The following is a 1,153,433-nucleotide window of genomic DNA, read 5'->3' as shown; positions in this document are numbered from 1 at the left end:
TTCCTGGAAGCTTAACCGTAGTTTCTTCTTCCAAAAATTTAAATAATCTGTAAGCTCCTTGAGGGATTATTTTTAGTAAAATTCTAATAAACGTTTTCTGTATAAATGGAAAAATCCAAGTTCTCATGCTTTCAACTGACAATCCTGATTGATATTCTATTCTATAATCATCCTGAAGTATGCAGAGAATAACCATATAGGAAGATATATTGTCAGTGTATGAATAGCATTTCAGGCAAAACATAATGTATTGAAACTTTTTGTTGCAGTCACGGAGATGCCGCAGAGTTCTAAAAGTGATAAGCATTCATCATGCGCTATGGATGTCCTAAAAGAAGACAGATAATGGTGCAAGGCAGAAATATGTGAGGCAGCAATGCTAAAGTCAGTTGATATAGGTAACTGAATTTAAAGGCTGTTTCCAAAAGGCAGACGCTTATACACAAATGATATTAAGAGATTAGCATTTTAGGCTAGTTGATGAACACAATCAGGAGATAGAAAGAATCTCTGGTTACTTCTGTAGACACACTACACAAAATTGAAATCTGGGTTTTTCTTCCTCTCAATTTGTAAGCAGTAAATTAAGTTAGAGAAATGACAAAAGTTGTATAACTTGTCACTTTTAATTTAGATTTCATAGAACCATATAGACAATAAAAAACTAAATGTTTAAAAAATAGTTGATATAAATTTAAAAAATAGAACAATTCTAAGAAAAGCTCATTCATTGATTCCATAACTATATAAAAATAGTCATTCATCAAGTATTATGCAGAGTATTAAGCTAGTAGTTTATTACTGAAAAATTTTTAATGGTTTAATTTATTTATTTTACTTTACTTTTGCACACACATCTGTGCTGTGTGGGTATCATGTAATGATTTGTTTGAGAAGAGCTAAATAAGTGTAAATTTTTCAAAAATTCCATGTGTGTTCTGAGTGCATTTTCAAGTATAAATGAAATATTCAATATGGCTAAACATTATGTTGTTTCTCCTTGTTCACTGCTCACCACATATGACCTCCAGGAGGTAATTGAATCCAAGGTTGCAGATGGAAGTAGCGATAGAATTCCTTAGTCTATGAATATCAGTTCATTGGCAGTCTCAGGCTCATGTATTGTATTTTTTTTAACTACAAACTTAAAATTTTAGCCAAGCTCAAGATGCAATTAGATATAGAAATGCAATATCAAGTTTATTTTTAAAGTGATCAATGCACCTGAAGCCAAGTTTCACAATGAGATTTTAACATGCCTTACAGATGAATAGTAACTCTCAGGTTGAGGCGAAATGGTTCAACGCTCTTGAGAGTGATCGGTAAGGATCTTTATAGAGAATATATTTTAAAAAAATAAAAGGATTTTCATTTCATACGTGGCTTCCATAATTTTCAATTCTGTTACTAAGTTGTTACTACTTTTTAAAGGGAAAAGGAAATATATTAATAAGGCAATTATATTTATAGAATGTAACCATATACCCCAAACAAAGCGAGATTTTTGACATTTACTCACAGATAGCTTTAAAGAATTGTCTTTAAGATGGAAATTATAATTAGTTTGTAAATGAGAAAAGGACTATTTAAATTTATCTGTCCATATTATTTTCTTTGTATTAGTTATTTGGTGCTTCTTCTACAGAACTACCACAGTGGGTAGCTTCAAAAAGTAAAAATTTTATTTTCTCACAGATCTGAACCCTAAAAGCACAATTCAGAGTCTCATCTTTCAATTCATTCTTCTAATCAGTTCAGGAATTCCTTCTTTCTTTTAGTTGGAGGCTATGCTCAAATGGCATTTTTGTATTTATAGAATGTGTTATCTTTATATAGCAGAAGGGAATAGATTTAAGACCCACTCTATTCAGTTATGATCTAGTTAGCATTAGAATATACCATGTTTTCAAACAGGCTTATAACAACAGCCCTTGGGATTAGAATTCTGTGGTAGATAAAGTTACTTAGTATGGCGCATCCAGCCACAGTCTGTACAACTCCTACCAGATGACTGGGTAAACCCCAACACCAAACTCGCTGCCATAGTTTCAATACTCACTCACAGAAATCCTAACACACAGGGCAGAACTGCCCCTGTTTCCAAGACTGTAACTGTTCACAGGAATAGAAAGTTCTGTCTTTCTCCTGCTGAGCAGCTGGTGATTTTGAACTGCCGATGTTGCCAATCACAGCCCTACATGTTCATCATTATGCTACCAAGCTCCTAGTGATTGGGAAAGAAGGTGCAATGGTACCTTATGAGGAGTCCAGTCAGTTTTGCCATCACAGCAGGTATAAAATGAGCCAGCTCAGAAGCAGGAACATGAGATCTGATGTCCATCAAGAAAGAAGAGCCTCTTCCAGGCCTCAAGATTCTGGCATTAAATCTCCTCCATACATGAGAAGGAGCTGTGAGTTCAGAGATGGCAAGAAACAGGAGACAGGTGATAAATACATGGTGGAAGTAGAGGAAGGGAAACCACAAAACTAGAGCAGAGCTTTGGGTTTCCAGGCCACGCAGCTCGAGCACAGAGTCTTCATGTGAGCCTATGGCAGAGCAGTGGGCCTTTGAGTGTCTCCTCATTCCTTGAGAGATGCTCTACTAACAAGACACATAGCACTATGTTGATTGACCCTGTGCCCTGGGAACTGAAGGAGCCACGTTGAGACCCCTGCCAGCACTGAGATACTGCTACTGCCACTGGATCCAAAAGACTTAGCACCCACTGGTCTGTGATCTTCCTGCATGTGTTTCATGAGTCTGAAGAGGACTTTCTAGATTGGTATCAGACATTTGGGCTATTATCAGACTTATGTTGATCTAGACTGGGCTGGGATATTTTCTCAATGTTCAACTGCTCTTATATAAAAAAGCTCTTTTCTATACCACAAAAACCCCAACACATCAGCACTAAAGGAATTTTGTAACATTTTCCAGGACCAGGTAGAGACCAAAAGGCCATATAACTGAGAGGACTAGGACCAGAGAGAAGTATATCTGCAGGTAAGTATGAGGTCTGCCACTACCTAAAATCTATGTCCTGACCATTTCTTAGCCTGACTTATAATGTGCTAGCTTTCTTAATACATCTCATTCACTTCCTTTGAGTCAATGCTGTCTGACCCCCCGTGGGTTTTTGAGACTATAACTGTTTATGAGGAGAAAGCCCAGTCTTTGTCGTGAGGAGCTGCTAATGGTTTTGAACTGCCAATTATGCGGATCTTGGCCTAATGTGTAACCACTATACCACCTTAATACATAGCACTAGCTAAGAATATTCTTTTACATTACTTCACTCATTCAGTTAGCCATTCAACAAATATTTGTCCTGTGCACAATAATTATGAAATACATAAAATTTGAATACAAAGATATAATAATAAAGTCTTTTAAACATAGTATCTATTTTTACTCATATTTCAAATATACTCTATAACTTCATTTATTTAAACTCCTCACCATGGAGTCAATTCTGACTAATGGCAATCCTACAGGACAGCAGAGAATTGCTGTAATTGGTTTTCCTATGCTCAAAATCTTTATAGGAGTAGAAAGCCTCATTTGGCTGATGTAGTCAAAACACTGACTATTTTGTTAGTAGCCAACCATATGTACCACCTATACAACCATGGTTTCTGTTTATAGGACTTACATAATTACATGTGGATAAGCCTATCAATGAGGAGCCTTGATAGGATAGTGGTTACACATTGGTCTTTTAGTCACAAAACCAGAAGTTTGAAACCACCAGCTGCTCTGTGGGAGAAAGATGAGGCTTTCTACACCCCTAAAGAGTTAGTCTCAGAAACCCAAAGGGGAAGTTCTGTCCTATGCTATAGGTTGCTATATATAGGAATTAATTGGATGGCAGTGAGTTTCAATTTTTAGGACTTTTTTCTTATGCTCTATATTCATTATTCATGACATTGTTGTTATTAGGTGTCATTGAACCAATTCCAACTCACAGAAAACTCAAGCCCAACATAAGGAAATATCTAAGCAACAAAGCAATAAGAATTGAAAAAGTGAGGGAAAAAAAGAATCGAAAAAGTGGCAAACTTGTGTCCAGAGATAGAGGTGTGTAGTAAATTGTAGGAGCTTCATTGGGAATACAAGGCCTTAAATGTGAATTTCCAAGACATGAAGAAGACTATTAGGAGAACAGGGTCCTCTGGTGCATGATAAGATATATTAAGGTGTTTTTTATTCCATTATAATGGAATTGGAAACCCATTGCAATGTTTTACATCAGTCACTCACATGAGCAGATTTTCTTTGGTAAAGATGTCATCTAGAGTATTGAATATTGATTAATACAAAATAGCAGTCATGGTAAAAATACCAGTTTGAAGTCTATTTTGTTGTTCAAATAACATCAGTTACTCTCATGAATTCTTGATATGACAGGGCTTTGATTATATGGAGGACGTGGATACAGAAACAGGCAAACTGCTTTGAAATATATTTAGGGTGCATAAGTACTAAAAGCAGGACAAAGACAGGATTTTTCCAGTCCTACAAATAATTACAGTCTCATAAACCTGTAGGCACGGCTCCACTCATAGGGTCACTGAGTCTGCATCGACTTGATGGCAATAAGTTTTGTTTTTATGAGTTTTATTTTGGGTCTGAAGTTTTAAGACTTAGTGTTAGATGGTGTAAGGCAGAGTGGGATAGAAAAACATTCAGGAAGGACTCCATACATGGTGTGTTGAACTGTCCCAGCTATTTGATGGTAAGACATATTATGAGATCATGAATAAGAAATGTGCACATTGTGAGAAAGGAATCAATGAACTTAAGTCTGTACATTTAAACTTTGGCCTTCCTCTATATTATATAATAAAGACTTGCTGCCAGCAAGTAGATTAAATATCTGGCAATAGTTGGTGAGCTCCAGGCAGAGAACATTTAGCTGCCAACATAAAACGGGTAATCAAAGACCTGAAGTCATTGATTTTACTAAGGGAGTCGCATGGAATAAAAGGGAAAGAGATGCTTTAATAGAATCATAAGTAGATTTGGAGATGGACATTTCAAACCTTAATTCACTGGGTCAGTCTGGTGGTATGAATTAATAACGTTCAAATATTAGAAAACACACGGTAGAAGTTGGTGATCAGTCATTACAAACATTGAACCTCAGAGTCAGTGACCAAGAAACTGATTAAGACTGTGATAATCCTTAGATGAATTTTTTTAAAAGTTTGCTGTTAATATACATTTCCTAAATACATAATAGAGATCTTGTAATAACAGACCTTTTGATATTTGAAGAAAATCTTAATCCCAACATTATTGTATTGAAAGATCATATGAACCATGTGTATTCCAAACAATGCAAAATGACGTACCTGAGTGTACCTAGGACAATTTTTGTTTTCCTTTTTAAAGAGTGAGTTGAGGAACAACAAAAACAAGAGTGGATAAGTGCAAATGCCATGATCCTAATGTGTTAATACACTTTCTCATCCACAAGCAAGCAGTGCTAAACTGCGGTATAATCAATCCCTGTGCTTGGGCAAGTCTTTAAATAGTAAACAGCCTGCACTGCTGTTTGCGAATTACCTTACAGTCTGTGGCCCCCTACAGTTTGTCTCCATCCTTTAAGATTTATTAGGCTCCCATGTGAACAAAGTTGCAGTGGTGGCTGTTCTACTAGCAAATTAAGAGCCCCCACCCCGCGAAATATTTATCATTTAAAGTTTAACATTTTCTGTACTTTTGACATATTATTTCAGGAACATGTTTATTTTTATTGCTTTCACATGGAGCTATTTTCCTCTACTCTTATTTCTTTCAGTAGCAGTATAATTTATACTTATTGGGAAACTTTTCTGATAAGATTTTACAGATGCTCCATCTAGAACAGGATGCGTTGCCAGGACGTGTGTAGTATAGGATGACAGAAGCACATTTATTTTTTGAGAGCCTTGTTGGATGGTAGTCAAACACTATATTGAGTTGGCTCTAACAGGATTTCTTTCACACACTGTAATGTAGTATGCTTTCTTGGCAAATATGAAGTGCTAACTCGTCTCTCTTGGGGTTGAGCATATCTTACCCACATAGAAGGGCGAACAAACTTCTTCCATTCAAGGCTTCTGTGATCTAAAGCCAATAGATAGCTGGAAATTGTTAAATTTAATAACAATTTCTACTTAATCAATTAAAAATATATCCAATAATATATAATTTCAACAAATGCAGGAGGATTTTAAGCAATTTCTTTCATTAATATTTGATTTAACCTACAAGTTCCAGAAAGAATTTGGGGAAAAAATATACTATGGTTTTTTCAGAAGAATGTTGAAGATGAATTAAATCTGAGTAGGATAATATTGTCTCAGTAATTATGTCAATATATGAATACCTCACTTTTATATATATTCTTATAAGTTAATTCAAAATTTTAAATTGTCACTATACATTTTAAATTATATATTCTGTTACACAAAAAATAGAAATACCTATGAATACTTCATATTCTTAATTTCTATCATACCTTATTTGAATTGTTGAAATAAAATTAAGTAACTGAAGTAAGTGTCCTTTGAATTATTTAATGAAGTAAAGTTCTTATTGTTTGTACATACTAATACACACACGATAAGTCAAAGCATTTGCTACTAGGTTTACAGTCCATAAAGGTATGTGTTTACCTTTTTTAAAATAAAATGTGTTTACACATGTTTCACCACTGGGCTGTTGTAGACAAGCGTTATCAATACCACACTTGTCTTGCTGTAATTAGGGTGTCTTAAAAATAGATCCAACCAGAACAGTTACTTCAGAAGGTTCCTTCCTTGAATGCGCTGCCTGAGAGTTCCACTCAGCACCAGGGGGCTGAGGGTATGTGGCAATGGCGTTCCTGGCAACCAACAGCAGCAGCATGTTTTGTATACCTTTGTTCATTTGAAAGAAAAGTTTGGTGATGTTAAAATGAAAAATGTCAATGGTTAAAGGATAATTTGAAATTTCAAAGGCAGAATTATTGGCAAAGGAATCATACAGTATTATTCTCCCAACCCTAAACAAACAAAGAAACAAACAAGTATTATATTGGGAGCTAATACAGATACCGTATCATTCCACAGTTCAATCACATCAAGCAGTATTGTAAAATTGCTACTACTATTGTTTCCAAACATTCTCTTCCTTCTTGAACTCCTTGAAATCAGCTTTCCTTTACACCCCTCCTCCCTGTATTAATTTTTATCTATTATCTATTTATATATCTATGGCAAAGAAAATAATGGCATATTTTATGTGAGTGATGAGCTTCATTAAAAGGTTATATATGTTTAATCTGGTTTGTTTGTTTTCCTTGTACTTATTTGTCATACAAAATTCCATTACCAAGTCCAACTTTTTCTCTTTTACCACTTTTCATGCTCAATTTGGCATCAGACAATGAATATTTTTAATGTATTTTATGATCATCTCAGATGCTTCAAGTCTTTCAAGAGCTTTCAAGTCTAGCCCACCATAAATTTTCATTAATAAACTCCTAATAGACGCTGGTATCTCATCTCAGGTCATTTTCCCATGATATTGGAGCGATTATTAAAGATATGTTCTCACTTTCCCACAGTTTGAAACTTACCAGTGATCTTAGAGAACACAGATATTTCCCAATATGTGTCATGTTCCAGGATGACTTCATTCCTGTCCTCTGAAGTGTCCTGAGTGCAATTCTCCAACATTATATCTAAAATATATCTCATTTTAACTATAAAGTAGGTTCACATGGATTTCCATTTGTATCGAGTGCTCTGTGCTCCCTTTGAGAACATCACTGTAGTAGCATTCTACTTCACCTGCAAATTCCCTCTGTCTACGAAAGGGTTCCTTCCAGATTCTATCATGTTTTAGTGTATATGTACTTTTAAGTAACTCCTTAATTCTTTCTCACATCAAAATTAATTTTTTTCTTTTTTGAGTATATTTCTACTATGGATTGAAAAGTCATGAGGACATGGACTTTCTAGTTTGATTTTCTATCCCTAGTGTACAGTGTTTTACATATATTCACAGTTAATATTCAAAAAATAAATGAATAAAATTTTAAATACATAAAATTAAATTTTATTCAAATTAAAAAATGAATAAAATGAAAACTTTAAATTTTCAAATGGAAATAATCCATTACATATTTCAGGTTTGGGGATTCTAAGATATTTTTCCTACATATAACTCACAGAAATAACTAGGATTACAAATCAAACCTAGAAGACATGTTTGGACTATAACCAAAACCAAACCAAATCAACTGTCCTCAAGTCAATTTGGACTCACAGTGACTAGGAGAGAGTAGAACCTATATAAGTGTATAAATCTTTATAGATTCAGATAGTGCTGTCTTGCTCCCATGAAGCAGCTGCTGGTTTTGAACTGCTGAGCTGCTGTTCGCAGTCCAACATGCATCCATTGCCCAACCAGGGGCCTTTGTTGTGCTGGGCCCAATGTTTATGTTCTCCTCAAATTATCATAGAAATGTTACAGATGCTTTTTGAATACATTTTGAAATTGAAATATTTCAATATTATTATTTGTCATGTATAATGAGTATAGAGAAGGAGCTCCACTGGCCTTCAGTATGAATTAAGACTAAGTGTAAGGAAAATAAAAATCCTCTTACCTGGACCAGTAGAAAACATCATGATAAAAATAGAGAAACACCTGCAGTTGTGAAAGATTTATTTTACTTGGATCCAAAATCAACACACATGGACGCAGTGGTCAAGAAATCAAAGGACTTAGTATTACACTGGGCAAATCTGCTGAACAAGATCTCTATAGCGTACTAAAAAACAAAAATGTCACTTGGAGTGCTTATTGCTCAAGCCCTCAGATCGACAAAACCTTCTAAAGCAGGAGGACGCAAAACCATGGCAGCAGTATGCTGGATGCATTAGAAGGACGGTGTTGGTGAAGAATATTGGAGGCATCTGGGTCTGTCTGATCACACACAAATCTGTCCTTGAAGCAGTAGCACCAGAATGCTCCTAAAGGGTTAGGGAGGTGAGACTTCATTTCTTATTCTCAGGAAAGGTCAGTCCCTAAAAAAAACACGGGGCTTGCTGATGCAGCAGATCAGCAAAAAAAAAAAAAAAAAACCTTCCACAAAATGGCCTGATTGACAGTAGCTGCAACAATGGCCTCAAGCGTAACAATTGGTCATCAATTGGCGCGGGAGCAGGCAACGTTCCACTCTGTTGTGCACAGCACTGCCATGGATTCGAACCCATGCAAAGACACTGATTACAAGAGCAGCAACTTTTGGGAAGCAGAATGCCGGCCATTCCTTATCTGATAGATTGAAGGGTGTGTTTGAAACCGCCGACCTCACTTTCCGTTAGTTGCACATTGCTTTACTACTGTGCAACCAGGATTCTTTAAGTGCTCTATAAAATTTAATAAAAGAAAGAGAATGCCATGAAAAATATGATCTTAATTTATAGTTATCTTTAAAAATTGCAGGCCTGGTAGTGTGGTGGTTATGCGTAGGTCTCTGATCCCAAAGGTCAAGCAGTTCAAAATTACCAGTCATTCCTCAGGATAAAAACGGACTTTCTACTCCTGTCAACAGTTTCAGAAACTCATGGGGCAGTTATTCTCCTGTCCTGTAGAGTCACTATGAGTCATTGGCGGTGAGTTGTTGTTTTTGTTATTTGTTGAGTTTTACAAAATGCATAAATGTTGTTAGGTGCCGTCCAGTTGATTTCTGCTCGTAGAGACCCAATGCACAACACAAGAAAATATTCCCTGCCCTGCACTAGCCTTACAACTATTGTTATGTTTGAACGCATTGATGTAGCCATTGTATCGATCCATCTCATCAGCAGTCTTCTGCATCCCTACCCTTCACCTTGCCAAGGAAGATGCGCTTTCCCCGAGACTGTTCTTCCTCACAACGAGTCCAGGGTACATGAGATAAAGTCGCATCATTCTCGCTTCGAAGAACCTTTATCGGTGTATTTCTTCCAAGACTGATCTCTTTGTTATTGTGGATATAGAACTGAGTCAAAATCACAAGAATGATAAATGCCTATGTTTAAGATGAGGCACAATTATTTGTCTGTTTAAAAATAATATAAAGATTATGTTTAAGACAGACTGAAAGAGAACCTTCAGATCACAAAGGAATCATATTGATTAGCAAATACAGATACCTTTCATATATAAATAACTCAGCAAACATGCATGTTGTAATTCCTGTGCATAACACGTTCATTCACCTTTGTATTTTGGAACTTGGTGGGATATGAAGTTGTGTTTTGTTTTTTGGTATAAGCATATATGTTTCTGAATGAAAGTAAACTGTGAAACATGAAACTTTCATCTTCAACATTCAATTGATTCACTACTTACCCCTTATCTTTTATATTATAAAAACAGATGTCTCTTCTTCTTGTCCATTAGCAGGAGGCTATGTCAAATCTTTTAGCTCAGTGCAGTTGGAACATAATATAGCCTCTGCAGTATGTCTGCCTGGATTCAGATCCTGATTCTGTCAATCTGCAGATGCATTTTCTAAGCACCAAACTATGGAGCAGTTAGTTTCCTAGCCTTTAGCTCAGAATAAAAATGCTTATAAGGATAAATTTTGCCTCTAAGCTGTAATAAATAACCTTTTAAAAATAGCCAAAGTTTAGAGGGAAGAAAAAAACTTATGATATGATGTAACATTACCAATTTAAATCACTCAGTTTACTATATCACTGGTACAATCTAAGGCTTATTTGCTTCCAGTATTTCCTTCAATATAGTCAATTTTGCACAAACACACAATAAAAAAGAGAGTTTTGTTGCTATACCAACATGCTGGTGGTTTACTTCTTATAATTTCCTGTAACATTATCAAAATAAAAGTTTATGCCATGGATTGGATTTCAACTCATAGTGATTTTATAAAACAGAGTGGACCTGACCCATAGAGTTCCCAAAGATGTAACCTTTATGGATGCCAAATGCAGATCTTTCTCCTGCAGAGTTGAAGGTGGATTTCAACAACTCACCTTTCAGTAAGCAGTTAGCTTAGCCTCGGTGTTTCCAGACGGATACTTTCCCTTAATAGAGGGAAATGTTATTTAATAATCATCTTAAATTTTAAACTAGCTGGAAGTGTTTCTTAAATAATTATGTATAAATATATTTTCCTATAATTACATTGACCACTAATATAGACTAATTAAATGTGCATAATCCCAACTAATTGTTGTCTGAATACTATCGGTATGTTTCTATTTATCTTTATTTCATTACTCAGCTGATATTAAATTATTTATCTTAGATTGTCATAATTATGAATAATAAGAAAGGAAATAAATGCAATTATACTCATAGGATCACACCACCAGTAAATTTGGAGAGGCACTCCTGTACTTTCTGTGTGATTTCCACCTAGTGTTTTCTATGAAACAGAGAGCACAACATATTATCAAGGACAATCCAATGTAAGTGGGTGAGCTCAGCTAGTAATGCCTTGTCAGGGTCATTCTAGGCATACTGGTGGGGGGGGTTGAATTTCTAGATGAGCACAAGACAGAAGTCAAGTCACGAGTGTGTCAGGAAGAGTCAAGGAAAAATGTGTTTCCTTGATTAAAGGAAGTCACACCAATAACCAGGAAGCTAACGAAAGATTGAAAACTGTTATCATAAGAGCTTCATTATTGTTCTTACGTGCATTCGAATCAGTTTTGAATCTTAGCAACCCTGTGTGCAACAGAATGAAGCTTTGCCAGTCCTGCGCCCTCCTCACAATTGTTCTTGTATTTGAGACCTGAGATGCAGCCACTGTGGACATCCATCTCGTTGAAGGTCTTCTTTTTTTTTTTTTATTGCCTCAGTACTTTACCAAGCATGACGTCCTTCTCCAGGGCGCAGTCTCTCCTGACAACATGTGCTGTGTCCATGAGACGAAGTCTCTCGACCTCGTGTCTCTAAGGAACAGTCTGCTGTACTTCACATCGCCTTCAATATACTTCCTGCACAAGACCTCTGTAAAGTGTGGAAAAGAAGGGCATTACTCTGAGGACTACGGTGCAGCTGACCCAAGCCATGGTATTTCTATTTGCATCATATGTGTGTGAAAGCTGAACGTTGGGTAAAGAAGACGACAAAGAATGGATGCATCTGATTATGATGCTGGCCATGATTACCGAAGGCACCGTGGGCTGCCAAAGGAGCTGCATGCTTTTCCTTTCCTCCCTTTAGTCTATGGTTGAAAGTTCTGTCAGGGTTAATATTTCAAATATATTTAAAGTTCTAGTGGGTGGTCAAAAACCTCCTGAATGCATACAAGCCTTCTAAAAATTAATACAGGCTACCTCATTTTATTGTGCTTCCGGTTATTGTGCTTTGCACAAAGTCTGTGATTTTGTCTTGCTTTTAAAAACTGAAGGTTTGTGGCAACTCTGTGTTGAGTTCATCTATTGACATGCTTTTTAAAATAGCATGAGCTCTCTTTTTGTCTCTATGTCATCCTTTGGCAATTTTTCAAAGTATATAAAACTTTTTATAATGCTATTGCTTACTTATTTACAAAAGGATAGTGTAGACGTACCTTTTATATGGAAAAGGATATCCAAAATATTGTGACTCATTTTATTGTAGAATTCATTTATTGTGGTGGATTAAAACCCCCATCTCTGAGTTATCCCTGTACTAAGGCTTGCTCCTCAAAGGCAAATATTTATTACTGTTGTTATTTAAGAAATAAAGAGCTCAGAAGCTAAATTTTATATATTTGGGGACAGTATACAAGAATGTGTTCCAGATTAAATCTGTCTCCATTATGTTTCACTTGCCAATACTACTTCTCCTCTCTTGAGTGGCTCCAACAATGAAGGAAATCAATATCATTACTCATTCACATGATAGAGCTTTAAACGTTTTAAACCAATTCTTTGGTACCTTATGTACCCTAGTTAATTTAGGTAAATTTGATATCCACGTTCTCTGGATGTTTTTCTTCCTCTGCTCTTTGTAAAAGTCACAGGGCAGAATCTATTATGTCAAACTGTCTGCCAAATAAGTGGGTGGTTCATCCCCTTCATCACCAATGTCCAAACACTTCAGACTTCCTATAGACGTCAACCTGAGTCTCCTATCATAGGCTGAATTAGCCTAAGTTAGACACTATATCTTGCCATGATAACTCAGTAGCTGCTGGCGTTAGCCACTAATGTCTTCTGCTGACTGCCTTCATGCTGGCATACCCAAGAATCATGTGCACCGTCTCTTGCCTTTTTGGAATTTGCTTTGGCACCCTCCATGGAAAATCTAGATATCACTTGATGGGAGTCTGGAAAAATCACTCCCCACCCAAGCCAAACAGTGATAACTCTATCATACCAGGAGGTCATAAGGAAGCAAAAAAAAAGAAAAGAAAAGAAATCTTGAATAAAGGGTAACCCTTCTAAAATTGTTTACATTGCTGTAGTAAAGTCAATCACAACTTTTAAAATATGATATGCCCTACTTCTATTGTACCTAAATTGTCCTGAGTTGATCAAAGAAATCTGCATTCCCAAGTTGATTGTTCTTGCTAATTCCGCTTCAGCTAGGCATATACCCCAAGGACTGCACTGAAACTCAAAAAAATATTGCTGAAATTCTCTTTAAGTAAAAAACTCATGGAATATAAACGTATCATCTCACTGATTCTGAAATTAATGTTGAATATTATAAAAATAAACTCTATGAAAACATATAAAGTGCACTTAATGTCAGTGTTTCTTTGTCAGTTAAAAATAATGGAGTATGTTGTCATCAAGGAACCAATATCCTACTGTTGTTTTTTATACAGGAGCATCCTAAAGTTGATATTTATGAACTATCAATTTCAGATTTAAGTAGATGGTCTATTTTCACAATTTTGCGAGTGGGTCACAAAGAATAACAATGGATGGCCCCATTCAGATCCCCGTCCCTTGGTTTCTGGACATTTGAGTCCTGATTTTTGGAGAAACAGCAATGTACAAGGGAGATTCAAGAAGCTTATGGGAAAAATTCTATTATCCTTTGATTTAAATTTTCCATAAACTTTTTGAAGCCCTCTAATATAGGAGTGCATGCTAGTTTATACTGTATAGAGCCTCATGGAGACTATTCCCCAACATTGCAACTGCCATCTACGTGTAATTGTGTCTTAGGAAGCCATTGTAAATTGATACCAGTCTGGAGTGATGAGAGAACATGGTAAATCCAGTGACTTCAATGGTTCCGCAATTTATATGCTTTGAAGTGAGTACTTTGATCTGAGGTGAAGCTGTGTTAAATGATGTGATTGAAGATACGGTACTCAAAAAGTCCATGGATGAGAACACTGACCAAAAAGCATTGCATCCCAGGAAAGCAAGTCCATATCCAGTGTAAGTCATTTATTCCAGTAAGAACAAACTGCTGTTCTTTCCATTTTGGAAGTGGTTCAATGTAATCAACCTGACACCAGATTGCTGACTATTTTTCCTGGGGAATGAAGTCATATTACAGACTCAGTTTGATGTCTGCTGAGCAAAGGCTGTAGCTAATTTAGCCTTGGTAAGTGGAAGTCCATATGGCTGAGCCTGAACTTGAACTCCTTCTCTTGTCACCATAGTTAAGTTTTTCATGAGTCCATTGAATAGTGACCAGGGTGGCCGTGGAAAGAAGATGACCATTTTTCCAGAGACTGTGTCATCATTGTCCAATCGATAGACAAATCCTTCTTTGCTTTGGATGAACATTCACATGGGACATAAATATCTTCATTTGTTTTGCCTCATTCAGAGAGGTTGTCTTCATAGCTCTTTCTCACATATTTACTAATCATATTTCTCTCAAGTCCCTGCTCATCCAGTCAAACCATTGACTACAGAGCATAAATTAGCATACACTAGACCATCTATTTCTCCTCCTAAGTAAAGCAGACAACCAGGTATATTTTATGAAGTCGTGTGCATATAGGAAGATTTTCCTTCCCCACTGTTCTTCAGGTAATTCACAAAAAAAGCTGCATTATTATTGCTGTCCACTTTTGAATATTAACTGCATATACAAAAACCATTTGTAACCCAGGCATGACTTTTTCCTTCCTCACTCAGTTATTCTTAAGGAAACGCCCAGAGCCATAGGTGTAGAATGGGAGAGGTAAGGTAACCTTAGAGGGGTGTAGACCATGACCATTTGAAACATTTCCTCCTGAAACTGATTTATGACTTCAGGCTCTGATTGAGCTCCATCTAATGCATACGACTTCCATTTTATAATGGATTTCAGCTGGGCAACTTCAACTTTTTGACATGTGAGTCAGGCAACACAATGGGCAATTCAAATCATAGGTTGAATGACTGGCCCACAGATAGGAGTTCAGTGTGTAATAAGGCAGTAAAACAGTTTCTCAAAGAGAGAATACACATTGCAGGACTGTGGTCCAAAATCGTAAGGTCTTAGACCGTAGCTCATGAATAAAGGGCTATCAATGACCCCAAACTCCATCTCTATCTGCCAATGACACTTCAAGCACAATTGGATCATATGGTTCAAGTAGTAAAATGGTTTGCAAACTAGCTTGAACCTGTTGCAAAGCCTTCTCTTTGGGACCTCACTTAAAACTAGCAGCTTCTGGAAACCTTGACAAATGGGCTGGAGTGGCACATCCAAGGGAGGGCGAGAGTGCTGCCAGCATCCCCCGAGGCAACCCAGACATCGCGCCTCCCTCTTCTCTGTAGGAGGGGCCAAATGCTCAAGCTTCCACTTTAGTAGAAATATTGCAACACGACCCACACCATTGGACCTATAAATATTTCACTGATGTGTAAGAGCGCTGAATTTTTGGTAGTTCCTCACTCTTAGTATGCAAATATTTTACCTATATGTCTAGAGTCATTAGTGCATTTTCCTTACTAGTTCCAGTAAGCATCATGTCATACATGTAATTAATCAAAGTAATGTTTTGTGAAACTAGAGGTGATCCATGTTCCTGTGCACCAAATTCCAACTGAGGTTTGGAAAGGTGACAGTGCAGGAGGACTGCAGCACTTGCCGTCTGACGGCAAAGCGCTTCTGGTGATCCTTCGGAACCCGAATTGGGAGACTGGCATTTGACAGATGCATATCTGTATATCTGGTGCTGGGGGATATATTAATTTGCTCAAATAATAAAACTACATCTATTGAAATGGGTGCATTTTCAGTCACCACCTGGTTAAGTTTACAATAATCTGTGGGGTTTTTTGCACGGGCTAAACAGGGGCATTCAAAGGGACTATGAGGGTATTGATCACCCGTGTGTCCTTCAAGATGTTGATGACAACACTGTGTTAGTACAGGTAGACTAGAGAAACAAATTCATAAACATGCATATATTTACAGGAAATAGGAAAAAGTTTTATACTCAACAGCAGTATTGAGAAAACATCCCAACTCAGTCCAGATCAAGTACATAAATCCAATATTAGTTCATATGTCCAACTGCAGTCTATAAATTCCTCTTCAGACTCACAAAACACATGCAATGACACAATTCAGAAAGATCACAAGTCAGCGGGTTGGAAGTCTTGTGGATACAGGGGTGGTAGGAGCAACTCTGCACTGGCAAGGGTCTCCATGTGGTTACTTCAGCTCAAAACTCTGACTGCCTCAAGATATATTCATATGGCTTCTCCTCAAAAATTTCTCTCAGGGAGTGAGCTGAGAGAAAGAGAGAGAGATAGAGAGAGAGTCTCTTGCCTCCAAGGAGGAAATATAGGAATTAAACCAGAATCCCCAGGGGAAGGCCATGTCCAAACAGAGGCCTCGTTGGCAGACTAGACTGAACCCTTTTACTCTTAATCCTCTCAAATCCCAAATTGACACCAAATTGACACCAGATTATCTAACTACCACAAACAATCCCTCAAAAATGTGACATTTTAAAAATTATTGTTTTCCTTTGTAAGGACATCTATAAGAGCTTTGACTAGGCATTTCCTACCACAATCATTCTTATTCCACATGTCAGGGAACAAGGGGCGGGGGGAGTCCTGCCAATTTCTGAGTCATCTATTCCCATTCTGTTTTGGGAACTGGATGTATTCAGTACAGGATGTATTCAGAGATACATTTAATCCATGACATTGATTTGACAAAAAATCCATTAACAATGTTAATTTTATATACCCCTTCTTTTAATTGATGAGTCACAATGACATAGTATCCTGCAGTTCATGTCATGTCAGAATCAGGGACCAATAATTCTCGTATGTCAGAACATTTACTTTTCCCCAATAAGCAGTTAGTAGTTACTCTTGTAAACAAGGCCATACCCCCGGGAGAAAATTTAACTAATAATGCTGACTCAGTTTCCCTCAAGGACAGGGTACAAATGCTCCAGTGGGTTTCTAAGACAGCAATTCTTTACAGGAGCCGAAAGGTCTTTCTTTTACCAACACAGCAGCTGTTAGTTTTGAATTATTCACCTTGCCCAACACATAATCAAGCATGGCATTTTCAATGGCCTCATACACATGTGAAAGTTTGAAATTGAATAGGGAAGGCTGAAAATTATTTGAATATTGAATATTGAAAACACCAAGAACTGACAACAGGACAAACAAATCTGTCTTCAAAGAAGTACATCCCGGGTGCTCTTTAGAGGTAAAGATGCTGAGCCTGGTCCTCACACACTTGGGGTATGTTGGTATGAGACACCAGTCCCTGAAGAGGGGCTTCATGCTTGGTAAAGTAGAGGGTCGGTGAAATGAGAGGAAGGTCCTCAACAAGAGGAACAAGACAGTGGCTGTAAAATGAGTTCTGGCATGGGGACAATGGTGAGGCTGGCACAAGACTGGGCAGTCTTTTGTTTGGTTGTGCATAGGATTGCTATGGGTGAGAATTAACTTGAGGACCCTGACAACATGATGTGAATTTCATTAAACCTTCTGTAACTAAACTACAACCTTTCACTCTTCTTCTGCAGTTTTGAAACAGTCCAACTCAAAGATTTGCAATATGTGTATAAAGATTGAGCAAAGACAAGCAAATGGGAATTCATTTTTGTCAATAGCCACAGAGCACCCCAAACCCCACGGCTGTGTCTTTGTTTCAGAGACAGGCAAGATAAAAGTAGCTATTTTGAATGTGGGATCTACAGAAACTAGGTTGTTTGAATATTTAACAGAGATAAAGTTCATTTGAATCTTTTCTTAGAAATCTTATGTCTACCAGCAGCCAGATGTTTTTAGCTGCCCTGTCCTTAGGCAGCCCTGCTGGGAGGTTGAGAAGATGAGCAGATCATCAATGTGCGTCAACAATATGGGTTTGTTTGTATGCTGTATGGCTACAAGTCAGCATGCAGAATCTGAGGAAAATAAATGAGAAAGCCAATAAATTCTTGAGGAATTACACACAGGTATTTGTTGATTTTCTCAACTAAAAGCAGAAAATATTGACTCCAAAAGCTCAGAGATATTGAAACAAAGGGTGCATAAAATGAGCTGTATCTGGAACAAGATTAGGAAGTAATAAGTGAGATTAGGGGCCAAGGGGCATCTAGGATGAACAATATGGATCATTAAAAGTAAGCTTTAAACACATACCCAGCACATTTCATTTTTCAACCAGAAGAACAGGAGAATTACAATTGCTGGCACAAGATAAAATTAAACCTTTTAAAGGGAAAACTTGTATGATGTGAAATATTCATTCATTTTCTTCCTGTTTGAGAGGATACTGGGGAAATTTTGGTAGAGCTTTAGATAAACCTATTATCATTTTAATTGATTCCGATTTTAAGATTCAACATGCATCTAAGGATGTAGTTGCCCATAGGTTTTAGGAACAAGAAGACTAGTCGGAGATTTGAAGAGGGATGGTTAGTGAGAGGATACAGATAAGCACAATTTCCAGGATGCCATCGAATTCAGAGCTTGGACAGACTCTGACTTTCATAAATTATAAATGGCAATGCCTTTTAGATAAAATATCTCTTTTCAATTGATTCACATGTTATTGAAACTGAGAAGGGATACACTTCAATAAAATGTAGCAATATTGGGAATCAATCAATGAAACAGTTTGTTCTTTATTGGTAGTTCCCATTACTTTGGAAGGTTTAGCGTCTATGTCAGAGGCTTTATAAAGATAGAGTTAATAGTAGAGAGGATTGCTGAAGGGTCTATTAAAAATTGTCAAGATTTTCCATTAATCATAAACTAATTCATTCTTGAAGACTAGGAACCCCTTCAGGGAAAATTCCTGAGTCCCATCATTCTGAATGAGATTGTATACATTTTTTTTTACCTTAAGAGAGGGTTATGTCAATCTTTTGTTTATGTGTGGCTTAAAGTATTAATGTTTTCAATGGCCTGGTTTTTTGTAATAGTTACAAATACCAATCTTTGTGACACTGAAGAATTAACATTTTTTTTTCCTTTTTTGGCTTCAAACAAGAGGGATTAATTCTCTCAGTTTTGGAAATCAGGAGTCCCAAATTCAAGGTGTTTACAGAGGCCACTCTGCGCTGGGGAAGAGTTGTTCCATGGTCATGGGCAATTCTCCCGCGGCTTGCCGTTGTACCTATCACTCCCTGCCTCTGTCGTCACGTGGTATTCTGCCACACCTAGATGCTGCCAAATGTCCCTCTTCTTATAATTATGGCATCAGTCATCTTGGACTTCGGGGCTGCTTAATGCAGCACCATCTCTTCTTACCTTGATATCACCCGCAAAGACCCTGTCTCCTAAGGAAGTCATATTCATAGGCTCCAAGAAGACACCACTCAGGGGGGGTTACTATTCAACCGGAAGGAGCCCTGTTGGGGTAGCAGTTCCACACTGGGCTGCCATCCATCACGTGGACGGCAGGACCAAACCAGCAGCTCCTTGGGAGAAAGACTGGGCTTTTGACTCCCATAAACAGTTGCAGGCACAGAAACACACAGGGGGTCGCTGAGTCAGCATGGACTCAATGGCAGTGGGTTTTTGGTTTGTTTTTGGTTTGTTTGTGGGTTTTGGTTTGTTTTGTTCAGCCCAGCATAAACAGATTGCCCTCTCCAAGCTAATTTCTCCATTGCACTGAGGTGGGAGGCATAAACGTTTGGTATTTCCAGTGTAAGGCAATGATTAGAACCTCTTTATATTGAGGACAATTTTGGACTAGATTGAACAAAAGATTGAGAAGGTAAGAATAACCTCAGAACTGATGGAACTCATTATTTTTCACTATGCAATACAAAAGGAATCTCATGTATGTTTCCACCAACGGTCAGTATCCACCAAAACAGACCAGATGGTCATTTCTATGATCCATTTGATCAGGACCCACCTCAGCTTAAAACTCTCAGTAGCTTCTTATTGACCTTTATAAAAGTAGAAGCCCAAGTACCTCGTATTGTTTCAGCTTGCGTCACTCTTTTAAGCCCATCCAGACCTGACAGCCTTTCGGTGTTTCCGTTCCTCACTTGTAGAATGTTATCTCTCTCTCGAACCCTTCGTGTGGCTGTTCCCTCTTACTCTGCCTCCTTTCCTAGCATTCCTCTTACCAGGTAACTCTTAGTCATAATTTGGTTTATGGTAGTTAACTTTGAGTCAGTTCCAGCTCATGCAACCCGTGTGTGCAGAGTAGAACCTCCTGCTAAAGGGTTTTCAAGGTTGTGATCTTTCAGAAGGAGAACGCCAGGCCTATTTACAGAGGCACCTTTAGATGCAAACTGTCAGTATTTCGTTTAGGAATCAAGCACCTAACCATGTCCCAGTCTTTGTTGCTGTTACATTCCATCAGGTTGATTTCAATTTGTGATGACCCCATGTATGGAGAGTAAACTGTGCTCCTGATAGGACGCCTGTCTTCTGAGGTAGCTCTCTTTATATCTGAACCACCAATCTTACAGCTAATACTTGAGCGCATGTGTTTGTGCCATCCAGGAAATCTCACGCTCAGTAAACTTTCTCCCTTAAGAAAATCTTTGGTGATCTCCTAGATAGTTACATCAGTCTGTAAGACACAACTCTTGCATTTCTGTGCTTATAATAGTCAGCATTTTTATTATAACTAAGTCATTTTATTGGGACTCTCACAGCTCTTATAACAATCCATACATGAATTGTATAAAGCACATTTGTACGTACGTTGTCTGCATCATTCTCAAAATACTTTCTTTGTGTTTGAGCCCTTATTATCAGCTCCTCTTTTTTCCCTCCATCCCCTATTCTCCCATCCTCATGAACACCTTATAAATCATAATTTATTATTTTCATATCTTACACCACCCATTGTCCCCCTTCATCCATGTTATTATTGTTCATCCCCCTGAGGGAGGCAGGGATTATATGGCTTTGTGGGCGTTGTTGCTTCCCTGCTAGATGGCCACTTGTTTAGCTTCAAGCCTTCAAGACACCAAACACTATATATTTTATTAGCTGGGTACCATTAACTTCCTTCACCATATTTGTTTATGCACCCTCTTTGAATCAGCAATTGTGTTGGGAAAGTGAGCATCACAGAATGCTAGGTTATTAAAACAAAATGTTCTTGGGTTGAGGGAGTACTTGAGTAGAGACCCAATACCCATCCACTACAGAAGGACTAACACTTTGTTTAGAGGATTTTAATTGTTGCAACTGAAAGATAATTAATTAATTAACCTTATAAACTCATGTTAAGCACATGCTGTAGCCAGGCCTAATCAATGTGACTTTACTACAGTTAAGATCTCAGACATAAAAATCGCTCAGATTTGCTGAAGGCACTAGTCGTGCTTAAAGGGAGATCAGACTGTGAGATGTTTCTGGAATAACTGGACCTGATAGTAAGAAAGAGTTCCTCTTTACCTTGGTCACAATAAAAAAACTTTAGCCCTTAAATTAGTGAAACAGCTTTCATCATTTTTTTTCATTCATGAGCTGAGCATTATCCACTAGGTTGAATTCAATATTTAATACTAAACTATTCTTTATATTTTTCCATGTTGGCTATTTCAGCCATAATTCATCTTCCCTGGAATCAAGTGTGCAAACTGATACAAATTGGGAAGCTTAGGCTTCAATAAGGATTTTAAATTCTTGTAGGGTTCTTCATGGAGTTTAGGAAAATCTATCACAATGCTACATAATTCTCATGTTCACAGGCAAAAATAGTACAAATGTACTCTTTAGCAATATTATTTGAGAGTATTTTAGAGAGAATTTCAAGCAATGAACTTATTTTTAAATAACATTTTTTAGGGAAAATGGAAGTTCAGATAACATGTTATCTAAGGATTATGAAGGCAAACAGGTGAAGAGTTATCAGCCATCTTTGGTAGCAGAAAGGATAGAAGATGAAATACAATTTTTTCCTCATTATTTTGCTGCTACTTTAAAGACATTATTCTTCAAGTAGTTCATAATTTCATTTCAACTTGAATATTATAAAATGTAAAGGTGGGGTTTGCCCTGTCAATCGGTCACAGCCTGATGGCCTCACTTGGAGGTGCAACTGATATACATAGCTCTCTGGAGGCCAGCATCTCTCTCTCTGTGTATCTTGAATTTCCTACTTGCTGGACACCCAGGAATGCTGCCAGAGCCTTGCCTTGCTTCCCATTGACTTGGATCCACATAACTTTACACCCACTGGGCTGTAATATTCTTGCATTCTGCATCATTGCATGTGGCTATGTAAGTCTGAAAGGGACTTATGAAATAGCACTCATGGTCTTGAGTTGAAGGGTTGTGATCCATTTTTGATATATTCATTATTTCTTGATATCGAGCTCTTTCTTACACATATATGAGTGTCACTTGATTTGTTTCTCTAGTCAACTGGCCTAAATCAGCAGCATCAGTTTGGATGCTGCGACCCAGTCAGGTTATTAATGAAGCTACTCTTGTATCACCCAGTGTGGAGCAAACACTACCTCACTGGAAGGGAGAGCTGTGACTCCGTTTCTTCTCTCTTCCAGTCCAGGTTGATTACACAGATCATGCATATAGCCATCATGTTCTCGAAGGCCCCATTCACTAGTCTCTGACAAAATTGGGTTGAAAATTGAAAAGTCCAAAAGTATATAATTTGATATTATGACAAGGGGATTTCTTTTCCTTTTTTTAATTAATAAATCTTTTTATTGGGGCTCATACAACTCTTATCACAGTCTGTACATACATCATTGAGCAAAGAACTCTTATATATTCGTTGCACTCGTCATTCTCAAAATTCACCTTCCACTTGGGTTCCTGGAATCAGCTCAGTTTCTCTTTTTTCCCCTCCCCCTCCCTCTCTACTCTCCCTTCCACCTGGTCCCATAATAGTTTATAAATAATTATTATATCTTATCTTACACTGCCCGGCATCTCCCCTCACCCACCTCCCCATTGCCCATCTCCTAGAGAGGAGGTTACACATAGATCTCCAAGATTGGTTCTCCCTTTCTACACCCCCTTCCTTCCTGGTGTCGCCACTCCTACAGCGGGTGTTGAGGGGTTCGTCTGTCTTAGATTTCCTGTGTTTCCAGATCCCTACTGCACCGCTTTACATCTCTGGTCTAACCAGGTCCGCAAGGTAGAATTGGGGTCATGATAATATGGAGGGGAGGAAGCGTTCAGGAACTAGCTACAGTGGTCAAAACAGCGTGTACTGGCACAATGATAGACACTCAGACCAGTGGAAAAGAATAGAAAGCCCAGGAGTAAAATCATCAGCATATACACAACTGATCTTCAACAAGGGTCCCAAAAACATCAAGTGGGAAGTGGATGCCCTCTTTAATAAGTGGTGCTGGAAACAATGGATATCCACATGTAGAAAGATAAAACAAGACGTTTACCTCACCCATGTACAAGAATACATTCAAGGTGGATCATAGATCTTGAAGTCAAACTCCAAACCATCAGGACCAGCAAGGAGGGAATCAGGACTAATCTCAGAGCACTGGCCCCGGGAGCTCATAGGCTCACTGCAACAGGGAAGGGTACACACACAGGTGAACTGGAAATCGACAAATGGGATCTAATAAGAATAAAACACCTGTGTACCTCGAAAGACTTCGCCAAGAGGGTGACAAGACAACCCACAGACTGGGCAAAGATTTTTAGTAATGACACATTGGAGAAAGGGCTCATTACTAAAATATACAACACCATCATGACCTGCAAAAAGAGGAAAACAGTTAACCCCCTAAGGAAGTAGGCAAAAGAATTGAGAAAAACTTTCACTAGAGAGGAGACCCATATGGCCAATAAGCATATGAGAAAGTGCTCAAAGTCCCTTGCCATAAGAGAAATGTAAATCAAAACAACAATGAGATACCACCTAACACCCCTGAGGCTAGCCCAGATCAGTAAAGCAGAGAGTAACAAGTGTTGGAGGGGCTGTGGTGAAGTAGGAACCCTCCTCCACTGCTGGTGGTCATGCAGATTTGTACAGCCACTGTGGAAAGAAATCTGGCGATACATAAAGAAAATGGAAATTGATCTACCTTATGACTCAGCCATCCCTCCACTGGACATATACCCGGTGGAAGCAGCAAATAAAACACGACCAGTCATAAGTGCTCCAATGTTTATTGCGGCACAATTCACAATAGCAGACTTGGAACCAGCCTAAGTTTTCATCAATAGACAAGTGGATTAGCAAACTTTCGCACGTACACACAATGGAGTACTATGCAGCACTGAAAAGCACAGATGAGCACATGAAAGACCCAAAGGGATTTATTTTCTTAAAGCTTAAGATTATGACTTTATTGTTAGTTCCAACTCTGATTTGGCTATATACTTCAATAGATTTAGCTACCATATTTTAAAGTGACATACATTTATTTACCTTCGCTGAACACATTTCCAATTGGGACAAGGCATTATTGTTATAATGTAGCATTTTCCCCTTTATAGTTTGAAGGCAATTTTGATAATATTTATATGATAGATTTAAATATCATCCCTAAAATGATCAAGCGTAGTCACAATTTTGAGGATGGCACAGCACAAGGCAATGTTTTGCTCTGTTGTATATAGCGTACAGTATGGGTAGGAATTACCGTGATGGCACCTAACAATGCAAAGATGAAAAAAACTGTTCCCCCAAAGTATGGCTAAAATATCACTTTTTCCTACTGAACATACACAGAAGTATGTGGCACTATAAAAGATTTTCCTAAACTCCATGAGAACATCGAAAAATAATGGGGTAGTGCCTGAAGCCAACCATCCTGACTGTTCACCAACTTGCTCCCTTGATGACTGATCCAGAGAATTCCAGTTGTGATTGGTTAGTTATAATATCTGTGAGCGTAAAGTATTGGGGTATTAGCATCTTAGAGCTATTATCAGTTAACATGAAGTCATCCTAGAACAGGGTAAGATGTAACCCTGTCTAAGTGGTTCCTACACTTCATGTCTGTCAGTTTGTCATTCTGTGGTGACTTGTGGTTTGCTGTGACGCTGGAAGCTGTGTCACCGGTATTTGAAAGGCCAACAGGGTCACCCAAAGGGAGCAGGTTCAGCAGAGCTTTCAGACTAAGTAGAGACTATGTGGAAACAATCATAAATGATTATAACGAAATACGGAAGGGCCTAGAAAAACAAAAAGGTAGACTTGCCATATCTTAAATGGAAAGAACTGAAAAAAATACAAACCTCTACTTCCAATATTGAGGGATCCTCTAATAAAACATTGAATGATACAGGAAGCTTGCAAAGAAGATGAAAAGAAGGCAGAGTCAGTGATCAAAAGGAAATAGTCCACATTACACCATTTTAGTAGGTAGCTCATAAGCACTAACTAATGCCACTAAAGGCAGAAGAGTTCAGCTGCACTGAAAGCATTAGTCAAAAACTGAGTTCTAGGAATCGATCGAATGCCAGTAGAGCTGTTTCATCAAGCTGTTAAGCACTGAAAGCATTCACTTCTTTATGCCAGAAATTTTGGAAGACCTTGGCCCATTGACTGAAAGGGATCCATAATTGTGCCCATTCCACAGAAAGATGACCCCACAGAGGACTCATAGAACAATATCATTGATAGCACATGCAAGTAAAATTTTGTTGAGGATCACTGAACATAGGTTGCAGAAGTCCATTCACGGGGAGTTGCGAGGAGTTCCGGCTAGATAAAGAAGAGGACAGGGGAAACGGGATATCATTGCTGATGTCAGATAGATTTGGGCTAAAATAAGAAAATACTAGAAATATGCAACATTTGTTTTTATTGACTATACAAAGACATTCTACTGTGTGGATCATAATAAACTATGGATCAACTTGAGATGAATTAGAATCCCAGAACACTACATTGTGTACATACAGAACCTGTACATGGATCAGAGAGCAATTGTGGGAACAGAACAAGAGGATACTGAATGGCTTAACATTAGGAAAGGTGTGTGTCAGTGTTATATCCTAAAATCTACAAGACTCTGCTAGCTTCCACATTGACAAAAACTAATTGCCCTCTGAGGAGCTGGCCAAAGGACCTAAACAGAAGCTAATGGCCAATAAACATATGTGAAAATGGTCCCAATAATTAACAGTAGAGAAATGCAAATTAAAACTACTATGAGATACCACATGATCCCCTCAAAGGTAGCCCAATTCAAAAATTCAGAAAGCAACAAGTGTTGGAGGGGCTGTGGTGGGATAGGACTTCTCATCCACTGCTGGCAGACTTGTAGGTATGTACAGCCACTATGGAAATTGATTTGGTGATTTCTAAAACAGATGGAAATTGTGCTACCTACCATGTGACCAGTGACCCCCCTACTGGGCATATACTCAGAAGAGGCAATAAACTAATCACAGACAAACATCTGTGCTGCAATGTTAATCATGGCACAGTTCACAATTGCAAGGAGATGGAAACAATCCAAATTTCCATTAACAGACGAGTGGGTTAAAAAACTGTGGTACATACATGCAATTGAGTTCTATGCATCGCTAAAAAGTAGTAATGAATACATAAAGCACATCACCGCATGAGAAAAACTGGAGGAAATTATGCTAAGCAAAGTAAGCCAAGCACAAAAGGAAAAGTATAACATGAGTCCACCGAGGTAAGTTTAAAAAAAAATTCAAAAGGGGCAGAGGGGAAAAGCTACTGTATACAAACATTCCTGGGGTGAGGTCCAGGTAGTATGGCAGGGGCCAGACAAAATCCAGGGATACATATGGTAGCCAACTAAAAAAGGAAGGGGCGGGGGAAGAAATAGGTTGCTGGGGAACAGGGCACTAACTCACTCAAGGGGAGGGTATTGTTTATATCTCCATAGGGAAAGAGAAGAATTTACTTCAGAGAACAGTACTGAAGCTACAGCTCGGGGACATGTCTGATCAGAGCACACAGGAGCAGATGCAGGGAGAGGAAGAGAGTGTGGAGCACATCCTGGCCTACTAACTTTGAAGATGATATCCCTGCTCAGAACAGCCAATGCACAGAGATGACTATTAGACATGGCTTCCCTCACTGACCCATAAGCCTCCAGGAGACAACACTGTAGACACAGTGTGGGAATTGCACCCAATCTGACTCTGCCACACCAAGGCAAAACACTAAGGGCGTACAACAGAACAGCAAGGGGAGCAGAGCAAGGAAGTCCTGAGGGAATAACAAAATTAAACTTTGGGGCCAGCGCATGTCACCTCATCAGAGTCAACCAGAAAATACTCCTAAAGGTCAACAAACAAACCTTGAACTACTTACAGGCTTTTCTTTTTCTTGTCATTGTTTTTGGTGTTGTTGTTTTGTTTTCTTAGGTTGCTTTGTTTTGCTCTGTCTTGTTTTTGTGTGTATAATTATCTCTGCAAGCCTATCTAGATAAGATCAACAATCTGGAGGAGAAAACAACCAGACCGAAAATTATGTGGGGGATGGGAGAGGAGGAGGTGGGGAAAGAAAGTGGTGTTAACAAATCCAAGGACAAGGGAACAATAAGTGATCCAAAATCAGTGACGAGGAGGGTATAAGCGGTCTTACAGAGCTTGATCAAGGGCAATGTAACCCAGAGGAATTACTGAATCCCAAGTAAAGGCTGAGTATGACAGTGGGACAAGAGGAAAGTAAAAGGAACGAAAGCAAAGAAATAGGAGGCAAAGGTATTTATAGAGGGCTAAATACAGGCACGTACATATGTAAACATATTTACAGATGATGATGGGGCAATACATCTATGTGCATATATTTATAAGTTTAGTATTAAGGTAGCAGAAGGAGATTGTGCATCAACACAAGTACTCCCTCAATACAAGAACACTTTGTTCTATTAAACTGGCATTCTATGATGCTCATCTTCCTGATGTGATCGCTGAAGACAAAGTGGGTACAAAAGCAAATGTGGTGAAGAAAGTTGATGGTTCCCGGATATCAAAAGATATAGTGTATGCGGTCTTAAAGGTTTGAAGTAAACAAGCGGCCATCTTGCACAGAAGCAACAAAGCCCACTTGGAAGAAACACACCACCCTGTGTGATCACGAGGTGTTGAAGGGATCCGGTATCAGGCATCAAAGAACAAAAATCATATCATTTTGAATGAGGAGGAGTGTGGAGTGGGTACCCAAAACCCATCTATAGGCAACTGAACATCCCCTTACAGAAAGGTCACGGGGAGGAGATGAGCCAGACCGGGTGCAGTGTAGCAATGATGAAACAAACTATTTTCCTCTAGTTCTTAATTGCTTCCTTTCCCCCACTATCATGACCCCAATTCTACCTTACAAATCTGGCTAGACCAGAGGGTGTACACTGGTACAGATAGGAACAGGAAACACAGTGAATCCAGGACAGATGATCCCTTCAGGACCAGTGGTGAGAGTAGTGATATCATGAGGGTGGAGGGAAGGTGAGGAATAAAGGGGGAACTGATTTCAAGGAACTACATTTAACCTACACCATTGGGGATGGACAACAGAAAATTGGGTGAAGGTAGACGTCGGACAGTGTAAGACATGACAAAATAATGATAGTTTATAAATTATTAGGGTTCATGAGAGAAGAGGGGGTGGGGAGGGAGCAGGAAAAATGCGCAGATATAATGGTTCAAGTAGAAAGCAAATATTTTGAGAATGATGAGGGCAACAAATGTACGAATGTGCTTGACACAATGGAATATTATAAGAGTATGGACTGTGATAAGAGTTGTATGAGCCCCCAATAAAATGATTTTAAAATGAAAATTGTAACCAGGTTGGACCTTGTTATATCTTCCTTTAAGTATAACAGAATGAGGTTTTATTTGGATCCCTATTGTGGAATGATAAAGGAAGCTAACAATTAATATTGTAATTGTGTTTGTGGATTAGATACTGTTGTTAATAGAAAAGAAAACATTTTTCCCGTGTCTACCTTGCTTGTGAATTTGAAAATATTTAATGTTGTTTATCAATTTTAAGGCATTAGTGTAAAATTGTATAGTTAGTGTTCTAAGACATCAAAAAGGCAATGTCTTTATTTAATACTTGTTTTGCTCGGAATTATATTAAATTGGTCAATTTAGAAATAACAAGTTCAAAATATTATATCAGCTAAATCCTCTGACTAAGCTCATCTATTTTCTACTTCACATGATATTATGAAATATTATCTTGTCTACAAAGTAATAAATACTGTCATACATTTCCTCTTTAGTGATTTTAAACATTCTTCATTTAATCAATATACTATTGATATTTGGAAGAAGCTGATGCTCTTTAAAAGCAATAACTACAATAAGATTTTTTTTTGAAGATCACTGTCATCAAGTTCAGGCGCAGTCATTGTGACCCTATGGGACAGAGTAGAACTGCCCATGTGGGTTTCTGAGACTGTAAACTTTCATGGAATAGAAGACTTCATCTTTCTCTCATGGAGAAGCTGGTGTCCTTGAACTTATAACTTTGCTGTTGGCAGCCGAACTCACAACCCACTGTGCCACTTGAGAGACTATATAATATGCCTGATGCTTTACAAATTTTCAGCGTATGTGTATAAGGTCATATATAGATAGGTATGTAATCGGTTAATTTGTTCTTAATTTTCCATTATATACATTTAAAATAAATACAAGATTATAGAAATTTAGTATAACTGAATACACTTGAAATACAGATTATTAATAAACTATCAATTGGTTGCTCAGGTAGCAATTTATAATCACTTTAATGTGTGAGAAGGCAAGAATGACAGCATTCAGTTTATCTAAAGTTAATGTTACTTCGATTCCAATTTTATAATGTGAGTAAAAACTGAAGTTCATAAATGAATGTTTAAATATTTTAAATAAAATAGATTTTAAAATATTTTGAACCAAATTAAATAATAAATTCTCTCCTTTAGATTAAAAGCTATACTTCCACAACTCTGAAGCATATGTTTGAAGAAAAATTATCATATTTCTCAGATGCCTATATTTGAATATATTGACCAGATGGGAGCTGTAGCTTTGTCCCAGGTCTACAGCCCAAGCCTTGTCCCTATTTTTTTCCCATCTCTGGCTTATTTGCACCCAAATAAGCATTATAACTCACACTGGTAAATATCCAGTTCTTTCTCTCTACACACAAATAATACTATCTTTGCCCATTTCTTGTGCCTGATGTTGTGTGGAGTTTTCTGCATGGAGCAAACAGCAAATGCATTAGATGCTCATTTTTAAAAAGTAGAGGTTTGAGTTCACTTAGTAATGCCTCAGGAAAAGGCCAAAGGATCGCCTCTAAATTATGATCCCTGGGAACCCTGAGGAGTAGAATTCTACTTAACACACAAGGGATAACCCTGTGTAGAACCGATCCCAAAGCAACTTGTTTCGAATAGTGCACTTAACAAGTCTTCCTTAGGAGAAAAGACTTGGAGAAGAGGTCCACAACTTGAAGCAGCCTCTGGGTCACTTGAACAAGGTTTTTAAGGTTGTGGATGCCTACAAAACAGCGCCCCCACCCACCCCGCTGCCAAATAACCTTTGTACAAGTTTCCTGGTCTCTACAGACTCCTTCTCCTAGGACATGACTGCTGCACTGGTTTAAAGATAGCAGTGATTACATTCCTAGTGGCCACAGAGTGAGTCCAGACTCAGGAACACTCCATGTGAGTCAGAGAGAAATATGCCGATCAGATTTTCAATGGGTGCTTTTTCAGAGTAGATCCCAGTCCTTCCTTCAGAGGTGTTTTGAGTGGCCTTTAACCTCCAACAGTTTTGTGAACAGGTTAATGTCTGATAGCTACATCCAGAGATTCCTTATTTACACAAGATAATCAAAATCCACCTACTATTTCTAGTTGATATAGTCTATCATTTTTAGCTATTTGAGCATAATTCTACATAATTTTATACATACATCAACTTTGTAGCAACTATATCTTATTCTGGGAACATCCAGTTACATATTTGGGGGAATTCTATTTCCTGAAGAGAATCTAGTAATGCAAGGAATTAAGCACTTGACTGCCAACTGAGAGGTCAGCACTTGCAACCATCAGCGGCTGTTTGGAAAAAGGTGTGGCAGGCAGTTTCCGCCAAGACCACACCTCAGAAACGCTCTGCCGCAGCTTTAATCTGCCCCAGAGGGTCACTATGAACTCGAATCGTCTCAACAGTGGGTTTCTTTTGTTAGATATTGGATCAGCCACAGATCTAAGGGTGAGCGCGCGACCCACTCATCTTTACAATTATTTGAGCTAAACATTGAAAAGATCCGGTTCCTTTATAGAGGAGACATTGTGAAGTATAAGGGGGCAGTAAGCCACTATCTGGAAACCAAGTTTCCAACCATGTGGACAAAATCTCAGAGAATGATGTCCATATACAGAAGAGAGCCGAGAAGGGGAACTCAGTCCCAGACAATGTCCCAGATCCTGTTAGGCTTGAGCCAAGCCTCAACACAGCATTTCCCCCAGGTATAGAGATAAAGTACACTAACCAAAAGAGATGCAAACCTGCAGAGATTAAAATTAACTGTTTATTGTAGAAATGACTTCTCTTCATTTTATCAGATAATATCATTTATTTTCCACTACTTTGAAAGCAGCTTGCTTCTTAATACTGTGACAGATTTCCACTCACTAACCAGGATTGGAGATCCCCATGTGTACTAGAGGCCATATGGTGCTTCTCTGCAGTCATATGGAAGACCAGCTGGACTGCCTAAAGATTTATGATCAATTATCTATGCTTAAAGGCCATAAACCTATTGAACAATGGCTCTTTTTTGGTTACTCTGCAAGGAAAATACTATTGTAAAGTTTCTTTGTCAGGATAAGATATTAACAGAAATTATATACTTGATACTTAAAATGAGCTCTTTAGTTGATAATAAATTTAATAAATGTTTTGAAAGAAGTTTCAGGCTCCATATATTAAATACATACATACACACATGGAGAATATATACACTCATAAACACACACAATTAATATGCTTTTTGGAATGATTTAAGTAAACACTGTCCTAGGACTTTTGTATAACAGTAATGATTTGTTTTTTTTATTTTTATCCTATATGTTTACGGTTATAGTCTACTAAGTAAAGCAAGCTTTTATGTTTTTATGTTTTTAACTCCAGTTTAGTGAGTTTATTATTATCTGATTATTCAGTGGCCTCTCTTATTTGGTGACTAATTTCTTTTGGGAAAATATCTTATTCTCAGTTAATTAGTATTTTCTACATATCTGCAGTTTATTAACATATTTATGTATTTTTTTATAATTTTATTTGAGGAAGAATTTGAAAAAGATTTATTTAAAAATTTTTTACTAGTTTGAGTAAAATTCTTATTTGCTAGTACTTCATTTAATTTTCCCCCCAGAAGATAATTTGTCCCTTTATAAGAAGATTGATGTCTAGTTATTTCTAAATCTGTTGCTCATAAGACATGCATTAAAAAATCATAAAAAAACTTTAAATGACACAAGGATTTAGTTAGAAATGGTGCCACTAATCTTCTACTTTAATTTCTTTAGCAAGAATATATAGGATTTAAAAAATCAATCTATTTTTGTTACATTGCATCGAATGTCACATTTAAGTCATTGAATAGTAATTGTTTGATATATATGAAAATAGACTGCAATAAAATATATACTGGTGTCTGATATTTTGTATCATTATGGATTTGTGATATGTAGCAGTCACTGTAAGTTTATAATATGCTAATTTATTACCTTAAACTTTAGCATATTTTAAAAATTTTAATTCAGCTTCTCTTTTTGTCTTTTATGTTTATAGTAAGACTTTTCAGGGTTCCTTAAGGTTGATTTATTGGTAAAGCTCACCATATAGATGGATTTTTGACAAAATCGCAAGTAATCAATAGTTATTTGTGTCCTCCCCATATTGATAAGGACAGAATCAAACTATAATCCCCAATCTCTTTATTTGGTTTACATATGTACTTATATCACAAACATGTTACTATATATATAAAGATAGATATATAGATAGATATACTCATACATAAATCAATAAAGGTGAATTTGGTAATGCAATAGAAATTTATCTTTAGTAATAATTTATAAATTAACATATTTGAAATTTGACTATTACAATGTAGCTGTATATGATTACATTTAAATTTTCTTGGGGTACAAAATATAAATATATATTAAAATGAACATTAAAATATTACCAAATTTCCATCATTTATCACTGCAAGACTATATAATGCACACATTTTTGCAAATATATTATTATTACTTGTTATTTATAAATGATAAAAAGACTAAAAGAAGACAGAGAGAAAACATGGCAACAAATGCTAAATAATTTTGCAAATATTTTAAATGATACTTAATTACTTTATAAAAGTGCTATAAGATTTAAAAATTACTTTTATGAACATTCAATTCAAATTTTAAGAATTTTCAATGTCTTTCATTTTTGTAGTATATTGGTTCGAAGCAGAAAATATTAATACCTAATTAAGTAGGTTATTTCACAGTAATTAAATTTTGATTGTTCTTAAGTGTGTGTATATTGTTGTGTTAAGAGTATTATTAAATTAAAGGGGTGAAAATGAAATTCATAATTTTCAAATAATTAATAATGGAATTACTAATCTGTGAAGACATGCATGCCCTTTATAAATCCCAGAACAACTCAAAGTACATCTGTTTTTAGAGACAGAGCTCCTTAACAGTGGAAAGTCTAATTTTTGTGGAATCTAGAGGTGTAGTTCTTAGGAAATATGTGCTCAATAGGACAGAATGAATTCACTGAATTATGTTGTTATTCTTTAGAATACTTTCATCATAATATATCTATTCAGTGATGCTAAGTCCATCTGATAGGGATCATGAGTGCTGATCTGTAAAATATTCTCAATGATTAATTTTATGAAATGTATCATTAGTAATTTACACCTTCTTTAAAAAGAAAACACAGTCTGTGCTTGCCTTTAGGTTTTCTGAATCCTCTTTAAAGGCTAGTTTGTTTGTTTGTCTGTTTGTAAAGTCTTAACTTGAAACAGCATTCATCTTTATTCTAAATGCTGCTTACGGCTTTATTTCTATCATAATTTCCAAATCAATAAAGCAAGTTAAGTTTAGTTCTGCTTTTGGTATAGATCTCTATTATGAAAATACTACATAAATTATATTAATAGTTATGTATATTAAAAATTAAGTATAACTGACAACAGTTAAAGAGTATCGTAAGTTCATATCTACAAACTTACAGTATAATCAGAAGTGAGTTCCCTGTATTAATAGAAAACATGAGACTTCATTTAATTGTTTGGGGTTCCCAAGTTGATGGTGATGGTTATCTCAGAACCATGATTCAGACGAAGCATATTTATCATGCAGCATAACAAGTGAAGCTAGAGTAAAAATATATAAATCACTCAGCTATCAATAATGGACCTACAGATTTTCAAAACTGCTACTTCTTCAATCAAGCTTCCTGAATTACATAAATGTAATTGATGTGAAGGTGTGTAGACAAAATTGAAACCCAAACTCACCTGTAAGATAATAGGACAGTCTCTCACAAAAGGGCCACGTGGAAGGGATGATCTGTTCAGTGTATATTATACCACTGATAAAGCACATAAAAATCCTCTAGTTATTTTTTTAAATAATTAAATCATTTTATTGGGAGCTTGCACAACTCTTATCACAATCTATCTACACATACATCCACTGTGTCAAGTACTTTTGTACATGTGTTTCCCTCATCATTCTGAAAACATTTGCTTTTTACTTGAGCCTTTGGTATCAGTTCCTCATTTTCCTTTCCTTCCTCATGCCTCGATAAACTCTTGATAATTTATAAATTATTATTGTTTTGTCATTTCTTACACCATCCAAAGTCTCCATTTACCCAGTTAAATGTCTGTCCCCCAGGGAGGAGGTTATATGTAGATCCTTATAATTGGTTCCCCCATTCTACCCCATCTTCCCTCCACCCTCCAGGTATCGCCACTCTCACCACTGGTCCTGAAGGGATCATCTGTTCTGGATTCTCTGTGTTTCCAGTTCCTATATGTACCAGGGTACATCCTCCAGTCCAGCTGGATTTGTAAGGTAGAATTGGGATCATGATAGTGTGGGGAGGAAGCCTTCAAGAACTAGAGGAAAATTGTATGTTTCATCATTGCTATACTGCACTATGACTAGCTCATCTCCTCCCTGTGATGCTTATGCACGGGGATGTCCAATTGCTCACAGATGGGCCCTGGGTTCCCACTCCTCACTCCCCCTCATTCACAATACTATGATTTTTTTTGTCTTTGATGCCCTGATACCAGATCCCTTCTGCACCTTGCGATCGCACAGGCTGGTGTGCTTCTTCCATGTGGGCTGTGTTGTTTCTCAGCTAGTTGGCGGTTATCCTCTAGTTCCTTCATAAGTCCTCTTCTTACTAATAGGATCTTGGTTTCACCTCAGTCTTGTGAGACCTGTTTGTGTTCTTTCGTATAATAAGGCCATTTTGTGAATGGAAATCAAGATAGATAAACCTTTCAGAAATAGTAATGGGAGTAATGATTCCCCGTGGGTATAGGAAGAGAGGTAGAAGGAGGAAAGGGGAACCCAAGAGCAATGATGACAGTGTAACCCCACTCGAGGGGAACAAACAACAGAATTGTAAGTGAACAGATACCTTGGATGGTGCAAGATATGGCAAAATAACAACAGCAATAATATATAATATTAAGAGTGCCTGAGGGGTAGCATTGGTCAAGGAGGGGATAAAGGGAAGCTGATATCAAAGAGCAAAAGAGGAAAGAAAATGTTCTGAAAATGATGGTGGCAGTAACTGTATATTTATACTTGATCTAATTCACTTATGGATTGTTATATTTTAGGAGCTCCCGATGAAATGATTAATAAAAAATAGAGGGTATTATTTAGAATTAAGATTACATACTAAGAATATTCACTGGTTTACTGCACTTAATTGCTTTATTAATTCCTCATATATTTAATAAAGCAAATGAACTCTTTATATCGCTGAAATTATATTGGAATAAGGTATCATAGCGTTTGCACACCATGGCCTCAGAGATTTAGATGAACTCTGTTGACATTAGACTTGAAATGTATAGGTGGCAGTTCTAACTCAAAATGTTACAATCGTCAGTATTTTTTAAAATTATGTTTTCTTATAAAAATCAATTTCACAATTCATCAGAAATGAGGTATGACACAAGGCATTCAAGTAAATCTATGGGGCAGTTGCACAGTGTGCCCATTTTATTCTTTGCCATAATTTGATTTCTTCTCAGTGACTAAGATTAAATGCTGCATGCAAATGTAAACAACCTTCCCAGAGAAATTTGACCACTACCAATTTAAAACTCAAGATGAAATTTCTGGGGTATACTCACAGAAATTATCATTATAGCGCATTTCTTCTGTCTATTTATAAATAGCCATATTTTTCAGGAAATAAAAAATTCATGATTTGATTGTCTGGTACTTTTGTGTCCTTCTACACTGCAGATGACTGCACAGTTTTCTAAATAATTTAGTTATAAACTAATATCTTGAGTATATGTAAGTTGACATTTATTTGTATAGTATTTCTGCCATTTAATGTAGAGTAAAGAATAAATATATTCAGTTAGTTTTGCATTTTAATAATTATTTCTCTTTTGTGATATTTTTAAAATATTTTTTCTTAAAGCGAACAATTATTCCATTACCACCTAAGTCTTTTCAGTTTTTGTATTGTTCTCTTTTTAAATTTATTTGTTGTTATTATTTTTAACAGTTTTATCAGCATATAATTCACTTACCAAACAATTCAATAGTTCAATTACATAAAAAGAGTTGTACAATAATTATGAGTTTTAGAAATGTTTCTTCATTCTTTTACTTGTCATTATTGGTTCCCCATTTCCCCCAAAACTTTCCCTACCATAATCCCCCCCAAAAAATTTATCCAGTCATTGTCTGTATAGAATTATGTACTCTGGATTTCATGTACAGAAAATCATTAAAATAAACAAACTAAACTAACAACAATAACTAAGTAAACCCTAAGCCTTCAATAGAAAATAAAAAGATGAAGTGATAAGGTATACATTTTGACCTAGTTTTATTTGCAATATCCACGTTCCAATGAATTCCGCATGATAACAAAGCTATTCGCATTGCTGCTCTATGGTCCGAAGGAATCAGCAGCAGGTTAATCCATGTGTATTTCTCTCTTACTCTTTTTTAAAAATTGAAACAACGTTAAAATAGCTCAAAGGCAAGATCAAATTTTAAGGTATTACATGGAGTCTTTCCATTTCATATTGATGTATAGAAGTCTACTGTGCATGATACCTTAAAAAATATCGTCAGTGTTAGGCTGGGTGTCTAGAGAAACAAAACCAGCAACACCCACATATGTATGAGAAAGAACTTTGTATCAAGGAGTAATTGTATATCAAGAAGTCATCCTAACAGAGTCTAATTGAAGTCCATGGATCTGATGTTTCTTAGCTGCAGGCTGATGATGCATAAAGCTGAAGCAGGAAGCAGGGAGATCATAGATCAATGAGTGCCTAAAGCCTTGTGAATCTTAGGTCAGTGAGCGAATGACAGGGCACCAGAACTCTCTAGATCAGTGGTCCCATAGAGCTGCCTTCGAATGCAGACACAGCACTCCGGGGAGGAAGAAGGAGAAGGGCCAATATAAGGGGTAGTTCTCAATGTCGCTGTTATAAAAAAGGCTATAACCCTACGAAGGTATCAACAGTGTGTGTCCTGACTGATAAGGTGGACTCATCAATAGATTTTCACACAGGTGTAAATTGGCATGAAATCCAGCAGTTACATTGTTTAGTCTACTGAATTCTACAATCTTGAAACCTTATTATTAACATGCTTAGAACTTTATCACATACTAGTTCACATTCATTATTTTCATTTAGAAATGTTTATTTATACTATTATCATCTCTTTTTAATTTTAATTCTGTCATGTGAATTCAACATAATGTCACTTGGATTCTCATAAGTCCTAAATAAAGCAAAATATATACATTGTTGAAAATAAATTTCATATTAAAATTTTCAAATATTAATATATAATTTTAATTAAATGGACCATATAAAATTCCAGTTCAGATTATTTTTAAATTACCATTTTTATAATCATTGTGTATCTTTAACATTTTTTCTAAATTGTTTTTAGATATTCCCATTTTTTAAAATTTACTTGTAAACAACTTTATAAACTAACTATAAAGAATTGTTATTTTTTTCTTGTCCATATAATTAGCAGATAATAATGATCTTTCACACGTTTCAGTATAACCGCACTATTTAGAATTCAAGTAATGTGATATGTTGACCTAAAGTGGTTTCTTATCTGCATTTTATGAAGTAAAAATATATTTAAAAGTACTATAAGTAAATTATTTAGAAAATGTCTCAGAAAAAGGTAATAAAACATACTTATTTGTAAAACTTAAAAATAATGATACTGTGATATATGTATATGTATGGAACAATTCACTAAGATGATCAAACATAAATAATTTTGCCATTATATTAGAAAGCTAGTTTTATTATTTTAAAATTCAGTAATTTAATTTTTTCCACAATACCAATGCACATGAAAATTAATTGAAAGCATACCATACTATAAATAATTTGATGTATTAAATATATGTTAATAATTTCCAAAGTTAAGTTGGTTTTATTTATTTATTTGACTCATTATTTAGATATTGATTATTTTAATTTTGTATTTATATTTATTTATTTTTGTATTTATAGTTATATGTTTTTCTATATATCTTTCATATTTGTAGTTATATTTAAAATGCTAAATAGAAATTTGTTAAATCTAGTCCTGCTTTTCAGTTCTGACAATATAGAATACCCATGATATCCCAAGTTCTCATTCTTATAATTAACAGATCTAAAAATAGCAACAAATATAGGAAACAAACAGAGACTCTGGACAGAAGCAACAGAATACCCTGTGAAAGTTAGAAATAAGAGAGGTAAGTTTTAGGGAATGTCAGTTTCACTAATGACCTAAGATTTTCTGGATTTTCTCAGAATTTCCAATAAATGCTGTGCAGGGTGATGCAAAAGCCTGTAACCTGACACTGTCAGAAAGCACATGCAAACAAAAGTTCCACTGTGTAGAAAAAGCATAGCCTATCAAAAGAATACATTTTTAACAGTATTTGTCACACTGCAACCAAATACCATTGGAAAAGAATAACTTCCCATTCAACCCACCTTCCTTCCCTGTTCTTCTTCACTCAACTCTGCCCATGGTTCACTAGTGGAGGTGAAGATTCAATTTCAACAGTAGTAGGCTGTATCCAGATCTTTCAGAGTTTTATTAATGGGACCAAGAGAGCGATTGAGCCTCTACCATATCTTTCATCAGGACTGACTCTAGGTATGTGAATCAGTGTTAAAAGAAAATTCCACTCTCTTCCTTCCTATGGTGTCAGCAAGACTCCGTGAAGAGCTGACCGGTGATGCCCATCAACAATGAGAATGAATGAACTCTTGAAGCTGAGCAACTTGATACTTTGATCTTTTGCCTTCAATGTCAGTGAGGCCCAATGGGGAGATGTAAATAAATCAACATGGAAACCTAAAACCACTGCAAATAATTCATTGGAAGGTGGAATAGAAAATCAGAAGAATTGAAAAGAATAAAAGGAGTCTTGAGCCTTTAACTGTTAATAATTATGTTAGATATATGTTAAATTTAGAAATAAATCAATTAAAAGGCTTATATTGGTAAAGTGGGTTAAAAAATACTAATGGCAACTATCTACTGTTTAAAACAAATTCACTGAGCTTTAGTGATAGACATGATGAAAGCAGGGGTATAGAAAAAATAAAACATGAAAATATGAATTTTGAAAATTAGAAATTAATATGCTCATGTTAATGAATAAAAAGAAAGATAAAATTATCATTCCACCAAGAGGAAGTAATAAGTTGAACTGTGCAAAAATAAAATGGCTAAGTAAAAAAATAAGTGTATGATTATAAACCTAATAAAGCAGAAAGAATAAATAGACAAATCCACAAGTACAGTTGAGGATTTTAGTACTTCACTCAGCAATTGCTGCAACTACTAGACTACAAGCTAAAAAGGGTGAAACTAAAAAAGATAGAACTACAAGTTTAAAAAGATGAAACAGTCTATCTGAATACTCTTATGGATGCAAAGATATTATAGACATTAGCCACATGGCCATGAATAGAAATACTAAGGTTTTTTTTATTATTTTACTGGAGAATATTTCAAAAACTAGCCATTCTTCCATACATCAGAAAACTGGAAAAGCAAAGGGAACATTTCCCATGTCATATTGTGAGAATAGTATTACCCTCTGAGTCAGAACTGATTTCATGGCAATGCTTTTTGCTTAAGGATTACGTTAATCCTCAGCTTGGCACCCATTTACAGGCAGTGCAACCAAGTGAGCGCTCAAGTATTACTAGAGTAGTTGGCCTTTTGAATCTATGTAGAAGTGGTTAAAGAAATAGGTCTGGGTTTCTGCCTGAGAAAAGTCATAGAGAGGAAATTTATAGAAGAGTAGCAATTCTGCTCCTCTGACATGGATTGCCAAGAATTGGAAGACTCTATTCATTGGCAAATACCAACAACATTAACCCTGACAATGACAATTTGGGGGCAGGGTAAGCATAAAAAGTATACAGACAAAATTCTTCCATGAATCTATATGCAATAATCCACATGAGGATGTTAGTATGTTGAAACCAACAGCTTATAAAAATAAATTATAAACTAGAATGAAAATGTGGTTTATTTTCAGACATGTAAATGTGGTTCAATTTTCTCATATTAAGTGTAATCCATGATATCACAAAGCTACAAAAGTAAAATGTATGATCACATCAAATGACAAAATAATATTTGGAAAGATACAATACCTGATCTTGATGCCATTAGGTACATCAAGTACTTATCAATTCATAGCGGTCATGTTCACAACAGAATGAAAATTGCCGAATTCTGTACTATCCTCAAAATTGTTCCTAAAATTGATCCCATTATTGCAACCAGTGGGTCAATTGAAGGCCTTCTGATTTTTATTGAAGGTCTTCTGATTTTTACTGCCCCTCCACTTTACTAACATGCTGTCATTCTATCAGAACTGCACAGTAGTAGAACCCCAGACATCGATGCTAATCTGTTCTAGAAGGAGTGTCGAGGTGTGATGCAGTAGAGTTCTGAATTAATTTTTCCCATAAGAAATAAGCAAAATTGGATGAATCCTATTCTCGACCACCAAATTTTTACTCTAATCTTGCCTTTTTATACAAAACATCACACAGAAATTTCAAAGTAAATAAGTTCAGAGTTAAATAATATAAATAAGAAACTCAACATTAAAAAAAAATTTAACAACTACAGCATGGCCCATACCTTGAGATTGGTGAGGAAGTGGATCTGTGGACACTGGTGTGGAGAGGAGGTATGGAGAGAGAGTCATTGTAAGGAGAATTCCATTCCATAAAATCAACTGGTAGCTGCTTTTCAGGAGGATTTCCCATTCTATACCTTTTTTTCACTAGGACCTGGCTGGCTTTCTTTAAAAAAAAAAAAAAGTCTGCCTAATGTGGTCCATTGTTGGTGTTTCCTTAAATGTTTTCTAAAAGGGTTTACTAAATTATCACCAACAATAACAATAACATGTTTAACTAGTTCCTTACCATGAATTTTTTTTTTAAAAACCTCCTGGACTTTCTCCCAATGAAGCAGCATTTCTTTGATTTGTGAAGAAGCTGACTCCTTGATTTCCTCTTCGCCAGACGGCTCCTCAGCCAATATCTTTGGCTGCTCCTCCGGAAGTTCCTCTGTTGTGAGTTCAATGTTGTGCCCTTCAATCAGCTCCTCAACCGCATCCTCACTGACCTCCAAGCCCGTGGACTTGGCCACAGAAACAATGTGCTCCACATCTGGGTCAGGCAGAGAACATGGCTCAGCGTTAGGGTCAGCTTCAAGCTCACTAGGGGCATCGAAACCTTCAAAGTCCCTAAGAGGGACCCCATCAGGCCAAGGTTTCTCCAGGCTGCTCTGAGTCATCTTAGCGACATCTGCCGATACTTTGTTTATTAGGATAACACAGCCCACAATATGGAAACATTTCTTCCAGAGTTCAGCCAAAGTGAGGCTAGTTTCACTGGTCACTTAGAAACACCTGTGGTACCATGCCTGAGTGGACAATTTCTTGAAATTAGTAATAATCTGTTGCTCCATGGGCTGTATTAGTGAAGTGGTTCTGGGTGGCAAAAAACATTTATTTTTAGCCAGCTAAATTCATCTGCTAACCTATATTCCTTGATTGGGGGATGGGCAGGACATTGTAAAATGAAGACTGTCTTGAGTGGAAAATTTGTTTTCCTGATGGCATTTTTTACACTGGGGGCAAAACTTCACAAACCCACTCCCTCAAAATTGTCCGGGTTGCCCAAGCTTTAACATTCGATTTCCACATCACATTTAACTTGCTCTTCACAACTTTTGTGTCTTAAAAACTCGAGGATGTTTGCAGTGGTTGACCAACAGAGGCCTTATTTTTAAATCACCACTAGCATTTGCACACAACAGCAAAGTGGGCCCGTTTTTCCCTGGTTTGTGGCCTGGCAATTTTCTTTCCTCTTTTGTTATATAGGGCCTCTTTGGCATTTTCTTCCAAAAGAGTCCTGTCTCATCTCCATTCAAGACCTGATTTGGCATAAAGCCATTTTTGTCAATGAGTTGCTGAAATTCCTTCACATACTTTTCTGCGGCTTTTTCATCAGCATGTCCTGCCTCCCCAGGCCGTAGGACACCAGAGAGGCCACTTCCTTGGTTCAACCTAGCAAACCAGCACCTACAAATAACAGCCTCCGAAATACTCGCACCAAAATTTTTTTTATCATTAATCCATTAACAGCAATGTTTCTACTTCATCTATTGTAGAGAGGCCTCTATTTTGTCAAACTCGTAACCCCCTTAGCAACATGAGCACTTTGTATTGTCCCGCTTTTCCTTAAAGACTTACTGATTGTGTAGCGTGGCATATTAAGCTGGGACGCTAAATCAGCCACAAGAATGCCTCTTTTGTGCTTTTCAATTATCTCCTTTTCAGTTCAGTTGCGGTTCTTACCATTTTCCTTTTCTGCTTCTCGGCAATAGCTTTCTTAGAACTCCTCCCCCCCACCCCTTTTGTATCTAAAACCAGTTCTAAAAGTCACAAAACTAAGAAGATTATAGCAAAATGCTTGAAACACAACCGCAAACGTTTTAAACAACGTGTACTATCAATGCCAACTAATGCTTTTGTTTCCAAAAATCATGTGGGATGGGTCAGGTTCCGATGCTCTGTGTGAGGTCTGGTGAAAAACTTTCTCGATATTTCGGGTAGAAATCTGATTACTCTATGGAGCACTGATGCGGTCGAGTAATGGGTCTCTTCTGTAATCTCCTGACAACATATGCAAACTGCATTAGATAAAGTCTCAACACACTTGCATCGAAGGATTATTATGGCTAGACTTCTTCCAAGACAGATTTGTTTCTTCTTTTGGGAAATTCATATTAGGTCATTGAAAAAAACAATGGCTTGAGTTAGGCACACCTTAGTTTTCAAATAACATCCCTTGTTTTCAATCCTTTAAAAAAGTCTTGCACAGCAGATTTACCTGATGCAATGCATCTGCTGATATTTTGACTGCTACTTCCATAGCACTGATTCTGGAACCAAGCAAGACTAATTATTTGACAATTTCAACCTTTACTCCATCTTCCTGGTGTTATCCTGTAGTCAGTTTGTGAAGATTTCGGCCTTCTTTACATTGAGTTGTCATCTATACTGAAGGCTGTAATTCTTGATCTTCATCAGCAAGTGCTTCAAGGCTTCCTTACTTTCAGCAAGCAAGGTTGTATCATGTGCCTAATGGAGGTTGTTAAAAAATCTTTCTCCAATTCTGAAGTCACATTCTTCTGCATATAATCCTGCTTCACTGATACTCTCTAGTTTTAGCTAGGATCTGTTATAAACTGGGATAGCTCTGGTACTATGTCCTCTTCTGTATCTGGCTTGAACTTCTGCCAGTTCCCATTCAATATATTGCTCCATCCATTATTGATGGAGGATCATCAGCAAAGTTTACTTGCATGTAATATCAATGATATTATTCTATATTTTGAGAATTCTGTTTGGTCATCTTTCTTTAAAATGATATTAAAATGGATCTTTTCCAGTCAGTTGGCCAAGTAGTTATTTTTCCAAATATTTCCTGGCATAGACAAGGGAGTGCTTCCAGTGTTACATCAGCTTATTTAAACATTCCCATTGGTAGTCCCTCAATTCCTGGAGCCTTATTTTGGTCTAGTGTTTCAAAGTAGGTTAAATTTGTTCCTTCAGGACTATTGATTCTGCTCATAGGTACCTTGTGAAATGGTAGACTAGAATGACAACTAGTTCTTTTTGGTGCAGTGGCTTTGTGTATTCGTTCCATCTTCTTTTTATGCTTCTTGCATCATACAATATTTTCCCCATAGAATAATCATATTTTCTTTCATTAGTATTCAATGCAGCAAATCTGTTCCCCAAAATACTGAAGAGACAGACTCGAGGTCGTATTTTGGCTCTGGCAGACTTGTTTTTATTGTCTCTGCTTCAATCTGAAGCTATATATGAGTAATTGATGATCTGAGCCATAATCATCCCCTGGCATTTGTTTAGCTGCTGATATTGAGCTTCTCTTCCAAAACATATAGTCTAGTTACCTTCTACGTACCACATCTGGAGAAATTAAAGTGTAGACTTGATGCTTAAGTTGTTGAAAGGATATTTGCTATGAAAAAGTTGTTGATCTTCCCAAATTCTGTCAGGTGATCTCAACTTAATTTTCTCACCAAGACCTTATTTTCCTACTCCTGTGAGGTAGTCAGTTTATTGTGCCAGTCTGGCCAATAAACACATGTGGGGTTAATTGAAGGCTGGAAAAGATAAATGGCAACATGAGCCTCACCTTTCTTGTCTCATTCTTTGATCATCGGACCAGTGTGCGGCTGCCTTGCTTCTTCTGTGCCTCAATATGAAAGCTACACTACCTGTGGGACACCTAACCTTTGGACTGTGTCGCTGTAATTTGGGGGTCCTTCAAGACCTGCTTTGCCACACAATTGGAATTTACATCTCTTGAGCTGGGGACTGACTGTTGGTAACCTGACTCCAGTGCCCATTTCCCCACTCCTGCTGCTGTGCTACATACAGCACAAGGCAGGTACACCCGTGAACTCCAGTGCCCAAGTGATGCCTGGCCATGGGTGTGAACTTGCTTTTGAAGTAATCCCACAAAGCATCTGTTGAACCCTACATCAAATGGTTCACAACCCTGCTACCTTGAGGAAGAGTTGGAACTCTTACAGCCTCATGGACAGGTGATCAAGTCTCAGTTATCTCCTTACCTGCTACTCTATTTCTTCTCACTCTATTCACTAGCCCTTGTATCTTTCCCACTGCACTCAGTCTCAATAAGCTCAGGTTTGTGTTGGGGTTTTATTTTCTCTCTTCTTTTCCCTCTTTTTTCTCCTTTTTTTCCTCTTTCTCCTCTTCTCTCCCACTCTCTCCTATCATATGCCACTACTGGCTTCCGGGTCACTACCCTCCACTTAGGGCAAATCAACTCAAATAGCAGGATGAACTCCAGCCTGCTGTCTGTGGGAGTGCTGTACACCACACAAGGCAGTTGAGACAAACACCTACAACAAACTGCGCTGCTGAGGAAATCTCCGTCAGACCGCAAAGGTGATCTCGTCAACTAGGGCAATACTGCCCAACACCACTGGGTCACTGCATTAAAAGGGCACACCAACCTGCCATTGTGGGGCAGACTCTAAACCCCTCTGAGCCCACAATCAAGGAATCAAGGATGAGCTATCTCTTTATTCATTTCCTCCTTCTCTCTCTCCTTCCTCTTTACTATCTCAATCAATATTCGTGAACTCGGTTGGGTGTTTTTACCCTTCTTTCTCTTTTTATTCCTTTCCTCTTTCTGTCTATATTTTCTTCACTTCTCTCTCTGCTTGTATGGTTGTCTCTGCCCCTTCTCATTTCTTTCACATGCCACTGATGATTATAAAACTGCTACACTCTGCCTAAGGCAACCCTGTCCACACAGTGGACACCCTAACCCTCAAAACAGTGCTTCACACTACAAGTAAGTGCTACAAACAGCACAGCATCGGGTCCGCTATTTCTTTAACTATTTAAAAAATTCCCTGTCCTTCTCCTTCCTTTCTCTTTTTTTATTTCATTGCTTTCTTCTTTTACGTTTTCTTCTTTTCTCCCCTCCGTCTAGCTCTTCTCTATTTCCTAACACAGCCTCAGTAGATTTAGTTCTCCTTTTTAGTTGTTTTCTTTTCTTTGCTTCTTTCTTTTTTTTTTACTATTTTCACTTTTGTTTACTCTATTCATTTTAGTTGTGCGTGAGTGAGTGTCAGTCTGCTTGGAATTATTGCCCCAATCTTTGCCTTCTTATTTCTCTATTTTCCTCTCCTTTCACTCTCTTTCCTATAACAAGACACTATAACAAGACACTCCAGGCCAGTACCCTCTACCTATGGCAACACTGAACATGGGGAGCTCCCACCCTCATTTATTGTTTTGGCATGTAGATGGGTAAATCTCAGAAGTCCTCTTCCACACACCAAGTATCAGGTGGTTTTCCCCTACAAAATGTGGGGGCATCCCCAGCCTAAATCCTGAAGCCCTAAAAGTGACTGGGGAAATGCCTGACCACTACTTGTTGGGCTCCACGCTACTGTGGGAACATCCACGCAACCTCAAAGGTGATTGCTCTGTCTACGGAAATTCCCCTGCCAGCTACAGAGCTCTACACCAAGGAGGGTATATCTGCACGCCCTCCTCAGCACTACAGTTTCAGAGAAAAACACCACAGGACAGCCGAGGTGCTCCAGGAACTGGGAAGCCTACTTAGAGATAGGCCAGGGAAGAGATGCCATCGTGAGCCACAAAAACCTGACTAGTGTCACATGAGAGGATATCCAACACACATTCCATATAATGGAATTCTGGATGGTTAGGATAAGAGGGAAACCACAGGAAGATATAGTGATAGCCTGATCCCTCATAACAGCTGCCAGCAGGTATATCGTAGAAGTACTCATGCAAATCCCCCAAGAGAGAGAGAGTCCAGGGCTCTTCGACTCAGGAACAAGGCTCCAGGCTCCTCTAAAACAACACATAAACAGCAACCAGTTCTAACAACTTCAAGAAAAAGCAGGAGAAATAGAAGACAATGCCAGAAGAAGTCATGAACTTAATGATGTGCATAGAAGAAGCAGATATTTACCTGTCGCAAAAAGAAATTTTCAAAGGGCTGCTTAAAGTAATAAAGGATATGAGGGAAGCAATGCAGATTAAAGATGAAATGATTGAGGACATAAAGGCAACGCATCAAAGAGAAATACAAGATTTAAGGGATGAAAAAACAAAATCCAGTGACAAATGGACAGACCTTGTGAATAGGCTTGTGGAGGCGCAGAATCGCATGAGTGACCTAGAGGACAACCAAGCAGACCTCAGCAAATGAAAAAGCAGTCAAAGAGACAAATAAGAAGCTGAAGAAAACTTGAGAGCCATGTCTGATACTATGAAAAGAAACAATATTAGAATAATTGGTGTACCGGAACAAGACACAACAAAGAAGTCAACAGCGAAAATAGCAAGGGCATTTTAGAGGTAAACTTCCCCAGGTTAATAAATGAAAATCAGGCAACCATTCAAGACGCTGAAAGAACATCAGCCAGACTAAATCCCAAGAATAAGTCGCCAAGACACAAAATTGTCGAATTATCCAACTTTGAGGAAAAGGAGAAGATCATAAAAGCAGCTAGGGAAAAGCAAATAGTAACGTATAAAGGTACCCCAATAAGAGTATGTTCAGATCCATCAACAGAAACGATGAAAAAGAGCAGGGAATGGAGTAACATATTCCTAAAATTGAAGGAAAACAACACAAACCCAAGAATACTTTACCCAGCCAAATTATCTATTAAGATAGATGGAGAAGTAAGAGTATTCCTAGACAAGAACAGCCTCAAATAATACATAAAAAAAAAACCCAGCTGCAAAAGATCCTTGCATATCCAGTATGGGCAGAAGATCAACACTCATCGAAGGCAAATAAGAGAAGATCACATAGACCAACTCCACCCATAGGGTGACAAAAAGGAAACAGCCCCCAGGATAGCATCAGTTCAGTAGGGGAAAGAAGGAAAATATAAACCACACGCACAAAGCAAGTGGATAAGATAGGTAGATAGGAAAATACCCATCCCAAAAAGTCCAAGATGACATCACAGATTCCATAGATGGATATAACGCCGAATATCACTGGCCTAAACTCAGGCATTAAAAGGCAGAGGCTAACAAACTGGCTCAGGAAACATAGGCCATCAATCTGTTGCCTCTAGGAGACTCATCTCAAGCTTACAGACAAAAACAGGTTGAAAAACAAGGGCTGGGAAAAAATATACCAAGCAAATGGAAATCCCAAAAAAGCAGGGGTAGTGATCTTACTATCTTACCAAATTGATTTCAAGATACAGGCCATAAAAGAGAAAAGGAGGGGCACTACTAAATGCTCAATGGAGCAATAGACTAAGAACCAGTGAGCATAATAAACATTCATGAACCTAACAAGAGAATTGCGAAATTCGTAAGTCAAATACTACAAGAGATGAAAAAGAGATCACAGGCTCAATAATTATAGCTGGTGACTTTAATACAACACTCTCTGAAAAAGACAGATCACTGGGAAAGCAACTCAACAAGGAAGCTACAGATCTAAACAGTATAATTGGACTCCTTGACTTGATAGATATTTTCAGAGCTTTCCACCCAAATGCAAAAAAATTCACATTCTTTTAAAACTCACATGGCACATATTCGAAAATAAATCACATGCTGGGACACAATTTGAACTTGAGTAAATTCAAGCACATAAAGGTTATACAGACATCTCTCTCCTATCATTGCTCCATAAAGCTGGACAGCAAAGAAAACAAGGGCAAACAATTGGAAGATGAACTATTTCCTATTGCAAAGGAGTGGGTATTGACCCAGATCAAAGATGAAATCAGGAAGCTTCTAGAAACCAATGAGAACGAAAATAAGACATACCCAAACCCATGGGATACAGCAAAGGCATTTATCAGAGGAAGGCTAATAGCAATAAATGCACACAATAGAAAAGAAGACAGACTTGTGGATGATATGCTGACACAAAACTTATACCAATTAGACCAGAGTCAACAGAACAACCCTACTAATAGCAAGAGGATAGATATAATAAAAACCAGAGCCGAGATACAGAAGGAAAACAAGAAAACTATGAAAAAAAGTAATGACGCTAAAGTTGGTTCTTTGAAAGAATTTACAAAATTGAGAGACCTCGGGCAAACTTAACCAAAGAAAGGATGGAACAAACGACATTTGCAAGGATGAGGCATGAAACAAGGGACATTACACTGAATGCTAATGAACTCAAAAGCTTAATTACACAGTTCTATGAAGACTTATATTCTAATGAATTCAACAATTTGGAAGACATGGATAAATATTTGGAAACACAATCCCTCCCTAGACTATCCCAGATGGATGTCAACAACCTCAACAGACCCATACCAAAGGAAGAAATAGACATTGTAATCAATGGATTACCAACAAAAAATAAACCCTGGGACAGATGGTTTCACAGGAGAATTCTATCAAGCATTCAGGGAAGAACTGACACTAATTCTATAAAACTCTTCCAGAACATAGAAAAAGATGGAAAACTCCCAAACTCTTTCTATGAAGCTAGTATAACTTTGATACCTAAAGGGGGAAAAGATGCCACAAGAATCAAGAATAATAGCCGAATATCATTAATGAACATCAAAGCGAAAATCCTTAACAAAATACTGGCCAACAGAATACAAAACCATATTAAAAAATAATTCACCACGACCAAGTGGGATTGATACTAGGGATGCAGGGATGGTTCAACATACGAAAGACCATCTGCGTCATTCACCACATAGGCAGGGAAAATTATAAGAACCACATGACAATATCGATTGATGCAAAAAAGCGTTCGACAATATCCAACATGCAGTGCTGTTTAAGACACTTAAGAAGGTAGAAATAGAAGGAAACTTCCTCAATATTATACAAGCCATCATGAAAACCCCACAGCTAATGTGGTAGTTAATGTAGAAAAGATGAAAAGAATTCCACCGAAAAAGGGGACCAGACAAGGATGCCCCTTAGGCCCACTCCTATTTAACAACGTACTGGAGGTGTTAGCTAACAACATAAGACAAAGGGAAAAAATTAAAGGTATTCAGCTAGGGAAAGAAGATGCAAAATTATTATTCACAGATGATATGTTTCTATATATTGAAGATCCCTTAAACTCCACAAGCGGATTGTTGGAAACAATAGAGGAATGTAGTAGCGTAGCAGGATACAAAAACAACAAACAGAAGTCTATTGAACTGCTGTACACATCAGATAACACCACAGAAGAGACCATTAAAAAGGTAGTATTCTTTACAATTGCCAAGCACAAATGGAAATACCTAGGGATATAACTGATTAAAATATGAAGATTTGTATGAGGAAAATTATAAAACACTACTTTAAGAAATCAAGAGTGACCTCAAAAAATGGTAGAATATCCCATGCTCATGGATTGGTAGAGTGAATATAGTAAAGATGTCAGTTCTGCCTAAGGCACTATTTAAATTCAATTCTATCTCGATAAGAATACCACCATCTTTATTTAAAGAATTGAGGAAAAAGACTACCAACTTCATATGGAGAGGGAAAAAGCCCAGAATTACCTCAAGAAGAAGGACAAAGTGGGAGGGCTTGGTCTACCTGATTTTAGAATGTACTATATGGCCACAGTAGTCAAAAAAGTGTGGCACTAGCATAATGACAGATATTCAGACCAATGGAAAACAGCTAAAGACACAGAAATAAAAACATCAGCATACAGGCAACTGATCTTTGAAAAGGGCCCCCAAAATATTAAACGGTAAGCAGATGCCATCTTCAATAAATGGTTCTGGAAAAAAATGTACATGTACCTGCAGAAAAGTTAAACAAGATCCTTACCTCATGCCATGCACCAGAATAAACTCAAGGTGGATCACAGACCTGGAGATAAATCCCCCAAAATTAGGGCCATCAATGAGGGAATTGGGACAAATCTGAGAGCCTTGACACAAGGACTACAAGGGCAATCAGAAATAGGGAAGGATACAAATACAGAGGAGTCACAGACAAATGGGATATACTGAAGATAAGACATCTGTGTACATGGAAAGAATTCACCAAGAGAGTAATAACAGAGTCCACCAACTGGGAAACATCTTTAGCTATGACACATCAGACAAAGGCCTTATTACTAAAATCTACAATACTTTGCAAGCTTACAATAAGAGAAAAATTAATTGTGACTGAGGAGGTGGCAAAGGATCTGAACAGAAGTTTCACAGAATGTGAAATTCTAATGGCCAATAAACAAATGAGAAAATATTCCTGATCATTAGACATAAGAGAAATGCAAACCAAAACAACTATGAGATACCACCTAACACCTTCAAAGGTAGCCCAATTCAAGAAATCAGAAAGCAACAGTGTTGGAGGGGCTGTGGTGAGATAGGAACTTTTATCCACTGCTGGTGGTCCTGTACAGCCACTGTGGAAATCGATTTGGCGATTTCTCAAACAGATGGAAATTGAGTTACCATACGACCCAGCAATCCCCCTACTGGGCATATAACCAAAAGAGGCAAGAAACAAACCACGGCCAGACATCTGTGTTCCAATGTTCATTGCTGCACAGTTCACAATCGCAAGGAGTTGGCAACAACCCAAATTTCCATCAACAGACTATCGGAATAAAAAACTGTGGTACATACATACAATGGAGTATTATTCATCACTAAAAAGCAGTGATGAGCACATGAAGTGCATCGCAACATGGAGAGAACTGGAGGAAATTATGGTAAGTAAAATAAGGGAAGCACAAAAAAACAAGTATAACATGATTCCGCTGAGGTAATTATATATATATATATATGTAAGTGCAAAAGGGGCACAGGGAAAAAGCTACTGTATACAAACACTCCAGGGGTGAGATTCACGTACTATGACCAGGGCCAGACAAAATGCAGGGGTACATGTGGTAGCCAACTAAAACAGGGGTGAAGGGAGGAAAGGGGAAAGAAAAAAATTGATGAGGGATGGTGGAATAGGGCACTGACCCACCCAACGGGAGGGTATTGCTTGTGTCTCCACAGGGAAAGAGGTACAAGATGTAAAGCCTGTGCCAGTTGAATGCAGTGTACTGGCAAGGAGTGGGGAGCCAGTGGAGAGGCCTGAGGGCTCGGCCCCCATACCAGCTACTTGGAAAACTGCCCCTCACCCCAGAAGTATTTAATTGAGAGGATGCCACTGAAGCTGCAGCTAGGGATGAGGGGCATGTCTGATCAGAGCAAATAGGAGCAAATGAAGGGGGAGGAAGAGAGGAAAGTGGAGCACATCCTGGTCCATCAGGCCTGAAGGACGATATCCCACTCTGAACAGCCAATGGACAGAGTGGACAATATGGCCGGTCCCATTATGATACACCCCATCCTTTAATGGCCCTGGGCCCTAAGGGGTGGCAACACTGGAGACTCAGGGTTGGGACTTTCCCAGAGAGACCCTGTGACACTGAGGCAAACCATTAAAAGCGAGTGGCAGAGTAATTTGGGAGCAGAGCACTGAGCCCCCAAAGGAGTACAAAGACCAGCCTTTGGGGCCAAAGCATAGTACTCCATTAGACCTGACTAAAGGACACACCTAGAGATAAAAACTCAGACCTTGATCTATTTACAGGTTTTATTTCTTTTTTAATTTTTAAAAAATGAATCTATTCTTCTATTAGTAATTGGTTTCCTTTTTTGTTGTCATCGCTGTGTTCTCACTCATTGCCTATCTTGCTATGACTTGATTTTTGGTGCATATTATTATCTCTACAGATACATCCAGATAAGATAGACTGGATAAATAGTTTGGAGGAGAAAACAACGGGACCAATGGGTCCGGGGGAACACGGCAGAGGGGAAGGATGGGCTAAGGAGGTGGTCCAGGGACAGGGGAGCAATAAGTGATCCAAAATCAGTAGCAAGAAGGGTGTGAGAGGCCTGATGGGGATTCAGCAAGGGCAAGGTAACCAAGAAAAATTACTGAAACCCAATTGAAGGCTGAGCATGATAGTGGGACAAGAGGAAAGTAAAGGGAAATAGAGGAAAGAACTAGTTCATAAAGGGTATTTATAGAGGTCTAAAGACTGGAATGAACATATGTAAATATGTTGATATAAGAGTGTGGGGAAACAGATCTGTGTGCATATATTTATAGATTTAGTATTAAGTCAGCAGATTGACATTGGGCCTCTACTCAAGCACTTACTCAATACAGGAACACATTCTATTAAATTGGCATTCCAGGTTGCACACCTTCCCGACACAATTGCTGAAGAAAAATGTGTGCATAAGCAAATGTGGTGAAGAAAGCTGATGGTGCCTGGCTATCAAAAGATATAGTGTCTGTGGTATTAAAGGTATAAAGATAAAAAGCAGCCATCTAGCTGAGAAGCATCAAAGCCCACATGGAAGAAGCACACCAGCCTGTGTGACCACAAGGTGCAGAAGGGACCAGTGATCACACATCAAAGAAGTAAAAATCATATCAATGGGTAACCACCTCCCTGATAAGACCAATGAAGATAAACGTGTGCTTAAGCAAATGTGGTGAAGAAAGCTGATGGTGCCCAGCTATCAAAAGATATATGGTCTGGGATCTTAAAGGCTCTAAGATAAACAAGTAGCCATCTAGTTCAGAAGCAACAAAGCCCACATGGAAGAAACACACCAGCCTGTATGACCATGAGCTGTCAAAGGGATCAGGTATCAAGCATCAAGGAACAAAAAATCATATCATTGTAAATGTGGGTGAGTGCAGAGTGGAGCCTCAAACCCCATTGGTAGCCAACTGGACACTCCCTTACTGAAGGTTTGTAGGGAGGAAATGAGCCTGTCAGGGTGCAGGGTAGCAATGATGAAACATATAACTTTCCTCTAGTTCTTAAATGCTTCCTCCCCACCCCCACTATCAAGATCCCAATTCTTCCTTACAAATCTGGCTAGACTAGAGGATATACATAGATACAGATAGCAACTGGAAACACAGTGAATGCAGGACAGATGACTCCTTCAGGACCAGTGGTGAGAGTGGCGATGCCTGGAGGGTGGAGAGAATGTGGGGTTGAAAGGGGAAACTGATTACAAGAATCTAGTATAGCCTCCTCCCTGTGGGATGGACAGCAGACAAAAAGCGGAGAGAGACATAGAAAGGTGTAACGTATGACAAAATAATAATAATTTATGAAAGATGAATAGTTCATGAGCTAGTGGAGTGGGGAGGGAGGGGGAAATGAGCAGCAGATATAAAGGGCTCTAGTAGAAGGCAAATGTTTTGAGAATGATGATGGCAACAAATGTACATAAGTTCTTTATACAATGGATTGTGGTAAGAATTGTAGGATCTTCCAATAAAATGATTTTAAAAAATAAAAATAATTAAATAGTTAAAAGGTCATATACTGAAAAAAAAAAAAAAAGCCAAGATAATACTACAGTAGCACCACCGAATGATGATGTGATGGTTAAAGGAGCAGCTCTGAGTGATCGTATGTTTGATATTTTCGAGGAGTTTTGTAAGGATGACAAATATAGAGAAACTGGTTGGCTGGTCCTTCTTAGGATGGATTAAAGAGAGTGATGGTCTCAGAGTCTCAGAAGCTTGCCTCAGGTGTAGACTAATGGATTTGAAAACTTCCATCTGTACTACACAGGAGAGCTTTCTCTCCTCTAGTAAAAGAGCGGATATTGCTGAGAACTAGGTCCAGAGTCTCATTATGCGAGCGGCTGAATTATAAGGGCAGCTGAATGGCAGATCTAGAGCAATGTCTGATACCAACAGACTGATGATCCAGAAGAGGAAGATATTGAGCTCTTAGAAACAATTGACTCACGCCAGCAATAGATCCACCCCTCCCAGCTTAAAATATTAAGTCACAATCCATAATTTAGCAGATTAGCCAAACTATTTAATTTGATATGCCAGGTGGGGCTGCATCAATAGCATTGCCTGAGGGAGATGCCTTACAAGATATTGCTGAAAGCACTCAGGAAACACCCATTATTTCCGCTAGACCTGTCACTAAAATTAAGTCTCAGAAAACTCCTGAAGGTGAGGTTGAGATGATTACCCAAGAAGAAGAGTGCTATACTCATAAAGATCTGCTCGAGTTTTCAAATATGTACAAGCAGAAGCCTGGGGACTATCCCTGGGAATGGTTACTAAGGGTGTGGGATACTGGTGCACGAAATGTAATATGAGACCGATCTGAGTTTCTGGATATGGCGCCCCCAAGCACAGATTCTTCTTACAATGTCTCTGCGAGAGAGACTAAGAGAAGATCTAAGTCTTTATTTGGTTGGTTCAATGAAGCATGGATTGCCAGATGGCCTAGATTAGACCAACTTGAAATACCTGACCTACCTTAGTACACTGTAGAAGAAGGCATCAAAAAGCTTAGAGAAATTGGAATGTTATAATGTATCTATTAGGTTATTCCCATAGACCCAAAAAGGGGATATCCTGAGGACATACCCTTTACCACAACCATAAGGAACAAGTTTGTGAAGTAGGCCCTAGCATCTCTTAAGACTCCTGTAATTGCTATTTTATGTGCACCAGGATTAACAGTGGGCACTTCCCTAAGCAAACTCCAACATTTTCCCAAATTGGGGCTGATTGGTCCCTGGGATGGAAGAGGGCAAGTGTCAGCACTGAATCAACAGAGACAGGGAGGGTGTGGTTATGATAGACAACAAGGTTTCCTTAATAATCAAAGCAACCTCTCTCGTGTGGAATTATGACATTGGCTACATGGGAAACCTACTAAATACTTATGTGATCTACACAGGTGGAAGAATGGCAGATCAGGTGAACAGCAGAATAGACAACCATAATTGCTCAATCAATTCCCAGACCTGAGCCAGTTTATAGACGCACAACCCCTTAAAGGAGGGGGAGGCCGAGTCCCTTTGAGGAGGACCCTCTACATCACCGAAGGTCTATACTGAAAAGGAAGTCTTTTCTTCTATCCTTCCCCAAAGGGACCTGCGGCCTTTCGCAAGAGTGACTGCTCATTGGGGGAAAGGAAATAATCAAAGTTTTCAGGGATTACTGGACACTGGCTCAGAAATAACACTAGTTCGAGGAGACCCAAAGTGTTTTGAAGGCCCGTCACTCAGAGTGGGGGCTTATGGAGGTCAAGTTATCAATGGAGTTTTAGCTCAAGTACGCCTCACTGTGGGTCCTGTGGGCCCCCGGACCAATCCTGTGGTTATTTCCCCAGTTCCAGAATGAATCCTTGGAGTAGACATACTTAGTAACTGGCAGAACCCCCATATTGGATCCCGGAAATATGGAATAAGGGCTAGTATGGTAGGAAAGGCCAAGTGGACACCACTAGAACTGCCATTACCTAGGAAAATAGTAAACCAAAAGCAGTACCACATTCCTGAAGGGATTGCAGAGATCAGTGCCACCATAACAAACTTGAAAGATGCAGGGGTGGTGATTCCTACTATACTCACCTATTTGGCCTGTAAAGAAGAGAGATGGATCCTGGAGAATGACAGTGGATTATCATAAACTTAACCAGGTGGTGACTCTAATTACAGCTGCCGTTCCAGATGTGATTTCATTGTTTGAGAAAATTAATACTTCTACTGGTACTTGGAATGCAGCTATTGATCTGGCTAATGTCTTCTTCTCAATACCAGTCTCAACGGACTACCAGAAGCAGTTTGCCTTCAGCTGGCAGTGTTATCAATATATTTTCCGAACTCTCCCCCTGGGGTACTTCAACTCTCCTGCCCTGTGCCATAATTTAGTCTGAAAGGATCTTGATGATCATCTGTCTATTCCACAAAATGTCACAATGGTCCATCATATTGATGACATTATGCTGATTGGACCTACTAAGGAGGATGTATATTGGTACAATATCTGTGTACAAGAGGTTGGGAAATTTACCCAATGAAGATTCAGGCACCCTCCACCTCAGTAAAATTTCTAGGGGACAAGTGGTGTAGGGCATGTCTAGATATTCCTACTAAAGTGAAGGATAAGCTATTGCATTTGGCAGCCCCAACAACTAAAATGTAGGCACAACGTCTAATGGGTCTCTTCAGATTTTGGAAGCAACATATTCCTCACTTGGGTGTTCTACTTCAACCTCTTTATCAAGTGACATGAAAAGCCTCCAATTTTGAGTGGAGCCCAGAACAAGAAAAGTCTATTCAACAGTTTCAGGCTGCTGTGCAAACTGCTTTGCCACTGGGACCATATGATCCATCTGACCCAATGGTGCTAGAGGTGTCAGTTGTAGATAAAGATGCAATGTGGAGTATTTGGCAGACACCAATTGGTGAATCACAGCTTTGACCATTGGGATTTTGGAGTAATGTCCTGCCATCCTCTGCAGACAACTACTCACCCTTTGAAAAACAGATGTTGGCCTGTTACTAGGACATTGGTGGAGACTGAACACCTCACCATGGGCCATCAAGTCACCATGAGACCTAAAGTACCTATCATGAACTGGGTATTGTCTGACCGATGCAATCATAGAGTTGGACAAGTTAGCAACACTCCATTGCTAAATGGAAGTGGTATATATGAGATCAGGCTAAAGCAGGACCTGAAGGGACAAGTAAGTTGCACGAGGAATTGACCCAAATGCTCACAGTCTCCACTCCTGTCACATTACCTTCTTTCTCCCATTCTGCACCTATTGCCTCCTGGGGAGTTCCTTACCATACTTTAACTGAAGACCAAAAAAGTCATTCTTGGTTTATGAATGGCTCTGCATGATATGCAGGTGCCACTCATAATTGGACAGCAGCAGCACTACAGCCCCTTTCTGGGATCTCCCTAAAGGATAGTGGTGAAGGGAAATCTTCCCAATGGGCAGAACTTTGAGCAGTTCACCAGGCTATTCAGTTTGCATATAAGGACATGGCTTGGTTGGATGGTCAGGGAATTGGAAGGGCCATGATTGGAAAATGGGTGATAAGGAGTTGTGGGAAAGAGGTAGTGGACAGACCTCTCTTAATGGGCCAAGAAAGTAAAGGTAATTGTATCTCATGTGAACACTCACCAAAGGATTACCTCTGAAGCTGAGGACTTTAATAATCAAGTGGATAAGATGACACACACTGTGGAGACAGGTCCCCCTCTTTCCTCTGTCACTCCTGTTATCACCCAATAGACAAATGAACAAAGTGGACATGATGGCAGAGATGGAAGTTATGCGTGGGCACAGAAACCTGGGCTTCCACTCACCCTTGGCCACTGCCACTGCTGAGTGTCCCATTTGCCAGCAGCAAAAACCAGCATTAAGTCCAAGATATGTGACTATTCCTCAGAGAGATCAAACAGCAAAGTGGTGGCAGGTTGATTACATTGGACCACTTCCATCATGGATGGGACTGTGGTTTGTTCTTAGTGGAATGTACACCTACTCTGGGTGTGAATTTGCCTTTCCTGCATGCAATGGTTCTGCCAAGACTACTATTCATGGACTTACAGAATTCCTCATCCACTGGCATGGCATCCCACATAACATTGCTTCAGATCAAGAAACTCACTCCACAGCAAATGCAGTGCGGCAATGGGCCCATTCCCATGGAATCCACTGGAGATATGATGTTCCTCATCATCCTGAAGCTGCTGGCTTGATAGAATGATGGAATGGGCTCCTAAAGACGCAATTATGGCACCAACTAGGTGGCAACAACTTGCGGGGCTGTGGCAGTGTTCTCCAGGAAGCTGTGTACGCTCTAAACCAGCGGCCAATATTTGGTGCTGTGTCTCCAATAGCCAGAATTCATGGGTCCAGGAACCAAGGGGTGGAAGCTGGAGTGGCACCGTTCACTATTACTCCTAGTGATCCACTTGCAGCATTTTTGCTTCCTGTCTCAGTAACCCTGTGTTCATCACCCCTGGAGGTCCTGGTTCCAAAGGAATGAACTCACCCACCTGGAAACACAGCACAATTCCACTGAACTGGCAGTTGAGAATGCCTCCTGGCAAATTTGGACTTCTCATGCCTTTGAATCAATAGGTCAGGAAGGGTGTCACTGTGCTAAGTGATGTGATTGATCCTGATGACCAAGGAGAAATTGGACTGGTGTTACATAATGGAGGTAAAGAAGAATATGTCTGGAATCCCGGAGATCCCATAGAATGACTCTTAGTACTACCATGCCCTGTTATTAAAGTAAATGGTAAATTACAGCAACCCAATCCTGACAGGACTTATAATGACCCAGACCCCTCAGGGATGAAGGCCTGTGTCCTTCCACCAGGCAAAAACCACAGCCAGCTGAGGTGCTTGCTGAAGGCAAAAGTAATACAGAAGATGTAGTAGAAGAAAGTAGTTCTACCTCTCAGATATGACCATGTGATCATTTGCAAAATGAGATTTGTAATTGTCAGTATATTTTCTTTTTATGTGCTTATTGCATATATTTCCTTTGTTCAGGTATGATATATCAGATACAATTGGACCTGTGTTTTCATTTATATGTATGATAGATGATTGATGATAAGTATAAGTGTGATTTCATCAATGTCCGGAAATTATATAATGATATATGGCTAAAGAATTGTGTACAGGTGCCAGGTTGGCAAGGGGTGGATTAAGGTAGTTAGTTTATTGTGCCAGTCTGGCCGATAAACACATGTGGGAATAATTGAAGGACAGAGAGACAAATGTCTCAGTGAGCCTCACCTTTCCTGTCTCTTGCTCTTTGATCATCAGACCAGTGTGCAGCTGCCTTGCTTGTTCTGTACCTCAATTTGCAAGCTACACTACCTGTGGGACACCGAACCTGTGGACTGTGCCACTGTAATTTGAGGTTCCTTCAAGACCTGCTTTGCCACACAATTGGAATTTACATCTCTTGAGCTGGGGACTGACTGCTGGTGACCTGACTGTTGGTGACCTGGCTGACTGTTGGTGAGGAGCCTTGCTGTTTGCTGCCTGTGCTGGGATAGCCTGAATCTCTCTACAGAGGACTACCTGGTGGCCTCAAGACTTGAAGGACTGCCAGTGTCTCATAACTCTCTCAAGGGAGTGAGTTGCACTGAGCCATTTGTACTGCTTTGTAATTTAACTGTTCACATCTTGTGTTATATATCTATCTATCTGTATATAATCTAACTGTTCATTTCTTGTGTTATTTATCTATCTGTATAATATATATAAAATTATTAGCAATCTGGTTTTGTCTCTCTAGAGAACTCCATCTAACACACACTGTTACTTCCTTTTTATTTATAACTATTGCATTCCAATTGAATTATGCATTCGATCACCTATTTGAGAAATTCCACTAACATCTCTGTGGAAGAATGATGTGCAATCTGCTCCACAAAGATTTTTAGCGTTGGGAACAATGAGGTAGATCTGCCATCTGATACAGTCTCTATGACCTTATGCAATTTCCCACGCTTGAGGACTTGAAGGTTTTATCCTCTCACTACACGTGCTTTTTGAATGTCTGATGCTTCAATATTAACATACGAGATGTTATAATACCATAGTTTTGCATTCCTTTCTGTCTCTCGCAGTAATCTTTTCTTTGTCCCATCTAGGCTTCTCAAAAGGTGAAAGGAAAAGAAAAATATGTCAAACCTAAAAAGTGTTCACAGCCTATTACCTTGCTTAAGTAAACTTATAACTATATTTTTAATTCATGAGTGAAAATTGACCCGAGGGCAGTATGAGTTTGAGTATACATGGACTATCATCTAATTCTGATGGGTTTCTCTCTCTCATCTACACAATTCTTTTCATATCTAAAACTTTTACTATTGGCTATCTGGTTATTTTCCTATCTGCCGTATGTGATTTTACTTAGTACAGGGAAATTGCTTTCATCTTGGTATTTTAATTATGCACTGAATAAATATACTAGCAAATGATTAGATGGGAATTCTCACTTTAAAAGTCTGAGACTTGGAGTTTATGTCCAAATTCATAGGTTTTATAGCAAAATTTGAAGACTTGAAACTGCTTGCCAAAATATATTTAAAATAATGAGATAGGAGCTATAATATCTAAATTAATTTTTGTAATGCTACACATTAAATATGTAGAAATAAGCATTTTATTATTTTAACGTAAAATGCAAAATAATTGAAAATGATCATTTAGTAAATACTGTAAGTCTACGTGTACTGAATTTTGAACATTGATATAAACAATATGCTAATGATATTCAAAACCATACTCTCAAAAATCCCATATATTTAAAAGATTTTATTGAGATCAAATTACTCAGTGACTGATTTTCTTTGACTAATAAGCCTGTTAAAAATAAACAAAAGTCATAATTTCCATAATCAGATCACTAGTAACTAAAACAGATATCTGTCCCTCTATATATGCCTCTAAAGAAATTATTGTTATATTAATAACCTATGTTTCAGTGTGGTTTTCTTCAGCAGAAACATAACATGTACAGATGGAAGAAAATTTAGAATTTCAAGAGCCATCTGTTGACGAAACCCTTAATTTTCTATTCATTGGCATTTGTTTCTGTATGAATCCATTCAATTTTCTAATTTTAGCAAAGTGGTTTCATAAAGTTCAAATCATAAAAAATGTTATAAAATGATAATAGAGAAAATGTGAGTATATTATCTTCAGTTATCTTAGAACTGGATAATACTATAATGATAAAATATCTTAAATTTCTTATATTTATTAAAGAAAGCCCTTTTTATTTTCAGGGAGGTTATAGCTATATTAATACCAAGAAACTATCTTATGTAATTAATTGGGTGAATTCATATCAATGCAATTGATTTTTGAGATAAAGCTACATTGGAATTAATTTTTAAAAATACATAACCAAGGGGTTAAGCTCTCAAATAAAAATTTGAAAACTTAAAAATATTAAATAATTTCATCTATAATGAAGGGTAGGTAATACATCTATTGGGTATATAAGTTTTACATTATAGGCTTATCAACCTTGCAGGGATTTAAAAATATTACATAATATCTAAATAATTCGCTCCCCAAATTTATTTTATCCAATTATTAATATATTTTAAAATGTTGGATATCAGCACTCCCATTGTTCATTTGTTTGCTTGATATGATAAAGAGTGAAGTAAAACTGAGATTTAAAAATATTTGGAAAGAATTTCCAAATACTTTTCCTTAGAGTTAAATTTTACACTCAAACATTTTATGCACATTTGAAATATCTTCTTTAGAATAATGCCTTAAGGATAAGTTTGTTTTTATTTTGAATTAATGTTATGTTTTCTTAAATTCACTAAATTTCATTTCATTTAAACTTAAATTCACTAAGCTTATTATAATTTTACCTGAAAGTTCCAGATGCATAGAACTCTGAATGAAGTCTTTATTAATTTGAGATGTAATTTTAAATATTGAATATGGACATATAAGCCACTATTATATAAGCAAGTCATCTATCATTTCTGCTTTAAGAAGAGTCATTTCTTTTTAATATTTCAAAACCTGGTAAAAATTATATCTAATTCAAGAAATTAGTTATAATATCTTAGCATTTTCACAGGTTTTATGTGTTCATAGATATGAAAGTATTAGATTTTTACTATAATTTTTCTTTATATCATTTACATGTGTGGTGGGACCACAGTATCCTTTGTATCTACAGTTGCTTTGTGTATTTTTCTGTTTCCATTTAATATTTCATGTCTTCTAGCAAGTCTTAGGTACACATTTTGGCCATTATAATGATTTTCTCTTCTTTCTTAACTAATTTCTTAATGATAATTTTCTCTTTATTTCTTTTGCAGACGGGATCCCAGATTTCCTTTATATTTATTTTAAAAATATTGTGCAAATTTTCATGTGCTCTGCCATCTTGTTCCTTGCCCTGTGATATTGGAAACTCAGCGAGGTCATACATAGGTCATGTGGTAATTCTCTTCCGTTGTCACAGCACTAGCACTGAACCATGCAAAGAGCAGGTGAAAATACTTCCTGAATTAACTTACATTTGGTAAGTGTTTATTCACAGTGATTCTGCATCAGAAGAACAAGTGTGAGTCACAAACCTCACTCAGTTTCGGATGGGGGTTGGACAGCAGGATCATGATTCTGCTACCTTGTTGCCAGTCTAAAGGAAATGAGATGGCCAAGACCTTTAAGATTGAAATACTCAGTATTATTTTTAAGGGTAACCTTAAAGTTGATTAAGCTCTGAAGTCTACTAAAACAAGTATTATTACAGTATATAAATTTTGTATATATTTTATTCTGATGGACTATAAGGGGCTTAATAAGCATAACTTAATTTTAAAACATGTAATTTTCATTATGATACAAAAGGGAGCCAACTGTCTTACTGTGTTCATTTGTCTGTTTTGTTTTTTTAAGATTTTTCTCTTTCTGTATGGTTATTAGAAGTGGAAAGTTGAAAAAAATAATCATTATAATGATAGAGCAGGGCAGTGAATACAAACACATTGATTATAAATCTTCAGAAGAAATAGAAAAATTAAACAAACAAACATCCTGGAAGAAAGAACACAGGACGTTGCAATGAGAGAAAACCATCTTGAAAAAGTTTGTTGTTGTTATTAGGTACCATCAAGTCAGCCCCAACCCCATGCAACCCTGTGCGCTACAGTATGAAACATGACATGGTCCTGTGCCATCCTCGCAATGGTGCCTATGCCTGAGTCCACTGATGCAGCCACTGTGTAAGTGCATCTCATGAGGGGCCTTCCTCTTTTACCCTACCCTTCCACTTTACCAAACATGGTGTCTTGACCCAAGCACTTGTCTCTCCTGACAAAATGTCGAAAGTACGTAAGATAAAATCTTCCCATCCTTGCCTCTAAGGAGCACTCACTTCGGCTTTAGTTCTTCCAATACAGACCTGTTTGTTCTTTTACAAGCCATGGGATTTTCAATATTCTTCTTCAGCAGCACAATTTAAATATATAGAGTCTTCTATGGTCTGCCCTACTCAATGCCTAATTTTCATGTGTATATGTGGCAATGGCACACAGGTGCACCTTAGTCCTCAAAGTAATATCCTCACCCTTTAAAATGCTAATACATCTTTGTATCCCTTGACTGCTGCTTCCATGAGCATAGATTGTAGATCCAAGTAAGACAAAATTCTTAACAACTTCCACTTTCACTCCGTTTATCCTGATGTTATTAGATCAGCTGTGAAGATTTTGGTCTCCCTTACATTGAGTTGTAATCCACATGAGAGGCTGCAATCCTTGATCTCCATCAGCAGTGCTTTGATTCCTCTTCACTTTCAGCCACAAAGCCTTTGTCATCTGCAAACCTTGGGTTTGTAATCAACCTTAATTTATTATCTATGCCACATTCTTATTCATATAACCCAGCTTCTCTGACGATTTGCTCAGCACACAACATGCAAATTGTGAGAAAATGCAACAGTAAGGCACACCTGTCTGATCTGAAACCACGCAGCATTCCCTTGTTCTGTTTGCCAACCGCCTCTTGATCCACGTGGATGATACCATGGATAAAGCACACAGGCAAAATTTTACCGAAAGTCACCCAACAATGGTTGCAACAGTGAATTAATAGATAACTGCTAGAATTTCAGGCCAGATTCAGAAGAGGGCGTGAAATAAGGGATATCATTGCTGATGTCAGATAGACCTTGGCTGAAACACAGAATACCGAAAAGGAGTTGACTTGTGTTTCATTGAATATGCCAAAGTATTTTGATTCTGCAGACTATAAAAAGGCATATACCAGAAACTGCATTACAAACAAAAATAGCAATAGTAGAAAGCAGTGTGTAACCTCACATTATGGAAAGTCAACCAGAAGCTATTAGAGGTGTTTCATGATAAAATAGTGAAAGAGATAGATGGTTGACATTTTGGACTACTAATGGATGGATTTTCCCACAATTTCTCACATACACAAAGTAACTCAAACCTAGAAGAATACATTTAAGTTTAGGTATTTGGCATGTCAGAAAGGGGAAAAGAGAATTTATATATTTATGCAAGATCTTGTAAGTATAATAGACTAAGAATAACTAGAAAAAATGTGTAAATATATCAATTCAATTTATTGAACTTTGAACTCGGACTTCAGTAGTTTTTAAAAAAAATTATTGGGCACTTACAGATATTATAACAACATGTAATTCAATTAGATCAAGCATAATTGTAAAATTGCTGCCACCATCATTTTCAAAACATTTCCTTTCTTCTTGAACTCTTTGATATCAACTCCCCTTTATACCCTCCTCCCCTCCCGTACCCCTCAGGAACCCTTATTTTATATGTATACACACACACACAAACATTTGCCGTATCTTACACCCTCCAATATACCCATTCACATACAATTCTGTTATTCATTCCCCTCAAATGAAATTATACAGTCATCGTTGCTATGCACCCCCCTTCATTTACCCTCAGGGAATCATCACTCCCATTACAGTTTCTGAAGGGTTTATCTATCTTGTATTTCATGCATCAAATGACCATATATACAAATAAACATACACAGGTCTCACAAGATAATTGAGGTGAAGCTAAGACCATAACTCTAAGGGGATGAAATATTAAGGAACTAGAGAATATTTATGTGCTTCACCAGTGCTATACTGCATCCTGGATATGTAATTCCTTCTGTGTGGCCTTTCTGTGAAGGACTGTCCTATTAGCTTACAGGTGGGTTGTGGGTCTCCACGTTGTCTATACTCCTTCACATCAATGTGATTGCTTCTTTTTGAATTTCTGATGCCTATTCTCATTGCTACCTCATGATCACACGGGCTGGTGTGCTTCTTCCATGTGGGCTTTGCTGCTTCCTTCTAGATGGCCACTTGTTTACCTTCAAATCCTTAAGACCCCATATGCTATTTCTTTTAACAGCTGGGCACCATCAGCTTTCTTCACCACATTTGTTTTCACACACATTTTTACTTCAGCGATCATGTTGGGAAGGTGGGTATCTGATAATGCCACACTATTCAAACAAACAGTTCTTTATTGAGGTAAGGATAAAGACTGCTTCCGTACTGTATTCCTAGACAGACAGATATATAGGTGATACAGAGATAGAGGTATATAGAGAGAACTACACTTGTGTTTATGTATTTACACACTTAACCATATTCATAGCTATATATAATTTTTTACTTTCCTATTCTTTCCTCCTTATCATGTTTACCAGCTGTTCACCTCTCATTTATTCCTCCTGCATACATTCCAGTTAATCCAACATGACCAGGAATGCTTCATCTTCCTCACCATCAAATTTAGAACTTATTATTCCCCTGTCCCTGTCATTATTTGCTCATCACTCCCCACTCCTAGGCCCTCTTGAAACTGTCGGTCCAGTTGACGTTCTCTTGGGATTGCTTATCCTGCCTGTCTTACATAGACACCAAGAGAAAAGAGAGAGAGAGAGAGAGAGAGAGAGAGAGAGAGAGAGAGAGAGAGAGAGAGAGAGAGAGAGAGAGAACATACAAAATTCCAAGTCTTTTTTGTTTTGTTTTTGAAATGTCAGAAGTGGAATGAGCCACCATTTTGGCTTTACAAAGGTGGGGGCACCACACTACCCTGATTCTCTGGGACATTCACAGCGTGCTATCTTCACTGGAGAAGAAACGGAATTCACGGGAATGTCCCCACACATTTCCAAGTCTAACTGGGGTCCTGAACCAAAGGAGACGAGTACCCTTCTGTTAAATAATGAGCAGGCAATGTCATAATCCATTGGTCTAATGCCCTTTTCTTTCAGGGATCCATAGCCCAGGGCCCACTTGCCTGTCAGCACTTATACCTTTTATATATCAGCATTAGTGTCTGAGGGGCGCTGCTTCTACAAGACCGCATTGCTCTTCCTGGAGTCAAGGATGCAGTGGTCTAGTGCCCCACTCCCCACCTTGCTGAACCTTTAGATTTTCAGCATGGCTCCCTTGTGAATATCCTCCACCCAGTTCAGATGAGGTGCCAAACACTAACCGCCCCCACCCTCCCACTCCTCCACCCACACACAACACCAAGTTTGGAGTCTAATATTGAGATACTTTGGGGACTTCGTGGCTTTCTCCCATTGCTGATCTGTTGCGCGCCCCTCTTGCTTTGACCCCACGTGGGCAGGTAGGGCCAGCCACACTCCCCGAACTGTATGTTTACTGTTGTCCTCTGTAGCACTGTCGTCTATGGAAGGGACGTCCTATCTCCAGCTGAGGCCGGCCCTGAAGTCCTCCCTGTGAACTGGCTTTTCTCAGCCGGAACATCGCCATCAAGCTTGGCTACCAGAATGAGGTCTACTCTCTCTCTCTCGCCTTTTCCTGTGGAAACATAAACGGTACCCTCCCCTTGGGTGTGATAGTACCCTTTCCCCATTGCCATCTTCGTTCTTCTCCTATCCCTCTGTGCGCCCTAAAGCATTTTAGGCAAGGGGGGCATGAAAGAGGTCTTTCCGCACAGGTGCTGTCTGCATCTTTTTAATTTTTTTAATTTTCTTTCTTTGTTTTGTTTTTATGGATAATGTATGCCTGGCTCCTGCCAGAGTATCTGGTCCTCAGTCCAGGAACTGTGTGACGTGTTCATTTCCCCTATCCCCATTCTGTGGTTTAAACTTACCTCAGTGACCCATGTTTTAATTGTCCTTTTGTGTTGGGCTGACATTGCTCAGCATAATTTCCTCCAAGTCTTTCCATTAGATGAGGTGCCTCATCGTTTCTTCACTGTTTTTTTTAACTGATGTGTCGCACTCCATTGTGTGCATATACCAGAGTTTTTTCGTTCATTCATCTATCAATGGAAATTTAGTTTGATTCCAAATCTTTGTTTGTGGACTGTGTAGCAGTAAACATTGGAGCACAGATGTCTGGACATAGCCTGTTTCTTATTTCTTCTGGGTGTATGCCCAGTAGTGGAATTGGGTCATCAGTTACCCTATTTCCATCTGTTTTAGGTATTGTCAAATGCTTTCAATAGTGGCTGTGCATATCTACAAGACCACCCCAATGGATTAAAGTTCCTATCTCGCCACACCATCTCCAAGATTTATTGCTTTCTGTTTTGTTGGATTGGGCTTTCCTTGTGAGTTTTAGGTGATATCTCATGGTTATTTTGATTTGGAACATTTTCTCATATGTTTATTGGCCATTCAGGTTTCCTCTTCTGTGAATCTTTTGTTCAAGTCTTTTGTCCACCCCTTAGTGGGCTATTCATTTTTTTTCTTATTGTAAGTTTCCAGGGTTATGTAGATTTTAGTAATAAGACCTGTTTCTGATATGTCATTACTAAATATCTTTTCCCAGTCTGTGGGTTCTCTCATTACTCTCTTGATGAAGTCTTTCGATTCACACATCAATTCAATTTATTGAACTACGAACCACGAGATCAGTAGGCTTCATAAGAAATATTGAGTATTTTAAAAATTGCACTTCATTGTGTAAATTACTCTCATGTTGAATGTATACTTATATTTGAGTACCAGTTTGTGCACAGTGAATGCAACAGAAAGAACTTAACGTCAAAATGCGTAGTCGTGTTTACGCCAGAGCCTTTGTAAGAGCTTTTTTATCATGGAGACAAATACTTGTCATAGGCAATTAGAGAAAATAATTCTTTGAAGGAGAGAGAGTACTTGATAATTTTGGCAAAGAATGACACCATATTTCATAGAAGTAAATGTTCTTTTTCTTCAAGTTTAGAAGGGGGAAATGAATCCTTATTAATATATTTCTTCCAAAATATGTTTAATAATGTATATATGCACTTGATCAATAGTTTTCAAATAGGAAGAAACTCCTTCACATGGAGTGAGGAAGCACATGGGGTAATAAACTGAATATTTGAAGAATCCCCCACAATTGACTTAATGGGGAGATATACAATGAAGAGTTGGCCAATAGTAGTAGGTCTGTCATCAGTAATATTAAAAGCCGAGAAACTTGTATTTCTATTCATTGATGTGCTCTTACACTAGCCACAGTGCCTGTCTCCAGGATCCCTGTTGGATGAAACTCTTAAATGAAATAATTCATTCCATTGAAACATTTTTTTTCCTATCTCTTGTCTAAATACTTTCCTGGGAGTGTGACAAGAGCTGGGAGAGGAGGGACCTGAAACCTCTAGTCCTTCTGATAATAATGTGCCAGGCATTATTCATCAAGGTTAAAAAATGATTCTAGTCTTCTATCCACAAACTTCTTTGGGGCACTTGCAAAAAATATAAACTATTCTTTGGGCAAATAAGAGGATCTATTATTCTGTGGAGAAAGATTCTGAGAGTAGTTCATGATACTGAAAATTAGCTGGCAATAAGTTCAAAAAAAAGAGAAACTATTTCAAATAATTTTAACAGGAAAATAAACTAAGCTTCTCCAGCTACTATGAAAGAGTAAAATGAAGGAAAATATCATCAAGTTTGATGTAAAACAAAAAGAAAAGAGACTTAGGTTACTTTGCATACTTAAATCAAAATGCCATTGGTTGAAGAGCCTCATATCGATAAGTGACTAAAGGAATTTAAAAGAAATTTTGGGATAATAAAACATCAGTTAAGAAAAATCAACAATAATGAAATATATGGCCTTAAATGAGGAAATTTTCTTGGCTTAATTTTTTTAAATCTCAAAATATCAAGTATTGCTGTAGAAAATAATGTAGAGATTACAGAGGAAATCATGACCATAAAAATTAAAATAACCAAGGAAGCAGGCAACATATGGAGAAATTCCAGGTTGTAGAAGCAATACCATGAGGGGAGTGTAAGCAATACTAACAGGAGCATGACAGAAAATGTCATACACTAACATAACTCATTAAGCCTATAAAGTCTATGCTTCCAGTTATTTTCCAGATCACAAACTTCCTCCTCCTAAAAGATCAGGTCCAGCTGGTTTAAGAGACTTGTACAGCAAGGACACCTATGAGTGCTAAGTGACTACAAATGGCAGTCCAGCACTAACTCGGGATTTGAACTAAAAATGAAGGATTTGAGCACACATCCAATTAGTTATACTGAGCATCCCAGATGACCTTGCCAAGACTCCATCTGTAATTTTGAACTCCATCTTGGCCGAAGGCTGTACCCATACTCATTAGGAAGGCCCAGAAAAGAGCTCTTAAAAACTATATGACTACACAAACTGCCTAAATGAGAAAGTCAACCCCAAGATTCTCAATGAAGGTAACAGCTCTACAGAAACTGTTTACTTTGTAAGTTCAAGTACACGGCTGCATATGACACGCCTTCCACATAGGTCATTCAGTGTTGTCTATGACATATTTTCCCTGAAGTTCTCTATTCTTTAAATAAGTCCCTGACCACAATTTTGACTTTCTAGCCTTTTTTTTCTATGCCTGTCTGCCAGGACTTAGTAAATTGATATATGGTAAATGTGAGCAATGTGGTGATGAAGATCATTATACAAAGCCTGTGGATACATTGGAATTAAGTTCTAGGAGTAGAATTTCTAGCTCAAAGAGCATAGAGCACAGAAAGGTGAATAGAATTATGATAATAATTATGCATGTTGCTACTAGGCATGCTTTGTGACTAAAGCAACGATACCTATTAGCACGGCCTCTTCATCTAATTCAAATGGGTTAGAACCTAAGACTGAAAAACTGAAAATTGCCTTAGGCTGAGAAAGCAAAAAGCGACTCTTCCATTTGATGGACTAAGAGGATGGACACAGCAGATAAAGGCAACTATAAGTTCTCATGAAGCATTTTTCTCCAAGGTCACACAGCAGCTGTAACAATCAGCTCTTTGATTAACTGTTCCCATTCCATTGATGCTTCCAGTCCCACCTTGTTATATGCATCTTTTACTAAGGACATCGGATTGCTAAAACACCCTCTCCCGATACCAAGATACCAAATAATCTCGACCTAATTCTCCTTTCCCTACTCTCTACTCCCTTTCCTACTTCCTACTCCTACTAAGAAAGAGCAAGTGAGCCATGTTCCTCAGCCCCCCCCTCTTAATCACTCTTGATAAATCTAAACCCTCTTTCTCATTGAGTCACGTGTCATGGTTCCCCTGAATGTCTTCCCTCACTGTGTCGAGTACGTAAATAGGATTGTGTCATATTAGAGGCATGTGATTGATTGTTTGGGGCATTGGCAGAATCTGGTCACCTCAGATTTTGATATAGCATTATGCACAGTCATGTTTCTTACTAGCTCAGATCTTAACTACTAAGTCACACATCTCTGCTGCAGTGGCTTCTCTGTCCACTGAAGCATTATCTACTTTTCACTCTCTACTACTTAATGCTTTTCCCTACATATTTCTCATTCCCATAAGACAGTATGGTGTCTGGTAAGCACTGGCAGCAATAGACTACTAAGCCCAGGGTCAGTAGATCAAACTGGTCAGCTCATCCTGCTAAGGAAACCTAAGGCTCTCTGCTAGTGCAGACTGAAGGTCTCAGAAAACAGTAGGGCCTCTTTAACCCTGTCCTATAGAGACTGAGTTAGAATCAAGTTGATGCCCGTGAATTTGGAATTTTATTGCATTTACTTGCTAATAGCAAAAGGTTTCTGAATCCATTCTGACTTAAATGATTATAAATTGCCTTAATATCCAATCATGAGTATTTTACAAGCAAATAATGCTTAACACATCAAATTATACATTTGGTTTTCTACCTATAATATTACACAACCTTTACCATTTATATGACATACTGTATATATGACAAAGACAGAACAGGGGATCCTGCCTGCTAAGGAAATGAACAATGCACTCTGTGGAAACAGACCTGGTAAACATCTTAACCTTGAAGCCAGGCCCTGGTCAACATTTGAAACATACTGACTTGGACCCATAGCCAAGATAAATTTGAAAGAAAGCATGCATTAGATCCAAGGACTGACATAGTAACTAATTAGAAGGCAGCCTGACCATCTTCAGAGGTGTAGCCTCTTCCTCTTTGAAATTGTCTTTAAAAACTAGAAGAAATCCCATACACAACATCCTCCTCTTCTCTCAGCTTTGTGAGGGAGAGGAGCTTCATTCTGAAAGCATATTTTATCTATGGTTAAGGGATCCTTCCAGTCTGAAGAGAAGAACTGCTCCATTTATTTTTAAGTGATCTTAGGTTTTAATAAAATTTTGGTTTAATTCTTTGTTACTACTATATGTGTGACAGTGTGTGATCTCAGCTTATCTCTGGTTACAAATCACATGGGTAAACCTTGCTGGTCCCCCTGTGGATTACACCTGGCAGTAGCAATCACAGTGAACAGTAAAGTTAAACACATGGTAATTATACTTCATGCTTTTCTATTCCTACTTGCCCTTCACTACTTCCAATCTATTAACAAGAACTATCTACTTAATCTGCAAAAGATAGATTTTAATGCATTGTCTTTTCTTTATCTTCACTCTCGCAGTCTTGTTCAAGCATAAGCTTATTGCATCTAGTCTTTAAGATAAATTCCCAATTTTCTTTCCAGTCATGTTCTTATTTCTTGTAATATCTCATACTAAATTGATTTTTTTAATCATAGCAATTTATTTTCTTCACTCCTGTTTCAATGTTATGGAGATAGACAAATATTCAATATCTAACAATGGAGAGATCAGATTAACAGCACTTTATTAGTCAGGAAGAAGTTCACCACATGCCATGTATTGAACTTGAGAACAGAGTTTATAATAGAAGATGTACAAGAACAGGCTGGCTTCATAGAGAAAGAGTGATGAAAATGAATATATGGAGCCATACCTTTACATTATATACCCTTACCCTCCAACTGGTTTCTACTCAAATCCACTTGGAAAGTGTGGGTATATGTTGGGGGATTTAGTGATTTAAGTGTGTGTGTGAGACATGTGATAAAACTGGTCCCTATCACACATATCCAGACTTTTAGCAGGTGTGCTTAAGCGTGAATATTGTATAACTGACCCTTATTGTGCATCTTTTCCCATAGTCTTCTAGCATGTGGCTTAGCTCTTAGGAAAGTTGCTTTTCTTATGGGCTTGGTTAGTGTTTCGTGCGGATTGGTAGGTCTTTGGGGTACAATCCTTTTCCCCTAAGTATCCTGCCATTTGTGACTGCTTTGTGAAATGTGAAAAAATCATATCTGACTGAATCTTACAACACAGCACTGCAATGCCAAGCCCTTTAAAACGATGTACTAAACTTAAATTTTTAAGGTTCCCTTTATGAACTAATCCAAACCCAGTATCAAGTGATCACTGCCAACTTTCAAAATTCTTTCAGATTGAAATAAGACTCTGACCTCTAAGCTTCAAACTTAATATTCTTTCTTTTTTCTTGGCATACATGTTCTTTCTATGCAAGATACTTTGCATGTTTTCCCTTTTAATGAAATTTCTTTACATGGTCTTTTCATGTGGTTAAATTTTATTCATTTCCAGGTCCATGAGCAATATGAATATGTTAGTAATAAATTTGTAGTATCTTTTATTTTTCTACATATTTATCAAATTAGCAATGAGAATACAATAAGAAAATAATTTTCAACTATAGTTTACATATTAACAATTAAATATTTATATTTCCATTAAATTGTAATATCAGTCTTTTTCATTATATTAACTTATATGCATAATGTGAAATCTAGCATGTAATGGCCATTCATACAATATGCCATCCATGGTCCTGGAGTCAATTCTAAATCATAGTGATACACTTATGTAAAGCTCCCAAGGCTATAAATCCTTATGGGAACAGCTAGCCTCATTTTTCTCCAGTGCAGTAGCCAGTGGCTTTGAACTGCCACTCTTGTAAGTAGACAATCATGTAACCAACAATGTCACCAGAGATCCTTCATAAAATATAGATCATTCCATTTTAAGACATATATCTATATATATGTACACACATATGCATATACACATGGATATACATATTTGTTATTGTTAGCTAACTTAAGTTTGGTTTGGAATTATGTGATCTTAATTACACCAGAACAGATATCACATAGCCTTATGCTATGCAGACAATCATTGTTATGTTTGACTCCATTGTTGCAGCCACTATGCCAAATCATCTCTTTATGATTCTTGCTTTTCTTCAGTGATATTTCCTTTTCAATATATGATGTGAAATATTGAGGATCTCCAAGAATTAAATCCTACTGTTCACATGTTCAAAATATGTGATAAGAAATGTCCACCCTTACTTCCACAGAATAATTCTTCCCAGCAGATGTGTTTGCTCTTTTGATATTGCTTGGTAATTCAAGTATTTTTTGTTAACACCAAAATTCAAAGGCATAGATTCTATTTCAGTTTTGTTTTTTTCATTGTCCAGGTTTTACATTCCTATGAAGTAACTGAAACTACAAATGTGTTGGATGAGGTATATCTTAGTCATCAAAATGCTATCATCGCTCTTTACTACAGTAAATGGTCTTTTGTAGATATATCCCGCTCAATTTATTATTTGATTTCATTTAATGCTTCTATGAGTGTTGGTTTTTGATTCAAAAAAGTGATTTTTGACCATGTATTTCTCTGTTTATTTATTGGTTCTGTTGTGAAATTTGAGTTTTTGTGACATTGAGTTGTAATCCATATAGAAGCCTCATTCTTAATTTCCATAAGTAAGTGCCTCAAATCACCTTCCTTTTTAGCAAGAAATGTTCAGTCATCTGCCAATTAGCGGAGCATAGTTTATTATTAATACATCCAATCTGTGGTGGGATTAAAATAATTTATCAATTGGTTTGATTCCCTAATGACCATTTTAAGTATTAAAAAAAATAATTTGGAGCACAGTCCCAAGGTGGCATCCAGGTAGAATCACCCACCCAGTGCTCCTGCTGTTAGACAAGAAAATTCAGAGGTAATAATGCCAATAGTTAGAGTCAGGGTGCCAGAAAGAGAGTTAAAGTGTACTAGGGTGTGTGGATCACACCTCTCCCTGAAATTTTTGCCCACGGAGCAATTCAAATGCTCACTGAAATATTCTAAGTTCACCATATATGCACCTGGCCTCCATTAATGCCTCTCTAGGTCCAGCAAGATGGCATCCACCACCCATTCTTGTGCCCAAGATCCAAGACCCACAGTGAGTAGGGCTTTCCCCATACTGCTCCCTAAAGGTGGTCATAATCTTGGGCTCACAGAGAACTTCTGTAAACTAGTTACAATGGCTCACTCCAGAAGTCTTTTCACTGCAATCCTCCGTGCTCCCACATTCTTAAACTTTGCATCTCTTTTCCCCAGCAAGGAACAGGGCAACTGCATCAGCCATCCTTTTCCCCACTCTGCTAATGTCCTTTCTGCCACTGTAAGTAACAACAGTTAATTAGACACTAATTTGTTGCAACTGTAAATTCACTATGATATTCACATATGGTAGAGCATAGAGATGTGGAAGACAGCCTACAATTCTGTGCATGAAGGAACCAGAGTTGATGTAGGAGGACAGTTAGGGCAATTCAGACCCAGTGGGCCCCCAAGCCACTGGCTAATATATTTCTTCCCTGAGGAAGAGCACACAGCACAGCCCCAATAGTAGGGCACCCTATACGTGTGCTATAAAAAACACTTTTAATCTGAGGCTGTGTTCCTTTGTGTAACCTTGAATGGAAGCCAGTAGAAATTTGGTCCATTAATATAGCTTTCACATAACAAAATGACAGAGTGCAGAGTCCCTGAGCACAACCTACAGAGCTTTAATGTCGAAACAGGAAAGGGAAACATGTGCTGAAAGCCACAGCCCGTTCCCAAAACTGGATCTCCCAGTTTGGGGCATGAAAAAGAGTCTTTGAAAGATTGTTATTAGTGAACAGAACCAGGTTGACTGCAGGCCTCACAGCACTCCCACCATGATGCCCTGGACCCACAGCTATACCATCAGCCCTGTCTGGACCAGGACTGCAGCCTCAATACACCCCATGAGGACTACCTCTAACACTCTCCACTGAACCTCGGCAACTTCTCACCCTAATGGCCTACACCATGACACTCTGCCAGTTGCATCCCTCAGGCTAGCTTCCCCTGAGAGGGCCATCCAACCTTACCTCCAAACAACACAATAGTGTAGGATGAGAAGGAAACCCCAGAGGGACAAAGCCATAGCCCAACCCCCTAGGGAAATTGGCTTCAGGCAACCCTCAGAAGCATTCCTACCCACCTTCCAAAGAGAGAGTCCAAGGCTCTTTGACTCCTGGGAAAATAGGGCTAAGCTCCTCCAAAATGACATACAGGCAGCAAACTGCCTCAACATCATCAACAAAAAATCAGGGAAAACAAAAACGCAATGTTGGAAGAAATCCCAAACTTAATGGCATTCATAGAAGAAGCAGATATAAATCTATCACAAAAAGAAAACTTCAGAATTCTACTTGAAATCATATTGGATATAAGTGAAGCAATACCAAAAAAAAGTGAAACAATAAAGGAAGAAAATGCCACAGAACAAAGGGAAATACAAAAGTTAAGGGAAAAGTTAACAAACCAACTAAAAAATTCATGGACTTCAACAACAGATTCAAAGGAGCAGAGAATCATACCAGTGACCTCAAGGATAACGAGGTAAACTTCAAAAAATGGGAAAGACAGTAAAACAATATAATCAGATTCTGAAGAAAACCTGAGAACAATGTCTGATAGTATGAAGATGAACAACTTTAGAATTAGAGTATCAGAACAAGCCACAACACAGAAGCCAATGGAAAAATTCCAAGGGGATTCCTAGAGGGAAACTTCCCCAGATTAATGAATGAAAATCATGCAGTCATTCAGGAGGCCAAAAGGACACCACCTTGGATGTAGGAATGGTTCAACATCCAAAATCCCATCAGCATTATTTGCCACATTGGCATAAAAAAGGATAAGAACCACACGATAATATCAATAAATACAGAAAAAAAGGTATTTGACATCATCAAAGACCAATTCCAGTTTAAGACACTCAAAAATATAGGAATGGAAGGAAAATCCCTCAATATGTTATAAGCTATATATGAAACACTAACAGCCAAAGTGGTAGTCAATAGTGAAAAGTTGAAAATAATCGCACTGTAAAAGGGGACCAGACAAGAAACCCCCTTGTCCCCATTTTATTTAACATCGTACTGGAGGTCCTAGCTAGCAATCTAAAGCAAATGAGAGATATCAAAGATATTTCTCTGGATAAAGAAGGGTGAAACTATTCTTATTCACAGATGATATGTTTTTATTATACAGAAAATCCCAACATTTCCACAAGAGGAATGTTGGACACGATAGAGGAATATGGCAGAGTGGCAGAATATAAGATCCACAAACAAAAGTCTATTGGACAGCTATATATATATATCAGACAGATCACAGAAGATCAAAAAGGTAGTTAACTTTCATAATAGCCATGTATAAACTGAAATATCTAGTGATATACATAACCATAAAAAAGATTTGTGTAAGGAAAACTACAGAACACTATTATAAGAAACCTCCACAAATGGAATAATATCCCATGCTCGTGGATTGGAAGGCTTCATATAGTAAAGTTATCAGTCTTGTCCAAGGCACTATATAAGTTTACCAGTAAGTATCCTGATACAAATACCAATATCTTTCTGCAAAGAATTGGGGAAAAAAACTGGTTACCAACTTCTTATGCAGAGGAGAGAAGCCCAGAATTAGAAGGGAATTCCTCAAGAAGGACAAAGTAAGATGGATTGTTTTATCTGACTTTAACAAATTTAACAGCTACAGTGGTCAAAACAGCATGGTACTGGTATAAAGTAACAATCAGACAATTGCAAAGGAACTGAAAACCCAGAAATGAAATCACTGACATCCAGGCCACTAATCTTTGATAAAGGTCTCAAAAAAGATCAAATGGAAAGCAAATGCCTTCTTAAACAAGTGGTGCTGGAAAAAATGGATATCTACCTGCAGGAAAATGAAACAAGACCCTTACCTCACTCCATGCACAAGAATAAACTCAAGGTGGATCACAGACCTCAAGGTAAAACCCCAAAGTATTAGGGCTATTAATGAGGGAATTGGGACAAACTTAAGAACTTTGTCATTGGGAAAACAGAGGCTATCAGAAATATGGAAGGACACAAACACAGAGGAAGCACAAATTTATAAGTGCAATACACTGAAGCTAAAACACCTATGTGCATCGAAAGAAATTGCTAAGCAAGCAATAAGAGAAACCCACAGACTGGGGAAAATCTTTAGCAATGACACCTCAGACAAAGGCCTTTTTACTAAAATCCACAATACTCTGCTAATTTACAATATGGGGGGAAAGCCCATTGAGGAGTTGAACAAAGGACCTGAGCAGAAGTTTCACAAGGGTGGAAATTTGAATGGCCAACAAACATGAGAAAATGTTCCCTATCATATGCAAATTTAACAACTCTGAGATAACACATAATATCTGTGCTAGTTGCATAATTTGGTGTCGATTTTGGACTTGAAGGAATTAAGAGTGAAGGGGTGAAGTCTAGTATATCAATCGGGTCATAACCAACGAGACCTCTGTGTAGGCATGGCCTTCCCTGAGAATTCTGGGAACTCCTGTAATTTCCTCCTTGGAGGTGGGAGACATGTACTCTTTTTGCTCACTCCTTTGGGGATGCTGTACTGACAAGACACAGCACACTACACTGTTAGACTCCATGCCTTGGGAGCTGGAGAAGCCACATGGATATACCCTGATCCAACCAGACCTCTGGAGCCGGTGAAACCATGTAGAGACCCTGTCAGCGATGAGATGCTCGCACCACCACTGGATTCACAAGATTTCCAATCCACTGATCTGTGATCCTCCTGTGTTTGGCATCATTGCATGTATTTCATGAGTCTGATGAAGACTTTACAGATTGGTATCGAACATATGAGCTAATATTGTATTTATGGACTTAATCTGGACCAGATTGGGATGTTTTCTCAATATTAAAGTGCTCTTGTATATAAAATTCTTTCTTATACACTTATGAGTCTCCTTGGATTAGTTTCTCTAGAGTACCCAGAATAAAACAACACTCTCAAAGGTAGCCCAATACAAAACATCAGAAAACAACAAGTGTTGGTAGTGTAGTAAGACAGGAACTCTCAACCACTGCTGGTGGACATGTAGATCTGCATAGCCATTATGGAAATCCATTTGGCGATGCCTAAAACAAATGGAAATTGAGCTACCATAGGACCCAGCAATTTCCTATTGGGCATTTACCCAGAAGAGTTAACAAACAGACCACTGCCAGTTATCTGCACTCCAATATTCATTGTGGCGCAGTTCACAATAACAAAGAATTAGAAATACCCGAAATTTCCATCCATGTACAAATGGATTAAAAAACCTGGTACAATGGAGTACTATGAATGACGAAGAAGCAGAGATGAATGCATGACACACATCACAATAGGGAAAGAGTTGGAGGAGATTATGCTAAGTGAAGTAAGACAAGTACAACATGAGTCCCATGGAGTAGCATAAAAAGCACAAGAGACATAGGGAAAAAGTCACTAATTGCATAAATTCCTGGAGCAAGGCCCAGACACTCTGGCAGGAGTCGTACCCAACCCAAGAATGCATATAGCAGCCAACTAAAAAGGAGAAAAGACAAAAACAAAACAAGAGGACGTGGATACTGGGGGTACAGGGCATGAACCCTCTCATGGGGATGGTATTGTTTATGTTTCCACAGGAAAATGAGAGAGGGATCAAACCTCAACCTGGTATTCCAAGCTTTGAGGGCAACAAACCAGCACGAAGCACAGAATTAACAGGGAGGTCTGCATGGCTAGACCAATCTCAGCTGAGTCAACCCCAAAAGACAGCACTGAAGATGCTGCTGCCAGGGGAGACTTATGGGTCTCTCCGGACCACAGGGGAGCAAACTAAGAGGGAGAGAGGACCACATTCTGACCCACCAAGACCCGAGGATAGCACTCCTGTGCAGAGCAGTCAAGGAAGAGAAAGAACTGTAGGGCTGGCCCCACCACAAAGCAAGACTTCCCCTTAGTGACCCACAGCACTGCAGGGGACAACACTGGAGACATAGTACATCAATTGTGCCCAGTCAGCCCTCCCACTCCTCTAACCGGGAAAATACACAAAGGGAATAACAGAGCAGGAATGGGAGCAAAACAATGAAGTCCCCCAGGAATCCCGAAAATAGACTTCATACTTGTAGGACAGGTCTTGGCACAATATCAGACTCAATTGGAAAGCATACATAAGGTTCAGGAGACAGACTTGGAACTATTTATAGTGTCACCTTCCCCCCACATACCCACTTTTTTCATGTCTATCTATACAAGATAGGCCAGATAACCAACCCCAAGGAGAAAAGAAGTGGGATCAAAATTCCAAAGGGATTAGGTAGAGGGGGAGACAAGGAGAGGGAAGGGTGAACCAATAAACCCAGGGTCAGGGGAACAACAAGAGATCTAAAAATCAATGGCAAGGAGGGTATAGAACACCTAGTAGGGTTTGCTCTAGTGCAATGTAGCAGAGAGGAATTTTTGAGAGCCAATCTAAGGTTGACATAATAGGAAAGTAAAATGTAGTAGATGAAAGTACTAAGAGGCAAAGACATTTACAGAGGTAAAATACAGGCATGTATATATGTAAATATATTAATATATGTCCCGTCCCATGGGACACCAACAACGTGGGTACCTGAAAGAGGGACTGGGAATGAAGATGGGCAAGTGCGCGGAGAGATGGAGACAAGACAGGAATCTGATCAAGCCTCATTTATTGAGTTGAGAGCAGAGGTTTAAATAGCCAGCAAAGGGCGGGCACCATTACGTCACATGTAAAATAAGGTAAAGCTGAGGTAGCCAATAGTCGTGCATCTCCAAATAAGGAAGAAATGGCGGGTAACTGATCAAACAGGTAAGTATGCTAATGAAGCATACCTTTCACCTGGGGGGAGATGCCACCAGTCATGTATTGACCAATGAACATAGCAGGTGCTAGTGAAAGATCACCAATCCTAGCAAGGGTCAAGGCAGCCACCCTCTGGCTGGAAATGAGACAGAGGGCAGTAAAATCACAGGGCAGTTTGTATGGCAGGAAACTGAGGGTAAATTCATAAAGGTCGTACATGGCTTAAATCCAGGGTAGGGGGACACGCCGTTCCCTACACGCCCCCCTTCTTTACCAAGACAATAACAGGCAAGAGTATGATTTTAATATGGAGTATCCCTTCGGTGACTGCGCCTGGCTTAGGTCGTCGGGCCACTGACTCATCCTTACCCTTCATTGGTCTCAAGGAATGCGCATTTTTCAAAAGCAAACCTTGTCCTGGCTTAGGTTGGTATGAGTCATGCCCAATCGTACCCATCATTGGCTGTCCAGCCCAGCGCACAAGGGAAGGGAGTCTTATCACTAGGATGAGTACAAGAGTGGGCCACCCCTGTCCATCATCTCTAGCCGATGATAATGCACCTGGATAGGTTTAGCCTGGATTGCCTCAATTTTTTTTACAAACGCCATGAGTTTGTTGAATAATACAGGGCCCAGGGAAACAATGATCAGAATTACAATGAAAGGTCCAACAAAGGGAGCAATAACGGAAAAAAAGTGGGGAAGTCCACCATCGATAAGAGTCACGGTTTCTACGACCAAGGTTTGACAGCTCATTGCTGATTTTCTTAAGTTTTTTCACACGATCTTCAACCAATCCAGATTCATTGATATAGTAGCAGCATTCTTCCTGCAGGAACAAACATGTCCCTCCCTTCTCTGCAGTGAGGAGGTCCAACGCATGGCGGTTCTGTAAGGCAACTTGGGCGAAAGAGGAGATCTGGCGTTTTAGGGATGCTATAAATTCTGCAGAGTCACCCATGGCCATCCTGAATTGGGTAGTTAGCTCATCCATGGTGACTATGGAATGACCCAAGGCTCCACCTCCTAGCCCTATAGCTGTAGCAGAGGCAGCCAAGGGCATTCCTAATACAATGGGGAGAAATACTGCCCTTATAGAGCGAGAAGGGTGCTCTTGGACATATCTTGTTTGTAATCCTGCCTTGGTGTAGATCGTTAGCTGTGGAACTAAAGTAACTGGCAGGCACAAAAGATTGTTGGTGGAAGTGGCATCAAGTTCTTTTGTAAGAGTGTAGTTACACCAAAAATAATACCCATCTGGGGCAGTAAGTGACTGATCAGGATTTTGGGTAAGGTGACACAACTGAGTGGAGGCATTTGAATAGCAAAAAGGTATCTGCCCATTGAATGATGGAGGGACAAGTAAGGGAACATGTGAGATATGCACCTTGGAAGACACGGACTTGTCCTTGCCAGAGACATTGGGTAACAGTCGGGAGGGCAGCATGAGATGGGGTGGGGGGCGGAGGGGCAGTTTCAGTTTCATTAAGGCTAGTCTCCTCAGGAGAAATTTGCTCCTCCTCAGTATCTAACGGGATGAACTGTAGGGAGGAGCGGGACCCAGAGCGTGAAGAGACTTTTAAAATCTGCTCTGATTGGGCAATGGTTTCCTTGATCTGGGGATCCTGTGTTTGCTCCCAATAATTTCCTTTATGAGGTTATAATAAGAGTATGCTGTAACAGGGACCTTATCAGGACCAAAGACCCTGTAATAATCTTCCAGGCAGTTTCCCACACTATTGCAGGTGCGGGTATCAACCATGCCCTCCTGAGGAAACCAGGGGCACATATATTTTATGAAATAAAAAAATTTGAACAAATCTTTGGCTTTAACCTTAACTCCCCACATCTTTAACGCATCACGTAGCTGTCCTACAAATAATTGATGCTGACTTAGTTCTTGACGCATCGTCAGACAAAAACTCACCCGGTTATTCGTCGTCACAGGTTACAATGACGGTGTGGTGGGCTTGATAAGTCGATCAGGCGATCCTTGCGGACTTGTCTGCGTCCTCAGTGGGTCCCTCATTTTCAGGCTGCTTGAACGAGGAGCGTCTCAAATCTTCCATGCGACAAAGGCACAGCGGCTGGATGTTGCAGAGTATCACTTCAAATCTGCGCTTTCCGAGCCCTGCTTTTGGAGGCAAGGGGGCACAGCAGGTGGCTATGGGCGGGCGCCTGCAGGCGCAGCACATGGGATCCGTGCCGGCAGCGCACTTTACGGCAGCATTGGCGCACTTTGCGGCAGCGTCAGGCTCACGCCTAGTGCTCAGCGACCGTGAGCATGCGCTTGATGACCATGCTAGCAGCTCTGCAGGTGTTAACAGCTCAGTGATAGTGCCAGCTCAGTGTCAGCAGCTCAGAGTGTCAGCTCAGTTGCGGCGCTGCGTTAGCAGCGGGGCGCCAGTGGCACTGTTTTGTTTCAGTGTTTCAGCTCAGTGATACAGCTTAGAAATACGGCCAGATGCCAGCGTTGCAGGAGCTGAGGCTTCTCTCGGTCTCGTGACATGTTGGGGCGCCAAAATGTCCCGTCCCGCGGGACATCAACAATGTGGGACTGGGAATGAAGATGGGCAAGTGCGCGGAGAGATGGAGGCAAGACAGGAATCTGATCAAGCCTCGTTTATTGAGTTGAGAACAGTGGTTTAAATAGCCAGCGAAGGACGGGCACCATTACGTCACATGTAAAATAAGGTAAAGCTGAGGTAGCCAATAGTCGTGCATCTCCAAATAAGGAAGAAATGGCGGGCAACTGATCAAACAGGTAAGTATGCTAATGAAGCATACCTTGCGTCAGGGGGGAGATGCCACCAGTCATGTATTGACCAATGAACATAGCAGGTGCTAGTGAAAGATCACCAATCCTAGCAAGGGTCAAGGCAGCCACCCTCTGGCGGGCAACGAGACAGAGGGCAGTAAAATCACAGGGCAGTTTGTATGGCAGGAAACTGACAGTAAATTCATAAAGGTTGTACATGGCTTAAATCCAGGGTAAAGGGGACACTCAGTTCCCTACAAATATATAAAAATAGGGATATAGGTCTATGTACATAGATTTATATATTAAATATCTAGGTCGCAGACAAACATTGGGCCTCTACTTAAGTCCTCCCTCAATGCAAGAACACATTGCTCCAATAACCTGACATTCTGTGATGCTCACCTTAATAAGATGATCACTGAAGTCAAAATAGGTGCATAAGTAAGCGTGGTGAAGAATTCTGATGGTGCCCAGCTATCAAAAGGCTTGAAGTTAAACTAGCTCCTACCTAGCAAGGAAGTAGCAAAGCCCACGTGGAAGAATCACACTAGCCTGTGTGATCATGAGGTGGTCACAGGTCAGATATCAGGTATCAGAATACTTCAAACAAACAATCATATTGATGCAGACAAGGGGGGATAGAATGGAGACCAAAAGCCCATCTATAGATAACTGGACACCCCTCACAGAAGGCTCACAAGGAAGGGATGAGCTATTCAGGGTGCAGTATGGCACCAATAAAATACACATTCCTTTAGTTCTTTAATGCTTCCTTCCCCCACTATCATAAACCCAGTTCTACCTTACAAATTCAGCTAGACTGGAGCATATACACTGGTACAGAAAAGAGCTCTCAACACCTGGAATCCAAGACAGATAAAACCCCCATGAACAATAATAGGAGTAGTGATACCATGAGGGTAGGGGGAAGGAGGAGGGATAAGGGGGAGATGAGCACAATGATGGACCACAATATACCTCACCCCCACCCCACTCCAGAGGCACTAATAACAGAAATGTGGGTGAAGGGAAACAGCCGATGGTATAAGTTTTGAAAATAACAATAATTTATAATTTATAAAGGGTTCATGGGTGGGAGGGTTGTAAGGGAGGGAAGGAAAATAGGGGAGTTGATACAAAGAAAATTCTTTGAAAGTGATGATGGCAACATAAGTACAAATGTGATTGATACAATTGATGTATGGATTGTTATAAGAGCTGTAAGAGCCCCAATAAAGGATTTATATATAATAAAAAACCTTGAAAGTTAATTTATTATTTCATACAGTATGAATAATTAGAACAATAAATGATATACACAGAACTAGATTATTTTATGAGTTTTAAAATATTAATGAAAATATTAATACCTGACCAAAACCCAATAAAACTGTTATTTAAAGTATTCACATATTGTTTCTCGATTGGCATCCTCACTTGCAAAATTCTTCACTTTTATCTGATATCATTGGCATTGTAATTTATCCAAAACCATCTTTTCACTGTAGGAGGAGGAGTTCATTCCTTTAGAGGCAAGCAGATTAGGCAATAGTCACTGTGTTTGATATACTGGTAGGGAATTTGGGACGTGCACACAAAGCAGAAACGAATAACAGCGTGTCAGGCTTTTGTTACGTGAAACTTTTCCTCTTTACCTTGTTTGTTTATTCTAGTAACAAATGCAGGATAATAAAAATGTAGTATTTCATCAAAAGTGTAACGAATTTTAACAGATAAGTAAAGACATTTTACAAGCATAGTCTCATCTACTTTTTTATATCTATGGATAGAATGAACACTATTATGGGGTCTTAGGAAACACTTGAGCAGATGAATGTTAAAAAAGAGTAAGGAGTGTAAATTTGTAATTTCCACATTGAGTGGTTAACCTGCCACCCACCTTAGAGAGAGCCCACATTACAAGAGCCATTTTAATAACCAGTTTATCGAACGCAACAAAAAATTAGGTATCAGTTCTTCAGGTTCTGCCGAACATGTTTAAACCAAGTGAGTCCCACCATTGTACTCGCTGCAGTTTGGGAGTTTGCTTCGCTGCTATTCGTCCTTGATCATGTGTAACGCTTCAGGTTGTTGATTGGTACAGTAACCCTCCATACTTCTTCCATCATTTGTGATGCACCTTTCTGTTTTCAGTGTCTATACTATATGTACTATGCACTGTGTAGTTAATATATTTTCTAATTGCCTGAGTAAAATATTTCACAATTTTTTATTCTCGCAGCAGCACAAAAATTACGTTTTCGTAGAAAGCAAATGTTTTGAGAATGTTGATGGCAACAAATATATAAATGTGCTGACACAATGGATGTATGTATGGATTGTGATAAGAGTGGTATGCTCCCAGTAAAATGATTTTTAAAAATACTTTTTCTTCTAAAATAACTGATTATTTTAACTACTTATATTTGGTTTGAATCTTACATTGCCCATTTTGGAATTATACTTTGTGAGTATATTTTCATGTGAAAAATGTTTACCTTTGTCATTGTATTACAAATATAGTCCAATTGTATTACTTATGTTATAAACTTTTTATTATATTCTACACTTTTAATTGTGTTTATGGTGTCCAAATTATAAATATTTCTCTTTATTTTTCAATTAATATCTATAGGCCTAGATAATATGGTAGTGATAAAGTAGATGCATAAATTACAGTATAATGAAGAAAGAAAAATAATTAATAGAAGTGTGAAGAAACTGGATAAAAGTACCTATGTACAAAGATATTCTTCGCATCCAAAGAAACTTAAACTTCTAGACTCCTCATTGAACGAGCTATTCCCAGGTCTTGCAAGAGAATGATAGAAATGTGCTTGTATGATCACATGTGTTTCTAAAATGTGCAGAAGTAAGATATGTTAACCACAACGGTAAAGACCACTACTTATCCATTTTTCCCTTTCAGTCTACTTTCCAAGACACATTTTTTTTTTCCATAAAAGGTAGCGCATTGCCCAGACCACAGATATTTTGGAGGATCTGGTAAAAGCAGAACTTGAAATGAATTTAGTTTTGGCTTAGTGGGGTATATTTTTGTGGTTCACGGTTATATCTGTATATAATTAGATTATTGGTGCCCATTGTGTGACAGTAATGGTTGCAAAGATTTCACCACTTCTGTGTAGTCCCAATTCACCTGCAATTCTGACTAGCAAGAGCAAGACTATTGATTACTTGCTCCTTGTAACCTATTCCTGTAAACATGCTAACATTTTTCACAAACTTGAAACTGTTCATAGCCATATGCATGCCATTTTACCAAAATCAAATTGGGAAGAAGAAAACTTTAAAAATACTGAGCATTATAATTAAAAAATATATATTCTTGCTTTTCTGTTCACATCATCAAAACAGATTACAAATGTATTGTCATATAAGGATGCCATCAAGTACATCAAATCTTAATGGTAACTGAAAGTATTTTAATATTTATTTTAATTAAAAATACCTGTGATTTTATCTTATTTTGGATCTGTAACTTCATATTTCTGTTTCTGAAGAAGGAGAAGAAGAAGGAGGAGGAAGAGGAGGAGGAGGAGAAAGAGAAGGAAGATAAAGAGGAGGAGGAGGAGGAGAAGAAGAAGAAGTAGAAGAGCCCCTAATTGTATATCTATTCTTCAGTTCTTAACATGCTTAAGTTACAAAGACTGAGTTTTTATGCAAAAATGGGTATTATAGAGACATGAAAGATGACAATCTCAGGTTATAAAACGGAGAATAACCACATCATAGCTAGTAAATTATATCATTAAATAATTATCAAATTATACCACTGTGTAACACAAACATGGAACATTTATTGAGATGTTTCAACAAACAGAGGCATAGTGTTTACTCTTTCATGCACAAAAGTTGGAAGACAACTAACTGGCCAGTGGAATCAAAGAGGTCTGTATTTGTGCCTATTTCAAAGAAAAATGATCCAGAATTATAAAAATTATCCAACACTATTGTTAATATAATACATAAACAAAAATTAGTGAATGCCATTGAGGTATAGTTAATTACCTATATGGACAATTTAGCCACTGACCTCTCTTTCTCTATATCGTAAGCCCTAGCCTGTACAGCTGTAATTCTAGTCCCATTGGGGTGTGGGTTAACTGTGGGGCTAATGGTGCATGATTAAACAGAACCCAGTTCGTGCCATCGAGTTCATTTTGACTCATAGTGAACCTATCGTAACCCTGGTGGCATAGTGCTTATGCACAGGCTGTGGCTGCCCCACAGGAGAAAGATGAGCCTTTCTACTCCCTTAAAGAGTGAAAGCCTCAGAAACCCAGAGGGGCCAGTTCTACTCTGTCTTAGAGGTCACTCACCATGAGTCAGAATCAACCTGGTGGCAGTGGGTTTGGTGAGTGAATGACCTATGGAACAGGATTGCACTGCCCTTGTTGGTTTCTGAGCCTGTACCTCTCTTTGGGAGTGGAACTTCTCGTCTATTAACTGCAGAGTGGCTGGTAACTTGGAACTATTGACCTTGTTGTTAGCAGCCCAACATGTAGCCACGACACCAACAGGGCTCTTTGCGTGATGAAAGGGGAATATATTTTTGAGTCCCTACCTTACTAAAGGTTCTAACCCAAGTCACAGCCTTAGTTTTTTTGGAGGTATAGTCTGCAGATGAGCTCTCCTCTTTTTATACCTGTGTTAAAACAAGTACTGACCCCAAGCTTTAAGCTATTTCCTCAATGGTCACCAACTGCTTGCTTAATAAAGGAAATCGGGAGGCTGGGATCACATACTTGGCTCAGGCTTTTATTTGTACCCCCCTAAGTGGTACACAGTGATTAAGACTTACACTATCAGATGGCAAAAGCAGCGCCTCTGTCAACCCCAGTTAATGTGCAACATGCTCTCTGGCTGGCCGCATTCGCATCCCACTTCCTAACATCATGTGCAGAAGACTAGTTGGTCACTGGGGGACAAATATCAATCAGATGCCAGTTACCACCCTAACCAAGCAGCTTGTGCAGGATTCAGGTAACCATCTCACTACATTTTGCTTGACTCCTGACCTCTGAATCACTATGAGTCACCACCTGATTTAGTGTGAAGAAGGAGAATCCTTTATACATTTATCAGAACTTAGGATCAGGGACAACCACATGAGGCATTTCTTTCACAATGTGAGAGTTCTCAGGGATTTGGGGGCCACAATCAAAACCTGTGGGAACACCATCAAGACATAGACTATGCATATCCCACTGGGCAAATCTTTAAAGCTAAGAAGCAAAGATGCCACTTTGAGAGCTAAGGTGATTCTATGGCTGCTCTCAGTTGCATTATGGCAATTGACATTATGCTCAGTAGAGTACAGGGGCAGTGAAAGAGAGGAAGGCCCCTATGGGATAGATGGGCACAAGGCTTCAACAATAGTATCAAGCATGGGAAAAATTCTGAGGATGCCACAAGAGATTTTGTTCTGTGTACATAACTTTGTTATGGTTCCTAATTGAATAGAATGTGATTGATAATAATAACAACTCATATGCCTGTGAAAGTATAGAAAAGGAAAACTGAAAAATATGATACATATAAATTATAGTGTTGGCATAGAATATTGACTATACTATAGAATACAAGAATAACAAACAAATCTTTATTGGGAAAAAAAGCATACTCTGAATGTTTCTTAGAAGCAAGGATGATGTATGATGAGATGTCATTTCATGTAATTTTGACATTTTATTAGGCGAGATCTATCCCTGAAGAAAAACATCATGTTTAGCAGAATACAGTGTCAGTGAGAATGAAGACATATTTCACTGTAATGGATTCACACAGTGACTGCAAGAACAGGTTCCACGATAGCAATGAATGTGAGGATAATACAGGACCAGACAGTACTTTGCTCTGCTGTACATAGAGCTGCTGTGAGTTGCAAAAAAAACTCAAAATCACCTAATGAAAATAACATAACTGCAAAATTATATCATTACCTAACTTCAAAATTACACTGTTGCATAGATGCCAAATTACATCACTGCATAAATGCCAAATTGAATTATAATATCACTGAAATAGTACATCATTACAGTACTTGCTGATAACATCATTGCATAATTGCTAGCCACTTAGTATAATTTGGACTAGATAATTTGACACAAAATCTTACCCATCATAGGCAGTGTTAGTTTTGCCTAGCACCTAGGTGATTATTCATCCTAGACCAATGTCTAGTTAGTTGGGAGGAGATTTGGGGCTTTTATCATAAATTCAAAATTTCAGATAAAGAGATTGCCAATAAACGTTAACTGTAAACTGAAGTTTCTTTGGGGTTAGGCGGTAGTTACATAATCTGGTGTCAATCTGAGGACCAAGAGTAGAGGGGTGGAGCCTAGGCTGTCAATAAGGTCATAGCCAATGATGTCTCTGTGTAGGCATGGCCTTCTCTGGGAATGCTGGATGATCTCTTCCTTGGAGGTGAAAGACTCTTCTCTCTCTGCTCATTCCCAACACTGAGATGCTTACAATGCCATTGGATCCAGAACACTTCCAACCCACCGGCCTGTGACCGTCCTGCATTCGGTGTCATTACATAGGTTTCATGAGTCATAAGAGGACTTTAGAGATTGATATCAGGCATGTGGGTTAATATCAGACGTATGGACTTGATATGGACTGGGCTAGTTGTATTAACTAGACATTCTTGTAGTTTCTTAGATATTTTTCCATAATTTTCAGTATTCTACTTCAAGATAGATCTTGTAATGTTCTTTTTAGTGATTAATGATATATAAATCATCTTCATTTTGTAATTCTCAGCATATTAAGCCATATGACTTTTAAAATTCAAAATGGCAAATCCCAGTTTATTTTAACTAATTTATGATTAAGATATTTATCTTTATGTATTCAATTTTATTTAGACTACTACCAATTTTCCTAGATTCATCTTTTGTACATGTTAAAATCCAATTACTAATAAATATTTGCAGCTGTTGCTTCTGGGTCAGAAATCAGGGCACTTTTTAAATTGTGCCCAATTAAAAATGAAGATTCCCAAAGCTTTACTCCTTCTACATCAATCCACTGTCAGGAGGTAGCTCGTCTTCTGTCATATTTTGAGTTGCTTCCAATCAGAGGAGTTCATCTTCCAGCACTATATCGGACAAAATTTTTCTGATGTTTTTAATTCATAGGGTTTTTGGTGATTGATCCCTCCAAACAGAACACTCTATCTTTCAGATCTCTATCTGGCAATGCTATGCTGGTGTTCCTAATGTTTCCAGGGCCTACTCTATGTGCAGCCAATTCCCGGGAACTTGCTCCACACCCAATAGCATTATTCAAAAATGAGAAATTTAGAAAGTTCACTTCCATAGTTTGAGTTACTTGCTAAAGGATGAATGATGATTATAATCAGATTTAATGAACAAAATAGATGAACGTATGAGAGCTAGAAGATGCTGGAAGAATATAAAACTCATAATTATTGATTTATGGTTATAATAATTTCCATTGATATTACATTTGAACTTTGTTGTTTAAAATTTACAGTGCTTTGTTCAAGTTCAAGCAACCTAACATAAAATCAAAAGTATTTTGTCTAGAAAATTGTCTCTCATTACTAAACAAACTATAAAAATTAATGTCTCTGATCACTCAAATAGTAATAAAGAAGAAATACTAGTTATAATATTAACATAGTATAGGACTGACTAGGAAGAATGCATGTAGCTTAAGAGAAAAAATACACATACAATGCATTTCAGCTTTTGTTTAAATTCATTTCCAATGAAAACAATATCGCTGTGGATATTCCAGATACATTTCCTATCAGTCGTACTAATAAGTCTCCACTTTGTAAACAGTGCTGCGTTTGAAGAAGTATTGAATATGATTTGATTTTCAATCTGCTTCTGTTGGGGAAACTATCTTTGCTGTTTGACCTTATGAAATTACTCCACCTGGAGGGTGTGTAGCTTTCACATTATTCTTTATTTTATTTTAACATCTGCAGTTTGGAATAAAACCTCGCTAAAGGAAGAATGATATATGACTTGGTCAGGAATCAGAATACTTTGAAGTGACTCCTGAGCCAGTGCAAGAAACCATCTGTCTGACATATCTGTGAAAGAAGACAGAAAATATCAGGGAAGTGAGCATTACATGCAACAGATCGCCACACACAGCTACAATATAAATGAAACCTCCTTTTGTATGAAGATGCATATGGGCATCTAATTTTACCAATGAATAGAAATGATTGCTTGGCAAATGTAACCCATCATCAAGTCCTTTTTGGCATTTGGGTCAGGATGTCTGTTATTTAACCACTGTCGAATGATCAAATGGGATTGAGAAGATGGAATGTGCAGAAATTGAGCCGGCTAGGTTAGATTATTATAGGAACTGCCCATTTCAATAGCGTTTGAAGAAGTCTATTTCTCTTGCTCAATAGATCCCGTAATTAATTCAGTCCCTGATCTCGATGAAGCCAAGAGTGCTTCTTCAGATTAGATTAACCTCCCATGAACTACAGAAGAAGGGAGGATTCATCATTCTAATACCACGCTGTATAATAAACCCATATCATAAATATCTGTGACAATTCAGCTTTTATCTTGACCCATCTATAAATATGCAATTTTCTGTAGTTACATAATACTTAAATACCAAGTGACAAAATATATGCATCTGTGTATATTTTGTGTAATTTCATATTACACGATTTTTGGTATTATTTTTAAATACATGTTATTTTTAAATATATAGTATTTAAAATATGTGGCATTATTTTTAAGTATATGGTATTATTTTAAAATACATGTTAAATATGAAAATGTTTCCTTTTCCTCTTTTTATTCAATTTTAGATATTTTGAATATTTTGTTGAATAATCAATGCAACAATTGAATAAGAATTTAAACAATAAGAGCAAACAGGACTGTGTTAAGAAGAACAAAGCCTTAAACTTGGAGGAAGACTCATTAACTGTTTGGAATATGTAGATGCCAAAACCCTGCGTACAGAAAGTGAAGGGGACTAGCAGAGTTTATGTGAACGGGGACTGGCGGAATTGATGGAGTAGCAATGCAGTAAAGATTTATAACTCAACATAAAGAAAACAAAAATCTTCACAATTGGACCTCTGAACAACAATTTGGTAAGTGGACAAATATTGAAGCTACCAAAGATTTTATTTTACTGAGATTTAAAATTATCACCCATGAAAGCATTAGTCAGGAAATCAACATTGTATTGTTTAGAGAAACATGCAGCAAAATATAGCTTTAATGTGGTAAAAACAAAGATATCACTGTGAGAACCAAGGTGTATCTGACCCAGGTCATGCTGCTTCCCTTTTCCTCATGTACAAGTGAAAGCTGGATAATGAATCAGAAAGACCAGAGAGGAATTTGTACTTGCTCCCACTGCTTCTCCTCTGTTTCTCTGATTCACAGTTTTCTGTTTCAGCAAATGAGGAAGTTCAGCTGGAGATGTTTTGGGGGTCCAAAAGGATACAATCTGCTTCTGGTTCTCCGTTCTTAATGGTAGAGTGAGCTACACTCCCCCTCCCCCCTGTGAAATGGCAAAACTCATCAATCCCCTCATTATGGTTCCATAGTCCTCATTAGTATGATCCTACCTGATCATCTGTTGAAAGTTATAAAAGAATGGTCAGGAGAGCAATAGCAAGTAATTAACTGCACCACACTGATATTTCTATAAAAATCTAAAATATGATGCTATTATGATCATTATTATTATTTGATTCAAGCAGAGAAAAAAATTCTACTCTGCAATGTTCTTGGTCCTAGCCACCATTATCTCGATATGGAGTTGTAATAATAGCCTCTCATTCTGACTACTTGTTTCTACCCTTGTCACTTCAGTATTTCCTCAGTATAACAAGTGAACAACTCTTGTGAAAGTTAATATAGTTATGTTATCCCTCTTTATGTGAAGTTAAGGATAAAATTGAGGAAAAATGAATTACCAACTCAATATGGAAAGAAAAGAGACCTAGAATAAGCTAAGTATTCCTTAAAAAGAAGAACAAAGTAGAGACCTACCACTACCCAATCTCAAAACATATTAAAAAGTCACATAAGTCACATCAGCTTAGTACTGGTATAATAAAAGAGAAATGGACCAAAGGAACAGTAGAATCACCAGCAATAAATGCATCCATTTTCACACAACTGATTTTCGACAAAGGGCAAAAGGGAAAATAAAGAAACTAACCATGAAATGGGAAAGAGCCTCTTAAACAAGTGGTGCTGGCAAAATTGGATCTCTATCTGCATACAAATGAATCAGGACCCATATGTGCCCTCCCCCACCCCATGCACATGAACTCAAAGTGTATCTGAGACATATGTAAATCCCAGTATATACGGATCATCAGTGGGAATTCCAGGACTTACACATACTGCCAACAATAATAACGGAAGGAAACACAGCAGAAGACAAAACACATGCCTGGCACCTACTAAAAATAAGACATTTGTGTGCGTCAAAAAGACTTCATGAAAAGTAGAGGGAGTGGACTGGGACAAATTCATTTGCAAAGACACCTCAGACAGGGGAATTATTACTAAATTCTAGATAATCCTGCAAAACCTCATTAAGGAAAAAAGGCAATTAAAAAGTGGGCAAAAGACATAAACATAGAGTTCATAAAAAATGAGACTTAAATGGCTAAAGAACACATCAAACTAATGGTGAGCTATAACATTGCATCCATGGCATAGCTCAGTTTTTTAGAAAAAAACAAAACAGAAAACAACCGAGAAGAGAATGTGATAGATTGGAACAATTACACACTGCTATTAAACATGTGCAAGTTTTGTGTGAAATGATATGGCACTATCTAAAACATTAAAAAATAGCACAAACAGATATATGCTCACCCATGTTCATCGAAGCACAAGAGAAGGAGCTGGGAACAGCCCATATGTCCATCGGTAGAAGAAAAGATAAAGAAACTGGTACATGCGCATAATGGAATACTATACACCCCTAAAAGAAACAGTGATGAAATGACGAAAAATCTCATGACATGAATGGAACTAGAAATCGTTATGGTAACTGAGGCTGACAATCACAAAAGTGCAAATCTTATGTGAGACCAGTACTCTAAAGATGAGCACCAAGACAATGGCAAGCATCTGTTCTCAGGTCATGTAACCTTCTCGTCCGTTCTCCAGGAAACCAGATGACATGGCTACCTGATTAGTGTATCTGAATAACCCCTGTACCAGAGGCAGTCTACCTCTATTGGGGCCAATATTTCATGCTGGGGAGAGAGGGACAAGATCTCTCAGTTCCTGAGTATGACATTGTTCTAAGGTTATACACAAGCCCCTTTTAGCAAGCTGAAAAGCAGGGGATTACTGTGAGGACTAAGGCATGCCTGTCCTCAGGCATATTTCCAGTCTCCTCATAGGCATGTGAAAGTTGGACACTGAATAAGGACGATGGAAGAATTTGTGTGCTTTAATCATGGTGTTGGCAAAGAATGTTGACAGGACCATGAACTGCCAAAAGAACGAACAAGTCTGTCTTGGAAGAAGCATGGTGATACCTCAGTTGTGAAACTCAATGTGTTACAAGTTCGTGTTCGAACACAGAAACACAGAACACAGAAACATTTGAGAACTGAATATATCTTTTACCATAAGAAATAATAGAAAACCAAATAATTGCTTATGAGGCCCCCAAAATTATACTTATAAATCCATTTTTTCCAGGACTTTAGCACAAGGGTAGCAGTCCCAGGTTTATGGAAATATCATCATAAACTTCTAAAGACAATGGATACAGTACGTTCAGTATCAAAACACAATACAGTAACTAAAATTAACTTATTTTTCATTATGTTCTGTTGTTTAAAAGTCCGAGGGTTTTCAGCATAGTATACTGTCATGGGCTGTGCTTTAAACCCCCCACTAGCATTCACGCACAACAGAGTGAGCCTATCCAGCACAGGTTTGTGGCCACGCATGCCTTTTCCCCTTTAGTAAGGATGATCCTATTGTTTTTGTTTGTTTGTTTGTTTTTCAACAACAACAAAAAGGCTGGTTTCATCACAGTTGAGTACTTGCTAAAGAACAAAAGCCTCAGCCTCCACATATTCAACAAAATCAGCCATGGATTTATTGGCTTGGTCTTTATTTCACTGGACTCTTCTCATTCCTCACCACACCGTGAATTCTTTGCAAGGTAGTTCAATTGTCTTGCCCTTACACTCAAACTACTATGTATGAGAATATCAAGACAAGTATGAGCATAATGGCATGATAAAAACAGTTTTCATACATATCATTCTAGTATCATAGTCCCAATAAGCGTTGCCTTCATTGGTGTGCTCACCCCAGATAGAGTTGGAGAGAGCTGGAGTTGATGGCTCCTTGGTTCCTAGCTTTCTGAAAAGTCAGTGTCTCTTCCCAGGTTTAAATGGACAGCTTCGCTGGCTTTTGACGCTATCAATGTCCAGGTCCAGCCAAGTCTTATCAGGGTTCCCCACACTTTTGGGGGTGGCTCTCCTGACTATCTGTTGGTTCTTGGTAATGGTCCAATTTTAGGTTGGGTCTAAATGTCACTTTGTTTCTTCTTTTTGAAGATGGACTTTCTTGTGTTGCTTTTTGTAATGTGGCTCAATGGCTTTCAAGGTAGCACGGTCGTATTGCAAGGCAGTGCTATAATGCTCTCATCAGTTCCCTTTTTGAGTTTTGTAAACCAGGCAAGGCTGACTTTGACCGCTTCAGACTGCATAGTGCTCACTGCTGCAACATTTTTCATTAAGTCACGATGGAGGCTTGTAGCCTTCTTGCACATGCCTATAATTGAATATGCTTCTGCCATGCATTTGTGTCTGATTTCTCCAACTTAAAAGTAACCTTTCAACTTTTTCTCTAGTCTGAATCCTCGTATCATAGTTTGCAATTTTACACCTTTTGTTACATTAGTGGTTTTAATCACTACCCCCACCCCCCACGTGTTGCTAATGCTTACTTAGCCGTGCTGTATTCAGCCATCAAATCAGTCAAGCAGTGATCTGATTCAAATCTCAGAATAATTCAACGATTTTTCTTTCTTTCTTTCCTTTTTTTAAAGAAAACTCAATCGTGGTTCTCCCAGTTTCCCTCTTAGCTTTACTACTGGTATTGTATCACTAACTTTCTTTGGAATCACAGTTATGATACTTTATAAAATAAAGACTAAAAAAAAAGCACGATGATGACTGTTTTAACACACTAGCTCAAGCACTCCATGCTGTCTGAACTAGGTCCGTGCTTAGACTGAAGCAACACTTCTGTGTGCTGAAAGTGAGATGCAGGGGCTTGTCTCACTCTCAGCCAGTACAGGGTTTTTCACGTTGGATGCTTGGTTTGATTGTCAGAAACGTTACAAATAGCAAGCAATTTTTTTTTCACACTTTGCTGTTCAAGCAGTGGAAAGTTGAAGCTTGGAGGCATTGGATGAGAAATGTACAGGATGTACAGTATCACTGTACAGAATGTTCCGAGACTGTGCCTCACATACTTTGGACACATTGTCAAGAAAGATCAGTCCCTGGAGAAGGACATCATGCTTAGTACAGCAGAGGGGCAACAAAAAAGAGGGCGGTCCTCAACAGCATAGATTGTTAGCTAGAGACATAGACACAGTATAGCGCAGGCGCAGTAGCTGCCACAATGGGCTCCAGCATAGGGGCAACTGTGAGAACCACAGAGGAGAAGGAAGTGCTTTGTTCTGTTTGCATAGGATGACTATGGGTTGATACCGACTCAATGGCATCTATCAACAATATCTTCACCCCAGATCAACACAGTTGTTGAGCACTCTTCCACGGGAGTTCAGGGAATCTTAATGGGAATTCAAGTCCCAGGGTGGAGGCAGGCATATTTGTCACAGATAAGCTGATACCACTTCTGTGGTGGGCAATGCAAGTGGGACAAACTGCCATCGGACAAAACACTTCACATCACTTATAACCCCCAAGGCGAGACTATGTTCAGCATTATGTTCCAAATTGGGTACTTTTGACTTAGTTTCTATCCAGCCTTTTGTGACCCAGGCTGTCCCTATAGATTAATGGGAATTTAGACTCTGTTCTTTTGTGGCACAAAACACCTTTCATAGAAGACACCGATAGGATCCAATATGGAAAAACCACTAAGTAAACTGGACTGTACCCTAAACACATTGGTAGCAGATTAAAGGAACTAAAATACTCCTTTGAATTTAAGGCTGAAACTAACTAGTGTGAGAAGAAGCGGATGACTACTATCCTGTGGGTGTGGATTTGGAAGTCATTGGGCTTTAGTTCCAATCTCTTGCTTTCAGGATGCCCAAGAAATTGTACCATCACTTGTTTGCTAATTGTCATCCGGTTGTGATTTGTGTGTTGCTGGAAGCTACATAATTTTCCTTTCGAACACCAGCAGGTTCACACAAAGCGAATGGGCTTGAGCAGGGCTTCCAGACTAAGAATGAACTACAGAGATGGGATAGGATATCTACTTCAGATGAAGACCTTACAGTGGCATCAAAATATTGTCAAAGACGGGACACTTCATGAAAAGAAGCGAACACATGATCAAAGATAATGCCAGAAGATGAACCCCCTCAGCTTGAAAGGTATTAAAAATATGACTAAGAACTGCCTTCGAAAAGTAGAATCAACCAAACGACATGGATGGAGGAAAGTCTGTGAACTAAAGCCTTCTGGACCGTCATTTGCTGGTGAGGCGTGACTCAAAATGAAAAACAACAGCTTCAAACATTAATTAATAATTGGAATTTAGAATGTACAGAATTAGAAGTTGTTATAAATGAAATGGAATGCAAACAATGATAGTCTGTGTGTTTGCAGCTGAAATAGACTGATATTAATCATGCTGAATCAGCAGATTATACAGAATCAACGGGATGGGTGTTGCATTCTTCATTAAAAAGGACATTTCAAGATCTATTCAGAAGTAAAATGTCTGTGGTGGGATTATATCTGTCCACATAAAAGGGAATCCAATCAATGCAATTATTATTAAAATTTATACAATGACCAATGAAGCTAGTGATGTAAACATTAAGGGATTCTACCAAAGTTTTCAGTCTGAAACGGATCAACAGAGAATCAAGATATATTGATGGTTCCTGGTGACTAAAATACAACAGTAGGAAACAAAAGGAAGCAATAGCAACTGAAAAATACAGTCTTGGTATAGAAATGAAGCTGATGATCACATGATAGAATTTTGAAAGACCAATGATTCTTCATGGAAAAATACCTTTATTATGAAAACATAACCTGTGACTATACATGTGGGCTTCACCAGATAGAACATAGAGAAATCAAAGTCATTACATCTGTGGAACAGACAACAGACAATCTCAATATAAGCAGCTAAAAACAAGCCAGGGGTTAAGGATGAGTACAAGTTAAAGCTGAATAAAATAAAAACAAGTTCACGGGAGCCAAGATCTGACCCCGTGGTTATCCCACCTGAATTTTGGAAAACATTTCAAGAACAGATATGATGCATTGAACACAGTGATAGAGAACTTGGTTAGCTGGGACATTACAACAGAAAGAGAAGGAAGCAAGAAAGCAAAAGGTCATTAAAAAAAGGCAAGAATGAAAGTGGACTCAGAAAATGCTGACACTTGCTTTTAGTCATAGAAGAGAAAAGAGAAATGGAAGACATTCTGAATTCAAAGAGTTGAAGAGAAAACTCCAAAGGGCAGCTCCAGAAGAAACAGTAAACTGTATAATGAAATGTGCAAAGACCTACAGCTGGAAAACCAAATAAGGAAGAACATACCAACGACATTGGAAGAACTCAAGAAAGAAACAACCAACTTGTGTGATCCAAGTATTATGAATAGTAAAATCCAAGACTGGAGGAGTTAACAGTCTTAGATCTTAAATTTAGGTTTGCAGAAGCGTATGGATGAGAGTAAAAGCCCCAAATCCTTTTGCAGGGTCCCCACTTGGATTGAATCTCCTATAATTCCCCTCTGATTCTTGACAAGGAATGTGAAGAGCCCCACTGTCAGGCAGAGTGCACTGGAGATTAGACTACTGCAGATGTAGGTAGGTTAAAATTTAACATCTTACATTGTAACTCATTTGGACCCATTTTAAATTTCTTCTAGTTTTTAATATCTGCTTTCTTTTCATTTGATATTTTTCTCTTTGTTGCTGTTGTTGTTTCTGCACATATATTTGCATATATGCTGTTTTTCTTTATATAAAATCGTGATAGGTAAGTCTACAGATAAAGTAATTAGATTAATATTTTCTGGGGATCCCTGGTGGCATAATGGTTATGTGTAGGTCCTTCAAGGTTGGAAGTTTGAAATCACCGGCTACTCCTAGGAGAGAGACGGGGCTTTCTAGTCATTTAAGCACTCAGAGTTTCAGAAACTCACAGGGGCAGTTGCTTTGTAGGGTCTCTATAAGTGAGTTTTAACTCCATGGCAGTGTGTTTGTGGGTTATAGCAGGGACGATTGGGTGGTAATGAGAACCTATTAATAATGTGTACCAAATAAAAGAAAATGTTCTCCAATTGATTGTGGTCATCATTGCCCAACTCTTTAATATGTTTAAACTATTGACATGTATGTTATGTAAATGATGTATAAATAAAATCATAAAAACTGTTTTAAAAAGAACAAAGTTCAAATTCATTGTCAGAATTATAGCAGAAGAACGTAAATCAGTACCCAAGAGCCCTTCCTCTTACCTTTGGTATCTCCTTCCTTATACTCTGCATTACTCACCACGCGACAGCACCACGTTGGGTTCCTTGACACTGATCAACTACGCGACGTTTGCCTGTGGCTTTTCTAATGCTGCTTCCTTTGTCTGGAATTTTTAATTCCTCAATTATTGGTGTTTATTCCACTCTTACTTTCTACAAGTATTTTCTCAAATTTCTCCTCGGTAAGAATTGTTCTGATCAATTATGCAGGATTATTTCCATATGACCATCTTTGTCTTTTTGGCCCTCCTTGTTACCCTTTCTTTTAAATTTTTCTCTAGGGACTTACATCATATAAAATATTAATCAATCTTGTATATTTTCTCCATGCTGCTTTGAAAATATTATTTTTGTACCCCTTGTTACATCCCCAGGGCCTACCTTCTATGTATCAGGTATAGTAAATATGTATTGAATTAATCAATGAAACAAATCCTAATGATAATGAGCAACTTCCACATATGGATGTTATGAATTTGTCAAATAAACAAATACAACTCCTTCTAGAATCACATCTTGTTGTTTTCTATATAATTAGTTTCAAATGGATACAGAATTCTCAACTAAAACTTGGATTAGGATTTTAAATAGCCTTCTGCCTTTCTTTACTGGAAAGTACGTAAAGATCAGTGCTTTTTGTATGGAGTATTGGTTAATTAGACTTAGGGACCCTTTCTTGAATGATTGAATTTACCTCTCTGTATGGCCTTTTGTCTGTTCTGTGTGTGAAGAGAAAATTAACTCTGAATTGACAGCATGTTTATGATGTGGTGCATCAAATACTCTGGATGTTTGAAATTTAAATGTTCTCTGTTACTTAGTTATTCCAGCAGCTTGTATATGATGTAAATATAACTAAAATTGTTATTTAAATATACCATGTTTAAAAAACAAAAATAGAGATCATTGTTTGGTTATTCATTATAGGAAAATAAACATTTTACATAACACAGTGAACTGCAATTGTATGTTAAGAAAATGACAGTGAAGGAGAGAAAGCATGCAAGGCACGCTCAACAGTATTGTTGACACATTATATGAATAGGAACTGAAGTTTTATTCAATGAAAGACATAAAGAGGACAGAAAAAGTATTTTTAATACACAGCTCCCATTACATTAATATTTTGTTGGATGTTGTTGCTTTAAGAAGACTGTTAGCTTCTTTATATGAAAATTAAAATAGACAACAAACTAATAATGCTCAAATTTAGGTCATGCTAATGAAGCAAACATTTTAAAAACATCTTCTTCATATTTAATTTAAATCCTTCTAAAAACATTCCAAGGTTTATGCTTTGGTTATTTCTACTGTCTGCACACAATGTCCAAGATTACCTATTTGAGCTGAACTGTGATGCTTCCCTGGCAGAGGTTAATGATTTGCACTTAACGACCAGTTTTCTTTTTTTAAGATTGGCAGCTGAAATCCACCCGGCAAAGGTAGTTGAAGGAAAGGTAGTTGAAATGCTTCCTTAAATGTTACAGCTTAGAAACCCTTATGAGTTGTTTAGTTCTACTCTAAGGCATGGAATTGTCATAAATCAGAATCAGATTGATAGCAAATGGTCAAGTTTGATTTGGGTTAAAAAGATCCAGTCTGCCTCTGGATCTTATTCTCTTAAGTATACTGTTTGTTAAAATTCACCAGACTAATTATTAAACAGAAATAAAGCATTATTCTCTTCATAAGTTTTTTATTTTAAGTGAAATTAGGAATACATTATTTTATTGTGGTTTAAGTTAACATGACTGCCATAAGGTAAAAAGTCACCTATTCCAAATCAAAAAATAGAATAAATGTTCAGATAAAAGAGTTTTGGCACGGTTCTCACAAGGTGTTGTATTTAGATAAGTACAAAAAGGACTTCCACATGTAGTCTTCAACTTGCATTTTATAGAGTTCATTGTTATAATACATCAAACACTATACCATATGAATTAATATTCTGTTTCTCTGATGAAAACAATTATTCCGTATCACCACTGAGCTATAAGTTTGTCAAACTGTGGTGGCTTGTGTGTTGCAGGTATGATGGAAGTTATTTCATTGGTATTTCAAATGCCAACAGGGTCACCCAAAGTGAGCAGGTTTCAGTGGAGCTTCCAGACTAAGTATAAACAATAAATAATGATTTGGCTCCAAATATCAGAAGGAGCCACAGAAAATCTTAACCAAAACTTCAAAACACTGTCAGCTATTAAAAGTCTACTGAATGGAAGCAGGACATAGTGGGAGGTAGTGCCAGATTGTGAGTCTGTCCAGTCAAAGGGCACTGGAAATGAGACTGAGAGAGAGCTGATTTCCAGTGTGGATAAGATCATATAAACATGAGTTGGTTAAAGCCTGTGGGGGATAGAACCTTTGGGAACTTCATTAGCTGATAGGGCATGACTCACAAGGTAAAGAAAGTAGGCTGTAAAATTTTACTAATGATCAAAATTTGGAACATGTGATGTATGAACCTAGAAAAATTGAGAGTTATCAAAAATGAAATGGAATATATGATAGTCTATGCATTAGTGAGCTGAAATGGATTGGTATTGGCTATTTCGAATTGGCTATGATTTACTATGTCAGGAATAACATAATAAAGAAGAATGTCACATAATTCATTGTCAAAAAGGACTTGACAAATTAATCATGAAGTGCAATGCTACCTGTGAGAGGACTATATCCACATAAAAGGAAATTCAAATTAATTTGACTACCACAAAATCTGGTGTTGAAAAAAATTGAAGAATTCTACCAATAACTTAAGTCTGAAATTGACTGTGATAGGGATAGGTAGGTTTATTGTGCCAATCTGGCCAACATGAACATGTGGAATTAATAAGGTCACCTTTTTTGATTGGAGGACAAAGAGATAAATGGCTTAGCAAGGCCCGCCCCTTTCTCTCTTGCTTTCTGGTGATTGTGCCACCATGCTGCTTTAGCTAATTCTCTGCCTCAACTTGTGAGCTACATAACCTGTGGGACAGCCAACCCACGGATTGTGCAGCTAGAGCTTGAGGTTCCTTTGAGAGCTGCTTCGCCATCCCACTAGTGTATACATCCTTGAGCTTGTGGATCCTATTATCTTGCATTGCTTGAGTTCAATAACCCATCTGGGTCTGCTTCGCCAAGTCCTGAGCTGATGACTGTTGGTGACCCACCCTACTGTTTGATGCCTGTGCCACACTGCCTTCATTGTTCTAGGGAAGACTCAGCTGTCTGCTTCATTGACCTTAGACCCAGCAGCCCTTGCGAGTTAAAGGACTTCCAGTATATTAACTGTTCCATGGAAGTGAATTGAACTGAGCTCTATATATATGCGTGCTTATGAATTTGTTTCTCTAGTCTACCCAGACTAACACACTCAGCATATCTTAAGATGAAAGAACTCAAGGAAAATTTCAACCCTTGAGTTGCAATCATGACAGATTTTATGGGCAAAAGTAGACAGAAAGAATAAATACAGATTCACGGTATCAAAAAAAATTACTCCACATTCCAACATGTATTTGAAGCATATGAACAAAAACCAATGGGGATGAAGGAAGAAGTTCAAACTGTATTGAAAGCATGGAAAACAAGATTCCAGGAATTGGAATACCAATTTAAATATTCAACAAGCTGATAGAACTCTGGAAGCACTACTTGTATATGGCAGGACATTTGTGAAACAGTCATTTGGCCAACTGACTGTAAAGATTTATAATTGTGCCATTTCAAAGAAAGGCTACCCAATAGAATACTTCAACTATAAAACAATTTCATTGATATTTTATGCAAGTGAAATGTTGTTGAAGATCATCCAGCAAAATTTGCAGCAGTATATTGGAAAGGAATTGCCAAAGGTTCAGTTTGGATTCAGAAGAGGACATGGATCAAGAAATAGCATGCCTTATGTCAGATGGATTTCAGCTTAAAGCAGAGAACAGCAGAAAGATGTTTACGTGTGTTTTACTGACTATGCATTTGCTTTTGACTCTGTGGATCATAATAAACTATGGACACCCTTGAGAAGAAGGAAATTGCTGCACACTTCATTGTGCACATCAGAATGCGTACACGGATCAAGAGGCAGTACTGAAAACACAAGGGAATACTGCATGATTTAGTATCCAGAAATGTATGTGTCAGTTTCATACTTTTTCACCATGCATGGATAAATTGTGTGCTAGGAAATCATCAGAGAAGCTGGATTATTTGCAGAGGAATGTGGCTTTAAGATCTGAGGAAGTCTTATTCACATCCTATGAAATGCAGATGACACGATCTTGCCTGCTGAGAGTAAGGATGACTTGAAGCACTTCTTGATGAAGATAAAGAATTCCTGCCTTCAGTATGAATTATGACTCACTGTAAAGAAGACCCAAATTGGATCTTCACAACTGGACCAATAAATAACATCATGATAAATGGAGAAATGTTAGACTTTTTCAAGGATTTTCTCATTCTTGGATCTAGAATCAATGCTCAAGGAAGCCCCATTCAAGAGATCAAAAGACACATTGCATTAGGTAAATCTACTTCAGCATATTGAAGAAAGGATGCTGATATTGAGGATTCTATTGCATGTGACAAAGTCATTTTACATTCCATTTCCTTATATGCATGTGAATATTGAACAATGAATAAGGGTTGACCTACGAAAAAGAGATGCATTGAGTTGTGGTACTGGAAGAGAATGTTGAAAGTACAATGACTGCTGAAATAAACCAGCATATTTGTCTTGGAGGCAGTGCCGCCAGAGTGCTCCTTGGAAGCAAGGATGAGGAAACTTTATTTTGCATTCTTTCCACGTGTTGTCAGAAGAGAACAATCCCTGGAGCAGGACATCATGCTTAGTAAGGTTGAGGGCAAGGACAAAAAAGAAGGCCCTCAGTCAGGTGGGTTGACACTGTGCTTTCAACAGTGTGGGTGAAGGCATCGGGTTAGGGCTAGTGGTGGGGACGACTCAGGAGTGCGCATTGTTACGCTCTGCTGTGCATAGGGTTACTATGGGCTGGAAATAACAAGGACAACTAACAAAAACCTAGGATAAGCTAAATTTCCACCTGACATACTTGTCATTCTTATATTTTAGTATCATGTGTTCATCCCATTAATTAATATGGTATTGGTATATAATTGAATCCATCTACTTGATGTTTTTGGACCTCTAGCTTGTTCTGACATATTGTATGTCTTATGACTTCACAGTGATCCTGATGAGTACATAGAAATAGTTGGTCATTAAAACACAGTTTCTATTTCTTTGAATATTATGTTTACAGCATATTAAGTTGTATCGATGATTTATCAAAATCCATTACATGGAAAAGTTGTTTTATAAATTGCTCCTCAGGATAAGTCCTTTGATTAGTTTTAAAGATTCAAGGTTTTTATATAATTTTTGGAATTAGTTAAACATTCTTAATACCTGATTTTTGCAGAAAATTCTCCTACCAACAATTAACAGGGCAAGTCACTGAAAGTTATTGAATGTATCTGTTATTATTTCACTTAAATTCTTTTCACCTTAGTTTTTTTTAAACCATTTTATTGGGGGCTCATACAATTCTTATCACAATCCATATATACATCCATTGTGCCAAGCACATATGTACATTTGTTGCCATCATCATCCTTAAAACATTTGTCTTCTACTTGAGCCCTTAATATTGGCTGCTCATTTTTCCCTGTTCCTCCCCCACTCCACCCTCCCCCATGAACCCTTCATAATTCATAAATTATTATTATTTTCTCATATTTTACACTGTCTGATGACTCCCCCTGCTCTCTTCTCTGCTGTCCATCCCCCAGGGAGGAGGCTATACTAGATTCTTGTAGTCGGTTCCCCCTTTGTACCCCACATTCCCTCCACCCTCCAGGCATCACCACTCTCACCCTAGTCCTGAAGGATTCATCTTTCCTGTATTCCCTGTGTTTCCAGTTGCTATCTGTACCAATGTCCATCCTCTGGTCTAGCCTGTTTTGTAAGGTAGAATTTGGATCATGATAGTGGGGGGAGGAAGCATTTAAGAATTGGAGGAAAGTTATAGGTTTCATTGTTGCTACCCTGAACCCTGACTGGTTCATCATCTCCCCACAACCCTTCAGTAAGGGGTGTCCAGTTGCCTACAGATAGGCTTTGAGTCTCCACTCTGAACTCACCCACATTTACAATGATATGATTTATCGTTCTTTGATGCTTGATACCTGATCCCTACAAGAGTTCATGGTCACACAGGCTGGTGTGCTTCTTCCATGTAGGCTTTGTTGCTTCTGAGTAGATGGCCACTTGTTTATCATCAAGCCTTTAAGACCCCAGATACTAAATATTTTGATAGCTGGGCACCATTAGCTTTCTTCATCACATTTGCTTATATAGACATTTGTCTTCAGTGATTGTATTAGGAAGGTAGGCACCCACTAATATCATTTTTAGTTCTTTGATGTCTGATAACTGGTCCCTTCTACACCTTGTGGCCAGACAGGCTGGTGTGTTTCTTCCATGAGGGCTTTGATACTTCTCAGCTAGATGGCCGCTTGTTTATCTTCACGCCTTTAAGAGCGCAGACACTATATCTTTTGATAGCCGGCACCATCGGCTTTCTTCACCACATTTGCTTACACACACATTTTTCTTCAGCAAGCATGTCGGGAAAGTGTGCATCCTGGAATGCCAATTTAATACATCAATGGGTTTTTGCATTGAGTAAGTGCTTGAGTGGAGGCTCAAAGTCCATGTGCTGCCTTAACACTAAACCTATAAATATATGCACATAGATCTGTTTCCCCACACTCTTATATAAATATATTTACATATGTACATTCTAGTCTTTAGACTTCTATAAATACCTTTTGTCACCTAGTTCTTTCCTCTAGTCCCACTACCATGCTCAGCCTTCATTTGGGTTTAATTTCTCTCGGTTACTTTGCCCTTGCTGAATCCCTACCAGGCCTCTCACACCCTCCTTGCCACTGGTTTTGGATCACTTGTTGCTCCCCTGTCCCTGGGTTGGTCATCAACACCTCCTTACCCCTGTCTCTGTCTGTCCCGTGTCTCTGTGGAACCACTGGTCCCGTTGTTTTCTCCTCTAGACTATTCATCCAGTCTATCTTATCTAGATATATATGTAGAGATAATAGTATGCACCAAATTTAAGCCCTAGCAAGAAAGACAATGAAAGAGAACACAGCAATAAAAACCAATTACCCATTGAAGAATAAATTAATAAAAAGAAAAAAATTAAAAAGATAGAAAAACCAGTAAATAGATCAAGGTCTGATTTTTTATCTATAGGCATGTCCTCCAGTCAGGTTCGATGGGGTACCCATGCTCTGGCCCCAGAGTCTGTCCATTGTACTCCCTCAGGGGCTCACTGCTTTGCTCCCAAGGTTGCTCTGCTGCTCGCTTTTAGTGGTTGGCCTTGGTGTCACAGGGTCAGTCTGGGCCAGTCCCTACACTGAGTCTCCAGTGTTGTTCCCCTTAGAGCCCTGGGCCATCAAGGGACACCGTATCTTGTAATGGAATCAGCTATATTGACCATTCTGTGTATTGGCTGTTAAGAGTGGGGATATCGTCCTCCGGGCCTGGTAGGCCAGGATGTGCTTCATTCTTTCTTCCTTCCCCTTGATTTCCTCAAATGTGCTCTGATCAGACATGTCCCTCTCCCCTAGCTGCATCGTCAGTACTGTCCTCTCAAGTAAATTCTTCTGGGGGGAGGGACAATTGTCCACGTAGCTGGTATGGGGGATGAGCCCTCAGGCCCCTCCTCTGGCTCCCTACTCCTTGCAGGCTCACTGCATTCACCTGGCACTGGCTTTAAATCTGGTCCCTTTCCCTCCCAATTTTCTGCTCTGGCAGCAGGAGCTCTGGACGGGTGAGTCTTATCGGGTCGCCATTTTTTCCAGGTTCCACCTTAGTCTTTTCCACTCAATTAAAACACAATTTTAAATATTTAAATGTCACATTTTTCATTATTGAAGCAAAAATTAAATGAGGTAGAGAATAAGTATAATGGAATTTATTTCACAAACATGAAGCATTCCTTACATTAATCCACTTTTTAAATTTCAATTTTAACTTTCCCCCAACAGTTTTCTTGGCACATAATTCACATATCATACAATTGAATGGTTCAATTGTTCAATCACATCAAGGGGACTTGTACAATCACTGCCACATCTATCTTAGGGCCTCCCCAGGCCCTCCAGGGTCACTTCACCTTCCAACTGACCTGTACAATCATTAACAGTTCTAGTGCTCCCTCCCCCCTCCCACCCTAACTGTTCACTCCCGAAATTCCCTTTCCCTCCCCAGCACCCACCCCACCCCTGCATTCCCTACAACACCTTGTAGCAGTCATTATCACCACACGTCCATTCCTCCTGTGTTTCATGGCTGGGAAACCCAACAGAAAACCGTGCAGAGCACAATTTATATATATAATTTACATATATGGTTAGCCAGTTTTATAAATGTACATTCCATGTGTAATGGTTACATAACGTCAACTTGCATCTGTGTGAAGGTAGAATTGGAGTCCATTGGGTCTCTCCCTAAAGAAGTCTCCTTGGGGCTGTTGCATTGCTATAAACAATGTTGCGGAGAACGTCTCACTTTCCTTCTTCTCGTTTGCTTTCTCATTCCAGGGTCTCGTGTCTGGGGCAATTGTCAATGTGTCCCACTGACCCTGCAAGCTGTTGGCATACTGCCATGGGCCTGCAGACTTTGGACCTAGGCTATGGCGCCCACTAGCCTGTGATGTCTCAGCTTCCTGATTTGCCTTCCCGCTTTATCCCCCTGCAGCTGTGTGAGTGTGGCTGGCTGCCAGCTAGCTTTTGACCCATGGACTTGAGTTGGACTCAGCTGATTCCTTTATTGATATGATTCTTTGTATAAAGTTCTTTTTTATTTACATATATGACTGTACTTGGTGTTGTTTCTGTAGAAAACTCAGCCTGACACACCATACATATTTTTGTCTTTATTCTTCTTTACACCGAGTCAGTTATGAATCATAGTGACCTTATGTCTAGCTGAATAAAATATTGTTCAACAGTTTTTATGTTTCCAAATTCTCCATGGAATATTTAGATCTTAAGCAAAACCTACAGCACTAAGAATAAGAAACATGTTACATGAACCAGGTTTTCAATCGGGCTATTTCATTGGTTCCAACCTTATTTTGCTAAGGAATTTAAGATAATTTATAGAACACATACAGATAATGTAACACTGTCATCACCAGGAGGGGCAGCAAAAGAGAGGAAGGACCTCAAGCCGATGGCTTGACACCGTGGCTGCAGGACTGGGGAATGCTTCATTCTGTGTGTGTAGTGATGCTGTGGGTCAGAACCAACTCCATAGCACCTATCAACATCACCATTATCACCATTCACTACTATTAGTATATCTGGGGTCATAGAAATTCTATGGGGGCTTTGTGAGTCTTTAAATCTTTTCAGAAGCAGACAGCCTTACAGCCTTGTATCTTCTTGTGGAAAGCTGGTTAACTTGAACCATCCTTGGGGTTAGTAGCCCAACCTTATCCCACAGCATCATCAAAGTTTCTAGAAACAAATAAACATTTCTGATGAAGGACAAACAACTAATCAAATTCATCTTTAAAAATATGATTGTGAGTTATTTGGCCAGGAATATACTATGGCAGTTACATAATCTGTTGTCAATTTGAGATTTACAAGTGAAGGGGTGGAGTTTACCATTTAATCAGGGCACAGCTTGATGACCTCATTTGGAGGCACTAAGGTGATAAATAGATCACTAGAGGTGGGAGACTCTTTCACTCCCTGTGAGTCATTTCTGACTATAGAAGTCACAAGAAGCTACCCTGATGCAGCCAGAGCCCTGGGAACTGGAGAAGTCAGGTGGAGACTCCTGCCAGCACTGAGATGCTTACAACGCCACTGGATCCACAAACCTATCCACCCACTGGCCTGTGATCTTCCTGCATTTGGTGTCATTGCATGTGTTTTGTGAGTCTAAGAGGACTTGATTGATTGGTATCAGATATATGGGCTGATATTGGACTGTGAGCTTGATCTTGACTGGGCTGGGATGTTTTCTCAATATGCAATTGTTCTTGTATATAAAGCTCTATCCTATCTACATATGAGTCTCCCTGGATTTGTTTCTCTAGTCTACCCAGACTGATACAAAAGCAAAATAAAAACTATAATTCATTTTCAAAATAGTTAAAGCTTACCAATATCTTGGAAGAAAACTAAGTTCCAGGTACAGTTTGCCATATGGGTTTCTACCGCGGTAGCCAATGTAGTAACAGTAATAAATGTGCAATAGCCAGAACTGCACTTTCGAAGACTGAAAAAGGAACATTTAAAAAAATACGGGGTTGGTGAATAATATTACAAGTAACATGAACTGTCAGAAGAACAAACAAATCTGTTTTGGGAGACATGTTCAGCAGCGAGTATGGTGAGGCTTCTCAAGTCCTTTGGACATATTATCAGATGAAGGCAGTCCCAGAAGAGGGACACTGTGCCTGGCATTATAAAGGGTATGCATCGGTGACTGTAAGTAAGAATCACCATGATGGTACTCAACAACAACATTACTTTCTAAGATGTTCAGCCTAAAATGTAGTTTATTGTTGAGAGCTGATGATAGTTTTCTGAGAGTGATTCTACTCTCTGAGGCATTTTTTAAACTGGAAGGTTAAAGGAAGACATGCTGCTGCTTAAGGAAAAGAAGCTAGGATGGCAGCCATGCTACAATGCGCACAACAATCCTCCATCATAGCATGTTACCTGGAACGAGGCTTGCATGACAACTGTTCCACTGGACCTTCTGTTAGGGAGCAGACATGCACCCTATCTGAGCCTCCAAAAGAAATTCTGTTTTAAAAATGCAAAGTATGTCATATACAGCATATCTTACTTCTCATGCACAGGACACAACTACTGATATATCATGTCATGATATAACTTTTATTCCCTTTGAGTCTGGGGTTACTCCAAGATTTTTGCTTTTGATTTTTCTATCATTTTGAGGATAATCACCTCATAGGTACTCATAGATGTCTGAAACGCATTCTTTAAATTCGCTTCAGCCTGTGTATGTCGTTGTCACTGATTACATTTACAAACATATAATGTGTTCTTCATTAATTTTGCCAGTATTGTCCTGCCTGGATATTTTATATTAAAACTTATTATTATTAATTACTTCCTTGTACTTCTCCTTTATATTGGCATTAAGACTTTCATTTTTTTGTTTAATGAGTGTAGAGTTATGGCATCTACTTATTTCTTTGTTCTGTAAAGTGCTTATTAACAAACATTTCAGGTAAAAGGGGAGAAGAGTATTTTTGTTCTTACAAATTTGAGAATCACTGAGTTAAGATAATGTAGGCATATAATTCATTTTTATGATCCCTATCTGAATCCAATGGCAGGTTGTAAAATAAGTACATAAATAGACAAGTGCACATTCTTCAAATGATTTCCCCTAAGTATCGCATGTCTCAGTTTTTAATGAGTTAGACAGTTAATAATTCAAACATATTTTCTAATTATTCTTTAAATGGCCTTTCTTGCTTTGATGAAAATTAGTTTGATTAAATAAACAGAATGTTGGATTTAATTACATGTGGGATAGTAATAAAAACTACTAGAAAATGGAAAATGTTAATATATATAAAATTGTGGGAAATAAGATTGGAATGTGCAGCTCCATGAAAGATAATAACCATTGATGAAGGTTCAGTAAAATCATAGAATCTGATTTAAAATTACTCATTTCTTCTCTAAAATTTCTAACCAGAACTATTGTCCCTTTTCTAGAATTAAGTGGTATATTATTACTAAATGATAAATAAAAATTATGGAAAACAATGATGTAATTTAGGAGTATGGCGTCCTGGTTATGTAGTGGCTACCAATTGAGCTGTGATCCCGTTGGTCAGAAATTCAAACCCACCAGCAGCTCCACGGGAGACCGACTAGGCTTTCTACTCCCACAAGCTGTTACCTTCTGGAAAGCCCACAGAGGTCGCTATGAGCCAGCGTTGCCTGGTAGCAGTCAGACATTTAGGAATGGTGGATTTCATTCTTGGTAAACTTTTTTAGCTCCCGTTATCCAGGCATAAATTTAAATCTTAAGAGTGTACCTTTTGCTTACATTGTTGTTACATGCCATTGAGGCTGTTATGAGCCACAGAAACCCTGTGCCCAACAAAACTGTCTTAGTAAAAATAAATAGTTCTTTAAAAATTCAACTTCGAAGAAGTTTTCTCAAACACAAAAGTCAGTGTTGTCAAAGTAAATTCAGAGTCAAATTTAATGGATCCTGAAAATGAATGTACCATGCCTTTTTTGTTCACATTTCTTCTCAATGGTGAGCCAATGTGAAACTGCTTGAATTCAATTTTCTCTTTCATTGGAATGCTTGGTTAGACAATGAATGGGAATATCAATTGTTGATAAAGTCATACACAGTGTGTGCAATGCGTCTAGTGACATTTATAACGACAATGCCCTTTCTTTTAGGGGGTTTCCCGTGCTGATATTGTCAACGTTGGATTACAGTCATTATATTTAGGTTTTGAGTCAAAACAGAAACCCAGTAGGTTTCCCAACAAGTGGGCCCCAGGACAGTTTTAATTTTAATTTCAGTTTACTTTTGATCTGAAGATAAAAACATATAGCATTCAATTATCTTGAAAATGCTGTTTGTTTTCAAGCACTAAATGCCTTCATTCACGACTCAAATAATCAGTCTACACATATAAACTAGGAAATTAAATTCAATTTCTTTATTCTAAATTGTATCCCTCTTTTGCTAAAAAAATACTTAAAAAGAGGGAAAGGCTTCTATGCCTTTTAAAATTTTCTGTTTTATTTTTTTGACTGACACTCTGCTGCCATATGCAGTAAATACTTCTATACAAGGGGTATTTGTTGTATATGCTATGGCAAAGAATAATCTGTGTTATATATTAATAATTTAAAATTCCATGCTAATAATACTCATCACAAAATTATCATGTTTAATGGAAAGAATATAATTAACAATAAAGTAAAATAATGTGTTCAATGTAGCATTAACTTTTAAGTTTTTGTTGTTATCAGGCACCATTGACTGGTTTTGATTTACAGTGACCCTCAGCATGACAGAATGAAAAATTGCCCAGTCCTAGTCCTGCCACAAAATCAGTCCTGGTTGGAGTGCATTGCTGCAGCCACTGTATCAATCCATTTCACTGAGAACATTCCCCCTTTTTTTTCTTTCTTTATTTTTTTACTGACCTTTGTACTTCAGCAAACATGACATTTTTCTTCAGGGGCTGATTTAATCTGGAAACCTGTGCAATGAACTTGAGATAAAATCCTTCATTCTTCTTTTCTGAAGCATTCTGACTATATTTCTTCCAACAAGATTTGTTCATTTTCCTGGGAGTCTCGTGATTTATTAAATATTCTTTGTCAAGACCATAATTCAGAGGCATAGATTCTTCTTTGGTCTTCCTACTCACCATCAAGTTTTGGCTTGAATATGAAGCAATTGAAAATATAGTGGTTTGGGCCTGGCACACCTTAGTCCTCATACTGGCATTTTAGGTTCAAACAGCTTAGAGGCTCTTTTGTAACATATTTATTGAGGCCAAAATATAATTTAATTTCCTTGATGCTGTTATAATGACACAAACACAATCCACTTGTCCCCAGCTAATTCAAATTCATTGGGGAAAATGGAAATAAGTGTTAAGGGGCTATTTCTGAGGAAGAGCTGCTTCTTAAAGAAGAGTCGGTGATACGATGTGGCTGGATTAAACCCTGTGGGAGAAGAGCCTTTTGGACCTTCATTTGCTCATGGGGCATGACCCAAAATGATAAGAAAGAAATGCAAACATTTATTAATAGTAGGACATTAAAATCTAGGACAATTTTAGCTGTCAAAAATGAAATGGAATGCATAAAGATCTATATTTATGGATGAATGAGCTGAAATATGCTGTGTTGGTTTTTTAAATTAGAAAATCATGTTTTACTATTCTGAAAATAACAGATTCAAGAGGAATGACAATACTTTTATTGTCTAAAAGGACATTTGAAGATCTGTCTTGCTGTACTATGCTTCCTATAATAGGATTATATATAATCACATATAAGGGAATCCTTTTAATAACATTATTATTAAAATGTATGCAATGCATTACCCACTAAAGCTACTGATGCATAAATTGAGGAATTCTACCAATTTCTTCCATATAAAAAATTTCCCAACATGCACTCAAGATGCATTCATAATTCTTGCCAATTTGCCTGGCATACTGCATACAAAATTTGGAACAAACAGGAAGAAACAGTAAGTGGTTGGAAAATATGACCTTGGTGATAAAGAAGATGGAGAACACATCATATTATTTTGCTATATCAATGTCCTCATCTCAAATAAACTTTTCTCCCCAAATAACACAAAAGATGATAGCAACAGCTAAAATAAGGCCAGGGACCAATTGTGAACAGACCGTTAGTTACACAAATAAGCTCAGATTGAAGCTGAAGAAAAGTAAAACCAATCCATGAGATCCAAAATAAAACCTTGAGTTTAATCTCTCCTGAATTTTGAGAACATCCCCCAAAACAGATTCCAAACCTTTAACACCAATTGCAGAATACCTCATGATAAGTTCATAGGCATGAAAATAACAATAAGACATTACAAAGTCAGGAAAGAAGCAAAATATCAAAATGGATATTGGAAGACACTTGGAAATTTGCTCTTAATCAGAGATGCCTCACTAAACTCCTTGCCGTTAAGTCCATGCTGACTAACAGTGGCCTTCCTGTGGGTTTCAGAGACTGTAACTATTTAAGGGAGGAGAAAGCCCACTCTTTCTCTCTCTGACTGGCTGGTGGTTTCAAACTGCCTACCATGCAGATCACACTCCACTATGTAACCACTGCATCACCAGGGCCCTTGCTAAGGCAAATAAAATCAATGATGAAGTCCAAGAACTGAACAGAAAATTTCCAAAAGCAACTGGAGACAACAAAGGAAAATAATATAATGAAAGATGTAAATACCTAGACTTTAAAAACCCAAAAGGTCCTTAGTTTTGGCTAGTGCACCTTGAACCTCTTCCTTCAGGATGATTGGTTCTTGCCATGTGCTACTTCCTGAAATGATGGAAAGTCAGCCAGTTCTTGGTGGTACATTTACTCTGAGTATTCAATCCACCTTCTTTTGACACTCTCGAACCTTCAATATCTTGCCCAGACTCCTTTTCAAAATAAAAACTCAAGGCTTGAAGTTTTCTTTGAGTTCTTTCCATTTAAGGTATGCCAAGCATGTTCTTCCTTTATAGCTGCTAACTAGATGTTTGCACATTTCATTAGAATATTTGACTTGTGGTATAAGTCTACAAAAATATGCAGAATTCTGTAATGGCGGGTGTGTTCTAACTAGCCATTATTATATAACAAATGACTCTTAACTTATGGCTTTACTAAGTAACAGGCATTTCCTTATAGATTATAACTTCTGTCAGACGGGGTGGGCTGCTTTCTCTGTCTCTCTCACATAGACAGAAGTGAAAAGTAGGAGAATCTGCACATGGTAGCCATCAGCCAGTAGCCAGAGATCTGGATCAGTTGTGTTTTCTTGAGCACCTCTTTCTTTCCTATTTCCTCAGGGCCTATCCATTGTCTTCGTGTGAGGCTTCCACATTCCAGATTCACGGCCATCTAGTCTGTTTTGGCTCATAGCAGCCCTGTGAGACAGAGTGGAATTGGTTTTGTAGGTGTCTGAGACTGTACATCTTTCTGGGAATAGAGAGCTTCATCTTTCTCCTGCGGAGAAGTTGGTGGTTTTGAACTGTTGACCTTGGCTAGCAGCCCAGTTTATAACCCAGTACATCACCAGGGATTTGGGGAGTTTATTTGGGACATTTTCCAAAAGTTCCCACATAGTGGTTAGGTTCCCCGTGTGGCTTCTTGGCACTCTAGCCGTGTGCTGGTGTAAGAAGTGGCAGATTGGGATTGCAGAACATTCTGCCATCCTTCCCACGGTATTCTATGAGTTGAACTCGTCGCCAAAGTCAATCTAGTTTTAAGTGTCAGCCACGCATTTTAAAGAGAGATATGTCATTGAGATTATCTTTAAGACTATTACTTTATTTTAAATGTACTTGGTTTTGTTCTATCAAAATCTTTGTTAATTTACGAAATATTTAAATTTATAAGCCATATAAGTAAGAAGAATTCTGCCACAGAGCCACAAAACAGTACTAGACTTGATATTTTAAACTATCATGAATACCAAGACACATTGTCTAATATTTTTTGCTGTTTTTTCCGCAACTATTTTTATCACTCCCAATTGTTGAAAAAATTGTAAACAACTTCCTGTACGCAGTCTTCCCCCCACCCCAACAGTTTCATTGGCATGTAGTTTACGTATCACCAAATTCAATCGCTCGGTCCTATCAAGGGGCATTGTACAGTCACCACCACATCAGTCTTAGAGCCACCGCTCCCATCCCCATGGTCAAATCGCTTGTACAGTGAGCTGTGCAATCATAGTCAGTTCTAGTGCTCCCTGCCCTCCCACCTTCTCTGTTTGCTCCTCAAAATCCCTTCCCTCCATTTGCCCAGCCTTGCATTCTCCATGCCCACTCGTCTCCATTATTCTCACTATGCATCCCCTCCTTCCGTGCTTCACAGCAGAGATGCAACAGAAAACAATAACAAACAAAGTCTCACTAAGGTGTTAAGGCTAAACTCACAAAAGTATAAAAGTCAAAATTACAAATAGGGCATAAGAAGGAAAACAAAAACATCAACTTTCAAAAAGCCAGAGAGGAAATTTCTGTCACGGAATAGGTAAGAGATACTGTCCCCCAGTACAAGTTCAGGTCCTTACTGCTGCCTTCTAGGGTAAGCCATCTTTTCAAACTTTGTAATTTGAGGAAGCAAGAGTAAGACAATTGGGAATACCCCAGACACTAAGTTGGAAACTGGTGGAAGTGGAATGGAAATTTAGATATTTATTTCGAATCAGATTCCAATTTCAGGGTTAGAAAAATATGAAATGGAGAATAATTTTAGGTGATGCATAACCACAATGTCTAATGGCATTAACCCAGAGAATAAGGAAATTATTTCCTTTTAACTTCTATTTATATTCTCCTGGATCAGTTGAGAGAGTTAAAATTTTAATTTGAGAGTGTTCTACGATTGGTATATGCCAAATACTTGACAATTTCAATTTACAGTAAAGAAGCAGAAGGTCTCAAGCCAAACATTTGGCAGGTGATAACTTTAAAAAACTCCTGTATATATTTTACTTTAAATGTATTTCATTTGTTTTATTTTTTTACTTACTAATGCCATGTACATTAGATGGTAATGTTCCAGATAGCAAATCATTTTAAACAAAATAGGAATAGATTGTATTCCAGGTGGCCTCTGGATGTGTGAAATGTGAAGTTTAGGATACCTTACTTCCTTCAGTTCTTGTTTAGTGCCTGTAAGTCAACTCCAACTCACAGTGATTCTTCATACAGAAGAATGAAATCACACCCAGTCCATTCCTATCCTTATAAGTCTGTTGTGCTAGAGCTCATTGATGTAGTTGCTGTGACAATGAATCTTGGTAGGTGTCTTCTTCGTTTTTCCCGACCCTCTACTTTACTGTGTTGATCTTTTTTAGACACTGATTTCTGCTTATATCTTGACCAAAATATGTAAGACACCATCCTAGCTAACGCATCGAGTTAAGGGAGAATTGTTATAAAATATTTTAAAAGACTTTGGAACAATCATATTTTGTGAAATATAACAAAGCCCCAGTTTGTTTCTGGGTGTTGTCTCCTGTCCCTGGAGTAAGTTGGCGTAATGATTCAGAATGCTTCATGGGGAAAGCCCTCTTGAACTCTAGTTTCTTAGACATGGTGTCCCACTATATTTTCAGCTATTAAATTATACTAATTTACTATCCAAGTTTTAAGTATGAGAAGAATTCAGGTCTATATGTTACCGAGGAAGACAACACAAGAAATAAGTATTTTAAAAAGTCTTAGGTCTTAAGGGTCTTTCAAGGGAAGTCACCCATGGTGAGTAGTTGGTTACATATTGAGCTGTAATCATAAGGTTGTTGGTTCAAACCCATCAGTTGCTCTACAGCCTTTGAGAGATCTAAGGTTTTGGTTTCCCAAAAGGACAGTTCTTCTTTGTCCTGTATTATCACTCTGAGTTAGAATTGACTAGATGGCAGCAGATTTTTCTTTGGGGTCTGGTAGTCTTGAAATATATTCAAAAACTACAAATTGGAAATAGCAAAGCCAGAACACAGCTTGAGCAGAATGGAAAATAAAAAAGAAAATTGAAAACATTCATATATGGAAGGTATGAGGGAAATTTAGAGAGTCTAAAATGTAAAACTTCACAGAAATTTTCATAAATATTTCAACGATATAATTGTTCTTCAAATTATGCAGTGAACATTCAGAGTATATTTCAATATAGAGAAATCAATGAATAAGACATGTTATTTATTTCAGAGGTGAAGTCCACTCCATGTTTCTTTATAGAGAAAAATTCTACTTCTCACAGGTGGAGAAATTAGCCATCTTATAACAACCTGGAACATTTACATTTTAATAAAGGAACTTAATAAAGGAATTTGAATCTCAGTTATAGCAAACTCCTACCAGTCAGTTGATTAAGATTCATAGTCACCCTTCCGGACAGAGTGGAACTTCTCCTGCAGGTTTTTGAGACTCTAAATTTCTCTGGAAGTAGAAAGTCTCTTTTTGTTTGCTTGTTTATTTGTTTAGGGCGTGCAGAGCAGCTGCTAGGCTCCAAAGCTGACCTTGTGGTTAGTACTTAAACACTCCCTGGGGCTCCTCAGTTACACAGAAATAAGTATGCTGGCCCTGTTTTAAAGATAAATTGGAACTGCTTGCTATTTGGTTCTTAATAAAGGTGAAGTGATACTTGGGGAAAATTACAACTTCAGGTAATTTGCACTGTTCTCATATTCCTTTGAATCAAAGAACACCGTGTGAACTATAACTTGACCTAAATATTTAGCATAACTCAAACTAATTAAAGAAAGCACGCATATACTTTCGCTATCTCAGACTAGCTAATACTATATTAAAAGATCCTGATTTTTTTTGTGGGGACAGAGGGAAGAATTGTATATGGAAAATGTCTCAAAACTCAGAGCTGATCCAGGAAAAGTGACATCACTTTTGGAATTAGCGGTACACATGTACCCAGTAACCGCCTAACAGGAGGCACCAAAATGTGTGTTGGCCAGTGTAATTGATCACATTTACTTTACTCTCTACCTTGGACCACATTTTGTCATTCTGTTGTGCTTCCCATTGTCTTTCAGCAATCACAGATGTGTCCACTACGTTGTAGCCAGGAGACATATGGGTAGGGTCTGCTCAAAGGTGTAATTAGAGTTCACAGCTGTCTCCAAGAGACACGGCAGGAAATAGAATAGTTAAGTATCATGCATATACTTCACTTATTTTGAAAGATCCTGAAAGTTAGAGACCATATTCAATTTGGAAAGCATGGAATTGGGATTTTAAAATATGAGAGAGAAAGAAGAAAGGGGGAGGGGAGGATCATACCTCCCTCCATCCTTAATTTCTAAACTAGTAATAGGAAGAACAACTATGTTAAATGGGAAAATTTAACAACAGAATACTCACTGCCTGTTAAAGAAATAATTGGCTTGAAGGTTGGTTGGCTATTGCTTGATGTAGTTCTTACCATTTCTTATTTTAAGAAATCAAAATTTTGTTACATATATATTTTTAGGAAATCAAGGACGTAGTATCATAAAAGCCTTAACATACTGAATCCATCACAGAAGTATTAAACATTTTATTTTTCATAGTAAATTATTTTTAACTCTCTTAGTTTCACCATAGCAAATACTAATTGTGAGTATTTACAACCATAAAATTCTCCAACCTTTCACCGTGATCACATTTTATGGGATTCACCCTCTTTGTGCTCTTTCAAATTTAAATTGTGGCAAATTAGAAATAGCTAGCATGAAAGAAGAATAGTCAGATTGAAGGATCATCAAAATAATTTATTATATTAGAATGTTAAGAAGCAAACTTTTTAATTGGCTATAAATTATTCCAATCCCATCTTAAAACAGTAACAACAAAATATATTCAGGTTACTAGATAAGCAGTTAAAATATATATGATACTTAAGAGTCGCTGCAAAACTATTTTACTGAAATTTATTAATACATCTAAGGAAAGCAGTTTACTATTCTATTTCAAAATTTGCATATTATACTGCATTCCTTCTCATTACTATAACAGAAAACATATTACAGTTAACATCTACTGAAAAATATTGAGTATTTTATTAATATATTAATGTATATACATTAAATGTAAAACAACTCATGTAAAAATTGAGTATATATATATATATATATATATATATATATATATATATATATATATATATATATATATATATATACTGAACATATCTGTTGTTGTACATCTTAAAATGTTTTAGGTTACCATTGCAAGACAGTTTTAAGGTGGTCAATAAATTATCATCCTAAGTCATGTGAATGACTTTTAAAAAATTCACCATGAAAGACCAGATGGCTCAACAGATTGGCAATTTATTAGCTAACTTTAATCTTTTGCTGGACAAAATGACTAAAGATCGTTGTCATCGGCCATCTGCCATGGGGCATGTGAACAATAAAGTAGTGGACTTGTTCTTGTTACCAGACACGAGTGCCTTCATAGGAGTGGTGAGTCTCATTCCAGTTATAAATCATTTATTTAGGTCTCCAAAGAAATGCTTTTGATAAATGGGAAAAGCTGAAATTCCTAACTAAATTTGAAAAAGTTTCTGGGTTAATATAAAGAGAAAGTGATAAACTAGTAAAAGTTCTTTATAAAATTCTTTATTTAAAATAAGTTATCTATTTCATCACAGGGTTTCATGATGCTCAGTCAATATGTTATTCATCATAATAAATTATCATTCACTTGTCAAACTTCTAAATTTGTACAAAATTCTACAAAATATTATATATAGGCACTCGACATAGAAGTATTTTACTAATATGTATGGTTTAAATTACATTTTTCTATTCCTAATAGTATTTTAAACTATACATATATGTTGGAAATTAAGGTTTTAAATCACAAAAGAGAATATGAGTAGGGGGAATTTGATTGACAATTACAAAATATATTCTTGGTACACAAATTAAAAAACTCTTAAGATTTTAAATATATATCTGCTAATATAAGATTGTTTTTGCCATAGTTGAAGATCAATTATTGGAAAAATCTGCTAATGTTTGATAAATATTGACTAGATTATTTGTGGTTAGAATTTGTTTTTGTTGTTCATTTTCCCTTGAACCCGAATACAAGGCTGACGTACACTGTAGCATCTCCACTCCAGGGCCATCCCGCCCAAGTGTGTTCTGGAGATCTAAGGCTTCACAGAGTAACTGTGTTTTAAAAACTCGGAACCACACAGTTATGAAAAAAATTTTATTCACTGATTTCATACAGGGCACATTCATCAGAATCCCTGTAAGCACTACTAATCTCTCCACTTATCATAGTAAAAACTGGACAAATGTGTTGATAGATTGATAAGCCAAAACACAAAACTGAATTTCTTTAATATTATGTTTATTGTGTTCATCCTCGAGACGACTTTTAACTGACTATTAACGCTTGCACATTAACAACATGTTCCCTTGCTGTAGCATATGTATTTATCGTTTAATTATTTAAAGTTTCTCAGGCTAAAGGAAAGCAGCATATAATATTCATTCCCAGTGCTACTCATATATAGGGAAAATCATGAAGTGACGGGACTTACTAGAAATATTTTGTAGAATGTTAATTTGATTCAATATCTACAAAATATTTTATATTATTCCATGATATAAATAAAGATCAACATAATGATGTGTTATATAAGCAATGATATACCTTACTATCAGTGTAATTAATTACATGTCAGCTTCTTCTACTCTTCCACGTTTGCAGCCTTTCTTCCCACACCTCTAGACCACTAGTCTGATGTGGGAGTTCCTGGCATTCATTCTAATACTCAACAGGTGATCCACTGTTGGTATATGCCATACTAGTGGTTAAGATTTCTAATAACATTCCTTTGCTAACATTCTACTAATTTGGCAATTTATTTTAAATGAATTAATGTTTAATTTGATCCTGAGATCTTGAATCTTATTTTTTCTTAGTATGCTAAAAGTTTACTTTTTTATCTGTTTCTTTAGTTTAACTCCATATCATTCAATGAAGAGCCTGGAACTTATGATTTTTATGTGATGGCTCTTGCTGTCTGCTGAGAGATACAGTATCCCCTCTGCATGAATTTTGAAATATTTCATTTTTATCCCACTCTCATAGACATACTGGTCTTATAAGGCATCTAATATAACTATTCACAGTTTTAGTTTCCATTGCTCTTTAATAATGTGTTGGGTGGCATGTTCTTCCTAAAGGAAAATGTCGATGTTCACAGTGGTTCCCACACTGGCCGCTAACACTCTCAGGTCCTTACAGCCTCCTTCAGTTGATTGAGCTTTTAGATCTCATTTACGAAACAGAAAATTAATACTATCCCTAAAAGTGTTTTATTATTTAATTTATTACTAAAATTTAACTCCATTAGTGTACAAAATGTAGGCACTCATTTTTTAAATCATTTTATTGGGAGCCCTTACAGATATCATAACATTCCATAGCTCAATCACATCAAGCAGTATTGTACAATTGCTACCACAGTCTGTTTCAAAAACATGTTCTTTCTTAAAATTCTTGTTATCAGTTCCCCTTTATTCCCTCCCTCCCCCAGCCTTCCCCCTAGAACCCTCAATTTAATTTATTATTCTTAAACGTTTTGTCACATATTACATCATCCAATATATCCATTTACATACATTTCTGTTGTTCGCTCCCCTTGAGTGGGGTTACGCTTATCAAACTATTTCATTTTATTTGTTAAAATATAAGCAACTGAATTTTTGCCTAATAATTTCCTGTACAATTCACCCAAACCCGCTACTTCAATGGTGCTTCACAACAATCATCAACATCTATTCATATTTTCCATCCCTATAAACAACAACTCAATGCTAACTAAATCAACCGTCTCCTCTTTCATTTATTTTGAACAATATAAGGTAATCAGTGGATTATACTATGATATAAAGTGAGGGTAAAGGTGGAAAGAAAATGAGAGAGTTTAATTGCCAGAAAACCTACTGCCATGTTGATTCTTAGTGATACAACCATTTTTAGGTCCCTAATGAGAATGTCTGAGTTTGTAAATCTTTACAAGAGCAAATAGCCTTATCTTTCTCCTGCTAGGACTGTAATGTTAAAATGTGATTTGGATAAAGGTCTTTCAGCTAACAAGAAAATTCACGAAATATGGAATGCATGTATTCAGATCAGAGTCAACAATTGATGGAAAACTTTGAGTTTCCCAGTCAAAAACATAAATAAGGATTCTGCTTTATTTACTATGTAATATGATTAAAACATATAAATAGAGAAAAAATTAATATCTTCACATAATTTAAAATTAATTACTTGCACATATATGAACTTACCCTCGGATGTGTATGGAGATCACATTTTTGAAGTAAAAAGACAGGTACAGAAATGCTAAGATAGTCCAGAAGAAAACACATCCTTTTAGAGAGTCTAAAATATTCTTCATATAATATATGATTTGTAAACTGAAGAGTCACAGAATATAAAGTGAGTATAATGAAGTGAAGTAGAGCGTACACAGAGGAGTTAATTAGCAAAGGCGCACAAGGAAAAAGAAAAGAAGCATAGATTTGTCCAGAATGTCTTAATTTAAGTCATTCAGATAGAAAAGGAAAGTTCCAATAACAGAAGTGAAAGTTTAGGAAATAAAACTGGTTTCGACAAAACAATGCTCTCAATGGGTTTTAAGGTGCCCCAAGTTATACATTGGGTTGCAATCCACATCTCTGGCAGTTCGGGACCAGCATCAGATCCATGGAGAAAGACCGAGCTTTCTACTCCTGTAAGGAGTGATGGTTAGGGAAACCCATAGGGGTCTCTAGGCGTCAGCATTGCCTTAAGTAAAGTGAGTTCATCTATTTTTGTTTTGTTTTCTTTTGAGCACACACTTTTAAAATTTTATATCCATATAAAATGCAAATAGTTCAAGATGGTCAGGAGTTCCGTATTATTTGCAAATACTTTATATATATAAGAACATATGAAACATTCATATATCAAAATATCTACTTTGGGTAAATACAAATTAATTCTGTGTATTATATAAACATTATATAAAAGAATAAGCTAAGAATATCCTGCCCAGTAAATCAGTGTATAAATAGAGACTAGGCAACTAATAGTCTCCAAATATCAATTATTACATATATTGCTGTTTTACACTATTTTAGCTAAACAGCTATTCTATAGAAGATATAATAATAATGAAAAAAGACCGAGTTTTTGCCACTCTGGGATGAAGAGGCAGATAATGAGGAACTGATAATGTATTTAATTATATGAAGTAGTACACCTACTATGAAAATAAGAAAACATATTAAAAGATGCTATGAGGAAAGCAGAGAGTAGATAAACTGTAAATTAGTAGATATATGAACCATAGAAAGTATTATTGAAGATGTCAATTGTGTGCTGATATCTGGATAATGGGACTGAGTTATCAATACAAAGATCTGATTAAAATATTCTGGGTCAAAGGAATCAGGGATATGGTGGTTATAGATGAGCATGGAATGAATGTTCAGTAAACAAAAAGTAGTCCAATGTGGCAATGAGAACAAAATAAAAATATTTTGGGAGGCTGAAGAAATAAAGCAGGGACCAGGTCATATAGGTCATGAGCAGCCTCAGTATATTTCATTCTAAATGTTAACTACAACATCCATAGTATCCATCATCACTAGAAGAATAGAGGGCATAATTTTTACTCTTGAATGTGAAGGTAAGCATGCAAATAAACTTAGACTGATGAAATATAAAGGAACCTGGCTCTGTAGTGGGTACACGTTGAAACAACATTGGGAGAATGACAAAGCTTTCTACTCCTGCAAAGAATTAGTCTCAGAAACAGAACGATATTTCTATTCTGTCCTACAGGGTCTCTATGAGTCAGAATCAATACAATGGCAGTGAGTTTTGAGTGTTCATAAGCGAAAGTATCAACTGACAAGTTGGTTGTACTGTAGTGGCTTATGTTTTGCTTTGCCCCTGGAACATATGCCACCATATTTCAAATACGAGCAGGGTCCACCCAGGTGGACAGATTTCAATGGAATTTACAGACTAGGAAAGCGGAACAGCCTACCCACTTTTGAAAGGTTAGTTACTAAAACCCTTACTCGTCCAAGCAGAGCATTGTCAGATATCACATCACAAGATGAAACCTTTGGGTTGAAAAACATTCAAAACACAACTAGGGAGCATCTGCCTCCTCAACTGGAATCTCTGTGCATCAGAACTCCGTGGAAGGCACCTAAGGACAACAGCCTCTAACGGTAGCACACTTAGTCTTCCTTGAAAAGAGCTGTTGCATTGCTCTGTTTCTGATGCCAAGAGAACAAAACACTGCCTGGTCCTGTGCTCTCTTCACAAGTCTTCTTTGAATCCATGGCAGCAGCTGCTGTGTTAATCCATCTCCTTCATGGTCTTCCTCTTGTTCACTGAATCTCTACCTTACTGAACATGTTGTTCTTTTCCAGGAACTGGGCTCTCCTAACACCATGCACAAAGCATGTGAGGCGAAGTCTCTCCATCCCTGCTCTCATGAGCATTCTCTGTACTTCTTCCAGACAGATGTGTTTGTTCTTCTGCCATTCCACCACACTTTCATTATTATTCACCGACACCATAATTCAAATGCAACCATTCTCTTATGGACCTCCTTCTTTAGAATACAATGTGCACATACAGATGAAGTGATTGAAAATACAATGCTCAGAGCTGACATACTTTAGTCCTGCAAGGGAAAGCTTATCCATCCTTGACCCTCAAAACTTATAGAGTTCTTGGGCAGAAGGTTTATCCAATACAGGACGGCATCTGATTGCTTAGCACCACTTTAAGGAACATGGTGGAAATAAACAACATAACTTTCTTGACGTATCCACTTCTTATTCCTGTTTATCGTGCTGTTGTCTGTCGGTTTGGTTTGGAGGCGTTTTCTTTACACTGCATTGCAGTCCCAACTGAATGAGGCAGTGCCTGATTTTCACCAGCAACTGCTTCAAGTCTCTATTTTAAGCAATAAAAACACTGTCATCTGCATATTTTAGGTTGTTAATAAACCTTCCTCCAGTCCCGATCATATGATTCCCTTCAAATAGTCCTGCATCTTTTAATATTTTGCCAGTGGAATGTTTTAATATGATAGCTCAAGGCTTGATTTTTCTCTTAACTTCTCAAAATATGCTGAGCATGTTTTCTGTTTTATACTTCCTAACTGCAGCTTCTTGATCAAATTATTTGCTCATTGTGGTAGTTTTATAATCTATTGTAGATTTGAGAGGATTATGAGTGAATGGGGTGGAGTTTAGCTTGTCAATCCGGTCACAGCTTGATGACCTCATTTGGAGGCCCTAAGAAGATAAATAGCTCACTGGAGGTGGGACGCACGATCACTCCCTGCGGGACAATTGGCTCCCTCTTGAGCAAATTCAGTTTTTTCTAACATCTATTTTGGTCTTTTATTTCCATCTTGTCCTTATAATGATCTTTTGCTCTCTCCATATACATTGTTTTTTTTATGTCATCCCTCAACTCATTGTGTCATCTGACAATTGTGTTCAGTGAATCAAATTTTGGGATGTTCTCTAAATTTGGGTATGCTTCATTTCCATTTTCTTAGTCTTATTCTCATGTTAGCAAGAATGCTGAACTGATGACTTGAGGTTGAACAGTTAATTTTGATCATAAATTTATCTTGGATTTTTAGGTCATATACATTATAAGTATAGTAACAGGAGATAAAAATTTTGGTTTTTTGGAGACCTATAGGAGTAAAATCATGATTTTTTATCTTGAATAAACTTATTATTGCAAGGGATCTCATAAGACAAAAAATATAATTTTCTCTAGTTTAGGATATTGATATTTAAAATTTTCTTATTTACATGTAAATCTACATGATTGTTCTTGATAGTATTTTAAACTTGAAAGCATATATTTCCTGCCTCTAGAAAAAAGTTGGGCTGAAGTCCCTAAATCCATGGATAATAGAATATGTGCCAAGTGTTTCCTTACAAAGTTAGTTGCTATCCCAGCTATTCAGAACACGAATGACAAAGATCAAACACTTGTTCACCTTTTCTAAATGATCATCTTCCTAGGAACAAACAGATTGCTGTTGAAAATAAACTAACCCAAAACTCCTTGCCATCAAGTCAATGCTGACTCATAGAGACCCTCTGTGGGTTTCTGACATTGTAAGTGTTTACAGGCATAGAAAACCCAGTCTTTGTCCCATGGAGCTGCTGGTGGTTTTGAACTACAGACCATGTGGGTCACAGATCAGTGTGTAACTACTATCCCACCAGGACTCCTTGGGGTTGAAAAGAGAAAAATATTTTTTTAAAAACTTTATGCAAGTACATGGGCAACCATTTCTTCTTTAAATGCAATCCAGTGAGAGGGTATATAAGAGGAACACTTGATTTGGCATGGGTACTTAGAGGTTGAGAGATGCAAATAATGAGTAATCTGAAGATGAAAAAGTCCCAAATCTAGCAGAATTAGAGGGTGCTTTCACAAATGCCAGAGCCAAAAGAGGCATATTGTTAAATGGGGATGGGCGATGTGCCTCAAGTTGACTCTAAAGAAATAATAAGCTTGAGGATTGTGAAGAATCAATAAAATGGCATTAGGTGTGTTGGCTGACAGCCTTTTAAAAATATATAACCATTTTTTGTTTTGTGGTAACTGGATAAAGAGGTAAATCTCTCACATCACAGGAATTATTTAGACTTTTTTTTTCAGTGAGCATATCACTAACTAATTTTGAAAGTGTTTCCTAGTAATTTTTTTATGACTTATGTGCTCTTGAGAAACATCTGGATGTTTTCCCTTTGATCTGGACAATTAAAGAGTTTAAATATCTCATTCACTCATATGATATTACCCAGTATGATATCTATATAATTCTTACAACCACTTTACCCCCTGAAGATAGGAAGAGGGTCTGGATGGTGGCTTAGCAGAGAGGCAATGGACTGCATCCCCATAACAGGGCTAATCCAGCAGGCTCTGGATTCGGTTCCCCAACGAGACCTTAACTGGAATGATCAGCTCGGCCATGGGAACCACACGCTCCAAGATGACATCGTTATCCATTTCATTGAAGGCTTACAAAAACAAAACAATCAAAAACCAATGATGTAGTCAACAAAATTAGAGAGCTCCTTCAGGACCCAAAAGAAAATCCTGCCTCATTTTTGTCACTCTTCTCAGAAGCTTTAATTAAGTAAACCACAGTTGACCTTTCAACACCAGCTGGGACTTTACTTCATTCACACTTCATTCCCCAGTCAGCTCCTGACATAAAGGGGAAAAAAAACTTGAAAAAAATGGAGGATGGTCCTCACACCTCACAGTGAGAACTTCTCAATGTGTCTTTAAGGTTCTCAATAAGAAGGACGAACAGGAAAAATTAGACAAACTGCAAAGAGACAAAGCTAAATATCAGAAGCTTGCTAATAACCTTCAAGACAATATAGGTGAATCCGAACTAATTAACACTGGCCCACTGGCAGGTAAAGCACGCAGACCTACTTTAAATGTTTCCAAACGGCATTGGGTGCATGAATGCCCCAGCCTGGTCCTCTGCCGAAGCCTTTCCCACATTGCACACAAGGAGGACACTGGGAGCTGACTGCCCTTTCCAAAAGGAGGTGGGGAGGAAATTCTCTTCCATAACACCTCCAGAGTAACCTACTCAAGATTCTTCTTTGTCAGGGCTTGTAGGACTGGCAATTGAAGACTGACGGTGCCCAGGGTCAACGGCCCCCACAGAGACCACCCATTGAGCTCAGGGTAATGAACATCATCTCAGGTAAGCCGATTTCATTCCTTTTAGACCTGGGGGCCCTTATTGAACACTACCTGGACATTCAGGCCATACTTCTTTAGCACTCACTGCTCTTGTTGGAGTCTCAGGTATAATTTCACAATCTCTCATTACACAACCACTTTTATGTATTCTTTATAATGTACAATTCTCACCTCCATTTATAGCCCTCCCCAAATGCCCTACTCCCTTACTGGTCAGAGATATTCTTACTAAATTCAAAACAGTGAAAACTTTGCATTTTCCAGAAGTCGCCCAGTTTCCAAATTTGTTGCTTCTCTTACAAGCTGTACCAGACACCCTTCCTGCCTCCAACTTCCCTAAAATAAATCTGGTTTCCCAATATCTCCCACTGATTCCCTTCCTTTACCACCTGCTCTAGCTAAGCTATAGATTTGGAGTGTCACCCAACTTCAGTTGCTAGACATCACCAACCTTTTTACATCAAATTGAAAGACCCCTCAAGGTTTCACAATATTCCTAAATATCCTACAGCTCTCCAATCCCTAAAGGGCCTTAAACACATAATACAGGTAAAACCCAAGAAGCACAACACACTGGTGATGCTAGCAACCACGGGGTTACAGTCATATCTATCACCACTAAGGTTTGCGCTAATTATGTTTATTGGGCCTATGTTCCTCATCTGTGCCTTCTGGAAAATTGTAGACTCAAGATCTTCCTGTCATATTTGCAGACGATTATGTATGGGCTCCAGGCTCGTGGGGAGATAGTAGCCATACACCCCGAGGAAGAGAGCGAAAGTTTCCATTTTACCCTAGGCTTTGATGTATCACCTCGATGCATGGGTGCCAGTCCTAGCTGTCTACCTATTAAACCATATGCTTGGAATAGCTGGCTCATATCTAACAACACTGATCATGATTTCTACATGATAATGGAAGATGCATTTACAGAATATGAGAACTTCACTACCATGGAGTGAAGAAGAGATGTGGAAATATGTAAAAATCATGAGTACCAGCAATTCTAAGCCACTAAACTCAAGTGGCCAAATGTCAGGGGAGCCACAAAAAAGGAATAGGAAATGGCACTGTCATGATCACTGCCTGGGGGCCTGATGGGAAATTTCTAACAAATTGTTCTGAAGAATCTGATTTTACATCATGTGATTATGTCAGTAATTGAAAATGGCGCAAATCCTCTAATGGTATTGCCACCACTGGGTCACAAGGAGGGGCATGGCATGAGGGAGGCCTTGCACCTCCTCATCCTCGCTTGTTGAAACCCAGGACAGGATGCAAACAGTGGGACTTATGGAAAATACCTCTCACCAACAAACCTGTAATTGGATGCTATAGAAGGAGTTTTCCTGATACTGATCAGTCTGGTTCTATACACACTTTTCATAAAAAAGAAATGCAGTGCATAGTTTCCTGTGTAGCGATGCCCTATGACTTCACTGTTGAAAGCATCATAATAGATGAAGCACCCTCAGTGCCACATGTTCTAATTGTAAACATCTGCTGGCCTTAACCGTACGCTGTTTATAAAGACCGTGTCCTCATTGTAAAGAGCCGACTTGGCGTGTGGCTCTTGGTGCAAATGAACCCGCAGGTGGGCAAGTAGTCAAGAGACATCCCTAGTGTTGCAGATAATGTCCAAGATGCTAATGAGACCTCATCGATTCGTGGGCTTGAATATGACAGCCCTCATTGGGCTCATAGTGATTGTCACCACTACTGCTGTGTGGGGACGGCACTGCAAAAATATATTAAACTGAACATGTTGTACAAAAGTGGCAAGCAGATGCACACCCACTGTGCTGGACAACTATATTTATATTCTGGTCTGAATATGTGTTCACACTTTTCTACCACCCTGCCCCATTATCTCTCTGCTCTCCGTTCCTTCATGGAATGTATTCATTCTGATTACACATCTTAAAATCCATTTTAAATAGTTTTGCAGAACATTATGGATGATACTGGAAGTCCAAAATCCACTGGCATAGTTCCCACTTGAATGAAGCCGCTTCGAATCCTCGCTGAATGTAGTCTGAGGATGTGTCTAACCTCCCTGTCAGCAGAGAGAATTATAAAGTCAACGATGGCAGAAATATGTGGGTCAGTATCCAATGATCCCATCTCAATTTATCTCCCTTTTGACCAATTTTAAAGTTGTTTCCATTTTTAATACTGTTTTCTTTTTCTTTGAATTTTTTCTCCATTTTGTTTTGTCATTGTGATATTTTTCCTGTTTGTATTTCACTTAATATTCTGCATATGAAATACAGGAAAGGTAAACATAAAGACACAATAACTGGATTAATAATTCCCTAGGGACGTTGAATGGGAGATTGGGAAGAAATGAGGAGCTAACAACCATCAGTATGAGAACAAAATGTTCTGAAATTCTAATGATGATAGCACAACTGTTCTTAATCGAATTGAATGATTAAATTATTTGATATATGAAGTATATGCCAATTAAGCACATTTCAAAAAACAAAAAATGTACTAGAACAAAATATAAAGTATTTCGTATTTAGGATACTTGTATTTAAGAATAAATATACGGTATTAACCCAATTCCTATTTACATAATTTAGACTAATATATCTCTGGAAATGAGTCCTTAAATGTAACTTAGTGTGTGAAATTTAATATTCAATATCATATTGGATTTAATTAATTTCATTTAATATTCAATATCATATAGGAAAATTTATAACTGATACAAAGCACATTTCAATTATTCTCTTTTTCCTATGGTAAACTTGAAAGGGAACAATAATTTGAAGAAACTGTTGTTCAGAATGTATACATTTTTCATTCTAAGGCTGTGCTTGTAAACATTATCTGAAGATAACTACAATTCCGCAAACAAAATTACAAAGCAGAGTCCAAAGCTTAGCCAGGAGAGGTCTGAGCAGTCAGCTTCAGGAAACCTCCCAGCTCTAAAGGACGAGAACAGTAAAATACCTCTTTAAAAAAAATAGTCAACATCTTTGAATAATCTTTCATAAACTACTAAAATCTGTTGAGCAGTTTCTTTTTCAAGGACATATGAGCCAACTGTTAGGTATGATGTATTTTGTAGGGATTTTGAGACCAGCATGACTTATGTTCATAATATTTAGATGTTTTCTATTTTTCTTGGACTTATCTACCCATTTGTGTCAGTGCCAGCAAGAGAGGAAAGAAACAAATTTGATCCTCATTCTAAACGTTTAAGGCTGTAACTGCGCTTGTTCTTGGCTCTCTGGTTGCAAGGAGTTTCTATTTTCATATAAGACAGTTAGCTGTATCTATGACTTTACCAGCTTCTATATAAATTAAGAAGCTCACACCTAATAGCAGTAGTATGGTACAAAGAACACGCTGCTTTTAACTGATAATGGTAAGAAGTTGAGAAATTCTTGTTTTGTCTAGACATTCTCTTCCTCCTCAATTTTAGAATAAACAAATTCAAGAATTGCAGCTGTATTGTCATTACATACAGACAATATGGGTAAACAAAATTTAACTTTCTTCCTGTTAGAGTAGGCAAGTTACTGAGGACCCTTTTCCTGCCACACCTAAACCACCACATTTTATCTGTTAGGAAAAAGAAAAGTAAAGGGAAAGAATGACCTAGCAGAGTGTGTATTTAAGGCTCTGTATACCATGTGGCCAGTTGCCACGTGTTTCTGCAAAGTTCTCTTCTCTTTAATTCATTAGACATGTAATCACCAAATTTCATGTAACCACCAAATGTATTAAAACTGGGAAATACTGAGAATCAGCACAGTTTTGTGTTTTCTGGTACAATTTCATTTGAGAAAGAAATAATAAGCAAATTATTTGGGAACAGTAAAATTCCATATAAGATTTGAAGAAGAATTTTAAAGGAAAATTCTACAGATATGGTGACAAGGGTATACTTACATAGATTTCAATCCATTTAAAATCAAGGCCAACATTTAAACTTATGCTTATTGGGAAAATCTTCAGCAAACAATTGCTTTAAAGTATTAAAAGTCAAACTTCTTAAGTTGTTATTTGGAGTACTAAGGTGTATCTAACCAAATGATGATGTTTAAAACTTTTTCCTGTTTCTTTCTTAATCACATCATATGCAATATAGCTGGATAATAATCAGGAAAAAATAATAGATGCATTCGGATTATGGTGTTGGCAAAGAACATTGAACAGAAGAGTGAACAAATCTGTCTAGAAAAGTCGAGCCAGAATTCTTCTTCGAGCCAAGAAAGATGAGACTTTATCTCATGTTCACTGAACATATTTTTGGGAAGGACCTGTCCCGAGAGAAGGACATCATACTTAGTAATGCAGAGGATTTATTGAAAAATATGAAGACAAAGTCATTACATGTTCTTATCAATAGGTGCAGAAAGGGCATATGATAAAATTCAATGACCTATTCCTGATAAAACACTTAACAAAATAGCAATACAAGGGACATTCCTCAACATTAAAAAGGCCATATATGCAAAACTAATGGCCAACTTTCTTGTTCACTAGGGAGAGACAGAAACATTCTCCTTGTGAATAGGCACCAGACAAGGATGCTATCTATTGTCCCTTACGATTCAACATTGTGCTGGAAATATTACCCAGAATGATTAGACAAAAAAGGAGAAGAAGACATAAAAAAAACTCACAATAACAAAGAAGAAATAAAACTCTCTTTTCAGATAATTTTATGCATAGAAAACTCCAAAAACTTAACAAGAAAAGTGTTGGAAACAACCGAAAAATAAAGCAACATGTCAGATTAACATGCAAAAATCAATTAGGCTCTTCTATACCATTGAAGAGAGTTCTGAAAAAGAGATTAAAAACAATAATATTTACAATAACCACACAAAAGATGAAATCCTTATGTGTAAACAGCCAGAGAAATAAAAGACTTGTACAAAAAAATACAAAGCAATATTATAAGTAACTGAAAGAAGCTTCAGAAATTGGAGCATGTTCCATATTTATGGATCCTAACTCTTTGACATCAAATCAATGCTGATTCACAGTGACCCCTGTGGGCTTCCAAGACTGTAATTTTTACAGGAGTAGAAAGTCCAGCCTTTTTTTCAGTGGAGTTGCTGCTGCTCTCAAACTGCCAACCATGTGGATAACAGTCCGTGTAACCACTACATTCATGGATAGGAAGGCTTAATATCAGAAAATGACAATACCCCCCAAGGAGCCTATAAATTCAATGAAGGCCCAACTTCATTCTTTAAAGGATTGGAAAACCTAATTACTAACTTCATATAGAAAGGGAAGATCCTCAGGAGAAGCAAATAACTTTTTAAAGAAGAATAATGTAGGCATTCTCATTCATCCCCACCCTAAAAGCTATTGCACAGGCACAAATAGTTAAAACTGTCTGACAATGGTACAATTATATACTGATAAACCAGTGGAACAGAAAAGAGAATCCTGAAATAAATCCACCCACCTAAAATCATTAACATATATTGATTGGGAAATAAATAGTCTCTTCAACAAATGGTACTGGCAAAAGCAGTTCTCCATCTGCAGAAGGATGAAAAAGGACCCTACCTCATCTATAAAATAGACTCAAGATTAATCCAAGACCTAAGTGTAAGTTATAAAGCCCCTGAATATGAATCAATAAAGAAACTTAAGGGACTAGACACACTATAAAATATAATTAAGGAAAGACACAGCAGAAGACAAAATCGATGCTGGGACCTACAAAACATAAGACACCTACGTACATCAGAAGACATTATCAAAAGAGTAAAAAGAGAACTCTATGGCTGGGGAAAAATTGGCAATAAGACAATGTACAAGGGGCATCTCTGAAGTCTATAAAATATTCCAGTACCTCAACTGGAAAAATATGAATAATAACATAATAATAGACAAAGGAAATGGACGGTTCTTCAAACAGGACATTCAACAAATATATGAAGAAATTCCCTTAATCACTAGGCATCCAAGGGATGCATATCAAAACAATGATAAGATACTTCATAACACCTACAAGCACGGAAAAGTTAAGAAAGCAAAAGCAAAACAGAAAATAACAAATTCTGTAGAAGTTTCCACATAACTGGGAACAGAAATTCCACACAATCTAGCATTCCCTCTGCTGAGCCAATACCCTAAAGAAATAAGAACAATAACATTATCAGACATATATACACCCATGTTCACTGCATATTATTTACAATAGCAAGACATTAGGAATAAAACAAATTTCCATTAAGTAGAAGAATAGACAGATAAATGAAGGTGCATGGATGCAAAGGAATATTATATATTGATAAAAAAGGGGAGCAAACCGTGAGACATGTCATAGAGTTTGAGTTGGTGGACATTATACTGAGAGAAAACCGTCAATCACGAAAGGACAAACACTATATAATACCACTTTTTAAAGACGGGGAAGAAGACAAGACAAAGACTTTCATACCGAGGACATAGGCTTAGGAGGTTACCAAGAGGGGGCAGTAAAGGAGGGATGATGAAGCTCTAGGCTGGAGGAGAGACGGGTGTCAAAGTGGCTGAAAGGGAAAACAGGAATTCCTAAGGCGGATAAGAGAAATCAGACATGAGGGATAGAGTAAGTTTGAGGGGCTTTATAAGAAATTGAAATTGTTGAATTTAAAACTTATGATCTGAAACACAATCCCCAACCTAATTCACAATTGCTAGAAAACAAAAGAAAAAGAGGGGTACTCTTAATGACATAGTTTGATACAGTGACTGAATTAATTGAATCAAACATAGCAACGACTGTGGGGATGATACAGTATAAGATAATGTTTTATTCTATTGTACATAGGATCTTTATCAATTCAGATCAATTTGATAGCATGTAACAATAGCCAATGCATACAGCAGAATTGCCCATAATTTGGTTAAAGGAGTTTTCTTGGCATAAGACTATTAATAAAAAGTACATGGTCATTTCACATTCGTTGTGGAGAAATTTAAATTGTTTGAAATATACATAAATGTAAAATATGTATTTCCAATACATAATCATTAATGTTTTGAATACATCATCTCTATATTTTTGTTTCACATATTTATATTTTGCATAAAATGTAGGTAAATCCTTGAGGAAAATATTAATAGTCAATCAGATAAAAGAGGACAGACAGCATGGTGTCCTCTTTAGGAGAGGCCACAAAGATCAGGGTCCCTTATTTTTTCCCTCTACCCTGATGTGATCCCATATTTGGTTAGGGAAGTAAATAATACACATTGGGGAAAAAATAACCTATTATGGTTCTCATCCATCCATAAGTGCACAACAGCATTATTAAGAAAAGCCATGCCTTTCTACACATAAAAAACAAAAGTTTTTTCTTTTTAAAATTTGCCTGGAAGTATGATTCGCATAGATCTTTCAATAGAAGGAAATTTCTGAAATGTCAAGATCGAGTTCCATTATTAACACAAATATTCTCATCTTCAATTGTGAAGATTGCTTATAGCTGAGGACCACAGTGGCCACGATGCCTGTCATCTGCTACTAGGTTGCAGTAAAGTGAGATTATTTTTCTAAGAATTTCACTAAGTCCTAGGGAAAGAACACTACTTTTTTCCTAGTAGTGAAGATGCAGCAATTCCAAAAATAAGTGTCTTTATGATTTCTAAAAATAATTTAAAGTGTCATCATAATCAAAATTAAACTAAGTAAAACACAGTCATAAAAGCCTGGATGCTTCCTCCCCCCAACTACCATGATCCGAATTCTACCTTGCAGGGCTGGATAGGACAGAGGCTGTACACTGGTACATATGAGGGTTGGAGGTACAGGGAATCCAGGGTGGATGATACCTTCAGGACCAAGGGTGTGAGGGACGATGCTGGGAGAGTGGAGGGTGAGTGGGTTGGAAAGGGGGAACTGATTACAAGGATCCACATGTGACCTCTTCCCTGGGAGAGGGACAGCAGAGAAGGGGGGAAGGGAGACTCCGGATAGGGCAAGATATGACAAAATAACGAGGTATAAATTACCAAGGGCACATGAGGGAGGGGGGAATGGGGAGGGAGGGGGCGGGGAAAAAAAGAGGACCTGATGCAAGGGGTTTAAGTGGAGAGCAAATGCCTTGAGAATGATTAGGGCAGGGAATGTATGGATGTGCTTTATACAATTGATGTATGTATATGTATGGATTGTGGTAAGAGTTGTTTGAGTCCCTAATAAAATGTAAAAGAAGAAAAGAGAAAAAAATGATTAGGGCAAAGACTGTACAGATGTGCTTTATACAATTGATGTATGTATATGTATGAACTGTGAAAAGAATTGTATCAGCCCCAATAAATTGTTAAAATAAAAAAAATTTTTTAAAAAAAGTATCTCCTCTCCAATTCAGATTTAGGTTATATTATTTCTATTGTTGCCTCACTATAGCTTATATAAAAACCCTAAATGTTTAAATCCTGAGGTTATTTGCAAAATACTAGGAAAATTACATGTAAACCTGAAAGTCTATCAGGCAGGAAAACATCTGACATTAAAGGTTTGAGCTTGAATGGCTGCATTTGGCTGCATGTTATTTGAGACTGTACAACCTGTGACCGGTGAAATACGACTCTGAGAAGAACAGGTTCCTGACCCATATAGTAAATAAGAGAAGTGTAGAAATTTATTTGAGAGTGACATAGATCTCAGGACAAAAATGCAAGGCAAAGAAACCAGAACTGTGGAGACTTTCTTACAAAATACATTAGAAATTAACCCACAATGTAAATATTCTCTTTAATTACATGAACTTTTTGGTTGGTGTCTGATTCAACTGTTAAGCAAAATGCAAATTGTTCTGATACATCAAGAATTGACCATTAGAGAGAGGAATAGTCAGGAATGAATCCAGGCTCCGGGCTGTTAGAGAAAAGAATAGCCCACAGCATATTTTTACTCCCCCGGATTCCTTGCAGAAGAAACGACCAATCTCTACAGAAACCTGACCAGAAGATGTAGGCAGGGATATACAATGATATATTGCTTATAAGTGGCAAGGGATATATACTTAGAAATCTTCCAATGGGGAAAAATATTCAATTCTACTCATCACACTAATTCAAGAAAAATTGGGGTAGAAACAATGACTAGAGTTCACACTACAGAGTGATGAATTAAAATGTGCCTCTTTCAACTCCATTAGATATACCTGAATCAAGGGTCAATGTAAAAGGCACAAATACAATGTGTGCTTGATGGATTGTAAATATAGAGTACCAGAAAGAAGTTACAAACTTCTCTTCATCAATTTTGCTCATAATTGCTATGCTGGGAAGTGTCCATGACTCAGCATTGGCTCACAGTGACTCAGATACAATAGAGTGAAGCGCAGCTTACCCAGTGCTTGCCCCCAAATCCTACCTGCAGTTATCATAATTTCATTAAGAGAAGATTTTTTTAAAAAACATTTTATTAGGGGCTCATACAACTCTTATCACAATCCATACATATACATACGTCAATTGTATAAAGCACGTCTGCACATTCCCTGCCCCAATCATTCTCAAAGCATTTGCACTCCACTTAAGCCCTTTGCATCAGGTCCTCTTTTTTTTTTTTCTAAGAGCAGATTTTTACCTTCATCACACTCAGTATGTATATGTACATATATATGGGACTTCACAACTTTGTGTAACAGAAAATTTCCAAATATTTCTGAAGAATTATATATATATATATGCATGTATATAAATTTTTGAATTATCTGAAAAATCCCAACAATAGCATGTTTGTTTGCTACATATGACAGAGGGAAAAGTAAAAGAGTTACCACAGAAAGCATTAGTTCTCAAACAAAGAAATCTATACCCATTTCACAATTTTAAGGTGAGTTCTATCTTAAACTAGGAAGTTTATATTAATGAATAAAAATGAAGTGGAGAATGTACACATAGATGCACACCATTGCAAGAACTATTGCCATGCTGAATGCTAGCCAAATGTCTTTCTCCTCAACGTTTCTATAAGAATGTTCTCTAAATACACTATAATTTTAAGAAGTACTTCAGTAGATGTCCTATTTATATTGATCTCTGAAGAGCTAATTTAGCCTTGTATATACATCTTTCTTATGTGTTTCCCTTTGGTTTAATGTCATGTAAGTTCTAAAAAAATACAATCACCCTATAATGAGGTTTATTTTATACATCTGTAAATGAGTGTTCTTCGATGGATAACAAATGGATTCCTCACATAGCAAATGTTCTAACATAAGAAGCATTGTTATGATAGGTTTCTTGTGGTTGTTTTACTCTTCTTACCTCTTACATATTCTTTTTAAAGGATTCAAATTACTTTGAATAATAGACGTATTGGCTGTTCATAAAGAAATCAAAGACACTTAACTGCTATTTTCTGCCCCATTTTATTATTTTACAGCTCATATTTCTTTTTTATCCAGAGTTATGAATGCCAAACATTTCAAAAGCACTTTTGGCAGATATGAAAATAATTTGGAGAGCAAATATCCAATTAGTAAATTTTGGCAGATAGTCCTTTGGATCTGCATTAGAAGAGAATGTTTTCATGTCCTTGACCCATTCATTACTACTGCCATCACTCTGCTCACACATGGCAAACACTCCAACGTTAATAATGGGGCATTGTGCCCAGTGCACTCAGTCCATTTCAAAACTGAAAATGAACCATGAAAGCTTTTCCTTTCAATTTCCTTCAATCGGCTATGTTCTAAATATAAATTTAATAGGTGTTTCTTTCTCACAACAGTATATGTTAAAACTTAATAATTGTATATTACACTAGAAAAAGAAACTTTATATTGAGACAAATTACTTCACATTAGAGAGGCAGCAATAAGATAGGAACTTGAGTGTTTGTTCTTAGTACATATGCCCCCCTCCCCACCGAAACTAGCTACTTACTTTCATTAATATGTTTAAGTTAGTAACTTTCAATTGATTCTGAAGTACTCAGGGGTAAAAGTAAGTTTAATATCCATGCACTGGAATAAATTCATCTAGCTTCTTCTCATGGAAGAAATGATGAGACTAGAAAGAATTTCTCAAATGAGGGGGTAGGAGGGATAACTTTTCTTTTGAAAGAATTTAAAGTCTAATCTATAATCAGGAAGCAAATTTATATTATTGAAAATTACTTTTAAAATTCCAGCCTCCATTATATAAAACAGAACTTCTTCCATAAATGACTATTTTATAGAAAACATCTACCATATTTTCTAAATTTGCCAGGCTTTCTCTTCAGTTATTTCACTTCCTTCTGTATGAACGCTTCAACTTGCTACATGCTGATGCTGTTTTTATTACTATCATAATGTTTCTGGAGATTTTTCACTACCTTTGAAAAGGGAAACATCACTCAGAAGCTCTGACAATGGGTAATGAGACTTCGTAGAAGCCTCATATACTTTTATCCACAGCATATTATCAAATCTCAGCCATTCTCGGGGCATTTGACTATAACTAAGATGATAGAGGCATCTCTTCATATTTCAAACAAAGATAAAGGTGGAGGGGTGTATAGCAAGTTTTTGCTATAAATTCCAACATTTTGCTATAAAATTCAAATCCGATGGGATCTTGAAGTGCGTGTTGATTCATTTTATGTATAACCAAGTGTAATTCATCAGTGGCTATTCACACCGTCTGAATTCCTCTACCACCACTTGTCTCCCAGTGTGTCCTACTGAGGTGGCATCTGGGTTACTGTGAAGCTGGACGCTATGTCACTGGTATTTACAATGCCACCAGGGACATCCAAAGTGAACAGGTTTCAGTGGGTCATCCAAACTAGGAATGACAATGAAAAAAGACTTGGCTCCCAACTTTGTTGTAAGTAGCCCCTCAAATTCTTAGTCAGAGCTTTGAAACACTGTCAGACTCTGAAGGCCTAATGAATGGAAGCAGAACCTTTTCAGAGCCAGTGCCAGAGAATGGGCACTCGCGATGTGACCGAGGAGGAGCCGATTTCTCGGGGTGGAGACAACCTTGGCGATCTGGGTCTGGTAAAGTCTGTGCCAGTGGAACTTTTGGGGTCTTCATTTGACGATGAGGTTCAGCTTCAGGTAAGATGAACCAGCTGCAACATTGGCCAAGGATTTGGAATGTGAACTAAAAATCAAGGAAATCTGAAAGTGGTCAACAAAGAAATGGAATGCACAAAGTTGAGCTGAAATGGACTGGCAGTGGCCATTTTGAATTCGAAAATGAAATGCTTTACTAAGCTAAGTAGAATAATAAATAGGAATTGGGTTGTACTCAAGGTCAAAAGGACATTTTAAAATCTATCGTGAAGTATAACACTGGCTGTGATAGGATAATGGCTACCCACCTTCAAGGAAAGCTAATCAGTGACACTACTATTCAAATTTATACATCAACCACTAAAGGTAGTGCTGGAGAAACTGAAGAATTCTACCAACAACTTCAGTCTGAAATAGATCAAGGCATGTACTCAAAATGTATTGGTAATTATTAACAAGTGGAATGCAAAAGTTGGAATCAGAGGAAGGAGCAGTAGTTGGAAAATATGGATTAGTGATAGAAATTAAACTAGAGATCATTTCATATGACAGTATTTTGCAAGATCAACAACTTATTCAAAATGATTACCGTAACTCAGCAACCTGGATGTCTTTAAATGGAATATACAAAAATCAAATTGACTGTGTATATAGGAAGAGACTATGTAGAAGCTCAATATCAGCAGCTAAAACCAGGGAAAGGGCCTACTCTGAAACAGACCATCAACTGTTCATATGAAAGTTCGAGATAATTCTGAAAATTAAAGAAAATTGAATCCACAGGTGCCAAAATATGAGCTTGAGGCTCTGCTACCCAAGTTTCCAGAATATTAAAGAACAGATCTGATACATTGGATGACAGATTTGATGACAGAAAATTGGATGCACTGTGAAGGACATTAGGACCATCATTCAAGAACAAAGCAAAAGTCATTAAAAAGAAAACAGAGAAGAAAGAAGAGATCCAAGTGGATGCCAGAAATTTCTGAAACATTCTCTTAATCATAGAGCAGCAAAGCACACGAAGAAAGGATGATGTTAAAGAGCTGAACAGGACATGTTAAAGGGCAACGAGAGAAGGCAGAGCCATAAATAATTCCTCTAACACTGGAGTGTGTTTCTTGAAGTTATATTCTACATCTGTACATAGCTAGCACACACAAAATATATATACATAATAACTGACATGTGTGTTGTTCTTTTTTAGTGCCATGGCATAGACTTTGAACCAAAGCAACTCTATGTACAACAGAGAGAAATGTAAAGTAGTAAGAAGCAGGGACCAGGGGTTGTCCCTCTCCATGCCTGAAGGACCCGTACAGGAGGTTGGAAGAGAATCAGGGGAGCCCTTAGCCAGCCATAAGCACTAACTGGGCATGCTCCAAATTCAGGCCCGTGAGCCAGGTGGACAGTAAACCTGGTGTGCCCAAACTAGGCCAGGTGGGCTTAATTCACCTAATGGGGTCAACCAATACCTTCAATTATGCCTCCCAGTCGAAGGCCACCAAAACCAGGACCTCCAAACTGCGCGGCCCTTTGGCTGCTTCTCCTCCTTCCGCTCATGCGTGCTGCGGTCTCTCTTGCTGGGCTCAGGTCGCCACATGTAGACGTGCAGCCCTGTGAATGACCGCGTTCAGTGACTATATAACCGGAAACTTCTTCTGTCCTTTTATAAAAACTCACTTGGATCACAAACCAGGCTTCGACGTGAATTATTTTTCATGTGAAGCCAAGAAGCTGAGAAACCTAACAGACACTGCCCGGTCCTGCACCATTCCCACGATTGTTCTTATGTTTAAGCCCGTTGTTGCAGTCAGGGTGTCAATATATCTTCTCTGAAGTTTTCCGCTTTTCCATTGTCTTTCCACTTCACCAAGTGTACTTCTTCCAGGATCGATTATTTTTGGTTCTTTTGGCAGTCTGCGGTGCACAGTCAGTATTCTTTGTCAGCACTGTAACTCAAATACATTGATTCTTTTTCGGTCTTCTTTATGCAACTTTCACATGCATATGAGGCAAGTGAAGTTACACTGACTTAGGTCAGGCACCTCTTAGTAACCCCTCAAATTCACACCCTTGCCTTTCAACACTTAAAAGCGGTCTTGTGCAGCAGATTTACCCAATATAATGTATCTTGTGATCTCTTGGCCGCTGCTGCCATAAACATTGATTGTGGATTGAAGAAAGACGAAATCCCTGACAATTTCCTTCTCTTCTCCATTTATCATGATGCTGCCTACCTGTCCAGTTGTAAAAATTGTGGTTCTCTTTATTTTGATTTCAATCCATAGTGAATATACATATAAAGTTTATTTTTAATATTATTTTAATTTCTTATAAAATTGCATACCTTATGAATAGAATTGCAACACCCAGAAAAAATAACGTTCTTTATCTCTGGAAATCAGAATGTAACCCCGTCTAGAAATATGTCATTGCTGATGTAAAGTGCCCAGTTTAGAGAGCTCATACTGGGGTAGGCTTGTTACTCCTCAGAATTTTTTGTATTTATTTTTTATACTTAATCGGTTTTTATAGAACCTATTTGACATCATTTAAAATGCACTACCACTACTAATCTTTCAGTCGGTAGTACCGTGATCCCTTGCACGGTGCTGTGATGCCAAAAGGCTGTGACAAGCATATTTCAAGTACTAGCCAGATCAGTCATGGCTGTCTCAGCTTAGCTTCCAAACTAAAAACAGACTCGGGCGGAAGACCGAGCCATCTATTTTCAAACAACAAGGCAAGTGAAAGCTTAATTGTGGGAGATTGCCTTATCTAGTGTCATAAGATGGGACTCTTATATGTAAATCATTCAAAATACAACTAGGGAAAATTGCCTCTCCCCAAAAAAAGCCTAATGACCTGGGTAGAGTGCTGACAATTAATAGTCTCTTTTTTAACCTCTCTGCTTGATCTCTAGGTTCTAATACTCATGGCAATGTCTGAGCAGAACTCACAGACAAAATTCATGATTCCAAAGTAAGTCTACTAAAGGTGTAAACAAGTTCTAATGCCAGCAAGAAATGCTCAGGGTTGAGTTGTTTACCACGGCATGCTACATAGTTCTGTCAAGTTTGTAAGTAAACGCCCAAAGGGCATACCACTTTTCTATAGACCTCAATCAGAAAGCATTCACTTTCAGCTCCATGAGCCAGTAAAGTCCAACTTTCCCAACTACGGGTAAGTGCCCAGAGGCCCACCACTCCACCAGCCAGCTTCGCTGCACAAAGCCCTCTGTTTTCCCTGCTCTGTGGATGGGGATGCCTATCACTTTCCCCATGCCCAACTCTTGTTTCTGTTTCTCTAATGTAGATGTAATCTGGATCCAGGAGGCTCACTTGACAGGGATTTCAGGTCCAGGGGAAGACCTCCGTTCTTGGCTCTTCTTGGTTATGAGATCCCTCTGCCTGTTTCTAAAAGGGCTCATTTTTTATACAGCCAAATAGCACTCTTGGAAATCCTGTTAGTAATTACAGAGGTGAATCCTATCAATATCTTCCTTCACTTACCTGATGCACACAGGCAACTGTTGCTGGGTCAGAGTTACCGACTTTGGCTAGAACGGCCACATTAAGTAATTCACTGTCATTGCAGGTAAGATAAAGTGTTTGGTACATTAATTGCTGATGTGGCACAACTCAAAGGAAGAAGAAATAATTGTAGCATATATTAACAATAAGAATGTAGAATACATTAAGTATGAATCTAGGAAAATAAGGAGTTGTCCAAAATAAAATAGAACACATAAAAATGAATATCTTAGGCATTAAAATTCATTGTCATTGAGTTGATTCTGATTTACAGTGACCCCAGTGTTTCCAAGACTGCAAATCTTTAAGGGAGCAGACGTGCAATTCTTCCTCCTATGGAATAAGAGCTGGTGGGTTTGATCTGCCAACTTGTGCTGCATAATCCCATGTCAAACCCACAGATCCTGGGCCGTGAGCCGAAATTAATTTACATTGGTAGTTTATATCAGATGATCATGTCGCTTACTATGTCTGCAATGATACATTGAATAGGAATGGTATCACATTCATCACAATAAAAGACATTTCAAGATCTATCCTACTGTGCAACACTGTCAGTCGTATGATAATATTCCTACATCTGTGAGGAAAATCAGTGAGTACAACTATTACTCAAATTTATAGATGAACTACTAATATTAAAGGTGAATCAATTGAAGATGAAGAAAACATACTTCAACAGTTAAAGTTGATCAAACATGTAATCAAGATACGCTGATAATTTAAGGTCCTTGGAATGCAAAAATGAAAATGAAGAAGGATTAGTAATTTGATAATATGGCCTTGGTGAAAGGAAGGACACACAAGAGAAATTTGCAAAAGCAATGACTATTAATTGCAAATATCTCTTGTCAACAACGTTCACAGAAACTATACATGTGGAACTCACATGGATGAAATATACAGGGATCAAATCAATTGCATCTGTGAAAAGAAATGGTGAAGAGGTGCAGTTATCATTGGCAGGCACAAATCTAGAAGCCAACTCCAGAAGAGAACCTTGTGTAACTTCAAGATGAAATTGAAGAAAATGGCAATAAATACATGAAAGTAAAACCTCAAGTATATCCCAACGGAATATAGAGATATCAAGTCTAAATTTGACTAGTTGCACACAAAGTTCCTAAGAACAAATGAGTTGTGTGATGACATCAAAGACATCATACACGATGAAAGCAAACATAATTAAAAAGACTGAATGTAAACGAAACTAAACTAAACTATAAATATTGGTCTTGACTCTAGAGTAACTAATGTGATAGTAATCAATGATGAAGTATAATATCCGAACAGAATCTTTCAAATGGCAGCAAAGAAGATAAAGTACTAAAGTGTTCAAGTACATAAAGCTAGACCACCAAAGGGATGAACACGCACAGCATCTCAAGTTGAAAGAACAAGAGAAAAAAATTTTCCAACCTTCAAGTTTCAATATTGAAGGATTCGGTGAGTATCTAACAATCAACACAATTAGCTGGTTTAAATATGGAATTTGATTATTTTACTAAAGTTGCCAGCTGCGCTAATGATCTTGCTGGCTCATCCCAGTTGGTTCAGCTCATAGTGACCCTATGCACAACAGAGTAAAATACTGCCTGTTTCGACACCACTGTTACAATCGATGCTGTTTGAGCCCATTGATGCCACCACATTGTTATTCCAGCCCTTGGAGAGTTTTCCTTTTCTGTATGGACAAAACATAACGTACTTCTCCAGAAACTGGCCCCTCCCAATAACATGTACAAAGTAGAGAGACACAGTTTTTTGTCATCCTTGCTTTGCAAAAAGAATTCTGGCTGTACTTCTTCAGGATCGATTTGCTCATCCCTCTGGCAATCGTGGTGTAATAAGAGTTGTTCATCAAAACCATATTCAAATGCATCAATTCTTCTTCACTCTCCTTTGTTCGCTGTCCAGATTTCAGATAGGAGGCAATTGAACATACTGTGTCTTGGGATGGGCACACCTTACTCCTCAATGTGAGATCTTTGCCTTTCAATACTATAGAGAAGTCTTTTTCAGTAGATTTTCCCATTGTAAGTACATCTTTGATTTTGATTTTTGGCTGCTGTTTCTAGGCTGTGATTTTTGGATCCAAGTAAAATGAAATACTCATAACTTCAATATTTTCTTCATTAATCATGATGTTCATTTGATCTAGTGAAGATATATTTCTTTTAAAATGCACACAATCTGTACTTTTTTATCTTAATCAGTAAATTCTTCAAATCCTCTTCTCTTTCAGCTAGCAAGATTGTGTCATCTAAGTATCAAAGTTTGTTCATGAGTCTTCCTCACATACTCCAGCTTCTCAGATCATTTGCTCAGTATTCATAACTAATAAAGCTATATTTTATATTGCTTCATCCTTTGCATTGCTTTGTGTTGCTCTATAGCAGCAGTTCTCAACCTGTGGGTCGTGACCCCTTTGGGAGTCACACGACCCTTTCACAGGGGTCACCTGATTGATAACAGTAGCAAAATTACAGTTATGAAATAGCAACAAAAATAATTTTGTGTTTGGGGGGTCACCACAACATGAGGAACTGTATTAAATGGTCACAGCATTAGGAAGATTGAGAACCACTATTCTATAGTATTAACATGATGGGATATTATTATAAATTCTTATTGTCTATCTTCATAGTAACAAATCATGGACATTGTAAAAACAAGACATTGTGTTGTTGTTATGGCTCTGATTACATACCATGTGTTAAAAAAACAAATTATTTTAATATATATCACCAAATAAGACGTAGGAATGGACAAAAAATGAGATATTAAATATACTTCAAAAATAGCATATCTTCATTTATATAAAATGTACAAAATTAGAGACAGAAACTAATTTAGCCTAAGACTGTGTGATTTAAAATAAAGAAAAGAATTTTTCAGGTTGTATCTTTTCACCACGCTTATTCAATCTGCATGCTGAGCAAATAAAATGAGAATCTGCACTATACAGAGACATATGAGGCATTAGGATTGGAGAGAGACTCATTAACAGCCAGTGATCTGCAGCTGACACAAATCCTCATTGCAAGTGAAGAGCACTAGAAACACTGAGGAAGATAAAAGACTACAACCTTCCAAATGGACTACACAGCAAAATAAAAAGCAAAATCCTCTCCGCCAGACTAATTGTCAATAAATAGAAAATAGTGACGGTGTCAAGGATTTTATTTCTCCTACATCCACACTCAAAAGCCGTGGAAAGAACAGGCAAGAAATCAAACAAAGGGCATATTTACTGCCAAAGCCCTGACTCAAGTCATGATATTTTCAACAACCTCATGTGCATATGAGAGGTAGACAATGAGTAAAGAAGACTAAAAATAATTGACATGTCTGAATTATGGTGTTGGTGGAGAATACTGCATATATCAAGGTCTGTGAGAAGAAGAAACGAATCAGTCCTGGAAGATCGCTCCTTGGAAGCCAGAATGGTGAGATTTCATCCCAAGCACTTTGAACGTGGTATCAGCAGGGACCACTTCCTGGAAAAGAACACCATGTGTGGTAAGTAAATGGGCAGTGAACATTTTAAAGATTCTCAAGACAATGGATAGACAATGGCTGTGCCAATGGATTCAAAACAGCCATTTTTGTGAGGATGGCTCAAGACTAGGAATTGTTTGGTTTTGTTGTCCATAAGATGTATGTATGTTGTCAATTTTAAATATGACTTTAATTCGTTGTATTTTCCACTGACAATACAGTGCTAATAAAGTGCAATTATGCTTCCTTTCCCTATGGATATACTCCATATTCAAGTATTAAGAATTCCCAGAAATTTAATATGGGCAATTCTAACTGTCAACATTTTTTATTCTTCAATTTTGTATTGTGGAAACATTTTAAGATATCAATTCTTAGATATTGGTTTAATCAACCTCAGGTGTTGGTAAGTCCAGAAAAGCCACCACCAGGGAATCACCCAGGCTCCCCCCGCCCCCGGCCCCCTCCCAGGCATTCCTCCAGGAGATCCTGGCACTCTGGTCAGGCTTGGTAATGATAGGGTTGCAGATGTCCTCCAGCTTTGTCTATTGGTGTTAAAAGTCCCTTTCTCTGCTGTATGATTCTTATCAATTCAGCTGATAAGTCATTGTCCCTTACAAGAATCTTCTGTTTGACTTCAATGGTGATCTTGTCTAAAGCTTTTCATCTTCAACTATTGCTTTCAAGTTAAATTCCACCGATTTTTATGAATTCTTACAGGATATCTTCATCTTCTCATTTTCATTTGGACTAATTGTTCAATTTGTATAAGGAAGGCTTATTAACAACCTGATATAGGCAGATAACACAGCCATATTTGCTTAAAGTGGGGAGAACTTGAGACACTTGCTGATCAAGATCAAGGATCGCATCCTTCGGTATGGATCACAACTCAGTGTAAAGAAAACCCAAATCCTCACTACTGTATTAACGGGTACCATCATGATAAAGGGAGAAAATAGCAAAGTTGTCAAAGATATTGTCTTACTTAGATCCACAATCTGTGCTCCTGGAAACAGCAGTCAAAAGATCCAAAAATAATGTTACATTGGATAGATTTGCTGCACAAGATCTCTTTAGAGAATTGAAAAGCAAGGAAGTTACTTTGAGGACCGATATGTACCTTATCCAAGCCATATTATTTTCCATTGCCTTCTATGCATGTGAAAGTTGGACTTTGAATAAAGACGGAGGGTTAATACATTCAAGATGTGGTGCTGGAGGAGAACATTGAAAGTACTATAGACTTCCAAAAGACAAACCAATCTGTCTTAGAAGTATGGCTTGTGTGTTCCTTAGAGGCAGGATTATGAGACTTTGTCTTAGCTTTATTGGCCATCTTCACCTGAGAGGCCAATCACTGGAGAAACACATTCTGCTAGGGAAATGAATGAGTGAAAAGTCCTCAATAAGATGGATTGATGCAGTGGCTAAAACCTTGGCTCAACAATAGGAACAATTATGAACAAGGCACAGGGCTTGACAGTGTTTTGTTCTCTTGTATGTAGGGCTACTAGGCATCAGAACTTCCTGGATGGCACCTAACAATGTCTTCTTTACTCAACCAGCCGCAGTCATTGGTGATGGCAACCTTGTTCTCTTTGACAGTACCAGTGTTCCTATGCACAGAAACGTGGAGAATGACATTGGCATCAATATACAGAAATGACTTTAATAGGGGGAACACCATGGGTTTCGGGAGGTATGCCAATGAGTTTACACTTGCCAAGCAGCTTGTTATCCTTGGTCCTGGCATGCAACCTTCAGAAACCTGAGCTAGTATACCGTGCTGGTTGTCAGAGTAGGTTGTAAAAGCTTGTGTCTGCTTGGTAGCAATGGCAGTATTGTGTTTGACATAGAAATCATGATTCTACCGGCATTTTCAAAACCAAAGGAAAGAGGAGTGGCATTCAAAAGCAGCAAATCTTGAACATTTTCAGATTTGTCTCCAGATAAGATGATGCCTCGACAGCTGTCCTGTAAGAAACAGTTTCATCAGAGTTGGTGTTCTTATTTAGTTCTTTTTCACTGCAGAAATAATGAAGATGTTACTAAGTCTTGAAAATATAGGCACAACCATCCACTCGGACCATGTTGTGGGTTTGTGCAAGGTTTCAATAAGCCTTCCTGTTTCATTTTCATTCAGGCCAGCTTCTTTGTTTATTTTCTTAAGATATAAATTGAGTAGGAATGCTGAAGAATACGAGCCAATGCACACCTTTCCTGATTTTAAACCAGGCAATATTCTTTTTTTTTTTAGTTTTATTTTATTGGGTGCTCTTATAGCTCTTATTACAATATATATCCATTAAAATCCTTACATATATCCATTATCCAGACAATGTTCTTTATTCTGTTTGTATGACTACCTTTGATCCATGTACATACACATTCCACTTCAGCATAATGAGATATTATGGAATTCCCAATCTTTTCAAGGTCTATTCATAGTGTATTATGATCCATACAGCGAAATGTCTTTGTATAGTTAATAAAACACAAGTAAAAATACTTCTGTGATTCTCTGCTTTGAGCCAAGCCATCTGACATCAGTAATGGTATCTTTTGACCCACATCCTCTTCGGAATCTGACCTGAGTTTCCGGCAGCTACTTGTTTGTGTACTGCTGAAACCATTGTTGAATAATCTTCAGCAAAATGCATACGCAAGCAATACTTGCACCTAGAAAAATTTCAGGTTGAGTCAAGAGGGAAGCCAACTGACCAAGTATCAAGTTTGATGCAGCATAATCAAGTTTACAATGATCTTCATAGGATAGGAAAGCTGTTGGAGAACAATGTCCATGGCTAGAAGGAGTCTGCCAGAGGCTTAGTCTGAGTCGATACGCTGCAGATGGGTTTGGGGCTTCCGCTGTTCTCCATACCCTCTCCAGTTTGCGTGTTCATGATGTATGTCCCAATAGTTCTCCTTTGCCATACTTGGATTTTGTTATTGTCATTTTTGGATCATGCAAGCTGGTGTGAGTCTTCCATGTGGACTTAACTGACTCCTCACTTAGATGATGGTGCTTGTCCATGACCCCCCGGGGAATAAGACAATTTCCCTGAGAAAATCAAGAATGTTTCCAATGGCACAGCACACCTGACATTGTCGGCATGGGTCTTTGTGAATACAGTTCCCGTGAGCTGTTAACCTACACAGTTCAAGTGCTCAGTCGATTGAACTCTGTTTACCCTAAGCATGAAGACTGGTGCTAGGCAGAGACTACCTGGATCAACTCTGACAGTGCAGCTCCCTGCCCAACAGATCCAACCTGTCCTATCACAGCAAGGCTGGAATTGAGGTACTAAATATGTGGTCATTCTGTGCCCCTTTCCATTAGACACACACCCAGCCAGGGGTGCCCACCAGGGTCCAATGAATTCACGACCCCAGGGAAGCCACTCTCTGCTTCCTCTCATGTCTGAGTTTCCCAGTCCTCAGTTCAAGGGATCACACAGCTTAGACAGTTCACTCAGGCTGCTATGTTAAGTCCTTCAGGGGAAGCCCCCGGTTATGCCACAAGGTTTGCAAAGTTAGAGTCCAAGATCACTTTTGGATGCCAAAAAATTACACCGAATAAATGGCTATCACTTTGTATTATGAATCAGGTGGGGAATTCACATTTTAGACCATTAATTCTGCACTCATAAGTTCAAACCACCCATCATTCCCTCTCCCTCTACTTTCTCTCCCCTTTCTTCCCCTTGTTTGTCTTCTCCCTCCTATCTCTGTCCTCCCTTTCACCCAAGTCAACATCTGTCAATCATGCAGGCCATTTTTAATGAAGGGATTATATTTTCCAAGTTATTCCTGCTGCTTCTGTGTTGTTTTCTCATCTTATGGCAAGGAAGTATAACACATACATTATGTCCAAAAGGGATCAAATTGCATATAAGAAATTGTGCTTTTCTCACCAAAAGAATAATAATGACCCGTCTATCATAGCATCATGATGAAAATATAAGTAATATGAAAATAATACAAATGCACAGCATTCTGTTTAGAGAATATTATACCAGTTTAAACATATTTTAGTGCTGCTTATTAAATAGTATAGTAGGCAGTTGATATTTGCATAGTCTCCTTAAAATAAAACCTCAGAATCAAAATATCACTTAGAATAAAAAATACATGATTAATAGACACAGCCTGAAGTAATATTGAGTATAGAGAAAAGACTAAACTGTGAATAGTGATTAGGGTTATCTCATCATCTCACCTGATTACGGTTACATTAGGTTATTTGGTGAGATGGTGCTGTCTTGAATTATCTGTTGTCTAGATATAATATGGAAATTTAACAGGGGTTTTATTTTGCCTTGGTTTGGGGGCTTTTAGGGACAGGAATTGTGCAGGTTAATAAAAAAGGACATTGTCATGACATGATTTGTGGTCATTTGGCCTCTGGACAAATTTTTGCATTTTTCCCTGGTTGGTCCAGAGACAACTCTAAGCATATGCCAGCTCTGTGTTTCTCTTTTGTATTCCCTTAGGGCTCACCAGATGAATATCACTGACTGGAAATGTGGTAGAGTTTGCAGCTTATTCTGTGCAATAGCATCTACAACATGAACTTCTGGTTACTATTAGTCAAGCAGATCCAGTCATTGTCGCTTGAACGGAAACTTAAGAATTAGGGTCACCAAAAACAGTCTCCAAATTGGGCATGGTAGAGGTACAGAAACGAAGCAATATACACAAAACGTGATTAATTTGTTAAGTAAGTGCAACTAGCTGGACTGAAGTGATAAGGTAGCATTGAAGGAGGAGAAGACAGTATGAGAAATTATTTTATATTAATAGTGTGGTGCCAAGTTCCAAGCATGTGCCATGGGAACATATGGACATAGATCCTGTAGAGTTCATTGTTGAATCAATCAGTTGATAGTCTGAGAATAGGACACATCACAATAAAGCGATCTGTGCTCTCTACTAAGAGGGTAATGACTGTGGCACATTAAAAGAAACATCATGAACCACTTAGATTTATTTTGGTGTAAGAAAAAACATCTTGAGTCAGAGACTTCATGATGATAGGGTTTAAACAGGTACAGAGTCAGGGAAATTACTCAGTGCAAAAATTATAGCATATCCTTAGATGCTGAGGAAGGAAAACACATTGTGCAAGGTCTGAAGAGGCCAAAGTAGCTGAAGCAAAGCTGATGCCTTCAAAAGATGATTGAAAGTTAAACACAGAAAGACCATGCCCAAATGATTAGACAATTATAAAAAGATTTATTATTCCTTTTTAATTCATTGAGAATCTGAGAAACCATTTTGATCTAGGACTTACATGATCATATTTACATTTAAACAAGAATAGTCTAGCATTGCAGTGAATTAAAATTATGTAAAATGGTTCTTCAATACGTTGCAACCCACACCAAACATTTGGGTAGGATCATGCAAAATAGCTGTAGAAAACTCTCTGTCTAAGTCATGGATTGGTCAGTTTTGCCATCCACTGAGTGTAAGAGCCATTCACCTGAGAAGCAGCATGATGAATCCCATGACCATCACGAACAAGGAGCCACTAAGAAGAGTACATGAGAGATCCCTACAAGAAGTGGCAGAGACACGAAATACTGAAGGAAGCCCCCAAACCATGAGACAGAACAGAGTGACCTTCACAGCACATGGAAAAACAAATCTAAGTTCCTTTGAGCAGGAGGCTGGTGTACAGAGTGGGGTGCACACTGGGAGTTTGCCAGCTGTAACCGAACGTTGTAACATACCAAAGCAGGGAAAAGAGCAGAGACTGCATGGTTGAGAATCTAGGAAGACTGGATCATGGAGAATTAAAGAGATGTACCTACCAGTATGGTCAAGAAAAGATACTGCAGACAAAAGGAATGTATCCTTAATGTTTTCTGATATTAACTTATCTAGTAAGCCCCCATAATCATAAATTGTGTCTTCAAACTCTGTCTGGATGAAGCAATGAATTACTAAACCTGGCATAAAATAGTACCGTGAGATGGGCGATTGGTGTCAGAATGAAGAAAGATGGAGGTTGGAGACATCCCTGTCTTCTGCTTTGTGGGCATTGGGTGTGTGTTGGTGTGGTCTTGAATTCTTCTCCCTATTGAATTCTGAGGTGGGCCCTATTTCGTCACCTCAGATATGCATGTGATATTAGTACAATTGAACATGGAAAGACCATTTGGAGCCTAGTGTACCCCAAAGGTGATAGAAACTATAATGGAAGTGGTAAAATTGGAGTAAATGGAAACGCTTGATGTACTTCTAAAGTGAAATCAAAAGGACTCAGGGATAAATTGTGAGGTAGCAGAAAGGGAATGGGAGGTGAAATTTCAGGTCTTTGGTTCTTATCACTGATGTCAATAATGAAATAGGTAAATTATAGAGGAATGCCAAGTTTAAAGGGAAATAGCAAGAATGCATCTTGGGTCCATGGATTTTAGGACTTCTTTCATCATTAAGCTTGGTTGATCAAGTTATTTGGATACATGAGTGTTTGTCGCAGGAAATAATTGAGAGAAAAATATAATAATCAGAAACACTTGAGGAACAGATTGTACTTATCAGCCACCGAATTAATAAACTTGCTTTAGTTTAAGGTATGTATATTGAGTAACGATCTCCAAATCACCAAAATGTTTTTAAAACTGAGGAAGGGAAAAATAATACTTGCAAAAGGAAAAACAAAACAATAAATAAATTTCCCGAAGAAGAGTGTGGTGTTATAAGAAACAAGGGAAGAGCCAGTTTGGGGACCAAAGCAACTTTTTCAATGCTTCTGAAAAGTTAAAGCAGACCTGAGGAGTTTTCAAAGTCTGCATGGCATTTAGGAGCACCGAGTCTACTGGTGTGTTCACAGGAGCACTGTCAGCAAATTGCAGGAACCAGAAGACAAATGGCATGTGCCTAAAAATTGAATGGAAACTGAGAAAGTAAAGGAAAGAGAACGTCATGAGTGAAATGCATGGCGATGGATTGCTTATAAATGCAGATGTAAATGACCCAATAGAACACATGTGTAAGAAGGCACAGAATGAAAGGAGATTTCTGTTTGGGGAGGTTTGTTTGTGTTCTGTTTGGCTTAGAGAAAATACATTTGGTATTGCACTGGGTGAATCTCATGGTTGGATCAAGAGCAGAAAAATAATGATTTTTAAGAGCCTGAAAAAATATGTATGTTTAATAAAAACCCATTGCCATTAAGTCAATGTTGTCTCGTGGAGACTCTGTGTATGTAGGAGTAGAACAGCGCCCGCAGGACTTTACGAGGCTGGTATATTAGAAGTTTATCTCCAGATCTTACTTCCTAGTTCTTTCTAGACAAACTCAAACCATCCTCTTTCCATTAGCCCTGGTGCTGTGGTGGTTCAGCATTGGGCTGCAATAGCATGGTTGGCAACTCAAATACACCAGCAGGCCCACAGGAGAAAACTGGGCTGTCTACTCCTGTAAGAAGTCATGGAAACCCAAACGGGGGTGACTTGACAGCAGGAAGTTTTTCAGTTAGCAGCTGGTTCTATTTACACTTCCTATCACCAAGGCATTTCGTGTTTTTAGTAGATTCCACGTCATGGGAACTTGGGAGTTGATTGTCTTCTTTAGTCTTAAGAACCCTGCCTGTTAAGGAGCATTCTATGGGGAAAAGTATCAGAAAGGAAGAAATTGTGTAGCAATGGATGATAATGCAGGTCAAATATAATTTCTTTATAAGCAGGGAAAACAAAAAGGAGATGATATTGAATCTTCCCAGAGATAGATCCCCACATAACCAACGAATATGCTCATCTCTCTTATTTCTAACCACACAACCCAGTGGTCTTTCTATCTTTATCCAGAAGTTCTACAATGTCTATAATTTTCTGTGCCCATAATTCTGAAAGAAGTATAGAAAACTAAAGTGCGAATTCTCCAGTTCTTTCTCTTTTAACAAACACCACTAACATTTGAAATGTAGCAAAAATAAATATATACATACATACATACAAAGATTATGGTGTTTTTAGAGTCTTTGTGGTTGTGCAACAATTGAGAAAAAGTAGAGTTCTATGTTTTCAAAAATTATTTGATTTGGAACATCTTTTGGAAAACTCACATTTTCCATAACAATGTATTCAAAACAGTTACACTGATGCTAGAGAACAATAATATTAAAATTATAATTAGTGAAGGGTGATCTTGAATCACCTGCTGACTCAAATAATTGACAAAGGTTATTGAGATTGGAAATATTTCAGAATGCCTTTTCCCACGAGATTCTGAGGTTCCCAGTAGGCTTTGGTTTGTGACTGGTTGGGAATTCCAGTACAAAACCCTTTCTTGTGGTAGATTCACTCTGTCCTTTTTTGATGTTGCCAATGCCAGGAAATGGACTTGTATGAAGAAATAAAGTAGGTTTGTTTTGTTTTGTTCCTCTGCTGAAAACCTTGCCTTCAAAATAGAAAATAAAGATTGCACTGTGTGAGAAAGGAGTTTATGAATGTTAAGTGAATTCATATGCTCCAAATGCTTCTGTTACATTGAATTTATAAATTAAAAGCAAAACAAGAATATTGTTTTGCTTACTTGCAGACTTATAATAAATATCCTTATAATTTGTTGTTGCCATAATATCAGACACTTGCATCATAATTAGTCATGAATTGTTTTTCACTTGTACACGTGGCTATTTGTGCATTATGGAATAGATGTCAGTAATATAAAAGAGTTGGTAGAGTTTTCCATAATGCCTAACTTAGACTAGAGAAGTATCTGGGTTAAAGTAATTCTCTCATAGAGGAGTTCTGAAAAGTCTTTTGTTCTCTGAAATTTGCAATCCTACTGCGTCAGCATGAGGAGAACGTTGAGTTTACCTTTTGTGGTCTGCAGGCCTCCCACTTTCTTCTGTGGCCCCATCAATGGGGGTCTTACAGACACAGTGTCTGGGAAATCTTTTGGACACCCAAGGAAAATAATTTGGCTTAAAAAGTAGTATTAAAAATTCAGTTGCAACGTCATTTTGAAAATACTTTCTGAGTTCATGGCCCCAGGCAACTTTAGAAGAGGTCACAACGTTGCTTTTAGGTGTTGGCTTTGGATAGGGATATCATTTGAGGTCCCTCTAGCTTTTGCTTAAAAAACAAACACCAATAATAGGGTCAGTTCCTGGTTTTCTAATTCTGGTCTACTTTATATAAAATTCCTTCCTAACTTTGTTACCTTCTAATAGTAGAGTATGCTGAATTGGTCTGAATCATGTTTCCTGTCAAAGTAGTGGCACATTGTGATAAATAACTCCTCTACAGGCTTTACACTCTCATTACCTAGTATATTTTGTTGCAGTAAAAATTATCCAACAGATGCATTGGACACTATATTATATGAAACTTTACTGGGACCTATTCTTATAAATGTTTGAATTTGCTAGTTTGATTGAGACAAATAACAATATATGGTGTTTTATTTTTGTGTGCACGGACATAAACACAAATTTGAAAAATTCATAAAAAGTCTATCTTCTAATATTTTGTGTAAGCCAAAATAACTTATTATAAACTCCAAGATATATTCATTCTCACAATATATAGTAATAAAATATGTGAATAAATATCTAAGTATAATAATAATAAATTTCATTTTCATGAATTATTTTAAAGATATTATTCTCATTTCCCAAAATCTTTGCAAAAATTAGGAATCTAAATATTTAAGAGCAGGGTACAATTGGTCTTCAAAGCTTCAAGAGAATGCATATTCTAAAAAATATATATAGTTGTATTGTTATTATTTCTGCATCAAAATAAACTTACATACGTTGTTATAACATATCTGAACAAGATCTAGTTTGAGGTATTGAGAAGGGTAAAATCTAAATTTGTAAAGAACCCCTGTAACAGCCACATGAATTATAATACAACTGAAGCAAGAATATCAAGTTTGTAGCTTGTGTTTAAGAATGGTGAAAATCTTGGTGCTTTATGAAAACTTTATGGGGACGAGGCTCCAAAGTAATCAACAGTTCAACAATACATAACTTGTTTTAAGATGGTTAGGTTTAAGGTTACATTTAGGGAAAGGGTTAGCATTAGTTTCAGCTTGGGTTAGCTTAATGATAAGATCACTGAAGATGGTGGTGATGGTTGTGATGGTTATGGTGAGAATAGGTTTAGGATTAAGGTTAACTGTAAATATGGGTTAAGGTTGTAATTAAAGTCAGAGGCATAATTAGTTTTATGGTTAGGGTTAGGTTAAAAGTTATGAGTAGGATTAGATTTTGGTTAGTGATAAGTTATTTATTTTAAATATTTTAAATTTAAGTTAAATAGGTGTTTAATTTCAGATCATATAAAACTTAAACTACTAATCAACTCCCCATCCCAAAAGTTTACCCTTTCCTCCCTCCTTTAGTTTCTCCCTCTTCTGGATTACTATCTTCTATGTCATCCAAGTCAGGATCCATCAACCATCTTCCACTAACCTAACTCTAACCTTAATGCTATCCATGACTCTATTCTTAACATTAGTTTGAATCCTGTTCCTAACACGAATCCTACTCCTCATCCAAACTGTAATTGATACCCTAATGCTAGCACTCATTTGGTTCCTAACCCTAAACATACTGGTAAACCTAACAATCTCTCTAAGCCTATCAAAAACTTAAAAAATAACAGTTGAAGATGAAGCCCACAGTATCAGACCATCTCCATCAGTTAGAGAGGAAAAAATTAAAATGTTCTTCCCTATTTGAAGAGGGTCAACAATTTACAGTCCACAATAACCAACAGCATAGACATGAGATTACTTCAGTCTACACCATGGGGAATGAAAGATCTGAACTGAGTGAACTGTTGCCAAATAGCTGCTCCAAAACTACAGTGCCCTGATCCACTTCAGAGAAGAACCGATATTGTGATACAAGTTCTAGACACGGGGAAACAAGACTTTGATGCATTTGGGAGGTTAATTGTGACAGGAGAGAAAATGCACATTCATACAATTCTGAAGACAAACACAATGAAAGCAATGGATACAAAGAAGTGGAAACTATCTGATGGAACAAAGTAAAAATCTGAACAGTCAAGATAAAAAGTCATGGCAATAGTCAACTTCTTAAAGTACTGTAAGTGCCCAAAGGTACCCCACTCTACAAGGCAGCATCTTGCATAAAACACTCAGATTGACTTGCTCCATGGGTGGGGAAGTACATCACTATTCTTCCTGCTTGGGTTCCTGGTTCTGTTGCTAATGATATGATGTTATAAATGTTGTATGAATTGAAGAATTCACTGCACACAAATATCAGGCCCAGAGGACACCCTCTGCTCCTGAATTTTGATGGTAATGTACCACACCCCCCTACACCCATCTGTTCCTCAAATGGCTCACTCTACACACTGAAAGATGGAATTCCCATAATTGGGAAATGTGGCTCCCAATTATTCACTGGTGAATCCTATCAGTATCTTCTCTCCACCTTCTTACCATCTCATGCAGGAAAAGGCCATTTGTTGGAAGTTAGAAATTGTGGACAGAAAAGCAACCTTAACTAATTTTCTGCCTCTGCACCCAGGAAACATGAGTTAAAATCACTCCATTGTTTCTTCTAAGGAGCATCCTGCTATATTTATCCCAAGACAGTTTTAGATGTTGTCCTGACCATTATTAGCATATTCGCTGTTCTTTGTGAACACTATAATTCAAATGCACAATTCTTTGATTTTCCTTATTTATTGTCTAACTTTTATATGTATAGAATGTGGTTGAGCATGTAAAATTCCACTTTTGTTAGGCTGAGTTTTCTGAAGAAAAAGATCAGTGAGACTTATATTTGTATAGGAAAGAAATTTATACCAAGAAAGAAGTCCTCAGAGCCAGAGAACAAGGAATGCAACTTAGGTCCTTGCCTCAAAATTGAAGGTCCTTCCTGACACGCACCTTCACAGAAGCAATGAATTACTGAAAATACAGTGGGAACGAGGGTATGAATTTCTCCCATATCTTCTCACTGGTACAACCAAGTGAACACAAAAACCTAACCATCACACCGCCTAATTCTTCTGCTCCAGTAGGAAACTATCATCTTTGTAAAAAATGTACTGATTTAAGATCATCTGTAACTTTTCCAATACATTTTTCCTTCATTATTTGTTATTTCTTTTCCATTGTTTATCTAAAGTACAGATCAAAAGGACTCAAAATCATTGGTGGTACAATATGTGAAAAAAGAGGAAACCTTTCATATATTTTTGGCACAGTTATATATGAAGGCATTTCAAAATGTTTGTTGTAAAATTTCACTACCTTTCCATCCAATTTTCCAACAATTTTTTGAGGCCTGTATATGTATATTATGAGTTGATTGGAATAAAGCCTGTGGGAGTGCAGATTTGGGGATCTTCTTTTGCTGATAGGGAAAACGTCATGAAGAAACAGCTGTAAAAATCTAATAATTAGATCTTGAAATGTATGAAATATGTATCTAGAAATTTAGAGGTTGTCAAAAATGAAATGGGGCACATAAAGATTGATATCTTAGGCAGTAGTCAGCTGAAATGAGTTGGTACTGGCCATTGTAAATCAGGAAATTGTGTGCGCTACTTGCCACAATGACACATCAAGAAGGATGGCTTTGCAGTCACTGTCAAAAAGAACATTTTAAACCATATCTTGAATTAGATATTGTCTCTGATGGGATTATATCTGTCCATCTTCAAGAAAATCCAATCAATACAACTACTTTTCAAATTTGTGGACCAACCCAAAAACTAGTGATAATGAAATGAATTCTACCAACATTTTCAATCTGACATTGATAAAAACATGCAATCAAGATATATTGGTGATTACTGGTGATTAGAATTCAAACGTTGAAAACAAAGAGGAAGGAACGGTAATTGGAATATATAATTTGGTGATTAAAAGTAATCTGAAGATTACGTGATAGAATTTTGCAAGAACAATGACTTGGTCATAAAAAAATATCTTTTTCAGCAACACAGATGACAACCATACACATAAACTTCTCCAGATGAAATTCACAGAAATACAATAGACTCTATTTGTGGTAAGAGAAAATTGAGAAGCTCTGTATCAGCTGCTTAAACCAGGCCAGGGGCTGTGAAATAAACCAACAATTACCCTTATGTCAGTTCAGGACAAAGATGGGGGAAATGAATTCAAATGTAGGAGAACCAAAATATGACATTATGTCTCTCCCACCTGAACTTCAAGGCCATCGCAAGAACATATTTGAGGCATTGACCCTAAGGACATAAGACATGACTAGCTGTCATAGACATCAAGAGTATTATTCTTGGAGAAATCAAATGGTTATTAAAAAGACAAAAAAGAAATAAAATATCGAAATGGATGTGAAAAGAGATTGAAATTTGCTTTTAATTGTAGAGTATAAAGAAATTTGAAGAGAACATGGTAGTCAAGACCTGAATATAACATTTCAAATGGCAGTTTTTGAAGCGACAACAAAATATTATAATTACATGTAGAAAGACTCAGTGTTACAAAACCCAAATAGAAGAACATGCCTTAAATTGAAAGAAGTGAAGGAAAAACTCAAGTCTAGAGGTGAAATATTAAAAGATCCAATGAGAAAAGTGCTGGATAATAGAGGTAGCATCAAAAGAAGATATAATACAAGTCACTGTACAAGATGAAATAGTCTGCATTCTATAATTTCAGGAGGTAGCATATGGACAAGAACCAATGGTGCTGAAGGAAGACGTTCAAGCTGCACTGAAAACATTAGCCTGAAGCACAGTTACAGGAATTGATGGAATACCAATTGAAATATTTCAACAAGTCAATGAAACACTGGAAGTAATTATCTATCTACGTCAGGAAATTTGGCAGACTGTTATTAGACCATCAGACAGGAAGAGATTCATGCATGTACCCATTCCAAAGAAAAGTGATCCAACAGAAAGTTTAAATTATAGAACAACATGATTGATATAACGTGCAAGTAAATTTTGGCTGAGACTCATCCAACAAGAGGCCAGATTCAGGAGATTCTAAATGAAGGATGTCATCTTGGTTGAAAGAAGAGACTACCATAAAGATGTTTACTTGTGTATTATGTACTCTGCCAAGGTATTCAACTGCATAGGAAATCACAGCTTCAACAATTATAGTAGGTGAATTCAAAACACCACTCTCTGAGAAAAATAGATCACAGGAAAAGAAACACAATGAGAAAGCTAGAGACCTAAATACTACAATTAGAAAATTTGACCTGGTAGATATTTACAGAGCTCTTCATCCAAACATAAAAAAATCACATTCTTCTCAAGTCCATATGACATATATTGGAAGATAGACCACGTGCTGGGGCATAAGGCAAATCTGCATAAATTTAAGCACATTGCTATCATACAGACCTCTCTCTCAGACCATGAAGCCATATGGCTGAAAATCAAGAAAAGGAAGATGAAGAAAATAAGAGCAAACAATTGGAGGACGGGTAACTCTCTATTGCCAAAGGAGTGTGTACTGGCCCAGATCAGAGATGGAATTAGGAAATTTCTAGAAACCAATGATAATGAGAACACAACATATGGGATACAGCAAAGTTAGCCATCAAAGGAAGTTTCACAGCAATACATGCACACATGAAAAAGGAAGAGAGACTTATGATAGATATGCTGACACAAAAATGCAGCAATAAGCAGAGTCAATAGGACAATTCCATTAACAACAAAAGAAATTAAATAATAAAAATCAGGGCTGAGATTTAAGAGAGGGAAAACTATGGAAAAATGCTGCTGCTAAAAGTTGGTTCTTTGAAAGGATAAACAGGATTGACAGACTGCTGGCCAACCTAACCAAACAAAGGATGGGACAAATTTCAATAACAAGGATGAAGGATGAAAGAGGGGACATTACAAAAGACCCTAATGAAATCAAAAATATAATTACACAAAAGACTGTACTCCAATGAATTCAACAACTTGGAAAACATGGACAAATTCTTGGAAAAACAATCCCTCCCTCAACTATCCCCGATGGACATCAAGAATCTCAACGGACTCATAGCAATAGAAGAAATAGATGAGGATTAATCAAAGGATTACCCACACAAAAAATCCCCTGGACCAGATGTCTTCCAAGGAGAAGTCTACCAAGGATTAAGGGAAGAAATGACTCCAATTCTACACAAACTCTTCCAGAACATGGAAAAAGATGGCAAACTCCCAAATTCCTTCTATGAAGCTAGTATAAATCTGATAACAAAACCAGACAGGGATTCCACAAGAATTGAAAACTACAGACCAATATCCTTAATGAAAATCAATGCAAAAATCCTTAACATACTGGCCAAGAGAATGCAAAAGAATATAAAACAAATAACTCACCATAACCACGTGGGATTCATACCACCAAGGCAGGGATGGTTCAACATATGAAAGACGATTAGTATTATTCACCACACTGACATGAAAACTTATAAGAACCACATGATAATATCGATTGATGCGGAAAAAAGCATTCAACAACATCCAACACCAATTCCTGTTTAAGAGACTCAAAAAGATAGGAATGGAACGAATATTTCTCAAGATAATACACAATATATATGAAAAACCAACAGCCACCTCCCTCCCTCAAAGATAGCTCAATTCAAAACATCAGAAAGCAACAAGTGTTGGAGGGGCTGTGGTGAGATAGGAAATCTCATCCACTGCTGATGGTAGGTATGTATAGCCACTATGGATGGTGATTTGGCTATATCTAAAACAGATGGAAATTGAGCTACCATATGACCCAGTAATCCCCCTAAAAAGCATATACCCAAAAAGGAAAGAAGCAAATGATGGCCAGACATCTGTTCTCCAATGTTCATCACTGCACAGTTCACAATTGCAAGGAGTTGGAAACAACCCCAATTTCCATCAACATACGAATGGATTATAAAACATACAATGGAGTACTCTGCATTGCTAAAAGGTAGTGACGAATGCATGAAGCCCATCATTGCATGGGAAGAACTGGAGCAAGTTATGCTAAGAGAAGTAAGCTAAGCAAAACAGGACATGAGTCCACTGAAGTAAACTTAAAAAAAATAAAAAGTGGCATAGGGAAAAAGCTACTGTACACAAACATTCCAGGAGTGATGTCTAGGTAGTATGGAAGGGGCCAGCCAAAATCCAGGGATACATATGATAGCGAACTAAAAAGGGGGGGGGGGGAAGAATCACAAAAATAAATGGATAGTAGGGAAACAGGGCACTAACCCACCCAAGGGGAGGATAGTGTTTATATCTCCACAGGGAAAGAGGGACCAGACTTCAACCCAGTGCTCCAAGATGTGAATGCAACATACCAGCATGAAACAGGGAACCAGTACAGAGGTCTGAGGGGCTGGCCCCAATACCAAGAAGAACTTACTTCAGAGGACAGCACTAAAGCTACAGCTCAGGGAGAAGGACATGTCGGAGTATATCCTGGCCTACCAAGCCTTGAGGACAATATCCCTGTTCAGAGTGGCCAATGCAAAGAGAGGACTATGTGGCTGGCCACACTATGAGACACGACATCCCTTCTAACTTACCCATGACCCTACAGGCGACAACACTGGAGACACAGTGTGGGAATTGTGCCCTATGTGACCTCACCACACCAAGGCAAAACACTAAGGGCATGCAACAGAACAGCAAGGGAAGCAGAGCAAGGAAGTCCCACGGGAGTAACCAAAATAGACTTTGGGGCCAGGGCATGTCAGGCCATCAGACTTGCCTGAAAAACACTCCTAAAGGTCAACAAATAGACCTTAAACTATTTACAGGTGTTTTTTTTTTGGGGGGGGTGTCAAAGTTTTGTCATTGTTGTTATTTTGTTTTGCTCTGTCTTGGTTTTGTGGATATTATTGTCTCTGCAGGTCTATTGAAATATGGTAGGCGGGATAAACAATCTGGAGGAGAAAACAATGGGACCAACAGTTCCATGGTGGCATACATGGGAGAAGGGAGTGTGTGTTAACAAACCCAGGGCCAAGGGAACAATAAGTGATCCAAAATCAGTGGTGAGGAGGGTGTAAGAGGCCTGGTAGGGTTTGATCAAGGGCAATGTAACTGAAAGGAATTACTGAAACCCAAATGAAGGCTGAGCATAATAGTGGGACAAGAGGAAAGTAAAATGAAATAGAGGAAAGAACTAGGAGGCAAAGGGAATTTATAGAGGTCTAAATATAGGCATGTACACATGTAAATATATTTATATATGATGATGGGGAAATAGATCTATGTGCATATATTTAGAGATTTAGTATTAAGGTAGCAGATGGACATTGGACCTCCACTCAAGTACACCCTAGAACACTTTGTTCTATTAAACTAGCATCCATGATGCTCACCTTCCTGACAAAATTACTGAAGACAAAGTGGTGCATAAGCAAATGTGGTAAAGAAAGCTGATGGGGCCAAGCTATCAAAATATATAGTGTCTGCGGTCTTAAAGGCTTGAAGATAAACAAGCAGCCAGCTAGCTCAAAAGCAACAAAGCTTATATGGATGAAGCACACCAGCCTGTGTGATCACAAGGTGTCGATGGGATCAGGTATCAGGCATCCAAAAGAAAAAAGTTACATCATTGTGAATGAGGGGGAGGGCAGAGTGAGGACCCAAAGCCCATTTGTAAGCAACTGAATGTCCCCTACAGAAAGGTTGCATGAAGGAGTCAAGCCAGTCAGGATGGAGTGTAGCAACGATGAAGCATACAACTTTCCTCTAGTTCTTTAATGTTTCCTCCCCCCATACTGTCATGATCCCAATTCTACCTTACAAATCTGGCTAGACCAGAGGTTGTACACTGGAACAGATAGGAACTGGAAACACAGGGAATCCAGGACTGATAAACCCCTCAGGACCAGGGATGAGAGTGGTGATACCGGGAGGGTAGAGGGAAGGTGGGGGTAGAAAGTGGAAACCAATCACAAGGATCTCCATATAACCTCCTCTCTGGGGGATGGACAACAGTAAAGTGGGTGAAAGCAGACATCAGACCATGTAAGACATGACAAAATAAAAATAATTTATAGATTTTCAAGAGTTCATGAAGGAGGGGCACAGGGAAGAAGGGGAAAAACGAGGAGCTAATACCAAGGACTCAAGCAGAAAGAAAATGTTTTGAGAATGATGATGGCAACAAATGTACAAATATGCTTGACACAATGGGTGCATGTACGGATTGTGATAGGAGTTGTATTAACCCCCAATAAAATGGTTTAAAATTATGTTTAATTATAAATTATTTATTTTTCTTCATTTGTGTCTTCTTTTTTTCTTTCCATTGCTTTTCCCCTTTTATTTCATTTGTTGACTGATTTAACAATTATATACTTGGTTATATATTTCATCTTGTGATTAAAACCTTTTTAGGTCAAACTTAAAATTAAGATAAGAAAAAAATACTACTATTCTTTTGGGCATTGTTTCTGATTACTTGTAACTATTTCTTAAGCCGATGTCCATATGCTCTTTTTAAAAATAAAATTATTACAGAACCAGCATTTTCAGAAAGAAAGACATGCCTATTTAAAACTGTGTCCAAATTTGTCAAAACTTTGACAATGATAATTTTTTCAGGCTGAAACTTTCCATGCTTGGTCTCAATCAAGGGTATTGCCAAAAATGAAGACATTTGGATTTCAGCTGTCTCCTTGTTTCCACTGTGCAAACATGGAAAACACTTTATTTAAGAAACTTTCGCTGTTCTCAGCTTTCTAAAATGTTCCATTTTTAAATATATACTGGTGGTGGCAATGTTTCTGTGAGTCTTTTTGAAAACTCTTTTTTTAGGGCTATTCAGATACCAACATGGCTGAACTAAATTGATTTAACTTTGCTAAGTACTGGTCAGTACTCTGATGTGTTTGTCGACACATAAACTTAGGCCTGATTACAGTCTACTAAAATACCAGTATATATAATACATATAACAGTAGTTATATATATAGGTATATTATATATTTATATTATGTTTATATATATTATTTATATAATTATGCCCCCAAATCTTACTTTTTCTGCTTTTTAGGATCTTTTTGATAGTTTCACCAATTTTCTCCCATTAAACAATTATGCAAATAGAAAATGAAAAACATCCAGATTTTCTTTTCAATTTCAATGAAATAAATTTACTAATGTAGATAAGCATTATCACCAAAGAACAAACTGTATCATAGAAAGCTGATTTAGTTGGTAGCTTGCCTTGGATGGGTACTTAAGTGCAACAATAAGTGCTGCTTGGATGGGTACTTAAGTGCAACAATATTGAGCCTCCATGTTAACTGTCGAGTTGAAAATCAAATGAAGCACTAAGACTCTTAGCTGCTGCTCCTCTCACGTCTGTGCTCACCTTCTTTTCCTGAACTTTGTTGTTGTTAGGTGCTTTTCAGGTAGGTCCGACTCATAGCAACCCTTCGCACAAAAGAAGGGAATATTGCCAAATCCTGCCCCTTCCTCGAAATGATTCCTATGTTTGGGGCCGCCCTTAAAGTCGCTGGGTCGGTCCATCTAGTCAAGGTACTTTATGTTTTTCCCTGCACCTCTACCAAGTGCGATGCCCTTCTCCAAGGACTTGTCACCCTTGATAATATGTCCTAAGTATGAGACAGTCTCCCCATCCTTGCCTCTAGGGAGCATTCTAGTTGTACTTTTCTCAATCGGTTTTGTTTGCTCTTTAAGTCATCCATGCGTCTTTCAATTTTCTTCTCCAGCAGCACAATTCACATACATCTATTCTTCTTTGGTTTTTCTTATTCAATGTCCAACTTTCACATGCTTATGAGGAAATTGAAATATCATGGCTTGGGTCATACCCACAACTGTAAGAGTTAAGAAGTGTAATATCCTTACTCCCCCCCCCACCCATATGTCATTGATTTTACTTTTTAAATTATTTTTCAAAATAATTTTATTTGGAGTTTCTTACAGCTCTTATAACAATCCACACATCAATTGTATCAAGCATGAACATATGTTGCAATCATCATTTTCTAAACATTTTATTTGTATTTGAGCCTTTGGTATTAGTTCCTCTCTTTTCCCTCCTTCCCCACCCTCCCACCCTCCTTGAAGAATTATAAATTATTATTTTCATATCTTACACCAACTGCTGTCTCCCTTCACCCATGTTTCTGTTGTTATTCCCATTTGAGGTGAAAGGGGGATATACATAGATCATTGAGATCAGGTTCCCCTTTTTACACTCGCCTCCCCACCACTTCTACCTATCCTCTTGGTATTGCTACTCCCATGTCTGTTCCTGAGGAGTTTATCTGTCCTGGATCCCATGTGTTGAGAACTATGTCTGTACCAGTGTACATGCTCTGGTCTAGCTGGATGTGTAAGGTAGAGCTGAGATCATAACACTGAGGGGACAGAAGTCTCAAGGAACTAGAAAAATATTGGGCATTTCATCAGTGCTATACTGTACCCTGTCTGACTCGTCCCTTCCTTGTGACCCTTCTGTGAGAAGATGTCCAATTGTCTACAGATGAGTTTTGGGTCTCCCTCTGACATTCTTCCTTCTCAACAATATGATTATTTGTTTCTTCTTATGCCTGTTACCTAGTCCCATCGACACCATGTGATCATACAGGCTGGCTTTTCTTCTTCCATGTAGGCTTATTGGTTCTGTGCTAGATGGCTCCTTCTTTAATGTCAAGCCTTAATATCCCAGACACTATATATTGTAATAACCAGGTACCATTAGCTTTCTTCAACAAATTTGCTTATGCATCCATTTTGTCTTCAGCAAGCGTTATCAGGAGGGTGAGCATCACAGAATGCCAAGTTAATAGAACAAAGTGCTCTTGCCTTCAGGGAGGGCTTGAGTAGAGAGTCCCAAGGTCCATCCACTTCCTCAGTATATTGCCATATAAATATGTACACATAGGCCAGTACCTATCTTTCTACGAATTAATATCTTTACATATGTACAAAACCATATTTCTACCTCTATCAGTGGTTTTGTTTCCTAGCTCTTACCTCTGTTTCCTATTACCTTCCTCCTGCCCCACTTTCACACTCACCCTTCATTTGCCTCCCAGTAATTCCTTTCAGCTAGATTACTGTTGCTCCAACACCACCAGGGTCCCTACACTCCCTTCCCCATTGATTTTAATTCCCTAGTTGTTCCCCAGTCCATGGCATTGTTTGCTCACCACTCCCTTCCCCCATCTCTGCCTTCCCCCAAATCCCCCCAGAGCCATAAGTCCAATTGCTTTCTCTTTGGGGTTGCTTCGCATGCCTATCATATATAGGTAGAAAACAACAGCAAAAATGAAGATGGGAATAAAAGATCACATGGAAAGAAATCAAAAAAGAAAGAGAAAAACAATGACATTCACAATTCTAGCTCTGCTGACCTTTATAACTATGTCCCCACCTGTCTTGGAGAGCTCTGGGTACTGCCCCTCCTAGCCTGTAGCCTATTTTGGGGGCTCCTCAGGGACTTCATGGCTTTGCTCCTGTTGGTGGTCTGTTAAACTCCCTTCTTAGTTAGTTCCACTATGAGGGAGCTCAGACTGGGGTCACTCCCACAGTGTGTCCCCATATTGTCCTCTTTAGCTGTATGCTCCAGCAAGGGGACATCATCTCTTGAGCTGTTGTCGGCCCTTAAGCCCTCTCTGTGCCTTAGCAGCTCCATGCAGGAACATCATCCACAGGGCTTGGTGAACCAGAAAGGAGTTAGTCCCTCCCTCTCTCTTTTTCCTTCTTAGTTTGCTCCCATGTGGCTGAGTCAGGCTGACCTCACTCTCCACCCTGTAGTTTCAGTGTTGTTTTTTGTAGCACATACTTCTAAGGAGAGGGGTCAGTATATCTTGGTTTGGGGCCAGCTAATAGTCCTCTCAGTTCATGGGTTGCTCCGTGGTTATGTTCCCCTCAAGGTTTATCAAGCCTTGGTGATCTCACTCCCTTTCCTGTGGAGACATAAACCATACCTTCCCCCTGATGCTATTCTCTCTCTCTCTCTCTCTCTCTCTCTCTCTCTCTCTCTCTCTCTCTCTCTCTCTCTCTCTCTCTTTCCCTATTTTCTCCACCCGACCCCCCACTTTCTCACCTTTTCCCTTTTTTCTCCACCCCATGCCCCACTTTACCCTTCTTTATGTTGGAATGAAATGTACAACCTTGGGTTTAGTCTGTCCCCCACCCGATTGCCAGTACCTCCACCTGCGTAGTATAAAATAAGTGGCTTTTCTTCTGAGCCCACTATGCTGGTGAACTTACCTCACTGGCCTCATTTTCTCTTTGTCCTTTTGTTAGTGGCTAACTTCGCTTTGCATCATTTCCTCCAACTCTTCCCAAGGGACTATGTGCTTCATACAATCATCAGTGTTTTTTAGGGATTCGTAGTACTCCACTGTGTGAATATGCCAGAGTTTTCTAATCCACCCATTTAGCTTGTTTCCAACTCTTTGAGATTGTGAATTGTGCTGCAATGAACATCAGAGCATGGTCAACTGGCCATGATCAATCTCTTGCCTCTTCTGGGTTTAGACCCAGTGGAGGGTTAGCTGGATCTTGAGGTAGTTCAATTTCCATGTGCTTTAGAGATCGCCATATTGCTTTCCACCGTGGTTATACATAGCTACAAACCACCAGCAGTGATACCTCGCCATATCCACTCTGACATTTGTTGATCTCTGATTTTCTGGTTTGGCTTATCCTCAGGGATGTTAGGGGGTATCTCATAGTTGTTTTAATTTGCATTTCTCTGATGGCTAATGATGGGGAGCATTTTCTCATATACTTATTGGCCATTTGGGTCTCCTCTCTAGTGAAACTTCTATTCTGATCTTTTGCCCACTTCCTCAAGGGTTAATTGTTTTCTTCTTTTTGCAGACTAGGAGATTATTGTTGATTTTAGTAATAAGCCGTTTGTCTGATGTGTTATTGTTAGAGATTTTCTCCCCGTCTGTGGATTATCTTGTTACTCTCTTGGCGCACAAGTGTTTTATCCTTACATATACCACTCGCTAATTTCAGCTTCTTCTGTGGAGGAGCCCTTCTCTATTGCAGTGTTCCCTGAGCCAAGGTTCTTAGATTTGTCCCGACTCCCTCATTGATGACCCTAATAGTTTGGGGTTTTACTTCGAGGTCTGGGATCCGGTAAGAGTCTTGCTTCATTTTTTTACAAGTGGTTATCCATTTTTTTCCAGCACCATTTGTTGAAGAGGGTGTCCACAACCCACTAGATATTTTTTAGGCCTTTTAGAAGATCAGTTGTCTACATGCTGAAGGCTTTATTTCTGGGTTTTCTGTTCTTTTCCATTAGTCTGTGTATCTGTCCTTATCCCAGTATCATGCTGCTTTAACCACTGTGGTTGTACAGTAGGTGCTAGAGTCAGGTAAAGTGAGTCCTCTGACTTTGTCCTTCTTCTTGAGGAGTTAGTTCTCTGCTATTTCTGGGTCTTCACTCTCCATATACAATTGCTGGTCAGTTTTTCTAATTATTTGAAGATAGATAGTTTTTTTTTCCCAAGTATTTGTCCATGTCTTCCATGTTGTTGAAATAGTTGGAATTCAGACTTTTGTAGTACTTTGTGATTACCCTTTTAATCTCGTCGTGGTCCATTGTGATTTCCTCTGTTTCATCCCTCATCCTGGCTATTGATGTTTGCTCCTTCCTTTCCTTGGTTAGGTTTGCCAGCAATCTGTCGATTCTGTTGATCTTTTCAAAGAACCCGCTTTATGCTGCATTGATTTTTTGCTTTGTTCTTGCTTTTTTAATAATTTAATGAAGTCTAGCACAGTAAATTTACTTAATGCAATGAGTCTTTTGATCTCTTAACTTCTGTTTCCATGAAAATCTATTGTGGATACAAGGAAGACAAACGCATTGAAAACTTCAACCTTTTCTCCATTTACCCTAAAGTTTCCTATTGATCCAGTAGTGAGGATTTTGATCTTTTTTTACATTGAGTTGCAATTCATACTGAACTATACAATTTTTGATGTTTATCCACAATTGGTCCTCCTTGCTTTCAGCAAGCAAAGTCGCATCATTTGCATATCTCAGATTGTTAATAAGTCTTGCTCCAATCCTGGTGTTACATTCTTCTTCAGATAACCCAGCTTCTCGTTATTTGTTCAACGCACAGTTTGTATAAGTATGGTGAGAGAACACAATCCTGAGACACATCTTTCCTGATTTTAAACCCTTCAGTATTCCCTTGTTCTGTTCATACACTGCATTTTTCTCTTGATTTCCCACTGGATATTTTTTAATCACATAGGTCTCCCAAAAAAAGGAAGCAAAAAAAAAGAAATTGAAAGAATGTTTAACAGCCATATGGATGTAGATAGATTTTTATATTTTTAAAGAATGATATAATTATAGAATCAAAATTTGTTTCGCTGATGTTAGGGTAATATACTTCATTCAGTACTGTGGGATCATTTGTCACCCTGATGACATTTTTAAACTAATTTTTAAAATATCTTTAGAATTGAATATATATTTTCAAAAATTTTCATTTAAAATGAAATATTTTGAAACTGCTACAAAGTTTTTGAGATATAGAAGCTTTTGTATTAGTTATATTTAAATTAAAGCTTTTCTGTTTTGAGAAGTAAAACTACTTTAAGAGCTTCACCAAGGTCAAATATACATCCTTTGATTTCTGCTTACATCAAATCTAATTGCTTTTACTACTGAGACCAAATATATATCAAAGTCATACAACCTTCTGTCATTATATTCGATGACATGCTAGATGCTCACAGTTTATCACTGTCAGAATATTATAAAGAGATATTGGAAATATTTTCTAATAATTATTTAAGCAGGTTTGGAATTTTAGAAAAACTTATTTGTTATTATTATATGTGTTAGTGTTTGTGTGTATATTTTACTGTTACATAAAGAATATTTTGTTGAACATTTTAAGGGAAAAGAATATTATTGACTATGATGTGTGTCCATGAAGCTATTATTGGTAATTAATTATAAGACTTCTGATATACAATTCTTATGTTTAATATATATAAAGAGGAAGCAGGGCAAAAAAGATTTGAAACTTGTAGGTGTATCTTGATAGTTTCTATCATTTTCCTTATTCCATATGCTTCCTTAGTGAATTCAGTAATTGGTATGCTTCTTTTTGTTAAAGTCCTATCCAAGCAGTAGCTGAGTATGCTAACTTGGGTTCCTTTGTGAGTGTGTAGAGGTACAAACGTATCTAGGCCAATACCAATCCGAACAGTCAAACAAAAAAATAGATAAGCATAATGCAATAACTCAAGAGAAAATGTACCTCTTAGAATCCAAAGTCAGCACAGTATAATAATTTATTTTAGTAGTGACAGAATAAATGGTAATAGCTATCGCTTGGAAAGACTCTTAGGGGACATTACTCATTCAGATTCTGATCCAAAGTTTTCTGTGGTTTGGGTTGGAATAGATTCCTCACAGATGAAGAAACGTAAAATGAAGGTGATTCGTCATTAAGTTTAATACACTGAGGAATCACTTTGCTAAATCCTGAGTCTAACACCCTTAGATATATTTCATTCTTCCCAGGATACTTTTGAGTGTGTTGTGATCAGTCCTATTTTAATAATACCAGCTCTGTATATTTTAAGGAAACTAAAATGAATCCTTTTTGGGTGTTTCTACCACCACCCCCAAGATATTTCACTCTTGAAGAGATAGGTCCTGGAAAATTAGAACAAGTATATCACAATCCATTTAATTCAATTGTACAACCACCACTTGTCTGTCATTGCCAATTTGTCATACAGTCATGGCTTGTGTGCTACTGCGATGTTGGAAGCTGCATTACTGTTATTTCAGATTCTAAGAGGCATACAAATACTACATACTAAATATTCAGAGTTTGGTCAAATGTTAGGAATACTTGTACAAAATTAAATTATATCATTTTACCCCTCCAAACATTTACAAACTATAGATGTACAATTATATGTATTTTTCTAAAGCTGCCAAGTTATTGTATGTATTCCATTGTGAAAGGTGTATCACACAAAATTTCAAAAATGGTACATATAATCAGATAATCTGCATTATATAAAAATGGATAAGGCATGTGAATTGGAGGAAAGCATATTAACAGCCTACAATATGGAAATGACACACCTTGCTTACTGAAAATGAGGAGGAATTTAAGCACTTGCTTAGGAAGAACAAGAGTTGCAGCTTTTAGTATAGATTACAACTCAATGTACAGAAAAACAAAATACTCATAACTGGACCCATAGGTGACATCATGATAAATGGAGAAAGGGTTGAAGTTGTCAAGGATTTCGTCTTACTTGGATCCACAATCAATGCTCACAGAAGAACAATAAAGAGACAAAAAGAAGCATTACCTTGGGGAAATCTGCTACACAGAGTTCTTTAAAGTCTTGAAAAACAAGGATGTTACTTTGAGAACCAGGGTGAGCCTAAACCAAGCCATGATATTTTCAATTGCTTCAGACCCATGTGAAAGTTGGAAATTGAATCAGGAAGATTGAAAAAATAATTGATATATTTGAGTTATGGTGCTGGAGAAGAGTATTGAATACCTTCAGTACCATTAATATCAGGGAATGCTGAAAGAACCGACTAAACTAGCTTGGAAGAAGTACAGTCAGAATACCCCTCAGAGGCAAAGATGGCAAGGTATCATATTGCATGCTTTGGACATGTTGTAAGTAGAGACCAGACCCTGAGAAGGGCATCATGCTTGGTACAATAGAGGGACAGGAAAAAAATGGAAAGGCCCTCCACAAGATAGCATGACACAGTGTTTGCAACAGTGACTGCAAAAATGGGTGCAAACATGAGGACTATTGGACAGATGGTGCAGGATCTGGTAGGGCTTTCTTTGTTCTACTGAACTTAGGGTCACTATGAGTTAGAGCAACTCAAAGCACTTAGCAACAACAATATATTTTTGTATTATTTACCTTATATTTGCCCCGTTTTTTGCTCATAGGCTATTTTATGTTAATATGTTTATTTATTTCTCTAATGGAAATGTAAATATGTGCTCTGTGTAAGTTGAGGAAAGGCACATTTAATACTTCTACAAGAGAGGATCTAGAGCAGTCTATCTCCGAATTCATTTCTTAAAAATTATTTCTGAAAGCTTTTCATTTGTGTTCCTCAAACAAATAATTTTTCTCTCCAAAATCCAAACAGCTCTATGTACTCTTTTGATCCTAAATACAAAACAATGAAGTAGCTATTATTATTTGAAAATATTTAATTATAATGAAATAGAAGGAAATGTCTGTTTGTTACTTTAATTACTTCCTATTCCCCCAAAGTCTACCTAAACACACTAATGAGCGTGAATGATTCACTTTGAACATATCTCAAATAAAACTTAAATATATCAATTTTATATACAGATTGAAGAGATGAAATAAAAGTGGAACATTTGATTAAAATAAGGTTCCAGAAAACTTCCATATCATTTTCTTTTAAAGTCCAAATTTTTAAAATTATTCTATAATTGAGTGTTTTGTTGTATTTTAAACAGGGAATTATCCTTGTTACCCCTCACTTTATGAAGGTACAGTTTTGTATTACTTGATTATTAAGTCACAAGAAAAGTACAACTGTGTATTGAAACATGATGTAAAAGGTAAAAGGTTTCTATAAAGACATACATATAAGTACATTCTGAGGGAAAAGAAATAGGTGTGCAAGCTGCCATTTCTTAGCTTCACTATAGAGAAATACATCAAGTGCATATTTTTATTCTTATTACACTCAGGCATTTTTATTTCTTTCATTATTGCAGGATCCCAGATAGGTATCTAAACATAAGGAAAGCAGTCTGTTTCCACAGCTGCTGTCGTGAAGTTTTACCTGTACACTGTAGACCACACAAGGGAGCACAAATGCTCAACCATTAAAGTGATACCCAGAGAGATGGCTTACTCAAATATCATTCATTTCACTGCCACGTGATTGTATGTATGTGCGCATATTCATTCAACTGTGGGTGTGGGGCAGGGGGCACTGTATGGAGCTTTATTTTGGAAACTGTTAATTTTGGATAATATCAAAGAAAGGAAAAACTACACAGTCACATTTTAAAATAGTTAAAATTATTCTATTAAAAATTTAAACTGGTGATTGTATCCTAGAACATAATCAGGATGTCTCAAACACGTTTCATGATTTTAAAAAAGAAAGTAATATGCACATGTAAGTGCAACAATATCATCAAGGATAATGCTCTGTTTATCAAAGTAATTCAAGTAAATCCCATCATCTCTTTCATTCTTCTCCGATCACTTTATTTTGAAGTGTAATAGTCCATAGCAATTGAGTCAATCATTCATTGAAACTCCATATATATCAGAATAAGACAGTATTCCACAGAGTTTACAGAGATTTCTTCCAAGATGTCTCTGAAATGATTCAAACCTCCCATCTTTTGATTTACACTAGAGCATATTATCGTGGGTGGTTCATATATCCTGGGTGGCCCATGCATTTCTCATAGCACAGGTCTATCAAATGTCAGTAGAACAAAGTAAAATATAAAATAAATATAATAAAGTTATATAACTTAATATATGAAATATTTATGCCTCTGAACAATTGCATCTTCAGCTCATATATAAACTTAGACCCAATATCACCTTAGCATCTATAAAGATGAAAAAAAATGCCAAGAATTTAAAGATGCAATGTCGCATGGGCTATACATCTAATTATATATGTAACTTTTAAGTTACAATCCAAAGGATAAAAGGGTTTGGGATGAGGAAAACACCTTTTTATATTTAAATATGTTTCTTTCCAACTCAAATTCTACCTAGAAAAAATGATTTATGAGAACATAAGAGATCGACTGGTTAATATCTCTGAAGTATAATCAAAACATAAAAATTGGCCTGTCAACTGCTACCATACTATTTTATTGAAACTTCAGAAGGCAGGTTTGAAAATTTATTTAAATTCACAAAAAATTGAGGCCAAACCACTAAATATATTTAGATAGATAGACATATATATCAGCGCATCTATAAATCACAGTCATTCCACCGTGGGTTAGAATAGAAGGATAGCATGGGTTGGAATTCTATTATTAGATACATTGAGCACCCTATAGCCAATCAAATTACAATGTAAAATTTCTCCAGGAATCAACATTTTTATGTAGACTTAAATCTTTTCACATGCATCTATAAAATCGTTTTAATCTAAGTACATGTAAGGTGCTATATAATGATGAAACTACAGTAACTTGTATCTATTGTAGTTTTAGGTTTATTAAAAATAAATATATCAATATGTTAATTTGCAAACTTAGCCTGGACATGTACAGAGGTGAGAAGAAGTATTCACTGAGAACTTTTGGAATGTTTTCAGGTGCTGCTGGAGAGATGGCAACCACGACACCTTTGCTTCGCATGCCCTCTACAGCAAGGACGCCAAAAAAGCAGGTGGAAGAGAGCCGGGAGCTTTGACTCTCCGAGGGAATGGTGGCTGTCTGAAACTAACACAGCGACGTTGAAACTGAAACAGAACAAAATGAATTCATTGCCATCAACTTGATGCTAACTATCAATGACCCAGTGGAACGGGGCAGAACTGCCCCTGTGAGTTTCCAAGACGAACTCCTTGAAGGAAGAAAGTCCCGTCTTTCTCCAGTGCATCGGTTGGTGGTTTCAAAATGCTGACAGAACACTTAGCAACCCAAAGGGCAAAATCCATTCGTGGACATGGAGCAGGCTGCCCACTGACTGGGACCAGATCGAACTTCTCGGCTCCAAGTGCAGGGAAACATTCAGCTTCCAACCACAAGAGGAACAGCAGATTCTCAGTGAACACATCAGCTCCTCCAGGATCAGGCAACAGGAAAGGTGGCCCCTGTTGACTCCCTGAGCCTCCCCCCGACCCCACCAGTGAGGGAAGGAATGAATATACCAGCGGGTTCTACTCCTCCTTCCATATCCTCCATATCCTCCACGTTCCCAGCACAGTCTGCAAGGGCGCTAAACCAGGCAGGATGCCATTTATCACAGGAGATCACAGAAGCAGGGACTGTACCATCCCAGGTCCTCCATGAGCCAACAGTGGCCACAGAGGCCACAGGCTTACACATTAATGCATAGAGGCAGTGGAAGCTTATCCCTTGCACAGCTTTGCCAATGACCTCCAGGAGAAACTCTGGTCCCCTGGAGCTGTGAGGAATACTTGAAACTTTCTCTCTTGTTTATTTATTGGTTGTTCTTGTTTTGTATTTTTCCTTCTTTCTTTTGGGACAAGGTTTTTGAGAAAAAAGATGTGGCCAGTTTTGGCTTGGGATTTGAGGAACTTTGCTTTTTTTCTTTTTCTTTTGATAGATTGGGAAAACTAGCAGCAAAGAGAAAAAATTCATAAGAAAAACAAAGAAATCAAACTTACCAACTAAAGAAACCAAAACAAACTCACTGTCATCTAGTCAATTGTAACTCGTGGTGATCCTATAGGACAGGTGAAACTGCCCCTGTGGGTTCCTGCGACTGGAACTCTTCATGAGAGTAGAGAGCCAAGTCTTTTTCCCACAGAACCTTGGTGGTTTTGAACTGCTGACTTGGAATCAAAGCCCAGTGCATGACCAGTCAATTCCAACTCATAGCAACCCCATAGGAAAGAGCAGGGTGGCCCCTGTGGGCCCCTGGAACTCTTTATGAGAGTGCAAACCCTGGTCTTCCACTAAGCAGCTGGTTATTTCAAACTCTGAAGGGTAACCAGTGGGACTCTGCTCAGGGTTTTTTTTTTTTTGTTCTTTTATTCTTTTGCAGAAACCATGCAGGCAAAGGGCCATTAGTGGGAGAAATAAGGGCATTTTCAGATGAGCAAAAACTAAAGGAAATTGTAAAATCAAGGCTAAAATTACAAGATATAAGTAAAGGAGTTTTTAGATCAAAGAATCAACAACAGTGGGCCTCAACTTGAGAGCAACATGCAAGACACCCTCACCAGGAAATCAACGCATAATGCAGGAAACAAAGTAAAACAAGATTGCAGAACTGAATACAGGGAGCCGTGCCATAACAAAGACAATCATGAAGTAGAATAGCCAAGTTTACCACTTCAGCATATCAGTGGCTCAAGAGGAAATAGGGTAATTTTTATGAGTGAACAGATGATTTTAGACTTGGGGAGACAATAATGAATAAACAAACTTCAAAGAAAATTAAAAACATTCCATCACAATAAAAAATAAGATCATAAAACAATATAATGACAGCAAAAGGAAAAACTATTTTAAAGCCCCCAACCAAAAAATTGACTCAGAACAAAATATTATGAGGAATAAAGAAATCACAATTAACACACAGAGAAACATGCAAAATGACAGCAAGAACTTCATCCTTATTGATAATGACTTTAAATATAAATGGATTAAATATACCTACCCAGAGATAGAGTCACAGAATGGATTAAAAAAATAGGTCCATCAATATTCTACTTACAAGAACAAGACCATAGACACAAAGACAAAACAGATAAGAATTGAAAACATATCCCAAATTAATAGCAATCAAAAAAGCATGAATGGCCCTAATAGTCTCTGAAAAAAAGAAACATCAAATCAAAACTCATCATGATTGATAAATGAGGGCATGGCATAATGATTAGAAGAAATTAAACTAAAAGACATAATAGTAAATTGCTTTCCACCCAATGACAAGCTCTCAACATACATGAATCAAACTCTCACAGAGTTGATGAGTGACATAGACAATATTACAATAATAGTAGGAGAATACAATACAATATACTACTCTCAAAGACAGATAGAACAACTAGGAAAAAATCAACAAAGTCACAAAAGAACTAAACAAAACAATCAACTTAACCACTATACATATACAAAGCACTCCACTTAACAGTGGCTCAATATATATTTATCAATAGGAAAATCAAGACAACAAATTCAAATCGATGGAAATAAAGCAACACTGTGCTTGAAAACTGCTGTGTAATTAAACAAATAAGGAATTAAATTAAAAATTTTCTTGAAACAAATGAAAACAAAGTAGAAGCAAACCAAGACCTGTGGGCTTCAACATTAACAACATCCAGAAGGCAATTTTTAACAATAAACATACAAATCAAATAAAATGTAGGGACCAAAACTAATATCTTAACCTGGCATTTACAAAAATTAGAAAAGGTGCAGAAAAAATACATCTTCAGCCACTAGGAGAAAATAAATAATAAAGATCGAAGAAGAAATACATGAATCAAGAGAAAAACACTAGAAATAAGAATAAATAATATATGTTGCTTCTTTTGAAATGACTAATAAAACTGACAATTCACTGACAAACTTTAACAAAGGGAAAAAAGCAATAATACCACAAATGAAAAATGAAATGGATGGCATCAGAACAAAACCAAGAAAACATAAACAGGCTAATCCTGAAGTGGATTGTCACTTTGTCACTCGTCTGTCTGTCTGTCTTACTCTGGTGACTTCTGGTTGCCGCAGTGCTGCAAGCTATGTCATTGACATTGCAAATGCCAGCAGGGTCACCCAAGGTGAACAAGTTTCAGAAGAGTTTCCAGACTAAGAACAGCCTACAGAAACAATAAAATATAAACTTGGGAGGAATTAGCCTCTGAAAATATTATAGATATCATCAAAACATAATCAGATTTTGAAGGCTTAATGGTGTAGTGGTCATGTGGTCGGCTGTGGTTTTCACGGTCATCAGTTCAATTCCACTAGCTGCTCGGTGGGAGAAAACCAGGGCTTTCTACTCTCATAGGGAGTTGCATTCTTAGAAACTCATTGGGGCAGTTGTTCCTTGCCTGAAAGAGTCACTGTGAGTCAGCATCGATTCAATTGGTAATGAACGGGGTTCTAGTATTTAATAGAAGCAGAAAATTCACAGGGATTGTGATGGAAGATAAGCATCTTAGGTCAGAAGACAGTTAAAATATGACGAAGGAGGTCTGTCTTCTCAAGGCAGAGTCAACCACAACGAGGTGGTTGGAACACAGCATGCAGGCAGTGCATTTGCTGAAGAAGGCACAATTCAAAATGAAAAGACACAGCTGCAAAGAACTACAATAAATAGAACTTGGAATGGAGAGTATGCATCTACCAAAATTAGAGGTTATCAGAAACTAAATGGGGCACATAAAAATCCACATTGCAGGCACTAGTGAGCTAAAATGGCTGGTACTGGCCACTTTGAATCAGAAAATTGCACCGTATACTATGCTGGGAATGATACAATCTAGAGGAATGACTGCATTTATCATCAGAAAGGACATTTCAAAATCTATCTAGAACTACCATGCTCTCTGTTATATGTTTTTATCTGTATTCAAGGAAACACAATTAATACAATAGTTATTCAAATTTATAGACCAACCAATATAGCTACTGATGAAAAAGTTGACGAATACTACCAAAATGTTTGGTTTGAAATTGTTCAAGCATGCAATCAAGATGCATTGATAATTATTGGCCACTGAAATGCAAAAGTGGGAAACAAAGAGTAGGGAAGTGTAGTTGGAAAACAAGCTCTTGGTGATAGAAATGATGCTGGAGATCACATGATAGAATTTTGTAAGACCAAGTACATGTTCATAGCAAATATATTTTTTCTACCAATAAAAATTAAGATAAAGGACTACCCCCGCCCCACAAAAAACAACTATGCGCATGAACTTCTCTAGAGAAAATACCAAGGAATCAACGTGACTACATTTTTGGCAAGAGACAATGGAGAAACTCTATGTCAGCAGCTACTTGAGATGCCAGGGTCTACCTGAGAAACATCATCAATTGTTCCCATGTAAGTTGAGGTTGAAGGAGAAGAAAATTAAAACAAGTCCATGAGAGCCAAAATATGACCTTAAATATATGCCATCTGAATGTCAAGGACATCTCAAGAACAGATTTGAGGCATTGAACACTAATGACAGAAGAGCTGATGAGCTGTGGGAGGACATCAAGAACATCACTCATGACTACGGCAAAAAGGCATTAAAAATACAGGAAGGAAAGAAAAGGTAAGTGTGAATGTAAAAAGACTCTGAAGCCTGCTTTTCATCTTAGGTGGTGAAGGAAAGTGGAAGAAATAAGGAAGTTAAAGAACTGAATGTAATATTTTATTGAGTAGCTCAAGAAGTCAAAGTAAATTACGATAATGAAATGTGCAATTACCTAAGGGTTGGAAGTCACAACAGGAAGAACACACTCAACATATCTTGAATGGAAAGAAGTCAAGAAAATAATTCCAGACCGGAGTTTCAATATTGAAAGATTCTATGTACAAAATATTGAATGATACTGTAAACATCAAGATAATATGGAAGAAAACAGTCACTATACCAAAGAAAATTAGTCAATAGTTTACCCTTTCTTAAAAAAAAATTTTATTGGGAGCTTGTACAATTTTTATCACAATCCATACATACATCAATTGTGTAAAGCACATTTGTATATTTGTTGCCATCATCATTCTCAAAACATTTGCTTTCTGCTTGAGCCCTTAATATCAGCTCCTCATTTCCCCCTCCCTTCTCACTCGCCTTCCCTCATGAACCCTTGGTAATTTATAAATTATTATTATGTTGTCATATCTTACACTGTCCAACATCTCCCTTCACCCACTTTTCTGTTGTCTGTCCCCCAGGGAGGAGGTTATATGTAGATCCTTGTAATCAGTTCCATCTTTCTACCCCACTTTCCCTCCACCCTCCAGGTATTGCCACTCTCACCACTGGTCCTGAAGGGATCATTGGATTCCCTGTGTTTCCAGTTGCTACCTTTACCAATATACATCCTCTGGTCTAGCCAGATTTGTAAGGTAGAATTGAGACCATGATAGGGGGGGAGGGGGAAGCATTTAAGAACTAGAGGAAAGTTCTATGTTTCATCGTTGCTACTCTGCACCCTGACTGGCTCGACTCCTCCCTGCAACCCTTCAGTAAGTGGGTGTTTAGTTGCCTACTGATGGGCTTTGGGTCTCCACTCTGCAATCATCCCCATTCACAATGATATGATTTTTTGATGCCTGATACCTCATCCCTTCGACACCTCGTAGAGTGATGTATGAGCAAGAACCAATGGTAAATAAGGACGAATTCCAAGCTATATTAAAATCATTAGTCAAAAACAAGGCTTCAGGAATCGATGAAATCTTGATGGAAATATTTCAACAAGCTTATGAACCACAGAAGCACTCACTCAACTCTGCGAGGAAATTTGGAAAAGAGCTTATTGGACAACTGACTGGAAAAAATCCATATCTCATTCCAGAAAAAGGTGACCCAAGAGAATGCTCCAATTATGAAACGATATCATTAATATCACATGCAAGCAAAATGTCATAATATCCTTCCAACAAGACATTCAGCAGGACATTGACAGGGAGCTTTCAGGGGTTCAGCCTGATTTAAAAAGAGGATGTAGAACAAAGGATATCATAGCTGTTATCCCAAGGATCTTAACTGAAAGCAGAGACAACCATAAAGGTGTTTACTTGCATTTTAGTCCAAGGCATTGGATTATGTGGATCATAACAAACTATGGTTAGTGTTGAGAACAATAAGAATTACAGAATATTTTACTGTGCACATGAGAAATTTGTACATAAATCAGCAGGCAATTGTGTGAACAGAGCAAGGAAAGGTGTGCATCAGGATTATATGTTGTATCCTCTCACCACATGTATTCAATCCGTATGCTGAGTAAATAATCAAAGAAGCTAGAATACATGAAGAAGAATATGGCATCAGGATTGAGAGAAGGTTTATTAACAACCTGTCATAAGCAGGTGACACTACCTTCCTTCTTGAAAGTGAGGATGGCTTGAAGTGTTTGCTGAGGAAGATTGTGGCAGTTACACGATCTCCTGTCAACTTGCAAAGGGGTGGGTTCTAGCCTGTCAATCAGGTAATATGTCAATGAGACATTTGTGTGGGCATGGCCTTCTCATGAGAATTCTGGGAACTCTTGTTTCCTCCCTAGAGGTGGTACACACTCTCCCTCCTTGACATTCCTGATGACAAGCCATATGGAGCTATGTTCAAGGAGCCAGAGCCCTGGAGCTGGAGGAGACACTTAGAGCCCAATGCCAGCACTGAGATGCTTCCGATGCCACTGGATCCACAAGACTTTCCACCCACTGGTCTGTGATATTCTTGCATTTTGCCGGTGTCATTGCATGTGTTGCATGAGTCTGAAGAGGAATTCATGAGTGGTATGAGACATATGGGCAAATGTTGGACTTCTGAACTTGATCTGGACTGGGCTAGGATGTTGTCTTAATATACAATTACTCTCTATATAAAGCTTTTTCTTATTCATGTATGAGTGTCTATGAATTTGTTTCTCTAGTTAACCCAGACTAACACAAATATCAAAGATTGCAGCAGTACATGAACTAACAGGTAATATGCTGAGAAGTGGAAACAATATTAATCTGTCCAAGACCTTGTCTTGCTGGAATGTAAAATGAATGTACATGGAAGCACAGTCAAAAGATTAAAGCTGTATTGCACTGGGTAAATCTGCTACACGAGAACTCTGTAAAATATTGAAAATCAAGGAAATTATCTTGAGGACTAAGGCGCATATGACCCAATCCACTGTATTTTCATTTGCCTCTTATGGCAGTTAAAGTTGGACATTTTGTCAGGATACTGACCCCAACCGTTGAACAGGTCCTTAGGAGAGATTTTGCAATTATGAAATATTATACCAACAGATAGGCAGCAGGGCCAATGGTTTACTTGTCCCTATGTCAGTACCAAGATAAAGTAAAACCTATAGTCATATGTTTTAAAGATTTCTCCAAAAGTATACATGTAATACAGTGAATATATTACTTAGTAAATACTGTAGGCAGGTAACATAATAAACAAGTATGACGTGAATCATCATCTTGACCTAGTGCTAGTTGACCTTAGATGGCCGTGAGTCCTCCCCAGGGGATCAATCTATGATCAGTATCAGCAAGATTTGTCAAAAGAGGGTTTGCTACACTTTAGGGGGACAGACAATAGAATCTGATTGCTCTTATCTATAGATAACCTTAAAGCATAGCGATTAGCCAGACCCAGGAATGATTCATCTTTTAAGGTCGTTCCTTCATGACTATTCCTTAATGGAGGACTATTTGGGGGGCACATTTTTGGCCTGGAGAATATGTATTTGAACACAGTTCTGTTTCAGAATAATGGAAATCTTTTTAAAATAGGGTGTTTTCCAGGAACGTGGTTGTGAGCATAGAAATAAAGCCAAATACCCTCATTCAAGTCCTCAGTTTGTCACATTAAATGAGAAAGAAAGAGGAAGAATCAATGCGTATGAATCAAAGTGCTGGGGAAGAATATCGCACGCACCATTGTGTTAGGCCAGATGGACTAGAACAGCAAATTTAGTGGCACTCATATGTGTAAGGAAGAACTTTATGTCAAGAAGTCATTATATATATCAAGGGAGCATCCCAGCCCAGTCTAACTTCTATGTCTGATACTAGTCCATAAGTCACCCTTCAGATTCACACAGCCACATGCAATGACGCAGATTACAGGAAGCAAATAGGCTGACGGGTGCAAAATCGTGTGGATCCTATGGTGGTGGTGCTGGCAGCAATGAAGGTCAGCCAGCAGGAAAGTGAAGGCAGAGGGGAAAGGGGAGGTTGCCAGGGCTCTCATTCTGAGAAGCCATGCTCACAAAGAGGCACCATCTGGTATTGACCTGACAGACAGTTTGAATACCTCCGCTGCACTTTTCTATGTCTTCAAGCTCACATGAAATTATGCAACTAACACCACCAGAGAGTGCCAAAAGAACAAGCACTCTGACTTTGACGAAGTACAGGTAGATAGCTCCTTACAGGTAACGATGGTGAGAGTTCATCTCTCACACACACTTTGGACATGTTTTCACGAGAGACTCATCCCTGGAGAAGAACGTCAATTGTGGCAAAATAGAGGGCTAGCTGAAAAGAGGAAGATCCTTGGAAAGAAGGATTGACTCAGTGATTCCAACAATAGGCTCAAATAAAAGGTTAAAAAAAAAGTGAGGATGGAGTAGGATCGGGCTGTATTTCATTCTGGTTTACATAGAATCATTATGAGTCCAACCGACTCTATGGTATCTGACAATAAAAACAATAAGGACCGCTTTTCAACAAATTTGAAAGCTTACAAGAAATAGACAAATTTCTGGCAGCTCACTACCTACTTAAAGTAACAGAACGATAGAGAAAGATTCGAGTCCTAACAAACTGAGAAATAGATTGGGTCACTTAAAAATAAGTAATGAAACTACAGCAATAAATGCAATCCACTTCAACTTGAACCTTCTCAACATATTTTGTTTAGGGTTCTTCTGCTTTCGAAAGGCACAATATTTTCCGCAAGTCACTTTCATCGGTGCGCACCAGCGCTTTTATCTTGAGTGCCTCCTTTTCCCTCTCATCTTCGCTTAGTGTGGTTACATTCATTCCAAGGACAGCACACATGTTATGCAAAGACCTCTACCTTTGTAGTTCAGAACATAAGAATATTTCTTAGGCTGAAGAAAAACATCTGTGTGTTTAAATTTTCCATTTTTCACTCAGATGTTTTAGTGTCATAGAGACACAGCGTTATTCCAGAGAAATGGCAACAATATTTATTCATTTATTTAGGTCAATTCTTCAATTCCTAGGGGCTTTTTATTTAAAGTATTTTGCTAAGTTCAATGGGCACTTATATTTCCATTAAACTAAAGGGAGATTTCAATTCCTTAAGCTGTTTTTCACTTAATTTTTATATGTAAGTACTTCCTTGTCAATGTAGTAAAATTGAAATTATTCAGTAAGCACTTATGCTTTTTTTTGTCAAGGTAAAGTTTAACTAGCGTGAAATGTAGAGATTACTGAAATGCACCATTTGGTGAATTTTGAAGAAAATATATACCCAACTAAACAAACCACCACTTATATATGTCATTAAAATCATCGTAGGAAATTATCTTTCCTTATTTTCAATCCCCATAATCCATTGAAAAGCACATTTCATGTTTTTATCAGCTTACGTCTTTGTCTTTGCCTGCTCTTTAACTTGATAAAGTTAATCCATATCAAAGTAATGTGTGTTGATGGTATGAAGCCTTGTCCTCTTTACCATACTTGTTCAGTCTATCTGCTAAACAAATCATTAGTGAAGCTGGAGTGTATCAAGAAGAATATGGCATCATGATTGAAGGAAGACTTATAAATAACTTTCAGTTTGCCTATGACACAAGCTTGCTTGCTGAAAGTGAAGAAGAACTGAAGCAGTTGCCGATGAAGATCAATGATTTTAACCTGCTGCATGAATTACAACTCAATTTAAGGAAGACCAAAATCCTGCCAGTTGGACCAATATGTCACATCAGGATAAACTGAGAAGACGTTGAAGTTGTCAAGGCTTTTGTCTTACTTGGATCCACAATCAATGATTATAGAAGCAGCAAGAGTCCCAAAAGGCACGATTGCACTGGGTAAGTCTGCTGCCCCAGACCGCTTTAGAATACTGACGAGCAAGGATGTTACTTCGCGGACTAAGGTGGGCCTTAAGGAAAACCATGGAAGAATAGACGCATTTGAATCGTGGAGTTCGAGAAAAATATTGAACGTCCATGGACTGCTAAAAGGGCAAACCAGTCTGTATTGGAAAAAGTAAGGCCAAGTGTCCCTTAAAGGCAAGAGAGCAAAACTTTGTCTTACATACGTTGGGTGTATACTGTCAAGAGAGACCAGTTCCTGGAGAAGGACAATGTATTTGGTAAAGTGTAGGGACAGTGAACGAGGGGGAAGGCTCTCAATTAGATGGTTTGACCAAGTAGGTACATCAATGGCTCAGGCAGAGTCTCAATTATGAGGGTGGTGCAGGACCTGCAGCGTTTTGTTGTGTTGTGCGTGGGATCAGTGTAGGTCGGTGCCTTTTGGATGGCACCTAACACCAACAACAATAGTGTGAAGTAGGAGTGCTGTTATATTCTTTTGTGTTCACTTCCTAAATTTTCAAGAACCATTTGTTAAAAAGATTTTTCTTTGTCCATTGGACTAATTTACTAACTAGGTAAAAAATCAACCATTTAAGTTTGAATCTCTGGAAACTTTATGTAATGATGTTTTTTACACTCTGTCAAAAACATTTGCTTTATTTATCATATTTATCATAGCAATATAAGCAAAATTTTGTATCAGGTATTTTTCTCTCACTTTGTATTATTTTATATTTTTACTCTACATGTATTTACATATATATTTTTTAATCATCTTGAAATTTTGTACTGAAAAGCCCGATGAAATTTCAATTGTGATTTCTTTGACTCTCTAGATCAATTTGTGTAAAATAAAACAAAAATTTGCTATCAAAGTTGCTCTTGTTAGTTATCATTGAGTTTATTTAAAATCATACTGACTCCATATGTCCAGATCAAACTACCCAATAGGGTTTTTAAAGCTTTGGTCTTTTAGGTGCAGGTCACCCAGCCTACAGCCCAAGGCACAACTTGACTGAATCATACCAGACACCTTTCTGTTAATAGTAAAGTACTTAAACATTTATACCATCCAGGGAAATTCTGGTCCAGGTATCTTATTACATCTTTTACAAAATCATACATAAATAATTAATATTGGAGTGCTTTCAAGATCTCTGTCTGAAATGGCAGGGGTAGCACAGGCACAAGAGGCCAGCATACCAATATCAAAAGACAGAGCAGAGGAGCCATTGAAGACCGTGACACCTTGCAGAGGAGTAGTAAGTACCAAGGCCGTGAAGCACAGAAGTGGGGTTGCATCCCCTCAGAACAAGGTGGAGTCCAAAGGACAATGTGGCTGAATGATTGAGAACCAGAGCATGGCTAAGAAGGGACATTTGAGACAAATGAACTATAGCCTTAACATTGTGTAACCTGTGTAACACATTGTGTAGTGTATTCGCATCCTCATAATCATGAATGTTTTATGTGAGTTCCTTATGGCCATTGCAATGAATTGTGAATTATCTCAGAAGAGAAACAAAGTGTTGTGGATGGTATGGTTGGGGTCAGAATAGGGTTGAGAAGGATGGAAGGTGGAGGCATGCCTGACATCTGCCTGGTGGCAGTTGGCCTTAGACTGCAGAGAAATTGGATTCTCCTTCTGTTTTGTACAGTCTGGGGAGGTCAAACCTAGCCCCCATGCTATTTTGAAATGTTTTCATAATTTCCTCCTTAAATATTTGTTAGACTAAGTCATTAGATTGATAGTTTCTGAACTGTAAATTTTCCATTGCAAGTTCAGATTAACAAATTTCTTACTTCTTTTCTGTCCATTTTGGTTAAGATGTGCTTTCTTAAGAAATGTGCCTATTTCATCTAAGGTCTGAACGTTAAAAATGTTTTTATTATACTATTTTGCTGTCTTTGAAGTATTTGAAAGATCTATCATGTGGCTATTTGTCATTACTTAAAACTGTGGCCTGGCTGGGGCGCACATGAGTGCTTGAGATACGGAGTTGGATTTCTCCACTCTGGCTGCGCTGGAATTCCAACATCTATCACTGAGTGACCTCTCACATCTCCCTTCAGTTTTCAATCCGTAAAAGTCATTCACTAGTCGTTCTCTCAGATTCTCCACATTAAATGACTCCTGTATTCACAATCTGGATTTTAGCGAAAGTCTTTTGAATTGCCCACAGTCCCACTTCTCGAAAAACTCCTTGCACAGATACCACCACTATAGTATCCTGCCGCTCAGGCCAGGACCGCCCCTATAGTATCTTGGCGCTCACTCCAGGACCGCCCCTATAGTATCCTGCCACTCAGACCAGGATGCCGCTATAGTATCCTGCCACTCAGGGCAGGACCGCCGCTATAGTATCCGGCCCCTCACGCCAGGACCACCGCTAAAGTATCCTGCCACTCTGACCAGGACTGCAATCTGTGCTTGCTCTAAAGAGCCGCCTAATGAGTTTTAGCTTCTTAATCTTGCACCAAGTTTGGCAATGTGATTCCAATAAAGAAACTGAAGCAAACGGGGAACGCACCTCATGAGTCTTTCTTCTCTCAAGAATCATAGTCTTGGATGGCTTTTTGTTCAATTCTGGAAAAGCAATTGCATTCTGTATTTTTCCTGCAATTTATAGTTGTTGATGTTGGAGGTTTAAGTTCAATAAAAGTAATTGTTTAAAGGCCAGGAATGAAAGTCTTAGGTTATCAGTAGTAGAATGAACACATTATCAGAGTTTACAGAGTTTGTAAAACTGATATGGCTATGTATGGCTCAATATCAAAATAAATAATGTTGAAACTGTGATATATTCTCTTTTTAGACATGCATATAATTCATGCATAACCTGTATGATAACATTAATCCTAAGCCAAATAAGCAAGCAAAGATGCATAACCTATGTATTGGCTATTGCTGGATGCCTAGTAAGATATTCTCACAACCTTCCTTGTTAACAGAATGAAGTTCTGTTTTGGTTTGGCTTAGTAAAACATCCACTTTCCAGGCTGTGCATCTATGCGTCAATTTTGACACGTAGAAATTCTATGTAGAATTCCTGTAGTTGTAAGCCTTTATTGGTGTACAATATCCTGATATTTCTCCTGAGAAGTGATTGATCATTTTGAAGCACCAACCAACTGTCTGACACAGCAATGATATCTTATTCCATATCATCTTTTGAAACTGGCCTGGAGTTCTGGCAGTTTCATGTCAATGTACATGAGATTTATTCTGAAAGTATTTTAAAACATCTTTGGAATATTTTTAAAAGATAAGACCATTTCTTCTGCCCTCACACACGTATCCCTATACAAATTATGTTGACCTTTATTTGAACTGAAAACAACATGAATTTCATAAATATTCTCAAAGCGCAAAGCCAAATTAAATTTTTGTAGTTAATTTTGGCCATAGCTCACATTATTGCACCTGTAAGAAGATGTTTTACATCTATTAGCAGATTTGACATTTTTGAAGATTGCCGCTGTCATTAAAAACTATAGATAAATGTTTTAAATTGCATATTTGGAAATCAACCAAGAAAGTCTGGAGAAATAGAATCTAGGTTAAAAGGGAGACAAATGCATCTAAATAAAATTCTGTTTCAGAGACCTAATAAGAACTTCAGTAAATTTTAATTTTATTACTTGAACATTTCTAATGATTCTGTGCAAATGCTGCTGACTGATTTTTCATAGAATAACCATAACTGGTGTTTCAGTAAATATTTTATTTAGTCTGATTAATACTATATATTACACAATTGGTGACAATTCATTTAATACTACCAACTTATTTGACATATTTCCTGTTAGTACTTAATTTCACTTTATCATAAATGAAATGTATGCTTATTTTTACAGGGTAATAATAGGAAAAGATGCAAATTATGTATTTAGTTTACACAGAAACATGAACATATATGTTTATGTGTGCATGTATATATTTATGTACAGATACACACCCATTGTCACATACATGTGTTTGAAGGAAAACTAAAATACTATTGTGGAGCCCATAACAATTCACAGCAAAACCATCTATACCACCACAGAATTGATCCACAGGATATTCTTGGGTTTATTTTTATGAAAGTTGTTCATCAGGGCTCTTTTTAAAGTATTGCTAGATGGATTCAAACTGTTGACTGTGGCATTAGTAATAGAATTCAAAATGTTTGTACACGGGGACAATTTGTACATGTAAAATGGTTAGAAATATTATGTATATACATATTCCTTTTAACCTACAACTAATAACTAGCCCTGCAAAGACACTTATTGAATTGGCAAATGCATGCACAGACTCACATAAACTCGCATGTATGATTTTTTATTTGAAAGTTATGGTACCTTGGGAGTGGGGTACTGGAGAAACAAATCATAAGATGGAGAGATGTTTATTTGACTTCGCTCTCGTGGTAGTTTTTCTTCTTCGGCTGCCAGAGGTCAGATAAAGCCACTTTGTTAATTCACTTGTTTTCTGAAGAGAATATGGGAAGTATGAAAATAGAAAGCTTGTAAGCCCACTTGCTTTCAGCCATTAAAATATGATCCTTAAATTGGTGTAGGCCATACCTACAAAGAAAGTTTTGCAAAGATATGCCCCAACCAGTACTTTGGAGTATTCAGGAACCAGTGGTCTTTGTCAGAAGCTGAAAAAACTCTGGAAACATGAAGAAAATGCCTCTCTAGGTCTGAACATTCAAGAGAGACTGTGGGCAGGCTGAAATGCTTGCTAGGTGACCAGCTAATTCTACTTGTTAAGTGGAAGAGGGAGAAATGCAGCAATAAAGAGACAGATTGTTTGGCCACTGACAACTGTGGACTTCATTTACAGGAAAAAGAGGAGAAGATGAGAGTGGCCTTACTGGTCTAAAGTTCATGACTTTGCATGAGGGGGCTACACTTGTTTAGTATTGGTGATGATACCCTGGTATAGAGGCAAGGTGAACAATGGGCACCCTGGGGAGGCTAAGTGAGGCATCCCATATTGAGCTGACCAGAACCCAAAAGGCCCTGTGAAATGGTGCGTATCTTTGCTGACTTTATTGATGGCCCATCCTGATTTGATTTTGCTGATGGGGGGGTGGGAAGGGGGCTTCACAATGTTCCAACTGGAATGAAGATTCTTCACATAAAAAATATGATTGTCTCCTCAGAGCACTGGGTTGATATAAGTGGACAGTATATAAATTAGATACCCAAAATTGGGGAGATAAAGGCATGAAGTGGTTGACTTACAAAGTTTTATAGTTGGGGGAATATATTCATTTACTAAAGGATTAAGGTGTAGATATCACTTAACTACAATTGTTAGGCTAAAGAATTGTGTAGAGGTGCCAAGTTGGCAAGGGGTAGATTGAGATAGTTAAGATTTATTGTGCCAACCTGGTCAATAAAGGGTGGAGAGATAAATGGTTCGATGAGCCTCCCCTTTTTAGTCCTCTGGTCTCTTTCTCTCTGATGGTCGGACCAAGGTGCAGCTTCCTTAGCTAATTCCCTGCTTCGCTGACAAGGCTCACTTCCAGCTGTGTGGAGACCCCTGCCAGAGCTGTGATGCTTACACACTCACTAATTTGGCTTTCCTCTTACAGTAGGTGTCATTGCCTATGCTTTGTGAGATTGAGAACAACTATGTAGATCGCTGTTGGACATATGGCTAATGTTGGACTTAGGGACTTGGACAGCACTGGGTTGGGATGCTTTTTTAAAAACCATTTTATTGGGGGCTCATAAAATTCTTATCACAATCCATACATACATCCATTGTGTCAAGCACATATGTACATTTGTTACCATCAACATTCCCAAAACATGTGCCTTCTACTTGAGCCCTTAATATCAGCTGCTCATTTTCCCGCTCCCTCCCCACTCCCGCCTCCCTCATGAACCCTTCATAATTCATAAATTATTATTATTGTGTTATATGTTATACTGTCTCTCTGGCCCTCTTCTTTATCTGTCCATACCCCAGGGAGGAGACCATATGTACATTCTTGTAATTGGTTCCCCCTTTCTAAACCGCATTCCTTCCACCTTCCAGGCATCGCCACTCTCACAACTAGTACTGAAGGAGTCATCTGTCGTGGGCTTCCTGTGTTTCCAGTTGCTATCTGTACCAATGTACATCCTCTGGTCTAGCCGGATTTATAAGGTAGAATTTGGATCATGTAAGGTAGAATTTGGGGGTAATAAGCATTTAACAAGTACAGGAAAACTATATGCTTCATTGTTGCTCCCCTGCTCCCCGATTGACTCACCTCCTACTCAAAATGCTTCAGTGAGGGGATGTCCTGTTGCCTACTGATGGGCTTTGAGTCTCCGTTCTGAACTCACCCATGTTTTTCTGGTTCTTGATGCTTGATACCTTATCCTTTCAACATCTTGTGGTCACATACGCTGGTGGCTTCTTCCATATGGGTTTTGTTGTTTCTGAGCTAGATGGCCACTTGTTTATCTTCAAGCCTTTAAGACCCCAGGTGCTATAACTTTTGATAGCCGGGCACCATGAGCTTTCATCACCACATTTGCTTATGCACACATTTTTCTTCAGCAATCGTGTCAGAAAGGTGTGCAACCTGGAATGCCAATTTAATAGAATAATGTGCTCTTGCATTGAGTAAGTATTTGAGTGGAGGTCCAATGTCCATCTGCTGCCTTAATACTAAACCTCTAAATCTATGCTCATAGATCTGTTTCCCCACACTCTTATATGAATATATTTACATATGTACATTCCAGTCTTTAGACCTTTATAAATACTCTTTGTCACCTAGTTATTTCCTTTTACTTTCCACTATCATGCTCAGCCTTCATTTGGGTTTCAGTAATTTCTATCGGTTACGTTTCCCTTGTTGAATCCCTGCCAGGGCTCTCACACCCTCCTTGTCACTGATTTTGGATCGCTTGTTGCTCCCCTGTCCCTGGGTTGGTCAGCACCTCCTCCTTATCACCACCCCCACCACCCTCCCGTGTCACCCCAGAACCATTGGTCCCGTTGTTTTATTCTCCAGATTATTCATCCAATCTCTCATCTAGATAGATCTGTAGAGAAAATAATATGCACCAAAAATCAAAGCATAAAAAGATAGGCGATGACTGAGAACACAGAGATGACAACAACAAAAAAATGACCCATAGAAGAATAAATTAATTAAAAGAAAAAAATTTTTAAAAGAAAGAAAAACCTGTAATAAATCAAAGTCTGTTTTGATCTCTAGGTATGTCCTTCAGTCATGTCCAATGGGGTACCATACTCTGGCCCCAGAGTCTGTCCTTGGTATACCCTTAGCAGCTCCTGGCTCTGCTCCAACTGTTGTTCTGCCACATGCCTTTAGTGTCACAGGGTCAGTCTGGGCCAGTCCCGACACCGAGTCTCCAGTTGTGTCCGCCTTAGGGCCCTGGGCCAGCAAGGGATGATGTGTCTCATAGTGGGATCAGCCATATTGTCCACCCTGTGCATTGGCTGTTCAGAGTGGGGATATCGTCCTCCAGGCCTGGTGGGCCAGGATGTGCTCCACCCTCTGTTCCTCCCCCTTCATTTGCTCCCATTTACTCTGATCAGACATGACCTTCTCCCCTAGCTGCAGCTTAAGTGCAGTCCTCTCAAGTAAATTCTTCTGGGAGGAGGGGTAGTTGTCCACATAGCTTGCATAGGGCCCAATCCCCCAGGCCCCTCTGCTGGCTCCCCACTCCTTGCTGGCACGCAGCATTGGTCTGGCACTGGCTTTAAATCTGGTCCCTCTTTCCTTACAGAGACACAAACAATACCCTCCCCTTGGGTGGGTCAGTGTCCTATTCCCCCACCACATATCTTTTATTTCCTTTCCCTTTTCCTCCCCGCCCCTTTTTAGTTGGCTACCATATGTACCCCTATATTTCGTCTGGCCCCTGCCACACTACCTGTACCTCACCTCTGGAGTGTTTGTATACAGTAGCTTTTTCCCTGTGCCCTTTTGCATTTGCTTTTCTGTTCTTTATTTAATGTGTGTGTGTGTGTGTGTGTGTGTGTGTGTGTGTGTGTATAAACTTACCTCAGCAGACTCATATTATACTTGTCCTTTTGTGCTTGGCTTACATCACTTAGAATAATTTCCTCCAGTTCTTTCCATGCGGTGATATGCTTCGTGCATTCATCACTGCTTTTTAGCGATGCGTAGTACTCTTTTGTATGTATGTACCACTGTTTTGTAATCCATTCGTCTGTTGATGGAAATTTGGGATGTTTCCAACTCCTTGCGATTGTGAACTGTGCGTCAATGAACACTGGAGCACAGATGCCTGGCCGTGGTTTGTTTGGGTATATGCCCAGTAGGGGGATTGCTGGGATTTCTGGGTCATATGGTAGCTCAATTTCCATCCGTTTTTGAAATTGCCAAATCGATTTCCCTAGTGGCTGTATATACCTACAGGTCCACCAGCAGTGGATGAGAGTTTTTCTCTCGTTGTAAGCTTGCAAAGTATTGTCGATTTTAGTAAGCCATTGTCTGATATGCCACTGCTAAAGATGTTTTCCCAGTTGGTGGACTTTCATTACTGTCTTGGTGAATTATTTCAATGTACACAGGTGTCTTATCATCAATATATCCCACTTGTCTATTTGTGCTTCCTCTGTATTTGTATCATTCCCTATTTCTGAAAGCCTATGTATTCCCTGTGCCAAGGTTTTCAGGTTTGTCCCAATTGTCTTATTGATGGCCCTAATTGTTTGGGGTTTTATCTCAAGGTCTGTAATGCACCTTGACTTTATTCTCATGCATGGAGTGAAGTAAAATTCTTGCTTAATTTTTCTGCAGGTAGATATCCATTTTTTTCCAGCACCATTTATTAAAGATGGCATCTGCTTCCCATTGAATATTTTTGGGCCCTTATCAAATATCAGTTGCCTGTATGCTGATGTTTTCATTTCTGGGTCTTCATCCTTTTCCTTTAGTCTTTTCCATTATCTGTCATTATAACAGTAACACTTTTTTTTGACTACTATGGCCATATAGTACGTGCTAAAGTTAGGTAGAGCATGCTGTCCCATTTTGTCCTTCTTCTTGAAGAGTTATCTGCTAATTCTGGGCTTCTTCCCCTCCCCCCATATGAAATTGGTCATCAGTTTGTCCAATTCTTTGAAGAGGGATGGCGGGATTCATATAGGGGTAGCATTGAACTTATATAGTGCCTTGGGCAGAACTGACATCATTACTATATTGAGTCTGCCAATCCAGGAGCTTGGGATATTCTTCCATTTGTTGAGGTCACTCTTGATTTCTTGTAGTAGTGTTTTATAATTTTCCTCATAAAAATCTTTTGGTTTTTTAGTCAGGTATATCCCTAGGTATTTCGGTTTTTGCTTGGCTATTGTAAAGGGTGCCACCTTTTTAATCATCTCTTCTTTGATCTTGTCTGATGTGTAGAGCACTCCAACAGATTTCTGTTTGTTGATTTTGAATCCTGCCATGCTGACATATTCCTCTATTGCTTCCAACACTCTGCTTGTGGAGTTTAAGGGCTCTTTGATATATAGAATCATATCATCTGAAAATAATGATAATTTCACCTCTTCCTTCCTCAGATGAATACCTTTATTATCTTTCCTTTGTCGTATGTTGTTAACTAGGACCTCCAGTATGTAGTTAAATAGGAGTGGGGCAAGGGACATCCTTGTCTGGCCCCTTTTTCAGTGGATCTTTTTCCGTCTGTTCGCCATTAACTTCCACGTTGGCTATTGGTTTTTCATCTGTGGCTTGTATAATAGTGAGGAATTTCCCTTCTATTCCTATCTTCTTGAGCGTCTTAAACAGGAATGTGTGTTGGAGGTTCTCGAATGCTTTTTCCACATCTATCAATATTATCATGTGGTTCTTATCATTTTTTTCTGCCATGTGGCAAATAATGCTAATAGTCTTTTGTATGTTGAACCATCCCTACATCCCTGGTATGAATCCTACTTGGTCATGGTGAATTTTTTTTTAATAAGCTTTTGTATTCTATTGGACAGTATTTCATTAAGGATTTTGGCATCAATGTTCACTAGGGATATTGGTCTGTAGTTCTTGATTCATGTGACATCTTTGCTCGCTTTAGGCATCAGAGTTATACTAGCTTCATAGAAATAGTTTGGGAGATTTCCTTCTTCTTCTATGTTCTGGAAGACTTTGTATAGGATTGGTGTCATTTCTTCCCTGAATTCTCCAGTGATACCATCTGGCCCGGGGGATTTTTTGTTGGTAATTCCTTAATTACCTTGTCTATTTATTCCATTGCTATGGGTCTGTTGAGGTTCTTGACATCCATCTGGGATAGTCTAGGGAGGGATTGTGTTTCCAAACATTTGTCCATGTCTTCCAAATTGTTGAATTCATTAGAGTACAGACCTTCATAGTACTGTGTAATTATCCTTTTGATTTCATTAGGGTCCATTGTAAGGCCCCTGTTTCATCCCTTATCCTTGAATATATTGGGTTTTTTTTCCTTCCTTTCTTTGGTTAGGTTTGCCAGAGGTCTATCAATTCTGTTAATTCTTTCACTTAACCAACTTTTTGGTCCATTAATTTTTTTCCATAGTTTTCTTGTTTTCCCACTCCTGTATCTCAGCTCTGGTTTTTATTATATCTATCCTCTTGGTATTAGTATGGTTGTTCTGTTGTCTCTGCTCTAAGTTGTGTAAGTTTTCTGTCAGCATACCATCCACGAGCCTCTCTTCTTTTTTTAATGTGTGTGTTTATTGCTATCAGCCTTCCTCTGATAAATGTGTTTGCTGTATCCCACAGGTGTTGGTCCCTCGTATTTTCATTCTCATTGGTTTCTAGAAACTTCCTGATTTCATCTCTGATCTGGGTCAATACCCGCTCCTTTTGCAATAGGAAATTATTCATCCTCCAATTGTTTGCCCTATTTTTCTTCACGGTCCTGTTTATTTCCAGCCTTATGGTGTAATGATCTGAGTGAGATGTCTATACAGCCTCTATGTGCTTGGATTTACTCAAGTTCGATTTGAATCCTAGTATGTCATCTATTTTTGAATAAGTGCCATGTGAACTAGAAAATAATGTGAATTAATTTGCATATGGGTAGAAAGGTCTGAAAATATCTATCAAGTCAAGTTGTCTAATTGTGCCATTTAGATTGTAGCCTCCTTGTGGACTTTCTTTCCCAATGATTCGTCTTTTACAGAGAGTGGTGTATTAAAATCACCAACTATAATTTTTGAGCCTGTGATCTCTTTTTCATCTTTTGGAGTGTTTCATTTATGAATTTCACAGGTCTCTCATTAGGTGCATATATGTTTATTATGCTCACTGGTACTTGGTCTATTGTTCCTTTGAGCATTATATAGTGCCCCTCCTTGTTCTCTTGTTATGGTCTCTGTCTTGAGGTCAATTTGGTCAGATATTAAGAATGCTACCCCTGTTTTCTTGCATTACCATTTGCTTGGTATATTTTGTTCCAGCCTTTAATTCTCAACCTGTTTTTCTTTTTAAGCTAGAGATGAGTCTCTTGGAGGCAGCATATCAATAGATTATGTTTCCTAAGCTAGTCTGTAAGCCTCTGCCATTTAATGCCTGAGTTCAGGCTATTGATATTCAGTCTTATTATACCCATCTGTGGTTTCAGCTTGTACCTTTTTGGTGGATATTTTCCTATCTACCTATCTTATCCACTTGTGTTATGTGTGTGGTTTATGTTGGCCTTCTTTCCACTATTGAGCTGATGCTATCCCAGGGACTGTTTCCTCTTTGTCGCCCTATGGGTGGAGTTTTCCTATGTAATGGTCTCTTATTAGCCCACTGCGAGTGTTGATCTTCTATCAATACTGTATCAGCAATGATCTTTTGTAGGACAGGGTTTCTTTTTATGTATTCTTTGAGGTTGCCCTTGTCTGAGAAGACTCTTACTTCTCCATCTATCTTAATATATAATTTGGTTGGCTAAAGTGTCCTTGGGTTTGCTTTGTTTTCCTTCAATTTTGTGAATACGTTACTCCATTCCCTCCTCTTCTTCATCGTTTCTGTTGATAGAGCTGAACATCCTCTTATTGGGGTACCTTTATACATGGCTGTTTGCTTTTCCTTATCTGCTTTTATGATCTTCTCCTTTTCCTCATAGTTGGATAGTTTGACAATTATGTGTTTTGGTGACTTCCTCTTGGAATTCAGTCTGGTTGTTGTTCTTTCAGCCTCTTGAATGGTTGCCTGATTTTCATTTATTAAGCTGGGGAAGTTTTCTCTAAGAATCCCCTTGCTATTTTCCCATTTGACTTCTTTATTGTGTCTTGTTTCGGTAGTTCAATTATTCTAATATTGTTTCTTTTCATAACATCAGACATGGCTCTCAAGTTTTCTTCAGCTAATTTGATTGTCTTGTTTGACTGCTTTTCCCATTTATCAAGGTCTGTGTGATTATCCTCTAGGTCACTGTTGCAATTATATGCCTCCTCAAGCCTATTGGCAAGCTCTGTCAATTTGTCACTGGATTTTGTTATTTCATTCCTTAACGCTTGTATTTCCCTTTGGTGCATTGATTTTATCTCCTCTATCATTTCACCTTTTTTTCTGCATTGCTTCCCTCATAGCCTTTATGACTTTAAGCAGCATTTTGAAAATTTCTTTTTGTGGCAGCTCAATATCTACTTCTTCTATGCCCATCATCAGGTTCATGACTTCTCCTGGCATTGTCTTCTGTTTCTCCTGTGTTTTCATTGAAACTGTTAGAACTGGTTGCTGTTTATGTGTTGTTTTAGAGGATCCTCGAGCCATCTTCCTGATTGAAAGAGCCCTGGGTTCTCTATTGGGGGTTTTGTATGAGTACTTCTATGAACTACCTGCTAGTAGCTGCACTGAGGGGTCAGGCTGTCTCTATATCTTCCTGGTGTTTCACTTTTTTCCTAGATGTCCACTATTCCATTACTTGGAATGTGTTATGGACATTCCTCTCATGGGACACTGATTGGGTTGTCACTTCCCTGGCCAATCTCTAAGTAGGCTTCACAGTTCTTGGAGCACCTTTGCTGGCCTGTGGTATTTTCTTCTTCAACTGGAGTGCTGAGGAGGGTGTATGGGTATACCCTACTTGGTGTAGATTTTTTGGATGGCAGGGCAGTTACCATAGAAAGAGAGATTGCCTTAGATATTGGATGGATGCACCCACAGTAGCATGGAGCCCAGCAGTGGTTATCAGGCATTTCACCCAGTATTGTGGAGCCCACCAGTGGTTGTCAGAATTTAGACTGTGGATGCCCCCACAGTTTGCAGGGGAAAACCCCCTGTTGCTTTGTGTGTCACTGAGGACTGGCATGAAATCCCCAGCTGCTTGCCAAGTCAATTAATGTGCGTAACATCTCCTCCATTTGGGCCTTCAGAGTTTCCCTAAGCATAGGGGAGTGACCTGGAGGCTGCCAGTGGCTTGTGACAGGAAAGAGAGTGAAAGGAGAGGATAAAGAGACAAAGAAGAAGACACAGACTGGAGCAACAATGCCAAAAAAACTGACACCTACTCACACACATAACTAAAATGCACCGAGTAAACAAAAGTGAAAACAGTAATAAAAAAAGGAAAGAAAAAAATGAAAACAACCAAAAAGGAGAACTGAATCTGTTGAGGCTGAGGCTGTGGTAGGAAGGCAAGAAGAGCTAGGAGAGATGAGAAAAGAAGAAAAATTGAAAGCAGAACACAAAGAAAGAAATAAAGAAAGTAAGAAAGAAAGAAAGAAAGAAGAAAATATAAAGAATGAGAGATAATTTAAAAATGGATAAAGAAATACCTGACCCGGTGCTGTGCTGTGAGTAGCACTGTCTTAGGGGTCAAGCTGCGCACTGGGAGGACAGGGTTGCCCTTGGCAGAGTGTAGGGATTGTGGAACCAGCGATAGCATGTGAGAGGAATGACAGGGAGCAAAGGGAATCATACAAGCAGAGAGAGGTGAAAAGAACAAAGACAGAAAGAGGAAGGGAAAAAAAGGAGAAAGAGAGAGAGAAGGGGAAAACCCCATCTGTGTTCACTAAGATTGACTGTGATGGTAAAGAGGGAGGAGAGAGAGAAGGAGAAAATAAAGAATAAAGGGATAGCTGATCCATGATTGCTTGAATGTTGGGCCAGATGGGTTTAGACCCTGCCCCACAATGGCAGGTTGGTGTGCCATTTTAATGCATTGATTTTCCCTAAGTGGAGTGTAGTGACCTGGAAGCCAGTAGTGGCGTATGATAGCAGAGAATGGGAGAGAAGAGGATAATGAGGGAAAAAGAAAAAAGAGAGAGAGAAAAACAAAACCAACACAAACTTGAGCTCGTTGAGACTGATTGTGGTGGGAAAGATAGAAGGGGTAGTGAATAATACGAGAAGAAATAGAGTAGTAGGTAAGGAGATAACTGAAACTTGATCACCTGTGTGTGAGGCTGGAGGAGTTCCAACTCTTCCTCAAGGTAGCAGGGTGGTGTACAAGTTTGATGTAGGGTTCCACAGCTGCTATGTGGGATTACTTTCAAAGGCAAGATCGTACCAGTGGCCAGGCATCAGTTCAGCTCTAGAGTTCACTGGTATACCTACCTTGTGCTGTATGTAGCACTGCAGCAGGGGCGGGAGCTTGGGTGTTCCCACAGCTTTGTCTAGGACTCCAGGACAGGCAGGACCTCCTCAGCTATGTATAGAATCTCTGAGATGGAAGTTGGGCTTATTGTCCTATCAACACTGCTGGTGTTCTACTATATCAGAGGATTTTATTTTTTATCCCCCTGGCCAGCTAAAATAAAATCAATTTAAATTGTGTCCCACAGTCTCAGGGCTGCAGCTCCATGCAGTTTGAAGCTGAGACTTGCTATAGTGGGTCTTAGTTATGCAAAAGGCTGCCAGGCCCTGTGACTGAGTTCTGGCATTCATTAGCTAGGCTCCTTCTTATGCTGATTTATGTTAAGGGACCCCTGCCTAGGTGCTCCTTGGAGCTGAGCTACTAGACTGGGGTTTGAGATTTTAACCAATAATATATATTTCACCCTTTTTTATAGTATGCTTTTGATGTTCTCTGATTTGGGGGCTCTAAAGACAGCCCCCCCCCAGAGGGGGAGAGCCAGCTTATCAAGGGTTCTGTTTCTTTCTGTCCAATTGGAACTAAATTTGCTCCCTGCACTCAGACTGTCCACCTGTTTTCTCCTGCACCATCATCTACCTCAGGTAAAAATCTGCTTTTGCTTCTACTCTAAATTATGGCTACCTGCCACCACCCCTCCCCAGGCTGTGAGCTCAAGGCAGCCAACAGTGTGGAGAGCTCCGGTGTGGGGTTCTCCTCATGTCTGGGATCCTGTCCCCTTTAGGGCATCAGCCTCGAGAAATCGATGCTCCTGGCAAGGGCACAGCTGGCGCCCACAGGCTTGCCAAAGCTAGAGTACTTTAAAGTGTTCTTGGTTTGGTTTGTGAGTGGAAATCACACCCCAAAAAGGGATTCAGGAGAGATGCTAGTACACTAGTTCTAATTTCAGGACTCCCCCTCCCCATTTTCTTCACCTTACCTACCAATTTTCTGGTATAGCGGCAGGAGCTCCAGATGGGTGAGTCCTATCTAGATTCTAGTTGCCATTTTCCCCCTAGTCTGAGATGGTTTCTTAATGTACACTTACCCTTTATCTAAAACTCTCTGTTATACATATATATGAGTTTCTGTGAATTTGTTTCCCTAATTTACCCAGACCAATATAATGAACATTTTTCTTATATTTGTAGAAAAATTTACTTGGTAAATATTGCAGTGTTTCTTTTATGACTATATTATGGCTTTTTAAACTATTTTTACTTTTGTTGAGTGTCGTAGTTATTGCCATGTTCAATTAACATTGAAATGAAAACCTGTGCTTTTTTTCACTTATCTGTGCAGGTGGGTTACAATTAGAAGAAATTTGATTGGCATAAATGATTTTTGTTCTACTTCTCATGTGAACAGTATCATCAGTTCAAACCCACCAATGGCTCTGGCAATCTGGTTCCGTAAAGATTGTTTGTGGCATTTGACTTGATTCGGACTCAGCAACCGTAATGGACTGAGTAAAATTGATCCTGTGGCTTTCTGAGACCATAACTCTTTACAAAGAAGAAAGCCACATCTTCTTCCCTAGGAGAGTCAAACTATTGACCTTGTAACTAGCTGTCCGAGTAGTAGTGCACTATGCCACCACCGCTCTTCATTCAGGTGAAAGCACAACCAAGAAAACCTTATGCAACAGACTGACTGTCCTACCAGATGATGTTGCCATCACATGGGGACTAACATTGATAACAAATCTTAATTAAATAATTGCTTTAAGTAGAACATCTGGGTCAAAATATAGACACAATCACTTTTAACTGTGGTTAACTTGCCCTATGAAAGTGTTAAACAGTTTGGCTTCAAACCAGAGGTTAGTGGGGCAGCAGTGTGACAAATCCTACTTAGGATCATTTTTTCTAGTTTTTGCTAATCGGGCAGGGAACCGCTAATTTTGTCATTTTGATTTGCAATCACTTAAACTTGAAAATAATTGCCTTGTACACAGGAGACATTTTTGACTTTTGTGTGCATATGAACTACTATAGTCATTTTTAGTCTATTTTTAGATTTTGTCTTTTATTTATTTAAATCATTTTATTGGGAGTTCATACAACTCATCACAATCCATACATCATACATTTTGTCAAGCACTTTTGTACATATGTTGCCATCATCATTCTCAAAACATTTGCTTTCTACTTGAGTCCTTGGTATCACCTCCTCATTTTCCCCTCCCTCCCTGCTCACCCCTCCCCCATGAACCCTTGATAATTTATAAATTATTATTATTTTGACATCTCTTACATTGTCTGATGTCACCCTTCAGTGTAGATTTTGTCTTTTTAAATGATTCATAGAAAATCTTATGAAATGAAAATTGCATTAGATTGCTTACAATAATTTTTGCACGCACTATCTTCATATTTTGTTTCAGAATATACTAGTAGTTAGCTTTTGACCTGAGCCACTAAATTTTCTCTTTCTCTCTTCAACATATTAATACTGTTTTTCTATAACAAAAATGTTTCACAATAATCATAATGTTTTATCTCCCATCTTTATTAAAAGCAAATTGTATTGGCGATTACATCCCAGTACGTCCATATCTTATCCAAATTCCTACAATTTAAAGTCTTAGCAAATGCAATGTCACATTATTCCCGGAATAGTTAACAAACACTTACCGGCATTATTATTAATGGGGTTGACACTGAAATCCTGGCATTGAGTTATTCAACTCCAGATACTTCTTCTTAATCTGCTTCTTCAGAACATTTCTGGTATAATTGCCTTAAAATAAGCTTCCGAAGAAACAGTCACTGAAACAAGAATTCATGTGAAAGTGATTTGTTAAGGAACTCTCCTAGGACAGATCAGTAAGAGAGGTAGGGCTACTCTGGGCATGGCAAGGAAGAGGAGGAAGACAACCAGGATTGATTTCAGACAAAGTCTTAGAAAGGGTAGTGTTAACTTAGTTTAATAGTGGACCTCCAGTATAAATTATGTATGACATGAAGTCAACTATTGCAATATTTGAGTGTTGACAATAAAATGAGACAGTTTTAAGGGTTTGATGGATATGTATTATTTCTTTGTTATTAAAGCTTAGTTATAGTTATGTTTATCTCCCAAATAGTATTTATTAATTGTTAGCATTTTCAAGCCATGGATCAGAAATTATTTGAAATACTAAATATATTTTTCCCCAGTGGGATTAAGGATTAAGATAGGACATGTGTTAAATATTTGTCTTTCCTTTCAGTGTAAGGAGTCCATATTATTTTTTTCTCAAAATAATATAGTTTCATATTTCTCTTTTAAAGGCAAGTGTCATTCCATATTAACATACTATAATTAAGAGATAATTTTTATTTTGAAAATAACTGTCTAGTACCTTGTACAGTGCATATAAATTTGAGCAGCTTGGTACATTAACTTGTGCGATTCAAACTTATGATGGCTACGAACCATATATCATGCAACTTTACAGATTGGAGAATTTCTAGGGTTATCTTAAACTGTTCATTTGTTTCATCCTTAGTACATAATTACTTTTAAACCAGCACCACAGAGAGTGAGAGAATCAAAGAAGGTGGAAGGCAGTGACATTTGAGTAATAGATGATGCTGTTTGGTTTCTGGGTGACATTGTTGGTTCTCACTCATAGTGACCCTATGCAAACAAAACTGCACACCACCTGCTCCAGCGCCATCCTCACAATCATTGCTATGCTCAAGTTATTGTGGCAGTCACTGTGTCAATCCATCTTGGTGAGCGCCTTCCTCTTCTCCACTGCCCCTCCACTTTTCCAAGCATGATATCCTCCAGGGACTGGTCTCTCCTGATGACATGTCCAAAGTATATAAGCGGAAGTCTTGCTATTCTTAGTTCTAATAAGTATTCTGGACATATTATTCCAAGACAGATTTTTTTGTAATGTTGGCATTCCTGGTTCTTTCAATATTCAAGTGTATTGATTAGTCTCTGGTCTTTTACATTCAATGCTCAAATTTCATATGTATCTGAGACAACTGAAAATACCATGACTTGGTTGATATAAGGTTGATAATACTTGAGAGAGATAAAGAGAAAAACAGAAGAGGTGTAGACAGTAAAAAAGCAGCATCGTCAGGTAGGTCTGAGACCTATGAATGGAAAAGGGGAAGATTCTCAGTCAGTAATGGGGAGCTGGCATGCACAGACTGTTCATACGGGGGCTGACGCTAGTCAGAAGAGAACTTCCTTTGCCACTATGCTCAGGCATTGTTTGAAATCTAGTGCGAAAACACGTAGCACCTCATATTCTGCTTCAATGGATTCAGTGGATGCTGTGGCTAGAAACTCTGGACTAACCACTTCTGGAAACTCATCATCCTTTCATTTTATTAAATGAAAGTTGGGCACAAATCTCCTAGATTGACACAAATCCCATACAGATTGTTAACTCACTCTCATGTAAACCCAGTGGCATCAAGTAGATTCTTAAAGGATATATGTTTAGATTAATTCACATGTATAATTTCTCTCTCTCTCTCTCTCTCTCTCTCTCTCTCTCTCTCTCTCTCTCTCTCTCTCTCCCTCCCTCCTTCCCTCCCTCCCTCCTGCTTCTTCAAGTTCCCTGCAATTTATTAAGCCCTAGTGCTTACCTGGTGTCCTGGCATAAACTCAGAAAAAGTCTTCAGTGTGGACCTATCTTGCATTGGAGAGTTCTGAGAGTTATAATAATCCCATCGTGAATTCCCCAGGAGTCTAACCTTTCACAGGAGACTTTGCTTAGGCCCAGGTATAGTGAGAGCGGGGAAAGAATGACAGTGCAAATGAGATGATTGAAAGAGCCAAGGCAAATGACAATAACAAGAAACAGCTTAAAGCTTCAGGTGCTGTCCCTCCACATAAGCAAGCCATAAATCGCAGGATTATCACTTCTAAAGTGTTCTTGGCCTTAGTCTTGTTCTCCCTGCCATAGTTAGAAGTTTTATTATTTCGTACTCTCCCTACTGCCAATGGCTTCCTACTGGCCTCCCTTTCCCTGCCTTGCGGGGCTTAGAACTAACAGTCATACTTTTCCTAAGGCAACCTTTGAAAGCTCCACACAGCTCTTTCCTCCATGGAGTAATCGTAGTAACAACTCCTTATTTTTGTAGCATCACATATGTTTCCCTTTAGTTCATTACCGATTTGTCCAAATGCAACACGTATCTTTATGGTTTTTCCCCCTTTCTTCCCTGGAGCTTCCTTTTCTACCCATCTTTCTGGCTACTTCTCATTTGTCTGTCAGACTTCAGAAAGATTCTCTTTTCGGGGCTATCATATATTGTTCCATCTCTCCCACTCACATGTACATGCTTCTCCTCGGTGCTACCTTCGTATACATGGATTTTCTGTGCAAACTCAACCTACTGACATTTAGTTGATTCAGACTAATAGGACAGGGTAGAATTGCCATATAACATTTCCAAGGTGGTAACTTTATGTGAGCAAAATGCCACTTCTTTCCCTCAGAGCAATTGTTGGGTTCGAACTGCTTTCTTGTCAGTTGTGAGTCATGAGACTTAGCTACTGTGCCACCAGGACGTCTTGGTTTTACTCAAGCACAACATTAGTTCTACTACTTTGTAATTGTTTATCATTTATTGACCAAATAGATTCAAACCCCTTTAACTACTGGACCTGGATTTTTAAAATTATATGTTATAAAATAATGCTATCTGACACATATTAAAGACAGTATAAATTCAATTGAGTGATTATCTTGTTGAATATATTAGTCACAGTCATTGTATCATTTTGTCAATAAATTAAATGACCTATTTATGAGTTATATGTTTCCCGGAATCTAAAGTAAAGAGGAACTTACATTTATGGTATATTTTATTTAATTTATTTAAATTATTTTATAATTCTTTTATACCAATAAATATTTTCTAACATAACAATACTCTGTTTATAAGTAAAATAGGAGCTTATATATGTTAAGCAGTGTTTAAACTAGTGACTGAAAAGGGGAATTTTATGGGACCAAGATGAGCCAAAATTAAAGTTCAAATCATCTGACTTTTTTCACGACCTATTTGGACTGACATGCTAACCAAAGTGAGTGCATATTTTTATGCATTTTTAAAGAATTATTTGTGTGGTTAATAACATTTTAGGCTCTCATAAAATAAATTTTTTGACTGTACACCATAATAAATTCCAGATGTCAGAGGTAAATTTTTTAAAGGATTCCATAAAACTCCCAAAATGCCACAAAACTATTTTAATTGCAATAGATGTGCTTATGAGATGAGGGAGGAATTTGAAGCATTAAAATAAGAAATGAAACCATGACCACTATGATCTATATACTTTAACACATATGCATAAATCATCACCACGAACATAATGAAAAGTAACATGGGTCATATGTAAAATTTGATATTTTATATCATTGTGTCTAAACTGTAAACTCTTTGTGTCTTTTTGTTTCCTATTGTATTCTCTAGCAGATGGGAAGGAGAAATGCTCATAGATGGAGTCCATTTGCCATCCTCTCCATTGCATCCAGGAGAAACATAGATATTGCTGTTTCCTAGGAGTCTTGTTAATGAAAGAGATTTTGCATTCATGTTAAGTTCTTTCTGAAGATGACCACATTTTTTTTCTTTCTTGTGGCAATGTAGAGTGAGAGGCATTGTTTGCATTTTTAATGTTAATCAGTTTATATTTATCATATAAACTTAAGTTTCCATGATGAATATTCACCTTGCACATTATGTTAACTGTGATTTGCCTGAGACTTGATAAATATATCTTAGGTCACAAGATGAGCTATCATTTTTCTTTTTGTAATGCCTTTGCCACATTTTTGTATTAAATTTATGTTGGTTACATGGGATTGTTGAGAGACATTTTCTTATTTTCTTTATTCTGAAAGAATTTTTGTAAATCTGGTGATATTTTTCCTTCTATGTTGATATAACTTACTAATTCTATCATACATACTAGTAGTTCACTTTATGTGCGTGTTCATAATTGCAGATTCAAGTTCTTTAGTAGATTGATGTGAAAGTTATTGAAAAGTATTGTTCAGATCGCCCTTCTTAAAAGAATATACTGTTCAAATATATTCAGTGCATATTTATTTTAAAACTTATTTCAATTGTAATATTAATATTTATTAGATTTTCAACAACTGTCCATTTTAATAGTAATTTTAAAGTCATAACTTTTCTTTATTGATCATTACTATTGTATCTTTTAATTCTATGAGAAAGTTACCTTCACTTGCATTTTCAAATGTCATCAGTCTATGTATAAATGCTAGGAGTTACACTCAATTTGAGAATAAAGAGAAACAGCATATTCTTTCCTTTTAATTTTTGTAGTTTTATATAACATACTGTGGAGAATTTTTAAGATAATGAATTTACAAATCCTCTTGTTTATATATTCCTGAAAATTGATATACTTTTCCTTTAGAATGTATTTGTGTACCTGAATTTGTGTACATCAGATTCATGCATTTGAATTATAGCAGAGGCTATGAACATTGAAATATCATAGACTGCTAGAAGAACAAACAAATTTGTCTGGGAGTAGTACAGCCAGAATGCTTTGAAAAGCAAGGATAGAGATCTTCCCTTCATGAATTTTGAACATCTTGTTAGGAGAAGCATTTCCCTAGAAAGACATTGTGATTGGTAAAGTAGTCATTGGGTGAAAAAGAAGGAGATTCTCCAGATGGACACAGCAACTGCAACAATGGACTCAAATATAACAACCGTGAATGAGGATCGAATATGACTAGGCATTGTTATATTCTGTTGTATATAGAACAACTCAGAGGATCCTTATGAGTCTAACCGAGTGTATAGCATCTAACAAGGAGTGTGTCTCTAGTTTTTGTTTTTCCAAGGATAGTAAATAATAGGAATCATATCTGATGCAGCTTTGTCCAACTGTACTCTTTACTATACGTATATGCATTTGAGATTCTACCATTACTGGGAATTCCGGGGAACGGTGGCTAAAGGTATGAGCATCCAACTTGCTCCCTCTCCAACAACCAGGAGAGAGTCAACAAGAAACCAAGACTAGAGATGTAGAAATGGCAGGGAACTACTAGAAAGTAAAGTAAATTGGAATCACTACTGATCAGAGTCTGTGGGAACAAGCAAGGTAAAGGAACGAAGGAGTAAACCTTCTCATGAGGTGCCTAGTACTCCCCTTTCCTCTGAGAGTTAGGGACTAGTCCACACCCATCTAATAAGCAGAGCTCTGCCATACACCAAGCCCGACTTCAAGCTAAAGGATTTCCTGTGTCCAGCCAGCGAGCAAGATCCAGGTGGACATATTCTTTCTGAGCTCCACCTATAAGCAGACCCAGCCATGGCTCTTGCCCTACAAGCAAGCAGGCCCCTGGGGGCTACAGGATTTTTCCACACCTAGCCAGCAAGAAGGCACAGTTCTGACCCAGCAATCTCTACTTGTCCCAACAATAGCAGGGTCTGGCCCCTCTTTATGCATTCTCTGTGTCCCCACCAGGGAGTAAGGTATGGCCTCGTTTAGAAGATCTCTTCCTTCCCCAACAGCAAGCAGAGCTTGTCTGGAATAGGTGCTCTTTCCATATGCCAGCAAGAAGGCTTAGATTTCAGCCCAGTGATCTCTCTTTGTCTAACAAGCAAGCCACTGTTCAGGTATCTCTCTGTGCCCTGCCAGGAAGCTGAGACCAATCTAGTACAACTCTTTCTCCAGGAACCAGTCCATGACCCCTGGAGGTGCATGCCTTTCATTGTGACCTTTCTATGATTCACCTATACTCTTTCTCTCTAGAGATACAAAAGTCATGAGATGAGGAAATAACTTTTCTCCCTCCTTCTCCCCCCTTTGTCTTTTTATCAGTTATTTTTCATACTTATTCCTGCTTTTCTTCTTTTTCCTCATTTCCCCCCCTGTTCTACACTTCATTGTTTTAATTTTTCACTTGGGTCTTCTTTCCACCTGCATCCACCTTTCTAACACATGAGACAAAACTCATTATTCCTATGACAGCCAGCAGTCCTCCAGACACTGAAAACTGGGCCACAATGACATAGAACAGTATGTCACTAGATTCTACATGACAAATAATGCAAAAACAGACACAGATAATGAATCATTCTAATATATAAAGGAATACTATGAAGATATGATCCTAAACTACCAGGAATAGAATTATGGATGATGTTCAGGTAGAGAAAATGTTCAAGAGAACAAGAAAAAGTAGAAACCCTACAACAAATATAATTACAGAAACTAAATAACAATATAGCACAATTAGAAAACATCATAAAAGAACAAGGTAATAGTGTAGAAGAAATGGAAACCTGAATTAATGACCCTGAAGACAACACCCTATACTACAACCAATGAGAGAAATAATCAACAACAAAAAGAACAAGGGGCTTTTTGCAAGCCTAAGTATATGTGAGATACTAGCAAGAACAACTCTCTTATTGGGATTTCAGAGTGGAACCAAACAAACAAACAAAAATTTGAGAGAACATAATACAAGAAATCATGGAAGGAAACTTTGCTTACACCACAAAATAAAATAATTATTTAAGAAGCCGAGAGCCCAACACAGAATAGGTCTCCAAAGAAAATATTGTGACCTATCACAGTAAAATTCTATAATTTTAAGGAAAAGGAGAAAATCCTGAGAACAGCTAGGAAAAATTTACCACTAATATATAAAGAAAGCCAACAATCAAAAGTTTGAATTGATCACTATGCAGAAACAAAGATAATGGAATGACATGTCAAACATCTGAAAGAAAAAAAATCTGCCAAGAATCATATAAGTGGAAATGGACCCTTCAAATATGAGGTAGAAGAAGTAAGGCTATTTCCAGATTAGGAGAAATTAACAAAATTTGTAAAGATAAGACTAGCATTAAGAAGAATTCCAAAGAGAGTGTTTTGGAATCAAGAAGAACAGACAAACCTGAGATCAACATACACGACAACGCCACCTAAAAATCAACATACTAGAAACCACAATCCGAGCAGCATAGAAATAGAAGAAGAAAAGAGCCATAATAGCATACAGATGCCCACACAAATCACACAGCAAAATGACAGCAACAAACACACACATCAATAACCACATGAATATTATTGGATTAAATGCATCAATCAGGACATGGAAAGTAAGAAGCAGACTGAATAAGACAAAGGGACATGATGTCAAGGAGCTCACATAGAAAATATTTTTTAAAAGATGGAATGTCTGGAAACTAATTGTGGCAGCAGTTCTACAGTTCTACATGCCATGACTGAACTGTGGCATGATGTGATAAATGTGCTAAATCTCATTATACTAACAATATAAAATGACAACACCATTCAAAAATATGCCTACCAGAAACAGACTGTGTTAGTCTGGGTAGACTAGAGAAGCAAATTCTTAAACACTCACATGTGTATAAGAAAGAGCTTTATACACATGAGCCATTGAATATTGAGAAAACATCCAAGTCCAGTCCAGATCAAGTCCATAAATCCGATAGGAACCCATATGCCTGTTACCAATCTATAAAGTCTTCTTCAGACTCCTGAAACACAAATTTGAAATTATGATGGTGCTGCATGCAGGAAGATCATAGACCAGTAGATGGGAAGTCCTGTGGATTCATTTGCATTGTAAACATTTCCGCATTGGCAGAGGTCTTCCTGTGGCTTTTTTAGCTCCCAGGGCTCCAGCTGCATCAGCATAGGTCCGTGTGGCTTCTCCTCAGGGATGCCTTGCAGGGAGTGAGCAGAGAGAGAGTGTGTCTCCTGCCTCCAAGGAGGAAATACAAGATTTCCCAGAATCCTCAGGAGAAGAGCATGCCCACACAGAGTCCGCATTGCTTATGACCTGATTGACAGCCTAGACCTCACCCTTCCAATCTGAATCCTCAAAATGACACTAGATTATGTAACTACAACACACACCTTAAACACAAAGATAAAAATAGATTGAAATTCAAAGGATGGAGAAATATTTACCAAGCTAATGGCAACAACAAAAAATCAGGAGTGGCATATAAATCTCCATTGAAATATACTTCAAGGCACACACCACTATGGGAGACAAAAAAAAAGACTATGTTATTAAATGAATAAACTACAATAAGCATATATGAACCCCAAATACTCTTAAAATATTCTAGGACATCATTTGCCAGTTTTTTGTCCACATATCTAACCTCTCATAAATGACCTGAATCTGTCATGTGTGCACATGTATTGCCTTGGTTGGCCAGGCTTGCACAGCACAGTTGAACCACTTAAGGTGGCTGGAAGACTCCACAAAGCTCCAGAGGATGTTCTTATATTTGAGGTTGCAGACCACATTGGGGAAACAGTATTTAGTGACCAAGGTATGAAGTTGATCTTGGTTTGAAGATATCCTAAGCTTTTTCAGAGAAGAACTTGTTGAAAAATCTGCGACATATTCTTTAACTTTCTAGATGGACAACTGTGATGTGTCATTTTTCTTCAATCGTTCAGTTTTCTGCTTCAGTTCTTCCACTGAAGGAGATGGCATGTGTATGTTACCCTCAGAAAGAACATAAACCAAACACCCAAACTCACTGCCATGAAGTCCAAGCTCATAGTGACTCCATGTGGATTTCCAAGACTAATTGTTTCAAAACAAAGTCCCTGCTATCAGTCACTGCTGACTCATAGTGACCCCTGTGCTTAGGAGAGTGGAAAGTCCAGTCTTACTTGTGGAGCTGCTGGTGGTTTTGAACTGATGACCAAGCGGATTGCAGCTAAACACATAACCATGACAACAACAGACAGCACAAAGGTTGGATGCACAGTCCTGCTTTTTAGACATGTTCGAAATGTCCTTTTCTGATTTGTATTTAGGTTTGCATATGGCAGGTGTGAAACGTTTTGTTTTTCATTCCTATAGGAACTGCCAGTATGGACTGAGCCACCAGCGCGAGCATTTTTCTCACACAAAGGCTACGGCTTGAAACATTTGGGACGGGAAAGCATGTTCCTAGGGCCACTCTTTGTCTTTATAATTTAGGAAAATATCTCTTGTAGCGGTTGTGCCCCTGTAGTCCCCCATTGTGTTGCTTGGTGATTGCAGTTGCAGGCATGGGTTGTGGATCCAAATAAAATAGAACCCTGACAGTAGCAATCATTTCTTTGTCGTGCTGCTGCTTATGGGTCCAGTTATGAAGATTTTTGTTTTCTTTATACTGAACATGATTCAGATAGAAAACTGCAGTTTTTTTTTATCTTCATCAGGAAGTGCGTCAAGTCCTCACTATTTTCAGCGAGCAAGGTTGTATCATCTGCCTGTGACAGGTTATTGATCAGTCCTCCTTCAATCCCAATGTCACATTCTGCTCCCTCAGTGTGGTGAGAGTATAGATCATTGGACCTACTCGTCCTAATTTTAACCCATGCAGTGTCCCCTTGTCCTGATCAAAAGCTGCACTTGGTGTACAACAGGCTCTGCAAGAGCACAACAAACTGTCCTAAAAGAATATTCACCACAAGTTCATCCAGAACTTGATACGATCCACAGAGTTGAATGCCTGTGTCTCATCAATAAAACACACAGGTATCTTTCCAGTATATTTTGTTTTCATTCAAAATCCATCTGACCTCAAAAGTGATATTCCTTGTTCCAAGTCTTTCCTGAATCCAGCTTGATTTCATGAAGAGTTCTGCCTTGTTCCTCATGATTCCATAATTTAATTCTTTTAAGTCACACATATATATGAATTATTATATCTTTGAGATTATCTGAAATATGTTCAGAGATATAATGAGTAAATACTTTGTAAATTGAAGGTACATATGGATTTTCAAGCTACATTCCCAAACCAAATTCGCTGTCTCATAGCAAAACTTTAGGAGAGTATTGTACTGGCCCTGAACGTTTTCCAGACTGTCAATCTTTAGGAAAGTAGAACGTGTCATATCTCTACCGTGCGGTGGGTGATGAATTGGAACACTGACCTGTGGTTAGCAGTCCAGTACATAAACCACTCATCCACCACAGCACCTGAAGTGTGACCTAAGTCATAAAAAAAATAGTGAAAATAAACGATCATGCACATTCTCATGTACTGATGACATGTTTGAAGAGCCATACTTTAAGTCACGCACTCATTTAATTGAATCATCTGAGTATAACAGAAAATGAAGATTGTCATTTCCTGCTCAGCGTTAGATTCTATTTAAAATGATATGGAAGGGTAATAATAAAATGGAATTATACAAAGCAATGGCTTAGAAGTCATTGGTGGTATTCTGCTCAATGCAGATATGAAAAATATACTTTCATGGGATCAAAGGAATAAGTCTATTACTCGCATACCTTTCCTAAAATTTTAAATCTGGGAAATAACTTCATGGCAATGTCTGAATTAATCCATGTATTGAAGCATGTGCAATATTTAAAAAGATCTTGATTTACTATACTATCTCTTGGAAATCATAGATAATAGATGAACCCTGAAGATATGGAGGTAAATATTGATAGATTTTATCACTTAAAATAAGTTTAAATAAAGTATACAATAATGAAATTATGCAAACAATTGTGAGTATAAATTGAGAAATATAAAAGAAGATAAATAAAGTACATGGGTAAATGGCCAACAAAACACTTTCTTTAGGTTAGACTGGTACATGTTTATCTTTTGTTAGATGTATTTGTACCAGGAAAAAAGCAAAACAAAACTCTAAATTGTTCTAAAGAACAATTTAAGCAATCGGGCTTTTTTTCTGTTTTTCTTTTTCCTTATAAATAATAAAAAACAAACAAAAGTATGATGTTTTCCAACTTCAGTGTTAGCTAGACTTTAGATAACTGATATTTTCTTTGGAACTCTAGTAGTGGCACAAATAGATGCAGTCTAGGTCTTGTTTTCCCCAATATAAAATTATTATGCAATTTTAAAATGTGAATATTATTGCCTGATTATTATCAATATTCAAAATGTTCATCACAATAGGCACTCTTTTACAGAGATGCATGTAAATAGTTATTCTTCATGTTGCTAGTGAAAATTTATAAATGGAAGTTGTTAATGATTTAAATTATGATCCATCAGATTATGGTACATCGACAGAGTAGAAGCATAATAATATTAGAATCTATATTTGTTTATTAATATTAATCTAAATATATTGTTAATTTTAATAACAGGGAGCTGGTGAGCTACCTGAAGCTGAAACTGAAGATCATGATCCGGGATAAATTGGTCCGAGATGGCATTCACCTGAGCAAGCCCCCGTACGCAAGGTCCGCCTGGCTGATATCCTAGCGTACTTAATGCATTGGCCGTAGTCATCCCAGAACCGCTAGATAGCATTTTGAAAACCCGTGGAGAGCTGAGGAGGCACTGAAGACTGGAACAGGGCTCCCTTAGCGCCATCTTTCCAAAAGGGAGCTGGATGCCGACCTGGAAATACTCATCAGTTTAACTGTTTTTTTGCTTGGGAAACATTCTGGAATCAATCAACTTAGTACACAGGGTAACAAATGCGTACTAGCTAGAAGGCAGGCAGCGGAATGCCACGCTCACGTAACTGAGTGCGTTTTTAGAAGATAGCAACTATTCTGAGATATAAACGTATGAATACAAATATACAGAGTTATTTTGGGATGTCTCCCTCCAAGCCATGAATTATGAATCTCGGTGAAAACAGATGGTGTTGGCTAGGAGGTTCTGGTAATAGGTAATTTTAGAACTAGTTTAAGACCACAAGTAGGCTTCTGGCATTAACTAGTAATAGCAGTCCTAATTAGCTTGTAACTTAAAGAGGAATAGCTTTCATTTGATTTGTTTTTTATGAAACTTTTTCTGTTTTTAGCTTTCCTCCTATAGAATCTTGTTTTCCTCAGTTGATATATTTTATGTCATTCTGTATAGAGTAGTTTTGGGGAAGGGATTCCTATTTTAAGGGACTTCATATAGTTATTTCACCTGTGGGTATCCTAATAAAGCTGACAACATCACCATGCGGAAAAAAAAAAAAAGCAAGATCTCCAGCAAAGTCATATTACTAGCAAGGATATATGTGGGGCCTTTTCATATGTATGGAAATTTCAATATGTTCCCACAAACTTCTTGTAGACCTCTCATATGTAAAGTACAGAGATATTTTTATCTCTAAAATTTTTAGATTTATGTTTTCTATAATTAATGCATAATGACTTTATGATTAAATTTTTTTTAATTTCGGAAGCTCCACTATTTTATTTTTGGGAGGAGTTACTTGATTGGCTAAATAAAAGAAGTATTGAAGTTTTATTTTACAACATAAAATATGTGTTTTTAATCTAGTCTGTATATAGGAGTTCATTAAACCTAAATCACTAAGAAGAAGCTACAGAACAATAGAACCTAACATTTTTCAGATGTTTCATCTTATTTTGATTACAATATGGCTAATAAGGAATTCTAAATTTGAGTGGAAGGATCTCTTAATATGCTTTCCACTAAAATTGAAATGATGTAAGGCAATGATGCAGAACTAGTATAAAACATTTTGAATTCAGAGCAAGCAAAGAACATGTTTTAACAATTAATGAAATGACATTTTATAAGGCAAAAATTAATAACAATTACTTGAGATTACATCATTTTCACTTTGCATTTAACAATTGATTGTAGAGAAAAGCTATTGTCTTAGCTATGTCATACAAAAACACCTCAAACAAAACTCCCTCTGGGTTCTGAGAAAGCCCAGCCTTCCTCCTGCAGAGCTACCCGTGGCTCCCAAGGGTTGACTGGGCAAATAACAATCCAAGTGTAACCGCTACATTACCAGGGTTCCTATTAGATATATTATACCAGCCATTATTTACTCTATCTCTTTTTTTCAATCAATCACTTTGTTGGGAGCTCTTACAGATATAATAACAAGTCATAACTCAGTGAGATCAAGCACAATTTTACAATTGCTACCACCATTTGTTTCAAAACATTTTCATTCTACTTGAACTCTTTGATATCCACTCCCCTTTATCCCCTTCCTCCCCATTCCTTTCCCCCAAGGAACCCTTATTAATATATTATTATTATTATTATTATTGCCATATGTTATTCCCATTCAATATATCCATTCACATTCTGTTATTAGTTCCCCTTGATTGGGGTTATACAATCATCATTGCTATCAGCTCCCCCTTTCCCCTCTTTCCCCACCTCTCTTTCCATAACTTCACAAAATCATTACTCCCTTTATTGTTTCTGAAGGGTTATCTATCGTAGTTTTCATGCATATAATGTTGTTACTTATACAAATAAGCATGCTCATGTCTAACAAGATTCATGAGGTAAAACAAACACTGTAAGAGGAAGGAGAAGAAATATTAAAAACTAGCAGACAGTTATGCGTTTCATCAGTGCTATTCCACTACCTAGACTTAACATCTCTCTTATGTGGCCCTTCTGTGAAGGACTATCTACTTTTCTTACAGGTGTGTTTTGGGTCTCCACTTTGTACACACTCCTCAGGTTAATTTGATTGCTTATTTTTGGACTTCTGATATCTATCCCTGTCGACATCTGATGACCACACAAGCTGCTATGTTTCTTCCAAAGGGCACTAGACTACTTCCTCCCTGACTGCAGGAAGAGCAATGGGGACTTGTAGGAGGCACGCCTCTGGGTCACAACTGCTGAGGACTAGAAGGGTCTAAGAGCTGTTAGGTAAGCAGGTTCTGGGATATTGAACCCTGAAAATAAAAGGGGATGGAACTGATGGGCTATAACAGGGTCTGCTCGCTATTTAACAGAGAGATACTCATCTACTCTGGGTCAGTATAACAGTTAGGCATGGAACACTTTGTATGGTCTTTCTTTTTTAAAATTCCATTATTTTGGTGTCTATCTGTATAAGCTAGGCAGGTTAAGCAATCCCAAGGAGACAGTGAAGGGAGTGATGATTGGGGGGTGGGAGGTGGGGGGTTGAGAGGGGAGGAGTTGGGGGAAGGGAGTGGTGAGTTAATAATGACAGGTACAGGGGAATTGCAAGGGAAATAAAATTGATGGTGAGGAGGGTGTAGTGTTCCTGGTTATTTTTGATCTATTAAAATGTAATCAAGAGAAATCAGTGAGAGGTGAATAATGGGTAAACATAATAGTGGGGCAGGAGGAAATGAAAAAGAAAAAGAAGAAAGAATAAGAAAGTAAAAATTATATAGGTATACATATAGATATGAAATTATGTAAATATATAAAGATAGGTGTATTTGTTGATGTATGTATATATGTGTAGATACAACAAGGAACCAGATGGACTTTGGGCCCCTACTAGTTCAGCATCCCTAACAGGAATACAATGGGACAGTTATAAAACAGGAACTTCCATAGAATGTCCAGAAAATGTTCATGTAACACCTTTAAAATTACCCTGGAGTTTCAGTGAGAAAGGTGGTTTTGCCATTAAAGCATAAATTCCAAACTATTGGCTAAACCACTGCTTTGCAGAGAGGCCACCTTTACACTAGTGAGAACAAATTCAATTCAACTACTTGCTTGGTTTCACCCTCTAATTTGAGGGGTTTTTAAATGAAGCACAGACTTGACTTTGAATTCTTAAATTGATGGGTGAATTGAACTAATAGATGTGCTTACATGAAAGTGCCGAATCCAGACGTAATTTGAGATTCAAGTTGGGCTACAATGCTATGGCATGTTATGAGACTGTCAGGGTGGGCCACGGTTTCTTGAGCTAACAATGTATAGTTGTATGTTCCAATACAACTTCCTTTTAATTTCCATCTTGGTTAAAAAGATGGAGTAAAAGTGGCCTTTGTTCCTTCCCTGCAAGATGACCACCTGTTTAAATTCAATCTGTTAAGACCCCAGATTCTGCATCTTGTAATAGCCGGGCACCCCATCAGCTTTCTTCACCACATTTGCTTATGCACCTATTTTGGCTTTAGCTATCATGTCAAGAAAGTGAGTGTCATTCAGTGCCACGTTCTCAGAACAAACCATTCTTGTACTGAGATAAAATTTAAGGTGAGGCCCAAAGTTCATCTGGTTCCAAAACTAATTTTTAATGATTGTCTGGACTATTTCTAGCACAAAGTCCATGTTCTGTTTGTGTTTTATGTGTTATATTTAAGAACTGATTGCTTAAACAACAGTCATTGGATTTTATCTTTATGTTTTCTTTCACAAATTCTAAAATTTTAGATCTGTTGGTATTTTAATATTTTGGTCTCTGATCTATTTTCAATTAATTTTTATTCATAGTGAAAGGTACGAAAAATATTTTGCATTTGTAAATCCAATTGTTTCAGCACTATTTGAAAGACTTTTATTTCTGTATTGAAATACTTTTTGCACCTTTGCCAAAGATTAATTGACCATAAATGTGAGAATTGACATCTGCATTCCCAATTATATTTTACTGATTTACATTTATTCGCATGCCATTGCTAAACTGTCTTGATTAACGTAGGTTTCAACATAGTTCTCCAAATTGGTATTTCATTTATAATATTGTTTTGACTATTCTAGTCTACTTCAATTTTTTGAATTCTGAAAAGAAGCCCTTTGGGGTTGGTAGGGATTACTTTTAATCTATAGATTAATTTAGGGAGTTTTTCCAATTTAGCATTATAAAAGATCCCAATTCACAACCATGAGATGTCTTTTCATTTATTTAACACTTCTTTATTGTCTTTCAATGATGCTTTTTATTATTCTGTATATAAACTTTATTTTTTAGTTATAGTTAATCCTCAGTATTTTTATACTCATAAATAATATTTTACTATAATTTTATTTTTTAACTATTCATTGCCAAGAAAACTCAATGCCAAAAAGTTGATTTGTATTTTTCTAGACACTACAGGAAAGGATAAAATGGCTCATTTGTTTTCGGAGAGTTTAACTCTTTATGGGAACTGACAGTCCTATCTTCTTCTGGAGGATCATCTTGTGGATTTGAACTGTTAACTTTGTGATTAGCAGCTCAATATGCCACCAGGGCTTATTTTAGTATGTAAAAATATAGTTTATTTTAATGTATTTATTTTTGTTCATCTTTGTTCATTAGCTCTAATTGATTGTATGTGTATGTGTGTAATTACTCAGGATTTTCTAATTACACATCTTATGCATCTTAACATAAACCTATATATATATTTTTTTAATTTATCTAAAATTTAATGAACAAGATAACCATGCTTACTGAGGTGAATAATATTTTTTCTTGAGTTTTTAATGAAATTTAAAATATATTGGAGTTAAACCTGACAAAATATAAAGCCTTTGGTATTTTAAGAAAAGTAAATACTATTTTTGCCTCCTTTTCATAGATTGAGTATCCATATAATCTTAAAATTATGCTATTGAAATTGATTATCTTCTGAACCATGTTGTGAGCACCATAAAAAATAAGTTTTGCTCTCCTCCCCGTACAGAGAGGGCAGTGGTGTTTCCAAATTAAATCATACCTTCCAATGGTTCCTTACTGTACTTATATCCAATTTATTTTTCTGACTTAAAGACATATTCAAAGTAGAGTGGGTTAAGTGTATCTTAGTTCTCAAAGTGACACCCTGACTTTTCAATACTTTGGAAATGTACTGTCCAGAAGACTTGTCCAATTTAATATGTCATTTGAATCTTTGCTGCTTTCATGAACATTGAATTTGAATCCAAACAAAATTAAATCCTTGATAACTTAATTTGTTTTTCTCCTTTGTTGACTATTGTTCCGGTTAGGAAGATTTTTGTTCTCTTTACATTTAATTTTAATCCACATTGAAGGCTACAGTCCTTGATGTTCATCAGCAAGTGCTTCAGGTCCTTCCGCTTGCTTTTTCAGCAAGGGAGGCTGTGCTCTCAGCTCATCGCAGGTTGATAATAAACCTCCCTTCAAGTGTGATGCACAGTTGTTATTTTTAGTTCAGTTTCTTGGCTTCTTTGCTCAGCAGACAAATTGGATATGAATAGATATACGAATGCAGTTTTCCTGATTTCAAACCATTTGATATTCCTTTTTCCTCTGTTGATAGAACTGCCACTTTGTTCATGTTAAAAGTTCTGCATGATCACCATGAAGAGTTCTAGAATTCCTATTTTCCTGAAGGTTATCCATATTTTATTATGTTCCAAAAATATGTAACGTATATATCTGTGTATAAGCTGAGTTTTTCAGCACAAAACTGGGGTTTGGCTTATACACGTGTCAGTGGTACCCCAGCGAGGTTTAACACCAAGCTGCCCCCCCGCCCCCCACCATGTAAAGGGACCAGCGCCTGTTATCTCGTGGGTGATTGCTGTTTCTCCGCTGTTCATTCAAAGGCCCGCTGACACTGCAGGGCTTTGAATGTTTGTTTACGCACATCTAATCAATTCACAGAAGCACCCCTAGTGATTAACTTATGCCGCCAGCTGAACTGGTCAGGATGTGTCTGTGGCTGGGCTCAGTCTCCTCTCCCCTCTGGTCTCTGTGTTAATTCACATCCTGCATCCCTTGCCCGCATGGACTGCCCCCCTCCTCCCAGCTAACATGTTGTGGGGAGAGGGGGGCATTAACATGAAAGTTCTTTTTCAAAATCTTGGTTTGTTTTATCCTATTAGAAACGGATACTCTTGAGCTAAAACAAAAACGCCTGGCATGTGAGGCTGGTTTCAAAATGAAGGTTGTGTCAAGAGCAGAAGAACGCAATAACAGTATTGCAAGTAGGTGATTCTGTGTTGACAAAAAGCAAGTAAGAGAATGGCGGAAAATGAAAGCTGACTTGGAATAGATTCCAAAACCTAAAAAAGCTTGCCGTGGTTTAACGTCTTTTTATGGGGCTCTAGAGAGTAAATTGAATAAATGGATTATGGAGTGTCCTCAGAATGGTTACTGCGTAACATGCATGGGAATCCGCATATCTGCTCTACAAATGGCTAAGGGTGACAAATATAAAGCACCAGGCATTAAAAAATTTGTTGCATCAGTAGGATGGTGTACCTGCTTCATGAATAGATTTGGTCTACTGTGTTTGACACAAAGAACAAAGATTTCCCAGAAATTGCCACAAGACCTTGAAGAAAAATTATGTCATTCGAGTCATTTATTATAAAACAAAGAAGGATTTATAATTATGACCTGGCAGATATTGGGAATATGGATGAAACTGCCATGACTTTTGATCTTCAAAGCAGCAGAACTGTGTCAAGTTTAGGAGAAAATAACATTTTTCTCAAAATCATAGGAAATGAAAAAAAAACACTTTAAAGTTGTTCTATCATGTTTGGCTAATGAAACTAAGCTGCATCCTGTCATATTTTCAAAAGAAAGACCTTGCCTAAAAAGATCAATTTCCCACCAAGAATTACTGTGTATGCACATGTTAAAGGCTGGATGGATGAAGACGGAACAAAAAAATGTTGGAAGGGATTTGGAACCAACGACCAGGAGCAACCTTAAGGAAAAAGCCATCGTTACTTGTTTGGGATATGTTCAGAGCCCACCTATCAGATGACATTAAAAAAAACAAACGGAAAATCTAGTAAAGTTACTTTAGCCATTATTCCAGGTGGGCTTACATCTGTACTGCAGCCTCTGGATGTATCTTTGAATAAGCCTTTTAAAGACTGTGCGAAGGATGTGGCATGAAAGGATATCATCTGGTCAAGCCCGACTAACAAAAGATGGAAATCTAATGAAGCTTGACAGAATTAATAGCAAAGTGGGTTCAAGATGCATGAGAACACATTCCAGAAGACATGGCATGATGTGCCTTCCAGAAATGTAGTATTTGTAATGCTACGGATGGCAGTGAATACCGCGCTTTGTATGAAAATGACAACAGTGATGGTGATGACAGCAATCTCAGTGAGGACAGCGTCTATGATGACCTCACACTTGCTGAAGCTCTGTATTGGGATACGGATGATGATGAGCAATCCAGTTTTGAAGGATTTTAACTCTACATTTTAGCTTGGTTGCTGATTGAGCTCAGGGACTAGTACTCTTAAGGTATCATTGTTGATACCTTATTGTTTTTGTTTAACTTATTTTCCACTTACTGTGCTGGTTTACTAATATTAAATGACTTGTTGTCCTTTTATTTATGTGTTTTTATTTAAAATAAATACTTAAATATATTACCACACTGATGTCTCAATTTTTAGTACTTTTAATTTTCATTTGTTTTGATTATTGACACTCACCAATAGCTTCTGCATTTTCCACCCTAGGCTTATACTCAAGTCAATCAGTTTTTCTGGTTTCCCAGGTAATAATTAGGTACCTCAGCTTATACTCAGGTCGTCTTATACGTAAGTATATATGGTATATAAAGACAGCTCTAAGTCACCATGCTGGACGCATGTCTCTCTCTGGTATGTGGCCTTTCAGTCATATTTACATTGATCTGCCTTAATCTCTGTGCCAGGAGCCTGGTCACTCTGCCGCCTGCTCTCAGGGTGGTTCTTTTGTGCTCTCTCATCCTATTGGTGGTTTTGCTTCTGGTGCCTCCCCTACTTTAAACAGGGATCTGATACTCATTCCACTGATGATTCTTCTTTCTTGGTTGATATAGCAATCTCTCTCTGCTTCTGTTAGTTTTGAGATAAGATAGATATCAGATAGCTATCTGATATGAGCATTTTATCTGATATAAGATAGTTTTCTTATATCAGTTGTGTTAGTCTGGGTAAACTAAGGAAATAAATCCACAGAAATTAATATATATGAGAGAATTTTATATAAAGGGTAAATGTACATTAAGAAAGCATCACAACCCAGTACTGTCCAAGCCCATAAGTCCAACATTAGCCTATATGTCCAACAGCAATCTACAAAGTCCTCCTCCACCTCGCAAAGCACACACAATGATGTCAACCACAGGAGGAAAGCCAAATTAGTGAATGTGGGAGCATCTCAGTGCTGGCAGGGGTCTCCACAAGGCACCCAGGGCTGCATCAAGGTATCAAGGTAGTTCCATGTGGCTTCTCCTCAGGAATGTCTTGCAGAAAGTGAGCCTTGCCAGCTGAAGCAGGGAACTGGCTCAGGCTGCTGCACCCTGGTCTGACCATCAAAAACAAGAGATTGGAGAAGTAGAAAGGTGAGGCTCACCAGGCCATTTCTCCCTCCACGCTTCAATTAACCCCACATGTTTATCAGCCAGGTTGGCACAATAAACCTTAATTATCTCATCAGGTTTTAAAAATTGTATATCATGTATCTTTTTCTTCCATCTTACATAACAAAGTGCAAGGTTTTGTCAAACAATATGTTATTATGGTTGTTATGATTTTTCTCCTTTTATTCCCTGGCTTAGTTTTCAAGGTGTGCCATCTCTCTTTCTTTAGTTCAAAATCGACCTATCTGATGCTTTCAGTACTGACATGTGAAAATGAAGTCATCCCAGGAGAAGGCAGATAGGAACAGACCCCATAAAATACATGAGTGAAATATATGTGATATAGAAGGCATCCTCCCATGGGTTTGTCACCCTGCCCTGAGTTTACAAAAGTAACACCTGGCAGAAGGTTTTAAGGACACATAGAAACTTCCTTTCACATTTTATATTTCATAATTCATTTTTGTGGCTTTGGAAATACCATTATAACATAAAATCAAAACCAAATGGAAATGAGCAGCCTGAAGGAGATACATGGGTAAACAGGATCATACATATCATTAGCCACTCATCAAGCAAATGCATTAAGTTTTATTGATTTTATCAATGAAACAGAAAACTTAGAAATTTAAAATACCTCCAAAGATATGACCAACATCCTCTTTCCTTTCAAAATGTTTGTTATAATATTCTTTGTTTGCTAGTAATCAGTAAAATGAAACAAAACACTCTTTCCCTATGTTGTTATTGCTAGATGCCATTTAGCTGGTTCCAATCTACAGAGACCCTCTGCACAACGGAAGGAAAACTGCCTGGTCCTGCTCTAGCTTTTGTTTCTATGCCTGAGCTCATTGTTGAAGCCACTGTTTCAATTCATCTCTATGAGGGCCTTCCTCTATTTGATGCCCCTCTTGTTTACCAAACACGATACCCTTCTTCAGGGACTGTCTCTCCTGACAACATGTGCAATGTATGTAGATGAAGCCTTGCCACCCTTGCCTCTAAGGATCACTCTGGTTATACTTTTTCCAAGACAGCTTTGCTTGTCCTTTTCAAAGCCTGAGATATTTTCACTATTCTTTGCCGGCACCACAATTCAAATGCATTGATTCTTCTTGAGTCTTCCTTATTCAAAATCCAACCTTCACGCAAATATGAGGTGATGGAAGATACAACGACTTGGGTCAGGCCATTTTCGTCCTCAAAGTAACAGCTTTGCTTTTCAGAACTCTGAAGAGATTTGGTGTAGCAGATTTAACTAATACAACTTGTCTGTTGATCTCTTTTTTTTTTCTATTTTCTTCTTTTACATTTTATTAGGGACTCATACAACTCTTACCACAATCCATACATATACATACATCAATTGTATAAAGCACATCCATATATTCCCTGCCCCAATCATTCTCAAGGCATTTGCTCTCCACTTAAGCCCCTTGCATCAGGTCCTCTTTTTTTCCCCCCCCTCCCTCCCCATCCCCCCCTCCCTCATATGCCCTTGGTAATTTATACATCATTGTTTTGTCATATCTTGTCCTATCCGGAGTCTCCCTTCCCCCCTTCTCTGCTGTCCCTCTCCCAGGGAAGAGGTCACATGTGGATCCTTGTAATCAGTTCCCCCTTTCCAACCCACTCACCCTCCACTCTCCCAGCATCGTCCCCCACACCCCTGGTCCCGAAGGCATCATCCACTCTGGATTCCCTGTACCTCCAACCCTCATATGCACCAGTGTACAGCCTCCGTCCTATCCAGCCCTGCAAGGTAGAATTCAGATCATGGTAGTTGGGGGGAGGAAGCATCCAGGATCCGGGGGAAAGCTGTGATCTTCATCGATACTACCTCACACCCTAATTAACCCATCTCCTCTCCTAAACCCCTCTATGAGGGGATCTCCATTGGTCGACACTTGGGCCTTGGGTCTCCACTCTGCACTCCCCCCTTCATTTAATATATCTATATATACATATATATACATACATATATACATATACACATATATACACATGCATACACACACTTATATCTTTTTTTTTTTTGGCATGGTGCCTTATACCTGGTCCCTTGGGCACCTCGTGATCGCACTGGCCGGTGTGCTTCTTCCATGTGGGCTTATTTGCTTCTGAGCTAGATGGCCGCTTGTTCACCTTCAAGCCTTTAAGACCCCAGACACTATCTCTTTTGATAGCCGGGCACCATCAGCTTTCTTCACCACATTTGCTTATGCACCCATTTGTCTTCAACGATCCTATCATGGAGGTGTGCAGTCAATGATATGATTTTTTGTTCTTTGATGCCTGGTAACTGATCCCTTTGGGACCACTCGATCACACAGGCTGGTGTGTTCTTCCATGTGGACTTTGTTGCTTCTGAGCTAGATGGCCGCTTGTTTATCTTCAAGCCTTTAAGACCCCAGTCATTATCTCTTTTGATAGCCGGGCACCATCAGCTTTCTTCACCACATTTACTTGTTCACCCACTTTGGCTCCAGCCGTTGTGTCGGGAGAGTGAGCATCATAGAGTTCCAATTTAATAAAAGAAGGTATTCATGCATTGAGGGAGTGTTTGAGTAGAGGCCCAAAGTCCTTCCGCCACCTTAATACTTGACCTATAAATATAGGCACATAGATCTATTTCCCCATCCTCCTATATATATTTGCATGTACATGTCTTTGTCTAGACCTCCATGAATGCCCTTTGACTCCTAGCTCTTTCCTCCATCTTCCTTGATCTCTTTTGTTTTTTAATCATTTTATTAGGGGCTTATACAATCTTATCACAATCCATACATACAGCATTTGTGTAAAGCACATTTGTACATTCATTGCCCTCATCATTCTCAAAGCATTTGCTCTCCACCTAAGTCCCTGGAATCAGCTCCTCATTTCCCCTCCCTCCCTGCTCCCCCCTCCCTCACAAACCCTTGATAATTTGACCTATCTTTCCCTTTTTGATGTCTCCCTTTACCCATTTTTCCATTTTCTGTCCCCCAGGGAGGAGGTCACATGTAGATCTTTGTAATCTGTTCCCCCTTTCCAACTCACCCTCCCTCTACCCTCCCAGTATCGCCAATTGACAGCACTGGTCCTGAAGGGATCATCCACCCTGGATTCCCTGTGTTTCCAGTTCCTATCTGTACCAGTGTACATTCTCTGGTCTAGCCAGACTTGTGATGTAGAATTGGGATCATGATAGTGGGTTGGGAGGAAGCATTTAGGAACTAGGGGAAAGTTGTATTTTTCATCATTGCTACATCACACCCTGACTGGCTCGTCTCCTCCCCGAGACCCTTCTGTAAGGGGGTGTCCAGCATCCTACATTTGGGCTTTGGGTCTCCACTCCACACTACCCCCTTCATTCACTATGATAATTAATCCCACAGTGTTTATCGGCCAGGCTGGCACAATTAACTATCTCAAGCCCTTGCGTCTTTTCTGATTTTAAAGCAGGCAGAATCTCCTCAGTATGCTCACAGGAGAGGCTCTTGATTTGTGTACAAGTTGGTCGTTTTTTTTCTTTCCTGTGTTTTAAAAGACCTTTTGCTTCCTTCAGGAATGATGTTCTTGATGTCCTGCAATCATTTTACAGGTCTTCTGTCATCAGTGTTCCATGCATTAAGTCTGTTCATGAAATGTTCTCCATATTAAGATGGGATAGACTTAAGCTCATACTTGGGCCATTGTCCTAAGTACGTGGATTTCTTTCCTTCTTTAGTCTGAATTTACATAGACTAGAGGTAGGTTCTCCACACAATGGATACTGGTTTTGAAATGCCAGCTTTTCAGTTAGCATCTGCACCCTTAGCCACTGTAACACCAGTACTCGTAGGGTAGTGCAAGGAGTAAGGGCTATGTTAGTAATCAATAACCTTGAGCCAAGGTTATTGGCTCAAATCAACTCAGAGACACCTTGGCAGAAAAGTTTTATGATATATTTCTGATGATATAGTTCATGTCATAGTCATGAAAATCCATGGACTAGAGTTCTATTCTGCACATTTATTTGAGGGTGTGCATAAGTAAGATCAACTCTTCATAAACTGATTTAGTTCCAGGTTTATTTTGGGTACTCCTAGGCAATCAAATCTAGAAGGCAGGACATGTAGAATCCTTGCACAATTGAAAGAACTTAACAGATTGACTAATACAAGGTTAGACCAAATGAGACTTTAAGAAGTTTTAAAGGGGCAACACAGAATTACCATTTGAATATATCAATGTCAACTTGTGGAGGGCTAGAGTCTAACTTGTCAATCAGGTTGCAGCTTGATGACCTTATTTGGATGCCCCATGGGGGTAAATAGCTCACTGTAGGCTAGATACACACTTACTCCCTGCAAGACATTCCTGTTGACAAGCCACATGGAGCTGTGCTGATGGCAGCCAGAGCCTTGGAGCTGGAGGAGCCACGTGAAGACCCACGCCAGCGCTAAGATGCTTCTACCACCACTGTATCCACAAGATTTCCACCCAGTGGTCTGTAATCTTCCTACAGTCTGCATTATTGTATGTGTTGCATGAGTCTGAAGAGGAATTTATAAGCAGGTACTAGACATATGGGCTAAAGTTGGACTTAGGGGCTTGATCTGGACTTGGCTGGGTTTTCTTAATGCACAATTACTCTTTATAGCTCATTCCTATATACATATGAGTGTCTATGAATGTGTTTCTCTAGTCTACCCAGATGGCTACAATTAATATCATTATCTGGACATATATATACATATGCATATATACACATATATCCATTTAAAAATATAAGTCACATATATAGTGGCACAATATATGCTAATAAATAAATAAATCTCTTGGTTAAAAATTTAGTTTCTTGTTTAACAACTGTTTTAATTTAATTCTCAAAGACAGAACTTTCTTTTAATTGCCCACTCATAAAGTTTTAATTAGCCAAATTTCTACAACATGACAATCACGCTGTTGAAAATCAGCCCGTTTTGATTTGCAGGTCTGTAAAGAATTACTTGGTAGCAATCAGAATGAATTGCACAGCTTATGTCCAAAGCTTTCTCATATGGCATAAACACAAGCAAATGGTATGGTAATTCTCCTTGATTGCACTAGTTGGGGGGAATTTCACAGAAGCAGCCAAAAGCTAGCTAAAGGTATGCTATATTCTGGACGACATGTAGATTTTATATATTCTCTTTTTTTAACGGAATGAGAATTGATTCTTAACCTATGGCACCGAGAAACAACTGCTATTAGAAACATAGAACCATCTGGTATACAGATACTGAACCTCAGGGTCTTCTTTAGGGGGAATCCAGCACATTTAGTGTGACTTTCCAATCGTCCATAGTATACATCTCTGTTTCACTCACTTTCTGTTGTGTTCAGGTACTGAGGATACCTTGTTCTAGGAATAATAGAGGGATACAATGTGTAAAATATGATTGTTTATTTAATAAAAATCTGTTTTAAAAGTGCTAGCACATTTTGCAGACAAGTTTTATAATTTTGCTGCACACTAAAGAAAGCTGTCAGTTTATGGGAACACTGTGAGAAACGAATGTGTCCGACTCAAAGCACAAGCAACACAAACATTATTAACATGATGCCTTAGGGTCATGTAGGACTAAGATGCTAGAAAAGGCACTTCTGTATTCATTGGCTGGACAAGGGAAGGGCTGTGTCTTTATCTGAGGATGATCTCAAAGATACAAAATAAATACTTACAAATGTATTAAATATGATAATATTGATGCCAGAATTTTAAAAGGGTTAACTATATCATAAAGTATAATAGATATAAAACTCTTAAGATTTTTAGCTCAAACTACTTTCCATTGTTAGAACAAAGCCTACCTCATGAATCCTAGGGAGGAAAATTAGAATAGGAAATCTCTGGAAAAGAAAGGAAATGATATGGTGCATGCTGCTCTCAAAGAAAGATTTTAAAAATTAGAACATCAATAAAGCCCTTCACTCCTAGTTATGTAGCATACTAAATGGTGGAAAGTATTAGTATTTAGGCTGATCAAAAGTAAATTGTCTATTTGTCACTCATTTAAGTGCATCTCTCAAACCTAACCACTCACTAGCTTCTCTATGGGAGAAAATGAAGCTTTCTAGTCCCATGAAAATGTGTGGACTCAGCAGCCCTCTATAAGGTCACTGTGAGATGGAATAACCTCAATGGTAGTGGGTTTTTATCACTGAGAAAATTTATAAAATTTAATATGTATGTAGTACATACCAAAATTTGTGTAAAAATTTATAAACAGGGTTTCACATGTTCATCACAACAACTTAAAGCATAGAAAATGTTAGTGGCCCTGTTTTGCAATTGAGGACATGAAACCTTAGAAGAATAAACCACCTATTTATTCTAATCAGCCTGAACCTATTAAGCATCAGAGCCCAGATGTGCACTCAAGACTCTGTGTCCTGCAGAGCTAACCCTAACGAGCTGAGTGAACAAATGCTATCTAGGTTGGCATCTTAAAAACTTCAAGATGTTGAAATTTGTACGCAATTATGCATGTTACAGAGCACTATTGTACTGTGGCTGTTGTTCATTTTCTTCTTGCCAATTAAACATGTTTCATGTGTATAATCCAGTGACACCAATTACATCAAGCATATAGTATGTAAATTGTTTTTATCTTATTAATTCATATAGAAAAAGACATAGCCACAGGATCTTATTACCGTAATGCTGGGCAAATAGCCTTATTGAAGTCACTCCCTCTTCACACAAGTTAAACATCTTCGAATCAGTTTCAGTGGTTCTGTGAAAAGAGGTGGTTCATTTATTTGGAACCTCATCTCCTGAGTCTGTAGGAGTGAGGGATTGGTTCTCCAGCGGTGTGGTTGACAGAGGAGAAAGGAAACAAAGGAATCTGGAAAGGTTTCAGACTTTGCTGGTTCCTGCCTTATATGGGAAGTTTCTCTCCTTAAAGAGACTAATTTTGATCAGGGTCAGTGGAAAATAACTTTGAATCTTGTACAAAACTGAAGGGTTTTCCTTACACTCTTGGAAGCTACATCTGTCAGGACATTCAATCAAGCTACCATGCTATTGCTGTTTCTTTAGGAAAGCCAAGTAAATAAGGAAATAGAGATTACATCAGTTTAAGCAGACATTCCTAATCAAAACTCAAATACAATTGTGAAAACAATTTAGAACTGAAGATGGTGTCTCCGGTCTAATGGCTAACTTGACAATGGAATGGAATGATAGAAAGAACATCGAGAGAAAATAACCCCCCAATTTAGATTATCCTAATTTGCAGCCCTCTTAAGCAATAGTTCAACAACCTCATAAGAATAGGATTCCTGATGTAAGAAATTATACAGGCTTGGATATTTTGGAACCCTTAAGTTGATCTTAAAATCCCAGTAGGGTTTGAGAGTAATATTGGGATAAATTTTTAAACTTCTGAAATCGATAAGGCTGATGTTTAGAAGACACTTTTTTCCCTTTGCCATTAATTCACACAGCCCTTCTAACACATGTTTCATCGTGGCAGTGGAGCAGAGCAGTTGATAGGATGTGAACTGGAGTTTCCCTAAAACTCACTGCCATCTAGTTCATTTGAACTCACAGCGATGTTACAATGACATTAGGGGTAAACTTAAACAAATTTTAAATCTACAAATGAAAGGGAAGAGAAATTCCTACTGCTTCTGTGGTCCTTTACTATATAAAATATCTTAAAATGTGTAAACACAAATTCATTCCAGTAAAGTATTGGAGAAGAAAACGAAAGTTTGCATAGACATCTATGGGGAAAGAAGGTAGCCTGCATCAAACAATCATTCTTTCGATGGCGATTGGGAGGGCATACATCATTAGGAAAACTGAACCATTTTCACATTTGCCTGATTGTTGGTGTATTGGCTACACATCAGGAAAAGTAAGGGGAAATGACAAGAGAGAGGGAGAGTACTTTCGAGAAAGAAGTGAGTGGGTAATGCTGCTGTGGTGTCCATGATTTAAGTGGTATATTTTTCATTCATACACGTACACATTCATGTGCACAATGTCAAATGGTACTGAAGAATTAAATATGTGAAGAGACCGGAAGAAGTTATGTGATTTTGATGAGAACGCTACTTAGTGGCGTGATGTCCCAGAGTTCACCTTCAGTGTCGTGAAATGTGATGGGTAGATGAGGAAGTCCACACACTGGTTATGAACATCGCGTTTGAGAAAACTTGTGCCGATGGCAAGAAGAAAAATAGGGGAGTAATTCTTTTCTTTAATAGAATATATATTAGTGTCCATTGAGATATTGCAAAGCAATAAAGGAGCATAGGGAAATGTGGAAAAAATAAGTATTCTGAGTAGAGACAGAAGAAATCCAGATGTTTTTCAAATACCAAGGGAATCAATAATGTGCCTTAGGGAAGCAATGAAAAGAAAGAAAGAGAACCAAACTCGTATCCTTACAGTCGTGCACTACCTTTAATACACACAAAAATTCAATGAAAAATCTTGTAAAATTACGGACATGAGTCAGAGGGTCTGGGGCTACCGAGTCTGGTGGTGCAGTGGTTCAGTGCTCAGCTAATAGGTAAAAAGTTGATGGTTCAAACTGACAAACTACTTTGTTGGAGAATGATAACAACTTCAGAAATCCCCTGGGAAGTTTCACTGTTTTCTAGGGTGACCATGATGATGGTGCGTTCTACTCTCATGAAATGTTACAGCCTAGCAAAACCACAGGGGCAATTGGACCCTGCTCCATAGAGTTGCTATGACTCACAATTGACTCAAGGTCAGTGATCAATGAGGATGGAATCAACTCAATAGCAGCAGAGGTTTAATGGGCAAGTCTGCGGTGGGTTCTGAGATTCCTCATGTCACATATCTCCAGGTGATGATCATGTGCCTGGTTAGCGGGTACATTTCAGGAGAAAGGTTTTGTTTTGTTTGTATTGAGAAAGTGAGGTGCTCCCAACATCTGGCTATATTTTTTTGTTCAGTAGAAATGGCCAACCAATGGTAATGGTGTCTAGTAGATTGACTTAATTTTTCAGAGACTGGATGAATGAGTGGATCTGAGAAATATCACATCTTTTGAGGACTATTTATCACGAGTGATGACAAATTTGTAACTGAACTTGTCTCTGCTGATGCACCATCTCCATGTGTACCCTTGCTGCTCCAAAATACACACATAATTGTGATCCTTCTACATTAGGATTTTTGGGGAGATATTCAATAACAACAAAATGGAGGCACAAGTATCGGTTGAAATGCTGGCTCTTATAACCTAAGCCAGTACTGAACAGTGTCTCATTCCATTGTTATGAGATACAAGCAAGTTGATATCACCTATAACAAGAACAAGCTGGTAGCTAAGAACATTAAGGGACTACAGGGTTGATAAATTGAGAGGAGTAAACAGATCAACATACGCAATTGTCACTAAGTTAGATAATATTTCTTCCTTTGTTTTTATATTTTACTTTTGACATAAGTTACACAATATTCCTTATGGTAATTAGTCATATTTAATTAACAGGCATTATTTAAGAAGTCTAAAATTTAAGAATGTTCACTTCTATTATGTGAACTAAAATGCATCTTTAGCCCAAAGACATAATTCTAATATTAGTGCCCTTCCAATGATAGCCTGTGTTTGGATATAAGGGAATGAGTAAGGGAAAACAATGTAGAACATTGAAACAAAGGCTGAAACTGATAAATTTTCAAATATTTTCTGAATCAAGCAGAAGAGTTAACTAATATAGTTCAGATGGGTATGATTCAGGAATAGAGCTCTTTACCTGGCAAGAAGCCTTAGTGAAACTGCGATTTAGAGATACAGCTCAGGGTACAAGTCAGCACACTAAACACAATGGCTCTGCTCAAGGCCACCAAGGAAGGTTGGGATTTCTTGTCTTAGAATCTCTGGCACCTGAAGGACATGCGTGAATCTGGCCAAAATGGCTCAAAAAATGAAACTGGGCATGGAGAGAAAAAGAAAACAAGTTAATTCTCAAATAAAAATATCTCTTCAGTAATTTTCCATTGCAAATATTTGAAAGAGAATATTGTTTTGGAAAAAGGCTAAAAACCTGGAATTTGCCAATCTAGAACCATCTTCTCCAAAATCAACAAACTCATTCTTCACAAAATAATGTTATTGGTGCTGAGTGATATCAAAATGATTCCAACACATAGCCCTCCATGTGGCATGGTTTTCTTGGCCACACGTGGTTAAAACACGCATAGCAAAGTCAGTGGTTCAAACCGACAGGATATTCCATGGGAGCAAGACGTGGTCTTCTACTGTGCCTTTGAAACATTATAGCACAGTTCTACTCTGTCTCATATTATCTCCAGGAGTCAGGATCCACTGAAGGACACACAACAAATAACAACAGCACCTTTACAGAGGTCGACTGACTGCCCATCTTTCTCCCACAGAGTTCCTGGGTTGGTTTGAAGCGTCAACCTTAAGGTTAGCAACTTAACTATTACATCACCAAGACTAGGCAGACACAAATTGATGTAAAAAATGTTTTATTAACTTGTAAAAATTGCAAGATACAGCACATTAGTTTAGTAATCATATGGTATTTTTATTAAATTCATTTGACTAAGATTTATATCTTTAATGAATCTGTCATTAACAGCTACTACAACCCTGTCTTGTTATTCAGACTGATTCCCTTCAAAGACCAACACGTACAACCACTGTGTTTTCTTGATTCTTAAAAGCAGAATTTAATTTCACTAAGAATTTAGGTTTTACTTTTCATATTCTGTAGATGATAACAAAGGCATAGAATGATAAAGATTTTTCCACATGGTTACATATGTAAGTAAATTAAAAAGTTGGAATGAAATTTAGTTTGTCTCTTAAGCATCTACCTCTTTGTGCATTTTGTTTGGTTCACTCTCCGTTTGACCCACGGAAAGTTCTCCTATTTAATTTTTTTCTCTCTATCCCCATCTCTCCCATCCAACTCCCTTGTCTCTAAAGAACTATTTTGATGTCTGCCCTATTTCAGGAAATTCTCAGTCAATACTGACAAAAACCTGGGAGACATTGGCATTTTTGACATAGTCAATTATTTATTCACCTTAAAAGCTATTGGGTGAATACCATCATCCAAGATAACACTCTACCGAGAAGTAACTCATACATGTTGCTAAGGAGCAAAGCAGGAGCATGTAATGTTCCCAGATGTAAGAGGTGGACAGGGTCAGGGACAGCAGTAGGAATGGTAAAAAACCACAGTAAAATGCGTTCTCATTTCATTTCATAGTTGTTGTTTTTTTTTCATAGAGAAGGTAAACATATCTCATTTCGGTCTTATAAACAAAATGCAATTTGGGACCATGCTGGAACAACCAGTTGTCAGGAGTCTGTTCTCCAAAGGAAATGCACTTTGAATAAACTTATTTTATTTTTCCTATTTACTTCCTCTAAGCACGGCGATGTATTGGCACTGAGGATGGGGAGGTGAAGCTCACAAGCGCTAGTCATTTGAAATAAAGATAAAAATGAAGAAAAGCAAAACCAAGAATAAGGTTAAGAAAACGGGGAAGAATAATGCTTAAAATTATTTCATATTATATTGGAAAGAAATGAAAAAAGTCTCTTCTGCTGAAGTGCAAAGTTCATTGCTTGTATGATAATATAACTAGAACAGAAGCAAGTGATTGAAATCCCCGTGAAGTGTGTCAGAAAGCTCCAAGTCATGGTCAAAGTTCACTACATGCTTTTACAGTGAGTACATTTTTAAAGCTTACTCTCTCTATGTAGATGTAGACAATATTGGAAAGATATATTTTGAACTATTTTTCCTCGTTTCCAGCACTTACCACATTTTTGTTGCTTTTTTTCCCCCATTCTGTGTTAGCACTTTCAAATTTAGAACTTATTCAGGTGACAGTATTGCAATAAGCTTAAAGACACAGGTTGTGGTTAAAAGTCGGCTCTGCTGTGCCTGGGCAGGGTTAACTTTGGTCAACCGCCTTAATCTCTCTGAGTTTCAGTTCCTCTTGTGTAAGAAGTCAAGGCAAAAGCAATGCTTATTTTATGAAGCCTTGGGTTTCACAGGCTTAGCAAGGTCTCAATGCTATATAATTGTCGGTTGTTTTTTAAATTATTATCATTATTGTTAATTCACATTTTGAACCTTTCCCACCTGGTTTGTGAATATACAGAATTGTGATTTTTAAAATCTCTGGAGTACCATAAAATGTTATTTAAAAAGCATTTTGCTAAGTTAGCCCCAAAATATTTAAATTCAAAACAGAATCTCTACCTTAGCCAATTATCCAGAGTATGATACAGTCATGAGAATCAATGAAAAATGGAAACCAAAAAATTCTGAAAAACAGACCTAAGGTGGGTAGGTTTTATTTTCCTGAACTATTACACCTAAATAGAGTATCACCATGATGGTTTATGAGGCTTAAGGGATATTTTGATTCTTTAATTAAACCTTATTCATCTTTGGAAAAAAAGAAAGCTAGAGTTTTAAAATTCTCAGACAGAATTTGAGATTGAAGAACACAAGTGGCCATGATGTGGTACAACGGCCGTCTAAACTAAGCACTTATAGGAGATGTTTCGTTATGTACATCTGTAATGTTCTAGAATTGAATACATATGGAAGAAAAGTGACATGATGTTTATCTTGACGACAATGCATAGAAATTATAAAAGCAGTATATAAAATCATATCAAGTTGTCTAAAAAGTGTAGTAGAGCATGGTTCATGTACATCAATAAGAGATCTATGTTATTCTCCATAAGTATTCAATTTAATAAAACACATTATACTATTTAGAATAATTTAGATTTGGGGCTTCATGGAGGTACAGATGATTTGGAACTTATACTAACTTTGGCAGATACAGAAGTTCAGGGTTTTAGTAGATCCTGATATGATATGGAAAGGAGCCCTGGGGCAATTTTGGGTAAGTGTTAGACTGCTAACCTCAAGGTCAACAGTTCAAACCTACCAGCTGCTCCTTGGGATTTCCAGTCAAGATTCACTGATAGTCTATGAGTTGGGATTGACTCCATGACAGTGTGTTTGATTTAGTTTGGAATGTGAGTTGGAATCCCAATGGAAAAAGTACACGAAAATATGGGAAAATTAAAAAGGGTGAAAACTAAGCTATAGGAAAGGAAGGTTTACACTTTTAAATATAGGAAGGCCTGTTTTGCTAAAATATGAAGTTAATAATGGAAGCAAATGCAAGCAGATCGCAGTCCAAAAGTAAAAATTTTACTGACATCCAAATAAAACTATATATGTTTTTCGTAAAATGAAATGGTTTGTGGCAAAGAAATAGTAAAAAGAAGAAAAATCAGCTTTAAAATTGTTAAAGTCAAAGAGAAGAGATATGGAAAATGAGATAATAATTTGATACAGACAACAGAAAATTTTGATGCACTTCTAAGTACTGCTAAAAATGAAAATTTAAATTTATTGTGGTATATTGAATTCTCTCAAATATTAACATGTAATTTCATGTTATGGCTTCGCCAAGTAAGTGTGGAACCAGAAGTAGTTATGTTAGGGCGGTGAGGAGTAAGGAACTTGAAGTTGTCCACAGGAGAACATGAAAGAATATGTGGATCGACTACAAAGTGAACGATGACCGAGGACAAGCTAGATAAAAAGACCTGATGCCTAATGACATCAGAAAGGAAATGACCCGGCAGAGTAGGATGCTCAGGTGGCACAGTGGGCATGCGTGGGGTTTCTTACTGAAAACTCAGTAGGCTGAACCTGCCAACCACTCAATGGGAAAGGAAAGAAACTTTCGGCTCCTGGCTAGAGATTTGCAGAGACGCTTCTACTCAGTCCTCCAGGGTCACAGAAAGTCAGAATTGAATCATTGGCAGTGGGTTGAGCGGTCAGAAGTGGGATAGTGCATTTCAGATTCAGAGGTAGATACAAATTGGAGATTTGCCATCTTTTCTTAAATTTATCCTCCCTTCTTGCTGAAGTTCTCAATTCCTTTCTATGTTCTCGCCTTTAACTCCTTCCCCTCGGTCACTATAAATACAGTACCAGTGGAAGAGATAGCTCAGGGTTTTTTCCTGTCAAGTAAAAATTCTTTTTTCTTAAAAACGTGAACTGGAATTTAAATGGCCATGAACCTTATGCAGCCATTAAATAATATATCAACAGCAATATCTCATAAAGTTAATGTGTGCATCGTTAGGGGCATTTCTAGTCACATTGTAAATCATGAACTGAGCTCATGCACCATTGGTGAAAAGCATTAAAATCATGGAGGAGACAACATCGTCTCAAACAGATCGACAATTCAGCAACAAGTATTCTGAGGTCGGCAACAGAACGCGATATTAGAAGGAAATTGGCTGGCAAAGGTAGTTTTTACTTTGGGGGATTTATGGAGCCGTGGTGCCTTGATCTTTGCAGAGCACAGAGATACAGAGAGAGCAAACACACTTCAGAAGTTTGCTAAATTCAGAAATCCAAGTGGAAACTCCCTGCCTCAAATTCCCCAGCATGTGCTCCGTGACAAACTAGAAATAAAGCTGACGGCCATCACAACTAGAGGGACACTGCCTTCGATTTAACACTTAGATTGAAGAGAGAAGCACATTTCCCCTGAAAACGTGCCCTCGCAAGGTGGCACTCAGACATAGGTACAGCCGTAATGTCTCTGGCCTACACAACTCAAACTGCTAATTGAGTTCAACACTGTGAGGACCATGTTGTGCTCCCCGGACCAGCGCTCGGTCCCGTGCCAAGTGACTCCTGTCAACACAGGCTGCAAAGAAACCCATGGATTCTGCTCAAAATTTGTGAAATAGTAAACAAAATTAATATACTGCACCAGGAAATAAGTGCCCATGAGAAATGTTCAGTCAAAATAACCTGCATATGTAACTTTTTTTAAGGTGAAAGTTTACAAATCATCAGATTTACATTCAATAGTACGTACACATTTAGTTTCAACTCATTCATTTTAATTCCTTCTCTTTCAACACAGTTTTTAATAAACTCTATAGCAGATTTGTTCAATTTAGGATGGCATTTGTCTTCTCGACTGTGGCTTCCATGGGTGTTAATTAATTATCCAAGTAAAATTACATCCTTAATAAGTTCAATATATTCTCTGTGTATCATTATATAGATGTTTTTCTCCGGTTGTGAAGGTGTTTATTTTCTTGATGCTGAAGTGTAATCCATACAGATCATTGCAGACTTGATCTTCGTTAGGAGGAATTTTAAGTTTTTCCTATAAACAAGGTTGTGTTATCTTCAAATTACGGCTTGTTAATGAACCTCTCCCCAGTCTTCATGACGCATTTTTCTTCATATAGTTTAGCTTCATGGAGTCTTCATTTAATTATTAAATTGAATAAGTATGTCTGTTTGAACATTTGCCTTTTGGTCTGTACAAATTCCACATAAGCAGACTTATGAATTCTGGAATTCCCATTCTTGATCTCTAACTTGTTTTGAGCCACAGTGCTGAATTTCCTTACATAGTTAATAAAATACTTTCTAGTACTCTCTGCTTTCTAAAGCTTCCATCTGACCTCAGTAATTAGGTCTTCTTTCACCTCTTTGAATCCAGCTTGAATTTCTATTTCCTCCCTCTATACTGTAGCAACCATTTTAGAATTATATTCAACATAATTTTACTTGTATTTGATATTAATTATATAGTTCTACAAATACCACATTCTGTTGGATCATTTTTCTCAAGGATAGATATGCACTAATAAATGCATCTCTTCTACTTGGTTAGCCAAAAAGCTGTCTTTCAAAATCCTTGGCATAAATGAATGGTGTGTTAGGTCAGGTTGTTTAGAGAAACAAATCCAGTGATACTCATCTATGCTCAAGAAAAGACTTTATATCAAAATAATTCTAAATTAAGAAGGCATCCTAGCTCAGTCTGAGTCAAATCTGTAACCTGATAGTAGTTCATAGTCTCTCTTCAGACTCAAGTAGCCATATGTAAGGTTGCAGAAAGTTGATGCAGAATGCAGAAAGATCACAGGCTGGTGGGTGCAGATTGTGTAGATACAAGGTCATGGGAAATATGGCAGACCACCAGCAGCTCTCAGGGTTAGTGGCAGAGTCCCAGCAGGGGCACACAGAGAGAGGGAAGTTGACAATTTCCCCTGAATATAAGGAGCCCACACCCCCAAGGAGGCATCACCAGGCCAAGACCTGGATGACAGGTTGAATTCCAGTCCTTCATTTTCTTTTTTTTTCTTTTATTTTAACAATTTATTGGGGCTCATACAATTCTTTTCACAGTTCATACATATACATACATCAATTGTTTAAAACACATCTGTACAGTCTTTGCCCTAATCATTTTTTTCTCTTTTCTTCTTTTACATTTTATTAGGGACTCATACAACTCTTACCACAATCCATACATATACATACATCAATTGTATAAAGCACATCCATACATTCCCTGCCCCAATCATTCTCAAGGCATTTGCTCTCCACTTAAGCCCCTTGCATCAGGTCCTCTTTTTTTTGTCCCCCCTCCCTCCCTATTCCCCCCTCCCTCATATGCCCTTGGTAATTTATACATCGTTATTTTGTCATATCTTCAAGTTGACATAAAATCACTTAAATATTACAAGTGAGCTCCTTAGTGTTGGATTTTGGACCACAATCACTATTTAGTCAATTACTGGAGTCTTGTGTTTTGCTTTAGTGAAACCTAGACTTCGTTCTTCCTTCTTTACCCTGTGCTGCTAAAATGGTTGAGTGTAGACTAATTCTTTTTGGGGCAGAAACTCTGTGCATTCCGTTGGTGGTTCTTGCATTGTTAAATTGTTTTTCACAGATCCTTCAGTTTTGCAGTCAGGGTTGATTTTTTTCTTCAGTTCTTTTATTTTGAAGAATACTGAGAATGTCCTTCTCTTGTGATTTTCTAACTTTAATTGTTTTCACTCTCCATTATGTTACATTACGTTGTCTTCTCAAGCTCTCCTCTGAAATATTCTGTTCAGTTCTTTTACTTCATAGTTCCTTCCATTTGCTTTAGTCACTCTACAGTCAAGAACATGCTTTGGAGTTTCTTTTGATGTCAATTTTGTTCTTCTCTTTCTCTCTCTTTTTATAGTGACCTTTTGGATTTCCTCAGGTGTGATGTTCTTGATGTCATTCCACAGATCCTGTGTTCTTCAGTTGTTGATCTTCAATGTATTAAATCGATTTTTGAGATAGTGTCTGAATTCAAACATGATATACTCCTTCTGATTCATTTTCATCTCACTTTATGAGAAATTGATGGTATGTTTTGTAGCCCACCCCTGGCCATGCACTGACTGATGAGATTTAGATTCTCTTATCACATAAAGCGTCAATTTGATTACTGTGTATATCAGTGGTTCTCAACCTTCCTAATGCCGTGGCCCTTTAATACAGTTCATCATGTGGGGGTGACCCCCCAACCATAAAATTATTTTCATTGCTACTTCATAACTATAATTTTGCTACTGTTATGAATCAGTCAACCCCGGTGAAAGGGTCGATCGACACCCGCCCCCTCCAAGGAGTTGCAACCCACAGGTTGAGAACCACTGGTGTACATCATCTGGCAAGGTTCACACACATAGTTAAAATTTTATTCACTGTTCTTATTAAATACCCTCATGTGACCACTGGAGTCATATTCCGCAACCAAGGAGAGATTGTCTAACTGCTGATCCCTATTAGTGCCAAGGTTTTTTATCCCTATCACCTGTAATAGTCAATCCTAAGTTCATGTTTGATCCATTTTAGCCTCTAGTTATAGGTATGAAACTTTAATAATATTCATGTTAACTGGTCTTACTTGCAGGTACATAGATATTATCCTATGTTTTCGGATAATATATGAATATACTTTAGAGTGGTGTGCTTTAAAATATATTTTGAAATATCTTAGAAGTAAGAGTATGATGGTATCCCTCTTTAAATTATCATAGTAGATTATATGATTTGGAATGACCAAAATATAAATTTCAATTCATTTATACTTAGGATGCCTAGCTTCAAGTTTTCCATTTCATATTTGGTAACTCCCAATTTTCTTTCAATCGCACTTTATACATTCCATGTTCCAATTACTGATGGGTGTTTGCATTTGCTTCTCATTCTGAGTCATGATCACACCAGCAAATGAAGGCCCTGAAAACTTTGCTCCATCCGTGTCATTAAGGTCTATTTTAACTTGTGTGTGTTTTTAAATTATTAAATACTTTTCTTGGGGGCTCTTACATCTCTTATCACAATCCATACATTCATCTAGTATGTCAAGCACATTTGCACATATGCTGCCATCATCATTTTCAAAGCTTTCACTTTTCACTTGAGCCCTTGATATCAGCTCCCCATTTGTTCCCCCTCCCTGTCACACTCACCCTCCCTCCTGAACCCTTGATAAGTTATAGATTATTATTTTCATATCTTACATCATCTTCCATTGCCCCTCACCCACTTTTCCATTGTTCAACCCACTGAGAGGGAGTTATAAGTTGATCTTTGTGATCAATTCCCTGTTTCTCCTCCCACCCTTCCCTAATCCTCCTGGTATCTCTACTTCCCTTGTTGGCCCTGGGAGGTTTATCTATCCTAGATTTCCTTTTTTGCAGGCTCTTCTTTGTAGCAGTGTGCATGTTCTGGTCTACTCCAATTTTTAAGGTAGAATTAGGGAGAAGGAAGCACCAAAGAACTAGAGGAAAGTTGTGTGTTTCGTTAGTGCTGTACTGCACCCTGGTTGGCTCATTTCTTCCCTGTGACCCCTCTGTAGGAGGTTGTCCAATTGTCTCCAGATTGACATTGGGTCTCTACACCTTGGGCATGATGCTGTGACAAGAGAAATTTAAAAGGAAATAGAGGAAAGAACAAGGAGGCAAATAACATTTATAGAGATCTAAATACAGGCAGGTACATATGCAAATACATATATCATGAGGGGAATAGAACTATTACCTCATATCTATATATTAATAATTAAGGTTGCGGATGGACATTGGGGCTCGACTCAAGTATTCCCTCAACAGAAGAACACTTTGTTCTAACAATCTGGCATTCTGTGATGGTCACCTACTATACCTGATCATTGAAAACAAAATGGGTGCATAAGTAAATGTGGTGAAGAAAGCAGATGGTGCCTGGCTATTGAAAGATATAGTGTCTGGGGTCTAAAAGCTTGAAGATAAACAAGTGCCCATCTACATAAGAAGCAACAAGGCCCACATAGATGAAGCACACCAGCCTGTGTGATTCTGAGGTATCAGTGGAATCAGGTACCAGGCATCTAAGATCCAAACTTGTGGTTTTAACTCTTCTTACAAATTGATGAGACTTTCTGATCTTGTAAAGATTTACAGTCTTGCAAACACAAACAGTTCTAATGTGTGTTGAGGGTTGTTATGAGTTAAAATTGACTCAATGGCAGCAATGTGCTTTTTTTCCCTTTATTTTAAAAATACAACCTGATAGTCTCACTTCCTAGCAGTATATAAGAGAACAAACCACTCTTAATCATAAGCTTTTCAGTGATCATTGTCATGCAAATGTAGATTGCCAGGTTCTCTTTATCTTAGTCTGGAAGACTCAAGCCTTTCCAGTGGGGCATCAGGACTGATATTTGAAATATCTGTGGCAGGCTTTCAATATCACAGCAATATGCAGCCACCGTTGTATGACAACTGACAGATGAATGGTGGTCTATTGACCCAAACTCAACTGCCATTCAACTGATTTAGACTCATATCAGCTCTTTATAAAGATTCTGGGTTCTAAATCGCTGTGGGAGCAAGTAGCCTCAATGTTCTCCTGCTGGTTAGCTGGTGGGTTTGAACAGCAGAAATTACAGTTAGCTGTTCAATGCTTAATGCATATAAAATACAAAAGTTCAAACTATTATTTTCCTTCACTGGAAATTCATATACACTTGTTTTCCTTATCAAAGTGAGGTTGAGGGCGTTGTCTTTATGTTTTGACTTTTTGCCCATAGGGATAGAAAGAAGTAGATAACGGTGATGCTAGTGGGAAATCAGAAGGTTCTTTTGTGGTGCCCAAACCAAAGTGAACTTTCTGCCATGCATTTGAAGCCGATTCATAGCAACACTACAGGACAGGGTAGAACTTCCCCCTGTGAATTTCTGAGACTACCTTTTTACCAAAGTAGAAAGCCCTATCTTTCTCGTGCAGAAGGGCTGGTGGTTCTGAACGGCTAAGTTTACAGTTAGCAACCCAACATGAAACAGCTACGTCTCTAGGTCTCCTTTTCAGGTGCCAGGATCAGGTGAGTACTTCCTGAGGATGGTATACTCTCACACAAGGATCCAAGGATAAGTGTGAAAAGACACATTTTCATTATCTATAGCAGTCCCTGAATCATTCTATCCATTGAGGGAAAAAGCTTAAGGCCAAAATGTGCTCTTGGTTAAAAACAATATCTTATGTAATTAATTTCCTGACTTTCGGTGATGACTGGCTTGTCCCCAGAGCTGGAATTTAATTCCTACTTCTGTAAAGAGTTTAGTCTTGTGAGTTCTACAGGGGCAGTTCTACCCTGTCCCATCCAATCGCTTTCAGTCAGAATGTACTCAATGGCAGTGCTTTCATCGTCATTGTTTCATTACCGAGAAGTAAGCACCACTTCATCTCCTTGACTTCTAATGTGCGACAAAAGGCTTGGCTAAATAAGGAAAAGGCAAATATCCTCTCATAAGACACCTAACAACAACAGTATGTAACGCACGCAAGGTTAGTTGATCCTTAGGGAGAGATATCCTGTGCCTAAACATTATCAAATGACCTCTGTGAAATATTTTGTCTTAAAAAGTAACTAACGGTTTAAATGCCACTCAGATGGAGAAAATTTGCTTTTTCTTCTATCATGAAGTTGTAGATTGATTTGTCATCCCTGAAATGACGCGTTTTGAGTTTTACCCCTCTATCTGTGCATGTGACCAATGTGCCTCATTAGTACATTGATTTATTTGTTGTGCTAAGGAGGCCATGCCAGCAGAGGGTGTGTAATAAGCCAATCCATTGGTGATGTATGAAGGAGTAGATGAAGCCTACAGTAATGGAGGAAGATGTGTGTGCGTGTGTGTGTGTGTGCAACGATGAATGAAGACAATGAATGAAGACTGCTAAGGAACCAAGGAACAGAGCTGAGAGAAGAGAACTTTCCCTAGAGCTGACAGAGAAATGTATCTCTTATATTTCTGATTTCAAGCATCTGTTGCATTTGTGTTAGAGCAGCACTAGATAACAAGACGCAGTACATCAGTTGTTTTCCTACTTATGTCCAGACCCCTAAGATAATTAAGAGATGTCTCAGGGGCTGCGGAAGAAGAAAATAGCAAAGAAACTATCTCTTCAACTAACAGCAGAAACTCCTCTTATGGTTCATCTATGCAGCATATGTTTGAATGAAGGATTTCATTGATTCAAAAAATGAAAATGTTCCACATAATCAGGAAAAGTGGATAAATTATTTAGACATTTACCCTTGTGCAAACCTCATTTTCACATAAATGATAGGCTTAGAAATGCTTGTCTGAAACCATAACAACCAAACAAAACAACATTGTTCTCATCTTGGAATTGCCAAAGATGACCGACTGTGCCTGGTGGGAACAATGCTGCAAGCAAATGTGAGAGTTCCTCATGTTGCTCAGCTATGATAATGGGACTTATACATAAATACTGTTCAATGGGAAATTATGCACTAATGTGTCAGCAAAGCCAGTCATCATCATGAAGCTTACTGGCTATTTTCTGCTTTCTGGCTAAGTGTGATGCAGACCAGTGATGACACACAGATTGTGTAATTTTCACTTCTTGCTTCCATCAAAGGGAGGGATAGACTTTTAGGTAGTCTATGAGAGCATTTAGCATATGCACACAATCCTCGGATTTTAGAATGAGGTATTCTTGCAAGAATTGGCTGAATCTTTCCCAAGCTGTTGTCCAGATTTCACAGGGTCTCTGAAGACATATGCTCCACAATCAATTTGATGTTCCTGATTGCTAATGTTTGCTTTCTAGCCTTAACACTAAACATGTGTATCCACATGTGGCTACTTAACAGCCTAATGTCTGCGTTTGTGCAGACTGTCAAACGCTTCCTCATTCACCTAAGGGGCGCTTTCCGGTGAGATGAATCTTTCATCTTCACAATTCTGAGACAACAGAATTTGAATAAATTGTATGATTGGTTTATGAGATTCCTTTTGAAACCGTTTCACGTTGGGGATCTTCTGAGAACAGAGTGAATGCAGAATTTACCCTGCACAAGTATATATTAATAAATAAATTCTGTCAAAAGTTACATAATTTATCTAATATCTTACTTACATTGGTTATTTAGTCAAATAAAATTTAATAATGGTGATGTATGTTCTATGTAATACTCCAGAACAAATATTTTAAATTAGAATAGTGTTATACTGTAAAACAGTGTCACATTTAAGAGAAGATGAAACTTGTAGGATGATAAATTTAAAAAAGCAAGTTGAACTTGTTTGCAAGTTCAGATCTTCATCTTCTCCCATATCTACTCTTACTAATATCTATTATTATAAGAATATACATATAACATGCATTTGATATTCATTCTTTATGAACCCACATGGGCTGCTTTACCACAGGATTATAAAGAAGAGTTCATCTCCTTGCTTTGCTCCTTTGCTAATTTGTATTCCGAGGTCGGATTCAGACTTTCCCTGTAACACTGAACATATCTAATGCTAATAAAGGTGTTGTCTTCTGTAGTTCCAAATAGTTACCCAAGATATGGAAGAATATAGTCTACAATAAAGTATTATTTTGTCTAGATAAAAGAATATTGGAGATGTGAAATTAGTTGATTTCAGTTTGTCTTGTAAGTTTCTCCAAGAAATTGTAAAGTGTAAATGTTTTCTCACCATCGATTAGCTAGTAAAAGAAAGACTAATAGCCTCTTGTATAACTCTATTGCAATAATCTTCATTATTTTACTTAACTTTATTACTAAACATAGAACAAAGAAAAACATGTTCAATTTGTCCAGCTCCTCTTCATTGGTTTCTCTCAAGTGCAAATGTCTTTAAATGACCTCATATAGCTCATTTCAGTTCTTTGTGCAAACTTTAATGTGAAGTCTTTCTTCAAATGTAAATAAACTGCATTCATTTTAGCATAGACAATGATTTTATCTATTAATTGGATACAGAAATCTCCAGTTTAAGTTTTGAATACCTTTGATAGCTAATGAATCTAATTTTTCTCTTATCTCCAAGGTCAAGTCAATTATATAACTCTCTGTGTTGCTCTGAAGTGATCGTAAAAAGATTTAAGATGTTGTAATGAGTTTATTATATCCATATGGGTATGACTTACATCTTTATTGAAGACTCAGATTCATTGTGGAACTTTCCAAATTATATTTTTTGGTTATTACATAAGTATTTGTATTTTGCTATGCAAGGGAATCTGGGTTGAAAACTACCCAAATGTGTTCCTTAAACTTGAAATCATGTGTTTGCTAATTCACAAAATATTAACCCCAAAAGGGAAAAATATTGTGATAGATTTGTAGAGTATGTACACTAACTTCATAGTGCTTACAACTATGGCTTCATCACAAATTAGTGGGATAACTTAATCATTTTATTGCTTCAGTATTTTCCTACATAATATGTAAAATATAATTGTGGTAGTTACATAATCTGTTGTCAACTTGAGAGTATTAAGAGGGAAGGAGTGGAGTTTATCTTGTCAGTTAGGTCACAGCTTAATGACCTCATCTGGAGTCGCTAAGGAGAGAAATAGCTTGCTGGATGCAGGAAACACACTCACTCCCTGTGAGACATTCCTGACTATAAGACACATGGAGCTATGCTAGAGTGTTGGAGCTGGAGGGGCCACGTAGAAACCCAAGTCAGTGCTGAGATGCTTCCACTGCCACTGGATACAGAAGACTTTTCGCCAAGTGGCCTGTGATCTTCCTGCATTCAGTGTCATTGCATTTATCGCATAAGTCTGAAGAGGACTTTATAGATTGATATTGGACATATGGGCTAATATTGGACTTATGGACTTGATCTGGACTGGGCTGAGATGCTTTCTCAATATTCAATTGCTCTTGTATATAAAGCTCTTACTTAAACACATACGAGCATCTCTGGATTTGTTTCTCTAGTCTACCCAGACACACACAATAATGATGCCTACAACTCTATTTTAGTAATTGAGAATATAAAATAATATAATACGCAAAGTGCTTTACATTTGTACCAGGTAAAATTAAAATTTTATCTGTACAATTAGCATTGGTTGTGTTTACAAAACAATTGAAGAGAGTGGTAGATGAGAAACACGTATACAGATGTAGAAATCTTGAAAAAGACTAACGAAGCAGATAATAGGATCACCTAGCAGATGCTACTTTTCCAAATATAGATTATTTAGCCAAACATGAGTATGTGTGACTAATGTTCATACAATCTTCAGGATAAATCACAGAAAAATATTTTACTTATAAATTTACTTATGAACATTAAAATATAATTGAACATTTTACAAATGTGAACTGGATTTAGATTATCCCTCCTTTTTCATAGAAAATTTTAAATTCCTTCTTTATACTGAGAAAATAATCCAAGAAGCCAAATTATGAAGAAGAATGCATCCCCAAGATTGGAAGAAAACTCATGACCAAAATGCAATATGCAGATGAAACAACTTTGTTTGCTGAAATTTGAGAGGATTAAATCATTTTTTTACTGATGAAGATCACAAATTTTCTCCAGATGTAAGGCACAGAAATAATATTGGCTACACCTGTGGGGAGAAGACTATGGAAAAGTTCAATACCAGCAGCTAAAACCAGACCAGGGCCAAGTGTGGAACAGGCTGTCAATTTGCTCATATGAAAGTGTAAGTTTCAGTATGAACTACCACTGAATGCAAAAAAAGCCAAAATCTCCACAACTAGACAATAGACCACATCATGAGATGGGGGGTGGGGGGTGGGGATGAGCGGGGGCAGGGCGGAAGTGAAGTTGTTAAGGATTTTGTTTTACCTGGATCCATAGTCAAATCTCATGGAAGTCAAGAAATCAAAGGATGCATTACATTGGTTCATTTTGAAGAAGACCTCTTTAATGCGGAGCAGCAAAGATTTCCTTTTGAGAATTAAGGTATGCCAGAATCTAAAACATGGCCATTTCAATTGCCTTCTGTGCATTTGAAAATTGAACAATAAGTAAGGCAGGCCACAGAAGGATTAAGGCATTCAATTCGTGGTCTTGGCAAGAGTACTGAAGGGGACATGGACTGAAGAAGAACTAACAGATCTGTGTTGCAGGAAGTACAGCTAGAATGCCCTTGGAAATCCAGAGTGGCTAGACATTGTCTCACTTATTTTGGATTAGTTATCAGGAGAGACGAGTTTCTTGAAGGAAATATCATACTAAGTAATTCAGACAGGCAGAAAAATAAATAAATAAAAAGAGGAAGATCCACAAGGAGCTGGGTTGGCATAGTGACTACAACACGGAGTTCATACAGCGAGAGTCATGAGGATAAAACAGTACCAGGCAGGATTCCCTTCTGCTGTACCTGGAGTAGCTATGAGTCAGAGTGATTGCAGTTAAAATAACAGCATCCTAAACATGGTTACACCACAAAAACTGTGGTTTAATTATATGGGGAAGTTTTAATATTGGGTAAAGCATGCTGATCTATTGATGAATATAAAATCATTAGCTCCCAAGAAGCATGTTATTACTGAATTCTTTCATATGTTAAATGCTCAGTGGAACTGTAAATATAAAGGAGGGAAATCTATATTTGATTTATTTTTAAATACTGTACTCCAAATCTTTGTTATGGAACCCATTATACACGATCATGGTTGCTAGAGCTGCTGGGTGGTGTGTCTTATTTTGGAAATTATCTTTATTCTTTTCACAACTTGAACTGTGCCCCTCACCCCCCAAAAATGTGTTAAGATTCCTAAATCCCATGCCTTTGGATATGATCATGTTTGGAACTAGAATTTTTCTTTTACCATTTTATTGATGCCAAATCAGAGTGATGAGGATGCTAAATCTTGTCACTTCTGGGGTACGAGAAGAGAATGACAGACACAGAAGGATAGACTCCTGCAGGTGAAGACAAAAGATACATGAAGAGTGCCGGACAGTAAAAGTATCCTAAGAACTCCTGGGGCTACCAACCAAGGAAAGAATTTTCTCTCATTATGCCCTTCAGAGCTTCACACTTGGGACATTTTGTGTTCTGGAAGCCCTGTTACTAAAATAATCCTCACAAAAGAAATAAACCATAAGGCAAGAATCATGTTAAATTCTTCCCCAAAGAAGATACTATTGATCAAGGCTTATATTCATCCAAGAATATATGTCTCCCACTATAAAACATTTCAAAACTCTTTTTGAATCTCAGCCAATTCTCTTAGTTTAATGGGAATTTGACTATGAGAATTGAAGGGAACAAAATTGTGTAAGGTAAGAAATTACTATGACCTATCAGTTCAGATATTTCAAAGCACTTTCCAAATAATAAGAACCATATCCCAGTTCAGAATTGTTTGGTATAAACAATGTGGTGTTGGAAGCCACATCATATGGGGGGAAAATAAGCAAGCCCACTTCCATCCAGTCAATTCTAACTAATAGGGACTGAACTATAAGCCCCATTTCAAAAGGGGAAAGGGCTAAAAAAGAAGTTGGAAAGGGAAATATATCACTGGTAACTGTATAATGGATAGAGAAAGACATAGAGTGGTAATAATATCTAATCTTGGGATGGAGGTAGAAAGGAATTTTTTACTCAAGAATAGTTGCTTCCATATTCCTACTCTTTAATGTAGAAATCTAGTATGTCATTTTATAATTCCAATGGATTATTCTTTTTTTAATTGTCTTTCTACTGAATTAATTTCAACCCCAAACATAATATCATGATGGAAGGACCCAATAAGAGAATGAAAGGAGGCATTTTTACAAACAGCAAGTAGGATTTCATGGTAGCAAATGGTGATCTATGCTTCACATAAATGCTATTTGTGTGTTATAGGCAGCATCAATGAGAAAAACACATGTTTCATATTCTGTAAAGGACTCTATTTCTTTGCCCCCCGCAGTTGGGACCACTTAGTTCAGTGAGTGGTTGTAAAGGTGCTAATGTGGTGTTCAGTGTTTTGAGTGTACTTTCTAGGGGGAAAAAAAAGACCAAAATAGAAGTGGAATGAAGAAAAACAGAAAATGGCAGCTAAAGTGTAATTGTCTCATTTTTATTCACTACTTCATGCATTTGTCTCTCAGCAAGAGTAAGAAGTAAAATTATCATTTAAAATATTGCAATAAAGTTTTTTCCCTTTTCTTTATATTGGAATTGTCAATTTAAGACACAATTTGCTATAATGCTGGGCTTCACATTGTGCTGCCTGGATTTTCAAGAGGTAAACAATTCATTATATTTTATCCTACTAGGTATGAGATCATTTATTTAAAATAGTTGTTCTTAATTTACATTCTAAAAAGTGATCACTAACCAAGAGAATAATTATCATTTTATGTAGTAAGCTTCGAATGATATAGAAGGATATCTGTAACACTCATCTATAAAATATCTAAAATCCTTGCTTTAAGATTCTCATTAAATCTAGTTTTTAAATAATGATCCACTCCCACTGACAACCAGTTGACTCCAACTCAAAGTAACTATATATAGCGTTTGGGGTGGGGCTGGGGCATATAATTTTTTTTACCCCAGGGAAGAAGATTATGGTGATCTAGATTATCAAACTGTGTTGTTAGAAGTCTAATGCTTACCTTACCACGCAACCAGGACTCCTTAAATAGTGATAGGATACCCTAAAATTTCAAGTTCTTCAATTGTGCCTTTGATAATTTACTTATTTCAGCATGAGTGTGTTCATTAGGCCTGGTAGGGTGTCATCAAGGGCAATGAAACTAAGAGAAATTATTGAAACTCAAATGAAGGCTCAGCATGATAGAACAAGAGTAAAGTAAAAGGAAATAGAGGAAAGAACTAGGAGACAAAGGGTATTTATAAAGGTCTAAATACAGGCATGTACATACGTAAATCTATTTATATAGGATGGTGGGGAAATAGATCTTTGTGCATATATTTATAGTTTTAGTATTAAGGCAGCAGATGGACATTGGACCTCCAATCAAGTACTTAATGCAAGAACACATTGCTCTATTAAAATGGCATTCCATGATGCTCACCTTCTTGACACGATTGCTGAAGACAAACTTGTGCATAAGCAAATGTGGGGAAGAATGCTGATGATGCCCAGCTATCAAAAGATATAGCGTCTGGGGTCTTAAATGCTTGAAGATAAGCAAGCGGCCAACTAGCTAGAAGCAACAAAGCCCACATGGAAAAAGCATACCAGCCTGTGTGACCATGAAGGGACAGGTATCAGACATCAAAGAACAAAAAATCATATCATTGTAAATGAAGGTGAGTGCAGAGTGGAGACCCAAAGCCCATCTGTAGACAACTGGCCACCGCCTTACAGGACGGTTTCAGGGAGGAGATGAGCCAGTCAGGGTGCAGGGTAGCAACAATGAAACATACAACTTTCCTCTAGTTCTTAAATCCTCCCCCCACTATATCATGATCCCAATTCTACCTTACAAATCTGGCTAGAACAGAGGATGTACACTGGGACATATAGAAACTGGAAACACAGGTAATCCAGGACCAGGATGAGAGTGGCAATACCTGGAGGGTGGAGGGAATGTGGGGTAGAAAGGGAACTGATTATAAGGATTTACGTATCACCTCCTTCCTGGGAGATGGACAGCTGAAAAATGGGTGAAGGGAGACATTGGAGAGTGTATGATATGACAAAATAATAATAATTTATGAGTTAATTGAAGGGTTCTTGAGGGAGAGAGGAGTGAGGAAGATGAAATGAGGAGATGATATATTAAGGGCTCAAGTGGAAAGCAAATGTTTTGAGAATTATGATGGCAACCAATATACAAATATGCTTGTCATAATGGATGTATGTATGGATTGTGTTAAGAATTCTACGAGCTCCCAATAAAATGATTTAAAATTTTTAAAAATTAAATTTAGAGATGTCTTTTCTAATTTTTATATTCTTCTTTAAGCTGTCAGATTCACTTTTTTATTTAGTTTTAACTTTTAATATTTTTATTGTATCATCTGTGATTTCTATCAAGCTGATCAGATATTTGTCTATTAGTTAAAGAAAGACATTTTTTCATATAATCACTTTCTCTAATATATAATTTTTCATCCAGTGGATGTCAGAAAAGAGTCTGAAACTTATTTGTAATTGTAGAGTAACTAAGGCAAATGGAAGAAATGATGAAATAAAAAAAATTTCAAAGAACTGCTCAATAGTTAGAAAATTTAAAAAGGAAAAATATGCTCAGCTTATCTTAAAATGAAAGAAATTAAGAAAAAATTCAAGCTTTCAGATGAAATATTGAAAGTTTCTGTGGGGCAAATAGTGGATGAAAATAGTGGATGATGCAGCAAAAGGAGATGGAAAGTACACAGAGTTGTATGAAAAAGAACTAATTAAGTTTCCCATTTCAGGAGGTAGCACGCTAGCAAGAATCAATGGTGCTGAAAGAAGTTCAAGTTGCACTGAAAAGATTAACCATAAACAATCCTACAGGAATTGATAGGATACCAATTGAAAGGTTTCAACAAGCTGATGACACACCAGGAGCACTTACTAGTCTGTGCCCAGGAATTTAGAACACAGTCACTTGGCCAAAAGACTTGAAGAGATGCATATTTTAACCCAGTCCAAAGAAAGGTGACCCAACAGAATATTAAAATGATAGAACAATATCATTGATATCACATACACGTAAAATTTTGCTGAAGATCATCTATCAACAGTTAGAGCAGTACACTGACAGGGAAAGACAGAAATTCAAGCTGGGTTCAGAAGAGTACATGGATCAAGGAATAGCATCCCTGAGGTTAGATGGATCTTGGATGAAAGCAAAGAATACCAGAAAGACGTTTACTTATGTTTTATTGACTATGCCAAGACATTTGACTGCATGAATTATAACAAACTATGGATAGCCTTGAGAAAAAAACTTGGATTCCAGAACACTTGATTGAGCTTATTTGAAACTTGTACATGAATCAAGAGGCAGCTATTCTAACAAAACAATAAAACATTGCATAGCTTAAAATCAAGAAAGGTGTGTGTGTTCATCCGGGTTGACGAGAGAAACAAATGCAGACACTTACATGTGTACAAGAAAGAACTTTATATAAAAGAGAAATTGTCTATTGAGAAAACCTCCCAGCCCAGTCCAGATCAAGTCCATAAGTCCGATATTAGGCCATATATCTATTTAAGTCTGGAAGTTCCTTTTCAGACTCAGGCAACACATGCAATGGCACCGAATGCAGGAAGATTACAGACGACCAGGGGGTGGAAAGTCTTGCGGATCCAGTGGTGGTTGGAAGTTTCTCAACGCTGGCGTGAGTCTTCACATAGCGCCTCCAGCTCCGGGACTCTGGCTCCATCAGTGTAGTTCCATGTGTCTTTTAAACCAGAATGTCTTTCAGGGAGAGGATTATGTATCTCACCTCTAGGGAGGAAGACAGAAGTTCCCAGAATCCTCAGGAGAAGGCCATGCAGACACAGAGGCCTCATTGGCTGTGACCTGGTTGACAGGCTTGACTCCACCTCTTCTCAAGTGGACAGATTATGTAACTGTCACAGTCTGCATCAAGGCTGTGTCCTCTCACCATACTTATTCAATTGGTACGCTGATAAAATCATCAGAGCAGCAGGATGATATGAAGAAGAATGTGGCATCAGGATTGAAGGAAGGCTTACTAGCCACCTGCAATGTGCCGATGACACAAACATGCTTGCTGAAAGGGAGGAGGACTTGAAGCACTTGCTGATGAATATCAAGGATTTCCATCTTTAATATGGATTACAACTTAATGTCAAAAATTTCAAAATCGTCACTATTGCACCAATAGCTAACATCATGATATATGGAGGAAAGATTGAAGTTGTCAAGGATTTTGTCTTGCTTGGACCACAATCCATGTTCACTGAAGCAGCAGTCAAGAGATCCGCAGGTGTATTGCATTAGGTAAATCTGATGACAAGACTTCTTTGAAGAACTTATGAGCAAAGATGTTACTATGAGGACTAGGTAAGCCTGACCCACGATGATGTTTTCAATTGCCTCATAGGAGCAAGTGAAAGTTGGACATTGAATAAGAAAGGCTAAAAAAAGAATCAAAACATTTGGATTACAGTGCTAGAGAAGAATATTGAAAGTTTCACAGACTGCTAAAAGGACAAACAAATCTGACTTGGATGAAGTGTGACCAGCATTCTCCCTATACAAAAGATGGAAAACTCTGTCCTACATAGTTTAGACATATTGTCCGGAGAGACCAGTCCCTGGAGAAGGAAGTCATGCTTGGTAAAGTGGAGGAGCAGCAAAAAAGAAAAAGGCCCTCAAAATATAGATCGGCACAGGGGCTGCAACAATGGGCTCAAGCATAGGAACAATTCTGAGGATGGCAAAGGACCGGGCGGTAATTCCTTCTGTTGGGCATGGGGTTGTTATGGGCTGGAACTGAGTGGATGGCATCCAACAACAACAACTAAGACAGGCCTCTTTGGTTACCAACCAAGTTAGGTGTGTCTTCTCTTTGCCTTTAACTGCAACGTAAATTCGCCTTCATTGTGAAATAATTGAACCAACCTTCACTCAAAAAATGTCATCATGATCACTTTCACTTGCTACACCAAACTTAAATCAAACTCACTAACATACAGTCAATATTGACTTATAGTGACTCTAGTAGACAAGGTAGTACTGCCCATGAGTTTCTGAGACTATAACCATTTATTGGAGTAGAAATCCTAGTCTTTCTCCCGTGGAACTGGCTCATATATTAGAGCTGCTGGCCTTGTGTATTTCAGTCCAATTAATAACTACTATGCCACCAGCACTCATTTTAAATGTTGTACATACAACTTAAATTGTAATGATTACAAGTCTTTACTTATTCCAAACACACTACATCAAGTTAACTCATATTAATCCTATGTTTGCTTTCCCTCACATTCCTACACAAAGTAAGGCTAAATCAGAATGCTGGGCAACTGTTTGGACTTACATAAAATTCAGTTACAAGGCATACTTATTAACAGTTCTCATTTATACATGGTATGCGTGTATATCATATTTTTCAGTTTTATTTTATATATACTTCAAATTCTTCTATTTTATATATTTTACAAATGATCATATTCTGTATTTATACTAAATATCAACATGCCATAAACATTTAATTGGTATGCTTTTCTATTATAAACATTCCAGGCAAAATTTTTCTCTAAAATACAGCTTTGTTAAATGCCACATAAGCTTTGGTTAATTTTCAGAATATAAAGTTATTATTATATAATTATTATTGCTAAAAAGGAGCCAAGGTTATTTATGAGTGTTAGTTCTTTTTCCTTTTGTTTACTATTCAAACTGAGTTGGCTAATTCAGTTATTTCTAGTGACATTTTTGTCATTGATCTCTAACTTTTAGAATAAACACTTTTGGAATTGACTCCACAGAACCTAACAACAAGTACATCTCTATCCTTAAAATATGCCCACATATATGAGACAACGTCTCATGATCATCATTCCTAAGGATCATTCTGGTTAAACTGCCCCCAAGAACTATCTGTTTGTCTTTCTGGCAATTCATGACACTTTCAGTATTTTCATTTTGCATCTATGTGAGATTCAATATTTTGTAGATACTGCCACACAGAACTTATAGATTAGAGTAAATTATTGAAGTTTAGGAGGGGAATTACAGGTAACAAAATGTTGTCTCCAGCACATCTCCTCAGCCATGCTAGCAGGCCAAGCTCTCTGGTACTGGGTTTTCGGAGCTGCACAAATCAAGAGACACCTCCATTTTGGCATCTGACCTACAAACTTAGAGCTCGCCCAGAATTGGAACTTGCTCTTTTGTATATTAAGAAAACATCCTAGCCCAGTCTTTTGCTCTGTGAAAGACACAGTTATGAAAACAAAAAGACAAGTCCTGAAATGAGAGGGAACAAAATTACTATAATGAGGACCTGCATCATATACATAAAGAGTTCTTCTGTTTCACAGTAAGAACATGAACAATCCAATAAAAATGGAAGCACTATCTGAACACTCTTTATCAAAGGAAACACATAGATGAGGAGTAAGCACATGGAAAGTTATTCAGCATCTTTTATCATGAAGCCAATGACAATTTAGATCACATTGAGATACCACCCACAAGTTGGGATGGATTTAAAAATAAACCCAAACAGAAACAAATTCTGGTGGTGCCAAGCACTAGACGTGCTACAGAGCCACTGGAATGCTCCACGGGCATCAGTTAGAATGCACAGCTGGACACACACTTGGGAAGTAGTCTGGCAGTTTCTTATAAAGCTAAATTTATGCATACTCAAAATACAACGGCTACAGTAGTAACTGGGCTATGGAAGAACCTACTAGACATAAAAACTCACTGCCATTGAGTCAGTGCTGACTCACAGTGACCCTCTCTGGGTTTCCAAGACTGGAACTGTTAATGGGAATAGAAAGCCCAGTCTTTCTCTGAAGGGGCTTCTGGTGGTTTTGAACTGACAACCAGTAAGCTCACAGCCCAACATGTAACCACTACATCACCACGGCTCCTGCTAATAGACATAGCTTCAACCAAATGGTTGATTATTATCAGCAGTAGTGAAGACATTGTGATACCATGCACCTCCTGAAATCCGTGCAAGATGAGAACATGGTTTCTCTGCTACTCCTTCCCCAAACCCATAACCCATTTGAATCTTGGAAGAACAGTAGACAAAATCAAACTGAGAGACATTCTATAAAATACTAGACAAGCATTACTTAGAATTGGCAAGGCCTCCCTCCAGATTCCTTAGCCCTCAACCTAAACAGTGGTCGGAGCAGCTTAAAGAAAAAGGAGGAAGGTGAAACTGAAATGGACTTGGAGTCTTGTGACAAACAAGTTCACTTCAAACAATAGCAGACACACACACAAAAAATGGCAAGGCCATCCTGAGGGGCAAAGAAAGACAGGAACGGTCGCAGATCACAAAATAATAGAGAATTATGACAAGTAGATTTAATGTGGTATCTGGGGTTGCACCCTGGAAAAGCTGACGATATCCAAATATATGCTGTTTTCTTAATAGTATTGTTTCAATGCTATTTTCTAGTTTTGATCATTACGTTATGGTTATAGAAAATATTGCCATTATGGGAACCTGGGCGAAAGGTTTCCTGGAACTCTTTGTACTATCATTGGGTCTAAAATTGTTTTAAAATAAGACTTTTTTTCAAGTTGAACAAACAATTCTGTAATAAAAGTGGTATCATTTATATTTACAATATCAATTTAGTGAATAACTTAATGGAAGATAAGTTGATTCTCTATCCTGTATCCAGTCTGTTGCAGTTCTATGGCTTACACAAAATGTAAATATGTGTGTCACCATAAATGTGGTTTGACACTCTGGATCTCTAAAAAGTACCTGTTTCTGACTCGGAAACGTATTTGATAACCAATGTGTTCAAGTCCTGTGGTGCTGCCTGTCTAAGTGTGCTGGTGGCCACGTGCATGCTCAACCAGGAACTAGGAAGTGTTCCCTCATCTGGCTAGCAGCGCAAACGTGTCTACATCTACCAATGACAGGCAGCCTTCCTTATCTGGCTGGGAGCGCGGACATGCCTGCATCTACCAATCACCAGCAGCCTTCCTCATCAGGCGAGAAGCTTGGGCACGATTGCCTCCCCCAAACACCAACAGCCTTCCTCGGACATGCCAGTTCCTGCCAATCCCTGACCATCTTCCTGGATATGGGCCCAGGGCCAGCCCAACCACAAGTCTCCCGGCAGTAAAAGGATTGTTCCAATAGCCCAGAGGTGCGACTCCCCTAGCCCAGACATGGCGGACTGTGGGACTTTGCCCAGGCTGGTTTGTTTTATTTTTTCCCTAATAATGCCTGTTTGCTTAAAATTTGGCTGATTCGGTTTCTGGCACCTCTCGACTAACTTATACAGATGAAGCAAGTAATAGATATATGGCTATTTTGACAAAACTTTCCCTGTCTGATTCTGACATCTGACTGATCATCCTGATTTCTTTGTTCTTGGACTGTGATCCAACAGCCTGCCAGCTAACCTGCAGATTCCGGAGTCTCTAGTGCTGTAGCCAGTGCCCCGTAGTCTTCCTCTTAACTTCGGTTTTGAGATTGTAAGCTCCTGCAAACCTATTGATCAGGAGATATCTCTTGCCTGACTTTTGACCCAAAGATTTCGAGACTTGCTATTTTCCAAAACTGTGTGAGCCGTTTTCATGGGGAAAAAAAGAACATACATAAATATGAGGATATATGGATATTTTCATATATATGAGTGCATATTAATGAATATTTGCACATATATGAATATATATGTATATGTCATAGTGACCCTCTAGGACAGAATTGATCTGATCCTGTGGGTGTATAAGATTGCAAAACTTTACAGGAGCAGAAAGCTCAGCTTTTTCTCACGGAGCAACTGGTGGGGTCAAGCTACTGACTTTGGGATAAGAAACCAATACAGAAGCCATGTAAACACACTTCATTGACTTTATTCCTTTAGAGAATCCAGTCTAGGAAAGGTTCCCTGTGCATATGTGTGGGCAGGTGGACCTGAGTGGCCGGGGAGCTGGGCAGAGTTTTGGGGACACAATAATATCAAGAAGACAAATCAGAAGTAAAATACTTCTTTTGAAACAGGTTTCCTGCACTTGAAGCCTCCTGGACCCAGGAGACAGAGTGATGCAATGTTAGAGGTAGAAAACATGACAGCTTCCAGTGGGGGAGAAACAGTGACAAAACCAAGAAATTAGTGTGACACGGCACATGGGCTCCCTATGTAGATGCCGTGTAAGCGGATTTACTTCCTCATATAGCTGGAGAACGGGGTGCCTTGGGACATGAGGTTTACTGTTAGAGTAGGGGCTCTCTGGGAACTTGGTGGCAGAGTTATGCTTGCTGGCAGTGAAAAATAGAGAGACCTGTGGGTATGAACATGGCCAAAAAGCCTTGTCCAGATCAAATAATTGTATCTGAGTTGTTCTTATTGTCTTCAAAGTGCTAGACTGCATAATTAGAGCCCTAACATGAATACAGTCTGTGAGTTCAGAGTGGCCATTGAAATAAGTCATTGAACTCAGCAGAGAATACAATGGGAAGGACATATGATGTCAGAGTTGTGAAAAAAACAAACAAAACAAAAACAGATTGACCTCTACCTCTTAAGGAATTAATTTTGGGCTGATGGATGTATTGATTCTCCTCATTATTTACAAAAGGCCTGACGCCATGCCATCTTTATACATTGGCTTAGAAAGACCCAATTTTTGCATTCTTTTTGATTATATATTTTGTTAAGTAAAAACATATCATTAGCTTCGGGCCTAATGTATATTATGTGATTTATTATAATATGTAAAAATTATAAATATAGTCATGAATGTTGATTCTTGACACATTCGTTTTTTTTTTCCACAGCAAGTTGCTGGCCAGTCAGGAAATATCAAGAATTATGTTCTCTTCCGGAGTCCAGACCAACAAGTTTCCAAAAGACAGATTAGAGGGTCACAGTCATCCATTACTCGACAAACCTGCCAGGGCTTCATTCCTATACCCTTTCTCATTTTCAGGATTTGTGACTGCTCTTTTATGGTTGGTTTGTGTGTTTTAAACTATGCTCTAAATCCCTTGCCTGACCTCCTTCCACATACCTGTGCTGAATTCTTGACTGAGTCACACCCGCCCTCTCTGTCACACTGAATAGAAGTGTCTCCATGGTCTGGGTTCTTCCCCGCATACTTACCAGGTGTTTTTCTCCAAAGGTGAGCCAGGGGATGGAGGGGAAGGGGTTAAAATGGAACTGGTGTGAAGAAGTTCCAGAGGAAAAGAATGTTTTGAAACTGATTGCGGCAGCAATTGTACAATACTGCTTGACGTGATTGAACTATGGAGTGATATGAGATCTGTATTAACCCCAATAAAGTGTTTTTTTTTTAAAACTTTTATTAGGCATTTTCTATGTTGTCTTCCTGTTAAGTGTTGCCAAGTCAGTTTCCAGTCGTAGCAACCTCATGATTTGCTCTGGTTCTGTGCCATCTTCATAAATTTTACTTGATTTGAACACATGGTTGAAGCTACTGTATCAATCCATCTTCGTGAGGCACGCTCTCATTTTCACTAGGAACCATCTCTTTCCGCATTGTCCCTCTGCCTTGGCTTCCACCCTGATGTTCTCTAACGCGCTCTGGTCTCCTCTGATATATGCACCAAATAGTATTGCATTGGGCAACAGGTGGATGTTCCCAAAGTGTCTTACTGGTCTAGTGTGCTGTAATAGGAAGCCCAGAAGAGAATGGCTTAAAAGGACAGGCATTTATTTTCTCAAAGTTTATGTTGCTAAAATCCAGATTAAGCTTCTAATAGCGGTCCTTACAAACGCATCTGCTTCTTTTGACTGTCTTCCTGACTCCCCTTGTCTTTCTCCTCCTGACTTCCATTAGAACTCATTAGACTTAGAATGAACGTACCTCACTATAGTGGATCAGATGAGGATAACAAAGAAAGTTCTATTCACAATGATATGTAAGGGGCTGGGGGTTTAATTCAATCCCAAACATATGGTGATAGGCTTTTTAAATTCTAAACTTTTCTCATTTTAGGGTTTTTTTCTCACAATTTTTAGGTATCCAGCATGACCTAAAGCAGCATAAATATTTCCTGCACATATTCCCCCCCAAATCTAGGAGCTAAAGATGTGTGTGCAGCCTCTAATACATTCATACCATGTTTTACTCTGTTTCATATCTCTAAATGAGACTGAAGTTTGCATGATCAGTGTAATTCAACACACTGATCTACAGTAAAGTTAAAAAATCTATTGGATGGATCTGGCAGATATCAAATTATTTAGGGATAACTATTGCAAAATGTGATATTAAATTAGTGTAAATAAAATTTTATCCCTTAGATTAATTTCTAGTCATTGCAAAAATGTTCATGAATTCTTAAAAGGAATAAGTGAATTAATTTAATAAATTGAAATATCTTAGTAATGAAGCTGACATTCAGGTGTGTGAGCATATTCCCCATGGGGAGGCATATTCCACAAAAAGCATCCAACCCCAAACAAGTTAATCTCAATACCTAATGGTGTTTTGAACATGGACTTTTGTCTAATTATTGCTTTGATGAATAGCTTAAAGTCTAAAAGAAACATGATTGTTAAATTGATTATCCACCTAAGGAAACAAATGTACCCTTCTCATCATAACAAAAAACTAAGTTAGTATTTTCTGCAATCACTACTTAGGACATTGTTGCTATTCCTTTATTTAAGTGAATGTGTAAAACAGGTTGGACTGTATCTGAGAAGAGATCTGTATGAAAAAATATGAACAAAACAGTCCAATTGAAATTTTATAGAACATCTCCAAAGTATTCCTTTGACTTCTTGATTGCTGCTTCTGTAGAAAATGATTGTTGAGTCATTGATAAAATCACTTTCTTAAACAACATGCTATATATTGTTCCAGTTATGAATATTCATTACCCATTCAGGCTTGATCCATACCTTAGTGGAGCTGGGTGCTGTGGTGGTCAAGCACTGAGCTGTGGTCCACATGGTCGACAATAATTCCAAACCACCAGCAGCTTCACAAGAGAGGCACAGGGCATTCTACTCCCTAACACATTTGCCATCTCAGAAACCCACAGTGGGGTGCTGTGAGTCAGCACTAGCTCCATGACAATGAGTTTGAAGTTCTTAAGTCTGTGGAATTTGTGTTTAATCTCCCACAGCCTTAAAATAAAGTGATCCAAGTCTTTATTTTCAGTAAGCAAGGTTGTGTCATTCATATGCATATTATAATTTGTTAACAAATCGCTCTACAGTATTGAAAACCTAACATTAGTTTTTAAATGATGTGATCCTGAGTACATTACCATAGTCATCAATTATAAATTCTGAATATCTGTATCTTTAGCACACATTGTTAGAAAGGTAAGTGTATGTAATAAATATTCAATAAATGATTAAAGAATATTATATTAAATTTAAACAGGGATCTTTGTATTGTTTCATTTACCCTGTACCCCTTGGATAACACAGTTTTGTGTGGGCCTTTTATATTAGTACCTATAAATGAAAATCAACCCCTTAGTGAATTGTATATATGAAAAGATAGATGTATAGTTTATATCATGCACAATGTATTTGCTCTAACTATGCCAATTCAAACTAAGTGTGAAATTATCAACACATTTATTTCTATTTGTCCTGTATTCTCACAATTGTCTGCTTCTCATTGTTAATTTTTTATTGTGCAATGTTTTTTTAACCTCCCTGAAACCATGGAGCTCTTCACATTTATTTTGCTGAAGAAGATATATCAGAGTGTTCATCGACTTTATGTCTGTACTTTTAGCTGCTGCTATTCTTGATAGCAACTGTGCAGATTTATGCAATGAGAAAGAAAAAAGGTGCTATATATCTATTGCCTGTGACAATTTTATCTCTACAAGATGTTCTTTCTTTGTTATGTTGCCACGGTAAAAATAAGTTTATTATGCCCTTTGTAGAAGGAAAATGTAACTCTTATGTTGCATATTAAATGACACATTCTTCCACCTTACTGTTGAAATATAACTGATTTTATAAAACTTTCTGTATTGAATGTTTTATAGCACAGTGGATTTTCATTCTCATTGTATGAGCTATAATTATACCTGCCCAAGGAGGTTCCTTAGAAAAATAAATTGACATCAGAGGGCATGAGTGAATTTCCTATTTTGCAAACTGTTATTTAGTATAATGCCCACATTAATAAAAATAAAACACCTCTCTGTAATTATATCTGAAACATTTTGAAGATGTTTATATATCAAAAACTCTATGTACAAAACTTGCCACTGCCAGCAGTTTTCTGCCATCACTTTGTGGCTGTTTCATAGGGCTGCTGTAAGAGTGAATAAAATGGCCTGATGCCATCTGCAAGGCTGTAAATGTGCATGGAAACAGACAGCGACATCTTTGACCTTGAATCAGTGTGTAGGTCCTATACCATTCATTCAGCAGCAAAGCACTTAACAACTGCACTACCAGAGGTCCTTAAAATGCACAAAGTCTTATAAAGGCGAATAAAAACTTCGTTTTTTTTTCTGCTGCCAATATTTAAATAAGCAAAATAATTAATCATATGGGTATTAAAGACTTCATTAGGTTTTTTTTTAATGAGGGGGAAAGCCTCTTTGATCTGCTGCTAATATTATTCAACCCTACATACACCATCTTTGAAAGTAGTTACATTGAATGCTTCTCAGCTAGATGGCCATATATTTATCTTTGAGCCTTTAAGATCCCAGACGCTATATCTTTTGATAGCCAGGCATCATCAGTTTTCTTCACCACATTTGCTAATGCACACATTTTTGATAGCCAGGCATCATCAGTTTTCTTCACCACATTTGCTAATGCACACATTTTTCTTCAGCAATCGTGTTGGGAAGGTGTGCATCCTGGAATGCCAATTTAATAGAATGATTTGTTCTTGCATTGAGTAAGTGCTTGAATGGAGGTCCAATGTCCATCTGCTGCCTTAATACTAAACCTATCAATATATGCACATAGATCTATTTCCCCGCACTCTTATATAAATATATTTACAGATGTACATCCCAGTCTTTAGACCTCTATAAATACCCTTTGTTACCAAGTTCTTTCTTCTATTTCCTTTTACTTTACTCTTGCCCCACTATCATGCTCAGCCGTCATTTGGGTTTTAGTAATTTCTCTCGGTTACAATGCCCTTGTTCAATCCCTAACAGGCCTCTCACACCCTCCTTGCCACTGATTTTGGGTCACTTGTTGCTCCCCTGTTCCTGGGTTTGTCAGCACCCCTTCCTGACCCCGCCTCATCCTCTTCCATGTTTTCCTAGAACCATTGATCCTGTTGTTTTCTCCTCCAGACATTCATCCAGTCTAGCTTATCTAGATAGATCTGCAGAGATAATAATATGCACCAAAAATCAAGCCATAGCAAGATAGGCGATGAGTGAGAGCACAGTGCATCAAAGTCCACATAGAAGAAGCACACCAGCCTGTCTGACAAGGAGGTGTAGAAGGGACCAGTTATCAGACATCAAAGAACTAAAAATCATATCAGTGTGTGCCCACCTTCCTGATAAATATGTGCATAAGCAAATGTGGTGAAGAAAGTTGATGGTCCGCAGCTATCAAAAGATATAGCATCTGAGGTCTTAAAGGCTTGAAGATAAACAAGTGGCCATGTAGTTCAGAAGCAGCAAAGCCCACATGGAAGAAGTACACCAGCCTGTGTGACCACGAGCTGTTGTAGGGTTCAGGTAACAAGCATCAAAGAACAAAAAATCATATCATTATAAATGTGGGTGAGTGCAGAGTGGAGATTAATAATCCACCAATAGCCAACCAGACACTCCCTTACTGAAGGTTTGTGGGGAGGAGATGAGCCAGTCAGGGTGCAGGGTAGCAATGATGAAACATATAACTTTCGTCTAGTTCTTAAATGCTTCCCCTTCCTTCCCCCACTATCATGATCCCAATTATACCTTACAAATCTGGCTAGTCCAGAGGATGTACATTGGTACAGAAAGCAATGGGAAACACAGGGAATCCAGGACAGATGACTCCTTCAAGACCAGTGGTGAGAGTGGAGATGCCTGGAGGGTGGAAGGAATGAGGGATAGAACGGGGAAACCGATTACAAGAATCTACCTATAGCCTCCTCCCTGGGGGATGGACAGCAGAGAAGAGGACAGGGGAGACGTTAGACACTGTAACATATGACAAAATAATAATCATTTAAGAGTTATGAAGGGTGCATGAGGGAAGGGTGTTGGGAGGAAGGGGGAAAATGAGCAGCCAATATTAGGACCTCAAATGGAAAGCAAATGTTTTGAGAATGATGATGGCAACAGATGTACATATGTGCTTGGCACAATGGATGGATGTATGGATTGTGATAAGAATTGTTCGAGGCCCCAATACAATGGTTTAAAAAAAATTAAGTAATTTTATTAATATTAGTTGAAATGTAGTTGAATATCAATGAACCCCAAATACATTATTTTAAAATGCATGTTACCAAAATGCATATTTGTTCGCTGAACAATTTTTCATTACCATTAGATTAGACACAAGTCTCCTTCGAATAATAATTTTACATCTTACTCTTTTGTTGCTTTTAGGTGCTGTAGTAGATCATACAATGTCCGCTTGAACAAGTATGGAAATGTACTGGAGGAATTCAGTCAATCGGGTCACAGCCTCGCGATGTCTCCTTGGGGAGGTGTGACGTTTTTATAAGGAGGATACTGGGAATATCTCTCTGTCTCTGTCTTTCACCTTCCTACTTGCTAGCACTCTGTCGCCGACCTTAGACCTGCTGGTGCCCTGCCATATTCTCACTGACCTTGGATCCAAGTGATTCAAGACTCACAGACCTATGATCTTCATGCCTGTATTCCTCCCATCACCTTTTTGCATCATTGCAGATGTTTATGTGAGTCTGAAGAGGGATGTATCAGATATATGGACTTGAGTTGGACTGGGCTGGAGTGCCTCCTTGATATATAAGTACTGCTTGTACATAGATGAGTGTCACTAGATTTGTTTCTCTAGATAACCCTGCAGTTGCCATCACGTTGGTGGCAAACCATAGGGACCCTATGTACAATAGAATGAAACACTACCCAGTCCTGTGCCATCTTCACAAACTCATTGTTACAGTCTCTCTGTCAACCCATTTCATTGAGGGCCTTCATCTCTTTTGTCACCCTTCCGCTTTCTAAGCATGAAGTCCTTCTATAGGTACTGGTCTTTCATAACAAAGTGTCCAAAGTATGTAAGAGAAGTTTCACTGTCCTTGTCCCTAAGGAGCATTTGGCTGTACTTCTGAGATAGATTTGTTTGTTTTTACTATCCCCAAATGGATTTCAGAGGAAAAGAAATAGGTCGTTGATGCATAGCTTTCCAAAATCAATTAATATAATGACTTAACTCTAAAATAATGCAGTAATAATATTAAAAAGGCTATTTGGTTGTTAATTGCATCAAGTTTATTGGATTCCTGGTGAATGCATAGATATAGTATAGCACTGTGTCACAGAGTGTCTGAGGCTGTGACGCTCTGGAAGCAGATCACCAGGCCTATCTTCAGGGGTGCTTCTGGATGGGTTCCCTTAGGCACCCTTCGTCTGGTGGTCAAGTGCCAGTGATTTTTGGAATTACTAAGGTATTCCAATTAGAAGTGAGTATTTATTTAAAACAAATGAGTTTTAAAGTATAAGTTACATGATATTACTATTCTAGATTGTATAATTTAAAACATGTTTTTTATCAATTTATAGTGGATATATTTATACTTAGCAGAATAAAAGCCCAAAACAACCTCACTCCCATTTAGGAGCTGTAGACCCACGGTGACATATAGAAGAGGGTAGAACTTCCCCTGTGCATTTCTGAGACCTTACTTTTTTTGCCAGGAACAGAATGCTCCTTAGGAGCTGCTGTTGGTTTTGAACTGCTGACCTTGAATGTTTCATCCAGCTCATAACCACACCAATCACAGATGCTAATCTGAAAATGTAGTAAAAGAAACTGAAAGACAAAAAAAGTAGGTAAACACATTCATATAACCTTTTATTAGGATAAGTTAAAAAAAGTCATCTTATTACGTATACAATAGGAATATATATTATTGATAGTCAAAATGAAAAAAAGGATGTATAATACCTAGATCCTGATTAACCTGTCAATGAGAGCTAATTATTCTAATTAAATATCCATCTTCATAGTGATTTTCTTCTAAATCATTACTCTTTGTGTCTTTACCTCTAGTATTTTTGTTCAACACTTTTTGTCTATATGTATACACATTTACACTTAGACAAATTTTGGTTGCAGAAGATTTATGAGTTGTGTGGCCTGTGGGACAATTCTTTGTTAGGCAAGACTGCTCCTTTCCATATATCCCTAGACTCCCTCTAGTAAATGGCAGAAATCATTACCCAATTATGACTATTATTATTACCAATAATTCCACTACTATATTTTCATAAATAATATGAGAAAGTAGTGAGGCAGTGAAAAAGAGATAGCACTTGGCAAGATAGATCGACCCAGTGGCTGCTTCAATGGGCTCAGATTCTGGAACTATTATTAAGATGACATAGGATCAGGCAGTGTTTTTTGTGTTGTTCATAGGACTGCTGTGGTTTGTAACCAACTCAATAACACCTAACAACAACAACAATAACATGTGGATCTCACCACATGAAATGCACAGAAATCAGATCAGCTGCATCTGCTAAAGAGATGGTGGATAAGACCAATATCATCAGTCAAAATAGTCACAAGCTGACAGGGAAACAGATCACCAATTTCTATTAAACAAGTTTCTATCGAAGCTTAAGAAAATAAAAATAATTATACCAGATCGAACGTGCAACCTTGAGTACATCTGACCTTAATTTAGGGACCACCTCAAGAACAGATTTGATGTACTGAATACTAATGACTACAGAGCAAAATAACTGTAGTGTAACTTCAAGGATATCATAAATGTAGAAAGCAAAAGATAACAATTAGCATAGGAAGTAAAAAAGACCACTATGGACATTAAAAGAGATTTTTGAAACTTTCTCTTGAGTGGAGTATAGCTAAAATTAATCGAGGGAAGGATGAAGGAAATGAACCCAACAGAAAGTTTCCAGGGTGATTTGGGAAGAGAAGCAAAATTATTATAATAAAAGTGAAAAGACAAAGACTGGAGGTAGAAAATCAAAAGAGAAGTTGCTCCTCGTGTTTCAGGATGAAAAAATGAAGGGGAAAAAATCAAGCCTTGAGTCTCAATATAAATTTCTATGGACTAAAACAAACAAAAAGAATACACCATCATTGTACAAAAAATAACTGGATAATATCAAAACATTTCAGGGAGCTGCATGTGATCGGTAATTTATAATATTGGATAAATAAATCTATGTTTCACTGAAAGCATGAGCAATTAATGGGATTCCAATTAAACTAATTCCTCAAATGGATGCAATATTGTAAGTTCTCACACATGTATACCAAGTCCTGAAAAAGTTACATATCTGTCACCTTGACTGGAAGAGATCTATATTTATGCCTATATCAAGGAAAGATTATCCAATAGAAAACAGAAATAAATTAAAAGTACCATGAATACCACACACAGTAAAATCTAGTTGAAGATAAATCAAAAGCCCGGCAATCATATATCTATATGATGTATGATGGCCAAAAGTTCAAACTAGATTCAGAACAGAATGTTGCACAAAAAATTTCACTGTTGATGTCAGATGGGTCTGGACTAAAGGCGGAAGATACCAGAAAGTTGTTAGTTGCATTTGAATCTGTGAATCATAGCCAAACTTTATGCAACAAGATGAAGAGTAGGAATTCCAGAACACTGACGTGGGTGACTAGGGAAATTGTTCCTGGACCACGAGGCAGGTGTTCGAATAGAGTGAGAACTCTGGTGACAAATCAGAAAAGGTGTGTGTCAGGGTTGTATTCTTTCCACACATACCATCTGAATGATGAGAAAATTATCCATGAGACCAAACTCCGTGAATAAAAAACAATAGCTTGCCCTATCCAGAGTCTCCCTTCACCCCCTTCTCTGCTGTCAGTCTCCCAGGTAGGAGGTCAATCTATAAATTATCAAGGGCTCATGAGGGAGGGAGGAGCGGGGAGGGAGGGGAAAAAAAAGGACCTGATGCAAAGGGCTTAAGTGGAGAGCAAATGCTTTGAAAATGATGAGGGCAAAGAATGTACGGATGTGCTTTATGTATATGTATATGTATGATGTATGTATATGTATGGATTGTGATCAGAGTTGTATGAGCCCCTAATAAAATGTTAAAAAAAACACACAATAGCATCAGAATCGAATGGACGTTTGTTTGCTAAATGTGACCTCATGTAGCAGGCCTTTTGATGCAGATCAAAGGCCATGGCTTTCAAAGATGAGCGACCCTGCAAAATAAACAGCCCCACAAAGATGGACTGGTAAGCCACATCATGATACGTAAATGAAATACTAAATCTGTGGAAAACATGCATCTCACGGATCCCTTATCAAAACTAATGGATGCAGAAGTCAAGACGTTGAACTATGCATTGCACTGGACAACTCCACTGCCAAAAGATCTCTAAAAGAAGTGGTTCTCAGCCTGTGGGTCACGACACTTTTGGGGGTCGAATGATCCTTTCACAGGGGTTGCACGATTCATAACAGTAGCAAATGACAGTTATGAAGTAGCAACGAAAATAATTTTGTGGATGGGGGTTCTCCACAACATGAGGAACTGTAATAAAGGGTCGAGATATCAGGAAGATTGAGAACCACTGTCGTAACATGTCAAAGAGCAATGAGGCCAATTTGAAGATAAATGCATCTAACACTTGCCATGGCATTTTCAATGATTCTGTGAACAAATTAATGGTCCCAAATAAGGAAGATGAAACTAGAGTTACAGGTTTGAATTTTATGTAGACAAAGAACATTGACTATTTGCTTTAGTCTGAGTATATTAGAGAAACAAATCCACAGAAAACTCATAAGTATAAGAGAGTTTTATATAAAGGGTAAGTGCACATCAAGAAAACATCCCAACCCAGAGCTGTCCAAGCCCACACATCCAACATCAGCCCATATGTCTGAATGTCTGACACCAATCCACAAAGTCCTCCTCCATCTCACAAAACCCACACTATGACACCGACTGAATGAGGAAAGTCGAATCAGTGAACGTGTAAGCATCTCAGCGCTGGCAGGGGTCTCCACACAGCTGCTCCAGCACCCAGGGCTGCATCAGGGTAGGTCCATGTGGCTTCTCCTCAGGGATGTCTCACAGGAAGTGAGCCTTGCCAGCTAGAGCAGGGAACTGGCTAGGACAGCTGCACCCTGATTTGACCATCAGAAAGCAAGAGATTCGAGAACTAGAAAGGCGAGGCTCACTGAGCCATTTATCCCTCCGCCCTTCAATTAGCCCCACATGTGTTTATTATTGGCCAGGTTGGCACAACCAAAATTAACTATCTCACTATATTATGGACTGATAGAAAAACAAACAAATCCATCTCAGGAGAAGTATGGCCAGAATGAACTACCCATGTTACTTTGGCCACATAATCAGATGGATATACGTCTCATTTACTTTGGTCATATTTTCAAATGTTTGCAAGCCCTGCAGAGGAGTGATGTGTTTGGTAGGAGTCAGTCAAAAGGAGAAAGGCCTCTGTGAGATTGGCTAACACCGTGAAACATGGCCAAGGCTGAGAATAGCACAGAATGGGGCAGTATTTAGTTCTGGCACACAGACATCCTCTATGCCTTAAAACAAACTCCGTGACACTAAGAACATTTTCTCCCCACAGTCTACGGATATACTGTCCATGGAGAATTACTGTTACCAACCCAGTGACATCACATTGAATCCAATTCATCATAGCCTTTATTGCCACAGAGAATAAGCTTTATTGAAGAAGCTCACCAGACTTCAATGGAGACCCTGGGTGAATTTGAACTACGAACTTATGGGTTAGTAAATAATTTGCTCAGCGCAGGGATTTTGGAGAACCAACAAGATTATTAAATGACTGACTTGAAATGACTTTGAGTAACATAAAACTTTACCTGAAACCAGAAAAAAAGTTCATATTAAAAATGCACATAAATAAATATCGAAGATGCTTCAGAAGTGGTGTGTCACAAAAATCTAGGGTTTGTTAGTAGTAATTGAGAAAAGTATCCCCGCCCCCATGGATTGCTATCGTCCTAATTTAAACCTTATCTCTTTGTTCAGCAGTCTGTTTTCATGCCAACCTTCCATAATTCATTGTGCCCTGCAGGGGCTTTGAATTATTTAATGTGGTTCTTCTAGATCTAGCTGCTCTAACTCCCACCAAACGACCTTGATCTGCATACCCTGTTAAGATACAGCTAGAATACGCCTGTGAGTAATAATCAACAAGATTCCGTGGAATGACATCGTGTGTATAAAGTGAGTCCTCAGAGGAACAAGAGGAGGGGAATCATTAGAAGCAGGAGACAGGCGTGTCGAGAATCCTCTGGACCTGAGTTCCCTGTGCAACAAAACTCCTGGGTCCAGAAGACAGCCACAACAGAAGAGGAGATGGCAGAACCAGGAGCCAGAGTATGAAAGAGAGTGATAGACTTTCAAACCGAGTTAAAATGAAAGCTTTTGTGAACGGGGTGCCTTGTGGAATGGGATGCTTCCTGGCACTTATTCAGAGCTGGGTTTGTTGGCTCATGGAGCTTGAGCTGAATGCCTTTGGATTGAGGTCTACAAGGGAGTGGGGTGCCCTTGGGGCATTTATTTGCAGACTTGAAATAATTTCTGTCACATGTCCTGAAAATCAATTTAACTCTGAGCATTTCTCACTGGCATTACAGCCATTTAATTTCCTTAATAAACCTTAAAGAAGGTTTATGAGTAATTATTAATTTCCTTAATCATAAATTTTGCGTATGAGTTCTGTGTAGCCATTGCAATGGATATCAGAACCCAGAGAGGCAAAATAGAGATCATTAAATAAACCAGCCTTGTCCCCTATAGGAGTTTGTCCTCTTTAATCAGAACTCAGTGCTTTCTGTACAAGAATCTTTCATTGTCTGACTTTTGCATGATTTTCCTCTGATTACTAAGCCTATATGCACTTCTGGATAGTTGTTTTTCAAACAGGACCAACCTATTATCAGTTATCACCTTGTCTCATGTCACTGTCATGATCACTCAATAGTCCTTTTGTTTTATTCCTGTCCCTGCAACTGCGTCACTTACATGATTTTGTCTCCATTTGTCCTCCCTCTCTGTACACAAACTCTATTGGAAATGCCCAATGCCCATGTTGTTCAACCCTGTGTCCTCTGCCATGCATGATGCCTAGTGCAAAGGAAGTGCCACTGGAGCTTGAGAAAATCATTAAGGCTCTCATATTCCCCTCAAGTGATCGCAAAGCGTCTTCACAATGGATCCTTATAGTCACAGGAGTGCATGTCTACATGTCTAACTGGCTTCTTGCCTTTCTCATAGACCTGAAGAAGAGTTACATACATGAGGGTAAATGCCTCGTTCCAACCCCAAAATTTATGTTAGACTATAATATTGTTGCTCATTCCAAACTCACTTTGTCCTTCCTCCAAATTTTTTCCTTCTGTGTCACTAAACTTTAATTATGTAGATTTTTTTCCCTAAAGTAAGTATGATTGTAAAAATGTCTGTCAATTTGGCTGGGCCAAGATTCTCAGTGATTTCACAATGAAGACATACCAAGCCTGCCATGAGGTCTAATATAGTGCAGACACTTCCATGATGAGATCGGGTATAAGTAGTCAACTTCATAAAGACACATTTCTCTGGGGATGTGGCTTGCATTCAATAAACAAAGATGTGGTGTAAAAGGTCACTTGCATTTTGTTGGGCCTGGATCCTGGATATGGCTAATCATCTGACCAGACCACAATCATTTTTCTGGGTTTTTTGGTACTTGAATCTACTAACCTTGGAAGTCATCAGCTGCTTGTCATTTTGCTCACCAACATTGGATGCATTTGGCTCTGCAACCAGAAACTTGCTTTCTGACTTAAAGGTGTTTCATTCAACAGACCCTGAACTAAGTAAGTCAGGAGAAACCTCCAACCTCAGATTTGAAATTGTCCAGTCTCTGCAATTATGTGAGCCATATCCTTGAAATAAGTCTCTATGCATATATATGCATATAGAGCTTCACTACTTTGGTGTATATATGGATGAAATTATTCTTTAAATATACACCTGTATCATTCAATTATATTTTAAAATTTAGTTGGTTTAAAATATATATTTAGTATTATATACCCCCAAATTTAATAGTTGAATGATTTTATAAAATTTGTTTCTTTATAAAATGCTTTTGGGTTTTATGTGGTATAAATGATTCTCATTACTATATGACCTGATAAATAAATTGCTTCATAAAGGTATACAATTTGCATGTCTGTGCATTGTGTAGCTATAAAATAGCAAAGCTTTGCAAAATAGTCACTAAAATATCTGAACTCTGCCATTTATATTGGAAATGCAAGCATGAATTCCTCCTCTGACCAGATGTCAGATTCAGTCAATCAATAAAATGTTTTCAGATTAAAACTCAAAGTGGTGATTTTAATGCTAACGTTTTTCTTAGAAAGAACAAAGGAAGCAGTAACAACAACAACAACAAAAAACTTCGCAAACCAAATATTTATCCGGCCTGCTTACTCTTCATTTGGATTATTTCATATTTCCAGTTTACAATATGCAAAATGCAGATACTTGATGATGGAAACAAATGCTGATCTGTGAGGATTACATTTTAGTATCTCTCTAGACCTAAATGTAATCACTGGCGTAATTAAGGTATTTCTAAAGGCAGTTGTGAAAAATGCAGTGACTGCATAAGTGTGCATGAAGTTGATGACTACAACATATTTACCCTCCTCTGATTTAAGATATTTATACTTCAACGCTCAGTGAACATTACCTGTGCCTATATAAACCCAAATTACACCTCACCTTTTTCTATAAACTAGAATCTACTTCTGATTACTTTGTTTACTCTATAATTTTAACAGATATAAGCAAATTTTTAAAAGTCAGATTTTATGTCAACTTGGATTTCTAGGAAAGTGTAGGGTGGGGTATGCACTACAGTTCTGCTTACAGTCTAATGATGCTTCCTGGGAGGCATGGCCTTTTAATACGAGAGACACAAGGGACACTTCCCCCTGTCTCTCCTCCTTTCTTCCCATTTGCTTGAACTCTGGGTCCCCAGTGAGACCTTATGTGAGCTGCCCAATTCTGAGAACTGTTGGCATCCTGTCATGTTCCTAGTTACCTAGGATCCATGGGATTCTGCACCTTTCAGCCTGGGATCTTCCTGCAATGCACTTCATTGTTCTTTCTGCTTCACTGGTCTGCAACTACATGAGTCACAGGAGCTCTCTGAATGGAATCAGAGAACTTAAGTTGGCCAGGGTTGGGATGACTTCGCAATATATAGTCTCTATCCTTAAATTTCCTTTTTCATTAGCAAATCCATTAATGTCTTTTATGTGCTTCACTGTACCATGATTTTTTTTAATTACACTCCCCACCAGGTAGGATCTCCATAGTATATACCTGAATCACAAAATGAACTTCAGGTTATAAAATTTTAATTAGATGAACTATATTAATGACCTAATTCTAAAAGTTGTATTATCATCACAGTAGTATCAACAATATTATATTCATATTTTTTCCTCTGGAATGAGTTAAAAGTAATTGTAACACTCATAATGCGTAACACAATGGTTTCACTCTGTTGATCATAAACCCCAAAATAACCAATTTAAAGTTAGAGTCAACTAGACTATACCCTATGTTTATTCTTTATACTACATTTTAAGCCGTTGCTATTGTTATCAGTTGCCACCGAGTCGATTCCAGTTCATGGCAATTCCAGTGCATACCAAGTTGAGATTTTAAGCACAAAGGGATTTTGAAGTAAGTCACAAGCACTGTCTTTGGATGGGGCTCTTATTGCTGGTAGGTGCCATCTAGCCAGTGCTGACCCATAGCGACCCTATGCACGACAGAACAAAACACTGCCCAGGCCTGTACCGTCCTCCTAACTGTTTCTGTACTTGAGCCCATTGTTGTAGCCTCTGTGTCAATCCATTTATTTAAGGCTGTTCCCCCTTTTTGCTGCTCCTCTACTTTACCAAGCAGGGTGTGCTCTACAGGGTGTGCTCTCTCATGACAACATGTCCAAATATGTAAGATGAAGCCTCACCATCATTTCCTCTCACTAGCACTTCCTCAAAGACAGATTCTTTTGTCTTATTGGCCGCCCATAGTATTCTCAATATTGTCTGCAGCATACAAATTCAAATACATCCATTCATTTTTTAATTAAAATATCACGGCCATCGTTATTTTAAAAAAACAAAGCCAACTTTCTATTGAGTCCTTAGTATCAGTTCTTCTTTTTTCCCTCCCTCCCCACCCTCGTGACCCCTGATAAAGTAGAAATTATTATTATTATTGTCATTCTGCTTTCATCTTCCCTAGTCAGTGTCGAATTTCACATGCATATGAAGCAACTGAAAACGCCATGTTTGGGTCACATGCTCCTCATTCCTCAAAGTGGCCTCCCTGCCTCTCAACATGCTGGAGAGGCTTATGCAGCAGATGTGTCCAATACAATGCATTGTGTGGTCTCTTTATCCGCTGCCATGAGCATGGAGTGCAGATCCATGCAAGATGAAGCTATAGGTAATTTCAATCTTTTCTGTTTCTTATGATGTTACCTATTGCTTCACTGGTGAGCATTTTGGTCTCTTTGACATTGAGTAGTAATATTTACTGAAGGCTGCAATCCTTGATCTTCATCAGCAAGCGCTTCATTTCATCCTCACTTTCAGCAAATTAGGTAGTATCCTTTCAAATAGCTGTGCAGTATTTAACTATTTAAACTCTAGGATATGTACATATATACTTAATTTCATTCATTAGTCCTAAACATTAAGAAACATATATTTTAAATAAATTTTGGTCTTTAGATTTTCATTTCTCTATGTCAAATCTTAACTTTGCTTGTGTATATAACATGAAGTAACTCTAATCATGTTCCATGTATTGTTATTATATATTAAGTATATACAAATTGTGAAGGATTTATTAATTACTATTAGTTTTATTACTGTGCCTTCTAATGAATGCAACGTTTTGTGCAATGGAAATATATACATTTTAAGGTCATAACTAGTAACAAAATTTTAACAAAACACAAATGGTCACCTACTCTAATTATGAGATTTGTAAAAAGTTTATAGGAATATTGTCACACATTTAAAAAAAACAATTTTTGATGTAACAAGCATTTTAAGGAATGCTAGAAACATTTCAAAACTGAGCCAAGTGTGGGAAGATCATCAATCTTCATGAATGAAGAAAATTGTAGCCAAAGTCCACAACTGGGGAAATAAGACAGAAGAATTACCAGTGATCAACTGAAGTTAGGAACTCACATGGTTTGTCATTTTTAATTTTATGCAAACATCTTTCCCTTAGATAGAAAGCAGTAAAATTCAACATTTAGAGGTCTGCTTAGAAATCAAATTGACTATGTCGACGGGAAGATATAATAGAGAAGCTCAGTATCAGCATCTGAAATTAGAACAGGGTCTTACTGTTCTAATTTCAGATTACCATTTGCATATGAACAATTACATAATTGTTCATATGTAAATTCAGGATAAAAATGAAGAAAATGAAAATAAATCCACAAGAACCAAAATATGACCTTGAGTCTATCCAAACTGAATTTCAAGCACATCTCAAAAGCAGACTTGACACATTGAACACTGATGAGCTATCGGTGTACATCAAGACCTTATTTATGAAGAATTGAAAAGTAATCAAAAGACGGAAAAGAAAAAAAATTTAAATGGAGGTCAAAAGCTCTTTCTTATAAACATGAGTGTCAAAAGAGACTTAATCATAGAATACTTAAAGCAAATAAAAGAAAGATGAAGTCAGGGGTTGAATAGAAAAATTCAAAGGGAAGCTCAAGAAAACAAGCCAACTATTATAACAAAATGTAAAAGGTCCTAGAATTAGACAACCAAAAGGAAAGAAGACACTCAGCATCGTTGAAAATAGAAGAACCTGTGTTAGTACAGGTAGACTAGAGAAACAAATTCATAGAGACTCATATGCGCATAAGAAAGAGATGTGCATACAGGAGGAGTTGAATATTGAGAAAACATCTCAGCCCAGTCCAGATCAAATCCATAAGTCTGATATTAGCCATTATTTCCGATAGCTATCTCTAAAGTCCTCTTCAGACTCACAGCACACATGCAATGACGTTAAAGGCAGGCCAATCACAGGCCAGTGGGTGCAGAGTTCTGTGGAACCAGTAGCGTAGACGCCTCTCCAGCACTGGCTGTGGTCTCCACAAGTCTCCTCCGGTTCCCAGGGCATGGAATCTATTAGCATAGTACCATGTGTCTTGTAAGTAGAGCGTCTCTCAGGGAGTGAACAGAGAGAGAGAAGGTTTCCCTCCTCCAAAGAGGAAATCCAGGAGTTCCAAGAATTCTCAGGAGAAGGCCATGTCCACACAGAGGTCTCATTGGCACTGACCCGATTAAGAGACTAGACTCTTCACTCTTTTTTTAAAATCATTTTATTGGGGACTTGTACAATTCTTATCACAATCCATACATACAGCCATTGTGTCAAGTGCATATGTACATTTGTTGTCATCATCATTCTCAAAATATTTGCCTTCTACTTGAGCCCTTAATATCAGCTGCTCATTTTCCGCCTCACCCCCCACCTCATAAACCCTTCATAATTCATAAATTATTATTATTTTGTCATATGTCCGATGTCTCCCCCAACCCACTTCTTTGCTGTCCATCCCCCAGGGAGGAGGCCATATGTAGATTCTTGTAATCAGTTCCCCCTTTTTATCCCACATTCCCTCCACCCTACAGGCATCCCCACTCTCACCATACCCTTCCCTCTTAATCCTTTCAAATCCCAAATTGACACCAGATTATGTAACTAGCACAGAACCTGAGTTAGTTTATTGTGCCAACCTGGCCAATAAACACATGTGGTGTTAATTAAGAAAAAAATTCAAGTTTTGAATTCTAATATTGGAAGATTCTGCAGGCACAATGTTGTTAGTTGCAGAAATAATCAAGGGAAGATGGAAAGAATATAGAGAGTCACTGTACCAAAAAGAAGTAGTTGACATTCCACCATTTCAGGAGGTAGCAACTGACCAAGAACCCAGAGTACCAAAGGAAGAACTTCAATTGCATGAATGCATTAGTCTAAAACCAGGCTGCAGGAATTAACAGAATGTCTGAAATGTCTCAGCACGCTAAGGAGTCACTGGAAGTACTCACTGACCTATGTAAGAATGAGAGCTACTTGGAAAATGGACTAGAAGAGATATGTGTTTTTGGCCATTCCAAAGAAAAGTGACCCAACAAAATGTTCAAACTATGGAACCATATCACTGAGATCACATGTAAGTCAAATTTTGCTTAAGATTACCCAGTCACAGTTGCAGAACAACACTGACAGGGAGCTGCCAGAAGTTCAGGCTGGATTCAGATGAGGATGTAGAAGAGTGTGTTTGGTGGACTGACTAAAGAAACAAATCCAGGGACACTCATATATGTATAAGAGAGAACTTTATATCAAAGAGCAATTGTATATCAAGAAAATAATCCCAGCACAGTCTAGATCAAGCTCATAAGTCTGATATTAGCCCATAAGTCTGATACCAATTCAGAAATCTCTCTTCAGACTTACACAGACACATGCGATGATGCAAAATGCAGGAAGATCACAGGTCAGTGGGTGAAAAATGGTGTGGCTCCAATAGCAGTGGAACATCGTAGGGCTAGTGCAGGTCTCAGCTGCATGGTTTGCCCCAGGTGCCTCCACATGGCTTGTCAACAGGAAAGAGAAAACAGAAATAGAGCTCTTGCAGGTCTCAGCAAGTCTCCCCTTGGCTTGTCAATAGGAAATCAAAGGCAGAGAGAGAGAGAGGAAATTCCCACACTCTTCATGAGAAGGACATGCCCACAAGGTGGCATCAATAGGATGGGACCTGATTTTGACAGGCTAGATTGACAGGCTAGACTCCACCCCTTTACTCTTAATAACCCCAGGTTAACTCAGATTGTGTAACTACCACAAAGGTACATCATTGCTGATAGCAGATGTATCATGGCTCAATGCAAAGAATATCAGAAAAATGTTTAGTTGTATTTCATTGACTGTGAAAAATCACTGGTGTGTGTGGACCAAAATAAACTGTGTATAGGCTTAAGAAGAATTGGAATTCCAGAACAATTCATTGTGCTCATTTGGACCAGTACATGGATCAAAAATCAGTGTGTGGGCAGAACAAGGGTAGATTGGAAGGTCTACTATTAGGATATGTGTCAGGACTGTATCCTCTCCTCATACTTGTTAAAATTGTATGTTGAGCACATCATCAGAGCAGCTGGTTTATATGAAGAATAGTATAGCATCAGGATTGCAGGAAGGCTTAACCTGTGACATGCAGATGACACAGCCTTGTTTACTTGCACGTGAAGAGGACTTGAAGCACTTGATCATGAAAATCAAGGATTGCAACTTCAGTATGAATTACAACTTAATGTCAAGATGACCAGAATCCTCACAACTGGACCAAAAGGTAACATCATGATAAATGAAGAAAAGTTTGAAATTATCAAATTTTGTGTTTTGTGGATCCACAGTGAATGCTTATGTAAGCAGCAGTCCTGAGTTCAAAAGAAAAGTTGTATTGGGTAAATCTGATGCACAAGATCACTTTAGAATATTGAAGAGCAAGGATGTCACTTTGAGGATGAAAGTACACCTGATGAAATTTGGACATTGAATAAAGAAGACTAAAAGTATTGATGCACCGTACTGAAAGTACCGTGGACAAACTGCTAAAGGACAAACTGCAAAAAGTAAGGCAAGGAAGCTCCTTAAATGAAAAGATGGCAAGACTTTGTCTTACATACTTTGGACATACTGTCAGGAGAGACCAATCCCTAGAGAAAGACATCATGTTTGGTAAAGTGGAAGAGAAGCAAAAGAGGAAGGCTCTTTAAGAGATGGATTGACACAGTTGCTCTATCAATGGGCTCAGTCATCGGAGTGCTTTTAAGGATGGCACAGAACCATGCAGTTTTGTGTTCTATTGTGCATAGGGTCACTATGGGTCAGAGCCAACGCATGACACCTAACAATAACAGGAATATAAAGCTCTGCTCAGAAAGTTCTGGTCAGTGTTTTTGGATGTCAAAACATTGATGATGATAGATTGCCTTGAAGGACACAGGATGATCACAGGGACCTACTAGGAACCCCAGAGAATGCCTTGGTGACATAAATAGGATAGGTGCCTTATCTAATTTGTTTCCTGACCATGGCATTGAATCATTCCCAGGTACTCGTGCAACCAGAATTATGTGGAAAACCTTGTCCCTACAACCCTGTCCTTGTCCCTCCAGATTTATTTTTGCTCTCAGAACTCAAAGGCCACTTCAAAACAACAGCAACAACAGTACATTAATCCCTTGGGAATGCCAAAATTATCATTTTCCTGTGGTTGTGTTAGACAGGCTTCTCTAGAGAAACAAAACCAGGACTCATGAATATATATATATATATATATATATATATATATATATATATATATATATATATATATATATATATATATATAACAATCATGATTATATATACATATATATCATCTATCTATCATCTATCTGATGATAGATATATACAGTACAAAGGAATATAACAGCTAATTAGTCCACACCACAGCACAGAGGGCTCAGTTCAACTCACTTCTGTGGAACGGGTAATATATTGAAAGCCCTTCAACTCACAATGGCTGCCCGGTCCAAGGTCAAGGTAGCAGACAGCTGAGTCTTCCCTGAGGCAATGCAGGCAGTCCTCTCACAGGCAGCAAACAGCAGGGCAGGTCACCAACAGTCAGCAGCTTAGGAGCTTGGCAAAGTAGGACTGGATGGGATATGGAACTCAAGCAATGCAAGATGCCAAGATCCACCAGCCTCAAGCTCAACATATTTACAAACTAGCAGCATGGGGAAGCAGGTCTTGAAGAAACCTCAAGTTCTTATTCTCTGATGATTGGACTAGTGTGTGGCTGCTTTCACTGGCTCTCTGCCTAGACTTGTGAGCTACTCTACCTGTTGGGCAGGCAACCTGTGGATCCTGTTGCTAGAAGTTGAGTTCCATGTGTCTTTTGACTGCAATGTTTCCCAGGGAGTGAGCAGAGAGAGACTGTGTCTCCTATCTCTAAGGAGGAATACTGACATTCCCAGAATCCTCAGAGGAAGGCAATGCCCACACAGAGGTTCCATTGGCTAGGAACTAATTGACAACCTGGACTCTGCCGCTTCACTCTTAATCCTCTCAAATTCACAAACTATTATAGAACTATCAGAGTGGTGTACAGTGAAGCATACAGAATCATTTGAGGAGTGTCAGGAAAATGGAAACACAAAGTTCAGAAATGTATAGACTACAGACATATAGAAGATAGCAAAGCTAAGAAAAAAGGAAGATAGCAAAAGCTATTTTATTTTTTAATAAATGTTTCAATAATTTTTAAAATCATTTTATTGGGGGCCCTTATAACTCTTATCACAATCCATATATACATCCATTGTGTCAAACATATTTGTACATTTGTTGCCCTCATCATTCTCAAAACATTTGCTTTCCACTTGAGCCCTTGGTATTAGCTCCTCATTTTCCCCCTCCCTTCTTGTTGTCCCTCCCTCAGGAACCCTTGATAATTTATAAATGGCTAGTGGGACAAGTTGAAAGTAAAAGGAAATAGAGGAAAGAACTAGCAGGCAAAGGGCATTTATAGAGGCCTAAATAAAGGCATGTACATATGTAAATAAATTTATATATGATAATGGGGAAATAGATGTATGTACATATATTTATGGGTTTAGTATTAAGATAGCAGATGGATATTGGGCCTCCACTCCAATAGTCCCTCAATACAAGAATGCTTTGTTCTATTAAACTGACATTCCATGATCTCACCTTTCCAACACAATTGCTAAAGATAATTGTGTATGTAAGCAAGTGTGGTAGGGAAAGCTGATGATGCCTGGCTATCAAAAGATATAGCATCTGGGGTCTTAAAGGCTTAAAAGTAAACAAGCAGCCATCCATCAAGCTCAGAAGCAACAAAGCCCATATGGAAGAAGGACACCAGCCTGTGGGATCATAAGATGTTGAAGGGATCAAGTATCAGACAGCAAAGAACAAAAACTCATCATTGTGTGCTCGCCTCCCTGATACGATCACTAAAGACAAATGGATGCAGGAGCAAATGTGGTGAAGAAAAGCTGATGGTGCCCAGCTATCAAAAGATATAGCATCTGGGGTCTTAAAGGCTTGAAGGTAAACAAGCGGCATCTAGCTCAGAAGCAACAAAACCCACATGGAAGAAGCACACCTGCCTGTGAGATCATGAGGTGTTGAAGGGATAAGGTATTAAGCACCAAAAATCATATCATCAGAAAAAAATCATATCATCAGAAAAAATCATATCAAACAGAAAAATCATATCATCATGTATGAGGGAGAATAACAGGGTGAGGACCCAAGGCCCATCTATAGGCCACTGGACATCCCTTTGCAGAGGAGTCGTGTGGAGGTGATGAGCCAGTCGGGGTGCAGTGTACCAACGATGAAACACAAAACTTTCCTCCAGTTCTTAAAGTCTTCCACCCCACCACCCCTACCCACCCCACTATCATGATCCCAATTCTACATTGAAAACCTGACTAGACCAGAGGATGTACAGTGGTACAAATAGGAACTGGAAGCACAGGGAATCCAGGACAGATGATCCCTTCAGGACCAGTGGTGAGAGTGGCAATACCTTGAGGGTGGAAGGAAGGTAGGGTAGAGAGGGGCAACTGATTACAAGGATCTACATATAACCTCCTCCCTGGGGAATGGACAGCACAAAAGTAGGTGTAGGGAGACCTCAGGCAGTGTAAGATATGATAAAATAATAATAATTTATAAGTTCCTATAATTTTGTAGCAATTTAAAAATTTTGGTTTTTTCACTTACCCATAAGTGTATATATACTGTAAGCAGTTGACAGAGAGTCAGTTCTGAGTCTCTCATTCGTCAGAATTGAACTATACTTCATATGGTTTTTAACAGCCCTCCTCTGAGATTTGAAGTATATATTTCTTAATTCCATAATATAAAGAAGCTGTAACAAAAAGCATTTTTTCCTAATACATCACTTCCTTTGAATTGTTCATGCAGGTTTCATTCACCACATTATTTTTTCATGGACACCCTCAGCTGTCACTTTACTTCAATTTCTTATGCTGAATTTAATCTGCAACATCAAGCACTTCTCCCTAGATAATCAGAGACTAAAGTTATTACCTTTAGATGGTTTCATGATAATATTCTGAGTCAAATATTTTTACAGGAATGCCGGTGGTAATTTTCTGTCATCTCTACTGTACAAAAGTGTAAATACAAGCGTTTACTCTTGCATTTTCTCACTAGAGCATGAGACATTTTAGCACTCATTCCCAGTCAGCAGTTTTTATGTAATAGTCTTGAAATTGCACAGCGACTGCACTGAATACGTGTCATCACTGACAGAAGCAGAAATATACAAAACACAACGTAAATGAATTCAGATGTTATAATGCATACTACTCTAGGTTTCCACAGAAAACAATAACTTGAATTTATATTAATATCAAATTTCATTTAATTTTCTTAGTTCCTATGAATAAATATATATACAAACATACATACATATGTATTTGTATTCAGTTAATTTGTTTGAGAGACTTTATTCCTTATTTGTTTGTCATTTAACAAAACCAAAAAATTCAAAATGCTTATAGTAATCATTGTGCAAATCTCACACAATTTAAACACAAGTGCTTCTTTTCTAATATCGTTTACACTTGGCTTTGCTTTTCTACTTCTGTGGTTCTTACTTTGATATTTTCTTTCCGTTTAAATGATCAAATGTATTTTCCTTCCTTCTGACTCCTACTGCTCCATATGATCTGCATTAAGGATCATTCAGATTTAGAAATCGAATTAAATGCAGGCACTGCCTACATCCTGCCTTGGTCGTCTGGGAACTCAAGAGAGCAAGGGATTCGGAAGTTAAGTGAAGACACTGAAATGGTTCACTTTATTTTTTAGAACGAATTATTGTGATCAATGTTTAATCAATATTACTTTCACACACACACACACACACACACAAAAGATTACGGTACATATGTAACCCCAAATCCGTAATCATTTCCTCATTCAAGTTAGACCTTCCATAAAGTCTGTATTTTTCAAACATAAGTTTGCTTTTGGCATAAAAGTGAACTTTGAAAATGTTGATGAAAGTGATTAACTTATATAATACTCTTTGGGATCTATTATTAAAGTTTTAAGCCATGTTTATAAATAAAAATAATTAATCAACACACCAGAAAGACCTCTTAAGTGATTATTTCGACTTAAAAAATGTTCCTTAACATTGTCGCTGTTGAAGTACCCTCGGGCTCATTTGCTAACTTGCTTACGCTCATGCTTGTGTTAAGTCCATCGCTGAAGCCTGCTCCTTCCTGCCCAGCGACACTGGATTCAGCATTTTGGAGGGCTGCTGCCCACGCCCATAGCAAACACTGGCGGGAAGTTCCCTACATTGCATCCCCGTAGTCAGAGTTAAGGTTGGACTTGAAAAGTCAGCCCACCCTCTCATGGTTTGTTGCTTCAGAAACCGGAGTTGGAGTGGTGCTCTGGACCAAGAGGCACTGAGCGCGAGCTCACTCCTGGACCCTGGTTTCAGTGAAGCTTCTCGTTTGACTGGTTCCGTGTGGTCCTGATTGACTTGGAAACCAGGTACCACCGTGAGGGACTCACTGAATATTAACTTTTTCAGTCTTCAAATCCTTCTGAACACGACAAAATCTTATTCTACAATTAATTTCTAATCACCAATTAGAGCATATATCATTTTATATTGATTGAGGATTGAACAAAAGCAAATAAATTTCTGAATTCTAAATAAGTTTATCATTTTTAAAGCTAACCTCTTTAAAAGAAATGAAAAACCCCAAAAACATTCAATGTGATTTTTCTCTGATGACTAATTAAAAAATTCAGATGGAGGCTTTCCTAGAACAAATATTTCAGAGAGTTACCTGGTAGAGGATAAACACCCTCCTTTTGACAAAATCATAAAAGGAATTGCTATTCTTACGTTAAAAATAAAGAGGGAAATTAACAGAAAAGAAGCCAGACCCAGTCTTTTGAATAGCTAAATGCATTGCAGTAATACAATCTTACTTATTTATTTGAAATTACTTCAACCTACTAATTGATTTGTATGTTGTGGTTATGTGCCATTGCCTGGGCTCAGACATAGAGCGGCCTAATGTACAAAGGAAGGGACATTATTTGATCCAGTTCAAGCCCACTCTGGCAGCCAGTGAATAAATGTATTGCCTTGAGGATTTTCCTCTGTTTCACTGATTCTCTACCTTAAGAAGTAGGATTTTTTTTTTCAGGAAATGGTCACTTCTTATAACATGTCCAAAGCATACACGATGGTGGTGGAATGTCTCTATCTTTGTCTCTGAGGGTGTTAGTCCTGATCGACTAGAGAAACAAATCTAGGGAGACTCGTATGTGTATAGGAAAAAGCTTTATATACAAGAGCAATTAAATATTGAGAAAATATCTACGCCCACTCCAGATCAAGTCCATAAATCTGATACCAAACTACAAAATCCTCTTCAGACTCATGAAACACATGCAATGATGTGGAATGCAGGATGATCCCAGGCCAGGATGATCTCAGGGAAGTCTTGTGAACCCAGTGCTGGTATAAGCGTCTCAGCACTGGCCTGGGTCTCCACGTGGCTTCTTCAGATCTGAGGCTCTGGCTGCCATCAGCCTGTCTCCCTGTGGCTTGCCAAGAGGAATGTCTCCCAGGGAGTGTCCCGCTTCCAACAAACATTTATCTCAGCGCCTCCAAATGAGGTAATCAAGCTGTGACCTGATTGATGGTCTAAACCCCACCCCGTCACTCTGAATCCTCTCAAATTGACAACAGATCATATAACTACCACACTGAGGATGGTTCATTGTGTAATGTATGTATTAAACATGAGCTTTTTGACATAAACGATTTTATACCACCACCCTCAGCCCCCCAAAAAGGTTCCAAAAGGTACTTACTGTTTTCTAGGTGCCTGCATGATATAGCTGGTTTGCACACTACTATTAGCCTAAATGCAAGTGAATCAACACAGCAAACCATTCAAAATATACACTGCTCATCTGCTTGTGCAACAAATGTATGAAAACAATTATATGGTGCAGCTCTGCTTTGCACAGTGGGCTACAATGCATCAAAATTGACTCAACAATATTTGTTTTGATTAGTTTTCAATCCCATTCACAGAGGAGCACTGTTTCATTACATTATTGCCTATTTGGATAAATAATCTTTGAGTCTATCTCTGATTTTAGATGTCATCGAGGTGATTGTGGTTCATCATGACAATGGAATACCTCCTAATTCTGGGACAACTTAAAATTCATTTCTATCTTTGAATTTGTTGTTGCAACAGAGTGCCAATGTGTCTTATTGAAGATTTTTCCTGTTTTTCAAAAGCCCCCGACTTTAGCAAACATGATGGTTCTTCAGTCACTGATTTCTCCTGATAACATGCCCTAAGTAGATGAGATGAATGATCGCCATTCTCACTCCTAAGGAGAATGGTCGTACTTCATTCATTCAAGACAGATTTATTTATTTATTCTCTGGCAGAGCATGCATATTTAACATTCTTTGCCACCACAATAATTCAAAGACAACAATTATTCTTTATTTGTCCTTATTTATTGTCTGGCTTTCACAAAACTCACCAACATGGTTTCTGAGACTAACTCTTTACAAGAATGAGAAGCCTCCTCTTTTCTCGTGCAGAGTGGCTGATGGTTTTGAAATGCTGACCTTGTAGTGAGCTGCCCAGTGCAAGACCAACTATGCTGCCGGGGCTCTTACTCACATACAGATGAGGTCATTAGAAACGCCATGGCTAGGGTCACGGGCATTACATTCATTAAAATGAATTTCTTAACTGTATTCTATCTTTGTTGGTATGATATTGGTTATTGGTCCCTTGATGAGGATTCTTGTTTTTGTTATATTAACAGCAAAATAGTCTGAAGATTTTAGCCTTTGGACTTCATCAGTAAATACTCCGAGTCCTCTTCACTTCCAGCAAGCAAAGTGGTTGTTTTCTGTATATTACAGGTTGCTAGTCAGTTTCTGTCTAATTCTGATACTACATTCTTAACACGATTCCGTTTACCTGATAATTATTCTTCATACAGTTTAATAAAAACGCTGACCAGATACAAAATTGGATATTTTTGCCTGATTTTAAATCTTGTCTCACTATCGAGGCAGATATTGCTACATAGCTAGATTCATGGACGGGGGGTAGGGGGGGTGGGGGGCGGTCCTATCCTTGCCTGCACAGGCCCCATTAAAGGGGGTTGGGAAGAACTCAGGCAACCATTAGACGCCTATGAAGACTCCCAAACTGAACATGCTCAAATTCAAGCTCCTAGCCAGGTGGGAGGTACAAACTAGGCCCAGATTCATGACTCCACCCAGGCGGACTAAAGCCAGTCAATGGGGTCAACCAATATCATCAATACACCTCCCCCAGACAGTGGCTTTAAACTAGTCTGCCTGAAGGTCGTTCTTTTCTAGCCTGCTCCTGGACAGAGGCAGGACAGAGGGTGGAGGCATACATGCACCGCTGCCTGGGCATGCCCCCTCAGGGCCCACGCCAGGCCTACTCAGGACCCACAGCCTTGCTCTCTGGCCCCTTGCACCCCTCTTGCTCTCTGGTCCCCCTCATGCCACAGATTCTCTGTCCCCTGTTCCACAAGTGCCGGTGCTCTTTTGCACAAGGCTGCTTATGCCCAGTAGTGAACTCCAGCTCGGCTTCTGTGCAGCTTGGCACGCTTCCCAGGGATAGCAGGCATCCTTGGAGACTGTCAACTGTGAAACTTGTCCTGTACTCATAAAAACCCACCTAGAATACAGAATGGGCTTTGGCATGAATTCTTTCATCGTGTGATGCCAAGAACGGAGGTAATACCCACTCCAGAAACCTTACAGTACTAATTTTTTTAAGATAATGCTTGCTGTAAATGGGGGGTGGGGGTGGAGAGTAACTTCCTAGATTAAAAACAAGGGGCTAAGGGATTTTATACTTCAAATAAGTAGTAATGCTGGTTGGTTAATCATTCCAATTTCCAATTCAACCATCACCCTGTCTAGACCTTATAGAATGGCCCTCCTTTTAACTTTTTTTTCCTCAAGGCATTTTAAAAGTTCTTTTAAGCCAGATTATGGGACAGGGGGGAAGGTTGCTAAAAGCCATGAGCTTAAATAACATGATTTGATTTATATTATTATTCTCACCTTAAAAATACTGCTTATTAAAATCAAGCAATTCTCAAGCTGACTTCTTGTTGGTTGTTGTCTGTTAATTGTTAGATGCTGTCAACTCAATTCTGACACGTGTCTCAGGTATGAATGAATGGAAGTGCTCCTAGGATTGTCTTTGCTGTCATCTTAACAGGTGTAGATTGATAGGCCTTTCCTTTAGTGGTACAGTGGGGACTTATCATGGTATGGATGAAGAACCTGCTATGATTAGAGGGAGAAAAACAAAATAAAATTGAAAAGAGTTTATGAAGGTCACAGATATCAAAATTCTACAATAAACAGAACCTTTCCCCTCAATAAAGAATGCTCATGTCCAAAATAGCAACAGAAATTAGGCTAAAAAATTTTACTTTAAGTAATCTCAAGAAGGCTTTATGGCAAAGTGGAAGAATAAATCCTATTTCCTTACTCGTAAAGCAGAAAAAGATGAGAAAAATAACTTTGAAGCAAGTTATACCTAAAGGATTAAAAGAGTGAAATAACTAATGTTAACCAAAATATATCCTAAATTATTCAAATGGAACAAATAATGTAAGTACAAAGATTACAGTTGTCAGCCAAAAATTTGGAGCTAGTTCCTTAAAAGAAACACGAATTTTTTGTTTTGTTTTTTGTAAAAATAAGACAGGTGGGAGTCTGATGTAAAAAAATGATGGGACACATGATGGATTTGACTTTCCAGATTATCTGGCATCAGCTAAAGTTTGTGTGTGTGTGTGTGTGTGTGTGTGTGCCCACGTGCACACACAGGTATGCATACACATATGTTTGTGTTAATATTAGCATCCATGTGTGATTAAGTAGTTTTTATCATAAAATTAAAATAAACATAAAAATAACAGTGATTATGCTTGAACAATATGATAAGGTTATTGATGATACTAAATTATGTGTTAAAATGCTGAAATGACAATTATTTTTATTCTCTATATTTTAAAATCCAATTAAAACTAAACATGAATAACACTTGCTCTTGAATTTTTTTCTAACTCATGACAACTTCATGTGGCTAACTTGCAACTAGAAAGGCAATAAAGGAAGAGAAAAATGGAAAGAAAGAATTTATTTGATATTACTGAAGAGTTATATTTAGGGATAGAAAATGAAGGTCCGCAACCATTAAAACAGGAAAGCTTTGAATGAAATAGTGATAAAACAGTGGTTTCCAATGTAACAACAATTGCGAACTACTTAAGACTGCAGTCTTCCATTATGTTGTGTGTGTGGTCACTGTGAGTTGAAACCAACTGGGCAGTTTCTAACAAAAACAGCAACAATATAAGAAGACTTACACACTCACCTTTCCTATAGTTTGAAAATATTTTGTCATTCACAACTGTGTGGAATAGAGACCAAGATGATAATGATACTCTGGAGGTCTGATAAAAAAAAAAAAAGAAGTTTGCATCCAGAGTTACCAAAATACAAATTGAAATGAAAGAATTGAAACTGTCCTTATGAGGATTGAAACTCAGAAGTGAAGTCAAAAATCTTAGTGCATATTTACATGAGGTCTTAGACTAATTCCTGGCTTCTTATATACTAAATGTTACTCCAAAACTCAACACCATACAGTAATTTGGAAGTTGCAAATGTATTCAGAGTTGGTAGAAGCCACTTGATAAGAGAAAGTAGAATTAGACATTCAGATTTTGTCAACAGGTAATGTCTTGGCAGATACACTGACATTGGGAAACAAGGTGAGGGAAGGAAAACAATGGTTGCAGTCTTATCTATAGTTAATGTAAAAATAATCTTGATTTGGTGGTTGTTTAGCTCTGTATTTTCAACAAGATTAATTATATAAAGAAGGAAAAAGAGAAAGCAAACACATTGGTGACTAGATACTTCACTTGCATGAAACGAGGAAATCCTAGACTATCTTTGATCAATCCATCACTTGTATGGTGCTGGATTGACTGTTGCTGTGATACTGGAAACTATGTCACTGGCATTTCAAATACCATCAAGTTTAACCCAAGTGACTCAGATTGACCAAAATCAGCAGAGCTTCCAGACTAAGAGCAAGTTATGAAGAAGGAGTAGGAATTAGCCACTGAAATCTTAATGGATATCATCTGAGCCTTGTCAGATACTGAAAACTGCATGAGTAGTAGTAGCAGAAACTTATCAGTTAGTGCCAGAAAATGTGTGGCTCAAATCAGAAGGCACTCAACATATGAATCAAAGTTGAGTTGATCATAATGACTTGGGTGGAGTTAAACCTTCAGAAACGTCACTTGCTGATGGAGCAAAACATAAAATGAAAAGTAACCACTTCAAATATCTATTTATAATTGGAACTTGAAATATGAGGTGTGAATCTAGAAAAAAATGGAAGTCATCGAAAGGGAAATGGAATGGATAAAAATAATATCTTACATTTTAATGAACTGAAATGGGCTGGTTTGGGCCACTTGAATCAAGTACACAGATGGTTTACTATGCCAGGAAGGATAGATTTAAGAGGAATGGCATACCACTTATTCTCCAAAAGGACATTTTAAGGTTTATCTTGAAGTACAGTGCTGCCTGTGATAGGATAATATCTACACGCATATAAAGGAATCCAGTCAATACAACAATTATTCAAACTTATGTACCAACCACAAAAGTCATTAAAGAATTTCACCAACATTTTCAGTATGAAATTGATCACACATGCAATCAAGGTACCTTGATAATTATTTGCAATTGGGATGCAAGAGGTGGAAACAATGGAAGAGACCCTAGTTGGAAAATATGGTCTTGGTGAGAGAAACAAAGCTCTAGCTCACAACAGAATTTTGCAAGACACCTTCTTCATAACAAATGCCTGTTTTCAACAACACTAAAAGAAATCCTCCAGCTGGAATACATAGAAATCAAATTGACTACATCTGTAGGAAGAGACAAATAAGAAGCTCAATATCAGCAGCTAAAACTAGGCCAGGACCAATTTCAGAACAGATCATTAATTGCTCATATGTAAGTTTGGGCTGAAGCTTAATGAAAAGAAAGCAAGATCACAAAAGTCAAAAGATGGCCCAGAGTATCACCCATATGAATTTTGAAAGCATCTCAAAAACAGAGTTGATACATTGAACAATAAGGATGGAAGACGTTATGAGCTTGCAATGACTTCAAGAACATCATCCATAAATAAATCAAAAAGGAATTTAAAGGACAGGAAAGAAAGAAAGAAGAGATCACCATATATGTCAGAAAAGACTCTGAAACTTGCTCTTAATCATAAAGTAGGTAAGGCAAATGAAAGAAAGGATGAAGTCAAAAAGTACTTAACAGAAAACTTGAAAAGGTAGCTTGGGACGATAATGTAAAGTAGTATAATGAAATTTGCAAGTTCCTAGAGTTAGTAAATTTAAAAGAAGTACATACTCAGCACATCTTAAACAGAAAGAACTGGAGGAATAAAATCAAGCACTGAGTGGCAATATTAAAAGATTCTATGAGCAAACATCGATCAATGCAAGAAGCCTCAAAAGAAGATGGAAAGAATACAGTGCCTGGCTATCAAAAGATAAAGCATCTGGGGTCTTAAAGGCTTGAAGGTAAACAAGCAGTCATCTAGCTCAGAAGCAGCAAAGCCCACATGGAAGAAGAACACCAGCATGTGACCACAAGGTGCCGAAGGGATCAGTTATCAGGCATCATAGAATAAAAAAAATCATATCATTGTGTGCTCACCTCCCTGGTACGATCGCTAAAGACAAATGGATGCAGGAGCAAATGTGGCGAAGAAAGCTGATGGTGCCCGGCTATCAAAAGATATAGCATCTGAGATCTTAAAGGCTTAAAGGTAAACAAGAGGCCATCTAGCCCAGAAGCAACAAAGCTCACACGGAAGAAGCACACCAGTCTGTGAGATCACAAGGTGTCGAAGGGATCAGGTATTATCAGAACAAAAAATCATATAAATTTGAATGAGGGGGAGTGTGGCATGGAGACCCAAAACCCATCTGTAGGCAATTGGATATCCCCTTATGGAAGGGTCGTGGGGGTGCAGTGTAGCAATTATGAAACATACAACTTCCCTCTAGTTCCTAAATGCCTCCTTTCCCCACCCCCACTAGCATGATCCTAATTCTACCTTACAAATCTGACTAGACCAGAGGATGTACACTGGTGCAGATAGGAACTGGAAACACAGGGAATCCAGGGTGGATGATCCCTTCAGGAACAGTGGTGAGAGTGGTGGTACCAGGAGGGTTGAAAGAGGGTGGGGTAGAAAGGGGGAACCAATTACAAGGATCCACATATAACCTCCTCCCTGGGGGACGGACAACAGAAAAGTGGGTGAAGGCAGACGCTGGACAGTGCAAGATATGATAAAATAATAATAATTTATAAATTATCAATGGATCATGAGGCTAGGGAAAAATGAGGAGCTGATTCCAGGGGCTTAGGTGGAGAGCAAATGTTTTGAGAATGATGAGGGCAATGAATGTACAAATGTGCTTTACACAACTGATGTATGTATGGATTGTGATAAGAGTTGTATGAGCCCCTACTAAAATGATTAAAACAAAAAGAATATAGTTACTGTGCCAAAAATAACTAGCACACAGTAATCCATTTCAAGAGGAAGCATATGATAAGCAAGAACCACTGAAGGCCTGAGTCAAAAATAGGCTCCAAAATAATGAATTACCAATTGGAGTGCTTCAATAAGCTGAAAAAGCCCTGGAAATACTCAATTACCTTTCACAAGAAATCCAGAAGACCACTACATGGCCAACTGATTGGAAAAATCCATATTGTAACCATTCCAAAGAAAAGTGAGCCTCAAATGCACCAATTATAGAAGAATATCATTGCCTTCACATGCAAGCAAAATTTTACTACAAGTCAATCAACAGTTGTAGCAGTAGAAAATATGGAGTTGCCAGAAATTCAGTCCAGATTCACACGAACACATGGAACAAATGATATCATTGCTGATGACCGATGGTTGTTGGCTCAAAGCAGAGAATACCAGAAAGGTGTTTCCTTGTGTCATATTGACTCTGCAAAGGCATTCGACTGTGAGAACCACCACTAGGAACAGCCTTGAGAAGAATGGGAACGGTAGATTCCATTTCATTGTGCTGATGTGGAATCCGTACTTGGATCGAGAGGCAGTAGTGTGAAAACAAGGGAGTACTCCATGCTTTAATATAAAGAAGGGTGCGCATCAGGGTTGTATTTTGATGGTAAACACATAATCAGAAAAGCTGGATTATATGAAGAAAATGGGGTAGCAACCTTAGAGGAAGTCTTATTACAACCTCTGTAATTCAAATGACACAACCTTGCTTGCTGATAATGATCAAGGATTGCAGCCTTCAGTATAGACCACAACTCACTGTAAAGACACTCAGTTCAATAAAGACGACAACTCAACATCTTTTCTTTCTTTTCCATACAATGATTGTAGATATTTTAGCACTACAAGGTCAGAGAAGAGTAGATGCTATTGAGGTCTTACAGCCCATCAGCTCTAATTCACGATGTCCCTTGATAGTGTTAACATTTGACATCATTTATACTGTTAGAAATAACTTGGTATCACTCTTAACTCTTATAGCAAGAAACAGAAAAGGTAAATGCCAAGTTACTCCGAGGGATGAGACCCTGGACAGCGGTGAGTCAAAAACTCACTGCCATCCAGTCAATGCTGATGCATAGCAACCCCCTGTAGGTTTCTGCGACTGTGATTGTTGACAGGGGTAGAAAGCCTCATCTTTCTCCCATGGATCTACTGGTGGTTCCAAACTGCCCACCTTGTGGATTGTAGCCCTAGGTGTAACCGCTACACCACTAGGCCTCCTTAACTAAAGTTCAGAGATTTGAATTTACTCAAAAGCACCACTTAAAGAAGGCCACGTGTTCTACTAATCAGCAACAGTAGAGCCTGGAGAGTAGTTACACTCTGTCATACGTGAAGTTGCCTCGAGTCAGAATTAATTCCACAGGAGCTGTTTTGTTTGGTTTGTTTCAGATTCTTGAGCAATGGCAAAAATGGTGGAGGGCACAGGACACTTGCTTTCAAGGTCACAATTCGGCTTTCTATGACATATTTCTTGTATTCAATTCTATACTCAATGTTTTATCATCACAATTTAAATAAAAAGTAAACTGTCACTCTGTAGATCATTTCAATCTACAAGACAACTTAAAAATCAAAAAGTTTATTCTCATATTTTCAAAATGAACATCTGTTATTCTGCTAATATTTTAGATATATTTACATAAGTTTTATGTGTTTTAGTTTTTTGAATTTTTATCTAAAAGCATATAAAATGTTCATATGTTGAAAACACTCCTCAGATATGTTCCTGAAACAAGTTTATGTGAAAAAAATCTACTTAAGCTTTCCATTAAAAAAAAATTCCCTTCTCACAGAAAACCTTGAGCAAATACATTCTAAAATAAAATCGTTACCACATTTTACTCTGAATCCTACTCTATGCTTTGGAATCAATATTCTTTCTCTTACACTAATAATTATTTTAGATATATTATATGAAAAGCCAGGGAATCTCTATTAACCTCTCAGGAAAAGGTTAATTGAGAGAGGAATCTCTATTCATAATAACAGTCACTTGAGTTAAGAAGTGTGAAGGGAGAAAATGCCATGATGAATAATGTGCTATGAAGCAGAACAGTTCTAGAAGTTCATAATACATTTGATCCCAATTGGATTAATTGGGAATTAGCAGTGATTTGGCTGAACAGAAATATAATTCAACATGCCAAGGAATCTGTTGCTTGATTAATGTGACACATAAAATAATCTTTGTTTCTGGAATTTTTCAAGAATGGAGGATAAGGAATGATGAAGGAAACAAACATATGAAGAATTCTATTTTATAATTAGTGATCAGACATGAATGCTTTTTGAGATTATTTGGATACACGGAAAAAATTAGAATTAATGTCCTAGTTTGCATACACTTTGTAGACATATATATTTATTTAAGGAGTTTATAGGAAGTTATATATTTGTTACATAGTCTAACATGCTTTTCTGGCAGACAATATCCATATTTGATTACTGAAATTGCATTAGGTGGGAAAAGGGGAGTACACCTTGATGTAAGCATATGATTTTGTGGTTCAGTCCCCGATCATGCTCCAATGTATCGATGACTTATTGAAAATGCAATAGCTGTGAAACAGAGATAAAAAATACTTTCCATGCTTCACTATATTTGAGGAGGGAAATGATTTTGGAAAAGGTCTCCCAAAAGCTATCATTCAAATATAGAATTGGCAGGGGAACACATGTCAGTTTAAACATCTTACATGATTTGATCCCATATTCCTAAAAAATAGACTCTAAAATGATATAATAGAGATGTCTTGAGGAAATTCACTCTCCTTACCTTACTTCCTTAATATTGTAATGAAGCAAATAAAACAAACAAGGTTTGGGAGAAATGCTTAAGACTACACAAAAGATCAGCTACACCTCTGTAGCTCCTCCCTGGCTTTGGAATGCCCTAGAACACTCTAGGACCTCTCAGAAAATACCTACAGGGAATCTGTGCAATTGGGAGTGTTCTCAGTCTTTGAAACCAAAACCCAGGTCTAAAGTGTCTACAAAGTAATTGCCACCAGCAGCTCCTCATTAAACTAAAAAACACCTAGGAGAAGTAGATTTCAAATGAATTACCATAAAGTGATTTTCCTACTAGAGAAAGTTAACTCTAAAACAGAAGCCAAGATACTTTTTTAGTTCCTCTTAGCTGATTTGCGATGCCTTTTCAATTACAAAGCAATGAACATGCGACTCTATGTTTGAAGAGACTAAGAAGAATCTGGAATATTGCTAATGTGTACCCAAACAAGAATTACAAGAAATGTGTTCTTAATTTGCAAGGACAGTGTTTTCATCAATACATTAAAGTTTTGACAGAAACATGTGGACTCTAAATTTATTAAAATATTAGAATCAAGTGTTTTAAAAATTAAACCCACTGAGTTGTTATAAGAAACCAATAAGTGATAGCTGAAGAGTCATATTAAAAAGTCTCTGCCATCCAAGTAGAACCTTGAGCTGTGCAAATGTGAAAAAAATATTTATCTGAATGTCCTTCCCTGAATCTAAATTTAACCTAGACATGGCATTTGAAAAGTTTTATTTTGCCAGAGCTAAACACAATTTGAGATATTGAGTTCAAAAGTTTCAAGTTTACTTCTAACTTTAGAAATGGTGACATTTGCACCATTGGCCAAATATCATTTTTCCTTAGGGAAAGATAGGCCTGCTTTCAGACTGTTATTAAAGTTACCAATCATTTAAATACAATCACGCTCTATCAAACATGAAAACAGCATGAGCCTTTGTTCCACCTGACTTATATCATATAATACCTTTTCAATTTTATCATTTAAAGATGCAAGCAAAAAATAAAGAGCATGAGAAAGTATTTAATGCTATACAGAGAATTTTGCTAGATTGATATGAGTGCCATGCCAACTTTGATCCTTAAATTTATAAAATGCCTACACTAATTTTAACACTTCTCTAGGTATTGCTATGAAAGTATACCAAATAAATGGATGAAGTTTGTTTTAAAGGAGGATAAAACAATAAAAAGCAGTCTTTCAATAACTCATTATAAAAAGTATATTGCAAATGCTGCTGACGTATCAGTTATTAAACATCCGTGGGAAAATATTGTGTTGGTGAGTTAGGAGAGAAAAGTATCCATGGCGGGGGGTGGGAGGGTGGGGGCAGGAAGAAAAGTATCCATAGTACAGCTTCTCTCCTCAAAGGGCTTAAAGCCAACAAGGTTTCCAAGACTGTAAATCCTCCTCCCATGAGAAACCAGAAGGTTGGAGATACCAGCCTCGGGGTCAGTAGCTCACTACTTTCCACAGGTGTCACAGTACTACAGTCAAAGGACTATACACTCTACTGAGGGGGGTGGGAAAGGCTTCTTGGGAGAGAGAAAGCTTAGGCAACAAAATAAGTACTGTTTTTCAAAAAGACAAAACAGAAGGCTAGGTTCAGCTTAGGTAGGAAACAAACAACAGCCAGAGACAGGTTGCTTCTGAGGGTTTTTAAATGGAGTAAGTGTCTTCTGGGAACTGGAGGGGGGCTAATCAGATAGAAAGGTGGCAGGGGGCATATTATAAATATGTTTTTATTCTATGAGGAGTGGGGACATAGTAAAGAATACTGTATAATCAGATTTTGATTTTGTGGTCTCGTTGCTGTTGTTTTAGAAAAGTCCACACTGCGACAAGAAATACAACTCTTCTGGAATTATGTGAGATTCTGGTGAAGGGAATTAATATAGGAGTCACCAAGATGAGGGAAAGATTTGAAAACAAGCTTGAAGCGTTCCACACAGCAATGAAAGCAACAAAAGCAAAGGAAGAAATTTATTTATTTTCAGTTACTACTAACAAACTTTTGTTAAACCCCCGCCCCCTTACCAGCCACGTATCATCACTAATCAATCTAACTAGCCCACCACAGTATAGTCTCACTTTGAAGCCATCCAGTAAAATCAAACTTAAACTTTGGTTGGGGAAAATACGAAACATCTTCTGCAGGTACTAGGAGCTGTTAACTGCAGAAAGATGAGAATATGGGGAATTTTTATAGCAATTTCTTGGTACCTTAACATCTGGTTTCTTACCTTGTGAAGTACAAGGCTTTTCTCTACATGATTTGTGATTCTGTTCATACTGACAACTTCAGGTAAAGATAATAAAATGAATGCATTAGGTATACATGAAAAACAATAAATGCATAAGATAAAATTAAAATATTAGACCTAATTCTTAAAGTAAGTAAAATAACTGGAAATTTTGTACATCCAGATCTAGCCGTGTATGTACATATATAATAGTCATTGACTATATTAGTTAGGCTGTATGAGGCCCAGCAGAGCTGCCAGGAAGAACAGTGAACAGCTATGTATTTTATGATAAACATATCATATGCAAGTGTGAAAGACTCTAGGGACTTGAAAGCTGGAAACTGATGGTTTGTACTGAGTGAAAGAATTTTTCCCCAACAATTTTACTGGCACATAATTTACATAGCTCAATCGCTCAATTATATCCAGGGCAATTGTACAATAACCACCACATCTATGGTAGAGCGTTCCCTTTCCCCATGGTTGCATCGCCTTTAAAATGAGTTGGGCAATCACAATCAGTTTCAGGGCTCCCTCTGCCTTCATGCCTTCAAAATTTACTCCCAAAGCCCCCTTTCCCTCCCTAGCACTGTAACACTTTGTATCAGTTATTATCTTTATACATTCCCTGTAACACTTTGTATCAGTTATTATCTTTATACATCCACTCCTCTTGTATTTCCCTGCTGGGAAACCCCAGAGGAAACAATGGCAAACAAATCACACTAAGGTGGTAAGGATAAGATCCTATTAGTATAAAGGAAAAACTACAAATAATGTGTCAATGGGACAAGACTCCCATCAACATTCAAAAAGCCAGGGAAGAAATATCTATCATAGAACAAGTAAGAGATGCTCACACCCAGGACAAGTTCAGGTTGTGTTTGCAGGGAGTTCAGTCTAGCATGATCAAGATTACAATGGTGTCTGCCTGCTGCTAGGGCTGATCAGGTCTCTTGCCTTTGACTATAGCAGATTGGCCAGCAGCTTGGTCTGATTATACTTTGAATATGGGTTTGAGACTCCCACTGCCATTCAGAGCCGTCTACAAATTGAATGTCCTTAATTTTAGCTCTGATACTTTACCATGTTTGAATTTTCTAATTGTTATTTTTGGTCAGAAAAGCTAGTGTGATTCTTCCATGTGGACTTAGTTGATTCCTCGCTTGGATTGTTTGAATACAAGCCTTTAAAACCCCAGACACTATTTTGATTGATAACCGGGCACCTATCTAGAGAGAAAAAGAATTCTAACCAGTCTTGTTTGAAGTATTACCATGGATGAAAAGCAGAAGATTGTTAGAAACTCCAAAAGGCCAATCTTACCTAGGGACCAACTCTCCAGAGAAAGCTAGTTGGGAGATCATTGAGCAGTTTAGGGAAAGCTGCTGCGTGCGTGTGTTTTATGCTGCATTCATGTAGCTACTGTGTTGATGAGTTCAAACACGTAGGCAGTCAGGTCTTGGATACTCACAGGGCCACCATTCCAGAAGACGAGTAGGACAATGAGAGGAATACAGGCCGACTCATGGACAATTCAATGTCTTTCTGAGTAATGGCTGCTGTTTTCATTCCACCTTACAAATTTCATGCATGTTTTTCTTTTGGCAAACTCAGATCGGAATCATGCTAAGTGGATTCCGCATTCTTATAAACAAATTGAACCATATTTAACTTCCAAATAAAGACATTATCAAAAGTATTTTTCCACATATGGTTATGGAACTCTGCCTTACAAACAAAATCAGGCTAATGCTTACCCCAAAGGAAGTACATAACATCCCAAGTTATTCATATTTTGTGAATGTACTTATTTTCCACCTGAGTCATACTCTTTTTTGAATTTGTGGGACTCCAAATTGGGCCATAAGGTAATCTCTAGTAATACATTTTATATAGATGGTGGAGGAATAAAAGAAGGAAGAAGAGAATGGAAAATTGTGGGTAACACAATCATGCATTCACACAAGCAAAGAAAAAATATCCATAACCTCTAAAGCTTTTGTTTCTACATGTGGTTGCATGGTCATAGCTGCTATTTCTATTTTCTTCTTTATTTTGTCCTCAGCAAGCACTTCATATGCTCCGGATTCCTTGTCTGGTTCGTTAATGCAAAGTTGAATTCCTGAACTCTCCTTGACCGTCATAATCTTGGCTGAATTGGATTGTGTTATTTTCCCATTGACATTTATATACGTTGACATGGATGCATTACAAGGTTCCCCCCAAAGTCCCTTGCACTACAGACATTTTCCCTCTGGAATTGTGTGTATAAGTAATAAAAGTCACCCCAGATGGAAAGGATCAATCACTTTTCCAACAAGTAATTTATTATTTGGTTCAGGAACATAATGAATTCTAAGTCACCAGGTAGAGTTGAAACTTATAATTTAATGGAACGATTTGCTTTGTTCCTTCATAAATACATTTTTTCTTGAAATGTTAGAGCTGAGGCCAAAGGTCAGAGAGCCCAAAGAAATAATTTTGTTACCTAATCTTTGGGTAAATCATGAGAGAAATATCTTACTTTCTATAACATTATACTTGGATCTACAAATCCTGGGAATGACTAAAACCATGTATTAGTTGCTGATACACCACACATTTATTTATATTGTGGCAAGTATATACAAAATAACACTTCATCAGTTTTACATATATAATTCAGTGACCTTAATCATATTCATCTTGTGCCACATTGATACCACTGTCCATTTACAAATTGTTAAAGGCTATCATTAGCGTAAAGAACATATCCCACTCCAGCGAGAGTTGCTGTGGTCACAATGGAGTCTGCTATCTTATTTGATCAGGACACTGTTTCCGGTGACGAGAAATATAAACCCGGGAGCTCATCCCAGGAGCAAGAACCCATTCTGAAAATTTGATTTTCTGTAAAATGAGTGCCTTGGACACAAAGGTAATGCTGTGTGAATTATCACGCATGGTAGTTAAGGTTATTTGTTAATTTTGCAGGGCCAGAATCTCAGTGGTTTGGCAGCTGGGCCCACGATGAAATCACTTCAAGGCTGTGGCTTGCTTCCAATATAAGCAGATAATATGGGAAAGCTTGCTTGCTTTTTGCTTGGTCTGGAGCCTACATCTGGCTCATCAAGATCCAGTTATTTGAACTTGAGCCAACAGTCTATTATATTGCCTGTTGACACTGGGAATCCTCAGAACCCACATACTAGTCCTGTCACCCTTGGTATTATTAACCTCTGCAGACACAAACATGCTCTCTCCCATTAATAAGAGGTCCATTGACTCGGTAGCTACATTAGTCAAGAGAAGCATTCAATCTAATATCTGACCCTTGGTCTTGGAACTTTTCCAAACTTGGAATTTTCTTGCTTCTACAACTATGTCAGTGTTTTCTTAATAAACATCTTTCTCTCTACATATGTATATAAATGTAAATGGTTTTGCTTCTCTAGAGAACCCACCCTAAGACACCATGTTTGATTATAAACAATGCAGTCTATAATTCCATGGTTGATAAACTTGGAGAAAGCATCACAAGATTTAGGAGGCAAATTTATACGAATACTAGTTGCCTGTTTTAGTGAAAGCAAACACTGCCTCTTTTATAATAGAGGGGTTCTGACTAAATCAATAAACCATGCTGGCAGATCAATGTCCGTCTCCTTAAAATGTGAACTATTCGCTTGTGATCCATGTAGCGTACTTGGCTTTGGTTGTGGAAATCTGTGTCTCTGGTCCGATGAATGCCTTCATCCCGCTCACCACTACCATTTTGTTCATAAGATAATTAAACAAGTAGAGTGTGACTAGGAAAAAAGTGTCCAAAAAATTGTCATCTTGTCTAATTGGTTAAAAAAAAAAAAAAGATTCTTGCCAGCTGAGCTTTCTCTCTGGCCAGCATTTTTCAGAATAAAAATGACTTTAACATTCTATGCCCATTCCTTATCGACTATCATCAAAACATTATTTTCCTTCCTGTACTCCTTGACATCAGCTCCCGTTTAGCACCCGCCTTTAGCACCACCAGCACTGTAGCATCTCCCCCCCTGAAATCCTTATTCTACTTGCTGTCACTATAAGTTCACCTATACTGGGTTTCATATGCTGAGAAACATATAATAAAAATTCAAGAGGGTGACCCCAATGACACAACACAACTTAGATGAAGCTCAATATGAACAAACAAAAATTAACATACAGGAAATGTTGAAAACATTTTCAGGTCTAGTGTGCAGCAACTGATAAGGTTTTGATTGTTCGAGTTTATAATCATCTCTCCAATGCACTCTTTTGGTAACCACTTTCCTTCCTCCCATCCCTCTAGTTTGGATAGAGTGAAGTCACCGGAAGCTTATTTCCTGTGTAGTTCCCACAAATGTAGCTTGGGTTCCCACTACCATCTCTAGCCTTCTACAAAACACGTTCTCACATTGTAGGCTTGATATTATTCCCTCTTCCAGTTTTGGATTATATGATTTACAGTCCGGTGACTGATGTTGTGTTTCTTCCATGTAGACTTAGTTGATATCTCACTTAGTTGGCTGCTTGTTTGGAAACAAGTCTTTAAGACCCCAGAACATTTTATCCGACAGCCAGGCACCATCTAATTTCTTCAACTTTCCTACAGCACTCATATCTTCTCTGTTCCCTTCCTGAGTTGGCCCTGGAGTTATGACTTAAAAACTATTTTAAGTCAAATAACCTTTGTACAAATAGCTTGATGTAATTTTGAAAGTGGTTGTACTATTGATACTATTTTAAAGGATATTATGCTCAGGCACGCTGACAACTTGGAGGAAGGTGCAGGGCAGGGCACTGGTTCATGCTTTGTGCTGAAGGCCACTTCAGGTCAGAACCAGCTCTATGGCACCAACGCCAGCCTTCTAACGTTAATACTTTCTGTCTGTGAAAAACGGCGTTTTCCTGAGATCACACTAGTGAACAAGTTCAAGTTCTAGATAAACGTTATCTGAAGCATAGTCATGATTTTGTTTTTAAATATACGGATTGGATTGGATTGTCCATGTGAATATCTGTTTATCGACTGTTTGAAAAGGAAAACATCAGCCTGTGAATGACTCAGTCTACTTGACAAGGTGAATGTTGTATAAACTCAAGGCAAACTGTATTTGAATATTTATGTTAATCATAGGTATTCCAATAATGCAGAAATAATTTATTAGAATTTCTAAGATGGAAAAATTATTTAGATTTTAAACTTACATGAACTGTATCATTATTGTCCATGCTTTGTCATTATAAGGAGACTATTATAAACATTGATAACAGTTCCTTATCATAATTATGCTCTTTGAAATAACTTTATTAGTAAGTTAAGTTATAAATTAATCTTTAAAATAATATAAAATTCATGTTTTTTGTTTTCTATTTGAGTTACAAACAAAAATCTTGAAAATTGAATTAATGTATATTTAGCAATTGTTCTAGCCATCACGTGGCAATATATCAAAAATATGTAAGACAAAGTCCTGCCATCCTTGCCTTTAAAGAGGTCTTCCTTCTTCCAAGACAGGTCTATTTGTCCTTTTAGCATTATGTGGTACTTTCAATTTTATTCTCCAGAACCTTAATTCAAAGACATGAATTTTTCTTTGGTTTTATTCAATATCCAATTTTCACATTCAATTGGGGCAATTGAAAATTGCATGGCTTGAGTCAAGCATATTTTAGTGCTTAAAGTGAAATTGTTGCTTCTAAACCTTTAAAAGAGGTCTTGTGCAGCAAATTTACTGCCACTGAAAACCCTATAGAAAATATCGAAATGCACTGAACACTAATGAAAGAAGACCCGATAGGCTGTGGGATGACATCAATAACATAATTCATGAAAAAGCAAAAGGTCTTTAAAAATATAGGAAATAAGAAAATATCAAAGTGAATGTCAGAAGAGACTCTGAAACTTGTTCTTCCTCATAGAGCAACTAAGGGAAATGAAAGAAATGATGAAGTCAGAGCTGAGCAGAAAGCTTCCAAAAGGACCTTGAGCATGCACAGTGAAGCATAATGATGAAACGCGCAAAGGCTTAGAGGTAGAAACTCAAAATGGAGGAACAATCTCACTGCATCAGATACGTTTGCTGCACAAGATACTCTTACAATAAAAACAAGTTTCCTCTAGTTCCTAGATGCTTCCTCCCCACCTCCCCCTATCATGATCTCAATTCTACCTTACAAACCTGGCTACACCAGAGGATGTACACTGGTACAGATAGGAAATGGAAACACAGGGACTCCAGGACTGATGATTCCTTCACGACCAGTGGTGAGAGTATTAACACCAGGAGGGTGGAGGGAGGGTGAGGTGGAAAGGGGGTACCAATTATAAGGATCGACATATAACCTCTTCCATGGGGAATGGACAACAGAAAAGTGGGTGAAGGGAGACATCAGACAGTATAAGATATGACAAAATAATTAGTTATAAATTATCAAAGGTTCCTAAGGGAGGGGGAGAGGGAAGGAGAGGGACAAATGAGGAACTGATGCCAGGGGCTTATGTGGAGAGCAAATGTTTTGAGAATGATGAGGGCAACGAATACACAAATGTTTTCTACCCAACTGATGTATGTATGGATTGTGATGAGTTGTGTGAGCCCTTAATAAAATGATTTTAAAAAGAAATAGCCTCTGGGGGCTTGTAGGTTTGTAGTTAAACAAATGATCATGGAGCAGGGAAGCAACAAAGTCCACATGAAAGAAGCACACCTGCCTTTGTGATCATGAAGTGTGGAAGGAAACAGGTAACATAATTTCAAAAACAAGCAAATTGACGTGAAGAAGCGTAGACAAAGTAGAGACCCAAAAACCCACCTGAATGACAATTGGAGAGTCCTCACAGAAGGGGCAAGTGGAAGGGGAAATATATCCAGGGTGCCATATAGCACTGATGAAACAATTAACTATCCTCTAGTTCTCTACTCTTTCTTCCTCTTACTATTGTGGTCCCAGTTTTACCTCATTAATTTGTTAGACCTACATAGATTCATTTATATAATGAAGATTGTCCTATGCATGAAATCCAATAGAGATAAACCCATCAGAAACAGTAATGGGAGCAAAGATCCCCTGGGGTGTGGGAAGAGAGTGGTGGGAGAGAGCGATAACAAAGAGAACTGTGTAATCCCACTCGAGGGGAATGAGTAACAGAAATGTAGGTGAATGGCTACAGTGGATGATGTAATATATGGCGATAATTATTATTACTTATAATATTAGAATAAGGGTTCCTGGAGGGCAGACTGGGGAATGCAGGGGATAAAGGAAGCTAATATCAAAGAGTCCAAGAAGAAAGAAAACATTTTGAAAATGGTGGTGATAGTAATTGTCTCACTACAGTACAATTGTACTGATTGCGATAGCAATTGTAAGCTGCTGCTTGAAGTGACTGAACGATGGAATGATATTTCTGTATTAACTCTCCATAAAATGGTTTGGAAACTCAAACATGGTGAACCAATAGTTGAACCAACAATTTTGCTTGATCTAAATGAATTATGGATTGTTATATTTGTAAGAGTTCCCATTAAAACAATAAAAAATATTTAAAAATTCAGTTGACAGAGCAGTGAAAATTATATTATTTCTTGTAGTGCTGATAAAATTTGGCTTGCTTTATGAAGCTAATAATAATATAACTGATGAATTTACATATATCTCTACATAACTTTATAATAATAAAAAATCAATAAGCCTCTGGTGACTTCCCTCTATCCACAATCGTGGGATGTGAGGAAAGTGGTTACCAAATAGAGTGCATTGGAGAGATGACTGTAGATCAAAATTATAAACCTGATTTGCATGTCTAAAACCTTGGTAGTTGATCCTCCCTCTGATGCAGGTTGGGCCTGTATATTTTTTGTTTGTTCATATTTTGGTTTATTTCAGATGTGTTTTGCCATTGGGAGCTATGTTACCCTCTTGAAATTTTGTTATACATATTTCTTTATATGAAACTCACAAAGTAGTGAACCTATAGTGACAGTAAGTAAAATAAGGGATTCTGGGAGTACACAGGTGGTGGGGCCGCGTAAAAGGAGCTGATGACAAGGAGCTCAGGAAGGAAAGGATTGTTTGGAAACGGATTGTGGCCGCAACTGCACGACACTGCTGGACGTGATTGAACGATGGAATGATGTTTCTCCATTAACTCTCCATAAAATGATTTGGAAAAGAAACACTTTTGTATCATTCATTAATAAAACATTTATGGAAACAGGTACACTATATGTCTTAATGTACGGTTCTACATGGTTTTCCAAAGATGAATATTTAAACACTTGAATTATTATTCTTGTTTTATCAAAATATTAGATAATTTTTGCATGGCTGCACGTTTTGATGGAATGCTAGTTAAAAATGTCTTCGATTAGGGACACCACAGGGATAATAATGAGCAGATGGTTTGATAAAGCTAGCCAAAATGAATTCTAATTTAATTGCTATGTGTGGCTGAGCTTCTGTATAATAACTAGATAACTTATGAGAAATCAGTAAGGAACTGCAAATGGAAAAAAGTACTTCTAAATCAAATAGTATGATTTATGAGAATACTATATTTATATATACCATTGCATTCAATATCTCTAAATATTTATGTATTTTTCCTATAAATCATAATCATTATGATTTTGTGAAATACGTATACTATTGAGTGCCACACATTATGTTTCACCTTTCAAATGTACCTAATGCTTATATGTTACCAAGGTATTTTTAGAATGTAACTTTTAACTCTTTAATATAATAAATTGGGAGGTGAAGGGGCAAAAGACAGAATGGAAATCTCTTATGCTGATTAGCAGCAGATCCCTTTTTATAAATTGTTGGATGAAATTGATGAAAATATGAAAAGAAATTACTTTAAGTCATGGAGGAAGGTAAATAATGCATGAAAATAAATGAATAAGAGGGAAAAATAAAGTCTGATATTGTTGTGTTTGAGGAGGGAAAGTGATAGGAGGAAGTATTTGTCTAAATGACCAACACTAAAAGTAAAGTCTGAGGACAGGAAATATATAACACTTTATATCCGTAAGTGTTTTATAAATTTAAATAAAGCAAAGAAGAAGCACATTTATGAGAAACTTTAGTGTATGTTTACTTAAGTAGGAAGCATGATTCTGGAAAACGTTGGGACTATTACTCTGCCTCTCTCATTAGACATTTGGCAGAAGCACTAGCCTAGCAGAGGCACTTCCTTATGTGCACAAAGGTGGCCTGTTTTCTGCTTAACTGTTTAGACTAGGAAAGCGGTAGAAAGAGCTGTCTCATTACTGATGTGTGCTGTTTGTAAGGGAACCTCATGTTTGGAGACGATGGAGTTTAAGTAGAAACATTGCACTTTTTACAACTGTAGTTCTGAAGAGTGTCCCTTCACCTAATCACACCCTGGAAGGAATTCTGGAGCCGTTGTATACGAGAACAGCACAGTTTACACTTTCGTGACACCAGCAGGAATTCACAGACTCTCCCTTGACCCATTCCTTTTATATGTATGGAGGAAGATAGATTCAGGGTGCATGTGCAGATTATCAATTATTTGGGTTAGAAAGAAATAAGTAAAGTGCTTTTTGACTTTAAGTCATGAATGGTTCTGAGTTTTACTGTGAGAAAGATAAGCTTCCTCTTCTAGGCAAAGATAATACAGTGTTTTGAGCAAAGGGATGATATTAGGATTAATATCTGTGAAAATTATTCTTAAAGCAATAGGTATTGACTTGAGCATGTAAATATCCAATAAATGTTATCACAATAGTTTAAGTATTTTGATAAAGCTAAAATGAAGGTTTAAACTAAGTAACCAGTGGTGGAAAAGAAATGTATTTGATTGACAAGAAGGATATTCAAAAGCCAAATGGAAAGAAAGAAAGTTTAAAGGGCATGAGCTACATTTCCCTTGTTCTGTGGCATTGAGCTGGCTCTAACTCCTATGATCCATTAGGCAACGGAAGAAAGCAGTCCCCAGTCCTCAAGACAGTATTGATCATTTTGCTAACTGATTCCACATTGCCCAAGAGTACCAGACACAGAGTAGATTAACCATGAAAAGTGTTAAATAAATCAATGGAGTCTTGTTGGACTCATGAGCTGTTACCTACATGATCAGCAGTGAGCATCCACCCAGTAGCCCTGATGAAGAAAGATCCATTTACCTGCCCCCTTAAAGATTTACAGTGTCAGAACCACAAATGAGCAGTTCTATTATACTCAATAAGGTCTCTGTGAGTAAAAATCAACTCTGTGACAGTGGGTTTGGAAAGAAGTTTTAGGTATTTTTATTAATGAGGATCTTATATTAACTATATCTGGTCTCTGATAGTCAAAATTGCATTGATTGTAGCATCAACTTTGTTGTGCTTTACCAATGTATTCAAATAAATTTTCAGAAAACAAAGCAAACTCACAATTACTGAGCTGATTCTAACATAGTACAGAACATGTGAAAATCATGTCTTTGGCCTCCCAGTGCTATAAATCTTTAGAGGGGCGAAACCCCATCATCTTTCCTTTGGGAGTGGACAGCGCATTGAAACTGCTGGCCTCGTGGTCAGAAGCTCAACGTTTAGCCTTCTTAACAAGGCTCCTTTTAAGTAGATTAATCACTGTTTAAAAAGTGTTAATGAGTCTATATATGTGAATCTATTTTAGAAACTACTATTTATTATACTATTGCTTATTTGAACTAAGCTTGTGGAAATATTACATTCTATTTGGTGAGGCAAATGAATAATTTTTACTTAAGGTTTATGAGATAGAGTCAACCAATAGGGTCCTGATAGCCATAATTTCTTCTTTAACATATTATAAATTTAACCTTCATACACCTATGGCTATGACCTCATTTTGAAAGGAATTATCTGTTACAGGATTTAGATGACCTTAAATCCTGACCTAAGTAGGATGTGGGTCAAGAGATACCCTTTGTTTCCTTGGGAGCATCATTATGATTATTTAGTAGTGGGTGGGACTTAAGAGCCCATAGTGGGTGGAACTTAAGACCCCATCCTTGTTTCCCCCCTGGTTGCCTAGTGGTAATAAGGTGGGCTGTGATAAGTAAAGTCAGCAGTTCACAAACACCAGCCAGTTCTTATCAGAAAGGCAGGGATTTCTGCGCCCATAAAGAGTTCAGTCTCAGGAACTCAGAGGGAAAGTTCTACCCTGTCCTATGGGATCTCTATGAGTTGGCATCTACTCAATGGCAGTGAGTTTTTGCTGGTTTGTTTGGGGTCAGCTAAAAGAAAAACTTCACCTCCACTAAAATCATTGCTGAGAATGTAAGAGCCATCTGGGACACAGAAAAATACAGGACCATTTGGCAAGAGCATGTCCAAGACTTCTGTCTAAAGTGGCCGAGGCTACCAGGACCAGATGCAACAGAGAGGCATGAGACTCACGGGAGCAGCACCAAGACGATTGGGTCCTTTTCTTCATCTGGCTTGGACGATGGAAATGTGAGACAGACTGATATGCAGGCTGGCTTCTTGGTCCATAGAGGCAAAAGCCAACCTACCAAATGACTGCAGACTGCAGATCTGTGGGACAATGATGGGATCCTTACTGTTTACTGATCCTAACGTGTGGTACCCTATTAACTTCCCGAATAAGCCTCCTTAATTGCGAGCCTCCTTAATTCTGTGTGGCCATTGCAGGAAGTTATCAAATCCAGTATAGAAATAAAGTGCCATGGGATGATTAATTGGCGTCAGAATTGAGTAAAGATGGAGCCTGGGGGCATGTATGATCCTTGCCTCTTGCCAGTAGGCAAGCCAAAAGAGATCAGATATGTCCGGGCCCCATGCCATTTATTATAGTGTAATTTTATTGTTAAGTGCTATTGAATTAATACTGGCCCATAGTGACCTTTTGTGCAACAGAAAACACAAACTGGTCCTGCACCATTGTCCCCCTTGTTCTGATGCTTGAGCCACTATGTCAATCAATCTCACGGAGGAGCTTCCTCTGTTTCTCTGCTTTTCTGCCTTACAGAACTCGGTGTCCTTTTCTAGGGAATGGTTTCTCCTGATAACATGCCAAAGTACATGAAACAAAGTCTCACCATTTTTGCTTCTAAGAAATATTCTGCCCGTACTTCTTCCAAGACAGATTTATTTGTTCTTCTGGCAGTCCATGGTACTTTCAACATTCTTTGCCAGCACCCTAATTCAAATGTATCAGCCTTCCTGATTCTGTGTCCTAGAGACATGTACAAAAGGTGATTAAGAATACTATGGCATGGATGTGGAACACTTTAGTTCTCAAAGTAACATCCTTGTTTTTCAACCCTCTTAAGAGGCCTTGTACATCAGATTTACCCAATGTCATGCATCCTTGAATTTCTTGATTACTTCCTCTATGCTTACACCATAAGAAGTATGCTTACACTTTAAGTAATAATGTCTCCAGGATTTAAGTAAATAAATTTAATTTAAGGAATCACATTCTAAGATTTCATGGTCAGACAATTCAAGTCAGACCAAGTATTTGTGTCATGTAAGCACAACATTTTGTCTTTATTCCCATTTCTTCCATGGCATACTTATATAACACTGATCAGCAATCAATCTCCCTCCCCAAATAAAAATTAAGAGAACTGAAATTTGTTTTCTTCTGCTCTAGTTATAATTCTATTAAAGTCTTTACTTTAAGCCCTTAGAGGGTTAAGAGACAAAATATCAAAGGATACATTTATTTATTTATTTTTGTTTAACTGAAGCTTTTCTTTCACATTGAAATTTTTTCCCGATACCCTTAGTTTTTTCAGCAAGGAAAATGGAAAACCTTATCTTATCTTACAATCTGATTGTTTCAAGTTAAAAACTGCAAAAATAAGGGCTATCTGGGTGTAACTTTACGACATCTAGCTTATTTCAGTCCGTCAGGCACAACAGCTCAGATACACCTTCCCAAAGCTATCATCTCTATTTCACTCAGGGACGTGAATCAGGATTTATTCCTGTCTCCTTAAACCCATCAATTGAGCACCCATTCATCATATGTCAGACATGCTAGACACTCAAGATGCAATGCTAAATAAAGCAGATGCTCTATCATTGAAGAGTTAAGAGTTAATGCTAAGGATATTTTTCTAAATAACTCTGAACCCTAAGTAAGTATGAACCCTGCTGTAGAAGCAGATTTTCACAGGTAACCTAATTTTAGAATTTCTAAAAATATAGACTTCAAGAATTCCTGGCGGTTCAAAGGTTACATGCTCAGCTGCTAACCCAAAAGTCGGAAGTTTGAACATACCAATTGCCCCTGGGGCTAAAAGGAGCTCTGCTTTGTAAAAATTTATTGTCTAAACCTCTAATAGTAGTTCTACTCTGTCACATACGGTTTCTGTGTGGGGGAATTAACTTGATGGCAAACAACAAACTCAGACTCAAACAAAAATGTTCTTTCTCAGATGCTTCACTAGTAAATAGAACATTTCAACCCATACTGCTCAAACAGCAGTCGAAGAGGTTCTACTTCATTTGAGACTGCACAGATATTAGATTGCCATTGCAACAGGAAAGTAACAATCATTAAGCATGAAAAAGAAATGGAACAAAATCAACTGAAATTTGATTCTAGTTCTTTAGGATAACTAGAAAACTGGGAACGTATTCAGTAACTCATTTACGAATAAAGGTGAAATTACACAGTATAAGATGTAACTAAAATGCTGAGAGAGCTTAAATATGCAGCTTTAACCTAGACTTCTAAATGGATAAATGCACATTGATCTCCATGGTGGTTATTAAGTAAGGCGGTGTTAGGTGTGACTGAGGAGGTGTCTCCACAGGTTGCCCGCATGTACAATAGACGTCCAGTGTTTGGTCGGGAAGCATCCTCCCAAGCATTCTTATTGTTGAATGAATTGTTGCAGTCACCGTGTCAGCCCATCTAGCTGGCAGGCATCCTGCTTTTGCTGTCTACTTTGCGCAGCATGGTGTCTTTCAGTGGGTCCCAGCATGTCCAACGGTACCAGATGGGACAAAGCCTTGCCACACACGCTTCTGAGTAGCGTTCTGGCTACACTTCTATCAAATACAAATTTGTTCAATTTTTGTACCATCCATGGTATAAACAGCATTGTTTATCTACGCCACAATTCAAAAAACATCAAGTTTTGATCAGCCTTCTTACTCATTTTCTAGCTTTTATGTGCCTGCAAGGCAATTAAAACTAGCAGGACTGATACAGGTTGCACGGCAGGCCTCAAAGTGATACACATGCCTAGAGAGGCTTTTTGTCTCGTTTTCCCAAGGCAATATGTTCTTTTATTTCTTGACTGTTGCCTCTGTGATTTTGGATCCAAGTAAAATGAAATCTTTAACAATCCAAATATTTTGTTTGTTTATCAGGATATCCATTGGCGCCTCCTCCCCCCCCCAAAAAAAATCAAGCCGACTTCAAGTTGATACTGACTCATAGCAACCTTGTAGGAAATATTAGAATTGATCCTGTGAGTTTCCAAAACTCTAAATCCTAGTGGAAAAGGAAACCATTATTTTTCTAAGGAGCAGCTGGTGGGTCAAAATTCTGATCTTGCAGTAAGAAACCCAATGTACAGCTCAGGTTCTCTGAAGAAATAAATCCAGCAACCCTCATCTATGTATAAGATAGAACTTTATATCAATATGTAATTGTATATCAAAAAGACATCCCAGTCCCATCTCACTAAAATCCATAAATCCAATGTTTGTCCAAAAGTCTATCTGCAGACTTACATAGCTTCAGGCTGGTGATGCACAAAGGTGAACCAGGGAGCAGGAAAGACCACAGGCTGTTTGGTACAGTTGCCTACATCCAAGGTCACTGGAAACACATCAGCTCGCAAACCTTCCTGTCAGGGCCAGGCAGCCCACGTGGAGCCCCTCTTACAGGAAAGATCCCGGCCAGCAGGAAGGCAAAGCGGCAGAGAGGGTTGGAGCTCCCCAGTTTCTTTTTCAAAGAAGGACAGGATAGAGCGGCCCTTGTGGGTTTTTGAGGTTGTAACACTTATGGGACTAAAAAGCCCCAGATTTCTCCTGTGGAGTGGCTGGTTTCAAACTGTGGACCTTGGGCCTCATAGCCCAAAGCATAACCATGATAACACCAAGGTTCCTTCAACAAAAACAAATAGATAGCATATGTATCTTAATAAAATTAGACTTTCAAGGAAGGGAATTGATGAGAATGTGTTAAAACTACCTTACAAGACGTGGAAATGCCTTGCAAGAAGTGGACGTTCATTGCAAGATGCTAAATTACCTACCACCTATGAACATAAGTGACTCCATTTTAAGAGAGACTGAAAGCCCAGTAAGAAATGCTGAATCCTTGCAGACTCATAGAAAAAAGGTAAACCACCCACCAGGGCAACACTAGAGCAGTGGTTCTCAACCTTTATGCTGCAACCCTTTAATATAATTCCTCATATTGAGGTGACCTCCAACCATAAAATTATTTTTGTTGCTACTTCATAACTATAATTTTGTTACTGTTATGAATCATAATGTAAATATCTGATATGCAGGATGTATTTTCATTGTTACAAATTGAACATAATTAAAGCATAGTGATTAATCACAAAAACAATATGTAATTTTATATTGTGAAATATTTATTCTTAATAACAAATAAATGCAATTTTGTCTTGAAGCATGGTGTAGCATGGGTAAGAGTCTTCATGTTGGGTACTGCATGTGGGCATACCTGCATGTGGGCGGACCCGCCTGGAGACGGATAGAGGAGCAGTGTCTCAGTTCCTAAACCCATCGGAAATGTGTGTTTTTCGATCCTCTTACAAACCTGGTGAAAGGATTATTTGACCCCCAAAGGGGTCGCGACCCATGGGTTGAGAACCGCTGACCTAGTACTCCCCAGACACAACTGGGGAATCTTGATAAGACCTTGTCCATACATCAGAATGACGTCAAAGAGTCAGCAAGACCGCCTATAAAGGCCCTGGTAGAGAGCCTGAACTCGGAGAGCTAGGAACCAAGGAGGAGATAGAAGGTCCTGCTCTCTCCGTCTCTACCGGGTGAGTACACCGATGAAGGAAATGCCAAGTGGGACTAAGGGCCAGTAACTGATATGATGCTGATTGAATCTTGTGTTACCCTTATAGCTAATGAATTAAGTTAATTTTAAGATTGTTTTATGTGTGTTTTAAGTGAAAAATATCAAAGAGTGTCAAGTAATTATTGATCACGCCGCTCATGACAGGTATCACAAGCTATCAGTAAAAGATATATGTGATGCTTAAATTCATGTTTCCACTTGACTAAGCTATGCTTCTTAGTTGTTTGATAAAATAGTGCTTTACCTGCTGTTATAATTACATGTGATCACATAATTGGGCCTCAAGAAAAGTAGACCACATTGCTTAATGTGGAAAAGGTGAACTCACTTTGTTGATGGCATTAATAACAAACAGGAATTTTCCCTAAGGTGTATTCTACCTCCATGTTACCAGTAGACATGTTATTGTCTCTGGTAATAACACTCCTGTGCTCCACTTTTCCTTCCACTTGCCAATAGATTTTGGGACACGCCCCTACTAAGTTGTTTCTTGGTCTACAAATCTCAAATTGTCTGCCCCCAGAAATCGGAGTAAACCAATTAACTGTATTAAATGTAATATCCCATTCTGTTATTCTTCTGTTTATCTACTGATTTTTTATGTGGCCCGAGTGAGGGTTGGTGTTGTTTTGTTCTGATTTTACAAATAGGCAGTTTCAAACTCCGGATCTAAGGAAATTATCTGTGTTACTTCACCCTCCCCCCCCAAAAAAAACCCAAGATGTGATTACTCTGTGTCTCTGTCACATTTTGGTAATTCTTAGAATATTTCAAAGTTATTCAGAATGTTCTTACACATTTAGTGGACTGCAGGATAATGCAAACATGATTTTATATCCACTGGAAACCTAAAAAAGTAGTGTGACGAGCTTTATTGCAATATTCATTATTCTAGAGCGCAGCCAACACTGTCAAATAGGTCTGCATGTAAGTCAGTCTCCTGAAGTAAGCCAACTTTTCTCTCTCTCCCTCTTTCCCCTCTCTCTTCCATTCATTCTCGCTTCCTCTTTTATGTCTTTGTTTCGCTCTCCTTTATCTCTTTCTATAATATTATTGTTTTTGTAAAAATTTTTATTAGAGAACCCAGTGACAGTATACTTTTATGTATATTTGCTCTTTCCATCAAAAACAATCTTGAGGAAAGTGCTCTACTGACTGTTTGTCTGCAATGTTTCTACTTTCTCAAAAGAATGATCGAAGGACCTCGTGGACAGACAGAGAAGACATTAGTAAGATTTATATTTGTTGTTTCTAAGATACAACTGGCAAGCCTTTTACTTGAGAAGATATCTACTATATCTCTACGTAACTATTTTCAGATGTATTTTGGAAAAAGACCTTCATTGTTATAAAGACTATTTTAGAAATTCACAAGAACAATTCTTAAAATAGGCATTGAAATCCAATGAAAGGTAGAATTTGAATTAACTGTGGCCACTATTCAGCTATTTTAAACATACATCCTCAAAATCTAATCATCAAATGGCAAAATGCTTGAGTATTACATCATTATTTAATTATATTGTATGACTTGAGTCAATAAAAAGATGCTTGAATCTACTTTTGATTTAGTTGGAAGAACTCCTGAGCCTACTAGATTATTTGCAGATATCTAGCGAAGATCTGGAATATTTTTATTGTGCAATATTATCAAACATTTAACACCCCACACATTTATGTCATGGTGTCAAGTACACTTTCTGGTGTTTCACCCTACATAAAAATGGTGATACACTAGCTACTAGCAATCTGGTTTTCTTTTTCCCTTTAGTTCTTTCTATACTTCAACACTTTGCTTGCTATCAGTGAGCTGATTCCTGATCTCCATATGTTAACTCTTGCTTAAGAAAAGGATTAAATTCAGAAAGTCAAAACTGCCAAAGAAAAGGAGAAATGCATTCCTGGTGCTTTATTCTACTCTGGCTTAGAAAATATATGGCTATTTTTAAATCGTAGGTTTGACAGTAGAAAATTATTCATATATCAGAATATTTCGTTGGACCACCACTGTTCATCTCAGACAGGTCTTGTTTTGCATTGACCCTGCATTTTACCAACCAAGATGTCCTTCTCTTGGTGTGTCATGATAACATGCCCCAAATATGTATGGTTTTAATTTGTATTTATCCAATAACTAATGGTGCTGAGTTACTTTTCCTGTGAGCATTTGATATTTTCATACCTCGTTTGGTGAAGTGTTTTCTTAAATATTTAGCTTACTGTTTGGGGAATGGGTTACTATTAAATGATTTTATTCTGTTATTTCTTTATATATTCTGGAAATAGTCTTTAGATATGTAACTTTGCAGTAATATATTCCAAGCTATATAAGATATTTTCATGTTCTTACATTTTGAAAAAGCCGATTCAATTAAATTTAATGCAGTTCATCAATTATCTTCCCTTTATCAATTATGTCTGTCACGTCATATTAAAATATGTGTAACTTAAGCTCATAAAGCTTTTTTATATTACATTTTCTAGGAGCTCTGGTGGTGCTATGGTGATAGTACTGTATTAATTCTGTTATGTTGACTTGCCACTTTCATTCAATTCAAAATGATCTTGAAAGTTCTCTTTGGCTTTCTTCTCTGAAAGTCATTTAGAAATGAGGCTGTCATTTAGTTTCAACTATACGGATCATTTCAACATGTCTTTTGTAATTTAACTTTAATTTAATTACCATCAAATAACATGCTATAGTTATATTATTAGTTTGCTCCTGATGCTGTAACAAACAACCAATTCTAAATGGCTTCAGATCCTGAAGAATTATTACTTAGAGTGCTATAGGCTATACGTTCAACATGGGTCACATCCAGAGAGGTCTGAGAGTCAGCAGGTCTTAAGGGTTACAGGAAGATGTGGGGAAGTCTGATTTTCCTGTCTTATCTACATTCCAGAGGTCAGCCATGTCTATACTGGATCTCTCTGATGAATCTTCTCTTCCTTTTGCTACAGCTAGCTATAAAGTTCAGACATGCCTTTGCCCTCCAAACTTCTTTACTAATTCTGACATCAATCACCCTCTTAGAACACTCTCCATTTGTCTGATGATTTTGATAACGCATTGCAACAGTCACTCGGAATTCATGACAATAATTATCATTCTGGAAGAAAGCAGGTTTTAATTCCAAATCAGGAATGCTCGGAATGCACGTTTTGGTCAGGATTGAAGAAGGACAGACAGAATGCTCTTTAGGGGCGAGGGTGGCAGGAATTCCTCCTAAATACTCTGGGCACATAGTCAGGAGAGACCAGTCCCTGGAGAAGGACAGCATGTTTGGGAGAGGGAGGAGGAATGGAAACACTCGCTGATAATGATTGTAGTCTTCCGTATGGAATACAACTCAATGTTTAGAAGACCAGAATTCTCACAACTAGATCAATAGGTAACATCACAATAATGGAGAAAAGGTTGAAGTTTCCCAGAGTTTGCCTGCCTTGGTTCCAGAATCAATGTGCATAGAATTACTAGTCAGGGGGTCAAAAGGCATGTTGCATTGGGTAAATCAGCCTCACCAGACTTCTTTAGAGAATTGAAGAGCAAGGATGTTATTTTGAAGACTGAAGTACATCTGACTGAAACCATGGTATTGTCCACGGCCACATTTGCATGTGAAAGTCGAATAAGGAAGACCTTAGCATAATCAATGCATTTGAGTGGTGATGCTGGAAAGACTATTGCAAGGGCCGTGGACTGCTCAAAGGACACAAAGAAGAAGTAAGGCCAGAGTGATCTCTGGAGGCAAAGATGGCAAGACTTCTTCTTCCATACTTTGGACTTACTGTCGGGACAGACCATTTTCTGGAAAAGAACTTCATGTTCGGTAGAGTGGAAGCACTGTAACAAAGAGGAAGGCCCTCCAGGAGACAGAATAATGTGGTGACTGCGTCAATAGACTCAGGCAAAGGAAGGATTTGAGTGGGCGGCACAGGATGGTGCCGAATTTGTTCTGTTGTGCATAAAGTTGCTGTGGGTCGGAGCCAACTCTACGCGGTACCTAACAACAACCAACATGGGGTTCACACACACAAACCTAAGTCAAATCATAATAAAATTTCTGGGGGAAAAAGAGCTGTAAATATTAAATCTAAAAGCAAACAAAAAGAAAAAACTATTATACAGCTTCACAAAGATAAGGAACTAATTTTATGTGTCTTTAAAAAGCAATGCCACCCTGAAAATACATGAATAGCACATTTAAAGTACAGAAAGAAAACAAAAAAAATCCATTTTTAAAAGACTATAAACTTAGATTCTAATAGAATTGAAAAATAGACCAAATTTTAAAATAATATAAATAAAACTTAGTTTAGATTGCATGCAGAGAATGGCAACATATTATTATCAGTTGCCAAGTACATTAAATGTACCTGAAATTGAAAGGTGAAACCATAGAAACTATACACAAGAGACTGAAGATATTCTTCATAGCAGTTTTATTTGTTTGCTTTTGGTTTTGCAGCTCCAAACATGTATCAATCTGTTCAGTACGCTGTGTTCAGATGGAAATGCGGGCTGAGTTAACCAGCCGCATATCCGTGCAGAACCATCTTGCCCATCACGTGCACAGAAGACAGGCAGCGTTTTGCTCTTATCTCATCACTCAATCTAGAAGTTGCTATTGAAAGGCTGAGCATGGACCTCACAGTCATGCAATGAAGCCACATTTCTCTCCTTGAGCAAAGTAGTAGCTCATACCGGCACTGTTTTCAGCAATATGTTGATTTGGCACATAGAAGAAAGATAATTTCAGATAAATTATTAAAACTTTTTGGAATTTGATTATAATAACTACATGATTTTATGCTAGTCAGACATAAAATGGGTAGGGGTGGAGTCAATCAAGTCAGACCTCGTGATATCATAAGCTATTTGTTCTAAGAGTGTAAGGCGCTGGAGATAATCGCTTGCGCTCTGCTGATTCACTTTCCTGTTTGCTGCCAAGTTTCTGCCCACTTTTGATTCACATGCCTGCACCCACCAGCCTGTGATCTTCCTTCATTCCTTGTCATTGTACTTGTCTATGTGAGCCTGAAGAGGGACTTAAGCACTCGTATAAGATGATGGAGTTGAGTTGGACTGCGCTGGGATGTTCTCATGATATATAAATGCTTCTTGATTAAAAAGGTCTGTCATATACATAGACGAGAGCCACTCATTTTGTTTCTCTAAAAAACCAGGTCTAACACATTGATTTAACTTTTCTAAAATGTTCTCTTAAGTCAAGCCTAGTTTAGCAGAATTTATTTAATAAGCACTTTACACCACGTAAAACAATTGAAAAACACTAGCTTTGTATTGTCTTTACATGCCACCTAGTCAGTTCTGACGCATCGGGCCTCTGCACAACAGAACAAGCCACTGATCCATTCAGTCCCTTTCTCTTCTGTCTGAGTTCATCTAGGCAGCCATTGTGTCCGTCCATCTCGTTGAAGGTCTTCCTCTTTCTGGCTGCCACACTAGGTTATCAAGCCTGATGTTCATCTCCAGGGACTGGTCTTTCCTAAAAACAGGTCTAACCTACATAAAAACAAACCCTTGCCATCCTCACCTCTAAGGGACATACTTGCCTCTAGTCTTTGCAAGACACTTTCATCTTATGACTATGAAAATAAACTTACATTGGTGAAACACCTAAGTTTGGCCTACGTAAGTTGAAAGTTTTCCAGACATTTATAAACATTTTTAGAATCCCCCTTATATGTAAGTTTGGTGACAAAACTTGATACCAAGGGTACGTCATAAGTAACCAAAAGCCTCACTCTCATAGAATTGATTCCATCACATAGAGAGCCCATAGGACAGGGTAGAACTCCCCTTGTAGATTTCTGACACTGTAACTTTATATGAGCTACAGTCTCAGAAACCTCAACCTTGTGCCAAGGAGCAGGTGGTGGTTTTAAACTCACCTTCTGGTTTGCAGTCTGATATATAATCGCCACATTGCCAGGGCTCCTTAATTTTTCAAATACGTCTCAAATATAATATCTTTCAACTTTCTACTGAATCAGTAACTGAACACACGTCCTTCCCATATATGCTAACGGCTTTCTCATATACTCCTTACTAATATCCCTTCCCACCACGAAATGCAAGCCCCTCGGTCCTTTCTTCCACTTATTGCTGAATTGCTTAAGAAATTAGCTTAGAAGAAACAAAATAGCAAAAGGAGATACTTGCTTGTTGCTAGAATCTGTTGATTATTCTGTCATCTGTTGGAATATAAAAAGTACCAAATCCAGGTTTTGAAAACCTATAGATATGACTATAAAATTGTGTGAAACGGAAAGAGAAAAGTAATATTTCAGTCTTCCATTGTTATTATTTCTAAATAGAAGAACATTGTGGCTCAAGGATGACAGGTTTTATCTTGAGTAACAACTTCAATCAATACGTATTAGTTGTTCTGGATGCTGGGGTGAGAAAGATTCTTAACAACTACTTCTAGGTTCATCAGCAGAGGGCCATGATCCAGTATTGATTACTGCCTTAAGGATGGGCTTGCGATACTTGTGACAATTGTGTCATGAAATTGCTATCTCTCCCCAAGATTGTCTGAAAAGCTGCTTCCAACTCTAATACTCTATGATTTAATGGGCTCTCCGAAATTACTTCTGTCATCCAAGAAAATAAGTCGATTCCTATTTTCAAGGCAGGATAAATTACAGTCAAAGTGTATTTTGAAAGTTATACAAGTACCCCTCCTTAAATGGGCTTTTAGAGACAATGTTTATACTTAAATAGAAGAGTGAGCTGGCTATAAGACATAAAATAACGGATGAGCAAAAGACTTTCTCAATAAATGTGTCCAGATGTTACTTCCAATTTCTATAATTAAATGTCAGTTTATTGCATTACAATTCAAAAGTAGCCATTCTAACAACAGCTTTGTTCATTTTGCTGTAGATGATAGCCTTAGTTAGGCCATAAAAATTGATGCACATTTAAGTAAAACTCTAAAATTGAATAATTTGTGTGGACTTCTAAGAAAACTCTAATGGCAAGTTCCTCATATTATGTGACCCTCAAACCCCAGTTGGACAAAAGCTGATACAATAATGGATATAATCAAAATTTCATTCCATGGAAATAATAGTAATACTAAATTTGTTACTACCAAAGCACTAACAGCAAGAGTAGCAGCAACTAATATTGACTGAACCTTAACTATATGCTTGGCATTGAGCTAAGGGGACATGCAGGTACAAATATATTTCATTGGCATAATAGTTCCAATAAGTATTATTTTAAACATAATTTAATTCAAAGATGTGAAAAATAATTTATCTAGATTTTTCAGCTTGCCAAACCCGTGTTTCAAACATAGCCAGGCTGACAATGTGATATCAGTTTTTCTTTAGTCATTTTATTGGGGGCTCACACAACTCTTACCACAATCCATACACAAATAAACTGTGTAAAGCACATTTGTACATTCATTACCCTCATGATTCTCAAAACATTTGATTTCCACTTGGGCTCTTGGAATCAGCTTCTCATTTTTCATTTTTGTCCTCCTTCCCCACTTCCCCTGTGCCTCATGAACCCTTAATAATTTATAAATTATTATTATTTTATCATATCTTACACTGCCCGACGTCTTCCTTTACCCACTTTACTATTTTCCATCCAGGGAGGAGGTTATATGTAGATCCCTGTAATTGGTTCCCCCTTTCTACTCCACTGTCCCTCCACCCTCCCAGTATCACCACTCTCACCACTTGTCCTGAGGGGTTCATCTTTCCTGGATTCCCTGTATTTCCAGTTCCTACCTACACCACTGTACATCCTCTGGTCTAACCAGGTTTGTAAGGTGGAATTGAGATCATGATAGTAGGGGGATGGGGGGGAGGAAGCATTTAAGAACTAGAGGAAAGTTGTGTGTTTCATCAATGCTACATTGCACCCTCAGTGACTTGTCTCCTCCCCACTACCCCTATGCAGGGATGTGCAGTTGCCTACAGATGGGTTTTAGGTCCCCACCCCGCACTCCCCCTCATTCATGATGATATGATTTTTTTTGTTGTTTTTTGGTGCTTGATACCTGGTCCCTTCAACACCTCATGATCGATCACACAGGCTGGCGTGCTTCCTCCATGTGGGCTTTGTTGCTTCTGGGCCGCTTGTTTATCCTCAAGCCTTTAAGACCCCAGACAGCAACAGAAAGCTCTATCTTTATAAGTGAGGAGATAATTAATGTTTCATTGAAATGTTCATGGTAATTTTCAATAAAATTCTAAAAATAATAATATCTTTTTGGGGTAGTTTATTACTGCATTAGTTGTTTTGGAATACCAACACATATCAGGCAACATGACAAAAATTAAATTAAATTACTTAATACAGTAAGAAAATCTCCAGCACAAGATATTGGCAGAAGCTTAATTAACAATTTGCAATATACATATAACTCAATATTGCTTGTTAAAAGTGATGAAGATTGAAACTGAAGGAATTGTTGATGAAGACCAAGAATTACAACCATCAGTATTTATTACAACTCAATGTAAAGAAGACCAATCTTCTCTCAACTGAACCAATAGGTCACATAATGATCAATGGAGAAAAGGTTGAAGTTGTCGAGAGCTTACTCTTGCTTGAATTTATAGCCAAGGCCCATGGAACAGCGGTCAGGAGTTCATAGGACACATTGCACTGGATAAATTTGTTAGAGAACACCTCGTTAAAGTGATGAAAAGCAGGGTGGTTAGTTTGAGGACCAAAGTTTGCCTCAACCAAACCTTGGTGTTTTAAAACCTCATGTGCATGTGGAAGTTGGACATTAAATAAGGAAGTTTAAAAAGAATCAATGAGTTTGAATTGTGGTGTTGGCAAGGAATATTGAAAGTACTCTGGACTGTCAAAAGAACAAACACATACGTATTGGAAGAAGAAAATCCAGAATGCTCCTGAAAGGCCAGGATGGCGAGACTGCATCTCGGGTTCTTTGGACAAGTTGTCAGGAGAGATCAGTACCTAGAAAAGGACATCGTGATTGGTGAAGTGCAGGGGCAGTAATCAAAGGAGATTCTCAACAAGATGAAATGACACCATGGCTGCAACAATGGGCTCAAGCACAGGAACCATCATGAGGATGGCCGCGGACCGCATGGTGTTTCCTTTTGCTGTGTAGAGTTGCTGTGAGTCTAAAGCCCTAATGATTGAGGTGCTAGGCTTTGGTGAAAGAAAATGGACTGTGACTGAATATTTTAATCAGAAAACCATATTGTTTAAGGTATCAGAAAAATCTTGAATGATGCAGGAAGCATCCAAAGAAGAGACTCATGCCTAGGAGCTATGTGGCTCATGTTCTCACAATGTATCATACAATAACCCCATGCTATCCAGAAAGATTTAACTGTTTTTTCAGCTGTTGATCACCAGGTCTTTCTTCCTACTCTATCTTAATATTGAAATTCTGCTGAGACCTCTTTTAATCTTTAAAAAGTATTTAGCTATAGTTAACATATCACACAATTCAATGGTTCAATCATCTCTAGAAGGTTTGTGCAATCACCACCACAATTAACTTTAGAAAATAACCAGTTATTTTTCTTGTACCATTGATTTTGATGCCCCATTTCCCCCCACCCCTCGTCTATTCTTCTCATTTTCTGTCAAACATTAACCCTGATGCTGATTGCAAACATCCTCCTATCATGTTTTCTCTATATAAACATGCAAAACAAAGTCAAACAACTAGCAAGGACCCAGCAACAATGACCAAATAGAATAAAATAAAACAGATAAGACCTCAATCTAAAAGACAGAAGAGAACATAAAAATTTTGGAATACATTTACATTGGATCAAGAGGGAGATCAAATGACAAGATACTACTTTCCAGTCAAAGTATAGTTGCGAAAATTCAATACATAGCGATCTTTGTCTGCTAGCAAGGCTATCAACTTTACTAGTATGTGAGCATTGGAGTTTTAGTAGGGATTCAATCCACACAGGGCTCTTGCACTCAAATTTGGGGCGATCACTACCATCTAGCTTTCTGAAAACCAAGTGTTACAGCATTTAGGCATTGATACTGATTTCTCCTTCAGGTTTGGATCTTAGTTGCAGCCTTTGGATCACAGAGGCTGGTGTGCTTCTTCCATGTTTACTTAGCTGACTCCTCATGTAGATAACTGCTGGTTCTCATGTAGGTAACTGCTGGTTCAAAGACAAACCTTTAAGATCCCAGACACTATTGCTTATGACAACCGGGCACCATCTGATTTCTTCACCACACTTTGCTATGGCATTCATTTCACCAGTGATCTACTCATGAGAGCGAGTACCAGGCTGGACCATGTTCTTAGTACCATGTCGTAAGAACTAATTGCTCTTATATTAGAGCTGTGAACAAGTGAGAGCTCCAAGATCCATTTATATAACTGGAGTTTCTATAAAAGTTCTTGGTTCAATTTTAAAGGCATCATTTTTATCTTATTAGAGTATGCCATAAATCATTCCATTGGGGCTTAATTAATTCTATTGATGGTAACGTTATTTTAGTCAATGGTAAAGCACTATTGAGTAAAGGATTTTATACATGTGCAGGCTTACTTATTAGACTCCAGTGCATAAAATGTGACTGTGTATATCTTAAAACATGGGTGACTGGACACCAGTGACACATGCTGTGAGGGCTGGAGCTATGGCCATACAAAGAAGGACACTCCTTTGCCAGTGCAGAACCATGTACAATTAACTAACACATGCCACATCAAAGCAAAGAGAGCATGAAAAAAGCAAATATATGTTGCCCCAAGTTCACCATTCATTGAGTACACTCAAAGTAATATGTACAATCCTACCCTTTCAAATAACTACCAATACCCTAAACTTGGGATGCCACTCATCATTTTCTTTTCCCACTAGAAAATTTCACTTTATAGATCTAGAAAATATTTCCATTCCTTGGTCCTGATATAAGTAAGTTTAAGGTAAAGACCAGCTCACTTAGTGGAATTTCAAGTTCTGGACTTTCTGATATCGTCTATGAAGGATGCTGTGTATCTCAGAAGGACGGAGTCGAATTACCTACTTTCTATATCTTGGGTCACCAGGGGTTGGTTAGAAATTGCATCAAAAGTGCCCAGTTAGGAACTTAATTCTGGGAGCATTATCCTTGGGGGTCTCTACAATCAAGGCTGAGTGTTTTTCACACTGGCAGGTTTCCTCACCTAGCCCCTCATCAGAAGTCCAATTGCCCCCTATAATGCAGACATCAAGCTCTCCTCTGCTCTTGATATAATCTCTCAGTAACCAATTATTATTATTCAGTAATCAAACTCTGTAATCAATTATTAATTATTCCTGTAGGATTATCTGCTAATTTGAGGTGACTGGAGAACACTGCTCTATGGTGGGATTTAATTAGTATTCTCCTCTCCCCCCTAAAATGGGGAACTGTCCTTCTCTGTAAACTACAACCATCTCTCAAGGTCCTTTTGTGTAGTGACTATACATCAGACTGCTAACCCAAAGTCATCAGTTCAAAACCACCAGCCACTGTGGAGCAGGAAGACAGATTGTCTGCAACTTAAAGAGTTACAGTCGTGGAAACTCACAGGGGCAATTCTACCCTCATTGACTGGACGACAAAGAGAGTTTGGTTTTGCATTCGAATGAGGTGATGATCTATAGTTCATGGGAACTGGGTAAGCACATTGCCTCATTGCTTTAGGGACAAGATTGCTGGGAATCAGAGCCGCCTCTGTTCATTTTTCTCAGCTACTATTTTTCCTTTTGTGATTGACTAACTTAACTCAGCATGATGGTACCCATATCCGCCCTCCCTCCCCCCCCCCATGTCCTAAAGGTTTAGGGGTTTAGGAATGCATAAGAGTCTGTTCTGTAGAGGCAGCACAATTTTGTTTTGTTTGTATCCTGTCTTCAACCGATTGGCATTTGGGCTGCTTCCTGCTTCTTGCTATTGTGAACTGTGATGTTTGCACATGTGAGAATATATGGCTGTTAGTGTTCTTCTTTCTCATTTCTGTGGGATGTGCCAGGCAGGGATATTGCCATGTTGGAACCCTGATGGTGTAGTGGTTGCATTTTTGGATTGGGGTCCACTTGGTCCGCAGTTCAAAACCACCAGCATCATCAAGGAAGGAAGACTGTATTTTTCCATGCCCATAAACATTTACAAAACCCACCATAGGCCTCTCTGAATCAGCACTGACTGGATGGCAAGGAATTTTGAGAGTTTTTTGGAGTTGTTTCGGGAAGTGCATTATAATTTTCTCTCAAGGTTGTAAATTACTATAAATACACCAGCAGTGTATTAAACTTTTAATCTCTCCGTATCCGCAAAGTTTCTTGTTCTCTGTTTTATTATTGTTTTGTAATTGGGCTATTGGTGTGGGTGTAAGGTGATACCTCAGTGTGACTGTACCTTGCATTTCCTGGATGGCAGGCAATCTTGAGCATGTCCTTATGATTTTGTTAGCAACTGGACTGTCTTCTCTGGTAAATTCTCTATTCTTTTCCGATACTCACCTTTTAATTGGACTGTTTTCATCCTCTTGAACTGTTGCAAAGTACAACATATTTCATGATTAGTCCATAATCACTAAAGATTTCCCCCCCAATCTCTGTGTTCTTGTTTTACCCTTTCAATGAAATATTTTGACATGAATAAGGGTCTTATTTTTGAGAAGTCATTGTTTTCTATTTTGTGCGTGCTTTTTTATTGTTAAATATTTTTATATTTTTAAATCATCTTATTGGGCCTCATACAACTCTTATCACAACCCATACATATATCAATTGTGTAAAGCACACTTATACATTAATTGCCCTCATAATTCTCAAAATTCGCCTTCCACTTGGGTCCCTGAAATCAGCTTATTTTCCCTTTTTCCCTCCACTTCCCTCCCCACTCTCCCCTCCCTCTTGAACCCGTAATACTTTGTAAATTATTATTTTATCTTATCTTACACTGCTCGGTGTCTCCCCTCACCCACTTTCCTGCTGCCCATCCACCAGAGAGGAGGTTATATGTAGATCCCCGTGATGGGTTATCCCTTTCTACCCCCACTTCCCTCCTGGTATCGCCACGCTCACCGTTGGTCCTGAGGGGTTCATCTGTCCTAGATTCCTTGTGTTTCCATCTGTACCGCTGTGCATCCTCTGGTCTAACCAGGTTTGCAAGGTAGAATTGGGATCATGATAGTTGCGGGGAGGAAGCTTTTAAGAACTACCGGAGGGTTGTGAATTTCATTATTACTACACTGAACCCTGAGTGAATCATCTCCTCCACACTACCCCTCTGCAAGGGATGTCCAGTTGTCTACGGATGGGTCTTGGGTCCCCATCATGCACTCCCCTCATTCACGATGATATGATTTTCCCTCCCGCCTTTGGTGCTTGAAACCTGGTCCCCTTGGCCCTTCATGATCACACATGTTGGTGTGATGCTTCCATGTGGGCTTTGTTGCTTCTGGGATAGATGGCTGCTTGTTTAGTTTCAAGCCTTTAAGACTCCAGACACTATATCTCTATATAGACGGGCACCATCAGCCTTCTTCACCACACTTACTTATGCACACATTCATCTTCAGCATTTATGTGGGGAAGGTGATCACACAATGAAGGTTTGTTTTTTTTTTCCCCTTTGGTGCCTGTAACCTGATCCCTTTAATACCTCGTGTTCACTTAGGCTTGTGTGCTTATTCTTTATGGGCTTTGTTGCTTCTGAGTTAGATGGTCGCTTGTTTGCCTCCAAGCCTTTAAGACCCCAGACACTATATCTTTTGATAGCCGGGCACCATCAGCTTTCTTCACCACATTTGCTTATGTACACATCTGTCTTTGGCAATCATGTCGGGAAGATGGGTATGATGAAGTGACCATTTAGCTGAGTAAGGTGCTCTTGTATTGAGGGAATGCACATGAGGAGGTGCAATGTCCACCTGCTACCCTACTACTAAACCTATAAATATATGCACATAGGTCAATTTTCCCCATAATCATAAATATATTTACATATTTACATGTCTGTATTTAGGCTTCTATGTATTCCCTTTGCCTCCTACTTCTTTTCTCTACTTCCTTACACTTTCCTCCTGTCCCACTACCATGTTCACCGTTCATTCTGGTTTCAGTAATTCCTCTCAGTTACCTCACCCTTGGTCACTCCCTACCAGTCCTCCCATCCCCTCCCTCCACTGGTTTTGAACCACTCGTTGTTCCCTAGTTCCTGGGTTGGCCAAAATCTCCTCCATTCCCCTACCTCCACACTCGCAAGTCCCTCCGGGACCACTGGTCTCGTTATTTTCTTCTCACATTGTTGGTCCAGCCTATCTTATCTAGGTGGACCTGCTGATATAGTAATATGTGCATACAAATTCAGATGGCTTTGACAGCACCCAAGTGGCACATAAGAACATGGTGTCAATGGCAGCAACACTGACAAGTGAACAAACAAAAAAAGCCACTGACATACAAAATTTAATAGAAGAGAAAAAAGAAAACAAAAAGACAACAACAACAAAAGCCTGTTAGTAATTCAAGGTCTGTATGTTGACCTTTAGGAGTGTTTTCCAGAGGAGTCTGATGGGGTGCCACATCCTGCCCCAAAGTCCATCCTTTATACTCCCTCGGGACCTCCTTGATCTGCTTCCCCTGCCGCTCCATTGCACACCTCCAGTGTTTTGCCTCAGTGTGGTGGGGTCAACTCAGTTGCACATCCCCACTGTGTCTCCGGTTCTGTCCCATGTAGGGCCATGGGTCAGTGCAGGATGTCACATCTCACCTTGGGACCGCCTATATGGTCCTCTGTATATTGAGCCCTTTGAGCTGAACTATCGTCCTCTCAGCTTGGTGGGCCCAGTGTGCTCCTATCCATTCTTCCTCCTTCCTTTGCTTCAGCTTCCTTCTGGGTGTGGTGTGGTGGGTCAGGTCCTTTCCCACACCACACGATCTATTTTCATTTTCTGTGGTACTCCCTTCAATGGTGGAGGCCGGACTAATTATGGTTGGGGCCGATATATGGTCCAGTCTCTTTGTGGCTTCCTCCATGTGTTATGTTGCCCTCCTGGTTTGTTGTGTCATGGTGGGTTCTGTATGCATGTTCCAGTTCTGTAGGACACAACCAATACTCTCCCCCTGGGTGGGTTATTGCCCGGTTCTTCCCGTGCCAACCACACATTTTTCTCCCCACTCCGCTTCTCCCTCCACCTGCCCCATTTCCTCTTCTTTATGTTGGACTCTCATGTACCTCCCTATGTGTGGCCTGCCCTCCCTGAAACTATCTATGCTTTCACCCAGTCATAAGGTAGATACTTTTCCATTTTCTTTAAGTATTACCAGATTGCTTTCCACAGTGGCTGTACAAATCTACATGGCCACCAGCAGTGGAGGAGGGTTCCTGCTTCACCACAGTCCCCCCAACACTTGTTGCTCTCTGATTTGCTGATTTAGGCTAGCTTCAGGGGGTGTTAGGTGGTATCTCATGGTTGTTTTGATTTGAATTTCTCTTATGGCTAATGACCTAGAACACTTTCTCATATGCCTGTTGGCCATATTGGTCTCCTCTCTAGTGAAAGTTGTTTTCAGTTCTTTTACCAACTTCCTTAGAGAGTTAACTGTTTTCCTCTTTTTGCAGATCATGATGGTGTTATAGATTTTAGTCATGAGCTCTTTTTCCAATGTGTCATTACTAAAAATCTTTTCCCAATCTGTGCGTTGTCTTGTCAGCCTCTTGGTGAAGTCTTTCAAGGTGCACAGGTGCCTTATTCTTATTAAATCCCATTTGTCGATTTCCAGTTCACCTGTGTGTGTACCCTTCCCTATTCCAGTGAGCCTATGAGCTCCCTGGGCCAGTGCTCTGAGGTTAGTCCCAATTCCCTCCTTGATGGTCCTGATGGTTTGTGTTTAACTTCTAGGTCTGTGATCCACCTTGATTTTATTCTTGTGCATGGGGTGAGGTAAACGTCTTGTTTCATCTTTCTACATGTGGATATCCATTGTTTCTAGCACCACTTGTTAAAAAGGGAATCTGCTTCCCACTTGATGGTTTTGGGACTCTTGTCAAAGATCAGTTGTCTATATGCTGAAGCTTTTACTCTTGGGCTTTCTATTCTTTCCCACTGGTCTGAGTGTCTGTCGTTGTGCCAGTACCATGCTGTTTTGACCACCGTAGCTGTGTAATAGGCATTACATTCAGGTAAGGTGAATACTCTAACTGTGTCCTTCTTGAGGAGTTCTCCGCTAATTTTGGGTTTCTTCCCTCTCCTTATGAAATTGGTGCTCGGTTTTTCCAATTATTTGAAGAAGGTTGATGGTATTTGCATTGGTATAGCATTGAACTTGTAAAATGCTTAAGGTAGGACTGTCATCTTTACTATGTTGAGCCTTCCTATCCAGGAGCAGGGGATGTTCTTTCATTGTGGAGGTCGCTTTTGGTTTCCTGTAGTAGGGTCTTATAGTTTTCCTTGTATAGATCTTTAGTATTTTTTGTTAAATATATTCCTAGGTATTTCAGTTTGTTGTTAGCAACTGTGAAGGGCACTTCCTTTTAATCCCCTCTTCCATGGTCCTGTCAGATGTGTATAAAAAACCTACCGACTTCTGTTTGTTGACCTTGTATCCTGCTACTCTTCCATATTCCTCTATTGCTGTAAGTACTCCAGCTGTGGAGCTTTTGGCATTTTCAATATACAGGATCATGTCCTCTGCAAATAGCAATAGTTTCACCTCCTCCTCTCCCATTTTGATCCTTTGATGTTCTTCTAGAGTCTTATGTTGTTAGTCAGAACCTCCAAAACTTTATTGAATAGAAGTGGGGACAGGGCACATCCTTGTCTTGTACCCTTTTTCAGTGGGGCTGTTCTTGTCTTTTCTCCATTGACTGATGTTGGACATTGGTCTTTCATAGATAGCTTGTATCAGCTTGCGGAACTTACCTTCCAATCCTATCTTCATTAGTTTTTTGGTTAGGAATGGGTGTTGTATGTTGTCAAATGTTTTTTCTGCAGCTATAGATATTATCATATGTTTTTTATCCTTTTTCTTGTCGATGTGGTGTATACTATTGATGGATTTTCGGATGTTAAACAATCCCTGAACCCCTGGGATGAATCCTACCTGGTGTGTTGGATGATGTTTTATATACTTTTGTATTCTATTGCCCAATATTTTGTTAAGGATTTTTTTCATGTATGTTCATTAGATATATTGGTCTGTAATTTTCTATATATCTGGGGTCTTTGCCCTGTTTGGGTATCAAAGTAATGCTGGCTTTGTAAAATGAGTTTGGGAGTTTGCCATCCTGTTCTATGTTATGGAATACTTTGTGGAGTATCCGGTGTCAACTCTTTCCTGCATGCTTGATGGATTTCTGCTGTGTAGCCATCTGGCCCTGGGGCTTTTTTTGTTGGTAGGTTTTTGATGACCCTCTCTATTTTACTTTCGCTATCGGTTTGTTGGGGTTCTTGATCTCTGTCTGAGATAATCTAGGGAGAGACTGTTTTTCCAAATATTTATCCATGTCTTCCATGTTTCTGAATTCATTAGAATACAGACCTTCATAGTACTCTCTGATTATCCTTTTAATCTCATTAGGATCTGTTGTTATTGCCTCTAATTCATCCCTCATCCTGGCTATTGATATTTGCTCCTTTTTATCCTTGGTAAGCTTTGCCGGAGTACTGTCAATTTTGTTAATTCTTTCATGGAACCAGCTTTTAACTGCATTTATCTTTTGCATTGTTCTCTTGTTTTCCCACTTGTTTAACTCTGCCTGATTTTTATTATTTCTTTTCTCTTTCTATTGGAGGGTTTTTTTCTGCTGACTCTCTTCTTGTTAGAGGTTTTGTGTTAATGTATCTGTCATACGCCTCTCTTCTTTTTTAATATATAGACTTAATGATATCAAGCTACCTCTGATAACTGCCTACACGGTGTCCCATAAGTTTTGATATGTTGTGTTTTTGTTCTCCTTAGTTTCAAGAAACTTCCTAATATCCTCTCTGATCTGGACCTGTACCCATTTGTGTTGCAGGAGATGTTATTCATTCTCCAATTGGTTGCCCTTGATTTTCTGAACATCCTCTTATTAATCTCCAGCTTTATGGAATGGTGATCTGAGAAAGGTATGTGGATAATATCTATGTGTTTGAATTTACTCAGGCTGGACTTGTGTCCCAGCATGTGGTCTATTCTCGAAAAAGATCCTTGTGCATTTGAAAAGAATGTGAAACCCTTTGTTTTGAATGGAAAGCTCTATGATGTCTATCAAGCCCTATTGCCTAAATACATTGTTTAGCTCTATGGCCTCTTTGCTGAGCTTCTTTTCAAATGGTCTGTCTTTTTCTTATAGCAGAGTGTTAAAGTCGCCTACTATGATTGTTGATTCCATGATTATTTTCATCTTTTTTAATAGTTTGACAAAATTCGCCGCACCATTATTAGGAGTGTACATATTCAGTATGCTAAGTCCTTCTGGTTTACTGAACCTTTGAGCATTATGTAGTGTCCCTCATTGTCTCTTTTTATCGGTTGGATATTGAGGTCCATTTTGTCAGAGATTAAGATAGCCATCCCTGTCTTTTTTGAGTTAGAATTCAATTGGTAAGCTTTCTGCCAATCCTTTATTCTTAGCATATTCTTGCCTCTATGCGTAAGTTGTTTCTCTTGCAGGCAACAGATTGATTGATTATGTTTTTTGAGCCAGTCCTCAAGCCTTTTTATTTTAAAGTATGAATTGAGTCCATTGGAATTCAGAGTTATTATCACTATCTGTGGATTCATAGTTGCCATACCCTGTTTTGTATTTTGGGTCTTTACCTATCTCCCTTCATATCAGTGTGCTATGTTTGAGTGGAAAGTTTCTATCTTGTCCTCTTTTCCATCTGAGACCCTGTTGTCCTGATAATTTTTGCTGGCATGGTGGCTTCTAGATGGAGATGGGCTATATGGTGGTCTCCTATTTGTTCGTGGTGGAGGTTGATCCTCTGGCCATAGTGAGTTGGCCAGTATCTTCCACAGCGTCAGCTTTCTTGCAGCATATTATTTGATTCTTTCCTTGTCCTGGAAAACCCTTATCTCACCATCTATCTTAATGGAAAACTTGGCAGGGTAAAGGATTCTGGGGGAGATGTTATTTCTTTCAGCTTTTGGAAGATATTGATCCATTCTCACCTCCTCTTCAGGGTATCGGCTGATAGGTCTGAACATATTCTTACCTGTGCTCCTTTGTATGTGATTGTCTTCCTTTTTCTTGCTGCTCATAAAATTTTCTCTTTTCCTCAAAGTTGGATTTTTTACTATTATATGTCTTGGTGTATTCTTATTGAGGTCTGGTCTACCTGGCATCCTTTCTGCTTCCTGTATGAGTTCCTGGTTCTCCCTTGTTTGGGTGGGCAAGTTTTCTTCCAGAAATTCCTTTGCTCTCTTGGCTGTCGACTTGTGTGTTGTGTTGTACTCTGGTAGATCGATTATTCAAATACTATTCCTCTTCATAGCATCTGTCATTGATCTCAGGCTATCTTCTGTTTCTTTAATTTTCCAATCTGACTTTCTTTCTCACTTGCTTAGGTCTGTTTGAATGTCCTCAAGATAACTGACAAGGTACTCTGCTTCATCAAGCCTAATCATAAATTCTGTAACCTTGTGTGTGGCTTCTGCTACCTCCTCGGTTAGCTCCTGAAGTTCCCTTTGGTGGGCTACGTGGACACCAAACCTGCTTTGTTCAAAAGATCTCTCAGAGTATGTGGGTCTTCTGGTCCGCCATCTTCACAGAATCTGTGTGCTTTTATTTTAATTAAAAAAAATACAGTTGATAGTCTGTGTACATCCTGGAAAAGGGTTTATAAGTTTGCCCACTTTTCTTGCTAATGATTTATATAGGTCTAGGTTTTACATTTAGGTTTCTAGTTCATCTTTAATTTCTGTATTGAATTGGATGAGGTGTGGGTATTGTTTCATTGCTCCACAGATGGAATTCCAGCATTTTTTTGTTTGTGAGATTGTTAAGGTTTATTGTGCAAACATATGTGGGATTAATTAAAGAGTGTAGAGATAAATGGCTCGATGAGCCTTGCCTTTTTTGTTTCTCTGGTTTAATTGCTTTCTGATAGTTGGACCAGGTTGTAGCTACCTTATCCTGTTCCCTGCTTCAGCTGTCAAGGTTCACTTCCTGGGAGACATACCTGCGGAGAAGCCACATGGACCTACCCCAATGCAGACCTGGGTGTTGGAGTAGCCATATGGAGACCCCTGCAAGTGCTGAGATGCTTACATACCCACTGACTTAGCTTTCCTCCAGCAGTTGGCATCATTGTGTGTGTTTTATGAGATTGAAGAGGACTTTATAGATCAGTGTCAGACATATGAGCTATTGCTGGATTTAGGGACTTGGACAGTACTGGGTTGGGATGGTTTCTTGATGTACATGTACCTTTTATATAAAACTCTCTCTTATTACATATGCGTTTCTGTGGATATTTTTCTCCAGTCTGCCCAGACTAACAGTTTTTTGTTGTTGTTGTTCAAAATTAGTTGCCTATGGGCCAGATCCAATCGAGTGATACATATTGCAACCCACTAAAAAGGAGGGGGGAAAGAAAAAAGAAAGAAATGGGTAGCTGGGGAACAAGGCACTAACCCACCGAAGGGGAGGGTGCTGTTTTGATCTCCACAGGAGAGGGAGAGAGAGACCTGTCTTCAACCTGGTAAGCCAAGACATGAATGCAACATACCAGCATGAAGCAGGAAATCAGTAGAGAGGTCTGTGAGGCCAGGCCAATCCCAAGTATGTGCCCCCACCAAAAAAAAAAAAAAAAGAATTGACTTCATAGGATAACACTGAAGCAACCGCTGAGGGAAAGGGGCACATCTGATCAGAGAACACAGGAGTAAAGGAGGAGGGAAAAAGAGACATCCCTGGGATGATATTCCTGCTCAGAGCAGCCAATGTACAGAAAGGACCATCGGGCCAGCCCCACCACAAGGCACGATGTCCCTCACTGACCTATAGTGCTACAGGGGACAGCACTGCAGGCACAGTGTGGGAACTCTGCCCCATCTGACACCACCAATCGAGGGTGAAATGCTAAGGGTGTGCAACAGAGCAGCAAGGGGAGCAAAGCAATGAAGGTCCTGGGGAAAACCAAAAATAGACTTTAGGGCCAGGGCATGGCACCCCATCAGACTTCACCAGAAAACATTCCTAAAGGCCAACTAATAAACTTGGAATTATTTCTAGGCTTTTCTTTTTTGGGGGTCATTGTTTTGTTTTTCTGTTTTCTTTTGTTGCTTTGTTTTTCCCTGTCTTGGTTTTGTGCTTATTATTTCTCTGCAAGTCTATCTAAATAAAATAGGTGAAATAATAAAACCTGGAGGAGACAAAAACAGAACTGATGTCTGGGGCACGTGGGAGAAGAGGAGGTGGGGGGAAAAAGGGGAATGTCAACCAACCCAGGACAAGGGAACTGCAAGTGATATAAAATCAATGGTGAGGAGGGTATAGGATGCCTGGTGGGGTTTGATCAAGGGCAATGTAGCTGAGAGAAATCAGTGAAAGCCAAATAAAGGCCGAATATGATAGTGGCACACGAGGAAATTAAAAGAAAATAGAGGAAGGGACTAGGAGGCAACGGACATTTATAGAGGTCCAAATACAGGCATGTTTACATGTAAATATATTCATATATAATTAAAGGGAAATAGATCTATGTACATAGTATGTTAAGTGCTAAGTAAGCAGATGGACATTGGTCTTCTACTCAAGCACTCCCTCAATTCAAGAACACTTTGTTCTAATAACCTGGCATTCTGTGATGCTCACCTTCCCGACATGATTGCTGAAGACAAAATGGGTGCATAAGCAAATGTGGTGAATAAATCTGATGATGGTACCCAGCTATCAAAAGTTATAGCATCTGGGTTCTTAAAGGTTTGAAGAGAAACATCATTTAGCTGAGAAGCAACAAAGTCCACATGGAAGAAACACACCAGCCTATGTGTTATGAAGTGTCGATGGGATCGGGTATCAGGCATCGAAGACCCCGAACAAAATAAATCATATTAATGTGAATGAAGGGGAGTATGGAGTGGAGAACTAAAGCCCATCTGTAAGACAATTGGACATCCCCTTACAGAAGGGTCAAAAGGAAGAGATGAGCCAGTCAGGGTGCAGTATAGCACCAATGAAACAAACAACTTTCCTCTAGTTGTTTATTGCTTCCTCCCTTCCACTATCATGACCCCAATTCTACCTTGAAAATCTGGCTAGACCCGAGCATGTACACTGATACAGATGTGTGCTGTAAACACAAGGAATCCAGGGCAGATAAACCCCTTAGGGCCAATAATGAGAGTAGCGATACCAGGAGGATAAGGGGAAGGTGGGGGGAGAAAAGAAGAATCCATCACATTGATCTACATGTAGCCCCCTCCCAGGGGGATGGACAAGAGAAAGGTGGTTGAAGGGAGACATTGTTCAGTGTAAGACATGAAGAAATAATGATTTATATATTGACAAATGTTCATGGGGGAGGGAGAGGAAGGGAGGCAGGGGGTAAAATTACAAGCTGATACCAAGGGTTCAAGTAGAAAGAAAATGTTTTGAAAATGATGATGGCAACTTATGTACAAATGCCCTGGACACAATGGATGGATGGATGGATGGATGGATGGATGGATGGATGGATGGATGGATGGATGAATGGTGATAGGAGCTGTATGAGCCCCAATAAAATGGCTAAAAATTATAAAAACACAATGTCACTAAGTTTAAAAAAAAGCAAAAGAAAATGAGTTGCCTAGAAGTGGATGGTCTTATTACTGAGGTTTCTATTCTGTCCTATTTTTCTATGTATTTTTTCATTATCCCAGGACCGGTTTGTTCTGAGTACTGTATAGTAGGTTTTGATGTGGGATAGTGGAAGGCCACCTACTTTGTTCTTCTTTTTGAGAAGTTTTTTTTTTTTTTTTTTTGCTTGTGCTGGGTTTCTTCCTTCTCCATATGAAGCTGGTATTTGTTTTTCCATTTTTTAAAGAATAAAGTTGGGATTTGTATTCGAATCACATTGTATTTACAAATTGCATTGGGTAGTGTTGACATTTACCTACATTAATTCGCACTATGGACATGGGATATTCTTCCTTTTGTGTAGTCTATCTCTCCTTCTCTTTTTATTCTTTGTACAGGTCTTTGGTTTCTTTGGTTAGGATTATTCTTAAGTATTTCATGGTCTGTGAAGTTACTGTAAATGGTACTGTTTTCTTGATGTCTTTTATGGACTTCTTTTCATTGGTACACAGGAGTCAGATTGGTTTCTGCTTGTTAAATTTGTATCGTGCTACTTTGCCAAATACCTTGGTTGTTTCCAATAATCTTTTTATGACGTCCTTGGTTTTCTCTTTATATAACAGTATGTCATCTGCAAATTACGAGAGTTTCACTTCTTCTTTGTTCAATTCTGTTCCCTTGATCTCTTTCTGTTGTCTAATGGTCCTAGCTAAGACTTCCAGTGGGATGTTGAAACCGAGAAGTGATATGAAACATCCTTGTCCAGTTCCCATTTTCAGGAAAAATATTTTCAGCTTTTCCCTGTTGAGTGTAATGTTAGCTTTTATTTTGAAGGGGGGTATGGTCTTTATTATGTTGAGGAGGTTCCCTTCTATTCTTATTTTATTGTGTTTTTATTAGGAATGGGTGTTGGATATTGTCAAATGCCTTTTCTGCATATATTCATATGGTCATGTGCTTTTTATTCTTTGTCTTGGTGATAGGGTGGATTACACGGATTGTTTTGCTAATACTGAAAGATCCTTGTGTCACTGGTATGAATCCCACCTGGTCCTGGTCTTTATTATTATTTAATACTGCTAGATTCGATTGCTCTGAATTTTATGAGAATTTTTAGGTCGATGTTCACGAGGGATAGTCTTTAGTTTCCTGACTTTTGGGGGTCTTTGCCTGGTTTTTCTCTCAGGGATGTGCTAACTTCATAGAATTAATTTTGGAGTTTATTATCCCGTTATTCTAGAATCATGTGCGAGACCTTCAATTATAGCTTGGGAGAATTCCCCTGGGAAGCCCTCTGCGTCTGGGTCTTTCTTGCTTGAGAGTTTTTTGATGACTCTCTCTTTCGTTATGGGTCTGTTGAGTTTTCTTCTTCAGCCTGGATTAATTTCCTTCTCACTGCCATTGAGTCCATGTTGATTCGTTGTGACCCACTATGAGTGTCTGCGACTTGAGCTATTTACAGGAGTAGAAAGATCCGTCTTTATCCCAAGGAGCTGCTTTTCATAGAAATGTGTTATATTTTTAATTTCATTTGCATTTATTGCGATGTTGCCCATTCCATCTCTGTTTCTAGAAATTTACATTTCTCGTCTATTTTTCTTTCATTTAGTTTGACAGTAGCTTGCCAATTTTGTTGACCCTTTTAAAGAAGCAACTTTTAATCTTGTTGATTTTTATATGATTTTTTTCCTGTTTTCCAGTTTGCTTTTTTTCTAATCTAATATCTGTGATTTTGATTTCTTTTCTTCTGATGTTATAGGGATTATGTTGTTAATGATATTGCTTTAAGGTATTGGTTTTAGATTTCTTCTCCCTTTTCATAAGTTCATTGATTGCTGTAAATTACCCTTTGATAATTGCTTTAGCTGTGTCCCAAAGGTTTGGATAGTAAACTTGTCCATTGTGGTGAGCCTGCTTGTTTTTGGAATGCATGTGGCATGGCTTCTAATGTCATGCAAATATTCACACCACGACAGTAGGGCAAACTGACAGACATGGTAGAGGATGTGGCAGAATATAGCAAATCAACCATTTTAAACCAAACCCATACTCTTAAGCTTTTGAGTAAGGTCTGAGTATTACACCCAATTGTAAATTAATATTCAAATAGGCCTGAGGAATGCCTGTGGGTTCTAACTGCCAACACATGTGGCTAGCAGTTGGCACTTTAACTACTTCTCATAAAGTTGACATACAGAAACAATTTTAAAATTTCAGTTCAGAGGTCTTTATTAATGCAAAAAATAAAGCACAAAAACTCATAAGAGCTTTTTCTGTCTAGCTGGCTAACAGTTTTCAATGACCAGACATGTCAACATTATGGAAACACACATATAGGATTCTATTCCACACAATGGAGATGAAAGACAAGGTAGAGAATTAGAACGGCTATCACAGCATAGGTTGCTTGATAGCTAGCAATTGCTGAACTCATTCGGTGCTTGAAATAAGGAAATTTACTAGTGTCAGACTAAGACAGGAAAGAAAACAAAAACCTCTTGATTTCTTGTTCTCTTACTCCCCTGAGTCCTGTTGTAAATGTTAACAGTAAGATCACCTTACTATATACTTCTTTTATTTGGTATCCTTCATGCTCTTTCTATTGCGAGTCTCTCATTTATAAAAAAAATACAATCATTAATGGCAATTACTGAGGCCAAGAAAGAAGGGTTTCTGCTGCCATTGCTTAAATAACATGATTTGAGGTAGTATAAACAGATATTGTCATACTTCAGGTTTAAACCTCTTATTTGTGATAATGTGATTTTTAAATTATTTTAAGGTAACAATTTATAATCCTTGCTCATTTTGATTTGGAAAAAACAAACAAATTTCCTAAACAATGTAAACTCTGATACTTTTCACTAATGAATAAACTTTCACCATATATGCTCCCCAAATGCGGATAGTTCATACATGCTTTAGTGTCTATATAATCTTCTCTTTGAAATAGAATGAGTTAGGAAGCATATATAGCAAAAATTAAAAACAGATGATTTTTCTGATAGATATTGATTGGGCCATCAATTAGCTTTACCTTTAACTCTTCCATAATTACTCATGGCATTTCATTCACCGGCACTGTGTTGTTCTGCCATTTCCAGTGACCCACAGTAACCTTTCCAAAGAGGCTTAGAAAACTCTCTCTGCCTTCCTCACTACTTTGGAAATGCTGGAGGTCACCTAAGAGGTTGCTTACGAAGAAAAGGTTGAACATTCACTTGTTGAATCTCCTCAGGGTTTGCATAAGTCAAAGTAGGGGAAGTTAAATGTTCAGTTTACCAAACATACACAATAATAGAAAAGGCATCTTTCCAGAAAAAAATTCCAATGCCTCTGTGATATTCCACTTTCTCACTATTGCCTGTTGCACTGTGCCCTGAAGTTGTCTTAAAGGCACCAGAGTTCCATGAAGAGTTAAGACTGCACAAAGAACCCTGAAACCTGGCTGAGACTAAGAATGTAAAGTTCCACTATAACCCAACAAGAGGACACGTACCTTCCCCCAAACCTCAAAATCTCAAGCAAGCATGGGAGATGAGTGGAAATATAAATTGAAACCATTTCATATTTAAGTTCTTCCCTTTATGATTCTGATTCTCAATGATAGACTTCTTTTATTTCTTTTATCTTTATTTCTTTTTGCATTGGGTAAGAACACTCTTTTGCAGAAATAGAAAATCCCATTTCTCTCTTAATGCTCTTCCAGGTCTTTATTTAAAATCCACAATCCTCTCTTAATGTGAACCAAACAAGTTTGTCAGCTTGAGTGGGTTTAGGTTCCAAGAACATCAGGGGGCTCTTTGGCCTAGTGTTTACCTTTAAGGTCAAAGTCATGGAAAGCCTGTCACACAGCTTCTTCCTGAACATGTTGGCTCATTTATTTCAAGGGTTCCATATTCCCTGGGAAGTTGTGCTTTCCAAAGTCAATTTTAAGGTTAAGCAAATATTAGTGCATCTAACAGTATGTCCCATGTGCTTCCTTCTCTGATTTCCTTTATATTTAAAAGTATAAGTCAGTGTCCAGAGTCCTTGGGAGAAAAGTTGATAAACCATTTCAAAAATTAGATATATTATTTTTTCCACATGCTAAGGTGAAAGGATTTTAAAGATACGTTCTAAAAAAACTATACTAGATGAAAGCATATTAATAAATGTGTTGCATTCCCAGACAAATTATTAATATAAAAATTGGAAGCACTGAATTTCTAATTGTATGTTACAGACACACACACACACACACACACACACACACACACACACACACACACTTAAACCAAAACCAAACTCATGGCGATTGAGTTCATTCCTACTCACAGTGACCCTCTAGGACATTATAGAAGAAGCGCTGTGGGTTTCCAAGACTGTAACTCTTTAAAGCGGCAGAAAGGCTCATATTTATCTCTGAGTGGCTTGAGGCTTTGACCTGCTGACCTTGTGGTTAGGAGCTCAATGCATTACTTGCTGTGCCACCAGAGTTTCTCCCTGGAGTTTCTGAGGCCACAAATCTTTACCAGAGGAGAAGTTATCTGCTCCCATAGAGATTTACCCCTTAGAAAACTCTATATACGGGGTCTCTCTGCGTAGATATAGACTCAGTAGATGTGGATCTGTCTATTATTTTTGTTTAATATGCCCAAACTGCTGTTTTGGTGTGTTATAAATCAAAGAGCTCAGAATTATTTTGGGAAGAATATAGACATAGATAGAGGGACTGTTAAGAAACAGTAGCTACACATTTTGATATAAGTGTTTACTAAGTGTTTCTATGACTTTTAACAATACTTTTGCACATAATCACATATATAAAATATAAATGTACATTGAATATATATGTATGTACTCATAAGGAGTATATATGTGTAGCTATGTGATATTAAATTACATATTTCAACATATAACACATATTTGTGATAGTTTTTAAAGTGCTATATAATTAAATTAATGTATAAAAATATTGTCTATGTACAAGCTATAATTCATTTTGTTTTCCACAGAAAAACTATATTCCAAATTAAATTTTTTAATATTTAAAGTCATATAGCGTAGGTTAAAGTTCTCAAACTACCAAATTTATCTTGAAATTTCTAAGCTTCACTCTTCAGTATTACATTTTTTAAAATCATGTTACAATTTTCTCCTTTAAACAAACAAACAAATAAATAAACAAAAACTCACCTTGCATCTGCAGATTGGGCCTGTCCAGATGAGAACAGATTTAGGGGGAAAGAGAGTAGAGCCTTGAAGGCCACATTCCCACCTGGAGCAGCTAGTTCATAGGAAGGACTGCAGGGCTGCCCTGCCCTGTAGACAGGATGTCCCCTCCCTAGGTGGCAGTGCTACAGAGGGCAGCACTGAAAGGACCTTGCAGGGAGAGAGGCTGGTCTGACACACCCACATGTGGGCAAACCAAGAAGGGAGTACACCGACCAGTAATGGGAGCAAAGACAAGACATCACTAAGGAATTCCAAAAAGAGAAATCTGGCTCAGGGGACAGCACTTGTTACCTCATCTGAAATTGTTGGTGATTTTCACAAAGGGGCCACACTGGAAGTTCAAGGTGTAATGGAGTGGGGAGATCCAGACACGATACCCCTACATCCTTGTCTACAGGAAGAGCAATGAGGTCTTATAGAGGGTGTACACCTAAGTCCTGAAAGCTGTGAACTAAAAGGGTGGAAGGACTGTTACGTAAATGGGTCCTAGGAGATGGATCCTGAGAGAAAAGGGGATTGGACTGCTGGATTATCATAGGGCCTGCTTCCCACTTAACAGAGAACCACTCATCTACTCTGGAGCAGGCGGGCAGTTAGACTTGGAACTATTTATCTAGTCTCTCTGTCTCTCGTTTTTTGTCTCTATATAAGATAAGGAGGGGTGTGGGGGGGCGTGAGGCGTGGGGCACGAGGCATGAGGTGGGGGCGTGATGCGTAGGGCGCGGAGCGTGAGGCGGTGGGGGGGGGGGTGAAAAAGAAAAAAAGAGATAAGGAGAATAAGGAATCCCAAGGAGAAAGCAGGGGGGTGGGGCAGGGGAAGGAGGGGGCAGGGGAAGGAGCCATGAGTCAATAGCTTCAGGGACAGGAGGACTGCAAAGGGATATAAAATTGACAGTGAAGAGGGTGTAACAGTCCTGGTTGTGTTTTATCAATTTAAATGTATCTGAGAGGAGTTACTGAGAGGCCACCCATGGGGACACATGATAGCAGAGTAGGTGAAAGAAAAAAAAAGGAAAAGAGAATAAAAGAGAGGAAAGGATAAGAAAGAAAAAAAATTACACATATAGGAATAAATGCAGTTATATACATATGTAAATATATAAATAAAGCTGTATTTTCTCTCTCTCTCTCTCTCTCTTTCTCTCTCTCTCTCTCTCTCTGTGTGTGTGTGTGTGTGTGTGAAAATATAGGCCTTTAGGCCTCTACTTAAATCTTATCTCAGTATAAGAGTTGTTTTTTCTAATACTGTGGGAGTGTATGATACTCACCTCACCAACATGATCGCTGAAGACAAAACAGATGCATGAGCAAATGTAGTGAAGAAAGTTGATGGTGCCATGCTAGTAAAAGATATAATCTGGGGTCTTAAAGGCATGAAGTTAAACAAGTGTCCACCTAGCAGGGAAGCAATAAAGCCCACATGGAAGAATCATACTAGCCTCTGTGATCAGGAGTTGTCAACAAGAATAAGTGTTGGAAGTTCAAAAATAAGTAATAAAATTGACATGAAGGAATGTTGACAACGTAGATTCCCAAAACCTGCCTGCAAGATAATGTCCCTTACAGAAGGGCCACATGGAAGGGATGATATATCCAAGGTATAGTATAGCACCGATGAAACAAAACTATCCTCTAATTCCTTAATATTTCATCCTCTCACGATTCTGGCCTTAGTTTTACCTCATTAACCTTGTTAGACTCGTGTATTTTCATTTGTATAATGAAGACAGTTCGCTGGATGAAATCCAAGATGGTGAAACCCCTCAGAAACAGGAACAGGAGTAACAATACCCTGAGGATATGGGAAGACAAGTGGGGCAAGGGAGACCTGATAGCAATGATGACTATGTCACCCCACTAGAGGGAAATGAATAACAGAATGGTACATGGGTGGATACTTTGGAAGGTGTAAGATATGGCGGTAATAATAATAATAATAATGATAATAATATTTAATATATTAAGGGTTCATGAGGGTGGTAGGGTGGGGGGGGAGGGATACAAGCGGAGCTGATACCAAAGGGTTCAAGCAGAAAGAAATATTTTGAAAATGATGGCAGCAGCAATTGTACAACTACGCTTAATCTAATTGAATTATAGATTGTTATCTGCGAGAGCTCCTAATAAAATGATTAGGAAAAAACAAACCAATTTACCTTCCAGTATTAAACTACTGTCCATGAAGAAATTGGTTCACACACACCTCATTGAGACAAACATGAGACTGTCGACTCCCTTCAAGATTTACCATATCAGAAATCCTCTCGCAGGTACCTGAGAGTCTGAATGTGCGCACCGACCGTGGGTTGTTATTTTCTGTAGCACCCAAATCTAGATATTGCCTGGGACAGGAATTATTAAACTACAATGCTCAAAACATTGATTAATAATTAGAATTTTAGCAAGTAGAATAAGGGGTAGAGTGGTGGTAGTCGCATAAAAGGAAGACGATGACAAGGAGTCCACGTAGGAAAAGAATGGTTGGAGACAGATTGTGGGAGCAATCTACTTGTTGTGATTGAAATATGGAATATGCTTTATGTATTAAAGTCCAACTAACAAAAATAAAATATTGAATGTAAAAGATATGAAACTATAAAAACTGAAAGTTGTCAAAAACGAAATTAAATTAATAAAATCTATAAACTGGAATGGACTGGTATTTGCCATTTTGGTTCAGGCAAGCCTATGGTCTATGTGGTAGTTACATAATCTGTTGTCAATTTGAGACTGAAGAGTGAATGCCGTGGATTTTAACCTGTCAATCAGGTCACAGCTTGATGACCTCATTGGGAGGCGAGAAGGAGATAAATAGCTCGCTGGAGGTGGGGCACACTCATTTTTTCCAAGACATTCCTGTTGAGAAGACACATGGAGCTATGCTAGAGACCTGGAGCTGAAGGACATGTGGAGACCCTGCCAGTGCTGTGAGGTTTCCGCCGCCACTGGATCCACAAGATGTTGCACTCACTCTCCTGTGATCTTCCTGCCTTTGGCATCATTGCATGTGTTGTGTGTGTCTGAAGAGGAACCTATAGATTAGCATCAGACATTTGGGCTAATATCTGAAGTATGAACTTGATCAGGATTGGGCTGGTACATTTTCTCAATATTTAATTGCTCTTTTTTTATACACACATGAGTGTCTGTGAATTTGTTTCTCTAGTCTACCCAGACTAACACTGTCTACTTAATATACTGCAACTACGGACAGCTACTTTACAATGTGAATGAGGATGTTGCAAGACGGGGCAACAATGAGTTGGAAGTGACTCAATGGCACCTTACAACACAATAGTCACATGAAGGACATCATGCCTAGCAAAGCAGGTGATTAGTAAAGAGGATGAAGACCAACAATGAAATAGAAAAGTCACCGTAACGAAAGCAATGGATTCCCAAAACTGATGACTGTGAAAGCTGTGCAGCACCGGGCAGTGTTTCAGACTTTTGTACTAGAAATCAGAATGGATTCAAAGATCCCTTACCACAATATTAATTAAAATGATCTTGGGTAAATAAATAAGTCACATCTCAGATGAAGATACAAACAAACAAACAAAAGACCTCACTGCCATCAACTCAGTGCTGACTCAGAGACACCCCCTCCCCCAAGAGGGTTTCTGAGACTGTAACTGTTTAAGGGGGTAGAAAGTCCAGTCTTTTCTTCAGCAGGACTGCAGCTGGTTTTGAACTGCCAGTCATTCAGATCATAGCCCAATGTCTATATCACCAGGGAACCATCTAAAACATAGAAAACATATTTCATATATAAGTATATATCTATGCTAACTTAATTTTTTTCTCATTCTTTTCTTAAACTTCTTTTTAAACCATGGAGTCAATAACTATGGCATTGAGGTGTGGGACACTGCCAAATATTTTTACAGCCAAAGTGTTAGCCCAGACATATTTTATACAAATTGAGGAAAAAAATAAATGAAGATTACCAATATAAAGTGCAGGTTTTTAATATGTTAAGTAAATAATAAAATGCCTTATGTTTCCATTGACTTGAGTTCATTATTCTACTACACCCATAGAAGAAGTTTCCTTCCAGTTTCGCCTCCATGTTCCCACAGTAGGCAGCGTTTTTAGGTGAAACTAGTCTCTTGATTATTGGTCTTTTGGTTTCTTCAAAAGTCACTGAGCATAAAGCAAGACGAGCAGTCCACAGTAGCTTAAGTCATTCAAGTAGGGAAGAGGAGTTTGGAGTGAAAAATCATGCTAGACTTTGATTATGCTACATTTAGACTTTTACCATCCTATATGAACAAACACGAATTACATTTCTGTACTGCTGGAAGCGATCATCTGAGAGGTCACTTAAAAAAATGTTCTCTACTATTCTCAGACCAGTCCCTGTTTTCCCCATTTCCTCTGGTAGTAAGCACTGCTACAGCTTTCCTAAGCATGAAATGAGAATTAATCGGGTTACTTTGCCCACCTTTCTTTAGATTTTTCCCAATGAGTTAACTGAGTTTAATGAAAAATCCTTAATTAATCATGTCTCCTGTTGTTTTGTCTTTTTCCGTTGTCTGAAAAAAATTTAAATGCGAAGCATCTCACATGAGCGTAACATTATTTTGAAAATGTTTGTGACCAAGTGAGGAAATTCAAAATTATGATTTCCTCTGTATGTTCAGGTTTAGTGTGTTCAGACAATCTATGAGTACCAATTAATAAAACCAATAAAAGTTTTGTCTGTATAAACAGACTGTGGGGAAACAAATTAAGCAGTTCTTTCTAATTTATAAAGTAAAAAAATCTAAAATTTGTGCTGAAATGGTAGTCACTAGTTTTGTTTGTTTTATTCATCAACAAAATATTGTTCACCCTCCAAACTATTTGTAATGTGACCCACTTTAGGTTCAAGATCCAGACTTCCGTGACTAACGGGGTTACTTCTTCATAATAGGCCATTTCATCTGGGGTGGTGATTAGTCTGCTAACCTGGATCTGTCATTGCCTGAGCAGATCTCAAAACCAGAAAATCCACACGAGGCACCTGTTTGTAAAGAGTTGTGACTCACTTGTGTTCTGAGCATGGCTTTATTGTCTCACCAAGCATCTTCCCTCTAACAAATCTTGATGAGATCCACAGAATAAATGATTTCTCAGATTCCTTCCTTCCTCCTCAGATCACTTAGTTGTTTTCAGAGGTTATGTCCTGTTCAGGAACCCCTTTTAACACTGTATTTCTGGTGCTGATCATTCCACATTCTGCTAACGGACCTGTGGGCTCGCATATTGTATGGACTGGCAACAGTGAAAGGCTGGTGCTTGCTATACCTCTCAGTCCTTGACCTCAGTGTTATTGTCCTTCTACACAGTGACCTGCTTGCACTTGATGAATTTGTGAAGCCCCTTTGAAGCCCTCTGAAGGTCACCCTCTCCCTTTCTTATCTGGTGCTGATTCTCTTTGTTCGACACTTCCCCCATCACAACCCGTTTCCATGAAAAGATCTGGTTAACTCATCAAACTATGATTTATAAATGTTGGTGGATTCTCATTCCCAGGTGCACTTGAATTTTAATCCCAGACAAGGAAGCTTGAATCACAAGAATGTCTCTGTAATTAACTTCAATAATTTATAGCTTCTGTGAGCAGATGACAGATGCATTTAGGAAGTTAAAGGGTGGGTTTCTGTTTACCCGTAACCATAAATTATTAGATTCCTACTCAAATTCTGTGATAATGACCACGTAGGCATCAAATAACTCACTTTTTCTATCTCTATTATGGAAATCTAGAAATCATTTCCTAGAATACCTAAGAGATGGTGAAAGGAATTAAGGAGTTTTCCATAATGGTCAGATCAGAGTGAACGGAAAGGTTAATGCCCAAACATGTGTGCTTAAAGCCTCTGTCTATTAAAATGTGCGTGGTCTCTCACACCAAATCCTGGATACTTATGCCGCCTTTTCTGTATTTTCCCCTCCCAAATAATATACAGAAAGACAAAAACTCAAGGTGAATCTCTTGATAACCATCTGCAAGGAAGCCTCTGCGGGATTTGTTTTTTTTTCCTGGATGTTTAAAGCAACCAATACAGGAAGAGATCTTGCTAAATTGTAAGTTATGTAGCCTATGAATGAATGTGCTGGTTCTCCAGTCTGCCAGTCTGTATGATGTATGAATGTAAACAAAACAAAACAAAAACATTACCCAAGGTCTTTGTGAATTGGACCCTGTGTTGACTTAATTGAGAAACACCCTGAGGCTGCTGGCGCTGACTTCCATGGGTTGGGCAGCTTAGTGTTGTAAGGTCCAACCTTGTTGTCTTTGGCAGGCGTTAAGGAAACAAGGTTCAAATATCAGCAGGAATCTTTGGGAAACTGATAGGAGTCAATTCTTGCCTGCACACCTTTATTCTAAATGCAGAAATGAAGCCCGATTCTTTCTGCTGTGGCCATAGAAAGAAACCGAATGGTGTAACTAGAAAAAGATAACTAAAATGTGTTAAAATAATTTTACATTTACCACCTACCATACTGGTGAAAATTAAAGAGATAATATTTGAAAACTACCATTCACATTTTAAATGTTCAGCATGATCATTTTTGAGTTGTTGGAATTTAATAATGATCTCACCTCCAAATAACAAATTGGCATACCATCCCTTATTAACAAATGCTCTCAGATGGAGAACAAAAGGATAAGCATAAAGCTGTGTCAGTAGTTCATGTGTAAGCTAAGGTTGCTGAAAATGTCGAGATACTTGAATCTTGAAACTATACTTGACTTTGGCATCAGGTAATGTCATTTAATATGTTCCTATAGCCCTGCATGCAGTTAAGCATGCACTGTGTATTATATATGATGTTTGGATTGGAATCACACTTTTCTGGGTGCACGTATTTATGTTTTTTCAGGTTCCTGTGAAAAGCTAGAGGAAGCTGTTTCCAATTTCATGACCGTTTATCACTAATCCAAAATGACTGCAGCATTACCTACAGACCTGCCGACAGGAAGTTCTAAGAATTGAATCCATCATATATTTGCACTGAAGCTTTATTGAACCAGTTTTATGCGTACATAGATAAAGGAAACAACCTGGGAGAAAGAGGAACAAAGCATTATTATGAGTGTCTGAATGGAAAACATCTAAATTTATTTAAATTCAATTAATAGCAAAAAAGATAAGGTTGGTACTAAATATATTTTAATGCAACAAAAGGTAAAATAAAAAGGCAATTGCTTCATCACTTGAAGATTTACTGTTTAGTGTGTATTGTTCTGTATAGAATCCACTCCTACACTATTTTTCATTCATAATCATGTTTAACAGAAACAAAGCCAAACCAAGGTTTTGCAATTGGGATGTTTCTCTAAATCAGGCATAACGTGCATTTCCTGAAGATAGTTTGAAAATCATGCAGTGTGAAATAATTAAAGTACTTGGGTATTTTCAAGTTATTTTTAAAATATAATCACAAACTGACAGACCATAGTGCTCAGCCAGTTTGCTATACTACTGTCACTTTTATGTTATCATGAGGCCAGAGGCTATGTCCCTGGTATTCCATCCCGAAGGGGAATAGTTTTCATCAGTGCTTCTAGAACACGAGTAGACTATGGAGAAGAAATAGGCTGTCCACTTCAGAGGATTATCAAATGAAAATCTTGTGGATACCATGGAAAAAAAGATGGACTGATATTAGCCATTTTAAATCAGAAAAACATATGGTTTACTATACTGGGAATAACAATCAAGAGGAATGGAGTTGCATTCATCTTCATAAAGAATATTTCAAGATCGATCTTCAAGTAAAAGGCTCTCGGTTATAAAATAATGTCTATCCACATGCCAGGAAATCTTGTTAAAACAACAATTATTCAAATGTACGCACCAACCACTAAAGCTGATGGTGAATAAATGGAAGAACTCTATCTTCTCCAGTTAAAATTGATTAAACATGCAATCATGATTCATTTATAATTAATAGTCATTGGTCATTGGAATACACAGTTGGAAATATGCATTGGAAGTAATGGAGAATAAATACCATGGATTGATTCAAGTGCACCTTAGTCTTTGAGTAACATCCTTGCTCCTTAACCCTTTACAGAATTCTTGTGCAACAGATTTGCCTAATTCAATATCTCTTGACTGCTGCTTCCATGAGCATTGATTATGAATCCAAGTCAGACAAACACCTTGACAACTTCAACCTTTTCTCCATTGGTCATGGTGTTACCTACTGGTACATTTGTGAGGATTTTAGCCATAAAATTATAGAACCCTAATAAAAAGTTAAGGAAGAATTAAGAAACATTCATTCAAATTTAAAGTATTTATATTTTTTCTTTTTAAACAGTTTTATTGGCACATATGAAAATAGCACACAAGACAATCACATGTATGAATGTATTACAGAGATTGGTTGAACAATAAAATATCAAAATATTTAGATACTTTTATTCCCACCACATCCTTATAAACCTAATCAAGTGTCAATTTTAATGGAAGCTGCTGTTCCAATGTGGTCTCATTACTTGAACAAATTAATACATCAAGTAGTACCTGGTATATAGTTATGGATTGTCCAATTCCTTTTTCTCAATATCTATTTTTAAAATAGACTTATTGAAGCAAGATGGACTGCTTTATAAAAGGTCAGTGTCATCAGCTGGATAAAAGCAGCTGAAACCAGGCCAGGGTTTGACTGTAGAACAAACTATCATTTGCTCAGATTTAAGATTAGGGTTGAATCTTAATAGAATAAAAACAAGACCATGAGAGCCAAAATATGACCTTTAGTCTATCCAAACTGACTTTCCAGAACATCTCAGAAACAGGTTTGACACACTGAACATTAATGACAGAAGACCCATTTTAAAGGTGATGGATTGGCATAGTGGCTGCAATGATGGGCTGAGGCATAGGGACGATCGGAAGAATGGTGCAGGACCAGGCAGTATCGCGTTCTATTGTGCAGAGATTCACTATGGATCAGAACTGAGTTGAAAGCCCCTAACAGCAATAACTACAACAGAAGGATTATAGTTAGCCTGACTCTACTCCATAGTACAGTCATGGAAAAGAAGCCAATCCAGTGTCTGTCAAACCACTAAGACTCATTATTTAGTCAAGTTATCACTTAAAAATAACCCCTACACTAGGGTTTTCATGACTAAACTTGACATATCATCTAGTCTTTGTCTCCAGGGTACAACTTGATGAATTTTAACTCTTAACCTGACGATTAGCAGTCCAAAGAGTTTTTGTCACCTAAACTTGTCAAAATAATTTAATAGCACTTTACCGTAGAGCACACTCCATATCAAATATTTATTCCTCCCCAACTCTCTAAATTCAGATAACATTTAATATGGAAGATTGATAAAGTAGTGGTGCATGTAAATTGTGGTGCTGGAGAAGAATATTGAAAGTACCATGGACTGCTAAAAGGACAAACCAAACTGTATTGGAAGAAATAAGATCCGAATGCTCCTTAGAGGCAAGGATGACAACACATCATCTTGTATACTTTGGACATGTTGACAGGAGAGACCAGTCCCTGGAGAAGGACATCAGAACTGATTTGAAGACTAACTCCCTGAAATCTGGATTTTAACATAAGACTAGAAACTTGGTATTCATTAAGGTAGGAGAGTACAGGTATATTTTTGGCACTGCTAATGTACCTTACTGAAGAAAAATTTGGTCTCATTTGCCTGCCACACAAAGTCAGAATTATCCATTACATTGAACACATTATGCTGATTAAATCACGTAAGGAAGATGTATGATAAAGTTTAGACTGATTGGTTGTTGTTGTTGTTAAGTTTCTTCCAGTCATCTCTGACTCATAGGAGCACTGTTTAAACAGCAAGAAACACTGGTCTGTCCTGCTCCATTCTCACAGCTGTTGATATGGTTGACCTCATGGAAGCATCCACTGTGTCAACCCATTTCATAGAGGGGCTTCTTTCTTATGGACTTTCTATCAGGAACAGTATTCTTTTCCCAGGACTAGTGTGGCTTTCAATATTCTTCAACAGTTCCATAAATCAAATGCATCAATCCTCTTCTCTTCCTAAATTATTGTCCAAATTTCACATGCATCTAAAGCTATTGAAAATACAATGGCCTGGATCAGGTGCATTTTATTACTCAAAATGTCTGAGGTAGTTCTGTAATCTGGAGTTCAATCAATTGCAGCGTGATGGCCTCATTTGGAGGCATGAAACAGATAAATAGCTCATAGGTGGCCAGACCCACACACTCTCTTCTTTGTCTTCCTGCTTATAAACCCATAGAGCTATGTTAGAGCCCTGGATCTGGAGGAGCCATATGGAAATCCCTGCCAGATCTAAGATGTGTTTTCTTAATATACAATTACTCCTTATATACAGTTCTTTTGACTAACACAATGTTATATCTGACCTAAATAAATCTTGTTGAATGTCTTGACTTCTCTTTCTGTGAACATTGATTGTAGATCCAAGTAAATGAAATCCTTGGCAGCTTCAGTCTTTTTATGTATCATGATGTTTGATTGTTAAGATTCATCAATCACATTTTTCCACACTTGTAAGGTTGTTCTTATTTCCCATCTTCTATTTTAGTTACTTTAGCTTAACAACCTTGTGATACTGCCAGGGGATTTTGTTTTGAAATTATGTATGTGCCTTGCAAAGGAGCTTTGGTGTTGCAATGATTAAGCAGGTGGCAGACAACCAAAATGTCAAAGGTTTAAACTTATCAGAAGCCCCACTGCAGAAAATAGCTGGAAGCATGACTTGAAACTGACTCAACAACACAGAACAACAACAGGATTCTCCCATTCTAAATATAAGTATACAGTACACTATTTCTCCTCCTCATAGTTTGCTTCTTAACCACTACAAGGAAAGTTAGAAAGAATTCATCCCCTTGATTACCATGTTGATAACTGCCATAAGAAAACACTATTAAACACTAACATGTTCATGAAAATATTCATAGCCTCAGAAAAATCCAGGAGCAATTCTTTTCAGTGCTAGAGAGTCATGATGAATCAGAATGGACATAATAACAGCAAAGTTTGGTTTGACAACTGAGCCAGGGTCAGAAAAAATATTACCTATGGAAATGTTACTCAAAATATATTCTTAATTCTGAATATAATATTTTACCTTAAAACTAAACATGAAAATAATCACATTTTACAGTAAATTGCTTGTTATATCATTAGTATATCATGTGTGTTAATGTAAAACTTTAACTACATTTAGAGAGCTTATCTAATACACTATTATTATATGATAAATTATTTTCTTGCTACTGTTTGGTTTGCTTTTGATGGCCATACAATCTATTATGTGAATTTTCCTCAATCCAATAACACTCCAGGTTTATCTATGTCTTTTCCACACATTATTACCAATTCCCTCCCTCATTTTCTAGCTTGCCAGGTAGAATACATATAGTTGCCATATACTTTTATAAGCATTGTAAATTTAGTGCATGAATAAGTTAAACATATATGGAAATATCTTAAAACACTAAAAAACTTGCTTGAATGTGTTACATTTAAAGAAGTCATTCAGAACACTAGATTTTAAGAATGAGAATAATTATTCAGTTTAGTAGTATATAGCAGTTTTCAAAGCACAATATAATATTTAAGTATACAGCTCAAGTAGAAATGTTTAAGTTACCACAAGGCTTCATGGGTACTTGTATTTTTCCCATATGGGAAGAAATTTTCTATATTACAGTCATTTTATTGCTCATTGCAGAGGTTTATGTGAAGCAGATTGTGTTGAATTTCTAAATTTTCTTTGGTGAAATTGGAAGTTTTGGAGGTTTTTTTCTACAAAAACTGTATATAGATATGGCATATTCACTGAACTATGTTATAGGCTTTTAAAAAAAATCGGAGCTAACAACTGTCAACCTCTCATAATCATTCACTGACTATGGGGTGTGTGCTAGCATGAGACAAACAGAAGCCATAAAGAAAATCGCCCTGAGCTGCCTATGACCTTGATATTCAGATACACATGTTCCATATCCTTTCCCCAATTGGGAATGCATGAAAAGAACTTCTAGTTTTCATATGTTTTTGTTCCTTCATATGGAATTACCGAAACCAGTAACAATTCTGTAGTGATGTTCAGGTAATCATCTACTTCCTCATTAAAATGTGTCCTTCTTAAAATTATAAGTATTTCCAAATCTTTTCATCTTTTTCTCAAAGCCAAACATTTGGCACAATTCTAAGCATAGAGGAAACGTTACAATAGACAATCTACAATATCTGAATAAAGCAATTTTTATGTCAACCCATTACCTCAATATGGATTTCCAATTCTAAAACAAATGTTAACAAAAATAACATGACAAAACCAAACCTTAAAATGAGTCCAGTTTTCTTTTTTAAACAAATGCGTATTGTGTTACTTGAATAATTCCAAGTATCATTCATTTAATTCCCTTAATTACTGCATATGAGTCATCCTTTTGTATACGGGCATGGTATTTGGTACAAATAATATTAAATATAAAATACAACCTTCATTGAATTCACAACTGTGTTAGGGAAAAAATCATACAGAAATTTATAATTGTTACTGTTACTCATAGATAATCACTAACTCAATATTGTTTTAGAATGAATAGAGACATATATACATGTATTTGTCACCTGGGAAAAAGAAACCAGAATCCAAGTGATGGTGTCATTCCTGGGATTTTAGTTTGGGAGTTGGAGAACAGAATGGCATCCTAGCTACAGCTAGAACAGTATGTGCAAAGACATGTCAACATGACAAGAATTGCGCTTAGGGTCCCAATATCATGACAGAGACGACAACTAATACAACACATGATCTGGGCACTAACAAAACAACAAATCAAAAATGTACTGATATGTCCTTAGTGATAATCTAAGGCAGGAAAACGTAGGAAGGAAACACAGGGAAAAGATATATTTGTTGATATGATTCAAGGAGAAAAGTTTAGATATAAAACAGCTTCCATGTCTGAGAATGTATGAGGCAAGCATGTAATTGTTTGGTTGGTTGCTTATTGTTTCCTTTCTATCCCCCAGGGATTGTGATAAAATCTAGAAATCATATGAAAAAAATTGTTTTATAACTCCTTATAAATGAGGTTCACTTATATATTTTGAAAATAATTTTTACATTGTAAATTAAGTGGGAGCTTACATTTCTGACATCGGCTCGGTATTTAACCATTTGAAGTACTTCTCAGATCCTAATGTTTATTCTTCACCCACTTCTTAATTTTTCTTTGCTCTTGTGTGGGATATTTTCTATCTCACTCAAGTTAACCTTCATCATCAGTGTGGCGCATTGTTTAATCTTCCCCTCCCTTGTGCTCCCTCCACCCTCCACATTCTCCCAAGTCTGGTCCCTTTATTATGAAATGCTTTGTTTTGTTTTCTCCCTTATATTAGTGAATTCATACAATTCTGGTTTTATTGTGCTTGAATGATTTAACCCAACATATTATTAAAAGGTACACCGGGGCTTGGTGATTTCAGCATTGTGTGTTTTTTATTTGTTTGTTTGTTTTAAGCAATGCACAGTAATCCATTGTGTATATGAAGTTCCTTTATTAATTCTTCTATTTGTGGACAATTAGGTTGTTTACATCTTCTCACATTTGTTAACAGAGTTGTGATGGACTTGGGTGTGCATGCGTCTGTGATGTAATTCTTAAACTTTAAGGTAGACATCCAACAGAGATGCTGCTGCTGTTGCTCCTGCTGTTATTAGATGCCATCAAGTTGGCTCCAACCCATTTCGACCTTATGCAAAATGTAACAAAAGACTTCACAGTCCTGTGCCATCCTCACAATTGTTCCTTTGCCTGATTCCATTGATGCAGTCACTGTGACAACCCATCTCCTCGAGGCCCTTCATCTTTTTCACTGCCCTTCCACTTAACCGAGAATGATGTCTTTCTCCAGGGACTGGTCTTTTCTGATAATATGTCCAAAGCATTTAAGACAAAGTCTTACCATTCTGGCCTCGAAGGAGCACTCTACTCATGTCTTCCAGTGCAGATCTCTTTGTCCTTTCAGCAGTCCCTGGTACTTCCACTATTCTGCTCCTGCACCACAGTTCCAATGCATCCATTCCTCTTCACGCTTCCTTATTCAATGTCCAAATTTCTCATGCCCTTGAGGCAATGTAGAATGCCACTGCTTGGGACGGAGCATTTTAGTACACAAAATAATGTCCGTTCTCAATATCCTAAAGAAGTCCTTTGCAGAAAATTTATTAATGCAGCACATCTTTTGATATCATGACTGCTGCTTTTATGAACATTGTAGATCCAAGTCAGACAAAATCATTGGCAATTTCAAACTTTTTTTCCATTTATCATGATGTTACTTATTGGTACTGTTGTGAGAATTTGGGTCTTCCTTACTCTGAGTTGTAATCCATGCCAAAGGCTGAAATCCTTGTTCTTCATCAACAAATGCTTCAAACTCTCCTCATTTTCAACAAACAATGTTTTGTCAACTGCGTACAGTAGGTTGTTCATAAGCCTTCCTCCCATCCTGATGCCACATTCTTCTTCATGCAATACAGCTTCTCAAATGAAATACTCACCCCATGAGATACTCAGCATACAGACTGAAGCAGTGTGGTGAGAGGCTACAACTCTGATGCACACCTTCCTGATTTTAAATCCTGCTGTATGCCTTTTGGTCTCAGAGAGCTTGCACAAGACAATGAAATGATTTGGAATTCCTACTCTTTTCAAGGTTATCCATACTTTTTTATGGTACATACAATTGAATGCCTTTGGATACTCAATAAAATGTTACTATGTTTCTGTTATCCTATGTTTTTAACTAACATCCATTTGATATCAGCTATGATATTCTGTGTTTCATGTCCTCTCCTGAATCTGGTCTGAACTTCTAGCAGTTCCCTGTCAATGTACAGCTGCAACCAATTTTGGATGATCTTTGACGCAATGATCTTTGATTCAATTTGGATGATCTTTTGACTTTGTTCTATTTGCTTTAGCTACTCTATTATTAAGAGCACGTTTCAGAGTCTCTTCTGAAATCCACTTTGATATTTTCTTTCTCTTCTGTCTTTTTAATGACCTTTTTTCCCTTCATGAATGATGTTCTTGATGTCCTTCTATAGCTCTTGAGGCCTTCTGTTGCTAGCATTCAATGAGTGAAATCTGTTCTTTGAGATGTTCTAGAATCTCAGGTGGAATTGACTCAAGGTCATAATTTGGCTTCTGTGGACTTGTTTTATTTTCTTCAGTTTATTCTGACCTTGCATGTGAGTAATTGATGGTCTGTTTCACAGCCCCAGCCCCTAGTCTGTTTTAAATTGCTGATACTGAGCTTTTCTATAATGTCTCTGCACAGATGTAGTCAATTGGATTTCTGTCTCTTCTACCTGGGGAATTCCATGCATACAGCTGGTTTGTGTGTTGTTGGGGGAAAAAAGTTATTTGATATGAAAAAGTCAGTTTAGTAGAATTCTGTCACACAATCTCCAGCTGAAGTTCTATCACCAAGTCCTTATTTCAAATTAATTATTGTTTCTTCCTCTTTGTTCCCAACTTTTGTATTTCAATCACCAATAACTACAAAAGTATCTTGATGGCATGTTTCATAAATTTCCAACTGAAATCGTTAATAGAATTCTTCAATTTCATCACCACTAATTTTTGTGGTTCCTGGATAAATTTGAATAATAGTTAAGTGGACTGGACTCCTTGAAGGTGGATGTATGTAATCTTATCACAAAAAACATTGTACTTCATGATGGATTTAGCAAGGTCCTTCTTGACAATAAAAACCACACCATTCCTCTTGATTGTGCTATTCCAGATATTGCACCGTTGTCTTGTGTCTATTTTGCTTTTGAGATGGTGCCACATTGCTTTATCCAGCAATGTCCATACACACCATCCCACCAGAAGTACGTGAGAGTTTTAATCTCTCGGGAGACTTCCACCTGTTTTTATCTTTTGATGTTTTTTTCCTGTGTATTTGTGTGAATGGTTTCAAATTTTAAATGGCCAATGTTGGAATATGACTACTTGAACCCACAAAAGAACAAGTGCATTCCTGGTCCTCATCCATGTCTTCTTTCAGAGTCCAAGGTACACGAAGAAATATAACTATGAGAGCCTGTTGCCTCTAATTCAATTCATTAACTTCAGTCTATAAACTAAAGCAGACTGGGATAGAAATGGCATGCTCAAATTAATAACACTGGTGTTTCTAGATTGGGTGGCATAAACAATGAACGTGCTCAGCCACTATCACCTAGAAGAGTCTTGGATGGAACGTTTACGATCTACTTAAAAAACAGCGGCCATGGAGAAGCTTATGGGGCACAATTCCACTATGACCCATATGGCATCACAATTAGGCAATGCCAACTTCATGAAAATTCATTTCAGGGTGAATGGAATTCAGTTAAAGAACTCTCTATGCATGTGGGACCATAGGTTCCATGCTGGAGATTCAGGTATAGTTCCTGGTCAATTAAATACATGCAAAGGCATCATCTATCTATAAGAGGTTATGCTATGATTTCCAAATTCCACATAAAAATAGCATATGAATAATAGCATGTGAAATAACTTTTGAAAACAAGTCAATGGGCCCACTGTAAATTAAAATAATCTGATCTGCAACAATAATGTGATTATATAGGATTGACCAAAGCCAAACTTACTGTCCTTAGTCAATTCTGACTCATAGTGAACCTATAAGGTACAGAATTTTCAAACCAAAACCAAATTCATTGCCTTTGACTTGATTCTAACATAGTGGTCCTATAGCACCAGGTAGAACCGTCTCTGTGAGTTTCTGAGACTATAACCCTTTACAGAAGTAGTAAACCTTATATTTCTCCCAAGACACAGAATTACCATATATACTTTTGCATAAACTGAGTTTTTCAGCCCATTTTAATGCAGTTTTGTGGTAAAATTAGGTACCTCAGTTAATATTCTGCTCGGCTTATACTCAAGTATATACGGTAAATAATATTTCTTTCTAATGTGGTTATACAGTTGTCGTGAGTCTTTATGAACTCAATGAGCTAACAACAACAACAACAACATATTGGGTATATTAGTTTGGATTTATTTTATACCAAGAAGGAAAGAAAAGGAATGCAAAGCACTAATAATGACCACTGTTAAGCATGGCCTACAGAAAGCATACCAAGGTGTTTTTTCATATGTTGACTTCATAAACTATCTCAGGCTGAGTTCATTCCCAGTCACTGAGCAGCTTCTTCCTAGCAGCATGTCAAACATCATGGTGCTCAGATGTCGTGAAAGTGAGGAAAAGACACGTGGGCAGTGCAGCTGCAGAAACCACAGGCTGAGCTAATAAAAAGGGTTATTTGTTCAGTAATGTTTCAGGAGATAAATCTAAAGCAGAAGGCATAATACTCCATAAATAGTATGCCCATTGCCCCATTAGATAGAGTATTAGTCCGTAGAGAATCTTGAGACTTTGACTAAAGATAACTTCTGAAATATATATTGTTTTATCTGTCTCTGTAGGGAGTAGTATGCACCTTAAATATGTATAGAATTATAACGCCAAAAAGAATATAAACTGTATTGGGTTCAACAATCTTTTCTCCACAAGAAGAGAAATTGGTATCAAGAGCTAAAATAACATACTCAAAGTCATGGAGTGTATAAGCAGGGACATTAAAAATACTCAGGTTTCCATACTTCTGAATCATCCTCTTTACTCTATCTTTCAAATCCATTTTGTCACTATATATTAAATAATAAAAGTCAAAAATAAATATGTACGCCAGAATCAATTGAGCCTATTCTTAGCAGAGAGAAAAATAAAAGAGCTCATGTCTTATCTCCTCTGGTTGCAGGAGAGAAGGAAAACTTATTTTGATACTAGCCAATTGGTACAAGACAGAGGTCAGACATATCTCCATTCTCCAACTTTCTTTACCCTATTCAATAACCAATCATTTCTCCCACATAATGCTTTTCTGTGGGTTTAAATAAAAAAATAATACGGTGTTGCAGTGACCACTCAGAACTTAAAGGAACACTCACTATATTTTTTAATCATTTTCTTGGGGGCTTATACAACTCGTATCACAATCCATGCATACATCCATTGTGTCAAGCACATCTGTATATGTGTTGCCCTCATCATTCTCAAAACATTTGCTTTCTACGTGAGCCCTTGGTATCAATTCCTCATTTTTTCCTCCCTTCCCGTGCCCCACTCCCTCATGAATCCTTGATAATTTGTAAATTATTATTATTTTGAAATGTCTTACACTGTCTGACATCTCCCTTCACCCACTTTTCTGTTGTTTGTGGGAGGAGATTATATGTAGATTTTTGTAATCAGTTCCCCCTATTATAGAGGTTTATTAGGGAAAATAATAGATCATCAAAATCCAGGATCAGTATTGGTTCACAGTAATACCTCTCCTCAACCAGAGGCCGCGTTTCTCTCTCGGTTCTATCTGCTATTCTGCCTCACAATCTCCTAATATCAGCGTTGCTCCTCGGCTCTGTTTCACGATCTCCTCTTTGTCTCTGGTGTCAATTGAGTCACGTTAGGCAGGAATTTCAAACGCACCTCACTGATAACTCTTTCTCTTTGAGGGACTCAAATTAGATCTGTTCCTTTTTCTAAGATGGCTTCTTATATACAAGCGGGTGGCAACTAAAGCTAGCCAATCTAGCTCTGCAAGTGGGTCACACATCCTGATTGTATGGTCCCACCTAATCATGTGGTGGGAGTTAATGAGCTATAGATAGATAAACCAGATTAAGAAATCTAATTTTACCACAGACAAACTTAAAGAATCTACACAGAACTGATCAGTATTCTTTTAGATCACCAAAATTCAAATTCTTCAATTCTTCGGCAAGCTTTCTTATTCAACGTGCAACTTTGATGTGCATATGAAGTGATTGAATATACTATGGCTTGGGTAAGGCACACTTTAGTTTTAGTCTTCAAAGGAGCATCCCTGCTTTTCAACATTCTAAGGAGGTCTTGTGTAGTCCATTTAACCAATTCCATAATTCAATGAGTCATTATATCATGTGACACCTGCTCCTATGAGCTTTGATTGTGGATCTAAGTAAGACAAAAACACGTAACAATTCCAAACTTTTCTCCACTTATCCTCATATGTCCTATTGGTTAAGTTGGCACCTTTTTAGTATTCTTTACATTGCATTACAATCCATAGTAAATGTTGAAATACTTGATCTTCATCAGCAAGTGCTTCAAGTCCTTCTTACTGTAGCAAGCAAGATTGTGCCATGTGCATATCATGGTTGCTAGTAGGCGTTCTCCCAATTTTGATGCCATATTCTTCTTAGTGTGAAGACAGTGACACATTTATGAGCAATGGTATTACATTCATTGACAAAAAGGACACTTCAAGCTATATATTAAAGTACAAAATTGATTACTTATACTTCTATAAGAAAGAGCAGTAAATCTGACTGTTATTCAAATTTATACACCAACCACTCAAGTCAATGAAGAAATCTAAGGCAGCTACTTCCATATTTGTCCAATAAATGTGCAAATTATAGAACAGAATGGTCACTCAACAGAATGCACAAATTATGGGGCAACAGTATTGATACCACACTGCGTAAAAATGTTGTTGAAAATCATCCAACAATAGATGCGCAATACGGTGGCAGGCAGCTGCCAGAGGTTCAGGATGGGTTCCGAAGAGGACATGGAACCAGGAATATTATTGCTGATTTGAATGGCCTCATGTGCATTGGTAAGTTTAATTTCTTCATATGCATGTGAAAGTTTGACAATGAATAAGCAAGACTGAAAGAAGGCGATGCATTTGAGTTGGGGTGCTGGGGAAAAATTTGAAAGTACTACTCAGTGTTAAAAGGACAAATAACTCTGTTTTAGGAGTTCAGCCAGAGAACTCCTTACACCAGTGGTTCTCAGCCTTCCTAATGCCATGACCCTTTAATACAGTTCCTCATGTTGTGTTGACCCCCAACCATAAAATTATTTTCGTTGATACTTCATAACTGCAATTTTACTACTGTTATGAATCGTCATGCAGATATCTGATAGGCAGGATGTATTTTCATTGTCACAAATTGAACATAATTAAGCATAATTAAAGCATAGTGATAAATCACAAAACAATATGTAACTACAAATTGTGAAATATTTATGTGCTTTCTGATGGTTGTAGGCAATCCCTGTGAAAGGGTCATTCAACCCCCAAAGGGGTCGCAACCCACAGGTTGAGAACTGCTTCCTTAGAGGCAAAGATGTTGAGAGTTTGTCTTACTTATTATGGACATGTTTTCAGCAGAGACCAGACTATGGAGAAGAGCATCATGCTTGGCAAAGCAGCAGGGCAGAGAAAGAGAGTAAGGCCCCTACTAAGATGGATGGACCCAGTAGCTGCAATAGTGGGCTCTAGTGGAAGAACAAGTGGGAAGATGGTGCAGGAGTAGGCAGGGTTTCAGTCTACTGTGCATGGAGTCACTGTGGGTTGGCAGCAACGCTATGGCACCTAACAAAAACATCTTGTTAAAGGGATTCTCTGGTTTCTACTGATCCACTCTTTTCCCAAATGTGATACATTTTTCCAAAAACTGGTATTTCCTGTTCACATGTCTAATGTAAGAGTGATAAAATCTCACCATCCCCACTTCTTTTTTTTTGTTTAATCATTTTATTAGGGGTTCATACAACTTTTATCACAATCCATACAGACGTCAATTGTGTAAAGCACATTTGTACATTCATTGCCCTCATCATTCTCAACACATTTGCTCTCCACTTAAGCCCCTGGCATCAGCTCCTCATTTTTCCCCTTCTTTCCAGCTCCCCCTCCCTCATGAACCCTTGATAATTTATAAATTGATATTTTGCCATATCTTGCCCTGTCCAACGTCTCCTTTCACCCACTTTTCTGTTGTCCGTCCTCACTTCTAAAGAACTCTTCTGTCACTAGAAGCCATGCTCACAAGATACCTATTGTAAAGAAAGGGAACATCCTGCCTGTTCATTTCAGAAAAGGAAATAACTGAATATCACCCTTAATTTTGTGTTCCTTCAATTTTTCTAAGTATTAGAACTATTCTCTTGAAGAAACATAATATTTAAGCAACCTATATTTAACAGTGTATTGCAACAATAAAATATCTTAATTCATTTAGAAATGTATAAACAATACAAAGGACAACAACCTCAACTGTGGCTGAGTCTGTTAACCCATAGCAAACCCGTGGACAGGACAGAATGGCTCCTGTGCGTTCGGAGACTGATTCTTTTCAGGAGCAGAAAGCTTGCCTTCCTCTGTTTGAGTGCTGGTGTGGCCACGTGCCCTCAGTGCACAGAAGGCGATTTTTGAATGTTAGTAGTGAAAAAACTAGCTTTTGACATATTATCAATAGTAAAGGATCTTGGGAATATAAAAAAAGTCTTCAATTCTTACTGAAATATCAGTTGAAATGATGCACTCTCTGATTATCATATCTTAACTAGATCACCCAGCAATTCTTCCCTGCTGCTAGAGAGGTAGTTAAATCTATTGGGGCTAACTCTTCCTAGAATCTTGTACATCTCTTAACAGATATTGTATTGCCCTTTCATATCTTTACACTAAGTTCCTTTTCTTTACGTGTGAGCATGGAGACTACATTTTGAACATCCTGGATATGATTGCAAGGATTTGCATTAGGAATGGTGCTGAGGTGGTTCCACTTTTTAGGTAATGATGTGTTTTACATTCACTGTCACTGAGCTTACATTTTCAACCTTAGAATCATTTTCTGTATCCCAATATAGGCATTCCTATATCTTCTTGTCTCAATAAAATCACTTGAATTAGAGACAGAAAATGTGACAAATTTTAAATGAAAGATTTTAAAGCATACCCTAAGTCTTACAAGGAATTAAAACTGACATGTACATTTTATTTCATGTGTTATCTGGTTACATATGCTATCACAAAGCTCAAAAGTTTGTTCCTTGTTTATGAGGATAATGGGCAATTTCATGAAATGCATGGTTTCTTTTAAATTAGCTGAGAAGTGATAACGAATATTTTTAAAAGAAAGTGACTCATTCAAAGCAAATAAGCCTGAAAGATTGGTTCAATTTAGTCTTGGCTTAGACATTCACTACAATGGACAATTCGTAACGTAAGAGATATTTTGAGACCTAAAATGCTTTCAGACACTTCTAAAATGTGGAATTTTCTGTTTTTTGTTTTTTTCTCAAAATACTAATTTTCTCTTAGTGTGAAAATAACTTGGGTTCTCTAACATGAAGCTTCAAATATTAAAATACAATCATTCTACTCAATTGAAATAAAATAATAGAAAATCATTAACAAAAATATGGAATCTAAATGATATATTTGGTACATTATTTTATTATGGTGTTAGGTAATAAGATAATTAAATGACCTTAAATTAATTTTAATTTCAAGAGTAAAAACATCAAAGCTAAATACTATTATTCAGCCTGTTCTGTAATAATAGTAATAAAATATTTATGAAGAGATAGCTAGGAAGATAGGCAAACTGGTGATATATGGTTAAGGAAGTGGAGTGGGAATTCACTTACAATTATATTTAACAGAGGAAATTTCTATATCCACATTTGTATGTGTAGCAAATGTATCCAAGAATATAGCAGAGCACATAAGAGGCAAAGTCATGAATAACCATCTTGAGGGAATTGGTGACTATTTGGGATGTGAATGACTTTGGGTATATCTAGGTAAATTGACATATGATGCAGCCAAAGGATGCTTTATATCCCACCCAGGTGAGTAGTTACTGTGATCTAGAAACTTCTTAACAATAATCATTTACTTATTCTTTTTTCTGGGTAGGTCTACAGACTCACAATTTATAGTAAATAATTGTTGTCTCAATATTCTCCAGCTCTTGAAATTTAATGGGCTTGGACATATAAGCAAAATTTAAATGTTAAGACTGCACAAGAATTTACTGGGATACCGTAAGTGTTCCAATGAGACAGACTGTCCAATTATGGTTTTATTTTTATGTGTTGTACTTCACAGACACAGGGGAGCGTGGGGGGGGAGGTGGAGTGATGAGGATCACACTCTTGAAAAGCCTCCAGTTTCTTTATCCATCGGATTGAATACTGGTCTGAGTGGTTTCAATGGGGAGAAATGCAAAATGGAAACTTACCTCGATATTTTTGTTTTCATGAAAGAAATTGTATTGCTAATTAGACACGCATAAACTCTTGTTTGTTACATAGTTGAATCATGTAACATTTTACAATAGTTGCCTTTCCAAATAAAAATCAATCTTAAAGTCACACTCAAGCATTCACTGAAATCCTAACTCTAGTTCTACATGCATACCTGTGACAGAGAATATTAACTTTTCTCCCTGCGGGTTGTCTTCAAGGAGTGTTTGTTGTACAGTAAGTAAAGCCCTAAAAAAAGAGAAGGTTCAGCAGTTTAAACTCACCACTTAGTCTGACAGAAAAGATGATGTGACAGCCTACTTTCCTAAAGACTGACAGCCTTGCAAATCGTACAGAGCACTTCGACTCTGTCCTACAGGGTCGCTGCAAGTTGGAACTGATTCAAAGACTGTGGGTTTAGGTTCCATTTTCAGATTTCATTTAGAAAAGTTCTCTTTGAAACATTTCCAACACACTAACTTTTTCTTTTGCCAATTTTGGTTTTCCCGGATTTGATTCCTCAGGTCCCCAGATCCACAAGTCATCCAGAAATGGATACACTACAATGGACTGACCTCAGCATCAATCCTCAAATATCATCCCAATACAATACTAGATTATTTCATGCCAGAAGAAAGAAAACAGACACAACTCATAAAACTCTTAACCCCAAGCCAGGGAGGTAACTACTTTGTTTGCTTCAAAAAACTTCTCAAAGAATCCAAAACTACATTTCCTAATGCCGCCTCCTAATTATAGGTTTTAAAGTGTAATAGAGTTTCAAAAAATAAAATGTCAGAAAAATGAACTATAAAACTCAAGAAACACAGTGTGTTGCTTTTGGAGATGTTAATGTACTTAAGTTTCTTTATCTCTGATTATGATATTATCCAGAAGTATCAAGGATTACATATATTGCCAACGTTTCGATGCTATGCCCTAGTGAAAAGGAAATGTGTTTTCCATACAAAACTGCTATATTCAGATATCCAAGCCATATTTCCAGATACCCTTTACCAGAACTCCACTTTGGCTTTGCATTAAAACAAAAATTACTTGGAGGCCCCACAAATAATAGCTCTCCAGTGTCCAATTATTGCTCCACAATTCAAGGAAACATCTACTTATGGAAAGGCATTAGGCCAATCACAAGTTCAAATAATGGCCTTCGAGAGCTCAGTCCTTCATTTAGATCATTTTCCTATAAAAACAGTCCGCAGGATGCAATATGTGGGTCAAAAAGCCATGCTGGTGTGTAAGATATGAGGAAAGCCAAGATATGTCATACACATAAAACTCAGTATATATGTCTATGCCACATCCTAATGAATTATTAATTCTTCTTGGGAGATATGTAAACATAACTCCTATGGATTAATAAATTCAGGATTTGGCTTCTGGTTCTGAAAAAAAGAGAACTAACTCATTTTGCTCAGTTCTTTTTCCAAAATCAAATACAGAGAAATAACTGTCTTTAAGTCAAGAACATGAAGACATGGATTTGAGGACCTAGTGTGAAAAACTGTGAAAAGCCACTTGAAACAAAAGTCTGGTTTTGAACTTGAGAGTGGCTTGAAGGCAGAATGCTAGCTAGCATCCTGAGACAAGGGCTTCCAGAATGAGCGGTAGAAGGGGACATTATGGGAAGGCAAAATACCTTGTGTTGATGGGACTGTAGGACTATAGCAATGAAATCAATAATTTCCTTCGAGTGATAATTATAACTAACTAACTGAACTAATCAGCACTTGTAGAGTCTATTTTGACTCATGGCAATTTCATGTGTTTCAGAGTAGAATAGGGTATTTAATTACTGTGATCTTTAATAAATGGATAGCCTCCAAAGTTTTAAGTAGTAATTGGGTGTTTAACCAATTGCACTACCCAGAGGCAATGATTGAAAAATAGATGTCAGTTAATCAATTTATTTTAACCATTTAGTTTTCCAACACAACTTCCTCTAGCTTATGGGAATTCAACTTAACCAATAGAACTTATTCCAGGAATATTGCATATCTAGATTGGTTGTTTAGTAAAGAAACAGCCAACCAAGTACACAAGTGTATGTACAACATGAGTGAGTTATTGTGTTTAGGAAAACAAAGGTGCAAGTGGTTAACATGCGTGTCTTCTAAAAAAAAGATTGGTAGTTCAGGCCCACACTACCTCAACATCAATGACATCAAATTGATTTCAAGTCATAGTGACCTTATAGAACACAGCAGAACTGCCTCTATGTGTTTCTGATACTGTAACTTCTTATGGGAATAGGAAATTACATCTTGCTCCTGTGGAACTGCTGGTGGTTTTGAACTGCTAACTTTGCAGTTACCTGCCCAATGTGTAATCACTATGCAACCAGAGTTCACTTAAACCCATCCTATTATTTGTAAAATAAAGGGCTGTAGTTATACCTAAAAAAATTTACCATTGACTCCCAAGTTTACCAAAGTTCTACTCCAATGCACACAGAGACACCAGGATTTGGATTAAACTTCAGGTACTGGTATTGAGGCTTCCCACATTGGGGCTTATTTCAACATCTATCCATAAAGTTATCAAGAAGGATCCCACATCACTGTTGAGCTCAACACTAAGAATTATAATAATCATACTAATTATCATATTTATCAAATACTTCTCATTATTCTTTATTCCCAGACATGTGAATATCTATGTTTTTGGAGACTACAGCCTGCATAATTTGGGGGAACTTCATGAAGTAAAAGAAAAATAATGGAATATAAAATAAATTACCAAAACAAAATCTTATTTAGAAGGATAAAGTAAAGTTTGCAATACTCTTACAGTTTCAGATTTTCAGATCAATTGTTTCTAGGATCTTATCTGGCAACATATTATAAAAACTCCTCATGATTTTAACCTGATTTATAATTTTTCATAAACTTCCAATCTCCCTAGGATTTTATACAAGCAAGAGCTGCTTTCTCTGACCCTGGAATAAACTGAATTTACCAGCCAAAATGATCATCCTCATCATACAAGACCACAGATTTTGACACGTGAAGACTCATTTTGAAGTGATTCTGGGTGTAAATATTCAGAAATAAAGCAAATGATACAGAATGTTGGAGGACAAAATTATTCAAGTATGTGATAAATTATAGTACTGTCTAAAAACAGGAGGCAAAATAAATTTCTCAAACCTCAGAACTAAAATTTTAGATAATACCGGCATTAGAAGTGAGACGGGAGAGCAAGGAGATACAAAATTACAGTTTCTACAGGGTTTATTTACAGGAAAAGGTGATCACTAGAAGAATCTTACTAAATCAATTTAATTGAAAATTTTAAATAGAATTGTGTAATTTTTCAACAAGTAGAAAGCACTTGTAGCGAATCCTAGCATATAAAAGTCAAGTCCATCAAAATTCAATCAATTACAAGAAAGATCAAAGCTGAAAAGAAGAGTAATTTGAAAGCTTACATAAAGTGGAAAAATCTTTGAGGAATATTAAAATTGGTAGAATAAGAAGTATAATAAAAACAATAAACATAAAAGAAACTGAAATGGCAACCATAGACAGCCTGTTTTCTAAAATCTTACATAATTTTAAAAGTGAGTTATACCAAACTAGCAAGAAATGGATTTAATTTTAATCAGTTTACTCAAAAATTAAAGTTAGAGCCACTGTGACCCAGATTAAACCTCTCAAAGACAACAGCAGACTAGCTTATTTGGTGTCCTGCTAAGACAGCAGGGATTTGAAGAACTTGGGAAGAAATAAGATAAGTTTGGCAACCAACGCCACTTCAAGGCACTTACGGAACACTGTTAAATCTTAGCAACAACAGAATTACAGTGGACTCCTGATGGTGGGGGGAAATAGTTTGAAATTCAGTCCAATAAGTAAGGAAATCTGGTCAATATCTTGGGTTTTTTTTATTGAAAAACAACCAAACCAATCAGAAATGGAAATAGTCATGCAGATTATTTTCACTCACAAAAATAAACAGATGACAAAAAGCATATAACACTGTCAAATTATATTTGCTATTGTTCTTGTTAAGTGATATCTAGTTGGTTCTGATTCTGAGTAACCATCTCTATATAAAATGGAACAAAACATTGTCAAGTCCTGTCTCACATTCACATTTGTTATATTTGAGCTCATTCTTGTTACCTTATCTCTGTGTAAGTCCACCTCTTTAAAGGTCTTCCTCCTTTCCTACTAACTTTCTACTTTACCAAGCATAATGTCCTTTTTTTCAGGCACCGGTTTCTCCTGATAACATGGCTAAAATACACGAGATGAAGTCTCACCATCCTTGCTTCTAAGGAGCATTTTGGCTGTACTTTATCAATGACAGACTTGTTTGCTCTTCTGACAGTCCATGCTTCCATGCTCATTTCAATATCCATAATCACTGCAAAAATTCAAATGCATCAATTCTTCTGTTAATCCTCCTATTCGTTGTCCAACTTTTGCACGCATTTGAGGCAATTGAAATACCAAGGATTGAGTCAGGTGTACCTTAGTCCTGAAAGTGACACACTTGCTCTTAACACGTTAAAGAAGTCTTGTGCATCAGTTTGAAATCATTTGATTCCTTGACTTCTAATTCCATGATCAAGGAGCCCTGTGGGACACTAGGTTACTCACAGAACTGACAACCATAAAGTCATCAATTTAAAGCCACCAGCCTCTAAAGGAGATAGGTAACACTTTATTTTTCCAAAATGATTTACAGTTTCTGACACTCCCAGAGATAGTTCTACTCTGTCCTGAGTCAAAACTGACTCCTTGGCAATGAGTTTGGTTTGTTTGTTTGTTTGCTTGTTTGTCTGCTTCCATAAGCATTGACTCCAGATGCAGGCAAAATGAAATCCTTGACTCATTCAAACTTTTCTCCTTTTATTAAGATGTTTCCAGTTGGTCCAGTTGTGAGGGTTCTCATTTTCCACACATTCAGGTATGCTCTGTATAGAAACTGAAGTTCTTGGTCTTTATCAGCAAGTGCTTCAATACCTACACTCTTTCGGCAAGTTAGCTTGCATCATCTGCCAACCTAGGTTGCGAATAATTTTCCTATAACCCTGATGCTATTTTCTTCTTCAAATAGTCCAGCTTCTCAGATTATTTGCTCGGCACATAGATTGGATACGTATGGCAAGCAGATACAACCCTAGTACACACTTCTTGATTTTATACCTGGTGATATCCCTTGTTCTGCTTATAACGTTAACCACTTATTTCATGTACAGTCTCTTCATGAGAAGATTGAAGTGTTCTAGAATTCCCATTATTTTCAAAATTATCTATAGTTTTTTTAATGATCCACACAGTCTAATATTTTTGCATAATAATTCAACTATATTTTACATCTTTCTCGTATTTGCTGCTTTCCGTGAAGATAGAGTTGACATCAACAGGAGTATTCCTCCTGTCATGTTCTCTTCTGACTCCAGCCTCATTTTTTGGAAGCTCCCTGACTTGGTACTGCTGCAAATCTTGTTGGATGTTCTGCATCACAATTGTACTTACATGTATATAAGTGACATTTCTTGATAAATTCTGTTGAATCACTTTTCTTTGGAATGAGCACAAATATGTACTGCTCACAATCATTTGGCCAAGTAGCTGTCTCCCAGTTTTCGTGGCTTAGACAGCATAGACACAAAAATAGCTTATTAGAAGAAAAATTTGATTGTTTGGTCAGTTTCAGAATGAAGAAGTTAGTAAACTCTTCAATTTCTTAACCATGAGTTTTAGTGCTTGCTGTGCAAATTTGAGTAATAGTGATATCAACTAGATACCTGGTATGAATATTTATATTATTATGTCATAGATATTATATTATTCTACCATAGATAGATTGGCACAGTGGCTGCCATGATTGGCTCAGCCATAAGAGTAATTGTAAGGATGGTGCAAGACCATGCAGTGTTTTGTTCAGTTGTACATAAGCTCACTATGGTTTGGAACCAACCCCATGGTACTAAAAATAACAACAATATCATAAAAAGCATTATTATTTTTCATAAAAAAATGCAATACCATGCCTCTTACATTTGTCAATCCTGGAATAATAAGCCAAATGATTAGCTGACTCAAATGGCCAATTCAGTCTATTTCAACTCACTAAAAAGCCTAGGATACAAACCTTGATTTGTTCCATGCTATTTTTTGACAATTTCTAATTTTCCTAGATTATTACTCCATACATTATAAATTTTAATAATTAATGGATGTTTGCAGCTGCTGCTTCTTAGTGTGACCCATCAGCAAGTGAAGATCTACAAAGCTTTATTTCTTCCACACCATTAATACGAGGGGGCATTAAAGTTGTCTCTAATTTGAGGAGGCAGAATTTCCCCAATTGTATTTTGAGTGCCTTCCAACCTCAGAGTATCACTCTCAGGGAACAATTATCTGACAATCTTCTTCTGCTTCTTGTAAGGGTTCCAGTGGTTAGTCCCTACAAAGTAGACAACTCCTTCTTTCATCTTCTTTTGGAAACTCAAATGAAACCTATTCACTTTGGAGTCACTTTGCTTGTGATCCAAATAGAGTAACATAGCTTGCAGCATTCCAGAAACATGCAAGCCATCACCATCTGATCAATTGGTAGATGATGTCATATGAAAGGACAGAGTTGTTTTTAGTAGCAATGACTTGGAATTATCTAATTGCTCATCTCTGGAATTGATGAACAATAATATGTCGCACATGGGCACTGAGTAATTTTTGTGCAGTGAGTAGAAATAGCAGGGTATTTTCAAACAAAGAAGACATGAATATATATTTGTAATACCATAATTATTGAAATAGAATTAGCTTTTAACCTAGGATTTATATAAATATAAGCACATGAACATAAATTATGTATATAAAGTATATCAGAACTTCTCAGAATCCTCCTGATGGGAGAGCAAAGTAAGAGGGAATTAAAATGAAAAGAAAGAAAATAAAACAGAGCGAAGAAGCGGGGAAGGAGAAAGGTTTATGCTATTGTGGAGTTCAGTATCATTGCATCGGTTCTGACCCAGGCACACAATGAAAGGAAATGCTGCCTGATTCTCTTCTTAGGTTTCAGTCCATTGTTACGGCCGTGTGTCAAATTCATCTCCACGGTGCATTCACCTTCTTCACTGTTATAGACCTGTCATAACACAGTCCAACAACAACATCCCCCCCAACCCCCTTTGTGTCGTGGCTGTAGGCCAGATCCTAGGATTATTTGAGGCACTGATAATTGTATTGGATAGGCAGCATCAACTCTACTTTCTTAGATACGGTGTTCCCCTTGTTTCAGCTAATAAGTTATATGAGAGTCTACTAATTCATCACACTAGTTTTAAGTATGAGAAGAATTCAGACCCACAAATTGCAGGATAAAACAAAAAAGGTAAAAAATATTTGCTAAAGAATTAGGTATTAAGGGACCTTCCAGAGAAGCTGTATAAGGACCCATGTTGACTAGTTGGTTACACATTGAGCAGCCAATAATAAGGTAAGTTGTTCAAACTCGCCAGTCATTCTTCAGTCTTTAAAAATTTAAAGATTTGGGGACCCAAAGGGAGAGATTCTTCTCTGTCTTATAAGGTAACGAAGACTTTGAATCAATTAGATGAAGGCAGGTTTCCTTTTTGTTACAAGAGACTGTGAAATCTATACAGAAACTACAAGTTGTATCCTGGAAAGCCAGAATGCAGTGCGAGCAGAGTGGAAAATGAATCAGAAAATTGGAAAGGCTTATACAGGGAAAGTGTGAGGGAAATTTAGGGTTTCAACCATGTGAGACTTCATATTTTGAAGATCTAAGTTTTTTTCTTCAAATAATACTATGACATTTCAGAACACATTTTAATCTAGAGAAATCAATGGATAATTCATAATAAATATTCAGAGGTGAGGTTGACACCAAGCTTCTTTATTAAAAAAATATCTAACTCTTAAGAGTTTATTTTCGTTGATGGAGAAGTTGTGCCATCTTATAGCAAGAGTAATGCATTTTAATTTAATAAAGGAGTTGAAACCCTCACTGACGCATTCAGGGTTTCAGGACTCTTGAATCTCTATTATACCAAGCTCACTGTCAGTCAGTTGATTACGACTCATAAAGGCCCTGTAGAACGGAGTGGAATTCTTTCTCAGTGGAACTGGAAATATGTATAGATGCACCAAGCCTGGTGTGCTCGAGTAGCTGAACTTGTGGTTAGCAGTCAGACACATACTCACTAAAATAGCAGGGTTCCTTAATTATAGTACAGTGATTCTTACTCTCTTTCTTGAGATGACTAATTAGAACTGCCTGCTCCCTCTGTTTCTAGTAAAGGCGAAGTGATACTAGGGGAAAATTCCAAGTTCATGTAATTTTCACTGTTCAAATATATTCTCTGATAAAAGGACACCATGTGAAGTATAGCTTGACCTAAATATTTAGCACATCAAAAAATGCTTTCAATCGAGGCAGTGTGCAATTCCTCCATCTCTGACAAGCTCACACTGCAGTAGAAAACTGATTTTATAAGGGTGAAGAGTGGTATGTAGTGCATGTTCTGTATCTCAAAAGGTGGAATTGCTATGGGGAAAATGGTGCTGACTTTAGAATGAGCTGGTTACATACACCCAGAAACAAGTAAAAAAAAATCCATGTATCAAAATGTGTGTTGGCTAATATCATAGTGTGCTAGAAACGAACGGCAGTTCAGTGGTAGAATGTCCTGACTCTGTGATAAATCTGGGCAAAATTCCTAAACATTTGCACCTCTACAAAAGACAGCGTGTGGTCTGCCAATGGGGACTCTGTGTGCTGCTATATGATCAGTGAATTTTCTATAGTAAGACAGACCAATAAGAAACACTTGGGGATTCCCTTCTAAAAATCTCTATGGACACCAATGGATTGATCCAGTTGTGGATACCGTCACCTTGAGTTGGATCCAATTTGAAAGTAACTATTAAAAATTCATGCATTTGAACTATGACATTGGCAAAGAATATTGAATATCGAACTGACAAAAGAACAAAATGATGCATCTTGGAAGAAAGAGAGTCAGAATGCTTCTTAGAGGCAAGAATGGCAAGACTTCATCTCTCATACTTTGGACATGTTATCAGTAGAGACAAGTCCCCGGAGAAGAACATCATTCTTGGTAAAGCAGAGGGATGGCAGAAAGGAGGAAGGCGCTCAATGAGACAGATAGACACATATAATAACAATTCAGGTGTGGCGTAAGACCTGGCAGTGCTGCTTTCTCTTGTATATAGAGTCGCTCTAATTTCTAAATAACTGGAAGGCACCTAACAACACAACACCAAAAGAAAATCAGGATTGGAATTAATCTAACACTTTAGTGTAAGACTAAAAACATATATATATATATTTAATGTAATATATATATTTATATATATATATTTAATGTAAAAGTTAAACATATATATGAATATTTAAGTAGGCATGAAGCTACATAGACTATTATAAAATTGAAGAGATATACAGAATGAGACAGTATATTGAATTGACAGCTCCCAAAAGGTAGTTTACTTAGGATCTGTGAGTATAACCTTGTTAGAAAAAGGAATATGACAAACATAGTTTTAATTAAGCTAGGGATCTTGAGATGGGATCTATATCAAATAACAAAAATCCTCAGAAGAAAAACACTGAAGGAAAATTGAAACACATAGGAGAAGACCATGTTATGAAGGAAGAAAAATGATAGGAATTTTGCAATCGCAATGGGATGTCTTCAGTCACTAAGAAGCTGGAATCAATAAAGATAGACTCTTCCCTAAGCTCTCAAAGAGGCGACCACTGCCAACACCTTGGTTTCAAACATTTGGCCTTCAAATATAGAGAATAAATTTTGGAAGCGTATAATGGTTAGGTTTTATGTCTACTTGAAGCACTTGTATGAAAGTATGGGTGAAGTCCAACCTCTCACCGAGACATAGTCCAATTATATCTGTGTGGGGTTATTTTTATTTAAATAATAGATTCTGTGGACAAATTCCCTCCCCACTTTCCTGCTTGCCCAGATTCTGAGTCTGGCTCTGGGTCAGGCAATTCTAGTGGGCACCAACCCTGGGAGCTGTCAGCACCTTGCCTTATTGCTGCTGACACTAAATCCTTTAACTCTGCAGCCACCAGCCTGTGATCCCGGGGTTTGGCCTGGCATCTGACCCATAGATTTGAGTTGAACTGGGCTGGACCACTATATATATATATATATATATATATATATATATATATATATATATATATATATGGTTTATTTCTCCAGATAATTCTGTGTAACACAATGATTAAGGCTACCAAGTTTGTCTTAATGTTATAGCCACAGGAAACTAATGTAGACATAACCAGTCAATTACTTGTCATTTAATTCATTCTAATTCAAGGCCACCAATGTATGCCAAATTTTGCTTAGTAGAATTTTGCTTCATAAGGTTTTCAATAGCTGATATTTGGAAGTATACTGCCAGGAGTTACTTCGGGGGTGCTTCTGTATAAATAGTTATTGTTAGCTTTCGTTCAGTTAGTTTTAAATTATATGACCCTATGGGTAACACAATAAAAACTGCCTAGTCCTGTATCCTTTGAAATTTTCTATTTAGCTCTTTGATTTTATCATTTCTTCCATTTGCTTTAGCTTAAAGTTAAGAGCAAGTTTCAGAGAGCCTCTTTTTGATCTTTTATTTCTTTCCTGTCTTTTTTAATGACCCTTTGCTTTCATAACTGATGGTTTTGGTGTCCTCAAGAATATTATAATGACATGTGCAAATATAAGCCTATATATTATAAATTGAATAAAAACTAAAGAAAAATTTCAAGCCCCGAGTTGCAGCATTTAAGGACTCTATGGATATAATATTGAATGATGCAATAAACATCAAGAGAAGACCAAATACATACTGAGTCACTGTATCGATTAGAACTAGTTAACATTCCACCATTTCATGAGGTCGCATGTGAGTAAGAAACCAATGGTCCTGAACCAAGAAGTTCAGCTGTCCTGTAATCATCAATCAGAAGCAAGGCTTCAGGAGTTTATGGAATTCCAATTGAAATGTTTCCAAATGCTGATGAAACACTTGAAGCACTCCCTCATCTATGCCAAGAAATTTGGAAGATAGTTATTTGGATACCTGACTGGAAGAGACACATATTTGAGCCCATTCCAAAAAAAAAAAAGTGAGCCAACAGAATGTTCAAACCATAGAACAGTATCATTGACATAACATGCAAGTAGTATTTTGCTTAAGCTTCCTTATTCAATGAACAGCATTCACATGCATATGAGACCAAAGAAAATACCATGGCTTGAGTCAGGTGAACCTTAGTCCTAAGAGTAACATATTTGCCTTTTAAAACACTAAAGATGTCTTGTACAACAGGTTTACCTAATTTAAACTTTTGCTTCAAATTCTCATCTTTGAGAAAGCAAGTTTGTGTCACCTGCATATCACAATTTAATATGTCTTTCTCCAATCCAATTACCACATTCTTCTTTATATAATTCAGCTCCATCTGTTTATTTGCTCAGCATACAGATTGACCGAGCATGATGGGAGGATACAACCCTGTTGCCCCCCACTTCCTGATTTTAAATCATGTGGTATTTTCAATTGCTTCATATGCATGTGACGTTGAGAACTGAATAAGGAAGAACAAAAGAGAATCAAGGCAGTGGCCCTGTGAGGCTGGAGAAGAAAATTGCAAGCAACAAGCACTGCGGAAAGGACAAACGGATCTGTCTTGGAGGTTGTAAGTTCAGAGTGCTGCTCAGACACAGAGATGGCTAGACTTTGTACAAACTTTACATAAATTGCCAAGAGAGACCAGACTTTGGAGATAGACGTGTCAGTATGGGTTGACTAGAGAAACAAAATCATAGACACCCAGAGGTGTGTAAGAGAGAACTTTATAACAAAGAGTAATTAGACAAGAAAACACCCCGGTCCAGTCCAGATCAAGTCCATAAATTGGATATTAGCCCATATGTCCGATACCAATCTTTAAAATCCTGTTCAGACTTAAGCAACCATGCAATGATGCTGAGTGCAGGAAAGGCTCAGCCACTGGGTGGGAAGTCTTGTGGATCCAGTGGTGATGGAAGCATCTCAGTGCTAGCATGGGTCTCCATGTGGCTCCTTCGGCTCCAGGGCTCCAGAATAACTCCATGTGTCTTGTCAACAGGAATGGAATGTCTCCCAGGGAGTGTGTGTGTGTGTGTGTGTGTGTGTGTGTGTGTGTGTGTGTATGTGTGTGTGTCCTGCCTGTAGCATATTTTTTATCTCCTTAGCGCCTCCTATTTATCTCCTTAGCACTTCCAAATGAGGTCATGAAGCTGTGACTTGATTGACAGGCTAAACTCCCAACCCTTTTCACCTTAATAGTCTCAAATTGACAACAGATTATGTAACTGCCACAGACATCATTCAAAGGGAGGATAATTGAAAAAGATGAATTCCCTCGCCCCCCCGCCCCCCACCCAATGAGATGGATTGACGCTGTGCTGCAACAATGGGTTAAGGCATAGGAACTACTGTGCGGATGGTGCTGGGCTGGGCAGGGTTTCCTTTTGTTGGCCACAGGGTTGTTCTGCGTAGTTTAGTTCTATGCTGTCTGACAGATTCTCTGTGAATCAGAATTGACCCGGTGGTAGTGAAATTGTGGGGTTCTTTTCATTTTAGTTAATCTGTAGTGAGTGATAGTTACTTCCTTTCACCATCTACCTCTTGTAACAATGAAAAACTATTTTGTAGAAAACTTTTTTTTTGGTAATAGTGGTATCATAAAAGATAAGCCTTTTTGTGATTGGCTTACTTAACTCAGTATAAGGTTTTTCTAGATAATTTACATAATGAAGTTTTTAGGAATTTATTGTTATTCTTTGAAATTGTGTACTCCATTATGATTATATACCATTATCTTTTTATCTGTTCTTCTATTAAGAGATATTTGGATTGCTTCTATCTTTATTTTTTTTAACATTTTATTAGAAGTTTTTACAGATATTATTAGGATCCAAAGTTCCATTAGATCAAGCATAATTACACAACTGCTGGGCATCAGCATTTTTAATACATTTCCTTTCTTCTTGAAATCCTTGATATCAGATCCCCTTTATTCCCTCCCTACCCCACACTACTACCCACCTGAACCCTTAATATATTATTTATTATAATTAGGGGGAATTAGCATAACTAACACCATCATGCGATCACATGTATCCATTCACCTAAAGTTCTGATATCCTTTCCCCTTGAGTGGGGTCGTACAGTCATCATTGCTATCAGATCCCTTTTCCTCCCTCTTCCCCGGCCTTTTCCCATATCTTCAAGGATCCATTACTACCTTACTCTTTCTGAGAAGTTTATCTATTTTGAATTCCATGCATCAAAAGATCTTGATTGTACCAATGTGCATGCATGCAAAGGTCTAGCAAGATTGTGAGGTAAAACTAAGGCCATAATAGAGTGAGGAAGAAATGTTAAAGAAGTAGAGGATAGATAGGTGTTTCATCAGTGCCCTACTGCAACCTGAGCATATTGTCTTCTGGATGACCATTCTGAGAGAGCTGTCCAATTAGCTTGCAGGTGGGCTTTGCGCTCCACATTGCCTATATTCTTTCATGTCCATTTGATTGCTTGTATTTGAACTTCTGATACCTATTCTGGTCAACACCACTATCACACCAACTAGCAAGCTTCTTCTATGTGGGTTTTGTTGCTTCTCTGTTACATGGCTGCTTGTTTAAGTTCAAGCCTTTAAGACTCCAGATGCTATGTATTTTAATATCCAGGCACCATGAGCTTTCTTCACTACATTTTCTTCTGCACCCATTTTGTGTTCAGTGATCATGTCAGGAAGATGAGTATCATACAATGTCACATTAGTAGAACAAACAGTTTGTACTGAGGTAGGATTTAGGTAGAGGTCCCAAATTCATCTGCTTCCTTATTGCATTTAGATATATACATAAACAAATACACCTACCTTTATATACTTATATCTCTACATATATACATATCTATATTTATATCTATATATATAATTTTTACTTATGTAATATTTCCTCTATTTTTTTTTAATTCTTTCCTCCTGCCCCACTATCATGTTCACCCATCATTCACCTTTCAACAGACTTTTCATTCAACAGACTGGGGGCAGTGCTTGGCACCTCATCTGAACTGGTTGGGAGATATTCACAAAGTTCAACAGATAGACATGAAACTATTTGTGTGTGTGTGTGTGTATATATATATATATATATATATATATATATATATATATATATATCCTCTCTTGTTGATGTCTATTTATGTAAGACATGGAACTTGTATATACATTTTTCCTTTCTTGCTGATGATTAATAGATGTAAATGTAATGTAAAATAGACAGGGTAGATGTAAAATAGACAGGGTAAGCAATCTCAAGGAGACAAAAACAGGACCAACAGTTGGGCAGGGGAAGGGAGGAGGATGGGAGAGGAGCAGATGGGAGGAGGAAGTGGTGAGCCAATATGTCAGGGAACAAGCAAGGGATCTAAAACTGATGGTGAGGGGGGCTTAGTGTCCCGGATGATGTTTGACCAATTGAGATAGTCCCAAGAGGAATTTCTGTTTCTCTCTTTTTTATACTCGAGTGAACATGGGAATTCCAATGATAATGAGTGTGCATATGTCTACTCATGATTACAATTCTCATTTCTGTTACTGGGTTTCTGAACCATATGGTATTTCTATTTCCATTGTTACAATGAAACATGATAATGCTTTCCACAATGATTGTACAATTTTACAACCCTGCCAGAAATGTATGAGGGCTCCAATTTATCTATATTTTAGGGCACACATTTTTTCTTTTACATATTTTTTCTCTTATCTTTATTAGTAATGCTGGGATGGGATGATATCACATTATAGTGTTTCTTTACATCTCTCTGATGAATTATGATCAGATCATTCCTTCATATCTCTGTTGACTGCCTGAATGCTTTCTTTGTTGAGTGTCTCTTCATGATCTATGCTGATGTTTAAATTGAATTATTTATCTTTTTCATGTTGAGGTGTTCAATTTTGCTATACATTTTACAGATGAGTCTCTTCTCTAATATATCATTGTTAAAAAGTTTCCCATCATGGTTTTATTTTTAAGATTTTGGTAAAATATTTTAAGTATATCAATGTCTAATTTTTGAGAGATTCTAGCCATCAAGTTCATGCTTGTATTGTGTGCGTGTTTTTTTATTATGTTTGATAGTGCATTTATGTTATGTGGTAGGGCCTCTAAAATTGTCTTTTCTTCTCTTCTTTTTCCTTTAATGATCTTTAGAACTCCAGGCTTTACATTTTGAAGCTTTTATATCATCATTTCATTTTTTGAGCAGATATACATATATATCTTGTTTAAATTTTCTACAAGGCTATCCAAATTTTCTAGCAGTATTGGTTAAAGAGATAGTTTTTTCCCCGCTTAATGCCTTTCATCACTCCAGTTCTTTATTAGAATAGATACCAGTTGTCCACAGCTAGATGGGTTTGCTTCTGCATTCTCAATTCTGTTCCATGGATCGATGTGTCTGTAATTAGACCTACACTAGGCTCTTTTGACTACTGTGATTGTGATATAAGTTTTGAGATTAAGAAGAATATATTCCAGTATTTTGTTCTTCTTCTTTAGTAATGTTTTACATATTCAGAGTCTCTTTCATTTGTACATAAAGCAGGTAATTAATCTTTCCATCTTTCGACAGAATGATTTTGGAATCTGGGTCAGTATGGAATCTGTATATCACTTTGAATCATAGAAAATAAGCATCCTTATGACAGCTCACCAAAACTTAAAATCTGCTTATTTTTCCATTATGAATATAATGCTGTATATCAAGTCATTTAAGAAGAAAAATTATTGCAGTTAGTAAGAAATTACTGATTTTTTTACTACTGCTTTATTACCTTTTCCGTTTTTCATGTTATGTAAAAAAATGAATGATTATGAGTCATATAATACCTTATAAAAGTGTTTCACTTGTGCATATATTGATGATGTGGGAAACTCAAATTCACTATTAATACTTCATTTTCTTCCTAATACCAGATACTCCAAGTTTGAACAAAACTATTCTTGGATTACCCTACGGAGATTGCTTTAACAATAACTATTCTAATTAATGCTACTTGTATTTTCTTTGAATGTTGTTTTGTTCTTATCTCGTCCTGTGCTGAAGAAAGTAGAATGATCCAATTTGAGCTACATGTTTGTTCTGCTAATTGAGACTATTCAGTGATCTAGATAATCTTAAATAATTGCAAGTCTGAAAATAGAATTAGGTAATATATTCTCTCCTCACTAGCACAGCTTCTTTTGTATGTGTTTGTTGTTGTTACCCTGAGAAGAGAGCTCCCTGTCGCGTGAGAGGCAAAGGTCTTAGATCAGCCCTGAAGCATATTTGAGAAACCAGCCCATCGAGATGTGTGAATGTGAAATCCTGTCTGTGCGGGTCACTGCCAGCATTGAAGGCGACAGGGACACAGAGACTGTGGAGGAACGTCCCTTTTTTACTTCACACTTGCATGTGGGGAGAGCGGGGATGTAGCCATTATGACTGATAATACATATGACATCTTTGTCATTCTGCTAATCTTTCTATTATGCCAATGTCCTTTAGTAGACCAGCCAATAAGCTTTCAATGATTACGTCAAATCTCTTCAACTCGCTTTCAAACCATTAAAGACGTTGTCAGCGTCCTGACCCTTATCACCCTCCACCTCCTCCTCCCCATACCTTTATTTTATATGAAAGCTGTTTCAAGGCGTCCCCTGGTCAAGCGACCCTGCTTCCAAGGAAAGCACAGTGGACTACATATGCCGTTGATCAAAGACATTTGAAATGTGCACAAAAGCAGCCAAGTCAGAAAGAGAAAAGGACAGCTGCATACGGGTGTCGTGGCTATAAAAGAACTAGCTATAAAAGCTCCGCTAAGTAAACAGCTAAGTTAAAGGAAACACAATTATACTCACACCGTCCTCTGTCCCCATTCATTTCTATGTACGTGGCTAAAACTCCCTAATTAGCATTGCATCACTGTCCTAAATTCTAACTTCTCCTTGCACTTAATTTTCATGAGCCCTGCTTTCATGTCGACCAGTATATAAAAACAACCAACAAAACCATCATATTTTTAGTTGTGTCTTTACAAATTATTTAACTACTTTTCTACAGAGTGCAGTTTTACTATGAACAAATACAGGAAAACAGATTCTAAGTGCCATAAAACACTGTTTTGACAGTGCTTCTAAATGGCTACCCTGATTGAAGAGAATTTCTTTTTTTAAAAATAGAAAATATCCAAATATATTCCAAAATTGTTGTTGAATAAGTTGCTGGAAGATGTTTGCAAAAATTCAAATTTAGGTGCAAATCTGTGACTCTCAGGAAGTATTGTTCACCATTTCAGGAGTAAAACAAGAGGACAGAGAAATACTAGCTAGATTGTTTGGTTATGTTGTTTTCTACTCATCGGTGTTTTATCGCTGATACGACAAGTAGCTTTGAGCTAGGCATCATTGAAGTTCCAATAAAAATATGGAACAGAATGAAATAAGCTAAATTTCATAATAAAATAAGCTAAATGCTAAAAAGCCAAATAGTAATGCACAAGGCAAGATGGGATATAGTCATGCAAACTCGCCAATAAGGAAAATCATTATACAACTCCCTAACCAGGAAGTCAAACTGTAACAGTAGCATGTGAATAACCAGAAATCCAGAGTCTTTTTTCAAATGCCTGTTACCATATAACCTATTTTTCTCTTGTTAAAAACCAGTCCTGATTGGCTATGGTTTTAAATCCCTGTGAAAGTAAAATGATGTAACATATTAGAGAATGAGTACTGAAAGATCTGGTGGCATTGTCATGGTAGCATTGAACTGCTAACCACAAAATTTTACATTCAAATATTCCAGCTTCTACTCCTTTGGAAAGAGTTTAGGTTGTTTGCTCCTGTAAAAATTTATATCTTCAGAAACTATATATATATATATATATACTGTTAAAAGAAATTTTCAGTTGAATCTATAATATAAATATATATCTTACCCAAGGTATAAATATATATATCCATGAACAGCAGAAAGGCTTGTGGATAAAGGAGGAATTAATCCAATGTCAGATTGCAGGCACCTGACAATGTCCAGGTTTAGCAGACAATATAGCAAGCCATTGGCAATCTCCCTTTTTCTTTTGATCATGATGCTATCAAGTGATTCAGTTGTAAGATTTTTATTTTCTTTACATTAAGTTGTAATCCATATCAAAGGCTACAATCCTTGATCAATACAATTATTATTCAACTTCATACACCAAACAGCAATGTTAATGATGAAGAAGTTCCAGAATTTTACCAGTTTGAAATCAATCATACACTCAAGATGCATTGAACATTACTGGCAATTGGAATGCAAAAACTGGAAACTGGGAGGAAGGAACCATAGTTGGAAAATATGGACTTTTTGATAGATCAGAAGCTAAAGTCCAATGATAAAACTTTGCAAGACAAACAACTTCTTCATTTCAAATACCTTTATCAATGGCACAGATGGCAATTATAGATTTAGATAGAATTCTCAGAAATCAAAATGACTACATCTGCTGGAAAAGATGACGGAGAGATCAATATTAGCAGTAAATCCAGGATAGGGGACCACAGTGGAACAGATTTTTCACTTACTCCTAGGTAAGGTCAGATCAAAGCTGAAGAAAATTAAAACAAGTCCACAAGATTCAAAATATGACTGTGAATCTACCCCACCTGAATCATGAAAATATCTCAAGAACAGATTGATAAATTCAACACTAATCACGGAAGACTTGATGAGCTATGGACTGACATCAAGAACATTACATATAAAGAATGCAAAAGGTCATTAAAAAACAAACAGGAAAAAATCATTCAGCATGGATGGATGTCAGGAGAGACTCTGACACTTGATCTTCATCTTAATTTTAAAAGTAGCTTAAGCACATGGAAGAAATATTGCCGTCAAAATGCTGAATAAAAATCTCAAAGAGCAGTCTGAGAGGGCAAAATAGAGTATAATGAAATGTGCACATGCTTAGTGCGATAAAGCCAAAAAGGAAGAACACACTCAGCATATCTTAAACTGCAGTTGAAGAAATAATACAAACCTTGGGTTGTAATGTTAAAAGATTCTATGGGGAAAATATTGAAAGATGCACGAAGCATCAAAAGAAGATGTCACTGTACCCAAAAGAACTAGGTGACCATTTTCTTTTCTTTAACATGGTGGTAGTTACACATTTTCATGTCACCTTGATAAATAAGAACGAAGGGGTGGAGCCTAACCTGTCCATCAGGTCACAGCCTGATGCCTCCTTATGAGCATGGCCTTCTGATGTCTCTCTTCCTCCCTGGATTTGGGACACACTCTCTCTGCTTTGCTGTCCTGTTGACAAGCCACATGGAACCACGCTGATGGCAGACAGAGCCCAGGAGATGCTCCCACTGCCATTGGACCCAAAGGACTTGCCCCAGTCTGTGATCTTTCTGATTTTGGCATCATTACATGCGCTGAGTGCGTCTGAAGAGGAATCTATGGGCTAATGTCCCATTTATGGGTTAATACAGAACTATGGACTTGATCTGGACTGGGCTGGGATTTATAATTGATGTATATTTACTTCTTGATATAAAGTTCTCTCTTACACATAGATGACTGTCAAAGATTTTGTTTCTCTAGTCAACCAAGTCTAACACAAACATTAAGAAAGTATGATTATATTAAGTCAAGGTAAATTTTCTTTTTTTTTAAATCATTTTATTGGGGCTCATACAACTCGTATCACAATCCATACATGCATCAACTGTGTAAAGCACACTTATACATCCATTGCCCTCATCATTCTCAAAATTCGCCTTCTGCTTGGGTCCCTGGAATCAGCTCCTCATTTTCCTTTTTCCCATCCTCTCCCTCCCTGTTCCCCCTCCCTCATAAACCCTTGATAATTTATAAATTATTATTTTATCTTATCTTACATTGTCCGGCGTCTCCCCTCATCCACTTTTCTGTTGCCCATCCCCCAGAGAGGAGGTTATATGTAGATCCCCATGATCAGTTCCCTCTTTCTACCCCAACTTCCCTCCCAGTATCGCCACTCTCACCATTGGTCCTGTCCTACAGTCCCTGTGTTTCCAGATCCCATCTGTACTGCTGTGCATCCTCTGGTCTAACCAGGTTTGCAAGGTAAAATTGGGATCATGATAGTTGGGAGGAGAAAGCGTTTAAGAACTATTTCTTTTAGGATAAATTCTTTTTGGAATTCTATGGACTTCCTGCATAGTTATTTTATTTTTGTCATGAAGTTAGGCAAGTTCTCTTTTAATATTGCAGCGATTATTTTCTCAGTATTTACTATTTTTATCTCTTTTATGCAGTATCTATCAGAGACATTGTTCCTTTTGATGGTATCTCATAATATTCTTAGATTATCTTCAGTATTTTAGTCACTTTTATAACCTGGTCTTCTAGTATTTTGTTCTAGAGAGATTTATCTTCAAAATTACTGGTTCTTGATCACAATGGTTCTATCTTGCTGTTTTTTTATTTCACAATGTTGTTTAGTTCTAATATTTTGGTGCTCGCTTTTTGTATTTCTGTTTGAAGCTTTTATTTTATTGTTAAATTTTTGTTCATTTTTCAGCATGATCTTTCAAAGCACTCTAGACTTCTTAATTTATGGAATATATTTTGCATCTATTCCCATGTACTTTTTCCTCCAGTCACTTAAAGAAGCTCTCACTGTAGTGAGGAGGGTCTGCAGTCCTTCCCTTTTCCAGGAGCTCCTCCGGGTCCACATTTGAGAGTGGCATAGTTACTTGTGCGGTTTTCTCCTGTTTCCACACATGTACAAAAATTGACTGATGCTTAATGGACATAGTGTTATTATCATTTGTTTATTTTGATATTAACTCAATACAGAGATATCCCCATACACTTGCTACAGAATCTGAGTAGTCAAGGGTGGCCACGCCATTGCACACCACCATAGACTCAATGGGGCCAAAGCAGGAAATAATTAAATATTGGACTAGTTTTGAGGCTGATTCTAGAGTCAACAGGGGACATCTGGAAATTACTGATCATATCAGAGCTTAGAGGGAGAGAAATGACTGATTACAGTTGCGTTCACCAAAACGATCTCCTGTAGAACCTGTATGCCAATGTTGAGTACAATTATCATTCGGGCATGAGCATATGGAAAGGCAGAGATTGGCATTTTGAGTCCTGGGCCTAAGGAGGAGAAAGACTTACTCACCTCTGAGCTCACCATCTCCCTCTATTCTGTGACTGCTCTGAGACGGCCAGTCCTCCTGATGCTTCAGGACATTCTGCCACAATCCAAACTTCAAGAGATCTAGTCATTATTTTACTTTACTAGTTTTGTTGGTGGTTTATCAATTATATTAATCTTTTTGAATAACCAACTTCTTTTTATTATTTTTTCTTAATATATGATAAAAAATTTCTGATTCATTTATTTCTACACTGATTTTTATTATGTCTTTTCTTCTAGTATCTGCTGGTTACTTTTCCCAATTATGGTAGTTTACATGGTGAGGTATTGAATTCTCTCTGCATTAAAGATTCTGTCCTCCATGAATGAGTGCAATTATTTGCTTAGTGCTTTTGCCATGTCCCAAAGGTTCCTGTATGTTGTGTTTTTGTTCTCATCCATATCCAGGAAACTTTGATTGTGCTCTTTATTTTCCTCAATTATCCTGTGATTCTTAGGTAGAGTTGATCAGGTTCAATTGCATTTTATTTTTTGGAGTTGATCATTCTATGGTTGATTTCTTATTTTACAGTATCTGCAAAGATGGTTTATAATGTATCAATGGTTTTGAATTTATTAAATTGCTTGCTTTATGACCTAAAATAGGATCTATTCTAGAATGTCTATCATAGGTTCTAGAAGAGAGAGTAATATGAAGTTCTTGGCATCTATATTTTTTAAATGGGCAAGATAGACCTTTCAACAAATGATGCTTGAAAAACTAGATCTTTGCCTGCAAAAAAATGAAGCAGGTCCCATATCTCACATCATATACAAAAATGAACTCACAATGGATCAGAGACCTAAATTTGAGTCACGCCATTATAAAGACCATCAATAAAAATAGGGACAAAAAGGACACTCATATGAGGCATAAACACACTACTGAACATAATGAAAAATTCACACTATTGTACATAAAATAAAGAACAGATCTACTGAAAATATGACATGTATGTGCATCAAAGAGTCAACAGAGAGCTCACAGATTGGGATAAATAGTCAGTAATAAATACTAAGATAAATGGCCATTCCCTAAAAGGCATTGAAGCACTTGCTAATGAAATCCAGGATTGCAGCCTTCAGCACGGATTACAGCTCATTGTAAAGAACCTGATATTCTCACAACTGGACCTATAGGTATTATCATGATCAATTAACAAAAGGTTAAAGTTGTCAAGAATTTGTCTTGCTTGGATCCAGAATCAGTGCTCATGGAAGCAGCAGTCAAGAGATCACAACAAGCATTGCACTGGGTAAATCTGCTGCACAGGGACTTTCAAGAGCATTACAAAGCCAGGACACTACTTTCAGAGCTAAGATGTAACTGACTCGAGATAGGATTTTCAATTGCCTCATATTCTATACTTATTCCATCTCTCTGCTGAGTCAACAATTGGACAACTTAATGTAAAGAAAACTAAAATTCTCAAAACTTGACTAACAGACAGCATTATGATAAATGGAGAAAAGATTGAAGTTCTCAAGGATTTAGTTTCAGTTACATTCACAAATGTTCAATTAAAAATCAGGAAAGCCCTTGAAAGTGAACAAGTGGCCATCTAGCTCAGAAGCAACAAAGCTCACATGGAAGAAGCACACCAGCCTGTGCGATCACGAGGTGTTGAAGGGATCAGGTATAAGGCATCATCAAAAAAAAATCTTACCATAGCAAATGAAGTGGGGAGTGCAGAGTGGAGACCCAAAGCCCATTTGTCGGCCACTGGAGATTCCCCTCCCGGAGGGGTCTAGAGGAGGAGATGAGTCAGTCAAGGTGCGATGTAGCACCGATGAAGAATAGAGCTTTCCTCCAGGTCCTAAATGCTTCCACCCGCCCTCCACTACCATGATCAGAATTCTACCTTGCAAGTCTGGATAGAGCAGAGGTTGTTCACTGGTGCAGATAGGAGCTGGAGGCACAGGGAATCCAGGGTGGATGATACCTTCAGTACCAGGGGTGTGAGTGGCGATACTGGGAGGATATAGGGTGAGTGGGTTGGAAAGAGGGAACCGATTACAAGGATGTACATGTGACCTCCTCCCTGGGGGACGGACAACAGAGAAGGGGGTGAAGGGTGGCGTCGGATAGGGCAAGATATGAAAAAATAATAATCTATAAATTATCAAGGGCTCATGAGGGAAGTGGGGCAGAGACAGAGGGGAAAAAGAGGACTTGATGCAAAGGGCTTAAGTGGAGAGCAAATGCTTTGAAAATGATTAGGGCAAAGAATTTACAGATGTGCTTTATACAATTGATGTATGTATATGTATGAATTGTGATAAGAGTTGTATAAGTCCCTAATAAAATGTTTTAAAAAAATCAGGAAAGCTATGTTTCAGGGAGTATTCTCTCACTACATTTATTCAGTCTGTCTGTAGAAGAAATAGTCAAAGCAGCTGGTCCTAGGAAGTAGAGCGCAGCATCGTTCTGGGGGAAGACTTATTAACAAGCTGAACTGTGCTGATGGCATGACTTTGCTTGCTGAACGTGAAGAGGACTTGAAACTGGTGAAGATCAAATACAGTAGCTTTCATTCAAGATTACAGGTCATTGTAAAGAAGACAAAAATCTTCAAAACTGGACCAATAGGTAACATCACAATGAATGGAGAAAAGATGGAAGTTTTTCAAGGCTTTAATCTTTCTTGGCTTCACAATTGATGCTCCATGGAAGTTGCAGTCAAGAGAACCAAAAAGAGTTCCTTTCGGTATTTCTGCGGCATAAGACCTCTTTAAGGGTATTGAAAAGCCAGAGGTTACCTTGAGAACTAAGATGCGCTTGACCCAAACATGGTATGTGCAATTGTCTCATAAGCAAGTGAAAGTTGGACATTGACTAAGGAAGGGAGAAAAAGAATTATTATGTTTGAATTGTGGTAATGGCGCATCTCATTGAAAGTATCAGTGAGGGTCAAAAGAGGAACAAATCTGTCTTGGAAACGGTACAGCCAGGGTGTTCCTTAGAGGTAAAGATGACAAAACTTCATCTTATATAGTTAGACATGTTGTCAGGGGAGATCAGGCCCAAGAGAAGTAGAGGGACAATGGACAAGTGTAAGCCCTTCTACAAGATGGATTGGAAACAATGGACTCAAGCACAGGGGCGAGTGTGAGGATGATGCAGGCCCTGGCTGTGTTTAATTTGTTGTGTCTAGGGAAGCTATGCTTTGGGCTCGACTTTATGGCACCCAGCAACAACAAAATCATACATCAAATCATGTATTGCAAGTCTTCTGTAAAATATATCTTCGAAGTGTTAAAGATCAAAGATATATTTGGTATGATCAGCACTATTTTGTATATTAGTTATATATGTTTATGAGAATAAAATAACATTTATTGATTGGTTACATTTCAGGTATCATCGTGACTCATGAACTCTCATAGCCAGACATGCCTCGTCTGAGTCTTTATCAGCCCGCATAGCAAAGAAAACAGTAGTCATGAACTTCAACTAAGACTGGAACATACTGCTTACACCCACAATTACTGCCCAAAGAGAGAACTGTCGAAGACTAATCTTAGCATGTGCACAAAAACATCTTTATGCCTGGTTCAACGTCAGCGTATTGAATAAATTGTTTTATCAACTACAAGATCCTCCATGGCACACAAACATTCCCTATGAACCTAGCAGATGGAGATTCAAACCCACAGAGAATCACCTGGTGAGAAATGTCTATCAGCTTGCTTCCATCAAGATTACAGTTGGAAAACCCAAGGGAGTGTTTCTATTCCATAACACATGGGGTTGCCATGAACTGGAATCAAATTTTTGTCAAATTGTGTTTTGTTTGTTGGTGATACAATCTATAGCAGATTACAAGGAGTAAACATAATTTCAGAGTATAACTTAAAAGATCAGAATAATTGGGTGAGCATTCTTATTTGCTCTAAACTCAACGTGTTAAGTTATAAATGATATTATTTTATATGTTTTGTGAATAGTTCCCATAAAATTACTATGTTCTTGATGGATGTAGTGTAAAACTTGTCTATGATATGTGAAGAGGAACACATAATCTTTAATGTGGGCAGCAATCTGCTTAACGCTTGAAGGTTGGTAAGTATTAAATTGTTGTCAGAAGTCATTGCATCAGTTCTGGCCCATAGCAACCCTGGGCACAACAGATCAGCCCACTGCCCAGTCCTGGGCCATCCTCCCAAGTGCTCCCATGCTGGACACTAGCACTGCAGTCACGGTGTCAATCCAGAGTGCCGAGGTCCTTCTTCACTTTCCACTTAAAAGACACTTGAGCTGCAAAGTGGAGCTATTTTAAGGTAGAAAGCAGGAAAGATTGCATTTTACTGTATGTGAGTGATAAATAGAAATGGGCAAACATATATGCTTCCCAATAGCTGTGGGCTTCTCCCTTTCCCTATTAAAATTTAGTTAGAATGGTTGGTAATATACCTAAGGAAGCCTAAGGACACTTTCTTTACTATTGCACTTACATTCTAAAAAATGTCCAGAAGGGTGAAAAAAGTTTCTTATAACTGGCACAGACATTTATTTAATATCCAAAAATGATAAGCCAGACCCAGTGTTAGAAGGCCAAAACAGAACTGCAGGGTAAATGTAGCTAACAAATGAATAAAACAGTCACCTCACAAACAAACTGTAAGTCTTCTGGGTCAAAACTTTGGAAGGATTGTCCACATAAGTTGAGTCTAAAGTCTCAGTCAAAAAGAAGTAACGTAGGAAGGTTCTAGTCTACGCATTTGTAACTCAGACACATCAAGAAGGATGGTAACCCACCACCGGGCCTCGTTTATATGATTTCATTAGTCAACGTTCAAACATTTGCAACCTTTATATGAGTTTTTATTTTCCAAAAGAGCAAACTGAAAGACAGCTGTCTTTTCACGACTGTCTGTAGAATGGGTTTAGATGATTTCTTGCTGATTGACTTAGTATGTCATCCTATTGTATGTATCTCATCCCCTGAGACAGGAACCCAGGCGGCACATTCGGGAAGTAAAACTGCAAACCACCAGTCGTTCTGCTGGGGAAAGATGAGGCTGTCTGCTCCTTTCAATATGGACAGAGCATCCAACGCCTTTTTTGGGGTTGCTATGAGTCACAATCTATTTGATTGGTCATCTTCAGAGAAGAGAATCATTAACATTAGAATGCAGTATGAGGGCAATGATTTTCTCCAGAAAAAGTGCTCTGCACCTATGAGTCTCAAGAGATGGGATAATCTTGTGTTTAAATAAATTTTATTTTTGTCCAGAACAAATTCTTCCACTACTAAAGATCATAACTGTGTATGTACATATTAAAGAAAGTTTATAGTCACGGTTATTTTATGATGATAGTTTTTACTTGTCCATTGTTGTTAGTTCCCATCAAGTCTGCACTGACACATAATGAACCTATGCAGCTCAGAAGGAACGTCTACTGTGTGCTAGCTTTACAAGGCTTCCTTTCCTTGGGCACCCGGATGTAGCCGTTGGGTCAGTCCATCTCGTTGAGGGCCTTCCTCTTTTGTGCTGCCCCTCTACTTTACCAAACACGATGTCCTTCTCCAGGGACTGGTCTCTCCTGACAACAAAATCTTACCATCCTTGCCTCTTAGACTATTCTTTTAAAAACACAGATCACTTTGTCCCTTAGCATTCCATGGTACTTACAATAGTCTTCCCAGCACTGCAATTCAAGTACATAAATTCTTCCATGGTCTTCCTTATTCAGTGTCCAATTTGCTGAGGCAGATGAGTCATTGGAGAATACCATGACTTGGACCAGGAGCATTCCTTGCTCTTCAATACATTAAAGATGTCCTGTGCACCAGATGTACATTTGAATTTTTATTGATCTCTTGACTGCTGCCTTCATGAACATTGATGGTCGACTGAAGCAAGACAAAATCCTTAACAACTTCAACCGTTACTCCATTTATCATGATGTTACCTATTGGTCTAGATGTGAGGATTTGGGTCTTCCTTACATTGAGCTGTAATTCATACAGATTTTGATACATATAATCCTTGATCTTCAGCAGCAAGTGTGTCAAGTCCTCCTCACTTTTAGCATGTAAGGTTGTGTCATCTGCATATTGTAGGTTGTTCATAAGCCTTCCTCAGATCCTGATGCCACATTCTCTTCTGTTCCCACAACTGAGTCTTGAGCCATATACAAGCTCCCAATGAGTACAATGAAATGTTCTGTAATTCCCAGTTCATAATGGTCCACACAGTCACATACCTTGGCACAGTTCAATAAAACACAGGAAACACATTTCTGGTATTCTCTGCTGTGAACCAAGAAACATCTGACATTACCAATTATATCCCTTGTTCTAAGTCCTCTTTTGAATATGACCAGAACTTCTGACAGCTCGCTGTCAATGTACTGATGCAAAAATTGTTGAATGTCCTTTAACAAAATTTCACTTGCATGAGCTATCTAGGATATTGTTATATAGTTTGAGCATTCTGTTAGGTCATATTTCTTTAGAATGGGCCCAAATATGGATCTCTTCCAGTCCTTTGTACAAGTAGTTGTATTTTAAAAATCCCGGCATAGATGAGTGGGTTCGCCCAGTGCTTCTTTAGCTTGCGGAGTCATTTCAGTGGATCTTCCTTCAATTTCTGCCTGGTTTGGGGCTAATGCTTTCAGTGCAATTTCAACTTCCTTCTTCAGCCCTATTCATTCTTGCTCATACGCTCCTTTCCTAAATTGGGGCATGTTGGCAAGTTCTTTCTGGTACAATGACTGTATTCATTCCACCTTCTCTTGATACTTCCTGTACCATTCAATATTTTGCCTACAGAACCTTTCAAAATTACCGTTCAAAGTTTAAGTTTTTCTTGAGTTCTTTCAGTTACAAATATGTTGAACATGTTCTGTCCTTTTGACTTTCTAATTCTAGATTCTTGCATGTTTCTTTAGAATACTTGGCTTTGTCTTTTCAAGCTGCCGTTCAAAAATTTTTGTTCAGCAACTTGACTTCATCTATTCTTTTGTTTGCTTTATATACTCTATAATTAAAAGCGAGTTTCAGAGTCTCTTCTAACATCCACTTTGATCTATTCATTATTTCATGTCTTTTTGTTTGTTTGTTTCTTCTTTTTAAAAATTTATAAATCATGTTATCGGGGACTCTTCCAGCTCTTATTACAAGCCACACATCAATTGTATCAAGCACATTTATACATAGGTTACCATCATCAATTTCAAAATATTTTCTTTCTGTTTAATCCCTTAGTATCAGCTCCTCAGTTCCTGTTTTTTCCCTTCCTCCACACCCTCCCACCCTGATGGACCCCTAATACATTATAAATTATTATTATTTTCATATCATGCACTGTCCCCTGTCTCCTGTCATCCACATTACTGTTGCTCAGCTCCCTGGTGGGGGTGGGCAGGTGGGGATATATCATTATAGTCGGTTCCCTGTTTCTCCCCCTTCTCCTACCCCTGCCCCGCCTTTCCCCTACGCTTATGGTATTACCACTCCCGCTGCTGTTTCTGAGGGCTTTATCTGTCATGGATTCCATATGTCAAGAGCTCATATCTGTACCAGTGTACATTCTTCAGTCTAGCCAGATTTGTAAGTTAGAACTTGGGTCATGATAGTGGAGGGGGTAGGGAGGATGACCTCTTGCTTTCTTTATGAATGATCATCTTTCTGACCACCCACAGCTTATCAGGCCTGCTGTCATTAGTATTCAAATAATTTGCTCATTGTTTTCCATTCATTGTATTTTCTTCTGAGACACATTTCATTTTGCCATATACAGTGACATAGAGCTTAGAAAACTAGGAACAGCAAAAGATAGAGTGAAATGAAACCTCTGTCTCAAAGTACTCACCTAATATCCCCATCGAGAAGTCATGGAATTACTTTTTAAAGTTAGGATTCAGAACTCCTTTTCTGAACACTTCAAATAACATGAAATAAAGAGCTTTACCCCTCCCCCTCATTCTTCAAGATTTCTTGGATCCTGTTTTACTCCAGTCTTTTGCATCAGTAATATAGGTAGAAGAATCAGAATTGGGGGCCTCAAACATATTGAGATTTTATAATCTCTATTAATATTCCCAGCTCTAAGTCTAGATTTAAAAACACCTGCTAACATTGATTGAACAGTTAGTATGTACCAAGCTCAAATATAATATTTATTTTGAAATAAAGAAACCTATGATTTTTTTATAGTATTATTGAACAACTTTACAGGTGAGAAAATGGAAGTATAGAAAAGTACTTAGCAAAGAGTAGAGACAAAATTCACATGAAGACAGTCTGATTCCCAGGTTCTTTACAATTATCTCTGATGATATGAGATTCTATAAAAATAAAAAATGTTGATGTCTTTAAGATTGTTTGTGGCTCTCTGAGAAAAATAAAATATATGAAGATAAAGTCATCGTTTTATTCATCATCTCACTGCCATTTATAACAAAGCATGAATAATTTATTTTATCTATGAGTCATTATTTTGCACATTCCCAGATGGAAAAGTATGCATTACACAGTACCAACACTTACAGAAACATAGTAAGTAGAATTATTTGACCACATTGTATTCAGAAGATACTAAATCATTTATGGGCCAAGAATTTTCCTTCCTACAGATTGTTTTGTCCATTGAAAAAGTATCTGTGAATAGTGCATAGTGAATATAAAACATTTTTGCAGATGTACAGTGGTATTCATAAGTTCTTCCAAACACCGCAAACACCCACAAATTTTCCCCTGAGCCCTAGCTAATTTTCACTTCATAGAACTGTAAAACATTTTTAAATAAAAGGAGCATGTCAGGAAAGCTTCAGTTATCTATTTTCTTCCTCTGAGCTCCTGGTATCTTATGTCATATCATGTTTTGCCAGGTATTTTTATGCACAAAATATTTATTCCATAAATGTATTCAATATTTTCTTACAGAAACAATTCACATATAAAATATTAAGGGTGATAACTTTATTTTAGCTTTATTTTATGTTCACCACATGTAATCTGTTATTAGAATTTACTATATTTGTTTTATCATTTATCTCTTAATCTAAACATTTTATCTATCAACCATCTTATTTATTTTATTTATTTTTGATTCATTTCACAATAAATTTAAAGTATCTTTACTTTGTCTTTAAATACTTCAGTAAGATTATAATTACCCATAGTTCAATTCTGCTACATCATTTAATTTTTATACAATATTTGCATAAAATTAAAGCACACATTGGAATCATACCTGGATGAGGTTTTACTAGTATGTGTGTGTACCTAGTCCAAACTCTTTTCAAGATGTATAATATTACTATCAAGTATCCATAGCCTGTATTTTGAAAACAATTTCAATAGTATTTATGAATACTATTTTCTATCTGTTTGATAATGCCCTGACATTTTAAAAAACTGTATTAAGTGTTCAGTGGTCTTTGTCAATCTTACAGCATTGCACCTACCTAAATTTAAAGGTGTCCTCACAAGCATATTGTTGCTCACCCAGAAAGCTACGTCTGAGTACATAACCAAGGCAGAGTACAGCAGTTTCCAGGCCACTTAACAGGGAGGTAGTATACAAACACAGGCCAGTGGCCTCACTGAACAAAGGAAACAGATCAGATGTGAGAAGTCCAAGGTGATTAGAACTTGTGTGGGAAGAAAAGAGGAAACTACAAGGCGAAAGAGCGAGCAAGTCCACTCCAGAAATAATAGAATGTGCTCATCAAGTATTTGAAAGAATAATGGAGCACAATGATCGACATAAAACACCCCTCCCCCGGGGGAATGAAAAAGAGAAAAGTGGGTGTAGAGAGACAGCGGTCAGTGTAAGACATGAAAATATTAATTTATAAATTATCAAAGATTCATGAGAGAGGAAGGGTGGGGAAGGGAGTGGGATAATATGTTGTTTCCCTCTGGGTTATTTATCCCGGCTGTCTTATCTAGATAGACCGGTCTTAAAGGCTTGACGATAAACAAGTGGCCATGCAACTGAGAAACAACAAAGCCCACATGGAAGAAGCACCACAGCCTGTGTGATCGTGGGGTCTTGATGGGATCAGGTACCAGACATCAAATATGCAGGGAAAAAATCATATCAATGTGAATGAGGAGGAGGAAAGAATGGAGACCTAAAACCCATCTGCAGACAATTGGACATGCCCTTACAGATGGGTCACAAGGAAGAAATGAGCCAGTCAGGGTGAGGGATAGCATCAACGAAACATACAACTCTCCTTTGGTCCTTTAATGCTTCTCCCCCCACTATAATGACCCCAATTCTACCTTATAAATCCAGCTAGACCATAGAATGTACACTGGTACAGAGAAGAGCTCACAATACAGGGAATCCAGGGCATATAAATCCCTTAGGAGCAATAATGAAAGTAGCGATACCTGGAGAGTAGGGGGAAGGTGGAGGGAGAGAGGGGGAACCAATCACAGTGATCAACATATAACCTCTTGAGGGGATGAACAACAGAAAAGTGGGTGAAGGGAAAGAGCTGTTGGTATAAGGTGTGAAAAAAATAATAATTTACAAATTATCAAAGGTTGATGAGGGAGGGAGGGTGGAGAAAATGAGGAGCTGATAACATATGCAAATGTACTTGACACAATGGATGTATGTATGGATTATGATAAGAGCTATAATAAGCTCCAATAAAATGATTTTAAAAAAACAAAAAAGGAATAAATGTTGGCTATTGTAAAAAAAAAAATAAAAACCCTGAATTTTCCAAGTGCCCAAAAGAACCTAAAGAGAACAAAACTAAAGAAAATAAACTTAAGACATATCATAACAAAATCTCCAAAAACCAGTGGTAGAGATTAAATGAAAATGACACATTATACAAAGTGAAAAAATATAAAAATTACAGGCATTTTCTTAAAATAACTTCTCAAACAGCATGACCCATTAATATGGTATCTACATGAAACACTTCAGATACAAAATCATGAATAAACTAAAACTCAAATGATGAGAAAATATCTAATAAGACAATAACCCAAAAAGAGGAGGTGACAAAGTCAATATTTAATTTAAAAAGACTGTAAGGGAAATCCAGGATAAGAGATAAGGATATTGTATGTACATAAAATATCAATTTATCAATAAATCATAACCTTAATACATTTATATGGACTAAGTTAAAGAGCTCTACAATACATAACATAACTCTTAAAATCATTTAAAAGAGAAATAGACTATTCTGCAACAATAGACAGATATGTCAATGCATCACTTTCAGTGGAGGACTAGACACAACAAAATAAATTCAAGAAGCAAACAGAATATCTATTAAACAATTTGACAATGTAGATATACACAAAATACTCCATCCACTAGCAAAAATGTATACATTCTTCCCCTGGGCACACGTCTCATGCTCCATTATACGTTGCATTTTTTACCATAAAGCAAGCCCCAGGAATGTCCAAAATACTTTAATAACATAAAACATTTTATCTGACCACATTATCAACAAAGTGGAAAATCAAAATCAGGAACAGCAAGAAAACAAATCAAATGCATAGAAATTAAAAGCATTTTGTTAAAAAAAATCACTGGATAGTAGAATAAATCAAAGATGAAACAACAAAAATAAACCCAACAATTAAAAGATAATGAAAACACAGCACGCCACAATCCTTGGGACACAAGAAAGCATTGTTTAGAGTGCAACTTATACAACAGTAGAAACACAAATATGAAGCAATCCAAAATAAAAAAATATTAACCCTATAATTTAGCATTGTGTTAGTCTGCATGGACCAGAGAAACAAATTCCTAGAGACACTCAATGGTGTATAAGAAAGTGCTTTACATACAAGAGCAATTGAATAGTGAGAAAACACCCCAGTCTGTTCGAGATCAAGTCCATAAGTCTGATATTAGCCCATTTGTCCAATGCCCATCTGTAAATTTCTATTCAGACTCACAAAACACATGCAATGACACTGAATGCAGGAAGCCCACAGGCCAGTGGGTGGAAAGTCTTGTAGATCCAGTGGCGATATAAGCATCTCAATGCTGGCAGGGGTCTCCATGTGGCTCTTCCGGTTCCAGAACTCTAGCACAGCTCCATGTGTCTTGTCAACGGGAATGTCTTACAGGGAGTAAGCGTGTGTCCTGCCTCCAGCAAGCTCTTTATCTCTGTAATGCCTCCAAATGAGGGCATCAAGCTTTGAACGGATTGACAGGCCAAACTCCACCCCTTCACTCTTAAGTCTCAAACTGACAACAGATTATGGAACTACCACAGCCCTCCATGGTACATTCAATATTCGTCTCCAGCACCACAATTCAAATATAATGGTTCTTCTGTGATCTTCATTTTTCGATGTCCAACTTTTACATGCACATGAGACAATGGGGAATACTGTGGCTTGGCTCAGGCACATCTTACTCCTCAAAGTAACGTCCTTGCTTTTCAATACTCTAGAGGTCTGGTGCAACAGATTTACGTAATATGTTATTGTTTGATTTCTTGACTGCTGCTTCTATGGGCATTAATTATAAATCCAACCAGACAAAATCCTTGACAATTTCAACTTTTTTCTCATTTACCCTGTTACCTCTTGGTCCACTGGTGAGAATGTTGGCCTCTAAATCTTCTCTATATTGAGTTGCCATCCAACTTGAAGGCCGTGATCCCTGATGCTCATCCGCAAGGTCTCCAGGGGCTGCTCACTTTCAGCAAACAAGGTTGAGTTAATTAGCCTTCCTTCAACCCTGATGCTCCATTGTTCTTTATATAATCCAACTTTTCTGATAGTTTTTTAGCATACACATTGAATTGTTATGATGATAGTCAGTAGAATTCAGCAGCATATCTGCAAATGAATTTCATACAAGGTATACAAGATGGTATAACCTTAGAAATGTAATCCACCAACATAAAACAACAAAAGTTTTTCATGATCATTTAAATCAAAACAAACAAACAAGCGAACAAACTATTTGATAATATCCAACAAACATTCCTGATGAAAAATTCTTCAAAAAATACGTGTAGGATGATGTAGAGAGAAGGGGAGACAGGGGGAACTGATCACAATGGTAGACACATAATCCCCCACCTCCATCCCCGAAGTGGATGAGCAACAAAAACACAGGTGAAGGGAGACAGCGGTCAGTGTAAGTTATGAAAATAATAATCATTTACAGTTTATCATGGTGGTTACCAGTGTGAAAGGGGTGGGGGGAGAGTTCTTAAATGCTTCTACCACCCAACTATCATGATCCAATTCTACCTTGCAAACCTGGTTAGACCAGAGTATGCACAGTGGCACAGATGGGATCTGGAAACACAGGGAATGTAGGACAGATGAACCCCTCAGGACCAATGGTGAGAGTGGCAATACCGGGAGGGAAGTGGGGGAAAAAACGGGGAACCGATCACTGGGATCTACATATAACCTCCTCTCTGGAGGATGGGCAACAGAAAAGTTGGTGAAGGAAGATGCCAGGCAGTGTAATTTAAGACAAAACAATAATTTTTAAATTATTAAGGGTTCATGAGGGAGGAGGAGGGAGAAGGAAAAAAGGAAAATGAGGAGCTGATTCCAGGAACCCAAGCGGAAACCTAATTCTGAGAATGATGAGGGCAATGAATGTATAAGTGTGTTTTACACAATTGATGTATGTATGGATTGTGATAAGAGTTGTCTCAGCCCCAATAAATTTTTTTTAAAAGAGGAGCTGATACCAAGGGCTCAAATAGAAAGTAAATGTTTAGAAAAAGAGGATGGCAACATGAACAAATATGTTTGATGCAATTGATTTATGGATTGTTGTAAGAGCTATTTAAGAGGCACCAATAAAATGATCTTAAAATAAGAAATAAAAATATGAGTAGAAGATTAGCTTCTCAATCTTGAGTAGCAGAATTCTTTACATTTATAATTAAGTTTTTAAAGATAATGATTTCAAATATCAATGCCACATCAGCTTCTATTATATATTTGCAAGTTTGAGGTCACTTCTCATATAGAATATTGTTGTTCATAGGCCTTTGCATTTATTTTGACTCAGAGAGCAGGTGAAAGTTAGGTGTTGAATCAATATGGCTGGGCCATGGTCTTCAGCATTTTGAAAACTGAAACCTGTTTCAAGAAGTGACCTAACATGATGGAAACAACTGTATGACGCAATCTGCTATGAGCCGCAAAGCCATGGTGGGAAGATTAGGGTGGTGTCATCCTTATTCATGTCACAGCCCTTATTGTGCTTACTCACGGTGTGGCCTTCTCCATATCTATAAGTAAATGTTGTAGAAAACCTCTACTCATCTTACTGGTCTGGACCTTGCATCTGGCTCATTGACTTCTCTGGTTCTTTGGATTTAAGGCAACAGCCTCCCATATGATCTGTCAACCTTGGGAGCCTTCTGACTTGCTAACCTTGGACTTGGACACTTTTGCATTCATTTGCTGTGACCTTTAAGCTTTCTCCACCTGCTTTGTATTTCAACAGCTTGACAACTAAACAAGAAAAGCCTCCAGTTTAACATTAAACCGGTGACTTGAACCGGTCTGATGTACCCACTCCTGCAACTTTATGAGCCAGTACCCTAATGTCCATTACTGGTTTTGTTTTTCTAGAGAACCCTGTCTAACACAACAACCCTATGCACAACAGAATAAAACACTGACATCCTGAGCCATCTTCACAATGTTGGCTACGTATGAACCTGTTTTTTACAACCACTGTGTCAATCCATCTCTTTGAGGATCTCTCTCTCTCTCTCTCTCTCTCTGCTTGCCTTCTACTTTAGCATGCATGATGTCCTTATTTGATGATTGGCTTTCCATGATGTTATGTCCATAACATCATATGGTCATATGTCCAGAACACATGTCAGACAAATTCTTATTATTCTTGCTTTTTCAAAGAGTATTCACCTGTACATCTTCCACCTATACTTGTTTGCTTCTTCCAATAGACCATGGGACATTTACTCTTTATTGCCAATGCCAAAATTCAAAGACATCAATTATTTGGCCACCTTTATTCCTTGTCAATATTTCACTTGCACATGAGCAGATTAAACGTATCGTGGCTAGAGACCGCACATCTTAGTCTTCATAGTAAGATATTTCTTTTGTAACACTTAAAAAATTCCTTTGCAATAGATTTTCTACATGAGATATACTCTTTTATTTCCTGTCTGCTGCTTCCCTGAGCCTTGATTGTGAATTTGATAATAAAATCCTGGACAACTTTTATGTTGATCATGTTATTGAAATGTTTTCCAGTTTTGAGATATAGAATATTAGAAGCATAATTTCAGTAGGTATAAAACATGAATGTAATTTCAGAGTATTTCTGCTTGGTCAATTCTTCAACAGATAAAAGCAAAATATTTAGCTCATTGCAAATAAGCAATAAATTATAAAACAATATATAATATAATGACAAATTATAAAGCTTCTTTTTGCTCAAGTAGGTATATTTGCATAGAAATAGACATGTACACATATTGTTTATTCCATTATTTTCATAAATTATGCTAAAAACCATGAGAGGAAGTTCTAAAATGTGTACATTACCACTGACTGAAAGATATGTTCATCCCAATTATATGAAAAATTTTCCTAAAATTTTAAAGGAAATGCTCTGGCACTAACAATAAATTTATGTGGCATACAATATTTGATTCATAGTTATTGTCCTGTAGAGTCCTTATGTACCAACCCTTATCATTATATGTTTTTGATCATGCCTAAGTTCCCTGAGACCAAGGCTAATTATTTTTAAAACTCTAAAACTAGGACATTCAATATTGATAGAATACCAATTTCACGTGCAATGACTGCAGTCAATGTAGTCCAAGTCAGTTCTGGGAAGCATTAAAGAAATTGATATACTGATTTATTCTAAAATTCATTTGAAAATGAAAGGATTCCAGAATAGTATTTTTTAAATGAACAAAGTCAGAGAACTCACATAACCTGGTTTTTAATATATGCTGTAAGGCTAGTTAAAATAAGTAAATAGATAGACAGATAATGTGCTTCAGGCTAAAAGACAGACTAGAAGTATATAAAATTGAATACAGTGACAAAATCATGCCCACATTTACAGATGATTGATTGATCTTTCAACATGTGCCAAAGTAACTCCAAATGGTAAGAAAAGCTTCAAATATTTCAGCAAAAAAAATGGAGTGGAAGAACTTATCCTGGACTCTTTTCATACCATATGTATCATTTAGTAAATCTAAAAGCAAAGATGATAGAACTTCTCTAAGAAATATTACTTAGTAAATATGTAATTGACACAAAAAGTAATAGTCACATAAGAAAAAATGTACTATATCAACATTTAACTTTCTGTTTATAGAAAATATCATTAAGAAGATGGACAGACAAGTTATACAGTGTGGACAAATGTATTTGCAATAAATATATATGAAAATATTGCACATAAAATATATAAAGAAATCAAAAAAATCAATCAAAGGAAGACAATAGAGTTAAACAAGAAACTTGAGTTTAAACTATATAAAGGAACATATATGAATGACTGTAACCAATAAGAAAGTCTACACATAACTTTGTACAATACAGTGAAACATTGCCAGGTGCTATCAAGATTCTGTTGTTTTTATATTTGAGCCCATTGTTGCACCCAATGTGTTAATCTATTTCAATGAAGGTCTTCCTTTTTTTCATTATAATAAAAATGTATCAATTCTATTGGCATTCCTTACTCAATGTCTAGCTTGCACACACATATGAGGTGATTGGAAATGCCATGGTTTGGGCTAGGCACACCTTAGTGCTCAACGTTACATCCTTTCGAGATCTTGGGCATTCAATTTGCTCAATGAAATATGTCATTTGCAAAATAATAATAATATATGAATGATGAAGTGTTCACGAGGTAGAGGGGAGTGGGGAGGGAGGGGGAAAATAAGCAGTAGATATTAAGGGCTCAAGTAAAAGGCAAATGTTTTGAGAATGATGATGGCAACAAATGTACATATGTTCTTGACACAATTGATGGATGTATGGATTGTGATAAGAATTGTATGAGCCCACAATAAAATGGTAAATAAATAAATTGATGGATAGATAGATAGATAGATTTTTAAAAACATCCTCTGACATTGATTGTGGATCAAAGAAAGACAAAAGCCTTGGAAACCTCAATCTTTTCCCTGCTTATAGTTGTCTCCTGGGTTACTTGTGAGGACTTTTTCTATATGTTTAGTGCGAGTCATACTGAAGGCCGCAGTATTGAATTTTAATAAGCAAGTGTTTCAAGTCCTCATCAATTTCTTTAAGCAAGACTTCCATTTGCATATTGTATGTTCTAATAAGCCTTCCTCCAAAACGCTTTCTTCTTTCTTAATAATTTAATACAGCTTTTTGGATTATTTGTTCATTTTCCAGATTGAACACCCATTGTAGATGGACAAAAGCCTGACACACCACTTTTCTGATTTCAAACCATGCTGTCATCTCTGGTCCTGCCTGACTGATTGTCTCTCGGTCTATGTAAAAGGACAACCGTAAGTGTTCTGAAGCTTTCTTTTCGTTAATCTTATTTTGATGCATCCCACAGTGTTCAGTATTTTGTCCATAGAATCCTCCAGTAATTCAACTCCATGCTTCAGTTTTTCTTCATTTCTTTCAGCTTGAGATATGTTGAATGTGTTTCCCCTTAGGGTTGATTTTCTAACTCCAGGTTTTAGCATATTTAATTATAATATTTTATCTTCTTGAGTTCCCTTTTGAAATTTTCTGTTCATCTATTTTACTTCATTTCTTCCAATTGATTCAATTGGTTTAGCTACACTATGTTCAGAGAAAGTTTCTATTTTCGATGTCATCCCACATTTGAGCAAGTCTTTTGACATTAGTGCTCAGTGCTTCAAATTTATTCCTAAGATGTTTTCAAAATTCAGATAGGATATAGTAAGGATTGTATTTTGGGTTTCATGGATTTTCTTTAGCTTCAACCCAAACTTACATATGAGCAACTCTTTGTGTCTTTTGCCCTCATTTTAATTGGATCATTTTTGTGATTGTGATGATGATGATGAAGTGTGGCAGAATTCTATACATTTTAGTAATTAATACCTTGTCTGTGGAGTCATGATAAAGATTGTTTCTAGTCTATTGCCTCTCTTTTTAATATTTTTGATGAAGTCTTTTGATGAGCAGAGGTGTCTTAATATTAGTAGCTCCCAGTCATCTATTTCATATTCTGTGTATGCTCCCTTTATCATATTTGGCAGTAGGTGTATGCCTAGCAATTGGGACCTTAAGTTTGTCACAGTTTTCTCATTGATGATTCTTGCAGCTCTTGGACTTACATTCATTTGTGCAAGGGGCAAGATGTTCATCCTATATCATTCTTCTGCATATGGAAATCCAATTTTGTCAACACTATTTGTTGAAGAGGAAGTATCTTTCCCATTTTTTTGCTTTGGTTTACCATTAGTTTATTGCAGATGAATTAATTTATTTCTGTGTTTTCCATTCTGTTCCACTGATCCAAGTATCTATCATCGTACCAGTACCAGGCTGTTTTGACTATTCTCACAGTGTGATACTGTGAGATATTTCACAGTGTGACTATTCTCAGTTTCCTGTTGGGTAGTACAAGACTTTCTTCTTCTTTAGGAGTTCTTTGCTTATACCAGATGTTCCTTTGCCATATGAAATTGGTAATTAATTTTTCATTTCATCTACAGAATAAGGTTGGGATTTTGATTTGAATTTTGTTGTATTTATAGATTGATTAAATAGAATTGATGCTTTCATAGTATCATGCCTCCCTATCCATGAACATGGAATATTTTTTCATTTGTGTAGGTTACTTTTAGTTTCTTGTAGTAGTGGTCTATAATTTTATTTGTGCATTTGGTATTTTGTTTCTGTAATTAGGTTTCATCCAAAATATTTCATCTTTTGTGTGACTATTGTAAATATTATTGTTTCATTTGTTTCCCTTTTCTTGTTTCTCTTCACTAGTATGTAGTCATCTAATTGATCCCTGTTTGTTAATCTTGTATGCTGCTGCTTCACAAAATCCCTCACTTAGTTCCAACAATCTTTCTTTGTGGACCCTTTGAGGTTTAAGGTCATAGCATCTGCAAATAAGGAGAGTTTCACTTCATCTTTGCCCAATTGCATTTCATTCTTTTTCCTTTTGTAGTCTAACAGGTCTGTTCCAGACTTCCAGCATTGAGATAAGGGGTATCCTGGTCTGTTTACCATTCTCTGTTTTTATCCATTGCTGTTTTCCCCTGATTTGGCCCATTGGTTGTTTTTTTGTTTTGTTTTTCACATATGGCCTGTATCATGCTGAGGAATTTACCACATATTCCTCTTTTGATGAGTGCTGTTTATCAGAAATGTGTGCTGAATATTATCAAATGGCTGTTCTGTGTCTATTGAGATGATAGTGTAGTTCTTATTCTTTGTCTTCTTTATGCAAAGGATTAAGTTGATTGCTACTCTCGTGTTGATACACTCTTGCTAACCTCATGAATCCCACTTGATTATGGTGAATTTTTATACATACATATAAATTCTCTGTTCATAAGGAATATTGGAATATAGTTTTTTATTTTAGTGGTCTTTGCCTTATTTGACATATTTGCTTTACAGAATGAGTTCATGAGTTTGCTATCCCATTCTATATTCTGAACTAGTCTCTGTAAGATTGGTGACAACTTTTCCCTGAATAATTATTAACATTTTCCTATGAAGCCATCAGATTCTAGACTTTGCCTAATTGGAAGTCCATTGATGACCTTCTATTCTTCTTCTCTTGGATGTGTATGTTGAGGTTTTCTATATCTATTGTATTAATAATGTAGGTAGATGGCACACTTCTAGGTATTTGTCCATTTCTCTGAGGTTAACAAACTTGTTGGAGTATAGTCCTTTATCATATTATGTTATTATTCTTTTTCATTTGGATCTGTTGTGATGTCGCCATTCTTATCTCTAATTCCTGATATATGCATCTTCTCTTTCTTTTTTAACTTCATTAAGTTAGCCTGTGATTTGCTAATTTTCTTAATCCTTCAATCCTAAACAGCCAACAATTTGTGATGAGTTTTCCCATTGTTTCTGTTTTCCAGTTCAGTTATTGCTGCTCTCGTCTTTGTTTTGTTCTTTGTTTTTCTCCTCTTGCTGATGTATTTGTCTTGTTATTTGTGTTCTACATGTTGGGGGGGTTGTGTAAAGGTGTTGATTTTGGTTTTCATTTTTCATATTTATGTTGATTCCTATATATTGTCCTCTGATAACTGTTTTTGCTGTGTCCAAAGACGTTGGCATGTTTTGCTACTGTTCTCATTTGTTTCAAATAATGTCTCAATCCCATCCCTATCTGTTCTATACCCAGTAGTATGATATTTTGCATAATAAGTAACATATTGTCCATTTTCTATGTATTTTGGCTTTATGTTCTTGTTCTATTGTCAATTTCCAGTTTTACGTCATTGTGGTCAGAGAAAAAGGATCCTAGGCTCTCAATGTTTTTAAAATTTATTAAGACTTGCTTTGTGGCCAAACTTGTGGTCTAGTCTAGAATATGTACCATGTGTGCTGGAGAAGAAAGTACACTCTGTTGTTGGTAGGATGGTCTTATGTACTTAGGAGTTCTAGCTGTTTGATTGGATTGTTTAGCTCTTCTAGTTCTTTAATGAGTTTCTTTCCTGGTGATCTGTCCAGACTTTTTAAAAGCAGTATACACTTTAAGATCTGACAGTTGTAATAAAATCTGTCAGTATATATCTCTCTTTAGGCAGGTTCTAAATGTTTTGTATTGATTCCAGCTGCCGAGTATTTATGCCCTGTGGATTCTCTTTCCTTTGAATCTAGGTGGACCTAGTTACTCCCTTCTAAAAAATACATGAGGTATTGTGGCAACATGTGGTATTGTGTAAATACACTTTTTTCCTTGCTATTCCTCAACTTCACCAAACATTATACCTCACCCAAGGGACTGATCCCTTCTAATATCATGTCTAACATGCATGAGAAAAAGTCTTATTATCTAAAAGTTTGCTTCTAAGGAGCATTCTGGCTGTACTTATCCAAAAAAGATCTGGTTGTTTAATTTTTGTTTTCTTCCTTCTAGCATCCTATGTTAGTTCCAGTTTTCTTCCTGAACACCAGCGAATGTAGGTTTTAAAATTTTTCCTCAGTTTATATTATTAAGGTTGACTTCTCTTTATGGAGAAAATTCTTCTCCCATCATGAGAACTTCCAACATGATGGCTCACCTTCCAGCACTATATACTATAAGGTCTTGCTGTTATTCATCACGTTTTAAGTGACCAATCCCTGGATAAGCTTTTAGGTAAGCATTGGACTATTAACAGTTAGAAGTTCATCCCGACCAGCTGTTCTGAAGGAGAAAACGGAGGCTTTCTGAATCCGTGGATTTTCCTATATGACCTCACTATACTTGAGAATCAACTTGATGGCAGTGAGCAATCCTCAGAAATCAACAGTCCTTCCTTATGCCTATACTATGTTAATTTGGAAACTTTGCTCAAACATGCCCATCATAGGTGACCCTGCTAACATTAGAAATACTATTGGTCTAGCTTCCACCATTACAGCAACATGAAAGCTTCTAAGTATGACAAATTGTCTGAGGGATGACAGAACTCTTGCATCCAACACATTAAAATGATAGGATTTTGTTTCTAAGATGATAGGATTTTTGTTTGTTTGTTTAGGCAAAAAAGAGGCTTATTCAGAATATGAAAGTGAAGGATAAAATTTTGGAACGAATAACTTAATGTCAATAAAAACTCCCCAATTTTGACTGTAGTTATAATGCCATAATCTTAATACCCAAACTAATTCTGCCCTTAAAACTATTACTCTGAATCACAGCAAATTAGTGGGACATAATAGAATTGTCCTATAGGATTTTCAAGAGTGTAATCTTTATTAAAGTTGACAGTCCCATCTTTCTTCCAAGGGTTTGAATCATTGAACTTATATATATTAGCCAAGTAGTTTACCCACTACATCAATGCAGTGCAAAAAATAAGCAAACAAAATGAATTATGATTTGCAGTACCATCCTAGTCATACATGCGAGCTACCTGGATACTGATGGGCACGCATTGATAGAGCCATGAATGAATAAAGAAACAGCTTTCAGGGTTTGTTTCCTTCGCACCCTTCGTGGTCCTGGAAGTGTTACCTCATGCGAAGATTTCATCCCCTAACCTGCACCAAAGGGATGCACTGTTTCCCAGGAAGTTTCTAATTGTGTAATTCACAAATTGATTTTTAAATTCAAAAGAAAATTAAAAAATAAAAGTTGAAACCTCAAATGGTTTCCATTTAAAACATTTATTTAAAGTGATTTTGGTGTCCATCGTGTTCATTAAAAATCTAAGAAACCGTTTGTGTGTAAATGAAAAAATTTAAGGTTTTCCTAAGCAAACTCCCAGGAAGCTTCTCTGTGTGGGACTGCCATCTAGTGGTCATTTTTGTGGGTCAAGCTTAATAACAATAAACTTGGTTGGGTATTGAATAACAAAGCATTTGTTTCACACAAGTATTTATTAAGCACCTGCTATGTGCAAAATATTTTCACGAAAGATGTGTAAGATTTTTTTTTCAATATTGGGAACTTAATCCCTGAGTTGAAATGTTCATTAATTGTTATCTCTGTAATTTTGAAAACAAAAATTTCTAGGCAGTCCCTTTTAATCTCAATAAACTGAAATTATTTTTAAAGTATTGTGCAATTCAGAAAGTTTTTTCATGCCTTATAGACCTTAACCTTTCTTCTTTACCCCAGTCTGTTATGATTTTAGAATGAAATGATAAGATAAAAAATGGAAAATAGTTTTGAATCACCCTGGTGTTTGGAGAATCAGTTCATTTGCATTATGTAAATTTCAATCACTTTGCAATTTCTAATGATGACTTTATCCAATGACATGTTTTTACAAAAAAATCTAGTTTTTCAAAACACCAAATTATATGTGACATTTATATGTAAGCTCAAAATTTTATCTGTGGATTTAAATAGATACATTTTAAAGAAAAACCCAGTAGAATCATATTTCACAAAGAATAACCAAAACTGATAGATGAACTAACAGCTGAAAAGGGAAAGACACATGGAAATGAATATGATATAAAAAGTTAATATTAAGAAAGCTGATGTTTAAAGAAATGCTTGAAAATAAGCAATCCCATCAGTGCTTCTAGAATGTCTACCAAAAATAACTATGTGTGAGATATATAAAAATTCTTAAATGTTAATATGATTATATAAACAGAAAATAGATGCTATTTTAATTATTTTCCTTAGAACTTTAGAACCGACAATTCCAAAAAATTCACTTATGACAGATTCTATGTACAGCCAACAGACTTAAATCAAACAACTGAAAATTTTACAATTATTCATGATATTATAATGCTACATTTCTAAAGAAATCATAGAATTTACATTGATAATTTCTTTTCATATTACAAAAATCGAGTAAGCTTGTTCCCATAGATTCAGTGCCGACTCATAACGACCCTCTAGGACAGGGTAGAGCTGCCCCTGTGAGTTTCTGAGACTTACTGTTGGCAGGACTAGAAAGGCCTGCCTTTCTCGGGCGGAGCAGCTGGTGGTTGCGAACTGCTGACTTTGCAGTTAGCAGTCAAATGCATAAGCACTTGGCTCCTTTTTCACATCACAATGAACTAACACTAATAAATATTGTTTGGGTAGTGCTTTGAAGCGGTCCACGTGTTTTCCAAACCTTGTTTTATTTACAGCTCTGTGACTAGACATTCATTTTCCATTTGAGGAGCCCTGCTGGTGTGGGCCTGCTGGTGCAGTCCAGCTGCTAACCGCAGGTCAGCAGTTTGAATCCACAGAGTGCTCTGGGGGAGAAAGGTGAGGATTTCCATCCCCACGAAGATTTACAGCTTAGGAAACACCCACGGACCGTTCTCCTCTGTCCTGTGGGTTTGCCGTGAGTTGGAAACGACTTTATGACTGCAGAGAAGTTGAACGGGCAGACGTTCATTTACAACGGTCTTTCAACCCCCCCCCCCCCTTCTAATCAATCGCAGGCTATTATCTGGAGCGGGTTGGGGAGTTCTAGTGGCATTGTGGTTACTCTTTGGACTGCAATTCTGAAGTCAGCAATCGAAATCACCCAGTTCGACATGAGAAAGACCAGGCTTTCTACTCCTGTAAAGAGTTAAACTTTAGAAACCCACAAGGACAGTTCTGTCGTCTACAGTCCCTATAGACTAGGTGCCAGTCGGTTTGAGTTTTGGGTCATCTGGAAAAGTGCTGTGAGATGTTTGCAGTTGATAGAAGATGTGATTAGATGTAAATTAATCAATTCTTTTGGGGAAATCAGCAATGGATTATTTAAAAAATCAGGAAAATCTAAATGCAAGTTTTCATACATCCTGTATCCTATATTGGGCAGAAAATGATGTTTTACTGTATGAACCTATGTATCTTGTACAACAGATTTTTTTGTGTGTTTGGGGTATCATTTCCTTATTGTCAACTCCTTCATCTATCTTTTCTAGTTTAATGCATACCTTCAGCTGCAAGTCCTGACACTTTTATGATAGGAGTCTTTTCAAAGTGTTCTCTGTTCTATATATGGTTTCCTCCATACATATGGGACAATGATGCAAGCACACAGAATTTTCATGAGATGACATTCAAATGACTCAGCATAAAATGGTATAGTTTTTATCATACTAAATTCATGCTATCTAGAATATAGCAAAATATGTTTGTATTTTCTGCAGAATAGATTACACACTGAACCCTCTATGAACCTGCCAGTGACGGTGGGGGGAAGGGAGGCTTTATGCTCACAGAGATCTAGAGCCTTGAAGCCCTAGGGCAGTTCTACTTTGTGCCATGGGTCCCTATCAGTAAGAATTGACTCAATGGCATTTCAGTTTACACATCACATGTAGTCATCTCCTGTGACCTTCAGGAGAAGTTTTTGAACAAAACAAAGAAACCCTACAACATGTTTGAAAATACTTGTAAGACTTTCATTATGACTTGGGAAAGCAATTAAGACTTAGGGGTGTGTTTTAGGTGGGCTTCACTTTTGCCCTTTTTAAGTACATTTAAGGTGAAATGTTCTTTTTTTAGTAGTTAACTCTTCTTGCTTTAAAAAATGATAGGCAATTTTGAAAGCAAAGATTTAGGCAATGCACTGTTCATTTAAACCTTATGTAAAGAAATAAAATCTTTATGTCCACACATTGTGAGCTCCTACCTTCATGCATTTATTGTGTGCTACATTTCCCAGCTTTCTCATATTTAATGTTTTATGGCCTGTTCTCCAGGTTCAGGTAGTAAACGGTTAGAAGACATGCTTAACTAGACCGAAGGTCTGCAGAAATATATTTTAATTAGAAATAGCTTGAAATAGAAATGTGTACCCAGTTCCAAAATAAGTTGCAACAAAAACTAATGAGCAAATCAGAAATCTGATCTGTTCTCCCACGAAGCCTGTTGTGTAGTAAGCCGGGGCTGTGGGACATCTACTGAAAACTGACTGCTTGGAATTCTGCCAAATTCAGCCAAATGCCATCTAACCACTACTTAGCATTTTCACATTTGCATACATAAAAAAACACAATGGGAGCCACTTGTAATTCAAGCAAATAATATTTGGAGGAAAATGTATACTGAGCAATGGAAGAATAATTTTGGTGGCGTTGATAGGGTGCGGGGTGTTGAACTTTAACCTAAATTATATTGATAAACCTAATTACGTCCTCTTATATCAAAAATATTCTTCAGCAAATTTCAGGTGATAGCATACAAGTGAGAAAGCTATTTTTAAATCAATCCAAGGCCAGGAAGATTAGCTATTCTGGTCCACATTTACCTGACTTAGATGCATAAAGATCTCAATCCCAAGGATTTACACTGCCTCTGCTCCACACTCACGCACCATTCTCCACTGTATTTTTAGTTACTAACTCATTGGAAGTCAGCAGCATATTCCAATTCTAGTAGTAGGTGCTAAATATAAGATCATTACATTGACACTCTGATTTTTGGTTTTATGGAACAATTGTAATGAACTGGAAATATTTACATTTACTATATCTTATTTACAAAGTATTTTAAATTACAGACTATGCTATTGAATTCCTCTGTCTTTCACATTCTATTTCAGACTCGGTCTATGAAGTGTTTTTCTTTTTTATCATTGTTGTTTTTTTCTGGTTACCACCAACCCCTTCACCCCACCCACCCCCAGTGACTGATAAAATAAATAAAAGCTACACTTGATAAAATTGATAAAATAGAGCAAAATAAAGCCAATGAACGTGACAACTTCTTGCACCATCCGACATCATGCCTCACCCACGTTTCTATTGTCCATTCCCCCAGAGGGAGGTTATATGTAGGTGTAAGATATGACAAAATAATAATTTATAAATTAGCAAGGGTTCATGAGGAGGGGGGAATTGGGAGGGAAGGGGAAAATGAGGAACTGATGCCAGGGGCTTAAGTGGAGAGCCAGAGTTTGGAGAGTGATGAGGGCAATGAGTATACAAATGTGCTTTACACAATTGATATATGTATTGATTGTGATGAGTGTTGTATGGTCCCCTAATGAACTAATTTTTAAAAAGTGGCAACTTCATGAAAACTATTCAGAGTTCTATAATATGAAGAAACATGTTTAGATATACACTACATGTGCTTTTGATTAGTCAAAACTTCCTATTTTGGGAGATGGATTTGTGACTCATGGAACATCAGATAACAGGCAAATTCAAGTAATATATCTAATGAGCTCGTCTCTTAAATGGAATATATTTAAAATTTGGGGATTTTGTCTGCCATTGTGTGGCAGGTGAATGAATGACAAAGCTCATCAACATGAGAGAACATAAGCAACAATCAGAGTAAGAAACATAGAAAATATCAGGATGTGTACATTTTGCCTATTTTGTTACTATTTGTGTTGTATTGGGTACTTTAGAGAAACAAATCCATAGAGACTCATGTATAAGACAGAGTTTTATATAAAGGTTAAGTGCACATCAGGAAAACATCCCAACCCAGTGCTGCTCAAGCCCACAAGTCCAACATTAATCCATATGTTCAACACCAATCCACAAAGTCCTCCTCCATCTCACAAAACAGTCACAATGATGCCAACTGCAGGAGGGAAGCCAAGGCAGTTAATATGTAAACATCTCAGTGCTGACATGGGTCTCCACATGGGTGCTCCAGCACCCAGGGCTGCATCAGGGTAGGTCTATGTGGCTTCTCCTCAGGGATGTCTTGCAGGAAGTGAGCCTTGCCAGTTAACCCAGGGAACTGGCTAAGGAAGCTGCTTCCTGGTCTGACCATCACAAAGCAAGAGACCCAAGAACTAGAAAGACAAGGCTCACTGAACCATTTATCTCTCGGCCCTTCAATTAACCCCACATGTGTTTATCAGTCAGGTTGACACAATAAACTAACTACCTCAATTTAACCCTTGCCAACTTGGCATCTGTACATAATTCTTTAGCTTTATCATTTAAATTAAGTAACACCTACACCTTAATTCTATAATTCTGTGAATACCTTCCCCCACCTATGAAAATTTGTAAACCAACCACTTCATCCCTTTATCCCCACAATTTTGAGTATCCAATTTATATATTGCCTACTTACATCAACCCAGTTCTCTGAACGGAAAAATCATATTTTTCAAAATGAAGAGTCTTCATTCCAGTTGGAACTTTGTGAAGTCTGCATCCATAAGCAAAGTCAAATCCAGACAGACCATCCATAAAGTCAACAACAATAATGGCCAATCACAGGCTCAAAAATCTCCATCTGCTCAAGTTCTGGTCAACTCAGTGTAGGCTGCCTCACTCAGTCTCCACAGGGTGCCCATTGGTCGCCTTGCCTTTATACCATGGGCTCTCACCAATACTCAACAAGCCTAGCCTCTCATGCTAGATCATGAACTTTAGAGCAGTCAACCCGCTCTCATCTGCTCCTTTTTTTCCCCCCTGTAAACCAAGTCCACAGGTGTCAGTGGCCAAACTCAACCCATCTCTTTATTGTTGCATTTTTCCCACTTCCACTCAACAAGTAGATCCAGGTGGTCACCTAGCAAGCATTTCAGCCTGCTCACAGGCTAGCTTTAACTTTCAGTCGCAGGAAGGAATTTTCTTCATGGTTCCAGATTTTTTTCTAGCTTCTGACAAAAACTACTGGTTCCTGAGTATTCCAAAGCACTGCGTGGAGCATATATTTCTTTGCATAGCTCTCTTTGCAGGCGTGGCCTAAACCCATCTAAAGATCAAATTTTAATGGCTCAAAGCAAGTGGACTTTCAAACTTTCTATTTTCATATTTCCCATAGTTTACTCAGAAACCAACTGAGTAAATAGCGTGGCTTTAGCTAACCACTGGCTAGAAAAAACAAAACTACCAGGAGGGAGCGGTCAAACAAACATCTTCTCTCCATCTTATGATTTGTTTCTCCAGTACCCCACTCCCCAGGTACCATAATATGTTAATCTAGGTGCTTTGGAGAAACAAATCTACAGAAACTCATGTATAAGACAGAGTTTTATATAAAGGTAAGTGCACATCAAGGAAACATCCCAACCCAGTGCTGCCCAATCCCACAAATCCAACATTAACCCATGTGTCCATATGTCCGACACCAACCCACAAAGTCCTCCTCCATCTCACAAAACAGACACAATAAAGCCAACTGCAGGGGGAAAGCTGAGTCAGTGAATGTGTAAACATCTCAGCGCTCCAGGGGTCTTCACACGGGTGCTCCAGCACCCAGGACTGCTTCAGGGTAGGTCCATGTGACTTCTCCTCAGGGATTTGTTGCAGGAAGTGAGCCTTGCCAGCTAACGCAGGGAACTGGCTAAGGCAGCTGCATGCTGGTCTGACCATCACGAAGGAAGAGATCTAAGAACTAGAACGACGAGACTCACTGAGTCATTTATCCCTCCGCCCTTCAATTAACCCCACATGTGTTTATTGGCCAGGTTGGCACAATAAACTAATTACCTCACTGTTCTTGCTTTCATTCTTTTTCTATATGTCCTGTCATAATTCAGCACTGGAATTCCATTTAAAAACTATAAAGAGAAACCATATCCCTAGTCATCTTTCCTTCTGTAAACTCCTTTGAGTTGTTTTTTTGTATTTATAACCTACACAAACTGCATGCACTAAGTATTGAAATGGAATGTGGGAAACTGAGGAAGTCAGTAGCTTAGTCTGGGATTTAGTGTGCTGTGGAAAATGAGGTGGGATAGTGGTACAAGTGGTTAGGTCAGTGGTTAAGTGGAGCTCCACAAGGTCCACAGTTCCAAACCACTAGTTCCTCAAGAGAAAAGCTGGGCTTTCTACTCCTGTAAACAATTACAATATCAGAAACTCACAGGGAGTCGCTATGTATCAGCACTGACACGCTGGCAGGGATTGTAATTGTAATAGTACAATGTGCTAGTGCTGGCCTGCTGTTGATACCTGGGAGGGTCCAACCCCCCTGGCACTCACCAAAAAACGATAAGCCCATCTGCCCCCATGGGGCTTTAATCTTGGGGACCCTATACAGCAGTGCCACTCTGTCTGATGGGGTCACGATGAATCAGATTCGCTGTATGGCCATAGTTCATATAGAATATCTTTATGAAACCTATTTTTTCAGGATATGTATACTGGGTTAAGCTAATATTCTATTATTCTAGGTTTCTTTAGTCTACTTTGAGCCCATTTTGCAGCCCCCTTTACTTTTGTACTTATTCCACCAAAACCCTAAGTCTAGCACTTACTATTAAATTTACAGCTCATGTTGTAATCAACACAATATTAATGATTTACTATTTGAGTAAAACAAAGAATATCATTCCCTTAGTCTACTGCTAATAGGAGCATAATTCTAGGTACTTACACGTGTAGTACCTTGTGTAGTAGCTACACGGAGGATAGGCTTTTGCAAATCCAAGACTAGAATCTAACAGCATTGCATTTTGCAATCCTTTGTGACAGGATATTGTAAAGAAATGGGTTTTGCTTGAATTTAATGCCCACTGACACTGAACACCTGGTGTACTCTGCTTTGATATTTACATTTTATTTTAATCTGTGTGAACATCAATAATGCATGTCTTGTGCAATGTCAAAGTTAATTGAAGAATGTGCATATTTTACTAGCATAACCTTTAGATTTCTCAAATGGCCAATATTTCTAATACTACAATTCACTCCTTAGGAAATAAATGAATTACTTTTATTTAAAAATATAACTGCAACTAGCATAAAGTTAGTTCTATTTTCATGGAGATGATATTTTGGCTGACATATATTTATATATATATATATACACATATATATGTATACATGCATATTTAAATTATTAAAATAATTCTAGAAACATTCTTTGGAACTGTTTTATTGCTTAAACTTAGCTTTTGCTACTCAATAATTCTTTTAATTACTTTTAATTATTTCAATCTTATATTGTACAGTTTCCCTGTCTTATATTTAGGTGAGGGGGCATCTGAACCAGGGAGCCTGACTCCACAATCCGTGTGCTCAATCAAGTACAAGCAGACTCTCACTAGATTAGAGGGGCTATCTTAGAATTCCCCAAGTGATTTTTAATGCAAATAGTGTGTAGAAATTTTATGACATTTTAAGGAAAATGCTTTTTCCTAGTTTGCAGCCAAATTATTAACTCTTTGGTGAAAGTACATGAAGAGGAGGTTAAACACCAAGCTGTAAGACATTTTGTAGGTTTAACACTCAGGAGATGCTCTTTCACAAAATGTGTACAAGTATTGAAAGAGGATAAGCAAGATGATGGCATCTTCAAATCTGCATTTAGAAATAAAAACTTCACTGACAAGGTAGAAGACGTAAAAAACGGGGGGAGGGAATCAAGTCAGGAACACAGAGGGAAGAGTTGGACTTGAACTTGAGGACAGCAGTATATCAAATTAATCACATTCTCCCCATAAAAAGGCCATGTATTTTTATGTCTTTTATGTGATTCAGTACCACCTACATCCAAATATAGAATGATGAGTAGTATATGGAATAATAAAGATGAGTGAGAAAGTTTGAAGTTTCAACTCAGTTCATAAAATTAAAATTCAGAGCAGCAAGTGAATGAGCTTGCACCTATGACAAGAATAGGAATATGCTGTTCACTTCAGAGGAGTTCGCCGTGTATAAAACTATGGACAACACCCAAACCTTGCCCGTTAGGGGAAAGCTAGTGAACAGGAGCAGAACATTATCAGAGAGAGTGGCAGAAGATGAGCCCCTCTAGTAAAAGGGCACTCAAAATACAATGGACGAAGAGCTGCCTTTCAAAGTAGACTAAACCACATAAAGCAGATGGAGTGGAAGCTGTGGGACTAAGCCTTCAGGACCTTCGTTTGATGATGGGGTATAACTCAAAATAGAAAGGAACAGCTGTAATTATTCATTAATAATTGAAACTGGGAATATAAAAAAGAATGTAGAAAAACTGGCTCTTATTAAAAATAAATATAATACATAAAGATTGTAGGTAACAGCTCAAAAGGGCTGGTATCTGCCCTTTCTAATCAGAAGAACATGTGGTTTCTGATGCCAGGAATAGCAATCAATAGCAGTGGGTTGGATTCACGGACAGAAAGGACATTTCAGAATCTATCATGAAGTACAGTATTTTCTGTGATAGGATCATGTCTATCCACCTTCAAGTAAATCCAATCAATACCACTTTTCAAATTTATGCATCAATTATTAAAGCTAATGAAGAAGTTGAAGAATTCTCCCTATCTCTTGTGTCAGAAATTGCTCAAATATGCAATCAAGATGCATTCATAATTATTGTCAATTGGAATACAAAAGTTTGGAAACAAGGAGCAAAGAACGGAATTTGGAAATTATGGTCTTGGTAACAGAAATGAAGCTGGAGATCATATGATGGAATTTTGAAATACGAATGTTTTATTTATAACAGCTACCTTTTTTCAACAACCCAAAAGGCAGGCATACACGGTGACTTTTCCTGAGGGAATCCACAATCATCAAATTGACTGTCTCGGTGAGATGAGAACATAGAGAACCTCAAATCAGCAGCTAAAACCAGGCCAGAGCTGACTGTGGACCTGACCACCAATTACCCATATGCAAGTCAAGATGAAAGTTGAAGAAAATTAAAACAAGTTCACAGGAGACAAAATACAATCTTCAAGATATTCTACCTGAATCTTGTCTGAACTTCTGGCAGTCCCTGTCAATGTACCTAATCTGTTTTGAATCATGTTCCATAAAATTATATCCTTAGAATATTTAATATTGAAACTTGATTCTTGAATTTTTTTCTCGCTTTCTTTCGATTGGTGATGCACTGATTGTGTTCTTTGATTCGCTAACTCTGGGGCTGTGCACATTTCATTATACCGCTTTATTTTGCTTTCTGAAGCCACCCTTTGCAATTTTCTGTTCAGTTCTTTGACCTCATTTCTTCCATTTGTCTTACCTATTCTGATTGAGTGAGTGCGAATTTCAGGTTTCCTCTGACAGCTACTGGAATCTTTTCTTTCTTTTCTTTTTCATTATGTCAGTTCATCAGACTCGAGTGGCTTGTGTGTGGCTGTGATGCAGGGAACAAGGTCACTGGTATTTCCAATGTCAGCAGGGCCACCCAAAGTGGACAGGTTTCAGGGGAGCTACCAGGCTAAGAACAGGCTGTGAAGAAGGAATCAGCTGCCCACTTGACACATTCTGCACAATTTAGAAACATTGTCAGATATGGAAGGCCTTATGAATGGAAGCAGATATTGTTAGAGATTATACTGGGGGAAGGGCCCCATGGGACAGAAGCCACTCAAAATATGACTAAAAAGAAACTGCTGTCTCCAAGTAGTTGATCATAGTGACATGAATGGATCCTCCTTTGTGACATGTGACACGAGGAATGTTCATTTGGTCATAATTATAATGCATTAATACATTTGACTTTGTCCTAATTTTGTCTTCCCTAGTTCAAGTTGCCTTACTTCTGTGAATGACCTTGACAATGATAAGCATTAATAGATCTTAGACTGTTTTGTTTTTTTAACATTTGTATGTGCTATGAGAAGGTGCTCAGTTCTATGTCTTCTACTGATTTGTCCCTGAAATTTGTCTTTAATTCACAAAGCACCCCCCATTAAAAAAAACATTAATTCAGCAAGCCCATTTTTTATTGTAGCTGTCTAACCATTTGAATCAATATTAGGGAAAAATTTCAGTTGTTAAAATATAGCTTAGGACTGCCCCCCTCCCTGACCAGCAGACTCCAGCACCTGGTGGGGGTAAAAGAAGACAAAAAATATATATAGCTTATTAGCAACATTTGGACTCTGGATACTGAATTCTAGAGCAATCTTCTCTCTTTGCTTCTTACTGCCTTAAAAATAGGCCAATAGCTTAAAGTTTTTGAAGAATGGTGCCTTTGTACAGTGGGGACGCTTATAGCCAAGGAAGCTGAGAGTGCTGTGATACATGGACTGATTCTTGCTGTTCTCAGCAAAGAAAAAAACGTATATAAAATTCAAATTATGAAAATGCATAAACTGCTCTTCTGAAATTACTACAATTTTCTAGTTTCCCATAACTTTTCATCTGCACTTATTTCCAAATTTGGACATTTGGACTTTCTCCCCCGATTGCTTTTCCCACCCTGCATCAAAGTATTCGCAGATATAGCTATATCATGGTTGTTGAGGTTTTCCCACCACTCCTACTCCCCCAAACAAAAAACAATCATTTTTTAATCCCTGAAGTTATTTTATTAATGCTTACATTGCTTATTTATGTCATTTGAATTATAGCTTTGCTTTTTATTCCCTTTAATTTATTTAGAAAGAAAGAAAGGTGATGATTTCTACTCCGCTAAAGAGCTACAGCCTTAGAAAACCACAGGGATGGCTCTGCCCTGCAATATCGAGGCTCTATGCGTTGGAATTGATTCAATGGCTGTAACATGTTTTATTTTTATTTATGTTTTATTTTTCTGAGTTTTGATTATTTATGAAATGGTAAGCAAAATTAAGTTAACCTTTTAAGTTAAAATGGACTTTTTTTCTTGTTAGTATTGTAATGGCTAGATAGTAAAACCCAAACACTGAATCAATGAGTTCTATGTTCTAAAGCACAATAATCAAACCTGAGAAACAGCACACATGAAAAAGTTCCCAGGATTTAAACATGTATAGACTCTAAATCCCTAACTAGCAGATTGAGCATCTGAGAATATGCCAGCTATATGCTAGTGGCACGGTGGTTAAGTTGTCCAGCTGCTAACCAAAGCCAAAAGATCAGAATTTCAAACTCACAAGCCACACTACGTGGCGGTCTGGATCTGTAAAGAATTACAGCATTTGACACTCTATGGAACAGAGCTGCCCTATAAAACAGGATATTGTCTGTTAGCTAAGATATATTGAAAATAACTCAACAGCAGTGTTCTTATGCTGTTGTTGGATTATGCTAAATCTAGTCTCCAATAGTGAAGAATGATGCATTTGAAGTATGGTGTTGCAGAACAATATAGGAATTACCATAGACTATGAGGATAATAAGTTATCCATCCTTGTAGGCATAGAAAAATTAGTATATCATAGACACCATTGTACTTCAAGATAGGTTTTAAAAGGGTTTTTTTGATAATGAATGCATGAATAGATGTGAGGCTATTCCCCTTGAATGTGTAATTCTTCACACCATAAAACATATAAGTGTATGGTTTTAAATGGCTAGTTCAGTGAATTTTGGCTCAAGAATGCCTAGTACATCAATTTTTGTATGTTTAACTTTAATGGCTTCCAATTTCCCTAGATTCATAATTTGTGCATTTATTGTTTGATGAATAATTAATGTGGTATCTTCTCATTTTGAATTGTGTCCTATGAGCAAATAAAAGATTTGAAAGCTTTCCATATATGTCACTAGATCTGTGTTACTGTCACAAAATAGCTCTTCCCTAGTTATATTTTGTCATTCAACCTGAGAGGCTAACCTTCCTGAATTATAAAGGATAATAATCCTTTGTTATTCATAAGATTTTCTGTGGTTAATCCCTTAGAAGTAGACCACTTACTTATTTGCCTAGCTGCCAAAACCTGTTCACTCTGCGTGACTTACTGTTATTTAAAATATTGGTGGCCTAGCTTTAACTCTCACAGTAACACTCAAACCACCACGCAGTGACAAACTTAGAGAGTATGGGAAATAAAAGTATGCCGCTAAAGGAAAAGAAAGAGCCCTGGTGACATAGTGGGTTAAAAGTTTGGTTGCTAACTGCCAGGTCAGTAGTTCAAAAGCACCAGCTGCTCCCGGGAAAAAAGTGAGGTTTCAACTTCCTTCTAGAGTCAGTTTCTGAAACCCATTGGAAGAGTTCTACCCTGTCCTATAAGATTACTGTGGTAATTACATAATCAGCTGTCACTTGAAACTATTAAGAATGAAAGGGGTGGAGTTCCTCCCGTCAATCATTTTGCAGCTTGATGACCTCATTTGGAGGCGCTAAGGAGATAATTAGCTCACTGGAGGCCAGACTCACATTCTCTGCTTCACCTTCCTGATGACAAGACACATGGAGTTATTCTGATTAAGGTAGAGCCCTGGAGCTGGAAGAGCCACGTGGAGATCCCCTTACAAGCCTGTGATGCTTCCACTGCCATTAGACTTTCTACCCACTGGCCTGTGATTTTCCTGCATTCGGCATCATTGCATGTGTTGCATGAATCTAAAGAGGAATTTATAGACTGGTATCAGACATATGAGCTAATATAGAACTTAGGGACTTGATCTGGACTGGGCTTTATATAAAACTCTTTCCTACACACATATGAGTGTCTATGAATTTGTTTCTCTAGTTACTTGGACTAGCAATGTCCTCAATAACAATAAATTATAATTTATCAGGGGGCCATGAGGGTAAGAGGATGGGGGAGGAAGGGAAAAAAGAGAAACCGATACCAAGGGCTGAAGCAGAAAGAACATGCTTTGAAAATAATGATGGCAACATATGTACAAATATGTTTTCTACAATTGATTTATGGATTCTTATAACAACTATAACAACCCCCAATTAAAATAATTTATTAAATGTAAAAATCCTGTAGAAATATCCCCTGTTCCTAAAATGCCTGAAAGTTGGAATCTGAGGGGTTATCCTCCCCAAAAAGGAAAATGTTCTGCTGGATGGAGGTTATTCTCCATGGTAGGCCAACATTGAGCAACTTGCTTTGAGTTAGTGCACCCAGTGGCATCACCTGCGAAGGTTTTCTCGGGTCACAGTGAATTTTTTATAGGAGCAGTTTCTCTTGAACCTTTGTATGTGTGTGTGTGATGGCCAGTTAAAGAGAATAGCAAGTGACTGTGAAATATTGTTTTCTGTTTAAGTAAAAAAGGCCACAGAACTGTTGTGATCTTGAGCACAACTTACAAGGAAAAAGCTATGGGAAAAACTCAAGTAAATGAGTGGTTTTTTCATTTCAAGAAAGATGAAATGCCAATTAATGGCAAACCTCCTTCTGGACAACTGTCAAATTCCCAAATGGACAAAAATGTCGACTCAGAGTTCATTTGGAGTTTGTTCCACCAGGTCAGAGTGTTAATCAAGCTTTCTATTTAGAGGATCTGAAAAGATTGCATAACAGTGTGTTACTAAAAAGGGTTGATTTGTGACAAACAGGGGACTGGCTTAGCCGCCACGGCAGTGCACCTGCTCACAGAGACATCCCAGTGGGCCAGGTTTTGGCAAAAACTTGTTCACGCACCTTACTAACCTGGCTTCACTCTGTGTGACTGCTCTTTGTTTCCATAGATGAAGAGGAACATGGAAGGACAGCAATTTGAAGACACAGAAGAGATGAAGTAAAACATCAGCCAGGTGCTTGCTGTCAACCATCCAAACAGAGGAGTTTGAAAATATTTCCAAGAACGGAATTGCAGATTTGACAAATGTATTAAGTGTAATGGAGAGTACTTTAAAGGTGATAAGGTGGTTTTGTTTAAAAAAATCAAATATATAGCTTTGGGGGAAAAATCCAGTTTGGGGGGTATCTTCACATATGGTTTGTTATGGTAGAAAAAAGAAGTATACGTTATATCAAGCAATGAAGCCACATCTGGAACAGCAGCTGAAATTGGAGTCAAGAGCTGATTAAGTTTATGATAATCCACTATTATTTTCAAATATTAATCTTTTAAATTTTTTAAAACAAGTCAAATATTAGGAGTTGTTGGTTGGTTTTGATTCATAGTGAACTTATATACATAGAACTAAACACTGCCTGGTCCTTGGCCATCCTCACAATTGCTATGTTTAAGCACATTGTTGCAGGCTCTGCGTCACTCCATCTCCTGGAGTTTCATTTTCTCCCACTTTCCCAAACACGATGCCCTCTTCCATGACAACATGTCCAAAGAATATGAGACAAATCGTCCCCATCTTCAATTCTGAGGAACATTCTACTTGTATGTATATTTCTGAATACATATTTGCTTGTTATTCTGGCAGTACATGATTCATTCCATACTCTTCGCCAGCACCATAATTCATGTGTAATGATTATTCTTCAGTTTTACATATTCAATGTCCAAATTCCACATACATATGAAAAGATTGAAAAACCATGACCTGGGTCAGGCTTAATCCTCAAAATGCTATACTTGATTTTCAACATTTTAAAGATGTCTACTGCAGCAAAATTTCCCTATGAAATGGTTCTTTGGATTTTTTTTCAGTTAAAAATAATAATAGTTTTATTGGAATATAATCACAAATCATACAATTCAATAGTTCAATCATCAGAAGAATTGTAGAATTATCACAACAAGCAATTTTAGGACGTTTTCTTCCTTCTTGTGCTCATTAGTAGCTGTCCATCCCTCCATCTCCAAAGCTCTCCTGCCATGCTCTCAAGGAACCACTAAGCCATTAAACTATTAAGTAAGTAATTAAGCCATTGATTGATATATCAACCATTAATCCAGTTATTGTCTCTATAAATTTTCCTAGCTGATTTTATATACAGAAAAACATTTTTAGGAAGCAATAACTAACAAAAATAACAAAGGAAATCTTCATGTGTGAATAAAGAAGATAATATCAACACTAGAACACATTTGGAATAGGTCAAAAGGAATTTCCTGTGTGCTACTTCCAAGAACAATGGTTATGGATCCAAGCAAGATGAAATCCTTGAAAATTTCAGTCTTTTTTCCATTCACCATGATGTTACCTATTGGTCATCTGTGAAGATTTTAGTTTTTCCCGTTGCATTCCAACCCATATTTTAGTTTTCAGTCCTTGATCTTCCTCAGGAAGAGCTCCAAGTCTTCCTGGCATATCTCCAGTAGCTAATAAGCCTTCCTCCAACCCCGATGTTCTTCACATACTCCAGCTTCTCCTATTCTCTGCTTAGCATACAGATTGAATAAGGATGGTGAAAGGGCCAGATGCACTGATTTACAGCACTCAGTATACCCTTTGTTCTGTTCAAATAATTGTCTATTGATCCATGTATAGATTCCTCATGAGAACAATGAAGTGTTCAGTATTCTCATTCTTTCAGGGTGGTCCATATTTTATTATTAAACACACAGCTGAACGACTCTTCTTGTTAATATGGTAGAAATAAAATCTTTCTCATATTATCTGACTTGAGCCAAGGGCCATGTGGAATTAGCAAATTATATCCTTCTTTCCAAGTCTTCTGATTTTGACTTGAATTTTAGGCAGCTGCTTGTCATTGTACTGCTGCAATGTATTGATCATCAGCAGCAAAACTTTACTTACATATGATATTAATAATATTATTTGATAATTGAATCGCCTTTTTTTGCAATGGGTACAAATACGGATCCTTTCCAATCAGTTGTGCAGGCAACTGTCTAGCGCTTCATCAGCTTGTTGATTTCAATAAGTATTCCATGAATTTCTGGTGCCTGTGGGTCTTCTCTCTTTAGTTTTCAAGGATTCGAATCTATTCTTGAGGTGTTCTCAGGTAGGATATACTCAAGCTTACATTTTGGTTCTTATGGGCTTGTTTTAATTTTCTTCAACTTCAACCGAAATATGCTGTTGTTTTTTGTCAGGTACCATTGATTCAATGCAGACCCATAGCCACCCTACGAACACCAGAAGGAAACACTGGCCAGTCCTGAGTCAGGCTCACTATTATTCCTATGACTAAGGCCATTGTGCAGCTATTGTGTCAGTCCATTTTGTTGAGGACCTTTCTCTCTTTTGTTACTGCTCCACTTTCCCAAGCATCATGTCCTTCTCCAAGGACTGGTCTCTCCAGACAAATGTCTAAAGTATGTGTAGGAACTTACCTGTAAGCAATTGATGCTCCACTCTACCATCATCACTGGCCTGGTTTTGACTGCTGATATTGTGCTTCTCCAAGGTCTTTTACTACAGCTCTAGTCTATTTAATTCTTTTGTGCTCTATTGGCAAATACTTGCAGATTTTCTGTTGTTGAAAAATATATTTGCAAGGAAGAAGTTGTTGGTTTTGCAAAATTCTACTGTGATCTCCAGCTTTGTTTCTATCACCAATGTCATGTTACAATTAATGGTCTTCGCTCATTGTCAATAACTTTCACATTCGGATGGTCAATGAAATGACTTTCCTCTTTTTTGTCATCCCTCCACTTTACCAAACATGATGTCCTTTGTCAGGGACTGGTCTTTCCTGACAATACGTCCAAAGTATGTGAAAAGTCATCTTGCCATCCTTGCCTCTAAGGAGAACACTCACCATAAAGTGTATTTGTCTTTTTAGCAGTCCTTGGTACTTTCAATATTCTTCTCCAGCATCGCAATTTAAATGCATCTATTCTTCTACTGTCTTCTCTAGTCAATGCCCAACTTTTACATGCATGTGATACAATGGAAAATACCATGTCTTGGGTCAGGTGCACTTTAGTCTTCAAAGAAACACCCTTGCTCTTCAATAATCTAAAGAGGTTTGGGAAGCAGATTTACCTAATGTAATACATCTTTTGATATCTTAACTCTTGCTTACATGAACATTGAATATAGATCCGCGTAAGACAAAAATCCTTGATGACCACCACCATTTCTCCATTGATCATGATGTTACGTCTTGGTCCAGTTATAGGGATTTTACATTAAGTTCTAGTCCATACTGGACACTGCAATCCTTGATCTCAATTTCTAAATGCTTCAAGTCATCCTTACTTTTAGCCAGCAAGATTGGTTAACAAGCCTTTCTCCAAGCCTGATGCTAAAGTCTTCTTCATATAAACCAGATTCTTGGATTATTTGCTCAGCCTATAGATTAAATGAGTATGGTGAGATGATACAAACCTGAAACACAGCATTCCTGAGTTTAAACTCTATGGTATTTCCTTGTTCTGTTTGGACAACTGATTCTTAATACATGTAGAAATTCCCCATTAGCACAATGAAGTGCTCTGGAGTTTCTGTTCTTCTCAAGGTTCTCCATAGTTTGCTACGATCCACGCAGTGGTGTGGAAACAGCATCAGGGATAGAGCCTATGTGGACTAACTCTCAACATTCATACACTGGAGTTCAGGGTTCTTCACATTGTGGAGTTGGAGATAGGTTCCACTCACAATCTCCTAAGTAATTCCCTTCAATGTTCTACATGATAATGCCAAATTTAAGGTGCTGTTTGCAAATACATGGTCACTTAACATACTCTTAAAGGTCAAGTGCTTGAAGACTATCTGCCTGAAGGTTGACTGACATCAAAAGCAATCATATCCTATTGCTTATCCCACCCTAAATATGGCCCATTCCCTTCTGATAAGGATCATAGATTGTTCCTCTTTGAATAGTTCAAAGACACCTAAGGTCAAAGCAGCTCAGAGACAACCAAGATTAGGCTGTGATCTTGACACTAGAGTCTGCCCATCTTGTTATGTATGTACCTTCCTGTCACACATATGCCGTTAGTCCAGTGTTTTTCAATCTTCCTAATGCCTCAACCCTTTAATACAGTTCCTCATGTTATTGTGACCTCCAACCATAAAATTTTCATTGATACTTCATAACTGTAATTTTACTACTGTTTTGAATCATAATGTCAATATCTGATATGCAGGATGTATTTTCATCATTACAAATTAAACATCATTAAATCATAGTTAATTAATCACAAAAACAGTATGTAATTTTATATTGTGAAATATTTATTTCTAAGTACAAATAAAAGAAATTTTGTCTTGAAGCAAGGTGTAGCATGGTTAACAGTCTTCACACTGGACATTCGTATGTGGGCATATGTGCATGTGGGCAGACCCACATGAAGATGGATAGAGGAGCGGTGTCTCAGTTCCTGAACACTTATTTCCGATGGTCTTAGGCAACCCCTATGAAAGGGTCGTTCAACCCCCAAAGGGGTCGCGACCTACAGGTTGAGAACCACTGCTCTAGTACAACCCTTTCCTATTGTGCCGAGTATACCTGAGCCATCCCCCTCCTGTTATGTATGTGCCGCTTTTATAACTTCTCCTATTATGTGTGTGCTTTCTGTGGCCTTCATGCCTGAGATCATATAAGCTTGTGAGAATGCATTAAGCAGTCTCTCTCTGCTCAGACCTGGCTTCTGAAGTCATGACTATGTGGGTGAGCCCTTGCATGCCTTATCTTGTCTGATGTCTTTTTAAATTTACCCTTCATATTCACTAAGTTTGTCCACAGAATCTTTCAAAATTGCAACGTGAGGGCTCCTTAACCATATATTTCCCGTTGCCATCAAGTTAATGACAGCACATAGTAGCCTTACAGGACAGAGTAGAATGTCCCCTGGGCAGTTCTGAGACTGTAACTGTTTGCCGAGTAGAAAACCCGGTCTTTTCCCCGGGAGCTGGCTGGTGACTTTAAACTACCAACCTTGTGGAACACAGCTCAGCGGATGACCACTGCACCTCGAGGGTCACCAGTCTATAACAGCTCACTAGTATCTCAGATATTGGTCTTCACAGGATCCATATACCCTTTCAAAATGTTCACTTTTCCTAGATCCATACTTTGTGTACTCCACTTTCTGACTATTAATTACCTGTCGCTCAATTTATTGTACTGTGGTGGCTTTTGTGTTCCTGCGATGCTGGCAGCTATATCAAGGACTTATTTCAACTGCCAGCAGCGTCACCCGGGTGAACAAGTTTTAGTGGAGATCCAAATTAAGAAGGGGCTGCACAGAGGAAACATGCTACTCAATTCTGTGTAACTAGACCACGAAACCCTTATGAATGAATTCTGGATATATATATTTTTAAATAGCTACAAAATTTTAAAACAGATGTTAATGCTTCCTAGGTAGCATGCTGATAATGATATTGTTAGTCCTATTGTCTCAACTTCTTACCTGTTTGATCAGGAATTCCTGGGTAGTGTGACTAACTAAACCCTGGCTATAAAAGGCTTGAACCAATCTAGAGATATTTTGGTGGAAACAATCCAGTGATTGGCTGTGAACATATGCTCAATTTTAAATTATTATTTTATAAAAGTTAACCTATATTGTGTGTAAATACACAAATTGTTATTAGCTTCCTTGAAAAACATAGAAATGGAACTCTAGTGTTTTCTTCGGTAAACATATACTTCTTAATTTGGAACATATAATTAGACTACACTGCAACATAAAAGGCATAATAGACTATTAAGGTGCGTAACTAACTTTATATCTACATTTAGAATAATAAAATAAATAGCTCTAGTACGAGTGCTCAGAGTAGTCTCTCTAAACTCAACAACCAAATTTCTCATACTCTTTTATAGCATGTATTTCATATATAATCTATATTGTAATATAGAATAAGAGTCTATATTATGTAATCTATAATTTCACCTAGACTTATGTTGGTGTCTTCAAGAACTTTAAAACAGTGCCACATCTTGTAACATAAAATACTCTTTCCCACCACCTTTGGTCTTAAAAGAATTGGCTCTCCTTGACATGTATAGCCGAGATGATCAGATACTATCAGCAAGCGTTCTTAATTTCCTTTTAAAGTATTTCCAACCTTTCATCAGTAAAGAATGGGGTCAATAGAAAGTAGTTTATTTTCATGTGGCTAGTAAATTTACACATTTACTTACATGTTAAAATTAATATTCTGTGGCTACTCATTTTACATCAGCCATTTAGAATTACAACAAAAGCTCACGGTAAAACTCGGGAGTTACCAAATAGATATCAGCTTATTTTAATATGTATTCTTGCATTATTAAAAATGACAAATAGAGGAAAAATTACAGATTGGATGATGAATTAAAATAATAGGCATAAATATGTATTACTAGGGATATGGTGTTGCCATATACAAGGTTGCCTTATATATAAAATAATATTTTATAGACAGTGAGCTATGACACTCATTCTATTTTCTATAGTTTAATAGAATAAGCTTCATTATCTTAACCATCTTTCTTAATCTCTCATTTGAGAATACACAAATATATTATACCAATTTCTTTAAAATTTAAATGCTGAGTTGATGTAGCTGAGTGAAAACAGGCCTAGATATCTAGTTTAATATCTGTTTATTGTAATAAATAAATGAATCAGTGAATGGAGGGTTGTGTGGATCAGCTGATAGATGCTCTGAGAGGTAGATTGAAAACTAATCATGTGTGGTTTCTTGTTCAGTTTAAAATTAACCCAAATAAAGAACACAAATAATTAAGCAAAATGAGCTTTGTTAAGACTAGAAGTAAAATTATTTCTAGCAATTTTTTTTAAAGGATCAAGAATTGAATAGAATGTTTATGTTCAACAGTGACAATGTGTGGTTTGTCAATTATCAGAGATTAAACCACCCGAGTATATTAATGTTCTAATGTTCTGAGGAATTTACATGATTAAAATATTGGGAAGGCAGGGGCTTATTTCAACTAATCGTGTCTCCTTGCCAAAGAGTTCTGTGATACATCAGTGTTGGCCAGTTGTATTTGGGATGTGTAGACAGCTCTCTGTGAGTCTTTGGCAGCAGCCTGTGAATCTGTGTTTTTGAGGAATTGCTTTAAGAGTAGCTTTCTTATTTTTGTTGTTGTTTCTCCAAATATTTAGTGTGTAACAGCATCTGCTATGTCAGTGAAGATGATCCAAACAGATGTGCCATTACATCATGTGATGAGCAAGCCCCTTGAACAACGAGCCTGCTCCTCCTTGGCAGGTAGTCCTAGACATGCTGTTCAAACCCAGATTATAAAAATAGCCTAAGTCCACCAGGGAATGTCGGCTCATGAGAGGCAACTTTTCTGAAAACTACTGAGGAGGATAATGGACTCATTCTGAGTCCCCAGTTTTATTAGTATTTCCATTTCAGCAAAATGTGCTTTTGACACATCTTGTCAAATTATCACAGAATTTACCAGGACCATTGTCTTTGCTGTTGATGATCTTGGTGAAGCAGACCAAGAGATGACTTCACTGCTCCTAGATACATAGTGAGTGTGAGGCATGAGCAGTCAAATGATGGTGTCTTCAGGTTTTGTGTCCTATTACACTGGACAAGTGCCCCAGATGCATGTCCTGGCCACAAAAGCAATATTCAAGTTGTTATGTTGTGTGTGGAATGCGTCCACTTCTTGTGGAAACAAAGAGGCAGCACATGGTGGTCATTCCACTTCAACTGACTCTGAAAGATCTAATCTCTTTCCACTACTGTCTTCTATCTGTTTATAACTATAAAAACAGACTATCTTTAGAGCACTTTTAAAGAGTTCCCATAGTAAACCTTTATCTCCACCTGGAACAGTTTCTCCTATTCCTAATACCTTGAATCTGTGTGGTACATTTATGACAACTGAGTCAATATTTGGATCTTATTGTTAACCAGTCTATAGTTTATACTGTACTTCCTTTTTTATAATGTACAGTTCTATGAAATTTGAAAAGTATACACTATAATTTGTCCACAGTTATAATAGATAAAACCCATGCTTACTGCTGGCAATTGTGACTCCATTAGCCCCATAGAGTAGGGCGCCCTGTGCTGGGCTTCCATGGGTGGCCATCTCTGTAGAAGTAGCATGCCATAGATTTCTCCTGTGGAGTTGTCAGTGCATTTGAATCACTAGTCTTTAGGTTAGAAGTCAAGTTCCTCAACCATATAATTTGATCAGTTATATTCCCATTAAAATAGTGTCATAAAAAGGAAAAAAAGGTAAAAAACAAAAAAAAATAAATAAATAGTGTCATATAGAACAGGTTCACTGTCCTTAAAATCACCTATGCTTCACTTCTTCATCTGTATAATCCCCCTAAATTTCCTGCTTAAATGACCTCTTAGCTGTTTCTATGGGTTTCTATTTACAGAAAATTTAATTATTTGGAATTATATCGTGTATTGTTTTTTCCAGAGAGATTTCTGTCACATAATAATATAAGTTTCATTTTCCTTCACGGCGCGCCAGATCAGCTATTTTTAGAATGAAGTAAGTATTCATGATACGAATTTACCATAGTTTGTTTTTAACTCATTTGGTGAGTAATTTTGATTGCTTCTGATTTTTTGCAAGGACTAGGTGTTGTACTTTGATTTAAAGGAAACAGAAGCTACTCAGAGCCGGACCTATAAGCGGCATCTTGGTAAAGGGAGAAAAGTTTGAAGTTGTGGCAGATTTCAGTTCACTTGGACACACCCACAATGTCCATAGATGTGACCATCATCAAAATAAACAGCGTGTTTCATTGGGAAATCTGATGAAAAGACTTCTCTAAAGTGATGAAGGCAGGGAAAAAAGTCACCTTGAGGGCTAGGATTCACCTGACTAAAACCATGCAATTTCCAACCAATTCACAAGCATGTAAAAACTGACCAATGAGTGAAAATACTGAAGAGGAATTGATGCCTTTGAATTACATTGTTGGCAAAGAATATTGGATGTACATGGATTGACATTAGAATGACAAACTTGTCTAGGAAAAAGTACAGTTGGGTTACTTTTTAGAAATGAGGTTGGTCAGACATCATCTCACTTAATTTGAGCATGTGATTAGAAGACACCAGTTACTGGAAAAAGGACATCACCCTTGGTAAGGTGAAAATACAAAACCTCAAAACCCAACTTACTGCAATCAAGCTGCTGCCTCTCCTAGCAGCCTGACAGGACACGGTCGGATTGCCCTCTTTGAGTTTCAGAGACTGACTGTTTACACGTGTAGAAACTTCTACCTGTCTTCAGAGAAGTGACCGATGGTCTCAATCTGCTTACATTATGGATTACAGTCCAACACATAGCTAACACCTACACCATGAGGGCTCCTCTGGTAAAATGAGGGGTCAGCAAAAAGACAGACAGTCAGAGGGAGGGAGAAAGAGAAAGAAGCTCCTTAATGAGATGGAGTGAAGCAGGGAAGGAAACGATGGGCTTCAACAAACTTGTGAGCATGGAGTTGAACCAAGCAGTATCTCACTCTATTGTAAGTAGATTCATCATGAATGGGGATCAATTTGAGCGCAACTAAATTGGGAAATAGGGAAAGTGCTGTAAACATTCATGTACAGGTTATATTGTGGATACAATCTTACAATGATTTTCGAATGAAATATCTGCCAATGATTTTCGAATGATTTTCTTACAATGATTTTCGAATGCAATATCTGTCAGGTTGTCATACTCTGGTGGTTTGTGTTTTGCCATTATGCTGAAAGTCATGTTCCTTGTATTTCAAGGTCAAGAGGGTCATCGGAAGTGAACAGGGGACAGCAGAGCTTCCACACCAAGCACGGAATATGAGGAAGTATTGCACTGTCCACTGTGGAGAACTTAGTCTTTAGACAATTTGTGCACTGCATCTAAAAGCAGAACACTGCCAGAGTTAGGGCCAAATATGAGCTCCCCATGTCAGAAGTCACTCAAAATGTCCCTGAGGAAGAGTAGCCATCTCAAAGTAAAATCAACTGAAATGACGTGAATGGAATAAAGACTGTGGGAGTAAAGCCTTCATGTCCTTTTCTTTTTTTCTTTTTGCTGATGGGGCTCAACAGAAAATAAAGAGCTTAAAAAGTCTAATAATTGAACCTTGAATCTACATAGTATTACTCTAGGAAAATAGGAAGTCATCAGAATGAAATGGAATGCATAAATATGGATAACTGTGTTAGTCTGGGTACTTTGGAGAAACAAAGCCACAGAAACTCATGTATAAGAAAGTTTTATATAACGGGCAAGTGCACATCAAGAAAACATCCCAACCAATGCTGCCTAAGGCTATAAATCCAATATTAATCCATATGTCCAACACCAATCCACAATGTCCTCCTCCATCTCACAAAACAGACACAATAATACTGATGCAGGAAGAAAGCTGAGTCAGTGGATGTGTAACCATCTCAACGCTGGCAGGGGTCTCCACATCGCTGCTCCAGCACCCAGGGCTGCATCGGGGTAGGTCCATGTGGCTTCTCCTTGGGCATGTCTTGCAGTAAGTTAGCCTTACCAGCTGAAGCAAGGAACTAGCTAAGGCAGTTGCACATCACAAACCAATAGACCCGAGAACTAGAAAGGCAAGGCTCACTGAGCCATTTATCCTTCCGCCCTTCAATTAACCCCACATGTGTTTATTGGCCAGGTTAGCGCAACAAACTAACTACCTCAATGTCCTAGGTATTAGTGAGCAGATGTGGCCATTTTGAGTGAGAAAAATCATATGGTTTACTATAGTTGGAATGAAACAATCTAGAGGAATGACATTGAGTTCATAAAGAAAATAGATGTTTCAAGATCTATCTTGTTATATAATGCTGTCCATGATAAGATTATATCTATCTGCCTACAAGGAAATCTAATCAATACAACTATTATTCAAATGTATGCAGCATCCACTATGAAGAAATTGAATAATTCTACCAATATCAACATTCTAAAATTATCAAATATGCAGTCAATATGCATTGATAATTGTTGGGGATTAAAATGCAACAGTTGGTAACAAAGAAAAGGAACACTCATTGGAAATATGACTTTGGTGAAAGAAATGCAGCTAGAAATCGCATGATAGAATTTTGCAAAAGTAATTTTCAACAACACTAAAGGTAATTCTACCCATGAATTTTTCCAGATGTAATACCAAGAAATCAATCTGACTGTATCTGTGGGAGGAGGCAATTGGAGATGCTCAATATCAGCACCTTAAACATAGCGAGGGGCTGGCTATGAAACAGACTATCAATTGCTCACGTGTAAGATCAGGTTGAATTAGAAGAAAATTAAAACAAACGCAGGAGAGCGAAGATATGATTTTGAGTCTACCACACGTGAACTTTGAGAACATCTCAAGAACAGGTTTGATGCATTGACCATTAATTTAAAATGGCCTGATGAGCTGTGAAAGGACATCAAGAAAACCATTTATGAAGTAAACAAAAAGCCATTAAAGAGACCGGAAATAGATAAAAGTGAATGTCAGAAGATTTTCTGAAACTTGTTCTCAATCAGAGAGTAGCTAAAGCAAATGGAAGAAATGATGAAGCCAAAGAGCTGAACAGAAAATTTCACAGGACAACTTAATAAGACACAGTAAAATGTTATAGTTGTGTTAGGCTAGGTTGTCTGGAGAAATAAACTAGTGACATTCATCTATGTACAAGAAATAATTTCATATCAAGAAGCACCTTTATATCAAGAAAGCATCCCATGCTAATCCTACTTGATTGCACACGTCCAATGTTAGCTTGACCTCTCTGTAGACTCATGAAGCTGCAGGCCAATGATGTTAAAGGTAAAGCAGGAATCAGGGAAAGCACAGACATATGGGTGTAGACTGTGTGGGTCTAAGGTTGGTGTAAACATGTCCGGGTGCCAACAGCTTTAAGGACCTGGTGGCCTACATAGGGATGCCCCTCTAGGGGCATAGAGTCAAAGTAAGCAGAAAGTCAACGCAGCAGAGGTTCCCAGTTTCTTCATTCTAACAAGCCACATCTCCAAGTTTTCACAAGGCTGTGAGTTCATTGACAGGTTGGACTTTGCCTCTATTTCCACACAGATACCATCAAGTTGACCTAAAACATAGCTGGTAAAATAATAAAGTATACAAATACATATTTCTTGAAAGAACTCAAGAAAAATTTCAAGTCTCAAGTTGTGATGTTGAAAGATTTCATGGGAAACATATTGATTAATGCAGGAAACATCCAAACACTAGGGAAAGAATACACAGAATAATTTTACTGAAAAGAACTAGTCTACATTCCACCATTTCAGTAGGCAGCATATGAGCCAGAACCAATTGTACTGAAGGAAGAAGTTCAAACTGCACTGAGAGCATTAGACAAAAACAAGGCTCCAGGAAGTGATGGGAGATCCACGGAATTGTTTTTAATCTGATGATGCACTGAAAACATTCATTCATTGATGTCAAGAAATTTGGAAGACAGTTATGTGGCAAATTTACTAGAAGAGATACACATTCTTACTCATTGCAAAAAAAGATGACCCAACAAAATTCTCAAATCATAGAATAATATCATGGATATCACAGCAAGTAAAATTTTGCTGAAGATCATTGACAATGATTGCACCAGTACATTGAGGGGGAGCTGTCAGAGATTCACGCCAGATTCAGAAGAGGGTATGGAACAAGGGATGACATTGATTCCGTCAGATTCATCTTAGCTGAAACCAGATAAGACCAGAAAGATGCTTACTTATGCTTTATTGATTATGCCTAGGCATTTGACTTTGTGGATGTGGCAAACTATGTTTTGTCTTGAGAAGAATGAAAATTTCAGAATACTTGATTATGCACATGCAGAACTTACACATGAATCAAGAGGCAGATGAACGAACAGAACAAGATAATCCTGCATGGTTTAAAATCAGTAAAGGTGTACTTCAGGCTTGTTTCCTTCCACCATACTTGTTAAATCTATAGGCTGAACAAATCAGACAAGCTGCGTTGTATGAAGAAGAATATGGCATCAGGATCAGAGGAAGGCTTTTTAACAAGCTGTGATGTGCAGATGACACACCTTGCTTGCTGGAAGAGCAGATGTAAGATCAGCTCTTATCTTACAAATCGAACAGGTTTGAGGATTGAAAACTCATAGACAAAGAAAAGTTGGAATGTGAGGCACTCAGGAAGCAGTTGATTCCTCAGGGCTTCATTCTTTATTCGATGCATTTTAATATACATTCCCTCTCACCCAGCCTGCCTCTTGTGACAGGTTTCTACACAAAGGAATAGTTGACAATTATCTGAGGGCATACAAAGAGACATCAATATATTAGCCAAGCTGCTCACAGATAGAAGGGAAGAGGGAGGAACTGATATTTTGCAGACTGCTGTGTTTTAGCAACTTTGCCAGGGAAGTAGATGGCAAGTGTCCACCTAATCTCAGGTGGGAGTCAGAGCAGCCAGTGCAACATTAGCTCCCTGAATTGAGCCGTCAGTGTTTCCCTTGGGCCTTCAACCATGGAAGGTGGTGACGCTGTCCCATTTTCCTGAAATCAAGGATTGCATCCTTAAGTATGGACTGCAGTATGGACTACAATTCAATGTAAAAATGACCAAAATCCTCACAAGTGGGCCAATATGCTAAATGGAGAAAATAATGAGACTTTCAAATATTTCATCTTGCTTGGATCCACAATCAATGTTCCTGGAAGTCGCAATCAAGAGATCAAATGACACACTGCATTAGGTAAATCTCCTTCATAAGAAGTCTTAGAGTCCTGCCTGCTCATGAGCCATCCTAATTGTCTAATTGTCGACAGATGGGCATTGGGTCTCCACTCCATGTCCCCCTCCTCATTTGGATATGATTTTGTTCTGGGTCTTAGATTCCTGATACCTGATCCCATCAACTCCTCATGATCACGAAGGCTTGTGTGCTTCTTCCATGTGGGCTTTGTTTCTTCTGAGCTGGACAGCCACTTGTTTATCTTCAAGCCGTTAAGACCCCAGAAGTTAAAGATACCTATTTTTCTAATAATGACTCCACTGAGTACAGAGAACAATGTTAAATTAAGGTTTTATTTGTTCTTTTTTGTTGTTTTTGCAAAAATCTATTTTATCTGATCTCAATGGAGCAGGTTTTCTCCTACACACAGTAGTAGAATATTGTCAAAATTTATCAGGGACCAATACACCATTGCACATTTCCTAAATAAAATTAAAAGAGGGATAAAATAGTTTAAAAAGTTAAAACCTAGATAGAACATTCTCTCATTAAATAAGTCACAGTAGTATGTGGAGATTTAGAAACAAAGAATAATTATTAAAAAATGATTGCTTTAAATGAAATATAATTGAAACAATTTGTGGTTCCTCATTGTGTTATGCAAAGAAGAATAATTTTGTCAAGGATTTTGCTCTTTATAAAATAAATATGCAGCAAAAGTCCAAAAGTAAAGTCTTATACTTATGTCAAATAAAAATTTAATTTATTTAAGTGATACATTTTAAATAATTTGTGTCAACAATAAATTTAAAAGGAAATAATGTGTATCAAAAAGATTAACAATATCATAATTAAAAAGAAAATGAGACGTTTCAAGGAAATTTTAATGTGTTATAGTCAAACTTTACATGTAGAAAAAGCATGACTAATTTTGTGAGAAATGCATGGAAATGCATGGAACAGTTGTCTTCCCAACACTCTAAATCCCCAGGAAGAGTAGATCCTAAAAGAGAACTATCTCGCATACAGTATTTGATCACAACGAACAAGAGTTGCTGGCTTACTCATGAAAATAATTAGCTGATATCATGTGGAGTACTTACTTTTGTGATTTTCTAGCTCATTTGTGGAGCCCTGATGGCATAATGTTTATGGGTTAGCTGCAACCTGCAAGGTCCACTGTTCAAAACCACCAGCTGCTCTGCAAGAGTAAGCTAGGGCTTTCTTCTCCTGTAAAGAGGCACAGGGAATCCAGGGTGTATGATACCTTCAGGACCAGGGGTGTGAGGGACGATACTGGGAGGGTAAAGGGTGAGTGGGTTGGAAAGGGGGAACCGATTACAAGGATCTACATGTGACCTCCTCCCTGGGGGATGGACAACAGAAAAGGGGGTGAAGGGAGACTCCGGATAGGGAAAGATATGACAAAATAATAATTTATAAATTATCAAGGGCTCATTAGGGACGGGGAGAGGGGAGGGAGTTGAAAAAAGAGGACTTGATGCAAAGGGCTTAAGTGGAGAGGAAATGCTTTGAGAATGATTAGGACAAAGAATGTACAGATGTGCTTTATACAATTGATGTATGTATATGTATGGATTGTGATGAGAGTTGTATGAGCCCCTAATAAAATTTTTAAAAAAAGAAAAAGAGTTACCGTCTTGGAAACCCACAAGGGCTGCTCTACCTTGTCTTATAGAGGCCGTGAGTCGACATTGACTCCATGCCAGTGATATTGGATTTGACTGGAACTCATTAGTACTTGTGTAGCTTGAATCTTCTCTTTCACACATGCTCTTTATTAGCCAGTCCTCATCTGAAATTTAGACCGTTTTCTCCTCCCATATTTGTATTTTATAAATGAAGTACTTTCCTCCAGCAAATGGAGTCTTGTGTGATGCAAACAATTAATATACTTCCATGTTAATTAAAATATTGGAGATTAATGTCCACTCAGAAGTGCTTCAAAGAATACCTTAGCATAAACTAAGTTGTTGTTGTTGTTTCTAATTACGAAGTACACTCTGAAACATGGGTCAACACGAGTCAGAAACTTGAATAACTGCCTGGAGCCCTGGCACTTTAGTGGTTTACGTCTTGGCACAAGGTCAATCACAAGGCCAGCAGTTCAAAAGCACTAGGTGGGTGGGGGTGAGTTCTAGTCTGTCCCATCAGGTCACTCTGGTTCTAAATTTAAAACCTAAATTGACTTTGATGGCAGTGAATTTGGTTTCTTTCTTTCCTTGCCTTCTCTCCTTTCTTTCTTTTTATGTCTTTAGTACCTTATGACTGGTCCAAAGAGAGATCTCAAGAATCAGTTTATGCCCAGGAGCAGTGACCTTGAAGTCTCAAGTTGTCTTCCCTGGCATGTGTCTTAGGAATCAGGTAGCTTATACTCTAGGGAAGTGACCTTTCAGTCTCTTAAGCTTAACACAGTGATGAGGCTAGGTTATTTTATGAACATAACACAGTCTTTTAACCAATTTATTCCAATGGGCATTTAAACATATCAATAACAAGTCAAGAAAACAGGCAAGATTACCAGCAAGAACAAGGGAGAGAGTGCGAGTTCTGTTCCCTTGCAGCAGACAGAAGGTCTACCTCTCTGGGCTCTTCTTAACTGAATTCTTAGACAATTTTTGGGGGGTGTAGTTATAGCTGTGGTGGTGGGTGTTCAGTTAAAAACGGGGTGCAACTCAAGTGTTTAGTCCAATATCCTTAGAATCTAGCGAGTTTAGGGTTCCTTCCTGTCAGCCATTTTGTTATTTACTTCTTTATTTTTGGTGGTCTTCTGGTCAGCCTTTTTATTGTCCATATTACTCCATTTTGTTTGCTGTATTCCTTCCTTCCTTCCTTCCTTCCTTCCTTCCTTCCTTCCTTCCTTCCTTCCAGTGGAAAAAGGAAGAGCCATGGAGGGTTACTGGTTTTGTGTTGGGCTGCAATATGAAAGGTCAGGAATCTGAAACCACCAGCCACTCTGTGGAAGAAAAGCCTTTCTGCCCGCATAGAAGTGATACCACCTGGGAAACTCACTGGGGTAGATCTATCTTGTCTTGTAGGAGCACTACAGTTTTGAGTGGAAAAGGAAGTCCTGGTTCCAGGACTTAGCACTTACTGAAAGATCGGTGGTTCAAATCTACCAGTAACAGGAGAAACGCGTTGCTCTGCTTTCATAAAAATTATAGCTTTGGAAACTCTGTTGACTAGTTCTACTTTGTCCCATCGGTTTCTGGGGGTTGGAGTCCACTTCAGTGGCTATGGATTGATTTTCATGAACTAGAAAGCGACATTTATGCTGAACACAAAGGCTAGGCTCTAACAGAATGCAAGGAGTAAAGAAAGTAATATTTTCAAGGTCCAGAGTTAAAGCTGAATTCCTAAGAGAAATGCAATGAAATCAGTGGTAAGAGAAAATCATTGAATGTTACTTTTTGATTGGATGATTTTAAAAAACACACGAAAAAATTAAATATTAAATTATATTGTATTATAAGCCACAAATGAAATAGGATACTTCACTCTTCCTCTGGTCACTACACACCCCTTACTCTCTTGTCATCCCTCACTCAACTCCTATGGATCAAACCATTCCCTTCCTTTCTCAGCTTCCATTCCATTTTATTTATTTATTTTCCTGTGTGTGTCTCATGAAATATATTTACTTATACAAAATGTAATGTTTTCATAACAATTGGTAAGAATTAACATTGTAATTCACACCTTTCCTACTGCAAATACTTTTGTCCATATAAATTGTTGCAAACAGGAGTAAGTGAAAGAGAGAGAGAGAGAGCCAGCCACTTGGTTAAGAGAATTAATGAAAATAATTTTATTAATCTATTTCCTTACCATTCACCAGGTGTCACAAAGAGGTGATGAAATATAAAGTATAAAGATGTTAGAATTCACAACTAACACATAACAGAATTAGGTTATTTTTAATAAGCTAGCTTGTAACTAGAGGATCAAAATTTTTATCATTAAAAAACCCCTTTTTACATTTTGTAGCTGGGCTCGATTTACTCTATTCTCCACCATACTCTTATGCCAGCGTGGTTCTCTTTCTACTTTTTATATTTCCAAATTCATATACTCTGCTGTTGTATATTGTTGGTCTTCCTACTTTTATTATAAGCCAAGAATTGACATCAATAAAAAGAAATTCAGCCAAATATATTATTCCCAAAGAAAGTGCATACACAATGATATTTTCCAAATACTCTCAGCTTTTGAAACCAAGAAAAATGAAAAGTAATTTATGAGAAAGCTCTGTAGTACTTGACATTGAACATTTTAATTAGAAATACAGATGGGCCGTATGTTGAAACTGTATGTCACTCTCTATCCAGAGAAACCACAGTCTCTACCAGGATATAAGTTGGAAGGATATATAAATTGCCTTTGCATCTTTTAAAAATTCCTCAGAATCTCTAGCGAGGGCAAACATTGTCTAAAGAGATTTGAGTTGATCCAGGTGAACATTTACAGCTATGAGGTATTTCCAGCTTTCATGTTTCAAGCAAGGTATTTTCGCTAATCGCTCCAAGAAGTCATTAGAGCTTCGTACAAAGTGCAGGATTCTATCAGCACCAGAGTTGTCTAAAGGTACCTATTGCTTTTGATGATACTTGATTGTTGAAAGTATGAACTCTGAAAACTTTTAACCTTCCGAATATGTTTATCTCAGCATAATCACACATCAATCCTTAAAATATAAATATGAATTTTTGGTAAATTCTGTCAAACCAATCTGGAATTTACTTGATAACATGTCATTTAGGAGGTGGCAATTAGAAAAATTTTAGCCTGCATGTGGCAGTAATTTCAAGGTGGATGTCCTCTAGATAGTCTTTAAACTTGCTCTATTTTATCATCTTTAAGACAATAATATTATTTAAAAACATGTATGATTATCTTAAAGTTCATTTTATAAAGCTTATTTTAAAGCTTATAAATTTAGTTATGAAAACAAGAAAATCATAGTCTTTGTTAAGCTTCAAAGTTCTTACCTTTGTCATGTCAGGGACCATCCTTTTTGTCTTTTTAGGACAGAGAAGCTATTCTGCATGATAATCATATATGACAGTATATATTTGTCAAAGCTCATGGGTCTGAACCACAAATAAAGAAACCTAATTGTATTAGCCTGGGTAGACTAGAGAAAAAAACTCCATAGAAACATGTGTATAAGAGTTTAATATAAAGGGTAATTAATTATACATTAAGAAAGCATCCCAACCCAGTCCAGTCTAATCCCATAAGTCTGATATTAGCCCATAAGTCAGATACCAATCTATAAAGTCCTCTTCAGGCTCAGGAAACATATATCATGATACCAAGTTCAGGGAGATCACTGGCCAGTGGGTAGAAAGTCTTTGGATTCAGTGGCATTGAAAGCATCTTAGTGGTGGCAGGGGTCTTCCTGTTGCTTCTCAAGTTCCAGGTCACAGGGTCTATCAGCGTAGTGTCATGTGTCTTGTCAGTAGAGCATCTCCAAGGGAGTGAGCAGAGAGAGAGTCTCCCGCCTCCATGAAGGAATACAGGAGTTCCCAGAATTCTCAGGAGAAGGCCATGCTCACACAGAGGCCTCATTGGCTATGATCCTATCAACAGACTAGACTCCAACCCTTCATTCTTTTTTTTAAAACATTTTATGAGCATACAACTCTTATCACAATTCATACATATACATACATCAATTGTATAAAGCACATCTGTACATTCTTTGCCCTAATCATTTTCAAAGCATTTGCTCTCCACTTATGCACTTTGCATCAAGTCCTCTTTTTTACCCTCCCTCCCTGGTCCCCCCTTCCTCATGAGCCCTTGATAATTTTAGATTATTATTTTGTCATGTCTTACCCTATCCAGCATCTCCCTTCACCCCCTTCTCTGTTGTTTGTCCCCCAGGGAGGAGGTCACATGTAGATCCTTGTAATTGGTTCCCCCTTTCCAACCCACTCACTCTCTACTCTCCCTGTATCACCCCTCACGCCCCGGTCCTGAAGGTATCATCCACCTTGGATTCCCTGTGCCTCCAGCTCCTATATGCACCAGTGTACAACCTCTTCTCTATCCAGTCTTTCAAGGTAGAATTCGGATCATGGTATTTGGGGGGGAGGAAGCATCCAGGATCTGGGGGAAAGCTGTATTCTACATCTGAACTACATCACGCCCTGACTGACTCATCTTCTCCCCTAGACCCTTCTGTGAGGGGATCTCCAGTGGCTGACACAACCCTTCATAATTAACCCTAAATTCCAATTGACACCAGATTTTGTAACTACCACACTAATGTAAAATACAGGGTTTAGTTAACATGAACTATAAATATTGGTTTATCTATTTTTATTAATGTATCCCAAGGATGCAATGTGTTTATAGTTAGAGAAATCTGTGGAATGAGGAAACTGGTATACACTCTGTGCTTTGTGCAGAATTTCTTATTAAAACCTAAATTTGACCTAAAATTTTTCTATCATTTTTCAAATTCCATATTTCAATGAATTCCTCAGGCCAAGATGAATCTAAACCAATTAATTTTCCACAATGCTTATACCTTACGGGTTCCTTAAATACATCCAACTCATTTATCATTAGCAAATTCTTATACCTGGAATGATTTTATTTTCATTATTCACATCTTAAAAATGAGTCATCATGATAAATAAGCCGAATATAATATGCTAGAAGGTATGAAAAATTAAATTACTTATGGACTGGGGAAGTGTTGGATCTGGTATGTGATGAAACCACCGATATATCAAGAGTTGTAAGAATAGCTAGCCTTTACCAGCGAGAATAAGAAAACTACCCCTAGCACTGGAATTTGAGTGTGCAGAATTAAGCGTGTTATCACGTAAAATGAGATTAGTAAGATTTCTTTCACTTGGAAGCATATTGTTCAGACACATCACTTCATAATGTGGCCCTGGAAAGGATCCCTGAGTGTGGAGCAAACTTCATACTATTGCAGTTCTTAAAATGCTGGAAAAGATAAAGACCTGTTCTCAGTGAATGACGGTAGTGGTGGATGTTGCAGTTTTTGCCGTCATGCCATCATGCAGGATACATTGCTCCAATCCTGCCCATGCTCCTTAAGTGTAGCTACTACTCTCTCAGTGACATCTTCTTGCCTGTAGCTGTGAAACTCTAGATCTTTCACATATTGTCAGGCTACCATTAAAAGCCTAGTAATCTATTTCTGAAGATAAGCCAATGAAATCACAAGGATCTCATTCTAAGGTACCTAGAGCCTGAGCAAGGAATAAAAAAAGATGAGGTCAGTGAATATGCTGTAATGGATCTATTATAAAATACCTTGATACTCACCTTAAGCACCCTAAGAGAAATGCAAGGTCATGTCATTCACCTAGTGCCCCTGTGAGGGAAGCAGTATTAGTAAGAAAGTCAGTGGATCTCGGCAGCCAGGGATAACAGGAAGTGCAGTTGTCAGAGAGCTGAACACATTCACCTCTGTGCATATGATACCTTTGAGCCCAAACAATAGAGTCTAAGCACTATATAAACACCAGGAGCCAGAAGGCTGCGATTGCAGAATTGCCGGCAAGTGTGGAAGGACCACAAAGAGGCCTTACCCTCTGGGAGTTGTGGAGACGGTTAATAGAACATAGGATTCATAGGGAAACTGATGAGCAATCAGCAGGAAGCTGCTTAATTTCTACAACCAAAAAAATATACAAAAGGACAAAAATGGAAGAACGGGGCCATGGGGCAATTGCACCAATGAAAAGTAATGAGTCTTAGTTTGTTTTCTAGACTTCAGTCATTTTCAAATCTGGAACCCATTGTCTAGCCAAGTGGCCAGCTCTTTTGAAGAAATGACCTTATAACACCAGGCAACTGCATAGTGTTATAAGCCCCTTCCCAGAGGGGTTGTGGCCATTTACTGAGGCTACTACATGCTGAGCTAAGAGGAACATCAAACAGATGGAAAATGCAGTCTCAGATGATATCAAAGAATAATCATGGCTTCCTCTTAGAGTGGGAATTATGGGTGTCCCATTATAATAAAGTTCTGGTAACAGTGGACATCTGGGTGCAGAGATTGACCAAATGTTCATTTCTCCTGCAGAAATGGTCATCCGGTTTGTTATACTTTGTATGTGCGATACTACCACAGAGGGGGTCTTTAGACTCTAACCAGTACGTTGAAAAGGGACGGGCAAGTAGATAGCTACAAAACTTCCTACTCCCTTACATCTGTTCCAAAACATGAGGAAAATATTGTATCTTATATTCTCTATGATACAAAATATGTACAGCCACAGGTAGGCCTCATAGGACTTTGCCATATTATCTTTTACAAATAAGAATAGTGTTCCAATACACGGACCAGGTGAAAGCCATCCATTTATCAGGTGACTCCTGAACAGGACAGAGCTATTTTAGGAATGCATGTAAAATATAACTCTAGATTGATCTTAATAAAAGTTTAAAATACCTCAGAAGTAAAGCATTAGTGTAATTCAAAAAGAACATTATAAATATATTACAATCAAGAGCTTTCCATAAGAATAAACTTACATTTTTGTAATTATTTTTCTTCATGTAAGAAAATAATTATTTTTAAAAGTATTTTATTGTATTTTTAGTAAAGTTTGGACTCCCATCGGTAGTTTCCACACAAATTATTCAGTGACATCGTTTTCATTCATCACAATCCATGAGAATTATTATTTTTCAACATTTGCTATTCTATTTCCATTAATCTAGCCTTCCTTTTTCCCTACCTTTTCCTATTTTAAAAAGTAATTGTTGACTGGTAAATTATTACTGTTTTATCACAAATTGGTTTTTTTTGCAGTTTGTAAGTTTCAGCCCCAGGCCTACCTAGAAGTTTATCTCATCTCCAATTGAATTTTTGGGGGGTCTTTTTTTTTAATTTCCAAAAATGTACAAAGTTGTTTACCCTTAGAGCATTTGCACTTGCTGTTACTTGTGTGTAGAGTATTTTTGCAGATTTTCCTATTGTTTGAGGAATTTTTTTATCATTCTGTGCCAGGCCAAATAGCTTCTCATTAAGAGGACTGTCTCTGCTTTTCCAACCTGCACACTTACGTTCCAGAATCATTTCCCTGTATTATTTAATTTCAAGGTATGACAAACAACTGTTCAGTTGAGTATGAGGTTCCCATGTGCTGAGGCAACAAAAGTAACATGCCCATCGGAAATGTCTTAAGCATGCATGCTGCTGTTGTTAGTGCTGTAGAGTCAGTTACACCTGAGAGAGACCCAAGCATGATCATGAATCACCAGGATATGTGCAGTCGTGCTTGAACCTATTGTTGAAGCTGCCGTGTCCCTCTGGTTTATCAAGATTCTTCCCCTTTTTCTCTGACCATCCACTTTACCAAGCATGATGTCCTTTTCAGGGACTGATATCCTGCCTGTGACAACATATCCAAAGCACACATTAATGAAGCCCTTGCATAGAGTTCCGGTGATGCCCATATTCTCATACAATGTGGGGTATGGAGAAGTAGAAATGCCACTCTCTTGTTCATACAATATTTCTAGTTTGTAGACCAATGCCTATTACATAGAAAGTATTTAATGAATGATTTGTGAACACTGGATAAATTACTTTATGGGGAAAAATGTTAAGCGCTATTGAGTCAGTTCCGGTTCATAGAGACCCCATAAACATCAGAAGGAAGCACTGCCCAATCCTGTGTGATCTTCACAGTTGCTCTTATGCTTGAGTCCATTGTCCCAGCCCCTGCGCCATTCCATTTATTAGGACCGCTCTCTCCTGACATATAACAAATACGCATATAACAAGGAATATAACACAAAGTCTTGCCTCTAAGCGGCACTCGGGCTATACTTCTTACAAGACAGATCAGTTGTCACTTTTAGCAGGCCATGGTACTTACAATCTTCATCTCCAGCACCACACTTCAAATGCATTGATTCTTTTTCAGTCTACATTACTCAAAGTCCAGCTTTCACATACACATAAGGTCATTGGTGAGGGTCTTTTCTTTGTTGCTACTCTAATTCTTTACCAAGCATGTGACCCTTCTTCAGGGCATGACCTGTCCAAATAACATGTCCAAAGAAGTTGAGATGGTGTTTCTTCATACTTTCCTCTAAGGAGTACTCAGGCTGCAATTTTTTTCAAGACAGATATGTTTGTTCTTTTGAAGTCTATGGTACTTTCATTATTGTTAGCCAGCATCATAATTTAAATATATCAGTTTTTGGTCTGTCTTCCTAATCCACTGTAGAACTTTCACATTCATATGGGATGGTTGACCATACCATGGCTTCAAGCTGGCATAATTTAGTCCGGAAAGCGCTAGCCTTCCTCTTGAACATTTTAAATCGGTCTTGTGCTGATTTACTCAATCAAATGTGTCCTTTGATCTCTTGACTGCACTGATTGTTGATCCAAGCAAGATAAACATCCTTGACAGCTTCAATCTTTTTTCCATTTATCCTGATGTTACCTATTAGTCCAGTTGTGAGGATGCTGGTCTGAATTACATTGAGTTGTATTCCATACTGAAGACTGCAATCCTTGACCTTCATCAGCTAATGCTTCAATGCCTCTTCACTTTCAGCAAGTTGTGTCATCTGCAGATGTCAGGTTGTTCATAAGCCTTTCCCCAATCTTGATGCCAAAATCCTTCTTCATATAATCCAGCTTCTCTGATGATTTTCTCAGCAGACAAATTAAATAAGTGTGGTGAAGGGGTACAACCCAAACGTTTCCTGATGTTAAACCATGGGATATGTTATTGTTCAGGTCGCAGAAGCCTCTTGATCCATGTACAAGTTATGCATGAGTACAATGAAGTGTTCTGGAATTCCCATTCTTCTCAACGCATTATTTGCCATGATCCACACAGCCAAGTGCCTTGTAATAGTTAATAAAACACAAGTAAAGCTCTTTTGGGCATTCTGTTACTAGTCAGGATTCATTTGACATTCGCAATGGCATCCTTTGTCTTAAATCCCTTTCTGATTCTGACCTCAACCTCGGCTGCAAGTTTTCTTGGATGATCCTCAACAAAATTTTATTTGCATGTAACAATAATGACATTTTTCTATTGTTTTAGTGCCTTATTGGTTCATCTTTCTTTGGAATAGATACAAATATGGAGTTTGTCCTAGCTGCGTATTGGTCTTCCAAATTTTCTGGCAGAGAATAGTAAATCATTCCATGCTTCTTTTGCTTGTTGAAACATTTCAATTGGTATTCCAATTTTAGGCATCCAAAATATAAAGCACAATGAAATTAAACTCCATTGACTCTATTAATAATTCAGTAAAGAGTTAATTTATATGTTTTAAAAATACTTTAATATTATAATCCTCCAAACTCTAATATTACATATTGTAAATCAATATGTTTGTTAAAGAAGAAAGGAAATAATTAACATTCATATTATAAAACATTAATATTTCATTATTTATATTTATAGAATATTAATTTAAATAATTTTCTACAGTTTATTAATCAGTAGATATATCTGCAATTAATACCATCCCTCTTCTGCCATTTTGTCAAGATATCAGTGGCTAAGCTGTTGTTGATAATAGAAGTTATGTCAATGGTTTTTCAGATACCAGCAGGTAATCCGGTTTCACCAGAGCATGTGGATTAAGAACAGACTGCATAGAAGAAATAGGCTGGCTATGTCTCAGGGAAGCGCCACTGCACGCGTTCAGAATAGCAGCAGAGCAATGTCATGGTGGAAGGCATTCCCAATGTGACTGGGGCAGAGCTGCCTTCGTAAAGTAGGGTCAGCTACCATGACGCTGATGGGACATGACCGAAAATGAGAAGAAACAACTGTGAACAAGCATTAATCATCAGAAAGTGGAATGAATGAAGTATAAAGCTATACAAAATAGGGGAATGGAAGTCATTAAAAATGAAATGGATTGCATAAAGATCTATATCTAGCATTAGTGAGCTAAAAGAGCCTCACATTTGGGGCCAGACAACAGTATAGATTATTATGCCACAAGTGACAAATGAAGAAGAATGGTTGTCATTTATCATCAGAAACAACATTTTAAGATATATCTTGAAGTGAAATGCCATTTGTGATAGAAAAATATCAATAGGCCTACAAAGAAGTCTGGTTAATACAAATATTGTTCAAATTGGCAAGTTAACCACTCAAGCTACTTATGAAGAAATCGAAAATTTCTAGCAACTTTTCAGTCTGAAATTGATCACACATGCAATCAAAATGGATTAGAAATTACTGGTATAATAATAATATTTCCATCTCATTCAAAAAGGGTACTAAGAAACATAAAAATGAATTTGGAAAAAAGAACTGTGACAATGGGGCTTCCTGTGAACCGGAAACCTGAGTTGGAATGTCACTCTCTTAAAAACTATGTTTGGTAGTTAAAGCAAGACTGCTACATCCTTTCATGTAAATCAGATTCCCTAATGTGGAGCAAAGTCAATTTAATAAGCCTCTTTCAACTCTAATGAAAGTATCAATTACAACAATTGTTCTTAATCCTCAAGAATTGCTAAACACCTGCCTTGAATTTCATGGGCAGTGCATAATTTTCTCCATGCAGAAATTTGCACTGTTCATGAGTAGCAAAGGAGAGGACTGTATGCACAATGATTTGGCTGCTAACTGAAATAAAGTTTAGTAGTTCAAACCCACAAACTACTGCTTTTTCAGAAAGAAGCAACAGGCTCCTTCCTTATAGATGGAATATAGGCTCCTTCCTTATAGATGGAATACAGACTCCTTCCTTATAGATGGAATACAGGCTCCTTCCTTATAGATGGAATACAGGCTCCTTCCTTATAGATGGAATAGTCTTGGAAGTCTTTGGGGTCAGGTCTATTTTTCGTATATGATGATTATATGTCAGAATCATCTAGACACTGGTGGGTTTTTTCATTGATTAGTAAAACATATTTGTCTTCACTCACAAAATTTCCAAAGTTTACATTTTATTATTTTAACAAGAGAACCATCTTTGAGGGAGAAACTGTTATTGCTGTAACTATATCATGCAGACAGATAGTGATGTTATTCCTTTGTAAATATTACAACATGTGTTTGGGAAAGCAGCTACCAGATATATACTGTATGAAATCTAAGTCAATTATAATGACTACTCAAAATTATAATAAATCCTCAGGAATGTATGGAATAACAATGAAAAAATTTCAACAAAATAAGGCTTCCTGATCAACTTGAACTGGCTTCCTGATCAACTTGAACTTGAATTGAAGAGATACATATTTGGACTGATTTCAACGAAAGGTGCCTTGGCACAAGGGAAATTATTGAACAGTATCATTTCTGTGACATCATTATGAAATTTTACTAAAGAGCATTTAACACTAGATGCAGCAGCTCATTGACAGGGAAATGGCAAAAATTCAAACTGGATTCAGAAGAGTACTTTGAGCAACTCTTGATACCAGATGGTTCTTGGATTAAAGAGAATCAAAGAAAAAATGTTTACTTTTGTTTTTTGACTATACAAAACTGTTTGACTGTGTTGATAATAAGCTATGAATAATGTTACAAAAATGAGAGTTCTAGAACATTGACTTGTGTTCATATAGAGCCTGTGTAGAACAAAAGGTAGTTTATTGTATAAAACAGGGGGGATCCTGAATGATTTAAAATCAGGAAAGTATGAATCATGATGATATTTATTCACTGTATTATTCAATCTACATGCTGAGCAAATAATTTGAGTTTTTGTGTTTTATGAAGAAGAATATGGCATCAGGATTGAAGGAAGACTCATTAGAAACCTCTGATATGCAGAAGGAGTAATCTTACTTACAAAAGCGGTGGAGGACTTAAAATATTAATAAGGGTGAGACTATAGTACTTAATAGGAAAAAAATTAATTTAAGGAAAACAAAATTTCTCCTAATTGGACCATTGAAACCAACATCAGGAGAATAGAAAAACCATTAACATTGTCAAGAAGTTTATTTTAGTTTTTTTAAATCATTTTATTAGGGGCTCTTACAATTCTTATCACAATCTATACATACATCCACTGTGTTAAGCACATTTGTACATTTGTTGCCATCATCATTCTCAAAACGTTTGCTTCCTACTTGAGCCTTGGTATTAGCTCCTCATTTCCTCCCCCTCCCTCTCTGCTCCCCCCACCCTCATGAACCCTTGATAATTTACAAAGTATTATTTTGTCATATCTTACACTGTCCAACATCTCCCTTCACCTATTTTACTGTTGTCCATCCCCCAGGATGTAGATCCTTGTAATCAGTTCCCCCCTTTTTGGATATAGAGTTAACATTCCTAGATACAGCAATCAAGAAATTAAGCAACCTAACTGTGTTGGGAAAATGTGCTGCAGAACCGTTCTTTAAAGTGTTAAAGAGTGAAGAATTCACTTAGAGGACTAATGTGTACCTGACTTGGTCCGTGTTATTTTCATTTGTCTCATGTGCACATGACAGGTAGACAGGCAGGAGAAGCATGGATTCCTTTGAACTATGATCTTGGTGAAGAATATTTAAATTTCTGTAACCTGGCTAAAGAACAAATCTATCTGTCTTGGAAGAAGAACAGCCAGAAAACTCTTTAGAAGGGAGAATGGTGAGACTTTGTCTTCCACACTTTGGACTCATTATTTGTAGGGCTCAGCCCTGGAAAAGGCCATCAGGCTTGGTATAGTAGAGAATGAGAAAGAAATAGAAAGATTCATGGACATATATCGACACCGAGCCTGTAGGAATAGGCTCAAAACAGCAAGGATTTGAAAGCTGGTGCGGGGCCTCACAGCACTTTCTGTTGCTGTTTATCATGCCAATGTGTTCAGCACCAACAACATCAAAGTTTGTATCAAATGTGATTTCCTTCCCAACTTTTATAGATTTCTTCCACTGTCTATATCCGCATTAAATCATGACTGTGCATGGAATAACATTATAAGAACCCATTAGAGAAGCTCACTCAGAATAATATCTATTTTTAAAATATTGAAAAACCGTGATGTTCCTTCAGACAGCACCTGAGTGAAATTGACCCTACATCACAGAGACAGACAATATAAAAAAAGTAATCAAAACAGCAATTAGTTCTTTTGAGCAACCATTTTGCTTTACTCTTCAAAGTGCGTAGTCGTTTGATTAAAATGTTCACACAATTGCTGGCAACAATTAGGTCATCCAACTCCTTTCTTCTATATAAAGTGTTCTTTAAATTGTCTTAGAAACTATTCAATTTAAAATACTGATTAAAGTAAGTTGAAAAAAACGTGTAATTTGTGTTATACATTCCTAGAGCTGTGGTTGTTTAATTTAGCCATAAAAGGAATTTTGTGTAAGTCTCTTTTCCTTAGAAAGCCATATAGTAATACAAATAATTTTAAAGATGTATTACAAACTTAATATTAAATATATTCAAAATCATTGTTGAGATAGTCAATTACTATGGCCCTTCTAGCCAAAAAAATCTGTTATGTCATATAATTTCTGCCCTCACTTCCTGTGGCTACAATCCCATTTTGGAGGGATTTCCCTGCAATGCTAGTGAACAGGATTAGGTGGGATGAAGGCTGTATTTTAGTACAGGGTGGGAACCAAGTCACCACTCTATTTCCTTGGGTATATGATCTGCTAAAAGCAAAATAAATCCATTCCTCCAATCCATTCCTGTGTGTCTTAGAAGCTGGATCACAGAGAGAAATCCCAGGATCATTAGAAATACCACCAGTGAAACACATTCAAGATCGCTGTCTGAAGTGGCAGAAGTCAAGACAAGAGGTACTATAGGTTTTCTGGAACCAGAGTGAAGGAGCCAGGACAAGACCAGAGGTCAAGACAAGGAGACAATGAGATAGACTAGAGAAGTAGATACGAGACTCAAACTTGGAGGCAGAGCGGCAGTTTGGTTTCTTGACCCATGAAGTGGAGATCAAGGGACTAGATCGCTGAGATGCTAAGGATTGGGGAGAAACTTGGGTTCTGGTTGAGGTTAGGTGTTGCTCTGTAACTTTATTGCTCTCTGATCTTGATTTGTGGAAACCTGTTTTAATTTCCTTAGTAAATCTCCATAGTGGTGAGCTTTGTGTGGCCATTGGAAGCGACTGTGGAATTCTGCAGAAAAGTAGGGTGCTGTGGGAGGATAAAAAGATATCAGAATAGAAGAAGAAAGTGGGGGTGGGGAGAATAGTTGACTTCTGCCTTATGGCAAGAAGGAAACCAAAGGATATTAAATATAACTTCGATGCTATTTTTGAAATTGTAAAATGACATTTTCTCCTAACAACTCTCTTTTTGTGGCAATCTTGTTTCATCTATAATTTCTATGTCTATATGACAAGTCCTAGTTCTAAGTGCTTTGTTTTTGCTTTATTTACAAATGTTTTGATACAATATTTTCCTTTCCTATCTTTTTTTCTGAATAGTGCTGTTCTTTATTTTTCTTGTGAGTCACACTGTTTCCAGTTGTGTGTGTGTGTGTGTGTGTGTGTCTTATCTGACCCAGTAGACAGTAAATAACCATTATTTTCAGGAATATTTTTGACAGATATTTCCTCATCAAATTTAGTAACCAGTTCCTGTCTTGAGAAAGTGGAGTGGGCACTTGATTTTCACTTTTATTGTAAAATATATGTAATTAATATATTCAATGTTATCAAAAATGTAATGGGCATACTGCAAGATAATATACACTTAGGATGTTAAACACTAAACAACAATTGAGATGAATTTGTGTATAGTAATATAATAATACATAAAGTATCAACATCTGAGATGCAGCTCCAAATGGCTTTTCAAATAACTACATATGACTCTGATGGCCCATCATTTTAATTGAGAATGCAACTCAAGTATTTTCTTGCACATAATTTAAAATAATATTTATGTCATTTGGGAATTTGAAATATAATTTGGCATCAACATTATCCAAAATTATTGTATTGAGTCACACGTACTACGGAAAAGCTAAGGCCTTGAATTCCAAGCAAGAGAAACTAACAAGATAGTATAATTTATAAAATTGTTAAAAGGCTATGTAGTGACCTTACCCAATCCATGGAGGAGAGGGTCTACTACGCTTCAAACAGAGTATGAACAAGAGATTTTTGAGATCTTACCTGTAGAAAGTTTTAGACATTTTCTTTGTAGAATGTTACCTGCATCAGCTTCAAGTCACATTTCGCCCTTCAAAGCAAAACTTCAAACTTCTGGCAGAAATAGTCTGATGGGTGCTGCGCAATCCAGCTGCCAAATAACCAAGCAAATCAATGTTGGTTAGGCAGTATCATACAGCCCAACCATAAATAGGACGAGTCTGTAATTTGTATGTGATTCCTCTTTTCACATTAGACATATGCCAAATTCATATTTCCCCTATCTTCATATTTTTGCAAAAATTTGTTATATAACCCACAGTTTCCAAATATAGAACTGGATACCTTCATTGGGCAGCTTTCCAGCATAGAAAGTTCATAAACCTTAAATGATATAGATGCACTTTGATACCACCGTGATTGACGAAACATATGACATCTCTTTTCAAATGAAAGTAACATGAAGTCCTTGGAGTAAGATCCCTATAACATTATTAATATAGTATTATACAAGTGACATATTGTAAAAGTTAGCTTAACAGATATGAAATGAATGTGTTCTTTGTTTATTTGGTTCTGTGGTTGGAAGTACTTCAATTATACCCATTCCATTTTCTTTGTTTCCTTCTCTACAAGAACCACATCAGTTCTGTGATAAATTATGGATGAGGCCACTAAAATGTTACTGAAAGCAAAGAGACTCATTGAAAAATCTTAGAATAACTTTATTTCTGTAGCTTTTAAATCTAAATCTTTTTTCACAATTGATTACATGCTCTAAGAGAGTTTGCTTCTAATATCAAGTATAAAATAGATATCTTTATTAAAAGATGCTCTACCAGCATTCCACAATTAAATAACTGAGTTTCATGTACCTGAGTGCACTGTTATTATTGACGGTAATGTTGTATTTGTATCTTCTCTGTCTCTCCCAACTCACAACACACTCTATTTGCAAAGCGAAGGGATTGGATTTGAATTGCAAATCTTCTCACTAGGTGCTTTTATTCTTCTCTGTCTGGATGAGTGACAGTGGTCTATGAGAGTTAACAAACCTCCTCCAGTGTTAAATCCATTTCTGATGTTGAAAGCTAACAAAGCTGACGGATGAATGGGCATTAGCTCAGCTCCATGCTTGTTCTTTTGCATGTGTTTTGAAAGGACCTGATGGAGGGAACCTGATGGAAATGCCATGGCCTTGCTAAATAGTCAAAGTCCAAGGTAAGAAAAGAAAAGATTGGTGCTCGCTGTTTCCTTTGTCATTTTATAAGCAGTGGATGGCACTTTCAAAATGAGAGCCCAGCCCGGGGCTATGAACATCCTTGAATTCCTCAGACACAGAGAAGAAGTTAGTTCATCCTTCAAGGGTTTTCTGAAAGAAGGCTGACAGAATTGCTATGTTCCAAGAACACAGGTCCTTTGTAAGAATGACATTATGGTGGAGGGAAAAGATCTAAATTAAACAAATATATATCCCTGCACCCAAGAATATCTGGGAAGCTTATCAGTCTGGCTGCCAAATTAAACTAAATGCACTGTCATCGTATCAGTCTGACTCATAATGACTACAGGACAGAATAGGATTGTCCATAGGTTTCTAAATCAAAATCTGTAAAGATGCAGCCTACCTCGCCTCTCTCCTGCAGAAGGCCTGGCAGATTCACACAGACCTGTCTGTCACCTGTTCATAGCTTCACTAGCGCTGAGGGCAGGGCTGTTCTGGAGGAGTGCAGCGACACTTTTCTCTAGGATTTGTTTTCCTTGGTTTCACCAGAACGTGGGGCCCATTTTCAATTGTGTGTGAAGCAGAGTGATAATGTGGGCGTCATGGGAGCTTACAACTACATTACTAACATATGGCACACAAATAAGTAAAAATGACTCCCCTGTCTTCTGAGATGCTCCTAGAAAACTTAGCAAGTTGTTTGTCATTGGAGTCACCAAAATATTATGGATAAGCAAGATATTTGGAGTCAGGCATTCTTGACTCTATAGCATTATTTGCCTGACCTAACTTTATACTTTGTGTTGTTGAGTTACCCCTTGGACGACAGTTTTTAGTCCTATTATGTGAGGATCATAGTAAAGACTGTATTATGACCTCCTGAGGATAAGTTGAAATAAGCAGGCCATCAGTACACATTAGTATCTCAGTAGGATTTAATTACCTCCTTGCCTTGAAATTAATTTGACTCTAATGTGGATGCATTTATTTTGAGCTTTTTCTGTTTCATAACGAGTGACAATAATTATAAAAGACTAATCAATTTCTGTCATTTAAAATCATTGAGAATGATCAGGCATTTCTTTTGACAGAGTATCAATTTTTAACTATTTGTGAGTTAATAAAAATAATGATATGCAACTCATCTCATAGGTAGTATAATTTGATATATGTTGTAACTTAGTCTTTCATTAAACAATAAAGCTTTAAAGGGCAGAATATGCAGTCAATTATTGTTACAATCTAATCAAATGTTAACAGTTTTTCTATCCTGAGTGTGTCTACTACCACTTAATGGGATAAAGAAATATTTCATAGCAAGAAAACATATCACTTAGGGCTTCAAATTAAGTTTAAGTAAAGAAATCAAGCAAAAAAATGTAAATGAGTCAGAATTGTTTTTAAAACAATGTATTTGGCTTGATTTTAACCTTGGATTCACTTTTCAACACTGTATATAGAAATATTCTGTGTTAATCCATATGACATCCCTGGTCTCATTCTTGGAATTAGATCTCCAGCCCTTTCTTACTACTCTGGAAGTTGTGTTGAAACTTGTCCAAGTTGGATGGCCCTATTGGTGTTTGCAATACCTGTTACATAACTTCCACCATGTTAAAAATGCACAAACCATTACATTGTGGCAAACTGATCCAGGAATGGTAGAATTTAATATACAAATAGGTATTTACATTGAAGGTGATATAAAGAAAAATCAAAACCATTGGCATAGAGTCTGTTCCTACTAATGGAAATGCCGTTTGGTAGGGAGTAGACAGTATCATGGCTGTCATTCTTACACAGGACCACGGGGTAAATTTGAGCTGTCAACATTTCTATCAGGTCTACTGATAGCTTGTTCCATTTCTAGCTGGTTTCACTCAGGAACCTTATCCCAGAGATCCAATTCCACAAATTCAAAATGCCAAGGGCAAATGTATTCATTATGGTATTATTTAAAATAAAATAATATAAACAACCCGGCACAATTATTTATATGAAAACATTAATAAATAAAAAACTCCAAGTCTCATAGAACTATTATAGAAGGGCTACTAAGGTTCATTGTTAGTTGGAAAACACAAGATGTAAATAAGAGTATATCATAAAGGAGAATTAGCTAAGTATAACCCTTTACACAGCTTTACATTTTGCAGCCATGATAATATTTTATCTTCTAAAATTGAAAATAATAAAGTAAATCCTTAATTGCATTTAAAGGAAATAAAATAAGCCTAATTATACTTTAAAGTAATACTAAACAAAGGAAAACTCGTGTATTCAAGTAACTTTTCAATATTTTATGACAGTGCATATAATGAAAAATACTCAAAGGATAAAATAACCTTAGCTAAATTACTTGCTTGGGACATTTAGAATAGTAGTTTAAATGTAAGACTTTTTGTTTGTTGGTTGGTTGGTTTATCACCTTATCATTTGTTCTTTTTTCCTCAAAGAGTTTTATTGACAGGTAACTTACATATCATATAATTCAATAGTTCAACAATTCAATCATATCACAGAGAATTGTACAATCAACCCCACCTAAGTTTTACACCATTCCCCCTCCAGAGTTAAATCACCTTTAATATGATTTCTGCAATCGCAATCCATTCTAGTGTTCCCTGACCCATCTGTCTTCATTATTTTCTCCCCAAATCTCCTTTCCCTCTCTCCCCAGTAATCCCTCCCTACCGCCCCAGTAACCCCTGTGTTCCCTATAGCCCCTTGTATCCATTATTCTCATTATGTATCCACTCCACCTGTGCTGCACAGCTGGTAGACCTCAACAAAACACAATGAAAAAACAAAATTGCACTAAGGTGGTAAGGGTAAAAACATAATAGTATGGAGATGAAAGTACTACTAATGCATAAGAAGGAAAAGACCACTAACAATAATCAAAAAGCCATTAAAAAGTTTTAAAAATAGTCAAAAAGCCAAAGAAGAATTTTCTGTTATGGAACCAGTTAAGAAATACTTGCACCCAGAACAAATTCAAGTCCTGTCTATAGGATGATCAACTGGCCAAATATTGAGTTCGATCCAGCATAATCAAGATTATTTTACCTGGTAGTAAGGCTGATGGAGACTCATGCCTGTGGCTACAGCAGATCTCACCATACACTCTATAGATGGGTTTGAGACTCTTATGGTCCCCCATGGTCCTCCGCAAAATGGGTGTTCATAATTTTTGCTATAATGCTTTTCTCCTCACTGTATTCAAGTATTGTCATTGTTATCTTTGGATCACACAAGCTGATGTACTTCTTCTGTGTAGACTTATTTGACTCCTTACTTAAATGACTGCCTATTGGAATACAAGCCTTTAAGACCCCAGACACTATTACAATTAATAACTGGGCACCATTGGCTTTCTTCACCACCCTTTGCTGTAGCACCCTTATCTTCAGTGATCATTTCAGGAAGGTGAGTATCGATAAGGCTGTGACATAAGAACAGATTGTTCTTAAGTTGGGGCTAGGATTTAGTGGGATCCCAAAGCCCATTTCTGGCTCTGGGCCTTTGTTTTATTTTTTATTGATGTATTTAAATGAATTTGCTGTAATTTGAAATCCAATACATATGTCATATCATTCCATAGTTCAATCATGTCAAAAATAATTGTACAATTTCTTGCATACTCGTACATGTTTTCCAAAACATACTTTTCCTTAATGGACCTATTGATGTCATCTCCTCTTGTCTCTCCCACCCTTCAGTGCCCCCATTCCCCAAACCCTTGTTATATCTTCTTTCCCTATAGGTTCAGCATTCCTTGGGTTTCATTTCCCAAAAAATAATAGAACAAAGAACACACCTCTAAGAGGGTGAGCCCCACTGGAACACACCTCTGAGATACACTCTAATGTCAACAAGCCTAAGTGGAATATAACAGAATGGCTGTCACAGGCTTGTCGGGATCTTATGTGTCTTAATACATCCTACTGGATGCTGATGTAATAAGACCTTGTTCGTACACCAATTAATAGTACACTGCTCTCAGTACAGCTTGAATTTGTTTTCCAGCTTTAGTGCTCAGGTTACAAGTGTGTCTGGGCTAAAGTTCAGCTCCACCCAGGATTTCCTATTTGGGATCTTACTGCTGCAGCCCCTGGAGCATAAGGTGTATCGTGAAGGTCAGGATTCAGTGTCCCAGTGTTCTGTGGCACAAGGCCTGAGTTACCGGTTTACCCCCATACACCATAGGTCAGTTCTGCTCTCATGTTGCGCATCACTGAATACTCTCCTCCCTACCTAATGATCCCAAGAGCATCCTCAGACTCTCCTACCCCCACCTGGAGGTCAGCCCTCCTTCCCGTCCCCCTAATAGTCATGCACCTATGTTCACCCAAACCGTCCCCTTTCCCCTCCCCTGCTACCCTTCCTATCAGTAAGCCTAATCATTCTGACAGGGCAGCCTCTTCTTCTGGGGGACCTCACCTCAGGTTTGCATGCAACAAACGGTATCCCCACTTGTCTCTCAGCCATTTGATCCCAGATGTCGTGAGGTGTCCTCCCACCAAGTGTTTTTAGGAAATGGAGGGGAGAGTACATAAGTAAATAGATTGATGCTACTAGGGCATAGGAAACTCAGAGTGAAATAGATGAGGTACAAATATGTAATGTCATGTAATGTAGAAGACTGTAAGAATTCTGGAAAGAGTTGTGTGAGCCTATAAATTCAGCTCTTTCAGTGGAAAGAGTCTATGGGTATGAAGACCCAGAAACAAGAAACAACTATAGAGCATGATATATTAGCAAATTAAATATCTGTGTTCCCAATTTCAAAATTGAGATCAATTATAATAATTAATACTCAAAATAAAAAATGACTTAAATTGCTTATTGATGAATGTCAAAAACAACAGTTTATTTTGGCCACCAAAACAAACTCAGGATATAGGAGGAGTAAATTGAAGTTGCTAATGATTCTATTTCACTTAGACCAATAATCAACACATAGAAACAAAAATTATGAAATCAATGTATGGTTTTACATAAATAATAAATGGCTTCCACTGTCAAACCAATTAGGTTATTTCTCTCTGTACTGCTTCTTGTAAGAATTTTAATAATGTGAAATGTATAAATGATGAATTAAAAATAATAGATTTATTTGCATTTATATATTGAAAGCATAATTTAAAGAAAGAATATATAAAATATATGACTGATAATGTATTTTACAGTTTATATAAATGTAATAAATCATAAAAATATTAATGCTAGAACAAGTAAATGGCAATAAGGTGAAAATAACTATACATAAAGGAAAATGACTAAAATTGTGGATAAAAGACGGGGCAAGATATGACAAAATAATAATTTATAAATTATCAAGGACTCATTAGGAAGGGGAGAGGAGTGAGGGAGGGGAAAAAGAAGACTTGATGTAAAGGGCTTAATTAGAGAGCAAATGCTTCGAAAATGATGAGGGCAAAGAATGTACAGATGTGCTTTATACAATTGATGTATGTATGGATTGTGATAAGAGTTATATGAGTCCCTAATAAAAATGTTTTTTTTAAAGTTAAAACTCACTATAAGTGAAAAGAAATCAGTAATTATATATTGTTTTCAACTTAAACAATAATACGAAGTAATAAAGTAATAGCTATGTTAATCAGGGTCTGTGCTTTTTGCTACTGTAGTTCGGTGCCATTTAGTTGGTTCCGGCTCAGAGTGACCTTAAGTGCAACCTAAGAAAACACTCTGCACACCTGCCCACCCTCAGAATAATCATGTTACAGACACTGTCGATCCAGCTCCTTGGTGTTTCTTTCTTCGTCCCTGACCTTCTACCTTATCAAACATAATGCCTTTTCCAGGCACTGCTGTCTTCTGAACCACATGCCTGATGTATCGGAGACGTATCTGCCTGTCCTGCTTCTGAGGAGCATTCTGGCTGTACTTCCCCCAGGTCAAATAAACAACAAAAACAAACACACAGCCATCAGAGCCGATGTCGAACCACAGGGTGTCCTTGCTCCGTGAGTCTCCCGGACTGCAGCTCTCTATGACAGTAGAAAGGTCCTCTTTTTCTCTCGGACTGCCTACTTTGAGGATGGATGCCCAAGACAAATGTGTTTATTCTTGTGGCAGTCTGTGGTGCTCCCAATATTCATTATCAACACCATAATTCAAGTGCATAATTTTGTCTTGTAGCATGGGTAATAATCTTCATGCCAGGTGCCCGTATGTGGGCATATCTGCATGTGAGCAGACCCGCCTGAAGACGATAGAAGAGCAGTGTTTTGGTTCCTAAAACCATCACAAATATGTGTTTTCTAATGGTCTTAGGTGACCCCTGTGAAATGATTGTTCGACCCCCAACAGAGTCTCGACCCACAGGTTGAGAGCTGCTGCTCTAGTTTGTTATAATCCAAACAACTATGCTCTGTCATAGTCACTTAAACACAAGTAACATCTTTCTTCTATGCGCTCCTTTCATGTAAGATCCTCATGAAGTCAGCCTTCATTTCCCTTGCTCTACTTCCTCTTCATCCTAGTGGTGTTCCTGCTGCTGGGACTATAGTTCGGGACAGCTACCCAAGCAATTCATATAAATAGTCCAAAAACATGCATATCTTTAGCTCAGAAATTTCATTTCTTAGAATTTGTCAAAAATAATTTTTCAGAATTTGTGCATTAATAATTACAGTGATATTTCCTCAATATTGTTAATGTTACTATCATATTATAAGCAACACAAGCATTCCATATGGGAGATAAGTGAATTATTACATTTCCATTAAATGAAAAACAATACAGACATTAACAATTACACTACATGAAATTATACTCATTATTTTTATTTTAAAATCTAAAATATCAGTAAATTTGTAAAGTACAATACTATTAACAATGTGTTTTATAATAACAAAAAAGGCTATAACTATAAATGACAAGGTCAGCAGTACTTATTTTTATATAATAATTTCGGGCTGATTTTCAATTTGAAGGAGGTATGTATATTTTCTGAAATCTTATATTCTTTTTCATTTGTTTTCTTCTATTTGAAAGGAAGACTAAACTTGAAAAGGTCAAATTACGGCATCCTGCCTTGGAAACAAGATCAGATCGTCACAAATAATATACCTCTCATTGACTTTCTTAATCATATTATACTGAACGTATTCAATCAACTTTATATGTCATTAGAAAGTTCTGTGAGAGAATTGGCTCCCTTCAAGAGTCCCTAGGAAATAAAAATGGTGAATAATGCTTCTTAATTACAATCAAAGGTGCCTAACAACAGTCTAGTGGTCTACTTTCTAAAATTCAACCATTGAGCGCCCTAAGATACACAGGTCTACTATGTCATTTATGGTCATGAGCCAGAAGTACCTATGAATTAACTGATTTTCAAAAATTACTTGAGGAAAGTTAGAGCAACTTGGAACCAATCCCCACATATTCTAAGGACAATTCGCTCTATTGAGACTATTTGAAGCCCAAAGGAACTCTTTCTGAAGGCTAGAGAAGAAAAGCTGGTGTTGCTATTTTCTAATTACGGAAACTGCAACATCTTACTATACTTCTTTCATCAGAAATTATCTTCATTTATGACTACCATGTTATTTATAAATAAAATATGAGTTTAAAGTTAGAGGCACAAATGGGCAGGAAAGACATTCCAAATTACTAGTGTTAAAAAACCACTAGAGTGACCAAATGACCGTAGCGTAGTGCAAGGAAACCAAACACAGCAGAATAAACATCCGCTTGCTTTGTTGCAAAATTAATTTGCATGTCCTGGTTATGAGAGATTTCACAAAGATGAAAGAATTGGGAAAATGATATAAATAAAGTTTTGACAAAAGTAAGTGCAAGGAACTCTGAGTAGGTGTCTTAAAGGGAGTCCAAAGGATTAGAAGAAGTTCTGGTCTCAGTGTGTATCATCAGCAATATATGGTATCCATTATAAATAGGGTATAACAGAAGGTTTTTGATAATTTGTAGTTTTCATGCAATATTTAAAAATATATTATTAATGCTTACCTTGTGTATTTGGTGTGTGTATGAATGTGTGTGTGTGTGTGTGTGTGTGTGTAAACAAGGGTAGAGTGAGTGTTAGACAAGTTTAAAGAGAACAAATCACCTGTAAAAATGAACAATAAAACCTCAGTGAAAATGCCACTTACCCAGTGAGAGAGCTTGAGAAGTTTCCGGTTTGTCAAGGCACTCTGTAATATGTCATAAATTGTTCTCTGTTCATAAAGATTCTACCTTAAGTTTTCCTTTACACCTCACAAGAGTGGCTGTTTATTTTAATCTGAGAAACTTTCTCAATTTTATTAGGCATTCTGTTGAGTTTCTTGGGGAATGGTATTGTTTCAAAATTGAAATGACCAAATTTCCACAGTTATTAATTCTAAAATATCTTTAGGAATTCTAAGCAGGATGGATTTTAGGTACCTGACTGTCAAATTCATGACTAGCTTAATAATCAAAGCAATAAGATATCACATTTTGAGTAAGTTCAACAAATGACTTCTGTAATGTGTCAAACTATATCAAACTCGTATGTATGTGATTATTGAACTTGGGATGGCTTTATATATCACTATGGAAAAACATCTCTGATCTGTGACAAAAGTGACAAACTTGTGTCAAGGTTGCTAATAAGTTTACGGAATGCTCATTTCCAGTGTGCTATGAAAAATAAGGGGTTAGATTATTTAAAGTAGCTAGATTTGTATACTTCTAGTTTGCAGTGACCACACTCAAGGCCATGCACAGAGTTACACATGGGGCCAACATATCAACCACCTGGCAGTATAGGACAGGGCCATGCGTGACATGTAGGGTCGGATTTACTGTGTTACCCAGGCTTCCTGAGGACTCAGGAGTTTGCATAATTCGACTGGTTAGGAGGCATAGGAAGGGGTACTTAAAAAACGAACAAACTGGAATCCCTCCCCCAAAGCTATGTATTTAAATGTTTCTACAAAACAACCGTATCACCTTCAGAGTATGCTCCATTACAGAATACATTTATCAAATCTGTGATTCCATTCTTGGAAACATTTTCCAAATGCATGTCTTTGGATGGCAACAGTTTGGAAGGTGATAGGACCTCCCTCATTTTATTTCTTCTCCTCTTCTATGTCACCGAATCTGTGACTTTTCATGTCCCTCTTCATCCACATAAAGAAAAAGAAGTCACACAGAGAAATGTCAGGTGAGTAAGGTGCATGGGACAAGAGAGACGTGCTGGTTTTTGCCAAAAGCTGCTGAACTGAGATAGCTGCCTAAGCAGGTACATTGTAGTCATGATAGAACCAGTCGCCCATCTGCTACAAACCATGCCTTCTTTGTTGCACACCGTTACAGAATTTCTTCAGAACATCTCATTAGAAAACTTGATTAACAGTCTGATCTGGTGGGATGAACCCCAAATTTATTATCTCCATCAAATCAAACAGACAAATGAGCACTGTCTTGATCTTTAATTTCACTCGAAGAACCTTTTTTAGTAGGGGGGTGGTTTGAGGTGATGGTGTCATCTTCTACTGGCTTGATTGATGTTTGCTTTCTGGGTCTTAAGAAGAGCACCAGGTCTCATCACCAGTAATGACCAAGGGAAAAATGTCTGGGTCACTTAGGAGTTATTCTGTCAAAGCATGGCGTGTTTCCACTTCATGCTCTTTTTCCTGGTCAGTCAGAACTCAAGACACACATTTTACCGTGGCCCTTCTCATGCCCAATTCTTCTGTTAAAATTCACTGAACTGAGTTCCAAGATAGTCCAGATAATTTTCCAATCTCTTCCATGATCTATAGTCAGACGTTGAGCACAAGAGCATGAATTTTGTTGACATTTTCATCCATTTGGGAAGCGGACGGACATCCAGAATGAGGTTTGTCATTAATCAACATTTCACCTTTTTTTTGAAACAAGAAAACCAGGTGTACACTTGAGTTTTTCCTACAGCGCTGTCCTAGTAAGCTGTGTTCAAGGTCACAACAGCTTCTGCAGCATTCCTCCTGAGCAGGAGGCATAATTTCACAGTCACATGCTGTTTTCTTAAATCGGCCATCACACACACACACACACACACACACACACACACACACACACGAGATTCAGTGAAATTGCTTTAAGTAAAAACTGAATGTGACCAGCGAGAACCTTCTCAGGTGATGCCTCTGGGTGTGTTAACTCAGAGTGGCTTGTTCCATGGTCGCCTGGCAGGAAAATTCATCTTAGGAAAGTTCCTCCCAGCGGAGCTTTTTTCTATTTGATTTAGAGTACTCCTCCATATGAGTTGTCTCTAGTCACTGAATACTACAGCAATTAGGATGTGTATATAGCAATACAGGATTATGAGTATCTGGTGAGGGGAATGATTGGGTAATAAACTTAATCTGTTGCTTCAGAATAAGAACTAACAGCCATTAGCTAAGCCCTCGACACTTTGTGGAGATAACATTTTAAGAAAATGATATTACAAAAAGCAATGAAGCCAACAAAAATGTTTGTCATTACATTTACGTGTACGTAGCTACTGTAACAGCATTTTGGACCAGGTCCAGATATTCTGCTCAGTATTTGTAGTTTCCTTAACCCAACTAGCTTTGTTGAAGGTTAGATACAGCTAATCTCATCTAGCATGTAAGTAACTTAAAAAAAAATAATTCGTAATTTACCCAGATCCCAAGGGATATGATTAAAGTGGGATATGTTTAATTCTGAAGTCCATGGTTTCTATTTGTCACTTTTGCCTTAACACCAAGTTAAAAGAACTATAGGGGCAGTGGCGAAAAAGTGTTCTTACTTTTCTGAGTCCACAATAAAAATAGCAACTAAACACAAATTAATGGAAGCTCCCTCCTTCAAATTGAGTTTGACACCCTTCATGTCAGTTCAGTTTGGATGCTATTTTTTAGGAATATAAACTACATTTCTAGTCTGTTGAAGAGAAATCACATAGATTTTGATTTCACTTTGGAAGAAGGACTATATCTTTATTTTATTTATATGATTTTTGCTTACTTCCATGGGTTAAGTAAAAAAAAAAAGTATGACTAAATAATTCAGTGTCCCTCCTTGTAGCCTGATAGCCTCAGTTCCTAATTCCATAGTGTGTGATACTGAGTAAATTGTACTTCACAAAGTTATTTTGGGGGTTAACTTCTTTTCCAAGATAAAGATAATATTATTCATGTTATATCATAATGCTCCCCTAAATGCAGACTATTAGTTTTTAAAATTTCAAAAATAGACATGTTAGTTATGTCTCAAAAAGTACAACCAAAATTCATAGCATATTTTATAAGACTTTGCCTCAAAATTCACTGTGTTTTCTATCTCATACTTTCTCATAATCTGGACCAAAATTTATAGTAATGAAAATAAAATCTATTATATTCATTATAACAACTAAGAAAAATCAACTAAGTCATCTTGTCTGAATTCTTCTTTGTAATTTGCCATCTTGTGTCTGTTTTAGTGAAATGTTGCAGAATAAAACTTTAAAGTTAGTCCCATTGTGGTATCTGGAAAAATATATATGTAAAAGGAGAAGCCATAATAATTTCTTTAAAAACAAACTATTAGTAGAAAGTTTTGTTTTATATATTTGATGTATTTTCAACATTTGACAATAATTACAAGCTCTTGTAATTTATTTTTGTATTTACATTTACATTTAAATATCAAACCAATACTATGATTAGTTGGTTTACAATTTTCCAAGTTTAAATTTTTTCATTAAAGTCCTTTCACAAAATGGATGAAAAACATCCCAATGACATCTGTGACATACTACAGAAATAGAATTGCATTTGAAGTTCTGTATAAAAACAGGTACAGGACATTGAGGAAATCATTCTCTAGAAATTTACAGAAATTTTTGAATAGACTGCAAGTAGTTGGACATACCCAGATATAATGTGAGCTTCTTTTACATATTACTCAGATTAATAAAAAAGAAGTTTTTATTAGACAGCCATGTGGTATTATGCCTTAAATATATCATTTCTCTAGCTCCATGAGCTCTTGATAGTTGTCAAGATACTTTTATTAGAGTAATATAGAGAAACATTCATATTAATCTTAAAACAATAAAATTTGCAAGTCCTGGAATTTTTTTAAATTTTATAAATTGTTCTACCTTATTTGTTAATATTCATAAATCTTATATTAGTGTCATAGATCATGTGTACTTACCATATATTCACATTCTCAGTACTGTATTCTGCTCCTATATGCTGAAAGCTTACAATAACAAATGTTTATATATTTCTGTTTTTGTAAGTCCTAAATGATAGATAAGCTTCTTTGGTTCACAGTATTTGTCACTTTAAAAATGATGGTGCTGTCAACCACTGGCTCCGAGGATGTGATCTCACTGTCAGGCAGTCATACGTCATGTGTACCAAGCTTGCTTTTTCTTCTAATATACAACATATTGCTATTAGTCAGGCCAACAGTTATTTCTTCTTTATATAATTTCAATTTTATCTTTTTAATGATTCTAATGAGTGAAATAAGAATAAATGAACAATCCATTTTATGGGACAGAAGCCATCTTATAAATATATTAACATATGTCATGGGAAAGAAAAAAGTAAGTCACGTAGATTGGAGTGCAAATGGTTATTGTTCAGTGCCATCGAGCCAGTTCCAACCGATAGCAAATGATAGCTAGGGGGAAAAGTATGGACAAAAAGTGACTTCTGAAAAGTGAGTCTATATAATCTTTCAGAAATCTGTAGAATTCAGCTTCAGGGGAATAAAGCAAGCCAAATATTCCCTGATATCTAGGTAAATTCCTTTAAAGTATAAAATCATAAACCTGGAAAACTGCCTCTTAATGTGAATCTGAATTTCTAAATTATTTTTTCCTGTTAGAAATGCTGACTTTCAAAAAATATATATGTTTAGGCATACATTGTTAAAATATATAGCTGAACAATTTAAAATAAGTAAAACAGCTTTATCATGTCTGTAATTAATGTTAGAAAAGTTACCCATATACATATTGTGAAAATGCTTCTGTGTTACCTATACAAAGAGACTTTAAAAAGGTCATGGAAAATGAAACAAAAAAAATGGAATATTTTTCTCAAACTATTTGATGCCCCTTCCTTTATAAGGCCAGAGAATCCTATACCTCACAGGTCTCAAAATGGGAGATACTTCTTTGATATGAATACACAAAGATTCCTAAATAACTGCTATTGAAAAGGAAAACAATAACTCTAGTGTCATAGACTGAACCATGAAATGCCAAACTCAAAGTCTATTTTTATTCATTTTTTTGAACAAATCCATTTTTCAAAAGGATATTTGCTGTCTCATCCTGTGGGAGCAAGAAGACAAATGAACAATCAAAAACAATTAAAACAAAAGCTAAATGCAGTAGAGAATACTTTGCACATGATTCTTCTACACTTTTAAAGAATCTCTCACACAAATAAATGGCATCGCACACACTTTCTCTATCCCTTTTAGTAAATAACCAAATATCATAGACATGTGTTGTAAAAAGAAACGAAGTGCCCTATAGCCCACCAACTTGAAAGGACTGCTACTTCAAAATGATCTCTTTTGTCCTAAGCTGAAAAAACAAAATAATATAATGGACTGAGTTCAGTTTCAAATCAAAGTGAATCATGGGGAGACTGCTTCAAAATGAAATCCAGACCGCTCCAAATGCAGGCAGCGTGAAGAGATAAGAGCCTGTGCACCTCTGTGAGCACATTCACACACAACAAACCCCGTCTTGTTTACATGCTTATTAAGAGTTCCCAGCCGCTGAAATTATTTCACTCAATTTGACTCCAGCCCCATTCTCCATGGCTCATTTACCAATTCCTATACAGAGCTATTCATGTTCCTTGGGAGAAAGTGAAGGTGAATATTTGTATTTACAAAGGCAAAAGCCAGACAAAAAGGATTTCAGCATTCAGACTCAACAATTCCCCTAAGACTGTCTTCCCTATCTGGTGCTAAGCATTGGAGTTCCCTATTGCAAGCCCTCAATGACTAAAGCAGGTCAAAGCAGGTCAAGGACAAAGCTTCACAAAGGACAAGAGGTCAGATTCCCAGGTCTGGGTTTTATCTATGGCCAGACATGAGGTTTATGAAGAGTAGCATCAGTTATTTCAGTTATATGACAAATATATTTAGCTTCCTATTTTGAAGTATGTTTCTTGCTTATTTGCAGGCTACTTCCAGAGATGCCAGCGATTAGAATTGGTGAAAATTTCCCCATTATTGTTAAAACACAACCCTCTTTAGAGTAACTAACCCAAGGCCTTTGCCACTGAGTAGCGTCCCACTTACACAATACCAGATAAGGTTTCCTCAAAACCAAAACCAAACTCAGGACCCTCGAGGCAATGCTGATTCAGAGTAAGCCTCTGGGGGTTTCTGAGATTGTGAGTGTTAAAGGGAGCAGACAGCCTAGTCTTTCTCCCAAGGAGCTGCTGGTGGTTTTGAACAGCCAACCATATAGCTCACAGCCCAACTCCTCTCTACTAGGCCACCAGGGCTCGTCTATGTTTCTTTAGATTGAATATTTATTGGAGCAGGCTGCCTCATCTTTCCCCAATAGAGAAATTGGAAAGTTGGAATCACTGAGCTTGTGCTTAACAGCCAAACACCTAAGCCAAATAGGTGCTATCCGTGCTCAGTATAATTAATGTCAGCCTTGGACAACACTAAATTACCATCTTAGAAATTAGTCTGAGCAGTGCTTAGACATGTACAACAGTGTGGCCTCTGAAGTCTAATAACATTGCTTTTAGATGAGAACTCTGGCTTCACAGGGTTATTGTTCGATGCCATGGAGTTGCTTGCAGCTGCTGTGAACCCTGTGGAGAACAGAACAGAACAGTGCCTGCTGCTGCGTTTTCCTCATGCGCACATTGTTGCCGCCAGTGTGTTCACCATCTCATGGAGGGTCTTCTTTTTCTTCATTTTATTATCATTTTAATAAACCATTTTATTGGCGGCTGTTACAGTGTGTACAATAATCCACACATCAATTATATCAAGCACGTTTGTACATATGTTGCCATCATATTTTCAAAACATTTTCTTGTGCCCTTGGTATCAGCTGCTTTTCCCCCCCTCCCTCCCCTCCCGCAAAAATGAACACCTAGTAATTTATAAATTATTTTTCTTTTCATAATTTACACCATTTGTGGTCTCCCTTCACCCACATGTCTGCTGTTCCTCTCCCTGGGGAGGACGAGGGGGTGGATGAGTGTATGTTGATCGTTGTGCTTGCTTCTCTCTTTCCCCACTTTCTCCCACAACCTTCCCCCTCCCTCATGGTATTGCTGCTCTCATTATTGGTCCTGAGGGGTTTATCTGTCCTGGATTCTGTGTGTCAAGAGCTCTTATCTGTACCAGTGTACAGTTCATGTTCTGGTCTAGGACAGATTTGTAAGATAGAACTGGGTTCCTGATAGTAGGGGTAGGGGGGAGGGAAGGGAAGCATTAAAGAATTAGAGGAATGCTGTGTGTTTCATCGGTGCTATGCTGCACCCTGGTTCATCCCTTCCTTGTGACCTTCTGTGAGCGAAGTCCAATTGTCTACAGATGGGCTTTGGGTCTCCATTTTGACACCCCCTTGTTCAAATAAAAATGCTTGATTGTTTGGGGTCTTCTGATGCCTGTTACCTGATCCCGTCAACACCTTCTGATCACATGGGTGGATATGCTTCTTCCATGTGGTCTGTTCTTTCCTTACTAGATGGCCGCTTGTTTCACGTCAAGCCGTTAAGCCCCCAGGCTCTATATCTTATAATAGCTGGGCACCATCAGCTTTCTTCATCACATTAGTGTTTGCATCTATTTTTTTCTTCAGTGATTGTGTCAGGAAGATGAACATCACAGAATGCCAAGTTATTAGAGCAAAGTGTTCTTGAATTGAATAAGAACTTGAGTCGAGGCCCAATGTCCATATGCTACCTTACTACTTAACTTATAAATATATGAATATAGACCTATATCCCTATCATTACATATTACTATATATATATGCCTATGTTTATACCTCTATATATGTCTTTTGTCTCCTAGTTGTTTCCTACATTTCCTTTTCCTTTCTTCCTGTCCCACTATCATGTTTGACCTTCATTCAGTTCTCAGTACTTCCTCTTGGCTACATTGCACTTGATCAATCCCCATCAGACATTCTACACCCTCCTCACCATCGATTGTTGATCTCTTGTTATTCCCTTGCTCTGGATTTGTTGGCCCCCTCTCCCTTTCCCCCACCTTCTCCTCTCCCCTGTCCCCCCTGGAACCACCGTCCCGTTGTTTTCTCCTTGGAATTGTTTGTCCTGCCTATCTTATACAGATAGACATGATTTTTTTAAAGGTGGGGGGCGAGAAACAACAAAAAATAGGCTATGAATAAATCCAGGTCTGTTTTCTGACCCTTATGTATGTTTTCCAATCAGGTATCTGCAATACCTTTTCTTTGCTTACTCTCCACCTTACTGAACATGTCTTCTGCCAGGATGTAGCCTCTCCTGGCAACATTCCCAACACATGTGAGTCTTGTCATCTTCTTCTTGTCATCTTCCTTTCTCAGGAATATTCTGGTATACATCTTCCAAGACAGCTTTTTAATTTTCAGGCAGTCCCTGGTACTCTCGGTACTCTTTGTCAGTGCCATATTTAAAATGTATAGATTCTTTTTCAGTCTTCTTCCTTCAATGCCCCACTTGCATATGCACATGAGGTGATTGAAAATACCAAGAATTGTGTCAGGCACAGCTGAATCCTCAAAGTGGTGTCTTCATAATTCAACAATTTAAAGAGGTCTTAGCTATCAAATTTTACCAGGGCAATATATCCTTTCATTTCTTTTTTTTAAATTAAAAGATCATTTTGTTGGGTGCTCTTACAACTCTTGTTACAATCCATACATAGACTGCAGCAGGCATGTTTGTACATATGTTGCCTTCACTCTTTTCTAGACATTTACTTTCTATTAAGCCCATGGTATCAGCTCCTCTTTTTTTTAAATCATTTTATTGTGGCTCAAACAACTCTTATCACAATCCACACATACATCAATTGTGTAAGGCACACTTAAACATCCGTTGCCCTCATCATTCTCCACACTTGCTTTCCACTTGGGTTCCTAGGATCAGCTCCTCATTTTGTTTTTCCTCTCTCCCTCCCTCCCTGCTGCCCCTTCCTCATGAGCCCTTGATAATTTACAAATTATTATTTTATCTTATCTTACACTGCCTGGCATCGCCCTTCACCCTCTTTTCTGTTGTCCATCCCCCAGAGAGGAGGTTATATATAAATCCTTGTGATCGGTTCCCCCTTTCTACACCCTCTTCCCTCCCGGTAGCGCCACTCTCCCCACTGGTCCTGAGGGGTTCATCTGTCCTGGATTCTCTGTGTTTCCAGTTCCCATCTGTACTGCTGTGCATCCTCTGGTCTAACCAGCTTCGCAAGGTAGAGTTGGGATCATGATAGTGTGGGGGCGGCATTTAAGAACTAGAGGAAGATTGTGAGTTTCATTGTTGCTACCCTGAACCCTGAGTGACTCATCTCCTCCCCATTACCCCTCTACAAGGGATATCCAGTTGTCTACAGATGGACATTGGGTCCCCATCACGCGCTCCCCTCATTCACGATGATATGATTTCTTTTTCCCCTGTCTTTGGTGCTTGAAACCTTGTACCTTTGGCCCTTCATGATCACACATGTTTGTGTGCTGCTTCCATGTGGGCTTTGTTGCTTCTGGGCTAGATGGCCACTTGTTTACTTTCAAGTCTTTAAGACCCCAGGCACTATAGCTCTTGATAGCCTGGCACCACCAGCCTTCTTCACCACACTTACTTATGCACATGTTGATCTTCAGTGTTTATGTGGGGAAGGTGATGACCCAATGATGGTTTTTATTCTTTAGTGTCTGCTACCTGATCCCTTCAAGACCTCGTGATCACACAGGCTTGTGTGCTTCTTCTCTGTGGGCTTTGTTGCTTCGGAGTTAGATGGCCACTTATTTGCCTTCAAGCCTTTAAAACACCAGATGCTATATCTTTTGATAGCTGGGCACCATCAGTTTTTTTTCACCACGTTTGCTTATGCACACGCCTGTCTTCAGTGATCAGAGATCATGTCGGGAAGGTGGGTATCATGGAATGACTGTTTAGCTGAGCATGGTGCTCTTGTATTAATGGAATGCACTCGAGGAGGCCCAATGTGCTGTTTACAAGATCCACTGGCTTGGATCTCCACGAGGCTCCTCCAGCTCCAAGGATTGAAGGCTGCAATCCTTGATTGTCATCAAATGTTTCAAATCCTGTTCACTTTCAACAAGCAAGGTGTGTCATCTGCATATCACAAGTTGTAAATAAGCCTTCTTCCAATTCTGATAGAACATTTCTTCTTCATATAACCTAGTTTGTCTGATTATGTGCTCAGCATATAGATTGAATAAATATGGTCAGAGGATAAAACCCTATCACACATATTTCCTGATATAAATAATGCAGTGTTTTCATGTTCTCTTTGGACAACTGTCTCTTGATGCATGAACAAATTTCAAAAAAGTGTTCCACTATTTCTATTCTTTTCAAGGCCATCCTTGTTTTTATTATTGTTGCTAGGTTCCATCAAATCAGCTATGACCTATAGCAACCTTACACACAACAGAAAAAATGGGCCTGCACCAGCCTCATAATTGTTCCTATGTTGAGTCTTGTGATGCAGCCGCTATGTTGATTGATTTCATTGAGGTCTGTCCTGCTTTTTGCTGCCCCTCTACTTTACCAAACATGATATCCTTCACCAGGTACTTCTATCTCCTGACAATATGTCCAAAATATATAAGATTAAGTCTTGCCATACTTGCTTCTGAGGAGCTCTCTGACCTTATTTTACCCATAAAAAGCTGTTTGTCCTTTTAGCAGTCCATGGTGCTATCAATATTCTTCTCCAGCACAAATCTAATTGCATCAAATCTTATACACTTTTCTTTATTCAATGTCAAACTTTCACATGCTTTCACAATCTTTCACACCATATGATGCAATGGAGAATCTCATAGCTTGGGTCAGCTTGGTCCACAAGGTAACATCCTTGCTCCTTGATATTCTAAAGTGGTCTTGTGCAGCATATTTACATAATCCAGCACATATTTTGATCTCTTGACTGCTGCATCCATGAGTATTGATTTTGGATGCAAGCACCACAAAATCCATGACAACTTCAACCTTTTTTCCACTTACCTTGATGTTGCCTATTGGTCCATTATGAGGACTTTGGTCTTCTTTGCACTGAGTTGCATTCCATACTAAAGGCTACAATCCTTGATCTTCATCAGCAAATGCTTTAGTTCTTCCACACTGTGTTAATCTGGGTTGACTACAGAAAAAAACTCATAGACACTCATATGCATATAAGAAAGAGGTTTATATAAAGAGTAATTGTATATTAAGAAAACATCCCAGCCCAGTCCAGATCAAGTCCATAAGTTTGATATTATCCCATATGTCCAATAATAATCCATAAATTCCTCTTTATACTCATACAACACATGCAATGACACCAAGTATAGGAAGATCACAGGCTAGTGGGAGGAAAGTCTTGTGGATCCAGTGGTGGTGGAAGGACCTTTGTACTGGCGTGGGTCTCCACGTGGCTCCTCCAGCTCCCAGGCTTTGGCTGCCATCAGCATAGTTCCATGTGTCTTGTCAACAAGAAAACAAAGCAGGGAGTGTGGGTCTGACCTCCAGTGAGCTATTCATCAACATAGTGCCTCCAAATGAGGTCATCAAGCTGCAACCTGGTTGACAGGCTACAATCCACCCCTTCATTCTTTTTTTTTAAACCATTTTATTAGGGGCTCATACAACTCTTTTTACAATCCGTACATACATCATTTGTGTCCAGCACATCCATACATATGTTGTCATCATCATTCTCAAAATATCTGCTTTCTACTTGAGCCCTTGGTATCAGCTCCTCATTCCCCGGCCCACCTGCTCCACCCTCCCCCTGAACCCTTGATAATTTATAAATAATTGTTAATTTGTCATATCTCACACCATCTGACGTCTTCCTCACCCAGTTCTCCACTGTCCATCCTCTAAGGAGGAGGTTACATGTAGACTTGGTCATCTGTTTCCCCTTTCTCCCTCACCCTCCCTCTATCTTCCCGATATCACCACTCTCACCACTGTTTCTGAGGGGCTCATCTGTCCTGGATTCCCCGTATTTCCAGTTCCTATCTGTACCAGTGTATATCCTCTGGTCCAGCCAGTTATGTAAGGTAGAATTGGGATCATGATAGTGGGGAGGGGGAGCATTTAAGAACTAGAGGAAAATTGTATGTTTCATTGTTGCTACACTGCACTCTGACTGGTTCGTCATCCCCCACAGCCCTTTTGCTGGGGGACATCCAATTTCCCCCAGATGGGCTCTGGGTCCCCACTCTGCACACCCCCTCATTTACAATGCTATGTTTTGTTTTTTTCTTCTTTGTCTTTGATGCCTGATACCTGATCCCTTCGATGCCTTGTCATCTCACAGGGTGGTGTGCATTTTCTATGTGGGCTTTGTTGTTTTTCAGTTAGATGACCCCTTGTTTATCTTCCAGCCTATGGGACCCCCGAATCTATATATTTTGACAAGTGGGCACCATCAGTTTTCTTCACCACACTTGCACATGCACCCACTTTATCTTCAGTGTTCCCGTCGGGGTAGGCTGGTGTGCTTCTTCCTTGTGGACTTTGTTGTTTCTTAGCTAGATGACCACCTGACACCCCTTCATTCTTAATAGTCTCAAATTGACAACAGATTATGTAACTACCACACACATTTTCATCAAGCAAGGTTGTGTCATCTGCATACTCCAGGTTGTTAATAAGCCTTCCTATAATCTTAATGCAGCACTTTTCTTCTTACAATCCAGTCTCTCTGATGACTTTCTCTGCATATAAATTGAACAAGTATAGTGAAAGGATACAACCCTGATACACACCAATCTTTATTTTAAACCGTGCACTATTTCCTTGTTCTGTCTCACAAGTACCTTGTGATCTGTGTATAAGTTCTGAATAAGCAAAATGAAATGTTCCTCTCAAGGTCATCCAGAATTTATTATGGTTCACATAGTCAAATGCCTTTGCAAAAGCAATAAAATACAAGTAAACATTTTTCTGGTATTCTCTGCTTTGAGTCAATTTTTATCTTATATCAGCAATGATATCCCTTGTTCCATGTCCTCTTCTGAATCAGGACTGAACTTCTGGAAGTTTCCTGTCAATGTGCTGCTATCACCATTGTTAGAGGTTCTCATGCAAATTTTTACTTGTGTGCAATATCAATGATGTCACTCCACAGTTTGATCATTCTGCTGGATCACCTTTCTTTGGAATGGGCACAGATATGGATGACTTCCAGCCAGTTAGCCAGATGGCTGTCTTCTAAAATTCCTGGCATAGATGAATGAGTGCTTCCAGTGCTTCTTTAGTTTTCTGAAACATTTCTTTGGGAATTCTGTCAATTCCTGGAGGCTTGTTGTTTGCTAAAGTATTCAATGCAGCTTGAAGTTCTTCCTTCCACACTATTGGTTCTTGTTCATGTGCTACCTCCTGAAAAATGGACTGTCAACTAGTTTTTTTTTTAACATTTTATTGGGGGCTCATACAACTCTTATTATAATCCATACTTCAATTGAATCAGGCATGTTTGCACATATGTTGCCATCATTCTTTTCTAGACATTTACTTTCTATTGAGCCCTTGGTCTCCCCTCTTTTGTTTCTATCCCTCCCCCCATAACTCCCTGATACATTGTACATTGCTATTATTTTCATCTCTCACACTGACTGCTGTCTCCCTTCCCCCATGTTTTCTGCTTTCTTCCCCCTGTAGAGGGGTGCATCGTTATGTGTTGATCATTGTGATTGGTTCGCCCTTTCTCAGTTCTTTTGGGTACGATTTCTGTGTGTGTAATTTCCATGTTCTTTTGATGTTTCTTGAATCATTCAATATTTTGCCATGGAATCTTTCAACACTACAACTTGAGACTTGAATTTTTTTCTTGAATTCTCTCATTAAGATATGCTATCCCATTTATTTCTCACAGTAGGTCTTTCAATATTTTATCATATTTTACTTTTTCTTCTCAAGCTGTGCTTTGAAATTTTCTCTCGGCTCTATGACTTCATAAATCCTTCCATTTTCATTAGCTATTCTAAAATTAAGAGCAAGTATCAGAATTTCCTCTGACACCCACTTTAATCTTTTTTTTTCTTTTCTTTTTAATGACCTTGTGTTTCTTCATGAATGGTGATCTTGATAAGACCCACTTGTCTGCTAATTTGTCATACTGGGATGGCTTGTGTGTTGCTGTGATTCTGGAAACTATGTTATCGGTTTTTCGAGTGCCTGCAGGGTCACTCAGAGTGAACAGGTTTCAACTGAGTGTCCAGACTAAGAACAGACCAGAAAGAAAGACTCAATTGTCTTCTTCTGAGGAATTGAACACTAAAACTTTATGGAGAGAATAGGAATAATATCAGATATTTAAAACCTAATGAATGGAAGCAAATCATTGTTGGATATGTGCAAGAAGTTGGACCCCTTGGGTAGGAATGTACTCAAAATATGACTGAGAAGGAGGAGTTGCTTTCTCAATTAGGGTCAACCATGGGGATGTGAATGGAGTAAATTATGTAGATGTGGAGACTTTAGTGTCTGCATTTGCTTGTGGGGCACAGCTCAGGGTGAGACAAAAAAGTTTCAAAAATCAGAAAATTCAAAGTCAACAGAAATGAAAAGGAACACATAGATATCTATATTATTGGCATTAGTGAGAAAAAGTGGACTAGTATTGATTACTTTGAATCAGAAAATCACATGGTTTACTATGTGGGAAGGAGGTAATCTATTGGATTAGAATTCCTGGTGTATCTTAGTTAAGTAGAGTGTCAGTGAAAAAGCAAAATATCTTCAATGAGAGATTGACAAACTGGCTTCTACGGACTCAAACAACAATTGTGAGCATGGTGCAGGGCCAGGCAATATTTACTTTATTGCTGCCAAGGCTTCCTATGAGTTGAAACTGACTTGGTAACATTCATTAAGAATTATTTTTGTGTAATTAGTACACTAAAAAAACCCTGCTTTTTCTGTAGATGAATTTTGGTTTCCACCTGTTCACAGTCCATCTCTCCCCTCAAATGGCAACATTAATTATTTTATTTTAATAACTGCCTCATCTTTATGGCATACCATATTGGTCAAACAAGGCTTACTTACCACCCCTATAACATAAATTCTGTGTGCGGCAAGGGTTTTGGATTTATATATATATATATAAAACAGGAATGCATACATGATCCAAATTAGTTGAATGATAATTAATCTTTTGAATGATAATTAATCTTTGTAATTTTGGAGAGAAAAAAAGAAAACGTTCTTTATCTGTTGAATTACTACCTCATAGGTGGTAATGATTGCCAACATATGCAGAAATTATGCATGAGAATCAACCTAATTGAACATAAAAAAAGATAAAAATATTGCCAGAAAGCATGTAATCCCTCATGCCAGAAACCTGGTTCACCACACTTGTATAAACAAAGACATTTACTTTTTAAAGTTTTTTCCCCCTATGTCTAAGTAGATAATTTTATGTCATATTAAAAAAGTCTTACTTTTTGAAGACTTCAATATATAATTAGTAGTTCAACATTTGGTGCTATATCTTTCTGGTTATATTATGCCAATTCTTTATTGATTTTGCAGAGATTTTCAATGTGTATTTGAATTATTATTCCAAGAGCTGAATTATTTCAGGGGTTCATCTTATGGTATGCTTTGCTTTAGCATTTTTAACCTCAGCTTGTTCTCTTTGGAGTTGTTATAAGCAGTTTGATGAAAAATTTTAAAAGGAACTTATTTCTAAGATTTGGTGATTGAGTAGTAAATAAAGCAAGCAATCTTGGAACTTACGTGCTAAAAAATCAACAAATGATAATTATGTAACATGTAGTCATATGAAAAAATGAGAATGTTCCAAAGTGCCTGAGAGGCTACTTTATGTTGGAGTCATAAGAACATTCTTTGGAGAGGTGACATACCTAAAGAAGGAAATGGTTGCTAAGAAACCTTGGGAGCATTTTTTCAGGTCTAAGAGATTGTGAAAGAGCTATAGGCAAGCTTTACAGAAAGCGATACAACAGACTTCCTGTAACATCGAGAGAACGTTTATAGTCTGAGATGATCATAAAAGGTTTTATGTCAACTTGCTGGGCCTGTCTTCTCAGTTGTTTCAAAATTAAAGTCTAGTGATCCCACCTGTTGAGACACAACACTATATAATCTACTCCATAATGGGATCTGGAGTAAGAAGCCAACCATTTGTAAGAATATTTGGTTGGAATTCAAACCCCTTACTTGGGCCAAATTGATTAGGCAATTAATAGGAAATTTTCTTCTGGGTTAGGAATGCTTCCTCTGTAAGTAGACAATGTAAATAGGGCTTTTTTTTCCTTTTTTTTTTTACAGTGGCTAGATCCTTCATCTGGACCAAGGCCTAACATATAGCCTGCTGATCAGGGGCATACCACCTGACCTGTATTTGACTTTCAGACCATCTCTGCAGTTACTTTCTATCTTTCTATCAATCTCGGATTCATCAGCCCCCAAACCTATATAAGTCATGAGAAGTCTTCAGCTGAAGATCTGCTCAACAGACTGGGACTCTGCCTGAACTTGGGTTGAACTTATCCTCTTTTACAACTGTTCTAGCCATTTTATTGATACAGAAATGCACATAATCAACACAGTTTTGCTTCTCAAACAATCTTGATAATGGCCAAAGTTAGAAGTGTGAATTTTTGCTTTTTAAGCTTCTTAGAAAGTAATTTTAGTGTTTTCAAGAGTCATGAATTTTACAAATATTTTTCTTTCAAGAGAATAAATTATAGGGATAATCAGAAGATAAAGAGGGAGACTGATAAGAGGTCACCAATGCCTCCTTTTCTTCTTCTTTAGTCCATTTATTCTATTGTTCTTAACCCTGTCTTTTTAGATGCAAAATTGTTTTTTAAAAACTCTGAAAAAATGTTTTCTAATCCCTTTATAAACAAATTTCTGAGGACCCCACTTCTTTTCCTCTATAGATCATGCCTAGAATAGTACTTGACAAATAGTATGATTATTTGGTGTTCTATCATGACACAAAAGGTATTTATTTAGTGTCCCCCTAAACCCTGAAGATACTTCAGTGTCTTTGACAACCTACAAAAGCAGGAATTGGAGGAAACAAATGACTGTACCTTAATGTCATTTTATAGCGCAGCCAAACATGGTGATCACTTATCACCAATAAAACTACCATCAGTAGTGCTTCTCATGTGTTTAAAAAATAGTTTACTGAGAGCTTTTGGCCTATGACTCAAGCTTGACTGGAGAGACATATTCAGAACCACCTCTTCCTACTTATCCTTGCCTAACTTCTTGAGCCTAAATATTCTATCCCAATCATCTTTTCCCTTTATATTTGCCAAGTGGGTTTGAACTACCAAATTTTCAGCTCGTAATTAAGTGCTTAATCATTTAAGTTATTCAGGGATTTCACAAATTCTACTCTATTTCCTTGATTGGGAAGCTGTGATAGTTAGGTTTAGTGTGCCAACTAGGCCAATAGGAATAAGTGGGGCGAGATTAATCAGGTCGCAGCTTGCTTGGAGGGCAACAAGGTAAATGACAATGCAAGACCTGCCCCCTCTCTTCTTGCTGCCTGGTGATTGAAACAGTGTGTTGTTGCATTAGAGAGTCTCTGCTTCAACCAGTGTGTTACACTATCTTTGTGCCAAGCCAACCCATGGATCTTGTCACTAGAAGAGCTTGAGGCTCCTGTGAGACCTGCTTCACCAAGCTGCTTGTGCTACATTGCATACATTGTTTAAGCTTGAAGCTGGTGGATCCTCTTGCCATGCTTGAGTTCCAGTCCCCTACTGACTTTTGCTGACCCACCAGCTGTCTATTGCCTAAGGGCAGACCCTGCTTGCCTTGCCTGAAGAAAGACTCCACCAGCTGCTTCCTGGACATTGAACCTGGCAGCCTTTGTGAGTTGAAAGATTTCCAGTATATCAACTGTTGCATGAAAGTGAGTGGAACTAAGATTTCTGTACTGCTATGTGGACTAATTAACTGCCATATTCCTTCTCGCTGTGTATACATATATTCATAAGTGTCCTGTTTTGTTTCTCCAGAGAACCCTGCCTAACACAGAAGCATTTTCTTCTAACCCAATTCTATATATGCCTTTACAATGGATTTTTTTGGGGGGGTAGGTTTCTTTAAGATTATTACCAACAAAAAACATTTATCCTTTTTTGAGTAGTAAAAACAGAACAAAAAAAATCTTAAATCAACTACAAAAAATAGTCTGAAAGAATTTGCTGATGTTTGTCTATTTCAGCATCTTATGACTTTAAAAGTCCTTAAATATTTTCAAAAGAATTTTCTGCTTTTCCACCCCTAAATAGCAATACTTTAATTACACTATTTCTAATACAAAATCATTTTATTGAAACAGATGAAATATATCAGTTTTTACTTTATGCTGTCTTAATTGGAAAATAAGTGTAAAGTTGTATTTCTATGATAGTTTATAACCTTCTTCCTTCTTTTGTTCTGAAATGTTCTTGGATTAAGTTGAAAGAAATGAAAATATGTGGTCCTTTAGTTTAAATGAGTGGGGGAAGAATAGGAAGGATTATTAATGATAAAAATTTATACTTCGCTTTGCATTTACATGCTGCTGCCTTGAGGAAAATTTGGAAAGCTTCACAGCTAATGAAATTTAAGTTTAAAGGTAGGAATATGAACTTAGAGTTGCTTGGGGATAGAAAAGAAAACAAAAGTAGATTATTCATACTCAATTTTATGTATTTCCTCTCTGAACTTTTGAAATATGTTCTGTTGGCTAACAAAAAGTATCTCATTTCACTGTAAAATTGTAAATTAAAGTGATATTTAATTTTTTTCATTTACTCTTATTATTTTATAATAATTATTTCAAGTTTTAGTAATTTAAAATGGGAATCTCATATTTTTATTTAGGCATTTGGAGACCAACCATGTGTGCACTATCAAAGAGACAGTTATGAATGATTACTTACTGAAGCATTTGTATCCTTTGTATAATTTTAAAAATAATGATCAATTGAATATGCACCAAATACCTTGCAGAATATAAATTCCGTTTTCAGATTCATTAAATAATTGTTCATTTTATGAACTCTCAACTTTACCATTTCCTTCCAATTTTATTCCTTTAAAGGTTTCTAAAGGACTATAATTAAGTCAATAAAGTTATTGTTTTGCTGCTTCCTGACACAGTACATCCCTAGACGAGATCTTTTTAAAATGTTACTGTGCACAGTATCATCTTGGAAAGATCAGTGCCCTTCAAACTTGCATTGCTATTTTAGCAGTGAAATCAATTGTTTAGCAAATGACAAAATTAAGTCATCACACAGAAAGCTTGCAAAGGTTAAGGTGAATGAGCAAAACCATAGATGTCCTGCTCATTAACCATAACCCCGCCCCCAAACCAATTCACTTTGTAAATCCTCTTTCCACTCCCTGCTGTAATTCTGAGACGATTAGGTCTAAACAACAGTAATAACCACTCACTACTATCAATTCAAATCTATCGCATAACTATCCTGTAGAACAGGGCAAAAGTGGTTCATAGGGTTTCTAAGAGATCTTATGTTATGGGATCAAACAGCCTGATCTTTATCTCTCAAAGCAGCATTGGGTTTAAACTCACAACCTTGTGATTAGCAAGCAAAGGCTTAATCCATGGTGTTTTTAGGGCTCCTTACTGAGTGCCAGTGAACTAAAGGTTTTAAAACAGATTCTGAATGTGAGATCACATTCATATCTTAGAAATCTAAGTATTGTTCTTAATATTAACTAGAAAATAAAGCAATAGTGTCTTTTAATAGATAGTTTTATTTTTCTTAATTTTTAAAATTTAGGTGTAAATGTTAAGAAGTCTCTTTGACAGTGTAAAAAAAAGGTGGACAAGCAACTGTGATCTTTGATTCACTAAGCAGTTTAATTGATCTGTCCATATAACTATGAAAAATCCACAATTGTATACTGTAAAATAAAATGTATATAGTTCATACAGTGGGAGTGTGGGAGGAGGGAGCAGAATAGTATTCAGATGTCCTGGCAGCACAATTGAATGATTTCCTAGTTAAAAACAAATATTTTCTCTTTTTCCCAGCCTCTTATTTAGGTGACATGGAAAAAAACAAAAATACAAGAATGCTTAATCAGTGTGTTCGTAACTAAGTGACTACATGTTTTTCAGATCCTTTAAGTATAGTTGAAGTGTGACGCATTTGACAGGACTAAAACAAAGGCAAGGTGCTTGCTATGTCTTTGCCTTCCAAGTGTGGTCTAACTCTTGCTGCTCAGTCTTGATGGGGAACAATCTCTGCTGGCAGCAAGAAATTACATGACCTTTCCAGGGTTAGTTAATCATTTAAAAATCAGGAGCATGGTGTCCTACTATTAATATTACAAAGCTATAAAATTATAAAATATAACTAGACTAAGAACATGTCCACAAAAATAAATGAATCCCATGACCTTCTGCAATTTAATAACCTTTTCTTGATTTCATATAACAATTATTTATTTTGTCAAATTGGATGTCCTCAACAGATAGTTGCTAACTTAGAAATAGGTATAGAAAACCCTCAAGGCAGAACACTGGAAACTACTAACAATGAAAATCAACTGCTGTTGTATTGCACCACAGCATGCACTCTTTGCTTAATTTTTAAACCATTTTAAATTGGTTACTGAGGTTGAGATTTGATATTTCAAATAAACAACTTTGATTTCAACAAATTAATCAACCCTCCGTATTCGATTGTTTCATCTTACTCCCTTGCCCTTCTTTCTTATGTAATCTTCAAAGTCTGTTCCCTTTTTGATTTTTAAAGTCTTTGTCTTACCAATTTTTACCCTATAAAAGTGGTCTCAGACAATATTTGTCCTGTTGCGATTGAATAATTTCACTAAGCATAATGTTTTCCAGGTTCATGACGTGCTTCATTGTTGTTTTATAACACTGTATGGTATTCTATTGTGCACAATTGAAGGTGAGGGAAAGAGAGACAAGGCTTCAACCCAGTGCACCAAGACATGAATGCAACATATAACAGGGAATCAATGGAGAGGTCTTCAGGGCCAGGCTCAAACCCAACTATGTGGACATCCCCCCACGGCCCCTTCCCCCACCCAGAAGAATGCATTTCAGAGGACAGCACTGAAACTACAGTTTGAGGGGAGGGGCTTGTCTGATCAGAGCACAAAGGAGCCAAAGAAAAGTGAACGAGAGTCAGTGGTCCACCAAGTCTCCAGGCCTGCTCAGAGCAGACAATGCACAAAGAGGACCATAGGGCCTCACCACAAAACACGACATCCCTCACTGAATCATAGTGCTGCAGAAGACAACACTGGAGACTCAGTGCCTTCTGACTCACCACACTGGGGCAGAAGACTAAGGGCATGCATCACAGCAGCAAGGGGAGGGAAGCCATGAAGTCCCAGGGGAATACCAAAAATAGATTTTTGGGAACAGAGTGTGGCACCCCATAATTGGAAAACACTCCTAAAGGTCAAAAAACAGACCTGTGGCTATTTATAGGCAGTTACTTTATTGTCATTGGTTTTCTTTTTGTTGTTTATATTTTTCTTTGCTTGTTTGTTTTTGGGGTTTTTTGTTGGGTTTGTCTTCCTTTGGTGTTTTTATTGGCTTTGTCTTGTTTTTGCATTTGTTAATGTTTCTGCATATCTATCTAGATAAGATAGCCAGTATAAACAAGTCATAGAAGAAAACAACGGGACTGACAGTTCCGGGTGAACATGGAAGAGAGGGCAGTGGGGGGAAAAGAAGTGGAGTGTCAACCAACCCAGGCACAAGGAAACAAGTGAACTAGAATTGATGGATAGAAGGGCATAGGATGCTTAGTGAGGTTTAATCAAAGGCAACGTAACAGCGAGGAATTACTAAAACCTGAATGAAAGCCAAACATGAGAGTGGCACAAGAGGAAAGTAAAAGGAAATAGAGAAAAGAACTGGGAGCAAAGCACATTTATACAGGTCTAAATACAGGCATATACATAAGTAAGTATATTTATATATAACAATAGGGAAATAGATACATGTACTTACATTTATATGTTAGGTATTAAGGTAGCAGATGGACATTGGGTCTAGACTAAAGTACACCCTCAACACATGAACACTTTTTTCTAGTAATCTGACATTCTGTGATGCTCACCTTCCTGACAGGATCACTGAGGACAAAATGAGTACATGAGCAAATGTGGTGAAGAAAGTTGATGGTACCCAGCTATCAAAAGACAGCATCTGGGGTCTTAAAGGCTTGAAGATAAATAAGCATTCATCTAACTGAGAAGCAGCAAAACCAAAATGGAAGAAGCACACCTGCCTATGTGATCAAGAGATGTCAATGGGATCAGGTATCAGGCATCTAAGACCCAGAACAAAATCATACCAATGTGAATGGGGGGCGACAGGCACACAGTGAAGACCCAAAGTCCATGTCCATCTGTAGACAATTGGATACCCCCTTACAGAAGGGTTACAAGGAAGAGATGAGTCAGTCAGGGTGCAGTATAGTACCAATGAAACATACAACTTTCCTCTAGTTCTTTAATGCTTCCCCCACCCCACTATCATGACCTCAATTCTACCTTACAAATCTGGCTAGAACGTAAAATGTACACTGCTACAGATAAGAGCTTCAACACAGGGAATCCAGCAAAGATAAACCCTTCAGGTCCAATAATGAGAATAGAGATTCCAGAAGGATATGGATAAGGTGGGAGAGAAAGGGTGATTCTATTACAAGGATTGACTTATAACTCCCTCCCAGGGGGGACAAACAACAGAAAAGTGGGTGCAGGGTGATGGCAGAAGTTGTAAGATAGGAAGTTCATGAGGGAGGAAGGGAGGGGAAAAATGAGGAGATGATGCCAAGGGCTCGAGTAGGAAGAAAAGGCTTTGAAAGTTATGATGGCAACATATGTACAAATGTGCTTGACACAATGAATGACAATATGGATTGTGATAAGAGCTGTAAGAGCCCCCAATAAAAGTATTATATATATAAAGCTTACAAAATAAGGGATATTTGAAAAAAAGTCACAAAAAGGATAATGTATAAAATATAAAATAAGAGATCAAATGGAATTACATAAAATGTTTAATTCAAACCAAGCAAAGTAGAAAATAAATAAGGGTAGTGAGGCAGTTTAAAAAGCAAATGCAAATAAACTGAAAAAATAAATAGAAATGAGATGGCTATTAATCCAACTATTATACAAATCATTTATTTTTAAAGTTAAGGCGAATTTTTGTTAAATTTTAAGTAGGACAAAGAAAAGACATCATCTGGATAAGGGAAGCGATTAGCAGAAGGTCATAAAAACAACTAAGGGTTTACAGGTAACTGATGGCTTCCATGGGATGTGGGAGGACGAAGGAAACTGTCACAGAAGCATGAGTGGTGGCAGAGCGATGCATCATAGTTCCAGGTAGGACTACAGAAATGTGCGTAGGGCCTTGAGTGGGACACACATACTGTGCTTAGACACAAAGCCTGAAAAATATGTCCAGAGCTCCTCTACCAAGGCAATCAGAGCATGCCATAACTATTTGTCCCCACTACTCGACTTTCCATCAAGAACACACCCAGACAAGCCCCTAAAGGAGGCTGCCTGGGCTAGCTAGGAAGTGATAATAATCCACATTCTAATATACTCTTCAGGGAAAGACTGTTTACATATACTATTAATGGTGATAAGAATTCAACGAAGACTTAATCCATTTGTACACTTTGCTAGTGGATTCTTCAGCTTTCACTGTTAGCTGTAGTCTTCTGCAAATCTGGTGTTTAGAACTGAAGTTATAATACAAATGTTATATCTAATATATGTGCACAATTTCATATCACCTAACACCTAACGCACAGGATCTATCATCATCCTGGTTGTAGAGTGGTTACACTTTGGGCTGCAAACTGCAGGACGAGCATTTGTAAACCACCAGCAACTCTTCGGGAAAAGATGGGGCTTTCTACTCCTGTAAAGTGAAACGTTACCACTTGGGAAACTCACGAGGGTCACTATCTGGTTGCTATGGATAGGCATCTATTGGGTGACAGTTGAAATGTGGTACATAATGTATAGTGTATAACACAGGGTATAATGGTATATATAATCTGAAATATAAAACAAAAGCAACTCACTGACATTGAGTCAATTCTGACTCATAGAGACCCTGTAGGGACTAAGAATCATTTCAAATATCAATGTCATCAATTTTTTCAAGGTGGATTGAAAAAGAAGCAAACACAAAAATGCAGAACCAATTGTGTGTTATCTATGAGAAACTCACTTTAGAACTAAATCGTCTAAGGTGTCCTTATGGCAAAATCATTAAGTACTAACCTGCTAACCAAAAGTTAGTTGATATGAATTACCAGCTTCATTTTAAGAGAAAAACTCAGCATTTTGATTCCATAAGGATACTGATGGGAAAATCAAGACAGGAGAGGGAAAAGGAGCAAACACCTCTGAGGGAGCACAGATGCATAATTGTTGGCAGCAAAAGTGGGAGGACTGATCTCCAGTTGGGGGTGCAAGAATGACTGAAAATATTTTGGGGGATCCTAGTGGGGGGTTCCCTGGTGGTATGCACCAAATGAGCCACATTAACCCAGGTTTTGGGGAACATCCTGGAGACCCGGGCCAGGTGTTGTGGAATGCTGGGGCATTATCTCCTGGATTTTCAAAGCTCATAGCATTCTCAGATGCTACATCAGTGACATCTGATGCAGAAACTCCACTGAATAAACTGGACTCGACGTCAGACACACTTGTAAGCTGAAGATTTAAGATGGAAAGTCCATGGTGTCTGAGGAAGTGGAAGACAGCTGTGCACCAAGATTGGTGAACCGTTGGTAGGCGGACAAACGGAGTCTTGCTATATCAATGCCCTGTTTACCTGCATTGAGGTATACATTATTTCAGCAAACCTGGGACAAGCATTCTCAGTGAATATTATTGTACATTTCCCCTGAAAATTAACCCCCATATTTGTATAAATGTGTCTAGCCACAAAAGGATAGATTCTGTATATGTGAATAATTCAGGTACTGTAATATGTAGTTACCCTACATTGGCCCAATATCCCTCTCTCAACAGGGCTTTAAAAAATTAGTACCAGAGGTTAATCAAAGATGATGTGAATGCAAGATAATTATACCTTAGGGGGTGATTGATAAGACTCTTTCACATAAATTAGCAACGATGTTTGAAAGGGAACAAAGAGATTTTTTTTTAAAGTAAAAGTAAAAGCATACCCAGGAATAGGTTTGGGGCTCACACTAATTCCTATTTAAGAATAATTGATACTGATGTTATGGCCCTGCCTGATACTTCCCCAAAGGAAGGGAACATAGAAGATATGGAAGGTAGAGCAAAGTGTGGTGAAACACATTCGGTGGTGTCCAGCTATCAGGTAAACTAGCATCTGTGGGTCTTAAAGTCTTGTTTCTAAACAAGCGGCCATCTAAGTGAAATGTCCACTAAATTCACATGGAAGAAACATACCACCATGAGTCGCCAAAGGATTGTAAATCATATAATCTGAAATTGAAGAAGGGATTAGTATCAGAGCCTAAATCGTGAGATTCCGGTTTTCAGAAAGCTATGGATGACAGTGGGAGCCCAAGATACATAGGTAGGATCGGCACAGGAAGTAAGGCTCGGGTGATTTCCCTCTATCCATTATAGAGGGCAGGGAGGAACGTGGTTACCAAACAGAGTACACTGGAGAGATGACCATAGAAGATCAAAATGATGAACCTGACTTGAATGATTAAAACCTTGTCAATTGACCCCGCCCCCTTGAATGATTAAAACCTTGTCAATTGACCCCGCCCCCTTGAATGATTAAAACCTTGTCAATTGACCCCGCCCCCTTGAATGATTAAAACCTTGTCAATTGACCCCGCCCCCCATACACATTAGGCCTGATCTAGTTTTCAACATTTTCTGTATTTTTTTGTTTTTTAATTGTTCATATTAGGGTTTAATCTCAGATATGCTATGTCTATTGGGCCACCCTATTGAATTTTGTGTTTTTCTGCATATGAAACCTAGGAGTGATGAACCTTTAGGTACAGCAGGTAGAATAAGGATTTCAGTGGGTACAAGGAGGTGTTTGGGGAACAATAAAAGGAAACTGATGTCAAGAAGTTCAGGAAGGAAAATAATGTTTTGAAACTGATTGTGGTAGCTATTGTACAATGTTGCCTGATGTGGTTGAATTATGGATTGCTATGATATCTCTACTAACTCGGTAAAAGTAAATGGGTTGAGAATGATACATCATGCCATCATTTATTAAGAAAAAAAACAACACAGACTAATTATATTAACTTTGTGAATGTCTGTCTTCAGAACCAGTATTATCAGGCATACAGACTTGCGTAGCATAATGACAAAGCATTCATAACAGCCCTAAACCTGAATGAACCTAATGAAAGAGCATCAAAATTTGTAGATCAGAAGCTGATAGAACCAAGATGACAAATATTTAAACCCACTACTATAGGAAGCTTTAACATCTCTCTGCCAGAAATTGATAGATCAAACAGACACACATCAGTAAGGATTCATTTGTTCTGAGTGACACCTTCAGTGTACTTGATCTAATAGCCATCAATAAAATAGTCTAACATGAGAGTGTGCATTTTCCTCAAACTCACCTGGAACATTTCCCAAGAGAGACCATATTCTGTGCTGTAACTCATACCTTAATAAGTTTAAAAGACTAGAAATCATAGACTATCTTCTCAGATCAATATAAATATGTATATAAATAAACATACCACTAAGTAAGTTGTCCATTCCATTTTAGGATCATTCTAAATGTGTACTGCACAAATCTTTAAAGTTCAAAACATTTCACAATCTAAACCCAAACCCAACTCACGGTCATTGGTTCTTTCAAACTCATCAGCAACCATACAGGCCTGAGGGCAATTGCCTCTGCAAGGGTTCTGAGACCTCAGCCTCTATGGCCACAGAAAGCTTGATTTTCTTCAGGTGCAAACTTCTAACTCTTCTGAGAAGCAGCCCAACACGTAACAATCATACTACACTAGCAGGGCTCCTATATTTTCCTATACATTCTTTTTATATATCCCCTTTATTCTTAGTTATTTCACCTTATTGGATTGTAAATTGTAAGTCTAATATTTAAATGGAACCCTTTACATATTTGAAACTTTCCATCAAATCAATTTTCAAACATTGAACTTCTTTTAATTATTACATAAGATGTAGTCTAATCTATTCATTCTCTTGACTAATTTGTATATATTTTTGAGCTTGGTAATATCTCCTTTAATACTTTAAGTGCATTAAAAATAATGGGAGATCGTTCCAGGTAAAATAATAATTGAGCCTCCTAATTAAAGGGCATATACCCTCTTAATTAAATGAAAAAAATAATTTTTAAAAATGGCAAAAATTATCCAAAGAAATTTTTTTCTTTTGAATTTAAGTGAATGTAAATATTTTTTAGAATTTATATGGTATTATAGTACTAAAGCCAAGGCAATAATGTCCCATGCTCTCTTCATCCAATTTTTAATCAATTTCTTTTCTCAGTTTCTAGATATGGTTTTAATAAAATGTTAACATCACATTTAAACATGATTAAATCAAATTTATACTCTATTGAATGAAAACAAAATCTGCTCCTTAAAAACAGGTTTCAGATTGTTTTTTCTCTTTTCATTGTGCTGAAGTCTCTCCTCTTTTCAATCTCTCTCTCTCTCTCTCTTTCTATCTCTCCCCCACACTCCCTACGTTATTATTTTTAGTGAAAGCAGGCTTCACTCCATGTCCCTGTGCTGAGCATCTCTCTGAGACCCAGAGAACTGATGTTCCAGACATAGAGATTCCCAAGGGATGCTGGCCCTACAGACATTGAACCGAGACAAAGCCCTTCCTCCTGAGCCAACAGAGAAAGAAAACTGTTCCCTAGAGCTGGCACCCTGAATATGGACATCTAGTCTGTAAACTGTGAAGGAATATATTTGTTTGTTAAAGCCCACACAAACAAATAAAAAACAAGTTTCATTAACAGAAACATCAACCTTAAGTATTTTCATAAAAATAGACGAATTGCAATGTAATTTCGAGAACAATATTAAAACCAACTGTTTTTCCTCCCTATTTACCATAACTCAATTCAGCCAACATGACTCCATAAACTGTGTGAGTCGGTGTGTGTAGAAAATCAGTTTTTCTGTTGAGCGTGAACAAAGTAAGGAGCAGAAAAGCCTATGTGGCATCTAACTGCATTTTGAAAACACACATTTGGTGTCAGACAAATAACGTTTTGGCTCTTTGTCCTATTTTGAAATTCCAAGCATTTGAAAAATTTTACTGATAATTTAATCATGATATCTTTGGAGAGTTATTTTGTGGTTACAGAAAATTTCATGCAGATAAAATTCTTAAGACAACTTTAAGCAATTAAATTGCGAATAGAAGAGGAATGTGTTTCTCGAGACTGCAGATGTAAAAACAAAGCTCAAGAATGGATAGGTGTTATATTTATGTTATTTGTTTTAACTTATGGGATCATGTTTATCTTGATCACAAATAGAATGATAGAACCTCAAAGGAGTCTCATTTATTGCCGGGTTATTAGAACAAAGTGTTCTTGCATTGATGGATGACTTGAGTAGAGGCCCAATGTCTGTCTGCTACCTTAATACTTAACATATAAACATATGTACATAGATCTATTCCCTTATCATTATATATAAATGAATTTACATATATGCATGCCTGTATTTCAACATCTATAAATGTCCTTTGCCTCCAAGTTCTTTCCTATATTTCCTTTTACTTTCCTCTTGTCTCACTATCATATTCAGTCTTTTTTGGTTTTGGTAATTCCTCTTGGTTATATTGCCTTGGATCAAGCCCTACCAGGCATCATCTGCCTGCCTTGCCATCGATTTTAGATCACTTGTTTATCCCTTGTCCCTAGGTTTGTTGGCACCACCACCCCCTCCTTTACCTCATCTACCAGTCTCCATGTCCCCCCAGAAACCTCAGTCCCATTGCTGTTTTCTCCAGATTATTTATCCCACCTATCTTGTCTAGGTAGACATGCAGGGACAATAATAAACACAAAAACAAAGCAAAGCAAAACATAACAACAAAACACACACACACACACAAAAAGCAACAGCAATTAAGAAAAGTCTACAGTAAAAAAAGAGAAAAACCTATAAGTAGTTTCAGGTCTGACTGTTGACCTTTATGAGTGTTTTCCAGTCATGTCTGAGGGGGTGCCATGCCCTGTCCCCAAAGTCTATTTTTGGTATTCCCCAGGGACTTCATTGCTTTGCTCTCCCTGCTGCTCCACTGCGCATCCTTAGTGTTTCTCCCTGGTGCGGTGGGGTTGAATCAGGCACATTTCCCCCACCAGATCCCCTGTTACATTATGGGTCAGTGAGGGACATCATGTCTCAGGGCGGGGCCGACCCTATGGACTTCTCTGAGCCAGAATATCGTCCTTGGGGCTTAGTGGGTGAGATGTCTTCTATTCTGTCTCCTTCCCTCTTTATTTGCTCCTGATCAGCAGTGCTCCACTTCCTGAGCTACAGCTTCAGTTCTGTCTTCTGATGTGCATTTTTTTGGGGGGTTCACATAGTTGGGATGGGGTCCCACAGACCTCTTTCTGGTTATCTGTGTCATGTGAGTGTGTAGCATCTTAGCACACCGGTTTGAAGTCTGGTCCCTCTCTACCTCTCTTGTGCCCTGTTCCCCCATTAACCCTTTCTTTTTTTTCCTTTTTCCTTTCCCACTCATTTTTAGTTAGGGAGTTTTTTTCTTTTGAAATCATTTCATTGGGGGCTTGTATAATTCTTATGCCACTCCATACATACATCCACTGTGTCAAGCACATATGTACATTTGTTGCCATCATCATTCTCAAAACATTTGCCTTCTATTTGAGCTGTTAATATTGGCTGCTCATTTCCCCCTCCTCCCCCACTCCCCCTACCTCATGAACCCTTCATCATTCATAAATTATTATTATTTTTTTCATTTTACTCTGTCCGATGTCTGCCCCTGCCCTCTTATCTGCTGTCCCTCCCCCAGGGAGGAGGTTATACATAGATTCTTGTAATCAGTTCCCCCTTTCAACCCCACATTCCCTCCACCCTCCAGGCATCGTCACTCTCACCAGTGGTCCTGAAGGAGTCATCTGTCCTGGACTCCCTGTGTTTCCAGTTGATATTTGTACCAATGTACATCCTCTGGTCTAGCCAGATTTGTAATGTAGAATTGGGATCATGAGTGTGGGGGAGAGGAAGCATTTAAGAACTAGAGGAAAGGTATATGTTTCATCATTGCTACCTTGCACACTGACTGGCTCATCTCCTCCCAACAACCCTTCAGTAAGGGAATGTCGGTTGACTAACAATGGGCTTTGTGTCTCCATTCTGCACTCACCCACTTTTACAATGATATGATTTTTTTGTTCCTTGATGCTTGGTACCTGATCCCTTCGACAGCTTGTGGTCACACCGGCTGGTGTATTTCTTCCATGTGGGTTTTGTTGCTTCTGAAATAGATGGCCACGTGTTTATCTTCGAACCTTTAAGACCCCAGATGCTATATCTTTTGATAGCTGGGCACCTTCAGCTTTCTTCACCACATTTGCTTATGCACACGTTTGTCTTCATTGATCATATCAGGAAGGTGGGCACCCACTGATATGATTTTTAGTTCTTTGATGTCTAATAACTGGTCCCTTCTACACCTTGTGGTCAGACAGGCTGGTGTATTTCTTCCATGTGAGCTTGTTGCTTCTGAACTAGATGGTTGCTTGTTTATCTTCAAGTTTTTAAGACCCCAGATGCTATATATTTTGATAGCCAGGCACCAATAACTTTCTTTACCACATTTGCTTATGCACATGTTTGTCTTCAGTAATCTTATCAGGAAGGTAGGGACCCACTGATATGATTTTTAGTTCTTTGATGTCTGATAACTGGTCCCTTCTACACCTCTTGGTCAGACAGGCTTCTTCCATGTGTGTTTTGATGCTTCTCAGCTAGATGGCCACTTGTTTATCTTCAAGCGTTTAAGACCCCAGATGCTATATCTTTTGATAGCCGGGCAATGTCAGCGTTCTTCACCACGTTTGCTTATGCACAAATTTCTCTTCAGCAATTGTGTTGGGAAGGTGTGCATCCAGGAATGCCAATTTACTAGAACAACGTGCTCGTGCATGGAGTAAGTGCTTGAGTGGAGGCCCAATGTCCATCTGCTGCCTTAATACTAAACCTATAAATATATGCACATGGATCTGTTTCCCCACACTCTTATATCAATATATTTACATATGTACATTCCCATCTTTAGACCTCTATAAATACCCTTTATCACGTAGTTCTTTCCCCTATTTCCTGTTACTTTCCTCTTGTCCCACTATCATGCTCAGCCTTCATTTGGGTTTCAGTAATTTCTCTCGGTTACCTTGCGCTTGCTGAATCCCTGCCAGGCCTCTCACACCCTCCTTGCCACTGATTTTGGATCACTTGTTGCTCCCCTGTCCCTGGGTTGATCAGCACCACCTCCTTATCCCCCTCCTCCCACTCTCCCATGTCCCCCCAGAACCATTGGTCCCATTGTTTTATCCTCCAGATTATTCATCCAGTCTATCTTATCTAGATAAATCTGTAGAGATAATAATATGCACCAAAAACCAAGCCATAGCAAGATAGGGAACACAGAGATGACAACATCAAAGGAAACCAATTAACCATAGAAGAATAAATTGATTAAAAGAAAAAAATTTAAAAAGAAAGAAAAACCTGTAAATAGATCAAGGTCTGATTTTTGATCTCTAGGTATGTCCTTCAGTCAAGTCCAATGGGGACCATGCTTTGGCCCCAGAGTCTGTCCTTTGTACTCCCTCAGGGGCTCCCTGCTCTGCTCCCACGGTTGCTTCTGCTGCACGCTTTTAGTGGTTTGCCTCAGTGTCGCAGTGTCGGTCTGGGCCGGTCCCGACACTGAGTCTCCAGTGTTGTCCCCTTTAGGGCCCTGGTCCATCAAGGGATGGCATGTCTCATAGTGGGATCAGCCATGTTGTCCACACTGTCCATTGGCTGTTCCGAGCGGGGATATCATCCCCCGGCCTGATGGGCCAGGATGTGCTTCACTCTATCTTCCTCCCCCTTCATTTGCTCCCATTTGCTCTATCAAACATGCCCCTCTCTCCTAGCTGCAGCTTCAGTGCTGTCATCTCAAGTAAATTTTTCTGGGGTGAAAGGCAGTTGTCCACGCAGCTGATAGGAGGACCAAGCCCTCAAGCCCCGACACTGGCTCCCCACTCCTTGATGACATACTGCATTCATCTGGCACTGGCTTTATATTTGGCCCCTCTTTCTCTGTGGAGACACAGACAATACCCTTCCCTTAGGTGGGTCAGTGCCTTATTCCCCATCACACATCTTAGTTTTTTCTTTCCCCTTTCCTACCTCCACCCCCTTTTTAGTTGGCTACCATATGTACCACATGTACCCCTGGATTTGGTCTGGCCCCTGCCATACTACATGGACCTCACCCCTGGAGTGTTTGTATATAGTAGCTATTTCCCTGTGCCCATTTTGCACTTGCCTTTCTGTTCTATGCCCATCATTAGGTTCATGACTTCTTCTGGAATTGCCTTCTGTTTATCCTGCTTTTTCATTGAAGCTGTTAGAACCAGTTGATGTTTATGTGTTGTTTTAGGGGAGCCTGGAGCCATCTCCCTGAGTTGAAGAGCCCTAGGCTCTCTCTTGGGGGATTCATATGAGTACTTCTATGAATTACCAGCAGGTATCGCTTTATCTTACTGTGGTTTCACTTTTACCCTTGTCATCCAGTATTCTGTTACTTGTAATGTGTATTGGATATTCCTCTCATGTGAGACTGGTCTCTTCACTGGCCTATATATAAGTATGCTTCATAGTCCTTGGAGTACCTTGGCTGGTCTGTGGTGTTTTTCTCTGCAACTATAGTGCTGAGGAGGACATTCGGGTAGCCCCTCCTTGGTGTAGAGCTCTGTATCTGGCAGTGTAGTTGCTGTGGACAGAGAGATCACCTTGGAAGTTGGGTGGATGTTCCCGCAGTAGCGTGGAGCCCCACAAGTGGTGGTCAGGCGTTTCCCCAGTCACTTGTAGGGCCTCAGGATTTAGGCTGGGGATGCTCCCACTTTTTGTAGGGGAGAACACCCTGCTCCTTGATGTGTGGAAAAGGACTGCTGTGAATTCCCCAGCCGCTTGCCAAACCAATAAATGAGGGTGGGACTTCCCCCAGTTGGGCCTTCAGAGTTGCCTTAGGCAGAGAGGAGTTGCCTGAAGGCTCTAGTGGCTTGTGATTGGAAAGAGAGTGAAAGGAGAGGGAAAAGAGAAAGAGGAAGATACAGACTGGAGCAACAATGCCAAGCATACTGACCCCCACTCAAACACACACAACTAAAATGCCCAGAGTATACAAAAGTCAAAAGAGTAAAAAAAAATAGAAAACAACTAAAAACGAGAACTAAATCCTCTGAGGCTTTGGTAGGAAATAAAGAAGAGCTTGCAGAAGAGGCAAAAAGAAGAAAACGTGAAAGAAAAACAGAAAGAAAGAAATAGAAGAGAAAATGAAAGAGAAGGAGAGAAAATTTTTTAAATACTTAAAGAAACAGCTGACCCCGTGCTGTGCTGTGTGTAGCACTGTCTGAGGGGTCAGGCTGCCCACTGGGAGGACACGGTTGCCCTAGGCAGAGTGTAGGGGTCTGGGAACCAGCAGTGGCATGTGAACGGAATGAGATGGAGCAGAGGGAATCATACAAGCAGAGAGAGAGGTGAAGAGAACAAAGACAGAAAGTGGAAAAAGGAAATAAAGAGAAAGAAGGAGGAAATAACCCCAACTGTGCTCACTAAGCTTGGCTGTGATGGTAAAGAGGGAGGAGAGAGAGGAGGAAGAAATAAAGAATAAATAGATAGCTGATCCTTGATTGCTTGGATGTGGGGCCAGAGCGGTTTAGACCCTGCCTTACAATGGCGGGTTAGTAGGTCCTTTTAATGCCGGCAGCCAGTGGTGCTACGCAGAATTGCCCCAGTTGACAAGATCATCTTAGAGGTTTAAAGGAGGTTTTCTCAGCAGTGCAGTGCAGTGCAGCGTAAATGTTTCTTTCAACTATCTTGTGTCATGTACAGCACTCTCACAGAAGGCAGGCTTGACTCCCTCCTGCTATTTGGATTGATTTGTCCTAAGCGGAGGGGTAGTGACTTGGAATCCAGTAGTGCAATACGATAGGAGAGAGTGGGAGAGAAGAGAATAAAGAGGGAAAAAGAGAAAAAAAGAGGGAAAAAGAAGAAAGAGAAAAAAAAAACCCAAAACAAATCTGAGCTCACTGAGACAGAGTACGGGGGGAAAGATAGAAGGGCTAGTGAATAGAGAGGAAGAAATATAGTAGTAGGTAAGGAGATACCTGAGGCTTGATCACCTGTTCGTGAGGCTGAGGAGTTCCAACTCTTCCTCAAGGTAGCGGGGTGTTGTACCCGTTTGATGTGGAGTTCCACAGATGTGGTGTGGGATTATTTCAAAGGCAAGGTCACACCCTTGGCCAGGCGTCACTTGAGTGCTGGAGTTCTCTGATGTACCTGCCTTGTGCTGTATGTGGCACTGCAGCAGGTAAGACACGGGTGGGAGGGGGTGGGGGGTGTACACCTAACCCCATCTAGGGCCCAAGGACAAACAGGGCCTCCCCAGCTATGTGTAGAATCACTGAGAGTGAAGCTGTGCTTATTGCCCTATCTAGTCTACTGGTGCTTACTAGATCAGAGGGTTTTTTTTTTTTCTGTTGTTGTTTTATCCCCCTGGCCAGCTAGAATCAAATCAAATTAATTGTCTCCCACAGTCTCTGGGCTGTAGCTCCCTCCTGTTTGAAACTGACACTTGCTACCATGGGTCTTTGGTATTCAAAGAGCTGGCAAGGCCTGTAGCTGAGTTTCAGCATACCTTAGCTAGGTTTCTTCTTATGTTGGTTTATACTAAGGGCCTCCTGCCTACAGGCTTCTAGGAGTTGAGCAATCAGACTTGGGTTTGAGTGTTAAAGCAATAATATATATTTCACCCTTTTTTATGCTTGTGATGTGCTCCGATTTGGGGGCTGTCAGACTGACCCCCATTGGGGGAAATCCAGCTTATCAGGGGAGTTGTTTCCTTCTCAGCCAATTGGAACTAAATCCACCCCCTGGACTCCCAACTTTGCGCCTGTTTTCTCCCACACCGCGATCTACCTGAGGTAAAAATCTACTTTTTTTTCCATTTTAAATTATGGCTACCTGCCACCACCACTCCCAGCCTGTGAGCTCAAGGCAGCCAACCACATGGAGAGCTCCAGCATGGGGTTTACCTCCTGTCTAGGATTCTATCCCCTCTTGGGCGTCAGTCTGGAGCCATTGCTGCTACTGGCTAGGGCTTAGCCAGCACCCGCGTGCTCGCCAAAGCTAGAGTTTAGAGTCTTCTTGGTTTGCTTTGTGAATGGGAATCCCACGCAAAAAGGGGTTCAGGAGAGACCCTGGTACCCTAGTTCTAATTTCAGGACTCCACCTCCCCACTTCCCTCACCTTGCCTCCCAATTTTCTGGTCTGGCAGTAGGAGGTCCAGACAGGTGAGTCCCATCGTGTCGCAATTTTTCCCTCCTGGACCTAGCCTGTCCTAGTTTTGGTTTTTAAAAGAGAACTTAGAACCTAAATTATGTTTCAACACAATGATAACTGACAAGATTTTGAGCACTTAATGATGTCCCTCCTACAACAGTCTTGAATCTTATCAGGTATACATTTAATTGTTGTACAATACACTTATATTTAAACTTTCTAACCACTCAACACAGTTTTTATAGAAGGAATTACTTTTTGTTTTTCTCTTCTACTTATATTTGTGCTATCCAATGAAACTCTATTAAAGTTTGTGAGAAAACAGCTTGCTGACCTATAATTATCACATCATTTAATTGATAAGAGCAATTTCTATCTTCAATGTGCTATTTACTGTAATCAGTATACAGAGAAAATAGCAGCTTCAATTAACACAGCAGTGGGTTAAGGGTAAGTTGTTCAAATAAATTTTATTGCATGTATCAAAATTACCAATCTATATAAAGATTTGAAAAGAGCTTAAGTTGTTTTCAGCAGGATGAGCTCTCTGACAGTAAAGCTTGATTCACTTTTTCAGCCTCTGGATCAAAATAGCTATTTGCGTTCATTCTAGGTTGAAGAACAGGAAGTGTGACAAGTGACCGAAATAACAGTGGACAAGAAAATAGGAAAAAAATAAGTTGCATTTCCCTTCAATCTGTAATTTGATTCAATATTAATAAAATAAAATAATAATAATCAATTTCATGTAGTTGTTTCAAAATCTCTTTGGCATAGGCTAAAGTAATTTTTAATGTTCTAATAATTATACATATACATTTTAAAGTATAGTCTTCTATTTTGTCTGTTTCTTAAGCTTCTTTTGATAATATAGTAAATAGTTGATTTATTTATAATTATTATGTCAATATAGATAATACACAATTTGAAATATAATATTCTCTGCATATAAACTGAAATTTGCAGCCAACTCTATAGACATGTTGCTCAAAGGATTTTTAGCAAGCACTGTTATTACAATCACACATAAGAAATAAGCAAAACTCACTATGTCATGTATCAGTCCAAGGTTCTGACTTTGGGTTATTTGAAATTTATAATTGGATTTTCAGTCAAAACATTTACATTACTTCTTTGCCAACCCTGGATTTATGCTTATTCACCATAGAGGGAACATTCATTTCCATTTCATTATATATGTTGGTAAACTCCAAAGCCCAGAATTAAGTTAACAGTGCTTCCATTGTAAGTTTTTTTTTTATCACATCTTTGTACATCAGATTTCAAAAACCTAGGACTCATGTTGAAATTGGCTAATAACCAAAACACTCACTGTCAAATTAACTGTTCCCATCTGAGGTGATAAATGGAGAGTTTATAACTGTAAAACAGGCATATGAAAAATAGCTCATTGACATCTGTTCTTAACATCTGGCTTTGTAATCGATGCGCCAAAGCAAATGAATATACAGTCCTCTCATTTGCCCCTCGAATTTTAGTCTTTGCAATCATTTATGTGTGAGTTATGTACCCGCATAGCATCAACAAAATGAAAGAGTTTAGTGTTAGGTTAATAAAAGCCTCGCATTCAGATCCATGCAGACTTTACACCTATCTTTTATTCAGCAATAATTCAGTACCAGCAACATGGTGGGAGAGTATTACTGGATGCCTTCTTCCCCAGGGTGGGGGGGGGGGAATTCACACAAAGCCATGCTTTTTATACCCCCTGGTCCCTTCTCTTCAGAAGAAACGGAGCACTCGTAGTAGTGGGAGTAGTTAGCAGTTCATTCCTCAAGGAGATTTTTACAGGAAACCTTCTTTAAAAGAATCATGTAAGAGGGAACTATGGAATAATAGGATATATGCAGTAACTCCCAATTCATAAGGCAATTTTAAAACAATATAAAACAATCATGGATTTATTTCCAACAAACACTGAGAATTGACTTTTTCCAGCATTTGGTTTTTCCTAAAATTCTTTATTTAGTATAAAGTAGACCTATAGTCATGGGCATTATTGAAACAATAATGTGACATACAAATATGAAAACAAAAGAAAGTTAGCACAAGAACCAGAAATGATTGTTAGATTGGTGACTGGGATGTGTGGGCTAAAATGATCAGTTGAGAGACAATCCTTAAGGACCACTAAGATATCTAAAATAACGGAAACCCCCAACCACACCCTATGTTATCACTCATTGATAAGGTAATAATGTCATGATTACACATTAGCATAAAGAAAAAAAATTCTCATAGCTGGACTAAAAGGCATTATGATAAATGGAGAAAAGGTGGAAGTTGTCAACAGTTTTATTTTCCTTGGATCCACAACCAATGCCTATGGGCATGCCAGTAAAGAAATGAAGAGATTAGCATTGGGAAAATCAGATACAAAGAAATGTTAAAAAGCAAAAATGTCGCTGTGAGAATTAATGTGTGCCTGACATCAGCCATACTTAGATTTCCTCATATTTATGTTAAAATAGGCCAACTAATAAGGAAGGAGGAAGAAACTGGTGTCTTTTAAGTTTGGTGTTGGCAAAAATTATTGAATATACCATGGACAACCAAGAGAATAAGCAAATCTGTCTTGAATGATTTTTGGAAGCAAGCATTAGACACAAGATGAATTTGTGGCTCACATACTTTGGACAAGTTATTAGGATAGACCAGTTGCTCAAAAAGGAAATTGTGCTTGATAAAATAGATGGTCCGTGAAATGGAGAAGACCTCTCAACTAGGTGACTCCAAATGCCTCCAACAAGGAGCTCCAACAGAGGATCAATTGTGAGGCTAATTCAAGATCAAAATTGACTCAATGGCATCTAACAACAACAATAATAACATAAATAATTCATCCACAAATAATTTATGTAAAAGTATATACGATGATACCATATAAAAATATTTCCAAATTTAAGAGCCATGCCTGTTTCTTAAAGATACATGCGTACTATAAAGCATTTATAACTTCTTGTCTAACTTTAATGTTTATAAACATCATAAGTGATGGAAGTGGCTGATAGTTTGAAGTCTTACTTTAGTGAGACCAGCTTAGATGGAAGAAACACATTTGTTTACCACCATTAGCAATACATGGGCGTCGCCAAATCTTATGCAACTACCTAAGAATAGAGCAGTGTTTTCAAAGCATTAGTCTGATAGAGAGATAAGCAGACTAACAATTTAGATAATAAATGGAAGTTAAATGTCCTAAATGAACAGAGGGATAGTGTAACTCAGAATGGAAGGATAAATAAAAGTCTAGCTTTTACACTCCCTGGGTGGTGCAAGCAATTAAACTCTCAGTCAGGAAGATGGAGAAGTCTGAACTCACAGATTCCCATCTTGGCCGAAAGGCCTCTCAATCTGCTTCTTACGGGTCACAAACTTGGAATCCCCATTCAAATTCTAGAAGAAGTGAACAGAATGGACAGATAGCCTTTCACACTCTAGTGGGTATTCTATGAATGCAAAAAATAGAATGGGGTCAGTGGGGGAGTGGGGTGAGAAAAAGTGAGAAAAATAAAGTACCATATACATTATAAGGGTTTGGCATAGGGTCACTATGAATCTCAATCAACTCAGTGGCGGGGGGTTTGATTTTGGGTTTATAATGGGTGGTGGCTTATTGCTGAATCAATGAAATGCAATAAAATATAAATATAGAGAACACAGTCTGATGTGGTTTTACACATCAATATCTCTGTTAAACAATCCCTAAGTTCAAGAAAACTAACCAAGCACACGTTTAATCATAAAATGTGGAACATTACATTTCTAGAAAGGATATAAAACTAACTTCAATATTAGAAAACTAAAATGCCCTCAATTTTTACCAAAGAGTGAAAGATACTGTCACTGATGCAGTTGTTAGGTGTGCAGAGTCAATTTCTAGTCCAAATTACCCCACGGACAACAGAACCAAACACCGTCCAGTCCTGCACCACTCTCCACATGGTAGTTTTGTTTGAGCCAATAGCTCCAGTCATGATGCCAGCCCACCACAATGAGGGCTTCCTCATGTACCCTGACGCTCTACTTTACCAAACCCCATGTCCTTTTCAGGCACTGGTCCCTCCTGAGCACATATCCAAAGTACATGAAACAAAGTCTCACCAATCTCACGCATAAGGAACCTTCTAACTGGACTTGCCACAAGACAGATTTGTTTGTTATTCTGGAAATGGATGGTACTTTCTTCACCAAGACCATAATTCGAATACATCAATTCTATTCTGGCATTTAATTTATTTTTATCTCATATACAATCAATAAATCTCAGATGGAAAACATACACACACATTTTTAGAAAGGGGTGGGATGGGGAGTAAACAGAATCTAGAACTGTAAGACCTTGGCACACAAGGTTAAAGTTTGTACTCTATGAAAAGAGAAAATTCGCTATTTTCTCAGAAATTTAACTAGGTAAAATTTTGAGATTAGAATAATTAATAAAAAAACAAACAAGTAAATATAGTTACTTCCAACTCTTGACAGCACACTTGTGTTCCAAAGTAGAACTCTATTCCATAGGGTTTTCCTGCCAAAAATTATGAAAGCACATCTTCAAGCCTTGCTTGTGTATCACATCCCTGGGTGACTTGGATGGCCAACCATTTGGTCAATGATTAAGAGAAAATCGCCAAGATCATTTGCATGACTGAAATTCCTCTAGAGTGATTATGACAGCTAAAGTATGGCAGAAAGATTCAGTAGGTGGAATCTAAATGTCAGGTTGGCCTCTGAGCAGCACAACAATTCAGTACTATCTTTATTCCTGAATATATAAAATGCCAGTCACTCCCATTGGAACTAAATCAAATTAGGCAAGCTTGACATCAATTTGACAAGCTCACTGGAAACTTTGGAGAAAAAAATGTTTGTGTGCACAAAAGAAGTACTAGGTAGATTCACTTTTCCCTCTTAGGAGGTCCTTTGAAATTTGTATTTGAGGAATTTGTGTTAGATATTGCTGGAAATAACTGCTGCCAATTTCAGTAATTTAAAGGAATGGTCATTATAATTCATGATTCATCAGTTGAGGACTAACTAATGTAGATCTCACATTTGAATCTCTGATGTGTCTAATTCTCTTAGTAAGCATGCTAGGATAACACTATTTTGAACAATTAGCTTTGGAATTTAAGTATCTGATATTAGTAATGGATTTCTGTGGGGTACTGAAGTCAAATTGCTGGGCTCAGTGAAAAACTAGTGGTTCAAGTCCACCTGTGGCTTTTCAGGGGGGAGGGGAACACCTTGAGATCTGTGCCATAAACATAGCAAACTGGGAGGCTTTATGAAGTAGTCCTGTCTGGTCCTTTGTTACTGTAAGCCACAATCAACTCAATGACCCACAACAAAAGCAACAGTTTATTGCAACCCTTTCAACTTTCTTTCAGGCTTCTTAGCATCCTAGCTCCCAGAGCCCGTAAAAACATGTAAGAAGTTTGTCTTCCTTGCACTATAGGAATAGCCCGCAATCACATGAAAAATAGCTATTAGACCAGTTCCTAGCTTTCTCCACCAATTAATAGAGTCAATCCATGTGATGTGTGAGGTCTTGTCGAATGGTGTGTGTGTGTGTGTGTAAGTATTTTCTTCTGATTCCTGCCAAATTATAATTTCTTTAGTTGTTAAGCCATATACATACTAGAACCAGGCATTCAACCTAAGGAAAAAATGCGATCATTTCAAACTTACATTGTCCAAAGACATGTACACATGAGAATTCAGCACACACAGTTCAATAACTAAAGGGATAAGAAGACTTCAGACAACAGTGAAGACAAAGTCAGGAGTAGCCAGAGAAATACGAAGCCAATGGATGTAAAGGAAGTGTGATGCAATCATGTGGAATGGAGCTGTAGTGGTTGCATGTTGGGCTTCGTTCAGCAAGATCAGAAGTTTGAGCGTGTTACTGGCACAACGACAGACACACAGACCAGTGGAAAAGAATAGAAAGCCCAAGAATAAAACCATCAGCATAGAGACAACTGATCTTCGACAGGGGTCCCAAAAACATCAAGTGGGAGGTGGATGGCCTTTTTAACAAGTGGTGCTGGAAACAATGGATATCCACATGTAGAAAGATGAAACAAGATGTTTAACTCACCCCATGCACAAGAATAAACTCAAGGTGGATGCCTGACCTAGAAGTTAAACCCCAAACCATCAGGATCATCAAGGAGGGAATTGGGACTAACCTCAGAGCACTGGCCCAGGGAGCTCTTAGGCTCTCTGCAATAGGGAAGGGTACACACACAGGTGAACTGTAAATCAACAAATGGGATTTAATAAGAATACAGCACTTGTGCACCTCGAAAGACTTCACCAAGAGGGTGACAAGACAACCCACAGACTGGGAGAGGATTTTAGTAATGACATATCGGACAAAGGGCTCATTACTAAAATCTACAACACCATCATGACCTGCAAAAAGAGGAAAACAGTTAACCCCCTAAGGAAGTGGGTTCAAAGGGCCCATTATACAGAGAGGACCATGCAGCCAGCCCCACAGCGAGATGCGACATCCTGCACTGACCCATGGCCCTATACTGGACAGTACCTGAGAAACAGTGGGGGATGTGCGACTGAGCTGACTCCACCACACTGAGGCAAAACACTTGGAATGTGCAATGGAGTAGCGGGGTAAGCAGACCAAGGATGCCCCGAGGGAGAATAAAGGATGGACTTTGGGGCCAAGACGTGGCACCCCATCAGACTTTTCCAGAAAACACCCCTAAAGGTTAACAAACAGACCTCAAACTAATAACAGGTTTTTTGGGATTTTTTTGCTGTTTTTTTTTTCTTTCTTTTTTCTCCTCTTTTACATTTTGTATGTCAGTGGCTTTTTTGTTTGTCAGCTTGTCGGTGCTGTTGCTGTCAATGCCATGTTCTTATGTGCCACTTTGGTGCTGTCAAATCCATCCACATTTTTATGCACATATTACTATATCTGCAGGTCCACCTAGATAAGATAGGCTGGACAAACAATGTGAGAAGAAAATAATGGGACCAATGGTCCCGGAAGGACATGAGCATGTTGGAGGTAAGGGAAGGGAGGAGGTGTTGGCCAACCCAGGGACGAGGGAAGAACGAGTGGGTCAAAACCAGTGGCAGGAAGGGGATGGGAGGACTGGTAGGGAGTGACCAAAGGCAAGGTAACTGAGAGGAATTACTGAAACCAGAATGAAGGCTGAACATGGTAGTGGGACAGGAGGAAAGCGTAAGGAAATAGAGAAAAGGAGTAGGAGACAAAGGGCATACATAGAAGCCTAAATCCAGCCATGTACATATGCAAATATATTTATGATTATGGGGGAAATAGACCTATGTGCATATATTTATAGGTTAAGTAGTAGGGTAGCAGGAGGACATTGGGCCTCCTTGCATGCACTCCTTCAATACAATAGCACCTTGCTCAGCTAAACGGTCATTCCATGATACCCAGCTTCCTGACATGATCGCTGAAGACAGATGTGTGCAAAAGCAAATGTGGGGAAGAAAGCTAATGGTGCCCGGCTATCAAAAGATATAATGTCTGGGGTTCTTAAAGGCTTGAAGGCAAACAATTGGCCATATAGGTCAGAAACAACAAAGCCCACAGAGAAGAAGCAAACAAGCCCAAGTGGACATGAGGTGTTGAAGGGATCAGGTAGCAGACACCAAAGAACAAAAACCATCATTGTGTGATCACCATCCCCACATAAACACTGAAGACGAATATGTGCATAAATAAGTGTGGTGAAGAAGGCTGATGGTGCCGGCTATTGAGAGATATAGTGTCTGGGGACTTAAAGGCTTGAAAGCAAACAAGTGGCCATCTAGCTCAGAAGCAACAAAGCCCACATGGAAGTAGCACACCGACATGTGTGATCCTGAAGGGCCAAGGGTATCCAGGTTTCAAGCAACACAGGCCGTGGGGCAGGGGGTGGGGTGGGGGCGGGAATCATATCATCTTGAATGAGGAGAGTGAGTGATGGGGACTGGATGCCCATCTGTAGACAACTGGACATCCCTTGCAGAGGGATAGTAGGGAGGAGATGTGTCACTCAGGGTTCAGTGTAGCAAAAATGAAGCTCAAAACCTTCCTCCAGTTCTTGAATGCTTCCTCCCTCCAAATTATCATGACCCCAATTCTACCTTGCAAACCTAGTTAGACCAGAGGAGACACAGAGGTACACTTGGGATCTGGGAACACAGGGAATCTAGGACAGATGAAGCCCTACAACTAATAGTGAGAGGAGGGACGGAAGGGGGTGTAGAAAGGGGGAACCTATCTGGGGGATCTACATGTGACCTCCTCTCTGGGGGATGGGCAATGGGAAAGTGGGTGAAGGGAGACGCTGGGCAGTGTAAGATAAATAATAATTTATGAATTATTAAGGGTTCATGAAGGAGGGGGAGCAGGAGGGAAGGGGAGGGAAAAAAGGAAAATGAGCTGATTCCAGAAACCCAAGTGGAAGGTGAATTTTGAGAATGACGAGGGCAATGAATGTATAAGGGTGCTTTCCTCAATTGATGTATGATTGGATTGTGATAAGGGTTTCATGAACCCCAATAAAATGATTTATATAAAAAAAAGATCAGCAGTTTGAAATCATGTGCCACTCCTCGGGAGAAAGCCTGGGTTTTCTAACTCTATTAATAGTTAGAGTTTTATAAACTCACAGAGGTAGTTCTGCCCTGTTCTATAGAGACACTGAGATGTCATCAACTCAATGGCAGTGAGTTAGTTTTTTTTCGTTAGGAGATAAAGCTTTCTTGAGGTGATTATATTGTGAATTGTGTTGTGGTTTTTTTACTATTCTTTTTCTAGTGATTTTTTGGTTGCTATAATGGTGACATTGATGTTATAATACAAGTAGTAAACACATAGTTTAAGATATTAGAAATGAAAAGAAAATAATTTTCATCTTCTTAGAATTTGGTACGTATTCATTGTTGCTTGCTGTACACAAAACTGGGTTAATTTCATCTTGAATGTTGGCGTTAACAAGCTAGGTTTTATTTTATTTGACAAATTTACAAAAGATCTCTATTTTTCCTAGTTACTAAATTTCTCTCCCAGTTGCTAATTTTATATAAATGAAATTCTCTAACCATGCTAACCTGTGAATAGGAAAACATTTCTAAATGTCAAGGAAATTTTGATAAATGATTTAAAATCATATTTTAAGAACTTAAGGGCAATATTAACATGTTCAATTGGACAGGATGTCAGCTTTGTCTATGTGAAATACTTATTTTCAAGGATTTTAAATAAAGTATATACAGTCCTTTAAATACCTTGAGTTATTTTATTGATATATCATTTGTTTATTTTTTATTGGAGGCTACATGTCTTATACATGTTTCACAATTTATTCCCATTTATTACCACATTTCCCTAGTATTGGTCTGTCAAGTTGATTGTTTTCATTTTATATACTTACTTACAGTAGAAATACACATTGGTGGAAGTTCTTACTTAAATTATGAAAAAGAAAACATCGACACTCTTAGATGTCAAAAAGTTAAATACATATTATTGACATAGTTTAATCAACTATAGTACATATGCTTGATTGCATGTGAGATCACAGTAATGCATATTTCCACAAAGAACACTCACTTTTTAAGTCGGTTTGCTAATTGCTACCTCCCCAACACGTGAAGAGGTATTTTTCCTAAATGATGCTATGAAATTTTTATTTATTTATTTTTACATATTGCTGTGAAAATAACTAGCATAGTAGATTATAATATGTCCACAGGAAAGTAAAATATGGGAAAAATAAAAGGCATATATTATTTTCAATGAGTATATATGTATAGTATATTTCTCTAAGGAAGTGATGTATCTACTACAAAATTTTTGGACAAAGTACCCCATTACTGTTAAAAACAAAGATTAGAATATTTTCTGTGCTAAAATTCATACATATTTGGGGGGCTGGTCCGCAAAAAATAATTCATATATATTTTATGTATATCAAAATGGTCTCAACTATGATTACAGTTTTTGAGAAAGTCATTAAAATTTATTCCTTGGTCTACTTTTAGATTCACAGGGTTCAAAAGAAACATTCTCCATAATAAAAAACAAAACATTTCTATTCTTTCATAGCACTTACACTGTATCTATGGTCTTATCACTGAATATAATAGGGAGAAACAATCAAGGTAAACAAACACATAAATGGATTGAGTGTTATGTAACTTTTATATAACTTTATTTTATCACATTTAGTTTACTGAAAGCCAGATTTATTTTTATCATATTTACTTAATTTTCTATTGTGATATATTTTTATTAAAATAACTATTTATTGAAAACATGTAGCGTCTCAGTTTTCCCAGCATAAGAGCATTATTTATGTCCTAATGTTATAAACCACTAATATAGACCACTCTCATGTTTAAAGTTAGATAATATAATTTCTTAAAGTTAATAAAAATTATATAACTTATATTTCATCTAAGCGCTTGCATGTTTTGACATCATTTCAAAAATACAGAAATTAGTTTAAGACATATCTAACCAAATTCAACTTGATTATAAATATGCAAATGAGCACAAAATTGGGTAGTGACCATGAGTTAATTACTCCCGGTTCTTTTTATTTATTGTTTAAGTAGTTTGGACATTCAAGATATTAACTGGCACTGAAGAATACAGACAAGTAAAACCAATAATCTCCTATTTTGAAATACAACATCTGGTATGTTATGCAGTTTATTCTTCCTACAAATAAATCTTCATGACTGTTTACAGCCTTGAAATGCTTTATATATTTCATTTTTCCCTTTTTATTTTATGTTTGTTTTTGTGTTGCTTTTTTTCTCCTGTAAAACTTATCTTTGAAGTTTCAAGGTCTTGTTAAGTTTACTAGTATATGAGATCAAACATGATTTAAACTACTAAAGTTTTATGCAATCAAGAAAGACCATTAGTCATTTATTTCTCTGATGATGCTTTTTCATGGGATTTTTAGCTAAATATATGGATTTAGCAGAACTTAAGAATTTCAATGATTTTTTAAAAGAAATAATTTAGGATTAATTTTTATATGAGCTAAAGCCTTTTTTGTTCCAAACTATTGAAGCCAAAGATGTCATTTTTAACTATGAAAATGCAACACAACTTTCTGAATCATACTATTACCCTTACATATCTATGATGCAATTATGAAACTTCACCTTTGTTATCTTTAACTATTTTTCATAATTAAGCTTAAATGTGTTACATTAAAGTTTCCATTGTCATTTACTAATGAAAATTTCAATTTAAAAGTAGGATTGCCTGAACATATGGAGACAATTTTATTGACCCAGCATCAGTTAGCCATGTGTCTTTAGTTGTTTTCCCAATAATGATTATGGATTTACACTGACTCATCCACACCCTTTCATCCAAGTTTCCTCGTGAGGAAGAGCATGCATGTGCAAGATGGATGAAATACGAAGCGCACATCATAGAGGCAGAACAAAGAGAAAGAAGCACATAACTAATGTGTGTGCAAGGTTTCTTGGTACCATTGTTTTAAGAACTTTTTTAAAAATTAATGAATTTTTATTTTGAATTAGGTGTGGACTAGTTGTAATTCATATTAACTCTACATTCACAATTCAAATAACTCTCAACCTCCTTCCCTGTATTCTGACCCAAGGCCTGTCCACTTTATCTTCTCCCTCTTATGTATCTTTCCTTTCATCCAGGCAGTTATCTGTCAATCTTCTTGTTCATTGTTTCATCTTCCCACTCTTCATTTCCTCCCTTGGGAGCCTACAAAGACTGTTACTATTGATATGCAAGTTTAAGTTTTTTCCTTATAATAGTGCTCTCCTACGATATTTGTCATTTTGTGCTTGACTAACTTCACTCAGCATACTGTTCTCTAGGTCCATCCATGCCACGAGCGGTTGGTATTTTAATCTATTTCTTTAAGGGTGCATTGTAATTTATTGTGTGTATGTACCAAAATTTCTTTATCTATTCTTCCACTGATGGACCGTCAGGCTGTTTCCAGCTTTCTGCTGTTGAGAATAGTGCTGCAATGAACACGAGTTGCACATATCTGAATTATGTTATGTTCCTACATTTTTCAGGTATATACCCAGCAAAGATATATTGCTAGCTCCATTGGAATGTATGTTCTTGGTTGTTTGAAGTAGTGTCACATCACTTTCTACAGTGGCTGTACATATTTACAGACCCAAGGGCAGTGTTTGAGGGTTTCAATCTCCCTGCCTCCTAGTTAGCATTTTTTATTTTTGTTACTTTTTAAAAATTGGTTTATTGTCAGTATGTGGTCATTTTGATCATATAAATTAAATTTTAATAAGGGGAAAAGCTCTTGTGTTTTATTAAAAAAGCTAATGTTAAGAGAAAGACATTTGATTTCTTGAAAAACTAGTATTCACATAAAATATAAAAATAACATGCAAAAAACCCCACATGGCTTATGTAAAGATAAGCGTATGGGCGAATGTCCTTTGGATGATGGACATATGAATAGAAGCCCCAGGACTCTTCATTACTGGCAAGAAGCCTGCTTTGATAGGTAACATATATAGAGATGTTTTAGTAATAATGGAATCAACTAGAAAAAAATCACAGAGTTTGAAATGCCAAAAAGCAACCTGTACTTTTCAGAAGGTGTCCTTCCAACTTTCTAAAAATCTGATATTGGAAGTCCTAGTTGATTACATATTTATATTTTTAGATGTCAATGTTCTTGTTGTTTGTAAAGTTAATGAATACTTCCTGGGGGAATTTTTTTCCTTGTTGTGTGTGATCAATACTGCTTGGAAATATTTTTTTTTTAAAGAGTCTAGGTAACCTCCTCCTTCTCCCATAAAGGTACTGTGTCATTCTGGGTAAACTATGGATCCTTGGGAGTTGGGTATGAGAGAAACAAATCACAAGATGGAGAGCTGATGTTTGTTTGACCTCTCCCTCATGGTAGTTCTTTTCTTTGTCTATCCAGAGATCAGATAAAGCCATACTGTTTATTTGTTTGTTTTCTGGGGAAAATATGGGAAGTATGAAAATAGAATGTGTGTAAGCCCACTTGCTTCCAGCCATTAAAATGTGATCTTTAGATGGGTTTAGGCCACGCCTGCAAAGAAAGCTTTGAAAATATATATGCCACTGCTGGCACCATAATGTGACAGTCCGGGTAAACTAGGGAAACAAATCCACAGAAATTCATATGCATAAGAGAGAGTTTTATATAAAGGGTAAGTGCACATCAAGAAAACATGCCAACCCGGGATGCCCAAATCCACAAGTCCAACATTAACTCATATGTCCTACACCAATCCACAAAGTCCTCCTCTATCTAACAAAACAGATGCAATGATGCCGACTGCAGGAGGAAAGCCGAGTCAGTGAGTGTGTAAGCATCTCAGTACTGGCAGGGGTCTCCACACACCTGCTCCAGCACCCAGGGCTGCATCAGAGTAGGTCCATGTGGCTTCTCCTGAGGGATATATCATCAGGGAGCCTTGCTAGCTGAAGCAGGAAGCTGGCTAAGGCAGCTGCATCTTAAGTCTCAAACAGGAAAAGTCAAAGACACATCATCTGGCTTTATAGAGGCCAATAGCATCCAAGTGTTTTCAGAGAGTCAGAAGCTTACAAAGGACATGGGAGGGCAAAGGAAACTCTCACAAGAGTATGACTGGCAGCAGATGAATGCCTCACAGTTAAAAGTGGAAATGCAAAAGTGGGAAATGGACTGTAATTGGGGCTCATACATTGTTACACAGAAAATCAATTCTTGGTCTAGGGCCTCACAACCAAGGCAGTAAGGATGTGATTCATGACCATACAACACTGCCACTCCAATTTCCATGAAGAGAACACAGAGGCAAGTTTGTTAAGGTATGTGTAGCTGCGCTCTGTACCAGCTAGGGAGTGACCATAATCCTTTTTCTTTCTTTAAAAAAAAATAATTTTATTAGGGAGTTGTACAGCTCTTATCACAATCCATCCATCCATTGTGTCAATCACATTTGTACATTGGGCCTCTACTCAGTACTCCCTCCATACAAGAACACTTTGTTCTGATAACTCAAAATTCTGGGACACTCACCTTCCTGATGGGATCACTGAAGACAACATGGGTGCATAGCAAATGTGGTGAAGAAAGCTGATGGTTCCCAGCTATTAAAAGATATAGTATCTGGGGTCTTAAAAGTTTAAAGATGAACAAACAGCTATCTAGCTGAGAAGCAACAAAGCCCACATGGAAGAAACACACCAGCCTATGTGATTATGAGGTGTTGATGGGATCAGGCATCAAAGACCCAGAACAAAAAGTCATATCAAAGTGAATGAGGGAGAGGGCAGAGTAGAGACCCAAAGTCCATCTGTAGACAATTGGACATTCTCTCACTGAAGGGTCAAAGGAAGGGATGAGCCATTCAAGGTGCGGTATAGCACCGATTAAACATACAACTTTCCTCTAATTCTTTAATGCTTCCTATGTTCCTCCCCCAACTATTATGACCCCAATTATACCTTAAAAATATGGTTAGACCAGAGCATGTACATGGTACACGTAAGAACTAGAAAGACAGGGAATTCAAGACAGATAAACCCCTTGGGACCAATAATGAGAGTTGTGATACCAGCAAGGTAGGCGGAAGGTGGGGGAATAAAGGGGAAACTGATTACAATGATTGACTTATAACCCTCCAAGGGGGCCTAACAGCAGAAAAGTGGGTGAAGGGATATAATGATTGGTGTACGACATGAAAATTTTTTTTTAATTATTAAGGGTTCATGAGGGATGGAGAAAAGACGGAGGGGAAAAATGAGGAGCTGATACCAAGGGCTCAAGTAGAAATAAAATGTTTTGAAGGTACTTTCTAATAAGTTCTCACTACTCATGTTGTGGATAGCAGCCCAATGCCTAGCCAATTAGCCCCTCCCCCAAGTCTCTTTACTATTGTGATACTAGAGAATATGAGAGGGTACCCCTCCTCCCCCCAAAACATAATTTTTCCCTCATAGCTTTGTATTTAATGTGTTTTTTTCCCAAAGTACTCTCCATTACACCTTATCACCTTCAAAGTACTCTCCATTACACCTGATGCATTTGTCAAGCCTGCAATCCCATTCTTGGAAACATTTTTCAAACTCATCTTTTGTAATGGCTGACTGCACCTCCCTCATTTTGTTTTCACCTATTCTATTTCATCAAATCACTGTCAGTTTGTGTCCCTGCTCATTTGTAAATAAAACAATAAATAAAAAATGAAAAAGTCGCACATAGCAAGTTCAGGTGGGTGAGGTTCCTGGGGCAAGAAAGGCAGGCTGGTTTTTGCTAAAAGCTGGCACACTGAGATGGCTGGGTGAGCTGGTGCATTTTCGTGATGGCAAAACCAGTCCCTCATCTGTGACAAATCAGGCCTTATTTGTAAGACACGGTTATGTAATATATTCAGAACCTCTAAAGAGAAAGCTTAATTAACCGTCTGCCCTGGTGGAATGAACTCCAAACGCACTATCCCCCTCACATCAAAAAAACAAATGAACATTTTTCTATGGCTAAAGATCGGGAACATTTTCTCATATGTTTGTTGGCAATTCGGATTTCTGCCCCTGTGAAACTTCTGTTCAAGTCCTTTGCCCACCTCTCAGGTGGGCTATGAGTTTTTTTTCTTTTTCTTTTTGGAAGCTAGCAAAGTATTGTGGATTTTAGTAATAAGGCCTTTGTCTGATGTGTCATTATTACTCTCTTGGTGAATTCTCTCGATGTACACAAGTGTTTTATCTTCAGTATATACCATTTGTCAATTTGTCCCTCCTCTGTGTGTGTGTCCTTCCCTATTTCTGATAGCCTGTGTATTTCCTGTGCCAAAGCTCTCAAGTTGGTCCCAATTCTCTCACTGATGACCCTAATAGTTTGGGGTTTAACTTCAAGGTCTGTGATCCACCCTGAGTTTATTCTTGTGCATGGAGTGAGATAAGGGTCTTGCTTCATTTTTCTGCATGTTAATATTCATTTTTTTCCAGCACCACTTGTTAAAGAGGGCATTTGCTTCCCATTTGATATTTTTGGGGCCCTTATCAAAGATCAGCTGTCTGTATGCTGATGCCTTTATTTCTGGGTTTTCAGTTCTTTTCCATTGGTCTGAGTATCTGTCATTGCACCAATACCATGCAGCTTTGAGAACCGTGCTATATAGTATGTGCCAAAGTCAGGTAAAGCAACCCTCCCACGGTGTCCTTCTTCTTGAGGAGTTCTCTGATAATTCTGGGCTTCTTCCCTCTCCATATGAAGTTGTTAATCAGTTTTTCCATTTCTTTGAAGAAAGATGATGGTAATTGTATCAGGATGGCATTAAACTTATATAGTGCTTTTGGCAGAACTGACTTCTTAACTATATTAAGTCTTCCAATCCAAGAGCATGTGATATTCTTTCATATGTTGAGGTCGCTCTTGGTTTCTTGTAATAGTGTTCCATAGTTCTCCCTGTATAAATCTCTTGTTTTTTCAGTCAGGTGTATCCCTAGATATTTAAATTTGTATTTGGCTATTGTGAAGGGTACCACCTTTTTTGATTTTTTTCTTCTGTGGTCTTATCTGATGTGTATAACAGTCCAATGGACTTCTGTTTGTTGATCTTGTATCCTGTCACTCTGCCAAATTCCTCTATTGCTTCCAGTACTCCTTTTGTGGAACTTTTGGGATTTTCCATATATAAAATCATATCATCTGCAAATAACGATAATTTCACCTCTTCCTTCCCCAGATGAATACCTTTGATGTCTCTTCTTTGCCTTATGCTATTAGCTAAAACCTCCAACACGATATTAAATAGGAGTGGGGACAAGGGGCATCCTTGTATGTTCCCCTTTTTCGGTGGGATTGTGTTAGACTTTTCTCCATTGACTACCCCATTGGCTGTTGGTTTTTCATATATAGCTTGTATTGTCTTGAGGAACTTTCCTTCCATTCCTATCTTCGCAAGTGTCTTAAACAGGAATTGGTGCTGGATGTTGTCGAATGCTTTTTCTGCATCTATTGATATTATCATGTGGCTTTTATAGTTTTTCATGTCAATGTGACTAATAATACAAATGGTCTTTCGTATGTTAAACCATCCCTGGTATGAATCCCACTTGGTCATGGTGAATTATTTGTTTTATATACTTTTGTATTCTGTTGGCTAGTATTTTGTTAAGGATTTTTGCATCAATGTTCTTTAGGGATATTGGTCTGTAGTTCTCAATTCTTGTGGGATTCTTGCCTGGTTTGGGTATCAGAATTATACTAGCTTCATAGAAAGAGTTTGGGAGTTTGCCATCTTTTTCTACGTTCTGGAAAAGTTTGTGTAGGATTGGTGTTAGTTCTTCCCTAAATGCTTGGTAGAATTCTCCAGTGTAGCCATCTGGTCCAGGGGATTTTTTGTTGGTAATCCCTTGATAACCTTTTCTATTTCTTCTATTGCTATGGGTCTGTTGAGATTCTTGTTGTCCACTGAGATTGTCTAGGGAGGGATTGTTTTTCCAAGGATTTGTCCATGTCGTCCAAATTATCAAGGGCTCATGAGGGAGGGGGGAGCGAGAAGGGAGGGCGGGGGGAAGAGGACCTGATGTAAAGGGCTTAAGTGGAGAGCAAATGCTTTGAAAATGATTAGGGAAAAGAATGTATGGATGTGCTTTATACAATTGATGTATGTATATGTATGGATTGTGATAAGAGTTGCATGAGCCCCTAATAAAATGTTTTTAAAAATTAACACAGAATATTGTAAAATGAAGGAAAAAGCTCAGATAAATATTACATTTAATTTTTTCCAGAAAAAAACAACAACAAAACCAAATGAGCATCGTTTTGATTTTTGATTTCACTTAACAAGTTGGGGATGGGGGTGGGCAAGGTGATGATGACATTTTCCACTGGCTTGATTGATGTTTACTTTCAGAGTCATAAGAATAACACCATATTTCATCACCAAAAATGACTTTGGAAAAAAAGTCTGGGTCGCTTCAGAGCTGTTCTTTCAAAGTATGGCGTCTTTCCACTGGACACTCTTTTTACCGGTCAGTGAGAACCCAAAGCACAAATTAAGCAGCAACCCTTGTGATTCCCAAATCTTCCTTTTAAAATCACTGAAGTAAGCTCCAAGATAGTCCAGCTAACTTCTCCATCTCTTCAATGGTCCCTCATCATTCGTCAAGCGTAAGTGCACAAATTCTGTTGACATTTTCCTCCAGTCAGGAAGTTGACAGACATCAGTCAACATACTTGAGTTTTTCCCATAACACTGTCCTTGTAAGCTGTTTTCAACCTCACAACAGTTTCGGCCGCGTTTTTCCTGAGCAGGAAACAACATTTCACAGCTGCTCACTGCTCTCTTAAATCTGCCATCAAATAACATGAGCTTCGAATGAAACTGATTTTTTGGAAAAAAAAATTCTCTGTGACCAGACAGAACCTTCTCAGGCAACGCCACTGGGTGAGCGATCTCAGAGTGAGTTGCTCCATGCTTGCCTAGTGGGAAAATGAGTACTATGAAGGCTCTTCCCAGTGGAACTTTTTTCTGTTTTATTTGAGGGGGAAGGGTTACCCCCTCATAAATGGTGATGTTGCCCTGATGAGTTTGTGTGAAATACTGCAAAAATCAATCCAAGTATGGTTAAATTTCAAATGCCAATCCAATTGCATTTTCACATTAAGCTATATAAAACAAATGTTCTAATAATAACGAATATCTATATGTCGCCTATGATATGAGCCTTTGTCATTGTTAGCGGCTGTTGTGTAAGCATAGAATCAGACTTCCCCATATGGTAGTTATATATATATTTTAGCCCACTGTACTCTTTTATTATGGCGCTCAGTGGTAAATATCTGTAAACTTGCTTCCTGCAGCAGCAGCAGCTGCCACACGTGCTAAGGCACTTCCGTTGAATAAAAAGGGGCAGCTGGCTCTCCCAGAACATCTCTGGGCAGCAACTGGGCCTGGGTTCCGAGCGTGGCAAGTTAGATAATTTTGTGTCCCCTTGAAAATGTATACAAGTGTAGGGTTGGAATCCAACAAGTCAGCCAGGTCTGATGCCGTTTCTTTGGGCCGCAGTCTTATATGAGGAGGTCTCTGGGAAACTCGTCCTCTCTCTGCCCCTGACCCTGAGAGCTGCCTGAGTCCTACCATATTCCCACTGACCTTGGATTCACAGTACTCTGCTCCCACTGGCCTGTGATCTTCCTGAATGCCGTGTGATTGCATTTAGCTCCGTGAGTCTGAAAAGGGACTTGTGAACTTAAGTTGGTTTGGTCCGGGACACTTACTTGATATCTAATTACTTCTTTTTTTAAATCATTTTATTAGCGGCTCATACAATTCTTCACAATCCGTGCATAAATCATTTGTGTCCAGCACATTTGTACATATGTTGCCATCATCATTCTCAAAACACCTGCTTTCTACTTGAGCCCTTAGTATCAGCTCCTCATTTTTCCTCTCCCTCCCCGCTCTCTCCTCCCCCTGAACCCTTGATAATTTATAAATAATTATTATTTTATCATATCTTACACCATCCGATGTCTCCCTCACCCAGTTCTCCGCTGTCTGTGCCCCAGGGAGGAGGTCATATGTAGACCTTGTCATCTGTTCCCCCTTACTCCCTTACCCTCCCTCCCCCCTCCTGATATCGCCACTCTTACCACTGATCCTGAGGGGTTCATCTGTCCTGGATTCCCTGTATTACCAGTTCCTATATGTGCCAGTGTACATCCTCTCATCCAGTCAGATATGTAAGGTAGAATTGGGATAATGATAGTGGAGGGAGGGGGGAGAGGAAGCATTTAAAAACTAGAGGAAAATTGTATATTTTATCGCTGCTACACTGCACTCTGACTGGCTCAACACCTCCCCACAGCCCTTCTGCAAGGGGATGTTCAATTTCCCCCAGATGGGACCTGGGTCTCCACTCTGCACTTCCCCTCATTCACAATTCTATGATTTTTTTTTTAATTTTTTTGGTCTTTGATGACTGATACCTGATCCCTTTGACACTTTGTCATCTCACAGGCTGGTGTACATTTTCCATGCAGGCTTTGTTGTTTCTTAGCTAGATGGCCACTTGATTGTCTTCAAGCCTTTAAGACCCCAGATGCTATATCATTTGATAGTCCGGCACCATCAGTTTTCTTCACAACTTTTGCTTATGCAGCCACAGTGTCCTCAGCGATCGAGTCGGGACAGGCTGGTGTGTTTCTTCCATGTGGGTTTTGTTATCTATCTCTCAGCTAGATGGCTGCTTATTTATCTTTAGGTCTTTAAGACTTCAAGTGCTATAACTTTAGGTAGCTGGGCACTATCAGCTTTCTTCACCACATTTGCTTGTGCATCCATTTTCTTCAGCGACTTCAGGTGCTATATCTTTTGGTAGCCAGGCACCATCAGCTTTCTTCACCACATTTGCTTGTGCACCCATTGTCATCAATGATCGTGCCAGGCAGGTGAGCATCTCAGACTGCTGAATTGTTAGAACAAAGTGTTCTTTTATTAAGGGAGTACTTGTACTAAGGGGCCGGCCCCATTACCAAATAAGTGTACAGAACCCCCCTCCCCCCAAGGAGAATTCACTTCAGAGGACAGCACTGAAGCTACAGCTCAAGAAGAGGGGAAGAGGGACTGGTCTGGTCAGAACACACAGGAGCCAATGAGGGTGGCAAAAAGAAAAAAATAAAAGAGTGAAGCACATTCTGGCTCACCAAACCCTGAGGACAACGTTCCTGCTCATTACAGCGATGCACAGAGATGACCACAGGGCCAGCCCCACCATGGGACACAGTGTTCCTCATTGACCCATAGCACCATTTGGGGACAACACTAGAGACACACAGCAGGAATTGTGCTTGCCATGAGCACACCACGCTGAAGCCAGCCTCTGGGTTCATACAGCAGAGCAGAGCAATGAAGTCACCAGGGATAGAGGTGGTGCCAGGGTATGGGATCCCATTCGACTTGACTGGAAAGCACCCGTGAAGGAAAACAAACATACCCTGAACTATTCATACATTTATGTATGTATGCATGTGTGTGTTGTTGTTGTAGCTATTGTTTTACTTTCTGTTGTTGCTTCATGGCACTCAGTCTTGATTTCCTATTTATGTTTTAAAAATTTACTCTTCATTCTGTTTATCATATTTTTCCATTTTGTAATTTTTCATTTTCAGTGGTTTTATAAAAGCCATCATTTGAATAATCCCAATTAATTTCAGCTTTTTTCTTTAAGAGATTTAGGTTTCCACTTTCTGTAGTATGAAGGTTGACGATATTGATAATCATTACCAAGCTTTTTTTCATATATGTGTAAACATACACATATACCTACCAGTGCATTTGCTATTGTCAAATTGAAATAACATGGTTAAACTTAGTAACAATTACTAAACTTCTTGAGGAGAAAATGTGCTATTTTGACTCTTGTCCACAGAAGAAATGAATACAAGTGCCTGCATCACCACACGCAAGAACACACTCAGTTAAGGGCTTGACGCCTGTAGCAGGAGAGACCAGGCTGAGGCACTAATCTTCACACTTTCTGTTGAAAATAGACAGAAGGATGAGAGATTTGGCCAGGGAAGAAACCTGGCCACTTCCAAATACCTAAAGCCAAAGCAGCCAGAAGCCTCTAAATCCAAAGCTACTTGTTACTAACAGGACCAGCTGTGCCTGGCCCAAACCAGGGTGAATCACAGTCTGGGGGCCTCAGTGTGAGTGTGAAACAATGTGCGATTTCAAGTATAACCCATATGGATAGTTTCCACAGTAAATAGGCATTATTAATTAGTAGATGCACATTATTTTTGTATATCAAAATCACATCCTTGAACATCAGCTAATGAAGGAATAGGTGGAATACCAGCTGGGTGTCACCTCTCGGTCAGTTGTGTAGTACTAGTTGAAAAACTGTCTTTGTTTAGAAATACTAAAAATTGCTGTTTAAATAATTGCTACACTTTCATGTAAAAATGTGTTAGAAATAAACATAAAGGCTTGAGAAAGTATTAGTGTACAAATGGTGGCACAAGAGAGGCTTCTGGTGTGCTCTACATGCAGGCAAGGTGGATCAGACAAAACCTCAAGGCTGATTATTACGAGGAGGTGGCCAGACATATGTGAAAAGGATTAAAAAAGTATGGGCATGTTTCATTAGTTGTTAATTCCATATGAAATAAGAAATATGATTGCTATGTCAAATGGATCTTGGCTGAATGCAGACAATATCAAAAATTGTTTATTGACTATACAATGTCACTCCACTGACAGTAGTTCATAACAAACTATGGGTGGTAGCCTTGAGAAGAATGAGAATTCCAAAACCCTTCATTGTGCCCATGCTCCCCTGTACACGGATCAACAGGCACTTGTGCAAACGGAGCAAGGGTATAAAGCATGATTTACAGTCAGAAAAGCTGAGATTCTCGGTTGTATCCTATCATCATACATAGGTAATCTGTATACTAAGCAAATAATCAGGGAAGCTGGTTTGCATGAAGAAGAATGCAACTTTATAATTGGAGGAAGGATTATTAACAGTGTGTGATATGCAGATGGCTCAATCTCGCTTGCTGAAAGTGAGGACTTGAAACATTTGTTGATGAAGATCAAGGGTTACAGCTTTCAATATGAGTTACAGCTTACTGAAAATAACCAAAATCCTTACTACTCTGCCATTCTTACAACTGGACCATCATGATACAAGGAGAAGATTTAAGTTGTTAAGGATTTGTCTTGTTGGGATCCAAAGTCAATGCTCATAGTAGAAGCAGATAGATCAAAAGACAAATTGCATTTGGTAAATCGGCTGCACAAGACCTCTTTAAAGTGTTGGAATGCAAGGCTGTTACTTCAAGGACTAAAGTGTGTCTCATTCAAGCCATGATATCTTAAATTGCCTCCAATGCATGTGGAAGTTGGACATTATATACGGGAAACTGAAGAAGAATCTAAGCATTTGAATTGTAATGTGATGCTGGCGAAGAAGATTGAAGAAGGAAGACTGAAAAAAGAAGTGAATGAATTTCAATTTTAATTTCAAAGAACCAACAAATCTATCTTGAAAAAAATATATAACCAGAATCCTCCTTAAATGCAACTATGGTGAGAGTATTTCTCTATGTAATTTTAGCTAGTTATCTGGAGAGATAAATCCCTACCACAGGACACCATGCTTGGTAAAGTAGAAGGGCAATAAAAAAGAGGAAAGACCTGAATAAGATGTATTGGCAAAGTGGTTGCAACAATAAGTTCAAACAAACAATTATAAGGATGGAGCAGGACCAGGTCATATTTCATTTTGTTATACTCTTATAGCATTACTATGAGTGGGAACAGACTGAACAGCATTTAAAAACAACAAAAATAATTTATAATAGTGAATAATGGTAAAAAATGGACATAAACTGAATAGGACCAGATGGAATTTCTTTGACATATAAAAATTGTAAGATCATAAACTCCAGCATAACTGTTAGATGAATATTTCCCTTGTTTTGATGAGCAGTGAATGTAAAGGAAAACAACAAAATCAATAATATATAAAATAAAAAATATATTATTAAAGAACATATATAAAATTTCCTATTCCAAGAACAAAACTATACTTCAGGGTTGTAGAAAGCCTCATCTTTCTTTTTTTTTAATTTATTTATTTTTAACAATTTATTGGAGCTCATACAATTCTTATCACAGTTCATACATATACATACATCAATTGTATAAAGCACTTCTGTACAGTCTTTGCCCTAATCATTTTTTTCTCCTCTTTTCTTTTTTTTACATTTTATTAGGGACTCATACAACTCTTATCACCATCCATACATATACATACATCAATTGTATAAAGCCTCATCTTTCTTCGATAAGCAGCTGATGGTTTAGAACTATTGAACTTGAGAAATACAGCCCAAAGCATAACCATTTCAACACCAGAGCTCCAGTTTGGGATTATACTTCTTTTCAATTGAAATTATTCCTTAGTTTTAAAAATGTGTTTTTTCTTCTTATTTATTGACTATAGGCAATATTTAATTCTACTAATTTAGAAGAAGTTCACTGTCAGCAATTAAAATCAGGCCAGGAGCTGACTGTGGAACAGGCCACCAATTACTCATATGTAAGTTAAGGTTAAAGCAGAAAACAATTAAAACTAGTCTACAAGAGCCAATCTACAATCTTTAATCTATACAATATGAATTTCTACATCTCAAGAACATACTTGAAACATTAAACAATAATGAGAGATGACTTGATGAGTTTTGTAAACATATCAAGAATTTAATTTATATAGAAAGCAAAATGCTGGTGTGCTGCTTCCATGTGGGCTTTGTTGCTTCTGGGCTAGATGACTGCTTGTTTACTTTCAAGCCTTTAAGTCGCCAGACGCTATATCTCTCAATAGCCGGGCACCATCAGCCTTCTTCACTACACTTACTTATGTACACATTCATCTTCAGCGTTTATGTGGGGGTGGTGATCATACAATGATGGTTTTTGTCTTTGGTGTTTGCTACCTGATTCCTTCAACACCTCGTGTTAACTTAGGCTTATGTACTTCTTCTCTGTGGGCTTTGTTGCTTCCAACCAACATGTGTAATCATGAAGGGTCAAGGGGACCAGGTTTCAAGCAACAAAGGCGGTAGGAAAAAATCATACCATCATGAATGAGGGGAGTGCATGATGGGGACACAATGCCAATCTGTAGACAACTGGACATCCCTTGCAGGGTGGGTAGTGGGTAGGAGATGAGTCACTCAGGGCTCAGTGTAGCAATAATGAAACTCACAGCCTTCGTCTAGTTCTTAAACGCTTCCTTCTCTCCAACCCCAAACTATCATGATCCCAATTCTACCTTACAAACCTGGTTAGACCAGAGAATGCACAGCAGTACAGTTGGGATCTCAAAACACAGAGAATCTAGGACAAGTGAACCCCTCAGGACCAACGGTGAGAGTGGCGATACCAGGAGGGAAGATGGGGTAGAAAGGGGGAACCTATCTCAGGGATCTACATAAAACTTTCTCTCTGGGGGATGGGCAACAGGAAAGTGGATGAAGAAAGACGCCTGGCAGTGTAAGATAAGATAAAATAATAAATTATATATTAGTAAGGGTTCCTGAGGGAGAGGGGAGGGAGGGGGGGAGGGAAAAAAGGAAAATGAGCTGATTCCAGAAACCCAAATGGAAGGCGAACATTGAGAATGATGAGGGCAATGAATGTATAAGGGCGCTTTACTCAATTGATGCATGTATGGATTGTGATAAGAATTGTATGAGCCCCAATAAAATGATTAGAAAAGAAAGCAAAATGCCATTAAAAACACATGAAAAAGGAAATGATAAACGTAGATGTCAGAAGGGACTCTGAAGCTTGCTCTCAATCTTAGAGTAGCTAACGAAATTTGAAAACAACATGAAGGCAAAGAACTGAGCAGAAATTTTCAAAGGACATTTCAAGAAGACAAAATCAAATATTATTTTTTTAAAATGTGTAAAGACCTACAGTGAAAAAACCCAAATGGAAGAGCAATCCTGGATTATCTTTAAAGAACTTAGGAAAAATACAAAACTCAAGTTGCAATATTGAAAGAATCTGTTGGCAAAAAATTGAATGATGCAAGAAGCATCACAAAGTGTCACTGTATCAATAAGAACTAGTGCAAATTTGAAGATTTCAGGAGGTAGCATATGAACAAGAAGCAATTGTACTAATGAAAGAAATTCAAGCATCACTGAAAGCATTAGCCACAAATGAGGCTCCAGGAATTGATGGAATAACAACTAAAATGTTTCTACAAGCTGATGAAGCACTGGAAGCACATATTCATCTATGCCAGGAAATTAGGAAGGCAGATTCTTGACCAACCGACTGGAAGAGACTCATATTTGTGCCCATTCCAAAGAAAGTGACTCAGAAAAATGCCCAAATTATAGAACGTCATAATCGATGTAGTATGAAAATAAAATTCGGCTGACGATCATTCGGCAAGCTTCAAGAGTTTCAGGAAGATTCAAAAGAGGACGTGGAACAAGGATGTGATTGCTGATGTCTGACGAATGTTGACTGAAAGCAGGGAGTAGCAGAAAGATGTCTAATTAGGTGTGATTATTCAAAGCCATCTGACTGTGTGGAGAATAACAAACTAGCACTATCCTTGAAAAGAATGGGAATCCCAGAACATTTCGTTGTAATTATGCAAGAGACAGTTATGCAAACACAAGAGAATAATTTAAAATCAGAAATATGTGTGTCATGTTGTTTCCTCACACTATCATTATTCAAACTTTGTGCTGCGCAAACAATCAAAGCAGCTGGATTATATGAAGAAGAATGCAACGTTAGGTTTGGAGGTAGGGTTATTAGCAACCTATAATATGCAGATAGCATAGTCGTGCTTGCTGAAAGTGAGAAAGACTTGAAGCTCATGAAAATATAGTATTGCAGTCCTCAGAGTGGGTTATAACTCAATGAAAAGAAGAGCAAAACCCTCAGACACAGACCAATAGGTAATATTGTGATAAATGGAGAGAAGGTTGAAGTCATTAAGGTTTTGTCTTGCTTAGATCCACAGTCAATGCTCATGAAAATAACTATCAAAATAACATATGTTGTGTTATCCTGGGTAGACTAGAGAAACAAATTCATAGACACTCATATGTATATAGGAAACAGCTTTATATAAAGAGTAATTGGACATTAAGAAAATATCCAAGTCTAGTCCAGATCAAGTCCATAAGTCTGATATTAGCCCATGCAGTCCATTATACAAATCTATAGATTCCTCTTCAGACTCATACAGCACATGCAATTACACCAAGTGCAGGCGCAGGTCAGCCGTGGGAGCATCTCAGGGAATCCGTGATAGGGCACATGGTCTAAAGGTAAGGCAGGAAGTGGGCACCCTGGTGAGGCTAAGTGAGGCAGCCCACATAGAGCTGACTAGAACCCCACCATATGAAGAGAAGAGTTTCGAGCCTATGGATCAGTATATATTGCTGCTGATTATATGGATAACCTGTCCTGATTTGACTTTGCTTATGGATGCAGAATCACAAGGTTCCAACTGGAATGAAGATTTTTCACATAAAAAAACATGAAAGTCTGCTCAGAGCACGGGGATGATGAACATGGGCAGTATAGAAATCAGGTACCCAAAACGGGGTGAAAAAAGGCCTGAAGTGGTTACCTTACAAAATTTCATAAGTGAGGGAATATATTCATAGGATTATGGTGTAGGTGTTTACTTAACTGCAATTGTTAAGTAAATCGAATATTTTTGTGTTGTTCACTTTTAAAATTTTATATTTAAATGAAGCTTTGGCACATATTGAATTTTATGCATTTTAGTTTTATCCTGTTAGACACAAATATGATTTTACTATCGTTTGGTTTAAAAATTAGGTATGGCTAAAGACATGTGAAAGTGTAAAGGTGACAAGCAGGGGTCTATCATAGTTATATAACCTCATGTTAACTTGTGATGGGTGGAGACTAGCCTGTCATCAGGTCACAGCTTGATGACCTCATTTGGAGGCACAAAGAAGATAAATTACTCACTGGAGGTCAGACCCACTCTTTCTCTCAGCCTTCCCCTTACTTCTGTGGAGAAACTCAGAGATGGAAGAGCCACATGGAGACCCAAGCCAGCATTGACATGTTTCCATTGCCCCTGGATCCAGAAGACGTTCTACCCACTGGCCTGTGATCTTCCCGTATTCGGCATCATTGCATGTGCTGTGTGAGTCTAAAGAGGAATTTATGGAGTAGCATTAGACATATGAGTTAATATCAGACTTATGGACTAGATCTAGTCTGAGTTGGGATGTTTTCTCAATATACACTTGTTCTTTTATATAAAGCTCTTTCTTATACACATTAGTCCACGAATTTGTTTCTCTAGTCAACCCACAGCTGAGAAGTTCAACATTCTGCTTCATGGTCTTCGCAAGCCTCCTCTAATTTGCTACCTCTTGGTTTCTTTGCTGAGACCTCTGGTGCCTCTGCTGATTCAGGTATGTGAGGCCAGGGTCATTCATTCTTGATGGTTATAAGATTTTCTGTTTCATCCTTCTAAAATGGTTACTTTTACAACCAATGAAATACAAAAGTGACCAATCCCCTCTGTTTGGTAGTTACATAATCTGGTGTCAATTTGAGGATTAAGAGTGAAGGGGTGGAGTCTGATGAGGCCTCTGTGTGGGCATGGCCTTCTCCTGAGGATTCTGGGAACTCCAGGATTTCCTCATTCAATTCAGGAGACATAAACTCTCTGTACTCACTCCCTTAGACTCTCTACTGAGAATGCTCACTGCTATAGAGACATTCCTGAGGAGAAGCCATATGGACCTACCCTGATACAGTCCTAGGAGCTGGAGAAGTCACATGGAGACCCCTGCCAGCGCTGAGATGCTTTCACCACCACTGGATCCATAATACTTTCCACCCACTGGCCTGTGATTCCAGCATTCAGTGTCGTTTCATGTATTGCATGAGTCTGACGAGGACTTTACAGGTTGGTGTCTGACATATGAGCTAATATTGTACTTATGGACTTGATCTGGACTGGGTTGGGTTGTTTTCTCAATATTTAACTGTTCTTATATATAAAGCTCTTTCTTATACACATAGGCGTATCTATGAATTTTTTTTTCTCATCTTCCCAGAGTAGCACACTAATCTACCCAGAATACCATAATCTCTTACATTTTAATGTCCTGTCTTTACTTGGTACTACCAATCATTTGGTGGAGCTACATGTTTAGGGGCAGAAAAGTCTTACCAGATACTTTTCCTTCAAAACACCCTCTCATATAATCATGGGTATGATTACATTTGTCTTTTTATAACTGTTCAGTTTGTATGACTTTGTATCCACTCATAGACTGATGTGGTTATTGAAGTGTTGTATATGTCTTAGTATTTATCTTCAAATGATGCGTTTTCATAGTATTTATCTTTGTTGTCTTTAAATCTGTTTTCCTTCCTGGGTCTTCATGTGACTTATGAATCATTCTGAGATCTCTATTATTGTACATTTTCTGTGTCTTTAAATAAGTTAATATGTATTTACACTCTAAATCATGATTTACTCTTCTGTCCTCAACTACATGTGGTGACTTCCAAAGAACATTTATTCCTGTATGAAAGCCTTTTCTGTGCTATTTTATAATCGTTTTTAGCTAACATCCAGTAGTGATCCTATGTACAATGGAAGTAAACACGGCCCTGTCCTGCGCCAACCTCATGATTATTCTTATGTTTGAGGCTTTCAGGGTAGCTACTGTGTCAGTCCATCTTTTCAAAGGTCTTCTTCTTTTTGCTTTCCCAACAATTTTTTAATAATACTGGCATAATAAACAATTTATTGTTCTGCAATTGAATAACTTAATTCAGGATAATATCTTACAGGTTCATTCACGTTATGAACCTTTTTTGCAGCTTCATTATCATTCTTTTTGTTGCTTATTATTGCGTTTGGTGTTTGTATCACAGTGTGTTTATCTGTTCTTCCAAAGACGAGCATTTAATGTGTATCTATAATTTTGATATTGTGAATAAGAGTGTGATAAACATGACCATATACATAAGTGTTCCTGTTACATCGCACATATTTTTTATATATCTAGTAGCTCTAAAGGAGCCCAGTTGAGTAGCGGTTTCATGTTGGGGTGCAACTGGCAAGGTCAACAGTGGTAGAGAACCAACCTCTCCACAGGAGAAAGACAGGGCTTTTAACTCCCACAAACAGCTACCATCTTGGAAACTCATAGCGGCAATTCTATCGTGTCCTAAAGGGTCACTATGAGTTACTACTGACTCAAAGGCAGTGAGTTTGGTTTGGTTTTTAGTATTTTTAATTTTTATCTGTCTGCTATACCAGTTGACACAATGGATTCTTTCATGGGTCCACTAGAATTCCAGACTCTCCACACCTGGCCAGGATTTGTTACTTACTTTCCTTTTGGAACTTAACTATAAATGTTGGGTAGGAAAATATCTCATTTTTGTTTTGACTTGAATCTCTCCAGTGGCTACTAATCTTTACTATTTCAGCATGTGTTTCATGGTCCACTCAATTTCATCTTTGGAGAAGTATCTGTTCTTGTCTTTTGCCCATTTTTAGTTGGACTGTTTTTATTTTTGCTATTGAGGTCTGGAAGCATTCTCTAGATTTTAGAGATTAAGTCATTGTGTGATATGTTATTGCAACTCTTCCTACATTTCTTATGTCCCACTTTAGCTCATTTGGTGTAGTTTTTGATGCACATAATATTTAATTTTTGGAGGTGCCAGGTGTCTACTTTGTCTTCTAATATTTGTGCATACTGGGGGCCGATAAACATGCTATTTTTTCTTTGATGACCTATATAGCTTTGGGATTTATTTTAGTTCTTTGAGCCATCTATATTGAGTTTTGTATGTGATATGTGATATGGATCCTGGATTTTTTTCTCTTCTTTTTTTTTGCCAAAGTATACCCAGTTTTGACAGCACCACTTTTTAAAGATACTCCTCCTTGAATGGTTTTATTCTTTTGTCAAAACTGAGCTGTTCATAAATGTGTGTATTTCTACATTCTTCTGTACCAATACCAGACGTTTTAGAAAACCACAGCTATATAATAGGTTTTTGTGATAAGTGTGTGGGTGGTCTCTCACTTTTAAAAAAATGTTTCTATAGGTTCCATGGAGTTGGCTCCCACACTCAGTGACCCTATGTGCAACAGAACAAAACAGTGTCCTGTCCTATAGTGTCCTCACAACTGTTGCCAAGCTTGAACCTGTTGTTGCAGTTATGTCAATCTATCTCCTTGGGGCCTTCTTTATTTCACCGTCCCTCTCCTTCACCAAACATGTTGTCTTTCTTCCAGGACTGGTCTCTCCTACCAACATGTCCAAAGTATGTCAGACAAGTTCTCACCATCTTTGCCTATAAGAATCACTGTGTCCTTACTTCTTCCAAGACAGTTGAGTATATTCTTTCAGTAGACCATGGTAATTTTATTATTCTCTGTAACACCACAATTCAAATGCATCAATTCTTTGTGTCCTTCCTCAGTCAATATCAAATATTCTCATGCATAGGAGACAATTGAAAATACTATGGCTAGGATCAGCCGCACTTTAGTTCTGAAAGTAATATCCTTGATTTTCAATACTCTAAAGAGGTCTTGTACAGCAGATTCTCCTATTTCAATGTGTCCTTTATTCTGACTGCTACTTCCTTGACAATTGACTGGGCATCCAAGCAAGAAAAAGTCTTTGAGAACTTCAACATTTTCTCCATTTATCATGATGTTTCCTATGGGTCCCGTTGGGAAGATTTTTGTCGTTTTCACATTGACTTGTAAACCATACTGAAAGATGCAATCCTTGACTTGTATCAGCAAGTGTTTCAAGCCCTACTCACTTTCAGCAATCAAGATTGTCATAGATATATATATATATATATATCCAAGGTTGTTAAAAAGCTTTGCTTAAATTTTGATGCCACATTCTTCTTCATATAATCCAGCTTCTCAGATTATTTACTAAAGAACACATATTAAATAATTATGGTAAGAAGACACAACCCTGACAGACATCTTTCCTGATTTTATATCATGCTGTATCGTGCTCTTATTCTGTTTGTATAACTGACTTTAGATCCATGTACAAGTTCCATATTATCACAATGAAGTGTTTAGGAATTCCCAATCTTGTCAAAATTATCCAGTCTTTTATGTTCTGCAGAGTCAAATATCTTCGCATAGTCAATAAAGCACAAGTAAATAAATATCTTCCTGGTACTCTCTGCTTTTAGTCAAGATCCATCAGACATCAGCAATAATAACCCATGTTCCACATCTGAATCTGGCCTGAACCTCTTGAAGCTACCTGTATGTACTGTTGCAACCACTGTTGCATTGAAGACTGCCATCTTTGTCTCTAACATGCACTCTGACCATACTCCTTCCAAGACAGGTTTGTCCATTTAGCGGTGCATGGTTCTTTTTCATCAGCAGCAGCACATTCAAATGTATCAGTTCTTCTTCTGTCTTCCTTATGCAATGTCCAACTTTTATATACATATGAATCAATAGAAAATATAATGGCTTCGGTTAGGCACACCTGAACTTACAAATGAAAAATTTTTATTCTGTTCCATAGTCAGCATTGGCCTGTTTTTTTATGCTGATATTAAGCTTCTCCATTGTCTCTTCCCACAGATGTAGTCAATTTCATTTCTGTGTATTCCATCTGGAGGTGTCCACGTGTGAAGTCTCCTTTTATGTTGTTGAAAAAAGGTATTTGTTAAGAAACCTTTGATCTTGTAGAATTATATACTGTGAGCACCATCATTATTTCATCAAGACTTTATTTTCCAACCACTGTTCCTTCCTCTTTGTTTCCCACTTTTGCATTCCAATCTCCAGTGATTATCAATGCATCCTGATTGCATGTTTGATCAATTTCAGAATGAAGACATTGGTAGATTTCATTTCTTCATCACTAGCTTTTGTAGTTGGTGCATAAATTTGAATAATAGTTTTATTGATTGCACTTCCTTGAGGATGGGAAGATATAATCCTGTCACAGATGGTTGGTATTTGTATGGATTTTACAATGTCCTTTTTGACAGTGAATTCAATGTCTTTCCTCTTGATTGTGTCATTATGAGTGACATAAAACATATGATTTTCTCATTCAAAATGACCAGTGTCCATCCATTTCAGCTTATTGATGCCTAAGATAAGCATCTTTATGCTCCCCCTTTCAATTTGATGACTTCCAATTACTCCAGAGTCATACATCCCACATTCAAATTTAAGATCAGTAGCAGATTTTTGCACCTCCTTCTCCTTACCTTGAGTTGTGCCCATCAGCCAATGGCGGCACTAGAGGCTCCACTCCCACGGCTTTGCTTCATTCAAGTTACCATGGCTGACTCTACTTTGTGAAAGGAGCGCCTCCTCAGGCACAGTTTGAGTCCCTGTGACCTAACAGGGCCATCTCTGGTATTACCTCAGACAATGTTCCATATCCATTCATTAGGCCTTCAGTATTGACATGTTTTTATGTCATCAGGTTTTCAGTGGTTGCTTCCTCCAAAGTAGAGAGGCGAGTTCTTCTTCATTTTCTGTTCTTAATCTGGAATCTCTGCTAAAACCTATTCACTTTGGGTGACCATGGTGACATTTGAAATACCATTGACATAGCTTCCAGCATCACAGAATCACACAAGCCGCCACAGTGCAACAAATAGACTAATGGTGGTCTATATTACTGATTTGATTATCTGGGGTCTCTTTCCTTTCTATATAAAATTGTTGTGATATGTAAAGATTTGTTTCAACTTCTCTGAATCAGGATTTGTTTCAACTGATTCTCTGAATCAGTATATATATATACTGATTATATATATATATATATATATATATATATAATTATTTTTCTGGGTCTGGATCCTATGCCTGACTCATCAACCTCTGGTTCTTTGGAATTGAGTCAACATCTTGAAGTATGGCCTGCCCATCCTGGGAACAACCTGCCATCTTTACATTCAGACCTTCGATTCACTCCGCACAGCAATCCCAATCCTGGCTTACCTGCAGACCTTTGGTAAGTTATCTCCTACAGCTACACAAGTCAGACAAATCTCTAGCCTGGCATTTAACCCCCAGGTAAGAATGTTCCCACTGCTGGAACTGTGAAGGACAGTTCCTTGATATAAACATGATTAAACTGCACTTGCTTTCCTTCTTTAGAGAATTCAGTATAAGACAGTTGGTGATTAGCTTTACTAATAATACTGGCATTGTATCTGTAGATTGGCGATGGTTTTTAGTAGTATTGATATTATGTCTCCCTATCTGTGATCATGGTATTTTTGGCATATTTATAAATCTCTTGTAATGTTTTTTTTATCTCCAGTTTTCTTTAAATAGGGCTGTTGTTTCTCTAGTTAAACTCATTAAGGTAACTATGTGAATGGTCTTGTTTTCCTGATTTCCTTTTTAATGTTCTCTTTTTTAATGTAGAAGAACACAAATGATTTTTATTGGTTAATCTTGTACTATGCCAATTTTCGAAATCCTGTATACAAGTAAAGTCCTTGCCAAGTCTCTGGTATTTTCTATTTATATAATCATATTATTGCAAAAGGATTTTCTTCCTCTCTACCAAGTAGGGCATCTTTTATTTCCCTCTCTTGCAATACTGATCTGGCTAGAGCTTCCAATGTAATATTTACAAACTTAGCCTGAGTTTTCATAAAGGACATCCTTATCTGGTTCCTATTTGCAAGAGGAATGTTTCCAACTTCTCCTCATTGAGAATAATACTGGCTGTTAGCTTTGTCTATATGCCCTTAATTTTATTGGGGAATGTCCCTTCTGTTCCTATTTTATTGAACATTTTTCCTTGTGAATGGCTGTTTGATTGTTAAATGTCTTTTCTATCTCAATTGATATGATACTCTTCCTTTGTCATATTTATATAGTGGGTTATGTTGTTTTTCAATGTCAAGTCATCCTTGCATAGCTAGTATGAAAACCATTTATTTATGATGTATTGCTTTATATAAAAAAACCATAAGTTTTCCGATTCTGTTGGGTAGGATTTTGTTGACATTTTTTTCTGCTTATATTCATGGGGGATATGAGCCAATAAGTTTCTTGGGGATTGTGTCTTTGCCTTATTTTGTTCTCTGGATGCAATCCTTGATGTAGTATTTGATCGTCATCAACAAGTATTATAAGTCCTCCCCACTTTCAGCACGCAAGGTTGATTAATCTGCTTATTGTAGATAGTTAATAAGCTTTGCTTGGATCCTGGTGTTGCATTCTTTCTCAGATAGGTCATCAAAGTAGTAGGATAAATGTGGGGATAGAGGTACTTTAAAGAGGATGGGAAAGGTGTTCTTTGAAGACATGACATTTGAGATGCAATTCAATTGTGGAGGTTCTATGAAGACAACATTCTAAGCAGAAGGAGAAAAGAGTTCTGACAGCATAGTGGTTACTCATTGGGCTACTAACTGTGAGGTCAACAGTTCAAAAACACCAGCAGAAGGTTGTACCTTAGATGGTCATTCACAGTCTTTAAGATCTCAATCATTACTCACCAATGTCAGATACGGAACACTGACTTAGGTGTTCCCCAGGACTACCAACCTGAGCTGCCAGGCCCAGTGTTCGTTCCTTCATGGTGTTTGATTATGACTAAGAAGTACCATAATGTTGTCCTCTGTATAGCCATCAGATTCATGGATACATTTTTAACACAGGTAAATACACACGTATACACATTTTCTCTGCCAAATTGATTTATATCCATGGATATAATTCCATGCAAAGATACATTTTTTCAGAAGCCTCAGAATTCCTGGGGCTACAACCAAAAAGACCCTCTCATAGAGCAGAAGCTTTGATTTGGATTCCTCATCTTCAAATCTATGAGTGAGACAGCAAACTTATGTGCTTTATTATTATTGCATGTTAATGAATTATAGTATTTTATGCTCTGTGTTATTATTATATATATTTTTGTTACAATAGTACTAGGAAACCAAAACAGTATGTTGACCAATAAATGAAATGATTAGAAAGGGGTCATGGGCTCACAAAAATGATAAGTACCTAGAGTACCTGATTTAGAAAATTGACAGAATAATGGACTCTCAAGAATTTGAAACAATAAAAATATGGAAGCGATCACATACCTTGAAGAGAATGATATGACATAATTGCTGCCACTGAATGAAATGAAATGTCCATGTATCTCCATGACTTTTCCTTGAAGTGAAGTCCACGTGATTGATTCCAAACTACTCATTCATTCTGAGTTCATGGGGATGATCCCATTTTCTTCCATGATAAAATTATCCCCAAACACTCAGCAATTTGTAGGTAAATTAGAATATAAAGAGAAAAAATTAAAAGGGAGATGGAACGGCATAACAAACATATAACAAGCAGTTATGTATATATTTATTTTAGATATCTTTATATTATTTTAAAATATAATTATAAAAAATAACAAATTAGGCCACAGTGAAATCTGTGAGAACCAGGACTTAATAGGACCATCTTGCTTTCTCTGTTCTCAAAAATTTCCCACCTGTGAAATGGTACACTTTCACCTCCTTTTTATTGCTCTCTATAAGTAGGTAGCATTTTGCTCCTCCTTCTCTGATAGTTTCCTCTCTTACACAGGTTCCAAGTCCCATGGTTTTGCTATATTATGTTATTCATTAATTTATTCCAAGGGTACTTTTTGAACCATGTGATGCACTGTGTCTGAGCTACAGCCAGCACATTTCTGAAAAGCAGAGAGAAATTGGAGCCAGAGTAGATAAGAGATATAAGAGAAAGATTAATTATATAGGACTCTGGAGTAAGCCTGGACTTTGTTAGCCTAAAAGCCATTTAAAAAAATTGCATTCTACTCTCAGTGCATTTATGATGGTTAAACAGAGAAATTATAAAAGGGTGGTGGCCGTTGTAGTAGTGAATAATATCAGTAGTAATGCTGGCATTGAGTCATTGCTGATTTGTAGCAACTCTTGTTTGTTCGCCAGACTGTAACTGTTCACTGGAGTAGAAAACCCTATTCTTTATCCCACAGAGCTGCTGGTGGTTTCAAACTGCCAGCCATGCAGATCTCACTCCAACAAGTAACCACTACACCACCACTGCTCCTGGTGTTGGGGTAATAGTGACATCTAAATATCTCCAAGTCTGGAGTGATAATGGCCAGGATCCATTTAAAGCTCTCACAGGCTACAGCTCTTTTAGGGGGGTTCTTGCCTTCTCTATTTTTGCTAAATGTGCTTTCTCTTTTCCTTCTGTTTCTTCTTTGCTCAAATCTTTCTGTGAATATGCTCATACACACATACACATATCTTCCTATCAATGCTATAAGTCATGGTAACTCCCAGCCTAGCTAATAAACTGACCAATCTCCTCTTGGTAGGCCATAGACACTTCGTTTTTAAAGTAGGTTGTAGTTATCTCATTGGTATAGTTCACTTGCATGAGTGGTTTGACCCATACCTTCAAGGTGTGTACCAATCGCAAGGCAGACGTACAGGGCCAGACAAAAGAATGATAACTTACCCAGAAAATTTCAATCAATCTGGACAAAAGTAACAAACCTTCTGTGGTAGGAAACAAGGGCACATGTAACTCTGATTCATGCTCCTCTTTTGTGTGTTAGAGTAAAATTGTGTTTGATTTTTTTTAAATGGCAAATCTTTCAGAAAAAGATCATCAGAGTTTGTATCCACGAAACACCTCTTGATGGACTCTAACCTCCAACCTTTCAATTAGCAGCCATTGGTTAAATCATGTATTCTACTTAGGAAATCTAATGTCTATGGGGGAAATCAGTGCTGGAATACCATACAAATGACCTGGGGCTTGAACTCAAAAGAAAATATAGTGAGGGGCTGATGATATTATCTGAGTTCCAATCCCTGCTCTGCCACTTACTACCTGTGGGCCAGTAAACAATGTACTATGCCCTCAGGTCTCTAGATTCCTTACCCTTTCAAATCAAAGTCAGAGCGGTTCGCAAGGATGATAGAAGGATTGCAGGAATTAGTTCATGAAAGTACTTACTTTGGTACTTAGTAAACACATTATCCTTCTGAACTGCTATTTGTTACAACAGCAGCAATGAGTATGGAGATGAATGAACTAATTGATGAAAGAGTAAATATAATAGCATGCAGAGCAGTAATTATTTTGACTAAAAGCCTTCTTATTCCTACTCAACCTTAGGGATATCCATATACAGTGTACCAACCCTGAAGGCAGTTCCACAGCCAGACTCCCTAATACACATGAAAGGATACAAAATGATTGATTCATGCTTGGTCATTCATTGCCCACACCCAGGCAGTGTCCATAAGGATGACTCATAAGATTGGCATTTCATGAACTTTACAGAGATTTCTATCCTTGATACAGCTTTTCCAATATATAACAAGGTTAACTGATATTTGATGGGTAAATTTTAATTGAACTAATAAATGCCTTTTTCCTTATCTTATCCCAAGAAAATACCACTATTGTGTAACAAGTAATAAGTTTACCCTTAGATAGAACATGACGACTTAAGAAGTTATATTAAAATAAATGTGTTTTCTGTAAATTCTTATTTAAAAACTAATTTTCTGTCCTCGCACATACTTTTTACATAAGGGTTTACATGATAAGTTATCATCCAGGCAGAGTCCAGGATACTGAAGTAAAAAAAATCAAAATTTTCTATTTCATATTGGTGATTAGAAAAAAAAGTGTTAAAGGATTATTCAGTTCTAGTAGACACTATTATTTAGCTTTGGGGTTTGTTTGTTTGGGTTGTTTGTTTTTAAAAATATGTATCATTGTGTATGTTCTGGTTACTGTCTGGTTACTTTTTTTTCCTTTTGTATTATTACCTAATTTTTCTGTAGTCTTTTAAAATTTTTTGACAATGTTGTAGCATTATGGTTTTATATTACAAATAATGTTAAATTTTAAACAATGTTCACTTTCTATTACTACCAAAATGATTCTGCACAAAGTATAGGCTTAAAATACTACACATCTATTATCTCACAGATTGTTAGGTTAGAAATGGATATAGGATAACTTAACCAAAACCCAAACGCACTGTGATCAAGTCAGTTCTGACTTATAACAACCTTTAGGACAAATTAGGACTCCCCTTGTGGGTTTTTGAGATTGTAAATCTTTACTAGAAAATAAAGCCTCATCTTTCTGCTGTGTTTGAACTGCCAACCTTGTGGTTAGCAGCCCAGTGCATAACCCATTGTACCACCAGAAGTCCTTGGTGAGCCCTACACTTGTCATCACCATAAGTTTTAATTGACTCAATCACAGTGAGTTAGAATTTTTGGTTTGTACTTTGAGTCTCAATGGATGGAAATCAAGGTCTTAGCAAGGATGTCTTCCAGGCTCTGAGAAAGAATCCACTTCCAAGTTAATTTAAATTGTTGATCGAATTAAGTTGTTTGGGATGATGAAAAAACTTCTGGAAATACTGATGATGGTTACATAACTGTGTGAATATAACTAGGCTCACCGAAATGTGCACTATATGAATGCCTGAAAAAACTTTTCTGTGAATAATTTGCAACAATAATTTTTTTTAAAAAGAAAGAAAAAATATCTAGACTATTCAATAAGAGTTTGGGTTGTTGCTGTTTTTAGGGTTGCTATAAATTGGAACAAACTAGATGGCTGTGAGTTATATATTATTTACAAAAATAGTTGATATGATCTTTTCATCTTTGTAGTCTAAATAAAGGGAAAAGTTTAGAATTGACTACAGGGAAAATTATTAAAATATCAAGAAAACATCTCTCCCTTTTTCCTGTGGCTTTCCAATGCTATTTTTTTCAATTTGCATGAGCATCTGCCAAACTAAATCAGGAAAAACAACGGAAATAGCCCACACATTCCCCACCTTAATGATAGGAAACTAGACTGATGAAAGGTGCTGTAAAAATCAAAAACAATCCAGAAAATCAATATTAAGCAGTACTCCCTTTTGTTTCTCTCCAAATTACAATTTTATTCTGCTTTACTATCCAATAAAAACTTACATGGAACAGAATTTTGGCATCTGAATATTTATTGCATGGGAACCATTTGTAAAAAAAGAAAAGTAAACCTATATTAAGTTCTTAATTCTTCCACTGAAATAGTGAAGGAAATGTTAGGGCATCATAAATCACATCAGAGTAGGATACTATTCCAACACAGAAAAACAAAAATGCCCATAAAGATGTAAAAATGAGTAGAAATCAAATGAATGATACTATATTGTGAAGTATAAAATTTGTAATCAATGACAGTACAATAACCTGTTAAGAATTTCTAGCACCCCACCACATTTTGAATAACCTCATATTTTGCTTTGTATATTTATATTTGAGGGGGTGGTGTATTACCTCTCAGGGTGCAAAAGATTGGAGAGTTCTAAATTCAATCACTTCAATTAATTTTCTGAGAAAGGAGTGAAGGAGCTCCTATGGAAATGCACAATTACTGTTTTTGCTGCTGATATGGAAACACCAAAGAGAGAGTCAAGTGAACTCTCACAGCTTAATCTTCCTGAGAACAGGAGCAGATGATGCCCAGCGACTATGACAGACCATTTCAATTCGGCCCATAAGAGATGGACTTGGTAAACCGGAAGACAAGGTGGAACAGAACCTCAAATTGCTTTAAAAGGAATAAGAGCCAATTGGTTGAGATTGATGGACTCCTTAAAACTAGTTCCAGAGATAAACTTCAAACTTTGAATCTAAACTAACCCCTGAGGTTTAAAAAAATAACTAATAGAACCCAATAATTCTGTGTTCCTTTAAAAATATCCATTATGAAATCAAGCAATTACCTATTCTTTTTTTTAAGATGGAACTGTAACAGGACAGAGAAACTAAATTAAGGAAAACTCAACAATCAGAAATAATGAGGATACGTTGTGAATAATATTACTGTTGTCATTAAATAGGTAATGGAGAAATTGAATGAGAACATTTACCACAGGTAAATCTTTAACAAAAACAGAACACTGACAGTATTTTTAAATGAGTATACCATATTTGATTAGGATATAAAAAGACGCTGTGAGTACTTCCCTTCCATTAATAACCAATTAAAAATTTTTTGGATAATAATAATAATTTGCCAGAAATATTCTGGATATTTTAGAGTTAAAGTGTTATTCTTCATATGGAAAGAAATCTCCATCAACAATTTGTATGTTTTTAAGAAATGCCCTTACTTGATGTCTTAACCTGGTATCCCTTTCACCTAAACTTGCATCGGTAGCTACTAGTCTTTCAGATGAATTAATCGAGGTCCCAAGAGAAGACAAAGTCAAATTCAAACAGGGTAATGGGTAGGAGTTTAATGACAGAGTTATGTACGAAGATAGGAACTATACAAAAGGGAGTCTAAAATTGGGGATGAGCAAATAGTGCAAAGGTCACCATTTTGGGGTCTGAAGGAGAGAGGGAGACAAACAGAAGATTAACTGGGAGAGAAGGGCCGACTGTTGTCCCAACCTGCGAGAACTTCAACACGGACCCTGGAGGAGGGAGTGGGAATTGAGGAGACCAGAGACACGAGAAATGGAGACAAGACAGTAGCCTGATCAAGTCTCGTCTATTGAGTAAAAGGCTACAGCTTATATAGGCCAGTAATGGGGGAAGCAAGCCACAGGTGTTTCCTGAGAACAATGACCGCAGAACAAGCAGTTCCTGTGTGGGGAAAGCCCCTGGTATTTTAACCAAGCCTGAGATATCAACTACACCTGTAGAGGAACAAACAGCAACTGTGCATTCCTGTGGAAAGTTACAGAGCTCAGGCAATAAAGATCAAGACAATGGCCGGGCCTCATGGCTCCGGACATACTGTCAAGAACTATGTCCTCAGATAGAAGAGCCCAAAAGTCGCCTAATCATATACTAAACACAAACCAGAATCCTGAGGTGAAAGGAGACCGGTTGATGTAGCCACTGCTCCTGACCCCAGCACAGGCTCAATAGAGAGGAAGAGTTAGGAAGCACCACCCAGGAAGCCGAAAGGCTATGCAGTGCAGGCAAGCTTCCTGACAACACTCCCTTAAAGTCAGTTCCACAGAGAGATGGCTCTTTGGTACAGATCACCGAAAGTTACTTTCCCACACACACTCATGCTCTTTTATTCTGTCTCATATGTAGAATCCACCCAAGACCAGCAGTTGTGAGTATGCTTTACACATGGAGGAATTTAGCTTTTCTTTCTTTTGAAATAAAAATTTCAGAGTAAATATCTGATAATTATTACTTACAAGCTATGGATTTCTTTTCCACAGAAAATGGTAAAATCAGTGACTAGGATCAGAGTGACAATTTCCCCCTGAAAGAATGGAATGACTGTTTGTATTGTCATCCATTTGGCACAGCGCTGCAGACATTGTTTCGGAACAGCCAGGACATCCTCCACCACTGTCCACACTGCTGCTGCTCCCCACGCCAGAGAAATAACGAAGAGATTTGGGTGAATGCCAAGACTTTCCCTGGGTGGAGTGGCAATGGAGAAGCTCGACAATAGTCACAAAATAGCTTCAAACCTATCAAAACTCCTGAGTATGGTGCAGGTCCAGGCAACATTTAATTATGTTATACATAAGAGTTCCACGAGTCAGAGTGGAAAAATAGCAAGTCTCCTCTCCCTTCGGTCCTGAAAATTGCCATCCAAACTAAAACCTCACAGCCATCAAGTGAATTCTGACACATAGCAACCCTGAGACAACATAGAATTTCCCCGGTGGGGTTTTCAAGGCTGTAAAGATCACGGTAACAGAAAGCCTTGTCTTTCTGCAGAGTGGTTTATGGATTCAAACTAGGAGCCTGTGTTGAGTAACCCAGTGCATAGCCCACAATTCCTGCCCCGCCTCACCCCTCCCACTCCTGCAAAAAAACAAACTCACTGCCATCAAGTCTGCTATCCAAACCAAAAACCCAAACTTGCTGCCATGGAGTCAACGCCAACATAATTTAGCTGACATCTATATCAACCTCTCTGGAATCACTGACAGCCACAGAGGATGCTGGAAGGCTGCTCTTGCTGATGGGAATTATGTGTTTACCAGCACTGTGTCCACGTCTCCTTCTATTAATGGCAATGGGACACTGCCTGAAAGCAGTGAAGTCCCTCCACCCAGGTGGTTCTAAAAGCCAGCAATTGTCTATTAAATATCAGAGACAAACAGAGTCCCAGCATGGTAAGACAGCTGGCAAACAAAATAGTTGACTAACTTTATTTTTCAAGGTCACCCAAAAGGGCCTAAAGGAAATGGTAGTAGAAGTAAAGCCGGGGGTGAGGGGGAGTTGGAATTTGTTTTCATAGTGATCTAAGATGTTTCAGAAATTGGGGTATTTAAAATCTAGCCTCTTTTTAAATTTTAAACAGTGAAGAAGCCCTATCTTAATCATCCCATTTCCCTAATCCATGTAATCATGTGTTTTCCATTCTAATTTCAAATCCAGATGGCTCTCCAATCCTTGTGATTTTCTCAAACACCTTAAAATTATACTAACAACAAGGCAGATAGTTCCAACCCGCAAGCTGCTTCTTGGGAGAAAGATGAGGCTATCTGCTCCCATAAAGATTCAAAACTTCTGAAACACTCAGTAGGGTTGATATGAGTTGGAGTTAACTTGTTGGCAGTGGGTGGTTAGTGCATAGCGGTAGCAAATCAAAACCAACAGTGAAGTCATTGTGTCCAAAATTAATGGATTTCCTTTCACATATATTTGCAGCAATGATAAGGTGTAAAAATCTCACAGGTGAGTTTGCACCTTCAAAAATCTCACAGGTGAGTTTGCACCTATTATCCTTCTGTTCCAATTACACTCATGCTAATTTCTCATCTTTTTCTTGATGGAAATAGAAATTGCACTGGCAATCGCTTAAACCTTTGATCTACCTGTTCTGCAGTCTTATGCAAACCATCTGTTAGTACCAGTTTGAATATAATAAATTTGTTGCTAAATTGAAAATTAAGAATAGTACATCTTTTTTCAATGGAAGAATATATTCTGCTGTGTTATACCATAATAATTTTACTCGTGGAAAAATCTTCATTATCACTAAAATTTATTTCAAAGTAATATGAAGATGCATTCTACTGAAAAGAATATGGTAAGTTTTAGACATGGTGGCAATCACAACAACCATAGATGTTATGTTTTTATTTCCCTTTTAAGTATATTTACAAACAAAAAAGAATTAAAGTTGTACCACATTGGATAAGAAGTTAATTCATGTCAGACAATGTTTTGAGAAAAGTACGTAAAACTGAAGTAAAACTGAGAATGAGGGTATGATGCAACTCATCATTTTATTGTAAACAAATGCTTTTTTATTTTATTCTTTTTATATTTAAAGGATGTCTTTGTTCAACAGCAAATGCAGTAACCCACACATAAACCTCACTGGTTTCTTACCTCATCACTCTTTTCATAGTAAGCCTTCATTTCAGGGTTCTTTTCGATACCAATATTTCCAGTTCCCCTGGCTCTACCCTATGACCCATATCTGACCCCCCCAAAAGCCCTGAAGGGTTTATGATCTAAAGGCAGCTTGGTTTTCTGCAGAAAGCCAGACCAGTAGAGAAGGAGTAATAGGTTGTTAAGGTTTAACAAGGCAAAGTAAGAGACCCATTAGGAGGTTAACATATTTGGCTGGGAGGGTAGCAGGAGGAGATGGGGTCCAAAGTTTGATGAGATTGGAAACAGCCACGTTAAAAATGATTTTAACAATCAAGTTTAAAAATAGACTTACCAAAATGCTTCATAAAGCTGGCATAAAATCCCTACATCATTAATTCTGTACTGTAAAAGGGAAACTAATATGAGATAATTTCACGCCACTTGGTTAAAGCGCATTCCACCCTTTTTAAGGGCCTATGTAACGAGTGTCCTGCTCCAGCAAACTGACCGCTTGTTCCTGTTCCAGAAACAGAAACTGGAGTAAATCGTACACCACATATCACGAAAAATGTTGCTGTCATCTCATCTGTCTTTTTTTAATAGATGTGAATATAATTTTTGAAGGAGCATGAAGACTGAAATTCAGAGAAGTAAAATCAAAATATTTCATTCTAAATTAAACTACTTTTATTGGTTTTATTCCAGATTAACATTTTAAAGTAGATGTTCTAGAGCTTAGCATTAATATTCAGCATATTCTTGTACTAATTAATAATTATAAAATTAAAATGATTAGTAACACATGCTAGGATGCTCAAACTATGGTGCCATTTGAAATATGTATAAATTATTTTATTAAAATTCAATTCAACAGCATAAAATTCACCCTTTTGGTTTATATAGTCAATGTTACATGTTATCAATGTAGATATGTAATCTCTATAATAAACAAGGAAAAATTCTAATCCTCTCAAAATGTTCCCTGTGTATTTACCCATTTAGTAATAGAAAATTAAAATTGATAAATAAGGGACAAAAATTGCAGTGATGTTCATTGTCTCATTTTTCCAAATTGTTATCTATTTACATTTTCTCTGAATAATAGAACAAGATCTTTACAGGAATATTGCCTAGAAAATCAAATATGATTATTAAAACTCACTACCATAAAGTCAATTCCAATATATAACAGCTCTGTAGGACAGAGGAGAACTGCCCCAGTTTCTGAGGCCATAAATCATGATATAAGCAGACTGCCCCATCTTTCTACAATGGAGCTGCAAATGGGTTCAAACCATAAATAAATTTGTTAGCAACACACTAAGCCCACTGCATTATCAGGACTCCTGTATACTGATAGAGACTCTTTGATTCTCTTACGCTTCCAGATAGAGAACGTGCATCATGCAACCCCACTCCCTTCTCTCTCTGTGTCCCTAACTCCCCCTACTCCTTTATCTGCATCTCTCTCCTTTGATGACCAACCAACACACACACACACACACACACACACACACACACACACACACACACAACCTTCTCTACTTCTTTCCATCTTTCCCATGTTAATCAGGATGTAGTATTTTTATTTTTGTTTTCCTTTGCTTTGTACAGACAGCTACCCTTCTGATTTCTATTAACAGGACAAAGATCTCTCCAAAAAAGACATTACCTCATGAAAAAGAATGTAGCACTACATTCGCTTTTCAAGATTGGAGAGAAAGCGTGCTTCGGCTAAATATGGACATCAGCAGTTTTAAAACCCAAATCCGATGCATCTGGCACTCTTTATTGTCTTAAAGGTTCCATCAGCGCATGTTTAAACTCTTTCTCCCGGCAGCCAAAGTCTCCAGTGAGGTTTTTATGATTTATTAAGAAATGCCTGGTTTCAGAAGTCATTCCTTTCAATCCCCAGGGAAGTGTGGCTGCTAGAGTAACTGCCCTTGAGCTACCTGCTAGACAACCTTGGAAAATCTTATACAGAAGCAATATTTAAATTAAAAAAGACAGTTTGAAACCTGCTTTTACTTTGTGTGTGGTAAGAGTTCAAAGTCTTGTTAGTTGATAAATTCTTCTGTTTTGTTTTGTTCTTTTTTATAAAACTTATTTTTTTAAGGAATGGGGAGGGCAAGATGGCTCTTCCATTTGGAAGCAGTAAAACATTCCTTCACCATGATTTTTTCCAGTTAACTGTAGAGAGCCCATATTCACTTCCTGGTGAGCCATCAGTTCCAGATATTATTTGTGAGTTTCCGACAGTTTGCTGCAAGGAAGCTTATAGCTGAGACACCTGAACCTCTGCATTGTTGTTTGGGATAAGTGATTTTGAAGATTCCACAGAACTGGAAGTGTCATTCAAATAACTTGATCCAAATCTATGCCCCACAGTTTAACTTTTAAAAAAATTGATTATATGTATACAAAGAAGAATCATTTTTTATTAGTTCGTGTCCATATCTCTTTTGCTGTGATTCACTTTGCAGTAATTTTCATTTCTCAACCCCTCCCAAATATTCTTGGACATACTCGTCTTTTCACCTCTAGTAAGAATTCATAAAGCTTCAAACATTTTTCCTACTATTCCTGGAATCAAACTAATATTCATGGAACATTACTTCCAAATACTTTATAACCATGGTTCTCAAAATTAACAAGCATCAGAATTACCTGCAATGTTTATTAAACACATATTGCTGGACCTTAGTTCCAGCATTTGATTCAATTGAGACTTGACAGGGCCAGAGCATTGCATCTATGACCCATTACCGGGTGATATTTCATTAGTTATGCTAGGAATATGCTTTAAAAACCATTGTTTGAGATTATCCTTTCTGATGAACGGGTATTGCCACAAGTAGGATGAAGAACACCATCTTTTCCTCTATAATGTTTTCCTTGCCCTATCACAGGAGGGGCTTTGACTGTTCAACATAACTGCTTCCTTCAACACTCTACTATCAGTTTTTGCACCTCTATGGGTAGAATTCAGGGACACCAGACATGGGCTATTGACACTAAGTTCTACCTCTTTCTTCAGTCTTCAAAGTTTTCTCCTGGACTGCAGAGCTATAAAGCTTACAGACATTTTAAAGACTTACTAGCTATCAAGTATGTTTAGATTTGGCCAATGAGATACAATCCTAGATAACTGTTAAAGTAAATTAGTTAAAAAATAGTAGGGATTGATACGGAAAGGCATGTGGGCATAAGAGAAGGAATTGGGGTTTTGCTGACATCGTTTTTGAGTCTTCCCACATGTACCATTACTAGGAGCTACTTTATGATGTCAAGACTGCTAAAGGCAATCTTCTTGGCCATTGCCCCTGAGGATTCCTAGGGTTAGATATGGTTCCATTCTTTTTGTTTAAAACTTGTTGTTACTGTACTGCATAGGTGGTGGCTGCTTTACTGAACAAAACCAGTGGGATGTAGTAGAAGGTATTGTAACTAAGGAAACACTGAATATGGAAATAATATGAAAATGGAAAGAGAGATAATTCCCTATGTGGCTTCTTTATCCCCTCCCAGGATAGTAGAGAAGATAGAATGGTGACATAGCTCTGTATGACAGATTTTGTGTCAACGTTGCTAGGCCTGGCTCCTAAGTGGTATGGCAATTGAGGTTTTGTGGCGTATAATTCCATATGATGTGATCTAACACAAGATAATCAACTTCGTAATAGAATATGCTATAAGCAGTCAATAATTATAAGAAGAGTTGGATGGAAAGCAGCTGCCTTGGGTTTGATATATCTGGAAGGAGGTTTGCTCAGGGGCATGACCACTTCGTATAAAAGTAGACTCCGTAGAAAAGCTTGCTTGCTTTTTGTTAGGTCTGGATCTTGCATCTGGCTCATTGACCTCATATTCTTTGGACTTGAGCCAAGAGCCTACCACATTGGCCAGTGTCAGCCTAAACCAGCAGCAGCTTGCCATTTGACCTGTGGGCATTAGATTCATTTACCTCTCCAGTTACAAGCCTGACAAGCTGAGCTAATGTTCATCCAGCACAACAGACTGTTAGCCTGTGGTCTTCCTGCTGATCTTGAGTTTGTCAGTCTATAAGACAAGTCAGAAGTAACCTCCAACTTGGCATATGACCCGCTGACTTGGAAACTGCTTAACATGGACTATCCACTTTTACAATTATATGAATAATTTTCTTGGTATAAAATTCTCTTTCTCTTACATATATATATTTGATATACCATATATACTCATGCATAAGATGAGTTTTTCAGCATAAAAATGTGCTGAAAAACGGGGGTTCGGCTCATACACGGGTCAGTGGTACCCCAGCAAGGGGTAACATCTCACTGCCCCCCCCACCCCGGAAGTAACGGGACGAGTGCCTGTTATCTTGCAGGTGATTTCTTTTTTTCCCCTGTTCATTCAAAGCCCCACTGACACTGCAGGGTTTTGAATGTTTGTTTCCTCACATATAACCAATCAGAGCCATCCTATGATGGTGACGGCTCCAATTCGCAGAAGCACCCACAGCTGAACTGGTAAGGATGTGTCTGTGGCTGCACTCCTAATCTCCCCTCTGATATCTGTGTTAGTTCACATCCTGCAACCTCCCCCTTTGCCCCCCTCCTCCCCGCACGGACTCCCCCTCCCTGATAACACATCGCAGGGGGGTCGGGGGTGGGGGCGGGCATTACCATGAAAGTTCTTTTTTAAAGTCTTGTTTTTTTTTTAACTATTAAAAATGGATACTCTTGAACCAAAACAAAAATGCCGGTCATATGAGGCTGCTTTCAAAATAAAGGTTGTGTCAAGAGCAGAAGAGAGCAATAACAGTATTGCAAGTAGGAAATTCTGTGTTGATGAAAAGCAAGTGAGGGAGTGGCAGAAAATTAAGGCTGACTTGGAACAGATTCCAAAAGCTGAAAAAACTCATCGTGGTTTAACGTCTTTTTATGGGGTTCTAGAAAGTGAATTGCATAAATGGGTTATGGAGTGCGGTCAAAATGGTTACTGCATAACGTGCATGGGAATCCACATACATGCTCTACAAATGGCTAAGGATGACAAACATAAAGCAGCAGGCATTGAAAAATTTGCTGCATCAGCAGGATGGTGTACCCGCTTCATATATAGGTTTGGCCTACTATGTTTGAGACAAAGAACAAAGATTTCCCAGAAATTGCCACAAGACCTTGAAGAAAAAATTATGCCATTCCAGTCATTTACTATAAAACAAAGAAGGATTTATAATTATGACCTGGCAGATATTGGGAATATGGATGAAACTGTCATGACTTTTGATCTTCCAAGCAACTGAACTGTGGCAAGTTTAGGAGAAAAAGAACATTTTTCTCAAAATCACAGGAAACGAAAAAAAAAAAAAAAACACTTTACAGTTGTTCTATCATGTTTGGCTAATGGAACTAAGCTGTGTCCTGTCATTATTTTTAAAAGAAAGACCTTGCCTAAAAAGATCAATTTCCCACCAAGAATTACTGTGCGTGCACATGTTAAAGGCTGGATGGATAAAGACGGAACAAAAAATATCTGGAAGAAATTTGGAACCGACGACCAGGATCAGCCTTAAAGAAAAAGCCATCGTTATTTGTTTGGAATATGTTCAGAGCCCACCTATTGGATGACATAAAAAAAATTGGCAAAATCAAGTAAAGTTACTTTCGCCATTATTCCAGGTGGAATTACATCTGTACTTCAGCCTCTGGATGTATCTTTGAATAAGCCTTTTAAAGACTGTGCGAAGGATGTGGCATGAATGGATGTCATCTGGTCAAGCCTGACTAACAAAAGGATGAAATCGCATGAAGCCTGACATAGAGTTAATAGCAAAGTGGGTTCAAGATGCATGGGAAGACAGTCCAGAAGACATGGTGCGACGTGCCTTCCAGAAATGTAGTATTAGTAATGCTATGGATGGCAGTGAAGACTGCACTTTGTAGGAAAATGACAGCAGTGATGGTGATGACGGCGATCTCAGTGAGGACAGCGTCTATGATGACCTCACACCAGCTGAAGCTCTGCATTGGGATACGGATGATGATGAGGAATCCAGTTTTGAAGGATTTTAACTCTTTACATTTTAGCGTGGTTACTGATTGAGCTCAGGGAATAGTACTCTTAAGGTATCATTGTTGATAACTTATTGTTTTTGTTGAACCTATTTTCCACTTACTGTGCTGGTTTACTAATGTTAAATGGCTTGTCCTTTTATTTGGTTTTTTATTTAAAATAAATATTTAAATACTTTACCCCACTGATGTCCCAATTTTTAGTAATTTTATTTTCATTTGTTTTGATTGTTGAAACTCACCAATAGCTTCTGCATATTCTACCCTAGGCTTATACTCGAGTCAATCCGTTTTTCTGCTTCCCCAGCTAATATTTAGGTACCTCGGCTTATACTCGGGTAGGTTTATATTCGAGTACATATGGTGTGTGTGTGTGTGTGTGTGTGTGTGTGTGTGTGTGTGTGTGTGTGTCCAAAATCACTACCATTGGGTCAATTACAACTCATAGTGACTCTAAAGGGCACAGTAAAATGCCCCTGTGGGTTTCTGAGACTGCAACACTTTCTGAGAATATAATGACTTTTTTTTTCTCCCCCAAAGCCATTGGTGGCTTTGAATGCTGGCCCAAATCATCACAAATGAGCCAATACATAATGTCATGATAAATGGAGACCAGGTTGAAGTAGTCAAGGATTCTGTCTTATTTGGATCCACAATTAGTGCTCATGGAACTAGCAGTCAAGAGATCAAAAGATGTATTGCCTTAGATAAATCTGCTACATAGACCTCTGTAGAGTATTGAAGAGTGAACATGTTATTTTGAGGACTACAGTGCTCCTGACCCAATTCATGCTACTCGCTATTGTATCAACTGCATGTGAAAGTTGGGCACTGAATAAGGAAGACTGTAAAATAATCAGTGCATTTGAATTGTGGTGATGGAGAATACTGAAAATACCACGGACTGCTATAAGGAAAAACTATCTATACTGGAAGAAGTAAGGCTAGAGTGCTCCTTGGAGTGGTGAATGGCAAGACTTCATCTTACCTACATGGAAGAGATCAGTCTCTGGAAGAGACTATCATGCTTGTTTAAGTAGAGAGGCAGTGAGAAAAAAAATAAATTCCTCAAGAATATGGATTCACACAGAGGCATTGGCTGAAAAAAAAGTGAGCTCAGGGCTAGGAACAATCATGAGGTTGGCACAGGACCATGCAGTGTTTCTCTCTGTTGTACATAGGATTGCTATGGGTCATAGCAGATTTTATGGCACCTAACATCAGCAAACAATAGCATAGGTGTAGTGGGTGAGGCATGGATTGCAATTAGAAGGCCATCACTGTGAGGGATAAAGAAAAGGCTTTGGGTTCCTGTAAAGATTTATAGCCTTGGGAATCTAAAGATAGGAATTTATTTTGTGTTGCTATGTTATTGATGTTATCGAGTGCTGTGGAGTAGGCTCAGTCTCATAGCAACTCTATGCACAACAGAATGAAACACTGAACAGTCCTGCACTGACCTCATTATTGTTCTTATTCCCAGGACAATCATTGTAGCCATTTTTAAATCTGGGTAGACTAGAGAAACAAATCCAGGGAGACTCATACGTGTATAAGAAAGAGCTTTATATACAAGAGCAATTGAACATTAAGAAAACATCCCAGACCATCCTAGATCAAGTCCATAAGTCCAATATTAGCCCTTACATCATTTACCAATCTATAAAGTCCTCTTCAGACTCAGGAAACACAATGACATCAAATGAGGGACTTTCACAGACCTATGGATGGAAACCCTTGTAGATCCAGTGGCACTGTAAGCATCTCAGCACTGGCAGGTCTTTCCACTTACCTTCTCCAGATCAGGGCACTAGAATAGTTCCATGTGTCTTGACAACCAGTTAGTGAGCCGAGAGAGAGAGAGAGAGAGAGAGAGAGAGAGAGAGAGAGAGAAAGTCTCCAGCCTCCAAGGAAGAATACAGGAATTTGCAGAATCTTTGGGAGTAGATCATGCCCACACAGAGAACTCACTGGAGCCTAGACTCCACCCCACCCTCTGAAGCCTCAAACTGACACCAGATTATGTAGCTACCACAAACCACTGCATCAATCCACCTCTTTCAAGGCCTTCCTCTTAATTTTTGTGCCCCTGCCACTTTACCAAGCATGATGTACTCCTTCAGTCTGTTCTCTCCTGACAACATATTCAAAAGTAGGTAATGCTAAATCTTGCCACCTGTACCTGGAAGGAGCACTCTAGCTGTACTTCTTTTAAGATGGTTCAATTTGTCCTTTTGGCGGCCTATGGTACTTTCAATCACCTTTGACAACACCATAAAAATCAAATTCTTGAACAGTCTATCATCTTCCTTACACAATGTCCAACTTTCACGTGGAGAATACCATGGCTTGGGGGTTGCTATGAGTCATAATCTATTCAATAGAAGTGGGTTGGTTTATTATTTTGTTTGATATAACATCATGTTGTCTTCAAAACTGAAGTATTCAAATATTTACTCTGTACTAATTATACTGTGATTAAAAAAATATTAAGGACGAAACTAGGGTTTTTTTCCCCAAAGTCAGGAGGGTGTATTCTGAATGAGAACCAATCTTTTTTCATTGAAAATTAATAGAATGTTCATGTAAGTTATTAAAACAAACAGTGCACAAAGTAAAATAATATAAAAACCCTGGATTTTATAGTAGGAAGTTGATGTGGATATCTTAACTTCTCCTAAATATGTCTCCACTTGTAGTGCCCCATATATTCTCCATAGCTTCCCTTCACCAGAACTTGCCAATTGAAAATTATACCACAATTTTTTGGTTATCAGTATTGACTTGAAAAAGAAGTATGAGATTGTACCAGAATTTTTGGCTAAAGAGAATAGTAATATTCTTTATTATCCTAAATTAATGATGCCCCCTTAAAGTTACAATATAATATGAATATTTGGCCTTTAATTAAATATTCTCTGGATAAAGAATTACAACGTTGAAAAATATCAGAGGTACCATGGACTTCCAGAAGATGAAAGAAATCTGTCTGGAAGAAGTAGAGCCTGAATGCTCTTTGGAAGTGAATATGATGAAATATTGTATCACATATTTAGAATATGTTATCAGGAGAGACCAGTTCCTGGAAAAGGACAGAATTAGACAGTTAGCAAAAATGATATCTCATTGCTATGTCATGTTATTGTCTAGATTACAGAAATCATAAATAATTAAACAAGTTAATTGTGATCGAGTCTATGTTGTCTCACAGTGAATCAATAGGACTGGGTGGAACTGTCCCTGTGAGTTTCCATGGCTGTAACTTTTTATTGTAGTAGAAGGCCCTGTCTCTCCCTTGTAGCAGCTAGTGGTTTTGAACTGTTGACCTCATGAACTGCAGCCAAACAAGAAACTACCACACCACCAGTACTCTGAAATGTAAATAACAAATATACTTGCATATCGATCCTTCAGTCATTTGGTCAACAGCTAATGTCAGTCCATGACAAATCTGATTGACTTTACATGATGGTAATAGTAAAAAATGAGCCTCCTTCATATTAAAGGAGAACAAATAAAGGAAAATGTGTGGCTCAAAAACTTATTTAAACCTGGAAACAAAATTTATGTTATCATTACTTACAAACAAACAAACACAAAAGAATCCTTCCCATTAAAGCCTGTGCCTACTTAGAGCTAATTAATTTTGGAGGTTATAACCAAAAGTCAAGGAAACAGGTTCCCTTGTATGTTTGACTAATTCATCAAATTTACATCCATTGAGGCAATTTTAACTCCTAGCATAGTGTAAGAACTGCCCATTTGGGTTTTTGAGTCTGTAATCTTCATGAGTGCAGAAAGCTTTACCTTTCTACTTCGGAGTACATGGTAGCTCAAATTGTTGACTTAATAGTGAGCCTCACAACATGTCACCCTGTTATTCCACCATCGAAATGTGACAACTACCTATGTACAGATAATCCATTAATAAAATCACAGAACACTGGCTAATCATCCAAGTAATATTGCAATATCAATATACTACAAAAGGTAACCAAGCAAAAAGCAAGTGGGGAAAGTTTTCCCATACAAGTTAACCATGCAATCATAGATGAATAAAACAATCAAAATATTAAGAATGAGGAGAACCTCAAACATTCTTTTGAGAACCTCTGCCAGCCCTCTGCAGCAGTCTCCAGCACCTACGGCAACACTGAGTACCTTCTTTAGTGGCAGACACTGCCGTGGGAATCCCACTCACCCTCTACAGTGCTCGACGCGGATGCAGGTAGCCCTGTCAGCCTCTGGGGCACTACCCACTACCTATGAAAACTTTTTCCACCATCTTAGGTGCTCTATGCCACAGCTTGAACCCGAGCCTGACCTCTGTGTAGCTCCATGCCACCATGGACCACGCTACCACAGCTTACCGTGTAATCAAACAGCCAAGCACCACCCTAATGCCCTGCAACCATCTGACCAGCGCCCCCTGAAAGGGCCATTTAATTTTCCCTCCAAATAACAGAATACCAGTTGGCTAGGGAGAGAGTGAAAGCCCAGTGACTCCCCCCGCACCCCCCTCCCCTATCCAGTTCAGTTAGCTGCAGGTAATTTGAAGAAGCATTCTTACAAGCATTCTTTCAAACATCCCAAAGAGAGGGCCTTTGACTCTCTGGAAAATGGAGCTTTTCTCAGCTAAAATGACACATAGACAGCAACCAGCCACCACAACTTTAATGAATAAAAACAACAACAGGAGAAACAAAATGCAATGCCGAACAAAGTCCTGAACCTAAAGATGTGCATAGAAGAAGCAGATGCTGATCTAACACAGAAAGAAATCTTCAGAGCACTGCTTGGAGGCATTCAGGAAATGAGGGGGAAAAGATCAAATGATAGAGGAGATAAAGGCCATGCACCAAAGGGAAATAAAATGTGAACCAAAACAAAATATAACAGTTAAGATATGAGGTCACAAAAGTAAATAACAAGACAATAGACATCACTAACTGACTAGAAGTGGAAAACCATACCAGTGAGCTCGAGGACAATCAAAGACTCCAACAAGTAGTGAAGGCATTCAAACAAGTTAATCAAAGAAGCCGAAGAAACCTCAAGAACAATGTCTGATGCTGTGAAGAGGAACATTTGAATAATTAGATTACCAGAACAAGACACAACCAAGAAACCAGCAATAGCAAGGGAATTCCTGGCAGAAAAATTCCTTAGCTTAGTGAATGAGAATTACACAACCATTCAGGAAGCAGAGACAACACCAGCTAGGCTAAAAAAATCAGTCAGACTTCTTGGACGAACTCAACAAGGTCAATCATCGTTAAACCATTCAAATTTGAGGGAGGAAAAAGGCATAAAAACAGCTATGGAAAAAAGGTACTCAGATAAGAATATGGTCAGACCTATCAGCAGACACCATGAATAGAGGAGAGAATGGAGTAACATCTTCAGAACGTTGAAAGAGAACATTGTCAAAGAATCCTCCACCCCACCAAACTATCTTTCAAAGTAGAGAAGTAAGAATCTTCCCAGAAAAGGAAAATCTGAAAGAATACATTAAAAGAAACCCAGCTCTTCAAAAAAATTCTCACCAACCCACTGTGTTCTGAAAAACAACATACACCAAGCACAAATAGTGTATCAACCACATAAAGCAATTCCACCTAGAAGTCAACACATCAAAAGCAGCACTAAAATAACAAGCTTAATGGTGAAAAGAAGGCAAGAATGAATCCTCCCCCAAACACACATATACAAAAAGCAAAGACATGAAGAGAGGTAGGTAAATACCCAAAAATAACTTATGAGATGACATCACAGAGTTCACAGGTGGATGTAATAACTCTAGATGTCAAAGAATTGAACTCACCCATTTAAAAACAGGAACTAGCACACTGGTTTAGAAAACATAATCCATCTATCTGGCATCGACAAGAGAAAATTCTAACGCTCACACACAAAAATTGGCTGCGAATTAAAGGCTGGCAATAAAACACACCAAGCAAATGGCAGTTCAAAGTAGCAGGGATTGTAATTCTGATATCTGACAAAACTGATATCAAGGTGCAAGCCATAAAAAGAGATAAGGAGTGGCATTCTATAATGATCAAGGGATCAATAAACAAGAACTAGTGATCATAATAAATACATATGTACCCAATAAAAGACCCATGAAATTCATTAATCAAATGCTCCAAAATATGAAAAAGAAACCACAGGCTATACAATCACAGTAGGTGACTTAATACACCACTCTGAGAAAGGTAGATCACAGGGAGAGAAACTTAACAAAAGCTATAGAAATAAAGTCTATAATAAGACAACTTGAACTACTAGACATTTTTAGAATTCTTCACTCAAATGAAAAGAAATTCACATTATTTTTAAGTTCACATGGCATATACTCTAAGATAGACCACACGCTGGGGAAAAGTCGAGCCTGAGTAAATTCAAACACAGAGATCACTCAGACTTTCCTTGAAGACCACTACACAATAAAGATGGAAATCAACAAAATGACAGTTAAGAAAACAAAGACATATAATTGAAGGAGGAATAACTCCCTACTACAACATGAATGGGTAATGGTCTGTACCAGAGGTGAAATTGAGAAGCTTTTAGAAACCAATGAGAATGAGAATACAATGTATCAAAACCTATAAGACACAGCAAAAGCAGTTATCAGAGGAAGCTTGATAGTGATAAATGCACACATGAAAAAGGATGAGAGACTTATGATTGATACTGTCACTAAGCCTCCAGAAATTAGAGCAGACTCAACAGACTAATCCTACTAATAGCAAAAAGGAAAGAAGTAATAAATATTATTGCAGAAATAAATGACTGGTAAAACAAAAAAAATAAGATAAAAAAATCAAGGCAGCAAAAAGCTGCTTCTTTCAAAGGATTAACAGAATTGATAGACCATTGGCAAACCTAACCAAAGAAAGGAAGGAACAAACATCAATAACCGGGATGAGGGATGAAACGGGAAATTACCACAGACACCAATGAAAGTAAGAGGTAAATTATACAATACTATGAACACCTGTACTCAAATTATTTTGACAATTTGGAAGACATGGACAAATACTTTGAAAAAAATCCCTCCCTAGAGTATCCTAGATGGATGTCAAGAACCTCAACAAACCCATAGCAATAAAGAAATAGATATGGTTATCAAAGAACTACCAACTAAAAAATCCCCTGGGCCAGACGGTTTAACAGGGGAATTCCACCAAGCATTCAGGGAAGAACTAACACCAATACTAGACAAACTCATACAGAGCATAGAAAAGAATGGCAATCTCCCAAACTCTTCCTATGACGCTAGCATAACACTGATACCTAAAGCAAGCAAGAATCCCACAAGAATTGAGAACTACAGACCAATAATTCTAAGGAACATCTATGCAAAAATCCTTAACAAATATTGGCCAATAGAATACAAAACTATATAAAATGAATAATTCATCATGACTGAGTTAGCTGACTGAGTTAGTTTATTGTGCCAGACTGACTGATAAACTCATGTGAGGCTAATTGAAGGTTAGAGGGATAAATGGCTCACTGAGCCTCACCTTTCACATTCTCAGGTCTCTTGTTTTCTGATGGTCGAACCAGGGTGCAGCTGCCTTAACCAGTTTCCTGATTTAGCTGGTAAGGTTCACTTCCTGCAAGACATCCCCGAGGATAAGCTACAGTGACCTACCCTGATGCAGCCCTGGGTGCTGGAGCAGCTGTGTGGAGACCCCTGTCAGCGCTGAGATGCTTACACATTCACTGATTTGGCTCTCCTCCTGCAGGTGGTATCATTGCGTCTGCTTTGTGAGATGCAGGAGAACTTCGTGGATTGGTGTTGGACATATGGGTAAATGGGTTAAAGTTGGACTTGTGGGCTTGGGCATCACTTGGTAGGGAGGTTTTCTTGATATGCACTTAACCTTTATATAAAACTCTCTCTTATACATGAGTTTCTGTGGATTTGTTTCTCTAAAGTACCCAGACTAACACAATGACCAAGTGAAATTTATTCCAGGGATGCAGAGATGGTTCCACATTCGAAGGTCCAACTATATTATTCGCCACATTGAGAAGAAAAAAGGATAAGAACCAGGTGATAATATTGATAGACACAGAAAAGGCATTAGACAACATTTAACACCCATTTCTGTTTAAGATACTCAAGAAGATAGAAATGGAATGAAAATCCCTCAATATAATACAAGTCATATATATAAAAAACTATAGCCAATGTAGTAGTCAATAGAGAAAAGACAAAAGCATTCCCACTGAAAAAGGGGACCTGACAAGGATTCCCATGTACCCTCTTTTATTCAACATCATACCGGGAGTCCTAGCTAATAACATAGATAAAGGAAAAACATTAAAGGTATTTATCTGGGGAAAGAAGAGGTGAAACTATCATTATTTGCAGGTGATATGATTTTATATATTGAAAACCCCAAAACCTCCACAAGAGGAGTGTTGGACATGGTAGGAATTTGGCAGAGTGAGAGGATTCAAGATTAACAAACAGAAGTCTATTGGAGTGTTGGATGAGATCATGAATAGAGATCAAATAGCCAAGCATAAATTTAAATATCTAGGTATATATCTAACCAAAAATAAACCAAAAAAAATTGTATGTGGAACACTACAGAACACTATTACAACAAGTCAAGAGTAACCTCTACAAATGGAAGAATATCCCCTGCTCTTGGATCAATATAGTAAAGATGTTAATCCTACCCAAGGTTACTATATAAATTTAATGCTATCCTGATACAAATATCAACATATTTTCAAGGAATCAGAAATACTGACTACCTTCAACTTCACATGGAGATGGAGAAAGCCTAGAATTAGCTGATAACTCATTAAATAGGAGGACAAAGTAGGAGGGCTTGCCTTACCTGACTTTAATACATAGTATACAACCACAGTAGTCAAAATAGCATGGTATTGACAGAATGACAAATACTCAAACCAATGGATTGGAACAGAAAATAAAACATTAGCATATAAACAACAAATCTTTGAGAAAGGCCCCAAAATATCAGATGGGGAGCAGGTGCCCTCTTCAACAAGTGATGCAGGGAAAAATGGGTATCTACCTGCAGAAAAATTAATCAAGACCCTCACCTCACACCATGAACAAGAATAAATAAACCACAAACTACTATATTAAGCACATCAATGAGGGAATTGGGAAAAGCCTTTGAACTTGGGCAGAAGAATAGACAGGCTATCAGAAAGGGAAGGGTACAAACACACAGGTATCATACATTGAAAAGTGTGATATACTGAACATAAAATGCTTGTGCACATTGAAAGACTTTTCCAATTGAGTAATAAGGTAGCCTGTAGACTGGGAAACCATCCTTAGCAATGACACATTGGAAAAAGGCCTTATTACTAAAATATACAATACTCTGCTAGCCAACAACCACAACAAAAACAAGAGCCCAATGAGGACATGGGCAAAAGACCTGAAGAGAAGTTTCACAAGGGAGGAAATCCAAATGGCCAATACACATATGAGAAAATGTTCCAGACCATTATCCATAAGGGAAATTCAAATAAAAACAGCTATGAGATACTACCTAACACATTCAAAGATAGCCCAATTAAAAAAAATGAGAAAGCAGCAAGTGTCAGAGGGGGTGTGGTGAGATAGGAAATTTCTTTTTTGTTATTTTTAAATCATTTTATTAGGGGCTCATACAACTCTTATCACAATCCATATATATGTCAATTGTGTAAAGCACATTTGTACATTCATTGCCCTCATCATTTTCCAAACATTTGCTCTCCACTTAAGACCCTGGCATCAGCTCCTCATTTCCCCCCTCCCTCCCTGCTCCCCCATCCCTCATGAACCCTTGATAACTTATTTATTATTATTTTGTCATATCTTACACAGTCCGATGTCTCCCTTCACCCACTTTTCTGTTGTCCGTCCCCCAGGGAGGAGGTTATATGTAGATCCTTATATGTAATTGGTTCCCCCTTTCCACCTCAGCCTCCCTCCACCCTCCACTCTCACCACTGGTCCTGAAGAGATCATCATACTGGATTCCCTGTGTTTCCAGTTCCTATCTGTACCAAGTACATCCTCTGGTCTAGCCATATTTGTAAGGTAGAATTGGGATCATGATAGTGGGGAGAGGGGGGTTAAGCATTTAGGAACTAGAGGAAAGTTTTATGTTTCATTGTTGATACACCATACCCTGACTGGCTTGTCTCCTCCCCAAGACCCTTTTGAAAGCGGATGTCCTACAAAACCTACAGAAGGGCTTTGGTTCTCCACTCCGCAATGCCCCTCATTCATAATTATATGATTTTTTTGTTCTGATGATGCCTAATGATTGGTGTCCCAGCAGACTCGGCCTGAAAACACTCCTAAAGGCCAACAGTCCTTGGACTAACTACAACTACAACTACTATTCTTTCTTGTTGTGGTGTTTTGTTTTGTTTTTGTCATTGGCTTGTTGGTGTTTTTGCTGTTTCATTTTCTTTTGTTGCTTGGTTTTGCTCTGTCTTATTTTTGTGCATGTTATTATCTCTGTAGGTCTGTCTAAATAAAATAGGCTGGATGAACAATCTGGAGGAGAAAACAACGGAACCAACAGTTCCGGGGGACATGTGAGACCGGGACGTTGGGAGAAAGGAAGTGGTTTTAACAAACCCAGGGACAAGGGAACAACAAGTGAGGTAGTTAGCTTATTGTGCCAGCCTGGCTGATAAACACAAGTGAGATTAATTGAAGGGCAGAGCAATAAATGGCTCAGTGAGCCTCACCTTTCTTGTCTCTCACTCTTTGATCATCGGACCAGTGTGCGCCTGCCTTGCTTGTTCTGTGCATCAATTTACAGGCTACACTACCTGTGGGATGCCTAGCTGGTGGACTGTCGCTGTAAGCTGAGGTCCCTTTAAAATGACATGATTGGAATATACATCTCTGGAGCTAGGGAATGACGGTTGGTGACCTGGCTGGCAGTTGGTGACCTGCCTTGTTGCTTGCTGCCTGTGCTTATATAGCCTAACTCTCTACAGAGGGTAAACTGGTGAACTTCAAGACTTAAAGGACTGCCAGTATCTCACAACTCTCTCATGGAAGTGAGTTGCACTGAGCCATTTGTACTGCTTTATAATTTAACTGTTCATTTTTTGTATTATATATCTTTCCATATGTGTATAATTTAACAGTTCATTTCTAGTGTTATCTATCTATCTATCTATCTATCTATAAATACACACACATATATATTTACTAGAAATCTGGTTTTGACTCTCTAGAGAACCCTGTCTAACATTTCCTGCCCTCTAACACAACAAGTGATCCAAATCGGTGGTGAGGAGGGTGTAGGAAGCCCAGTAGGGTTTTACCAATGGAAATGTAACTAAGAGGAATTACTGAAACCCAAATGAAGGCTGAACATGATAGTGGGACAAGAGGAAAGTAAAAGGAAATAGAGGAAAGAGCTAGGAGGAACAGGGCATTTATAGAGCTCTAAATAAAGGCATGTACATATGTAAATATATTTTTATATGAGGGTGCAGAAATAGATCTATGTGCATATATGTATTGGTGTAGTATTAGGTAGCAGATGGACATTGGACCTCCACTCAAGTATTTCCTCAATGCAAGAATACTTTGTTCTTTTAAACTGGCATTCCATGATGCTCACCTTCCTGATAAAACTGCTGAAGATAAATGGGTGCATAAGCAAATGAGGCGATGAAAGCTGATGGTGCCCGCCTATCAAAAGATATATCATCTGGGGTCTTAAAGGCTTGAAGGGAAACAAGTGGCCATCTAGCTCAGAAGCAACTAATCCCACATGGAAGAAGCACACCAGCCTGCATGATCATGAGGTACCAAAGGGATCAGTTATCAGGCATCAAAGAACAAAAAAATCATATCATTGTGTGCTCACCTCCCCAATACGATCACAGAAGACAAATGGGTGCATAAGCAAATGTTGTGAAGAAAGCTGATGGTCCCCAGCTATCAAAAGATATAGTGTCTAAGAGGTCTTAAAGACTTGAAGGTAAGCAAGCGGCAATCTAGCGCTGAAGCAATAAAGCCCACATGAAAGAAGCACACCAGCCTGTGGGAACATGAGGTGTAGAAGGGATCAGGTATCAGAGATAGAAAATATCCACTGCTGGTGATCCTGTAGATATGTTCACCCACTATGGAAATCAATCTCACAATACCTCCGAAAAATTGGAAATCATGCTACTATATGATCCAGCAGTCCTTCTAATAGGCATATATCCAGAAGTAAGAAACAGACCAAGACCCGACATTTGCACTCCAATGTTGTCACAGCACAGTTCACAATCACAAATAAGTGGAAACAAATTGAATTTCCATAAGCAGAGTAATGGATCAAATAACTGCTATATAAATACAATGAAGTACTATGCAGCCCTAAAAAGCAGTGATGAAGCATCATCTCATGGGAACAGTTGGATGAAATTATGCTGTGAAGGTAGCCAAGCACAAAGGACAGGTACAGAATGGGTCCACTGAGGTAAGCTTAAAATGTGCAATGGACATAGAGGATAAAGTATTTATTTATATATTTTTATTTGATGATAAACTATTTAAAGCATAAATCTAAGGTCGAGGTTCAGGTACTTTTGTAGACGTCAAACCCAAACCAGAGATTCATATGGCAGTCAATTCAAAAGGAAGGGACAAGAGGGGGGGGGAAGAGATAAGTGTTGTGGGGAAAAGGGGACTAATGCATCCCCAGCAGGGAATTGTTTATGCTTCTACAGGAAAAGCAGAGAGGGATGAGAGCTCCTCCTGGAGTGCCAAGCCTTGAGGAAAATATACTGACATGGAGCGGCAAACTAATAGAGAGGACAACAGGGCCAGGCCTAAGCCGAGCTAGGGTGACCCTCTCCCCAGAAGAATGCAAATGAAGACAGCACTGAAGACATAGCCCAGGGAGGCTGGTGGTTGGTCCAGACCACACAGGTACAAAGTAAGAGTAATAGAGAGAGGGGAGAGGAGAGAGAGAGAAAGAGAGAGAGAGAGAGAGAGAGAGAGAGAGAGAGAGAGAGAGAGAGAGAGAGAGAGAGAGAGAGAGAGAATGAATGAATCTCATTATGGACCACCAAGCCTTGGGGACAAGATCCCTGTTCTGAGCAGCACAGAGAGGGCCATAGGGCTGACCCCACCAGGAGACACTACATCCCCTCACTAACTCATAGCTCTGCGGGTACAGTACTGGAGACACTGTGAAAAGGACTGGTGGTTTGTGGGGACATGGGAGAGGAAAGTGCAGGGAGGGGCAGCAGGGAGCCAACGAATTTAGGCACAAGAGATCTAAAATTGATGGTGAGGAGGGCAGAATGTCTGGTAGGGTTTGATCAAGTGCAATGTATCTGTGAAGAATTACTGAGAGTGAAATTAAGGCGAGCATGAAAATGGGATAGGAGGAAGGTGAAAAGAAATAGAGGAAAGGACTAGGAGGCAAAAACTCTTTATAAAGGTATAGGTAAAGGCATGTATATATGTAAATATATTAATTTATAATGATAGGGATAGAGGTAAATTTACATATCTTTATATGTTAAGTATTTAGATAGCAGAGAGGTGTTGGGCCTCTACTCAAGGACTCTGTAAACACAAGAACACATTGCTCTCTAACATGGCACTCTTTGATACTAACCTTCCCGACACGGTTGTTGAACACAAAATGGGTGCATAAGCAAATGTTGTGAAGGAAGCAGATGGTGCCCAACTATCAAAGGTTATAGCTTCTGGAGTATTAAAGGTTTGAAGTTAAACAAGCGGCCATCTAGCAGGCAAACAACTAAGCCCACATGGAAGAAGCACACCAGCCTGTATAATCATGAGGTGGTTGAAGAGATCAGGTATCAGGCATCAAGCGATCCAAAAGAATTATATCAAGGTGAACAAGGGGCATTGCAGTGAAGACCCAAAGTCCATCTGTAGACAATTGAACATACCTCCACAGAAGGGTTACAAGGAAAGGACTATTAACCAGCATTCAGTATAGCACTGATGAAAAACCACACCGTTCCTCTAGTTCCTGAATACTTCCTCCCCCCACTATCATGACCCAGTTCTACTTTACAAATCCGGCTAGACTGGAGAACACTAGACTGGTACAGATGAGCGCTCTCGACACATGGAATTCAGGACAGACAAACCCCTCAGGAACAGTAATGGGAGTAGAGTTAACATGAGGGTAGGGGTAGAGGTTGGGAGGAAGGGAAAGGGGGAACCAATCACAGGGTCGGCTATACCCCCCCTCCCCACCCACTGCTCCAGAGGGGGACGAATAACAGAAAGGTGGATGAAGGCAGAAATATATGAAGTAACAATAATAATATATAATTGATCAAATATTCACAAAGGTGAGAGGATTGGGGAGGGAGGGGAATAAAGAGGAGCTGATACCAAGGGCTCAAGTAGAAACAAAATGTTTTGGAAATGTTTATGGCAATATATGCACAAGTGCACTTAATACAATTAAATGATGGGTGGTTATAAGACTTGTAAGACATCCAAATAAGATGATTCATTAAACAAACAAACAAACATTTTTTTGAGGTTGTAAACAATGTCAGTTAATATGGAAACTAGGAAGCTCCCTGTAGACCAATGGTCTGAACAACAGTGTTCACGAGCAATGAGGGATGATCAAGGTTATTTGGGGTTTAACTGGAGCCCTTGAGAGAAGAGAGTATTTTAAAATGTTTATATCTATAATGTTACGCTGATATACTAGAATGCCTATATTTTACTGACTATTAGGTAAAACAACAAAAGAAAAGAATTAAAAAGAATGATTAAGAATCTCAGGCTTATACAAATTGTGCATTACCTCATGCATGCTACAAAATCCTAAGTGTTTGATACAGCATTAATATTGTCTTTGAATCAAAAGAATGTAAACAAGCTGATAATTTCAAAGAAATCTACAATTGAAAGAAAGAGGAAAATGACAAAAGGGAGGGGTAGGCAAGAGGGATGGATGGAGGAAAGAATAGAAGAGTAAGAAAAGCCTTGATGGAATTGTTCTAATTAGAGAAAATGCAGACTATAGAGTTTGAGTTACAGAACATAATGATGATAATAATAATTTTCAGATAAAGATATGCTACTAAGCAATCCCCATTCTATCTGTGAAACGTTACTCTACTTGACCTACAATGAACAAATTTGATTAATTATAAGCAAAAATAAAAATAATGCATAATTTTAGATGCTTCTAACATATAATATTTCTTAATTAAAACAAGGAGTTTCAATCCAATATATAAGTTGATTTTCCATGGCCAATAACACAAACCATTCACCACAGCTTTTTGTTTAGTCCAAATTACAATGTATTAAAAAATAAAGTGATTTAAAAAAATGTTAACAACAGAAACGAATAAAAAGGCTGCCAAATATATATCAATGATATTTGCCTGTATGCATTATTTTATATATCAATAAGATAATAGACACTTTATATTTCACATGGAAAGAAATGGTTTTTTTTTTAAACTTGAATTTTATATATAAAGTGCCTGTCTTTAAAAAATCCCATGTCTCTTAATTTTCCTCTATATGGCATATTTCCACAGTTTTCCAAAGCTAAGTCTAAGTGTAATTTTAAATAATTTACAACATTGTGCGTGAAGCTCCATGTATTTCTTACTTTTCATAGATGTAGATGGCAAAAATCCTTCATTTTATTTTCCTTTTCTACTTTAATGTGTCTGCTCATTTCTAATTTTTTACTAGTGCAAAAACAGAACTATCTCTATATTATTTTTATTGATCCCTTTTATAACTTTGAAGCATTCATTTTTTCCAAAATTATTGTTGTACTTGCCACTGTGCTTAATTACCACTCAGATTTTGTTTTTCCTATTTCAATTTGCTTTTCTTATTATGATGATTTTGTATCATGGCAACCTTCTCAGTAAAATCATTCTACATCTTCAGAAGTGACTGATTATAGTATTTTAATTCTCCCTTCAAGCTGGTAAATCAATTTGAGTATTCCTAAAATTAAAATTTTACTTTTTCCTTTCCTGTAGCTTTGGCCATGTGATATGTATGTATATAGAGTTAAATTATTTGTTTTATATACCAAACCAAAACTCAAATCCATTGAGTCCATATTCAGTCATAGCAACCTTAGAAGATAGGATGGGTGGGTCTGCCCCAGCGAGTTTCTTTGTCTTTAACTGTTTATGGGAGGAAAAGAGCCCCATCTCTCTCCTGCAATTCAGCTGGTGGTTTCCAGAAGCTAACTTTGTGGATCCCAGCACAATGCATAACCCATAACACCACCAGAGCTCCATTTACCTACATTAATTCTTACATACACATTTGTTCATCTCTCAATCTACACTATTTAGTTTCTCTGTACTGTTATCTAACCATGTTGTTATTAGGCTCTGACTAGTTGGCTTCACTTGAGAGCAACACTATGCACAATTGAGAAAAACATTGTTTGGCCCTGGGCAATTCCCAAAATGTTATGCTTGAGCCCACTGTGGCAGCCTGTGTGTCAATCTCTCTCATTAAGGTCTTTCTCTTTCTTCATGATCCTGTACTTTGTCAGGCAAGATGACCTCTTCCACGGACTGGTCTTTTCTGATAACTCCAAAGTACACGAGGGGAAGTATTGCCATTCTACCCCTGAAGGATATTTTGGTCTGTACTTATTCCAAAACACATTTGTTCATTCTTCTGGGAGTTCACAGAATTTGCAATATTTTTCACCAACACCATAATTCCAATGCGTCAATTCTTCTATGATCTTCCTTATGAACTGCTCAACTTCAGATGCAGGTACAGCAATGGGAGATAGTATGGCTTGCTCAGGATCCTTAGCCTCAAGGTGACATCTTTGCTCTACAACACTTTCAGGAGTTCTTGTGCAGCTTCTTTGTCCAATGTAATGCATCAATTTATTTCTTGGCCATTGAGCATTGATTGTGGGTTCAAGCTAAATAAAATCCTTGACAACTTCAGTGTTTTCTGTTTATCATGATTTTGTCTATTTTCCACTTGTGAAGATTTTGGCTTTTTTTTACATTGGGTTGTAATCTATTCGGACAACTATAGTTCTTAATCTTTTTTTTTTTTTTAGCAATTTATTAGGGGCTCATACAACTCTTATCACAGTCCATACATATACATACATCAATTGTATAAAGCACATCTGTACATTCTTTGCCCTAATCATTTTTTTCTCCTCTTTTCTTTTTTTACATTTTATTAGGGACTCATACAACTCTTATCACAATCCATACGTATACATACATCAATTGTATAAAGCACATCCATACATTCCCTGCCCCAATCATTCTCAAAGCATTTGCTCTCCACTTAAGCCCTTTGCATCAGGTCCTCTTTTTTTTCCCCTTCCTCCCCTCTCCTCCCTCCCTCATGTGCCCTTGGTAATTTATACATCGTTATTTTGTCATATCTTGCCCTATCCGGAGTCTCCCCTCCCCCCCTTCTCTGCTGTCCCTCTCCCAGGGAAGAGGTCACATGTGGATCCTTGTAATCAGTTCCCCCTTTCCAACCCACTCACCCTCCACTCTCCCAGCATCGCCCCTCACACCCTTGATCCTGAAGGTATCATCCACCCTGGATTCCCTGTTTCTCCAGCCCTCATATGTACCAGTGTACAGCCTCTGCCCTATCCAGCCCTGCAAGTACTTCAAATCCTCCAGGTTTTCAGCAAGTGATGTTTTCTGTATTCGTTGTCCAACTGTCCCATGCATACGAGGTGATAGAAGAATTTTTAAATGCTCCTTAGAAGTGAGAATGACAAGACATTTTTTCTCATATACTTTGGGCATATTAGCAGAAGAGACCATCCTAAAAAAGCGATACATGATTGGGATAAATGAGGGCCAATGAAAGAGAGGAAGATGTTGGCAGAAATGATGACTAGCTGTAGCCATGGGCTCGAATATAAGAATGACTCAGAGGATTGTGAAGGGAAGAGCAACGTTTCATCCTGTTATACATAGAGTTTCTATGAGTTGGCACCAACTTCATGGTTTTGACAAGTTCTCGTGAGTAGTTACTGTATATCCAAGTAAAATAATTTCCTTGGAGGCTTCAATTTTTTCTCCATTTTTCATGATGTTGTCTATCGGTTAACTGTGAATGCATTGGCTTCTTTACATTGAATTGTAATCTATACTGAAAACTATAATCATTGATCTGCATCAATAACTGCTCATGAACTCTTTGCTTTCAGCAAATAAGGTGGTATTTTCTGAAAATGTTGAGCATTAAAGACTTTCCTATTTATAGGTCATAAACCTGTGGTTTGCCTTTAATGATTGTTTTCTCTGCTTTTTAATTCATACAAATTGAGTTCTTATATCTCTTAATTCATTCACTAATCTGCAGCATAAAATTGACATTTTAATAGGCAATTCTTTAATTTTGTATATTTATTTTTCATTATTATTCCTGGTTAAGATAAAAACCATGTACTTTATTCTTAACGGAAACTAGTTTCATTAGTGTGAATAATGTCTTTTTTTATTCAAAAGCAGAACTTTCATAATTAAAAATCTTTTCATTCAGAAGATCAGAACTAAATTAAAATTTTACCTCTTTGTCTCTTTGTGAATATACACTCTTCACTGAGCAAATTGCATTTTGAAAAGTTAACTTTTGCTAATTTTTACTCTTTTGAGCAATGATTAAATTTTTTTGCTGTCCTATTGATGTTCTGACTTCCATCACCAATCTATATTCAGTGTGATGATGAGAAGAAAGAAAACAGAGTAAGACTTTTTAAAAAATTATATAACACCTGATTGAGAATTTGCAGACCCCAAACCAAGGTCTTGTATTGTGTTAAACATCTCGGACCTTGGCTTATTATTAATATTTAATGAATACCAAACCTACTTGGTATTCAAAAGACCTAAAGAATACAGAAAAGACTCAAAATCTGTCCTTTTCTAAAGTCAGAAAACCCAAGAATGAAGACATTTTCAAGGCTAAAATGTGAATATGATAATAGTCTGAGGTGTCTTGGTGGTGCAGTTAATCACCTGGTAAGTGAAGGGTTAGCAGTTAGACCGTACAAGTTACTCTGTAAGGCAAAGTTGTGGCAATCTACTTCTCTAGAGACTGAAATTGGGAAGCAATGTGAGAGTTTGTACAGTCCTATATGGTCACTATGAGCTCTTATTAACTGGATGGCAATGGGTTTTATATGTTAGGTTTCATGTTTCTGTTTCCATTTTAGTGATAGAGTGGTAGGCTAGATAGGGCAGTAGGTATTTTTTCTATTTGAATCAGAAGAGTTATCAAGACATTAACCCAGAGTATGTTATGAAGTTTTATCCACTATCACAAATCACGTAGAAAATGACACCACCCAAGAAATTTGATCAGGTGACATTCACAGAGTATAAGGGACAAAGTTTTCAAGGTAAGTGCATATACGGGTTTTATTTATTTCTATGAAAATTTAGAGTATGCCCTATCTTTTTTGTTCAAATTACACTAATGTACTTTAAAAAATATATTTTATCCATTCTTTCATGATTTCAGGAAGTCAAATGGCATGTATTAATATTATTTATATATATACCCAGTGTATATATATATATAATATATATGGAAATAGTCATCTTTTTTCATTTATAAAATTATAAAAAATTTAAATGTTAAGATGTCCCTGGAAGAAAAAGTTTAAAAAGGACACAACAGATCTGCTCTTTAGCTTTAGTTTTAACTGGAAGTAAAAATAAAAGAAAAGAAGGAAATATTTCTATCCAGGATTATAAGTAACAGCTTTGAGAAAAAAAGAACACTAAGATTTTCATGTATTCTGCTGCTCTATTGTGTTTTGAAATTCATGCTGATGTGTTATCTTTATCATTAAGTTTATCTGTTTAATATTTCCTATTTATGGTTCATATGAAATGTAGTCATAAGGAACAGAAACATGTTTTCCATTATCTAGCTGTTGTTCATGTTGATATTACAAAGGGAAAGCAACTTGAATTTCATAAACTAAAACAAGCATGCAGGACTGATGATAAAGCATTGTGTTTACTATTAGTGATAGGTAACAAAAATAGTAAATAATCATTATTTAATCAGTATCAAAATAATTTATTCTACATGTATATATTTTGTCATGTAAGAAATCCATCTACAATATATTATCTGTTTCAAAGTAAAATGTTAGCAGATGGAGCAATTCAACATGAAAACTATTTCAAGGTAAAGAATGAGAAAAGATGTTCAGCTAATAGTAACTTATAATTGAGTTTCTGTTGGGTATGCATACAACAGCTAATTCAGTCCACACTGGATTTCACTTAGAGAAAGTGAAAACAATTTTCATTGTAGTGTCTGCAACATAAATTCTCTGTGCTTTTACACCTTTAACAGAACTTTCATTCCACTCTTTGTTACCTTCGTAATCCTGCTTTGACTCCATTTCACAAAATTATTGAAAAGCATCATAGGATACACTTTGCCTTAATTATCTAATGCTGCCACAACAGGAATACCACCAGTGGATGGCTTTCACAAACAGAGGTTAAATCTCTGGCAGCTTAGGAGGAAAGAACTGTGAATTCAGAGTGCTCGGTCAATGTAAGGCCATCTCTCTCCATTGGCCCTCAGTTTGGAGGAAAATCCTTGTCTCTTTGCAGTACCGAATGGAAGAAGTTATTCTTTGCTCCCATTGCAAGGGAAGGTTACTGGACCACAAGCAAAGATCACTGGATCAGATGATTAATATTTCACATAAGTAACGTTTTACAGAAAACAATTCAAAGAAGCTTAACACGTTACATAGAAAACTGCCATAAATTCAAGCTAGATGCAGAAGCCAAGGAATACAATTGTAAGCATCATAGGGATCTTAACTGAAAGCAGATTATGTGATAGACATGTTTCCTTATGTTTTCTTGGCTATGTGAATGCATTCAACAGTGAGGACCCTAACAGACCGTGAATAGCATTGTGAAGCATGTTTATTGGCATCAATCTTCATTTGTGCCTAGGAGGTTTCCAGTGTGAGAATTAAGAGGGTATAGTGGATGCTCTGATTTCTTAGATCTATTATCTTCTTTCTAAAATTTTGCTCTTATGAGGGAGTCCACCAATTTTCTGTTAGTTTGTCATACTGCAGTGGCTTATGCATTGCTGTGATGTGGGAAGCTGTATCACTGGTATTTCAAACATCAACAGTCACCCAAAGTGAACCTCAGGTTTCAACACAACTTCCAGACTAAGCGCAGACTCCAAGGAAGTAACCAGCTAAGTAGAAAATTGGTCACTGAAAAACTTTATACATAACACCCAAACATTGTCAGTGCCAGTGCCAGATGAGCTCCTTAGATCAGCAGGCACTCAAGCTACGGCTGAAGAGGAGCTGCCTGCCTTCTCAAAGTGGAGTCTACCATAATGACTTGCATGGAGTAAAGCCTTAAGGACCTTAATTTGCAGACCGGCCATGACTTGATTCTGGAAAATGCAACTGCAAGAATCCACTAAAAATCAGAGTTTGGAATGTACAAAATATGAATCTAGGAAAATTGAAAGCCATCAAAAATGAATGGAATGCATGACTATTGATATCCTAGGCATCAGTGAGCTGAAATGACTGGTATTGTTCTGTTTGTATCTGAAAAACCAAGGATTTACTATCCTGGGCATGACAGTGTCAAATGGAATAGCATCGCATTCATAGTCAAAAGAGGGGAGAAGGGGAAGAAGGGGAATCTACCTGATACAATGATCGATGTATAACACCACCACCCTCCACCAAGGGGGACAAACAACAGAAACACGAGCAAGGGGAGACAGCAGATGGTGTGATATATGAAAATAGTAATAATGTATCATTTATAAAGGGTCCATGAGGATAGGTGATGGAAGAAGGTGAAAAAAGAGGAACTAATACCAAGGTCTCAAACCAAAAGAACATGTTGTAAAAATGATGGCAACATATGTACACATGTTTGATGCAATTGATGTATGGACAGTTATAAGAGCTTTAAGAGAGCCCAATGAAATTATTTATTAATTTTTAAAGGATATTTCATGGTATACTTTGAAGTACAGTACTGTCTGCAATAGGATTAAATCCATCTGGAAATCCAAACAATAGAGCTATTATTCAAGGTCATGCACTGCCCCCAAAGTTCTCACTGCCATCTAGTCGATGCCGACTTATTGTGGCCCAATAGGTCAGGGTAAAACTGCTCTTGTGAGTTTCCTAAATAGTAACTGTTCACAGAGCAGAAAGCTCAGTCTTTCTCCTGAGCAGCTATTTGAAGGAGTGGTTTGGAACTGTAGACCCCAGCCCAGCGTGTAAGATCTCTGCTACCAGGGTCCTAACAACTCTAAAGGTAGAGAGGAAAGAACAGCAGTTGGAAAATAGAGTCTTGATTATGCAGGGAAATGCCCCATACCATAACCTGATTAAGCTCATTCCAACATTGTCCTCCCACATTGCCCTCCCACATTGCTGTGACCTGGAAAAGATGGTATACCCAGCCGTAATCCCTCTGCAGCAGATCAAATATGATCACATCAAACTCAAAATAGATGACATTATTTTATGACTGCAGCATTAAAATATTACATAATTGAACAATATTGACAGTATATCACATCCAAGTTGACACATATTTTAAGGGAAGCATAATTTAATCAATTCTCTCTTCTGATTGTAATTTCTACATAGATGCATTTTCATAAGCTTTAATTTGTCAGTGCAAAATAGAGTACAGAAAAAGAAACAGACTCCCTATAACTGCACAAAGAGCTGAATTATCCAATGAGGAGTCGCTTAGAAAAATGTGGAGGAATCCATAGGTCATCTTGGAGGGTTGTCTCAAGTATTGAGCAAAACATGGAAGGTGCTGAGAAGAAAACAGCAAATGGCTTGAGAATAGAGAGGGAATCATTGAGATCGATTGAAGGGCATCTGCAATGATGCATTGTCTCTTGGTAAAGGTCTTGTCCCCAATGCTTCAAAGCAGAGAGCAAATTCCTCTACTCGAAAATGAAAGGAGACTACCACCATTACTTGGCTGAGGTTACTGCTGGTAATGACAAGAAAAGGATGACGGATTTTTCACAGCAAGCATGCTGACACATCTGGAATCAACACAAAGGTGACACAAACACACCTGGTCAGATTGGGTCTGGCCATTCTGAACTCCTCAGAGAAAGCCTCCTCTCTTGCAAAGGCCACTTTGCTACAGCCTTTTCTTTCTTTTTCGTGATACTTGCCTAACATGCATGTGCTGTGAAAAGAGTTAACAGGGAAGTAACTTGAGATGATGGGTTGCTTTGTTTAGTGTCTTATGAAATTTTCATGAACAATCCACACGTAATTTTTAAGAAAATGTATTAAGTTGATGTAAATGGAATAAATGTTTTATGAATGGAATTCTCAACTACTTTCTCTACAGCTTTTCATGTAAATTATTATTTTTTAATTCTGAAACTTCTCTAAAGGAAATTGTCCATTTTTGGAAATGTATTCCTTGCTCCTTTTTTGGCAGCTAATGGGCTTTTACCTCATTTAAAGGCAAAGTTTATCATAATGGCAAAAATACTACTAATACAACTACTAATCTAACTACTGTTGTTGCCAACCAAGTTCAATCCTCCCCTTGGTCACTGCCAATTCGTTTCTACTTGGGAAGGGAGAATGAATGGAAAAAAGTAACATGTTCCATTACAATTGTTGCTATATTGCATTTTCTAATGCAAAAAGCCACAATGTTCTTGGCTTATTGTGACTTTGGGTAGTATTAACTGTACATTTTTGTGCTTCCAAATTATGTTTGGTTTGTAAATTGTTCTTAATATCCTTATTGCCTGCCTTTAACTTTGATCCTTCCCTCCTTTCTAATGTCAGGTGCGCAGGATCCCCTTCCTGTGTTAGCCTTATTCTGTTTTCACTAGCTGTTTCTCCTTGGTGGTCATATTGATACTTGGGGAAAGGCCACATGATTTTTGTGGCTCCACTCAGTGTCTAAGAAAGCATGCTTCCTTTGCATGCGTCCTACAAATGATTCCCTTCGCTCTATTTACTGTAAGAAATCTCCTTAGTTCATGAGGTCATGCTTACCTCCCTATCCTTACTGGTCTGACATCATCTGCCTTTAAATCTTTTCTCTTCCTATATTCACCTTATTGGGCTAAATTATATCCCAGGAATCACTTTTCAGAATAACTCCTAAGTATCTTGCAGAAAACACCAAACAAAAATACCATTTTAAAATATGTATTTGCCCGGCCCTTTTTAGAATGTAAGCTCCCCATGAGCAGGGGCAATGTGTTCTGTATGTTCTATTGTGCCTAGTACACGGTAAATACTCAATAGAAATTAATATTGGGTTGGGGGGAAGGAAACTGATTCCACACTATCATGCAACTTCTGAATACAAGATAAAATTTTCACTTTTCATCCACTCAAATAGCACATATGTTGGATAATTGAGATTAAGAGTGATTCCTATTGATTGAAGGATATATAGCTCACTAAACAGAGGCACAGGTCCCAAGTGACAAATAAATATAAGAATACAAAACTTGAATTTCTCAAAGTATTTTTAGTTAAGATGCTAAACAAAAGATGTTTTAATACAATAATTTATCATTTATTTAATGTTTAAGATATTTTACAGATATGATGCTCCTCAAAATCCATGACTTCTGTTAGTTTCTTGTACTGTGTGCATGTTGCTGTGATACTGGAAGGTATGTAATCAGTATTTCAAACATTAACAGGGTTCCCCAGGGTGAACAAACTTCAGAGAAGTTCTCAGATTAAAACAGAGTAGAAGGAAGGAACAGTTTTCTTTCTTTTTTTTTTAATTAGCCCTGAAGACCTTATGAATAGAAACAGAACATTGTCTGATATAGTGCTTGGTGATTAGCACCTTAGGTTGGCAGGCACCCAAAGTGTGAATGGGGAGTAGTTGCCTCATCAAAATAGAGTCATCCTTAATGAAATGGATGGAGCATAATTTTCAGGAACTCCATTTGTTGATACGGTACAGCTCAAAATGAGAAAATTGCTGCAACTGTACATTAATAATCAGAATATGGAATGTATGAAAGATGAACCTAGGAAATTTAGAAGTTGTAAACAAATGAAATTGAGCACACAAAGATCAACAGCCTAGGCATTCAGTAGTAAGCCAAACAGCCTGATAATGAGCATTTCAAATCAATTGATTATAAAATCTACTATGTCAGGAATGACCAATGGAAGAACAACTATGCTATATTCTTTCTTAAAGGGAACATTTCAAGATCTGTCGTGAAGTATAATTATGTCAGTAATAATATAACAGTCATATGTCTATATGGAAGATAGGATTATTATTCTTTTTCAAATTTATGAACTACCTACTAAAGGCAAAGATGCTGGAAGTACTCCCCATCTGTACCAAAGTATTTGGAATGCAACTACCTGATCGATTAAACGGAAGACACTCATATTGGACCTATTTCAAAGAAAGGTGAATGGACCAAATGAAGGGAGTATTAAACTATATGCTCAATATTTCACACAAGTAAAATTTTGCTGAAGTTAACTCAAAATAATGACAGCAGTACATAGAAAATTTCCATAAAAGCAAGCCGGATTCCAAAGCAGACATGGGACAAGGAATACCATTGTTGTTATCATACTGATCTTAGCTGAACACAGAGAATATCATAAAGATGTTTGCATATATTTTATTGATTATATAAAGCAGTTAATTTGTGGATCCTAACAAGCTATGGAAAACTTTGTAAAGAAGGTGAATCTCAGAGCCCTACTCCCACTCAAGGACAAACTCTCCTAGACCAAGTTGTAATGATTTGAACAGAAAACGGAACCGTGGTGCTGTTTAAAACCAAAGCTGTGTCAGGGTTGCATCATGTACCGATGTACGTCAGACTTTGATATCGTGAGAATGCAATGTTGCAGCCTCAAGGGAAAGAGGACTTTAAACACGTACAGGTGAAGCCCAAGGGACCACAGCCTTCAGTCTAAACCCGACATCAAACTTAAGAGAAACACAAACCCTCACAACTGAACCAATAGCACCATCAAGATTAGCAGAAAAGACTGCAAGCCTTCCATTTTACTTGGGTCTACAATCAATACCCAGGGAAAGGGCAGTCAATAAATCAAAGGACATATTTCACTGGGCAAGTTACTGCAAGTCTCTTAAAACTGTTAAAAAGTCAAGATGTCACTTTGAAGACTAAGTTGTGCCTAACTCTGACTTGACGACCCATCATGATCATAGCAAAGCTTCTCCGATACTGATATTCCTCCTGAAAAAACTATAGGTTCATATTTAATTTCATATTATCTCAATTTTTTGGACAAAATAGTCTATACTCCAAGCCTACACCCCATTTTAATGTGTCTATTTCTAGTGGTTTTAAAAAAATCATTTTATTGGGGCTCTTAATAATCCACACATCCATTGCATCAAGCACATTTGTACATATGTTGACATCATCCTTTTCAAAACATTTTCTTTTTACTCCAGCCCTTGGTATTGACTCCTCATTTTATTCCCTTCCTCTCCCACCCTACTTCCCTCATGAACCCTTGATAATTTATAAATTATTATCACTATTTTCATATCTTATCAGATGTGAAAAAGGCTAACCTATTTTAGCTCTCAAAACACAAATGAAATTCCTAATTTTGAAGATGTAAACAGAGCCTACACATATATTTCACAAAATATATTCAAGTGATTTTGATGGATTTCTTTGTTCAGTCTGTAGACTCCAAATGATTTATTTGGGACTTCTGTAAAAGGTTCCATCCTCTTAGAAGTTTTCTGTATACATAGTGGCCTCTTCAATATTCTTGAGAGTCTCATCATTAACTGGTAGACAGAGACAGCTTATGCTCAATGACTAGAAAGCAAAGCAGAAACATAGCACTTTTTAGGAGAACTTTGCCAATAACTCTGAGAAAACAGACAGTTGTAGAAATAAAATGTTTTCCCCAATTTGAAATTTAAAAGTAATTTTAAGAAATTATTAGTAAATGAAAGAGCACCACAACCCAATTTCCATGTTCACAGAGACCATATAAGTATATTCTTCTCTCTTTTAAAAATATTTTTGAAAGAAACAATGGCTTTGGTCAAGTTTGACTCAGGGAAAGGTTAATAGTTTTTCTTTAATAGAAAATATAGATGTGATATATATATGGTATATGTGATGCTTATTATCCACCTGTGACCTTAAATCTGTGTCCTATGCCATCTTTCCTGTTTCCATGGTGAAGGCATCCTTCTTCATAAGCGTAATGCCTCCACTTTTTCCTGACCTTCATTTTCTTTCTCCATCTCTATTGATACCATCTTAATACAAGACAAGTTTATTTCTCCCCTGTATAAGTTCAATAGCTCTTAATTACTCTAGCTCTGTAGTCTCTTCTCCAACTTGTAATGTGTACATTATTTTATTCCAGTTGGTTATTTTTTTCCATAGGAAATCATAATTGTCGCTGTCCATAGGTACAAAGTACCGCCATTTACTGCACTATCTTCCCAATTGTTACCATCCTTGAACCCGATGTTGTAGCCATTGTGCCAATCCATCCCATTGAGGGCCTTTGTTTTCCTCACTGTCTCTCCACGATGTCCTTCTTCAAGGACTGGTCTCTCCTTATAAATTGCCCGAAGTACATGGGTGAAGTCTCACCATCCTTGCCATTAAGGAACATTTAGTCCTTCAAAGACAGATCCGTTTGGCAGTCCATAGTGCTTTAAATATTCTTTGCCATCACTGTAATTCAAACACATTGATTCTTTGTTATTCTTTATTCAATGTGCAACTTTCTCATGCATATGAAATAATTGAAAATATGGCTTGGGTCAGCACACCTGAAAGTAATCTTACTTTTCAATACTCTAAGGAGGTCTTGTACAACTGATTTCCTCAATGCAATGTGTCATTTGATCTATTGACTTTTGTGAATATTGTTTGTGGCTCCAGTCAAGATGAAATCCTGGACAACTTCAATGTTTTCTCCTTTTATAACAATGTGACTTATGATGTTACTTCCCTGATATTTTTCTCAGCAGATACAATGAAATAATTATGATGAGAGGATACAACCCTGATGCATACCTTTTCTGATTTCACACCAGGTAGTGGTCTCTGTTTTGTTCAAACAACTTCCTCTCAATCCAGTTCCAGGTGGATCAAGCATGAGCACAAATAAATGATCTGGAACTCTCAGTCTTCTCAAGGACCTTCACAGTTCGTTATCGTCCACAGAGTCCAGTACATTTAATAAAGCACAAGTAAACATATTTCTCATTCTTTCTGCTTTCAACCAAGATCCATCTAATATCAGCAATGGTATTTCTTGTTCTATATCCCTTGTCTTCTTCCAAATCTTTTCTGAACCCCTAGAACCTCTCTGTCAATGTAATGCTGCAACTATGATTGAATGATCTTCAGCAAAATTTTACTTGCAAGTGATTTCAATGACATCATTCTATAATATGTAAATTCTGTTGGATGCCCTTTTAGGAATGGGTAAAAATACAGATTTTTTTCCAGTCAGTTGACCAAGTAGTCATAAGTGAGTGAGTGCTTCCAGTGCTTTATCAGCTTGCTGACACATTTCAATTGATATTCCATCAGTACCGGGAGTCTTAGTTTTGACTAATCATGTCAATGTAACTTGGCCTTTTTCTTCCAATACCATCAGTTCATTTTCATATACTACCTCTTGAAATTGTTTAATGTTGACTCATTCTTTTGATACATTAGCTCCATATTATTTTCATCTGCTTCTGCTGCTTCCTACACTGTTCAATATTTTACCTATATAATCTTTTGGTATTGCAACTGGAAGCTTGAATTTTCTTTTTTAGTTCTTGCAGATTAAAATATGCTGTGTGTGTTCTTTCTTATTTTCTAACTGTAAGTCTTTGCACATTTCATTATAACATTTTACAGTGTCTTCAGCTAGCTGTTCTTTGAAAATTTCTGTTTAACTTGTTAACTTCATCATTTCTTCCACTAGAAGAGCTACTCTACCACGATGATCATGCTTCAATGCCTCAACCGACACCCACCTTGGTGTTTTATTTGTTTCATCTTTTTAGCGACCGTTTGCTTTCTTCATGTGTGATGCTCTTGATGTCCTCCCATGGGTTGTCAGGTCTCCTGTCACCAGTGATTAATATTTTAAATCCTTTCTTTAGTTCTTCTCAAAATTCAGGTGGGACATATTCAAAATTGTATGCTGTGTCCTGCAGACTTTCAAAATGTGTCTTCCCTTCAATCTGAACAATATATGAGTAATTGGTGGTCTGTTATAAAGTTAGCCCCTTCCTTATAAGCAATTCTGCTTATCCTTATTCATGTCTTGGATCATGTACTTATTAATAGGTTTATTCATTCCTAGATGGGGTCTATAAGAGCCAGGCTAAGTCAATTGCATCCTTAAAGTATAACTACATGTAAAATTATTAACAGCCATAATACAAAAATTAGTCAAATCATTTGATAAACATAACACAAATGTTTTATAGATATAAATCTGCGTTTGAAAACATACTGGTACACAGGGTACATAGACGAGGTTAAGTCAAGAAAAGTTGTGATTTTAAAAATGTTTCTGAAACATAAAAGAATATTTATCATTGAATTTTCTAAATGAAATTTTATGATAGATTTTCAGTCTGCCTCATGTGCATATAAGGAGCCCTTTCAAACTGCTGGACTGTTAGCTACCAGGCCAGCAGTTTGAAACCAGCAGCTGCCTATTAGAGAAAGATGAGACTGTGTGCTCCTGCAGAGAGGTACACCTTTGGAGACCCGAGGAGAAGTTCTACGCCGCCTATCAGGTTGCTCAGCATCAGAATTGGCTCAGTGGAAGTAGGTTTTATAAGTTTGGCTTATAGGCTGTTGCTAATAAAAAAATGAAACTTATTTGTCTTGCTTTTTACTTTTGGTCTGTGTGTATTAGATAACAGATCTTATATTTTTTAGAATAACTTTGTTCCACCTACAGCATTCAATTTTAAAGAAAATTTCTTGTTTTATTATATAAATATATAAAATTTAACTAAAATTTTCTTTATTCACCTACCTCAAAATAAAATGTTGTTGTCACTTAATACCTGAAAATAAAGTACATTTTAAGATATTGGTAATTAATATTATAATGTGTGGTTCTGGGACTCAAATTAATCTATTTACTCTTTGATTTATTGGTGCAATTTCATAATGGATGCTACTAATATGTACATCTGCATTAACCTAGTTCCCTTTGTTAGACCATGGTCAACTGTCTCAAGTCTATAACCCATTATGATAATTCACATATATATTAAAATATAGTACTGATATGTGACATCATCTCTTCTACAGTGAAAGTACACAAATAAATAGTTAAAATGGAGAGAAACAAAAGGAAGGGGAAGAATTTTAAAAGTTCTTTTTGAAGGTTCAGAGCAAAAGTCATTTTAATGTTTCTTAAACTTTCTGCACCTCCTGACTTATAATAATCCTTTCGTTTGGTATTCCTGCTGAGTGTTCTAAACTCAATGTAAGCAATTATTACCAAAATAATGGGTCTCAGATTAGAAGTCAACAAACGATGGCGTAACTAACCATCTTCATAGAATCTTAGAGAAAAAGCACTGACCCATGGGTGAGTAGCACAAACAGCCCAGTACAAAGCAGGCACAACCCCCTGAGCAATGCAAGACTACTCTTCCGCTTTTCTTCTCTTAGTCTTGCTTCATCTTGCCACAATGCTGGGCCCTTGAGTATCTTCAAGTATGCATTTGAGAGCTAATTGCACTTAAAAAAAACCAACTAAATGAGCGCAGGACAGTGAGAAAAAATGAATTCACAAAAAGTACAGGAAGCCCATTTTCCTCCTTTAATAGTTTATTTTCATGCACAATCAATAATTTTAGTAAAGTCACAATTGAGCAGTGGTTCCATTCTGTTCAGTCTACTTTTACTTGGGTAGGCATTATCCATACCGTGATAGCCTTAAAGTTATAGCACATGCTTTACTTTATACAATGTCATACATTAATACTTAATTATGTGCATGTTAATAATGCAAAGCTTAGAGGTTGCAATATACACTGGGAAAACTCAAATTGCAGTTCCAGAGTAAATAATTAATTCCACACTAGTAAAGAATAATTTTATAGGACTTTAGTACCATGAAAGAATGCACCTATTTAATATCATCAGCATCTAATTCTATATTTTCAGATGATTTCCCATAAAAATAATTCAATTTTAAATTAGCAATGACTTTTGGAAGACAGTTTAATTTAGAAACCATAGATGAAACAATTTAAATATTAACAACTGCTTATTATTGCACAGTAGAATGGAAACAAGACTGGCTAGAAATCAGCTGTGGATTTCTAATGTCGTAAGCAAGTATGTGAGTACCTAGAGACTCCCTCTGCTCTTAAAAATGAAGATGTGAAAGCGATATTTTTAATAGCTGTTTTTATAATATTAAGTATGTTTAGATACCAATGGAAATTCCCAGTTAGCTTAATATATGTACCTAATGACAAATAAATGTCAATGATACATAAAATATTAAATATAAAGGAAGAAAGGAGGGAGAGAGAGAGAGAGAACTGTGGAGGGAGATAATCTCAATGACAAATAGAACCATTAACTGTAGACTATTAACTGAAAAGCACAGGATTCTAAATTAAGATAAGACAATTATCAGCTGGTCTTCAGAAGCAGGAAGATTGAGCTGGGAGTTTTGAGAGGACATTGAGGATCAAAAGGATGATCACACACATCTCAAAGAACAGGTTTGACGTTAGAAACCAACAACTAGGTCCGTTACATGAATGTGAGCTTGTGCTGATGCAGCTCGAAGACACACCATCACACTGAGATGACAGGGAAGTTTTATTCACTGACAGCAAGGGAAACTGACATTTTCAGCACCCTTACGTGCCCGGTCTCAGGGTTGTTAGGGTTATGCTTTTAACAGTTGAAGCTGCGTAACACTTGTTGAAATGCCAAGTGATCCCAAATCTCCATTGTTGGACTTGGGGTTATAGCTGGTAAGATATCCAGTGTTCCAAAGTCTGAAAGAGGAGGCAGATTTTTTTTACAGGATGACTGTGTGTAACACATGAGTTACACTTTAATCTATCTTCTGCTAAAATAAGCTGTGATCGGTAGGTTTATAGTGCCAACCTGGCCAATGAACACATGGGGGATTAATTGAAGGGCAGAGAGATAAATGGCCCAGTGAGCCTTGTCTTTCTTGTCTCTTGCCCTGATGATCAGACCAGTGTGGGGCTGCCTTAACTTATTCTCTGCCACAATTTGCAAGCTACACTACATGTGGGACACCTAACTCATGGACTGTGTTGCTGTAATTTGAGGTTCCTTCAAGACGTGCTTAGCCACGCTACTGGAGTATACATTGCTTGAGCTGGGGGCTGTTAGCCAGACAGATCTGGCTGACTGTTGGTGACCTGCCTTGCTGCTTGCTGCCTCTGCTGGGATAGCCTGAATTGCTCTACAGAGGACAACATGGTGGCCCTGAAGCCTTGAAGGATTTCCAAGGGATTAGTTGTCTCGCAGAAGTGAGTTGCACTGAGCCATTTGTACTCCTCTTTGTAGATTAATTAACTGATTATTTCATGTGTGATATATATATAATCATTAGTGTCCTGGTTTTGTTTCTCTAGAGAACCCTGTGTAACATATAAGCTGAGTAAGCATTTTCTTTCTTTCTTTTTTTAAAATCATTTTCTTGGAGCTCTTACAACTCTTATCACAATCCATACATACATCAATTGTGTAAAGCACATTTGGACATTCGTTGTCATCGTAATTCTCAAAACATTTGCTTTCCTTCTGAGCCCTTGGTATCAGCTCCTCATCCCCCCCCCTCCTTCCTGGTCCCCCCTCCCTCATGAACCCTTGATAATTTATAAATTATCATTATTTTGTCATGTCTTACAATGTCCAATATCTCCTTTCACCCACTTTTCTGTTGTCCATCCCCTAGGGAGGGAGTTATATGTAGATCCTTGCAATTGGTTAGTCCTTTCTATTCCACCTTCCCTCCACCATCCTGGTATTGCCACTCTAACCACTAGTCCTCAGGGGATCATCTGTCCTGGATTCCCTGTGTTTCAAGTTCCTATCTGTGCCAGTGTACATCCTCTGGTCTAGCCAGATTAGTAAGGCAGAATTAGGATTACGATAGTAGGAGGGGAGGAAGCATTTCAAATTAGAGGAAAGTTGTATGTTTCACCATTGCTACACTGAACCCTGACTGCCTCAACTCCTCCCACGACCCTTCTGTAAGGGGGTGTCCAGTTGCCTACAGATGAGCTTCGGGCCCCCAATCTGCACTCCCCCTCATTCTCAATGACATGATTTTTTGTTCTTTGATGCCTGATAACTGATCCCTTTGACACTTTGTGATCATACAAGCCAGTGTGCTTCCTCCATGTGGGTTTTGTTGCTTCTGTGATAGATGGCTGTTTGTTTACCTTCAAGCCTTTAAGATCCCAGGTGCTATATCTCTTGATAGCTGGGCACTATCAGCTTTCTTTACCACATTTGCTTATGTACCCATCTGTCTTCAGCAATCATGATGAGAAGGTGAGCATCATGGAATTCCAGTTTAATAGAACAAAGTGTTATTGCATTGAGGGACTACATGAGTGGAGGCCCAGAGTCTATAGGATGGGAAAATAGATCTACATGCTCATTTTCTTTCTCTGGTGTCAATGAAACCTGACTACCTGTTGTTTCTCAAAAAGTTAGTTTCTAATTCACTAGAAAGTACTTGGGTAATTTTTTTGAAAATTATTACTAATTTTTTGCTAGAGCAGTGAATTTCAGGTAGATTTATCTACAAAGAAAAGGAGCTTAGGTCAGTAATGAGGTTAATCATATGAAACCCAATATCTGAGTTTGTAGATAGAAACAGACATGCAAGCAATCAAACAGTAGACCAAGAATTAATCTTGCAAGGTGATTAAACCAATACCTGAACACACTGCCATTAGCCATTCTGACTGTAGTGGCCATGTAGAAGTTTTCTAAGACCCCTTTCTGGGGGGAGACAGCCTCTTCTTTCTTTCATGAAGCAGCTAATGAGGCTTAACTTCTAATCTTATGCTTAGCAACCCAAGGCTGAATCCATAGTGTGACTTTCTATATCTCCAAATGCAACTCAGAGTTGCCAGTTCAGAACTGGGAAACCCAGAGGGATGGATGAAAACATAAACACATTGTTTACAGACAGTTAGATGAACACAGAAACTGAGGACATGAAATTAGTTCTACAAACAAAACCTCCAAAGCCGAAGGGTATAACAAAGAATACATGCAATAAGCGTACTCACCAATCAGCTCAACCCAATTATGTATAAATAAGAGAGCAATCAAAGAATGACTGTAAGCAATTTTAAGGTCTTGAAAATATATGTAACAATAAATAATAGCTAAGAAGAGGAAGAAAAAAGGAAGAAATTGTACAGAATAAGTGGACAAATATGGGGGAGGGTAGTTTTATGAAATCATTGCACCCTTGTTTAGAAAAATATGATTGGAGAGATGTCAAATTTATGTAAAAAGTTCAAGTGAACAACTTCCTAAGTCACTAAATTTTGCATCAGTTTTTAAATGGATAAAGTGATCTTAAAGATAGTTGGGAAGAACACAAAGATGAACCAGGAGAAGAAAATCCTTCAAGCTGGACAAATGAAAAAGTTGTAGCAGTATTTCACAGGAGCCCTGTGGTGTAGTGGGTTACACAATGTGCTGCTAATTGCAAGTTCAGATGTTCTGAACCACCAGCTGCTCTATGGGAGAAAGATGATGTGTTTCCTTCTCAAACATGTACCTCCTTAGAAACCCACAGGGGCAGTTCTACTCTGTCTTCAATAGTCACTGTGAATTGGAATCAACTCAATGGCACTGAATATTTGTTAGATGAACTTCAGAAATTTGTGGGGAAAAATCATAGAATTACCGCTAATATAGTAACTACTAAAGATTATATCTCACATGGTTCAGCATTTATAATTTTAAGTGAACATCTTGGCTTAGCAAACTTTCAGCTCAGTCACTACCAAAAATATTTTGAGAATTCCTTGACATTTTAAAACTTTTTTTCAATTTACCATGATGTTCATTATTTCAGTTTTGAGGGTTATTGTTTTATTTATATTAAGGTGTGATATATTGACCTTCCTTAGTGTTTTAAGCCTTTTTCCTTCAGAACACAAAATTGTGCCATTTTTGTAACTATATTGTAGATAGTTAATAAGTTTTTCTCCAATTCTAACCCTGCATTCTTATTCATACAAGCCAGCTTCTCAAATTAATTTTCCCCCCTCTACACTGGGTAGCTATGGTGAAAGTCTGACTCTGACACACACCTTTCCTGATTTGAAACAACACAGCTCCCCATTGTCTTGATAGAACAACTGCCCCTTGAGTTTTTATTTCTGAAAGTTCCTCATTGATCTTAAGTTTTAAATTACCTTCTACAAAATTTGCTCCTGTGTGATATTAATAATGCTGTGATACTGTTCCCATTCGGTCGGATCACGCTCTAGAATGGGCAGAGGTGAGGATATCTTCAGTCAGATGGCCAGCGGGATGTCTTTCAGATTGCTGCCCATAATGAAGTGACCACTTCCTGTATTAAATCAGTTGGTTGAAGCATTTCAATTGGCATCTCCTCTGTTCCTTGAGTCCTGAGTTTCGATAATGCTTTCAGCGCAGCCTGGATTTCTTGCTTCAGAATCACTGGGTCCTGATCATATGCTACTTCTCGAATAGCCTGGATGGTAACTAGTCCTTTTTTGGTGCTGTGACGGTGAGTATTCCTCCCATAATCTTTTGATGCTTCCTAAACCAAAAGGATACAGGATATACTATTTGCTCATAGAAATCTTCAACAATGAAACTAGAAGTCCTGATTTTTTCTTCTTTCTTTCAGCTAGAGATGTGGTGTATTCTGTCCTTCTCACTCTCCAACACTAAGGCTTTGAACATTTCATCATAATATTTTACTCTGACGTATCAGACTGCACTTTGCCCTTTATTATTCAGCTTTTGCTTCATAATTCATTCCAGTTGCTTTAGTTACTCTGTATTCAAGGGTAAGCCTCAGAGTCTTATCTGATATCCATTTTGATATATTCTTTGGCCATTTGCTTTCTTCGTGTATAATGTTCTTGATACCTTTTCAGGATTTTTTTTAAATTAGTGTTCAATGTGTCGATCATCTTCTCAAAACTCACGTGGGATGTGATCAAGGTTGTATTTGTGTTTTTGTGGACATGTTCTAATTTTATTCAACTTCAAGTTGAACTGATAGATAAGCAATTGATGGACTGTTCCATAGTCAGTCCCTAGACTCATTTTGACTGCTAATATTGAACTTCTCCATCAACTTTTCAATCAAACTTAAATGAAACCTGTCAATTATGGGTGACCCTTTTTGGAATTTTAAATACTAGTTACGTAACTTCCACCATATCACAACAGAAAACCACCACAGTACAACACACAGATGGGTTCTTATTCCTGGGCTTAACTGACCTGGGATTTGTGTAACCTTGCCAGCCCTCACACATTTATATAATTTTCAAACATTGTACAATAGTTTTAGATAATAAAGACACCTTAATTACATAGAAAAATACCAAGAACAACCAGGGGTCAAAGACATTATGTCCCTTTGTTGTAAATAAGGTACTTTATTAGCATGCACTTATCTTGTTTAACATGTAAATTAATAGAATAGTACAAGATTTATACCACATGTTTACACAAAGATAAGGTAAGGATATATAGGCTGAGGACTGGCCTGTGACTTAGAGTTGCCTTCTATTACAAGAACGGGTTCAATTTTTTTTTTTAATTTAGTAAACTCAAGTGCCCTCGAGTTGGTTTCAACTCACTGTGACATTATAAAACTGAATAATATCCTGTCTACTCCCGTGTCTTCCTCACGGTCATTCCTGTGTTTAGGCCACTGTGTCTTCCTCACAGTCTTTCCTGTGTCTCAGCCACTGTGTCAGTCCATGTTGTTCAGGGCCTTCTCTTTTTAACTACCCTCTACTTTTACAGGCTCTCTATTCCCACAAAGAGTTCGAGTTTCAGAAACTCACACGGGCAGTTTTACCCTGTCCTATCGGCTCACTATGAGTCATCATGGGCTTGGTGGCAGTGAGTTGAGTGTGTGTCTTATTGTTGTTGCTTTACCTTACCAAGTGTGATGTCCATCTCCAGGGAATAGTCTCTCCTGACAACATGGCCAAAGTATATAAGATAAAGTTTCACTATCCTTGAGTCTAAGAAGCAGTCTGGTATACTTCTTTCAATTCAGATTTGTTCATTTTTCTGAAAATCCAGAGAATAATTCATATTCATAAACAACACCATCTTTCAAAGGCATGATTTTTCCTTCACCTTTCTTTATTAAATATCCAGCTTTCACATGTGTACGAGGTGACTTAAAATGTCATAGCTTGGTCCAGGTGCACCTTGACCTCAAAGTGACAGCTTCACTTTTGGAAAGTTTAAAAAGATTATTTGCAGCATATTTTCCCCAATAATACTTTGTTTGATTTCCTGATTGTTTCTTTCACAAAAGTTGTGGACTAAAGTAAAATTAAATACTTGACAACCTAAACCTTTTTTCCATTTATCAAGATACTGCTTTGGGTCCAGTTGTGCAGATTTTTGCTTGTTTCCTGTTGGCATATGATCCATTCTGAGGATTGTAGTTTATAACATTCACCTATAAGTACAAATACCTGGCTGACTTGGGGAGAAAGACATAGCATGAGAGATTCTCACATTATCTGTTATATATTTTCTGCCTGGGATTTGAGTTGCTTAATAATTTCCCAAATGGGCAAATTGAATAAGGATTTGAATAACAAAAAATAGAAAGTGAATGAGGGATGTAATGACAGACACTCAGATCTGGTCGTCTGCAGAACGCAAGGACGCATCTGTGAGCACCCAGTAGTTCAAACAGGCAGCAACCTAAACTTGGTATTTTAACCCACAGGCTGCTCCGTGAAAGAAAGACATGGCATTGTGCTTCTAGAAAGTTTACAGCCTTGGGAGCACTGTGTGGCAGTTCTACTCTGCCCTTTAAGATCATTATGAATAAGAATTAATTTGATGATGCTGGCTTTGATGACACTTATATACATATTTTAGACCACAGGAAAAAATAAATGTATTCAAGACCATGTAAAATTTAAAAGCAATTTCTAACAAAGAAGTGCAGTACTTAGAAAAGGGAAGTAAGAAAGACAGGTTGAAGTGAACAAAGCTAGAAGCAAAAACCACTTAGGAGAAATGTGTGTCTAGGAGAGCTGGGAGGTGGCCAGCTTGGAGGCAGGAATGTCAGAGCCATGGAGAAATCAATCCACCCAGCGACTAATGCTCCACTGGGAGAAAAAAATGCCACACACGAAACATGTTTGTGTTTTTATAGTTTAGAGTGTCTGTAAAACAGTTCTCATTACATTAAGTTCCAGTGGAAAACGTAATATACCTTTCAAAACACTAGATTTTCAAATGCTCGGGAATGTCTAATTTCTGCCATCCTCATAATGTCCTGCAATAAAAGATGAAAAAGAGTCCTTTACAAGATGTTTAGAAAGAGAATAAGCAGTAAGGAAAAAATTTCCTTTTCCTTTTAAACAAATTTGAAAATGGGCATACTTCCAACTAATAAAATAGTGTTTACTTCCACTAGGTCTGCTCAAAAGACCATAGTTGCAGCCCTTCACAATCTTAGCAAGGCAAGGCCTTGTCTCGGGAAGATGTCAGGTCAATAGTCATCATAGAACACACAGGGGAAAATGCAAGCACCCAGATAAATGAGCATACAATATTCAAAAGTATGGATAAATGTGGATATTGTCTCTTTAACCAGAAAAGAGCCACTTCTCATTATATGAAAGTAAATTAATCAAAAATAACCTGATTCATATCTTGATTCCTCTACAAGTAAGAGTGAAAGATCAACGGAAAGAAAGGAACCTGGATTTAGTTTTAATTTATCAACAAATTCATCACAATACAGCCACTAAATCCATTAGTATTAGGCATCAATTTAGGAAATTAAGAAGGCTAAGTGATGGAGTAAAGACAAAAAACTGGGTAAGCATGTCTATTGGGTTGCTGTCTAAACTAAAAGTAATGAAGTTGACGTTATTTAATAACTAAGACCCACGCATGTTGGTGATATTGTAGAAATCCATAAGGATTCCTCTGGACTCTAGACCGAGTCTTGCCTTTAATCTCTCCATCCCCCTGAGCTAAACCCTCCGAGCGCAAGATATTTCCAATGGTATAATATAAGGAATGGCCTAATTCATTGCCTTCTTATTTTAGTAGGCTATTCACCAAAATAATCATATATGGGGCCCCAATTACTATAGTTACTGAGTTATGGCTGTCTTCAAGTCGCGAAGAGGTGGCTCAGTAGCTAACGTAACTCTCAAGGTTCTTCTCCACCAACCCACCTTGGTGTTGCAAAGGCTCATCCACAAAATACCAGGGCTCCTCAAGCAACAATTATTTCACGTGGTCATTTAGTCAAGATCTGTGTTAAGCAAACTATTTTCTAATTGCTAGGAGCACGCTGACAACGAGTACACTTACTCTGAGCTTACAAAACTCTGGGTAGTTTAATTTCTAAGTTTTGTTGTTAAGGAGACTCGCTGGTGCAATCATTAAAGCACTAAGAAGAAAACTGAAATATAGGCAGTTCAGCAACTGCTGCAAAAAAGAAAATGCTTAGTGATCTCTTCTCGTTAAGATCGCACCTAAGGAAATCCTATACTTCGTCCTACAGGTTCATCATGAATTGGAATGGATTCCTCCATAAGCAAGAAAAAGAATTGCCTCTTGTCTGCTACATGAAGCCCAGGCAACAAAAACAGCCAAAAATGGTATAAATGGCAGGCAACCCTGGTACTGTCTTGAGTAAAAGTTCTCAGCAGACAAGTTGACATTGATTCTATGAACCTGAACTATAAAACTTATCACACATCAAATAATTCTAAAATATCATGCAGATGAGTGTAGTTGTGTTAAAACCTTGTTGGCTAATATTTATAATCTGTATGGGATCAACAGTTTAAAGATTCAAAGTTTTTAAAATTTCTTCTCAGTACACTTCCAAATCTTGAGAACTCAGTCTGCCCAATATTACTGGGCATTCCAGAGTGTTTATTATTGCACTTCAGTCGAGCCTGCCTTTCTGAAATCTCCAACATTTCTAAAACTTGTTTCCACCACATGAAACATATATGTTTTTTCATGTTTTTGCAGTCTTCTATCTCAGAGAGATTAATCCATACAGTGAATTCATATATAAATCTTTCATGGAAATATGAGCTCATTGCACAAAGAGCTTGAACAAATAGAGCCAACTCAACTAAGACAAGATTAGTATCATGGAAATTGCAGGATTTTTGGAAATTCCAGTCATAGGTATTTTGTGGCATGAAAGATTTGGGCACCTTCCAAGAATTTTGTCACATATTCAAATATTCTCTTCTTGGGAATTTTTCTTCCCCATGAGGTTTGAAATTTCTTATAATATGAAGATAATTTGTTTTGTGGAAATAGCCTGGGGCCATATATGACTTCCTCCAACTCTCAAGGCCAATCACAGCCATATAAAGGTCACATGCCTCCACCCTTTATCCACTTATACTCTACTATAACTTCAATTGTCTTTGTCTCAGCACTCTTTACTCTTAACTGGTTTTGATAACTCATTACAAGGGCCATACAGAACTCTCAGACAAGATACACATTTCTTTAGTTATTTATTAGGGAAATTATTAGGTTACAGATTACGTGGAAAAGGTGGAGGATGCAGTTGCTAAGTGAGGACAGTTTCATCTCGTCTTGCCTACAGGCAAGGCCATCTCTAATGCTCGGGTCTCTGCCCTGCTCAGACAAATTACAAAACTAAGTTGGGGCTGCTAAGAAATCCCCAAGGGATCCTGGGTGGCAGAGTGGCCACCTCTTGGGCTGCTAACAACCAGGTCAGTTCCAAATCAGCAACTACTACATGGGAGAAAAATGAAGCATTCTACGCGAGTAAAGAATTACAGGTTTGAGAATGCATAACGCCAGTTTTCTCTGTCCTATAGGATCACTATGATTTGGACTCTGTTCGATTGCAGTGAGTTAATAAACCCCCAAAACTTATAACTTTCTAATATAAACCTCAACACAAAGACTCGGCTCCAGCTCCACAGGTCATACTTCCTTAATTAAGTGCCCCAAAGCTCCCCACTGCACAAGCCAGCCTCCTGCATTTAGCGTTGCTTGCTCTTTGGACTAGGAAATCCATTGTTTTTTCCTCAGACTCCTGGATTAGCTGCTGCCGTTCCTCTGCAGCTCCTTTGGTATCAAAACTGACTCTGGATCAGGGGGATTCAGGGCATGGGATCTTGGGGTCCAACGGATATTCTCTACCCCTAGCTCTTCTCTCTAACTGTTGGTGAAATCCTATCTCCTGCTTCTGAGAGAGCTCATTTTATACCCACCAACATGGCAAACACTCACATACTTCATTATATATTTTATTTCATTCTCGTGCCACAACTTCCCTTACACAGCCTTGTTACTAAAAGATTTTTTATGGGAGTTACAGAGACTTTAACTAGAAGAGTCAAATAATTCACTGTTCTATAATTTATTGTTTCTGTGTAAAGAAAAAGTTCAGGATGTCTAATAACAGGCTTTCATGTTTTCTTTTTGTTTGATACTCCCAATACATAGAATTTTAATTACAATCCTTAAGTATGCTTTTATATGTTTATAATTCCCTCTTATCTTCTTTAAGACAGTTAATATTAACTGGACATACTAAATTGTTATTTATATTAAAAAGGAATCTAATTAAGAAGAGAACTTATTAATACTACTACTGTTTTAAGCTAGTGATAAATTAACTTATCTCAGATTGAACCATGAATTTTAAGTGATTTCCTTATTACATACTATATGAATTTATATAATAAAACAAAATATAATCCATATTGGTGTCTAACTATTGCAATCCTGTAGACTGGAACAAAATTTTGAGAGCTATTAAACATTAATCAGATGCTTTAAATTCTTGATGTCACTATATTCTTCTAGGATTTCCAATCTCACAATGTTTTAGATTTTTTAATATGCTCAGATTGATAGTCACTTTATCTCCTTACAATGAATTAATGTAAATTATGAAAATTGTCTTGTATTAGACTCTGTCTATTATATCTCTAGTTCCTTAATTTCCACATCCCTTAGCCATGTTCTCTCTTGTCTGTGAGCCCACATGTATGCTACCTCTCTGCTGTGATTGACCCATCTCATTTTCTTTCCATCTTCTTCAACCATTTTCTTTGTCTATCTAAAGCAATTCAGTCATGCAAACATCAGGCTTCTGATACCCCTCCAATGCTTTAAATTATGCTTCGAGAACCCTGTGTTTGCCCAGACATAGCAATTTTGAAAGACTATTCAATTGTGTGTAAGTTCCCATTTAGTGTAGCTACCTAACAGGACAACTATACCTATATAGAATATTTGGTATCCCAGCAGCATGATCAATGTGTGTTATAACATTAAAAGAAAATATTAGATAAATAAAGTAGAGAGAGGTCTATCATCCTATCTTTTCATGAATTTTAATCACTTGCAGGTCTAGGAGGAGCACTAGTGCTGTGAGGCAAGTATTGAACTAAACCCAGCATTAGCTCTGAGGGAGAAAAATTAGTCTATCTGCTCTTATGAAGATTTCCAGGCTCAGAAGTCCTGTATGGAATCATTATGAGTTGGATGCACTCTCATGAAAGTGGATTTTAATTTTAGTGATATGCAAGAGGATAGCAGAAAAAAGGGGGGATTTTTTTCAAAGCTATATATTTAAATTTTTTACAAAGCAACGTATCACCTTCAAAGTACTCTCCATTATGCTTAATAAATATTTAAAATCTGTGATTTCATTCTTGGAAAAAAATTTCAAACTCATGTTGTCAAATCACTGCGCTTTCATGTTCCTCTTGAATGGTGGAACCAAAAAGAGGTTGCAAAGAGCAAGGTCATGTGAGTAAGGTGCATGGGGGATGAGAGGCATTGTCTTTTATCAAAAACTGATGCATTGAGATGGCTGCATGAGCAGATGTATTGTTGTGGGGGCAAAAACAGTCCCTCATCTGCCATAAATCAGTCCTTTTTTATTGCACACTGTTATGCAATATTTTCAGAATTTTTAAATAGAAAGCTTGATTAACAGTCTGAACTAGTGGAACTAACACCAAATGCACTACAAGTCATCATTTTCATCTGTACTGGAAATTGATGGATATCCAGAATGAGGTTTGTCATCAATCAACAATCCACCTTGTTTTACAAGGTTTTGTCAACCTCTTTACGATTAGAAAGCCAATCATAAACTTGAGTTTTCCCTATAGCACTGTCCTTGTAAGCTTTACTCAACATCAAAACAGTGTCTGTGGCATTTTTACTGAGCAGGAAAAAAAACTCACAGCTGCCTGTTGTTCTCTTAAATTTGCCATTCCAGAAAAATGGGGTTCAAGGGAAATGACTTTTATAAAAAATTATCTGTGACAAGAGAGAACCTTCCCAGGTGAGGCCACTGCATGCACTAACTCATTGTACATTGCTCCAGGCTCGCCTAGTAGAAAATATGCATCCGAAGAAAGCTCTGCTCAGCCCAGCCCCATTGTGGATACCCCCATGTTTGTGTGTGTGTATGTGTGTGTGTGTTTTCACATGCACACATGCATACATATTGTTGTTAGAAACCACCAAGCCAGTACTAAGAGTGAATCAATGTAAAACAGAATTAAATATTGCCTAGCCCTTGGCCATCCTCATAATCTTTACAATGTTTAAGCCTATTTTCACAACCACTATAACAATCCCTCCCGTTTGGGAGTCCCTCACTTCCACTAAGCTTCTACTTTACTAAGCATGATGCCCTACTATAGGGACTGGCCCTTCCTGATAAATATGTCCGAAGAACATAAGAAACCGTCTTTTCAACCTCACTTTCTAGAAGTATTCTGGATGCACTTCTGAGAGGTACTTGCTTTGTTTTTTTCCGGCAGTTCATAATATATATATATGTGATAGATAGATAGATAGATAGATAGATAGATAGATAGATAGATAGATAGTAGATATCAATCAACATATAATACACATCCAAATACCACACATATACATACATATGTACTTGCATATGCAATGCATAGGTCTATAAACATATAAAGAATTTATATATATACATATATGTGTGTCTGTAAGCTACAAAAATGTCATGGAAATATGGAATAAAAAGGTTATGGGATTATTTAATGAACTTAATAAATGTCTCTCATACTTTTTGCAAATAAAAATATGAATAAATACCATTTTCAAACCCTACCCACTTATCCCACTGCCATTGAATCAATTCTAACCCTTCGCAACACTTTAGGGTAGGTTAGAACCTCCCATTGGAGTATCTAAATTCTCTCCGGAAGCAGAACATTTCATCATTTTCTCATGGAGCGGATGGTGGAATTGAACTTCAGATTTTGCAGTTAGAAGCCCAACAAAAAACCAGTTATGCCACTTCAAACCCTAGACTTCACAAAAATTAGGTTTATTTTGCATATAGCTCTAACCTTTTTAGTTTATAGCTTTCACTATAACCATACCAAATGAACCTATTAAATAGCCTCAAATATGATTTTACAGGAGAAATGTTTTAAAAGGCACACATAAAATGCTGTTATTAAATTTGGTGTCCATAAGGTATTTTAAATTAAAAATTAATTTGCTTGCATCCTTTAAAAACGGTTAGAGCTTCCCATGCTAAGAAAGAGATGGCATGACAATGTCCAGTTTGGCAGCAGAGTAGCAGCCTGCCCACTAGTCTTGGCATGGAGCTCTCCAAGGAAAGGCGGCCTGCACAGCAGAGAGCGCGAACGTTTCCCTGATCCTTGTTGCGTCTCTAGGTGCAGCCCTGATCATGAGAAAGCCAGCTTTGGAAATTACTCATCAGTGCCAAAAGAGCACTGTTCCAAAATTAATAAAAATTGCCTTAATATTTTTCCCTCCTATAAATTTGCATGGATGCTGTAGGTTTGGGTCTAATTTTTAAAAAATAAAATCTATTCCTGCAAAGGAAAGTTACCCACCTCACAAACTGTTTGTGAGGGTATTAGAAGTGCCAATTGAAACAGACATGTAATAACATTGTGAAATTGTACTATCTGTCAAGTTTCTGAGGCTTATTCAGGTGCTTGTCTAAGCCCTTGGAGCCGTTAGGGGATGAGCATACGGAGACTTCTCAGTTAGGCTGCCATAACATATCATCAGTCGTGAAAGTTCATAGTGGTCTCCCAGACACCAAAAATACAATTTCAGCAATAAAATAAGTGTCAACAAACTTCATGCTTCTGTGGAGAAATTTCAACTACTAATAAGGTAACTTCAGTACATTATAAATAATCCCCAGATCAGCCTCAAAAGGGATCTAAAGTATCCAACACGTGCAGCAGAAGCACTGTAAAGGCACCTTCGAGGCTCCCCAGAAATGACAAAACCGGGTAGTTTATAGCACAGCCTCTGAAATATGCCCGTCAATTCCAGGTGCCAACATCCACACTTTAGAGGAAATCACCAGGACTTTTTACAATTTATTAGTACAAGCAGGCAACATGAATGTCTCAGTGTCAGAGCTTTTAGTGAGGGGAATTAATATTCATCAACACGTTTTAATTCAGTAGACAGCTTAAAAGTTAGAATGATGCATGTCAGTCAGGTTAAGAACTCCTTGTTCCAAGTTAAACAAACTGAGGAAGAATGTCTGGTTATAAGAATGCCTGTTCTATAGCCTCATAAAACTCTGTTTTCAACATTAGTAATGCTCAGGTGCTAAATTCACCTTATTGTTTTCTTTTGAAGAGTTGCAATAATGGATACATTTATTAAAATTAAAGAGAGGTAATGCCAGTATTTAATGGCAAAATGTATCAATATCCATAATGATTAAACATTTTTTACTCCATTATGCTGTCAGGTTCTTAATTATATTCTATGTGTGTATCAAGATAGCTACCTCACATGTAGTATGAATTCAACACAGGCTGGAGAAATTTATTATAGATCTATAATTCAGAATAGCTAATATAACAATAATCTGCCAAAAATAAGTTTCAATTAACAAATTAAGACTATTAATTTGTTGGTCAGTAAAAAGGATAATGGCTTTCTGAATCACAAACAGCAGAGAAACATCAGCATCTCATCAAATGAGTAGAGATTAAGGAGCTCAAAATCTTGCTCTTCTATAAAACAATAAAAAAGCAGGGAAATATTAATGTTATCAAGTATGACTTTTCAAGACTCTGGAAATTAGCCAAATATTTGCAACCACTTGGTGAACAATTTTTCGTCAATAAGTTTTTCACTAAGAAAGGGTCACTCTGTGGACCATGAAAATAACACTGTATTTACAGTATCAGAGAAAGCAAAGTGGCTGTTATTTCCAAATAATTATAGTTAATTATTTACCAGAATCATGGATCCCTAGAAGACCAGTTCAAGAATTTGATCTCTATTTTAGTCTGATTTGGAACTGGTTATTTTACTAATGTGCCTTTCTGGTCAAATTTGTAAAATACATTTGCACGCTAAATCTTAAATTAGTGCTGTTTGAGGTGATAAGAATTAAAAAGAAACAAAACCTCACTGTCATCAAGTCAATTCCAACTATTAGCCACCCTATGGTTAAGCAATAACAACAACAAACATAGCGAAAGGGAAATGGGATGGCTGTCTGGATTTTGAAAGCTTCCCCCACATAACTCAGAATCAGTAAACAGTGCTCATCCCAGGGTTGTATGCAGGTCAGGAGCACATCCCACAAAGGAACTGAGACATCTCATGATCTGATTGCCTGTGGCCCAAAGCCTCTGAAACAGTGGAAAGTGATGGCTGAAGCAGGTTTGCAAACTGTCGAGTGGGTGTTAACGATGTACCCCACATAAAAGGTGCACACAAAGCTCCTGGCAAATACTTTAGGAAAGCACCTTAGGAAACCCTTCATACAAAAACCAGCCAACATTAGCCAACGTTCAATCTTGGACCAGTCTGTTGTGGCAAGATTGCAACCTCACAAGGAGCATTCATTCATCACATTGTGCTGGAGTGCCTGATGTTACAATGCTTAAAGTCACACAATTCATATTTCTAACAGCAACAGGGTCCCCAATGTTAGAAGCCTTCCAAATAATCAGTTATGTTTAACGTTTTCAAAGAGCGAAAGGAAATAATGCCTAAAGACATAAAGAGATGAATGAGAATGATGTTTCTCCCTGTTGAGAACATCACTGTTGTTGTTGTTGTTAGGTGTCATTGAGTTGACCCCCACCTATAGCGACTGTATGCACAACACAAGAAAACTGCACAGTCTTTCACTAACCTCACCATTGTTCTTATCCTGAGCCCTCTGTTGAAGTCATTGTGTCAATCCATTCTATGAGGGTCTCTCTCATTTTCGGTGCTCCTCCACTTTAACAAACACCATGTCCTTCTCCGGAGGGCTTATCTCACCCAATATTTCCAAAGCATATAAGACAAAATCTTGCCTTCCCTGTCTCTAAGGAGTACGCTGGCATTATCTCTTCCAATACTGATTGGTTTCACCTTTAGTCAATCCATGGTATTTTCAATAGTCTTCTACAGCACCACAATTAAAATACATTAATTCTTCTATAGTCTTCCTTCTTCAATGTCTGTGTTAGTCTAGTTAGACTAGAGAAACAAATTCATAGCCGCTCATATGTGTGTAAGAAACAGGTTTATATACAATAGCAATAGAATATTGAGAAATTATCCCAGCCCGGTCCAGATCAAGTTCATAAGTCTGATATTAGTCCACATAACCAATATCAATCTGTGGGTCATGATCCCTTTGGGGGTCAAATGACTCTTTCAAAGGGGTCACATGATTCATAACAGTAGCGAAATCACAGTTATGAAGTACCAACGAAAATAATTTTATGGTTGGGGATCACCACAACTTGAGGAACTGTATTAAAGGGTCCTGGCATTAGGAAGGTTGAGAACCACTGATTGATAAAGTCCTCTTCAGATTCACGAAACACATGCAATTACACCAAATGCAGTAAGATCACAGGCCCAGAGGAAGTCTTCTGGGTCCAGTGGTGTTGTAAGCATCTCAGCGCTGGCAGAGGTTTCCATGTGACTCCTACAGTTCCTAGGGCTGCATCAGGGTAGAGCCATGTGTCTTCTCCAGCTCTGAGGACGTTGCACCATGTGGCTTTTCAGTACAGCATCTCCAAAGAAGTGAGCAGAGAGTGTGTCTTCAGTCTCCAACAAGGAAAATCCAGAATTTTCCCGAATTCTCAGGAGAGGGCCATGCCCACACAAAGGCCCACACATGACCCGATTGACAGACTAGATTCCACCCCTTCACTCATAATCCTCTCAAAATGACACAAGATTGTGTACTACCACAATGTCCAACTGTCATATGCATATCATGCAATAGAGACTAGCCTGGCTTGACCCGGACACCCTTTAGTCCTCCAAGTAACATTCTTGCTCCTCAAAACATGAAAGAAGCCTTGTGCATCAGATTTACCTAATGCAAGATGTCTTTTGTACTCTCCACTGTTGTTTCCATGAGCATTTTGATTGTGGATCCAAATAAGACAAAAATCCTTGAAAACTTCTATCTTTTCTCCATTTATCATGATGTTACCTATTGGTCCAGTTGTGCTGATTTGGGGTCTTCCTTACATTGATTTATAATCCTTACTGAATCAATCCTCGATCTTCATATAATCCAGCTTCCCTCATATTTGCTCTGCATAGATGTTGAATACGTTTGGTGACAGGACACAACCTTCCCTGGTGCACATGCCTCATGATTTTAAACCATGCAATAGTGCCTGATTCTGTTCAGCCAACTGCCTCTTGACCCATGTATAAGTTCTGAATGAGCACAATGAAGTGTTCTGGATTTCCCATTCTTCTCAAGGTTACCCACAGTTTATTATGGTCCACAGAGTGGAATGTCTTTGCATAGTCCATGAAACACACGTAAGCATGTTTCTGGGATTCCCTGCTTTTAGCCAAGACCCATCTGCTATCAGCAGTGGTATCCCTTGTTTTGTGTCCTCTCCTGAATCTGGCCTGAACTCCCCTATCAATCGGTTTCTGCACCCATTGTAGGATGATCTTAAACAAAGTTTTACTTCATGTGATATCAATGATCTCATTCTGAAATTTGAGCATTTTGTTGGGTCACCTTTCTTTGGAATGCCCTGAACTATAGAAAGCTAACCAATTACCTGTCTTCCAAATTTCCTGACCTAGATAAGTAAGTTCCTCCAGGGCTTCTTCAGCTTTCTGAAACATTTCTATGGGTGTTCCATCAATTCCTGGAGCCCTGTTGGTGGGTAATGCTTTCATTGCAGTTTGAACTTCTTCCTAGCATCATTCGTTCCTATTCACATGCTACCTTCTGAAATGGTGGACTGTCAACAAGTACTTCTTTTGGGTACAGTTACTCTGTATAATTTTTTCTTTCCATTTTCTCTTGCTGCTTCCTGTATCATTTAATATTTTGCCACTGAAATCTTTCAAAATTGTAATTTGTGGCTTGAATTTTTCTTGAGTTCTTTTCATTTCAGATATATTGAGCTCATTGTTCATGGAAGCATCGATTAAAAAATTAAAAGATCAAATGACACATTGCATTGGGTAAATATGCTACACAAGGCCTCTTTAAATTGTTATTTTGAGGACTAAGATGCTCCTGAACCAAACCATGGTATTTTAAATTATTTCATAAGCATGTGAAAGTTGGATATTGAATAAGAAAGACTGAAGAAATATCAATGTATTCGAATTGTGTTGCTGATGCAGAATATTAAACGTACCAAGGACTGTCAAAAGTAGAAACAAATCTGTCTCAGAAGTATGGCCAGAATTCTCTTTAGAAACAACTTTGGCAAGACTTCATCTTACATATTTTGAACATGTTGTCTGGAGAGACCTGTCCCTGGAGAGAGGCACTGTGCTTGGTAAAGCATAGTGGCAGTCAAAAAAAAAGAAAACCTTAGACTTGATGGATTGACACAGTTCCTGAAACAATGTGCTCAAGCATAAGAGTAATTGTGAAAATGCAAGGATAATATTTTGTTCTGTTGTGCAGCGGTCCACTATGAGGTGGATCCCACTGCATGGTACCTAACAACAAATTGCAGCTAGTCCTCCAAGAAAAATTCGGGTCGTGATGAGAGTCATATCATCCATTAAGGAGTTGGACCCAAATTAGATCTAATTTTAATCCTGACTCATTAGCATACTAGATAACTCACAAAACAAGGGATTATAATCACGGATGTAGAGAATAAGATTTAAAAATACAAGGCTATGACTAGTCGGGTCGTACCAAGCAATTAACTACCCTGCACATGCAAACGACACTCAGAAAGGAGCTGCAAATGGCTATATAAGTATAACAGAATTAAATACAAAAAAAATGATTGCTAGAGACAATATACCACATTCTATAATGATAAAAATATAGCCCCATAGAGATGATACAATAATTTTAAATATATGAGTATATGTACCTAAGGAGACACCTTCAAAATATATGAAGGCACAAAGACAGAATTACAGGAAAAAATGATTCAACTTTAATAATTGAAGACTTCATTGTCTCATTTTAAGTATATTACCACCATATATAAAATGATTGAAGATTTAGTGTACTAGCCAGCACGATATACCAATTAGATCTAATAGAAGGGGGGAAGATAGGCCTAAGAGGCATGAGCACCAGAAAACCCTTGTGTGGCAGAGCTATAGAATTGTGCATCAGAGATGTGGAGATTGTGTGCAGGGAGGCTCCTTATAAGTAAGCCAGGTCCCAATGAGGATCACTGGCAGAATGGAAGTCTTGAGCAGTATGTTAGGCTGGAAGCTCAGAGAAGCAAAATGGAAATAAATCCATATCAAGAAATAGCTAACACGATTGTAGAAGTGAATAAATCTGGTCTGATTCTAGTCTGTGGGTAACATGTTCAGCTGAAGGTATCTCCTACATTGTCTAGCAACAGGGTCTGATGAACCAGGAAGAAGGAAGACTGCATGCTAGTGGACACAAGGTAAGCAGTCTGTTGATGACACCTGGTATCCACAGGGAGGAGGAGGTCAACAAACCAGATGCAGGATCCCGATCCAGCAGAAGTAACAAGCTTTCCCACAGTCTTCTTTAAACTCAGCAGACCCCACCCCAGGAGAGTCTTCGTCCAATTGTATCAAGGATGTGACCTGGTCTAAGACGTTGCACTCCACTACAACTTACTACTCATCGTTTTAGGTACTGATGACAGCAAAAGAACCATATTAGGTCGCTCAGTCCAGCTCTTGACAAGTCTTTTTCCTGTAGTACTTAAAGTTCACTTTCCTCTGCTTAGTCTACTCTTGCTTATTGACATAAACATTTTTAAAAACTTAAAAGTATGTTGGGGAATCCCACAATTTTCATCTCAAAATAAATCAGCAGATTATAAAAGCTTGGAAAATGTGTGAACCTTATTTTATAAATATCAAGAGGCAAAAAATGTTCAGCTTTAAAGAAAAAACAGTGCTTTTTAACATATCTCCTAGAGCCTTTAATCAAATATGTTTAGTTACCTAATGTTTGGATCTAATTTTAATTTTTAAAAAATATTTATACATATATTTAATGCCAACAATGGTTTCAGAATTAATAAAGAAAAATACTATTAGAAATAGCTTTTTTGTTGCTTTTCATCTAAAGAAAATGGCAACTAGATGGAAAAAATAAGGACACAACTATTACATTTTGCAGAATATTACAGAGTAAATATTACATACATGAAACAGAGATAAAAGTTTAAGATATCATAGGCATATCAAGTGTATGAAAGCATCAGACAAGATAGAGGTTATATTTAATGCCTAAGAAAGCTAAGGATTCAGTCCATCCCAGGCTTCTCTTAGTACTGTGAATATTCCTTTAGCACATGGAATTTTTTTTAAAAAAATCATTTTATTGGGGGCTCATATAACTCTTATCACAATCAATAAATAAATCCATTGTGTCAAGCACATTTGTACATTCATTATCATCACCATTCTCAAAATATTTTCTTTCTACTTGAGCCCTTGGTTTCTCCTCCTCATTTTTCCCCTCCCGCCTGAATACCCCCCCCTTTATGAGCCCTTGATAATTTATAAATTATTATTATTTTGTCATGTCCTACACTGTCCATGTTTCTGTTGTCTGTCCCCCAGGGAGGGAGTTATATGTAGATCCTTGTAATTAGTTGCCCCTGCCTTTCTACCCCACCTTCCCTCTACCCTCCTGGTGTTGCCACTCTCACCACTGGTCCTAAGGGGTGTGTCTGTCCTGAATTCCCTGTGTTTTTCAGTCCCTATCTCTACAGTGTACATCCTCTGGTCTAGCACAATTTGTAAGGTAGAATTGGGATCATGATTGTGGGGGAGAGGAAGCATTAAATAACTAGAGGAAAGTTGTATGTTTCAGCATTGCTACACTGAACATTGACTGGCTTTTCTCATCCCAGCAACCCTTCTGTAAGTTGAAGTCCAGTTGTCCAAAAATGGTGGGGGAGGAGGCTTTGGATCCCCACTCTGCACTTCCCCTCATTCACAATGATATGATTTTTTTTTTATCTTTGATGCCTGATAACTGATCCCTTCGAAATCTCATGATCACATAGGCTGGTGTGCTTGTTTCATGTGGGGTTTGTTGCTTCTCAGCCTAGATGGCCTCTTGTTTATCTTTAAGCCTTTAAGATCCCAGATGCTATATCTTTGATAGCTGGGCACCATCAGCTTTTGTCACCACATTTGCTTATGCACCCATTTTGTCTTCAGCGATCATATTGGGAAGATGAGCATCATGGAATGTCAGTTAAATAGAACAAAATATTCTTGCATTGACGGAATACTTGAGTAGAGGCCCAATGTCTGTATGCTACCTTAATTCTAAATCTATAAATATATACACATAGATCTCTTTCCCCATCATCATATATAAATATATTTACATATGTACATGCCCGTTTTTAGACCTCTATAAATGCCCTTTGCCTTCTAGCTCTTTCCTCTATTTCCTTTTACTTTCCTCTTGTCCCACTATCATGCTCAGCCTTCATTTGGATTTCAATAATTCCTCTCGGTTGCATTGCCCTTGATCAAGCCCTACCAGACCTCTTACACCCTCTTTGCCACTGATTTTGGATCACTTGTTGTTCCCTTGTCTTTGGGTTTGTTAACACCACTTCCTTTCCCCCACCACCCCATCTCCCATGTTCCCCTGGAACCACCGGTCCTGTTGTTTTCTCCTCCAGATTGTGTATCCAGCCTATCTTATCTAGATAGAACTGCAGAAATAATAATATGCACAAAAACAAGGCAGAGCAAAACAAAGCAACAAAAGAAAACAAAACAACAACAACAAACCAATGACCAAAAAAAAAGAAAAAGCCTACAAATAATTCAAGTTCTGTTTGTTAACCTAGAAGTGTTTTCTGGTCGAGTGTGATGGGGTGCCAAGCTCTGGCCTCAAAGTCTATTTTTGGTACTCCCTCGGGACTTCCTTGCTCTGTTTGTTCCCCTTGCTATTCTGTTGTATGTCTTTAGTCATTTGCCTCAGTGTGGTGGGGTCAGATCAGGCGCAATTCTCACATTGTTTCTCCAGTGTTGTCCCCTGTAGGGCTATGGGTCAGTGTGGGAAGTTGTGTCTTTTAGTGGGGCCGGCCATATGATCCTCTCTATGCTTTGGCTGCTCTAAGCATGGATATTGTCCTCAAGGCCTGTTGGGCCAGGATGTAGCACATGTAAATTAAGCCTGACTTTAGAAATTCCTAATCTATATTTTTATTCTGAGAACAAGGAAAGCAGCTTTACTGGTGATTCTAGGTAGATGGCCCCATTTCACCATTGACTGAAGCTAGCAATATGAAATAACATTTACAATGCTACTTTTAGATTTCTGATTCTGATAACATCCAAGAAGTCTGCTGCAAACAAATCTGCCAATGAGCATTTTAAAAAATGATAAATGTGCTAATCTGCTTTGAAATTTTGGAGAGTACTAATACAGTAGCAATTTGGACCATCAAAGTTGTAGAGAAAAGGAAAATTCAGAAAAGTTAGCCTTTCATTTTGTGTTATTCCAAAAAGTGTTCTTGTGTCTTTTTAGCAAAAATACACATGATTTTATTATTTGATTACATTTAGAAACCAAATGGTTTGTCACAATAAATTTACCTATTTACTTGGTATAAACTACTAAGGTTTTAAAATAAAACCTTACACTCCTATAAAAATTTACACTCCTACCAGTAGTGTAAGAAAATTGTCTTTGCTTCTTGACCAGCTAACACCTCATATTTGGCAGCATATCCTTCTTCTGTATGTAGGGACACGATGAGTTACAAAGAACTGGGAGGCACCCAATCCTAACAGTTGGAAAAACAAAGATTAATTTGCAGAGTTTTACAGTATTACCCAGAACATCAACTCTCTAGTAAGGACAAAATATGGTCATGAAGGTGGAGATCATGTAGTATTTAATATTATTAAAGCAGGTTTTGAGAAAACATTTTTATTATTTTATAACTCTTGTTAACTTTATATTATAACTTTGGAATTAACTTCTGTAATGAATACGCTTGCTTACAAGTCATGATTTGTAATACTAAAGCAAGAACAATTTATTAAAATATGTTTTCTTTTGTAGACACAGCACAAACTCATTTTTAGAAAACCTGAAGTTGCTTTCAAGGAATCTTGGCAGTGTTTGGTTTGAAAATATGAAATAAGTGACAGCTTTTATCTGAAGTGCTCAACACCTTTTATTCAGTTATACTACTTACATCTAAACAGTACAAAATGTTAAAGTTTAAAAGAATGTACATTTTAAGATACTATTTTAAAATATATAGTGCTGTTAATCATACTAAGTATATCTGCATACATGAATTTTAGTATAGAATTCTAGTATAAGTAATATTCACTCATACTTACTTTTGTCAATAGAAAAATATTCAAATAACTTCACAAATAACAAACTTTCATAAAAAATGGAGCAATTTTCCAAATCGACCACTTGAAATAATTCTAGTGCTACTATGTAGAGGAAATATCCCTTATTTTTCAGTTTTTTTCCCAGGCATAGAAAATTATACACTGTGTATACAAGAAGAATATTCCAAAGAAAACTTAAAGAAGTAAGTCGTCTTCTTAGTCAACAATACATTTAACTAAACCTTCCATTTCCTTTGTTTATAAATTCCTCATTTCTTCCTATTAAAATTCAATGTAGTTTGCTTGTTCTACTCTTCTGGAGGAAAGATCTTAAGTATATCAGAGAAGCAATAATATGGAACTAAATTGCCATTTACTACTACTCTATATTTTCTGTTAAAGATATATATCTTACTAAATATAACAAACTGGGAAAGGAAGAATTATGAGAGAGCTTTAAAAAGTTCATGGAAGGGGGAGGCAGGAAGAAGTTGATACTAAGGGCTCAATTAGAAAGAAAATGTTTTGTAAAGAATGATGGCAACATATATACAAATGTGCTTGACACAGTCAATGTATGTATGGATTGTGAAAAAAAACGTGTAAGAGCCCCCAATAAAATGAGTTTTAAAAAAATTCATGGAAAATTTCCAATCCCTTTTAATTGCATTCTCCCATGAATTTTCTGAACCCCGTCACATTTCATTTTTCTCAAAATCTCCATATCTACTCTAAATTTTATGTTTATATTTTGTTTTAAATGATTTTTATTGTAAAGTGTAAAACTTTGAATTTTATTCATTAGAGATTATAAGGTATTGTTTTAAATTAAATTACATTTTGCTTTGTTTTAAAATTAAGCAAACTATTATCCAAGCAGGCCAATATGTTCGTAAAGTGCATATGATTAATTTGGTTAAAAATAATGATTACAATTAGTTTTTGTAACATTGGATGTCCTTTAAAAATCTTTCCTAATTAATTACTTGCTTTTCACAAATACCTGACAACTAAGAAGAGGAAAGAAACCAAAATACCTATAATCATCATTTTTTATATAAGAAAAGCCCCAGGAAGCTTAAATAAGCCCCCTTATGTTATTTGGAAATACTTCTACAGTCCCCGTAATTTGTTTCTGTTACTGTTGATCATGAGAGTAATATGGATGCATCCAAATCTGTGTCTGGAGGAAAAGAAAGGGGAAAAATAGAAAAAAAATGTAGGAAAAAATATAAAGATTAATTTAAAAGGGGATTTTAAAAGATAATAAAAGTTCGTTCTCCTTGTAAAAATAAAATAAATAAATTGTAATTAAAAAGAAAACTCAAGTAAAACCATGTATGTGTGTGGTCACAGAGATTATACAGTTAGAGATGGTCCACTTCACTGAATTATTAAATACACTATTTTAAAATTCTAGGACATTTCTTCTGTGCATTAACATCAACATATTTTCTAAGTAAGCAATTATTATGAATGGAACAGGCATAGTAAATAAGTATTGTTTTAACATTTAAAGTGGAACGTTTAAACAGAGCTTTTTTATGTCCAATTTAACATAAAATGGCATCGTAAGTAAATTTTACATCAAATAAGAGCACAGCAAAATAATGTTCATAAAGTGGAAAGCGTGCTATATCAATCTTTTATCATTCCTCCACTGTTTTCTATGTAGTTCCAAAGTGATGCTTAGAAATTCACTTGTATTAGCTGCAGATGATTTATACATTGAGGCATTCTGCTTTTGCGTGTACATTGATGTGTACATAAATATCTAAGTGACTTCAAACTCTCACATCTCATCTTCTTAGTGCCTTGTTACTGAAGAGGGGTACAGAATTTACACACAAAACCTAGGGACACTTCCTCTCTGACCATCTCTTTCCTTGATTTTTCTTCCATTTTCAGGAAGATACAATTGTACCACATTCATTCCTTCCTGGACTAAAAATATAACATATTTTTCAGATCAACACTTTGCCCAAGACAAACTACAGCAGCCACTCTCCGTCAACAGCTTCAAAAACTTAGAACTCATTTCATGTCAATCTTTTCTGCCAAGTTTCAGCTCATTCTTCCCTGAAGCTTGTTCACTTTCCAGAGCTATTAGTGGGTTGCTTGTTGGTTTTTTTGTTCCTATTTGTGAAGAATTTATTGTTATCTTTACAAGGATCAGTTTAGAGATAATTATTCTGCCATACTGAAAGTTTAATACTTAAAATATGAAATAATTCTTCTAGTAACAATGTTGAATGCAACCTTCCTATTCAATCAATATATTAAATAATATACTTTTGGGTGCAATCGACATAGATGATATGACCAAAAACGAGTGTCTTGATGTTTACAAATGCAGGCAATCCATACATAATGCTTTAAAATTATTTTTTTAATTATTTTTTATAAGCAACAAAATTGTTCACTCATACAATTTAACTTCTTATGTTTAAGGAGCTTTCAAAAGTTCATGGAAAAGTGTATTAAGAGATAGTGAGCAATTTCTATGAAGTTTTAAAGTCTTCTAATATTACATTAACTAAAACATAGGTTAAGAACATAAACTATTAATATTTTTGAAGACTTGGTCTAAATACAAACAAAACACGAAAACCAAATGTTAAGGATCATTTTACATTTAATACAGTTTTTAACAAATATATTTCATTTCACCAAATAACATTATGATAAATGGAGAAAAGTGTGAAATTTGCAAGGATTTTGTGTTGCCTGGATCCACAATCAATGCTCACGGATGCAACAATCAAGGGTTGAAAAGATATGTTATCTTAGGTAAATCTATGGCACAAGATTTCTTTCGTGTTGAAAAGGAAAGATGCTACTTTGAGGACTAAGGTGTTCCTGATTCAAGCAATGGTGTTTTCAATTGCCTCGTGCATGTGAAAGCACAAGCGGCCATCTAGCCCAGAAGCAACCGAGCCCACACGGAAGCAGCACACCAACATAGGTGACCATGAAGGACAGAGGAGACCAGGTCTCCAACAACAAAGGTGGGGTGGTGGTGAGAATCACATCACCATGAAAGAGGGGGAGTACATGATGGGGACCCAATGCCCACCTGTAGAGAGCTGAACACCCCTTCCAGAGGGGTAGTGAGGAGGAGATGGGCCACACAGGGTTCAGTGTAACAACAATGAAACTCAAAACTTTCCTCTAGTTCCTGAACGCTTCCTCCCCTCCCAATCATCATGACCCCAATCCTACCTTGCCTTGCGGACCTGGTTGTACCAGAGGATGTACAGCGGTGCAATGGGGATCTGGAGGCACAGGGAATCTAGGACAGACGAACCCTTCAACACCAGCGGTGGGAGAGGCGACACCAGGAGGGAAGGGCATGTAGAAAGGGAGAACCGATCTCGGAGATCTATGTGTAACCTCCTCTCTGGGAGATTGTCAAGGGGGAGGCGGGTGAGGGGAGACGCCGGGGAGTGTAAGATAAGATATAATAATTATTTATAAACTATCAAGGGACCAGGGGTGGGATCGGGGAGGGAGGGGGATGGGGGAAAAAAAAGGGAAACCGAGCTGATTCCAGGAACCCAAGTGGAAGGTGAATTATGAGAGTGATGAGTGCAACGAATGTATAAGGGTGCTTTGCTCATTTGATGTATGCACAGATTGTGATAAGAGCCTTATGAGCCCCAATAAAAAGATTTTTAAAAAAAAGAAAGAAAGAAAATGATTAGGGCAAAGAATGTACGGATGTGCTTTATACAATTGATGTATGTATATGTATATGTATGGATTGTGATAAGAGTTGTATGAGCCCCTAATAAAATGTAAAAAAATAAAATAAATAAAATTAAATTAAAAAAAAAGAAAGTATTAAATTAAATAAATAAGGCCAAAGAATAGTTGATGCATTTCTATTGTGGTGCTGAAGAAGAATATAGAAAGTACAATGGACTGCTAAAAGGACAGACTGATCTGTCCTGGAAGAAATATGAGATAGTTAAACTTTATTGTGCCAACCTGGCTGATAAACACATATGGGTTTAATTGAAGGGTGGAGAGATAAATGGCTCATTGAGTCTCTCCTTTCTAATTTTCAAGTCTCTTGCTTTCTGATGGTCAAAACAGGGTTCAGCTGCCTTAGTCTGTTCCCTGCTTCAGCTGGCAAGGCTCACTTCCTGCAAGACATCCATGAGGAGAAGCCACATGGACCTACCCCAATGCAGCCCTGGGTGCTGGAGCAGCCATGTGGAGACCCCTGCCAGTGCTGAGATGGTTATAATTTCACTGATTTGGCTTTCCTCCTGCAGTTGGCATCATTGTGTGTGTTTTGTGAGATAGAGGAGGACTTTATGGATTGCTGTCAGACATATAGGCTAATGTTGGACTTGTGGACTTGGGCAGCACTGAGTTGGGATGTTTTCTTGATGTGCACTTAACCTTTATATAAAACTCTCTATATAAAACTCTCTCTTGTACATATGAGTTTCTGTGGATTTGTTTCCCTAGTTTACCTAGACTAACACAAAGTATGACCAGAGTTCTTCTTAGAGGTAAGGATGGCAAGAGTTTGTCTGACATACTTTGGACATGTTGTCAGGAGAGAGCAGTCCCTGGAGAAGGACTTCAGGTTTGGTATAATAAAAGAGCAGGGAAACTGAGGAAAGCCCTCAAGGAGATGGATTGACACAAAGGCTTCAGCAATTGGCTGAAGCATGTGAACAATTGTGAGAATGGTGCAGGTCTGATTAGTGTTTTGTTTGTTGTGTATAAGGTCACTGTGGGTCTGAATAGACTGGATGGCACCTAACAACATTTTATTCCTTATCATATTGTTAACATGAATATAGACAGATATTATATAGGAAAATAGATAGGTTGTAAGTATGTAGGTAATCCTATCCATTCTAATTCATTTTAGTCGTCTCATCTCTTTGAATTCCATTAAAAGCTCAAATAGTTTTCATATAAATTTTAATATTCATTGTGTATACTGCCTGGCAATCCAGGGAATTGTCATCTGACCCACAGACCTGGATTTCTTCACCTGTGCATCTGTGACTGACCTGCTGACTTTGGGTTCATTCACCTGTGAAGCAGCAATCCCGCTGATCTTGAGTTTATCAGTCCCCAAAGTTACTGAAGTAATGGGAAGCCTATAGCCTAACATTTGACTCATGGACTTGTAACCTGCCAGAATTTGGACTAACTGCTTCTACAACTGTGTGATACATATTCATGATACAAGTTTCTCTCTCTTGCCATCTCTCTCTAGCCAACATATACTTATCCATGAACAATTAATGGTCAACAGTTCCACAACCAGCCTCTTCCCAGTTTTCTATCATCTCTTCCCACGGATGTTGTCCATTTGATTCTTGTGTATGCCATCTGGAGAAGGCCACACACACAGTCTCTTTTCATGTTGCTGAAGAAAGGGTATTTGCAGTAAAGTCATTGATCTTGCAAAATTTGATCATGAAATCTCTAGCTCCGTTTCTATGGTCAAGGCCATATTTTCCTACTACTGTTCTTTCCTCTTTGTTTCCAACTTTTCTGTTCCAACTGCCAATCATTATCAATCATCTTGATTGCTTATTTGATCAATTTCAGGCTGAAGATATTGCTAACATTCTTCACTTTTTTTAATCACTAGCTTTAGTGGTTGGTAAGTTTGAGTAATAGTTGTATTAACTGTACTTCTTTATAGGCCTAAATATATTATTCTATCACAGATTGCATTGCACTTCAAGATTGATCTTGAAATGTCCTTTCTGACAATGAATGTAGCACCATTCCTCTTGATTGTGTCATTTCTGGAATAACAAACCACCTGATCATCTGATTCAAAATGGACAGTGTCGGTCCATTTCAGCTCAGTAATGTCTATTTTCTTGATCTTTATATGGTACATTTCACTTTGATGACTTCCATTATTTCTAGGCTCATATTTTGTATGTTCCATGTTCTTATTAATAGATATTTGCAGTTGTTTCTTCAAATTTTGAGTCAAACACCATGCGCAAATGAAAATCCAAGACTTTCATCCCTGTCATTGTGTTTAACTCTACTTTGAAAAGACTGCTCTTTCTCAGTCATATTTGAATGCCTTCACCCTGACGGACTCACTCTCCAACACAATATCTGGACAATGTCCTCCTGATATTCATAAAGTTTTCACTATATCTGTCACTATACAATGCTCTTCATAAAATTTTCAGTGACTAATCCTTCAGCAATGGACACCCTATTTTTTGTAATGTGTTCTTAGCCTGGAAGCTGTTATGAAAATGGTTTACCTTGAATGAGCCTGCCAGTATTGAAATGAGCCTGCCAGTATTCACATAGGTTTCAGCATCACAGTAACATGTACACACCACAATAAAAAGCGAAAGACTGTTAGTTGTCCAGTTGAGATAAAAAGTAAGAAATAGTAGAAACTGCATCTACTCAAGTGTTGAATATAACGATCATCTTTAAACATCTAAGTACCTATTCTTTGTTGTGAATTTTGCAGCATATGAGATGCTTACACCACCATTGGATCCACATAATTTCTGCCCTCTGGACTGTGATTTTCCTGCATTTGCCATTATTTCAGGTGTTCCATGAGTCTGAAGAGAGCTTAATAGATTGGTGTCAGACATATGGGCTAATATCTGACATATGAAATTGATCTGGGCTGAGTTGGGATGGTTTCTCAATATTCAATTGCTATTGTATATAAGCCTTTTTCTTAAAAAATATGAGTCTCTATAAATTTGTTTCTCTACTCAAACCAGACTAACACATTATGGTACCTTGGGAGTGCAGTACTAGAGCAAAAGTCATAAAGGTGGAGAGTGGGTGTTTGCTCCACCTCTGCCTCAGGTAGTTCTTCGATATGGCCATGCAGTTCACTGGCTTGGTTTCTGGAAAGAATGTGGGATTTTAAAGTTTTGATTCTTTTCTTTGGTTGTTGTCTTTGGCTATTCCTGTTTGAAATTATTAAAATGAATGTGATATATATATATATATATGTTTGAAATTATTAAAATGAATGTGATATATATATATGGACAAAATTTCCCCTTGAATTTCTCAGAGCTGCTTAGGGAAAATGGCGAATGGAATGTCAAAATGACTGACAGAAAGCCTGGCTCTGACTTGATGCTGTCAGAAGCCTAATCCCATATTTTATATCAACAGAATAGGTTAGATATGGATTTACATAAGCAAAAAAAAAGATTGGATTCCACTGTTATTTAAATTTTTATTTTAATCATTTTATTGGGGGCTCATAAAACTGTTATCACAATCCATACATCCTTCCATTGTGTCACACACATTTGTACATTTGTTGCCATCATCATTTTCAAAACATTTTCTTTCTACTTGAACTCTTGGTATCAGCTTCTGATTTTACTCCCCTTCCCCATCCCACTCTCCCTCCTTCATGAACCCTTGATAATTTAAAAATATGGAACCCTTCAAAAATTTGCGTGTCATCCTTGTTTAGGGGCCATGATACTCTTCTCTGTATCGTTCCAATTTTAGTATAACTGCTGCTAAAGCAAGCACAAATTTGACTGTTTTTAATATCTGATTCTACTTTGTTTGCGCTGATTTCTTCTGCTTATCATTGTTGACATAAGGATTTATAGACATGATTATTGGGAAGTATGAAAATACAGAATTTGTAAGCCTACTTTCCTTGAGCCAGTAACATTTGATCTTTAAATGGGTTTAGGACATGCTTGCGAAGAAGGCTCTGAAAGATAAGTCCCGCCCATTTTTTTGGCGTACTCAGGATATTTGCAATCCAAGAGTCCTGCCTAGGAAATTGTTGACAGATTGAAGAAAAAAGGAACTTTTTGAATTTTGAACTAGTGGTTTTTATCAGAGCTGAAAAAAATGTGGAATCATGAAGAAAACTCCTCTTTAGGAATGAAGACTAAAGGGAGCCTGTCTGTGGCATCTTGATATGCTTGCTAGGTGACCACCTGGATCCACTTGTTGAGTGGAAGTGGGAGAAATGCAGCAATGAAGAGATGGGTTGAGTCTGGCCACTGACACCTGTGGACTTGGTTTACAGGAAGTAGAGGAGAAATGAGAGTGGGCTCACTACCTTGAAGTTCATGACTTAGCATAAGGGGGCTAGGGTTGTTGAGAGTTTGTGATGGGGCCATGGTCTAAAGGTCAGGTGACCAATGAGCACCCTCGTGCGGCTAAGTGAGGCAGCCCACACTGAGTTGACCAGAACCTGACCAGATGAAGAGATTTTTCTTGTCCACATTGCTTGTCCTGGTTTGACTTGGTTCATGGATGCAGATTTCACCAAGGTTCCAACTGGAATGCAGATTCTTCACACCAAATTATTATGATTGTCTCCTCAGAACACTGGTTGTATGTAAGTGGGCAGTTTAGAAATTGATACCCAAAATAGAGAGCATAAGGGCGCATGGAGTTGTTGGCTTACACTTTCATAGGTAGGGAAATATAATCATAGGATCATAGGATTAAGATTTAGGTGTTATTTAACTGCAATTGTTAGGAATAGGGTATTTTTCTTTTGTTCACTTATAGAATATGTTTAAATGAGGATGGTACATATTGAATTGTATGCATTTTAGTTTATCTTGTTAGGTACAGGCATGATTTTATTATTATTTTATTAAAAATTATATATGACTAAAGAGTCATGTGAAAGTGTCAAATTGACAAGGGGCGGTGTGTGGTAGCTACATAATCTTTTGTCAATTTGAGTATTAGGAGTGAAGCAGTGGAGTTTAGCCTGTTAATCAGTTCATAGCCTGGTGACCTCATTCGGAGTTGCTAAAGAGATAAACAGCTCTCTGGGGGCAGGCGACAGGCTCACTCCCTGTGAGTCATTTCTCATGAGAAGCCACATGTAACGACCCTGGTGCAGCCAGAGCCCTGGAAGCTGGAGGAGCCACGTGGAGAGTCCTTCCAGTGCTGGTATGGATTACACCCTTGGAAACGTTATGGAGCAATTTTACTCTGTATCATAGGGACCCTATGATTTTGAGTTGACTTGATGGCAATGAGAAAGTGGGTGGTGAAACTATGTCAATTTTGACTTTACATATTTTAATATTATATTATAATATAATGTATAATTATAATATAATGTAAATTATATGTATAAGTATTATTATATTGTGTGTATGTGTTATTCTATATGTCAAAGTAGTATGTACATGTTTAAATTTACTTATCAAAAATATGTCCCATTTTGAAATGTATGCATTTTTACTTAACTTACTAGTTTTTGTTTTAGTATGAACATAGCCTATGTCTATAATTTATTTGCTATATTTATTCTGTTTATTTTTTATTGTTCTGTGAGAAACTTTTATGGTATAACAATTTTAACCAATGAACTTTAAGTGATCATATTTATTTTATTTTTTAACATTCAAAGATCTTCTGTAAGATATGAAATAAGTTCCCTTAAAGTTATGAAATCATAACAGTCACTGCACACACAAAGAGTTGTATTTAAAAATAAGGACTAGCTTATTCACCGACCTTACTGATTTGGATGGTGCCTTGGGTTATTCATTGGGCTAACCATAGCTCAAGACCCACAGCTCAAGACCAACAGAGCTCCTTGGGAGAAAGATGAGGTTTTCTACTTCTGTAAATGTATTCTATCTGTGAAACTCAGGCAGCAGTTCTACTCTGCCCTGAAGGGTCACTAGGAGACAAAATCAGCTTGATGGAAATGAGTTTGGTCTTGATCCTGAGTTGATCCTGACTCATAAGATCCTCTAGGACAGAGAAGAACTGCTCTGCAGGATTTCAGGGAGTTTAGTTTTCTTAGAGAAGTAGACAACCTCATCTTTCTCCCGAGAAATGGTTGTTAGGTTCAAACTTGGATTCTCTATTAGTAGCCAGTGCTTAACCTACTGCACTATGTAAATGTAGAAAGAATGTGCAAACTAAATATTTCTCATTTGCTAGCCATCATAATATTAGTTGCTATATGAGGGCAACTTCAAAAAGTTCAAGTAAAATGGAATTTAAAGATTATAGAATTTTCCCATAAACTTGAAGTCACCTTGTACTAGTATTAACTGGGGCCCTAGTCCTGAATAGATAGAATGTTAACAATTTGATAAGGAACAAGATATTAGAAAATATTGGTATCACACCATAAAATGCTAGTCAAATACAAGGAGAAACAGGTGGTTTATACTGGAGAAGAGGAGAGAGCAACTTGCTCACCTAATAAATGGCAGTAACATCCTCTGTAGTGATGCAAATTAGGCAAAGTGATGTCATGTGTCTCCTAATGAGGATGTCATGAGAAAAGCATTTTAATTTTTTTTATATTTCTAACTATCATGAAGAAGCATTAGATCAGTGGTTCTCAACCTTTCTAATGTGGTGACACTAATACAGTTCCTCATGTTGTGGTGACCTCAACCCTGAAATTATTTTTGTTGCCACTTCATAAGTGTAATTTTGCTACTGTTTTGAATTGTCTGGCCCTTGTGAAAGGGTCTTTCAATCCCCAAAGGGGTTGTGACCCACAAGTTGAGAACCACTGCATTAGATACATACAATTTTAGGTTGTGAGATAGAAAGGGAAAACCATATTCTTTAAGAATTTTATAATTGGTAGGGACAGGATAGATTGAGAGATTAACCCAATAAAACTGATATTGTCTGACAGTAAGTGTAACATGTATACCTAGATAAAATCCTAAGCAAAGAAGGAAAAAAACTTGTTGGGATGGTTGGTGAAACTTGAATGTGATCATTAGCTTAAATGATAGTGTTATATAAATGTGGATTTCATGGTTTGGAGAATTAAATGAAGGATTTGCAGACTGTAGGAAAGAGAAAAACAGGAAAATCGTTCAATAAAATTATAATTGGAAGATCTGGAGAAGAGATACCTGGGAATTCCTTTGTATTGTCTGGAAAACTATCTGTAAATATGAAATTAGTATTTAAATAGATTTAAACAGCAGTAAAATTAAAACATTCCTTGGTGCTGTGAAACTTAATTATTGATCCACATAGTTTGCAAATAGGATAATTCTTTAGACTTAGTTTCAAAGCAATACACTTGGAAAGGAGGCAATTTCTTGCCACATGTCTAATGCTCTTCAGAATTTGGCTCTAGAACACAATGATAAGTTGGAAAACCTACTTGCATTTAAGGATAAGTCAGGTCATCTCTCTCCCTAGATGTAACTCAACAGAATGATGCTTATTGAAGCTCGGTAGCTGAGTTCATTTGTTTATCAAATATTGGCTGACTGGTGCCTGACCTCTTGGAAGTAACTGAGTCTCCCTGGCTGACTGGATGGTTGAATTTCTGCTCTCTTTTCCTTCCATCCACCCATCCGCCCCAATCCTGCTGCTCCTTTGGCTGGTTGGCTGCCTTCCCTAAGGCTACTGAAGCACTGCCAAAAGATTAAGAGTACTTGTAATGGTAATAAAATTGAGTCAGTAGAGGCAGAATCCTCAGATAAAAGCAACACAAAAAAACTCAGTAAAAAATTATTCCTGTGCTGTGAAATGTGTAACTGTATTAAAACAAGTTGACCATGCTCTACTTGACTTAAAGGAGCAGAACCGTGGTATAATTTCACATATTCATCTGTTTGGGACATTAGTTTTATTAATTTACACCTTGTAATAAATTAACGAAATATATAAAGTGTAGACTAAAGAAGTAGTTAAAGATTTAAGATGTAGTAAATACACTAATGTCTATAATTTTAACAGAACATTTGTGAGAATGAAGCCGAATCAGGCAGTGTTATATAAAGTTATATAAAGTGTCCCTATGAGTCAGGACTAGCTTGAGGGCGCCCAATAACAATAATGTTATCTGCTTTAGATAGCCTTTATCCAGGGAGGAACAAAGAAGAGTGGCCTGCTTCATCCAACTCTAAAGGCGATCTCTTCTTTCACGTACACCGAGCTGCACCACCACCCATGCAATATCATGGAGTTGATTCCAACCCGCGGTAATCTAGTGTGACAAAGAAAATTGTCTCTCCGGTCTCCCATACTTCAAATCTTTCCAGAAGCAGACAACTACATCTTTGCTCTGAGGAGCTCCTGGTGCTCTCGAGCTCCTGCATTTCTGTTGGTGTAGTGGTCAATGCACCGTGCAAACAGGACACCTGTGCACCACGCCACACAACTTGGCAAACTGAACACTCTTGAATGGATATATTTAAGATTCGTTTCACCTACAAATCAGACCCAATCTAGGCAAAATTATGTTTCCAACTGAATAAAAAATAAATTACTAATATGACATATTTCACACATATCATGAGTAAATCATTATTTTAATCAAATCATTTGGTTTTGCGGGATCCTACAAATACTGTGATTTTCAGGCTATTAGTATAGATAGAATACAAACACTATGTCTATTAATTGTTTCTGTTTGAGGTTAGTACATCAGGTTGGCTCTCACCCATAGCGATGCAATGCACAACTAATTAAATACTGCCTCGTCCTGCACTATCCTCACAATTGTTCCTGTGCTTGAGCTCACTGTTGCAGTTACTGTGTTAATCCATCTTGTTGCAGGTCTTCCAATTTATCACTGTGCCTCCAGTTTACTAAGCCTGGTGCTCTCTAGATACTGGTCTCTCCTGACAACATGTCCAAGACATGGAAAACGAAGTCTCAGCATCCTTGCCTCTAAGAAGCACACTGGTCATACTTCTTACACGACAGATTTATGTGTCCTTGTGGTAGCCAAAGTACTTTCAATATTGTTTGCCAGCACCACAATTCAAACCCATCGATTCTTGTTTGCTCTTCCTATTCGCTGTTCCACTTTCATGCACCTATGAGACAATTGACAATACCATGGCTTAGATCAGACACAGTTTAATCCTCAAAGTAAACTACCAAGATGTTTTCTGTTTATTGATCTCTTTACTGCTTCTTCCAGCAGCATTTATTGTGGATCCAAGCAAAACAAAATATTTGACAACTTTGAACTTTTCACCATTTGCTTATTGGTCCAGTTATGAGGACTTTGGTCTTCTTTTCATTGAGTTGTAATCCAAACTAAAGCCTGCAATCCGAGATACTTACATCAAGTGCTCCAAGTTCTCACTTTCCGCAAGCAAGGTTGTATCACGTGCATATGCAGGGTTGTTAATAATCCTGATGCTGCATTATTATTTTTATTAAAAGATAATTTTATTGGGGGCTCTTACAGCTCTTATAACAATCCATACATCAGTTGTATCAAGCATATTTGTGCATATCATTGTTTTCTAACATTTACTTTCTATCGAACCCTTGGTATCAGCTCCTCTTTTTTTCCTTCCCACCTTCATGACCCCTTGATAAATTATAAACTTATGATTTTTAAATCTTACACCAGCCACTTTATCCCTGTTCTCATGTTTCTGTTGTTCGTCCCTCCCTGAAGGGGTAAGTGTCCATCTTAGGGATTGGTTTCCTGCCCCTCTTACTTCTCTCCTCTCCCCACATTCCCCCTACCCTCCTTGTCTCACTACTCCCTTTCCTCTTCCTGGATTCCATGTATTATGAGCTCTAATTTCTCATCTGTACCTGTGTGCATGTTCCAGTCCAGACCGCAGTGAAAGACAGGACTGGGGTCATGATAGTAGGGGGTGAGGAAACCTCCAGGAACCAGAGGAATTGTATCTTTCATTGGTCCTATACTGTACCTTGGCTGACTCATTTCTTCCTTGTGACCCTTCTGTAAGGGGATGTCCCGTTGTCTACAGACGGGTTTTGCGTCCGTGCTCTGACCTACCTTGTTATCAACAATATGTTTTCTAGTTGTTTTCTTGTCCATTAAATTAAGCTTCCCGGATGATCTGCTCAGCAGAGAGATTGAATAACACCAGGAAAATAAATTTCCTGATTTTAAACTATGCTGCATTCCCATATTCTTTTTTTCAAACAATATTTGACTTTGTCTCCTTGAGCTGCCCTTTGGCATTTTCGGTTCAGCTCTCTGAGTTCATTTTGTCTTCCACTTGCCTTAACTACTCTCCAGTTAAGAGTAACTTTTGGAATCTCTTCTTACATTCACTTTGATGTTCTCTTTCTTTGCCCTCTCTTTAATGATTGCTGCTTTCTTCATGAATTTTGTTCTTGATGTTCTCCCACAACTCATCAGGTCTTCTGTCATTAGTGTTCAGTACATCAAATCTGTTCTTGAGATGTTCTGGAAATCCAGGTGGGATAGACTCTAGGTCATATTTTGGCTCTTATAGAATAGTTTGAATTTCTTCAGCTTCAAGTGAACTTACATATGAGTAAATGTTGGTCTGCTCCACAGTCAGCCCTGGTTGTGGTTTAGCTTTGGATATTGATCTTCTTCATAGTCTCTGTCCTCAGATGTAGTCAATTACACTTCTGTGTATTCCATCTGGGGAAGCCCATGTGCACAGTCTCCTTGTGTGTATTCCAAAAAATGGATTGCTAGGAACAAGTCCTAGGTTTTGCAAAGTTTGATCTACAGCTTTGTTCCTATCACCAAGATCACATTATCCAACTATTGTTCCTTTCTCTTTGTTTCCAACGTTTACATTCCAATCACTCATAGCTATCAATGTATCTTGATTGTTTGTATGTGTGATCAGTTTCTGACTAAGGACATTAGTAGAATTGTTCATTTCTTCATCACTAGTTTTATGGGTGGGTGCATAAATTTGAATAATAGTTGTATCAATTGGATATCCTTGAAGACAACTAGATATAATATTATCGCAGACAGCATTGTACTACAGGATAGATCTTCAAATGTCCTTTTTGACAATAAATGCAAAGCCATTCCTCTTGATTCTGTTATTCCCCATAGTAAACCATAAAATTTTCTGATTCAAAATTTCAACACCAGTTCATTTTAGCTCACTGATGTGTAATATATATTTTATGTAGTACATTTAATTTTTGACAATTTTCCAAATTTTCTTCATAAATTCCATGTTCTGATTATTATTTTTGTAACTCCTTCTTCCCACCTTGAGCCATGACTTATTGGCAAACGAACATCCCAGAGGCTTTACTCACACAGACTTCACTCCATTCGCATCTTCACAGTCGACTCTACTTTGAGACAGCAGCTCCTCCTGAGTCACGTACTGAGTACCTTCCGATGCAAGAGATCCTTCTCCTAAACTCTCTGACAATTTAACACTTCCATTAATTTTATTTTCAGTATGTGATAATTTCCACGCTATATATAGAGTTTTCAGTAACTACTTCCTCTTAAGTGGGCATTTGATTCTTTCTCAGTAGTTTGTTCTTTTTCTAGGATTTCCACTGAAACTGGCTAGATTTGAATGAACCTGCTGGCAGGAAATACCAGTGACACAACTTTCCAAATCACAGTAACCCACCAGTCACTATAGTATGACAAACTAATAGACAAGTGGTAATGAATTTTCCATTTTACTCACAAAGGGGAATTTTAATGTGTTCACATGTGTTATGTACATCTGTGTGTGTTCCTCACTGGTAGATTTGACCCAAACCATTCAATTCCTTCATCTAATTCTATTCTTACCAAAGATTGACTGGTTAAATCAAGAAAAAAGTTAAATAATTCAGTTTGCACCATGTAACAGAAAATAACTGCATTCCTTATCTTAACTACTTAAATTTCCATAGTATAAATTTTGAGTAATTTTCTTATAATTTAAAAAATGTAATGCCTTCATTATGTATTGAGATCATGTAAAAGGTTTGATTATACCAAGCCATGCTGTGATAATGTCCTTATCACTACATACCTATCTATATTTCATTAAAAATGAAAATGATAGATTAAATAATGTGAACAGGCAAGGTCCCTAGGGAATGCTAAAGGTGGACTTTGGGGCCAGGGCATGGTGTTCCAACAGACTGGACTAGAAAACGCTCCTAAAGACCAACAAATGAGCTTTGAACTAACTACAAGCTTTTCTTTGTTGTTGTGTTTTGGGTTTGTTTGTTTTGTAATGGGTTTGTTGTTGTTTTGTTGTATATTGTTGCTTGGTTTTTCTCTGTCTTGTTTTTGTGCATGTCATTATCTCCACAGGTCTGTCTAAATAAGATAGACTGGATGAACAATCTGGAGGAGAAAACAACTGGACCAACAGTTCCAGGTGGGGCATGGGAGAGGGGGACGTGGGGGGAAAGGAAGTGATGTTAATAAAACCAGGGGCAAGGGAACAACAAGTGATCCAAATTGGTGGTGAGGAGGGTGTGGAAGGCCTTGTAGGGCATGATCAAGGGCAATATAACAAAGGAACTGCTGAAACCATGGTAGAGACAGAGCATGATAGTGGGACAGAAGGAAAGTCAAGGGAAATAGAGGAAAGAGCTGGGAGGCAAAGGGCATTTATAGAGGTCTAGATAAAGACATGTTTATATGCAAATATACTTGTATATGAGGATGGGGAAATAGATCTATGTGCATATATTTATAGGTTTATTATTAAGGTAGCAGAAGGACATTGGGCCTCCACTCAAGTACTCCTTCAATGCAAGAATACTTTATTCTATTAAATTGGCATTCTATGATGCTCACCTTCCCAACACAACCGCTGAAGACAAAGCAGGTGAATAATCAAATGTGGTGAAGAAAGCTGATGGTGCCTGGCTATCAAAAGATATAGCATCTGGGGTCTTAAAAGTTTGAAGGTAACCAAGTGGCCATCTAGCTCAGAAGCAACAAAGCCCACATAGAAGAAGCACACCAGCCTGTGATCACGAAGTACTGAAGGAATCATTTATCAGGCATCAAAGAACAAAAAATCATAGCATTTTGTGTTCACCTCCATGATACGATTGCTGAAAACAAATGGGTGCATAAGCAAATGTGGTGGAGAAAGCTGATGGTGCCTGGCTTGCAAAATATATAGTGTCTTGGGTCTTAAAGGCTTGAAGGTAAACAAGCGGCCATCTAGCTCAGAAGCAACAAAACCCACAAGGAAGATGCACACCAGCCTGTGCGATCATGAGGTGTTGAAGGGATCAGGTATCAGATATCATCAGAAGAAAAATATCTTACCATAGTGAATGAGGTGGGGATTTGGGGAGTGAAGACGCAAAGCCCATTTGTAAGCCACTGGAGATTCTGGCATAGGGGTCTTGGGGAGGAGACAAGCCAGACAGTGTTCCTAATGCTACCTTCCCCCGCACTATCATGATCCCAGTTCTACTTTGAAAGTCTGGCTGGATCAGTGGATGTACACTGGTACAGATAGGAACCAGAAACACATGGAATCCAGGGTGGATGATCCCTTCAGGACCAGTGGTGTGAGTGGCAATACTGGGAGGGAAGGTGAGTGGGAAAGGGGGAACCAATTACAAGGATCTACATGTAACCTCTTGCCTGGGGAACTGACAACGGAAAGTGGGTTAAGGGAGACGTCGGACAGAGCAAGATATAACAAAATAATAATTTATAAATTATCAAGGTTTCATTAGGGAGGGGAGAGCGGGGAGGGAGGGGAAAATTGAGGACCTGATACCAGGGGCTTAAGTGGAGAGCAAATGTTTTGAGAATGATGAGGGCAATGAATGTACAAATGTGCTTTACACAATTGATGTATGTATGGATTGTGATAAGAGTTTTATGAGCCCCTAATAAATCTATTTAAAAAATACTGTGAACATGCCAAAATTACTTTATACCTATTATAAATATCTCGAGAAAAATTGTACTGTACAAAATCCCCCATTATCTTTTACCCTAAACAACTTTGTTTCCTTCTATTCTTAATTACTTGTCTAAATTGACAGACTAATAATGTGTGCCTTCATATTGTCACTAAAAACTAAATTCACTTCCAACAAGTCAATGCCAACTCACTGTCACCTTACAAGACTGGCTAGAACTACCCTGGTTAGTTCTGAGACTGTAACTGCTTATAGGAGTAGAAAGCCCTATCTTTCTCCAAGGGAAATTGCCTAGTTCTTTCCACATGCCAAGTTCATGGGAGCCACCAGAGCTGCATACTGTGCCACCAGAGCTCCCTGACTCTTAGTTTGCCCCCCCCCAATATAGTAAATATTTTATATAATGTTTATGTGGTTTAGTTTTCTTTGGGGGGATTATTAGTACTTGTTCTTGCTTATTTTCATATTAACATGCTCATATTTTTCTTATTAATTGATTTAGTCCTATTATTATTTGTTTATATAGTTGGTGAATATGATCTTTCTAATCATAAAGCTTTATGTGACATATAACTATTCTAGTCTAGAGTCTATGCCTTTGGTTATGTGCCTATTGTTAAATAATTTTATTGATATATAATTCACATATCCCACAATTCGGTGGTTTACCCAGATTATAAGGAGTTGTGCAACCATCAACACAATTTAGATCATTGTCTTCTCTCTTGTACTTTTCATTATTAGCTCCCCATTTCCTCCAACCTCCCCTGACATAAACTTAAGAAGCTATTAATGCAGTTACTATCTCTATAGATTTACCTATCCTGGATTTATATAGAGAAAAACATTCCAAAAAGTGAGGTGTTAGCTAAGTTGGCATGGAAGAAGTGCACCAGCCTGTGTGACGCAAGAACTGTAGATAATAAAATCCCAAACTGGAGGAGTTAAAGGTATTGCAGTTTAATCTCTGTGCCCCCACTTTGTGGATGAAGCCCCTGGTGAATCCCTTCTGAGTATTGAATATATGTGTGTGTGTGTATATATATGTGTGTGTGTGTGTGTGTGTGTGTGTGTGTGTGTATATGAAAAGTTTTTGCTTAATATAGGGTGCATTAGAAAGCAGATTAATACAGGTGTCAAAATAAACAAAAAAAGTTCACTGTCATTGAGCCTAATCTAACTCACGGAGACCCTGTAGAACAAAGAAGAACTTCCCTGGGAGTTTCCAAGGCAGTAAATCTTTACAGGTGTAGAAAGCCTCATCTTTTCCCTGTGGAGCAGCTAGTGGTTTTGAAATGACAACTTTAGGGTTAGCACGGCACAGCTTACAAAACAGTGCCAATAGAGCTCCTTCGATGCGGATGCAGCTAAGTTAAAATTTAACACTTTAGCATTTGTTCTTCCTTGTGACCCATTTTTATTTTGTTGTAGCTTTTAATATTTTCTACATACTTTTGTTTTTCTCTGTTTTATTCTGTTATTGTTATGATCCCATTTTGTTGGGCATTCTCTGTTATGAGATGAAAATGAGGTTAATTCCTGATCTCAGGACCCTGGTAGCATAATGATTATGAATTGGGCTGTAATCCACCAGGTCAGCAGTTTGAAACCACAAGACCCTCCGCAGGAGAAAGATTGGCTCTCTATTCTTGTCAAGAGTTACCGGCTCCAAACTCACAAGAGCAGTTCTGTGCTGTCCTATAGGCTTACTCTGAGTTGGCATGAACTTGATGTTTCCTTTTCTCTGTTTTTGAAATCCTGAGTTTAATAGATGGCGAGAACCAAATCACCCCTTTTGTGTCCTTTGGGGCATCTTTGAGACTACTTTACTAGAAGTGTTACTTACAACACCATCCTTTGGTGTTTGGGGAGTCTGGTTAGCTAAAAGACAAAACTCATACCTCCATCAAAGCCCTTTCTTGGTCTACATGAGCCATCTGGTGCACAGAGAGAAATCTGAAGACCACTGGAGGAGCCTGTCCAAGCTCTCTGTGTGCAGCGGCAGAGACCACCATGGTCAGTTGTACTAGAGATGTTGGCATGGAGATTCAGAGGAGGAGCACCAAGCATTCGGGTTTTTTCTCTTCTTCTAGCCCAAGACTGTGGGACTGTGGGACAGTGACCAGCAGGCGGACTTCCTGGCCCTTGGAGGCACGAGCCAACTGACCAGATGACTGACAGACTGAGGGCCAGAAAGAGCTGAGTAGAAAGGTTGCCGTGGACCAATGACGACATCCATATTATATACTGGTCCTCGTTTGTAGCACTTGATTATCTTCCCTATGAAATCCCCTTGATCGTGAGTATTATCTGTGAGTTCTCGGTGGCAATTGCAACAAATCAGCACATGAATGATCCATTGACAGCTATATATTATAATTTGAAGAAGAAATATTTGTATCTTCAGAATGAAAATTGCTATTCTTATATTTTTGACACTTTAAACTGCCCTCAGACCTTCCATATATGTGCCTTTCAATTTGATTTTTCATTTTCCACTATCCTAAACTGGTATTATGACTCTGCAATATTTAATTAGTATTCTCTGTACATATTATATGGCTTCCCATACCAGAAAGAAAAACTCACTGCCATCTAATCAATTCTAACTTATAGTGACCCTATAAGACAGAGAAGAACTGGTCTTTTGGGTTTCCAAACCTTAAACCTTTTAAAGGCTCTAGAGCGGCTGATACATTTGAACCTCTGACCTTATGAGCCACCAGAGATCCAGACGCAGCTTCCATTGGAGGTCGTTTTATATCTAATTCTTTTTCAAATATTATTATGATTTATTATTATGATTTTTGTCTCACCTAGTAATGTGGGTCTGAAATCTTCTATTGTTTAAAAATAGGTTGATAAATTAGCATGCCTTAATTGCTGAAAATATAGTGGAACACCATATCTAACAAACTAGACATGATGTGGTCTAGCCAATGTAATTCTTTTGAATCAGCATCTCAAATAACCCCACACCTAAAAAGTAAGACACAAATAATTTTCTTTACTTTGGCTGTGTTGTCAAATCCAGCATACATGTACAGTAGCATTGTAGGGATGGTTGGTATCAGAACAGATGAAAGAGAAGGAGGGTGGAGGCATTAAGTGCCCTGAAGCAACAGGGAAACCAGAGAAGGTCACATAGATATGACTGTCCATGCTCCTAACTGCATTTAGCCCCATGTTTTGTTTTGTTTTTACTTATTTGAATTATTGACGTGTCCATACTAAATTTTAGTAACACTAAATTTTAACTTTTTTAGATGCTGAAATTTTGGAATACTTGTTGTTAGGTATCAAGCATAAGTCTAAGTATATAAATCTCACTTATATTTTGTTCCAGTAGATAGAAGAATAGGCTCAGTTTTTCCACATAAATATTTAACTTATCTGGAATTGAATTTTACACAGGGTGTGAAGTCGTTTCCAGTTGGCCCATACACCGTATGTTCAGTTACCCCGCTTTCCTTACTAGTTTAAAATGCAATCTTCAACCTCGTCTAAAATTCCATGGACTCATTTCACTGGTCTGTTTTTGAATTTCACTTCCGGCCCACAAGCCTAAGTCTTTCGGTCGAGCCTGGCATCAATCCTACTCTCCATTAATTTTATTGTTTAACAGAAAATTTTACAATTTGGTGGGCGCATTGTTCTTTAAAAATATAAAATTCTGGGTCATCATTAAACTTTTTCCAGATAAAGTTTAGAATCAATTTGACAAATTCTTTGAAAAAGCCCCACTGGGAGCTTCATTAGAAATGTGTTAAATTTATAGTTAATTAGGAGAGAGTTGACTTCTGCCTGTCTAGAAACAGCTCCCTCACCACTTAAAGGTTTTTCCATACCTCTCAGAAAAAGCTGGCCATTTTCTTCAAAAAGGCCTACACGCTCTCTCTCTCTCTCTCTCTCTCTCTCTCTCTCTCTCTCTCTCTCTCTCTCTCTCTCTCTTTCTCTCTCTCTCTCTCTCTTTCCCTCCCTCCCTGCCTCCCTCCCTCCCTCCATTTCTTTCTTCTTTTTCCTTCCATCTTTCTTTCTGTTTTATATTTTGTTACCAATATGGAAGAACATTTTCTAATATATTCCTTATTTTTTTAATTTATGTTATAGGTTTTGTAACAGGCTTAAAGTGATCAGATTGTAACATTGGTAAAGCGGGATACCATTGATAAAACTCATATCATGACGAAATAGCCACATGGCAGCCGAAAACTGTATACCCTAGCTTGTCGTGCATTCTTTCCAAAAATCGGGTCTTTTTTAAAACGCCGTGGGATGCGGGACAAATTGTTAAAAAAAAAAAAAAAAAAAAAAAACGAGACTTTCCAGCATATTAAAGCAGGGAGATTACATCATTGAAGTAGAGTTTCTTTCTGTGCCTGTCTGTGCTGTTTACTGGCCCGATGGTGTTGGGCACATTTCTGTATGTCTCTAACACTTCATTTCATAATTAAGGAGAAGTTTGCTCTGCTCATGTCACCAGGATGTTATGAAGTTCCAGTAATTCTACGCACACAGACTCAAGACAAACGGTTATGTTAATGTCAAGATTATTGTTGGCAAGTTTAGCGACAACAGGTTCAAATATATAGGTTCTGTCTGATCCACACCAACCCCATGTACAACAGAATGAGGCACTCTCTGGCCTTACACCACCTTCACAACTGTACATTTGAGCCCATTACTACAGACATTGTTGTAAATTCATTTAGTTGAGGATCCTGTTTTTGCTGACCCTCTACGTTACTACGACAGTGTCCTTTACAAGGAACTGTTCTCTCCTAAATAAGCCCCAAAGACTTCGTGGGCTATGCAAGGTCAGCAAGGAAGCCAGCCGCCACTCCACGGGAACGATGAGGCTCTCCTCCCAGAGAAACTTGTGAAACAGTGACTTCCAAGGAGATCTATTGGGCCAGTGGAACTTTAAGCAGCGAAGTCAGCTCATAAGGTTTTGGCAACTTTTAAGAGGAACTCTCGAGGGACACTCTCGGTTTTCCAAAATGACACAGGATAATCATAGAGGTCAATTAGGAAGGCGTTTTAGGAAAATTGAAATCCACATTCTTGCAAAACACTTTTTAATCATGATAATGTGTCTGCTCACGCTCATAATTGTCCTAAGCTATTGGCAAACTATACACCGTACACCCTACGGCTCTGCTGTTGCCCCTTCACATTTCTTTTTGTTCTCAAAACTTAAATAACTTTTAGAAGGAACATAATTTGAGAACTTCAAGAATGTAGAAACTATCCTTTTGACATAGTGTGTATTGCAGTGTAGAATTATTCAGGGAACAGTTTGAGTTATGGAAACAATGACGTCAGAAGTAGGTAGATCTTAATAGAAACTATTTCAATAAATTCTCACTTTGTGAAATTTTACTAAAGTTTTCTGTGATTTTAGTAGCAATACTTTTTTACTTGCCTGTGTGTATATCCATGTTTTCCATAAACTAAAACAGAAAATTGATGCTTGAAACATCCAGATACTTTTAAGTGAACTATTATCAATATTAGTAATGGTGAAGACACATACATTCTATTTTGCTTTGCATTTATGTTGTTTTATTAATAAAACAAACTAACACCATCAAATAAAGAATCTTTTCAATCATATTAAAGTACATTACCATAGTTTATAGATATTAGACTAAAATTATAATTATGAGACATAAAGAATATTGATTAATCCGCTTTTTCCAAAATAGAATTAAAAACTGCATCAGAGATGAATATTCCTTTTTACTCACTTAAAATTATAAGTTGACTTTTTAAAAAATGTTCCATTTTATATAGGACATAGGGGGCTAAACACGTAGTGGGTGTCAGCATTCAAATAAGCATTTCTCCCAATACAAATATAAAATAATATTTCCATGAATACTACAATTTGATTTCCATTTCAATTGTTTAATGAAACACTACATTCTCTCTTATTACTCAGTCTCTTTAAACAACTGGAAAATGAACAAATATATATAAAGGTCATAAAACTAGTGTGTAGTTTTAATTGGAAACTTGACTTTGATATGTAATACATCCTTTATTACTATAGTTTCCAAATATTAATGCCCTTTACAATGGTAAACATCACACATTTTTCAAGGACAGAACTGTGAGAAGTTCTTTCCTCTTTGCTGCATAGCACAAACACAAAGCAAAATGGAGTTAATTTGTAGAACTTTTATCACCTCATAAAAGTGGTCTATGAGTAAATTTTTTTAAAAAGAGCAATGGTGTAAAGTAAATCCATCTTCAAAACAAATCCCTTCCCCTAATACCCTAGTCCCAACCCACACACTGTTGGTTTTTTCTCCAACCAGAACGTTCTTCTGAATCATTTCCCACATAAAAACTTCTATCCTACCAAAGTAGAGAACAAGAAAGAAAGGGAGATTGTCTTTTTTGTTTGTTTGATTTTCAGTTAACAACATGCATGAGAAAAAAGTCCAAAATTCTGCTTGATATAGTTTAGTTAAATACCTACAAACATATTTCTTATGCTTTAGATACTTGGGAATGATCAAACTTAAATTTTTCTTTGATGTAATTGGATAGTAACATTTTAAACTCTTCAGATGTATTCCCTTTTATCTGACTATAAGCATCTACTTTCCACTCATTGCTATTCCATGCTCCCCAAATGTACAAAGAATTACATCACAACATTGAATTAACTTACTTGATGACCACTATCCTGTACCACATTCCATTTCAGATGAAGATAAGTTGTCCTCTTTAAGACCACCAACAATCAATGTGTTTTTATTCCATGTAACACTTGACCATGATATTTTCAAAGGAGCCACTCAGTTTGACGTGATAATCGAAGTGTACATTACTGAAGGCCCTTCCATTTAAATTCTTGCAGCAAAATTTCAGGAATGCATCTACTTATTGAATTTTTACTCTAAAAATAGGGTTTTTTAATACTGGCATTTCAATAGTATCCTGACAAATGGGAAGTCACTGAGATTATTTTAATTGAATATAATAAAAAGTAAAAGGTTTTGCAAGCAAGACACCATAACATATTTAATTAAGAAGAGATTAATTGTTACCAATTTAGCATCAAAGGGACTTTCAAGCAAAGGGGTTCCATATGGACCGTGTCATAGAACACTAAATGCGACAAGCTTCTCCTTCCCCCAACCTCAGGGACAAAAATAAATGCATTTTAGTATCAAAAGAACATGTGGATTTCTTTCAGGACCATGTCTCTCCAAGTTGATGGAATCCTTACTATCAGAGTCCCTGAGAATAATCTACAGTACACGTTTCACTGTAAAGCTTTGCAGAGGCCGTGTACAGTATGTCTGTCAGGCTATTCACATGTGCCTCCTCTTTGAAAAGTACTCCATTGACCACATCTACTCCAATCCTACTCTGGGAAAGCTCCATTGCCCCTCCCCCTTCCTTTACACTTTCCTCTTATCTTCCCTCACAGAAAGTTTTCTTTGCTAGTGTTAAAACGCTGTCCATGTTAAACCCACATTGACAAGCACTGAATGAAAAAGGAGGTATATTAGACACGTGACAGATTCTGTCTGAATAAAAACTGTCTACTCTAAAAATATGGGTCAGTATACATACCACTCAAGTTCACTTAATTTTCAGACTTTAGTAAAACCTCTAACATGGAAAAGCATGAAACCCGCTCTCCCTGGGTCAGTTCTGCTTCATAGAATTTCATTACTCCAAAATATACTTGCCCATTATAGAAAGGCATACAATTTTCAGTATAGATTACAGCCGGCATAAAGAAAGCAAAGTTTTTGGTCTTTCACTATTTTAAATAACAATATCATGATGAACCAAAAATATTAAAGTTCTCAAGAGTTTCACTTTACCTGGACCTGCAGCCAACACTTATGAAAGAAGCAATCAATAAATCAAATGCCATATTTCATTGTGGCAAACTTCTGTAAAGGGTCTCTTTAATGCGTTAACAAGCATTATGACTCTTCTGTATACACACAAAATGGATGGGTCTTACAAATTTCGATGATTTCTATGCCTAGTTGGTTGAGCCAGCACTGAAATGGCTTTCTGCAATGGCTGGACGTAGTTACGGTCCCATGAGAAGCACATGAGGGTTCCAGGCCTTTCTACAGCCTCGCCAAGATTTGTTATTTTCCGTTTTGTTTTGTTTTTTTATGAGCTTGGGTTTTACTGCTGCTATAAGGCGGTATTTCATAATTGTTACGATTTGCATTTCCCAGATGGCTGTATTTGTGACCCTATTTCTTCACTGCACTAACCAGCATACAGGGGGTAGCCCCCAAAATAACCAGAATTGTTTTTTTCAAAGCTATGTGTTTATATTTTTTAAACAAAACAACCTTATCACCTTCAAATTACATTCCATTACACTTAAGACATTTATCAAATCTGCAATTTCTTGGAAAAATTTTCAAACTCATCTGTTTGGATGGCTGATAGAACCTTCCCCTTTTTTTCTTCACCTCTTCTACACTGTCAAATTACTGTCCTTTCACTGCCCCGCTCAATCCGCGAAAACAAAGAGAAGTCACGTGGAGCAATGTCAGGGGAGTAAGCTGCGTGGGGAAAGAAACCCATGCTGTTTTTTGCCAAAAATTGGAGCACTGAGATGGCTGCTTGTAAGCAGGTGCATTGTCCTAATGGCAAATCCAGTCCCCCGTCTGCCACAAATCAGACCTGTTTTGTTGTACAGTGTCCCACAATCTTTTCAGAACCTCTAAGCAGAAAGCTGGATTAACCTTCTGAGCTGGTGGAATGCACTCCAAATGCACTATACCCCTCACCTAAAAAAAGAGAGAGAGAGAGCATTGGGTTTGGGGGGATACCCCCTCAAATATATAACATATACATGGCATATATATGCCAAGAGTATTGCTGCAAAGTAATAGAAACTAATTGTTTTAAAGTGAAGCTATTGCTTTTCAGGATGTCCTCCAGCTGGGTCTATATATTTCTGAAGGCAATGCTTCCAACTTTCTAGCCTTTCTCCAAACAACTTTATGCTCATCTCTGTCTGCCAAGTCTAAAAGGTGATTGTGGTTCCTTCAGGGATGCAGAATGTGCTCCCTGAGTTAGATGAGTAAGAAGAACTCTGAAAGGGTTAAGTCAAGGTTGCAGTGTCAGCAAAAGCAGAAAACCCTCAACAAGATACACCACAGAGTGGCTGCGACAACAGCAACAAATATAGCGCCAACTGTGAAAATGGTTTAGGAGCAGGGGTGTTCCCATTTATTGTGCATATGGCTTCCATGAATCGGAACCAAATTGATGGCCCCCAACATTAACAATAAATTCTCATCAGACAGTCCTTGCGACCCTCAACTAACGAGCAGATGCCTGGGGATGGAAACTTTCTCAGGGAAAGTCTCCTCATTTTTTGCTCACCAATACAGTTTTTAATTTTGTTCAAATTTATTTGTAAAATTTATTTTCATACTGTGATCATTTCAAATATATTAAGGAAATCTAGCAAGTTCGTCCTTCTGAAATTCTAGAAAGCAGTTGTCGAAAACTGAGCTGAACTTACTGCCTTGAATTTAACTTGCTCCTGGGAAATCAATAGTTTCATATTTTTGAAAGCCCCATAATGTGACTAAGTGACTAAGACACCTGTATTACTAAGAGAACTTATCTACTATTATTCACTGAGACCAAAGACACGGTTACTGCATTTTGTTTGGAATAAGCTAGTGCATATATGGACTGGAACTCTAGTGGTAATATTTTTAAGTTGTCCTGGTATGTCAATTATACAATTTTACAAAATATTATAAATAAGCATTGTATTATATTACACGCAGGCATTTTGTGGGATGCTGTTTAAACTAGAGGTGAAAGTTTTGAAAGAGAGATTTGCAAACTAAATGTACACTCTTCCACATTTTTCTACTTATTAGGTGTGATTTATTCAAAGGAAAATTATTAAATTAAGGGAACTAAAGAAGGTACTCATGTTTAGGCCATTTCTTCTTTTCCACAGTAAAGGAAAGAAATGAAGACACTAAACCCTTACAAAAACAAAATGTACAGAAGATTAACGTGAACATGGTTTTATTTAAGTTATTAGTAAGTTGATACAACTTTATGCTTAATTTTGTTTATGAAGAGATAAACCTTTCAATATTCGTCTAATCATGTTGGCTAGTGAAGTAAATAAAAAAATACTCTGGTCTAAATATGTAGTATTGATGCTCTAATTGTCTTATGCCAAACAGGGGTGTTGCGACTTCTTTTCTTCAAATTAATAAAATATGAAAGCTTTAATTTATTGTTGAATTCAGAGCACCAGCTAAATTTATCACAAATTCTTGAAAAAGAAATAATGGTTTCTAGTCCCACCTCCCTGGTTATGAGTGTTTATAGCAGCAAACAGAATTTGATATCCCATGAAGCTGAATCAGCATGGGATGAGCAAAGCTGTTGGGTCCTAGATTTTAAAACAATGTGACAATATATTAACTTCTTCCATCACAATGTTTCCTATCAGAAAAAAAGGTTGATTTCCAAATAGTGATAGTAATTGATCCCAGAATTCTGAGGCATTATGCAGTCAAAACCTGTCTGATTGTTTTATTATAAAATAATACATTATCAAGAACTCAATCCAGAGTGCTAAAACTTAAGAAATAATCTGAAAAACATGCTATAGCCATTGTTTTTCTGGTCCTAAGATCAGCTGGCTGAGCAGTCAGAAATCCCTGATCAAGTTTATATTTCTAAAATCCCAAGAGGTGTTAATCTGGAACTCTGTACAATTTGTCACCAAGCAGTAATTCAGATAGAGCCTCATTTCTGATTAACTTTTTCTGGAGAAAATTCCAACCCTATGCTTTTGCTCCGCAAAGCCAAGGGTACATACTTTTCAACACTTGTTTTTCCTTTCTATCATAAACAAATATGTCTTGAAAGTGTACTCAGAATGCTCTTTAGAAACCAAGGATGGTGAGATTGTGTGTTACATACATGGGACATGTTGGGAGACACCAGTCACTGGAGAAGGACATAATGCTTAATAAAGTAGAGGATCATAAACAAAGAAGAAGAAGACCCTTTATGAAATGGGCCACAGGAGTGGCTGCCACATGGGGTCAAAGGAAGCAACAATTTTGAGGATGGGGCAGGAGCCAACAGTGCTTCTGCAAAGTTGCTATGAGTTGGTACCAATTGCATGGCATCTAATGGCAGAAGGCTTTGGGCAAAAACTTGTAGGAGGCACATGAGGATTAAGATCAGCATTATCCTAACTGGATGTATAGACATAGAGAGGGTTACTGTGTTCTCGCAAGTAGCCAAGGACAGTAGGTTTTCTACCCATGTACAGAAAGTATAGAAGGATAATGAATAAAAGACAGAGAATATAAAATAAAAATAAGCTTCAAAAGAAGTATAAAAAGCAGCCATGCAGCTTTCCCCCAGTGTTTTTGAATTCTGTTGTTTATAATTTAAGTGTTTAGTGTTATATTAGTGAACTGGACAACATTTTAAAATTTACGTAATATCACATTCTAGGTCAAAAGAAATTTTTCTAGATTTCATCGTATTCCAATAGCTTCATTTTATTTTATTTTGACCTTATATTATTTATTGGTAACCTCTCAACATGGAAGTAAAATCCAAGCAGGAAACCAGGTATTAGCCAGTACAAGTTCCATTGCTCAGACAGTGGCAAAGTCTTAGACTCATTACGAAAGACTGCTAGTGAGCCTGGGCAAATATGGTATGAGTGCCATCACACCAGGGGCTCCTTACAGGCCCTGCTTGCTTCTTCTTCAATGTCTTCTCAGCCAGGATATTTTGATCCTAAAAGTCTTAAGAGAAGACATAGTGAAGACAGAAAACCAACACACTCAGGATGGTGAAGAAACATCAAGAAAGCCAATAGTTTTTGTTTTTTTTTTAGCTTATGTGATAAAAGCATTTAAAGCACTTACACTCAATTTCCAACCCAAATGTTCTTTTTGATTAATTTAACATTAGCCAAATAATCTTACTCCCTATGCTAACAGCTGGGCAGACTAAATTCTGAAGTCCTATGTAAAGAATCCTTTTAAATGATAATTTTATTCAAAATAATATTCTCTTTGTGAATACATTTATTAAATGTGTGTTTCTACAGTACATCTATTTCCAAGTTTTTCTTATTTCTATAATGTCCCTACTGTAAAAGTAAATAAACCCTGCTGTGTGATATAAAGAATGTAAATACTTAAAATGTGAAGAATTCCTACTTTACAATGTAAAGAAACCCAAAATCGTCACAACTGGATCAATAAGTAACACCATGATCAACAGAGAAGGTTGACTCTGTGAAGCATTTAATCTTGCTGGAATCCACAATCAGTGCTCTTGGTAGCACCCAAGAGATCAAAGGGCACATTGCATTAGGTAAATCTTCTGCACAAGACTTCTTTAAAGTTTTTAAAAGCAAGGATGTTCCTTTGGGTACTAAGGCATACCTGACCCTAATCATAGTATTTCCAATGGTCTCCTGCATGTGAAAGTTTGACATTGCATAGGGAAGACTGAAGAAAATTCAATGCATTTGAACAATGGTATTGGTAATGAATGTTGAACATACCATGGACTGCGAAAAGAACAAACAGATCTGTCTCAGAAGAAGTGCAGCCAAAAGGCTCTTTAGAAGCAAGGATAGTGAAACTTCAACTCATGTACTTTTCACATGCTACTCAGAGAGGTAAGTATCCAGAGGAGGACATCGTGCTTGCTAAAAGGCAATGTCCTCCACAAGATTGATTGACACAGTGGCTGCAACAATGGGCTCAGACCCAAGAACAATCCTGAGGATTGAGGAGCACTGGGTGGCGTTTTGTTCTGTTGTACATGGGGTCATTATTAGTCAGAATCAACTCAGTGACATTGAATAACAGCAACAACACAACAATCATGGTGTAAAAGACTGGATACTTTCGTACACGTGCTTTAGAAGATTATTGTAAACTCATCATGAGAAGCTACTTTGAACACCACACTTATAATAAAATGCCAAGACACAGATATGGGGTAGGACTTTGGAATTATATAAAATACAAAACTAGGGGGCTTCTAAACGTCATAGAAAAATGAAAGGAAAAGGAATTGGAATTTTTCATAAAGTATTTGAAGCCTACTCTTGGGAAACACTCTTGTCTTTTTCTTTTTTTCTTTTTTCAAGGATATGAGCTCCTTGAGAATCTCAAGGACTTGCAGACAAGAGTCCTGAGTGCTGTGGACACTTGTTGAACACTCTCCAAAATGTTCTTAAAGAACATCAATTTATTTGCATGTCACTGTTAAGCTTCTCTTTTACCCTGGCTCACATAAACCTGGGAAATTCCTATGTACATTGCATAGAACTCTAACTCTAAATAAACAAAATCTGTATGTATGCACATTGTCTGATAGGAAGAAATTCAAATGGGCAAATATTAACCGAGTCCTCCACAGAGGCACAGCAGAATATTGGTGTTCTGTCTTGGTTGCCACTAGCCATTGTTTTTAGTGGTCCAGTTAAATCTTCCAGGAATTCAGTCTGGACTACAATCAAATTGTTTCCTAAGGCTTATCAGTGAAAAGATTACATCAGAAGGGGAGAATTTTAAAATACATGCTGAACATAGTACATTATACTTTCTTAAAGCAGCAAGTAAATTTTAACCTATTGCAATAATTAAATCAATCAACCCTGACCAAAAATAGTAAATAGCTGAGGTAGTTTAGTTTATTGTGCCAACCTGGTCGATACACACATGTACGTTAATTGAAGGGCAGAGAGATAAATGGCTAGTGAGTCTCACCTTTCTAGTTCTCAGGTATCTTCCTTTGTGATGGTCAGACCAGGGTCCAGTTGCCTTAGCCAGTTCCCTGCTTTGGCTGGCAAAGCTCACTCCTGCAAAACATCCCTGAGGAGAAGCTGCATGTGCCTACCCCGATGCATCCCTGGGTGCTGGAGCAGCCATGTGGAGACCCCTGCCAGCAATGAGATGCTTACATGTTCACTGATTTGGCTTTCCTCCTGCAGTTGGCATCTTTGCGTGTGTTTTGTGAGATGGAGGAGGACTTTGTGGATTGGGGTCAGACATATGGGTTAATGTTGAACTGTGGGCTTGGGCAACACTGGGTTGGGATATTTTCTTGATGTGCACTTAACCTTTATATAAAACTCTCTCTTATATTTGAGTTTCTATGGATTTGTTTCTCTAAAATATCCAGACTAATATTATAGTTTAGGACATTTCAATGTGATTTCATTCTTCAATAATAATGCTTACTGATTTCAAAGAATGTGAAAACATACACTGGACCAATGAGCTTAACAACCTAGCTTTAAATTATGAGGCTCTAAGTACAGGTGTCTCTGATGTTCTAGGACAACGCAAATGAAAAGAAAGTATGGTGGTTCCCAAAAGATCAGTGTCAAAGTACGATGCTTTGGATGGTGTTCAGACTAAGTGTTATGGACAGAATTGCTGGTATTGACCATAAACTTGGTTCCTACTCATAATAATCCTGTGGGCAACAAAATTAAACAATTCTGGGCTACACACCATCAGCAGACAAAGGCTATATTTGAACTCATTGTTATAGGTGCTTCCGTAGTTACAAAGCCCCATATCAACTTGAAGGATAGGGTGGCGTCTAACCTATCAATCGGGCCACAGCCTGATGGTGACTCCTCGTGGCCGTGACCTTCTCAGAAGTAGGGTCCTGGGAACCTCCCCACCCTTCGCTTTACATTTCTCTTCCTACTGGCAAGCCACCTGGAGACCTGTGGGACCCTGCGATGTGGTCACCTCTATTGGATCCATGCAACCCTTCACCCACTGGCTGCTGATGCTCCTGCATTCTGCATCATTGCATGTGGCTTTGTGAGTCTGAAGAGGGATTTGTGGATTAGTATCAGATTTATGGACTTGATTTGGACTGGGCTGGAATATTTGTTCGATATATAATTATGTCTTGACATAATGCACTTTTTATACATATATGAGTGTCATTGGATTTATTTCTCTAGTCAGCCCAGCCTAACACAGGCACTATATTAATAGATCCAATTAAAGATCTTCCTAATTTCCATCCATTCCATTTCTCCAAAAATGATGTCCTTTTCCAGGGACAGACCATACATGTAAAGTACATGAGTGGAAGTCACTCCATACTTTTTTTATAAGGAACCTTCTGTTGGTACTTCTTCCAACTCAGTTTAGTTTATTCTTCTGTAAGTCCATAGTACATTCAATATTTTTTTTACCAATGATATAATTCAAAAGCATTTCTTCTTTTCCATTATCCTTTATTTATTTTCCTGCTTTCATATGCACATGAAATAACTGAAAAACCTCACCCATGGCTTGGGTTAAACCAAATCAAAACCAAATTCACTATCATCTTGCAGATGCCAACTCACAGCAACCCTCTAAGAGAGGGTAGAACTGCCACTGTCAGCTTTTGATACTGCAATTCTTTTGTGCTTTAACAGCTTTGTCAGTACTTTATCCATGTGCCATGCAATTCAATCATTCAATCGCATAAAGAATTGCTGTACAATCATTACCAAAATCAATTTTAGGACACTGTCTTCTTCCTTGTACTCATCTGTATAAATATAAAAACACTGTGGCCAAAATACACAATCAAAATATTGTCCAGTTCAACAGTTTCTACATGTGTAATTCAGCACCACTGATTATATCTGTCTGTACAACCATTATTGATATCTTTTTCCAAATTATTCTACCACTTTTAACATAAAACTAATGTGATGATTTATCAGGAAGTGGAGGGGAGGGGGTTGGGGAACAAATAATGAATTCAGGAGGAGGGAACATCAGAACCGATAATTATGATGCTTATACAACTGTTTTTAAGCTATTTAACTATGGAAGTATATAATATGAGAATATCATATCAAGAAAATTATTTTAAAGAGACCAAACTTGACACCTCTGGTTATCACAGGTGAAAAAGGAAGATTTTTTCTTAGGAGACTGTAACTCTTTCTGGTAGTAGAAGGCTTCACCTCCCTCCTGTGGGGTCATTTCAAACTGATGCCCTTGCAGGTAGCAGCAGTCTGAAATAAAAGCACCATGCTACCAGAGCGCCTATGACATGAGCCGCCAATCCTCAAAGTCACATCTTTTCCTTTCACACTTTAAAATGGTCTTGTATAGCAGATTTGCCCAAAGCAATATGTCATTTGATATTTTGAATACTACTTCCATAAACCTTCAGAGTGGGTACAAATTAAAGAAATCCTGGAAAACTCCAATCTTTTCTCCATTTTAACATGATAATGTTTATTGATCTAGTTCAGAGGGGTGGGTGTTTTCTTTATGGTGTAATCCACAATGAAATTTATAGTCTTTGATCTCCATTCTTACATCCTTCAAGTCCTTTTAATTTTCAGCATGCTAGTTTGTGCTATATGCATATCTTTGGCTGCTAATTGATCTTTTTTCCAATCCTGATACCATGTTCTTCTTCATATAATCCAGCTTTTCGGGTTATTTGTTCAGGGTTATTTGCTTAAGTAAGGTGAAAGGACATACTATCAGTGTCAGTAGGGTCACCGAAGTAAACAGGTTTAAGCAGACTTTTTAGACTAAGAACAGACCATGAAGAAGGAATCCTCTGTCCACTTTCGAGGAAGAAGTCATGGAAAATCCCATGCACAGTATGGAAACATTATCAGACGCTGAAGGCCTAATGAAGGCAAGCGTCAGAGGAGGAGCACCTTGCATGGAAGGGCACTCGAGGTGTGACTGTGCGGGATGGCTTTCTGGTAATGGAGTCAATCATGAGTGGGGCGGGCCTATGGGAGTGGAGCCTTCAGGATAATCGTTAGATGATGGGGTGCATATCAGATTAAGAGGAAACAGGCAAAAATGTGTTCATGATCACAACTTGGAATATGTGGACTATGAATCTCTGAAATTAGAGGTCATAAATAGAGAACTGGCATGCATAAAGACCAATATCCCAGGTATTACTGGGCTACAATGGACTGGTATTTGACCATTCTGAATCAGTGGGTCATATGATTTTCCATACTGGGAATGACACAATCAAGAGAAGTGGTATTGAATTCATTGTCTATCAGGACATTTTAAAATCAATCTTCAAGTACAATGCTGTGTGTGATAGAATTATATTTATCAGTTTCAAGTAAATCCAATGAACATAGCTATTATTCAAATTTATGCCCCAAGTAGAAAAGCTAGAGATGAAGAAATTTAAGAATTCTACCTAGAAAATCAGTCTGAAATTGGTCAAACATGGAATAAAATTTCATGGATTCCTTTTGGTGGGCATTGGAATGCAAAAGTTGGCAACAAAGGAAAGGGGCAGTAATTGGAATATCTGGTCATGGTGATAGAAACAAAGATGAAGTTTGCATGATAGAATGTTACAAGACTGATGACTTGTTCATAAGAAATACCTTTTTCAACACCATGAAAAGGGGGCTATCTAGTGCACTTCTCAAGAGAGAATACAAAGATACGAAATTGACTGCATCTGTGGGAAGAGACAATATTCGCAGATAAAATTTGGTCAGGGCTAACTGTAGAACAGATCAGAAATGGCTCATATGTAAGTTTATCTTCACCCACTGCCTTCCAGTTGGTTTGGATTCATAGTGATCCTGTGGGAGAGGATATGATCCCACGTAGTTAGACCATAGCTCTTTATGGGAACGGAAACCCTTATCTTGGTGCCAAAGGAGATGGAAAGAATATAAAGTCACTGTCCAAAAAGAACCAGTTGACATTGCATCATTTCAGGAGGTTGCACATAAGCAAGAGGTGATGGTGCTAAAGGAAGAAGTTCAAGTTGCACTGAAAGCATTAGCTAAACACAAGGCTCGAGGAATTGATGTCATACCAATTAAAATGTTTCAACAGGGTGATGAAGCACTGGAAGCACTCATTTATCTGTACCAGGAAATTGGAGAACAGGTAATTTTTGACAAATTGAATGGAAGAAATCTATATTTGTACCCATTTCAAAGAAAGGTGACCTAACAGGATGCTCTAATTACAAAGCAATATCACTGACATCACATGCAAGCACAACTTTGCTGTTGATGATACAATGATTGTAGCTGTATACTGACAGGGAGCTGCCAAAGGTGCAGGCCAGATTCAGAAGAAAACTTGGAATAAAAGAGATATGATTGATGTCAGATGGATCCTGGCTCAAAACAGAGAGTACCAGAAAGATGTTTAACTGGTGTTTTATTGAATAAGCAAAGGCATTTAATGATGCAGATCATGTTAAACTATAAATGATCTTTAAAAAATGGAATTTCCATACACTTCATTGTGTTCATGTGGAACTTACACATGAAGCTAAAGGCAGTTGTTCAAACAGAACAAGGGACTACTGCATGGGAAAAATTAGGAAAGGTGTGCTATCAGGTTTAACCTCACCCCATACTTATTCAATCTCTATGCTGAAAATATCATCAGAGTAGGTGATTTATATGAAGAAAAGCATGTCTTATATATGGTTGGATTACCCCTTTGAGTTTCTAAGGCAGAATCTGTTTAAAGGGGTAGACACCCCTATAAACCTCTTTCACCCTTGGAGCAACCAGTGGATTTGAACTGCTGTTTGTGTGTTCTGTAGCCCAATGTGTAACCCCCTGCTCCACCAGGGTCCTGAAGATCTCTATAGAGTGTTGAAAAGCATGGATGCTACGTTGAAGACTAAGGTGTGCCTGACCCACGTCATGGTACTTTGAATCACCTCCTATGCATGTAAAGGTCAGACAGCGAATAAGGAAGACTGAAGAAGAATTGATGTATTTGAATGTGGTGCTGGAGAAGAACATTGGAAGCATTATGGACTGCTAAAAGGACAACACGATCCGTCTTGGAAGTGCAGTCAGGGTGCTCCTTAAAAGCAAGGATATAATTTGCACATGTCATCCATATTTTGGATGTGTTAGGAGAACCCAGTCCCTGGAGAAAGACATCATGCTTGGTAAAGTAGAAAGCTATGAAAAAGAGGAAAGCCCTAGAAGGGACAGATTTATACAGTAGCTGCAACAATGGGTTCAAACATGGGAACAAAGGTGAGGATGGCCCAGGACCAGACAGTGTTTTGTTCTGTTGTCGATCGACTAGACATGAGTCAGCATAGACATGATGGCACCTAACAGCAACAACAACATATTGACTTAGCTTCTTCACTACGTTAAAAGCAAATGAAAATCTTTCTATTCAATTGTAAACAATGACATCTAAGACAGGAGAGGATAATATTAGAGCTTTCATTCTAAGTATCTGGTTTTCAGAAGGCTGCGGTTCACACTGAAAACCCAAAATCTTATTGAAAGGTTGCCTCATGTACTAAGACTCTGGTTAATCCCCTCTGACCACAGTCAAAGTATGTGCATAGTTTCAATCTCAGGGTGAATCAGAAAGTGCACCCTTAACAGATGCAGTTAGGTGACATCTAGACATCTTGTCATTTGACCACCCTTGGGACCCATTGTAAAATTGTTCCAGTTTGATATTTTCTGCTTTCTTTTTCATTGAGGTCTTTATTTTGCTATTATTATTGGGTTTTCAAGGCTTGTTTTGTATTTGGTCTGGTTTTCTGTATATGAAATGAAGGATAAGCACATCTATAGAGACAGTAACAGGAAAAATGTATATGAAATAACGGACAGGCAAATCTGTAGAGACAGTAACAGGATTAATGGGTCATTTGGAGTATAGCATAACTGGGTGGGTAGCTTATATGTGGAGTGAGTAACAATGAGTATAATCAAGAGAAATTATTATAAAATTGATTTGGATGATGATTGCACAACTATTTTTAATATCCTTTAACTACTGAATTATCAAATATGTGAAATCAATAAAACTGTTAAGAAAAGATTCTATCCAAGTGATACCTTTACAAAGTAAAATGAACAAAGAGCACTAATACAATGTGATAAATTCTGCAACACACATTTCCATAAGTTTTCCTCTGAATTCTTAAATGTAGAATAACTGTTTCCTGCTACAGATTGTCATAATTTTAATCTTCTGAAAAATTAAAGTGTATTTATTTTTGTTGTGAAATCAATTCACACATGTTTATTTTTTTTAATTGAAAGTTTAGTTAAGTTAAAAGAAAAATGAACAAAAACTATCATGTAGACACATATAGCCAACATCTAGTCTAGAATATAAGCTTTATGAAGCCAGGGATTTTTGTCTTTTTTTTTCTCTCTTCACTGCATGCATTCTCTAGAGTACTTGACCCATTGAGAGACTCAATTAATTTGTGTATGTATATATATATATAGATAAAGATATTCATTTGCATTAAGTGAACAAATGAGTATTGTTGACATCTGAGTGTGGTTCATCTCAATTCAGGCTGATTTATATTTTAATTCTTTTTAAAATCATTTTATTAGGGGCTCATACAACTCTTATTACAATCCATACATACAGCAATTGTATAAAGTACATCTGTACATTCATTGCCCTCATCATTTTCAAAACATTTGCTCTCCACTTAAAACCCCGGCATCAGGGCCTCTTCTTTTCCCCTCCCTCCCCACAGTCCTCCCTCATGAACCCTTGATAATTTATAAACTATTATTTTGTCATATCTTGTCCTGTCCGATGTCTCCCTTCATCCATTTTTTTGTTGCACGTCTCCCAGGGAGTAGGTCACATGTAGATCCTTGTAATCAGGCCCCCCTTTCCAACCCACCCTCCCTCTACTGTCCCAGTATCGCCACTCACACCACTGACCCTAAAGGGATCATCCGCCCTGGATTCCCTGTGTTTCTGGTTCCAATCTGTACCAGTGTCCATCCTCTGGTCTAGCCAGATTTTCAAGGTAGAATTGGGATCATGATACAGGGTGGGGAGGAAGCATTTAGGAACTAGAGGAAAGTTTTATTTTTCATTGTTGCTACATCACACCCTGTCTGGCTCATCTTCTCCCTGAGATCCCTAGGCAAATGGATCACCAGTGGCCTACAAATGGGCTTTGGGTCTCCACTCCACATTCCCCTCCTCATTCACAATGGTAAGATTTTTGGTTCTGATGATGGCTGATACCTGATCGCTTCAACACCTTGTGATCGCACAGACTGGTGTTCTTCTACCATGTGGGCTTTGTTGCTTCTGAGCTAGATGGCCGCTTGTTTACCTTCAAGCTTTTAAGATCCCAGATGCTACATCTTTTGATAGCCAGACACCATCAGCTTTCTTCACCACATTTGCTTATGCACTCGCTTTGTCTTTAGTCGTTGTGTCGGGAAGGTGATCATCACAGAATACCAATTTAATAGAAGGAAGTATTCTTGCATTGAGGGAGTACCTGCATGGAGGCCCAATGTCCTTCTGCTACCTTAATACTAAACCTATAAATATATGCACAGAGATCTATTTCCCCATCCTCATATATCTAAGTATATTTACATGTCTTTATCTAGACCTCTATAAATACCCTTTGCCTCCCAGCTCTTTCCTCTATTTCCCTTGACTTTCCTCCTGTCCCACTATCATGCTCAGTCCCTACCAGGGTTTCAGCAATTTCTCTTTGTTACATTACCCTTGATCATGCCCTACAAAGCCTCCCACATCCTCCTCACACCAATTTAGATCACTGTTGTTCCCTTGTCCACAGGTTTGTTAACACCACTTCCTTTCCTCCCACCTTTCCCTCTCCCATGTCCCCCTGGAACTGTCAGTCCCATTGTTTTCTCCTCCAGATTGTTCATCCAGCCTATCTTATTTACACAGACCTATGGAGATAATAACATGCACAAAAACAAGACAGAGCACAACCAAGCAACAATTTACAACAAAACAGCAACAAATCAATGACCAAAAAAAACACGACAAGAAAGAAAAGCTTATAGTTGGTTCAAGGTTCATTTGTTGGCCTGTAGGAGTGCTTTCCAGTACAGTCTGTTGGGGCGCCACACCCTGGCCCCAAAGTCCACTTTCAACATTCCTTGGGGACCACACACTCCATTCCCTTGCTGTTTTGTTTCCCCCTCTTAGTATTTTACCTCGGTGTGGCGGGATCAGATCGAGTGAAATTCCTACACTGTGTCTCTGGTGTTGTCCTCTGTAGAGCTATGGGTCAGTGAAGGGCATCATGCCTCATAGTGGGGCTGGCCATGTGGTCATCTCTGTGGACTGGCTGCTCTAATTGGGGTCATCATTCTCAAGGCTTGGTGGGCCAGGATGTGCTCCACTCTCTCCTCCTCCCCATTCATCAGCACCCATGTGCTCTGATCAGATATGTCCCTCTCCCGGAGCTGTAGACTCAATGCTGTCTTTTGAAATAAATTCTTCTGTGGGGAGAGGCAGGTGCCCACTTAGTAGTTGGGATGGGGACAGCCCCTCAGACCTCTCCACTGATTCCCTACTCCATGCTGGCATGTTACATTCACATCTTGGAGCACTGACTTGAAGTCTGGTCTCTCTTTCCCTGTTGAGATATAAACCATAGCATCCCCTTGGGTGGGTTCGTGCCCGGTGCACCAACTACCCATTTCTTTTTTTATTATTTTTTTCCTTTCCCCAACTCCTTTTTAGTTGTCTACCAAGTATATCCCTGTATTTTATCTGGTCCCTGCCAAAGTACCTGGTCCTCACCCCAGGAATGTTTGTATATAGAAGCTTTCTCCCTATGCCCCTTTTGCATTTTTAAAAAAAACCTTACCTCAGCGGACTTAAGTTGTACTTGTGCTTTTGTGCTTGACTTACTTCACTTGGCATGATTTCCTCTAGTTCTTCGCATGCAGCGATGTGCTTTATATGTTCATCACTGCTTTTAAGTGATGCATAATATTCCATTGAATGTATATACCACGTTTTTTTTTAATCCAAGCATCAGTTGATGGAAAATTGGGTTGCTTCCAACTCTTTGCAATTGTGAACTGTGCCGCAATGAACATTAGAGCACAGATGTCTAGCCTTGGTTTGTTTCTTGCTTCTTCTGGGTATATGCCCAGTAGGGAGATTGCTGGGTCCTATGGTAACTCAATTTCTATCTGTTTGAGATATCGCCAGATCAATTTCCATAGTGGCTGTACATACTTACAAGTCCACTAGCAATGGATGAGAGTTCCTGTCTCCCCACAGCCCCTCCAACACTTCTTTCTGATTTTTTTAATTGGCTGCCTTTGAGGGTGTTACCTCATTTTTGTTTTAATTTGCATTTCTCTTATGGCTAAAGATCAGGAACATTTTCTCATATGTTTATTGGCCATTCGGATATCTGCTCCTGTGAAAGTTCTGTTCAGGTCCTTTTGCCCACCTCTCAAGTGGGCAATTAGTTTTTTTTTCTTTTTGAAAGCTAGCAGAGTATTGTAGATTTTAATAATAAGGTCTTTGTCGGATGTTCATTGCTAAAGATATGTTCCCAGTCTGTGGACTCTCTTATTACTCTCTTGGTGAATTATTTTGATGTACACAGGTGTTTTATCTTCAGTATATCCCATTTGTCAATTTGTACCTCTTCTGTTTTGGTATCCTTCCCTATTTCTGATAGCCTATGCATACCCTGCACTAATTCCTTCATTGATGGCCCTAATAGTTTGGGGTTTAACTTAAAGGTCTTTGATCCACCTTGAGTTTATTCTTGTGCATGGAGTGAGATAAGGGTCTTCATTTTTCTGCAGGTAAATATCTATTTTTTTCCAGCACCACTTGTTAAAGAGGGCATCTGATTTCCATTTGATAATTTTGGGGCCCTTATCAAAGATCAGTTGTCTGTATGCTAATGATTTTATTTCTGGGTTTTCAATTCTTTTCCATTGGTCTGAGTATCTGTCATTGTACCAATACTATGTGCTTTTGAAAACTGTGGCTGCATAGTATGTGCTAAAGTAAGGTAAAGCAAGCCCTCACTCTGTGTCCATCTTCTTGAGGAGTTCTCCACTAATTCTGGGCTTCTTCCTTCTCTATATGAAGTTAGCAATCGGTTTTTCAATTTCTTTGAAGAAAGATGAGGGTAATTGTATTGGGAATGCATTACACTTATATAGTGCCTTTGGCAGAACTGACATCTTGACTACAGTGAGTCTTCCCATCCACGAACATGGGATATCCTTCCATTTGTTGAGGTTGCTCTTGCTTTCTTGTAATAGTGTTCTCTATTTTTCCCCATATAGATCTTTTTTCTTTTCATCAGGTATATCCCTAGATATTTCAATTTGTGTTTGGCTATTGTAAAAGATACCACCTTTTTGATCTCCTGTTCTGTGGTCTTATCTGATGTGTATAACAATCCAGTGGACTTCTGTATGTTGATTTTGCATCCTGCCACTCTGCCAAACTCCTCTATTGCTTCCAGTAGTCCCCTTGTGGAACTTTTAGGAGTTTCCATATATAAAATCATATAATCTTCAAATAAAGAGAGTTTCACCTCATCCTTCCCTAGATGAATATCTTTGATGTCTTTTCTTGGTCTTATGCTGTTAGCTAAAACCTCCAGCACGATATTAAATAAGAGTGGGGTACAAGGGTCATCCTTGTCTGGTCCCCTTTTTCAGTAGGATTGTGTTGGTCTTTTCTACATTAACTACCGTGTTGGCTTTTGGCTTTGCATATATAGCTTGTATTGTCTTGAGGAATTTTCCTTCCATTCCTATCTTCGCTAGTGTCTTAAACAGGAATTGGTGTTGGATGTTTTCGAATGATTTTTCTGCATCTATCAATATTATCATGTGGTTCTTATAGTTTTTCATGTTAATGTGATGCATAATACTAATGGTCTTTCATATGTTGAATCATCCCAGAATCCCTGGTATGAATCCTACTTGGTCATGGTGATTTATTTGTTTTTATATACTTTTGTATTTGGTTGGCTAGTATTTTGTTAAGGATTTTTGCATTAATATTCATTAGGGATATTGGGCTGTTGTTTTTGATTCTTGTGGGATCCTTGCCCGGTTTTGGCATCAGAGTTATACTAGCTTCATAGAAGGAGTTCAGAAGTTTGCCGTCTTTTTCAATGTTCCGGAAGAGTTTGTATAGGATTGGTGTTCGTTCTTCCCTAAATGCTTGGTAGAATTCTCCAGTGAAGCCATCTTGTCCAGGGGATTTCTTTGTTGGTAATCCCTTGATAACCTTGTCTATTCCTTCTATTGCTATGGGTCTGTTGAGATTCTCGATGTCCATCGAGGATAGTCTAAGGAGGGATTGTTTTTCCAGGAATTTGTCCATGCCGTCCAAAGTGTTGAGTTCATTGGAGTACAAGCCTCTGTAGTACTGTGTTATTATCCTTTTGATTTCATTAGGGTCTGTTGCAATGTTCCCTCTTTCATCCCTTATTTTTGCTATTGAAATTTGTTCCCTCCTTTCTTTGGTTAGGTTTGCCAGTGGTCTGTTGATTCTTTTTATGATTTCAAAGAACCAACTTTTAGCAGCATTAATTTTTTCCATAGTTTTCTTATTTTCCCTCTCCTGAATCTCAGCCCTGATTTTTATAATTTATTTTCTTTTGCTATTAGTAGGATTGTCCCGCAAACTCTGCTCTAGTGTTTGTAAATTCTGTGCCAGCATATCAAGCATAAGTCTCTCTTCCTTTCTCAGGTGTGCATGTATTGCTATGAAACTTCCTCTGATAACTGCCTTTGCTGTGTCCCATAAATTTGGGTACATCGTGTGCTCATTCTCATTGGTTTCTAGAAATTTCCTAATTTCATCTCTGATCTGTGCCAGTATGCACTCCTTTTGTACTAGATAGTTATTCATACTCCAATTGTTTGCTCTTGATTTCTTCGTCTTCCTTTTGTTGATTTCCAGCCTTATGGCACACTGGTCAGAGAGAGAGGTCTGTATGATATCAATGTGCTTAAATTTATGTAGATTTGCCTTAAACCTCAGCATGTGGTCTATCTTTGAATATGTGCCATGTAGGCTTGAGAAGAATGTGAATAAATTTTATTTTGATGAAAAGATCTCTAAATATCTATCAGGTCATATTGTCTAATTGTAGTGTTTGGATCTCTAATCTCCTTATTGATTTTCTTTCCCTGTAATTTACCTTTTTCAGAGAGTGGTGTGTTGAAGTCACCCACTATAATTGTTGAGGTTGTGATTTCTTTTTTAATCTTTTGGAGTATTTGGTTGACATATTCAGCGGGTCTCTTATTCAGGGAATACATGTTTACAACGCTTAGTGGTTTTTTGTTATATATTATATATTATCCCTCCTTATCTCTTTTTATTGTTTGCACTTTGAAGTCGAACTTATCTGAGATTAGGATTGCAACCCCTGCTTTTTTTGAATTGGTGTTTTCTTAGTATGACTTTCTCCAGCCTTTGGTTGTCAGCCTATTTTTGTCTGTAGCTTTGAGATGTGTCTCCTGTAGGCAGCAGATGGATGGGTTGTGTTTTCTAAGCCAGACTGCTAGTCAGTTTTTTTAATGCCTGGGTTCAGGCCATTGATATCCAGGGTTATTATCTCCATCTGCAGACTCTGTGATGTCATCTTATACCATTCTGCTGGGTGTTTTCCTACTTTCCTTTCTCATTAGCCTATTGTGCTTCTGTATGTATCATTCTTGAGTTCTTTCCATCCTTAAGCCAATGCTATCTTGGGGTCTGTTTTCTCTTTGTTGCCCTCTGGGTGAAGTTGTTCTATGTAGTGTTCTCTTATTTATGCTTGGTGAGTGCTGGGTCAGCAAAGATCTCTTGTAGGGCTGGGTTTCTTCTAACGTATTCTTTGAGTTTTTCCTTGTCTTGGAAGACTTATTCTCCATCTCTCTTGATCTATAATTTGGCTGGGTAGAGTATTCTTGGGTTTGTGTTGTTTTCCCTCAATTTTTGTAATATGTTACTCCACTCTTATTTTCTTCATAGTTTCTGCTGATAGGACTGAGCATATTCTTATTTGGGAACCTTTATATGTGATTGCTTGCTTTTCCCTACCTGCTCTAATGATTTTCTCATTTTCCTCAAGGTTGGATAGTTTAATTATTATGTGCATTGGTGACTTCTTCTTGGGATTCAGTCTAACTGGTGTTCTTTAAACCTCCTGAATGAATGCCTGGTTTTCATTCATTAAGCTGGGGAAGTTTTCCTCCAAGAATTCTCTCACTATTGCTGCAGATGACTTCTTGGTTGTGTCTTCCTCCAGTAAGCCAATAATTCTAATGTTGTTCTACTTCATAGGATCAGACATAGCTCTTAGGTTTCCTTCAGCTTTCTCTGATGATTTTAATAGATTTTTGCTCGCGTTTGTTAATGTCTGCTTGGCTGTCCTCCAAGTCATTAATGCAGTTCTCTGCTTCCTCCAGTCAATTCTCAATGTTTCTGCTACTGGTTATTGTTATCTCCTCCCTAAGCTCCTGTATTTCCCTTTGGTGTATGGCCTTTCTATCCTCTAGCATTTCATCCTTTTCCTGTCTTCTTTCCCTCATATTCTGTATGACTGCAAGCAACTTTCTGAAAATTTCTTTCTATGAAAGCTCAATTTCTGCTTTTTCTATGCATGTTGTTATGTTCGGGACATCTTCTTCCATTGCTTTTTGTTTCTCCTGGTTTTTTGTTGTTGTTGTTGTTGTTGAGGTCATTGCAGCTGATGGCTGTTTGCGTTGCGTTGTTGTAGAGGAGCCAGGTGCCATTTTCCAGGGAGTTGAAGAACACTGACTCTCTCTGGGAGACTTGTAGGAATGCTTCTTTGACCTGCCTATAGCGAATTCCACTATGGAATTAACCTATAACTTTATCCTCCTGTGGCTTCTATCTCAGGGGAGTACGCTAGAAGACTAGTGGGTTTCCTGCTTTAGTGTTGCAGAGGTTGGGCAGAGGTTCCTGCAACAGCTTGAAATGTTGACCAGTATTGCAGGAATTCCCAGGTAGGAATTTTGCTAGGGTATCCCCTGGAGAGAAAGCAGGGTTTTCCCTATTCTCTGGGTAGCTACACAGGGTGGAGTTCACCTAGCTGGGTATGGTGCAGGCCAAAATTCCCTAGGCTAAGGTGAGTGGTCTGGAGGTCAGCAGTGGAGTGAGAGAGGACAGGGAAGACACAGAGGAGAAAAAATAATTTAAAGTAAGACCACTTAGACTGCGGGGAATATAGAGAAGATATGGAAACAAAAGAAACAATGTAACTGAGTCCCAATCTCCTCAAATAGAGCTGTAAGGGTTTAGTCCTTGTGCCGAGGAGGCGGCAGCAAGGCAAGCTGTGGCTGAGCTGAGAAAAAGCCTTTGCGCAGCCCTCCAAGACCATAGGGGGACAGAGAGAAAAGATTGGAACAAAAGCAACAATATAGCTGAACGGACCCCTGCCCGTGGAGCTTCAAGGTTGTAGTCCCTTCCCCGAGGCAGCAATGGCTAGCCATGGCTGTGCCAAGAAAAAGCCCCTGCACAGATCTCCAGAACTGTGGTGGGGACAGAAAGCAGAGATGGAAACAAAAGCAACCATGTAGCTGAACCCTGATCCCTGCCCATGGAGCTGTAAGGGTCCAGTCCATGCCCTGAGGCAGGCAGGGACAACCTGTGACTTTGTTGAGACCAAGTCCCCCTATGGACTCCAAATGATTCCCAACTCTGGCAGAGACTATGGCAGGGCCAAGGTCAAGCCCCAACCAGCTTTCACTGAAGTAATCCAAAAGCCCGAGTCCTTCAAAACCCCATGGGTTTGTGCCTACTTATCTTTATGATGCTCTTACTGCATTCCAGTCATGCTGAATTTCCCTCTAAGCAATTCTCCTAGGCTGAATTCTGCGGAGTCCCTCTGGTATGTTTCACTCCATGGCCATCTTCCCGGAAATCTATATTTTAATTCTTTAAGAATTCACTCTGCTATGCTTTTTGGCCATTACTGGAAGAGAAACAGAAGCAGCACACTAGTCAAAGGTCAATGTCACAACCTCAGAGGCTCCCTGGACCCAGGGGAAGTGAAAGGCCTTATTTGGAGTCTCACTGCAAGGATGCTGACCAAGATTTGGCCGTACCTGCCTTTAACACCAAGGAAAACCCCTGCCATGCACTATTGGGGTTGACCGGGGAGCAAAGGAACACCTGATTCAAATTCCTAAGCGGAGACCCCTCTGCCACCTTAATACTAAACCAAAAAATATAGGCATGTAGATCTATTTCCCCAACCCCATATATATTTGCATATGTACTTGTTTTTATCTAGACTTCTATAAATGCCCTCTGCCTCCCAGCTCTTTCCTCTATTTCCCATGACTCTCCTCCTGTCCCACTACAATGCTCCGTACCCACCTGGGTTTCAGCTATATCTCTTTGTTACATTACCCTTGATCATGCCCTACCAAGCCTGCCCCACCCACCTCACCACCAATTTGGATCACTTGTTGTTTCTTGTCCCTGTATTTCTTAACTCTACTTCCTTTCCCCCCCATCTTCTCCTATTTCATATCCCCCTGCAACTGTCATCCAGTTGTTTTTCCTCCAGATAGTTCACCCAGCCTATCTTTTTTAGACAGATCTGTGGAGATAATAACATGTTTATACTTTAAGTAAAAATATTTTTAACACAACATAAATTAAGCAAAGAATTATTTGTTTATCTTAAAGCACACACTACTGACACACCAAATCTATTTTTTAAAAGGTATATGTCTATTCACCCACAAAATAAAGCACATTAAAAGACATGTTTATAAAAGTTGTTATAAAAAATAAAAATAACTGTAAATTAAAACAAAAGAAAACTTTTGAGAACAGTAATGTTGATACTACTTCCTGAAATGGAGAAACATGATTGACTTAATTATCACCAACTATAGATTCAAAATATTATATAGTGCAAAAGGAAATTTTGAATGCAAATAAATAATTAGTTACCAGTTTTTCTTTGTGGTGTGTCAGGCTGCTATTTTTGATTGTTTTCCCTAACTCTAGTTTACTCACTTTCATAAAGATGTAAAAGTGAAATTAATCTGAGGGAAATAGTAGAAATTTGGGTTGGAGTTCTTAGCCAGAAGAAAATTCTATTGAAATATGATATTTAAAATGAGAAACATATTGACACTGAGTATTGGATTATTAAGAACTTTGTGTACATTTTGTTCCAGTTGTGACGTTCTTAGGGATAGCTTCTTTTACCAAGTATAACATAAGAGTTTAATTAAAAAAGAGATTTTATATTACACTTGTATTAATAACTTGATTAAAAGTTTATATTGAACAAAATTTTGAGAAGCAATATTTTCATTGTGAACCTAACTGAAATGCAAAGCAACTCAGAAAACTTAACTTAATATATAATTTTACTTAACCAGCAGATTACAATGAAATTTATGCAAACATGCCTTCGGAAGCATCTCTTTTAGCATCTACATGATAAAGATTCCCTTGGCTTTCTTTCAAATTCTTATATAAAGATTGATATTCTGGCTATTATTATTATAATGGCATCTGGGTAAGTGGACATCACAACATTATATAACCAAATTGAAGGATAAACAGTATTTTCAACAAAACCTACAAAAAAAAGTAATCTCCTAGGCACAATTACCATCTGTTTCTGGGCTAAGCTAATGAGAGAACTTGTTCAATAGTACATTGACTCAATCTGAAAATAATAAAACCATGACTTCTATGAGTCAAAAAAAAATGCCCCTCTAACCTATCCTCCCCAACCCCCAGTTCCACTTGTTGAAAAACAAGGAAAACAAATGGACATGTGGCCACCCACATGGTCGTGTAAATTCGGGGGCGGGGGGTGAAAGTGAAAATAACGTGCGACAGAATGCCTGAAGGTTTCACTTAGTCCTTCACACATGGACCTAATTATTATGGCAAATTCTTCCTCCTTCCCATATGAACATTATAGATCATTTTTCAAATTAAAAGTGCTCTCTCTTCTTTCATGTTTTAAAAACTAGTGGCTGAGGGAAAGACTGGGAATTGATTTGGAAACAAACTGTATCATCAACTAGGAAGTTTATTGCTTTTGTTAATTCATGGGAAGTGTGCCAATAATGTAAGATGCTAAATTTTTCTGAAGAGCTTCTTGGTATGTATGTGATGTGTATGTGTGTGTGTGTGTGTGTGTGTGTACACAGTCATCTAAGCTGATGTGTTCTTGCAAGCTGGAATGCTCAAATTCCATTTGACATATATGTTTTATAAGGGAAATCACTCTGTTAGTGTGAATCACCGCACATTCATCTTTTGAATTCCTTTTAGAGTAAACCAGAAAACCAAACCCACTGCTGCTGAGCCATTTATGACTAACAGTGCCCTCAGAATTGAACTGCCCACCAGGTTGCCAGGACCAGGATGCCACACCGTGTTCCTGAGGAGCAGTTGACAGCTTCCAGCCCAAATCTTTCTGCTTCTGGAAGAGCTGTGTTTTAAACCTATGGACATTTTCCTGTATTAATCTTTCTGTGTTCCCCATTGCAGACCTGATGATTTGCACACTAATTGACCACATAAAGGCATCCAGGCAATGCAAATGCTACTCTCATAGGTCTTAAGCAAAAGGTCAGTCTTTTAAACCCACTAGTGGCCTCACAGGAGAAGAGCCTAACAGTCAGCTTATATAAAGATTGAGAACTTGGAAAACTATATGGGGGACTCTATTCAATCCTACTCATCATTATGAGTTGGAATCACAAGATGGCAATGGGTTTGGTTAGTGTACAAATTAATGAGTAGAAATCATCAAAACTCTCTAATTCCATTAATAATAAAAATACATAATTCTACAAGTACTACAAAAATTTTATGAAAAACAATTTTTCCATGAGAAAAAATTTATAAAGTATCACTGTCCTCACTTCCAGGAGCATTCTGGGTGCATTTCTTCTTCTGAATCAACTGGTATACCTATATACATACAGAAGGGAAACCAGAAGGCCAATCAGATGGCAAGAGAGGGTTCCCCTGTACTGCTGTAAGAGAACTGAATAATTGGGATTACAACGAGGAGATCACTATAATGGATTCATGATAATGGTTTCTGCTCTGGTTTGATAAGTAGAACTCTATAAACCCCAGATATTATCATCAAGTCAGAGGGTTTCCCCAAAGCAAACCAAGAAACGAGTGTTTGCTAGATACTTTCATTGTCAGAATATACTAGTTTGTTTTTTTTAAATGACCATATCCTTTTAAAAAGTGACTTTGGTAAACCTTTTGTAAATTATGTTGTTAGAAAAAATTTATCCAGAAAGAAGTTTTTCTTGACTAAACCTTGACTTAGAATTATAATGATAAGGGTTCTTTTCTATAAGTTTTTTTAAGGTGGCATTGCCTCCAGTCCATTACATTCAGAATTATTTTTAAGAAAAGTTTGAACCATGATATTATTTGGGAGCAATTAGTTGAAGTTCTTTGTTTATTTCCCTTATTATTGTGGTTAGCAAGTCTTTTATTATTGTGGTAAAGAGTTTAAATCTAAGTGATTCTTTTATAACTGCATGTATGTTTATGCTGAGTGATCAATTGAAGTTGCCTTCAATTTGATGCAGAATGTGAGTCATACTGCAATATATAATTTTTGCATAAAATTAAAATAAAATTTAATATAAAGCTATGTACTAAAACATACCTGCTTCTGTTAGGGTTCCGCGGTGGTATAGCTTGGTTCTTGCTTCACAACGCTGAAAGAATTCACATGGCGGAAGCACTTTTGTAATTCGAGTGACTTTTATGAGGGAAAGGAAAGTTTCAGGTATAACAGACTCAAAAAGTACAGGCTATTTCTAGAATGTGTACAAGGCTGCGTAGGAACTGCGCCAGGAAATGCATTCAGCTCGCAGCTGAATGCAAAAACCACATGGAAAGGATACCAGACCAGGAGTGTGAAGCCATGCCTGAGCACCAGGCAATCCCCAGAGGCCATGACAGGAAGCAGCGCAAGCTGGCCCTGAGGGGGCCTGCAGCATACAGGCATGTGCAGGAGAAATCTGCCCCCAGCCTCCAGCATCCACCTGAGTAAGAGAGAGAGGGTCCAGACAGGGCAGTCACTGGCTTTTATTCCCTCCCCTCCAGATTGGGTGGCGAGGTATGGTTGAGGGAATTGGTTGATCTTATTGGCTGAGTTGAAGCACACCTGGGTTAAGTGATGTGGCTGGTTCCAAGGCTTGTGATTGGGCCGAGGTTCAGCTTCACCTGGGTCTAGGTGACTTGTGTCTGAGCATGTTCACTTCTGGATTTTCCTATAGGTGTCTAATTAGTGATTTCTTTCCAACCCCTTCATTGTGGCATGGACAGCTAATTTCCATTTAGCGCAGGCATTAGGGAAGACAACCTCTTTGTCCCTAATCTAATGACCTATCATTTCGTACTGAAGGAGTATGGACCCAAATCTTTGGGGAGATTGGGTAGATATGTCTCTGGCTACTTCCTATTGTCAAATGGACACCAAGTGGGGCTTTGGGTCCACACCCTTCCTACTCTATTGGGAATGGGTTGTTATCCACTTAGGGGCCCATAGTGGATGGGGTTGAGGTGGTCGAGGCACTGGTGATGCTAGTGATGGCAAACTTGGCTCAGTGTCATTGGTAATCTGATGACCTCCGGAAGAAACAGAAGAGGTGAACAGTTTAGGTAAGGATAAGACAAGAGCTGTGGGATGGTAATGCTCATGGAAATGTCAGTTAGCTTCACACTGGAAGATTCCAAGGGAAATTTCAGGAGGTACTGGTCACCCTAGGTTGACAGATACAGCCTGAACGTTTACTTGCAACACTGGGATTTTGTCATAGCATTTACCAGCTTAAAACTGTTGTGAGATTGACACAAGGTTTTCTGTGGGGCACTTATTTATCTCAGGGTGCTGATGAAACACATCTTAAGGTTGTCTAATGGTTCATATGTGTAGTTATCTTGCTCTCATTGATCTGCATCTGAGGGAACCAGTTCTGATGGTTTCTACAGCTGTACCTGGGAATGGTGGTTCCATGCACTTTATTTTGGAACTTCAACAGTAGTAGAGGTAGAGAGAATTACTGAAAAGCTACCTTCCCAAGCTGGCTGGAGCTGGGAATTAGGAGACCCATTCTTCAAACTAGATCTCCAGGAAGGCACAAGGGGAGTTGGGTTTCTTCCCCTTGGGCCTGGGATAAGCCCATGTTGATAGGAAGCTTCTGGTCACTGGACTCCTCTGACGGCCTATTGATGTATTAAGGACACTTCAGCATCTACAGCTAGCTTTGTTACAAGGAAAGGTCACCCATATAAAACTTCATAGGAATATAGACATTTAGGGTGCCCTGGGGAGATTCTGAGATGTAACCGAGCTACTGTCAGTATGTCTTTCCCGTTCATCTGAGTTCATTTGAGTTTTGTGTGTCCATTTTCTGAGGGCTCGTTTTAAGTGTGGGTAAATTCTCTTAACTTGCCCTGAGGATTGTGGTCTGCAAGCATAGTGTCAAGCTGCTGCTTGGATTCTTAGGAAGGAGGTAAGGGGAGAGTAGATTGACCAAGTTGGAAGAAAATTGCACCAGCCTACTTGTCAACATCCAGGCACAACCAGGGTTCTAGACCACTAACGGCAACCGTTTGCTACTGGGTCATCCACTGGTACAGCTCGGTCAGTTAGCATTTGTACATTTGCCAGCAGACCACCCTCCTCTTAGGTGTTCCCCATAGGACAGAGCGCTGCCAGAGGTCAGTTTGTTTACAAGGATAGCATGGCCCTCGTGGAGTCCTATTTCTGTTAGTGCATTCCTTTGCTCAGTGCCCCACATGCCAGCACACATGGGACTTTGTACCCTGCGCAAGGGTCTTTGGAACCTGGTAGGCAGTAGATGGGCATTGATTAGCGATGAGACCAATACCTGCCCATAGCAACTGAAGTCCAAGCCTTGCCCTCTCTCCCTATTCTAAAAGGAAGCATTGGCCATAACCATCTGCATTCTTTGGTACAATTGGAACAAAGGTCTTTACTGTTTCTCCAGAGGAAAAATGCCCGGATATAAGGGACTTCCACCATCTTTCCCATGCTTTTGCAGGAAGGCTCTAGCTGTATTACAGTAGGGAGGGAAAATATGCTAAGTTTTGGCCAGGATTTTGGGGTCAGATGGAGTAGTAGAAGAATTCGTTTCCATTTCTTTAACATCTGTTTGTCAAATCTGGACCAATAGACAGGATGCAGCACAAAAGTGTTCCACTGGGAACAGACTCCTGATTGCCCATCAAGAAAACACACCACAAATGATAAGAGTGCATGGTGTCCCAGGGTTCTTAACCAGAGATTCCAGTCCTCTGGAACCCGAAAGTTTCAGACATGTCTTCGTGCTTGGCAGTGTCAGGACCCAACCTTAGTACGTTGGTCAGGCCTGATTGTTTTTTGAACTGCATTCCAGGCATTAGGGTACCACTGACTAGGGGGGCATTTCAGGAACTTCAAAGAGGATCATCAGCCTGGGTGATCCAGTAGACCTTCGACTTGGCAGGGAATCTATCTGATGCCTCAGTTTCAATGCACCAATACTAAGGATATTGGAATCTTTGACAGGATATTCATTAATGCAGCATAATTGTACCAGAGATGTAATAGCATGAAGGCAGCAATCAGGAGGCCGTAGGCACTGCTATGCTTAAAAAGCCTACTGGGAAACAACAGGATCAGCAATTGTTTAGTGACCTTACTTCCAAAATGTCTTATGGCGAAAGCATGGCCAATGGAAAAATAGAACAACACAGACCAATCACATAGGAGATTAGGAAGGCAGACAAATGGGGAGATGGGGGAAAGCGTTTCAGCAGCCGTCTTGTCCGAGTACAAGGTTACTGACATCTCTGTGTGGCCCCAGGCAGTGGTGTAGAGGCAGTTCTCATTGGCAACAACCTCCAAAGGTCAGGTGGGATCCCAGTAGGGTCCGCTGCTGAGTCAGAGAGGCCCCATCTCCCTCCAATGAAGGTTAGTGGTTTCAAACTGCAAGCTTCTCGGTTTCAGTCTGACACTTAAAAAGTTCGATCCTGCTGCCAGGTGAAGTCTGAAATGAAAGGTCTACCGAAACATTGGGTCCTTGAGGCTGAGATTTGCACCCACTCCCAGGACCGAAAGGTGTCCCGAGCGGGTTTACTTCGAAGGGGCCATCAAGTTTATCCGAGACACAATACCAAATATGTTAGGTTTCTGTTGTGGTGTACCTTGGTTTGTGCTTCGCAATGGTGGGAGAATTTATGCGGCAGAAGCATTTTTGTCATCAAGTGACTTTTATGGGGGAAAGGAAAGTTTCAAGTATTAGTCTCCAAAATGTACATGCTATGACTGCAACGCATACAAGGCTGCGCGGGCACTGTGTGGGAGTTGATGACTTAACGTAAAACAAGTTTGTGGAAAGGTTAGCGGCACAGAAGCGTGAAACTGCACGTGCAGAACAAGGGGATTCCCAGAGTCCAAGAGAGGGAGCAGCCCTGCGCAGGTGCTGAGCCCCACGAGGGGGCCCACGCCCGCCTGTAGCAGGAATCTCACCCTCCGCCTCCCTTGCGCACCTGAGCAAGAGAGCGAGAACGCCAGAGGGAGGCGGGGTTTAGGATAGTGGTCAATCTTATTGGCTGAGATTAAGTACACCTAGGTGATGTCATGTGGCTGGTACCTGGGCATCGTCTGTGGGCTCAGATTTAGCTTTACCTGGGCCTCGGTGGGTGACTTGCGTCTGAGCATGCTCAGTTCTGAATTTGCCCATAGGTGTCTAATTAGTGTGACTGATGTTTTTCCAACTCCTTTATGATAGCATAGACAGCCTGTTTCCGTTTAGCACAGGCATGAGGGATGGCAACCCCTTTTTCCCTAACCTAGCGATCTGTCATTTCTGTTTATAAAAACCAATACTACTACTAAATATCATACACATTTAAAAAATAATTTAGGATTTTATTGTCATTAAATTGGTGATATTGAATCAGATTAATTTTAAATAATGTCTTAAAATGAGTTATGATATTTCATATGTTTTCTGCGTCATCACATTTACTGCACACATTAAATATTATAATAACTTGTTTGCAGGTAAAGTAGACTTAAAGACCAAATAAATAACTTTAGTGACTGATGGTGAGGTCTCATAAATGAAAAACATTTAAGTTGGAAATTAGGAGAACCATTTTTGTCTAAAACAAACAAATAAACAGGCAAATCTAATTCCAGGATGGTGCATAATTCCTATGTAGCCTTTGGCTAACTGATAATAGTTATTGATGATGATCTAAATAAGTATGCTCAAATCATTACATTGAAAGAATTTATAAATACATATGTTTTTCATAATTAATTTCGAAAGGCTATACAATATGAAAGAAATACTAGCGGTACAGTGGTTATACTACTAGACAAAAAGTTGAGAGTTCAAATCTTCCAGTTCCTCCATGGGTGAGATATTTGCCAGTGCCCTATAACATTACAGCCTTATAAGAGAACCTATAAACTTAAATAATCTAAATGGCATATAATACTAATAAGATAGAAAATTATGTTGGGCATGTAAAATCAATGGAATATTCTCAATATTTATCTTTAATAGAAGTATAAAGGCTAGTATGCTAGTTAAGAAGGGCTAAATCATATGGAAGGTAGAATGAGAAATCCATCTTTTGACTAAAAGGATTTCCAAATTAAAAGACCAATCGTAAAACTAGTAATGAACAATGCTACATAAATGAATATATTTGGACATACTTTCAGCCTAATCCAGAATTTTCTTCAAAGATACTAGCAATTGGAAACATGTGACTATCATTACAGAAACTATGTATATTTACACAGTATGCTAAAAAACATTACATCATAATCCACTTTTACTAATAAACACTTATTCTTTGGATATCTTTTGTAAATGATATTGGTGTTAGGCTGTGTTTTCTAGAAAGAGAGAGCTCATGCTGTAGTGGTTACACTTTTGTCTGCTAAATCTGATGGGCAGTAATGCAAAAGCACCAGTCACTCTGAAGGAGAAAGAGGAAGTCCTCTACTTTAGTAAAGATTTGCAGTTTTGGAAACTCAGAGAGGCAGTTCTGTTCAGCCCTATAGGGTGTCCTTGAGTCAGAATTGACTGGATAGCAGTGAGTTTAATTTGGTGTTATCTAGAGAAACAAAACCGGTGATCCTCATATATGTCTAAGAAATAACTTTATATCCAGAAATAATTTTGTATCAAGGCAATCCAGCCCAATCCAACTCAAATCCATGGGTCTGACGCTAGTCAAAGCAGTCTTCAGGGTCATGTAGTTGAACATTGATGTTGCAGAAAGGTGAAACGATACAGGGAGATCAGAGGCCAGTGGATGTAACATCCGTATGGCTTCAAGGTCAGTGGGACAATAACCAGGCAGCAGCACTCTCCAAGTCAGCAGCCCACTTAAGGCCACCCCTGAAGGCAGATGCAGAGTCCCAGAGAGGAGGAAGGCAAAAGAGAAGGGAAGAGAATTCCTCACTGCCTTTCTAATAGAAAAGATCACACCTTCAAAGGGGCATCATCCTGCTGTAATCTGATTGATAGGTTGAACTCCACCCTTCCACTTCCACACAGGATCAAGTTGACATAAAATGTAACTCCAAATATACTCAAAATACAATAATGTAATCTTGCAGTCCAATGTAACAAGAATGTATAGAATAACAGCAAAACATAAAATCAAAGTACAAATTTAAAGTTATTGACAGAAAAGTATACATCATCTATAATCTATTCCTTTGAACATATTATTGTTTTACAAATTCAGAAATAAAGCAAATTAGATATGAAATCTCTTCTTTAGTTGGGAAAATATTTGCAGTACAAAGTTTTAGATCAATGAACGTATGCTGTCATCGTCAAAGTTCAGGTGCCAAATTGTGCTTTTGCTCTACTGGTTAGAACTATACAAAACTAGAAACCCTGAAGTTCCATCCCATAGTTGGTTATTGCTATTTTTTGATAAGGGAAATCTGCACTGTGAGAAGGTTTAGTTGGGATGATCTTACATAATTTGTCATTGCTGAACTAAGTAATTGCTGGAGAGAATACTTTTGTTATTATTATATGATAATCTGGTGCCCAGAAACCTGAAACCAGAGTCCTTTAAGAGTTAAAATTACCTAACTCTCCTAGAGAGACGATTGCAACAAAAATCAGTAGAAAAACTGTGATTTTCCAATATTTTGTCTAGATTTTCAAAAAATTTTCAATGTAAACAAAAGTGTTTTTCTCACTACTATTGAGTCAGGTCTGACTCATAGCAACCCTATAGGATTGGGATTGACCTATGCCTCTGGGTTTCCAGGACTGCAACATTTAATGGGAGTAGAAGGCTCCTCTTTCTTCTATGAAGTATCCAGTGGGTTCTAACTGCTGGTCTCGTGCCTGAAATCCCAATATGTAACCACTATGCTAACACCATCAAAAGTGTTATTTTTAGCGTTTTTGTTAAAACTGGAAATGTAAAAACCAATTGAAGGCTTAATTTTATATTAATGGTTATTTCTGACATCTATAATATGGGGGTCTAGTTACAAGAACACTGAATTTAGATTTACAATACTTAGAGTCAAATTTTACCACTATTAGAAAGATTATTCACTATGCTGTGGGTAGTTTACCTATATATAAAATTAATATAATAATACCTGCCATACTTTATGACTTCTGAATATTAAAAAATTAGCTTCAATAAAAGCACTCAAGGGATTGTCAAATACTCAGGCAACATATTGCTACCTCATTATCACAGTAATCAAAGTTCTAAAGGTTTGATGTCAATACAAACATTAGATTTAAGTCTTTCAAATGCTAATTGATTCTGAAATTTTTCAATGCCTACAGCCACAAAGAACTTAAATTATCTTTCTAATAGTGTAATTTATATTTTAATGAGACATCTATTCAAAATTTGACAATATACTATTTGAAGGCATTTTAATTGACATTTGCCATAGTAAAGAAGTATTAATAAGCCTTTAATCTTTTAAAAATCTTCTTTTCTTCTATTGTCAGTTAAAATGATCAGATAACCAACCTAGTCATAAAAAAGGAATATGCAATATTCCCAGCTTATCTGTTCAGCACCTTCCTCTTAGAGTCTCAAAAAAGCCATGAAGCTATGCTGACAATTTAATCTGGGAAGGTCTCTATCAGATAGTGGATTTAGAGAACTATAAAAGAATATATGCATAGGTTTTTTTGAAAAGCTACATTTGTGGTTAGTTTGTAGGCATAGCAACACAAAGTAAGTCCATGGAGAAGTTATCACATGGACAAATTCAACTTCATCTCACCTGGAAAATCCTTACCACCTGTCTGCAGTTTACCGTATCATGTAGACCTGTGTGTGGCTGTGATGCTGACAACTCTGCCACTGGGATTTCAAATCCCAGCAGTGTCCTGCAAAGGGAGCAAGCACAGCAGACCTTCAGACTAAGAACAGACTATGATGAAGGGCGAGGCTGTGCGCATATGAGGCATTAGCCACTGAAAACGCTATAGAACAAATGGAAGAACGGATAAATTAATAGTTGAATAGAACATTTCAAAGAACTGCTTGAGAAGACAAAGTTAAATATTATCATGTACTGTGCAAACATTCAGACTCAGAAAAGCAAAAGAGAAGCACGCACTCAATGTATCTTATACTTAAAAAAACAAGTTTTGTGTTGCAATATTGAAAGATTTAATAGACGAAATACTGAACAATGCAGGAAGCATCAAAAGAAGGAAGGAATATACAGAGTCACTGTACTAAACAGAACTACAGGACATTCAGCCATTTCGAGAGGTACTGCATGTAGTCAAGAACCAATGGTACTGAAGAGTGGAGTGCAAACTGCATCGAAGGCAGTAGCCAAAGCCAAAGTAAATGATGGAATACAAACTGAAATGTTTCAACAGCTGGTGAGGCATTGGAAGTACTCACTTGTCTATGCCAACAAGAAATTTGGAAGTCGGCTACCTGGCAAACTGGAAAAGATCTGTATTCTTATCCATTCCAAAGAAAGATAACTCATCAGGATGCACAGATTAGAGAATAACATCAGTATTACCAAATGCAAGTACAATTTGCTGAACAGAAAGATGTCCCTTTGTATCTCATCGACAATGCCTTAGACTACGTTGTTGTTGTTAGGTACTGTCAAGTTGAAGTGCACTTATGTACAAGAGAAGAAAGACTGACTAATCCTGAACCATCATCAAAATTATTCTTTGTTTGAGCCCATTGTTGCAGGCACTGTCACTCCATCTCATCAAAAATCTTCTTTTTATTCACTGCTCCTCTTTCTGTTTCAGCATCTTATTTTTAGTGGGCTCCAGTCAGCCATTTTGTCTTCTACTAGGTGCGCTTTCTTCATTATGTTGGATAGTAGGTCTATACCCTGCAATATGACCCTAAACCTTGACCTTATTTTTTCATTGTAGTTTTCATAACTCTGATATTTGCATTTACATCTTGATTCCTTGGGTTTGGTTTTTATATATGAGATGAGGGCTGTATCCAGTGTCATTCTTCTGCAGAAGGAGACCACTTTTTGTCAGCATCATTGGTTGAAGAGACTATTTCTTTCCCATATAATGTTGTTCCGTCCTTTGTCGAAGATAAATTATTTGATTAATTTATTCCCAGGTTTTGTATTCTGTTTCATTGGTGTGTGTGCCTTTTATTGTACCACTGCCTGACTATTTTGACTATAGTGGTTATGTAATAGGTTTTGCTATCAGCAAGTATTCCTTCTCTTAAGAAGTTATTTTCTTTCAGGTATCAAATAACAAAAAATCATATCATTGTGTGCTCACTTCCCAGATACGATTGCTGAAGACAAATGGGTGCATAAGCAAATGTGGTAAAGAAAGCTGATGGCTCCCAGCTATCAAAAGATTTGGTATCTGGGGTCTTACAGGCTTGAAGGGAAACAAGCGGTCATCTAGCTGAGAAGCAATAAAGCACACATGGATGAAGCACACCAGCCTGTGTGATTACAAGGTGTCAAAGGGATGAGGTATCAGGCATCAAAGAACAAAAAATCATTATCATTGTGAATGGGGGAATTTCAGAGTGGAGACCCAAAATCCATCTCTAGACAACTGGACATCCCCATACAGAAGGGACACAGGGAGGAGACGAGCCAGTCAGGGTGCAGTGTAGCAAGGATGAAACATAGAACTTTCCTCTACTTTCTAAATACTTCCTTCCCCCCACTATCATGATCCCATTTGACCTTACAAATCTGGCTAGACCAGAGGATGTACAGATACACTGGTACAGATAGGAACTGGAAACACAGGCAATCTTGGACAGATTACTCCTTCAGGACTAGTGGTGAGAGTGGTGATACCGGTAGGATGGAGGGAGGGCGGGGTCAAGCGGGCAGACCAATGATAAGGATCTACATATAACCTCCTCCCTGGGGTATGGACAACAGAAAAGTGGGTGAGGGAGATGTCGGACAGTGTAAAATATGACAAAATAAAAATAATTTATAAATTATCAAGTGTTCATAAGGGAGGAGGGAGTAGGGAAGAACAGGGAAAAATGAGGAGCTGATGTCAGGGGCTCACATGGAAAGCAACTGTTTTGAGAATGATGAGGGTATTGAATGTACAAATATTCTTTATGCAATTGAAGTATGTATGGATTGTCATAAGAGTTGTATGAGCCCCTAATAAAATGATTTTTTTTAAAAGAAGTTATTTTCTTACACTGGTCTCTTCCTTCTTCATATAATGTTAGTAATTAGTTTTTCCATTAAGTTAAAGAGTGGACTTGGGATCTGGATGAGAATTCCACTGTGTTCAGAGACTGCTTTGAATATTGACATTTTCACAATGCTAACCCTTCCTATCCATGAACATAGAATATTCTTCCATTTATGTATGTCTGTTTTCATTTATTATAGTGTCCTATAGTTTCCTTTGTTCAAGTTTTTGCCACTCTTGGTAGTTTTACTCCGCAGTAGTTTATCTTTTGTGTGACTATTGTAAATGCTATGGTTTCCATGATTACTTTTTCTAAGTTCTCTTTATTAGTATACAGAAATCTGCTTGATTTTTGTGTTACTCCTGCATTGTGCCATGTTACCGAATCTTTTTGTTTTTTCCAACTTTTTTTGCTGTTATTGAGTCTTTGACTTTTTGTATCTATAAACAATATCATCTGAAAATAGTGAGAGAGTTTCAGCTTTTGTCCATTTGAATTTTTGGATTTATTTCTGTTGTCTAGTGATTCTGTTTAAGGCTTTTAGCATAACAACAATAAGAGTGGTGATCAGTGTCATTTTTGTGTGGTGTTCATTCACTGGGGTAATGCTCTCAATTCTCTGTTGAGCAAGATGTTGGCCATTGATTTTGCATATATTGTCTTTATTGTGCTGAGAAATTTCCCTTATTTTTCTATTTGTTGAGTTTTTAAAAGACAGAATGAGTGTTGGTTAGTGCTAAATGGTTTTTGTTTTTCTGTCAGTTGATATAATCATATGACTCTTATTTCTCGTTTTATTTATATGGAAAATTATATTGATTGCTTTGCTCATGTTGAACCATCTTTTTGTTCCTGGTATGAATCCTAATTGATCGTGATACATATATATATATATATATATATATATATATATATATCTGCATTCTATTGACGAGGATTATTTGAGGAATTTGTGTATCTGTTCATAGAGCTGTTGGTATGCAGTTTTACTCTCTTTGTGTTGTCTTCGTTGCCCTTTGGTATCAAGGTTATGCTCATTTCATTAAATGCGTGTGGGGTTTGCTATTTTTATTTTATTTTATTTTTTTGTATTCTGAAGTAGTCTGCAGAATTGGTGTCACCTCTTCTGTGAATACTTGGCAGAATTACCCAGTGAAGTCATGAGGTTCTAGACTTTTTTGCATGGGAAGGTTTTAATGACCTCATAAACTTTTTCTTTTATTATGGACCTATTAAGGTTTCCTATTTCAAGCTGTTTTAGTTTGTGAAGACGGTGTTTCTAGAAATGTGTCCCTTTAATTTAGGTTTTAAACTTGCTGTAGTACAGTATTTCTTAATAATTTGTTAATATTCTTTTTGTTTCATTTGTCTCTGTTATAATGTCTCCCTTTTCATCTCTAATTATTGATATTGGTGTCTTATCTTTGCTAAGTTTGCTAGGAGCTTTAATTTTTTTCAAAGAATCAACTTTTGTCTTATTGATTTTCCTAGAGTTGTCTGTTTTCCAACCCACTTATTTCTGCTCTAATCTTCATAATTTCTTTTGTGGGCTGTAAACTTATTTTGGTACCATTGTTTTAGTTGTTGAAGAGGCTAGGCTAAGATGTTGATATCCACTTCCACCTCTTTTTACTTGTATGCTTTAATTATTAAAATCTGAGTACTGCTTTTGCTGTGTTACATGGGTTTTGGTATGTTATGCTTTTGTTCTCATTTGTTTTGTAGAACTTTTAAATTTTATCCCTTTTTGCAATGATCACCCAGCCGCTTTTAAATAGTGTGTTATTCACGTTCCATAAATTTGATTTGTTTTTGCTGTTTTTCCTTCTATTGTTGATTTCTAGTTTAATTAATCTGTGGACTGAGAAAATGCAATGCAAAATATCAATATTTTAAGGCTTTTGTTGCGGTCTAACAAATGGTCTATTCTAGAGAAAATTCCCTGCCCATTGGGAACAAATACATAGAACGTTTGCTGCGCATATGCCACGTATATGTCTAGGAGTCAGGGTTACTAAACTGTGTTCTCTAGATATTCTGTGATCCTGTTCAGTTACTTTGCTGATGATATTTCTTTTTTCAAACACGTTATATTGAAGTCTCATGTTGTAATTGCTGTATTGTTCTATTTCTCTTCAACTGTAAAATATGGTTGCTTAACACATTCTGAGGACCTTCATTGCGTGTCTATATGTTTGTCATAATTATATCTTCTTGTTGCATTATTCCTTTGATCATTTTGAGCTTATTTTTTGTTTCTTGGAATATTTTTATCTTGAATTCTATTTTATCAGAGATTATACTACCCATTTTGCCACTTCTATTTTCTGTTGCCATTTACTTGGTAATTTTTCTCCATTCTCTGATTTTTAGTCTATTTTTGTCTTTATGCCTAAGACGTATTTCTTTTAAGAAGCATATTGGTGGAACTTGTTTTATTATCCAGTCTATTATTCTGTCTCCTGGTTGAAACATTAAGTCCATTAACTTTATGTGTCATTTTTTGCCCAATATTCTTGTACATAGACAGTTCCGGTGATCAGAGAACAAGGCTGGGAAAAACAGAGCAGTGGGAAATTAGGAGTCCTCGTGGATGGGGTCCTAATGCAGGGGGTTCAGAGGTGGGGTAATAATATAAACTGCTCCAGACAAATGTATAATGGTAGTAAAGAGTGTAAATGTGCTAAAAGTTTGTCCTGAACATTCAGAAATTACGATGGAGAGGAGGGGAACATGGACACCAGATAAACAGCACACAAAGATCTCTTCAGCAAATACTGGACAGATTACATAGGAGGACTCCCTGGCTTCAGGAAATTCAGCTTAAAAGCTTATTAGACCTGAACTTCTTAAAGTGTGAGAGCAGCACCTCCTGCTGACTGATCTCCTTTCCCAAAGAACAGTGGCACATGCCACCTCTGTGAACTCCAATCCTCAACAGGACAACCAATTTCTCAAATTCTGAGGCAAAGCATACAGCCAAACCTTCCTTTGTTGGCCTCTAGGGGCCCTAGTGTATGGAGATCACCTTGACAACACGGTGACCACATAATCAGTACCTAAGTCACTCCCCCACCCCATTTTCCCCATTCCATCTTCTTTTTTCATTTGTTCTTCAAGTCTCACCACCAAAGTCCTACATTTCTCCCATGCAAAAATACCATGAAAGGAGCAGAAATCTTCATTCATAAGATGGTTTTATTTTTATCTTAATTTTTTTCAATTTTGTACTTTTGTTCTATAATAATAATTTTCCCTAGTTCTCTCCAACTTCCTTGGGAAGTGTACTCTTCTGTGTGCTCTCACCCTCCTGATAATGAGAATTTGCCTCTCCTTCTCAGGGAAACTGAAAGGCAGAAGTACGGATTCCAGCACACATACTCCAACACGGAGTTTCATTTGCTTTGTGTGCAGAGATATGCCCCCATTCCCTTTGTGACAGCAGCAGAACTTCAGCACTCATGGTTTAGCCACACTCCTCTTCTGTATCTCCCCCCTCTTCCCCAAATATAACCCCATTATTTTTGGTTCTCTTTCTTTCTGCTTTTGATATATATGTCCATGAAACCTATTAACTCTAATTACACTTCTTAAGATACATTTCTCATTAACTTTTTAAACGTGTTGGCCTATCTGTACATCCCTATATTATTATTATTTCTTTCATTTTATTCTGTCTTCTTTGTCCCAACTTTTCCCACTTGCCCATCTCTCCCAACTGTTGCCCATTTTATCACCATATGTTTTCTAGCTCCTACAAAACTTCTCCTATGTTGCAAGATAGAGCCAACTAGATCTACATGACCCTGTAGCTTACACGCTACTAATAGATGCACCATTCAGAAGAAGCAGAAGTTAACCACAGTAAACAAATAAACAACAATCAAGGAAAGCAACATAAACAACCATGAATCATTCAAACCCAATGAAATATTTTGATGAAGAGTCCCGGGAAGTACAAGAAACAGAACTAAGAAGAAGATATTTAGCTCCTTTCAAGACATGTGGGAAACATTTATGGGAATAATGGAAGACATAGAAAATAAAATCCTTAAGTCAAAATGTCCTATGAAACAAATGAGAAAACAGAATTAAGCAACAGAATAAAATACCTAAGTAATAGAATAGTAGAAAAGGGAAATCAAAGAAGTGAGTTGGAAGGCAATAACTCAGATTGCAGTTGGTGACAGAAATAATCAACAAAAAAGCTATGGAATTAGCAGAAAGCCTAAGAATGATGTGTGACAATAGTAAGAAAAACAACCTATGTCTCACTGGGTTGTTAGTACAAGAAAAGAAAATTCCACAGAGCATATCGTATAGAAATCATGGAAGAAAATATTTCCAACAAGACAGAGTGAGAAATAAATATTCAAGAATCTGAGTGAATCATGAAGAGGAAAGATTCCAATAGTAAAACTACCAATCAATAAAAAAGGAGAGAAGCCTGAGGGAAGCCAGTGGAAAAACAAAACAGGAAAACAGCATTTTCATGGGAAAACTTATAAGGGTAAGCACAGACTTCTCACCAAAATCTTTGCAGGCAAGAGGAGGATGATGTTCTATATATTAAATTCTGGGGGGAAAAGATACTGCCAACCAAGAATTCTATATCTATCAAAAATGTTTCTCAAATATGAGGGAGAAATAAAATTATTACAAGACTAGGAAAAAATGAATTCATAAAAGTAAGATAAGGACAACCTCCCTGCCCCGCCCCCACTCGAATCCAATACAATGCAAGGAGCACTCAAAACCAAAGAGAAGTAGAGGAGGACAAATTAAGTAATAAAACAAAAACAAACAAACTAACAAATATTGCAAAATGACAGCAACAAACCCACATATATCAATAATGACACTGAAGTTAATGGATTTAATATACGAATAAAAAGACAAAGAATAGCACACTGGATTATAAAACAAGACTCATTTATATGTTGCCTGTAAGCAACATACCTTACTCAGACAAAAATAGACTTAAAAAATCAAAGGAAGGCAAAGACATTGCCAAGCCAAAAACCCTAAAAACTCTTGTGTAGCAATTTTACTCTCTAATAAAATAGACTTCATGGCAAATAACATAATGACAGACAATAATGGAAACTCCAAAATGATTAAAAGAATGATACACCAGAATCATATAACCTCAATAAACATTCAGGCATCTAAAGAAAGGTCTTCAAAATGCATCAATCAAATATTCACAGAGTTGAACACAGAAATAAAAATGTCAAAAATAATAGTAGGAAACGTCAACTTACAACACTAAAGGAAAGACAGATCATGAGGAAAGAAATTCAATAAAGAAACAAAATATCTAAATAACACAATAAACCAGTTCTACCTCATAGACATATACAAAGCATGCCACCCAACAACACCATATTTTCTTCCAGTGCACATGGTATATAGAATAGATCATAGGTTAGGCCGCAAGGCAAGCCTAAACCAACTGAAAAACATTGATATACTATAATCCATTTTCTGAGATTGCAATGCTATTAACCTGGCAATAAACAATAGAAACAACTAGAACATGAAGACAAACATAAATACATGGAGATTTAACAACATATGACTTAACAGATGACTAGATGAGTGGGTAATATATCAAATAAGGGAAGAGATTAAGAGATTTTTTGTAACAAATGAGAAAGGTAACACATCATACCAAAACTTTTGAGATATAGCAAAAGTAGTTATGGAGAGCAAAATATAGCATCCAACACCCACAGGAAAGATGGGGAGATACCCAATATCAACACCACACACTTCTAAACCTAGAAAAAGAGCAACAACACAAACCCTCCAGCAATAGGAGAAAATAAATCATGAATATTAGAAACTAATTTCTAAAAATGAAAACAGAAAAACAATGCAGAAAATCGAGAAAATGAGTAAAGTTTTTAAAGGATTGGCAAAATTAACAAATGAGTAGCAAACTTAATGGAAAAAAAAGACAAGAGATGAAAAAGGTGACCTCCAAACAGAGCCAGAAGAAATCCAAAGAATAATAGCACAGTATAATGAAAGACTGTACTCCAACATTTCATTATCTAGAAGAAATGAAAAGTATCTAGTAATGTACCATCTACACAAATTGCTGCAGATGGATGTGGAGAATCTGAACAGTACCATAACAAAGGTAGAAATCAGAAAAGGTCATCAAAAAAATTCCAAGCCAGGACCAGACGTCTTCAGTGGAGTCCTATCAAGAATTCAGGGAAGAAATCATATTAATTCTACGTAGACTATTCTGTAATGCAGAAAGGGGAAGTCAATTTCCAAACTCATTCTATGAAGTGAGCCTCACCCTGATATCAAAATTAGAAAAAGAACCCACAACTAAAGAAAACTATAAATCAACAGACCTCGTTAAAATCCACTTATAAAAAAATAAAATAAAATCCATTTGTATAAATTCACTTATATATGCAGCATTCACATACATACTCATTCACTTATATATATTCACTTATTAGTGTCCTGGTTTTGCTTCCCTAATATAAGCTTAGAGCTAGAAACCGTAAGTCAATAATTTCAGGAGGTAGCATATGATAATGAAACCATGGTACAAAAATGATGTCTAGACTGTACTGAAGTCATTGATAAAATACAAGATTCCAGGAATTGACAGGACACCAATTGAATTGATTCAATATATAGATGGGATTCTTGAAATGTTCATTCAGCTATTTCCCCCAAAATGTGTAAGACATTACTTCGTCAAGAAAACTGGAAGGGATCTATATTTTGCTCTTCCAAAAAAAAGATATCTCAATAGATAGTGGACATGATCAAATATTATTACTGACACCCAAAACAACTGTTATCATGTCATTTAGGCTCACAGAACCTTGACACAGGATTTCTGAGACTATAAATCTTTAGAGAAGTAGACAGCCAGGTTTTTCTCATGTGTAGTGAAAGTGAGCCACCAATATTGAAGTTAGCAGTTGAATGTTTAATCCACAGTTCCAACAAGTCTAAGATGAGAGATTAGCAGAAATTTGCTTATCTGTGTTTTATTGACTATGCAAGACATTCAAGTGTGTCTCATAATATAGATAACACTGAAGACTGGAAATCCAGAGTGCTTTATTTTACCCATATGAAATCTGTACATAGACCAAAATGCAGTCATTCTAACAAAACTAGAGGATATTGAGTGTTTTACAATTAGGAAAATTGTAACTCAGGATTGTATCATTTCACCATACTTATTCATTCATTATACTGTCAAATAACCCTATAGCTGCACTACATGAGAAAAATTTCACAATCAGGATTGGAGGAAAGATTACCAACAACTTGAGATATACAAACGACAAAACAACCTTGTTGACTGATATGAAGAGGATTTGGAGCACTTACTGACCAAGATAAAACCTTTAGCCTTCAGCTTGTATTATGTACCTTCACAAGAAGAATATAAAAATCAACTGAGTCAAACCGCTAATATGATAAAGATTGATGTTTCAAGGATTTAATTTAACTTTGATCCACAACCAATGCCATGGAAGCAGAAGTCAAGAAATCAAACAATGTAATTGCATTTGATAAATCCAACAAAACTAAACATTGCCCCTGGGTCAATTATGACTCATATCAACCCTAGAGAAAACAAAGATTTAACTTTGAAAACTAAAGTACACTTGACCCAAGTCATAATATTTTCAATAACTTCATATGCATGTGGATGTTGGAGATGGATTATGTAACTAAAGAAGGATTTATGCCTTTACAATGTAGGATTTTTAAAGGAAACCGAATATATCTCAGCCAGAAGACTGAAAAAAATATGTCTTGAAAGAAGTCCACTCAGAAGACTTCATAAAATATAGATAGATGAGACTTCGTCTCACATAGTTTGAACACATCCTGAAGACAGGCCAGCCTTTGAATAGGACACCACTAACGTGGAGATTCAATGTGAAAGAAGAACATTTACAGGAAAAAGATTGATGTAGAGGTTGCAACAATGGGTGCAAACATAATAACTCTTTTGAGGGGGACACATGAACAGGTAATGTTTCATGAATTTGTCCACAGGAGTACTATGTTTTAATCCCAAGGATTAAAACTTCAAATTTGAGAAGCGATATTTTTGGGGAAATACTGAATAAAGATAATACAGTAATGAAAGAAGGATCAATCACTCTAAATATAGTGTTTGCTATTACAAAAGGAGTTTATATGGCACACATAACAAGTTTTGTTTTTAGAACGAGAGAGCCCAAAATATTTTAAATAGTAGATTCAAAGCGAAAACATGGCAAAATAGCTAATTTACTTTAAAGACAAAATATGGTTTCTAATTTTTTTCTGTTTAAACTTTTACTTACCGTCTTCCTTCAGTGTAGTTGAAGAAGTTAAAACTAATTTTGACTGTAAAACGGAGTCAGAAGGGAAAATTTATAGGAAGCAAATAGAAATGGGATTTTATGGGAGATAGCTGCGTATAGCAGAACTTTATGCATGAAAGCCAAACAGAGAGAAGTATTACTTCCCTTTTACCCCTTTCCCTCCCTCTTTCTACAGGTACCTTTTCCCCCTTTCACTTTAGAATTTAAAAGTGAAGAAAGTAGAGACCAAGAGACCTCGTACAGTCAAAAACAAGCATATGGAAAAAGTTACCTAAAACGGAAATGCTAAACTCTAGCAGCATGTTCAGCAAAAAACTTATTTTTGCAGAGAAAGATCTGAAAAAAGCAATGGAAATGAAACTAAAAATGAATTTCCAGTCAGATTCAGAAGCAGAGATATCATTGGCACAAAGTGTATCATTACAGAAGTCATGTGGATTATGGTAGAAAGTAGAGAATACCAGAGAGATGCTTATTTATGATTTAATGACTATGCAACTGCATCCCACCGTGTGGATCATAACAACCTATCAATCACATCGAGAAGAATTGGAATTCTGGAACACTTCACTAACCTCTTATGGAACCTGTACATGGACCAAGGGGCAATAATTGAAACAAAAAAATAAACACTGCACGGTATTAAAATCAAGAAAGGTGTCTCTTAGGAGTATTGCTTTTCAATACATTTATTAAATTTGTACGCTGAGCATTTGATGTGGGAAGTTTGAATAAATGTTGGGAGAGGATAGAATTTTCCGACCTGTGTATAATAAGATCTCTACTTTGGTTTTGATGCTGCTTCCCTTTCCTGTTCGTTTGTGCGTGAGTCTGCAGGAGCAGTGGATTATTTCATGTGGCTTTTCTAGCCACGGCATCTAACTCCCATAAGAAGACCTTCTCCTGCCTGGCTCTATGGGGAGAAGGTGAGGGAAGGTCCTGATGCGTTCCTCTCGGAGGACCACATATACGCATGTATAAGCCAAGTTTTTCATGTGCTTCATGCAATCTGGGTTTCAGTGGCATTCTATGAGTTCAAGTACTTCCTCTACAACTCTTTCCAAATCTTCGTTGCTTTTAGGACTCAGATTTGGGACCAACCATCTCAAGGTTTTTGATTTTTGTTTTTTTTTCCCATCCATCTTCTGTGAAACCCTTGATAAATATTCTCCCAGGCATAAGCGAACTCTAGGATTAGATGGAAATCCTCTCGCAGTGAAAAGGTCATTTACAATGTTTGACCACGTTCAAAGCTGTCTTTTGCTTCTTATGGGCAAAGAAAACTTATATATGAAAGAAAATTTTCTAGCATGGAAGTTTAATTATCAAAAAGGATGTTTAATATGAAAAGATTTTTAATAGCACCCTATTAATAGACCAAAAAAACTGAGTATTTTTGCGCTGGGAACATTTCCTATTCAGTGGCAAAATTAATAAGGCTTTGTTTGGATTAGAGTCGGATAAAACATGAATGTCAGGAAAATTCATTAAATCCTAGCCTTGAGAATGTTCCTAGCACAAACTGAGCAAAGTAGAAAAGAAAAAGAATATTTTTGCATATATATTCTTTACATGCACACACACACAGAGAGAGAGAGAGAGAGAGAGAGAGAGAGAGAGAGAGAGAGAGAGAGAGAGAGAGAGAGAGAGAGGAAACTAATGTACATTTTTGTACTATTTGCTTCTAAAAGTACATGGAAAAATAGAATTAAAGGTATTCAAATATTTCCATGAACTTTTTGAAGCCTCCGTGTGTGTGTGTGTGTGTGTGTGTACTTATATATGTGTTGTGCATGCGTGTGTGCTACTGTTGTTGTTTTCACCTTCATCACAATTGTTGTTATGCTTGAGCTCATTGTTGCAATCACTGTGTCAAACCTTCCTGCTGAGGATCTTCCCCTTTCTACCTTACCAAGCATGATGTCCTTTTCAAAGACTGGTCTCCCAGGAGAACATGCCCAAAGTATGTGAGCAAAGTCTCACCATCCTTGCTTCTAATGTGCACATATATGATATACACATATTTATATAAGAAAAGATAAATTTAGAAAGAATATGTGTTACAAAATATGGGTGCATTGTGAAATGCATATATATGGAACCAATCGAAGAGAAAAGGTATCTAGGCTTTCCAGGAACATATTTAGATAAATGAAAAATGTTATAAAAGGTAACCATTTGAGCTGATTAAAAGTATTATGTCTCATGTATCTCTATAAATGTGACAGTGGAGTTACAATTTCTAATAACGAATATATATGTAGATATCTATAAAGAAACCTACAAACAAAAGGCATAGAAAAGTTAAATAATGAGATAAAATATAACTGAAGAGAATAAAAAGAGAAAAGAAATATGTGAAGCCATCTTTTTACACACATGCACCCACAGTAAAGACATAAGTGAACTTTGGGTAATTCACTATGGGTAGCATAATAATGTTGTGGCACCGTATTAGAAAGTATACTTTCCAAAACTTAATTATTCTTTTTTTTTCTCTAACTATAGAGGTTTCCTCTGTACACGTTTTCTATATAGTTTATTTGGATGATTTGTTTGGATTTTACATAATTACTCAAAGCTCTCCAGGGCAGACCCACCCCCTGTCTGTCAGTTGCTGTACTGTATTAGTTTGTGTGTTGCTAAGGAAGCTATGCCACCAGGCTTTCAAAGACTATCAGACTTACTTGCGGTAGACTTTTTTTTTTTTTAGCAGCGCTTCCAGATGAAGGTAGACTAGGGAAAATTCCTGGTGAGCTTCTTCCAAAAGTTAGTCAATAAAAATGTTCCTGTGGTTCACCACATAACATTGTGTGACTCATTTCCTTTGAAACCAGGACCAGAATGGATCAATTGCTGGAAAAGGTCCTTATGCTTGGTGAAGTGTAGATCCAGCCAGGACCAGGAAACCTCTTTGTGAAGTTGGTTGGCACAATAGTCACGGAGATCTATTCAAACATGTCAGCAGTAGTGGGACTAATGCAGGACTAGTCAACATTGTTTTCTAATGTACCTAAGGTTTGCATAAGTCAGAGGCCCTTTAATGGTAGCTGTGTAGCTAACTATCATAATCCAACACCAAGCAAGCCAAATATGCCTGGTGCCCAAAGATAGACAGCCGTACCCAGCCTCTATGGATCTACATAAAAGAACATGATTTTTAGGTCTTCCTTTGTGCGTCTCCCTAGCCCCATGTTAAATTTCAAAGCAGTTTCAGAAAATACATACAACTCAAAATACCTCAGTCTCATTAACCTTTATGTGCTACGGGATCGGTCCAGGTGATATGCCACCTGTGCTCATGGTCAAGTTCCCTCCAGCTGCCACCAGTGCTGCCTGGCCGGTCATCTTTGCCAGTGCCCCACCCAGAAGAGCAAGGAAAGTGCGGTGGCCACTCTGCTTGCTGGCATTTTCCATGGGGTAAAATGACTGGAGGTCAAAGATTCCCAGAAGGACAGTTGGGAGGATAGGTTAGAGTATGCCCATGCTTTACTTAGTTTAGTGAAATGCATCTTTCTGATTTTATTTTATCGGTGTCTCCCGTTGATATCTAAGCATTGGCAGCAACCAGTCTATTCGCTCACATTTTCGTCATGCATCACCTAAGACTCTGGCCAGCTCCGGGCTGTTACACTTGGAAAATGATTCAACTATGATTGGTTTATAGTGACTGCAGCTCTCCTTGCCATATCAAACTTCTTATTTTGTTGTTATACTTTTTTCTGATTACATTCCTCACCTTCCTTTTTGCCATACTGACAATTTTCTAGACTTGGCTAAAACATGAATATATTTATACAAAGGTTTTCAACTCAGTGCAAATGAACTTCTTGTGGCCTGTTACTGGAATTCACCAAACAAACCCAGATGTGACCAAGAGGAGCAAAAAGTTTTGTGTATAAACTAAAATCTTTATTATGCATATGTTGTAGACAGGGTTCTCTAGAGAAAAAAATCAGGACACTTATGATTATATATATATATATATATATATACAGCACGAAGGAATATAACAGCTAATTAGTCCACACAGCAGTACAAAGGGCTCAATTCAACTCACTTCCATAGAACAGTTAATATACTAGAAGTGCTTCAACTCACAAGGGCTGCTGGGTCCAAGGTCAAGGGAGCAGAAAGCTGAGTCTTCTGTACGGCAGTACAAGCTGTTTGGCCACAGGCAGCAAATAGCAGGGCAGGTCACCAATAGTGAGGCAAACGACGGGATCTAACAGTTCAAAGCTCAAGAGATGTATACACCAGCAGCGTGATGAAGCATGTCCTGAAAGCTCCTCAAGCTCTAGTGAAACGTTCCATGGGTTGGGTGAAGCCATATACTAGAAGTAGCCATGGATAGTGTAGCTCATACGTTAAGGCAGAGGACTAGCTAAGACAAGTGCATGCTGGTCCTATCACCAGAGAGCAAGAGAGAGATAGGTGGAGCTTGCTGAGCTATTTATTTCTTTGTTCTCCAATCAAACTGCAACCTTATTAATTCCACAGGTTCCTATTGGCCAAGTTGGCAAACCTACCTATCGCAGTCTACCCCTTGCCAACTTGCCACCTGTACACAATTCTTTAACCACATATAATTTCCAGACATTAATGAAATCACACATACACAACATCAAATATCTATCATGCATATAAAGGAAAGCTCAGTGAATCTAATTGTATCTGCTACAAAGCAAAGATACTCAATAAGCACATATAAAGAAGATAAGCTGACAATCACTAACCTCACTTTTGCAATTGATCACATGGTCCTAACTGGTCTGTAGAACTACCTTTTACTTTTTACCATTACCCTCAGCCATCACTTCAGCTGGTCTTGGTTCTTCGCCTGGAGGGGTGACAAAGACTTTCATTCCTGAGGGGTCTGGGTCATTAGACCATCCTGTCAGGATTGCGTTGCTGTAGTTTATCATTTACTTTAATCACAGGGCATGGTAGCACTAATAGTCATCCTAAGGGATCTCCTGGATTCCAGACATATTCTTCTTTACCTCCATTGTGTAACACCAGTCCAATTTTACTTTGGTAATCACAATCAATCACACCAATCAGTGCAGTGACACCCTTCCTGACCTGTTGATCCAAAGCATGAGAAGTCCAAAGTGGTCAGGGGCATTCTCAGCTAACAGTTCAGTGGAATCTGTGCTGTGTTTCCAGGGTGGATAGTTCCTTCCTTCTGGACCAGGACCTCCAGGCCTGAGGAACACAGGGTCACTGGAACAGGAAGAAATAATGCTGTAAGTGGATCACTAGGAGTAATAGCGAGTGGTGCCACTCCAGCTTCCACCCCTTGCTTCCTGGAACCATGGATCCTGGCTATTGGAGACACAGCACCATATAGTGGCCACTGGTTTAGAATATCTACAGCCTCCTGGAGAACATTGCCCCAGCCTCACAAGTTGTTGCTACCTAGGAGGTACTGTAATTGTGCCTTTAGGGCCCATTCCATCATTCTATCAATCCAGTTACCTCAGGATGATGAGAAACGTGATATGACCAGTGGATTCCATGGGAATGGGCCCATTGCCGCACTGCACTTGCTGTGAAGTGAGTTCCTTGACCTGAAGCAGTGCTATGTGGGATGCCATGCCGGTGGATGAGGCATTCTGTAAGTCCACGAATAGTAGTTTTGGCAGAAGCATCGCGTGCAGGGAAGGCAAATCCATATCCATAATAGGTGTCTATTCCAGTGAGAACAAAACGCTGTCCCCTCCATGATGGAAGGGGGCCTATGTAATCAACCTGCCACCAAGTTGCTGGTTGATCTCCCCGAGGAATTGTCCCATATATTGGACTTAATGTTGGTTTCTGCTGCTGGCAAATGGGACACTCAGCAGTGGCAGTGTCCAAGTCAGCCTTGGTGAGTGGAAGTTCATGTTGCTGTGCCCATGCATAACCTCCATTGCTGCCACCATGTCCACTTTGTTCATGTGCCCATTGGCAGGAGTGGCAGAGGAAAGAGGAGGTCCAGTCTCCACAGTGCATCTCATCCATTTGATTGTTAAAGTCCTCCTCTTCAGAGGTAACCCTTTGGTGAGTGTTGACATGAGACGAAATTATCTTTACTTTCTTGGCCTATTCAGAGAGGACTATCCACATACCTCCTCCCCACACCTCCTTGTCACCAATTTTCCAATCATATTCTTTCCAATTCCCTGACAAGCCAGCCAAGCCATTGCCCACAGCTCATGAAACAGGATACAGTCTCACATTTGACCATTTTTTCCTTGTAGGCAATCTGAATGGCCACGTGCACTGCTCAGAGTTCTGCCCATTGGAAGGATTTCCCTTCACCATTGTCCTTAAGAAAATCCCAGTAAGGGACTGTAGTGCTGCCGCTCTCCACTTATGAGTGACACCTGAATATTGTGCAGCGCCATCTGTAAATCAAGCATGAATTTTCTGTTCTTCAGTTAAATCATCACAAGGAACTCCCCAGGGGGCCATAGTGCAGACTGGGAGAAGGAATGTACTGTGACAGGAGTGGAGACTGTGGGCATTTGGATCACTACTTCAAGCAGCTTACTTGTCCCTTCAGGGCCCACTCTAGTCCCATTTCATATATATCACTTCCATTTATCAATTGAGTGTTGCCGTGCATGTCCAACTTTATGATTCTGTGGCTTAGATAAAACCCAGTTCATGATGGGAATCTCAGTCCTCATGGTGACTTGGTGGCCCATGGTGAGGCATTCAGTCTCCACCAAGGCCAAATAATAGGCCAACAGCTGATTTTCAAACGGGGAGTAGTTATCTACAGAGGATATCAGTACGTCACTAAAAAATCCCAACGGTCTATGCTGTAATTCACCAATAGGGATCTACCAAAGACCCCACATTGTATCTCTATCTACAACTGACACCTCTAGCACAATTTGGTCAGCTGGATCATATGGTCCCAATGGCAAAGGAGCTTGCATGGCAGCCTGAACCTGTTGAAGAGCCTTTTCTTGTTCGGGGCCCCACTCAAAAGTGGATGCCTTTCATGTCACCTGATAAAGAGGCTGAAGTAGAACACCGAAGTGAGGGATATGTTACCTCCAAAATCCGAAGAGGCCCACTAGGCATTGTGCCTCCTGTTCAGTTGTCGTGGGGCCAGATGCAATAGTTTATTATTCACTTTAGGAGGAATATCTCAACATGCGCCACACTGGTGGACCACTAGAAATTTTACTGAGGTGAAGGGTGCCTGAATCTTTGTTGGGTTGATGTCCCAACCTCTTGTATGCAGGTGTTGTACCAATGAATCCAGAGTCTTTGATACATCCTTCTTAGTGGGTCCAATCAGCATAATGTCATCAAAGTAATGGAGCTGTGGGACATTTTGCTGAAAAGACAAAATTATGGCACAGGGCAGAAGAGTTGCTTTACCCCTGGAGGAGAATTGTGAAAGTGTATTGTTTTCCCTGCCAGTTGAAGGCAAACTGCTTTTGGTGGTCCTTTCAGACTGGTATTGAGAATGCATTGGCCAGATCAATAGCTGCATTCCAAGTTCCAGCAGAAGTATTAATTTGCTCAAGCAATGAAATCATATCTGGAAATGAAACTGCAATTGGAGTCACCTGGTTAAGTTTACTATAATCCACTATCATTCTCGAGGATCTATCTTTTTTTTTTTTACAGACCAAATAGGTGAGTTAAATGGGGATGTAGTAGGAATCACCACCCCTGCGTCCTTCAAGTCTTTGATGGTGGCACTGATCTTTGCAATTCCTCCAGGAATGCGTTACTGCTTTTGATTTACTGTTTTCCTAGGCAATGGCAATTCTAATGGTATCCTCTTGGCATTTCCTAGCATCATAGCCCTTTTCCCACATTTCAGGGATCCAATATGGGTGCTCTGCCAGTTACTAAATATGTCTATTCCAATTATATATTCTGGAAATGGGGAAATAACAACAGGATGGGTCCGGGGGCCCACTGGGCCCACAGTGAGGCATACTTGAGCTAAAATTCCACCGATAAGTTGACCTCCATATGCCTCCACTCTGATTGGCAGACCTTCGAAGCACTTTGGATCTCCTAGAATTAGTGTCAGTTCAGAGCCAGTGTCCAGTAATCCCTCTAAAGTTAGATTATGTCCTTTCCCCCAATGAACAGTCACTCTTGTGAAAGGCCACAGGTCGCTTTGAGGAAGGCTAGAGGAAAGACTAACAGCATAGACCTTCGGTGATGTAGCAAGGTCCTTCTTCGAAGGGGCCTGGCTTTCCCCTCATTCAATGGGTGTAGGTCTGTAAACTGGCTCAGGTCTGGGAATTGATTGAGTGGTTGCAAATATCTATTCTGCTGCTCACCTGACATAGCATTCTTCTACCTGTATACATCACACAAATAGTTAGTAGGTTTCCCTTGTAGTTTACTCCTAGGGACACCGTGGCTAAGTAGCCAATGCCATAAGTCCACATGAGACAGATTGCTTTGATTACTATGGAAACCTTGCTGTCCATTATGATAACCTTGTTCACCCTTTCTCCATTGCTTCAGTGCTGAAACCTGTCCTCTACCACCACAGGGTCAATCTGTCCCATTATAGGCAAATGTCGGAGTTCGCTTAGGGCAGTGCCCACAGTTAATCCTGGTGAACATAAAATAGCAATCACAGGAGTCTTCAGAGATGCTGGGGTCCACTTCACAAAATTGTTAGTTATGGTTGTGGTGAAGGGTATATCCTCAGGGCACTCTTTTTGGTCTATTGGATTATTCTGATAGATCTATTCTTTTTTTTCACAATTTATTAGGGGCTCATACAATTCTTATCACAGTTCATACATATACATACATCAATTGTATAAAGCACATCTGTACAGTCTTTGCCCTAATCATTTTTTTCTCCTCTTTTCTTTTTTTACATTTTATAAGGGACTCATACAACTCTTATCACCATCCATACATATACATACATCAATTGTATAAAGCACATCCATACATTCCCTGCCCCAATCATTCTCAAGGCATTTGCTCTCCACTTAAGCCCCTTGCATCAGGTCCTCTTTTTTTTCCCCTCCCTCCCCTTTCCCCCCTCCCTCATGTGCCCTTGGTAATTTATACATCGTTATTTTGTCATATCTTGCCCTATCCAGAGTCTCCCTTCCCCCCTTCTCTGCTGTCCCTCTCCCAGGGAAGAGGTCACATGTGGATCCTTGTAATCAGTTCCCCCTTTCCAACCCACTCACCCTCCACTCTCCCAGCATCGTCCCTCACACCCTTGGTTCTGAAGGTATCATCCACCCTGGATTCCCTGTGTCTCCAGCCCTCATATGTACCAGTGTACAGCCTCTGCCCTATCCAGCCCTGCAAGGTAGAATTCGGATCATGGTAGTTGGGGGGAGGAAGCATCCAGGGTCTGGGGGAAAGCTGTGCTCTTCATCGATACTACCTCGCACCCTAATTAACCCATCTCCTCTCCTAAACTCCTCTATGAGGGGATCTCCATTGGCCAACACTTGGGCCTTGTGTCTCCACTTTGCACTTCCCCCTTCATTTAATATGGTATATATATATATATATATATATATATATATATATATATATATATATATACACACATATATACATATACATATACATATATACATATACATATACATATACACATACATACACACACTTATATCTTTTTTTTTTTGCATGATGCCTTATACCTGGTCCCTTGGCACCTCGTGATCTCACTGGCCGGTGTGCTTCTTCCATGTGGGCTTTTTTGCGTCTGAGCTTGATGGCTGCTTGTTCACCTTCAAGCCTTTAAGACCCCAGACACTATCTCTTTTGATAGCCGGGCACCATCAGCTTTCTTCACCACATTTGCTTATGCACCCATTTGTCTTCAGTGATCCTATCATGGAGGTGTGCAGTCAATGATATGATGTTTTGTTCTTTGATGCCTGGTAACTGCTCCCTTTGGGACCACTCGATCACACAGGCTGGTATGTTCTTCCATGTGGACTTTGTTGCTTCTGAGCTAGATGGCCGCTTGTTTATCTTCAAGCCTTTAAGACCCCAGTCACTATCTCTTTTGATAGCCGGGCACCATCAGCTTTCTTCACCACATTTACTTGTTCACCCACTTTGGCTCCAGCCGTTGTGTCGGGAGAGTGAGCATCATAGAGTTCCAATTTAATAAAAGAAGGTATTCATGCATTGAGGGAGTGTTTGAGTAGAGGCCCAAGGTCCTTCTGCCACCTTAATACTTGACCTATAAATATAGACACATAGATCTATTTCCCCATCCTCCTATATATATTTGCATGTACATGTCTTTGTCTAGACCTCCATGAATGCCCTTTGACTCCTAGCTCTTTCCTCCATCTCCCTTGACTTTCCTCCTGCCCTACTACCATGCTTCATCGCCACCTGGGCTAGAGTATACCTCTTCTCTAAGCAACCTTACCCTTGCTGATAGATCTATTCTAACATAGAAATTTCCCTTAGCTTTTGGATGCCTTCTTCCACAATGTACCAAGGTAGGTCAGGTACCTGAAGTTGATCTAAACTTGGCCATCTGGCAGTTCATGCTTTAGTGAACGAACCAAATAAGCAATTAGATCCTCTTTTAACCTCTCTTGCTGAGACATTGAAGGAAGATTCTGTGCATAGGGGCCCCATATTAAGAAACTCAGACTGGTCTAATGTTACATTCCTTGAACAAGTATCCCACACCCTTAGTAACCATTCCCAGGGATATTCCCCAGGCTTCTGCTGTGTGTATTAGAAAACTGGAGCAGATCTTTATGAATATAGCTCACTTCTTCCTGAGTCGTCATCTGAACCTCACCTTTAGGAACTTTATGTGACTTAATTCTCGTTACAGGTCTAGATTTAACTTTCTGTGACTTAATTCTAATTACATGAGGGGTGGATCTATTGATTAGGCTGGCTCACTTGACTCTAGGGGCTCAATATCCTCCTCTTTAGGATAATCAGCCCATATGTTACAATCCCATGTTTCAGGGTCCCAATTATTTCTTATCAATGCCTTTACTTTAATATCAGACACTGTTCTAGACATGAAACTCAGCTGATGCTGTAATTCAGCTACTTGTATGATGTGACTCTGTATTTGGTTTGTGTCATTGTAAGCTCTGTTACGAGAGAAGAGAAGGCTCTCCTTCGTAGCATAAGCAGAACATTTTAGGTTGAGACATGCTTCAGAGGTTCTGAGATTATCCCTAACCTTGATCACATTTTCTATTGTAAGGACCAGCCAACCAGTCATCCTGACAAATCTGGAAAATATCAAACACATGATCACCAGAGCGTCTCCTTTCACCAGCACTTTATCTATTGGTGGCGACACTGTGGATATTAGCTTTGCTATTTCACGTCATGGATTAACACCACCCACTCTAGTAAGAGTAGCATATATCCGTGCCTTTAGGGGTATAGACACCATTATCACTACTGTTAAGCTTAATCAGGCTGGAGAGCCAATTTGAGAAACCCATATGTATGGTTTGTTTCTCTAGAACCACTCCTGGTACCATTTGTGTTAGACAGGGCTCCCTAGAGAAACAAAACCAGGTCATTTATGATTTTAGATAGATGATAGATAGATAGAATGATAGATCTATATAGCATGAATGAATATCACAGTGGATTCATCCACACAGCAGTACAGAGAGCTCAATTCAACTCACTTGATGGAACAGTTAATATACTGGAACTTATTCAACTCATGAGGGATACTGAGTCCAAGGTCAAGAGAGCAGAGAGCTGAATCTTCTGTAGAGCAATTCAGGAACAGGCAGCAAAAAGCAGGGCAGGTCACCAATAGTCAGACAGATGACAGAATCCAACAGTCCCCAGCTTACCTGATGTATACACCTGCAGCATGGAGAAGCAGGTCTCAAAGGAACTTCAAGCTCTAGGGATATGGTTCATGAGTTGGGTGTCCCACAGGAAGTGTAGCTTGCAAGTTGAGGCAAAGAACTAGCTAAGGCAGCCGCACACTGGTCTGATCACCAGAGTGAAAGAGAGACAGGCGGGGCTTGCCGAGCCATTTATCTCTTTGTACTCCAATCATACTGAGACCTTATTAATCCCACATGTTCCTATTTGCCACGTTAGCACAATAAATCAATAAACCTACCTATCACAGCATATTTATGTTTTTGAGCAGATGACTCATCTTCTACAGATACAAATCTTTTTATATCTATTCTGTATTAGAAGTGCTCTTTTAGCTAACCATTGCTTGCATTAGTTTTAACTAAGCTTATTTCTTTGAATTTATGCCCATATTAAGTTCTGTCTGAAAAATCCAATGTATTTGGGAAAGATTATATTCTGTATTTCTCTGCTGAAATACACATATTAAGGAATTTAAAAGTTTTGCTAGTTAAATAATATTTTTAATACTTAAAAAATCAGTTAACTTGTGGCTCCTTTCTTATATCTTTCTGTGGGAAACTCTTGAGTGAATACTTCTCAACTACAAATGGATTAATTTTTATTATGCATATAATTCTATTGTTGCAAATATTTACAATGAAATGAAGTTATCATGGGCTAAGTTAACTTTAAGGGAAAGTTTGGGTGTAATTTTACTTTACATTTGAAGGGCATTAAAGGAAGTGAAGTATTAGTTGTACTCGATTTAATTTTGGATGATGTTTTGAAAATTATGTTATGGGTTTAAATTATTTAAATGATTTCTCTTGAAAAAGATTCATAAAAAGAATATCATATATTTTAAATGTACCTGGAAGTAAGGGATATACTAAATATATAACACAGATATATTATTAGTTTAGAATTTTGATAATATGTGGGAAATGAATATATTTGCAAAAATATTAAAGTTTGTAATAAAACTTAATAAATACATTTTAGGAACTACTAACATTATTTATTGGCAAGGCTATCTATTTGATAACATTTTCATCTATTCATTAAGCAAATCAAAAAAATTTATTTTTCAATAAACTTTTATTTAATTATTATTACATTTGAACAACAACACAGTTATAATGTCTTAATTATTTTAATTTAAACATTTTATTTTGAAATAATATTAAAATTTTAAAAGGTTAAAAAGTAGCACAGAGTTATTTCCCTTTCCCTAAGCTTTGCTAAAATGGTTCTATTTTACATAGCCAGAGTAAATGATGAGGACAAAACTGTACTCAATCCTCTGCCATCCCCATAATTCTTGTTACGTTTGAGTCTAGTGTTGCTGTCAACATGTCAATCTATTTCATCAAGGTTCTTGCTTTTTTCACTGACCCTTCACTTTACTAAGCTTGATGTCCTTTTCCCAGGAATGATCTCTTCTGATAGCTTGTCTAAAATATGATAGACAAAATCTGAACACGTGCCTCCTAAGGAGAATCTGGCTGTACTCCCACTGAGACAGATTTGTTTACTTTTCTAGCCGTCCAGTGTGCTTTCAATAGTTTTTTGCCTTTACTATAGTTAAAATGTATCAATTCCTCTGTGATATTTCTTATTCATTGTCAATTTTCATATGCATCTAATGTAATCAACAGGTTGATGAACCACCGGAAGTACTCATGAATGTTAGGAAATTCGAAGATGTTTACTTGGTCAACTGACTGGAAGGGATCCATATTTGTACACATTCCAAAGAGAGGTGATTCAACAGAATGCTCAAACTGTAGAACAGTATCATCACATGCAAGTATAATTTTGCTGAATATCATCCAACAATGGTTGCAACCATACAATGGCAGGTAGCTGCTGAAGTTCAGGCCAGATTCAAAAGAGGACATGGGACAATGGATATAATTATGGATGCCAGATGAATCTTTCCTGAAAGAAAAATAATATTGGAAAGATATTTACTTGTGTTGTATTGACTATGCTAAACCATTCAGCTACACTGACAATAACAAACTAAGGACAGCCTTGAGAAGAGTGGGAATTCCAAAATTCTTCCCTGTGCTTACATGGAATCTGTATGTGGAGCAAGAGTCAAATAGAGCTAGGAATGCTGCCTGGCTTAAAATCAGAATAGTTCTGTCTCAGGGTTGTGTCCATTCATGATGCTTATTCAATCTGTGTACTGAGAAAATCATCAGAGAAGCTGGATTATTTGAAGCAGAATGTGGCATCAAGTTTGGAGGAAGGCTAATTAACAATCTGCAATATGAAGATGACACAACCTTGCTTAATGAAAGTAAGAAGAGCTTGAAGAATGTACAGATGAAATCAATGATTGTAGCCATTGGTTTGGATTTACTCGATGTAATAAAAACAAACCAACAAAACTTGTGGAGTAATAGGTAACATCACAACTAATTGAGAAAAGATTGAATTTATCAAGGATTTTGTCTTACTTATAGCCACAATCAACTCTTATAGAAGCAGCAGTCAAGAGATCAAATGATACATTACATGGAATAAATCTGCTGCACAAGAGCTTTATAAATTGTTGAAATGCCAGGATGTTTCTTTGAGTAGAACAGAGCAGTTGACCTAAGCCATGGTATTTTCAATTACTTCATATGCCTGTGAGTTGGACATTGAATAAGGAAAATTGGAAAAAAATGAATGTATTTGAATTATGGTTCTGGCTAAGAATATTGGAAGTACCATGGACTGCCTAAAGGACAAATAAATGTGCCTTGGAAGAAGTACACCTGGACTGGTTTGGTCTGGTTAGAAGGTGGGTTAAAATACCGATAGGATTCGCCTGTAAGTAACTGGGAACAGAATTCCTTAGAATGTCATTCTGCTGCCCTCTGAAAAGCAGGAAGAGATCTCTTATTACCAATCAGAACCATGAGTGAAGCATGTCCTCTGAACCCAAGATTCCTGAGCAGCTAACCTCTTGGATCCAGAAGACAGTTATAACATCACAGGAGCAGAATCAAAGCCAGGAGCCAGAGTGTGGAACAGAGTGGTGGACTTCCTAAGCCCTGGCACAAGGAAAGCTGAGTGTCTATGTACAGAAAACTGGCTTGCAAAATAAGGCATGTCTGGGCACTTAACTGGGGAAGTTGGACCTGTTAACCCATAGAAATTTAGTTCAGTGCCTTTGGGGTGAGGCTGACTGGAGTGAGTGGCTCAGTGAATTGGGTTTGGTGACCCACAGAATTTGAGCTGAAGCCTTTGGATGAGGCATTCAGTGGAGTAGTATTTTCCTGTGGAGGGTATTTATTAGCAGACCTGAGAGAATATTGTGACATGCTCTGGGAAACAGCTACCCGGAGCATTTCTCACTGACATTACAACTTGTTACCATCCTTAATAAGCTCTTTAATCCAGAATTTTGTCTTTGAATTCTGTGTAGCTGTTGCAATGAATATTTGATCCCAGAGAGGCAAAATAGAGAACATTAATTAAAACATCACAAATGTAATCTATAGTTGGTTATTATCCACATGGTCCATTTCTTCTGTGTAGTCAATAAAACAGAAATAAAGATTTTATGGGTGTTCTCTTTGTTCAGTGATAATCCATACGATGTCAGCAATGATATCTTTTTTCCATGCCCTCTTTTGAATCCAGTTTAAATTTCTGTCAGTTCCCTGTTTACATACTGTGGCCATCGTGTCAACTTATCTTGAGGAAAATTTAACTTACATGGGATGCTAATTATGGTGTCGTTTTTAGGTGTCACTGCGTCCGTTCTACCAATAGTAACTCTATGCACAAGCAGAAGGGATCCCTGTGTGTTCACATTGCTCAGCCGGCTCCATCCTCACAATTGCTCCTATGCTTGAGACCGTTGTTTCAGACACTATGTGAATCCATCTCCCTAAGGGCTTTCTCTTTTTCACTACCTTTCCCAACATGAGTCCTTATCCAGGGAATGCTCTCTCATGACAACATGCCAAAGTATGTAAGACGAAGTCCAGCTATTCTTGCCTTTGAGAATTCTGGTTGTACTTCTTCCAAGACAGAGTGGTTGTTTCTTTAATTACTACTCTCCTCCAGCAGAATAATTCAAATGCTTTGATTCTTCTTTGGTCTTATCTGAAGTTCAACTACACATGTGTATGAAGCAATTGAAAGCATTATTGCTTGGGTCAGGCATACCTTAGTCAACAAAAAATATTCTTGCTTTTCAATGCTCCAAGGCCTCAAATAGTTTAAACAGGGGGCCAGTTCACTGTCCCTCAAACCCATTGGAAGACCAGACTATAGTTTAAAAAAAAAAACTCTGAACAAGTTCCTATGCACACTGCACATATCTCATTTTGACGTTAAAAAAAAAACGGGGCAAAACACCCAGCGGGCCTGATAAAATGTCCTCAGTGGCCACATTTGGCCTGCGGGCCATAGTTTGAGGACGCCTGCTTCAAAGAGTATTGTGCAGCAGCTCAACCTAAAACAACAAGTCGTTTATTATCTTGACTGCTACTTCCCATGAGCATTGATTGTGGATCTAAGCAAGACAAAGTCCTTGATAACTCTAACTTTTTTTTTTCCTGCCCATTTTTCAAGATGTTGCCTCTTGGTGAAGTGAGAATTGTGGTCTTCTTCACATTGAGTTGTACACTGAAGGCTGCAGTCTTGGATCTTCGTAAGCAACTGCTTCACATGTTACTAACTTTCAGCAAGCACGGTTGTTGCATGTCCATCTCACAGGCTGTTAATAAGCCTTCCTTCAATCCAAATTGCACATTCTTCTTCATATGATCCAGCTTCTCTGATGACTTGCTCAATACAGATTGAATAAGTATGATGAGAGGATACAACCCTGAAACACACCTTTCCTGATTTTTATCAATGCACTATCCCCCTTGTTCTGTTTGCATAACTGTCTCCTGAATCATGTACAATTTCCGAATGAGAGCAAGAAGTTTCCTAGAATTCTCCTTCTTCTCAAAGTTATCCAAAGTCTGTCACAATCCAACAGTCCAATGCCTTTTCTCAGTTAATAAAACCAAAGTAACCATCCCGCTGGAACTCTTGCTTTCAGGCAAGATTCACCCGACACCAGCAATAATATCCCTTTTTCCAATGTCTTCTCCTGAATCTGGCCTGACCCTCTGATAGCTCCCTGTCAGTATACTGCTGCAGCCATTGTTGGAAGATGTTAAGCAACATTTTACTTGCATGTAATATCCACGATATTGTTCTACAGTTTGAGCATTTGTTCAGTTTCCTTTCTTTGGACTAAGAATGAAAATGGAAGAGTCCAGCAAGCTGACCAAGTAGTTACCTTTAAATTTCCTGACACAGAGTGAGTGCAATTAACTTTCCATTAATCCCTGGAGTCTTGTTTTTGTTTAATGCTTCAGGACAGCTTGAAGTTTTCCTTCAGCTTCAGTTCATATGTTTCCTCCTGAAATGGTGGAATGTCAAAGAATTATTTTGGGCTACAGTGACTCTATATTTCCCACATTCTCTTGATGCTTCCTGCATCATTCAGTATTTGCTCATGGAGTCTTTCAATATTGAACTTGAGGCTTAAGTTTTTCTTGAGTTCTTTCAGCTTTAGATATGTTGAGCATGTTTTTTCTTGTTTGGTTTTCGGGAACTATCTAACATTATCATTAATATTTATGCACAGATTCTGCATTTTCCAGGGTATCTTTTTTTTAATCCCAATTTGGATCTCTGTCAATTGGTTGGCCAAATTTCTTGGCATAGATAAGCAAATGCTTCCAGTTCTTCAAAGGCTTGTCGAAACATTTCAAATGGTATTCCATCAATTACAAGTGCCTTTCTTTTCACTAATCCAGATAGTACTGATTGAACTTATTCCTTCAGTACCATTGGCTCTGGATCTTAAGCTAACACTTGAAATGGTTAAATGTTCAACTATTCTTTTTTGACAGGACTCTGTGTATTATTTCTCTTATTTAGGTCTTTTCAATATTTTTCCTGTGCAATCTTTGAATATAATATTTCCAGTCTAGAATTTTGTTTCCATTTTATTTCTTTTTGGTTTTCTAACTCCAGGTGCTTGCACATTTCATTATAAATACTTTGTATTGTTTTTGCGACCTCTCTTTTGAAATTTTCTGTTTCTTCTATTTATTTAACTAAATCCAAAACAAGTTTTAGAGTCTCTTCTGACATACACTTTGAACTTTTATTTCCTACCTGTCTTTTTAATGGCCATTTGCTTTCTTCATATATGATGGTTTTGATCCCATCTCATAGCTTGTCTGGTCTTCAGTCAATAGTGCTCAATGATTCAAGTCTATTTTTGAGATGTTCTGAAATTCAGGTGGGATATACTTAAGGTCAGATTTTAGCTATTATGAACTTATTTCAATATTCTTCAACTTCAATTTCAATGAATGGTCTGTTCTATAGTCAAACCCTGGCCTGGTTTTGACTCTTGACATTGAGCTTCTCCATGGTTTCTTCCCATAGGTGTAAGAAATTTGATTCATGTGTATTCCTTGCACACAGTCTTCTTTAAGTTATTGAAATAAGACATTCATAATCAAGCAGCCATTAGTTTTGCAAAATTCTGTCATGTGGTCTCCAGCTTAGTCTATGTCACCGAGGACATATTTTCCAGTCTCTGTTTCTCCCTCACCCCCCACCCCCTGACCCCTGCCCTACTTTTGCAATCCAAATCCGGTGATTGCCAGTGCATCTTGATTGGATATTTGATAAATTTCAAACTGAAGAATTTGGTTGCATTCTTCAGCTTCTTCATCACTATCTTGAGTGGTTGGTGTGTAAACTTTAACTGTAGTTGTTTTAACAGGACTTCATCATATGCTTATAGAGATCATCTTAACAGATGGCATTACATTTCAAGATAAATGTTGATAATGTCCTTTCTTAGGAGGGATGTGTTGCCTGTCCTCAAATTTTTAAAATAGATCATTTCACATGATACCGTATTCAAAATCACCAATGGCATTCCATGTCAGCACACTAATGCTATGATATAACACTTTATGTGCCCACTTTCAATACGGTCTTCAAATTTTCCTAGATTCATACTTCAGAGATACTAAGGTTTGATTATTAATAGGTGCATGAAGCTGTTTCTCCTCATTTGAAGTCAGGCCTCACCAGCAAAGGAAGGTCCCAAAAGCTTTACTCCACTTTGTTGTCATGGTTGACATTACTTTGAGAAAATAGTTCTTCTTCATTTGAATGTTGAGTTCCTTCTGACCTGATGAACTCATGTTCTGCCGCTCTATCTGACAACCATCCACTGCTATATAATAAAAAAATAAGGTGTACATGCTAAGAATGTTGTTGCATAACCTACAATGTATTTGGTGTATTTTCATATTCAAAAGGAAATAAAATGCAGTTTGATTTTTATATTTATATCCACCTGTGGAACTCACAAAAATGATGATTTACAGAAGTACATATTTATTCGCTAGTGAAGAGAGCATTTGATAAACATTCTACCCTAAATGCACCTATAAGTAATCTGTTACTTTTTAAAAATCCATTCATCTTGTATGGATTGTGATAAGAGTTGCACGAGCCCCCAATACAATGCTTTTTAAAATAAATAGATAAATAAATAACGAAATTTTAAAATCCGTTCATCTTTTGTGGTGCATTTTTTTCAAATCAATCACTTATTCTGATCCTTCCTTTTATTGACATTATGTATAGAATTATAACACTACAATGTCAGGTCACAAGCATTTAAATAGAAATAAGAAACTAATTTTAAAGTCGTGTCTATTCCAACCTACCAGGTTGTTCAAAATTGTAATCATGGAATTATTTCCCAATTCTACAACTTTTTATCTAAGTTCTAGGGATGATTTAGTGTAAAGAAGCTAATCAGCACCTAACCATAGTGGCCTAAGGGAAGCAACCTTCAATGCCTCCTTTTCTTGGTTATGAGTCCCTAAAGCTGACAGTGAGTCCTCTTTGTTTTCTCACCAGAAGAATCTAGGACTGGAAGCTTGAGGTATATCAAAGTCATTTTTGTCCTGATAGGCTGGGATTATCAAACATCCAGAGTTGGGTTGTAGTAGTGGAGAAGAAGCAAACCTTGGGGGTAAAGCAAATGATTTCCATTTAGTTTCCCTTCTCGGATCCCATCTTTCTCTCAATACCTAGGAATCTAAACTCAGTCCTGGAACCTGCTCCACTACCTCAGCATACAGTAGTCTCTAATGTGCTTAAATGCACTGTATTTTCTTTAGCTCTTCCCAAGAGTTTAAATTTGATACTCAGAAATGAGAAGGTAACTTGGATATGTGTTGGTTTTTTTTTTAGTCAGCTGTGTGGCTTGTTTGTTTTGTGTATGCCACAGGCCTATGGTCTAAAAGTGCAACCTACTAACAACACCACTATGATTGCCCCCTGATTTAGAAGAAGGAATGTTCTCCCACGGATACAGAGAATACAGAGAGTGAGAGAATAATTAGAAAATTGTTTTCCTGCCCTACTTAGGTGATAATGAGGGTTCCGTGGTAGCTGAACTAGGAGGTGGGAGTCACGATGCTACAGAGACCCTGGGATGACTTCCTTATGAAAACAATCTGCCAGAAATAGCACAAATGTAGGGCACATTTACGCTTCGAGTATGCCCTGCTTTGAAATGATTTCACTTATATTCCGGGAACATCAATAAAGATCTATCTATCTATCTATCTATCTATCTATCTATCTATCTATCTATCTATGTATCTATCATCTACCTACCATCTATGTATCCTCTTTATAGATTACATCTATATCTATCTATCTCTATGTATATATATATATATATATATATATATATATATATATATATATATAGAGAGAGAGAGAGAGAGAGAGAGAGAGAGAGAGAGAGAGAGAGAGAGAGATTTTCTAACCACCGAATTAGAGTATGCTTCGCAATAAAATCAAGCCAAAAAAAAGCAGAGTGCTTTCAGGATTTCAATCTCTGCTTTCAGTTCCAGCACATCTGCAGCAGCAATAAGTTTTGTGATTTCTAAGAGGCTTGTGGTTAACCTCAAAGCATGGAATGAATTATCTACAATTCCATCCTTCATTTAAACACCCTTTCCATGAAATGTGTCAATGAAGTCAGAACCTGGTTGGCCACTGATCAACCAGCGCACTGACCATCCATATTTTGTGAATTTTCTTTCTTTTAACAATTTTAATCCTTAATTATAATAAAATACAATCATCCCTTATACTTTGAAATTGTTTATGTTGTTTTCTGGATGAGTTAAAACATCTATATTGCTTTAATTTGAACAATGTGTTCATATCTATGTATTGAAGTTAATGCCACACAATGTGTATGAACTTTGACTTCAAGTATCTTTGACCTCAGATGATTAAACATAATCATTCTTTATTCAAACTGTGAAAACACACTTCTTTGAAGAATATCTAGTAATATTTTAAGTCTTTAGCTCACAATACCACCCACATAATATATAATCTCCAAAGAATACTTTAATTTGAGAGAAAACAAAAGAGCTCATCACTCCAAAAGTGGTTTTGACAACATTAATTACACATTTTCACCTTGAGGAAACAGGCGAATTACTCTTATGCCATTCTGATTTCTTCTTTTTCATACATTGGTCTTCATGAGATTGGTAAAAGGAGGAATATACAAAAAGATATTTTTTCCTATTTTTCAAAGTCCCCATTTCTATTACAGCAAGAGTACTCTCCCCTTATTTGGGGAATTTGCCAGAGGCCCTTGGTTAGACTGTAAGGATGCAGTCAGGAGCCATCACCTGCTAACACATGCTTGAAGTGAGCAGATACATTGAGAACTGCTCCCAGGTAATAAAAATAGCAATAGAGTTGGCACCTGAATTGGAAGAGGAATCCAAAATTGAACTGAACACTCTTATAAGTAACAATTCTCTAACAGATTAGAGATTCTATTGCCCTACAAAACCTTTGCAACAATCTACATGCCATTGTAAAGAAAAAGAAAAAAAAAACATGAAATAGTCAAACAAGACATTTATACATCTAACAAAATATTCAAATCTCACTTCAACAAGAAAGCGCACACTAGTTTCTTTTTTCTGAAAATGCAGCAGACAGTTTTCAGGTACTTCAGACATTGCTGCTATGATTGTTAGGTGCTCCCTGGTCTGTTCTGATTCATAGCACCGCTCTGTGTAACGAGATGAAATCCCATGGGATTCTGCAGCAACCCTATCAGTCTCATGTGATCAGGGTGTGTTTATCTTTTTCACTGAGTTTCCCCTTTACCAGCATGATGCCCTTTTCCAGGGACTAGTCTCTACTGAAAACAGTCCAAAATACGTGCTATCAAGTCTCATCCTCTTTTCTTCTAAGGAGCATTCTGGCTGTACAAAATACATTTATTTGTGCTTTGGGCAGTCCATAGTGCTTTTGTTATTATTTTTTTACCAGCACCATAATTCAAATTCATCACTTGTTCTTTCATCTTCTCTATTCATGTCAGACTTTTACATGTACGTGAGGTGATTGAAAATACCACTGTTTGACTCAGGTGCGCCTTGGTCCTTAAAGTGATTACCTCTGCCTTCAACATTTTTAAGAGGTCTTGTGCTATTTAGTAAATAGCCCTATTCAATTTACAACAATGATATTAAAAGGAAACACATGTTCTACATTTGAGTTATTACTTTGAATAATTTTTTCAATTCTTGAGCCAGAAATAATTATTAGGATGCCAAACCACATACCAAATATAGGTGTTATATCTTAACTTATATATACCATTCATCTTTTTTTCTGTATATATTATCCAGGAATATTAATATGAAGTTTTGTAATATTTATGATGAAATTTCTAGTCATTAAATAGAAATTTTTCTCACTTGTAATGGTTTCTACAGCTGTATTTGGAGGTGCAGTTTGATGAAAAAAATTATTGGTTTTGTTGTAATAGGATAAAAGAATAGTACTTAATAAGATTTACTATCATACGGTGGAAAGGAGTTCTGCCCAAATTAACATAATCAAATTATGTCAAAAACTATTTTTATACAGTTTTGAAAACTTTCTGGAATTGATTCTAACCCTCCTAACCATTGAGTCCTGGGATCGCGTTTTCCTTGGCTCTGAGATGAATCTTGGCTGCACAGTATCATAATTTTCACCCCCTTCTCCATAAGAAGCCTTGTTACTGAGATACGGAAACATCTCTGTACATGTTCCTTCCGCTCACTCTCCCTATAGAGTGGGGACTAGGAAACATCTGTATAGTAACAGATTTATGTATCATACACCACTCTTTTCTAAATTTTCTTAAATGGCAGAGACGCAAGAATATTTTGCTTAATTTTTCTTGTGCTCCAGTAAATTATTTTACACACTAGTGGTTCTGTTCAAATCGTACCTCCATTATGCAGTTAACAGGGAAATACCCAAATGAATTTTATGAAGAAACAAATGAATTATAACCAATTTTTTTTTCTTTTTTTACATTTTATTAGGGACTCATAAAACTCTTATCACAATCCATACATATACATACATCAATTGTATAAAGCACATCCATACATTCCCTGCCCCAATCATTCTCAAGGCATTTGCTCTCCACTTAAGCCCCTTGCATCAGGTCCTCTATAACCAATTTTGTGGAGAATAAAACTAACTTATCTCTATGGTGGCATATGGAAAGAAACGCCTTAATCCTTTGCCCTATTGTGATTCCCTAGTTTGGCTAGGGTTTCATGAAAAAGCTGTGACAATGGATTCTGAACTTTCTGAATTAAATTTCTAAAGCAAGACTGATTTACTGCCTATGTCAAGCAGATTCTAAGCTCTATTTTTTTAAGATTAAAAAGAGTTATACTTTAATACAACTTAGGGGAGTAGACTTTTCCGAACCAAGTATTTTGTATTATGACCTATGTGTTTATGCCATGCTACTCCTCGCTCCGTTTCATTAATTTTGAGCAGTTGAAGACATAAAACAAAGAATCACAATTTTTAAAAAAAACAGAAGGCGTGCAAAGATCAAAGAAAACAGTGTCTTCATTTCTCAATATCCATGTTGATCTGTCTTTTGAATAGTCACAGCAATATTCTGCAACTCTTCTTAGAAAATTTTCAACTGCCTCACGTTTGTTTGAGCACAGATGTGACCCAATCAGCTGCATTTCGTGTTCCCTAACTAGAAGATGCATAGCTGTCCATGTTTATAGCCCACCGATGCATTTTATAACATATTACAGAGGAAATAATCAAGCTGGTTTGAATATTATTTTTAATTTTCACTCTTTTACTTTCTTAAATTTAAGTAGTAAAGTCCTGGCGGCATAATGTGTTGCAGGATGGACTGCTAACCAGAAAGTCAGCAGTTCAAAAACCACCAGGAAAAAAATGAGGCATTCGACTCCCATAAAGATTGATGGTCTCAGAATCCCACGCGAGAGGCTCCACTCTGTCCTGTAGGTTACTGTGCATTCGAATTGACCCAACGACAGTGAGTAAATGTGGCAGTTAGATTTTATGACAACCTGACCCTCTGTGATCACTTAAGCCTAGAGTCCAATATGTCAATCAAGATCAGGTGGTAGCCTGGGGTTGCCTCCTTGGAGGCGTGGCCTTTTATAAGAGAGAAAATAGGGACTTTTCATCTTCTCTTTGCTCCTTTGCCTTCCTGCATGGGGGAGCTCTATGCCTGCTTCCAGGGGCAGACCCATATTGGCCATCCCTTAGAGTTTTTGGCACCCTGTCATGTCCCCACCAATCATGGATCTACATGACTTTGTAGCCACCAGCCTATGCTCTTCCTGCATCCTGCCTTTATCATCGGCCTGCAGCTACATGAGTCTGAAGAGGGCTCCAGCTTGCACAGGGCCCATAGACTTAAGTTGGACTGAGCTGGGATGCCTTTTGGATATAAGATTACTTCTTGATATAAAGCTCTTTCTTATACATACGAGTGTCATTGGTTTTGTTTCTCTAGACAACCTACACTAACACATTAATAATGAAAAGGAGCCAAACATTCACCAGCAGTTAGAATTAATACAATTACTAACTTTATAAGGAAGAACATAAAAAATGTTGCCCTTAGAGGATGCTTTAAATTTCCATGAGAAATCAATAAAGAGAAAATATAATAACACCTATGCTGTTTTAAAATAGCATGAATTTAAGATTAGATACACAATCATTATTTATCTTCACTCAAATAGTTTAAATATGTTTTCCTCTAAACACACTGCTGCAATTTAGTCTCAGCTCTCTGAGGAAAAACATAAGACTGTATTCATTGTATGCAGTGAAAATTAAACCCAGAGAAAAGTTACTACAAAGAACATTTGCACACATGCCCTCCATCCCAGGTCTCTAGAAGATCCATTAGGGTATCCACCAGCAAAATGAGAGACACGTTAACAATTTAATTTTAAAACCTTTTAGTAATTTGCAGTGGAAACTCCTAAGAGCTGGATTTAATCTAAACTGTGTTACAGTTCCATAATGCATAAATACAGTTTCATCTTATATTTCAGGCAAAAATACTGAGCATTGAATACCAAGGAGCTTGGAAATTGGCTGTATAATAATAGAAAATACCTTTTGTGTAATCATTCCTGAAATTCTTCTGTAGTTTTCTAAATTTGTTCTCTTTAGCTATCCTAGGATTCCTTAAACCATATGCCTCAAATCTCTCAAAAAACTATTTTTTGCTCTCTATATGCATGCCCATCAAAAAAAAAAAGTACCATTCAGCACCCTTGACATTTAAGATGAATGGAGGCACATCAGTGGGTGCAGTACTCCAAATGTAGACCAGTACAGATGTCTTCGGCAATCAACCTAAAGACCCTGCGGTTGCGCAAATGTCTGAAGTCTCTTTCATTTCTCACAAGCTTCAAGGATGTGCCTTCTCAAGAATGCTCCCTAAAACATGGTCCAGTTTATTTTACATTTGATCCCAGAGCATGTTTTCTTTTCCTACTCAATCTCTTGTAATTCCAGAGACCTAGACTTTTCAGTTATTCTTATTTTGATTTCTCAATCAAAGTTATGCTTAACATTTCTTCTGGTGTACTGGCACTTAATAATTTTATTTAAGTTTAATATTGTAGATACATACATTTACAGATTGTAGTTTCCTAGGTTGTAGATGGGGACTAAGATCATCTTTTTTTCATTTAAGAAGCCAAATGATTGTGATGAATGTAAAGTACAAACTGATTATTGCTTTGAATGGCACATGGAAAGTACAATATATACTCAGAACATGAATCTCACGACTACGCTATTACTCCACTTAGAAAAACACTGGTGGTAATGTTTTCAATGGAGTATTGCTATCCTAGTACATTAAGGCTTTTAAGTAATGCTATTTGGCTCACAAACGTAGAAAAGAATTTAACAGTATTTGAAAAGAAATTGGTGTGTTTTTGTAACTGTTTCTTATTAGAGAATTTATCTAATTTAAGACATTATGATGGGGTGTCTAATACTTAACAAGTTGAAGAAGACATGAGTTGTTCCAATTATTTTACTCATCATCATAATCAATAAACTAAAAGATTATTTTCTTTGAGCTGACAATTTCCTTTATCCACTAAAGAAATCTCATGGGTAAAGTGTTATCTTAGGTTTTATTGTGGTTACTGTTTTTTTTGGTTTGATTTGAAAATGATTATTCTCTTAAAATCATGCCCAGCTTTTTAACTTAAAAATAGTTAACAGCTTTCATTTATCATGCTACTGTTATCTTCTGGTATATATGGAAAAGAGTACATTTGAAAATAGAGTAAATATTAAAATGCAAGAATACTTTAGAACATAGTACAAGAAAGTCCATATTAAAAATGAAGACCACTGGTGGAAGGGTAAGGATACCAAGATTCACGGAAATATTAGGTGATTCAGCAGTTCTATGGATGATTCTCCATCTATTAATGGAGAGAGTAAAGAACAATAGTAATTGAGCTACAAGAGTAAATAAAAAATACTGCTACAAAATAATAGAAAACTTTACTGAACAATAATCTCTTCATGTGATTTTAAGTTTTTTTCCTTGACATGTATTCTGAATTAGTCTATACACTCCTACAGGCAGTGTTTCCATTTCTCCCGTCCTTCTCTAAGAGTTCTGTGATCTTCCATGTCCAGTATGTCAAAGCTTTGGCATTCTCAAGGGAGTCAAACTATGTTCACTTGAAATGGTCTTTGAATTTGGGAATAAAAAGAAGTAGAAAGGGGCAAGAGTAGATGGTGTAAGAATTCACAATAACCTTCTCTTAAAATAACCCCTGTGATTCTTGAATAATTAGCAGGTATACTGTCATGATGGGGGAAAAAAATTCTTAGGTCAATATTCCTTACCTTTTTCTCATCAATGCAGTGTTCAAATTCCTAAAATCTTCTTGATAATAATCTCTCATGATTTTTCTGTGTCCTTTAAGAAGATCTATAAATATTACCCATTGTAATACACAGAGACAGTCATCAGACCCATTTGCACTGATCTCTCTATCTCAAATTTAACTGTCCAAGTAAGTCCCCTTGAAGCCACTAATGTCACTGGCCTTGCTCTGTGGATCATATAGGTATATCCAATAGTCATCCTTGTTTAAAATGTATTCTAAAATGTGTCTTCATTACTTGAATTTTGCTTAAAAGACTGGTGGAAAGATCAGTCATTTGAGCTAACTGTTATCTGTCCAACCATGTGAATACCCCTTGAGCCCAAAACTTTCTGAGGCTAAGATGTTTTCAAATCTAACATGTCAATCCATAGGAGATCAAGAGTTAAGAGTACAGTATCAGTAGTAATTCTGTGGTCTGATTCCACTAGTTTTTCATCTTCAGAAAAATTTTTTTTCACTTGTTCAGGTTCTTTGCCTTGGTTCATCTTTGATATCTTCCAAGCATTCCTTAAAACACTTGATACATATAAACATTTTTGTTTTATGTGGTGCAACATACCTGTAAGCTTGCTGAAAAGCTTCAATGATTTGGAAAGATATTCATTTGAGTTTTACTTAAAATTTAGAGAAATTTTAAATTTCTGAGGTCATCATCCTGTCTCTTTTTCTCCCTGGTGATCAGACCTGCCTGCTAATGCTCGATCTACTTCTTTGCCTCAACTGTGTGCTGCACTATCTTTGGGCCCAGCCAACTCATGGATACAGCTGCTAAAGCTTGAGACTCCTTGGAGGCCTGCCTTGCTGCACCGTTTGTCCATACATTTCTTGAGCTGGAGGCTGGTGGATAGTGTCACCATGGGTACATCGCTTGAGTTTGAGATCCCACAAGGTATGCTTTGATAAACTCCTGGCCTGCAGACTGTTGCTGCCCCACTCAGCTATCTGCTGCCTGCAGGCTGACTTTGCTCATCTTCCTGGGGGCAGACTCTTCTTTCTGTTTCCTTGACCTTGGACTTGCTGTCCCTGCGAGTCAAAGAACACTCAATATATTAACTGTTCCATGAAAATGAGTGGAACTGAGCCCTGTGTACTGCTGTGTGGATTAATTAGCCATTATATTCCTTCTTGCTCTGTACATCTCTTTATCTATCTATAATAATAAGTGCCGGGCTCTGTTTCTAAAGAGAACCCTGCTTACCACTCAATATCATTGCATATAGCTCAAAAATATTTTTTTAGAAACACCCCAAGAGATGAACAAAAATACCATGCTGAGAAAACTTTAGCTTCATCCCCTGATCACAGACACATGTTTAAACACATATGTTATTTGGAATAAGCAAATGCATGCATTACTGAAATTCTAATAAAAATATGTTTTATTTAAATTAGAATAAGGATCAACAGAGATCTAAACATAGACATTCATTGGAAATTAAAATTCACAAAAAACTAAGCAGCATATCACCCAATATACACCAATATTAGCTTTCATTTTTTATAAATTTTCAATATTTATAACGTGGTATTATTAGAGCTAACCCAGTAAAAGACATAGAAAACCTCTATTATTTTTCCAATGTCTGTCATTCTAACCTTAAAAGTCTAAAATAATATTTATATTGAAATTTGTTATAAACCCAAAAGACATTTTACACATATAGGTTCCATTTTGGCAAATCACCTGTTTTTTAAGCAAACCACTGATTTTTAAGGTGGTTGTACTCTATCCTATAGGCCAGCTCTAAATTGGAATCTATGCTATGGCATAAACCAAAAGTTCTATATATGGATATAAAGCATAACAGAAATTTTAAAAATTCATTTATTATTTTAAAATGGAAATAAACTCATAGCATGTCAAAATCATAAGGGTTTTTTCATGTAAAAAAACAAGAAACAAAAAATGAGAAGAGCAGCATTGCTCTACATTTTACATATTTCTTTTATGCCTGGGTAAATATAAGACAGCTGGATTCTCATTTTTGCTGCTCGAGTTAATAATTTCCAATTTGTTTCTGTCGGGGTATATGAAGAATATCAACCCTCATTTAGACAAGGGAGCAGTATTTTGATAATCAATCTGTAATAGTAGATACCTTTCTTGGCCATTTTTCTTTGCTTAATATTTTGTGAGCTCTGAAACAATATCAATGTAATTCTCACACTCTGTGAAAATCCACTAATCTACACTACACCTTTTAATGAGTCTTTAATCTGTTCATGTTTGAGTAAAAGCATGCCATGATTATTTTAAAAGTACTAGTTCATTGGGATCATCAGATTTCCATATCCATCAAGAAATTGCATTGGTTAATATCATTACCAAATTGATCATAAACCTGTTACTTCTAAGGAAGCTTTCTAGCTCCCGGTGGCATCCAAAGCTTCCAGTGTATTTTGTTACTGTTGTATTTACTTTAAACATACAATTTAACATTGGCAGCACATTTTAATAGTTATTTTCTTGATATAGTGTGCTAAATTTGCTCATTTCAAGAAAATTTCTGACAAATGATAGCCTGTCTATTTATTGGAATTTTCTTGAATTTACATGTAATTTACGCATTAGTAAAAAATGGTAGTTCATGTAAAATGCAGCTAGTTCGGCTCCAAACTCAAACAGTCTCAAAAAATATATTTTTTCCAAAGTAACTATTGCAATTTGAGGTGTAGCAGTATTTCTCCAGGTCTATTTTCCATTTTGTCACAAAAATATTATTAAATGTGGACTCAAGTGTCAACATTTAATAAGATTAGTCTTCTTAGTAATTCTTAATGTGGAACAGATTTATTTTTACTGTTGTAGTGGTAAAAAATAAGGAAAACTAGTGCAATTTATAAAATTTAAACCAATGAGATATGTCGATGGTTTTATATCATTTATTTTATAAACTGTAACATAAATTTTGCTTTTAAAGAATTTATTATATCTATGTTTCAAATACTATATTTGCTTGATGACTTTTAGTGATTTGTTTCAAAATGACAATATTACCATATGTCATATAATCTGTGGGAGGAAACTCCTCTATACATTTGTAAACTAATGAGAGTGAGTCATCACTAAAAATAGCAGTCAGTAGCTCTAGAGTGTGATCCCCCATTGAAACATTAAAAAAAAAATTGTTAGAATCAACTTTGCCACAACTCTGAAAAACAACCAAAGGTCACAATGACCATGTGAATGTTCAAGTAAGAAAAGGGAAACTTTAAATAAGCAGAGAATCACTGTGATATTTTTTACTTGTGCTTTCCCTTCCCCTTCTAAGAGAGCTGAAATCTTGAAGGCTGATGTTCCATGAGGACTTTGTACGGAGATGGCAGAGCAGACCTTCTCACGTGATTTTGTTTGTTTACCTTCATCTGTCGGGGGAACACCTAAAAGATTGGTGTGAGATGATTATTTGTGTTTTGCCTACCTCAAAATTCACTCAGCGTGGAAAAGTTAATTTACCTTTGAGCTCATAGAAATCTCTGCAGGACCCTCTACTTGGATGGTCTGAATAGTCATAATTACAACCTGTGTTAGACAGGCTTGTCTAGAGAAACAAAATCAGGACACTAATAATTTTATGTATATTTATATAGATAGATAACATAAGAAATAATCAGCTAATTAATCTATAAAGCACTACAAATGGCTCAGTGCAACTCACTTCCATGAGACAGCTAATACACTGGCAGTCCTTCAAATCTTGAAGGCTATCAATTCAATTCAGGCTATCCAGCCACCAGCAGCAAATAGCAAGCAGGTCACCAAGAGTTAGCCAGATGACAGAGTCCGACAGTCCCCAGCTCAAGAGATGTACCATCCAGTAGCATGGAGGAGCAAGACTTGAAGGAACCACAAGTAATGGCAACACAACCCATGGGTTAGGTATCCCACAGGTAGTGTAGCTTGCAAATGGAAACACAGAACAAGCAAGGAAGCCACACACTAGTCCGATGATCAAAGAGCAAGAGAGAGGCAAGGCTCACCGAGCCATTTATCTACCCGCCTTTCAACCAATTTCACATGTGTTCATTGGCCACATTGGCACAACAGACTTACCTGTCACACAAACACAGCCATCTCTTATCACTATAGCTTTTATATCAAAAGGATACAGACTTCAGTGGAACTTCTAGACTAGAAGCAGACTAAGAAGAAGAAGAAAAAAGACGTGGTCTCTTTCTGAAAAGTCAGGTGGTGTAAACCTTATGAATTACAGAAAACCATCGGGTGATACTGTGCTGGAAGTGGAGCCCCGCAGTTTGGAACAAACTTAAAACAGAACTGGAGAAAAGATGCCTCCTCGAGGTAGTGTCCGTCTTAATGACATGGATGAATCAAAGCTAGCGGGACCCTTGACAATGAAATATCCATTAATGCACAATTAGTGTGGAATGTACAAAGCATAAATCTAGGAAAGTTAGAAATTGTCAAAAAATGAACTGGAACACAAAAAGATATAAATCCTAGGCATTACTGAGCAGAAATGGACTGGGATTGGCTATTTGGAATTCAGACAATACAATTTTTTAATGCCAGGGATGACAAATTGATAAGCAATGGTGTCGCATTAATCATCAAAAAGATCTATTTTGTAGATCTATGTGCATATATTTATAGGCTTACTATTATGGTTGCAGATAGACATTGGACCTCCACTCAAGTACTCCCTCAATACAAGAACATTATGTTCTATTAAACTGGCATTCTATGATGCTCACCTTCCTGTCATGATCGCTGAAGACAAAGTGAGTGCATAAGCAAATGTGGTGAAGAAAGCTGATGGTGCCTGGCAATGGCTGGGGCAATGGCTGGGGCAAAAGTGGGTGAACAAGTAAATGTGGTGAAGAAAGCTGATGGTGCCTGGCAATCAAAAGAGATAGTGACTGGGGTCTTAAAGGCTTGAAGATAAACAAGTGGCCATCTAGCTCAGAAGCAACAAAGTCCACATGGAAGAACACACCAGCCTGTGTGATCGAGTGGTCCCAAAGGGAGCAGTTACCAGGCAGCAAAGAACAAAAAATCATATCATTGATTGCACACCTCCATGATAGGATTGCTGAAGACAAATGGGTGCATAAGCAAATGTGGTGAAGAAAGCTGATGGTGCCCGGCTATCAAAAGAGATAGTGTCTGGGGTCTTAAAGGCTTGAAGGTGAACAAGCTGCCATCTAGCTCAGAAGCAAAAAAGCCCACATGGAAGAAGCACACCGGCCAGTGCGATCACGAGGTGCCAAGGGACCAGGTATAAGGCATCATGCAAAAAAAAAAAAAAGATATAAGTGTGTGTATGTATGTGTATATGTATATATGTATATATGTATATATACCATATTAAATGAAGGGGGAAGTGAAAAGTGGAGACCCAAGGCCCAAGTGTTGGCCAATGGAGATCCCCTCATAGAGGGGTTTAGGAGAGGAGATGGGTTAATTAGGGTGCGAGGTAGTATCGATGAAGAACACAGCTTTCCCCCAGACCCTGGATGCTTCCTCCCCCCAACTACCATGATCCGAATACTACCTTGCAGGGCTGGATAGGGCAGAGGCTGTTCACTGGTACATATGAGGGCTGGAGGCACAGGGAATCCAGGGTGGATGATACCTTCAGGACCAAGGGTGTGAGGGTCGATGCTGGGAGAGTGGAGAGTGAGTGGGTTGGAAAGGAGGAACTGATTACAAGGATCCACATGTGACCTCTTCCCTGGGAGAGTGACAGCAGAGAAGGGGGGGAAGGGAGACTCCGGATAGGGCAAGATATGACAAAATAACGATGTATAAATTACCAAGGGCACATGAGGGAGGGGGGAAAGGGGAAGGAGGGGAAAAAAAAAAGAGGACCTGATGCAAGGGGCTTAAGTGGAGAGCAAATGCCTTGAGAATGATTGGGGCAGGGAATGTATGGATGTGCTTTATACAATTGATGTATGTATATGTATGGATTGTGATAAGAGTTGTATGAGTCCCTAATAACGTGTAAAAAAAGAAAAGAGGAGAAAAAAATGATTAGGGCAAAGACTGCACAGATGTGCTTTATACAATTGATGTATGTATTAGTATGAACTGTGATAAGAATTGTATGAGCCCCAATAAATTGTTAAAAAAAAAGTGTCTGGGGTCTTAAAGACTTGAAGGTAAACTAGCAGCCATCTAGCTTAGAAGCAATAAAGACCACATGGAAGAAGCACACCACCCTGTGTAATCACGAGGTATTGAAGGGATCAGGTATCAGGCATCAAAGAACAAACAGTCTTAACATTGAGAATGAGGAGGAGTGCGGAGTGGAGACCCAAAGCCCATCTGTAGACAACTGGACATCCCTTTACAGAAGGCTCATAGAGATGAGAGGTGCCATTCAGAGTGAAGGGTAGCAATTGTGAAACATACAACTTTCATTTTGTTCTTGAATGCTTCCTCCCTCCTGCCCCCTCCCCCCCATCATGATCCCAGTTCTACCTTACAAATCTGGCTAAACCAGAGGATGTATACTGGTACAGATAGGAACTGGAAGCACAGGGAATCCAGGACGATGATCCCTTCAGGACCAGTGGTAAGAGTGGCGATACAGGGAAGTGGAGGGAGGTTGGAGTAGAGAGGGCAATCCAGTTAAAAGGATATACATATACCCTCCCTGGTGGGGGGGGGGGTTAAACAACAGAAAAGTGAGTGAAGAGAGATGTTGGACAGTGTAAGATATGACAAAATAATAATTTATAAATTGTCAAGTGTACATGAGGGTGGAAGGAGTGAGGAGGAAGTGGAAAAATGAGGAGCTGATGCCACAGGCTTAAGTGGAGAGTAAATGATTTGAGATTGATGAGGGTAACGAATATACAAATGTGCTTTATACAATTGATGTATGTATGGATTGTGATAAGAATTGTATGAGCCCCAATAAAATGACTTTTCAAAAAAGCCATCCAAAAGGAGAGAAAGAAAACACTACCTTAGCTATCAAAGGAAATTTTGAAACTTGCTTTTGAACATAGCGTAGCTAAAACCATTGGAAGAACGAAGAAGTAATGGAGCTGAACAGAAAATATCAAAGACAAAGTAAAACATTATGGAAAACATGCCAACACTTTGGTTAGGAACAAAAAACAAGAAAGAATTCAGCATATCAGATGCTGATGTACTGAAGAAAAACTAAAGCCTTTGGCTGCACTATTCAGGGAGTCTCCTGGCAAAATATTTAATGGTGCAGGAAGCATGACAAGAAAATGGAAGAAATACATAAAGACATTGTATCAAAAAATTGCTTGGCATTTCAAGAAGAAAGACATGATCAAGAAAGCAATGAACACCAGAGCAATGGAGTTCAAGTTTCTCAGAAGGGATTAGCAATAAACAGGATGACAAGAAGTGACAACATGCAAACGGCTGCAGTGCTGGGGAAGCCGTGGTTGCTAAGTGATTACAAAGTCAGGACTTTGAAACCACCAGCTGCTCCATGAGAGAAACATGTGGTTTTTCTATTCCTTCATTAAAGGGTCAAACTCACAGGGGCAGTTCAACTCTGTTATCCAGGGTCACTATGGGTCTGAATTGACTTGATGGCAATGGGTTTGCAGTTTTTAGGATGCAGTACTGGAAGCACTCACGATCAATGCCAAGAAATATGGAAAAGAGCTACCTGGCCAAAATACTAGAATATTTGTTTCCATTCAAAGAGATTGCAGAGAATATGAAACAACATCACTAAAATCACCAGCAAGCAAAATTTGACTGAAGAAAATTCAAAGAGAGATGCTCTAGTACATTGACAGGGAGCTGACAGAAATTGAAGCCTGGTTTACAAGAGATGGTGAAACTTAGCATAGCATCTCTGAGATTAGGTGAAAATTGATTGAAAGTATAGAATATCAGAAAAATACTTAGATGTGTTTTCTTGATTATGCAAAGGTATTTGACAGGAACATTAAATAGCAAACTGCAATATACAGATGACATAACCTTGCTTACAGAAAGTGAAGAGAACTTGAACCAAAGACTATGCCTTCAGTATGAATTATAACAATGTAACAAAGATTAAAATACTCACAACTAGACAATGGACATTATTATAAATGGAGTAGAAATTGTCAGGGATTTCATTTTACTTGGACCAACAATCAATTTTCATTAGTCCAGTAGCCAAGAAATCAAAAGACATAGTGGTTAGATATCTGCTTCATAAGATGTCTTTAAAGAGCAGAAGCCTCAGGGTGAGCACTAAGTATCTCTGACTTACAGCATACTATTTTCAGTGGTCTCATATAAACATGAAAACACGGCAATAAATGAGTAAGACCAGAGAATGTTTGCCTCAGAAGTAAGATCTGGCCATCTGCTTTCAAATGGACTGAAAAATTCAACTTATCCATACATACCCTTTTCACCTGATAACACCATGAGTCAGAATAGACGCAATGGCAGCTAATAGCAACAACAGCATTTTAACAAATGGCAGCTAATTATCAAATCAAATTATGTTCTCTTACCACAAGAGAACCAATCCTAGAGTCAATACCAGAAGAAATGGGGAAAAAAATCACAACGCACTATTAAACAATGAATGGGTCAAAAAGAAATCAAAGGGAAATTATGGAATATATAAGGATAAATAAAAATAAAAACAGTATACCCAAACTTATAGGACATAGAAAATACATCGTTTAAAGGGAAATGTATAGTTATAATAAAAAAGATCTCGCATCACTTACCTAATATAACACGATAAGGAACCAGATAAAGAAGAACAAACAACACACAACTCGTTTTCATAGATTTGATCAAGATTCATTGTTAAGTGCCTTCCAGTTGGTTCTGACTCACTGCATGCCCGTGTAAAAGAAAAGCAAACCCCTGTTGCTTCAGAGCCAGCCTGACACTTATGATGCTTGAGCCCATTGTTGTAGCCACTGGGTCAATTCAACATTGAAGGTCTTCTTTCATTAAAAAGGATGCTTTGTAATTAAGCTAGAAGCTGAGAAAAGGTAATGTGGAAAGTGGAAAAATAAGAGAGAACCAACGAACCAGGGAACCTGGTTCTTTGGAAAGATCAAGGCATTTTACAAACCTTTAGCAATACTGACTAAGTAAAGTGAGGGCGGGGAGGCGTAAAATGCAAATCATTAAAATCAGAAATAAAATTAGAGCCAGTAATATTAACTCATTTTGCAGAAATTAAAAGTTATGTGGTTATTTTGAATATTTGCATAGCAGAATAAGGGATGGTGGTGTTGTTAGAGGTGCCATCAAACTGGTTCTCCATCATAGCAAACCTGTGTACAACAAACTGAAATTCTGGCCCGTCCTTGTGACGTCTTCAAAATTATTCTCATATTGAGGTCATTGTTTCAATCAATATCTCAATTTATCTCTTTTTCTCTACCCCTCCACTGTAGCAAGCATGGTGTCTTTCTCCAGAGAATGGTCTCTCTGGACAGCATGACCAACATACATGGGATTTAGTCTCGCCACCATTGTGCTTCCTGCAGGACATTTGTACTTATTCTTTTGTCAGTCCATGGTATCTTCAATGCTCTACTATAACACCATAGTTCAAATGCAATGATTTTTCTTTGGTCTTCCTTATTCCATGTTCAACTTTCACCTGAGTATAAGGTTATTGAAAGCACCATGGCTCAGGTCAGCTACACCTTCTTCCTCAAAGTAGCATCCTGTTTGTTAACACTTTAAAGATATCCTGGTGCAGAAGATTTAGCCAGTGCAATGTGTTGTTTGATCTTGTGGCCACTGCTTCCATGAGCACTGATTGTGGATTCAAACTATATGAAATTCTTGATCAAGTAAAAGGTTCTGCTTTTATTGTGTTACCTATTTGTCAAGTTTGAGGATTTTCATTTTCTTTCCATTGTGTTACAATCCATATTGAAGGCTACATTCCCTGATCTTCACCAGCAAGTGCTTTGAAGTCCTCCTGCTTTTTTTGTGGTTGTTATATTTTAATTTGCCAATGCCCCTCTGTTTTTTAACATTTTATTAGGGGCTCCCTCCTGATTTTAGAAAGCAAGTTTGTATCATCTCATATCATAGTTTGTTACAACCCTGATGTCCCATTCTTCTTCATAGACTCAAGTTGTTTGGGATGAGTTACAAATAAGGATTTCTACGTCAGTTGGCCAAGTGACAACTGTCCAAATATCTTGGCACAAATGAGGGAGGACTTCCAATGTGTCATCGGCTTTTTGAAACATTTCAATTGCTATTTCATTAATTTCTGCAGCTAATCCTTTCAGTGCGGCTTGAACGTCTTCCTTTAGTACTATTGCTTCTCTCTCACGTGCTACCTCCTGATGTGGTAGAAGGTGGGTTAGTTCTTTTTGGCGCGTTTACCCTGTGTATTCTCTTCAAATTCTCTTGACGCTTTCTGCATCATTCAGTAATTTGTCCATGGAATCTTTCAATATTTCAACTTGAGGTTTGAATTTTTTCTTGAGTGCTTTCATTTTAAGATATGCTGAGGGAATTCTTATTTTGGGGTTTTCTAATTCCAGGTCTCTGGACATTTTTAAATAATATTTTACTTTGTCTTCCTCAATCTGACCTTTGAAATTTTCTATTCTGCTCTTTGACTTCATCAGTTCTTCCATTTACTTTAACGATTCAGAGATTAAGAGCCATTTCAGAATATCTTCTGATGTCCACTTTTATTTTTCCTTTCTTTGTGAAATTTTAATGACCTTTTGCATAATTTATGATTGGTGTTCTTATTTTCCTCCCACAGAGAATGACATGTTCTGTCATTTTTATTTTGGATCAAATATTTTCTTGAGATGTTTTAGAAATTTAAGTGGGATAGAGTCAAAGGCATATTTTGACAGTAATGGACTTGTTTGATTAATTCAATCTGAAGTTACATATGAGCAATTGATGGTCTGTTCCACAATCAGTCCCTGGTCTGGTTTTAGCTGCTGATACCAAGCTTTCCATTATTTTTTTGCACAGGTATAGTGACCCAGACCTTCATTCTGAGGGTTGATTACACAGGACCACTTCCATCATGGAGGAGACAGCGTTTTGTTCTTACTGGAATAGACACCTACTCTGGATATGGATTTGCCTTCCATGCACACGATGCTTCTGCCAAAACTACTATTTGTGGACTTACAGAATGCCTCATACACCGGCATGGCATCCCACATAGCATTGCTTCCGATCAAGGAACTCACTTCACAGCAAATGCAGTGCAGCAATGGGCCCATTCCCATGGAATCCACTGGTCGTATCATGTTCCTCATCATCCTGAAGCTGCCGGCTTGATAGAACGATGGAATGGGCTCCTAAAGACACAATTACAGTGCCAACTAGGTGGCAACAACTTGCGGGGCTGGGGTAATATTCTCAAGGAAGCTGTATATACTCTAAACCAGAGGCCAATATATGGTGCTGTGTCTCCAATAGCCAGAACTCATGGTTCAGGAACCAAGGGGTGGAAGCTGGAGTGACACCACTCACTATTACTCCTAGTGATCCCCTTGCAGCATTTTTGCTTCCTGTCCCAGCAACTCTATGTACTTCAGGCCTGGAGGTCCTGGTCCTGAAGGAAGGAACTCTCCCACCTGGAAACACAGCACGGATTCCACTGAACTGGCAGCTGAGACTGTCCCCTGGCTACTTTGGGCTTCTCATGCCTTTGGATCAACAGGTCAGGAAGGGTGTCACTGTACTAAGTGGTGTGATTGATCCTGATTATCAAGGAGAAATTGGACTGGTACTACATAATGGAGGTAAAGAAGAACATGTCTGGAACCCAGGAGATCCCATATGCCAACTCTTAGTGATACCATGCCCTGTGATTAAAGTAGATGGTAAATTATAGCAAGCCAATCCTGACAGGACTTATAATGATGCTGACCCATCAGAAATGAAGGTCTGGGTCACTCCACCAGGCAAAATAAAAAACCACAGCCAGCTGAGGTGCTTGCTGAGGGCAAAGGTAATACAGAATGGTAGTAGTAGAAGGTAGTTCTGCCTATCAATTATGACCATGTGATCAATTGCAAAATCAAGTCTTATAATTGTCAGTGTATTTTCTTTTTGTGTACTTATTGCATATCTTCCCTTTGTTCATGTATGATATGTAAGATACAATTGGACTCAGTGTGTTTTCATTTATATGTATGATAGATGATTGATGATAAGTTTAAGTGTGATTTTATCAATGTCTGGAAATTATATAAGCATATCTGGCTAAATAATTGTGTACAGGTGCCAGGTTGGCAAGGGGTGGATTGAGATAGTTAGTTTATTGTGCCAGTCTGGCCGATAAACACAAGTGGGATTAATCGAAGGGCAGAGAGATAAATGGCTCCATGAGCTTCACCTTTCTTGTCTCTCACTCTTTAATCATTGAACCCAGTGTGTGGCTGCCTTGCTTGTTCTGTGCCTCAATTTACAGGCTACACTACCTTTGGGATGCCCAGCCTGTGTCACTGTAAGCTGAGTTCCCTTTGAGACCACATGATTGGAATGTACATCTCTGGAGTTGGGGACTGAAGGTTGGTGACCTGACTGACAGTTGGTGACCTGCCTTGCTGTTTGCTGCCTGTGCTGGGATAACCTAGCTTTCTCTACAGAGGACTACCGGACAGCCCTCAAGACTTGAAAGACTGCTAGTGTCTCATAATTTTCTCATGGGAGTGAGTTGCACTGAGCCATTTGTTCTGCTTTATAATTTAACTGTTCATTTTTTGTATTTTATATCTATCTACCTGTATATATAAATTAACAGTTCATTTCTTGTGTTATATATCTAACTATCTTTATAAATAAATATATATATATAAAATTATCAGAAATCTGGTTTTATCTCTCTACCGAACCCTCTCTAATACAAGTAGTTTATTTGATTTATTTGTATTGCATCTGGGGAAATTCACTTGTAGAGACATCATTTGTGTTGTGTACAATTTATTTGCATTGAACAAGTAAGTCATGGGTCTTGGAAAATTCTATCATGCAATCTCCATTTTCCTATCATCTATGAGGTATTTCCCAACCACTATTCCTTTTTTCCTTTTTTTGGTTTTGATTTCGAACTTTTGCATTCCAATCACCAACAATTACCAATACATATTGATTACAAGTTTGGTCAATTTCAGGATGGAAGACATTACTATAATTCTTCTATTTCTGTATCACTAGCTTTTGTGGATGGTAAATGTGAATAATAGTTGTATTGATAAATAAAAGTAGTATTGTATTCATAAATTTGAATGAGTTGTTTGATTTGACTTCCTGGTATGAAGATAGAAATAATCCTATCACATACAACATTATACTTCAACAAAGATATTTAACTATCCTCTTGCCATTCTTCTTTATTGTGTTATTCATAGCACAGTAAACCATATGATTTTCTCATTCAAAATGGCAAATATCAGTCCATTCAACTAACTTATGCCTAGAATATTGACCATTTTCATTCTATTTCATTTTTAAATGTCTGATTGTCCTAGGTTTATGTTTAATGCATTCAAAGTTCTAATTCTTAATTGATGTTTTCAGCTGTTTCTTCTTATTTTGAGTCATTCTCCATCAGTAAATAAAGGTCCCAGAGACTTTACTTCACGTACTTTACCCACCCATGCCATTATGCTTGACTCTGCTTCAAGAAGGCAGCCTTTCCTCAATCATATTTTCATTGATTTCCGACCTCAAGGGCCCATCTTCTGGTACTATCTTTCACAGTGTTCTGCTGCTATTTCAGTAAATGAAAATATTTCAATGTCATTCATAGGATTTTTAGTAACTTCTTCCTTCGAAGTGGGCAGTTTATTCCTCTATTGTACTCTGTCCTTAGTATAGAATTCCCCATAAAACCTACTCATTATGAATAATCCTGCTGGTATTTCAAATACTAATAACATAGCTTTCTGCATTTCAGCAACACACAAGCCACTACACTATGATAAACTGACAGAGAAGCGTTAAGCATAAAGAATACTATAGATGGAAAAGGATAATTCTGATAAACACAAAATTTACCAATTATTAATATCAATTCATCAAAAAATAGAAAATATAAACATTCATAGCAAGTAAAGGGAATGAATTAGTAATGAAAAAAATTCTATGTAGAAAAATCCAGTATCAGAGGGCCTCTATGGTAAATTCTACCAAAAAACATGTAAAGAAGACTCAATACGAATTCTTCTTAACTCTATCTAAAAGATAAAATAGCACAGGGGCACTTTTAATTCATTTTATGAAACCTCTGTTAACACAAAAGTCATACAACGACACAAGGAAAGAGTATTACACATAAGTATTGCTTATGAATATAAATGCAAAAATTCCACCAAAATATTTTTAGATACAAGAATACTTAATGCAATAGCATATTAAAAAGAATTATACACTATCTCTAAATAAGCTGTGTCCCAGGAATACAGAATAATGGCCCAATGGAAGACAATCAAACAATGTAATAAGCCACATTAAGAGAACAAAGGGGAAAATGATACTCTCAATTGATGCAGAAACACAATTTTAAAAATTCTTTCATTATGAAAACATCTAACAGTCTAAGAGTAGAAAGGCACTTCCTCATTAGAAAATTTCGTTAATGAAAAACGCACAGTGTATTCAAGGTTGCAACACTGCAAGTATTTTCCCTAAGATGAACATGAACTAAGGTGTCTAGGCTCACCTCTGCTACTCACCATTGGATTGGAAGCTCCATACAGAACAATTAGGCAACAAAATTAATGGAATGCATCAAATTAAAAAGGATAAAGTTGAACTATGTTTAGTCATGTGTAGTATGACCTTAGGTGTGTAGTATATTGGCTCTAATCAGGAAACTACTGGAGCTAATAGACATATATATTTTTTTAATTGGAGGGATGGAGGAACCAATTCAACACAGGTGTCCATGGGATCAGGTATCAGGCATCAAAGACCCAGAATAAAAATATCATATTGATGTTAATAAGGGGGAGAGTGGAGTGGAGACCCAAACCTCATCTGTAGACAATTGGACAACCCCTCACACAAGGGTCACAAGGAAAAGCCAAGCCAGTTGGGGTGCAGTATAGCACCGATGAAACATACAACTTTCCTCTAGTTATTTAAAATCTCCCCAAATATCATGACTTTATCTAACTGATAAAGCTGTACACTGAAACAGATAAGAGCTTGCAACACAGGGAATCCAGGACAGATAAACCCCTCAGGACTAATAATGAGAGTAACAATACCATGAGGATGAGGGTAAGGTTGTGAAAGGAATGGGGAACTGATCACAATGATCAACGCATAACCCCCTCCCAAGGGAATGAACAACAGAAAAATAGATGAAGGGAGAAAGCAGTTGATATAAGACATGAAAAAATAACAATTTATAAACTATCAAGGGTTCATGAGGGAGGGAGGATAAGAGGGTTGGAATGAACTGATACTAAGGGCTCAAGTAGAAAGAAAATATTTTGAAAATAATGATGGGAACAAATGTACAAATGTGCTTGACACAATGGATGTATGTTTGAATTGTGATAAGAGCTGTAAGAGTCCCTATAAAATTATTTTTTTTAAAGAATTAAGGAAAGTGATAATAAAGATTAGTATTTTTCTCCTCCCCCCACGAATAAAATAGCTGTGAAAAAATTAACATGGAGGGAAAATATATACCAAAACTACATTTCTGAGGAACGTCCTAGTGCCATAGTGTTTTCACATCGGAAAACTAACTGCAAGCTCAGAAGTTTGAAACCACTTTCTCAGTGGGAAAAAGATAAGGCTTTCTACGCGCATAAACAATTACAGAATTCAGAAATCCACAGGAAACGTTCTACTGTGCCCTTCAGAGTCGCCATGAGTAAGAATTGATTCAACAGCAGTGAGAGAAATAAATGGAAAAACACACTATATTCCTAGATTAGAAGACTTAATATTTTTCCAAATGGTGTAAATATAGTTAAAGAGTTGTGTAATCCTCACCACAATTAATCTTGGAACATTCTCTTCATTCTTGTACACATTGTTAACGTGCACAACTAATAGCGACCCTTCACCCAGCAGAACAGGACATTGCCTGGTCCTGGCACAACCTCATAAGTGTTCCTGTGCTGGAGCCAATCTTTGCAGACATTGTATTGATCCATCCACTTGAGGAAGGTCCTCTTTTCGCAGCCCTTCCGCTTTACCAGACATGATGTCCTTCTCCAGGGACTGGTCTCTCCTGACAAGACAATTCTCTCCATCCTTGCCACTCAGAAGCACTGACAGTACTTTTCCCAAGACAGATTGTTTGTCCTTTGGGCAGTCCTTTTGGTACTTTCAATATTCTTCACTAGCTCCATCATTCAAATGCATCTAGTTTTCTTCATTTTTCCTTTCAATGTCCACCTTTCACATGCGTATGAGGCAACTGAAAATACCACCCCATGGCTCGGGTCAGGCCCACTTTAGTCCTCAAAGTAACTTCCATTCTTTTCAGCACTCTACAGCCGTCTTGGGCAGTCGATTTGCCCAATGCAATGTGTCCTTTGACCTCTTGCCTACTGCTTCCATGACCCTGGATTGTGGATCCAAGCAAGAAGAAGTGCTGGACAACGTTAATCTTTTCTAAGTTGACAGTTATTTTACTTATTGGTCCAGTTGGGAGAGTTTTGGTCTTTTCTACATTGAGTTGTAATCCGTACTGAAGACTGCAATCCAGTGGTGGGATCCAAATAACTTAACAAATGACTCGTTGCCATAAGAATCATTTTAAGTATTAAAAAAAAGATATACTGAAAGGTAGTTTATTATTTCATAATTTGATACTTAAATAAGAGCAATAAAAGAAGTAAACAAAACTAGAATATAAGGAATATTTTTAATAAATAATTTTATTGTGGCTCATACAACTCTTATCACAATCTATACATACATCAATTGAGTAAAGCACCCTTATGCATTCGTTGCCCTCATCATTCTCAAACTTTGCCTCCACTTGGGTTCCTGGAATCAGCTCATTTTCTTTTTTTCCCTCCTCATTCCCCCCTCCCTCATTAACCCTTAATAATTTATAAATTATTATTTTAGCTTATCTTAAACAGCCAGGCGTCTCCCTTCACCCACTTTCCTGTTGCTCATCCCCCAGAGAGGAGGTTGTATGTAGATCCCCGAGATCGGTTCCCTCTTTCTATACCCCCTTCCCTCCCGGTGTCGCCACTCCCAGCATTGGTCTTGAGGATTTCATATGTCCTAGATTCCCGGTGTTTCCAGATCCCAACTGTACCATCGTGCATCCTCTCATATAACCAGGCTTGCAAGGTAGAATTGGGATCATTTTAACTGGGTGGGAGTGGGGAAGGGTTTAAAAACTAGAGGAAGGCTTTAAGTTTCATTGTTGCTACACTGAACCCTTAGTGACTCATCTCCTCCCCACTACCCTTCTGCCAGGGATGTTCAGTTGTCTACAGGTAGGCATTGGGTCCCCATCACGCACTCCCCTCATTCACGATGATAACGATTTCCCCCCCGCTTTTGTTGTTTGAAACCTGGTCCCCAGATGCTATGTCTCTCAATAGCTGCCACCATCAGCCTTCTTCACCACACTTACTTATGCACACATTCGTCTTCAGTGTTTATGTGGGGAAAGTGATCATACAATGATGGTTTTTGTTCTTTGGTGTCTGCTGCCTGATCCTTTCAACACCTCATGTTCACTTAGCTTGTGTGCTTCTTCTCTGTTAGCTTTGTTGCTTCCGAGCTAGATGGACACGTATTTGTCTTCAAGCCTTTAAGACCCCAGACGCTATATCATTTTGATAGCTGGGCACCATCAGCTTTCTTCACCACATTTGTTTATGCATACATCTGTCTTCAGTGATCATGTCGGGAAGGTGAGTATCATGGAATGACCATTTAGCTGAGCAAGGTGCTATTGTATTGAGGGAGTGTGCGTGAGGAGGCAAGAAGGCATTTTAAAATAGTAATGAGAATATTAATAGCTGACCCCAAACAATGAAACCATTATGTAAGATATTTTCATAATGCATCTTTATTTGGTTTCTGTCCTGGCAATAATTTTTGCTATTATCTGAGCATCATTAGCTTTGTGGTTTATCTTTAAGCATCTTTTCGATGTAGAAGTAGGATACCATTCTTTTAGAGGTAAGCCAATTAGACAGTAGTCATTGTGTTTGATTCCATGTGTAAAAGTCAGGTGACATCTCTTATCTGGACTCATGCTCATCTTTGAAAAAGTCTCGGCTTCTTCTGAGCTTACAGCAATTGTTATGGCAATAATTTTGGCTCTTTTAGCACTCTCAGGAACTGCATAATTCACTCATGGGAATTTGAGGTATAACACAGAGCTGACACAAATGACAACCTGTCACTATCTGATTCTTTGATCTCTTGACTATTGCTTCCATGAGCCTTGATTGTGGATCCAAGCAAGAAGAAATGCTTTTCAACTTCAATCTTTCCCCTTTTATGTTATATATTTGTTTACTGATGTAACAAATACAAGGGAATAAAAATGTATATCTTCACAAGTATAATGAGTTTTCTGAAAGGAGTAAAATATATATTGTAAGCATAATCCATCTAATTTTTATAACTATGGATGGGATGAACATCTTATAGATGCTTAGAATATGTTGTTGCACCAATAAACCTTAAAAAAGAATAAGGAATGTAAACATGTGATTTCCACATTGGGCAGGTTCCCCACCACCTACCTTAGACAAAACTCTGATTACAACTACCATTTTAACAGCAAGTGTGCCAATCTTAACAAAAAAAAAATGGTATTTGTTCTGATGAACCTGTGTGAATTGTCTGAATCCCATTACTGTTGTAATCCCTGATCTACTTACAGTTATTTCTTCCCACCTTGAGTTATGCCCCTCATCAAATGAAGCTCCCAAAGCTTCCGCTTCCACAGGTTCAATCCTCTCATGTCAGCTCTACTTTGGGAGGACATCTCCTCAATCACGTTTCCAGGGCCTTCCAACCTTAGGCATCCAACACACCTCCCTGTTTCCCTTCATCAGTCGCATGAGTCTTCAGTATCTTACAGTGTCTCCATGCTATGGCTGGGTCTTTCATTGGCTACTTCTTCTGAAGTGACATTCATTTCCTTCTTCATAATTTGTTCTTAGTTCAGAAGCTATGTTGCAACCTGTTCTATGTGGGTGACCTTGCTGGTATGTAGCACCAGAGTAGCACACAAGCCACCAGAGTATGATAAACAGACAGACTATTCATGGTACTACCTTAATTAGGACAGGTTCACTTTTCAAATGAGATCTAGTAGCTGACCATAGCAATTTTAAATCTAGATGAACATATACTCTCCCTGAATAGTAGATGATCAAAGTAGTACAAACCCCCAAACAAAAGGATTTTTTTTACCAAACTCTAAATACCAGCTCATGGCAGCACCCTTTATCCAAAGCAAATTTGTGTTCTATAATGCTTTTTGTTTGTTTTGATATTTTATAAAAAGAGATTGCTCGCCTTTTTCCCTCATGGAAGAGTGGGTCTAAACTGCTAAACTAAAGCTAGTGGTCTAGTCATACCCACTAATGCCACCGACAGGTCTGAGGTGACTGTTAGTCTATGTAAATTAAAAGAGAATCTATAAACAATGGATTACTGTAGTGTAATATAATAGTCATTGGAGTTTAAAAATAATTTTAAAAGTAAAAAATTTTTACAATTCTTTAGATTTCTCTCGTAACGTTTTTAACGCAAAAATAAAAATGACATTAGCTGTCTCACACAAATCCTGTAAAAAAATGAAGTGTGATAAGAATTGGATCTTTTCCGATTATATTCTCTTTGGCACTTCTCTGAATTAATTCCCTGTAAGGAGACTGACTTAAGCTCTTTTGCTTTGTATTCCTCCCAGCCCTTGCCCTGCCCCCATCCTCTGCCTTTCTGTGTCTTTTCATGGTCAAGATCTGGTTTTGCTTTCAAGTAGCCTGAGAGAAATAAGTTTGGTCATGGTTCACAAAACAAAAAGCTAACATCAAAATCTTCTTACCCTACACAGATTGTATGCAGGTTAGGAACTTTAAACATAATAATCAGCAATATGTTTTCAATTCTGGAGGGGCCGCAATGAAGTCTGCAGTCAATGACACAGTCTTGTCTAGTCTTTCACTATGGGTAATGGTGCAGAGAAAAACAATATACGATGCATGGCACATGGAGAGAGAGGACGGAGAACCAAAACAGACAGAGCACTTTGTTCCCAGAGCTACTGAGCAACAGCGATCAATTTCCCTAGGACCCAGTAAAGGTGACTGCTGTGAAATTACAGAGACCAGCCACATTCCTGTCTAAGGAATCTATGACCCTGCACACAGATACAAATGATTGCCTATGACCTTCATAAGTCCGTGTCTCTAAGATTCTTCATCAGTAAATACCGGATCTTCTTAAACAAAGAGGCTTTATTTGGCGTTTGAGAAGACACTTATTTCAGCCAGTGTCAGTTTGTAATAATGCTCAAAGTGTTCTGACCCTGCGTATACTGCAAAGTTGGGAATTAGCTAAAATATTGGTACTGCTTGGCGCATACTTCCCCGGGACAAAATCCAATAAACACCTTTCCACTCTCACCCTTCCACCCTGTGGTTGGGGCATGGGGGTGGAGTTTATCAATGATCTCATTCCCATCAGCATGCTAAGTCTAGTTTACGGAACTAGGTAAGCTTAGGGGTATTAAAAAACATGCAAATAGAGTTACACATTAGATACTTAAATTCCCCAATTGTGACAAAGTTCTCAGAGGCCTTAGAGTGAATATAGGCCTATTTCACACATTCTTAGAAGACTTTTAGGAATATATATTTAGTGTTGAAGGGAGGACTAATAATTATGAGGTTCTGTAAAAATTTACATTGTTTTAGAAAATTTCCTTATTAATCAGAGTGTTCCATTGGTCAAATAACTTGCCTATGAAAGAATATGGCGTGTGAATAATAAAAAATGTATTTCAACTTTTAATTTAAATGTAATAAACCAAAGATTATATTTCAAATTTTCCAAAGCTTGAAAACCCATATTTATTTTCATAATTCATTCTATAATTAAAACCATGAAGATTTAGTGAGGAAGTTTTTATTCATTGCTTTTGAAGGGAGGTAAGGATTAAGTTCTTTATTTCCAGTCTTGCATTGATCGATGTCATAATCTGAAATAACAGTGCTATCACATTCTATTTATACAGAAATTCAAATGAAATCTGTATTCAAAATGAAAATGAAATGTTGCCTCAGAATGAAAGGCTTGGCTTGGTTATGACCCTACTTGCTACTTATAGGAACTATTTGTTTGTCAGTTTGTTGTGTTGTGGGCTTGTAGGTTTCTGTGATGCTGGAAACAATGGCAGCAGCGGCACCAGTGGGAACAGGTTTCAGTGGAGCTTCTGGATTAATGACAGACAATAAGTAGGATATCAGCCACTGAAACAATATGCATAACAGGGAAACATTGTCAGATACCGAAGGTACTCTAAATATGAGGGATGAAAACCTGCCTTCTCAAAGTACAATCAACTATCAAGACTTTATTCCATAAATGTAATAAAACATGTCGGTGTAAAACCTTCAGGATCTTCATTTCATGATCGGGCATGACTCAAAATATGAATAGACAGCTACAAAAAGTCTAATAATCAGAATTTAGGATGAATGAAGTATAAATCTAGGAAAATTGGAAAAAATATTCTGTGTGTTAGGGAGATGAAATGTACTGGTTTATTATACTGGGAATGAGTTAATTGCTTAGGATACAGGTTGAACAGGTATAGGTAGTAGATACAACCCTGATGCACACTTATCCTGATTTTAATCCATTTAGTATACCTGTCTCTTGATCCATATACTGTTTCCATATGAACACAAGCAGGTGTTCTGGAATTCTTGTTCTTCTCAAGCTTATCCATTCTTTGTTATGGCCCACACAGTCAAATGCCTTTACATAGTCAATAAAAGACAAGTACACATCTTTTTGGTATTCTCTGCTTTAAACCAAGATCCATCTGACTTTAGCAATAATAATCTTTGTTCCAAGTCTTCTGAATCTTGCCTGAACCTCTTGCATCTCCCTACCAATGGATTGCTGCAACCTGTTTTGTATGATCTTCAGTATAATTTTATTTGCATATGATATTAATGATATTGTTTTATAATTTGATAATTCTGCTGAGTCATTGTTCTTTGGAATGAGTGAAAATATGGATCTCTTTCAGTTAGATGGCCAAGTAGCTGTCCTTCAAATTTCCTGTCCTAGAGCAGTCAATTCTTCCAGTACTTCATTAGGTTGTTGAAGCATTGCAATTGGTATTCCATGAATTCCCGGATACTTGCTTTTGGCTAATGCCTTCAGAATGGTATGAACTTCTTCCTTCTGTACTTTTGGCTTTTGCCTATAGACACAGCTTCTTGAAATTGTTCAATATTGACTAGTTCTTTTTGGCACAGGGACCTGGTATATTATTTCCATCTTTCTTTGATTCTCCCTGCATAAGTCAATATTTTCCCCAGTGACTCCCTTAATATTGCAGCTCAAGGCTGAATTTTTTCTTGAGTTCTTTAAGATATGTTGAGCATATTCTTTCTTTTTTGTTTTCTAATTCTATAATATTTTACTTTATCATCTGCAGATGCATTTGGGAATTTTTTGTTCAGGTCTTTGACTCATCATTTCTTCCATGTGCCTTAGCTATCCTATGAGCAAGATTCAGAGCTTCTTTTGACATTCATTTTTATCTTTTCTTTCTTTCCCATATTTTAATGACCACTGACTTTCTTCCTGAATCATATCTTTCTGCTATCCCACAGCTCTTCAGATCTTCTGTCATTATTAATGTAATTAGTGGAACTTACTCTTGAGATATTCTCAACATTCAGATGGCATAGATTCAAGGTTGTCTATGGTCCTTGTAGCTAGGTTCTTATTTCTTGTTTACCATTGTTTTGTATATTCATCTGTATAGGGAACCTGGAATGGGTGGAATAAGAGAACGGAAGTTGGATTAATAATAATTGAAGGCACTGAGGGTGAAGGTGGAGGAAATAAGAAGTCAATGTCAATGCACACCAGAAGGAAGAAAGTGTTCCAGAACCAGTTGTGGTGATTACTGCACGGGCCTGATACAATTGCCCCGCTGGGACATAGGGAATACTACTTACAGCTCAATCACATTTTTAAAAAGCTAGGCTGAATATCTTCGTCCTTTTTTATTTCTAACTCCAGGTCTTTGCACATGTCGTTGTAATATTTTAAATTTTCTGGAGCTTCCTTTTCAAATTTTCTATTGATCTCTTTGAGGTCATCAGTACTTCCATTTGCTTTAGCTAGTCTCTGGTTAAGAGCAACCTTTAGAGTCTCTTCTCAGATCCACGAGGATCTTCTCTTTCTTTCCTGTCCTTTTAATAACCTTTTTGCTTTTTCGTTCATTTATGTCACCCCACGGCTCACCGGGTCAGCGTTCAATGTGTCCAATTTGTTCTTGAGATACTCTTGACATCCAGGTGTGATATTCTCAGTTTGTCTCTTGTGGACTTGCTATAACAATAGTCCTGGCGGTGTGGTGGTTGTGCATGGGGCTGCCATCTGCATGGGAGGCAGTACAAAACCACCAGCAGCTCTGAGATCGACTGGGCTTTCCACTTCTGTAAACAGTTACAGTCAGACACCCAATTAGCATTGCCAAGATGGCAGTGAGACGACTTGATTTAATTTTCTTCAGCTTCAACCTGAACTCATATATGAGCAATTGATGGTCTGTTTCAAAGTTGTTCCCTGGTCTTGTTTTAGCTCCTGTTATCGAATTTCCGCATCATCTGTTCTCATGATTTGATTTCTGTGTATTCCATCTGAAGAGATTCACATTTATAGTTGCCTTTTGTGTGTTGAAAAAAATGTATTTGCTAGGAGGAAGTAAATGAAAAATTCTATAATGTGAACTTTATATCACCAACTATATATTTTCCAAATTCTTTCCCTTCCTCTTTTTTTCCAACTTTTGCATTCCAATAACCAATAACAATAAATGCATACTGATTACCTGTTGGATCCAGATCAGACCTGGTAGAATCCTTCGATTCCTGCGTCACTAGATTTAGAGATTAGTGTGTAAATTTGTATAATTGTATTTATTTATATGTGGATAGATATATTTCTATCACGGACAGAATTGTCCTTCAAGATAGATCTTGAAATATCCTTTTGACTATGACTGTAACAGCATTCCTCTTGATTTTATCATTCTTGGCATAGTGAACGGTATGATTTTATGATTCAAAATAGCCAATAGCAGTTCATTTCAGCTTAATAACACCTAGAATGTTGATCTTTATGTGTTATTTTTCATTTTTGATGACTATATTTTCATACTTCAGCTTATTAATGTTTTCAACTGTCTCTTCTCATTTTGAACCGTGCCTCATCCACAAATGATCATCTCAAAGACTTGATTACTGTTTCCTCCTTTCCCATCATTATGACATACTCTGTTCTGAGAAAGCAGCTTTTCCTACGTCATATTTTGAGTGCTCCTCACCCGACAGGCTCACATTCTGGCACTATCTCTAATAGTGTTCTGCTTCTGTTGATGAGGTTTTCAACATCTGACAACGTCTCCATCCTATCTATAAAGCATTCAGCTAATTTTGTTTGAGTGGATAGTTGATTCTTTCTCATAAGTGTATTCTTAATCTGGAAACTCCCCCTGACACCTGTTAAATTTGGGTCATCCTGCTGCTACTTGAAATACCAGCACCAAAGAAACAAATGGTCCACCATAGTATGACAAACTGACTGAAAAGCAGTGGTCTTCCAATAGATCAATTAGTGTGAGGTGCAAAATGGCTCATAGCGTTCTGCTTCAGGTCATTAATGCTTAAGATGCCAATCTTCATGTGTTCCAAATCACTTATGATTTCTCTTTTTTGCATTTATGCTTTGTACATTCCATGATCTGATTATTAATGGATGCTTTCAGCGGTTACTTCTCATTTTGAGTATGTCATATAAGACGCCAAAGCACCCTAACCCCTTGCTCCATCCATGTAATTAACGTTTAGTCTGTTTTCAAGAGGAAACTTTCCCCAGTCATATTTTGAATGTTTTCCAATTGCAGGTCTCACATGCCAGGACTATATCAGACAATGCTCCCCTGATAAGCATAGGGTTTTCAGTGCCTAATTTCTCAGGTTGAATCTTCTGATACTTTTTCTTAGTCAATCTTCACCTGGCTGTCTCATTGATACCTGTTCATCCTGGAAGACCCTGCTGACCTCTGATCTACTCATAGCGTAGCTTCTGTCATCATAGGAACAAGCAAGCCACCACAATGTGACAAATTGAGAAGCATGTCCGCCGTATCGATTATTAGAAGACAGGACTTTAAACGAACAGGAATATCAGAGAGTTACCAAGAAACTTTCCCATCCCTTCTTGTTTACAATCCTTTCCATGATGTCAAACATATTATGAAATACTTATTGTACTTTGTGTTAGTCTTGAGGGGAAAAGGGTGAGTAATACGAATCCAGCCTTCATTCCCCCCTTAAAGCAATAACCGTATGATCATATGATCTAGCATGGGAAAGATATATGCAGAACCAAATATTTTCAGTAAATGATAGTAAGGGTTATAATAAACAAAGTCGTCCATATAAACTATATAGGAAATGCCATTTTAGTTAAATCACGAAACCTAGAGTGAGTGGAGTTGTCATCGCACTCAGTTGTTAACCAAAGGCTACCTTTGATCGACCCAGAGGGATCAGGAATATAGATTACACAATCTGGTTTTATAATAGGACCAAAGCATGGAAGGACAGAGGGGCTAGTGGTACTAGGGAGAATGTAAGGCATAACATTAATATAGCTCATTGTCCTTATCAATGAACTTGATGGAATAAGCAGTAGTCATTTAAACTTTTTAATCAACATCCTGATCATTCATGACATAAGAGATTCAATAGCTTAACGACTATCATTAATACTATGGAGGGTGAAAAAGGTATATGATTTCATTTTCCTCTACTTTATCATTTAATTCAAGCTATTCTTCATAAACAAATAAATATTGAGTCATTAAAATATACTCATTTCCAATATGTGAACAATACACCCTATTAGAGATAGAAGGTTCTCTGGTGCCCCTATGCTTTAGGCAGCTCTACCCCAAACTCAAGGGTTGTATGAGTTAGAATCAACTCCATGGCAGGTAGTAGGTTGGGGTTTGATTTATTAGTAGTATCTTTAATTTCAAAGATTAGCTAGTTCAACTTTTACATTCCTTGAAAATTTTTCAATAAATTTTGCTTGATTGGTTATCGGTGAATGGCAAACTCAAGCTACAGAAATGTTTCTAGATTGATTTTTAGGACAGCATAAGATAGTTAGAAAAACCAGTAACTTAATATCCTTTTGGTTTGAAGGCTCTATTTTTTTAAAAAAGGAATATGCATCTTTTATTTATAATCCCCCACATCTACAGTATTGCATGCATTCACAAATGCAAAATGAAAAGCAAACAGTTGTGTTTTTATTAACATTAGTTTTAGAGAATATTGCTGAGTGGCGGCAGTATACCAACACATCTAATTGGGTATGAGTAAAGTGGAACTATTTTAATTTGAATTAGAGAATAGTTGGATAAAAACATCTTACAGAAAATGATCTCTCATAATTCAGAAAATCGACGCATAAAATTGTGCAATCTTCCATTGATTTGCTTCTCCTGTGTCATCCTAAATTAGTATTGCTCCCCTTTTACACTCCCTTTATTTCCTCTCCTCTTGTTAGCACTCTATCCTTCCTATATGCCTCTCTATCATATATGTTACTCCAATTGCATAGTATGCTTCTCAGCGACAATTTGTGAAAGTAACAGATAACTAAATTCAAATGTAAATATAGATACACACTAGAAGACATGTGCGAGAAATGTTGGAGAAAAGTTTTTTCACTAAAAGAGTATAACGAATATCTCACATAAAAATAGATGAAAAAATCAAAAGAGTATTCATTTCTTTTTAAAAAGTACTACACTAGAATTCCTTAATCTTGAGGGATTTGTACTTTGGGGAAAGAAAACATGACATATTCTACAGTTCTGAAGGGGTCAATTTTACATTCTGAATCCATTAAAAAAGGCATAGGTCTTACTCATTCCGGTGAAGTCATTCTGTGAAGGTTCGTTAATCTTTCCAGTCACATGGGTCCATTTTATGAGACTTTTCTAAATTCCAATACTATTTCTCAGTTACTAAATAGAATTTTATTGTAAAGAAACCAATCCCGTTTGAAAGGTTACACGTTTTCCCCCCTTTATACCAGGTATAAATCTATACCAAGTATACACTCACAAACCATATCTAATTATTTGAAACCTAAATTTATCACAAAATAATTTTAATTAAGTCAATTTATAACTAAAATGGCTTACTTGAAAAAATTCTTTAAAATACAATGACTGCAGAGCAGAACAGGAGCCGGGCAGAAGTTCTAAGACAGTGAGGAAGAACACTCGTCATCCTTCTAGACCCAAGAGGCAGAGGCTAAGGGATCGTAGGGCTAAGAAGATAATGGACAGGAAAATATTCTTGAACCATTTGGAGGAATAAGTTGGTGCATGAATATGATAGCAAAAGTCAGAGGGTGAAGGCATGTCTGCCCTCTGCTTTGTTACTACTGGAATTGACTGATGTAGAGATGGATTTTCTCCCTCTCCCTTGAATGGCTACAGGAAGTCAGATAAGACTCCAAGGCTGATTTCATGGTCCTCCGGGCGTATGTATTGCTGTGCTATTAGAAATCCACGAGTGTTTCAAATACCAGCAGGGTCACTCACCCCAAACAAACAAATATTAGTGCAGCTTCCTGTCTAAGACAAACAAGAAGAAAGTCCTGAGATCGATTTCTGAAAGTAGCCGGTGAAAAATTTAGGGTCATAATGCAGTATTTGTAATACATTCATAATAATGGAAAATGAGCATTCTATGTTGGAAGGCACGACAAATAGCTGTGATGTGGATTCAAACATACCAACATATGAAGCAGGAACCAGGCCAGAAAAAAGTATTCTGTTACATATGAGAACTGACCAGGTAACAACTAGCGATGGCTTACTGCATACCTATTGATAAGGTTTTCAATGGCCAGTTCTTCAGAAGTGGACAACTTATGACTTCTTCCTAATATGTTCACAGTCTGAAATCTCTGAATTGCCTGGCAGTTGCCATATCAAAGGCATAACATCCAGCAGCACAGCAATACCCACGTCACCACAAAACCCCAACTTAACTTTCCTGGCCACATCAGCTCAAATTCCCTTGGCATATTTTTCTTGCCATTTAAATTTTTCTATTTTCTATTTTCTTATTCTTCTCTTGGATTAGCCCTCTTTAACAAATGGTCCTGGGGGGGAAATGGATATCTACCTTCAGAAAAAATTAAGCAAGACTCTCACCTCATTCCATGCAGAAGAATAAAGTTAAGGTGTATCACAGACCTCAAAGTAAAACCCAAAACTATTAGGGCCATCTACAAGGGTATTAGGACAAACCTAAGAACTCTGGCACAGAGAATACATGGGTTATTGGAAATTTTAAAAAGCACATAAACACACAAATTTACACGTGGGATATATTGAAGATAATACACCTGTGCACATCGAAAGATTTTGCTATGAGAGTAGTAAGAGAGCCCACAGATTAGGAAAACATCTTTAGCAATGACACATCAGAGGAAGGTCTTATTACTAAAATGTACACTAATCTGCTAGGCTACAGAGAGAATAAAACAAAGAGCCCACTGTGGAAGTGGGCAGAAGATCTGAACAAAAATTTCACAAGGGAAGATATCTGAATGGCCAAAAAAAAGATGAAAAAAGTGTTCCTGATCATTAGCCACAAGGGAAATGCAAATTAAAACAACTGTGAGATACCACCTAACACCCTCAAAGATCGCCAAATTCAAAAATTCAGAAAGCACCAAGTGCTGGAAAGGATATGGTGAGATAGTAACTCCCATCCACTGCTGGTGATCCTGTAGATACATGCAGCCGCTATGGAAATCGCTCTGGCAACACCTAAAAGAGATGGTAATTGAGCTGCCATATGATCCAGCAATGCCCCTACTGGGCATATGTCCAGAAGAAGTAAGAAACAGACCATGATCACACAGCTGTGCTCCAATGTTCATTGTAGCGTAGTTCACAATCGCAAAGATCTGGAAACAATCAAAATTTCCATCAACCGATGAATGGATTCAAAAACCCTGGTATAGACATACAATTGAGTACTATGCAGCGCCAAAAGCAGCAACTAGCATGGAGCACATTGTCTCATGGGAAGAGTTGGAAGAAATTATGCTAAGCAAATTATCCAAGCAAAAAGGGAAAAGTACAATATGAGTCCACTAAGGAAAACTCAAAAAGTACAATGGGAAAATAGAATAAGCTACTGAATTCATACATCCCAGGTGGAGGTCCAGGCACTTTGTCAGGGTTCCAACCCAGCTCAGGGATGCCAGCTAAAAAGAAGTCGGAAGGAGAGGTGGAATTTTAAAAAGCAAGAGAAAAATGAGGATGATGGGGAACATGGCAGTAAATCATCCCCAGACATGGTATTGTTTATGTCTCCACAGGAAACAATGAGAGGGACCAGAGTCCATCCCAGAGTGCCAAGTCTAGAGGGCAATACCCTGGCAAGGAGCAGCGAACTAACAGAGACAACAACGCAGCTGGGCCCAAGCCAAACTACGTTGACCCTCTCCCCAGAAAAAGGCAACACGGGGGACAGCACTAAAGATATAACTATGGGAGAGAGGAGGATCTTCCCAGACCACATGGGAGAGAACTAACAGATAGAGAGAGAGAGAGAATCTCATCATGGTCCACCAAGCCCTAGGACCTACATCCCTACTCAGAGTAGCCAAAGCACAGAGAGGATCATAGGGCCAGCCCCACTATGAGACACGAGATTCCTTTACTGGCCTATAGCTTTACTGGGATTTGGGGGAAAGCACTGAAGATGCTGTACAGAAAATGTGCCTGGTCTGCCCGCTGCACATTTGTGTGAAATGCAACAATGCAGCAAGGGAGCAAAGTAACCAAGTCCCTGAAGAATCCTGAAAGTAGACCTCTGACATGGGGACAGGGCTTGGCACCTCATCAAACTTGGTTGGAAAACATACATAAGGGTCAGCAGACAGATCTGGAACTATCCACTAGATTATTTTTTGTTTGTGTGATAAGTAGGTTTATTGTGCCAACCTGGCCAATGAACACATGTGGGATTAATTGAAGGGCTGTCAGACAATGCCTCAGCAAGCCTCGTCTTTTTGGTCTCTTGCTCTTTGAAGATTGGACCGGTGTGCGGCTGCCTTAGCTGGTTCTCTGCCTCATCTTGCAAGCTACACTACCTGTGGGACACCCAACCCGTGGACCGTATCACTGTAGTTTGAGGTCCCTTGAAGACCTGCTTTGCCACGCTACTAGAGTATACATTGCTTGAGCTGGGGACTGTCAGACCCTGCCATCTGGCTGAGTGTTGGCGACCTGCCTTGCTGTGTGCTGCTTGTGGCCAGAATTCCTGAATGGATCTACAGAGGTCTCAGCTGTCTGCTTCTTTGACTTGCACCCGGTTGCCCTCAAGACTTAAAGGACTGCCAATGTAGTAACTGCCTCATAGAAGTGACTTGCACCGAGTCATTTGTACTGCTCTATATACTAATTAGCTGTTTATTTCTTATGTTGTATTTATCTATCTATATAAATATATATAAAGTCATAGGTGTCCTGGTTTTGTTCCTCTAGAGAACCCTGCCTAACATTGTGTGTTTGTTTTTCTTTTTCTTCCACCCTATGTTTATCTATATAAGACAGGCAGGATGAACAGTCCTGAGGAAAAAACAATAGGACAGGTGGTTATAGGGGGACATGGGAGAGGAGGGAGTAGGAAGGGGGATTGGGGAGCCAATAAACTCATGGATAGGGAACAAGAGAGCTAAAATTTATGGCAAGGAGGGCATACAATGCCTGGTAGGGTTAAATCAAATGCAATATAGCCAAGAGAAATTACTGAGGGCCAAATGGAGGGTTGTAAAGATAGTGGGGTAGGAGGAAGACGAAAGGAAATAGAGGAAAGGTATTGGATACAAAAGCTATTTATAGAGGTATGGATATATGCATAGATATATGTAAATATATTAATTTATAATGAAAGTAATAGAGGCAATGCATAAATATATATATGCTAAGTGTTAATATAGAAGATGGAGTTTGGGCCTCTACCCAAGGCCTTCCTTAACACAAGAACACTTTGTTCAAATACCATGGAACTCTTTGATACTCACCTTCCTGAGACAATTGCTGAAGACAAAATGGGCGCATAAACAAATATGGTAAAGAGAGCGGATAGTTCCCGGGTATCAAAAGATATAGTTTCTTGGGCTTTAAAGTCTTGACGTTAAACAAGCAGGGAAGCAAATATAGCAAGGAAACAAATAAGCCCACGTGGAAGAATCACATCAGCCTGTGTGATCATGAGATTTTAACAGATCAAAATATCAAAAAAAACAAAAAGAAAAAAAACTGTATCAATGTGATCTAGGGGGATTGGAGTAGAGATGCAAAGCCTATCTGTAGATATTTGGATTTTCCCCCATAAAAGAGTTATAAGGAAGAGATGATTCAACCAAGGTGCCATATAGCACCAACGAAACACACATCATTCCTCTAGTCCTTGAATGCTTCCTCCCCTCCACTACCATGACCCAGTTCTACCTTACAAATCTGGCTAGACTGGAAAACACACACCGGAATAGGTAAGAGCTCTTGACACATGGAATTCAGGACATATAAACCCCTCAGAACAGTTGTGGGAGTAGCGATATCAGAAAGGTAGGGGAATGGTCTGGGAGGTGGAAAGGGAGAAAGGGAACCCATCACACGGTTTTATATATAGCAACCCCCCTCAAAGGGGACGAATAACAGAATTGTGAGTTAAAGGAGACAATGGACAATGTAAGATACAATATAATGATAATAATACATAATTGATCAAGAATTTACAAGGGTGGGGGAGGGAGGGGAAAAGAGAGGAGCTTATACCAAGGACTCAAGTAGAAAATGTTTTGGAAATGATGATAGCAACATATGTACAACTATGCTGGATACAATTGATTTAAGGAATGTTGTAAGAGTCACCAATAAAATTATTCTTTTAACTATTTAAAATATACTTGCAAATGATTGTTATTTTAAAATAATACTTGGCTTATAATGACTGAAATAATATTTAGGGTTGCTCACAGAGATTCATTTAGCTTTGATTAAATGAAATAAAGTAAAATGATACTTTCCATTTAAGAGCAATACATTCTTTCAAAGCATATAAAATGAAACTTGAAGTTCTCTCAAAGTCCACATCCGAGTAAGAAAATGTATGAAGGCACCAATTCAAAGATGTTAATATTTTGAACTTTTGTGACAGCTACTCAAGGAAAGACGAAATCTTTCTACTGAAATTGCAATATTCTTCTCTAAGATTTTTAATCTGAATTTATGAGTTGTAGATTTACATAATAAAATATATTGTTCGGCCTGAGAATAAATAAGAATAGAGGGTGTAAAAGCACCATTTTCCTAACAACACAATTTGTTCCACAGAGTTTTAACTGAAAGTCAAGACACCTGACTACAAAGTCTTTCTTGACCCGGCTTCTTGCTCTGTGCATTTTCCAAATCCTTGAATCTTTCTATTTTCTAATTTTTTCATCTTTGTAAGCAAAATATTTTGAAGAATAATATTAGTATGTTACAAGTGAACATCATCAAGTGGTTTATTCACTTGTGGACATCTGGTGAGAGGCAGGATGGTTTGCACATCTGAGACGATGGCACTGAAGCATCGCAGAACTTGCTGCAATCACCCCTATAGGCAGGGCTGTGTAGAGGAGGCGGAGGTGTGATGTGTGTCATGGAGACTCTAGGCAGACAGAACCTGTAGGGTGGAGAAAACGAGAACATCTGGAGCGATAGGTCGGTGGGAGTTACAGAAAGCATAATCTGAACTGCATTCGCCTCACTTCTGTCATGGTCTGGTGAGTCTCAGCTATCATCTGTAATCAGAACCATCTGGGGCAGGAATTACAGAATAAAGACAGAGAAGGAGAGCACAGCAGTAAAAGGGAGGCCTGAAAGAAGGGAGAGAAATATGAACAAGGAGGAGAATCATGTGTGTAAGTCCATGTCCTCAATCATTTACAAACTACAAACGGAATAGAAGAAAGAAGAGTGATTATAAGAAAATCTATGCAACTTCTGGAATGCTGGAAGGGAAAGAAGGTTGTGAAGAGTATTTGAGTAAGCTGCACTTCAAAGGGTGCTCCTAGTCAACAATTGCCATGTAATAGAAGAAATTAATATCAGGTGGACACAGAAATACACAACTAACAATTAATATGAGGGGACTTCAGAAAGTTAGTAGAATGTGGAGATAGATAGCTACATAGCTAGATGATAGAGAGATAGATATATAGATACATAGATAGATATTTTTTGCTCAACGTAAGTCTTCAAAGTAAAAATTCTATTGCAAGCATCGGTACCAATCATTTAGTCATGTCATAAAGATGAAGGTCCCGGTAATTTAATCATATCCATGTCATCTCGTTTACATATATAAATATATGAATAAATTTTATATTTATAAATATACAATTAACTGAAGAAAAACAAATGGCCATTACAGACTCTTCACATTTAGAAAACAATAGGAAATCAGAGGGAGTCAAATTGGAACTGTAGGGAGGATTGAAGCTCTAGAGAAATTGTCCTCATTTAACAGAGAACTTATGAGGAGCATTATCAAGGTGAAGGACTCTGGTACAGTGAAGTTTTCTGGGTCTTTTTTCTGCTAAAGTTTTGGCTCACTTTCTCAAAAACAGACAAAATACACAAGCAAAAAAAAAGGGACAAGCAAAAATGCTTTGGATAAAGTGTCTCCCCCTCAACAAACATTGGTCCTGACTTTTGCTCTTGACTGGTCCACCTTTCCATTGACTGGACCACAACCATCTTTGGGTAGCAAATACTCTGATGAGACGTTGTCTTCAGGATCATACTTAGAGAAGTATGTATTTTCCTCTTTAAAATTATTGAAGAAACATTTCAGGACTTCCATCTTCATTGTAAATTGACGGTTGGTTGTTGCATGCTTCATCTTCAATATCTTAGATAACCCACCCATTTGTAATCTGCCAGTTTTTTTGTTCATTTCCCCATAACCATTTTTATAAATTATGCATCATCTCACCTCTCTCTCTCTCTCTCTCTCTCTCTCTCTCTCTCTCTCTCTCTCTCTCTCTCTCTCTCTCTCACTGCTGTTGAGTCAATTCTATCTCATGATAACTCTGTAGCTCTGTGCCTGTGGATTTACCAGACTGCAGTTCTTTATGGGAGTAGAAGCTTCATTTTCTTCTGTGGAGCAGCTGGTCGTTTTGAATTGCTGACCTTGTTGCGAGCATCCAAATTCATCATAAACTTAATATTTTTTCTTGCTTCAGTTTTAGCAAAATTCATGATATTTTGATAATCTCAAAACTGATATTTTAACCTTAGTGTCTCAAACTAGATCCTGTTCAATAATGCTATACGTTTTTTATGAATTTATGGTGGTAAAACATATAAATGCATGCAAAATATTTCATATTATATATTTTGCATGAACATTTTGAACTTATATGTTACATATATTCACACAGACCAGTCCCTCTTTGGGGAAAAGAAAAGGCTACATGCTGCCATAAAGATTTGCAGGCTATACCCCCCCGCCCCCCTCATACACACACACAAAGGTGTTACTATGTGTGGGACTAATCCCCAGAAAATGACTTCAAACTTTGTGAAGTGAAGGGACATTGAAAACGATGAACCCCTCTATAAGACGGTTTGATATAGTGGGTGTGACAAGGTATAGGGACAATTGTGAGGATGGCACAGTACCTTACGGGTAATGTTTCGTTCTGTTGTGCAGAGTAGTGCAATAGGTTGGAACGAACTGGGTGGCATCTAATGACAATAATGTGTGGGAATGGCCATAAAAAAGGATTCAACTGTGTGGATCATGACAGCTTATGGAGAGCACTGAGAAAAATGAGAATTCCAGAACATTTAACTGTGCGTATGCACATTTCATTTTGCTTTCTGTCTTTCAAAGAGAACAAGGAAATTCCACATGGTTTAAAATCAGGAAAGACATGTATCAGGGTTGAATCCTTTCACCATATTTATTCAACCTGTATGTTATGTAAGTAATAACAGAAACTGGATTATTGGCAGAAAAAAATATGTAACATCAGGATTGAAAAAAGGCTCATTAATAACTTGAGATTTGTAGATGATGCAACTTTGTTTGCAGAAAGTGAGGAGGACGTGAAGCACTTGTGATAAAGAACAAGGATTGCAGTCTTTACTGTAGATGATAACTCAGTATAAGGAAATTAGAAATCCTCACAACTGCTCTGAGGTAACATAATAATAAACGGAAAATATGTCAATAATTTTGTCATGCTTGAATCCACAACCAAAGCTAATAGAAGCAACAGTCAAGAGACAAACCATGCATTGCACTGGATTAATATGCTGTATAAGACTTCTTTAAAGTGTTGAAAAGCAAGGATATTGCTTTGAGGCCTTATGTGCATCTGACTCATACTAGGGAATTTTCAATGCCATTGTATGCATGTGAAAACTGGACCTGGAATAAGTAAGACCAAAGAAGAATCAATGTGTTTGAATTATGGTGCTCAGAGGTGTGGGATGCAAAAGATTTTTCCCCAGGTCTTCTCCCCCAAATACATGCCAAACCTAAGATGCTGTTTGCTACACCCGGTAAGTGACTGTACATTTGGAGGTCACTACGAGCTACTCAGAGGTTATTCTCCCTAAGGGTTATCAGCCATCTAGAGTAGTGGTTCTCAACCTTCCTACTGTCGTGATCCTTTAAAACAGTTCCTCATGTTGTGGTGACCTCTAACCATAAAATTACTTTCGTTACTACTTCACAACTGTGTTTTGCTATTGTTATAAATCATAATGTAAATATCTGATATACAAGATGTATTTTCATTGTTACAAATTGAACATAATTAAAGCACAGTGATTAATCACAGAAACAATATGTAATTATATATTGTGAAATATTTACTTCTAATGACAAATCTATGAAATTTTGTCTTGAAGCATGGTGTAGCCTGGGTAATAGTCTCCCTACCAGGTACTCCTTTGTGGGCGTATCTGCATGTGGATGGACCCGCCTAAAGACAGAGAGAGGAGTGGTGTCTCGGTTCCTGAGACCATTGGAAATAAGTGTTTTCTGATGGTCTTATGCAACTCCTGTGAAAAGGTCATTTCACCCCCGAAGGGGTCATGACCCACAAGTTGAGAACTGCTGAAGAGCAATCGGGCTGTATAGTTTGTCCAAACCTAAGTAGGGCCCACTCCCTTCTGAAAAGTGGATTGTTTCCTGGAAGGAGAGACAAGAGGCAATGTTGAGCCCACTCAAAGAGGACCAAGATTAGGCTGCCATCTTGAGTCTAGGGTCCGCTTATCTTGTCACATGTGTACCCCTAATCCCTTCCCTTCCTGTTACATGTACACCCTTATCTCATCCCCTTCCTGTCATGCTTATGCCTATTGTACACCCCCTTCTTGTGATGTGTGTGGTTACCTGTAATCACACCCCCAAGTATATATAGGCCTTGATCAGAAATAAAAAGCGTACACTCTCCTACCTCCTCGTCCTCCCAGTCTTGGCACACACCTGGCTGCTGAGAGCATGGCCATTGAGAGATGAACATGCTACCATAAAATGTGTCTGACACCTTTGTTTCACTCTCTCTCCTCTCTCTCTTATTCTCTAGGACTTTACTATAATCTATATAGACTATAACCTTACAATTGCTCTTACAGACCCCCATGGATGTTAGAGGCTCATTTACCCTAACAACTAAGAATATTGGATGTGCCATGGACTGTCAAAATAACAAACATGTACAAATATGCTTGATAAAATTGATGTGTGCATTTTTATAAGAGCTGTAAGAGCCCCCAGTAAGATTTTTTTAATAATAAAAAATGAACAAAGCTGTCTTTGAACAAGTATAGGTAGAAGACTTCTTAGAAGGGTGACCAGACCTTCTTTCAAGTAGTTTGTGAATGTTGTCAGAAGAAACCAGTCCCTGGAGGACATCACGTTTCATAAATGGGAAGCCAGGAAAACCCAGGGTTACCTTCATCCACATGGCTTGACCCAGTGTCGCTAAGGGTGGCCTCAAGCAAAGAAACAATCGCGAGGATGCCACAGGACAGGGCGGTGTTTTGTTTTGTTGTATGTCAAGTCACTTCGAGTTGGACCTGAACTTGATGGTGCCTAATAGTAACAAGGGAACTAAGAGAAGAGTGCTACTGAGAGAACCTGTCTGGAACAATATACTAATTGCAACGACAGGCTTAAAACGCATTTTCTTTGTAATAAACTGATGTCTGTATGAATTTGAACCCAAGTAGCAATACTTCTTGACTCACCCTTGGATAGCTCATTTCTGGACCTGAAAAAGTAGCATAAAAATGTGTACTTAATATATAGGGTTTTTAATTTATTGAAATATAAGGTAACTTGGGAGAATAAAAATGAGAGAAAAGACAACATTAATACTTTTGTCATAGTGTTAAAATGTGATTTTGTTTTGGTTATTGTTCTCATAGCCTTCCTTGCAGGACTTCCTGCTTTGACAGAGCTCATTTCTTAGGAAACCAAGAACAAAGAAGGCTGCTTTGATTACACCCAATTGCACACACCTGAGATTAAAGTTCAAGGCCTGGGAACCTGACCTAATTGATTTCAGTCTGTCAGATTCTCTTTCCTGGGAACTGAAACTTGAATAAAGTCATAACCACTGAAGCATATTAGAAAACCACTATCCAAAATAAGTGCCCTAATACAAGCTGAGTCCATTTTTTTTCTGAAAAATTTAGAGAGTAAATATTTTCCAACTCTCCTCCCATGAGTAAGAAAAGATCGCCATGATACAGTTAGTAAATTCAGCCATTGTAGCACCTAAATGAATTAACCACACCTAAATGAATTAACATCACTGTGCTCCAAAAAAAATTTAATTATGGGTATTAAAATTAGAATTTCACATGGTTGTTAAGTGCCCCAAAGAATGTTCTTGTGTTTTATCAATTATTTTCAAATGAAAAGGAATGTCTCAGTTTGTAGACCACACAAAACACAACGATTAATGAGGAAGGTAAGCAGGCTGTGGCTTACAGACCCATATCTGGAGATAAAGGATCGATGGTGGTGCAGTGGTTGGAGCCATTGGCTACTGTTTGAAATGTTGGTGATTTGAACCCACCAGGCTGTCTGTGGAAAAGAGAGGTGGCAGTTTACTTCAATAAAGATTTATAGCCTTAGACCATATGTGAGAGTGTCCCTATCATACAGGATCTTGATCAGGCAGAATTGATTCAAAGGCACTGGACATACAGGTTAATCTAGAAAGACCTATAGGCTCATGCTGCTGAGGCCTTCAAACTGGTCATTTTCCTCAGGAGCTTTATTTCCAACAAGCCCTTCAATTATGTGAGTGTCTGAAAAATTAACTCCTTCATTTGTATATTCATTTGTGTATTTATGGCTTACATTAACTATAAATTTTCTGTTTACAGTATCCCTGTATTTGAGAATTCCCCATCCTTTCAACCAACCTCAGAACAAAACTATTCTTGTGTAAAGTGATAGGGAGGAACGTCCTACAATGTAATTAAATTATTAAAGCCATCTTTCAAAGAATAAGTCAGGCTGTACATTGCTACTTACATAGCATTTACATTGGTTTGGGAATTAGATATAACCTAGAGGTCAGCTATTCTGTCCACGTGCGCCATTTGGATAGTAAGAACACAGCTCTTCAGGCACTTAGCCAAACAGCCTGAGAACCAAAACCACTAACATGCTGCTTTCCATAATCAGGTTCACATCCACTCAGTCACCCATCCATTTGGGGGTAAGAGAGGGTGTTTTGACAGTATTACACAAAGTATGAACATTAACGCTTGTTCATATAGTCTACAGTTATTTTGTTGTGGTGGTTCAGTTACAAAAGCACTGCTATTGAGTCCATACCTACTGTCTCCTAACCACCCTGGAGAAAGACTTCAAACTCAGGCCATGAAGGGACATCGGAAAAGAGGAAGGTCCACTCAATAGGACAAAAAGAGAACTACTCTGTGGAGGTTCTGACTGAGAGCTTTACGCAGTCAAACTGCCTCATTGTCATTCCCAGAACTGGTGGATTCAAAGTGTCCGCCATTAGATGACTAGCCCAGCACCTCCCCGCGTATGCTAAAGCGCCTGTGCTGCTACCTCCACTGCCTGCCCACTCGTGGCAATGGAACAAGACACGGACGGGGTGTTTACAAGCCTCAAAATGGTTGCCATTTTTGAGCCTATTGTTGCAGCCACTGTGTCAATCTGCCTCTTAGAAGGTCTTTTCTTCGAATGACTTCTAATATTACCGATAGATATTAACGGAAGATTGCAGCTGTTTCTTCTCAGTTTGAGTCAAATCCCCTCACCAAATGAAGATTCCAAAAGCCTTGCCCCGTCCACATTATTATAGTCACTCACTTGAGGCGGCAGGGCATCCCAGCCATCTATTGAGCGCCTTCCTCCAGGGACTCATCTTGTTGCATTACACGTCAGTGTTTCATTGTCTTTAATAAGATTTCCCCTGACCGACTTGTTTTAGAAGTCTATTGTGAGATCTTTCTTCCTACTCTGTCTTAGTCCACTGACATCTACCGGCTCTGTGTGACTCTGAGCATTTGAAACACCGGTGCACACCTTCCTTCCAGCGTCAGAGCAACACAAGCTACCCTCATATGACAAACTGACCAATGGGTAACGGTTACAACCATGACTAGTTATAATGATTTTTTAACATTGTTTTTAGCCTTTTAAAATATTGCAAAACTCATCATCTGGAAACTGCACACCATTTAAATGACGCATACCTGGGAGCTATTTGTGACTGACAAGTATCAATGTCCTGCTTGTTATTCCCTGTGAGCCACAAGTATGTGATTTGGTAGGTCATTTGCACCTTTTCTCTTCTTGTCACTAGTTTTAAGTGAAAATCATATAATAAAGAATTTCTATTGAAAACAAAAGGTATGCTTAAGTATACTCAGTTTTTTAGGTCAACTTGATGCTCTTTACTAGAGTTTAGCAAGTTGTTTTGTTTATTTTCATTTGTGATTTTTTTTCTTGAAAGCTCATTGCTCATCTATTTTCACATGCTTTCATGAATAAACTTTGTCTCCTCAAGGCTATAAATTATCACCCTACTTAAATGGTCCCAAGAGTACTTGTGGGAAGTCTAAGTCAAGAGTAATACTCTGAGGCTTTAACTATTGCAAACTATATGCTGATACACACAGAGAGAGCTGCTGTTAACAGTGAAATGAAAGACTATGAGCCTCTTTTAAGCTTCTCTGGACACATCATTTAAGTGGCTGCCACTTCCAGTTTTTCAACTTGTTCATCAAATTAGGAAAATATTCAAGGGAGAAAATTAAAACCTTATTTGTCTTCATGTATTTAAATCTGCCATAGATGGCATTCAGTGACTATACATTTTTCTTGAAAATCTACACACAGATATTTCTATCTGAAATGTTCTTTTTTTGAAAAATTACAGAATTAAACTATATTTATATAGACAAGTCATGATTGTATTCACAATAAAGCATGTTTAAAAAATTAAAGTAAACAAGCATAACAGTGTTTGGAAATGCCCATATTATGAGCATGACACACATGAGAATTCCATATATAAAAATAATCATTTGCAAAATTCCTCTTATTTAAGCACTGAAAGGTCACTTCACTTACAATGCTGATGAATCTGAGAGCTCGGAGCACAATAATACCAATTTTAGGCCTGCCTTGAGACTTCCCTAACTTATTTAGTGAATCAATTGCTTCAGAAATCAGTGGTGGAAATAGAAGTAACACCTTATATGATTACTTAAGTGACATTTTTTTTGTTTCCTGTCCCTGTGACACAGTTTTTGTTGGCCAAGAGGTCTTTTATCCAAACGGAGACTTTATTCCATAGGAGACAAAATTATTACATTGAATTGGAAGTGAAGGTTGTCACCCAGTTACTCAGACTTTGCAGGCTCTGCATCAACGGGCAAAGGAGGGAGTCATTTCTGTGTAAATGATCATGATTGCCAGGAAGAAACTGGAGAGTTACGATATAATATATAGGACCCAAAAAAGCATGTATTAAAAACAGAAGATCTCACAGGGTATATCTGAGAACTACCAAGTCTTATCATTCAAGTCAATGGAAACCTACAACTACCAAGCCAAGGTAAGACTACCAAAAACAATCCGAATTGAGAGTTTGTTTCACTTTACCAGAAAAAAAAACAACAACCCTGATCATGTCCAGTGCTCAGAGAGAGCAAGGACACTACATATAGACCTTCAAAGAAAGTAAGCACAAATACTAGCCATGAAAAAATGATCAATTTCAGAAATAAATATTGTGATTGTTGTATTTTCATTATTCTCTTACGAATATATTTGGGGTATGCAGAAGTATATATTACTCTTCCTATATGCTTTTATTAAACTTTTTATATAGAATGTAAGATATATTAGTTTTACACCATAGTATTGAAGTTTCAGCATATTAAAGAGAGGAGTGAAGAATTCCCAATGACTTTAAATACTCCCTGGGATAAGTTTAGTGTGCTTTCTGCTGGATGAAGAATGGACATGGCATGTTGACTAGAGTGTGACTTCTTATTTTTGTTCCATCAGAGACTAAATGCAATTTAAATAATTGTGTATGGGTGCCAAGTTAACAAGGGGAACATTTTGAAGGTATATTTTTGTGTTAATTTAGCTAACCTCTGATATCCAATTGTTTGTCAAATGCTACTCTGTATGTTGTTGTGAAGTAATTTGCATGGTCAGCATGTGTTTCGTAGACCTTAAGTAAAGCAGACTTCTGTCCAAAATATGAGTATGTTTTATGCATTAAGTTGAAGGCCTTAGGAATCTTCAATTTAAGAGCAATTTCTAACCAGAGTATCAAATACCTCCAAAACAAATAGACATTGTTGTCAGATATGTTTACCCTCACCACCTAACCCACTGATTTTAGGAAACAAGACTACTAGAGTTTTTCAGCCTCCTGATACTGCATACCTTTTCAATCGTGTTTGGAGAAAATGATCAGAGAAGTAGGACTATATGAAGAAGAATGTGGTATCAGGATTGGAGGAAGGCTTATGAACAATTTCTGATATGCAGATGACACGACTTTGCTTGTTGAAAGAAAAGTGAAGAAGACTTGTGGCAGCTGCTGATGAAGATCAAGGATCTCAGCCTTCAGCATGGATTACAGTAAAATGTAAAGAAGACAGAAATCTCCACAACTGGGCCAATAGGTAACATCAGGACAAATGCGGAAAAGGTTGAAGTGGTCCAGGATTTTGGCTTGCTTTGATTCACAATCAATGCTTATGGAAGTAACAGTCAAAAGATCAAAAGACAAATTGTATTGGGTGAAACTGCTGCACCATACCTCTACAAATTATTGAAAAACTAGGATGTTATTTTGAGGACTAAGTTATGCTTGACCTAAACTATAGTATTTCCCCTTGCTTCATTCATATACATGTGAAAGTTGGAAATTGGATAAGGAAAATTGAAGAAGAATTGATGTGTTTTAATGGTGGTGCTGGGAAAGAATATTGGAACTACCATGGACTGCTAAAAGAACAAACAAATATGTCTCTGAAGAAGTGAGACTAGGGTGCTCCTTAGAGGCAAGGATGGCAAGACTTTGGATATATTTCCAGGAGAGACCTGGCCCTGGAGCAGGACATCATGCTTTGTAAAGTGAAGGAGCAGCAAAATTGAGAAATACCTTAATGAAATGGATACAATGAGTTTTTTTTGCTGTTGGCAGTGGCTGTTTTTTGTTTTGTTTTGCATTTAAAGTGTTGGGGTGATAGTAGTTCCACTTCCATTCATAGGTAAGTGTCCCTTGAACTGTGTTCGGTTCCAGATGAGCACAGTTATGATCTACATAGATGAGTGTCTCCTTCACATTGTCAATGAAACAGCAGCATGGATATGTGGTGGCCTGGAGTGATGATGGCTTGGACTCTCATTGGTGCACACTGAATAAGAAAGGAGATTACCTGATAACTTAAACAAGTATGTACATGTAACTCTCTTCTTTCAAAAAATCACTTTGATAAAAGTGCTCAGTAGTTTTTGCTAAAAAATATTCTTTCAGGAATTTTTCTAAATTGAGAAGAGTTCTTTTCACTCAAAACTTTCATTCCCAAGATATTATCTCCAACCTGGAAACACTGGAATATTCACATCCTTACATCAACAACCATCCCAACTTTCCCAAATATAGACCAACTCTGGTGGACTCTATTAGTCCAAGATAATATGAGAAACTTTACCCCTTTGACTTTCAACCAATGGCATTGCACTAGCTCAAAGACAGATCAAAATGTGGCCATGTGAAAACTTATACACATGGAAATCAGAGGTAAATTTCCAGTGATAATTGCCTTTCTCTAAAGAGGCAAACATGGCCACTGTCCTTCTCTGACTACTGACACTGATGTACAGGAGGCTCACAGTAGCTGCAGCCTTGTAGCTGTTGGCCTGAGGATGGACCCAGTACATAAAAAACAGGACCAAGAGCATTAGTGTGAAAGATAGTGGAAATAACCTTGAAGTCCACTCTATCTGTGAACTTCCAGTCATATAGGCTTATATATACCTTTATTATTTTAAGAGGGTGGTATTCTGTTACTGGTAGTTAAACTAATAACATTCTCTTTTAGAAATGGTAGAAAAAATTCTAATGAACTTTGGGTCCTTTCTGGCCTGTCCTTAAACATCCCTACTGTGCCGTGAGTCTTCTATGTTAGTTTCTGCTAAGACTGGACTTTTCCTAATGGGTCACCGAGTGTCTTATGTCAGTGCTACTATCAAAGTCTATGATCTCTGCCCTATGATACTCTGCAATCTCCGTGTCACTGTTCCGGAACACTCAAAAGCAATTGAGTTCCCTGAGCACACCATTACCTCTATCTTCCTTTATATCCATCTAACTACTTACCGGCCTGGACAATGGGAGTGTTCTTTTATCACAAACTCACTGCCATTGAGTTGATTCGTCCCACAGGGACTCTATAGGGACGGGTAGAACTACTCCTGTGGATTTCTGAGGCTCTAACTCTTTAAGTGAGTAGGAAGACACCCCTTTCTCCCTCATCCTTCTATCACAGACATCTTTATTACTGAGGCTATCTATGTTACCACAATACTTGGAAGATTACATTGAAAACATTTATTTTACAAAGTTGTATGCACAAATAATATTCTGTTAAGTTTCTCTCTTTGTATTGTTATCTCTATGTCTTGTTTTTCTTATTTACTAAGGCTTCTAAAGTTTGAATAGATTCACATTTCCAGTTAATGAACCTAGTACCCTGACGTAGATTAACTGTCACTATGAGTAATCCATTATCTCTAAGCTCAGATCTCCAAATTGCTCTCAAATGAAATGAAAGTGAGATGTAAATGAAATGCTTTGGAATTTTTTTCAGCAAAATCAGGCTTTCACAGTAGTTTCCTTGCTATTCCAAGTAAGGAAATATAAGTTTATATTCAATATCAAGCCATAATCATGACTTTATAAATGTATCTACACTCCTTTTAAGTATGGGTTTGAACCATAGAAAGATTGGGAGCTATTCAGAGTGAGAAGGAATTAATTTAATAGTGAAAAGTAGTATTCTGTACATCATTAGCATCCTCAATCGCTAAACTGAAAGCTAAGAGATAATCAAGAAATTGCTTCTTTTTCTGAAGGGAAATGATTTTCAACTTAGGGTTCTAAGTTCTCAGCAACTTGATAAACAGTTGGAAAATAAGGTAAAGAAATGTTCATATATATTAAAGACAAAAGTGATTATTTATTTCCACATCTTCTTGGGATGGTATTTGAAAATAGTAAATGGATAAATATAAAATAAAGAAAAGAATTGAGGAAAATGTGACTTCAAAACAGGAAGATAGTAAGGGGAAATTTTAGATGCCAACTGTACAAACAACTTAGAGACTAAGCAGAAACAGGAGGGACAGTAGATGAACAAAGTTCTGACATAAATGTCTCTAACACAAAAGTGTCCTTATGGCATGGACATAAGGTTAAAATGCTGGATAAGAAATGAGGCTATTAAGCATTTATCAATAGTAAAAATGAATGAAATAATAAATAATAGGAATAACTAAAACCCAGATTTAAATTGGGTGAAGGGGAAGTCAGTATACAATAAAAGAAAAGTGGACAAAAACAATGATGGGGGGCTGTGAAGGCACTGGGTAGAGTGCTCAAGTTAAAGGCAACAGAGGTTTATTCGTACCCATGTACATGCTCTGGTCCAACCAGATTTGTAAGGTAGAATTGGGGTCGTACTAGTGAATAGGAGGAATCATTAAAGAACTAGAGGAAAGCCGTATGTTTCAACAGTGATATGCTGCACCCTGACTGGCCTGTCTCTTCCTTGTGACCCTTCTGTAAGGGGATGTCCAATTATCTACAGATGAGCTTTGGGTCTACATTCCACACTGGCCCTCATTCACATTGATATGATTTTTGTTCTACGTCTTTGATGTCTGATACATGATTCCCACTGACACCTCATGATCACACAGGCTGGTGTGCCTCTTTCATGTGGACTTTATTGCTTCTCAGCTAGACGGTCACATGTTTATCTTCAAGGTTTTATGATCCCAGATGCTATATCTTTTGATAGCCAGGCACCATCAGCTTTCTTCCACAATTGCTTATGCACCCATTTTGTATCAGCAATTGTGTCGGGAAGGTAAGCATCACAGAATGCCAGATTATAAGAACAACTATGTTCTGAGCTGGAAACTCAGGGAATCCAGGACAGATAAATCCCTCTGGACCCATATTGAGAGTAGTGATATCAGGAGGGTAGGGAGAATGTGGGGGGAAAAAGAGGAAATTGATCACAATGATCTACATATAACCACCTCTCAGGGAGACAGACAACAGAAAAGTGGGTGAGGAAAGACATTTATTAGGATGACATGGATAATAGTAATAATTTATAAATTATCAAGGGTTTATGAGGGAGGGAGGGAAAAATGAGGAGCTGACACCAAGGGCTCAAGTAGAAAGAAGATGCTTGAAAATGCTGATGGCACCAAATAAAAAAATGTGCTTGGCACAATGGATGTATATATGGATTGTGATAAGAATTGTATAAGCCTCCAATAAAATGATATTTAAAAGAAAATGATGATGGCAACATATGCACTAATGTGCTTGATTAAATTGATGTATGGATTATTATGAGTTGTAAAAGCCCCTGATAAAATGACTTATTTGAAAAAGATTTGTACGAGCCCCCAATAAAATGATAAATAAGTAGATAGATAAATAAAGGCAGCAGAGGTAAATATATATACTGGTTTGACAGAATATATTTGCATAACTATTGGTCTCTCACTCTTTGGAGGGCAGAAGAGTGGTGAAAATCAGAGAAACATGGAAACAATTACCCCAGTGGACTAATGCAGCATATGAACATCCTAAGACCCAAGGAAAAAGATGATGCCCAGCCACCACTAGCAACTTCTCTGAAAGCACTCAAAAAGCCGGTCCTAGAGAGTATGGAGTGAAAATGTGAACAAGACTCCAAATCACACAACAGGCCAAGATCATTGACTAGATACAGACTGGTAGCACCCTGAAGCCTATAGACTTCAGTTACCCTGTAGGTCTTGAAATGAACTCAACCCCGTGGCTCAGTATTCAGTCAAACTGTGGATAGGTCTATAAAGGAAATACTAACACACACAATTTAGAATACTCAGTGATTGAGATCAAAGATACACATTTCTTCAAGGATAAGGTTCTGCAGGGGTATAAAAGAAGGAGGGATGGAAATAGAAATCAGAAAAGAGTAATACATGGTGTTACCTTATATTGGCAGCCCCCACACAACAAACCTGGCATGCCTGAGGGGAGCAAGTCATACTCTGTGGATGGAAGACCACCCTCATGTTGGAAGCATATGAGGGGATACCCAAGAAAAACCAGAATTTCACTGGGTCAATGGAGTTGTGGCAATAGGCATTTTTCCCACTAGATGAGCACTAAACAACACACTCTAGGTTAGTGCACCCAGTGGCATTGCCTGGGAAGTTTCTCTTTGGTCATAGTGAATTTTTTTATGAAAGTACTTTTGTTCAAACCTCAGTTTTTCGTGGTGGCTGATTTAAGAGAATAGTGTGGGGTCATGAAATTGTGTTTCCTGCTCAGGGAACATGCCACAGAAAATGCAATGTTGCAAAGAGCTAAACATCGGTTCTCAACCTGTGGATCATGACCCCTAAGGGGGTTGAATGACCCTTTCACAGGGGTCGCCCGATTCATAACAGTATCAAACTTACAGCTATGAAGTAGCAATGAAAATAATTTTATGGTTAGGGGGTCACCACAACATAAGGACTGGATTAAAAGGTTACAGCATTAGGAAGGTTGAGAACCACTGGCTTACAAGGACATCGCTAAGGGAAAAACACAAGTGCCTGATTGGTTTTCTTGTTTCAAAAAGTGAAATGTCAATTGATGACAAACCTCACTCTGGACATTCGTCAACTTCCCAAACAGATGAAAATGTCCACTTGTAGTGCACCTGGAGTTTGTTCACCAGATCAGACTGTTCATCCAGCTTTCTCTTTAGGGATTTTGAAAAGATTTCCTAATAGTGCAGGACAAAAATGGCCCTATAGGTGGCTGTTGAGGGACTGGTTTTTCCACCACAATAATGCATCTGTTCACACAACCATCTGCTGCTCAAAACAGCATGCTTCCCTTGCCCACACACCTTACTCATCTGATCCTGCTCTGTGTGACTTCTTTGTGTTTCCACGAATGAAAAGGGACGTGAAAGGACAGTGCTTTGATGATTTAGAAGTGAAGAAAAAAATCAAGGGAGGTGCTGCCAGCCATCGAAATAGATGAGATTGAAACATGTTTCCAAGAATGGAATTTCAGATTTGACAAATGTATGGTTTAATGAAGAGTACTTTGTAGGTGATAAGGTAGTTTTGTAAAAAAATGATACATAAAGCTCTGAAAAAAATGTCTGTTTTGGGGGGAACTCCCCTCCCATTTGTATCAGTGATTTGAAACTTTACCACAGTTGCCTGCAATGTACACCTTCACAGACTGGGTCCCCCATGTCATCCCCTCTATGGCCTCTGCCAGTCACTGCCACAGATTGAGGAGTCTGCCTCATCCCCTGCCATTCCAACCTTTTGCATCCCCTGCCCCTTTGTTTTCTTTCTCCTATTCCCTTTCCTTCCTCTTGTTTTTATCTCTTTTCTCCTTATACTTACTTTTCATAATTTAAAAATGTATGAAATGTATGTATTCTTATCTCCCTGGTGGAGCTCAGTAGCAAGCCAACTACACCTGCTACTCCATCCAATGGGTGACTGCCACCATTCACTCACACGCTATTCATTGGCAATAAATTGAGGTCAACACCTACCCAGCCCACCTTCAACTGATCTACAGACCCACACAGTGAACACAAAATGGCACACATATTCCAATCTGGTAAAGTAGAAGGGCAGCAAAAATGAAGAAGGCCCTCAGCAAGATGGACTTCATCAATGGGCTCAAGCATAGGAACAATTGTGAGGATGGTGCAGGACCAGTCAGTGTCCCATTCTACTGTGCATGGGGTCGCTATGAAGCAGAACTAGCTTATGGCACCTAACAACCACAACATCAACCACATCTACTAGAAGACAAGAGGTGAATACCTAAGTGCCACCAAACTAAGAAACCTAGTAGCATATCTCACCCATTCACTCAGAGAAATCAAAAGAACATAAGGCAAAAAAAGGGAAAGTATGCCATCATACAATTATCAATTAGATATCAAACAATCACATCACAAAGTCTTCAAAAAAAGAAACTACCTCAGATTACAAGAAGAAATAAGGCCAGATGGATCAAATAATTAGCTAGAAAGCCTTCCTGAGGAAGAAATGATATTATAACCACCTGATGAAGAATTTAAATAATTACCAAGTTCAGAAATGTTAGAAAAGAAGAAATATGGTCACATTTAATCGTGAATTTAGGGATTTATTGTTGCAATTTTTCGATTAATACCAAATTATTCCCAATGAATTGGAGATTTCAAGATGTCTAAAAGTTCCAACTTCCCAAGATGTTACTCCACTCCATTTTTCTCTCATTTCTCTCTTAACTAAATTCCTTCATGACTCAGGGGTCTGAGATTTCACTGCAATGTCTCACAGAAACTCACAAACTTTAAGAAAATGTTTCACATGATTTTGTGTGGCGTTACATGCCAAATCCAAAAGTCATGCAGAGGTGAGCCAAAGGAGGGGTCCAGAGCCAGAACTCCAAAGTGTCCAAAAGTGAAGGCAGGTCTTGCTGCTTCTACCAAAGCTTAGTAAGGAAACAGACACCACAAAAGGACAAGCTTTAATGTATATGTGTTTTCTAATCTTTCAACTGACCATACTCCCGTGGAAAACAAGTGTGGGGACTCACGGCACCCCCGCCAATAAAGCAGAATCGAAGATGCATCCCACCTGTCTCCTGCAATGGAGGACTCCCTCCAAAGTGGGCTCAGAACCACAAGCAAAGAAACTAGAATCCACAATGCATCATCAAGCTATGATGGCAAAGGATACTATGCCGAGCGGGGAGCTATTACATAATTGAATGCATCTCAATAATAGAACCCAAACCAAACTCACTGCTATGGAGTTGATGCCAACTCATGGTGCACCCACAGGCAGGGTAGAACTGCCCCTGTGAGTTGCTGAGACTGTAACTCTTTTTTTTTAATTTTAACAATTTATTAGGGGCTCATACAATTCTTATCACAGTTCATACATATACATACATCAATTGTATAAAGCACATCTGTACAGTCTTTGCCCTAATCATTTTTTCCTCCTCTTTTCTTTTTTTACATTTTATTAGGGACTCATACAACTCTTATCACCATCCATACATATACATACATCAATTGTATAAAGCACATCCATACATTCCCTGCCCCAATCATTCTCAAGGCATTTGCTCTCCACTTAAGCCCCTTGCATCAGGTCCTCTTTTTTTCCCCCTCCCTCGCCTTTCCCCCCTCCCTCATGTGCCCTTGGTAATTTATACATCGTTATTTTGTCATATCTTGCCCTATCCGGAGTCTCCCTTCCCCCCTTCTCTGCTGTCCCTCTCCCAGGGAAGAGGTCACATGTGGATCCTTGTACTCAGTTTCCCCTTTTCAACCCACTCACCCTCCATTCTCCCAGCATCGTCCCTCACACCCTTGGTCCTGAAGGTATCATCCACCCTGGATTCCCTGTACCTCCAGCCCTCATATGTACCAGTCTACAGCCTCTGTCCTATCCAGGCCTGCAAGGTAGAATTCGGATCATGGTAGTTGGGGGGAGGAAGCATCCAGGATCTGGGGGAAAGCTGTGTTCTTCATCGGTACTACCTCGCACCCTAATTAACCCATCTCCTCTCCTAAACGCCTCCTCTCCATTGGCCGACACTTGGGCCTTGGGTCTTCACTCTGCACTTCCCCCTTCATTTAATATGGTATATATATACATATACACATATATACACATACATACACACACTTATATCGGTGTTTTTTTTTGCATGATACCTTATACCTGGTCCCTTGGCACCTCGTGATCGCACTGGCCGGTGTGCTTCTTCCATGTGGGCTTTTTTGCTTCTGAGCTTGATGGCCGCTTGTTCACCTTCAAGCCTTTGAGACCCCAGACACTATCTCGAGACTGTAACTCTTATGAGAGTAGAAAGCCCCCATCTTTCCCCTAAGGAGTGGCTGGTGGTTTCACATTGCTGATTTGGCCTTTAATCATCTACCTCATAACCAGAGTGCCACCAGGGTACTGTCAATAAAAAAAAGCAAAGTAATTTCTAAAACTAGACTAACCTTACAAAAAATGCTAGAAGGAATTCTAAGAGCAAGAACAAACAACCTAGACAACACCCTGAGATGTAGCCATGACAACATCTCCAGGAAGCAGCCTGGGTATAGACGTATCCTAAATAGAATAGTCATACAGGACTGAAAGTCACAGCAAACAAGTCCAACTCATTGTGCCACTATGGGATTGAGCTCAACTGCTCTTGTGGGGCCTGCGACTGCAACTCTGTATGGGGGTGGAAGCCTTGTCTTTCTCCCTAGGAGTGGCTGGTGGTTTTGAATTGCTGACCTTGCAGTTAGCAGCCCAACAGGTAACCACTGAACCATCCATGGGAAGCAGAAAAGCCAAATTTTGAGACCACAAAAGAGGAAAAAGAGGACATAAGTGGTGCAGGACTTTCAAATGAAAAGGAAGTCAAGAAATTACCAAGATAGAATGTATTGCTTTAAACTTGGAATGAAATTAATAAATTATTCAGTAACTTCAAATAATATTAATACATTTTCTCACCAAAATAAAATACGAATAAAACCATAAAGCCCTAGTAAATACTAAAATAACAATAATGAAAGAAATCATGAGAAAATCTGTAAGCAAAATGAGCTCACTACAGAAAAAAACATGGAACAGAGAAATCAACAACAATGCATGAAATAAAACACCACCACCATCAATAACACACAGGAGAAAATCAGTAATGTCTCCATTCTTGTTGTTGGTTTTAACGTAAAGTGACTCAATGTAGAGCAAAACAAAACAAACCACTTCCAGGTCCTGAACCATCCTCACAAATGTGTTCTAGTTGAGCCTATTGCAGTTACTGTGTCAATTCAGCCTTGGAAGGTCTTACTCTCTTTCACTAATTTTCTACTTTACCAAACATGATGTGCTTTTCCTGCAACAGCTCATTCCAGGCCACGTGCCCAAAATACATGGAACGCAAATACCAGAAAGATGTCTCCTTGTATTTTGTTGACTATGTAATGCCATTCAACTGTGTGGCTCATAGTAAATGATGGATAACCCTGAGAAGAACAGGATGTTTTGAACATTTCGTTGTGCTTCTGCGAAACTTGTACATGGATCAAGACCAGTGTGTGACCCGAGCAAAGGGATACTGCATGGGTTAAAATCAAGAAAGATATGTTTCAGGGTTGTGTCATTTTACCATACTTATTCAAACTCTACACTGAGTAAATCATCAGAGAAGCTGTATTGTGTGAAGAAAAATGTAGCATCAGGATTGGAGGAAGGCATATTAACAATCTGTGATATGCAGATGATACAACCTGGCTTGCTAACAGTGCGGAGGTGAGAAGCACTTGATGAAGATCAAGGGTTGCAGTCTTCACTATGGATTATGACTCACTGTAAAGAAGACCAAAATACAAGGGGCCCATAGGTAACATCGTGATAAGTGGAGAAAAGGTTGAAGTGTTGAGGGATTTGTCTTGCTGGGATTCACAATCAATGTTCATTGAAGCAGGCATCAAGAGATCAAAAGGTGCACTGCATTAAGTCAATCTGCTGAACAAGACCTCAGAGTTTGGAAAAGAAAGGATTTTTTTTTGAAGACTAACATACACCTGGCCCAAATCATGGTAGTTTCATTGCCTCATATGCGTGTGAAGTTTGGCCATTGAATAAAGAATATTGAAGATATTGATGCATTTGAATTGTGCTACTGGAGAACAATATTGAAAGTCGCATAAACGACTAAAATGACCAACTGGTCTGTCTTGGAAGAAGTACAGTCAGAGTGCTCCTTAGAGGCAAGAATGGCAAGATTTTGTCTCACGTACTTTGGACATATTGTCAGGAAGCACCAGTCCCTGGAGGATATGATGCTTAGTAAAGTAGAGGGGCAGCGAAAAAGAGGAAGGTCCTCATGGAGCTGGATTGACACAGTGACCGTAACAATGTGCTCAGGCACAGGAATAATCAAAGGAAGGCACAAGAGGGTGCTGTGTTGTGTACTGTTGGGCATTAGGTGGCACCTAAGAACAACACAAACAACAACAACAACAACTGAAGCTCACACCCAGTTTCCTGAACCCATTTTTGTCCCTCCAGAAAAGTGGCCTCCTTATCTCACCAGTGTCTTAACCTGAGCCTGCCTCAATTTACTCTGTGTTCTAGTGGCTGTTCCTTTTAGTTTCCTAGTTTTATTGTGGATCATGAAAGGCCTTCCCTGGACCCAGCTCACAACTTGACTACTCCATCTCATTCCAGGTTGCGACACACAATATTTCTGTTTCCAGCTGCTTTCCAGCTGTTTTCCAGCTGAAATAGACTCCTCAGGCTCCTTGCTCAGGGTAATGCCTTCTGCCATTTTAAAATTTCAGGCTGTGCTGTCAACTGGCAAACCAGATTCTCTCTTAGAATCTCTACTTCCCTGGTGGTTTCATTCTAACACTCTTTCCAATTGGTGCTGAGTGCAATTATTTATATTCGCCCTTGAGGATCAGTGATATGAAGATATTGCATTCATTTCATGTGGCTTGTCAAACTTTCATTGTACAAAATGTTAAATTGCATTTGGTTAAGTGACCATCTTAACAAGAGTTATTGTTTATTATTAAATTATTAAATCAAATTCTTCCTCTAACAACCTGCACGTGTCATCCCTTGTTCATACCAGTTCCCTTTCCTGAACAGACTCCTGTTCCTTTCCTCTCCTTAGGATCTCTTACTCAAATCCAAAATCAACATGCCAAGGAAGGATTCTATATCATACGGCAAAATCATGTTTTAATTGACTCTTGGCCTCCTTCAAATGGGTTCGAACTCAGAGTTGGAGTGAGTTATAAGAGAACAAAATACTGCCTCATTTAAGGTTGTGTGACCTACTGTCAGTGGTGGGATTCAAATAACTTACCAACTAGTTCCCTGCCCTAACGATTGTTTGTAGCATAAAAAACTAATACACTGAACGGTATTTTATTATTTAATACAATTAAAACTTAAATAAGAACAAAGTGGTACCCCAAACTAGATTATGTTGTAATAGTTTTAAAATATTAATGAAAAAATATCAAAGAATACCTAATTATAATAAAACCCATAAAACTGTCAGGATATTTTCATATTGCATCTCGATTGGTGTCCTCGCTTGCTATAGTTTTTGATTTTAGCTGATCATCATTAACTGGGTGATTTATCCGTCACCATCTTTTCACTGCAGGCATAGGGACCCATTCCTTTAGAGGCAGGCCAGTTAGACAGTAGTCAATTTATTTGATATATTAGAAGCAGGTGATTCCTCTTCTCTGAACATATTATGTTCATCTTTGAAAAACCCCTTTCCTTTCTGCTTCTCCTGAACTTATAGCAATTTTTCTGACAATATTTTTCATTCTTTGAACACTTTCAGGATTTGCATAATTCACTCATAATATCTCGTGGGAATGTGGGCAATAATATAAAGCTGAAATGAATTATAGAGTGTCAACCGCTGGTTCTTTGACACCTTTTCCCTTTCTGTTATATTTGATTACTGAAGTAACAAATTCAAGGGAAGAAAAATGTTGTATTTCATCAAAAGTATAACAAGTTTTGTGAAATTAATAAATCAATATAATAAACATAGTTCATGTATTTTTTATACCTATGGGAAGAATGAACATTACCTTTGGTGCTTAGAATATGCTGTTACATAGACTGATGTTAAAAAAAAATAAAGAATGTAAATTTGTATTTCCACATTGGGCAGTTACCCACCTTAGAGAACCCTGATTACAAGTGTCATTTAAAAACTGGTATATTACAAGTGTCATTTAAAACCAAATTCAACAAAAAAATTAGTAAGCTGTTCTGCCAAACTGATGTGAACTGGAGGAATCCCTCCCCTCTTGGACACGGAGAAGGTTTTCACCTCTCTCTGCAGCTGTGATTCTAGTCTACTTGGCGAGGCCCTAGCACATAATCACAGTAGTCTACTCACTTTGATTTCTCTGTCCCCAAATAGATTTATTCATCTTATTGCAAATTCCCTTTAAAAAAAACCTCACTGTCATAGAGTCAATTTTGGTTGAATCATTTTTTTTAAATTGTGTCTGGAAGTTATCTTTCTCAGAAAGTAGTCCTAGTTACATGCATTTATATACAAAGTCAAGTCAAACAAAAAACTTCTTTCTCCTGTCTTCCCCCGACCCCACCACCCCACCCTCTTTCTCCTCACTGTGATTCATGTGGGTCATTTTTGACACACAGTTGAATTGCTATATCATTTTATGGAGTAGCAAAACAAATGTAATTTTGAAAATTGATAGCCTAATGAACTAATCAATATTATGCTTTAAATCTCTTGTATCTTTACTGAATGTTTCTGTGAACCTGCCCCAAGGTTAACGAGTACACCGCATTGTAAAGCTATCATGAATAAGAATTAGTCATTAAATTGTAGATTCCCAACTTACTTTTTAACACTTACTTGCTGAATCACAAGCTGTGGAAGAGCATGAGGCACCAAAACAATCTCGGGGTCAGAGTCCAAGGTCACCTTGGACTTGAAGGAACCTCCTGAGGGGAATGTCACATATTACATATCAGAGGTGCGGAGACATAGTTTTCCCTGAGCTGAACTGAAGTGCCTCCTCTGTGATTTCCTTAGCAAACACTAAAAGCTTAAGCAAAGCCTCCTTCAAAATAGTCCATTCTTCTTCAAGTACGATCAAATTCAGCCACAGTGATTAAAAAGGCTTTGCACCAAAACTTCAGAAATGTCTCAGTCACCATACGTTATAAGGTTTCTTTTCAATCAAAAGTTTAATAGTCCTGGCAAATGTCAACCGGCAATTATATATTTTTAAAGAAAGAAAGGAAAGGCATAACAAAATAAAACCTTACCAGTTGGTCAGTGTTCATTGTGATATTACAGCACATACAAAAACTGACAACGTGGAAGGATTTCTGAAACAAGAATCTGTAGAACATGCTTGTAGCAAGAATGTGTATGACTAAGACTAAGACGTCCTGTGCCAAACACATTTGTCAGTCACCCCGCAATATTGTTTTTGCTAAAGAAGGTTAAAAACTTACTAAGATTGTGCACTTTGTTGCTTTTTAGTGTGTAGGTTATATAGTAAATGGGAGACGCTCTCTGGAGATCCAATAGAACTAAGGTAGAAGGTTTTGTTTTAGCAGGAATTAGGGAAGGCAGATAAATCACTAGCCGGTTAACAGATCCATCGATGCAGCAAGCAGGACCAGTCTCAGCGTGTGCCTGACTTTTTCCTGTGCACAGTAGTCTGAAGTTGCTGGGCACTGCCACCATACTGTCTAATTGCACCGATGCTCTTAGTTTGTGGGTCAAAGTTGCTGTTGTTGCTGTTGTGCTCCATTTCCCATGGTTTATAGATGCCAGCATGACTGTCCTGAATTCCTCTTAAACCTGAATTGAGAAAATTAAGGTCAAACTAATTTCTGTGAAATGAATTATAATTAAATACTAAGTTGTAGTCAATTGGCACATCCCTTCTAGGCACAATTCCTTATGTCGTGTCTGATAATTCTGGATTCCCTGCCTGTAGCACTAATGGAGGGGTCTACGATAGTAATAGAGCGGAAGAGGGTAGGATGGAGACCTGACTTTAGTAGAAGATGTGGACCGATGTGTTTTCGTGAGGGCATCCTTAAAGCCACTGCACCAGCGGATGTGACTTCCACCACTCTGTTTCCTTTGGATGAGACATAGATGCTGCTGCTGCCACTGTTCAGCTCTCACACTCATTACCTGGAAAGCCATACGTCTACGTACGGACTGAGCTTTGGCAGAGACAAGAAGACAGGTTGTGGGCATTTTGGGCGTCTAGCTCTGGCTACAGTTGGATCACTTCTGCCGGACATTTGGATTTGGGACTGAACAGCACCCACAGTGATGTGAGACGTAGCCTTAAAGTTTAGTGAGTTTCTGTTGGACATTGCAGTAATGCACATAACCCAGGGACATGAGGAAATATATCCAAGGGCAGAAACGGAACAAAATAGCATCTTGGAAGAAAGAAGACCTCTGAGGATTTAGTCACTTAAAAGCTGATGGAAAGTAGGAGAATATTGTCAAATATGGAAAACTTCATGAATAGCACCTGAACATTGTCAGCTACAGTGCCAGAAGATGCGCCTCTAAGGAAGGCCAAAAAAGAATTGATGCTGTTGAATTATTTTGCTGGTGAAATATGGAAGGTACCATGAATGACGAAAAGAACAACAGAATCTGTCTTGAAAGACAGGGGAGTAAGACTTCATCTCACGTGGTATGGACATGTTATCAGGAGGGATCAATGCTTGGGAAGGACGCTGTGTTTTGTAAAGTAAGGGACTACAAAATAAGAGCTAAGTCAATCAACCAAATGCAGTGACACAATCAATGGCTGCCGCAATGGTTCAAACATAGCAGTTACGAGGATGGCAAAAGACTGAAGGATGTATTACGATTAGGACCTACTTGATAGCCCTATTAGTAACAATATGTACAATGTAATTAAAAAACTGCCCAGTCAAGAACCATCTTCATAATCATTTTTATGTTCTAGTCCATTGTTGCTGCAACTGTTCAAGCCTGTTGTTGCAGCGCCTTGAAAGTCATCTTCTTGTTTGGTGACCATCTGCGTCACCAAGCGTGATGCTCTTCTTCATGGACTGATCATTCCCTCATCCAAAGTACATGACACTAAGTCTCCTCCTCCTTGCTCCAGCCAGGAGAAATCTGGCGGTACGTTTTCCATAATAAATTTGTTCACTCTTCTGGGAGACCGTCATTTATTAGTATAGTTCACCAGCACCATAAATCAAATGCATCAATTCTCCTTTCCTTGTCAAACGTCCACCTGCGTAATTAAACATTCCATGGCTCGAGTTAAGCATACCTTATACTTTGCATCTTTCCTTTTTAACATGTTGAAGTCTTTTGTCACAATAATAATTAATGCATTGTTCCCCGTAGTGTATCCCCATCCATCCTTTAGTTGCTTCTTCCTTGTACCTTAGCTTCCCACAACCTTTATTTTCACCTATTTTGAATTTCTCTTTTCAATCAATAGCTCTTTTCCTCAAAACTCTGATGGAATAAAAACTTACATGGAAGTCTTACATTTTCTAAGAATGTATTATATTCCATTGTAAGACACATAAAAGTAAGCAAAAATCAAATGAAATTGAAAGGAACTTTGTTCATGTTCTTTACCTTAATATTATTTTTACACTGTGTAAGTCATGTATTTGGCTCACATTGGAATGCTTTTATAATTTTTCTGTACATATTTTTCTATATGCTTTCTATATTTTAATATCATATTTTCTTAAACCATTAAGCAAATGTGTTTAGAAATGTTTATTAAAGGGAAGTTATAATAAATTAATACAAATATATATTTCAAAGGCATGGGAAAATAGAAAAATTGCATAAAAATAGCTGTTGAAGATATATGAGTGGCCAAGATGGTCAAGAAAAAAAAAAGAGAAAAACGAATTAAAAATACTTTTGAAATGGTATCTACCTTATATTGAATATTTAATCCTGAACAGGGTACGTGTTCATGTTTATCCAATGAAGATACAATTTAAAAACTCTGCATATTTTTAAAGAAAACCAATCTTATTCTTTTCAATTTCTTTGGTACACACCTTCTAACTCAATAAATCAAATGATAAGAGACCACAATAAAACATATGCGACATAGGAATTTTCTAGGTGTTATAGGCAGGCTAAGCTATTTCAGCTAACAAAATTGAGTAAATACCATACATTCATTGTGTTTCAGGACCTAGATAAATATTAAGGAGCCTAGTAGCCTAATGTGTGGCAACCTCAAGGTCTGAGGTTCCAAGTCACCATGGAATCCCTAACTGGTAGGAAGGAAATCAGGCTGCTTTACATGCAGATTTCCTGTAGAAGGAATCCATGAAGCAGTCCCCTCTCGTCTGTAGTGCCACACTGAGCCACAATCAACCTGCTGAATGTAGTATAGCGATACTGCAGAAATATCACCAACATATTAAAAACGGTCCTGATTTTTACAATAGCCAAGATATTTAATATCTTCAGTACAGTTGTAATTGTTTCAAAATAAAACAAAAGTCTTGCTCACAGAGTGCCTGGTGGTTTCAAATTGCTGATCTGAAATGCTGAAATACTTAAGTATATTTCAGATGTCCCCATCCTTTAGGGTAACAGCCACTAGAAAAGCAGAGAGCACTAACATATCACTACAACTTTGGTTCAACTCTCTCCCAGTTATCTTTCAATGAAAGCTTTCAAAGTAAAATATAAATACACAGTGGAATTCAATCAGATTTTAAAATTATATAATTTAAAATGTATGCATCATCTTATTGTACCCAGATTTGAAGCATACAATTACTATCTCTCAAGCAGAAATAGGGCTGTACTTCAGTTTCTGCTTGAGCGACAGGAAAAATACATTGCTCTGTAGAGTAATGATAAAGATAAATGACCTGGGGCAAAGAAGAAGTAATAGAAGATGTCAATGAGGTCAGTAACGTTAGAAATAATAAAAGTTAAATGGGAAAATAAGTCCAATTACAAATAGAGTATACACAGACGATAAATGGAAAGCCCTCTTATCTAGCAATAAAAGCATCGTTCCTGTTTTCAGCAATAAAAAAGTAAATAAATGAAACCAATTATCATTGAGCTGCTTATGACTCATTGTACCCTCATGTGGACCGGAGTAAAACTGTGCTTCATAGCTTTTGTAAAGGATGGTCTTTCTGAAGTAGATCCCTAAGCCTTTTTTCCTGTGCAGGTGCAATTTCCTCTGCGTATATTTGACCTTTCAGCCCTTCAGTTAGTAGCTGAAAACATGAACTGTTTGCACTACCCACAGGTCCCTCAGCAATGTTGAACTTTGTAAGCAGTGGGATCTTCGTTTAAGAGAGACAGAAGGGTTATTTTACAAATCTCTGCAACTTAAATAGGCTCTGCCAATGTTTTGTTTTTAATCAATCCTTAATAAGAAGTTAAGTAGTAAGAAAAATGGGCTATTTGTTCAGAAGAAATTCAAAAACTATTGGTAAGACTTAGTCTTTTCCAAGGTGTTCTTCAAAAGGAAGTTTTCTTTTGGAATTCGTTTTTATAGACGCTATTATGAAAACCATTCGGAGTCCCTATCTGACCTTCTCTGGTTACACAAGGGAGCCAGAGTCAATTGCCACAGGCAGAGATCAAGCTGGCCTCCACCCTCCATCTTTCCTTAACCTATGCTGACTCCGACTCCTCCTCCCATGGCACTCTGCCTCTCAACCAAACTCAATAGTCTGCTGTCACGATGGCCACACAGAACTCACAGACAATACTCTCCATTATGGTGGGTTGTTAGGGAACTTAACAGGTACCACAAGTCGGGCTCCAAAACATTAAGATAGTCTTTTGTATATACAGCAATGCTTCTCCTAGGCCAGGAGTGTGTTCTCTCTCTCTCTCTCTCTCTCTCTCTCTCTCTCTCTCTCTCTCTCTCTCTCTCTCCATCTCCATCTCCATCTCCATCTCCATCTCTCTGACTCTCTCCAGTCCTCAGCCTTTCAATCATGTGATCCCTTCGTGTGTGCTTCTGTTAGGCAGGGAGCTCACCTGATGCTCTGCTTTACAATCTCCTAATCTCTGTATTGTCCCTCCACTCTGCCTAATGGTCCTCTTACCTCGGTCTCTAGACATGCTGTCGCATAACCTCTGCCATGTTAGACAGGGATTGAAGGTGGTTCACTAATGGCTCTTCTTCCTGGATGATTCTAGGAATTCTCTCTGTTCCTGCTTGTGAAAGCTATCCCTGATTTAAAGTAATTAATTTGTTTATAGAATAGTTTCACTGACCTACAATGCATGTAGCGTACATGTCACAGTAGTTCCATCACATTCATAGAAGTTGCACAGGCATCCCCACCATCAGTTCTAGGACATTTCTTTGTTCTTGTGCTCATTGTTGTTAGCTCCTGTCTTCCCTCCAGCCTCCCCTGGCATGTCCCATTGAGTTTATTAATTCAGTTTCTCTATAGGTTTATCTAATCCAGGTTTCATAGATACAAAAAGAAAGAATGCAAACAAATGCCCCAACAACAGTGACAGAAGTTGTTGGAAACAAATGGAACATATTTAGAAACTGGAGCAATTATACCTTGGCGCGGGAGGGAGATGATGGTAAGGGTTCACATTTTTACCTAACCACCAATGTAGTAATCCACCCAGCGATGGCCTCTCGCTGATATAAAGGACTTTCCCATACCTGGTCCATAGTCAGAGGGCAATCAATGGATGATCAGTTTGTTTGGGGGACCTTGGGAGTGGGTTTTGGACTTTCACTCTCATCAGCAACCATTTGCAAACTGAGTATTCAGATTTTACATTCCAATACCACCCCACTTCCAGGTTTAGATTTTATTATTTATAATCTTTGATCACATAGGCCTGTGTGCTTCCTTGATGTGAATTTAGCTGATGCCTCACTTAGATGGCAGATTATTTCAGCCAAGTCTTTAAGATACCAGATGTTATGACTATTGATAGCTGGTGAGCATCTGGTTTCTTCTCCACATATCCTTCAACACTCACTTCTTCAGTGATCACTTCATGAGGATAGGTATTGATTAGGGCTATTTCATACAAACTAATTTTTCTTATATTGGGGTTATGATTAAAGACAAGCTCCAAAACCGTTCATATATTTGTGGTTTTTACATGTCCCTGGTTCACTGGAAAACATCATTATGATCTTATTGAAGGACATTATGCATTATGCCAATGGGCTTATGGTAGTTGTATTGATATTACTATTAATATAGCCAATGGTATAGAAATTAACTACCAGGCCATCAGGGCTCAGAGTCACCGAATCAGACTTGACTTGATGGCAGTGAGCTTTTTTCTTTTTTTAATTATTATCTTTGGGATCATATTCCTCTACTTCATCTTACACTGAGGCATGTCATCCTTAGGCTAATAAGAGCATTTCAGTTCCTTTAATCTTCTACCTATGTGTTTAAGGAAGAGTCCAGTTCCCTGAGATGGAGTCCAATTTGGATCCTTCTGGTGAGATCCCTGCAGGATTTCATGTTCTTCAACAGAACAGTTTAAAATCATGGTTATCTATAGCTCTCTTAGATGGAAACCTGGATTTTGTCTTTTAGCAAATCACACCTCCAAGAAACAAAAGGTGGGGATGAGTAAATTGAAGACCTAAAGGGTCTCCCAGCTCAGTCCCGTCCATTAGCAAGACAGAGAATGCTCTCCAAAGTGAGTTTATTCATAGGAGCTAGACTTTGCAATAGCTCACCAAGCAGACTGTGGCTAAAAGAGCCATATTCATTGATAAAAGCTCAGTTTTCTATTATATTCTAGCATGGAAAGCATCACATATACTTACACAAAATTCTCAAAATGAAGAAACCTGTTTAATTGTGTTTAATTCAGTGTTTGTTTATTCAGCAAACAATAATAGAATGTTTGCATTTTGTGAGGTTCTCTTTTGGCACTTTTCAATTACTCTTAATGGTCATGAAAAAGCCTTCTGAGAGAGGCACTATTATTAGTTCCAATGTCAGTAGGTACTCAAATGAGTAGTGTGAATCCAAGGAAACAAACATTCATCATTTGGGAAATATCTTGTCATATAAAACCATTACAATAGAATGAAATTAGTGTCCTGATATACTTTGGGTATTAAAGGTACAATACTTTTTTTCAAGTTTGTTTTCAAAAATGGCTTCCACCTTTTTCCATTTGACAGTCATAAGCATCGTAGAGATAAGCAGTTCATTGACATCGTTAGTTAGTGATCTCCCCACGCCCAAAGATGTCAGAGATCGTTAGCGATGAAACTAAGACGTCAATCTTGCCCTGTTGCACTCTGGAGCTTGCTAGGGGAAAGTATACTAAACTAGGGGAAGTGAAAATCCTCCTGTGCAAAGTGAGGGCGGGAAAGAGGAGGCAGTCAGGGATGGGAAGCTTTAGGCAGCAAAGGGACTCGAGGATAGTAATGAAATTGTAAGGAGACGTACTTCCATATTCAGGAGCTGGGAATGGTGACTCATACGGAGTTTTGAACTAATCCAGTTAACAAAGCGATTCTCTGGCAATACTTTATAAAAGTCAATCTATTCGAGGCAGGCAATTATTAGCATGAAGAACAGGCAGAAGCTGGGTAACCCACGGCATTATTAAACTAGTGGTGTTGTCTAACTAAAAGTTGCATCATCAAAATAATCAGTATTTGTAAGTCCTGTCATTGTTCAAAAGAAGGTTTACATATGCACTATTCGAGTTAAAAACAAGAAACTTTACATACACTTAAATAATCTTTCCATGTAGTGCTTTTAAACATGGATGTTTTTCTATTTCGTCTGTTGGCTGAGTTCAGAGCTCTACTTGGTGTCTCTTCGTGATGAAAACTCTGATTGCTCTTTAGGAATGGAGTGATCATTTCTACTCTATTTCAGAATTGGAGGAGGCATGTGCTGTTGGGGCTACAAAAAGGTCCTGGCCAACTGCTAAATTTTCTTCATCTGATTTTTACATTGAGGCCTCCTTTTTCTTAAAGGTACCTGGGCTCTTTTCAATGTAACTTTTTTAGGCCAACAAACACAGAAGAACAGGTTAAGGCAGTCCTTAAGCGATGCTTTCCCACGGCTAGGTCAACCTGACAAATCCTCAAAACTGAAACAAAACTCCAAACCACATAGCTAACAAGGACACGGCACAACCCAGATAGATTTTTCAAGGTTGTGACACGAACATGATGCAAGAATCCCTCCCACAACCCCAGTCTCCCTCTGCAAAAAAGGGCAAATCTGAGGAATGGAAAATCAATTGTGACCATGAAATATATATGCATATAGTTTTTAATGTGATTTTTAATATCGGATAACCAACCCCAAACAGCTACATATGTTCCCATCTTTGGCTAGGAATTCAGTCTGAAAGAAAAATGACCTCATGAGCTGACACATTCATCCTCGATCTTGGAAAACCCTAGGACAGCTTACGGTCGAAGATATTGTACTTCCAGGGTCGGGTCATTTCAAGGGTCCCACATGGGCTGGTGAGTCCCTTTTGCCAGCATTGTCAGTAGTTCATGGTGCAAGCTGCATGAGGTTTCTATTCTCATTTAGTTTCTGTTGCTTTCAATGTTTTTGGAATCAGTTGAACTTGAAACATCTTGGAAGAAAAGTTTGGGTTTTTGAACCCCCTGGTTTCAATTATTTTTAAATCTGACGCACAAACACTGCTTTTAAAGATATGTGACTAAAGTGCCAAATAAGAATCTTTTGATTTTTTTCAACTACATGTGGTTGAAATTTGAGAACTGGATGCTGCCAAGCTGCAGTCCAGGGAATAGAATGCTGGCACAAGAAAGGGGGCCGTTGTTCAGAGGAGACTGCTAGAGGGAACTGTCCGACAGAAAGAAAATGGAAATTTATGGTTTAGCTTGTGCTTGTGGAACAATTCCATAATCCTTCCTTCTACAGGAAACATGAAATGCTGACTACCCTGCTATTTATTCAGGTTCTCAGCTTAGGTTTCTGAAATACATAAGCCTGATTTGAGTCTTAATAATAATAATTAATAATAATGATGATGCCTTCCCAGGACACCATGCCACACTCATATTAATTCAAAGAGTTCACATTTTAAGGTCAATCTGAAGCTAAAATGAATAGATTTCTGTGGGAGAAAAATACAGTAGCGAGTAGACTCTTCTGAAGCAATTAGAATTAGGGGAAGGTAATTTAGGTGACAATATTATATAGGATATTAATACATAAATTACCTGTTTGTGGCAGGTAGCATGTAATTGGATCCCCTAATAAATTATATTACAATGTTCATTGTAAAAATCACTACAGCTCACTACATAGCATTTAGCTAAAGTTGCATATATGAAGTAATATTTACAGTACTATTATTTTTAACTAAATAACAATAGATACTTCCTATGGCAAAAGATAACGTGAACACATCAATTAAGAAGATTAAAAATGGAAGCTTAATCATTCTGCCAAAGGGAACAATAGAAGAAATTAAAAATCTGCATGAGGCATAGATGCAATAAAAACAAATTTTAAGAAGCACAGTAGGAATAGGAAACGTACTGTTTAAATATTTCCAGTTTGTACCGAATCATCGAGTCGCTGTAGTCTGAGTCAACTAGAAGACACTGAGTTTTAGCTCTAGTGCCAAGTCGTTAGCATTGATTACCACTGGCAGAAGCAAAGGAAGAAAGCAAAACGATTGGGGTTTTTTATACACTTCTGAATTGTTTTATTGCTCATGTAATAGCTCAAAAGTCATCGAGTTGATTCTGACTTACAGCGATCCTATATAGAAAATTTGAAACTGTAAATACCAGAGTGGGGGGTGGGTTTGAACTGCCTGCTTCACATCTATAGGAACCCTGATGACCTATTCATCAGGAACTGGGCTGCAAACTGCAAGATTAGCAGTTCAAAGTCACCAGTTGCTCCATAGAAGAAAGATAAGACTTTTCAATACTGTAAAGGTTAAAATCTCACAGACCCACAGGGGCAATAATCCTATAAGGTTGCTATGAGTCAGAATTGACTAGAGCACAGTGAGTTTGGTTTTTGGTTTTCTTTGCATTTAGTAACTCAACACCTAACTTATAGCACCATCAACTGTCCAAGACTTGTGAGGTAGGGAAGGTGAGTTTTAAATAAAGATTTATTTCCATTTTTTTTATATCAGTATGAATTTCTGAATTCTCTCCAAGAATATTTACTATATGTTCTGCACTTTATAGAAACAAAACCTATCTAAAGACTGTATGTTCTTGGTTGAAATAAATTTATTCATGTAGTTTTTTTACCTTCATTCTTTGGAATAAAAGCTTTATATTTTTTCCCCCTTTAAGTTTTGAGAAGTTATTTTTCCCCTAGTTTTCTACATCATGGGCTTGTAACTTTTTTCCTGGATAAACTGTAAACAACTTGTTTTTGAAACTTTTTTTCTGGTACTTGAGATCCAAACTGCCATGAGATTGGAGTTTTTTGGGGATTGATCAATAACAATCAACCAATTGAAATCAAGTGCTTTGCAGCTCAGTTAGACCTATGGTTCAGATGAAGTTGTCTGTGCTCTGTGGTTGTTAGGTGCCATTGAGTAAGTTCTGACCCGCAGTGACCCTAATGCCAAACAGAAGGAAATACTGTTCAGTCCCATGCCATCCTCACAATGCTTGAACCCATTGTTGCAGCCACTGTGTCAATTCATCCTTTTTTATTTAATTTGATCATTTTATTGGGAGCTCTTAAAGATATCATAACATCCCATAGTTCAATCACATTGAGCAGTATTGTACAATTGCTACCACGATCCATTTCGAAACTTTCTCTTTCTTCTTGAACTCCTTAATATCAACTCACCTCTATCCCTCTCTCCCCACCCTACGCCCAGGAACCTTTATTGTTTTTTACTATTTGGGGCAATATATTATGCAATCCAATATATCCATTCACATACAGTTCTGTTGTTTGATCCCATTGAGTGGAGTTATGTACTCATCAATGCTATCAACTCCCTATACTCCTCTCTCTCCTCTCTTCCTGGTTCCCCTCAGGGAACCATTGCTACTGTTACTATTTCTGAAGGGTTATCTATCTTGCCTTTCATGTACTGAATGATCTTAAATATACATACGAACATAAGCAAATCTAACATAACTAATTAGGTAAAGCAAATTAAAACCATAATCATAAGGGGAGGAACTACTAGAGAACTAGCAGATAGGTATGTGGTTCATTAGTGCTATATCACACCCTGGATTTATAATCCCTCCCATGTTGCCCTTCTGAGAAGGACTGCTCAATTAGCTCAAAGGACGTTTTTGGATCTCCACAACATCCACACCCCATCACATTGATTTGGTTGCATGTTTTTGAACTTCTAATACCTCTTCCCATCAATACCTCATGATCACACAGGATGGTGTGCTTCCTCCATGTGGGCTTTGTTGCTTCCCTGCTAGATGAACATGTGTTTAATAGCAAGCCTTTAATATACCATATGCTACATATTTTAATAACCTGGCACCATAAGCTTTCTTCATCCCATTTGCTTATGCACTCCTTTTAACTTCAGTGACCATCTCAGGAAAGTAAGCATAATGCAATGCAACATTATTAGAGCAAACCATTTTGTACTGAGGCAAGACTTAACCAGAGGCCCAAAGTTCATTTGCTTCCTTGTTGCATTTGCATATATGTACATATATAAACAAGGGCATCTATATTTATATATTGACATATCTATACATATACATACATAAAGACATAGAGAGAGAGAAATTGGTTTTCCTTTTATTAATACATGGCATCTTCAATATTATTACCCAGCAAAATTCAAATACATTGAATCGTCTTTGGTCTTCCTTATTCAATATCCAACTTTCACAAGTATCTAAAGCAATTGAAAATACCCTGACTTGGATCAGGCACACCTTGGTGCTCAAAGTAATACTAGCTTTTCAACACTTTAAATAGGTCTTGTGCAGCAGATTTACCCAATGCAATGTGTTTTTTTGGTCTCTTGACTTCTCCTTCCATGTGGTAGTTACATAATCTGTCAACTTTCAAAGGGATGGAGTCTAGACTATCAATCAGCCTCTGTGTGGGCATGGCCTTCTCCTGAGGATTCTGGGAATTCCTGTCTACGCTGGAGGTAGGAGACACATTCTGTGCTTTGTCTTCCTGCTGACAAGCCACATGAAGCTACACTGAAACAACCATAGCCCTGGATCTGGAGGAACCACATGGAGGCCCCTGCCAGTCCTGAGATGCTTACACCACCACTGGATCCACAAGACTTCCCATCCACCGGCCTGTGCTCTTCCTACATTCAGTGTAATTGCATGTGTTTCATGAGTCTGAAGAGGAATTTATAGATGGGCATTGGAAAAATATATGTATATATAGATAATTATATAATACATCTATATTATATAATATATTATAAATATATAAATATTATACATATCATCATAAGTGTCCTGGTATTGCTTCTCCAGAGAACCCTGCCTAGCACATTGGTTTCCAATAGCAGACTGGAAAAGAAAGGTTAAGGTGAAGACTGAATAATAAGAAAACACAATATGACATGAGAAGTAAAAAAAAAATGCTGATAGTCTATCACAGATATTCATCTTGTAATAAAGTCCATTTCTCCTCTAGATGCCTTATTTGGTGCCTTGACGACATGGAGGTGTAATGTTTGTAGGTTTAGACTAATACGATAAGTGAATTCAGATCCCTTACTTTTGACCTACCTTTACTTTCTATTCAAATTCTCTCCTTAAACAATTGTCTCTAAGAAGGTTAAATTAAAGGAAAGACATCACAAGTGTTTTAATTAATCTCCTGAAATGTAAGGATTTGACACAATAGTGTAGATTGCAGCATCAAGTCCAGTTAAATGACCATTGTCTGGGAGGAGTGGCGATTTTTTCCCCCACTATAGTAACAGTAACAGTATGCACTTTATTTTTTAAATTCTGTGAATTTTATTATTCTAACTGTTGTAGATTTTGTACTGTTCATCAACAAATGGAGTAGGTCCGGTTGTAGGTAGGTCACTGATATGCACCGAAATTCATCGACTATGAGAATAGTTGTCTAAGACTCTCTCCTACAAGTTGCTCATGGGCATCACAGCACTTGATATTATTGTTGTAGACCATATTGACTATATCTATGTGATATTTGTTTTCACAACTTACTAACAAATGCATGCAAAACCAAGAAGTGTCTGCTGCACAATGGTTTGACCACTGGACTGGCGACCACCGGAAACTCAAACCTCCCCGCTGTTCCACGGGGAAGATGAGATTATGCCTGCCCTGGATGTTCATTGCCAGTCCGAGTAACCTTTCTGACAGAAGCTGTATTTTTCAAGTTTATTGCATGTCATGGAATTTAAGTAATATGAGAGAATCCCCCCCCAAAAAACCAGAATTTTTTTCAAAGTTGTGTATTTAATTTTTTTTCAAAACAACCATATCATTTCAAAGTAGTATTTTTTATATAATCATTTTATTGGGGGCTCGTACAACTCTTATCACAATCCGTACATCCATCCATTTTGTCAAGCACATTTGTTGCCATCATCATTCTCAGTCTATTTGATTCCTGCTTGAGCTCTTGATATCAGCTCCTCATTTTCCCCCTCACTTCCCACTCCCCCCTCCCTCATGAACCCTTGATAATTTATAAATTATTTTGCCATATTTTGCACTGTCCAACATCTCCCTTCACCCACTTTCCTGTTGTCTGTCCCCCAGGGAGGACGTCACCTGGAGATCCTTGTAATCTGTTCCCCCTTTCTACTCCACCCTCCCTGGGTGTATACATCGACACAATTGGTACATGTGTGTGAAAACATGCTGTTGTTGTTGTTGTTAGGTGCCATCAAGTTGGTTCTGACTTATATATAGCTACCCTGTGTATTGCAGACTGAAACACTGCCAGGTTCTGTGATATCCTCACACTTGTTCTTGTTTTAACACATTGTTGCAGCCAATGTGTCAATCCATCGTGTTGAGGACCTTCCTCTTTTATACTGCCACTCCGCTTACCAGCATGATGGTCTTCTCCAGAGACTGATCTCTCCTGACAACATGTCCAACATACGTGAGACAAAGTCTGGCCATCCTTCCCTCTAAGGAGCATTCTTTAAAACAGCTGGTGTCTCCTCTTGGCAGTCGAGATACGGTCAATATTCTTCATCAACACCATAATTCAAACACATTGGGTCTTTGTTTAATGTCCAAATTTCACATTCATATGAGGGGATTGAAAATACCCTGGCTTGGGTCAGGTACAACTTAGTCCTCAAGGTAACATCTCTGCTATTCAATTCTCCAAAGAGTTTTTGTGTAGCAGATTGGCCCAGTGCGATACATTGTTTGATCTCTTGACTGCTGCTTCCATGAGCATTGTTTGTGGTTCCAAGCAAGATGAAATTCTTGTCAACTTCAGTCTTCTCTCTGTTTATCACGATGTTACCTGTCAGTCCAGTTGTCAATATCTTTTTTTTAAAACATTTTTACATTACTGAAGGCTGAAATGTTTGATACTGAGCAGCAAAGGCTTCAAGTTCTCCACCTTTAGCAAGCAAGTTTGTATCATCTGCATATCTCAGGTTGTTAATAAATCTTCTTCCAATCCCGATCCTTCCTCTACTATTCAATATTTTGCCCATATAATATTTCAGTATTGCAACTTGAGCCTTGAATCATTCCTTGAGTTTTTCAGTTTAAGATATGTTGAGCATGTTCTTCTGTTTTGGTTTTCTAACTCTAAACCTTTTCATTATAATATTTAACTTTGTCTTCTGGAGTTGCCCTTTGAATGACTTCATCATTTCTTCCATCTGCTATAGCTACTCTCTGATTAAAAGCAGGTTTTAAAATCTCTTCTGACATATACTTTGATCTCTCTTTTTCCTTTCCTGTCTTTTTAATGACCTCGTTCTTTCTTCGCATCTGGTATTCTTGATGTCATCCCAAGCCCATCACTTCTTCTGTCATTAGTGTTCAATGTGCCAAATCTGTTATTGAGATATTCTCAACATTCAGATGAAATATGCTCATTGTCGCAATTTGGTTCTAGTGGAGTTGTTTTATTTTGATTCATTTTCAGCCTACACTTACATATAAGTAATTGATGATCTATTTCAAAGTCAGTCCCTGATCTGTTTTAGTTGCAGATATTGAGCTTCTCCATTGTTTCTTCCCACCAAAGTAATCCATTTGATTTTTTTCCCCAACAGTTTCATTAGCACATAATTTACATATTATACAATTCAAACGTTCAATGATATCAAGGAGAATTATACAATAATTATCCCATCAATTTGGGAGCACTGCCCCCGCACCCCCCATGGATAAATCCCCATTAAAATGAGTTGTGCAGTCACAGTCCATTCTATGCTCCCTCCCCTCCCACCTCATTATGGACCCCTGAAACCCTTTCCTTCCCCGTCACTCACTTCCACCCCTTTATTCCTATGTGTCCTTGTATCTGCTGTTATCATTTTTGTGCATTTCAACTAGAGAAGTGCAGGTTAGTCACCTCTTGTGTTGTAAAGATGGATTTGTGATGAAGCAGTAGTTGGTCTTGCAAGCTCTATCTTGAATTCTCTAGATTCATTTATATCACTAAGACCATACTTTTCAACTACTGCTCCTTTCTCTTTGTATCCAATTTTTTGCATTCCAATTGCCAATAATTATCAATGCATCTTGTTTGCATGTCTGATCAGTTTTGATTGACGATGTTGGCAGACTTCTTCAACTTCTGCATCACTAGCTTTAGTGGTCGGGGTGAACACTTAAATGTCCTAGTTCTTTGGCTTGCTTGTATCTGGTAGATACTATCTTATCACAGACCACAGTGTACTTCAAGGTGCAGCTTGAAATGCCCTCTTGATGATGAATTTGATACTATTCTCCTTGACTGTCATTCCTGGCTCAGTCAACCCTATGATAACCTGATTCGAAGTGGCCAATACAGTCGATTTCAGCTAATAATGCCAAGGATATTGATTTTATGAGTTCCATTTAATTTTTGACAACTTCCAATTTTTCCAGATTGTCACTTGGTACATTTCAAGTTCCGATTATTAATTGACAGTCACTGCTGTTTCTTCTTATTTTGAGCTGTTTCCCATGAGCAAATGAAGACCTAGGAGACTTCACTTCCACAGGCTTACTCCATTAACCTTATTATGGTCAAAGCTACTTTGAGAAGGCAGCTCTTCTCCAATCGTATTTTAACTGCTTTCAACCTGGGGGGCTCATCACCTGTCTTTATCTCTGACAAAGTTCTGCTTCTATTCATAAGAGTTTCAGTATCTGACAATGTTCTTCTACTGTCCATAAGATTCTATATGGATAAATTCTCTGAAGTGGACTTTCTATTACTTTATAGTGTGTTCTTATTTCTTAGTCTGGAAGATCTGCTAAAACTTAATTACTTTGGGTGTCCCTGAAAGTATTTAAAATGCTGATGACATAGCTTCCCTCCTCACAGCAACATCCAAACCACCACAATATGACAAACTGAACAACCAATGGTGGTGTGCAAATATACCTACCAAACCCAACATAATAAAATTACTACATCAAAGTAATGTACTTTTAAAAAAATTTTGCAGAGAGTTCCAACAACAATAAAACAAGTTAGAATAATTTGCAATTACATGACCTTTGAATGAGAATGATTACTTCTTTATTCTCTACACTTTCATTTTCTATGTTAACATTTAATCTGTAATAAAGTAAGTAAAAGTCCAGGCTTTATTATATTAATTTGCATTTACTTATCAACAAGTTTATGCTATTGAATGTGGAGGTAACTGTTCTGCATTTAGGGGTGGGTTGTTTTTCAAAGTTAAGCCCATATTAAAAATGATTTGTATGATATGTTTTTTAAAATCGCAATTGATTTTCTATTCTTTAGATTTCCCTTGTGAGGGGAAGAATTCTTGCATCATGTTCTTGCCCTCAGTTTGAAAAATTTATTCGTCAGTGCTTATATCCTCGTGAATTGTGTGGTTTGGAGTTCTGTTTATGTTTTAAATAATTTTCTAATTTTACAATAATGTGAAATGAGCACATAAAATATTTCTGGACCTATTCTTTTATATTTGTTGGCTTTAAAATGCACCTCTAAGGGGAAAAAAGAAGCCTTATTGTAAAATGCTGTTAAAGGCCCTATAGCAGTTCACAAGAGATTTCTTCTTGGGTGACACAAATGCTTTACTGATTTTGTGAAAGAGGGCAGCAATAATTAATTACACCAGTTCAAATGAGCTATTAGCATCATCATCCTGAAGAGAAATCATGAAGGTTGTCTACTGCTTGTTCATGTGTTCTATGATAATTTCCAACATGTTACCAGCCTTTTTTGTATTAATTTCTTATCAATGTAATAAATTGATTATAAAAATCATTAATAATATATATGAATTGATGTTAATTTAATTAAAGGTAGGTGAAAAAGAGGGAGGAGAAATAGCAGACAAAAGTCATGTGAGAAGGACTGTGTATATCTTATGGCAATTGATTTGGTGTCATTGACTCCCTTAAATATTGAATTTTTAATGCACACTTACATCTTTAAATTAATGCATTTGAGATTTGGTTTTAGAAAAGTTTAAGTGCTAGAATAGTGACCGAAAGGTTAACAGTCTGACCCGATACAAATGATCTTTGGAATAAAGTCACCTCAGTCTGATTCTGTGAGAGCACAGGCTTGCAAACTCTTTGAGTAAAATTTAGTCTGTACACATGAAGTCATTATGAATTGAAATCTATTTGATTCCAATCAAATTTAATTTGATTCAATTTTAGGTAACATTTAGGATATTTCAAATATTTTTATGTATTTAAAAGGTGTGTGAAGGTGTGTGCAATTGTAATTATATAGTTTTAAACAATAAAGTCAGCATTTCCTCATTTGTATGTTTTATTTTAATAGAATGCATACATAATGGAGGGAGAGCATCACATTAAACTGTCCAGTATAATATAATTGGAAATATCATAGTCAAATTTTACAGTAACTTCAGCATAAATTAAAGAAAGCTCTATCTATAATTATTATGAAAAAAGACAAAAAATTATTACATTTGAGTGGAGATCTTCAGAGAGTGACAACACAATGATCTTTGTGGCTAAAGCACTGCCAAAAAACATAGTGCCAAATTGATTTTCTTTACAAGTTTTATTTCACGCCTGCTAAAATATGACAAGGTTAAAAAAATGTTAATCTACAAAAAATTAACAAGACTATATAAAGTCATAAACATTGTAGAAAACTTAATTACATAATTAGTGGACATTTATTTGAGATGAGGTTAGAGGGAAAGAAAATTTATTTAAAAGCTAGAACTTTATCTAAAAATGTTTTCTGATCATTAAGCTATTTATTATGAAAAATAGATGAGAAAACTTCATTAAAATCCAATACTTGAGTAAATATCATCTCCAATAGTTTAACTTTACATTCAAAGCTTGGTGTATGTCCCCAAAGAAATGGCAATAATTCAGACACATCAATTATAGGTGTTGGAGTTTTGTCAACTTGAATTTGTATGAAAGCATAGGAGTGGAGTCCAACCTATCAATCAGGTCAAAATCTGACAATGCCTTTTGGAAGGCATGGCCCTTTTATAAGACAGACCCTAGAGATCCCTCCTCTCTCTCTTTTGCTCTTCACCTTCATCCTTGCTGGACTCTGTGTCTGCCATGTGGACGACTACCTTTGGAAGCCAACCTCCAAGCTGTCTGCATCCTGCCATGTTTCTGCTGACCTTAGATCCAGACAACTACACTCCTAGACCTGTGATCTCCTGCATCACCTTTCTGTTCCATCGGCCATCAGCTGAGTGAGTCCGAAGAGGGCTCTGGCTAGCATAGGACCGTGAAAGTGATTGGACAGGGCTGGGATGATTTCTCATTAGTAAATTACTTCTTGATATAACGCTCCTTTTTCTACATCTATGGACATCACTGTTTAGTTCCTCCAGACAATACAGCCTAACACATGAAATAAAATATTTTAACAGCAATCAAGTCAACCACATTATCACTGACAGAGTCAACACCTAAGATACACAGCAACTGAAAAATAAAATTCTATTTTTTGTGCTTGCTTTTCATACAGTCTGCTAAGAGCAATGCCACATGCATACCAAATTGTATTCTTATTGGGGACGCATGGTACACATTCAATAATGATGTTTAGATCTTATTCTGCTTTGCTTTCTCCTTTCTCATAAATGACTGAACTGAGAATAATATGTTTATTTTATCCAATGAATGAGAAATCATCATTGAAGCATCTTTATTGAAAATGTTGACAATGAAGAGAACAAGAGATACATTCTAGGCATTTCTGTGACAATGTGAAACAGGTGTGGGGGGAGGATGGCAGTGGGGCTAACAGAACTTTGCTCCAGATGTAAGTATGGCAGAAGTGAACAGTTTGTAAAGAACTATTATAAAACAATAACAAAGCCAAATATGATTTAGCCAGATTTAGCATTATTATATGGAAGAAATTCAAATTCAGGTCAGCAATAAAACTTGGCCCACCCCTCACAAAAATGTTTTTCTAAGTCAAGGAATGGCAAACTTCTTTGAGTATGTCCAGATAGGAAATAGTTTTAGCTTTGGGGAACATAAGGTGTCTGTCATGACTGCTCAACTCTATCATTTGCAGTAGATAATCAGTCATAGACATACATAAGTCAGTGGTCATTTGCGTATTCAATAAAATATTATTTATGAACACTAAAATTTAAGTTGCATGTGGTATAACTAATCTTGTTTTATTGGCAGTTAAAAACACATGGAGAGGATCAGATCTGGCTGACAGGCTTCAGTTTGTGTATCTTTGCTCAGTTCTAAACAACTGCTATTATTACTGTTGAGTTTCAATTATATCATACATAATATGATAATTTAATTGTATCATATATGCTTCAAAGTACATGTCTATTATTTGTCTTTAGTAAATATAGTATTCCACAAGAAAGTTAATTTGAAAAACTGTAATTTGTCAGCCCAAGACAGAAGAGCTAGCTGCCATATCTACTACATTATTTTGATAGAAAGTTCATAAAGGTTTGAAATGAACTCCAATTAAATCCCAAAGTACAATGATTTTAATGATGAAAAGAAAGAATTGACTTACTGTATTCATTATCATAATTCTATGTGCACATCGGCGTCCTGGTGGGTTATGTGTTGAGCTACTAATGGCAAAGTCAACAGTTCAACACCAATCGTTTCATCAAACAAAGATGAAGCTCTCCGCCTTAAAGATTTAAAGCCTTGAAACTGCTAGGTGCGGTTTTACCATGAGCCTGCAGGGTCGCTGTGAATCAGAGTACACTCAATGGCAGTGAGTTTAACTGGAGTTCAGTGTGTGAAAATTACTCTTTGAAGTTTGTATGCTTCATTTTTTGAAGACATCATCTCTTTACTGATTTTTAAAGGCATACATGAATGAAGTTACATTTATTTATTTTGTGCTTTAATGTTGGTGCTTTTGGTATTAGATATGATAATCTGTTATTAAATGTAAAGGTCAACAGTTCCACCCCATCCATGTTCTTCTGCAAATTATATGATTTTCATTTTCAGATTTAGGACTCTAATTCATTTGAATTACTTTTGTGTATAATATGAAGCACAGCGACTGTTTCACTTTTCTGCATATAGAAATCTAATTTTCCTAACACCATTTATTGCAGACATTTTTTTCCCTATTGCATAGATTTAGTATCTTTCTCAAATATCAGTTAACCATAGTCTACTTCTTGATTCTCCCTTCTATTCTATTGGTCTTATGATTCTACCACTATACCAGAAAGAGGCTGTTATGATTACTATAAGTGTATAATATTCTTTAAATCAGGAACATGAGTCCTCCTACATTGTTCTGATTAAAAATTGATTTTTTTATTTATTTAGTAATATGCCTTGGCAATAACATATAAAATTGAGGATATTTTCTTTTGTTTTTTTCCCCTCCATATCTGTAAAGAAGGCTATTGGGATTTTTACTAGGACTGCACTGAATCTAAAGATCACTTTGGGTAATATTCATATCTTAATATTAACTCTTCCTACATATGACATGAAACATCTTTACATTTATTTGATTCTTCTTTAAGCCCTTTCAGTAAGATTTTATACTTTTCATTGTATAATTCTTTCATATCCTTATTGAATTTTATTTTTTTATCAAAAAAACTTTCCCTAAATATGAAAAGGCAAGTACAAAAATATTTTCAGAAGCCTTAAATCTAACAGTAATCTAGTAAGCCAACTATATTCATGACTTTCACAATTTAGCAATAAAAGGATAAATAATCCAATTAGAAAATGGGTAAATGACTTGAGTAGACATTTCACCCAAGGCCATACTTAAATGATTACCAAATACATGAAAAGAGGTCTGACACACGAGCCACCGGAAGGGTGAAAATCAAAGTTACAATGGCATAGCATTTAACACTACTAGGAAGGGAAGAGGGGAGCAGGAGGTAAATAGAAAGGAGGGAAGAAAAAACAAAATTAATACATTTGCTGGCAGAAAATATGGGGAAATTCAAACTCTTGGCCACTTCTGGTGGAAATAGTAGCACTATTGTAGAAAACAGTTGCAATTCTTCAAAAAAAACTAAAAATGGACTGCCATATGACCAGCAACTCCACCATTGACAAAATACCCACAAAGTTTGAAACAGACATGGGAAAAGACACTTGTGCCGAGGTTCACTGCAACATTATTCACAAAAAGCAAAGATGGAAACAATTTACTAAGCAGGTGAATGAATTAACAATACGTAATCCATCTATATTAGAAAACAATACAGCAGGGATAGTGAATTATTTAATGTTGCTCTTCCTGCTAAAGTCTCTAAGTCCCACCAAACAACCTCTACCTGAACAGATCTGAGAAGAAGATGGGGAGAGATATTCAAAGGATTCATAGGTATGTAATTACAACCATGATACCTTGGGTGGCATCCTGCTGTGTATAAAATGAACCCTCGGAGAAGCAAGAGGATGTATCTCATTGTCAACCATAGACAAGAGTGGAATACATCCTCTGGACCCCAGATCCCTGTAAAGTGAGTCACCTGGATCCAGATGGCAGCCACATTAACAGAGGACAGAACAGAACCTGGAGCCAGAACATGGAACAGAATGATGGACTTCCCAATCCATGGAGCAAGTTAAGGCAGGTGCCTTGGGTTGAGACATACTGGAATGGGGTATCACTGAGCACTTAATTCATTCAGGAAGTTGGACTTGCTGACTCATGGAGCTTGAGTTGAGTACCTTGAAGTTTAAGCTTACAGCAGAATGGTATGCCCCTTTGGGCAGTTATTAGAAGACCTGAAACTTTGTAACATGCACTCATAAACAACTACCCTGAGCATTTCTCACAGGCTTTACAATTTGTTAGCATCCTAAATAAATGCTTTAGTCATGAACTCTGTCTGTGACTTTCTGTGCAGCCATCATAATGGTTATTAGAACCCAAAGGTATCAAGTAGAGAAGTAAAACAGAGAACACTAAAGACAGCTCAAATACTCAGCCAGAAGGAGACATGAGTCCTGATACGTACTACAACTTAAATAGAACTTGATAGCATTATGCAAAGTGAGATAAATCAATCACAAATGAACTAATATTGTATGATCTTACTTGTATAAAAGAGATGAACAGAAAATATAAAAACCGCAAAGGTTATTAGTAGCTACACGGATCAGGAAGAAGAGAGAAAAGGTGGGGGGGTTATTGCTTATGGAACACTGACTTTCTGTTTATAATAATGTAAAATACACCTTGATTAAGATTTGCTATACTGTGCCCTGATTGACTCATCCCTTCCTTGTGACCCTTCTTTGAGGGGATGTCCATTTTCTACAGATGGGTTTGGGGTCTCTACCCCACCCCCACCAGTTCCCAGTTCACATTAATATGATTTTTCTGATACTTGATTCCTGATGATCCCATCGTCACCTGTTGATCACATAGGCTGGTGTGTTTCTTCCATGTGGGTTCTGTTGCTTCCCATCTAGATGGCTGCTTGTTTATCTTCAAGCCTTTAAGACCCCAGATGCTATATCTTTTGATAGCTGAGCACCATTAGTTTTCTTCACCACATTTCCTTATGCACCCATTTTGTCTTCAGTGATCATGTTGGGTAAGTGAGCATCACAGAATACAAGATGATTAAAACAAGGTGTTCTTGCATTGAGGAAGTACTTAAGTAGAAGCCCAATGTCCATTTTCTACCTTATTATTTGGCATATTATATGTACATAGAACTATGTTCCTATCACTATATATAAATATATTTACATATGTAAGTGCCTGTATTTAGACCGCTGTAGTTGTCCATTGCCTCCTAGTTCTTTCCTCTATTTCCTTTTATTTTCCTCCTGTCCCCAATGTTTGACCTTCATTCAGCTCCCAGTAATTCCTCTCGGCTATCATGCCCTTGATCAAGCCCCATCAGGCATTCTACTCACCATAGATTTTAGATCACTTGTTCCCTTGTCCCTGGATTTTCTGGCTCCCTCCTTCCTTTTCCTCACTTCCCCCTCTCCCATGGCCCTTGGAACTATTGGTCCTGTTGTTTTCTCCTTGGGATTGCTCGTCCTGCCTATCAGAGACCATGAATGGCAGAGAAAGGGGGGTAGTCAAACCAAAAGACCACAGGAGACTAGCAAGAGATGGTAAATTGGGTTTCCTGGCCCTTAGATTGAGTTCCTTTGGGTAGGAGCTATGTGGACAGAGTGGAGTGCCTTAGTCACTTGGTGGAGCTGGGTTTGCTGACCTATGGAATTACAGATCAGCCCCTTTGCTCCAGGCTAACCAGTGAGGTGGAGTGGCTCCAGACACTTACTGAGACTTAACTAAAAGAGCTTTATAACCTGAGCCTAAGGAGGCTGAGAGGTCAAGAACCAGAGAAGATATTGCTATGATCAAAAATGATATCCTGAATTCCCTGAATCTAAATTGTTACTTTTATAATAACCCCCCAAATCCAGAGTTCTGTGTGGCCATTACAGTGATTTATTGAACCTAGCACAGAAGTAGAGCTTTGAGGGATGACTGATGTTAGAATCAGTAAAAAGTTTGGAGAGTACAGGAATGTCTGACTTCCACATCAGACTGGGCTGATCCTGATTTCTCTCCCCCTAGTAAATTTAAAGGAGACCAGATGCTGTGTGAGGGCTACTTCTTTTATACAATCACATAACTCATGGGAATGCATTCCTTCTTCTGGAGTTTAGCATCATGGTTTCATAGGACATCACAGTTAATTGACCTAATAACATGCTTAGGGATTCTGTTTTATCTTTTAGTTTGTTGCACTTTGTCTAAGATTTTAATAGTTTTTTAAAAATCCATTTAAGGTACTAATAATTATCCTGAAGCGACAGAGGATAATGGAGAGTCATGAATAGGAGAAGGAAATGGAATGTGTGGCTAATTGCTTGCATGAGCAACTGCATTTTTTTATTGCAAGGGTAGAAGATCTTCATGGTGGCCAGTTGATTGTTTTGATTATAGCTTATATAGACTAATCCATATCAAGATGGGAAATTATAAAACGGAAATAATAAAATTCTCAGTGATTCCCCTGTTCTGGAGACATTGAGGCTAGTTGAAAGATTGAATTTATTGAGCTCAGATAATCCTTAAGCCTTACATCAAAAACTTAATGTATTCTCTGAAAGTCTCTTGAACCAAAAAATAGTTTAACGTAATTAGTAAATAATAGACCATGAGCACAGTGCTCTTTAAAAGGTCTATCTATCTGGGTCAAATTGACAAGAGCAACTTAAAAGAGTAGATAAGAGACTTGCTTGGCAGTGAGTTTATGTTAATGGAATTCCAAAATGCTTCATTGTGCTCATTGGGAACTTGTACAGGGATCAAGAGGAACTGTGTGAAGAGAACAAAGGAATACTGCATGGTTTAAAATCAGGAAAGGTGTGAGTCGGGTTGTATTTTCTCACCACACTTACTCAATCTATATGCTAAGCAAGTCATCAGAGAATCTGGATTATATGCAGAAAAACGTGGCATCAAAATTGGAGGAAGACTTACTACAATCTGTGATATGCTGATGACACAACCTTAATTTCGGAACAAGTGAGAAGTGTTTGAAGCACTTGCTGATGAAGACCAAGGATTGCAGCCTTCAGTGTGGATTAAAATTCAATATAAAGGATACGCAAATCCTCAAAACTGGGCTAATAGGTAACATCATTATGAATGTAGAAAAAGCTGATGTTATCAACATTTTATCTTAAATGAATTCACAATCAATACTCATGGAAGCAGCAGTCAAGAGATCAAAAGATATATATTAGGTCAATCTGTTGCACAAGACCTCTTTAAAATATTGAAGAGCAAGGATGTTACTTTGAGGACTAAGGTGCCCCTGACCCAAGCCCTGGTAATTTCCATTGCATCCTGTGCATGTGAAGATTGGCCATTATGAGTATTTAAGGCATGTTATTTATGTATTTTAAATAAATTTACATGCATTTTCTGAGAATTTTCAAGGAATAAAATGTATCAACACAATTTGATGCAAATCTATTTTCAACCCAAAGAAAAGTGGGTGGGATGGAATTATTGAGAAATAAGCAATAAAGAAGGACAATAAAAATACCTCAGTGAATCTCAACAGCAAAATAAGTGGTACGCAGAACTTAATTAAGTTCCATTGTTCTTTGTCAAAGCAAAATGCCTCCTTTTATAATCCGGGCTTAGCAAGTGTACTAAGTATATTATTTATATCTATATTCTGATTTTCTGTTTCTTCTGATAACAAGACTTGACAACCTCTTCCATCATTATAAAGAAGATGTTTCGAAGGTACCACTCGTGGTTGAACAAAAATCCAGAAAATTGTCACAACAGGAGGATGGCATATTACCCAGGGTGGGCTAAAAAATTTAAGATAATTCCAGAGGGTGTTTTTTGTGTTTGTTTTCATGCTCATCAAATAGATGTTCTCTAAAATATCTTAAAACTATAGCTTTGGATTTTTTCCCAATTTTTTTTGCAATTCATGAATTTCTGCTACAGCAAAAAATCATATTAAACTAATCAGGGAACTTGAGCTGAAATTTCAGCAAATCATTTCATGTCATCAAACCATCATTTGTTACAATAGGCACATTATATTTACATTTCTAGAGTTTTATGCAGGAATGGATGTAAAGACAAAGAAAAGCTGAACAAAAATAAGTTCTTAAAGATAAAATCTCAGCATAAATGAATTACAGTAGGGTTTGCCTCTCCAAATAAGCATAACTGTCTTCTATGATCACTAACGTGATACTGAAAGGAGTATCAGAGTATCCTGGCCAACTTGCTCCTTCCTTAGAGGCCATCAGAAACTAACACAAATTATCATCAACGACATGAGTGTGTTTAGAAAGTTAGAAAGATCTGACACATAATACAAACGAGAAATCCTGGGATTGCAAATCAGAAATAAGACAAAGTAAATCTGCATCATGAGGTGGTCTTTCAGAGGTCACCTTCAAAATATTTAAGACAAAGCTAAAGAAAGCCTCAAAATGAGCAAATGGTTAAAATTCCTACCACGAATGCAACAGGGGACAATTTACCAGAAGCATACACAGTAATTTTGGGAGATTGACATAATGATTTTCATATTTTAACAACAAAAAATATGTATGTGGTAGATTTTAAATTGACAATGAAAGAAAAATCTTTTTATAGTTAGGTTACTGGTAGGCTTTTTGTTACCTGGGCTGGTCCAGGCTTTCCAGTAGTTTGGCAGCTTAGGCCTCCTCCATGAAGTGATCTAACATAATCTAAATAGCTGAATGATGGTGTCTGCTGTGAGCAGCCAAGTGATTGTGGGAGGATTAGCATGGAGTGCAATACCTGCCTCAGGTCACAAGTCCAGCAATGTTTCTTGGAGTGTGTGGCTTACTTCATAGATATCAGTAGACTCCATGGAGAAATTCCTCACTTCTTGCTGGCTGGACCTTGCATCTCGATCCTTGCTAGTCTGGATTCTGCATCTGGCTCATGATTCATATTTACTTTGTACTATTTCTGACTTGCCAGTTGCAAATAAGTTTTCTTCAATTCTTTGGACTTAAACTAATGGCTTATCAAACCTGGGACTCATCAGAACCTGCCATCTGTCCTGTTGACCTTGGCCCCATTTGTCTCTGCATCCATCAGCATGGTCTTCCTGCTTTGTGGTTTGTCAGCTCCAGCACCTACACAAGTCAGGAAAAGGCCCCAGGTTCACATCTGACCCACAGACTTGCATCAGACTGGATTTACCAACCCAGGCAGCTCTGATCAATTTTCTTGGATGTTGGTGACATAGATATAGATGATATAGATATTGATAGAGATGGAAATAGAGATAGATATATAGAGGTAGAGAGATAGATAGATAGATAGATAGATAGATAGATAGATAGATAGATAGATAGATAGATAGATAGAGGTAAAGGTAGAGATAGATATATACATGGATATATATCACCATTTTATGCATATGTATAAATTATTTTGCTTCTCTAAGGAACCCAGTATAATAGTTTCCAACCTCCATAACCCCACTTATAACCTTATGCCAATGTTCAATCCTGATAACCAGAAGAAGCTATTTAAATATCCTCAATTTAATACTTTTTTGGTTATTTCCATAACTCTAAAAATAAAATGTTCCTTTTAATTCTGCAGTTTAACTATATATTCTGGTTCCCTATTAATTAATACGTTACTGATTTTTCCATGTAAATGTTTCTCTTTAGTACACCGTTCCCTTTTTACCTCTCTGGTTCTTGAAGTTATCCTCAAATATATTCTCAAGCCAAAAACCAAACTCATGGCCTGTGAATCAATGAATACTCACACTGCTCTTGTAGAATGGAGTGGAACTGCCCCTGTGAGCTTGAAATATTGCAATGTTTTATGAAAGTAGAAAGAACGTCTTTCTCCTGAGGAGCAACTCATGGGTTTGAACTACTGACCTATGGTTCGAAACTCAATACTTAACCACTCTGCCACCAGGTCTCCAAATTTGTATTCTAGGCTTTCTAATTGAATGAGGCTTTCTACTTTTATAGACACAATCATTTTTGTATTCTGGTGATATTAACAAAATCCTTTGTCATCTTGTTCCTAAATTACCTCTGTCTTCTGCAATCAGTCATCATTTTGTTCTCTTTCATACTACCAGTTCTTCTTACAGGGCTGGTGACCTCTACTCCTCTTCTCCTACTTGAGGATAGATAGGACCATGTTGATTACAGATTTGGCAGATCTATGTTACCTCTATGTCAGTCATAATCGCCAAGGTTTCTCAACTGGAAAGCGTACTAGAAACTCAATGTGCGTAGTTAGGAGGGCTGACAGACATCAGGGAAGTATCAGCTTAGTCCATTCAAGAGAAGAACAGCAGGCTATGTGATTCAGGATTGTAGGTAATAAAATCCAAGTCAGACTAGGGAATTTTATTTAACCTTTACTTCTGGGCACTCATGTAAAGGATGCTATTGATGCCGGTGAGAGCACAAAATCAATTTGCAGAGTCCCGCCGGGGATTCGTTCTTCATTTGATTACTTTGGGCCATTCACCAGGGACGGGAATAGCCTTGGCCTCCTTGTGCAGAGTGAATCAGACAGTGAATAATACAGATAAAGTTCAGTCAAATATCAAAATCTTATCATTTGTTTTCCCTTTTAATTACCCTTTTGAAGTGTTTTTCCAGCTTTTATTATTTTCTGATTTCTCTTGGATTGAGATTTTCCTGTTCATTGTTCTGATGATTTTCTTTCTATGAAGCATGTGGGAACAAGTCAATCTATAGAGACAACGGAGAGATTAATAGTTTCTTCAGGCATTTGGTTGCAAGCCACATGTCAGCAATTCAAAGTCACCAGCAGCTCCGTTGGAGAAAGACTGGAGTCTCTACTCCATAAACCGTTATTCTTGGAAATCCACAGGCAATCACCAGAAGTCAGCATTGCCTGGGAGGCAGTGAGTTAGGGCTGAGACCGCTGAGATACAGAGGAAATAGAGGGTTGAGTCCATTGGAAATAACCTTAGAGAAAGGCTGGGCTAAACTCCTTGAACCATTATATTAAAAAGAGTTGTAAAATAATTCTGACCATCAATTTTAGAACATTTTCTTCATTGTGCACTCATTGTGAGTTCTCCAACTTTTTAGTACAGCTGGGCCAGCCAGAGACTCCTGAAACCTATTCTTTTTTTTTAAAATAGATTTTAAATTAATGTAGAAAATTAACCTGGAAAAATGACCTGAGCATTGTCCCCATGATAACATCCTCCTATAAGAATTCTAGCCTCTAAAATCTCTGTTCTAAAATGGAACACAAGCGGTTGGGAATTAATACCATTTATCTTTTCTTTTTGTAAATATGTAATTCATGTTTTGCATACTACAGTTTCTGAAACAAGGCAATAAAAAAAATCCTTAAACCTGTTCAGCAAATTATCTCCTAGAGTTATTCCGCCACATGATATCTTCCTGAAATGGTGGCTAGTACCCCATACATAGTTCTAGTGTTTCACTAAACAAACTATTAAAAAAATTTTACCTGAAAGGTAAAACATCTGTGCAATGGGATTATTTCAAATATGTTGGCCAGAAATATAAGTTCAGATTAGTACAGAGACATTAGGAACCACAGAAAACTATGAAATAAAAATAAAACTTGTGGAATCTGTAAAAACAAGTTATTTTAGATCAAGGAAGATTGAAGCTGACTTTGTATTCTTGTCTTAAGGCTGAAAATTAGACTTAGATTTTCAAAAAAAATTACATATCTACTTAGGACAGAAATTTAGGGGTTCCCCAGAAGTAAGATACATATTAATTACAACTATAGTTCCCTGCATAACTTTCAAATGAATAATTATATAGATCTGAGTTAGTCCAAAACCAAACCTGATTTTTGGAAAAAGTTAACACTTTCAACATTATCTAATGGTAAAGGCCTACATAAGATAGATCAAAGAAATCGGAAGAATACCATCTTAGTACAAATTAAAAAAAAAAAACAACCAGATACACAGATCTAAAGTACTACATTAAACTTTTTAGGTTAGTTTTGTATATGCATGCACATTCTATTTTGTGAGAAGATCATAACATACCCATATGTAATCAGAGTGTCAATAGAGAATATAATGAGATATGCAATAACTACAATTTATTTCTGAAATTTTATATGGTGACACAATAGGAGGTAGGATTTATAGAACAATATATTATGACCAAATGCAAGTAAAATCTTGTTGAAGGTAATTTTAAAATGCCTGCAAAAATCGATCACTAGGGAGCGGTCAGAAATTCAGGTGAAGTTTAGAGGCGGACATATAACAGGGAGTATCATTGCTGCCATCGATGGAGCTTGTTTGAAAGCAGAAAATACCGGAGAGTTGTTTACATGAGTTATATTGACGGTGCAAAGACATTCTACTGGACAACCACAACAAACTATGGGTAACATCATGAAGCGTGGGGATCCAGAACACTTCAGAGGGCTCAAGCAGAACCTGTACGTGGACCAATAGGTAGTTGTTCAAAAGGACAAAGGAATGTTGCATGCTTTAAAATCAGGAATGGTGTTCATTAGATTTGTATCTGTTAAAAAAATCACTTTATAGGAGGCTCATACAATTCTTGTCACAATCCATGCATACATCCATTGGGTCAAGCATATTTGTACATTAGTTGCCATCATTCTCAAAACATTTGCTTTCTACTTGAGCCCTCAATTTCTCCAACAAACCCTTCCTAATTCATAAATTATTATTATTTTGCCATACCTTACATTGTCCTATGTCTCCCTTCATCCACTTTTTTGTCGTCCAACCCCCAGGAAAGAGGTTGTATGTAGATCCTTGAAGTCGGTTTCCCCTTTCTACCTCACCTTCCTTCCACCCTCCAGGTATCGCCTCTCTCACCACTGGTCCTAAAGAGGTCATCTGACCTGGATTCCCTGTGTTCCCAGTTCCTATCTGTACCAGTGTACATTCTCTGGTCTAGCCAGATATGTAAGGTAGAATTGGGATCATGATAGTGGTGGTGGGCGGCGGGGGGTAGGAAGCATTTAGGAGCTAGAGGAATGTTGTATGTTTCATCGTTGCTACACTGCACCCTGACTGGCTGGTCTCCTCCCCGTAACCCTTCAGTAAAGGGGTGTCCAGTTGCCTACTGATGGGCTTTGAGTCTCCATGCTATACTCACCCTCATTTACAATTATATGAATTTTTTTCTTTTGATGCCGGATATCTGATTCCTTCGACAGCTCATTGTCACACAAGCTAGTGTGCTTCTTCCATGTGGGCTTTGTTGCTTCTGAGCTAGACGGCTGCTTGTTTATCTTCAAGCCTTTAAAACCCCAGAAGCTATATCTTAGATAGCCCAATTCAAAATATCAGAAAGCAACAAGTATTGGAGGGACTTTGGTGAGATAGAAACTCTTATCCACTGCTGGTGGACCTGTAGGTATGTACAGCCACTATGGAAATCTCTTTGGGAATTTCTAAAACATATAGAAATCGAGCTACCATATGACCCAGCAATCCCCCTACTGGGCAAATACCCAGAAGAGGCAAGAAACGAAGCCCGGCTAGACATGAGTGCTCCAATGTTCATTGCGGCACAGTTCACAATTGCAAGGAGTTGGAAACAAACTAAATTTCCATCAATACATGAAAGGATTTTTTAAAAAGGATACAGAGCTCATGTCCGGAGGTCTGAGGGATCGGTGAGTGGGGAGAGTTGGGGCCAGAGTAGGGGTATAAACTCTGTCCAGTTCCCAAGACCACTCAGAGCATCTCTCAGACCCAGAGGTAGATCCCCACCTGATCACCAGGGCTCCTTAAGGACATCTGGGGTCTCTGGTGTAATGCTAGTGGTGCCCGCTCTGCCAGGACTGGCACCACAGGGAAGCCAGGTGCACAGCTGAGGCTGTCAGCCTCAGCACTCTGCACAAAACCGCCAGTCTGTAACCCCACCCTGCCTCAGGGTCTCTGGAGTCTTTGTGTGTGCTCCAGCCGGCATAACCCCCAACCCCTGCAGTTCCGGGCCCCATCCAGGCACCCCTCACAGTTCAGCAGGCCAGACCCTCCCCTCTTCTCCTGGGAGGCTCTGCTCAGAGCCACAGCCAGGCAGAAGGCAGAGGCTGTGATCCTGCCTTAGTGCTCCAGACAAACCGCCAATCAGACTTGCTGCACACTGAGAGGGCTCAGACCAGAGGTGCCTGCCCCAACACTGTGCTCCTTGCAGATCCACCAGCCAGGACCCTCCTTGCCCCACCCCACCCCACCCTTGCCCCCTATACACGCGCACGCCCGTGCCTGCGCTGGGACACACACACACATGAAGAGATTCCCATCCTGCCACAGGGCTTCAGGCCTGCCAGGCAGAGGACCCAAGTCTGGCAGAACTTTCTACAGCTGGGGCATAGGAACCCAAGCGATCGAGGCTTGCGCACTGCATTTGCCCTTTGCCCTCCTCACTCTGTCCCACTCTTTGGGCTCCAATTGGTGCATCTGCACACCAGTCTCGGGGACCCCCTTCCACCTGCCTACCTGAGGGAAGTGCTCCTAGCCAAAAACAGATCACCCAATCCCCAACCCATCCCCTAAACACGCTCCCCTGCACTAGGGCCAATGCTTTCTATCAGACTGCAGTATGCACAACTGCAAACAGCCCCCAATGGGACCTAAAGTTGACTGAAGTACAAACCATAGGCCAAGGCAAGAGGGAATCCCCAGCAGGACAAAGGTGAAACACAACCACGTGAGACAGTTGGCTAAAGGCAACCAGCTGAAACACCAACACCAATCTCCCAAAGAGAGAACCCAGGGCTCTGAGACACCCGAGAAAGTGGCACCAATTTCCAACAAATCAACCAAAAAATAGCAAGCTGCTTCCACAGTTTGAACAACAAAAGAGAAACAAAATCCAATGCCAGAGGACTACCTGGACCTAACAGCAGTCATAGAAAAGGCAGAGGTTGACCTCCCAAAGAAAGAAATCTTCAGAATGCTGCTTGGAGCCATACAGGATATGAGGGAAGCATTACAGAAAAAGGATGAAAGATGGAGGAACTAAAAACCCTGCACCTATGGGAAATACAGGAACTAAAGCACGGTATAACAAGAACTAATGGCAAACTCAAGGACTTTGCCCAGAGAATGGAGGAGGCAGAAAACTGCACCAGTGACCTAGAAGATTCGCAAGCAAAAATTAATAAACGTGAGAAAAAGTCTAACAAGTCGATCAGAGAAGCTGAAGAAAGCCACAGAGCTATGTATGACACTATGAGAAGGAACAACATCAGAATTATCGGCCTGCCAGAGAAATGCATATCAAGGAAACCAGGATCCAAAATAGTGATGGAATGCGTGGAGGAAAACTTCCCTAACTTAATGAATGAAAACCAGGCGACATCCAGGAGGCTGAAAGAATGCCAGCTAGACTGATTTCCCAGAAAAGGTCACCAAGACATAGTTGTTAAACTATCCAACTATGAGGAAATGGAGAAAATTATGAGAGCAGTTAGGGAAAAATGGGCAACCACATATAAAGGCAAGCAGATCAGAATATGAGCAGACACTGAAAAAGAGGAGAGAGTGGAGCAGTATATTTTGAAAACTGCAGGAAAATAATGCAACCCCAAGAATACTCTACCCTGACAAGTTATCTATCAAATTGATAGAGTCAGAGTCTTCCTGGACAAGAAAAGCCTTAAAGAATATGCTAAAAGGAATCCAGCAATACAAAAGATCCTCACTGAGCCAGTATGGGCAGAAGAACAACACTCACCAAGCACCTATAAGAGACCACCACACAGAGCAACTCCACCCAGAGACCATCAAAGGGAAAACAGCCTCCAAGAAATAACTGGCTCAATGATGGAAAGAAGGCAAGAATGAACCACAAACACACATATGTATAACCCACAGAAAAGAAAGGGAGGTAGAAAAACACCCAACAAAAGAGAGATAAAATCACATCACAGGGTCCATAGATAGATGTGATAACACTGAATATTAAGGTTTTGAACTCTGGCATTAAGAGACAGAGGCTAATAGACTGACTTGGAAAAAAAAACCCTCGATCTGCTGCCTACAGGAGACACTTCTCAACATTACAGATAAAGACAGGCTGAGAACCAAAGGCTGTAGACAATGCCAGGTGAACTTTAATTTTAAAAAAGCAGGGGTTGCAATCCTAATCTCAGGTAAAATTGACCTCAAAGTACAAACTATAAAAAGAGATAAGGATGGACACTATATAATGCTCAAGGGAGCATTACTTGAAGAACCGATAAGCATTCTAAACATTTACTCGCCAATTAAGCGATCAGCAGAATATGTCAAGCAAACACTGTAAAGGATGAAAAAAGAAATCACAGCCTCAGCCATTATAGTAGGTGACTTCAATACACCGCTCTCTGAGACAGATAGCTCACTCAGAAAGTAACTCAACAAGGAGACTAAAGATCTAAAAATGACAATTAGACAACTTGACCTGATAGATATCTACAGAGCTCTCCACCCAAACAAAAAAGAATTCACATTCTATTCAAGTCCACATGGTACATTTACGAAAATAGATCACATGCTAGGTAGGGCATAAGTCGAATCTATATAAGTTCAAGCACAGACCTCTCTCTCTCTGATGTCATACAGACCTCTCTCTCTGACCACTGTACCATAAGATTGGAAATAAATAAAAGGAAGTTAAATAAATCAAGGGCAAATCATTGGAGAATGAATAACTCTCTATTGCAAAAGGAGAGCTACTGGCTCAGATCAGAGATGAAATTAGGAAATTTCTAGAAACCCATGAGAATGAAAACATGACATAGCCAAACTTATGGGACACAGCTAAGGCAGTCATCAGAGGAAATCTCATAGCATTGCATGCACACAGAAAGAAGGAAGAGAGGCTTATGATTGATACACTGGCACAGAATTTACAGCAACTAGAGCGGAGTCAGCAAGAAAATCCAACAAACAGAAAAAGAAAAGAAAAATTAAGAATTAGTTCTGAGATTCAGGAGAGAGAAAATTAAAAAGCTATGGGAAAAAATCAGTGCTGCTAAAAGTTAGTTCTTAGAACAGATAAATCGAATTGACAAACCTCTCATGAATTTGACCAAAGAAAGGAAAGAATAAATTTCAATAGCAAGGATGAGGGATAAAAGAGGTAATATTACAACGGATCAAAGTGAAATCAAAAGGATAATTACACAGTGCTATGAAAGACTGTACTCCAATGAATTCAAAAACTTGGAAGATATGGATGAATTCTTAGAAAAACAATCCCTCCCTAGATTATTTCCAATGGCCATCAAGAACCTCAACAGACCCATATCAATAGAAGAAATAGCCATGGCTATCAAAGAATTTGCAACCAAGACACCGGGACCAGACAGATTCATTGGTGAATTCTATCCAGCATTCAGGGAAGAACTGACACTAATCCTACGCAAACTCTTCCAGGCCATAGAAAAAGATGGCAAACTCACAATTTCTTTCTATGATGATAGTCTAACTCTGATACCTAAACCGGGAAAGGATCCCACAAGACTTGAGAACTACAGACCAATTTCCCTAATGAATATTGATGCAAAAAACCTTAACAAAATACTAGCCAAGAGAACACAAAAATAGATAAAACAAATAGTTTACCATGACCAAGTGGGATTCATACCAGGGATGGAGGATGTTTAAACACACGAAAGACCATTAGTATTATTTGTGACATTGAAACGAAGAAATATAATAACCGCATGATAACATCAATAGATGCAGAAAAAGCATTCAACAACACCCAACACCAATTCATGTTTAAGACACTCAAGAAGATAGGAATGGAAGGAAAATTCCTCAATATAATACACGCCATATATAAAAAACCAACAGCCAATGTGGTAGTCAATGGAGAAAAGACAAGATCAATTCTTCTGGAAAAGGGAACTAGACAAGGATGTCCCTTGTCCCTACTCCTGTTTAACATCAAGCTGGAGGTCCTAGCTAACAATATAAGGCAAAGAAAGAACATCAAAGATATTTGTCTGGGGAAGGAAGAAGTGAAACTATTGTCATTCGCAGATGATATGATTTTACTGATTTTATATATGGAAAACCCTAAAATTCCACAAGAGGAGTACTGGAAGCAATAGAGGAATATGGCAGAGTAGCAGGTTGCAAGATCAACAAACAGAAGTCTATTGTACTACTATCCACATCAGAGAAGGACACAGAAGAAGAGGTCAAAAAGGGGTACCCTTCACAATAACCAAACAGAAATTGAAATATCTAGGGATATACCTTATTCAAAAACAAAGATCTGCATGAGGAAAACTACAAAACACTATTAAAAGAAGCCAAAGATGACCCCAACAAATGGAAGGAGATCCCATGCTCGTGGATTGGCAGACTCAATGTTGTAAAGATGTCAGTTCTACTCAAGGCACTATATAAGTTCGATCCTATCCTGATGCAAATTCCAGCAACTTTCTTCAAAGAGTTGGAAAACAGATTACCAACTTCATATGGAGAGGGAAGAAACCGAGAATTAGCAGAGAATGCCTCAAGAAGAAGGACCAAGTCAGAGGGCTTGCTTTACCCAACTTTACCTCACTCCATGCACAAGAATAAACTCAAGGTGGATCACAGACCTTGAGGTAAAATCCCAAACTATTAGGGCCATCAATAAGGGAATTGGGACAAACCTGAGAACCTTGGCACAGGGATTACATAGGCTTTCAGAAATCGGGAAGGACATCAACAGGAAGGAGGCACAAATTGTCCAATGGGATATACTAAAAATAAAACACATGTGTATATTGAAAGAATTCACCAAGAGAGTATTAAGAGAGACTACAGAATGGGAAAACATCTTTAGCAATGACACATCAGACAAAGGCCTTATTACTAAAACCTACAATGCACTGCTAAACTACAACAAGAAAAAAACCAATTGTCCACTCAGGAGCTGGGCAAAGGACCTGAGCAGGAGTTTCTCAAGGGCAGAAATCCAAATGGCCAATAAATATATGAGAAAATGTTCCAGATCTCTAGCCATAATAGAAATGCAAATTAAAACAACTATGAGATACCACCTATCACCCTCAAAGATAGCCCAATTCAAGAAATCAGAAAGTAACAAGTGTTGGAGGGGATGAGGAGAGATAGGAATTCTAGTCCACTTTTGGTGGACCTGTAGGCATGTACAACCATTATGGAAATAGATTTGACGATATCTAAAACAGTTGGAAATTGAGCTACCTTGGGATCCAGCAATCCCCCTACAGAAGAGACAAAAACAAACCAACGCCAGACATCTGTGCCCCAATGTTCATCGCGGCACAGTTCACAATTGCAAGGAGTTGTAAACAGTCTAAATTCCCATCAACAGATGACTGGATTACAAAAACTCTGGTACATACATGCAATGGAGTATTACGCACCCCTAAAAAGCAACGATGAATGCATGAAGCACATCGCCACATGAGAAGAACTGGACAAAACTATGCTAAGTGAAGTAAGTCAAGCACAAAAGGATAAGTACTACATGAGTCCGCTGAGTTAAGCTCAATAAAAAAGTTCAAAAGGGGCATAGGGAAGAAGATGTTGTATACATACATCCTTGGGGTGAGGCCCAGGTAATATGACAGGGGCCAGACTAAACTCAGGGATACATATAGGATATATATGGTAGCCCATTAAAGGGATGATGGAAAAAGGTATGGGTACCCGAGTGGAACAGGTCACTAACCCACACAGGGGGAGGATATTGATTGTGTTTCCAAAGGGACAGAGAGACAAGACTTCAACCCGGAGCTCCAAGACAAGAACACAACACAGTGACATGAAGCAGGGAACTGATAGAGAGGCCTGAGGGGCTGGCCCCATTACCTACTAAGTGTAAAGCACCACCCTCCCCCCAAGAAGAATTCACTTCAGAGGACAGCACTGAAGCTACAGCTCAAGAAGAGGGAAAAGGGACTGGTCTGGTCAGAGCACACAAGAGCCAACAAAGAGCATAGGGGGAAGTAAAGAAAAGAGTCACATACAACCTGGCTCACCAAGCCCTGAGGACAATGTTCCTGATCAGAAAAACAATGCACAGAGATGACCACAGGGCCGGCCCCACCGTGGGACACAGTGTTCCTCATTGACCCATAGCACCATTGGGGACAACACTAGAGGCACACAGCGAGAATTGTGCCCGCCATGACCTCAACAGGCCGAAGCCAGCATCTGGGGGCTTGCAGCAGAGCAGCGGGGGAAGCAGAGTAATGAAGTCCCCAGGGATAGAGGCGGTTCCAGGGCATAGCACCCCATCAGACTTGACTAGAAAGCACCTGTGAAGGAAAACAAAAAGACCCTGATCTATTCATGCGTTTATGTTTGTATGCACGTGTGTTGTAGCTATTGTTTTACTTTCTGTTGTTGGTTCATGGTACTCAGTTGTGTGATAGTACATAGCATGTCTACTTGGAAGGAATAGGTGGAATAAACAAGCCATAAGAGAGAACAACGGGATAACATTTCAGTGGGGACAAGGGGGTAGAGGAGACGGGGGAAAGGAAGTGGGTTTTAACAAGTCCAGGGACAAGAGAATAACAAGGGATCCAAAATCAGTGTCAAGGAGGGTGTCTGAGGTTTGGCAGGACTGGATCAAGGACAATGTAACCGAGAGGAATTCCTAAAACCCAAATGAAAGCAGAACAGGATAGTTAGACAAAAGGAAAGTACAAAGAAACAGAGGAAAGAACTAGGAGGCAAAGGGTTGTCATTGAGATTTAAATACGGGCATATAAAGATGCAAATATATTTATATATGACGAGCGGGAAATAGATATATGTACATACATTTATAGGTTTAATATTAAGGAAACAGATGGACAGTGGGCCCCTGCTCAAGTACTCCCTCAACACAAGAACACTTTGTTGTAACAATTCGGCAGTCTGAGATGCTCACCTGTCTGGCACGATCACTGATCACAATGGGTGCACAAGCAAATGTGGTGAAGAAAGCTGATGATGCCCCACTACCAAAAGACATAGCACCTGAAGTCTTAAAGACCTGAAGATAAACACACAGCCATCTACCTGAGAGACAACAAAACCCGCATGGAAGAAGCACACCAGCCTGTCCTGACTTGATCGCTTAAGACAAAGTGGGCACATAAGCAAAAGTTGTGAACAAAGCTGATGGTGCCCGTCTATCAAATTATATAGAAACGGAAGTCTTAAAGGCTTGAAGACAATCAGGCGGCCATCTAGCTAAGAAACAACAAAGCCCACACGGAAGAAGCACACCAGCCTACCCTGACACAAATGCTGAAGACAAAGCAGGTCCATAGGTAAATGCGCTGAAGAAAGTTGATGGTGCCCAGTTATCAAAGTACATAGAATCTGGAGTCACATAGGCTGGAAGAGAAACAGGGGACCATCTAATTGAGAAACAACAAAACACACATGAAAAATGCACACCAGCCTGTGAGATGACTAGGCGTCAAAGGTATCAGGCATCAGGCATCAAAGGAAAAAAAAATCATAGCATTGTGAATGATGGGGAGTGCAGACTAGGGACCCAGGACCCATCTGGGGGAAATTGGACATCCGTTGCAGAAGGGTTGTGGGGAGTTGACGAGCCAGTCAGAGTGCAGTGTAGCAACAATGAAACGTACAATTTTCCTCTAGTTCTTAAATGCTTCCTTCTCCCCCCCCACACACACTATCATGACCCCAATTCTACCTTACATAACCAGCTGGACCAGAAGATATACACTGGCACAGATAGGAGCTGGAAATAGAGGAAATACAGGGAAGATGAACCCTCAGGATAAGTGGTGAGAGTGGCAATATCAGGAGGGTGGAGGGAGGGTGAGGGAGAAATGGGGAACAGATGACAAGGTCTACATATAACCTCCTCCCTGGAGGATGGAAAGCGAAGAACTGGGTGAGGAAGACATTGGATGGTATAAAATATGATAATATAATAATTATTTATAATTATCAAGGGTTCAGGGAGAGGGGGGAGCAGGAAGGGAGGGGGAAATGAGGAGCTGATTCCAAGGGCTCAAGTAGAAAGTAGATGTTTTGAGAATGATGATGGCAGCATACGTACAAATGTGGGGGACACAAACAATGTATTATGAATTGTGAAAGAGTTGTATGAGCCCCTAATAAAATGATTCAAAAATTAATTAATTAACTTTGGAAAAGATCCCCCCACCCATGCTTTGAGTTTTAGAAAATGGCCTACTACATTGAACCACCAACTAGGTAGACATCATCACAAAGGTATAATAGTGAAGAAAAACATATGCAGATTGGGAGGGTGGAGGGAAAGTGGGGTAGAAAGGGGAAACAGATTACAAGGATCTACATATAACCCCCTCCCTATGGGATGGATACCAAAAAAGTGGGTGAAGGGGTATGTCGGACAGTGTAAGACATGACAAAATAATAATAATTTATGAATTATCAAGGGTTCGTGAGGGAGCGGGGAGCGGGAAGGGAGGAGAAAATGAGAAGCTGATACCAAGGGCTCAAGTAGAAAGCAAATGTTTTGAGAATGATGATGGCAACAAATGTACAAGAGTGCTTGACACAGTGGATGGATGTATGGATTGTGATAAGAATTATATGAACCCCTAATAAAATGATTTTAAAACATTGTGATGCATACATACAATGGAGTACTATGCCTCGCTAAAAAGCAGTGATGAACGCATGAAGCATATCGCCGCATGGGAAGAACTGGAGGAAATTATGCTAAGTGAGGTAAGCCAAGCACAAAAGGACAAGCACAACATGAGCTTGCTGAGGTAAGTTTATAAAAGAAAAGAAACGAAAAATGCAAAAGAGGCAAAGGGAAAAAGCTACTATATACAAACACTTCAGGGGTGAGGTACAGATAGTATGGCAGAGGACAGGCCAAATCCAGGGGTACATATGGTAGACAACTACAAAGGATGGGCAGAGGAAAGGGGTGGGGGAGATGTGTGGCGGGAATAGGGCACTAACCTACCCAAGGGGAGGGTATTGTTTGTGTCTCCACAGGGAAAGAGGGACCAGAATTAAGTCCAGTGTTCTGGGATGCGAATTCAGCATGCAGGTATGTAGAGGGGAGCCAGTGGAGGGGCCTGAGGGCTCTGCCTCCACACCAGCTACATGGACAGCTGTCCCTCCCCACTGAAGAATTTAGAGGAAGGCACTGAAGCTGCAGCTAGAGGAGAGGGACACGTCTGATCAGAGCACACGGGAGTAAACGAATGGGGGGAAGAGAGAGTGAAGCACATCCTGACCCACCAGGCCTGGAGGACGATATCCCTGCACCACAGCTTGTGCACAGAGTGGACCATATGGCTGATCCCACTATGAAATGCGACATCCCTCGCTGACCCATGGCCCTACGGGGGATTGGCCTGGTCTGACCTGTGACACCCAGGCAAAACACTAAAGGGAGGTGGTAAAGCAAAGGGGGGAGCAGAACAGGTAGCTCGAGTGGGAGTGCAGAGGATAGACTCTGGGGCCAGAGCATGGCACCTCATCAGACCTGACTGGAGGACACACGCCTAGAGCTCAAAAATCAGACCTTGATCAATTTACAGGTTTTTCTTTCTATTTAAATTTTAAAAAATGTTTTCTTTAGTTTTTTTAAAGTCATTCATTCTTTTATGTGTCATTGATTTTCTTTTTTGCTGTCAGCATCGTGTTCTCTTTTGTCGTTTTGTCTTGGTATGCCTTGTTTTTTTGGTGCATATTATTATCTCTACAGATCTATCTAGGTAAAATAGGCTGGATGAATAGTGTGGAGGAGAAAACAAAGGCACCAGGAGACACAGGAGAGTGGAGGTGGGGGTAAGGAGGTGATGCTGAGCAACCCAGGGACAAGGGAGCAACAAGTGATTCAAACTAGTGGCAAGGCGGGTGTGAGAGGCCTGCTAGGGATTCAGCAAGGACAATGCAACGGAGAGAAATTACTGAAACCCAAATGAAGGCTGAGCATGATAATGGGACAAGAGGAAAGTTAAATGAACTAGAGGAAAGAACTAGGAGACACAGGGTATTTATAGAGGTCTAAATACAGACATGTACATATGTAAATATATTTATATAGGATGGTGGGGAAATAGGTCTACGTGCATATATTTATAGGCTTAGTATTAAGGCAGCAGATGGACATTGTACCTCCACTCAAGTACTTACTCAGTGCAAGAACACTTTGTTCTATTAAATTAGCATTGCATGATGCACACCTACCCGACATGATTGCTGAAGACAAATGTGTGCGCAAGCAAATGTGCTGAAGAAAGTAGATTTGTATTTTTTAGCTTCCTTATTTAATCTGTATGTTGGGCAAATGATTAAAGAAGCTGAACTATATGAAGATGAGCTGGTCATCACAATTGGAGAAAAACTCATTAACAACTTTGCTTACAGAGAGCAAAAAATACTTCAAAGCACTTCCTGATGAAAATAAAAGACACTCAAAGATAAAGATTAGCAAAATCCTTAGAACTTGACCAGTAGGGAGCATCATGATGTACAGAGGGAAAACTGACGTTGTCAAGAATTTCATTTTACCTGGATGATGTGCATGGGACTGGGTCTTGTTTTATTCTGTTTTACATAGTCACTGTAAGTTACAACCAATGTGAATGTAGTTAACAACAACAGCATCAGATAATTAGTTATTATTTTAAAAATTGTATCACTATGTGGACTTGAACCTAATTTAGTTTGAGTCCAGTGATATTCTGTTCTCATTCTTGGTTTCATGATCTGGTGAATTTCTTTTCTATGAGCAGTAAATGCAGTCATGTTGCAGTGAAAAGAATATTGGTTTCATAGAAAAGAAGCTGATTCCAAGTTAAATTTTCCCATTAATCAGTTAGGTACCTAGGTATATTCTCTCTCTCTCTCTCTCTCTCTCTCTCTCTCTCTCTCTCTCTCTCTCTCTCTCTGTGTTTCTCAGCCTTAATTATCACTACTATAATATGTGAAAAGTGATGAAGTAAACAGCTGTCATATGTATATATATATATATTTTAAAAATAATTTTATTGGGGGCTCGTGCAACTCATCACAATCTATACATCCACCCATTGTGTCAAGCACATCCGTACACAGGTTGCCATCATCATTCTCAAAACATTTGCTTTCTACTTGAGCCCTTGATATCAGCTCCTCAGTTTTTCCCCTCCCTCCCCATGCCACTCCCCCATGAACAATTGATAATTTATAAATTATTATTATTTTGTCATATCTTACACCATCTGAAGTCTCCTTTCACCCACTTCTCCTCTGTCCATCCCCCAGAGAGGAGTTTATATGTAGATCCTTGTAATCTGTTCCCCCTTTCTCCCTCACCTTCCCTCCACCCTCCAGGCATAGCCACTCTCATTACTGGTCCTGAAGGGTTGTAGGGAGGAGACAAGCCAGTCAGGGTGCAATGTAACAATGATGAAACATACACTTTTCCTCTAGTTCTTGAATGTCCCCCCCCCTCACTATTATGTCCCCAATTCTATCTTACAAATCTGGTTAGACCAGAGGATGTACACTGGTATAGACAGGAACTGGAAACACAGGGAATCTTGGATAGATAGATAGATGAACCCCTCAGGACCAGTGGTTAGAATGTCACGATATATTTTTAAATGCCTATGGGACTCAGAACAAATATATAAGCAAGAGGGGAAGTAAGATTTGCATAAACGGCATCAAACTGCATAAGTCATGCCCTGTCAATTCAACAAATATTCGCTAAAGCCCATATATTGATTTATTTGGTATTTATTGAGCACCAGTAGATGCTGTTTCCATTGCTTACATTACATCAAGAAACAAATAGTCAGTGATTCGTTCCTCATAGAATATTTATTCTAACCAATAAAGAGAGGCAATTCTACACAACTCTTGTCGACTATATTCATATTGGAAGTTTTGCTTAATGTTGGCACATTTTCTTATTTTCCAAGAAAAACAAAATAATCTAGTGAAATCTTCCACTTTTAAAACCTTGACTTCTAATCTATTTGTCAAAATATTCTGTGAGATCAAAGGCTGCAGGGTTGGGCCAAATCCAGACTGTGCACCACCATTGCAATGCCTTACGTAGATGCTCTCCAACCTTCATTGATGTGATTCACACATAAAATGCCAGGACTCTGATGTCTGAAATCAGTTAAGACATTTTTTTTAAGTACACTCTTTCAATGTTTATTTTAAATATTTTGCTTATTCTTCATTAACGACAGGGAGAGAAATGCTGGAATGCCACAAAGAGCCCAGCCCAGCATACACTTCATTGCACTGATATGCCTGCAACAGCATAACATCTGGTGGTCTGACAGCACGATGACCAAGACCACCCCCAGACATGCATTAGATAATCCTGAACTCTGTGTGTTCTGAAGAGAAACAGAACAAAATTTATGAGCTTCACTTTAATGATTTCTGGTGACTCATATCAATATATTTAAAACACCAGCATACTTTTTCATTTTTGCAGGTGGTGCTTTAAAGCTTGCAATCTATATTTTAACATGCCACTTAGAAGAACCCTAAGCTCCTAAGATCCATTAATTAACTCCATATTATTAACTGCTAGCTTCGCTGGAGGGAGAAGCAAACGCTAACCATTACCTTCACCTTAATGAATAGCGAGTGGTTGCAAACGTTACATTGATGCGAAAACTCTATTATCTAGGTTTTCCAGGGTCTTTGGGGTTATAATAAATTCTCTATTTTTACATTTTAGAGAATTACCTTCCTGTGGGGAATCTCTTCCTTTCTTTCTGTCACCCTCCTCCCCTCCAAACCACCCACTAATCTAAGCATTCTTGCACAAGACCTTTATAAGAAGAGCTCTCCATGCATGTGCAATGTATTGGGTAACTCAATGAAAAGCAGCTGGGAAGTACGAAGTGGACATTGAAGTGACTCATTAGGCAGCTGCATAGAATAGACAGAAGAAAGTGGCAGGAAAATCAACCATGACGATGCCAAGGGTAATGCATACCATTTTCAATGGATGACTAGAGGCAATGCAAAACAAAGGTCTGGAGAAGATATCAAGCCTCCATGTCTCAACATTAAGCAGGGAGAGACACACGAATTATAAAAATATATAGTTTTTCATGTAAAATTGATAGCATACTACTATTGAGGCTGGAATTGTGATTAATACTCAGAAACAATGATATCAGTATAGATTAACAAGTAAGACAGCTAGTAATATTTTTCCAGATAGCCCCTAGTTAGTTTAAAAAAAAAATGAAGTGCTGAACTACTTACTGGTCATTTCAACCCCCCTAGTGGTCCCTGGTGAGACAAGCTTGGCGACATCCATTTGAAATGTGACAGCTCAGAAAACCCTGTGACGAGATTTACTCTGGTAACATGGAGTCTCCACGAATTGAAACAAACTCAACTGAATTAACATGAAATATTAAATAGAAATCACTGATTAACTGATATAGAAACAAATTCAATTGAATTAACAAGAAATATTATGTAAAAATCACTGATTAAGAAGTAGCATTATCTAAAATCAGGCAAAGGTATTACTTTAAGCCTTACTAGCTTCTAACCTACGAAAATATTTAAAATTTATAAATCTCTCTTCACCTGAGTTATGGGTAAAATAATAGCATGTAAATAAAAATATTGGAATTATTAATGCATGAAATATATAATACGTAAGAACAACAGATAATGCAATATGTATTATAAAATATATATAATAACTGAAAGTACCTGGACAATGTCTTTAAGGATTGGAAGATCCCATTCAGAAATAGCAATTTCTGACACATACATAACACAATCTTTTTGCCAAAAAAAAAGAGAACTTACAGCACTTACTATTGAGATCAAAAACTAGACCTTCACTATGGATTATACTTTATCACGAATAATTCAAAAAGTTCTCACAGTAGACAAAGAAAGCAATATTATAATCTATGGTCAGCAAGATGGACTACATCAAGAAAGTAAACCACATGTGATATGGCATAAATACAATGCACAAATCTCTTTAGGATGTGAAACAGTCAAGATGTAATGTTGAGGAATAAGGTTTGCCTAACCCACGTCATGGTATTGCTAATCACCTAATATTCATGTGAAAGCTAGACAATTATTAAAGAAACACAAGAAGAATACATACAATGGCCTTCCAGGAGAAGAACCAAGTCTGTCTTAAAAGCAGTCTGCCGAGCTGCTCCTTAGCCGCAAGGATGAAAGAATTTTTAGCGGGTTAGTGAAAAAGCGAAAGACCATAAATATGCTCAAACACAGTAACAATTGCGAAGATGGCATAAGACACGTCAGGCTTTCATTCTGTGTACATAGTCACTGCAAGTGAGCACTAACTCAACCCCACTTGACCACAACCTAGAGAAGAGTTCACATTCCAAAATGTCTAGTTGATTGTGAATATGAAAAATAGAAGGATAACTTATCTGAATAGCAATCAAAGATAGTTCTATCTTTCTGGGTTATATTTGTATGGGTTGTATTGATAAGTAGGAAAACACAGATAATAAGAGAGAGAGCAGTGTTTTGTTTCTGTTGCACACAGTGTTTCTATGAGTCAGAACTGGCTCTGTGGATGCTAATAAGGACAACACATATAGGTACATATATGTGTATGTGCATATATCCTATATACTCTTACCTCATAAGTAGAATTTAAGCAAATTATGATAGTCTACATAAGAAAAATGCTATGAATTTAAGAGGGCATTAGTGAATCTAAGGGAGAAAATGTACTATAAGGTTGTTAATTAACACTAAGAGGATAGCCTATGAAAATTTAGAACACAAAGATAATCAAAATATGAAAAACTGTCAACTTTAGACTTCCACCATCATAAATTATTAATAGACTGTGATTTAGACTACTAGTAGTCTGAAATGTGAAAGATCTATTGATTCTGGTTGTTGACTATCAGTCAAACATTTAAAGCCTAAATAAAAAATGTTGACAAGGAATATTTTAATGAAGTTTATTTCAAAAATATTTCTCATGATATAAGTTCAATTTCAAGTTGAAGAGAAATGTGGAGAAATTTGGAAGATTTTAAAAAGATTTACAGTAAATTACACAAGCAATTGAGGATTTAAGACAAAAAGAGTTAAGGAGATTCTCAGAATGGAAATAGGAGAGTTAATTAATTCATACATTTATATGCAATACTTATTGAAGACCAAATAGGTGCTAACCACTGGGTTATGTTATTAGTTATAGTGCTTAACCTAACGAATACAATACTTGCCTCCCAAAAATATTTTTAAAAAATCAAACACTTGCTTTTAGTTGATTCTGACTCATTGCTACCTCATGCATAGTGAAATAGAATTATGTATAAAAGGCTAATTTTTCATAAGTGAAGCCCTCTGGAGGAATCACAACTCCAATGTTCTTAAAATAAAATTGTACATGTGTGATCTGTAAACATAATGGCTTTTTTCTACTTACACTTTCGTATAATTAAAATCTCAACAAATGTCTGATAGGAACAATTCAATATAGTTGAATAATTCATATAATGAGAGGAAGGAGTGGTCCAAAAGAAGCAAGTGTTTGAGAGGGCTACCTTGAGAGCACAACCCGCACTGATGGAGAAGGATGTAGGAATATTATTCAGAATTATCACTAGAAGAAAGCATGGGGAGAGGTGTAGAAATGTAGGGCATGTATGGTTTGGTGTTAGGAATTTTCAGAATTTTCAGTTGATTATTTCTATAAAGAAAATGAGCAAATTCATCTAAATAATATTAAAGGTGAGGAAAGATTCAGAGGGAAAGGAGATGTATGTAAAGATTGAGGAAAGAAAGATAGGGCAAAAAGTGAAATTCAATATTCAGACTGTGGGCTGCCCAATTACCAGTATCACTTGTAAGGTAATCTCGCTCATTCAGCCCTCAGGTTCACTATTACGCTAGAGTTTCTTGAGAAGTTTAAATAGTAATTAAAAGGAAAAAATGGAAGGAAGGAAGAGAGAGCAAGAGGGAGGGGGGAGGAATGAAGTCAAAACATAAACTTATGTGAAGGAAGTGGCTCACACAATTGTAGAAGGAGGTAAGTACAGTACAATTCACGTCTGTGGCTCAGATATTAAGCTGGAGGCTCTTCCTTAGTTGAGTTGCTGCTGGGGCGTATTAAGCAGGAAATAGGAAGATCATGACCAATGAACGAAGAGACTAAGCAACTGAAGGCCAGCCGTCAGATGACAGGCTCTGACGGCTTCCAGTGTCAACAGGCAATGTGGTAGGTCTCTGCCTCAATTCCCAAGAGCCAGAGTTGAAGAGTCAGATGCATGATCCAGATCATGAAGTGAAGTTCTCCGCAGAGTCTACTTATAGTAGGTAAAAGCCTCGAGGAAATATTTTTAGGGCTATGACTTGAGTAAGAGGTTTCAGACCACAACTTCCCACTATTTGGTACTTACAGCACATCCTATCATAGAGTTTCTCATATTATGTTAGTTCACATCATAGGATTGGCCTCAACTGAATATATTATCACTTACTTTTCTTAAATATTATGTTATTTTTCAACCCAAAATCCATAGTTTAAGTCCTGATAAAAATCTAGCATGAAAATCTATGTAACATGAAATTTTGACTTATTTTTTTAAGTGTTGTCATTTTACTTATCATGGTTTTTGGTTGTTGTTTTTTGTCTAAAAAAATATATTGAACTTGTGCCATGCCTGAACACAAGATCTTTCATGGTGTGATCAGTTCACATGAGGCCATACCATAGTAGTGTGGGTCCCACTCAGATTTGTGCTAGTATTGTGTATATTGACAGGGAACCATAGGCAGGATACTACAGAGTTCAAATCCAAAAGGCATTTATCAGGATCGTTGCCTTTTGCCTTATCTATTCAATAAATAGGTAATTTATTGCTTAATTATTCAAACAAATAATTAACCATTATTAATAATTAATTAAATAATTTGAAAAGCGGATTAAGTGTATTGATCATTATCAATCTGGAATACATATGATATAAACGTAATGCCAAAAATGAAGGTGATTTCAAGAATTATTGGTCCAAAAATATTGTGTGTTTGTATGAGTTACACTTGAACTTTAAGAAAAGAAAAATACTCAACTGGAGCAATAAACACAATCATTATAAATTACCAAAAAATGAAGTTTTCAATAATTCAATTCTATGTTAACAAATAATTATATATATGGAATTAACATTCAAGAAATCAAAAGTACTTATTGTATTGAAAATCTGCTGCAGAAGACTTCTTTAAAGTTAAAGAAAAAAATCCCATGAGAAAATGTGATAATAAAAAACAACAGTAGAATAGATTTATTCAAATTGTCATACTTGTGAAAAGTAAAGATTATACCACAGGCTACCAAAAGAAAAAATAAGTCAGTCTTATAAGAAATTGTGACAGTTACATAATTTCCTGTCAACTTGTGAAGGGGTGGAGTTTAGCCTGTCAATCAGGTTAGAGCTTGATAACCTCATTTGGAGTCATGGAGGAGATAAATACCTCACTGGATTTGGGACAAAAAGAGACTCTTCCTGTGAGATGGTCCTGTTGACAACCAGATAGATGGAGCTATGCTGATGCAGCCAGAACCCTGGCGCTGGAGAAGCCACATGGAGACCCATCCAGTGCTGAGATGCTTACACTGCCACTGGATTCACAAGACTTTCCACCCACTTTCCAAGACTGTGATCTTCCTGCATTTGGCATCATTGCTTGTGATTCATGAGTCTGAAGAGGACTTTAAAGATTGGTATAGGACATAAGAGCTAATATTGGACTGATGGACTTGATCAGGACTGGGCTGGGTGGTGTACTCAATATTCAATTACTATTTTTCTGAAGCTCTTTCCTATACATATATGAGTGTCTATGAATTTGTTTCTCTAGTCAGTCCAGATTAACACAGAAATATAATCTGAATGTTTCTTAGAAGTAAGATGGCTAGACTTCAACTAGCTATTTCAGACATGTCCTCAAGAAAGACCAATCACTAGGAAAGGCTATCCTAATTCATAAGGTAGAGGGTTGACAAAAATGAGAAAAGCCCTCAGTGAGATGGGCTAGCAAATAGCTGCAACAAGGGACTAAAATATAGCAATGATCCATGAAGATGACTTAAGACGGGTCAGTGCTCCACCCTTTAGAATTTAACACCTCTATGCATCTGATTCAATTTTATGACAATTAACAACAGTTTTACCTGAAGAGTGTCCTAATGTAGGAGGAGAGATGACAGATGACACAAAGGTAAATGGATAAAAGAAAACTGTGAAACATCTTCAGTGCCAAGAGAAACCTGAGATGACCAGAAGACCCCAGAGAGATCTGCCCCTCCAGAGGTGCAAAGGGAATATGGTCCTGTCAGCATTTTAAATTAGGATTTCAAACCTTCAGAAATATGATAGCAAATTTATGGGCTTATGAGAAACCCTACATTTTGTGGAATTTTATGTTCACTTTTCAAAACAAATATAACACTCAAAATGGACAAAATTCCCAATTGTTGGGCCATCCACTGTTCCTAAGCATTGCCGGCACATTTTCACCTGTTTTCTTCCACATTCAGTTCTTCCTCCCTCAAAAGTCTTCTTTTCTGTCAATATTTATTTGTATTTCTTTCTAATAAAAAGAATAAATAAATTAAGCTTTAAATCTTTGTGAAATGTAACTTATTCTATTTCACAGAATGTGATATTTCCTCCACTCATTTTCCAAATTTTGAGTGTCAATTGAGTATCCATTATGCACCAAGCATGATGTAGTTACAGAAATAATATGGTAAGGTGTTTGCTAAATTTAATTAAAACTCAAGTTTTCAAATGTCATGTGTTTTAATGTAAGCATTTAAAACATTATCTAAAGGAGTATGGGATTTTCATTTTGTTTGGGGACATATAGTTGTTTTAAATATACAAACTTGAGGTATTTAGAAGCCATCCACCTCAAAAACTAAATTATACTTTATGTGCTAATTTTCCTCTAGCAATATGAGGGGGTAAAGCAAGAGACTATTCAAAACATAATCCACAAAATGGCAGTAAATTAATAAATTGATTATTTCTATATTACCCATAATTTCACAAAATATGAAATAACTGTTATTCATAATCCAAACCTAAATGGAATATAAAATCATTCTAGCACATATAAAATAGAGTCAGAACAAAATTTCAAAAATTTACTTTGTAACAGATAAAGCAATTTTTAAAAATTTACTTCATAAAAAGTTCATATATATTTCACAACAAATTATCTTAATTTTTGCTTTCACATTTAAGCAGTGCTTATTTACAATAAGATGTTTTCTATTTCTCCATTCTATGGTGGAAATCCTATACAATCAATAAAATGTGAAGTAGTTTAGTGTACATTGTTTGGTCTCTAAAATTATCTCACTCAGCCATCTATAAATTATATTAACATGAGATTCTTGGAAATTTGTATAACAATTTTTTTAATTCAAGACAAACTGTCCAAAAGTCTGAAAAAACAGAAAATGAATACTTGTCTTTTTAGTTTTTCTTAGCCTAGCCATTGGACCACTTGCTTTCAATTTAAATTTAGAACGCTTTTCCCAAAAATTTTATCTAGAAGTTAAATTACATATATACACAGAAATACATGTATATATACACATATATATTGAGCATATTTGGGAAACATGCAAACAAACTTTAAAAATAAATTTATGGAAGAACTTTAAACCTGTTATTTGGTCAGTTTTAAGGTAGAAGAACATTCAGCCAATAAAAAATAAGTGAAGATTATTTCAAAATCCCTGGTTTAGGTAGCTTTTTTCTCCCTGTATTTTCATTTATTTTCACCTCAGAGATGGATGAGAGATGCTGCAGTTACAGAAATGGTGTCAGTCAAAAGCACCTTCATTGTTATAAATGTACTTTTGGTGTTAGGGTTTCTTCATAAGCAGCGACAAAATGAGTGTATTAATTTCTGGAATTGTCATTAAAGTGACACAAGTTGAGAGAGATATGAAAACAATTTATTTTCTTACATTTGTGAATGGTGCCATTTGTGAATGGTAGAATGGTAGAGGAAGGCTCTAGGGAAAGATCGTTTCTTTTCTCTCTTGGCTTTTCTTACTCTAAGACATTTCATGCCATACAGATACAGTAAAATTCTGTTGTCACAGAAGGATTGTGTCTGCCTTGGTGTCAATTCTCCTAGCTCATTGGGTGATCAAGCTAATAGAATTAAGACTCAACATACTCTAGTATGATCTCATGCTAATTCTATCCCCTCCCTCTCCCAATTATACTCATAGGTAAAAATCAACATGTATGTTAAAAGGGATGAAATTCCATCCATTAAAATGAGCAAGTGACTACATTTACTATATTTCTTTAAAAGATAGTCAATTTTGGAAATGATATCCAAATGATAATCTCTAATTTTTCTCCTTCCTGCTATGAAAGGGGGGAAGTTCCCTGGGATATTTAGTAAGATTTTTAAAAAGCCTTTAAAATATTCAAATATATAGCACTAATAATAAAATGGTATGATGCCATAGTACATGGGGAAATATATATTAAGAAAACCTTTGATTGCGCCTAAGTTGGGCATATTTGATCTCTATTAACAAAGACCATACAAGTTATGGGAAGACATTAAGGATTCCATACATAAAGAAGCAAAAGGTCATTTTTTAATGAAAAAACTAAGACCAAAGTAGATATCACAAGAAACTCTGAAACGTGCTCTTCAGCATAGAATATATAAATCAAATGGAAGAATTAAGGGGCAAATGAACTGAACACGAGATTTCAAAGTATGGTTTGAGGAGAGGCAGCAAAGTATTATAAGAAAACATACAAAAAACAGCACTTAGAGAACATAAAGGGAAGAATGCTTGACGTTTCTCAAATTGGAAGATCTTTTAAAAATCAAACCTCATGCTGTAATAATAAGTTTATTTGGGCAAAATATTGAGCGATACAAGAAGCATGAAAAAACAACAAAAGTTACACATTGAGAGAAAGAAATGGTTGATGTCCAACCAGTAGGTAGTGTGGTGGTTATGGATTATGTCATCTAGATACTCCTGGGTAAGGGGTAGGGACAGAACCCAACCTATCAATTGGGTCACAGTCTGATGGTATCTCCTCAGTGCCATAAGCTTTTTGTATAAAAGAGAAAGACCAAGCAGAGTTGAATTTTCTTTGGTTCTTTCCCCTTTGTAGGAGCTGGATGTATCTTCTTTTGGGTCTCCTGCCAAATCCAGGAGCTGTCAGCACAATACTAGTGGTGGGTTCATTCAGCAGACTTTGCACCTCTGCATCTACCACACCGTTCCCTACCCCTTATTCTGCTTCCTGTTCAACAGCTTTCACAGGTCAGGAGAAGCCTGTCTTGGACCTGACTGGAATTACCTATTTCTACAACTGTGTGAGCCATTTATTGATATAAATCCCTTTCTATATGAAATGCGTACAAGTATCACTGGTTTGGCTTCTCTAGAAAACCTAAACTAACACAAGTAACTAGCAATATAATTTGGAACCACTGTATTGAATGAAGAAATCCATGATGGATTGAAGGCATTAGTGATAAAACAAAGGTTCATGAATTGATGGAAAATTGAGAGAGAGATTTCAAAAACAGATGGAAAAGTGAGTGTATTCATTCCTCTATGCCACAAAACTGAGTATATATGTACCTTCTCAGCCAACTGGAATACATCAACATCTTGCTAATTCCTAATAAAAGTGACCCAACGTGTGGACAATACCTGAAAATATCATTACTGTAACACCAAAGTAAAATTTTGCTGAAAATAATCCATCAATAGGGACCTACTAGAAATCCAAATCAGAATCAAAGGAATTGGAAAGAGGGACATAATTTCCTACGGCAAGTAAACTTTGACTGGAAATAAAATGTCAAAAAGCTTACTCTTATTTATTGACTATACAAAGGCACTCACTTATGTTGATCATAAAAAATTCTGGATACCATTGAAAAGAATGGGAATTCAGAATATTTCATTGTTCTTCTGCAGAAGATAATATAAATCACAAAGGAGTTTTTGGAACAGCATCTGTAGTACACGTGGTTTAAAATCAGAAAAGGTGTGCATTAGAGTTATATCTCTTTCTTTTATGCACTGAGCAAATAATCCAAGAAGCTAAACTATAGGAAGAAGAGCACAGCATCAGATTTGGTGGAAATTCATTAATAATTTGCATATGCAGAATATACAACCTTGGTTGCTGAAGGTGAGAACTGAAGCACTTATTCAACAGAATCAAAGATTAAAACCTTCAATATGGATGGCATCTCAACATAAAGAAGATGAAATTTGTCAAAACTTGATGAATAAGTAACATCATCATCAACAGAGAAATGATCAGAATTGTCAAGGATTTAATTTTACTTGGATTCCCCAATCAACAATCAGGGAAACCACTGTCAAAAAATAAAATGTATCACTTTGGGTAAATCTACTGCAGAAAACCTCTTTAAAGTTTTAAAAAGCAAAGATGTCCCCTTGAGGACCAAGGTGCACCTGAGTCCACTTGCCTCCTGTGCATGTGACAGAGAAGCAATAAGCTCAGTGGCACAGTGGGTGGTTCACCTAATGGGCTGTTAATCCCAAAGTCAGTAGTTCCAAAAGACAGCGGCTCTAGGGGAGAAAGATGAGACAATCCATCCCCGTAAAGAATTAGTCTTGGAAACCCACAGAGGTGATCTACTCTGTTCAATAGGGTTGTTATGGGTCAGAAGAAATTCAACACAGTGAATTTAGATTTGTTTTGGAGAGAAGAATTGAGGCTTGTGAATTGTGGTGTTGTAAAGAATATTTGATATATCATGGCCTGCCGGAAAAATGAACAGACCTGTGCTAGAAGTTCAGCTGCGTGCTCAGTAGAAGCATGGCTAGGGAGACTTCCTCTCCCTCAGGTTGGACATGTTATCAGAGGGAGCTAGGTTTTGATCATATTATCTTTTGATATTGCAAACTGTGCCTTCAAAATTTTGTTCAGTTCTTTCATTTGATAAAGGACACAATTGTCTTTTCTTTTGATTTTTCTACCTCTTTATCTTTGTACAGCTCATTATAATACTTTGTCATTTCTAAGTTTCATAGATTTACTGTAATACAAAATAGCCCGAGTGAGTGGCTTCTAAGAACATAACTTTCTGTCATCATTATTCTGCATGCTAACTGTCTAAATCATGGTCTCTGCTATGTAAATGCTTTCTTTCTTGCTTTGTAGCCTCAGAGTTCTTTGGTTCGTGGTTTGTAGAATATACTCCCTTTGCTCTTGTCTTCTCATATGTGTGTCTGTTTCTATCCTGCTTTTTATAGAACTCAGAAGTGATCACATTTAGAAGCCACCTCTCCTACCATGCCTTAACTGGTTGCATTCGATTCTATTATGGAAAATCAATACTTTACATTACATTCACAGGTATTAAACCCAAACAAAGAAATCCATTGCCAGTAAGTTGATGCTGATGCCTGGTGACCTCAAGTAGAGCATATCCATAGGGTTTTATTGGGTACTATATTATACAGAAACAAAATTCTATGCTTCTCTTCTAAGATTACAGTGAATGAACTCAAACTACCTACCTTATGGTTAGTAGTCAAGTGCAAAGTAATGGACTCATCCAAAAGACTTTTCAAGGGTTAGGTTTTAGGACTTATTTGGAATGACTCGTATCCATAACAGTTATCAAAGTAAGCTTGGCAGACTTGACGCTATTTCCCATGATCACAATAGTTCTGCCCTGTCAGCAATACCCATTTTTTGTTGTTCATGAAACACATTTTGTCAACTTACTATATCAAAATTTTATAAGTGTGTGCCTCTAATGTTCCCGTCTTCATGTATACAAATAGTCTACCCTCTAAAGTCTACAGTTTCCAAATAAAGTAACACACTACTGAAATTGTAGGAAGTTGTTAAAATAAGTAGAGTAGTTGCTATTCCATTTTTAAATCTGTGTTTAAAGAACTACTGAATTAGGTTTTCCACCTTATTTGCTCTGAGTAAATTATGCTTTAGCTTTTCCTCATATTCTGCTGAATGGAAATATTTACATTTATGTACTAAATCACTACAAAACAATTTAGTTGTCTCATGGAATTCATTATAATGGAACGTTTATCTACTCTTGATTATTCCACAAAACTTTCTTGTTTTTTTTTACCAACAATCTGATGAATTCAACATGAAAAGCCTGCTACACAGCTGTGTATTGATTTATGCATAACCATATATCTCATTTGGCTCTTTCTATTGCAATTATTTTCTTTTACCTATTATATCAGAACAGACCCTCTTCCAGACTGTCTTTCTATCAATGCATGCCTAACATTCACTAAGTGAGAATTTGTCAAACTTCCAAATTGGCTTACACATTCCTAATTATTTAAAAATACTCGGTACTTTGAAACATGACATTTTAATGAATTATGAACCTTTCAAAACAGATGCTAACAAAGAAAACATCTGATACTAAAATACATATTTTTCAATACTGGATTATGATCTTCTGGGAAACAATTTTATAAGAATCATCTGGCTGCAAAATGTGGTTTTAGGTCGGAAACACTGGAAGCATTAAGCATATTTTTTGGTATATACATTATACAATTGACATGAAGATAGTTCTCAAAGAATTGAGATAATGATGAATTGAAGATATGCTGTACCTAAAAAGGTTAATTAAAGGTTAATTAAAATTATCCAAATTTCCCTAAAATATAAATGAAACTAAATTGAATAGTATTTCAAAATTACTTTTATTATTACAAACCAACAGTGACCAAATGACTGCAATACCAGAAAAGAGCTACATTGGTGATATAAGACTGATATAGCTTCTAGAGTTTTAGAAATGCCCCACACTGTCACAAAATTATTGAGGTTGCGAGGTACCCTGAGTAGAGTCTGTCTCATCGTGATCCCATATGTGTATCTACACCTTCCCACCGTTTCTCAGGTCATGATCTTCACAGAAATTTTTCAAAGGAAAGTTTTAGAAGACAAGGAATATTATTATCATGAAATGGGCAAAAATCTGGAGTCAGAAAGCCCAAATGGAAGAACACATTTAGCATATCTGTGTTCATCTGGATAGACTAGGGAAACAAATTCATAGACACTCGCATGTATAAGAAAAAGCTTTATATAAAAGAGCCATTGTATATTTTAAAAAACATCCCAGCCCAGTCCAGATCAAGTCAAGTCTGATATTTGCCCACATGTCTGATACCAATCTATAAAGCCCTCTTCAGACCCATGAAACACATGCAATGATGCCAAATGAAGGAAGATCAGAAGCCAGTGGGTGGGAAGTCTTGTGGATCCTCTGGTGTTGTAAGCTTTTCAGCGCTGGCAGGGCTCTTCTTATGGCTCCTTCAGCTCCAGGACTCTGGCTCCATCAGCCTCTCTTCATGTGTCTTTGCAGCAGGGATATCTTGCAGGGAGTAAGCCTGTGTCCTGCCTTCAGCAAACTCTTTATCTCCTTAGCACCTCCAAATGAGGTCATCAAGCTGCAACCTGATGGTCAGGTTACACTCCACCCCTTCACTCTAATACTCTAAAATTGACAACAGATTATGTAGCTGCCACAAAATCTCAAAATGAAAGAACTAAAGAAAGCTACTGAGATGATATTCACGGATTTTGTGGGAAAATGTTGACTGATGCAGGAAAGGTCAACGGAAAATGGAAGAAATACACAGCCACTGTACCGAGAAGAATTGGCTGGTGTTCAGTCTTACCAAGGGATAGCATGTAGTCAAGAACAAATGCTACTGAAGGAAGAAGACAACGTTACAGTGAAGGTATTAGCAAAAAAAAAGGCTGCGAGAATACCAATAGAAATGTTTTAATCAGTTGATAAATCACTGGAAGCATTTATTCATCTACACCAGGAACTATATGAGGCAGCTACCTGACCAGCTGACTGGAAGAGTTGAATATTTGTACCCTTTCCAAAGAAAGGTGACTGAGCAGAATATGGAATTTATTGAATAATACCATCAATATCACATGCAAGTAAAATTTTGTTGAAGCTCATTCCACAAAAGCTACAGTAGTTTATCACCAAGGAATTGTCAGAGGTTCAAGCAGATTCAGAAGAAACAGTTGAAGAGATATCATTGCTCATGTCAGAGGGATGTGGGCTGAAAGAAGAGAATATTAAAAAGATGTTTAATTACATTTTACTGTTTGCCACTGGGGTCTTTGAATAATAACAAATCTTGGAATGCATTGAGCAAAAATGTGAATCCTGGAACACTGTGTTCATTTGGAACCTGTATAGGAACCGGAGGTAGTCATACAAACAGAACAAGGGAATGATACGTGGCTTAAAATCAGAAAAGGTACTTGTCAGAGTTATAGCCTCCTGGCATACTTATTCAGTTTGTATGGTGAGCCTTTGAATAATGAGAGAACATGGAAAGTATGAAGAAAAGTGTGGTCTGAGATCAGAGGCAGGCTTATTGACAACCTGCAATATACAGCTGACACACCTCTCTTGGCAGCAAGGAGGACTTGAAGCACTTGCTGAGGAAGATCAAGACTTGGAGCCTTCCATATGGATTACAACTCAATGCAAATGAGACAACAATTCTCACTACAGGACCAGGAAGTACCATCCTGATCAAAAAAGAAAACACTGAAGTTGCCATGGATTTGCTCAGACCCACAGTCAGTACGCAGTCAAGATATCAAACAACATTAATCACATCTGCTGAACAAGACCCGTACAGACTGTTAAAGAGCAAGCGTGTCCCTTTGAAGACTGAGGTGCACCTGACCCAAGTCATGATATTTTCAATCACCTTGTATGCATGTGAAAGTTGGACAATGGATAAAGAAGACCTCAGAGGAATGGGTGAATTTGAATTATGGTGTTAATGAAGAATATTGAAAATGCCATGAACTGTCAGAACAAACAAATTTGTCATGGATGGCAAGTAAAATAAGAGTTTCTGTGAAGGGAACAGCGGTGATGGTGGTGGCAAGGTGAGAAAGGAAAAAGAAAGGAGTCCAGGAAGGGAATGAATGTTTGGAAGCTGATTGTGATAGCAATTCTACAATACTGCTTGATGTGATTAAACTATGGAATTATTTGATATATGTATTAACTCCCAATTTTTAAAAATGCAAAATAAAAGAAGATTAAAAACATACATCCTCAAAAAAAAAAAAAGAAAGACAGCCAAAATGCTCCTTAAAAATCAGTTTGTCTCACATACTTTGTACATATTATCAGGAGAGGCAAGTCCATGGAAAAGGAGACCATGCTAGGTGAAGTAGAGGATCAGCAAGACAAGACTATGAAGGAGATAAACTGACATCCCAACAATGAGCTCAAACATAGCAATTGTAACAATGGTGTGGTGCATGACCAAACAGTGTTTTGTTCCATTGTACATGGGGTCACAATGAGTCAGAATTGACATTACAGAAATTGAAAACAAAAACGTTCATAATAAAAATGTCAAAATTATTCTTGAAGGTACTCAGGGTAGTTTAAATCTTCAGTCTTTTAGCTAGCAGCTGAGCACCTCACTGCTGTGGTATCCGGGCTCCTTACTAGTGTCTGTAATTTCATCTCTATTATTTCTACCTGAGTGGTGCAAACTGGCCAGTGCTGGGTTCCTCACCATAGGTCAGTGGTTTGAGTTCACCAATGGTGTTGAGTAAAATTTGGACTGGTAACCCAAGGTCAGTGTTCCAGAAACTCTCTATATCGAGTTCCTATGAGTTGGAATCCACTTCATGACATCGGGGTGAGTAGAGGAAGAAAAGTCTGATGGCTGACATAAGAAAGGTCACAGCCATTCCAACAATCCAGTTTCCATTCATGCACAACAAGCCCAGCTCTACTCAGATCCACATGGTGTCGAATGAGGCAGAGTTGATTCACTGGCAACTGAACTGGACCCGAGCGTTGAGGTTTGCAGGCCTCATCGCTGTTGAGTCCTTTATTAAACACACACTCAGCCATTTGTTTTCTCCATTAGACAGCTGTCTTTAAGGATCGCCTAATGCATAGTGGATATCTCTAAGTTTCTAAGTTAACTTTGACTTACTATGACTAAGAGAAACAAAATACATTTGGGCATTTGACCACGATAAGTGAAAGATTGTTCAAGCCCGAGGGTTGGGTATAAGAAGCTATTAGCAAGAGAGAGAGAGAGCGAGGAGGGGGAGAGAGAGAGAGAGAGAGAGAGAGAGAGAGAGAGAGAGAGAGAGAGAGAGAGAGAGAGAGAGAAAAGACCGTAATGAGTTTAAGGTAGGGTAAATCCTAATAAAATATACTTACATCATAGAGCCAGAAGTCAAAAGTCCACACTATTGGTATCTGATTTCTTTATTCTTTTTTTAAATTTTATTATATCGGGGGCTTTTACCGTTCTTAGCACAATCCATACATATATCCATTGTGTCAAACACATCTGTGCATATGCTGTCAAAACCTTTTTCAAAACCTTTTCTTTCTACTGAGCCCTTGGTGTCAGTGCCTCATTTTTCCCTCCCTCCCCCTGCTTTGTCCACTTGATGATTTATAAATTATTTTTTCCTGTCTTACACCAACCATTGTCTCCCTTCACCCACTTTTCTGCTGTCCATCCTCATGGGAGGGGGCCCATATATCAATTATTGTGATCAGTTCCCCCTTACCCCACCCCTTTCCCTTACCCTCTTAGCATCCCTGCTCCCATTATTGGTCTTGAGGGATTTATCTGTCTTGAATTTCCTGTGTTGCAAGCTCTTTTCTGTACCAGTATATATGTTCTGGTCTAGCCAGATTGCTAAAATAGAATTGGAGTCATGATAGTGGGGAGGTGGCATTAAAGAAATAACGGAATGTCATGTGTTTCATCGATGCTACACTGTACCCTAACTTGCTCATCTCTTCCTTTTAGCCCTCTGACAGGGGGTGTCCAATTGACTACTGATTGGCTTTTGGTCTCCATTCTGCCCTCTTCCTCATTCCCACTGATATGATTGTGTGTTTGTGTGTGTGTTTCTTTGATGCCTGATACCTGTTCCCATCAACACCTTATGATCACACAGGCTGGTGTGCTTCTTCCTTGTGGACTCTGTTGCTTCTCAGCTAGATGGCTGCTTGTCTATCTTCAAGTCTTTAAAATCCCAAATGCTATATCTTTTGAAAGCCAGGCACCACCAGATTTCTTCACCACATTTGCTTGTGCACCCATTTTGTCTTCAGGGATTGTGTCAGTGAAGGTGAGAATCACAGAGGACTGTGTTAGTAGAACAAAGCGTTCTTGCATTTAGGGAGTAATTGAGTGTAGCCCCAATGTCCATCTGCTGCCATAATACCTCATAAATAAATATATGTACATAGATCTATTCCCCTATCATTATATATAGATGTATTTACATATATACATGCCTGTTTTTAGACCTTTATAAATGTCCTTTACCTCACAGTTCTTTCTTCTATTTTCATTTACTTTTCTCCTGTTCCACTATCATGTTTGGCCTTCACTTAGGTTTTACTAATTCCTCTCTGAAACATTACCCTTGATTGATCCCCCACCCATAAGCCCCCAAGCATTCTATGCCCTCCTTGTCATTGGTTTTAGATCAATTATTCTTCCCTCCCTAAGTTTGTTGGCACCTTCTTTACTTTCCCCCGCCTCCTCCTCTCCGGTGTCCCCTTCCCAACCATCAGTCCCATTGTTCTCTCCTTTGGATTGTTCATCACACCTATCTTGTCCAGCTAGACATGCAGAGAAATTAATACATGCAATAAATAGACAGCAGCCTGGGCCCCTTAGCTGCAACAGCTCTATAGCCCGAGGTCTCAGGTGGGCAGAGGTGGCAGCTCCCAGGACCATCTGTGCACAATGATGTTGTCCCATGTGTGTGTACTGATCATTGTGGCAGATCTGAGAACATAGCTGAAGCTGAATATGAGAATTGCTTTCTTTAAATAAATTCACATTGTTATTGTTTATCAAAAGCCAAGTCAGTGAAATCTTCTCTGGAGAAATCCATCTTGAATGCCACTTTTAAAGAAATTAAATAAAGTGCATTAAAATGGAAGGTTAAGCTAACTGCTCCAAAAGAGATAAAAGAAGGGACATAAAAGGAGCTAGGGAGGAAGAGATTGAAGAAGGAATGAGATATCTAGCTATCAAATCTTTTATAAAACACATCACATTGTGAGATTAAACACAAAACTAATTTAAAGCATGCCCCTTTGCAGCAGTAGATATCTCTTAACCAGTTTCTTAACTATAAAACACACAAGAATAATATAATCACATTATTTATAAGCAGTCTCTAGATGTAAAGCATTTTCTAGATGTTATAAAATTATAACAATAGAAAATTAATTGCATTTTTAATGGTAAATTCTATGTGTCCACTCTTTCCAAGACATGCATAGTCTTCATTTAGAAAGAAGTACAAAACTTTTAGAATCAGCCTGTAGACCAGTGGTTTGCAACCTTCCTAATGTCGTGACCCTTTAATACATTTCCTCATGTTGTGGTGACCACCCCAACCATAAAACTATTTTCATTGCTACTTCATGACTGCAATTTTGCTAGTGTTATGAATCTGATGACCTCTGTGAAAGAGTCATTCGACCCCCAAAGGGGTTGTGACCCATAGGTTGAGAACCACTGCTGTAGACGGTTTTATGGTATTATTGCTTTTTCTATTTTGAATACTATAAGATATAATCTTATGTTTTTAGTTGACATTCTTTATGCAGTCAGTCCTCAAACCAAACATAAATTGTGTCATTTGAAAATGTATTTGTTGACAAGTTATGACTTTTTAAAATTAATTTAGTTAATTAAACAACTTGTGGCATTTATTAAGACAACACGAAAAGTTGACTGTATATAATATGAAATCTGTATAGAAACATTTAAGTGACTATGATCTGAAATAATTTGTATATGTAGCAATTAAACATTAATATCAACATTCCCAATTTTTACTACTATAAAAGTAGTTTCCTAGTTCCTTCCCAATTGGTAAGTATTGACTTAAACAGTCACTCTTTAAATTGGACATTTCACGACTTTTGACCATTTAGCTGAACTTATAATACTATAGCAATTATCCTCAGCGACTGGAACGTTACCTTCATTTTTTCTATCCAAGGGAACTATCTTTATTCAAATGATTTTCCAGTCAGTTAAAGGCTATCTTCAAACATTGTTGTAAGCTAGTGGTTTAATGATGATATTTTGGAGTGCTAACCTCAAAGTCGGCAGTTTGAAACCAATCTTCCACAGGAGAAAGAAGGCTTTCTACTCCGTACACAGTTACAGTCCTGGAAACCCACAAAGTCAGTTCTGCCCTATCCTATGAGGCTGTTTTTAGCTGGAAAGGATTTGTTGGCAATGAGTTTGGTCTGGTTTTAATATACTTTGTATCTTCTAACATGTCTCAGGACACAGATTTACTTAGTCTTGAAGTTGCTAGATATTTTATATCTTTAGTGTAAGCACGAAGAACAAAATGCTTGCGTGGTGTGGGATTCTTACTCCTTCCTCAGTCAAGGATGGTGTGCATGTGGATTGTACTGATGCTAATAAGCCCTCTAACCGAAAACTTCCTCAGAGACATTTTGTAATTTCTGCTTGCTGTTTCTATAATCTGTTTTCTTATAAGAAAAATATTTTTAAAGAAATGCCTGATTGTTATGTTCTTCATATAATGTTATAAAATACTAATGCTTATACTGATGCTTATATAAAATATTCACTGGCAAACTATTGGACAATGCAGAAAGTATCGAAAATATATATATGGAAAGTACTCACGGAGTCACTGCATCCAAAAGAACTAGTTGATGAAACTCAATCATCAGGTGGTAGCATGCGAGCAGGAAACCATGGACCTGAAGGGAGAAGTCCAAGCTGCACTTACAGCAAAGCCACCAAAGCAAGTTTCCAAGAATCAACGCAATACTACATAGAATGTTTTTAAACGCTGATGAAGCACTAGAAGCACACCCATCTTTGCCAGGAAATGTGGAAGACAGCCACTTGTCCAAGTGCCTGGAAGAGATCTATGTGTGTGTGCATTTCAAAGAAAGATGACCCAACAACATGCTCAAATTACAGAACGCTAACATTATCATCACCTGAACATAAAGTTCTGATGAAGTTCATCCAACAATGGTTTCAGCCGAATATTGATAGGGAGCTGTCAGAGGTTCAGGCTGGATTCTGAAGTCTTGGCACTACGATATCATTGCTGACATCAGAGATTCAAGCCTGATATCAAGGAGGAAGTAGAATATAATTTCTGACATCAGATGGATCTTGGCTGAAAGCAGAGATTACTAGATAGATGTTTACTCATGTTTTATTGAATAGACCAAGGTATTCAACTGTGTGGATCATAACAAACATGAATACCAATTTGAAGAATGGAAATCCCATAACAGGACACTGTTCATGAGGAAGTTGTACAGGATCAAGAGTTGGGTGAACAGAACAAGGCAATGCTGTATGGTTTAAAATCAGGAAATGTGTGCATCAAGGTTGTCTTCTCTCACCATACTTATTCAATCTGGATGCTAAGCAAAGTATCAGAGAATCTGGATTATATGAAGAAGAATATGGCATTAGGATTAGAGAAAGGCTTATTAGCGACCTGTCATATCCCAGTCACACAAATTTTCTTGCTGAATGTAAGGAATAATTGAAGCACTTGCTGACGATAATCAAGGATCCAGCCTTCAGTATGGATCACAGCTCAAAGTACAGAAGAACAATATCCTCACAACTGGAACAATAGATAACATCATGGTAAACGGAGAAGAGATTGAAGCTGTGAAGGATTTTGTCTTGCTGAGATCCATAATCAGTGCTGATGTAAACAACATCAAAAGATCAAAAGATACATTGCTTAGGGAAAACTTGTTGCATTGGACATTTTTTTATTTTTATTTAAATCACTTTATTGTAGGCTCTAAAGCTCTTATAATATTCCATACATCAGTTGTATCAAGCATATTTGTACATAGGTTGCCATCATCATTTCAAAAACATTTTCTATTTGAGCCCTTGGTATAAGCTCCTCTTTTTTCCACTACCACCCTCATGGATCATTGATCAATTATATAGTGTTATTATTAGTTCATATCTGACACTAGCCATTGTATCCTTCACCCACATTTCTGAATTCGTACCTTTGTTGGTGATATGCTGCACCTTGGTTGAATTCTCCCTGCCTTACAACCCTTCTGTGGGGGGATATCGAATTGTTTACAGATAAGCTTTGGGTCTCCACACCAAACCTGCTTTCTCACATAGATGCAGTTATTTGTTTTGGATCTTTGGGGTGCCTGATACCTGCTTGCATTGACACCTCATGATCACGCGGGCTGGTGTGCTTCTCCCAAGTGGGCTTATTGGCTTCCCTACTGGATGGCTGCGTATTTACCTTCAAGTCTTTAAGACCCCAGTCGCTAAATCTTTTGATAGCTGGGCACCATCTGCTCTCTTCACCAAATTTGTTTATGTACCCATTTTGTCTCCAGTGATTATGCTAAGAGGGTCATCATCACAGAATGCCATTTTGTTAGTACAAAGTGTTATTGCATTGAGGGAGGATATTAGCAGAGGCCTGAATTCCATCCACTACCTTAGTGTATTGATATATATACACACACACATAGATAGGGCAATGCCGCTATTTGTATGAATTAATGTATTTACAAATGTACATGCCTATGTTTATACCTCTATCCATGGCTTTGCTTTCTAGATCTTCCCTCTGTTTTCTTTTACCTTCCTCCTGCACTACCATTAGGCTCGCCCTACTTCAGTCTCATAGTAATTAATCTCAGCTAGATTGCTGTTGCTCCAACATCCCCAAGATCTCTATGTCCTCTTTGTTGTTGGTTTTTATTCTCTAGTTGTTCCCCTCTCTGTGGTTTTGTTTGCTCACTGCTCCCTTCCCCGACCTCTTCCACCCCAAGTCCCTCTTCTCCAGCTGCTCTCTTCTCATGCTTGCTTCCATGCCTATCTTATATAGTAGGCGAACCAACAATAACAGAGACCAAACAAAAAGAAAACAAAAGACTGAAAAAAAGACATACATAATTCCAGGTCTGTCCACTGACCTTTATGACTATCTCCTCTGACCCTTATGCCTATCTCCCCACTGGTCCTGTGGGTATTCCTGGAGCTGTACCTCCTAGCCTGGTCTATTTGGGGGGCTTTTTTAGGGACTTTGTGGCTCTGCTTCGCTCCTGTTGCTTATTTGTTATGTCTCCTTCTTGGTTCGCCCCGCTACATGGGGTTCAGACCAGATTAACTCGTTGCTGGGTGTCCCTAATATTGTCCTCCTGAGGGAACCAACAGACCGTGAACTACTGTCAGCCCTACAGTCCTCTCTGTGTCTTAGCAGCTCTGTGCAGGGAAGTCACCCTCCAGGCTTGATGCGCCTATATGGGGTCTAGACTGCCCCTTTCTCTTTTTCCTTCTTGGTTTGCTTCCACACAGGCATGGCATGCTGGCCCCTCTCCCTAACCTGTAGGTTTAGTGTTATTCTCTGTAGCACATTCTTCCAGGGAGGGGGTCATTTTGCTCTGATTGGGGCTGGCTCTGTAACCCTATATTTTCATGCATTCACCACGTGATTATAGTGCCTCAAGGTTTGGTGCATCATGGTGGGGTCTCCATGCCCACTCCTAGTTCTGTAGAGATATAACCAATACTTTCCTCCTGGGTTGGTTAGTTCCCTGCCCCTCCCATGCCACCATCTCCCCTTGTATTCCCCACACAAACCTTCATTTAAGTTTTTCACTGTTTTACTTTGCTTTTGTTATTACATGTTTTGTTTTGGGGTATGACTTTCTGTATATAAAATCCGGAATAGGTAAATTTATAGAGAGAATTATTGGATTAATGGTTTCTTGGGGTTACAGGTGGAGGACCTAAGAACAATGAATACAAGAAAGAAGAAAATATTCTAAAATTGATTTTGGTAATTCTTGTACAGCTTTTCTGCATATGACTGAACTAAGGAATTGTATGATGTGTGACAGATGTGCCAATAAAGCCTTTTTTAAAGAACCAATTAAACTGAATGAAGAATCAAGTACCACTGAAGGCATTAGCTCAAAACAAGGCTTTAGGAAAAGGTAGAACACCAATTGAAATCTTTTAACAAGCTTAGGAAGCACTGGAAGCACCCACTCGTCTATACCAAGAAAGATGAAAAACAGTAAGCTAGTCCGCTGACAGAAAGGAAATAGTTTTATACACATTCCAAAAAAAAGGTGACCCTGTGGAATGGGGAAATTATCTAACAATATGATTCATATCTCTTCCAAGCAAAATTTTGCTGATGATAATTCAACAACCATCACAATAGTACAACAGGAAGCCACAAAAAGTTCGAGCTGGATTCAGAAGAGGACATGGAAGAAGGGATATTATGGCTCATGTGAGATGGATATTAACTGAAATCAGAGAACATCAGAAAGATATTTAAGTGTATTTTATTTACTTTATAACGGCATAGCAATCTGTGGATAACATTGGGAAGAGTGGGAGTGTCCAAGCACTCCATTGTGCTCCTTCATAGCTTGTATAAGGGCCAGCACATATTCACTCATACAGAGTAAGAGAACACTGCTGTTGTTGATAGGTGTCATCAAGTCACTGCCAACCCATAGCGATCCCTAAGCACATAATGAAATACTGCTTGATCACACCGCATCTTTACAATTATTGATTTACTTGAGCCCTCTTTTGCAGCCACTGTGTCAATTCATCTCATTGATGAATGCCTCTCTTTCACTGCTTTAGCAAGAGCAATATCCTTTTCCAAGATACATCTCTCCTGACAACATGTGCACAGAATGAAGGATGAAGTCTCAGTTCCTTGCCTCGTAAGAGGACTCTGGTCATTCTTCTCCTAAGATACACTTGTTTGTCCTCTTCATAATTCATGGTAGTTTCTATATATAAATAAATTCAAGGGAATATTACATGAGTTAAAACCAGGCAAAGTGTGTGTCAGGGCTATATCCTTTCACAAGCATTATAATCTGTAAACCGTTAAAAATAATCTGAGAAACTGAACTAGATGATGAAGAACATGGCAGTAGAATTGAAGGGAAGTTCATTAACAACCTGCCATGCACAGATGACACCACCTTGCTTGCTGATAGTAAGGAGGACTTGAAGCACTTCCTGATTACGATCAAGGAATGTATGGGTGTAAATGTAAAGAATGCCAAAATCCTCAGAACTGAATAGTGTATAGCCTCAGGATAAACTGAAAAAATATTGAACTTGGATTTCATCTTGCTTGGAACTAAAATCAATGCTCATGGAAGCAGCAGTCAAGTAATCAAGTGAAATATTGCATTGAGCAAATCTGCACAAGACTTCGTTGAAGCGTTATAGGATCAGGACATCTTTGAGGACTAAGGTGTGCCTTACCCAATCCAGGATGTATTTTATTGCCTCACATGTCTGTGAAAGTTAGAAGTTGAAGGAAGACTGAACAATCATTGGATTTGAATTATGGTGTTGGTGAGTAAAACTGGAAGTATGATGGACTAACCTGTCTTGGAATAAATGTAGCTAGGATAGTCCTTAGAATCTAGGGCAGCAGATTTTGTCTGTTGTACTTTAGACATGTCATAAGAACAATCCCCGCTATCCACTCCAAAGACAGGACATCAAGTTTGGTAAAGGACAGGACAGCCAGAAGGAAATCCCTAAATGATGTGCATTGACAATATCGTTGCAACAACAAGATTAAATTTAACAATAATTTTGAGATTTGGACAGTATCAGGCATTTTTTGATCTGTTGTACATAGGATCACAGTGAATGGGAACCGACTAGACAATATCTAACCGCAGCTTACTATTTCATCTTATGTCATAATTTTAGAAACTCCATGTTGAGCATGAAGTAAAGTAACATGAGTTTCTGAAGAAACATTTTTTTAATTTTTAAAATCATCTTATTAGGGGCTCATACAATTCTTATCACAATCCATACATGCATCAATTGTGTAAAGCACCTTTTTACATTAATTGTCCTCATCTTTCTCAAAATATTTGCTCTCCACCAATGCCCCTGGCCTCCACTCCTCATTTTCCCCTCCCTCCCCAATCTCCCTTCCTTCATGAACCCTTGATAATTTATAAATTATTATTTTCTCATATCTTGCACTGTCTGATGTCTCCCTTCACCCACTTTTCTGTTGTCCATCCACCAGGGAGGAGGCTATATGTAGAACCTTGTAATTGGTTCCCCCTTTACAGCATACCCTCTGTCTACCCTCCCAGTATTGCCACTCACACCACTGGTCCTGAAGGGATCATCCTCCCTGGATTCCCTGTGTTTCCAGTTCCTATCTGTACAAGTGTTCATCCTCTGGTCTGGTCAGATTTGTAAGGTAGAAATGGGATCATGATAGAGCAGGGTGTGGGGGAGGAAACTTTTAGGAACTAGAGGAAAGTTCTATGTTTCATTGTTGCTACATCGCACCCTGACTGGCTCATCTCCTCAGTGAGACTCTTCTGTAAGGGTATGTCCAATTGCCTACAGATGGGCTTTTGGTCTCCACTCCGCACCCCCCACCCTCATTCTCAATTATACAATTTTTTGTTCTGATGATACCTCATACCTGATCCCTTCAACACCTCATGATCACACAGGCTAGTGTGCTTCTTTCACGTGGGCTTTGTTACTTCTGAGCTAAATGGACGCAAGTTTACCTTCAAGCCTTTAAGACCCCAGGCACTATACCTTTTGATAGCCATGCACCATCAGTTTTCTTCGCCATATTGGCTTATGCACACATTTGTCTTCAGCGATCATAACAGGGAGGTAAGCACACAATGATATGATTTTTTGTTCTTTGATGCCCGATAACTGATCCTTTTGGCACCGGTGCACTTCTTCTATGTGGGCTTTGTTGTTTCTAAGCTGGATGGCCGCTTGTTTATCTTCAAGCCGTTAAGACCCCAGACGCTATATCTTTTGATAGCAGGTCACCATCAGCTTTCTTCACCACATTTTCTTCTTCGCCTGCTTTGTTTTCAGCTATTGTGTTGGGAAGATAAGCATCATAGAATGCCAGTTTAATAGAACTAAATATTCTTTCATTGAGGGAGTGCTTGAGTGGAGGCCCAATATCCACTGCTACCTTAATACTAAACCTACAAATATATGTGCATAGATCTGTTACCCATCCTCAATTATAAATATACTTACATATATACATGCCTTTATTTAGCTCTCTCTATATATACTTTGCCTCCTAGCTCTTCTGGATAAACATTTTTAAAATAAAACTATTTCCCTGTGAAGATTGTCTGTTTTGAATTTTCTATTAGCAATGATTAACCTTCCATTTTGTCAAGTTATTAAAATGTAGGTTGTTGCAGAATTAGTTGTTTTCTGTCAAAATATGGACTATTTTGACTGGACCATGACTCTCAATATTAGGCAATTATCCTAAATTTGTTGATAAAATGTAACTATCCAAGTTGTCATAAATTTTATCTTTATGTTAGTAAAGCAGAATTAGTGGCAGTGATGTTAATGTGGTAAGATATAATCTGCAAGATGAAATTATTCCTTGAGCCGGTCTCCTTTTATGTATAATGGATTTGCAAAGCCAGCAGAGATCAGAAAGAAGAGCCAGGAGTACAACATGGTCTTGGGATGCAGGCCCTCTGTGCTGGCGTCTGCCCAAAACCGGAAGACCCAGAGAGGAAGGACTTTCCCTTAAGGCCAGCACTTCGAATTTGTACTTCTCCATTCTTATATGGGGAAGGAAAAATATTGCAATTGTTAAAGGATCAACTTAGGGTATGGCTATAAGAGTGGCATTAGATAAGTAAGACAGTGGTAGTTACCTTTTGTGTCAGTTCTCCTGCCTCGATTAGCACAAACACTTCCCCTTTTATTCATTATATAAACATTCCACCATATTACCAAGAAAAGCTTGAAAGAGTCACTATTCTGCATATCTATCCATTGAATAGCATAGAGGTGGATTCCGTGAATTTTACTCAACCTCATTTCTTACTCAAATTCCATTTTTCAAATAATTAAAACATTCTGAAATGTAAGTTAAAATTATATATATATATACATATACATAAAAGATGAATTCTTTATTTCACTCTTACAGAATTATTACTAAAATACTTTGTTTCAATAAAGTAAATCGTATGAGATATAACAAATAATGTAAAATATTTCATATAGAGAGCTTACAATATAAAGATAGTTTACAATATTACATTAAGATGATTGTCTGATGTCCTTTTACTCCAATTTAATAAAACGAGGTCTATTATGTCACAGGATGAATTGACTTGCATTTACCAAAGAAAATAGTTCAGTTTGAATGTACTTTTACAAGTGTGTAAGAATGGAATTGAAAATAATGAAAGATTTACTCAAACTTTTTGAAGACCCCTAGTATATAGAAAGTATATTTGTAAAATAGTATTTCATAGGTAAATTAAGCTTAGTTATATCTCTGACCAACTCTATATGTTCTGTATGCATATTTTAATATTTTGATGCTCTCCACTTTTATTTTCATTCTAAGCATTCACAAGGTTTCCTTATAAATGCATAAATAGAGGCCTGCTCTAGGAGTTCATGTGTCCGTGTTGTTATATATTTTGATTTTATAAAAGGAAAACAAAAATTAAGTCTTTCTTTTGACCTCATATCTGTATGCAAGAAGTGGTAACGTAATGCAAGTACCAAGACCAAATAATGCTTTTATAGAAGGTGGAATATTAGACATGAAACAGTCCAGATTTGCTGAGAGCATTGGTCACATTTTTCAACCAATTCCTTAATTTTCTGCATTAACTGTTTTACAGGGTAGTTTTTATAAAGTGCTTAGTAATTCAGAGGATAAGTTAGCTCAGCACTTTCAAGATCTCTGAGTCCAGACAATGTACTTTGGTGCAAAGTCAAATTTTAAGTCTTTAGAGAAAGCTTTAACAATAAAGTATATAGAGAAAGACAAAGGGGGGAAATAATGCTAGCATTGTTTAGACCAATAATAGTATTAACAGTAACAGAAACAGGGAAATGAGGAGGAGCATTGGCTCTGTGGATAAAATATTAAAATGTGGATCCCATTAAGTGTGTTCCTGGGCACGGTGGAGGGAAAAGCCCTCAATCAGAGGGGGAAAAACTGAATGGTATAGATGACAAGTGTTGACTTGAGGAAATCATTCCTAAAATATTCCATTGCTTAATAAATAAGTAATATTGAAAATCGATCAAAGCATTCTCTCAGGGTTAAAGTTTCATAACTACCTGGTAGAGACAATTAAATTCAAAGAATACAAATGTGGCTATAAATAAAGAGAAATTGGTTTAAACATAATTGAAGTTGGAATATTCAATGTTCACTGATCTAAAACATATTCACATGTCTTTGCAGCAGAACTATAAACCTCGATAGCAAATACAAATACTTTACCTGTCATGTGCAATTGAATCTCAGTAAAATAATCACATTATTAACTCTGAAGAGCTGGATCTCTCTACAAAAGGATCTGAAAGTTAGCTAATGCCAAACTTATATTAGAAACATCTTTTTGGTACCTTGTTGGTAAACCTCAGAAATATGTTTCTCATAATCCATCAATATTCAATTAACATATGATAACTGTCCTATTAAATCTAAATTAAATCCTTATAGGGAAGATAGTTTAAAGAGAAACCGCAGCTTCTTTTTATGTAAATTATAACTTTTCACAAAGACCAAAAATAAAACACAAATGAAAACTATCTGAAGCAATTAAATTGCTTAATTTCGGAAAATGGAAACTTGGTAACTCAAAAAAAGTGAAACTTGGTGTTTTTGTTTTTGACACACGTTAATAAATTCTCTTTTGAAAAATGTCTTCTTTTATCTTATACTTGCACTGTGAATTTAACTAAATTGATTCAGATATCCAAATAGAATGGGATTTAGAAATATTTATGTGCTTCCCTCTTACCTAGCAACTGAACTGCCCCAGACTGACTCCCAGAATATGTGCCATGCTGCCTTCTGTTCATTTCTCCAGTAAAGTAGCAGTCATCTGGTTACACCTACTTTAATCGGTCTTTCAGTATGGTGTGCCATGTTTCACTCTGAAGGAGGAAGAGTTTTGACTGACAGTCATGTGTAGTAGACCAATGCTGAGGGGCTGGAGGGAGAACAAAATATTAGGACTGTCTCTTGCCTGGGTACTCTTGAGAAGGTTTATAGGATATTCTGTCCTAGGAAACACCTTCAGGAAGGATAAGTCCTCAATAAAGTTTGTTTGAAATTAGTTGTAACCTCCTCATTTCTGGTTTGAGGATATTTCATGATTTGAGGATGACATCAGGTGAGCATAAAGACAGAAATAAGACCAAGAATGTATTTCACTTTCTACACAGGTGCCAAAAATAACTTGCTTTGCATGATCATGGAACCACTTCAGTAAAATGTTTAAATCTCAAAAGTTTATGCGTAGTAAACCCACAGGAGCATTTAAGTCCTGAACAGTCTCCTCTTCTTAAGCCAACCTCATAAATTACTACTCTACAAAGCACAGACTACGGGCAACTACAAAACTTGCTCAAACAAGTATAGTGAGGTCTAACATACAGCATTTTTAAGTGGATCTGATAAGAAGGACATGAGGGTAACAGAAACCACCCCCCCCCCCAATGGTACAAAAACCCTATTATCACCGACATGACCTTAAACAAAGAAGTACATGAGCGAGGCAAAGTGATTGATTCAGAGATGACCTCCTTGGATGTTGTTGGAGATGTAAAACCATAAAATTACCAAAAACTAATAGAAAGGAACAATCCATTCTCAAACTAATTAATTCAAGCATTCACTCAATAGACAATGTAACTGAATCTTAAGACACTAAATAGTGACATAGGGGTTTAAGCTGGGTCTTTAACATTGAACCTTGTATTTCTGCGTTTTCATGACTCCTAGAATCAAAGCACCACAGACAACTGAAGCGACAAATTTGTCTTGGAAGAAGTACAGCCAGAGTTCTCCTGAGAGGTCAGGATGGCAAGACTTAGTCCCACATACTTTCAACATGTTGTTGGGAGAGATCAGTCCCTGGAGAAGGACATCATGATTGGTAGAGAAGAAGAGCAGAGAAAGAGAGGAAGGCCCATAGGGAGACGAACTGACAGGGTGTCTGCTACAAGGGGCTCCTGCATAGGAACCACTGTGGTGATGCTCCAGGACCGCAGCCTGTTACATTCTGTTGTGTATAGGTTTGCTACCAGTTGTAATTGACTCAATGGTGTCTAACAACAACAACAACAACCACAACAACAGAACCATATCAGTTTTACTGGAGAAATGAATCAGACTACCATCGCCAAAGAAAATTAGAGATAATTAATAAACACATTTCAGTCTAATCCAAGTTTTTTCCGTATAAACAGCTAAACCATTAAGCTGAGGAATAATTTGAGACATATGAGCCAATGTCTTCCCTTAATGTAAACCAACCCTAGTCTTCACAAAGCTAAGTGATAGTCAAGGAACTAAAATTTCCCAGGACTCTTGCCTCCAGAGTGAGAAGACCTTATTTGAATGAAGGTTATTCCTCAGCTTGTCAGGCATAGAAGATTAGAAGAAATGGGAAACAAGAAACTGGAGGCAGGAGATGTCCTGGAACTCTCAAGCGTAGCGAGTTATCCACGGAGCAAATTCTGTGGCACTCCCTGGTCATCAAAGTGACTGCAGGAGACGTCTGGTTTTCTTGGAGAAGGAAATACACAAGGGAATTTAGAAAGGGCAAAAGTGGACTAAAGAAGATTTTCTTGTTAGCCCATTTTATCCCAGAGAGACCCAACTTAGAATATCCCCATATCACTCATTAGTCTTTAACATAACTCTGTCCCTTTTATAGAGATGGATGGGATAGAAGCCAATATTTTCATTTTTTAATATTGAATACTTTCAATAGAGATTTTTTAATGTTGACATTACAATTCTTTAAAAATTATCTTTGCTTTATTTATCTATGTATCTTAGAGACAAATGTGTCACTACTTGGATAGCTTTTTTTATGCCTAAGCCAATCTTGTTAAGTCTTTCAGAAGGTCACATCTATAAATGAGCTATGACATCATGACTGGAAAATCTTAGACTAAGCTTGGTTCCTGAGGTACACACTGTGGTTTGCCTGTGAAAGTGGGGCCTCTTAATGATTCTTCTCTCTGATTACAGCATAGCACAATGACTCTAGTCCCATTCTATGCTAGGGTTAAGAAGGACTTGGATAATACTTCATAGTTCATAGCTCCCCCTGTGTGAATATATATGTGTGTATGCCATTGTTCCTATAACTTCAAGAATAGAAAGGCACAAACATGCATGAAAGGCTCTAGATCAGCGTTTCTCAAACTTCCTCATCCTGCAACCCTTTAATACAGTTCCTCATGTTATGGTGACCCCCACCCATAAAATTCTTTTCATTGCTACTTCATCACTGTAATTTTGCTACTGTTATGGATCAGGTGATCTCTGTGAAAGAGTCGTTTGACCCCCCCAAAGGGGTTGCGACCCACAGGTTGAGAACCACTGCTCTAGATTATTTTACATATGCCAGACTAAACTTTCAAACAGTCCAGGCAATTATCCCCATCTCTAAATAGTTCAATCATACAGTCCAAAGGGTTCATTCTGTGAGTTTGGGCCAGATAATATTCACATAAGAACCAATAGCCCACCACTCTTAGTCCCACCAAAACCCACATTCCACAGGGAGCTATATGGACGGCTTCTTTTCGTCCTCAGCTTACTTCTAATGTACACTGTTGCTGCTGCTACAGCCCCCTCACAAATTAAATATTCCTTACACAAAGAAGTAAGGAGAATAATAACATGGTATTCATCATCTTCTCTCCAATTGTGTACTTGAGAATAAAAGTGGGTCTAGAACAGGATATTCATACCATTGGCATAGTAATTACACTTTGGGCTGTTAATCATAGGATCAATGGTTCAAAACTTCCAGCACTGCTATCAGAGAAAGATGGGACTTTCTGTTCATGTGAAGAGCTATAGTCTTAGAAACTCAAAAAGGCAGTTCTTCCCTCTCCTACAGAGTTGCTAAGAATCAGCATTGACTTGATGACAGTGAGTATGATTTGGTTTTAAGCACAGCTACCATCTCCAATTTTCACTTTCTGTGGTCTACAGATTCTGTTTCTGAAGCTCTTTGAAGGAAGGAAGAATTATTGGTCCTCATTGCCTAGAGAGAAGCATAAAGAGGCAGACAACTTCCCCATCAAGAGTGTGGTTATTGTTTATGTTCATAATTATTTCTAATCTAACTGCGGTGTTCGTTGCTGTTCCAGTTGTTGCCTTTAAATGAAGACTCTGCACTGTCCTTGTAGCAAAGAAAACATTATTTTAGCCATTTAATATGCCCCAACTTATAAAAGAAGTTGAGGGATCCTAAGCTTATGAGCTATTAATGCTTCCTTTGTTTTTCACATATCATGCAATTTAACAGCTCGGTCACATTAAGAAGAGTTGTGCAATCATCAGTACAATCTATTTCAGAACACCTCCTTCTTTCTTATACTCACTGCTGTTAGCAATGCTACCAATGCCCTCTGTCTGGTAGCAAGGCTACTCACATCCAAACAATACTAGACTAACTACCAAACATGTGCACAACTGCTTACGATCATGAGGTAGTTCATTTATTGTGCCAACCTGGCCGATAAACACACGAGGGGTTAATCGAAGGGCAGAGGGCAAAATGGCTCAGTGAGCCTCAATTTCTAGTTCTCAGGTCTCTTGCTTTTTGATAGTCAGACCAGAGTGCAGCTGCCTTAGTCAGTTCCCTGTTTCTGCTGGCAAGGCTCACTTCCTGCAAGACATCCCTGAGGAGAAGGCACATGGACCTACCCCAATGCAGTCCTGGTTCTGGAGTAGCCGTGTGGAGACCCCTGGCAGCACTGAGATGCTTACACCTTCACTGATTCGGCTTTCCTCAAGCAGTTGGCATTGTAGCGTGTGTTTTGTGAGATGGAGGAGGATTTTGTGGATTGGTGTTAGACATATAGGCTAATGTTGGACTTGTAGGCTTGGGCAGCACTGGGTTGGGATGTTTTCTTGATGTGCACTTAACCTTTATATAAAACTCTCTGATACATGAGTTTCTGTGGAGTTGTTTCTCTAAAGTACCCAGACTAACACAGATCACAAGTCACCTGGAAGATGCAGATCAAAACAATGGTGTGATATCACTTTGCACTCACCATGATAACCCAAGTTAAAATAGCGAGAACAACAAATGCTGGCAAGGTTGTCAGGGGACTGGACTCTGACACACTTCAGGTGGACTTGCCACCATGTACAACCATGTGAAAAGTGATATGGTACTATCTACACTTCAGCAACCTGTAATAGAGCTATCATAAGATAAGAAGGAGCAATAGCTTTGCTGGACATATGTCTCAAAGGTGTAAGAAACAGAACACAAATGGCCGCACCTTCCCATGTACCTGTGCATTGCAGCACAGGTAACATCAGGAAGAAGCTGGAAACAGCCCCAAAGTGGAAGTGTCCATTTAGACATCGTATACTTTTATTCTTAAATTATTTTTATAATAATAGAATAAGTAATTTTCTTGGTTAAAAGTGAGGAACATATTTATCGTAAAATGTGGATTTTGTTGCCTCACTCATTTATGTTAACTCTGAAACTTATACAACTTTATATTACCTGGCTTATTTTTATCAATTTTATTTTATCGGACTTCCAACTAGATCTTGAGCACTTGATGACACATATCAGGCCTTGTTTATATTAATAGTCTTGAAATCTATAACTTAGTGTTTTTAAGTAAGGATGCTCAAACAAATTGACCGTGTCTTTGTAGAACTTTGATTTTAGTCATGCTTCATTAAATATCTAGACCCATTTTCGTCAAGTTAATCTCAGCTCACAGTAACCCTGGAGGAGAAAGTAGAATGACTTGATAGGTTTCTGGGCTGCAATCTTTATGGAAAGAAACTGTCCTATATTTCTCTTTCAGGGCCACTGGTGGCTTCAAAACACAGACCTTTCCATTAGAATCCAAGCCCTAAATTACTGCATTACCAGTGCATTTTAAAGTAAGTTAGAAATATAGTTGGGGTTTAAATCAAAATAGTATTTTTACATTTATGATAATGTACATTATTAACATTCTTTCACATACATTATATCTTTGATATGTCACAATCTACGAGCAAATTAGAAAGATGAGGAACCTGGGGCTCAAAGACTTCTCTAGATTTTGCTTGGTCCGTAGAAAATCGTGGAGGTGGTTATTCTGAGTCATCAGCTAGTATCTTTTCTATTCCTTTGCATCCTCTTGGAAACGGTAATCAAACCGACCAGGTATAAAATATGGAATTCTACAGGCATCATTAGCAAACTCAGAAAGTTCGATTCTGTGCAACCGGTTCTTTAGTTTGCAAGATGGTTATAACAAACAGAATCTCTTAAGAAGATCAAAAGAAGCCCTTTTACAAGATCACATCCAAAGGTGTCATATTGTTTTCTTTGATTTAAAAAGATGTCTACCCGAGTAGTCAAAAAACACATAAGTGAAAATAATGCAATGTGATGGAGAGAAATGTAGCTTGTCTACATGAAAAGATTTGCTATTACCCCTATGGTTTTTGCTTTATCAGAGAAACATCGAAAACCAAGTCCTATCGCACCAAGAGAATTCTAATTAATATTCCCTTACACAGTTTGCTGTTATAACGCTATTAGGTGCTGTCAGGTTGATTTTGACTCACAGTCACCCTATGTGATAAGGTAATATCCTACCCATTGGGTGTCTAGGCCATGATCACTTTAGGATCAGATAACCAGGTCTTTCTCTCACTGAGAATTTAGGAGGGTTCAAACTGCCAATTTTTGGTTAATTTCCAGAAGCTTAACCGTTACACCACCAGGGATAAACCCCTAAAGAGATAAAGGTAGTATTAGACATAATCTTCTCCATTATTCCCCATTCACTTCCTCCAGCTAGCTTGTTATCTTACAGAACTTAAGAGAGCATGAGAAGAAAATGAATGCTTCCCCACAACCACCCGACTCCATCTCCCTAACTGCACAGCACCTAATCTTCAAACTTCCTCAGCTTCGGTCTGCTATGTTTTACGTTATGGTATGTATTAATTTAGGTATCACTGGGATATTTAAAAATGGATTACGTATGTGTGAAAACTATTTCAGTTATAATTTGCCATCATATCACTCACTCACTCACTCACTCACTCACTCACTCACTCACTCTCTCACTCACTGCCATTGAGTTGATTCCACTCATACCTGTAGGACAGGTAAAACTGCCCCTGAAGGTTTCTGAGACTGTAATTTGTTATGGGAGTAGGACATTGGCACTTATCAAAATGCCTAGCACTGGCTAACCGCTTACTAAACATGGAACAATAGAAGAAACCCTCCAAACTCTCTGCCATCAAGTTGATTACAACACATAGCAATCCTCTAGGATGGACCAGAGACCAGAACCACCCCTGGGAGGTCCTGGGAGTGTCCATCAGTATGGGAGCGGAAGGGGTCACCTTTCTCCCACAGTGTGGCTTGCAGTTGGATCTGGTTAGCAGCCCAAAGAACAACCCAGCAGGCTCCTTCGCAAACACAGAGACAGAGAGAAGGGGATATAGAAAGCAGGGAGAAGGAAGCAGGAAGGAAACAAAGGAAAGAAGATGCATTTGAACTCATGGAGAATTCACGAAATCATTTGTTTCAGGCCGTTGGGAGCATAAAGTATTCAAAAGAAACAAAGAAAGAAACATTGTCAGCCGGCTCTGATTCATAGCAATGCTGCGGGGCAGGGTAGAACTGTAACTCTGGGCTTCCAAGACTTTAAATTTTTATGGGAGCAGAAAACCTCATCTTTCCCCCTTGGCACAGCTGGTGGGTTTAAACTGCTGACCTTGAGGTTGGCAGCCTAACTCATAACACTCCATGCCACCAGGGTTCCCTACTATAAGACGGAATAAAAGTAGACAGAATAAGTCTTCCCATTTAAAGTAAAATTTTTGCTTTTGTCTAATAAATGTGTGTTCTTCCTCTTTCATCCTTGACCTCCTAGTGATTAGCTTTTGGATTGACAATAATTATACTCAGAACAAACCCTGGAGAACTAACTTAAATGTGGGCTGTGACCTCTCCTCATGTGACATTTCTTGTCTACTGGGTTCCCATCTCAGCTTCTTTGCACCAACAGTAAACATCAGTGTAATGCAAGAGTTCTGTATGGTTTTCTATTTGTTAAAATAATTTTATACTGCATTGATGACGTCTATATGTGACCACATCAAGGAAGACACGAGCCTGCAGCAATAGCACCTAAAAATTGCTGTGATTAGCTACCTGATATACAATAGAACCACGGAATAAAGCACGGTATGGTCCTGTGCCAGCTTCACAACTGTCATTGTGTTTGAGCCAGTAAACAAAGAAAAGGTTTGCATAGTAAGTTCCCAGTTTTTGTGGTTCTACTTAAATACTACTTGTGTTTGTTGCACTGGAAATAAACCCTGATGTCTAAAATAGGAGTTTCTTCCTTTCTCAAATTCTAGATATGCTCACGCAAATAATATGAATAAACTTAAAAGGCGGCTTTAAATGCCCTAACCTTTAGAATTCTTTGATATACCCAAGTGATAAATCCAAACTACTTTTGCAAGGAAGATGCATAATAGATTTAAATTTCTTTCTGCCATCGTTGTTACCACCACCATATTTAAACTCTAATAGATTCTTTGGTTTCTTATTCTCTGGATTTTCTCAATAGCTAATTCTCCTTTTGTGAGACTGACCAGCAGTGGGAAATCACCAAGTCACTTTCCCACAGTAACGTGGAGTGGCTCGCTTTTCATGAAGAGACTAATTAATAGGAAGCAGTGCTTTACTTACGTGCATCGTATTTAATGATGATACTTTGCTCTTTCCCACCTCTTTTCAATGAACATAAAACACTATTTCATAGTCACAATTTTGCCTTTTCCAGAAATCTTTATGCAACACAATTTTGGGCAATAAGAAAGTCTCACTCTTTAAATCCTAAGTGCACTGTCAAATATGAGGATCAGTATTTCTCTTCTTTAATTAAACTCCAGAATGGACTCTGTTTCGATATGAAGCAAGTAATACCAAAGATGTAAATATATAGTGAATCGTTGTTTCCAATTCTTATCAAACAATTTATTTCTTATCTAAGTAATCAAAGCCAGGCATTTGCTAGCATTTCCAGGTGCATTCAACTGCTAACGTCTCGGTGTGCTGCTCTCTCTTCTTAACTACACTGAAGGCAAAGCAGCAACCCGTTGGCTCTGCTATATCATAGATGGTAGTCCAACAACCCGCCCCCCCTTCCCACACCCCACCAATGGGTATATCTGATTATTGTTGCACAAAGAAATATTTTGCTTTCGGCACTTTTCACTGCGTCATTCTGGGAGCAAGAGGAGAGGGAAATGCGCACTGACAGCACTCTGGCGTTCCCACAGCAGTGATGCCAGGCAGTTCCAGAAGAGTGTCTTCCCGCCTGATTTGATCCCTCATGTCAGTTTTCCATCATAAACTGTATAAGTAGGCAATAGTCACTGTAAAATTCAACATTTTTGCCAGGGGAAAGAAATTGTATCTATTAATGTATAATAGAAAAGCAAAGCTTTGGCCCTGGGACATCATTTTGTATATCTTTATGTTTGTTTTAAAAACAGATGAAATCAGAGGGTTTTTTAATATTAATTACTAAGATTGAATAATTTATGACAAATTTTGTTACACATGTATTTACATATCAGTGTACATACAGTGAGCACCAGTCATCTCTATGTTTACTTATGATAAGTAAGTCCATCATAAAATGAGAAAATGAGCAGCAGATTTGCAGCCTCACACTGGGAAGTCTTCTCTGTATCTGAGAGCAATCAGACATCGCCTTAGGAAATATGGTCCATCACCATACGCTGGGTATAAAACTGTCATTTGTTTCTGCACATTAAATCAGTTATTCATTATAGCAGAGGTAAGACTAAATATTTGAGATCATTGCTCAAACATTTGATGCTTCATTTGCATGTACAACTTGTCTTTCTGTTCAAAACAAAAGTAAATACATAAAAACACACACACAAACTTAAGATTCCTTACACAAGCTCATGTCAGAGGCACATACATCCTGCAGTTTCCTCTTCCATTCTCAATGCCTTTCTGCATCTCCCAGTTCATTATACAAAATTTATGATTTTTAACCTACTGTTATTTCTCTCCCTGTTAAACATAGTTCTATCTCTCTTCACTAAAACCTCTTTCATTTTATTGTCACTCCACTTGATTTGCATTTTTCTCCACCTTCCAACGCAAAGTGATGAAACATTCTATCAATGTGCGGTTCTCTGCATCAATAAACAAAGACTGTCCCGAACTGTTTTCATCTCTGTTAGCACATTGGCTCCGGTGTCAGGTAAGGATTTATGCCAGAACGTGTTGGCGGTTTTGTTTCTTTGTGTGTTTATTGTGAAATATAAATGATTTGACAGGATGAATCATCAATGAATCTCAAATGTAATTCAAGGTAACGGCATATGTCCTATCTGTGGGAATATAGAATTCAAGTTTGAGAAAGAGCACCATATGTTTAGGCGGTCATGCTTCGTTGCCAAAGGCAGCATTCAGCAGGAGATGAAGGAAATAGGAGAGATGTTAGAAATAATTCCACCCTGTTTCATGCACCTTTGGTCAGTAACATCAACAAGTAGTAAATACTCGCTCGTAGGATTGGGGTGCTTTAGATATAAGAAGCAAATATATGGCATTCTTTCTGTCATTCAGTTGGAGTCAATTAATGGACAGATAATATACATAAATAACCAATATTTGGGGGCAAGTAACTGAAAGGAGACTGAGAATGAGAGGGGATAGGAGGAGACCAATAAAAGAAAGTCTACACTTTGACAGTGCTTATAAAGAAAATAAATAAGAATATGTTATGCTGTCTCTCCTTTTACCTTCCAATAAGAAAATAGCATCAGGCCAAAGTGGATCTCTAGAAAACCAACAAATGCCAAACCCATGGTTGTTGAGTCACTTATGACTGATGCAATCCCAAGGGCTACAAAACAGAACTGTTCCATAAAATTGTCTTGTCCATAATTTTTATTGAAGCAAATCACCAGACCATTCCGCCATGATACCATCTCAATATGAAACCCATTTGGGTTTGATCTCCCAACCACTAGGTTAGTAGTGGAATGCAAACTGGTTTCATCACCCAGGGACGTCAAGCAGCCCAGAAAACTGAAAATATTTAAATATTCTTCCTACGTGAAATTTGGTCAAATATAATGGAAAATTGGGTGTGTATTATTAAATAATTCCACAGGTTTCTCTGCCAATCATGCACCAGGCCCAATTCTAGGAACACTGGGTTTTCACAGTGCTTACCCCAACTTGATTTTCACCCCTATTGAAGACACACCCTGAAAGGGATGGTCATGCTATAAATGCTCAGATAGATCAAAGGAGATCCTAAGCAGGAGGATACAAATCTCTCTTAATCACACATGAAGATTCAGGCCATTTTCTCTGAAGAGGATAGGAAAAGAAATTGAGGGATCCCATGGTCCTCAATTAGAGTCCTTCTGAAAGTCCTGAACATTAGACATTCGTAAACTGATGTCAAAACCGCCACGCCCTTCCCCTGTTCCTCTTCTCACTCCCTTTCATCTCTTGTATTTACATTGTGATTGCAAAGCACTAAAGTAAGTGACAGGGGTCTTAGCTTTGGCCTCAGCTCTGTGCCCCCATGGGTCCGATGTGATGGACTGGCTGGGGGCCTGCCAGCGAATGACTTACATGGCAGATTTGATTTGGAATAAGGAGACGCGACCTTAGGGAGACACAAGGTGTTGCGTGTCATTGAGATTGGCTATCTCTGCAAGTCTTATAGACTCCTTCTTTCTGAGCCCAAGGGAAGAGACGACTGTGAGCCGGATGCACTCAGTCCTTCTTGGAGTCAGAGGACCCAAGAAGGACCAATCTGGTGTCCAGCTGACAAGAAAAAGACACTTCAACACCCAAGGAGAAAAATCAATTCAGCTTAGAGGCATCTTTCAACTTCTTCAAAGAGAAGGAAGCACATTCTTTTAAAAGCACAATTTATATAAGCATATTCTGACAGTGTATTGCAAACAAAAGCCAATTCCTCTTAATGGACTCCTCTGTCGTATTTCTCCAGAAGGTTCCTCAAGAGCAGTCCATGGCCATCACTGGAGATTCAGCACCATCCTTGCCATATGCACACTAGATGCTGTCAGCACTCCTCTACTTGTCTACGTGCTACTACCCAGAAATCCTACTGACGTTAAATGGCACAAGGGGTCAACAACTTCAGTTTCCAACTGGAAGGTCATTGCGTGCGAGCAGATTCCTGGGGAGATGCAGGAGGTACAGAGGGCATCCGTTGAAGCTGCCAGAGAATGTGGCAACAAAATGATTCTCCGTAAAATATATTTTTACAAGATCTGAGCAGAAATGTATTATTTCTTACACAAATATTTCTATAATTATTACAACAAAAATATTTCTGTGCGCTCAGCTTGTATCTATCAATATACCATTAAACCTAAAACTTTATGCTGATTTATACTTTGAACCTTCTAACGCACTACACTGTGAGAGCTGTCCATAGCACCCATTGACAACGGAACTTTGAATCACATAATTTCATCTGTACTCCCTAGAAGTACACTTTCATTTTTTGGTAAATAGCACCTGGTATTTAATAGTTACAAATTTTCAATCTTTTGGTATGTTAGCTGCATTATTAAGGTAAGTAATATTTGTGTAACCATATCAATAACTTTTGTAAGCATGGGGAGGTAATAAAGAAAAAGGAGAAAAGAGAAAAACAAGTATCTGCTTGCTTCCTAGTGATGTGTACTATAACATAAAAATGTATTACATAACAATTTTGTTAGTAGTCACATAATCTAATAAATATTAGGTTTGATCCACTTGTAACCATATTATCACAATATTATCATAGGATTAAGTTGATTGTAATCACTACTAAGGATTCTGCATGGTCTGCGATAATAGAAAACACTGGCAATGAGGGGGGCACTCTGAGTGTGCTGCACTGGTTTGCTGTCTGGTTCTTATCCTGTATAGCCTATAGGATATAGCTTATCCTGTGTGACTCTCTAATTTTTCCGAGTGCCTTGCCTTCTTAATAAGCACCTATCCATCTATGACCACTTGGTGAACTTATCAGCTATCATTGAGTTAATTTAAACTAATGGTAACTTCATAACTTTGAACTTAAGGTATATCAGCATGAACTAAATATGGAGAGACAAGTGCCTTGGCTTCTTAATAAGCACCTATCCAACTATGAACACTTAGTGAAATCGTCAACTATCAATGAGTTAATTTAAACTTATGGTAACTTCATGACTTTAAACTTTTGGTTTATCAGCCTGAAACTAAATATAAAGAGATTTTCCAGGGATTTTCCCCCCAGAATTCTGTCACCAGACATTTCTTCTGAATACTTACAGGTGAGTTTGAATAGCTAAGTTTTAATAATCATCAGAGCATTGCAATTGTATGCCCCAAAACGTGATTTCTGTCACATAGTAGGTGCTAAATACTGGCTGATTAAATTATACAAACCTTCATAGCCCTGCATGTTTTACTTTCTCTAAGTTCTTTATGGCTGCAGCAACAACACACGTTCCCATGTGAACCTCCCTCTGTGAGCCAACAGAATAGGCCAAGAAACAAAGGCAGAATTTGGCTCAGAAAAAGAAACTGAGTGGAGGAGAGTCATTTATTAAGAACAATCCAATCTGAGAAACATCTTTAAAGATAATTTATCTTCCCTTCAGTTGCATCCACGTTCCTCCAGGGAAGCTCTATAACTGTATATAAATGTTTGTAAATTCTGCCTTCTCCATGGTTACAAACCATGAGATCCTATTTATTTACATAAAGAGGTCAAGACTCAGTCGATTAGAGGCTAGCGGCATAGTAAGATAATAGTTCACTGATAGTATCTGGGGAAAATATTTATCAAAAATATAAATTGAAATTCTTCTAAGTGAATTGAGCCCTCTAATTTTTCCCAAAACATTAAATAATAAAAAAATTCTAAAAGCAGGAAGAAAGTCACAACAAAATAACTATGATGATATGAAGCTGGGCAGAGTCAGAAGTGAACCGTGGGCAGAGGGCAACGTAAACCTCAGGGCGTGGGCTACTCTCAAAGGCATGCAGCATGTGCGGAAGGAAAGATCAGCTCTGAACTGCTGCTCTCTACAATCAAGGTGTGACAAATAACGTGGCAAAAGAGGATGAAATCATCCTTGGACTAAGCCTATTTCCCAAAAGTTTTTCATTTGAAGTTCCTGAGGCATTTATGAGAAGTTGAATGGACTTTCGTGGTCAGCTCAGAAATGTCGGTTTCTTGAGGCCAGAATGCTTTGGACCTCATCGTTTTCTACTTGAAGGCAGGAAGCAGGACACGCCTCCTGAACTGGAGAAGAGACAATTTTCATGTTTAAGTCCAACAGTATGTTTCTCAAAATATTTAAAGACCTAGAGAATAAATCTTTTAACTAAGAAGTTAATAAACCAAATGTAAGCATGTTATCCATTGCAGAAACTACCAGTTTCCTTGAGCACTTTATTGCTTTTAAAGGGAAGAAAATTATGAAAGGAAGAAAGGAGTGACTTGTATTCATAATTTGTATTCACATATGAAATAATTTTCCAGGGGGAGAGAGGAAAATATATGATATGGACTTCACATACGGCGAATTAACTACATGACAGACTTCTGCACCATGAGGTACAGCTCCAGTGACGCCAACAGAAGAGACGCCGTGGTTTGGAACTTCAGTATCTGCGACCCTGCATAGCTAATTCTCCAAACACTTGCCCCCCTAATAAGCACTTGCGCAATAATGAAAACATTGTGATTTAGCAGTTGTCAGCAAGTCACTTTGAAATCATAGGAAGAAAGAAAACTGGCAATTGGCTTACATTGTTCCCTCAAAATAGTATCATTTAATTCTTAGGATATACCTCTGGGTTCAGTACTAATGACCTCTGTTATAAACTAAAAACAAAGAAAAGAACAAAAAATATGAAAGTATCTTCATGAAGGTGGTTCCAACTGACAAGAATCCTAAAATATTTAGTAGAATTTCCCTATAGGATTTCAAAGTCTATATTCTTTTGGTAAATATTGTTATTGGTATATGATTCACATATCATACTATTCAAAAGTTCAATCATATTAAGAAGAGTTGTGCAAACATAATCACAATTTCAGAACATTTTCTTCTCACATTTGCTGTTACTTTTTATTTCTCCTAAAACGCCCTTGCCACACCCCTAAGTAATTACTAATCCAGGTGCTGTCTCTGTAGATTGACTTACCCTAGATTTCATAGACAGAAAGTCATGCAAAGGAAAACACAACAACAACAAAATCATACAAAGAGAAAAAGTTGAGAATCAAACAGCATTTGAAGAGAAAGCAGGAAATATTAAAAACAGCAAAATGTTTAAATGGGTCCAAAGGAGATAACATGGTAAGATGTTACATTATAGTATAACTGCATCATCCATAGTTGACTTTCCATTGTTACCTGTCTGATACGAGCCCTATTGCAGGCCATATAAAAACTACCATGTAACATAAAGGAAGCACACACAGTGGAAGAAAAAATAGATGACTGACGGCTATTAAAATGAAAACACGTGTACACATGAAAAGACTTCATCCGAAGAATAAAGCAATAGCCCGTCAACTGGGAAAAAATAACCCAAACAAAAACTTCAACACTAGCACAATGGACAAAGGAAAAACTACTAAAATCTATAGAATTCGGCCATACCTCAATAAGAAAAAAATAATAATCCAATTAAAATGTGGATAAAGTATATAGACAATTTACAAGGGACTCCATTTGAGTGGGTAACAAAAACGTTAGGAATGCTTATAATCTCTAGCCATCTGGGTCATACAAGTCAAAATAAAGATGAAATATCATCTCACACCAACAATGATAGCTCGACACACGCACACAAAATAAAACAAACCAGAACAAAAAAATAATAGGAGAGTCCAGACAGATAGGAAGTCTTATACACTTCTGGTAGGGCCTGTGAATATGTACGAATGTTTAAAAATGCTATGGTACTATCTCTAGGAGTGGAGAAAAGTTTGAAGTTGTTAACAATTTCGCCTTGCTTGGATTCACAAAAAATGCTTAAGGTAAACAGCAGTTAAGAAATCAAAAGACAAGTTACCTGGGGTAACTTTGCAGCTCTTTAAATTGTTGAAAAGCAAAGACGGTGTACAGAGGGCGAAGGTGTAACTGACCTAAGCCAGGGTGCTTTCAATCATTTCATATGTTGAATAAGGAAAATGAAGAAAAATCAATGCATTTGAATGATGAGTATTGAAAGTATCATGGGCTGCCAGAAGAACAAACCTATCCTGGAAAAAGTGTAGCCAGTGCGCTCCTTGGAGGCAAGGATGGCAAGACTCCATCGTACATTTTGGGGCATGCCGCCCAGAAACACTGGGCAGGCTTTGGTCCTGTTGTGCACCGAGTCACTCTTCACTGGAACAGACTCGAGGGTAGATAACCAAAAAAGCATCATGAGTTAAGGACTTTCCAATTTGCTAAAAATTTAAAAGAACTTTTTCCTTTTTGAATTTGACCAATGAACAAAAAATATTGGTCACAGGAGAAGCAAAAGCAAAATGCTCCTTAGAAGGGAGTATGAGAAACTTTATCTTGCTTGCTTGGCTACAACACCAGCAATGGCAGATTGCTAGCAAAGAACATTATGTTTAGTAAAGTTAAGGAAAATGAGGGAAACTTTCCCCAAAATGGATCGACAGATAGCCACTGCTATGGTATCAAACACATTAATGACCGTGAAGCTGGTGCAAAACAGGACAGTATTTCCTTCTTTTATACATAAGATCACCATGAGTAAGATACAACTCACTGGCAACTAACCATAACAACAAAAACAACAACTATAAACCATCTTTCAATAGACTTTCAGTCCTCCTTATATTCTACTGAATTTAATTCAGGTTAAAAACTGAAAGAAAGTCACACCCAGTGCCACCTGTCAATCCAAACTCACAGTGACCCTTGATTTCCAAGGTTGTAAATCTTTGCAGTTGCGTATAGCTTCCTCTTTCTCAATTCGGGCGTCTGGTGGGTTCAAACTACCTACTCCATGGTTGGCAGTCTCATGCATCTCCGCTAGGGCCACTGGGGTCCCTTAATTCAGCCTACCGCTACCAAACAGATGCTTAGTTAAGAATTATTGTTTGAAAGTGAAATAAAAATTAAGACAAAACACCTAACTAATCTCAGATGTGTAAGTGAACAGAATCATGTCTACCAGAAATATACACAAATATGGATTACAGTTTGTGTGATTTAATGTTTTTAGTAAAATAACCAGAGTTTGGGAAACGTTTCTGAAGTACAAATCCAAATATGTTCTTTTCTCTTTCAGCCTAATTATTTTTGACTTTGAGGCTATCATGACGATACCAGAAAAGGAAAAAAAGGTTGTACAATCTCTTCTGTGTTGAAATTTAAAGTGGTTGTACACAATTTTTCTATTATATACCCCATGACTATCCATATTGATAGATTTATAAGACTATATAGATGATGTAAAGTATACCTGACACATGGGGAAAATGGCAAGTGGTCAAATTCCAGAAGGAATAGGAGGCAGCCAATATCATTACTCCAAATGTGTTGGCCCATAACCAGAATCTTCTCACACATGCTAAGAGCTTCCTTACGAATTTCGAAGATGTGATTTCCTATTCGTAGGCTGTCCCTACAGGAGGCTCCATTTGCTTGTGCTCTGCAGTGATGAAACGCTCACTTGATCTGGCAAAAAAGGAGAAGAGGTGAAGCATTTGCTACCAAAATTTTTTTTCTTAAAGTAAAATCATATGCTTCCCCCACTTGCTCATATTAATGTATGGTACATTAAAATTGAGTCCCATATGTCTTTATTATTCAGGCACTTAATCATATGGAAAATGTGGTAATTTAATTAAAACAAGCAACATAGGTTAACTATCCCTTGGGATACAAACCTAAGAAAAATGATCTAAGCCATCGGGTTTCCATTGTGAAAATGTATTAATATTAGACCACAAGACCACAGCAGAGAGAAAAAAAAAACCCTGCTCATTTGCTACGCAGTAATATGATGCAGAAGAACTGGAGTTCAAGGAGCCCAAGTGTGCACTATAGGCAGTTCCCAGTGACAAATGCAAGGCATTTTAAGAATGTTTTAAAGTAGAATTCATAGGTCAGTCAGAACAGGAGTACATTGTTCTGATTTAGTCTTACTTTAGTGCAAGACCCATCTTGAAAGTTTTTCAGTGATTTCAAGACTGCATGCATGGTAAGTGAAGGGGATTGTGATGAAGTTCTTGGTCTATGATTTGGTTCAAGGAGGCCTGATGGTGCACTTGTTACGTGCCTGGCTGCGCATAAGAAGAGTAGCGGTCTAACCCCACAAGCCACTCGGCTGCAATAACTGATAGTCCATTTCTCTCAAAAGTGAAGTCTTCAAAACCCTACAGAGCAGTTCTCCTCTGTCCTAAAAGTTGACTAGGAGCCAGAATCAACTCCATAGCAGTGGATATTTTGGGTAAGGTACAAGAACAGATTCAAACCCTTTTAAACGATTTAAAACCTGCATGTGAAACAAATAAAATTGATTATGATGAATTAGTTTGGAGTCAGGGTTTTTGTCAATCTTTTCAAAGTAAGAGAAACATATATAATGTTAAAGAACAAATATGAGTTATTCCTTAATTGGAGATTGGTAACCCAAGAATCACTTTTCTTTATGAAATAAATGGTAACTTTACTGCCTCTGGGTTTTCAGAGATAAGAATGTTCCTAATTGTTTTTGACATAATTGTTGACAGCTCACACTCTAATTGGTAGTCTTTTAAATAAACTCCCAGACTTTCTTGGGATGATATTTCATCCTTAAAATGTGATTATCTTCCTGTTTGAGAAACAATACTTTACCACTATTGTATTAAAGGAAAATCCATTATATTTATACTGAGGGCTTAATGGTTAAGATAGTTGCTCCAAATGTGGAGATCCATTTACAATTAGGGCTTAGAGGCACCAGTTCACTTCAGCTAAATCCACTGCAGATAATTTTCATTTCAACTACAAAGAATCTCTTGGGATATTGAATCAGAAGCAACATTTAACAAGATCCCTTGGTGATTCTTTGATATTCCTAGGTGATTTTTAGGCGGTTTTATTGGTGTATAATTCATATATCGTACAATTCAATATCATATAAACCAATGTCATAAAAACTATATCAAGGAGTAGTACAATCATCACTATGATCAGTTTAAGAACTCCTTGTTCATTCTTGTACTCATAATTGTTATCTCCCCAAGTCCCACAAACCCCCATGCCCCACCAGATTTCCAAATCTCTATAGATTTACCTATCCTGGATTTTATATACAAACAGCCAGAAAAAGTAACAATAACAAAGTAAAACAGACAAAAACCTCAATGATAAAGCAGACAATATTAAAACCTAGAACAAATTTAAATGGGTTATAAAGGAGATCAAAGAGTAGGATGCTGAATTTTAACGTAACTGCATCTCTAACAATCATTTTCTAATGCCTTCTGCATGATAGCAAGACTATTCCCATCCCTGGTCCATGATCAGAGGGGATTCACCCGGGGCTTAATTGATGTGAATTTCCCTTGTTCTCCCACCCCACCCCCCCTTTTTAGAACTAGACAGTTTTATTACAGGTCAAAAGGGAGATGAAATTATAAGGTATTACATTTTGAACTAACTACATCTTCCGTAATCAACTTTACAATACCATCTGATAACAGAGCCATTCATCTACCTCAACTGATCTGTGGGGATTCACCACAGGCTTAATTCACGTGTGGACCATGCAAATAGAGTTTGGGCTTCTACTGTCGCCCACAGCCTTTGGGAAAACCAGGTGTTCACAATTGAAGCTCCGCTACTATTCCCTCCTTTAGATTTGTATTACGGTATGTACAGTCCTTGGATAATACAGGCTAGTGATTCTTCCATGTGAACTTAGTTGACATATGACTTAGATGACTCATAGCAAATTTACAGGGGTTGGTTTAATTGCCTCCTACAAAATTCATTATACTTTTCAGGTGATCCTTACAGATTCATATAGAATCACCCGGGGATCTTGTTAAACCACAGATTGTGATTCAGTATATCTGAGTTGGAAACAAATTCTGAGCAGGGCACTGAATCAGAATGAAGTGTTTAAAGGACTGTTTCTACCTAAAGTCAAATTTATTTTCATATAATAATGAAGTACAGTAATCACCTTGGTTCTAGAAAAAAGTATCAATTTTAGGATCAAGAGACCCAGAATAAAAAGAAATGCTAAAGAGTTTTAACTTTTCTTACCACAATGAATGAAATTCATGCACCATGGATTCTTTGTGGTTAAATCTCCTTGTGAACCTAAAGGAACATGTTAAAATTTAGGTCTATTACCAAGTTGGGTTGATATTATTAACTGTAACCCAGCTCAAAATATTCTAGGTTGAATTATTTGGGGCTCTTATAGCTATTATAACATTCCATATGTCAATTGTATCAAGCATATTTGTACATATGTTGCCATCATCATATCCAAAACATTTTCTACTTGATCCCTTGGTATAGACTCTGCTTTTTGACCCTCCCTACCCCACCTCCCCACCCTCATATATCCCTGACTAATTATATATTGTTAATTTGTATCTTACACTGTCCATTGTCTCCTTTCACCCACATTTCTGTTACTTTTCCCCTGAAGGGGGGGGTGGTATATTCTCACTCTTCCCCCTCCCTGATCTACCTGACCCTCTACTCTCATGATGTTGCTACTCCCATTACTGTTCCTGTTGGGTTTGTATTTTCTGAATTCCATGGGTCGAAAGCTCTTTTCTGTACCAATGTGTGTTTTCTGGTCTAACCAGATTTGTATGTTAGAACTGGGTCATGGTAGTGGGGGGTGGTGGTGGGAAGTATTTAAGAATTAAAGGAATGATTTGTGCTTTGTCGGTGCCACTTATTTGACCTCAAGCCTTTAAAGCCCCAGATGCTATAACTTTTGATAGCTGGGCACCATCTGCTCTCTTCACCACATTCACTCATGCACCCATTTTGTCTTTAGCAATTGTGTTGGGAAGATGAGTATCAAAGAGTGCCAGGTTATGAAAACAAAGTGTCCTTGTGTTGAGAGGCCTTGAGTAGAGGCCAAGAGTCCCTCTGCTATCTTAATATGTGGTGATAGTTTTTAATGGCAAAAGAGGTGAAGAGGATTTTCTTGTCAAATGAAGTATTAATATAAAGGAATGAAAATATCATAGAAACTCTAGGGTACATCGCCTGAACCATCCACTGTCTAGCATGGATTGCCACATAACATAAAATATCCACCAACCATTATGGAAAAGGAGGTTACTCAAGACTTCTAGTGATTTCCAGAGCTTATCATACCTTACAGTATTTCTACCTTAACTAGTCCAAGCCAAGCAAGTAAAAATAAATCAGGGAGAACCTCTCCAATATTAAAATAACTCAGTACTACACTTCCATTTGCTCCTGTCCTCATGAAAGTCAATCCTACATTGAAAAGTGATGTTTCACTGTTAGAAAAGATCTAGTGCAGCCCAGATGGACAAATCCCATTATATTTTGCACTTGGACTACAGGATGCATACTTAAGAAAGTAGTTTTTTCTGAAACATAACAAAAATAGATAAGGGAAAACTACAAGAAGTGGTATTCCCAACTCCAAAGGAGATGTCTTCAGAAAGTTGGTTGAACTAAAGTATCAAATTTCAAGAGAGTGATAAAAAACAAACACAATAACAATATAAATAATCATGGTTTTGACATGATGATGGAGTAGAGAATAGTTTAGCATGTCAGAGTCAAAAAGAGCAAAAATATCCCAGAAAGCATCAAGAATCTCATTTTCAAAGAGGTAGAAAATTATCAGATTTTGCAAAACATTGCAAATTAAAATACAAAATGTGAAGGGATAAAACTAGAGAGTTTGAGTATATGATTGTCGTGGAATACGCTAGAGTAATGAAACCCCAGTCAAATATTTTTTAAATCATTTTATTGGGGCCTCGTATAATTCTTGTCACAATCCATCCATCCATCGATGTGTCAAGCACATATGTACATTTGTCGCCATCATCATTCTCAAAACATTTGCCTTCTACATGAGTCCTTAATATTGGCTGCTCATTTTCCCCCTCCCTCCCCACTCCCCACTACCTCATGAATCCTTCATAATTCATAAATTATTATTATTTTATCAGGTGTTACACCGTCCAATGTCCCCCCCACCCTGCCCTTTCCTCTGCTTTCCTTCCCCCAGGGAGGAGCCTTTACGTAGATTCTTGTAATCGGTTCCCCCTTTCTACCCCACATTCTCTCCACCCTCCAGCATCGCCACTCTCACCACTGGTCCTGAAAGAATCATCTGTCCTGGATTCCCCGTGTTTCCAGTTGTTATCTGTACCAATGTACATCCTCTGGTCAAGCCAGATTTGTAAAGTAGAATTAGGATCATGGTAGTGCATGGGAGGAAGCATTTAAGAACTAGAGGAAAGTTATATGTTTTTGATCTCTAGGTGTGTCCTTCAGTCAGGTTCGATGGGGTATCATGCTCTGGCCTGAGTATGTCCTTTGTACTCCCTCAGGGGTTCCCTGCTCTGCTCCCACGGTTGCTCTGCCACATGCTTTTAGTGGTTTGTCTCAGTGTCACAGGGTCAGTCTGGTCCAGTCCCCATACTGAGTCTCCAGTGTTGTTCCCCTTAGGGCCCTGGGCATCAAGGGACAGCGAGTCTCAGCCATATTGTCCACTCTGTCCATTGGCTGTTCAGAGCGGGGATATCGTCCTCCAGGCCTGATGGGCCAGGATGTGCTCCACTCTCTCTTCCTCCCCCTTCATTTGCTCCCATTTGCTCTGATCAGACATGCCCCTCTCCCCTAGCTGCAGCTTCAGTGTTGTCCTCTCAAGTAAATTCTTCTGGGGAGAGGGGCAGATGTCCACGTAGCTGGTATGGGGACTGAGCCCTCAGGCCCCTCCACTGGCTCCCTACCCCTTGCCTGCACACTGCATTTGTCTGGCACTGGCTTTATAACTGGTCCCTCTTTCCCTGTGGAGACACAAACAATACCCTCCCCTTGGGTGGGTCAGTTCCCTACTCCCCCATCACACGTCTTGTTTTTTTTCCCTTTCCTCCCTCCACCCCCTTTTTAGTTGGCTACCATATGTACCCCTGGAGTTGGTCTGGACCCTGCCATACTACCTGTACCTCACTCCTGGAGTGTTTGTATACAGTAGCTTTTTCCCTGTGCTCCTTTTGCATTTACCTATCTGTTCTTTCATATATATATATATATATATATATATATATATATATATATATATATATATATATATATATATATATATATATATATATATATATATACCTCTGAGGAATCATGTTATAATTGTCCATTTGTGCTTGGCTTACTTCACTTAGCATAATTTCCTCCAGTTCTTCCCATGCGGCAATAAGCTTCATCTATTCATCACTGATTTTTAGCGATACATAGCACTCCATTGTATGTATGTACCACAATTTTTTAATCCATTCGTCTGTCGATGGAAATTTGGGTTGTTTCCAACTCCTTGCGATTGTGAACTGTGCTGCAATGAACATTAGAGCAGAGATATCTCACCGTGGTTTGTTTCTTACCTCTTTTGGGTAGATGCCCAGTAGGGGGATTGCTGGGTCATATGGTATCTTAATTTCCATCTGTTTGAGAAATCACCAAGTCAATTTCCATAGTGGCTGTACATACCTACAGGTCCACCATCAGTGGATCAGAGTTCCTATCTCACCACAGCCCCTCCAACACTTGTTGCTTTCTGATTTTTTGAATTGGGCTATGTGTGAGGGTGTTAGGTGGTGTCTCATAGTTGTTTTCATTTGCATTTCTCTTATGGCTAACGATTGGTAACATTTTCTCTTATGTTTATTGGCCATTCGAATTTCAGATTTTGTGAAACATATGTCCAGGTGCTTTGAACACCTCCTCAGTGGGCAAATAGTTTTTTTCTTTTATTGTAATCTTGCTAAGTATTGTAGATTTTATTAACAAGGCCTTTGTCTGATATGTCATTGCTAATGATGGTTTGCTAGTCGGTGGACTCTCTTATTACTCTCTTGGTGAATACTTTCAATGTACACAGGTGTCTTATCTTCAGTATATCCTACTTGTCTACTTGTGACTCCTCTGTATTTGTATCCTTCCCAATTTCTGATCGCCTATATATTCCCTGTGCCAAGGTTCTCAGGTTTGTTCCAATTCCCTCATCAATGGCCATAATTGTTTGGGGTTTTGTCTCAAGGTCTGTGATCCACCTTGAGTTTATTCTTGTGCATGGAGTGAGGTAAGGGTCTTACTTCATTTTTCTGCCAGAGGATATACATTTTTTCTAGCCCCATTTATTGAAGATGGCATCTGCATCCCATTTAATATTTTTAGGCCCTTTATCGAAGATCAGTTGCCTATATGCTGATGGTTTTATATCTGGGTCTTCAGCTTTCTTCCATTGGTCTGGATAGCTATCATTATGCCAGTACCACACTGTTTTGACTACTGTGGCCGTATAGTACATGCTAAAATCAGGTAGAGCAAGCCCTCCACTTTGTTCTTCTCCTTGAGGAGGTCTCTGCTAATTCTGGGCTTTTTCCCCCTCCATATGAAGTTGGTAATCTGCTTTTCCAATTATTGGAAGAAGAATGGTGGTATTTGTATCAGGATAGCATTGAACTTATATAGTGCCTTGGGCAGAACTGACATCTTTACTATATTCAGTCTGCCAACCCACGAGCATGGGATATTCTTCCATTTGTTGAAGTCATCTTGATTTCTTGAAATAGTGTTTTATAATTTTGCTCATACGAATCTTTCATTTTTTAGTCAGGTATATCCTTGGTATTTCAATTTGTGAAATGCTATTGTAAAGGGTACTACCTTTTTAATCATCTCTTCTGTGATCTTGTCTGATGTGTAGAGCAGTCCAATAGACTTCTGGTTTGTTGTTGTTATTGTTTTTTATTTTGTATCCTGCCACTCTGCCGTACTCCTCTATTGCTTCCAGCAGTCTGCTTGTGGAGTTTAAGGGATCTTTGATATATAGAATCATCTCATCTGTGAATAATGAAAATGTTGCCTCTTCCTTCCCTAGCTGAATACCTTTACTATCTTTCTTTTGTGTCATGTTGTTTGCTAGGACCTCCATTATGATGTTAAATAGGCTTGGGAACAAGGGTCATCCTTGTCTGATCCCCTTTTTCAGTGGAATTGTTTTTTTCTTTTCTCTGTTAACTACCACATTAGCTGCTGGTTTTTCATATATGGCTTGTATAATATTGAGGAATTTTCCTTCTATTCCTATATTCTTGAGTGTCTTAAACAGGAATGTGTGTTGGATGTTGTCGAATGCTTTTTCTGTGTCTATCGATATTATCATGTAGTTCTTATCCTTTTTCTGCCAATGTGGGGAATAATGCTGATGGTTTTTTGTATGTTGAACCATCCCTGTGTCCCTTGTATGAATCCAACTTGTTCATGGTGAATTGTTTTTAATATGCTTTTGTATTCTATTTGCCAGCATTTTGTTAAGGATTTTTGCATCAATGTTCATTAGGGATATTGTTCTATAATTCTCGGTTCTGGGGCATCTTTGCCCGTTTTTGGTCTTAATAACTGTTGGGCATAAGTTACTGATATTAGAAGCATCATATTTTAAAGAGATTATATGTGGTTTTTTGTGGGGCATGGTCACTTAGGGACATCTGGTAGACACTCAGAAACGTAGAGGTTTCAGATACAGAACATTGCAAGTCTTGATATAAGGAGAAAGTTGAGAGACAATAATATTGTCTCAGGCTGCTGTGATGGTTAGGTGTTGTGCCAATGTGGATAGGACTGGGATCTCAGTAGTTTGGCAGAAGTCCTCCCTGAGGGAGGATATAAAATAGTGTAATCAACTCCATGGTGTGATCTGATATTCATAAACAACTCTTTGAGCAGTTAGCAGTTGTGGTTGGTGGAGCCCCACTGTCTATGTTACAGTCTTAATGCAATTGGAAGTAAGAGCATTATGGGTTGTAGTGTGCTCCGTTTAAAGCATACTCTTGGAAAGCTTCATTCTGGTGGAGTTGGATCCTGCACCTGGTTTGTTGATTTCCTATCATATTGCCTATGAATCCCAGGAGCTTTCAGCCGACTGCCAACCTTGGATTTATTTGACCTTGCATCTACCAACCTGTAGCCTTCTTGGCTCTTATTTCAACAGTCCCTGATGCTATTCAGGTAAAAGAAGCCATCAGCTTAGCACCTGACGCTCAGACATGAACTGGATTGGATGAACCCACTTATACAATTGTGTGAGCCCTTTCCTTAAGTCCAACCTCTTTCTTTAAACATGTACGTCTAAGTAGCACTGATTTTGCTTCTCTGAAGAATGTAGCCTAACAAAATTTGATTCTCTACAGAATCAAAGTCAGCAAGGCATACACACACACACAGAGAGAGATGATATCGATATTGATATCAAGCTAGATAAAGAAATGAGCTCATATGGCTATTGTTGTTGTGAGGTGCCATTCAAGCAGTCACAACTCTTAGTGACCTTATCTACCACAGAGCCAAACACTTCCCGGGCCTGTGCTATGCTCAAAATTATTATAATAGCATACTATTATAGCCATTGTGTAAATTCATCTAGTTGAAAGACTTCCTCTTTTTTCATTGCTCCTCTACTTTACCAAACATAATATCCTTCTCCAAGAACTGGTCTTTCCTCATAATATGTCTAAATTTGTGACATGAAGTCTCACCATCCTTGTCTCTAAGGGACATTCTGGCTGTATTTTTTTTCCTAGTGGGATCTGTTTGTTATTTTGGCAGTCCATGGTATGGTCATTAATTTTCTTTAACACAATAATTCTAATACATCCATTTTTTTCAGTCTTCTCTTTTTTCAACGTCCAACATTCACAAGCATATGAGGCGATCGAAAATACTATGCCTTAGATCAGGTGAACCTTATCCTCATGACCACACCCTTTCTTTTCGACAATTTAAAGAGGTCTTGTGCAGCACATTCACCTATTGCAATATTTTGTTTGATATCTTGACTACTGCTTCAGTAAGCATTGAGTGTGGATACAAGCAAAATGAAATCTTTGACAACTTCAATCTATTTTCCATTTATTGTGATGTTACCTATTGGTCCAGTGCTAGGGATCTCAATTGTCTTTGCATCAAGTTGTAATCTATACTGAAGGATGCATGCAATCGTGGATCTTCGCTAGAAGAAAAAAAAAAATCTTCATTTTCCTCACTTTCAGCAAGTAGGGTTGTTCCATTTGTATATCATAAGTTATTTTTATAATATAAATCCTTCTTCTAATCCTGATGCCACATTCTTCTACATATGATTCAACTTCTCACGCTGATGATTGTCTGCGCATATGATTCGATAAGTTTGATGGGAGTATATATCCCTGAAATACAACTTTTCTCATTTTAAAGCATGCAGTTTTCACTACTTCTATTCCCACACCTGCTTCTTGATCCATGTACATGTTCTGCAGGATCATAATGAAATGTTCTAGATTCTCTATTCTATGCAAGATTATCCAAAGTTTTTGATGATCCACACAATTGACAATGTTTGCATAGTCAGTAATTCAGAAGTACCAGAAAACACTAGACAACACCTTCTGGTACTCATTGCTTTCAGTTAAGAGCTATTTGATATGAACAATTATATCACTAGCCAACACACATTTTGGTACCTAGAGTACTAGACTTGTCTCTGGATGTATATGATCTGCTGATTCAAAAAATGGCATGGCTTTTCCACTCTCAGCTCTAGTTTTGAGATTAAGACATTTGTCATGTACTACTCTTCACTCTCCGTGCCCATAAAAATTAGGTTATTGTAATGTAGTTGCGTTAGTCTGGGTGGACTAGAGAAACACATTCAAAGCACTCATGTGTATGTAAGAAAGAGCTTTACAGAGAGAAGTACTTGTACATTAAGAAAACCTCCCAGACCAGTCCAGATCAGGTTGATAAGTCTGATATTTGCCCCTATACCCAATACCAATCTATAAGGTCCTCTTGAGACTCACAAAACACATGCAATGATGCCGAATGCAGGAAGAGCACAGGCCAGTGGGTACAAAGACTTGTGGATCCAGTGGCGGTGTAGGTATGTCAGCACTGAGAGGGGTCTCCACATAGCGCCTTCAGTTCCCAGGGCATGGGGCTACTGCCATAGTGCCATGTGTCTTGGCAGTAGATGTCTCTCAGGGAATGAGCAGAGAGTGAGAGAGAGTCTACACCCTCCAAGGAGAAAAAAACAGGGATTCTAAGATTCCTCAGAAGAAGGCTATGCCCACACAGAGGTCTCATTGGCTATGATTTGATTGGCAGGCTAGACTCCGTCCCTACACGCTTAATCCTCAAATTGACACCAGATTATGTAACTACCACAGTAGTCTTTAAATTAATATATTTTAATCATGAAAGAAACCTATTACAAATTAAAGGGAAAGGGTAATCTTCAAAATCTACTTATTTCATATAAAAAGCATAGATTCCTGATACATACACTTCAGTCATTTAAGACAAAAGAATATATTTTTTGTAAGACTTCAGAGAGTGGGATATACCAGGACAATCGTACCTAAAATTCCAACAGTAGTCTGGCATCGTAGGTGCCTTACATCTTCTTTCATATCTAGATTTCATTGTTTTTATATTTTTGTGAAAGCCTTCACCATCCTTCAACAAGTACTTCGCTAAATTCACAAAGGCTCTCTGGAAAGCAATCTAAGTCATTGTGCAGATAATGGACATTCACACTTGTGTTATAGACAATATCACTGATAACACATGCAAATAAAATGTTTCTGAAGATCACCCAACAATGGTTGCAGCAGTACGTTGACAGGAAGTTGCCAAAGGTTCAGGCCAGATTCAGAAGAGGACATAGAATAAGGGATATCATGCTGACGTCAGTTGGATCCTGGGTGAGAGTAGAGAAACCAGAAAGTTATTTACTTGTGCTTCTGTTTGTGCAAAAGTATGTAACTGTGTTAACATAACACAGCATAGATAACCTTGAAAAGATTGAGAATTCCAGAATTGTTGTGCTCCTTTGGAACTTGTTCATGGATCAAGAAGCAGTTGTGGGAACCGAATAAGGGAATACTGCATGGTTAAATATCGGCAGCGCATCCTTTCACCATGCCTATTCAATATGTGTGCTGAGCAAACCATCAGAGAACTTGGGCGTGTTATTCGGAGAGACCAGTCCTCGGAGAAGGCCATGGTGTTCAATCAAGGAGAAGGGCAGTGAAAACAAAGAAGAGCCTCAGTAAGATGAATTTATATAGCGGCTGCAACAATGGACTCAAACATGAGAACCATTGTGAGGGTGGCACAAAGACAGGAAGTGTTTCGTTCTGTTGTGAGGTCACTATGAGTCCTAACTGACTCAATGACGCCTAACACAAATGGCCACCATTCAGCAGCAAAGCAACAAGTCCACATGTAAGAAGCACACCACCGGTGTGATCATCAGGAGTCATAGGGACCCGGTAAAAGGCATCAGCAGACACATAGCAAACAAAAACATATTGTTGAGAATGAGGGGACTGGAGTAGTGATCCAAAGCCCATCTATAGACATTGGGAAATGTCCCTACAGAGGGGCCACAGGGAGGGGATGAGTCACCAGGGTGCAGTAAAGCATCAGTGAAACACACTCTATTCCTCTGGTTCATCGAGGATTCCTCACCCCCACTACCATGACTGCAGGGCTGCTTCTCAATTCAGACTAGACCGGAACATGTACACAGGCATAGAAAGGCATGGGAGCTCACGACACAAGAATCCAGGAATAGGAGTGGGAATAGTGATACCAGAAGGGGAAGGGGAAGGAGGTAGAGGAAGAGAGAAAGAGGGAACCGATCACAATAATCAGCACATAACCATGCACCCCTCTACAGGGGAAGAACAACAGAAAACATGGGGGCAGGTAGACAGCAGTCAGTGTGGGAGATGAAAATAATAGCAATGTACAATCTCTCAGGGCTTATGAGGGTGACAAGGAGGGAGGGGGTGGAAGAGGAGCTGATACCAAGGGCTCAATAGAAAGTAGATGTCTAGAAAAGAATAAAGGCAGCATATGCACAAACATACCTGACTCCATCGCTATATGGATTGTGATAAGAGTTGTACAAGCCCCCCAATAAAATGATTTTTTTTAATGGTCAAACCATCGAGAATCTCTCCCAGACAAGTGCACAGAAAATTTCACTATCACACATATAAATATGTGTGTCTTTGGGATCTACAAAATATTTAAACAATGTGACTTTTTCTTTTGAGATTTCCTGAATGAGAGAGACTGCCATTACTTGGAGACACTGAATAGAGAAGCCAAGGGGTGAGGAGTAAGCAAACTCCAGGTTACTTCAACTTGTCCAGATGGAGAAGAGGAAGGCAAGCCAACAAAGGGGAAGGAGGATCCATGGGCAAGGAGTAAAGACAAAAACTTATGTCTCAGATACAAGAGGAAAATTATTTCAAGAGTTGCTTTAATTACAGTGGAAATTGATTTAATATAATTTCAAATAACAATTGCAATTAATATCACAATTATAAATTATCATTGTATTTGTAGCTGTAAGTTCATGGGAGTTAGCAGGAGTTAACTTTACAGGAATTAACTTAATGGCATGGTTGTGTAACATCCTTCTACAAATTAATTAAGGAAATCATGGAAAATGAGTAGGTTATTACAAAAGTTTTGTGGTGTTTACATAATACGGTGATTGAATAACCTTTAACCGGACTTTGCAAAATTCCTTCTCTGTATGGTTTTGGTTTAGAAAGGGCAAAAAAATTTACATAAGAAATGAAGTAGCCACCTGCAGGCCACTCTCTCATGGTTAGCAGGACGAGTTGTAGTGATAGACAGATGCAGAACTTGCTAGCCTGTTCCACATTGTCTTTATTTTCTTCTCATCCCATGTGTTTTTTTCCCTTCCCCACTGTCAATCCTGTGGACCAAGAACAATCCCAGACCCATTGCTAGGCCCAGAACAGAGTCCTCCACAGACTTCTCCATGGACTCTTCTTAAGACCCCCATGCTAGCAAATGGTCAGGCCTGGCTTTCCAGAAATCTTGAATGCTCTGACTTTTCCTTCAGGAGAGAAATGGTGACTTTTCTGTGATCCTCCAATTCCATTTTGTGAACCTTTATTTCCAACTTTGTCTTCCTATGATCCTATGATTCCCATAAGTGAGCTTTTATTCCATAATTCTTATTCTGCTTCCCCAATTAGTATAAATTCTGTTCTAAAAATGCTTTTTACTTTAGTTTTAATCATTTCATTGGGAGCTCTTACTGATATTATAGCAATCAATAATTCAATAAGATCAAGAATAATTGTATAGTTGCTGTCATCATCCGTTTCAAAACATTTTCTTTCTTGAACTCTTTGATATCAGCTCCTCTTTATCCTCTCGCTCCCCTACATTACCCCCAGAAACCTTATTATTTTATTATATATTATTATTATTTATTTATTTTGCCATATCTTATACCATCCAATGTATTTGCTCACCTACAATTCTGTTGTTCATTCTCAAGTGGGGTGGTACAATCATTAATGCAATTGGTTCCCCCTTCCCTCTTCTCCCTCCCTTTATTCCTTTAACCTCAGGGAATCATTACACCATTACTATTTCTGAAGGGCCTATCTATCTTGTATTTCATGCATTGAATGATCTTAATTATACAAATGAACTTACCTCATGAGATTAATGAGGTAAAACTAAGAGCATAGTAGTAGGGGGAGGAGATATTAAAGAACTAGAGGATAGTTATGTGTGTTTTCAGTGCTATACTGTACCCTGGATGTATGTTTTCAGTGCTATACTATACCCTGGAGTCCCTCCGGTGTGGCCCTTCTGTGAGGGACTGTCCAATTGTCTTATAGATGAGTTTTGAGTCTCCACTTTTTCTATGCTCCTTCATGTCAATTTGATTCCTTGTTTTTGAATTTATGATACCTATACCCATTGAAAACTCATGATCACACAGACTGGTGTGCTTCTTCCATGTAGGCTTTGTTGCTTCCCTGCTAGTGTGCTGCTTGTTTAACTTCAACCCTTTAAGACCCCAGACACTGTATCATTTAATAGCCAGGCACCATCAGCTTTCTTCACCACCTTTGCTTATGCACCCGTTTTGTCTTCAGCAATTGTGTTGAGAAAGTGCATATCATACTGTGCCCCATTATAAGAAAAAAGCATTCTTGTACCGAGGTAAGTTTTAAGGAAAGACCTAAATACACAGAGAGAGAGAGAGAGAAATGGAGAGATAGATAGAGAGAGAAAGAGAGAGAAATACACCTATATTTATATTTACATATATTTGTATTTATAACTCTATAATTATTACTTTTTTCTTCTTTCCTCTTACTTTTTTCTTTTCTCCTGCCCCACAATAATGTTAACCCTTGGTATACTTCTCTGTGATTCCTCTTAGATACATTTCAATCTACCGAACACGACCAGGAATGCTATACTCTCCTCACCATCAATTTTAGAAGCCTAGGAGGTGGGGAAGGTGATTAATAATGTACAATTTATAATACAGGTGATGAAAAGCTAATTCAAGAGTACAATCCTAGAGCAAGCTGGTGGAAGCCTAACATAGATTTAGTTTTGGCCTTGGAGGCAGTGAGTTTGTTCATTGTGATGGGACATGAGAATGTGAGCACAAATGCAAGCATTTGGGAAACTAGAGGATGATTAGTTGAGGTGATATTTTGCTCTTATGGTTGATTTATTAGCTAATAATGCATAGCAATAAATGAGTATTAAAGGCAGGAGAATAAAGGAAACACATGAAATAGCTGTCTTGAATTACAGGAGGAAAACAATACTAAAAAAAATGTAATAAGACCATAGGACAGAGCTGAATGAAAGCCTCACATTTATGAAAAAATTTATCAGTATATGGTTTTCTTGTTTGGTTGTCTGATTCGTTGTTGTTTTCAGTGTTGGTTGCAGATATTGAGCAGAGGAATAAGTTTAACCAGGATCAGTAAATGATAAATGGAATGGTATAGAAATCTATGTGCATGAGTTGAAGTAATTTTAGTTATGGGCTATCTGCATGCCAGTAGTGAGGTACATAAATGTATTTGTGGAGTGAGGATACTAAAAGTGAGCTAGAATGCTAGTAAAATTATCAAAAAGTAAGAAATTTGGCATCTATGTTTTGGAAGTAGTATATACTCTTTGGCAGTAGAGAAGGACTAAGGTCTGCCTATAGAGATAAGAGATTGAAGTATCATAAAGGGAAAGATAATGAAAGAGGTTTAACATCAAGGAACTAAGATAAATTTTCCCTGAGGAAGGTGAACCTGCCATACAGGTTTCACATAACAGCTTGGTGAAAAACAGCCAAGTCGAGAGGAAAGGTAAGGCAAGCAGCACCCACAGGGTCCACAATTTAAGCCGAGAGTCTTTCTGAGGTGCCCACTCTCCACGGGCACTACATTAGTAATGATAATCCAAACATCAAAAAACATGAAGAGAAATAGGAACCGCATAATTTCTTTATTAAAACTTTTATCTTTAAAGTAATTTACATGTTAGTAAGTAGTCAGCTCATAGTAATCAATAATCTATTAATATGAAGAATATTTCAGATATCACATTTCTCCAGCATAAGGTCATAATTGCATTGTTGAATGGTTGGCCTTAAATATGCTCATTCTCCTTTACACCATGTATCATAATTTAGGGAAGTTAACAACTAATTGTGAAGAATAAGCCTCATCTCTCTTCCAAATCATAAGATAGAGTTCTCATTTTACTGTTTCCTATTTGCTAATGATCAGCATTGATATAGTTAAGATTCACACATTGATAGTCTCACTGGCACCAAGTCAATTCCTACTCTTGCTGACCCTGTGTAAAGGGTTTCCATGGTAGTAAGCCTTGACATGAGCAGACAGTTTCATCTTAATCCCACGAGAGGATAGTGCATTTGAACCACTTATTTGCGGTTAACAATCTAATTCTTGCCTAACTCTACCACTAGGGATCCTACAAAACTAAAACTACCTTCAACAGTTCTTTCTGATTCATGGTTTTCTTTCTTTGACCTAATGATAGTAAGGGTTTTTCTAATGTTATATGCCCTTAAAACTATTTGAACTACCACTGCATTTCAACACTTATTCTGAAAAGAAAAGAGAATTCAGGTTACTTTACTGACAGTACAGAAACTTTAGGAACAGGAGATTTTTAAAAAATTGTTCAAAATTCCTCTGAGAATTATAGATGCATCATACAAAATATGTTTTTTTCATTTAATTAGGGGGAGAGAAGATGTAAAAATATTAACATTTGTTTCGAATTAAATCTACATTGGCATCCCCACCTCCACCAAGGACCTATTAGATAGAGTGCTAACCTGGCATCCTTTTGAGAAGATTAATGAGATCTAACAGACCAACCTTCAATTTCAGAAAAGTTTTCTTAAGACCCTCTAATACCATCAATGTAACTTAAAACTATGTAAGCTCAATTATATACAATAAAATTTGATGATGGCTTTAATAGTTAATTATGAAAGACATAGACCTATACTTTTATAAAAGGCACAAAGATAGAATCTGTGATTCTGAGCCAAAGCATGTAATCATGAGTGATATTTGCCATTTCAAGGATGTAATTAGATTCCTTCAGAGAATGAGAAAAGGCTTAAAACTCCCACCTGAAATAATTACTTTAAAGGTCATGTAAATTAAAAGTACTCAAAAATCCTATTTGTGTTAGACCTTTATGAGACAACCCTAATCTGCAATTTTATTGAAATGAAGGACAATATTAGTCTAGGTTTCCTAGAAGCAGATCCAAAATAGATTTATAAAATATGAAAAGTTTTATGAAGAAAAATATTCCTACATGAGGAAATTGAGAGGGAGCCCTGTGAGTCCAGAAGAGTATCGGATCTAATGAAAGACGGACCCAAAGTGAATGAAAGATGGAAGGTTGAGGAGAAACCGCTTCACATGCCATGTACCATATATGCTCGTGTATAAGCAGAGTTTTTCAGCACATTTTGATGCAGTTTTTGTGGTAAAATTAGTGCCTTGCCTAATATTTGGTGGGCTTATACTCACATGTATACGGTAGTTAAGAAAGGTTCCGTAGTCCTCAAGTCAGGCATACACATCAGAAGAGTCCCATGCCTGTCAGGAGCCAGTCTGTCACAGCAGCCATGTGTGGCCTCTGTACAAATACACAATAGCATGGGCCCTCAGTTAATTACACTGCCTATGGTGGAAAGTCTATGGGCAGATTCCCACGATCACCAGCCTGGGGAAATGGCCAATAATCTAAACAATTTCTGGTTTACGCCTACATTTAAAGCTCACTAGTGTTGGGAAGAGGAGTCTTGGTGACATAGAGGGCTGGGTTGGGCTTTCAACACTTGTCGATCCGAGCAAGATGAAATCCTGGACAACTGCAGTCTTTTCTCCATTTTTCATGATGTCGCTTACTGGTTCAGCGGTGAGGGTTTCTTTTTCTTTACAAGGAGTTGCAATCCATGCCAAAGGCTGCCATCCTGGATCGCCATCAGCAAGTGCTTCAGCATGAAAGCCTGTATAATCTGAATAATGCAGGATGTTAATAAGCCTTTGTCCACTTCAGATGGCACATTCTTTTTCATCTAATCAATCTTTGGTGGTGGGTAGTGTTATGGAAGCATTGTTGGTTCAATGGCAGAATTCTTCTCTCCTATATGGAAGAATAACCATAAGATGTTGAAAGGCAAAGTTGTCACTTTAAAGATTAAAGTGTTCTGATCCAAACCATGGTATTTTCGATCACTTTATAATCATGCAAAAACTGGACAAGAGAAAACAATTACAAATTGATGCCTTTGAGTTGTGGTGTTGGTGCGGAATATTGAACCAAAAACCAAATTCACTGGCATTTGGCAAAGCAGTTTGCTGAGCAGAGACAGAACCGTGCTGAGAGAAGAGGTGCTTTGGAAATTTGAGAGCAGGCTGGTTGAGGATCTGTTGCTGGGAGCCAAACCTCTGCATCAACAGGCACCAAGACAAAGATGTAAAATAAGCTCTGTTAGACAGGGAAAAGAAAAGAAATAGAAGTCAGCAATGTGTGAAAAAAGAAAACTGATATAGTGTACTTGTGAAAATAATAGCCAAGGGTTTCCCCATAAAGGGTGGGAGGTGTATGTGTGAATGACACATGCACTATTATTACATAAAAACAAAAGCGATAACGTATAACCTTTAATAGTCTCCTTTCTTAATGATTCTAAAGCATTTATTTCTCATATAAATTCAAAAAAGAAGTATCATCCATTTATTTTCAAGTATTGCTATTTTTCTGATAGTAAATCTTGCCCAGTACTGTGATATACCTCTGATTTGTCTGATTTTTAGTTTATGTTTTTGAATTGAATGTTTTAACTATATTATTAATTACAAAATAAGATAAATCTAAAGATATATGATACATCTAAAGATGTTTGAAAAATAGATTGGCTTTGTTAATTCCTACTCATGGAAACTACCTGTGCTACAGAAGAGAACTGCATAAAGTCTTGAATTAGCTGTATTCTGTACAGTGGGTTTATTAGCATTGCAAGGATGCCTGGTGCTGTTGTAGAATAAGGGCTGACTACAACTGCCAGGTCAATAGTTCCAACCCACCTCTCCTTGGGAGAAAGAGGAAGCTGTCTGCTCCATAAATAATTGATAGCCTATGAAACCCTATATATAGTTCACCATGAGACAGAATTGACTCGATGGCAGTAAGTTTTGGTATTAGGATTACCAGCAACCATTTCAACATTCCTAGCCCAATTTTGTAATTAATTGAAGGCAGCATATGTACTCACAATAATCAAAGAAAATTTTAATTTGACCAAAAGACTCAGGTAAAGCATTTCTATAAACTATATATTTAAATTTTACTGATATCAAGATGCCCTTAAAGCTGTTATTTCATTTTATTACATAGCACGATAGCTAATGAGCATTAATTTTCAAAATTAAGTATATGAATCAAGTATATCCGTAATTGTAAAATAATTGGATAGATAGAGATAGATATACATATGTGTACATGTATATACAGTGGTAGTATTAACTAACATTGTTCAAAATATTCTAAAAGACACTCAGATTTAGTAAATTATAGACTTATTATGTAGTGGAACTTATTGTCTATTAAAATGTTAGATTTTTTCTAAGTAATCTGTCTAGACTCCAACTTCTCCTAGAATTTAATCTATTCATTATAATGAGATAGTACTAAGTCTATAATTTTTTGAAAGTTACTTTCTTATTGAAAGCATATAGCACGTGATAGGATTATTTTGCCAACTCGGCTTCCATAGGTACATGTGGACAGAGTTTCATCAAGTCAAAGCTTGATTGGAGGGTGACGAGATAAATGACTTTCTAAGGCTGGCTCCCTATCTCTTTCCCCCTGGTAACCAGACCACCATTCTGCTGCCCATGACAGTCCTGTGCCTCACCCTCACCCGTGTGTTGCACCGCTGTGGGCCAAGGGAACCTGTGGTCGTGACTGCTGGCCACACACCAGTAGAGCTTGAGGTTCCATTTCCCTTGAGACCTGCTTCTCCACACTTCTTGAGAATCCATCTGGACTGCTGCGTTACCCCTTAGCTTCTCATCTTCCTGCTGCTGCTGTCCCACCCTGCTTGTCATGCCTGAGGGCAGACTGTGTCTGCTTCCTTGAACTTGGACCAGCAGCCCTGAGAGTTGAAGGACCCTCCATATATTAACTGTTCCACAAAAGTGAATTGAACTGAACCCCTGTACGACTGTGTGGACTCATAGACTGTTATTTTCCTTATCACTATGTAAACCTATCCATATATGTATATATATATATATATATATATATATATATATATATATATATATATATATATATATATATTCATAAGTGTCCTGGTTTTGTTTTTTCTAGAAAACCTTGCCTAATAAACAGCAGAGCACACACTAGTTTAACACTTTCTACTGATAAATTCAGAGGCACTTATTACATTATTCAAATGGGTAACTATTTTCCCCCTTCAGACTTAAGATTCCTGTCCTCATGTAAACTGTGAAAAAGAAGACAGTTCTCTAGTAAAGCCTAAAATGTAAGTTGAATTTTCAAAGTCTTACTCCATATGGGAACGCTGGTGGCACAAGAGCAAAAAGTCCATATCATGGGGAAAGATGTGGCAGGTCGCTTCAGGAAAGGTTGACAGACTTGGACGTGCTCTGGGCCAGTTCTACTCTGTCCTAGTAGGTCACTAAAAGTTGGAATAACATTCATGCCAGTGGATTTGGATTGATTTAGATCCTATTCCCTTAACAACAGGGTCATACCTGCAAAGCATTGCTTGCTGGGTAAATCCTAAGTTTAGTGACACCATTTGCCACAGCTCATCAGAGAGAACTAATCCGCCACGGTGGTGGGCTGACTACTAGAAGGACTTATTGTTGTGTGTGCTGCTGGCCTGTTTTCCAGCTGGGCCAGCTTACTCATCTTCTTGCTTGAATATGAATAAAGGCCTTGTTTATCAGATACAGACCTTGGTAAAATTCATGTGACAATGTTCCCAGGAATCGTTCCAAGAAATCAAATCTGCCTGTTCTTAATAAAGCTTCTTTCAGCATGAGCATTGAGAGGGATTCAGGAAGCACAGAATGGAAGCTATTACAGACACAGTAGAATCGGGAGGTCACTACCACAGTCCTTTAGCTGTCATGAAACTAGCAGTGAACCCAAATAATCCCAAATAAAGCAAATTTAAGTGTGCGAACAAAAACAAAGAAAAAGAAAACAATGTAGTCCCGGAAAACCAGTTTGTCAATGAACAAGATCAAAGCATGGGGAATAGTTAGAGACCGGTCTTCACTAGTTGTAGAAAATAAAGATGCAAATGAATTTTTCTACAGCATTAAGTCTGTAGTGAGAAAAATCCTCACGTTATCTAGGATGTATGAGTTATATTAATCCCATTTCACAGATTTAATAAAAGAAAAGAAAACTAAGAGGTCCTTAAAAAGTAATCACAAATTGATAGAAATCATTAGAATGGAAATGTGAATGTTAATTTAACAAACCAGGTCACACTTCTTCTAAAGAAAACTTTAAAGAGATTAAATCACAGTTGTGTGCGATTCACCAATTGTGGACAAAATCTGCCAAGCATATGATGCAGGAATCCTGAGAAAGAAAACATATTTATTTGTGAGTCTGGAAAGGGAGAATCTTAGAGGTTTACATAATGCACAACTCTGTGCAAATGCATGGGGCTCATAATCACAAGGTCAGCAGTTCTAAACTACCATCTTTCTCATACGAAACAGCTGATGTGTTCAAAGAACTATTGACCTTGTGGTTAGGAGCCCAATGCCCTACTGAAGGGTTTGTACTAGGCTATGTACACACACATACCAAATATTTCATGAAAAATGTAATTGTCTTTTAATGCCACTTTTCCAGGGACTTTTTCAGCATATATATATATCCATGTATACATGTGTGTATATATAGATATATATATATATATATACACACATACACATACATATATATGGAGAGAGAGGAGAACGGGGGAGAGAGATGATGATGAAGCACAGATAGATAGTTCATGTGAAGTCATATCTTGCTGTCTTAATTTCTTACTGGTGCTGCAACAGAAACACCATAGTTCAATTCAGCGTCTTTACAGAAGAGAAATGTGTTTTCCTGCAGTGCAGAAGACAGGAAACCTGAGATCAGGCACTGGCTATGGGAAAGGATTTCTCTTTTCATTAACTTTAGCGCAGACCCTTACCTTAGCAGCCCTCCATCATTGGGGATCATAAACGGCATCTATCTTCCCCCACAGGGTCTCTCTTATTTCTGTGTCTCTCTACTGCTCCTTGTATCACTTAGAAAGGATTAGGTTTAGGGCATGCCTTACATCAATATGTATTCATTAATGCAACAAAGAAAACCTTATTCTTAAACGTGATTTCATCTATAGGCATAAGGTCAGTACTCCAACATGCGTGTTCAGAGACATAGTAAACATACGCCACTGGATGTAATCAAATACATAAACATATATATCCAAATATAGGCATATCTATATGTTTTGTACACATATAAGTAAAAATGTATTGTTGCTTGTGTTACAGTTCATATTTTTACATGTTTACCCCCAAACAAAAGATGTTAAGACATGTCTCTGCCACGAGTAGATGACTGAAGACAAGTTCTGCCAGTAATAGGCTTGCCTTAGTCTCCTTAAAGTGCCTTCAAATGAAAGATCAAATCAACCTTTCCATGGGATCTTCTGGGACATTTAAATTTAATGAAAATAATCCAGCTCAGAGGGTTGTGGGGGTTGCTTTTTAGAATGCCAATGGGTTATTCATGGATTTTTTCAAAGTACACAAGGTAATGATGGGGGCTTAATTAAGAAGTTTGGATAAATTGGAAAATTGTGTTAATGAGACAAAAGAAAGTTGAACTAAGCAATTTTGTTTTTCCTATTACAACACAGCTGTTCATTTTTTAAAGGTAGCCTGTCTGTCCTACAAGAATTTTGTTGGGAACCCTTGCCATATCTACCCTTCAGCCCAGATCTTGCTCCTGAATTCATCTTTTCATTCACCAAACTCAGAGAACATTTCAAAAGAACACAATTTGAGTCCCTCTGAAAGGTGAGACAGAGAGATAGAAACAGCACCTTCAGAAGTGTATAGATGTTGATGGAGGATATGTTGATAAGTGATTGATTCATATTTTTAATAAAATGTCTATGATTTTGTAACATAACTTTGTACTTACTCTGATATGTGTATACACATTTAAACTTTCAAGTGAAAAACGAAATAACTGACCATTGATGTAACGCCTTCTGGTAAAATTTATCTCCTGCCAATTCTTGCAAGAGAAACATTGTGCCAACAACAAAGTGGTCTGCTTTGGACAAAACCTGGACAGTTGATCAGTCAGAGGAAACCGTGGTGCACAATGACACAAGACTCAGCTGCTAAGCGATGTGCCTGCAGTTCAATGCCACCAATAGCTACAGAGGGGAAACGACCTTGTGACCTGCCCTCCTGAAGACTAGAAAGCACACGAGGGCAATTGTGCTCTGTCATACAGAGTCAAGAAGACACAGCACAAAACAAGAACATCACTTTAGAAAAGGAGTTTCCAGTGAGGCAAACAGTTTGATCCTCAGCTATGATCTGAAAGTTGAGCAGTTCAACTCCACCCAGAGGTGCTTTGGCAGATAGGCATGTCAGCCTGCTTCTGCAAGGTCATGGCCTTGGCAACCCTGTGGAGCAGTTCTGCTCTGCATACCTGGGGTCAACAGGAGTCCTAATCAGCCTGAGGGCAAGAACAAGTCATTGCATAACAGAGAAAGTATATAAAATACGTTATCATATATGTTGGCAGGGGGAAAATTCCAGATCTCTCTAGAGATGTGCTTTTACTGTAACTTTAAAAATGATTTCATAACCCACCGCTGCATACTATGCATATGCTTTCCTATAGAAGCTTTTGTTTTCCCAAGGTACCTGTGGATATACAAAGAAAGAAATCTTAGTGTCAATTTGAACCATTTTCAAAGGCATAGGACATGATATTAATCTATCTGGGTAGGCAAGACCAGAAAAGATATGCTTCTTAGCACATTATGAATGATTTATGCTATTTTTATGATTTCTTTCAAATCTGGACAGTGAAAACTTTTAACAAAAAAATTTCTTCAGAATTAAGATATGTAAACCAGATATTAAAATGAAAACATATTAGTCAAAGACTCCAACTTACATAATTTTTTTAAATTACAGAAGTTTGAGATGACAGAGAAAGAAAATTATAGCTAAAACATATGTGCAAAATTAAACCTATTGAATAAATGTTTAATACTGAAATAACAAGAATACAATCATAAAATCTATAGTATATCAAAGTAAATTTTAATCAGATACAAATATATTGGGCATAAAATCTTCCAGAAGGATCTGCTTTAGTAAATAAAGAGTGCTAATAGTGTGCAGGTGCTTATTTGGGGTTTGGGTTTTTCCCATCTAAATGGTGAAAGCATTTTTTATTTGAGTTTATTTAGCCTTTCAGAAAACTAAAACAAATGTTACCCATGACTCAATTATCAATTTCACAAGAACGTGCATATCTAGGTAACTGCATCTCAGCCAACTAGTAGTCTTTTCCCACAAGCTAGGGTAGTCAGGAATCTTGATTGAGCAAATGAAGCCACCAACTGTGCCCAGGCCTGATTTCCTTTCCAAAATCAAACTCACTGCCACTGAATTGAATCCTACTCACAGCGGTGGACTGTGTAGAACTATCCCTGTGAGTGTACAAGGCTTTAACTCTTTACAGGAGTCCAAAGCTACCTCCTTCTCCCATGGAAAGGCTGATGTGCCTTTAGCTGCGGGACCCATAACCCAGGACGACCCCACCAGAACTCCTTTAGGGATGTTCACAAGCTGTGTTCAATAAACATGAATTCCCTACCATTTCTCACTTTCGTTTTAAATGGGACTAAAAAGAAAAAGAATTCTGGTGTCTCTAAGTCCTTGTGTCATAGGCAAATCATAACTATATTTGACTAAGAACTGCATAGGTACTGATAATCGGTCCCAAGAGTTGTTTATTGCTTTCTTTTATTTCTTTTTTTTAAGTTTTACATACACTTTTGTTTTTGAAGTATAAAGACTAAGAAAAAGTCATTTATAAATCAATTTAGTGCATAAGCTGATGTATCTCAGGAAGTGCAACTTGCCACATGTTCCTTTGGTTCAACTTTAATAACCTGGACATCAGGGACAGCATGAATAAATTGAGATCCCCATTCTTCAAATGCATTGCCTTTCATCCTGAGTTTCTTGGTTCTCTATCATATCATTTTTTATGGTACACTACAGGAATATTTAATTTTCACATCCTTAAGATTTTGTAAATATGAGAGGTCTTCAAAATATTCGTGGAAATTTCCTATTAACTTCGCATGTGAGTTTTCCATCAACTTTTTGGAGTTCCTCATAGTTGCAGAGGCATTTACGCAAACAAATCACAACCTTGACCTTCCATTTCAAAGCACTGACGAGTCAGAGTTACGGATGTGGAATCCCTGCATGGCACAGACCGCTAAGTGCTGATAGTACACTTCGTTGTCTAGCATGACTCTTCTAGCCATGCTTTCTGTAACTCCCCGTGAAGTGCCCTTTCCTGTCGAACCTAGGTACGAGAAAGTGGGGAAAGACACGGTCAGGATCAGGCTGTTGGGTATTATTAACAAGGTTAATTGTGTTTCACATCCTCTTGGGTATAAAATTAGCCATCTCAGAAGCAGCGAGGAGGGATGTCACTACCAGCAAGATCCCAGAGTGGAGCGCATCCCTGGACCCAGAGATCCCTGTGCAAGGAATCAACTTGATCAAGGAGATCACTTTGACATCAGAGCGACAGAAGGTCAGCAACAGAACCAGAAACAGAGTATGAGACAAGCGGAGGACTGCCCAGCCCACCGAAGACGAGAGACAGAAAGCTTCTAGGCAAAAGAATGCTCTGTGAAGTCATGCACCTTTGGGCAGTTCATTCAGGGGAGCTGAGTCTGCGGACTTACTGAGCCGGAACTGAGCGCCTGTGGGTTGAGGCTGAGAGAAGAGTGGTCATTTATGGTTGCTGTTCTTGGTAGGTGCCTTTACGTGAGTTCTGACTCCTAAGGACCCTGTGTGCAGCCGATGGAAACACTCCCTGGTGCTGCCCCAGTCGTCATCCTGTTAGGCTTGAGCCCCTTGTAACCACTGTGTCCTCTATCTCTTTGGTGGTCTCTTTTTCACTCACCTCCTTCCACGCATAAGGTCCCCTTCCCGCCTTCTCCTGGTAACATGACTGAAGTCTCAAAATCCTAGTTTTTAAGGAACTTTCTGGCTGTTGTTCTTCTAAGAAAGATTTATTTGTTCTTTTGGAAGTCCATGGTATTTTCAATCTTATTCATAATCACCATAATGCATAGGTCTTCCTTCGTCATTGTCTGTAGAAGGCGATGGAAAGTTGTGCTTGCGAGGTGATTGAAAAGATCGTGGCCAGCCATACCCGAGTCCTCACAATGACACGCTCTTCCACACTTCAAACAGGGCTTGTGCAGTAGATATGTCAGATGCAATATATAATCTGATTTCTTGACTATTTCTTCCAGGAGCATTGATTATGGATCCAAGCACGATGAAACCCTTGACAACTTCAGTCTGTTCTCCACGTATCATTATCTTACCTAGCAGTCCACTTGTAAGGATTTTGGTTGTCTTTCAATTGAGTTATAATTCATACTGAAGGCTGCAGTGCATGGTCTCCATTAGCAAGTGCTTCAAGTCCTCCTCTATTTCGTTACCAAAGTTTTGGACTCTGTGTTATTATTAATACTGTCCCAGTTACTCAAATTATTTTCTCAATACAGAGATTGAATTAGTATGGGAAAGGTTAGAATATTAATGCACACATTGTTAATTTTAAACCCCTGCTCTATTTGCCCACCTGTCTCTTCTTACATGTACAGGATCTCTATGAGTATGATGAAATATTTTAGAATTCCCACTCTTCTTCAAAGGCATCCATAGATCATTAGGACCACATAGTCCATTGCCATTCCATAGCCAATAAAACACAAGTAAATATCTTTCTGCTATTTTCTGCTTTCACACAAAATGTCAGCAATGATAGCCCTTGCTCCATGTTCTCTTCTGAATCTGGCTTGAATTTCTGTAAGCTTCCTGTCCTGAGTAAAATATTGTTCAATAATCTTCAGCAAAATTTTACTTGCAGATGATGTTAGTGACACTGTTTGGTAATTTGTGCATTTGGTTTGGTCACTTTTTGTGTGTTTTTTGAAATGGGTATAAATGTGTATCGCTTCCAGTCAGTTGTCCAACTAGCTGTTTCCAAATTACTTCATGGGTGAATGAGTGTTTCCAGTGCTTCACAAGATTGTTGGTGAATGGATATATTGGATTCGTTAAGATACAGTATACACACATAACAATAGAACAACAATAAAAATATATACCAACAACAATAGGGATTCCTCGGGGGAAAGGTGGGGAGAAAGGGAATAATGGGGAGCTGATGTCGAGGAATTCAGGAAGAAAATAAATGTTTTGGGACTGAGTGTAGTAGCAATTGTACAAGTATGTGTGATCTATTTGAATTATGGAAATTATGATATCTGTAAGATTTCCCAATAAAATTATGAACAACAGCGACAAGAAGAAGAAAATTGTTGAAGTATTCCAATTGTTGTTATGTCAGTTCTTGGAGCCTTGCTTGTTGCTAATACCGTCAGTATAGCATCGATTTCTTTATCATCTATACCTGATCACATGCTACCCCTTGAAGTGGATGAATATTAACCAGTTCTTTTTGGAACAGTGGCTGGGTATGCCTTCTATCTTTGTTTGATGTTTCTTGTATTGTTTGATATTTTGCCAACAGAATATTTCAATATTGCAACTTGAGGCTTGCATTTTTTGTCTTCAGTTCTGTCCACTCAAGACATGCTAACTAGGCTCTACCTTGATCACTTTCTAACTCAGGTCTTTGCACATTTCATGATAATATCTATTTTGTTGTCTCGAGCTGCTTTTTGAAATTTTCCATTCAGCTCTTTTGTATCATTATTTCTTTAGCTATTTCAAATTCAATAGCATGTTTCAGCATCTCTTCTGACATCCATTTTGATCTATTCATTCTTAACTGTCTTTTTAATGATTTTTTTCTTTCTTGATCATGTATGATATAGTTCAGTGAGTCATATCTATTCTTGAGGTGGTCTCAAATTTCAGGTAGGATATATTGAAGATCTTTTGCTTCTTGTAAACTTGCTTTCATTTTCTTCAATTTCCACCTGAACTTGCAGATGAGCAATTGATGGTGTGTTTCACAGTCATCCTGTGGCTCATTTTGGCCACTGATGAGATTACTCATTGTCTCCTCCCACAAATATAGTCAATTTTATTTCAGTATATTCCATCTGGAGAACTTCATATGTGTTGTTGCAATTTATGTTGTTAATAAAAAGGTATTTTCAATGAAGTGGTCTTGCAAAAAATCTATCATGTGATCTCCAGCTTCATTTCTATCACCAAGGTCATATTTGTCAATGATTGCCCCTTCCTCTTTGTTTCCAAGTTTTGCATTCCAACTTTTAGGGCATATATCAGCAGTGCTAACAGAGTTTTGAAATACATCCTGACTGAACAGCTGTATCCTGAGCATTTCTCACCTGGATTGGAGGCGGTTACCCTCATAATAAACCCCACACTCATGACCATTGTCTGTGCATTCTGTGTAACCATTGCGATGAGTTTCCTAATCCAGCAAAAAAGAAGACTGTGGGAGAAGTACAGTGGCACACTAAGAGCAATGCTCAATTAGTAGCCAAAGCTTCCAGTTTGAAACAACCTACTAATACATCGTTAAACATGCCTTGCTATGTGCTCCTGTGTTATCACAGCCTTAAAACCCCAACTGAGCTATTCTTCCTTACAAAAGAAGTCATCATGAGTCAGGATCTAGTCAACAGCAATTGACAAGTACATAAAAGGTCTTAAAATTTTCATAGACTAAGGGAAATAAAAGATAATGGAATTTTCCATGAGATTCAGTAGGATTTTTCAGGCTGTGGCCATTTGAACCCACCAGCCTCTCTGCAGGAGAAAGAGGAGGCTGACTACTCTCAGAAAAATTCATAGTTTCATAGGAGTTGTGTTATTCTATCCCATAGCGTCCCAAGTCGGAGACTCAGTTGTAGTGAGTTTTCTGTTGATATCCATACCTACGCTGTCAGGGCCACAGTGGAATAGTTTGGTAAGCATTGACTGCTAACCAAGAGGAAAGTGCTTCAACCCCATCCGCACTCCACTCCCCACCCCCACCCAGGGGGAAAAGTGAGGCTATTTGGCCTGGTAACAATTTCCAAGCTGGGACCCTCGGTACAAGATTGCTCCAAATCAGAACCAAACTCAGTGACTGTCAACGAGTAGAAAGTCCCTGGATAGAAGTCAGTGTTGTAGATCGGTTTATGCCTTTGCCTACGTACTTACCCAATACATGTGTATACATAGATATGTGGGATCAATATAGCCATACATATACACAGAGGGCACACACATATATATTCCACACATATATATTCCAAACCAAACTCACAGCCATCAAGTCAATCTCAATGCATAGTGACTCTGAAGGACAAAGTCCTAAAAGTCAGAGGACAAAGTCCATAATGAGTCTGAAAGTGCGCGACAGGGTTTCTGCAGCTGTAAATCTTTAGGGAAGCATACCGCTTCATCTTCCTCCTGTGGAGCCGGTGGGTTCAAACCGCCAGTTGACCAGTTAGCTAGCGAACGCTTCACAAGCTATGTCACTAAGACTACAGCTATGTGTTTGGGTATATATAATTGTAAGGTTTTTAATAGACTGTCAATTCAAGGATAAAAAGAAACTATTTGAGTACAGAACTCCTAGTGTTAAAACATAATTTTAAATGGTAACATAGAATCATTAGAAAATTTCCAAATTATTTTGTAACAAAATTTTTATTTGAGGACTAACTCTCATTTACTATGTTTTATGAAAATAAGTGAGGGAATTTATGAACATCTAGGTTTGGCTGATATTAAGTAGAATATTTATTTTACCCTGAAAATCAAGCAGAAACAGAACAGGATTTGATGGAACTAATCAAGAATATTAAGATGAGAGGGGTTAGGAAGTATTCCAGACTATAATTCTGAATCATATTTTTCAGGCTTTCATAAGATGTATGAATGCCTTGTGATGCAAAGATACTAATTTAAAAGGCGCCTGTGTTTTTAAAAGGTAAAAAAATTCCCCCAATGTAATCTAGTAAAAGTTGAATTCCAACTGTATATTTTTCTTTTTTCTTTCCAACTGCCATTCACTAGTATTAGACTAAACAGATAAAAGTGACTTAAAATAATTAAAAATAGGCTTGCTATAGAAAACTACAGATAATATATTGAGGGTATAATATATTCAAACTTGGCATTCTTATGTATACTTCTGTTAGGAAAAATTTTATGCTATAAAAACATGGCTTATTTTTATATAATCCGGAGCAGTGTACTATCATTTAAATGTCAATTTACTTCTTTTATTTAAGAAACCAAGAAAATATATCATACAAGAATCCTCATAAAATACTTACATTGAGAAATACAATTCAATAGTGACATTTCAAATACTAAACACATTAAAAATATATTTTGAGGAAGTCATTGACAATTTAATTTTAAAGCATGGCACACAGTTTAATGTGTGTATTTGATTTCTAGAAGAAACACAAACAAAATAGCATTTGCTAATTTCCAATTTGCATATTCAGAACTGTTCCAAAATGTTTCAAATAAACAATTTACTCATTAAACTAAAATAGAGCCATCAAATAACTGGGCATACTAGAATTATTTAAACAAATATTTATCTATTTGATTTTATTTTCCAGATCAGGCAAGTACAAAAGGGAGTTGGAAGATGTCTTACTCATAACTACATAACATGACACACAATAAGTACTCAAAAGTTTACATTATAAGCTGATGAATAAATAATTTCAACAAAAATATTTATAACTGTTTATAGACTCATAATCCTAACTTTTGTTCCCTCAACAAAAAAAAGCTAAAAGTGTATTATGTTGTTCATTAATTATGTTGATTGAAGCTAAAACTCCAGATCTGCAGAATAGATTTAAGATATTACTGGAACATACTATTAAAAGCTCAGGTTTTGGGTTTTGGTACCAATAGGGGGAAATGCCACTAGTAATTTTGAACTGGGTTTTATCTTGCACATCTGAATTAAATTATATTTTTCTTGGTTGCAGATGCATAGACACATTTCCACCGTGGCATTGTGCCAGTAGAATAACGCACCTGGAATATGTTAATTTTCTTAATGACCTCACAGTCTTGTCATAATAGGCTAATTATATCCAGACAACAAGATTAATATGATTCAGACACTTAGGGGAAAAAGTACATCAGTGCCAGCCTAATTATTTTTAAAACTCATCTACTCACGGATTAATTCAAGGTCCTAAGTTTATAGAACAGTGTTTTCTCATAGGCTACTAATTGTTTCTTATTTTCTGACACTATTTAATCATTGGAATGGCTTGACATGCATACACGTTTAAGGTCAGCTTGCATGACCTTACTTAAAAATGCTGGAGAAAGGCGCCAGGCATGTTCAGTAATTCAAGGTGAGCTCATGGTACCACACGTGTTTTCTTTTATGGTATGGTTGCGATTTTACAAGTAGAATACATAGAATATATTTATTTTTCAACTCTTTTTACCCACATCTTCTGGAGTTAACACCTGTTGATGCAATATTACACTTGGCACTACCTGAAGAGCTGAGCCAAAAAACCAATTCCCTCATTTTGCCGCATTTTAACCATCAGATCTTACGTGGCAGAAGAACTCATAAATCATTTAGAGAATGTATTATTCTTCTGTGCACCAGTAAAATAAGTAACTACACCCTGGTTTATTTTCATTTGAGGTGCTTGATATACCTCAAATGAGAACTGAATGTCTCCTGTGATCATGATTATTTGACATTTATATTCAGAAAATAAAAAGAAACTTATAATTAAAATAATTCAGGAGCACAATTAAATCGATAAAATTGAGACCTAAAGTGCATTTTGAAACCTCAAATACCTGCAAAATAAGATTTATTTTAATATGTATAACATATTTTAAAAGTAATTCATGGTATAAATTAAATCAGTCAGCAAAGTTAAAAATCGTATTCCTTAGGGAAAATTGATGACAAAAGTGACAACCAACAGATATGTCAACCTTAACATTTTTCAATACTCAGAAGAGTTTATTTCATTCTCTACTTGTCAAATAGAATCAATGCCTTTGCACAGATATACTAAAGCATTGCAAATAGTTCAACAAATCTTGAATTCATGCAAAGTTGCTAAGTTTTCTACAATAGAAGTTAGAGTTTGCTCATGAAGGTGATCATAAGGCAAGAATTCTGAGAGGAGTACACTATTATAGATAGCTCGAGAAAACCAGCATCAAGGATATGGTTGGCCTGGTGATTATTATAATTCATCTAATTATTATTATACTGGGTCTCCCAATCAATTAAAAATATTAGTTGACTATCCTACTGGCATGATATCACTTTGTTTTCAGGTTATTCTTAACTATGTGATATAAGTTACGTAGACATCTGCCTTGTGAAATGAGTGAAATAAGAGCAAAACATGAAGAATAGTGCAATTTAATTTTTCACATAGTTTTGCATGGCAGGTGTATGAAAATATTTTTGACAATCTTTGTCAGTTTTGTTAAGTAAACACGAATTTGGCATCTCATTTTTCATTGATACAGATGGAGTTACATTAGACCTGTCCAATAGTACATTAATAAGGGTGACAATAAATGCATCATTTTTGCAAAAGGTACTAGTACTATTGTTTCAGTTTTTTATAATGTACTGAGTACAAAAAAATCTAGATGAATCAGGTCTTGGTTACCGTGTCAACAGAAATTTATAAAGAGTGTGAAATGAATTTATGTAGATGAAATCAGTCACCTTGTAAGCTACGTATGTTGCTATTTGCCCAAGACAGTCAAATACTTATATAGTGTAAGAGAAACAAAAGTGACCGATCATTTACCATAGTCCTGACAGGTTGTATAGAGCAAAACATTGAACAATCTTTGGGACCAGACCTTATTTGTCAATTCGGCATACTGTAGTGACATCTGTGCCACTGTGATCCTGGAAACTATGTCACTGCTATTTCAAATAGCAGCAAGGCCACCAAAGTAGATAGGTTTGAGCAGAGTTTTGAAACTAAATACAGACTATGAACATAGTATCGTGTTCCCTTTGGAAGAACTATCCACTGAAAGCTTCCTGCAAAGTTTTTTTGAAACATTGTTCAATCCTGAAGGCCAATTGGATGGAAGCAGAACACTATCAGAGACAGTGCCAGCGAGGGGGCCCTTCAGGTGTGAGGAGCTTCTAACCGAAGAGCTGCTTTCTCAAAGTGGTGTTAGCCCTGGTGACTCGAGTGGGGTGACAGCACTGGGAGAAAACCTTCAGGAGGTTCATTTGTTGAAGGGGCTCAACTCCAATAAAGGAAAAACAGCTTCAAAAAAATCTGATAACGATCAGAATTTGGAATGTGTGAAGTATGAATCTAGGAAAATTGGAAGTAGTGAAAAATGAAAGTGAACATATAAAGATTGGTATCATAGGTATTAGTGAGATTAAATGGACTGGTATTGATCATTTTTATTAAGAAAAGCATATGACCGTATGCTTGGAATGACACCATCAAAGGAATGGCTTGTCATGCATAGTCACAAAGGGCATGGCAAAAGCAATCTTGGAGTACAATGCTGTCTGTGATAGGATTATATCTATCTGACTTCAAGGAAATCTAGTCTGTAAAATAATTATTCAAATTTATGCAACAACCAAAAAAGCTAACGTAATTGAAGAAATCTACCAACATCTTTGTTCTGAGATTGATCAAACATTCAAACAAGATGCACTGATAATTATTGGCCATTGGAATGCAAAAATTGGAAACAAAAAGGCGCTGATGATAGAAAAGAAGCTGGAAATTGCATGATGGAATTTTGCAAGGACAATAACTTGTTCATAGAAAATACCTTGGGAATACACAGTAACATAATCAAGTGTACTACATCAGTGGGAAAAGACATTGGAGACTTCACTATCAGCAGCTACAAAAATAGACCAGAACAGATTATCAATTGCTCATATGTAAATTCATATTTAATCTTAAGAAAATTTAAACAAGTCTAAGAGAGCCAAAATATGACTTTGATCCTAGACCCTTGAATTTTAAGAACATTTCAAGAATTGACTTGAAACACTAAAGACTGATGACAGAGACCTGATAAGTGTGGGAGGACATCAAGATGATCATTCATGAAAGCTCTAAAAGGTCATTACAAAGACATAAAAGGACGAAAACATCAAAGTGGATGGCAGAAGAGACTCTGAAACTTGCCTTTAAATCAGATTAGTAGCTAAACAAAATGAAAGAAATAGTGAAATCAAAGAGCTGAATTTAAAAAAACCTCAAAGGACTTCTCAAGAAACAAAGTGAAATAAAATGAAATGTGCAAAAAAATAGAGTTAGAAAACAAAAAAAGTAGAACATGCTCAACCTATTTTAAACTGAAAGAACCAAAGAGAAAAACTCCAGGTTCAAATTCCAATCATGAAAGATACTCTGGCAAAATATGGAATGATGCAAGAAGCATCCAAAGAAGATGGAAAAAATACAAAAAGCCATTGTAGCAAAAAAACCTAGTCCACATTCCATCATGCCAAGAAATAGCATATAAGATGCTGAAGGAAGAAGTTCAAGCCACACTGAAAGTATTAGCCAAAGCAAGGCTTTAAGAACTGATGGAATATCAATTGAAATGTTTCAACAAGCTGACCCAGCACTGGAAGCACTGGCTTAGTAGGCAAGGAAATTTTGGAAGAGAGCTATGAGGACAACTGCTGAAAATGATCCATATTTGTATCCATACTAAAGAAAGATGACTCAACAGAATGCTCAAATTATAGAACAATATCACTGATATCACATGTCAGTAAAAGGTTGCTGAAGTCATCCAACCACAATTGTAGCAGTATATTGATAGGGAGCTACCAGATTCAGAAGAGGATGCGGAACAAAGGACATCACTGTTAATATCAGGTGTATCTTGCTCAAGGTAGAGAATACCCAAAAGATGTTTACTTGTTGTTATTAATTATGCCAAGGTACCTGATTATTTGCATCATGATAAACCATGGATAACCTTGAGAAGAATGGGAATTCTAGATAAATTCATTGTGCTCATGAGGGACTTGTACAAGGATCAAGAGGCAGCTGTGCAAATAGAACCAGGAAATCTTCATGCATAAAAATCAGGAAAGGTGTATGTCAGGGTTGCAGACTTTCATCACAGTGATTCAATCTTAATGCTGACCAAATCTGCAGAGAAGCTGGATAATATGAATGAGAAGGTGACATCAGGATTGAGGAAGGTTTATTAACAGTCCGTGATAGACAGATGACAAAACCTTGCTTGCTGAAAATAAGGAGGATTTGAAGAATGTGCTGATGAAGATCATGGAGTGCAGCCTTCGGTATGGATTACACCTCAATGCAAAGAAGTGAAATATCCTCAATACTTGACCGAAAAATGACATCATGGTGGTGTCAATAGAGATAACAGATGCTAGAGAAAAGTTTGGAAAAATTGTTAGGGATTTCATTTTGTTTGAATCTGTAATCAATCTTCATGGAAGCAGCAGTCAGTAGCTCAAAAGAGTTCATTGCATTGTATTGTAAAACAATGATGTGACTTTGAAGACTAAAATGTTCCTGATCCAAGTCATGGTGTGTTCAATTGTCTCATCGGTGAAAGTTGAACACTGAGTACGAAAGACAGAAGAAAATCCCTGCATTTGAATTGTGGTTCTGCAGAAGAACACTGAAGCTACAACAGACTGCTAAAAGGATGAACGTATCTCCCTTGAATGACGTACAGCCAGAGTGCTCCTGAGAGGCAAAGCTGGGAAGACTCTGCCTACAGCATTTTGGAGATGGGGTCAAGAGAGTCTAGTCCCTGGAAAAGGACATCGTGGTTAGTGAAGTAAAAGGAGAGTGAAAAAGTAAAACACCCTCAAGGAGACTGATTGACACACGGCTGAAGCAGTGATGGGAATATTGGCGAGGATGGCTCCGGATTGGGCAGTGCTTTATTCTGTTGCGCACAGTGTGGCTATGGGTCAAAACTGACTCTACGGTACTTAACAACAACAAAATAGGAATTGGCACACTTTACAAAGTATTGCTTGCATATTAATCACATATCATATCATCAAATGCTTCTCTCATATAAAGAAAAATTGTGAACTCATCGCCACAATCAATAACAGAGCATCTTTTTCTAATTAATTGTTAGTGCCCTATTTCCATCCATCCTCCCCTTCCACGTCCCTGGAATTATTATTCCAGTTCCTGTCTCTGTAGCGTTACCTATCCTATATTTCATTACAGAAAATGCTATAAAACAAAAACAAGAAACTAAAAACAATGGACAAAACAGCAAAAAGAATCAGAAAATATTAAAAATGGAAACATCTTTACAATGTCTCCAAAGGGCCATCACATTATGAAGTATTGCATGTTAATCTAACCACATCTGGCATAATTGACTTAAAATACTCTCTGTCTGACTGTAAGACTGCTCATATCCCTGAACTACGATCAGAAGGATTCACAGAGGTTCAGTCCCTGTGGGGATCTTTCTTGTAAATTAATTTTGTGCTTCCACTGTCATCTGAAGCTTCTGAAAACCAGATGTTCAGAATTAAACTCTGATAACGTTTGTTCCCCCCTTCAAATTTGGACTTTATTATTTTCAGTACTTGGTCACACAAGCTTGTGTGCTTCTTCTCTGTGAACTTCGTTGATGCCTAGTAGCTATTTTAGCTTTTGCATGTCCGTATGTCGCAACTCCTTCTCTCTGCACTCTGCAAAATCACCCCTAGAAAAGGGATACGAATGGAAAGACTGTGTTAAAATAAGTCTTTATTTATAAAAATAGTTGCTAGATCAGATTTGGTCCAGAGACCACAGTTTGCTGACCTCTTCAATACTCATTGATAATTTCTAAATACTTCACAAGTTATCATTTTTACACTACATCCTTTGTTCCTGATATTTTGTATCAATCAGCAAGATGACTAGGACTATATAGAGATGTTTAAAAACCTATTAATAGAAGAGTTACATATTAAAATTAAGTAAAAATTCAAGTGATATTTTCTCCTAAACTACATAGTAAACTATAAAAATGTATCTGTACATATAATTATATAAGTATAGACAAATATATATTTGGTTTTATAGAGAGATTTGTACACCAAGAGAATATGATTAAATGTTTAATAGCTTTACCCCTTACTAGCATTAAATGCCAATATAATTTATTTTCCATCCTCAGGGACTGCAGTTTAATGTTCCAACCCATCAAGAGAGCAATTTCCACTGCCACTGACTGCCAACATCAAGTCCAGAACAATGAGAAAAGTCTCCCTGGGCAAATACAGTAGCTTGATACAAACATAAAGAAAACAAAATAAAATATCTTGAATTCATCTGACCACTCAAAATAGTATTAAGTTATAAATCATGAGTTTTATAAACACAAATGTATTTTCAGATGTTTGGGTGGGCGGAGGAGAGCAGAAAAACAAACATATTGAAAAATATTTGATAATTTTCTTCCACAAAGCATGTTTGGAATCACAGAACTTGAAATTTAAATGATAACAAGTAAAGATCGTTACATGAAACTATGTCAATAGTTTCTCTTCATTTCATTTCAAGGTCTTTGTAAAGGTCATCCTTAATACAATGAACTTTTTTTTAATTGTCACTATGTTCTTTCTTATTCAATGCTAAACTCAAAGAAAAGAAAAACATATCATCCAACATCTCGAAAAGTAAAAACTCATGCAGTTGAATCATTTCCAAGTAAGAAATCATAAACAGCAGAATAGAATTTCCCAAAGGACTTCCCAAGATTGTAATCAGTAAGCATTCGAACTCAGCCATATATCAACTACATGCTTAATCACGGTGCCAGTAGGCCTCCTTCTAGAGGCACAAGATATGGATAATATGCTTATCTGTATAATGGCTAAAAACAGTAGATGCTAAGTTAATTACTGTTCAACTACCTGTAATACTCTACTAGCTCCAATAGAGTACTAAAACACAAGTTCAATAATTAGGAAATTTTCTCAAAATCTGCTAATCCAAATAACAGGATATTCCCTGATTATATAAAATTCTATCTTTAATCCCTCCGTGATGTGCTGCAAAACCAGAGTTCTTACGAGCAGACTAACGAATTCAGAGCAGCACTATTTGGCAATTCAAAGCAGGTTGATGTCTGTCTTAATTAAACTGAATCCCTCAGCTAAGCCACAAGCAGGCAGAGATTGGAGAAAGCTGCTTTCCAGGATAGAAATGATGTCACACAGATGTTTCCCAACAAAGCCTCGGGAAAGTGTACCTTACTGGGAAATAATGTTTCCATTCAGGGTAAGAATTTTATCAATCCTGGAAGAATGAACAAGCACTGAGGGTTGAATCTACCCTTTTGAAAAGGAAAACACACCCCACATACAACCGGACATATTTTCAAAACATCAGGTTGCTTTAATGGGAGAGTGGACTGATTTTTAATGCACCACCCAAATAAGAAAAAGGTACGGAGAGAACAATGAGAAGGTGTTACAAATCTGAGAAGTGAGAATCCGCAGACCTCTCTGCGCCTGCTAACTTGATTAGTGCTTTCTGACAGCAAGATGCTTTAGCCATTGACATGCCAAAAGAAGGACCCAAAATGATGCCTGATTTCAGGTCAAATGCAAATGGAAGAAATGCCAAGAAGGCAAATGCTTGCAGAGGAGACCTGCAAAACAAGGCAGTAAAGATATATTTTATAGTTCAGCAGTACACAAGATAAAACCCGATGTGGAATGGAACATGCATGTCTGCTTTTGAATTTTAATGCAGATGATGGAACAAGAGGGCATACATAAAAATTAGGGGAAAATCTGATTCAAAACAGATGTCAAGCAGTCATTCATTGTAAACGTTTATAAATGATCTGTGGAATATCAGGCAGGGGAAGAAAAAAATTCTGCTTAGGTGCAGAATACTTGAGCGTGGTGTCATATAAAACAAACACCCAAAAAGCTAGAAGGTATCATTGGATGGCAACCTACAACACACTTCAAGTTATGAATGTTATTTTTTTGTTTATTTCTTCTCACTTAAGGATCTATGTTTATCATAAGACCACAAATATGTGCCCATTAGTGACAAATCATGGGAATAGATATGTGGACGTGATTCCGAGTTTCTACTTTGGAATTCTCTGTCACTCGATGGCCTTATCATTGCCTCAGTTTTTCTGTAATTTCTGAATTACAAAAGAATAGATTATTTTGGTAAGTGGAATTCAATGACTATTTTTGCCTTTTATTGGCAAAAGTGAAGAATCAACTGCTATCTTATATTTACAGATACTAATCTACTGAGAAAGTTCTTTCTGGTTTTATCTTGGGGACATTTTCGGTTAAGTAAACAAACTGCTATGACTAACTACCAGAAGGTGTACACTCATATTTAGGGCCCAATGAAAGCAACTGGGCAACTTTTTGATGCTGACATTTCTGTCTTTGCCCTCTCCCTCTCTATTTTATGGTATTTCTGTACATTTGTTTTTCTTCTCTCTTTACCAAACATGTTTTTTTTATCACATTCCTATTTTATCTATTTTACACAAATATTTAAACCACTCAAAATTATTTTGGGAATTAAAGTGAATACAGTTAGTTACTTGCATCCTCTCTGTAGAATCATACCAACTAATATGAGAACCATGAAGACTCTTTTGTCTCCCTTCAATGACTGTTGGCCTTACACACGGTGCAAAGACAAAACAAAAATGAACCCATTGCCATGGAGTCATTCTGACAGACGGTGACCGTTCATACGTTTTCTGAGGTCGTTAATCTTTCCAGGAGTAGACAGTCAACTTTCTCCCTAACTACAGTTGGTGGGGTTGAATTGCTCACCTAGTCATCAGATCAAAGTGTACCAATGTATTCAAGTTCTGGCAAGCAACAATCACAGATAAAGGACATCATTTGTTTTCAATGAGCCTAGCCCCATAAGCTCAGTGAATAACCAAACAAACACCAAATATATGTACTAAAAATACACATGCAAAACCAAACGCACTGCTTTTGAGTCGATTTCTATTCTAAGAGACAGGGTAGAAGTGCCCCTCTGAGTTTCCAAGACTAACAGTTTACAGACAAGAGTCTCCTCTTTCTCCCTTGAAGCCTGCCGGGGGTTTCCAACAGCTTACCTACCTTGCCCTTAGCAGCCCGAGCGCATAAGCACAAGCCACAGAAACCAAACGCTATCAGACAAATCTCTCTTTATTGAATGCCCATTCAGGGTTCTTGAGGAATTTTACAATTTCTCCGTCTTTATAGCACCAGGTTCAATGTGTTCTACTGTAAGCATCAAGACCCTGTATTCTCAATCTTTGTTAGCATTTCCATCCCATGACACTGGTCATTGAAATTGGCATAGGTAGGTTGCATGGTACATCGTTTGCTATGGGATGAAGAGGAGAATAGATTGCCCATTTTGGGTTCTCCTCAAAATGTTCCTAACTAAAAATGTTCTCAATTTTATGCTTCCATTTTAAAAAATGTATTTATTGTCCCTGAGGACTTTTCCATAACTCACAATTGCACAATTTAGCTCACACATCCTGGTGGTTACCAGAACAGTTCCTGCTTATACACTATTTGCTTTTTGTTCCCAGTGTTTGGTGAAATGCAAAAAAAGTTTTAAATGATACCGTGATCTCATCCATTTAGACTCTGTCATACAGACTACCTTGTCAACAGGCATGCTTTCTATGTCTACAATTTTCTTCTCTGAATAGCCCAGCCATTATGGTTCCTTATTTTAACTCATCCCAGCAAAATAAAAATTATAAATATAGTTTAATATGAAAGCATGGTTACCTATTAAGCATCTCTGTACTGATGTAATGTACACAATTTTCAATTTATTTAATAATTGTCAGATTTCTCATTTCTCACGTGTGAGAATGTCATTACTTAACAAAACGAATTTACTTTATACAAAATGAATTTACTTTATATAAACTTGCGGAAAATAGGCTAACAAGTTGGGAGCAATAACTCCACACATTACGGTACAATTTGCTGTTCAAATGCCACTTTAAATGTGGTTATTAAAAAACATCCATTTTATTAGCTCTGAAGTTCAGAGATGAAGTGAGTTGCTGCCAAACATTCAGTAGCCCTACCAGGTCTTTGCTTCCTAATCTAGTATTTGCTCTGCCTCGTGCTGGAGGTGATGTTGATTTCAGTAAGTCACTGCAACTTCAGCAAAGTTACTGACAATGTGCAGTTGTTTGTCTAAAGGCCAAGTTTGGTTCATCAATGTGTTATACTCCTCCTGATCTCTATTTGACAATGAATTACCAGACAAACTTCAAAGCTGTACTTCGACTGCTATGAAATTCTACACTAGGGCTCTGGGAGTCGCAAAGCAAGCTGTGACAATGATACATATCGCGCTTCTGAGTTTCAGAGATAAATGCTGAGATTCATTAACAAAGAGCTATTATTGTTCGGCTAAGGTTGCTCAATCTATGCCTATCTTCTCCATAAGAAATTGCTATTTTAATATGACATACAATTAAATATCCTCAAGATTGTTAAATTGCTAGAAAAGCAAAGTGACCTGTAATTTGTTGTGGTGGTTAGTTGTCAGCCAGTAGATTGTCACGCAGAGTGAACTCTTGGGTGCAGAGTAGAACTGACCCACAGGATATTCAAACATGTGATCTATTACAAGTGGAAAGACAACTTTCCAGCCAGTACTCAGGCATTTTTCCACCCAGGAATTGGATTTTATGATAAAAGACTAGGGTATCAGGTGGATCCGATGTAAGTTATAATTATCGAGCTTGCCAGAGCCTGACCCAGTTCATTCAACACAAGCATCAGCAAGCCTTTTCTCTGGTCTGTGTAAGAAAGCACTGTCATCAGGCGGATTCTAATTCAGCGCTACTCTCCACAGGGTTCCAGAGACTTTACAAGCTCGCTTCCTATCAAAAGTGGTGGGTTAAGAGAACTTGTAAAATTCAATTTCAGAATTAGTTACTTTACAGTTAGATAATGTCTTATAAAAATAGAAATAATTGTACTTACCTATGATTGCATTGTGCTACAATCTGAAAGGTCAGCAGTTCTAAACCACCCACAGAAGAAAGCTAAGAGAAGACTTTCTACTCCCGAGAAGAGTCTTATGAGATCACTCGGAGTGTGCATCGACTCAACAGCAGTATAACTGTTTTTTTTATTAAGCCCAAATGTTGATGTCTCTTCCACTGATATATGTAGAGCTGCATATTTACGATGCCCTTAATAAAAATGAATGAACTATTCATTAAACATTAAAATATGTGTTCAAAATTATATGAATCAAATAAAGAATTAAAATAAAAGAACCAGAACCTTTTTGTCACATGACATTATGGAATTTAACAAAATTGATCCTTAGACACATACAGGACAAAAGAAAAAAAATAGAAGACGAGTCAGAGGACAGTTGCTAGAGAGAAAGGGAAGAAGATGACAAAGAGGCAAGGAAGGGAGAAGGACAAGAAGACAGCCTAATGAATTGCATTTTTAAAAATGGGTACTTAATTAGTCAAAGAAGGAAAATAAGCTTTTAGGATATATAATTAATGTCTGTTTTTAATGACAAAGCAATAAGAAATTTATTCGGGCTATTTGTCCATTAGAAGTCCAGTTATTGCCAGTAAATTCCTTAATGATTTAAGCGTGAAACAGAAAACGTCATTTCACTTCATTTTTATAGTGTTGTCTCAGCAGTCAGCGGAGAGAATTATGAGATTAAGTGGTAATGGAGATATATATAAAACAAAGACAGAAACAAAAATATCTTCTTAAAATTCTTTACTGATGTAATGATTTTAATGATTTGCACACTATTGTTCTTCTTTCTTAGGGTTAGATTACATTTCTGGAAACAGACTTGACTGATTTGGTTTCAGCCAATCTCTTTCTGGATTTTGCTGCTGAATGTGCTCATTTCTAACACATGAACAGCAGGAGCCAAGCATCTGCCTCTTTATTGTTCCTTCTATGGTATTACTGCTGAATGTGTGAGCCTGTAGAAGCCTGCTGAATGGAGTCCACAATTTAAATCATAAAATTTTCATACACCAGAGAACGCTTTGGAGGTAACCCAGAGGTGAAATACAATTTCTAATCCAATGAACTATTTGCTACAGACCTATAAAACACACGCACAAAGTAAATTTTAAGAGCCGTTTTTTTTTCAAAGCAAAGTCTATGGACTGCCTGCCTCAGAACTGCCCGTAGTGATGAATAAAATATGCAGTTCTCTGGACACCTTCTCAGATTTATGCAATCATGACTTCTAGAGAGAAGTCCTCAGGACCTACACCGACTTACCTGGTGATTTTTATGCAGCCTAACATTTCTCAGTTATAATTGGTTTCCCTCTCTTGAAAGTCCCAAGGCCACACAGCTTTCTGTGCCCAGTGAAGTTCTGCCAAGGAAGACTTGGGAAGCACTCTCTTGAAATGGGCCCGTTTTTTTATTGTGGAATGTCATGGAACACAACTGGTATTGTGTCACAGGGCAAGCATCAGAACATGAATGATAGAAATTGCTTAATTCCTGTTACGGTAAGAGAGATCGTGTGCTGGATTTTTTTTAAATGTGTCACAATATAAAATATGAGTTTGGCATCAGATTTCTTATTGACATATTTTCTCTAAAATTAGATGAGAGGGCTTGTGACTCAATAATTAAAGGATGTAAATATAGCGCATGCATATGGGTAGAAATGCGTAGAGTGGAAAGAGGTTACTTTCCAAACCTACATTTACCACATATACAGGGACCTCACAGCATTCTGTTGAAGTGGGTAGGCATTCTAAGTGTGCTTATTTTTTCTTGGGGGAGTCCATTGCCTTCTCAGCGAGGAAGCATCCACTTACCAAGTTTTCCTGGTTTAAAAATAATTTGCAACCTCTGCCTTGTAAACATTTGCAGATACACCCTAGAGCTACCTTGGAAGGAGCCCAAATGTATCGCAGACATATCTTGCTCATGTAAAATAAATATTGAAACCATTATTCCGAAGAAACTATTACTGTACAGCAGTTGCTTTTCAAACTTAAAGTTGACAGCCTTACCTCACAGTTTGGATATCCAAAGACGTGTCTGGTGAAATTGCCAGTGAAGAATAGAAAATGTAGGCACAATCCTCATCTCACTCCCATTAACTCTGCTGTGCATCTTGAATTGTCTTTTATAAAAAAGTAAAATGGAATGTAAATACACAGGACTACACAGAATTTGAAGGAGTCCTGGTAAAGCAGTCATTAAAACACTTGCCTTCTAACCAAACAGTCAATGATTTGAACCAGGGTCTCTCAACTTGTGGGTCGCGACCGCTTTGGGGGTTGAACGGCCCATTCACAAGGGTCACCCAATTCGTACCGGTACCAAAATTACAGTTAGGAAGTATGGTTTGGGGTCACCACAACATGACGTAGTGTATTCAATGTTCAGGGCATTAGGAAGGTTGAGAATCACAGTTTAAACCCTTCAAGGACTAAAGATGCTCCAACCTGCTTGTGAAAGATTCCAGCCTGGAAACTCTATGCTTTCTGATAGGGCCATTATCAGTTAAAATCAACTCAACCGCACTGTGCTTGGTTTTCCACTTTGCTATATAGAATTTACATCTCTCTCTAATAGCTTCACTACAGTTAGCGGTGTCAAATGATCAACTGTGAAGTAGTATGACTCATTGTAAATTTGTCTTAGGTCATTTTATTGGGGACTCTTACAACTCTTGTTACATTCCATACATCAGTTGTATCAGCCTTGTGGTATGAGTTGGGGGGGTCCAGCCCCCCACCACTAATCTCAGGTTCAGTAAGCACAACTGTATGGTTGAGATATACAAGTATATTATATTAAAGTCATTGAGAGCATGAGACATAGAAGTAATGGAGTCAGACACATTTCATGGTAGCATGCTCACCTCAGCCCTGCTAGATTGTTCAAGTGGAGAGAATGGGGAGGGAAGGAGGGCAAGGGGAAAGGGAATAAGGAAGGAGTGAGGATGGGAGAGGAGAGGGTGAGCCAAGGAACTGAGAGTGAGAGAGATCTCTATTGCTAACCCAGGCCTACCTACCTTTGGGTGTGCAAGCCCACTCATTACAGATAAAGACATAGGTCAGAGGAAGGGGTTGTACTATAGGTTCTACAGCAATGAGAGGGGGTGGGCTAGGGACATAGGAAGAGGAGGGATTGGGGGTACACATGTGACAAGATGGGCGGATCCTAGATTTAGGATGGCAGCTTAACTTTGGCTGTCACCTAGGGGTTTGATCTGGTCTCTGAATCTCCATAGGAACCATTATCAGTAGGGTGTGAACTCCACCTACAGGAACCAAATCCATGATTGCAGGCCTGTCCATTGTCCTTAACAGCAGACAGGGGGCCCACTGCAGTCTGGCAACTGATTGCCCTCAGGGAGGATCCTGTAAGCATCTCACCTCCCCCAATAAGCCATATTAGTACCTATATTCCATCCTTCTTTTCTACACATTTACTTTCTATTGAGCCCTTGGGATCAGCTCCTCCTTTGTTCCCTCCCTCCCCCTCGACAAGCCACGTGGTCCCTTGGTAGATTATAGATTGTTATTATTTTTTATATCTCCCTTCCCCTCTGGTTTCTGTTGTTCTTCCCCCTGGAGAGGGGTGTTTGTGGTTATGCTCTATTCATTGTAATCAGAATCTCCTTCCTCCCCACCTCTCTCCTCCTTTCCCCTATTCTTTTGGTATCGCTAATCCTATTCCTGTTCCTGGATTCTGTGTGTCCTGAGCTTTATCTCTTTCCTATACCTATGTACATGCTCCCGTCCAGTTCAGAGTGGGAAACAGCACTGTGGTCATGATCGTGGGGGGTGAGGAGGCCTCAAGAAATCAGAGGTATATTGAGTGATACAGTGGTGCTCTACAGCACCCTGATTGACTCATCCCCTCCCTGTGACTCCTCTGTGGGGCGATGTTCCATTGTCCACAAATAGGCTTTGGGTCTCTGCTCCAATCCCCCTCATTCTCACCAACACATTTTTGTTTGTTTGTTTGTTTGTTTGTTGTTTGTTATGAATCTTCTGATGCCAGCTGCCCGGTCTCAACAACACCTCATGATCACCCTGGCGGGCATGCTTCTTCCATGCGGGCTTGTTGTTTCACTTTTGGATAGCTGCTTGTTTAACTTCAAGCCTTTAAGACCCCAGACACTACCTAAATAAAGTTTTACTGGAACAGACACAACAACCACCATTTGCTTACAGAGTATCTCTGCCTGAATTTATGCTTACAGGTAGAGTTGAGTCATTATAATGAGAATTCAGGGAACTTAAAACTTAAAATATTTACAATTTGAACTTTCACAAATGAAGTCTGCCCAGCACTGATCTAAAGAATATTTATGGTTACCTCGATAATAATTCTTAACAAGTAGAAGTAGAAGACACAGAGGTAGCGTACACATGCTCACAATGATGAGCAAAAGCCACATTCGCTGTTCTCGAGTCAATGCTGACTCACCGCAAGGCACTGTGGGTTCCAAGATTATAAATGTTTATCGGAGTAGCCAGCTCCATCTTTCTCTCCTGGTTTCAAATTGCTGAAAATGCGCATCGCAACCCAAAGCATACCACTACATCACCAGGACTGCTCTTGCCATGCAGATGAGGAAATTTTATGACATTTGTTGCAGGAAACGTTGATAATTTGATCACCAGAGGCAAAAGTATCTATTCTTAAACAAAATAATTCCTTTTAAAATCTAGGGTTTTACTGCTTTATTTTAAAAAGGAATTCAGTACCAAGATATTAAGAATGATTTTGGGAATATCTTATCTTATCTCTTCTTTTTGCTCTATGTGTGATGGGTGAACTATATCACAGTTCGCCATTTTTTTTTCTAGACAAATCCCAAAATCATCCCATTGTTTCTTCTGTCTTCCTGTGTTCGCTCATTGATTGACTAATTCAACAAGGATTTGCTGAGTGCTACGTATGTGCTAGTAAAGAAGCACTGGTGGCACAATGGCTAAATGCATTGCCACTAACCCAAAAGTTGGCAGGCAGAGCTTATCAGAGCCTCCACAATACAAAGACATGGCTGTGTGAGTGTAAAGACTACAGCCTTGAAAGACCCATGGAGCAGATCTCCTGTGCCCTATAGGACTACTGGGAGTCATGGTCAACGAGATCACAACAGGCTTGATTTGGGAATATGTGTCAGATCTTGTGCTAGGGACTTGGTAGACAATGGTGGGCAGATGAAATAGATTTGCTGTTACAGAAAGGGCTGTCAGGTGTTCATTGTGATTCAGATTATTTAATATTTGGATTTATAATAAATCTTTTTTTAAAATCAGAACTGTAAGTATCATTTTCCCCCTCTGTTTAAGCAAGTTTATTTTTGTGCTACATTGGCCAATACTTCCTAGTGTAATATAGCAGGTATAATGTATCATAACTCAAATAAATTTTCTCATCATGACATTTTAAAAAGTAGTCCAAAACATATTGTGATTTGGTGGTAGAATTATCACCTTTCATACAAGAAACTACCAGTCAATGACTAGGAGGTTTTGTGCATGACTTCGTTCACCACACACCTGTTACTGAATGCTTGCTTGTTGAGAGGATGCACAGAAGGTTTTAGTGGATCTTCCAAGCTAAAATTATCTACTTCTAAATATCAGCCAAGGAAAATCATATGAACCACAAACATCTGATCAGCAATCAACCATGCAGATGGCACAGGAGTGGGTGGCATTTTTCTCCATTGTGTGTCAAAGCACTTATGAGTACAGCCAACTGGACATTTGCTAACAAGTACACAACCAAGTATATTGTTAGTATGGTGGAAAACTGTAATGGCGACCCTTGCCAAAATGCCCTGATGATATTGTTGGGTAAGCGTTGGGCTTACAACCACAAGGGGGAATGGTTCAAATCCACAAGACTCTGCTCAGGAGAAGACTAAATCACCCTGCTCCTGTGAAGATTCACAATGCCTAGGAAGCCCTCCAGAGGGTCACCGTAAGTCTGAATTGACTCAGTGATGGTGAGTAGTGTCACCAAGTAAACTGGAGATTCACACAAGTTAGCCTGTGCATGCAATAGAGTACTATCAGTCTCATGGCCAAGGGAATTTGGAATGTTAAGAAACAACATAATAGAACATGGGCAAGAGGTCATCTCTTACATGTTTTTCTAAATACAGTAATAGCTACACTCAGAAATGAAAGAGGGGACTAGAGAGAGGAGAGAATGGAGGTCATATAGGGCTATTTTGATCGTAGGAAGAGGGATGGTTTTTTTTTCCATCTTGAAAATAGAGAGAAATGGGGAGCAATTAGCAGTTCTAAGCAGGAAGTAGCATTACAAGAGACATGGCATAACCACAAATGATGGCAGTAGCTTGGGTTTAGGTATATTGTATATAGGGTTACTATGAGTTGGGACAGACTTGAAAGTACCTAACAAATAGAGGATGATCATATTCTTCTTTTTAAAACTTCCCCTGGCTGCATGCAAGAAAGTCGGATTGTGATTCAGGACAAATGAAGACCAGAAAAAGTTACATTATTGTTGTTGATGTTGTTAAGTGCCAACCCCTCCGTTCCAAACAGTAGCAGTCTCACACAAAACAGAAGGAAACACTGCCTGGCTCAGAGCCACAATGGTTGGAACCTCACAATTGTTCTGCTGTGCAAGCCTATTGTTGCAGCCATTGTGTCAGTACATTTTCTAGAGAGCCTTCCTCTTTTTTGCCACCTTCTGTTTTACCAAATATAATATCCTTCTTCGGGGACTGGTCTCTCCATACATGTCAAAACTATGTAAGGTGTAGTCTCACGATCCTTGTCTCTAAGGAGCATTTAGGCTGTACTTCTTCCAAGACAGAGTAGTTTGTCCTTTCAGGAATCCAGGGGACTTTCAATATTCTTCTCCAGCACCACAATTCAAATGTATTGATTCTTCTTCCGTTTTCTTTATTCAATGTGCAAATTTCACATGTCTATTAATCTGGGTAGACTAGAAAAACAAATTTGTGGACACTCATATGTGTATACGAGAGAGTTTTATACAAAGGGTAATTGTACATTAAGAAAGCATCCCAACCCACTCCATCCCAAGGCCCAAAGTCTGATATTAGCCCATATGTCTGATACCAATCTGTAAAGTCCCCTTCAGACTCACAAAGCACATGCAATGAGGCTGAAGTCAGGACAATCACAGGTCAGTGGATAGAAAGTCTTTGATCCAGTGCTGTTGCAAGCACCTCAGCGCTGGCAGGGGTCTCCATGTGGCTTCTCCAGTTCCCAGGGCATGGGGTCTCTCAATGTAGCGCCATGTGTCTTATCAGTAGAAAGTCTCCAAGGGAGTGAGCAGAAAGAGAGAGTCTCTCCCGCCTCCAAGTGAAAAAATCCAGGAGTTCAAGGAATTCTCAGGAGAAGGCCATGCTCACACAGAGGCTTCATTGGCTATGATCAGATTGATAGACTAGGTTCTTAAACCTCTTAACTCTCAAATTGACACTAGATTATGTAACTACTAGATTATGTAACTACCACAGCATGCATGAAGCAACTGAAAATACCAATGCTTGGGTCAGATGTACCTTAGTCTTCAAAGTAACATCGCTGCTTTTCAATACTCTAAAGAGGTCTGGTTTAGTAGATTTCCTTTATGCCAACCTATTAAGGAGAAAATCTATTAATCATCCAGTCATGGAAGTCAAAAAAGGAAAGCATTTCAGAAAGAAAGAATGCCCAGTTTTACATAAACAATTAAGTCCCCAAAACATAACCCTCAGCACTATGGGTTTGGTTTGGTTTGGGGATTGTTTTTTGTGTATGGCAATTATGATCAGAGCAGTTGGAGTAAGGACAGAACTACATTGAAAATGATTGAGATATTAGCGACAAGGTGGAATATCAAGAGTATGTCATATTTTTTCAGAAGTTTAGCTTTAAAAAAAAGAGGGAGAGAAGGACAGGATAGTGGTGTATTCAAGCTTAATTATTAACACTAGGATTTCAGTAGGCCAAGGACGACAGTAAAAGAACAAAATGCATTTTCAGAGCCCCCACTTGGATGAAGCGTCCATTAAACGCCTTCTGCTTGCTAACCAGGCCCACCCCTTGTCGTTGAGTCTGTTATGCTGTGGTGGCCTGTACATTGCTGTGATGCTACAACTAGCTGGCTGATATTCCAAAAACCAGCCAGGTCACCCAGAAGGAACAAGTTTAGTTTCAGCAGAGCTCCCGGACGAAGAACACATAATGAAGCAGACCTAGCTACTGACCACTGTCAGATCCTGAGAACCTCATGAAGATCAGTAGAGCACAGTGCAGTACAGGAGGCCCCCAGAGAGGAAGACACCTGAAATATGACTGACAAAGAACCACCCTCTCCAGGTAGATTCTACCGTAATGGGGTGGACAGAGGAAATTCTTCAGCACCTTCACTTGTTGATGGAGCGTGACTCAACCTGAGAAGAAACAGCTGAAAATATCTATTAATAATTTGAAATTGGAGTGTGTAAAGTATAAATCTAGGAAAATTGGAAGTCATTAAAATGAAATGGACTGCATAAAGATAGGTTTCCTGTACATTGATGAGATGAAACACATGAGTACTGACCACTTTTGAATTAGAAAATCATGTTTTACTGTGCCAGGAAGGAGAAATTCAAGAGGAATGGCATAACATTCATCATCAAAAGGAACATTTGAACATATCTCTTGAAGTACAATGTTGCCTGTGATAAGGCAATATCTATCTGCATATGAAAAATCCAGTCGATACATTATTATTCAAATTTATGCACCAACACTAATGCTAGTCATGAAGAACTAGACCATCATATTCATTCTGAAATTGATCAAACATTCCACCTTGGGTAATTATTAGCAATTACAATGCAATCATTGGACACAAAGAAGGAAAATAGTTGAAAAATATAACTCGGGTGGTAAAAACAAACTGGAGATTAAATGGCTTAATTTTGCCAGACCAAATACTATTTTCAACAATGCAAATGACTAGTTCCTTTTGGTACAGTGATTATGTATTCTTTCCATCTTTTTTTGATGCTTCCTACACCATTCACTCTTTTGCACAACCCAAACAAAGATAAATTAAAATGAATAATTTCTGTTTCTTAAATCCCATGAGAAGAGGGACCAGGCCAACTGTATCCTGGAAGAAATTCTTAAAGCATCTGTAAACAAGGATTAGTATTCAGAATACATTAAAAAAATCTTAAGCAATAATAAAAAGAAAAAGAAACCAAAGTAAAAATAGCAATGGCTATGAAGTGGCATTTCATAAACAAATGACCCATAAACATGTGAAAATATGTCCATACTCCTTCGTAATCAGGAAAGTCAATTTAAAATCACAAGGAGATGATTTTATGCAAAACATAAGTGAGTCAACACTGACTTTAGCAAGAATGTGGTACAAGAACTTCTTCGTCATTGCTGTTGTCTATTTAAACTGGTACAATTGCTCTGGAAAATATGTGGCATTTCAAGTCCGATATGTGCCTGCCAGGCAGCTCTGTAATTCTACGCTGAAGAGAAAAGCTTCCATCTAGATACTAAGAGGCTGTATGAGAAGCACCATGGTAGCATTGTTTCCATGAACAACAACAACCACAAGTGTTTATAATAAAACAGAAAAAATAAGAAAATATTTATGAAATTTAATAAAAGAAAATGTTTGACAACTTGTGACGTTCTCTTGTTACATGCTTTAAGTGTGTTGTGTTCGATGGATAGATACATTGTTATGTTCAAATACTAAAATTTTCTACAGCAAGGAAAACAATAACATATTATAGATATCAGTAAAAATGAATCACAAATGTTAGGGAAAGATGGAAGACAGCACATATATGCATTATGAATCATTTTCAGAAAATTCAGTAACCATAACTTGAACAAAATCATGTCAGGAAATACATATGTGTTTGGGCACAAACTACAGAAAGTAAACAAAATGTGATCTTTGAGGTGCACACTGGTATATTATATGGATTAAGTTGGATGATAGACACACGGGTGTTGGTCTCATTTGTAATAACTTTGTAGTATACAAGCTTTTAGGGGCACAGGAGGTGACGTGGGAAATATATTGATCTGTTGACTGCAAAGTCAACAATTCAAAGTCATCAGCTTCCCAACAAGAGAAAGATACATCTGTTCTCATAATGGTCTAAAATCACCCAAACTCTCTCAGATTGTTAGGAGTCAGAATTGACTTAGTTTGTAAGTACATAGTGAGGTAAAATGTTTACTCTGTTTTTCTAACTAATTTTTGATTAGTGTTAAATATATAGGTAAGAGAAAATATTTCAAGAGAAATACACTGTGAAAATTACTAATATTTATGTTAATGTCATTTAATGAATCTACATCAAGAAGTAAGAATAACTCCTTATGTAGTCTTGTAGGGTAATCAATCTGTAAAAGAGTCAACATCTGAAAGAGGTTATATTTAGGTGGTGTGCCTTTTATCCAGAGAATGTAGATGTGTACATGAAAAAAATAGAAATCGTCTTTAAGGCCTTTTAGTCTTGAGCTTCGCCACTTTTATCTTAGTCCAAGTAGTGTGTGAGTCGTGACCAGAATGTAAATCAGAATATACGTCTTTCCTGGAGCAGACAGTGTGGCACTAGGAAGTTCGGACCTCGCAGCTGCACTTAGCAGACCAGAATTACCAAAGACTGAGGGCATATTGCGGTCATAAGGTAAAGCAATGTTGGATACATTCAACCACCCAAAGAATCCTAAAACCATTGCTTTCCAGTCAATTTGAACTTATGACAAGATTTTTCTTCCTACATTTTAGAGAGAGCTAAACTCCATAGTTTTCTTGGACATAATCTTTGCAAAATCAAAAAAAAAAGCAGACTTTTCTTCTGAAACACCACTAAGTGGGTTGAAATTACCATATTTTGATTGGTAATAAAGTTAAAAACATATTCTTTGCTCAGGTACCTATTCACTACATCGTATATGCCTAAAAATAGTAACCAGAATGATTATAGTAGCTGACATTTTCTGTAAGTATATACTAAGTGTGAAGTCGGCTCATTTACTGTACATTTCTGTGTGTAAATTTAAAATATTAAATGAGTTAAAATGTATAAAGTGCTCTGTTTATGGTGAAATTTTGCATCACAATCACTATTTCCCCAAGGTTGAATGCTCATACTTTATTCTCTCTGAAGACAAAGAACTATGTATTACATATAAGCATGTGAAAAACTACTGTTCCTAGACTTCAAGTTCACGATGACATGCGTTGATTTAAAGAAAAGCATGGTTAAAGATGGCTCTGCTGTGAATGGATAGATGTAGGTGTAGATGGATGGATGTGGATGTAGATGGATGTTCTCTCGGTAGTACACTTGCTTAGGATCATTAGGTTGCCTTCAAAAGAAAGAAACATTGCGTTATGTGGGGAAAACAGGGATTTAGTCATCAGGCTCATATAACATTTTTAACACAATTCAAATTGATGTTGAATTATTGTGGTAATAATTTGTTTTATAAGAGTTAATACCAGGCTGATCCCATGAAATTGGAGACTGAAGGTATCCCAAATATCCAACTTTTCTAAGATGCTATTCTGATGCATTTTATCGCCATTACTCTATAGAGCACATCCTATCATGCTCTTGGTTTATGCAATTCCGTGCAACATCACACAGAAACTCGTGTTCTTGTGGGTGCTGTTTAATTCCAAATCTCAAGGTCAGTCTGAAACAAGCCACATGCAAGGTCCAGAGTCATAAGTCAAAAATATCCAAACGTCACATCAGGTCTTCTTGCTTCTACCAAAGCTCAGTAAGAAAATAGAGGTAAGCCTTTTCAAGTTATGTGTGTGAAAACTGTACAGTGGACCACCGTTTAGACTCTATCCAAGGAAAAAAAACATGGTGTCCAAAATCATGCCCTCTACTAAAAGCAGTTTCAAAGATGCCCTTGAAGAAACAAAGGGTGTAACTTAGTTCACACCCTCTACTAAAATCAAGCCTTCAGGTCACTCCCATCCTGTTTATTAGCCTAACTGAGACCATCCTCCAAAATGGGATTATAGTCACAGGTATAGAGTGCAGAACTGTAATATATCAGATAAGGAATCGGGGTTAGAATAGTCATATTAATTGACAACTCACTTACAATATAATTAAACCAGTATGCTGAGCAAACAATGTAATCAGTTTTCTTCTTTGGAAGGCATCCTAATAATACTAAGCAAGTGTACTACTGAGATAACATGTCTTCATCCATTCATTGATAGCAGAGGCATATTGAACCCTGATTTGTTTGGAATACGTGCATGTAATCATGAACTGGAATTCTAGGAGCAATATGTGTTGATACTCTTCTATTGTCAATAAAAGAGTAGGACAATGAAAATGAGGAAGACCACTGACAAGATGGGTTGACTCAGTGGCTTCAACAATGGACTCATACATAATACCAATTGGGAAGATGGCCTAGTTCCTGGCAGTGTATTGTTTGTTTTCTTGTATATAGGGTCATTATGTCTCGGAATCAACTCAAAGACATCTATCAACGATAAGTTGACATCTTTCCAGATTACTGAAGCTTTACAAAAAGTTTTCTTGATGAATGCTGCTCAACATTAAATAACTATCTCAGATTGATCAAACATATAAACGAAGGTAAGAAAGACCTCAAAGATGAACCAAGTGAGCGAAAACCATCAACTTTGACAAATGAAGAAATCATGGCTGAAGTACATAAAGTGGTAAAAGAAGACCTTATGACTGATAGCTAATTAAATTAGGATATTATATAGTTTGATATTTTCAATTTAAAGGAAATATCTTGACCCCAGCCAAGCTTTGACTCCATAGATGCCAAAAGTATTGGGGAAAGATTAAAACTAATGTTGAAAATATTATGAAATAAACCTTAGATAGGGACAAGTCTTGAGTTTATCAGTAGGACTCAGAGAGCAAGGAGGAGCTGAAGCAGTGGTTTCCATCGGGGAGGCCTGCTCACAAAGCTCACTCCTGACTCTTTCTTTATTTTCAAAGCACTAAAACTGATAACGTTTCTCAAAGAACTCGGGATAACCGTGGAAGAGTATTACGAAGAAGTTTTAAGAAAATAGAAAACTGTAACTGTGAGAAAGTGGCCAGAACATTTTCACTAAAGATTTTTCCCCTAATGACAATGTATATGCTTGTTCTTTAGCTCAGTAAAGCCAAGCCTAAGAGAATTTTGTTGGGAAACCTTAACCCATCTCCCCCACAGTCACATGCTTGCTCCTTCAAATGTCAACCTCCCCGCCCCCCGCCCGCCCAAAAAAGTTTCAAAGGCATGCAATTTGGTCCCTCATAGATGAAAAAACTGCCATTTGACAAGATGTAAGTCCAGGTTAAAATAATTCCTCAGGGTAGGGCTACAGGAATCAAATCACCACCTGAAGAAGAGTATAGACCTAGATTGAGGCTATATCAAGAAATAACAGCTTCATATTTGGACATTTTCATTTAAAACCTAAAGGAATGTGTACAAGTGTAGCATCTCTGAAAATCTCGCAGTTTTCTCAAAATACCTTTTTATTTTGTATTGAAAATGAAGCTGGTATGTGGCATAATATAAAATTTATATATAATCTACAAAATATGTTAACTGAGTGTTTATATTATAGATTAGACTTCTGGTCAAAATCAAGCTATTAAAAGGCAAGATTTGGAGGTGTTATTTGCAGATTTAACACAATATGGGAGCTGACCCCCTTCGCTCTCATGTTGTTCAAGTGTCAACTCTCGCTATGTATTTATATACCCACACATATGATTATATGCCTGGGTAGATATGAATATATATGCATATTTAAATAGTAAATATATGTCTCTGGATATATAACAATATAGATATATAACTGTATATGGGGATTTATAAATACATGTGTGGATTTACAAATATATATGTAGAGTTGAACAATATCAAAGTTAGAGGGGCAGTTTCCCCTGTCGCTGTCGCGGAGGGTACCTGTGAGCTGGTTGCAATGAGCTCATTTTTCTTGATGTCGCTTTCAAGGTGTTGTTGAGCAATTCAGTTATGAGGATTATATATCTATGCATTTAAAATTGAAATACCATGTTAAAGTTACCATTTTAGCAAAGGTAATCCTCTAATATTGCCTTTTAAAAATCAACCTAATATGAATAGAAAGAGGCTTGATGGTGTTGGTATTAAATCACAAAATAAAGAGTCTCAGAATACAGAATGGTGGAATAGGTAGAATCTCTAAATTCCAATGACTTACTGCAATACGATCACAGTGGCTTTTCTTATTGACAGGAATGCTGTCATTATGTCTTTCTGAGTCAATAGACAAGACTCTATATATGTGTTCAAAGGCAGAATTCATTATATAAATCTCTAGCTACTTGCACAATATTTAAGGAAGATAATATTAAATCATTAACCCACATAAAGCCTTCCCTCCTTTATTCTCTCCCTCATAAACCAAAACTTTATTACTAATAGATAGAATTGAATTATTGGTAATTTAACATGAACATGACCCCATACACTACAAAAGAAAACAACACGATGCAGATTTCTGAGTTCTATTTAACTCAAAAATCTTTTCATGCAAAAATTACATGCATACTAAAACCCAAAAGAAAGCAACCGTTAGCTGTATAGACATATACACTGGACGTCGGTGTGCCAAATGCCCAAACACAGTTAGAAAGATTAGCTTTCAGCTCCATCCTGCTGAGGAAGTGCCCCGGAGGATGAAAGAGCCCTGAACAAAGTCACATGCTTTAGCTGATCCAGTCCTATTTGGTCACTTTCATCTTGGGATCCGGGGAAAAGGAGCCCCTTTCTAGCCAGCTCTTGGCACCGTGACCAGAGAGAGACATAAAGGGAGGCCAGGCAAGGCCGGCACAAAGGGGAAGTGGTTATAGGCAGCGGTCGGCTCCAAGGAGACAAAGGTGCTGGCAGGAGATGCTAACAAGGAAGACGCTTGTGCCGCCATGGCAAATAGAACGGCAATGGTCTAATAATAAACCCGAAAGACACCGGGGAGGATGGCTGCATGCAAAGTGGGGGAAACCTTCCAATTACCGCTCGAGACGGCCCTATTAATCCTTAGGACTCCTGACAAAAAAGTCTATTCAATTTCCCCTCGATGTGTTCTGTCTAATGGGAGCGGTATTATGTCTGACACTGAGGGTAATTACCTCATGAGAATTTCACATACAGAGAAATAAAGTCTTTAATTTTCTGCAGGTGTCTTGGACACATTCTGCATAATTGTGTGCCTAAAATGAGGTGCGCATTCCTCGTTTCCAGAGCCATTTTCAGATTGAGATGGTTTGCATTTGAGGACTGAATGAGAGTCATTTACATCAGCCTTTACGGAAAGCAGCACGTGGTAGATAGTCTTTCTTCAGAACATGAGTGCCCTGAATACCTTCAGAGAGCTGAAGGGGGTTGGGGGGGGGGGCTGTATGTGAAATCATGTTATAACCTTTGCCTGTGTCAGAATTTTTAACCATGGAGAAGTATCGAGGAGCATTTCTGTGAACATTAGCTATGAAAGTTCCAACAAGCCAATCACCCGCAGAGACCCACTCACCAACTGTTTACTCTTGCCAATTCATAAAACTTGGAAACAACTGAAGTTGTAAGGGAAGAGCAATGAATGTTGTCTTATTCCTGAAATAATTATTTATGTAGCATATCTTGTTCACTTATTCTAAAGTAAAGGCTGCCTAAATAAATCTAAATTGATTCTACTTTTTACTGAATTGCACAAAATGATTTTATTTTATTATCACATTAAGTTTAAATAATAAAAGAAACATCACTGCCTGATAGTAAGGTACTTAACATACATCTTAGAGAAGTATGCACTAGAGGAAAAAAGAAAAAAAACTTTTAAATTGAGCAATCAAATATATATAAATATGGCAAACATCACTCAAATTAATTGAAAAATGACAAAATATTCCTTGGAGCTGATAGTTTTGCTTCTGAGACCTTGGATTATAGTATGAAAACAAAGATGATTTCAATTTGTTTAAGGGGGTGGACTACATGAAAAAAGAACATATCATTTGGTGTATGTTCCTTTTGACGCAGGTTTCCTTAAAAGATATGTAATTACTTAGGAGCAAAATGGCATTTAGACATCACACCGTGGTTCTTGGACCAAGGGAGCTGTCCCCGTTTAGCGCCCAATTGCTTCCACCTCTGAAAGGCTACTGTTTTGTATTTCAGAAGCTATGTCTTCATGGGGCAACCATCCAACTCTCCAAAGTGATTCATTTACCGGGATGGTTTGCTGTCCAGGGGCTTATAAATTGCCCAAATTAACTTCTCAGGTACCTTACTGCACAGGTGCCTTAACTCTCATGGATCATTTTGATTGAGCTCATAAGAGCCTAGACAATCTAACCCAGCCTTAGCACATTTTTATACCAAAAGAACTTAGAAATGAACAAGCATTTTCTTACTTTCAGTGAAAGTAAGTTACCATATCTTAAATTTTTATTTTACTACTAGGATATAAAACAGTAATTAACATATTAATTATTCTTGGAATCAATTTGCTTTCTTTTCTTTCTTTCTTTCTCTTCCCCAAAGGCCGAAGCCATCCTTTAACAGAGACTAGATTAAAAATGCATTGTTCCCTTCTCCCTCATTTCTCACCCTAAAGATCCCAGGGCACATTACAATCACTGCCTCTGCTAAAGGCAAAGACTGTGTTACCCTCAGTTTCCATGACTTCCCAATGTACCTTGACCCGGACAGCCTTTCTAACTTCAAGCTACAAATTTGAACTGCCCCAAAAGTTACTTGAGCCTAAATGGGCTCTGAAATACTGGCCTGGAAAGTTTATAAGGTATAACTCAATAAGAAGTACTCAGAGAGACTTGCTAAAGCTCAGTTACACTGAATATTCCAGATTAATCACAAAGATGCGTCATATAGTCCAATGCAACTGCCACAGACCAAGGGAGAGAAGCTGCCCGTTTCCTACGGTTGCAACTCCTTTGTACGAGAACGCTGCCAATGCACGGTGCTTCTGTTTTATCAGAAGGGTGAATAAAAACTCCACGGGATAAAACTCCTGTAAATAGTTACAATCTTAGAGACTCACGAGGCAGTTCTGCCTTGTCCTATTGGGTCGCTATGAGTCGGCATCAACTCCATGTCAGTGAGTTTGTTTTTTTGAGTTTTGAAAAATAGTTCTTTATGAAAACACTGCCCACAAGTTCCAAATTTGTTGCTATGAACATTCCATGGCCAACAAAACGCTCCCTGTTCCAGAGTTCCCTGCATATCTCATAGAAAGACAGTCACTCTCGGATAGATCATATTAATAAACACTATCTATGACAAGTTAAACTAATTCTGCAAGGTTTTCCAACATAAATTATTCAAAGTAGAGTAACTTTCACTAATATCCATAATGTCCACTGTTTATGCACAAGAGGTTTTTCAAACTCCTGGCAATTCATAACAGACTCAGGAAAGAACATTACTTCTTACTCAAGAATTAGTTCCAAACTAATACAGATGATGGAACAAGAAAGCATACATGGGAAATAAAATTTGAAACAGATGGCAGGAAGGCCTATGTGAAGAATTATACATGCATAGACGATTTAGCCAAAGAAGTCATTCCGGTATAAACACACAGTCCATTCAAGAGATGGCCATGTAGGATGAAGTGAAATTGTTTGACCAATAAATGGTCATCTTGGACAAAAAAAGGTTTTTAAATGTACTTTTATGATACACCGATATTAAGGTGCTCTGGCCATCCAGGTTGCTCACAAGAAATGAACATCAATGCCTGCATTATTCAACCTCATTTACATGTATAAATTTGCAAAGAAATGAACAGGATAGGGCATATGTTCAGTGACCTGATTCTGATATTATGAAGAAGAAAAACATTATAACAGAGCTGTACTCTTTATAGGTTGATGAAAACAATACAAGGGATAGATGAAGTCTCAGAATATAGCATATGCTGTGTACAAAGAAGAATGTGTTTATTATCATCCAGATTATCTATCATTGTACACATGTAGTTCTAGTGGCTGGATAATCTAATAGGGAGCACTGGTGGCACAGCAGTTATGTGATGGGCTGCTAACCTGAAGGCCAGTAGTTCTAAACCACCAGCTGCTCTGCAGGTAAAAGATGAGGCTTTCTATTCCCTGAGGGGTGAACAGTCTCAGAAAGCCACGGGGGCAGCTCTACCTTTCCTTTTAGAGTTGCTATGAATGGGAACACACTCAATGGCCATGATGCTCATGATGCTGGTTTGGTTTGGGGAGAGCTAATGCGTTCTAAGTATTGCACTCCTCCTCTTTAACTTGTATTCCCTTGGCAGTTTGGTGTGCCTTGTCAATCATAAACAATGATGAGCTGTCCCGGACTTAGAGCGGAATTCTGTTCTTCTGACAACTAGGTCCTAAATCAGTCTGACCTAAATCAAATGCTTTATTTTTTTAATCATTATTACCTTTTACTAGTAGCATCTTTATAAATCTTTGGTGTTAGAGAAGGCTGATATCATCAGCAACTGTGTGTTGCAACACTGCATATAGTGCATATTGCTACCAATAAGATATACTGGAATAAATGGTGGTAAGTATGGGTTATCATAATTTGAGTAAGTGATTACTCGGGGACTCCTTTATAGCAACAGCTATGATTACGGCCCTCTTTAGTTTTCTATTGCGAATGTAAAGAAATACCATGCATTGATGATGTTGGCTGGAAGTCCAAATTCATGGCATTAGATCTTGGGGAAGGCCTTTTCTTTCTGTCGCCTCTGAAGAAGTGTACTCAACTACATTTACGACCCATGATCTTAGTGCCCCATTGTCTTGGCACCAAATTCCCTTCCTCTAGGAGACTGCAAAGGGAAGGGCACTAACATGCTCTCCTCTTGGTTCTACTTTCTTATGATAGAAAGTATGTCTCTCTGAGCTCTGCCCCTTGTTTAATGTCTTTTATATTTTAAAAGATATCGATTGTGTCCTGACTTAACTGTAAAAACTTGTCTCGTGGACATCATATTGTTGATGTTAACTAAGTGCCATTGGTCTGGTTCCAACTCATTGTGACACTATGTACATCAGAACCTGGTATGTTCAGTCCTACACCACGCTTGTCATTGTTATTGTTTGAGTCCATTATTGCAGCCACTGGGTCAATCCATCTCCTTGAAGGCCTTCTTCTTTTGCATTACCTTCTACTCTACCAACCACAATGTTCTTCTCTAGGGATTAGACACTCCTGATTACATGTCCAAAGTATGTAAGATGAAGTGTCACCACTGTACCTTCTAAAGTGTATCCTGACTCTTCTTCCAAAATAGATGATTTGTTCTTCTGACAATCATATATTTAATATTCTCACTCGATCCATAATTTAAAGACAATATTTCTTTTTTTGCTCCTTCTTATTCATTGCTCGATTCTGCATGTGTATGAGGCGAGCAAAATTTCCCTGGAACGGGTCAGGTCCATCAGACTCAAATCTGAAGGAGCAAATGATATCAGAGATTAAATCGTGAACACTCAGTTTTCAGAAGACAGTGGATAACCGTGGAATTTAAAATACATTTCCAGAGTCCTCACGGATTAAACCGCCAGTGAATCTCCATTAAATCTAGTCAAAGGGTGTAAATAGCTTTGCTACCCGACGGAGAGAAGTGTAAAGTTTATTATTTCAAAAGTAGTTATGTTAAAACATAACACCTTATCATTTACCAATGGCTTCCTTTGAACCATTTCAATGTTATTTCAGTGTTTAATATTTTCTGCTTTCTTAGATTGAGGTTTTTCTGTGTTTTGTCTAGTTATCATTGTTTGTTTGAGTCCTTTATGTTTTATGATTTGTTATATAAAATCCAGGATAGGCAAATCCAAATCTATAGAAACAGTAACTGCATTAATGGTTACCTACGAGTAGGGGCTAGAGAGGCAAATTATGAGAATGGAGAGTACAGGCTTGACTGGCCTTCATGGCCATCAGGTTGAGTTGGATTTCCCTTCTCCTTTGGGTAGTTAGTGGAGGTCAGATAAGGCCAAGCAGCTTACTTGGTTGGTTTCTGGAAAGGACATAGGACGTGAAACATGATTATTAGAAGTTGTCTTTGATTATTCATACTTAAAATGGTGCAAAGTCATGTAGTGAATCATAAGTCAAAGTGCAGGGGAGAAATGCAGCATTTGAACTTCTCTGAGGCAAGAAGCCAGCTACTTACAAGACTGATAGAGCACTAGGTCCCTGGATTGATCCTGCCCATGGGGCCTATAGCCATATTGAATATGAATTGGATACTCTAGATAAGAAAGGATTGAATTTTAGTGTTTTTAAAAGAATTGTGTTGCATTATATTGATTTCTCCTATATACTGTATTGACATAATGAGATTAAAAATGAATATTGGGCATTTTTTAGACAGAGTTTGTCAACCCACTGCCTTCAGGCATTACAAGCAGACTTGATAAAATTACATTAGGAATTGCCTGAAGGAATGGACTTTTGCTGGAAGCCTGAGTAGAAAGTTTATAAAATGTTAGTCCCAACCACTGCATTTAATGTGAGAACATTTACATTTGAAAAGGCATGTGGAGGGAGTCATATGGTGAGCTCCTTAGCTTGCTTTCTTTTTTCCTTTCTTAAATCATTTTATTGGGGGCTCATACTACTCATATAACAATCCATACATCCATCCATTGTGTCAAGCACATTTGTACATGTATTGCCCTCATCATTCTCAAAACATTTGCTTTCTGCTTGAGCCCTTGATATCAGCTCCTCATTTTTCCCCTCCCTGTTACCAACTCCCTCGTGAATGCTTGATAATTTTAAAATTATTATTATTTTTTCATGACTTACACTGTCCGACATCTCCCTTCACCCACTTTTCTGTTGTTCATCCCCCAGAAAGGAGGTTATATTTAGTACCTTGTAAGCGGTTCCTATTTCTCCCCGACCTTTCTACACCTTAGCTTTCTATGGCTCTGATCTAGCTTGGAACGGCTAGGACTGGGTTGCTCCCAACCTGACAAGATGAATAAGAAGATGTGTGACCCTGCGAGCATGCGTACATTGCTTGATAACTTGAGGGATGGCCTGCTCCAGATATGACATGGTTATGAATGCAAGCTTCAAATGTTCCAACTGTGTGTCTCCTCAGGGCACTAAGTTTATAGAAATGGGCAGTTTAAAAGTTGGCTACCCAAAAGGGGGGTAGATGAAGGAATGAAGTGACTGACTAACAAACTTAATGGGCCAGAGAAGAAACTAATGGAAGGACAACACTGAGGTGTAGGTGTTCATAAACTGCACTTGTTAGATAGAGGATATTTTTGTTTTGTCTCCTTATGGAAAAGGTTTAAATAGAATTGTTGTATTTTCAGTTTTGTATGTTAATTGCATCATTAGGCGCAAGTGTGATTTTATTATTGTTTCTGCTTGGGATACATGTATGATTAAGAAGTTTAATAAATGTGTCAAATTGCCAATGGGTGGTCTTGTCATGCATTGGATTTTATGTCAACTGGCTGGTACTTGTGTGGATTTAGTCTCAACTACCCTAGGTCCCTCTAGTTAGGTCATACAATATGCTCAGGTTTCACTCACTCTCTAAATTTCAGGAAAAAGTCCACTCTCATCTCTCTCTAGTCCCTGTGAATCAAGGCCATGGGTATCAGTGGCCAGAATCAACCCATCTCCACATTGCTGCATTTCCCCTACTTCCACTTACCAAGAATATCCAGATAGTTGCTTAACAAGCATTGCAGCCTGCCTTCAGACTCTCTTTATTGTTAAGTCCTAGACACAGACTTTTCCAGCCTGGATGTATTCACAAGCAAGGAGGCCAACCTGTCAATCCAACAGTATCCTGATGATACCTTTTGATGGGTGATGCCTTTTTTATAACAATAGGAGACGCTGTGGATGACTTGTCTTTGCCCCATTGCCTTCTTCTTTGGTGGAACTCTGTGTCTGCCTCTAGGAGTGGCCCCCGGGTGCTGCTTGACCTTCAGAGCTGTTAGCATCCTGCCATGTTTCCATTGACTTGGTTACATGTGGTTAAGCAAGCACTTGTGAGCTACCTGCTTTGCCTTTTGGCATCATCGGCCTGCAGCTACATGTGTCTCCAGAGAGCCCAGCTAGCATTGGACCTCTGGACTTGAGTTAGAATGGGCTAGGATACCTTTTTGACAAAAGTTGCTTCTTGATATGAAATTCTTCTTTGTACATAGATGAGTATCAATATTTTGTTTCTCTAGACAACCCAGCTTAACACTGCAGAGGAGCATTAGGGAAAATGAGGAGCAAATAACAATCAATACAAGAAGAATGTGTTCTCAAATTGATTTTGGTGATTATTGCCAACTCTTATTAATATCACTGGATGATTAAATTGTATGTTGTGAAGTATATGCCAATAAAACTATTTTTAATTCATTTTCATTTGTGAATCTAGAATACATGTTATCTGCTTCCATCGTACAATATTGAAACAGGCAACAAGAAGGCATTTCCATTGCAAATAGAAGAATTTCGATGTAGAAAAGGCACAACAGACAATAAGCAAGTAAAAGTATCAGAAAAGGGATTCATAATAGCTCACATGTCTTGAAATAATACCCATTTTGCTGTAAAAACCTCGAGCAGTGGCCCTGTGCTCTAGACTGTGGGTGTTGACTAGTCTGCTGGACATTGTGTGGAGTTTCCTCAGTCCCAAACTTCAGCTCAGCTCCATCCGTTTTAGGGAGCTGAATTGTCCTAGTCTGATGGACTGGCACATAATGTCTTCCTTGTGGCAGATTGTGTTCTTCTACCTCTTGGTCATAGCAGCTACCTTGTTAGCTTTGAGCAACAGTCGGTTGCCTCTTCCATGAAATCTTGTACAGCAGCACCACCCTCAGAACCTGAGTTGCTGAAGATGTAACTCTGTTTCTTAAGAGACTGTAGCTATAGTCCCACTCTTTGAAACTCTAACAGGCTGGGGGTTTCCAATTTGAGATCCCCAGATATACATATTAATTTTATTGCTTGAAATAGAGAAGTTCTGCTTCCAGGTTTCTTGACTCTTCAGCTGGGCTTACTGGTTCCTTGCTTCATTGGCCTTTAGATCCCTCAGCCAGTGGCTGAGCCTCTCCCCTGCCTGGACAAGTATAATAAAGTTCTAGCTCTACTGGTAAGTGTACCTGGACACACTCACTCCTCCACAAAGCCTACTGCCTGGAGGCACTAAGCATTCTTGCTCTGTAGATTGATTCACATAACTTCTCATTGACGCTGTGGATCTGCTGCCAACCTTCTCTTCCTTTGCTTTCACCATCCGCACTTTCTCCAGGGTTATCGTCCTCTGAGTCTTCATAAAAAATTGCCTATTGTGTCCATAATTCAAAGAAAAGTCTTTTCAATACAGTCTAGGTTTTAACTATTGTTGGTAGGTGCCCTTGATTCAGCCCCAAGTCATAGCAACACTGTGCAGCAAAGAAACAAAACACCCAGCCCAGTGCCAGGCCCAGAAGTATTGTTATGTTTGAGCCCATTATTGAAGCCACTGTGTCAAAAAAAGTTGAGGACTTTTTTTTTTAATTGACCCCCTAGCTACCAAGCATGATTTCCTTTTTAAGGGATTGGTCTCCTCTTGAAAACATATCCAAAGTATGAGATGAAAATATTCCCATCTTTGCTTCTAAAGAGTATTCACATTGTACTTCTTCCAAGACAAAACTCTTTGCTCTTTTGGGTGTCATGATATTTTCAATATTATTCGCCAACACCAAAATTTGTGTGCATTAATTTTTCTACAGCATTCCTTATTCATTGTCCAACTTTCACATATGAATGTAATAAACAACACGATGATTTAGGTTAGTCCCTGCTTAGTCTTGAAAGTGACATTTTATGTTACTTAACAGTGAAAAAGGATTTGGGCATCACATTTGCCCAACGCAATATGTCATTTGATTTTTGGATTGCTGCCTTGCCTTTGTGGATATGAATAGGTTTCATCTTTTCTCCAGTTAGCATTATATTGCCCATTGACTTGTTTGTGAGGATTTTTGTTTTCTTGACATCGAGTTTACATTTACATTTTCATCCATGGCAGAAACGTGTGTCTTTGATCTTCCTCAGGGAGCATTTCAAGTCCTCTTTACTTCCAGCAAGCAACACTGTGTCTCTGAATATTGAAGGTAGCTGGTGACCTCTCCTTCAATGCTGATGCTATCTTGCTGTTTACATAGTCTAGCTTCTAGGATGACTTGTGTACTGCACAGATTAATTAAGTATGGTGAACAGATGCAAACTCCACATACACCTTTACCGATTCTGAATCATGTAGTATCTGCTCTGTTCGAACAACATTTTAGTCTAAATACAACTTCCACCTGAGCACAATGAAGAGTTCTGGAATGTCCCTTCTTTTCAATGTTATTAATAATTTGTTATGGTACACACGGCCCAAAGCCTTCTGCATGGTAAATAAAGCACAAGTAAACAGATTTCTAGTATTCTCTGCTTCAGCTGAGATCCATCAGATTTCAGAAATTATATCCCTCATTGTACATCCTCTTCAGAATCTGGCAGCTCAGTCAGTGTATTGCTAGAAATCCCGTTAAATTATCTTCAACAAAATTTTACTTGCAAGTGATATTAATAATATTGTTTGAAAACTTCCTCATTCTAGTGGGTCACTTTTCTTTAGAAGGGGCACCAATGTGCATCTTCCATTTGGTTGGCCAGGTAGCTGTCTTCAAAGTGGTTGGCGTTTCCTAATGAGTGCTTCCAGTGTTTCATCATCTTGTTGAAATCTTTTGATTGGTGTTCCACTCATTCTTGGGGCTTTTGCCATCGTCTTCTTCTTCGTCGTCTTCTTCTTCTTCAATAAAGCCTAAACTGCAGATTGAGCACATAATGAATACGATTCTCTTGAGGTATGAGATGACTAATGTTAAAAAAAAAAGGAGTTATCTGCACCAACCAGAAAGATACGTGGGAATCATCATGTCTACAAGATTTATAGATGTCCCCCCAAACATAAATACTGTGGAATTTCATTGGTCTGCTCGCACTTTCTTGCCTTTCACCCCTGCTCACTACCTGAAACACCTGCAACTCTCTCTTGCAGACACCTTCCCAGCTTGGGCTCTTTCTGCTGTCTCTTCCCTGTGCGTTCTTGCAGCAGAAGCAGGGGCAGCGGCACCAGAGCCATTTACCTCTTTTCTCACCGTGCTCTGCTGTCGTTTGTTAATGACTCTGTATTAAGCCTAATTTTCTCTTACTCTCTGTAATCACAGCTTTCTTGGTCTCTGTATCTTTTAAATTAGCTAATTCTCTGGCTTTAGATAAAGGACCAGCTCTAACCTTTTTCTTCTAACTTTCCTAAACCCCTTTCACCACATTTCCTAAAGGTCTCGCTGTCTCCTGTCTCTGAAAGACCTAAGATCTACCAAAACAATATGTTAATGTAACGTATAAGTCTGATAAAATTGCATCCATTACAGCAGTTATCACATTCACACCTAATTTCACTACAGAATTAAGATTGGAAACTGGCAGTGGTTTCAGGGCATAGTGAAAGCTTTATGTCACCTGAGACATGCCACATTGCAAGGAGTGGCATCTACTTTGCCTACACAATTCATATATTGTTGCTGAAAAGATAAAATGTACAGCAGTAGTATTCTCGTGTCTTTTCATAATCCCCGATAAGTGGCTTCAAAGGGCTTATTTTTTCAACTTTTAAACATTAAAATGATGAGATCATCAGTTCTGTATTGCTTTCAGGTCCGAGAAAAAAACTGACCTCAAGTTACAAGAGCAGCTCTACCCGCATCATTTAGGGCAGCTTCACATATTAGACACGATTTCTTTGAAGCGTTTTCTCTAAACATTACTTGTATATGCTTATTGTTATCATTACAAAGATATATAAGACAAGTATAAAATAATATTTTACTGTGATTCTGCAATTTTGCGGTTTAAAGGCAAAAACAAATTCATGTTCCACTCTTTCAATAGTTACAGTTTAACAATTTAAGATTGAATAGTTATTTTTAAGAGCCCTTAAAGTTCCTAATTAGCACAAAAGTTGAAGCAGAAGATAATTAAACAAGTACATGAAAGTCAAAATATAACCTTAAGCACATCTACCTAAATGTAGAGTCCATCGTAAGAATATAGTTGCCTTATTGAACAAGAAGGAATAAAGGCCACATGACTTGAGGGAATAACATCAAGAACATCAAACATGAAGAAAGAACCAATGTCATAAAATGACATGAGGGAAAGATGACCAAGGGGGGTGGCATTAGTAGTTTATGACAAAGCAAAATATTACAACAAAATGTACAGATATCTGCAGTTAGGAAATCAAAAAGGAGAACAATTTTAGCATTGAGATCAAGTTGAAAGAACTGAAAATAATTTCAAGTCTTGAATTACAATTTTGTACTCCTCTCAGAAGACAAAATATTGATTGTCTAAGGAAACATCAATAAAAGATGTAAAGAATAGACAGTCACTATAATAACGTGAAACAGCTGATATTTAATCATTTCAAAGGTAGCATGTAATTAAGAACTGTTGGACTTTAGGAAGTCCAAACTTCTAAGAAGGCACTAGTCAAAAACAAGGCTCTAGGAATTAACAAAAACAGTGGAAATGTTTGAACAAATTGATACAGCCTTGGACGTGATCAGTGGTCACATGACCCAACGTTGCTTGCTGAAATTGAATAGAACTTGACTTGATGTAAATGAAAAATCAAAAACGACAACCTCCGGTATTACAACTCAACATAAAAATAGCCCAAATTGTCACAACTGGACAACTGACAGTAACAAAAGTATACCCAGTGCCAGGGAGTCTTTTGCCATGACCCTCTAAATCTCTAACCCCTGTGTCCTTGCCAGGGACTGGTCTTCTGGTAACTCACCCAGCCTACAAGAGAAAAATGTCCTTACCCTCACATTGAAGGGGAACTCTGGCTGCACTTCGTGTGATACAGATCTATCTATTCGTCTTGCCGTCTAATGTATATTCAATATCCTTCTCCAACACCATAATTCAAGTCCATCACTTCTTCTTGGTCTTTATTCATTGTCTGATTTTTACATGCATACGAGGCTATTCAAAATAACACGACTTGTGTCAGACACACCTTAATTCTTAGTTTTAATGTTTTAAAGAGGTCTTTTGCAGTGAAATTGGCCAGTGCAATAAATAACTCCTTTGACTACTAGACTGCTGTTTCCATGTAGTCTAATTATGAATGCAAGACATACAACATCCTTTACAGCTTCGATCTTTTCTACATTTAGCATGGTGTTACCTATTGGTCAACTTGTGAGGATTTCTATTTTCTTGTTGTAGAGAAAATAAAAGTCTTTGATCTTTACAAATATATTCTCATTTCTTCAAGTTATCTTTATTTGCAGCAAGCAAGATTGTGCAATCTGCATTTCACAGGTTGTTAATGAAAATAAAGCATCGTGTAAAAAAATAAAAAGGTTGATCAAGCAATTTATATTAGGTATCGATCCTAAGACTAGAAAAGGGAAATTGGGAAGAGAACCAGAGGACAGAAAGGAAAATCAACCCAAGGATTGGTTTTAAGTTGATCCATTGACAACACCTAAAACTTGGCTCCACTGGGTGCCCTAGGGGGACCTTTGAAAAATATGTCTCAGAATTTCAAATCAAATGACAGAAAAATGAAATAGTCATCCACTTGTCCATGTCCCATATCGGCCAATGATTCTTCATTCAGTTTAAGTTTTCACACTTCCAGGGCTGCACATACTTTAATTGCTGAATGCGTTTTTAGCAATCTCCAACATGGGGAAATGGAGAAGCCTTGCCATGGCAGACACTCCATGCAGGCAAGGGGACGTTCTGTCAAGCTACACTCGCATCAAAGACTTGCTTTAAAATGGCTGGAGATGAAATATGGGATGAAAGAATACAGGGTTGGAAACATCAAGAGTCTGACACAGCCAGATTCTTTATTCCAAATTCATTATGATCATGGAAAACCTGTGCACAAACCATGAGGCAGTCAATGGAATAGAACAAGAAGATTCTGTGTGGTTTTCAAATCAAGCCATGTGTATGTCAAAATTATGTCCTTTCACGATACTTATTCAATCTAAATGCTGAGAAATTGATCTCAGAAACGGTACTGTATGAAAAAAAAGGAAGAAACATTCAAATAATAGGAAGAGTCATTAACAATTTTTCAGACACAAACTTTCTTGCTGAAATTAAAAATGACTTCGGGCATGCCCTGATGAATATCAAAGAATACAGTCTACAGTATGGATGGCAGCTCGATATAAAGAAACCCCAAATCTCCTCAACTGGACCAGCAGATCGCCCCAAAACAAACAGGACACTTGACAGCTGTTGAGGATTTCATTTCACTTGTTTGTGCAGTCAACACCAATGGAAGCAACAGCGAAGGAATTCAACAATAGATGGCCTTCGGCAAAGCTACTGCACAAGGCCTCTGTAAAGTGTTAAAGGATGAAGATATCATTTTGGGGACTAAGATTTTCAGGACTCCAATATTTTTATCACAGTCATACAATGAATACGTACAACGAATAATGAATATTAAAGAAGCATCACTGCATTGGAACTATGGTACTGGCAGAGTACTGAAAGTATCAGGGACTGCCAGAAAAACAGTCTTGGATACCATCCATGTTATCACAAGAGATCAGTTCCCATAGAGTGACAACACGCTTGCTAAAGTAGACACTCATCAAAAAAGAGGAACTCCATGAGATAGATTGACACATAGCCTGCAATCAGGGGCTCAAACATAACAAAGATGGGGGAGATGGTGCAGGGTCTGCAGCCTTTTGTTTGGTTGTGCATTCGGTCTCTAATGTAGTTTAACATCTGTCATTGTAGGCACCCGAAAGGACACAAGGTAATAAAAGGAGCTTCTTGGGGAAAAATAAATTAGGAAAATGTCAAATTGTATTGGTGAAAAAAAGGCCAGGAAAATTTTGCCAGGCAGTTTTTCCCCATCTCAATGACCCTGCTCAATTTTGAAGGGGCGATGTCTGTTCTACTAGAATGTCCTTGGGAAGCCTGATCCCTTCAGTCCTACAGGTCTGCCCTTTGCCCTTCAGACTTGGTTTTTGTTGCCCCAAAATTCGAAGAGAAATTACAAGGAACACAATTTCAGTTTCTCTCGATACCAAAACTGCTCTTTTGAATTGGTGCAAATTGAAGAGTGCAGAATTTTGGGGGGAAAGATTAGAGAGATGGAAACATACCTTCAAAAGGACACCGACCTAGATGTTTGATATATCAAGAAACAATAGCTGCACACATTTTATCTATTATTTTATAGTTGCCTTCTTTGATGAACTTCATGGTTTTCATTTTTATAGAGAATATTTCTAAATTGGACAGCATGTTCACTACACTAGATCATCTAAACAATATCAGTATTAGAATGTAGTTTAATGTATTCCTTATCATTAATTACTGATATTAAGCCATTTATATAGTATAATGGAAATTAACAAATGATCATGATATATTATCAAATGCTTGACCAGTAAGAGAAAGACAGTGATGTGCCTTGGAAATTCCCATCATACAAAATATTTTGGAATATAATACAGTTATACTCTTCCCTAAGACAAAATATTCTCTTGGAAAAAAATTCATATTAATTTAATAAATGAAATTCAGAAATAAACTTAATTTTAGATATTTAAATTTACTTTTTTTCTTACTTGCTACAATTATTACTGCTCCTCTTAATTATTATATATGTACATACAATATTTGTGTTAGATTTTAAAAGGGCAGTATTTTTCTCACTGAGAAACACTGCCTTTCCTGATCAGAAACTGTAAATAAAAAATAAATACATTTTAAAAAATCAAAAAAATAAACTGTAAAATAAAGTTTTAATTAAAAAAACTAAAAGGAATTAATCTGCATAATTGTCAAAATAGCCTTAAGAATTTATTTTTGAATGTGGTTTCTTTTAGTGGATTGTTGCATATGTCATTTTTGTTCACAAGTTTTATACATGAGTTATTTGTACATTAAAAATGTAACATGCTTTTCAGAATAAATATATTCTCTTTGTTTTTAGCTCCACTTAATAAAAAATATTTCATAACTTATGACTACTGAAAATATTAATAATAAAGTCATTGTATCTTATATAATTTATACTTGGTAAGAATAAGCCACAAGGAGCCTGGTGACTCAGTGATTAAAAGCACTAAACTGCTAACCAAAGATCAGGGATTTGAACCCTTTAGTCACTGTGAGGCAGAAATATTTCAGTCTTCTTCTAAAAGATTTACAGCCTTGGATACCCAATGGAGTCCTGCTACTCAGTCCTTTAAGGTTGCTATGAGTGAGAATTGAGTCAATGGCTTCAGGTTTTGTTTGTTTTTGGTAGGGATAAGCCATGCACTTAAAAATTTGGAAGCTCTATGATTTTGAGGCTCATTAATCTTGATCAAGTACACCTTGAAAAAAAATCCTATTCCAATGAATAGAACTATTCAACTGCAGTAATAAATCAATTCACAAGGAAACTGGGGGAGGGGATTCTCTGCTTTTATAGGTTCATCAAAAAGACCTACATATCATAAACACATATACTTGGTATGTAGAGTCAGTGTTTTTTACTATATAGGAAAGGATTTGGGGAAAGCAATAATTTTATGTTCTGAATCAAAACTAATCCAAGATGCCAATTTTTTTAAGTCGTATACTCATAAGCTTTTTAAAGAAAAAGCATGGTCTTAAGGAAGGTTCTTTGAAGGCTTTATATAATTGTCCAAATGGCAGAAAACCAAATTTTAAACCTATTTTTAAAAAGCTAATAAACAAGCCTGTTTTAGAAGAGCAATATTATTTTAAATTAATGAATCATTTTTCAATATGAGAAAATAAACTACCACATTGAAGTTTCAAAGGTTTATACGCATACTGATGCTATTTTCTTTTACCTACCTTGTTTAAAAACAAATAAGCTTTTCATTGGGAGTTAATAGTGATATCATATCATTCTATAGTTCAATCACATAAAAGAGTATTATGAAATTGCTGCCACAACCCATTTCAAAACATTCTTTACCTACCTTTAATAGTCCCACGTTTTTCACAATTTTACAATGTAATTTCAAGCAGCTACTTCCACATTCTGAACATACTGAGGAGCATGTACACGAGAACACTGGGAAAACTTGATGCAATTTGTGAAGCACAACATACAGCAACTTATACTATACTCCCCCTCTCCAGCTGACTAAAATGACAACATGCACTTTTTACTGTAGGAATATTATTTCCTGACTAAAATGGCAACATGCACTTTTTATTGTAGGAATATTATTTCCACCATCTGTGTCAAATAATTCAAATGTCTAACAGTACCAAACGCTATGCAAGTAATATCAGGAAGAATATCAGATTCCAAATTACATGAGGTCTGCCATATTGAGAAAGAAGACCATTGAAGAAGATCAAAACCCACATAAATGTAAAACAGAAACCTTTACATAACATGAAGAGTTCGCCATTCAACGTCTCGTCCAATAATTAAAACAAACAAAGCAACCATTTATCATATTACAGTGTCTGGAATTCTTACTGGAAGAGATTCTGACAGTATTCTGAGAATCTTCCTTCATGCAGTCCCACTAAATAATCTCAAACCATATGTATGATGATCAGCCAGCTTTAGGTGGAAGGACATTTTTATTCTCATTAGACTGTTAATGGGTAACTATGCTGTGGTCGGGAAGACAAAGAGATAAATGGCTCTGCAATGTCCACCCCCCTCTCTCTTGCTCTCTGGTGATCAGAGCATGCTGGAGCAGGCTGCTACTTTAACTAGTTCTCTACCTCAACCTGGTAGCTGCACTGCCTGTGGGTAAAGCCAATCCATGCATCCTATTGCTAGAGCTTGAGACTCCTTGGAAACCTGCTTCACCACATTGCTGGCACATACATTGCTTGAACTTGAGGCTGGTGGATTGCATTGCTTGAGTTCAATGTCCCATAGCGACCTGCTTTGCCAAGCTCCCAAGTTACTGACTGTTGGTGACCCACCCTGCTGTTTGCTGCCTGCAGGAAGACCATGCTTGCCTTGCCCAGGAGAACTTTGCTGTCTGCTTCCTTGACCTTGGACCCGGCAGCCCACATGAGTGGAAGGGTTTCCAGTATATTAACTGTGCCATGGAAGTGAGTTGAACTGAACCTTCTGTACTGCTGTGATGCTCGTTTGTAATGCTCGTTTTGTCTTCTCGGCTGCTCTGTGAAACCTTCTGTTCAGCTATTTGTTTAATTTCTTTAGCTACTTTACATTCATGGGCAAATTTCCGTGTCGCTTGTGACATCCATTTTGGTGTTTTCTTTCTTCCCTTCTTTTGAATGATCTCTTGCTTTTGTCATATATTATATTCTCAATGCCATCACAAATGCCCCCTGGTCTTCTGTCCTTGTGGTGAACACAAATCCATTTTTTAAATGATCTCTAAATTTTATTATGTAATCAAATTGTACTTTTTCTCTTGCCAGACGTGTTTAAATTCTCTTCAGCTTCAACTAGAACTTGTATATGTTCTACTGATGATCTGTTCCACAGTGAGCCCCTGTTCATGTTCTGACTGGTAGTGAGCTTATCCTTCACCTCTTTCTCCAGATGTAGTGTATTGATTTTATGCCTTACATCTGAAAAGGTCCACACCTATAGTCATGGTTTATGCTGTTAAAAATGAGATTTCTAAATGAAAAGTTTGTTGGTATTGTACAATTCTGTCATGTGATTTCCCACACAAATTTGTTCACTACAAATCAATTCTTGTTTACAATGTTCACAATCCAATCTTCAATAACTATAAATGTACATTGATTGGATATTTGACCAATTACAAACTGAAGAATTTGGTTTAAAAAATTCAATACCTTTATGTAAGTCCTTAGTGATTGGTGCATAAATTTGAATAAGAGTTGTATTAACTGGACTTTCTTTTAGGTGTATGAATATTATTCTATCATTGAAAGTTTTGTACTTTAGGATATATCTTAAAATCCTGTGATGATAAATATGATGCCATTCCTCTTCAATTCATCATTCCTGGCACAGAAAACCATGTAACCATTCAATTTAAAATTACCAGTTCAGATCAGTTATTACTAAAATATTAATCTCAATGTGTTCCATTTATTTGATAACTTCTAGTTTTCCTATATACATACTTCATCATATTTTATATGCTGTATTATCCATGAACATATACAGCTGTTTTTCTCCTCATTTTGAGACAGATAACTCTATATAAGTACATAACTTAAAGTTTAATGGGAGTAAATGTGCACAAAATTATCATAGTGCATTTGACTTGTTCAGATTGGCATATATTTGAGGCACTGATTCATATGTTTAGTGGAGAGCATTAATACATTGGCATGCATTACAGAGATCAGTAAAGAAATCTATATTCTGCCAACTATGAGAAAAATTATTTCCAATGTATGTTAGATATATATTAACTAGCAAATCTCTACTACATGAATCTCATTATGGGTAGAGAAGACAAAGATTGGCAGCTTAGTGTGAACACAAAGATAAAACAATTGAATCAAATTTTAAATCTGAAAAATAATCAACTCCTTAAATGAGCAAGTCATATTTTTAATTCATCACTCAAATGTGTTCATTACATGAGGTAAAAAAAGTCAAATAGTCTAGAATCAACTATCTCCTTCTGATGTGACCATCACCATGAAATGTATGAGTATATTCTTCAAACCTACTATGCTACTTTTCTTTTTTATTTTCCATAGGACATCCCATTATGAGTGAAAAATTTGGAAGTATAAATCTATGTTATAGTGAGATAACATTATGATTCAAAAGTGAGACAGTTCAAATTATTTATAGAATTACATATCATATTCAGGAATACATATGCATAATCTTTATGATTGGCCCATTTAATTATATGCTGTTAAGCTTTCTAAATAAGAAATAACCCACAGTTAAGGTAAATGTTTCATATTTATTCATACTTCTAAATACAGTACATTTTAATGATTTGAAGATGTAATATAATAATCTTAATGAAATATTTTGGTTTTTTTATTTCAGGAAGAGAAAACAAACAAAACTAATTTTAAGGTTGATGTGCTATCTTATTATCAAAGTTGGAAGTTGGATGTCATGGTCAACCAAATCTTCCAATTATCCTTTTCTCTCTTTGCAGCAAGCAAATTTATATCTAAAGCACACCTCCTCCGTATGTATGCATATCTTACTCTAAAAATATATCTGAATAATAATTTTCTACAATGTGAAAATAAACCAAAAACCAAATAAGCATCCCCACAGTGCTACATCATATTTCTGACTTCGTTTTGGGTACAGACAGCAGGCATTGCACTTATTCCCTACATCTATCAATTAGAGGAGAACTCCTAAAGAAAACAAGTAATCACCACATATCTTTATGTAGTTGAACAAGACAGGCTACATAAGCCAAATAATGCAACACATAAGGACTAGCATGAATCTTGGAAAGAAATCTTCAGAGGATTCAGATAATTGCTAGTTTAAAACAAGTGCCCACGTTCAGAGGCCAATTGAGAGATGAAACCACTAGCTATGGACATATGATTGGCCTCTTAGCCCTATAGACAATGTGTCTGTGGTTGCTGGTTTTGCAGCAAGGCACCAGGCATCCTATTGAGCATTCTGAAGAGACTGGTAGTTTGGGAGAATACAGCTGCATTCAGAAAGAAAAAAAATGTCAGATTGAAATTTCGGACTTTTATATTTTTACTTCAGAACAGAAAAGTCACTAGTTTTTCATTTCCTCTACACACACACACAGTTTATACGAATGCAATCATTACTGAACCATGATGATTGTGGTTTCTCAAAGCCAGATGCTGTCTTTACTCGTGACTAATTCAGATGATTAAAATAAATTCATGCAACAAGTTAGAACAATGAAGTCGAAAAATTAATAAAAAGAAAAGGCTCTTATGTATATTTCTCCATGATGCAAAGGCCAAAGGATAAAGCTTTTCCACATACATACATAAAGAAATTAATTAAATGATACATTTTTGCCAACTATTTACCAAGGCAGCTATCTGGAGACAAATCATGAGGATACATCCGTCGGCCTTAGTTTGGTTCACTAAAGAATCAAGACTCCTTTTCTTGTGTGGCTTATATGAAAATCTTTAATTTACATTTTATTTCAAACCACAGGTAAATCTCTAGAGACAGTAACTGGATCAATGTCTCCTTGTGAATATAGCAGAAGAAGTTGGGAAGATAGTGGGAAGCCAATCCCAGTGCGTGCGAGAATGAAGAAAATGTTCTGAACCCGATATAACTACTGAAGTGTATGATATGTGAATCATACACCAATAATAAAACTCTTGTGAAAAAAGAGAAAGCACCAAGCCATAATATATGTCAGCATTTTCATGTTCTGCCGCACTCCGTTTGCAGTTGCCCTACAGGAACTCTGGTTGGTTATATTCATTCATTTTTCATGCTGACAGTGGAGTGTTCTTCCCCAAACTTCTACCCAACCAGGTCCTCTGTTTTCATGTTCTTAGCTCAAACGTTTACCGGTGCTGTAAAGTCTTTCCCCACTCCTGTTCTATCATCCTCAAGCAGCCTCCAGACCAGGTGTTTTGTTTACTCCAATACTAGTTTTCAATTTTCCCTTGATCCTACTCTTGGGTTACTACATCTTAAAAGATAGAAAGAGATTTATTTTTTTTCCATCCCCAGTGCATATTATAGGACCTGGCAGAAAGCAGAATCTGAATGGATGTATTACAAATTAATAAATATTTTCTAAGTTTGTGCTGGTTGCTTTTTGTTCTATTTTACTTTAATTTGGAAAAATAGGTATCCCACGTAGTGAGAATGGTGATGCTGGTTGGCCTGAAGTACCTTACAGCCTGCTAGTCTGCTTTTACAAAAGTTGATTTATGGGTGAATGGATTCAATGGTCCAGTGCACAGCTGGCAGGGGCTCTGAAATTCCTCCACAAGGACTACTCTTGGAATACAATGTCTTCTAATGGAGACATAGAGTCCAACCTTGCTCTTGATCTAATGTTTACCATAACTCTAAATGACGGGAAACTTGTTGCTTGAATTTCTCCTATATGTGATTTCAAAATATACGCCTATCTTCTAAATGATTACTATATCTTTCTAAAACCTATATTAAAAAGCACATATTTTGAAAGCAATCTAGTTCAAGTACACTTCAATCCCAGGACATGTAAATGCAGTTCTACTGAAAATATACACTAGAGCCAATCGTCAGGGTATTGAGAGCAGGACGCCTTTTAATTACAGTTTCAATCACTTCTTTGTTAAAATTAACTTATAGAATGGATAAAGTTGAAATTATATAGGTATTTTAATTTTAAAAGGTTTCCAGAAATCTTATGTTTTAGTTGTATCACATTTTGTTATACCTGTGTAAAGTGGACCTCTCTCTTCAAATTGCACTTAACCTTGAGATTTTCTTTGTGAGTTGTGATAGCGTATTGAGTTACATTTTGGGCTGCAGACCATAAAGTGAGCAGTTCAATCCCACCAGAGGCTCCAAAGGAGAAACATGAGGCTTCTGCTCTGCTAAATATTTACAACCTTGAAAACCCAAGGGGCAGTTGTGTCCTATCCTGCAGGCCACTCTGAATCAAAGTCGAGTTGAAGCTAATGGCATACTGAGGTTTAGGGAAAGTTCTGTCACAAACATCCAGAGAGTCTCTGGTGCCTAAATGTTCTCAGTAAGGAGCAAGAGTGCCAGGAAAAGCTAAGTGTCCCTTGAGAGATGAGGGATAACGGGAAGAGCCACAGAAACGCTTAGGTTTAGACTTTAGCTCTACCACTAGCCGTCATTTAGAATAAAGGCACATCTTGTGGCTTAGATTCAGGAAAGGTATGTGCTAGGGTTGTAGCCTAATTTTTAATTATTTTAATGTTAACACATTCATTGATATAGAATTCATATACCACACCATACAATGGTGTAAATGTATTAAGGAAATCGTTCAATCATCAAAACAAACAATTTTAGAACATATTCTTGCTTCTTGTACTCATTATTTTTAGATACCCATTTTCCCCTACTTTGCCAGCCATACCCTAAGAAATTATCAATCCAGTTACTATCTCTATCAATCTACCTCTCCTGGATTTCATATGAAGAAAACACATGAACTGAAAACACATTAAAAATTAACAACACTAAGAAAATAAAACAGAAAAAGCTCAATGGAAAATAAAGCAGAAAATAAGAAAAATATAACAAATTAAAAAGGAGTCAAAAGGGAGAAAAATGATTACTAAATTTTAACTATATTAAGCCTGCATTAATCCACTTCTAATGCATTTTTTCTGATAGAAAGGCTATTCCCAGTCTTGTAAATGGTCAGCTGGATTCACCTTGTTTTCCCTTTGTAAATCTTTTTCCCCAACAGTTTTATTGGCACATAATTGACATATGAAACAATTTAATCATTTGATCATATCAACAGGAATTGTGAAACCATTACATATCAATTTTAAAATACACACCTCACCAAGGTTAAATTTGCGTGATTTAATATTTGTGTTTATTCACTCTTTATGCCAAGGACAGAATCTGAAATGGTAGCATGTTTGAGCATGATCACAGCATTAGGACTGGTGGAAGTCTCATTAAATAACCGAAATGTGCATATAGTACAACCTTGCTTGCTGAAGGTATTTGAAGCAATGACTAATAAAACCAAACACCATAGCCTTCAGTGTAAAGAAAGCGAATCCCATCTTAACTAGACCAATAAGCAGCATCAGGGCAAAGAGAAAAATGGAAGTTTTCAAGGAGTTAATTTTACACGGGCCCACAATCAACATTAATGGAAGCAGCAGTTTAGAAATCTAAATGATGGATTATATTGTGTACATTTATTGTAAAAGACCAGTTTAAAGCATTAAAAAGTACACCAAATATGTCACTTTGAGGAATAAGCTGTGTCTGACCAAAGCTGGGCTACTTTCAAGGGCCTCATCTACATGCAAAAGCTGGACAGTGAATAAGGAAGGCAAAGAACAATTGATGTCTTTGAATGAATTGACACAATGGCTCAATTGAGCAATAATTGGCCAAAGCATAGCTATGATTGCTAGGCTAGCAAAATATAGGTACTATTTTATACCTACCAACAAGCATAAACACCATTGGCTTCTGTAACTGTGGGCAAGTGGCTTAACACACTGTGCCACTTTCCTCATCTATAAAATGGTGGTGATGATAAAATACTATGTACTTTACAAGATTGCTGTTAGAATTAAGTAGCACTAAATACATTTAAAATGCTTCTTCCAGTATTTACTAGTAGTAGGTGCCAAGTCATTGATGTAATAATTGATGATCAACAATATATATCGAGTGCACTTAGTACTACCAGACAGGCATCTGCTTCCCTACAACCGTGAGTAGGTATTGATTGATTTTTTTATTTGTATTTGAAAATAATTTCAGTGAATTATATTTGTTGATAATTCTATGATTGATGGCCTTACAGAGTAGTCAATCAATCATAAGCAGGGCAAGATTTATCTTTAAGGCAAGGTGCCATGAGTTTTAAAGTTGAAAGAAATGCTATCACGGACGGATGTATATATATCCAAATTAATTTTTTCCTTGTTAATTTTGTAATTCTTAATTTCAGCTAGTGAATCTAACAAATACATGTCATATATATATATATATAAAATATCAAGAGCTATGGCTAAAGAGCCATATAATAATACATGTTCACTTTCCCAAAAAAATTTTGGTAAAAAAATGCCCAGCTCATATGAAGAAACTGGTAATGAAATTAGAAGCATCCTGACACTATTTCAAAATGCAATGAGAATTTAGATGAGCAAACGAGTTCTCTGGATTCAACACTGCAAGGATGCTTGTTGTTGCTGGGGCAGGGCTTGGATAGCTGGGCCTTAGAAAGTCCAGGAAGTTTAAGTAAGAGGAGACAAGGAGGCCCCTAGGCTGCATGGACATCTTAGGTCATTGTCAAGCAAACACAGATAGAGTAGCCAGGAATGAGTAATAACTTAAAAGAAGTATTGAGCAAACTGATGGATGAATGCACTGCCAGGCCTCATGACTGAGGCTCAATTCTCTGCTCCTCCATGTTTCTCTCAAAATGGAAACACGTTTCATTTTCTTTGAAAGAGGAAGATGTGCTTTGATAGATGACACGCTCTTTAAAGAGATGTCAGTGCTTCATGGAATAATCCTGAATAGCGTCCAGTTCTCTTGATATCTTGTGCCCTGGCTTCTTTTCTTTCTTCATGTTAAATCACTAGGGACATTTGCATAAAAATGGGATCTTTGTTTTTCAAAGTTCATCTGCTCCAGTAGCCATTTACTCCTCACTTCATTGTCACCCATCCCCTCAGCTGAGAGAGGGTAAAGTCTCAAAGTACAGACTGGGGGCAGGAGCAGAGACTCTCTCATCATGTCAATCTGCACAAAAATAAAGGGGAAGAGAAATGCAGAGACTAGGTTTTAGAAGCAACTAAATAAAATCGTCTCCTTGGGGGCATTAGTGGCTCTTTAATATTTATCAGTGTCGTTGAACTCTTTTGCAACAGTAATTCATCGTCATAAACCCATTTTCTATATCGTGACTGGGTACTACATCATAAGGGAAGGGGCAACCCCCCACCCCCGCCAAGAGAGAGAAAAACGTGAATACTAAGAGTTGTTCTGCTTTCAAAACACTAGATTCGCATTAAAGGAAAAGATGAACAAAGAAAAAGAGAACGTATTCAAAGAGACACATCACATTTTTCACAAAGACAGCAGCAGTTGAGTTGTGGTTCACAAGAGGAACTGACAATCTCTAAAACGGGCATTTTCTATCACGCTGATAGAATTGATGGGAAACCATCGACATGTGGACAAAGTGAATGAAGTCAAATTCATTATACCACAACTCCCTGCCCTAGCTGAGTTTCACCACCACCCCCCAAAATGCAGCAAGGAAACATGTACAACGGACTGTGAGAAAACATTCACTATCTGTTTCTGTTTTCAAAGAGTTTTGTGTGTTTTAGATAAGAAAAAAGAATCTCAAAAGTTGCTGTCAGCAGCTACAGCTTTGACTGACAGATTCCTTCACAAAAGCTGTAACCCTGGAAGCCGTTCATGCACGCATGAAGCAACGTTTTTTAAGTAAGCCCTGGGTAAATGTCACCCGATGAACTCTTTCCAGTGGTAAACAACTTCGCCATTGTATCGCCAAAGCACCACGGAGGGAACCTTGAAGCTGCTGCAAGAACAAAGAAAGCTGGGAGGACAGGAGGGCAACTTGAAAGTGAAAGGGAACATCGAGCCTGTGCTGCGAATCCAGCTCAACTTCTGAGTCGAAAACTTGTGGACACGATGTCAAACGAGGGCTATTGTTTTACCTTCGGAATTAGTAAGAGAGCAACTAGAAGAAGGCCAACGCGTTGAGAATGTTTTATTTTGCTGTTATTTGGGTTTGTGCCCCTCCATTCACTGCCCACAACCCCATCACTTAGCGTCGTCCTGTCCCCAATGGGAGATGTGCCTTAAAATCAGCATGCTCCAACCAGCTGGCTCTTCGAGTGACTTTCCAATCAAATGACTACAAAAGCAGTCCTTTGAAAAATGTATCCTGAGATTTCCCACAATTAGAGAAAAATACTAAGTGATGTTAGGTTTATTTTTATTCCAGCAGATAGAGATAGAGATGATGATAGCTATAGATAGATAGAGATAGAGATAGATGATATAGAGAGATATATATAGACAGGTATATAGATAGCTATATAGATAGATATAGATGATATAGATATAGAGATAGAGATAGAGATAGAGATGTTGATAGATATAGATGATATAGATAGATAGAGATAGAGATAGATGATATAGATATATATATATATAGACAGGTATATAGATAGCTATATAGATGATATAGATATAGATATATAATTATGATCTTGTTTGGTGGTTTTGTGTTGTTAGCAGCCATCGAGTCAGTCACAGGGAACCCATGTACCACGGTAGGAAACACAACTGGTAATGTGCCATCCTAGTATTTGTTCATATGTTAGCCCGTGGTGGTAGCCACTGTGCAAATCCATCTTGTCAAAGGCCTTCCTCTTGTGCGCTGCCCCTCCACTTTACCAAACAGGATGTCCTTCAACGGGGAATTGGCATCTTCAGAGAACACGTTCAAAATATGTGAGACGAAGTCTTGCCATCTTTGCCTCTAAGATTTCTGGTTGGACTTCTTCTAAAACATCTGCTTGTTCTTTGGCCATCGTGGTATTTTTAATATCCTTCACCAACAACATAGTTAAAATGCAGAAATTTTCGTCATTCTTCCTCAATGAATGTTCAACTTTCACATGCATATGAGGCACCTGGGTCTAGTGCACTTTAGTTCTCAAAGTAACTTCTTTGATTTTCAACATTTTGTAAAAGGTCGTTGGCAACAGATTTACCTTTTGAAATGCTGACTACTGCTTCCATGCGATTTAATTGGGGATCCCAGCAAGATGACATCCTTGGCAAGGTCAATCTGTCATCCTTTTATCATTCTATTAACTATTGCTCCAGCTGTGAGAATTTGGGGTTTCTTTCCATTGACTCGGATGCTCTACTATAGGGAAAGTCCTTGACCTTCCTCAGCAAGGGCGTCCTGTCCTCTTTCTGCAAGCAAGGTTGTGTCCTCTACATTTCACACGTTGTTAAGAAGCCTTCTTCAAATCCTAATGTCCCATCCTTCTTCATATCACGCAACTTCTTTTAATTATTTGTTCAGAATAGAGATTAATAGGTATGGTGAGAGGATACAACCCTGATGCACACCTTTTCTGATTTGGAACCACACCGCATTGTCTTGTTCTGTTTGCGTAACTGCCTCTTGATCCATGTACTAGTTCCACATGACCATATTGCCGTGTTAAGGAATTCCTATTCTTCTCGAGGTTAACTACAACGTGTCATGATCCAAGCAATCTAATAATCAATGCCTTTGCATAATCAAACACAAGTAAGCATTTTTCTGGTATTCTCTGCTTTCAGCCACGATCCAACAGTCAGCAACGAGATCCCTTGTTCCATGTCCACTTATCCATCAGGCCTGAATCTCCCTGTCAATGTACTGCTACAATCATTGTTGGATCATCTTCAGCAAAATTTTCCTCACCTGTGATATCAATGATATTGTTCTATACCTTAGACATTCTGCTAGGTCTCCTCTCTTTAGAATTTGGATTGCTTCCTGTCACTTGGCCAAGTAGCAATCTTCCAAAATCCTGATACAGAACAGTGAGTATACCAGGGTTTCATCAGTTTGTTGAAACGTTTTGATTGGTATTCTGTAAATTTTTAGAGCCTTGTTTTTGGCTAATGTTTTTGGGGCAACTTGAATGTTTTCTTTTAGTTCCATTGGCTCCTGAAACAGTGGAATGGTGACTAGTTGTTTTTGGTACAGTGGCTCTGTGTATTCTTTACGTATTTGGATGCTTCTTCCATGATGCAATGTTTTCCCATAGACTCTTTCAATATTGCAACTCAAGACTAGACTTTTTTCTTGAGATTTTTTAGTTTAACATATGCTGACTGTGTTCTTTCATTTTGGCTTTCTAATTCTAGGTCTTTGCACATTGCAGCATAATATTTTATTTTGTCTTCTTGAGCTGCCCTTTGATATTTTTGATTCACCTCTTTGACTTCATCATTTATTTCATTTGCATTATTCATATGCTTATGAAAGATGGACATTGAATAAAGATGTCCAAAGAAGAAAGATGCATTTGAATTATGGTGCTGGAAAAGAATATTGGAAGTATTGATCTGTCTTGGAAGAAGTTCAGCTAGAATGCTCCTTAGAGGCAAGGATTGTGAGGCTGCATTTCATAATTGTGGACATGTTTTTAGGAGAGACCAGTCTGGAGAAGATGTCATATTTTGTAAAATGGAGGGGCTGTGGAAAAGAGGAAGGCATTGCAGTGTAAGGATTGATATGGTGGCTGCAACAATGGGCTCAAGAAAAGGAACAGTTTGAGGATAGTGCAGAAAGGGGCGTGTTTCCTTCTGTTGTGTGTAGGGTATCTATGGGTCGGATCAAACAATGGCACCCAGAAGTACTCTACAATTAAGGATCAGGTGTTAGAGTCTCTTCAGACATCTACTTGATATTTTCTGTCTTTCTTTTATACTGACCTACTACTTTCTTCATGATGTCATGCCACAGTTGATCAGGTCTTCTATGCTATTGATCTATTCTCAAAAATCAAGTGGGAAACATGAAAATGTCTATTGTAGCTCTCATGGACTTGTTTTCATATTCCTGAATTTCAGACTGAACTTCCATCTGAGCAACTCACGATCTGTTCCACAGTAAACATCTAGCCTGGTTTTAGCTGTTCATACTAAGCCTCTCCACCTTCTCTTCCCACATATGTAGTCAGTATGAATTCTGTATATTATGTCGAGGGAAATCCACGTGTTGATGGAAAAAGGTATTTTCTATGAGAAAGTGATTAGTCTCATAAAATTATTTCAGGTTATCTCCAGCTTTGTTTCTATCCCCAAGACCATATTTTCCAACTACTGTTTGTATATTTTACATCAAAATTGACAATAATTATCCATGAATCTTGATTCCATGGATTGATAAATTTCAGATTAAAGATACTGGTAAATTTCTTCAATGTCTGCCTCATTGAGTTAGTCACTGGGACAAAAATTTGAATAATAACTGTATTCATTGCATTTTCTTGAAGGCAAATAGATATATTCCTATCACAGACAGGATTGTACTTCAAGATAGATCTTGAAATGCCATTTTTGACAATGAACACAATCCTGTTCCTCTGGGTTGTGTCATTACCAGCATAGTAAACCATGTGAGTCTCTAATTCAGCATGGTCCATACCAGTCCATCTCAGTTCCATTTCATTGTTAATGTCTTCCAATTGTCCTAGAGTCGTACTTCATAAATTCTAGCTTCCAATTACTAACTGATGTTTTCAGCTGTTTCTTCTCATTTAAGTCATGCCCTGCCAGCGAACGAAGGTCCCGGCGGCTTTACTCCAGCAGTCTGTACTCTGTCCATGTCATTATGGCCCACCCCACTTTGAGAAGACAGATCTTCTTCAATTGTGTCTCTGACCTGAAAGGCTTATCTTCTGGCCCTGTGTTTGAAAATATTCTGCTTCGGTTCCTTAGGTTTTCAGGAACTGACAATATTTCGATACTAGTCATAAGGTTTCCAGAGAGTAGTTCTTCTGAAAAGGACAATCTGTTCCTTTTTAGTAGTCCAGACGTACTTTGGGAGCTCGGCTGCAACCTGTTCACTGTGAGTCATCCTTGCTTATAGTTGAAGTATCAGCGACACAACTGTCAGCGTCACAGCAACACACACACACACACACACACACACACACACACAGTAAGACAAATGGGCAATTAGCATTGTTTTGCATAGGGTTGTCCAGTAGTAGTTATTGCTATGGCTGTTAGATTCTATCAAGCTTGCTTCAAATAACCAAAACCTTATCCATAATTTATCATTGGACTTCAAAAACAAAAGACCTATAATGTAATTTGTATCACCCTCATGTTTTTGTTTCTTTCTTTTGTTCTCATTTTTAAGAAGTTTTACCTCAATCTGTCCAATTATCAACACAAAAATCCCTGGGATTTAGTTAATGAGTCCTTTCTTACATCCAATCATTTTACAAATATTGTTTCACCTATTGCCGGAAAGGATTCTTGAAAGTACCAGGATATTCTGAAATCAAAAAACAAATCTGTCTTGGAATTATTACAGACAGTATGCACCTTTGAGCCCCAAATGGTAAAACTGCATCTCACATGCTTTGGACATGTTGTCAGGAGAGACCAGTCCCTGGAGAAAGACATCATGTTTGCTAAAGTAAATGGGCAGCATTAAAGAGGAAGGCCTTCAAAATGGATTGAATAATACAAAGGTTGCAAAGATGGCCTCAAACCTAGGAACAATTGTGAGAGCGGCACTGGACCAGAAGGTGCTTCACTCTGTTGGGCATAAGGTCACTATTGGTCAGATCAAGCCCATGGAATCTCAAACAAATGAATAAACAAACAAACAAACCTGCTTCTCTCTGAGTATGGAAACTTAGAGCTCATCTGTAGTACTGAGAAGGCTCACTAATGTATCTATACTTCCACATTAGGTCTAATTTTAGAGGTTCTCTACACAGCAGCCATTATACTCTTTAAAAATTACCCAGGTGATCTTCCTTACTTATGATAAAATATTTATGGTCTTGTCCTCATCACTCATGTCAACCTCATATCCTGATCCCAAACATAGCTCTTTTGCACCAGCCATATTAGAGTATGCCTTGTTCCCTAAAGTTTCCCTGTTCGCTGTTGATCCTAAGCTTTAATATTCGATGTCCCATCCCTTCCTTGGCACACCCTGTGGTTTCATGTCTCAGGTGAAGCACTACTATGAGTTCTTTCATGATACCGAGTCAAGACTTCCTCATTTATCATCTCATAATACCTTTGTGTCCAGCATTGCACATTGCCAAAGACAGAAACTCACTCAGACTACAGACACATGGGTATTAGACAGGACAAGTGTATAAATAAGAAAAGGAGGTCTTAGGCCAGTGTCCATTTACCGCCCCCAAAAGGCCTCAGGGAGATGGAGTGTGGTTTAGGGAACAAAAGAGCATTCAACCTTCTCAGAAGCCCTTCTTCCATACCACCACATCGTTCAGCTTTGGGTTCTATTTTTTGCTGTCTAACTTTCTCTGTGTATGAAAGTGTACCGACTTAATTAATGTTCTAGTGTTTATCTCTATACTCTGATATTCATGATAATGGCTGCACAGAACTCACTGGCAAAATTCATGATTAAAGGGTTTATTAAGGAAATTAACCGGTTTTAATTGCAGTGAGAAATGCTCAGATAACTTGTTTTCCAGAACATTTTATAACGTTTCCCTTTCTGCTAATTAACGCACAAAGGGGCTAGCCACGCTGATGTGAACCTCCAGCAGAAGCATTCAGCTCACCCTCGTGGGTCAGCAAACCCAGCTCCCTGAAATAAGTGGCCAGAGGCACCCCACACCAGTAAGTCTCAGCCTGAAGCTTAAGGTCCACTTACCGTGGTCAAGAATTACAATTTCTCAAGTGCCCAGAGACATGCCACTCCATAAACTAGCCTGTTGCCCCAAAAGCACTCAACCTGCTTCATGGGTTGGGAAGTTCATCACTTGTTCCATGCTCTACTTCCCAGTTCTGCTGCTCCTCTGATGATACAGCTGTCATATGGATCCAGGAAGTTCATTGTATAGGGATCACAGGTCCAGAAAACACACTCTACTCCTCGTTCTTGATGGCATGAGATCCTCCCTTCTGCTCTCAGAGGGGCTTACTTTATACGCGGTATGATGGCAATCAATTGCTTACAAGTGAATCCTATCGGTATCTTCCCGACCTTCTTAACAGATCCATGCATGAAAAGGTCATTTGGTGGGAGTTTGGTGAAAGAACTACATTAACTAATGCACTGCCCTTGCATGAAGTGAAAAGATTTAGAAAAGAAGATCTTACCAGTACAATTAGGTGTCTTAATCTCTTTTGAAGTTATCTGTCCTATCCATCCACCCACACACTCCTGGCTAGCTTGTATGCATGCCGTGCTTGTGCTTGAGGAGATTAAGTTGGCTGTCATCGGTGGTTATTCCAATGGGGATGCACAGTAAGCAGCGCACAGAGGAGGAATAACTTAAAGGATTTGTAGGAGCGTGACATTCTGAGACTTGACATGTTTAATATACCTTGATTATATCCTGAAAGGAACTCATCGCATTGAATTACATTTTTTTTTTTGCCTGACTGCATGGTTCACATTCTAAAAGGCTGTGTGCTCTTTATGATAGCTTGTATCTCCAGAGCTCCTGACTCTTGAGATAGGGCATAGTTTTGATGAACTATAACATTGCAATAGCTTACATTTGCTATTATAGTTACATTTATATATTTTTATTTATTGTTCCCATTTGTTAATAAATATTTATGAATAAATTGTATTTATAAATATTGTTCTCTTTATATATCATTATAGTTATATTTACTAACATAACATTGGGCACAGTTCACAGAGCTTGACCTCACATGCAGTTTACTAAATTGCTGCTGGGTTTTGCATTATCCCCATGGTCAGTTTTAGATCAGCTTATTGTAATTCATAGTGAATTAAAATGACTGATTTCAAAAGTACTGATATTTGTGCTAATTTGTCTTAATCTAGGAGCTCCACTAATACATATTCAGTATCATAACAACACACAAGCTTCACTGACAGATGGGTGATGATTGTACTTGTTGTTCATTGGCCTGGAATTGAGCCTCATTTATGGAAATGAGCCATCTACTACTGAACCTCTAACATAGTAGTTCACTTAATGCACCTATTAACATAGAAGATACTCAATACATGTTTGTTGAATAGATAAATCATTTAATTAAAGTACACTCATGTATTGCATAATTTTGTCATCAAAATTTCATTTTATTAATAAGATTGTCCCAAATATAGTGTTTCCATGTACCATTTACCTGAAACACATTATCTGTAGTGCAATTTGCCTACCAACGAAAATGAACACACTATGAGTCTCAAAGACAACTCTTAAGTAGAAAAGTCTTTGAATTATAAACACAAAGTCTGATGCCAAAAACTATGCATGGAGGATTATAAAATCATACAGTATCAGGCCTGGAAGGGATCTGAGACCCATATCCTTGGCCCTTTATCTATATATAAGGACATAGACATGATTAACAATGAAGGTGACCCAACACAGTTCTGCAAACGTAAAGGGGACCTTGAGTTCTCTTCAACTGTATGTAAAATACTATTACACTTTTTTCTTTCACTTAAACTTTTTTTCTCAGTAGAGAAGTTTGCTATGAGGAGCCTTAAGCCCTTAGCAGACACCCTTAGCATAGTGATTATATGTTAGGCTGCTAACTGCAAGGTCAGCAGTTCAAAAACACTAGCCGCTCCATGGAGAATGAGAGGTCTTCTTAACTCCTGTTAAGAGTTACAGTTTAGTAATTCATAGGGGGGAGGTTCTACCTTGTCTTGTAAGGTCACTGTGTTAGACAGGGTTCTCTAGAGACACAAAATCAGATTGCTAATAATTTTATATATATTTATACAGATATATAACATAAGAAATAAACAGTTAATTACATTATATTACAAATGGCTCAGTGCAACTCACACCCGTGAGACAGTTGTGAGACACCGGCAATCCTTCAAGTCTTGAGGGCATCCAGGTAGTCCTCTGTAGAGCAATTCAAGCTATCTGGGCACATGCAGCAAACAGCAAGACAGGTCACCAACACTCAGCCAGATGAAAGGGTCTGACAGTCCCCAGCTCAAGAGATATAAATTCCAATTGTGTGGCAAAGCAGGTCTTGAAGGAACCTCAAATTACAGCAACACAATCCACGGGTTAGGTGCCTCACAGGTAGTGTAGCTTGCAAATTGAGGCACAGAACCAGCAAGGTAGCTGCACGCACACTGGTGTGATAATCAAAGAGCAAGAGACAAGAAATGTGAGGCTCGCTGAGCCATTTATCTCTCCGCTCTTCAATTAATCCCATATGTGTTTATCAGCCAGGTTGGCACAATGGACTACCTCCCTCAGTCACTATGAGTGAGCATCCACTTAATAGCAGTGAGAAGGCCTTAGTAGATAAATTCTCAGTGTATGCTTGTCGACCATCACACAGCTTCCTAAGAGATTAGCCAGATCCCAGGCCATCTACCCAACCCAATGTTATCAGTCATAGCAACCCCAGTCCCAAGCTGCATTAGCCCAATATTTTAACCTAAAAGTTCTTCTTGGTTATTTTTGCCACTAGAGGAAGGAGTAGACACAGCTACATAAATAATCTAGCTAACAGTATTCAAAAGAAATACATTTTCATATAATATGGTAGAGGCAGCAACAAGAGCAAAGCAGGGACATAAGAAAAAATATAGCTTAAAGAAAGTCTTCTGTAATTCATTGATTGGGTCATTTGGCAAATTTACTTTGCTTTTGTAAATTGGCATCTGACATGGTGACCTACAATCAGTACCCAAAAAAAATAGTTCTGAACTAACTCACACATTTCATACAAGATATTATATGTTCATACAAAACTGTACATGGTATAATGTACAATGCTTGTTCTTTCCCAACCTAGTTAATGTTCATTAATTTAGTAATTTAAAAAATACCATATACACAATTAATTTAAGTCATTGTTTTCCAATTCTTTTAGTTACAAATTAGCAAGTTTCTACCAACATACACTTAGCATATCTGTGGTAATTGAGAACAGAATTTGGAGGCTTACTAATAGCAAGCACATGAGGAAGAATATGAAAGGCTGATTAACTGATGGATTAAAGCAAGAATCTGTGGTGTATGAAGTGTTTGTTATTTAAATTAAGAGTTGATGATGAACTCGGCATCAAAAGAAATTTTAAATTAATTACTACTGATTATGTGTGTGCAGAATTCAGACTGAGAGTACAAGAAAATAGATGAGAAATAAAAATGCCACAAATATTGACCTAATTTGCCAACTTAAAATTTACTTTTTTATCATGTGAGTATGGAAATTTGTTGAGTATAAACAAATATGAATGAAAACAAAACAATAAAATAAAGAAAACAGAAGCATGAACTCAAATCTTCTTCTGCTTGTCCTCATTTGTAAAATGCTGGGAACACTAGCTTGTATAAACCTCCTGTGTTTCTCCTGGAAAATGGAGGGGAAAAAAAGAGGAATCAGTGGTCCTCCACTAAAGCATTTTTACCATTGCTAAAGTAAATGAATGAGGTAGAACTAATACCTCATTTATTTGCTTGTTCTTTTCTTTCTAATACTAACTTTGAGTTATCGCTCTCCAATCCACTGATTTACCTCCAGAGAGCGCAGAGTAGATCAGTCACACCAGGAAACGGCCTCAACTAGGACACCCCCATACTCCTTCGCATACTAGAGAGAGATTTCCTTGAATCTATCAATGGATTACACTTGAGAGTACATACCCATACTCAGAGTAGCTACTTGCCCACTCTTTATCCTAAGGAACAATCCTAGGTTTCATGCCTATTTGTAATAGGGTTTCCAGATGAAATTCTGTCAAAGCGGATGCATAAGCAAATGTGGTGAAGAAAGCTGATGGTGCCATGCTATCAAAAGTTATAGCATCTGGGATCTTAAAGGCTTGAAGATAAACAAGTGGCCATCTAGCTGAGAAATAACAAAGCCCACATGGAAGAAGCACAGCAGCCTGTGTGATCAGAGGTGTTGAAGAGATCAGGTATTCAGGCATCAAAGAACACGGAGTCATATCATTGTGAATGAGAGGTAGTACAGAGTGGGAACCCAAAGTCCATCTGTAGGCAACTGGACATGCCCTTAAAGAGGGGTCGCGGGAGTAGACGAGCCAGTCAGGGTGCAGTGTAGCAACAATTAAATATACAACTTTCCTCTAGTTCTTAAATATTTTCTTCCCACTCCCCCCACCCCCCACCTATCGTAATCCCAATTCTACCTTACAAATCCAGCTAGACCAGAGAATGTATTCTGATACAGATTGGAACTGGAAACACAGAAATCCAGGACAGATGATCGCTTTAGGATGAGTGGTTCGAGTGAAGATGCCAGGAGGGTGGAGGGAATGTGGGGAGAAAGGGGGAATCGATTACAAGGATCTACATATAACTTCCTCTCTTGGGGACGGGCAACAGAAAAGTGGGTGAAGGGAGATGTTGGATAGTTTAAGATATGACTAAATAATAATAATTTATAAATTATCAAAGGTTCCTATGGGAGGGGGCAGCAGGGAGGGAGGGGAAAAATAAGGAGCTGATACCAAGGGCTCAAGTAGAAAACAAATGTTTTGAGACTGATGAGAGAAACAAATGTACAGATGTGCATCACACAATGGAAGTATGTATTGATTGTGTAAGAGTTGTATGAGTTCCCAATAAAATGATTTTTAAAACCTCAATTGCAGATAAATAAGTTCAATATAAGGTTGACCCCAACATTTCATGGAGCATAACTCTACTAAAGATGTTTACTTGGAATTAAAGTTCAACTGGGAAACCTGTGTGTTTGTTTGCTATAAATGCCTTAGTTGAGTTTCACCCTTACTCTTCTTTTGAAAAGGAGCCCCCACATCTGAACAGAAAGGTCAGTGGTTTGAAATCTCTCGGAAGTTCAGTGGGACAAACACCTGGCTCCTTGCTCCCATAAAGCTAACTGCCAAGATGATCCTATGGAGCAGTTCTACTCTGCCACGTAAGATCACCAGGAAAGGAGGCAAAACTGTTTCTACATTGCTCTATAACAGCAGCTCCTTTGGAAAAATTCAATTTCATTTTCTCCTCTAAGTTTTTCTAAATCTGAATTCCTACTTCAGCCTTATGCCTTACTGTTTCATATTGTTGTAGGAGAAGAGGTCCCCACACACAGAAACAAAATAAATGCAGAATGCATTGACTATGGTGTTGTCAAAAAATAATGAATATTCAGTGGACTTCCAGAAATACCAAAAAAATCTCATTTGGAAGAAGTACAGCTGCATTCTTCCCTGCAAGCCAGGTGGCGAGCTATCTATCTCAGATTTTGGAAATGTTATCAGAAGAGACTAGTCCCTAGAGAAAGACATTGTACTTGGAAATTAGAGGGTTGCCAAAAAGGAGAAAACTCCACCAGGACTTAGCAGCTGCAACGATGGACTCAAACATAGGAGATGGTACAGGATTGGGCAGCTGTACAGAGTCACTATGAGTTGGAGCCAATGCAAAGGCACCTACAACAGCAGTGACCTATGCGTATGTACATGCTCTCAGAGAATCTGTCGTCTATCGCCATGATAATATAGGACTGGACTACAGGTCACTCTTGGACCTTCCTGAAAGGACGTCTCAATAGCTTCTCATATCACCCAACAAAAATCCTTCCCAAACTGATACCCTTTATTGCTATTTTATGTCCCTATGGTTCTTTAAAACATGGTGCTGGAGAGAACTGTCACCGGATGCACCCATATAATGTCATTGGTCAAATCAAAATCGCCCAGATGTTGACTTGCCATAGAGGTTCCCAGATGAAATGCTTTACTATAATCCACCTCTTCTAAACTCTACGTATTTGGTCCACATTATAAGTGTAGGAATGAAGTGAAATCAATACATTGTGTTTATTTTAAATCTGTTTTAATTATCACTGCACATTTCCCAGAAGAACCATGAAAAGAAATGCTGGATCATGAGCACATACCCACAACCACACACAAAATTTCATCCTTTAAGAAAATTAATATATTGGAAAGTCTACATTGAAATATCAATTTAGCTAAAATAATCACTTTATGTAGTGATGAAAATTATTTTCTCTAAAATGAAGTCACTTCTCTAAAATTAAATCATATCTATAACATATCTTTAAAGTCAGAAGCAAAAGTGGCTGTGAAAAAAATCCTGATATTTTGGGTGTTTGCTTTCAAATGAATTCCAGGCAATTGCCCCACAATGATGGATCCTTTAATGGGAGGTGTATCAACTGTTGAATAAACTACTTGAAAGTAAAGAAAAGATGACCCCCTACCTGCCTTTCTTCCTAAAGAAAACTGAAACCTCAGAGTGCTTAAGCTTAGATGCAATTTTTCCCAAAGAGTGACCTCTAGAATACGTGCTAATTATATTTTATCTCATTTCTTCTCAGTGGTTAGTGACTTAAGGGTTCACTGCAGTTTTATGTAGATAATACAAGTCTCAGCCATAAAGCAATGTCTATTTCAAGTTGGCATCCTTTCGAGCCAATGGGAAACGTGTTTAAATACTTCATGTCTTTCTCAAGATGACCCCTGCCTAGGTTTTGGGGTGTTAAAGTAGCACCCATGAACAAAGTGGGTCTAGTTATCTATTCTGTTGTTGATGGGTACCATCTAGTAGACTTCAACTCATAGTAATCCTCTGTGTGACAAAATAGAACTGTCCCACACTATTTCCTAGACTGCAATTTTTACAGGACAGACTGTCAAATTATCTGCAGCATCTACTAATCAATGCAGTTATTGTTAAGTGCTGTTGATTATTACAACTCATATGGTCCTAGGTGGCAGGAGAGAATTACGCCATAAGATTTTCTAGAGGAAGCTCTGTTGGCTTATGGGTTATGGGTTTGGCTGCTAATTTAGAGGCAAGCAGATTGAATTCATCAGCTGCTCCTCTGGAGAAAAATGATGGTTTCTACTCCTGTAAAGATTTACTATCTCAGCATCCCATAGGGGCAGTTCTGCCCTGTCCCAGTGTGAGTCAGAATTGAATCCATGGTAGTGAGTGAACTTCATGAGAGCCTATCGTAAGTGTTTTCTCACACTGAGGGTATCACAGTCTTGGATGGCCTGCTTTTCAGTCCATGTTTAACCACTGCACAATAGGAATTCTTTTCATGGAAACGGGACATACTATAGGTTTCCACTGAGATATCTAGTGACCCTTTCTGGTTAACCTTTACAGAGTTATGCTGATGACTTATGACATAATTGAGGAACTTTGGCAAGGCTGCCTACAGTCCCACTGATCTTTTTTCATGAGACCACTATTCACCAATACCTAACAATGTGCTGCCAAGAATCAAGGTAAGTTATGTATCCTGCTCTAAAAAAATGATATTATTCCTGGAGAAATCCTTTGCATCTCAGGAGTCTTTGAGATACTTATATTATCACTGGTTTCCATCATCCTTTATGCTCTTACAACTTATAGACCATTTCTACTGTCAGTCCCATATCTACATTGCACAACCACTATCCACCAGAAGGGGGAGATAAGAAGAAGAAAGGTGGGGGGTATAAAGAGGAAATGAATCATAGACCAATGTCTCAAAATAATCACAGAATTAGATATTTGGACTCAACATAACCAAGAGGTTCTCATTCTAACCGTGTATAAAACGATCCACAAATGATCAAGATTCAAGGTGTTTGTGACTGTGTCTTTTAAAAAGATTTAACCTTAAAATACTCTATTGCAGATGCTGACCAGCGTCTAACTCAGGAATACCCAAGTGTAAGATGTCTATATTATTTCCATAAAATGTTAATGTTGATATATAAAAGACAAATATACCGAAGCATAGTCCTACTAGTTAAATATGGAGCTACCCATGTTACAGGCACTGGCAGAACTAGCTTTTTCTTTGCTCTGAAGGATAGAATAGTCAATATGAAATCAGCGTCTCATTCTTTAGATTCTGGCAGACATACTAACCAATAAACATCAAACTAGTGTTCTTTTTAGTGCACACGTATGGGTAAATTTCAGTTCCAAGAGAGGCAATGTACCTTTTTCAAATGTAATATTAGAGTTATCCAAGCAAATAAAATTGGGTTGGTTTGGAGGTGCAGCTTTCTGACATATGAAGTGTTTCACACTTAAACGAAAATAGAGATGTGTACTTCACTATACAAGTTGCTTTATTTGAGTTACCCCTGAGATAACAATTTTTGAGATAGGTCTAGGATGAGCTTGCAGATTAGCAATATGATTGAATGATACCTTTCTGGGAGGGCAGGTGGACAGGAGTGGCACAGATGTTATCTGAATGACCCCAAAGCACTCCCTAGCATGCTTATTAACTTATGGAGCTATATTCCCCAGACAGCTAGCAAATGACACATTTCAAAGACAAACCTCCTTAGCCTACTTTTTTGAAAGCATCGACAGCTTGTTCTGATGGACCTCAATGAGGAGGAAGAGATCCCGAACAGGAAAGGTAAGAGTTGCTTAGCATGAGCTGTTTAAACCTCAGCGAGGCATGGGGACTTAGAGTGCTGTGGGAAGGAGCAGTACAACTCTGGTGACTGGATGCTTGAAATGACCTAATAGTTCTCTCACATTATGACATTATTCAACTGTCATGTGTGTCAGATGTGTGTTCACCAGACTGGAGCACATGTGATGGGACAACCCAGCACGCCATTGCCTGTGCCACATGTGAATGAGACAGAGCATGTTTGAAGATAATGAACCACTATTTTTAAAGTGTGAGATTTACTGTGACTTCTAATCCTAGTTTGGAAGTCTGCTTTTTCTATTTTTACCAGCATGTTTATTTTCATATCTGCTATATTTTAGAAACATGACATTATTTCGAGGAGCTAAAAAGAGCAGGGAAAAAGAAGAGATTGAGTAGGAAGAATTTCTAATCATTTGCTCCTTGAAAGTGTGGTGAAAAAGCGGCCATCTAGCTCAGAAGCAACAAAGCTCACATGGAAGAAGCACACCAGTCTGTGTGATCACGAGGTGTCAAAGGGATCAGGTATAAGGCATCATCCAAAGAAAAAAATCTTACCATAGTGAATGAAGGGGGAAGTGCAGAGTGGAGACACAGAGTCCATTTGTAGGCCACTGGAGATCCCCTCACAAAGGGGTCTAGCAGAGGAGATGAGTCAGTCAGGGTGCGATGTAGCACCGATGAAGAATACAGCTTTCCTCCAGTTCCTAAATGCTCCCCCCCTCCCAACTACCATGATCCCAATTCTGCCTTGTAAATCTGGACAGAGCAGAGGATGTACACTGGTGCAGATAGGAGCTGGAGGCACAGGAAATCCAGGGTGGTTGATACCTTCAGGACCAGGGGTGTGAGGGGCGATACAGGGAGAGTAGAGGGTGAGTGGGCTGGAAAGAGGGAACCAATTACAAGGATCTACATGTGACCTCCGCCCTGGGGACAGACAACAGAAAAGGGGGTGAAGGGAGACGCCAGACAGGTCAAGATATGACAAAATAATAATTTATAAATTATCAAGGGCTCATGAGGGAGGGGGGAGTGGGGAGGGAGGGGAAAATAGAGGACTTGATGCAAAGAGCTTAAGTGGAGAGCAAATGCTTTGAAAATGATGAGGGCAAAGAATGTATAGATGTGCTTTATACAATCGATGTTTGTGTGAATTGTGATAAAAGTTGTATGATTCCCTAATAAAATGTTTAAAAATAAATAAATAAAGATTAACAGACAAGAAATAGAATAAAGGCAAGAGGGATCCGATTACAAGGATCTACATGTGATTTCCTCCCTAGGGGATGGACAACAGAAAAGTGGGTGAAGGGAGACGTCAGACAGGGAAAGATATGACAAAATAATAATTTATAAATTACCAAGGGCTCATGAGGGAGGGGAGAGCGGGGAGAAAGGGAAACAATGAGAACCTGGTGCCAGGGGTTTAAGTGGAGAGCAAATGTTTTCAGAATGATGACGGCAATGAATGTACAGATGTACTTTACACAATTGATGTATGTAAGGCTTGTGATAAGCGTTGTATGGTCCCCTAATAAAATGATTAAAATAAAAAAAGAAAGTGTAAACCCACTGCCATTGAGTATAAAGTATAACTGCTCCTTAAGGGTTTCTGAAACTTAAATAGGCAAGCAGCCTCATCATTTCAAGCATCTGGTTAGTTTGAAATGTGAAATTTTGGTTAGTAGTTTAATGTCCACTATTCAGCCAAGGTTCCTTTCTGAAGAGAGCAGTCGCTAATCAATGTAAGCACATTTAACCTGATTAGAATAAAGGTTGTTTTATTTTCAATTATTTTAAGGTCAAGAACATTTTTAAACTCTTTTTAAAAAATTCATTTTATTGGTGGCTCTTACAACTCTTATCACAATCCATACATATATCCACTGTGTCCTGCACATTTGTACATATGTTGCCATCATGATTTTCAAAACATTTTCTTGCTACTAGAGCCCTTGGTATAAACTCTTTCCTCCACCCCCCCTCACCCTCCCTCACTCAGGAACCCTTGATAATTTATAATTTTTTTCATATCTTACACCAACCTCTGACTCCCTTTATCTATTTTTCTGATGTTTGTCCCCCTGGGGGGTATATGTAGACTATTATGATCAGTCCCCCAACTTCCCCAGACCCTCCTGGTATCGCTACGCTCATTATTGGTCTTGAGGAGTTTATTTGTCCTGAATTACCTGTGTTGTGAGCTCTTGTCTGTACCTGTGTACATGCTCTGACCTAGCCAGATTTGTAAGATAGAATTGGGGTCATGATAGTGAGGGGTAGGAAGCAATAAAGAACTAGAGGAAAGGTGTATGTTTCGTCGGTGCTATACTGCAACCTACTGGCCCTTCTCTTCCTTGTGACCCTTCTATGAGGGTATGTCCAATTTTCTACAGATGGGCTGTGAGTGTCCACTCTGCTCTCCCCATCATTCACATCCATACTATTTTTTGTTCTGAGTCTTTGATGCCTGATACCTGATCCCCTTATGATCCCCTCATGGTGTGGTTCTTCCATGTCGGCTTTGTTGCTTCTCAGCTAGACAGCTGCTTGTTTATCTTCAAGCCTTTAAGACCCTAGATGCTATATGTTTTGTAGCCAGGCACCATCAGTTTTCTTCACCACATTTGCTTATGCACCCTCTTTGTATTCAGTGATCATTAGGGAAGGTGAGCATCACAGAAGGGGGTGGGCAAAGGCCTGAACAGAAGTTTCTCAAGGGAAGAAATGCAAATGGCCAATAAACATATGGGAAATTGTTCCTGTTCATTGGCCATAAGAGAAATGCAAATTAAAACAACTAACACCTTCAAAGTTAGCCCAATTCAAAAAATCAGAAAGTTACAAGTGTCAGAGGGGCTATGATGAGATAGGAACTTTTATCCTCTGCTGCTGGACCTGTAGGTATGTACTGCCACTATGCAAATCGATTTGGCGATATCTAAAACAGATGCAAATCAAGCTACAGCAAAACCCAGCAATCGCCCTACTGGGCATATAACCAGAAGAGACAGGAAACAAACCACGGCCAGACATCTGTGCTCCAGTGTTCATTGTGGTGCAGTTCACAATCATTAGGAGTGGCAAACAACACAAATTTCCGTCAAGAATGAATGGATTAAAAGGATGTGGTACATACATGCAATGGAGTTCTAGCATCCTTAAAAAGCAGTGATGAACTCCTGAAGCACATCGCTGCATGGGAAGAACTGGAGGAAATTATGCAAAGCGAAGTAAGCCAAGCACAAAAGAGCAAGTACAATATGAGTCCGCTGAGGTAAGCTTAAAAAGCAAAAGGGGCATAAGGGACAAGCTACTATATGTGTACACCCCTCGGGTGAGGTCCAGCCACTATGGCAGGGACCAGATCCGATACATATAGCAGCCAACTAAAAAGGAGGGGGAAACAAACAAAACAGAGAGACAGGGGTAGAAGGGTACAGGGCACTAACTCACTCAAGGGGAGGGCGTTGTTTATATCCCGACAGGAGAAGAGAGAGGGACCAGACTTCAACCCTGTGTGCCAAGACATGAATGCAACATACCGGCATGAAGCAGGGAACCAATAGAGAGGACTTTGGGGCCCAATCCCAGCTACGTAGACAAACCCCCCGGCCCCAAGAATGCAATGCAGTGCTCTACTGTGGACATCACTGAAGCTACAGCTCAGAGAGAGTGGCACGTCTGAGCAGAGCACACTGGACCAAAGGGGAAAGGAGAGAGAAAGAAAGAGTGGAACATATCCTGGCCCACCGAGCCCCAAGGATGATATTCTGGTTAGGAGCGGCCAGTGCACAGAGAGGGCCATAAGGCCTGCCCCACCAAGAGGCATTCCGTCCCTTGCTGACCCATAGCACTATAGAGGACAGCACTGGGGAGTGCAACAGAGCAGCAAGGGGAGCAAAGCAGTAAAGTCCCCAAGGAATACCAAAATTAGACTTTGGGGGCAGGACATGGCATCCCATCAGACTCAACCAGAAAACACTCCTAAAGGTCAACAAACAGACTTGGAACTATTTATAGGCTTTTCTTTATTTTTGCTGGTTTTGGTCTTATTATTGATTTTGTCTTGTTTTGCTTTGTTTTGTGCTTATTACTGCTTTTGTATGTTTATCTAGATAAAATGGGTATTCTCTGGGGGAGAATACAGTGGGACTGAGGATTCCGAAGGGAACACAGGCGACACTGAGACAGGGAAAGGAAGGGGTGCCAACAAACCCAGGGATAAGGGAAACACAAGTGATCTAACATTGATAGTGAGGAGGGCTTAGGATCCCCGGTGGGGTTTGATCACGTGCTATGTAAATGAGAGGAATTACTGAAAGTCAAAAGATGGTCCAAGAGGAAAGTAAAAGGAAATAGAGGAAAGAAGTAGGAGGTAATGGACGTTGATAGAGGTCTAAATACAGGCATGTACATATTCAAATATATTTATATATAACAATAGGGAAATGGATCTATGTACATATATTTTCAAATATTTTAAGATGACTTTAGTCCAGGACTACTCTGTAGGGTAATTTGCCTTTCAATAGCCCACACGTTAATGCACACTGCCCTCAGCCACAAGAAATTCGAAACAAGTAGGCAATTGCATGCTTTTTTTATTCAACCTGTCTATGCACTTATTTCAAATTCTGTGGACTTGACTTAGTCATACATCAACTCAAGTGTGCGCTATAGAGCTGTGTTCCATTGGGTTTTCAAGGCTGCTTTTCTCGAAAGATGCTCGTTGGACTTTCCTTCCAAGACACCTCTGCTTTGAAATGAGCCTCCAGCCTTTTGGTAAACAGTTAGGCGTGGGCATCACTTGGGGACGACTCTATCTCCAAACCATTCTTCTTGAATCCATATTTATCTCCCTCCAAAGGTCTCTTCACATGGGCCCAGAGTTCGCTTTCCAACATGCAACCATAAATAGAACACCCACTGTTGGCTTCAGAAAATGTCTTTTACTTAACTCTTAGAATAATGTACCAGGTGTAACATGACTCTGACCCAATATTTACCTGCCTCGCTTTAGGCTGCTCCCTTCTCGACTCTGCCTCACACTCGCTTTCTTCTTTCCTCTCAAACTTGGTCATAACTTAAATAAGTACTTATCTGAGAATGCGTTACTTTAATATCTGTGTCCAGCACTAATCTTTGGGCCTTGGGAGAAGACACTCCTCATATGTACTATTGATTCAGGTTTTTAGAGACGAGCAAAATCCGCTCCCACGTTTTCTGCCTTCAACACCAGTGTATTTCACTCCACCTTCAATCTCTTCAAGTTCCTCTAAAGCCATTTCAAACCATCATGTGACTTGCAGGACCTATTACTCAATTATAGTTTCGTCTGACTCACTTGCTTTCGATAAGCAAGGTGTGATCAGTCACTGGAGCAGGATATCATGTTTGGTGCAGTGCAGAGATAACAATATTGTAAAAGAGCCGAAGTGGGATGTATTGGCACATGATGATGAATTCAGACTTGCTGGAAATTGTGAGGCTGACACAGGATTGGAAATGTTTCATTCTGGTGAACTGCAGACCACCATGAGTCTTTCTCTCTATGTGTATATCTTTCAAGTAAATATTTATTTAATTCTTACAAATACACAAATATGAAAGATAACATTCTCATTAAACTGTTATAAAGACAGGTTCAGAAAGGACAAGTTAAGCCAAAAAAAAAAAAAACCCTGAATTTAAACAATCAGAAATCATTATTCCTTCTACCATAAAAAGCAGACACATGATAATTCAAGAAGCTTTTTTGTTATTTTATTTATTTTTTTAATTCAGGAAGCTTTTATGGTCAAGTAGGTATACTCGGATTTTGTTTAAATTGCCGAAATTCAAGATAACATGGAATATGTCTCAACATATGTTACAATTACACAAAGAATACTGAAAGATGAAATTGATTCACTGCAAGAAATGTTCTGCTCCTGAAATCTCAATAATATCTAACATATTTCTAAGCCAACTGACAGACTCCATGCTTAGAAAGTATAACATACATTTAGCATAACAAGCCAGTGTTCTGTTTTAAACTTATTATGGACCTGTGTGGCTGCCTTTTTCTGCAGGAGGATTATACATTTCTATTCCATTTAATTTAGGACCTGCAATGTTGAAATAAACTTAATGGCAGTGGGATTTTGTTGTTGTTGTTTTTATTTTTAATGTGACTGCAAGATTGCTGGTGGTGTGGGCTCCTCACCACAAGGAGGGTGGTTCAATACCACCAACTGATACCAGAGATAAAGATGAGGTTTTCTGGTTCTGTAAACGTTTACAACCTTGGAAATCTCAAGGAGCACTCCAGCAGTGCGCTCTAAGGTTGCTATTAGTAGAAACTGACTTAGAAACAAGAAGTTTGAACCTACACAACCTCCTATAATAATTAAATGGAATTGTCATGGATTATTGTGGGGTTGAAAATTTTCAGAACCAGCACAATGTCCACCTTCTTTGTCTTCCTCTTAGCCACGAGAATACCAATACTCCAGACTAAAGTGGCTCCATAAGCTTGGCTCCTGAAGTAAAATCACATAGAGCAAACCCAGCTTTCCGTGGATCTGCATCGTGAATACAACAAAAACCTTAGGCTTTAAACTACCTGATCTTGACATTGTTCAATTACTCTTCATGATCGATTCCTATCATATTAGCATTATGCTACATAAATGATCAATCATAAAATTCAATGCCTTACAAGTTCTCCTTTCTCACTCCTGAATCTGCAGTATGACTCCTGTGTCAGTCTGGGTAGACTAGAGAGACAAATCCATGGACACACACACATGTGTATAAGAAAGAGATTTATATACAAGAGCAATTGGACATTGAGAAAACATCCTTGCCCAGTCTAGATCATGTCCATAAGTCAGATATTAGCCCATATGTCTGATACCAATCTATAAAGTCCTCTTCAGACTCACAAAACATATTCAATGATGCCAAATGTAGAAGATCACAGGCCAGTGGGTAGAAAGTCCTTTGATCCAGAGGCATAGGAAACATCTCAGCGCTGGCAGGGGACTCTGCATCAGGATAGATCCATGTGGCTTGTCTTCTGCAATGTCTCCCAGGGAGTAGCAGAGAGAAAGAGGTGTCTTCTGCCTCCAAGGAGGAAGTACCAGATTTCCCAGAATTCTCAGGAGAAGGCCATGCCCACACAGAAGTCTCATTGGCTATCTCCAGACTGACAGCCTAGACTCCACCCCTGCACTCCTAATCCTTAAATTGACACCAGATTAGGTGACTCCCAGAACTCCAGCACTCTGTTCTTGGTTGGTACATTGTAGATATACCAAGTGTGAATTGAGTCCAGCAACTGCTGTATAGCTTTCAATTTGTGAACAGAGCCAGGCACTTTCTTCTCATGAGTAGAAGAAGCAAAATAGATCAATAAAACCATACAGGTACCAATAGACACTTGTACCATAACTAATAATATTCCATTGGCCAAACCAAGTTTTATGACCAAGACCGCAATTAATGGCTACTCTACTGGAAAGTACCCAAAAAGTCACATATTCAAGAGAAGTAAAAATTAAGAACAACTATTCAATTTCTATAGTCTACAGCATTTGACGATTCTTTTCTTTCTTTTATTTTTTTTCACTGGAAACTATTTTAAATTTATTTACCATCACTCCAGCATAAAAACTAAAAGGTGAAAATTCATTTTGTTTGTTTCTCTCAAGTAGTCTTCATTTTGATCTATTTTTTCATGTATACTTTTTCCCATTTACTTCACATAGCATTCAATTTAATCACTCAATCATAATCATAAGATTAATGTACATATATTCATACACACAAAAAAAACCCCAAACCTCACTGCCATTGAGTGGATTCTGACTCCTAGCAGCCCTAGTGATAATGTGTTGGGTCAATAAATCCAAAGTCAGTAGTTCAGAACCACCAACCATTTGGTGGCAAAAGATGTCTCAGTAACCCACAGGGAAGTTCTTCCCTGTCCTATAGACTAAACTGTGTATCCCCATACATTGTCACCGAACACAGGGACAAATGTAATTATGGATCTGTAATTACTTCTCCTGTAACGTTGGAAGGTAATTCTCCAACTCTTTCTAGTCTCCGATGTTAACAGTGAGAATTCTAATGATACTGAGTCCCAATTCTCAGAAAACATGTGAGTTTTACTGTTTCTGGAATTTTATGTTTGCCTTTAGTCTCTGATGGAGTAGCACCCTGTTGCCCATTGAGCTCCTAACCCAAAGTTGAGATATTCAAATCCACCAGGCAGAAATAATAGGCTGTCACTCTCCTAAAGATTTAAAGTCTTAAGACCCAAAAGAGACTGTTCTACTTTGTCATAGAGGGTCAAAATGAGTCTGAATAAACTCAATGGAACATAGGGGGTTTTGTTTGTTTTATATTGATTTTAGTTTAGTTTAGTTTTTAAATTTTATCATCATAGGCCTAAATGTATATGGAATTTTTTTTTCCTTTCACTTGATACAGCACATGTAGACCATCCCAAAGTGGACTTACCTCCTCCTGGGTGGTGCTGGAACGATCCAGAGGGGGCTACAAAACAGATGCCACACATTATTCTAGATTATGGGTTTTGGTACAAAAATTTTTAATTACTTTGGAGGCACCAAATGATTTTTTTTCCTGAAAAGGGGCGATAGGTCAAATAAATTTTGGAACCTGTGATACAAAGGTTGTGTTTGTCATCATCCCTAGAGAATATTTTCCTATAATTTTAAATATATTATTTATCTGTCTGAGGCACCTCTATTACATGAATATTTAACTCTGATTATCCCCTAGCTTAGCTTTCATGTTTTTCATCTATGTTTACTTTTGTACTTTATTTGAGAATTATTTTGCTTAGTGTTCCCAGCTCATTAGTTCATGCTAAAGTAATTTAATTCTATTAAATCTTTTATGATTATGATTTTTTCATCTTTGGATTTTCTTGTTTTGTTGATAAGATACAATTTTATCTCCCACTGGATTTCTTATTTATAAGTTTTTTACATCCTTTTCCTACTTGCCCCTTGGACCCACTTCTAAGTGCTGTGCTTCCTCTGTTCATACTCTCCAAGGTTCAACGGGTGTTGGTTGCTAGTTGTGTGATTTTTCAGTAATTCTTGTCACCTCTGAAGACTACTTCTATTTGCTAAAGTATCTTGCTACCACAGGAAAGCGGTGAATCAATCCACCCAAAAGGAAAATCCCAGCAAGCTGTTTGGGGTAAAGAAGACTTCCATTCCTATGTCTTCCTCTTCCAAACCCTCACATTCATTACTCCAACAGAAAATGATCAATAGGTTGGACATTTTATAGTAGTTGTGGGGCAATCTGCCTCTTTCCTTACTCTGGTACCCGATTCAACAACCCTGACCTTGACTCAGGGGTTCCTCCTGTCCCTTGGATTGACTGTCCTGGAATTTATAAGGGCCCTGGATATTCCATATTTATTTCCACAGTCTGCTTGTATACTCAGAGCACTGATGGTGCAATGGTTACCCATTGGGCTGCTCACCACAGGGTCAGAAGTTGAAAACTACCGGCCACTCTATGGGAGATAGACAGAGCTTTCTACTCCCATAAAGAGTTACAGTCTCAGGAACTAACAGAGGAAGCTCTACCCTATCCTGTTGGGTTGATGTGTCTTGGTATCAACTCAATGATGGTGAGTTTGGTTTGGTTTGGGGCTATTGTGCAGTTTGGAGTCACAGTGTCTTTAGTCAACTGAATTCATATGTTTTATTACATTTATTCTTTTTGCTTCACAGTGTCACTACGGGCATATTTTAAGATATTTAATGATCTTATGTGTTCAATTTATGGATGTTGAGACAATGTGATAATGTTTGTCTTGTTCCAATCTTCTTTACCATCTCATTGAGTTTAAACTAAATGCATACCAATTCCATTAAAAATCTTTAACAGATTATACGAAAAATATATAAATTTCATATCCACCCAAGTCAAAATATCACAAATCATCCCTCAGTAGAGTTTAAACGAATGAGGGTTTACTATGAAAAGAATGCTCTGTCTAGACAATACTTCAGCAAAACTTTCACCTCAAAGAAGAAGAGAAGAAATCAGCTGAGCTGATTTTCAGAGACTATGCTTTGGTTTCAGATGGTTGTGAGAGTTCTTTGTAGATACAGACGGGTTTCACTTGACAGATGAAGTGACTAAGGCTATTCAAGATTATGTGATGCTCTTAAAAAATGTTGCCAAGCAGCCTTTTGGTCAAGAATAGTCTCCAATAAGTCCTTGCCCTCTGAACATCCTTTCAGATTTATTTTCCAGCTCATTCCATCAATTTATGACTGTGCAGAGAAAGCCAAAAAAGAGTAACGTGCACCACCCTGTGAACTCAGGAACATTCAGTTCACGTATCCTCCAGCTCTTGAAGTCTCAGCTTGCTAACAAGCAACAGTAACACATAGCAGAAATTATCTCCAATCACATTAATTCTCCTTAATATATAACATGTGGCCAGGCAATGTGACCCTTCCGAAGCTCTATTTTCTACAATGCCGTGCTTATTAACATCGTCTCTAAAAATATATTGTGAATGACCAACGACAATCTGCCTTGTTGTCTCTCAAAATGCATAAAAATTAGAACACCATTTTGGCCAGTTAGCCCCCTCCACCTGAAAACTATTGCAAAAAATTGAGTTTATTTGTGATCATGCGCTCAGTTTTGATTCTAGAAAATAAGAAACTAGTTGGAAAATAATGCTTTCATCAGGTGCAGTGGACATCTGTGCTTTTAACATCTGCACTAGGGGCAGAGGCTCAGCCGGGACAGAAAGGGAGTATCCTAAGAGTCAATTAGATACATCAGAAGTTTTGATGAAAAGAAGCAATTCTTTCAATAACAAAGGCTGTTATTCTTCTTTCAAATAACAGCATGAAAGCATTTCTTTTCACAGAGAAACTAGCCATATTTCTGTCATACCCACAAAATCTATTATTATCCAGTATCCACAGAAGAGAACTCCCCAACAAAGAGTAAAGCGATATATGGATTGCATCTACAAATGTTTCTAAATTAGAAATGATTTCTGCAGAGGAGCTATAGGCAGGACTTTGGAATGCAAGGGAACACATTTCAGAGAAAGGAGACAGATCTGTACCACATGGTAGGAGCCTGGTGGCAGGCACGAGTATTATCCAGCCTGTTTGCTGCTAAGAAGTATGCTGCCATCCCACAGGACAGCCATGCAGGGGGAAGTGTCAAAACTTTACTATAAAGAGAAAAAACCGTAACCCTAGCGGTGCTGTAAGATGAGCACAAGAGAGAACTGATAACCAAAAGAAGGAGGCTGCTGCGAGAGTGCTTGCCCCATAAATATGTACTCTTTGAAACCCTAAACAGGGGCTCTGTGATTCAGAACTGACTTCACGCCAGCAGATGGACTTTTACTTTAAAATAAGAAAAATACTCATGCATTCACATTGTAGTCTTAAAGATGAATTTTCTCATTTGTATCTCTCTATGGAAATAGAAAGAAATCCTGGTGAGACAATTTTTAAAGCACATGGCTGCTAACCAAAAATCCAATGGTTCAAATCCACCAGCTGCTCCTTTGGAGGAAACTGTGGCTTCCATACAGATTTATCCTGTGGGAAGCCTGTGGGGTGGTTCCACTCTGCTCTGAGGGGTTACTGAGAGTCCGAGTTCACTAGAGGCAGTGGGCTTGTTTCTGTGGGTGGCAATAGAAAACATGTGTGTACTAAATATCTATTCATTTATATCAGCATTATATAGATAGATTATAGATGATAGAGATAGATAGATATAGATATATTTTACCAGGACATTGTTTTCCTTTTGTAAATGAGCACGATCATTTTGATTGGAAACCTATTTATTTTTGTGTTAAACCCACTATAGAGGGACTGTGTCTAAGCAATAGTGAATAAGGCCCTCTATATTGATATATAATATAGAGAAAGGTGGAGGAAAATGTGAGCCAGAGTCTCCTATCACCTAAGTTAATCCCATATAAGTTTTAGTCAGCCATGTAAAGTTCAAGTCTGGGGATATTTTCCACTGTCTTCCAAGTCTTCTAGAAAAATCAATCTTAGCCAGAGTTGGTCATCATGAAGATTAAGGTAACTTTTGCAGCTATCTAACTTATTCAGTGACTAGGATAGGTACCAAGTAGTCTCTAACCGTAATCTTATTTTACATTCAAATCTTGATTAATTCTAACTGAAAATTTGGATTCCTTTAATATCTAAAGATCTCTTTGGAACATAAAATGGTACTATAGTTTCATAAACATTGCATTACATCACTTTTCTGTTTCTTTCAAGTTACTTCTTCACATGAAAGCTTCTTAGAAGTTAATATTTCTTCCTATACATAAACAGTTGAAATCTAATAGCATAACTTCTGGGCTTACAAGTGCTTCCAGTTAATACAACTGATCCTATAGAAAGGCTGATTACTCTCTCAACTGAAGTCTAAAAGTGACAGTATTCTATAGAAAACTGGCTTCTTTGTTAGGCCCCACTAACAAGTATAAACATACATTATATTTATAAATTTATTCTTAATCTGTTTCCTGAATGTGTAAACTAAGTAGTAAGACATTGTTAGCATTGTTTATTAATAAAGACCCTATTGCTATGAGAATTCCAAATAGAAGGAAATTTAATTCTTAGGCATTCGGAAAATTCACTAAACAATGACTTAATATCTTAAAGCTATCCAAAGGCACAACATAAAAATTAAAATAAAAGCTAAATGAACAAATAAACATATCGAGTTCAAATGTGTATGCAAAATGCAAATGTATAAATAACTCAAACAGTTCATTCCTTGAAATAAGTTTGAATAATGGAAGATATCACGATTATTTTCCCGTGTAGAGCTGGATGTAAGGGTCAGTCGAAATGAGAAGGGTTACACGGAGGGAAGAAGGAAGCAGAAGTCAAGAGGGATAGAGGAATACGAATTTGAAGAGAAACTTGATGAAAATATCTGCTCTCCAAGGGAACTTCTGTGCAAATTGGTTAAGACCACTATCATGCCTGGACCCTTTGGCAGACACAGCAAGCAATTGCAACCTTCTCAACATTTAAAATAGTCTGAAAACAGCCCTTAGTGCTCAGCTGAATACAGTGTTTTCCATATGTTTGTGTTATTGCTGTTATTACTGTGCACTAAAGTGGGTGAACAAATACGAGGAAAGCCTTACTTTTATTTTGATGAGAAATACTCTACTGACTCTTTCAGAACTCTGCTGGTGTACTTGTTATGCATTGAACTGCTAACCACAAGGGCAACAGTTTGAAACCACCAATGCCTTCAAAGGAGAAAAGCAAGACTTTCTAATCCTGTAAAATGTTACAGCCTTGGAGAATCATATGGACAGTTCTACCTGGCAGACCTTACTCTAGGTTTGCTATGAGTAAGAACCAACTTGATGGAAGTGAGTCCTGTGTTTTTTGATTTGGTTCCTAGTTAGAACCCCTTCGAAGTCATTCTTTACACATTATTCATAGTGCAGAGACACAACTAGATTTGGATCCATTTTTGCATTAGAATTTTTCATCAAAATAAAGAATAAATGTAGTAACTGTTTTCTTGTATAAAATGTTAGGTTGAATTATTTTATTGTCATCATAAGAAATTAAGACTGTATTGTTTTTTAATTATTTAATAATGGATTATATTTTATTTCATGATATTTTTCTCTCTTGTGGGATTGGACATATTCTCTTCTGCTTCCACTATTGTCAGAGGAAGTCATGCCAGGGCTGAAAAAGCTCCAAAGAGGAGGTGGAGCAACAAAGTGTGCAAAAGACACAAACCACACTCACTCCCATCGAGTCGAATTTGACTTATGGTGGCACAATATGATAGGGGAGAGAAGTGAGGATATCATTTTGACCAGAAATCCTTCACTGACTCTGTGAAAGTTTGACTCATGGTCTCCTCCAGGCAGCATGGATCTGAGTCCACATAGTCTTAGCATCCAAATTGCCTTACGGTAAAGGTCTATTTGGATTTTTTATTAACCATTTTTTCTCACTCCCCATTATATACATTTTCTAAAATAGGAAACACACGCACATCATTGACCAAAGCAAACTGTAAGCAATACACTGGCGGTGGTCAGACCAGTTCCCTGGGCACCCAATCTGGACAGTTGTGAAGTTTTTAATGAGGGTTCCCTTCTCAGATATGCACACTTGCTAGGCTAGCAAGAAGACAACACACGATATATGCAAATTCTTTAACTGTGAATAAATATTTCTCAAAGTGCACAGACCCAGGAGACAAAGCTAAAGTAGGGTTGAACCCTTGGGCATTGTTAGAGTTTTGTGACTGTCTAAGAAGGAAATGCCTTGCATCAGCCAGCAAAACCCAGGCTCAGCAAACTGGCACTAGGTCACTGACACTTGCACAGACAGTCCAGTTTTACACTCTGGAGAGTCTGGAAAGGAAAAGGAAGGGAGGGAACACTTAAGCTGTTGAAACTGTTCGTCTCTCACATGAGAAAGCAAAATTGGACGGGAATGAAATTATTTATTCTCCAAAGAAAATAAACACAGTTATGTTCACACTTTGCCTCATGAGTCTGCAACTGATAGAGACATTGAAAAGTATACTGTCCAGTACTTACTAGAGAAGTAGAAAAGTAAAATTCTGTCTTATAAAATGTCCTACTTTCCAGGCTAGTACACACCAGGGACACCCAGCTCATGACTTCTGCTCATGTGCCAGAAGAAAGAGTAAACCACACAAAACGCCTTCACTCTTTTTATCTGGTATGTCAGGAAACAAATTCTTATGGAGCCTTTGAGTTTAGACTAGAACTCTTCGAAATTTCAAGACTCAATAAGAATTCATTTATGTTTCATCCTTCTCACAATATCATGCCATGGAAAATGTTTGAATTCTACCTCACATCTCAATCAAAGCAGAAATCTGACTAGATGGTTAGCTCATGATTGCTGCCTCTATATTAATATGTAAACACAAACATTGTCCAAAAGGTATCCCCAAAGGAAAGCCATCTAAGGTACTGCCAGAGTCCTTCCCTGCCATTTATAGCATCTTTGCTTATTATATGTAATCAGACATCAAACCTATTTCATCTCTCCCAATAATTCTCACACCCCCACCCATCTGTTCTCTTACAAACAGAAATAATTGTCCTCGTGTTGACAGACTGATGTAATAGTATACAAAGCATTCTTTCTGTTATTAATATATATTTTATTTCAACCTAATCTTTCCTGCTGTACTGTTGGAGTTGGCATTCTGTAGCCCAATGGTAGTTACTTCATAGCTACTCCATTCTGCTTTCCACAAGCATTCAGAGGTGCCCTATTAAGTTTGAAATACAGTTCAAACACAAGTCACCACAATTTACATAATCTTTACCATTACTCCTCTAGGATTTCCTCACATTTCATATAACCCTAATTCCAATATCTCCCAGCGTGTACATACAATAGCATGAGCGTGTACCACTTTCCTTACAATGTTTTCAAAGTGGTGGGGGGTGAGGGGAATTCATTTGTTGTCTAGGAAGGACACCTGCTTACAATTGTTTGTGGACGGATGTAAACCACAGGGCTACAACTATTGTCAAGGGGAGTGTGACTAGAAAACTGGCCGTCTATGAAATAACAATACTTCTTAGTAAACATCCCTAATGACCACAACATTGATAACTGCCAGTTATTGAATGTAAACCATTCCATGAGTCTAAACATTGTATGCAAGGTTGTAAAATGCTATACAATATTTGAGACAAATTAAAGAAGGCCAAGATAAATGTGGAGATAAGACTGTGTTAGCTTCATATGTTGTTGTTAGATGTTGTGGACTCGGTTCTGACTGATAGTGGCCCTATGTACACTTTCTGATCCTGCATCATCCCCATCAATTTTCTTATGTTTGACCCCGCCAATCAATGCTCTTCCTCGTTTTCTCTGCCCTGCTACTTTACCAAGCATAACATCCCTCTCAAGGGATTGAGCTTCTGACAATATTTCAAAAATTACATAGGACAACATCTTGTCATCCTTTCATCTAAGGAGCATTCATGCTGTACTTCTTCCAAGGAGATGTATTTGGTCTTTGACTATCCATGGTACCTTCGATATTCTTTACTAGTACCATAATCCAAACACAACAATTCTGCTTTGGTCTTCCTTTTTCAATGTTGAACTTTCATATGCATATGAGAAAATTGGAAATACTATGACTGGGGTAGTATGGGGTCAGGAACACCTTATACCCCAAAGTAACATCCTTGCTTTTCCAGAGCTTAAAGATGTCTTGTATGTCAGATTTACCCAATGCATATTTACCCAACATTTGATCTTTTGATGGCTGCTTCCATGAGAATTAGTGGGGGATACAAGCAAGATAAAATCCTTGACAACTACAACTTTTCTCCACTTATTATGATGTTCCTTACTGGTCCTGTTGTAAGGATTTTCATGTTCTATACATTGATGTGTAATCTCTGTTAGAGGCTGCAACCCTTGATCTTCATCACCAAGTCCTCCTCACTTTCAGCAAGCTAGGTTGTGTCATCTGCATATCACAGACTGTTACTGAGCCTTCCTCAAACCCTGATGCTGAGTTCTTCATATAGTCCAGTTTCTCTAATTGTTTGCTCAGAAAACAGATTGAATAAGGACGATGAGAGCACATAACCCGGAGACACAACTTTTGTGATTTCAAACCATACAGAGAATGTCCTTGTTCTGTTCCCACAACTGCCTCTTGATCATATGTAGTTTCTACGTGAGCACAATTTAGTGTTCAGGGATTCCCATTCCTCTCTAGGCTACCCATAGTATGTGATGGTCCACACAGTACAGCACAGTGGTGTAGTCAATATACATATACAAAAAATTGCATATGCAAGCATGATTAAGAGGTTAATTCTTTCCAACTCATTCTATCAATTTATCACAATCTCAAACACAATTGCAACAGATTGGTTTTATAAACAATTACAAATTGATTTCAAAATTTTTATACAGCAGCTAAGTATCTAGAATAGCTAAAACAATTTTGAAAAATAAGAGGATTCACACTCCCTGATGTAAAGGGCTATATAAAGTTACACAAATCAATTTGTAAGTGTATTGGCATAAGATTAGACCTGTAGATCAATAAAACAAAATGGATACAGAAGAAATTACATAAATATGGTCACATTATATTTTTACAATACTGTCACTCTTTCAATGAGAAAATAACAGTCTTCCAGAAAATATCCCTAGAACAAATGGTTTAAATTATTTCAAAGAAGGGAGAGAAAAGGAAAAAATAAATAAAAAGGAAATTGACAATTTGTCAAGATAATAAAAATCATTAGCTCCAATTAAATGACAACTGAAAGGACTAAATAATAAAATGGGGTAAAGAAAGAATGAATTTGGAGTAAGCAGCAATTTCTTAAATAAGACATAAAAACACGAACTACCAAAGAAAACTATTGATAAAATGAATGTTATCAAAATTATAAAAAAGTTCTTCAAAGAGACATAAAAAATAAAATTCCATATAAATCCCTGAGAAAAAAATTTGAAAACCACATATTCAATATGATTATCGAAACTCCAGAATATATAAAATCTACTACCATTTAATGCAAAGACAACATATACGTAGAGGCAACAGATTTCAACAGAAAATTCACCAAAAATAAAAGAGGAGACAAATAAATGCACATGAAAAGATGCTCAACAGTTAGTCTTGAGGGAACTGTAAATCGAAACCAGCAGGAAATACTAATTGCTACTATGGATATGTATGAGTTATTGAAGCCCATTTTCATTACCTTGCTGCTAGAACTGCAAAATGGTACAGTAACTATGAGAAACAACTTGATAATTTTATATAAAATATTTAAAATTTTGGGTGATGCCAGCCCTATGGTCCTACTCCTGCGATGTCTGCTCCGAGCAGGAACATCGTCCTCAGGGCTTGGTGGCCCAGGATGTCCTCTCCTCCCTCTCCATCCCTTTGCGTTTCTCCCTTGTGTGCTCTAATCCAATGCGCCCCTCTCCCAAAGCTGTATCCCCAGAGCTTCTGAAGTGCATTCTTCTGAGAGGGTGAGGGGGTATCCACATAGGCTGGATTGAGGCCGGCCCTGCAGACCTCTCTATTGGTTCCCCAGTACATGCCTGTGTGATGTATTCACATCTTGACACATCGGGTTAAGCCTGGTCTCTTTCTCCCTCTCCTGTGGAGATATAAACAATATCCTCCCCTTGGGTAGCTTAGTGGCCTGCTCCCCACTACCCATATCTTTTTCCCCCCCCTTTCTTTCCCCCTCTTATTTAGTTGGTTGCCAGATATATCCCTGGGTTGGGTTTGGCCCCTACCATAGTTACTGAACCTCACCCCGGGATGTATGTATTCAGTAGCTTTTCCCCATGCGCCGGTTTTTGTTGTTGTTTTGGGGTTTTTTTTTTAAGATTATCTCAGTGGACTCCTGTTGTACTACTTCACTTAACATGGTTTCCTCCAGTTCTTCCAATGTAGCAATGTGCTTCATGCATTCGTTGATTTGGGGGAAAGCATAGTACTCCATTACATGTTTTTTGATCAATTCGTCTATTGATGGAAATTTGGGTTCCTTCCAAATCCTTGCAATTGTGAACTGTGTCACGATTGCTGGGTCATATGGTAGTACAATTTCCATCTGTTTTAGATATCACCAAATTGATTTCGATAATGGCTGTACATACCTACAGGTCCGCCATCAGTGGAAGAGAGTTCCTATCTCCCCACAGACTTTCCAACATGTGTTAATTTCTGATTTTTTGAATTGGGCTATCTTTGAGGTGTTAGGTGGTATCTCATAGTTGCTTTATTTTGCATTTATCTTATGGTTAATGATGAGGAACATTTCTCATATGTTTATTGGCCATTCAGATTTCTGCCCCTGTGAAACTTCTGTTCAGGTGCCCACCACGGGACACGGCATCCTGCACTGAACCATGGTGTTGCGGGGGCAGCACTGGAGACATAGGGTGGGAATAGTGCTCAATATGGCCCCATCACACAGGGGTAATGCACTGAGGGAGGGCATGCAGCAGAGCAGCAGAGGGGACAGATGATGAAACCCCCGGGGAATACAAAAAATAGATTTTGGAGACAGAATGTGGCACCCCATCAGACTCGACTGGAAAACAGTCATAAAAGTCAACAAACAGACCTTGAACTATTTACAGGTTGGGTTTTTTTCCCCAGTTTTGTCCATGGCTTTCTTTTTGTTATTGTTATTTTGTTTTTGTTTTTTGCTGCTGTTGTTATTGTTTTGCTGGTTTTGACTCCCTTTGACTTTGCCTGGTTTTAGCACTTATTAATGGATCTGCATGTCTATCTACATATGATAGGGGGATAAATAATCCAGAGAGTAAAAGAACAGGACCAGTGGTTCCAGGGGGATACTGGAGAAGGGGAGGAGGGAGAAAGGAAGGTGGGGGGACTGGGACAAAACCAGGGACAAGGGAACAACAAGAGAACTAAAATCAATGGAAGGGAGGTCATAGGATGCCTAGTGGGGCTTAATCAAGGACAATGTAGCAGCGAGGAATTACTAAATCCAACTGAAGGCCAAACATGATGGTAGGAAAAGAGGAAAGTAAAAAGGAAATAGAGGAAAGAACCAGGAGGCAAAGGACAATCATAGAGGCCTAAAGACAGGTCTGTACATATGTCAATATAAATAAAATGAGAGAGGCATAGAACTATGTACTCATATCTATGTGTTAAGAATTATGGTTGCAGATGGACATTGGGCTTCAACTCAAATACTCCCTGAATGCAAGAACACTTTGTTCTAACAATCCAGCATTCTGTGATGTTCACCTTCCCAACACGATCACTGCAGACAAAATGGGTGCATAAGCAAATGTGGTGAAGAAAGCTGATGGTGCCTGGCTATCAAAAGATATAGCATCTGGGGTCTTAAAGGCTTGGAGATAAGTAAGCAGCCATCTAGCCCAGAAGCAACAAAACCCACATGAAAGGAGCACACTGGCCTGTGTGATCATGAGATGTTGTTGATATCAGGAATCAGGCATCTAAGAACCAGAATAAAATCATATCCAAGGTGAATGGCATGGGGATGAGGACACGGAATGGAGACCCAATGTCCCTGTGTAGATAATTGGACATCCCCTCACAGCGGGATCACAGGGAAGAGATGAGCTAGTCAGGGGGAAGTATAACATCAATGAAACACACAACATTCCTCTAGTTCTTTGGTGCTTCCTTCCCCACTATCATGACCTCAATTCTACTTTACAAATCGGATGAGACCAGGGCATGCACGCTACTACAGATAAGAGCCCACGACACAGGGAATCCAGGACAGATAAACACCTCAGTGCCAACAAGGAAAGTATAGATACCAGGAGGATTAGGGGAGGGTGGTGGAAAAAAGGGGGGAATTGATCACATGGATCAAAATAGAACTCCTTCCCAGAGGAATGAATAATGGGAAAGTGGCGGAGGGGTGACAGAGGATGATGTCAGATATGGAAAAAGTAATCCATAAATTATCAAGGGTTCTTGAGGGGAGGGAGGGGGGAAGAAATGGGGAGCTGTATCAGAGGCTCACGTGGGAAGAGAAATGCTTGGAAATAATGATGGCGGCAAATGTGCTTGACACACTGGATGAATGTATGGATTGTGATAAGAGATGAAGATCCCCCAATAAAAGTCGTTTTAAATAAATAAATAACATTGGTTGACACTGCTGGCATTCGAGTGGCATGGCTTGCAGTGTCACAGCAGCATACAAGCCACCACAGACAACAGACAAGTGGTGGATATTCACTCACCTTATGACCCACCGATTCCATTGTTAAATATTTGACCAAGAGATATAAAAACATACGTTCACATACAGACCAGTAGGTGATTGTTCATGAAACTTTACTAATAATTAACCAAAGAAGACACCAACCAAATGTCTATCAGTTGGAGGATATATAAACTCTAGTATATCCATACAAAGAAATACTGCTCATCAATATAAAGAATCAAACTGTTGATATGTGAAATAATGACCTTGAATTTCAAATACAGTAGGCTAAGTGGAAGTATCCAGATACCCAAAGCTATGTATGATTCCATTCATATAATACTCTAGAAAAATGAGAAGGTTAAGAACAGATGTAAAATGAGTGGCTCTCAAGGACTGGATATGAGAGATGGATATTGTCTGCAAAATATCATAAGAAAACTTTTTGTAGTGATCAGAGTAATCAATGGTATGACTAAGTTGGTGGTGACACAATACTGTTCATTGTTCAAATCTCATTTAGAAGTGGCGAATTCTATAATATATAATTCAGACCTTAGTAAACCTGACTTTGAAAACCCAAAATTTTGTAAAGAGAGTGAAACATAATTAATTGCTTGACTCACTAAGCCCCTAATGTGAGTTAAAATAAATATTTTCAACAATTTTTGTGAATTGAATTGAAAAATAAATATTTTATGTTTTATCTACTCATTTGAAAATATTATATAATAAAATTATTTACAAGAGTAAACATTCATTTTTATGATATCCCTTGATAATAGATTATTTAATCTCATAGAAATGTTGCATTCTTTTTTCTTTAAAGTTCTATGTTGTTTCTGAGAATCATAATAGAAGCAGCAAGGATATAGATGAGGTTAGTAAAATATACTATTACAAAATCATAGAAATACATAAAAATAAAGCTATTGTTTCTGGACATATCCTCTATCAAAGTCTATACATTAGGTTTAATTGTTTTATTGGCATATAATTTAGATTTCATGAAATTTAATAGTTTAGTCATATTAAGAAGAATTGTACAATTACCAACACAATCATGTTCAGAACATTTTCTTCTTTCTAGTACTCATTACCGTTAACTCCCCATTTCCCCCAAACTTCCCCTGCCATGCCTCTAGGTAATTATTAATTCAGTTACTATTGCTATAGATTTATCAACAATGGATTTCATAATCATAAAGTCATATAAAACAAAAACAAGGGGGAAATGACCAAAATATCAGAGAAAATGTTCAATGGAAAAGGTAGCATAACTGTTTTTAAAAACACTTTAAAGGCAATATTCCATCTCCCCTAACTTTTCCCCCAAAGAATTCTGCATTATTCAGTTTACACCAGAATAAATAACAGTTTGGGCATATTCAAGGCTTTATAATCAGTCTTGATTACCAAGGTCAGAACTCTAGAATGGACAGGGTAATGTTTACCAACTGCCTTATTACCCTTGAAGAATGAGTAAGTGTATTGTCTTGATGGAAGAAAAATAATCCTCAGTGTAACTTTACTATCCTTTTCCTTATCAGTGTAATTTTCATTAGAGAAAGAAGAGTCTTCAGATGAGTCCTGTGTCCTTTGAAAAATATCTAACCAGATTTCCCCTTGAAATTCCAAAACCTGTCTCCATAATCATCTGGCTTGTCCTCTCAATGTCGAAGTAACTGGTCCAACAGATCCCCAAAGAAGGAACTGTTTTCACTGAACTTTTTGTTCTAAGGAATTTTAATGAGATTAAGGCAAGGATATTACTGAATTTGTCTGCAAAGGCATGTGTACATACAATTTATTTGTAATAATCCACTCATGTTTTCACTGAAACTCTAATAGCATTGCTTTTTTATATCCCAATCAATCCAAACGCAATGCCATCACGTCAATGAAAGATACACTAAATATATGTAGCTTGATTTTTTATTTAGATTTGGTTTAATCATTTTTAATACTAAATCTTCAGAAGATTAAATATGTCTACTATTTTCAGAGGATGAAAGCAAATGAGAGGAATTCTAAGGTCATTTCTACAACTTAGACTTTGTTATTAAGAATATAAACAATGCACAGAATAGAACTAACCAAAAGTGCTCTCCTAAAAAATAATATCTAACTTCTGTTGTGGTCACTCAAGAATAGTTTGTCAAACAAATAAGAACATTAATTTGACTCCATCTTCATAACTCCCCTTAGCATTTATGATTAGATTTTTGTCTATCACATTTTATTAGAGGGAATTTATGTATGTATTCCTACAAAATATATTTTACTGATTCATAAAGTTCTTAAGTGTTTACTGTTTTAGCCAGACACTGCTATAAGCATTTTAATTTTCTAACACAAGTTGGCAGGGAGTTAAGTCTGACTCCTGGAGACTCAACAGGAATCAGAGTAGAACTGTGGGTAGAAGTAGATGACCCCACCAGAAGTCTCAAGGTACTTCTGGCTGTTTTCAGTCAAGACACACTGACATCAGCAATGAGATCCCTTGTTCCATGTCCTCTTCTGGGTCTAGTTTGAGCCTCTGGCAGCTCCCTGTCAACGTACTCCTGAATCAATATGCTCTTGGGTTATTTTCAGCAAAATTTTACTCGCATATGATGTTAATGATATTAGTCTGTATTTGAGCAGTCTATGAGTCACCTTTCTTTGGAATGAACACAATGATGGGCCGCTTCCAATCAGTTGGCCCAGTAGCTGTGCTCCTAATTTCAAGTCAAAGAGAATGAGTGTTGAAACATTCCAATGAGCATCTCTTCAGTTCCTAGAACGTTGTTTTTGGCTATCGCTTTCAGTGCAGCTTTAACTTCTTCCCTCAAACCACTGGCTCTCCCTCATACTTGACCTCTTGAAGTGGTGTCACGGCAACTAGTTCTTTTTGGTTTCGTGACTGTGTCTTCTTTCCATCTTCTTTTGATAATTCCTGCATCTTCAATATTTTCTTTCAATATGGCAATTCAAGGTCGGACTTTTTCTTAAGTTCTTTCAGTTAAAGATATGACGAGCATGCTCTTCCTTTTTTGAATCTCTAGGTCTTTGCACCTTTCATTAGAACATTTTACTTTGTCTTTCCCAGCTACTGTGTTCACCCCTTTAACTGCGTCATTTCTTCCATGTGTCTTAATTACTCTACAATGTCACAGAGTCTCTTCTGACATCTGCTTTGATGTTTTCTTTCCTTTTTTTTTAAAGATGACCTTTGCCTTTCATTCTCTATGATATGCTTCATGTCACCTCATGGTTCCTCAGCTCTCTTGTCATTTGTGTCCAATGCATCAAATCTGTTCTTGAGAAGTCTCCAAATTCAGGTGGCAAAGACTGAAGCTCATTTTTTATTTATTTTTTTTTAGGATCAAATCAATAGCTTTATTGGAGCCAGCAGGCATGCGTCAGCTAGTGCTCCATATCTCATGGCCCCAAGCATGACTTGAACTCCAGATTTTAAAGCAACAAACCATGAGTCGGAGGGATGCCTTTTTGTGCCCAGCCACAACTGCACATGCTGATCAGAGGGATGAACCAGCTAGGGTACTTCACATAGGCATTTGTGATGGGCAGGGGTGGCAGCCCACCAAAATTCCTTTTTTTTTATCATTTTATTGGGGGTTCTTTTCACAATCCATATAGCCACCCATTGGTTCAAACACATTTGGGCATATGTTGCCATAATCATTTTCAAAACACATTTTCTTTCTACTTGAACCCTTGGCATCAGCTAAATTATTTTTTTTTCATTTCTTATACTAACCTCTGTCTCCCTTCACCCACTTTTCTCTTGTTCATCCCCCTGTGAGAGGGTTATATGTAGATCATTGTGATTGGTTCCCGCTTTCTCCCCCACCTTCTACTTAACCTCCTGTTATTGCTACTCTCATTATTGGTCCTGAAGGGTTTAACTGTCCTGGATTCCCTATGTTGTGAGTTCTTTGTACCATTGTACATCCTCTAGTCTAGCAAGATTTGTAAGATAGAATTGGGGTCATGATAGGAGGGGGAGCTTTAATTGTTTCATCAGTGCTATACTGCACCCTGACTGGCTCTCTTGTGATCCTTCTGTAAGGGGATGTCCAATTGTCTACAGAAAGCTTTGGGTCTCCACTGCATCCTCCCCCTCATTCACATTGATATGACTTTTTATTCTTGGTTTTTGATGCCTGATACCTGATCCCATTGACACCTCATGATCACGCAGCAAGGTGTGCTTCTTCCGTGTCTTCTTGGTTGCTTCTCGGCTAGATGGCTGCTAGCTTATCTTCAAGACTTTGAGACCCCACATGCTTTATCTTTTCATATCCAGGCACCATCAGCTTTCTTCATCACATTTGCTTATGTTGAAGGTGTTACCTTGGCTTTCATGGACTTGATTTAATTTTCCTCAGCTGCAACCTGAACTTATATAAAAGCAACTGATGGTCTGTTCTGCAGACATTCTTGGCCTCATTTTATCCATTGTTATTGAGCTTCTCCATTGTCTCATCCCACAGATGCAGTATTGCCTTTTGTGTTGTTAAAAAAGGTATTTGTGATGAAACTGTTGATCTTGAAAAATTCTATCATGTGCTCTCTTACTTGAATTCTATTTCCCAATTACAGTTGCTTCCTTTATGTTTTCAACTTTTGCATTCAAATTGCCAATAATGATCAAAGTTACGTGATTGCATGATTGATCAATTTCAGATGGAAGACATTGGTAGAATTCATTAACTTCTGCATCATTAGCTTTTGTAGTTTGTACATAAATTTGAACCACAGTTGTATTGATTAGATTTCTTTGAATGTAAATAGACACAAACCTACCACAGACAGCACTGTAGTTCAAGATAGATCTTGAAGATCTTCAAGATAGAATGTCCTGTATGATATTCCTCCTAATGGTTTCATTTTCAATACAGCCAATCATAAGATTTCTGATTCAAAATAGTCAATGTCAGTCCATTTCAGCTCAGTAACACCTAGAATGTCAATGTTTATGCCTTCCATTCTATTTTTTACAAATGCCAATTGTCCTTGATTCATGCTTAATACATTCCAATTATTAATGGATCATTCTCACTTTGAGTCACGCCTCATCAGCAAACGACGATTCCGAAGGCTTTATTCCCACAGGCTTTACTCCATCCTTATCATTATGGTTGATTGAGAAGGAGCTCTTCCTTAGTCATACGTTGAGTGCCTTTCAACCCAACGGCTCATCTCCTGGTGCTGTCTCCAACAATAACCTGCTTCTTTTCATGAGGTTTGCAGTTTGTGACAATGTTTCCGTTCTGTGCATAGACTTTCTTGGGTAAATCCACCAAAGTAGACAATCTTTGTTGTCTGTTCTTAGCCTGGAAGCTTTGCTGAGACCTGTTAAATATGGGTGACCTGGAAGACATTTTAAATACTGGTGACATAGCTACTAACATCAGAGTAACACACTAGTTACCACAGTATAACAAACTGACAGACAAATGGTGGATTAGGGAAGTTAGAAGGTTACAATTCAGGGCTAGAAATGTTCAGGATGTATGTCCTCAGTTAAGAGAGACACACAGCTCTTGTAGCACTACCGATAAGTGTTCAGAAGTCACTCAACTCTACTCCACTTTAATAAACCTCAGATCAAGGATGCTCAGCAAATCCATATACCCTGAATAAGCAGGACTCCATTATAGGAAGCAAGTCTGTTATTGCAGCGGTTCTAAACCTGGGGTGGCAACTCCTTTGGGGGTCGTACAGGGGTCAACTAAGATCTTCGCAAAGCACATAAATATTTCACAATAAAAATATATTTCACAATATATAATTACATATTATTTTGTGATTAATCACTGTGCTTTAATTATATTCAATTTGTAGCATTGAAAATACATCCTGCTTATCAGATATTTACATTATGATTCTTAACAGTATCAAAATTACAGTTATGAAGTAGCAGTGAAAATAATTTTATGGTCGGGGATCACCACAACATGAGGGTTGAGAACCATTGTGTTATTGGAAGGCAGTCAGCTTCGCCCATCCCGTGGGCCAGGAAGTTCACTGTTCTGTTTTGTGCACGTGATTCCACTGTCAGTGCTCTCCTCTGGTGAATCAGCCGGGAAGGTTCCCAGGCTCGAAGAAACATTCCTCCATTCTCCATGCCTGGGTCTTCTCTCTTGATGGTAGTGAGATTCCCCATTCCTGCTTTTTAAATGACTCATTTTAAAAACAGCAGTATGGAAAAACTGACCGATCTCATGTGAGAGTTCCACTCACCTGCTTGCATGGTCCACCCAGTCATTTGGTAGGAATTATAAAGACTAGAATCAGAATAATCATAACAAATAATTCATGGCACTACAAATGCAATCATGTTAAATTCCAAATTATTTTAGTTCACCAATTTCTAAGTAAAAGTTAACAACAGTTGAGAAACAAAGTATCTTTCTTCCCCTCTATATTATCCACCATAATCTAGTTTGAAGTCCTTAACATCACCCTACCGAAGCTCTGATTTTTTTGATCCAGAGATTACGGAAGATAAAGCATAAATTTTTAGTGCTATATGCATTTTATTTTATGGAGATTATACATAAGTCTTAAAGAGTGAAGAATACTCAGAATCCAGAGGACACATCTAAATTAGTTTTCAATAATTGTATTTCAAACTCCAATTATTTCACTTATGCCAAAATATGGAAGGGGAGAGAAAGCAATCAATTCCATTCATCTTATACTCTTTTATTCCAATATAATCACTAGAATTTATTAGTAAAATATAAACAGAATTTTAAGAGGGAGACTATTTCAGTACAATTTTTCAACTTCTCCCAGAATATTGTCTGAAATATGGGTCACCCTTCCATGGATTGAATTATGTTTATAACTTAAATTAGGAAAAATAACATTAAAATAATGAGGAAAGCATGAAGAGAGAAAAAAATGAAAAGGAAAAGAAATAAACTTAAAACTATGTCAATTTCTTTCTTTTTCATTGAGGAAGATAAGGAGGTAAGTTTGGACAGGAGGTCAGGATACTTCTTCCTAACACTTTCCACATGATGAGTAAAGCCATCGCTTCTCCTCTTCAAACGGGGGTATCTTCTTCTCCCTAACACTTTCCACATGATGAGTAAAACCATCGCTTCTCCTCTTCAAACGGGGGTATCTTCTTCTTCCTTAGAAGTGTCAACATCTGTTTAGAGAAATAACATCTGTTAGGCAGTGGAGATATTAGGAAATAAGATGCTTACTTAGACAGTTAGGCTATGATGAAGAAATCATAACAAACTAGAAAATTCAGATTAGGATCTGGGCATAATTAGCAGTGCTTAATGTGCCAAACACTATTTTTGAACACATAATTAATGAGGTGACATGATCCCAGTTGTTGTCAGCAGCTCCAGCTGATGGTCGCTCCACAAGCTGTTCAAAAACACATACTAGGCGGTGGAGAACAGGTTTGGTTAGGGGAGTGCTGACACATAAGCATTCAATGAAATTTTGTCTGCTTGTATAATTTCCAGGCACACACCAGAATAGACCAATTTTCTCTGTGAATAACATGGGGTTTTATATTATCTGGACCAAAATGGGAGTCTCTAAGTAGCACGGATATTTAAGTATTCTGAGACTAACTCAAAAGTTGACTATACCAATCTACCCAGATGAATTTGACATTAAAAAGCCATATATATGTATGTATATCACTGATTTTGATTCTTTGGAGAATTCAGTATATCCAGCAGCAAAAATATATTTGGTGAGATATTTATCATTTTAAAATAGTATTTATATGCCTTTCATTCCCTGTTTTAACTAGCCTTTGAGATGATTAGTCCAATAAGCTCTCCATTTGAAAATGAGTGGAAAAACTTTCACCTGGTTAAATGACTTGAATGAAGTTACAAGGTTTAAAAATGATAAATTTAGAAATTTCATTGCAAATAATTTCTTGAATAGGGTCCCTAATGGCACTGTAGATTAGGCTTTGGGTTGCTTAATGCCATGTCGGCAGTTCAAATTGAACAGACATTCCTGAGGAGAAAGATATTCCACTATTAACTGTTCTGAGATTACTGTCATGAGGTGACACAATTAATCTGAAATTAAATAATTTGGAGACTTTATTGATTTCTCCTTAGCTTTGGACTTGGTAGTATAAATAATTTATGGGCGATCCTGCCTAAGGCCAATATAGATTCACATTCCTGATGTTCAAACAAAATCTGCCATTTAGCACCACTGCCAAGAATCAGAGTAAATAAAAAAATTTTATGAGGAACCAGGAACAATTCCGGAAGCCATATATTTCTTAATGAATTTTGTATAATTTATGTCTTTGGCTGTTTACATATAAAATAGGATAAGTATCGATCCAACTTATGACAATATTATGACTTGTTATTAGTCTAGCAGGATAACAAAAAATGATCTTGCTCTGTGAAGTATTGTCAGTGAAAAATAAAACTTATATCAAGCACTTATAGTTAATATTAATATTTGGAGAAAATTACCCAAGTTTTAATTGGTCCATATGAAATAAAAACAGGGCAATATACTTTACTTCGTTATGTTCATATGGAACTTGTACATGGATCAAGAGGCAGTTGTGCAAACAGAACATGGGTTTCTTTTGTAGTTTAAAAGCAAGAAAGGTGTGCAACAAGCTTATATCCACTCATCATACTTGTTCAATTTGTTCAATCGGTATGCTGATTATTACTCGGAGAAGCTGGATTATATAAAGAAGAATGTGGCATCAGGGCTGAAGGAAGGCTCATGAACAACATGCGATATGCAGGTGATATAACCTTTGTTGCGCAAGTGAGTAGAACTTGTGTAGGGAGGCAAGGAAATTAAAAAAGCAAAATGAGAAAGAAGAAATATATGTGTGTGTGTGTGTGTAAATATATAAATATGAGCTGGTACCCTCCCACCAGCCCCCCCCCCCAAATGGAATTGCACTGGGTGGAACAGAGCTTTCACAGTATGAGTTTTCCCCGCTAGGCTAGTATCCAGCAACAAGTTCTGAGTTAGTGCACTCAGTGGCGTTGCCTAGAAATGTTCTCTCTGGTTACAATGAATTTTTTTCATAAAAGTAGTTTCTCTTGAGCCTAATTTTTGGGGATGGCTGATTTAAGAGAATAGCACGCAGCTGTGAAATTTTGTTTCCTGCTCCGGAAACTGTGGTGATGTTGAATACAGCTTACAAGGACAGCACTTTGGGGAAAACTGAAGTGAATAAGTGGTTTTCTCATTTCAAAAAAGGTGAAGTATTGTTTGATAACAAACCTCATTCAGGATATCAGTCAACTTTCTGAATGGACAAAAATATCGACTTCTAGTGAATTTGGAGTCCATTCCACCAGGTCAGACTGTTAATCAAGCTTTCTCTTTAGAGGTTCTGTAAAGATTGAGTAACAGTGTGCAACAAAAAAGGCCTATCTGTGACAGGCAGGGAACTGGTTTTGCCACCACAACAAAGCACCCACTGACGCAGCCACCTCAGTTTTTGGCCAAGAACAACATGCCTCTCTTGCCACACACACTTTAATCACCTGATCTCACTCTATGTGACTCGTTTATGCTTCTGCAAATGAAGAGGGACCAGAAGGGACAGCAATTTAATGATCTAGAAGAGATGAAGGAGAAAACAAGGAAGATATTCGCAGTCCTCCAAACAGATGACTTAAAAATGTTTCCAAGGATAGAACTGCAGATTTGACTGATGTTTTAAGTGTAATGGAGAGTGCTTTGAAGATAATAAGTTTGTTTCATGAAAATAAAAATAACAACATTAAATACATAGCTTTGAAAAAAATCCGGTTCTTTTTTGGGGGTAACTCCTCATATATAAATATATGCGTATATGTGTGTATATGTACATATATATATATTCAAATGCAACAAGGAAACAGATAGATTGAGGCCTCTACTTAAATCGTACCTCAGAAAAAGAACAATCCGTTCTAATAATGTGGCATTGTATGATGCTCTCCTCCCTGACACAATCATTGAAGACAAAAAGGGTTGCAAAAGCAAATGTGAAGAAAGTTGATGGTGACTTAAAGGCTTGCGGTTAAACAAGTGGCCATCTCTCAGGGAAGCAATAAGGCCCACATGGAAGAAGCACATCAGCCTGTGTGATCATGAGGTATAGATGGGAAGGGGTATCAGAAGTTAAAAAACAAGGAACCAAATCGGTTTGAAGGGATATGAATGCAGTGGAGACCCAAAACCCACCTGTAAGATAATTGGACAGTCCCACTCAGAAGGGTCAAATGGAAGGGATGATAAATCCAGGGTGTAGTATAGCACTGATGGACCACATAACTATCCTCTAGATCTTTAGTATTTCCTCCCCATACTATGATTTTTATTTGTTTTACCTCATTGATCATATTAGGTTTTATATGTTTGTTTGGATATTTAAGATTGCTCAGTACATGAAATCCAAGGTAGACACTCCTTCTGAAACAGTAACAAGATTAATAGTTCGCTGAGGGCATGGGAAGAGAAGGGGCTAAGGGAATAGGGAACTGATATCAATAATGACCGTATGTGTTAGTCTGGGTACTTCAGAGAAACAAATCCACAGAAACTCATGAATAGGAGAGAGTTTTATGTAAAGCTTAGTGCACATCAAGAAAATACCCCAACTCAGTGCTGCTCAAGCCCACAAGTCCAACATTAACCCATATATCCAACACCAACCCACAAAGTCCTCCTCTATCTCACAAAATACACACAAAGATGCCAACTGCAGGAGGAAAGCTGAGTCAGTGAATGGGTAAGCATCTCAGCGCTATCAGGGGTGTCCACATGGCTGCTCCAGCACCCAGGGCTGCATCGGGGTAGGTCCATGTGGCTTCTCCTCGGGGATGTCTTACAGGAAGTGAGTCCTGCCAGCTGAAACAGCGAACCGGCGAAGGCAGCTGCACCCTGGTCCGACCATCAGAAAGCAAGAGACTCGAGAACTAGAAAGGTGAGGCTCACAGAGCCATTTATCCCTCCACCTTTCAATTAACCACACATGTGTTTATCTGCCAGGTTGGCACAATAAACTAACTACCTCACTGTATGACCCGACTTGATGGGATCGAATGGCAAAGTGGTATGTGATGTGCATATGTTGACGTGTGTGAGATATGAGGGGATAAAAACTATTGTAGTGGAAACAATAAGGGTTGCTAGGATGTAGGGCAGGGCAGGGAGGCGTTAAAGGAGTCCTAATATCAAGGAGTCCAAGAAGAGAAAAATGTTTTGAAATTCTTTGTGGTATCAATTCTACAATATTTCTTGATGTGATTGAACTATGGTATGTTATGATATCTGTGATATTTCCAATAAAATGATTTAATTTTTTTAAAAAGCTCAAGAATTGTAGTCTTCTGTATGTATAACTGAAATTCAAGAAGACCGAACTTCTCACAACTAGACCAATAGGTAACATCACAATAAATGGACACAAGTTTGAATTTGTCAAGGAATTTGTCTAGCTTGTATTCACAATCAATGCTCATGGAAGCAGCTGTCAAGAGATCACAGGATGCATTGTACTGGGTAGAGACCATTTCCTGGAAAAGGGTATTCTGTTCAGTGAAGTAGAAAGGAAGCAAAGGAAAGGAAGACCCTCAAGGAAATGAATTGCTCCCATGGCTGCAACCATGTGCTTCAGCATAGGAACACCTGTGAGGATGCTACAGGACAGGGCAAGGTTTTGTTGGTTGTACATAGGTTCACTGTGGCTTGGGCCAACTACATGGCACCTAACAACAACAAACTGAACCAGAGACATATATAAATCATAGATATATGAATAAATTTTGGGTTAACATTTATTTCAATCCCGATCTAAGATCAATTAATTCTTATGGGTTGGTCCTACTCCATATTCACTACTCATGAAGATATTACTAAAGATATGGGTGCTATAGAAAAATATGGGGAGGAAACCAAATTGGTGCCTAAATATCATAAAGAATAGCATCTGAGGCCTTAAAGACTTTTCTTAACTGAAGCAGCCATATGAATACGGTATCCACATGGAATAAGAATAAGAACACCAGCCAGGGTTTATTGTGCCAACCTGGCCAATAGGAATATGTAGAATTAATCAGGTTGCAGTTTAATTGGAGGACAAAGAGATCAAAATGGCTTGCAAGGCCTGGCCCCTCTTTCTTGCTAAATGGTGATCGGAACATGCTGGAATGTGCTGCTTCTTAAGCTAGTTCTCTGCCTCAACCTGTGAGCTAAACTATCTCTGGACCAATCAATCCATAGATCCTATCACTAGAGATTGAGGCTTCCTCAAGACCTGCTTCACCATGCTGCTTGTGTGTACAATGCTTCAGCTATGACTGGTGGATCTTATTGCCTTTCATTGCTTGAGTTTGATATCCCATCCTGACCTGCTTCGCTAAACTCCCAAACTACTGACTGTTTCTACCCACACTGCCGTTTGCTGTCTATGGGTAGACTCTGCTTGCCTTTCCTGAGGAAAAACTCTGCTGTCTGCTTCCTTGACCCTGGACCTGGCAACCCACGTGAGTTGAAAGATTTACAAGTATATTAGCTGTTCCACAGAAGTTAGTTGAATTCAACCCTCTGTACTGTTGTGTGGACTAATTAGCTCTTATATTATCTCTCACAGTATATATATATATATACATATATATATGTATATATATATGCTCATATGTTTCCTGGTTTTCTTTCTATAGATAACTTTGCCTAATACTGTGATCCAAAGATTGTAAATTATACAATCCAAATATGAAGGAAGGAGTGGCATTAGAGCTTAATTTCTGGACACTTGGTTTTCAGAACACTGTGGATGACAGTGGCAGTCCAAGATATAATTGTAGGGTCCCACATGGATTTAATCCCATAGTCTGACCGTAGTCTTGGGATGTGAAAACTTTTCTGTGAATGCCCTCTGACTACAATCCAGAGATGGCAAAAGCCTTGCTGTCAGACAGAGAGCACTGTAAAGTCGATTATGGCAGATTTAGTTAGGATAAAATGCAATACTTTATACATCGTTATTTTGTCATATCTTATTACCAAGGGCACATGAGGGAGGGGGGAAAGGGGAGGGAGGGGGAAAAAAGAGGACCTGATGCAAGGGGCTTAAGTGGAGAGCAAATGCCTTGAGAATGATTGGGGCAGGGAATGTATGGATGTGCTTTATACAATTGATGTATGTATATGTATGGATTGTGATAAGAGTTGTATGAGTCCCTAATAAAATGTAAAAAAAGAAAAGAGGAGAAAAAAATGATTAGGGCAAAGACTGTACAGATGTGCTTTATACAATTGATGTATGTATATGTATGAACTGTGATAAGAATTGTATGAGCCCCAATAAGTTGTTAAAAGAAAAAAGAAAAAAAGAGAAAAAAATGCAATACTTTATCATTTGATATGGCTTTTGACCCATTTTACAGTGTTTTAAATTTTGAATATTTCTACTTTCCTTTTGATTTGCACTATTCTATATTTTGTCTGGTTATTGTGGCTGAGATTTTTCTGTTCATTCCTGCTTGTGTTTTCCATGATTTTCTGTATATGAGAACCAGGATAGGTAAATCTACAGAGACAGCAACTGGATAAATCATTACTTGTGGGCATGCCAGTGGAGGTTTCAGGGAACCGGGAAGCAAACAATGAATATGAAAAGAAAAAAAATGTGCTGAAATTTTATTGATGATTACACAGTTCTTCTCAATAAGATTGAACAAATTTGTATGATATGTGAATTTGATTTGCCATTGTGATAGGAAGGTTTTTTGTGTCAACCTGGCCAATAAACACATGTGGGATTAATTGAAAGGCAGAGAGATAAATGGCTCTGTGAGCCTTGCCTGTCTTGTCTCTTACTCTTTGATGATCAGACAGGTATGCTGGTTCTCTGCCTCAATTTTCAAACTAGTGGGAGACCTAATCCATGGACTGTGTTGCTGTAGTTTGAGGTCCCTTCAAGACCTGCTTTGCCACGCTACTGGAGTATACATCACTTGAGCTGGGGACAGTTGGACCCTACCATTGGGCTGACCAATGGTGACCTGCCTTGCTGTTTGCTGCCTGTGGCCTGATTGCCTGAATTGCTCTACAGAGGGCTCAGCTGTCTGCCTCCTTGACTTGGACCCATCCGTCCATGTGAGCTGAAAGACTGCCAATGTATTGACCGTCTCACGGAAGTGAGTTGCACTGAGCCATTTGTACTGTACTGTAAACTAATTAGCTGTTTATTTCTTATGTTGTATATATCTATCTATATAAATATACATAAAATCATGTGTACTGGTTTTGTTTCTCTAGAGAACGCTATCTAACATAATATGCCATATAAACTAGTTTTTAATTGCAGAAAATAGTGACAACATTATAACAGCTCCAATGGTCTACTTATATGTATCCTGTTTTATTCTGAGGTCTTCTACATTTTTTCCTTGGATATAATGCTTTTCAATTTTATGTATTTTTATTTACTACATATTATATTTCCATTGTATACTGAGTTCTATTTAAAAATGAAAATAACGAAGTAACCTCTTCTAAAATGTTCATTACATCCATTATCAGATTCAGAACAGATAAATAAAATAACACACAAACTTGAATCAATGGCTTCTTTACACCAGGAAGCAAACCTATTATGCTATTTTATCATGTCTTATGCTCCATCAGCTCATTATTTAAATATTTTTTCAAGGCAAAAAAAAACTTTGACCAGAGAACATTTACCAAAGCCGTGAACACATGTTCACGGTCTTTGACTTAAATATCATGTGTGTACTCTCTCAGAAACTTTGGTATATCATTATTGACTTACATAAATCTTGTACATGTAGCATGTATTGGCATAGAAATTCATACTCTACAAAGCATTTTCATATGCTTTTCAATTAATCCTCAAAACAAGCATCACTGGACCAATTCAATGGGTTAAAGTATCCAAATAGTCATTGCGTTCTCACCCAGAGGCGATCATTCTTTCTAGTAAAAACATGATCACCTCCTTAGCAGTATTATCACATTTGGAAATATCAACTCCACACTATATATTATGCATTTCTGTTTGGGACAATGTACTTTGAAAATGACTAGAATTTTAATTCATTGAAACTCAGACTTATTCATTATTATTATGAATTAAGCTTGGTTTTTGTTTTTATAATTCTGGAAGCACATATATATTGTCTTCTCATGTGTATGTGTGCATACATATATATATGAAAATATAGGTATATATATTCATTTATACACATACACACATGTATTCCAGAGAATTTCTGTCATACCCATTAAAACATTGCTGAAATTTGTGTTTACTGTACATCAAGCATATAGAAAACACACACACACACACAGACGTTTTCTGTGGAGAATAATTAAACAAAAATTTTGTTCGTTTAGGATGAGATGAAAATTTGCATAAAAGTCACTTTCTTTTCAAAAAACAGAACAAAATGTTCCTTTAAAAAATTAAATGGTTAAATGTATGCTTTTGAAATTTTTCTGCTTGAGGAGGTTCTTCTTGCTTCACTGTTGCCCTAGGATTCTCCTCTCTTTGAATTTTTTAACAGTCTTTTGTCCATTCTCAAATACTGCTATACTTAATGACATTGGTCATTCCATCTTCCATCCAAGTCCCTCCATCATTGGTCTCCACAATGACCCTTCCTTCTCCCTAATGGCTCTCTGCATCTTAGATTTTCGAACCACAAGCTGTCCAGTGTCTGCTTTCTCTTTGCACTTTAACTTGTAACAGAACCATCCACATATCTTGGAGTCTATTAATGACACCTTTTCTAATGACATATCTTTTTATGAAGGTATTTTTCTGAATTAGATTTTAGCATTTCACTCTTCTGCTCTAGATGCAATCAGACATCCACAAATGCTAATCTCTCTCTCTGTCCTAACTCTTACCAACCCATAAAAGCAGGGAGCAAGGTATTTTATAAAAGTAGTTCATGGATCCTGACCATATTTCAGCAGCAGGATAATCAATAATATGAGAAATGCAGTGTCTGTGGGAAGAGCGACCTAGCACAGTGTAATAGTAGGCTAGTTAAAAATACTAGAACCTGCAACAGTAGTGAGCTTTCTCTATATTGCTAGTAGATCCATTCTTCAGAAGGTGTTGCCCACGTCATTTTATTTTAGCACTTCTCCTGAAGGTGTCAAGTAACATTATTAAACAAATATACAAACTGTAAGGTATTGGCATGGAATATGGACTTGAAGCATTATATTTGAGTTCAGGGTCTCTGAAAAAAATACTCATGTCTGCCTGAAGTATCTGTCATAAGAATATCATCAAAAATGTTGATGCTGTCAACTACCATTTTGAACCTGTGCAAAGCATTAACTCTGGTATGGGAAGACCCATATTTTAGCCTTCTTTGCTCTCACATGTATTTAGCGCTGATGTTGCAAATAAAGTACGTATTTTGCCTCCAAAAACAATAAGTGACCATATTCTGCGCCTTCTCTTCTCCTCTTGAGGACACCTCTGATTGCATCTAACCTGCCAGCCAAAAATGGACTTAAAAACAAGAGATTTCATTTGGCCAGAAGAACAAAGAACAATTGTTTCTGTTAAGCAGTGAAGTTCCTAATGTAGCCAAGGGTTAGAGCAAAGAATCCTCATAAAGGAAGAAGGGAAAAACTCTCCGTGCTGTCAGCACTGTCAGGGACCAAAGCCATACTCCAGTGTCTGACCTATGACCCTCAGAGCGGAGAAATATTTCTTCCTCCATAAAGTGAGTGTTATTTGATTAAATGAATGTTTCTCTAATAAATAGCATACTAAAGGTCTTTCAAAACACTCCGAATAACTCTCTTATCTGAAGCCAAATAAAAGATATATTGGCAAAAACAAAACTTTCATCCAAATTAATAATGTCTTTATATATCCCTGTCCAGATCTGCATTGGCTCAAGGACTGGGAGGCATTTCCCCAGAAACCACGCTCTAACCAATGAGTTTTTCTATTACAAAGGTTGTCCTTTCTGCCTCCCTTCACAGGCAACATGTTTGAGTGTGTTTGTCCTATTGTGCATGAACAACACTCTGTGATATTCATTAGTCCATCAAACAAGAACAGATTATTTCCATGTCATTAGAAAGGCACTTTGAGTCTCATTTAAAATGAAAAAAAAATGTGATTAACTTTAGTGCAGTGAATACATCCAACCCTCCCCAGAGTACATTTGTCCCTCTCTTCATGCAGTTTCATCTGATATATTCATCCCTTTTTTGAAATGTTGTATATTGACAATGATTAAAAATAGAACTGCTCCAAAAATGGCACTAGTAAAATGTTGTTAGTAAAATTAATAGGTAGATCACCTTCAGGGCACAATCTCCGACATAAAATTCTTGCTAAACTGATACCAAGAGACCTTCTTCTTTGTAGGAGAATCAGATAGGCATATAAATATGTGGGTCATAAGAATGTCAATGAATGAGAATTCCAGAATTTTTCGTTTTTCCCATGCTGAATATGTACATAGGACAAAAGGCAATTGTTTACACATGGTATGTAATCTGTTAATATGGGTCTTGTAGCCACAAATCCATTTTGTGATCTCTTAGAATTCCGGACTCTAGGCCTGACCTATGATCCCAATTTGGAGGAAGTTCTATGTTCCAGGATTAAACTAAGGTTAAGTTCTGACCTTCATAGAGGGTGTGAATCAGTTTTATTTCCTTGGAGTCATCTTTCATATTTCTTTGCTGGAGGGTATGAATTAAGACACTGGTCTTTATTTTCCTTGGGGTTAGGCCTGGCTAAAAGACAATTACTAAACCTGGATCAAAGCCATTTCTCAATTTATAAGAGCCCTCTGGGACCCAGAAAGAAATGCCAGTCCAAGTGGCAGAGCATGTCCAAGATCTCTGTCTGCGTGGCACAGGCTAGCAAGAACTAATGTGCCAAAGATTTTACCATGGAAACTATGGGACAGAGCAAGAGGAGCAGCCCTGAGATTACGGGGCTATGAGGTAGAGTGATGGTCTGGCTTCCTAGACCATTGACACAAAGGCCATGTGACTGATGGGCTAAGGACCAGAGAGAGATTTGACTGCTGGCTGAGGAGACGTGACTGCTAATATTGTTGTGGACCAATTTCAGTATGCTTTCTCTTTACTAATTCTGACTCATAATAGCCCATTGACTTCCCTAAAGAACTCTTTTAATTATGAGTATTGGCTGTGAGTTCTGTGTGACCATCAATGAATTACTGAGCCCAAAATACAAGTAGAGTGCTGTGGGAGGAATGATTGGTGTCAGAGTGGGGGTGAAGAAGAATGGAGGGTGAAATCTTGTGTGACCCCGGCTTTGTAGCAATAGGGTAGACATAGGAGGTCAGATATGGTCAGGTCGCCCGAGAAATTTATTTTGCAACTTAGAACAGGAGGATTAATTAGGAAATTTAATGATCTAAAATTAAAATTAAATTGTATAAAATTAAGTGATCTAAAATTAGGAAAGATGTGCATCAGAGTTTTACAACTTTATCATATTTATTCAATCTATAGGCTGAGCAAATAATTCAAGAAGCTGGACATGAAGAGGAATGAGGCTTCAGGATGAGAGGTAAAGGAAGGCTTATCAATATCTTTCAACATACAGACAACACAATCTTTCTCACTCAAAGTGAGGAGGACTTGAAGCACCTGCTGATGAACGTCAAGGGTGGTAGCTTTCAGTATCAATTACAACGCGGTGTAAAGAAAAGCAAAACCCTTACAACTAGAAAGAAAATACTGAAGGTGTCAGTATGGAATCAGCAGTCAAGAAATCAAACCACACATTGCATTGGGAAATCTTCTGCCTAAGATTTCTTCAAAAACTTAAGAAGCAAAGGAGTCACTTTGGGGGCTAAGGTGTGCCAGACCCAAGCCATGGTATCTTCCATTGCCTAACCTGCGTGGGAAAGCTGCACAATCAATAAAGAAAACCAGAGGATACCTGACACATTTGAATCATGCTGTTGACAAAGACGATGGAACATACAATGGACTGTCAGAAGACCAAACAAATCTATCAGAGAGAGAGAGAGAGAGAGAGAGAGAGAGAGAGAGAGAGAGAGAGAGAGAGAGAGAGAGAGAGAGAGAGAGAGAGAGAGAGAACATTCAGGATGCTCATTGGGTGCAAGGATTGCAAGACTTGGCCTCAAGTACATTGGACATGTTTTCAAGAAAGACTAGTCTCTGGGAAATCATATCATGTTTGTGAAAATAAAGGGTCAACATAGACACAAACCCTGCATTGGCACAAATTCTTCATTGACACGATGGCTGCAACTATGTGTTCATCTATGTCCGTGACAATTATGGAGACAACACAGGACTGGAAAATGTTTCTTCCTTTTGTACATGGGGTCACTGTGAGTCTGATAATTTTTAACAGCACCTAACATCATTTGACAGATGAATACAAAATTTAATAGGAATTATAGCTGCCACTTTTTATCATCAAAATGAACCAATTACTCCCTCAGATCAAGAGACATAGAACTGATCACTCTAGTATCAACTCTGGTACTCTATAAGTTAACTTGCAGAACCCAGAAATCTAACTCAGAAGAACTGGTCCATGTGAAAAGGGCCTGAGATGGGTATTCCTGATGTATGGTTGTTGACATAGGACAAAACTTTCTAAGAAATACACATAGCAGAATATGAAAACTTTTGAATGCATACGGAGCAGTGTACTTCAAGTAAATGAAATTGTGGGCGTTGAAAGTCTCTAACTTGTGACTTAGGCAGCCAGTTGAACACTTTTGCTGGTCTAGTTGGTTTCAGGGAGTGACAAACCTAAATTACATATAGGAGGCAACAACTAGATGTGTTGCTGGCTCACAGGATTACAAAGACTACAAATTGAAAATCTGTAAGTAAAACAGACTGAAGCATTTTGCTGCCTTAAAAGAGTCAGAGGTCAGGCAACAAGAAGATTCCAGGATTGAGAGAGCATGAAAGAGTCTATTTATATATTTAAGGCGAGGCAAACTCCAAGAAAACCTTCCTTTCCACTGCTTCATTAATAACATCAGATTAGATCATAGAAGTTATTGGATTATCTTACATTATGAAATAACTATTAGTCCAGTGCCTGCCAAACTACTTTTTATTACATATCACAAAACCATAGTCACAGTTTGAAATCATTGATAAAGGATGCATCCTTTATCATTATATTATCTGCTGGTCACAGTTATGAGGGCTTCTGTTTTCTATACATTGAGCTAAAGTCCACACCAAAGACTCTAGGTTTTGAACTTTATCACTAAATACATCAAGTCCTCACCTGTGATTTCTGTCCTACAGGTTATTAATGAGATGGACAGCCAAACTGGGTGTTCTGTAATTTTTCATATAGCCCAGCTTCTCAAATTATTTATTCATCACATAAATAGAATAAATATGGTGAAACACACATTCTCTGACTTTAAGTTGAGCACTATCCCCTTTTTTATCTGAAGAATTCCTTCTCAGTCTATCTCAAGGTTCTACATCATCATAATGAAGGTTTTGAAATTCTTATCTCTCACAATGTTATCCATAGTTTGTGACTAAATCACAGTCCAAGATATACTGAACAAAATACAAGAAACACATCTCTTTTGCTATTTTCTGCTTTAAGCAAAGATGTCAGGCATCATCGATGATACATCCTATTCTGAATCTGACTTGAATGTATCTCACTTCTCTGCCAATGTACTGATGTCACTACTAAAGTAATAATGTTTGCGAATGCAAACTGATGTCACTACTAAAGTAATAATGTTTGTGAATGCCCACATTGTTTGGCCACCATTCTTTACAATGGGTACAAATGCGGACAGCTTCTAGTTTGCTGCCCAGGGCGCGGTCTTCCAATTTTTTTACAAGTGAGTGCTTCCAGAACTGGATCAGTTTTCTGAAACATTTCAGTCAGTATTTTATAATTCCCTAGGACCTTGTTTTTCACCAAGGTACTCAGGTTCTTGTTAAGTGCCATCCAGTTACTTCAGTCTCATAAGGACCCCACGCCCAAGAGAACACGATACCACCTGGTACTCCATCATCTTCACAATTGTTCTCACGTTTGAGCTCATTGGTGCAGCCATGGTGTCAATCCATCTTGTCAATGGCCCTTTTCTTGGTCATTGCCCCTCCACTTTACCAAGCATGCTGATAATTCTCCAAGGACTGGTCTCTTCTGCCTATAAGAGGAGGCACTAAAAAACAGATTTTTTTTCAAAGCTATGTATTTTAATTTATTACAAAACAATCTTATCATCTCCAAAGTCCTTTACATTGCACTTAATACATCTGTCAAATCTGTTGTTCCATTCTTGGAAATAGTTTTCAAATTCATCTGTTTGGATAGTTGACAGCATCTCCCTTGTTGTTTTTTTCTTCACTCTTCTATGACATCAAAATGCTGTCCTTTACTGTCCCTCTTTATTTCATTCATGGAAACAAAAAGAAGTCCCATAGAGTGAGATCAAGTGAGTAAGGTGCATAGGGCAAGAAATGCATGCTGTTTTTTTCAAAAACTGGTGCATTGAGATGACTACATGAGCTGGTGAATTGTTATAGTGGCAAAACTAGTCCCTGTCTGCCACAACCATGCCTTTATTTTTTTAACGAAAAATAAATAAAGTGATTTTAAAAATGCAATAGTTGGGCATACAATTAGAGGCCTGAACTTAAACCACAAAGCAGAATAAAGTCACAGCTGGAAAGTGGTTCTTTTGGTCTCCATCAAGAACATACTGACACTATGTAAAACAATTAGAGATTCCCCCAAAGAGGAGAGGTATAAAATAAATCACATGAAAAATTTAAAAGGAAAGTGAGGGTTAAGAGACTACAAAGATTGTGAGGAGTCCACACCAAAGATAATAGTTCTTATGAAAGACTTTAATTATTATACATATTTTGCTGGAGAAGTTATTTTAATTAATATGCAGATAAGACTGATATAACTATTGAAGCATTTTTAAATCAATAAAATCCTAGTTTGTATTTTGTTATAAAGATATATTGCCACAGGCTTCAAGAGATATTTTTAAAATCATTTTATTGGAGTCCTGTACAATTCTTATCACTATCCATACATACATCCATTGTGGCAAGAACGTATGTACATTTGTTGCCATCATCATTATCAAAATATTTGCCTTCCACTTGAGCCCTTAATATAAACTGCTCGTTTTCCCTCTCCTCACTCCCCTACCTCATGAACCCTTCATAATTCATAAATAGTTATTATTTTGTCATATGTTACACTGTCCAACGTCTCCTCCTGCACTCTTCTCTGCTGTCCCTCCCCGAGGGAGGAGGCTAAAAGTAGAGCCTTGTAATCAGTTCCCACTTTATCCCACGTTCCCTCCACACTCCAGGCATCGCCACTCTCACCACTGGTCTGGAGGAGTCATTCGTCCTGGATTCCCTGTTTCCAGTTGCTATCTGTACCAATGTACATCCTCTGGACTAGTCAGATTTGTAAGGTAGAATTGGAATCATGATAGTGGGGGATGAGGGAGAAACATTTAAGAACTAGAGAAAAGTTATATGTTTCTTCGTTGCTATCCTGCACCCTGATTGGCTAATCTGCTCCCCAAAACCCTTCAGTAAGGGGGTGTCTGGTTGACTGCTGATGGGCTTTGAGTCTCAACTCTGCGCTCACCCATTACTGATGGGCTTTGAGTCTCCACTCTGCACTCATACATTTACACTGATATGATTTTTTTGTTCCATGATGCTTGATACCTGGTCCCCTCAACAGCTCGTGGTCAAATAGGCTCATGTGTTTCTTCCATGTGGACTTTTTTGCTTCTGAACTAGATAGCCACTTAGTTAAATTTGAGCCTCCAAGACGTTATATCTTTTGATTGCCGGGAATCATCAGCTTTTTTCACCACATTTGCTTAAGTACACATTTCTCTTCATTGATCATATAAGGAAGGTGGGCATCCACTGATACGATTTTTAGTTCTTTGATGTCTGATAACTGGTCCCTTGTACACCTCGTGGTCAGACAGGTTGCTGTGCTTCTTCCATGTGAGCTTTTATTCTCAGCTAGAAGGCTGCTTGTTTATCTTCACGCCTTTAAGACTCCAGGCGTATGTCTTTTGATAGCCGGGAACCATCAGCTTTCTTCATCGCATTTGCTTATGCACACATTTTTCTTCCGCAATTATGTCTGGAAGGTGTGCATCCTGGAATGCCAATTTAATAGAACAACGTGTTGTTGCATTAAGTGCTTGAGTGGAGGCCCAATGTCCATCTACTGCCTTAATACTAAACCTATAAATATATGCACATAGATCTGTTTCCCCACACTCTTATATAAATATATTGACAAATGTACATTCCAGTCTTCAGACCCCTGTAAATACTCTTTGTCACCTAGTTCTTTCCTCTATTCCCCTTTACTTTCCTCTTGTCCCACTATCATGCTCAGCCTTCACTTGGGTTTCAGTAATTTCTCTCAGTTACCTTGCCCTTGCTGAATCCCTACCAGGCCTCTCACACCCTCCTTGCCACGGGTTTGGATCACTTGTTCCTCCCCTATCCCTGGGTTGGTCAGCACCACCTTCTTACCTCCTCCCCCCTCTCATGTTTCCCCCCCCCCGGAACTATCGGTCCCATTGTTTTCTCCTTCCAGACTGTTCATCCAGTCTACTTTATCTGGATAGATCTGTAAAGATAATAATATGCACCAAAAATCAAGCCTTAGCAAGATAGGTAGTGGATGCAAACACAATGTTGACAACAAAGGAAACCACTTACTCATAGAAGAATAAATTAATTACAAGAAAAAAATTTAGAGAGAAAGAAAAACCTGTAAATAGATCAAGGTCTATTTTTTTATCTCTAGGCGTGTCCTTTAGTCAGGTCCCATAGGGTACCATGCTTTGGCCCCAGAGTCTGTCCTTTGTATTCCCTCAGGGGCTCCCAGCAGTTGCTTTGCTGCACACTTTCAGTGGTTTGCCTCGATGTCACAGGTTCAGTCTGGTCCAGTCCAGACACTGAGTCTCCAGTGCTGTGCCCCTTAGGGCCCTGGGCCATCAAGGGTCGGTGTGTCTCATAGTGGGATCAGCCATATTGTCCATTCTGGACATTGGCTGTTCAGAGCAGGGATATCGTCCTCCAGACGGGATGGGCCAGGGTGTGCTCCGCTCTCTCTTCCTATCCCTCCATTTGCTCTGACCAGGCATGCCCCTCTCCCCTAGCTACAGCTTCAGTGTCATCCTCTCAAGTAAATTCTTCTGGGGTGAGTGGTGGTTGTCCACGTAGCTGGTATGGGGGCCATCCCTCAAGCCCTTCCACTGGCTCCCCACTCCTTTCCAGTACACTGCATTCGTCTGGCACTGACTTTATATCTGGTCCCTCTTTCCCTCTGGAGACAAAGAATACCCTCCCCTTGGGTGGGTCAGTGTCCTATGCCCCCATCACACGTCTTTTGTTTTCTTTCCCCTTTCCTTCCTCAATCCCCTTTTTAGTTGGCTACCATATGTACCCCTGGATTTGGTTTGGCCCCTGCCATACTACCTAGACCTCACCCCTGGAGTGTTTGTATACAGTAGCTTTTTCCCTGTGCCCCTTTTGCATTTACCTTTCTGTTCTCTCTTTTATATATATATATATATATATATATATATATATATATATATATATATATATATATATATATATAAACTTACCTCTGTGGAATCATGTTATACTTGTCCTTTTGTGCTTGACTTACTTCACTTAGCATAATTTCCTCCAGTTCTTCATGCGATCATCACTGCTTTTTAGCGAAGCATAGTACTCCATTGTATGTATGTACCATAGTTTTTTAATCCATTCATCTGTTGATGGGAATTTGGATTGTTTTCAACTCCTTGCGATTGTGAACTATGCTGCAATGAATATTGAAGCACAGATGTCTGGCCGTGGTTTGCTTCTTGCCTCTTCTGGGTATATGCCCAGTACTGGGATTGCAGGGTCATATGGTAACTCAATTTCAATCTGCTTGAGAAATCGAAAACTCCATTTCCATAGTGGCTGTACATACCTACAGGTCCACCAGCAGTGGATGAGAGTTCCTATCTCACCACAGCCCCTATAACACTTGCTTTTTGATTTTTTGACTTGGGCTCTCTTTGAGGGTTTTAGGTGGTATCTCATAGTTTTTTGATTTGCATTTCTCTTATGGCTAATGATCGGGAACATTTCCCCATATGGTTATTGGCCATTCGGATATCAGACTCTGTGAAACTTCTGTTCAGGTCCTTTACCCACCTCCTCAGTGGGCAAATAGTTTTTCTTTTATTGTAAGCTTGCAAAGTACTGTAGATTTTAGTAATAAGGCATTTGTCTGATGTGTCATTGCTAAAGATGTTTTCCCAGTTGGTGGACTCTCTTATTACTCTCTTGGTGAATTTTTTTGATGTACACTGGGTGTCTTATCTTCAGTATATACCACTTGATTCTTTGTAACTCTTCTGTATTTGTATCCGTCCCTATTTCTGATAGCCTATGTATTCCCTGTGCCAAGGTTCTAAGGTTTTTCCCAATTCCTTCGTAAATGGCCCTAATTATTTGGGATTTTATCTCAAGGTCTGTGATCCACCTTGAGTTTATTCTGGTCTTGCTTCATTTTTCTGCAGATAGATATCCATTTCTTCCAGCCCCATTTATTGAACATAGCATCTGTTTCCCATTTAATATTTTTAGGGCCCTTAACAAAGATCAGTTGCTTGGATGCTGATGTTTTTATTTATGGCTCTTCAGCTCTTTTCCATTGGTCTGAATAGCTGTCATTATGCCAGTACCACACTGTTTTGACTACTGTGGCCATATAGTACGTGTTAAAATCAGGTAAAGCAAGACCTCCCACTTTGTCCTTCTTCTTGAAGAGTTCTCTGTTAATTCTGGGTTTCTTCCCTATCCATATGAAGTTGGTAATCTCTTTTTTCCAATTCTTTGAAGAAGGATGGTGATATTCGTATGGGGATAGCATTGAACTTATCTAGTGCCTTGCGCAGTACTTACATCATTACTATATTGAGTACAATCCATGAGCTTTGGATATTCTTCCATTTGTTGAGGTCACTCTTGATTTCTTAAAGTAGTGTTTTATAATTTTCCTCACACAAACCTTTCATTTTTTTTAGTCAGGTATACCCCTAGGTATTTCAATTTGTGCCTGGCTATTGTAAAGGTTACTACCTTTTTAATCATCTCTTCTATGATCTTGTCTGATGTGTAGAGCAGTCCAATAGACTTTTGTTTGTTCATTTTGTATCCTGCCACTCTGCCATATTCCTCTATTGCTTCCAACACTCCGCTTGTGGAGTTTAAGGGATCTTTGATATATCAATCATATCATCTGCAAATAATGATAATTTCACCTCTTCGTTCCCCATCTGAATAATTTTAATAGCTTTCCTTTGTCTTATGTTGTTAGATAAGACCTCCATTACCTTGTTAAATAGGAGTGGGGAAAAGATGGATCCTTGTCTGGTCCCCTTTTTCAGTGGAATTGTTTTCATTTTTTCTCCATTAACTACCATGTTAACTATTGGTTTGTCATATATGGCTTGTATAATATTGAGACATTTTCCTTCTATTCCTATCTTCTTGAGTGTCTTAAACAGGAATGCATGTTGGATGTTGTCGAATGTTTTTTCCGCGTCTTTAGATATTATCATGTGGTTCTTATCATTTTTCTTGCAAATGTGGTGAATAATGCTGATGGTCTTTTGTATGTTGAACCATCCCTGCATCCCTGGTATGAATTCCAATAGGTCATGATGAATTATTATTTTAATACGCTTTTGTATTCTATTGGCCAGTATTGTGTGAAGGATTTTTGCATCAATGTTCATTAGGGAAATTGGTCTATATTTCTCAATTATCGTGGCATCTTTGCCTGCTACAGGTATCAAAGTTATACTAGCTTAATAGAAAGAGCTTGGGAGTTTTCCGGTTTTATCTATGTTCTGGAAGAGTTTGTATAGGATTGGTGTCAGTTCTTCTCTGAATGTTTGGTAGAATTCTCCTGTGAAGCCATCTGGCCTAGGGGAATTTTTGTTGGTAATTCCTTGATTACATTGTCTATTTCTTCTATTGTATCCATCAGGGATAGTCTAGAGAGGGATTGTGTTTCCAAATATTTGTCCATGTCTTCCACACTGTTGATTAGAATATAGACCTTCATAGTACTGTGTAATTATCCTTTTGATTTAATTGGTGTCGATGTAATGTCCCATGTTTCATCCCTTATCTTGGCAAATGTTGTTTGTTCCTTCCTTTCTTTGTTTAGGTTTGCCAGAGGTCTATCAATTCTGTTAATTCTTTCAAAGAACCAACTTTTAGCGGCATTAATATTTTCCATAATTTTCTTGTTTTCCCTCTCCTTTATCTCTGCTCTGATTTTAATTACATCTATCCTCTTGCTATTAGTGGGGTTGTTCTGTTAACTCTGCTCTAATTGGTGTGTTTTGTGTCAGTATTTCATCCACGAGTCTCTCTCCTTTTTTAATGTGTGCATGTATTGCTTTCAGCCTTCTTCTGATTAAAGCCTTTGTTGTATCCCACAGGTTTTGGTGCGTCATGTTTTTGTTCTCATTGGTTTCTAAAAACTTCCTGATTTCATCTCTGATCTAGGTCAACACCTACTCCTTTTGCAAAATATGAAACTATACATCCTCCAATTGTTTGCCCTTGTTTTCTTCACTGTCCTTATATTAATTTCCAGTTTTATTGTGCAATGATCGGAGAGAGATGTCTGGAGAACATCTATGTGCTTGAATTTACTCAAGTTCAACTTGTGTCCCAGCATGTGATCTATTTTTGAATATGTGCCATGTGGATTTGAGAAGAATGTGAATTTTTGTACAAATAGGTGGAAAGCTCTGAAAATATCTACCAAGTCAATTCATCCAATTGTGCTATTTAGATCTGTAGCCTCCTTGTTGAATTTCTTTCGCAATGATCTGTCTTTTTCAGATAGTGGTGTATTACAGTCACCAACTATAATTGTTGAGCCTGTGATCACTTTTTTCATCTTTTGGAGTGTTTGATATACAAATTTCGCAGGCCTCTTTTAGGTGCATATATGTTTATTATGCTCACTGGTCCTTGGTCTATTATTCCCTTAAGCATTGTATAATGGCCCTCCTTGTCTTGTTATGGGATGTATCTTGAAGTCAATTTGGTGAGATATTAAGATTGCTACCCCTGCTTTTTATGCATTACCATTTGCTTGGTACATTTTTCTCCAGCCTTTAATTCTCAACCTGTTTTTGTCTCCTGGAGGCAGCAGATCGATGGGTTACATTTCCTGAGCCTGTGTGTTACCTTCTGCTTTTTAATGCCTGGGTTCATGCCATTGATATTTAATGTTATTATATCCATCTGTGAACTCTGTGATGTCATCTTGCACTTTTTGTGTTGGATATTTTCCTATCTACCTATCTTTTGCGCTTGTTTTGTGTGTGGTTTTTATTTGCCTTCTTTCCACTATTGAGATGATGCTATCCTGGGGGCTATTTCCTCTTTGTCGTCCTATGGGTGGAGTTGTTCTATGTGATGGTCTATTATTTGCCCTCGGTGAGTGTTCATCTTCTGCCTATACTGAATCGGCAAGGATCTTTTTGTAGGTTTGGGTTTCTTTTTATGTATTCTTTGAGGTTGTCCCTGTCTGGGAAGACACTTACTACTCCATCGATCTTAAAGATAATTTGGCTGGGTAAAGCAATATTGGGTTTGCGTTGGTTTCCTGCAATTTTTGGAATATATTACTTCATTCCCTCTTCTTCATCATCATTTCCGCTGATAGATCTGAACATACACTTATCAGGGTACCTTTAGACGTGACTGTTTGCTTTTCCTAACTGCTTTTATGGTCTTCTCCTTTTCCTCATAGTTGGATAATTTGACGATTATGTGTCTTGGTGATTTCTTCTTGGGATTCAGTCTGGGTGGTGTTCTATCAGCCTCTTGAATGGTTGCTTGATTTTCATTTATTACGCTGGGGATGTTTTCCTCTAAGTATTCCCTTCCTATTTTCAATGTTGACTTCTTTGTTGTGTCTTGTTCTGGTAGTCCAATTATTCTAATATTGCTCCTTTTCATAGCTTCAGATATAACTCTCAGATTTTCTTCAGTTTCTTTGATTGTCTTATTTGATTGCTTTTCCAATTTTATGAGGTCTGCATGGTTATCCTCTAGGTTGCTGGTGTGATTCTCTGCTTCCTCAAGCCTCTTAGAAGCTTTGTCAATTTATTACTGGATTTTTTTTTTATTTCATCCCCTTTGCTCTTGTATTTCCCTTTGGGGTTTTGCCTTTATCTCTTCTATCATTTCATATTTTTCTGGAATGCTTCCTTCATACCCTTTATGACTACTAGCAGCAGTTTGAAAATTTCTTTTTGTGGCAGGTCAGTATCTGCTTCTTCAATACCCATCATTAGGTTCATGACTTCTTCTGACATTCTTTTCTGTTTATCCTGCTTTTTTTGTTGAAGCTTTTAGAACTGGTTACTCTTTACGTGTTGTTTTAGAGGACCCTGGAGCCATCTTCCTGAGTCGAAGAACGCTGGGCTCTCTCGGGGGGGTGGGGTGGTTATGAGTACTTCTATGAACTACCTGCCAGTAGCTGTACTGAGGAGTCAGGATATCGCTATATCGTCTGGGGTTTCACACTTATCTAGATTCCAGTATTCCATTACTTGGAATGTGTGTTGGATATTCCTCTCATGTGACACTGGTTGAGTTGTTGTGGGCCCACGATGACATCGCTTCCTTGGCCAATCTCTAAGTAGGCTTCACAGTTCTTGGAGCAACTCGGGTGGCCTGTGATGTTTTTCTCTGCAACTGAAGTGCTGAGGAGGTCATGCAGGTATATCCTTCTTTGTATAGAGCTCTGTAGCTGGCAGAGGGATTACCATAGACAGAGAGATTGCCTTGGAGTTTGGGTAGATGTTCCTGCAGTAGCGTGGAGCCCCACAAGTGAGGGTCAGGCATTTCCCCCAGTCACTTGCAGGTCCTCAGGATTTAGGCTAGGGAACCCCCCACTTTTTGTAGGGGAGAACCACCTATTGCTTGGTGGTGGAAGTCTACCAGTGTGAATTCTCCAGTTGCTTGCCAAGTCAATAAATGCAGGTGGGAGCTCCCCCATTGGACCTTCAGAGTGCCCCTATGCAGAGAGGAGTGGCATGGAGGCTGATAGTTCCTTATTACAGGAAAGAGTGAAAGGAGAGGAAAAAGAGAGAAAGAGGAATACACAGACTGGAGCAATAATGCCAAGCAAAAGGACACTCACTCACACACACACAACTGAAATGCACAAAGCAAAAAAAAAAGTGAAAACAATTTAAAAAAAGAAAACAACTAAAAAGGAGAACTAAATCTGCTGAGACTGTCATAGGAAATAGAGAAGAGCTGAAAGAAGAGGAGAAAAGAAGAAAACGTGAAAAAAGAACACAAAGAATGAAAAAAGAGAAAAGGAAGGAGAAGAGAAAATTGTTTAAATAGTTAAAGAAATAGCTGACCCCATGCTGTGCTGTGTGTAGTACTTATTTGTCCTGTGTGAAGCACTGTCTTAGGCTTTAGGCTGCCGACTGGGAGGACAGGGTTGCTCTAGACAGAGTATAGGGGTTGGGAACCAGCAGTGGCATATGAAAGGAATGATAAGGAGCAGAGAGAATCATACAAGCAGAGAGAGAAGCCATGAGAACAAAGACAGAAAGAGGAAAGAAAAAAAGAGAATAAAGAGAAAGAAGAGGGGGGAAAAAACCCTACTGTGTTCATTAATATTGGATGTGATGGTTAAGAGGGAGGAGAGAGAGAAGGAGGAAATTAAGAATAAAGAGAAAGGTGATCCCAGGTTGCTTGAATGTGAGGCTAAAGGGATTTAGACCCTGTCCCACAATTGCAAGCTGGTGTGCCGTTTTAATGCCGGGACACAGTGGTGCTGGGCAGCATTGCCCTAGTTGACGAGATGGCCTTAAATGTCTGACAGAGGTTTCCTCAGCAGCACAGCATGGTGTAGATCTTTGTCCCAGCTGCCTTGTATGTTGTACACAAGGCAGTTTCAACTGCTATTTTGGTTGATTTGCCCTAAGCGGGGGTAGTGACCTGGAAGCCAGTGGTGGCACATGATAGGAGAGAGTGGAAGAGAAGGGGGAGAAAGAGGGAAAAAGAAAAGAAAGTGGGAAAAAGAAGAGAGAACAAAAACCCAACACGAACCTCAGCTCGTTGAGACTGACTGAGGTGGGAAAGATAGAAGGGCTTGTGAATCGTTACAGAAGAAATAGAGAAGTAGGTAAGGAGATAACTTAAAAAAATTATTCTCATAATGTGTTCCGATTTGGGGGCTGTCCGGCTGAACCCCAGAGGGGGGAGATCCAGCTTATCAGGGGGGTTGTTTCCTTCTTGGCCAGTTGGAACTAAATTCACTTCCTGGACTCCCGACTTTCCACCTATTTTCTCCCACACCGCAATCTGCCTGAGGTAATACCCGCAGTCACCACTCCCCAGGCCATGAGTTCAAGGAAGCCAACCATGTGGAGAATTCCAGCGTGGGGTTCCCTGGTGTCTGGGATCCTGTCCCTTCTTGGGTGTCCGCCTGCAAAAATCGCTACTCCCAGCGAGGGTGCAGCCGGTGCTGCAGGCTGGCCAAAGCTAGAGAGCTTTAGAGCGTTCTTGGTTTGCTTTGTGAGTGGAAATCTCACGCAAAAAGGGGTTCAGGAGAGACTCTGGTACTCTAGTTCTAATTTCAGGACTCTACCTCCCAATTTTCTGGTCTGGCAGCAGTACCTCCGAAAGGGTGAGTCTTGTCAGGTTGCCATTTTCCCCCAACCTCCCCAACCATGTCTTTTTTGTAGTACAGTATTGCTCTATCTTTTCAGAATCTCTAAATAGAAAGCTTGATTAACAGTCTGACCGGGTCAGGAAGTTGATGGATATCCAGAAGGAGGTTTATCATCAATTGACATTTCACCATTTTTGAAATGAGAAAACCCCTTGAGTACTTGAGTTTTTCCCATATCACTGTCTTTGTTAGCTGTAATCAACATTACAACAGTTTCTGCAGCATTCTTCTCAAGTGTGAAACAAAATTTCACAACCATATGGTCTTCTACTAAATCAGCCATCACAAAAAAAAATGAGGGTTGAGATAAACTACTCTTATGAAAAAGATTTACTGTGATCAGAGTAAATTTTGAACCTTCCCAGGTGTCGCCCCTGGGTGCACTAACTCAGAGTGAGTTGTTCAATGCTCATATAGCAGAAAAAAATGTGTACTAGAAAAGCTCTGCTCCACCCAACAGAATTCAGGTTTTGGGGGGAGTTACCTCTTCATATACCTAAGGTATGTAAGATGAAGTATCCTTGCCCCTAAGGAACATTCCGGTAATACGTCTTATAAGACTGATATATTTGATCTGACAGTAGTCCGTGGTATTTTCAATATTCTTCATCAGCACGATTATTCTTCACCCTCATTTAATGTCAAATTTTCATATATATATTGAAAATACCATGACTTGGGTCAGGTATACCTTAGACCTCAAAGTAACATCCTTGTTTTTCAACACTGTAAGTGTCTTTATAATAGCTTTGATTTCTTTTGTAAATATTGTTGATTTTAGATACTATGCTACTTTTTGAAATTGATGGCCTCCAAACAACTATTTTTGGTATATTTACTTTGTATATTCCTTCCACGTTATTTGATGTTTTCTGCATCCTCCCCCAACACCCACCCCCATAAATCCTGTAATACGGCATATCCCAGTTTCAATATTTCTTTACTTCTTTCAGGTAGAGTAATACTGAACATTTTCTTCCTTTCTTGCTTTCTAAATTCCAGGTCTTAAAATATTTCATTGCTTTTTCTAGCTTCCCTCTGAAAATTTCTGTTCTGGTCTTTTATTTCATTGGTTGTTGTTTTTTTTTTTAGTAGCTTTAGCTTCCTATTTTTCAAGTGCACATTTCAGAGTATCTTCTGAAATTCACTTGGTCTTTTATTTCTTTCATATCTTTTTAATGACATTTTTCATTTTTGTGTCTGATATTCTTGATGTTATCCCATAGCTTCTGTCAGCCTTCTGTCAGCCTTTAATGAGTCAAATCTTTTCTTGAAATTGTCTCTAAATTCAGGTGGAATGGACTCAAGGCTATATTTTGGCCCTTGTGAACTTGTTTTAATCTTCTTCAGCTTAAATTAAACTTGCATGTGAAAATATGATATTCTGTCCCAGATTGGTTCCTGGTCTCATTTGGGCTGATGATGTTAAATTTCACCAACATCTTTCCGCCCAGATATAGTTGATTAGTTTCCTATATACTATATCTATTGAGTTCCACACTTAAAGTAACTGTTTATTCTATAAAAAAAAGGTTATTTGCAATAAGTAAGTCATTGGTCTTACACAATTGAATCATGTTATTTCCAGCATAATTTGTATCTCCAAGGCCATATTTTCCAAAAAGTGGTCCTTACTTTGTATTTTCAACATTTGCATTTCAATCACCAGTAACTTTCTTTTTTATTAAATCATTTCATTGGGGTCTTGTACAACTCTTATATCTATACATACATCCATTGTGTCAAGCACATTTGTACATTTGTTGCCATCATCATTCTCAAAACATTTGCTTTCTACTTGAGCCCCTGATCTCAGCTCCTCATGTCTACTTTTCTCCCCACTCTCCCTCCCTCCTGGGCCCTTGATAATTTATAAATTGTTATTGTTTTGTCATATCTTACACTGTCCGACGTCTCCCTTCACCCACTTTTCTCTTATCCATCTCCCTGGGAGGAGGTTATATGTAGATCCTTATAATCGGTTCCCCCTTTTTTCTCTACCTTCCCACCACCCTCCCGGTAACGTCACTCTCATCACTGGTCCTTAAGGGATCATCTGTCCTGGAATCCTTGTATCAGATATCAGAGAACAAAAAACCATATCAGTGAGTACCCACCTTCCCAATATGATCACTGAAGACAAATGTGTGCATAAGCAAATGTGAAGAAAGCTGATGGTGCCCAGCTATCAAAAGATATAGTGTCTGGTGTCTTAAAGGCTTGAAGATAAACAATCAGCCATCTAGCTCAGAACCAACAATGCCCACATGGAAGAAGCACACCAGCCTGTGTGACCACGAGGTGTTGAAGGGATCAGGTAATAGGCATCAAAGAACAAAAAAATCATATATTATAAATGAGGATGAGTTGAGAGTGGTGACCCAAAACCCATCTGTAGGCAACTAGACACTCCCTTACAAATGGGTCATGGGTAGGACACCAGTAACTTTCAATGCATTGACTTTTCAATTTTTTATCATTGGCTTTGGTGTTTTGTGTGCAATTTAGAATATTTATATTAACTCATATTTATCAAAACACATGGTAATTACTTGATCACAGACACCATGTATTTTAAAATAGATTTGAAATGCAGTTTTTGATCATGTATGAAATGCTATTCCTTTTCAACTTTTTATTACTAGCATTGTTAACCATGCATATGAGTGTCCAATTCAAAATGACCTGTATCAATAAATTTAGCATCTTTGTGCATTGCATTTAGATTTTTGCAATTTCCAACTTGTCTAAAACTCTGTGTTCCATACCATGAGACTATGCTACATGAATTTAGAGACTATCCCAATAGCAGATTTTACAAATTTAACTCTAATGATAGAGACTAAGTGAATTATGGCAGGATATCAAGAAGGTAATTAAAGTGAGAGGAAGAAAACTGTAATATGGATTCAGAGGAGATATTGCAATCTTCTCTTGGATATAAAAAATTAAGATTGCTAGAAGTAATGATATAATGGAATTGAACAGAAAAATTCTGAGAGCAACTGGAAAAGACAATATTGAATATCATTACAAAATGTGAAAATATCTGGAATCAGAAAAGCAACAAGTTAAAAAAAATGCTCTCTACTTGAAGGAACTGAAGCATATCTCTACTTGAAAAAACTGAGGAAGAATTCAATACCGAGTCTACAATATGAAAGAGTTCTATGGGAAAAATATGGAACAATAAGGGAAGTTCAAAGAAATGAAAGGATTAGTAAACTGCAGTAAATTAATATGGCCTTTCTAGCCATAGTTCTTTATGTAATTTGTTATAATTCGGGAATCTGTTCCTATAAATATAACCCCATATTGGAGGGAGTTCTATGCTACATATGGACAGAATTATGAATGGTATTCAGCCCTTACTTTAGTAGAAGATATGGACCAAGTCACACCCTTTGTTTCTTTGGGATATTGTCGCTAACAGACAAAAAACACACCTACCTCAAAGCCATTTCTCTGTGTATAAGAGCCAGCCTGTACACAGAGAAAGCGCCCAAACCACAAGAAGGTCATGGTCCAGATCTCTGTTTGCGGAGGTGGAATCCAAAAGCAGAGGCACCAGAGACTGTAGCAGGAGGAGCAAAGAACAGAATAAAGGGGCTGTTCTGAGACTCAAGGCCAAGGCATGTACACCAGAGAAAGAAGAGAGGAACAATGTCAAGGCCATGGAACTGTGAGGCCAAGCAGGTGGACATTCATGTCTGCAGGCAGAGACCAAGGGGCCATGTAACCGAGAAGCTGAGAACCGCTGACTGAGGAGAAGTGTTGTGGACTCATAACTGTATACTTACTGTTTACTGAACTTGATTTGTTCTTCTGTTAATTCTCCTCAGAAACCCCCTTATTTGTGAGTATTATCTTGAAGTTAAACGAGCAGCTATCCAGCAGGGAAGCAAATAAGCCCACATGGAAGAAGCACACCCAGCCTGTGTGATCATGAGGTGCCAACACGATAAGGTATCAAAAGATACAAAAGAACAACTATATCAAGGTGAATGACAGAGTTTAGAGTAGAGACCCAAAGCGCATCTGTAGACAACTGGATCTCACCCCCAATAAAGGTTATAAGGAAGGGATGATTCAACCAAGGTGCAGTATAGCACTGACAAAACACACATCATTCTTCTAGTTCATGAATGCTTCCTGACCCCATTACCATCACCAAGATCTACCTTACGAATCTGGCTAGACCAGAAGACACACATTGGTACAGATAAGAGCTCTCTACACATGGAATCCAGGACAGATAAACCCCTCAGGGACAGTAGTGGGAGTAGTGATATCATGAGGGTAGGGGTGACCTGGGAGGGGGAGGAGATAGAAAGGGGGAAACCATCAAAAGGTTTTATATAGAGAACCCCTGAAGGAAATGAATAACAGAAATGTGAGTAGAGGGAGACAACTGACAGTGTAAGATACAAAATAATATTAATAATATATAATTGATCAAGGATTCATGAGGGTGGGGGAGGGAGGGGAAAAAGAGGAGCTTATAGCAGGGGCTCAAGTAGAAAATGTTTTGGAAATGATGGCAATATATGTACAAATACACTTGCTACAATTGATATATGGAATGTTATAAGAGCTGCAAGAACCCCCAATAAAGTTATTTTAGAAGAAGAAGACAGCGAACTCAGTAAAGAGTAGAAAATAGTACAAAATAAATTAAAATAAAATCTTGTAAAGCAAGGGTGTTACTTTGAGAACTAAGGTGCACCTGACAAACTATGGTATTTTCAGTAGCCTCTCATGCATGTGAAAGTAAGACATTGACTAAAGAAGTCCCAAAAAATAAATAAATGCATTTTAACTATAATGATGACAAAAATATGGAAAGTACCATGGACTGCCGAAAGAACAAACAGTTATGCTCTGACAAGGGGGTAGCCAGGGGATTTCTTAGAGAGAAGATGACAAGACTTGCGCCCCATGTCCTTTGGAAGTGTTATTAGGAGAGACGAGTTCTTGGCAATAGACATTGTGCTTGGTGAAGTGGAAGGGCCGGGGAAAAAAAAGAAGGCCCTCCTCCAGATGTGACGCAATGGCTCCAACAATGGGCACAAACAGAAGAACAATTGTGAAGATATGCATGAATGGATGGAGTTTCTTTCTGTGGTACATATGGTCATTATAAGTTGACACTTAAGAACAACAACACCGATAGGATTACTTTATGCCCCATGGGGATGATTTATAATGTTCTCTATCTTAAAATTATAATGTTTCTCTTGTTTTACATAATGATGTTTCTAAAGTGAACCAGAGAAATAAACTGTAGATATGTAGATGGATTAGGGGCTCACAGTTAGTCATGGTGCTAATCTGAGGGCAATTTGTTCTCATGATATGGCTCTACTCGACACGTGTCCTCGTGAAGATATGCATGCTCTAGCAAAGGGTGGTGAAGAAACCAGAGGGGGCCTGACTATCACACAGACTAGCATCTGGGGTCTATCAAGCTTGTCTTGAAGTAAGCAGTCATACTCATGAGACATCAGCTAAATCCACATGGAAGAAGCACACCAGTCTGTTTGATCCAAGGATTATAAATCAAAACTCCAAATCCAAAGGAGAGAATGGTGTCAGAGCTTAAATTGTGAACTCCCAGTTTGCAGAACGTTATGGATAACAATGTAATCCCAAAATCCATTTGCATAGACCCCACATGGGTCAAGCCTCCGTTGAACCCCCTCTGACTCTTGTCCATGAATGTGAAGAGCTTGCTATCAGACATGGTAAAGTCAATTATGGCAGATATAGTTAAGTTAAAATGAAACAACTTATCGTTTAATTTCTCTTTGGGCCCATTTTAAAGTCGTTTCAGGGTTTTTTAAATTTTCTGTTTTCTTGTCTTTTTTTACATGTTTAAAATGAACTGTATGTCACTAAAGTCTCCAAGTCCGCTTCAGTTTAACTTTTCTTTCTTTTTAACCACTCCAACCAATATATATAAACATGAGGGATACTGAATATGGAGAGTTTTAAATTTTATTATTTAAAATTTTTCCTGTTAAACCCCCCCCCTTTTACCCTCACCCAACAATTGCTTTGTTTTCTTTTGCAGTTTATTTCTTTTTGGCATTGTTGTTGGTTGCTTCTGTTGTCTATAAAATCTAGGATAAATAAAACTGCAGAGGCAGCAAGTAGATGAATAATTACCTAATTGTATGGCCGAGAATGCTGTGGGACAATAGAGAGCCAACAAGGAGTACCAGAAAGAAGAAAATATTCTAAAATATATTGTGGTGATGATTGACAGTAGTATTAGGTTGTATCATGTGTGATTTATATGCACCATTAAAACAATTTTTAAAAAGAAAGATGAAAAACATATACGGAAGAAAAAGACAGATTCCTGACCACCCAATGGAAGAGATCCACGTTTCTCCTCATTCCAAAGAAAATCAACCCAACAGAATGAAAAAAAACAAACAAATAGTATCAATATCACATAGAGGTAAAATTTTGCTAAAGATAATGCAAACATGGTTGTAGCAGTACATCAAAAAAGATGTGCTAGTGATTTATGCGGGATTCCAAAAGGACATGAAATGAGATAAATAACCACTAACATCAGATGTGTTTTGGTTGAAATCAGATTATGCAAGGCAGATGTGTATTGTAGAGATGTGGGCACTTGCATTGCATTGGCTATAAAAGTCTTTTACAATGTTATCATAACAAATAGCATTATGAAGAATGGCAATTCCAGAATATGTCAAGCCTACAGACAAATGATCTTAGAAACTGGACTACTTGAAGAAGGAAACCACATCAGGATTGGAGGAAGGCTTCTTAAGAACCTGTGACGTGCAGATAGCACAGCATTGCTTGCTGGAAGTGCAAAGGACTGAAAGCACTTGCTGATGACCAGCAAAGAGTAATGCCTTCCGAGTGGAATGCAGCAAAGGAAAAATAACAAAAATCTTCACAACTGTGACCAGTAGACAACATCATGACAAATTTAGGAAAGATTGAAGTTGACAAGGATTTCATTTTACTTGGATGCTTGATCAGTGCTGATGGAAGTGGTATCAGTAAAGTAAGCAAAGACTTAATGCAATGTCTTTAAATCTGCATTAAAAGACCTCTTTAAAATATTGAAGAGCAAAAAAAAAAAAAAATCACCGCGAGCCCAATCTGTGCAAGGCCCAAGTCATGCTTTTTAAAATTTCTTCATGTATGAGAAAATTGGGCTATAAATAAGAAAATCCCAGAAGAATTTACGCATTTGAATTATGTTTTTGGCTAAGAATGCGGACTGCCAGAAGAATCAGCCTATTTGTCTTTATGGAAGTTCAGCGAAAATGCTTCTTAGAAACTAGGCTGACAAGATTCCATCTCAGGTATTCAGTACATGTTGTCAGGAGGGACCAGCACCTGGGGAAGGACCGCATACTTTGTAGAGGACCAGTGAAGAAGAACACCCTCAATATACTGGATTGGCACCGAGGCTGCAGCAATCGCTTCAAACATAGTAACAAGGATAGGGAAAGACTGAGCAGTGTTTCTTTCTGTTGGACATAAGGTTTCTATGACTCAGAGTCAGCTCAAAGGCACTGAACAGCAACAAGATCGTGCGTTGGAAAGACTCAATGACACCCAACAACAGCAATGCTCTGTAAAGATTCTTGTGCTCCATGTTTGACCCCACATCAGGACTGAAGGTTCGGCATCCTAAAGGGGCCCAAAGCATATTCCTTTGAAACAGAATTTAAATTTTAGCAACAAAGCATCTGAAGAGGAAAGCTAAGGGCTGTAGGGTCAATGGGAAAAGGCTCCCCTATTAGTTTCTCACGTACACCTCTTGGTGCCCTCAAATGATGAACAAATGCACTGTCGTGATGGGGAAAAAAATTCTATGACTCAAATTTTCTGGTCTTTATCTTATCAATGAAATGTTGATTTGTCTTCAAATATCTTCCTATTAATTCGAGTGAGTATTCTATGTCCTTAGATAAAATCTATAAATAATTCCCCTTTGAAGTTCCGCAAAGCAGAAGCCATACATTTCTAAATTGACCACTCTGACTTACTGTTAATAGGTTAGCCGATCTCCTTGGAATCCACGGTTTTGATGGAACCCTTTGGTTTATTTGTTTGGTTGATTGTTTTGTTGTTTTTTTTTTTGTATTGAAGATACACTAAATGAAGGAAAACAAGGGCATCACAGAGAGAACTTTTCTCCAGCCATTTCCTGATCACTGAGACATTTGTGTAACAGATTTTTAATAGAATAAGCCAATCATGTATATGCTAGAACACTAACAGCAGTACTTTTTAACTTATCCTTGTATTCTTGCTACCACAAGGGCCAGTGTTTCAAATCCCCCAGCTGCTCAGGGGGAGAAAGAGAATGCTACAGGCTCCCACCAAGATTTACAGCCCCAGAAACTCCATATAGGGGAGCTATCAATAAGAACTGACATAATAGCAGTGGGTTTGTGGGCTTGGTTTCTGTTTGTGTGTAGGCTAAGTAGCTGTTCCAAAGAGAGTCAAACTGCAATGGCTCAGTCAAGGCAATGTGTTTGTTTGTTTGTCTGTTGGGTGTGTGTTTTTCACCCAACAGTCATCTCTGGAAATTAACATGTGTTGTTCTTTCAAAACAGGCTTACTCCATAACCATCACTCTAAGGTTTGTCCACATCTCTAAGTACCTGGGTGCCTCTATTAAGAGACAAGGTTCCTATCTAAGTATTTCAAACTCTGGATGAAATATGACCCCTAACACATGCTCGTGTTATTTAGAGAGAGCTATATTGTGATATCTAAAACAGGAAAAGGACAAATAGAGATATATCGTGATGCCACCCCCTTTCTGTCCGTTTATCATGCTGCGGACATAATTTCTGTGTTTCTGTGATATTGAAAAGTGTGTAACTAGTATTTTAAATACCAGAAGGATCATCCAAAGGGTAGAAGTTTCAACTGAGTTTTGAGATTAATGCAGACTTCAAAGAAGGAATAGGCTGCTCACTTCAGGGAAATTAAATACTGAAAGCTCTATGAACAGCACAGAAACACTGTCAGTTACTGAAAACCTAATCAACGGAAGCAGAACACTGCAATAGATAGCACCAGGAGATGTGTACCTCAGGGTGGAAGGAACTCCAAATATCACAGGTAAAGCTGCCTTCTCAAAGTAGTGTCAACCGCAATGACACAGAGGGCAGGAAGCCTTCGTAGTAAAGCCTCTGTATCTTCATGTACTGCTGGGTCACGACTCAAAATGAGGAGACACACCTGCAAACATCAATTAATAATTGGAACTTAGAATGTGTGAACTATGAATCTAGGACAGTGGTTCTCAACCTTCTTAATGTCACAACCCTTTAATATCATAACTCATGTTGTGGTAACCCCACAACCATAAAATTATTTTCATTGCTACTTCATAATTGTAATTTTGCTACTGTTGAATCAGGTGACCCCTGTGAAAGAGTTGTTCTACCCCAAAAGGGTCGCTACCCACAGGTTGAGAACCAGTGATCTAGGAAGTCATTGGAAATGGAATGCAAAAATAGCAATTTTTAATGCATTGATGGGGTGAAAATTTTTATGCATTGATTAGCTATTTTGAGTTAGAAATTTGTATGGTTTATGTTGGGAATGACAAAATCAAGAGAAGCAGTGTTGGATACATCAACAAAAAGTACATTTCAAGATATATACTGAAGAACGATACTATCTGTGATAGGATAATGTATCTGCATTCAAGGAAATCCAATCAATGCAAGTATTTTTTGCACCAACCATAATAGCTAGTGATGAAGAAATTGAAGACTTCTACCAATTACCAACTTTTAGGTCTTAAATTAATCAACTATGGAATCAAGATGTATCGATAATCCTTGGCAGTTAGAATATTAAAATTGGAGCCAAAGAGGAAGGAATTTTAATTAGAAAAATATGACATTGGTGATAGAAATGAAGATGGAGATCACATGCTATAATTTTTCAAGACCAAAAATTTGTTCATAACAAATACAACACAAAAGGTGACTATACACAGGAACTTTTTCAGATGGAATGCACAGAAGTTATATTGACTATATATATGGAAAGATATGATGGATAAGTTCAATATCATAAGCTGAAATCAGGCCAGGAGTGATAGTGGAACAGACCATCAATTGCTCATATGTAAGTTCAGGCAGAAGTTAAAGAAAATGAAAACAAGTTCACTGAAACCAAAATTCAACCTTCAGTGGATCCTACCCACATATAAAGAACATTTCAGGAAGGTACTTGATATATTACACAGACGACCTGATGAACTGAGGGATATACACGAAGAAAGCAGAAGGTATTTCAAAAGACAGGAAAGAAAGAAAGCATCAAAGTCAGTGTCAGAAGAAACTGAAAGTTTCTCTTCATTATAGAGTAGCTAAGGCAAATGTAAGACATGATGATCTCAAAGACCAGAACAGAACATTTTAACAAACATCTCAAGGAGACAAAGTCCAATATTATATTGAAATGTGCAAAGAAAACCAAAAGGAAATAACACGCTCAGCATGTGTTAAGCTGAAAGAACTCAATAAAAAAATCCAAGTCCAGAGCTGCAAAACTGAAAGATTCTATGAGCAAAATACTGAATACAGAAAGCATCAAAAGAAGATAGAATACACAATGTCGTTGTACCAAAAAGAACTACTCTGAACTCAACCATTCCTTATGAAGGTACTGAAACATATGAACAAGATCCAATGAACAAGGAAGCAGCATATGAACAAAAAACAATGAACTAAAGGAGGAAATGTAAGTTGCACTGAAAGCATTAGCTCAAAGCAAGACCAGTAATTGATGGAATACCAACTGAAATATTTCAACAAGGTGGTGAAACACTGCAAGCACTCACTCCTTTATGAAGGTTAATGTGGAAGACAGCTACTTGTCCAACTGATTGGAAAATAATTCATATTTGTACCCAACAGAATATTTGTCTTATAAAACAATATCATTGACATCACATGCAGCTATTGTGCTGAAGATCATCCAGCTATGATTTCAGCAGCACATGGACAGAGAACAGTCAGAGATTCAGACAGGATTGATAATAAGACACAGAACATGGGAAATTAACGCTGACATCAGATGGATCTTGACTGAAACTGGAGACGAACAGAAAGATGTTTACTCATGTTTCACTGAGTCTGCCAAAGCCATTGAAGGTGTGGACCATAACAAACTATGAGGAGTTTATTGAAGAAAAGAAATTCCAAGACACTAAATTGTGCTCATGAGAAATGTGCATGAATCAAGAGGCAGTTGCTTGTGCATAACAAGGGAATTTACAATGGCTTCCAACGTGTGTGTGTCACAGTTGTATTCTTTCACCGTACTTTTTCAACCTGCGTCCTAAGGAAATCACCTGAATTATTTGAAGAAGAGTGTGTCATCAGGATAGGAAGAAGGCTTATTAACAAACTTGGATATGCAGAGGACACGATTTGCTTGCTCCAAGTGTTGAAGATTAGAAGCACTTGCTGCTGAAGATCAAGCATTGCAGCCTTGAGTATGGATTATGATGCAATGTACAGGATGCTAAAATCCTCACAACTAGACCCATAGGCAGCATCATGATAAGTGAAGAAAAGGTTGAAGTTGACAAGCATTTCATTTTTTTTTTTGGACTCATAATCAGTGTTCATGGAACTAGTAGTCAAGAGATAAAACAGCACATTGCATTGGGTGAATCTGCTCCACAAAACCTCCTTACATTGTAGAAAATCAAGGATATTACTTTGAGGACTACGGTGAATCTCACCTAAACCCTGCTATTTTCCACTGATTATTATTATGCATGTGAAATTTGGACCTAGAATAAAGAAGACGAAGAATTGATGAATTTGAGTTTTGGTGTGGGTGAAGAATATTCAAAGTACCAGGAACTGCCCAAAGAACAAACATCTGTCTTGCAAGAAGTATGGCCAGAGAGGCAAAGATGGCAATGCAAGATTTTGTCTCGCATCCTCTGGACATGTGATCAGGAGAGAGAAGTTGTTGAAAAGGACATTGTGCTTGATAAAGTAAAGGGGCAGGGAGAAAGAGAAAAGTCTTCGACAAGTTGGATTGACGCGCTGGGCAACAAAGGGCTCTGACATAAGAACTATTGTAAGGATGACACAGGACCAAGGGCTGTTCGATTTGTTTATTTATTTTGTATATGGGGTTGCTATGAGTTGAAACTGACTCAGTTCCACCTAACAACAACAACAACAACAATTAATAGTAACTTTAATCATCAGTGTAAGCAGTCACTATGGTAGCGCAGTCTCAGTTGTTTGTTTGCATGTCTACATTTTTAAACTCCCTGGACTGTGTATCTTTGTTTATCCTCTGCCACATTGCTTTGGTGAAGGTCTGTTCTCAGCAGTTTTTCAACACAACACAACAAATTCTTGCATACTGAAGAAAACTTTTATTTTAAAATCCTGTATTATAAATTGAGACAAACATGACTAAACATTTACTTAGTGCTCTGTTTGTTGTTGTTGTTGTTGTTTTAACAGCAGCAGATAATTTCAATTTACACAGGAGATTCATTCACTCTGCTCATTAAGGAATTTTCCTCCATGTGTTTCTCAGCGTGGGAAGAACCACAACTGAACTGCACATTAAAGAGGTAAAAAGTCTTCCTCATTCTTGTAGGCTTGGCTTTTTCATCCCTGTTTACATTTTTCAAATACTCAGTCTATAACTCCTCTGGAATATTTACCCATTATCCACAGGACTAAGTTTGGCCCACCATGCTTTTATGTCATGAGGGCTCCAATGGGCTGTAAGCAACACTAATTCATGTGAATATTAATGATAAACAGACAACCCTCTGCTTTCCAAAGAATGAGCACATGGAGCAAACATTCTTTCCTTCTGCCCCTAAAACTCAGAATGAAATCTCATTTTTCCTCCATATTCCCCTGGCCATTACCCTTGAAATACTGTTAGGTGAATTGAACACATTTGTGAAAACATGAAACCTGGGAAATAATGTTTGAACATCCTTTGTAGGGTTCTTGATCTCAAAAGGCTTATCTCAAGCTGCTATATACCTAGGGGAAACAAAAGACAAAGCACTGCATTTTCTCTCCATGAAAAGAAGCAAACTCTTTCATCTCTTGCCTGTATCCAATGAAACCTAGCCAAGAAAATATTTCAGTCAGTAAAAATTAGTTTGCGAATGTAGTGTACAGAGGAGATATATATACCTTGTTTCCAATTATACTTTTCAAGGTCTGATCTGCAATTAGTGAAAAATCAGAATTTCTTTTGGGGGTCTTTTTACTGAAAGGTAAGTTGATATAAATTTTTCTTTAATAAAGCTGGAGAAATTTTTTGAACAAAATGTGCTGAGAGACAAAGTTCATTAAAATCCATAAAGCATATTTCAACTATGGAAATATTGAGTTCAACAACAGTTTTACTAGATCTATTAAAAGTAGTAAAACATAGATATTCTACATTCATAAGACTGTGGATCATACCATAATTAGTCGAAGGTCATTTCATGGTTTCATAAGTATTTGTATTCAATAAAGTAATCTGAGCAATTTCCTGGTATTAGATTTAGACATTAGAGATGAATGTTATGATTAATTCATACATGCAATCTGTTATTATAAAACAAGTATTTAAATATAAGTCAAGTTGTTTCATTATAAGACCAATTCGCATTTGAAAACAATTTGAATGCCTATGTAGTAACAAATATCCTAACAAGTGTTTCTTACATAAAATATCTCGTTTAACCCAAGAGTCATACCAGGGTTGTTTTTAAGTGTGTGATCTCTGTAACTAGACTGCTTGTATCAAGAACATCAGGCCTGATGCTTACTGATTGCGTGACTTTGAATATATGAATTACTTCACCTAACGGTGTTCAATATTCTCACACAAAAATTAGGATAATAATTTTAACTATTTCATAAGATGTTGGGTAGGTTAATGCTAATGTATAGATATAAAATCCCAGGATATTTTTCACAAAACATTATCAGTGAGGTGAATGTTATATCTCGACTTATAGAAACGAAACTTCAGGCACTTTTTATCAAGTAGTCTCAGGTATCTAAAGGGATGGATAGAGTTCTTGAGTGGCACAAATGGTGCTGACAACAGGTTGACATTTCTTACCACTGATCTGACAACCTCCTTCCCACAGGTCACAGGAAAATCCTAAAGAACAGTTCTTCTTTACACTCATGGGCTGTCACGGTGTCAATCCCAGAGCATAGAATCATGGAATTGACACAGTGGCATCGGGTTTACTTTAATTTGGTTTGAAGAGATCAACATTTTTTATATTCTCTGATATGGAGGAATGAGAATCTAAGTGGGTTTTACATTGGCCTGTAATTTGGGAATTCATAATTATTGGGTTATTCGGGATAGATAAAAAAAGGAGCCGTGGTAGTATCCTGAGATATCTATTGGGTTACTAACTACAGAGTTAGCTGTTGCATCCACCCTCTACGTGCGGGAAGAAAGAGGAGGCTCTCTGCTTTTGCAGGGATGTGCAGCCTTGGAAACACAAACGGGTAGTCCTATTCTGTCCTCTAGGATTGCTGGGCTGGAATTAACTAAATAGCCATGAGTTCATTTGGCTTTCAGTTTGTGGATATATGTTATAGTATTTTTTATCATTTTATTGTGGGCTCTTATAGCTCTTAGAACAATCCATACATCACATGTATCGATCACATTTGTGTATATGTTGCCAAGATCATTGTGTTAGACAGGGTTCTCAGAGAAACAAAACCAGGAAACTTATGATTTTGTATGTGTGTGTGTATAGCCAAATACATAATAGATCGATAGATACAATATAAGAAATAAACATCTAATTAGTCTACAGAGCTGTTCAAATCACTCAGTTCAACTCATTTCCATGAGACAGTTAATACACTGGCAGTCCTTCAACTCATGAGGGCTGCTGGGTGCAAGTCAAGGAAGCAGACCGCTGAGCCTTATGTAGAGCTATACAGGCAGTCCGGCCACAGGCAGAAACCAGCAAGGCAGGTCACCAACAGTCAGCCAGATGACAGGGTCCAACAGTCCCCAGCTCAAGGGGTGTATACACCAGCAGTGTGGCGAATCAGGTCTTGAAGGAACCTCAAACTATAGCGACACAGTCCGCAGGTTGGGTGTCCCACAGGTAGTGTAGCTCACAAGTTGAGTCAGAGAACTCACTAAGGTCTGATCATCAGAGAGTAAGAGACAGAAAGGTGAGGCTCACCAAACGATTTATATCTTTACCCTTCAATTTATCTGCAATCTTATTAACCCCACATGTATTTATTGGCCAGGTTGGCACATTAAACCTACCTATCACAATCATTTTCAAAGAATTTCTTTCTACTTGAGTCCTTGGTATCAGCTCCTCTTTTTTTCCCCTCTCTCCTCATACCCTCCCACTCTTGTGAACCATTGATAAATTATAAATTAATGTTACTTCATATCTTAAACCATCCGCTGTCTCCCTTCACCCATGTTTTGGTTATTAATGTCAGCGATGCATAAGGCAGGCAACTAAAAAGGAGGGGGAAAGAAAAGAGGATGTGGGAAGTGGGGGAACAGGACATATATTGTAGTTTTAATAAATATCCTTTCCTGCAGCTTTGCTATTGGGTAGAGTATGCTATACATGAATGTTTCAGCTAACATTTTACTACATGCACGAAACTTAAACAGTAAGCAGCCAAAATACATTTGGGTATTCAACAAATTTCTTAAGAGATAAACTGAAAGCGAGTTAAAGCATTCTTGAATTTAAAAGGAGAGAGAGAGATAAACTGTAGGTAGAAAAGATGGTTACAGGAAACCAGCTTCTAACAACCAAATGATCAGTAGGCACAATTGTACAGTTATAATATACGAAGATCACAGTAAAATCATAGGGGATAGGAAAGATAGGAGAGAGAGTACAAATCAAGGAGTCAGGCACATTTATGGTAGCATGCTCACCTCAGCCCCTCTTGATGGTCCATGTGGAACTGTGAGAAGAGAGGGAACCTTTACTATCTTAGAACGATAAATGGTCTCCATAAGTCATGCATATTCAGTAGTTACATATGTTACCAGGTGGGTGGTATCTACGTTAAGGTCCCTGAGCTCACAGGTGAAGAAACCTAATACCTGCATTGTGGGAAGGTATGAAGGGGGCTGGGTGACAAGGTAGAACAGATAGCAACAGGATGTCTCCTTCTGTGGGGAGATAAAATCAACCATGTGCTCACTTTAAGGCAGCATAACTGTTAGGAGAGAATCTGCAGGAACTTCTATTTAAAGCAAGACAATGTACGTGGACTTTATCTCTAACTTACCAAAGTGGTGGCTTTCCTACTATGGAATACTAGCTCTCCAGATTCCCTCCATGATGAATTAGGGAATATAGCTCCCGTCATATTTCCCCAAGTGTTAGTTTCCCACGAAAGAGAATATAGTTCAAGACAAGATTCAGGACTCAGTGAAAGTCAAACAAAAAGCGTTTTGTAAGATGAGCGCCTCTGCTCATTCGACGCAGCTAGAATCCTAAATGGACGTACAGACTCTCCCTAAGGACTGTATAATCCCTGTCCACGCAGGAGCCCAATCCTAATATATGCAACCAATCTATGCTTCTTGAACACCACGAATTTTACCAATCAAAACACATTTCTACATGTAATGTGCTAATTAGCACACCATCTGGTGTTGATCTGAAACGAAGAGAGCTGAAAGCTTGGATTAGACACCTCCAAAGAGCGGATTTTTGATTAGAGTCTTTCAAGTGCTAGCCAATTCCCACTCATCAGCATGTGTAGTACATATTTGGCTATTTTAAACTTTAGCTAACTACATATCACCCTGACTGCATAGCCTGTATATGCTAAAACTTAGCACACATATATGCAACCAAAAAATTATACGGATTTGCCATGTATCAATGATCTCATTATCTGACATTTTGACTTTGTTACAATACTAAAAGATTTACTCTCTACTTTGTGCACAATGTACTCATTTAAAGTGGGACAAAGCAAGGCCATCACTTCGCTGACTGGGGTGTGTCGATGCAAGCACAGTATTTCCAATCATGCTATGTACACGTGGACAATGGACAATGCGTAAGGAAGCCTGTGCAAGAGTTCATTCATTTCAGGTAAGGCAGTGAAGAATATTGAAGTAATCAGGGGCTGCCAGAAGGATGCATAATTATGTCGTGAATAAAGTGCAGTCAGATGCTCCTCCAAATGAAGGATGGCTAGACTTCATCTCACATACACTGGACATGTTATCACTGGAAACCAGTCCATGGAAAAAGACAGCATATGTGGTGAAGTAGAAGGTCATTCAAAGAGGAAGATCGCCAAGGAGTGGACGGAGGCCCTGGCTGCTACTCTGGACTCAAACATAAGCAAGATGAAGACGATGTCCTAGGACCAGTGTGCATGGCAGCACTGGACGTTGGAATTGTCTAAATGACACCTAGGACTACAGTATGAGTCAGAATCAACGGCATGGCTGCCAGTTTGGCGGGACTTTGTTGTTTTGTTATTGTCATTTTTATAACTCCTCTTAAAAATTCCAAAACCCTTAGTGCACTGGCTCTCAACCTTCCTAATGCCGCGACCCTGTCAGACAGTTCCTCATGTTGTGGTGACCCACCAACATTACAATTGTTTTCATAACTACTTCATAACTGTCATTTTGCTACTGTTATAAATCGGGTGACCCCTGTGAAAGGGTCATTTGACCCCCCAAAGAAGTCGCAATGCACAGATTGAGAACCGCAGTCTTAGTGTGTTGTTCTGAGTTTTTCTTCATATAATCCAGTTTCTCAGATTATTTGCTCAGTTTACAGATTAAATAAATTTGGTGAAAGGATAAAATCCTAATGCTCACTTTTCCTGATTTTAACCCCCGTATCCTTTCAGTCTGTTTACACGATTGTATCTTGGTCTATGTACAGGTTCCACATGAGCACGATTAAATGTTCTGAAATTCTCATTCTTTAAAATGTCCAAAATTTATTTTGATCCATTTGGCCAAATGCCTTTCCATAGTCAAGGAAACACAGTTAAACATCTTTCTGGTAGGCTCTATTTTCAGCCAAGACCTATATTATGATTATTAATAGATTTTGGCAACTCTTTCTTTTCATTTCAAGTTCCACCACATTAGTAAATAAAGGTTTTGAAAGATTTAATTCATCCACATCATAAAGGTTCACCTTCCACTGAAAAGGCAGCTCAGCTCTTTCTTAGTGTATTTTGAACTGTCATCAAACATGAGGAGCTTATCTTTTGGCACGATCAGACCATTTCCACTAGCATTCATAAGAATATCAGTGGCTAACTTTAATAATTTTATTGGCATATAATTCATATCTCATACAAATTAATAGTTTATTCATATTAAGGAAATGTGCAATCATCACAACAATCAATTTCAGAACATGTTCCTCTTGTATTCATTCTTGTTAGCTCTTCATTCCCCCAATCACCGCAGCCATGCCCCCCAGTAATTACTAATCCATTTACTGTCCCTATAGTTTTGCCTATCTTAGATTTCATATGCAGAAACTCATATAAAGTATAAGGAAGAAACAAATAACAGCAAGTAAAAACAACAACAATGGCCAAACAAAACAGGGAAAGAACTCAAAAAGAGAGCAGAAAATATATTAGAAACTGAAACAATTTTAAAAGGGATCATGCTCCGGAATGTGAATAGGCCTTGCTATCAGGCATAGAGCACTGTGAAATTGATGACGGCAGGTCTAGTTAGGTTAAAATGTAGCACTTTGTTAGTGGCTAAGATTTCAGAAGCAGACTTCCTCTTACTTCTTTTGTTGTTTTTGTTGCTCTATGTCATCAAGTTGGGTCTGTCTCTCGAGGCCCTGTGCGCAACAGTCCTGAGCCATCCTCACAATTGTTCCTGTGCGGGCGCCCATTGGTGCAGCCCCTGGCTCAACCTATACCCTGGAAGGCCTTCCACGTTCTCTATGCTCCTCTATTCGCATGCTGTCTTCTCCAGGGGCTGCTTTCTCCTGACAGCGTGTCCAAAAGATGCTAGTTGAAGTCTCATGATCCTTGCGTCTGAGGAACATTGTGGCCACACTTCTCCCAAGACAGATTTTTTTTTTCCTTTGAGCAGTCTGTGACACTCTCAGTACCTTTCGAGACTGCCTAAACGCACAAGTTCCATGGCATCGTGCCCCGTGTGGTGATCCCGCTGGACTTGGAACACTGCTGGTGTGGCTGCAAGCAGCCCAGCAACTCCTAGCGAACACAGTACTGCAAACTGACAGAGGAATGATGATGAACGTAGCAAACAAACTAAATTTAGTTGGCAAGATATATGAATATGGTACCGGATACCCACTTCACACTTCTGGTTCCTTGACATTCAATATCCTATTGCTAAGTCTACAAAGAAGTCTCTTTGGATTTATAATGGTGACATTTACTAGAATTTTTATTCCAGTGATTGCTTAATACTACATTTATTTATTTATTTCTAATAAAAACAGTTTCATTAAGCATAGGACTGCAGTTAGTTGAACACCAAATCTAGCATTTCTTCCTCTGCTACACTCACCGGGCCCTCCCTCCAGTAGCTTACACCCACAGCAACATGCTTTCAGCAAGTCATTACAGAAGCTGAAAGAAGTGCAACTCTTAAGTTAACTCCACATAACCAAAGTGGCCAGCATAACCAGACAGAGGCCAACAGGTTTCTAGACTTGCTCTCTGCCAAGAGGCTCTAGTCCTGCTCATTTTTCTCTAAGAAAGGAAACATTTGGGGAAGTAAAACTGCCCAATTCTCTTTGTAGCATCCCTCGGCCAATTCTGTCTATCGTGATGTTGAGCTGGCTTATCTCTAAACTTTCAAAGACATCCCACCCAGGCCACATCCCAGTCAATGATCCATCTTCCTCAGAGCTTCATAAACAAACAACCAAAACACCAAACCCCACCGAAAAAAAGGACAGCAAGTTTCAAATGGATGTGAGTTGAAGCTTTATAGGCGGTAGCAACGTCCTAGAAGTCAACTGACCAATAGTATGCTTAGCTAAATGACAATGGACTGTGAAAATGGAAACAGTTAGTAAAGGACCTTCATTCCCAATGAAACCCGGATATGCTACATCTCTGGTTTTAAAATGCTCACCAGCCACAGTAGAATAGATAAGGCCCTCGTTGCTGAGAAAATCCACAGCTTGCTTGATTAAGGAGGACATATCAGATCATTAAGCTGAGCCTTGAGATCATAAAAGTTCAATCCTTCAGGTCTTAGCCAAGTTCAACCCATGATTTTGGACCACAGTGAGGCCATTTGCTGGAAGGAAGCCATTCACATCAAAGATCCCTGCGTCACTCATCCCTGGCTTACTGATGGGGCCTTTCATGCTGAGTGCTTGCTGTGCTTTGTTCAGCATCCTATGTGCATTGGCCACTTTCAAGATATGAGTCGTGAATTCATTCCTGTCTTCCAGGAGCATGATTTTAAAAGAAACAAGGTGTTGTGGTTGTCGTTTTGTTTTGTTTTACTCTGTGAAGAACTCAGGTGGCCAGCTACATCTCTGGAAGAACGACCGCGTTTTCACCCCTTGTGTCTGCCGTCCGTGTCCACCCACTGGTGAATACCCTTGGGAGAAGCCGTGAGAGCCTCAATTCTGCAGACAGTGCTGGCTGCTGCCTTTTCTGCATGTCCGGTTATATCACAATCGCGTCCTGTGAAATCTCAACACGGCCAACTTTGAACACTTCCGCACCTGGAGTGGCAGAAAACAGCGGCGACGTGGTGCAAGGTGCAATGTGCTTCCCCCGAACTCTTGATTTCTTTTGGCCTGGGTACGGACGGGCGATGCCCAGCTCCCCGGAGACTGCAGCCAACGGCGCCACCGTGGGAAGAGCAGTTGCAGCTCTCAAAGCCACCATTCTGTACTGGGACCCTATCTCTCTCATTGAAGACATGAAGTTGGCTGCAAGCTCAGGGCGCACCGCCAGGGCACCTCAGGATACCGTTGCTGTCACAATGCTAAATCTCAGCCCCCTATATATTTTAGAATTAATCTGGCGTTTCTCAAAAGGGGCTCCAAACGCAGATAACTACACCTTTTCCTGGATCATTGGCTATCATATATAAAATTTTAATTGCCACGAGGGCACTGAATAAATTTTTTATGACAAGGTGGTAGGTCAAATAATTTGGGGAACTTTTGATTTAGAGTGTGACTGAATGGACTGACTCAGTAAGTTCATGTAAGCATAAACATCAAACTTTGTGAAAATATTCTTACTGGGTTCTTAGATCATATGAGGGACCATAAATTAGATGATCTAATGAGATCATCAATATCTAAGCCTATATGTAGCTATTGGACTAAAAGTAGGAACAACAGTTTAATTTTTGAGACTTGATTCTGTTTTGTGCTAGTTATATTCCATACCTTACTTCTAGCCTAATCACTCCCAACTGCAGCAAATTTTCTACCCAAAGAACACTTGGCATGGTGGAAGGATCCTTTCCATTATCACAACTGGAAGCAGAGCGAATAGCACTTAGCAGAAACTAGGGCTGTTTAACACCTTCAACTGGACAAGAAATCCCCCACAACAACAAAACATCATGCTAGCCTCCATGCCGCTAGTGCTGCCGTTGAAAGACTTTATTTAACCCATGCCCACGTGCTGTAGCATGCAGTGGTATTACGCCCATGCGACAAATGAGAAAAACAATATCTAGAGAATTAAGTGTACAAGATCAACTCGCTACAAGGAGTGGCACTTGAATTTGAATACAGGCCTACGGAACCCAAACCTCCTCATCTTTCTAATGTAGTGTGCCTCTACTGAGAGTATTTGATGACTTCTTAAATATAATTATGACCATGATGGTTATTATTGTATTATGTAACACATAAGCATTTCTCAAAATAAAATTTAAAATTTTGAATGATTACTTACCAGTTCTTTACAGATTGCTTTAAAAATAAGTGGACTTTGCATTTTATAAAACTGTGATAGGAAACTGTATTGTGCTTCTCTGTGTCAGAATAGTTTTATTTCTTTCTTAGAGCTTTGGTTTGGCAACAATGTCTCAATGCTATGACTGAAGATTATTTAAATTCACAATATTTACATTAATTATCTCTAATTTGAAAAACAAATAAGTGTGACTTTTTCCATTTAAAATTAAGTTAAATAACAAAATGTTCACGTGAACTCAATTTAGTCTATGAAAAGAATGGGACACAAAGTGTTAAAACTGCTTTCATTGAATCGATTTTCTGAAGAGGTCTTACAAAAAACAATCCATTCACATTTATTTTTTAATTAAAATCTATTTACTTTAATAATATACCTGTCTTATCTGTAAGCTTTTATTTGTAAACATGACCAGTTGTAATTATCTACTTTACAGATTTCTTCTACCAAATATGAGAAATTGTTCTGTGGTAAGCCAAAAAAAATTTAGCCCATAGTTTTCTTTGTATATTCCTTCCTAAGCATAAGTGAAATTTTTGTAATAGAGGCTATTGATATGTTGCTGTGATTACCATTGGCTTTTGAGCCCTGCTTTTCATTACTTCCTTAATGTGCCTACTTGTTTGCAGTTTAATATTTACTCATCAAAACAAATAATAAAATCACTTCATGTTTAATAAGCATAATTCATATACACAGACCTCCGTAGAATACATGTATTGAAAACAGCTAAGAAAAATATAGAAATTACATAATATTAATTTATATGTATAGATGTTTTCTCTTAAAATAAAATTTCTCATTATTCAGCTCTACTGAGCAAGTTACATATTTAAACAATAAAGAGAATTATAAGCACATTTGCACATACCATGATGTGCATTATCTCCATGTTTATTCCAAACAGCACATATTTAATTCATCACTGAAAAAATCACACACATAAATATAAATATATGTACATATAGTATACATATGATTATATAATTAAATAACAATATGCATACAGGATTATTAAAATGTGTGCATTTGTTTTATATACTGAATTAAAGAAGAACATAGGTTAGGCATTTCTCAAACAAGAAAAATATCTACTTTTAACTGTTTGCTTTCAAGCTAGAAAGAATTTTACTTACCATTACCCTGTTCTGAAAATTCTTAAAGACAAAGTCAAGACACAATAGGGAAAGTTCATAGAAAAGAACACAAAGACTATTCTAAGATGTTGCTCTTTTTAACCCTAAGAATTCGCTAAAAACACAGTTGAAGGCCTAGGCCTTCTTGAGCCATTTACATCGCTCCTGTGCCACCTAGTGTTTGGGGGTGATTACTAGTGCAGAGTCTAGAACAATAGTGAACATTGGTGCTGACCAATCAGCATGTATGCATGATTGCTCTCAGCAAACAAATAAGTAACTCACACTTGAGTTGAAAAGAGGTGGTTTACTAGGTTCTGAAAAAAATTGCAAATGAGTAGGCTTTTAATAGCAATGGGGAAAGCTTTGGAGTTAAACTTCAGAAACTGTGGTTAGCACATGTTGAGAAAATAATGCATAAGAGAGCTATTGAGTCTCATTAGATTCATATACAGTATAATAGAAATAGAATTTTGATCTGAGGCCGCACATCTGGATGAGGGAAAGTAATAAGGAAAGGATAGAATGAAACATAACCATCCTTCGTAATTCACAGTGAACATTTTTGCTTCTCTTGTGGTCTGGCTGCTACACCAGATTCGCTTATAACACTCACTAATAGATGTGGTCGCAGTGACTACTTCATTCTTTCTGAATGAAATTCTGCTTTTCTACTTTTATCCAATTACACCACTAAGAGCGTAGACCCTCTGTGTTGAGTCCAGGTAGAAATATTTTCCTGCAAGATCCTGGATTTTAACTTTTACTTTATGGGTTATGGTCCATCAGACATGAATTACTCGATATACACAATTTTTTTTCTTTGTCTTAGTCTGAAATCACTGTTTCAGAAATAACCGATTACACTCCCAATTTAAACAGCAGCTAAATAACATGAAGAAACAAAACTCAGGGCAATGACTTTCCCTTAACTTATTTTCGGATTAGTCACAATAAAGGAGTCCTATTATGTAGGTTCAGGACTAACTAAAGGATACGTAATTAAAATCAAGCTTTTGTTTCCAAAATAATAGTTGAATTCATGTTTCTCCTTCTCATTTGAATTACGCTTTTGCCACTTTTGCTTGTTGGTTGGTTGGTTGATTTAGAAGAATATTCCAAAGGGCTGTATTTTTGTTTGCTCTAGTTATTGGGCCTTCTGAGGGAGTCAAAAGTGAAAGTCACGAATAACTATTACTAGAAAAAGGTTATAAACAGCAATATAATTTATGAAACAAAATTGGTTTTGGAAGAGATTATAAAATTCTTTCATTGCATGGACGCTCAATCCTAGCATTTATTGTCAACATGATCAATTCTATCACTGAGGAAGCATTAAATGTGTCAAATCCTATATTCATCATTTGCAAAATGTTATTTCATTCAATCATCCAAGAAGCTAAAACTTAGGTGGATAAATTCATACAACATCATCAGGGTTACAGGAGGTCTTAAATGGAAGAACCAGATTCACATTTGACTTGATACTAAGAATCATGCTCTAAACACTCACTCCAGAAACAGAAATGCTATCTGAAAAGAGGAAAACAACAACATTCATTTTGTATGTAGTGCCTCCCATATATACAAGAGGGTAACCCAAATACACAGGATTTTTTCCTCAAAGCTATGCATTTACATTTTTATTACAAAACAACCTTATCCCCTTCAAAGTTCTCTCCACCACACTTAATCCATCTGTCAGATCTGGATTCCATTCATGGAAACATTTTCAAACTCATCTGGTTGCATGGCTGACAGCACCTCCCTCATATTTTCTTCACCACTGCTACGTCTCAAATCCCTGAACTTTCACGTCCCTCTTCATTTGTGGAAACAAAAAGAAGTCACATGGAAGGAGCTCAGGGGAGTGTGGTGCATGGGGCAAGAGAAGCAGACTGTTTATTGCCAAAACTGGTGCCTTTAGATGGTTGCATGAGCAGGTGCATCGTTGTGGTGGCAAAACCAACACCGTTAGCCACTAATCAGGTCTTTGTGTTGCTCACTGTTATGCAAACATTCCAGAATCTCTAAAGAGAAAGCTTGATTAGCAGTCTGACCTGTTGGAACAAACTCCAAATGTACTATGCCCTCACATCAAAAAAACAAAACTAAAAACAAATGCTTTGTTTTTTCTTCACAAGCTGTTTGGGGGTGAGGTGATGATGGTGTCTTCCACTGGCTCGACTGCTGTTTGCTCTCAGTGTCATAAAAAGAACATCATGTCTCCTCACCGGTAATGACCTTGGAGAAAAAGTTTGGGTCGCTTTGAAGTTGTTCTTTCAAAGCACGGCATGATTCCAGTGGGTGTTCTTTTTCCTGATAAGTCAGAGCCCTATTTCACATGGACCCCTCTCATTCCCAACTCTCTGTTAACATTCACTGAACTTGAGCGCCAAAATAGTCCAAACTGCCCCATCTCTTCAATCATCCGTCATCAGTCTTTGAGCACAAAGGCCCAAATTTTGTCGACATTTTCATCCATTCAGAAGGAAATGGACGTCCAGAATGACATTCCACCCTTTTTGAAATGAGAAAACCACTCGTCCACTTGAGTTTTTCCCATAGTGCAGTCCTTGTAATCTATGTTCACAACAGTTTCTGCAGCATTTTTCCTGAGCAGGAAACAAAATTTCACAGCCACACTCTGTTCTCTTAAATTGGCCATCGCAAAAAAAATGAGGTTTGAGCAAAACTGCTTTTACGAAAAAACACTTCCTGTGACCAGACAGAACCTCCCCTCAGAGTGAATTGCTTCATGCTTGCCTAACAGGACAAATGTGTACTACGAAAACTCTGACCAGCATAGCTTTTCCATTTGGGGGTGGGGGGGAACCCCTTATGTTATTAGTATATAAGTGTCAGTCAGTTAGTCCCTACTTATCAAAAAAAATCATTACCATTTATAATTCATAGCGGCCATATAGGACAGGATAGAATTATCCTGTGGGTTTCCTAAACTGGAATTTCTACAGGAGTATAAAAGCCCCAACTTCCTCCCAGGAAGCTGCTGGTAGTTTTCAACTGCTGGCCTTTCGTTTGCAGCCCAATGCATAACCATTGCAACCCTATGCAGCAGAACAAAACACTGTCCAGTCCTGCGCCTTCCTAACAATCTTCGTTACATGGGAATGTTCGACCTAATGTTGCAGCGCCTTTTGCTTTCTCCATGATGTTCTCCATGTCATCTCAGGACGCATCAGGTCTTCTGTCCTTAGGGTGGACAGAAGACTTGATTTATCATAGCGTTGCATTTGAATTGCGGTGCTTGCGAAGAATGTTGAAAGTCCCTGCTAAAGGGACAAACCAATCTGTCTTGGGAGAAGTCTGTTCAGGGTGCTTCTGAGAGGCAAGGATGGTGAGCCTTGGTTCTATGCACTTTGGACATATTTCCAGGAGAGACCTGTCCCTGGAGAAGGACATCATGCTTGGTAAAATGAATGGGCAGCGGAAAAGAGTGGCTACACCATTGGTTTCTGCAAGGAGGGTGCAGGACTGTGTAGTATGTTGTACACAGAGTCGCTATGGGTCAGAACCTACTCAATGAGAACTAACAACTACTATCACAGCTAAGGCATATGGAAGAAATGATGGTGTCAAAAATTTGAACACAAAAATTCAAGGGTGAGCAAGAGAAGATAAGGTGAAATATAATGAAATGTGCAAAGACCTAGAGTTAGAAAACCAAAAAGAAAGAACACTCTCAGTATACTTTTAACTGAAAGAGCTAAAGGGAAAATTCAAGGTTGGAGTTGCAATATAAAGAAGCTTTGGACAAAATATTGAATGCTATAAGATGCATCGAAGAATGGAAAGTATCCAGAGATTCATGGTACTTAAAAGGACTAGTTGACGTTCCACCACTTCAGGAGGTAGCATATAAACAATAACCAACGGTACTAAAGGAAGAAGTTCAAGCTGCACTAAGAGCAATAGTCAAGCAAGGATCTGTGGATTTATGGAATATCAATTTAAATGTTCCAACAAGCTGATGAAGCACTGGAAGCACTCACTCACCTATGCCAAGAAATTTGGAAGAAACCCACTTGACTGGCTGGGAAAGATTCACATTTTAACAATTCCAAAGAAAAGTGACCCACCGGCATGTTCATATTATGAAGCAAAATCATTAATAGCACATGTAAGTAAAATATTGCTGAAGATAATACAGCAATTACTGGAGCAGCAAAATAACAGGGAGTTGCCACAGGCTTAAGCTGGATTCAGAAGAGGACATAGAACAAGGGATGTCATTACTGATGTCAGATACACCTTCGCTGAAAACAAAGAAGACCCGATCTTTTAGTCAGTTTTATTGATTATTCAAAAGCATTTGACTCGATCATAACATACCATGGATGTCCTTGCAAAGAATGGGAAATCTGGAATATTTCATTGGGCTTGTACATGGCTGAAAGTGGCCTGTGTGCAAATAAAGCAAAGAAATACTTAGTGGTTTAGAATTAAGAAAGATTGTGTCCCAGGGTTTTGTTCAATGTGTATGCTGTGAAGACAACCAGAGAGGCTACATTATAAAAAGTATCAGGATTGGAGGGATATTTGTTAACCTCTGATATGCAGATGAAACAGCCTTGCTTGCTGAAAGTGAAGATGACTTGAAACATTTGCTGATGAAGATGAAGGATTACAGACTTCTGTGTGGATTACAACTCAATGTAAAGAAAACCAAAATCCTCACAACTGAACCAATAGGTTACATCTTGCTAGATGGAGAAAAGATTGAAGAAGTCAAGGATTTTTTTACATGCTTGGATCCACAACTAATTCTCATAGGAGCAGCAGTCAAGAGATCAAAGGATATATTACACCGGGGTACATTGGCTGCTCAAGACCTTTTAAGGTGTTGAAAGTGGGGATGTTACTTTGATTACTAAGGTGTCCCTGACTCAAGCCATGCTACTTTCATTTTCATCATATGCGTGTGAAAGTTGGATATTGAATAAGGAAGACTAAAGAAATATAAATGAATTTGAATTGCAGGGATAGCAAAAATATTGAATCTATCAAAAGATTGCCAAGAGAACAAACAAATCTCTCTTGGAAGAAGTACAGCAAGAAGGATCCTTAGAGGCAAGGACGGCCAGACTCTGCCTCACATACATTGGACATGTTGTCATGAGAGATCCATCCCTGGAGAAGGACATCATGCTTGGTAAAGTAGAGGAGCAGTGATCAGAGGAAGGTTCTTGACAAGATAGGTTGACACCGTGACTGCAGAAACGGATTCCAACATAAAAGCAATAGCGATGCTGGTGCAGAATGGCACAGCGCTTGCTCTTTCGTACAGAGGATCTCTATGAGCGGGACCTGACCGGATGGCACTTGCCCAAACAACGTTGTTGCAACAACTGTGTCCACTAATCTCATCAATGGTCGACTAATTTTTTTCTAACATTCTCCTTTATCAAGCATGATATCCTTTCATATTGATTTGTTCCTCCTTATTACTTGTCCAAAATACACGATGCAGTCTCATCAGCCTAGCATCTAACGAGCACTCCAGCTCTTTCCAAACACTTCTTCAGAGAGAGACGTGTTTTTATTTCTGGCAGTCCATGGCATTTCAAAAGCAATGGTCTGTCAACAGCTTAATTCAAATGCAATCATTCTTTTGGGATCATCCTGACCCATTGTTAAACTTTGATATACATATGAATCCATTAAGAATACCATGATTTGGGTCAGAAGCACCTTACACTTCACAGTGACGGTGACATCCTTGCTACTCCACATTTCACAAGATCTGGTGCAGCAGATCCAAACAAGACCAAACAGATCCAAGCAAGATGAAATCCTTGACAGCTTCCACCTTTTCTCCATTTATCGTGACATTGCATACTGGTCCAATTGTAAGGATTTTGTTTCCTTTACATTTATTTGCAATCCAAGTTGAAGCCATAGTCTTTGATCTTCATCAGCAAGTGCTTCCAGCCCCCCTCACTTTCAGCAAGCAGGGTTTCGTTTTCTACATATGACAGGTTATTAATAAGTCTTCCTCCAATCCTTATGTTTCATCCCTTTTCAATAGCCCAGGCTGTTTAATTATCTGCTCCACATACAGATTGAATATGCATGAGTCAGCATCAACTCAATGGTGGTAATTGGGTTCAATATATGGGATAGGAAATACTTTACTAAAAATCATGGCAAAATGAGTGAGTGAGTCTAGAGCTTCAAAAACATTCCATTTGGTATTCCAGAAATTCCTGATACTTTTTTTCTGTTGTTGTTAATAATGCTTTCGATCCAATTTGCAATTTTCTCTTCAATACCATAATTCTGAGTCATCCACTATCTCTTGTAATGTTTGAATGTTAACCAGTTCTTTTGGTACACTAAGGCTTTGTAATCTGTCCATCATGTGTTGATTATATATATATATATATATATATTTAACCAAAAAAGGTGAAAGGTCACTTGTTGACAAACCAGCCATTCATCAACTTCCCAAATGGATGAAAATGGCAACTTGTAGTGCATTTGGAGTTCCTTCCACCAGGTCAGCCTGTTAATCAGGCTTTCTCTTTAGAGGTTCTGAAAAGAAAGAATAATTGTGTGTCACAAAAAAAGGTCTGCTTAGCTGAACAACCATCCTAGACCAGCAGTTCTCAACCTCGCGACCCCTATGGGGCTCCAACAATCCTTTCACAGGAGTCGCCCAACTCCTAACAGCAGCAACAAGACAGTGATGAAGTAGCAACGAAAATAATTTTATGATTGGGGGAGGGGGTCACCACAACCTGAGGAGCTGTATCAAAGGGTCGCGGCATTAGGAAGGTTGAGAACCAATGCCCTAGACCTTTTCCATATATACTTAGCCCTAAACTCCAGGTCTTCAAAGGTTAGCCCTGGTTTAACCAGGATTGTCTCGGAAGATCTTTGTTGTGTGTCCAAGAGCAGAATTGTATTTAATACGTGGACCAGCCAAAGGAATATCTTTGATTCCCAAGGAACAGAAACGTGTTGGGGAGCCAGGATGCACCTTTTGGCTGGCTTTGGCACACTTGCTCCTAGTAGAGATTACACTTAGAGATGCTCTCCATTGCCCAAGACATAAAGGGTAATGGCAAAGCATTCGCAGCTTTGTTTTGAGTGTAGCCCAAGCCTATTATTCTCGAAGAGTCAATGTTTTATGGTTTCAAGAAACTGTATAACTTGCCCATGTTTGGGTAAGTTCATTTTCCAAATGTGTGAACACAAATGCCTATTGTCGATGAGAAAAGTTCATGCTGAGCTACAAGTGAATCATAAAATTGAGTTCTTAGCCAAGCAACAGCTTCTGCCAAACTAGCCATTTAGGTAAGTGGTCCTAAATTTGATACAAGGGCAAATCCTTTTTATTTGTTTTCCCTGGGGGAGAACGTTCTTTCATGGAGCACAGAGCAATCACTTTTTTTTTTTTTAACTTTCGCTGACATTGCTTTTTTTTTTTTTTTGATACACAAAAGAATCTGAGACGGTAATTTCCAACTATCTTTTGTTAAAATGTCCTATTAACTTCTCTCCTTAAATCCCTGCCTTTAATTTTTGGTTCTGATACAATTAAAATAGGTTCCCATCCTTTACTCAGTGATTTCTCCTTCCTGAAGCAAAGTGCTAATTAATTTCTTTTATTTCCAGAGAATTCCAATGGGAGTTTTCACCACTGTAATTTATTCATTGGTACTAGTGTGAGGAGGTTAGTTTCATCTATCTTCTTAGTGGTTTGGCATCTTTCAAAACTGCAGCCTCAGTAGTTCAAACTGACCAGCAAATGTGTAGGGGAAAGATGCATCTTTCTGCTCCTGTAAAGATTTGCAAAGTCTCTGAAAGCATACATAGGCTCACTAGGAGTCAGACTTGACTACATAGCAGTGAATTTGTTTGGGTTTGGGTTTTGAAATGCACTATAGCCCCATAAAAGCATTTCCAGTGGAAAAATATCTATGAATCGTTTGAGCACAGCACCCTCTAAAAATTATTAATTCCATGAAGGATCCTTGTGCTGAAACTCTTCCATATCTTGTCTAGGATGGTGTTCACAGTAAATCTACATATAACGTAAAATGCATACAGCTACACACACACAAATTAATGCATATGAAACTGATGAAATATATTTTAGGCTGATGTATTGGTATTCAATGTTATTCTATTGGTTATGATATAAGCTGTGGTTGAACCATTAATGTCTGAGAGCTCTTTTTGTGTATTAGTCTTCAAGAGAAAATTTTTCAAAAATATAATAATTGAGCCAGTATTCTCTTTCAAGCAAAATGAATATATTTCATTCTAAGGTAACAGAAAAACCAGGGAGACCTACTATGTGCACTTTTGGATGGATTTCTCATAATTTTATACTATTAACAATTATATGTTATAGATGCTCACCATTACATATTTATTCTCACCATTACATATTTATTATCTAAGGTGTTACCATTGCGGAAAACTTGAAGAACGATATATGCCTCTAATATTTTTTACAATTGGATGTGAATCTACAGTTATCCCCAAATAAAATTTTGGATGCTTTTTAAAATAAATAGCAATTTGGACATGTTGAAGTAGTTCTAAAATGTCATCCCTGAATACAGTGGAGTACAAAGGAGAGGTGCAATAATGACTACTAATAATCACATTTTTCCTGTGTGTGGCTTTGAAATGTGACTGCCAGGCAGGGAGGAGATCGGGAATGAAGCCCCTCAGCAGAGCCACCAGACGTCATTTTGAATCTTCTGATTGGCTCATGGGGCCTGGGTTTGACCGTCTGTCTGACTTTGGCTGCAGCAGGATCTACAGTTGGCTTCTGGGTTTTCCAAGATAAGTGTACCAGTTTTTCTTTAATTTCTGTTTCATACTTAAAAAAATGAGTGTGTCTATGAGTGTCACTGATTCTACATGATACAAGCACAACTATTCACAGAAAAACGTCTTAGAAATAGACAGCTTCCTAAGATACAGAAAACCATGTTTTTCTGTAAAGCTCTCCCCTAGCTTTTCCATAGGCTAATTCTTGTTCTTAGGGTCTGAGTCATGTGGTTAGAAGGAATAACAAGCTAGAAAACCGAAGTTGGCATCTAAATTTTCTGAGTTTTTGCAGTTAGATTTGAGTTTAATGCTGATTTAAAAGATCTTTATATTCTAGGTTCTACAATCATGTCCCTATAATCTCTTCAAAATAAATCAAGATGGTTGCTGTCAAGCGCATGTCAGCTCCTGGCAGCTCCACATACTGCAGAGCAAAGCTTGACTTCACAGGATTTTCAAGTCTGGGATCACTTCTGCAGTGCCTTTGGGTGGCTTTGAACTGCCAACCTTTAGCCTACTAGTCCATCCTTTAAATCATTCCAACCTCCCAGGGAACCTCAAGAGTTTCTTAAACTTCACCAATTAATAGAATGCAATCCTTTTTCACATTGCATCCTGAAAAATAAGGACGCTTAGTTTCCTTACAGGTATGGGCCCCAACCACAATTCTTGATGCCTTTCAGAAGCAGGATTGTAAAGATTTGGTTTAAAATCTGTAAACTGATGTTAATCAGACCTAAACAATCAGAAATTTCTAGGGCTTAAAAAAAATAAACCCTGTCTAATTTTTTAAAGAAATCCCTACATGCTACAGGATATCAAAGAACTGCAAACTCAAGCAAAATAGGCAAGATTGAAGCTGCTGCAGGAAAGTTAGCAGTTTATTCAAATGAAGCTCATAATCAATGTGATCCAAACAGACACCGACACTAAGTACTGATTCTGATACAGAAAGAAAGGAGAAGGAGACGAGAATGTGATTGTTTGTTTTCTTAAATCCATCCATTTTCTGTTATCATTTCCCTTCATTGGTTCTAAGTTGCCCTTCTAACTTCAGAAATAATGAGAAATAATAATATACCACAAAAGCTCATGACCCAGCTCAATCTTGTCCATTGATAATCTACAAATAACTCTCTTACCTGCCCACCCTGAAGTTGTACACAAGAATAAAAACCACAGCAAGGCCTCAACCACTATAAATGTCCAAGATAAAAAGTACCAGCCTAGTGAGATTTCTGTAATGTGAACTAATTACAGAGGAAAGTTACATAAATTACTGGAAATCTAAAATACAGGATACTTACAAATAAATTAAGTACTATTACTTTTATTCATACAAACACACACATGGAATGTATGTGCATCTCAACTTACTTATATGTACGTGGGCCCATGTGTTCCAAGGAAAGAATCAATGCAGGAAATATGAAAGTTTATTAGTCAATTCGTAGTGACATTTTTGTGATTGTCCTAAATTGCATAGGCATTATGCAGTACGCCTGATTTAACACTGAATATACATAAACTGAAAATATAATCTGTTCTAATAACTACATGGGGGTGATTTTGCATTCGGGTAATTGTTAATCTAAGGATGTTTATTTACTTTGTGCAAATGCAAAGGCTACTCTGAATGAACTAGAGGGCCAGTCGCAAGAAAAAGCATGCAGTTTGTACCCCAAAGTAGCTTTAATATTCCTTTCTGCAATTTTGTTTACACAAGTAGTTAGGAAAAATTGCTTCTTTAATCAGATTTCCTCCTACATAAGAAGCCTGTTTCCATCTCCACCCCTTCAAAAACAAAAAGTTCAAATTATCATAAAATCTCAACCATGAGGTTTGACTATAGCCTAAACGAGATAGTGCTACTGATTTTCCCATTATTTCCATCATTTAGGGCATTAAAGGATGACTTCCCATCTTCCTGAATTAGTCTCTTTGGCATTTCCTGAAGAGACCCAGTGGCTGTGCATTCTAATCCCAAAGTAGTCTGGGCCAGTAAAAACTGGCCCATCTTCTGGTCTCATTTAGAAAGAGGCACAAGAAAGTACATTCAGCATCTGTCCACAAGATGGCTTCTTTGGAAAGGGTTAAAGGCAGGCTATCAGCCTCCTGCCACTCACTGTTCCTGAACATCACATCAGTCAGGGGAAGTGATGTCACACACCTGCAATGCATATGCAAACTCTGCACACTTCACCAACATTAAATTTGACTCTCCCATCCAAAATTATACCCAGCTGCTTCAAAATGAGCTCCTTCTTTGGCTGCCAAATTTGCATACTGTTGGGAAAATGGATGATCTTATACAAAACCAGCTGAGTAGATTCCAGGTTGCAGTATATACCCCCAGGCTGTGGTATTGCCATTTACTTCTGTTTGTTGAATCTGAGCTAAATTGGAAGAAATATTAAAATTATGCAGCCCAACACCCTTATTTTACAAATAAAATCACACAGTTCCTTTTTAAATTTGCAAGCATTTTACTGGGGGCTCTTACAGCTATTACAAGTGTATCGACCATATTTGTACATATGTTGCGATCATCATTTCCCTAACATTTTCTACTCGAGCCCTTGGTATAAGCGCCTCATTTCCCCTCCCACCCTTATGAATCTGTGATCAATTATATATTGCTATTATTATTTTGTATCTTACACTGTCTATTATCTCCCTTAACCCACATTTCTATTATTCTCCCACTTTAGAGGTGGGAGGGGCTATATATCCAACTTTGTGATGGGTTCTGCTGTTCTTTCCCTTCCCCCTCCCCAACCACCTCGCTACCCTCATGATATAGCTATGCCCACTACTGTTCCTGAGGGGTTTATCCTGAATTGCAGGTGTCAAGAGTTCATATCTGTACCAATGTAAGTTCTCTGGTCTAACCAGATTTGTAAGGTTGAACTGGGTTATGGTAGTATGTGTGTATGTGGGGGGGATGCATTCAGTAACTAGAAGATTGATGTGTGTTTCATTGGTGCTACACTACACCTTGTACACCTTGATTAAACCATCCCTTCCTTATAACCCTTCTGTGGAGGGATATCCAATTGTCTACAGATGAGCTTTGGGTCTCCACTTCAAACCCCTTCGTTTACATCACAGGAACTTGTTTTATCCTTTCTCTGTATCTATAAAGGATCATAAAACTCCAGAGATGCTCAAGCTTATTAAACAAATGAATGCATAGATGGATGGGTGGATAGTCGGATAAAGTGAATAATATAAACATTGTTTGCATAAATATGTTTTTCATTAATAGGGTTAGTATGTACCAAACATCTGAAAACCATTTACCTCTCTCATTGCTCCCATAAAGATTGTCAGCCTCGGACACTCTCCATAGGGTAACTCTGAATCAGAATAGACTGGACGGCATGGCTACAGCTAAGGAGCACGGGGGCTGCTGGGGAACTTGGGACAGCTAACCAAAGCTTGATGGACAGAACGTACCAGCAGTCTTCAGTCAATAGATAAAGCGATCTGTTCTTGTAAAGATTTACAGCCTCCAAAACTCTATCTAGGGCCAAGACGTGTTGGATTTGACTCGATGACAGTGGAATTTTTTGAAGAGTGGAAACAATACATATTCTAATAAAAACAGTGCTCCTGAAGGGGTCTCCTGGACCAGTTAAATTTTAGGCAGAGGAGTCAGTTCAGAATACTATTAGAAACTGGGTGTTACCAGAGACAGAATAGTTATACATTGGGCTGCTAAGTGCAAGGTCATTGGTTTAAACCACCAGGTGTTCCATGGGAGAAAGACAGAGCTTTCTACTCCCACAGAAGTTACAGTCTCAGAAACTCAACGTGCTTACCTTTGGCCTATTCTACATAGTTGCCATGAGTGTGCATCAACTCAACGGCAGTGAGTTTGGTTTGGGAAAGGGGTATTCTGGATAGATTTTTTTCAAAGAACTAGGATAATCACAAGGGTTTATTATGAAGTTTTAAGCAAAAGGAAACTGTGTGGGTAAAAAAAGTCCAAGAAAAAATGTGCTCAGGGTTTTTTCCCCTATTGCTCAATGTACCAGCACATTCTTCTAACCTCTGAGAATTTCATTGAGAAATCTTACTCAATCCACACTACTGCCTGGATCTCGCCCCTTTAGACTTCTTTTTGTCGAGAAAATCCAAATGAAATTTAAAATTTTCAAAGAACACAATTCCAGTGCCTCAAAGATGATAAAGGTGCTGTTTGGGCTTGATGTAGATTGAAGAGCACAGAATTATTTGGAGAAGGGTAACTCAAACCAACACATTGCTACAGTTTTCATTCCAACTCACAACAACTTTATCTAGAATTTTCATATCTGTGTATATTCATGGGAGCAGACAACCTCATCTTTCTTCCAGTGAGTTGCTAGTGGGTTTAAACCATGAACGTTGTAGGTATTAGCCCAAAACCTCACACTCAGGATAACCCAGGAACCTTGGGGAAGATTTCAAATCAAAACCAAACTCAATGTCCTAAAGCCAATTATGACATTATCGGTAAGCTGATAGGACAGAGTAGAACCGACCCTGTGAGTTTCCCAGACTGCATGTCTTTCTCCTACAGAGTGGCTGGTGATTTCAAACTGTTGGTCTTGCATTTAGCAACCCAACGCATAACACACTATCCTACCAGGGATCCTGGAGAACACTTAAAGAGATAGAAATACCAGCATCAGAAGTATATAGACATAGATAGAGGATATTTTGAGGAATAACAATTCCACTTTTTGATACTTTAGTTTAATAAAGATTTCTACAAATTTGTGGCAATATTTATATTTTGAAGAAAATTAAAAGAAATCCACTAGAGTCAAAATATATTGTTGAGTATATCCTATGTAAATAGAGACAAATTGAAGCTAGCTATCATGTACTGAACAGTTATAACCAAAGACCTGATGAGTTGTGGGATGGTATCAACAACATCAAGTCAATTTAAAAACATAAAATTAAGAAAATGTCAAAGTGGATGTCATAAGAGACTCTTAAATTTGCTTTTAAATGTATAGTAGCTAAAGCACATGAAAGAAATAGTGAAAATACTAAAATTAAATGTTCTCGGACATTAGAAAGGAAGAACATTACCAGCATATCTCGAACTGAAAAACCAAAGAATAAATTCAAGACTTGAGATGAAATATTAAAAACACAATGTACAGCATCCTTTAAAATGTGGCATGGACCCAAGCCATAGTATTTTCAATCAGATCTTGTGCATGTGCAAGTAGGGAAATGAATAAGGAAGAAAAAAGAACAATTGATGCATTTAAACTATGCTGTTGGTGAATAATATTGAAAGGACCATGGACTTCCAGAAGAACAAAAAAAATCTGTCATAAGTACAGCCAGAAATCTCCTTAGAAATTCAAGTAGCAGATGGATATTGGGGTTCCACTCAAGTATTCCCTCAATGTAATAACATTTGTTCTATTAACCTGGCATTCCATGATGCCCATCTTCCCAACATGATCACTGAAGACAAAGAGGGTGCATAAGCAAATGTAGTGAAGAAAGCTGATAGTGCCTGTCTATCAAAAGATATAGCATCTGGGGTATTAAAAGCTTGAAGATAAACAAGCTCCCATCTAGCTGAGAAGCAACAGAGCCCACATGGAAGAAGCACACTAGCCTGTGTGATCACGAGGTATTGGTGGAATCAGATATCAGGCATCAAAGAACAAAACATCATATCATAGTGAATGAGGGGGAGTGTGGAGTGGGGACCCAAAGCCCAACTACAGGCAACTGGACATCTCCTTACAGAAGGATCATGGGGAGGAGACGAGCCAGTTAGGGTGAAGTGTAGCAATGATGAAACATACAACTTTCCTGTAGTTTTTAAATTCTTCCTCCCTGAACTAGTTAATGTTTATTGTGTCAAACTGGCAGATAAACACATGTGGGGTTATTTAAAGGGCAGAGAGATAAATGGTTCAATGAGATAAATGGCTCTAGTTTTCAGGTTTCTTGCTTTCTGATGCTCAGACCAGGGTACAGTTACCTTCACCAGTTCCCTGCTTCAGCTGGCAAGGGTCACTTCCTGAAAGACATCACCAAGGAAAAGCTGCATGAACCTGCCCTGATGCAGTCCTGGGTGCTGGAACAGCCGTGTGGAGACCCCTGCCAGGCTGAGATGCTTACACATTCACTGATTCAGCTTTCCTCCTGCAGTCGGCGTCACTGTGTGTGTTTTGTGTAATGGGTGAGTACTATGTGGATTGGTGTTGGACATATGGGTTAATGTTGGACTTATGGGCTTGGGCAGCACTGGGTTGGGATGTTTTCTTGATGTGCACTTACCCTTTATATAAAACTCTTTCTTATACTTATGAGTTTCTGTGGATTTGTTTCTCTAAAGTATGCTGACTAGCACACTCCCTCCACTATCATGATCCCAATTCTACCTTACAAATCAGGCTAGGCCAGAGAATGTACACTGGTACAGATAGCAACTGGAAACACAGGGAATCCAGGAGAGATGAACCCCTCAGAAGCATTGGTGAAAAGTGACGATATTGGGTGTGTGGAGAGATGGTGGGGTAGAAAGGGGGAACTGATTACAAGGATCTACATATAACCCCCTCTCTGGGGGATAGACAACAGAAAAGTGGGTGAAGGAGACGTCAGGCGGTGTAAGATATGGCAAAATAATTATAATTTATAACTGATCAAGGGTTCATGAGGGAAGGGAGGGGAAAAATGAGGGGCTGATACCAAGGGCTCAAATTGAAAGCAAATGTTTTGAGAATGAGGACAGAAAAGATTGTACAAATGTGCTTGACACAATGGATATATGTATGGATTGCGAAAAGAGTTGTACGAGCCCCCAGTAAAATGATGGTTAACAAAAGAAATGTGGATGGCAAGACTTTACCTTCTGTGCGTTGTAATTTCATCAAGGAAGACCAGCACCTAGAAAGGGACCTTAGGCTTGGTGAAGTGGCAAGTCAGTGAAAGAGGAAGATTATTTGGGAGACAGGTTGACACAGTGGCTTCAACAATGCGTTGAAATGGCAACGATGGTGAAGAGAGTGCAGGGCAGGTAGTGCTTCATTCTCTCGTACATAGGGTGACTATGAGGCAGAACCAACTTAATGGCACCTACGCTAACAATGACAACAACACTATGGATAAACTATTGATCAATGCAGGAAGTATTGATTATGGGAGGAAAACACAGTGGTATTGTACCAAAAATAACTGGCTGAAATTCAACCATATTGAGGGCTAGCATATGACTAATAAGCAAAGGTATTGAAGGAAGAAGGCCAGGCTGCACTGAATGAATTGGTGAATTTCAATCGACTAGGAACGGATTGACTGCCAAGTGAAATACTTTAGCAAACTGAAGCAGTACCGGAAGCACGCTCTAGTCTGCAAAGAAATTTGTCAGACAGTTTGCTAGCCATTCAGCTGGAAGTTCTGTGCCCATTCCAAAGACATGTTATCAGAATGCAGAAGTTATCAAACAATAGCATTAATATCTCATACAAGAATAAATTTCCTGAAGATCCTTCAGTATTTGCAGCAATACATCAACACGGTGCTGCCAGAATTCAAGCTGGATTCTGAAGAGGACATGGAACAAGCGGTACAATTGCTCGTGGCAGATGCATCTTGGCTGAAACAACAATCACCAGAAAGATGTTTACTTATGTTTATTTGACTATGAAAGGTATTCTATTGGGTGGATTATAATAGATGATGGATTACATTGTGGAGAATGAAAATTCCAAATCACTTACTCTTACACATATGGATTCTATACATTAGCCCAGAGGCAGTCATTGGAGCAAATAAGGGAATACTACATTATTTGAACTTAAAGAAAGTTGTGCGTCGGATTTTTACATGTCAGTATACTTATTCAATCTGTATTTTGAGCAAATAATCAAGGACGCTAGACTATATGAAGAACACGTGGCATCAAAACTGGATAAAAGCTCATTCATAACCTGTAGTCTGCAGATAATACAATCTTGCTGTCTGAAAGAAAAAAAGACTTGAGATACTTATTGATAAAGATAAAAACATATAATATTTGGTATAAATTAACCCTCAATATGAAGAAATCTTCACACTTGGACCCATGGAAAATGGCGTGATAAATGGAGAAGAGATCGAGGTGGTCAAGGCCTTCATTTTGCTTGGATCCACAATCAAGGTGAATGAAAATAAGAGTTAAAGAAATCAAAAGATGTGTTGGTTGGGTAAATCTGTCACATAATACCTCTTTAAGATGTTCAAGAACAAAGATGCTACATTGAGGACTAAAGTGCCCCTGTCCCACACCAAAGTCTTTTTCAATTGCTTTATATGCATTGGACAATGAAAAAGAACATTGGAGTAGAATCGATAAATATGAATCACGGTGTTGGTCAAAGATAGAAAAGCACCATGAACTGCCATCAGAACTTGTATGTCTTAGAACAAGTACAGCCAGAATGCTTTCAGAAGCGAGGATAGCAAGAATTCAACTCAGGTGCATTTGACATGTTATCAGAAAGGGCTGAGTCCCCAAAAAGGACTGCATCTTAATAAAGTGGAGGGCCCTCGACAGCGGAAAACCCTCAACAAGATGAATTGACAGCTAGGATGACAATAGGCTCAAACACAGCTGTTGAACTTCAGGACCGGGCCAGGTTTTGTTGTTTGTCTTGCACTTTGGGTCACTGTGAGTTGGAATACGGACTCCAGGACACCAGCAACATTAGCAAATACCTTAATAGTCACCCCTCTGTCTGGGTCCATCTCTAGTAGCTATCCAACACCTCTTCTTTTAATGTGTGTATCTATTCTTGACTTTTTATAATATTTGGCACCATATAATATTTTCCTGTTGTGATTGATTATTTCAGTACAATCATTTAAATCACAATATTTCAGTGAATGGGAGTATATTCATTTTTATTTTTTGAATAGCACACTATTTTTGAGTAATACTCTTACTTGTTTTGGTTCTCAGTTTGCTCCGCTAGAAAATTGGAAGGCACCTCTTCATAAACTCAAAAGTCCCCTAGTTATCTATCTTCAATAAATTTATCTTGATTTTACTATTGGTTCAGCTTTATCTAAAACCTGTGTATGATGCTGTCAGACTAATCAAAGCTTTCATCAAGGTACACATAATCATTGAAGATCACTAGGATAATAAAACATCAAGGCAATGCTTTCATGAGAGGGTACTGTGCTTTGTAGACAATGATTAGAACTAGGGTCCAGCAGCTTCCATTCTTTCAGTGTTCGGGGGTATGCCAAGACTGAAACCCAAATCTTTCCCATAATATTAAAAGTCTGCCTAAAGTTCGTTGAAGTACATGAACACACTCAACAGCAAAAACAATTAACAAACTCCCCCTTGTCCCAAAAGAAATAGAATATTTTGATCTATTTTTTGCTTCTTTTATTATCCTGCTTTACAGGGTATGGTATGAAGCAGCACGCAGCCATGTCAACCCCTGACACCACTTGTCATATGCCAGCCTGGGGCACATGTGCAGATAGAGGGCATTTTACAAACTCCCTGAGTTGAATGTTCCCCTTCTGGCTCTTCTGCCATGGTAACTATTTCTAATTCTTCTCAGTTCACAGATCTGCTAGAGTGAAGCTCAAAACCACAGAAATGTTGAAAACAAGTGTTGGAAATAAGAACTGTAGAGTCCCCACAGTGCATTTGAAAGAAAAAAAGAGGGGGGTAAACATGTGCATAAAATTGTCTTCCAAACATTTAAAATACATTTATCCTCAATTTGTAATATTTGGATTCCAGGGAAATTAAAGGCTGAATTAAAATAATAAACCAACTAGAGAGCAAAAATGCACCATTTGGGGTTTCAGCCCGTCATCTGTGGTGGGGAATCATTTTTTTTGTTTTTGTAATTTTGTTTCATTTTAGCTTAGCCCAATTTAGGTATAAAAGTTAAACAGCATGCAGAGCAGAAGACACTAACAGTCGCCTGACTCCCTCACTATTATTAGGACACAGAGCCTGCTTTAACTTTGATGCAATGGTTTATGCATTTTTCAAGAAGTTTCTGTTCTTATGTTGTTATTTTCTTTTTTCCTATCACAATTTCTAATGAACTGTGTCTACGGATAATAATTTAAATTTCTATTAATGGGAAAACCATAGTGCATGAATCTATTATATTATATTTCAATTACATTTGAAAACTCTGAGAACTAACTTTATCTCTTAAATGTATCACTAATCATGTACATGCTTTATATCATTAAGTCCTCACAATAATAGGGCTAAGTGAGTATGGCTGTTTTAGTATTATAAATAGGAATAGGAACAACTGAGTAAAGGCAAGTTAAGTAAAATTTCCAAGTTCTTACTGGTATCTTTCAGAATTAGTAAATCAGCATAATCCAAGATGAAGAAAATATTCAGTAGACTATACATAAGACTACGCTTAAGACTATAACAATAAGTCCCCTAAGAACCACTACTTTAAGCATCTTGCTCAAACACACACAAAACTTGCCCACTCAGACAACTTGTCCAGTCTATAGGCTTGCATCATGAAATAGGATAGGAAATGTGCCCTGCGCAGTTTCAGATGGAAAATAAAGATGAATGAAAATATAGCCACCGATATCATTACTACTTTCTGAAGAAATCAGGAATGCATAACATATTCTGAAAACTTTTTTTCCATTTGGGTGACTTTAAAAGTCTCTCAAAACTTTATTTGCAAATTTATTTATTTTTATTTTAACCAACATGTTTTTGTTTCATTCCATTAAATTTGAAAATACAACATATTTCTATTAACATCATACTCCCTGTTCTTTCCTCCTCTTTTTTCTATCACTATTAATGATTGCTTTCTAACTAAGTTATATATACTAATTATTCAATATCACTAAAATTATTAATGCTTTGTATAGAAAAAAGTAGTAGTCATTATATTTAAAGGATGTATTAAATAAGAATATTATCCATTATATTTAAAGATTTCATTAAATAGCAGGATTAAAACAAGAAACAAAGAAAAAACTCACGTCCGTTAACTTTACTGTGATTGATAGTGACGCTAAAAGGGCAGAACAGAAATGCCCTTTCGGGTTTCTGAGATTGTAACTCTTTAAAGGAATCAACAACCTACTCTCTCTCCCATAGCAGGACTGGTGTTTTCAAACTGCTCATCTTGTCTAAAACAGATCTTTAAGATTATTAAATTCCTAGTTGAATTATTATTTTTTATTAAATACTTTTATTGGGGGCTCTAACATCTCTTATTACAATCCATACATTCCTCCAGCGTGTCAAGCACACCTGCACACATGCTGCCATCATCAAAAGCATTCTCTTCCCACTTGAGCCCCTGGTATCAACTCCCCATTTCCCCCTCCCACCCCTTCCACCCTCCCTCACAAACCCTTGATAAGTTATAGATTATTATCTTCATATTTACATTGTCCTCCATCGCCCCTCACTCACTTTTCCGTTGCTCATCACCCTGAGGGGGGTTATAGGTTGATCTTTGTGGTCAATTCTGCCTTTCTCCCCCACTCTCTCCTAATCATCCTGTTCTCTATCATCATTGTTGGCCCTTGATGGTTATCTATCCTGGATTCCTGGTGCTGCGTGCTCTTGTCTCTAGCAGTGTGCATGTTCTGGTATCATATGACTTGTAAGGTAGAATTGAGGTCATGATAGTGGGGATAAGGACGCACCAAAGAACTAGAGGAAGGTTGTGTGTTTCATCGGTGCTATACTACACCCTGCCTGGCTCATCTCTTCCCTGTGACCCCTCTGTGAGGGGATGTCCAATTTTCCACAAATGGGCATTTGGTCTCCACTCCATGCCTGGCTATGCCCCCATCATTAACATTGGGTAGGATTTTGTTCTGGGTCTTTGATCCCTGATACTTGATCCCACTGACACCTCATGATCACACAGGCTGGTGTGCGTCTTTCATGTGGGATTTGTTTCTCAGCTAGATGCCGCTTTTTTTATCTTCAAGCCTTTAAGATCCCAGATGCTATATCTTTTGATAGCCAGGCACCATCAACTTTCTTCACCACATTTATTTATGCACCCTTTTTTTCTTTAGCAATTTTATCAGGTAGGTGACCATCACAGAATGCCGGATTGAGAGAACAAAGTGTTCTTGTGTTGAGGGAGTACTTGATTCAAGATCCAATGTCCATCTGCAACCTTAATTCTTAACATACAGATATGAGTTCATTGTTCTATTCCCCTCTCATTATATATATATATTTACATATGTACATGCCTGTATTTAAACCTCTATAAATACCCTTTCCCTCCTAGTTCTTTCCTCTGTTTCCTTTTACTTTCCTCTTGTTCCACCATCATGTTCAACCTTAATCTGGGCTTAGTATTTTCTTGCTGCTGCATTGCTTTTGATTAAGCACCACTAGGCATACTGCAACCTTCCTTCCATTGATTTTAGTTCACTTGTTGTTCCCTTGTCCCTGGGCTGCTAATTGCCCTTCCCCCTGCCCCCGCCCTTCCTTTCTCCCACCTCCCCTTCTCCCATATACCCACGGAACTATTGGTCCCATTTTTTTCATCTCTGAATTATGTATGCAGCCTATCTTATCTAGGTAAACATGCAGATACATTAATAAGCATAAAAACCTGGCAAAGACAGATAAAACAACCAAGTAGGTCAAGACCAACAAACCAATAACAACAACAAGAAAGCCACTGACAAAAATGGAAAGGCCTATAAATAGTTCAGGGACTGTTTGTTGGCCTTTATGAGTATGTTCCAGTCAAGTCGGATGGGGTGCCACACTCTGCCTCCAAGGTCTATTTTTGGTATTCCCCAGGGATTTCATCACTTTGCTATCCTTGCTGCTCTGTTGCACATCCTCAGTGATTCACCCCAGCACGTTGGGGTCAGTTGGGCACAATTCCCACACTGTGTCTCCAGTATTGTCTCCTGCAAAGCACATTGTCACATGGGAAGAACTGGAGGAAACCATGCTAAGTGAGGTAAATTATTTTTAATTGCTACTATTTCCAATTTACACATGCACAACTTCATTCCATACAAAATATATTTAAACATGTTTCTGCAATCATCAGATGGCTGCAAACAAATACTTTCAGTAATACACTTGTCTTTGCCTCCTTAGGATGCCTTTCAAAAAAAAAAAGGTCCAGCCAAACCATTGCTTCCAAGGTATCTGCTAAACTGGTTAAATGCAAGTGTGAGAAGTCAGCTCAGAAGATTACGGTGACATTCATTTTTATGGGGGTGATATCCCCAAGGGGTAAGATTGCTAGACTGTCTCAAAGGACACAGGAAAACTAGGGATCATATTCAGAAGAAATTGTAAGAAAATGGAAACTTGCATTGCTGAGGAAAGGACAGGAAAGTTGGACAAAGACTTTTTTTCTCTCCATCACAATTCATTAGCTCATTCTTTGAGGTTAGCAAAGGCTCTCCTATAAGATTTCTGTTCAGAACCCCCACCCCATCTAACCTATAGTCATGATCTTGGCCTTCAGATTTATTTTTGTTCCCATGCTCAGCAAACATTTAAGAGGAACACAATTTGAATCCCTCGAGGAAAAATAGCTTCACATTTTGCATGATGGTTTAATAAAGGTTTCTGTGATTTCGGAGCAAAACTTTTTGACTTAGCCTTGTGTGTTGGGCCAAGATGACTAGTGAAACAAATCCAGGGACACTTATATATGTGTAAGAGAAAGGTTTATATCAAAAAAGTAATTATTTATCAAGCAAGCATCCCAGCCCAGACTATCAAATCCATACATCTGATACTAGTCCTTAAGTCCTTCAGACCCATGCAGCCACAGGCAATGATGCAGAATGCAGGAAGATCACAGGCTGGTGGGTGCAGAGTTGGTGGGTGCAGGATCCAATGGAGATGACTTCTTCACAGGACTCACACAGGTCTCAGCTTGGCTCATCAACAAGAAGGTGAAGGCAGAGAGAGGCGGAGGAGCAACCTCCAGAGATGGAGATCTCCACAGCACTTCCAAAGGAAATTGTCAAGCTGTTACCTGATTGACAGGCTCAACTCATCACATCTTCTTACGGGTGCCACGGCGACACAAAACACCTAAGACTATCACATAATTATCTATTTAGATGATGCTCTTTTGCTTGGTGCCATTGTCCTTGCTGCTGTTGTCAGCTGCTTCAAAGCAAACCCCCACTCATGGCAACCTTATGTACACAGCGGGAAGCTGCCAGTCCTACCCGGTCCTCCAGGCTGAAGATTAAACACTGTGATTCATAGAAATTTTATGGGCTGATTCTGTAGGAGTCCATTGCCATGGCTTCGCTCCTATTTTTGTTTGTTTGTTTGTTTGTTTGTTTCCTCTAGAAGATTTGCTGCGACTTGTTCAGCATTGCAGCACACAGGTCTCCACTGGCAGACTTGCAGTGGCTCAGAATGAGGTAAGTGGCAGCGGCACTTGTTATGAGGCGCTGCCGCATTGGTCCCTGCTCATAGAGACACTGTGTCACAGACTGACATATGCGCAGGTTCCTTGCCATCCTCACAAATGTCATTCTTGGGACCATCATTACAGTCATCCACCATGTTTTTGCTGGACCTGTTTTATAAAACATGAAGTTGTGTTTCCCTCCCCCCCACCCACACACACGCATAGGGACTGCTCCCTCCTGATAACATGCTCAGCGTACATGAGAAGCTTACCATGCCTGCTTCGAAGAAGCATTCTGGAGGTACTACTTCTAAAACAAACTTATTTGTTCTTCTGGAAGTACACAGTACTTAAGATGTTCTCTTCAAACACAGTGATGTAAATGCATCAATTCTTCTGCAGTCTTTTATATTCATTGTCCAATTTTCCAATGCACTTTGAGGTGATTGAAAACACTGTGGTTTGGGTCAGGCTGACATTAGTCCTCAAAATGACATCCTTGATATTCAACGCTTTAAAGAAGTTGTGTGTAGTGATTTGCCCAAAGGAACTCATCGTTTGACTATCTAGACTGCTGTTTCCATGAACATGGATTGTGGATCCAAGCAAAATTAATTCCTTGACAACTTCAGGTTTTTCGTGTTTATCACATTATCTGTGGGTTCCGTCGCATGGATTTCTTCTTTCTTTACACTGAGTTGCAAGCCAAGCAGAAAGCTGCCGTCTTTGATGCTCGTCAGTGCTTCAAGTCCATCTTGCTTTTAGCAAGCATGGTCATACGTTATCTGCATATCCTGCATATTTAGCCTTCATTGAATCCTAATGCTACAGTCTTCTTCATAGAGCCCAGCTGCTCCGAATGATTGTTGAGCTTACAGGTTTAATAAATAGGATGAAGGAATACAACCCAGACCCCGATTTTAAACAATGCGTATTCCCTTGTCCAAGTCATAGCACTTCCTCTTGTGCCGTGAATACGCTCAGCATAAGCACAACACAGCGGTCTGCATTCCCATTTTCTTCGATGTTATTCATCGTTTGTTATGATCCACCTAGGTGAATGCTTTTGCATAGTCATAAAACACAAATAAGCACCTTTCTGGTATTCTCTGCTGTCAGCCAATATTCATCTGATGTCAGTAATGATAGTCCTTTGCCACGTCCTTTCCTGAATCCAACTTGAATTTCCGGCAGCTACCTGTTGATGTACTAGCTACGAATGAATGCTTACTATGTGTAAGGAAGTGTTTCAAACATTTTTATGTAATTCATTTTTATTCCATCAATAATGTTTTGTACTATTTCCTCGAATAAAATTATGAAAAAGCAACAACTTCAGTACAGTTAAATAACTTGACACAGTCACTGAACTAGCTAATGACAGACCAAGGTCTCTAATCTAAGTCTGACTGACTGGAAGTTGTCACTTATTTAGTTAGCAAACTTAGAGAGACGTCAGTTTAAATCCATTATGTCATATAAACAGTGCTCAAACTGCTTGGAATGCCAATAAATTAATTCAAAAGGCTTATTTTTCTTTGTAGAAGAGAAGAAGGCTGGCCCATTTGGAGACACCCTGAAAGAACCATACTGCTAGAGCACAGGGTCCTCACGGGACACCCTGATCAGCTTCCCACATGCAATTGGTTTGGGAGAAGGTAGCACCAAACTGATGAAGGGCCAGCTTTGGAAACCACATGTAGTAAATCACCTTTGAACAGTGCAATTCGATAATGGTCAGAAATGGCCAGCTAAGCACTCTCAACCCTAAAAACTCCACTAGTAACAATAACTTAAAGAATAAGCCATATGTTTCATTAAGACAGAAAACCAATATATTCCTTTATATCTCTGGTGCATTTCTTCACTTAGCAACTCTTCTCTATACAGTCAGAGAATCGATATAAATATGACCATCAATTGAAAATGCCTGGTATCTTGCCTTGAATTCATGACTCATTAGAACTCTGTGTGTAGAAAATGGATATTTGTCCCCGTGGGTGACCACACTGCCCTTTCATGTTTGCAGATTTGGTAATCCATCTGAGGTGGGGACAGAACTGGAACATATTTTTGATGGCTCCAGGCAAACACTGATTCATCTGGTTCAAAATATCAACATAGTTTGTTCTTCAATTATATATATATATTTATATATATGCACACATTTTTACATAATTAACATGTAATATATGTCTTCAATTATAGATAGTTATATGTGTGTAATACATAACTGATTTGTAAATATATTTATAGATCCTTTAAAATATATAATATAGACAGATCTATATGCATAAATAAATATAAATACATATATAAAGAGACAGAAAGGAAAACAGAGAGAGAAAGAGAGAAAGAGCAGGCCCTGGTATTGTAGTGGTTATACATTGGGCTGCTAACTGCAAAATCAATAGTTCAAAACCACCAGCTGCTCAGCATGAGAAAGACGGATTTCTCAGAAACTTACAGAGGAGTTCTACCTTGTCCTATAGCGTCGTTATGAGCCAACATAGACTTGAGCGCAGTGAGTTTGGTCATATGTGTGTATGTGTGAGTGTATGTGTGTGTGTCTCTAAATATATGTATGCTATTCAGTACTTTATTTCGATATTTAAATACACACAATCTTTGCCTTTGGATTTGTAACATATGTAAACATATATGTATACCTGGTGATGTCTGCTCAAGAAAGATTGTCATTAAGAAAAACAAGGACACATGTCAGATTCAGGGTTACCTGGAGGGATGTGTGGAAAAGTTTGCTTACCACCAAAATAGATGGTGGTTTAACCAGTTTAACCAGTATTATTCCCTTGATTTTCATAATCTAAATATATTACTTTCCCTTTGTAATTTATTTAGTGTTGTGTTTGTTTTATCTCCTTCTATGAATGGTATATTTAAGCAAAGAGACAAATCTTTATTATTAAAAAGTATTGAGTGTTTTATTTCTCATTCTCCATCTCTGCCCTTTCCAACTTATGCTATTATCTGTACCGAAGGAAGTGCTATTGTTATTGTGGTTAAGTGTTGCTCAGTCAGTCATGGCTATAGTGAAGCAATGCACAACACAAGTAAACATTGTCTAGTCCTGCAGTATTCTCGCAATTTTTTCTACGATTGAGCCTGTTTCAATCCATATAATTGGTGGCCTTCCCCTCTCTCCCTGCCTCTTGACTCCAGCAAGCATGGCATCCTTCTCCAAAGACTGGTCTTTCCTGACAAATGTCCGACATCGATGAGACAAAATCTTGCTATTCTTGCCCCTAAGGAGCATGCTGGCACAGTCTTCCATCTCCAGAGATTTATTTGTTTGTCTTATTTTTTAATAATTATTTTTTTTCTTGGTCATTGGTTTTCTTTGTGGTTGTCATCATTGTGTATGCTTTTGTTGCTTTGTGCATATTATTTGTTTGTCTTTTTAACAGTCCATGTTATGTTCACTATTCATCTTCTGCAACTCAATCAATTTCTCCTCAGTCTTCCTTATTCAATGTCCACACATCTACACTCCTATACCTCTATACCCCTAGACATCTATACACATGCGCACATGTATACATATGCACATAAACATATATCTCAGTGATTTTTATCTTGAACCACTACTTCCTATAATCTTAGTTCTTAGCGATTGAGCAATAATTCAAAATTGCTTACTTTTATTTTCTAGGTGGCCGCATTTTCCCCTCACATTAAAAATTGCAACATTCTCTTTGTATCACTCAAACTCAAATTTCACCTTCATTGAAGCCACGTAGATTCATAGCAACTCTATAGCAGGCTTCAATTCTCCCGAGTCTGGAAATCTTTCCCTGAGAGAAAGCCCCATCTATCCATCAGAGAGGCTGGTATGTTTGAAGTGCTAACCTCACGGTTAACAGCCCACTACACACCACACCCCTTCATGTAGCACTGGATTCCCAAACCTGATGGAACATATTGGTGTCAGACTGGAAAAAAGAGAGAGGCAGATAGTTTTTGTTTATTTGTGTTCATTTAGTCTATCAGCATGCATACATGTTTTAAGGACATTCTTTATGACTGCATGAAAAATGTATTTTTATTTAGATGTCATGAGGCCATAAAGAGTTAGACTACAGGGAAAAAAATCAATCTTGGGTTGATAAAGAACTAAAAAGAACTCCATTCTATATTTAGATGCCTTAGGATTCATGTTTTCATCTCTTTAAAATGGAAGAAGAGAGTGGATAGTAAGAATTTAGTTCCATCAGAAGAATGTGCATGTAAATGCCCAGGAATCTTCTACAATATGACTTTGAAGGGATTCCCAAAGCATTCGTTCAAAGTAAAATAGTAGAGATAGTCAATTACATAAGTCTGACATCTATTTTGTTCGTGCCATTTCTGCCAGTTGCTTTGCAATTAGAGTCCAAACACTGTGTGATGTCTGAAAATATCTGCATGGCATGGTCTATGGCGATGTCGTGATTTAGGAAAGAAATGCATCACAATAGGAAAGAGAGCTACTATGACCATCTGAGAATACAGGAAATAATTTGAATTATATATACACAAATGGATGATCTGCACATGAATTATCTACACAAAATACAAGTGAGCTATGCATAATATTAACAAGAAATAAATGAATTAAAAAGTGGAGGACTTACATTTCTCGCTCTTTAAGAAAAAACTCAGATTCTGATAGAGTGCAACCATTCAATTTACAAATAAATGTGCATAGTTCAGTCACTAAGAACCGCAGCTGTTTGAGTCATTGGCCAGAGGTATTAACTAGGATTTATTCCTAACCCTGTAGTTTTCCCCAAGCCAACAACAATTCTTTCAAAACAGGGACCCTTAACCTAAGGCCTATGAATAGGTTTCAGGTCAGGGGCATAAATTGTTTGGCTTAAATTATGCAAGGATATAGATTTTAATGTGTTTTATCTTGTTTTTGAAGAGCCTCATGAATTTAAATTAAATATATATACATACATACATACATATGCCTCTATACTTCTATAATTACACACACACACATATATACACATATGTTTTGGGCGCTGAGCCAATGAATCCATGTTATTTGTTCCAGTTTTCCAGCCTCAAAACATTTCTGATAGATTCTATAGCTTTGTCTTTTTGTGCCAGTCTCAACTGACTTCATCTGTCAGCTCACTACCACATTCACTGCTCCTATTTGCACACTACAAAATGTCAGCATATTGTATTTTTATTGTTTCTTAATCATTTTGCCCTCTTCTCATACCCTGACATTTCTACATGCTTTTATTATTTATTTATATAATATCTACATCATATTTAGACTTTGCTGTATCTATCTATAATGTTATACATGTACATATATACCGGTATAGTACCTGTTTCGTCTTTAAAATCTTAGGCTTTGTCCCCCAACATAAAAACCTTTTTGTATAATCTCTATGATTTGGGCACTTAGGACGTAGTAATGAGGTGGCCTAACACAACACAATCATCTCCATATTAGGATGTGCTGTTGAAGCCAATAATTTTCAAGATTAGGGTGAGATGCAAACACCTCTACTCATATTACAGCCCTGATCTAACAATTGAAAGAAAGTTTTATCAAGGGTGAGACCTGCTTCCAATCTAAGTGAACATTCTGAGAAAAAATTGTACTTGCCTTGCTGGGTCCCACAACTGATTTATCCTCCAACCTATGGGTCTTTAGACTTGAGCCCGCAGCTTGCCTATCTTAGGAGTCATCAGGGGCCTTCCATCTCATCTGCCAGTTGTATAATCACTTTGCTCCACAGCCATGAGTCTGAAGATAAGAGGCTCATCGATCCCCACAGCCACTCATGGCAGAAGAAGCCTCCAGCCTAAGACCTGACCCATGGACTTAGACCTGGGTCTCTATTTGGAAGATGCCCACTTCTATAGCAATGTAAGCTATTTTCTTACTATAAATTTCTCTCTCTCTCTCTCTCTCTCTCTCTCTCTCTCTCTCTCTCTCTCTCTCTATATATATATATATATATATATATATATATATATATATATATAAAGTTTCAGTGGTTTTGCTAATCTCAAGAGCAATCTTATCTAAAAGACTGTTTAGACAAACCTCTAAAGGTGTTATGTCAAAAAAATTATGAACACATCTTAAAAGAAAGATATTTTTTTCTCTATCTTGCCTGATAATGTTTTTTTCCCACTTATAATAATATTTTACATTTACTTTTATTCTACCAAAGTTTCCTATATCTTGTACAAAATTTCCAGTATTTTTAAAAATGTACATTTAGGGTCATGTTATAGTATTAGTTTGGGTTGTATAACTCAGAGGTTCAATTACTATCATAAAGAGTAAAATATGTCATATCTATATGTTAAGAATTAAGGTTGCAGATGGACATTGGGCCTCATCTCAAGGACTCCCTCAACATAAGAACATTTTGTTCTAATAATTCAGCATTCTGTGATGCTGACCTACCCGACATGATCATTGAAGATAAAATGGGTGCATAAGGAAATGTGAAGAAAGCTGATGGTGTCCCGCTGTCAATAGATATAGTGTCTAGGGTCTTACAGGCTAGAAGATAAACAAGCAGTCATCTACCTGAGAAGCAACAAAGACCATATGGAAGAAGCACGCCATCTTGTGTGATCATGAAATTTCCATGGGATCAGGTATCAGGCATCTAAGACCCAGAACAAAATCACACCCAATGTGAATGTGGGTGGTGGCGGCATAGAGTGGAGACCCAGTGCTCATCTGTAGACAATTGGATATCCCCTCACAGAGGGGTCACAGAGAAGAGATGAACCAGGCAGGGAGCAGTATAGCACTGATGAAACACACCACTTTCCTCTAGTTCTTTGGTGCTTCCTTACCCCAACTATCATGACCTCAATGCTACTTACAAATCGGATGAGACCAAAACATGCACACTGCTAGAGACAAGAGCCCACAATATAGAGAATCCAGGATAGATAAACCCCTCAGGGCCAATAATGAGGTAGAGAAACCAGGAGGATTGGAGGTGGGTGGGGGGAGAAGGGGAATATCTATTACAAGGATCAATCTATAATACCCTCCCAGGGGGATGATCAACAGGAAATTTGGTGAGGAGTGACGGAGGGCAATGTAAGATATGGGAATAATAATCTATAACTTATCTAGGGTTCATGAGGGAGGTTGGGCAGGGGAGGGAGGGAAAAGAAATGGGGAGCTGATCTCAGGGTCTCAAGTGGGAAAAGAATGCTTTGAAAATGATGATGGTGGTAATGTGCAAATGTGCTTGACACACTGGATGAATGTATGGACTGTGATAAGAGATGTAAGAGCCTCCAATAAAAGTATTTAATAAAAAAGAGTAAAAATGGGGTCCACAATGAAAGACACTTGTAAAAAATTCTTGTATCGTATAGATATAGTGATTAAGAGTATGAGTTTTGATTAATGATAATTATAAGTACTAAAATTTGACACACTGATTATGGGCCAAGTATAATCAGTGCTTAACATGCGAAAATTTTACAAATCTCAACTTAAATTTCACCAATGTATCATTGCTTTAGCTAAACAGCTCTTTCTTCTTTTATTACACGTACTGCATCCAGGAACACATTTCTTTTAGCTAGTATTAAGACAAACAAAAAAGAACCCCATCATTTTGATAACTGAGTCTGCCTTGGATCAACCCATCTGGCTAACTCCATCGTTAGGATGGGTTGTTTCCAAAGAGCATCCTAAATTCCTCTTGCAAAGAAGGACCTGGCAAGAGAAAGCCACCAGTTTTCCAGCGATGCTAAGACATGTCTAAATTAGCTACGATCAATAAATAAGCCCAAAGCATGACCCCTATAATGCTGTCAAGTGCATATATGGTTTTAAAGCTGTCCTTCCATTTTCTATTTACGCACACTGATTCCAGGAATGCGACTGTGTTTGCTCCCCTTAAAACTGGAGTGCCCTTCCAAGGCTACCCTTTTGTGATATATAGAGCAAGTGACTTGACCTTTAATAATTTTTCCCTTTCACATTTCATTTGGAGTCACACATATGTGCTTATCTGATCTCTCGCTTCACTAGAATATAAATCTCGCAAACATGATTGCATTTTTTTTAAATGCACACTGTAGATTGAATAAAGGAAAATCTTAACCTGTAAGATTTTACTTCTGTACTGACTATGTAAATAGCCAGAAATCTAGGGTTTTATGTACAATATTTTCCCCTTTTGGTAGTCAGTCTGGTTCCTTGAAGCACAACACATTCCCATGTCTTCCATGTCAAAGTTGGAATTCTTAACCAGTTGTGTCTTTAAAGTAAAAGAAAGATTACAGTATGTTTGACTCTCAGGAACAACAGAGTAAGTTCAAACTCTTCTGAAAACACATAAGGAAATCAATATATAAAAATCATAAGAGATTTGCCAATAGCCACAGAGGCAGAAACACCTTTAATATTATTTATGTTATCATCCAGTGTTTAAGAAAAACATAAGTTATGATCCTTAACTTATTTATTTCTATCAAAGCAGAGTTAAAGTATTTTCTAAATTTTTGGCTCAATCCATTATGATTTTACTTGTGCTCAGGAAATAAACAAACAAGGGTATTTATAAGGCAAACTCAATCCTCCCAAAGTAATACAGAGCAATGAAAGGTAGAGTATGGAACATTTATGAATATTTGACAAAGACTAATGAAAATATTTTCCTACTTGGTCCATCTTACATGGCTAGTATTTCAAGGCAGTAGTTTAAGAAGTAAGATCTTGTCTTTCTGTAATCTCGTATGGGATCTTTGTCGTCATGGAATCTAGCCTGATAGATGGTAGGCTTCTTGTACTCCTTCCTGTACTTGCCAATCACTCTGAGAATAGCAACTACATCAAGAGTAGTTTCTAATTCTATATTTCTCACTACACAAACTGACATAAGCTCTACTTAAACTATTTAATATTACCCATTTTACTATTTTTCTCTTTCATTTATTGCACATTGCCATAGACTTTATAATATGATTTGGTTGTCCATTAATGTCTTACAATTTAACAATTTCTTGTTAAAAATTGAGTTAACATTCACAAGATTATCAGGCTTGCTTTCTATAATATTAGGTAGAGAAGGAAATGTCCTTTTCAATAATTTATAATTGATCACTGGAACAAAAGATTGGTCATGGGATGGTCATCTTGACATTTAGTGATTAAACTAAGAAAATCTCTGAATCTAAATATTTCATTTCTTTAGAACCAATGATTTTTTACTAACAAACCATTTTCACTTATCCATTTACCCATGCTAATTTATAACATCAACAGTGTTGTCAAAGAGTGCATGAAGATTCATGTTGATAATGTGGATTTGTTCACAGCTTTCAAACCATAGACCTATTGAATTTCTGGGTCAACAATCACAATGCAGCATTTTTTCTTGACATTGATGTTGCTATTAAGTCATGGTTGTATAATTTGCTGGACATCATCTACTTCACTGTTATTAAAAAGAGAACACAAAGAAATAGCATGTCCTGAGAAAGTCATAAATTGCACATTGTATCATCTCCTTTGCTCCTGAAGCAAATACGCTGAGGAAGAAGGAAAGAGTAACTCCATGCAGGCGATCATAAATGAGCAATTTTAAGCATAGTTCAAAACCAAATCTCAGATGAAGAAAGGTAGACTTTTACATTCATTCTACCATTATGAGGAAGAAAATAAATACTTGACCCATTTAGAACTACCAAACTTTTATTTAATCATATTATTTAGTTATTTATGGTTTCTAAAACATGATTATATATTTACTTTAAAGGATCTTGTTAATAATTCAAGCAAAGATTCAAGCATCATAATAGTTTCCAAAATGAGTATCCGCTCTCAATTGCCTCTTCTACAGTTCAATTTCTTTGGAGAACTAATTACTTGATGAAAATACATGTGTGATAATATAAGTATATGAGTGTAAATGAAGACATATTGCTACAAAAGCATAACTTTATTAGGCAAAAATATCAACATATGAAGCTATTTATTCTTCACACACCCTCCACCTGGGTCTAACTCTTCTCCCTAAAAATGTTCTCTTCAATTTACATCATATCAAAGTGACAGTTTGGGGAAGCCTCAAGAGACTCAAATTGTTTTCCTTTAAAATTATCTCTGACTTCGGGGTGGGGTGGGACGGGGAGAAGCATGAAGGGGTGAGATTAGTGCTTAGGGAGAACAGGTCAGGTTTTCCAAAGAAATTCTCATAGTCTAGCCTTTGCTGCCCTGAAAGAAAGAGCACATGCATTGCTGTGATGGGGGGTGGGGGGTGGGGTGGGGGGGGGTGCCTCATCACATTCCTGATTTTTTTTAACATACATTTGTCAGTTTGCTTAAATCTTCTTTCTACTAAGCCCCATTATTTCCCCATATCCTTCAAGTAAATCTATCTAGATTACCCCCTTGAAATTAAAAATAAAATAAAAACAAAAATCAGGCACCATAACCTCCCTTTGAAGTCACTGGTTTGATTGGGTGTATTTTCAAGGCACCCTACCATGACTATAATGCAGATATTATGGAGAAAATTGATCCGCAATCAGCGACCGGTCACGGAGACATGTTTAAACACATTTTGCTTGCAATAAACCCTTGCATTTATAAACTCTTACCCTAGTAGCAATACATTTTTTACTTAATCTTCTTTGTCCGGTGAATTTTTACGAACTCTTGTCATTAGGTGCAGTTGGGTCAGTTCTAGCGCAAACTGATCCCATGCCCAGCCCTACACAATCCTCAAAATTATTGCTGCGTTTAAAGCCATTTCAATGACACTGTGTGGGTCCATCTCCTGGGGGATTTTCCTAGTGTTCATTAACCCTCTATTCTCCTAAGCATGACGCTTGTCCAGAGAATCATTCCCTCTTGATAACATTTCCAAAAGTGCCTAAGATGAATTCTGGCCAACCTCATTTCTTAGATGCATTTCTGAATTAGACTTAACTAATTTTTAAACCTCCTAAAATTCTAGATATTTTCCCACCAAAGCAATATAAGCTTTATAAGCTTTTGGCTTATATAGTGTATCCCATAGACCAAAAATAGGAAAAGTACAATAGAATGATCTAAACATTCAGCATTTAAATGGTACCTCATTTGTGATCATCTTTTTCATTGTGAGCAAGTCACTTGACTTCACAAATTGTTACAACACCCTAGAATGGATTGGTGATAAATAATATTCAGTAATCTGATTTTACTAAGCTGATAAATGGAGCTGAATTTATCATTTCCAGCACAACCAATTATATAATAATCTGACCCATAATGTCTAGAACATAGGTCTCTATGTGCAACATTTCATTTTTTATTAGTTGGAATTTAATACATATATCATATCATTCCATATTTCAATCACATCAACTAGAATTGTACACTTGCCACCACAATCAGGTTTCAAACATTCTTTTTCTACTGGGACTCCTTAACATGTCTCCATTGTGCTCCACCACCACCACTGTGCCCCCGAACCCCTTAATCTACTTGCTATCCCTATAGGTTCATCAATCCTGCATTTCATATACCAAAAAAATGGAAAAGACTTCAAGAAAGTGACCTCCATTGACATAACACCTCTGAGTTACACTCTGATCCGAACAAGGAAAGGCCGAACAAAACAATATAAACTCAAAAGACAGAAATTTTAGAAACTTTATCAGCTCCAGCCTGTATCATAGGCGAGGGGGAATGGGTCTATTGACAACGTATTGACTGTTAGGTCAAATTTATGCCTTTGATCTTCTATACTCCTCTCTCTCAAGCACTCTGTCTAGTAATCACTCTCCTCCCATTCCTCGATTCCAGAGAGATGAGTTCTCTAGAAGGTATTTCCTATGTAGTTCCACAAACGAATCCTCGACTCCCACTGTCATCCATCACCTTCTGCACACTGGATCCTCACAACTGGGCTGGGATATTGATCTTTTCTTCGACTTCGGGTTATGTGATTTACAATCCTTCGGTAACATGATTGTGTGCTTCTCTCATGTGGACTTGGTTGAAATCTCACTTCAATGGCTACTTGTTTGGAGACAAGCCTGTAAGACCCCAGACGCTTTTTAATTTGGGCTAAATTCTTCGCCACATTTTGCTATGGCACCTGTATCTTCTGTGTTCCCTTCCTGAGTGCGAGTATCAAGTAGGGCCAAATTGTAAGAACTAAATATTCTTCATTGGAGCTAGGATTTAGTGTGAACACAAAACCCATTCCTGGATCTATGCCTTTTTTTTTGTAATTTGTTGTAACTTGGGAGTTCATACATTTGACATATCATGCTATAGTTTGACTTCATTTTAACAACTTCTAATGTCCCAAGATTCATAAATTATACATTCCACATTAAAATTATTGGTGAATATTTGCAGTTATTTCATGCATTTCTACCAAATGAAATTTCTGAATGTTTTACTCCATTCAAGTCATTAGGTTGACTCTCCATGGGGGAGGCAATTCTCTCCCAGCTGTATCTTGAATGGCTGGGAAGTTCATGGCCTGGAGCTACGTCTGACGATATACTGCCGCTGTTCATGAGGTTTTCATTGGCTAAAAGCTCAGAAATAGACAGACTATCCCTTCTTCCCAGTCTGTCCTTAGTATGTAAGCACTACTGAAATATTTCTACCATGTGTTAGTTGGCTGGTATTTAAAATAATATATGTTCTATGTATACATGTATATTAATCTTACACTCCACAATGGAAAAATTAACAACCCAATAAAAATGGGCCAAATATTTTAAGAGATACTTCATCAGAGAAGATATAGACATACACAAATGGCTAGTAAACACATAGCAAGATGTTCATAACAACCCTTTTTGTACGACCGAATGAAACTGCCTAGTCCTGTATCATATTCACAAATATATAAATATGTTAGACCACGTTACAGCTACTATGTCAATCCATATCCTTGAGAAACCTCTTCTTTTCATTGACCCATTTTATCGAGGAAAATGTCCACCTCCAGGTGTTTATCCCTCCTAATAACTTGTACAAAATACATGCGATTAAATCTCACCTTCTTCACGTCCATGGACCATTTTGTCTGTACTTATTCCAAAACAGATGTGTGTATTTTCTTGCATTCCATGGTATAAACATATATTATTATAAACTGGAACTAAAATCCCAGTGCATTGAGTTTATTACAAACAAAATGATCTAAAGCTGTTTCTGGGATCAGTGGACAGCTGCAGAAAGGTTTTCTCAGTCTTGTTATAACAAAAGAAAATTTAAAATTTACTTTTTGTGCCATTGAGGGGGAAACAATTTAAAGGTCAAGGTTAATCTCATTTTTTTAACTTTTAAAAATCTATTTTATTTTTATTGAGTTTTTTGTTTGTTTAAAAAATCATTTTATTGGGAGCCCTTACAGATAAGACCATGTATACTTAAGTATAAGCCAACCTGAATATCAGCCAAGGTACCTAATTTTATCAGAAAAACTGCATAAAAGTTGTGCTGAAAAACTCAGTTTATACATAAGTATATAGGTGTAACAATCCATATATAACTAGCATAATTGTACAATTTCTGCCACCATCATCTTCAAAACATTTTCTTTCTTCTTGAACTTGTTTGTATCTGCTCCCTTTGATCCCCTACTTCCCCTCTTCTACCTTCCAGGAACCCTTAGTATTATATTGTATATTATTATGATGATGATGATTAATTATTATTATGCCATATCCTACACTATCCAATGTATCCATTCACCTACAAATCTGTTATTTGTTCCCCTCATCATTATTATCAGTTCTCCCTTCCCTTCTCCTCCCCTCTTCCCATATCCTCAAGGAATCATTACTCCCATTACTATTTCTGAAGGGTTTATCTATCTTGCATTTCATGCATCAATCTTAATTATACAAATGAACATTTTAAAACAAAACTCAAGTGAATATTTTCCCAAACAATTGAAGCTTTGCAACAAGTTTTCAGGAATTCTGCCCCACATAAAACATTTTTAGATGTATCAAATATTTTGCAAAAGGCCAGGAAAAACTCAAATATGAATTGAAGGCAAAAGATCAATGCAAAAGGTTATAGTGACTCTTTATGTGGGGGGGGGATCTCAAAAGGGAAATCTCAATGGACTTCCCCAAAGGACACAAGACAATCACAGGGGTTTATTATGAAGGACTTTTATGAAAAATTGAAAACTGATTAGAAAGGGGCCAGGAGAGCTGTACCAAAGATTTTTCCACACTTCAACAATGCACCTGTTTGTTCTTTAAAGGTAGAACACGTTGTGCTAGAATAATATTGCTAGAAATCCTTACCCCATCCACTTAGTCCTAAACTTTCCACTTCAGACAAACATTGAAAAGGATCATGAGTGCATTCCCTAAGGATGCCAAAATTGCTGGTGTTGCTGTTGTTTGTGTTGGGTACCAGTGGGCCTGTTCCCAGAGACCTTATGTACAACAGAACCAAATAGCTACTGTTGTGCCGTTCTCACAGCTGTTCCTATGTTGGAGCTCATTGTTGCAGCCACAGTTTCAATCCATCTCCTTGAAGGTCTTCCTCTTTTTGCATGCCCTACTACTTTACCAACAAGATGCCCTTCTCCAGGGACTCTTCTGACTCTTCTGATAATATGTACACAGCATGTAAGAAATCTCACCATCCTTGTCTCTAAGGAGCACTCTGATCATTACTCCCTACAAGACATAGCAGATTGTCCTTTTAACGGTCTGTGCTACTTTCAACATTCTTCTCTGGTACCACAATTTAAGTGCATCGATTCTTTAGTCTTCCTTATTCAATTTGCAATTTTCACAGGCATATGATGCTATTGAAAATACCATGGCTTGGGTTGGGCCCACCTTAATCCTCCAAGTAACATGACGGCTTTGCACTATACTAAAGAGGTCTTACCTGATACGGGTCATCTTTAGATCTCCAACTTCTCCATTCATGAGCATTGATTGTGGACCCAAGAAAGACAAAATCCTGGATAACTTCCTTCTTTTCTCCATGTATCATGATATTACCTAATGGTCCAGTTTTAAGGATTTTAGTCTATTTCACATGGACTTAAATCCATTGTGAAGGCTGCAATCCTTGATCTTCATCAACATGTAATTCAAGTCCTCCTTATGTTCAATAAGCAAGGTTGTGTCATCTTCATATCACAGGTTGTTAATATGCCTTCCTCCAATCCTGATGCCACATTCTTTATATAAGCCAGGTTCTCTGGTTGTTTGCTTAGCATACAGATGGAAAAAGTATAGTGAGAGTTTACAACCCTGTTTCATACATTTTGTGATTTTAAACCATACACTATTCCCTTATTCCATTCAAACAACTGCCTTGTAATACATGTAATAGTTCCACATGAGCACAGCAAAGACTTCTGGATTCTTCTCACAGTTGCCATAGTTTGTTATGATCCACACAGTGAAATGTACAATCAAGGAAACACTAGTAAACATATTTTGTGACCTCAGTAATGATATCCTTTGTTCCAAGTCCACTTCACTCCTCTGGCAATTCCTGTCAATGTCCTGCTGCAATGATTATTGGATAATCTTCAACAAAATTTTACTTTAATCTGAATACAGTGATGTTAAGCTATAATTTAAGAATATTGTTGGGTCACCTTTTCTTTGGAATTGGTACACATATGGATCTCTTCCAGTCAATTGGCCAAGTAGCTGTCTTCCAAATTATCTGGCATAGATGAATAAGTGCTTCCAGTGCTTCATCAGCTTGTTGAAACATTTCAATTACTAGTCCATCAATCCCTGGAGCTTTGTTTTTGGCTAATTCATTCAGTGCAGTTTGAACTTCTTCCTTAATTTCCATTGCTCATCAGATACATCCTAAAATGGAATGTCTAGTTTTTTTTTAGCACTGTGACTCTGTATTCTTCCACATTATTTTGGTGCTTCCTACATCATTCAACATGAATAAATAAACTTACATTATGTACATGAAATTATAATAAGTAGGATTATTTGAAGAATAAATCAGCATCAGAACTGGAGGAAGGTTCATTTACAACCTGAGATATGCAAATGACACACCCTTGCTTATGAAAAGCGAGGAGGGCATGATGAAGATTCAGTATTGTAGCTTGCATTATGAATTATAACTCAATATAAAGAAAACAAAATTATTCACAACTGTACCAATAGATATCACATTGATAAATGGGGAAAGGTTGAAGTTGTTAAGGATTTCATCTTGTTTGGATCCATAGTCAATGCTCATGGAAGCAACAGACATACGATAAAATGCACATTGGGTAATTATGCTGCACAAGACCACTGTGAAAAATAAGAGTGTTGTTTGGAGAAATAAGGTGGGTTTGACCCAAGCCATAGTATTTCCAAGTGTCTAATATGTATGTGAAAGTTGAACATTGAATAAGACAAAATAAGAATAGATGGGTTTGGATTATCATACTAGCAAGAAATGTACCAAGGACTGGCAACAGAGGAAACAAATCTCTTTTAGGAGTACAGAGAAAATGCTCCTTAGAAGCAAGGATGCCCATACTTCGCTCATAAGCTTAGTCATATTATCAGGAGACACTAGTCTCTGCAGAAGGACATCATGCTTGGTAAAACAAAACGGGTTGACACAGTGGCTGCAGCAATGGGCTTGAATAGAACAATTCTGAAGACTGCCCAGGACCAGGCAGCATCTCCTTCTGTTTTACATGGGGTTGCTTTGGCATCTAACAATAAGAACAATACATTGAAAAGTTTGGAATTCTTGGGGGAAAGATTAGCTAGAGGGAAATACCACATGCCAAAGCAAGTAGACCTATATGTAGGATGTGTCAAGAAACAGTAGACGCCTATTTTTATATTTTTGTTCAATACTTGCTTCTACAACTTTATAGCTAAACTTTACAAATGTACTCTTGTATAAAGGACTTACTGAATAAGTAGTACAAATAATTAAATCCTACAAAACTTCCAAAAATTGGCAATCTCAGTCCTTCTAGAAGTGCTTGGGAAGAAAAGTATGTATTGTGCAGGACTTGGAAATACATATTTCTATACTCAGAAATGTGGATGTATCATGTATGTCTGCAGCATGTCTTCAAATAGCTCAGAAATAAATGACAGATGATATAGATACGAGAGAAAGAAAGTGAAACACAGAAATACTAAATATGTTCAATTTTTAACAGTTAGAGTATTCAGGTAAAAGTTAAATGAAATTTCATTGTATCTTTATCACAAATTTATCACAAATTTATTTTTCAATAAATTTAAAAATGTTTCAAAATGAAAGATTTAAAAACAGAAGTACTATTAACTTTCCCCTTTGCTACCTCCTCTTTTATTTTTCATGTCATAAAAACACAAAAAAGACTTAAATGACTACTGAGGAAAATTCATTACTTACTTACTTTCCCCTTGCATTTTCCTATAGTTTCTTCAAATTTAAAATAAATCTATATAATTTGAAAATATAGGGGCGAGACACTTTTTATGAAAGCCTTGAAGATTGTACAATCCAGTGTTTTTCCCCTTTCTTTCATTTTTTATGGGATCGTTACAGTCTCATTAACTTGGTCACAGGTCAGAATTGTAATTCATTCTGTCTTGTAACTTTATCATAAAATCTGTTTGTGAAGGTTTCCCTTAAATAAAATGCACCCTTGTACAAAGTGTTATGGCCTGACACCATTAAGTTTTACATTAAAAAATATTTTCCTGGTGAAATATTTGAAAACCCACAGTCATTTAGAGATACATGTATGCATACTAAAAGTAAAAGTACGAGGCTAGTTTGTATGAGGTTTGTGGGCCTATAATTACTGGTATTGAATTATATGTTCAACATTGACTTACTGCCATATTTATTACTGCCATTAAAAATTCTGAATGCAATATGTGACATGTTCTTCTCATTACCATATGTGGTCTTTATCTAAATTAAGGCACTCAATTTCGTCTTTGCATGACCATTGTGAATGAGACCTAATAAACTTCATAGACTTGTTAATGATGGATGCATGTTCCAAAAGAAAGCACAGTACTAATTATCTCTAAAATTAGTATAAGAAAACAAAGTTTAAAATGTTTTTATTTAAAATCCACAGAAGCTGATTAAAGAGGAGGAGAAACTAGCTCCGGCTTTAGAACCCAAAGTGTTGCTCTATCCTAACTTCTGAGACACCCACAGCCCAACGCAATGACCCCAAACAAAAACAGAAACGTGCTTTGTTTTGTTGTTCTGGTCTCATTTATCTAATCCACTCAAGTGTGATACATCAGTTCAACCATAGAATGCTAAGAAAAAGATCAGTGGTTTGAGGATACCCAGAAAATACTTTGCGAAACTACTTTGAGAAAAGGCCTAGCAGTCTATTTGTCTTTCTCAAAAATTAGGCATCAAATAAATATTCTATTGAACACAGTGATATTCTGACACATATGGGTCAGTTGAAGCAAGAATTGACTCCATGGCAATGGTTTGATTTTGATTTTAGAATAATAAAAATCATCTCAGAAATTTACAATGTTGAAAAGAAATGAAATGTGCTGTTACATTGTATCACAGTCTTTAGGAGAGATGGGTCTAAATTATGAGCAAGAAGTATGGGTCACATTGCCCTTTCTTGTCTCTAATTAGACCTCCAATAGGCCCTTTTCCTACTGCACATACCACACAATGACTTAAGACTCATGAAAACATGAGACTTGGAGAGAAAGAACCAAAGAGGTATAGGAAGAGAAAGCTTTGATTGCTGGGCAATGTCTTTGGTTGTTCTTACCGTAATGTTTGAAATGTGCTTAATGAATGCTAAACTTCAACTTAGAGGATAAAAGCCATTTCTGGAGTTGCCCGGGAACAAAGTATGGGCTATTTAAATAAAATGCTGATAGAAAGCTACCAGAAACTTAGGTAAATAACTAAGATAGTGTAGAGAAGAGAAGACTGTACTTGAGTGTTAAAAAAAAGGGGGGAATTGTGTTCAGGATTATTTGTTTAGCTAACCGTACTAGAATTATATTCATTTCTTCTACTTAATATACTTAATATTATAGACATACACGTGTGATGAGAATGAATACTTGGAATCATAATTTATAGAGATCTTACAAACAAGATCTTTTAAGTCTCATTTCCAGTCTAGCCTGAACAGGCCTTTATGACTGCCCAGACTATACTGTCCATGAGGGAGGCTTTTGCCATCTCATCCTAACTAGATTTCATTCACTTGGGAAATAGTTCTGCATTTCACCTATGCATCAAAAGAAAAAGCACAGTTATACAAGGAGGGAGAAATTTGGTTCAATCCAATCATAAAAAGTTAAAACTAATGTATGATTTCTGAGAGTTCCTGTCAGGCCACTATTCAGTCATTGTTGTTGTAGTTATCCTCTTTGCATGAGATTTTAAGCAAATTTCACTCTGAAGTTTAAGTTTTAGAACTACTAAGTCATTGTTTATATTTCCACGGGAAAAGAGGGATGAGACTTCGACCCGGTGCTCCAAGACATGAATGCAACATACCAGCGTGGAGTAGGGAACCAGTGGAGAGGTCTGAGGGGCCAGGCCCAGATCTACATGAACACCGACCCCTGTCCCCAGAAGAATTCACTTCAGAAGCTAGCACTGAAGCTACAGCTCAGCGAGAGGAACATGTCTGAGCAGAGCACACAGGAGCAAATAAGGGAGAGAGAGTGGAACATATCCTGGCCCACCAACCCCTGAGGATGTAATCCTGCTCAGAGCACAGAGAGGACCATATGCCCGGCCCCACCATGAGACACTATCCCTCACTGACCCATGGAGCTCCGCGGACAACACTAGAGACACAGTTTGGGAACTGTGCTCAATCTGACCCCACAACACCAAGGCAAAACACTAAAGGCGTGCGACAGAACAACAAGGGGAGCAGAGCAATGAAGTCTCCGGGAAATACCAAAAATTGACTTTGGGGCCAGAGCATGGCACCCCATCACACTCGACTGGAAAACACTCATAAAGGTCAACATACAGACCTTGAACTATTTACAGGCTTTTCTATTTTTTGTTGTTGTTTTTTGTTTTCTTTTCTTTTGTTGCTTTGTTTTGGTCTGTCTTGTTTTTGTGCATATTATTATCTCTGCATGTCTATCTAGATAAGATAGGTGGATAAACAAACTGGAGGCAAAAACAATGGGACCAGTAATTCCCAGGGGTATGTGGGAAATGGGGAGGTAGGAAGTGGGTGTTAACAATCCCAGGGACAAAGAAACAACAAGTGATCTAAAATCAATGGCGAGGAAGGGGTGGGGAGGCCTGGTAGGAGTTGATCAAGGGCATTGTAACCAAGAGGATTTATTGAATCCCAAATAAAGGCTGACCATGATAGTGGGACAAGAGGAAAGTAAAAGGAAATAAAGGAAAGAACTAGGAGGCACAGGGCATTTATAGAGGTCTAAATACAGGCATGTAAATATGTAAATATATTTTTATATGATGAGGAAATAGATCTATGTACATATATTCATAGGCTTAGTATCAAGTACTCCCTCAATGCAAGAATACTTTGTTCTAATAATCTGGAATTCTATGATTCTCAGTCTCCCAAAATGATGACTGAAGACAAAATGAGTGGCTAAGCAAAAGTGGTGATGAAAGCTGATGGTGCCTGGCTATCAAAAGATATAGCATCTGGGTTGTTAATGGCGTGAAGATAAACAAGTGGCATCTAGCTGAGAAGCAACAAAGCCCACATGGAAGAAGTACACCAGTGTATGTGATCATAAGGTGCCAATGGCACCAGGTTTCAGACATCAAAGACCTAGAAAAATCATATTATTGTGAATGATAGGGAGTGCAGAGTGGAGACCCAAAGCCCATTTGTAGGCAATTGGACATCCACTTACAGAATGGTTTCAGGGGGGAGAGAAGCCAGTCAGGATGCAGTATAGCACTGATGTAACATGCAACTTTCCTCTAGTTCTTTAATGCTTCCCCCCACCCCGCCACCAATTTTACCTTATAAATCTCACTAGACCAAAGCATGTACACAGGTACAGATGAGAGTTGGAAACATATGGTATCCAGGACAGATAAAGCCCTCAGGACCAATATTGAGAGTAGCTATACCAGGAGGGTAAGAGGAAGGTGGGGGAGAGAGGGGAAACCAATCACAATGATCTACCTATAACCTCCTCCCAGAGGGATAGACAACAGAAAAGTGGGTAAAGGGAGACATCAGTCGGTATGAAAATAATAATAATAATAATTTATAAATTATCAAGGGTTTGTGCGGGCAGGAGGGCATAAAAATGAGAATCTGATACAAAGGGCTCAAGCAGGAAGAAAATGTTTTGGAAATGATGATAGCAACAAATGTACAAATGAGCTTGACACAATGGGTGGATGGATGGATGGATGGATGGATGGATGGATGGATTATGATAAGAGTCATATAAGCCCCAATAAATGGATTAAAAATAAAGAACTACTACCTCATCTAGGAACTGATCCTTCCCAGATTGTATGCTGTTTTAAAAAAAATCCAAACTACTATTTCCAGCTTACTTATTTCCACATATACTGTGGAAGGGTAGACAAGGATAAGATAAATCTTCATACCTTTTGACAAAATATGTGGAAGTTCTTGGGTAGTACAGATGGTTAAAAGCACTTAACTGAAAACTGCTTAGTCGAAGGTTTGAATCCTCCTTGTCCAGAGGCACCTCTGGAATGTACTTCCAAATGTCAGCCATTGAGTACCCTGTGGATGATAGTTTTGTTCTAAGACACAGCGTCCTCATGAGTCAAAACCAGCTTTATGGCAACCAGTTGGTTCAATTGTCAATGTGGTAGTTTTAGTAAAGCAATAATTTTTAATCTGATTTTACTTCATTTTCAAATGGCAGTAGTAGCAGCCAATACATTAACCCTCTGATCCAAGTTCATTTGCAACAAGAATTAGTAGCAAACAGTATGGAGGTCAGGAGGCTTACAGGGCCAGCCATTGACCACCTCATTGGTTATGGCAGAAGCAAGTATCCAACCAGATTGTGTCCCACCTATAGGCATTGACTACATCAACAGGTAAGAGATAAGGTTTAACTTACCTGCTCTGTAAGTCTGACGAAATCCTACCTCTGTCCTCTCAGATATCCCTTCATGAAAGATCAGTTCAACAAAAATGGCTCGATGGTTTTAATGACCCGAGAAAATAAAAGTGTCTTTGTTCGAAAATTCAAAAGTTATTAAGAATCTCAAACTGGTACCAGCAGAGCATTAAGCCCTGCAGGCACCCTTCTAAGCACGGGCTCTCTGTGACAACACAGGTTCTTTGACTAGGAAGCTAGTCCCACACTTGGTGCAGGCAAGCCATTCCCAAGCAATATTCTGTTACCCTTAAATCAACAAGTGATTCTCCTAAATCAATGATAAGGGAGAAGGATGTATTTAAAATTAACTGTGGGGTGCCATCTCTAATGATAAAACTTTGAACTTTCTAAGGTATTGTAGCCTATTAATACAAGGAGAAGGACTTCATGTTTGGTAAAGTGGAAGGGCAGTGAAAAATTGGAAGGTCATCCACAAGATGGATTGATACAGAGGCTGCAACAATGCGCTCAGGTATAAGAACAATTGTGAGAAGGGCACAGGGCAGGGAAGTGTTTTGTTCTGTTTTGCATAGGGTCGTTTTCAATTGGAGGTGACTCAATGTCACCTCGCAACAACACTACAAGCCATGGTATTTTCAGTTGCCTCAGATGCATGTGAAAGTTGGACATTAAATGAGGAAGATTGAAGAGAACCGATGCATTTGAATTGTGGTGCTGGAGAATGCTGAAAATACCTTGAACTACTAAAAGGACAAACCAATCTGTGTTGGGGAAAATTAGGCCCAAGTGTCCCTTCAAGGCAAGAATAGCAAGACTTTGGCTTACGTATTCTGGAAATGTTATCAGGAGACCAGTCTGCGGAGAGGGACACCATGCTTAAGAAAGGGGATGGGCAACAAAAAGGAGGGAGGCTATCAATGAGATGGATGGACACAGTGACTGTAACTATGGGCTCAGGCTTAGGGACAGATGTGAGGCTGGAGCAGAGCCATTCGGTGTTTTGTTCACCTGTGCACGGGGTGGCTATGGGACAGACCACCTCAGTGGCACCTAACAACAGCAGCGATACAAATAAAGGAACCACGGTGGTACCTTTGTTAAATCACCATGGAGATAACCAAATGACCGAGGTTCGAACCCACCAGTTTTTCTATGGTATTAAAAGTTGTAGTTTGTGGGCAAAATGGTTTATAGCTTTGGAAGCTGTGTGGAGTATTTCCACTTTGTCCCATAAGCTCTTTAGAAGTTGGATTCAACTCAGTGGCAGAGGGTTTGGTCTTGGTGGGTTTCAGTATAGTTATACTCAGTGTATTAGCTCTTTGTGGAACCCCATTGAATGGGCTCTGGTTCATGGCAAGCTCACACATTGAAATGTTGCCTAGTCCAATCCCTACTTTATAACAATGTCTGAATTCATTGTTGTAGTTGCTGACGCAATTCCTCTGAGTGAGGGATTTCCTCATTTTCACCCATCATGCAGTCCTTCCCCGGTCTTTGGTCCCTTCTGATGACATGCCAGAAGTAAGTGAGTTGAAGTTTCAGCATCCTCATTCGTATGGAGCATTCTCATGGTTTTTCTAGTAAGACTGATAGGCCTCTATGTTTGGAAATCCAAGACACAGTCAATATTCTCCAATATGACTGTTTGAATGCACTGATCGTCTCATCTTTTCTGCTTTGTTTGGCTTTCACGGGCTTATGAAGTGCTTGAAAGATCATGGCTGATCCAGGCACCTTTTAGTCATCAAAGTAGCATCTTTATCGTAGAAAACTTTAAGAGGTATTTGGCAGCTGATTTACCCCATGAAATATGTTATTTGATCTCTCACCAGCTCTTTCCACATACATTAATTGTTAGTCAAAGTAGAATTAAGTTATCAGAAACCTCGAATTTTCTCCTCCATTTATCATGATGCTGTTTATTGGCCTAAATATTATTGTTTTATTCACTTCCTTCATGTTCTGGAATAATCCAGACGATAAACTCTCATCTGTGATCAATAAGTGATTCCAATTATTTTCATATTGATATAAAAAACAGAAGTGCTTGCAATAGTATGTCTAGATAAGTAGCTTTACCCTCAAATCATAGAAATCAATCTTCACAGTCACCTTCTCGATTAGTCAGCATGTTGATTCTAGAGTGAAGCTTAGCTTACCTACATAGATCGGACTGCTCTGCCTATAAGCTATGTAAATCGCAGCCATCATAAAGTACCCTAAACCAAAATAACACAAATGGCCCAGGAACGAAGGTTCTAGAATTATAATATGACTTTTGACCTAAGTGAGGAGTTTTCAGTCAAAAAGGCCTTCATCTTTTTCTACTCAGTTCATTAAGCAAAGCTGCGAACATTTGTTAAGCAGTCCGTCAGTTAATAAGCTGCAGTACAGAAGGACACATAAAGTTCAGAAGGACCTATGGCAAGAAGCATTACTCCAAGCCATTCTTTGTGAGCGGACACTAAACATAATCTGTGTACTCAAATAATTTATGTAGAGGAAATTGAACTTTACTATTTTAAAGTTTGTATTCAAGATATAGTTTAATCAAGGGAGTACTTCGTGTCATATGGTAAAACCACACAACAATACACAACAAGCAAATACTTTTGTGACATTGGAATGAATTATTTTGTCTGAAACCTCACGTCACCTCTGGTCAAGAGCTCCCAAATAAAATAGTGATAATTGAAATGAAGAAAAGAGAGAGAAGATGAAGGGAAACGGAAGGCAAAATAGATTAAATACGTCTCGGATTAAAAGTAAAGGAAGATAAGTGGGGAATGGGAAAGAAAAAAGATGGTGGGCAAAGAAGATATTCTTTAAGAACTCAGAAGAGGAAAAAGTTCACTAAGAAGCACTTTTTAAAAAGCTGCAGAGTATAAATCTACTTATAAAGGTACCATAATAAATCCCTAACAATAGGGTTTATTCTTGTTACAAATTTTGACTCTTATCCATCTGCTGAATAAATATTTCCTCCCAACCAAGAACAAAGAACTCAGAAAATAATTTGAAAATCCTTTAAATTAAGATATAAAATATCAGTAACTGAATTAAAATGGTGATAAAAGTAGGATCTTGTTCTGCAATGTGTGCATTCTGTTAGGTCCCCTTTCTTTGGAAAGGGTATAATTACAGATATCTGCCAGTCAGATGGCCATGCAGCAGTTTTCCAAGTTCTTGGCAGAGACTAGTGAGTGTTGCTAGTGCTTCATCAGCTTGTTGAAACATCTCCATTGGTATTCATTCCACCACTCCAGGAGTCTTGTTTTTGGCTAATGCCTTCAGTGCAGCTTGGATTTCTTCCTGCATTACCTTTGGTTCTTGATGATAGGCTACCTTTTGAAACGATTGAATGTCTAGTTCTCTTTGGTACAGTGACTCAGTGTACCTTGAAGTACAATGCTGCCTATGGTTGATAGGAAATGTCTACCATCATACAAGGAAATCTAGTCAATACAACTATTACTTAAATTTTGCACTAAATCTAGATATTATTAGTAGGGGGAGCCGGAAGAGGCATGTAAGCCTGAAGGACAAAGAGACGAGCTTCTTCTTATTTGTTTAAAATGCCTGTCAAAAGACCCCAACAATAACCCTTCATTTAGGCAGTCTACAACACTGTTCTTATTTTCCAGAGTTGAGAGTTTTTTAAATTACTCCTATGGGATCCTGGACCCTAATTTTAAATCTGTCCTCTCAATCTCTAATTTCACACACACACACACACACACACACACACACACACACACCATTTATCCTTGTTGCAATGAACAAATCTTTGTCCAAAAATAAGAAATGAAAGAAAGAAATGAAATTCAGGTATCAAAGATAGAAGCTGAGGGAGAAAGGGAGAAGTTATACAATAATACCAAATAAAACAAAACCTCCAACGTAATCAATAACATCCAAAGAGAGCTGAGAAGTGTAGCTCAAAGGACAAGTTCAAAAACCTTGGAATAATACTAGCCTCCCTTCCTGTCATTAGGGGTCAAAATTGTGTATAATTCTCTGGTCAATCTTTACAACCGATACGCTGGATGGTGCAAACAATTAAAACACTCTGTTCCTAGCAGAAAGGTTGTAGAGGTGTATTGGAATAATAGTGTCATGATCCGCTACCTAAAATCAGTCAGTGGAAACTCTATGGAGCCATAGTTCGCCAGCACACACATAAGCACTACCATGGTCCACACAACAACCTGAAGAGTTGCCTCATGACCGTGCCCTTCCCAGATAAGAAAGCAGAGACTAAATTCTTCGGGATCACCCAGAAAATAAATCACAGATCTCAGTTAAAATGTCTATATGGCTTCCTAATTTCTACTTTTAAAATGATAGCATGTTGCCTCAAATGGGAAGGGACTGAAGGCAGCTGTAGCAATGGTTTAGGTGTGGGCACAGATTAACGGCATGATTATAGAGAAGAGCATTAGCATGGATGTATAAGGAGATGTGGCATCTTTCTTCCTTCGGAATTCTTGGTCTTAGATCAGTAGGTAATACCCAATAGGTTATAGCACAATGCTAGGGACGACTCATTAGTTTTTTCATGTAGGAAATATTTTATATGTCAGTAAGTGAAGGCTGTCCAGAAATGGGGTCTCTAGCAAATACTTCATTCTATTTTCACAAGCCTACAATAAATTTACAAAATGTTAAGTTCTTATATAATATTCAGTCATTCTTTCTGAAAAGTCCATAAAATAGTTCATGATTCTTTGGCATATGGATAAATATTTCATAGCTTTGACAGAAATAAGCCCCAGGACAAGAGGAACTGGGCTACAGTGAAACTCTGTCAGTATCCCCAGGTGCCATTAAAATAAGAAAAGAAAAAGCAGGCAGAGAAAATCAAATCTATAGGAACTCTGTATCCTAATCGGCCTTTTAAAGGGCATGGTCTATAAAAATTAAAAATAGAATCATTTAAAATCAGTAGTATTAAATACACCGTGAGGATGAAGAATCTTATGAATGTCTTCCAAAGAAAGAAACAACAAACAATTGTAAATTAGTAGAGGAGGCATGTAAAGCGATTATATAAATAAGGTTTTCATTCTGAGCAAATGGCTTCAGTAAGGTTAAAAGTGGTTGTCTTTGGATGAAAGAAAAACAGGAAAAGTAATTCCGTGTCTCTTGTTGTTCATCGTGATCCAGAGTGCCCATGACTCTGCAGAGAGGAATTATTTGATGTTGTTGTTTAACCAAATAATCCTTGCAGAGATGTCCAGAGGCTATGACACAGTTTCGCATTTCCCTGTCCTGAGATCTTCTGATCCGTAAATTCTCTCCAAACTAAATTCGCTTGAGTTGATATTGCATGAGCACTCCTGTTTTGTTTTAATTTTGCATTCCAAACTATACATCTGTCTGGATTCCTTAAGGCTGCGTCTTAACCTGCTGTCTTCCCATTGTGGGAAAGGAATAGAATTTTCCACTTTGCAATTTTTCCATTGAATTAATCAGAAGTCACATGAGGCAAACATGTTGCCATAATTCAGTAGATTTCACGCAAGGTTTAAAATTGTGTCTTCTATAAGTTATTTATTTAGAAGTCAGCGTGTGGATTGCGAGAGATGTTGCAATACCATTAGCATTATTAGCATTCAGTTGACAATATAACAGATAAGATTAATTAGGCATTTACATTAATAGGCACTGTTGTAAGGATACAAAATACACTATTTTTTAAATTTTCAAATGTACTATGGGGTGCATGAGAATAACATTATTATGCCCAATTATCAAATGAAGAAATTGAGGCCCAGTTTCCCAAAGTTGCGCAGGGAGTTTGTGGCCATGCTGGAGGGGAAATCCAAACATCTGTTTTCGTCTGTGCTCTCAGCATCACCACATGCTGACAATACTGAGTGACCTAAGAAATGCCTCTTTGAGGAGAATCTACCTGATGATAACTACTCGAATACAGGGCTAAGAAAAATTAAACATGACTTTAACGTTCGAATGTTACTACAACTTGAGAATGAACCCAAGTGTTTTTAAAATAAAGAAAGAGGAGAGTTTGGGAAATGCTGAGTCTATGTTTAAATAGAACTACCAAAGTTGAAATGTCAAGAAAAAAATTGGAAATACGGATCAAGGGCTCAGAACAGAGACTTTGAAATTGATATTTTCCAGCCATCTTTACAAAGGTAATGTTTAAGTAATTGAAAGCTGATGATATAAAGAGAAACGCAGCATCAGGATTGGAGGAAGGCACATTCACAACTAGTGATATACAAATGGCACAACCTCTTTTGCTGTAAATGAGGACTCAACACACTTGCAGATGAAAGAAAGATTGTCGCCTTCCATGTGAATTACAACTCTGTGTGAAGGAAACAAAATTCTCAAAGTTGAACATCATAATAGATGGAGATTAAACTTGTCAAGGATTTAATTTTACTTACATCTAGAATCAGTGCTCATGGAAGCATCAGTCAAGGAATTCAGATGCTTAAATTTTATATCAAGTAGACATACCTGAGTGAAGGTATGGGTGGAGCAAGCCTAACCTACCAATCAAGAGGCAAATTTAAAGACACCTCCTTGGGGTTGTGGATATATATCATTTTATTGGGAACTCTTCCAGGTCTTATGACAATCCATACATCAATTGTATCAAGCATATTTGTACATATCTTGCCATTATAATTTACAAAACATTTTCTTTCTGCTTGAACCCTTGGTATCAGCTCCTCGTTTTTCCCTCCCTCCCCTACTCTTTCACCCTTGTGAGCCCTTGATAAATTATGAATTATTATTTTCATATCTTACACCATCCACCTTTTGTATAAGATAGAGTTCCTGGTCAAAACTCAGTGGTCTTGTCCATTTGATTTCTGTTGAAACTGGATGCTGAATCTGATTCATGAAGCCCATGTTCTGCTGCCTGCAAATCCTAGGAGCATTCAGCAAACCACTAGCTAACCTGCCAACCAGGATTTATTAACCTTTGCACCCACCAGGCTGAGGCCATCCTGCTTCATCATCCTGTTTCCTGTACATCAGCTTCTGCAGCTACACAAGTCAGGAGAAAACTCCACCTTATATCCCATCAACAGGCTTGAACTGGACTGAACTTACCCACTTCTACAAGTGTGTCAACTGTATAAACATACCTACTTCCAGATTTATGTCTTGATATAAATCTTTTCTACATGCATACACATACGAGCACCACTGCTTTTGCTTTTCTGGAGAGCCCAACCTATTACAGGAATCAAATAATGCATTGGGCAAATATGTTAAACACATCTCTTTTAAATATTTAAATACCAAGATGTCATTTATGAACTAAGATGCAGCTGATCCACACGTGGTTGAAATTTTCTATTGCCTCCAATGAATATGAAAGATAAATAATGAATAAGGAAAATCACAGAATATCTGACACATTTGGATTTTGGTGTAGATAAATAATATTAAAAATGACATGGACTGCCAACAGAGCAAACAAATCTATCTTCATGGAAGTACAGTCAGAGAAATTTAATGTTTGTGTCCTCTGAATTAGTCCTAAATTTGTTTATGTTTAACTAATATATTATTGAAATCCAAAATTGTACCAATTTATTATTTTCTGAATATATCTATGCTGCAGCCTCTCAAATGCAGAACATCAAAGTCTTCCTCTCACTCTACCCTTTCCTGTGATGAATTACATCTTCCAGATTACCATACTCCATTTCCTGTCACTTCCTCCTCTGATCATATTCCCTTAATCAGAAGATGTAAACCTGAATTAAGACAAAAAGTCAAAAATGTAAAAATGGACTGGAAGAATTAATTCACCTTTTTTATCAGTTTTCATAGTGATCACCAGTAGTTCAGGCTTGCTGCTGGTTAATGAAAGTTTATATCTCTGATATAACTAGTGGAAAAGTAGGATACATTTATATTCAAATGTTCTGTTATGTTTTGGGCCTCATCTACTTTTTAGCTAGTAGAAATCTAATCCTACAGTCCAGGACAAAAGTGGTAGATAGATAGATGATTGATAGATAGACAGATAGATAATAGATAGATAGATATCTTTAATCTCAAAATAGTTTTTCTTTAACTGTGGGGAACATCAAAAGAAGTGATGCTAAATAGGTAGTGTTTTAACCCAGAAGTCTAGGTTATAGCTTCAATCAGAGAGACTTGGATTCAGTAATTTGTGTGGAGAAGTTCATCCTAGATTCTGAGACCTGGAGGCCATCGCACATGAAGAGTCATGTAAGTCGCAGGAGGCTGTACACCCAACAAAGAGAAAACTTAACGATGAGGCGCCATAATAGAATGACTACCTTCAAAGGAACAAGCCAGTAAATAGCAATATAGGTTTTTATTCAATACAACAATATATGTTATTCTTTAGAATTGCTCAAGCTGAAGCTGGGTAATCAACTGGCATGAATTGCATTACAGAGATCTGTACACTGAAGGGCAGGTCGATCTATTCTAGACAATCACTTACGATTGTATCAATGTTTTCATTTCAAAAGGAAAAACAAAAATTTATCTAACGTTAAAAAAGAAAGGGAGTTTCTTTTTCAGCCTGTAAGATGATTCTTTTTAAATGACAGCTATTGAAAGATAGGATTTTATGACCAACACTGTGTTTTTGTTAGACACATGCTGTGACATGTTAAAAGGTTGGCTTGCTAATTAGTTGACACCATCATGTGCACAACTCCCTTTAGGCCAAGTGATGAACAAAGAAATAATTTCTGTAATATTCACTTACGCCAACTGATATATAACAAACTTATGACTCAAACAGCAGAAGGCAGCCTCAATTGGCAGAGAAATCCAACACCCTATGGGAAGAATCACAGGGCTAACTGCATTACAGATTAAAGATTTCTCTTGCTAAAAGAAATGTTTTGAAGGAATTATTTTATGGACATTGAATTTTTAGAGACTGGAAATATTTAGAAATGTGATATACCAGTTTTTCTTCAACATTCAGGATCCAGGGATCCAATTATGGTCTCTTGGAAGAACTGATAATTAATTCCACACACGCTATTTTGTTTTGTAGACTTTACATACAAATGCAAGCAAAGCAGAAAAAGAGGAACAAATGATTCACAGTTTCTTGGGGTCAATCTATTCTAGTGGCAGGAGATAAGTTTCTGTATGAGTAAATCGGAGAGGGTTTCTCATTCATAGACTTCTACATTACCAAAATGCACTTGTCTTTATATACCCAAACTATCATCTCTCTTTTTTCACTCTAGTAAAATATTTAAGAAAAAATAGAAGCACACCAGCCTGTGCGATCATGAGGTACCGAAGGGATCAGTTACCAGGCATCACCTCCATGATACCATAAATGATGACAAATGGGTGCATAAGCAAATGTGGCAAAGAAAGCTGATGGTGATGGCTATCAAAAGGTATAGCGTCTGGGGTCTTAAAGGCTTGAAGGTAAACAAGCGGCCATCTAGCTCAGAAGCAACAAAGCCCACATGGAAGAAGCACACTAGCCTGTGCGAGCACAGGGCGTTGAAGGATCAGGTATCAGGCATCATCAGAACAAAAAATCTTACCGTAGTGAATGAGTAGTGAGTGCCGAGTGGAGACCCAAAGCCAACTTGTAGGCCACTGGACAGCCCCTTGCAGAAGGGTCTCAGGGAGGTGACGAGTCAGACAGGGTGCAATGTAGTAACGATGAAAGATACAACTTTCATCTAGTTCCTAAATGCTTCCCTCCCCGCACCCCACCCCGACTATTATGATCCCAATTCTACCTTACAAGTTTGGCTAGACCAGAGGATGTACACTGGTATAGATAGGAACCAGAAACACAGGAAATCCAGGGTGGATGATCCCTTCAGGACCAGTGGTGTGAGTGGCGATACTAGGAATGTAGAGGGAGGGTGAGTTGGAAAGGGGAAACCGATTACAAGGATCTATATGTGACCTCCTCCCTGGGGAATGGACAACAGAAAAGGGGGTGAAGGGAAAGATATGACAAAGTAATAATTTATAAATTATCAAGGGTTCATGAGGGAGGGGGGAGTGGGGAGGGAGGGGAAAATGAGGACCTGATGCCAGGGCCTTAAGTGTAGAGCAAATATTTTGAGAATGATGAGGGCAAAGAATGTACAGATGTGTTTTTCACAACTGATGTATGTATGGATTGTGATAAGAGTTGTATGATCCCCTAATAAAATGATTTTTAAAAGAGTAAAAGAAAAATAAATCTCTAACTTCTAATATCTTAAATACATGTTGTTCACACTCAACAATGTTCACGCGAACCTACCTCTGGATATCTTTTTCCCAGCTCATACACCTTTTCAACTAACTCCATTTCCGCCCTACTTCTCTGCTCCTTCATTCACTGCCTGCACTGCCTTATGGTCTGTGATAAGTATATTATCTACACCCTCCCTGTTTCCTGGTATACTTTGTGTAAATTCAATTCTTTATCCTGGATATGCCCCATCCCAGAAGTCTCTTCAATAAGAGACCATTAATCCTCATATTATATTCAATACAACTATCACAGAGAAAAGGTTTTATATAATATGTACTATTCATCACTAATAACAATTTTTACCATTATTTCATTAATTTATTTTATATGTGGCCTGAACTTATTTATTCTCTCAACTCTCCCACTACTTCTTCTACCTTTGTCTCATATCTTACATAAGAGTGATTCTGATTACACTGAGACTCCACCATATAAAAATACTTCCTTATAAATTCTCTAGATTTTAGCATGCCAAAATTGTATCCAAAAAATGCATTGAGGAGATGTCGAACACATGGTGAAATTAAGTTGATATTAAATACAATCATTTTAGCCAGAAGAATGGAAAATACCTGAATTTTGCCCCAGACCACAACTAGCCTTCCAGAGTTTTCTGAAAGACATCACAGGGAAATACTAGAGGGGGGGGAACACAGCAAAAATGAAAACCTTAATTGGCAAGTCTTTGGATTCTCAATTTTAGTGAAGACTATTCTGCAGTGTATGACACAGTAGATTTGCAGGGCCTCCTTTTCCTCTGACTGCCCGTGCGGGTTTCTGAGAACACTCTCAGGAGTGTTCTATTTACAGGAGCAAAAAGCCTCGCCTTTCTCCTGCGGAGTGTCTGGTGGTTTTAAACTGCTGACCTTGTGGTTAGCAACCCAATATGCAACCACTATGGCACCAGAGCTTTTCTACCACCCAGGGACTTTGAAATCCCTACGAGGGTTGCTATGAGTCGGAATTGACTTGATGGCACTGAGTTATTTTTCCTCTGAATCCAAATTGGAACATCAGATCTAATCTATTTTTGCACAACCAGGTGGGGAAAAAAGAGAGAGAGAGAGAAAGTCTTAGGTCAGGATGTAGTCCTCCTGAATCAGGAGAAAAACAGGCTGGAGATATACATGGGAAAACTATTTACACATGTAGATAAAACATGTGTGTTGTCATGAGTGAGAATTAACTTGGTGACAATAGGTATTGGTCCTGGAAGATAAGCTAAGGTCAAAGGCAAACCCATCTCCCAGGTTTTTGTTTCTCAGAAGATTACCATGGGATATTCCATCGTTGGTTCACCATATAAGTTGTCAAGACAGTTCTTCGGGTTCTCCATTCTTCTGTTCCCTTCTTAAATCTTAAAATGTATCCTGTCCATTACGTACTTATAAAATTAAATTTCACAGTATTTCCACGAGACAACTCAGTGTAAAGTTTCCTAAGGGCTCCAGTTGCCCTTTATACAAATATTATTTAGTACCAAAATTGAAGAAGCCAAAGATATCTTTTTCTAAGTGAAAAACCCTAAGGTACTGTTGCCATCCTAAGCAGTTTTCAATTAGTTCTGGATGCATATGAGTACAGTAAACATGAATATCCAGTAACTGTGGGATATTTAATCCTCCAAATTTATTGAACCTAATAAATTTGTGTACTGAAGTGGTTCTATCTGCCCACAATATGCTTAGGGTAATAGACTGGGTACCCAGTAAAAATTTCAATTCCCATTTGGCATTATTTATACTAGTCGTCCCTGTGCTGACAGGTGGACCAGTGATTTTTCAAAAAGTAATTATGATGACATTATTGGCAAGTGCTGGGGAATGCACTGCAAATTCTTGTAAATGGTTGCCACAGGAAGATGTGGAACATGATGGCTGATATAACTTTTGTGATTGAGACACATCCTCTTAGGCACCTCTGGAAGACCTTGTAGGTGAAGGAATCAGAGGTAGGCAACAAGGACCTGAAAAGAGCCTTCGCATTTCACAACTACACACGGCTTCACAATGTCAGCAGGCCTTTGACTTGGCGCTGGAATTCTAAGCCTTCAGCCTGCATCACCTCCCTCTTGGGCTACACTTCAGGACAGAAGCCAGATGGATAATCCCTCCCTGTTCTCTGTCCAACAAAAGGACCAAACTAGCGCAATATATCAAGTGTATAACTGCTTTCAAAAGCCGATGGACGCGCACAAGGATATTGCCTTCCTACATGTGTGCTCTACGTAAAATGTTCTGCATGTAGTTGGAATGTAATTGTTGGTTAGTCAGCGTCTCACATAATGGCAATTTTTAACGCACAAATATTATTTTTCAGCAGCATTTTGCTAAGCGTATTAAAAAAAAGTCCATTTTACACTCGTGAAAGAAGTGCTCAGTCTTGTTCAAAAGAAGCTTCCTACGTTTCTATTTCTACTTGACACTATTATTTAAATAACGATTTTCTTTTGACAGAATAGATCCTTACAACTGTGCCACTAATGAGTATTAAATACATCAATATGATTATTAAATACATTAATATTATGAAATGACCGACATATGATATGAGCACCAATGTATCATATGATTTGTCTTCAAGTGTGCCTATTATTTTGGAGACAATTCTTTTTAAAGTTTGTACTTTTAAATTTTTTATAGAGTAAAACAGCTCTGTCTATAAAATTCTTTTTAGCCTAATGCTAATAGAAATTATGTATGTGAATTGAAATGTTGAAACATTCATTCTTTGATTTGCAAGAAGTAGATTTAAAACTTGAATTTCTAATAGTATTCTTTAAAATGGAAAATTAATGACTCAAATAATTGTATTAGTCATAACTGCCCACTCTTTTTCAGAGATACTGAAATCATAAATTGCAGTTACCTAGTACCTTGTGGTACACATTTCCATACCTCTTCTGATTTAGGTTTCACTGTAATTTGTTGATATGAATACAGGCAAATTTATTTGTCTGGGTTAATCGTCCATGATACTGAAGCCCAGAAAATAAAATAGCTTTTCAGATTATATGCCTATGAAGCATAACAACCAGGAAGCATGAATTGATGTCATCTTGTTCCTAGTTGGTCTCTTAACTATTCATAAGCTTCTTTATAAAAAGATCACCTTCTGAAAGGCTTCTGAAATAGGGTTTCTTACTGGAACCATTTATCGTTTTACGTGTAGATGGTGCCAAAAGTCTAAGCGTGTCTTATATTGGAAGGAAATGTAAAATGTTCAGGCCTTTCACAGCTATTCATGTTGCCTTCTGATGAAGGTAATAATTCTTCATAGTTGCAAGGAGTTAGTCAGTCCTTGCTTTGAGAAGAACACCATGTAATTTTGTCAGGGGGGAAATGTGATGTATTATGAAACAATTCCATGAGCGTTACCAAGATTTTGACTTTATCGATATTGGAGGGAGATCATCCAGATGTGGTTTATATGGTTTTCTCTCAGTATTCTTCTTTCTTTGGCTAAAATGGAGGGGGGGGGCTAAAATATAAAAGCCTATGATTTATTATGATAGTTCTTTCTCTCTGTTACAACTAAATAAAGCCAACAAGACCATGAGGCATTTCCACTTGAAAAGCATTAAAAACGTGTTTTTTTAAGACAACGTTGAGCAGCAGAAGTCAAGCAAATTACAAGAAGAATATCCTGTAGTTAAGCCCCTAAAAACACGGAAAAAACTAAGAAACTGATACCCACATGTATAACAAATCCAACTTGGAAAGTACATAAGTCAGTTCATAAAGTTTTACGTATGCCTTAAGCCCCAAACTCCAGGGCCCACATTGCACATGCATCACTCGATTCCATTTTTCCAATGAGAAGGGTGAAATAATATCCTTAATCCCTTAAGAACCTGTATGCTCTAAATATCTGAGTAAGTAGGGTTTCTTCTTACAGTAATCATTGAATAGCCTTTGAGGTTGTATAGTTTGCCAAAAATACAAGTTTTCTTATTGGAAGGAAATGGAAAATATCAGAAATTTTTGAGAGAAATGTAAATATCCTTCAAGGGGACACTAGGCTGCCTTGAATTTTCTCATTGAAATTGAAATTAAACGGGAGATCTTAAAAGTTAAGTTCTTTTCCCAATGTTCAAAAATAATCATGATAAAGACAGAGTATGTCTGGGGATAGATAATTAATCTATCCCAAGGAAGATTGATTTTAAGTTAACAACTGCATTTACTTATTAACTTCCTTTTTAAATAGTTTTAATTCCATCAAAGGGTATGAGTTCACAAAATTGACTTAGGAACTATAAAACTACCTGAAGGGAAGACAATAGAGTTACAGTCTAAAGGAGCACAAAAAATTACTGGTGGCCAGGGGGAACTAACCTACAACTTAAAGTTTTCATCTCAAGGTTTTGTTGATCAAACGGGTGTTTTGGTTTTTTTTTTCTTTTTTGAAAATTATGGAGAAAATAATTATTCCTGTACTGGTTAACTGTATGCCCATGTGACCTGGCACAAAGGCAGAGAGTCAAGAAGGCATGACTCCTTGGGCCCAAATGGAAGGGCAGCATCACTGGCATTTATAGTCCCTTCCTATAGACGTTCAAGTCAACCTGCTATAATCATGGCAAGATTGTAGATTCGTGAGCATGAATGGTTCTCTTTATAGACCTTTTCCTTTGCGGGCTCAGGAATTTATAAGAAACAACAGAATTTATGAGGATTTTTTCCATGGGAAAATGTTCATGGATCTTAGTTGTGGCCCAGTTGCAATTTTATCAGTGTACCACTGTATTTCACCGCAAGGTCAAGGTTAGTAGTAACTCTCCATTAGAAATGCCAATAAAGAAATTGATGCAGGGCAAGAGGGTTAAAAGAAAGAAAGAAACTTAAAAAAAAAAGAAATTGAGGCGATGGACCTCCATGTCTTTGATTAGAAAGCCATTTCAAGCACATTCTTTCTCCCCAAAATATTCATTCTCTGTCCTCTTCGTCTCCCATTCTGTTTTTGTAGAAAATCCTGGTCCTTTGTACTAAATAAATGAAATATCATATCAGCTTTTGAAGCATCCCTGACAATTCCCTGACAAAACTCCACCTCCTTCCATGTAGTTATCTCACCATACTTGTATTTCCTGTAATACTTCGAGCACGGCTTCATTAGCACTCATCTTTCAATACTGTAATGATATACTCCACTATTTTCAATTTTGTACTTCAGCCCTTAGCAGAAGCACATATAAGGAGCTCAGTATATATTTATAGCAGTAATGGATAAATTTTTTTTAAGTTTTTTTAAAAGGTATCCCTGAGGTATGGTAATATATTTCTTTCTTTTTTTAATTATGGTAATCATTTTATTGGGACTCTTACAGATCTTATAACAATCCATAATGCAATTGTATCAAGCACACTTGTACATATGTTGCCATCATCCTTGCCAAAACATATTCTTTCTACTTGAGCCATTGGTATCAACTCCTCTTTATTCTCCTCTCTTCTTTATTCCCCTCTCTCCCTGACTCTCCCACCCTCATGAGTCCTTTATCAATTATATATTATTATATTTATTTCATATCTTATTGTTGTTATTTTGTATCTTACACCGTCTGTTGTCTTCCTTCACCCACATTTCTGTTATTCATCCCTCTCAGGGGAAGAGGCAGTTATATACCCCACCTTGTGATCAGTTCCCCTTTTTCCCCCTCCCACCCCGCTCCTCCCCTCATGGTTCTGCTGCTCCCATTACTGCTCCCGACTGCTTTCTCTGTCCTAGATTCCGTGTATCGAGAGCTCTGATTGGTGCCAGTGGACATGCTCTGGTTTGTAAGGTAGAACTGGGTCATGATAGTGGAGGGGAGGAAGCATTCAGGAACTAGAGGAAGGTGTGTTTCCTGGGTGCTACACTGTACCCCGACTGTAACGTCCCTTCCTAGTGACCCTTCCATGAGGGGATATCCCCCTGGAACTGCCAGTCCCATTTTCTTCTCAAGATTGTTTATTCTGGCTATCTTATATAGAGAAACATAGAGAAAAAGAAAAGAAAAACCCATAAAAAATCCCAGGTCTGTCTGCTGTCAGTTGTTAGCACACTTTTCTTCCCTTGGACTGCGTGTTCTCCAATCAGGTCTGATGAGGTGCCAAGCCCTGCCCCCCAAGTCAGAAGTCTATTTTCAGGACTCCTTGGGAACTTCATTTCTTTGCTTCCCTTGATGCCCTGTTGTGCTCCCTTCCTGTTTTGCTCCACTGAGGGGGGAGGGGGGCAGGCCAGACACTTTCTGCACTGTGTCTCCAGTGCTGTCCTGGTAGTGTTGTAGGTCAGTGAGGGGACACCATGTCTCTGGTGGGACCAGCCCTATGTTCCTCTCTGTCCATTGGCTGCTCACAGCAGGAATGTCATCCCCGGGGCTTGGTGGGCCAGGCTGAGGTCCACTCTCTCTCTGTATCTCTTTCCCACTTGGTTCACTCCTGTGTGGTCTGGACAGACAGGCCACTCTCCCCAGGCTGTATCTTCAGCTCTGTCCTCTGTATTACCTTCTTTTGGGGAGAGGATCAACATAGCTCAGCTTGGGTCTGGCCCCTCTTAGTCCTCTCTGTGAGTTCCCTGCTTCAGGTTGGTATGGAGGCTCATGGCTAGGTGCTCAGGGATGAAGTCTGGTCTTTCTCTCCCTTTCCTGTGGAGACACAAACAATACCTTCCCTCCCGTGTGTGGATTAGTGCCCTGTCCCCCCACCACCCTGTCTCCCCACCACCTCCTTTTTAGTTGTATGTGATTTGCACTCCTGGGTTGGGTCTGACCCCTGCCAAAGTGTCTGGAGGAATTATGCATTAAGTAGCTTATTCTCTTTTCATTTGTATTTCTACCACCAACACATTGATAGCTACAAAGGCTGAAGTTCATTACAAAACTGATAGCTATCTTCATTAATCTAAATAAGACATTAAAAGACTTCCAGGTAACTTATGCTGCGTCCAGCTGAATAATCCTGCTTAAAAAGAGAAGTGAGGATGTCAATTAAAGCCTCTGGGAGTTTCAAAAGGATAATTCCTGTACAGATCCTTCTGTCCCCTGGAGTTTTAGAAAAATAAAAAAACAACATGCTTTCTTATTTAGATTATTATTTTGCTTGAGCAAGAAAAAATCCTTGCTTACCACTAAATCCTGGCTCAGTGGTTAAAGTTATTGGCTGCTAACCAAAAGAACAATTTGAGCCCACTAATAACTTCATCATAGAAAAGACTGGTCATCTACTCCCATAAAGATTTACAGCCTACAGAACCTGAGGTCAGAGCTCCTGGTCATTCCGGGATGCCATGGATGAATGAATGGGTGTGTGAATTCTGTTCTCACCTGTTATAGACAAATGAGTGAATAATCCAGTTAGCATATTTTTCAACCTTTGAGTTACATGATGTGCTTCTTTTTAACAATGAAATTTAACAAATATGGATTAATATTCATTCTCTCTTACTTATCCCCATTAAAATGATTCAACAGCCAGATTAATTCACTTACTGCACATAATTTCTCAGGAATAAAAAACATAACCAACATGATATCTTAAATTCCAACAATTTTAAGTGTTTTTTGTTTTGTTTTCACAGATTATAGGATATTTAAAATTTTTTGTCTTTCTCTATTTTATACTACATGAAATCTGGGCTACTATTTTGCATCTAATGAGGTTTTTGATGAACATGAGAATTAACCCCTGCTGAGGATCAAAGCATTCGGATACAATGAAATGAGCCTTCGAGCTGTTCCGTCACAGCCCTGTGCTTCCTTCTGGTGTTTGCTGACCAAACAACCAGCCCTCTTTGAAGCTTAGTTTCCTTATTGCTAGAAGAGGGGAGTAGACAAACTATCTTTCCCATCTCTCCCACAAACCAATAACCTATCTGAGAACAATGAATTCTCTTCATCAGTGCATATTTAGAACAAGTAATAGAAAGCACTCTTCTGTTTTTATTAATTTATAATTTTAAAATTTTTTCTCTATATCAGAGAATAAAATTGTGTGTGTAGGGGAGAGAGTGTTGAGAAAAGATTTAAAAGGTTGAATCAGTAATTTGTTACAACTCTTTAAACAGATTATTAAAATTTTGAGAATCATGTGAGTCTAGTATTAAATAAAACTATTTTATACAGTCCCTGACTTAAAATGAGATTTTATTCCAAGGGTTCCTTTATAAATTGGCTCATATGTAAATCAAATACCTCTTTTAAATATTATATTTTATTGTCTATTATTAACAACTTAAAAAATCTATTCTGTCTATATGTTAGAGGTTAGAAATATTAAACATAAACTGTAGATATATTTTAATTGATATCTACAATAAAACATACAAATCAAAAACATTTGTGGCCATGATAAGGAAGAGTTGGATGGTGCTGACATTTTGCCAGTTGCAGTGAAAATTCCACTCATGGAAGGTTCTGGATCATTTGGATTATCCCTGGGAGTGAGATCTGTTTCTGGTCAGATAATTAATGAGGCTTCTCTGTACGGTCTTGTTATTTTTTCTTCGTCTATTTTGCAGTGAAATCACACCAGTCCTTAAATCTCCCTGACTTTGGCAAAATAATCAGATTTGGGGTTCATAATTTTAAGCAACTGATTTAGAAACTTAGCCTTTCACTAGGGACATCAGCAAATCAATCAGTGCAACACCGCATGTAGTACATATTACTAACAAAACATGTAAAAGAAGAGAGAACAGCACTATTGTTCCACCTAACGTGCATACATCATCAATTGGGACTCACTGTCTTTCTTTCTTCTTTGACATTTCTTTCCTCCTTAAAACCCACTAAGTCCTGATCCATCAATCCCCTTCTTTGTGATAGATGAGCTGATACGCACTGGCCAAATCGAGTACTAAATGTAGCATTCTTGCCCTGTGGGTGATTGTCCCACCTTGGCGAAACAAGGGTCAACGCACATGACTGCTAACAGAGAGGTCAGCAGCTCGAAACTACCAGCCATTGGGGGAGGAAGATGAGGAATTTGCTTCAGTGAGGATTTGCCCCCTTGGAAACACTGTGAGACGGTTCTCCTCTCCAGAGCTGGGCAGTTTGCTTATTTGGGTTTTATTTTTGTTGTGGTTGTTGTTCTGTTTATTTTTCACTCTTTTGGCTTATCATATTATCTTGTTCAAATGCTTGAAGTGTGTTCACAAAACTTAACTTTTTTTTCGGAATTCCCTGCATACATTTTTAAAACATTCTCTTGGGAAGACACAATGTTCTCGATGAGCTGCAGACTTCAATGTTCCAGAGATCCTCAAGCTGGTGCAGCCATTGCCTGAGCAAAGGTCGTCACAGGTCGGAGGCTGCGAAACGCTCATCACACCTTGATTGACTCACAGCTCTCGTATTGGGACAAACATATGTCACTGTCACATCTTTTTTTAAAAACATTTTACTAGGGGCTCATACAACTCTTATCACAATCCATACATATACATACATCAATTGTATAAAGCACATCCGTAAATTCTTTGCCCTAATCATTTTCAAAGCATTTGCTCTCCACTTAAGCCCTTTGCATCAGGTCCTCTTTTTTTTCCCTCCCTCCCCGCTCCCCCCTTCCTCATGAGCCCTTGATAATTTATAGATTTGCCACTGTCACATCTTAATTTAGATCATCTACCAAAGGAAGCTGCCCTGGGGATTATAAAGTAGCAGTAGAATCTTGAAATGAGTGCTCTTTTCAAGGTATTAGGCAAGCGCTCCTGGGATAAAAGCAATTTAAAACCCAGCCTTCGAATAGTATAGTTACCATCCAAGCCTTAACGTCACCTACTCCTGTATTCGACCGGCAGCTTATTTTCGTCAACGTTTTAATGCTTGGGGGTTTTCAGAATTGTAAACAAGAAAAGGTTTTAATCTAAATCCAGCAGTATTTCCTCCAAGCAGCAGCATGATTCTGTCTTCAAATGCCTTGAAACCAGGCATCAAGTTGGCCTCTTTATAAATATAGGTTCGTTCTGGCATCCTTTACCCAAACAATCCTGTTTCCTCCACAGTGAAAATGCGCTCTGTGTATTTGAGCTTAAATTCTAAGCACTTAGTTTGCAGAAGGCCACAGTTTACAGTAGTGGAAGCCCTGACTTTGTATGAGTCTTGACATAAATTCAAATTTCATTAGAGTTCTCTCTGATCATTAACCAGCAATATAAAAATGTGTTTCCCTTAAGTAGAGTATGTTTGAAAATAGATTGAAGCTCTCCTAGAATTGATCTGCCACCAATCAGGCTAGTGTGCCCGTTTTCTCTGTTGTCCACCTCATGCTGATGGTCTTTCTCATCTGATTGTTATTTTTTGTCTGGTCTTTCTCCTGCTCAATAATGAATAAAGAAGTCTCTGCAAGATATACTTTGAATTTTCCCTATCACAGCTGGTTGATAGTCTTCGTTTTGTCTTACCTAATCAGTGCCTCTTTCCTCTATGGTAACACATATGTTTTGTAAGCCAAATCTGGGTTTGAAGCAGTGAGACCAGCTCATGGTAGAATTAAAGAATTTGGAATGGTGTTCTCCTTTCTTTCCTTCAGGTTTACAGAAATACTGTGTGACTTCATCTGAATCAACATAGGCCTCCTTTTCTGGCTTTGGTATTCTGTCCAAATTATTAACAGCTTCTCCACTGCATGGAGTAGGCCTTGCCTCTGCATTGTTAAAATTGGCAATTTTATGCTGATCATTCTGTTAACAGCTTCCAAAATCCGATTGTTATCAAAATGATGGTCTAAAGGGTCTAATAAGATAGTCCTTGCTCACATAGTATTTCAAAATTCTCTTTCCATTATCATTGGTCATAGGCTTTAAAGATTCTCATCATTATTTGGATATCTAAAGCCTGCATCACCTTTGGGGGTTTAAGATTCATATGTTTGCTTTTGCTACACATAGTATCGTGAGCACAGTTAGTATACATATTACAGTGTGATGAACATAATGAACTCAGTTTCTGATATGAAACACTGCAGAAGACCACTACAGCCTTGCTTTTTGATGAACTTGTCACCAATGTCTTATCAAGGAAGATCGAGTCCTAAAGGCTGTCAAGCACATAAACAGTCCAATGGTTGGATGTCACTAGAATTGAACATTCCCACTCAGCACCAATACTAGCTTCACTGTAAAACAGGTCTTACTTGCTATAGGGCAGTGTCTTGAACAGTAAAGCATTAACGTTGAACACCTGTGAGTTAACGTCAGAAAATAACATCAGCCAGTCATAGGCTGCAGTACTGTGCTGTTATTAGATGCCATCCAATTGGATCCAACTGATAGCAGCCCTGCATTCACAAAAAGGAACATCCATGGTCCTGCACCATCCTCACCATTGTTGTTTTGTTTGAGCCAATTAATTGAGTCACTGTCAATCCATCATATCAAGGCCTTCTTCTTTGCTGCCTCTCTGCTTTACTAAGCCCCATGTCCTTTCCAGGTACTGGTCTCCCTTGATAACATGTCCAAAGTACATGAAACCAGGTCTCACCCTCCTTTCCTCTAAGTCAGTGGTTCTCAACCTTCTTAATGTCGTGACCCTTTAATACAGTTCCTCATGTGGTGGTGACCCCCCCCAGTCATAAAATTATTTTCGTTGCTACTTCTTCACTGTAACTTTGCTACTGTTATGAATCAGGTGACCCCTGTGAAAGACTCATTTGACCCCCAAAGGGGTCGTGACCTACAGGTTGAGAACCGCTGCTCTAAGGAGCATTCTGTCTGTACTTCTCCCAAGACACATTTTTTGATCTTCTGGCAATCCATGGTAGTTTTCATATTCTTTGCCAGCGCTGTAATTTACACGTGTCGGTTCTTCTTCAGGTTTCCTTACGCAGTGACCCATTTTCATACACATATGATGCACGTGGAACTACCAGGGCTTGATTCAGGTGCACATTATTCCTCAAAGTAACATCCTTGCTTTTCAACACTGGAAAGAGGTCTTGTGCAGATATTTGCCCAATACAATGCATCATTTGACTGTTTTCTTCCATGGATAGTGTCATAGATCCAATCAATTCCAAATCAAATCCTTGACAACTTCAATCTTTTCTCCATTTATTGTGATATGACATACTGGTCTGGTTGTGTTAATTTTGGTTTTTTTTATATTGAATAGTGATCAATACTGAAGGTGGCAATCCATGATCTTCATCAGCAAGTGCTCTGAGTCCTCCTCACTTTCAAGAAGCAAGGTTGTATCATCTCCTTATCTAAAGTTATTAATAAGGCTTCCTCCAATTCTGCTGCTCCATTTTTCTTCATATCAACCAGTTTCCTTGATGTTTTGCCCATCATACAGTATGATGACATACGCTCGTTCCTTGCACATATTCCGATGGAGCCTTTCACTGTTCTAAAATTCCCATTCTTTGTTATGATTCACACAGTCAAAGGCCTTGGCATAAACAATACAACACAAGTTCACATCTTTCTAGTATTCCCTTCATTGAGCCAAGATCCATCTAACATCATCTGTGACATCCCTTGTTCTCTTCTGAATCCCGCCCGAACCTTTGGCGCCACCCTGTCAATGTACTGCTGCTACCATTGTTGGACAATCATATGCAAAATTTTACTTGCAGGTGATTTTAATGATGCTTTTCTATAATTTGAGCATTCTGTTAGGTCACCTTTCTTTGTTATGGGTACAAATATCAATCTCTTCTAATCTCTTGGCCAAGTAGCTCTTTTCCAAATTTTCTAGCATAGGCAAGTGAGTGCTTCTAGTGCTTTGTCAGCTGGTTGAAACATTTCAATTGATATTCCATCAATTCCTGGAGCCGTGTTTTGGGGTAATGCAGTGCATTTTGGGTATTTCGGTGCAGCCTGAATTTCTTCCTTCAGCACAATTGGTTCTTGCTCATATTATACTGCTTGAAGTGGTTGAACGTTGCCTAGTTCCTTTTGGAACACTGACTCTGTATATTCTTTTAATCTGCTTTTGATGCTGCCCACATTATTCAATATTTTTCCATAGAATCTTTCTTTCAATCTTGTAACACAAAGCTTAAATTTTTGCCTTAGTCCTTTCAGCTAGGAAGTAAAGCTATGGAGAGAGGTATAAACATAGGTGTGTACATATACAAATACATTATTTCATAATAATAGAAGTATTGTCTGGCCTATGTACATATATTTATATGGCAATACACTGAAGTAGTAGATGGACTTTGGGCCTCTGCTCAACCCCTGCCTCAACACAAGAACACTTTGTTCTAACAACCTGGCATTCTGTGATGCTCACCGTCCCTGCACAAGCGCTGATTGCATAAGCAAATGTGGTGAAGAAAGCTGGTGGTGACTGGGTATCAAAAGATATAACATCTGGGGTCTAACAGGCTTGAAGTTAAACAAATGGCCATCTAGCAGAAAAACAACAAGGCCACATGAAAGAAGCACACCAGACTGTGCAATCATGAGGTGTTGAAGGGATTGGGGAACAGGCATCAGAAAACCTAAAAGAAACATATTGTTGAGAATGAGGGGGGTGGAAGCAGAGACTCCAAACTAATCTGTAGACAATGGGACATTCTCACAGAAGGGTCACAAGAAAGGGATGAGTCAACCAGGGCACAGTATAGCACCGATAAAACACACAATATTCCTCTGGTTCTTTGAGGCTTCCTCATCCCTCCCTATCATGACTCCAGTCCTGCCTTTCATTGAGGCCTAGACAAGAGCATGCCCACAGGGAAGATAAGAAATAATAGCTCACATACACCGTATCCAGGAGGAGGAATGGGAGTAGCGATACCAGGAGAGTAGGCAAAAGGTGGGGAGTGGAGGGGAGTAAGGGGAGACCGATCACAATGAAAGACACATAATCACACACCACATCCATCCCCTTCCCAGGAGCCAACATCAGAAATGTGGAGAAAGGGAGACAGCGATTGGCATAAGATGTGAAAATAATAATAATTTATAATTTATCAAGTTCACTTGGTGGGAGGGGGGAGAGAGAGAATAGAGAGGAGCTGGTACCAAGGGCTCGAATAGAAAGTAAATGTTTAGATAATAATTATGGCAGTCTAGGTACAAATATGCTTGATACACCTGATGTATGGATTGTTTTAAGAGTTGTAAGAGTCCCCAATAAAATGATTTTTCAATTAAAAAATTAAAGAAATAAAGATTTGTTGAGGGGCTTCCCTTTGGGTTTTCTAACTCTATGTCCATGTTTTGTTATAATATTTACTTTGTATTCTCAAGCTGCTCTTGTAAAGTGTCTGTTCAACTCCTTGACTTCAGCATTTCTTCCATTTGCTTCAGCTACGCTACGACTCAAAGCAGGCTTCAGGGTCTTCTTCGAGAATCGTCTTTGATCTTTTCTTTCTTTCCTGTCTTGTTCATCACATTTTGCTTTATTTATGTATGAGATTCTGGATTTCCTCCCACAAGATCATGAGATTTACTGTCATTAGTGTACAATGAATAAAATCTGTCATTGAGATGCCCTCAAATGTCACATGTAATATATGATAGTTGGATAACTTTATGTCCACTTGGAGATATATGTAAGTAGAGAGGTAGTGTCCCACCTGCCAATCAGGTAATGTCCTGAGGATGCCTGCTAGTGGGCATGGCCTTCGCATAAGGAGCGCCAGGGAATCTTCCTCTTTTTTTCTGACTTTACTCTCCTGATTGCTGCACTCACCCCACCCACCCCATAAGTGCTGGAGCTCTGCCATGTGTCCACTGGCCTTGCATCCACAGGAGCTGCAGCCACCATCCTGTGATCTTCCTGCATTCTGCAGCATTGCATGTGGCTGACGGACTCCCGGACTAGTACTGGACTTGTATTGGACTGGGATGGGGTGCTTTCTTGATTGAGAATTACTTCTTGCTATAAAACTCTCGCTTATACGTATATGAGCTTCACTGGGTGTTTCTCTCATCAACTGCCTAATATAGGAAATATTGAAGGTTATATTTTGGGACCCATGAACTTGTTTTCATTTTCTTCAACTTCAATCTGAATTTACACATAAGCAATTGACAGTCTGCTTCCTCAGTTGATCTCTGGCCTGGCTTTAGGTGCTCATATTGAGCTTCTCCATTTTCTTGTATCCCAGATGTAATTTGATTATGGAGAATTACCACACACGCACACACACACACACACACACAACACTGATATGATAAAATATCATAACTCAGTACACTATATCCTGGGACTACTTATATTTAAAATGCAATTGTATACATTTGAAACTAAATGACTATATTAATAGCATAATTAAAACATTATATATGATCATTTGAATTTACAGAATTTTTATAGGTTATAAAATTTTTCCTGGGTTCTATCTACAATTATAAATACAGATATAAACCTTATCATTTCTTAGTTATTTTATACATTACTTTTATGTGTGTATGTTATTTACATCTATTTTATCATCTGAATGAAGTGCTATACAGACATATGTCAGAAATAGTATGGATTCTGGACCCCTCTAATAAAGCTAATAACACAATAAAGCAGGCCACAAAATTTTTGTTTTTCCAGTTTTTATAAGTAAAGGTTGTGTTTTTAATATTAAATGGGCAATAACAGAATCATAGAATGAGTTTTAAATATTGTGAAAATTATCAAAATTACACAGAGAGATGGAGCATCTACTGGTGGAAAAAATGGTGCCGATAGACATACTGGGCACAGGGTTGGCACAAACCTGTGATCTGTAAAAGACACAATGTCTGCGATGTACAGTACCAGGAAGTTCAATAAAATGCTTGCATTCTGAGTACCGACTACACATCTCTTCCCAAATCTCTGTTCAGTGACAGTAGTATGTTGAAAGCTTGCAACCATCCCTGGCAGCGGGTAAGGATTTACACTTTGAAAGCAGGCAACTACCATCTATCAGGGCTTCTTTTCCAGGGAACCAAACCTTAAGCATTGCCTGCACATGACTGTTTAGATCACAACTATTCAATTCTGCCTTTATAGCATAGGAGCAGCCATGGATACTGTGCAAACATTGGCATATGTTGGTTCAATGAAACTTTAATTACAAAAATGAACAAGAAACCAACTTTGGCTTGGGACCTTTAATATGCTAGCCACCCTGTTGGACAGGGTAGAACTGCCCTTGTGGGTTCAGTCATTTTCTCCCTTGGAGAAGCTGATGGTTTCAAATGACCTTGCAATTGACAGTCCAACCCTAACCACTACACTACCCGAGTTCCTGGTTAAAGCATTGTGAGTATTCCATAAATATTTACTCAATAAAATTTGCACCCAGGAGTCTATTTTAATTATTGCATCTTTCTCTTAACATTTACAAAGCAGTTTTAGTTTACAAAACTTTTCTCTGAGCCTTATTGCACTTTGTCCAATGTATACAAAAACTTGGACCTTAGGTAGGGGGAAAAAGAAAAGAAAATCTGTCTAGAACATTATAACAAAGAAATCTCTCCCTATCCCAACCCCCTCATGAACTTCACATTTGAATACAAACATGACTAGGATAAAGAACTGATTTATCTGATGGATTACTTTATCTGTCTGTCCCATGCAACTGGTTCATTATAGTGTCTTAAACTTGTCAAAGAACAGCCTAATGCATTGCAGCAAGCACATTCTTTTGTGACAGTGAGGTAATGACGAGCTCCATAGGTCTTGCTGTTATTAATTGTGGTACTGTTGATGTTAGATGCAGGTCCAAGTGATATCTAAACTTCTCTTCATCAGTATAAAACTTGGCTGGGAATTTTTTTTTTTCCTTTTTCCTTTTGCTTCATTGTGAGAGACTTACAGTTCCATGGCTTTATCAAACAGATCATTACAAAGGTTTTCAAGTTGGGATTTTCTTTCTCTGAACTGTTTCAGTGCAGGGAGCCAGCTGGAATCTATTGATGGTTTTTTTGTATGTAGGTTAGAGAAGGGAAGAAGGGGGGCTTGAAAGAAGGAGGTGGAGTATTAGGGCCTCAACTTCCATATGTGTTTCACCAAATGTAATTGCTTTATTCTGGAGTAACATTTGCAAATGAATATAAAATTGCCTACAAGACAGAACAGGTCAGAGAAAACAATTTCACGGTTCTTGTTTTCATTGGCATCTATAGAAGGTTAAAACTCTTTATGACTTCATCCCAAATTTGTTCTCACAGCAAGGTATTTTTATTTTGTTACTTGGAAAATACACCTTAAGACAATCAGGGATGTAATATTTTAGCCATTGCAAATTAAGAAATATTTATACCAACCTACACATCAGGTAGAACTAATTGTATCTGATGTTTTATATAATTGAGACTGGAAGGTCTTTGATGCCTGATACCTGATCCCTTCGACACCTTGTGATCTCGGTGCTGTGCTTCTTCCATGTGGACTTTTTGGTTTCTCAGTTAGATGGCCCCTTGCTTATCTTCCAGCGTATAGCACCCCAGATTCCATATCTTTTGGTAGCCGGGCATCATCTTTCTTCACCACATTTGCTTGTGCACCCATTGTCTTCAGTGATCGTGCCAGAAAGGTGAGCATCTCAGACTACTGAATTATTAAAACAAAGTGTTCTTGTGTTGAGGGAATACTTGAGTAGGGGCCCACTGTCCATCTGTTTCCTTTATACTAAACCTATAAATATATGTACATAGATCTATTTCCCCTTCATCATATGTAAATATATTTACATCTGTATGTACCTGTATTAAGATCTCTATTATTTCCCCTTATCTCCTGCTTCTCTCCTCTATTTCTTTGTACTTTCCTCTTGTCCCACTATCATGTTCAGTCTTCATTTAGGTTTCAAGAAATCTTCTCGGTTACATTGCCTTGATCCAGCCCTGCCAGACCTCTTACAACCTCCGTGCCAGATTTTGGATCACTTGCCCTTGTCCCTGGGTTTGTTAACACCCACTTCCTTTCCCCCGCCTCCCCCTCTCCCATGTCTCCCCGGAACTGTCATCCTGTTGTTCTATCTTCCAGCTTGTTTATCTCACTTATCCCTTCCAGGTAGACATGCAGCAACAACAATATGTACCATCACAAGACTGAGTACAACAAAGCAACAATTGAAAGAAAAACAATAGCTACAACAACAACAACACACACACACACACAAAAACCCTATAAATAATTCAGGGTCCATTTGTTGTCCTTCACGAGTGCTTTCCAGTTGAGTCTAATGGGGTGCCATGCCCTAGCCCCACATCTATCCCTGGGGACTTCATTACACTGTTCTCCCCTGCTGCTCTGTTGCATGCCCCCAGAGACTGGCTTCAGTGTAGTGGGTTCAGGGCAGGCACAATTGCCACCATGTGCTCTGTGCATTGCTGCTCTGAGCAGAAACATTGTCCTCAGGGCTTGGTGAGCCAGGATGTGCTTCACTCTTTTGTTTCACTTCCCTCCTCATTGGTTCCTGTGTGCTCTGATCAGACAAATTCTTCTCTTGAACTGTAGCTTCAGTGCTGTCCTCTGAAGTGAATTCTCCTGGGGGGAGGGTGGTGCTGTCCACTTAGTTGGTAATGGGACCAGCCCCTCAGGCCTCTCTATTGGTTTCTGCTCATGTCAGTGTGTTGTGTTCTTGTCTTGAAGCACTGGGTTGAAGTCTGGTCCCTCTTCCCCTGTGAAGACACAATCAACACCCTCCCTCTCTATGGGTCAGTGCCCTGTTCTCCCGGCTACCCGTGTCTTTTTTCCTCTCTCCTTTTTGGTGGGCTACCATATGTATCACTTATGTATCCCTGAGTTTAGTCTGGCCCCTGCCATATTACCTGGACCTCACCTCCAGAGATATATGTATACAGTTACTTCTTCCCTATGATCCTTGTGAATTTTATGAGCTTACTTCAGGGAACTCGTGTAGTACTTGTTCATTTGTCTTTGGCTTACTTCACTTAGCATAATTTCCTCCAGTTCTTCCCATTTGGCAACATGCTTCGTGCATTCATCACTGCTTTTTAGGGATGCGTAATATTCCATTATATGTATGTACCAGAGTTTATTTTTAATCCATTTATCTGTTGATGAAACTTGGGCTATTTCCAACTCCTTGCAATTGTGAACTGTGCGGCAATGAACATTGGGGCACAGATGTCTGGCCGTGGTTTGTTTTTTGTCTCTCCTGGGTATATGCCCAGTAGGGGGATTGCTGGATCATATGGTACCTCAATTTCCAACTGTTTTAGATATCGCCAAATTGATTTCCATAATGGCTATACATACCTACAGGCCCACCAGCAGTGGACAAGAGTTCCTATCACTCTGCATTCCCTCCAACACATTACTTTCTGATTTCTTTAACTGGGATATCTTTAGGGGTGTTAGGTGGTATCTCATAGTTGTTTTAATTTGCATGTCTCTTTTGGCTAGAGCTCTGAAACATTTTTAAATATACTTATTGGCCATTTGGATTTCGGCCCTGGAGAAACCCCTCCTTGGGTTCTTTGCCCATCTCTTGAGTGGACAATTGGTTTTTGTTGTTGTTTTTTTTCTTTCTTGTTGTAGGTTAACAGAGTATTATAGATTTTAGTAATAAAGCCTTTCTCTGATGTGTCATTGCTAAAGATGTTTTCCCATTCTGTGGTCTCTCTTATTGCTCTCATGGCGAATTCTTTCGATGTAAACAAGTGTTTTATCTTTAGTATATCCCATTGGTCAATTTGTGCCTCTTCTGTTTTTGTGTCCTTCCCAATTCCTGAAAGCCAATGTAATCCCTGTGCCAAGGTTCTCAGGTTTGTCCCAATTCCCTCATTGATGGTCCTAAAAGTTTTGGGTTTTACCTCATGTTCTGTGATCCACCTTGAGTTTATTCTTGTGTATGGAGTGAAGTAAGGGTTTTGACGCATTTTTTCTGCAGCTACTTATCCATTTTTTCCAGCACCACGAATTGAAGAGGACATCCGCTTCCCAGTTAATATTTTGGGGGCCCTTATCAAAGATCAGTTGTCTGTATTCTCGTGATTTTATTTCTGGGTTTCCAATTCTTTTCCATTGGCCTGAATAGCTATCATTATACTAATACCACACTATTTTGAGCACTGTGGCTGTATAGTAGGCGCTAAAGTCGGGTAAAGCAAGCCCACCAACTTTCTCCGTCTTCTTGAGGCATTCTTTGCTAATTCTCCATTTCTTCCCTCTCCAAATGAAGTTGGTAATCACTTTTTCCAACACTTTGAAGAAAGCTGCTGGAATTTTGATCGGGATAGCATTGAATTTATATAGTGACTTGGGTAGAATTGACATCTTTACAATATTGAGTCTACCCATCCACAAGCATGGGATCTCCTTCCATTTGTTGAGGTCACCCTTGGTTTCTTTTAATAGTGTTTTGTAGTTTTCCTCGTACAGATTTTTTGGTTTTTTTGTGTCTGGTATATCCCTAAATATTTCAATTTGTGTTTGGCTATTGTGAATGGTAACCCCCTTTTGATCTCCTCTTCTGTGTCCTTGTCCGATGTGCACAGTAAAGCGATAGGCTTCTGTTTGTTGATCTTGTAACCTGATACTCTGTCAAATTCCTCTATTGCTTCCAGTACTCCTCTCATGGAACTTTTAGAATTTTCCATATATAAAATCATATTATCTGTGAATAACGATAGTTTCACTTCTTTCTTCCCCAGAAGAATACTTTTGATGCCCTTTCTTTACCTTATATTGTTAGCTAGGACCTCCAGCACGATGTTAAATAGGAGTGGGGACAAGGGACATCCTTGTGTATTCCCCTTTTTCAAAAGAATTGGTCTCCTCTATTATCCATTGACTACCACACTGGCTGTTGGTTTTTCATATATAGCTTGTATTATATTGAGGAATTTTCCTTTCATTCCTATCTTCTTGAATGTCTTAAACATGAATTGGTATAGGATGTTGTCAAACTCTTTTTCCTCATCGATCGATACTATCATGTGGTTCTCATACTTTTTCTTTTCAATGTGACGAATGATCCTAATGATCTTTAGTATATTGAGCCATCCCTGTATCCCTGGTATAAATCCCACTTGGTCATGGTGAATTATTTGTTTTATATTCTTTTGTATTCTGTTGGCTAGTATTTTGTTAAGGATTTTTGAATCGATGTTCATTAGGGAAATTGATCTGTAGTTCTCAATTCTTGTGGGATCCTTGCCTGGTTTAGGTATCAAAGATATACTAGCTTCATAGAAGGAATTTGGGAGTTTGCCATCTTTTTCTGTCTTCTGGAAGAGTTTGTGTAGGGTTGGTGTCAGTTATTCCTTGAATGCTTGATAGAATTGTCCTATAAACCCATCTAGTCCAGGTGATTTTTGGGGTTGTTAATCCCTTAAAAACCTTGTCTATTTCTTCTATTGCTATGGGTCTGTTGAGGTTTTTGATAGCCATTAGGGATAAGCTACAGATGGATTGTTTTTCCAAGAATTTGTCCATGTCTTCCAAGTCTTTTTTTTTTTAATTCATTGGAGTACAGTCCTTCATAGTATTGTGTAATTAACCTTTTGATTTCACTATGGTCCATTGTGACATCCCCTCTTTCATCCCTCATCCTCGCTATTGAAATGTGTTCCTTCCTTTCTTTGGTAAAATTTGCGACAGTTTTGTTGATTCAATTTATCCTTTGAACAATCCATTTTTAGCAGCATTGAATTTTTTCCATAGTTTTCTTATTTTCTCTCTCCTGAATCTCAGATCTAATTTTAATTACTTCTTTTTTTTTTTTGCTATTAGTTGAACTGTCTTGTTGACTCTGTTCTAGTTGCTGAAAATTTTGTGCCAGTGTATCAATCATAAGTCTCTCCTCCTTCTTTATGTGTGCATGTAATGCTATGAGACTTCCTCTGATGACTGCCTTTGCTGTGTCTCATAAGTTTTGGTACATCGTGTTTTCATTCTTGTTGGTTTCTAGAAATTTCGTAATTTCATCTCTGATCTGAGCCAATGTGTATTCCTTTTGCAATAGAGTTATTCATTCTCCAATTGTTTCCCCTTGATTCTTTTATTTCCTTTTGTTGATTTCCAATCTATGGCACAGTGGTCAGAGAGAGAGGTCTGCATGATATAAATGTGCTTAAATTTATGTAGGTTTGACTTATACCCTAGCATGTGGTCTATTATCAGATATGTGCCATGTAGACTTGAAAAGAATGTGGATTGTTTTGTATTTGGGGGGAGAGGTCTGTAGATATCTAGCAGGTCAAATTGTCTAATTGTAGAGTTTAGATCTCTAGCCTCCTTGTTGAGTTTCTTTCCAAGTGATTTATCTATCTCAGATAGTGGTGTATTGAAGTCACCTACTTTAATTGTTGAGGCTGTGATTTCTTTTTTCATCTTTTGGAGTGTTTGATTGACATATTCCGCTGAACACTTGTTCGGCAAGTAAACATACAGAATGCTTAGTGGTTCTCTATGTACTGTTTCCTTGAGCATTATATAGTGTCCATCCTTATCTCATTTTATGGTTTGCACTTTGAGGTCAATTTTATCTGAGATTAGGATTGCAATCCCTGCTTTTTTTTGAATTGCTATTTGCTTTGTATATTTTTCTCCAGCCTTTGATTCTCAATCTATTATTGTCTGTAATATTGAGATGTGTCTCCTGTAGGTAGCAGATGGAGGGGTTGTGCTTTCTAAGTCACTCTGTTGTCTCTGTCTCTTAAGGTCTGAGTTAGATCCATTGATATTCAGGGTTGTTACATCTGTCTGTGAACTATGTAGTGTTATTTTATCTCTCTTATGTTGGATGTTTTCCTACCTCCATTTCTTTTCCGTGGGCTGTGCATACGTGTGTTTGTGGTTCATTCTTGCCTTCTTTCCATTGTTGAGCCTGTGTTATCTTGGGAGCTTTTTTTTTTCCCTTTGGTGGTCTCTAGCTGGAGTTGCTCTGTGTGGCAATCTCTTCTATATACTTGGTGAGTGCTGTTCCTCTGCCCATACTGGGTCAGCAAGGATCTTTTGTAGTGCTGGGTTGCTTTTAGCATATTCTTTGGGACTTTTCTTGTCCAGGAAGATGCTCACTTCTCCATCAATTTTGATAGATAATTTGGCTGGATAGAGCATTCTTGGGTTTGCATTATTTTCCTGCAATTTTTGGAATTCGCTGCTCCACTGTCTCCTTCATAGTGTCTACTGATATGTCTGAGCATATTCTTATCTGCTTGGCTTTATATGTGGCTGCCAGTTTTTTCCCTAGATGCTCTCATAATTTTCTCCTTTTCCTTATAGTTGGATCATTTAACAACTATATGTCTTGGTGACTTCTTCTTGGGATTCAGTATAGCTAGTGTTCTTTTGGCCTCCTGAATGGTTGCCTGGTTTTCCTTCATTAAGCTAGGGAAGTTTTCCTCTAAGCATTCTACCACTATTTTGGATGTTGGTTTCATTGATGTGCATTTCTCTGGCAAGCCGATCATTCTGATGTTTTTCCTTCTCATAGCGTCAGACATAGCTCTGAGATTTTCTTCAGCTTCTCTGATGGATTTGTTACACTTTTTCTCACATTTATTAATTTCTACTTGCGAATTTTCTAGGTCAGTGGGGCGGTTCTCTGCCTCCTCCATTTTCTGGGAAAAGTCCATGAGTTTGCTATTAGCTTTTGTTATCTTGCCCCTTAACTCCTGTATTTCCCTTTGGTACATGGCCTTTATTTTCTCTATCATTTCATCCTTTTTCTGTAATGCTTCTCTCATGTGCTGTATGACTCCAACCAGCATTCTGAAGATTTATTTCTGTGGGAGGTCAATCTCTACCTTTTCTATGACTGCTGTTAGGGCCAGGTGGTCCTCTGGCATTGGATTTTGTTTCTCTTCTCTTGTTGAAACTATGGAAGCAGCTCACTGTTTTTTGGTTGATTTATTGGAACTAGGTGCCATTTTCCCGGGTGTCTCAGAACCCTGGGCTCTCTCTTTGGGAAGTTGGTGTTGGTGTTTCAGCAGGTTGCCTTTAGTCAACTGCCTTGAGGAATTGTGCTTCACCTTTGTCCTGATGTGGTTTCCCTCTCGGCTTGGCCTGTGGTTTGTGCTCCAGCCACCTTCAGGTCTCTTTAGGGGTTGTTTGCAGCTGTGCACGATGCAGTCTGATAGAAAGTGTTGATCTCAGTGCAGGGGAGTATATTTAGGGAATGGGTTGGGAATTGGATGATCTGTTTCTGTCTAGGGGCACTTTCCTCAAGTAGGCGGATGGGAGTGGAGCCATCACTGTTGTGCAGCTCTACCACTTGGAGCACAAAGGGTGGAGTGGAGTGAGCAGAGAGAAGGGAGAATGCAGTAGGTAAACCTCAAATGCTTGGGTCCTTATGCCACAGCTGCAGAAAATTCTGCCAGACTTGTGTTCGCTGCCTGGCAGGCCTGAAGCTGTGTGGCAGGATGGGGACCTCTGTATGTGTGTGTATGGGAGCGGAGGCCCAGGAGGGGGATGGCTGGCAGATCTGTGAGAAGCACAGCGATGGTGCCAGCACCTCTGGGCTGAGACCACTGAGTGTGGGCAGGTCTGATTGGCAGTGGGAACACAAAGGCAGGGCCTCAGCCTCTGCCATCTGCCTTGTTGTGCTGTGGCACTGGGCACGCACCTCCCGGAGAAGCGGGGAGAGTCTGGCTGGCTGGCCCATGAGGAGCACCCAGATGGGACATGAATCTGCAGCCGGGTGGTGGAGGGGCGGGGAGGGAGGTAATGCCGGCTGGAGCACCCACACAGATCCTGGGCACCCTTAAGCAGGGTGGGGTTAATGACTGGTGATTCTGCGTAGAGTGCCAAGGCCGGGCAAATCCTCAGCTGTGTACATGGCTTCCCTGTGGCACCAGTCCAGGCAGAGTGGGCGCCCTGAGCACCACACAAAAAAGCCCGGGCATCGGCAGGGAGTCCTGGTGATCGGCTGGGAGTCCACTTCTGGGTCAGAGAAATGCTCTGAGTGGTTTTGGAAATCGACAGACAGACTTGATACCCCTATCAGGCCCCCAAATTTCCCCACTCATTGATCTCCTTGTAGCTCTGGGCGTGAGCATCTGGTGGCCATCTTCCCCTGATTCTGAAATGATGATCTCCATTTTAATTTTTTAAGTTCTGCTTTACTGTATAAAGAATCATCTTTAATATGAAACATATGACTTTTAGCATTTTATTATCTATATGCTCTTTGATGAACAAATATACCTTCCATTATTAATCTGAAAATTAAAAATCTATTTTCCTTTTTTTCAGTGGTACATGAAATTATATTCATAGAACAGCCAATGGCAAAGAAACATTTGAATTAATCAGATATTGTTAGTGAACAGATTTTTAATGTTTTTCAAATTTCACAGGAGCAAAATGGCCTTCCCTTGTAATAATCACAGTATCTTCCTCATATGAGAATGCTTTTTAAAAATCATGGGAAAATCCCATTTGTTTTTATTCCATGTTTTATCAAACTTTTTGAAGTTCTTCTGTAATTACCTTTAAACAACAACAGCAAAAAATTTTAATGGGGTAGGCAAGGGTTTTACTTTATAAATTATTTTTCTTTGGGTTAGTTTTTTTTTTTTACCTACAAGCCAAAGCATTTAGTTTATTAATTCAGTCTCTTTAAAATCCTTCCACTCAAGTTGCCAGTGCATTGATTTCACATTCAATGACTGTAAAGTAGCTCAGTGCTCAAATTTTACTCCTTCAAGTCAAGTGCCTACCTCTCACTTGCTTGGAGCCTGCGTTTATTTAGACATGGTCTAGCTTCTCTCAGGCCCTAGGCCAAAGACCTAAGATGATTGCATAACTGCTTCAGGAATGGTTTTCTAGTTCTTCATCCAATTTAAGGCAGAGAGAAGGGAGAGTGTGTCCGGGAGTTCCATGGGGATATTATTGATGTGCTCAGACATGGATACATTATGCTGGAATGAGACATTTACATTTAATTATGGAGCAGTGTTCAAATGGGGGAAAACATCTATTTTAATGTACATAGATTATGTAGTGCTGCCTTTATCCTTAAATGCAAAACATCTCTTGCTCTCTCTGTGGTATTTTGGAATTTCACCCTGTTTGAGGCAAAAACAATGTTTAACTGCCCTGTTATACTTGCAAGGGCAAGGCTTTCAGGCGCCAGTTGTTTCCCAGTAAATCTCATCACTTACTCTCATTGTGGTGATGGTGGGGACCAAAGTCAAACCAACTGGCCATGATGTGGCCTGTTAACACAGGAAGGTGCATAATCCAAGTGGAGCTAACTCTAAAATAGAAGCTCCAGCCAAAGTAAGCATGCGTGGTACTAGGTCACATCTATTTCTAGTTTTCAACTCACTGGTGTATGTAGAATTCACACTTTTGTGATAAGTGTATTCGGGGGATTTTTTTCAACAATCAAGGAATCACAGGGGAGTTTGTTCTTTCTAATTGACAGACTATCAACTCCCCTTGTTCTGAAGCTGATTATGCAATTGTGGACTCTAGTTGCCATGGATTTCTCCTTTACCCTCTGGGTCCTGGCCTTTTGTTCAACACATTGCTCATTATTGATGCCCACCTAAAGCTGGGAAAGAGAAATAATATGAGCTAAAACAAAAACTAGTCTCTTCTGATCCTGGTTAATACTTCTCAGAGAGAGGATATGGAAACTGTTGGCTAAATTGAGGCTTTGGGATTATGAGTGGATGTCAATTATCCGTACGTCTCCACTGCACAATGCCATGGGTAATTGGGAGTTGGCCACACTACCAGACACTCAGGCACAAAAATCTCTTTATTTCTTCTTGAGGCGTATTTCTATTCTATTTCCTAAAACTATAATACTATTTCCTAGATGTCAGACTTTATTATTATCAAGTCAGAATCCTTCTTTAAAATCATTCCAAAGGTGGAAGTCACTTTCCTTAGCAATTGGAACCCATATGTGGAACCTATAGTCCATTGAGCTTCCAAAATTGTAATCTTTATGAAAGAAGGCAGCAGCATCTTTCTCCCAAGGAGAGGCTAGTGGATTTGTACTTCTGACCTTTCAGTTAACAGGCAAGTGTATAACCACTGTGCCAACTGAAGTAGCAGCAAAATACTAGACATCTGTTCATACATTCTACATTTGCCTTGTTGTTAAAAAGAAAATAAAGTTGTTATTCTTTGTTCTGTATTTTGAGAGGACTCCATGTTTCATTTACTTTCTTCACAGAATCCATTAACTGATACTGTCTCAGGAAGAAAAAATTAAACCTGTCATATCTTTAGAATTTAATAGGTTTTAATCACTTTGAATTTTATGTGAATGTCTTGAGACTATTAAGTTGGATTATGTTTTTCTTTGTTATAAATGAGATATTTTGGATTTTAAACATGAGGGATTCAAAGTTACTGAAATGAAACAGAACCTTTATCTGTGGAACAGGTTGGAGTTTTATGCACATATATATTAAACCATTGTGTTTCATCATGATGTTTTAATTAAATAGCATAAAGGAGATTTGAGAGGAATCTAGAGTGGCTTATAGAGAGAGCAAAAGTTCAACTCAAAAAATAGAAAGACAAGAGAAAAAAGGTTCATAATGTGAACATGAAAGACATGGGTCTAAAAAGTCTATTGTAGTTTCTAAAAGCCAACCATAATGAACTGCCATTATACAATTGCATGGATCAGATGCAAGCTGGCCTGCAACCTTCTTTGTTGTTCCAGATACCACTTAAAAAATAAATTAGACTCAGCATCAAAACACATAAAGAACAACCTAATTACTTGTCCCTTCACTCAACAACCATTCATTGAAAATCCAAACATAAAGGACCACAAAAGAAGTATTTCCTCTGCTTACAAAGAGTTCCAGAAAATAATAACAAGAGAAAGTAGAAACGATGTTGATAATAACACCCAAACTGCGTAAGAGCAATCCTTGACCTAAAACGTGACAACTAGAAGAAGGCAAGAGTATTTAACTAGGTGCTTCTTAACCTTCCTGATGCTGTGATCCTTTAATACCTCGTGATGGTGTGATCCCAACCGGAAATTTGTTTTCACTGCTACTTCATAACTGTAATTTTGCTACTACTATGAATTGGTGACCCCAGTTAAAGACTCATTATACCCCCAAAAGGGGTCATGACCCACAGGTTGAGAATCACTGAATTTTAATTAAAAAAAAGAACAAACCTAAAATAAGGTTTCATGGCAACACAGAAGATGCTTAATCATATTCCATTTGATTATTTAAAGGTATATAACTATAAATGCAATCAGTTGCTAAAGGAAAGGTTGCAAGGTTAAGTCCACCCAGAGGCACTTCGGAAGAAAAGCTTGGCAATCTAGCATAAAAAAAATCAAGGATAAAGAATCCCAAAAAGTGTAGTTCTGCACTGATGTACATGGGATCACCTTGTCTCTGAATGGCAACTTATTTTATTAGATCCCAGGTAAGTACCCTCACGAAAGTATTTGCTGAAAAACTATTTGGTTAATGCTCTTAAAACCCATGGGTGGAGAATTTGCTAGACAAAAATTTAAGATTTTATGATAAAACTATGTAAGAAAAACCTAGTTACAAGCGAACCCATAAAGATGCTCTTTTGTCTTCCAAAGACCTCATTTTTATTGGATTGTTAACAAGATTTGTAACATTTTTATTTTCTTCCTACCCACTTGCTTACAGACTCAAAAAATACATGCTGGCTAATTTCAATAAATCTTGAAAAAGTTAAGAGTTTTCCAAAAGCTCATGGAATAATACTATTATCTTTCTCTTCTATTTCCTCATTATTTTTTAAATCACTCCAGAAGAGAGAAATCCTGAGAGCCTTAGAGGAGAGCTTCAAGATTTCTCTCTGAAATAGTGACAGCCAGCAAGACAAGATGTATCACAGACTGTGACCCAGAGACCCAGAGGAGCAGTGCTCACCTAGACTGTGGAGTGCTTTCCTCTTATCTGAACCAAGATCATGGAACTGTGGGACAGAGTGACAGGGGGCATGGCTGACTGACCCATGGAGGCTAAGGCCCAGAGACCACGTGGCTCATAGGCTAAGAACTGAAGAAAGATTTCCCTGTTTGCTGAGAAGATCAATGGCAATATCGTTACTGTTGGTTTCTCCTTACTTGTGGTAACCTAATAACTTCCTAATAGCTCCCTTAAAATGTGAGGTTTTCCTGTAAATTCTGTGTGACCATTTCCACAAATTATCCAACTCAAAAGAGATGTAGAGTGGCATGGGAGAATTGGCTGGTGTCAAAACAAGTAAATAAGGATGGACCCCACAGGCTTCCCTCTTGATAATAGAGAATATGAGTCCATCCCCATGCGGTTCATCACAAGCATCACTCATTTTGTTTCTCTAGAGAACCCAGCCTAACAACAACAACAACAAAAATAACAAATAAGCCCAGCTATTGTAATTAAAACTGACACTGTTTATAGTAGTCTGTCATGATCAACAATGTTAAGCTGATTTTTTTAGGGACTATAACGGTAAATTAAAATGTAGCTATGATGATATTGTGAGGGTTACATCAATGATACATTCTGTAGATCTCTGATGGCAACAGTGATCCCCAGTATTCCAACCAGAATGCAGAGTTGTTTCAGACTAAAATTTAAGGCATAGGGTTTTTGAGTAATTCCAAGTAATCCTTGACCTAAAAAGTACCAACTGTTTTTCTTGTTAGGTGCCCCATGCTGACCCTACACACAACAGAAGGAAATACTGCCTGGTCCTGCACCATCCTCACAAGTGTTGTCATGTGTGAGCCCATTATTGAGGTCTCTTTGTCAACCAATCTCCTTCAGGGTCTTCCTCTTGGCCACTAACCCTAATTCTTACAAAGCATGACGTCCTTCTCCAGGGGCTGTCTCTCCTGACAACATGTCCAAAGTATTAGAGAAGTATAGCTCTCCATCGATAGCTATGGTTATCTAAGAGAACTTTGGCCAAACTTCTTCCAAGACAGATTTGTTTGTCCTTCGAATATTCGTTACTAGCACTCTAATTCAAATGCATTGATTATTTTTAGGTCTTCCTTCCTATGCTTGTGAATCAGTGGAAAATACCATAGTGTGGGTCAGCTGCACTTTAGTCCTCAAAGCAATATCCTTGCTTCCCCACACTTTAAAGAGGTCTTGTGTAGCAGATTTACCCAATGCGGTGTGTCATGTGATATCTTGACTGTTGCTTCCATGAGCATTGACTGTGGAGCCAAACAGGACATAATCTTTGAGAACTGCAATCTTTCTCCATTTATAATGATGCTTTATTAATCCATTGGTGAGCAGTCAGCAAGTGCTTCAAGTTCTCCTCACTATCAGCAAGCAACACTGTGTCATCTGCTTGTCACAGGTTATTAATAAACTTGCTTCTTATCCTGATTCCACATTCTTCTTCATATAATCCAGTATCTCTGAATATTTGCTCCACCAAGACTCTTAATCTGTATGGTGATAGGATACAATCCTGATGCACACCTTTCCTGATTTTAAATCATTCACGCCTAGCAGGCATAAAAATGGTTTCTATTTATGTGAAAGTATCAAATTGACAAGAAGTGGTCTGTGGTAGATATATAATCATTTGTTAATGTGAGGATTAAGAGTACAGGGGTAGAGTCTAACTTGTCAATCATATCATAGACAATGAGGCCTCTGTGTGGGCCTGACCTTCTCCTGAGAATTCTGGAAAATCCGGTACTTCTTCCCTGGAGGTGGAAAACTCTCTGCTCACACCCTGGGAGACATAGCAGCTGACAAGACACATGAACCCACCCTGATGCAGAGACATCTTGCCAGCACTGAGATGTTTCCAATGCCACTGGATCCAAAGACTTTCTATCCACTGGCCTGTGATTCATTTAGCATCATTGCATGTGTTTCATGAGTCTGAAGAGGACTTTATAGATTGTTATCGGACATATGGGCTAATACCAGACTTATGGACTTGGTCTGAACTTGGCTGGGAAGTTTTCTTAATGTTCAATTGCTCTTGTATATAAAGCTCTTTCTTATAAAAAATGATTTCTATTTTAACTTTCTCTAAGACATTGCAACCAAACAGGACACTCAAAATAAAACTAAACTAAGGCTATATGGAAATCAGCATAGAGATTTAACGTCTAAGATGTTTATTATATGCCATTAAATTTCAAACACATTATATGCCAAAGACCCTCTGTGGTGTTGGGTTATCTAGAGAAGCAAAACCTTTGGTGTGTGTGTGTGTGTGTGTCTGTATGTATGTATATGAAGATATATATCAACAAATGGTTAACACAGTTGTAGAATTAGAAGTACACATCTGTTTCATGGTGTAGTTTTGGAAATTAACAAACAGGTCTCAAGATTAAAAAACAAGAGGGCCACAGACTTTTTAAATTCACAGTTGTCAAAATAAAGCCAAGGTCACCTCCAAGGAGGCTCCTGTAATCAGCAGGAGATAATAGGAAATTGACACACTAGATATAGGATCCAGATTCAGTAGAAAGAGAAGTATCAATGAGTCTGTGCTTTGCTGAGTCTCTCTCTTATATCAAAGGACACAATCCCAAGGAGGTGTCACCAGGATTCAACTGAATTGATAGACTGAACGTCACCCAAGTGCATCTAGTTCACATGAATTCTAACCATCATATCTATTGTAGTACTCATTTTTAATGCAATCAGATGTTTACTGTAAGGTTGCAGGTTAGGGTCAACATGAAGGCACTTCAGAAGAAAGGTCTCTAAAGTAATGAAATGTGGGTATTCCCAAACTGGTCTCGCTAAATGTTGGCTCTTACTGAGCAGCTAAAGAACCAGTGTGAGAGCTCAACTATCTAAATCTTAATTGTGATCATGTGGATGTATAGCTCTAGTTATGGTGGGTGTGGTGTGGAGGATGAGGCCACATAAATATAGGCAATGAGTGCCAAAAAGGAAAATCTAATAAAATAAAGTGAGACTACAAAAGCCAAAAATAAAACATCCACAGTTTGGGAGGGGCTTCCTTCTCTTTGGGTAGGGATGGTATGTACATACAGTTGCAGCCTGGGGAGGAGCGTGTATATGAGCGAAGGAGTGATTGAGAAAGAGGAAATAAGAAACAAAGAATTGTTGGCGACAAGGATGGCTGCAACAATCTGCCCCTTGTGGTCTGCTATCCATACAGGGCACCCAGAGGCCTGATCAATGAGAGATTTGGCTGGGTGGGTTGAAATGGGGCAGGGAGATAATGTCTCCTGTAACAGAGGGGGAGTGCACTAGAGTGGCATGAACTACTGTTTAATAGTGAGAGGGAGTCAGTAACAGTCAGTAGGCATTGCTGATCTCCCACTTTAAGAAAATTTGCAGTAATTAGCATTGTACTTGTTTTTCTGACTTCCAGGGAGCATAGGATTCCCTCCAAGTGGGGGTATTTGCAGGAAAGCTCTTCCTAGGCATGTTATCTGGCTACCACATTCCTCCTTCTTAGCTCTTTCAAGGAGCTCCAACATAAAACAATTGTGCGGTTGGCCCAGGACCAGGCAGTGGTCCATAGGGTGGCCATGAGTAGGAACTGACTAGAGGTTACCTAGCAACAAGAACCACCGCAGTGCATTTCTCCAGAAAACGCCAGTTCTCCTTCCTCTTTCATGTCTGGAAGATCATGCCTTTTATTATGTTTTTCTACAGAAATAGAATCAGTGATAGAAACATAGATATAGATTAAATAGATGATAGATTATTGATAGATGATAGATGATATGATTAGAGAGAAACATAGAAAGAAAGAAAGAAAGAAAGAAAGAAAGAAAGAAAGAAAGAAAGAAAGAAAGAAAGAAACTGACCCCCTCACTTCCATCAAGTCAATTCCAATAAGTAGGGACCGTATATGAAAGAGTAGGACTGTCTCTCTGGATTTCTGAGAATTTAAATTTTTATGGGAGAATATAGCCTCTTCTTTCACCCTCAGACCTATTGGTGTGTTCAAACCCCTGAGCTTGTTGTTAGTAGCTTAATTGGTAGCCCAGACACCACTAGAGTTTAAGATATTTATCGATCTATATGCTTACATAAGTATATGTAGATATATGCAAACAAGCAGACAAATATTTGGGAAGAGGAATTAACAAATCCAAAGGCTATGGACCATTAGTCACGGAAAAGTTTGAAGGCTGGAGACTCCAGTAGGTCATGTCCAAAATGCTGTATATCAGGTGATGTGATTAGTGAAGACAGACTAAAATGAGAACCAAGCCCAATCCTCTTTTTTTTCTTTTCTTTTTTTTTGGTTGGTTGTTCTGATTCCAAGTTTAACTGCAAAGAACAGATGAGATCAGCTCCCAGAGTTTCCAAGGCTGTAATCTTTATGAGTGCAAGAAGTCACATCTTGCTCCCATGGAAAGTCTAGTGGATTCGAACTGTCGACCTTGATATTTAAACGCCAGCTGCTTCTGGCTCTCTTTACAGCCTGGAGGCAGAACATGATGTAAAGAAACTCCCTATCTGCTCTTAGAGTCTGTTGCTGATTCGTTGGAGTCCACTGATCTTATGAGGTGTAATCTGCTTTATTGTGGGTCAACTGATTGAATCTCATGTAACAACATTATAATAGCCACTAGACAAGTGTTTTACCAAACAATGAGTATCGTAGCCTAACAAAGCTGACACATTAAATCACCCATCATAATTATGAGAGAGAACGGAATTAGTTGCCACATAACATTTACCAGAGAGAACTGCAATCAGAAGTGTCCTCACATTAGCTTTTATTTTCCCATTTGTGGAGTCTTTTTTTTTTTCAGAGAAATCACTCTTAAGACTAAAAATGTGTTAACTAATTATGTATGTATGAAGGGGCTTAAAATTCATAGAAAATTGTAATTCTTTCCATTTTGTTTTTTCATGAACTTTTGAAGTCCCCTCATAGTGATAAGCGCCTTTATTTTATCCTCTAAATTAAAAAAAAATCATTGCCATCAAGTCGATTAGGGCTCCTAGGGCCCTAACAAGGGTCTCTGTGGCTTTCTTTATGAAGCAGCCGCCCAGCTCTTACTTCTGCAAAGTGACTGATGAGTTTGAACTGGCCAACCTTACTTTCAGCAATCAAATGGCTTACCCAATATATATCAGTGGGTTAGTCTGGGTAGACTAGAGAAATACATCCATAGAAACTCATGTGTATAACAGAGAGTTTTATATAAAGGGTAATTGTACATTAAGAAAACATCTCAACCCAGTGCATTCCAAGCCCATAAATTCGATATTAACCTGTATGCTTGATACCAATCTATAAAGTCCTCTTCAGACTCACGAAACATGTGCAATAACGCTAAATGCAGGAAGATCACAGACCAGTGGGTAGAAAGTCTTTGGATCCAGTGGCGATGTAAGCATCTCAGTGCTGGCTGGTGCCTCTTCACAGCTTCTCAGCTTCAGAGGTCTAGGTGCATCAGGGTAGGTCCATGCGGCTTCTCCAGCTCAGGGCGCTAGTGTATTTCCGTGTGTCTTGTCGGCTCCAATGTCTCCCAGGGAGTGAGCTGAGACACAGAAAGAGAAATGTCTCCCACTTCCAAGGAGGAAAAATACAGGAGTTCCCAGAATTTTCAGGAGAAAGTCATGCCTACATAGAGGTCTCATTTGTTATATCTTGGTTGACAGTCTAGACTCCACCCCTACACTCTTAATCCTCAAATCATCAAATGATTAGATAACTACCACAATCAGAAACTTCACTAAATATTGAATGGGGATTATGGTTTTGACCCTGATTTGATGACATCCTATATATCATTGTATAAGGATGTGAAGGCATATAAGACAGAAGATGCAATGCATTTGAATAATGGTGTACCAAAGAATTGAAAGTGCCGCAGACTGCCAAAAGAAGAAACAAATCTGTCTCGGAAGAAGTACAGCCAGAGGCTCCTTAAAGACAAGGATAGAAAGTCTTCATCTCACATACTTTGGACATTATCACAAGAGATCAGTCCCTGGAAATGGACCTCATGCCTGGTAAAGTGAAGAGGGAGAGAAAAAGAGGAAAACTGTCAAGATGGCTTGACACAGTGACTGCAACTGTGAGCTCAAATATAAGAACCATTGCGAGGGTGGCTAGATCTGGGCCATGTTTCATTCAGGTGTACCCGAGGTCTTTATGACTTGGAACTGACTCAATGGCATCTAACGACAACAGCAGCAAACAGATCCATGATTGAAGATACCTTGGCGGTACAGACCCTTTGAGCTCTACTACAAATCAAGAAATTGGCCCTTTTCTGCCTCTTAGTAATTCCTCTCAGCTAGATTGCTGTTGCTCCCGTACCACCAAGCTCTCTACGGCCTCCTCATTGTTGCTGTTAATTCCCTACTTGGTCCCTGTCTCTGGCATTACTTGCTCACCGCTCCTTTCCCCCGCTTCCTCCGCCCCCCCCCCCCCCCAAGTCCCTTTGGAACCATCGGTCCCATTGATTTCTCCTCAGGCTTGCCTTCCATGCCTATCTTATATAGATAGGCGAGTCAACAATAAAGGAGAAAAAGAGAAAACAAAAAATTGAATAAAAAGAGAAAACAAGAAAAAGCATATGTAATTCCAGGTCTGTGTGCTAACCTTTATGACTATCTCCTCACTGGCACTGGGGGATTCTGGGTACTGTCCCTCCTAACCTGAAATATATTTGGGGGGATCCTCAGGGGCTTTGTGGCTTGGTTTTGCTTTGCTCCAGTTGCTGATGTGTTATGTTCCCTTCTTGATTTGCCCCACTGTTGGGGATGCAGGTCTGACTCACTCCCTGTCATGTGTCCCCAGTATTATCCTCTGTTTCAGTATGCTCCAACAAGGGGACAGCATGTCTCAAGCTTTTGTAGGGCCTCCAGTCCTCTCTGTGTGTTAGCAGCTCCATGCAGGGGTGTCATCCTCCAGGCTTGGTGTACTGATATGGGGTCTATACCCACCCTCTCTCTTTCTTTCTTGGTTTGCAACCTGTCACACATACTTCTAGGGAAGGGATCAAGTTGGCTCTGATTGGGGTTGGCACTGTAGCCCTCTCTGTCCCTTAGTTTCCTTAGTTCTTTCAGTCAGGAAGTAAAGCTATGGATAGAGGTATAAACATAGGTCTGTATATATGTAAATACATTCATTCATAATAATAGGGGAATTGACTGGCCTATGTACATATATTTATATGGCAGTATATTGAGGATATAGATGGACTTTGGCCTCTGCTCAAGCCCTTCCTCAATGCAACAACACTTTGTTCTAACAACCTGCCATTCTGTGATGTTCACTCTCCTGACACAGTCACTGAAGACAAAGCAGATACATAAGCAAATGTGGTGAAGAAAACTGGTGGTGCCTGGCTATCAAAAGATATAGCATCTGGGATCTTAAAGGCTTAAAGGTAAACAAGTGGCCATCTAGCAGAGAAGCAACAAGCTCACATGGAAGAAGCACACTAGCCTGTGACCATGAGGTGTTTTGGGATCAGGTAAGAGGCATCAGAAGATCTCCCCCCACCCCACGCCCCCCAAAAAACATATCTTGTTGAGAACCAGGGGAGTCTTAGCAGAGACCCAAATCCATCTGTAGACAATAGGAGATCCCCTCACAGAAGAGTCATGAAGAAAGGATGAGTCAACCAGGACACAGTTGATGAAATACACAATATTCTTCTGGTTCTTTGAGGCTTTCCCACCCACCACTATCATGACCCAGGCCTGCCTTTCACTTCTGGCTAGACTGGATCATATTCACTGGTACAGGTAAGAACCCACAACGCATGGAATCCATGTCAGATAAACCCCTCAAGAACAGAAATAGCAATACCAGGAGGGTAAAGGGAAGGTTGGGGGAAGAGGGGAGGAAAGGGGAGCCATCACAATGATGGACGCATAACACCCTCCCCCAGGAGGAAAAAATGACAGGAAGATGGGTGAAGGGTGACAGGGTGTCAGTATAAGATATGCAAATAATAATAGTTCATAATTTATCAAAGGTTCGTGAGGATGGGAAGGTGGGGGGTCAGGTAAAAAAGAGGAGGGCTCAAATAGAAAGTCATGATGACAACTCTGTCAGTCCGGGCAGACTAGAGAAACAAATTCATAGACACACTCATCTGTGTATAAGAAAGTGTTTTATATATAAGAGCAATTGAATATCAAGAAATTATCCCAGCCCAGTCCAAATCAAGTCCATAAGTATGATATTAGCCCACATGTCCGATACAAACTTATAAAGTCCGAATGCAGGACAATCACAGGCCAGTGGATCCAGTGATGTTGGAAGCCTCTCAGCACTGGCGTGGGTCTCTACATGGCTTCTCCAGGTCTAGCTCTCGCTGCCATCAGCATAGACCCATGTGTCTTGTCAGTAGAGAGTGTCTCAGGGAGTGAGCATGTGCCCCACGTCAAGTGAACTATCTCTTTAGTGCCTCCAAATGAGGTCATCAAACTGACACCTGATTGAAAAGCTAAATCCACCCCTTAGCTCTTAATCTTCTTAAATTGACATATTATCGCACTGCCAGAGCAGCATATGTACAAATATGCCTGATACAATTGATGTGTGGATTGTTTTAAGAGTTGTAGGAGCTCCCAATAAAATGATCTTTTAAAACAAAATGAGAGAGAGATTGATCCAACTACACCACAGAAGAAAGACCTGTGGATCTCTTCCATAAAACATTACAGCCCAGATAACCTTATAATACTGACAGGGACAGAACAGGGACTGCAAAGTGAATGAACAAAGGACTCTGTGAGAATTGGCTTGGGAAACGCCGGAACGTTGAAGGCAGGCCCCAGTAACGTTCTGGCACAGGACTGTATTCAAAGATTTTTCTTAGACTTGCCGATGGAGAGCAGCAGCCCAGAGAAGACTGGAAGAAACAAGGTATGAGACTCAAGGATGAACTAAGTCGTTAGAAAGTTGCTTGACCATGTGCAGAGCAGCAACCACCTGCCATTTGAAAGTGCCATCTAAAAACTAGACGCGTTCCCCTAGCCAATGTCTTCAGCTCAGCTCTCAAGAGGAACCCGCTTCATTTCTTTTGAAGCGGTCCAATGCTCTCAGAAATGAGTGGCTTAACTCCTTGCTACTGTGTGCTAATGTGGCTGTGAGCTCAGTTTCTCTTTAGACCCTCAAAATCCACACAGGGTTGGAGGTTGCTAGTCCCCAGCTGGGTGACAGCCCAGGAACCAAACTTCACAAAAACTCTCAGATACACTCAATAACACGGGGTCATCATGAATCAATGCAGAGAATTGAATTTGGTTTGTATCCATTGATATAGATTTTATTTCTGCCCCCATTCTAGTGTTGAACACCCGGGGAGACTGTAATGTAGAGCTGTCTGGAGGGAATACTTGTTCTTAACCACTGTGCTAAGTTTTATAGGAAATGTTAAATAAATATTTGCTGAATAGAGTGGTGTGTAAGAGAGAAGATAGAAAAAATGAGAAGGGGAAATGCTGAAGGGAGTCTCTAGAGTGGTTTGGACCCCTTCCATTGTCCACTTTGGAAAACTCCATTACAGCTTCCAAAAGAAGAACTATGATATTATTACCCTCTTGCTACCTCAACCTCAAGTACTCCTTGTGACCCTAGGCCTAGTCACCAGTGCATATGTTGCAAAACATGTGCACATTTTATTCTCATAAAAAATTCCACTGAGTCAGTAGGTTTGGTTTTGTTTTGTGGAAGTAAAAATCCGATGGATCATGTGAAATAAAGCTGGAGCATTACTTCTCGGTCTTACCAGTTTCTTTGAGTTCTCTCAGTATGAAGACAATGCACCTCCACCTCTGAACAGAAAGTCAGGGTGCCTGCCTCTCAGACTAAACACACTGATTGCCAACCCAAACAAACATCTTTACTGACAGCCAAGTTCTGCCTGGATAAGTCACCTGAAAAAGAATTTTTTAAGCTACAGAGCATGTTCTGTCCCAAAGGAATTCTTTCTTACTTCTCAATTTTTTCATGTAGAAGAGAGAATCTGATGCCATATAAAAATAGCTAGCATTGCTCTGACTCAAGAATTTTATAGAAATAACTGTGCAGCATACATTTAGGAAGAAGGGAAACCTTAAAATTAGAATAAAAAAATCAAAGTTAAAATCCTACTTCAACTCTCTACTCTGTTCAGGCTTTCAAAAGAACTTCTCGAGAACAAACATGCTATTGCTCTCTAGTCACGGGGATCGGAAATTACTAACAGATACATACTTCTAAGCTTGATCTCATTTCTTGCCAACTTTGCCTTTAACTCTGTACATCCATACTGAGAATTCAAGCTGCTTCCCCAGTTCAGAACAAACCCTTTTCAGAGACAGGTCTACGGGCTTCCCGCTGCCTGGATTAATGAGGTGCATGACTTTCAAATCAAAGCTTCAAAAGAACTATTTTTGTGGAACATTATCCGGTAATAGATTTCTAATACAACCTTCCTCTGTGGTTTGATATCCCGATAGAAAGTAATTAATCTGGTGAGTGAAAATCTAGAGTGTTGGAAGGGCAAAGTAACCTAAATTTGGACTGGATTTTGCTCATTCCGTTAGAGGTCGGGGCTGGGTAGAGAAGGGGAGAGAACTGAATTCAGATTGTGTTAATACACATATGGGTCTGATTCCAAAGGTGGAAGTTTAATCTCATTCACCTTTGGAAAATTAAGCTGGTGTCTTTAGACTTAGTTTCCCTGATGTATGAGGGTATGACCCTGTACAACATGATCCCACATAGCTCATGCAACATGACGCTCATGTAAATACCCCAAAACCACAATTGGTTGGAATTCTCAAAGAAAGAATTCTGGGCCATTGCATATTCTAATCAGCTCAGCACTGAGTACAAAATCTTTCTCCTTTAACTCTCAAGATCAAAAGTTTGTAAATGTGTTAGTCTACTCTCCTGATTTTATTAAGTACAATATTAAAAGGGGGAGGAGGGATCCCTTCCCATCAAGTCGGTTGCAACGCAGTGATTTTGTCAGGGGTTTCAGAGACTGTAAATCTTTACGAGAGCAGATAGCCTTGTCTTTCCATTTCAGGGCAGCTGGTAGGTTTGAACCACTGACCTTGGCACTAGCAGTCCAAGGTTGCCCTAAAAGTGTCACTACGGCTCAATGAACAGTATGTTGTTTCTTCGTTAGGGGCTTTTGGGCGAGTTTCACCTCTTAGCAAACCTATGTACATCAGAGAGAAACACTGGCCAGCATAAAACCCAGAAAAGCATACTCCCTGCCTTTAAGTCCAATGCCAACTCATAGCAACCCTATAAGACAGAGTAGAACCAGCCCCTAAGTCTCTGAGATTGTACCTGTTCGTGAAAGTGGAAAGCATCCATTTTTTTTCACATGGATCAACTGGTGGTTTCAAACTTCTGACCTTGTGGATCACAACCCAATGCATAACCACTCCACAAGGCTTCTCTGCCCAATATAGAGAATGTAATTTAATTTCTATTTCATCATGGTTCTAAGGTAATAGGTTGGAGATAAATTCCTTTGGTGCTGTAACTATGTAGTCAGAAGTTTAAGAAGTAAGAGCAGAACTTCACCAGCACCAAGGCACAGTTTATATAAGACCTCAGTGTAATTCACACTAGTTCTATGTAGTCGATTTTACTTTTTTAAAAAGCTTCTATAGTTCACTCACTGTTATATAAACTCACTGTTATGGAACCCTTTCCACCTCAGAGTAGCCTTAGAGGACAAAACAGAACGGCCTCACAGGGTGTTCAAGACTATAGAAATCCTTATGGGATTGAACAGCTTCAGATTTCCCTACCAGGATTGATGTGTTTGAACCACAAGGTTTTTGGTGAGCCGTCCAGAGCTTAAACCACTGCATGGTCATGTCTTCTGAAAAGCGACACAATATAAAAATGCAAATATATATAGGAGGATGGGGAAATAGATCTATGTGCCTATATTTATAGGTTTAGTAATAAGGTGGCAGAAGGACCTTTGGCCTCTACTCAAGTACTCCCTCAATGCATAAATACTTTCTTTTTAAATTGGCACTCTACGGTGCTCACTCTCCCGACACAACTGCTGAAGCCAAAGTGGGTGCACAAGTAAATGTGGTGAAGAAAGCTGATGGTGCCCGGCTATCAAAAGAGATAGTGACTGGGGTCTTAAATGCTTGAAGATAAACAAGCGGCCATCTAGCTCAGAAGCAACAAAGCCCACATGGAAGAACACACCAGCCTGTGTTATCACGTGGTCCCGAAGGGATCAGTTATCAGGCATCAAAGAACAAAAATCATATCATTGGCTGCACACCTCCATGATACTATAGCTGAAGACAAATGGGTGCATAAGCAAATGTGGCGAAGAAAGCTGATGGTGCCCGGTTATCGAAAGAGATAGTGTCTGGAGTCTTAAAGGCTTGAAGGTGAACAAGCGGCCATCTAGCTCAGAAGCAAAAAAGCCCACATGGAAGAAGCACACCAGCCGGTGCGATCACGAGGTGCCAAAGGGACCAGGTATAAGCATCATGAAAAAAAAAAGAATATATATATATGTGTGTGTGTATATGTATATATATATATATATATATGTATGTGTGTGTGTATATATATATATATATACCATAGTGAATGAAGGGGGAAGTGCCGAGTGGAGACCCAGGGCCCAAGTGTCGGCCACTGGAGATCCCCTCATAGAGGGGTTTAGGAGAGGAGATGGGTCAGTCAGGGTGCGATGTAGTACCGATGGAGAACACAGCTTTCCCCCAGATCCTGGATGCTTCCTCCCCCAACTACCATGATCCGAATTCTACCTTGCAGGGCTGGATAGGGCAGAGGTTGTACACTGGTGCATATGGAAGCTGGAGGCACAGGGAATCCAGGGTGGACGATACCTTCAGGACCAGGAGTGTGAGGGGCGAGGCTGGGAGAGTGGAGGGTGAGTGGGTTGGAAAGGGGGAACTGATTACAAGGATCCACATGTGACCTCCTCCCTGGGAGATGGAGGGCAGAGAAGCGGGGAAAGGGAGACTCCGGATAGGGCAAGATATGACAAAATAACAATCTGTGGATTATCAAGGGCTCATGAGGGAGTGGGGAGCGGGGATGGAGGGGGAAAAAAAGAGGACCTGATGCAAAGGGCTTAAGTGGAGAGCAAATGCTTTGTAAATGATTAGGGCAAAGAATGTATGGATGTGCTTTATACAATTGATGTATGTATATGTATGGATTGTGATGAGAGTTGTATGAGCCCCTAATAAAATGTAAAAAAAGAAAAAAATATAAAGTAAAAAAAAATTCACTGAACAACAACCTAAGCTCTGTTTGTTGACCTAACTTACTGTGCTTTGCTGTTTTTGCCTTGATAAAAACAGGGCTGTTATGATTGAATGGGAATGCTATGGAAATTCAAAACCCCAGTAAAAAATACTTTCACTTCAATTAAGAGGAAAAGATCTCCGGAGAAAGCTGGTCTTTTGTTTTTATTTTTGTTTTTACTCCACTCCTCCTGAACTACACAACCCAGAGTAATGAAAGACGAATCAGGCCAAAAGCACATGCACCAAGCCCAAGCCTGACGAGCAGCAGGAACCACAGCAGTGGTAAGTTAAGGTGCCAGCGGGCACAGAAAGGCCTTACCCCAGCAGTTTCTTCTGCCCCTCGTCACAGAAGGTTGTGTTTTTCCTGGCAAGTGAGGAGATGAGGTGCATTTCCTAACTTGTCAATGGTCTTACACTTCCTGAGTGACAAGAGCCCTTATGAACCCATAGCACCCCACCCCACACCCCCATCGGTGCTATTTGCCAGCAAACAATGTTTATGGCTTCGGGTATTTATTAACAAATATCCTGCTGGTCAGCAGTTCCATCTTGAGCTCCAGAGTTCGGTGCCAGGTAGGCGGGCTGGAGAGGATGGAGGGGCCTGGACAACTGCAAGGCAGAGGCCCAGGGAGGAAAAGTGCACACGGGAAAGAGAAGCTGGTCATGCACAGTCAAACAATTGATTCGTGTCAACAATGCTGAACTGCTGCGTATCCCCCTGCCTTTCCTACTTATTTTTAGAAAGTGCAAAGCCAACGAGAAATGGCTGTTTCTATTTTATTCTACCTGTCTGCCATCCAGACAGTCATTAATGGGCCCCTGTCTCACCTGTCTGTTGGATGCTCTCACTTAAGAGAAAGGCCGCTAATAAATAAAATCTAATCTTATTTTACCTTCGACTTTCCGCTGTTTCCATAAGTGCCCACCAGAACTCCATTTTTAGCAGGTGAAAAAAACAAACGCAAAGCTCTTTCTGCCTCAAAGTCTCAAGTGTTTTTTGATACCAGCTCTTATCCAAGTAGTCAGCTACTTAGCACTTTATTGACAGAACTTTGGAAACACGGGACAATAAGGAGATGCAGCCAGGAGAGGAATGTAGAGTTTTAGTCATTCTGTGTACACTAGTAGTGATACTTAAACCACTAAGATTTCCATTCCATTGATACTAATGTATTTCAGATTGCTCCATGGTAATCCAAGCCAGCAAGTGTACACCACGACCAGCCAAGGCTGGAGGGGGGGTGCTGGAGGGAATGACCTCCCTTTACCCACGTCAGTATGTCAAGAGGGTGGTAAATAATCAGAATGAATAAACACATGGCTGCTGATGCTATAATTCTATGATTATGAAAACATTCCAGTTAAAATTTTCAACAAGGATTTGTAGAGCATTTGTTAAACTGTTTCCAAATCAGGTTCACATATCAATAGCCTGATCCCTGGTCATTAAACAATTGCTTCATCAACAAGGGTTAAATGAAGAGACTTGAGAAGTAGACTTTCTAGGGCATGATCGGCGTCAAACAAGGACAGCGGCACACTAAACCCAGGACTCTGAGACTTTTCCAAACGTTAGAGTTTGTATTTATATAACAGTGCTGATGGAACAAGAGTTAAAAATTTGACTGCTCACTGGGAATTTGGAAGTTGGAACCCACTCAGCACTTGACTGGAGAAAGACCAGGCGGTGACTTCTATACGGACTACAGCCAAGAAACCTCGACCAAGTGGTTCTGCTCTGAAATATGTGGGGTAACTGGGTCAGAACGCACAAACCACACGCAACAGCAGCATAAACCGAATTCCAAGCAATGGAGCTGTTCTTTTGTCTTCGTTTGTGCTAACTACAAAAAGATTGAGAATGCGTTGAGTTCTACTTTTAAAAAAATTAATGTTGTAGCAATGGCCTACATGGACACACAACACCTGGGAGGTCTCGTGTGTGAAATGTTCGGCTCCAACATCTCTCTCTAAAGAGCAAAGATGTCGCTTGGAAGACTCAGGTGTGCATGACGCATGCCATGACACTCGCCATCACCTCACGTGCATGTAGAAATTGGACAGTGAATAAGGAAAAACAGAGGAAAACTGATACATTTAAATGATAGGGTTATAAACAAGATTGAAGGGGCGATGACAGTCAGGAGAACAAACAAATCTTAGAGGCAGTCAAGCCACATGCTCTTGCCAGCAAGACCGGTGAGGCTTCAGCTCATGTACTTAAGCGTGTTATCAGGAGAGACTACTAGTTCCCCAGAAAAGGACACCGTGCCTGATAAAGCGTAGAGTCAGCCCAGGAGAGGAAGGCATTCAAAGAAATGGATTTCCACAGTGGCTCCAACAGTGGACTCTCACAGAACAACTGTGCGGCTGGGGCAGGTTGGGAAGTGTTTCATTTGTTGCAGCTGGGTTCCTGTGCGTCCAAACCGAGTCAATGGCAACGCAAAAGTGAACGTTTTGAAAGTGATGCATGGACGAAGACCTACAGAACAATGTCTTCTGTGTAAGTTTAAAATACAGTGAAATCTGTGAAAGTCCGGTTTTTTTCTGAGTCTCAAGTTTCTGTCTTTGTTGGGATGTAGGCATACCACTTTGGCAGTTTTGGTAGGCTAAAAACTTCCCAAATGATACCAGTTTATATCCCCACCCCAAATTCATTTTACAATGTGATGTTTCTATTGCTACATTGCAGCAGGCAGGATCTGGGTTCCTTTCTTTGAACCTGAATGATACTTCAGAACTGCCTCAGTCAATCAACTGTTCTGAAAATTATACGGATGATCTAGGTCTGGTCAGAAAAGATGATTGAGCTTTTTCTTTACTCTCTCTACTTAGGACACACATCTTGGGAACTCTGAACCAGCATTTATGAAGTTTGGGTACACTGAAACCTTCGTATAGAAAAACAAAATAGAAAAAGAGAGATGCCCCCCAAACGTCCAGTTATTCCAACCCCAAAATCAAGATGTGAGTTAAGAAGCCTTTGGAAGGTTCTCAGACTCAGCTACCATCTGTTTATAAATGAACGCAAGGCACAAGTCAAAATCACCTGGATCAGCCACTCATGGATTTCCACTCCAAAGGAATAATGAAAGAAGATACATGATTTTTGTTGATTTAAACTATTCAAGTTCAGGGGGAGTTTTCCTGCAATAGGTAACTGATATACTAGTTGTTATCATGTTGAATAATTCCCTTAAAATGTCTCTGAATTGAAGGGCAATCCACCCACACGTAGGAGAATCTGTGGATAAACAGAGCTGAAAATGAATATTCTCATTTATTTGTCTCTTCTTGTTATTTTCTATTATTTATTTCCAATTCCATATAGATTAGAAACTATATAATTTGCAAGAACACTTTGAAATGTATAGTATTTTTCACCATTTGACATTTGGGGGAACTGAGGCATAGGAACAATTGTGAGGATGGCGCAGGATCAGATGGTATTTCCTTCATTTGAGCCTCGGGTCACCGTGGGTTGGAAAAGACTCAATGGAACCTAACAACGACCACCCCAGCAAGGCACACACAGTGATGTAACTACCAAAGTTTACAAAGCTGTCTAATGAAGAAGGATCTTCTAGTGGCGTCTGACTCCAGATCTGTGCTTCTAGCCACTGTGCCCTGCTGTTTGGGTCACTTTTCAGGTTTGAGTTATATTGATAAACTTTTGAGGGAATGACCAAACTTTTAAAATACAGCTTTGCTAGGTAGACCTACCAAAAATGCTAGCTTAATGATATTGCTTTGTGAACCCAAGAAAAATCAGATACAATCCTCTGATTCTACAGGCCAACAATCTAACTTTAGAAAACAATTAAAAATATAGCCACAATAGGATCCCTGGTGGTGTAGTGGTTATGAGTTGGGCTGTGATCCTCATGGTCAACAGTTCAAAACCACTCTTCAGCTTCACTGAAGATAGACTGGACTTTCTACTTCCATAAACAGCTACAGTCTTGGCAAGCCTCAGGGGTCACTATCAGTCAGCACAGACAGGATGGCAGGAGCACTGCCACGAGTTGGTTCTGAGTCATGGCTGCTACACAGGGTTCCCTTGATCTTTTCTAGAAGCCTATTGCCTGACCTTTCTTTTGTGATGCTACTAGGTAGATCTGAAGACCATTGCAAAACCCCCTGTGCCATTTAGGGCCTTCATCAAAATAATTAGCTGATCAAACCATTTTAATATACAATAAAGCCCAATACTGCTGCTTTTAGGTCAAATCAGCAATAGCTCAGGGTTACCTGTTGTGTAACATGAGGAAATGTTACTTGTTCCTGGACCATCCTCACAATCCGGGTTTGCGATGCTTGTTGAAGACACGGGTTCAGTTCATTTCATTCGTGGTCCCTCCCAGGCTAAAGAGATGTATCAGAATCAGGAGAAGGATTTTGAATCAAACAGGGGCATTGAAAGAGGTTGCCATTCAGAGATATCCATATGTACGATTGAGATCAGGAGTGTTATATGATGCCTGGGTCAAATCTCAGGCTAGTTCAAGGGAACAAACACTGAGCATTTGAGAAATGCTAACATTGCCATAGAGACTCTCAACCTAACGAAAAGAGAATGAAAGAAAAATATTTAATTTTTGTCTCAATCACAAAGAGCACTGTCTTTAAATCAACGAACTATCGTTAAAGCACTCTATTTATATTCTAACTGCTCAAGAATGAAAGTGCTGGCAGGAATTCCCTACAGCTCATTGTGTCTCCAGAGGCATCATTACAGGGTTTTCCTTAAAAAAATAAATAAAAAGGAGCAGAAAATAAAAAGTCACACTTAAACACCTTCACTCTAATAAACTGTTAAGTATGACTGTATGACTGTTTCAGAGCGAAGATGTGGCCTCCCCAGGTGTGTGGCTAGTTGTGGGTGGGAATGGAGCGGAAAGTCCTCTTCAAAATCCACACCACCAAGATCACAAAGCATTTCTCACAAATGATTGTTCTATGGCAGTGTGGTGGGTACATATTCAGACTCTCGCGGCTGCACATGTACGTTGCCAACAGCACATAAAGCATTGATCTAGTTCACAAAATCTAAGAGACATTTTTCTTCTACTTGGCATGAGTCACTTAAATATGATTTTTAAGTGCAATAAAAATTTCCTGAAACTGGGTGCAGTGTAGCAATGATACAACTTTCCTCTAGTTCTGAAGTGCTTACCCCTCCCCACCCCCCAACTATCATGATCCCAATTAGACCTTACAAATTTGGCTAGACCAGAGGATGTGCACTGGTACAGATAAGAACGGGGAACACAGGGAATCCAAGACAGATGAACCCCTCAGGACCAGTGGTGAGAGTGGTGATACCAGGAGGGTAGAGGGAGGGCGGGGTTGAAAGGGGGAACTGATTACAAAGATCTACATATAACCCCTTCCCTGGGGGATGGACAGCAGAAAGGTGGGTGAAGGGAGACGTCAGACGGTGTAAGGCATGGCAAATTATTTATAAATTACTAAGGGTTTGTGAGGGAGGGGGCCTAGAGAGGGAGGGAGAAAATGAAGAGTTGATACCAAGAGCTCAAGTAGAAAGCAAATGTTTTGAGAATGATGATGGCAACAAATGTACAAATGTGCTTGACACAATGGATGGATGTAAGAATTAAATGACTTAAAAAAACTTCCTGAAACCTAATTTCCTAGAAGCTAACTTTAAAATTATATATTCCATATCTGAGAATTGCATTCAATATTCAATACTTTTGGTTGAATCCTAGACTCATCTTTAAAAATAAAGCCATAGAAACAAATTCCTGATTATATTGTTAGAAATACCAAGAGAAATAATCAGACAGGATCGTTCCCACCAATGATGGACTTAAGGAAACCAAACAGAAAGAATCTGTCATATACTATAGTTCATGCCTTGCATGCAATGACCATTGTAAGAACAAGATTTCCAAGAATGTTACCCCTCACTGGTCCTTGAAATATAATGACCATCCATGTTTCTCAAATTGTGTTGCTATTTTGTTAGTAAAATTTCCCAAAGAGACGTCAGCACAGTTCTTCTATCTCATACCTCAAAGCCCCTTACCCTCTAATTCTAAATCCTACTTTTCTCCCCTGTTTCCACTCTGCTGGAAGCTTCTATTCCCAACTAATTTACAAACTTCATTTTCAATATGTTTATACACTCACCTAACATGCATTTGTCATTGAAGCAGGGTGGAAACATTTACATAAAATAAAAGATTATGGGATCAGAGTTGAACACACTTCAAATACAACATAGTTAAATCCCAATTTATGCTTTTTCCTCAAAATCACCTTCTCACTTTTCTGTTAATATGAATGGCACCCCTCTTATCCTAATCCCTGAAGCTAGAGAAGTACAAGTCAAGTTTTCCTTCCATTCCTATAAGGACAAAGCAAAAAAATGGTTATTAATTCTTCCTTAACTTGTATCTTCTTTCATTTTCATCTCCATCCTCCTGGTTCAGAAATTCATCTTTTCATGTCTGAACTATTTCATTAACCGCATAAGCTAAGTTCTTAACCATTAGCTTATCTCCTCCCCAATTCACTATCAGACAGTGATCTTCTTAAAAGCTCATACCTCTGTCCCTTGTCTACTCTCAAACCTTCAATGACTCTCCAAATCAAAGTCCAGTCTCTTAGCTGGGCATCCTAATGTCCACTCTCCTTCCCATCTATGATCCTACCAAATTTGCACACGTTGGAAAAGTGGGAATGTTAGAATAAATCTCATACACTGTTGGTAGGAATACAAAATGGTACAACCACTTAAAAATAGTTTGACTATTTCTTAAATATATAAACATTCACCTACCATCTGACCCAGTCATTTCATTCCTAAATATTTACCCAAGAGAAATAAAATCATAAATAACCTTATTTGCAATGACTCAAAACTGGAAATAATCCAAATGCCCATCTGTACATGAGTGGATAAACAAACCATAAAAAATAATCCAAGAGAACATTGTTTAGCAGTAAAAATTACAAACTGTAGATACATGTTAAGGCCTAAATGGCAAAGCATTCACCTACTAACCAAAAGGTTAATAATTCAAATTTACACGGAAGTACCTTGGAAGAAAAGATTGACAATCTTCTCTTGAGAGATCAGGGCCACTAAAAACCAAAGGCAACATAATTCTACTCTGCAGCATGTGAAATTCCTGTAAATCAAAACCAAATTACCAGCAACTAGTTTATGGATACATGTTACAACATAATGAATGATGAGTGAATGAGGCCAGGTAAAAACATGCAGTTAAAGTTCCAGTTGTCTGGGAATGGAGAGATGCGACAGTAGTAGGAATGGAGGAAAGAATTACAAAAGGACTGAAAATTATAGAAGCTTTTGAAAATGATGGACAATTTTATTATCTTGATTGTTTCAATGGTTTCAGGGGATATGTACATATGGTAAAACTTAGCAACTACTGGTAAATTTTAAATATTCACAGTACATTATGTGTCCATTGGGTCTCAAGAAAGCTGTTTTAAAAAAGCAGAAGAAGCAGAAAAGAAAATCCTACTCACATTTCGAAATATACTCCTAGGTACAAATTCATCAAGACAAGTTCACCGCTCTGTGTTTTCACTGTTGCCTTCTTCCCACTCAGCACATCCTGTTATGTATTGTGTGGAACGCAGCCAAAGGACGTGCGCCTCGTTGCGGAGTCACTAGTTCGTGTGGTCTTTCTATTTCCCACTTAGTATGGAAACGCTATGCCATTTCCCACAGTGCTTTCCCATGTGACAGTCCCGACAGCGGTGTGTGAGGGTTATGAGACCGCCAAACCGCGCCACCATCTGCTGTCTTCTGATATTTTGAACTTTGCTATTGATGCTGGCGTCAGATGATGTCTCACTCTTCTTTTTAGTCACATTTATATTGTGTCCAATAATCACAAGTATTTTTTTCATGTACTTGTTAATCAGTTCAATGGTTGCTTGAAATGTCTATTAAGGTCCTCTTCCCATTTTTAATTTAGTTGTCTTTTTGTCCTTGAAATCTTCTATTCATTTCAGAGATTAATCTCTTGTTCCGTATGTCATTGTTCACAACCCTTTTGTAGGCTCTTTTTACACTTCTGGTGAAGTATTTTGATGCATCTAAATGCCTAATTTAGGAGGTCTCATTCCTCTGTTTTATCTTATGTGGTTTGTGTATCTTAGTTATTTTTGACAGTGTGCTTATGTCATGTATCAATATGCCTGTTTCCCCATATTTTTCCTTTCATGATTTTTATAGCTTTAAGTTTTACATTTGGGTCTTTGACCCATCTTGAATGAGATTTTATCTATGATAGGAGATTTGTATCTCATTCAATTTTTTTGAAAAATGACATCTGCACACCCATATTCATCATAACACTAGTCATAACAGCAAAAGCTGGAAACACCTAAGGTGAGCATCAGTGTAGGAACGGTGAAACAAACTGGGCACACACGGAATACTATGCAATGCCAAAAGCGCAGCAATAAATCTGCAAACCATGTATAAACTTGGAGTATTGTATCCTGAATGAATGTTGCTAAGCAATAGCTCATAGAGACACAACAGAATGAAACCCTGCCTGGTCCTGTGAAAATTACTTGAATATTTGAGCCCATTGTGGCAGCCACTCTGTCAATTCACTTTGTTAAGGGCCTTCTTTTTGACCAAGAATGATGTTCTTCTTCGGGGACTGGTCTCTCCGGACAATATGTCCAAAGTAAGTCAGGAGAAGACTCACCATCCTCACCTCTAAGAAGCACTATGGGCACACTTCTTCCAAGACCGATTTGTTTGTCCTTTTGGCAGTCCACGGAACTGTCAATGTTCTTTGCCAGCCCACAATTCATACGCATAAAATTCTTCTTCAGTCATGCTCATTCAATGTCCAACTTCCACATACATATGAGGCAATTGAGAATGCCATGGCTTGTATCAGGAGCACTGTGTTAACCTGGGTTGACTATCGAAACAAATTCAGTGACACTCATACATGTGTAAAAGAGAGCTTTACATTAAGAAGTAAGTATGTATCAAGAAACCATCACAGCCTAGTCCAGATCAAGTCCATAAGTCTGATACTACTCCCTACAGTCCATCCTAGTTCACAAATCCCTCTTCAGACTCATTCAGCCACACTCAATGATGCAGAATGGAGGGAGATCACAAAAGTCTTGTAGAACCAATGGTGGTGGCTGCATCTCCAGGACTGACTGCCATCAGCAAGGGTAAAAGTTGTTCATCAACAGGATGGTGAAGCAGAGAAGGGTGGAGGTTGCCAGGACACTCCTTATGAAGAGGCCATGCCCTCAAGGAGGCACCATTTGGCTGTGACCTGATTGACAGGCTAGACTCCTCGCTTATCTCCTCACAGGTGCTATGTTGGCACAAAGAGCCTATCATGAGCACCCTAACTCTCTAAGTGACATCCTCACTTTTCAGCATTTTAAATAACTCTTTTTTTATTCATAGTAGCATGCTCACCTCAGCCCTGATTGGTCCAGGTGGAGGGGCAGAGAGAGATTTAATGCTAGCCCAGGCTTTTATCTTCTCTGGGGACATGCAAGCCCCCTAATTACAGGTGAGGACATACATCACAGGAAGGGGTTGTGCTACAGGTTCCATAATGAGAGGGGGTGGTCTAAGGACATACACGCAATAGGAAGAGGAGGGATTGGGAGTACACATGTGACAAGAAAGGTAGACCCTAGATTCATGATGGCAGCCTAATCTTGGTCACCCTTGGGAGGGTTTGACCTCTCTGGTGTCTCCTACAAGGAAACAGATAACTACTATCCTTATCAGAAGGGAGTGGACTCTACTTGTTGTGGGATAAACAGTGGTGTCTGCTTGCTCTAGATGGCTGATAGCTCTTAGGGAGAATGACCCCTGATCTACTCCTGATGACCTTCAAGTGTATAGTCATTCACAAGCAGCTAAGTTTGGCATATATTTGGGGGACACAGCTTGGGAGAAATCCTTCTGTTTCCCACAATTCCCCTTTTTGTTTTATACATAAAATTCAAAAGAGTCACAGTGGCTACATGGTTATTTTCTATACATTAAAAGCTGTCAAGACAAATCTTATGATCCAATTAATATAGCCAAATTTCAGGCTTAATAGAAACATTTAGGATCCAGGTGCTGGGGATAAAAACCCCTTATGTTCATCCGTTATTGGAGAAAGGTATGAGAGGGGCTGGATGCCGCGGTGGGAAAAAAACAGCCAAATAGGCATGTCTGCTTCTATAGGGAGAATGAATCAACCATGTGCTCAGTTTAAGGCAGCACTGCTTTAAGGGAGAAACTGTGGAAATGATAGACTACCGTAAGAATATGAACGTGGACTATATCCCCAACTACCAGAGTGGCGGTCTTCCAGCCATGGAATACTAATTTTCCAGATTCCCTCTGTATCACTCAGGGAATAAGTCCCAGTATTATTTCCATTGGTGCTAGTATCCCACATTTCCCCTTTCTGCATTATGATTAAGATTTAATAGTGTCACAGAGGCAACATGGTCTCTCTTCATATCTCTTAGCTTCCTATAGAAGCGACATGAGACTGCGAGCATCAAAATTATGATGATAAGCAATACAGTCAGACTAAAATTTAAGCTATGTGAGATACCTCTTGTAAAGCAGATGTGCCCAATACAATATGCCTTTTGATCTCTTCTCTGCTATTTCCATGAGCATTGACTGTGGACCCAAGCAAGATGAAATCCTTGATAACTTCAAACTTTTTGCCATTTATCATGATGTCACCTGTTGGTCTAGTTCTGAGGATTTGGGTCTTGTATATATTACGTTGTAATCCACACTGAAAGCTACAATCCTTGATCTTCATCAGCAAGTGCTTCAATTCCTCCTCACTTTCAGCAAGCAAGATTGTGCCATCTGCATAACGCATGCTTTTAATAAGCCTTCCTCAAACGCTGATGCTGCATGCTATTTCATATAATCCAGCTTCTTGGATGATTTGCTCAGCATACAGATTGAGTAAGTATAATGAGAAGATACAACTTTGATGCACCCTTTACCTGATTTTAAATGATGCCATATTCCCGTGTTCTGTTCTCACAACTGCCTTTTGATCCATGGAGGAGTGCCACATGCCATGATGAGGTGTTCTAGAATCCCTATACTTCTCAAAGCTATCCATAGTTTGTTATGATCCATGCAGATTAAAGCCTTCAAATAGTCACCAATAAACAACCAGATAGCTTTGTGGTGTTCTGTTTCTCAATTTCTGTATAACATAAGCAATGTCAAAGATATTCTGAATCCGGCCCTTGTTTCTGACAGCTTCCTGTCAATGTACTGCTGCAACCATTTTTAGATGATCTTCAACAAACTTTTACTGACATGTGATATCAATAATATTGTTCTTAAATTTGAGCATTCTATTGGGCCACCTATTTTTTGGAATTTGTCTGAATATGGACCTCTTCCAATCTGTTAGCCAAGTAACTGTCTTCCAAATAGACATTTCTATGCCAGGAAATTTTAATGAAATTAGTCAATCATAGAAGGACAAATATTGAGACTACTACTACGAAAGAAAAGGTTTAAACACAGAAAGAAAGACTCTTTGAAGGTTGCTGGGAATGAGAGAGGTGGAGAAGGATGATAGTTAGATTTTTTCTCAACTTGGCTAACCCAGAGCTCTCAGTGACTAGTCAGTTAACACCTTGTAATCCCCCATGATCTGATCTGACCTGATAGAAACACAGCCAATAAATTGTAAGAAGCTTAGGATGGGATGCAAAATCTTAGGTCATGGCCTTGATGTAGTCAGCTAAAAGGAAGTTTCCTTGGGGATCCCCTTCTTATATACATGGATGCTATGGGAAAACTTGCATAATTTTTCAGAGATCGGATGTTGCATCTGGAACATCCAGTTCTTTGGATTTGAGTCAGTAGCTTGCCACATTGCCTACTAATCCTGGGCCACTGACCTGCAGGCATCAGATTCTTCACCTCTATATCCATACTGCCAATGCTAACCTTGGATGCATCCTCCTCTACAGCCAACAGCCTGGTATTTTCCTGCCAATCATTAGCCCCTGAAGTTATGCAAATCAAGAGAAGTCTACAACTCTAACATCTGACTCATGGATGTGGAAGTTGACTGGAATTGGACTTGCCCACATCTATAACCAAGTGAGCCATTTTCATGATATAAATTCCTCTATATGTATACATGTAAAAGTGCTGTGTTAGCCTGGGTACTTTAGAGAAACAAATCCACATTAACTCATGTATAAGAGAGAGTTTTACATCAAAGTTAAGTGCACATCAAGAAAACATCACAATCCAGTGCTGCCCAAACCCACAAGTCCAACATTAACCCATTAACCCATATGTCTGACACCAATCCACAAAGTCCTCCTCCATCTCACAAAACAGATGCAATGATACCAAAAGGAAAGTCGAGTCAGTGAAGGTGTAAGCATCTCAATGCTGGCGGGGTCTCCACACGGGCTCTCCAGCAGCCAGGGCTACATTGGGGTAGGTCCATGTGGCTTCTCCTCAGAGATATCTTGCAGGAAGTAAGCCTTGCCAGCTAAAGCAGGGAACTGGCTAAGGCAGCTGCACCTTGATCCGACCATCACAAAGCAAGAAACCCGAGAACTAGAAAGGCGAGGCTCACCAAGTCATTTATCTCTCCGCCCTTCAATTAACCCCACACGTGTTAATTGGCCAGGTTGGCACAATAAACTAACTACCTCAGGACTTTGGACTTACATCTCTAGAAACCTGAAACTAAGACAGATGGTAAATCACTGACTAAATGGTAGAAACCTATCTACTTAGTTAAAGTTTAAGACAATATATAATAAAGTAGGGTCAGCAAAAAATAATCAAGGCAAAGGAAAACGTTGAGAAGAACAGTGTTACAGGCAAGAAGGTAAATTCCACAAACTAAATCTTGCAATATCAGTAATAGCAATAATCTACAAGCAGATCCATAGATAAACACACAAGTTTAACAGGTGTGGATAGGTGAATAGACGTGCACCCACAAATATTTATAGGCACTACAGAGAAAAGAAGAATGAATGTGGAGGTGTGAGAATGAAGAAAAAATTTTTAAACCTATGTAAATGATTAGCCCAAAAGATGAATGTACAAAAGAAATTTTAAGATTAATGTACCTCATAAACCACAGCTTCCTCAACCTTGAGACTTGAAGATCTATATGGCAACCAGCTACCAGTCTTAAAGACACTGAAAAGAAGTTTCTTGACAGAATTGGAGAACAATGTAGAACAAAACTCAAAATCCTATAAATCAGACTTACTGCTCTTATAAAGGCTTACAGTGACCCTGATATTCTGGCTTTTAATTAATTTCAGACCTGGAATGAAATTCAGTCCTTGATTCTGCTTTAATTTTTTTTAAAAAGGTCTATAAGGTGAACAATATCATCAGAGAGGTACACACTTCTTAAAACGATCAACTATTTGATCTCAAAAGAGTATAATTTTCCCAGGGGCATATCTCAAAGGGGATATAAAAGAAGGATGAATGGAAACTATAAACACCGTGAGAAAGTGATAAGAATCCTGTTAAATTATGGGAATTAAAAACAATGTCACAATCAAAATGTATATGAATTGTTGAGTGGAAAGCCAATGAGATGTTTGATAGAACCCCCATTTATGCAACCACCAGACCTGTCAATGTGAATTCATGTGGAATGAGCACCATGCTGAAACAATCTATATGCTGAGCAGGATCTTACTACATACCTTCCTGAGGTTGGTTTTGGGTTTATGACAGACAGCATTGCATTACAAAATAGACCTTTAAGTGTTTTTATTTTTGTCTTAATGATGAATGTGATAACATTCTTCATGAAGTAGACATCCCCACCATAATAAGCCATATGATTGTCAAACTTAAAATGCCCATCCCAGTCCATATCAGCTTACTAATGATATCAATCTTTATAAGTTATGCTTTATTTCTAACAACATGCAGTACTGCAGTAGTTATGCATTTGGCTACAAACTGCATTCGGTCAGCAGTTAAAAGCCACCAGCTGCTCTGTAGGAGAAATACGAAGTTTTCTTCTCCCATAAAAATTTGTAGTCTCAAAAACACACAGAGAGGTCTACCCTGTTCTCCAGGATCCATTTAAGTTGGAATACATACAATAGCAGTGAATTTTGAAATATACTCCATACTTTCAAAATCAAATTATTAATAGGTGTTTGAAGTTATTTCTTCTCATTTTGATTCATGTCCCATAAGAAAATGAAGGTATCAAAATCTTTGTTCTAACCATGTCATTACGAATGATTCTGCTTTGAGGGTATAGCTTTTCCCCAGTCACTGTGCTTGCAGATGAGTCCCATCCAGCCGGAGGAGCTCATCTTGCGATACTATGGAAGTGTCCTACTGCTACACATAAGTTTGCACTGGCTACTTTACAGAAGTGATCTGTGTATTCCTTTTTCCTAGTCTGTCTTAGTCTGGACGCTCAACCATAGGTGACCCTACTTGAATTAAAACACCAGCCACATCGCTTCTAGGATCATAGCACCACAGTATGACAAATGAATGGTGGCACTACTATTAGAGTCACAGATCAAAATAACTATTTGTTATCATCTCATCCCAGCAATAATAGACAAGTCCAATAAGACAGAGTCTAAAAATGCTAGTGGTTGTGTGCATATGTTGGCCTGATCATACATTTTGGGTGTGACTGTAAAATGATGCAGCCATTGAAGAAAACGATATCATGCTTCCTTCAAAAGCTGGAAATAGAAATACCATTTGATCCAACAATCTCTTTACTGGGTATATACCCTGAAGAAAATCAACTGGGACAAGAATAGATATATGCACACCCATGTCAGGTGCGTTATTATTTGCAATAAAAAAGAGCTGGAACAACTTGAATGCCAATTAATGGGTGAATGAATAAACAAACCATTATGTATAATTACTATGGAAGAATTCACCAAAAACCTTAAAAGCTGAATAAACATAGAGGTCATTGTGTTGAGTGAAATAAATCCACCAAAAAGAATAAACATTACTTGAGTATATTAATATAAGGGGTAAAAACCCTGTATCAAAAAGCTCAAAGGTCAGATTGAGTAAACAAAGTAGGATATTCTAGGGAACCTGGTGTTAGAAAGCCAAATGAGAAGAACACACTCACCATCTCAAGCAGAAAGAACTGAAAGAAAAAGTGAAGCCTCGAGTTGATATGTTGAAGGACCGCAGGGGTGATATATGGAGACCTAAGACACATCCAAACAACATGGAATGAATACACAGAGTCACTACTCAAAAAAATTGGCCAACATCCAACAATTTCAAGAAGTAGCACATGGCCATTTACCAGTAAATGAAGAAGTACAATCAGTACTGAAGGCATTAACAAAAAAATAAACAAGATTTTAGAAATTGATCAAGTACAAACCAATGGAAATGTTTCCATAAACTGATGAAGAAGCACCAGAAACACTCAATCACCTATGCTAAGAATATTGGAAGAACTACCTCTCCAACCAACTGGAAGAATTCTGTATTCCTTCCTGCTTATGCCTAAGAAAGGTGACACAATCAAATATGAAAATGATCTACCATTATTATTAATATACCAAGCAAGTAAAACTTGACTGAAGGTAATTCAACAACATTTGTGGCAGTACATCAACAGTGAGAGTCCAGAAATTCAAGTTAGATTCAGAAGAGGATGCAGCACAATGGATATCAATGTTGATGTCATATAGATCTTGGATGAAAGCAGAGACTATTAGAATATGTTTACTTATTATGTTTTAATGACTATTCAAAAGTACTGAACTACCTGAACCATAATAAATTATGAAGAATATTTAAAAAAGACTGGGAATTCCAGAACAAGTCATTGGGCTTATGTATAAATTCTAGATGGCTCAATTAACAGTACAGAAAAGGAATAAGAAAATATTTTATAGTTCAAAATCAACAACAGTGTGTTCAGGATTGTGTGCTTGTATCCTTTCACCATACTATTCAATCTGTCGTCTGAGAAAATTATCAGAGAATGTAGACTATGTGAAGAAGAACACTGCATCAAGACTGGAAGAAGGATTATTATCAATCTGTAATAGGCAGGTGACACAATGTTGCTTGTTCAACGTGATGGGGTTGGAAGCATGGGCTGATGAAGACCAGAGTTTGCAGCATCCAGTATAGATTACAACTAAAAGTAAAGAAAACCAATTGCAACTGATGAGTGGATTAAAAAACTGTGGTATATACATACAATGGAGTACTACGCATCACTAAAAAGCAGTGATGAACGTATGAGGCACATAGCGGCATGGGAAGAACTGGGGGAAATCATGCTAAGCGAAGTAAGTCAGACACAAAAGGACAAGTACAACATGAGCCCGCTGAGGTAAGAATTAAAAAAAAAATTTTAAAGCAAAAGTGGCATAGGGGAAAAAGCTACTGTATACAAACATTTTTGAGGTGAAGACGGGGTAGTATGGCAGAGACCAGACCAAAATCAAGGATGCACATGGTAGACAATGGTGGAGGGTGGGGGAGAAGGAAAACAAAAGGATGAATATAAGGAAGAAAAGGGGAGTGGGAGCATGGGGCACTAATCCACCCAAGGGGAGGGTATTGTTTATATCTCCACAGGGAAAGTGGGACCAGACTTCAACCCAATGCCACAAGGGGTGAATGCAATATCCCGGCGTGGAGTAGGGAACCGGTGGAGAGGTCTGGGAGGCTGGCCCCAGAACCATAAATTAAGTGGATTCCTGCCCCTCCCCAGAAAATAATTTGTTCCAAAGGACGACATTGACTCTGCAGCTCCGGGAGATGGACATATCTGATCAGAGCACACGGGAGCAGATGAAGGGGCAGGAGGAGAGAGTGGAGCACAGCCTGGCCCACCAGGCCGTGAGGATGATGTTCCTGAGTAGAGCAGCCAGTCCACAGAGAGAACAACATGACTGGCCCCACTATGAGAAGTGATGCCCCTCAGTGACTAAGGGCGATACAGGGGACAGCACCGGAGACACAGTGTGGGAATTGCACCTGACCTGATCCCACCACACCGAGGCAAAGCACTGGGGGAGTGCAGTGGAACAGCAAGGGAATGGAGTGGCAAGGTCGCCAGGGAATGCTGAAAGTGGACTTTGGGGCCAGGGCGTGGTGCCCCAACAGATTGGACTGGAAAACGCTCCTAAGGGCCAGCAAATGATCCCTGAACTAACTACAAGCTTTTCTTTTGTGAAGTGTTTTGTTTTATTTTTTGTCAGTGGTTTGTTTTTGTTGTTTTGAAGCCAGGTTGTATACTGTTGCTTTGTTTTCCTCTGTCTTGTTTTCGTGCATGTTAGTGTCTCCACAGGTCTGTCTGAATAGGACAGGCTGGATGAACTATCTGGAGGAAAAACAACGAGGGGTGGAGGAGGGGTAGGGGGGTAAGGAAGTGGTGTTAACAAACATAGGGACAAGGGACCAACATGGGACCCAAAATGGTAGAGGGGGGGAGTGGCAAGCCTGGTGGGGAATGATCAAGGGTAAGGTTGCATAGAGAAGAGGTATAGCTGTAGCCCAGGTGGTGATGGAGCATGGTAGTGGGGCAGGAGGAAAGTCAAGGGAGATGGAGGAAAGAGCTAGGAGTCAAAGGGCAGTTATGGAGGTCTAGACAAAGACATGTACATGCAAATATATATATAGGAGAATGGGGAAATAGATCTATGTGTCTATATTTATAGGTTAAGTATTAAGGTGGCGGAAGGACCTTGGGCCTCTACTCAAACACTCCCTCAATGCATGAATACTTTATTTTATTAAATTGGAACTCTATGATGCTCACTCTCCCGACACAACTGCTGAAGCCAAAGTGGATGAACAAGTAAATGTGGTAAAGAAAGCTGATGGTGCCCGGCTATCAAAAGAGATAGTGTCTGGGGTCTTAAAGGCTTGAAGATAAGCAAGCGGCCATCTAGCTCAGAAGCAACAAAGTCCACATAGAAGAACACACCAGCCTGTGTGATCGAGTGGTCCCGCAGGGATCGGTTATCAGGCATCAAAGAACAAAAAATCATATCATTGGCTGCACACCTCCATGTTAGGATCACTGAAGACAAATGGGTGCATAAGCAAATGTGGTGAATAAAGCTGATGGTGCCCGTCTATCAAAAGAGATAGTGTCTGGGGTCTTAAAGGCGTGAAGGTGAGCAAGCGTCCATCTAGCTCAGAAGCAAAAAAGCCCACATGGAAGAGGGGTTTAGGAGAGGAGATGGGTCAGTCAGGGTGCGAGGTAGTGCCGATGAAGAACACAGCTTTCCCCCAGATCCTGGATGCTTGCTCCCCACAACTCCCATGATCCGAATTCTACCTTGCAGGACTGGATAGGGCAGAGGTTGTACACTGGTACATATGAGGGCTGGAGGCACAGAGAATCCAGGGTGGATGATACCTTCAGGACCAAGGGTGTGAGGGGCGATGCTGGGAGAGTGGAGGGTGAGTGGGTTGGAAAGGGGGAACTGATTACAAGGATCCACATGTGACCTCCTCCTTGGGAGGTGGACAGCAGAGAAGTGGGGGGAAGGGAGACTCTGGATAGGGAAAGATATGACAAAATAATAATGTATAAATTACCAAGGGCACATGAGGGAGGGGAGAGCGGGGAGGGAGAGGAAAAAAAAAGAGGACCTGATGCAAAGGGCTTAAGTGGGGAGCAAATGCTTTGAGAATGATTGGGGCAGGGAATGTGCAGATGTGCTTTATATAATTGATGTATGTATATGTATGGATTGTGATAAGAGTTGTATGAGCCCCTAATAAAATGTTTTAAAAAAACAAAGAATAAGGATGGCAGGACTTTATCTCACATACTTTGGCTATAATGTCAAAAAAAAAAAAATCCTAGTCCCTGGAAAAGTATATCATGCTTGGTAAAGTATAGTTGATGAAAATGAAGAATCCCCTTGATGAAATGATTGACATGATGGTTGGAACAATGAGCTCCAATATACCAATAGTCATGCGGATGGGGCACAATGGGCAATGTTTCATTCCATTGTACATAGGGTCACTACGAGTTAGAACTGATTTGAAGTCACGTATTTTAAAATATTCACTCAAATAACTATGTACAAAGCTATATTTCACTCTTTTTCCAATGTAGAGTTAAGAGAGATTTCAGCCTTTAAACACTAAGGAAGACAGATAAGAAAGAAGATATCCCGAATTGGTTAGTGTCTTGAGAACGACTGCTTCAATGGTAGCCTGACATCTCAAAACTCGGCACAAGGCCACTTTGGCTACAAAAGCACAGAGGCAAATGGACATACTAACATGGATGCACTGCATAAATTAAACCTTACTCATTTAGAGCAACTTTAGATAACCTTTTATAATTACTGTTTGAAGGAGCAGGTATGTGTACATTTGAAAATAGTGACTGTTTTTCTTTTTTTTATTTTTTAGCTAAGCAGGTTCCTAACAGTTAATGCAATGGTCTATTATGCACTGAATCAATAGCAATTATGGATTAATTCCTTAATCTTCCATTATTATTGTTTACCAAACAAGAATTGTTACAAGAATCCTTCTAAGTACTTTACTGTTTTAATACATCTTACTTTAACAATTCCAAAAAAATTCACATGTCAGTCAATTTGTCATACAATGGTGGCTTGTGCAGCATTGTGCTGCTAGGAGTTATATCGCTGGTATTTACAATGCCAGCAGGGTCAGCAAAGTGAAGAGGTGTCAGTGGAGCTACCAGATCAAGGATAGACTATGAAGAAGAAATACAACTATTATCCAAATTTATACACCTAGCACTAATGCTAGTGATGAGGAAATTCAAGAATTCTGCCAACATCTTCAGTCTGAAAGTGATCAAACATGCCACCATGATGCGTTGATAATTATTGGCAATTGGAATACAAAAATCAGAAAAATCAATAAGGAAGAACACGTTCAACCTATCTTGAACTGAAAGAACTCCAAAAAAATTCAGCCATGATTTGCCCTAGTGGTTGTATGGGCAACATAGCTAAGAGTGCAGGAAGCATCAAAGGCAGATGGAAAGAATTCACAGAGTCACTGTACCAAAAAGAACTAGTCAACATTGCATCATTTCAGGAGGCAGCATCTGAGCAAGAACAAGAGGTGCTGAAGGAAGAAATTTAAGTTGCATTAAAAGCAATAGCCAGAAACATGGTTCTAGGAATTAATGGGATACCAATTGAAATGTTCCAAAACTGATTAAACAAAGGAAGCTTATACTCATCAATGCCAGGAAATTTGGAAGTCATCCATATTGGAAGGCATTCCAACTAATTGGAAGAGATCCATTATCTGTGTTGATTTCTAAAAAAAAAAAAAAAGTGACCGAACAGAATGCTCAAATTATAGAACAACATCACTAATATCCCATGTAAGGAAAATGTTTCTGGAGGTGATCCAACAACGGCTGCAACAGTTCGTTAACAAGGAGATGCCAGAGGCTCAGGCCAGACTCAGAAGTGAACATGGAACAAAGGATATCAATGCTGGTGTCAAATGGATCATGACTGAAAGCAGAGAACACCAGGAATTCCTGATCTTCCAGGAGCACAGCATGCTCCAGAGGCTACACCCATGAGATCCAATGCAGAACCTCCCGTGGGTGAACTGGACTCTACTTCAGACATACTTGTAACCTGAGAACTTAAGACAAAAATGCATGGTGTCTGAGGAAGCAGAAGACAGCTGTACCAAGATTATAAAACGGTTCACTGGCAGATAAACATGGTCTTGCTACATCAACGAACTATTAGAATATATAGTATTCTGGCAAGCCTGTGACTAACATTCTACTTGAATATTATTTTAAAATTTCCCTGACAATTAATCCCCATTGTTTGTGTAAATAGCATCCAAACACGAAAGGATTGACTGTGAATAATTAATTCAGGTACTGCAGTATGGAGTTACCCTCTATTGGTTCAATATCCCTCTCTCAAGAGAGCTTTAAACAATTAGTACCAGGGACTAATCAAAAACAAAGTTACTAGAAGACCATTATTCCCCAAGGGGGATGATTGATAAGGCTCTCTATAATAAAGTAAAAAGGAGGTTTTGAAAGGGAGCCAAAGGCAGATTTTTAAAAACAAATACAGATCCACGAATGGGTGTGGGACTCACTCTAAATCCTAGCACCAATTTAAGAACAATTAGCTCTTACTTTGTGGCCCTGTTCAACACCCACCCTCCGGAAGAGAACACAGAAGATATGGGTGCAACAGCAAAGTGTGGTAGCAAAGAAACTAGATGGTGCCCGGCTATCAGATAAAATAGCAACTGGCGTCTTCAAGGCTTGTTACCAAGCAAACAGCCATCTAAGTGAGATGTCAACTAAATCCACATGGAAGAAGCACACATCACCATCAGTCACCAAAGGATTGTAAATCACATAACCCAAAGTTGAAGGAGAGATTAGTATCAGAGCCTAAATAGTGAGGATTCAGTTTGCAGAAGGGTATGGATGGCAGTGGGAGTGCAAGATACATTTGTGGAAACTAGGAGTTAAGGCTCCAGTGATTTGCCTCTATTCATAATAAAAGGATGAGAAGAAAGCAGTTACTAAGCAGAGTTCTCTGGAGAGATGACTATAGAAAATCAAAATTATAAACCTGACTTGAATGGCTAAAACACCCTGATGCACTTGGGCCTGATCTGGTTTTCAACATTTTCTGTATTTTGTTTGTTTGTTCATATTGGAGTTTATCTCACTAAGGGTCACCCTCTTGAATTTGTGTGACATGTTTGTTTTTGTTTTTTTCTGTTTTACAGGACATGAAACCCGGGATTGATGAAGCCATAGGCTCAGCAAGGACAATAAGTGTCCCTGAGAGGTCCACTGATGGGGGTGGAAAGGAGAGAAAACTGAGCTGAGGTCAAGGAGTTCGGGAAGAAAAAGAATGTTTTGAAACTGGTTTTGGTAGCAATTATGCAATACTGATTGATGTGATTGAACTCTAGGATGATATGACAGGCATTAACTCCCAATAAAGTGATTCTGAAAATTAAAAAATAAATTTCTAAAAATTACTCATTTACTCTCCCAAGAAACTATCCATGCAATAGATCTCACTAGGTCATTTTAAAAATATAGATACTTGGCATTTTTGTCAAAATAAGGAGTGCAGTTGCATTCATTTAAAACAGGTTTTTCTTTAAAAAGTGAATAATGGAAGTGCTGTGGCTGTGAAGACACATCTCTCTTTGCAGCACTGAAGTTGGGTAGAATGCTGCTTTTAGACAATCTAATAAGAAGCCGAAAGAGATGAGGAAGGGTGCCTCCACTCTCGTAAGACACAATCCACAAAGTCATACAAGCTTGCACTGCATCCCTTTCAGTGCCTATTCAAATATAATTTTTGAACCTTCCAAATTACACTAATTTTATCAAACTTTATTTTTCCACCCACCCCAAATCTTCTTTTCTCCACTCTAAGTCAATCCACTCAAGGTCTTTGGGGACTGCCAATTTGGAACATTCTCTGACAATGGCAATTGGCATCTGGGATCAATCACTTCATAAAATCCAACTTGTCAGCTAAACTAGTCATATTTTTTTAAACAAGACAATCTGTTAAACAGCTTATGTCTTAAATCCATTAAAAAAATACTTGCAAAAACTTATTTTGTGCCCGTTCTTCCTAAGTTCTGAGGCTACAGATGTTAGAGAAACCACCATTCTGGAAACTCTCCCAACCATCTCTTATCCTTCCCGGATAATATGAAGTTATCATCTGGGTTCCACATCTCGCAGCAGGTCTGCTTCTGATGGCCACGGAAGGTAATAGATGTCTTCAGTGTGGGAGGAATCTTGGGTTTGTCCTAGACAATGAACTACATAGTAGTTTCTGCTATGCAACAATCTAGTTCATCATAAGCCAATGTCATTAGAATGAAGTGCAACTAATCATCAGGAAGTGAGCTTCCAGTATTGGCTCAGTCCCTAAAAAGAAAAATATATAAAATCATATAGATTTCAGAGAAATTACCAAGCTTTTAAAGTTAAATGATCTTAAACAGGCCACATCTTCTCAAGCTTCAATCTCCTTTCTACTCCCAAATTTATTTCCAATTCCCTAATTTCATGATTCTACTTCCATAAGAAGCAAAATTGCTTTCATTTCCTGGGAATCCTAAACTTCTGCATTGTTATTGCCAGCTCTTGAAATTATCGATTACCATTGTGAATTGGTCCCAGAAACATCATATAACAAATAACGATGAAATTAGGCCAACATTTTTCAGACATCATCATGTTCAACAAAATATAGGAACATTTAAAAAAATGTCTATATTAGAACCTCAACTTAAATAACATATCTTCTCAATATCTCATATCATCAATGTCAATGTAGGCAAGTAATCATCAAGCAAATGGTTACTATCCTTTGCCAAGCCAAAGTAAACATCAATCACTTATCATGCCTCTTCTCACCACACCATACTCAGAATTCTCCCCCTCAAAATCAGATGTGCAGTGGTAAAAGAGTGCATTTAAATTTTGATGGCCAGCCAAGTTCTAGACCAAACCCAACTACTGTGTACCTATCTCTAACTGGTTGTGTCCATGACACACCAAGTTGAAAAGGCACAATATCTACAATGATTTTTTCCCCAGAAAGCCTCCCCTTCTCTTTCTTCATATCCTATTTTTATTAAAGGAAAACCCAATGATGGAGACATGCAAATAAGAAAAAATTTCCTTTACCCTTGCATTACTCAATCATTGAGACTAGCAAAATATATCTCCTACATAGCCTTCATTTTTAATTGTGGAGTTGGTGAAGAGCATTGAGCATACCATGAACTACCAATAAGCCCACCTTTCCTGGAAGAAGTACTGGCAGAAGGCTCTTTCAAAGTGAAAATGACTTGACAGTGGTTGCTGCACTTTGTACAAATTATCAGGAAGGAGCACTCCCTGGTAGAGAGCCTACACTTGGTAAATGGAAAGGTCATCAGGTACGAGAAAGACCCTGGAAGGCATGCATTGACTTAGACACACGCAACTAAAGGCTCAAGCATAGTAATTCTGAGGACGGGGTCTGAGGACGGGGCAGAGCTAAGCAGCCTTCTGTTTTACGTAGGAGTTTTAAGTTGGATCCAAAACAAAAGGACCCAACAAAACCAAAATGGTTTTCACATTTATTCTCTCCATTCCAACTAACACTTTGTTATCCCAAAATTTAATCATTTTTTCTTAAAATACATATAGTTGTTTTTAAACTAAGATATCTTGCCAGTGGTCCCACAGATACCACATTTCTTCCTTTTAGCTCTCTAGGGAAACACAGGCCATATGAGTATGGTAGTCTAAAGATATTTAAATATTTTACATGGTGGCTCCACAAGCAAGAATAAGCTACATGACATTTTATGCACTAGTCTGCAATCAGTATTACTGAGACTGAACGTTAACGGACAAAACAATCACAAGTTTGCCAAAACTCAATGAACGTTTGATAGTAGGTCTGTCAAAGAATTTGGAAACACATTATAAAGCCACCAAAGCTATCCCTCCCATTCACACGAAATACTCTAGAAAATTGTGCTTTTGCACATACTCTCTGCCTACTCTAGAATACTGTCCTTATTCTCCCTCCGAAATCCACTTAGTCCCCTAAAATCCCAGCAAACCAAACCCACTGCCATCTAGTTCCTTCTAATTCATAGTGACCCTAAGTAAGGTTTTTGAGAAAGTAGATCTTTACTGAAGAAGACAGCCTCATCTTTCTCCAGCAGAATGGCTGGTGAGCTTGAACCAGTGACTTTGTGGTTAGCCACCTACAGTCTATCCCACAAAACAACCAGAGCATCTTACTCATTTCCACAGTATCATCTGAAATACTACCTACACTGCGAAGGCTTCCTTGACAGTGTGCCCTGAACTCTTAATGTGCCACTTAAGATCAGTATGTCACAAATATAAAGTTCACCAGAGGTCTTCTCAAAATTCAGAGTAATTCAGTAAGTCTGGGTCAAAGTGCACAACTCTGCATTTCTAACAACCTCTTTGTTACCCAGACAGCCACATTTTGAGTATATTAAGAGCTCACTGCACTAGCTGGCCGAGAGTCCAACACTCCATCCAAGAAGGATGTGGCGCAAGGACAGGCTGCTTAACATGAGTCTCTGAGAGAGGCCAGATGGTGGTGGAAAACATTGCAGTAAGAGCATAAGAGTGGACAGATGTTAAAATGTATGTATTTCTGAGACATAAACATAGAGGGAGATTTGGGGTTTAAAACAATAGTATAGAAACACACACAAAAAAAAATCAAGTCAAAAGCTAGCAACGGTTTTAAGTGAAGGGTGGGAGAGAATCACAAAGCTGATGAAAAGGTATCTGCAAAAGATTTTGTAGGGCACAGAGAGGGGCCCATCAGGAAACTAAGCTAAGATCAACATTTTCTGAATATTTCGCCATATCTTAAAGAAGCAATTGCATTATTTTAAATTGGATTTTATTACCTAAACTATACAATAAGATGACTGAGACTACAGGCTACTCAGATTTATTATTTTAATGTTACTAAAAAAGTGTATCTTAAGATATCTATTTATAAACATATCTTAACTCTGTCACTACCTATTCTGTGACCTTAGTATAGAATTGGTTTAAATTTTGTGTAAATGTTTGTGCTTCCGCTTCCATGAGCATAAAATGAAGATGATGGTAATAATAGCTTTGTGGAAGGATTAAATATAGAAAAATAAAAATGTGCTTTAGTTCCTAGAGCATAAACAAGAATACCCAGACTTATTGCTGTCAAGTTGATTCCAACTCATAGTAACTCTATGACACAGAGCAGAACTGCCTCATAGGGTGTAGATCTTTCTAGAAGCAAGCTGCCACATCTCTCTTGGGGGAACTGGTGGGTTCAAATCATTGACCTTCTGGTTAGCACTTTAACCTCTGTGGTAATAGGGTTCCTTGTCTAGAGCATATTGTTGCTTAACCAAGCGCTTTAACTACTGTGGCGCTCGAGTTCTTGCCTCGGTCATGTTCTTTGTTATTAGATGTCATCGGGTCAGACCCCACTCGCAGAAAGCCTGTCTACAGCAGAACTGAACGCTGCTGGGCCTGTGCTATCCTCACCATCAGTCTGACTGTTGAGCTCTTGTTGCAGCCATTGTGTCTTTCCCTACAATGAAAGGTCTTCGTGACTGACCCTCTACTTTCTCAAGCATCGTGTCCTAGTCTAGTAACAACAACATGCCCGAAGTATTGAGGACACATTTTCTTAATCCTCACGCCCAAAGATCACTCTGGTTGGATTTTGTCCAACCCACATTTGCGGATTCTAATGCCACACTGAGTATGCTTCAGTAGCACTGTCATTCGCAGACATCAACTTTTCTTCAGTCTTCTTTATTCACTTCACTGACCTGCTATTGCTTGCAAATAAGGTCATTGGAAATTCAGTTACTGGGGGGGTCAGCCCATCTTAATATTCAAAGTGATATCTTCGCTTTTTAACAACGTAGAGATCTTTTGCAACAGATTTGCCGATGCAATTTGGCACTTGATTTCTTTACTTCCATAGATATTGATAGTAGATGGAGGGAAAATGAAATAATGAGCATAGTAAGGAGCCTCGGTTGTGTATGGGGTTAAGCCTTAAACTGCTAGACAAAAGGTCAGCAGTTCAAACCCACCACTAAAGAATAAAGATTCATAGCATGTTCTCCATAACTATGCCTTGTCCTGCAGACCAGCAAGAATAGTGGAGCAGTCAGTGTCTGACGGCATGGCCTATGAAGCACCCATGCTAAAGGGTATAAATTTATATGTTGAAGTTAACTGAAAGGCAGCTATGTCAGCACACTATTCCCTGTTGTCTACTGACTGGGAACCTAAGAATAGAATTGGCTAGCAACAAATATGACGCTGGCCAGCCCATCAGAATTAGCACAATGCTACTGTAATGGCAAAGAAATTACCAGGCCAAGCTCCAATACACATGGTGGGAAACCTCTTGCTGACAGAATGATACGGGATAGGATTCATCTCAGCATTCCACTTAACATTTAAAATAAAAACTATAACTCAACTGTACCCCAAAGAACCGGAGACAATTGCTTACCCCATGTTATAGTGTCTGCACTAGAACACTGGAAAAGTCACAGCCCTTCCAACTGCATTTTTTTAAAGGAATACATTTTTGCTAGTATAAGGATGTTTTCCTTTAACTCATATTTAGGCTTTTAGACATGGGATAATTCAAACATGTTTTGCTTCATAAGAACATATACTCTTTCTTCTCTCTTCTATTGGATTTGGGAGTGTCACAAAATTTTAAATTCCAGGAGGGAAGTTTTCCAGGATTCCTTTCACATGTAATTCTCTTCCTTCTGAGCATTAGCACAAGGCAGGCCCTCGGGCCGCTCGTCCAGAGGTTTTGCACACTCCCAGAGCTGCACAATGCAGACAATTCCATCTTAATAAAAACCCTCCACACTGGTTTATGTCATTCTGCATTCAAAAACACAATGTTCCTTATGCAAGTTCGTATGGTACAGGCTGATGGCGATAATGTAAATCAAATGATGGTCCCAACCACACTCTGCAAAATACTGAGTACGATGGAATAATAATAACCAATGATTTTCAGTGTTATGTCTCCAGATAATGGCATTGGGAAAACCCAGCAATTTCATTGAGTAAAACTTGCCAATCACTACTTACGTAGCAATGGTGATGCATGTGTGAGTTTCATTAACCAGCGATATTTGACTGGTTAATATGAAAACAAATTCCTTCCGTCAAATCAATGCCACCTCACAATGATCCAGTAGGACAAGGCAGAACTGCCTCCATGAGTTTCCAATACTGTAACTTTATGGGAATAGACCTTTCTCTCCCCAAAGCTGGTGGTTTGGAATTGCTGACCTTACAGTCAGCAACCCAACACGTCAGCGCTGTGTCACCAAGGTTCCTGTAATATTTGGTTCCGGGCTATGAATCTCATTCCCTTCCTACTGTTGTTGTTGTTGTTAGGCACCAGTGAGTAGCTTTCAACCCCTAACCCTCCTATGAACAATAAAACAATGCACTGTCCCATACTTCAACATCCTCGTGGTCATTGCCATGGTTGGCTCCCTTTCTGCAGCCTCAACTTCAATTGAAGTCAATTTTTTTCATTTGTTCTCGACTTTAACAAGCATTATGACTTCCTCTAGAGACTAGTCACTCCTGACAGCATGTCCAATTTACATGAGACAAAATCTAGACACACCACTTTTTAAAAATCATTTTATTGGGGGTCATACATCTCTTATCAAAATCCATCCATCCATCCATTGTGTCAAACACATTTGTACATTTGTTGCCCTCATCATACTCAAAACATTTGCTCTCTACATGAGCCCTTGGTATCAGCTCCTCTTTTTCCCCTCCCTCCCTCACAAACCCTTGATAATTTATAAATTATTATTTTCTCATGTCAGTGTAAGACATTGCACTTTTAAGGAACTGTTTAGTTGTACTTTTCTACAAGACAGATTTGTTTATTCTTCTAGCAGTTCATGCTGTGATGCTTAAGGTTGTGTGTCAACATGGCTGGATATAATTCTCAGTGGTTTAGCAGTTATTATGTAGTGAACCTTCAAAATGAGCTCTGATACATATTTAATCACTTCATAAGATCCGTTATGAGCAACCAATCAATTAAAAAGAGCTTGTTTGGAATGCAACCTAGATCCAGTGGCCATTGTGGCAAAGGTCTCTTGCTTTTTGCTGGATCTAGATGATTATGATCTTACCTCCATTCTTTGGACTTGATCCAGAGGCCAGACTGACTGCATCACCTGCCAATTGTGGTAGTTATTAACTTCAGAAATCTGTGAGTCTGCCATCTACCATCTTATCTATGGACTTTGAATTAATTTGCCTCTACAGCCCACAGCCTGCTGTCTGATCTGATCTTGCCTTTTGTCAGCCCCTGCAGCTACATGAATCAGGAGAAGCCTCCAGCCTGATAGCTGACCGATGGAATCAGACCTTGCCACTCTCTGCAACCACATCAGCTATTACCTTGAAATAAAACTTTATATCTTGTTATATATAGTTATATGCACATATATGCATATATAATTATGTATAGTTATATGTGTATAAAGATGTATGTGTATGTATGTGTTTATATATATACATACATACACACACACGTAAGAGGATACCAAAAAGCATCCCAGAATACATCTCAGCAGAGCAAACCTTTCAGCGTACACATTTGTCCTGCTAGGCAAACATCAAGAAACTCGCTGTCAGTTAGTGCACCCAGTGGTGTGGCCTGTGACGGTTCTCTCTGGTCACAGTGAATTTTTTTGTAAAAGCATTTTCGCTCCAGCCTTGTTTTTTGTTTCCTGCTTGTGGGAAAAACTGTTATGATGGTAAGGACAGCACTATGGGAAAAACTAAAGTGTACGAGTGGTTTTCTCATTTCCCCAAAGGTGAAATGTCGATTGATGACAAACCTTATCCTGCTTGACTATCAATTTCCCTAATGGATGAAAATGGCAACTTGTAGTGCATTTGGAGTTCATTCCACCAGGTCAGCCTGTTAATCAAGCTTTCTATTTAGAGGTTCTGAAAAGATTGCATAGTGTTATGCACCAAAAACACCTGATTTGTGACAGACTGGGCACTGGATTTGCCACGACAACAACGCACCTGCTCATGCAGCCATCTTAGTGCCCCAGTTTTTGGCAAAAACAGCATGGCCCTCTTGCCTCATGCACCTTTCTTACCTAACCTCACTCCATGTGGCTTCTTTTTATTTCCACAAATGCAGAGGGACAAGAAAAGAAAGCATTTTGATGACTTAGACAAAAATGAGGGAGGTCCTGTCAGCCATCCAAACAGATGAGTTTGAAAAATATTTCCAAGGATGGAATCACAGATTTGACAAATCTATTAAGTATAATGGAGAGTACTTTTGAAGGTGATAAGGTTGTTTTGTAAAAAGAAATTTTAATGCAGAGCTTTGAAAAAAATTCCATTTAGGGGTGGGGGTGGGTACCCGTGTGTGTGTGTGTGTGTGTGTGTGTGTGTGTGTGTGTGTGTGTGTGTGTGTGTGTGTAAATTGCTGGCTTTGCTTCTCTAGAGAACCCAACTTAAGACATATGCTATATTCCATTTTCCTTACCAAAACTATAATTCACATACATCAATTCTTCTTTAGTTGTCTCTCTTAATAGTCTAGCATTTTCTCGCTTACAAAGTAATTAAAATACCACGGCTTATGTCAAGTACACCTTAGTCCTCAAAGTGACATTTTTTTAACACTTTAAAGAAACCTTTGAAGCAGATTTGCCCAAGGCAATGCATCATTTTTTTTTTGACTGCTGCTTCCGTGGATATTGATTGTGGATTGAAATAAAAGGAAATCCTAGAGGAATTCAATATTTTCTCCATTTATCACGATCTTGCTGATGGGTCAAATTGTGGGGATTTTTATTTTCTTTATCTTGATGTGTAATCTTTGATCTTCACCAGTGAGGGCTTCAAGTCCTCTTTGCTTTCAACAAGCAAGATGTATCGTCTGCGTGTAACAGACTGCTAATTACTCTCCTTCCACTCCTGAAGCTGCGTTCTTCTTGATGTAGTCCTGCTCCTCAGATTACTGATTCATCATGCTGCTGGTTACATACGGTGAAAATATATAAGCCTAACACACACCTTGCATGATTGTAGAGGATGCCATTTCCCATTACTTTATTTAAATGACTGCCTCTTCGTCTATACACAGGTTAAACATGAGCAAAATTTAATGTTCTGAAATTCCAGTTCTTCGGAGTGCTATCCAGAATGTGTTACTCTTCACAAAGTTTAATATCTGCTCACAGTCAAGAAAACACAAGTAAACATTTTTCTAGTATTCTCTAAATTCAGTGAAGTTCCATTTGACATCAGCAATATATTTCTTTTTCCCTGTCCTATTGTGAATCTGGCTTGAATTTCTGGCAGTTCCTTGTTGATGGACTGCTACAGCTGCTTTTAATTATATTCAACAAAATTTTATAATTTTGATATATATAATTCCAATCAGTAATTTCTGCATTCTGACAGGTCATCTTTTTGTAATGGTCATCAATGTGAATCTATTACAGCTATTTGGCCACTTCGCAGTCCTTTCCATTTCTTAGTTTATCTGAGTAAAACTTGGAAGTTCAAGTTGAATACAGAACAAGACATGAAGTGAGGACATCACTAAAATTATCTGATGGATCTTGTCTAAATGCAGAGATGTTTACCTGTGCTTCATTGATTATCCAAGGGCTTCCAGATGTGTGGACTACAATGAATTCTGGATAAAATCAAGAAGCACAGAAATTCCAGAAGACTCCATTGTTCTCATATATGCCACTAGGACATGAACACAATGGCAGTCACTTTGTGAGAATAAAGAAAGACTATATACTTTTAAATCATAAAAGGCTTGTGTCAGGATGGTATTATTTTTCCATATTTGATCAATCTGTATGTACAAGTAATTAAAGAAAATAAATAGTTTAAAAAAACAGCATCAGGATTGAAGAAAGATTCGTTATAAACTTGTGAAATACAGATCATACATAGGCATGCTTGCTGAAAGGGAAGAAGACTTGAAGCCCTTACTGATGAAGATCAAAGACAATAGTCAACAGTATGGATTGCACTTGAACATAAAGAAAACAAAAATAGGCACAACTTGATCAATAAGCATAATCATGGCAAGCAGAATAAAGATTGAGGCTATCACAGATTTCATGTTAATTGGATTCCCAATGAACTCCCATTGAAGCATCAGTTAAGAAACCAAAGGACCTATTACATTATGTACATCTGCTGCAAAAATATCTATTTAATGTGTTAAACAACAACAAAAACATATCACATTGAGAACTAAGGTGTACTACCCAAGACTTGTTACATTAAATTGCTCACATTCATGCAAAATTAGGTAATAGATAAGGAAGACCAAAAAGTATTCATGCATCTGAATTGTGGTGTAGTTAAGCACACTGAAAACACCATGAATTCCCAGGAGAACAAACAAATCTTCCCTGGAGAAGTATAGCCAGAATGTTCCTCAGAAATAAAGATGGCTAGATTTTGTCTCATGTACTTCAGGCTTGCTATTAGAGATCAGCCCTTGGAGAAGGACATCATGTTTGCTAAAGCAGGGAAACATTGATGTGCAATGAGATGTATTGACATGCTGACTACAAAATTAAGTCAAGCATAGCAACAATTGGTGCAGGACAGAGCTGTGCTTGGTTCTACTGTTCATGACATGAAAGAGGCTCGAGGGAACATAACGAGGCAAGGAAGAGCCTGCCTTCCTAAAGCAAAAAAGAGCTAAATGAAGCGATTCCACGAAATCTGCCCCTACCATTAGAGTGGATGTTACCATAATGCACACCAACTTTTCTCCAGTGTGAAATGATGGGGGGAATCCCTAATAGCTATTTTTTAAGTCATTTTGGGGACCCATACAATTCTTATCAAAATCCATACATACATCCATTGTGTCAAGAACATATGTACATTTGTTGCCATCATCATTCTCAAAACATTTGCCTTCTACTTGAGCCCTTAATATCTGCTGCTCATTTTCCCCCTCCCTCCTCACTCCCCCTTACTTCATGAACCCTTCATCATACATAAATTATTTTTATTTTGTCTTATGTTACACTGTCCTACATCTCCCCCCCATCTTCCCCCACCTTCTTCTCTGCTGTCCGTTCCCCAGGGAGGAGGCTATATGTAGATTCTTGTAATCAGTTCCTCCTTTCTACCCCACATTCTCTCCAACCTCCAGGCATCGCCACTCTCACCACTGTTCCTAAAGGAGTCATCTGTCCTGGATTCCCTGTGTTTCCATTTGCTATCTGTAACTATGTACATCCTCTGGTCTAGCCAGATTTGTAAGGTAGAATTGGGATCATGATAGTGGGGTGAGTGGGGGTGGTGGGGTGGAAGCCATTAATAACTGGAGGAAAGTTTTTTGTTTCATTGTTGCTACCCTGCACCCTGACTGGCTCATCTCCTCCACACAACCCTTCAGTAAGGGGTGTCCAGTTGGCTACCGATGGTCTTTGAGTCTCCACTCTGCACTCACCCACATTTATAATAATATGATTTTTTGTTCCTACATGCTTTATATCTGACCCTTTCCACAGCTCGTGGTCATACAGGCTGGTGTGCTTCTTCCATCTGATGCTGCTCAGCTAGATAACTGTTTATTTATCTTCAAGCCTTTAAGACCCCAGAAACTATATATTTTGATAGCCAGGCACCATCAGCTTTCTTCACCACATTTGCTTATGCACACATGTTTCTTCCGCAATCATGTCAGGAAGGTGTGCATCCTGGAATGCCAATTTAATAGAACAAAGTGTTCTTGCATTGAGTAAGTGCTTGAGTGAAGGCCCAATGTCCATCTGCTGCCTTAATACTAAACCTATAAAAAATGTACACAGATATGTTTCCTCAC

At 38.0% G+C, this 1,153,433-nt stretch overlaps 1 non-coding gene and 1 pseudogene across 1 annotated transcript; both read right to left on the bottom strand.

The window, feature by feature from the left end:
- Window positions 1-615,048: 615,048 nt before the first annotated feature.
- LOC142443996 (U6 spliceosomal RNA) lies at window positions 615,049-615,151 on the bottom strand. The gene has a single exon (XR_012783693.1). It is a non-coding gene; the product is annotated as a U6 spliceosomal RNA (small nuclear RNA).
- Window positions 615,152-1,019,177: 404,026 nt separating this feature from the next.
- On the bottom strand, window positions 1,019,178-1,020,694 carry LOC142442304 (replication protein A 32 kDa subunit pseudogene; annotated as a pseudogene).
- Window positions 1,020,695-1,153,433: the final 132,739 nt, after the last annotated feature.

The sequence above is a fragment of the Tenrec ecaudatus genome, chromosome 3 (genome assembly GCF_050624435.1).
Source record: "Tenrec ecaudatus isolate mTenEca1 chromosome 3, mTenEca1.hap1, whole genome shotgun sequence".
Lineage (NCBI taxonomy): Eukaryota > Metazoa > Chordata > Mammalia > Afrosoricida > Tenrecidae > Tenrec > Tenrec ecaudatus.
This window is presented reverse-complemented; position numbering and strand designations above follow the sequence as displayed.